This window comes from Xiphophorus couchianus, chromosome 13 (assembly GCF_001444195.1).
Source record: "Xiphophorus couchianus chromosome 13, X_couchianus-1.0, whole genome shotgun sequence".
In the NCBI taxonomy this organism is placed as follows: Eukaryota; Metazoa; Chordata; class Actinopteri; order Cyprinodontiformes; family Poeciliidae; genus Xiphophorus; species Xiphophorus couchianus.
In genome coordinates this window covers 1997188-3150620 of record NC_040240.1, presented here as the reverse complement: position 1 = coordinate 3150620, position 1153433 = coordinate 1997188, and the positions used below count along the sequence as shown (strand labels likewise).

The 1153433-nt window shown below is 39.0% G+C and overlaps 13 protein-coding genes and 6 long non-coding RNA genes across 40 annotated transcripts; 9 read left to right on the top strand and 10 right to left on the bottom strand.

The window, feature by feature from the left end:
• Window positions 1-16373: 16373 nt before the first annotated feature.
• Window positions 16374-16961, bottom strand: LOC114155591 (uncharacterized). The gene is made up of 2 exons (XR_003597786.1): window positions 16521-16961; window positions 16374-16475 (listed from the first exon to the last, which is right to left on the bottom strand). It is a non-coding gene; the product is annotated as an uncharacterized LOC114155591 (long non-coding RNA).
• Window positions 16962-22571: 5610 nt separating this feature from the next.
• On the top strand, window positions 22572-75754 carry LOC114155579 (nesprin-2). Its single transcript, XM_028035533.1, has 15 exons — window positions 22572-22730; window positions 37702-37889; window positions 37969-38119; window positions 39684-39866; window positions 41491-41628; window positions 47580-47774; window positions 49375-49645; window positions 50168-50301; window positions 57682-57802; window positions 66571-66785; window positions 66882-67082; window positions 67180-67308; window positions 69017-69208; window positions 71265-71299; window positions 73272-75754. The coding sequence occupies exons 1-15, from the start codon at window positions 22620-22622 to the stop codon at window positions 73480-73482; spliced, it is 2475 nt and encodes an 824-aa protein (XP_027891334.1). The 5' UTR covers window positions 22572-22619; the 3' UTR covers window positions 73483-75754.
• On the bottom strand, window positions 28101-28744 carry LOC114155590 (uncharacterized). Its single transcript, XR_003597785.1, has 2 exons — window positions 28284-28744; window positions 28101-28198 (listed from the first exon to the last, which is right to left on the bottom strand). It is a non-coding gene; the product is annotated as an uncharacterized LOC114155590 (long non-coding RNA).
• Window positions 75755-81851: 6097 nt separating the features above from the next.
• On the bottom strand, window positions 81852-158015 carry esr2b (estrogen receptor 2b). 9 transcript variants are annotated; one of them, XM_028035535.1, is made up of 12 exons: window positions 157787-158015; window positions 116339-116394; window positions 116030-116259; window positions 112844-113350; window positions 112111-112310; window positions 111903-112019; window positions 111036-111386; window positions 103710-103848; window positions 91938-92071; window positions 87836-88019; window positions 86660-86995; window positions 81852-83823 (listed from the first exon to the last, which is right to left on the bottom strand). In XM_028035535.1, the coding sequence occupies exons 4-12, from the start codon at window positions 113269-113271 to the stop codon at window positions 83706-83708; spliced, it is 2007 nt and encodes a 668-aa protein (XP_027891336.1). In that variant the 5' UTR covers window positions 113272-113350; window positions 116030-116259; window positions 116339-116394; window positions 157787-158015; the 3' UTR covers window positions 81852-83705. The 9 variants fall into 9 exon arrangements, 8 of the variants coding, with proteins under 8 accessions (XP_027891336.1, XP_027891335.1, XP_027891342.1 ...); XM_028035534.1 differs by having other exon boundaries at window positions 116035-116259; XM_028035540.1 differs by having other exon boundaries at window positions 83671-83823; window positions 86734-86995; window positions 116035-116259.
• Window positions 158016-187658: 29643 nt separating this feature from the next.
• LOC114156177 (uncharacterized) lies at window positions 187659-190975 on the top strand. Its single transcript, XM_028036451.1, has 8 exons — window positions 187659-187972; window positions 188705-188998; window positions 189257-189435; window positions 189607-189703; window positions 189834-190178; window positions 190289-190439; window positions 190522-190631; window positions 190742-190975. The coding sequence occupies exons 1-8, from the start codon at window positions 187949-187951 to the stop codon at window positions 190973-190975; spliced, it is 1434 nt and encodes a 477-aa protein (XP_027892252.1). The 5' UTR covers window positions 187659-187948.
• Window positions 190976-234460: 43485 nt separating this feature from the next.
• LOC114155575 (protein jagged-2-like) lies at window positions 234461-305568 on the top strand. Of its 4 annotated transcripts, none has more exons than XM_028035525.1 (26): window positions 234461-234758; window positions 236775-237086; window positions 254580-254637; window positions 266014-266268; window positions 266899-266959; window positions 277088-277218; window positions 277362-277481; window positions 277587-277700; window positions 278788-278901; window positions 281907-282020; window positions 283631-283677; window positions 284187-284360; window positions 284620-284770; window positions 284877-285041; window positions 285237-285350; window positions 286715-286828; window positions 287177-287290; window positions 287395-287508; window positions 288155-288182; window positions 290642-290727; window positions 291260-291373; window positions 292806-292921; window positions 293033-293296; window positions 294799-294930; window positions 299753-299912; window positions 302951-305568. In XM_028035525.1, the coding sequence occupies exons 1-26, from the start codon at window positions 234690-234692 to the stop codon at window positions 303445-303447; spliced, it is 3738 nt and encodes a 1245-aa protein (XP_027891326.1). In that variant the 5' UTR covers window positions 234461-234689; the 3' UTR covers window positions 303448-305568. The 4 variants fall into 4 exon arrangements, with proteins under 4 accessions (XP_027891326.1, XP_027891325.1, XP_027891328.1 ...); XM_028035524.1 differs by having other exon boundaries at window positions 290642-290769; XM_028035527.1 differs by lacking the exon at window positions 281907-282020.
• A 48986-nt stretch (window positions 305569-354554) lies between these two features.
• LOC114155583 (sphingosine-1-phosphate phosphatase 1-like) lies at window positions 354555-368599 on the top strand. The gene is made up of 3 exons (XM_028035549.1): window positions 354555-355274; window positions 361216-361305; window positions 364884-368599. The coding sequence occupies exons 1-3, from the start codon at window positions 354555-354557 to the stop codon at window positions 365433-365435; spliced, it is 1362 nt and encodes a 453-aa protein (XP_027891350.1). The 3' UTR covers window positions 365436-368599.
• Window positions 368600-378394: 9795 nt separating this feature from the next.
• ppp2r5eb (protein phosphatase 2, regulatory subunit B', epsilon) lies at window positions 378395-426031 on the top strand. 5 transcript variants are annotated; one of them, XM_028035545.1, is made up of 14 exons: window positions 378395-378846; window positions 393770-393930; window positions 403167-403363; window positions 410622-410723; window positions 411183-411275; window positions 411387-411517; window positions 412236-412295; window positions 416798-416906; window positions 417381-417434; window positions 418276-418326; window positions 418408-418527; window positions 418613-418740; window positions 421871-421972; window positions 423811-426031. In XM_028035545.1, exons 2-14 carry the CDS (start codon window positions 393774-393776, stop codon window positions 423908-423910), a joined length of 1404 nt encoding a protein of 467 aa, XP_027891346.1. In that variant the 5' UTR covers window positions 378395-378846; window positions 393770-393773; the 3' UTR covers window positions 423911-426031. The 5 variants fall into 5 exon arrangements, with proteins under 5 accessions (XP_027891346.1, XP_027891347.1, XP_027891345.1 ...); XM_028035546.1 differs by having other exon boundaries at window positions 393767-393930; XM_028035544.1 differs by having other exon boundaries at window positions 378395-378967.
• On the bottom strand, window positions 425732-652326 carry LOC114155592 (uncharacterized). Its single transcript, XR_003597787.1, has 2 exons — window positions 652203-652326; window positions 425732-427689 (listed from the first exon to the last, which is right to left on the bottom strand). It is a non-coding gene; the product is annotated as an uncharacterized LOC114155592 (long non-coding RNA).
• On the bottom strand, window positions 430096-434848 carry LOC114155584 (snRNA-activating protein complex subunit 1-like). Its single transcript, XM_028035550.1, has 10 exons — window positions 434417-434848; window positions 434026-434176; window positions 433795-433935; window positions 433610-433714; window positions 433081-433239; window positions 432274-432327; window positions 431727-431789; window positions 431304-431442; window positions 430870-430941; window positions 430096-430784 (listed from the first exon to the last, which is right to left on the bottom strand). The coding sequence occupies exons 1-10, from the start codon at window positions 434545-434547 to the stop codon at window positions 430708-430710; spliced, it is 1092 nt and encodes a 363-aa protein (XP_027891351.1). The 5' UTR covers window positions 434548-434848; the 3' UTR covers window positions 430096-430707.
• On the top strand, window positions 436856-613830 carry akap6 (A kinase (PRKA) anchor protein 6). Of its 3 annotated transcripts, none has more exons than XM_028035523.1 (23): window positions 436856-437097; window positions 449287-449559; window positions 455388-455559; window positions 468199-468308; window positions 468418-468559; window positions 468730-469317; window positions 470982-471290; window positions 471901-472044; window positions 472135-472272; window positions 472364-472615; window positions 484213-484335; window positions 502124-502220; window positions 503529-503713; window positions 536807-536922; window positions 547983-548103; window positions 568877-569023; window positions 574317-574577; window positions 593900-593983; window positions 594255-594407; window positions 598739-601684; window positions 602317-603534; window positions 604623-604717; window positions 609065-613830. In XM_028035523.1, exons 2-22 carry the CDS (start codon window positions 449342-449344, stop codon window positions 604686-604688), a joined length of 7590 nt encoding a protein of 2529 aa, XP_027891324.1. In that variant the 5' UTR covers window positions 436856-437097; window positions 449287-449341; the 3' UTR covers window positions 604689-604717; window positions 609065-613830. The 3 variants fall into 3 exon arrangements, with proteins under 3 accessions (XP_027891324.1, XP_027891323.1, XP_027891322.1); XM_028035522.1 differs by having other exon boundaries at window positions 472132-472272; window positions 609169-613830; XM_028035521.1 differs by having other exon boundaries at window positions 472132-472272.
• On the top strand, window positions 632153-913604 carry npas3 (neuronal PAS domain protein 3). Of its 3 annotated transcripts, none has more exons than XM_028035528.1 (12): window positions 632153-633158; window positions 701708-701806; window positions 752508-752752; window positions 788752-788834; window positions 823791-823880; window positions 860921-861101; window positions 883006-883124; window positions 884176-884369; window positions 889788-889894; window positions 904036-904183; window positions 904289-904404; window positions 908067-913604. In XM_028035528.1, exons 1-12 carry the CDS (start codon window positions 632965-632967, stop codon window positions 909677-909679), a joined length of 3189 nt encoding a protein of 1062 aa, XP_027891329.1. In that variant the 5' UTR covers window positions 632153-632964; the 3' UTR covers window positions 909680-913604. The 3 variants fall into 3 exon arrangements, with proteins under 3 accessions (XP_027891329.1, XP_027891330.1, XP_027891331.1); XM_028035529.1 differs by lacking the exon at window positions 632153-633158 and adding an exon at window positions 635814-636524; XM_028035530.1 differs by lacking the exons at window positions 632153-633158; window positions 701708-701806 and adding an exon at window positions 635814-636524.
• A 9859-nt stretch (window positions 913605-923463) lies between these two features.
• Window positions 923464-932017, bottom strand: egln3 (egl-9 family hypoxia-inducible factor 3). Its single transcript, XM_028035554.1, has 5 exons — window positions 931465-932017; window positions 925392-925511; window positions 925085-925221; window positions 924527-924600; window positions 923464-924386 (listed from the first exon to the last, which is right to left on the bottom strand). The coding sequence occupies exons 1-5, from the start codon at window positions 931822-931824 to the stop codon at window positions 924352-924354; spliced, it is 726 nt and encodes a 241-aa protein (XP_027891355.1). The 5' UTR covers window positions 931825-932017; the 3' UTR covers window positions 923464-924351.
• Window positions 932018-934663: 2646 nt separating this feature from the next.
• Window positions 934664-940598, bottom strand: sptssa (serine palmitoyltransferase, small subunit A). The gene is made up of 2 exons (XM_028035555.1): window positions 940409-940598; window positions 934664-936672 (listed from the first exon to the last, which is right to left on the bottom strand). The coding sequence occupies exons 1-2, from the start codon at window positions 940509-940511 to the stop codon at window positions 936569-936571; spliced, it is 207 nt and encodes a 68-aa protein (XP_027891356.1). The 5' UTR covers window positions 940512-940598; the 3' UTR covers window positions 934664-936568.
• A 1582-nt stretch (window positions 940599-942180) lies between these two features.
• On the bottom strand, window positions 942181-947694 carry eapp (e2f-associated phosphoprotein). Of its 2 annotated transcripts, none has more exons than XM_028035553.1 (6): window positions 947509-947694; window positions 946888-947066; window positions 946358-946450; window positions 945594-945702; window positions 945375-945503; window positions 942181-943219 (listed from the first exon to the last, which is right to left on the bottom strand). In XM_028035553.1, the coding sequence occupies exons 1-6, from the start codon at window positions 947586-947588 to the stop codon at window positions 942946-942948; spliced, it is 864 nt and encodes a 287-aa protein (XP_027891354.1). In that variant the 5' UTR covers window positions 947589-947694; the 3' UTR covers window positions 942181-942945. The 2 variants fall into 2 exon arrangements, with proteins under 2 accessions (XP_027891354.1, XP_027891353.1); XM_028035552.1 differs by having other exon boundaries at window positions 946358-946459; window positions 947509-947693.
• A 68532-nt stretch (window positions 947695-1016226) lies between these two features.
• Window positions 1016227-1048006, top strand: prkd1 (protein kinase D1). 2 transcript variants are annotated; one of them, XM_028035532.1, is made up of 21 exons: window positions 1016227-1017853; window positions 1026951-1027089; window positions 1028243-1028374; window positions 1028482-1028651; window positions 1028749-1028772; window positions 1029286-1029490; window positions 1029649-1029726; window positions 1029950-1030151; window positions 1030229-1030352; window positions 1031072-1031149; window positions 1032060-1032227; window positions 1033018-1033129; window positions 1035170-1035222; window positions 1036840-1036912; window positions 1039298-1039404; window positions 1041299-1041460; window positions 1042312-1042410; window positions 1042950-1043110; window positions 1043244-1043350; window positions 1046016-1046101; window positions 1047288-1048006. In XM_028035532.1, the coding sequence occupies exons 1-21, from the start codon at window positions 1017638-1017640 to the stop codon at window positions 1047516-1047518; spliced, it is 2727 nt and encodes a 908-aa protein (XP_027891333.1). In that variant the 5' UTR covers window positions 1016227-1017637; the 3' UTR covers window positions 1047519-1048006. The 2 variants fall into 2 exon arrangements, with proteins under 2 accessions (XP_027891333.1, XP_027891332.1); XM_028035531.1 differs by having other exon boundaries at window positions 1029283-1029490.
• Window positions 1047947-1055427, bottom strand: LOC114155595 (uncharacterized). Its single transcript, XR_003597790.1, has 3 exons — window positions 1055418-1055427; window positions 1053363-1053371; window positions 1047947-1048032 (listed from the first exon to the last, which is right to left on the bottom strand). It is a non-coding gene; the product is annotated as an uncharacterized LOC114155595 (long non-coding RNA).
• A 28584-nt stretch (window positions 1055428-1084011) lies between these two features.
• On the top strand, window positions 1084012-1084298 carry LOC114155594 (uncharacterized). Its single transcript, XR_003597789.1, has 3 exons — window positions 1084012-1084052; window positions 1084123-1084182; window positions 1084269-1084298. It is a non-coding gene; the product is annotated as an uncharacterized LOC114155594 (long non-coding RNA).
• A 21123-nt stretch (window positions 1084299-1105421) lies between these two features.
• Window positions 1105422-1127088, bottom strand: LOC114155415 (uncharacterized). Its single transcript, XR_003597737.1, has 3 exons — window positions 1127026-1127088; window positions 1116854-1116857; window positions 1105422-1105432 (listed from the first exon to the last, which is right to left on the bottom strand). It is a non-coding gene; the product is annotated as an uncharacterized LOC114155415 (long non-coding RNA).
• Window positions 1127089-1153433: the final 26345 nt, after the last annotated feature.

Here is a 1153433-nt window from a genome sequence, read left to right as displayed (position 1 = left end):
AGTCACTGATGTAGCACTGTGTTATCAGAGTGCTCTGGAACCAGAGCTGAACCTCAAATTAGAATATTTGGTTTTCCACACTGATAAAGGAGTACCACAGCTGTGTCTCTCCACAACATGGTCAGGATTGGTCACCTGCAATCAGAATTGTATTATGTGTGCTCCAATGGGCCTCTGGTGATACAACATTTTACACATTTTATAACTGTGTGTTATAAAATACATAAATTCTCACAGGAGAAGACAGATGAGACATTTGTGGTTAAACTATCACCATATTGTGACAGTTTGCTGTCATGATCTCTGAAAAGATCTCTTCCAACTGAGCTGCTATTGCCTTCTGAAGAAACTCACTATTCCCCACCAAGAACATCTAGGAGAAGGGTCTTAATGTTGTCACTCAACCTCATGTGCTCACCGCTAGATGTGTTAATACCAGATAGATGACATATCGTTACAAGAAAATGCTAACAAGCCCAGCATTGACAACAGGATCTTCTGACAGGGAAATGTGTAGCAGAAGCAGAGATCAAGGGGGAGGGGAAGGAGATGAGCAATGACTGACAACACTTAGACCTGCCGCCAGGCTCTGATTGGTTATATCTAGATAGCACACACTAGAAGAAGGCAGAGGAGTTCAATTTTGTCAAAGATTATCTGTCTCATACCATACTGTTATGACATTGTGATAGTTTCAACAAATATTATGAAAGTTACATCTTGTTCCTCACAGTGGTGCAGTTGGTAGCACTGTTGCCTTGCAGCAAGAAGGTCCTGGGTCCTGATAATAACCTAAACAGCATTAACAGAAAACATATCCCGGCCTGGGATCTTTCTGCATGGAGTTTGCATGTTCTCCCTGTGCATGCATGGTTTTTCTCTCCGAGTACTCCGGGTTCCTCCCACAGTCCAAAAACATGACTGTTAGGTTAATTGGTCTTTCTAAATTCTCCTTAGGTGTGAGTGTGTGTGTGCATGGTTGTTTGTCCTGTGTGTCTCTGTGTTGCCCAAAATGTGTCACTGGAGATAGGCACCAGCACCCCTTCTGATCTCACTAGGGAAAAGGGTTTAAGAAAATGGATGGATGAAGTTACATCCTTTACATCAAGGCTAAACACTAGTTAGTTGTGTATTTGCTTGATGATTTGATGATGGAATTTGATAAAATGTAATTGTTTCATAATTGGTGATTTTATGATATTTTTATGAGGTAAAGCACTTTGAACTGCATTGTTGCTGAAATGTGCTATACAAATATACTTGACTTGTTTTGCCTGTATGTTTTAGATTTTGCCTTTGTTCATCACACCAAAATCAAATGAATGTGTCGTTAGCTTGTTCCTGGAGTGCTGAAGAGCTAATTTAGCCATATGAATCTGCTGGAATGCATCTAAAATATCCAGGATGTCAGCAAAAACAGAAAACAGTTGTTTTTACTTCTTATTTATAACCTAAATATGTTTCATCTGTATAATTTTATTCCTTAATTTATTTTCTGGATCCCAGGATCTCAAGACCCCATACTCATTGATTTATGACCCCAATTAGGCTCCTGACCCCATCTTTATGAAACAGTGACCTACAGCATTTGATAATGTTTGTCATTTTCAAACGAAACTCAGCTCAGGATCTGGGACTGGGTAGTGAAGGGGCAAAAACCCACTAAGCTGATAAATCTAGGGATTGTCAGTCCACATTAGTCTACTCAAGCTGCTTAACCAGAGCAGAAAACCATTTGCGTATAGCCAACGTTTTCCTACTGTAAACATTTTCCATTTTGTGGGCCTTTTGGGAGCTACATTACCTTCCAAAGGTATTAAAGCCTTTAGTGGTTTTCACATTTTCTCACATTAGAACCACAAAACTTGGGTGAACTTTGTCTGGATGTTATGTGATAAACCACAGGCTATAGGGTGATCCTCCAGCAGCAAGGTAAACCTTCACCCCTGTCGGAAGTCTCCTGCAGAATCTAGCAGGATTTCTTCCAGAAAACATGTCACCAACATGTTTCAGTTATGGGAGATTGTTGAGTGAGATGTGGCATTTTAAATTTACACAGCTGCATCAGCTAATTGCTCTAATTCAACATATCTATTGACTGTCTCTTGAGCTTGTTTTTACTTCAAAGTAGAAGTTTGGTTAAAGTGGGTTTTAACTGTTGCTCTAAGAACAACTTAATGTTTTGAAGATGGTTTTGTAAAGCCATCTTTCAAACATGTATCTCTGTCACCTGATTTACTCATTTAAACCTTCTTTTTAAAGCTCTAGTTAAGCAACCTCGTTAGTGGACGGCTCAATCTAACTGACCCCATCTTTACGAAACAGTAAAGATGGGTCACGCTTTGCCTCAAGGAAGGATTGGAGGGAAAATGGGAATGGATTGATGGATAGAAAACATGTCTGTAAAAACATTCATGTTGCTAGAACCAAAATCTCATAGCCAAACAATCATCCAGATATCATAACAATGATTGCTATGACAACCAACCATGTGAGATGTTGAAAGGAGCTGAGAGGTAGCGTCTTTCTATCTTGTTAAAGATAAACAGCTACATGTCATGATTTGCCAAACATCCGCACCATGTGCCTCTAATTTAAACAAAGAGTAAAGTGGATGGTGAACCCCTCTCTGCCCCTGAGGATAGGGGACCTCTTGGTACAATGCTTTGTGTCAGCAGAAGCCAGCTGTTTTACTGGGTGATAAAGCACTGGGTTTGGTTTAGAGGGATAAAGGCAAATACTGGGGCAGTGTCAATGCTACTAATCCCTCTGCAAATCAGACCTCAGCAGTCATCCCACTGAACCAAGTGAAGCAAGCTGCAGACAAAAACAGGGATGACGTAGGCATGGCTGACTGAATCAGCTCCACCTGAAAACTCCAACCCTGTTTATCCAAACATGTGACACAAGACTGCTGGAAACTGACCAGCAACACTAAGTACCATCTCTGTGCAGCTCTATCAACATTTCACTATATCAATAATCCAGGGCAGGGGTGTCGAACTCCAGTCCTCAAGGGCCACTATCCTGCAGTTTTTAGATGTGCCACAGGTACAAAACACTGGGATAAAATGGGTTAATTGCCTCCTTCTTGTGTAGATAGAGCTTTGCTAATGACCTAATTATTCTATTCAGGTGTGGTGCAGCAGAGGCACATCTAAAAGTTGCAGGGCAGTGGCCCTCCAGAACTGGAGTTTGATACCTGTGATCCAGGGGAATATGTTGTCCACGGCTTCAGGGTTTACAAATAGTACCTGGTGGTTGAGCTTGTGGAGTTAACAAGCTCTAAACATGTACTGGATGCCCCCTTCACATGGATTCCCCATCTGTGGGGAGGGTTGTTATGGTTGGATGCTCTTGAAGCCTTTCGCAGGTGAGGACAGGCTTCTTCCAAGCATAACAATCTGGGTCCGTAAGCATTTATTCCTTTGCTTTTTTTATATATACTTTAGTTTTATTCATTTTTAAACATGCAAGTACATACAATCAAACATGAGGGCTAGGGCAAGTAGCAATCAGTCACACTGATGAACATTACAATTTTACAGACATTTCACTGTATGGAGTCACAAAGAGGAAAACTCTCAGGTGTCTGTCCGAGTGATGTGGAGTCACAAAAATTAACTGTTACACACCTTTGGCAATAAAATAATCCCATTTTCCCCAAAGTTCCCCATTTTCCCCATTTCCCTTTCTCCTTCTTGAGCCGTATTGTAAAAGTCAACATTTCCATATTGTGGATCACGTTTATAATGTTCACAAGAAGCTTCAGAGTAGGGGTCTAGGTTGGAGCCAACACTTAGTAATCGCTTTCTTGCTTGCAATCAGAAATATCTTCAACAAGTATGTGTCCCCATTACTAAATCCCTCAGGAAGTATTCCAAGGTACATAGCAGGTAATGAAAGGACTAAAGTTATACCCAGAATTTCATAGATTACTTGATTAACGTCCTCCCAGAAGGTCTTTTACATTTTTTTTCAGTTTCCTCACTTAAAAGTTTGTGAATCTCCTGCCTCATTTGTTAATAGAATGCAGCTGCTCCAATCTTTTTAAATTTTCTTGCAAGTCCGTTAGTTTTTTCGCTCTAATCTTATTCAAATTAGCACATTTTGCAATTATTTTACCCCAATATATGTTTTAGCCGCATCCCACAGAATTGTAGGGCTAACTGTTCCATTTTCATTAAGTATCTCCTCGTTAGTATAGTGGTGAGTATCCTCGCCTGTCACGCGGGAGAACGGGGTTCGATTCCCCGATGGGGAGTGAAGTTTGTTTCAGGTCCCTCTTGAAAATGAGATCTAGATCTCAACGGGGTTTACCTTATTAAATAGAGGAATTTATAAATTCTAAGTAATTTTTAAACTCCTCTTTCATTTACGTTTTGAATGCAGTACCATTTAATAAACGTGTTAAGCCTCCATATAGTGTTTTTAGGATTTCTAATTACCGTATTTTCTGCACTATAAGGCGCACCTAAAAACCTTCAATTTTCTCAAAAGCCGAGAGTGCGCCTTATAATCCGGTGCGCCTTATACTGTATATGGACCAATATTGAGCCACAACAGGTCTCGCAACTACGGTAAGCAGCCGCTGACTTCATTTTCCCCCGTAGAAGAAGAAGCACGCGGTGCACGCTGGGTTTTGTGTAAAGACCCCAAAATGGCTCCTATTAAGGGACATGCTTACGATGCAGAGTTTAAGCTCAAGGCAATCAGTCACGCAGTAGAACACGGGAATAGAGGAGCAGCGAGAGAATTTAACATGAACGAATCAATGATGCGGAAGTGGATATATATTGTGATTGCGCAAACGTTTGATTTACCGTAACAGTATCAGACTGTTTTTTACGTGTTTATTGAATCGAGGAAAAGTTCCCCTCCACTCTATGTTATACCTTGCTGTTGTTAAAAGATAAACTGTGTCACGAAAAAACCACGTCACTTACTTTACCTTGGGGAAAATAATAAAGCAGCTATTTATTAATTTTGGGAATGAACAGAGTTTTCAGAACGCTGGTTTGTAATCTATTAATAAAGTTTGACTGACCTGACTGTTTTGTTAACATTCCCTTTAGTTCCATCTAATGGATGCATAACGTAACCCCAGCCTCTACTGTAGCATCTATTCTATGCGCCTTATAATGCGGTGTGCCTTATATATGAAAAAAGTTTTAAAATAGGCCATTCATTGAAGGTGCGCCTTATAATGCGGAAAATACGGTAAGTTAGTTTTCATATATAAACCGGAGTGATCAGAAATGTCTCAATATCCATTGGGTGGGTGGCGCCTGGGAACCCCTCGCTTTTTTTAGCAGGAAACTCCAGGATGCCGAAAAAAATATAGCACCTTTGATAGGGAACTGCTTCCCACTTTTCTGGCAACACGCCATTTCCGCTTCATGTTGGAGGGCAGAGATTTTACTGCTTTTATTGACCACAAGCCTCTCACTTTTGCTATGGCAAATATTTCTGAACCGTGGTCGGCTCAGCAACAACAGCATTTGTCTACAATTTCAGAGTTCACCACAGACATTCAGCATGTGGCTGGCAAGAATAATCTGGTGGCTGACTGTCTGTCCAGAGCAAAGGTTGCTTCTGTGATTTTATTTGTGAACTACCTCGCCATGGCCACAGACCAGGATATTCTGACCTTTAAAGCAGCTGAATCCAGTTTGCATTTAGAGGAGGTCTCCAACTCTTCTTTGCGATGTCTTGACTGGCAAACCTTGGCCTTTGGTCCCTACTAGTTGGCGTCGGCGGGTTTTTGATGCAGTTTATTCCCTTTCACACCTGGACGTTAAAGCTTCTGTTAAACTGGTAGGGGCAAAGTTTGTGTGGCCGGGACTCTGTAAAGATGTACGGACATGGACGGCTTCCTGTTTGGCTTGCCAGCATGCAAAGGTGCAACGGCACCCTAAGGCTCCACTGGAGCACTTTCCTGTTCCGCCACAGAAGTTTGAACATGTGCATGTGGACTTAGTGGGGCCTCTTCCACTTTCCAGAGGTTTTACCTATCTCCTGACGATAGGACAGAACTACTTGGTGGCCAGAGGCAGTTCTGCTGTCATCAACCACTTCGGTTGATGTGACTCGGGCATTTGTCTCCTCCTGGGTGTCCTGGTTTGGTGTGCCATTGGACTTGACCTCTGACAGAGGTCCCCAGTTCACTTCAGAGTTGTGGCTCAGCCACCTCGCCGTGGTCATCCCCCAGTTTCTTTACCCACTCTTCCGGGTCCTTCCCTTACATCTGGTTTGTCCCCCTTAGGTGGACAGTTTGGTAGCAGTTGATCTGGAGAGTCTTTAACAATTCCAACCCCTGTTCCTGTGAAAAGAAGCCGTGGTGGCCAACTTAAACTCCCTACTTGTTATCGTTGGGTAGTTTAATTGTTTTGTCTCTGCTGTTTAGTTTTTCCTTGTGTGTTTGTGATGTTGTTTCACGTGTTATGTGTTTTTGTGTTTGTGACATTCTGTGTGTTCAGGGGGGGCCCTGTGTAGCCATAGGCGTAAATCCCAGTGGTTCCGGGGGGTCCGGACCCCCCCAATCTTGGAAAAATCTAGAATTACCCCCTCCAATAAAAAATTTACTGAAGAAACGTTTGCATTTAATAATATCAATATGAAAAGACAAAAGAAACAAATAAACTAAATCTTCCATTTATCACAGAAAAAATAAGAATACATTTTTAGGTCCCCCCACCATTGTTAGAACAATGGTTCAGTCCAACTTGAAGGAGGAGCAACAGCAGCTCAACGCACAGGCTCTATCAGAGCCGCTGAAGTGAAGAGTTAGCTGTTAGCTGTGGCTCTGCAGCACAAACAAAAAACCCTCCAGTAAGTAAATACTTAAAGCAAAAGACATGTAGTACTTTTTATTTACTTTCATTGCTCAATAGGAAGAAACACATTTACAATAAAAATCTGACTGCAGTTTGTTATTTCATTACTTCGGCTGAATCTTCATGAGCTGCCTCATTAGAAAAACTGCTACACTGCTTTCATAGACTTACGTTTTTTTGTCAAAGGTAGCAAACATCTCATTCATATTTAACTCTTTAACTCTTAGTTAATTAGAAGAGTTTGAAACTACAGTAGAGGTCGAAGGTCCGACAGCTCTGTGTGTGGGAGTCGAGAACAGAAGAGAGAACAGATAGCAAAAAGAGAAAGCTGTGCTTTCATTTCTCACTGTCTTCAATGTAGAGCCTTTTAAACCACAAAATAAAATCTGAATATTTTTCTATATAAACTCTGGTGCTTTAAGAGTTACGTTTAAGTTATAATGCCCCCCGATATTCATTTCTATACCTGCTGCTTCTCAGTCATCCAGGACATGACAATTCAATCTGGAGAGACTCAGACGGAGATAAGAAGACAATTAGAAGAGTTTATTGACAAATAGAATTTAAAGTCTTTGGCGCTCGGGCCCCGGCTGGGGATAACGGTTATCGCAGCGTTAGCGATAGGCTTCAGATGAGCATCCCCGATGCTGTTAGGAACGTCATCCCCCCAGGGCCCGGCACTGGTGGTGGAGGTTGAAGAAGGGTGCGGGCCTCAGGACCGGGCGAATGGAGGAGAAGGGGTGGTGGTGGGTTGAGCTCGGCTGGAGAGCGAAGGACGCCATGAATGAAGGTCCTTATCAGCTGGGACTTGGTCGATGATTGGACGTGACGTGGCTTGGTCCGGCATTGATAGGTCGACGATTGTGGGCAGGTCGCTTCAATTAACGGGTCCCGGTGGGGATAAAAGAGTCTTCCAGTTTGAATTTGCACCTAGGCTTCATAACTAAAAAAGGCTTAAAAATAAAGCAACTTAAGTTATAATTTAAATAGTCCATGACTTGTATTGGGAGCCATTACAATAAATCAATGTTTATGAGGAATTTTATTAAGAGCAGTTACTCATTAAAGCTTTTTTTATTTAGAACCTTAAATTTTTGTATAGGTGTAGCAGATATGAGATCAGTGAGACTGAACAAAACTCATATCTAAGCAACATTTAAATTTTAGTTTACTTCTCAACAGTTTGCTTACTTAGAAAGACATGTTTGATGTGCATTACTAGTCATTTTTGGTCCTGCAAATTGAATGTGGTTTAAAAACTCTTTAAACCGCATTTTACGTTACATTTAACTGTAACTTTGCTGACCCCCCCAAAATTGGTCTTAAGAAATTTTCCTGTTTATGGTTCCCCCAATAATGAGATGGGATTTACGCCCTTGTGTGCGGCATATACAACGTATATATTTCACACCCGAATGTATACTTTTACTGTGAAGGGGAGAAGGTGAGATGAGAAGACACCAAGGTTTGTACTTCATTCTATTTTTGGTTTTGATTGGAAGACATTGAGACTCAAATTATATTTTCATCTTTTTCTTCTGATTTCCACAACCTGGTATAAATTCAATTTTAGCTATTGGAGTAACGCTTAAGAGAAATTTATTTAATCAAAGAATGTCATGAATGTGTGGAGCACAATTGCAGTTTTCTGGCCGATGCCTGGTTACGGATCTTTGAAAGCCTGACCTGCTGGTTTTGATTTGGGCTGATATGAATTTTTTTTGTCTGAAATGTCGCGAAATATAGCAAAAAAGTCACTGAGTTGCTAACACTGGAGTGAATATTGTCAACTCCAAACATGCAGACCTGACATGGTGGACTGGTTTGTCAGTCAAACCTTTTCCTGCAGAGGAGAAGAGGACAGAGGCCGATTTTTAAACTTTTGCTGACAAAGGTAAAATTATGGGATAAGATGGGCTTCACGTGTAAGTATCAGCCAATCACGATCCCCCAAAATTAAGGAAATCGGCGCCCAGAAATCAACTTATCGATAAATCAGTTGGCCAATAAATGTATCCTATATTATACATATATATAATGTAAACAGTACTGTCAGAAATGCAATAAGTTTATAGCAGGTGTGTGAATAGAATAGAATAAATTGGATAGAATTCAACTTTATTGTCATTGCACTGTCACAAGTACAAGCATCTATCCAGAAGTGCTCTACGAGATATAAATATTTATTTACAGATGTACAAGACTTTGTATGTATGGACTATAAGGGGTTATAGCAAAGAGATATAGATATTGTGTATAAATATAAATATGAGAGCTATATGCACAGATTATACAGAATATACAAGAATGTTTGGGAATGGATTATATATGTATATAATATAATACAAGACAAATAATGGCATATAAAATTTACAGGTTGTATGTGTGTGTGAAGAAAACAGTCCGTGATGTGTGTGTGTGAGGATAGTCCATGTGTTATTGTTGTATGAGAGGATAGGGGAGTACAGTCCTTATAGTTCATGTTTTATGTCAGGAGGCATTCAAAAGCGTGACAGCTGTGGGAAAGAAGCTGTTCCGGTGCCTGGTGGTTCTGGTCTGTAGGCTTCTGTAACGCTTCCCAGAGGGCAGGAGGGAAAAGAGTGTGTGTGCTGGGTGAGTGGAGTTCTTTGTGATTTTCCTGGCCCTTTTCAAACACCGCTTCCTGTAGATGTCCTTGATGGCAGGGAGCGGTGCCCCGGCGATATACTGGGCAGTTTTCACCACCCTCTGCAGCGCCTGCCGGTCGGAGACAGAGCAGTTCCTGTACCAAGCTGTAATACAGTTGGTGAGGATACTCTCAATGGTGCAGCGGTAGAAGTTCATGAGGATCTCTGAGGACAGGTGGTTCTTCCTCAGGGTCCTCATGAAGAAGAGGCGCTGATGCGCCTTCTTAATGAGTTTGGAGCAGCCAATTATCCAAGTCAGGTCCTCGGAGATGTGGACTTCCAGGAACTTAAAGGTGTCCACACGCTCCACCACTGTCCCCTTAATGTGGATGGGTGGATGTGGGTCAGCGTTCCTCCTGAAGTCCACGATAAGCTCCTTGGTCTTCTCGGTGTTCAGCTGCAGGTTGTTTTTGTCGCACCACTCAGCCAGACGGTCTACCTCCTCCCTGTAAGCGGTCTCGTCATTATCTCTGATGAGGCTGATCACCGTGGTGTCATCTGCAAACTTGATGATGGCATTAGAGCCATGGACAGGTCTGCAGTCGTAGGTGAAGAGGGAGTAAAGGAAGGGACTCATTACATAGCCTTGTGGCACTCCGGTGTTTATGATGATGGTGGATGAGAAGTGGTTGTCCAGCCGGACATGTTGAGGTCGACTGGTCAGGAAGTCAAGCAACCAGTTACACATGAGTGGACTGATGCCGAGGTCTGTGAGTTTGGTAATGAGTTATGATGGGATGACAGTGTTGAATGCTGAACTAAAATCTAAGAACAGCAGTCTGGTGTAAGTGTTCTTACTGTCCAGGTGAGAAAGGACAGAGTGCAGCGCTATAGAGACTGCATCCTCTGTGCTCCTGTTCTGCCTGTATGCAAATTGGTGGGGGTCTGGTGAGAGGGGGTTGAAAATGTTGTAATGATCGGGCTGCTAATTGCAGCCAGTCCACAATCTTAGCAGAACTAGAGGGCCCCAAACCCACATTTCGCTTAGGGCTCCGTGGAGGCTTGGGCCGGCCCTGCATTTACAGAAGCAGAACTAAGGAAGGCTCTAACAGGTGATCGTTACCTTAACGAGCTAAAAATGAATGCAGTCCTGCTGTGCTGAGATAGGCAGAGCTGGCCGCTCTTTGAGATGCTAACAGGAGCTACACTGCCTGCGGTACTGACATCACCGATCCAACCGGATCCGTGGAGGTCCGGTGTCGGTGTGGCTGTTACCACCACACCAGACTCTACACAGCACAGTTGATGCCGAACTGGACACAGTGCTACAGATGCTAGGAGAAATGTCAAAGGCAAGCAGTCCTAATGGCGCTATTACTACTGGAAATGCTAATAGAGCTAGAACACCACTACTGAATGTGAAACCACTACCAACACCGAACACATTTCGGACCCTAAACCACTGTTGCCTAACTGGACACTGTCATGAGGTATGGTAGTGGAAGCGGTGAGGGAAACGCAGCAGACCCAGATGAGATGTATGATGAAGATTTAATGGTGACAATATTCCTGAACAGTCCAAAAACCTGGCAGCACAGCTGAGCGGAAGCTAAGGCTCAACACTGGTAGCGACAGGCTACACGAATGGACCAAACGACAGACAGAGCACACTTCACACGACTGCTTAGACAAACGACAAGGACCCAACGAGGATGCAAACACACAGTTGACATTAAATACACAGAGGGTAATCACAGAAACGAGACACACCTGGGAATGATCAAGGGGAGACAGGACAACACGGAGACTCAGACACAGGAAACTCAGAATAAACACACAGAAAAACACGGAACATGACAGTCACAGAGCAACTGAAGTACAAGTACTTCTGGTAAATTTACCAGATTGCGCAGTCCAACAAGAGGTGCCCGTCATTCATTGTTTCATTTATGAAGTTGAAGGCAGCAGCAGCAAAACACCAGCTCCTACAGTCAACTCTGTCCTCTTCCTCTGTTTGGTCCTCCTTCTCATCATCACCTCTTCTGATTTCAACATTCCGATCGATTTCAACGTGCCCCGATTCAAATTAAAAAGGCTTAATAACGTTACTCATCACTGTTTGGGCTGGAGGAGAGAGGCAGTTGGAACATTACACGTCATTTACCCGGAATTCATTACAGCGTGAACAAAATGGCAACATTCCTGTGAAAATATTTTATTAAAATTTATAAAAACTAAATAACCTACAGTTTTGTTTTTACATCTAAAATAAATATTTCCCAAATAAGGTCTATTTTTATAACTAATCGTGGTTCCCTTTAAAGTGAAATCTCAGCTTTATGTATCTTCATATATGTCCCTGCACTCAGTTGTTTAAAACTATTGGAGGAGAGAAAATGGATATAGAAGGAACAGGGAGACTGCAGAGCAGGATGGTGGCTGTTAGGATATGAGCCACCATGGTGGAGTCACCTACTCAGCAGCCTGTAAGCACTTCTCACTCTGTTCTCTCTTTATGCTGTGGTGCAGCTGGCCAACATGAGGCTCCGAAGCCAGATTGGCTGTTTTGTTACAATCAAGGAAGGTGAGGGTGGATGGTGCTCGTCTCTCTCTGGGAACGTAGACACATCATCATTGGTAGTGTTGAGGAAAAATGATTATTTTTAGTGCTTAATACAGTTAATCTTACGGCATGTGTAAAAGGTATATTCAACACTCTTATTTTGAACAAATTTCTTTATTTTGAACAGGTTTGTGTTAAGCATTCAAAATTAAACCAGATGACCAAGAATTCAGACAACAGGGGCCAAATGCAGATCTCTCAATGGGGCCTCCCGCTGTGCGGCCAGAGCACAGGAGGCCATAAAATTAGCATATCCTGCAGGGCAGAATCACTGGAGCTTGGGGGAGAGAAGCCTGTTCTGTTCACAGCAGATCAAAAGCCTGCCAGAAACCAACATCTGGGATGGTGTGAAACTTAATACAACATAGAAGATTGAAACCGCTAACATTTAATTTCTAGGACATTTTTCTAAGTATTAATACCATGTTTTTACTGAAGATTGTATTATCTCATTTTAAAACTACTAATCTAGTAAATGATGAATGTATTTGAAAATTGTACTATCTGTGACTATATCGGAATCAAATGGAAATTGTTTGAATGAAAATGTTTTGTTTAGTATTAGAAAATTGCTCAGGAATTATACCTCATTTTGTTCTGTTGATTTTATGTGTTATTTTTGGCAGGACTCAGTCTTTTGAGGTGCTGAGTGCAGAGGAGCAAAACTGGGGTTTGTAAAGATAACCTTTCCTTAAACCAAAATTACTGGATGTAAGTCTCTTTGAGAATTTATGTAAGGAGAGATAATGGGAGAAACTTCGGGTTTCACAGGTATCTATGAAATCTTATCTCATGCTTCTCTGTACCCAAAATGATCGTAGAACCACAGGGGGTCAGGACGCAGCTGTTGACTCTTTTGTTTTTAGCAGAGAGCAAATGGTCTTTGATCTTTGGCGTAAATTAGGGGGCGTTTCTAAGTTTCTCTGAGTGTCCAAGGTAGCTTCCAGTTGGTCAACTAGAGGAACGCCTTAAGTGAATTTATTAAAGAGACAAGACACACCTTCAGTATAAGACTTAGTGTCAGGAGTAAAAAATTCAGAAAGCTGCCACTATTTTGCTTTTTTGCATCAGCTATCTCCAAAGACGCGTCTTTGCCTTTTCTTTGTTTTTTTTCCTTTCTCTATTTTTCCTGTCTCAAGGTAAAAATGTATATCTCTGTCCCTCTGCAGTTCTGTTGTTAATTAATGCGTTGTATGGGATTAAACTCTGTGATTCTGTGACGTCAACGCGTAGTGTCTTCCCTGTGGCGGCACGTCGCCCGCTGAGAGGAACCGGAAGATTAAGGAAGAGAGAGCCAAACGTTTTGTCCAAAGTTAATTTATAAAATTATTCTTCCTTAAAGCTGGGGTTGTCTGGAATGTGATGGTATATCTGGAGTGAAGCAGATTATACTTGCATATAGTTGGGAACATTTGATCACTGCACCTTGGGGCTGTTTTTACTGAGGCTTTTTTCTGCCCCTTCCTACCAAGCACCCTGTTGTGTCTACCACTAGGTGGTGTACAAGAATAGGGTAGAGAGGAGAAAGAAGAAGAAGAGATAAGATGGAGGAAAGGAATACCTGATGTTCCTGTACTGCTGAGCGAGTTATGAATAAACGCTGTTAAGAGTTCTTTGTCTACTTGAGCTTCTACCTCGTCCTAGCTTCCAAACATAATGCACCCGATTGACCCAGTAAAGCATCACTCCATTTGCAAACACAAGCACATCCATGCAGTGGTATCAGCTGCCAGAAGGAGGACAGAGACAGGCTTGTTACACTCCTGCTCTCTGAATTAATAATGTGTTACCCCACAAAGGGCAAAAATGGCAGCAGAAGGAAAGCAATGTTGTTGCTGCATGGTCACTATCTATATAGCAGAATTATTGATCTCTCTGTATTTTAGAAATTATTGATTTTATTTATATCCATGACCAATTTCATATATTCATATAGTCTTTGTGTGTCATTCAGATGACATTGAACATTTTGATATGATCAAACCAGTATTGTTTATATGCTTTCTATTACATTTTTGGCTCATTCTATCATCTAACACACCAATAGACTGAACTCATCAACTGTGTCAGGAGGAGTGTTTCTTTTTGGACGTGAGAGGTCGTTTAAATAATAAAAAAAAGTTTTTTGTTTGACTGAGCCGTAATCCTGTAAAACATTTTGTTTTTGTTTTTCGGGGGTTTTTTTTAGTGTAATGAAGGTCTTCATTACTTAGCCGGACAACATTTAAAATGTGTGTTGAATGATAAAAGAAACAGGTACAAACAAAGTATTTTGAAGTATTTTATTGATTGTGTGTTTTTTATGCAGTGTCAGCTGAAACTGATGGTGTCTTGTTAAAATAAAACAAAAAAATAATTGGATTACATAAGCATTGTGACTGAAATGCACTGAAATGTTTAAAGACTTTCTGTAGATGTGGCTTACCTCTGACTCTTCCTCTGCAGGGTGTTCAGGCTAAAAGATTCCCTGGGGGCCTGAACATCTTTTAAAGGTTCTGGAAGAGACCATTGCAGATGAAGGGGGCAGCAACAGAACTATGCACTTTAGAAGTTTAATGTTAAATTTATTTTCATAGAAATGTGTTTTTAGAGGTGCTTAAAAGGAATAGTATTTGCCAAAGGCATCAGTTCATCTGTCCAGTCCACTCTACATCTGAGTGGATGCTCCCCCGCTCGTCTCCAACTGTGGCTGTTGTCATGTCGGAATAAATGTGAAAACAGTTTCTCCAAGCAATTGCACACTTCTCCAACAGCAAATAGACATTCTGTGAAAACCATGAGCAACTCGTCATGTGAAGCCTTATATAATGCATGTCCAGTTTTCTAATTTCTGTACATTATAGTGGGCGTAATTACTTCTGTCTACATTTTATTTATAGTACACCACCAACAAATGGAAGACTCAGACACCTGTAGCCATCTGATTCACAAACTTATTGACATGGTTCAAATTAATATTGTCTTTTTAATGTTAAGTATATGCAAATTCCTTCAATCATTAGCTTGTTCTTATTTCTACTTCATTTTAAACAAATCTTGTAATAAAAAACAAAACAATAACAAAAAGATTAAAGATCAAATGTAATTGGAAAAACTACATTTAACGTCAAACAAACAGTGTGAATTAACAGTCCAGTCTAAATTACTTTTACAAAACAAACTAGATCCTACTGGTTGTTTATCTAAAATATTCTATATAAATTTCCTACACAAAGTTTCCATAAAAGAATTAGACCTGAGTACTTCTACTGATTACTGTATAACTTAATCAATAACAGATATTTTGTCTACAGCTTGTCTGTTTTATTCAAAACATTTCTTAATCCATTAAATTAGTGCTCTGAAAATGGTTGGTATATTTTAAATTTCTATATTTTTTTCCCAAATTAATTAATCAAAATGTGCTTCATTATCGCTATAAATTTATTCAAATACACCATATACATTGGAATTATCTTTTTCAAAATACTTTTAGCCCATTGCCAGAACATCTTTTAATGGAGAACAACTCAAATTCATTTAAAATAAGCATATATTTTCACCAGACAATATCTTTCCTTTCACTTTTTGATTTAGTCCTATAACAATCCATATGCATCACTTAAAAAGACATGCAAGTTCTAGTAACTTTCTTCTTCTTGGTCTTAAATTTCCCTGTGGGTTATATTTAGCACAGATCAGGCATGTTCTTCAAAAAAATTTATTTGTTTAAGTAATATAACTTTCAGTAATCTAATTAAGTAATATAAAAGGAAAATCCATAACGTATTCTCCCCCGATGATGCATTACCTGCTAATGTATCACAATTTCTACTACTTTAAATAAAGATTTCAATGAAATAGGTTTATTATTGTCGTGGAAAAAAACTATTTCCAAGCACTGTTCAGGTAAAATCACTCAATCAGGTTTATTCATGAATTGTGCACAACTCAGAGAGCTCACAGGACAATCAATAATGAAGCAAGTCTGAAACGGAAAGCTCTGCTAGGCAGAGACAACACATGAGTTTTGTACCAAGGGATAAGGGATCCAAAGCCTGGGAATCAGACTGGTTCCCATGCAGCTGGGGAAAAATAACGTCCAACCTTGTGCATGTAGCCCAAACAGCTTTAACTTGGTGGGAATATACAGAACTTAGAATAAACATATAGCAATACAACTAGCAGGTGTGACCTAACTGTAATTTTTCCACATCAATTATTTTAGCTGAAAAAATTCTAAATGTATTCAATTCTGCCCTTCTAGTTATCCACAATCATTTTTCCAATTTAAGCCTTTGCTGTTGCATATCACTAAATATCTTTTTGTGTATAATAGTTTATTCTTTTATTTCTAACACTTTTATTTCTGCTGATGCTGCCGCTTCTATTCAAATCAGTTAACCTATTTCCATTAAAGACCTCATTGGTCTTTAACCCATTAAAGACCCATGGGTCTTTAACCCATTAACCCACACAGTTTGTAAGTGTGTACTACACACTTACAAACTACTAGGTTAGCTGTCAGTTGTTTAGCTTATAGTAGATCTATTAGCAAAGAGGCGTTTTGTTACAGGTTTACCTGTAAATATTGACAGCTTTATCAAGGTAAAACACTTCTATTTAAATCCTGCCAAATGGCCATAGTTGGTTCTTCTTGCAAAACATTGTTCTTACTTTCTCAATGAAAATTAACCATTCCAAAATTAAATCAAGATCTCAAATTGCCTAATTCACCTGAATTTTATTAATTTCATTATTAATCAATTAATCCCAGATTAAAGATTTCTAAATTCCAGTCTAGAAAACACATTACTTTATCCACACATTTTGCTTTTCAATTCAGAGTAACTAGTTACATTTGCTAGGATAGCTTAAAGTATCAAATTACACTTTATTTTTAGATATCAAAAGATTAATTTGATCAGTTACTCAGTTTCTATATACAATTTGTTTGCTATTTTTATTTTTCAAATTTTCTTTTCTGTTATAATCACACATATTCATACTATGTAATCACAAATAAACAACACAACAAACAAAACATGAAACATTTAGTCTAGTCGTGGTCAGTCACAAACTGTCAGTCTATTCACCTCATTTTTTTTCTTGCTCAAATTGTTCATCACATTTTACTATAGCTACAAGAATTTTCCAAATGTTTTAGCATTTTTAATGTTTTAATATTTTAAACTTTAATCTCCAAAATCTTATATTAATTAACATGCACATTCTAAAAGGATATCTCTCAAACTCATGTTAGGACCTAATAATTAATAATTTCTGCTGCAGAAACTTGTCACCAGTTTCAATAACATGTAGATTCATTTCTTAGAATTAAACTCTAATTTAAATATTCAATTGAGATGCAGCAAATACTTCAATGATCTACAAAACACTATTGTATAACTCTATAATTATCAACACTTAGAGATTTTTAATTTAATTCTAAACAAACTTCTTCAATCAGGAAAACCCTAAGTGTCAGCTTATTTGCAAAACCTTATAGTCCAAAGACCTCTTTCCTTTTTATTTCCTTTTCAGGATTATTTTAATAATTTTCATAGTTAACTTTTATCTTTATTATTTTGTTTCGTTTTGTCAAAGATTACTGCCCCTTTTCCTAAAAGGTAAACTTTCAAAACAAACAGAATTAAAGCTGCGAGCAGCCTTGTGCGGCCCTCGCCAAGCGCCGCTCCGGCCTATTTGCCACAGCAGGGTTCCAGCCACCGCAGAAGCTCTCGCACAGTTTCCAGGACGACCACGTGCTTGCCACCGCAGACGCTGTCACGCATTTTGCCCGCCTGTCCACCAGGCGATTCACATGAATGCGTTTGGCAGCGCTCCCCGACGACTCACAAAAAATCTGGTGCAGATCGGTCGATGCAGCGAGGAGATGTAGCTGATGTATTAACTTAGGGGGCGCAGTGGAGTCAAATTACATTTCAATACTGTTGGGCTGTTTAGAGATGAACAAAGGTCTTACATATCGAGTTTGGTGCCAATCGGATCATCCATGTGTGATTTAAAGACAATCGTATGAATATGGGGAGGGACTGATATTCGCCATTTTTACCATGTGCACACAGTTCAGCCAGCAGCGAGCATTGACAGAGTTCATCATCGGAATCATCTTGATTAGGTCAAGAGAGCCATAGATGGAACTTTCCAAAGAAAAAAATAGCACTTCCTGTTCTGAGGGGGCGGGGTTTAGATGACGTCAAACTATGACGATATAGGATTGTCAGGCATCCCACCAGGATCACTCATGCCAAGTTTGGTGTAGCTCGGTCAAAATATGTGGAATCTAGAGGCAAACGTATGGCAACGACGTTACAGGTCACTTCGCCACGCCGCCATGGACACGCCCATCATTGAAAACTCTTGGCACTTTAAAGCAAGTGAGACCAACTTAATATCTGTCATCCAACACAGAATCACCTTGTACTTTTATTTTGAAAACGGCCACCAAAATGAGGCAGTCCCAGGTGATGCGAGGCGTCGTTTGTTGCCAGTCACGTGGTTCTCGACACAAGCATCGAAGCAGGGCTTCATTGGACACGCCCCCTTTTTACTCGGTATATGCCTCAAAGCCTGGCTTCAGATGGCCCATCTCTACATGTTAGCCACATTGGATTGTTGCTGCTGAGACCCTAGGCCTAGACCATTGTGAAGCAGGGTTGTCTGTTAAATGTTGGTGAATAAACACTAGAGATGGTCAAATGAAGCCTTGTGAAGCAATAAAGCTTCCCAGCCCATTACTTTGCCCAAAGTTTCTTTACTGGGTGGTTCATTCATTTCTCACTAGTGACATCTGCTGTTCAAACTGTGATAGCCTTGTCACTCAGATAGACATACTTAAAAAAATTGTAAATGCAATATTGTCACAAAGTTTTTGTCAAACTCATGTATAGTAATAGGAGACAATTACATCCAATTTAACAAATCTTTTTTAGTTATTAAAATTATTTGTAGCCAATGCTGGTAAATGTTGACTGTCAGTGGCTGTTTTCTTTTGTCATCAATTGATTTGACAATGGGTATTTGTTTTAGTACTGGGTGTGCAGTGCCTGTTGGGGCAGACAGTATTCTTTGAGTTTTGATTTGCCTCCTAAAAACTAAAATTCTTCAAAAATTTTCTTTTTCTTGGATTTCTAGTTGGCTCTCTGGTCCCTTATATTTTTACTCATCAGGCCAGAATTTTACTCTTCCAACAACTTTAGTCTGTTTCTGCTGTGCAAGACTGAGATATCTATGCAGAACAAAGAAATAGTGGAAATTTCAAGAAGGTGAGAATTTTGGAGGTGAAGGGTTTAATTATTTTTATTTAAGAATCTTGTGAGTGATCATCTCAAGTATTCCCAGATGTCAGATTTTTTCTTCTTGCTGGCTCCATTTCAATCAAGTTTATTTGTGCAGCACATTTCAGCAACAATGCAGTTTCAAAGTGCTGTACATAATAAAAACACACAAATATAAAGTCATAAAATATACCATGATCAACAATTGAGAAAATCGGTAACAAACATTACATTTTGATGAGTGCCATCATCAAAGTCACATGAACTATGTTGGTCAAGGTTCCTTTTATTTTGGCCACTGCTGAAAACAAATACTTCTCTGATGCAGGTCAAATACAATAACCCCCAGTGGTCAAACTCCAGTCTTGGAGGGCCATTGCCCTGCAACTTTTAGATGTGCCTCTGCTGCACCACACCTGAATAGAATAATTAGGTATTTAGCAAGTGTCACGTAATGGTGGTGTTGAGGTGGTGAGGCAGACGCAGATGACCCAGGTGAGATGATAGATAGTTGTTTTAATAATAAATAAATGTCAAAACAGTCCAAAAACACAGGCAGCACGACTGAGCGGAAGCCAGGGCTCAACGCCTGTAGCAACTGGTTTTACCAATGGACACACGAAGGACTCAGAGCACATTAGACAAGGACCCAACAAAGACACAGACACACAGGTGACACTAAATACACAGGAGGTAATCAGGGAATGAGAAACACCTGGGAGTAATCAAAGGGAGACAGGACAACACGGAGACACAGATACACAGGAAACTCAAAATAAACACAGAAAAACACGGAACATGACAGCAAGGCTCTGGAGAACTTATCTACAGAAAAGGGAGGTAATTAAGCCATTTCATTAAAGTGTTTTGTACCTGTGGCACATCTAAAAACTGCAGGACAGTGGCCCTCTGGGACTGGTGTTTGACACCCCTGCAATAACCCATGAAGCGGCACGGCTCATCACACTTTTATTTTGAAAACCGACACGCAAAACAAAGCAGTCACGTGACTAATGCAATGCGAGGCATCGTTTGTTGCCAGTCACGTGGTTTTCAGCAAGACGACACAAGCATTGGAGCGGGGTTTCATCTGACACGCCCCCTTGGTACAAGCCTCGAAACCTGGCTTCAGTTGGCCCATCACTAATAAACACCCATTGGGATTGCATTGTTTCTCTTCCTCAAGTCTCCTACTTAATCCAGCTGCTAAGGGCCATACTAACATTTTGTTTGGACAATTCTGAACTGACTGCATCTCATTGATCCTTTAGCTCAGTGGTCCCCAACCCCCGAGCCGCAGACCGGTACCGTCCGTGGACCAATTGGTACCGGGCCGCCCAAGAAATAATTTAATATTTCCGTTTTATGTATTATTTGAGTTTGGAGGATCTTTTATTTTGAAAATCCTTAAACCGGATTCTCTGTTTACTTCTTGCGCTCCAACATTGAGCCCACAAGAAGCAAAATGAGTAAGAAACAGATCCGATGTCTTTGGAAAGTTTCTTTGCGAAGGGAAAAAGGCCCAGAGAAGAGACAGGAGAATGGATTTATCTCGGCAGGTGATTCCCACATTCCAAGCCCGCTCTGCATGATATGGTGACTGGCTCGCTAATGAGGCAACCCTTCAAACTGCTTCGGCACAGTAGAGACCAAGCACCCTGTGCATAAGCAACACTTCGGGTGTTATTGTCTCTCATCACTCCCAGATGGGACCGTTTCCTTGCAAGAAACAAGCTCAAGGCTCCCATTAGTTGTTATCGTGAGTTAAAATTTTCACGAAAGTAAAATGTTCGTTTTTGTGCCGCATCTGTATCTTATTTTGAAGGGATATGCAAACGTTACCATAGCGACCAGAGTCAGAGAGAGTTGGGGCAGTGGTCGAGATGACATGAGAGGAGTAGAGCTTGTGAGTTTTAGGTCGGGTTCACACGGCACGATTTAAGGATTATCGGCCGATTTTCGAAACTTCTGTGACCACAGAGCCAATAAAAGTACAACAGGTTCGATCGGTTCGTGTGTCCAGCCACACGGCAGTGCTCACACACGAACCGATTCTACTCATGAACATCCCGATTCCAGAAGAAAATCAAGTAAAACCCCCAACATATCATATGTGAATTTAGAATAATCAAACACGGATGACGATGTAGAAGCAGTAGTGGTAGTTTGTGCACTCATTTTAAGCGATAAAAGACATAACAAAAAGAAAAGGCATTTGACAAAAGACGGCGGGAGCAGCTGCTCTATTTGCTGCACAGATTTGGAGGTGAATTATGTTTTTTCATAGTTAACATTTTTAACTGAATGAACATAACCACATATAATAAACATATATAAAAATGACAATTACATATAGTAATAAACATTTCCACATTTCACCTCCGATGTCCACAGGACTCTCAGTTGCGCCATGTCAACTGTTTGGGATTCCCCTCCGTGCTTATGTCACCGCACTTTCTGATTGGCTACCTGTCACATTCAACAGGCTGCGTTCTCGCTCCGAGTCAGGAAAAACCCCACAGGCTGCGATAATTGGGCCAAGACAATGTTGAATATGCTCGATTTTAGATCGGGCATATTCAACACACAACCACGTAACACACAACACACTGCAGGAGGTCGTAAAATTGTCATAAAGGGAAAATTGTTGCAAAAAAAAAAAAAAAAATGTTTTAGCGGGAACATAAACATGCAGAAGCATTATCTGACGGTGCCCGCCCCCACCCGAGCCGCAGCAAAATTGCCAAGTCTTGACCGGTCCGCGGTAATAAAAAGGTTGGGCACCACTGCTTTAGCTCACTACAAAATAGAAGAGATTTATGTTGTTTCCAAATATTAGATTAATAGCTTCAATGTGTGCAATTTCTAACAAATAGCATTTATACAGAAACTTGTAAGCAGTGATATGAAAATGCCCAAGTATAACAAGCTTACTTCAACTTCACAGATTGTCTTCTGTGTAGCTAGTTGCTTTTTCCCAATCTAATATAACCTCCATGTAAGATACTAATGTAAGGTAGTTCTCATCTATATTTCAGAATACTTCAACTACACCCAGTGTCTTCAGTAAATGAGTCAGTAAATGCCACTGATGTTGATGCTTTATATATAAATTAAATAAAATATGTTTTTTATCTGTATTTTATAGGATAAATATCATTGAGCAAATTCTCAGTAGGCAGCTGTTAATCAGTGCAGTAAAAAGTGTCCGTTTCTTTGCAGGGTGAGGAAGCTGAAGGAGACGTTGGTCACAATTCAGCAGCTTGATAAGAACATGAGCAACCTGCGAACATGGCTGTCCTGCATTGAGGCAGAGCTGACCAAGCCCGTGATATACAACATGTGCCACAGTGAGGAGATCCACAAGAAGCTTGCTGAGCAGCAGGTGGGGAAAGAAGAGGTGTACCATGACCTTTAAATGACCTTTCAGATGTGTCAACAATACATACCTTTCTTACCCCAAATAGAATGACGATAAGAAAGGTGCAATCACATGTCAGAAAGTTATTTGAAGTCTACAGTTATTGTTCTGACTTGAACTGATGTAGTAGATGTTGTCAAAAGAAACAGCTTTGTGAAATAAGAAAAGTGCCAGCAGTTGGAGCCTCCTGAGTATAGACTTTATTGAGCAGCTTTTAGAATATCTAGAAAAACATTGTATAAAAGGAAACTTTTTCATGGTCTGGAAAAAAGGTTAAAGGGTGGGAATACTTTTTCACAGTTCTGGAATAAGTCTTCCAGGCAAGCACTTCAGAGAAAAAACATATGCTCATCAAATGCGCTAAAGCAGATTCTCGTTGGTCTCAGAAGCAAAATGGTCCCGAGACCAATAGGTTTATATTGATCATTTCCAATATAAACCTAGCCTTTCAGCTATCAATAAACCACCATAAGACCAGTGTGCATGGTGTCATCTGGACACGTCGTAATTAGGTTAGTCAGGCCAAATAGATTCCCTAATGAGAATTAATTCTTAAATATCCTCAATATCCTGTTGTGAGGTATAAATGTGTTATCTTGTGACTGTTAATTTAATAAATGTTCCTAATTTCCTCAGATGAGGACAATATAAATCCAGAAAGGGTTTAAGAGGAAGACTAAACTAAAGTGGAGTTTCATACTGCACAGTGGCACAGTTGGTAGTACTGGTGCCTTGAAGCAAGAAGGTCCGGGGTCAATTACCGGCCTGTGGTCTTTCTCATGGAGTCTGCATTCTCTCACTGTGCATGCGTGGGTTCTTTCCAGGTACTCCGGCTTCTTCCCACAGTGAAAAAACATGATTTCTAGGTTGATTGGTCTCACTAAATTCTATATAGAGAGACATGCTTAATTTTTTGTCCTGTCTGTCTCTGTGTTGCACTCCGATGGACTGGCAACCCGTTCAGGATGACTCCACCTCTTGCTCATTGACCGCAGGAGATAGGCACCAGGGGTCTGGTGGGTTCACCAGACTCCTGGTGAACCCCTGGTCAATAGGAACCTGGTGCGTTCCTGTGAAGTCGTGAGCACCCCTCACAAATGATATGGAAATGGATATCATAATATGATTGATAGCAACATATTCAGAGAGTTTTAATCAAATTAAAATCAGCAGAATCAAATGGCCTGATGCCAATCTGAATATAGTTACAATCTGGAAGTAAATAATATGGTCTTGGACCTGACATGGATGGCAGAGTCTGGTGTGGATAAACTGGACTGGCCTGCACAGAGTCGTGACCTCAATCCGATAAAACACCTTTGGGATGAATTAGAAAGGAGACTGAGAGCCAGGCCTTCTAGTCCAACATCAGTATGTGACCTCAGAAATGTGCTTCTGGAAGAATGGTCAAAAATCCACTTAAAGTGGACCAAGGTTTAGGTCCACTCCTAAACTCTTGTGGACAGCCTTCCCACAAGAGTTGAAGTGGTTCTATCTGCAAAAAGTGGACCAACGTCATACTGAACCCTATGGATTAGGAATTTCACTTAAGCTCATATGTGAGTCAAGGCAGGGGAGCCAATACTTTTGGCTGTACACTGTATTTCAATAGTAGGAAACAGTTTTAAACACAGTTGTGTTAGACATGATGATCAAAGATTACACACATGAGCCAACAGATCTAATGACAATCTGTGTCACTTTGACCGGTGGAGGTTCTGCATTTAGGAAGGAGGCAAGGCAACAAAATGCAATCGAGGTATCTTTATTTGGAGTTGCAGGTCACATTTACACCAACACCCATTTCACAGTGAGACAAAGAAGCTGCCTTTTATACTTTGGGCAATTCCAACACTCATATCAGGTAAAGGGTTGATAAAACAAAACAAGAAATAATTATTTACATAAACCTAACACAAAACAATAAATTGTACCAATAAATACACTGCCTGGCCAAAAAAAAAAGTCGCCACCTGGATTTAACTAAGCAAATACAGTAGGTACAAGCCTCCTATTGGATAAGTACTGCATAGGCGATTATCTTTCAGCTGGCAACAAGTTATTTAACCCCAGCTGATGCAATGAGTAACTCCTCATTTCTTAAACAACCATGGCAAAAGACACATCCTGTGGTCGTGGAAAAGACGTTAGTCTGTTTAAGAAGGGTCAAATCATTGGCATGCATCAAGCAGAGAAAACATCTAAGGAGATTGCAGAAACTACTAGAATTGGGTTAAGAACTGTCCAACGCATTATTAAAAACTGGGAGGATGGTGGGGAACCATCGTCTTCCAGGAAGAAATGTGGTCGGAAAAAAATCCTGAATGATCGTGATCGGCGATTACTTAAACGTTTGGTCAAATCAAATCGAAGAAAAACAACAGCAGAACTCAGGAGTATGTTTAATTGTGAACGCAAAAGCATTTCCACACGCATAATGCGAAGGGAACTCAAGGGGTTGGGATTGAACAGCTGTGTAGCCGTAAGAAAACCTCTAATAAGTAAGGCTAACCAGAAAAAAAGGCTTCAGTTTGGACTCTGGAGGAATGGAAGAGGGTCATGTGGTCTGATGAGTCCAGATTTACCCTGTTCCAGAGTGATGGGCGCATCAAGGTAAGAAGAGAGGCAGGTGAAGTGATGCACCCATCATGCCTAGTGCCTACTGTACAAGCCTTGTGGGGGCAGTGCTATGATCTGGGGTTGCTGCAGTTGGTCAGGTCTAGGTTCAGCAACATTGTGTGCCCAAAGAATGAGGTCAGCTGACTACCTGAATATACTGAATGACCAAGTTATTCCATCAATGGCTTTTGTCTTCCCAAATGGAACGGGCATATTCCAAGATGACAATGCCAGGATTCATCGGGCTCACATTGTGAAAGAGTGGTTCAGGGAGCATGAGACATCTTTTTCACACATGGATTGGCCACCACAGAGTCCAGACCTTAACCCCATTGAGAATCGTTGGGATGTGCTGGAGAAGGCTTTGCGCAGTGGTCAGACTCTCCCATCATCAATACAAGATCTTGGTGAAAGATTAATGCAACACTGGATGGAAATAAATCTTGTGACACTGCAGAAGCTTATTGAAACAATGCCACAGCGAATGCGGGCTGTAATCAAAGCTAAAGGCGGTCCAACAAAATATTAGAGCGTGTGACCATTTTTTGGTGGCGACTTTTTTTTTTGGCCAGGCAGTGTATTTACATGCATGCAAATCAATAAAAGTAAACTAATCTAAGGTAAATCAAAAAATAAATTCAACTTAATATAACTTCTCAGAGCAGGGGCGCTGCCAGGAATCTTGGGCCCCCTGACAAAAAATTTGATTTTTTGTCAGGGGGCAGCTGTAACGCAGCTGCTGTTACAATTTCTTGAGTTTTTTGACCCATCAAAAGCATCACAATTTTAAAGGCTTGCAACTTGCTTTCTTTGGTTCAATACCGATACTAGCACAATATTTACTGCTCATGAATTTTACATCCAACAGTGTGCATACAGTATACAAGTAGGTTGCTTAATTCTTTTCTATTAGTTTTAGATTACTGAAATATCTCTCCTCATGAGCAGCAGTCAAAAGCAATGTGCAAAATACACAGAAAGCAATCCAGACTTTTCAAGAAATGCTATGTAAGTGCATTTATTCAAGCAGCAGTATATAACTTTAATTAAAAAATATGTTTTCTCCATATTTGTTAAAGCTGTCACCATGTTGTGACAGTTTGTTATGAGACAGATAACCTGTGAAAAGATCAATCTCTTCCACCTGCTCCCTGAACTACTATTACTGGTAATGCAACGTTCCAGTCAAAACAACCAATCAGAACCAGGAGGAGGGTCTTAGTGCTGTCAATCAACTTCATTCACTCACTGCTAAATGTGCTAATAGCAGAGAAACAACTTATAATTACAGGAAAAATGTTTATCTGCAGATAATCTGCAGAGAGATCATCTACAACAGGCTGCACTAGCTACAGCATAGCACAAAGCAAGAGGAGGGAGGATGAGCAGCCACATGAGACTGTAATTGACAACACTAAAACTCTCCTTCACTGACTGGTCGTTTCTAGAGAGCACTGGGAGAAAGCAGAGGAAATAGATTTTTCACAAATTGTCTCTCATGCTATACTGTCACAACATAATGACAGTTTTAACAAATATGTGATATTTCTTTTTTTTTAATGAAAGTTACGTACTGCAGCTTTAATTTCACTTAGGAGAGGCTGGTCAGGAGGGACATGGGTTAGAGCTGCTGCTGACTGACTCCTCTGTTAAGTGTGGTAAAAGGTAAAAGGGACAAGTTAAATATATTAATATGTTGATAATTTTTTTCCTTAATTCATTAAATCCTAGTGAAAAGGAGGCAAACAGTAGTCTGTAGCTAAGCTAATTATGGTAAATGGTTGATAATCTCACACAGTCTACCCACCCCTCGGAGAAAAACTGGGTTACAAATTGACACTCTTGTCTTTCTCTCTCCCTCTCTCTATTTTTTTGAAAACCTTTTTTTATAATTTTTCTTAGCAACATAATAAGCGCCACAATCGTTCTTGTCTTCTACTGACTGCTGCATAACACCATGACCATCAAGTGCACCAAGTAGGAACGAACCATTTCATGCAGATCCAGGGGGGTGTTTAGGGCAAATATGGATGTTTGTTTTTTGGTCTCGGAGTGGGAACATACAATTTTTACTGATAAAAACAATCTTAGAAAACACAATATAATTCATTTTGTTATTGACAGGGCCCCACATTTTTTTATTTTAATTTTATGAACAAAAAATAAATAAATTGTGGAGGGCCCCCTGTCGATCAGGGGCCCTTAGAATTGTCCTAATTTTCTCCCCTAGGGGCCCCTGCCTCAGAGCATTACCCCTCTTAATTGAGATGGGGGTTCCAATCTTTAACAAATGTTGCCACCAGGGTCCAGAGGTGAGCCAAGAAATAAAGTCAAAAGGCTGTGACCCCTGAGTTGCACTATCCACATAATTTTTAAGCTCTTCCAATTCATGCAGGGCGTCATGTATAGTTCCTCTAGTTCATGTTTCGTCAGGGACGAAATGTGTAGCATGCTGAGCATATGATCTTGCAGACACCTCCTTGAGAGGCTCTGAGAAGATCTAACATAACACAGTTTTGCAGAACTATGTCTCTCAATGCAGTCATCTCTTTTGCGATGCCATTGGCTAGCTGGCACGCATTGTTGATCAGACACAGCTGTTGAGATTATCTCAACATGGTCTCGAACTTCAGCTATTCTCACCCATGGGAATAGGCCTTGTAAACTTTTCTCTGCCACTCCAGATCCTGAGTTTCCAAGAAACTCCAGTTTTTGTAGTACAGCGTCCCCACCTTTGGACTTTCGGCATGACGTCTCTCCTAGTGCGGTAGCGTCCATGGCTGTGAGCATCCTGGACCTTTTCAGGAAAGTCACTGGGTTGGAGAGAGAACCAGGGCGCACAGTCCTCCCCAATTTCTGGGAAGAAAAACATAAGCAGTGTGTCCACATAGAAAGTACCAGTCTGCCATTGTCCTGGATCCTCTGTTCCCTGGAACAATGGTGCTGCACAAGGTTATAGCTGGTACAGTTGCGGTCAGACTTCCATCTTTTGGAACAGGCAGTACTGATGTGGTTCGTCGCTTGGCAGTCATCACAGTTGAAAAAGTCTGCCTTCTTGTCACAGAAAGTATAGATTTTGTTACACAGGTTCCATGGGACAGTCCCCAGAAGGGTTGTGCCATTATTATACACACAGACACCAAGGGCTCCTGGCTTAAGGCTAGCCAATGTGATTACTTCTGGTAGTCGAAGGTCCATCTGTGGCAGAGACATAGTGTCACCTATAGGGGAACACAGAGCTGTAGCCAGTGGTGTTGTGTGTAGATACTCATTTGGAAATGATTTGGAATAGTTTCGGTTTTCCCAAACACCCCTGTATGTAGACGATTTGTTGTAGCCTGGATGAGTGCTTGCTCCATACAAACAAAATTGTTGTAGTTCAGTTATGTTGTCCGGTCTCAAACCAGAATTGTGTGTGGAGTAGGGTAGTTGTGCACATACGTAGCAGTTTTATCTCATTCCCCTCATATGCAGTCCTGTTCATCAGTTGCCACCACAAATTTGCTGTAGTCATGTGGATGAATCTGGGGGGAGGATGTGTCTGCTTCTCTCCTTATCTTGTTGAGGGCGAAGACAACCCCCACTCTAAAACAATAGACATGCTGCAGTCACAGCACAGCAGGGATTCCACCTGGCTTGTGAGAAACCCATTGCTGCTAGGATTACAGAGATGTCAGAACTTCTAGGCTAAAAGAGTGAGGATCTGTTGATTGCTTCGCTGGCATTGAGACAATTTACTTCTAAATTAGTAAATTCCCTTTGTAGCCAGAACTTCCCCATCACTCAATCTAGAAGTCTAACACTTTCTGTACCTTACAGTGACTGAGATGTATCCATCTGGGTCTTTCAGCAATCTTTACAGCAGTTGGAGTAGTTATCAGCACTTGGAACGGTCCCTTCCACCATGGGCTGGCCCAGCTCTTCCTTTTTTATGACCTGATATACACCCAGTCTCCTGGCTTGATGAGAGTGGTTTCCTGTGGGGGAGTTAAGTCAGAGGACAGTAAATTTGCATTTGACATCTCTTTCTGCTTCAGAGTCATGATCATGTACTCTGTCAGTGTTTGCTCCTCATCTGCTTTCTGCAAATCTTTAGAAAATATTGGCAATCTGTATGGTCTTCCATGAATTATTTCAAATGGTTAATCCTTCTTGTGTGGGTGTAACTTTCATCTACAACTTCACCAAATCTAAACATTCTGGTCACAGTCTGTTAGTTGTTTCCATACATTTTCTTAATCTAGTTTTCACTATAAAAAGTTTGTGGTATGCCATGTGATGGAATAATAGTTTTACATATAGCCTTAGCTACTGTCAAAGCATCAACACAAACCAGTCATGCAGTACAAAACAATTTTTAAGTAAGAATTTAATTTTTAATTCATTTCATTTTAATCCATATTTGGTAGTAATATAGTAGTCATCCTCCCTGTTGACACATTAACAAATATCCATGAGTCAAAATTGCAGCTGCCTTAAAGGGATTTTGGTAGAATAGGTTTGTCTATTTACTTGAAAAATTTTATCATCATTCAATGTTGCCCCTTTAATTATTCACATTTGTTTTCTTGCTGTTGGAGCATTTTCCTGCATGTCAGCTAGAACAATTTTATCTATTATTTGTTCTTCTTAATCTTATTTTAGGAAGTTTCCAGTTCCATGTTATCATGTTGCTGCTTCTTTTAACATTTGATCAGCTGACCTGTTTTCATTATTAAACCTCATCCTTTCTTGTGGTGTGCACTGCACACTTACAAACTGCCATTTTTAGCTGGCAGTTATATTATTTATAGGAGAGCTGTTAGCAAAGAGGCAATTTATTTATTAGAGATCTTACATGTGGATCTTGTCAAATCCATCAAAGGAACACTTCTGTTTACTCCTGACAGATGGCACAACCCAGAGTTTACTTTTCTGCAGAACATTGTCTTTCTCTTCCTAACTAATATGACCATCCCGAAATTAAACCAAAATCTCAAATCCTCTAATTCAGTATTTCTTTATGAATTTAATAAGCATCAATCAATCAAACCTAGATTAAAAGTTTTAAACTTAGTGTAGAAATTATTATTCTTATTCACAATCATCAATTTGGAGTAACAAGTTACTTAATATCAAAGTTTCTTTTAACCATACATTTCAAACCAGCTGACAGTTTATTAATTATTATTATTATTATTATTATTATTATTATTATTATTATTATCATCAATAATTTGATCAGTCACTCAGTTCTTGAGTACAGTTTGTTTGTTCACTTGATCACACTCATGTCCATCAACGCAAAGAGACAACAGAAATATAAAAATTAGTCAGATTTTTCAATTAGACACAAATTTTCAGTCTGCTTTCATTGTTTTTCTGTGCTCAAATTATTATCAAATTTTCTGAAGCTTTAAGAGTTTTCCAATGTTTGTTAACATTTTTAATGTGTTAATATTTATCTTTAGTTGTCAGGATCCTGTTTTAGGTAACATGCACATTTAAAAAAGCTATCTCAGACATGTGTTAGAATCCAGCAGTAACTGATTTTCCTTCTGCTGTAACACTTCACCCATTTCAATAAAATGTAGATTCATTTAAAGAATTAAACTCTAAATTAACTGCTTGATTTAAATGCAACAAATACTTCATGGTCTATGAACACTGCAGTATCAATTATTTTCAACACTTAGAGATATTTAATTTATTTCCCAAACTACCATTTCCTTTAAAAAAAAAGGAAAAAGAAAATTTTGCAAATCATTATTAGCTTAAAATCTTTGATAATTTTTAGAGATTTAAAATTGGTGTAATTTTGTGGCATAATTTTCATTAATTCTTTGCTCAGCTTTTAGTGATTTCAGTTTTCCCTTCACGGTTTCCCAACCTATGGCTTGTGGGCCCTAAGAGAACCTTTAGCATTGGTCCTGCTGTTCAGGACTCAGAGTTAACAGGGACAACTGAGAGAATTTGTCTATTGTTGAAAATAAAAGTCTCTAAGACTTCCTTTTCTGGCTAGATAATACATGTGCAGGGTTAGCAAGCAAGCACATCTTAAATGCAATAACAGTGTATAACAGCTGTGTGTGTGATACACTTATCTTTGGATGTCTCCTTTCTGTCTCACTTCTTCATCCTCCTCCTGGTGGTGGCGTCAATGAGGTGTAATCCTCCCTCCTCCCTCCAACTCTTTCTGCAGTTTCCTGTAAGTCCAACTGCTCTGGTGCTGGATCTTGAGTTGTCCAGACTGTCCCTCTGTCAATGTCCAAACAGTTCACAAATGAAACAATCATCAAATAGTTCAGTTTGTTGTCTTTGTCTCTGAAGCACATTATCCTTTTAATCTCCACGCTGATGTCAGAGAATAGATCAGCGGAGGTTGTAAGAGTTCAGTTGTATCCAAACACAGGAATGTAGTTTCAGTTCAATGTCCAGCAGGACACCATGCAGGAGTTTGCTGAATGGCAGTTCCCAGGTGTCAATGAATAAAAATCAGCAGATTCTTCAGTGTCTGGAGGTTATGGAACTCTTCTTTGTCTTCTTGATTGCCGTCATTAGCTAGTGACGAAGAAGGGACTTCATCTCGGCCATGGCAAGACAGGTTTGAGTTGAGGTCAGAGATCAGATGCACCACAGCGAGGCTCAGACAGAGGAAAAGGAGCAAATAGGAGTTGATTAGTTTGTTTTTCTTTTTGTGTTTTTTATATATTTCTAAATATATATATATATATATATATATATATATTCTCTCTTTAGATTATATAGTTTTAGCCACTTATTACCCAACATTGTTTATATTTTATAATTATAAATCATTTAGAACACATATAAACATGAAACATGTTAAAACCCATAGTCTCTTTTATCCTTTACCATGTTAGATTTTAAAATGTAGAATGTAAGTTAATTTACATTTAAATTAACTTAATCTGTGTAAACATTTTATCAGAGATCAATGAATTACTTTAAGTTTGTTGATCCTTAATGCTGAGGCTGTGAAGTGAGCGACATACAACCAAAGGATCATAGCACCAAGTTGGTGTTTTAATCTTTTGTAATTATTCTACCCAATAATCAATACATAAAAACAACATTGTTCTCTGAGGAAAATGTTATTTTCTTTTTATTACCATATTTATATATTGTTTCTTTCTATTTCTCATTTTTGGTGTATTTGTGTTTTGTTGGGGTGTGACAGAATGTACTCATGCTGAGGAATTTGACCTCGGTCTTCTTTTTCTTCCACCACCTCTTCTATTGTCTAATTTATTCTTTGGACATTCTCTTATCCAATGGTCGAAAGCACCACACTTCCTGCAACCATCTGAATTTTATGGTGGATTACTTGAAAAGGATCTTCACCCCCTATAACCTCCTCTGCCTCTTCCTCGTCCCCTGTAGGGGCCTTGGGAGAGGGCAGAGGTTTCTGATTCGTCAAGATTACCCAGATGAAAAACATCCGGTCCTGTTTTAGTCTTTTTGACTCCTTTTTCAGCATGGCATGCCCATGTCATCAATTGTGAGACTGGGGCAGTTTCAACTTCAACAAAATGTTTCCTTACCCAGCCTCCAATTTCAGGCCAAAAACTTGACAGTAAAGCATTTTTCAACTGTTGTTGATATGCATTGTTTGGGTCGTCGTTAAACGTGGTCCCACTATGAATTTTGAATTCTTTTTCAAATCTAAAACAAAAATCATCTACCTCTTCTCCAACATTTTGTTTGATTCCTGACAGATGACTATAAACTGCTCCTTGAGGGTATGGAATTAGAACCAGACTAATGTTATCAATTACTTTCCCTAATGAGGACATGTATTTTTCATCCCCTTTGGAATCCTCAGCAGGAGAGGAATTACAACAATTCTTATTTCCCATATTATAGTACTCTGCGGTTTAGCTTAATACAGGTATTTTGTGCTTTTTCTTCAAAGAGAGTGCTCTAAATGAGCGCTTAGTGTCCCCTGAAGAACAGGCTTCTAGGTCAAACTAATTTTGACCCGGTTCTTCACTTTGGATTCTAATTCCGAGGACAGAAAGTTTTACTCTTATTGAATTAAGCACCATTCATTCAAACACACACACAAATTTCCTACCGGCTTGAGGGTCTTTCTTTTAGTACTCTGCGATTTAGTTCAATATGATCTGTTATTTTGTGCTTCGTCGTGGAAAGTGCCCCACGTGAGCACCTATTGTCCACTGGAGAGCAGGAAGCTAAAACTATGTTTTGGTCCGGTTCCCCACCTAGGATTCTGATTCCGAGGACAATAAGTTGTACTTTCAAGGAATTCAGCACCAGTCACACTTCACATTCGCATTCCTACAAAAATGTTGGACCTCATCCAGAACGGGACACGCACAAATTCAAACATACTCTGCCGGCTCAAAAGGGAGGGGACTCAAACCTGCTCTTCTCTATTATTTGATGTTATTTTTTTTAAGCCTCCTCCTATGTTCCGTGTCAAATTGACCTATTTTAAATAAATTATTTATTATTATTATTATTATTTATTTATTTTTAAATTGTTTGGAAATATTTATTTATTTATTTATTTTTTAATACTGTTTGGGTCAATTTGACCCACGAACATTATTGCTGTACCTCAGAAATGAACATAACAGGAGGGTTAATCAAATTAGGACGTCAACCCAAATTATTTTTTATTTTATATGGGACTTCAACCCGATTTAATAGCGCTTATCAACTCACGTTTCTGTCGGTCTGTCTTGTCTGCTCGGATCTCTTCAATCCGCTGCTGACAAACAAAGCCGGACCTAACCGTTGGCCCAGCGAAGAAGTTACTTCCCGGGATTTTGTTTCCAAGTCCTGACTCTGGCCGTGCACGATTTCAGCGCGTCGTTCTTTGTCTGTCAGCAAACGGGTATGTTGAAAATCCGGGTCACGGCACCAAAATGATAGGTATTTTTGTGTACCTACAATACAAAAAAAGAACCACAGACAACGTTTGAGTTTTCAACCAAGCTTTTGCAAAAGGAGAAGACACAGCGAACTGCTCCTCTGAACTCACCATGTGTTCTGAAACTCTGCAGTAGAACTTGCCTTTTATTAACACAAAACAAAAGAAAGGTTAGGAGCCCCCAGGAACTAACACAAACAAAAGCAGTTTTTACGACTAAGGAAACTCTCAGAAGACCATCTTCAAAGAACATGTTTTAAGGCAGGGGTCCCCAAACTTTCTCCTGTGAGGGCCACATAACTTGTCCCTTCTCTGATGGGGGGCTGGGGTCAGTTTGTAACAGAAAAAGTGTGACGATTGTAAGAGTGCTAAACATAAAAATGTATTGTTTTTCAGAAAGCACAATCAAATAACCTTTTCTGGATTCTTCAGAGAACAAAAGTCAGGAAATAACACTATTTATGAAATAAATAATAACCAAATAACACTGGGTTCTCCACATAAAAAAAAGGGTTAGGGTCAATTATATGCATTATATGCAAAATAGTTACTAACTAGTAGTTAATAATAAATAAAGTTTATTACTAAGGAACATTTATTTTATTGCAAAAGTCCAACTTATCAAATAAAAATGCACATATATGAAAATACTCTGGTATTGTTCAGGGGGCCGGACCAAATGTGGAGGCGGGCCGCATCTGGCCCGCGGGCCGTAGTTTGGGGACCACTGTTTTAAGGGTTAAAGAAAGGTTAGCTCTGTCTCACACACATGTTCACTTTAACCAATAGATGACCCTAGTAACACTACTAATGTAACAATGATAATAAAATTATTCTAACAACAGCAGATACATTCTGGTAAGTTTTCAATGGAACTGACATTCCTCACTTCACTAATACAGGTATTACAGGTAACCTGTATTGATATCTATTTAATTCACTACAATCAAGTTTATTTATTTAGACCAAATTCATAAAATATTTATATCATAAGATAAATCTTTATTGTCATTGTCACAAGGACAACAAAATTTAAAAGGTGCCATCAGTCAGTGTATATGCTTAAAACAAAAAATAACTGTCTCACAATTCACACACAATGTAAGAATTAACAAATAACTGGTAAACCCCCCCAAAAAAACTAATAAATAAGAACATCCATCCATTCAGTCCAATCAAACAGACAGATTAAAAGTCATTTACATACATCCCAGTGTGATTCTGGTTATTATTTTTGGTTATTTTGAGCTGACTACTGACCAGTTCTCTGTCTAACAGATCCGGAATATCTCTAAGACCTGGGTCTTACCCAGATCTATGAGAGATAGTCTGTTTAAACTGGTGGCGAGAGAGACTCGTCTAGCTCTAACTACCTTCGATCCAGAAGTTACGACCCTCTACAGTTAAGGAACAGTCAACTGAGTAGCCCTCACAGCTGCGTAGTCCCAATAACCACTTCTGTTAACGGTAGCCCCCTCTCTTAAATAACCTGCACTTGGGAACGGCTAGATTGGATTTAGTGACTTAGATTTAAGTCCCAGGGTCATTATTTTTACACTCACTAAAGGTAAGTCCGAAGCCACCACATTATTGGAATCATGTACACTAATTTTACTTAAATTGGAGAAACTAAAATAATCAATGACTCAATTAATTTCAATGTCCACCAACCTCTATAAAATTTTATAAAGATATATTTATTAAGCAAGCTTTAGCAGGGGCAAGTGACATACAGATTAATTATTAAAGATTACAATACTAATTCAATATAATAAAATCAACATAACCCAACCATCTTATCCTAACCTCCTTCCCTGACCTGTGTCACTAATGAACTGCTCCCCAAAAGCCTGAGAGAGGCTTTTGGGGAGCAGTTCAACTCATACCCAGTTGGCAGCTTATCTTGGCAACAGAAGTCTTTAATTCCTTGGTCCAGAATCTTTGTCTTTGTGCAGCAAAATCCTCTTTAGAATAGAAGCAACGCTGAATTGGTCCTTGTCCTTCGAACATCCAATTTTTCATCCCTCCAGGGATCTTTGTCTCTTCTCCAAGTCTGTTGCGGTTGGTTTGAGATCGTTGGGTTGAGGCAGAGTCGGCGGTAGAATCAGGAGCCAGGGCTGGGGGCTGATGGATCTTGTCCCTTCTTGGCGGCGTGAAGTCTCAATTTCCCCGTGGCTCCAGGGTGCGGTCCTCTGCTGATGTTTCCTCTGCGTCCTCTTGTTGAGTCGTCTTGGCGCCGTGGACTAAGAGTGCTCTCTTCCTCTTTCTGCCATCTTTTATACTATCTCAGCCCATGGTTGTGTATGGGGGAGATGTTGTACGTGACTTCTCGCATGTTCGATGAGTCGGTGGAAAGTCCCAACCTTTCCCAACCGTCAGCCCTTGCGTGACTCACAGCGCTAACATCATGTAAACTTCCCCTTTTCTACAAGGCCATCTGTTTGTACTTCCTTAAAATTCCCCTGAGTCTCTGCTCTGCTCAGCTTGCCTATTACGACACAGCCTGAGAACAGGGCCTCACCCATCACTTTAATTTCATCTGTTTAAATCATTACATTTCTGTTAATTCATTATAAATCATTAACACCATCATCTTATCATTTATCATTTACATTCATCATAACTTTAAGTATGTTTTTAAATCCACACGTTCTTATAATCCATTATTAATTATCAACCATGACTGTAAATCACATACATAATTATCAATCATAATCATCATGTTCTCATCAGTATTACAGATTAAAATACAAAGATACATTTCAGAAAATCATTCAGTGTTTAATTGTGCACATGTGTATTTATGTATCTTTAATTAAACTTAAATCAAACTGCAAGATTACTTTATTTTTCCCAGGCCTTTATGCTCTGTTTTCTGCGTGTACCTGGAAAGATCTCACACCCCTATGCCAGTTTTCACGACAATGCAGAGGAAAGGAAAACTCCCTTTCAACAAGAAGAAGCCTCCAGTAGAACTAGAATATGGCTTAAAACTTTCTATGTTGAAGTAAAGTAAAAGGTTAATGGCTGTTGTTATTCTTTTAGTAGCTTCATCAAAGACAGAAACTTAAATGAAATGGTGCTTCTTTAAAAATGACAACAGAATTCCTACATCCATACTCTACTAGTATAGGCAGACTTTCTCCGTACTGACATCTGACAAAATCGTTTCCTCATTTCAGACATTTTTTCTCTGGTCCTAAAGCTGAAATATGTCAATGAAGACTTTACCTGTAAAATGGGCAAAAAGACTTTCACAGACCAGATTGCACAAAGTCAATTTCAGACCAAGCAGTAAGAATTTGTTGACAAAAGCAGAGTTTGGAGGTTTGGACAAAAATTCCATTTGATAATATCTACTGTTTCCCAAAGACAGATATATTTTTAATCCACATCATATGTCATATTGACCTGTAGGATTTGCAATGGGACATTGAGCAGCACGCTGACAGCGTGGCATTGGTGCTAACGCTGTGTGATGTATTGCTCCACGATGCTGATGCATGTGGCAATGACTCAGCAAGTGACTTGATCCAGCAGACTGCTCGCAGCCTGGACTGTCGCTGGAGGAACATTTGCTCCATGTCCATGGAGCGGAGGCTGAGGTGAGACTCCAAAGAAAATTCTTTGAAAATGTCTTAAAATGTTCATAAAAAGGTGAAGGAACTTGTTTGGTGTACTCAGGATTGAGGAGACTGGGCATCTTTGGTGTAAGTTCTTGGATGATTATTCTCATTTTGAAGACTGGTTGAAAGCATCTGAGCTCACTGGAGCCAACCCCAATTCCTCTGATGTCCTCTACACCTGTGCCAAAGAAGAGCTTAAGAAGTTTGAGGTTAGACAATTATGCTTACTTCTCTGTCTTTTCTTCAGCAACATCCACTTTTGAGGAGAACTGGATGGGGTTTTTAATTAGAATTGTGGATTCTGAACAGCAGTAGTGTCTTTCAGATATTCCTCAAAGGTTTATCAAGATTCTGCTTTTGATGTACCAAGTTTCAATAGTTCCCGAAATATCACAAAAGATGTTAGCCACACTATAAATGCAAACATGGTATTTAATTGAAAAAGTGAGTTGACTTAAATGTTCAGCATCATGGGTTGAATGGTGCCAGACAATTTTGTTTACTTCTCGCTCTTGGAGTCTTCTGGACTTGATAAAGCACTGTGCAAGTACAAGTCATTTACTATTTACCATTTTTAAATATTTGATGTAATTACGGTAGTAATTCTGTGAAGTGAGAGAGAGCAGTACTGTGGTGGCACAGGGGCCTGTACAAGGCCTTAGTCCTTGATGCGGCTGTCACAGGTTCAAGTCCTGGCCTAGTGACCTTTGCGACATCTCTTCCCCCTCTCTCACCCATTTTGCTCTCTGACCACTCTCAAATAAAGACCTCTGAGCCAATAAAACCGTAAAAATTGAAAGTGGGATAGAGAGAGGAAAATTGGTTTGTTTAATTTAAGTGAAAAGTAGTAAGTCGTAGGTATTTAGTAATTCTAAGCAGGGTTAAATTTATATCAAGCAGTCCACATAAATAGAAAATGTAAGTTAACATGATGCACTAATGTGAAACTTACTTTGCTTATTTTGTTTGAGGCAAATAGTTTGCATAATTTTTTTAAGTAAGGAGAACTAATTAGATTTTACAGGACAAAGATTCTAGCAGCAGATAATGGGAATTCTCTCCAGAAGTGGACTTTTACTTCCATTTATAAAGGTCTAATGATTGCTCAAACGAGAAGGTATCTAAACTTTCTGGTGGAGATTATGTATTGTTGGAGGTGGAGGTTACATGTTACTTGCAATTCTCCACATGACATGTAGTTAGACGTAGTCTGGTAAAAAAAAAAAAAACAACCCCTTGTTCTATCCTTTGCTTTGTACAGGGGATTTGGCCTCTTGGCTGTTGAGAAACCATTGCTTGCTGGAGGTGTGGACTCTATTAAAGTTTAAGTTTTAGCCGATCACTAATGTTTATCAGTGACTGATGTAATGCGGCAGTTTACCGCTGTGAACCTTATCGGAAATTGCCTGTGCTGTAAACAACCATCCACCACTGTCAGGACAGAAGTGAGTGAGATGCCTGTTAATGTTAATTCAATATTTGGAATCTTATCCAACACAGACCGAAAGGTTTTGTCCATTTGCTCCACTTCCATTGCTAAAACTACAAGCAGAGTACAATTCTAAAACAGTGCAGAAAATTAATATTATCATTCACAACTTGTCTTTCTGTTCACTGATTGGCCTGGTTAAAATTCTACTAGAGGGATCCAAGAAAATGAGAGAAAGCCCACACATATACACGGTGTCAGACAGTTTAGTGTTTGTCATACTAGAGTTGTCTTGAGTTTCCATGCGTAATTCATGTTTTTCGTTATTGCCTTATCACTTCAAGACATTCCAGCGGCAGGTTCATGAGCGGCTAACACAGCTGGAGCTTGTTAATAAACAATATCGCCACCTGGCCCGGGAGAACTGCACAGATGCTGCTTGCAAGCTTAAGCTCTTGGTTCATGATGGAAACCAGCGATGGGACTTCCTACAGAGAAGGGTGGCAGCTGTTCTCCGCAGGCTAAAGGTGAGAACCAAGTTTAGGTCCAAGAGCTGATCAGATGTAACTTTTGAGAAACAAAAGAATGTCAATGTGGATGTTTTTATATTGCACATTAAAAATGTCAAATTCTAACCAATGACCTTTTCAAATCAGTCAAGCAAATCAGATACCAGCATAATGAATAAAATAAAAGAGGCAACAAAAACTACAAAGTATATAAAATAGCACCTCAAGCTATCAGATACATCTTCTGCTTCAGTGAAATGCCATGAAGAAAGAGTTTTGAATAACTGTACTTTGACTGTACTTTCCCTCAGGGAGCACACACATTAAACTGGCTGTAGCAGAAGAAAACATTCCCATATAAACAGAAAGACTTCTGTCTTGGGAATATAAACAGAAAGTCATCTCTTTGAAAGGTAAAGTGCTGCAGTCAGAGTCCCATTTCTCTGTTGGTCAAAGAGAAATGGGATTGGGATAAAACTGTTGGGGAGTTATGTTGAGAAATGTATGAGGAACTGTTGTGCAGTTTACCCATCATAGGTAGCTATGATGGGTAATCATAATGGGTACTGTTGCAACATTACAACATTACTCATTAATGTTGTAATGAGTACAACAGGGTGTTACTTACATTGGCTCCTTAAATATAAGGAACCAAGGGGCTCAGTTTTGACCACTTATCCCTTTCTTCAGGACATGTTGACTGAAAGAAAGAACTGCTGGACCATGAGTGGAAAATACTTCTTGAATTTGAAAGAATTAGAAGAGATATTTGACATACAATGTTCTTTAAAACAAAAAGAAGCACCAGCTCAAATTGAACTAATAAGGATGAAGAGGTACCTTTGGCATAGACTGCAGTGTGTTTCAGAGCACATATTTTCTGTGAGGAATCTTACAGATACTTAAGGATTCAGCAACATGACCAGTACCACGTGGATGCACAAGTGAATTAAACACATTAAAAAGAACTTGTGAAGCAAGGCAATGGACAGGAAGCTGCAATTAACCATTGGCATCACCCTTCTACCTGATATTAACTCTTAGATTGATGTGATTTCCTTTTTGTTGTTTCACAAGGGATGTCATTATTATGACCATGTCATGAGATGGGGGTGAAGATGGTGTGGATTAACGAGGTAGGTAGTTGAAGATGATGGTGGTTTAATGATGAAAAACACAAAAATCCAGGCAGCACAGAGGAGCAAAAGCAAGAAACTAGTCTCTGGTAGCAACTGGTAAACAGTAACCAATAGACAGCAGACAAGCGACAACTAGACAGTCTAGACAAGGACCTGACAGAGAACAAGAAATAATGGTAGGTATAAATACACAGGGGGTAATCAAGGGAACTAGACACAGCTGGGATCAATCAAGGGTAGACAGGACAACACGTAAACTCAATTGACACAGAAAACTAAATAAACACAGAAAAACTGAAATCCTTACAGAGCATTTGTGTTTTACCTAACTTTCTTTCCATTTTCATTTCAAAATATATATTTCCTGAATTTTCCAGCAGCTTTTGCTGTAATTGGCTGATTACAGCAAATCAGCCCAGTTCTATTCCTGTCCCAATCACCTTCTTTCAGACACACATCTTAAAACTCTGGTGTTACTCCTGAAATGTCTTTCTCATGTGCAGCACTTTACCTTTCAAAGAGAGGACTTTGAAGGAACCCGTGAAGGGATTCTTGTCTGGCTTACAGAGATGGACCTGCAGCTCACCAACGTGGAGCACTTCTCTGAGAGTGACATCGAAGACAAGACTAGGCAGCTGAGAGTAAGACTACTTCCTGTTTGTTTATACAAATCTTCTTGATTCAAATTCAAAAATACTTTATTAATCCCAAAGGGAAATTAAATGTTACTGTAGCTCATTAAATCAGATTCTTGAAAGAATTATTGAAGATGGTGATGGCTGTTGGTAGGAAAGAAAGATAGAGGTAACCCTGCAGATGTTAAAACTTTTCAAAGGTTAGTCTTCAGTTCTACCCACATCTTCTTGACATTTTGCAGTCTAATTTTTGTTCTTATCAAAATATTGATAAATCACACAAAAAATGATCAATATCAAAAAAAAGTATTGTCTTGCATATGGAGTAGGAGAAAACGGTATCTGTGAATTGGCAGATCCACTGTAGATTCCCTGACCAATCTTTGCTGTTTGGCCCAATATGTCAAGCCGGTTATTACAAATTTAGGGGTCAAGATGGATGCTGGTCTTAAGCGGGAAGCACACATTAGAGCCATTGTAAAATCCAGCTTTTTCCACTTTAGGCACTAGCCTTAAGTAAAACCTATTCTTTCCAGACAGCACCTTGAAATAGTGATCCATTCATTTGTGACCACAAGACTGGATTACTGTAATGCACTTTATATAGGAGTCAATGATTTATATATTTCCCAGCTTCAGAGAGTACAAAATGCTGCTGCACGTCTTTTAACAGGTACACGAAAACTTGACCATATTTCCCCTATTTTCCTTTGGGCATAAGACAAAGGAAGTTTTCTCGCTGTTTTTAAGTCCCTTCTTGAGACCCATCTTTTTTCTTTGGCTTTTGGCACAATCTGAGAGGTTTCACTTTGTTTTATTGTGTCTGTATATTAATATCTATTTTATATTCAATCTTTTCTATTTTATAATTGCATTGTATTTTATGATTGTGTATAGCACTTTGGTCCTGTTGGTGTATAAAGTGCTTCATAAATAAAGTTCGTAAGGTATGGTAATAATGATGGAATATTGGCAGTAGTCGATTTAAAAATGCCTACACCCAAGTAACATGCCTAAAACAACGTAACAAAATACAAAGCAAACAGGCTGTAAGGCTATTTAAAGCAAAACTTTTCACTTTTCAGTGCTATCAGGTGTTGTGGTTTAAACTCGACGGACCCAAAATCTGTGAGCACACGAACAGGAAATCAGCCAACACAGAACAATCAGAGTTTACTTATTTTATTCTTTTTAGCGCTAAAAAGAAAGAGACGCTTACCCTTACAGGCTTATGTGGATGTCAAGTGTAAAGGCCCGAATCTATACAGCATCTGCTCAAACACGGAAGACACCTTGCTTATATCCTAAAGTCCGCCTCCTGGTCTGCTGGTGTGTTACGTCACTGCCTAGTGGTCAGACGATGAGCTAAAGTTAAGTTTCGTTTCTACAGAAAGTGTCCGTATGAAGCAAAAGGCTTTTGTGCAGAATCTTTGTGTACGTTGTTGAGTGTGCGTGCATGTATGGTGCGTGTCTGGAGTAAACGTCTCAACACAAGTTAGCAAAGCGAACCCACAGTCAGAAAATACAGGAGTTCTTCCACGACACCAGCAACACCAGGAGTATGTGGCAAGGCATAAAGTCGATCACAGATTACAATCCATCCTCCCCCTCAGGGGGTGAAGTTGATGCTGACTTTCTAAATGGACTCAATAACTTCTCTGGGAGGTTCGAGGCACTGAACAGTACTCCGGCAAAGAAAACTGTTCCCCACCAGGAAGAGGAGGCACTCTGCCTGGACACAGCCGATGTGTTGAAGACTCTGAAAAGAGTCAACTCACAGAAGGCCCCAGGCCCCGACAACATACCTGGGCGGGTGTTCAGGGAATGCGCAGGTCAGCTGGCTGGTGTCCTAACAGACATTTTTAACACCTCACTGGACCAAGCCACAGTGCCAGCCTGTCTCAAAACTGCTTCCATCATTCCATCAAACCTCAAGTCACCTCTTTCAACGATTACCGGCCTGTGGCACTGACTCCCATCATGATGAAGTGCTTTGAAAGGCTGGTAAAAGAACACATCGTCTCCAGACTCCCCCCCACATTCGACCCATTCCAGTTTGCCTACCGCCGAAACCGCTCCACTGAGGACGCTATCTCCTCCGCCCTACACCTGAGCCTGGCTCACCTGGAGGAGAAGAACACTCATGTGCTGATGTTGTTCCTGGACTTCAGCTCAGCATTCAACACCATCATCCCACAGCATCTGGCAGAAAAACTGGGACACCTGGGCTTCAGCACCCCCCTGCGCAACTGGCAGGGGGGTACAGACTTCCTCACCGACAGACCTCAGTCAGTCCGAATCGGACAACACACCTCCGATGTCATCACCCTCAACACAGGCTCCCCTCAGGGCTGCGTCCTGAGCCCTCTACTGTTCACTCAGATGACACACGACTGCGTCCCCAGGTTCACCACCAACCACATCGTGAAGTTTGCGGACGACACAACGGTGGTGGGCCTCATCAGACACGACAACGACCTGGACTACAGAGAGGAGGTGGAGCAGCTGGTGGACTGGTGCAGAGACAACAGCCTGATCCTGAACATTGACAAGACGAAGGAGATGATCGTCGACTTCAGGGAGAACCGGCCCAGCCACGCTCCACTGCTCATCAACAGCTCGGCTGTGGAGGTGGTCAGCAGCACCAAATTCCTGGGGGTGCACATCACAAACGACCTCACCTGGACTGAGAACACCACGTCTCTGGTCAAGAGGGCACAGAAACGCTTGTATTTCCTGCGGAGGATGAGAAGAGCACACCTGCCCCCGCCCATCCTCAAGACGTTCTACAGAAGCACCATAGAGAGCATTCTGACCAGCTGCCTCTCTGTGTGGTGTGGAGGCTGCAGCGCCTCCGACTGGAAGAACATGAGGAGAGTGGTATGGACAGCAGAGAGGATCATCGGGGCCCCCCTTCCCTCCATTCAGGACATTTCATCCCAGCTCTGCGTGTCCCGAGGCTGAAACATCGTCAGTGACCCCTCACACCCCCACCATGGACTGTTCTCCCTGCTGCCCTCTGGAAAGAGGTTCCGCAGCATCCGGTGCAAGTCCACCAGTTTCCGAAACAGCTTTTTCCCTCTTACCATCAGACTGCTGAACTCTTAACTGGACTGCACTCAAAAACTGGTCTCCACTTTATACCTTGCACATATACATAGCTAAATAACTTCCATTTTACTGTCAGTCCTGCACTTTATATTTTATATTCATATTTATGTTCATATTTTATACGGTATTTTATTTTATTCTGGAGTAACCTCACAACATTGGCACGTCAAAACATTGTCCTGAGCCGTATGCAACGAAATTTCGTTCTGTATACACTTTGTGCATGCAAAATGACAATAAAGTCAGTCTAAGTCTAAGTCTAAGTTAATTGGCGATTTTATTGGTCAAGAAGCTTGCATTGATACAAGAGCTGTTGCTTTTTATAGTGCTTACACCCCTCTCTCCCACTTCACAGAATTACTAATTACATCAAATATTCTAAATACATAATGTATTCAAAAATATTCTGCTGACAATAAAGATGAATTTACTCTCGCTCTCGACTATCACTGTCTGTTTCAGGTGTCTCTTGTGAAACAGATTTACAGGAATACCAGAAATACAATACAAATGTTCTGGCTTGGGACTTTTGCATGTAGATAAAAATGTGTTAATTGTGTCAATACCCTCTTTCCCCCCTCCAAAAAAAATCCTAAGAATTAAGTTAGTTGATTGCAGTCTACCTTAAGATAAAATGATACATAGAGACTTGTTCTGATGTTATATGAAGCAATTCTGTTCATGGAAACACCGGGATTATCTCTTTATCATGAGTCAGATTAGATAAATTAATGGCTCCAGAAAAGGAACAAAACCTCAAATAAAGCATTTGTACTTGGATGCCTTCAGTATTGACTCAAAAGTACTTGGAAAAAAGCACAATTATCAAAAACTTACTTTTTCTAGAGTGCAGAGTGAGTTGAAGAGACTTTTTAACCACAAATTCCAAGTAATGTACTAAAAGTGAGGATGGCATCTTGTTGGTAGCAACATGATCAACACCCTCCTGCCCCCATTTTTAGTGTCGCCCCCCATATTCCTCAAAATCTCTCTACCCCCTCCACACCCCTCCTCCCACTTTGATAAACAAATAATCTTAATGTCAACAGTGCCTAATGTAGAGCACCAATGATTCCATCCCCGCCCCTGCTCAACAAATTTGTGAAGGGGGGCCGGGTGCCATAAGAAAGGTGGTTCGTCCAAGGCGTCAAACAGGCTAGGACTGCCTCTGGTCAGTGGTCAAGGTTAGTCAAGCTGATAATTGGCCAGTTTGAGTAAACAATTTCTTGATGCATCTCTAATCTCAATATGCCAAATAAAGATCCTTCTTTGCTTGTAGCAAAGAGGTAAAAACCTTAGCGATAGCGACCTACCTTAGAGTTGCAAAGTTTCATTGCTTGTTTGTTCTATTTTGTGTAGGCTCCGCCCTTTAAGGCTATCACTACTGGGCTTATCTCTCTCGTGCAACACTGGAAAACCTTTAGTCCAAGCTACTGGGTGGGCCCAACCTCGGTCTGTATACATAACTGTCACACAGGACAATCAGCTTCCATTTTTTTCTTCAGTGAGTAAGAAGCACTTAAAAGCAAAGATGCCAGGGGCACCGCCAGGAATCTTGGGCCCCATGACAAAAATTTTAATTGTGCTACCTAATTTGAGGACATTTAATCAAGATCTAACAGACAGCCTTTTTTGCCCAAGCCCTTGCATGCTCCATGCTGATGAAGGGGTTTCTGAGAGGTGTACGCAGACAAAGACCTGTGTCATGCACACTTGTTGCTCAGTGGAATTTGGTGCTAGTCCTGCGCGCACTGGTTAAATCTCCATCTGAGTCTTTAGATTAAGCTCCACTTAAGTCTTTATCTTTCAAACAGTTCTAGTGTTAGCCCTGAAATCTGCAGAGTTTGCCTTTCATGTCTCAAGAAATGAGCCGACGGCAGCTAAGCTGTGCTGCGTCCTAACCCTGCTTTTACTCCTAAAAGCATCACAGATTGAGAGATAATTCTGACTGGCTTTTGCCCTCAGAACTCTGAGAAGTGAAGTGTTAATCTTAAGTGCCACACACAACTGCACTGTTGCTCTCATTGTCTGTCTGTGCATTACAGAGATAACTCTGCGGCACATTTCTATCTGTCCAGCACCTTTCATACTGGTTGTGTAAGGCTACATTTACTCTGGATTGGATCCCCCAGAGAATCCAGAACTCACTCCACCACCGGGATTTCATCCTTCACCGTTCTGCATGGAGGGATGCAGAATGGTGAAGGACATTTGCGGTCTCCTGGTCATGTCTGTGCTCAATTACTGTATGTGTTTTTACCTGCATGACAATTCCACATTATCTATGATCCATTTTGTTCTCTGGGTTCTGACAGAATGATTATTTTTTGGTACTCTTTAATACATGATCCAACTGATGTTTTATGTTCCTCTTGGAGAGTTCTATGTTGATTTACAAAGCACTTTGAAAACAACACAGTTGGCCAAAGTGCTATACAATATGTTGTTGACTGTATTGTTCATTGTTACGCTCTTATAGTTCATAACCTTCATTTTGCTTATTCACAGCAGCAGGTCTGTTATTTTAATCAGTCTTTCTCTGGCCAGAGTCTTATATCCTCTCTGGTCTTCTAGTACGCTGGACACCTTGGAGTGCGTACACAAAGCAGGGTTTTTGAGTTTCTGTCAATGTGCTGGCACGGTAGAGTGAGAGACGTGGTGAGACAGCAGTTCTGGAGAGAGTTTTGGAGACAAGAAGAGAACGGAGCGAAGTGACATTTTTGATTTTACTAGAAGTGTTTAAGGCGAGTTTTTTGAAATATAAGTGTGTTAGTTAGAGTTCGTGAATGTATGTGCAGAGTGGTTTGCTTCTAAAATATTTTCCTGCTCAAACTTTCTCTCTGTAGGGCTTCCAGCAGGAGATCACTCTGAACACCAACAAGATTGATGCCCTGATTGTTTTAGGGGAGAATCTAATCCAGAAGAGTGCTCCACTGGATGCTGTGCTGATCGAGGATGAGCTGGAGGAGCTTCACTCCTACTGCCAGGAGGTGTTCGGCAGGGTGGCTCGCTTCCATCACCGCCTCATCAACAGAAGACCGGTGAGTAGTAGTAGTCAAAATTACATGAAACTATGTAGAGAGTGAGCATCTGATGCAGGATGTCTGAGCTCCCTCACAGCTCAGATGTCTGAGTTCCCTCACAGCTCAGATGATGCTGATTAGCTGATGGTGTTGAAGTGTTTATTAGCTGATGGCTGGTGGTTGAAGGCTGAAGGCTGAACTGACGTCCACCAACAGGACTATGGCGTACAATCTTGGGTGGTTTATCCCCGGGTTTATCTACAAAGATATTTGATCAGTCTGAGGTCAAGCTGCAGGGAGACCAGCTACTGGCCTGTGATGTAATTCAAAGATAGTACTTGATGTACGTATATGCAACAGGCCTGTAGTCATTTAATTCTGTGATGGTATGTTTTTGGGAATGGGGACGATGGTGGAGGAGAGACCTGAAGATGGAGGCCAATTGATCAGCACAGGTTTTTAAGCATGAGGAGGAGACACCTTCAGGTCCTGCAGCTCTCCTGGTCTTCTGATGCTGAAAGAGTTTATTTACATCTTCCTCAGTGATCTTTAGAGGTTATAGAGTTGTTGATGAAGAGTGTAAGTAGTCATTTTGTATGGGTGTGGTGTGAGGTGTAAATAGATGGTTTTCAAACCTTGGAGAAGAGATGAGGTTCTTTAGGTCACCTTCCAGTCGAAGGGGTCTCCAAGGCGTGGTCTTCTTTAGTTAGTGATATTGCTAGGACTCTGCATTAGCTGTGAAGCTGTTCTTTAGCTTGTCACTGTAGCCTCTCTCAGCTGCCTGCTTATGCAGGATTCAGTTCCTGCTGCTGTAAGCTTCTTCCTTGGTGTAATGCAACTTCCTGAAATGTGAAGTGAACCATAGTTTCTTGTTGTTGCATCCACTGGATGTATGTGGACACATAGTCCATGTGCTGGATGATGTATGCAAATTTGTTTGCCTCTAAACCTTTAAAATCTGTGCAGCCAAAGCAGGCCAGGAAACATCTGCTTTGACTCATCAGTCCACTTCCAGACATTGCGTACCTTTGACTTGGAGGTTTTCAGTTTTTAAATGTAAGTTGGAGTGAGATGAATTACACTTATCAGAGAGTCCTAAAGCTCCACAGGGGCAATGTCGTAGGCAGGACTGGACTGGCTCTCTGGCGTACCGGGAAACGCCCAGTGGACTGATGTCCATATATGAGCTGGCCTGAGATTGTCAGAATTTATCCCAAAAAATATAATAAAAAGCCAAAAATTTATCGATCGTGATGGCCCATTGGTTGATTTTCTTGCAGGACATTGGGCTAATCCAATTAAATCCTTAACTGGTTCATGTCCTCCGAGGTTATATATTCTGTTGACTGGAGTGACACAAGTGAGTGGATACATGGTGGCACTGATTAGCTCATAAAACCAAAATCGTCACTGACCCATTAATGACTAAAAAGCGGTGGAGGCAGAAAAATGTGCCAAACCAACTGATATGTTTACCTCACAGTTTGACCTCTGGAGCAGTTTCATCGCCGAAAGAGAGAGAATTAGCGTGACCCATGTGAGAAAGGGTCAGATTCAGGATGTGTGTGTGATAATAATAATAATAATAATAATAATAGTAAATGTTGTTTAACTGCAGGTTCTGGATGAGGATAGGGAGATATCAAACCATGAAACAGACCTGGACCAATCCTCCTGTGAGACCAATAGGATAGTTCCAGTTTTGGGTGGAGTCTCAGCTGGACGGCAGGCCATGTCCCACCTGCTGATACCTCCGCTAGAACGATCAGGAAGAGAAACCCCCGTCAGCGTGGACTCCATTCCCCTAGAGTGGGACCACACTGTTGACGTAGGAGAGTCAACATCGCACGAGGATGAAGAGGATGCCTCATTGTTCAGTGCTTTGTCAGGTGATCAGCAAATATGAATCATCCCTTTCTTTGTGAATCTTTTCCCTTTGGGTCTCCTACACATAGTTAACCTCCACTCTTCACCACAGATATGAGGAAGACGGAGAGTTCAGATTAATTAGTGAAAACCACAGTGAGCCTCTGGCTGGCCCTCTGTTTGCTGTTTGTGCCTGAATTACTGTGCTATTCCTTTTTGTTATTGGTTAGTTTTGATTATTAATATAATTACACTTTCCCCAACATGAAAAGTATGATTATTCAGCAACCCCTGAATAATCCAAGTTTCCAATTTATTAATCTCTTTGCATTATTCCTCTATTGAGTTTCACCTGATTGTACAGTTTTAGATTGAACAATTTTCTGGAATTTATGTCAACATGCCAATAGAATTTGCACTGTGATGTGCTTGTAATAAATGTTGTTCATTAATGGATAGTGATACTTCGTATTTTAATTTTTTTTATTTGTTTTGGATTTTGTTTTTATTTTTATTTTTTACCAAAGTTACTCTGTTTCCCTCAGTGAAGTCAGTTACGCAGCGTCCCAGCTGGCACCACCCCAGCTTCCTAGAGAGGAAACGTGTCTGCAGAGAAATCCATAGTCTGAGCACCATGCCAGCTCACAACAGCAGCTCTTCACGACATCAGGGAGGCTATGTAAGAGTCTTCCTATAACCCAAATGTTAATGTTATTAGAGGTCAGAGCTCAGCTAGACTTAGGAAGCTGAAGTGTACAGATGAACTGTTTGCAGCTGACCTATAATACTGCAGACTCTGTCAGGAGACAGAGAGATTTAAATGCTTGATGAAGGTTTATAATTCACTGAATGCTATTGGACAAAAATTCCTCTTGGTCCAATAGCTCTTGAACACAGTTAACTTCCACTTTTCCCCACAGATATGAGGTGACGAAGATTTCATTTTAATTAGTGAAAATTACTTGTTAATTTAAGTTAGGTCCTTGGGTATTTGCAGCAAACAAGATGGTGTATCAGTTAGGATACAGGAAGGAGGACATGAGACCGAAACTTAAACTGTAGATGTGAGCTGGTTTATTTCATCTTGATACTCAGTGTTGCCGGCAGTCTGCAATAACAAATAAATAGAGGTTCAACTAATACAAACTAAAAAAAATATCACATAATAAATAAACTCAACCATCCATATGTGCATATAAATCCACAACATACACAAATAACCCAATTCACTTAAAGATTACATCATTAGGCACAACCTCAGTAATAAAACCACAGACAGACAGCCTTTTGGCTCAATTTAACATAAGAATCACTTTGGCGCCATCATGTGGCCAGATAAAATCCCTACTCAATGGTGGCAGCTGGCGCCACATGCCCTTAATCACTATATCTGCCGCAATAACTCAACGGAAAGCAATAACAGATGCAGCCGAAATGCAGTTACAAATAATGGGATTTAAGGTAAACCTACAAAGGCGGAGCAGGCTCAAATGAGTTCCCAGTGCTCAGAGAGCCCCATAGTTTACACATATAACAAACTGAATCTCGATTAAACAAACAGCACGCTAAATGCGATAACTTACTTTCTGACATCAACTTAACACTCGGAGCATCACTTCTCAGGACTGCACCACTCGCATGCAGAAAATGCAGCTAACTGACCCGGAAGTATATTAGATTGCTCTCATGAGCGGTAGTGCAGCACTAAAACTCAGGCTTACATCACATCCTAGGATAATCTCTAAACCAATATTACAAAATAAAATACAGAAATGTCAGTGCCTTTTATACAGTCGCCCCCAAATGTGGTTACACATTTGCTAAACATAAAAGGCTTTACTAATTTTTGGGCTGTGACTGGCTGCTTTTCTCAGTGTCCTTTCCTTCAGCTGGCACAGCTGGTAAAACGACCAACCGAGCAACTGGCCTAGTGTAGACATGTCCACTAACTTTCACATCCGCTGATCTGATAAGTCCATCATCACTAAGATGAATCTTGATCACATGATCTATCAGCCATAAGGCTCGAGGCAACTGGGAATTCACAACCATAACGATTGCATTCTGCAGAAGTCCAGAAGGGTTTGATTGCCATTTGTGTCTTGTCTGTAAGCCAGGAAGATGATGAACCTTGCCCAGAAGTGATCAGGAAGAATCTGTGAGGGCTGCCAACGTCTTCGACTGAGGTTTTCTATGGGGTAGGGATCCATCCAGCCACCCCATGAGGAGACTATTTGGAGTCACAGGGTCCACGTCTGCCACATCAGTTCATACATACCCCAAAGGCTTTGAGTTCAGTATTGATTCTACCTCCAGAAGAACTGTAAGAAGTACTTCCATCTGAAGAGGTTGGGAACCCACACAGGTCCGGAGAGCTGACTTCACTGAATCTCTCGCTCCCACACTCTGCCAAAGTGTGAGGCTGCTGGGGGATTAAACTGAAACTTAATCTTCTGGGGGCTAGTTGCCCCTGCAGCATCTCTGACATGTTCGCAAAGGCTTCCCAATCCCCTCCCTTAAAATTGGTCCCACAATCAGACCATAGCTCTGCAGGCTTTCCTCTTCTGGCAATAAGTCGTCTCAGGGCCATAAGGAAAGCATCTGCATCCAGGCTACTTAGGAGATCCAAGTGTACTTCCCTCGTTGTCAGACACTTGAAAATGGTTCCCCAGCGTTTCTCCTGCCGTCTTCCTATTTTCACAATCATGGGCCCAAAACAGTCCCCACCAGTGGCGTAAAAGGCTGGCTTATATAACCTAAGCCGAGCAGCAGGAAGGTGAGTCATCTTCGGAATTGAGGGTTGAGCCCTCCATCGCTGGCACTCAGGACAGGTGTGCTGGTATTTGCTTATCACTTCTCTTCCATGGAGTATCCAGTAAGATCTCCGCAGCTCTGCAAAGACCCGTTCAGGGCCTGGATAATGGAGATCGATGTCATATTTTTGGATGAGAAGATGTGTGAAGGGGTGAGTAGCAGAAGTGGGGACTCGAGTCACATGACTTGGACTCTAGTAATATCGAGTCATTAAAATCAAGACTTGAGACTTGACTTGAAAAAATGCTCAGACATTTTTGAGCATTTTTGACTGACTTTCACACCATTGACTTGGGACTTGACTTGAAGCTCTTTACTTGAAAAGATTTGATACTTTACTCAAGTCAAAAGTTTAAAACACATTATTTATAAAGTGGCCCCATTAATTCATTTCAGTCATTAACAGGCACAGACCGTCCCTCTGTTCGTTCACACTCCGTATGTATGTGTGCGTAGCTGCAGCACACCTAATCAAATTAACAGGATTTTAAAATAACAGCAGGGGGGAAAAACGAGAGACAAATAAACACTCGAAGCAGATATGATCCTGTTAGTAATTTCTTTTGGGTACATCAATCATGAAATATCCAACTAAAAACGGAGTGAAACATGCAAAACCTGCAAGACCAGGATCTCACATGGATATACAACAACTTCCAACTGTTTGGCATTTGAAGTTTCACAAAGAGGTAAGCGGTACTTTTCTTTTACTATGAGACAACTGACTAGCTAACGTCGTGTTAGCAACTCTGGGTTACGTTGGTGATACCGCTTATCTTTAACTTGTATGCTATGTTTAGTCATGCTGTATAAATCCGGTGATTCAAACGCATCCGCATTAATGTGCAGCATGTTAACTCAGGAAGCCCGTGGACAGTGAGCGGGGCTCTGGATCAGAAAGCAGGTTCTGGACCTGAACTCAGGGAAAAGAGTTTCTCTCTGTCCCTTCATAATGATGAACCGGGTCCAGTTCCATCACAGGATGGATGGTGTATTCATAAGGGAAACTATGGTTTCTTACACCCCTTTCCCACCCTGCTCACGTATTAGTATTTTCCCATAAAAATCCCATCATCCCCCCACTGCTCTTACGTTAGTTTTACGTAAGAGCCCTCCGCTGACAGTAGTACCGGACAGAGACATTTCCCATATTCTCAAATCCAAAAATTTGACAGCTATGGATGTATTTGAAGAAATCTATGTTGGGAAATTATATTGACAATAAATAGATTGTTTACTGCAGTCAGTGTATTAAGTCTTCTGTTTTTGCAGTTGTAACTCTTCAAATGGCGGTGTGATGGTCGTTGAAATACCATCTCCAAGTGGTATAATTTTGCTAGAAAACAAATCAAAATCCAGTAATTTTGCTATCCTTCAGAAATTGCTGTAAAAATAAAAAATTGTACAATTGTAAGGATCCTGAACGTAACGCTGTGGGGTAGTTCTGAGAGTTTCTGGATAATAATGCAGCATGTTATTTTGTGTATTGGTTAGTGATTCTGGCAAGCTTGATTCAGGCAACATGTTTTTATCAATACAGAGAGATGTGAAATTGGCTGTAGATTTAACCCCACTTGGACTGATGGAATATTTATTTTACCATCACATCCAAATTCAGTACCACTGTGCTTTATTTGCAATGAGTGCATTTTGTGTTTGATTTTTAAAAGAACACATAGTCTATTATTTACATTTGGCATAATTAGAACATTGTTTTAAAGAAAACACAAAAAAGGACTCCAAAGGACTTGAAATTCCAAGCTCCCTACTTGAGACTTGACTCGACTTTTGCCTGTCTTGACTTGAGACTTGACTTGACTTGACCGTCAAGTTACTTCAGACTTGAGGACAAAGACTTGAGACTTGCAAAACAGTGACTTGGTCCCACCTCTGGTGAGTCCAGGACAATAGGATGCAGTGTCAATCCATCAAGACCTCCTATCGATTATAACGTTATAATCGACCTCCTACTCTGATAAGGCATGCTGAGGTATCCAGTTCAGGTGCCAATGTGAGTAAGTGACTTCTGGATAAAACCAAACAGATTTTGCTCTGGCAAGCAAACGACATTCCTCTGGAAGTGATTCCTGTTGAGCTCGCCTAAGGATGGCCTGTTTCGTAGCCTGATATTTCTTAGCACTAGGTGGAAAAGTTGAGAGCGTTTGCCTTTGAATTTCCTTAACAATAACATCCAAGAGCTCCTGGCATGTCTTGTACTCTATTCCATCCTGACAGGAGGGTGTGACCACCTGGTAATTGTTCCACAGAAGACAGTCTTTCGGAGCTCTGATTTCTTGTTAAAGGGCTCAGAGTTTGGCTTTTCTGGCTATGTGTTGGAGCTGTGGAGCAGAAAGCGGGGTCCATGTGACCACCTGTTTGGCACTTTGAGTTTTGCCACAGCCTTCCCCCTTGTCAGGTCATCCGCTGGATTGCTTTCGGAGTCTACATAGCGCCAGGTACAGTTTTCTGTCAACTCCTGTATCTCAGCTATCCTGGCTCCTACAAAGATTTTATAGCGACAGGACTGCGAGCTCAACCAGTTGAGGACATTTGTCGAGTCTGACCACAGGACTGCCCTTCTCATAGCCGAGGTGAGTTTTTTCTTCAGGATACTGCCCAACTGTGCTGCCACCAAAGCTCCACAAAGCTCCAGGAGAAGGATAGAGAGAGTCCGTTTTGGAGGTACACGGGAACGAGCTAGGATGAAGGTGTGATGAACCTGACTGCCACACTCTTCAGTCCTCATATAAGCTACAGCTCCATAGAGTTTCTCAGATGCATCTGCATGTGCACTTCACGGATGTCCTCTTCTAAGTTGGCTTGGGTAGGAGCGTAAACACATGGGAAGGTAAGCCGAGGTATAAAGTGTGTTAAGAGTGTTAAGTTGGGAAGCTTCCCAACTTAACACTCGGAGCATCACTTCTCAGGACTGCACCAGGAACGCGGTCTCACATGCGAAAAATGCAGCGAACTGACCCGGAAGTATATTAGATTGCTCTCATGAATGGTAGCACAGTCCTAAAACTCAGGCTTACGTCACTTCCTAAGATAATCTCTAAACCAATATTACGAAATAAAATACAGAAATGTCAGCGCCTTTTACACATTACTAATTAATCTGAATTAATTTGTGGTTCATTAAACTCAGTATCAGAGATGTGGAATTGAATGATGGGAATTAGATTCAAGTCACAAATTTAATGACTTTAGACTCAATTTATTAATGTCAAAAATTACTTTTGGCATGTCTTGGACTTTCACTCCGATGACTTCACTTCCACTTGACCCCTTTGACTTGAAAATACGTTTGATATCTTTACACCAAACAGAAAGTGTGTTTCAATGAAACAATGACGATGCAAGCATGCACAATCCTGCCTACTGTGTCCCTCAACCTTTGCCAATATGTTGTCTTCCTTTTGCTACAACACACACTGTGCATCTCCTGAATTGTTTTCATGCATTTCTCCTACTTCCTAAAATGATAGCAACAAAACAGAAAGAGGTGGAACAATCCTGTGTTCCAATGCTTTCAAAGAGGTTTAAGTTGGAAAAAGAAAAAACAAAACAAAAATCATCATCCATACAGGATGTAGGCTACCATGCAGCACAATGCATTACAATAATGTTAATCCACTTCCAGTGACATCTTAGATACAGACAAAAACATGTTCAGACACATCCTTAACGACTGCATCTGTCATAAATATTAATATTATGTTGAATAATAGATTGAGAGGAAAAAGTTCTAAAGTAGAGAGAAGTGTGACATCTTTGCTGAGCTCGTAACGGTGAATAAGTGCTGTTTTTTTCAACAAAAAAAAAGAAAATTAAATAAAAGTAAGAAAATACTGTATATCTCTCTTGTCCCCCCTCTCCTTTATATTAAGCAGGTGGATCACCCTAAAAAAAATTGTTCTTTGTCTTAATTATTTAGGGTTAATTAATATGCTTCAGTGTCATTGTTTGGGCTTAGTGACACTATAATGCTCAGTATTACTTTGGTTTCTTTCTATCTGCCTTTATCGTCTTTTTCCCATGATACATGCCTGTTTAAACGAAAAAGTATTATCAAATGGCCAAACAAAAGGTCAAATTATTTAAGATTCAAAATGAAACGTGAAATGTTTAGGACTTTGACTCAACTTGAGATTTGTCTGCCTAGACTTTGTACTTGACTTGGAGTAAAAGTTATGTCCTTACTTGGGACATAACTTTTATGTCCCAAGTAAGGACATATGTCTCAATTCTTGAGGAAAGACTTGAGATATGTGACTTGGCTTCATTCACACTACAGCCTGAAGTGACCCAATTCCGATTTTTTGTCAAATTGGATTGTTTTGAAAAGGTCGTTCATACTGCCACAGCCACACATATGCGACCTGTATGCATTCTGCAGTCTGAACGAGCAAACAACCTGAGAGTGTCCCGCATGCGCAGTAGAGGACGCAGTAGAGGACACAGTAGAGGACGCAGTAGCGTCAGCGTTCTCAGTGTTCTGCCAACAGCCATAAAAAGAAGTGCTCTGTGTTTGCGGAAGTAAAAATGGATGCTAACGGTGGAGCATAGCTTACATATTTAAAATTGTTGTCCGGCCGGAGTCAACATTTTAACAACTTAGTCCTCATTATAATCCATCATGGTTGTTGTTATTCTTTCCGCTTGCGCGTATCAGGATGCAGAATAGTGATATTTGTTGAGTATTAGTGACGTTCAGTTCGAATGAATGCGACCCAAACGTTATTTCGCTTTTGAATCGGATACGTATCGGATATTCAAGTGGCTTGGGTCGCATTCGAAACAAATCCGACCTGTGCTGTTCAGACTGTCATGGAAAGATCGGATACAGGTCGCATTACGTCAAAAAAAAAAAATCGGAATTGGGTCACTTCATCCTGCACTCATTAGGTCCGAGCCTCAGAGGCCGCTTGAAATGAGGTCTAACAGTACTACAGTGCAATGCATTTTATTACTTTTTATACATTTTTTGCTGTTTAGATGTAGATATTTAGTTTTATATAATTAATACAATTTAATGCAATTCACCTGATGTAGTCAGTTTTTTTAAAATGCTTTCTTTTAATGTACTTAAAAGAAAGCTGTTCTGAAAAGCTTTATGATTTGCGTATAATAAGTGCAGAAAAAACATAGAAAAAAACTTCTCCCTGTCAAACATAAGGTATGAAGGCGCATCATTAATTCTGAATGTAACTCTGGTTCTGCTCATGTGTGTATTGGTGTTCAGACAAAGTTCATGTCAGACTGCAGTGGGAGCATTAACAATGTGAAAAGAGTCAAACTGATCCTCAATGATGACCAGGAAGTCGAGGAGGCAGGTCTGAGCAGCAGCACAGCCAGCGGCACAGGTATGTTGACCCAGTAACAAGGGTTGCATTTAAAGGAATGTCTGGTCACAAGTGAGACAATAATATTTTAATTATTCGAATAAACATACAAATTAAATGCTATTAATGAATAAATGCAATATTTTGTCACAATTCAGCTATTAATGTATGTTACTGAGATTTTATCTAGATACAGTCTACATAGAGCAGGGGACGTCATCTATATTTATGATAGTACAAGAAGACCCATATCCATTATGCAGGTTGAATCACAACAGTTGAGGGAATTGAAAGCATATTTTGTAAATAAATAACGTGAGTGTGGCTTAAGAAATTATGTGAGGTTATTATAGCTGCTTGTTTCTCAGCTATATATTAAACTGAATGATACGTTTCCAATATTTAACTTTTTCATAGTTTGAAATTTTCTGAGACATGGAAGTTGGGATTTTTATTGTCTGTTAGCTTCTTAAATAAAGGTTTGACATATTTTACTCTATGCTTAATTAATATATATAAGTTTAACTCTCTGAGATGACTGAAATGATTGAACTTTTTTCATATTAGCCAGTTTTTTAAAGATGTTCGTGTAAGAACTGTGTTTTGATTCATCTACAATTCATGAAGCTAAATAGTTTCATCCAACTATTTAGCTGGATGCGTTCCAGCTAAATATATCCGAGCTATATCTGCTAACTGCAGATGTATTCATGATGAGATTGAATATAGATATATTTACCTTTTCACATGACCCTTGTATGAAGGACCAAAACTGACATAATAAGAAATAAAAGCATAATTACATATTTAGTTTTTCCATGTCCTTACACACGAGTTTCCGTCAAGAAATGTATATATTTTCTTTTTCATTTCCCCCAAACACAGGTTTTTGTCACGAAAGTAGATATTTTGTTTTGTCTTTTCCTTATACAAGCCCTCTTTCTTTTGTCATTGCCTCCTCTCCTTTTTCTGTTTGTCCTTTTTTGACTTGTCCTTTTTCTGCTTCTCCGTGTGCATCTTTATGTTAATGAGGAGAGCTGCCTTCTATGTCCATCTCCTCTACTATTGGCCAAAAGAGCTTTAGAACCAACGTCACTGCGTAAGGCGTTGACGGGTGTTTATATCTCCCGCAGTTGCTCGGTGCCATCTTTACAGGCCACAGACCAAAACAAACTTTATCCCGGGGTTTTTATTGTGTGACCGACTTCAGTGAAGTTAGTTTCGAGTTGGATATTGGATATCCCAATATCCGCCAAGCAAGCGGCATTTAGCTCAAGGTTGATCCGATTTATGAACGCTAATGTCAGCCAGCCGTTCTCAAGCTCCCTCCTCAAGCGCTCAGAGGTTCACTTAGGGACTGTCAACTGTCAACAGGAGTGTTTGGTATTTTCCAAACCAAACAATCAAATGTTAATAAATGCCTTGCCTTGTGACTTTATGAATTCATGCTTTTATATGAGACACACTACCCTCTATTAAAATGTCAAGTCATATTCAATATTTTAAATAATTTTAATATTAAATAATTAAATAACCTATTTTTTTAGTTTAAATTTACTATTTCTCTTCAATAGCTTCTAGGTCATGTGACCTATTGAGTCAAAATCTGTGTGAAATTGTTCTACCAGTCTGTACAGATGAGGTACACTCATTTTTCCCCATTTTAGATGTTTTTATATTTTTTACATTATTTTATATCAAAAAATATATGTGTTTAATAGGTCACGTCATGTGACCCACTAACAATCAATCAATCAAATTTCATTGGTATAGCACAAGTCAGCAGCAAGGCATTTCAAAGTGGTTCACATTATCAAAAACATAAAGTCATGTTCCATAGTCATGTAACATTACATTAAGTCATTAAATTCGTAATTGATTACGTTTCAAATACAACTCAAAACAGGTGGGTCTTTAGTTAAGATTTAAAGAAAGTCAGTGTTTCAGCTATTTTACAGTTTTCTAGAAGTTTGTTCCAGATCTGTGGTGCATAGAAGCTGAATGCTGCTTCTCCTTGTTGGGTTCTGGTTCTGGAGATGCAGAGCAGAACCAGAACCAGAATTTGAGGGGTCTGGAAGGTTGATACAACAACAGCAGACCTTTACTGTATTGTGGTGCTAAGCTGTTCAGTAATTTATAAACTAACAGTATTTTAAAATCTATTCTCCGAGCTACAGGGAGCCAGGGTAGGGAAGTTAGAACTGGGTTTATGTGCTCTAACTTCTTGCTTTTAGTGAGAACGCGAGCAGGAGTGTCCTGGATCAACTGCAGGTGGAGGATTGATTTATTAGGCAGACCTGTGAAGACGCTGTTGCAGTAATTGTTAGGTAAATTGTATATACAGGTCCTTCTCAAAATATTAGCATATTGTGATAAAGTTCATTATTTTCCATAATGTAATGATAAAAATTGAACATTCATATATTTTAGATTCATTGCACACTACCTGAAATATTTCAGGTCTTTTATTGTCTTAATACAGATGAATTTGGCATACAGCTCATGAAAACCCAAAATTCCTATCTCACAAAATTAGCATATCATGAAAAGGGTCTCTAAATGAGCTATGAACCTAATCATCTGAAACAACGAATTAACTCTAAACACCTGCAAAAGATTCCTGAGGCCTTTAAAACTCCCAGCCTGGTTCATCACTCAAAACCCCAATCATGGGTAAGACTGCCAACCTAATTGCTGTCCAGAAGGCCATCATTGACACCCTCAAGCAAGAGGGTATGACACAGAAAGATATTTCTGAACAAATGTGCTGTATCAAGGCACCTCAGTGGGAAGTCTGTGGGAAGGAAAAAGTGTGGCAGAAAACGCTGCACAATGAGAAGAGGTGACCGGACACTGAGGAAGATTGTGGAGAAGGGCCGATTCCAGACCTTGGGGGACCTGCGGAAGCAGTGGACTGAGTCTGGAGTAGAAACATCCAGAGCCACCGTGCACAGGCGTGTGCAGGAACTGGGCTACAGGTGCCGCATTCCCCAGGTCAAGCCACTTTTGAACCAGAAACAGCGGCAGAGACGCCTGACCTGGGCTACAGAGAAGCAGCACTGAACTGTTGCTCAGTGGTCCAAAGTACTTTTTTGGATGAAAGCAAATTTTGCATGTTATTCGGAAATCTAGGTGCCAGAGTCTGGAGGAAGACTGGGGAGAAGGAAATGCCAAAATGCCAGAAGTCCAGTGTCAAGTACCCACAGTCAGTGATGGTCTGGGGTGCCATGTCAGCTGCTGGTGTTGGTCCACTGTGTTTTATCAAGGGCAGGGTCAATGCAGCTAGCTATCAGGAGATTTTGGAGCACTTCATGCTTTAGCTTTATGGAGATGAAGATTTCATTTTTCAGCACGACCTGGCACCTGCTCACAGTGCCAAAACCACTGGTTTACTGACCATGGTATCACTGTGCTCAATTGGCCTGCCAACTCTCCTGACCTGAACCCCATAGAGAATCTGTGGGATATTGTGAAGAGAAAGTTGAGAGACGCAAGACCCAACACTCTGGATGAGCTAAAGGCCGCTATCGAAGCATCCTGGGCCTCCATAACGCCTCAGCAGTGCCACAGGCTGATTGCCTCCATGCCACGCCACATTCAAGCAGTCATTTCTGCAAAAGGATTCCCAACCAAGTATTGGGTGCATTACTGTACGTAATTATTTGAAGGTTGACTTTTTTTGTATTAAAAACACTTTTCTTTTATTGGTCGGATGAAATATGCTAATTTTGTGAGATAGGAATTTTGGGTTTTCATGAACTGTATGCCAAAATCATCCGTATTAAGACAATAAAAGACCTGAAATATTTCAGTTAGTGTGCAATGAATCTAAAATATATGAATGTTCAATTTTTATCATTACATTATGGAAAATAATGAACTTTATCACAAAATGTTAATATTTTGAGAAGGACCTGTATTATTATCAAATATTTGTTGTTTCATGCGCCTTTATAATGTTCTTGTCTGATATGCCTTTATTTGTTTCATCTTAGCATAAAGAATGTTTCTTTGTTGTTGAATTACTTTGATTCCTTTCTCAGAAGGCCTCTCTGAGGAAGAGCAGAGAACCGTTTTCAACAGGGTTATCGTTCAGCCGAAACCTCTGCATCCTTGACCTGTTAGATAGCTATAAAACTGTTGCCATGAAGACGCAGTGTTGTATAAAGTACTGAAATCTCATCCATCCATCCATCCATCCATTTTCTGTTCACCCTTGTCCCTAATGGGGTCGGGAGGTGCTGGTGCCCATCTCCAGCTACGTTCCGGGCGAGAGGCGGGGTTCACCCTGGACAGGTCGCCAGTCTGTCGCAGGGCAACACAGAGACATACAGGACAAACAACCATGCACACACACACTCACACCTAGGGAGAATTTAGAGAAACCAATTGACCTGACAGTCATGTTTTTGGACTGTGGGAGGAAGCCGGAGTACCCGGAGAGAACCCACGCATGCACAGGGAGAACATGCAAACTCCATGCAGAAAGACCCCGGCCGGGAATCGAACCCAGGACCTTCTTGCTGCAAGGCAACAGTGCTACCAACTGCGCCACTGTGCAGCCACTGAAATCTCAGAGTCAAGTAAAAGTACAAGTACCTCTCCAAAATATGACTTTGGTAAAAGTCGAAGTCACTGACTGAAATGTTACTTGAGTTAAAGTCTTAAAGTATCTGAAACTTCTTGTACTTAAGTATGGAAATTACTGTAAAATGGATGTACTCAAGTAATGTAATGAAAAGTACAAGTAAAAAGTAAAACAAAGCAAATGCAGTTTGAATGACATTTTTTATATTTTGGTAAACTTGTCAAATACACTTAAAATAATGTACACAACCAAGTGCAGGCAAAATTAAACCTGCTAATAGATATACCTGCAGGCATCATTTGGTTAAGAAAATTAGGTGCTTTACCTATAGCACAAGGTTAACTTAACCTGCTTTACAACTGAACCAGCTGCTTAGTATACCCTCCAGGACAGAAAATACAAAGGTTTTGTAAGCCTTAAGTTTTCCCTTCAAGTAAGGTCAGTGCTGAAAATGAGAAAAATAAATAGTACAGAAAATGCGGCCAACATGAAGAAAAAGAGCTGTTACGATTACTCTACTTCACAAATCAGTGAATCAGTCAATGCTACAGTCAGTAGGTGGTGCACACAACTGGTCATTATGGAAAAGAAAAAAAGAATTGGGAGGGAAATGGAGCTTATTGGCATCTGTAAACCTGGTTTTGAACTTGTATGCCTTTCCTATATTCGTTAAATTTAGTCTAAATTGCTATCGCTATGGCTTCTGTCCCCCCTTGAACAGAGGAGTCTAGGTAGCCTGCTACAGTCAACATTAGGCCTAAGCTAAATACACCACGTGTGGAACTGAAACAATGCCAAACAAAGTTCATTTATGGTCAACGTTTCACAATACAGCAGTGTCTAGTGACCAAGCTATAGTTACTGAAACAGGAGGATTATAACCATTTCATAAGAAGTTACCTCGATGTGTTTCTTCAAGTTGGACGGGGAGTTTTTGTAAGATAGAATTTCCACATCTTCGGGCAGGAATAACATAAACTGCATCTTTAACACCCACGAAAGCGTGTATTGTGTTTAAATAAGGCCATGGGCTCTCATCACCAGCTGGTGGTTCCCCTGGAGCCGTGTCCGACGTAGTTGCAGTCGTTGTGGTCTCCGTCTCCTCCTCCATGTGACTGCTGCTGATTGCGAGACTTGCTTTGTGTTTAATGGGAGAAGCGAAACAGGTGTATCCTATTGGTGGTGATGAACAAGCCCAGGCAAGTAGGCTACCGACTTTGTTCGGTAGCCTACTTGCTACTTGCTAATCAGTAGGTGGGGTCAAAACACTTTGTTTCTCTCTCTCGCTTTTTTGTAACGAGTAACTAAACCACATATTGAAAATGTATCGGAGTAAAAGTATGCAATTAAGTTCGGAAATATAGTGAAGTAAAAGTGAAAGTCATCAAAAATTTTTATACTCGAGGAAAGTATGAAGTACTCCAAAATATACTTAAGTAAAGTAGTGAAGTATTTTTACTTCGTTACTATACAACACTGTGAAGACGTACAACTTGCTCTGTGTTATCCTGTGTCTGGAACAGAATAATCTAGTGTGTAGATACCATGTGTTTTGTTAGTGACTAGCATTTGCGTTGCAATTATGTGATTGAAGTGTTTTCCCCACCCCTTTGAGACGCTCTCTGTAACAGGGATCCTAACAGCAATAAAAAGGGAGAACGGACACATATGTTTTCAGAACGGAAGAGATGTGTGACTGAAAACATCTCTGGCTGTTCTCGTGAGTGCAAAAGAATCTAACTCTCTTGTCTTTCTTGTGTTTGTTAAATCTGTCTCAGTAGGTGTTTAAACCTGACAGTAATCAATACGACTAAAGATAAACATGGATGAGTTTCTCTAGATCTCGCTGAAACATAAGTCCTCTAATGTTCTTCAGGTGATAGAAGGCCAACTTTGTGACTGTCTTAATGTGGCTCTGAAGGTTCAGGTCAGAGTCCATCACTACTCCCAGGTTTCAGTAACTGAAGTAATAACTGAAGCTGTGCATTGACTCTAGATCTATAACTCTAGGCTGTTCCTCTTTTGGTGCAAATATAATAACTTCAGTATTGTTTCTGTTCAGCTGCAGACAGTTTTGGCACATCCACACATTTATCTGTTCTAAGTATTTATGGGATGGGTTCAGAGTCGCCTGGTGACATGGTAATGTAGAACTGTATATCGACAGGGAATCAAAAGGGTCAAATCGAATAAAAATGAGTGTACCTCATCTGTACAGACTGGTAGAACAATTTCACATAGATTTTGACTCAATAGGTCACATGACGTAGAAGCTATTGAAGAGGAATACTAAATTCAAACTAAAAAAATGGGTAACAAAAATAAAAAATGAGTTAAAATGGAATAAAAATGCATGTGCCTCATATATACAATTTAGTACAACAATTACACGCTGATTTCTAGTCAATGTGGCACATGATACGGAAGCTATTGAAGAAAACACTACACACTACTATTACACTACTATTATATTATTTAATATTAACATTATTGAATATGACTTGACATTTTAATAGAGGGTAGTGTGTCTCATGTAAAAACATGAATTACCACTTTTTTGTATCAGTTGGCCACAAGGCAAGGCATTTATTAACATTTGTTTGACAGGAGTGTTTGATTTAGAAATTTGTTGATAGTCCCTACATGAACCTCCGAGTGCTTGAGGAGGGAGCTTTAGAACGGCTGGCCAAAGTTAGCGTTCATAAATTGGTTCAACCTTGAGCTAAATGCCCCTTGCTCGGCGGATATTGGCATATCCAATATCCAACTTGAAACTAACTTCACTGCAGTTGGTAACACAATAAAAACACCGGGATAAAGTTTGTTTTGGTCTGTGGCACCGAGCAACTGCGGGAGATGTAAACACTGTCAACGTCTTACGCAGACACGCTGGTTCTAAAGCTTTTTTGGCCAATAGTAGAGGAGCTGGACATAGAAGGCAGCTCTCCTCATTAACATAAAGATGCACACGGAGAAGCAGAAAAAGGACAAGCAGAAAAGGGGAAATGAAAAAGAAAATATATACATTTTTTGATGGAAACTCATGTGTAAGGACATGGAAAAACTAAATATATAATTATGCTTTCATTTCTTATTATGTCAGTTTTGGTAATTCATACTCTTGTTTTTGGTTTCCCTTCATTAATCCTCCAGACAGCATTGTGTCTGGAGACAATAAATGTCTTTACTTTGGCTCTAACTCCAACTGGCCCATTCATTTATATATATGTTAAAAAGGTTCTGTATTATATTGCAATGATATGGCGTTGCTTCAGATTTGATTTGACTTTTACCATTTTTTATAATCACTGCAGACTGATCAAATAATGCATTCGGCCTCTGAGCTCCACGGAGGAAGAATAACCCTGCAAAATTCTGACCGTACTGCAGGAAAAATCCTGTTCTCCAAACTTATCAGACTGGTGTTTTTTCACATCGTTAAGTTATAATGCAACTTCTGAGGTATAAAATGAATTATAGTAAACAAGACAAAAGTGTTCAGGCAATCACTCCACAAAAATCTAGTAGAATGTCAGGGTCTTGGGAAAATCTGTTTGGGCCTGCTCCAGACTGCACCTCTGTGACAGACCAATACAATGCAACACAAATTTCTGAGAACTTTCTTGTTCTCCTTCTTCTATAAAGGCCAGATTAGTTCATGACTTATTGTTCTGATATTTACAGATTCTCCCAACAGAGCTGTGAATCTTTCCAGCTTCTCCTAAGTTTCCATGTTTTTCTTTCAATTCAATTAAATTTTATTTCTATAGCGCTAATTCACAACAAATGTCATCTTAAAACCCTGTAAAAAAAAAGAAAGGTTTTACTGTACTGCACTGCTTGGTACTAGGTATTAAACAGTACAGTAAACTCTGTTAATTATTCAAAGTAGATCAAAACGTTTCTATCTAAGAAAACCCAGCAGATTGCATCCAATCATTGACTGGAAGTTTTTTTTTGCCAGTTTGACAACAAAGGTTGTCAACAAGACAACAAAGGTTGTCAAACTGGCATTAACATTCCAGGCTGCAATTATTTTGCGTTTATCATGTAAAATTGTAATAAAATACATAAAAATTGACAAACTTTGATTGACAAAATTGACAAAGTTTCAGGCACTGTAGTTCAGCTACATTCCTGGCATTGTTTCTTTGGTTTTAAAGCTCTTCATTTACAACAATTCAACTCATCTGACCTCTAGGTGGGATTGAATGCTGGGAGTTGCAGCAAACCCGAAAGCCCACTGCTGAGACAAAGGTTAAATGTCATGACCTTGAGCACTGGCACAAACTCAACTCTGACCTCTGTGATGTCACCTCCTGGCTGGGCAGGGTGCTCCCTGAGCTGGAGAGACTGCAGCACATTGCTCCATCCCCCAGCATCCAAGACATTGAGGTCAACATCAAGAAACTCAAAGTAAGGTCATGTGAATGCTGACCACTGCGTCACAAAACCTTTAATAAAAAACATTAATCTAAAATTAAAATGTTACCTTTGTTCACATCTGTGAAGGAGATGCGGAGGACCTTTAACACCTACAAGTGTCTGATGATCTCTGCCAACTTGAGCAGCCATTACTTCCTGCAGGCTGACGATGCTGAGCTCCAGGAGCTGCAAGAGGCTCTGTGCTCAACCAATCACAGCTGGACTCAGGCCTGCAGCACTCTACAGAGCTGGGAGAGGAAGCTACATTCTGCTCTCATGCAATGTCAGGTCAGCCCCACACATTTCCATTAGTATCTAGAAGAATTTCACTTGAACATGACATATTTCTAAAATGTGGCCTCACACTGTTGATCTGTTCCTGCAGGAGTTTCATGAAGCATTGCACTCACTGCTATTGTTGCTCTCTCAAGCTGAGAACAAGTTGCATGCTGTAAACATTTTCAAGTTGTCAATTCCACCGTCTACCCTGATCCAGCAGCAACACACGCTGATGGTAAGAAGGCTCAAATTCAGTTAATCACAAAGTGGGGCTGCCCTGATCAGGCTTTTTGTGATTTGAGGGTTGCTGCTGTGACAGGCACCGACAACCTTGTGGTCACAGCTCCGATAAGCCACCTTGACAATGGAGGCATGGAACACAGTCCACTCAGAGTCAATGTCCCTCATCTGTCCCGGAACATGTTTGAAGTTCTGCCGGAGATGGGAGTTAAAGCTCCATCTCACGGGGGATTCCGCCAGACATTCCCAGCAGACCCTCACAACACATTTGGGCCTGCCAGGTCTGACCGGCATCCTCCACCACCACCGGAGCCAACTCACCACCAGGTATTGGTCAGTGGAAAGCTCCGCACCTCTCTTCACCCAAGTGTCCAAGACATATGGTCGCAGATCCGATGAAACGATGACAAAGTCGATCGTCGAACTGCGGCCATATGCTTGAACATTGTGTTCGTTATAGACAACAACGGAACACTGCTCGAGTTCAGATCGGGGGGGTCGTTCCTCCTAACCACTCCCCTCCAGGTCTCACTGTTATTGCACTATGTGCAATGAGGGCAGTGAAGTCCCCCAGCAGAACAAGGGAGTCCCCAGGAGGGGCACTCTCCAGTACCCCCTCTAAGGACTCCAAGAAGGGTGGGTAATCTGAACTGTCATTCGGCCCGTAAGCACAAACGACAGTCAGGACCCGTACCCCCAACCGTAGGCGGAGGGAGGCTACCCTCTCATTCACAGGGGTAAACCCCAACGTACAGGCGCCAAGATGGAGAGCAACAAGTATGCCCACTCCTGCCCGACGCCTCTCACCGTATGCAACTCCAGAGTGGAAGTATGTCCAGCCCCTCTCAAGGAGACTGGTTCCAGAACCAGAGCCATGCGTCGAAGTGAGACCGACTATTTCTAGCCGGAACCTCTCAACCTCACACACTCCGGCTCCTTCCCCACCAGAGAGGTGACATTCCACCTCCCAAGAGCCAGCTTCTGCAACCGAGGATTGGACCTTCCCTCAGCCGCCACCCATCTCACATTGCACCCGACCCCTTTAGCCCCTCTCATAGGTGGTGGGTCCATGGGAGGGGGGACCCACATTTCCTCTTCGGGCTGAGCCTGACTCCAAAGTGGAGCCCCGGTGACCCGCGTCCAGGCAAAGGAACATGAAGTCCAAAGGTCATTTCCATCATCGGGGCCTTCGGGCTGCGCTTTGTCTGGTCCCTCACCTAGGACCTGTCTACCTACCAGGGGCATAAAGCCCCAGACAGCATAGCTCCTAGGATCATTGGGGCACTCAAACTCCTCCACCAAGATAAGGTGGCAGCCCGAGGAGAGTAGAGCATTGAAACTATCAATGCTGTTAAATTTGAGTTAATGGTTTCAGCATCGGTAAATGAAAAGATTTTAAATAGTCTAAAATGAAATTCAAGATTTTAGGTATCTAGTAAGTATATTTTTTAAAATTTCAAAGAGCAATCTTCATAGTTAGATTGTTTGGTTACCATAGCAATAATCAACTAAGCATGGATCCCTCTTGAAAGTCCACTTAGGTGGTACATTTTTATCTTTCTATTATTTTAATTTTGCTATTCTGTGCCTTGAAACTTCAAGTGCTGAAGGAAGCTGAACTTATCTCAGGTCATAACTTGACCTGAGATTTTCAACAAACTCCCAGACAGGATTTCACAGTCTTGTGTCACCCTCTGTTGCAGACTCTGCAGGAGGAGCTTCATTCCAGACATCGTCAGGTTTCAGCTTTGCAGGAGATCTCTTCCCAGCTCCTGTTGGAAGCCACTTCTGAGGAGAGTGTAGAGGCCAAGGAGAAAATTCATGTCATTGGCAACAAGCTTCATGTGTTGCTGCAGAAGGTAGCTGCAGCCCTGTGTTCACTGCAGGAAATAGTGGTAGGTTCATGTTTATTTTCTGGGCATTTTATTTACTCATTTTTCATTTTCTGCATAAACACAAATAAAAGCTTTGAATAAATAAACTGGTCTGTTATGTAGAGCTAAAACAATCTCAATATTCACAAATGCAGAGAATGCATAAACTGCTGGCCCATTAACATACTAAGTGGGCCGGCAGGTTCACATGTTCACAGGATAATTCAGGGTTTCCGCAGTGTACTATAGGCCTGGCGGCCCGCCATAATTTACTAGCCCCACCACCAGGTTAAGTCTTTCTTGTTTGTTTTCACAAAAATGATCATAAAAAAAAGTTGTTTTTTTTTTTTTTTTGAATCCGGTGTTCTGTTTGTCTGTGCTACCTGTAAATCCGTCCTACCTTGTGGTAATGCACATGCACACATCGATGCTACGTCACATACTGCTTAATCAGCAGATTTCTTATAAATACGTCCTACCTGTGGAAGTGTCGTTTCATGTGTTTTATTTCATCGAAGATTACGGTAAGCTTTATTTAATTTATTTTATACCTGGCTTTCATTAAGCTGATGTATTACTTCATGATTTTAGTTTACATGGCAGCAGCTTATAAATATATTTATGGCTTTAAACAAGTCATTGTTTAGCGGTTAATCAGGACAAAATATGTTGTTTTGTGGGCTATTTTGTCCCTATATTTTAAAAATATTTTAGTTTAATTACACCTTTTTTTATTTTTCTAAATAGATATTGGTAGCAATACTATGTGGGATTGAAGCTGTCTAATAGCAGTGTAATATTAGTGTATATTAATCATATCCCATCATTTCAGTGCCCTGCACAGTTTGGTGGACGCATTGTGGCTGTGCTGCATCTGATAGCAGACATACAACGTATTAATGCGCAAAAAAGATCTGCGGTGATCTTCATTTGTCTGTGTTTAATTTAATTCCAAGAAAAATGTGTTTCCCCTGTTTGATACTGTTTTATTCTTACAAACACCTCTGTATTCATAATATTTTTTAACAAGTAGGATATTCTTGTAAAAGGATTAGTGCTTTTCATTTTAAACAGGTAGAACATTCAGATGAAGGAAGTGATCTTCTTGTGGTTTCGTCATGTATAGAAATTGTTCCAATGCTAAGCTAAGCATAACTCCTAAGCTTCCACTTCAGTCCCGTCACTCAAATAATGTTATCCAATATATTTAACATTACCACAACCCGCTATAGTTTTCTGTTTGTAAACATGACCGTAGCAGCTTTGGATGCATAGCACCGACAGACAGACTTAGCTGTCTATCCATCCTATGGTAGGAAAATTTGAGGAGGTAGCAATGATAGTCAGAACACCTGTCTTGTGCGAAATTCTGTTCCCCTGTGTTTTTGTTTTTACAGAGAAATTGGTCAGAAGCACCGTGAAAATGGTCACATCTGCCTCTCTGGCTGCAATGCGCGGTCCCGACACAGGGGGAACAGATTTTCACAGGGGAACAGAATTTCATACAATACTGGTAGTCTTTCTTTCTCTCTTTCTCTCTCTGTCTCTCTCTCTCTCTATTTTTTAAGAATTTTTTTGGCATTAGTTGCCTTTATTTGACAGCAATCTGACAGGAAGGGGCAGGGGGAGGGGAACTGGAAGAGTGAGGAATGGGCCAAACTAACCAAGTAAGGGAGTCAGACTCTAGACACTGCGGTCTACAGTCTCTTTATGCGGGCGCTCTCTAAGCACTGTGCCACGCAAACACCCGTATTCCGGTAGCTCTTGCTGGAATTTTCAGTTTCTTTTTGGTAAATTATTTACATTTTTACACAAGTTGGGCTGTCTGACAAACTCACCTAGTTTGCCTTCTTTCATTTTCTTGGAAACATTAGTTTTGTCACGTGATTATGACTACTCGGTGCAACCCCTAGAATACACAAATATTGACTTCTACCCATATTGAGGTAGGAAGCAATAAAGGTAAAAGTGGCAATAAAGGTAACTGAGGTGTTAGTGAGAAGCTAACAGAGCCTTCACCTGATTAAACCTGATGTGTTCAAAGTGATTAAGATTTATCTGCTTGTCTTTACTTCAGGAGGAGGCTGGTTTTCAGGCAGCTACACCTATTAGGTAATGTCTTTATTTTTCTCCATCCACTGACATGTAGTCATGTAAGCAGAATGTTGACATGATGAATGTCAACGTTCTAAAATAATGACATTCATCATTTAACTTAAACGAAATACATGTTGTTTGAAAAAAGAGAAATTAATGCAACTGTAAATCTGGAAATTGCTAATGTTTTTAATTGAACACGTCTATGAACATATATTTCTAGGTGTAATTTTGGATCACAAGTTGGGAAACGGTATATCTAACATGTATGTAATAATATTAGGAAAAACAAGGCATATGTTGAACAACTAAACTTTGCACACTCCAACGTTATCGTATTGACACAATGCAAAAAAGAGTATTAAGAAAGATATTCAATGTTTGAGCTCGGGAGCATACGAATCTTTTTTTTTTCTTCAAATCACAACTTCTGAAATGTATGTATTAAGTACAATTTAAAGCAGCACATAATATATTCAAAGCCAGAAAGAATATGCTTCCAAAGAATATTCAAAATTTATTTAAAAGTAAAGATTGAAGGTATGATCTGAGAGGAAAATATAATTTAATAAACCATGTGTAATAAATTACACATTGTGACCTGCACATACTCTTAAAAGTATGTGCAGTTCAGCTTGGATGATAAAATTAAGCAAAGTAAAAATGTTGCACAATTCAAGAGCAAAATTAGCATAAATAATGTTTATAAAAATGAAAGTGATAGAATGCTATTTTATTTCTAAGCTGTGTGTATATGTGTATTAAGCTTTGATCAGTAGATGATAGAGGAAAATTTTAACAAACTAATTTAAGAACTTGTATTAAAACTCGGAGCATGAAGAAGCAATGGCTTATCCAGTCCTCTCCCCCATACTGAAAATGTTAGTTGCTGCTTGTTGGAGATTTTTTGGTATTATCATTTTATTTTCTTACTCTAGTTCACATTAAGTCTATAGATCTTTGTGATTTTCTGTTTAAAGTGTTCTCTTCTTTAAATGACCTGGAGGTCACTACTGTCTGTTCAACTTTACGAGAAATAGATAACACTGAGTTTCTCAGACTTTAAACCCTTTTGCAAGAACACCTCCTAATTTAGTAACCACCTGTGAGCAGTCGTATTTTGTTTTCTTGACAGTATTGACCGAGATTTGAACCGGGCTCAGACCTTTGATCAGATATCACATCTGGACCTGGGTTGTTAGATGTTTGGGTTAGAAGCTTTACGACCTCTGTTGTTTTTCCTGACTGCCCCCTTGCCTGTCCTTCTTAGACAATAAAAACAGGAGCCGTTGTAAGGGCAGCCCAGAATGCTCTGTGGATTCTTCGGAGGAAGAGTTCTCAGAGCCTTCCCTTTTGCAAAAGCTTCACGTTGAAATTCATATACGTTGTCTGTGGTTCTTTCTTTTATTTAGGTTCGAAAGGAAAATACCTATCACTGCTAATGTTTATTTTCCTGTATTTGATGTAATTTAATGTTTATATACATTAACACACATACAATGTTTATATACATTTTATGTATATAAACTAAATGCTTATATACATATATATAAACATGTATATATTTATATACATGCTTACTGTATATAAGCATGTGTATAAACAGAAATTAGTATGCATACTAACTTCTGTTTCTGCTAATTACTGTTAACAAAAAGACCTTCAAAAGAGAATAGCAATGCAGTTGATGTTAGAGCAATCAATAAGCTACTTAAGGACCACTTGTCAGGTTCTGTCTAACCACTGATAGAAGCAGTGCAGGAGACAGTGCTAGGTAGGAGACATTCTCCAGAAGAGTTTCTCTGGTTCCATTAGTGCGTTGTAGGAACTGCTAGCTGACCACTGTGATTAGGTTCCAGCACTTCCTAAGCTGACTTGAATTTGACGTAAGCAGCTACGGGTTTGAAAAGTATTTATATTTCTTTATCTTTTTATATTTTGTTAAATTACATTAAAGACAAACATGTCTATCTCTGTCTGCTTGCAGGGGAGAGAGAAGAGATCTGTCCCTCCATCGACCTTTGCTCTGCTGGATCATACGAGCTGTCTTCTCCCTCCACATGCTGTTCCTGGTGCTGCTGGTCCTAGTCTTTCTGGTACCGCTGTCTGACCAGGACCACAGCTGTAGTCTGTCCAACAACTTTGCCCGATCCTTCTACCCAATGCTGCACTACACCAATGGCCCTCCACCAACATAAGAGCTGCCAACCCAAGACACCTGTGTCAGAGATCTCAGCCATACTCTTTACTATATCGTAGTTAGAACTACCGTTCTCCTACACAGAACAAGTGATGTGTTTTTTGTTATAATTATTCCCTCGGGATTTAAAATAGATTGTTTATTATTTTAATCTAAAGCCATATTGGTTTATTTTGAAATTTTGTAATTTTTAAACCAACATTTTTCCACATGAAGACCCTGCTGCAATAAACTATATGACACAAATAAAGTCCCAAAATACATTCTAATATATTATAATATATATATACAATATATAATATATAAACAAACGGGGTGCAACTTAGAAATATTCTAATATTTCTAAGTTGCACCCCGTTTGTTTTTCAATAACTGCCCTTCATCCTTTTCCACAAACAACACAAAGTGTCAGCAGAGGAAGAGGAGTAGCACCCTTTTATATCACTGCCAGTTTGTTTTGTTTCAGAAGGCACAAACTTTTTATACACTATTAAAATGAATGTTCTTTGCTTATAATATTGCTGTTTCAAAAGATGACAAAGTGGAGATGTTTTTTAAATGCACGGAATCCTCTAGAGACAACAAGTAGCATAACTGTAGATGCAATAATTCTGAATGTGGATTATGATGGTTAAAATGCATTTTAAAGCCATTGCATTATTTCCTTTTGAAAAATACAAAAAGACACACATTTGTTCTGATTGTCATTTTTGAAAATTTTCCTGTTAAGCAGATTGTTGACTCTAATTTGACAACCAAAGAGTTGAAGAGTTATGCTTTGGCCATAGTTGACCTTTTTGAGGATTTTAGTCAAGTTATGCTCCATTTTATTGTCTGATGCTTTCAGTAAACATAGACAGGAAGTGTTAGGTTGAAGCTGACATTTCAACCTGACTGAAGATGGCTTACCCCCTTTTTGTGAAGGCTACCAGGGGAATATGGGCTATTTAGATAACAAAGCAAGAGCTGACCTCATTTTCTACAACATTTACATTCTAGCCATCAGGTAGAAGTCATGGTCAGGATTAGGAAAAGGAGAGCCCAGATATTACCAGCTGTTATCTGGGCCCCCAACAGAGAACTGTTGGGGGCCCAGTCCATCAACCTGGAGGTGTCAGAGTAGAGGTACACATCCATCTAGCCTTAGGAGAAGGTTTGGCTATTTCCTGGACGTATTTTAGAACTGAGTTTTCCTGCTTTGAAGCCCAGCCAACAAAAATGGAAGGGGGTGTTGAGCATCCCTGTGTAGCAGGATGGTGTTCATTTGTTCTGGTTGCAAAAACATCTGGAACTGACCTGACAAAACAAGTGTAATTTAAGAGTTCTCTTGAATGTTGCTGTGAAGATAAACCAACAAAGTTCCCCCAAAACATAAATCTGTTTAGATAAAAGCATCTCACAGACATTCTGTAAATATAAATAGAAGGTTTGAATGTAGCCACTCTAAAGGCAGACAGAATTGAAACAGACAAGAATTGTAAAGTTGTTTTATTTTAGGATCTTTTATTTATGAGATGCAGAGATTCTCATTTTTACCCGATAATAAACTGCTATTTTGCTGTTCTATGCTTGCAGTGATTCTGGGTTTAAGAAAAAGTTTTCCTGACAGACAAGTTTGACAGACATTAACATTAGCAAGACCTGATATTTTCAGTAATTGTAGACAAGGTGATCTCAGCATCTGATCTGGTCATATGTGTCCGTGCGTGTGCAAGCTAAAGACAGGATAGAAATAAACCATGACACAAAGGCTGAATTTACACATTTCATGGATAAACATATAAAAAGCACCTTAATGTTACATATTCAAGATATTTGGAAACAGCAGTTGTTCAGTATACACACAATCCCAAAAGTTTTATATCTGCGAGCTATGAGTTTATGAACAACTCTCATAATATCCTTATTTTCTACAGAAGGCACAACACAAGAACTTTAATTTTAAAATAAAAGTGAAAAAGATTTCAAACCAGTATGAAATTCCTGGCATTTTTTACAACACATAAAGTTAATTAAAGCAAACCCATGTTTACTCACAGCAAGAGAGCTTGCTATGAGTAGAAGATCATCTGCATATCATCAAAGGACAATGAATTATGGATGAGCACTTATATTGTTTATCATAATAATTTTTTATAAGACTTTTATGTATCATTGTCATGATATAATTAATGTTTAAAAGCCCCTAAATCTGTCTGCATTTTCAGATTTACTATTTTTCACAGCTTGTTCATTAAAGGTGTATTAATAAAATGCTGTTACTGTGTGCAGTTTCGTGATACAAATCACGCTTCTCTATGTAACGGTAACCTAAAGAAACGCATTACAGATAAGTTGTTTTTTGCAAGAGCAGTATTTGTTTGTGGGTATGACATACAATTAGCTAATTGTACTTTTAACTCTTCTTCCACAAAATAACAAATTGTTCTTATCGTTACTTTTGGCGACCACAATAGTTGCCATAAAATATAAAACTTTAAGTCCAAATTGTCCACCCTACATTGATGCTGTGAGGCTCAATGTAGGGCCTCACCCCGTTAGTCAGACACTTCTGAATAACAAGGTCTCGCTAAAGTGCTGGGTTTTTTTTTTTTAAGGTTTTAGTGACTCTAGTGGTCTTTATTTGATTGTTAATTGACAGGACGAGAGAAGGGTGAAGACATGCGGCAAAAGGTCGCCAGGCCAGGAATCTAAACTGCGACAGCCGCGTCAAGAACTACGGCCTCCTTATGTGGGTTGTGCCACCTCAGCACATCCCTGTGCTTGTTCTTTTTGAACTTTTTCACATTGTTACCTTTTGACACCAAACTCCCTCGCCACCCTGCAAGAAGAAGCATGATATGAAATGCCAATTCTGAACTGCTGCTGCTGTAGAGATTTTTTTTCTTTTGCAGAAGATGGTCCGAGCTGATGGGAAAATAGATGCAGCTAAATCCAGGACAATCCTGGTAGAAAATATTTGAAAGTGGGGTTGAGGTTCATCTTCTTTGACCCTAGACATACAGCCAGAGGTACAATGGAATAGTTTAGTTCAAAGCATATTCATATTTTAACATACCCCAAAGTCCAGACCTAAGTCTGTGATAACTATATGGACATCCTGGTCACCAAAGCACTCTATCCAATCTGACTGAGCTTGAGCTGTGTTGAAACAGAGTCTCTCAATACTGCCAGAGACATATCCCCAAAAAACTTACCTTAAAAATCTTTTAAATATGTTTACTGATCATACTGGCAGAAAGCAATTTACTAGGTTAAATACATTGTGAAATTAAACACATTTCACGATGTGGGGCACACTGTCCCCCAAAACACTGATATGGCTGGAAACGTAGTTGGTGAGGGCTCCACCCACTCCTTCAACATATTGGTAGACAGGAATTTTTTTGGAGGCTTTGTCTCATCAAGGCCGGGATGGCTCATCAGAAATGTTATCACCTTAACGTAGATAGATCGTCAATTTTAGTTAGGTACTTCTCCCCTGAGCGCCCAAAAAGCATGTGTCATGGATAAAATGAACAAGTAGCTAGTTCAAACTATATTTCATCAAAACACCTGGCTCTGATTCCCCAGATTTCTCACCACCACCTCTGTTGGTCAGAGGTCTGACACTGGGGTTCAGATTTTAGTTCTTCACTCCAGAATGCGTCTGGCCCTCCAGCAGTACAGGACACTACCTGTCCGGCTTACTAACAAAAAGCAGAAACACTAAATGCAGCAAAATCAAACCTCATGAACAATTCATGAACTACCTGAAATCAAGTCACTTTATCACAGAGCGAATACTGATACGTTTCTGATAGAAACATGATTGGATGTGTGACGATCCCCTTCTGTCCATTAGGTGTCTCTCTTTTTCTTCTTTTCAGGAAGCAGGCGGATGGACTGCTAATTGAACACACCGGGCTGATGATAAAAACTGATGTTCAGCCAGTTACCAACCTGCTTAGTTGGCCTCTGGATCAGACCGGAATGGGCAGCAGCATTGGTTCACACTCCTGTTAGACTGGCTGTGCACTCCTCCCAGAGCCATATCATTTTGTAAATCAATTATTGTTTGTATAGATTTGCTCGTCTGTCTCCCATTTTTGTCATGCCTTTGGGCTAGACATGACAGATGACAATAATGAATCACCTGTACTAATTGAATCAGCACCTCCTAATTATAATTTTATATGTGAAAATAGAAAAGATAGAGGAAGAAGGGTTGCTACAATTTTTCACGAGTCAGAAACAGAAAATAAGATTAGCTATCATAACTACACAGATGATATACAACTCTACATTACAATGTCACTCTGAACCCATTCAAGCAATGAACAGATACTTAGAACAGACAAATGTGCGGATGTGTCATAACTTTCTCCAGCTGAACAGAAACAAAACGGAAGTTATTTTAGACCCTAAAGAGGGTGTTGTTTATCTGACACCCTATGAATGCATCACTAGTCTCTCCTCCCTCCCAGCCTGAAAATGTCCTACCTGACATGCTGCTCGGAGAAAAAAATATGGCCACAAAGAGACTTTCAGGTGAGTGGGTGAATGAAAATTTGTTAGTTGTGCTTTTGAAAGCTGGCTTTGAGCGAGGCAAGGCAAGACAACGATATGGCATTTATAGTTAACGTGTACGTTGGAGCCCTATTCTCAAATGCAAGTGCAAAGAGAGCTGCTCTGCAAGAGCATTTTCCAAATCGTCCGGTTTGTGTGAATGGTGGCACGTGAGAGCCGACTTACAAAACTTCAGAGGTGCACTACCAGGCGCTGCAACAACATTGCCTGAACTTGGCACTGTTTACCATTTTTGCACTTGTGTGGTTGTTCAAATTTGGCAGCATGTGACTTGTTCTGGGTCTGCCAGTTTGATAGTCATTTAATCTTTTGTTTCTTTAATCTGTTTTTTTTTTATTACTATTTTTGCCAGGCATGAGGAGGGGCAAAGGGAGCTTGAGCCCCTGCCCCTTTTATCCTTGATGTCCCCAGTGCCCTTTTTTTTTTTTACCCCACCAGGGGGTCTTTTTGTGGGCTCTAGAGTCCCTTTCTACGAAGGAAAGGGGAAAGGAGAGGAGGGAAGACATGCGGTAAACGTCGCCGGGTCCGGGAGTCAAACCCACGACAGCCGCGTCGAGGACTTGAGGCCTCCAAATGTGGGTCGCGCTATCCCCTACGCCACCACGGCACGACCCCCCAGTGCCCTTTTTGAGTTTTTTTTTTTTTTAATTTTTCAAATTTTTATCTATATGTCAGAAGGCCTGCTTGTGCCCCTCAACAATAATATTTTGCCAAAATAAACTAGTCTGGCTGCCCTCAGTGTAATAATGACTCTCAGTTTCTCTGCCTCCATGTTGTTCAGACACCAGGTCCATGGTGGGTGGGTGGGGGGGGGGATCTGTACCCTCTAACTATCAAATTATGGGCAAGAATTTGTTCATACATTGGTTTGTAAATAAAAACGTAGGTCTGATGTTGACGTTAGAAAAACTGTTTCTGTTTATATTTTCACAATTGTCCTCGCAATAGCGGGAAAAAACCTGCCTCACCCCTAAACACAGAAATGCTTCAGCTGCAGAGAAAACTTCTGACTTTAACTTGGCTACAGGCCCGGTTGGCTACAGGCAGTCTGAGTTGGTCCCACCGACAGATATAAAGAATGTCTACCTTTATATCAGACATCCTGATATAAGACACTGACTGTCACCGCCAGTCGTGACGCAGCTCAAAGCCCCGGTACCACCTGCTGACTGTTCGCTCTGCTTCTCCCTAACGTTACTACCAGGCTAGTTAAAGCCACTGCTGGTGGGACTTGGGCTGGTGGTGAGCGGCTGTAAATAGAAGTTATTGCAGAACCTCAAGTGTTAAAGGAATTGCCCATGGACCTTACCAAGCTCCGCCCACAACCGACCTAGAAAATCCCACCTGGCCACAAGTCTCAAACAAAGCCTTGCGGCACTTTGTTTCTATGTAAACATGGCGTCTTCCACTTCGACTGATTCTCTGCAGTGTATTTCTGACTCGATTAGTGCATCATTTCTACCGGATTTTCACAATATATAAGCTACTACAATGGACAGAAGAACTAAGAAGTTCATGTCATCTTTTTTGGATGAAATCAAGGTGTTTGAGCCACGCGATGCCTCCAATATTGTGCATGTCACATCAAACTGCTTTCGCTTGATGAGGAAAATGGCAGATCCACACACTCTCTACATCAATATAGCTGTGGACAAGATCACTGATGCCTATTGTTCTTGCAAGGCTGGGCATTCATTGTTTTGTAGGTTACTTTTGAAATCAGTGGGTGATTCCTCTGGTTCGTTGGCAAATGTTTGAGTGTGCCTAGGCCTGATACACTGTACGTGTTGCTAGAGTGGCTAACATGAGTAACAGGGGCTACCAGGGGATTCCAGGTAGATTCCAGAGATGCACAATGCAGAGGCTGTTCATGCAGGGCCGGCCCAAGGTAATATAGACAAAATCCTCTGTCCCCTCACCCCCAAAACCTGTCCTACTAAGAACCTCAGCATCACTAACATGTTTAAATATAGATAAGGTGAAGTCTGTGAGAGGGAGACCAGGTCTGCCGAGTTTAAAATCAATCACTGATTATTGGTTATTTGCTGTGATGTATTTGTGAACAAACCCAACTCAAACACAAAGATTACACCATATTGTAGCCATGGTAACACAACAATTGTTTGACTGTCATCAAATCATCTTGATAGTTTTATCAAGGTGATTCTTTAAACTTTTACAAAGTAAACTACCTAATTAAATCCCAAATGTATTTTTTCCCCTCAATGCATTAAATAAAATATATAACATTGTCATTCTCTATGAATGAATGCTACAGGTTTAGATCTATAGTCTGTGTTACAATTCAACCATTTCTAGGGGCCCCTGAATGCCTGGAGGGCCCCTACCAGCAGCTACCGAGTTTTCTTTGCCTTGATATCCCAGTCTTATAATTCTAGACCTCAGAGGTGCTAACATCAAAAAATTATATATTGTTAACCCCTTTGAGCTTTTTTTGATCTATAAATCAGTCTGCAGCCAAGTTGTTGTAGAGGTTACATAGATATTATTAGGGCTTAATTAGTAAAATGGCAGCAAATTTTCTTATTTCATAACTTCATAACCAGCGACCTTCTCTCCGATGGTCGGAGAGAAGTCTGAGACCTACAGTCTCAGACGAACTCAGCCCTGAAGGACTGTCAGCAGCAGAAACGGCAACAATATACCTGTTGGGGAAAATATACTACATTTGCTTTGCATTGTCCCCACGTGATGGCAATGACGTGGGGACGTAGGATCCAATTAAATTCTTGATTAATATGGGTTGTTGCTATGTTGCTGTACAGTGTTTTAAGATCTTGTTCAATATGCCCTTTTTAACTTTGAGACCCTGCCCCTCCAAAGGTCTCTGCACAGCCCTGATGTTTGCAATAGTTATATTAAAAGCACTAAAGGACTCCTTTTTATATTTCCTTGTCCATTCTTGCTTGGTGATTTATTTATTTTTTTGCTGTGGTATTGTTTATTAAAGGTCTAGTGTTGACCAAAGAAAACTAATGAAGTTAATGTTTCACTAACTTTATTAGTGAAAAACATCTTTGTGCAACTGATGGCTACATTAATAAATATTTAAATTTTGCAGTGCCAAAGTGTGATTTTGTATGCAAATTAGAAAAACATTATCAGTCCATTTCAAAAGAGTACACCAGTGACAATTTACATGCTGTATAGTTCAAAATAACATTGGAGAAAAATATTGTCATATATCTCATGTATCGTGATATATTAAAAAAATTAATAAATAAATAAAATACTGGTTGACGGGGTGCTGATGCATTTCAATCATTGAACAAGAGGCAGGTACAGATTACCAATCCATGGAAAGTAACAAGATAAGCAAGCACACAGGCTTTCTCACATAGGGCCAGTTAACTTAACCTAAAACAACTCTCATGGCTACTCTGCAAGGAGAAGCCAGGGTAGCCAGAGAAAACTTATACATGCATGGGAGAAAATGCAAACCCCGTCCAGAAAGAAGCAAGGCTGGGATTAGAACCCAGGACCTAAGTGCTCCAAGGCAACAGTGAAAAGTGTTAAGAAGTGTTTTAGATTGATTTTATTTTTACAGTATCAACCTACTTTAGTCTTGGCATCTTTAAATAAAGATGCCAAGAGAGTCATTTCTACAGGCAATATGGTTAGATGGTTCCAATAGAACCTCACTTCAAGAATCCAGCCCTATTCCTTTAACGTTTAACAAGTTCTGATTAACTCGTGGAACATTTATCATACTATTGCTAATTGTTGTGAAATGGAATAAAGTGAATCTAAATACTTTAGTAAAGAAAGGTTTCTAGGTTAAAGATACAACACTTCAAAACATTTTACTTAGTTTTGTAGTCAGCTTCTGTTCACATTTTATATGGATGTAAATGAGACAATGATTAAATACAAATTTTAAATAAAAAGTCTTTACAACACATAGGAATTTAGGAATTTTGCATCCCAATTAGCAAAATTATGCATAATTGGGCGGAACTCCAACCAGAAGATGGCAGCAAATGGCTTCCAGTACCAGGATTGTCAAAACTACCCAGTAACAAGCTACAAAAAATAAATGAATATTAAGAATGTCTCTGCTTTCATTGAGTACTTCTTGAAAGTACTTGTAAGTATTATAAATTAAATATTAAACAGTTTTTTCACATTTATGTAATTTGGAAGAATACAGATAAAACTGCTGTGATTTGATAGCTAGAAGAATATTCTATTCAACAATTTTATCTCTAGAGTATAGAGGGCCACATAAAATTTTTGGCAGGCTGGATTTGTGCTTTACATGACCCACTAATGCCTGCCATAGTTGATTGCATACATTACCTTTTCTTTGTGGTGGTGTGATCCACGTTTTTTTCTTAATGTGCCGCTAAGACAGAAAAACTGGCACTACTCAGGTCTCAGCATCAGGAAATGGCTTTGTACTTTTTTGGCGCCTTATCAAGAGTAGAGGACCCCAAAGTGCTTCACACTATAGTCATTCACGCACACACTCACACACTGTTGGCAAGCTGCCCTTGGGCAGTCTGACAGAGGCCAGGCTGCTTCCAGGTCCACCGGAAGCACCCTGGCCTCTGACCTCCACCAGCAGATAAGTCAGGTGAAGTGTCTTGGCCAAAGACAGAACGACAGAGGCAGGTGAAGCGGGGATCGAACCAGCAGCCTGCTGAATGCGGAGCGAACTCCTACCATTGTTGGAACCCAAAATATGGGATTTTGTGTAATTTCGAATCCTTTCACATCTTTGAAATATATGTATAACATTCTCCTGCCCTAGAGCTTGTGTCTTGGAATCATATGTAAAATTCACACACTTGTTCTTCATTAAGATCAATACTGTGCACTAGGTGCACAGGGTAGAGCTTTTCTTGCTAAGTTTTTCTCATGTTGAAGAACCTCTGAGTGCCTCCATGTGGTAGATAATTACTAGCCAATTCATTCAGAAAACAGAAAAAGCTGTCAGCTTTCAGTTTTTAATGCTGCAGTGCCAAAGTCCATACTTTCTAAGTTCACACTTAGAATGATTATAGTTGGTGGTTAATGTTTTTGGATTGCATTTTAAGCTGTGGCTTCAAACATAAACTTTAATTGTATAAATTCAGCCTTAGGTGAAGCAAGCAAACAGAGAAATCTTTAACAGTCACTTTGGTAAAAGGCCACGTAGCATAGTCCTGCTCCACTGACAACTTGCACAAAAGTAGAAAAACACTGAATGAACAGGCACCAATGAGACACCAAAGTACGCAAAGTATAGCATTAGTGCAAGAGGAAATTTTCACTGCAGAGCGACAAAAACAGTACCCTGTCCTCAGAGTAACAGTCCTCATGGAAATCATGAATGTTAGTTTTGTGGTCTACATGCACCTTTAGATATCAGAAGAGATGTTTGGATATGACTTGTTCTGAATATTACATCAAGATGAAGAGAAAGGATACCAATACTGCACATTGAACTGCTGGGTAGAAGTTAGACGACATTCTCATGAACACTTGACATAGTGCACAATCACAAAAAATACTTACACAGACGAAGCCTGGTACAATCAAAATGACCAGAAAGATCTAAAAAAAAAAGAAAAAGAAAATTTCACAACAGCACCTGGTGCTTTTTTTGTGTTTGCTTCTTTTTAAAGTCAGTTTTCTTTTTCTGATCTTTTAATCATCTTCCGAGGTGGTTTCCATGACAACTTGATCAGCGATTATGTAACCAGGTGGTTCCACTGAAGAACTGGCATCCCTTCCATCCATAGACCAGTGCTCAGGAACGGTGTAGCTGTGGGAGAAGTGTATGTGGTTACTTATAGTTCTGACAAATAAAACCCAGGATACTCACCCAAAGCTTATCTCGAAAATGGATAAGCAACAAGCAAAAACATGACAACACATGCAGGAGCATCGGAGACAGCTAGTATTAGAAGCAGTTATGAGGCCAAGTTATGGAGGTTTTCAAAGAAAGTTTGAATCTTAAGGACTACATACCATTTGGCAAAAAAAAGTCCAAATTCAAAATTCTTATAGGGGCAGTAGTCTGTGTTTTCCAGCCACATAGCACAATCAAGTAACTAGTAGTAGTTATGTTACTTTAAAATGTTATAAAAATGCCCTATATATCAAATATGACTTTAAAGAAATTTGACTTTATAATCTAACATATTTAAATTGAGCCACAGTCTCTTTAAGAATGTTCTGCTCCTTCCAACATTACACCTACAGAAAGTCATCACAGCATCGCTCCTCTTTAACAATGTTTTAGGCCAAAAAAAATGTCACCACCTGGATTTAACTAAGCAAATAGGTACAAGCCTCCTATTGGATAAGTAGTGCATAGGCGATTATCTTTCAGCTGACAGCAAGTTATTTAACCCCAGCTGATGCAATGAGTAACTCCTCATTTCTTAAACAACCATGGCAAAAGACACATCCTGTGGTCGTGGAAAAGACGTTAGTCTGTTTAAGAAGGGTCAAATCATTGGCATGCATCAAGCAGAGAAAACATCTAAGGAGATTGCAGAAACTACTAGAATTGGGTTAAGAACTGTCCAACGCATCATTAAAAACTGGAAGGATGGTGGGGAACCATCGTCTTCCAGGAAGAAATGTGGTCGGAAAAAAATCCTGAATGATCGTGATCGGCGATTACTTAAATGTTTGGTCAAATCAAATCGAAGAAAAACAACAGCAGAACTCAGGAGTATGTTTAATTGTGAACGCAAAAGCATTTCCACACGCACAATGCGAAGGGAACTCAAGGGGTTGGGATTGAACAGCTGTGTAGCCGTAAGAAAACCTCTAATCAGTAAGGCTAACCAGAAAAAAAGGCTTCAGTTTGCTAGGGAGCATAAAGATTGGACTCTGGAGGAATGGAAGAGGGTCATGTGGTCTGATGAGTCCAGATTTACCCTGTTCCAGAGTGATGGGCATATCTTACCCTGGTAAGAAGAGAGGCAGGTGAAGTGATGCACCCATCATGCCTGGTATAGAATAGAATAGAATTACTTTATTCATCCGAGCAGGGAAATTATTTAGCAGTTACAGCAGCATAGAGGCAAGACACACAACAACCACCACTGAGTAGCAATTGTAGACAAAATAAAAATTAAACAGTAGTGCCTACTGTACAAGCCTGTGGGGGCAGTGCTATGATCTGGGGTTGCTGCAGTTGGTCAGGTCTAGGTTCAGCAACATTGTGTGCCCAAAGAATGAGGTCAGCTGACTACCTGAATATACTGAATGACCAGGTTATTCCATCAATGGATTTTGTCTTCCCAAATGGAACGGGCATATTCCAAGATGACAATGCCAGGATTCATGGGGCTCACATTGTGAAAGAGTGGTTCAGGGAGCATGAGACATCTTTTTCACACATGGATTGGCCACCACAGAGTCCAGACCTTAACCCCATTGAGAATCGTTGGGATGTGCTGGAGAAGGCTTTGCACAGTGGTCAGGCTCTCCTATCATCAATACAAGATCTTGGTGAAAGATTAATGCAACACTGGATGGAAATAAATCTTGTGACACTGCAGAAGCTTATTGAAACAATGCCACAGCGAATGCAGGCTGTAATCAAAGCTAAAAGCGGTCCAACAAAATATTAGAGAGTGTGACCATTTTTTGGTGGCGACTTTTTTTTTGGCCAGGCAGTGTATTTGCTAATTGCTGCTGAATGAGCTGAGAGTGGGGGAAGGCAGAGGGGTGGAAAGTAGGAAGTAAGAACCTTGGAAACTGCAGCTCTGAAGTGGACGTTTGTCCTTGAAAGCAGTGCTCAGTTCCTCCAAGCGTTTTGTACAGGATTCTTTTGCCACAAGAGATTAAAGGATTTCTCAAACATGCTATAATCAAGGCTATATTTATAAATCAAAAACATCCAGGTATGTTCTTGATAATGGAATAACATTACAAGGAAAAGCTAAAACAATCAATTATGCATAGTACTACCCCTTTAAGGTATGAAAAATGGTAAATGACTTCTACTTGTACAGCACTTTATCAGGTCCAGAAAACCTGATAAAGCGATTTTCTTTCCAGAAAATCTGACTGAACAGAGTCCAGTCAATAAAAACAGGATGCTAAGATAACCTAGTCTAACAGATGATTGAAGGTTCCCCACTAAAGAAAGAGCTTCACTGACCATTCCACTCTCCTGTTGCTTAAACACAGTTCAGATCAAGGTAAGCATTGGGAAATTTACTGTCCTTTGGTCCAAAATAGCATTTTATCTAAATTACTGTTCAAGCTTGTTTCTGGGCATTTGGTCTTGCTCTGGGTGGGGGTTTGGTGGGATGGGGGTACACCACAGGTTAGAATCAAATCTTGTAGTGTGGCTGTTGTGTGAAGACACTACATTCAGTCATTCACACATTATATCACAGCTACCCTTGCCCCCCCTTACCACCACCACCAGTAAGAAGGATGAAGTGCCTTGCCCAAGGACACTTTGGGGGCTCAAACCAGAAACCCACACAGTTGCAGGACAAACTCCTACCACAGTCGCCATGGCTACCCCATGTAAAAAATATTGATGTATATCCAACATGTCATGTTAGTATTATGTGAAAGCACATTACATTAATGTTGAATGACACGAGTGCTAGACTTCTGAAACTTACTCCTCACTTTTCATTTGAAATCCTATTATAGGTAGAGGAGAGGACAAGAGGCCTTGAGACTGCATGTGTCTAACCATCATATGGTCTTCAACTTGTTCCCCTGGAGGCACCATAGAATTATCATTACTGGAACTGGTGGTGAAGGTCTGATCTACATCAGCCTGCAGGTAAAATGGAGGGGGAGGGTGGTCACAGTAGGTCTCAGAGGTCGGCGAGGACGCAGCAGTTTGACTGCTGCTGCTGGATGTGTTGGCATCCAGCATTTCCAGGAGAAGGTTGTACACCAGAACCACGTTCTTCTTCTTCATGGTCGACAAGTGGTCCATGCCTTTGTTGCTGTGGAGAGAGAAGGTGAAGAACTGAAAAAGCCATGTTCACTATGTCTTCTCTGAAACTCAAAAGAAACTGTCTCATGTTTCATTTGATGTATTTCAGTGTATTGTAATGGAATTCTATGTTACAAATTACATGGGAGGTGTTAAAAGTTTGAATATTGTTTTAGAACTTAAGCCTGCTTTAAACTTCTCCATAGCCATTTCCCTGACCTATCTGCAGTGTTTATGATAACGGTTGATTGCTAGTGTTCCCAAATACACTAACACTAAAATTAGAGTTAGTGTTCCAGCTGGTGGAGTTTAGGTATCACTTACATAAACCAGTAAGTGAAACATTTTGATGTTAAACTTAGAAACCAAGTTAGACATACGATCACACATTTCCCCTCTCATTACAACCACAGAGTGGTCAAAAAATTCTACAATTTAAACTAACTGGAGAAATTAATTAAAACATTAAAATACTTTGTAGCAGTTATACTTGAAAAGCTCCCACTCCAAACTGTGAGGAAATGGGATGGTAGAATGCATTCTACTTTGCTGAGCTTGACAACAGGGGAAAGAAACAGCAGAAATCTGATTGGAATTACAACATGCTAAGATGTTAAGACAATGTTAAGACATGTTAAGATATCATCACAATAAATGGGTGAAAACAGAATGGCACACTATTTGTGAAAAAAGTTCAATTGTGAACAATTTTGTGTTGGTCTGTTACATAAATCTCAGTGATATACACTAAGGATTGTGGTTGGAATGTGACAGAATGGAAAGTTCAATGAGTGGGAGATTCTGACATATATGGATGCTTCTTCATTATGTCATTTTCAGACGTGTGCACCTGACATGACGAATGTGGGAGAGCAGCATGGTGAGGTGGCCAAGGCGAAGAGTTTGCTGCTGCGTGGACAATCCCAGTTTGGAAATGGCCCAAACTAGAGCATCAATGACTGAGTCCAGAAGGTGCAGCAGCTTGTTCCTGCTCTCTAGTTCCTCCGTAGTCTGTGGGGAGTTTGTACATAGATCTGAAAAAACAAACAAACATATTTTACATACATTTTTAACTCAACAACACTGTCCTTGGCAGCCCTATCCCAGTAAATTCAACCCAAAGTCAAACTCATAAAACCTACAATATTGTCAAAGATTTACTGACCTAAGCATGCTAAATACTGCCATCAGTGGCTCCAACTGATAGCAGCTTGACTTACCTTCTCAATTACTCAGCATTTTTAATTGCCTACTTTGGGGCACACACAGTTGATCTTAAAACATAGAAAAACATTAATAAGTACAAGTTAATATCATGGTCATCTTGATAGAATTGATCATTGTGGATACCTCTCGCTTCATATTTGTTTGTGCATACATCAAAGCAACACACACAAACAATTCCTCATTTCCTTTCCTCACATTTAGATCTAGATTTGTTAGATCTAGATCTGTTTAATCTAGATCTGATTTCCATAGAAACAGTTAACAGTCTTCTTTTGCTGGAGACCATGTCTCTGGTCCCTCCGCCCAAGCTGCTTCTCCACCTACATCTGCCATCTTCAAACCTCTGAACTGTTTCCCCCTGATTTTATCAAAAGATGTTTTTTCTCATGATGTTTTGACATCATGAGAAAGATGAAACCCTCCACTTGTGAGCCTTACCCAGCCTCCTTCGAAAAATCACAAATCACCGCCTCAAGTTCTCCAATACCTCTCTTAAAAACCACTCTCTCTAATCTGGTCATGACCCCTTCATCTTAAAGATAGTCAAAATCAGATCATGCTTCAAAAAATCCACTCTTGACCCAGAAGTCCTTTCAAATTACAGACCTATATCCAATCTGCCCTTCATATCATACAGCACAGAGACCGCGCTTGTGAGTCGGAAATGACCTCCTGATGTAATATGATGCTGACTCTCCCTCCCTCCTCATCCTCCTGCTGCTTTCAACAGTCGATCATGGCATCTTATTCAACCAGCTTCAACTCAACACAAGATGCACTGACATTGCCCTCCATTGGTTCCAGTACTTACCTCCCAAATCAGATAAAATTAATCGCCATGAGTTAGTCCACATCAAATCCAAACACAGTCATCCTCAGTATTCCTCAGGGTTCAATCCTTGGTCCCAACCTCTTTATTCTTTACCTCCTTCCCAATTGGTTAAGTCATCAACCGTCATGGTTTGTCCATTCACTGCTATTTCTGATGACACACAGCTTTATGTGAATGCCACTGCTGTAACCAGGATAGATAAAGCATAAAGCATCCTCATCAGAACTTGTCTGGAGAAGATAAGGTCATAGACAGCGCACTATTTTCTCCAACTCAACAGCTCCAAAACTGAAGCCATTCTAGTGGGCACATCTCATCATCCACAAACAGCAAGAGACATGTTGTCTAAACATTGTTTTTCAAATCCATTAATCTTGAATTTCGAGTTTTAACTTAATACTGCAATTTAAACTAAATAATTATTTCACAATATAAAATAAAAAAATATCCTGACCTAGTTAAAGAGCACACATTTCTTTATTTTTTCACTCACAATATAAAGATAAAATGAGTACTTAATTTACTATAGAATAATTTCAATTTTTGTTTCAAATTGCATTAACAAAACGTCTGACTAAATAAAGAATTATATTAAACATCGCAATGAATTCTGGAATGCCCTCCCTGACGCCACAATGCATTGACTATTTTACAAAAGGCATTTCTTTTTAGCAAAATTTTGGTTCATTTTCTTAGATATTGGCTTTAATCTCTTTTATTTATTTATTTAATAATTATTCATGTTTGAGAAATCCTTTAATCTCCTGTGGCAACCATTCACCTGTGCAAAATGCCTGGGTGGACCTTGGAATCTGAGGCTCCTCCTCGGAGTTACTAACAAAAGTCTGAATTACAGCCATATAGTAGAAAAAAACAGCTATGGTAAGATACTACAGCCTCATGAAGTGTGAGGTTTGCATGTTTCTACAGAGCCTTTATTCTGATCATCTGGCTCATCAACAAACCCAAAGACTGTTTGTTTGTAACAAACACTCAGGATGAAAAATTAGACAATGGACGAGAGGATAAGCTATAAATCAACCTGTCCACCTATAATGAGTACAGAGGACACATGAAAGAGGAGAGACACAACTTTCTTCTTATCTAAATTCATCATTCCCGTTACCTCCGGATTTTTCCTCCACCTTTCACCATATCTCTTCTTGCACAATTTGTCCTCTTTTGGAAGACCAGCCAAGCTGCAGCAGAGCAGAATCAATAGAGAGCAGACCCTGGCAGAGTGGTGTGTTCTGTTGGGAGGAGGAAACTTTGTTCGAAAAGGTCAGTCACCTCCATGAAACCTGTAACATGTCTGCTGGTCAGGAGGAGGGGCAGGAAGAGGGTGCTGTGACCACTGGAAACCACTGCATCCTGTACTGGCAGGTCATTTCATCCACATATTCCTACAAATCAGTAGAAAAAAGCTCTCTGCATGGGTGTTTACCCAAACCTAACCATGACTTGTGGTGATTGCTGCTAAATAGTGCTGCAGCCAACAAATGAGCCACTACTCCTTTAAATACTGAATTTTATTCAGCAATATTGTAATTCGATATGGGAATTCCATATGGTGCATAATCTGTACTTGTATAATACATTATGAAGTCCAGAGGACACCAAAGCTCCCCACACTATGTTCAGTCATTCACACACTGATAGTGGCAAGTTACTGGAAAGTAGCCTGACCCCCACCAGCAGACAAGGCGGTGAAGTAACTTGCTCAAGGACACAAGGGCAGAGATGGCTGGAGAGTGGACTGAGCCAGTGACCCATTCCTGCCACCATTGTTTTATGATTGTTGTTCCTTGTGGTAATAAAATAATGCCACAGCCACCATTTTCTTTGTTGTCAAATGGGGAGGGAAAGTAAAATATTCTTTCAATAAGCTAGCTTAGCAAATCATCTTATTAAAAGAATATTTCATTTTCCCTTATGCTTTGCACTGTGAACAAGTTGTTTGAACACCAAATACAAAAAACAAATATGTTTTTTTTGTTAGCTTTCAGAGCTAATCATGCCTCATTTCAATTAATCAAAACAAACCTCAGTACATATTTACATTGAACTGTGATATTATTGGATTGTTTATTAATTATTGGTTTCAGTTTATCTTGATTGGTTCCTTTTTATAATTTTTTCCCTCCACAGTTTATTAGTTTTTCTTAATTTTTTCATTTTCCTTGGTATTTTAGCATGCTGTTTGAGTACATCAGTTCACAAGTTCCCCTTTTCATTCAATGTTCATACCACATCTTACCATGCAGTTTTTCATAAAACAACAGTTGAAAGAGACTGAAAGTTGTTTAGCTATTATTTCCCAATAATCAGGTGGTTCCCCTGCTTGATAATTTCTTTTAAATTACATATTACACAAATCACATATTAACAGTTATTTATAGCCAAACCAATCTATCGTTGCACAATACTAGCAGACTGCTAAAAGTCCTGCTTTTAGAGAGGCAGTCACACTAATGATGATCAGTTGATCTTTTCATTCTTTTTTCTTCAAATTATACTATTGAGAGAGTCTTGTGCTTATGCTGGGGGTAAAACAATATTTTACCAGTTTAGTCAAATGTTGTTTTCCCCCAGCATAATAGTCTTGTTTCTGAATAGTCTTGTTTTCATTTTAGAAAATGTTGTTTTGTGTTTCAGCCTTTTATAATGTATGTGAACCAGAGATGTGGTGACTGTCACTAACCCTCCATGTTCAAGATTATGACAGTAACAACAACAAAGCTGAGGGTCAAACTTATCTAGGTTATGTAAGGACCTAAAGCACACATTGCTTTACTGATTACACAGCACCAAGCACACTTTGTATCTTCACGCAACCTTGGTACAGATTTGTTGTCATGATGTTTTTTTGTGTGTGTGTGTTGGTGATACTCACTAGAGTTGAGCAGGATCATGGCCTTGAGGCAGACATACTCCTCCCTCTGCAACTTGAGCTCCCGAAAGCGAGAGGTTGCTGCAAGAAGCATGTCGAAAATCTCCATGATGCCCTCCACACACTGTCCCTCCTCCCTGAAGAGACACAAAGTAAGAAATAGTAAATTACTGGGATAGCACTCTATCAAATCCATAAGACCCCAAAGCGCCTTACTCTACATTCAGTAATTCACACATTGAAGTAGTCACAGATGTCTGGCGCCACCTGTCTCTGACCACCACTACCAGGCAAGGCACCTTGCCCAACGACACAACGACAGAGGCAGTCAGAGCGTGAATCGAACCAGCAACCCACCAATTGTGAGGTAAATTCCTACCACCGTTGACGAAGAAACAAAAAAAGATAGATGCTTGGTTTGTCCAACAAGATGGCGATCGGGAAAAAAAGCATTAATAAACCAAAATAATCCCAGCACTTCATAAACACCGACTAGTTGGCCCGATTGCAAGACTGATTTATAAGGTTGAACATATTGGGGAATTTTTCTGCTATAATCCAAGAGAACACATTTTCAGTCTGGAAGTTTTGAGAGCAAGTTTTGAGAACAAAAGACATGAAATCAGGATTTCATGTCTTTCTTCTCAAAACTTGTAATGAGTGTACTCAAAACTTCTCCTTGCACTCAGACTTAGTCTCTGCTCGGAGAAAATCTTCACTTGCAAAACTCTCTGCTTGCTTGGTCGATTTTTCCTGCCATAATCCCAGAGCACACATTTTTATTTTGAAAGCAGGACTTCATGTCTTTCTTCTCGAAACTTGTAACGCTTGTACTCAAAATCTCTCCTCACGCTCACACCTAGTCTCTGCTTGCTTATGAAAGACGGAACTGCCTTTTGGCACAGTCACCTGGCAATCTCTCAGCCAATAGAATGGAAATGTTGTCCTGGGTGCGCTTATTTCCTTCTAGCAGGTGTGGCTGTGTGGCTATTATCAAGTGTAGCAACCAGCGCCACCCACTGGATGTGGGTTTCTGCTCCGTGTTACACTATACATCTGCCAGCAGTGTGCTACTAATCGCTAACAGCTACTGATCTTAGGCAGGATTTTGTTCACCCAACCAAAGGCAACATAGTCATAACATAATAGATAGATAGATAGATAGATAGATAGATAGATAGATAGATAGATAGATAGATAGATAGATAGATAGATAAAGGAGAAGTTTTGAATACAAGTTACAAGTTTTGAGAAGAAAGACAAAGTCCTGCTTTCAAAATGAAAATGTAAGCAAAAGTATTAAGAGTTCTGAGAATAAATAACATGAAATCCTGCTTTCAGACTGAAAATATGTGCTTTTGGTTTATGGCAGGAAAATTCCACCAAGTAAGCAGAGAGTTTTGCAAGCAAAGATTTGCTCCAAGGAGAGACTAAGTCTAAGTGCAAGGAAAGGTTTTGAGTGCAATCATTATAAGTTTTGAGAAGAAAGACATGAATCCTGCTTTCAAAATAAAAATGTAAGCAACAGTATTAAAAGTTTTGAGAGCAAAAGACATTAAATCCTGCTTTCAGACTGAAAATGTGTGCTCGTAAACTTTTAGTCGTCTGCTTCTACAGTCAGAGCGAGGTGAGTAGAGTGAACCGAAGAGCGAGAATGGGGGGCCAAGGGAATGGTGGCGTGGGAGGAAAGAGGGGAGGAGGATTTGAAGAAGAAGGAGAGACGGTGGGGGAGACCTGGGGGGGCTAGCATATCGTTAGAAGGGGGGGTGGGGGGAAAGAAGAATGGGGCCCTGGGGATTGAAGGAGAGATGGTGGGGGGGCTAGCATACCATTGAGTGCTGGAGGTGGAGGTGGACGGACGGACAGCGTGTTGCAAGAAGGAGGAGGAGGTCTGAATGTATGCTAACCCCTTTGACTCCCCAGATATGCTATTTTATTTATATAATTATAAGTAATTTCCACCATCTGGTCATTATCCTCTGATAATGACCACCCTTACAAAAAAATCCCATGAAAATCACATGTGACTTTCATATGTTATCACATGTGACTTTCACATGTGACCACATGAAAACCCCACATGTGGTTCACACATGTGAATGATGTGAATCATATGTGAAAGCACATGTATACGTGTGATTTTGGAACGTTTCGTGGTGAAATCACGTGATTCACATGTAATTCATATGCAACATCTTCATGCATTTCAACATAAATTAGTGTTGTCACAAGTTAGGATGCATAATCATATTGGTTGACCTACAAAGTTTGGAAGTGAGATGAGCACAATATAATCCAATCACTGTGTGCTAAAATTGCAAGTATTTATTTGGTACAGAAAGAAAGTCTGTAGTTCAGTCTGATTAGTGCATCCAAATCTGACATTGTAGGAATTCTCTTTCACTTTCACAGGGGATCGTCCTGCAGATGTCCTTGTTTTCTTTAGAGTGGTTGTTTGCTTTTGAAAGAAATTGCAGACGCATTCAAATTGCATTCAGTCTCCGTGGACGGGGTTTGTAATCTGGCAGTTTTGTCATCCATCAGTGCTATGAAATCACAGTTAATCTGTAAACAGATATAAAAAGCAATTATTTTCTTCAATGCACTGTAGAACAATAATAAGATCACCCAAAATAATGTACCTTTAGTTCACTGCTTATGGTAGTAAGAAAATACTGATAATACTGATATTGCAACATAAATGCAATCTCCTATATTGGGGGAGAAAGGAAGTTTGCCTTTAAACAATAAAAGACCGGATTGATTAGGATATTGGTACCAACACCGGTTTATAAATGCAGTTTAGTTATAGTAAAAGGTATTACACATGGCACACAAAAAGAAACATTGTATGTAACAACAATGGGGTCATTTTGTTATTTTCATTATTTATCTATTTACTTGCCTATTTATTTACATCCATCCATCTATCACAACATTCTGCTTTTCTATTGGTTGTGCAGACAACATCACATCACCCTGTGGTCAAAGTTCAAGGCGGGAGTGATCCTAACCAGCACTTTTTATTTTACAAATAACTTTAAACATTAATTTTGATTTAGTGAATTACAACTGCAGCCTATAACATTTCCGCACCTGGACGATAACTGTACTATTTGCACTGGGTATGTGATGAAATTTCAATCTTGAGATGATATCATATCATACAGTGCAGGTAAATGATTTTGTGATTATGAAACAGTTTCCATTTTTTTCCGACATTGTACCACTAACATAGCAGTGCACATCAGTTGATGTTAGCTAAACGGTGAGGACGTCCCACGATCAGAACAACCAATTAACCTTTCTCTCTTTCGCAGAAGTAAAAGTTATTGGCACGCCAATCATATTGGTCGCTATATCTGTAATACAGCCTCTGCTATAATTTTTCCTTGGAAAACTTTCAAATGAAAAAAGAAAACAACCCCATCAGGGATAATTCCGGCAAACAACAGCTGTTTACAACCTTTATTAAACGCATGTGATGTAACATTGCGAGACACATCCTCCGTTGATGTCAGCTAAAAACATGCTAACAGCTAGCTGTAGCCATTACACTAGACATTAAACTATCCATCTTGTTTCACTCACCTTTTGTTCTTTAATTTAAAAAATGGCATCTTCGAAGACTACGGAGCCCCCTAGGGGACATGGGGAATTTTTTTTCTTTTGCGTTACCTCGCAAAACCTTTTGCGTTACCTCGCAAAACTTTTGCGTTCCCTCGCAATACTGTACTGGTCAGTTATGCAGCATAATTGAATACTGAAAGCCTTTCTTATGGTGGGCGCCGTACTTTATGCTTTAATTTATAAGGTTATGTGAGGTTTTTCCTTAAATGTTAGTATCTTTTTGTGAAATATCTGAAGTTTTATATCTTTCTTTAGGATAGAAAGGCACCACAAACCTACAATATAAACAGAAACGTTCCGTAAGTAGGAAAGAAATAAAAACACATTATAATTTGGACTATTTCTGAGTTATTATTGCGGGTAATAAGTCATCTGACAGCTTTGATTGTCTCTCTGTTGTGTTCGTAGTCTGAATGGTTTAAAGAGCTGCTTTCAGTGCCGCTCCATCTTAGCCTTAACAGACCAAATTAGGATGTATTTTTATTTCTTTCCTACTTACGGAAGGTTTCTGTTTATATCGTAGGTTTGTGGTACCTTTCTATCCTAAAGAAAGATATAAAACTTCAGATATTTCACAAAAAGATACTAACATTTAAGGAAAAACCTCACATAACCTTCTATTAAAGCATAAAGTACGGCGCCCACCATAAGAAAGGCTTTCAGTATTCAATTATGCTGCACAACTGACCAGTACAGTATTGCGAGGGAACGCAAAAGTTTTGCGAGGTAACTAAGGCAAAAGGTTTTGCGAGGGAACACAAAAGTATTGCGAGGGAACGCAAAAGAAAAAAAAATCCTGATGTCCCCTAGAGGGCTCCGTACTAATCCTCTTCTGTATTTTGGAATGTATGAGCAGCAAAAAAGAAAAGGAGGTGGATTAGCAGTGTTTATGAACAACAGATGGAGTCATTCAGCACATGTTACTGTGAAGTGTCGTCTCTGTAGCCCAGATTGGCAGTAAATTTCTGACCATATTATTAACCAAGAGAGGTCACCAGTGTTGCTTACATTCCACTCTCAGCTGTTGCTAATGATACATGTGAAATCATCAGTTCCGTTGTAATCATCAGGTTCTTTGATTCTCCAGTGCATTCCGACTGGAAGAACGTGAGGAGAGTGGTGCGGACAGCAGAGAGGATCATCGGGGCCCCCCTTCCCTCCATTCAGGACATTTCATCCCAGCGCTGCGTGTCCTGAGGCCGAAACATCATCAGTGACCCCTCACACCCCCACCATAGACTGTTCTCCCTGCTGCCCTCTGGAAAGAGGTTCCGCAGCATCCGGTGCAGGTCCACCAGGTTCCGAAACAGCTTTTTCCCACTTGCCATCAGACTGCTGAACTCTTAACTGGACTGCACTCAAAATCTGGTCTCCACTTTATACCTTGCACATGTACAGAGCTAAATAACTTCTATTTTACTGTCAGTCCTGCACTTTATATTTTATATTTAGATTTATATTCATATTTTATACTGTATTTTATTCTGGAGTAACCTCACAACATTGGGAGCTCAAAACACTGTCCTGAGCCGTATGCAATGAAATTTCGTTCTGTATACACCCTGTACATGCAAAATGACAATAAAGTCAGTCTAAGTCTAAGTCTACTTCAACAAACCCACTACCATCTGGATAAAGACAGGAAGCACTGTGAGGATCAGGTTCTTTGATTCTCCAGTGCATTAAAATACAATTTAGCCTGATCTGCTCTGTGAGAAACTCAAGAAAAAACAGGTGGAGGCCTCAGTAATCACTTGGAGATATGACACCATCACAAACAGACCACAATTTGTGAGACTGAAGGGCTGTGTGTCTAAGCAGGTGGTTTACAGCACAGGAGCACCACTCTTCTCCTCCAAGTCAAGACTATGATCTTAAGGCCATGGTCTTGAGATGGAAAATGTTTCTTTTTCTGGGTTTGGGATGAGCTCCTGTCCCAAGTGGAGGTGTTCAAGTATGTTGGGTTCTTGTTCATGAATGAGTGCAATGTTGCAACTTGGTTGCCTAAATAAAAAGGGATTGAAAGTTAACTAAAATATGTGGACTGGATAGAACAAAGGCATAGATCTTTAAATGCTCAAGAACTAACAGAGTCAAGGAAAGTAGACATTTTTATAGGGGCTCTAGCTGGAGAACCAAGACCAGGTCCACAAGATTTTCAATCATTTGGACACATTGTATGGTGACAATACTCCACTTGCTGTATTAAGGTCACACATTTTGGTTGATTCAGAAGGTTGATGAATCTGTAAAGTCCTTTACTTTAAGGTTGAGAGAATTGTGCTGCAGGTTGCGGCAGCACAGCCCTGCTGATGCACCTACCGACAAAAACTTATTGGACCAGATGCTACTTGGCCTGTGAGAGGGTCCCGTGTCCCACATGCTCGGAGCATGATGTTCTGAGACTATGTGTGGCACAACCCTCAAGAGGACTTTGCCGTCGTCCATCAAGAGGCACTGCAGCTTGAAGAAGAACATGGCAGCTCACAAAGACTACAGATTATGGGTTTTGCAGAAAGTGAGTCGACACAGAAGCGATGTTTGTCTGACTCCAACTGGAAAGAAGACTTTAAAAGAGAAATAATGCATAATGTTAAAGAACAAATGAAAGATTTGGCGGGCTGCACAGTGGCGCAGTTGGTAGCACTGTTGCCTTGCAGCAAGAAGGTCCTGGGTTCGATTCCCGGCCGGGGTCTTTCTGCATGGAGTTTGCATGTTCTCCCTGTGCATGCGTGGGTTCTCTCCGGGTACTCCGGCTTCCTCCCACAGTCCAAAAACATGACTGTCAGGTCAATTGGTTTCTCTAAATTCTCCCTAGGTGTGAGTGTGTGTGTGCATGGTTGTTTGTCCTGTATGTCTCTGTGTTGCCCTGCGACAGACTGGCGACCTGTCCGGGGTGTACCCCGCCTCTCGCCCGGAACGTAGCTGGAGATAGGCACCAGCAACCCTCCCGACCCCATTAGGGACAAGGGTGAACAGAAAATGGATGGATGGATGAAAGATTTGGCAAAAGAAGTAATTAATGATATCAGACCTCTTTTACAACAAAATCAGGGGGATGTTGTTGCTCCAGGGGTGTCAAGACTTCCACAAACACGGCCCAGGTATTCCAATGGCTGGACCAGAAATGGACAAAATATTTGCAGGCAGTGTAAGTGGGCAGGTCATATTGCCAGGTTTTACCAAGCACCAGATGGGGAACAGCCACCTTTAAACTAAGTAACCCTGCTGCTGAGACCCAGGCATTGGGGATGGGTTAAAAAGCAAATGACCAAGGGGCCACTATAGAGTTATATATTGGTGGGGTGAGAATGAAAGTTTTGTTGTATACTGGTTCTCAAGTTACATGGATTCAACAACAAGGAATGGATTCTTATTTTCCTCAAATGACAAGAGACAGATATTTCTCTGCAAATGGCCACACCATCCCATACTCTGGATATGTTATCATGGACTTTGAAGTTGAAGGGCTTAAAATACCTGAAAAAGGTGTTGTGATTGTAAAAGATGACTGTTCTGCTCACCCACTTATTATGGGCATATTTCGTGACATATTATTGGTGTAACAGAAGCTGTGAATATGGACAGCAGGTGAATGAATTTCTAACTTCTGTGTATTTACCCCCACAGCAGACCTCAGACCTCTTTTACAACAAGAGGTCTGAGCCTTTCTGCAGAGGTGGAAAAAGGTGTTTTCTGTGGATGAAGAAGATTTTGGCAGAACAGACTAGGTCCAGCATAGCATACACACAGGTAACACAACACCCATCAAGGAGATGTATCGACCCTTGCCCCCTTTAATGTACAAAGAAATGAAGACACGTTAGGCAGATATGCTGAACAAAGGAGTTATCTGTGAGAGTAAGAGCCAGTGGGTGGTACCTATTGTTCTGGTGAGAAAGAAAGACGGGAGCCTATCATTTTGTTTAGACTACAGGAAGCTTATTACTGTTACTCAAAAGGATGCTTTTCCGTTTTCGAGGAGTTTGAGGAGACCTTGACATCCTTAACAAAGGCAGAAACCATTCTGCCTGAATTGAAAACCATTTCAATGCTGGATCTGGCCAATAGCCGCTGGCCACCTGCCAGAGATAAACCCTAAAGACCAAGAGAAGACTTGGACTTTACCACACCAGTTGGCCTTTTTGAGTTTGTATGTATGCCGTTTGAGCTCTCTATTGCTCCTGCCACATTTCAGCGTTTAATGCAGCAAAACTTAAGTGGCCAACTTACAGATTCTGCCTTGGAACCTGGCATCATTATATTTGGATTACATCATTATATACTCACCAGACTTTTCCTCCCATCTGCAACACCTAGAAACTGTTTTCCAGAGACTTTGGCAGCATGGGCTGAAACTCAGATTGGACAAATGCAAGTTGTTTAAGTCTCAGGTAAAGTTTCTTGGCCATATTGTTGACAAGAATGGGGTGAGACGTAATCCTGAAAAAAATTTGTGATTTTAAGAAATACCCTGTTCCAAATACCATTTGCCAGGTCAGAGCTTTTCTGGGCCTGGCTGGGTACCATAGAAGGTTTGTCCCTGGTTTTGCCAAAATAGCCCACCCTTTAAACTCTCTGTTGATTGGGGTACCTGCTAATAAGAGATCAAAAATAAAGATTACATGGACAGCTGATTGTCACGAAGCATTTGAATAGTTCAAGTGTGCACTTACACAAGCCCCTGTTCTTGCTTATGTTGACTTCTCCCTACCATTTGTTCTTTATACTGATGCACGGAATCATGGGTGGAGGCCCAGGTGCAAAGTGGGAGAGAACATGTGATCACCTACACTAGTTGAAGTTTGCATCCTGCTGAGAGGAACAATGCAAATTACAGTTCTTTCAAGCTGGAGCTGTTGGCCTTAAAGTGGGCCATCACTGAAAAGTTTAAAGATTACCTGATAGGAGCCAAGTTTACAGTCTTTATAGATAATCACCCAGTGCCACACCTTCAAACTTCTCACCTGGGGTCAACAGAACAACACTGGGTAGTGCAGTTAGTCTCCTTCGATTTTGTTGTGAAATATCAGGCAGGGAAGGAAAACATTAATACAGATGCTTTGTCCAGATTTCCTGCTCCCCATCATCAGAGGTTCAAAATGCCTATGTAACCAATGTAGCAACTTCTCCAAATCCTCAGGAGCCTGGACTACAGACACAGGATTTTAAGACTGCTCAAGAGTCAGATATGGACCTGAACGTTGAGACTTTGGCAATGTTCAGGTCAAAGTATGTGAGACAGGGGACTTTACCTGAAGCACAAAGTGCAGAAAGGACTTGTCGGTCATCACATGCAAAATTTTGAAAAAGTGAGGGAAATTCGTGCTCCAGGATGGTGTTCTTTGTCAAAAAAATGACAGACTGCAAAACTATTGAAACTCTTCTCCAAGTTGTGTGCCCCTCAAGCAAGCACAGAGAGGTGTGCATGGGCAGAGAACTTTGTCCAGAATTCATCAGTTCTTCTATTGGCCCAATATGGAGAAATAAGTGCATCAGTTTCGGTTGGGCTTTGTTGCCTGTAGCCTGCAAAACAGGGTGGGGCCTAAGGCCCCACTGCACCCCAGCCCAGCTAGATTTCATACAGAGAGAGGACCAAATTTTGAGTCTGCATTAATGCAAGACCTTTGTAAGTGCTATGGTATCACTAAAAGCAGGACCACTCCATATCACCCCTCTGGGAACAGTAGTGTGAATATATTGCAGTCTCTTCGAGCAGAGAGACAACATAGGTGGCCAGAATATTTACCTGAACTGTTGCCGGTTTATAACAACACTATCCATGGCTCTACAGGTTATGCCCCTTCATTTTTGGTGTTTGGTAGACACTTGAGGCAACCAGTGGATGTGGGTTTGGGAGTGGGACAACTCCAGTATCAGCATGACATGGGAGGATGAGTTAAAGACAATAATTCAAAGCTGTCCTTTGCCTATGAACTTGCTAAATGGCACATGACAAAATCTGTTTTTTACAGCAAGAAGGTATATGAGAAGAAAGCGCAAACCCTGCCTTTGGCACCTGGTGGGAGGGTGAGGGTGAGAGACAGAAATGGGATAGGACAAGGTAAATTGCACCCAGGACGGAAAGTTGAACCTCATGTTACACTGGAGCAAGTAACAGAAACGGGGGTGATGTACAAAGTGCAGCCAGAGAAGAGAGGCCGTGAAAAGATGTTGCACCGCAATTCACTGAAATTGCTTCTTTAAGGGAGGAACCTCAGCTGGTAGCTAGCAAGGAGAGTGTAGTAGGGACTAGTAGAGGTCCCCCATTTTATGGTGTCATGCCTACCCCCTCAGCTCCTTTTCAGAAAGAGTTTTTAGGACCTCAGCGCTCTGCAAGAGAAAACCTAGGACAACTTCATGCTTGATATAGACCGGAAGAATAGTGCTAGGGATTGTCATTGTAAAAGTGTGGGGGGATGTTGCACAGGGGAAAATGTGATTGTATGGTATTTATTTATTTTTTGTTGTACTTTGCATGTTTAGATTGTGTTGGCTTTTGTTTATTTTTCCATTTAACAACCCAAACACATTGTACGGAAGGTGGAGCGCAATAATTGACCGCCGATATAGCTCCTTTTATTGGAGGTGCTCGAAATAAAAGGAGCTGTAATAGAAGGAGGGGACTAACTAATTCTGCATGCTACAGAGATGGACAGGCTACAGAATGAGGGGCGGACGGAATCCCCATGCCAGGCGCAAGATACCGGAAGGTAGAGAGTCGGCCCAGTATGGAGGATTAGGCGTTTAAATAGCGCTTTGTCTCGATCAGAGATTATCAGCAGAAACATGTCCTCCAACAAAGTCTTGGTGTGGGGACGCTGGTGTTTTCCTGCTTCTTCCTTTTAGCTGGATCGGGCTGAAAGGAGTTTCACAGCTGAGGGTCAGCAAAAAAGAATGCGCTGCAGAAGGATCGCCTCCACCAGAAGCAGTATAGTAAGCGGGGGCCAACTTGTGGCTCTGGTTACCAAAAGGCTCTTAACTGGTGACTTTTAAAGACAATTATTGAATCCTGGACTTTATTGGGGAAAAAAACTGTTTTATTGGGTCACCACTAAGGTGATTTTAAGTGGTCATCTTGAACTTGACTGTTTTGCTCCCTGTATTTTTGAGTTGGTTGCTCCCCCTTGTGCCAAAGATAGAGTGCGAGGCCATACTAGCCACACTCATCAGCAGAACCAGCTCTTGGAGGAAACTGACATGTTATGTTTGTTTTTATCAAACAAATATGATGAAAAATGATGAAAAGCTACTAAATGTCAAGAATTTCACTGCCATCCACCAGAAAACTTAAACCTCTTGTTTATATTTTCAGGACAAAAATGGTGAATACCAGAGGCAGACACAGACTGCACAAAGTTGAATGTCTGTGTGGAAGAGAACAGAGAGATAAAAGAGTTATTGTAAGGTGAACAGCTTAATTTAGAAATGAGAGGTAAACTATTTATTTTTTTTCCTTTATCTGCTTTATAGTAACAAATTGCTTACTTATATATGTTTTAAGTAAATTCTGAACCTAAAAACAAGGACCATTCCTGACAAGACTTCACAAATCCCAAAGTCTTTTTTGAAAGTAAGTTCAATAAGCCCACCTTCCAATGTTTTACAGCAGTGGTGCCCAAAGTTGGTCCTTGAAGCCTGGCATCCTCCATGTTTTAGTTCTATCCCTGGTTTAACACACCTGGATCAAATGATGGCTCATTAGAAGGCCTCAGAAGAACACAGACATGATGAAAAGGTTGTTACTACCACCAGGGAGAGAACTAAAACATGCAGAATGTCGACTCTCGAGCACCAACTTTGGGGTCCACTGTTTTAGAGTGTGTTGCTTAAGTGTGTCCCTTTGCATCTTTTACACCAGTACATCTCTTCCCAAACAGTCATTTAAAAATAGCAAAAAAAATTATGTTCCATCTATTTTTTGTTAATGTTTTATGCAAATGTACGTCTTATGGTTAGCTTAGTTTCTAGTCTACAATGTTAATAGCTGGTATATATAGTATACAGGAAACAAATCAAGTCATGTGATGTATACAATAGAAAAGATTGCATTTGCAGGCAATGTGGCTCAAGCAGAAGTCACACAGAGAGTTGTGTAGATGACTGATCTTACTTGTGATACCAGATGATAGAAAGTTTTCTGACCTGCTGAGTTTGAAATCTGGAGAGAAGATGAGTTTCCCAGGATGATCCACAGACCTCCACATAAGACCGAGCATCAGGATCTCCAGCCAGCAGCACTTCAGCAGGTGGATTTGGTCTGCTAGACTTAACTCCACAAAGCCTGTGGAAAATCATGCAAAGTAAAAAAATTAAATAAAAGACCAGTTATGACCTAAAACAACTCAAAATATAGTTAGGGTCAAAATTGTTATCCTCCCAAGAAAATGTAAGATTTTAAAAAAAAATTCCCCAAGTGTTGTTAAGCAGATCAACAATTTTCTAATGCAGCTTTAATTTTTGAAAAAAATATCCTAGTTTTATTTTGAGTGGTTACATTACAGTTTTTCTCAATTACTTTAACCTGCTTGAAGGAACTGGAATCCACTCAGTTGTCATCATCACTGCTTCAGCAGAGCAGAAGACAACTCTCTCAAATGTATGAACTATTTCTCACTACTTTGACACATTACCCGTACCCTTCTGCCAGTAAACACAAATGTCATTCAAGCAGTCCAGACTCCATTGTTTAATGGTAACCAAACAGAAAACACCTGTTCCTGACCGAACAGGTAGAAGCTACCTATATCAGTATGAATCCACTAAAGCACCTGTTTAACTCCACATCCCAAATGTTCTTATATTTGACTGCAGGCCTTTACCTGCTTGTTGGTCTCTGTTAGAATCAGCAACCAAAAATATGTTGTTCTTTACCAGTATGTTAACTTTCTTATTCCGTTTTTTTTTATTCAAGTCAAGCAAATCTCAATCTTGTTGTAATCTGTTGATGACCATGACAATAAATCTTATCTTATCTTATATCTCTGTTTACATTTATAGTATTTTCTGTAATATATGCAGTATTTCAGTTTTCAGTAAAGGTTTGAAAAAATGTTGTACAATCAATACTTTTTTTTAGATTGTTTACACACATTTTCGGAAAGCATGCCCCAAACTTTCAGAACCCTACACACAAATCAAAAAACCCACAATGGGCAAAACGTTTCTATAATACATGACTTGCATGTTGTGGTCATTGTGTCTCAAGTTCCAATAAACACTCAAGAAAAACTGTAAAATTTGCATCAGAGCATTTCTGATTTTGGATCAAATCCTTTTCAGAAAGGATAATCGGACACAGCTTATGTAGAAAGATAACAAATGGCATTCGCATGAAAGCAATGTAATGGATTACACTAGGAATTTTCAAAGTGTGAGCCATTTCTTTACAGGGCTGTCTTATTTGACACTACATTTTCGTGACAGAGTCCTTTATAGTGAGTTAGGAATGTAGAAGTTTGTTCTAAATAGAGGAATCATGTGTATAAGTTGCACATGATTCCTCTATCATGCGCAGCTTATACACATGATAAAGAAATCATGTGTATAAAATTATGCACATCTTATAAAGATGTGTATTCTGTATAAGATGAATCTCAGCTGATTCCTGATTCACAGGAAAGGTGTCTGATCACCTTGTTGTTTGAATGCTCTGCGGTTCAAACATGGATTTTCACTTGAATTTCTTTTTTTCCTTTAAAATTTATTATGTTTATTTATTTTTTGTGAGGTAACCTTGGGTACCTTAAAAGCAACTTTGAAATAAAATATATAAGAATTATTATGATAAGCATTTCTAATGCTACAAGCAAGAACCGTTGCCATAGTTATTGCTTCATGTAGTGGCAGTCATGCGAGGTATTTATGCTAATTTAACATGTCACCTATTTAAGGGTGGCGACATAGCGGACCAGCAGCTGCCCTCTATTTCGAAAAATTGGAATTCATAAAGGAAACATGCGCAGGTATATGCAGGGCTTTATACATCAGAATTTTTTTGTGTGCCGCACTTTTCTAAATTTGTCTATGCGCCAATTTTATTACTATGAAAAGAACTCTTTTATACATGAAACCCTTAATCTCTTCAAATGTGACCTGCGTCTTGATATGTGCAAGAAGGAAGGAAAACAACAATGATAATGCAGATTAAGCTGTTAATGTCCTGGCTCCAGTCAGACAACAGTTTTAAAATCATAGGATGGCCAACAGGTGCAAACGCACAGCAAACAAGTGGAGAACAAATTCAACAAAAAAGAGATGCAAACAAAAAAGACTATAACCACAAATGAAATACAGCAAACGACGGAAGGAGATTTTTTTGTTTGCATCTCTTCTTTGTTGCATTTGTTTTTGACTTGTTTGTTGCGTGTTTGCACCTGTCGGCCACTGTAGGATATGCTCCACCATAAGCGTCCATGTTTATTTCAGCAAACACTGAGCGTGCTTGCAATATGTGACATTACTGTGTGCACATGCTCTTCTTCAACATTTTTTAGGTTGTTCGCAGTTCACACAGGATATCATGTTCAAGTCACATACACTCACCGGCCACTTTATTAGGTACACCTGTCCAACTGCTCATTGATGCAATTGTTATATCAGTCAGTCACATGGCAGCAACTCAATGCATTTAGGCATGTAGCCATGGCCAAGACTGCTGCAGTTCAAACCAAGCATCAGAACAGAAGGAAGGTGATTTTAGTGACTTTGAACATGGCATGGCTGAATACGGGCTGGTCTGAGTATTTCAGAAACTGCTGATCTACTGGGATTTTCACACATAACCATCTCTAGGGTTCAGAGAGAATGGTTCGAAAAAGAGAAAATATGCAGTGAGCGGCAATTCTGTGGGCACAAATGCCTTGTTGATGCCAAAGGTCAGAGGAGAATGGTCAGAGAAGAATGGTCAGAATGGTCGTACTGATAGAACGGCAACAGTAACTCAAATAACCGCTCATTACAATCCAGGTATGCAGAAGAGCATGTCTGAATGCATAACATGTCAAACCTTGAGGCGGATGGGCTACAGCAGCAGAAGACCACACTGGGTGCCACTCCTGTCAGTCAAGAACAGGAAACTGAGGCTACAATTCGTGCAGGCTCACCAAAATTGGACAATAGTAGATTGGAAAACTGTTGCCTGCTCTGATGAGTCTCGAATTCTGCTGCGACATTCGAATGGTAGGATCAGAATTTGGTGTCAACAACATGAAAGCATGGATCCATCCTGCCTTGTACAAACAGTTCAGGTGGTGGTGCAATGGTTTGGGGGATATTTTCCTGGCCCACTTTGGGCCCATTAGTGCCAATTGAGCATCGTGTCGACACCACAGCCTATTTGATTATTGTTGCTGACCATAACCATCCCTTTATAACCACAGTGTACCCATTTTCTGATGGCTACTTCCAGCAGGATAACATGTCATGTCAAAGTGTGAATTATCTTGGACTTGTTTCTCAAACACGACAATGAGTTCACTGTACTTAAATGGCCTCCACAGTCACCAGATCTCAATCCAATAGAGTACCTTTGGGATGTGGAGATTTGCATCATGGATGTGCAGCCAAGAAATCTGCAGCAACTGCATGATGCTATAATGTCAATATGGACCAGACTCTTTGAGGAATGTTTCCAGTACCTTATTGATTCTATGCCACCAAGGATTAAGGCAGTTCTGAAGACAAAAGGGGATCCAACCCAGTACCATCAAAGTCTACCTAATAAAGAGGCTGGTGAATGTATATTATGTGAACAAACATGCAAAAATATTTGAATTTCACAAAAAATCAGAACCTAATATTAAAGCCTGTAGTTTGAACATAGTCAATGGGAATTTTATACTGCGTATAAAGTATAGCACAAACCTTAGATTTACCTTGATTTATTGATTACAAACGGTGATCATAACAAAGTGAAAGCACACTTTGTTATGTGTGCTCAAAGCAGTGGTTTGAATTGTTCAATAAAAATGTCAGTTATTACGGTGACATTAAGTTCATTATTTATTGTCAGCTATTATTTTGACCTGGGTAGCTTTTGTGAAATAATTTGGTTTTTGTGTGCAAAGTGCGTCCAAAATAAAAAACTAGGATTTTTGTAAAAGTGCCACTGGCCCCAAAGGAGCTGGCCCAAGTGGCTGGGAAGAGAGATATCTGGCCTTCCTGCTTCAATCAGACCCCAGATAAGTGGAAGAAGATGGATCTGTTTAACAGTGCTTGAGAAATTTTTGAAAAACCTCAACATTTTTATTTATTTTTACCTCAACTGTACATACAGATACAGTATACAACCTCTGATAACCAATAACATGGTTGAAATCAGGCAGATGATTTCAAGACCACTTGCTGAAGTTCAAAGTGAGCATATGAATGAAGAAGGTGGATTTAGTTGACATTCAACATGGAGTGGTCATTGGTTCCAGGTCAGAGGATTTAATAACCTGCTGATCTCCTTCAGCAGATTTTCACAACAACTATCTTTCATCTTTATCTGTTTACAGATAATGGTCTGGCAAACAGAAAATATGCAGTAACCAGCAGCTGTACAGATAAATATACCTTGTCAAAGATCACATAGGAATGGGTGACTGTTTTAGGTTATGGAGGAGCAACAATGGCTCTAAGAACCACTGGCAGAGCAACAACTGTAAACCTACAATATGTAAAACCTTGAAGTAGATGATTGACAGCAGCAGAGCACCAACCCAGCTGCCATCCTCAGCTAACATGGACTTGATGATACTATTCACAAAGACTAGTCATGTTAACAGCAACATTCAGATGACAAGGTCAGAACCTTGTGCTAAAGGGACAGTATTATGTAAAATTGACTTTTTTAAGCTTTACATCATGTTACAATGTTATTCCCTCATCAAAAATATATCTAGAATGTTGCCTTGATTCTTTTATGCATGTTTAAGAAATCTTCTAATTTACATGGCAACCATTCAGCTGTGCAAAATGGTTGGGTGGACCTAGTGCCTCCATAAGTGAAGAAGCTCTTCCTGGAATCTGCAATTTCCAAGTTTCTGAGCTTCCACCTCACAGAGCTACGCTCTCCCCGTGATGCCCTTACTCAAGTCCTTCAGACTAGCCAGCAGCAACTAGCAAACACCTGGTGGAACTGTACATCTGCTGAGCTCATCATAGGATAGGGTGACCATATTTTAATTTGGGAAAACAAGGACAACCTGGAGTGGAGCGTGGTGGGGGGGGTTGCGAAAACCAGAACACCTTGGAGCGGGGGGGGGGGGGGGGGGGGTGCACTAAAAGCGGGAAAACTCCATACATTTGCGCTTTGGCATGTTGTTGGCGTACTGATAGCCACGCTATCTATCTTCTGATTAAGAACAGGATTGCCCGCACTGACGCGTCGCACGTACGTCACACGCAGCGCAGTGCGCAGTGCCCTAGTGCCTGTAAATTTAATGGTCCAATGAAGGAAATTTTAAAAAACAGGACATTTCCTCACTTTCTAAAAAAAACCCGGGGCGCCCGGGACAGGACGTGAAATACGGACATGTCCCGGGAAATACGGACGTTTGGTCACCCTATCATAGGAGCTACTTCTTAGAGCAACACTGATAAAATGTTTTTAAAGGTTAAATAGATAAGCGATGTTGTGATGACTTCCTGAACCCAGAGTGTTGGAAAGAGGAGGAGCTGCTTAAAGAGAGACCCAATTTTAAGATATCAAATTTCTTTTAAGTCATTTGTTACTGAAGGTAACAGCGTTACTTGATTGTGCTATGAAATGATATACTATGTGGTTGGAAAACACATAAGACTGCCCCTTTAAACAAGACAAAAGCCTAGATTATGTCTTGTATCAATGACTGGTGGTGGTGGTTTCATGGTTTGAGTGATATTTGTTGGCATTTTTGGGCAAAAAATATTAAGCTTCCCAACTTTTTTCAAATAGGATTGTTTTCTTAGTCTACCTTCACCATTGTGTTTCCACAGCAGGGTAAAAACAAATGGCAGTTCAGTTAGAGGCCATGGCAGCAAGGTAATAGGTTTTTATTTAGTCCTGTGAACTACTTTGAAAGTAGTATTGTGGAGAGAGTACTTGGAATTTAAATCTTGTTCAAAATTTTCAGCACTATAATTCAGCCAGGTCAGCTATAGGTTAAAATGGTGTAGTTCAAAGATTGTTTAGCTGTAAAAGATATTCAATCATCTACAGCTGTTCACAAAGAGGGAAGACATCCTGCAATCGAACTAGTATTTTAACTGTGGCCACATTTGAACTTCTACGCCCATAGAAGCTCTCTGTTAAATCAGACAGAGCTACAGCTGTTTCACAAAGGAGATTGGGCAATATCAGTCTCTTTGTTTGAGATTTGTCTCTACCAGCTGATCAAAGCTATTAGAAACAAATGGCAAATAGCCAGTACTTGTATAGCGCTTTCATAAAGTTCAGAGGAGCCCACAGCGCTTCACACTACATCCCGTCATTCACCCATTCACATGCTGGTAGTGGTAAGATCCAGTGTGCCCCATGGTTTGAGTGTGGCTACTAAGCCACAGTTGCTCTGGGGCACACTGACAAGAAGCAATGCTGCCATGCACCAGCAGCACCCGTTGGGCTCTCTGACCACCCACCAGCATGTTGGTGGAACATGGTTTTATAAAGTTCTCACTTGGAGCCTGAAAACAGTGACAATTTCTTTATATAAAAAACTGAAAACCATGTATCATATTCCTTTTACTTTACACCTGAAGAAAGGGAGGCATTACTTAGTCTTCGTCTGTCACATAAAATGCTAATAAAATACATTGAAACTTGTGGTTATTACATCACAAAATGGGAAACAGTTTAATGGGAGGGAATACTTGATGTTAACTGCAGAAACATCTACATATAATTTATGCTCTCCTCATAACCAATTAAACTTTTCTTAGTGCATCAATGTTTAAAACAAGGAGAGACCAACAAGAAATAATTACAATTTAAAAATAAAAAACTGAACAACAGTTCTGCATTTTACTTGACAGACAGTACCTAGATCACTTGTAGCTGGCTGTTAGTCTTTGTCAGAGCAGAAAATGTGCACTCATTTTCACTTCAGAGGGAAGGTACAAAATCACACAAATCAAGTTAAAAAAAAAACTTCTGGCAAGATTATTTTTATTCAAAACCACTGGTTTGTAAGCTACCTGCTGGGCTGAACTGTGACTGAGGGGGAGGATGAGAGAGAATATGGGGAGAGAAAAGAAACAGGGAGAACACAGAGCAGAATGAAAGCAGAACAGAAAAAAGATACAAATGTGAAGTGATCTGGACTAAAAGCCAACTTGATGGAAAGATCAAGAAACAGGGAAAGGAAGCCTCCAGCCTTAATGTTTTATGTGCTTCCATGTTAGAGGTGAAATGATAAAGTCAGGATTTTCCACCTAGAAACCTTTAAGTTTCTATCTAGCTAAAGACGAGCAGCAGTAAATAATCTGAAGACATTTGAGCCATCTCACCAGGAATCTTTTTGGCCCAGCTGATCATGAGTACCAGCTCCTTGTCCGCCAGGTTGGTAAGAGACATCATCATGCTAGCCTGAGTGAAAGGTTTCTTCAGGTCCTCCATGAGGTAGATCTCAGGGGGCTCTGCCTCCATGATTCGGGAGATGAACTCTGCTGGGCTCATGAATGGCTGGTTACCTTGGCTTGGCTGAGCCAGAGGGGGAAGGGACAGTTCCATCGGGGGGAGGCGCTGAACCTGCGGAGCCATCCCGACCCTTACCAAACTCCTGCCTGCTGCATCTCGAAGGTGGAGTCCACTACGACGATGTCGGGTCCCTCGATAGCTGCAGCGTTCACGCCTCACACCTAAATAATGTAGTGGGGCAAGGGAAATGCTTCTCCTTTAATCTAGCAAATATATATTTTAAAAGAAGGTCATATTTGCGAAAAAAAATGTCAGCTGCTCGACTTCACATCATGGCACACTGGCCTGAAGAGGAACAGACTCCTCAGTTTGAATTAATGGCGTTATAAATGTGCGTTAGATCTGTGTCTTCAGTGGTTGTGATAGTTGTTCAGAGCTTCATTCATGAGGAAAAGCGTTCCTACAGTGTAGTGGCATTCTTTCAACAATAGGTTTCCACATGCCAATTACCCAAAAAGGCCCCAAAATATCCACGTAAATAAATGTCCTGAGTTGTGTAGCTGATGTCATTAGATGAAAGAATCAATATCATGTTCCTGTAGAACTTTATAACATACTGAGTTTGTAGATATAGAATCACCAAGCCTGATATTGTACTCCTTAAGCCTCTTTAACACAAATGTTAACACTACCGCAAGATGGCAAAATGAAAAGAATATTAGTAAAATTATGCTTACCACACTTCATCATGCCTACTTCGTAGCATTTCCGTAAGCGGCAGGCCTGGCAGCTTTTACGTCGGTTCTTGTCAATAGTGCATTGATTTGTGGCAGGGCAAATGTAGTCATTGTGTCCTGGGAAAAGAGGAACAAGACCTGATAAAGTCTTTTTTATAGTTAGAAAGCAAATAAATTCATAGACAGGAGGTTCAGAAAGAGTTAATACCCTGAATACTTCTCTTGAAAAAAGCTTTGCAACCTTCACATGACCACACACCGTAGTGGTACCCAGAGGCATAGTCATGGCAGACAGCGCAGAAGTGCATGTCAGCTTTCCCTACAGCAGATGAACATGCAGAGGACTTTATTCCTTCTCCTGCTTCTTCTGATTTCTTCCTCTGCAGCTTGTCACAGCTGATGACAGAGCTGCAGGAAGAAGCACAGACTCAGTGAAAAGGACAACTTGACATCATGGACTTTTGCCTCATCATTCCTTGGTGATTTATCCTCCACCAAACTCTATTACCTGAGAAACTGCATATATCATTGGTACATATGAAATCACCATTGCAGTGGTCATGTTGTCTGATATATGTAATGACTGATTACATTACTTTGCAAAACCATTTCTACCCATTAAAGTCAACAAATTTTATATACAGTATGCTATAGACCAGCACAAAGTGGTCCATATTTTAATGTGGATAGTAAATTATTCTTTTGAGACTAAAAGTGGGAAGTGGAGATATATTCAAAACCCATTTTATTGAATATAATAGAGAAACTAAATCACCATTTTTAAAGTTGTACAGCAGAATGCAGAATTCCTCACTTTATTTCTAGATGTCTAGGTTCTTTATGGGTTCAGGTTTAAGACAACTCAGCATTTGTGTCAAACACTTTCAAAAACAAATCCATCCAATATTACACCATTAATCAGTGTATTTTTTTCATCCTACCTGTTGGGGTTCATGCCATGGGATTTTGACTCAAGCCAGGGTCCTTGTGGGTTTGGTTCATTGTAGACAAGAGGTTGGGTGCAGTGCAGAGTCAAAGAAGGTATGCTGTGGTGATTGTGAGAGGGCCAAAAGGAAGGGGGACTCATAGGGGGACACATGGATGGTGGGCTGTCAGTGATAGGTGCTCTGGTATAGCTCAGCACCGAAGGACTGTAGAAAGTTAAGGGAGGATGTCCATGGTAGTCATGACTACTGTCTGTGTATGGAGAGGGTATGCAAACGGTGTGGCTCTCTATGCCCATTGGAGGACTGTACATAGTAGGGAGAAGTACTGGTGAGGTCGGCCTCTCTGAAGCTTTGCTGTAGTCCTCGTCGTGGAGCTGAAGCACGAGTAAAGGGTCAACACTTAACCCAGGGGAAGACGCCATGCTGAGCGGATGATGATGCCTTTATTGATCTGTATGACTTTGCAGCTCGTTGCTCTACATGTTCTGCTGGACATAAATCCTGTAGCAGAAACAGAAAAAAATGTGAAATAGAGTAAATGATATAGCTTTTATTCTCTCTATTTGAGAGAAAACTTTTTTAGCCACTTTCACCTAGTAACTCATCAACTTTGTCATATTAATTCTAATTCATCTTAACTATGCTCAACTAAAATGATAATAAATAACAATACATTTTATTGGCACGTTTTCTAACACCCAATGTCACCTTACATCATTTAACATAAAAACACAATATAATAGACACAATAAAAATAACTACAAAAATGAATGTGATGATACAAGAAGAGGATCTGAGGGTGGGGGCAGGTGTAGCAATGTGAAGGAAATCCAAAAAATATGGAGGAGTGAGGGTTGTGGACAGCTTTGAAGGTAAGGAGGAGTAGTTTCTACACTGTAAAATACAACTTATAGTATTTATCCATAAAAAGATTTGCAAACAATCCGCTTGGGTAAATTTGACCAAAACATTTTTGTAAAGAGTATCTACTATGCCAACAGCTCTGAAACACTAAAGGAAATTTGGTCAAATCTATCTAACATTTCTGGTAATATTTCAAATCAAATTACCTTAAAAATCTGAGTAATAGTTTTCCTTATTCTTCATTGTTAATGTAGTTAATAATTGTACCTATTTATTAATAAAGATAATTTACTGTTACTGACTTGAAAAGTTACATAGAAAAGCAATACAAGGTCAGACCAACCTTTATTTAATAAACTACATGCTTAACAAATAAACATCATAAATAATTATACATGCTAAATTTCACGCAGCTTTAACCTGCCACATTTTAGTAAGTAAAATAATTGTAAAGATACATATCTCTTGAACAGTTTTTTTACAGTGCTACGCAATCATTGGCAATCAAAAAAATAAAAAATCTTTGGTTCGGATTCTACACAAGTTTCCATTTCCCTCAATCACAACTGATATTTCTGCTGGATCAATTAAGTTCAATTCAAAAATACTTTATTGATCCAATAAAGAAATTTAAATGTTGTTGCAACTCATTTAATTAAATAGTTATTGTAGTTAGTGATGGGTTTAGGAAGGAAAGATCTCCTGTAGCGGTCTGTATTACAGCAAATTTGAAGAAGCTTCTGGCTGAAAACACTGTTTTCCCAAGTCAGTCTCATGAAGAGGATGGTCAGGGTTGTCCATAATTTTCTTGATTTTTTTTAAGAATCCTTTTTTGCATCATGATCTCCAGAGGTTCCACAGTCGTCCCAAGAAGAGAAACAAACAGAATCAGCCTTCAATTGTTGAAGCTTTTTAGCTCCCTGACTCTGATGCTGCTGCCTCAACAGATGACAAGAAGTCCAGTCTGTTCTGTCCCTTCTTATAGACAGCTTCACTGTTATGTCTCCAGACCAGTCTGTTGACCAGATGAACACGGAGGGATCCACCTCAGCCGTAGGATTATGAACCACAAGTACCTTCATGGTGTGATCTGTCTTGTCGGCCTGTTCGTCCATGACATTAAGGGTGTAAAAACAAAAAGCAGGGACAATTTTAAATACAGTATTGATTTGTATTTGTTAACTTTATGTGATAGGTACAGAGCCCCTTAGGGGACATGGAGGATTTTTTTTAACTGTTGAGTTTTCTCACAATGCTTTTGCATTCCCTTGAAATAGGCTTTGCATTTAACTCGCAATAATGTACTGATCTAACTAATCCCAGCTGTCATATAGTGAAGTTTGCCGACGACACAGCAGTAGTGGGATGCATCATGAATAGTGATGAGTCCATATACGGAGAGGACGTGGTACAGAGAAAACAACCTGTGCATTTGTGTTGCACATAATGCTAGCTGAGAAATAACCAAAGTTAGCTTTAGCAAACAAGCGAGAGTAGCTCAATATAACCACATAAAATATATTTTCGTACACAAACACAAAACTGCAATACAATGTTTTTTAAAAAGTACTTACCTGGTGAAAGTCATTGTTGGCCCGCCCTCTAGCCGCCTCCAGCCGTTAAAAATCCCACAATGCAACTGTACATTAAAAATTTACAGTACAGCTGTAAATTTCCGCACGTGATCCAACGGTCCAATCACGTCCCATATACTTTCCATGCGCATTTCAGATCACAGTAAAGAACTGTATTTTCAAAACCCATCAACCATTCTGTATTTTCATTCTGTAGTTTTTACAGCCAGTGTAGGAGAATGTAAAATGTATATTTCTTTTATATTTCAGATACCCAAGAAGATGCGTTTGACAAAAGAGCAAAGAATTGAAATCATACTGACAGCTGGATTAGGAAGCAGTCACATGGTTGCATGAAACTTTAACAGAAAACATGGAACGAGCATCACACACACAACACTGTGGCAAAACATATTTGCAAGTTTTAGTAAACTGGAAATGTTGCAAAACACTCCTTACAAATTCTAACTTAGGTGACTTGAATATTACTTTTTACTATACCTGTAATGAGCTTCACTCTTAATACAGATGTATTTCAACTTAAAGAACTTTGTTAACTTCACAATTAATTTGACCTCAAGATAAATACACAACACTCTTTTCTTAACAACAACACATCACTTCGAAGTTCAGTAGAAAATAAGTAACCTTTTGACAAATGTTATAGAAACTTATTGTGGCTTTAAACATCACTTAAACCACCCTTATTTTACTCTTAACACTGTCCTTTCTTAATTTCCACCTTACTTCAGTTGTACAAGGTTGTTGCTGCTGTGCTTGACTTCTTGTGAACGGTGAGCTTGTCAAATGGCACCCTCTTGTGTTACACCACGGTACCGTCACTCACTGCAGCTGCCGTCTTCTTAATGAGCTTCCTACAGGCGCTGGCTGGGCGAGTTTTCACTGTAGCTCCAAAGTGACAACTCTGGCACGGCTTTCTTAAGACGGGCTCTTTATTAAATGCAGTGAAAACTACAGAAATAAAAGACAAAGCTTTAGACATAGATACATTCACAGACAGACACTTGACACGTGCTTTGACAAAGGTTACCTCGTGGCCGCCTGCCACTTCAGAGGTCTTTAACGATTAATTTGTCGTTGTTCACTCTAAACCAAAATATTAAGTAATTAAAACAACATTAAAACACCATAACCAATAAATTCACAAAACATTACAAACATAACTACAAAACACCTTGACAACAGGACATGAGGCTGCTACACATAGCTCTGGCACAGGCTTCTGCTTCTATGCTTATTTAAGTGCCGCAGCCTCACACATGCACACAAATCTCGCGATAACGTTCGACAAAAAATAATTTGACACGAACTAAAATACAATCATTTAACACAAATCTTAAAACGTGAACCAAACAACTTAAAATACATTATTCTGTCTTTTAGAAATAAACATACATTTTTTCAAGAAATAAACTATTTTATTGACACTTACAATCGGTAACACTTTGATCACCAGTGTAGACCAGATATGCATTTCCTGACACATATGCACGATGTGATGTATACATCACATCGTGCACATTTGGATAAATATTATGATATTTTGTTATGTTGCGATTTTTACTGTCTACTACTGTTAGACAGTAAATAGTGTTAATAGTATTTTGCCATTATAATAAAGTTTATTTGATGTCTAATATATTAATATAGTCTTATATGAATTACATTGTATTTACAATCCTCCAAAATTGTTTCGTGTAGTGTAGTTGATGCAATATAGGATTGAAAACCATTGGAACTGTTGTAAAATAGGTGTAATTTAGTGGATTGAAGTTTAAACCAATTGTAATTTATGGAGGGTTTTCTGTGGTAGTCCAGAAAGAAGGGAATTGCAGTAATTTAAGCAGGACACGACCTCACTGGGGAGCAGAACAGCAGTGGAGTGAGGAGTAAGAGAAGAATGAAGATAGAAGTTGGCAGATAAAGTAAAAACTGATTTATACTATCTTGTTTCCTAAACAAGATAGTATAAATCTTGTTTAAGATTTATAGGGCTACACCAGACTGTATCCATTTTGTGAATGGAGGAGAATATGTGAAAATTATACCCTACATTAAATATATCTTAACACAAATGCTACATTGACATGGTGATACCATTGAGCAGCCTCAATGGTTCACTGATGACATCAACATCTGTAAGTTTCCATTAATATGTTATTGGTTTAGACAAATATATTTTCAATATTTCATTAGCTTGTAAGTTGTCATAAATGACCAAAACCTGAGGGTTACAACACATCAATGCAAATACAGTATATATTTTTGAGACGACCAAAGGCCAGGAATTGTCTTTGTGGAGTAAAATGTGTCCTTTGAAAAATTCCTCAAAAAAGGTTTGAATAAAACTTCCTGAAAGTTGTTTTTTCTGATGGTCTTCCCTGACAGATTTATATTTAAAAATATTTTCATTTAGTCAAGAAGTAATTGTTTAATCACCCAAAACTATGGAAATGAGGAAGTTAGAAAGACATCACTCAAAATACAGTACATAAAGAGCAATATTTAGTGGTAATTAATTATTATTGGTAATTATATATTGGTAATATACATATATTTAATGATACCTCTCAAACTATTAAAAACAGTCACTGTTAATAATGTATTGTTGGTTATGAGATCAAGGTTACTGAGGTTGGAAGGACTCCTTACCATCACCCTAATCTAAAGCTTCCTCATATTCTCTATCAGATTCAAGTCAGCACTGTAGCGGGGCTGCTCCACAACATTAATATTGCTTCCAGGAGAAACATGCTGGTCAAATTAAAAGATTGCCTTAACCCTAAACCTGACAGGTGTATGAATAATTGTGGGTTTAACTCTAAAAAAAGAGTGCAATTACATATAGGCCCACGTTGGTTTAGATAGCTTACTTCCTTTACAGCTGTTTGTACATATTTGTATAGCCTGAAATGTTAAAGAGTGATAAAAAATCTAAAACAAAACCAATCAGTATGTAAGCTTTTTTCAGCACTCTACATATCGAATTACTGAGAAAAGGATTGCTGAGAACAGATATTTGTCTTTTTCTACCTCTGAGTTTTCTTGTTGTGAAATGGATCTCAGTGATGGTTTAGTCACAGAAGAAAACTGAGGGAAAATGTTCCTTTAATGCTCAGTGAGCTCAACTATGAAGAGCCTGAACAAAGAAAAAAATATATTTTTGCAAGGAACAGACAAAACAACACCCTGGTTCTGCAAGCAGTATTATTCAAGGACACAACACTTTGCAGCATGTTCAGACAAGTTTGGACAAGTGGCATAAAGGAACTAATTGGAAGTGCTTCACTGTGTCTGATACTACATAAGAAAAGCATTTTTAACACTTTTGTCACATTTTCTTATATTATAATCACAACCTTTAATGTGTTTCATTGGGATCTTATGTGGCGGACACCAAACAGTTCATCATGATTACGTAGAAGGCAAATGATACAAAACTTTTTTCTCCTTATAGTATATACATAAAAAGCTGAAAAGTGAGGTTAACATGAGCTGCAACTAGGCTTGTCATGATAAATTTTGCTGGATGATAAATTGTCCCAGAACTTATTGTGATAATGTTGTTTTGAGATCATTTCCAAGCATTAGGTTGAAAATGAGAAAATACAAAAATTATTTTCTCATTTTCTCAATGGTGTAATAATGCAAGAGCACATTCTCAAAGATCAGTAAACTTAAAATTATAATGAACATTTAAACACGGGAACTGGAAGATATTTGAAATATCCAAAATAAAACAGAAACAACAAATAAAATGAACTATTTAGTCTATGTAAACAAAATTATATTTTAAAAAAATGGACAGTTGAGACCAAAACCCCAGATTGATAACTTGTATCAATCAGTTTTTGGTAAAAAGAGAGAGAAAAGATAAAAACGATAAATCAAGCAAATGAAAATTATTGAGTTTCTTTTCATTTATCATGTGATTAAATGATTTACCGTTTATTGTCACAGGCCTAGCTACAATAATATTTAATTTCCCTTTTGGGGACATTTCTGTCTGTGATGGCCAAATCCATGACCACACTCTGATGTCAGTAACTCTTTTTTTAAGCACAGTTTATTTTTTCATATAAACATAACAACACTTTAGTTTCAATAAACATTTATTAGTTGATTTGAATGCATTTGTTCTATTTGTCAGTGCACACATTTAGTTAGCATATGTATTTATATCAACTTAAAGTTAATTTTGTTTGCTTAAGATTAACTCTGTATGTTTTCCCACCGGTACTTACCTGCCTCGGAGTTGCCAGACAAAAGATGGGGGCCAGGGCTCAACAGGCTTAAATGCTGATTGGACTGCACCACTAGTTCCTGCTGGCAGGGGGAATTTGTAGTTTCTTTGTTTAGGTAAGTTTTCTATTTAAGTAAATAATAGTATTTAAAGTTTAATATTTTTGATTTTCAGTTTTGGGTCTTTAGTTTAGCTACACTTAGCTGTACTGTTATTTGTTTTTGTGTTATTTGTAATTGTATTCTGTTTAGTTACCCCTATTGTGTCTTAATTGGTCTGATCAGCCAGTATATAAACCCCTGTGTGTCATTTCTTTGTTAGGTCAGTTATGTTTGTTTGTGCAGCCAGTTTGTTTACATTTTTTGCCTGAGTTCAGTTTTGTTTCTTTGACCTCTTTTATGAGCTCAGTTTATCTTTTGTTATTTATAATCTTTGGGTTAAAAATAAAAAACTCTATTTTTCTAATATGTCCTGTGACTCCTCCTGTTTTTAACTCGGTCCATCACACTGTCCATTCTTCATTGTAAAACTGCTCAAGGCCGGTCTGACTGGATGGACAACATCTGTGAACATTAATCTTCCAGTCTTGCAACAGATTCGCAGCTGTATTTATTATCTGGCATAATACCATGAATGAGGGGCGCCGCTGTTGCTTATGTCGCCCATATCAGTCACTGGCCCCAGGTCTTTAACATTGGGAGGTCTCCTTACATCTCCCTAATTTGTAGCATCCTCCACAGATTCTCTATCAACTTCGAGTCTGGTCTCTGACTGGGCCGCTCGACAGCAATATTGCTTTCTTGAGTGAAAAACGTCAGTAAAATGTATAACATTTACTTAAGCTGAAATCTACCTGGGAGGTAAATTAAGCTAAAATTTTTTAGCTTAAATGTTGTGGTAATCCATTGTTGTTCACATAACAGCTGAACTGCACTTCTCAGCATTTCTTGTGTTGGAGACATCACTGCCAAAGTTCCCATCCTGCAAAATAACTCTGATAAGAACTGATCCCCAGAACATAAAAAGTTGCACCTTTGGAGCCAGCCTCCAAACAGCTCTGTGCAGCTTAGAAGAACCTGGCCAGAAAAGAGGACTTTTAAAATCTTCAAAGGGTTCACTGGAGAACTTTAAAGAAGCTGGCCATGCATCCACCTCAGTTCTTTAGATGTACAAAACCATTTTGATGCCTATTTTCAGAGACCTCTGAACCAGGCCTCTACATCCGTCGACGAGAAGGTGCCTCCTTAGTTTTTTCCCTTTTCATCATCATTTTTTTTTTACTTCTAGACATTGCTTTGACTCGACTGACCGATTGACTCAAAGTAAGACTGTTCCATTATCTGGGCTGCTGCAAGCTTGAAGGGAGACTGAGTTTGACTTATTATTCCAGAAGTACTGGATGGTGCCCTGATTAAGCTAAAAAAATTATTATATATTATTATTTTATTTTAATAAGTATTACATATTATTTTATTAATATTTTAATTAATAATGAATTGTTAATTACAATTCTAAATAATTAAATAAGCCAAAACACTGATTCACAACAGCAAAAATAGTGCAGTCTGTGTATGTGCATGGTTTGTACAACAGCTTAGCTCAAGCAGACCCAGAAACAGTCGACTAGTTAATCAGTAGCAGAATAGAAGACACAGCAGCTGGCGTAGAGGCTCAAACTCCTCCACCATGGACTAAAAAAATGGAAAAATAAATCTAAAATGTCTTGGAAATGTGTTACATGTCTGTGGAGAATCAGTTTTTGTCTACAGTGATATACCATCAGGTCAGGGTTAAAATGATAAATTTTGTATTTTCTCATCCAGTGTTGACATTGGAAACCATTTGGTTTCCGATGTCAACACAATGACCCATGGGTCAAAAATAAATTTCAATTATCACAAGTAATTACAGAAAAAACATTGTATCAGCATTGGGCATCAGACCACAAACTAATCAATCCCTGGTCAACATGTGTTTCATGTGGGTCAGGTTGAAGTGACCCTGAGCAGAACAATGCTCGCTCTTTGGATCACCACTGCAGTGCCCTAATTTAGAGGCTAGGCCCTTCAATCCAGATTGCCAGTTCTCTTCCACTTTGTATTGCCTTGTTGCTGAAAATGTGCCATATAAATAAAATTACCTTTATCTTTTACCTTTACCTTCCAAGACACAATATACAGCCCCACAACACTGCTTCTTGTGTCTTCACTTGGAAAGATGAATTGCTCAAAATTTAATTTAAATCAGTTCTGATTTATAGATTGTTGGTAAAATCAGTACAAAGAATAAGGAAATGTTTTTATTCAACACATTTTTAACATGTCGCTAAGTTTTAGAAAGAGTAATTGCCTGGGGTTTATTATAAGTAAATCAAGCTTTTAATAAGTCAGTTTTAAATAACAGACTCCTAATGTTCAAGTGAATAATATGCATACCTTTAATAGAATCCATTATTACAATGTGAGGTCAATACAAAAATGCAAGTGCATGCATACAATTTATCGCCAGGGAAAACATAACACACATACAAAATAAATAAAGTAGAAATAAAAGGATGGGAAAATCTAACTCAAATGTAAATAGTAAATTTCCTCAGATTTTGTGTCATAAAGATGTAATTGGTCTGTGCGCCGCCACAGCACGTGATGCATGCATTTGTTTTGTGAGGTAATTTCATTCTCACAGAAAAAGAAAATGGGGTTGGATCAGCAGATTAACTCCAATCAGGTCAGTTTTGATTATTCTTAAAGTGCCCAAGGTATGTAGAAAATCATGAGTATATAAGTAGCTGCTCAAAGAAGTACTGTGCAATCATGGAACTCTTGAGAAGTGATGGAGAACATTGGCAATTGAAGGATTTATAGGGAATGTGTGTTCAGAGAATATATTGATCTGCTGGGACATGTTGTTGATGGTGTCATGCTGTGTGGATGGTGATGTAGGAACGAAATGCAGGAGATGGAGGTGGCCAATGAATTTGAAGATTTAATAAAAGCATATGGAGAAGCAAACTTACTAAAATATCAAAGGAAGCCACTTCAAAAACAAAAATCCATAGAAAAAAAAACAGGCAGGGAGAACATGAGGAGAACTTGGGGCAGAACAAGAAAAAGACCAGCAGCTGCAATCTATTTCCCGCAAATTGGGATTTATAAAGGAAAGGTGTGCAGCCATGTGCGTGCACACAGTTTTATACATCTGAATGTTTTTATGTGGCATACTTTTCTAAATTTGTTTGTACGCTAATTTTTAGAGTGAAAGCTACACACTTTTTTCTACATGAGACCCGGGATCTTTAATTCCTTTAGATCTGGATATGTGTTGCTTTTTTCAATGTTTCAGACTACTTCACATTGTCAAACAGATTCTACCGGAGTGGTTTTTTGACTCTACAGGTTTGACAGGTTTGTGGCTGAGAAAATTCACGTTGCTTCTCTAAAAGATTTGGTCATATATCAATAATTAAAGACTTACCAATTGGGCGATCACTTCTTCAATTAACTTTGTTCACTTCCTAAATTAAATCATCATTTGAGAACAGCAGAAAAAAGTGTCTAAAGTTTGGTTAATCCAGTGTGATTATTGACTGTCTTAGGCATAATTTCTCATGAAAGCAAATCGTCAGGTGGGAGCTTGAGCTGGTAGCTATTAGTTGTTCAATGAGACACGCTGAGCCAACTCTTCCCCTGACCAAAAATGACTCAAAACACATATGAAGTAGCGTGACATTCTCTGGGAAGATTGTCCAAAGTGTCTGTAGATGCAACAAACCTAAGCATAAAAGTAGTAATGCGCAATATACGTATACGGTATTACTATTATTACGTTTATTTGATAGGGACAAACACACATCGACATAGATAAACTGAACAAAACAGCAGTCCCATGTTTGCCTCATAGTGCAATAGCAACAGCTAATTCACAGTATTTGTCCCTAGATAGGCTTTTAAACAGTACCTCTAAAAAAATTTAAGTGATAATCATTTAAAGTAACACAACATAATGTTGACAACATCTACAGACAAACAATGAAACATACAACATCAAAAATGGATACAGTTCTGTTTTTGACATAACCAGAGTTTTGTTTGTGTTTTTGAACATACTAAAACTGGTTACGGACTTCAAATCAACAGGAAGTGAGTTCCAAACTGCAGATCCTCTCACATACAGAGCACTTTGAGCAAAAGTGGTTCTTTGAAAGGGGACCTTACAATTTCCATCTAAAGCCGCTCTAGTAGATCTGCTATTGCCCTGCAGTCTCTGTATGCAATCACTTCATTGTGTAGGTGCACAATGAAGTGTTCATTGTGTAATTTATAAAATTAGGAAAGTCCAAAATGCCAAATATAGCCAGAATATGACAATGATGGAATCTGATTGGCCTTTAAAGCCCGACTATAGAGACTTGCTAATGGTTTGAGTATAGTTTGACTAGTCTGAGAAAGACTAGTAGCTCTATAGGGAAAATGTGAGACGATCATTGAGTTCAAAAACATCTCTGCACAGTGAAAGTGTTTAACAATTTCTAATAATTTTATAACAGTTTATATTTCATCTAACAGTTTTGCTGATTTTATCAACATGGCTCCTAAAATTTAACTGAGCATCCAGAATTATTCCTAAATATTTTTCTCGTGATACTTGTTCGATAGAGTCCCCATTGATCTGGATATTCAAGGACTGTAATGATGCTTTCTTGATTTGAAAAGCAAATGCACTTTGTTTTCTTTGTATTGAGTGTTAATCAAGAATCCTTTAGCCATGATGTTAATATCTGCAGGCTGTTCTGAAGTTTTTCACTGACTACAATACTGCTTTTGTCCGATGTGTAAACAATGGTGTCATCAGCATACATTAGAAGGTTAACTTCAGGACAAATTTCAGAAAGACTGTTAACATACAAACTTAAAAGGACCGCACCTAAGATAGTTCCTTATGGAATCCCTGTTACAATTTAGCAGAAGACAGATTTACTATTATTAATGACAACACATTGTTCACAATCTTTCAAAAATGATTGAAACCAAGACAATGACCATCCTGAGAAATTAAATAATGAAAGCCTTGAGATCAGTAAATTGTGACTCACATATCAAAAGCCTTTTTCAAGTTAAGGAAAACTGTACCAGTGATTTGTCCCCTGTCAAGTGATTGTTTAATCTTTTCAAGCAGCAGACTTATAGCAGTCTCTGTGGAATGATTATGTCTGAAGCCAAACCAAAGAGGATGCAGAAGATTGATACTTTTGAAATACAATAGTAGTTGTTCTAGAATAATTTTCTCCAGCACTTTTGACATGACTGGAACAAGACTTATTGGGGGACTTCCTGTTTTAGAAATCGGTTTCACCAAAGCTTTTTTCCATGCAATGGGAAATTGCCCTGTTCTGATGGAAATATTAACTATGTGAGTTAAAGGTTCTACTAAAATATTGCTGTATTTTTTTAAAAAAAAACATAGTGTCTAAATTACACATGTCCTTTGCGTAAGAATTGCTTAAGATATGGATAGCTTTTTGAACGTCAGAGTAATGAATTTCCTTTATCTCAAACAAATCAGAACACTTTTTGGATGGTTTTGTACCCTGTATATCCATTGGAGCTGGTAGGAACTTTGATGCCAAGTCGTTAACTGAAGAGAGAAAAAAAACATTAAACATTGTTGCTAGCTGAGCAGGATCATTTATGATTTTTCTTGCTACTGCAAGTTCATATTTGTAATTAGTATGTGCATTGGGATTCAGTAAACTCTTTAACTGTTTCCAGATCGTCTTACTATTCCCTCCTGTTTCTGAGAAAACATTTATGTAATATTTAGATTTAGATTTTGTCATGATCTGTGTCTTTCTGTGTTTATTTAGAGTTTTCTGTCCCCTTAAGTCTCTTCGTTGTCCTGTCCTCCCCTTGATTGTTCCCAGGTGTGTCTCGTTTCTATGATTACCCTCCCGTGTATTTAACTCCACCTGTGTCCTTTGTTCCTCGTCGGGTCCTCGTCAATGTTAGCTTCTGTGTCGTCAATGTTTAGTCTCTTCGTGTTCAGTGTGTGTTACTCCTGCTCGTTGTTTGGACTAAGTTATTTTCATTAAAACATCATATTCATCATACCTGGGTCCGCTGCATCTGCCTCACCACTCTCACCACCCGCACTTCCTGACAGAAGGACCCGACCAAAAGTACGGTGAGGCACGCTAATTACATCATGGACCCAGGGGGCTTGCGGAAAACCATAAAGGACTATGTCGAAGAGGTGGCAAGGCCATACTCTGCCCGTCACCGCCTGAATATAGCCACACGCTTGGTGATTATGCTGGACGAATGGATCCCGCGACTTCCGCATCTGGGGCTGGCGGAGTTGCAACAGGAGGCAGAGAGGGAGTGCCTGACGGCGGCTGCCGTGCTGAGAGGTAACCCTCTGCCTCCCAATCCGCACAGTTTCAAAGCCAGCCCAGATCCAGCTCCAGCTCCGGGACCAGCACCCCCAACCGGCGCAGCCGGCGCACCGGAGGCCGTTCCAGCCGGCGTTCCTGCCGGCGCACCGGAGACCGTTCCAGCCGGCGTTCCTGCCGGCGCACCGGAGGCCGTTCCAGCCGGCGTTCCTGCCGGCGCACCGGAGGCCGTTCCAGCCGGCGTTCCTGCCGGCGCACCGGAGGCCGTTCCAGCCGGCGTTCCTGCCGGCGCACCGGAGGCCGTTCCAGCCGGCGTTCCTGCCGGCGCACCGGAGGCCGTTCCAGCCGGCGTTCCTGCCGGCGCACCGGAGGCCGTTCCAGCCGGCGTTCCTGCCGGCGCACCGGAGGCCGTTCCAGCCGGCGTTCCTGCCGGCGCACCGGAGGCCGAATCAGCCGGCGTTCCAGCCGGCGCACCCGAGGCCGAATCAGCCGGCGTTCCAGCCGGCGCACCCGAGGCCGAATCAGCCGGCGTTCCAGCCGGCGCACCCGAGGCCGAATCAGCCGGCGTTCCAGCCGGCGCACCCGAGGCCGAATCAGCCGGCGTTCCAGCCGGCGCACCCGAGGCCGAATCAGCCGGCGTTCCAGCCGGCGCACCCGAGGCCGAATCAGCCGGCGTTCCAGCCGGCGCACCCGAGGCCGAATCAGCCGGCGTTCCAGCCGGCGCACCCGAGGCCGAATCAGCCGGCGTTCCAGCCGGCGCACCCGAGGCCGAATCAGCCGGCGTTCCAGCCGGCGCACCCGAGGCCGAATCAGCCGGCGTTCCAGCCGGCGCACCCGAGGCCGAATCAGCCGGCGTTCCAGCCGGCGCACCCGAGGCCGAATCAGCCGGCGTTCCAGCCGGCGCACCCGAGGGCGAATCAGCCGGCGTTCCAGCCGGCGCACCCGAGGGCGAATCAGCCGGCGTTCCAGCCGGCGCACCCGAGGGCGAATCAGCCGGCGTTCCAGCCGGCGTTCCTGCCGAGACCCTGACCTCCAGCGTTCCACCCGAGACCCTGACCTCCAGCGTTCCACCCGAGACCGAGACCCTCAGCGTTCCACCCGAGACCGAGACCCTCAGCGTTCCTCCCGAGACCGAGACCCTCAGCGTTCCCCCCGAGACCGAGACCCTCAGCGTTCCCCCCGAGACCGAGACCCTCAGCGTTCCCCCCGAGACCGAGACCCTCAGCGTTCCCTCCGAGACCCTGCCTCGGGGGGCTCGTCGTCGCCGTCTGTGGGCGGCCCCCGGGACTCCCCGTTGCCACCTCCGGCGCCGCGGGCGACCGCCGGACCGCCTCCGTGGTTCCCGTCTCCAGCGCCACGGACGGCCGCCGGACCGCCTCCGTGGTTCCCGTCTCCAGCGCCGCGGACGACCGCCGGACCGCCTCCGTGGTTCCCGCCTCCAGCGCCGCGGACGGCCGCCGGACCGCCTCCGTGGTTCCCGCCTCCAGCGCCGCGGACGGCCGCCGGACCGCCTCCGTGGTTCCCGCCTCCAGCGCCGCGGACGGCCGCCGGACCGCCTCCGTGGTTCCCGCCTCCAGCGCCGCGGACGACCGCCGGACCGCCTCCGTGGTTCCCGCCTCCAGCGCCGCGGACGACCGCCGGACCGCCTCCGTAGTTCCCGCTGCCACGGACGACCGCCAGACCACCTCAGTGGTTCCCGCCTCCTTTGCCTCCGCCCACCCTGTGGGTAGTTTTTTTTTTTGTTGTTTATGGACTCTTGGCCCTTCTTGTTTTTCCGCCCACAACTGTGGGTTGTTTTTTTGTTAGTTTGGACTCTGGCCCGCCGTCCGGCACCCCTCCACCCACCCTTGTTGGGTTTTTTGGGTTTTTTTTTTTTTTTCTTGGGCGTCTGGTAGCCGCCCTTGAGGGGGGGGTACTGTCATGATCTGTGTCTTTCTGTGTTTATTTAGAGTTTTCTGTCCCCTTAAGTCTCTTCGTTGTCCTGTCCTCCCCTTGATTGTTCCCAGGTGTGTCTCGTTTCTATGATTACCCTCCCGTGTATTTAACTCCACCTGTGTCCTTTGTTCCTCGTCGGGTCCTCGTCAATGTTAGCTTCTGTGTCGTCAATGTTTAGTCTCTTCGTGTTCAGTGTGTGTTACTCCTGCTCGTTGTTTGGACTAAGTTATTTTCATTAAAACATCATATTCATCATACCTGGGTCCGCTGCATCTGCCTCACCACTCTCACCACCCGCACTTCCTGACAGATTTGTACATTTCTTTAACTACTCCATTCCTCAAACTTTTAAAAAGCAGCCAATCTGTGGTCTGTTTGTTTTTAAGAAAAGATTTTACGGCATAGTCTCTCTTTTTCATTAGCAGCCGAATGTCATCTGATACCCAAGATAGCTGTATTTTTCTTTGTCCCTTCATTTGAGTTTTAAGAAACTTATTCATAGTATTACAAACATGGAGAATATACAGTATGTATTGCAGCAATAATTTATTTGACTCTACTTTGAAACATCATCCCAATTAACCCTTGCTAATTTAGCCTCAAATTTGGGTCCATCCTTTCTTGGAATTTGTATTACAATCTGTTTCTGTGTATTATAGCGACTGACAAAACGATTTTGAGGTAATTTTCTTCCAATGAGAGTGGTATTGTGGTCAGATAAGCCACACACTAAGTTATAGGATTTTATGACTCGACCAGGTTTATTTGAAAAAATTAAATCTATTACGGTTTGACTGTTTTTGGTGATACGAGAGGGACCTTTGATTAACTGGTAAAAATCGAATTTTCCTGTCAGTTCTCTAAGTGGTTTTTTTCAATTTATTGTCCATCCAGTTGATATTAAAAGTTCCCAAAATGATTACTTCACTGTTGTATTTAAATCCTATACGGTAAAAACAATAGAAATTTGGCCTATGTTAGCGATCTGTAGTCTACTGGCTAACCACAGTAATGCTTGTTAATGACATAATTGGCTGGCATCAAAACAGAGCAAGCGGAAAGCAGCATGGAGGAGAGCACAAAGCAAGAGCTCATTAAAAAGACAGGTGCAAAAATGTCAATTATCCGGACATGGTCCGAGTTTAAACTAGGACATTAACGCATGCAATTGATCTAAGAGGTTTGACTTGTTTCTATTACATAATGCAGATTAATTATACTACCTATTTTGATCTCAAGGCCTTGCTCCCACAGATGGTTAACTAGTTCACAACAGTATGGTCTTGCAAATGGCAGTGAAAAGTGAGTGGAGAGAGTCAGACTGATGTGCTCAGTGGCAAATTTCGCTTTAAAAATATAGTGATGGCAAAAAACAAGCTAGTATGTAGCCAGCTTATTGCAGTGATGAATTAAAGTTTTACTCCACCAAAGCACAACCAGTTTATATCTAATATTTCTAAATAATTTTTTAAACAAAATAACTTATTTTATACAGTCCTGAATATAAAATAGGAAATGGAAAATTGAGATGTTTGGTTTTAGACAAAAAACATTTCTTCAACATTTTTTTTACATTTCATGCAATAGAGATTAATAGTAATTAATCACGGTGCTAGAGTGTGATTAAAATGATCAAGTTTTTTCAATCGAACTAATCAAGTCCAGCACCCACAGAAACACATTAACATTTGAAACCTGCAGTCAATGTATTGATAGATTGGCAGTTCTGCTGCAGAAGCTGTGTAGTCTGCCATCTTCCATTGTGCAATGTAACAGGAGTTAGTCTCATGAAGCACTCACACAGTGTGACCCTTTGTGCATATAGCTTTTCAGGGCAATGTCAGGGAGTGTAAAAATCTGTCAATATTTTTCACTTGAACTGATTTGGTATTTCTGCTTTTCAGACTGCTTTGCTTTTATATCAAAAAGGTATGGCCCTCTCTCAGTAAGTTTCACACAAGGCGACACAATTAGTGGCATACTACCTCCTCCCTGCAGTTTACATGCAGGGTTATTTACACAAGCATTTTGTAAATAACCTCCAGTGTAAACATGGTGGTGGTTTAAAGGCTCAGAAAATCATATTAATAAATATCACTACAATATTTTCTAGATTTCTAGTTGTCCACTTAGGACTTAGCCCCTCTCAGATTAGTTGTTATCTTTGATTTTTGAACAAACTAATCTGGATTTAGATAAAAGTTCAGAGTTAAATATCTTCCCAATGTAGGAATCATCTCATGGTGTTTTTTTTTGTTATTTTGTTCTTTTGTTAGACTGTCTGTAAGATAAGAATGTTGTTGCAAAGAAGCAGAACAAAAAGATGTATCTGTCATTGTGTCCATGAAAATTAAACTCAGAGAAAAACATGATCAGTTCAAGGTTTCAGAAAGAGATGGGGGGGTGAACCACTGACAATTAACATGAAACTTTGAGCCAGTTTGTATTTTCTCAGACTGGATACAACTGAACATTTACAACATTTTGTCTACTAGTAACAGCCAGGCAATTTAGAACAAAGTTGGGACAACAGTATAAGCTACAGGACAATATAGACACTCCAAAAGCTGTCCAAATAAGATTTAATAGTGCACTTACTTTGTGGGCTGTGCAGACCAAGAGCTAGGGTTTCAGCAGCAATTACCAAAATGCTGCTTTGTTGAAACATGCACCCGAAGGTTGAGCTTTGAACAGATTAGTGTTGATGGCAGCCACCCATGGTAAATCACAGCACAAGCAGCAGAGTCAAAGGGCATAATCTCAATACACGTTGAATTCCACTGTTCATGGCATCAATGATCTGTCAAACTGGCTTACGTTGCGTTCAGATAGAATACAATTTAAGTGTCAGGGGCATCTGGTTTACATGCAATCTCTATGTGGATAAGTGTCAAAGTCTTGCGGCACATTTTGCGCATCTTTTGTGCTCCGTGTTTGAAGCATTTTGAGCATTTCAGGTGTTCGACATGAGTCAAGCGCATCCAACGCGGCTGACGCTGGACTTGGAAAATCTGAACTTTTGCCACTGGACGCAGAGCATCAACCAATGAGGGAGTACTCCACTATGTGATGTAATGGCCTATAGCTGGCCAGGAGATGCAATGACCATTCATCAGCCCCCAGCTAGGATGTGAAACACACAAAATTCACAGCACCTTTGAACTATCAGCTGAATAAGGTGATAATTCATTCTCTTTCTTTCTGTAAATAAAACCAAAACACTCTGTCAATACTTAATTTGCCATTGTTCAAAATGGGGGAGGGGAAAAGAAGGTCAAGAGGCTCTTCCTGGCACACATCTACAGCAAAATGTCAAGCGTCTGAATTCAAATTCTGCAAGCATCCAACTTGAGGCATTAAACACGTTTTTGACACCAAACGTGTTCAGTTTGAACACAGCATTAAAGTAGAGCAGCTTTGTTTGTACAAAAATAAGAAAATGTTGAAAAAGCCCAGATTCAGAAACTTTTCTTCACAAATAAAACATAGCAAATTATTGGTATCATCATCTAAATGTCTAAAAATTTTAAAATACACTAATTGAAATAGATAACTTTCCTCTCATGGTGATTTTAGGTTGTGCTGGTCTGTTTTCTATTTCCAAGATGCCTGGCTCATGAATCAACAGATTTTTTGTGGTACAACAACCAGAATAAAACCAGTTTCATGTTTCCACAGCATTACCATAAAATTTTACAACAAAAGTGTAGAACATGATCAAATTTATTTTTATTAAAACAGAAAAGCCACAATTAGTACTATTAGTATGATTGCTGCAAAATTTTTATAGCTGTTGGAGTTCTACGGACGTCATTATATTTATTTATTTTAATTGTGATAGGAGGAAGTCCAAACCATCTCTTCTATCAATCCTAATGGAAAAGGATCATATCACAAACTCCAACTCAACGTCTAACCATGCAGAATCAACTGACATGAAGACACCTGAACCTCTGACAAAGTGTTGGGGTTTATCATTACAAACTCACTGCATTCATAAAGGCTGGTTGAAAATAATCTGAAAAAAATGCTTAAACATTGTCAGTGTGGAACATGCACTTAAAAAATGCTTTATCCTTAGAGTGCGGAGGAGAGTTTATTCTATTACCAAAACCCAAACGAAGTCTGGAAAACAGAAAAGACGGATAAATGTCTGCAGAAGAACTCATGAATAACTGAATACTCCTGTGATCAACAGCATAACTACACCATGTTCACATGAAGGTTTTTGTCACAGTGTATGCTTAATGGTTAAATCATAGATTAATGTACCAAGCCGGGTCCAAAACAATAAATGTGTGATGTGTCTGGGTACAATTTCTTTGTAAAGTAGTAACTTTTCAGGCATGTGGTACAAATATTCCTACATCGCTTGACAGACACGATCAAAACATAGTTCAGATATGTACCACTAAGTCAGTGGTTCTCAAACTTTTTTCAGTGATGTACCCCCTGACACGGGCAAAACATTTTTGGAATTAAAAAGAGGTACAGTGCTGTAAAATCACTGTCTGATTTATTAAAGCCAAACAACTTATATCAGTGAACCTGACAAATACATCCATATTGCAAACATTGCATGGTAAAGCAAAAAAGAAAAACGGAAGACGGTGACCACCAGGAAGGTATAAAACCAGTCAAATCGTTTTATTTTAAAGGATATTGAAACTAAATACTGAATATAAAATTCAGTGCATGAACACACATTTATATTTTATCGAACTTTTTACAAAATAATTTTTCCCAAGACTTATTATGAGGAGCCTACTGATTTTTTAAAGATATTTTGAAAAGCTTCACGTACCCCCTGCAGTACCTCCACGTACCCCCAGGGGTACGCGTACCCCCATTTGAGAACCACTGCACTAAGTTGTTACTCACCTGCTTTTTGCAAATGCGCCTGAAATAAGTAGGCTGATAAGGACCCATAGGAACATGACTGGTCAGATACTTGCAAAGTTAAATGAATTATTATTGTTATTGTTATTATTATTATTAATGAGAATAATAATAATACAATATATTGACCAATATTCCCCAGCAATGCCAATTCTGAGCAGAAGAACAACCTAATAATTCCAGCGCATCTTCATGTAATGGCATAACACCGTTATGTCTGGGTGGTCTGGATATAAAACCAGAAAAGATTTGGAACTGCTGTCCATATTTATGTAATAAAAACAAAAATGAAAAAGACCATGGTTAAACTTTAATTGTACCATGCTATTTAACAAACAAAAATGTATTTCAACCACTATCAGATATTAATAAATATATTGGCTGATAAGACAAACATGCCTCATCAAATGTCCCAGGTAATGGAGAAAGCTTCAGTGCCATCATCCTTATAACTGTGTTTTTGTTGTCGGTAGTTTGCTTTACTTCTGCATGGGAGGAGCAGTCTTGTATTGACTTCATGCTAAGTAGTGTGGGAATGATGTAAACCATTTCAGAAGAGAAGCGTCTGGGAATCTTATTTGTTCTGTTTTATATACATAAATCAGACAAGATATCATACTCTTCCTATGATGAATAAACTTTGTGAAGACATGTATTCATGTAGTATTTTGTTCTTCTAGATGAGAATGGGCTCCTTTATTTCAGCATCTCATTCAAACCATCCAGACTTTAGGAAGTATTCAGTAGACAGTTTATAACAAACTCATACTGGGAAGAAAAAACACCCACAAGGCTCTATCAATGTCAGGGCGATCTGCTCTGACAAACAGCACATTTTTCTCTTGTCGCAGATAATTTCACTCTGAATTACGCTACAACTACAGTTTGGGATGGACAGATGTGGCCAGAGCTACTTTCCCTCCATTTTCTTGGTTAGCAGAGTGACAATCCCTTTGGGAAAAAATGTAAGCAATGACAGAAAAAAGTTTGACGGTCAGCAGGTTTCTGGTGCACACTAAGTTTAATAGTCTTCACTTTTAAACTAACAGATCAAAAAGTGTTAATTTATTCTAAGACTATGAGATGATTAAAGGAATACATTTGACAGTGGTTAAGCACAAGTTTTCTCTGAACTATATTTGCACACAAGCATTGTCACAGTGATGTTCCTCCACAAAGCCATTTTGATGTGCTTTTTCTGATGCCTGGGGGAATGATTATTTCTGATGGATTTTAAAAAATATCTTGCAGTACATTAGGTAATTGCAAGGTATTTTTACATTTATTAAATTTCTTTGTAATAAATGTGTTTTTCCAGTTTTTCTTCATGTTTATGACAGGTGCCATGTCATGTTTATGACAGTGTCATGTCAATCTTATGTACAACTCGTCAAACAAAGTGTTACCCTCTGCATATCAATGAAGGTATTTCAGACAAAGTCTACATTTTAAGGGATAGGATGTCAAATAATTGTGGATAATGAGTAAAACAAAGTGAATTTAAGGTTTTAGCCAGTAATTAAGTCCCTTTCTTAAAAATGCAAAAAACAATAAGAGTACATTTCTTGGTAAAGAACTGCATTTTTAATAGGGTGTCAAAATTGTTTCCTCACAACTGTAAAGGATTTCTGATTTTTTTTTTTTTTAAAAAAGGCATAAGAAATGATCCTTCCTCATTCTGACACTAAGACAAATAGAAATAATTTTGGTAATCCTAACTGAGTAAGGTTGAAATTCATTGAACTAAATTGACCCAGTGTTCAAATCAATAAAACATGAGAACAATTTAGACTTAGGAGCCTCAATGAAGAAAAGGAAAAACTGCCTAAAAATATTCCCTCAGTGGAAGATAGAAGATGGAAGATTTGATCCTTTATGGCAGCAGTGATATCAATAGCTTTGTGTTTTTGATAACACCCATAGCTGAGACTTCTCTAATTTCAAATCTAAAAACTTTTTCAACATTTCAATTTGTGTAAAGTTCCAAAGAGCACACACTGCTATTACACTTCAACAAAGCATCTGTCAGCAAGAGGAAATATCTAAAAACTTTACCATGAATGGAAGAAAACATTTTGTTTGGAGAGCATCTTACACTGGCTTCCACATTACAAGCATGTTTATGTTGTGAATAAAAGAAGCCTGGACCTTTCTCCCTTCAGCTGTCAGCCATAACCACATACCAAAGCACAATGAGAACCCTTATAACCATTACACAGCCTCTATTCCTGCATTCTCTCAGACTCACAAAGCCAACAAAGAGTTGCTGGAAGAGAAAAGTTGAGCTGAACTGTAGAGGTGGACGGATTACATGGGAGAAAAAGCTGCTGGACGGAGGTGCTTCTGGCTCCTGGGGATGCTTAGCAGTGAGAGGCGCTAACAGAACAGACAGCCTAAATACAGTGTCAGGATATAGAGTCATTTAGCCTGTCACCTGGAACTGCTGTGGCTCCATCTACCTGCCACACACCTCGCTTCCTTCCATTACTGGACTCTCCTCCAAATTTGGGGGCACATCCTCTGGAAGTCAATTCCTGTCATCTGAGCCTTTTGAGCAGCTATACTATAACAGAAAATAACTGCAGATTGAAGGATTGCTGAAGTCAGACAACTTTATCTGTTAAAATGTTCTCATCAGACACAGCAATAAAATTCACCAAGCAAATGATCACAACTCTAAACTAATATAGAACTGTTAATGGCTGGTGTGAAAGTCTTCTGGTATGATAGTCTTAAGTAAAAATATCGCAGTTTTCACAATATTCTAAAACTGCACACATTTAGTACAATAAGGCAGAATACGATCTAGAAAGGAAATAAATATTTTTACTGATTTCCAAAAAAGTTTGTTTTTGCCATTTGTACTGTCATTATTGACTACAAAGTCAATATTTTAGAATGGCTGCGGGAAAACCCAGCGTGTAAATGTGGGAGATGCTGAAAATTTGTGTGTGAAAGAGGTGTCCAACAAATCTCATTTAGTTTCATGTGGAACTAAATGAGATTTGTTTGAAATCCAGAACATCAGACCCAACTCAAGACATATCTACCATGTGTTGAGTCCCTTACAGAAAAAAGAAACCATACCTTCTTACCTATGTTTCTGGGTGGTAATCATATCTTTGTGCCTGCAGTCAACTGTAGACAAAACTGTGACAAAACGTGCAGACAAATTTTCTCCTGCACTGAGCTTCGAGTTAATTCATTTTCTGGGGAAGATGTCTGTCTTTCACAGATTTTTTTCACCATGGCTGACAGGTGAATCAGGTGAAGGTGTGGAGAGGAGAGCCAAGCAGACGCAGAGCCCAGCGTACAGGAGCTGCTGTATATCCTTCTGCAGGCCTCAATTAAAGACAGTGAGGCCTGCATTTTTAAAAATCATACTGACAATAAAACATCGTGGTGGCAGAGTGATAATCTGTGGTAGCTTTTGCTGCTTTAGGACCTGGAGGAGGCACTGTAGTTCATCGTGCATAAAATCATGAAGGAGAATGTCAGCGAACAGTTTGTGACCTTAAGCTTACATTTACTTCAGTTATGCAGCGAGGCAATAATCTAAAGAGCCCAAACAAGTCTACTTTTGAATGGAGCAAAAAACAAAATGAAGCTTTTGGTCAGAGATAGTCAAAGTTTTGACCTAAATCTGAGTGAGATGCTACAATAACCTTGAACAGATGTTTCTCATTTTCACTGCAGTGAAGCAAGCAAATCTCACAAACTACACCAAAATGGTAAATGATGCTTATTACTTTTTGGATAAAGTACAGAAACAAGATATGGAATTATTTGCAAAAAAAGAAAAACATAATTTATGACGTTGTTGGCACCAGCTTTCCTCCAGAATTCTTTGAGAGATGAACTTCAATACTTATCATCAATCAGGTTTCAGATCAGCAGCCTAACTCCAGCATTATGGTTTTTCTTACTTCTTACTTCACAAGTGTGCAGAGCTCAGCGGTTAGAGACGAAACGGATTCCTGTGAAGTCCATAAAACACATGCGGTGTGTAAAACTGGATTACAAAGAAAAATTTTATGTTCATTTTACAACAAATATCAGAAAGAACAGCAGCTGGTTTAACCTGGTGTACAGAAGCCAGCGGGAGCCATCAGCCCAGAAATAAAAAGGTGCTATGAAACTTTACTCTCACCCCCTGTGTCACAGCTGCTGTTGTGCAGTGACCACTCGCACCTGATCATCATCCTCCTGATCTCCAGCTGCTGCCATATAAGGACGGAACTCTCCCTGCACGGCGTCAGATTGTTGTGAAACCCTCAGCGGTAACACCTTCAGACCTGCTACTGAGACTTGAGCTGACTGCCCAGAATCTAACCTGTCTGTTTGTCTCTCCCTCAGCGATCCCTCTCCTGTCCCTGATCCTCTCTGTTGGAAAAGGACCTCCTGGCTTCGACCCCCCCGGCCTGTCTGACCGGATACCCGTTTTCGACCTGGGCTCTGGACCCGCGGGCTCGGATCCCCTGTTTGCCCGGCCCGAAGATCAGGGGCCGCCTGATCCTGATTTGATTCCCTGGTTCTGACCCTAGCCTGTCTAAGAGTTTGTCGACCTCCCAATAAATACCTGGTTGTAATTTTCTGTTCAGTCCCTGTGTCCATCAGTGCCTGAGCCTGACACCCTGAGAGAGGAAAAGTATCATTAACGCTGAGCTGAGCTACTGCTGCCAGCAACTTTATCTTCTCTTTCAGGAGAAGACTGTAGGACCTGTCTTTCTGGGTTTAACTTTCACTCTCGTCTACACAATTGAACTGAATTGCATTTAAATAAAGGAACTATTGCTATGTATTCTATTTTCGTTTACTTAGAAAGTACTCTTGGATCCATTCTTGTGAGGTTTCTTTGTGTTTTTGCTCTATTGTCTCAAGCCTTCAATCAGGTGAAGCAGATGGCTGTTAACATCGATTAGATTCTGCTGGAGGTTAGCATTTTTTATTATCTTTAAGCCATAATCACCAAAATTATTACTTTATTTTTTATTTGCTAAAAAGGAACATTGTGCATTAATAAATGTTTTGAACAGCACAAATGTAAATGCACCCAATTACAGCCAAAGCTGATTTCTATTGTTTGTCCCCCTGCCAGTTGTTACAAAATTCACAAAGTAAAAAAGGACAAAGGAGGAAACCATCAATTTCCAAGTTCCAGGGACTACAGCAGGCATATTTAAGAAATGTGTTGCCGGCTCTACCAACAAATTCTTAGTTTCGCTGAAATAGCTGGAGCCCAAATCAAAGGCATCTTTGGACTTTAACATTTCAAAGTACTGAAAGCTGCTGCATTTCTAACACTCTTTCTGTGACAAGGTACCATCCTCTCCCCTCCCTTGGTAACCACCTTGCCATTTGGAAAGGTTGAGTTTCCCCAACGCTCCTTGGAGCTAAATTTGGAAAGGTGTCAGATGGCCGTGGTTGGGTCAAAACATGTCAAAAAGGTTCTAGGTGAGGAATGAGACAAAGTGTAGCCTAAAGACTTGTTTTGGTACTGACCAAAAGAAGAACAGAAATGTAAACAGTGTTCCCTTGCCTGGACGGAGATCACCAGGGCCCCCCTCTGGAGCAAGGCATGGAGGTAGGGCACACTGGCAAGCACCTAGCTTGTTTAATTTGACAGCCAGACTGTCAGTTTATTAAAATGTTGCCATACATCCTTTTCATTATTGTGCATTTTTAATAATTTCCAAAAAAGTCTGTTTTTACCTTTCATTGTTCCTGAGTTTTATTATTTCTGCTTATTGGAAATGTTGTCCTGTCTGTGGCTGAGCCAGTCTTCTACAGCTGCTTCAGTGTACCTCTGTCAGACATTGACACCCTACGTTCCTCCTGCTGCCCTCTGGAAAGAGGTTCCGCAGCATCCGGTGCAGGTCCACCAGGTTCCGAAACAGCTTTTTCCCACTTGCCATCAGACTGCTGAACTCTTAACTGGACTGCACTCAAAATCTGGTCTCCACTTTATACCTTGCACATGTACAGAGCTAAGTAACTTCCATTTTACTGTCAGTCCTGCACTTCATATTTTATATTCATATTTATATTCATATTTTATACTGTATTTTATTTTATTCTGGAGTATCCTCACAACATTGGAACCTCAAAACACTGTCCTGAGCCGTATGCAACGAAATTTCGTTCTGTATACACCCTGTGCATGCAAAATGACAATAAAGTCAGTCTAAGTCTAAGTCTCATTTACCCAAAGGTAGAAAGTTACACTTTTTCCAACACTCTCTACAGATATAAAGGTGCCATAATCTTCTTGACTGACCTTTCAAACAGATTAACGTCATTTGTCTGCTGAGGGTCTCACAAGCTAAGTGGGTCCAGTTATACCCACTTAGCATTGGAACTAAACTGCTGCATTCTTTTGGGAACAAATTTATGTGACTTGGGTTTTCCTAATTTGAAAAAGGACTTACAAAAATTTAACAATTAATTTTTTTGAGGAAAAAAAAAGTTTGTCAAAAGATTTTATGTGGCAAGATTTTCTTTTGGCTCTATTAGTAAATAACAAATCGATTACAGTTTACAATTTATTATCTTGCTATGATGTTATTCTAACTAACTCCATGGTTTGTGTAATAATTTTTTGATTTTAAAAGTCCCCACCTATTTTCCAAATCTTCATTCTCACAATAATCTCAGTCGCATGAAGCTTTTCAGTTTCATGTCTGTGGTGCTGAAAGATCTTTTGGCTGAATAGAGTGGAAAGATAGGGGTGAGGGAGATCAGGGAGTTAGGGTGGCCTTGACGAGTTTTCAGCACCATTTGAAAGAATTCCTTTCAACGAGAATGACGCAGCGCAGCGGAGAACGGAAAGGGATGTCCTCAAAGTCTGACTTTTTATTTCAGGTTATGACAGGATTTCCCTCTACCCTCCTATCTGACACACAAGTAGACACTCAAACGTTCAACTCCCCGACACGTCAGTTTTTTGCAAGTGGAAAAGGAATCAGATATTTAAAGCCACAGACAGATTATAATTACACTGTGAGCAGTCTCAAGGCTAATAGGAAGGAGGAATGGGGAAGGGAGTTACCTCCTCATTGGTTTCCAGTAGACATATTGGAAAAATGTTCCTATTCAGCACAAGGACAGACCCTGGACAGAGTCTAGTTAATCAGTTCTGTTTGTTTTAAAGTACCAGTTGTTTGAGACAATGTGGCCATCAGAACGTCAATCACTCTCATGTATTTTGGTCCTGCCCAAAGTTGGCACCTTACAGGATTGGAATCTGTCAGACTATCGGGATAATTTTGGGGTATGTCATCCCCAAAGACCCCAGAATTTTTCTATTGGGGCTGATGTCTGGAGAAGTATTTCTTTTTTTTTTTTTTTACCCTTCCAGGGGGTATTTGTGTGGGCTCTAGTGTCCCTTATATGACAGTGGGCTGACAGGAAACAGGGAAGGAGAGGGGGGAAGACATGCGGCAAATGTCGTCGGGTCCGGGAGTCGAACCCGCGACGGCCGCGTTGAGGACTCAAGGCCTCCAAATACGGGTCGTGCCAACCGCTACGCCACCACGGCACGCCCCCTGGAGAAGTATTTCAAAAAGAAGATGAGTATCTTTGTAAAGTTCTATCAATTGCAAGCAAAAAAGCTATTACACGCTCTTGGCTAAAGAAACTCCCTCCCCAGCTAGACCATTGGCGGGAAGTCGTGGAAGAGATTCACTCAATGGAAAAACTGACATATCTTTTACATATAAAAGGACACTCTTACAACAAACGCTGGTCTAAATGGCTGTCATACAAGAACAAGGAAGCATAACTAGATGTAACATCTTGTAATTATTTTTTATTTTCTTTTTATTTATATATGTATCAGTGCCCCAAGTTCTGTTTGTGTTTTATGTTTCATTGTAATGAAAAATGTTAAATAAAGAGTATAAAAAAAAAAGTACCAGTTCACAACTGCTATTATCTTAAAACACTCAACTGGTCTGTACTTGTATAGCGCTTTATCAAGTCCAGAGGACCCCAAAGAGCTTCACACTATATTCAATCATTCACCCATTCACACACACATTCTCATACTGAGGGTGGTGAGCCACAGGATAGTAGCCACATCTGCCCTGGGGCAGTCTGACAGAAGCGAGGTGCCATGCACCGGGTCCACTGGGCCCTCTGAGCATCACCAGCAGGTGCACTCCCCCCAGCAGGCAGAGAGCATACAGAAAAAAATTAATTAAAGAAAATCACAAAAACCTGCAGACAAGGATATCTGCATTTTGTAAACAAACCAAATTTTGTTTTAATGACTTGCTGTCCTGCAAGTAGTAGATGGAATGACTCTCCTGTTGCTGATTCATATGGCGAAGGAACAAGAGGAAGTAGCCTAAAGACACTTTTCCACAGGCACATCGCGCTCTGACTAGTTATTGTGGGCTCTAATCAGGGCTGGCCCAAGGGATAAGCAAACTAAATAGCCGCTTAGGGCCCCCCCCTCAGTGGAACAGATTTTTTTTTTAGTAATAATTTCTGTCATTATATCAAAAACATACAATTTCACTATGAAGTGATTTGTTTTTACAATAATATATATTTGATAACGTATGTAGAAATTATATTATTGATAAAAAGAAAAAAAAAAGTATTGCTCTTGGGGCCCCTGGTGGTCGCGGTAGGTACCGCACTCTTTGCCGGTAACAAGAGCTGTGCACATCCAGATGTCCAAAGCTCCGGTCAGAAGTTAAGTAAGCAAAACAATGTCTCAAAAAAGGACTTATCCTTCAGGGAGGGAGAAAAGAAAGAGGAAGAATAGAAAAAAGCCAAGATAAAGGTTTGTTTCAATGTGCCTTTGTAATGAGCTACTCTATCCTGTAGTTGGGGATTTGTTGTTTGCTGCTGAGCATAATCATTTTGTGGCTAAAACAAACATTATTTTTACATCAACTTCTAAGTTATGTGAAACTTCTGTTAAAATCATTTGAAGGCACAGAATCAGTCCAGTACCAGTCCACATTTAATCAAAGAATGTCATGAATATGTGTAGGGCTGCACGATTGCAGTTTTCTGGCCGATCCCTGGTTACCGATCTTTAAAAAGCCTGACCTGCCGATTTTGATTTTGGCTGATATGAATTTTTTTTGTCTGAAATCTCTAAATATAGCAAGAAAGTCACTGAGTTGGTAACAGTGGGGTGAATATTGTTAACTGCAAACGTGCAGACCTGACCTGGTGGGCCGGTCTGTCAGTCAAACCTCTCACTACAGAGCAGAAGAGGACAGAGACTGATTTTTAAACCTTTGTTGACGAAGATGAGATTAGGGGATAAGATGGGCTTCACATGTAAGTATCGACCGACCATGATCCCCCAAAATTAAGGAAATCGGCGCCCAGAAATCAGCTGGTCTTTAAATCAGTTGGCCAATAAATGTGTCCTATGTTATACATGTATATAATGTAAACAGCACTGTCAGAGATGCAATAAGGTTATAGCAGCTGTGTGAATGATCCAATGATTGGGCTTCTGATTGCAGCCAGTTCATAATGTTAGCAGAACTAGAGGGCCCCAAAACCACATTTCGCTTAGGGCCCCATGGAGGCTTGGGGCAGCCCTGGCTCTACCCCACATAGTGAGCTTTTCCATTATACACTCTGTTCCTCATTAATGTGGGCGGGACATGAGCAGCAGCAGCAGCTGTAGTCAGCTCTCTGCTAATGTTTGCAGCGACACAAAGGAGAACCTTGAGGTTCTGGTTCTGATGAACTCAAACCCAGATATTTCATTTTGTCTTATAAAAATTTATTGCTGACCCAAGCATAATGAAAAAGGCTCAAATTAGTTGATTTTTTGGCTATACATATACAGTAATAACATTCTGACACTTTATTTTTTTAAATGTGCAACCTTTTGGATTTAGGTAAAACAGGAAAAAGATGTAAATCAAGCCTGAACTTTATTGTTATTATTTTTAACCCAAATGAAAAATAAAATTCACATCACAAGTTAATATTATGTACTGTAGTTCTGGTGTTTCACACTGTTGGCGCAAAACTGCAGCTCCATCAGAAAGCTGACCACATCTGCAGTGTTTCTCTCTTCTTTATTACTGTTCATGTTTCTGTGAGATGAGCTGCTAGCAGAGCTGCTAATTCACGGTCATTCTGCTGCTAAACTTACTGCATGCCTGCCTGGTGCTGCTCTTGATTAAACTCATAATTAAACTCCTTCTTAATGAGGAGCTCTCTGATAGCAGACAGCATGTTCGCGATCCGCAGCTAAACTAAATAATGTTTGGAGTTTTCAGTGACATAAAGCAAGAGCCAATCAACGAATGTGGTCAGCAGTCAATCAAATGGCTTTGGTGCCGTACCCTGCTCGGTGCTGCTAGTATTACACCTGATTTTTCCACATCAAGTAGGTATGAAAATCTGAGAACAGCTGGGCAGAACCGCACCGGATCTGCTAATGGAAAATGAATCTGGCTGCCCGGTTAGAGGCGGTTCAGTGAAAAATTGCCTTAAAGTGATCCAGAATTAGTTGAACATGCTGACCTCAATATGTTGTAATTTTCCTATTTTGCAAGAAAATGGTGTTTGTGATGAGCCAAAATTCATAATTACTATACAAATGTATGTATATCTTTTGTTATATTTTTCACCCATGGAGATCGCCATTTTTTCACCTGATGGTGCTGTTTTGGTCAATTCTGTATTAGAATCTACAGAGTAAACACAGGAAGGCTAACTTTATCTGAGTTGTTGTTTATCATATTGTGTGTGTCTGCTGTAATTTTAGATAATGCCACACTGTGTCACTGTTGGCTGTAATCAGTGACGGATCAAGAAAAATATCTATCGGGTGGCAAAAGGGGGCAAGGATTTTTCAGGGGTGGCAGCATGTGCAATTTTTCTTATATTGGTCAATCGTTTTATTTTAAATATGCTGTAGGAGCCACAGTTTGATGACTGTTATAAATACATGTTCCATGAACAAAGGAGTGAATTAGTTCAGTTTTTGTCGCTTGTTTAACTTTTAGTAATTGGAGTGGCTGCAGTGTGCCGCAATAAGGGTGCAATTAAGCTGATAAACAGGTAAAGAACAAAACTAACCACTTTTATTCTGCTTTTTCTCGCTCTGTGTCAGCTTTACCCTACATGCTACACGTTTCCATAGCAACCAACAGCTAAAACAGAAGAACAGAGTTTACGTTCAAACCTATGAGGGAGAATCAATACCAAAAAACAGACATTTCCCACACAAAAAAGTACGTAAAAACACCAAAACAGAACATCCAGTCAGTTACATTATGCTGTCAGGCTTGATGTCTACATTGCGATTAATAATAAGCTTTCGCCTGAACACAGCAGTGGTTTATTAGCTGATTTAAACACCTGCTCTACTGATTAGTTGGTGTGTGTGTTATCTTATTTCAGTGCTAACAGAACCAAAACACACCGAACAGCACAGCACGTAGGTTATCAAAGTCAATAGTAGGCTGGCAACAGTTAGGCTAGCATAACTGATGTACTTTTCACGTTTTAAATATTTTCTTTAAATTAAAACTTTTTCCTCACCTGTGAAATGTGAAACACTTGTACATTTTTATCTATGGCTGTCATAGGCTTAAATTAACCGCTAAAAATTGAGTCCTTTTTTCAGATTCTTTGCGTGACTGTGGTTTTTTTGCTGACCACAAATATTCCTGACTCAATGGATAGCAGTGGCGCATGTGTGGCACACGATAAGTCAAGTAACGTCCAGTCCAGTAATATTGATGTATAAGAATACATCAATGCTGCTGCCTCGCGCTCTGTTCTTGCAGCTTCTCTCGCACTTCCTACTACTCAGGAGAAGGTGTCAGGTTACATTGTGTTGCATTCAATGTTGCCGGAAGAAAGATATTCATGTTCTTAATGTCCGATTTGCCATAACTATTTCTTGAATTCATGATCGTCAGATGGGGTGGCAACAGGAGTGGCAAGGCTCTCACTTGGGGTGGCAACTGCCACCCCATGCCACCCGAATAGATCCACCCCTGACTGTAATATAAAAAAACAAACAGTGAGGTGAATCTGGATAATTTCTCACATGAAAAAAAGAAAACATACCGAACTGTGTTCCAACACTGGAAGGACCTACATTTTGCAGCCGGTACTGAATATGAAACCACTGATCTAACTGGACTACAACAGGACCCTAAATAGCTGTTACCGGACTGGATCACACAGTACAACCAGAGGTACGCATCATTCATTGTTTCATTTATGAAGCTAAAAATAACAGCAGCAGGAAAGCACCAACTCTGTCGTCTTCCTCTGTTTGTTATTCAGTACTTGAGTAGATTTTTACCAAACACTTTTCACACCTGCTAAGGTAAATGTAGATAAGTAAAAACATGCTGAAAGTATACTACTGATTGAAGGTCAACAGTGCCTTGGTTGATTTTGTTCCAGGCTTGAAAATCAGACTGGGCACTTTACATGTTCTCCTTGTGCATATGTGGCCTCTCTCAGGGTACTCCAGCTTCTTCGCACATCATGTTTTCACAGTTTGAAAACATGACTGTTAGGTTAAATGGTCTCTCTAAACTGCTCTTAGATACAAGTGTGTGCATAAGTGCATGGTTTTCTGTCCTGAGGGTCTCTTGTTTATTTTCAGAATTATTTTTTTGCATTTATCAGAACTTGATCTCTGATCCAATTTTTCCCTTCTATTTTTGTCTAGAAGAGCCCCTGTCTTTGCTCTCCTAAATTTCTCAAATAGGAATAATTCAAATTACTTCATGGGTTGATTTAATTTCGCACATTATCTCTGTAGAACTGAGATAATGAAATATGACTGAAGCAAACACAGTCATAATAATACAGAAAGTCTTCCTTTCTTCAATGCTAGGATTTTTTGCTCCTCAACATAATACCCTGTTCTAAAAACATAAAACCCCAAATTAACAATAATATAGAACAGATTTTATGTCACTATTAAACAAAGCTGAGGCTAACGTTTTTGCACTGGTGCAAAAAAATTCTGTACACCCCAAGACCTCCTTAGTGTGAGCTCCTCTGCTAAAAGAGTAGTTTCTGTAGCTTACAGTTGCAGGTGCCAGCTCCAGAAAACTGTAGCAATGTCCCAGTCAAAGGGCAGACCTCATTCTAACTGAAATGCAGAGAAAAACTCAACAGAGCTGTTATATAATGATATCAACCAGTCTTTCATCTCTCGTTTACAGCTTGTACAAAACTCTGCCACTCACTTGATCACTCACTCCCATAAACATAAAAATATCACTTGTTTTCATCTCTGCACTGGTAATACAGTTCAAACTGCTGCTGTTTGTTTTTAAAGCTGAATGGCCTTTCACCACCCTATCTAGCTGAACTTTTGAAAACCCAGCAGGTCAACACCTGCTGGAAAATGAATGCAGCAAATTGTTGAACTAAATATATGGAGCTATGCTCAAATTAATGGATATATATGAGTTGCAATTTCAAACATAGCTACTTTAGTAAGTTTAACTTACAGTTTTTTGACGTGTTAAAGTAACAGAAACTGCTTTTTTTAATGCAACATTACTGGGCTGAGCGAATTCAACAACCCAAACCTTTGTGTATCGTGTTAAGGAGACATTGCGCATGTTCAGAAGCTCACCCTGAAGTTACTTTAGTGGTATGACTGTTTTTATGAAGATATTTTTGGTGCAAAAGTAATTTTAGTTTATAACTGAGAAGCTGAAGTTTTTGGGAAAAATCCTAGAGGAGTTTTGTAACTATATATTGTTTTTCAGTTTTTCAGAAATACAAAAGAGCTGTTACACTTCTTCAAATTCTAGTGAAAGTCATCAGCCATTTCCTTCTTTCATCAATACATAACAGCAGTATTAATGTGAGAGTGTAGAGACCCACTTTTTCTACCAATTTGCTCTTTGGTGAATATTGTTTAACATTGTGAAGACAAATGAAGATGGAAAAAGTTGATTAATATGGTAACTGAAGCCAGAATTTATATATTTGCATTATTCTGAGGTGTTTGACAGTCTGTCATGTGGCTTCAGTGAGGGATTGTGGGTAAGATTTATGTTTATTGATAATCATTTCAGTGAATTGCTTAGCATTGTTCTTTAAGTGATTAGTCTGTTCCTATAACTCTAATTTATGGCCCCGTCCCAATACTCACACTGCACCCCTCTATGAAGTGCACAGCTGTCAAGTTTGGATTTAAAAATAAAGGAAATATTCCATCGCAAACCGTCCCACCAGCCCAACTGTCCAAGGTCCAGCATCCCTTAAAGGCAGGTTTACAAGAAATCTAAAATATCTACCTATCCAGCACTTACAAGACACACTTAGGTGCTCAGACCTTTGACACTGAAATGTATGCCGATTTCTATGTAATTCCTATAATACAGCCTAAATGAAAAGGAAAAAGGGAATTGAAGCACAGTTATTTTGCATATGTATATCCTGCATGATATAATCCCTTTGAGTTAAACAGTTATTTCAGGCAGAAATTGCATTTCACTGGACAGGAAATGGACATATATTGGGCATTTTTGGTAGCTTTTTGGTGTGACACAGAATGCATTCCACTATTTAGTGCATAAAACATATGCTTTAATTTTCTGAATTAGTAGAACCCAACAGTTAAAAAAAAATCTTTATCATTATTATTATTATTTTTAGAGTTCCATCCCTCCTCCATGGGCTGCCACCTTATCGTGGTGGAGGGGTTTGAGTGCCCCAATGATCCTAGGAGCTATGCTGTCTGGGGCTTCATGCCCCTGGTAGGGTCACCCAAGGCAGACAGGTCCTAGGTGAGGGACCAGACAAAGTGCAGCCCGAAGACCCCAATGATGAAGGAAAACCTTGGACTTGGTGTTCCCTCGCCCGGACGCGGGTCACCGGGGCCCCACTCTGGAGCCAGGCCTGGAGGGGGCGCACGATGGCGAGCGTCTGGTGGCCGGGCTTTTACCCATGGAGCCCGGCCGGGCTCAGCCCGAAGAGGAAACATGGGCCCCCCCTCCCATGGGCCCACCACCCGTGGGAGGGGCCAAAGGGGTCGGGTGCACTGTGTGATGGGTGGCGGCCAAGGGAGGGGACCCTGGCGGTCCGATCCTCGGTTGCAGAAACTGGCTCTTGGGACGTGGAATGTCACCTCTCTGGTGGGGAAGGAGCCGGAGCTAGTGCGTGAGGTCGAGAGGTTCCGGCTAGAAATAGTCGGTCTCACCTCGACGCATGGCTCTGGTTCTGGAACCAGTCTCCTTGAGAGGGGCTGGACATACTTCCACTCTGGAGTTGCCCAGGGAGAGAGACGTCGGGCAGGAGTGGGCATACTTGTTGCTCCCCATCTCGGCGCCTGTACGTTGGGGTTTACCCCGGTGAACGAGAGGGTAGGATCCCTCCGCCTACGGGTGGGGGGACGGGTTCTGACTGTCGTTTGTGCTTACGGGCCGAACGACAGTTCAGATTACCCACCCTTTTTGGAGTCCTTAGAGGGGGTACTGGAGAGTGCTCCTCCTGGGGACTCCCTTGTTCTGCTGGGGGACTTCAACGCTCACGTGGGCAACGACAGTGAGACCTGGAGGGGCGTGGTTGGGAGGAACGGCCCACCCGACCTGAACTCGAGCGGTGTTCTGTTGCTGGACTTCTGTGCTCGCCATGGATTGTCCATAACGAACACCATGTTCAAGCATAAGGGTGTCCATATGTGCACTTGGCACCAGGACACCCTAGGCCGCAGTTCGATGATCGACTTTGTCATCGTTTCATCGGATCTGCGGCCGTATGTCTTGGACACTCGGGTGAAGAGAGGTGCGGAGCTGTCCACTGACCACTACCTGGTGGTGAGTTGGCTCCGGTGGCGGGGGCGAAAGCCGGTCAGACCTGGCAGGCCCAAACGTGTTGTGAGGGTCTGCTGGGAACGTCTGGCGGAATCCCCTGTGAGACGGAGCTTTAACTCCCATCTCCGGCAAAACTTCGAACACGTCCCGGGGGAGGTGGGGGACATGGAGTCTGAGTGGACCGTGTTCCGTGCCTCCATTGTCGAGGCGGCCGATCGGAGCTGTGGCCGCAAGGTTGTCGGTGCCTGTCGCGGCGGCAACCCTCGAACCCGTTGGTGGACACCTTCGGTGAGGGATGCTGTCAGGCTGAAGAAGGAGTCCTATCAAGCCTTTTTGGCCTGTGGGACTCCGGAAGCAGCTGATGGGTACCGGCGGGCGAAGCGGCATGCGGCTCGGGCGGTTGCTGAGGCAAAAACTCGGGTGTGGGAGGAGTTTGGAGAGGCCATGGAGAAAGACTTCCGCACGGCTTCGAGGCGATTCTGGTCCACCATCCGGCGTCTCAGGGGGGGGAAGCGGTGCAGCACCAACACTGTTTATAGTGGGGATGGTGTGCTGCTGACCTCTACTCGGGACGTTGTGGGCCGGTGGGCAGAGTACTTCGAAGACCTCCTCAATCCCACCAACATGCCTTCCACTGAGGAAGCGGAGCCTGGGGACTCTGGGTTGGGCTCTCCAATCTCTGGGGGCGAGGTCGCCGAGGTGGTTAAAAAGCTCCTCGGTGGCAAGGCCCCGGGGGTGGATGAGATCCGCCCGGAGTTCCTTAAGGCTCTGGATGTTGTAGGGTTGTGTTGGTTGACGCGACTCTGCAATATCGCATGGACATCGGGGGCAGTTCCCCTGGATTGGCAGACTGGGGTGGTGGTTCCCCTGTTCAAAAAGGGGGACCGGAGGGTGTGCTCCAATTATAGAGGGGTCACACTCTTAAGCCTCCCTGGCAAGGTCTATTCAGGGGTCCTGGAGAGGAGGGTCCGTCGGATAGTCGAACCTCGGATTCAGGAAGAGCAGTGTGGTTTTCGTCCTGGTCGTGGAACACTGGACCAGCTCTACACCCTCAGCAGGGTCCTGGAGGGTGCATGGGAGTTCGCCCAACCAGTCTACATGTGTTTTGTGGACTTGGAGAAGGCGTTCGACCGTGTCCCTCGGGGAGCCCTGTGGGGGGTTCTCCGGGAGTATGGGGTACCGGGCCCTTTGATACGGGCTGTCAGGTCCCTGTATGACCGGTGTCAGAGTCTGGTCCGCATTGCCGGCAGTAAGTCGGGCTCGTTTCCGGTGAGAGTTGGACTCCGCCAGGGCTGCCCTTTGTCACCGATTCTGTTCATCACTTTCATGGACAGAATTTCTAGGCGCAGCCAAGGTGTTGAGGGGATCCGATTTGGTGGCCTCAGGATCTCATCTCTGCTTTTCGCAGACGATGTGGTCCTTTTGGCTTCATCAGATCGTGATCTGCAGCTCTCGCTGGATCGGTTCGCAGCCGAGTGTGAAGCGGCCGGGATGGGGATCAGTGCCTCCAAATCCGAGGCCATGGTCTTGAGCCGGAAAAGGGTAGAGTGCCTTCTCCGGGTCAGGGGGGGTGTCCTGCCCCAAGTGGAGGAGTTTAAGTATCTCGGGATCTTGTTCACAAATGGGGGAAGAAGGGAGCGGGAGATCGACAGGCGGATTGGCGCAGCGTCTGCTGTCAAGCGGGCGCTGTACCGGTCCGTCGTGGTGAAGAGAGAGCTGAGCCAAAAAGCGAAGCTCTCGATTTACCGGTCGATCTACGTTCCCACCCTCATCTATGGTCATGAGCTTTGGGTCATGACCGAAAGAACGAGATCGCGGATACAAGCGGCCGAAATGGGTTTTCTCCGTAGGGTGGCTGGGCTCTCCCTTAGAGATAGGGTGAGAAGCTCAGTCATCCGGGAGGGACTCAGAGTAGAGCCGCTGCTCCTTCACATCGAGAGGAGCCAGTTGAGGTGGCTTGGGCATCTGGTCAGGATGCCTCCTGGACGCCTCCCTGGTGAGGTGTTCCGGGCACGTCCCACCGGGAGGAGGCCCCGGGGAAGACCCAGGACACGCTGGAGGGACTATGTCTCTCGGCTGGCCTGGGAACGCCTCGGGATTCCCCCGGAGGAGCTGGAAGAAGTGGCTGGGGAGAGGGAAGTCTGGGCCTCCCTTCTGAAGCTGCTACCCCCGCGACCCGACCTCGGATAAGCGGAAGAAGATGGATGGATGGATGGAGTTCCATCCACTGTGACGGACTGGCAACCTGTCCAGGTGACCTCACCTCTCACCCACTGACCGCTGGAGATAGACACCAGCACCTCTCATGACCCCAGAAGGGATAAAAGTGTTGGATAATTTATTGATGGATGGATGGAGTTCTATCCATCACAGAACAGTGGTCACATAGTGGTTTGAAATGTAACCTAGCTTAATGCAAATAACCCATGAAAAAGACATTCCAGCAGACTAAATGCGCTCCCTAGCGCACTCCTTCATGGGGGCGCTAGGGAGCTAGGGGCCCCATCGCACGCGATCAGTACTGTATTTGACCCACTGTCACTTTTTGGCACACCACCTGGTTTGTTCCCGCTGTCTGCACTAATCTCGCACAAACTGCCTTCTAAGCTACTGCAGGTGGAAGTTCTCACAAAGTTAATGACTTAATTCAATATGGAGAAGTACAGAAATTTTTATTTGAAATGATTACATTATAATACAGGAAATTTACGGGAAAATACTAATTCGGAAGGATGGTGGGAAAGCGGGGTGAAATACAGTAGTTTCCTGGCTAAAGCGAGACTTGACAATTACGGAAGTGTTTACTCACAATAAAGGTCTTGGCGCTGTGGGAGACGGCTGCCTCTCCAGTAGCTCTACAGTTTTTAGCTTTTTTTTTTAAACTTCTTAAGTTGCTGTGTGTGCTCTTTATTTATTCCATGGATAATTTCAAACTAAATACGCAACCAGGAGACTTTTTTCTCACTTATTCAAGAGAGGAACTACTGGACTGTAGAACAATGGGACAAGCCGGCATAAGGCACAACATTCCGGTGGAGCTGAGAAGGAGACCGAGGGGCTGCAAGGCTGGGGCTAAACTGAAGGCCAAGCTAGCAGACAATAGGAGGCTATACAAGCTATCGATTCCCACTGTAATCATGGGGAATGTGAACTCGCTGCTGAACAAGATCGATGAGCTGTCTGCACTGAACAACCAGCGGATCTACAGAGAGAGCAGCTTGTTCATCTTTACAGAGACATGGCTAAACCACCTCGTGCTGGATGCTAACGTGGACCTGCCAGGATTCACCGCTGTGAGGGCTGATAGGGACACGAAAGCGAGTGGTAAAAGAAAAGGTGGGGGACTTATCATGTATGTGAACAACCGATGGTGTAACCCAGGACATATCACTGTAAAGACTGTTTGGTGTTGCCGGGACCTCGAGCTACTAGCCTTTAGCCTGCGGCCATACTACCTGCCAAGGGAGTTTAGTCACGTGATCTCCATCTGCGTTTACATTCCACCGAGAGCGGACGCTACCACTGCATGTGAAAAAATCCACTCTGTCACAGCAAGGCTACAGACACAACATCCTGACGCTTTTATTATAATTTCTGGGGACTTCAATCATGTGACTTTGGACTCTACTTTGGCCACTTTCCACCAAGCTGTTGACTGCCACACTAGGAATAACAGGACAATCGACCTCCTGTATGCCAATGTGAGGGATGCATACAGAGCAACACCCCTGCCCCCACTAGGGAAGTCAGATCACAACCTCGTTCACTTACAGCCACTGTACACCCCCCTGGTCCAAAAGCAACTGGGATCAACTGAACTGGGAGAGCCACTACAGTGGATCTTCAACCTCAGCCTGCAGCTAAGGGAAGTGCCCACCCTCTGGAAGACATCCTGCATCGTCCCAGTGCCCAAGAAGAACAGGCCCAGCGAGCTGAATGACTTTCGGCCCGTGGCACTCACTTCACACCTGATGAAGACGTTGGAGCGGCTCTTCCTCGGCCTCCTCAGACCCCAGGTGGAACATGCCCAGGATCTCCTGCAATTCGCCTACCAGTCAGATGTTGGTGTGGAGGATGCCATCCTCTACCTGCTGCACCGGGTCCACTCCCACCTGGATAAGGGCAGCGGCATGGTGAGGATCCTTTTTTTGGACTTCTCCAGTGCCTTTAATACAATCCAGCCCCTTCTGCTCCAGGATAAACTAAACAGCATGGGTCACACCTGGTCACCTGGATCCATAGTTACCTCACCAACAGGCCGCAGTATGTCAGGCTGAAGGACACCGTGTCTGACACTGTGGTCAGCAGCACAGGAGCCCCCCAGGGCACAGTGCTGGCCCCTCTTCTCTTCACCCTGTACTCCTCTGACTTCCACTACAACTCGGAGCTGTGTAACATACAGAAGTATGCTGATGACACAGCCATAGTCGGATGTATCAGGGACGACAGAGAGGAGGAGTATCGCTGTCTGGTGAGGGACTTTGCTCTCTGGTGCCACACAAACCACCTGGAACTCAACACCGCTAAGACGAAGGAGCTGGTTATAGACTTTGGGAGGTCCAGACCAAAGCCGAGACCAGTTGCATTAGAGGGAACTGAGGTTGAGGTCGTGGACTCCTACAAATACCTCGGGTTGTGGCTGGACAGTAAACTGGATTGGTCAAAACACACTAGCCACCTGTATGGGAAAGTGCAGAGCAGGATGTACTTCCTGAGGAGACTGCGGTCCTTTAACATCTGCAGCAAACTGCTCTGTGATTGCCAGTGTCCTCTTCTACACCGTGGTGTGCTGGGGAGGCAGCATATCCAAGAAGGACACGTCCAGACTGGACAAACTGACCAGGCGTGCCGGCTCTGTGGTCGGCATGACCACGGGGGGGAGGTGACACAGGACAGAGGGTGGAAGGAGGGTGGAAGGAGTAGTGACCCCTTGTATTTTTCTCCATACTTATCAGGTCAAACCACATAGTGCAATACGATATCACTGGTCAATCTATCCGCCAAATTCTTATATATATATTTTTTTTGTGTTGTATTTATATTTATTTATATTCTTATATTCTATATTCTTATTCCTTGTTTCTTGCATAATTTAAGGTTTTTCTTGCATAATTTAAGGTTTTGGTTACTCACATTTAGTGTGTACCCTAGTATTTAATTTGTATTTTTGTATTCTTTTGCATTTTTGCTTACTGTGTGTTATCTTTGTTTTTTGCCTGGGAGCTGCTGGTAACTTCAATTTCCTGAGGGAGTCTTCCCAAGGGATCAATAAAGTACAAGTCTAAATCTAAGTCTAAGTCTAAGTCAATCAAAGTGAATAAGGGTTAGAGGGTGCATGTTACAAGAGTGCAAAATTTTGAGAATTAGAACAGCATACCTCTGATTATCAAGTTCGATATCCAAAATGGTGAACGGGTTAGTGTACTAACATTCACAGGCTTAAAGGCAATTCATCTAGCTATGATTCATCTAATTAAACGTACGTTTACACATTTAACTGCTACTCAAAGAAAAAAACATCTCTGATTATGAATGGCTATTGGGACAAAAAATTTAATAATAAATTCATGAGAACAATCTAACATCAATTTTCTTGCCCTCTCCACTGAGAAGAAAACATTTGTTTAAAAATCATGATATCTCTAAAGAAAATAAGAACCACATGCCTTTCTTTTTCACTCTCACAAAAAAATGTAAGAAATTAATTAAAAAATTATGTATGACATTTTCTCTGTAATGACTTTCTTCAAAATAAATTTAATGTAAATATCAACTAGTGTGCATTTTGTGACAGATATTGAGGCTCTTTTTATTCCAATTTCAACTTCATTACTGTTTTTAGATAGATTTTCAGAACTGGATCTTGTTCAAAAAATCTATTTTTCTTTTAAGTTTTAATACAATAAAATGTTATCTTCTAATCTAACAGGTGATGAAAAGTCAAATTATGGTATTAACGAGCTAATCATTTGGCTAAATTTTTATTCACAATTGCTGCTTTCTAAAAATTACCTCAATTTTTAACATATTTTAAGTGAAGTGCTTAAACATTGCAACAACAAAAAAGAGTAATCTTTGTACCAATAGTAGTTTAATTTAAGGTTTGAAATTCCTCTTGCATTTTTGTCATTTTCTGTTTTACTGTCCTCACATACTTAGCTTGTGTGACTATTCTTTATTATTTTTCTGCTCAGTTTATTATGCCAAACGTTTTTGTTACGGATGTGTGTGTGCCTTATCATACTATTTCCTTTGAATTTTCAATAAATGCAAAAACAATCCCATATTTCTGCCTTTTATCTCAAAGCGTAACATGCAGCATTGAATTGTGAGGAATATGCTTCGCTGAAGTCTGCCCAGTTGCAGACTAAGCAGAAGTGCGGAAATAGGACCCAAAAAGGGGTGGGGCTTAAGACGGATGTGGAGAATTGGAACACACTACGCATTCAAACCCTTTAACATGAACGCGCATTTGAAGGACACAAGGCCAGAACAAGTAAGAGTATCGCGACGGGCCTTATGTGTTAGTTTGTTGTATTAAACCATCCAGCAGAGTAACCAGAAGTGAGAGAACACCATGAACACCTGTAGGATTCACTCCTTTGGGGTTAACAAAATAAGGCCTCAAAAATGATGGTTGATTCTTGAGCTACAAGAATAGCTGTACTTTCTCTCTCTGTAGTTGTAAAGTGTTATGCTATGATACTTTACCAGATACTTTGTTTAATTGGTAGTAAATGTTTGTTCCATAAAGCAAAAGTGGTGTGATTTGAATTTTCTTAACTACACTGTGAAAACTGTTGACGTGTCTTAGTTTAGTAAATCAATTATACTGCTATATCTGTTTAAAGATAGATGTCTGGGGGCCGGGATAGAGCAAACCAGTTCAACCAGTTTTTCAACAGGTTCAGCTCACCTCCTGCTACTCCCATACCACCACCATCCCCCCACACATCCACACTGCCCCAAGTCGTTCAACCTGGTAAAGATTAGCCTATTATCCATCCATCCATTATCCAACATGCTTATCTTTATGGGGTCATGAGGAGTGCAGTGCATCTCCATCAGTCACCTGTTATTATTTATAAAACAATTAAAGAAGGATGTACTGTCTTTTTAGGGTTTCCTTTTAGCCAACAGCCATCACTGTTGGCTATGGACCAAAGTAGATTTTGTTTATACTCTATGTTTATGTCGTCAGTGTAGGTTGGCATATTTAGCCAACATTTCCTGACAAAAATATATAGGACAAAACAAAACATGTTGAGATGTTTAGATTTGCAGTGAAGTTTTTGTCCATTAATTTAAAAGTCCAAAAGAAAATTTTATTGTCTTACAAAAGAGAACCTAAACTACAACTGGCTTCACAGGTAACTCCATTTACTTTCTACAGCGGTGAGCACCAGACAGGGAAGAGTTGGTGTTTTATCCAGATTCCGTCAGAATTTGGTTCTTAGTCCCAAAATGTTTCCCGCTTCAGCTCTGCCTTCCTGGTCTCCCACCTACACACTCCTGCTCTACATCCAGCTGCCTGTCTCAGTGCTACTAAGGGGAACAAACAAAACATTTATTTTAATTTCATGTTGATTTGTACCCTGCATTTAAACATAACGCCAATAACTCATGTTTTGGCTCAATTGTCTGCTTCAGCTGAAGTGCATGTCTGCATAACTTGAAGTTTGAGAAATAAAGATTCCAATTTCTTATAGGGCCTGACTGGCAGCATTCACTGGGTGAGCATGCAGCAACAGCATAGCGGACTTACAGATGCAAAGCCAACAACATTAAAATAACCTTTAGTGAGCATTACATTAAGAAATTAATATGCTTGAAAAAAAATTTCAATAATTTGAATAACTAATGTTTAGTACCGTTCAAAAATCAGTTTTGTGTTGATATAAAGTTTAACAAATATTTAATTTGTTTAAAATATAATATATGTGTAAAATTAGACATGTAAATTAACTGAATTTATATTGCCTTTTTCTAAACACTTAACTAGAATCACATTGACCCGGTCACACTCACAAACACATGCATTCCTACACTGATACAATTTAGATTTCCGATCCATTATTATGATAATGTTTAATATGTAAAAATATTTACCTAATTTACTAAAGACAATTTAAAAAAAAAAACGCAGAAAAAATTTACAATGCTCTATTAAGTGAAATCTTTACACACCTCCATGGTATACATGCATTCTTCACCCAGCCTGGCTTCTGGGTTTAAAAAGTTCCAATATAAAGTACTGATAGAAAGATGACAGAACTGTAAAAATATTTGTTAAGTAGCACTGTTTACAGTGGGCAAACTTGTGTGGCATGTGACTGCATCCTCTATCAGAGAAGATAGTCCAACTAATTAACCAGCAGACATCAGCTCCTTAGACTCCTAAACTTTCTCTAGAAAGACTAAAAAGGTGAAAAAAAGTTCTTTGGCTGCTTTGAGCACCGGGCTGTTCCTGCTGCTCTTGCCTCCTTTCACTCCTCCATTGTAGCCGCCCTCCGCTTCGGCTCACAGATCCTTCCCACATTAGTGTTAAAGAACAGACCTGTATAAATGGTTGTATTCTGCACAATAGCACTTTTACTAAAAAAAAAAAAACACTTTTATGCTAACACTTTTTTTTAAAAGTCACTGCATCCTTTAAAACCTTCGACTGTTTACATCAGTAATGTTATTAAAATAACCCTTAATCCATTATTTTTGAAATATATTTTGTAAAAAGAAAAAAAAAACTTTTTTGTCAAAAATAGACAAAAAAGCCAAGGGTAATAAAACTTCGATTCTTATTTCAATAACATCTTATTTTCATTTCTGTCCATCTTATAAAACTTTTTTTTTCATTCATATTTCATTTATTTCTGTGTCTACTAGAAAACATGCCACATTTAGTCACAGTTGATGAAGTCTGAGCTCCGGTATATTATTTTAAAAACAATTTCTTTCCGGTGTTCTATTGTGAGAAGCTTAGACGTACAATTTTAAATCAAACTATTCTTTTCATACTCCAGTTTAGATCTAAACGCAGTAAGTTATATTAGTCTTAGTTATGATCTGAGAAAACTTGCCATCTGTCTAGCCCAGCCCGGAACCTGTTCGCAGCAGAGCTTCTCTCAGACTCCTGGTGCGGCTCACGGGCTGCAGGAGGAGCACCTGTCGGAGTGAACTCCGCTCTCTGAGCCTGACATGACGGGAAGGCATGGAGTCACTAACCTGTCACTCAGTTGATGCGCTGCTCACACCAAACCAACTGCCTCTGCTTCCTCTGGACTTGCAGACGGTCTTTCTGCGCCTTCAAAGCTGCAGCACCAATGAGCCCAAAAAGACGGAAACACGGGACTGAAGTACAACGAAAGTTTCAGACAACCGCAGCGCCTCTTCCTAAGATTTTTGTCCTCTGAGAACTTCATGCCTGCCGGTATGTTTTCGGCCACCTCCCTTCTCCCCCTCCCATCTGCCGAATCCAGCAATCAAAGAGCAAACATGAAGCTTTGGCCCATTTCGAAACGTCAGCGGCCACGCCCCCTCTTTTGCACAGAGGAGGGAGCCTCAGCAGCATCCCCCGCACTGCTGCTGGTCTTGCCTCACCTGCAGCTACAAGACCATGTGCTGGATAATAATGCTAGTGTAGAGAGAGAAAGAAAGAAGGAACATGATTTGGACGTGTCTGAAGTGCACCAGCTCTGACATCCATTAAACCGTTTAAGACTGTTTAAGACATGTTGTTTAAGATTTCCATCTTAAACAATATGGAAGTCAGTGAAATGGCCGTTTAGCTTCAACCTCAACTTGACAACTTGACATTTTCATTGGGATGCTATGTGATAGGCCAATTCAGAGTAGTTTGTAATTGTGACATGTAATTAAATTTAGTTTGATATGCTTTTCAAACAAAAATGTGTGGCATGGGTATTTGTTCAACCTCCTTAAGTCTGATACCCCTAAATAAAATCCAGATGGGGAGTCCAGAAACCACATAAGAGCTGTTAAGGCAAAAACACTGAGAAGAGCAGCAAGAGGGACCAGAACATCTGCAGGCCATGACATGAGAAAGCAGGAAATCCTTCGCAGAAAGGAGGCGCTGGTGGCCAAACCTCCAGAGACAAGAAGGGTTAGGCTGATGCTGGGAAAGACAGCAGAGGAGAGCTTGCTGCTGATGATAAAGGCTGTCCTTTAAAGGATGAAGGTGCTGTAGGTGATAAAGAGACTAGAAAGTTACAGAAGTTGCATGCTACAGTACTTGGTCTGAGGTGCCATCAAGTATGTGCCTGGGTCAAGAGTGATTTTATAGAGCAATGAATGCAGTAAGCAAGCAAAGCAAACACATTAAGAATGAACACCTTCTCTTGGAATCACACCCAGAATTTATTAACAAAATACTGAAACTTTACAGTAAAAATTGTTACAGTTTTTCTCAGTCGCTTTGATGCATTTCTCAAAACAGAACTAAAATTCTCAAAAATCTTCAAATCAATTTGTCAGTTGTGCACATAGAAAAAGCAGTTTCCAGATCCTTGGGCCAAGTTGCAATTGATTTTCTACATCATGCTAGAAATTTGTACAATTAATTCTCTGCTTTTTCCTACATTTTCAATCGCTTTTGTCATGTTGGTCAAAATGTATTACCGTATATGGGTTTCTGTGGAACAGTCTCGACCTCCCTCCACAACATTTAATTTCATTGTATAGGTTTATAGCTATATAATTCCATTAGAAGTTTTTTTCTAAGTTTGTCCTGAATTGGTAATTTGCTAATTGTTTTCAATTTAGGAAAATATGTGGAGCATTATATCAACCAATGATTTACTCATTTTCTGGAATAGAATGAAGGTCCTAGTGTGACCAGTTGACTTCTGAGTTTGTCTGAGTTTGTTTGTTAGGTGATCAGACAAACCACAAGACAACAGCTCTGAATTCAGAGGCGGTCTTCATTTATTCAACCTGACAACCTTGAGATAATAGTATCAGCACATAGCATTTGTCAGAGATCTCCAAGCCTGATCTATACAAAATAATAGTCTATGTTAGCTTACATTGCACATTGTGGTCATAACTACACCAAGTGTTTAGCACCAGCCAACGTAATAACGACTCAAGTGAAACTATTCACTATCTATCAGACCTATCATTAATGCAGAAAGCAAAAATAAACATTTGAACAGTATAAATAAAAGGATTATGGTAGATTATAAAACATGCCTCTTCCAAGTGGAACAAATAACAAAAAGGAAGAGAAGATTAACTTGGTATTTATAACGGTCCTGAAGAACCTGTACAAAAGATGAAGAACATGAGGCGGAGCTGGATGATCAAACCCTCAATAATAGATACAGTGGAGCACAGGAACTGTCAGATATGAACAGATCAATGCATTAAAGAAACACATTTTGTGTAATTATACAACTATTAATATAGACACAGTTACACATCTCATAAACCATGAGCTGACAAGTGTTTAAACCTGGAAAACAACACATTCATACATTTCTGACAATAGAAGGACACAAGAATGGAGTCAACAGACAGAGAAGAAAGGGAAGAGTAGTGAGGCCTCTTTCTCTGTTAGGAGCAGTGATGGCATAGTTACTTTGAAAAAGTAACTTTAATCGGATTACTGATTACTCCTTGAAAAGGTAAACTCAGTTAGATTACTGACTACTTGATTTGGAAAGTAACTAAGTTGCATTAAAAGTAATTTTTTTTAGTTACTTTCAGCAGCTGCTAACAATAATGCTGTGAAAATTACATTGATCTTTGACAATACTTAATTGTAAACTATTTTATAATGGTAACATCAACAATGTATCTCAATTTATAAGGTTGAACTGAAGAAGAGATTTTTTAATGGTTACAGTACAAAAAAAACCCGTTAGTAATTTGTGTATGTTTTTGTGTGGTCCACTGTTGTCTGGAAAACTCTAAGAAGGATTTTAACCCCCCCAGCCTCCAGGTTGTGCGTTACGGCCCTGCGTTTGGTGTCAGAGCGCAGCGCTCCTCCTGCGGCTCCACAATTCAGATGGCTGCTGCACAGATTTGTGACACTTATCTTAATATTAATAATTATAATGGCGTTTAGTTGCACAACTTTACGGACTCGTTCATTCGTGGCTGTTTTCACGTTTATTGCTCTGTTCATATTAGTCTTGATGTTTCCAATGTTCTGGATAGCTCGACGTAATTGACAGGTAATATATTAACTTGACATTAACAAAGACGCAGCGGGACGGATCATCCGGGAAATGATAGATAGGGAGAGCCTGACTAAAACTAACTGGAGGTCAGTCACATTCTGGGGTTTAAGTCTGCTTATTTCCAAGCCCAAATGAGCAACTTCACGTTCAAAAACGAGCCCAAAAAGCGCAACCCGCGACTCATTAAATTTGCTAGCGACTTAAAAAAACAAAAACGTCCACAGCCGCTTATAATAATCGGACTTGGCGACAGAAACTCAAAGTAGTTCCTGGTTTTCTACCAACAAAATGCGCGTCTCCCTCTTCCCTCCATTGTTTACATTTCTGTCGCTGCTGAGACTGTCGCATAAAAACGGCGGTCACTCGACAAGACGCGTAGAGGAAATAAAATGAAATTCCAAAAGAAACTAGAAAATTTCGGAAGAAATTTAGCCGGGGCCTGCCAAGGCGCGCCCGTCGGTTTGGGCCCGGCGTTGTCACGCCACAAATTGGCATCGATGCTAAAGAACGCCGCAACGTAATCAATGGCATGCGGAGAACCACAAGAACGTTAAGTAAGGCGGACGTGCACCATTCAGTATGATTTAAAATATTGTCAAAGCTTTTATTTTGGAAGTTTTGTTAAACTTCATTTCAAAGGGCCAAACTAATCCCATGTGTAATAGTCATTGGGTTAAAATAGTTATATAATGCTCAAAACACAAGTAGTTGATGTAAAAATATTAAAGGCTTTTATTTTGAAATGTTTGTTAAGCTTCATTTCAAAGCGCCAAACTAATCCCATGTTTATCAGTGCTTTTGATGAAAAAGTCACATAATGCCCAAAAGAGCAAATACCTGACGTAAAATTGTCAAGGCTTTTAATTTGAAATTTTCAGTATGCTTCATTTCAAAGGGCCAAACTAATACCATGTGTAACAGTGCTTTGGATGAAAAAGTCAAATAAAGCCAAAAAGAGCAATTACGTCATGTAAAAATATTCAGGGCTTTTATTTTGAAATTTTCAATATGCTTAATCTTAAAGTTCCAAACTAATCCCATGTGTAACAGTTACTGAGTTAAATCAGTTATATACAGCCCATAGTAGCAATTAGTTCTAAAGGCCAGTTCAGTCCTGATGTTTCAACTGAGGGTTCCACTATAGTTAGAACTACAGTGATGCGTATTTGTAGTCCTAACCACCAGCCAATAGCCTCTTGAGTTCCGTTGCTATGGTAAATAATGGTCTCAGCAGGGTGTGAGCTGTGAGTCATACATGCTGCGGACACAATTGTGTGTTTGAGCCAACACGTTTTACTGAAAAAAAGCATTGGAAACAAATCCTTCCTGTTCGGGAACCGTAATACATATTCGAAAAGCGTTTGAAGCGTATCAGAGGTCAATGTGTCTTCTGCGATAGTCCTGAGATTCATATCTCTACCTCACTCAGAGCATTTACAGCGATGAGAGAAATAAATGTTGTGCCCAGATCTGAAATTCTAGTCAAATACATGGGAGAAAGCCTGAGACAGCCTCAGAAAATCCTGTCGCATGACTTTGCTCTGAAGCACCGTGACAGAAAACCGTACGATCTAGATAAATTTCGAAAACATTTTACCGGAGCAGACATGCGTATCAATGTCAGGACCGATTTTGATACCAATCGTGCGATATTTGTGGGCGTGATGGCGATTTCAAAATTATTTTGGGCTGAAAAAGGTCTCTTGATTTCTCACTCTAATCAGCGAGAGATGCACTCTAATTTTAGGAAAAATGAGAAACTTTGGGTCGCTTAGAGGCAAATTGTGGACAAACCGTAACTGGTATCGACGAGCCGTCTTCACTTTCGAAGAGATCAGAGACGTATCTACAAAATGAAATTTGAATGGCATTTCTACGTGAATTCGTGACGACACAGAAAATCCTCAAAAATAGGGTATTTCTAGGATTTTTCCTATTGACTTATAATGGGGTTTTTTTCGTAGTTTTTTGCGAATTATGTCGCCACGTTAACCCCAAATCCCACCAAAAGTAATAGCTCCAATGGCGTGAATTTTCTGCACGTTTTGATACCTCATTTGTAGGTGTGCACCCAGCGGTATGAGCCGCATTAACGGTTACGGAAGAAAAATAAAGAATTATTATAAAGAGACACTTTGTTGGGTGTAGAGTAATAGGTTCCTGCCATTGCTTTGCATGGCAGGCCCCAAATAGTAACGCAGAGTAACGCAAAATGATTTTGATAAGTAACTGTAGTCTGACTACTGGATATCAAATAGCAACGCGTTAGATTACTCGTTACTGAAAAAAGTGGTCCGACGTCAGTAACGCGTTACTAAGTAGGCTATAGGGCGTTACTGACATCACTGGTTAAGAGGCAAAACAAAGGAAGGTGCAGAAGAGACTGGGGACATAATGCCAGTTTCCAACACTCCATAATCGTCAGGTAATGATTTGTGATCCACAACAGGATTCTGATGGAGTACCTCTCACCTTGCTCTTCATTCTTTAACCCCACTGAAGATATTTTTTCAACATACAAATGGAAAGTATAGAAAGACTGCACTGTAACTCCTACAAACCTAATGTTAGTTTTCAATAAGGAGATGGTTTTATGTTCCTATTTCTACTTTTTTGCTTGTACAGTCTTTTCCTTTTAGCATCACAATGGCACAGTCTGTCAAAAATTTACAGTAAAATCATAAATGTGAATTTTGTCCAGTCCCTTGCCATTGATCTTCCACAATTACAATATGCAATACTTGTCATCAAAACTTTAGCCATAGTTTACAGCAGGATATCCCTCCAGAGTAAACCGCTACAGTATATTGACAACATGACTAATCAATTTGACTGTCTTATCTGAACACAATGAACACAATGAATCAGGAACTTGTCATTCTGGGACACTGATGTGTTCATTGATACACATATTTATTTTTGAGATATGAACTACTGATTTTGAGAAAGAAACTGAATTATGCAAATAATTCATTGTGTTTTGCTGTTTGAGAAATGTACTTACTGTTTTGCAAACGTCAAAAATTATTTGAGAAATGCACCAAAGCCATTGAGAAAAAACTGTAATATCCATTTACCAACCTATGCAGCTTCTTTTCGTCACCTCTTGGAGTACCATATAGTGGACTTTGTTCTGTGAAAATCACAATCATTACAAAGTTTAAAATAAATTGCACTGGTACCATATATATGGTAAATATATGTACACCATATAGGTTAATTTAGCATTAACCTGAATCCTACATATTGCAAAAAAGAAAAGTAATAGGAAATGAGTTCCAGCTTGTGACCTGGATAACTATGAACCTATACTGACACGGGAGCTTTTTGATGATGTCAATGTAGATTTGATAATATATTCCACCTTAATCTTTCCAGACACACCTGAAATATTTAAGGTCACTCTGTCTCATTTCAACTGGCTTTTCCTAAACTCATTTTATGGATTTTTCTCCTTTTTGTGTATGCAACAATTTTGCTTCTGATCCCCACTCAACATGCAGCTGAGGGGTTTAGTGAATAGATTTTATGCCTGAAATCAGTTTTAAATAGCTTTGAAAGGGCCAAAAGGGTAACTCAGTGTCATTTGGTTCTTTTGTTAAAAGTTTGGTCACTAACACAACTTTTTGTCTCAACTCTTTTACTCTGGAAAGTCAAATCAATTTATCTTCTTTTTCTGAAAACAAATTGTGTCAAAAGCTTAATAATAGAGCCTTTACTTTTAGCCTTGTTCAGAAATTATGAAGTTGTTGTTATCGTGACTACTGTGATAACAAATTAAAGACAGACCTATATTACTCTAAATGTATGTATTTCTTGACAAATAAGACAAAACTGACAAAAAATTAAAGAACTATTTAGATTTTCAGCTCTTGCAGTCTTTTTTGGGATTTTATGTGACAGACCAACTCAAAGTAAGGTTACATCATCAGGCAGAGCAGGGTGGTCATGAAACAGCATTCAATTCAGTCATGGTGCAGTTTTATGAAAATATAAATGGTACATTTTCATAATGTAAAATACAGGCCATAAGCACATAAATGGTAACGGTCATTTTGACCACTCAAAGTGCTTTACCCTAGCATCCCAATCACCCATTCATACACTGATTTCTAGGTAATTTGTGGTTAAGTGCCTTGTCCAAGGACACATTGACATGTGGCAGGAGAAAGCTGGAATCAAACCTACAACCTTCCAATCACAAGATGACTGCTCTACCCACAGAGCCACAGTTGCCCCACACATAATGTGCATGACCCACAAAAACAACAAATCTAATCCACCACAGGAGGAAAGATGGAGGTTCCCAGGAGTAAGAATGGAGGTTCCCAGGTTCAGGCAGTGTGTCTGACATTTCCAAAGCAGGAGGAGGTGAAGCAACGTTTGTTTCATTGCTTCTCTTTGGGCAAAGTTTCGACTTGATTGAACTATTTAACTTTCCTGCAGTCTTAGAGTTATGCTCAGAAAGACAATGACAGATGTCAAAGTCGGTCAACTGATTGACCCGTCACACATCAGCTCTTTAGTTCGACAGCAGTCGAACTAAAGAGCTGAATTCTGGGTTCTGGTGGGGCACAGGAGGATTCACTTGACCTCTCTAAGAACTACCGGCGCATTTATATTGTGCTTATTTCATTTTAGCTAACTTCACTACATAGTCACATTTAGCTTACAGAACGAGCGCCAAGCTGCCAAATAAACAAATAAACAAATAAAAATAAATAAGTAAACTGACCAATAACATTTAGGCTCAGGATGTACATGTTCCCACTCCCATAGAGTCACACAGATGTGGCTACATTTAAGATGTTTTGACACAAAAGGCCTTTTTTTGCTCTCCACAATTTTGATTATAGTAAAGAAGGTTAGATAATAAAAAATCCAATCCCATTTTTCTTTTTTTTTTATACTTAAAGGAAAATCTTAAGGTACGCAGTGTGTACAGCCGTACAGCTGCAGGCGCTACTGCAGAATGTGGCTGGTGTCCATAAGAGCAAGGATATTCTCCGGTGTTCTCCTCTCTGTCACTGTTGGCAGAGAGTCCAGCCTTGTGCCGACCACTGGGACGGCCCACCTGATTTGTTTCTCCAAGGAGAAATAGCGATAAAGTATAGCAGAGAGTTTTTTGGAGACAGACCAGGAACAATAAAGAGAATGCTACAACTGTTGGCTGAACACAGGGAGAAATGCATTGAAACGTGTGAGCCTAAACAATGGGAAGATTCAGCTGACTGAGCAGCCGTCACCTGGGTAGCTCACACTGGTATGTGGACATTGCTAATTCTTTAGTTGTTATGTGAAACAGGTATTTTGAAGGTGTTTAGCAAAGAAATCTTTTTGTGGTGTCTTTATGTCTTAAGACAATTATTATTTGAAATCACAATTCTTGAAATTGATGTTTATATAAACAAACACCCTGGTATCATACATTTTAGAACTGGCATTTACAGCAAAGAATAATTATTCCTAATAATAAAGCTGAAGCAATCGTAAACAAATTTATTGAATAACATGTCTCCTCCTTCGCTGCCGCATATTAGGCTCCAGCATATTAGCGCTCATGTTGTGTTTAAAGGCGGCTCGGAAAAACAGGTTACGACGTGTTAACAATGGATTAAACAGTTTTAACTGCTGAAAAAAGTGACAGAAGGCACAGATATGGGAAGTCCGGACGCCCCTACTGTATCAAATTGATATAGGAATAACAGAGAGTTGGCCACTTTACGGTAAAAACAACAAACAGTTTCCAGTCCAGGGGGGACACGGCTGAGTACCCGCCCATGCCGCTGGGCCTGATGGGGGGGCTCATGCCCCAACAATATGCTGCCCTGGGCGTTGTATGGTTGTCCATGTCCACCCACATATCGCCCATATCAGAAACCGCCACTGACTTGTAGTTCATGCTTATTCAAACTATACTGATATGTTTCCACAAAACTTGTCAACAAAACCTTTTGGTATTTTGAAGACTTCTTTAAGCACCCTGAGGTTTGTTTTGAGGGGGGACTTGCTGAACATCCTGACCATGTTGTCAGTTGCTTTGAATATCCTCAGATAAAGGTTGTCACAAGGTGTCCTAATCTTTTCATGGCCTCATATTAAAAATTTTCTTAAAGGAGGCCTTTTGTCAGTTATTGCCAGATATATTTTTTTAATTACTTTTATTCTAAATCTTGGATTTTGTTTCTTACTGATTTGTTATTTTTCACGATACTTGCCATCTTGGCTACTATCATGTGTTCTGAGGATTGTTCAGATACTTTAATGATGATGTATTCTACATGATCCTCAGTAAAATCCTTGCAAGGCACAGAAAGGAGAATGCTGCATATGAGGGAGAAAGAAAGCCTGGACAGTATCCAGCTCTGCTGGTGTCTGTGATTACTCATTCTGGCTTATTTGCTCTTTTAGAAATACGTATTACTTTTTCTGATTCGTTGATTCTTTGCCATCCTACTTCAATTATCTTTTGATATCTACTCAGTTTGCCAAATTAGTGACTGACTCTCCACAGTAGGATGTTACATGCTACAAAGCAGCACCAGTTCACCATTTCCATTTCCCCAAATCCTGGCTAGAAAGAATCAGTACTGTGTGTTCCCTCTCATGTCCTGTATCTCCTTTAGCCTTTGCTCCAATAGACACCAAGTCACAATGAAGACAAATATGTACTCCCCCTCTTATTGGGAAACGTGTTGAGTTGTGTGTATGTTGGAAAAAGGCCTATGAAAGTCTCCAGATAAAGATTCTGCTCTAATATTGAGTTGCTGTGTAGGTCCACAGGATTCATCCTTTGCCCAATGTTTTTTTCTTAATCATGTCCAAACTATTTTCACTGGACCTCTGTGGTTGGAACCTTTCAGTCAGCAATGATAGATGGGGAGAAGACGTTGGATTCCAGGTGCTTTCATTTGGCTGTTGCCTATTAGACATATAATAGACTGAATATTCAGCGGCATGTACTCTATGGAGACATGCAAGTTATTTCAGAGGAGACTGATGAATTATATCTGTGTAGCTCCCAAATGACACAAAACGAACACTGCCTGAATGTAACACCAAATGAACCCCATGAGTTGAGCTACAACTCAGAGTTATCCTCAAGCAGGATCTGCAGTTAATCATTTCAGTAGAAATTGACAATCTATTTAGATATACAGTAGTGATATAATTAATAGTTCCTGGCATTATAATGATGATGCCATCATTATAATGGTTCCTGAATATAATGATTATAACCAATATAATTAATGATTGAGTATGAGAATGAGTACTTAAGTTTATGTACTCATGATACCAAGTAATTGCTACTTATATAATACGCAATAAATTTTGAAAACAAATTTATTTTATTTATAACAGGGTGCCCCTTCTTCTTTTTAAGCCTATAGTCTCACTGACTGTTTTATAAAAAATCATAAATAGAGAAATACAGATTGTTTAGTTTAAAAATGCTTTATCAAATTACTTGTTAAAAGACTTTTTGGTAGAGTTCAAAGGTGGAAGATGGAGATTCCCAGGTTCAGGTGACATGTCTGAGATTTCCACTTGACCCGCCTTACAACTGCGGGAGGGTTAAAAGTCCACTTATTCGTTTTTAGCTAGGTTCACTGTATATGTAACTTACAGAAAGAGTGCCAAGCTGCCAAATAGACAAAACTAAACTTCCCAATAGCAGGGTGTAGGACGGACATGGCACAGACTCACACAGATATGGGCTACGGGCAGGATGTTTTGACAAAATACTTTTTTTTTAACTTAAAGGAATATTTCAAGATATGCACAGTGCTTACAGTTGTACAACTGCAGGTGCTACTTTGAACAGAGGAACAGGTTATTTCAGGCAGCTAAAATATTTGGTTCCCCCTCATAACTTTGGCAAATATTGAGCAAATACTTTCAAACTTACAGGATTTATTGTTGATGAAGAGGAGAATAAGCATGATAAAAGACTTGCTGGTAATTTAATTAACTCCCACGGGGGGCGGGAACAGATTATTTCAGGTGGCTGAAATATTTGGTTCCCCCATCATAACTTTGGCATATAATCAGCAAATGTTACCATGTTTACAGGATTTATTGTTGATGAGAAAAATAAACACAGTTAAGAGTTTGTAAAAAAAATAATTAGCACCCATATTATAGAGGGGGAACAGATTATTTCAGGTGGGTGAAATATTTTGTAGCCCCCCTCTCCCCCCAAGTAATTTTGGAATATAGTCAGCAAATGTTACCAAATCTCATCATGGATTTTTCATGGATTTATTATTCATGATGAGAGGAATAAACACAGTTAAAGACTTGCTGGTAAATTAATTTGCTCCCATGTTAGATTAAGGCAGCTAAAATATTTTGTTCCCCCTCATATCTTTGGCAAATAAAGAGCAAATGTTTTCAAAATCTCAATGATTATGTGTGATAGTATGACTGAGCCACCAAAAATTAACTATTGAGTAATCTGTCATATTTTACAGTAGAACTGTATTTTCCAGAAAGCCACACTCTCATTTTTAAGGAAGTATTAATTTTTTGTGCCCTGCTATCAATCAGCTTCCATCTTCATATATCAGCAAGGAAAAATTATAAATACACACAATGTGTTGTAACCCTGTGTTTGGTGACTGACATTTAATTGTCAGGCTTCAGTGAAAAAAGTCGGGAAAAGACAGATTCTCTTGGCAATTTAAAAAACAACACAAAACAGTATAAGAACTCCACACAAAACCTTGTATATTTATTTATTTCACAATTTTGTTAGCTGCCGATTAAACTTAAAGTTATAACCTTGGCATGATTATATGAGTTGTTTTACCAAAAAATCAATCAGAAGCTGCGTGAAAATGATTGGATCTGCCTCTCTGGTTGCCCCTGACACAGGAGAAACAGATTTTCACAGGGGAACAGAACTTCGCACAAGACCAGCATGAAAAAAAAAAAAAAAAAAGCATAGTTTAGAAAAACACACCTTACTATAAACCGCAGTGTTCGAAGTGTGAAGTAGTAGCAGTTTATAATCCAAAATTTAAGGTAATTATGAGTTTTGATGTATCACAAACAACAATTGTTTAGTTAAAAGGAAAATTACAACATATTCAGGGCAACATGTTCAACTAATCCTGTATCCCTTTAAGAAACTCTTGCTGTTTCTGACACTCCGCCTTCAGCACATCATCACATTAACATTCCTCTTTTAAATGTTTACGAACATTCTATGGAGGACTGGACTCCATTCCATGGATGTCCTATAATATAACCTTCTCTGGAGGTTATATTATAGTTATATTAATAGCAGTTAATATACCTTCTATTAACTAAGCAGTTATGTTAACTGCTTAGTTAATATAATGAGCTAAGCAGATGTGGAGTTCCATTAGGAGTTTGCTAACTGCTGCTGACTAGTCTGAAGGAGCAGAGTGGGAGAGTAGCGGGGGAGGGTTGGTCTGTAATGTAAAAGCTTGGCAAACTGCATCCCCGAGGTGGAGTTGCTTGTGGAAGGTGGTGCTGGGTTCTCCCAAGCCTTTTGCAAACCTGAATGGTTGCTATGGGAGATTCAAGGATTTCTCAAACATGCATGAAAGAATGAAAGCAACAATCCAGGTATATTTTTGAGGAGGGAATAACATTATAAGATTATATAAATCTCAAAAAAATAAATTTGACATAATATTGCTCCTTTAACACATTTTCCTCCATTTTTTCCTGAACTTGGGATCCAGAGGCAAAGCCAGGAATCTTGGGCCCCATGACAAAAAATTTCATTGGGCCCCCCTTTCGCAGAGGCTGTTACAGTTTCTTAAGTCTATCTGACCCATCAGAAGTGCCACAATTTTAACGGCTTTCAACTGCCGTGCTTTCTTTGGTTCAATTCTGATACTGGCACTATATTCACTGCTAGTGAATTTTACATGAAACAGTCCACATAAAATACAGCAAATAGGTTGCTTACATTTTTTATTATTAGTGTTAGCTTATTGAAATGTCTCTCCCCAGTCACAAGCAATGTGCAAAATACATGAAGCAATCCAGACTTCTAGAAAAATGCTACGTAGTTGCATGTTGTTCAAGCTGCAGAATATAACTTTAATTGAAAAAAATGTTTTTTTCATATCTGTTAAAGCAGTCACCATGTCATGACAGTTTGCTATGAAACAGATAATCTGTGAAGAAATCAATCTCCTCCACCTCCTCCCTGAGCTGCTAAAGAAATGCAATGTTTCCACCAAAAACAACCAATCAGAACCAGGACAGTCTTAGCGCTGTCAGTCAACCTCATTCACTTACTTCTAGAGGGGCTAATGGAAAATTTTATAAAGATTGTTTGAATTTCTGTGAGTAATAAATACATAGTTTTTGTTGTGTAATTGTAAAGAGAGTAGAGAGATAGGAAAAATCCCTGTAGTGATGCTAACTAGGTTGCCACTGAACACAGTGTTGCTGGATGGGGGGGGAGGCATTATGCTGGTATCGGGGTTAGAGCTGCTGCTGACTGACTTGTCTGTTGTTAAGTGTGTTAAGAGGTGCAGTGACATGTTAAATATATGAATATGATGCTAAATTCTTTCCTTCATTCATTAATTCTAGTGAAATGGAGTCAAACAGTAGTCTGTAGCTAAGTTAAATAATCTCACAGTCTACTCACCTCTCTTGGAGAAAAACTGGGTTATAAATTGACACTTGTCTTTCTCTCTCTCTCTCTCTTTGAAAACCTGATTTTATTATTTTTCAAGGCAGCATAGTAACTGCCACAGTCGCTCTTGTCTTCTACTGACTGCTGCTGAACACAGTCAAGCTCATTCAGCAGGAACAAATCATTTCAGTCAGACACAGGGGCTTCAGTGAAAATATGGATGTGTGATTTTTGGTCTGGGAGGAGGTAACATTTAATTTTTACTGATAAAACTACTTTAAAAACACTATATGATTAATTTTGTAATTGACAGTGTCCCCAATGTTTTTCTATATCTATAAGAAAAATAAAACAATTTGTTGTGGATGGGTCCCCTGTCGGTCAAGGGCCCTTGGAATTGTCCTAACTTCCCCCCCCTATACAGTGCTCCTGCTGGGATCAAACTGTAACTTAGTGGAATGAAAAAGAGCAGCACGACCACAGCAGGCATGTTTTAAGCTGATAAGAATGTGATGATGGTGTGCCAGCTGCACTAAATAAAGTGCAGCTGGCAGTAACTTATCAGTTACATATCAATGATCAGTTCAACTAACTCAAAGCTGGTATGAAATCATAGTGAAACATCCTTGATGAGCATCACCTCCTTTAACTCTTCCCAACAAAAACTCTTTGAGCTTTTGTTAGTTTATGGTAGTGATTCTGACTCACAGTGTGTGTGGGAGTTTAGAGGAGCTGCAGGAGAGGTTACCTTGAACTCCTGTACCCTCAGTCCCCTGGAAATCCTTTCCTTGTCTGGGAAACCTATTGGGTTTTTTATTCTTCGGCAGAACATGAGCTGCTCTCTCACATGATGGCAGAAAGTCCTCAATGAGAATGCTGAAGTAATAACAGATCCAAAAATGTTACTTTTGAAAAGGTTTATATTCTTACAAAACCTACTTCCTTATACACATAACATAAACATAGACATGAATATATGTAGATATAGAAAAGTCCGTCAGTTCTGCAATAAAAGTTTAATTGACATTTTTCATCTGTTTGCTGAATGCACATTTTTGAGTTTGGTGCAAAGCCTGAATGAATGGATGTATTTCCTTCTAACACAAAGAGTAACTGTAATTCTCCAAGACTAAGTGGCTGTATTATCATTTCCTGAAATGCTGGGTAGAGTGGTTCAGAAAGACTGATATGTTCTTTGGTCCTACAAGACTAAGCATGGTTCCTCTTTTAAAAGTGCAGTACCAAGGTTTAAAGTTTTCAACAAATAAAACTTGTTCTCATGTTTGTTTGTTTTTTTCAGTTTTAGACTATTGCTAATCCTGTTTTTCTCTGACCATTGCACACTCTGACCTTGAGCTTAATCTCCTGGACCGACATCTTATTACATCACTTTTTTTGATCTAAAGTGAAGGAGCGTAGGCTACAATTTGCCTTTCAATGTTTCACAAATTGATGTGAAACAGCAGCGGTATATTATATCAGTTCAATAATTAGTTTGCTTAATTAGCAACATTCACCTGGTTCTTTCCTTCTTAAATCCTATGCAAATCAAAACAGTGTTCTTCATATTTTAAACACGGCTTCTCCATTTTAGCTTCATCAATTTTGACAGTGTGGTATCTCCTGCTTTCTGTTCACACTTAAACAACTTTACCTCCAACAGAACAGATAATTTCATTGCTTAATGAAAATGTATGATACATGTACCCTTAAAAGTGAAAAAGGTCTCCTTCCTTTGACTGTAATTTTTCACAGGGACAAAAAATAATGTCAGCCAAAGACTGATGACGATAGGCACCAACAGTCAAGAATGGACGGATGGATGGATGGAACCAGACTTGTAAGGAAAATGCATTCATTGGTTTAACAGTGGAATTGGGTAAATGGATTGTGACAACAAAAACTTGCTAAATCTCTGACCAAAGCCAAACAACTTATTTTTAGTACAGTGAAATAAATGCTATTTGATCGGATGATTTTACTTCACAGAAACAAGAAATTTTAACAGTAAATTCATTAAACAGCATAGAGACCTTAGTTTTTATTAGAGAACCACCCACAACAATCCCATTCTTCAACTAGCATTCAACAAGCAAGTTAAGTAGCAACTTGTTACTCAACTTGCTCGGGTTGGTCAATCTGACATGTGATCGATTTGATCCTGCAAGTTTTCAGTAGGGTGGAAGTCAGAACTGCAGGCAAGACAGTCTACTAATTCCTTCATAGGAATTAGATTAGAACTGGATCACTGCTTCAGTCTTTTTCTGTGTCTGCTTCTCAGAGCCCCGGTAGCTTGTGGCATATGACTGTTCACACTGAGTCAGGTTCTGCTTCTACTGGAGGATTCTTCATGTTGAAGCATAGTTTTCCTTTACCCTGTAATTCAGGGGTGTCCAAAGTCGGTCCTGGAGGGCCGCCATCCTGTGTGTTTTAGTTCTCTCCCTGGTTTAACGCACCTGGATCCAATGATGGCTCATTAGAGGCCTTAGGAGAACATTGACAAGCTGAGAAGGTTGTTACTACAACCAGGGAGAGAACAAAAACATGCAGGATGCCGGCCCTTGAGGACCGACTTTGGACACGCCTGCTGTAATTATTTGCGTGCTCAGTATGAGGGAAGTCAATGACAGTAAACAAATGTGTATTAACTTTACACATTTGTAAAGTTAATACTTTACAAATGTAAAGTTATGTTTATTTATATAGCACCAAATAACAGATCTCAACTCAAGAGCACATTACAAAAAAGTCAATTTAATCCAACCATACATCCTATATAACAGGAAGAAACCAACAGCAGAACTTGTCTCAATTTGAAGTGCCATCTCACCCAAGTTTGACAATACAATGCATACACACAAAATAAATCAAAATGCAAGGTAAGATAGCTTTGATATTAAACTTTTTAGAGACAACTCAAAGGACTTGCACATAGAAGATAAAAATTACATCGAGCAAATTACAATTACACAGGTTTTAAAAAAGTAGCAAATATATTTTTTTAAAACCTTGTTTTAATTGACCTCAGGCTGGATACAGTGAACAGGAAGCTTATTCCAGGTTTTTGGTGCATAAAAACTGAAAGCTGATTTAGCATGTTTAGTTTTAACTCTTGGAATGTTGAGTAGGTTTGATTCAAATTATTTTAAAGGTCTTAATGGTTTATAGATTTGGAGGAGTATTTTACAGGGTTTACCACTGAAAGACAGGGCATAGTGTACCTCTTGTCTGACAGGCACGTGCATGGGGGGGAGGCTGCGAGGGGGGCTTGAGCCCCTGCCCTTTTTATCCTTGATGCCCCTAGTGCCCTTTATGAGTTTTTTTTTTTCCAAAAAATGTTATTTTTATTTTTAATCTGTATGTTAGAAGGCCTGTTTGTGCCCCTCGGTAATAATATTTAGCTAAATATAATAATCTAGTAAAAATAAACTAGTCTGGCTGCCCTCAGTCTAATAATGACTCTCAGAGCCTCCATGTTGTTCAGACACCTAGCCCATGGTGAGGAGGGGAAGGAGGAGGGGGCAGATCTCTGTCCTCTAACTATCAAATTATGGGCAAGAATATTTTTTCATACACTGGTTTGTGAATAAAAACGTAGGTCTGATGTTGACGTTAGAAAAACTGTTTCTATTTATATTTTTCTAATCGTCCTTGCAATAGCGAGAAAAAACCCGCCTCGCCCCTAAACACGGAAATGCTTAGGCTGCAGAGAAACTTCTGACTTTAACTTCATCATTCTGCTAAAGGCCCGGTTCACTACAGGCAGCTTGAGTCGGTCCACCGACAGATATAAAGAATGTCTGTCTTTATATCAGACATCCTGATATAAGACACGGTACCGACTGTCACCGCGAGTCGCAACGCAGCTCAAAGCCCCGGTACCACCCGGTACCCCCGGGCTCTGTTCGCTCTGCTTCTCCTTAACGTTTCTACCAGGCGGTTTAAAGCCGCTGCTGACGGGATCTGGGCTGGAGGTTCTGGGCTGTAAATAGAAGTTATTGCAGAACCTCAAGTGTTAAAGGAAGATTCGACCCAGAGCATTTAGAGTTCACAAAATAAACATCAGAGAAAATATTGTAGCAATAATTAGAATCGCAGCAAAAAGCCAAACATGCCACAATGAAATGAATCAAAATGTCTCCAAAGCATCGGGGGACTGACATAGGGGCCACCGGGGGATTAAAGGTAGATTCCAGGTAGATTCCAGAGATGCTCATCGCAACAGCTGTTCCTCCAGGGCCGGCCCAAGGTAATATGGGGCCTTAGACAGAACCCCCCTCCCTCCGGAACACGTCCTACTAAGAACCTCAGCATCACTAACATGTTTAAATATAAATAAGGTGAAGTCTGTGAGAGGGAGACCAGGTTTATTGGCAGAGTTTAAAATCAATCACTGATTATTGGTTATTTGCTGTGATGTATTTGTGAACAAACCTGTCATGTTCTGTGTTTTCTGTGTATTTATTTAGAGTTTTCTGTGTCCCCGAGTCTTCGTGTTGTCCTGTCTTCCCCTTGATTGTTCCCAGGTGTGTCTCATTCTGTGATTACCCGCTGTGTGTTTAACTCCACCTGTATTCCTTGTTCCTCGTCGGGTCCTTGTCAATTCATCGTCTAATGTGCGTGCTGCCTGTTTGGACTGAGTTTCATCATTAAAATTCATTATTCATCTTACCTGGGTCTGCTGCGTCTGCCTCACCACCCCTCACTGCACCGTCTCATGACAAACCCAATTCAAACAAAAAGATTACACCATATTGTAGCCATGGTAACACAACAATCAAATTATCAAGATGATTCTTTAAACTTTTACAAAGTAAACTTCCTAATTAAATCCTAAATGTACTATTTATTTTTCTCAGCTGAATGCATTAAATAAAATGTAATAACATTGTCATTCTCTATAAATGATGCTACAGGTTTAGATATATGGTCTGTGTTACAATTAAACCATTTCTATGGGCCCCTGAGTGTCTGGAGGCCCCTGAGTGTCTGGACGCCCCTGAATGGCCCCTATACCAGCAGCTACTGAGTTTTCTTTGCCTTGATATCCCAGTCTTATAATTCTAGGTCTTAGAGGTGCTAACATCAAACTATTATATAGAGTTAACCCCTTTCAGTTTTTTGATCTATAAATCAGGTTGTTCTAGAGGTTAAATAGATATTATTAGGGCTTAATTAGTAAAATGGCAGCAATTTTGCTTATTTCATAACTTTATAACCAGAGACCTTCTCTCCTCTGATCTGATTAACAGCTACAGTCTCAGATCAACTCAGCCCTCCAGGACTGTCAGCACCAGAAACAGAAACTTTATACCTGTTGGGGAAAATATAGACCAGATTTGCTTTGCATTTCCCCGCATGATGGCAATGATATAGTAGGATCCAATTAAATTCTTGATTAATATGGGTTGTTGCTATGTTGTTGTACGAAGTTTTTGTTCAATGTGCCTCTGGGCACAGAGTTCAGCATGTCCAGGAGGCCCAACACAGATACTCAGAACAGAGGTTCCCCTCTGCCCGCACCTGTGAGTTGTGCTCCATCTCAGTCTGGGATAATCAGAGATTGCCGCCGGAAAGCTCGCTGTCAAACTAGAGCAGGGGTGCCCAAAGTCGGTCCTTGAGGGTCGGCATCCTGCACGTTTCCGCTCTCTCCCTGGTAGTACCAACAACCTTTTCAGCGTGTCAGTTCTTCTTAGGCCTTCTAACAAGCCATCATTTGATTCAGGTGCGTTAAACCAGAAAGAGAACTAAAACATGCAGGATGCTGGCCCTCGAAGACTGACTTTGGGCACCCCTGAACTAAAGCTTTGTTGCGTGGTTGCTGGCGTAACATTTCCCTGTTGTAGTTGTTTCGGGCTGGAGGGGGCATAGCACGCCTGAAGAATGGAGCGGTGCCAGAGCGTCACGGCATCAACTGCATGTGGGCAGGAGGAGTATGTTTCAGACAGATCACTCCAATCTGAGACAACACAGCAAGCGGGACTCAATCAGTGGCTCCCGGTACCAAATGTGGTGACTTGGACTGTGCTTTTTATCTAAAAAATTGTTTTGAGTCCACCGCTAAAGGTGGCTTGAAATAAATTATCTTGGGTTTTGGAGTTGTTTACTCCTACTTGTGCCTGAGACTGGGCATGGGACCATACTCGCACTATTATTAATACAAACATTGCAAAAAATATCGGAAAATTTGTGTTTGGTTATTATTTTGTTTAAAAAAAATGCTTCTTGGTGGTACATCTTCTAAAACAACTGGAAAGCATGTTTATTCCCCTTTAAAAAATACCAGATTTTTACTTTTTTTTTTTTACCCCTCCAGGGAGTCTTTTTTTGTGGGCTCTAGTGTCCCTTATATGAAAGTAGGTTGACAGAAAGGGGGAAAGAAGGGGGGAAGACATGCGGCAAATGTCGCCGGGTCTGGGAGTCGAACCCGCTTAGAGGACTCAAGGCCTCCAAATATGGGTCGCGCTATCCCCTACGCCACCCCGGCACGCCCAGAATACCAGATTTTTAAGGAGAATGCTTTTGTGGATTGAGCAGCAGAATGTCTTTGGGTTGTAACTTGTGAAAATCTGGATGAATTTCTGCTGTTAACAAAATACATCTTTTAGTAAAGGCCATGTTATGGTGTAGGGTGGCATGTCCCTGACTGGAAATACAGGCCTTGTAGTAATTCAAGTTTTATCTGTTTATCATTTTGCCTGGCATTTAAAAGGCAGTATACAAGCTGCAGGTCTGGTGTTCTGTTTAGCTGTAACACCTTACTGGAGAGGGGCATCAGTTGAGCTACAGCTCCCAACGATCATATGTTCAGACAGAGTGAAAAGGTGGAAAAAATCTTCCGGCGGACTTAATCTACCAGGTTTCGACATTTCTCTCCGTAAGACTTTGAGTCATTGTACAAGCAAATCTCATGAAGGCTCTAACAGGTGATCGTTACCTTAATCAGCTAAAAATAAATGCCGTGCTGCCTTGCTGAGATAGAGTTGGAATCTCTTTGAAATGCTAACGGAGCTATAATGCCTTCCGATGACCAGAGTAAGACCACTCTAAACCTCTGAACAGGACACAGCTCTACAGATGCTGGGGGAAACATCAAAGACAAGCAGTGCTAACATAGTTATTACTACTGGAAATACTAATGAGCTAGAACACTATACTGAATGTGAAACCACTACAACACCAGACAGAGTTCGGATCCTAAGCAGAGCCTGTTGCCGAACCGGACACAGTTCTATAGTATTGACAGGATCACACAGTCTGACCAGAGGTACATGTCATTCATTGTTTCATTCATGAACTGAAGGCAGCAGCAGCTAACGGCCAGCTCTGTCCTCTTCCTCCATTTGGTCCTCCTCACCTTCATTACCTCTTGTGATTTCTACATTGCGATTGGTTTCAAAGAGCTTCAGTTCAAATTGAAAAGGCGTAACGTTACTCGTCACTGTTTTGACTGGAGGGAGTCAGGCAGCTGGATTGTTACACGTCATTGACCCAGAATGCATTGCAGCTTGAACAACATGGCGACATTTCTGTGACAATATTTTATTGAAATTTACAAAAACTAAATACCCTACAGTATCATTATTGTACTGGTTTTACATCTAAAATAAATATTTCCCAAATAAAGTCAATTTTTAAAGCTAATCGTGAATTCCTAATACCTTTAGTATTAAGTTTTACATTGAAAATGTTTCTACTGTATTTGCAAAGTTTGACCACCAAAAGTTTAATAAACCTTTGTCCTTCAAATTATGACAACCTGTTAATTTAATTTCTGACATTACTTAAATCTGCCTGGTGAAAACCTTTCAAAATTTCCTTTTCTGCGAAGTTTAAGTCACGAAACTTCAAAGTCTTTTCAAACAGCTTAAATACCTTAGTTTCTTATATAAAGCCAGCAAACCATTTAGTCTCATTAATTCCACGGCACATTCTGTAAACACAGCTTTATTACAGCAGAGAACTGTAACCTGAGAGGAGTGTTTGCTCACTTTTAATCAACTCACTCTTTTTAAAATCTGGAGAGCTTTATAGGAGAGAGAGGGAAACATGACAGCTGAATATTCGTGCAGGCAAATCCTACATTTCTTCAGAAGACTTTTAATACCTTTCAATTGACTAACTTTATTGGTGGAGCAGCTATCAAAAAAGGAGAAGTTTCTTTTTGACAAAAAAAAATCAATTAGCTTTTTTATTAGACATGTCTTTCTTTTCCTTTCCCAAATATCTGTCTTCAGTCTGAGCTGACAGATACCTTAATGCACTGAGCAAACCTCTCCCTCCCTCACAAAGCAGCTACAGTATTCAGCTCAGCTTTTTTCTTTCAGTGTCGCACTATCCCCAACACCGAAATAGAAGTTTCGCCCTGAGAAAAAAGTAGCTCCTAAAATCAGTTCTGTCTTCATTGTTCCAAAGTTACAGAATAGCCCTTCTAAATCCAGATGTTGTGAAACAGAAACGGAATGGAGTTAAATGTACTAAAGTTCAGAATAAGTAAAAACATGACAGAATGCTAGCAAGCAACCATCCAGCTCAGGTTTGACAAGCCTATAAATCCTACAGAATTAAATAAAAATCCATTTATCATGATTCACATTTCTGGCATCTGTTTTCATTTTATGTCTTGTCACCATGTTATTTATGCCAAAAGTCTGTTAATCAACCCATTGCGAGAACTTAGGTTTCTATGTATGTATTTTGGCTTATTTAGTCCACTGTTATCATTTCTTGCACTTGATTGTTTCCAGCTGTCTCTGGACAGCTGTATATCTAACCTCATTTGTGTGCTCTGTTCCCCACTGGATGCTAGACATTTGTTAGTCAGTTTTGTGTTTGAGCGTCATATACCTGTGCCACCTGTTTCAACCCCTGTGTCTGGACTTTGTCGCAGCTTTGATGGCATTAAAGAAAGAAAACTTACTACCTAATCCTGGACTTCAGTCATGCTACTCTTCTTCCACATAACCAAATCATGACACCCATGTTTTGATTCTTGGCCACTGATTACCACCTGAAGTCTTCCACATATTTAATATGAAAATGAACAGTCTACGTGCAGTCATGGTTACGGTCTTTTTGTTGTAGCACACACCTTTCATACAGCGTTGCAGACCACCTAGGGAACACCTCTCTTGCTGGATACCCACTAGGGTCCACACCTTTCTGCAGACAGCCTCCTCAGTGGATGATGTTGCAACTTCCATCCAGGAGTTATTAGCCATTTTGCAATCTTATTATTATAGTAATTATTTAGTAAAGAATGGCACAAATGTACATAATTCATTTCTTTTTTTTCTTTATCTTTCTTTGTGATGGTCATGTCTCTTGTCTCTTGTGTACGTTAAGATTAAAAATCTATAAATAAAGCTTTGAAATAATTTGGTCAGTTCCTAGTGTGGAGAAGGGGAGATTGATGCCTCTCTATGAACAAAATGATGCAATTTGCATCATGTGTCTATGCCACTAGGAGCTGATGACTTCAGATGACCTATGTGGGAGTCTTAATTCACTTGTAAAAAATGGTAACCGTTGAGTGCTTATTGACCATATATTAGGATTTTGTACTCTGGAGTCTTTCAGTGTACAGAACTCATGCTTTGTTTCTGAACTACCTTGCCTGCTTTCATCACTGACAGCTGTTATTGTCCGTGTCTGTTATGTTACTGGAATAGAACTCTACAGCCTGGATAGGACTGCTGTTTAGTTTTAGCATCTACTTTTCACATGATCAGGCTATCTAACCAGAGTTCCGTTATCACTCGCTCTCTGATGCCACGGTGGCTGCTGTATCCTCAAGTTGTGTTCCTAGACCAAAGCAATAACCTACACATAACCTGTACATTGTAGCTCAATTTCCACCATTGGGTCCCTTTAAAAAAAATGCTCCAGCATTCACTATCCCATGAATGCTGGAACAACTGACCTGAACTGATTGGCTAACAGGTTGCAGGTATGAAGGGAGAGAGCAGAACACAGACTGAGAGAGAGAGAGAGAGAGCAGAACACAGACTGAGGAGAAAAAGAGAGATTTCTGTAACCTTCAGGTCAGATTATTTTCCTTTGTTGTTTCCAAGTTTGTTTGCTTTATACATACGCCTGATAAAGAAACCCAAGATGTCTGTTTTCAATCTCCAAGAGGACATAAAATAACCTATCTCCACAAAGGATTCAAGTAACAAGAAAATATTAATTGGTTGCACTTGTCATTCTCCCTTCAGAGCCTATGTGAAGGTCAAGAACTAGATTTTTGTCTTTGACAATTTTCCTTGATTGTTTTCTAGTACTTGAGACACAATGGCCACGACATGCAAGTCATGCACTAACCCCAGCAACTTTGTGTTGGCTGGAATGTGCAGTGTGCACATTGTTTTTTGTGGGAAAAATTTAATATGTTTATTACTGTGTATTTGTGTGTTCTATGTATAAAAAGAATATTTTACAACACACTTATGTATGTACTGTCTGTAGTAAATGTAATACTGAGCCATTATGATGAAGTGTTTTTCATTCATCATAGTGTTTTACATTGAGCACATCAGTGTTCAACTCGTTCTTATAAAAGTCTATTTATATGAAGCTCTATGTGTGAATCTGAAAAAAAATACAATTTTAAGAAGAAATAACCTTTCTTTGAATGTAGTTTCATTTTGCAGTATAAAGATTCTTGAGAAGTGAGACAAAATGTTTAATTTTCCCCCCCAAAATTTAAATTATTCCTCAAGCTTATGTATACAAATAAGACAAACAATATATTGAAAATGTAAAGATGCAAATGTGCAGGCTACTAGTTGCAACATTTTTTTGAAAATTACATTTTTAATGGACTTGACCCAGAATTTTGTCATCACCATCTGACAAAAATAAATGTAAAATTATTTTTTAATGATCCTATTAGTGATAATTTTGCTCAGTTTTACAGACAAATGCTTCTCAAGAAAAAAAAAATATATATTATTTAAAACAAAAAACAACATAAAGTCCATCTGACGGCGTTGACAGTGCATGACAGAGTTGGCGCAGAACTGAAGGTGGTGACAAACTAGTGAGTAAAAAGAAATACTTGATACATGTGAAGTAATGTTATTTATGTAGAATACATTAAAATGAATTAACTGCACATTTAAGTGAGATTTGTCAACACTATCACTTAAAGAGACACACTGTCAGTTGAAAACTGATGGAGTTGACATCTGATGAAGGTGTCGAAATGCCAAACTACCTCAATTTATATGATGTTATTCTGAATGAGGCCATATTGTAGCTCATCAGGTCCATGAAATCTGTACAGTATGCTAAAATTAAGCATTTGTTTCACAAAACTTCATCAAAGTTTTGTAAATTGTCAGTTATGGTGTTGACACATCGTGGTTGTGACGAGCAACTTAGGAATAAAACAGAAAAAACCCCTAAAAAATAACAGAAGCTAACCAGAGCTGCCTACCCCTCTTAGCAAAGGAAGAGAAAGGAAGAGGTAATGGGACCTGATTTTTTTTAACATTCTTTGCATGTCTGACGGTGTTGACAAAAACTTGGGACAAATTTCAATTGAGTTGGAAAATATATAGAAATGTTTTTTAATTAAATTTATTGATACTTTTATAATTATTTATTTGAATACTTATACTTAATTTTCATGATATATTAACTTAGTATTCCTTTATTTGTTTTAAACTATTATAATGTATTGAGTTCTGCTCCAGGACAAGGGATTTTACAGACACCATCCACCTGCTACAATGTTTAAAATAAAAAATATTCAGCAAACACCAAGAAAACATACATTGTTATGCTCACATGGCCCAGGTTAGTTTAGTCAGTGTGAGGGATTTACCCCCCCTCAACAGGTGTTGTTGTTTTTTGTGCTTCCTGTATTGTTGCTTTATTTAATGTTTTGTTTTGATCATCCTCTCTTTCCTTTGAGGTCATGTGTTGCCATGGAGGCGCGCCCATGAGCAGTGATGCCTAGGACCTGGTGTTTCCAATTTACCTTACTGGGAAGGTCCATTGTTTGAGAAGGAGGAGAGATGTTTGTTTTATTTTTTGTTTGGTCCCAGCTTATTTTTGTTTTTGTTAAATTGTTAGTTGTAATTCTGTAAATATTTGTTTAGGAATATTGTTTAGCACAAATGTTTGTTCTTCGTTTACCTGGAAATGTAATTGTTGTCTCCGCCCCTTAATTAGTCCTGGCCATGCTTTAAAAGCCAGGTGGTTTGAATCAGAGGGGTGGCTCCCTCTTGTTTGGAATGTTTGTCAGTTTGAAAATGGTAGTGTAATGTGCAAAGAACTGATAAAGAAAAGATTTAGAGCTCTATAATGGCTGGGCTTTGTCTGATTTTGGATCGAAAACCAACAGTCAGATATTTGAAAAAATTATATTTTGTGTATATTTTATTCAAATTTTGTGCTTTATCCATAGGACCTGTTTTGTCTCCCTTCTCAAGAATCACTGAATAGTATTGAAGGGTTTTGCCCACTGTGTGTGGTTTTTGGTTTGCATGTAAAGTTCTGAGTGTATGAAGCATGTTTTCAGAAAATGTGTGTAAACAGTTGAGAAAAAACATTACATAAATATTGTGGGAAACAAAACATTGCTGTCATCTTCACACCAAGACTAACTCTTCTGTCTGCTGTCTGCCAGGTCTTCAGTAGTTTGCATTTCAAACTACTGAAATGCAATTTTGTGTAAGACTCAGAGAGTACAAAGTGGATTAATTGTGCCCTCTGGTGAAAGGAGATGAAATCACCTGTGCTGCTTCGTTCAAAGACAATTATACTTACCACTGCTTTCTAGATGAAAAAGAATCAGAACAATCCTGGAGGATCTGTATTTTATTAATTTTAAACAAGCTGCTTAAAGCAGCAAACACTGCTTTAAGGGTAAGCACATGAGGCATGTGTTCCTCAGCCTTTGAGGAACACATGATTGTAGAGGAAGAGCAGAGAGTTAATATATGTCTTAGGTTAATACAATGACATTTATAGAACAGGTCGTTTGCTTTCTGATTCTGAAGATGAGAAATTTCTTTTTATGTACACATGGAGCACACCACTTAGATCATACATTCCCTCTATGAGCTGGATTTACAGATTTACTGGAAACTGGAGATTCACAGGTTTTCTGTGAATGTTCACTAATCTGTGTGAATTTGATGGACAGATTATCACTAGTCTGCTGACTGGTTTTTCTTTAGTAGTCACTGTCCACATAGATTAGAACATCTGACATTAATCTTCAAATGTCCCTTTTATATCATTTTATTTTCACTTTTAGTTTATTTTCTTATGAGTGTTCAGTACTTTAATGTATTTTATATATGTTCATCTTTTGTTGTTTCATTTTCTGAAATATTTTAAAAATTCTAAACACCATTAAAGTAAGAAAATTATGAGAAATAAATTAGATTTTACTAATTAGAAGCTGTACCAAACTCTCTTACTTACAAATGTTTTCTATCAAATACCATGACAGCACACAGGTTATCTGTAAAATGACCTGAGCATCCTCTTCATCAGACGATCATACAACAGTCTTCAGTCAGAGGCTTCTTCAAATCTTGCTCTTCTTCATGAACCATAAGCATTTTTTGTTTTCAAAATATGGCTGAGGAATTTTTTGTAGATTTACAAAATATGAGGGAACACGTATCAGGAACAATAATTAAAAACACTAATAAAACACAAACAATAGCACTGTCATATTCTAATGTGCTACTGCTTTTGAAGAATAGAGCCACTGCTTGATTCAGGCAGCATGTCTGGAAAATTCCATCTTAATCTGCTATTCTGGTTTTGTGAAAACAGCCCTTTGATTAATTAGATCAGTGTTTTTTGTTTCAGCGGTTTTTATTTATTTGTTGTACCTCCATTCCATCTGCTCCATGTTTTACCTTTCCTCAGTTTCTTTTCCTGCACAGCTGTTATTCATCTCCTTATTTCCCTACTGCATTATCTCTGTGCTGTCTGCCAGGTCTTCCTGGTGAACTCTTCTAGTTATTTTGTCTCTTCCACCTCTCCCTCTGTTTAAGCTTTCTTATCCTAATCACTCCTTACTGGTTCTATTGTATTGTCTGCTTATCCAGTATCCTGCTCATAAAGTCATCTTTTGTTGTCCTTATTAAAGTTTCCTTGCAGTTTCTCTGTGTTTAGATCTTCCATTTAAAACTCACCATAACATTTACAGATGTTTGTTTTTTAGTCTTTGTCTGCTCAGTTCATTCAGCACAATACATAAGACTGATTATGTTATATGTAGATTCACTGACATCAGAGTCAGTTGAATATAAAAGGCCCATGTGTTGTTTTATAGATTTCCTCTGTTCCATTTCCAGGTCACTGCACTTTTTACTTTCAAATACATTAAAATATGTGAACAGTTATAAGTGCTCAAGACATGTGAGACAAATTTATTTGTGAAACAATATAGAGATTTGAAAATATTTTCTTTCTTTTGATTACAGGAGGTGAAGTAGTTTTTTGTTTTTCCTGCAGAGGGTGGTGTGGTCAAAGAAAGGTTGCAGATGCCCCAAGCAGTAAATCATTTTTTTTACTGTATTAAGCTTGTGTAAAAAAATAAAAATAAATAAATAAAAAACACACAGACACACGGTTGTCTTGTTGTCTATGAAAAGCTAGCAACTGTGCATACATGAGAACATCAACACAACTGCTTCAGGCTCAGAGGATAATAATGTGCTGATCACTTTTACTTATGTAGGTTAAAGAATGCAAATAAGTGGAGGGCTTCACATTTTGTTGCTTTGCAGTTTGAGTATTTTATTAGAACTTTATGTGATGGATCAACATAAAGGATGGCTTAATTGTGAAGTTGAAGTTAAATGGTACATGACATTTCAAAAAGTTTTCAAAAGAAATACCTAAGAAATGCCTGTTTGAACTCCAGGGCTCAGGCACACCGAGGGCTATTTCACAAAAATAGGATTACAAAATCCAAAATAAATGCTTGACATCACGCCATCAGTTCATCCTGTCTTTACCCATTTCACAAAGACCAAATCAGGCTCACGAGGAGCCACTATATTGAGCCTAATTCAGGCAAAAATTGATCTCTTGAAGAAACCTACAGATTTTCTATGCAGACCAATGAGATCAATCACAGACACACTGCTATGCTAGATAAATTGGATACGCCATACCTCACACTAAACGAACAACATTCTTTGACTGAGGGCTGAGGAATTTAAGCACTTCACACCAAAGAAATGACTGTTCCTACACTCTAAAAACAGATGTGTTAAAAAATAACACAAAAAATGTGTTATTAAATTAAAAGCATATTTTGTGTTAATTGTACACATTGTGTGTTAAAATGAATATAATATGACACGCAGTATGTGTTGAATATTTATTTGAATATTTCAACACATAATTGTGTTAGTTTGTGTTTGTCAGGTACACAACCATGAATCTGATTAATCTGCCATTCAAATGGTAATTCATCTCAATAAATTTTCCTTTTAATTAATTTATTTCCTTTTAATTTATTTTTAAACTGTGGTTGTTAATTTAGGGTTGTGATGAGATTTAATAATTTTTAAAATGATGCAGAGGTATTTTCGGGGGGAGTAAATCAACACATAATGATTGATTATCACTTTTCATTAAATTACTACTATTCTTACATAATTTTAATACATGGTTATTATTTTTTAATTTTTTATTATTTATTAATTTTTATTCATTTTTAATTTTTTAACATTTACAATAAATAACAATTATTACATATATTAATTAGAAAATATATTTGAGCAAAGAAAGTTGATCAAATCAAACATCAAAGAACAACCTCAAATCAGCACAAGTGGCCACCAGATGAAGGATCAAGTTTGGATTTTTATTCCCCGCACGGAGTAAGCAAACACATGCAGGAGGCAAATATGGAGATCTTATGAAATGCAACTTCGGTAAGTTTTAAATCTGTTTAAACACATAAATATAGTCTAGAATTTGAGGACTCAGTGGTTGGAAAAAACGTTATTTTTTTGTGCTTCTACAGGGTCTGCAAAGTTGTAACGTTAATTATCTCACTGTGGCACGTGAGATGGAGTCACTATTTTATCATTTGTTACAGTTGTCTTTTTTTGTTGTTTTTTTTGTCCAAAGTTTATTGAAGAGGGTAAAATTTTAAAATTAAATGTTAAAGGGAGCTTGTTGAAGCTTTGGAATAAATGTACAATACATGATGAATATTACAGTGAGAATTTTTAGATGCAATGTAGACAAAAAATATAGATATAAAATATAGACAAAACGTATTTTTTTAAATAACACCTTTAATTCATTTTCGGGAAAACATCTGTACATAAGTGTAATATTGTAAAATAATTTAGCTTTAAATTAAAATTGGAAGCCTTTGTAATCTAAAATGCCTGTTTTCCTGTAAACTGGAAGTTAACAGTTTACAATAAAGCTGTTAACTTTTCTGTAAGTAAACGTGTAAGTTAACGGTTCTGTAAATTCACTTTGGCAGTGAAGGAGACACTAACGGTTGGAGCTCTTAACGGAAGTTGATATTCGAGTGGAAGCGCCAGTCCTCCGGAGATGTCGGAAAGTCGGTCTGACACGGTAATATTTACTGTTGTTTTAACTCAAAAATTAAGATGGGCTGTTAGCGAACTGCCTTAAAGCTCAGCTGACGAAAAAGACAAAAAACAAAACAGACATAGAAGTATTTGTAAGATGTTAGCCATGATAGCACTTTCGAGTGGAACTGACGTTGAGTGTCATACCGGAGTTTTGATCAAGTAAAATGTATGTGGTTGTATTTAACGGCGTACTTCTAAATTAATTGAAATATTAAGATGGGCTGTTCGCGGACGTCCTTAAATTGAACTGCGGTAAAACTCCGGTGGCGAAAAAAACAAACAAAAAAACAACAACGTAGAAGTAATTGGAACGTTACTTGCTAACTAATCATAACTTCCATGGTAACGTTCCATAAAAAGTGTTTAGCATGATGCACGTGTGTACTGATGCAGCCGTGCTGAAATTTTCTGTATGACATTCTTACAGAAAACCAGTTCTGCACAGTAGCGCATTTAGTAGAGCTGTTTCCTTGCAGCAAGAAGGTTCTGGGTTCTGGGTGCATGGAGTTTGCATGCTCTCCCTGTGCATGCGTGGGTTTCCTCCGGCTTCCTCCCACAGTCCAAAAACATGACTCTCAGGTTAAACTTTCTCGAGTACATTTTTTTGATTGTAACAGTCTTCAAATGAACTCCAACAAAGGAGAGCTTGTTTTTGCATATGGTCTCAATTTAAATATTCTAATTGTATTTTTTGGTGTATTTATCTTTTCAGCTCTCATTTGACAATCAAGAAATGGCGAGAGTTCTTGTAACAACATTCAAAAATGAAAAAGAGACTTCGAAAAACATTTTCAGTGTTTCAACTGCCAGCAATCTTGTTGAGGAGATTCTTGCCAACCATTCTGGATTTTTGCTGGACAGGCTACAGAAATTTAATTCTGACTTCTTGGAGTACATTGATGTTGACATTAATGTTGAAATTAAGGACTTGGACAGATTCTACGTGTTTCTATCAACTGGAGGGCCCCTGGTAGAAGTGTCTCGTGAGGAGCAAATTCCAAACCAGGTACTATTTGTATTGGACAAATTAATATTACCTTAATGTTCTTATGTTGATATAATAAAAACACTTTTTAAAAAATACCTCATTTATTGTGAGTGACTCAGTTTCATTGCCATTTATTTGTGATTTCACAAATAAATTGTGAGAAATTGGTTGTGGTTGAAAAGTTTGCTAATTTAAACACAAACCAAATTTCTATTCCGTTATTAGGTTCTCTAAGGTTATTTTGATGATATTAAACATAACTGTTACTCTCTACAGCCCCATGCTAATTCAGGAGAAGACGGTCAGACCCATACAGGAGAAGACAGTGAGCCTCTAAAATCGCTCCTAATGAAAAAAGCACCACAAATCTTTGAGGAGTATGAAAACACAGGCTTCCTGTCAGGGAAGTCAAGAAAATGTATAGTGAAAATGTGCGTGGGAGACCTAGTTCAGAGGTGTGGTTAGTAAGTATTATTTTTTGTTGACACTTTGCCATTTTTTTCTATAAATGTGGATTTTTACACTTTAACAGCCTCTGAACTGATGCATCTAAATGTGATATTTGAAATGTGATCTTTTGTGAGTAACTTGAGCAAATGATTGAGAATAAGTTGTTTTATTTCCAGTTATCCTCTTAGTGGAGACAAGTTAGCCTTAGCGAAGAGCATCATTACCATCTTCCCATCTCTGAGTATCCAGGTGGCTGGAGAAGGGGAGGGATTTGTAAGTAAAAAAGTGAAATAATATATTATTTTTCAATAGGGATCCAAAGTAACGGGTTCAGTTGCTTTTTTTTTTTGGTATATTTCTTCAGAATTTGAAAAAATATATAGATTTTTTTTTTCTTTATCAGGAGCATTTCTATGATCCAGCATCCCACAGTGGATTCATTGAGATAAAATTGCGTAACCTTCGGCGGAATCTACAACAACATGAAAGACGCTACAGAAAGCGAAAAGTAACCAGTTACCCGGAGGATGCACAAACATCCAGTGCAACCGAGACCGAAAATGATAATACCATGAATGAATGGGTAACCTTGATCAAGAGATTGCGGCCCTCTTCGGAAAACCTTTCAGTAATAAAGTCTGGGATGGAAAAAACATTCACACAGCGCAGAGCATGGATTACAAGGGAATCGCCCACACTTGCAGAAATATTGCGTGAATATCCACGATTTATGGACATGCCGAGTCTGGTAGGTTTGTTCCTTTTCCTACCTGCTATTTGACTCAACCAACAATGTTATACTTGGAAATTTCTAAAAAAAAAAATGTGGGTGTTTTTTTTTTTTTTGCCTCGTTTTAGCTGGACTCAGAGTTTGGAAGGTTGACAGGTGAAAAGACAGACCTTTTCCTTCGTAGATGGGAGACCAACATCATGCCAAAACTTAGAGTTGTGGCTGCCATGGAACCTGGACTCAGCACTCTTTTGAGAGGATTTGAAAACATGACTGAAGGTATTTATGGTTGATGTACATTTACTGTGTATCACAGTAATAAGAAGATGTTTTTAATGTTTTGGTTTTTGTTCACTTTCAGAGGAGGCTTGTTACAGAACACTCGTGGTACTAACACACCTTCTGCCCCCTGTTAGTGGAAGACAATGTAGCGTCAAGGAAACAATAACACACCTTCTAGATTTTGTGCCGGTAGGTGTTTATCCTTTGACAAATATTATTTTAAACAGAAATTACATTGAATTCCTGATTATTTCACCAACAAATGTGTTTTGTTTTATTTCTTAATTTTTGTTTCTAAGACTGGAACAAGAATAGCATCCCTCTGCAATGATTCTGCTACTTCATCAACAAACCATCAGCCCCAGCTCATCTGCATCGGTAATCTGCGGTCGTCAAAGCAGTATGTCATCGTTGCAAAAAATGACAAAGTCACCATCCCCCTGGACGATGGACTCACATGTGCTGTGGACAAGCTTTTTAAGCTGTACTGGGTGTTTAACTTGTGTTATCCATCCCAACTTTACATTTTTTGAGTACATCTATGATCTTCCATTCTCCACACAAAGAAAAACAAGGGTGATTGAATTGATTGCACAACTTAAAGCTTGTAAATGAAATGTATTGTTGTCCAAAATGTAGACAAACTGGTTTCAAAGAGGTGAAAAATCTCCTATGGCACCTCCGTGAAATACACTGCTTATCAGATGGACAGAATATAAAAATTAGATGTGCTCAGGAAAATTGTCCAAGAACATATTATAACTTGAATTCATTTACTAGGCATCTACACAGAGTACATTTTAAGATGGGTACAAAAGATATGCCTGTTGTGCAATCCTTGTTCCCAAGCGAGGGTTCAAACAGTGGAGAACAAACTCATACTGATAATTTGGATACACCCAATATTATGGTTGCAGCTCCACAATCAGAAAATTACATTGAGCTCAGTAATTGTGCAGCATCTTTTGTTTCCCAGATGTATTCATCTTCAAATGTAACTTTTTCTGATGTCATGAAAAATGTGAACTGTGTAAAGGAGCTAATTACTAGAACTGTAGACAGGTTGCAGCAATCAACTACAACTTTGTTGAATAGTTTGCAAGTACCTGGTGACAGTAATACTTTGATGAAAGAGTTTGAAGATGCCAAGCACATATTTGATGATCTTGACACACAATATAAAATAAAAAAATGTTTTGCGAAGTTTTCACTTGTCAAACCAAAGGAAATATTTTTAGGTCACAGATCTGATACAGCAAGAAAAAATGGTCAAATAAACCAAGTTTTAGTCGCAGACACATTCCAGTACATATCAATAATTGAAACCTTAATGTTTTTATTTGAACATGAAGAAATGCAGGCCCTCTTTCTTTTGGAGAACAAGAGCACAGACAATAATCTGCGTGACTATTGTGATGGCTCACATTTCTCTACACATCCACTGTTTCAAAAGTCTCCCAATGCTTTGCAAATACAACTTTACTATGACGATCTGGAGACAGCAAACCCTTTGGGATCAAAAACAAAAATACATAAGCTTGGAGCTATGTATTTTACCATAAGGAATTTACCAACCAGCTGCAATTCAACACTTGCAAATATTCATTTATGTCTTCTGTTCAACTCAATTGACAGAGAAGTATACGGATTTGACAAGATTTTGCAGCCACTTTTAGAGGACTTGAAACTTCTTGAAGATGATGGTATAACATTAAAGTTAAATGGACAAAACCATCACATTTATGGGACTGTCTGCTTGTTAACAGCAGATAACCTTGCACTGCATACTCTTGGTGGTTATTTGGAAAGTTTTTCTTCAAATAAATTTTGTCACTTTTGTATGATTGACAAAGCAGATGCACAGGGTATCTTTGATGAGGATAAAGTGGAGCTGCGAACAAAACAAAATTATCAGGACCATGTTGAACTACATGAACCTAGCAAAACAGGTGTGAAAGGAGACTCTTGTTTGAATAAGCTGCGGTATTTTCATGTAACAGAAAACTCAAGTGTTGATGTCATGCATGATGTTCTTGAAGGTGTAGCCCCCCTAGAGGTTAAACTAATGCTGCAACATTTCATTCACGTGGAAAAGTTAATTACATTGGAAGAACTGAATGACAGAATTTCAGGTTTTCATTATGGAAGTGCAAATGTAAAAAATAAGCCAAGTGTCATATTGAATCTGAGAGCTAGCGAGAATCCTGTAAAACAGTCGGCTTCTCAAATGTGGTGTCTTTTGCTCGCCTTACCCTTTTTACTTGGAGATCTTGTGAACAGAAAGAGTCAACACTGGAAATTACTTGTTTTATTAAATGAGATCTGCAGCATTATTTTTGCACCAGTGGTTACCAAAGGGCTTGCTGTGTTTCTAAAACAATTGATAATTGAGCATCATACTCTTTTCAAGCAGCTGTATGAGAAAAATCTCACACCGAAACATCATTTTATGATACATTATCCAAGGATAATGGCTCGTTTTGGACCTCTGTCTAAACTTTGGTGCATGCGATTTGAAGCAAAGCATAATTCATTCAAAAGACTTGCACATGTTATGTGCAACTTTAAAAACGTTTCAAAGACATTGGCTTTCAAACACCAGGTACAACAAATGTATAAACATTGCTCTCTCATCTCTAAGAAAGTCAGTGTGACCAATGCCTATCTTGTCATTCTGGGGTCACTGGACAAATCTGAGCTCTTGTTAAATCAGTTAATGTTAGCTCTAAAAACTGACATGTCTTTAGCCACGAAAATATATCTGTCTCACAGTCTTAATGTGTATAGTCAAATCTACATAACTGGCTCCATTTTGTCATTGAGAGCAGATTACCGAAAAGAACCTGTATTTGGTGAAGTTGTTCATTTTCTGGCACATAATGACTCAATTTTTATCTTTGTTCAAATACTAAATGTAATATACTTTGATGATCATTTTTATGCATATGTAGTACAAAAAACTAGTGATTATGAATTGATCACACTTGCGGATATTTGTGATTTCCATCCTTTAGATGTTATGACGAGTTTTGGTAACAGAAAGCTGTATGTGGCACCAAGATACAAAATATTGTATTTTGATCCATGATGGTTCGGTATTGAAAATGGAAGTTTAAATTTGAGTGGGATTGAAAATCTCACGAATGTTGAAAGGGACAGGAATTTATTTTCATTTCTTTTTCATGATGTTTGTCATTATTTTCATCCATGTTCTCTTTTGCACATGTTATTGTATTTAAAAGTGCCATTTTGTTAGCTTGGTGATTTCAATTTTAATTTTTTAATATTTGAACTATAAATTGTAGCTGTGTCAACTTTGCTATTTGCATGATTGTAATAAAAAAACTCTAATATCCACAATTTGAAATGTCAATTTTTATAAGCTCTAATCTATAAAAAGTACATTCTACACATTTGTGTTTCAAAATAACACATCTTGACACATATTTTGTGTTGATTTAAGTGACACAATACTTGTGTTAAAATGACAGACACAAAAATTGTGTTACAAATAACACGTCATGTGTTGTCCTTGAGCTGATGCGGCACATGTGTTAAAATTTAACACATCATGCGTTGTTTTTAACACATCTGTTCTAAGAGAGTACAATAGTAAAAAATAGCGGTTCAATTAAATGCATAATTACCTCAAAATATACACTTCCAAACTATTCTTAACTAAAAAAAATTACAATCATACATGTCATAAACAACTTCCGCCTAATAAACGGTGGAAGTCAATATAATGTGTGAATCTGACAGTGAATTCATTCATGTTACCCTTTTGTTTCACATCCTATTGATATTTATACAGAACAAACATGACAGTTCAATAATAAATATAAGAACATTCCACAGCATCTTTGAAGTATGTGGATAAAATGTTGACTATAATATGCAAATGACTTAATAACTTAGAAGCAGGGTTGGCCCAAGCCTCCATGGGGCCCTAAGTAAAATTTGGTTTTGGGGCCCTTTAGTTCTGCTAACAATGTGGACTGGCTGCAATTAGCAGTCCAATCATTTGATCATTCACCCACCTGCTATAAACATCACCCATAAGGATGTGTGGCAGTGCTGTTTACATTATATACATGTATAATATAGGATACATTTATTGGCCAACTGATTTATCGACCAGTTGATTTTTGGGTGCCGTTTTCCTTAATTTTGGGGGATCGTGATCAGTCCATCTTACCCCATAATCTTATCTTCGTCAAAGTTTCTGATCTATTATTCATTCATACATGTCAGATATCAGAGGAGCACAGGCATGCAGTGCTGCACCATAGGCTCAGAAAGTGGTCACAAGCAAGCAGCAGAAGCACAGGGACTGTAGTGCCTTGTTTGTTTTCATGCATGTGTCCAAGTGTTCCCCCAAGAACACTGTCAGCCCACCTCTGCAAACATGGACACCTGTCTCCTGACAGCTGCTCTTCAGTCAGACTTCAACAGTCAGTGTGAAATTCATTTAAATGATCTTCAGATTCTATTGAAAATAAATCATATAGACAGTAACAAACAATGAAACAAAAAGGATTTTTTCAGATAGTCCAGAAAGTTAGTAAGACTGGTCTAACTGACCAGTTTGACTGACGGAACAGTCAGTAAGACTGGCTGTTAAAGATGGAACAGCATGTGTTCCATCTTTAAAGACAGAACACATGCTGCAAATACACACCTTCACTTCAGTCTCCCATTTCATTATGTTATGTCAGAAGTCTCAAGTCTGTCTTGATTTGAGATTTCTGACTAAATGGATTAAATTAGTTTGTCCACAAAACATTCTACACATAACACATAATAAAATTTACTTTATTACAAAAAGTAAATTTCAGTTGAAAACAAATCACATCTAAATGAGCAGTCACAATGTTTTTCATAAGTCCCAAAGCAGAACTCAGCTGCATCCTGTCTGCACTCATCATCCTTTAGATGTTTCTACATTTTCATAACTGTTCTGCTGTGGTAAAAGAGGTGACATGACTTGGAATGGAGTAGCTTTGTCAACATAAAAGTCTCATAGCTGACAATGCATTTCAGAGCAGAAGCCAAACAATGAGGTCAAAGGAAATACCTGTAGACTTCCAAGACTCGACTGTGTAAAACCCCAAATCTAAGGAAGGACACATATAGTTTTGACTTCAAGGAAAGTTCCAGAAGCTTTTCAGTATTTAGATGTGTCTAGTTCTAATGTACATTTAAAGACCTCTGCGTCGGTAAACCATATTGAGAATAAATATATTTTTTACTGCAGTCAGTTCACTGAGTCTGAACATGAAGTTCTAATTTAGCATTTTTAATGGAATGGTTAACCTGGAAGATTAAAGTTTAAAGGAAAACTGCTCTTGCAGCTAAGATTAGTTGAACTGTACAGTATAGAGGTGCAATTTTAGAACTACTTCTTTTATACTTTGTAAGTTCAGTCACACATGTTTTATCATCATTTGAGATAAATGCAGGTTGCATAATGAAAACATGGTCTGTTATTTAAACCTAACATTTAATTGAGACATTGTTAAAATAAAAGTCTCAAAAGGAAGTTCTAAATTTCAGGCTTAGGACTTGATTTGACAGTTGCCTGTCTTGATTTGAGATTTTTGATATGCAGGTATATTTTTTATATGTTTAGTTTTGTTATTGGCATATTTTACATGTTTTTTTTTCATGTTCTTCTAATGGGTTCAGCTGCAACACAAGAATTTACCCCTGGAGGTCAATAATGTATGCCAACTCTGATTCTGAAATGTTTGCAGTCTGTTCATGTTTTCATCACCACACGTCCAGTAAGGAAAAGGTTTGAATATGCAAAATGTGACCTTTTTCTGTAACATAATTGGGGATAAGTAGCAAGCATAAATTTTGTTGACCAGTGTTACTTTGTTGTATGATCATCTGAGGCCCCAGCAAAATGAAGTTCAATGTGCATAAACCAGGTATGTGTTTGTTCCCAGTGAGTGTTACTGTCTATGCCTTTACAGTGTGAGCACAACATGTGGAGGACGGGGAGAGAAAGCATTTTTTTCCCACAGTTATGTGAAAAAAAGGTCAAACTTCACTCAGTCTGTCCTCACAAAGCCCAGCGGCATGGAAGGGTTATGAGAGCAATAACGGGCTTGCCTAAAAATAAAAGGGACAAAATGACAGTTGGGGATACTGTTACAAAGAGCTCCACTGGGCAAATAGCAGGGCTGGTGCTTTGAAGAATTTCTCACAAAAGAGGCAACCCCATCACCTCCTCCACCCTCTCTGAGCCACCTCCGATTAAGTTCCCATTATGAGCAAGGCCACATGGGGGAGAGGGCAAAAGTAGCTTTAAATGACGGTCAAAAACCACTCATCTGCGTCCACATACAAGCACCCAGTAGATACAAAACATACAGTAGAATAATTTTTTTTAAAACATGTAGTCCACCAACAGGTTCAAGAGTTGCCACCATGACAGGCACAAACAACCTTGCGGCCACAGCTCCAAGAAGCTGCCTCAACAATGGAGGTGTGGAACATGGTCCACTCTGACTTGTAGGTGGGAGTCAGGGGGACCCACGTCTCTTCATCGGGTTGTGCCCAGCTGGGCTCCATAGGTGAAACCCCGGGCACCAGGCACTCGCCAGTGTGCCCCACATCCAGGCCAGACTCCAGAGTGGGGCCCCAGTGGCCAGCGTCCAGATGAGGGAACAATGATTCCATTGATTTTAGTCAACATGAATAGCCTTGGGTGATCCTACTAGGGGGATGAAGCCCCTAACAGTATTCTTCCAAGCTTCACTGGAGCACTCAAACCCCTCCATCATGGTAAGGTGGCAGCCCAGGAAGGGAACTGTCTATACAATTGAATTAAATTAGCTATAAATGTTAACAAAACTACGCTGATGTGTTGGTGTTTTGTGGTTTATTACTAATTATGGAGCCCAAATCTAATTTGGTCTACATTAATATTTGTATAATTACACAAAATGTGTTTCTTTAATGCATTGATATGTTCATATCTGACAGTTCGAGTGCTCCACTGTGTCTATTATTGGGGGTTTGATCCTCCAGCTCCAAGTCATTTTATTCTTCTTTTGTCCATGGGTTCTTCAGGACTGTTATAAATACCAAGCCAATTTTTTTCTTCTTTTTGGTTATTTGTTCCACTGGGAAGAGGCATGTTTTATAATCCACCACAATGTTTCTATTTATATTATTCAAATGTTTATTTTTGCTTTCTGTATTACTGATAGGTCTTCGAATAGCTTCAATTGTGTCATTATTACATTGTAGCATTTGACAGTGCTAAAAGCTTGGATTTGTTATGACTAGGGTTGCTACCTTACAGAAATTAAAATAAGGGACACCCACAAGTTCCAACAAGTCAACAGTCATTTAGTGCTTCTTTTGATCCTAAATACTTGACCAAACCTGAAACTAAATGATTGTATTCACCAAGCTCTTTAAAGATTTCATCTAGCTCGTATAATATGAGATCTGCAGCTCCAGATAGTTAGTTATGTCGATCGCCTCCATGCCGGGTAAATCCTCAAGATTATAAGAGAAGTCTTTTTTACAGATCATATCCTAAATGTACGCATATTTTTTTGAGATGCCTTGTCTGTTTCAGTCTATTTAGTGCATTTGTGTATTCATGATCAATTTTGCTTTGTTTTGAACCAGAGAAATCCACTTCTGGACCTCCATCTGAATTTCATCCGGGTCACATGTCTGCAACCCTGCAATACATTCAACAGGTTTTTACTTCAGTAGAGATAGAAAGGAACCAGCTAATAATTTACTCAAGCTTTAATTAAGCAAGTGTAAAAAATATTTGGTATATACAAGTACTGAGTACCACCTGATTATAACACCAGATATAATATTTTACATTTAAGTCATCAGGCAGCCAAAATATAAAGGTGCAAATTCTGGTATTTTAAGGGTATTACCAAAATATTTATACAAGTAAGGAATTAGGTTTGGAGACTGGTTCTAGGCCAAATTTATCACGGCGACCAGGGTAATCAATATTTTTTCACCGCAACACATTGTTAAAGTAAAATTGTAAGAGTTAAAAATCCCACCACTAAATATTAACAAAAGACATTTATTTGGGATAATTTCTTTGGTACCCCTGTTGGTCCCTGTCTAGAACTGCCCAGGGGCTGTGTCTGGTGCATTTTTAATTAACATGTTTTTTCTTCATTGATAAGAAGTAAGGTTATCCAAAACTGGTAAACCACATTAATAAAATAATAGTAAGATAATACATTAATGACCACTGAGCAATGTATGCTGTTACATGCTCACATTTGTTTCCTACGGAGCGCTCGGGAGGCCATGAGGAAAAACATTTATTTTGCGTTCCCTCGCAATACTTTTGTGTTCCCTTGCAAAATTCTCAAAATAATACTGATTAGTTCATGTGGCATAATTGAATATTGTAAGCCTTTCTTACAGGGGGCCGCCGTACTTTCTGCTATAAGGGCATGTAAGGTTTTTCCATGAATGTTAATATCTCTTTGTGAAATATCTGAAGTTTTAAATCTTTTTTTTAAATGCACCATGAACCTATAAACAGAAACGTTTCATAAGTAGGAAAAAAATAAAAATACATCCAAACTATCTCTGATTTATTGCCGCAGGGTAATCAGTCATCTGACAGTTTTGATTGTGTCTCTATTATGCTGGTAGTCTGAATGGTTTGAAGGGCCGTTGTCATGCGCAGTTCCATCTCTACCTTACACAGACAAAAACATGCAGGGAATAAACAGAGTTTCAATCAGTTTTTTGCACCAATGAGTTAAAAACACGTTTTCACTGAGGCTCTGTAAGAGCCATATGAAGTAATTATTGATATGACAGGAGCATGCGGCTTTGACACTTGGGTGGTGGGTGCGTTTTACATTGCGTCGATGTGGGCGTGACTGTCACCAAGTATGAATGGGAAGGTTACAGGGATGCTGGCCTTGCGTGTATGAGGAAGCGTGTGCGCAGGGTGGTCATAGTTTCTGATGACCTTGTTGTAGTGCCATTGATCGTTGGCACTTGCACATGGTTTGGGATGGTCAGTCTGTGTGCAGTCTTTGCAAAGTTTGGAGCATGATAATCAAAATGGAATGAATCGATTATTGTGACAGAACAAAAAAGTGGCCTGGAGTTGACTGATACACGCGTCGGACAGATGAGATTCCCCAAGTTAACCCTCCGCTGGTTTAAAAATAAATATAAAAATAAAAGTAAATATACCAAGTATACTTATATTTAAGTATAGTTAAATTTTAGTGTACTTGGCCATACTTTAAGTCAGATTAATCATGAGTATACTTCAAGTTCACGTAGGATTAGTTAACTTAAAGTGTGACATTTTGGAACAACTAATTTTGTACTTAGTGTATTTTAATAGTATTTAAATTGTATTAAAACACAATTTAAAGTGTACTAAGTGTACTTCAACGTATTTTTTTTGGGACAATCTAAGTTTAACTTAGTGTACTTTAAGTATATTGCTTTTTATGCAATATAAACTTGCTTGATTAGTATATTTTGAGTGTACTATTTTTGTGATTGAATTACATTTAAAATATATTTAGAATGTATTTTAAGTATATTGGCATTACAATATGCCAATATAATTGTAGTACACAAACAAAAAGCATACTACAATTACACTTTTGGTTTGTTATAATTGCTAATGAAGTACACTTTTTAGTTACTTAATGTCTTTTATTATTCTGCTTTGTCACTTTGTAAATTACATGATTCATACACACTGCAGTACTGCAAACACAACACCAAAACACAGAGGGATGAATTACAACACATTTTCCAGGTGAAACTAATTACATTGCGCTTTCAATATATTACCATTATGGTAACCCTTTATTTGATGGGGTGTGCAAAAGACTAATATGACACTGTCATGACCATGACATAACACCTCTTTATGAATGTCTATGACTGTAGTCATGAAGTCATTAATGACACGTTTAATGCAAAGTTACTTTAAAAGTTGGATTAAAAGTCCATTAAAAGTGTCAACTTTGCAATAAAGTGTCATTATTTACAAAATAATGCAAAGTTGGCACTTTTAATGGACTACTACTCAAACGTTTAAAGCAACTTCTCATTAAAAGTGTCATTATTTACTGAATGACACTTCATGACACCTGTCACTTCATGACTACAAGCACTTTGAGAAGGTTAGTGGCTTTTCTTATTGAACCTTTTGACTCCAATAATACAAGCCACTAACCTGCTTCTCTGTCCTCAGTGGTTCCGGTCCTGTTGCTGGTGGTAGCCTGTCCCATACCCTCATTTTCAATAAACCATTTGCTTTTCTATTGTGTCTGGCTGGAATTCCAGGTCCTCTGTCCTGAGCATTAAACTTTGATCTTGTGATGTTCTGCGTATACTGCAGTAGCTATTATTTTATTTAATTAAAAAAAAATAGATTTATTTCATTGGCGATACTTGATACTGGTTAAATTTATTTCAGCTCTAAGTATTTAATATCTAGGTGTTTTATGGAAATGTGGATCTTTCAGATCAATTAGAGAAGCAATTTTGATAGGTACACTTAATTTTATTGTGTCATGTAGCGTGGAGTGCTGGTCTTGACTTGGTCTCAGATTAGGTGGTCTTGGCTACAACAAAAAAGTGGCTCGTTGGATGCATGTTCTCCCCCACCCACCTTTTTTCCATCCCCTTTCTGTTAGATTTATTTAAAAATAAATGCCACTAGTGGCAAAAAAGTGAAGTTCATGCTATGTTAGGACAGGAGACAAGATGAAATTATGATGCACATATCGAAGTCTAAACTATGTGACAGAGAGTAAACACAAAAACATGCTTTATCTGTGGCATTGTTCATTAAAATGGCACATTTCTGATGTATTAAAATTAAATACGATAGGTACACTTAATGATATTGTATTAGCAATTAGGTAATGCATTGAACAAGTACTTTTACTTTTAATACTTAAGTATTTTTAAAAGCCAGTAATTTTTTACTTTAACTCAAGTAAAAATGTTAATGTGGTACTTTTAATTTTACTAGAGTACATTTTTGTCTCTGTATTTGTACTTTTACTTAAGTAAATTTTTTAAGTACTTTCTCCACCACTTATATATAAGTGTGTGTCTGTGTTTGCATGTTAATGTGCAACTGTACGTATAACCACGATTAACTAGGGCACCACACCCTCCTAAATCTAGACCTGATAGTAGCTCAACTAAGCTGCAAAGTGTCCAGCTGTAGACAACATCTTCGGACCGCATATCAGACCGTAGCGCTCTGGGGGTCCTGTGTAGTTCCTGCCATGACACTTTAACTGACCTTAGTATTTCCTGTGTTTTACTTTGGTCATTATTGTTACACTTGGTGTTGATATGTGTGTGATAAGTGTGTCTATTAGACATTTATAGAAATACGAACAAATCACGTCCTGTATTAGTTCAATACGGGATGCGACATTTCACAGCCAAATAAGGGATTCAAATTAAATTAAAAAATCCTTTATTGAAACCTCAAGTTTTCTATTAATTAAAATTAAAACATTGCTCAACATCTTTGAGCACTTGTGATCTACCAAGAAGCTTACTACTGGGGTTCAGTTACAGGTGTTTGCTTTGATCACAGAGTTGGACTTGCTCATGTCCAGGCATGCATCCCTGTCTTTGTCTTTTCCAGTTTACCTCTATAATTAAGATCTGTGAGACATAGTGTGGGACATGGTCATGATCCCACACTACCTCAAAACACCCTTCAAGTTCTAATGGAGATCAGTTGCTCAGGAAGATACTAAAAAAAATTGAAATCTTAAAAAGCTATGCTTCGTTTAATTTTTGCTATTGCAAAACTCAATGCAAATGAAAAATGTGTTTTTCTGACTTGAGAGGTGATATATCATCTCATTAGAGACATGTTTTGAACAGCTTTGCTTTGCTAATTGTTTCAATTCAGACAAATTTAAGAATGACTTGTTTAAGGTCAGACCACTGTATCGCCATCACATTAATTCAGGACTTTACTGTCATTTTTCTTTTTTAGTTTTACTCCAGATGTAATCAGAAAGACATTAAAAAAGTTTTATTTTGTAACTTTAGTCAGAGAATTTCTCAAAGAGTCTTAAGAATTATCCATGGTAGAGTGGTCTCTCTCTTTTACTGCTGAATGGTGACCTCTGAGGCAGTGAGGCCTGTAGAACGTAAGCCTACTTCACACTGGTTCTATTTAAATAACTTGTGGATTCTATATGCCAGGCCGTAATTAAGCCTGTGTGTGGATAGTGAACCAAAAAGTTCACAGTTAATCATCATTTAAAAATTGCATTTAGCATTTTTCAGGTAATCCTTTTGTGTTATCTGTCAGGTGCTTATCAGGCCCACCAGCTGGACAGTTCTTTCACCCTGGACCAGGGCCGCCCTTGGGTGGAATATAACTTAGCATACTCCCATTTTCAACACTGCATTGTTGTGACTGGGAGCCTGGTAGACCTGATTTATATCTTGCAGGAGAAATAATTATTTCTTGATATAAAACCCACCCAGGCCCACCTTGCTGCACCTTCCTAAGAAAGCAGAGATCATATATTTCCAGTTCCAGTCTGTCATTCATTGAAACATAAAATGGTTATTAACAGTACTGCTGGTTCCTCCTGTGATCTGCTCACTGATAAACACACAAGAACACACCCATGAACTAATAGAATCACACAGCATTTGGATGTTATACCTTCACAAACAAAAAAGGTTTTTACGCTTCGCGTTTCATAGATATAAAAATAAAACAAGCAATAATGTACAGTACCTCGTTCATGTATTTAAGCACCTTGAATGTTTTCACATTTCTTTCACAGGCTTTGATCTATTTCATGGCCCTCTGGATGTTATTCAAGACTACTGGGTTGGCAAGAAGGATCAGTCAACAAATATCAGCTACATTTTCAAAAACAGAGAGAAGATGGAGGAGACAATCAACCTTATGAGAAGGAGAAAGTTCAACAGCAACAGACCTGGTATGACAAAATGGACACAGATCCTTCGAGCCAGGTCAGAAAATTATTTTACTACTTCCAACATCTGATATCTGACAGTGAATGTATCATATTCCAAAAGATGTCTTCTGTAATTCAGGAGGAAATCAAGGTCATGTTGAAGCATGGTGTGATAGAACCATTAAGTGGTGAATGGAGCAACCCTGTAGTTTTGATAATTAAGAGAGGATGGCTCTGCAGAGGGTGGTTAAGGCTGCACAGAGGACTGTGGGGAGCAGTCTTTCCTCCACTTCAGATCTCTACACATCATGATGTAGGAGGAGGATGCTCCTCATCATGAAGGGCTCCACCCATCCTGCACACAGACTTTTCCAGCTGCTCCCCGCAATCAGGAGGCTGTGGAGCATCCAGAGAAAGACCACCAGGCTGAGGAACAGTTTCTTCCCTTCAGTTATCAGACTGCTGAACTCAAGCTGGACCTAATTCAGCTTCATCTCATAAGTTATTTACACACACAACACAAATTCTTGAATCCTCCTTGAAATTCACCAGCAAATTGGTGATTTGCAGCTGAACGTGTCCTGTCATAGTTGGGCATTTGATGAAGGATGTAACAGATGTTTGACTGGACTTAGCATTAGCAGATGCCTTTACGAATGACTATGCATTGAGGTCGAAGTTTTGTTGTACTTCAGCACAGCTTTGCAGATTTTGCATGTTACAGTAGTTGAACCAGAATAGTCATCTTTAGTGCAATATTTTTACACTGTTATTGAATTCCTACCTGTTTGCCAAGACGCGGTCTGCTCCTTGTCTCCCATCTGCTTGAAAGAATCCATTTTGTAGCGCACAATCACATGACTGATAGTCAATGTGAAAATTAAAACCTTAAGAAGATGTTCTAGAATGAGAATAGTGGATTACGGCAGAATTTTCAGAATATCCCAATTTAATTAATCCTTGATTTGGTTTCACAAACTCGGTAACACATAAGCTATTATGGCGATTGTTTCTGTGCAGCAAAACTTAGTTATGCATGGAGCCTTAGCAGAAACCAATGGTATTTGCTCTCTTATTCCGTTTTCTTATGTCTGTTTTGGTTTCTTTTTATTGCACTGCATTAAAAAAAACATTAATGCATTTTGATATTCATTCACATACTATTAACATTTTAATATTAGAAAATCATTTTAAAATGACCCACATGAACTCTGTTACTGTTTAGTTGTGTTTCTGAAGACCACTGTTCTAGTTTGACAGGAAAGCCTTTTTTTGATAGACTACTGTATCGATGAGGGTATTAGAAAAATGACAAAGAAACAAAAGAATAGTTATAGCATACATTACTACTTTATTGATTAATTTTAACTTAACTCCAAATAAATTAACATTTTGGCATGTAATTAAACAAGCGTCCAGTTTAAACACACATTTAAAACATACTTATTTACAACATAAATATATATATATATTTCTATCAAAGGTGCTGCTAATAAGATACATTTCATAAGCTCTGTTACAATTCATTTTCTGTCTTTTGATTTTCATTAAGCTGCCTTTGCACTAATAATTAAACAACAAATTGCCCCTTCAAAACAAAAGCGTCACAACTCAAACAGTAAGTTAGCTATAGGTCAAACTAATTAAAGAAAATATAATTTAAGTCTTATAGCTTCTCAGCTAAGTCTTTTGCACATTCTAGTCATCATTTTACCCACATACTTTTTATCCCAGATACAGCAAAAATGTTCTCATATTTAATCTTGATCTGTCATGTTTGACCTGTGTAAATATTAAGAGGTGGAACAAAAATAATAACAGTAATGAATGTAATTAATGAATCTGCTGTCAGAAAACAAATTTGATTAGAAATGCAAATGTTTTCTCCACCCGACACTTAGAAATAGTACAGCTAATTAGTTGAAAGCTACACATACACATGCACCCCTCCCTCCGCCCACGCATCCCCCCCCCACACACACATATACAGTATATATATATAGCTTATATATACTGTATATATATATATACGTAGCTTTTAAATTCTATTTGATTTTTCTTTTTGGTGTGCTTTTTTTTGCTGCCCTGGCCATTTTTAAGCCTGATAGATTTTGATAGGTTTGTCCTCAGACCTTACAGTGCCTTAAATAAAAGCAATGTAAATATGAAGACATTGTATACAAAGATATAAAGTTGCCACAAGGAGAAGAACATATAAACTACAAATCAGTGTTTGTGGTGTGATGTTGGTAAGGTCAAGAGAGGTATTCTATTCCGAACAGGTGAATTCTGAGGAGAGACATGAAAGTGTGCAGGGAGCACTTATTGTTGACAATACCAATAGATCCTTTTCAGAAACATCCCTGCTTATTCCATCGGGACAACAGTGTGGCTTTCATAGTAAAAGAGGGCACATATTAGCAGAACTGAAGACCAGATCTGTCTCCAATTGAAAATGTGTGGAGCATATGCAACAATGGAGACCCTGGACTATTGAGCAAATGAAGTTGTAATCAAACAAGATTGGGAAGGAATTCCATCTATATAGCTTCAACAATTAACTTCATCACCTCCCAAATGCTTGAGTGGAAAAAAGTGATGTAACAGTGGTAAACTTAGCCCTGTTTCACATGTTTGAACATGTTTCAGGCCTTATAATCCAAATTAGTGCATATCTGCAAAAAATCAAAGTTTATTCGTTTGAAAATTTGATATCTTGTCTTTGTGGTGAATTCAATTGAATGGTTGAAAAAGATTTGCAAAACATTGTACTCTGTTCTTATTATTGTTTTACATAGCATCCTAACTTCATTCGAGTTGGGTTTGAGATTTTACTTTCACCTCCTGCAATAAAACCATCCCCCCATGATTGTCAATGTATAAAATGCTGTGCTACCAGGCACACCCAGTCTGGTTGTTGCAGAGCAAATTCGGTAATTTCTTTCACACAACTTTAGAGCAGGTAAGTTGTGTCAGTTCCTGAATCTGCATTTCAACTTCCTTATCACAAAGCAATCAACATGTGTCCATATGGTTTGGGACTAAATTCCCAGTTTTGTCCTAGGGTATAAGATAAGATAAATCTTTATTGTCATTGTCACAAGAACAACGAAATTCAAAAGGTGCCATCAGTCAGTGCACATGCCCAAAAACAAAAAATAACTGTCTCACAATTCACACACAACGCAAGAATCAACAAACAACTGGCAAAAAAAAAACAACAAAAAAATGAAACAACCCCCCGCCCCCTAAATAAGAACAGCCACATTCTCACATACATCATTTATGATGATTAATGGTTGTTTTTGATTGCATTTAGTTTTGTTATTGCTATCAGGTAGAAACTGTCTCTGAGACGATTGGTTCTTGTTCTGATTGCTCTGTATCTTCTGCCTGAAGGCAGCAGCGTGAACAGAGAATGTCCGGGGTGAGAAGTGTCCTTTGTGATGTGATGTGCTTTTCTTAGACAGCGGTCGCTGTGCAGGTCCTCCAGTGAGGGGAGAGGGCAGCCAATGATTTTTGGGGCTGTATTCACAACCCTTTGAGAGCTTTCCTTTGAGCCGTAGTGCTGCTGTTATACCATACGCAGATACAGTAGGCCAGTATGCTCTCTATGGAGCACTAGTAGAAGGACACCAGCAGCTTCTCCTTGATGTTGTTCCTCCTGAGAACCCTCAGGAAGTACAGTCTTTGCTGGGCCATTTTTATCAGCTCGAAGGTGTTCATGTTCCATGTGAGGCCCTGCTCAATGTGGACCCCCAGGAAACGGAAATCAGCTACCCTCTCCACACATTTTCCCCCAATGGTCAGTGGTGTAATGTCCGTTTTATTCCTCCTGTAATCTATTATGAGTTCTTTTGTCTTTGAGTTGTTGAGGAGCAGATTGTTCTCCTTGCACCACTGCAACAGCCGCTCCACCTCACCCCTGTAGGCGGACTCGTCGCCTCCTGAGATGAGCCCCACCACTGTGGTGTCATCAGCAAACTTGATGATGGTGTTGCTGTGGTGGGCAGAGGTGCAGTCGTATGTGTACAGACAATAGAGCAGGGGGCTCAGCACACAGCCCTGTGGAGAGCCAGTACTAAGGCTGAGGGCAGTGGATGTATGTTTTCCCACCCTAACTCTCTGCTGTCGGTTGGTCAGTAAGCTCAGAATCCACATGCAGGTGGAGTGAGGGAGGCCCAGGTCCCAAAATTTGTCCACCAGTCTGTGAGGGAGGATGGTATTAAAAGCAGAGCTGTAGTCTACAAAGAGCATCCGCACATAGCTCCCCTGCTGCTCCAGATGTGACAGAGAAGCATGGAGGGCCGTGATCACAGCGTCCTCTGTGGATCTGTTGGCTCTGTAGGCGAACTGGTGGTGGTCAAAGCCAGGAGGGAGAAGTGCTGTGATGTGACCCCGGACCAGTTTTTCAAAACACTTCGTCACCACAGGGGTTAGTGCCACTGGCCGGTAGTCGTTGAGGCAGGAGATGTGAGGTTTCTTGGGTATGGGGACTATGGTGGAAGATTTCAGGCAGGATGGGACTGTAGACAGGGCTGGGGACTGGTTGAAGATCCTGGTGAAGACTCCAGCCAGCTGATCGGCGCAGTCTTTCAGGACACGTCCAGGGACGCCATCAGGTCCAGCAGCCTTCCTTGGGTTGACAGCCCGCAGTGTGCGCCTCACCTCGTGCTCCTCTACAACGAGGGGTGTGGTGTTGTGGGTCACTTGGTGTAGTGTGGCTGCCTCTGTTGGCTTCACCTCAAAGCGGGCAAAGAAGAGGTTCAGCTCCTCTGCCAGCGTGGCGTCGCCTTCCGCAGCTGCGAGGTTGGTCCTGTAGTTGGTGAGATACTGGATTCTCTGCCACACCTGCCTGCTGTTGTTGCTGTCAAGGTAGCCCTCTATCCTCCTCCTGTAGTCAGACTTAGCCATTCTGATGCCGCTCTTCAAGTTAGCTCAGGCTACTGTAGACGGTCCTGTCCCCAGACCTGAAGGTGGCATTCCTGGTCTTTAGCAGTCGCTGGACCTCCTGCGTCATCCAGGGCTTCTGGTTTGGGAAGACCCGGATGCGTTTATCCACACCTACAGTGTCAATACAGTTCTTGATATAGCACAGTACACTGTCCGTAAAAACCTCCAGCTCCTGATGTTCACAAACATCCCAGTTTGTCCTGTCGAAACAGTCTTGCAGCTGCTGTGTCGCATCCTCGGGCCAGGATTTGATGGTTTTGGTGATGGTTGGAGCAGTTTTCCTGAGGGGGGCATAAGCAGGAATTAAATGTAGGGACAGGTGATCCGACTGACCCAGGTGAGGAAGTGGTCTAGCCCTGTAGCCTAGCTTGATGTTGGAGTAGACTTTGTCCAGAGTGTTAGCCTCTCTTGTAGCACACTTTACATGCTGGTGGAATTTGGGGAGCGCTGTCTTCAAGTCTGCATGGTTGAAGTCCCCCGCTATGATATGCACAGCATCTGGATAGATGCTCTGCAGATGGCTAATGCTGCCATGCAAAAGTCCAATAGCTGTTTTAGCATTAGCATCCGGTGGGATGTAAACAGTGGTTCCCATGACTACGGTGAACTCTCTGGGGAGGTATATTGCTCTACATCTAACAGTCACATACTCCAGGTCTGGGGAGCAATGGCTGATGACAGTCGCTGTGTTAGTACACCAGGTGTTGTTCACGTACACACAGAGCCCCCCTCCTCTGCTCTTATTGGAGTCCTTTGTTCTGTCGCGGCGCTGTACTGTGTATTTGTCCACGCATGGTATGCGTGTTTTGCCTGTCAGCATCTGTGTGTTGCAGCTGTGTAGTGATTTGTAGTGCAGGGCAGTTGAGACTTTATGGTTTAATTGCCCTGGTGCTGCTGTTGACAGACAGACACACCCAGTCCTTCCCTTTTATGTTGCATTAGGATATTTTCACAGGAGGTGGGCACCTGCCTCAACTTCCTAGCCGATTGTTTTCAGGGTTGGGGGCCTCTGTAGTCCTGACATTTTTTGCACTGAGGTAGCATTTCCTTGCATTATGGTCACAGAATAGCTCCCCTTGTCCATTGTGGAGCATGTTAAAACTTCTTATGGATTTAGGAAAAGTGATGGGGAGTGGGGGTGGGGGTTGGAAAGTTGAGGGAGGGAATGTAGGGATATTCCGGGGGATTCCAGTGGCATTCCTTTTAGATTGCCTTCCTCACTCTTCTCTGGTTTCCTTTTCAGTTCAGCTCTGTGTCAAGGTCATGTCAGCCCTTTACAACAGTCAAGCTTTATTCCAGATGCATAGGTTTTCATGTTTTTAATGCTTTCAAAAATCATTTGTACCCTTTGAGCTTCAATTCTTTAAATTTGGTCAAACTACAACAAACAGAAGTGCATTTTATAGGAGTTTTTGTGGTAAATCAACACAAAGTAGTATCTAAAAAACTGGAGGGAATATGATGCATGATTTAAATATTTTTATGAACATAATAAATTGTAGCTTTGGCTGTATGTTTACGAGGACTGTTTTGCTCCAAGGAGTGTCAATTCTTTTGCAGCTTTTAGCAGGCTTTCTCCCAGGATTGTTATGGATTTAGCTTCATTCAACTTTTCATCAACCCTGACCTTGTTCTGTCACTTCCAAAAAATATCCTCCCTACATCAAAATCACAACGCCATCATATTTTACTGGGGGTTTGTGTATTTAGGGTGGAAATGACCATTACTGTTTCTGCCCTATTGTATTTTTAGATATGATTTTCTCTCTGACCTATCTGCTCTGTTCCTTGTTCTTCATGATGCTGCTTGTTCTTCAACAAACCTTTGAGGCCTTCATTAAACAGCTACATTTATACCCAGATTGAATGTTTACCAATTAGATGATTTCTGACTCTAGTGAAGGGCACTGGATTTTATCAAGAAGTATCAGAGTGAAAGGGACAAAATCCACCAATCAGAGGCTTAGTCGTGAAAACGGTCCGGGGTCATGCACGGGAGGGTCTCAGACAATGAAAATCCAGTAACCAGAAGGCAGGAGGCAGGGTCAGAAACAGGCAGGGTTTAGCAACAGGACTTCCAACAGCAGAAGGATTAGGCAAAGATCTGTGGTCAAAAAACAGGCAGGATCAGAAAACCAGAAAACTCTTTGGAACATGAGACAAGGCTTGAAAGCTTTGACAGTGGCAACAGATTTCTAAAGACACAGACCAAATTTCAAGGTGTTAAATCAGGAAGTAAAATTTCTTTTAAGTCATATTTGATATGTATTGCATTTTTATAACAACTAAACATAACATAGTTACTTGATTATGCTATAAAATGGCACAATGTAACTTGTTAACACATAACACTGCCCTTTAAGCACACATAAACACAGTCAGCTTAAAGTTTCAATGATTGTGCATCGCTCAAAGTTTTAAAGAAATCAGATTAGGACTTCTTCAACAAAGAAGAATGCATTGACAGTGAACACAATAGTTCACTTAGTCTAGAAGAGAGAGAGCAATGGCATTTCAGCCTGGGTGCTACTTGGCTTTTGTTTTTCACGTGGTGATGCTTGGAATGACTTGAAAGCTTCAAAGGTATAAGACCCCACTCTGATAATTGAACTGTCCCCTCATCCATTAGTCTTTGATGGTGGACTGAGGAGGTGTGCCCTGGATCAATTGGATCACAGAGCAAGCATCCACTTTGGCCATGTGTAACAGGAAACAGCTTCTGTGCTTTATGGATTCCTGAATCTCAGAACATCTTTCCTTCAGGAGCCAGGTTTAGCAAAGAGAAATTCCACAATGCTTCTTGTTCTGATTCACGGTTTGAGTGTCTTCTGCAAATCAAATATCCTGGCTTCTTGTTAGTTTGTGCACTTTATAAGCACCTGCATAAATGCAGACAACTGAAAACTAAGTGTTATTGATGATAAATGCTACCCTTCAGTAGCATGTGGTTATTTCTCCCTCTGTGTCTGCACTGTGTTTGCAGACTTGTGTGTGCTCAGAGCTCCTGATAGCACACAGGAATATTTTCCCACTGCTCTGTGGAGCCACTGTTCTGTTGTCACCATGCCACAGCCATGCTGATCATTGTATTTATGTCCTGGGTATAACTTCCTGCTTCAGACTGTGGATAGTTAGGAAAACAATGGTGTGCTTTGCCTTGAAAGGACACCTCAATCGTTCACCACCATGCTGTAAATGCAAAAGTATACAGCATGATGAAACAATATGTATTTTTCATCCCTGCACTGTCACTTGAATGGAGGTTGTGCTGACATAATGAATCAGAACGGATGTATGTGTGAGATATTACTTTTTTAATAACATCTGAATACAATGCAGTGAACAGTTCTCCGTGCAGGCAACAGGTCACCAAATTTCAGAAGCCTGGATAAAAAAAGAAAAATGATCAAGAAATCTTCTTAAAGATTATATAGACAAATATAATGTGCAATAAAAACTGTCTACGTGGTATGAACCAGTCTGCAATGTGGCAGAGAAATCTAGCAAAGCTATTCAAGTGAAATTGGGGGTAAATGTGACAAGGTGGCAGCGTCCCTGGGCTGCCACTTTATCATGGTGGAGGTGTTTGAGTGTCCCAGTGATCCTAGGAGCTATGCTGTCAGGGGTTTCATGCCCTTAGTAAGGTCACCCAAGGCTGACAGGTTCTAGGTGAGGAACCAGACAAAGTGCAGCCCGAAGACCCCTTATGACGAGCAAGATTGTTGGATCCAATGTTCCCTCTCTCAGGTGCGGGTCACCGGGTCCCACCCTGGAGCCAGGCCTGGAGGTGGGACACACTGGTGAGCACCTGGTGATTGGGCTTTTACCCATGGAGCCCATCTGGGCTCAGCCGAAGAGGCGATGTGGGTCCCTCTTCCCATGGGCTCACCACCTGCGGGAGGGGACTAAGGGGTCAGGTGCAATATGGAATGAGTGGTGGCTGAGGGCAGGGACCCTGGCGATCTGATCCTCGGTTGCAGAAGCTGGCTCTTGGGATGTATAATGTCGCTCCTCTGGTGGGAAACTCTGATGGCCGCTGTTACAGCTACACAAATGTGATAACATTCAATCACACCACACACAATAGTTCATTCAGTCTCACCACACTTACATTTGGGCTTCTTGAAAATCTAAGATTTAATTTACAGAATAGCTGGTTTTTGTTTAGAATGCAACACGTGATAACACTGTATTCTAGAATAAGTGCACACATTTTAGTTTACACTGTTATATGTTTTGCTTGATTTAACCTTTGTTTGTTTTGGGCTACCTCAGTGCCGGCTGCTCCAGTCCAGAAACAAAGAGGTGGAGAAGGGGTGGAGCAAGCCTGTGGAGCCTGCAAACTGGTCCATACCACAACTCAGCATTAATGGGGGAGGAATGGGAGTTTCTTATGTTAGTTTCAGTTAGGTTTTTGTGTGTCCTCCCCTTTGTGTCTTCTATGTGGCTTGATCAGCCAGTACTTAAGTTTCCCCTTTGTCTCATTTAGATAGGTCTGTTTGTTTGAGTTGAAGTATGTTACTTTGACCTCTTTTATGGGCCCATCTTCTTTTTTAATTTAATTGACAATTTTCTCCTTTGACTGCTTGGTCCATCACAGAATATTCGACCTCACCTCAACGCATGACTCTGGAAACAGTCTCCTTGAGAGGGGTTGGACATACTTCCACTCTGAAGTTGCCCTTAGTGAGAAGCACTGGGCAGGAATGGGCATACTTGTTGCCCCCCATCTTGGTGCCTGTACATTGGGAGGGTAGCTTCCCTCCACCTATGAGTGGAGAGACAGGTTCTGACTGTTGTTTGAACTTAAACATTGAAGAGCAGTTCAGATTACCCACCCTTTTTGGAGTCTCTAGAGGGGGTACTGGAGAGCGCCCCTCATGGGGACTCCCTTGTTCTGCTCATGTGAGCAATGACAGTGAGACCTGGAGGGGTGTGAATGGGAGAAACGGCCTCCCCGATCTGAACTCGAGTGGTGTTCTGTTGTTGGACTTCTGTGCTCATCATGAACTGTCCATAACAAACACCATGTTCAAACATAAGGGTGTCCATATGTGCATTTGGCACCAGGACAACATGGGGGGATGTCCTGCCTTTACCAGTCTGGTGAAGAGAGAACTAAGCCAAAAAGCAAAGCTCTCAATTTACCGGTTGATCTACATTCCTACACTCATCTAGTGTCATGAATTTTGGGTCATGACCAAAAGAACGAAATCACGGATACAAGTGGCCAAAATGAGTTTTCTCCACAGGGTGTCTGGGCTCCGCAGGGATGACCGAGCTTCTCACCCTATCCCTAAGGGAGAGCCCTTAGGGATAGGGTGAGAAGCTCGGTCATCCGGGAGGGACTCAGAGTAGAGCCGCTGCTCCTTCTATGTCGAGAGGAGCCAGTTGAGGTGGCTTGGGCATCTGGTTAGATCTCCCTGGCGAGATAAAGAGGCCTAAATGGAAGTGATCCTTACATTATGCAGGTACTTAAATTTGTTCCTTTTTTTTCCAAGAAATACTGATTAAGTACCTTGTTGCATTATAACGAAACCTTTTACAAGGGGCCTATTTCATGTAAATTCGTCAGGGTGGTGTATTGGCCACTGTACAAAAGCTGAAATATTTGTTTTAGCCAATGCAAACATGCCCACCTCCACAAATATGCAGTCAAGCACACACTTGTTCTTGTATGAATGTGGTGATGGTGGTGCGAGGGAAGCTTCTCCCGCATCCCATCTCACCTCCCACCAAAGATGTTGTGCAAAGTAAAGTTAAATAATAAGTCAAAGCAAACTAAAAGCTAAATGCAAACCTAAGGAGAAAAAAGAAAGAGCAAAGCTAACATGTTCAGACTCAAAGGAATTCTTGGAGTCAGAAAGTCTGCTTTAATTAGGCCACAACATGTCGGTGCTTCTACTGCTACAATAGGCAGTAACTTTATAAGAGCTGTAAGGAAAAAACGATTTATACAGATTCAAATTTATTACAAGCATAATTTGAAGACATAAACCCTCTGATGACACTAAACTTTCTTCTTTTGAATTCTAACAAGACAGAAGTTGTCATCTATGGACCAAAACCTGTAAAAAAGAAACTGTTTGGTCAGTCACTTGATCTGGATGGTCTTATTGATCAGAAAACAACTCTGATAAAAAGAACCTCTGTGTTATTTTTGTCCAGAATATGTCATTTCAATTGCATATTGCCAAAATTAGAAATATTCTGAGTGACGCTGCAAAACTAGTGTATGCATTTGTTACTTCAGGGCTAAATTTAAGGAATGATTTATAACCAGGAAGTCCACAAAATGTGTCAGTGTTTATGTTGCCTCATTTTTGACTTTCTGCATGCAGTTTGCATGTTCTCGCTGTGCATATGTGGGTTCTCTCCGGGTACTCCGGCTTCCTCCCACAGTCCAAAAACATGACAGTTAGGTTAATTGGTCTCTCTAAATTCTCCTTAGTAGTGGGTGTGTGCATGGTTGGTTGTCCTGTCTCTGTGTTGCCCATCATTTGATTTATTTTCCATACATCCATTCTCATACATGCTTATCCCATTGTGGTCACCAGGGGTGCTAGTGCCTATCTCCAGCGGTCAACGGATGAGAGGCGGGGTCACCCTGGACAGGTCTCCAGTCCAATTTCTAATGTTTTAAAAGGATAAGTGTTGTGTCCAAATGAACATTAGTGATGTAACAAAACCTCACCTGTGCTGCGGCTTTATAGAGCTCTACAGAAAGACACTGATATTAACCAGGAGAGCCAACCTCAGCCAAGACATTTTAGGATACAAAGATGAGACAGCATACATTCCCTGGAATATTGTGAAAGTGACTAAATGTCACTTCTATAAACCTGCTAATGTGTTTCTTGCTTCATCTGCGATCCGTGGGAGCAAGTATTTTCTGTAGCAGAGGAATCAGTTCAAAAGAGACACCATCTAAACCTGAGCACAGTAAAAGTTTTTATTCAAGTAATAAAGTAATTTTGTTCAGTGAGCTTGGTTAGATTGTTTCATATACAGTAAACAAAATTATAATCAAAATGTATGTATGAGAATCACAAACATTATTGTACTTGTTTATTCAATTACCGGCTTCATGTTGTTTTCACATTGCATATTATACATATGTTGTCCACTTGATGTAGCAGTAGAGAAAATGAAGGGCCGCATCGGCTCATGAGTACAACTGGGTGGAATGCTTCAGTGCTTCATGAAACTTCATCGCACCATCACTACAAAAATGCAAAAGTACAAGGAACAGAAAAATCCAATCATAGCCAAACTGGAGACATGGGGAGATCTCAGGCAAACCAGGGAGAAATTAGGAAAATGATGAGACAAACCGGCAGGTAGTGATAGACAATGAGGAACTTAAATACTGGGGAGGTTGTGAGCTTGACAAAAAAACCTGAGCTGATGAGTTAATTGGTTGAAGGTGTGAGGGGAAGACACGACAACACAGAGACTCAATTAACAGAAAACAAAAAAGAAAGAAGATAAGAAAGAAAGAAGATTATATAAAGTACAAAATTCAGTATAAATTAGAAATATTACTGAGAGAAACAGGAGGGAAGAAATAATAATGATCAGATTAAGAGTAGGTCATACCTATTTGAATGATTATATTTAATAGGGAGGAAAAATAATGATAAATGTGAAGGATGTGGAGAGAAAGAAAATGTAGAACACGTATTGATTAACTGTAAAATGTATGAACCTGAAAGGGAGAGATTGAGAAGGATGGTTGGAAGGACAGGGTAAGAATGGAGTCTTAAAGGAATATTTGGAAATTAAGGAAACATAATGGATATTTACAGATTAAGGAAAGCATTATTTATTTATCTTCAGAATACAAAATTAAAAATAGAATTTGATAGATGTAAAGTAATATTGCTACACACATGTGTACAGTAGGTGGCGGTATGCACCTTAAAGTTTCTTGCGATCCGCCATAATAGAAAAGAAGAAGAAGAAGAATGAACAGAAAACAGAAACCTTACAGTTTTTAGTCATGGACCTTACCAGAGGGGCCGCTTTTCATTGGCTGATGCCCATTCTACGTGGTCACGGCCGTCTCACAAACACACACTTCTCCTTAGCTAAGTACAGCATAATGGCAGAACTGATACAACTTCTACACCTTGAAGCCTGTCTGCTACACAGTCTTACGTTAACTAAACAGATCAATATCCAATGTATACTGTATCTGACATACACCAAAGATTTTATTTTAGCAGAAAAGGCTTTGGACTAAACTGTTACTCCTGTTAGCCACTCTAGCACCAAGTACAGCTAGTCAATCAACCATTGCTGTGTTCAGGAAAGCGCTGATTAATAATCGAGAAATAAATATCAAGCCTGGCAGCTTGATATCATAACGGACTGAATATTATGTTTTTAACGTAATGTTTGCTAGTCTTGCGGGGCGCAGGCGGTTGCCACGGTAACAGGTGTGCTTAAACTACAAAGGTAGAGAGAGAGTAAAAAGGTATTAGTGGTTTTGAGTTGATCATCTGTTCGGGTTATTTTACCTTTGTTCACCTTTGCTGTGGCTCATTACAGTAGTTTCTAAACGTTGGACTAATTACCTCGTTCGTTTGTGAGTTTACGTCATTCACAACAAACATCAAATAGAACAAATATATTTCATAATATTTTAACAAACAAATGGCTTCTACAGTGGTAATTATGTGAAATTAAATTAATTATATCCCAACTTCGGAAGATTTGCTTTTACCTTTACAGAGCTCTTTGGTTCCTCCTATCAGTCTGTAGCTTCTCATATTTCAGTCATCAAACCAAATTTCAGATCTACCATAACTGACTGACACCTGATGGCCTCAGGTTTGCAACCAGCTTGTGACTGAGAAACCAGTAACCTCCTCCCAGATGATGACATGAACTTGTTAGTTCCTCTGTCCATTGTAGTAGCTGATATATTGTGAAAATCCAGTAGAAATGATGCACTAATCGAGTCGTGTTTACATAGAAACAACGCGCTGTGAGGGTTTGCTTGTGAGACTTGCGGTCACGTGGGTCAGTTGTGGGCGGAGCTTGGTAAGGTCCATTAACAGAGGAGTACCAACAATTTTGTCTGTTTGTGTATATTAGTTGCTCTGCACCAAATTGAATATGATGAATAATCATTCAATCCTTAAAAGATATTTATGCAAACACATTCACATTGATGGTGGTGAGCTACTGGATAGAACCCACAGCAGCGCTGGGGCAGTCTGACAGCGGGTAGGCTACCATGCATCGGAGACAGGAGAAGCAGAGATCGAGCCAGCAACATACTGGCTGGGGGACGAATTGTATTGTATCGTATCATACCGTCTCATATCATACTTAAGCAAATCGTTAACCAGTTTCTGACGATAGAGTTGCCAGTGACCAAACTCAGCTTCCCATTGACTGTACTGCTGAGCTAGGAAAATCTGAGGTATTTGACTGTGCTTCACACATACCGTCACCCAGCCAGCGTAAGGCTCATGAATGAGTTTTGTTGGACGACTGCTACATGGAGCTAAAGACCTCTATCTGATGATCTTCCCATTCTGCATCACCTACCTCCAATTTAGACACTCTCACCTCTGGAACTGCAAAATAACTGTAAAATGCAGCAAAAGAAAAATATGTATTTGATGTACTTAGATGTTAGTGTAGTTTGTAAGTTTATTTTTGCATTTTGTTCTTTGTGCATTTCTATTTAGCTTTTTTAGCTTCATGTTGGTCTTTCTTGATTTAGTATGTCCTCTTTAGTTTCTCTCATGTTGGTCTGCTTCCCGTTTTTATTGTATTTTTTTAAGATAAGATAAGATAAAATAAAATAAGATGAGATTTATTTATCATTGTCATCAACAGATTACGAGATTGAGATTTGCTCGACTCGAGTTAAGATGCAGGTTATGTGTATATACATAATATACAAAGATAAAGAAATGAATAGTACAAAATGAGAAATAAATAGACATCAGAAGATGGTTGCAGCGCCTGGAGGTGTCGCAACAGAATTTACATTTTTAACAAAGTGGTGTCAAGAGCAGAAGTTCTTATGCCTTTGAATTTAGTGCCATGATTGCCATCAGGTAAAAACTGTTTTTTAGGCGATTTGTCCTGGTTTTTATTGCTCTGTATCTCTTGCCTGATGGCAGCAGCTGGAAGAGACCATGGCCAGGGTGTGAAGAGTCATTTAAAATGTCCAAAACTTTCTTGTGGAGCCTGGAAGTGTAAATCTGTTCCATAGTGGGGAGGGGGCAGCCTATGGTTCTCTCTGCTGCCCTAACAACCCTCTGGAGCGCCTTCTTGTCCGCAGATGTGCTGCTGCCGTACCAGACACACAGACCGTACGTGAGCACACTCTCTATGGAGCAGTGATAGACGGCCTGCAGCAGGTCTGAGGGGAGACGGTTCTTCTTGAGTATTCTCAGAAAGTACAGTCTCTGCTGTGCCTTCTTCAACAGCTCCTTGGTGTTGGTGCTCCAGGTTAGCTTGTCCTCCAACTCCATGCCCAGAAACCTGAACACTGGGACCCTCTCCACACAGGTCCCACTGATGGTGAGAGGCTGGATGTCCATTTTGTTCTTCCTGAAGTCGATCACCAGCTCCTTTGTTTTGGAGGTGTTGAGGAGCAGGTTATTGACTTTGCACCACTCTGACAGCCGCTTCTCCTCATCCCTGTACTCCAGCTCCCCCTTCCCGCCTGAGATGAGACCAACAACAGTCGTGTCATCTGCAAACTTTATGATCTTGTTGCTGAGGTGGTTGGAGACACAGTCATGAGTGTAGAGGGTGTAGAGAAGTGGGCTGAGCACGCAACCCTGTGGCGATCCGGTGTTCAGGCTCAGAGCAGTGGAGGTGTGGGGGCCCAGTCTGACCCTCTGGGAGCTTACCAGTGATCTTCCCTTGTGCCATTCACTGCGATGCCTCATCATCCTCATGTATTTCAGCTGATCTGCCACTCAAACTCTTGATTGTTCACCATTCAGCTCCAGTTTATATGTTTTCTCTGTTGTATTCTATATTTTTGTTCCTGAGTTTAGTACCTCTGTGTGTGAGAATAATGCACCAGTTGCAAGCTGAATATGAGCACAACACCAGAAAAATATCAATACACTGAGGGGTCAAATTTAGAAGTGGTGTTGGGCTTACATAAAGCACGGGAACTGATCATCCCATGGGAGGCTCCATATGAGCGTAAGTATGGAGATCTATCAGCAACATGTTTGGAAGCCAGATGGAGAGCATTCACTTTCCCAGTGAATGTTGGGTGTATGGGGTTAACAAGGTTGTCTGTTCTTCGGCTCCTCAAAACTCAGAGCCTCAACAGGCAGTGGGCTTTCACAGCAATCTACATCCAACCACAGACCCTAACAGGCACCAAAGACTAGTACAGGGTACATGGAAGGTGAGCATTTGCCAGATTCAGTGCCTCAGACATGAGGTCAGTGTGAGAAAAGCAGCAGCAGGTGCAGCTCCTTTAATCCAGAGGTGTGTGTATCTGATAATGCTGGAGCCATCCTGGAGATTTATTAGCTTTCTCAGCAACAGTCATTTTCCACCTTTGTCAATCCACACACCTCTCAGGCTGTCTCTTGGTGGCCAATCTATGGATGTGATTCCACCTCAGGGTAGAAAGTTATAAAATTTAAAAAAAATAATGAGATACAGAGTAGATAGGAACAGTAAATGGCTGACATGCATACCATGTTAAAATAGAAATCACTCAGCACTGGACCAGATTTGTGCCACATGTGGCCAATTGTAAGTGATTCCTAGCTTCTACACTCAGACTGAATTAAGATCATAATTCCTCCAGTGAGTACCGAAGGACCAAAACTGACATAATAAAAATTAAAGAATAAATATGTATATTGTTTTATCTTGTACTTACACAGATGTTTTCCCCAAGAAATGTATATATTTTGTTTTTCCTTGTCCTTACACATGTGTTGTTAAGAAATACATATATTTTGTTTCTCTTTCCCATTATACATGCACTGTCATCCGAAAATGTATGCTCATTTTACTTTTCCTTACATATGTTTCTATCAAGAAATGTATATATTTTCTTTTTCATTTTCCTTAAAAATGTGTTTTTGTCAAGGAAAGTATATGTTTAGTCTTGTCTTTTTCTTATACAAGCATGTCTTGAAGCATCTCCTTTTTTACTTTACCTTGTGCATGCGTTGTCATCAAGAAAAATTAAATGCAAATGAGGGGCGGTGTGTCAGGCTTCAGTTTCTGCAGACTATCCTGTGGGCATTCCTGCAGGCCTCTGTGTCAGTTTTATGGACTCTCAGTGGGTTCACAACTTCGGAATGTCCAGAGACCTTCACCTTTCAGCAGGGAAAATATGTGCCAAAAGCACTGATGCCACATTCATTTTAAAAAATCTGTTTTATTGACATGCAAGAGCAATCTGTATGTTGCAGATTGCTCATGTAAATCTGTAATATTTACAAGAGCAAAGTTACAAATCTATACAGGTATATAAACCTGTATAATACAGGTTTGAAATAACCTGTAATTATTTACAGGTTGAATATACTTACACCAATATACCAATATATATATATATATATATATGTATATATATATATATATATATACAGTATATATAGTATATACCAGTGATATACTGGTTATTTCAAACCAGTGTCACTGGTTTGAAATAACTAAATATGTTTGATTATGGTTCATCTGATAAGGTTCTAACGAAGCTGAATGAAGCTGTGTTCCTTCTAATCTGTGTAGTCCTAATTTAATCAAATCATGCATGTTTTCATATATTCCAGAGACACTAAAGTGGATTGTTTGTTTAGAGCTTAAAATAACTTAAACTCAACATAATCTTCATAGAATGAAGCTACCAAAATACAATCCAGTAATGATCGAAGGTTTTGGACCCATTTTCTCATTGTTTTTGGTTTCATATTACAGTGAAAGTCTCCAACAGGACAACTAAACAGTGGATAGAAATATGTAGTACAAAGTACAATGAACAAACCTGACATTTTGGGTTCCTTTTAATAGCAACACATGCATTATTCAATAAACCAAACAGTTATTTCAAACTGTTTAGTTTATTGAATAATGCATGTGTTCACTTATGGATGCCTTCATTTGGAAATTTGCAATGTGAAATATTTTAAAATACTCAGTCCTGGTCTTCAGGTCGGCTTGCCTTGCATGTTTCAGGTGTTTCCCTTCTGTCACACACCTGGCCTCAGTAAATGGCTGACTACTGGATGGAATGGATGAGTTAATGCTATCAATTGTATGCGGTGTACTGAAACAGACACTTTAAAATGTGCAGGCCAGTGTTAATGTCCTTTATAACAGTATAATATAGACAAGTTGTAAAAGTTTCATCTCATCTTGTTATTTTCACTCTGTCTGAAGTTCATCACATTTCGTTAAATTTGTAGAGGTTTTTAGCAGGGCCATGACACTATGTAACCTACAACATGCGTGTGGTGGGTTTAAGAGAAGAGGCTGCTATGTTTGAGCACAACAGAATTTATCTTTCCTCTGATGTTTGGCTCAACCCTTCTCTGCGGAGGTCTACCATCTCTATGCTGATGGCTGCTTATTCCTGAAGGAGATCCAGGAGTTCTGGTGCCGCTCACAATGCAGAAGGTTCTCCTCACCGTTCACCATGTCAACTGTAGCTCATATGGCCCCTTCTCCCTGAGAAGAGTAATAAAATGTTGAAGCAGATATATGCAGATATATAGCAGATACATTCATATACACAGACATATGAATGTGAACAAGTTATACACCCACAAAGAACTATTTAAATTAACAATCATATTTACTTTAAGTGCACGCAGACATGGTTATCAATAACAGACGTACACAACTCGAATAATTAGTAAAATTAAAAGCACACGCCTGTCTTTGTAAGTATTGCACATACTGTCATTTTTTTAAAAAAAGTCACCCTAGTTTTTTTCCAAGTTTCTTCTTTATTTTAATGTCCAGTACAGCTATTTTCCATGTTTTCATAATATTCTAATTACAAATACAATATTTGTAATTATATTTACAAATATAATTGTAAATAGGGCTGCACAGTGGCACAGTTGGCAGCACTGTTGCTGTTCAGCAAGAAGGTCCTGGGTTCGATTCCCAGCCTGGGGTCTTTCTGCATGTTCTCCCTGTGCATGCGTGGGTTCTCACCGGGTACTCCGGCTTCCTTCTACAGTCAAAAAACATGACTGTCAGGTTAATTGGTCTCTCTAAATTCTCCCTCGGTGTGAGTGTGTGTGTGCATGGTTGTTTGTCCTGTCTGTCTCTGTGTTTCCCTGCGACAGACTGGCGACCTGTCCAGGGTGACTCCGCCTCTCGCCCGGAACGTAGCTGGAGGTAGACACCAGCAACCCTCCTGACCCCATTAGGGACAAGGGTGAACAGAAAATGGATGGATGGATAATTGTAAATAAAATACAATTATATTTTATTGTAGCCAGCAATAAAATATAATAGAAACCAGACAGATATACTTGCACTCTGCTCACCTTAACGGTGTCTCTTCTCAGCAGCGGTGTTGAATGTGGGGCAGTGGATGTCAGGCTGATGGAAAGATGGCCTCCGATGCAGATCTTCAAGCCTTGCCATTCTCATTCTGTCAGCTCAATAAAGACAACTCATTCTTTGATGCTCCACAGAGTTGCATTTGAATATTACAGTTCCCTTATGATGGACAGAAAAGCCTGAATCTCGTCTCGGTCTACCACCACAACAGGCGTTCTGACTATCAGTGCTACCTCATCAGATTTTCCTACCGTAGCACGGATAGATAGCTTAGTATATCTGTCAGTGTTACGCATCCAAAACTGCTACCGTCATGTTTACAAACAGAAAACTATAGCTGGTTGTGTTCATGTTAAATATATTGGATAACATTATTTGAGTGACAGGACTGAAGTGGAAGCTTAGGAGTTATGCTTAGCATAGCATTGGAACAATTTATATATATGACGAAACCACAAGATTACTTCCTTCATCTGAATGTTCTACCTGCTTAAAATGACAAGCTAGATGTATGCACTAATCCTTACTAGAATATTCTACCTGTTAAAAATATTTTAAATACAAAGGTGTTTATAAGAATGACACAGTATCAGACAAGGGAAGCACATTTTTATTGGAATTCAATTAAACACAGACAAATACAAATCACTGCAACTCTTTTTTGCACATTAATACTTTGTATGACAGACTTTATCAAATGCAGCGCAGCCACAATGTGTAGACCGAACTGCGCAGGTCGTTGTGTTCCTGAAATGATAGGATATGATTAATATACACTAATATTACATGACTATTACACAGGTTCCATCCCACATAGTATCACTAACATCTATTTAGCAAAGTTTAATAATAAAAAAAAGAGTGCAATTAAACTAAAATATTAAAAAATATAGGGACAAAATAGCCCAAAAAGCAACGTATTTTGTCCTGATTAACCGCCAAACAATGACTTGTTTACAGTAATAACGACTTTGCAGAGGCAAACTAATTTATAAGCCATTTATAAGCTGCCTGTCATGTAAAGTAAAAACATGAAGTAATACATCAGCTTAATGAAAGCCAAGTATAAAATAAATTGAATAAAGCTTACCGTAATCTTTGGTGAAATAAAACATGAAACAAAATTTCCACGGTAGAACGTATTTATATGCAATCTGCTGAGTAAGCAGTATGTGATGTAGCATCAATGTGCACATGCGCATTACCATAATGTAAGACAGATTTGCGGGTAGCACAGATAAACAGAACACCTGTTGCTACAGATAACTCCCAAAGCATCAATCAGAAGCCAACTTCAGCGGCTGCTTCGTCCAAAAACTATGAAAGCCCCGGCGGTGAACCTCTGAGTTTGAGAGCCACTAACTGAAACATACGTTCTGGGGGTGGGTCCACAAGAAAAATAATAAATTCTGGAGTTATAACACTATTTTCTAATAACGTTGCTGAGCTAAGAGGAGATACTTCAGGAGATGCTTGTATAAGAAAAAGACAAAACAAAATATATACTTTTCTTGACAAAAACGCATGTTTAAGGAAAAGAAAAATTAACATACATTTTTGGATGACAGTGCAAGTAAAAAGGAAAGGAAAAACAAAATATATACATTTCTTGAGAAAAACACATAAGGACAAGGAAAAACGATATACATGTGTATTTCTTGACAGAAACGCATGTGTAAGGACAAGGAAAAAGAAAATATATATTTATGCTCTTATTTTTTACTATGTCAGTTTTGGTCATCCATAGCTGGCTTTCCTCGTTCACTTAAAAGAGCTGACTCTAACAGTTGAATTGTTCACGACCAACCCATCACTACATTCCATGTGGTATGTATGTAGGATGTATGCATGCTGAATGTTTGTATTTTAGGGACATCTTTACACAGTCTCTGGGTCCTTTCCAGTTCAGTGGTGCTCGGCCTCTGTTGCTCCTGCCTTTGAGCCTTTTCCTTGGCTCCTATTAGGTTCTCTGTGCTGTCATTTTGTCCAGCCCTGTAATCACTGCTGGGACTTCACCACCTGGGAATTAATAAGGTTTATTAAAGTATATTCATTCATGTACAGTATATACTGCAGTTTAAGGCTCCTAAGCTGTAGTACGTTCATATGTATTATTCAAGTAGTTCCTTTTGGTTGACTGGTCACAGTCTGGGTTTGGTTTTCTGCCAGATTAAGGGCCATCTTCCTCTGTTGTTTATGTGTCCTGTCATCTTCACTGCTGATATCTAACAGGAGTGGTTGGTAGTTGGATGGCACAGCCCCTTCATGGGAATCCTTCATAATCAGCACCTTTGTTCAAGCATTCTGGGTGGGTCCCATTGATTAGCAGCTGGATTATCTGAATTGGCAGTTTCTCAAGAAGTGGTATTGAGTTTTTTGTTTGTTTGTTTTGTTGCTAGTAAAGGTGTGGTGGAAATTTTGTCTGTAGTTGTTTACTGCATATGTAGCACATTTTTTTCATGAGTGTTTTTTCATGACAATGAATGAAAAGTTGCACTTTGGATATGTGTGGAGATGGAGAGCAGTGGTGAGGAAGTCAGGCAGAGTTCCTTTCTTGTTAGTTCTTTCTACCAGCATCAGGTCAAGTCACATGGAAAGCTGAGGAGCAGAAGTTTCTGTCCCCAGGCAGATACAGGAAAGTCTAAACCTGTCAGAATGTCTTCTCTATTAAGCTTTATCCACATTTTGGAAAGGTCAAGTTTATAAGAGCTGACCAACAGTTCTAAATCCAAGTTCCACAAGGCTATGAGTGCCACAGTTGTCCACACTCAAAGATGAGCATGAAGGGGTTGATCATTTTGTTTTTCTTTGGATTCTCTGCTTGTGGGTATCAGCACAGAGGTTTACTGGTGCTCCTGTTTCCATGCAGACGCTTATGACATGTTCACCTCAGACTGTCTGACAGCTTCTGTTTAATCAACACATCTGCCCTGCCTGGTGAGCAACCATGATCTGTCATATTAAGCATTATTTTTCTCATCTTCTGCTGGGAATTTCAGTGTGAATCATGTTTCTCTTCACACTCCCTTAATCATCAGCAGCTTCATAAGTGTGGGAGAATTTTTTTTTTCTTATGACCTCCCTTTAGCTTGCATTGTTCTGGGCTCTAAGCATAAGGATCCATTCTAGGAAGCTATTACATGTCCTGCTATATTTGTGGCTGAAAGACCACACTGGCAAGCAGGAACAAGACTTAGTCTAAAGTTTGCTCTTTTGTCAGATAAGAGCTGCACTGACTTGCGTTTGCATTCTTCAGGACGAGACTTGTAAACGTTTCCATGGCAGCTCATTCAGCCATCTGTCTGTTTGCATGCTGCTGTAAGCTGAGGGTGAAGGTGCAATTGTATACTTCCTAAAAACATACACTTTGATTTCTGACACAAACCTTTATAGAAACAGTAGCTCATGAGTCATGAAGGAAAAAAACGTGGAGGTTGGAAGAACCACCAGAGAGAGAGAAGGAATGTGTGAAGAGTTTCTAATTTTTCTTGTACGAATGAGTCATCACCATAGCTTTGCTTTTATTTTATAAGTCATCTGAGGAACAGAAGCTGATTTCAAAGTTTTGCAAAAATAAACTCACTGGATTCTTCTCCTGTCCTTGTCAACTTTTTAAAAAATTGTGCTTTTCAAATTATATTGGATAAATTATGCAGAGAACATGCATTCCTAGCAAATTGTGGTTCTATGAGCCTATATATGTTTCCTGATGTTGACAAAAATACCTTATTTTTATTTTTTATTTTTTTTCGCATTTTCGTCTTTTTACAAATTGGTCCATAAAAACATTTGTACTTCTGTTTTATTATAATGTTACTAGAGGTGTAAAGTTAGATGAGTTCATCACAGATGTTCGCTTGAAGAAAAAATAGGATTCTCCAAAAAACAACACCTGACACGCTATAATAAATAGAGAATAATTCGACCCCATTTTGGCTAATTTACTAACTAACCTAAGAAAATGTGTCCTATCATCTGTTAGTGCTGATGACATAACGTCTGATCACTAAGTGTTCTTCCAGTACTGTCTGAACTCCAGCAGAAGGTTGTTGTACAGCAACTATTATGTTATCAATAAACAAATTCATATTTAGTTTGGTTTTAAGCATAGCCTTGCAAAAGAAACTGCTACATCGCATCTTTCAAAAACCACTGAGATCACTAATTGTTTCACAATATGCAAAAAAACCTGCCCTCACCTAGTTAAAGAGCACACATTTCTCTATTTTTGCATTATCCAGTTAAAACTACTATTTATTTTACTATAGAATGATTTAAGTTCTTGTTTCAAACTGCATGAACAAATGATCTGATATGATAATGAATTGTAGGCTATTAAACAATACAATGAATTCTGCTCAAAAACAGTATGAACGGAACATTATCCTCAAGCTTTACAAACTGTCAGTTGCATTAAAGTAAACATTTTCTTTAATAACGCACAAGAGTCAGATCAGTGTAACACACTTCCATCTCACTCACGATGTAACAAAGGATGCAAAAACATTAAGCATTCTGGGAAATACTTCACACTCCTGTCTTTTTCTTCTTTCAGTATTTTTAAGTGCTAACCTAAAAACTCTAGTTTATTCTAGTCTTGGAGGTTAATAAAAAGTTAACTACTTCTCTGCCCAACATCAGTAGTTCTAGATAACAGTTATGGCACTGTGATAATCAGTGATGGCATAGTTACTTTGAAAAAGTAACTTTAATCAGATTAGTGATTACTACTTGAAAAAGTAACTTAGTTAGATTACTGACTACTTGATTTGGAAAGTAACTAACATAACTTTGTGTATGTTTTTGTGTGGTCCACTATTGTCTGGAAAACTCTAAGAAGGATTTTAACCCCCCCAGCCTCCAGGTTGTGCGTTACGGCCCTGCGTTTGGTGTCAGAGTGTGACAGCACACAGCGCTCCTCCTGCGGCTCCACAATTCAGATGGCTGCTGCACAGATTTGTGACACTTATCTTAATATTAATAATTATAATGGCGTTCAGTTGCACAACTTTAGGGACTCGTTCATTCGTGGCTGTTTTCACGTTAATTGCGCTGTTCATATTAGTCTTGATGTTTACAATTTTCTGGAGCGTGACGCGAAGCTCGACGAAATTCACAGGTAATATATTAGCTTGACATTAAAGACACAGCGGGACGGATCATCCGGGAATAGATGGACCTGGAAGGCCTGACTAAAACTAACTGGATGTCAGTCACATTCTGGAGTTTATTATGAGTCTCTGCTTATTTCCAAGCCCAAAGGAGCAACTTCACGTTCAAAAACTAGCCCAAAATGCAGCCCAATTTGCAAGCGACTTAAAAAAAATACGAAAAAAAGACAAGCCCAATATTCGGGCTTGCCGACAGAAACTCAAAATAGTTCTAGTTTTTCCTCCAAAAATGTGCATTTCTCTCCTACGGTGGCCCTGAGGTGCAAACCACTACAGCAAATTGAAAGCGCAATTACAACTTACAAAAGCAATACAACATTAACGAAAGCACTATAACATTAAGGAAGCACAATTACAAATTACAAAAGCACTACAACATTAACAAAACGGAACAGGTATGTCCCAGTGGGAGACCTAAGAAATCGCTGATTGGACTACAGCTCGTTTTAATTTTGAACCGGAGGTTACTCTGGTGTGCTTCGTTTTAATGAGAAGCAAAGGAAGCGGGAATACTGTCATGTCGCCATGTATTGCCCAAACTGTGGAAAAGAGCTGGTTGAGCCATCACCAAACTTTTGTAGCAGTTGTGGCAAGAGGCTTTGGATCACTGAGAACATTCATGTTTTTAAAAAACACGTTAAAGCCACAATAACTTCAAAAGTAAAAATGAGCTGTAGTCCAATCAGCGATTTCTTAGGTCTCCAACTGGGACATACGCCTTCCGTTTTGTTAATATTGTAGTGCTTTTGTAATTTGTAATTGTGCTTTCAATTTGCTTAAGTGGTTTGCACCTCAGGGCCACCGTACCATTCTCCCTCCATTGTTTACATTTCTGTCGCTGCTGACACTGTCGTATAGAAACCGCAATCACTCAACAAGACCCGTAGAGTAAATACAATTCAATTCCAAAAGAAAATAGTAACGCACAGTAACGCAAAGTGATTTAGATAAGTAACTGTAGTCTGACTACTGGATTTGAAATAGCAACGTGTTAGATTACTCGTTACTGAAAAAAGTGGTTCGACATTAGTAACGCGTTACTGACATCACTGGTGATGTTTTAATTGATGATCACTACCACCAGTTTATGTTCAGAAAGCAGAGGTTTGAGACAGATCAACCATACATGCATTAGTGCTAATGTTCCAATCTGCAAAACACTCTGTACAGACTTTCTCTGTTAAGAGAAGGAAAACTGCATTTCTGCTCATTTGACATTTAAATGTAAAACTTCATTGTAAATTTTAATAATTTTTTTTAATTAATAAAAAATTGTCCATTCATGTCATGAGGTGCGGTAGTTGGTGAGGATGAATGCGGAGGAACCAGGTTGTGGAGTGGAAAAAAGATGATTTAATCAAAGCTCTGACAGAAAAACAGAAGTCCAGGCAGTACTGGTGAACTCAGAAGGCAAGGAACTCAACACAGGTAGCACTGGTGAAGACAATGACAACTTAGACAAGGACCCAACGAGAAAACACAGACACAGGTAGGATTAAATACACGGGGAAGGTAATCGGGGAACACGAGACACAGCTGGCAGCAATCAGGGGCATGAGATGACACCACAGGAACCAAATAAACACACAGAAAAAAACAAATGTCTTACTTTAAGGCTTTCCTCTTCTTTAATTTGTGTGCACAATTTTTACACTTTATTCTTTAAGTCATGTACAGCACCTTATCAAAAACATTAACTGTTTTTTCCTTTTAAATGAAATGCCCAACCAGGGTCTGTCCCATTTTCCTTACACAATTACATTGTGGGGACCCACTGCAAGGTTATTTTTGGGTTCTGGGTTAGGTTTAGGACTAAGGTGTGAATTAAGTTTTGGTTAGGGTTAGGCTGTAGAAATGAATGGAAGTCAATGGAAAGTCCCCACATTTATAGTGTGACAAACATGTGTGTGGGGGTGTGTGTTTGCACCTGCCATCCTGGGAGGAAACATCTGGTGGAGAGTGTCAGAAGCCATCTGTTGAACTCCATCAGGCAGTTAGCTGACTGACCTGTCTGCATGGTAGGATTAGTGTCTGCACATGTTTGAGTTGCAGAGTGATGGTCTGTGTGAGAACAAACTGCCTTCTCATTAAACAGCCTCATGCCTACCACACGAGGGAGTACAGTTTTACCAAAGGCATGTTTTAGTTCTCTCCCTGTTGGCAGGTACCTGTTCAGCATGTCAGTGTTCTGCAGAAACCAGCTAATAAGCCATCATTTCATCCAGGTGTGTTAAACCAGGGTGTTAATTTGCAGTTAGCCACAAGCCTCTCAGTAGAGACCAACACTGAACTGTATGACATAATTGCAAAAAAACGGGTCTGTACGTCACCCTGGCCTGAGCACACTGTCCCCATGGTGACACATGGAGGAGGCAGCATCATGATGTGAGGATATTTCTCTTTAGCAAAAAAAACTCTCAAAATGTAAAGTTGGTGATATTCCCAAACTCTCTCCATCCAATCTGTGCAACAGATTTTATAGAGTCCTCTTAAGATAGCAAAAATGACTGCCTGTCATGTCTACAATTAAAATCTTTTACCATTTGCCTTTCATGATGCAATGCTTACAATGCACTGCTTAGTATTATTTTCACTTCTTGTCTGTTGAAACATGCTACCTTGGAGTTGCAGAGGGATTGCAGAAAGATTGTAAAGGGGTATTACCACATTATCCCAAAATGTGTAAATAGGTGAAAGGCTTCAGGGCTGTGAGCAAACAGAGTTCTTTTGTGCTGAGCAGGTGGTTGTAGATTGATCCAAACCTTTCTAACTGATAGAATAAATGTCGACATCCAAGATGAACCAGTAAAATATAATCCTAAGTCAGAGCCTCCCTGATGATTAGTCTAAAGTTAATCAGCAATATACGGTAAGTCTGATGTCAACAGGCCCTGCAGTGGTAAATGGAGTTTGACACAAGCAAGTTATTGCAAGAAACATTAGAGCTTCAGTGTCTGGGAGTCAAAGTATTCGACTCCCAGACATTGACCCTTGGCATGTATTGAGTTTGTGGAGAACAGATAACCGTCTCTCAGCTCTTCGGCTTCAGTTGGTATTATCAGGCTAAACATACAGAGAAACACAATAACTAAACTGATAAGAAGCAGGTACACTCCTCGTAAGCCTGGGCTAATACATCTTAAAACCAATGAGGCCATTTCAAAATAAGAACATTTCCTGCTATTGTTTTATACCTTACAAATATGTGAAATCTAAAGTTTTAATGAATATTATGACTTTCTGTTTTCTGACTAGTTTAATCAAATGTTATTTATTTATGTATTCAAATGTAGTTAAAATAGGCCACAATTTGAACTTGTTGAAACACACACTATTCTTATATATCTGTGTATGCAGATGAGTAAATATATTTGAGTGGTATTCCATTCTTAATCCACCCGTCTATTGTTTATACTCATTTTTTCCGTACAGGCTTGTGTGTAGTGGGCCTGCTGAGACATGGCAGACCCCTTGACCTCAGTCATCTTTATTATCATTATTATTAGGGACATCCATCCATCCATTCATCCATCCATCCATCCATCCATCCATCCATCCATCCATACATACATACATACATACATACATACATACATACATACATACATACATAAATACATACATACATACATACATACATACATTCCTCCCACCCTCCCTTGTGTATTCTATTTAATGTGTTTCAATTCATATATATATAGTTGGAATCATATATTTACAAACACTATATTGCCAAACGTATTCACTCACCTGCCTTAACTCACATAAAAGCTTAAGTGACATCCCATTCCTAATTCATATGGTTCAATATGACATTGGTCCACTCTTTGCAGCTAGAACAGCTTCAACTCTTGTGGGAAGGCTGTCCATAAAGTTTAGGAGTGTTAATTGGAATTTTTGACCATTTTTCCAGAAGCACATCTATGAGGTTACACACTGATGTTGGACGAGAAGGCTTGGCCGACAGTCAGCACTCTTAATTCGTCTCAAAGGTGTTCTATCGGGTTGATGTCAGGACTATGTGCAGGTCAGTTAAGTTCATCCATTCCAGACTCTGCCATCCATGTTGTTATGAACTTTGTGAACTGGTATAGCTGCTTCAGCTGTAGTGGTAGACTGAAAAACAGCTCCTGTGACGGCCAGGAGGATGACAGCTCCAGAAGTTAAGCAGCAGTGAGGGCAGCTTCTTCTGCTGCTGGTAAAAAAAATGCTGCAGGGCAGAAACTGATGATGTGGAAGCAGACATGGGAGTAAGTTTCTTGTGAGAATCCTTAGAAACAAGAAACAGCATCAGGTGCTGGTGATGAGGAGTGGGCTCACGTACTCGGAGGTGATGAGGAGCAATGAAGGCGTCGGACAGACCCACTATAGAAGTAGCGGCATCTGACAGACGCACCGGAGAAGAAATCAGTTTTCAATTTGAAAAAGGTCAAATTTTGTTGATTATGACAGAGTAGTGAAAGCAATAAAAATGATATAGTATCCAAGGGGGTGTATACATTTTGGAGACACTGCATACTTGTTAATGGGAAAATTGGAAATATTTATTTTTGGACACTGTCAGTTTTTAAATGATTGTTAGCTGTTTAGAAGATTTTAAAATGTTTTTCTTGTTTTGGAAAGCAGCAGAGCTTCTGTCAATAACTCAGATTCCCCCACAAACAAAAGAAAAAGTGTCATCATAGTTCTACTAACACAAGCAAGGTCTTTCAGAAACAATTCATGTTCTTCTTCTAAAACGATTCAAACACGTTAGTATTTTTTAAACAAAGATGGTGATAAACTGCACCAACTCAATGAAACTCATCTCACTACATCTGCTGTGATTGCTGCCACATTTGGACTAAGAGTATATATTAAAGATTTAAATACTTTATTGATTTACAGCTTAATGATAAATGAGTTGTGCTAAAAGTGGCACTCTTTCATCAAAGTGGTAACATTTCATTGTTTTTATGGATTTTGTTTTTCTTGTTTCTGACCAGAGGAAGCTGGAGCCTTCCTCTGGTACTGTTTGTAATTACAGCAACTACAAATGAAGATCAAGGCAGCTCTTTCTTATTACATGGTGTCATTGTAGTAGTTAAACATGAACTGAATTTAGCAAACCACTTGTGAACTCATCATGGTTGTGACAAATGGAGTGAACAGCAGCCATGCTGTAGACTCCAAACACTTCTTGAAGGTGCTTCAGATTAACTTTCTCCAGTTGAATCCTTACAGACTGCTGTCATGAATATATCCTGGACAGTAAAGATAAATAAGCACAACACAATCTCTTTAAGATATGTGAACAGATAAGACACGTCAGTAGTTTTACTTTTTAAACCTGGAACCGTTTTGGTTGTTCTGCATTCTTCCAACCTCCAATTTAGTAACTAGATGATGAACTACTGTTCAGTCCAACTTTGGGCTAATCACTTGCCAGCTTAAGAAATATCGCATTGTGTCATTATATATAGGATGCGCACAAATGATTTATAGAACTTGGATTTACTGTAAAAACACAAAGATGGCATTTCTAATAGTTTTTTAGTTTTAAGGTTATAAAGATTTTAACTTCCTCTAAAAAATGTCTTCATCTGATTGTAGGAAACCAATGTATCATATCCTACCTATAATAAGCTGGTACTAAAGGAGCAGAGATTACAGGTAAACACCATCAGCCTCTTTCTGTTCTTTCTTTTTCAGTTTATTCATATTGCACTGATTTGTAAAAAGTTATAGTTCTAGTAATAGTTTATTTTAAGTCAGATTATCTTAAAGGTGGAATGTAGTACATTTTGTTAAACGTGCATTTTTACATTTGGTTTTAATGTAATTATTTGATTTAAATTTTCTTAACTACTTTGATGAGATTCTAACAGTGTTTTGTTTTTCTGTGTATGTTAGTGAATCCATTCACATAGGTCTCATATCCAAGACTTTGCCATAGTTAGCTGTCAGTAGAGGGCGCTTTCGGCTGTACTCTGTCCCAGCGGACTGAAAAGGACGCAGGAACACAGAACGACACTGAACTGAATGTGTTAATTGATCATTTATGGCCCTCATTTAGAGGATAAACCTTTAGTCAGCTTCTTATCATAAGAATATAAGAATGGAAGCAGATATTGTATCAGGACCATCCTTACGTTCAGGTTTTAAGGGAAAAAAATTCTAAAAGTCTAATATTGTAAATAAATGACTCGACTAAATGCTTACGGTTGTTAAAATACTTGTAGCAACGCATCAGAGACCTCAACAATAAATCCATCAGCAGTCCTTTATTGAGTTTCTCCTTCTAATTGGCTCTCAGCTAGAAACGGTTCACCTCGCTGGACTATGATTGGCCCGCTGAACTGCCAGTCACAGCAGCCTCCTTGATCCTGCTTTGAGACGCGCTGCTGCTGCGCTGTCCCGCTGCTCATATCCCGGAGAGGAGCGGCGGAGGGAGGCGGACTGTACGCGGTTCAGACAGCAGCGGCAGCAGCGGTAGAGGTGCGCTTCTCCTCCTGCAGACCTGCACGCCCTCGACTATCTGGATACTGCTTTCCCTCCATCTCCAGCATTATTCTGACCCTCTGAGGCGCACATATCTGCTTCTTTTCCCTGATGAGTCTTTACTCTGAGCGGACTGAGACATGTGGAATAACCCGGGGAAAGCGCATCGCTTCTTCATACTGTGTTTCCTGCTGACTGTATGCACCGAGGTGAGAACTTGATCAGGTTGTTCTCCAAGCTAGATGATAACTTTGCTTTTGATTCAGCTTTTTCCATGTTTTATTGTTTTCCATATTTTGTAACTCCATCATGTATTTGGAGCTGAAGTCACATCTATTATTTCTAAATATACTCCCTTCAGTGAATGCAAATATTTCTCAGCAGCATGACCTGCGTATTATTTTTAATCATGTCACTTTGAATTAGTGAAGTAATGATCCATGTCTGAAATGTCTGTTATTAGTGGGGCAATCTCCAGTTTGCTGCATAAGCAAATGGTATATATATATATATACACACTTTAACAGGTCTGATCTCTTTTTAGTCAGTTTTAAAGTTGTTGTTTTTTTGGGAAGAGAAAAAAAATCTTCAGGCTAAAGGTCAGTTGCACAGCTGCAACCTGAATTGCATCTCCAAATATTGCACTGAACTGCAGCTCTAGCAGACCGTACAGTATCTGCAGAAAGTATACAGCCTGAAAATTAAGAAGACATGAACTAGGAAATTTCACCTTTTTCTGAACACATGGCTGCAGGAATCAACTTCAGAGAAACTTGGTTAGTTTGGTGCAGTGGTCCCCAAAGTTGAGGTTTGGCATCACTGGGGGTCATGACTCACTAAGAATGGTTCTCCTTTCGAGAACTCATATCCCTATTTTATTTACTAGTAATTGTTAAGAACTCAAACAGCAGTTGGAGCCTCATGTCTCCTCCAACAGTGTTTGTGGATTTGGAAGGTGAAAACGTTTGGGATTGATTTTTAGCAGCCAGTCGTCTGCAGCTCTTTGTGATTCAGCAAGCCAGTTCAGAAAGAGTTGATAAACGGTCTGTACTTTAAAAGGCTTTGATTTTCTGATGAATGAAACAAAGAAATATGCTGTTCAGATAATTCAAAATTCATATAACAAATTAGTAATCTGACCATCATATTTGAGTTTTTTTTTAAAAATTTTAACTCTTATTATAAGTCAAGTCAAAGTTTATTTAAATAGCACATTTACAACAACCTCAACAGACCAAAGTGCTTCACAACAATCACGTCACAGGAGGATTTTACTATTTAATGAAAACAATTCTAGTTTTTAACATGTGCAACCAACCCTTTTGTGAAAAGAAAACAAATTATATCCTTTTATGGATACAAGTTTATCTGTCAGATTTTTTATGAAACTCAAGTAAATAATTACATAAGTACATATTCAATTATAGTCCATAAATTGTTGGATTTGAAAGGAGAAAACATTTGGAATTTTCAGGATTTGATTTTCTGATCATCAATCAGAGAAACTTAGATGGGTCAAATTCATAAACAGCTGCTGAGCACTGTAACAAAAATATACTTAGATTATTTTGCATAGGTGAAAATTTTATACTACTAAGCGCAAATACACATACAAGAAGCTTGCAGCATCTATGTCTAAGTATTATAATTTCCTAATAGGAATGCCATAGTACACAAAACTGGATGGCTTGTTGAGCTTCTAACCACTTTAAAGTTTAATTATTACACATACACTGATCAAGCCTTTCAAAAGAATCTAGAAATTGTTGTCAATTAATTTCTAGATTAATCCTTGGAGGTATGACATGCTGATTCTGACCCTGAGTAATCCCATTTTTATTTGTGTGGTTCATAAAACCTAAAGCAGAAGAAATGTGATGCATTTCATAGAGGAAGGTTAAGCAAGCAGAAAAGGAAGGAATTACTTCACTGTCCCCTTTCAGTTCTTGAATCAGTTATCTCTAATGTGTATTGGATTTTTATTTAACCAAAATAAATGTGCATCAAAGAACCTACTGCTGATGGAGGTGTTTACAGCCTGAAGATGGTGAAAATACGTTGTTTGGATGCACTTCATGAATAAGCGAAAGAAAAATAGGATTTCTGGCTTTGATTGGCTGAACACCACATGGGAAAATGACTTCTGTCTGTTCATACCACACATTGAAAGCATGCAGTAGAGACAAGCAACTTTAGCCTTCTTCACCTACCTGTCTGCCCCTCAGGTGTGTCAGTCTTCGGGTTACTTTGAGCTGCAACTCATCTCGGTGGAAAACCCAAGAGGTCAGCTCCTGAACGGCGACTGCTGTGACTCGGAGGGCCGCCAGGCAGATGGGAACTGCGGCCTGGACGAGTGTGATACTTACTTCAGGGTGTGCTTAAAGGAATACCAGCAGGAGGTGAAGATTGGCGGACCATGCACCTATGGGTCAGAAATCACCAAGGTGATTGGTGGGAATACTTTCCAGTTCAGAGGAAGCCAGAAAGGCAGTCACGACACTGGGAAGATTGTCATTCCCTTCCAGTTCTCATGGCCGGTAAGTTGATCATGTCATAGATTATTAAACTGCATAAGTTATTATTTCAGTTTATTTTCTTCAGAATTTCATAAAAATGTTTTTCTGGAACAAGTTAATGACTAATGTTTTTGACTTTATCACTTCTGCTACCTGGGGCACATCTGTATCCAGAGGTGGTTTTGGAGATCCTTTAGTCTATTTCATGTTGTCAGACATCTGTCAGTTGGTCGGGAAGGTTTCTGTTGCTGAGTGGCATCTTCAGTCAATAGGGAATGTGTCCTGTCTTATGCACTATGAATGAAAAATATTGCTGACTATTTGATTACCATCTATCTGTCTGAGCATTCACAGAGATGGACAAAGAGTAGACAGCTCCTCCTTTAATGTTTCTGTCAAGTATCATGATACAATGGGTTTTCCCAGAGTACTGGGTGTGTGTGTTTGCTTTTTTAGGGGGCTCACCTAGGGCATCTCTGATGCAAGAGCCACCTCTGTGTGTATCACCAGTTATCTGTCTGGACACATCACATTCCTGTGTGGGGGCTTTGAAGGTAAAGCTCCACGTCTTTCCTATGAATACAGGACTTTGGTGCTCACAGTTGTGTCTTGGTTCAGCAGTTCAGTGCATAGCTTCAGCTGCTGATGACAGAGGAGTAGGATGATTCCTGTGTTTAGTTGAGAAAAAACTAATGTTTTTTTCAAAGTAGTTCTGAATAAGAAATGGCAGGTAACCTATTATCTCATCCAAACAGAGCAGCAAGCCAAACAAAACCTGCTCCAGCTCCTTACTTGGAGAGGCAGCGTGGGAAACTGGATCAGCACTGGCAATCAGAGCTGCAAAAAACTGTTGTCACACGAAGAGATCTTAATCAGGGGAGGTTTCATGGAAGATACGTCATTCGTTTGATTCCCATAATAGCTGATGACTTTGAGTCATTGTGAGCCCAACAACATGGGAGGGAAAACAGAGGATGAGATTGGGAATGAACCCAGTAATCAGGGAATGTTTTTATGTTTTGAAGGGTTCAGTCGGTTAATCAGTAAATCAGCTGCAAAACAAACTGCTTAAGCTTCTAATGACTGATTCTCTAAGCTATCTGACTGAACAGTTTTTAGCTTCCTTTAAAGACTTAATACAATATTCAATCAGGACTTTGAATGCATTTTATATTGTGAAAAGAATAATATTAGAGCCAACATCACAGTCACAAAAAATGTTTTGTCCTACAAATCAAACTACATCAAACTAATGTAGTTTTAGGTTAAGATAAGTAGAGTAAGTTCAAAAAGCAGTTTTTTATATTCTGATTACTTTTACTACAGTAGACATCTATCCAAACCAACCTGACCTAGTATTCTTGTTATTTTGATTCAAGTCAAGTCAGACGTCCTGCTTCAGGACTTGGAGCTAGAGAGCAGAATTTGTCATGAGTTGTAGGTTTTGTGCAGAGGACAAACATGGCTGGACCCTGAATTGTTTTAATAATAAACAAAAGGTGAACAGAAATCCAGGCAACACAGATGAGGGATGAGGCAAGGAAAACTGGTAGCACTGGGAATACATGACATTAGACACACGACACACACAAAATCCAAATCCTCACAGAATTAATCAGTTAACTCAAGTTATTCAGTTCCTGAAGCAGGATAGTAGCTGCAGACCGTAACACCATCACCATGTTTTACTTTGGGTAAGATATTCTTTTTCTTTAGCATTGTTAGTTTTTCACCATAAGTAATGGGGTACACATCTTCCAGGAAGTGCTACTTTTGTCTCATCCCTCCACAGAATATTCTCTCCAAAATCTTTAAGGTAAATGTAAAAGAAACCTTTGGGTGCTTTTGGGTCAGCAGTGGTTCTCTTTTTGTGTGTCTCTGTTTTTTATTGAACCATGAACTCTGACCTTCACTGTGGCAGTGTGGCCTGCAGAGCTGTAAATTTTGTTCTAGATTCTCCTCTTAGACTGGGCCACTCTTGGGAAGGTTTTCCACTGTTCCATTCTTTTATTCTTTAATATATAAAGATCCTCGCTGTCAGTTTGGAGAGGGTAAACAAAAAACATTTCAATGGTTTTAGGAGTCTTGAGAATCACAAATGTCAGTAACTTTGTGGGGGGATTATTCAGGTCGTTTTGGATGTCTTTTTTCTCTTCACATAGATGAAATCATCATTTGAAAACTGCTTTTTGTTTTAACTTGGGTTATGCTTGTGTAATATTAACATTTGATTGATGATTTGAAACAATGAAGTGTGAGGAAAAAAACCAGGTAATATTATCGGAGAAAAAAATGTCTTTATCAGTCTTGTAAAGTTAAAGTTCCAAATTTGTCAATATTAAATAAGCAGCAGATTGTGCGTGCTATGGTGGTGCAGGGGATGGCACAACCCATGCTTGGAGGCCTTGAGTCCTCAACCCGGCCGTTGCGGGTTCGACTCCCGGACCCGGCGACATTTGCCGCATGTCTTCCCCCCTTTCCTGTCAGCCTATTTCCAAAATAAAAAATAAGGGACACTAGAGCCCACAAAAAGACCCCCTGGCGGGGTATAAAAAAAATAAGCAGCAGATCTATACACAAGAAATGTGTGTATGCACATCCTTTATTAAATACACTTTGTTGACAAAGTACTTTTATGATTTTAAATATATAATATTGTGTTGAGCTTTCTTTATATCTAAAGTTAAAGCCAATAAAATAGAGTCAGTGTGATCATGTCTGATCACACATGTTATGAGGGTTGTGTGCTCGGCTGGCTACACGACTCCTCCATTCATCACTCCTCACGGTCAGCTGCCAGCGGAGTGGAAGATGGAAGTAGTAAGTTGGGGCCCTGTGGGCAGATAGGATTACCACTAAGTTGTATGTGACACTGGAGCTGGATATCAATAACACCAACTACTCAAACAAGTGAAGATCCCTGGAGAATGTTGTCTGGGGATGCTTTTACCTCACAGTCTCTCAGGTTCAGGCTGCGTCTGTTATTGGGTCATTGTCTCACTCCACATGCATGGGATTGCCGCTTTTCACTGTGGAGGATGAAGAGTGCTGTGTGCAAATGCCAGCAACCTCTTCTAATGGAGGTCTTAGCATTGAAGCAGATTGAGTGCCAAGCTGTAGTATTAATAATAATAATAATAATACTTTATAAAATATATAAATACAAGTGGTGGAACTCGAATAGAACTTTTAATTGACTAAATTTCAGGATCTGTAATTAATAAATCACATTTTAATCAAAAACTATATGTTGACAAAAAAACAGCAACACTTTCAATTTCTCTCTGAATTCTGGTGATGATGATTTTTTGTTAGTGGGCTCTTTGGGTTATAAATGATAATAGCCTTTTGTTTAAGCTTGAAGGTGCAGGATTTGAAGTGCCTGGCTCACATGGCAAGATAATTATGCTGACTTTGACCTCATTTTCCCATTCCAACAATATTAATGCTTCTATTATCGCCATTGCTCTAAAAACAATCTTAGGAGATATTCCAACTGTATGTAGTGTGTAAAGAGTGATCTAGTCTGATTAGCAGGTGGTCTGGACTGTTCTGGATTGATTTATACTTTATGTATTTTTCTTGGTACATTTTATTGTTTTTTTTTTTTTTTAAATTTTTATTTTTTTTATATGTATTAAAATAATATATCTGAATCTGATCTCAAATTGGAGGTGTTCAAATTAGAGGTGTTCAACATGTTAGATCATCTTGACACAATATCACAGGGTGTCTCTCGAGAACAAACGTGAGCACAGCCTGTTGAATGCGATGTGTAGCCAATAAGAGCTCGAGGTGACAGAAAGCGGACACAGAAGAGAAAACAACTGCCATGACCCAGAAAGTCTTTTGCATCATTTTTCCTCTGTTAAAAATAGTCCACAAACTATCATCTTTGCTTCTTCCTCATTGATCAGGTTTCTTTACTCTGAACTCACGTTTGATCTCGAGAGGTTTTAGAAGATTTAAATCTGAAATTTCATGAGTGAAATCTGTCCATGTGGTGTGTTGTCTTTGCCATATGATTTTCTCTTCCCAATACACACAGGAATCCAATACAGTTATAAACATCTCATCTATGTCCTCTGAGCAACAACCACTATTCAGTTTCACAAATTAAATCATGAAGGCATTCATATTTTCTGACTGAAAGTAGCTGTATTAAGAGCAGTCAAAGTAAAAATAATGTTTATAATTTATCAGCAATGGGCTTTTTGCACATACGGCACTGATGTCACATCCACATGAGCAAAATGCGGCTTTCTTGTTTCACCTTTGAGTTACCATGACAGCTAGAAAAGACAAAGTCGTATTTCAAACTCAAATAAAACAATACTATGCACATTGTTGTCTTTCTAATATAATGGGCTTTTAAGTTTTCATGGATTGCCAAGCGATAATGAATTAAAAAGACAGTGGCTTGTAAATATTCGTTGCTACCAGTTAAAGCTAATGCCGCACAGCAAAGTTTGCAGCCTTCACTTCACTCTGGATCAGCTTCTTCAACCTAAAACTACCGGGGGGAACGTGGGGACCGGTTGGTAAATAAAGGAGCCATCCAGTGTTATTTCTTTGGAATCACTTCTGTATTCAGCCCGAAAGAGCGAGTGTATGGGAACGAGTGAGCAGACCACAGTCAGAGAGCCAAACAACTGAGCCACCTGTACACACTGCTATAAACACCATCCAATTTGAGCTCTTCACAAGAAACATGTAAAGTAATAATGCGAAATAACACGGCGACCTTAAAGAATGCGGCCATATTTTTCTAAAAGCAGCAACTTTGAACCTGAAAAGTCAGCTAAACTGGAACTCTGATATCAGTGCTGTCCTACTTTTAAACTATGGGACTTGTTGTGCTTACTCATGCTTCAGAAGCATAAAGTTTGAGCCGTAATCTCCCCCATTACTTGGTCTCTGTTTGACACTAACAGCAATAATCACACAAAATATACATTAAAATAAGTACAAAATAAGGTAAAAACATTGTCCCTTAGAATGGATTAAAATGTTTAGATACTTTAAATAGCACATTTTTACAAGAAAAATGTCAGAGAATATTGCCTACTAGCATAAGCTAAAGTTAATGTTAGCCGCAAAGTTTAAAGAAAGTAAAACTCACCTTCGTATCCGTAAATGTATAACAAGGCATACATCTTAAAACCTTTCTCCAGCTTACTTGTTGGGGCTTCGGATAGATGTACATCGTTAATTTTTACGTTGGCCCAGCCCTGCAAGTACCAAGTGTAAAATGCCATTTTCAATAGACCGGAAACGACTGAGCCTCAGAAGCTGACGTGCAAAGAGCCCATTGAGATGGTCCAAGTGGTCCAAATCAGCTATGCAATGACACAATATATCTTAAGATAACTTAAGTTACTTATCAGTATGAAGCAGTTTAGAACAACCTTGATACTTCATACTTCAAAGCATGAAAACTATGAAAACCTTTGAAACCTAGGAAAACCATGTTTTCAAAGCATGGAAACCTCTGGTTTGGTGAAGAGAGCTCAGCAAAGTCTGAACTTTTTACATCGGATGAGAAGTGCAAACCTCACCACTTTCTATACACTGTAAAATGTGCCCTCTGGGAAAAGATTCAGCACATTCAAATGCTGAACAATCAGATTCCACAACAGCTTCATGCCTCATGCCATAAGACCACTAAACTCCCATTAATTTAATATTTTATTGTATGTATTTGTATTTATACATTTATTTATTTATTTATTATTGGAGCCTTGCAACAGAATTTATTTCAATTTGTAAATTTTTAAATGTACAATTGAATGACAATAAAATCTATCTATGTAGCTGTATGTTTTTATGCACCCAGATTTTTTTATATTGTGCACAGTATACCTGTTTAGGTGATACCAGAACAGGTTGAGTCAATCTTGCCTCATGGTTCCACGTCAGGCACTAATGATCTAGTCTAGTAGTAAATGTTCTGCTTTGCCAGCAGATTGAATACTGATGATGTTAACTCAGTGTGTGTTTCAGGTTTTTCTAATGGTAGCTTTGGGTCCTTGCATGAATTTCACAGTTTGATGGTAATGTCAATCAGACTTTAAGACAAAAATTACAGATATGGTGTTTCGAGGTTGACCCTGATTATCAACTATTTAACAAACCAAAATGGTGGCTTCTTATTTTTTCTAACGACTTGACAGAAACGAACTGCCCTCACCTACTTAAAGAGGACACACATGTCAGAATCTACTGACAAGATTTGATTACACCTGGATAACAAAAAACATTAAATTACAAAACTATCAATGGAAATTCTGATCATCCATATTTTCATACATTTTTCTTTCTAAAATATTAAATGAACGACTAATATGAAATGTCTCCATCACTTTAATTTTAGTGAGGCAGTCATGTAAAAATCCATCAGGTACGAGCATTAAGGATCATTAGATTGTTTCCAACTAGCTGAAAATGTTATACATTGTGATATTATATCAAATATTCAGCGTATCAAATATTTGTGGTTGTTATATTGCACATATTGATATTTTCATGACAACAAGTAGATATAAAGAGTAGATATGGTTTCTGCTGTAATTCTGATGCAAGAAAGCTTGGATTGCTTTCTTGCATCAGATGATGAGAATCTAAACAAATCGGAAACGGACAAGCAAGATGTCAAAACAATTCTGCCTGAAAATGAAAGCTATATTAGAAATTTAGCAATTTTTTTTCATAGCTGGTTTTATTGGTTTTGCATACTACTCCTTTTTCATGTTTGTATGAAAGAGTACCTTCTCTCTTTGCCCATTTCCTGTCTGATTAATGAGAATAAAGACCACTAGTGCCACAAATATCTTGAAAACAAAATGTATTGGGTGAAGGTTCAGCAAAGTTTCTCAACTAAAGAAGGACTAAAATTTCTGTTACTCAACCTCCCCATCACAAAGAAACTACTGTAATCCCCACATTTCTGAAACCATATGAGTGACCTTACAACAAGCCCAGTCTTTTTTAAGGCCAGTGTTGAGGAATAGGTTGGTTGGTAGATTATAGATAAATCCATCTGGCATGCTCAGAAGAACATAGTATTTTTTCATCTTCTCGCTCTTGGTTGGGATCTGGGAAACATTGCTTAGTGGAGGTCCAGTCAGTGTTGCGTTGCTTTTTCTTATGTGATCTGCTACCTTTGCTGCAGTCATTTGTTAGTGTCTGAAATAGACAATATTCAGTTAGCGATGCATTGATCAGAGTTTGTTTTTCATTTCTGATCAAAAAAATTGATTGGAAAAAAAGTTAGCCTGCTGTTAACATGAATTCACTTTTGGGTGATTTTGATTTCTCTTTAACAATCATAGTTAAGAGGATTACTGCCTCTGCCACCATATAACACTTTTATTATTGTTACAAAATTAGTTCCGTCTGAGAGACTATCAGGCAGTATTACTTAAAGAATTAATTTATGTTAATACTTTCCATCGAAAGTGTTAGAATACTTTATTAAATTCAGATACAGTAATACAAAACTTTACATTTTGTTTGTTTCTTTTGATTGAAATGTAGAGAAAATGACTAATACTGAAGTTGGTACTGGACAATGAAATTGTTATACCTTTATATTCCTTATAATATTAGACATAGGAACCATAATACTAAAGAATCAGCTAGCATTCCTCCTGAGAAAACAGTTTCCTTTCAAATAGATATGTGCAGTATTGAACCAGTTAATGCCTGAATGTCGCCCTATATCAGCAGCTTATTTCCTTAGCTTTGGTGACAACAGTAACCTTGCATCACTTTGTTAAACTTGCTGAATGCCTCAACCTTAACAGTAGGCCACTGTTGAAATAATTGCTCTTCATGTGGAAGAATTCTGAACATGGGTCAGAATTACAGAATATCATACTGTCTAATGAAATGTGCAGCTGTGACCTAAAATGTCTGCAATATTCCACCCTGAATTTAATATTTTAGTATTTACAACAGAGCCATTTGTCAATAACACAAACACATTTCTAATAGAGTATGAACTTATTTTAACTCAAACATGACTAAATGTACACAAATCTGTTTGTGCTGCTAGCCTCAGATAACAAAATAGTTTTGTCTTTGCTGCTTCTAGACTTTGTAGTACAACAGCTACACCACGCTGATGGTGCAGGAAAATCTGTGGACTCCAACCAAATTTAGACTATCTTCAGTTCCTCTTCCCAGTCAGGACCTTTGCCTTTGTCTAATTGTTAACAATTAGACCTTATCTTTAGAGCTGGGAGTTTGATGCTTTCATTTTGATTAATTAATTACATACATTTTAATGTTGTAAAATTTAAAATTGTAATACAATTAATCACTTTTTATATGTATAAATATTTTAAATATTATTTCCAAACACTCATTTCTGATAAATCTGAAGCACAAGTGACAACCAAATAACAACAAACAACAATGCAGCTTCTCTTGGCCCACAGGGGGCACTTGAAAAAACTATAGTTGTGTTCAAGTTGTGTTAAAGGAGTTGACCTATCACTGAAGCTATCCAAACCTAAAATAGCATTTAAATGCTAAACATGTTGCAGCATCACAGATGTCCCCAACACTAATGTTGGTCCACATTTCTAAAGAAGGATTTTTTTTTTTTTGAAAGAAGCTACATTATACCAGGTATAATAGCACTTTGCAGCTGATGGTCGAATAACTAAATACCCAGAAAATTTAAAAAACAAACAAACGAACAAACCAATATATATGTGTGTCTGTTTAAATATATGCGTTTGTTTGTAATACCTTGTGGGGACCATTTTCCTGACACATACTATGTTGGCTGGTTCCCACAAGGGGAAATGCTGTTTTGGGTTCAGGGGATAGATTTAGGACTGAGGTGTGAATTGAGTTTTGGTTAGGGTTAGTATTAGGTATGTAATGGATAGGGTTAAGGTTAGGATAAGGGTAAGGGTGAGGTTTAGGCTGTAGAAATGAATGGAAGTCAATAGAAAGTCCCCACAAAGATAGCCACGGAAACGTGTGTGTATGTGCATGTAAATAATTTTTTTTGGCTCTAGTGGGCTTTATTTCACAGTGAATGAACAGTTGCGCAAGAGGGGGAACACAGAGCAACAGGATGTGTTGTGACAGCCATATGGGGGGCCAAAAGTATTAATGGAGTCCCACGATATGCAGAATACTCTATTCTTCATGCACACTGCTTTCAATTAGAAAAGACTTGCTAACTTTTCAATGTAACTTTCACTTAAATTATGACATTATTTTTCCCTGCATTTTATCAGGTTGAATAATGTTGAAGAAATGTTTTTGGGGTTTCCCCACGGCATGAATATCAGTTTACCTGTGGGACTATGCAACTGATGTGACCTTAAAGAGGAACAATGACTTTTTTCCACAGCTTTTATCCTGAGATATTGAGTTTTAGAGACAAGTTAGGAAGACAAAGGTGGAGAAGTTGGACACCATAACAGAAACAGAGAGAAATGGAGACTATCAAGAATGGCTACATAAGGAAATATTTTTGAGGGCCATTACAATACCGTAATGTCTTTAGAGAGCAGTAGGCAGAATCTGGTACTTGCAGCTGCTTTATGTGTTGGTCAATAAATCTCTAGAATCCATCTAGCTAGGTTTTATAGTCTGTGTGTGTCATCTGTCAAGTTTCAAATGTCTTACATTTCTGTTACTTGCAAGCAAAAACATAAAAACTAAAAAGATATTCTACAATATAGTGATCTATGAAGAATTTGTTCATGGGAACTCCACTCTGAACAAATTCTTTTGAGTGTATTCTCGCATAACACGATCAACAATAATGTTTAAAGTAATTCTGTGTTGCTTAATGAGTTGCACTGTTAGATTTCAGTGCAGTGGTAACATGAGAATGTAATAAATAATCGTGAACACAGTAAGAAAGTAGCTGTACATTTACCTTAGCGGTAGTCATAAATATAACGGTTGTTTTTCTTCTACAGAGTTTTAGTGGATCAGAGCAGTTCCACTTGGAAGGTCTGGGGGTCGTCCTTGTTTCTCTTTTGCTGCGCATTTGCACCTGTCGGCCACCGTATTTTACAGGTTTGGTGTCAGAAAAGTGAATTGGGTCATTTCAGCATCTGTTTTTATACAGCACGGTATAAAAACCTGATTAGATTAGATTAGGGCCTGTTTTGTTAATAACGTGCTAAATTAACCATCCGATCTCCTCTCTGCCAGGAGCAACATGTTTTATTCATGGTAATAGACTAACAGGTGCAAGTTGTCAAGCTGCACCTGCTTTTTTTCTTCCTCTTATTTCAAACAGATGAAAACTTGTTGGATCTCTGGTGCTGCTGTAAGCTTCATAGCTGAGGTTTAGTCTAGCTTTGTCCTCCAGAGTGAAATGGCTCCTGTAGGTGAATTGATCCCAGACAGTGTCATTTATTGGTTTGTGACCATTAGCTTGCTGGTTAAAGGGACATACAATTAGTTATAAAAATTGACCTTATTTGGGAAATATTTATCTTAGATATATAAACAAAACAATAAATACTGTAGGTTATTTAGTTTTTATAAATTTTAATAAAATATTTTCACAGGAATGTTGTCATGTTGTTCACGCTGCAATGCATTCTGGGTAAAGGACGTGTAATGGTCCAACTGCCTGGCTCCTCCAGCCAAAACAATGATGAGTAACTTTATTAAGTCTTTTGAAATTGAACCAGAGCTCCTTGAAACCAATCAGAATGTAGAAACCAGAAGAGGTGATGATGAGAAGGAGGACCAAACAGAGGAAGAGGACGTAGTAATTATGAGTTTTGGCGTATCAAAAACAGCAATTTTTAGGTAATAGGAAAATTGCAACTTATTTAGGCTAACATGTTCAACTAGTCCTGGATCCTTTTAAGTCTTCACCATGAGGTTATTATCATGACATTAATGTAATTATCTTTTTGCGATCAACTGTTTTTATTTCAGTTCTATTACATCCACAAAAACATGTACAATACAGCATAATTACAATAGGAAGACATAGAAATAGACATAGAAATAGAAAGATTTATGTAACCCGCCTGCCCCCCAACCCTCAACCCCATGGTGACCCCCAACCCCATTCCCCAAGATCTCAAAATGATGATTTCATTTGTAGATCTTTATCAATAAGATTAAATCGACTCTGGAAGTTGTGTGAAGCTATATGAAGTATGAAGGGAGAAATGTCAATCCCGAGGTATCTAAAATGGCTCACCACTGGGATGCCAGATGGCAAGGAGAGTGTTCTTGCGACTAAATTTAGATGCAACAATGACGACTTGCTCCAGTTAATTTTATAACCAAATAGTGAGCCAAACAGATCAAAGATGGATAGTAAATGTGTTAAAGAGAACCCTGTGTCACCAGTATAGAGTAAAATATTGTCTGCATATAAAAGTATGCAATGCTCAATGCCCTTGACTGAGATAGACAGAACTGAGGGGTGTTGTCTAATTTTCTGGGCCAGAGGTTCAAGGGAGAGGGTAAGAAGTAATGAGGCGAGGGGATAGCCCTGGCATGTGCCCCTTAGTATGGGGAATAGAGACGAACAAGTATTACCAGTATACACCATCGCAAATGGCTTAGCATAAAGAACCTTTACTATTTGGATAAATTGTGGACCTAGTTTGAAATTGTCCAAAGTGACCCAGAGATAAGGCCACTCCAGTCTGTCAAATGGTTTTTCGGCTTTGAGAGACAAGACAGAGCATGGGGAATCAGTTGTCTTTGCTATGTAAATAATGAATAGCGCCGTAGATTTTCAGATGCCAATCTGCCTCTTATAAATCCGGTCTGATCATTATCAGTCTAGATAAATAACTTTTAATTCGTGTTGCAAGTACTTTCGCATAGAGTTTGATATTCCCATTTAAGAGGGACAAGGGTCTATAGTTACTGTATTGTGCTGGGTCCTTATTAGGTTTGAGAAGCAATGTGATTATTGCGGCATTGGTACGTGGATTGAATGAACCTTTGTCAGTTACAGCATTAATCATGGTGGGCCGAGTTTATCCCAGAAGGCGAGGTATAACTCTGGAGGGACACCGTCCCAACCTGGGGATTTACCTTTCCTCATAGAGGCAAAGGTTTTTTTCAACACTTGTAACGTAATGGAGGCACTAAGTTTTTCTGAATCTTGATCAGCAAGAGTAGGGAGCTGAAGATTCAGAAAAAACTGCTCACATTTTTCAGGATTCAACACTACTTCTAGGGAGTAAAGGGAAGAGTAATACATTTTGAATGGCAAATTAATTTCACAGGGTTCAGTAAGGGTACTGGTAGGTGTTGAATGGCCATAATGTTAGAATATTTCTCATTCTGTTTCAGTCTGAAGGCTTGCAAATGGCTTGGTCTAGAGCCATTAAAATAATTCCTTTTGGTTTTATGAATTAGGAATTCAGCTCTTTGTCTTAACAATGAGTTTCACTCTGTCTAAGTCACAGATATTTTCCCCGATAGCTCACCATTCTGTTTATCCTGTCTTTCTAATTCAAGTTGATTAAGTGTAGTTATTGATTAAATATGGAGTACTCAATGAGAAATAATGCAATGATTCAAAGATGCACCATATAGACAGTGACAACCATACTGGAAATCTGTACCCACCCATATAACTCTTTCGCCATGGCCCCAAAGCACTCAAAAAAACGATGGAGGGCAGAACATCCATAATATAACATTTAACATAACAAACAGCCTTTAATGAGCGTAGACTACCCCAAAACATTGGACCCGTGATCTTAGAGCAATTTCCCTCACAACCCACAGACCTCCCCTCTTCAATTAAATCAGGAGTTTACCATTTTATGTAAGGTAGGTCTAATTTTAGTTGGAATCTAGTAATAAGCCCAGCAGTACATGCAAAAATTATAGTAAAAAAAAAAGAGCTCTGTCAACTACCGTGAAAAAATAAAATATATAATGTTGTTACAGTGTTCTATCAGATCATCATACGCTGTCAGAATAGCATACATGCAGTGCCTGTGCATGTGCATTAAGAAGTCCAGTGATAACTAGATAGATATACTGTACATGCATTGTCGTGGTTTCAAAGTGTATTTAAAGCAGTTAAAGTAAAGCTGCAGTCATCTACAAAACACGCCTGTGTAAAACTCTCCTCCCTGTTGCTTGATGATGGTCTGACTAGTTACCACCATCCTGACCATCCAGCTGTTAATAACGAAGTGTATGACAATCTACGTCATGATTCTATGTTGCTGATTAAATAAAATCATATGGTAATGACAGCGTATACGTGTCTGACAGATGTAGCCGTGAGTTCGTGCAAATGGATTTTCTCTCATTATTGTTAGCATTTTTTTACTTTCTTGTGTGCTTATTTTTAAATTTCAGCTTCTCAAATATCAGTATTTGAGAAGCTGAAATTTTAAAAAGGTTTCCAAAGCTTAAATTTTTAGAGTTTCCATATAACCTTCTTCTCATGTTCCAATTATGACTTTCTTCATAAGCCACAGCTGTTATGAGATTTTCTTGATTCGTATTTGTCTCACTTTGTCCTGACTCTGTTGGTCTTAAACATCAGTTTAGACATGTTAAAGGAGTAAAGATGCAACACAAGCCACAGTTATTTGGAAGGCAGCACTGCCTTAACCACAATTTTCTCATTCTTCCTTTCGTTTTTGCTGTTATTGCCAGGTACTGTAGTGAAAGTAAATGCTTTACCAGAGAACATGTGGATGGACACATGTTATCTGTGTCCATCTTCTGATTATTTTACATCAAAAGAAAATATTTTATTAAACCAATATCTACTAGCCATCTCTTAGTAATTAAAAGTGACACACTGCATTTTTCAGGTTTTGTATGTTCAGACTAGGTCTATATGGTATTAGGACAGCATGAATTCAGTATCATTTCACAAAACTGATTAAATTACCATATTTTCCCAAGTTCTAACTTGTAAAAACATGACTTGTATTTTTTGGTAGTTACAATCCATGTTGGCAATATCTTGTTTGGTGTTGTTGTTTTTGGTTAGATGATTGAAGATTTGATAAACCAGACATGTTGGAAGTTTAACAATGTATTCTTTTAAGAAACAAGGATCTCAGTGCTGTGTGGGAGAATTGTATACATCCATAACAGCCAGATATCCCCTCACCTTTTCACCATCTTGGTTTCACACTACTGAAGGATGGCACAGCATTGTGCAACAGGATAGTCCACGCAATAACTTAAATGTATTGTTGACGAGTAAAGTTGTAGTGCATGGCAGCTGAAATGTTATTGTGCCTCCAACCTGTACTTTTCAATTGGAATATTTCACATAGACTAGGTTTCATATATACCTATACTTAAGACTCAAAGGCTAAAAATACTTGTGGTGTCTTCTATATTTTAGAGATTTTAAAAGATACTAAACATGTTGTAACATCAATGTTTTTCTCATTACTGACCAGGACCCTTGAAACCCTTTAAAGAGGTCAGGAATTTCTTTAAAAAATTTAATTGTAATCTTTAAAATCCAAAACAGTTGCTGTAAATGCTAACATACAGTATGTTGCATATGTTAGCAACACATAGATCAAGTATTGCTACACTTGATCTATGACTTTTAATTGTACGTGACATAGATGTGACGACTGACTTTGCAAACTCAATTTAATCAAACCTGTGTGATTTGTTGTCCATACATTGAACTGAGATAGTTGAAAGATGACAGGTCATCCATTCTTTTTCCTATTGATGACATTCCTGCTCTTATTCTTAGAATCAGACTAAAGAAAAAAAGCATAGGAAAACAGTTGTGTAAGTCTTTTTAGAAGACAGTAAAACTGTGCCTGGTCAGTGGATGTCCATGGAGTGAAACTCCAGACCATGAAGGCTGCAACCTTTAGATGTGTCCCTGGCCCAACACACCTGACCCAAACAGCAGACTAACTGCCTCAGCATGAAGTCACATTCTAGTCCAGATAGTAACTAATGCTTGATTAAGATGTTCTAATGCAGAGGCACATGTAAAGGTAGCTACATCCCAAGGCCGTGAATCAGCTTGTCTAAATGATTTTCATCAGACCGCTGTCCTTTTAAGTTCTCTGCTGTTGGAGAAGTTCCACTGAGGCAATAACCTATATAACATGTGATAAACCAACTTCCTGCATGTGAAGCAGCTCCAGACTATATAGTTGGTCTCTAGAGAACTGTGTGTTGAGGTTTGCTCATCCTGCTCAGTTTAAAGCAGTTATTTATCCAATAAACAGGTGAAGGCAGTGAGAAGTGTGTTGGTTTCTCCCTGTCTAATGAAAACTTAAATCCCTCAGACTTTTGAAGATTAGTTGTGAGGTGTTAGGTTTCTCCCAGCATGCCTGATTTCCTCTCTGTCTTTGTTCACTCTTAAAGCCATTGCATTGTGGGTAGTATGGACTTGAATCTTTGTTCCTCAGTCCATCATGGTGCTCAAAAACACACACTTAGACACACCTTGAAATGTGACAAGCAGTTCAAACTGCAGAGAAGCTGTGTGGCAGCTACATCGGTTTTAGACCTGGGCTCTGTGACAACATATGGCATATAAATCATGATCATGTACACTTTTTCAGAGTTATGATTGCTTACAAATTACAGCTCTGTGTTTAGTAGCAAATCTAAATGGCAACCTTCACTAGCTGACCTTATGTCAAACGACTCATGTCTGATATTTTATATGAAATATGAAAGCATATTTGGTTGAGGATTCAAATTTTCGTCAGCCCTCCAGTTATCTTGGGGCATGCTCTGTCCCACTCTCTTGCAGTCTGAATGAACTGCAGTGACTGTATATGTCATAGAGCAAAGGTTTCCTTTTAAATAGCCTCTTCCATTGGGTGCTTCCTCTGTTTCTTTGAGCACCTCACTAAGAGTGGGAATTGGTACATTTGTGTCTCTTTCACTGAGCTATAGCCTCCACAACACAGAGTGTGATTGCCCTACCTGTGTATAGTGCATTCACCAATATGTTTCTTCTGAAAATAAAAATATTTCAGAGTGGCTCTAATCAAAATCTGACACCTGTTGGTTTGAGCCATTCTCCCCCTAATCTTTCTATGTACAAATATGTTCAGCTCTTCAGCCTGCTTGATGTTGTTGACACATCCTGAGGCAACAAGTGCCAACATCATGAAAGCATATTTGGTTGAGGATTCTATTCAACATATGGACATTTCCCAACCACTAATCTATGTGCATGTAACATTTCTGGTCTTTATTTAGGTCTATGTCTCTAACATCAAGCAGCTCAACTTTGTTTCTTCTCCTGCAGTCTTCAGTAGCTCTGCACCAGACTTGGGTCACAGGAACTCACAGTTGCTTGAGTCCTGTTACCCAGGAACTCATGCAGCTGACAGAAAGCAAGGTCCATCTCCAATTTGCTTGCAGATGCTGATGAAAATAAAGGGGAAAGAAAAAAAGGCCTGCACCTGAATCAATCTGGAGTTTGAGTTGTTGATGGATTACATCTCCTCTGGAAAGTAGGGCATTGAGTGCAGCCATGCTGGGCTTCTTGACAGAAGATAAACAGTAGACAGCATCTATTTATATAATACTTAAAAAATAGATTTAAAAATAACTGTGTCATCAGTGATTAACCATAGACGTTCACATCAATATTTTTACCAATTTGAAGTAGCCCATAATTGTAAAGTTCTAGACCTTATTAGCTATTTTTCCAGTTTGCTGAAAAGTCTCCTCTGCTTGGAGCAGCTTCTTCTGCATACTTGCTGTCCCTTCACTGCTTCTAGTAAAATACAAACAGGACTTCTTAAGAGTTTCTTTCAAAAATGACCTTCTTCTTGACACTTGCCAAAATTACAAGGGGTATTATTACTATTATAGCACTCTTGTCCAATAAAAGAACCCCTCACTACTGAAGATAAGTAAAGGAAAAATCATAGCTTCTGTGACCAGGAGAAAAAAAAAAGAAATAAACATGTCTAACCTTGATCAATATTTGCCTGATAGTACCCTGAGTTATTACCTCAAATGAAAATGATTTTTAAGATTCATTATGCAAGGCAACATTTGAAAACCAGTTGCTGGTTTCCAGGTGAATGTTTGCTGTGTCTTTAGCTATGTAGCAGCACTAGTTAACTAGCCCCGAGCACAGGGAAGCTAATGAGTGACAGCAGTGTGGGAACAACAGATTCTTTCCCACCATTATTCCTACAATAGAATGTGTGTATGAAAATATTCATGAGAAGATTTAAGAGTTTCTAAAATTTCTGTGTGCCCCGGAAGGGTATAGAGTATAGAGTGATTGGAAGGTTGTCTGTTTGATTCCTCCTGTCACTTGTGGTTGAGCCCTTGATAAGGCACTACTGTAAATGCCAAGTTGCCTACTAATCGATGTGTTAAGTTGTGCATATTGTTGACTGTGTTTTAGTGTAACATTCTATATAGGTTTAGTCCATTCACCATGTAAATGTCTGTATCTTACAATGGACATACCGAAGTGGCAGTAGGACCATTCATGCGTAAATTTTTTGCATTAGTGTGCACTGTGATAACCTTTGCTCTCCCCTCTTTCTGTTTCAGCAAGATTACACTTTGATAGTGGAAGCTTGGGATAAGGACAACGGCACACGTGGCAGTGGTAAGAGTCTTCCTGTTTTTATCAAAATGTTCTAAGTTATTAAATGTAAGTATTTAAGATACAATGAAAAAAAACTCAGAAATAGCAGAAGCAGCCATCTGATGTTACCTTGGTTAAACAAATGTGAGATTCTACACAGAACTGGAAGACTTGATCAAGACTGTCTTATCACAGAATCAAAAAGGTATTGGTAAGGACTGAAAGAGTATATTTGTTGCTCCCATCAGTCTGGAAAGAGTAACAGGGGAGTTTCCAAGTTTGAGTTTTTGCAGTTTATATTCACAGAAAAATGTTTTACTGGCAAAAAGATTTTCTCCATCCACTGACTCTGCTTATCTGAAATCAGGTGATGGTAGCTGGAGGGACCCCCAGACATCATTTTCTCCTTTTTGGGGATCCAAATGTAATGTAAAGCGAAATCCTCCATCAACTTCTAAGTCTGCAAAAATCTATTTTAAAGTTCCAAGTTTTAAAATCATTCTCCAGACTATTTCAGAGAACTCAGAGAATTTAAACTTAAAGGTAATTTTTTTAAAAAACCTTAAAATTTTACAGAAATTTCTGTCCATTTCCTGACTATTTGGTTGAATTTTAAAAACTTTGAATAACTTCCTCATTAACTGGGTCATATTTGTGACCCTTTTGCTTTAACACATATATTTTCAACTATACCCCTCAATTTTTCTCTGGGAGTCTGATCCGGATAGACACTCAGAACATTGACTTTGTGTTCCTTAATTCACTTTATAACCAACTTGGTGGTACTCTGAGAGACAATGTCTATTTAGAAAACCCATTTGTGGTCAAGCTTCAACTTCTTGATTGATGTCTTGAAATATTGCTTCAGTGTTTCCTTTGCATTCCCTCTTTTTCCTACAAAATGTAATGATGATCACAGTGGCCAAACACTGTAAGTTTAGTTTCATCAGACCACAGAACACCACAGAACAGTATCTCCAAAATGAAAGCCTTTTTTTGGAAGTACCTGTAATCTGTCTTTTTATGTTGGTTTTTGAGTAATGGCATTTTCATTTCTAAAATACCTTTAAAGTGGCCTTTCAAACTATGCAGGTACAGGACTAATTTCACTTTGAATCATGATACATTTTTACTGTCTTCAGCCAACCTCTTTATAAGGTGTGCCTCTATTCAACTTAGAAGATGTGAATTATCTTTCATTGGCAGCTTCCCAACCTATGACATCATAATCTGGACTTTTCCAAACTGCAAATTTTTGCGCATTTAAAAGTCTGAATTTGAACAATATTATGAAAAAATATCTCTTTCTTTAATTTGGCAATTAAAACTAATTTTAAACAAATAATGAGGTACATCTGTAAAGATGAGGCTTTGGGAGGATCTTTATAAGATAATAAGGTAAGGACATTCAGTCTCGGGTGGTTTTCGACAATGTTAAATAGGAAGACCTGAAATTAACGTGGTGTACTTTCTTTTTTGACAGTGGCTCTAGATGTTGTAACTAAATATATTTGTTAGATAAACACCTTAGAGACGTCTGAATATGTCATCTTGTCAGTTTCTTTCTGTAGAAAAACTTGAGGTAGAGGGATTATTGTTACTTAAAAATTACTAAGTGTGTTTTTAGTGTGCCTGCAGCATGCACGTGCAATTGTTCTTTTTGCATTTGTATCCTGTTTACAAAACACCTCTGATCTCAATTTTCCACCCGACCTGGGAGAAAAATGGCTAAAGGAGGGATGCAATCTATGTGATTAGTCAAAACTGTAGTAGGTGTTTGCTGACTCTTCCATAAAGAATTTAGGAACCAGGGCGCCTAAAGTTTCTGACTTTTTTACATCTTGTTCACTGAAACGAGAGACAGCGTCAGTAATATAATTTAGATAGCTTTTTGAAATCATATGAATCACCTTATTACTTTTAAGCATTTATAAGCTAGTTTTAGTGAAACACCATGGCTCTTAAACTCAATTTCTGATTTTATTCTTATTTTTTAAAATTTCTAACCAATTGATAAATGACAAAAATTTATAGCTGTAATTAATCACGATCAATCACTTTGCTTAACTTCATCAGTTTAAAAAATAATGTTGAAGAAAATGTTTTATTGTCACAAACCAAACATTATCTCAAGATGATCAGTTCTCCAGGTTTCCGTATTCAGGTAGGCTTAAAAGATTGTTGTTTCAAACTTTAATTAAGAAGTGTTAACTACAGGCAAGAGTCTTGGAGTATGTACATACTAGCTTGGTTTACCCAAACTTCGCTAAGCTTGCAGCTAAGCACAACAATCTGACTCTCCTCACTCATCTTTTCACTCGTGTTTGCGACTTTACATTGTTGACCACAGTACAAGCGGGAGTAACACACTACTACACGTTACTAGATAACCCTCCGTGGAAGAGAGGCTTTTAGGTCAAAATAAATAATGCCATTGATCTCTGTTACATAATGTCAACAAGTTAAGCTTTTTAGATTAACCAGTACTGCCATTTCACTGAGAAATATTGTTTCATATTTTTCTCTCACATGATTTGCTGCTTCTTTCTGAACCTTTGCGCCGACTGAATTGGGCAAGAAGGCTTTAATTCACTCTGTTGCATCTTCATGGAACTTGTTACAAGAAACTTTCAGATTGACTGAACTCATCTCGTTTAGTGCTTTTAAATCAGTTCTTGAAGCAGATTCTATGACATGTACCTGTTTTTGATAGCTTGACTGTCATGATCTTACTTTTTGTTGCTTCATTTCTTGATTCTCGTTTGTATTTAGCCGCACCTGTGCTCCCTGCTGGTCATGAGATCCTCTGTTTTGTTTGCCTGCTTTTGCTGTTCAGATTAGGTTTGCCTAGTGACTTTTGAACCTGTTTTCACTTCATCCTGGGTCTTACTGTGTCACCTCCTCATCATTCTCTCACACATCCACCATTAGCACATTTAACAGTGAGTGAATGAGGTTGATTGACAGCGCTAAGACTGTCCTACTAGTTCTGATTGGTTGTTTTGGCCAGAACGTTGCATTACTTTAGCCAGTAATAGTAGTTCAGGGAGCAGGTGGAGGAGATTGAGTGTTTTCACAGATTATCTGTCTCATAATAAATTGGCACGACATGGCGACAATGTTAACAAATATGAAGAAAACATATTTTTTATTAAAGCTATATACTGCAGCTTGAATAAAATGCAACTACATAGCATTTTTTAAGAAGTCTGGATTGCTTCATGTATATTTTGCATGTTGCCTATGACTGTTGCTCGTGGGGAGAGACATTTCAGTAATCTAAAACTAATAGAAAAAATAAGCAATCTTCTTGCATATTGTATGTGGACTGTTGCATGTAAAATTCATGAGCAGTAAATATTGTTCTAGTTATCAGTATTGAACCAAAGAAAGCACGGCAGTTGCAAGACTTTAAAATTGTGACGCTTTTGATAGGTCAGATAGACTCAAAAATTGTAACAGCAGCTGCATGGGGGTGCCCAATTTAATTTTTTGTCATTGGGCCCAAGTTTCCTGGTGGCGCCCCTGCTTACGGCTACCGTAAGCTATCAGAGAGCTGCTCAGTACAGAGGATCATAATTATGAGTTTAATCATGGGCAGCGACAGGAAAAGAGAGTTAAGTTTTGTGACATGAGTTAGCAGCACTGCTAGCAGCTCGTTTCTCTGAAGAATAGACAGTAATAAAAAAGAAAAACAGAGAAGCTGGTCAGAGTTTTGAGCTGCCGTTTTGCGCCGACAATGTAAAGCACCAGAACTACATAATATTAGCTTGGTGTGATGTGAATTTTATTTTTTGTTTGAATTTAAAATAATAATAATAATAATACGGGCTGCACAGTGGCACAGTTGGTAGCACTGTTGCCTTGCAGCAAGAAAGTCCTGGGTTCGATTCCCAGCCTGGGGTCTTTCTGCATGGAGTTTGCATGTTCTCCCTGTGGATGCGTGGGTTCTCTCCGGGTACTCCGGCTTCCTTCCACAATCCAAAAACATGACTGTTAGGTTAACTGGTCTATCTAAATTCTCCCTAGGGGTGAGTGTGTGTGTGTGAATGGTTGTATGTCCTGTATGTCTTTGTGTTGCCCTGCGACAGACTGGCGACCTGTCCAGGGTGTACCCCGCCTCTCGCCCAGAAAGTAGCTGGAGATAGGCACCAGCAACCCTGGTGCTGGTGCCCCATTAGGGACAAGGGTGAACAGAAAATGGATGGATGGATGGATAATAATAATAATAATTTGGTTAAAAATTCCAAACTTGAAGAGAGAACCCAAAATGCTTTATGCGTGCTCATTTCATTGTGTGGACAAAAAGCCAACGGGAAAAACTCGCATCTGCATCCAAAGCAACTGAGTCAGCGAAGTAGCTACTGCTAGTGCGGGTTACTTCTTCAAGTCACCATCCCTCCCCGCAATAGCTGTAGGTAACGGTAAAACAATATTGCCACATTTAAGCTGTGATAGCTGGTGTTCCCACATATTTTATAGCCTAAAACCACTGTGGAAAGCCGGTTAGCGAGTTGCTAACATGTAAACAAATGGCGGTTCCGGTTTGCGGCGGAAGTCGCGCCCATAAATCATGCAAACCCTCATGGGGGCTATGAATTAGGTGGGTAAATAAAATTACCTAACCTTGATTTATTTATTTTTAAAAAGATTTTTTGGAGTGTGTGTTGCAGTGACTGTTGACTCTTTCAAACATAGTTGTTAAGTTATGTGATATGTTTATGTGTATAAACATAAACATCAAAGTTTTTTCCCAAGAAATGTAGCTAAAATCTCATCTTGTTCTCAGGAACTCAGTGTGATATATTTTCGAGCTGGATGTATAATAGAAACCTTTAGATCAGGATTTAAAAGAACAGAGAGAAAGCCAGGAGGCTTGAACTGCTTCTCATGTGAATGAGTGAAGTGAACTGAGATGAATCAGGGGAGGTGTGTCACTGCAGAGAGAGAGGGTCTGTCTCAACATGCTTCCTGTTCATTAAATCAAAGAAAATGAAGAGCCATCCTAAGAGTCTGCTCTGACTTGTAAAAGACAGATTATTTTGCTCCTCTGTCACCTTCTCCCTCTTTTCTCACTGTTTGTATGCTTTCTCAGGCTGTCTTTAGCTCTAGTAGTAGCACGTTAAGCAATTAATTACAGTCCACAGGCCCTTCTGTCCCGATGTGCTCCTTCCTTTGATGTTTGATTCCTACTCAGCCTTCCAGATTCTCCCAGACCCGGCCTGCTGTGCCGCTGACTCACTCTTTACATGCTCTACCACCTTCACATAAACATTGCATGTTGATGACTGAGGGTCTGCATATCCCAGCTCATGTACAGAGTCTGTCAGCACTACACACCCCATAACTTTCCACTGGTTGTCATTTTACAACCATAAACCTCAGTGGGTTATATTGAGCACTTTGTGTAGTGGTGAATTGGAAGTAAAAGGGTACATCATTTCAAAATTTGGAACAAATAAAAATGGAAAAAGTGTGGTGTGCATTTGTAACTTACTCTAATGCCCCTAAATAACATGCAGTTCAACCAGTTTCCTTCAGAAGGCGACCATTTAGTAAGAGCTGTTAGATTAGACAACAAACAGCCCCGTGATGACCGAGAAACATAGGTTCTTGGTAACTCTAGAGGAAGTGCAGATTCATTGCTCAGGTGAAGTACCTGTCACTATTAGTCATGCACTCTACATATCTGACCTTCGCAGCAGGGTGAAAGCCATTGTTGAAAGAAAGCTATAAGTGCTGACTGTAGTTTATACTGCAGTAGACACCACAGACATGTGGGAAAAGATCTGAACAGAGAACAAAACTGAAATTAAATAAATAAATATTAAATGCAGAGTGGCGCAGTTGGTAGCACTGTTGTCTTGCAGCAAGAAGGTTAGCAGGAGTTTGCATGCTCTCTCTGTGCATGGTGGGTTCTCTCCGGGTACTCCGGCTTCCTCCTACAGTCCAAAAACATGACTGCCTAGGTGTGTCTGCGTGTGTGTCGGGGTGTGCATGCATGGTTGTTTATCCTGTATGTCTCTGTGTTGCCCTGTGATGGACCGGCGACCTGTCCAGGGTGTACCCCGCCTCTCGCCCAAAACGTTCACTGGAGATAGGCACCAGCACTCCTTCTGACCCCACTAGGGACAAGGGTGTAAAGAAAATGGATGGATGGATGGATAATTTAAACATTGTTTGTGGTGATAAACTTACACTGCACAATCACCCTGCCCACACTGTCCTAGAGAAAATGGGTTGTGGCAGCATCATGCTGAGGGAATGTTTACTTTGGGAGGACCAGGGTTTCCATCCCATATGACTGACTGACCTTGAGCTTTTATGAAGTAGAATGGGAAATCTTTTATTCTGGTAGAATGATGAGTTGCCATTAGCTGCAATTTAAACTACAGCTAATGGCTGTTGTTCAAGGTATCGATCGGGATGCTGAATACAAACCACACTGTGACTGTGTATTTAATAGACGTCCTTTTTTTATCAATTAGTAAACTAATTTGTGTTGGTCTGTCATATAAAATCCCAATAAAACACATATAATCTTAAAATTGTAAAGTCACAGAATCTAAAAAATGAAAGGGATGTGAAAGCTTACCAACTTTGTGTAGAAACGCTTCATCCATCAGGGGTGACTATTCAGTTAAATAAGGATCTTGGGGATTTAAACCACATCCTTTCCTTCTTGTTGCGTGCAGTTATACTCACAGAGATTTCCACCTCCTGTATCTGGGAACTCCTGCATTTTCCAGAAATGCTTTTGACATACATCAGAGAGCAGGTAGAAACCTGTAGAATCGAGTTTACATATGCAGGTGGAACCCACATTAGTGATGTGGTATCATAATTATAGAGAGAGAAAGTCCTCATCTGCCCAGGTGTACAGAGGAAAAGGTATTTAATGACGTTGCAGTGAAGTTTTGTTTTGCCCCAGAGCCCAACGTGAATCCTCTGGTTCTCTGCCAGCACAGGTCTGATGACATTATCCTCCATATTCATGTTAAATACAGCTCCATTATATAATGTGTGTAAGATGTCTGCTTGGGACAGATTAATGCTGCCGGACTGCTGATAATATTTAAGCAATTAAGACAAAACCAAATAAATAAATAAATAAAAAGCCTGACTAAGCTTGAATATATGACCGCATTAAACCTTAAAGAAACCTGAATGTTAAGTCATTGGGTGAAAGGCAGGATACACTCTGGACAGGTTGCCAGTCCATTGCAGTACATCAAGTCAATAAAAAACTTTAATACAGACATGTAGGTTTAATGAATAGTATTTTATTATCCTACATGGTTCTATTATAAAAGTTGTACAGTGAAAATAGTTAATAGTAAATGCAGCTTACACAGAGTTGGAAATCATATATACATATCTAAACCTTTAATATATAAGCAGCTGTTGCCAAGGTGTTGAGGGGATCCGTTTTGGTGGCCTTAGAATCGTATCCCTGCTTTTTGCAGATAATGTGGTCCAACTGGCTTCAGCGGCCGAGATCAGGATCAGTGCCTCCAGGCATCCCAGGGGGGATGTCCTGTCCCAAGTGGAGGAGTTTAAGTATCTCGGGATCTTGTTCACAGATGGATTGGCGCAGTGTCTGCAGTGAAGCAGGCGCTGTACTGGTCTGTCGTGGAGAAGAGAAAGCTGACTCAAAAAGCGAAGCTCTTGATTAACCAGTCAATCTACGTTCCTACCATCTACTATGGTCATGAGCTTTAGGTCATGACCAAAAAAACAAGGTCACGGATGCATGGGGCTGAAATGAATTTTAACCATAGGGTGTCTGGGCTCTCCCTTAGAGATAGGGTGAGAAGCTCAGTCATTCATGAATGAGGGACTCAGGGTCGAGCTGCTGTTCCTTCACATAGAGAGGAGCCAGTTGAGATGGTTCAGGCATCTGGTTAGGATGCTTCCTGGTCGCCTCCCTGGTGTGGTGTACCAGGCACATCCCACCAGAAGGAGGCCCAGGGGAAGACTCGGCTGGTCTGGAAAAGCCTTGGGATTCCCTCGGAGGAGCTGGCCCAAGTGGCTGGGGAGAGGGAGGTCTGGGCCTATTTACTTAGTCGGCTACCCCAACAACCCGACCCTGGATAAGCGGAAGAACGATGGATGGACGGACGGACGGACGGACGTTGTCCATTAACATTTGTAATTGTGTGGGATCAGCAAAATGGCAAGTCCAAATCATCAACCTTCCACCACTGTGTTTGATTATGAAATGTTTGCAGAATGTGTTTGTGCTGAATTTCTTTCCAGTTTTTTGAACTGAGGTTACCTTCAAAGAACAGGGCTTTTCTAAAACATGGCTGCTCTGCTAAATAGTGTAAGAGTGAAGCAACAGGAAGAAGATTCCTTACAAAATGAAGTTAAACTGTTTTCATTGCTGATTCACTGTTGCATGAGTAATGTTTTGGCAGAGCTTTCCATTCCAGGCATTTATCCTGAATTATTTTAACTGTCACATCTGGTGTATGAAATAAAAGAGAGGATGAAAGGTTAGACCCCATGCTGTTATGGTCCTGATCGAGCAAATTCAATCAAGGTTCACAGTGGTTAGATTAGAAGGTGTAATTCATTCATTCAGCTGTTTATTTCGTATTTTATGCGCACGGGGTAAGTATTGGTCATTGATAGCAGTAGAGTGATTTGAACTGAAATGAACACATACAGCCTTGAATTTGATCCTTTCTACACACTTGGTTTCTGAATGCCAACATAGCCTGACTGAGAAAAAGCTTCAGCTGTTGAGAAACATCTAATGTTATGCGAAGGTAAAGGCCTTGGCTCCAGGTCAAGGTTCAGCTCTGTCTCAAACAACAATTTTAAAAGAAGTCAGAGGCCAAAGAGCTGGAGCTCCCCAACGAAGCCCTTCACTAGGACCTAAAGACGTTTTGCTCTCTGCTTTTGAAAAGATGTTCCTTTTAAGATGTTCCTTCATTGTGCTGATCTTGACACTGTTTATGTAAGCTAGTCTTAAGAACTCCCGCCTAACCCCTCGCCTGCTCTCCCTAGTAACAACCGCCTCTCTTAGTATGGCTCCTGCACTTCGGAGAGAGTTCTTGATTGGTCTATATTTTTATATCTAATTGCTGAAGATGAACAGCCGTGTTGGGTGTGAAACTGAAATCTGTGGCAGTGTGTTAATTCTCAGCACGATTCAATACACTAGGACAGTGAAAAAATAGGGTTTTTGTGCTTTTTGTGAAGGAACTGATTATGTTAAACACGGAAAGGCATGCAAGCTCGGTGTCACGTTCTGCACACTATTAAACAGAATTTGTGGTTAAGTGACCTACTTTTCTGAAATTGATATGGAAATCAATGTCATTAATAGTTTTTGGGTTTATCTACTGCAATTTTGTTTTCCTATTTTGTGCTTATGGTGCTAGACTGTCAATGCTAAATGCAAATGTTTCTACTATAAAACAGACACTGGAACGGCAGGACTAAGCATAAGAAGCATCACTGAGGCTCTGCAAGCTATCTTACAGCAAACTTACATGTTATTTATAGGGATTTCATGAGCGCTTACCATAAAGTAGTGCAACACTGATGTGAAAGAATGAAGATATATGGTTTTCAAAATGTCTAATAACTGAAAATCTGAAAATATCTGTGATGGGCATTTCAGCCTCCATGAATCCAGACTGCTGCAGCTCCAAATGCAGGTCTTCAGGGATCTGTCTGAAATTTATTTTCTCTTTGGAAAATACTCCAAGCTCAGTCTAATTTAACCATGAACAAAAACATTCCACGTCTTACAGCAAATTCTTGGTTGAATTTAGGTCTAGACTTTGACTGGACCATCATACGAATAGGCGTCAATCCAAAGCACTCTGTTGTAGTTCTGGCTGTATGTTTAGGGCAGGGGTGCCCAAAGTCGGTCCTCGAGGGCCGGCATCCTGCATGTTTTAGTCCTCTCCCTGGTTTAACACACCTGGATCAAATGATGGCTCGTTAGAAGGCCTAAGAAGAAAATTGACATGTTGAAAAGGTTGTTGGTACCACCAGGGAAAGAACTAAAACGTGAAGGATGCCGGCCCTCGAGGACCGACTTTGGGCACCCCTGGTTTAAAGTCACCTATGTATCAAGTCTTCTGCAGCTTCAGCTTTGTTCCAAGACAGTCCTGGATTTAGCGCCGTCCACCTTCCCATCAACTCTGGCCTGCTGAAGAAAAGCTTCCCCACAGCATGATGCTGCCATTTGTATGTCTCCTAACTAATGATGCAGTGGTACTATCACATCACACTGCTTGCAAAACACAACCAGGTCATAAACCTGTCTGTCATATTTTAGGTGAAATTACACTTTGGGTTTTTGAATGGGTTGTCTAGTTAGTTACTTTGCTACTGTGTTCTTGCACAGTTTGGTCAGAACTCAAAGTCTTGCAGTATTGTGTATTATGTAATGAATGTGATGTCATGAAAATGACATTATTGCGTCTAAGAAAAAACTTACAGCATTATTAAAAGTGCTCAGACTGTAACTAAACTCAAGTGAAATGACTATAAGGGCAACAGGAGCAAACCTGCTGGGTCCATGGGTGTTTCTGTTCCTTGAGAACAAGCTAAAGTGCCTTTCCTATGTCGCCCTTCCCTGCCTGTCCCTCGTCTCATATTATTTCCTTTTTGGCTCAGATGAAGTCAGGGCCGAATATCCTGAGAGAGGGGAAGATGGTGGAGGGGGCAGAAAAGCCTTTTACTGAGCAGGAAAACACTTTTTGGTTATCAAGCTAGCACAGGCCTTGCTGCTACACCCTCTGTTTGTGTTTCCTTCATTTTTCTATTCTCTTCCACCCTTTCCTCCACTTATTTCTTCTGCATTCTTGTAAAACATGGAGATGTTTGATAGGAGATCCCCCCCGCCCTCCCTTCTTATGTGCACTAACAACTGGCATTTTCCAAAGCTCCATGGATTCATTTGGTGGAGTTAGACAGACCTGTTCAATGAAATGTCATTCAGAGGTTTAGGTGGTTTAAACCAGGGGTGCTCAATGCAGCACCGAGAGAGAATAAATAAAAAATTGCACTTCTAGAGACTCAAAGTACACAAAAAATGTATTTAAAGGCTAAAAAAGTGGATTTTGCATGATATGTCCTCTTGAAATCAAAACAAGGTGTGTAGTTTATTCAATGCCAGCTTTGCTGTTATGGGGCAGTTTATGTCCTTTAAAAGTCTTACATTTTTATTTCAAGATCAGAGAATAATCCTCTATGCAGACGACACTCACCTATTTGTACCAAGTTTAATAATTATATTTGCTATATAACAAGTATAACCAGACGTAATGTCTAATTTGGATATTTTTTCATTCAAACAAATCCCCCTGTCATTCACCTCCATATCTAACAAATTATGTTATTTTAATTTCTTTGTACTTTTGTTGTTTGCAGATGATGAGCTGATGATTGAGCGGAGCATCTACAAGGGGAAGATTAATCCTGGCGAGGGGAAGCAGTCAGTAGAACATAAAAGCTTCATTGCCACAATTAAATATACCATGCGTGTACGCTGTGATGAACACTACTATGGCATGAGATGCAACAACGTATGTCGTCCCCGGGACGACTACTTTGGACATTACGTGTGCGACCATTTTGGGAAGAGACATTGTATTGAAGGCTGGGAGGGAGAGGATTGCAAAACAGGTGAGCAGATACAGAAGAATACAGATCAAAAGGCAATAGAGGTGCAAATTAAAAACATACTTCTAAATTTTGGGACACAAGTCAGTTCAATGAACAAAATTTTAACAAAAATAAATGAAAAAAGAACGATTTTCTTCACTTTGACTTTTCTTGGCTTTTCTTGTCTCCCTAATTAGGAGTTGATGGTTTTCTTTCTTTCTTTTTTTTTTTTTTAAGAAATTCAAATACAGTGGAACAAAAAAGAGCAGAGTCATAAGTAGAGCAGCTGGACAGAATAAGAACTACACAGAAATGCTTCCTTAGGTCATTGGTCACACATCCAAAGTCAGATCTGACTTCCTTGTTTGCCGTTTTGGAAAAAGCTCAGAGGCTGACGGAAGTTCATGTAAAGTGTCACTTCAGAAGAATCTGAAGAATGCTTCCAAACTCCTGTCAGTGTTGAACAGCACCCCCAACTCTTTCACAGTTTGTTTCCCATTCATTTCAAAAACAACAGCAACTTCATCCCATAAGCAAAGACATAAATTCAGATTTTCAGAGCAATATTGGGGTTTTCTGTGAATTAAAATAGGTAATCAGTAGGAATCTTTCTATTAACTCAAAAATATGTTTTCTTTTTTTCTCTCAAAGCCATCTGTAAACAGGGATGTAGCTCGTTACATGGGACCTGCAGCACCCCTGGGGAATGCAAGTAAGTCAGCTCTTTCATGCATGTGTATGTTTGTCAGTGTTTGCTCCTCTGGCCACATGCTGTTGGGGATCTGTTCATGTCAGATGATGGATTTAATTCCTACAAATAAATAATAATTTATAATTTATTATAAATTTATTTGTATAAACAAATAAATTTATAATAAATATAATAGATATAAATCTAGTCATTTTGAACTATTCACTCTTTATTATTCACTCCTATTCCCTTTATTATTCACTCATATATATATATATATATATATATATATACAGTACAGACCAAATGTTTGGACACACCTTCTAATTCAATGGGTTTTCTTTATTTTCATAACTATTTATAAGGCAATAAATCCCACTTATTAACCTGACAGGGCAAACCTATGAAGTGAAAACCATTTCAGGTGACGACCTCTTGAAGCTCATCAAGAAAATGCAGAGTGTGTGCAAAGCTGTAATCACAGCAAAAGATTGCTACTTTGAAGAAACTAGAATATAAGGGGTATTTTCAGTTGTTTTACACTTTTTTGTTTAGTGCATATTTCCACATGTGTTATTCATAGTTTTGATGCCTTCAGTGTGAATCTACAATGTCAATAGTCATGAAAATAAAGGAAACTCATTGAATTAAAAGGTGTGTCCAAACTTTTGGCCTGTACTGTATATATAATATATATATATATTAGAAATTTTGTATTTATCACCTAAGATGGAGTAGCTTTCAACACATAAGCAATTTCCCTTTGGGGATCAATAAAGTATATCCTATTCTATTCTAACACAGGTTAGACAGTGTCACTCCTCTTCCTAATCTTGCAAAGTGGCCCTCATGCTCCAAGTTCATCGTTTTGCTCTGCTCTGAGACCCTTGCTCTGCTTCCTGTCATGAAGCAGGCCGGCTCCTGGCCGTACACACACACGCACACGTTTGTCACGCTATCTTTGTGGGGACTTTCCTTTGACTTCCATGCAGTCTAGCCCTAACACTACCCCTAACCAAAACTCAATTCACACCTTAGTCCTAAACCTAACCCTACATCCAAAATCATAATTTCCCCTTGTGGGGACCAGACTTCAGTCCCCCCAAGGACTCCACAATGTAATATGTGTCAGGAAAATGGGCCCCAAAACGCATCCAATACACAGCGCACACACACACGCAGTTAGAATGAGACAAACATTACTTGCTTCTGCCCTTTCTGTTGTCCTCCATGACTATTTGTAGCTCTTATCACCTTGTCCTGTTTTGCACCTTGTTGTTGAAGCTTGACAATATTGACAAGAACATATTGTACTGTTGGAACTCTTTTCGTTTGTACAATTTGGGTGGCAAGTAAAGGTGTGCCGATCAATCGGCCACCGATCATAATCAGCTGATTTCCGTAAAAAGGTGTATGATTGGTGATCACCAATCACTGTCTCTTGTTGACGATCATCAAAATCGATCACCTGCATCTCACTTTGCAGCATGCGTGCGCAGCTTATCTCCTCTTTTCTTCACATTGCGCAAGCACGCAGCAGTAAGTCTGAGTTCATCTTTAAGATGATGAATGCGTGGTTCTAGAAGCATTGAAGTTGCACTTTTAAACCGTTTGTGTGCTAGCATTCTGCATCCTCTGTAGACAAATGATACTGGCTAAATGTTTGCTGCTAAAGTTGGCATCTGCTTCTTCTTGAGAGTTGGTTTTTCTCAACAGAAAAACTCAATATTTTCTGTTGAGTTTGGATTATATTTGATTATCGGTAGCTTAAATTGTAGAATGTTTAACCAGATAAAACATAAACAGGATTATTTTATACTAAACGGATTTTTACAACATAGTTTGAGGTTAAACCTTTACTCTATTTGTGAAAACACAAATAGGGAGCATTTGCCAGGCTTTCATCGGCATTAGGACTTTCTTAATATTGGAATAGCAGAAAAGAGTCAATGAGAACTACTCAAGGAATACTCAAACACTGAAACACAACTGGATTATTCAACACTTATTACAGATTCTCTAACATGCATTTTGTCTGCAACATATTTTCTTTTGTTAACAATAAACTATATTATGTGTTATTATAATATAAAAACATGAGTAATTATTATATTACAAAAATCTGGTAGCTACCAATCATGTGAAAGCAATATTATGTTATGACAGATTATGTGTCATCTGGGAGCTGGGTGCATCGTTCCACTCCTGCAAATAGGTCACTAATTGTGTGGACACATGCTATTAAAGTTGCTTTCTTGATTAAATATATGTCCTTAACATTGTTCATTTTAAGGTAATATCTTTATTTATCATAAAGCATAGTCCTCCCATGTCTCTTCTTGCCATTTCCTGACTGAAACATAAAATAGAAGCCGGTAGCAAAATAAATGTATTTGTGCTGAAACACTCAGATATAGGCTATGTAGACTGTAATGATACATCCAGCTTGCAAAATATAATAATACACAAGACTGACTCAGAGATGACACACAACTAAAATAAAGGTTTCATTTGTCATGTTTTAAAGAGTCAGCATTTTATTGATTATTTTTGAGTTTTTATGTTTGTCTAACTTTAAAGAAATTAATAAATCTTAAACAATTCAGTAGCACCTTCTGAGACACTAGTTTAATGATAAATATTTTGGGCTATGTGAACTTGGTGTGATGCTAGACTTAATGTACAACTTTTACATTGTTATCTTCAAGCTCCAATCTGTGGTGATGTACTGTACATTGATGTAGTTAATTTAAGTTCTGTTTTAACAATGCAGAGTCACTGAGCTGCCAGCAGACAAATAAAGGTAACACAGTGCTAAGAGCTTGGAAATGCCAGGAGAGCAGTGAGAAGGAGGGGATAGGGCGTTTTAAAGATGCACGTTTGATTTAGTTAAGCACTCATAAATAATGAAGCTGACATTTTCCACTGAAAATGGCCAGAGGATTGGTGGAGCGAGAGGAACACCCAGGAATGTGCCTCAACATGTGATCTGAAGCTTCATGGCTATGAGGGAAAAATTGACTCAAATTGACTCCTGTGAAAAGAGAAGAGAGGATAAGAGCTTCTTTATTATGAATTTCTGGGTCATTGTTTAAATTTATCAAAACAGATGCAGAAAAAGGGCCTTCTTAATGTGCAATGAGTAAATCAGTTGGGCCTGCTGGGTCTTACAGGAACTTGGTTCAGGAAAAATTAGAACATGGCTTACAATTTTCTCATGCTACAGAAAATGAGTTTTCCCAGCTCATGTTCACTTTCCTTATTTTTTTCTTTCTGAATTATAATTGTTCAAAACTTTTCACTGCCACTTTTTTTTTATTAATAACCATCACTCTCTCATATTATTAAAACATGTATACATTTTGTTGGAAATGAATGACACTGATTTTGACTCAAATTTCACATCATTGTCTTAGAAAGTGCCAAATACATGAGTTTGCTCCCAAACTCACACTATATTGACAAAATTATTTGCTCACCCATCCAAAATATTGGGATCAGGTGTCCCAATCACTTCTATGTATAAAATGAAGCACCTAGGCATTTACAAACAGAATGGTTCGCTCTGAGGAGCTCAGTGAATTCCAGTGTGGAACTATGATAGGATGCCACCTGTGCAACAAATTCAGTGGTGAAATTTCCTCACTCCTAAATATTCCACAGTCAACTGTCAGCTGAATTCTAAGAAAATGGAAGTGTTTGGGAACGACAGCAATTCAGCCACCAAGTGGTAGGCCATGTAAACCAAAGGAGCGGGGTCAGCAGATGCTGAAGCACATAGTGTGAAGAGGTCACCAACTTTCTGCAGTCAGTCACTACTGACCTCCAAACTTCATGTGGCCTTCAGATTAGCCCAAGAACAGTGGGCAGAGAACTTCATGGAATTTGCTTCCATGGTAACCAGCTGTATCCAAGACAAACATCACCAAGTGCAATGCAAAGCGTCAGATGCAGTGGTGTAAAGCTATCGCCACTGGACTCTAGAGCAGTGGAGGAGCTTTCTCTGGAGTGATGAATCGTGCTTCTCCATCTGGCAATCTGATGGACGAGTCTGGGTTTGGTAGTTGCCAGGAGAACGGTACTTCTCTGATTGTATTGTGCCAAGTGTAAAGTTTGGTGGAGGGGGGATCATGGTTTATGGTTGTTTTTCCAGGAGCTGAGCTGGCCCCTTAGTTCCAGTGAAAGGAACTCTAAATGCTTCAGCATACCAAGACATTTGGACAATTCCATGTTCCCATCTTTGTGGGAAGAGTTTGGAGCTGGACCCTTCCTTTTCCAACATGACTGTACACCAGAGCACAAAGCAAAGTCTGTAAAGACATGGATGGAGAGTCTGGTGTGGATGAACTTGACTGGTCCGCACACAGTCCTGACCTCAACCCACCTTTGGGATGAGTTAGAGTGGAGACTGAGAGCTAGGCCTTCTACTAGTCCAACATCAGAATGTGACCTCACAAATGCACTTCTGGAAGAATGGTCAGAAATCCCCATAAACACTCCTAAACCTTGTGGACAGCCTTCCCACAAGAGTTGAAGCTGTTCTAGCTGCAAAGGGTAGACCAAAGTCATATTGAACCATATGGAATGAGATGTGACTTAAGCTCATATGTGAGTCAAGGCAGGTGACCCAATACATTTGGCAATAAAGTGTACTATCATAATGATAGGGTGAAGCTTTATTAATGATGATGTCATCATCAATAACAACATTCAGGGACAACAGCCTGTCCCTGAATGTAAGCAGTAGATCTGTCACAAGATGTTGGTGATTGGGTTTTAACAGCTTACCCGTCATGAAATGAAGCAGTGCTTTGTTAGATATGCTTTACTGTCACAAGACGTATTGCGGCATTTAGCTACAAAATACTAAACAACAAACGAAAAGTCCCATTTTTCTCTCTAAAATGTACTTAGTAGAAATATGTGGCAGTTTTTTTGTCAACGTTTAATAGGACAGCTAAAGAGATCTTGAATCAGCAGTCAGATGATTCAAAGCTTGATAAAAAGTTGAAATGGACCAGATGTTTTGTGAGGTGACTGATAACTTTCAGTAAACAGTAATGACATTTTTCTCATAGATATGAAAGCCTAAACAAACTGGTAAAAACAGTTAGAAAATGGAAGAAACACCCGCTCACTATCTTTCACATTTGATTTAGTTAAGCACTCATAAATTTAGTTTAATTTAGCAGTGTACAAGCAGGCTAGCCTTGAAGAAGGGAATCAGAAGTCTCGTTCTTGTCATGTAACGGTGTGGTGAAGGTGGTGAGGCAAACGCTGTAGACCCAGGTTGAGATGATAGATGGTTGTTTTAATGAAAAAGAAACATCAAAACAGTCCAAAACAAGTCCAAAAACACAGGCAGCACGACTGAGCGGAAGCCAGGGCTCAACGCCGGTAGCAACTGATTTACGACTGGACACATGAAGGACTGAGCGCACATTAGACAAGGACCCGACAAAGACACAGACACACAGGTGACACTAAATACACAGGAGGTAATCAGGGAATGAGAAACACCTGGGAGTAATCAAAGGGAGACAGGACAACACAGAGACACAGGAAACTCAAAATAAACACACAGAAAAACACGGAACATGACAGTTCTAGCTTCTGACACAAACTACGCTCCCAGGCAACAACAAACTAAAGTCAGTCTCCTGAATTTAGCTGTGAGATCTGCCTATGCATAATTCAGTGGTCCTATGTGCGCTGTCAGGCTGTCCAACAACCCCTGTTCTGTCAAGTCAGCATACGCTGTCAGATCGTCATATGCTTAGCACGAACTGATGGCTATATCTGTCAGACAAGTATACGTTGTCATTAACATATGATTTTATTTAATCAGCAACATAGAATCATGACGTAGATCCTCATACGCTTTGCTACTAACAGTTGTATGACATCTTGACTTAGTGGTTAACTAGTCAGACCATCATCAAGCAACAGGGAGGCCAGTTTTACACGGTCGTGTGTTGTAGTTGATTGCCGTTCTAGTGAAAAAAAGTGATTTCGATAAGTAACTGTAGTCTGACTACTGGATTTGAAATAGCCACTCGTTAGATTACTCGTTACTGAAAAAAGTGGTCTGACGTCACTGCTCTGGAAATATGTCAACATTTTCTATAACCATATTTTTCTTTCCTTCCAATTTACAGATAGTTTGCACTTGGTGTTCCTGATAAAATACAGTGAAAATAACAAAATGACAAAATGTGAGCAACTTTAAGATGCATGAATAAACGTGCAGCTTGTGCAAGATGTGCATAAAACATAACTGTCTGGACATGTGTGACGTGTTTAAAGGGGCTGGAATTACGGATGGCATGAAACTGAATAAAATCTGATCAAGTTAAATCGTCAAGCCGGAGTGTTATGTGTCATCATTAAGAAACAGGTTAGTGATTAACCTGAGGACTACAGTGTCTCCCTGTTGCTTCTGTGTGTGCGCTATATCACCACTGTTTGGTTAGCATCTATTTTGGAGTGTTTGTGGGAGCTAGAAAAGAGGGTTAGGGATGGAGGAGGAGGGGGTGGTGGTGAATCCTTCCCAAAATAGACCTGACAGAGAAATGACAAGACAGGTGGGGGCAATGTTACCCATTGGCCTTGAAATAACAGAGAGCTGCTATAACCAACAGATTAGCTAACCCTGCACAGGCCTCCCCTTCAAGAAGACAAACTCTTGTTCCACACAGCCAACTGGCCATTCCAAGTTTGACCTCAGCTCAGCTTCCACCACAAAGCCCGAGTTAAAGAAAAGAATAGAAACAATGTTTTTTTTATCACACTAAAAAAAAAAGGAAATTCAGGTGCAACAGATATAAAGTATCACACAAATTCTTCTTAGTATTAAAAACACAATGTAAAACATTTGTAGGTGGTTTAACTTGAAAATGAAAGTCCACCTGCTGCCTCAAAAATGCAATTTAAGTCTATAAGAAACTTGTATTGGTTTTAACTCTGAAATTAAAGTTCATGAAGTTGATTTAACAATAAGAGACAAGTTATCTAAATATTGTTTTTAAGTTCATTAATCTTAAATTGTGAGTTTTAACTTATTAGTCACCAGTGCACTCTCCCTTGCCCCCGTCACTTCTTCTTTCTCTCTCTTTCCTCAATCTGCCTTCTGCTCCCTCTCCTCACATTTTCAGCCCGTTAACCCAGGTCTATTGTTTCAGCATTAATTCTCCCAGTTTTTAATTACAAATCCTTCATTTACTCCTTTACTCCTTGTTAGTTACCCTGTCATAGGGATGCTACGATCAGATTTTTTGCTGCCGATACCGATACCAATCACCCATGAGGTCGATCTCCGCCGATCACCGATCTTTGCCGATTGCCTGGAATGGCTGTTAATTTTTCACTTTAGGTATAAGTGATACTAAGTGATCTGGCAAAAATAAAAAATGATCTGGCAATAAATTCACCAGATTTAGACATAAACATGTTCAATACTTTCAGGCACAATACAGCTGCTGTTCAGTCAAAAGGACAACTGAAAAACCTTCAATCAGTAAAATAATACTTAAAAGTAAGTCTCTCGGTACTCTAAATTATTAGTCAAATAAACCTGCCTAATAATGTCAAGTAATAAAGGAGACATTCATTCAAAGTCAAATGCAGGTTGCATTAAAATCCTAATTTTCTGATTCAAAACTTTGTGATAGCATGGCTAGCTGATTAATGCTGGCTCTGATTGGTTGTTTCTGACTGAGTAATTCTGCAGATCACAGGGAGGAGGCAGAGGAGATTGATTATTTTCAGATATTATCTGTCTTATGTTAGGACGGCGAAAGTTTTAATACATATCTAAAATGATTTTGTTTAAATTACATGTTGCAGCATTAGACATTCAGTGTGAGAGTTCACTGCAGGGACAGGTTGAGCAACGCTACGTCTGTGAAATATTACCACCAGTAGCAACTAGAGGCGGTCCAAGAACAAGAGCAGAACCAACGTCTTACACCATTAGCTTGAAGACTTAAATTATTTTTCATGTTATTTGTTTAGCTCAGGGGTGGCCAATCCTGGTCCTCGAGGGCCAGTGTCCTGCAACTCTTGGATGTCTCCCTGGTCCAACACACTTGAATCCAACATTTGAATCACCTCCTAAGTGCAGTCAAGTTCTCCAGAGTCCTGCTAGTGACCTCATTATTTGACTCAGGTGTGTTGAAGTAGAGATACATCTAAAAGTTGCAGGAGACCGGCCCTCGAGGCCTGGAGTTGCCCACCCCTGGTTTAGCTGCCTGACCGTGATGCTAATCCGGGTGAGTGTTGGTAGTTGTGCGCTGTTTTACCTGCTATCTGGCCGCTCCGGATGTCCTTTTTTCCTACATTGAGCCTCGATATAGCAAACTCCGTCTAGTGCTTGTTTTTTAAGTGCTATATTAGATTTGTGATGTTGATGCATTTTGACGTGGTAATGTATAAGATCGTTAGCTGTTAGTGGACAATATTGTTGGTTCCTCACTGGTTTGTGACCAAAAACACACAATGGCCACGGACATAACTTGAAACTGACTATATTAATAATACGTTAAAATGTATTGAAAACGAACCAAGAAAAGTTTTCAAATGTGGTTCAACAGAATAATAAAAAACAAACTAATGAAACAGATTTGAAAAGTAATGATGGGTATACTGTATGTGAGCTGTTCTGAGTCATGGTACACTGCAGCTAGAGCAGTTATGGTTGACGTGTCGACCATAACTGCAGCGTCTTAAGTTGCTGCAACTTTCAAACAAGTCACCATCTCAGACTTCAATAGGATCCAAATCAAGAGCTGAAGCAACAAATGAAATTTGAATTTGAAAAAAGATAGTCCTATAAACACATGCACACACACAGAGAGACACAAAATAAACAGTGTCTGTTGAGAACTGTCCCCTGTTCTAAAAATAGACACTGTCACTCAGTTTGATGATGATTTTCTGGAGGCAGATTACTGTGGTCACGCTCTGCTTTGTCAGCACTTGTCTGTATAGTCTGACCCTCTCTCTGTTGATCTTTGGTCTCCACCACCAACTTAAAACACTCTGAAGGATCATCATTATTTGTTATTTTAAACCAGAGTTCATCCAGCACTCTTCACTGGCAGCAATTGCTCCCAAAGCGTGAAAGTATCTATTGTGGCATTTATTGTCACCTCACTGCATATCTCAGTAACCCAAATTGCAAATAAGACACTCAGTCATTTTTCTGTGATAGAACTTCTGTGAGTGTTTGGTCACACCTGAACCATATCTTCTTCATTAGTCTTCACAATGTTAAACAATATTCACAAAAGAGCAAATTGGAAGGAAAAGTGGGTATCTACACGTTCACATTAATACAGACAGAAGGAAATGGCAGGTGACTTTCACTAGAATTTGATAGATAAAGTAAACCAACAACAAATATTCACAAGTAATTTTTTCTGACTCGTGTATGTGATTTTGTTTTGCACCATGTGTTTTGTTTGAGTTGAGGCAAAAGTGTAAGTGTAAGATTTAAGTGTGACTCAAAGAATACAATCTGTGTCTTGTACTTAAGAATTTGAAGAGGCGTAACTGCTCTTTTGTATTTCTGAAAAAATACAGAAATGTGTCTGAAATAAATCTATCGTTACAAAACTCCTCTAGGATTTTTTCCAAAAACTTTAACTTCTCAGTTATAAACCACAATTACTTTTGCACCAAAAATGTCTTCATAAAAACAATCATTCTGTATGACTGAAGTTACTTCAGATTGGACTTCTGAGCATGCACAATGTTTTCTTAATATGATATGATACGGTAACAGATCGGGTTGTTGAATTCACTCAGTCCTGTTAAGTTGCATTTAAAAAAAGCAGTTTCTGTTACTTTAACAAGTCACAAAAAACAACTGTAAGATAAACTTATGAAAGTATGCTATATTTATGTTTAATTCCAACTCCTTCATAGTAATTAATTAGGTTCTAAAACAACATCTCAAGCTCTGATTGTCTGTTCAGTCCATTACTTGGACATGTAGAGGAGCACCTGCAGACCTACCAAAACATGGAGGTTCACCTAAAGTAAAACGGTTGGCAAGGAGAGCATAGATACCCATGTTAACTCTGGAGGAGATGCATAAATTTACAACTTAGGTGCACAATGTCTAATAATAATACCAATGTGTTCCAGGTGTAACTATGGGTGGGATGGCCCATTGTGTGACAGGTGCCTCCCATACCCGGGATGTGTTCACGGTACTTGTACTGAGCCCTGGCAGTGCACCTGTGAGAAGAACTGGGGTGGGCTGCTCTGTGATAAAGGTCAGGTTTCTCTAACCTTTTGTTTAAACAAATCTATGTCTGCTATTCAACAATAGATAATACATCCATGTCCCATTCCAGAAGTGCAACAACACAAAGCCTCTGTCTAATCTAAAGAGTTTATTACTGATTTTGGTGTCCAGACCTGAACTACTGTGGGACCAATCAGCCCTGTAAGAATGGAGGAACCTGCATGAACACAGAGCCAGATGAATACAACTGTGCTTGTCTTGACGGCTACTCCGGCAAAAACTGTGAGATTGGTGAGTATGTTATTAATACCCAAATCAAATATGACTGTTTTGTTGCAACAGAATTCCTGAAAATTGGAAAAAAATCAGAAGTAAGATGTACAACTGTCTCTCTAGCGGAGCACGCTTGCCTCTCTAACCCCTGTGCCAACGGAGGGACTTGTCATGAAGTCCCTTCAGGCTTTGAGTGTCACTGTCCTGCTGGCTGGTCTGGACCAACTTGTGCTGAAGGTGAGAGGCAGAAGAGATGCTTGGTTCCCTTTCAGTTCAGAATGAAGGAGCAGACATAAAGAGCTGATCATCAGGCAGGGGCTTTTCATTGGTGGCAGCCTATGTAATGTAGAGCAGTCTGAAAGGAAAAACATTTTCTAGGGTCAGAACAACGTCCTTTATGAAAATTACATATTCCCTTTAAACCAACCGATTAGGAGAACTAAAATGATTGCTTATAGTTGTTTAAAGTAATTGATACAAACACCCTAATCTATAGCTAAATTAGAGGCAACATCAAGTTTCCAAAATTGTCCATATCTAAAAACAGCTGACTGTTTGCAGCATAAATTAGAGCAGAGCAAGAATCAGTCAGTAGACGACCATGTGTAGTCGAGCTGTATCAATCCGCTCGAAAACGTTTGTTCGGTTTGTGTAGCAAAAATTTTTGGTTTTGCTGCTTTTTCTTTGAAAATGTTAATGAAAGTTTAAAGGTTAAAAGGTCAACCAGCCTTTGGTCAACACCAAATCTAACAAATTGGTGTGAACTGTTTGTGCTATGTTTGTGCAGGAAAAATGTCTTTTGTGCCTATCATTTTGAAAATATTAATAAAAAAGTTTCCCGAGGTCATTAGAGGTTAACCAACGCCTCCCTTTTCCCCCTCCCACTCAAATTCATAAAGTCAAACAAATTTGGTGTCAATCACCTCGGCTACATTTGTGCTGGTTTGTGCAACAAAAATGTTCATTTGTGCTGCTTTTGCTTTGAAGATATTGATGATGACCTCTGATCTTTAAAATGATAGCAGCACACACAAAAGGTTTTACTGTCCAAAACAGGAGAAGCATAGCACCAATGTTTGATACCAGTTTGTTAGATTTGAGGAGGGGTGGGGGTTATTTAACCCAGTATTTTTTATTGAAGTTTAATTCTGAACTGTATGTATGAGATATCTAAACCTTTAATGACAGACAGAGAAAGAAAGCCCTAAAGGATTCAACGGCTCCTATGGATTTTCTTAGTGTTCCCAGTGCAACCTAGAAAAATCCAATTAGGGCTTGGAGGCGGGTCTTGTGATAATATCTTTATTGTATGTTTACATTTCAGACACAGATGAATGTGCCTCCGCCCCCTGTGCTCATGGAGGGACCTGCATCGACATGGAGAATGGCTATGAGTGCCTCTGCCCTGTGCAGTGGACAGGAAAGACCTGCCAGATTGGTGTGTTGTCCCTATTGTCTCTGTCTCTGGTCATCCTGAGACAGACACATACAAACAGATGATCTGCTTTTCCTAGTAAAACAGAAAGAGCTTGGCCATTTCAGCATTAAATTGCTAACTAGTACATGTGGGATGACTTTTTGCTGTGATAATGCTGGTGTGTACCCCTTTGTGCAGCAGCAACAGCGACGGTTGTGTTGGTTAACATGAAGTATCTCCACATTTTGTCTCATTAAATATTATTACAAATACAAAATTTGGTGTGTTTGTATTCAGCGCCTCTGATACAACTCTTGGTAGGACTTGCTACTACTGCAGGTTTGTCTCTACCAGATTTGAACATCTACAGACTGAACATCAAAACAACCGTAACCAAGTCAGGTTGGATGGGGAAGATCTGTGAACAAATGTTTTCAAATTCTGCCACCTATTCTTAGTTTGAGATTAACTAACGGCCAAATCTGCTTTGATGTAAACCATCACATTTCAGTGTCAGGTCTTCTGCATCTCCGTCCAGGATTCTCCTCTACTGAGCTTCAGTCATCTTCCCTTCACCTGTGAGACACTTTTTTCCTTGCTGAAAAAAAATCCCGACAGCACGATACTGCCACCTCTGTGTTTCACTGTGGATGGTTAGTCCAGAACGTTGAGTTTTATCTACACATGAGGTTTTCCATGTTGACCAAAAAGTTCAACTTTGGTTGCATGACCAGAACAACTTCTTGTTTACTGTGCTCTCTAAAAACACATTGTCCTCTGAGGTTTTAAATGCCCTTCTTCTTGCCGTTCTTTCATACAGACTAAATATGTTTGCTGCATTTTAATTTTTATCCTGTTGAGAGAGTTCCTCACTGGAGCTATGGATCTCTGCAGCTCCTCCAGAGTTACTATAGGGATGTTGGCTGTTTGTTGATCAATGCTCTCTTTGGTCAGCCAGTCAGTGTAGAAGGACGTAAATGTCTCAGTTGGTCCATCCTCTCTTTATGTTCAGGTTGAACAGAGAAATGCTCAACGCTTGGGACTTTTTCTGTTCAATTCAGCTTTTATGTAGTGCCAATTCACAGCAAATGTCTTCTCACGCCACTTTGCAAAAACAAAAATTGTTGATTCAGACCAATCATAGAAGCAGATTCCAAGTAAAGTACACACAGTCCAAATCGATTCTATTTTTTGAACAGTTCAGGCAGCTTCTGTTTATTATTCAAATTGTTTAGGGTTTTTATCAAAAGAAACTCAAAAAGCTGCTCTGAGTCAATGACGAGCTCCTAGAGGAGCATGTAGTGACAGCAGACTGTTGCTTGCATTGTGTCGTTGACCTGGCAGCAGCCCCTCCTATTAACCGTGCATGCTTTAGAACATAACTCTGCTCTAACTTCCTTCCTGACATGTCTGCTGTGTTCCTTTGTCTACATGATGCTGGTTGTTCTCTTATGATCTTTAGCAAACCTCTGAGGTCAGAAACAGAACAACTGGAGCTAGACTAGCATTCAGTTACACACAGTCAGACTCCCTTTAGGTGACTGCTGAAGGTTGCAGTAGCTTTCATGTAGGGGTATCAAAGTATAGGGTTATGAATACAAACGCACACCAAGCTTTGTGTTGGTCTGTCACAATGAATAAAAAACAGAATGCATATGGCTTTCAAGTGAAAAATGTGGAACATTTTGAAGCAGTATGAAAACTTTTACAAGGTTATATGTGTCTTTGTATGTGTGTGTGTGTGTGTGTGTGTGTGTGTGTGTGTGTGTGTGTGTGTGTGTGTGTGTGTTGTCTACACCCGTCCCCAGCAGTGGTAGTGTCTGCAACCCAAGCCAGGTGACTTGAGTAAAGCTAAAAATAATCACTGCGTGGCAGCTGCTGGCCTTGGGAGCAAATATCATCCTGTAAGGGGAATTGGGGGGAGGGGCAGAGGGCTCCAGACAGGACACAACAGAGGAGTAAATGCTCTACGGTCTGCCCCTCCAGCTTCTCCCAGGAAACATTAACAAGCAGCAGTAGCAGCAGTTTGCTCTGGGTGCAGAGAGGACCCTGTGGGACACAGAGAACTGGTTTGGAGCAAAAGCTTCTGGGTGTTTCATTTAAGAAGGGCAACAGGTGCCATTCACCTCCTGGGAGTACTATTAATGCTATGTTGGGTTCAGTGGATGAAGTGGTGAAACTGACCACTTGGAATGTCACAGGTTGGCCTCTAGGGAATGCAACAGAGACACATTAACCCTGGAGGGTTAATGTGTAGAAAATAAATCACTGTTCAACATCTGCCTCAAATGTTTCTAGTAATCTTACATTTGAATCAAAATCTCCATCCATCCATCCATCCATTTTCTGTTCACCCTTGTCCCTAATGGGGTCGGGAGGGTTGCTGGTGCCTATCTCCAGCTACGTTCCGGGCGAGAGGCGGGGTACACCCCGGACAGGTCGCCAGTCTGTCGCAGGGCAACACAGAGACATACAGGACAAACAACCATGCACACACACACTCACACCTAGGGAGAATTTTAGAGAAACCAATTGACCTGACAGTCATGTTTTTGGACTGTGGGAGGAAGCCGGAGTACCCGGAGAGAACCCACGCATGCACAGGGAGAACATGCAAACTCCATGCAGAAAGACCCCGGCCGGGAATCGAACCCAGGACCTTCTTGCTGCAAGGCAACAGTGCTACCAACTGCGCCACTGTGCAGCCCTCGAATCTCATACAAAAAAAAACTGTTTTAACATCTTCTCAGAACAACACATCATGGAGCTCTTTGACCTCATTTACTGTTTTACAGTCAAAGATCTGAAGGGGAATCATATTTGGTTTCATTTGTAATTTACTACTAAATTTGTTTAAATGACATGCAATTTAACACCATGGCACAACACCGTATAGCAATGTAAACTTTAATGAAATGTCAAGACATGTAAATACTTTGTTTTTGGTGGGATGAGTGTAACACAGCTGTGCTTGGTGATGGGGCTTCTTATTCCCTGTCTTTGTGTCTCTCGTCTCCACTTTGCAGACGTTAACGAGTGTGGGGGAAAGCCTTGCCTCAATGCTTACTATTGCAAAAATATGATTGGTGGATATCACTGTGCCTGCTTTCCTGGATGGGTGGGCCACAACTGTCACATAAGTCAGTATGATTTCAGAAAAGTGTTGGTCTTCAGTCTGTTTCCCGCCTGGCTGCATTACTCTGAGCTGTAATACAGAGCCTTTACTGACCAACCTCTGTTCCACTGCCAGCATGTTATATGTGTGGGTGTACTTTCTCAAATATCCCCAACATCCTGTCCATGTTGTTGGTTGGTTTTACATCAGAAGCTTAAAATGTATGCATAAAAGTACAAGTTCCATTTGCACTAATGGAACTACTGCTAATGGTTCCATTATGATTTTTTTATATGGGAAAAAAATCATAATTGAAATAATCTGCCAATGGAACCAGTACTACCTCATCAATATTAAGGAATTGAAACAAGTTCATATATATGCTAAAGAGGTAGTTGTAAGATAGTCTCCTCTTATTTCTAGTGTACTCGATTTTTGCACTAAAAACTGAATCAAAATTGCTTGGTAAGATTTTGTGTTTTTGCAGTATTCACCTAACGCCACTATTAATATTTTTCGAAATGTTCCTGAATGCATTCTTTTTCCAGTCATGAAGAAGCTTCTTAATTTGGTTGGCATGAATTTTGGCCAGGATTGAGGTTTGGGACATTCCATGTTAGTCATTTTAATCCTTTCGAAAACCATGGAACCGTCCCGTTGTGTTCCATACGATGCATTAGTACCGCTGACAGTGAAACAGCCCCTCAGCATGATGCTACCTCCACCATGCTTAACAGCAGGTACTGTAATGAAAAGCCTCTCCTTGATTTACCAGTGACATACAGCAGTTCAGTCTTTGTCTGGTCTGACCATCAGAGGTTGCTTGGCTTGACCGTGTGGCCAGCTGGAAAGAATCCCATCCTGAACAGGACTGCTGCTCACAGTTGGTCTTTGAACATCCTACCTCATTTCCTTTCATCAGAGGTCAAAGTTTGGGTCAGATGATTGGAACTTTGAAACAGTTGGACGTCCCAGCCTGACAGTGATCAAAAACACACATGAAAACTGGTTCTTGTAAATCATGCCATATCTCAACCCAATAAACATTCATGTACTAGCAGGATTTATATTTTAAGGAGCAGGAATGTGTCTATAATTTTAACTATATTTAGAAAATCCACAGTAAATGCAATATTTTGCACCAATTCATAGCTTTTATATTCTTTGAATTTGTTTGCGACGTACATACACAACCATTCCACCTGATGAAAGAGTGATTCAAATACATCATTAAATGATGAGTGGATATAAACTTTTGATCTAGTTGATGTAAATGCAATAGAAGCTGGTCAGTGGAGGTTGCTGGAATTTCTTCCTCTGTCTCTAGTCTTCACGCCTTTCTGCTGGATTGTCCCACGCTTCACCTGGGCTCCAGGGTCACTGACTAAATCTAAAATTTCTAAAAACTCTGTTCAGTCATCCATGAGAGAGTTTCCTAATTAGTATAATTGTTTAGTTCCACATCTTTCTTCATTTGAATCTGCATCTCTTCTGGGCATTGATCACCCTGCTCTGAGTGTACAGCAGTGCACCACTCCTCCCAGCCCCCAACCACTTTCTTGCATGTTGCTCAATCAGTGTGCTTCTGTCTCCGTCTTCATTGAATTTCATTTCAGACCTTTGGTTTTTCCTCAGACATGAACAGTTGCCATGGACAGTGTCAGAATGGAGGTACCTGTAAGGTAAGTCCCACTTGTCATTCTCTTCAAACATGCTGCTGGTTTTAATGAATTTTTTAAATGTTTTTTTGAACATATGAATACAAGAACAATAGGCGTGTCAGCTTTCTAAGGGCTTCAGCTGCTATCTAAGCCATGCTTCCTAACCACTTTACCAGATGTCATTGTATGATAAAACTGTCAACACAACTACATTATTATGCATTTTTCTATGAATTAATAAATAATTAGTGTTATTGATAAATAATTATTGACTCTGAGCTGAATTTAGAATGTCTTTGAAGTTGAGTTGGACTTTAGTTCAGTTGGATGACTGAATTACGCATTAGCTGGTGTAGTTTTGCAGTTTGATAAAGTCTTATGTTAAGTAGATTATCTGGTGCTGCTTTAGTGATCTGGTCTTGTCTCTCTTGCAACTAAGTGAAATGAGAATTTAAACCTGAGTTACTTTTGACAGCTGTTGGATCTATTGACTGACTTGCTGAGAACCACACTTGTTGTCTTCATACCAGAACACAGCCAGAGGCTACCAGTGTGTTTGCCTGCCAGGTTTTGTGGGTCGGCACTGTGAGGCTCAGAGGAACCATTGCCCTAGCAGTCCTTGCAGAAATGGTGGCCGCTGCCATGCGCATCTGGAAGGTTTTGTGTGTGACTGCCCACCAGGGTTCACTGGAACCACCTGTGAGGTGAGGAAAATATTGTAAACATAGCGACAGTTAATGAGAATGAGGCAAAATGAGATTTTAATATTTTAAAGAACATGGCAAACCTCAGTTTTAGTTCCTCAATAAAGCTAAATATTACCTAAAAATTGATGCAATGAGAATGCCTAACAAAAGAGCTCATGAAATATGATGTAAAGCAACTGTTTTGTTTCTTATGTTGAATAACATTGACAGTGAGGAGAGTTTGAATGTGCCTCAGTTATTGATTTCTTCTCTGAAGGTCCAAAATGATCCTTGTTATCCAAATCCTTGCCAAAGTAAGTCTCAGTGCAACAGCCTAGCTGGTGACTTCTACTGCAGCTGCCCTGAGGATTATGAGGGCAAAACTTGTTCTGAGCTCAAGGACCACTGCAAGACCCACCAGTGTGAAGGTAGCAAGGCTTCTACTAGAGTCATTGTTTTTTCATTATTTCTTTCAAACCAGTAGCAATGCTTTGACTTGCTGATTTTGACCGTTTTCTTGTCTGTAACCCAAAGTGATTGACAGCTGCACTGTTGCCATTGCAACCAATGACACTCAACAACAAGTGTGGCACATTTCATCAAATGTGTGTGGGCCACACGGCCGTTGCATTAGCCTGCCTGCCGGGAACTTCAGCTGCTCCTGCGATCCGGGATTCACTGGCACCTACTGCCACGAGAGTGAGTAATTATTAGCTTGACACTCACACATGTTCTATATTTATCACCAGTTACCATCACTAGGAACCACAAGCCTTATGGCAATTCAGGCTCAAGTTTCGCTAATCATCACCATCAGTTTGGTGTATAGTGGAAATAAAACGTCCAGAGAAAAACCTGAGCCACATGTCACAGCGTTACCATTCTCGTTTGCAGATATCAATGACTGTGTATCATACCCATGTAAAAATGGAGGCACCTGCATAGATGGGATCAGCTCCTTTGAGTGTGTCTGTCCAGGCGGCTGGGAGGGTGACCTCTGTGATGTTGGTGAGTGTGTGACTAGGCAGCACAAATTTAAGCTGGCAAAGTCAAACAGCTCCTGTGGTAATCTAAAGAAAAATGTTTTTAAGTTACAGCCTTCTGCTACAGAACCACCATAACTGACTCCCCAACGCATACATATGATTTAGCTCCAAAAGTGATGGTATTTGGTAAATTATTATTATACATTATTTTATTGTTTTTTTATTATATCTCTTCAAAACCATAAGGTGTGTCATTATATTTGATGTAACTTTGTTACATCAGTTTTACTTTAGAGCATTAAGACATGTTCACAAGTCATTTTTCTGAAGTCACCAGTCATGTGACTAAACATTACTCATCTGACCATAACAGCATAAATATAACTTATATATAACTAAATATAACTTATGCAAATGCAAACCTGTATTGTTAGTCTTAAAGCCTAATTTAACACTTGAATATTTATAATTATAAGTAATCTTTTAACTTTTCAATGTGCAGAGAAAACAATTTAGAGTTTCCCTCCTGATCACTTAAGATAAAGATTGTGAATAAGATTCGAGTCTCAGACCATGAGTATTAGTCAAGACTGAAGTCTTTGTTTTTCCTCTTTTAGTTTGTCTCAAACCACTGTTTCTGGTTTGTTTACAATATTTATTTTGTTGTTCTTTTATCTTGTTTGGGCTCATATATAGCACATGAATTAAGCATGCATATTTTCAGATGATACTGTTAACTGCATTGTAAAGGCGTTGGCGCATTCCAATCTTTTGTCGATTCTGCATGTCATACCTACACATTGTGATTTTGTTTCTCGTACTTTCATTTTGTTACTGTAAAACTGTTTAGTTACTCAAACCATAGTGAATTGATTTCACCAATTATGAAGATGAATGATGATAAAAATTCTCAAATCTCATGTATAATTTGTTAAAATGTTATATTAGTTTTCAAAAACTTTAAGACTTCATTGCTCTTTACTTTGGTTCTGATCATGATTTGCACTCATTATAACAGACTATGATCCAAGAACAAACTAAATAACTCATGCTAGTTGAAGTTATTCATTGGAGATCTAAGTATGATCATGTCTCCTTACTTTAGACATGAAACTTTTGCCTGATCTGTACAAAAAATGTCTACCAATAAGGGGCAAGCTTTTGTACCAAAAAACATTGATCATAAAATAACCAAAATAACCAAATCTTCAAAGGCATGAAATGATAAAGATGTGAAAGACCAACATCTGCTTTAAATGAGAAAACTTACCAACAAAAACAAGTCCTTTTCCTGGTTTGATGTGATCATCTGTCCGTCTTTTCTAATCATTTTATTTAAGTTCCCCACATACCTCTTCATAACCCAAACTGACCTTTCACTTCCAGATGTGAATGAGTGCAGCAGCAACCCCTGTCAGAACAGAGGCCAGTGCGTGGATCTATTTCATGATTTCTACTGCAACTGTGTAGACAACTGGAAAGGGAAAAACTGTCACTTACGTGAGTTTGACTGCAGTCATTTATGCACACATTGAAAACTATTTCTGCGATTACCACAAACTGTTAGACCTTCCTCCCACTCGCATATCTGTCTTATTAGTGTCAGTCAGCAAAAAAAGGTGCAATATGTTTTCCTTCACATTCCTTGCATGCCAGGTCTTATATTTCTGAACTACTTAATCTACTTGATCTTTGGGGTGAGGAAGGATTCCAGAACTGCTTACATGTCAGTGAACACGATCCTCTTACTACTCTGTTCTTTTCACATGTGGAGTGGAAGTAGGTACTTATCAACAATGGCAGAAAGACAAATACCAGCAGTGTTTGTGTGGTGCTTCCACTCTCCAGGTGAGAGCCAATGTGACTCCAACACATGTAGGAACGGCGGGACTTGTTATGACCGTGGAGACTCGTTCCTGTGTCGCTGCCCATCAGGGTGGGCAGGAAACACCTGCAACACAGGTCAGCCATTGTTTCCATGCAACTAAGTTAATCATGATGACTGCTCAACTGCTGTTACTAGACAAAATTAAATCAGTTGATGATCAAATGTTGTTTTGTTTTAGCTAAGAACAGCACTTGTGATTCGGATCCATGTGAGAATGGAGGAACATGTGTTGGAGGAGAACCTTTCACCTGCATCTGCAAGGCTGGCTGGGAAGGGCCCACTTGTGCACAAAGTATGCTTCTATTTCATAAACACACAGAGAGAGAAGTTATTGTGTCTTAAATATAAGCCACATATTAAAATACACTATATAAAAAGATGCCTAACCTTATTTTGTCTTAGCCAGTAAAGAAAATTAACCGTTCTGTGTTCTTGATGTAGTAAAGAAAATTAACCGTTCTGTGTTCTTGATGTATGAGGTTAAAGAAGAGTCAGTGAGTTGAATTCATGAATTCCATTTATTAATACCAAAATACAGCTAGTCCATTCTGACATGCTGCCTTTATGAGCTAACATGCAAAATGGCGACAAACAACAGTTGGTAACTGCTTTTGTTAGCCTCTGTCCAAAGAGGGCATTCCCTAGTGTGTCATTTCTTCTAAGCAGAGCTCTCCTTTTGCATTTCCTAACATGTCATTCTTGTAGGCTTAGCTTAACAATTAGCTAAAAGAAACAAAAGGAAAACAGAATTATTTATTCTCAACACCAGACTAACTGCTTTCTGTTAGATTACCAAAAACGTTATTTTCTGAATGCCACAATAAGGACAGAGAATATCTTGCGCAAGTCCAAAAATTTGTGAATTTTTGAGAAGTCTTGCACAAATGATCTCATTCATTCTGAGCCATCTGATCTTTTATTGTTCTTCCGTTTTGCAGATATTGATGACTGCAACCCACATCCTTGGTAAGACAAACTGATTCAGATTACATTTTTATGTTTGAGTTACCCATGTTATTCAAAAATCCATAATTTAGTCTTGTAATATTTATCTTCTTTTAGGCTATGTTCACACAGCAGGTAAATGCGACCCAAGTTTTTTGCCCAGATCCTGACTGAACAGCCCCATTCCGATCTATTCACCCCAAGAAAAGTCTGATTTGTGCCTCTTCCATCTGTTGTTCTAAATTGGATATATATCAAATAGTTTTCCAAGTGTCTGTAGTCCGAGCCGTCAGTTTGCATTTTATTCATCTTTTCCGTCATTGATGTGAGGCATTCATCAACAGATGCACCAGAAGAAGCCAGACTGGTAAATCCTGATGTAAACAATGTCTGAATCAAGCAGCACCAATACTTTTTTGTAGGCTGTGAGCCGACAGTAGTCAGCTGCCATTACTCAACACCTTTGTAATCGATCCATTATTACTTCTGCAAACAGTACACTGCTGTGCGTTGTCTAGGTTTTTCTGTGCATGTGGGTGGCACTGGGATCATAAACTGTTCACATACAAGTCTGATTGTGCTTGCATTTAATATTTATTTACTATTAATCTATTTGTATGATTTGTTCTTTAAATTGCCATCTATATTATTTTTCGGTCTCAGGAAATGAGTGAGGGATGAAGAGACTGATGTCTGGTTCTTTAGGTTCTGACTGGTCTGCGGTTCCTCTCCTGATCCATTCTGTCTGATATCAAACCCACTGGGTGCCACTGAATGTCACCGACACATTTATTTTAATGCCCCTGTTAAACTTCACTGTGATTGTTTAGCCTGTGTCTTCCCACTACCATCTGTATTTTTCATATGCAAACAAATTTCTAAGGACGGTGTAGTATCGGGTGGATATTTTAAAAAGACACTGGTTGATAGCAGCTTACTGCGGCTGCATAGTGTCCGTCTCTAGGTAACCATGACAACAGCGTCAGTTCGTGGGGTCCTATTTAGGTCCCGCAATGACAATTTAGTTGACCCTAATATTTCCCATGTTTTGTTTTGGTCATTATTATTATACATATTGTTGAGATGTGTGTGATAGGTGTGTCTATCAGACATTATAGCAATACGGAATAAATCGTGTCCCGTATTGGACAACAACAACCCCCTGTCATTTTAGGCTAGCTTAAGCTAACCTGAATATTTACAACTCTCTTGTTGATACACTGACATTACTTACCTACTGTCTTTCAACCACTTTGAAAAGCTTTTCTTTGTCTCTCCAACATCTTTATCCTTCCCCCTTTTCCTTTTTCTGTTTTGTGCCCAGGAGTTTTTTCTGCGCCCATCTTTAGCTCCCTGTTGTCGAGGCATTACTACAAATTTAAAAGAAAAAAAACGCGCCTCAGCTCGTTCTCGAAGGGCCGCTGCCCAAGCTACCTGTATGGGAGGGAAGAGCGGCTGGCAGGGAGGGGGGCGCCTAATCAGTGCTGTTCCTCTGTTATTGATCATTTCATACACAAACAGCTGTTAAGTACATAAAATGCTGACAAGAAAAAAAAATTCCCCACATCGTTTTTGCGCCCCCTCTACTGCAGCGCCCCTATGCGTTGCATACACTGCATAGCCACCTTTTGCGCCACTGGTCAAGGCCCTGCATGTTTTAGGTGCTTCCCTGTTCAGCACACCTGATTTCAATGGATGGCTGATTAACAAGGTTTTACTGAACTGCAATAATCTGAATCAGGTGTGTTAAAGCAGGGAGACATTTAAAACATGCAGGGCAACATTCCTTGAAGACCAGTGTTGGAAAACACTGCAATAGCGCACCAAACTTCAATGGAACTGTGTAACTACAAAACTATTCTTTCTTACTACAAAGTTAATATTTAGGATCCATATTTAACTGCAGTCACATTGGTGCTATTCTTACAGTGGTCCACAAAAGTCAATCCCAATCTGGCCCTCTGACCCCCACCTACCCTCACCATGGCTCTTCAAGGACTGAGAGGTGGATTAGTGGTGGTTAAGCTTTAGGAAGAGAGGAGGTGGAAAAGGAAGAGAGGCAGGACAGGGTGATGCCACGCCTTCTGCGCTATTCAGGGCCCAGAACCTGGGGCAAAGTGTGAGAATTGGAGCTGTTCAGAGGTGGGGCTGTGACCCTCACTATGTGGTCTGTATGGATTTACATATGAAATCTGGACATTGATCTGGCTTTAGCTTGAAGGTCTCATCAAAATCAAAGAAAATAGTAGCACCACGACTTTATAATAAAGACAAATTTCCATCTTTTTTCACATTATTAATGAATAACAGATCAAAATGTTGGCTCTTGGTTTCCACCAATTTTCTGTACTTGAAGCTGATTTTAAAAGCACTGATATTTTATTGAAGAAACCTAAAAACCTTCAAGTCATTTAGGAAAACAGATGCAAAAAGATTAAGTCAAATTTCTGAATGAGGTTTTGCTCTTCTCTTCTTTGCAGCTACAACAGTGGCATCTGTGTTGATGGTGTGAATTGGTTCCGCTGCGAGTGTGCGTCAGGATTTGCTGGACCAGATTGCCGCATCAGTGAGTGCATGGGAACCGAAGGGAGCTGGAGGCTGGGGTCAGGTGGGCTGGAGCGTTAGGAAGGGGGTCAGAGGTGAAGGGCCTTGGTAGGGGAGCCTGAGCCGATTGTTTCTGGGTGACAGATTTGAAAGCCTTTTAGGAAAATGGTCTTAACCTTTCCCCTCTGTGCTGAGCCGAGGTCAGAGCTTGTGTTGGTTGGGCACTCTCACGACGTCTCTGACTGGAAAGCTTTTCAGAGAAGATTTGGCAGAAGCAGAGTGGTATCCATTTGGAGATTTTGGGACCAAACGGTGATCAAATTGAAAGAAAATAATCTCCTTAAAGATTTTCAAATGAACATTAAAATACACACAAGGTTCAGGTTTTTACAGCCTAGTATTTGACCTTCTACAAATGTAGAGTTTGACTTGTTTTACTTGATCAAAACACTATTAGTTCTTCTAAGTTTAAAATTCAATTCTAATCCTGAGCTTATGTCTTTAAAAACAACATTTCATATGTCTGTGAATGTTCTATATACTTGTTTCCATAGATATAAATGAGTGTCAGTCGTCTCCCTGTGCTGAAGGCTCTACATGCATAGATGAGATCAGTGCCTACCGTTGTGTCTGCCCTCCTGGACAAGCTGGATCTCAGTGTCAGCAGTGTAAGTTAAATACAACTAAATTGTTTGTTTATTAATTTAAAATCAAGGCTAAAAACTAGTGATGAGATATTGCAGTATCTGTGATTAATGAATTGCATTTTTATGAAGAAGTACAATCCCAAGCAACATTCTCAATTCAAAAGAACATTTTGCTGCTGAATTATTAAATACAAATATATAAATATAAATATTAAATACAATACAAATACAATAAATAAGCATATGAGCTCAACATTATGTATTTCATGTCTTTATTATGTTCTTCACATTTTTCAAGCATCAGATTGGTACAGTGTCGTTCAGATTTCCAGTGTTTCAAGAACTCCTGATCATTCATAGAACATCTACAAGAATATGAACCATGGGCACTGACATTAGCATTAGCTGCTACATGTTTAGCATTGAGATGCTATTTTATGAATAGCTTCACTGATGGGCTAACTCTTTTTAGCACAACTTATACACAACAATAGTCTTTTCCAGCGTCCCATCAGATCGGTTCAGAAGCAGAAACGAACCTCCAGTGGGCTCACAGATACAAAAGTTTTGGTTGTGGTACCAATGTAAAAAAAAAAAAAAAGCAAGTAATTCAGTTAAAATATTTAACATGTTTTACAATATTTTTTGGACTACTTCGCTACTTTTTTCCAACTCTTTGGAAAAACGCATTGGAAAAGTGTTTTCCCAATGCTTTCCAACGCTTTGAATGCGGCTTTTCTGTGGATTTTTCTTCAACTGCCTGGGGGCTCTTTAGCAGGAAGTGAATCATTGGAAGTCAAAATTGGAAATCAAAGAAGAGAGTGCTGCTTTTCATTTAGAACAAGTACATGCAAGCAGCAGGCATGACTGGGAAATTTCTTCAAACTCATACCCCCTCTTCATGGAAACAACACGAAGAAGTTCACATGATGCCACTTTTAGGTTGAAGGCTATCGATCTGTCAGTACAGATTTTTATTTTTATTTTTTTTATCCAGTTATATTGGGCTGGCCCATTTGCTTAGAGTTGCCTTTGACTAATAATAACTGGAATATAAATAAATACTGGTCTGGATTGCAACTTTTCATTACTTTTTTGAGTCTTCTGTAATATTTCTCCTTTTTTTATTTACTTTAACTTTATTGCTGCTAAAATGTGCTCTACAAATAAACATGACTTTTCTCGCCACTGAAGTTTCATAGTAAGGCTGCCTTCACAGGATTTGGTATGATACAGGTAGAACGTAGATGTTCTTGCAGATCCTTGGTAAGGTTTGGGTGAGGTTTTCCATACTTTTGCAGCAGGGTTGTTTATGAAGCTTTGTGATATTCCCAAGCTCTAAAAGAAAGTTATTGTGAAATCACAATATAGATTAATTATTTTAAAGAAGTTCATCTTTGATAATCATTTATAGTGAGTTGCATCTTAATAAAGCTGCCTTTTACCTTTTCAGTCATGGGACTTGGAAAGTCATGCCGCCATGCTGGCCTGCAGTATCCTCACAGCAGTCACTGGGAGGAGGATTGTAACGCCTGTCAGTGTGTCAATGGCGAAGTTCACTGTTCCAAGGTTTCACTGATGAATTAAAGATTTTTTTCACATATATAAGCTGAGAGCAATTACTGATCCACTTTAAATATTTGAGGCATGTACTAAATCCCTCTAACTGTCCACTTCCAGGTGAAGTGCGGCCGTCGCCCCTGCGTCCTCCCAAATGCTGTTTTGCCTTCAGTCACCAGCCATCAGCCCTGTCCTGGAGGCCTTGAGTGTGTGAAGCATCCGCTCCTCACATGCCTGTCTCCACCATGTCATCAGTGGGGCGTGTGCTCAACACCTGACCCTCCCACTCCTACCCAGCATACCCAGTGTGAGCCCCATAGTGGCTACCTGGACAACAGATGTGCTCACATCACTCTCATCTTTAACAGGGACAAAGTGCCACAGGTACTCATACGTAGAGGTGTTAGATGTTTTGGAAAGCATTAATCAGAGAAACACCCAGTAGACAAGGATTGTCAAAATAATCTATATTGAGACATAATTAATGCTGAACATATAAATTACTCCAAGGTACTCATCAAAACAGATATAAACTGAACCATTTTCAAGATATTGCCCTTCTTCAGACACCAGCACTGCAATAACAGAGATCCTCAGAGTCTCCTTTCCCTACTAGAGGTTCACCTGCAGATATAAGGCTCAGAAAAAAACTAGTGGTGTCCCGGTACCAGTGTCAAGTACGCCTACCTGTACTCATAAAAGCAAACCGATACTCCTGACACACTGTTCTGCTGGACTTTCCTCCTGCGGTTCACTATGGTGAAGAGGCTAAACCACACTCCATACCAGGTGGTGATGGTAATACATCAATAAGTTATTTGCCGATTCTCCAAAAAAACAGAGAAGTTAGACAGTGGAAGGGGCGAAAATGTCCATAGATTTCTAGCAAAGGTTGCACTACACTTTCGTCGTACATCATTGTAAAAATTGGTGGAAAAAGAAATCATGTCATAATCTAATTTTACCATGAATTTTTAAAATGATAACGTCATTTAATTGCATTTAATTTTCATTAAATTAAACACAATTTAATTAAATTAAATGGAATCTGAACAGATAATCCACATCATGTTACCATCAAACTGAATACATTTAACTTTTTCTGCAGTGACAAAGTTTTGAAATCAGGTAACATTTCACCAACTGAAGTGATCAGAAGTCGGCAAGACTCTCTGAGTGGTACCTGATCTTGCAAACACTCCCCTCAGCAGTGGTTCAGCTGCCAGACGCTCTTCAAGTCTCTGGTCCATAACTCTTCAATGCGCCGCTGTTTGCTCTCAGATACTCTGTTGGAAATTCTTGTTATATTGATTGATTTAGTGACCTCAGTCATGTTCTCTGTTTGTGAATTTGAGACCATGTGTGTGTAATTACATAGGATATAAGCAGACTTCTCTCTGTGCTTGGTTAAGCCGTCAAGCGGGGCGAAACCCAACCTTTTATTTTAATCAAGCTTTTGCTGCTTTCGTTCTTAGACCATCATTAGAGTAAGCAGCGTAACTTCTAACTTTATAGATTTTATCATCTCTGATGTGTGATTAATTGGAATGGAACGTGGCGCTGTTGTGCAATTATTTTGCTGCGCACTGCGCTTGTTAGTCTGATGGACATCTGCTCTTTGATTTCTTTCCTTCTTCTATGCCATAAGCTACCTACTCCTCTATTTATAGCAAGTCACAAGTTGATCATGTATTCTCTTTTAGTCTTCTCTGTGTATTTAGTGTCAGTTTATAAAATGCACCATAAAAGCCCGACCCACCATCAGGCTAATAATTTTGGCTCGACTGACACGGATATCCTAATCTGAAACCACTGTAATTTAGACATTTTGACAATGTTATTACTAATCTACCTACTTTGTGGGCGTGTGTGTGTGTGTGTGGCAGGGCACTGCTGTAGAGAACATCTGCTCTGAGCTGAGGTACCTCCCTGTGACTCGGATGCTGGCTGTGGACCGAGAACTGATCATCCTCTGTGACTTGTCCTACTATACAAGAAATGCTGTGGAGGTTGCCATGGTAATTACTACACATACTTACCTTAGCACTTATATTTTCACTATTCAGCCAAATATGAGATGTTTGTTAAAATGCTTCGTATGTAAGCTATATAATGACTGCCCAAAAAAGACATATGAATTTTACATTTTAAACTTGAGATGCACCAAACAGAATCAAGTGACCAAATTGGCTAGTTTGTGTTTTAAGTTCCAACCTTTTGATGCTAATTTATCTATAAAATCAACACTAATATAAGATTAGTCTTCAAATAAATTCTTTCCATCCTTCCTACTCCAGTGGTGGTATTTTTTCCATTTGTGTTGTGGCACCAGAAGCAGCAGTATACAATCTGTGTATGAGAGCAGTTACAGTGAAACAGGACTTAGTTATAATCAATTAGCACAGGTAGCACAGCTGGCTAAATGTGGATTCTGAACTTACTTAAATAAGCACAGGGATGAAATAAATGTACAATGGCCTACTTTTACTATTCTTTTTAAACAAACATTTCTTAGCTTGCCACTAAATAATTTTCAGATAAATGAGAGCAAACATTAGAGCAAGTCTTGATGTCCATCCATCCATTTTCTAACACCCTTGTCCCCAGTGGGGCCAGGAGGGGTGCTGGTGTCTATCTCCAGCTAACATTTTGGGCAAGAGCTGGGGTCACCCTGGACAGGTCGCCAGTCTGTCCATGGTGTTGATGTCATCCTCCTTTAATTAGATTTACAAAAACAAAAAGAAATAAGAGCAACAGTAAGGAGAATAAATTTAGTTTCAGCAACTTCTGGATGAAATGTCTATATTGCTTGGAAACACCTTAGAAAGTAAAATGTCACATCTCTGACATGTTCTCTTTTTTCTCCTTAGAATCATTGCTTCTTAGCAATTGCACCAATCACAGATTTTGTAGATCTGCTGATACAGATTTTGTCTCTAAGAATTATGAATAACAAAAGACTTATTTCTGTTTTCATTATAAAAACAGAAATGTGTCAGCATAAGTTATTTTTGTAAAATAAAGCAATGTTTTTCTTCAAAAGCTAGCCAGATAGAAGCTTTTCTGTCGCGACTTGTCAGTCATTATGCATATCAGAAGAACCTTACTGTAATAGGTTCAACTACCTGTTCTCTGCTGAAGTCTCACCATGTGTGAGCAGCAGCTGGAAAAAAAAACAGTCTTTACACCACAGTAGGAAACCTTGCTGCTTTTCTTTGAGTTTTCTTTATTCAGCAGCAACTTCCAAACTGAGGAGCACAAATCATTCATCAGCTGGTCACCAATTACAACTAGTAAAATCCGATTCCAGCCAGCAACAGATTTCCAGTGCATCTCTGTTTTTTTGTTTACTGTTATGTATTTTTCTCCTTGTCCATCTGTCTTGACCACCTAGACTTGAGAGAAATCAGCAATTTTGGAGCTTAACGCACTTAAACAGGGGATTCGCTCTGATGATAGGAAGGCAGCTTTGAGAAGCTGATGTAGGAAAGGGAGTGGTGAGCCTGATCCACTGCAAGGTTTTACAAAAAACACAACAGATAGATGAATACTCATGGTTGATGTGGGCTCCTGTTGCACCAGAATGTTAGCAGTTTTAGGCTTCTTTTAATAAGTAACTACAAGCCAGAGTTTATGTCAAATGCCTGTACAGTAGATAGGGGAATGGTGAACAGACATTTTTTATGAAGGTTTATGTAATATATAAATTAAATCAAATATTTTCACTCAAACCCTAGCCAGATTTAGATTTTGCATTATTTTCTTGGTTCTCTTATTGAAAATAATACAGGCAATTATTCTTTTTTATTTACATTTGTACAAAAAGATTGAAGTCCAAAATTGTTCATATCTTTGTTGGCTATAGCAATAATAAAATGCTTAATTGCTCACAGTTTGTCTCCACTAAAATCTCTGTAGCTCAGAAGGTCTTCTTGCTATCTCCCTAATCTTTTCTTCTGTCTATAAACTCTCTGACAAGTTGAAGTCAGGATTCTGGCTAGGCCAATCCAAACGTATTATTTCACTGCATTAGTAGTTTTAGCCTTTGCTGCCCCATGCAGCCCCATTTTCAATATCTTTACTCTATGTGTGCTTCCTAGTTTTCTTCAGTACATTGTAAAAATCTTGTCTTGTTTTGATGAACCCAGTATTCATCAAACACTGGCTTTGACGAACATTGGATCAAATTGAATGTATGGCTACACAGCTAGCTGCAGCACATCCCGATGCAGTGACGGCTGTGTAAAATTCAGTCAATAAGCTCTGGTATACAACACTACAACCTCTATTAATGAGCATGTTGCTGTAATGTTAAAATCCCTTATTATCAGTTTGTATTACTAACATCAGTAACAGTTAGCCTGCTCACTGAACAGGAACACTGTTAAGTTATCTGTGTTTTTTCTCTGCTAGTTGAAAATAGAAACAGCAAATCCTTTTGATTTCTTTCTTCCCAGTAGATTCTTGGTGTTTATATTGAACCCAGTGTCAGTCTATGTCAGATAGTAAGCCAGATCAGCAGGGTTTAGAGGTGAGGCAATGAACTGCTAATTTCCTGAAGAGAAATAAAGAATGCTGTTTTATACCCGATCAAACAAAGAGCACAGCCACTCTTTTCTCTATTGCTTGGATCCATTCAACTACACAACACTAAGCTAATCCTCCTTGTTCTCCATAGCGGTTTTACCCACAGCACCTTATTAGGCAATTAACTGCACCTATGTTCTCAACAGGGGATGGAAAGAGCTCCAATACCTGCCAGATGTCAGGAGTAGAATCTCCTCTGTTCAGACAGATGAATGTGATTTTTCTTCTCTTCTTCTGTTTCTCTTTGTTGTATTACATATCCTCTGGTAAAATGTTGATCATTTTAAAGTAGGCTTGTGTTTACACACTAACTATGTTTACACAACGTTTTTTTTGTTCCAGCAGAAAATATTCCTGAACTAGGGCTTATGTTTTTTTTTGGGGGGGGGGTTACTGCTACAATCAAAAATTAAACTATTTATGGAAAGTTAACTATTCCATAAATAGTTAACTTTTTTTCAATGTGATCAACTAGATTCTAAGCAAGATTGAACAAGATTTAATTTGAATTAAGTTGGTTTCCAATGTGAAGACAAGTTACAAACCACTAATTAAACCCCATTTAATTATTGGTTGGGACAATAAACAGGGATATTTCCTAAGAGCAATTTTGGAGGTGTTGGCAAAATGTGTTGGCAAACCTTTACAATTTAAAATTTTTTAAGTCTCTAAATAAAAGGTTTTAATCAGTAACTCCACTTAATAGAATTCCTTATAAACATTGATTTTATCCAGTAGGTAGAAATAATTAATATCTGGTAAGTATCATAACTTAAACTTAACACTCAAAGCACCAAGATTTTTATAGAGAAATACTAACTGTAAAGACTGAACATTGGAGATGGTAAGAAATAAAAGCATACTTTCTTTTTTCTATCTACCATCAGCTCCTCTGCTCTCAGCTCTCACATTTCGAGTGGCTGTCAGTCACCCATTTAAAGCTTATGTTAATGAGAAGACTTTCAGAGGGGAAAATATAATTGAAATATTTGTTACCTTCGACAAAAAAAGCTTGAGTCTATCAAAGCAGAAATAGAATCAAGTATGGAGAAGCAGCATTCAGCTTCTAGGCACTACAAATCTGGAACAAACTTCTGGAAAATTGTTTAACAACTGAAACACTGAGTTCCTTTAAATCTAGACTAAAAACCTATCTGCTGAGAGTTGCTTTTAAACAATAGTAAATGAAACACTAACCAACATTTGATGCGGAATGACAGCACTTGGCAAAATATAATGTTTCAATTGATGACTTTTTTTTGTCAACAGAAATGTGATATAATGTCCTTACTGATGTAAAGTACTTTGAATTGCATTGTTGCTAAAATGTGCTATACAAATAAACTTGATTGAAAGCAATGTAGCCAGTTTTGCTAGATTTGATTTACAAGGAATAATGAGGCTGTTTATTGTGATTCAGCCCAAGTAATGAAATGTACAAACTATGGTCTGATTTCTATTGTTAATATGTCTCATTCTATTTTGTCTCAGCAGTGAAAGTAAATAAAATGTGTTACATCCCTTTTGCTTAAAAGTGGACATATCATGCTCTTAAATCCTTCCTGTTCACATGTAAATCACTCACTTTATGGTCTATTTAAGATAGAACTTCTTTGGTGTGAATTCCTGGTTATTGCAGCTCCACAGACCCTCCTTTACCTCTGCTCTGAGGTTCTTTTTAGAGCAACTCGTTTTGCTGCTGTCTTTTGAGACATGCCTCGCCCCCTTCCAGGTAGCAGAACTTTCCACTCCACTCCGGTCGGCCATGTTTGTAGTTTAATAGCAGCGATGCAATTATCTACCGACAGAGAAACATTTTATTCCCAAGTGATTTTACTTTTTATAGATATATGTTTGAGTAAAATGGACATTGTTCTTTCATTCTATGACATGTCTCCAAAATTCCAAGCAAAAATTTAGTATTTATTTGCAGAAAATGAGAAATGGTCATAATAATGAAAAAGATGCAGTGCTTTCAGACCTCAAATAATGCAAAGAAAACAAGTTCATATTCATTTAGAAACAACAAAACTAATGTTTTAACTCAGGAAGAGTTGAGAAATCAAATTGGTTTTCATGGTTATTCCACCATGAGTAACCATCATTTGATGGTTATTCATCAAATGACCAATGACCACTGACCATTGGTCATTTATTCAGTCCAATGACTGCATAAAAATGATGAAATTCAATAATTACACCCAAGTTATTTAAAACTGTTTCATGTCTTTCTTTATGTCTCCTTCTCTGCAGTCTTTTGAAATGGATGGACAATTGAAGGACAGTGACTGTGGCTATATCCAGAATGCAGCAGCTGCCATTACTAGTGCATTGTCCAAATACCACAACAGCACCATCCTTCAAGCTGTAGTGGAGGCCAGGGTGGAGATGCAGGCTGAATGTCGAGCTGAAGGTGAGTCCAACTTTAATGGCAAACTTTAATGGATTTTTTTCCTCATTCTGCTCTTTATCAAAGCCAGCAACTGGGTTGTGGAAGAGTATTCTGTATAATCCACAGGTCCTGGGTGTTTTAGAAATCAAAGATAAAATGATTCTTGGTGGAAGATTAATGGTGATGTGATATTTTGAAAATAGGAAAAAACATGGAAAAACAAAAAACTGTGAACCCAGTACTGTGACATGTACCAAACCATTAATAGAAACACTTACATGATTGTAATTAGAAGTTTAATGTGTGAATAGCTGCTTCATTGACTTACTGACAATTCAACAATAATTTCACTCTCTGGCTGCAACTCTAATGACTTCGCTGACAAAGCTAGCTTATTAACCACTGTGGTAGAATGACATTTTTCTTGTCAGTGTGAGGAGCTATCCACCAGCTCTCTGCGTAGTGAAAAAGGTGATATGAGCTGTTTGTTTTCAATGGGCATATTAGGAAACATTTTTAAGAAACAGTATGTCGAAATTAGTAATCAGAAGAAGTAATGAAAGAGCTTTAAACATTGACTATACCTGTTGGTTAAAAATTACGTAACTTGGAGCATTTTAGATGTTGGAATTCTCTTTTGAATTCTGTGAGAAGTTGGAATCTGAATTACAAACGTTTCTTCTACTAAAGACTTTTATAAGTTCTTCCATAACACAGTCAACCGATAAAGTCTGATGGAATTTGACTCTTTCACTAGAAGAAATGTCAGCTGGCTTGTAACAATTCTTTTATTAAGCTAAACAGTTATGCTTGCTACTGTAAAATATGTTTTTGCTATACTAAACGGCAATAGAGGAAATTGTGAATTTAAACAAAAATACACACTTGAATGCATTAATATTTTATGTTTTAAGTGTGCTGTTTTAGTTAAATTCTGAAATTAAGATCTGTATTTTTTTTCCATTGATGAAAATAATGCATTTACATATATTTGAAACTTGAACAGACAACTTATTTATTTGATTTAAAAATGTTTTTTGTTTTTAAATGGTTTTTTTTGTTGTTGTTTGACCAAAACATTAAGTTGTCTGACAACACTTTAATGACTCCAGTACTTTGAAATATTATGGTTTGGAGCATTCTGGGATTTTAGTTAAAAAATACACAGTGATTTGGTTCTTCTATGCTGCAACTGGTTAACAATTACAGTAGCTGCTAATAACCGTAAATTCGGCATCTGCTCCTGAGCTTCTTAAGGGACTTTCATCATTTTTTAATCAAATTAGGCTGCCTTTGATCATCTCTTGATCAAAATTCCAAATACTTTGTGATTAAAACTGAACTGAAACAAAGATTAATATAAAGGTCACAGTTTGTGATTTCCAAACCTTTACTCTATTTGTAACCAAAAAGTTAAGGATGCGTTTTAGTTTTCTTAACAATATAGTTAAAATCTCATCTGCCTGCAAATAGCATGTATTTTTATACCTCTACTAACACCCTTAATTGCATGTACACCATGTTCCAAATTATTATGCAAATTGGATTAAAGTGTCATAAAGATAAAATTTTTATTGTGCTATTAAATTTATAGGTGGTATTGTGTGTCAGGGCTCTTTGAATCACTATAATTAATTTCAGAAAGCTGGGTTGATTAGTTTGTCTGGTGAGCTCAATTAAAGGAAATCTACTTAAGAAGGATGTTCCACATTATTAAACAGGCCACAGGTTTCAGGCAATATGGGAAAGAGAAAGAATCTCTGCGGACGAAAATCATCAGATAGTGTAGTGCCGTATGACAAGATATGAAAACATTAGATTTTTAACGAAAACTGAAGCGTTATCGTACTGTGAAGAGATTTGTGGCTGATTCAGAACAAAGATGGGTTTGTACAGATAAAGACATAATGAGGAAGGTTTCTGTTAGACAAATTCATCGAATTAAGAGAGCAGCTGTTAAAATGCCCTTACAAAGCAGCAAACAGTTATTTGAAGCTGCTGGAGCCTCTGGAACCTCAAGGTGGAGGATCCTCCAGAGGCTTGCGGTGCATGAACCTACTATTCGGTCACCACTAACCAGAGCTCACAAGCAGAAACGGTCTCAGTGGGCCCAGCCATACATGAAGATTCATTTTCAAACAGACTTGTTCACTGATGACTGGTGTGCAACTCTGGATGGTCCAGATGGACGCAGCAGTGGATTGCTGGTGGATGGCCACCACATCCCAACACGGCTGTGACGTCAGCAAGCAGGTGGTGGAGTCATTTGTTGGGCTGAAATCATGGGGAGAGAGAGAGAGAGCTGGTCGGCCCCTTCAGAGTCCATGAAGGTGTGAAAATGACCTCAGCAAAGTATATGGACTTTCTGACTGATCACTTTCTTTCATGGTTCAAAAAGAAGAGCCGTACCATCTTCATGCATGACAATGAATGCTGCAAGGAATATTGGCTACTATGGGCATAAAGGGGGAGAAACTCATGGTGTGGTCACCATCCTCCTCTGACCTCAACCCTATTGAGAACCTTTGGAGTTTCCTCAAGCAGAAGATCTGAGGGTGGAATGCAGTTCGTATCAAACCAGCAGCTCTGGGAAGATATTCTGACATCCTGCAAAGATTCAAGCAGAAACTTTCCACAAACTAACAAGTTCAATGGATGCAAGAATTGTGCTGTGAAATCAAAGAAGGGATCCTATGTTAACATGTAACTCGGTCCGTTAAGATGTTTCTGATTGAAATAGCTTTTGATTTTAGTACATGTGACCACTTAATGCTGCACATTCAAAGAATGACCGTTTGCAGTTCTTTATAATCCATAAAATGTTTAGAAAATCTGCTCTGCATAATAATTTGGAACAGTGCATTTTGAGTTTTTTATTTTTGAAAATAATACTGCTTTCATTCTTTGTTCAGTAAAATTTTATTTATACTGTAATAGTCCATGACTCGAAAATTATACTGACCATCATTTGCATTGACCATTTAGGGAAATCTGAGAAAATATCACTTGCGTAATAATTTTAAGTCAACTTCTAAATGTTTTGTATCATTTTTGTTCAGGTTATTTAGTCCCTGTGCTTGGAGTTGTCTTCAGCCTCCTTTGGGTCTTCTGCCTTGTTGTCTGTGTTTGGTGGACCCGTAAAAGAAAGAAAGAGCGAGAGAGAGCCGCCCTGTCCGAAGACACCACCGTTAACAACCAGTTGGAGCCCCTACGGAGCAATACCCCAAAGGACAACCGAGACAAAGACATTCAGTACGAATGCAAGAAATTAATAGGCCCCTCCGATAGGACGTGTGATGAGCCTGAGGAGGAGGAGCAGCAGCTGGAGGAAGACGAGGAGATGGTCTTGGGCTTGGGGGACAAGTGTTTGTCTCATAAGTGTCCCAAAGTGGGAGCTCAGGACAGGAGCACCAACATAAAGGCAGAGGTGATGTGCACGACACGCAGCGGCCCAGTGAAGGCACCGCATCGGACGGCATACAGCCCCAAAGACAACCGATGTAAAAACCTGAATGCAGCCAAGTTTAGCGAGGACATTACAGACCTCTGTGTGTGAACAAATAACAAATTCAGAGTCACAGACTTTAAAACTTTTGCACCACAAATGAAGACTGCAGATGCTTTCATTTTCTATTGAGTTTATAATGCCTTATTGAAGTATTTTATTTGCAGCTGGAGGCTTTTTTAAATCATGTAAGAAACTTAAAAAGTGGCATGAAAAAATCAAGTCCTTCAGGGATTCTGGAGTCCACAAGCTTCTCTTTTTGGTTCAAAACTTTACAGGGAAGCTGAAGCTTTCTGTTTTTATCATTAAGGTGAACATTTATGGCTGACTGCTGTTTACCTTCAGCCCAAACCCTGACATCTATAAAAAAAGATTTACATTGTGTGCAAGTTGGCATATTAACCTGGCTGACTGATGCATACAATAGCTTTTTTCTCTATTTTTTAAATTTTTTATTTTTGTTGAAGCTTGCAATTTCTTGCATTTTCCCTTTTAAAATGAGAATTGTCTCTTATTTTTCTACGCAGTGATCTTTCAGTATTTCTTTTTTTAATTAAAGTGCCTTGAATTGCTAACTTCTCCCTTCTTTACAATAGAAGATTCTTAATACATATAAAGGGAAAGTAGCTATAATCACAAACTTCTCGCCTCTATTGCTTGTTTTATTGTGATGTACAGAACACTTGTAAATAGGACAGAAATTACTGTGTATATTTGATTTTAGTAAGTTAAGAGATTATTTGTATTACAGCAATAAGGCTTCCTGTATGTTTGGATTTGTATGTCATTCCGTTTATTAATGGCAGATTTTATTTGAATCATGTTCAGATTTTGTAAATTCTCAAACCTAATTATTAATACAGAATTGTTTAAAGATTATTTGTTCCTCTAATTAAAGTGTAAATGCTGCATTTGAAGAGTTAGCCCTGTGATTGGTTCGACAAACTACTGTACTGTTCATATTTAGTTTTGGCATATTTGAGCTTTCAAAATGATATATGCGTTTTTTCATCCCTTCCTGAATCCTTGTTCCCAAAAGTACATTTTGTTCTTTAAAACAAAACAACAGTGAAGACATTGTATAGTTTGTTACTGTTCTATCACTGGTCCCAGTATTACTGTATTCTTGCAGTAGGTTTTTGTCTTAACACAAAAACCTAACCATGGCCAACATTAAAAAAAACTGATAAATGTCCTTGTTTAGTACAAGGTCTGGCTCTGAATTTCCTCATTTTGTCCTATGAGTCTAAAGTATTGTTTTGAACAGCATAACAACCTGTAGGCCTTCTGATTGAAACAGTTCACTATTCATGACAGATGTCTTATGCTCAAGTTGCTCTTTAGCCGAATCCAGATCAAATCATGCATGTTGTGCTCCCGATTCTAAACACTCTCAGAAGGCAAGTAATGTGAATTTTAGACACTTACCTATAAATGGCATTCACTTAGCAGACATAATGATGCACAACTGACTATGCACAGATCAGATATTGTTGGTAGAGCCTCCCCAATTACCCATTTCATGCTTTTGTGCATGTCTTCCAGTATCTTAAAATAGATGCAACAGGAAATGCACAATTGAAAAGGCTTCAATCCCCACAGCTAAGAAAAGTGGAGGCAGCATCATGATTGGGGATAGTGTGAAGTAGGGAGAAGAAAGCAAGTCAGGACTGATGAGAAGATAGATCAGCATGTTAACTCGTGTGGACTTAGGCTACATTGTTCTGCTGCATGTTGTCTTTTCAGACAACTGAAATTGAACTGAAATTGACTCAAAACTGTTACATGTACCAGCAAAGGTTGGCTCTTACATGCATCTGATTTCTATTTTCAGTTCACACTTCATGGGTCACAGCCGGCAGTCTCTCTTTAGCCTCCTCATGTTCCAGGTTCAGATCTACAGTTTTACAGTCTGTTGACAGTGTAATCACTATAGAGTGTTAGGGTGCCTGATAGTAAAGTGGCCTTTAGCAACATCCTCACTACAGGCTTTATGGTAGGAATGGGAAAGTTCATACTGTAGGCATGAGATTCTTCTCATCATTTTGTTTCCCTGTGTTATGTTTTCCTGGTTTTATGAAGGGAACAAGTTGTATAATCGTTGATCACTCTTTTGAGTGTTTATGGGGTAAAATCAAATATTATCAATATTTGTGTATGAAAATTGATTTTTTTTTAAAAAACAGACATTTTTGTTAATGGTGATGAAAGAGAACCTACACTCAATATCTGACTGTAAAATGTACTATGTGTTAGCCCTGGAAGAGAAACTGAATGTGCAGAATTTTTTAATGATTTTGTACAAAATTTTGAAAATCTTGGTTTGTTGGTTGGCTTTTTTTTCCAGAAAAATCCTATTATTTATTAAAGTATTTTATACCAAAAATTATTTTGTTGAGTCTTTATTGATGACTCATCATTTCCTCTCGTGGATAATGTTGCTGTGTATTTGATACTTTTATAAATACAAATTTAAAAACTTGTAGCACTATTAAATAGAATAAGAGAAAAAGACAAAAACTTTAACCATTTTATTTTTATCACATGTTTTTTTTGCTATTGAAGATCTGAAGATGTAAAAGGCATTATAAATAAAATCTTTTATTATTATTATTACTACTACTACTACTATTATAGTTTATTTTATTTTGTGTTTATCCATTCCAGAATTCACATTTTTATCAAAAAAGTTAGAATGTTAAAATCTTATCTGTCAGTGGCATTCGCTTAGCAGACATAATCAGTTATTACAAAACTATGTATACCAACCATGGCCAACATTAAGTCTCCAGAAACAAACAGCCCTACTGATTCTACTTTTGCCCAATCAGAGTTTTAAGACTCAATAAAAAGCATGTGCTGTGCTGAGAAGGTAATAATGAACATTGCTTTCAGTTGCCTTCAGGTTTATTGAGTAAGGAAAATCATTGTTTGTGATCTTGTCCAGTAGGACATTTACATATGCAACTATTAATCCCTTGTCTCTTGTAGTGCCAAGCCAATGAGGTGAGTTATTTGTGTGACTCTATCTGCCCTTATAATGACACTGTGGGAAATGATTAACAATACACAGCCCTGCATTAAAAGCCTCCAGCAGCTGTGATGGATATCATTAATGCTCAGTGGGACATTATGTGCCATGCTGGGAGTTCATTAGCCCAACAGTTGTTTTGGGAAGAATTGGAAATGTGCTAGGAATCCTGGATGGTGCAGTGTTTGGGTCACATGGACATACAGTGCACCACACTCACTGACCTACTTGGAGAGAAGTACAATGAAGGTGTGTGAGTGGTGGTGGCAAAGCGAGAGAGAGGAAGCCGTGATGGTATTAGGATCACATGTCGCCCCACAATACAGCCTGTTAACTGATCCAGAGATGCAGACCAAAATCTATTTAAATCCATTTTGAGATATTAAACCCAACTAGCACTTCCTGGTCCTAATATTTCTCTTCTGTATTTTACTAGTTTTACTAAGAAGTTTAGAGAGAAAATTAAATAAATTCCAAATCATAACTCTACATGGCTTTTGTATTCGAGTCTAACTATTTTTAACCTGTTACCTATAGTACATGCCATTCCATGAAGCAGCAGACAAGACTCACACTAAATGCAGAGGATCAATGGGAACATTTCACTGTATAAAGACAAAACTGAGATTATGATGCCATTTTAATCTGAGCAGCAACAGATGCTACAGCACTTTGCAAAAAAAAAAAATCACACCCCCTGAAAACCTTTACACATTTGATCAAGCTTTAAACACATACTTTGCTGTATTTTATTGAAAAAGGATCTGACATCTGACAACCTTTGCAGTCTTAGTGGGTCGCTCAGGAAGAACGCGGAAAGGCAGTTTTGCTGATGAGTGAGAAAACAATCTGGCGTCTGCTTCAGTGGTTCTGCTTCTCATTATGCTCCTCCTCATTGACGTTGATGAGCTTCAGCGGGGAATTACCTGCTGACCATGGTGTGTAGTGGAGGAACTTAAAAGACACACACACATACTGTATATCCCTATACACATATCTGTGGATATGACACATCAGCACTGGTCCCACCCCATGCATATGTCAGGGATTCACAGGTGTCTGTATTTTATTTAGTTTCTTTTGTGTTTATGTTCAGTAAGTCTTGCCATTGTCAGCTTGTTTCCCAGTGTTCAATATTGTTAGAATGGTGTTGCCATATTTGTTTATTTCTTTCTGTTTAGTTTCTTAGTGTATTCTTATGTTGTGTTTCTTTTACATTTGACATTGTTTTCGTGTTTACAAAGGGCTTGTTTTCAGCTCCCTTTGTTTCCTTGGTTTCTCCCAGCTGCAACTGGACCACATTTGCTCTGAATAGTTTATCTTATTCCATTTTCCATACCTCCCTCTATATTTATTGTTCTTATTTTTCACTGTTCTTCGCTGGATTCCTCTATGTCTGTGCCTGCACCTCACTGCATTTCACCTGTAGTTGTTTATTATCATTAAAATACTCTGTTTTACTGCAGCAGTTCATGACAGCATGAAACTGTTCCAGAACTGCAGCGCTCCTTCAGTGACAGACTTTGCAAAGGCACCTTGGCACAATCTCAGGTGCAAAGCTCCAACAATGTTTTGCATAATATTAGGTGCACAAAGATGCGTTATCATAGGTCCTTCCTCTCAGCAGTTGTTGGAATTTATAGCCAGCACTACTGCCAACAAACTCCCAACAACTTACATCACTGCTGTTATTTGCAAAGTTTTTTCAAAATTTTGAGTAGTCTGTTTTTGTTAGAACACATATTATGCATTTTTTATATTTTCTTTTAACTATAACCTTTAATAGAAACAGAAACTCTAGAGAATTATCCTACTTAGTGCACATTCCTTTGAATCTGCATATGCTGTTTTCAATAACTACAGATTTTTCTTACGTTGTAAACTAGATTTAGCTTACAGTCTTGTGTTTATATTTTGTTCTATTTTATCTTAGCATGAAATTGCATGCTTTCATTTGCTTTTTACTTTGATGCTAGCACATGTGGATTTCACTGCTGTGATACAAAAAAGGATATTTCTATTCTACTTCAATATAATCTAATGTATTTACTCTTAAACCATGTGACCAGATCACAACTTCTCTGAAAGACAACTTTATTCAGTTCAGAACACATGGGATGATGAACATCCCACACACTTTTCAGTCGCAGGTGAATAGGTGCCGTGAAAAATATTCTTCAATAAATTAGGCAGTGTATTTGAGTTCATGTTTGATGGTGAGGTGCATGATCAAGTCAAATTTATTTGTAGAGCATATTTTAGCAATAAGGCAGTTCACAGTTCTTTACATTATAAAAACATCACAGAGTCACCAACTATGAAGCAAACAATAAACATCACATTTTGTGAAATGCCACCATCAGAATCATCAAATCACACCACAAATTAGATCAATCTTCTGGGAAAGCATTTAATCAGCACCATTCCAACAAATTTCAGTTATCAAGTTTTCAGTTATTGTTGCCAAGATGGATAATTGCTTTATAATGCTTGGTTGAAACTAGCTAAATGGAGTAATGAGTAATGATTGCACCATTACTGAGTTGATATTTGCCTTCTTGGATAATTTATATCACCAACACTGGTCATCTCTTTTGTGATACAATGCAAGCCTTGTTTTACGTTTAACTAATTGTAGTCTCCTTTTTCTATTAAGACAGATGGATCAGCATGCCATCTACTGAGAGGACTGATTGTCCATAGTGAATATGTTCAGTAAAAGCTGATTGGTCAGGCTTTGAATTGGTTGGCTGAAATGTATTGTGCTTTAAAATCCCATAGCAACTGAAGTTAAAACACGTTTGAGATTAAAGAACATATAGTTCCCACAAGTGATCATCTTGGTAGGCAAGTGCAGCATAAACCGTGGATGAATTATGGCTTTGACACCAACAAAAACAAAAAGTATATTGTCCCTCTTGACGAATATCTAAGAGGGATATAGATCAACAAAATTGCTGTTGTCGGTATCAACCCATATGAGACAGATAATGAAAGCATGCTACACAATGTGGACAAGCTTCTTCCAATCTCCTATTGTGACATAGTTCTAGTGAACACAGAGGAGGAGCTTCACGGCCTGAAGTCCATGGATGCAAACAATCAGTTTTTCAACGGCTTTGTAAAGTAGATCTGAATTATTCATAAGAATAACGAGGTTGTGGTGACTGACAGAGTAAGTACACGTAGTAACATACACAGACTACATGAGTCAGTTATCAAACCTGGACTTAAAATATGCTGGCAGACAGCAAAGGAAGGTCAGTTGTATTACTACTGATCCCACCCACCCAATTCGCAAATTGTTTGTACCGCTGCCATCTGGTAAACAGTATGGTAAACAGGCACTTGAAAAGCACAACTAGGAAGGAAAAACTTTTTCTCAAGAGATGTAAAATCCATCTGTCCACCTTCCATCCCCTCTGACCGTCTGCAGACACACACACCCATTGTGACTGATTGAGATTATTTATTTATTATTAAGGTTAACACTACAATTTTGTTATGTTCTCAAAACAATGACAAATTAAAGCCACAAGCTTTAATTAAAGAGGAAAAATTAAAGTAGCAAATGTTAATTTGGGCTCATGGTGATCACATTGGCTCAGTACCTCTACCTCAGTCCTGTTGTAGACACTGTCATGTCATTAACTCCATGATAAGTAACGTAGGGGGCGCACTGGAGTCAAATTCCAATATCAGCCTCTTTAGAGGTTAACAAAGGGTGTTTATTTTCAGTTTGGTGCAAGTCAGATGATGCACGTGTAATTTGGAGCCAACAATATGCAAATGGTGAGGGATAGACCTTTGCAGCTAAGCGATGCAGTAATGGCAAGATTTCTTAATTTAACATGTCCTTTTGGAGGCCTTAACATGTTCAAAAACTCATCAAACTTCACCAAAATTTGTCCCCTGTGTGAAATTTTTGGGTTCCAATGGAATCAAAAGTGGTCATGGTCAAAATGCTCTATGGCAACCCCCAGTGGAGGGATGTAATGAAGTACTTCATTAATGTACACTTAGGTAAATTTTTCGTGTATCTGTACTTAACGGAAGTAGATTTAATCATAGGTAAATTACTGATGAAGTGGTTTATTGTTAAAGACTGTGGTTCCAAAGACAACAACTTCTGTCATTTAAAAAAGAAATTAAGTCTTGTCTTTAATTGTCAGAGTTGGTATTTTCCCTCCAATATTACAGAATTATAAAAACCACAAAGTCTCTCAGTTCCTCAAACTGAAATTTATTCATAATCACAAGGACCAGATCTGAAACTCCATATTTCTGCATTTGAACTGTAACTCTTTTGTTTTTCTACTTTTTCTAAATACTGTTGCATTGTTGTTGTTGGGGTTTTTTTATTAGGTTTTTTGTTCTAATTTTGAAGCATTTTGTGATTTTTATTTGTGAAAAGGTATTTACAAACACAATTTACTTACTGATGAAAATTTAACAGCAGACATTTACTGGGCTAATTCTCACCAGGAATCTGACAGAGTAGTTGTTGACATTCCAATACAATGTAAAGAGTATCCTCATACACTAGCTCAGTCAAAGGTGAAGAAATAAAGGCACAGAGTGCTCAGTACAGTGACCACACCTCAGCCAGCCTGATAGCAGTAAGCCCTCTGACTCCTCCCAAGGTTAGGGCCACGTCCACATGTTCAAACGGAGATGAAAAGGCTCCTGGTAGGAAGATTTGCTGGTGCCAATAGCAACCGCCTGCCAAGGGAGCCTTTCTTAACACATTCCTCCAGATGTTACCAATACCAAACCTTCACCCTCCCTAGAGACAAGGAGTAGCCTCACTTTGAGTACTTACTTCAAAGCGTAGAGAAAGACACAAAACAATGAGCATTTCCAGGAAAGACTGCTTTGAGTTTGTGTGTGCTTAGACATGCTACATATGAAGAACCAAAAACACTTTCACACCATAAAGAAGGCCTTTTATTGGAAGTGATGACATTTTCCTAGTCCTCACTTTTTTGTCTATCTTTAAAATTCTACTGAGTTCTGCTCATTAAGTTTGTACGTTTGATATGAATTGATGTTTGATTAACGGTGGGTTTAGGCATATGTTAATATGGGTTAGGGTTAGAGTGTTAGCATTGGGCATAAATGCAGTCACCAAAATGAATTATTTAGCAAACCAAACATTTTGATATAACTGTCAAAGTTGCTATTTGAAAGAACCCAAAATCTAAGTCATATTTGTTCATTTTTACTTTGCTCTGCATGATTATAACCACTCACATTTTAGCTATCTTCTTGGGGAATCTTCAACATAAGAAAGTGACAAACTGTGTCCAAAACTTTAACCATTAAAGGATTCTGTTTTGTTATCCTTGTTCTATGAAGATCAAGTTTAGGCATCTGAATGTGAGCGTTCACCACTCAGCACATTCCCTCATACGGCAGCCTCTTAATGGCCAGAACAGCTGCTAATGTTTTCTGAATTTCATAATATTCCAGGTAACCACCGACTCCAAAAAGCAGAAATTTTACTATTGAAATCCAGTTATGTACACATCTTCAACATCTTTGACTGACAATATGGACAGACATGTTATCTTCCACTTCCCCCAGAAAACCAAATGTCTCTAGCTGCATATGTCCTGACGGCTCTCCTTTGCTCAGTCTTCTCGTCAAGAAAATTTGATCCTTTGCGTTGAGAGAACAGCTGACTAGATCCATGATTTGCAATGTGGAAAATATGCAAAGAGAGGCTCTGAAAAGAATAGTCCTGGTCTCAAAAAAAAGTAGGGCAGATAAGGGAGGAAAAAGAAAAAAAAGGCATCCAGGAGTAGGAAGAGAAAAACATTACTTCTAGAGACTCTAGTCAGGCTTGACCAGGAGGCATGGAGAACTCATGAAGTACCTTGTCAGGGGTAAACCGTGTGACTGGAGGATCCTCTGAAGTCTGGTTGACAAGACATTGGAACCCATGGATTAAACTTAGAGAGTAGTGCTGGGGCCAATGGGAGGATTTTAAAGGCTCTATGTTGAAGATAGTAAGAAATAAAGGTATACTTTCTGTTTTTTTACTGTCAGCTGCTCTGCAGTAGACCCTCTGCTCTTGGCTTTCACCGAACTGTCAGCTAGTGCCAACGCTCAGCACCTCCTGCCCATTTCAAACTCTTATTAATGTAAGAAAAGTTTAGCCCTTTAAGAGTTAAAGGCCTAAATATAATTGAGATATCTGCTACCTTTATGCTAGTTTTGATTTAAGGCATAACAATCCAGTTTATTATGATTCAGCCTATGTAATGAAATGACTTCTGTGGTCGGATTTTTGTTAATGTATTTTTTCCTATTGAGAAGTGAAAGTAAATAAAATGTGTTACATGTCTTTTACTTTAAGTATTTACATATTGGAGGGCTTGTTGTTTTGCTGCAGAGCCACAGCAACAACTAACACCTCACCTCAGCGGCTCTAACAGAGCCTGTGCCATTCAGCGCTGCTGTTGCCCCTCTTACACTTTGGACTGAACCATTGTTCTAACAATGGTCGGGGGATGGCGGGACTTAAAAATTCATCCTTAATTTTTTCTTAGATGAAAGGCAGATTTATTTCGTTCTTTGTTTCTTTTGCCTTTTTATGTTGATATTGTTTAAATACAAAGGTTTACTTCAAGAATTTTTGGGGGGATGAGTATAGACAAGATTGGGGAAATCCGGACCCCCCCCGGCCCCCGTGACTCCCTCGGGATTTACGCCCATGTATGTTCCTGTCCTGCACAGATCAAACCAACTGCATTGACACATAGTATGTCTCAATTAGCCATTAGCTTCTAACATGGTAAGTTTTCCCACATGCCCATGATGATAAGAGCTATTTCCAGGCGTGTCGTGGTGGCGTAGCGGTTAGCGCCACCCATATTTGGAGGCCTTGAGTCCTCGACGCGGCCGTCGCAGGTTCAACTCCCGGTCTGACTTCCTGTCAGCCTACTATCATATAAGGGACACTAGAGCCCACAAAAGACCCCCTGGAGGGGTTAAAAAAAAAGAGTTATTTCCACTACAAATAAAGTAATTGATGACAATTTACTTGAATCTCCTTTCCAAAAATATGAACTAGCTAGGTAAAAATTCCACAGTTTGAAAAAAGAGTGTAATATTGTTCCTTTAACCAATATCAGTTGGGGCCTCACTCAGCTGTGCCCCAGCTGGGCAGAGCCACAGTTTTGGCACTACTCCATGCTCCAAAACTATTGTCAGTCTCTCTCCAGCATCTCATTTACAGGACTTTGAACTGTAGGAAAGGTAGAAGGGAAAAAGCATCAGTTTGGAAACATTAGTTTCTATAAATATAATATGCAGTTTTATTTTAAAACTGGTTCAATATCAGTTGACCAAGTTTTAAAATAAAGTTTAATATAGCAGTATTTGTGATCTAAAACGACAAAAATGTGCTGATTGCAAACATCTAAAAGAGAAAGAAAAGCAGCTATGAAACATTTAAACTAATTTATTTAAATATACAAAGTGCTTCATGCAATATCTAAAAAATATATAATTCTCTTAGTCTCCTGTCCTGACATGTTTCCCAGCCTACATGTGTTGCACTTTTTCAAGTAGCAACAGTGAACAGTTGAGTTATTTAATGGTGTTCTGAGATCTACAGACTGATGCAGCATGACTTTCATATACTTATACCACCCAAGGCTACACATTGTGAAGACAAGCCTCAACTCAGAAAGGAAAGTTGTGACTCTTAAGATTACCAAGCTATTCATCACGACTAATGGACTGGATCACTTTCAAATCAGTGTTGTGCGTCCTGCAAATAGCTTGAGTCTTGTCCTCAGACAAGGCTAAACTAAATCTAGGATTACTAAAACATATCATATGCTTTTATATAGGTCCATGTGCTATAGAGTCTAAATATGTCATCTGATGTGGAGATGTGTAATTACAGAACAAAAACAGCCTGAAGGTGAAGTTCAGTGAGGGTAAAACCATACAACTGGTAGATTTCTGAACTAACACGTATAGACAACTGGATCTGAATGCCTTGAACTCCTTTTTGTTCCTTGTCACTTCTTTTCTGTCTCCAACCCAAGTTTAACATTATGCTATAATACACAAGGTTACCCAAATACAAATTATTTAACAAATCATAAAATTAGGCTGGGAAGAAATAACCAATACAAAAAGTAAAAGACATTTTTTTCAGCTGGATGTTTGCATTTTGTGTCCCTTGACAGAGACACAAACAGAAGGTGGTAGTGACAAGCAGACAAAAAATACCGTTCATAATATGTTTAGTTTATGGTGTTCCAACATGCACAATTGTGGTCAACATAAACATTTGACTGGTCATGCAGCTGTACAAGATGTGCATCATCAGGTAGTATCAGCCAGTGTTTGGCAAAAAAATCAGATTCAACTGATGCTGAAGAAATCTGGGAAAATGTTCTGTTTTTTGTTCTTTTACTTCTGGATAGTAGATTTCTATCTAAGCGGTCTTTTGTCAATGTTTGTTGTCAATATATCTAATGACAGTTAATGTGAAGCATTTCTCTTTATTTCTATTTCTATTCCATTAAGATTTGTTCTTATAAAGTATTGAATATAGTTTAGTTAATGCAGATTTATTTCCTTGGACATTTTTTTTTCATTTTGAACCCTGGAAAATTACAATTGATAGACTACAAGAATTCATTTAAGAGAAAAACTGACTCTCATATTTCAATTTAAAAGGTTTTTCCTCATTTAAATGTTAAAAAAGGTCAACCCAGGAGTGACATGAAGAAATTAGATTAACAAAGTCGCCATAAACTATAACTCTCTGACTGCATGAGAAACAACTTGTCTGACTTTTGTTTCACTTCTGCCTCTCATTTTAAATAATCATTTCTAACTCCAGTGAAATGTTAACACTTTCTGCAAATTGATTCAGGTGGGATAAATCATCGTACTCACCATAAAAGAGAGAAGTCTACCTATTTTTCAGCACAAGGGTTTAGAACTGGATACAGCGATAAGCAAAGTTAAAGAATAAAATTTATGTGGCTCAAGACACATTTTTCCTGGTTCCATCTAAACTGTGTGGGCAAGACAGGAAGTTGGACCAGAGTTAAAAAATTTAGCCTTTTATCTTTTGTCTGAAACAAAGAGAGTACCATATGCTTATTTATAGACGTCCAGCTGAGGGCTAGGCACAAAGTCAAAGAAGGAAAAGCACACAAACATCACTCTATGGCTCAAGAGTACCATTTGTGTGGTATCAAAATTACTTTGCACTCTTTTCAGTTCAAGATATATTAATGTATGCTGTCTCATCTGAATTAACTGTAGGGTTTCTGGGATTTAAGGCTAGATTTAGCGCTCTGAGTTCTATTTATTTAATGTTACACCCCAAGAAACTGGTTTCACTACATTTCCCATGAACCACCAGGTACTGATTTCTTATAACAAATTCCACTTAGTTGAACTGCCTATGTCTGACCCCTCAATAATGAGACTTCATAAAGCAAAAAGTATTTATTTACCAAACTTCAGAATGAAAAATAAAGTAGACCACATGTGAAATTGTGGAATATACCATCACACTGAATAGTGTCACCAACCGACCTTATGTTGGACTGAATGATTATAAATTAAAACAGGTGTTATCTGTTTGCCTTTTCTTTAACCTTCAAATACCCCAAAAAAATACAAATAAAAATACAACAGGTTTTGTCAACCACCTGGTTTATAAATAGGGACTTTCCCTTTCTTTTAAATGCTTATGAAGTTCTAAATTAAATTATTTTTGAACAGTCCTGAACACATAAGAGTCCTTTAATCTTAACACAATACACAGAAAATAAATGACAGTTTTTAATTAGTGGGCCCACCAAAAATAAAACAAGTGAAAGCCGGCAATACAGTCAATAAACCCCCCCATTGCAGGCCTGATACTGACGACACTCACCATTGATCCTCAATCCACAGTGACGGATTTATATAATGTCCTGACGACTCATCTCTCCAGATAACAGTCAGCTAATCCACGCCTTTCTTGGTAAAAGCGGAGGAAATCCAAATCCAAACAGTAGGCCCAGCGCAGGCACAGCTAGTCTCTCCCTCTACTTTAGCACATCTTTTTTGGTTTTGTCCAAAATTACATAATTTTTGGTCTCTCATTTTTCAATGGTTCTCATCTGTGTTTAAGGTTTAAGGTCATAGTCACACCAGACCCTGAAACTCCTCTGCTAGGGTGGTTCAACAGCCTGGAGAATCTGGATTGTAACATACTGACTGCTCTAACTGTGTATGATGATTGCGAAGAGGTGTAATCTGAAATTGTGGAAGTATGATTTATCCCCCAAGATTGAGACCTGGTTAACTGAACTTGTAAGCATCCTACATGTGGAAAGACTAAGATACAAACTTTTGGAGTGGTGACTATGACTACAAAACAGTTAAATTTCAGGGGAGTCAACTTTTGCACGTGATTAAATGATTAAACAAGCTTTAAGAAAAAAAGACATCAGTATCTTTATTCATTCATAATAACGATTTGCTCCTTTTTCATCATATTAATTAAAGTACTGCACTTTAAAAAATTAACCATGAGAGGCAGCAAATCAAATGCGTGCTTAGTAACCAAACAGCAGGACCTTTTGTTGCTTAAGGATTTAACATTTGAGGAATTTAGTTGAGGATTATGAGATATCAAATGCTTTTCATTCTCTTTAAATTGATGTCAAGGCAAATAAAACGCCAACACACTGAAAACCTTTTTTTTTCTACTCTCCCAGTTGAAAGCCCACAGTGAAACTCTTAGTTTTGGGCGTGCCACCAATAGCATCTCATTTCCATGAAAGTGAAAAAGAAAGAACCAAATCACACACCCATGGAGGTTTTCATGTTGAGTCAATCAAGCAGTGCCTGGGCCCTCAGGCTAGGTGTAAAAGATGTTTATTTTGTGCCAGAGTGTTTTATCCAGCTCTGAAACACTCTTGTTTCCAAAATGTTTGTCTTCTCCCTGCCCAGACAAGCACAGCTAGGCACGGCTAACGCAACATGTTAAGGCAGAGTAGGGTTAAGCTTGCTCACAGTAATGTTCAAATGAGGAACAAAGCAGCACACCTCAGTGTATTAATCACTTCTTACTTTCTGTGACACTAAGTCGTCCGCCTCTTTCATTAAGGATCAGGAACCAAAAGCAAAAACAGCGGATTTGATTGGAGTCAGTCTCGGAGCCTAGTCAATGCAATGCTTTGTATTTGCAGGGTTTCATGAGAGCAATCTCTGGATTAATACGGCCCCCATAGAAATATTCAGATATGCTGCCTCTCCCACGCAGGCTTTGCTTGTTGTGGGTTTGAAGAGGAAGCGTGCATCTTAGTGAAATTCCAGATTTTTTTTTCACAATCTATGGACTACTACTTTTAAAAATATACCATTCCATTCCTTTTAAAGGATTAAGTAAACAGTGACTTTGAAAAGTCTTCACACCACATTTAAAACTGCCATCTGGTTGGGATGGAAAAAATTTAAACTACGAAAAATTATTCAGATTTTTACACCTTCAGAATGACATTTTATGTATATTTCAACTGAAAAACTAACAATAGATGGAAAGAAAATTCTAAATAAAATGATCAAGTACATGCGTCAGTATCTTGAATGAACTCTCCCTTAAATGCATACAAACAAATGTGCAAACACAAGCTGATGCTTAAGTACCCATACAAATAACACAAAAAGTTAAAGGTCATGCAAACAGATTATCATATTTTATTAATGAAATCTATCTACCATGACACCAAATTGAACTTAGTTTAATTCAGTTTATTTATATAGCACAAATTCACAACACATGGTGTCTCAAAGCATGTTACAAAAATGTCAATTCAACTGAGTTATATGAACTCATTGATGATTCAAATGCATACATTCTAATATGATCCTACTTAAACAATGCAGTCATGTTCTCTTTATTTTTCAAAATGGTTAAAAGGCTTTCTGTCTAAGGGAACCCAACAGATTCACCAGTTTGACCAAACAGTCAGAGCCAACTAAGATAATGAAGACTTTTGCACACACCTGCCTCATGTGTGCACCATCTAACATCGCCATCTATGTACACACCTAAATATTTTAAGAATGTGACCTGTTTAATGTTAATCTGCAGTTTATGTTTTGCAGTTTATGGTTTATGGTTTTATGGTTCTAGATTGGTTTGATTGGGAGTCAAACCAATCTAGAAATCTATCTATTCCAGCATTATGACTGTTGGCAAGTATTTTTCCCAGTGCAGCACACAGCAGGATATTCTTCTGAATATGGTAGCTAAGATGCAAACACCAGTTTTTAAATTTAATGTCTCTTCTTGTTCCGGGGTTTCTGTGTTGTATTACACCAAACCCTGAGGTTTACATTGGCAGTCCATCAGCCTGTAAAGGATAATCATTAGATCAAGACAGATCCATGATCAAATTCAAAATATGTCTCCCACGCATTTCATATTCTCAGTTTATTTGGGTTGTTGATGTTCCGGTCCAAAGGCATTAATGAAGAAAGCATAATTGGGAAGCTGAAAAGCAATGGTAAATAAATGTTCAAAGCCCCTCTTCTATTCTTCACAGGCATGACTTATGATGGTGTAGCTCCCAAATAATCAAAACAGGTAATTTGTATGGATTCGGAAAGTCTAGCAGCTAAAGAAAGTGAAATAAATCTGGTTCCCACAGAAGAAGCCTGATATCAGGAGGTATCTCAAGAGGAAGGTCAACTGAGAAAAAACTGACAATGTATTTGTTTGAACAAATGCTTTACAGCTAGACAGTTACTCTGCTGGGTAAACACAAACTAATTTTCACCTGTCTTGTTTTTTTTTGTTTTTGTTTTTAAAGAAAAACATATTTGGTGTAGATCAAAACATGCATATGGTTCTTTTTAACTTTTTCTTATTTACTCTGTGAGCAGGTGAAGTTGAAGTCAAGTAAGTGAAGTTTATTTGTATAGCTTATTTCAACAAGAAGACAGTTCAAAGTGCTTCACATAAAAACATATTACAGTAATCAATTATGAAACAAGCAATAAACATCACCTTTGTAGAATGTCATCATCAAAATTGTCAAGCAAAGGCACATAAAATATATTGATCAATGTTGCAGTTATTAATCAAAGGAAACTCTAAACAGGTGGGTTTTTAGCTTTGCTTTAGAGGAAATTAGGGATTTTGTATAAGTTAAATTATATAAATTAAAGTTACATACTGTAAATTTAACAACCACTCACATTTCTCTTACTCTGGTTCTCTCTCCCATCTTATCCTCTCTTTCTTACCCTTCTGAGGGGTCTGACGGAGTAACAGCATTAAATGCAGAACATAATTTTCACATATATTAAATATAAGCTGGCAAACAGAACGAAGTATATCATTAAAATAAAAGATGATGTCACTAAAATCAGGGAGAAGAGTTTTTTCTCTTGTTCGTCTATGTTGCTGTGGATAAAACCATCAGAACGTTGGTTACGTATTGTAACCCCAGATTCTATGAGTATAGCTGCAGTCATAAGGCTATCGCTAGTGGGTTTATCCCTCGCGCGCAGTGCAGCACTGAGAAAGGCTTAGTCCAAGCCCACCTACTGGGTGGGCCCTTCCCCGGTCTGTATAAATAACAGTCAGCCCAGACAAGCTGCTCCCTAACAGCGTTTTTCTTCAGCTATTCAGGAACAAGTGAGGCCCACAGGTTAAAGGGTTATACTATACTCACACTATACCTATACTCATAGTATATGATACGTTGTTAGGGGTTACAATAAGTAACATCTATTTCATATAGGTTTCACCCTTTAAGTCTATCGCTAGTGGGTTAACGGCGAAGTCTATGCCTCACTGGGTCCATCCAGACCACCACCATGAAGCATCTGCTTGCATATAACAAAAAATGCGTAATTACGCACTCCCGACCTCAGATACAGCAGAAGGCTACAGAGAAGAACAGCCTCTGGTTAGAAAGGTTGAGACAAACAGACCTGCTGCTGTGAACAGGAACAACAATGTAACGATGAACAGAACATGTAACTTATTATACAGCATTTTGGACAACCATGTTGTTCTTAAATGCTTTGTAAATAAACGTAGAACTCTCCAGGAAAAAAATAACACATAAAAATAATTATTCTGTCAGAACTCTGAGAACAGAATAAGTCATAGATAATGTGGAAACGTCACACAAGTAAAACCGAATAAATGAGCACAGAGATGACCAGGAAGCTGCCGTGCACAGACATTCCTCCTCGCAGAGCTGTGGAGGATGAAATCTCTCTGGTAGAGTAAACTCTCAGATTCTCTGGAGGATCCAGTATAGAAGAAGTGTAAGCCTGTGAGATGGCCTCACACAACCAGTGAGAAAGAAGCTGGGCGGACAGAGGACGCCCCACTGAGTTATCTCTGTAATGCACAAACAGACGCTGAGAACGACGCAGTGCAGACGTGCGCGCCACATAACAAGAGAGCGCGCGCACGGGGCAGAGAAGATGAGATGCAGCTTCCGCCTTAGAGTTATGAGGAGGAGGGTAAAAACCCTCCAAAGCTATCTCTCTTGATCTGAACGAGCTTGTGATGCTTTTAGGAGTAAAAGCAGGGTTGGGACGCAGCACAACTGAGCTGCCGTCAGCTTGTATTCTGAGACAAGAGGAATCAACCGAGAGAGCGGATAAATCGCTCACTCTCTTTGCAGACGTAAGGGCCAACAGCAGAGCAGTTTTAAAAGACAGGAAGGTTTGTGGTGTTGCAATTATTACTTGGGAAAACATTCCTTTTAAACATAGTTCAACACTATGTGATCCAAATGGCTGATGCGTCAATGTAGCAGGATATCTTTATTATATTCACTTAACACTGTTGAATATCTATGGGCCCACTATTGATGATTTAAAATTGTTCAGAAAAACCTCTGAGAAATTGTCTGACCTTTCAAGCACAAATTTAATAGTTACTGAAGATTGATATAGTTTGTCTACCCAAGTACAAGGCAGAAATTTCTGTTAAAAAAAAACATCTCAAAAAAGATGATCTAATGTGAGTCTCTTGAAGGAACACCACGTCAGCCGCCAAAGATTTAAGGAGCACAAAAACTGAGTGCGCTGCCGCGGACATTCTAACTGACCAAATTAATGCCCTCATTCTTTCCTCTGAGAGTCCTGAAAAACTCAAGGTTGAACTATGTGCACAGAGGCACATGAAATTGCCCAAAATATGTATAAGAATAAATAAAAATAAAAAAAAGAAACAACATTTTTAGAAAGACACATAAAGAGAACTTACATTTGCCCATCCCAAGCTCCCACTTTCCCAAACAAAAAAGGAGAAAGCAACCTAACATGCTGTGCTCGGGTGTCATATACTAGTTAACCCTAAGCTAGTTATCCAACTTACAAGAGTATATAGCATTCCTTCTGAAAACTGACGACAAACATTATTATTTCAACATTTCAATGACAAAAATCAGAAGAAATCCTGTTGTTGATATAAGAGCTAAAGAAAATTGTGTTCGCCTCTGTTGAAAGAAATATGACTTAATCACACTGTTGACTTGGCAGTAGATTTTTCTTAAGGGGTCAAAGAAGAAAAATCAAAGGTAGAGATTCTACTAGGCCGACAAGGACCGCTGTTTCATTGAGTAAAGAGTTTTGGACCAATGAAAAAGATTTCTTCAGTCCTGGCTCAGAGTGTGAACTAAGGCAGTGACAGGCTAACACATCTCTTTCCTTTGGTTACATCATTCCCCAGCCTTGACTGTGATATATTAAAGATGTTGTAGTAATTCACTTACTTCACTCACCACCATTGTTTCCATCTCTTTGTCATCCAGTCCAGTGAAGGATGTTCTCAGAGGAAGGAATTGTTTTCATGCATGACGTCCATTTTCTGGTTCATAGAAGAAGTTTCCACTTTTGTATTTTTGGAGATTCACAAGCTTCACTCTGCCTTGTCTGCCTTGTAATAGCATCTTTCACTCCTGTTCTTACATGTTCTCACCAGCTTGTCAAAGAAAATGAATGGATGCATCCATCAGCTAAAAATGGTGAGCAGTTGGCTCTTGTTACTGGCCGTGTGGTTGGTAATCGTCACCTCTCAGTTTCTGGTGATTTGTTAAATTAGCATGCTTGAAATTTTTTATTTGAGTTGTTCCTGAAATATTCAGACACAAGCAGCGTCAGTAATGGGAAGACTGCGAACTTCACACAACAACTCCAGTTTCTGTGGTTAAAAAAAGACAAGGATTATAAATGGGGTCACTCTAAGAAATAATTTTGTAAATTTACAGTAAAATTCTGGCAGCCACACCGTAAATGTCCATAATTGTACTGTAATTTAATGAAAGTAAATTACTGTTAAAGTAGATACAGTACAGATACTGTAAAAAAAAATGGTACAATACTGGTGAGTTTAGCTGCCAGTAGTTTACTGTAAATTTACATATTCAGCACTGTGATTAATTTTCATAGAAGTTTAAGTAAATTCAATGATGAAACTACATATGCAGTAAAATTCTGATATCTTCAACTGCCAGTATTTTATTGTGGGTTTTATTACTCCATCTACTTTATCAGTAAGCTTCTGCTAAAAAAGGAAGTGCAACCTTTTATTGCACAGTTGTAAAATGCATAATCTTTACGTTACATGAGACAAAACAGGTTGAACTAACATTCTTTAGGACAGAATTTTTATTTTTACAAATTATTTTTTCATTTATACAAGTATGTGATAATGTGAGTGTATGTGTTTGTATTTTGGTTAATTTAGTCCCTATGTGTCTAAAGTACACATGGACATAACAGCTGTTCCTTGTTATGCCATGTGTATTTAGTCTGTATGTAAGACTAAATATATGTAAGTAAATGTAAGAATTACAGTTTCTACCGTCTTAAACTGCATTTACGACGGTAGAGATTGTAAAAATGTAATTCATTTTTACAATCTTAAGGACTCAAAAAAGTCTGTTAAAAGAAAATTCACATATCAATATGCCTTTTGGTATTATTAAAGAAAAAAAGAATAAAAACCCTTCCAAATAAAATTAAAAAATTAAGCATGGCTGCAGTAATGGTGAAACCAGTAATAGCTTGCTCTTTAAAACTCTCCTTAGGATAACACAATGTGATTCTACACTTCTTATTCAGATGCAGGTGAAAGCACCATTGAGCATGGGAAAATATAAGAAAATATCCATTAGACCTTAAGTTACTTGGAAACAGAAATATTTCAAAGAAAAAATGACAACTAAAGTGAAAATGAGAAAATGCTCTTTCACTGAAACTTTTAAGAGCGGTCACTAAATTGTCAAAGAGGATGTTGACGGGTGTGCCGTGGTGGCGTAGTGGTTGGCGCGACACATATTTGGAGGCCTTCAGTCCTCGACGCGGCCGTCGCGGGTTCGACTCCCGGACCTGACGACATTTGCCGCATGTCTTCCTTCCTTGTTTCCTGTCAGCCCACTGTCATATAAGGGACACTAGAGCCCACAAAAGACCCCCTGGAGGGGTAAAAAAAAAAGAGGATGTTGACGAGTAAAATTAAAAAGTTTCACATTAAGATCTAAATTCATTGTAAAGACATATTTGATGTTAAAAAGCATGGTTTAATTTTTATAAAGGGGTCTGTGAAGTTTGTAAAAAAAAAAAAAGGGCTCTTTGGGGTGAAAGACCCATGTTATAGCAAATTTCTGTATCTTGAAGCAAATCAAACTATCACTTTATATCTGTGATCTCATGAGCCGGATGTATCATTATACCCTACTAGTTGAATAAAATGTTATTTTTCTACTAACAATTCTTCATGGGAAAATATTTTGGAGGTTACAGCAAAAAAGAACATATAATCTCAAAATCCTTCAAACAATTAGACCACATGAGTGACTCTACCCAGAAGACTGCAAAAGGTATATTGATGGCAGGAGTAGTCCTGTATTCAGTCATCACTATTAAAGACTAATGTGTTTGTGTCAGTTCAACAAATGATCCTCCCATTACTATTTTCTATTTGCTAGCTTGTCAGCTAACCAGGTAGTTTTTCTGTTAGCCATTAAGCTAATGTCTTCATTCCAAATTCTTCACATCACTTTTTGGCTCTTAGACATACACATCCATGCTGAGCTGTGATACTGATGCATTGTTTCTCTATTGTGTTACTATTTTTCATTATTTCATTAGTGTTTCAATTATTCCTCATTATCACTTTTTGTTTTAAATCATCCACTATTTTATCAATTTATCAGGTTGCTTATCATTTTCTTTAGTTGAACAATGCAACAGAGTTTATTATCTGACATTTTTTAACTGTAAAATTAAACTATGTTGTTTATAAACATGTTTTGGAGAGAATCAATCTGTGTTTATTCTGTATGTGTGTGCAGAACTTTCTGTGACACCATTGCATGAATTCACTCATTTATCTGTTCGTTAATGTCACCTCTTCAGATTAGTATTCATCCATCCATCCATCCATCCATCTTCTTCCGCTTATCCGAGGTCGGGTCGCGGGGGTAGCAGCTTCAGAAGGGAGGCCCAGACTTCCCTCTCCCCAGCCACTTCTTCCAGCTCCTCCGGGGGAATCCCGAGGCGTTCCCAGGCCAGCCGAGAGACATAGTCCCTCCAGCGTGTCCTGGGTCTTCCCTGGGGCCTCCTCCCGGTGGGACGTGCCCGGAACACCTCACCAGGGAGGCGTCCAGGAGGCATCCTGACCAGATGCCCAAGCCACCTCAACTGGCTCCTCTCGATGTGAAGGAGCAGCGGCTCTACTCTGAGTCCCTCCCGGATGACTGAGCTTCTCACCCTATCTCTAAGGGAGAGCCCAGCCACCCTACGGAGAAAACCCATTTCGGCCGCTTGTATCCGCGATCTCGTTCTTTCGGTCATGACCCAAAGCTCATGACCATAGATGAGGGTGGGAACGTAGATCGACCGGTAAATCGAGAGCTTCGCTTTTTGGCTCAGCTCTCTCTTCACCACGACGGACCGGTACAGCGCCCGCTTGACAGCAGACGCTGCGCCAATCCGCCTGTCGATCTCCCGCTCTCTTCTTCCCCCATTCGTGAACAAGATCCCGAGATACTTAAACTCCTCCACTTGGGGCAGGACACCCCCCCTGACCCGGAGAAGGCACTCTACCCTTTTCCGGCTCAAGACCATGGCCTCGGATTTGGAGGCACTGATCCCCATCCCGGCCGCTTCACACTCGGCTGCGAACCGATCCAGCGAGAGCTGCAGATCACGATCTGATGAAGCCAAAAGGACCACATCGTCTGCGAAAAGCAGAGATGAGATCCTGAGGCCACCAAATCGGATCCCCTCAACACCTTGGCTGCGCCTAGAAATTCTGTCCATGAAAGTGATGAACAGAATCGGTGACAAAGGGCAGCCCTGGCGGAGTCCAACTCTCACCGGAAACGAGCCCGACTTACTGCCGGCAATGCGGACCAGACTCTGACACCGGTCATACAGGGACCTGACAGCCCGTATCAAAGGGCCCGGTACCCCATACTCCCGGAGAACCCCCCACAGGGCTCCCCGAGGGACACGGTCGAACGCCTTCTCCAAGTCCACAAAACACATGTAGACTGGTTGGGCGAACTCCCATGCACCCTCCAGGACCCCAGGATCCAGATTAGTATTCATAGAACATAATACCTAAAAATGATTTGGCTAATCATACCATATAATCAAGTGGTAACCCGACTTGTTAGTTTTGACCCTCCCTTTACTCGTCCCTCCACCCCACAGTAGTTTCACAGTGAAACTTTCACTTCATATTGCCCAAGTCCTTCCAGTAAATTATGTATCTACGGTAGGGGCAATGAAAGAAAACCTAACATTAGAATACTACAATGACTTATAAAAAAACTACTTTTAAAAACAAAAATGTGGGATTATTGAAAAGCATGTTTAATTTCTGCTTGAATTACTTTTAATGAGCAGTTCTGTAGTAGTCATACAGGCTTTTACAGGTGTTCTGTTTTGTATTTGAATTTGTTTGGTGTTTCTTGTCGAGGCTGACTTTTGTTATGGAAGTCTGGCTGTGAACTACAGTTACAGTGATAACTAGATTTGTGTGTGCAGACATGGAGTCTTTCATTTCACAAAACCACATGTGGTGTTAAAGAGGGCGGGAATGCATTTGGTTATCTTTTGGAGTCCTTTTAGCACTGTTATAATTGTGAAATATACCAATCTGACTTATTGTTAGCAGCTTGTGGCAAAGGTCTGTGTGGACCGTAAGCCTTCCATTCATCAAGCTACCATAACTGATTAGGTCGGTGCTGAGTTATGGTGGGAATCAGTAACATTTCCTCCCTCATGTAGACTCGGGTTCCTGCTGATAACAAACAGCTCCATATAACTCACATGTGGACGTGCAGCACAGTCTTTAATGCACTGCAAGAAGGGAAAATTGTGTATTTGAAGGCCTTGTTGCATTCACACCACAAAGGGGGGTATTAATAGATTTATGAGACATGGAAGAGCTTATATAAAACAGGAAATCCACATCAAATGGAGTTTCCCCCCAATGCCACTTATTCTATTTTCTATCAAATCTCAATTTTATCTCACCACACAGCTAGATTTTGGATGTGCTTGTGTTTCACCAGCTCTGTGTTTCGTACATTGTCTGAGAAATGATTTGTTTTGTGCATTTGTTTCCCATGTGACCTGTTATTTTAAGAGCAGATCCTGTGACTAACGATTTGAGGTTTATTTTCTAGGTTATTTTCACTTCTACAGCTGAATGATAAAATGTCCTCAGAGGGAATGATTGAATTTTGACAGCATTTAGTCCACATCTAGACCAGTGTTGGGTGTGTAAGTGTTATGATTCAAAAGGAAGCTGGGACATGAAGAGTGGACATGAGGCAGTTGACAGATTATCTTACAGTTAAGTTGATATAAATTTTCAAACAGAAACTATTCAACATAGATGTATAGTGGAGAAAACAAATTGGGAACTTATTTAAAACATGTCAACCTTGGCCAAATCCCATGTACCAAATCCTACAAGCATCCAAAGGTCAACATTTCATCAGGTTTAGTCATTGATATGGGTAGGGTCTAAGCAAGAGATCTTTCACTCCTGACCTTAAGGGTTGGTCTCCTGTGACTTTTGAATGAATGAATATACTTTATCAATTCTCATGAATTAATAAAATATGTTATTCTTTATTATTATTCTTAATTATTCATGAAAATTCACATTTCAGCATAGTGTGTCTTGTTAGACACAAAAAACCTTTACACATGTAAGCAAATTAATTAGTTACCTGGCAACAAAGAAGATCCTACAACTCTCAGCACCTAAAACCAGTTAGGATAGTGAAATGGCCTTAATGTCATTGTTTTAGACTCACTGAAACCCAGATGTAGTGTTGAGAGATTGTATTTTCAATAACAGATGTGGGATTGTTTTCTGGCAGGCTTCATGGTTTGGTAGATGAGGTAGAAAGTATTTTATGTAAGCACAAAGTTGTGTGCAGCATAAGATACACATCCATGCAGAGCCAAAAAACACATGAAAATTTCTTAATATTGTATGTTGCTAGGTAAATTGCTTGTTTTGCAGCATCATAGAAACCTTTGTTACTTTATTGCTCTTCTTGTGCTACTGCTGGTTGTCAGGAAGCCAAACAGCTGTGTAGAGCATTGGAGATCTACCGTCAGGGATGGCTGGACTTTCTTTTCCATGTCTGCTTTGCTGCCCCAGTCAGCAGTCAGCATGTTAGCACTTGCAGAACTGACTACAAAACACAGAACATTTAACTCAAAATAAGTAAAATGATTACTTATTACACTGTGTTGCATTGTTTTAATACTTCTTAAACTAGTTCACCTTTTGTCACATTACAATCACAAAACTTTTGTTGTTATTATTGTAAGATTTTATGTGACAGACATACACAAAGCAGTCAATATTTGAAGTGGAAGAGAGGAGGTATATAGCTGTCAAAATCTACATAAAACAGCAGTTCTGGGCTTTGCCCAGTCCCTCAAGTTTTCTACCTGGGTTGTCCTGCATTTTACCCCAATTGTCTTCTCATCCACTCTGTTTTTTTTCTCTGTCCTACCTGAAGAAAAGCATCTAGATGGGATTATCCAGCCACCACCAAGATGTGTTTAATTATGCATTTTTTCATGGAAGTCATAATTAAGGAGTTCATGCCTAATATTTCTCCTTTGGACAGATTGACCCACCTTAACGGTGGAACTCTGCAGCTCCTCCAGAACTATCTCTTGGCTGCTTCATTGATTAATGCCAGTTTAGACATATGGTTTTATAAGGAGGCTTTATGGTCTGCATAATGTAGTATTTGTTGGCTCATGGGCCTTATAAGGTAGGAAATGCTAAAACACACATAAACACACACACTGCAATAGCAGGAGACAGAGTGCGTACCTTCTGCAGCTCTGCTCTGATAACAGCTGAAAATAGATCCATCTTGTCTGAGCGTGGAGTGTTCAGGCCTTCACTACTGGTTGTGAGGCCCAGACAATAGCAGTGAGTCTGTGGGATGTGACGAGAGCGTCACCGTGGGTGGAAACTCCTCTCAAAGGAAAATTCCACCCACTAATCCCCTTGAAAATCATCAGCGCTCATTCACCTGTAAGGCTTTGCGTGGGTAAAGCTGACAGTGGAATTTTTGCTTTGCTGTGCAGTTTAGCATGAAAGTCTAGTCATTGCAGCTTGAAAAATAACTTGCTGACAAAATAGCCTAAAATTTAGGAAACACTTTTAAATGTGTCTGTAATGGCTCCAGAGTAAAAGAGGCAATCCTTTTATTCTGGAAACCATTACTCGAGATCCATTATTTTTCACACTCAGGTTTCTAGAAATGTCATTTTTAAACAACTTTTATAGCTGCATCTGTTCATGGACAAATGAAAAAATAGTAAATAATGAAGGAATGGATGGAACAACTGAGGACAGAAGGAGGGATGTGAGAATGGATGCAACACTTAGACAACTGAAGGATGATATATAAGTATTTTTCTGTGCTGTACTTTGTCTTTCCATATTTATCCAGACCTGGAAAGTTGTCAAAAACAAATGACAGCCTTTTGTAAAATGGGTAAGAGCCCTAGAAGCCATAGATGTCAGGAGAATCCAGAGTTGCTGTTAAACAGCCATGAAACCCTGATGTGATGTCATGGTGTGAACTCCTAGTTGCTTCTGTTCAAGAATAAAAGCATGTCTGAGTATTCATGCCAGCATTCTGTAAATTATAAGTTCACAGAAACTTATAATTAAGTTTCTGTAATTACGAAGAAACTTAAATAAGAAATCTTTTTAGAATATAATAAAATACTGTTGGGTGTTCGAGGCTCAACACAATAGTCTGGATCACACAGCTCACAGATGAAACTAATGATTTGATTTACAGTGCTGTCGACTCATGAAACTTCTGGTGTGTGAGTGTGAGTGTGTTTAGGGGTGTGTTGAGGTGTGCGGGGGTGCACATGGGTGGGTGTGCTGTGCGTTCGTGTTTGTGTGTGTATATGTATTATTCACCAGAATCCAAACCTCCCCCAGCCTTCATCGGTCTTGTTCCCACGCCTATCAGGACTTCCTGCTTGTGCCGCTCTGGCTCCACCCACATCTTAGCATTATCTTCCTTCCTTTTGGTGGTGTCAAGGCCTCTAATTGGGCAGCATCATTACAAGCTTGTTTTACATGAAATGTGAAATGCTTTGTGTGGCTCTTTTGGCTGTGAAAGATGATCGTTGTGTTATTCAGTGGGGGAGAGAAGACAGGTTTTGACATTCATGGTTGCTGTTCATTAGGCAACTGCAGACATTGAGACAAACACATTTGCTGTGCAGCATTACTTTTACAGCACAATGTACCTTGTTAATGAATGCTGAAAACTTTTGCTTTGGCTTTTAAATAATTTTGCTGGCTACATAACTGCTGTGACTGTGAACTCCAAGAATTAACACATTTCTGGGATACACATCGAACATGCCGTCATGGAAACGCAGAAAGGGCATCACATTCCAAAAGGCTTCTGTTGAACTGTAATGAGACAAAGGAATGCGAAACAACAATGAGTTTGCTAGAATTAGACATTGGGTTGTTTTGAGTTGTTTTTAAGGTTGGATTATTCTATTTCTTTCTTTGAATTGGTCAGTTTTATTTCTTTAGAGAACCAAAGTAAAATGCAAATCTTGCTTAATGTTTCTAGTTATGTTTATTTCTTGTCTCTAGTTATTCCTTGTTTCCCTAGTTTAATTCTGGCTCTTAGGTCTAGTTATTTTTAGTTAGATTCATTTCCTAGTCTCTTGAGTACTCTCCCTCACCCCCTGTGTCATTTTCTCTCTCTCTCTCTCTCCTCAGTCTGGCTTTTGCTCTCTCCCCTCACACCTGCAACCCATTAGCTCATCAGCCCAGGTCTTTGGTTCAACCTCTCAGTATTTAAACCCTTCTCCTGCTCACATTCTTGGCTGGTTCCTCCTGTTGTACTTCTGTTACTGCCTCGCTCTACCCTGTGTTCTCTTCGTGTCTCCTTGTTGTTTTTTCCCCTTGGATTTATGGTTTGTATGCCTTGGCTCTCTGGGATATTTTTGTAAGTTTTTTTGGGTCATCAATTCATATTAAATATTTCTCATCTAAAAGCTTCCTCTGCCTCTCTGCATTTGGGTTCACTATCAACCACTATCCATCATGACAGAGCAAATATGTTTTTTCATAGTGAAGATGTGAAAAACTAAATGCTATGTTTAAACAATCTGTCATCAGTCTAGAATAATTCAGTGTTGGTTATATTGGTGCAGTACAATATTTTTCCTATATCCTTCTGAGATGGGACAATTTTCCATGTGTTCGGATTTTCTGCTAACTCAAATATTTTATGTAAATATTTAAAATATTTACAAATTCAAATGGGAGACTCTCCAACTCACCTTCATCATCTAATGGCCATGTCTCCAACATGAAGTCGTTGCTCTGCCTCAGCCAATCATCACTTTATGAGGCCCATCATCCATAGATCCACCTGCTTTCCATCTGTGATGCGACCCGGCTCCTTCATTGAATCAAAGGTTATTTCAATGAAGTATTAAGTTAAAGGAGAGTACTCTTGTCCAGTCAGGTTATTGCACCATTCTTTTACCCTTTCCCAGCTCAGAGTAATCTGTTTTTCAGATGTGTTGTACAGGATAAAAGTAAGATATATGAAGAAAACCTATATCAAAGAAATAAAGGTTCCTTGATAAAAAACAAAATCCATCCAATTTTTACAAAGAAAATTGGTATTTTAACAGGAACGTGTGGGGTTGTGTGTCTATGTGTGTAATTTTTATGTAAAAACACAATTTAAGAGAACCTTCTACTTCCATAATTTGTGCTAAAGTAATTTCAAGAGTTAGTGAACCACCTGACACTATTCAACACTTGATTAACTGCTTTAATTGGTTGTATGATTTTAGTCCCTGCTATCTTTCCTATGATAAACTGGCTAACTGACTTGTTGAAAGGTGAGTTCACAACAAAGCATGCTGCAACAGCATAATTTGATTGATGCTGATGTCTTGACGCTGGCTGTTACGCTTTGTCTTGTGTAGTGTGCTGACATCGGGGCTATCATTAAAAGACCTTTAACCCTCCTCTTTACGACCAGATGGTTCAACACTCCTTCATTAGCTCCATCTCTACTTTACCTGTTGGCCATGTTCCTACCCTCCTCTTATCACAAGCACCACCTAACTCTACCCCCACACCCTTGTCTAACCTCAGCCTCCTGCTTTTCTTAATCTGACTAATGTGTGTGTAAATATTGCTTGCATTGTCCAGATAGCTTTTGTTTTACCATCAAACAAGTCTGAACCATGGGAACCTGGTCATTAATTACAATGTGATTCATGGTTATGGCTCTGTTTCTCGTCTCGCTGCTGCTCTGTCATTAGGACTTTCCCAGACTTCCCATCCCAACCTCACCCTGCTAAAAGCACCCCCACTGCAGCAACCAGGCCTGCTAAATTATCAGGCCATGTTTGCACACAGATCAACACCTTTGCTTCCTCTTGGAATAGAACATTTGCCACTTTTATTACTTATGTTACTGGTTTACTTCAACTAAGTAATGTGTGTGTGTATGTATGTGTATGTATATATATATATATATATAATGTTGTTATAAAGGATTTAGAGAGTGTAGACAGACATAGAATGTGTTTTAAGAAATCCATGTAAAAACAGAAGTGTTGGATGAATGAATGAATGAATGAATGAATGAATGAATGAATGAATGAAAAAAGTAGCAGATGCAAACAAATATTGTGGAGAAAGGACTAGACTGATCGCAGAACAGATTATCCTTCTAGGCCTTCTGCACCTCCCCATGTGTCCTGACTCCTACCATTATCATATCCTAACCATCTTCTATCCCCTGTCTCCTGTTTCTCTCTGTGTCATCCAGAATATGATGCAGAAAAATGTGAAGGTGCTCCAAATCAACCAGACCCCACTGCATCAGGAGGTGAATGTCTCACTGCAGGGGTGACGTTTTCAGCGAACGTTTGGGCAAGAGGCGGGGTACACCCTGGACAGGTCGCCAGTCCATCACAGGGCAACACAGAGACAGACAAGACAAACAACCACGCGCACACACACACACACACTTAAGGAGAATTTAGAGAGACCAATTAACCTGACAGTCATGTTTTCGGACTGTGGGAGGAAGCCGGAGTACTCGGAGAGAGAAACCATGCACAGGGAGAACATGCAAACTCCATGCAGTAAGACCTCAGACCCTGTGAATCGAACCCAGGACCTTCTTGCTGCAAGGCAACAGTTTTTACCAACTGCAGCACTGTAGAGGTTACGTGTTCATTACTCAAATCCATATTCAAAAATCACTTATTGATCTCAAAGGGAAATTAAATGCTGTTATAACTCATATTAATTCAAATTCTTCAATCAAAAAAATCATCAAAAGAAAGGGATGAAATTGAAACATGCATAAAGTACTCTTCACCTCTTTTTTGCTTTAGATTATCTGAATACTCTCATGAGATTGGTCAGCTACAGTGTAAAGGAAGAGGTCCTTGATGCTTGAAGCTAACTTGCCCAACTTATCAGGATCAGAGCTTCCCTTTTTATGTCATACTCAACCCCATTTTCTTACCAAAAGGTGAATGACACCTTTTGGTGAACTCCACAGAATCCTTGGAGCATAACAATCAAATCTTCACACCTATAGTCCAAACCAAGCCGCTCTTCTCTCTATTTGGAAACACTGACAACTTTCTGTTACAACATCTGCTGACCAGAACCTGTTCTGAATTCCCACTAGGGGGCATGGTTGGACTGATAATATTGGGTCAGGCAACAGCTAGGACAGCTAATTGTACATCGAGGTCCTTAAACTGTGCTACTTTATGCAGAGCTTCTTTTTCTTTATTGCAACCCAGCAAGCAAGGAACTTTATATGCGACTGAAAACGTTTCGTATTGTTTCACATGGTGTAGTTATGTAGTTTATAGTCCTGTTAGGGTGTGATTCCTGCAGCAGTGCTTGTTATGACCGTTTCTTTTTTGTAATGTTGGAGTTCATTCATTTTTGTCTCTGTGCTCCGCCAGGTCCGTTAACCAGTTTCAGGACCCGACCAGAACCCCTCAGCATAAATTCCCTTGAGAAATAACGAGATTTGGTTATATAAAAACAGGCTTTAATGCCGGAAAATGATCAAATGTTACAAGCCATACATGTCATACAAATGGAACAAATACAGAGTTACATTAACCGTCCAGCGCTGGGCCACACTTAGCACACCATAGGGGTGACACCAAGTGAAGCAATTCTAGCGCGAGGGTAGCTTTTTATTTTTCTCTGCAATCTGTACCCTCCCTAAAGGGTTGTCTAATCAGTTTCTGTCTGTTTACATATGACTGCTGGCAGTCACACATAAACATGGTTATGTAAGCTGCAGCGTGTGCATGTAAACAGTAAAAAGAGGCTAAAAGAGATAGAATCTACAACAGTAAGTTTGCAGTGTAATTTATCAGTGTTACTGATAATAAGCCAATTTAGACAGCTAAATGTCATGTATATGACGTAGCCATTATATGTTTATTTACATTATGTTATGTGTGCATTATTATATTTACAATGACCCATCCAACTTGTCTTGTAATCCCATGAAAAGATGTGAGCCTTCAGTAAACCTGCTAAATTAAGAGCTCTGCTTCCGTGTCACCTCTTTAACCAGAGCCTCGCTGTAGATGAGGACCTAGCAAAACAGTCTCAATTTATTACAATGGTCTGTCGAGCCGGATCTAGATCACGACAGGGAAGATTATGGACAAACAGAGAAGGCTGAGGCAACTGCCCTCAGATTTGTCGGACTACCATGTGACCCTACCTCCTACACTGAAGCCTTCTACTATGGCTGAGGAAATGCTGGCTGTAAGTAACACATCCCAGAGTACGAGCATATCACATCTGCAGGCTTTAGGTATGTACACCAAGCCTACTACCAATATAGCAGCCTACTACCAAGAGTCACGCTCTGTGTTCGGACTCTTATCAATGTTATCACAGCAAGATTCACATTAGGTGTAATGTGAACCTTGCTGGTAGACGGAAGCATTTAGTCCATGATCTAGCATGTGAACTCAGCAGTAAATTACTTCTGACACCAAAGACTATATTAGATGTTGGGCCTGAAAGCAACAGTCGCTCTGCATCAGAAGATGAATCAGAAGGGAGCTCCATTATCAGTGGTTAGGTGAGTTCAGCTCAGTGATTTCATGACTTATTACCTGCAAATACAGTTCTACAAGCAGGAGAAAAAGCTGATGGACGTTGGCAAACTGAAGAACTCTCACATTATATATTTGGAGCAGGAGCTTAAGAGTCTCCAAGCAATGCTGGATATCAAAAACAAACAGCTCCACAGGCTCTGCAATCACTTCACTGAAAAAGAAGTGACTGCATACCTTCTAGGGATGACAACCCCAGAAGGTATGGAAGACTTATTTAAACAAACGTATAGTGGAACTGCTTGTTCTGTCCACTCGTCCAAGTGCCTGGAGAGGGAAAAAGAAGAGTTGTGCACCACTCTATAGTGGTGCACACTATAGAGTGGTGCACCACTATAAAGTGGTGCAACCCAGCAAGCAAGGAACTTTGTGAAATAGAGTGGTGCACCACTATAAAAAAAAGCAGAAGCTGCAGGCTGTCCACAAGGCTGAACAGGACAATGTTCACGTCACCTACCAGAAGGACGCAAGAAGTCAAGCTCACAACTCAAGAGGAGTGATAAAAATCAGTTTGGTGGCAGAAGCCAGCAAGTCAGCCATAGCAGGTGCTCAACTGAACAAAAAAAAAAATTTCTGGAGTAGCTGCACAAAAATCATTACCCCTTAAATCTTTGCTGAAAACAAAGCTCAGTTCAACCCCTTCAGGGAACAAGGGATCAGCAACCTTGACTACAGCATGCAGGTCTGCAGCTTCCACAAGCAAGGTCATCAAGCTACACCATAGTACGATCTACTATATCATAATGTCATTTAGCTACAGTATAGTGCAGATAGATTTGTCAGGTCAGTTGACATAAAGGTGAAAAGAAGAGTTTATGTCCGATCTGTCACCAAATTGGTCCAGTTACCTGGGATACCGGATAATGATGAGTCAAAGACGACATCCCCAGAAGGTAGGAATTTACAGGAGTTACATAACAGCTAAGACTGTAATGGGGGGCGACTGTTCTCCCACTAGAGGGGCATGGTTGGACTGATAATATTAGGTCAGGCAACAGCTAGGACAGCTAATTGTATATTGAGGTCCTTAAAGTGTGCTATTTTATGCAGAGCTTTTTTTTCTTTATTGCAACCCAGCAAGCAAGGAACTTTGTGAAATCTTGAATTTCATATTGTTTCATATGGTGTAGTTATGTGGTTTATAGTCCTGTTAAGAGTGTGATTTCTGCAGCAGTGCTTGTTATCCATTGTTATCAGCTGTAATCCAATGAAAGGGTGTGTGAGCCTTTAGTAAACCTGCTAAATTAAGAGCTTGGCTTCCGTGTCACCTTTTTAACCAGAGCCTTGCTGTAGATGAAGAGCTAGCGAAACGGTTTCAATTTATTGCAGAACCTATAAGGTAGTCAGAATCAACTGTTGGCTATAGCAGATTTCATAGACTCCTTTGACTTGGTATTTTTGTCCAACCTTTCAAGGTTTTAATACATGTCTTACTTCTTCTCATCCAGACTCTTGCTTAAGTAATTTTTTTCCATGATAACATGCAGATCATTGATTTTAAAGTCATTCATCCAGCATAGCGTCCATTTCAAAGACCATCTCCTACATCAGAGTATGGATTAAGTGAAAATCAAAATTTAAAATGAATGAGGTATTCTAGCAGAAGAAGTTCAGGCTTCCGTGTTTTATCCAGAATCTGACTCTGATGGTCCATAAGCCATGATGCATGTTAACGTGGTTGTTAAGGGTGAAACAAGTGGTAACTAGGATTTATGATTGTCTTCAGTTACTGAACTTGTATGAATCTACAGTGAACAAAAATATAAATGCCCCATGTCAAATATAAGAGTTTTATGAACACTTGGGTTATGCAGTGTATAGAGAAACTCAAAATATGTTTTCCGTAATTACCGATCTTCATATTGGCACTGATAACATCATGGTATGGTCAATTGTACCAGATTGACAGTCCTTTGAACATGATAAGGGCCAGGTTGAGGAATTTGCCAAACCTGCAAGTTGGCTTCTTGTAGGCAGTTACGGACAGTCTGAGGTGCGTCTATTGTGCAGACCACAATAGACGCAATCAGTAGTCGCATCAGCTGGGTGTGTTGCTGGTCTTAGCCAATCCTGCAGATGGACAAGCCGGATGTGGCGATCTTGTGCTGGAGTGGTCACACGTGGATGACGAGGATGAGGTCGATTTGCAGTAGTGCCAGTGTGTTGGAAACAAACTCTTAAATGGCCTATGGTCTGATTATGGACATTGAGTCATGCAGCTACTGCTCTGGTGGACATCCCTGCATCCAACATGCCAATGGCATGCTCAGGCATAACTTGCGACATCTGAGGCATTGTGACTTGTGACCATACTTGACATTTTGGGGAGGCCTTTTATTGTCCCCAGTCCAAGGATTGTCCAGTTGTTGCTCATTTTGTTTGATCACCCAGTGGACATGCATTGAGTAAAAAAAACAACAACTCACTGAGTAATGCTCACTGAGAGCAAGTTGGATTCAAAATTATACACATAGAAATGTTACTGTTCTGTAATACTTGGCTTTGGTCACCAGTGTGTCAACACCTGCTGACTGTGTTACTCTCTGTGACGCCACTGATGCTGATAATCATAACCTGTTGTCATAAAACATAAACAGACATTAAAACCACTGCTTCTCCAGACTGCACTTATGAGATTGAGCTTAAATGCAGATTAGCCTCTGTTTAAATCCTCTCTCTCCGAGTTTACAGTAATTAGAAAGATCACATCACCATAGTCCGGGTTCACAGAGTCTCAAACTTTAATTAAGCTGATGTCTGCAGCACCCCCAAGTGGAAAGGATTGATAATACTATCCATTCAGTTTTGGATCTGGGGTAAGACAACAGAAACCTGTACGATTTCAAAGGATTACTGGGTGTACTGGTTCCGTTCAGATGGTCCAAACTCTTCCAAGTCCACAGGAGTATACGTCCACCATGTACATAGGCCTGCAGACTGCCTCTACAAACATTAGTGGAAGAATAGGGAGCTCAGTGAACTCCAGCATGGTACCAAGAGGGAATGCCACTTGCAAAAGATCTTGTGGGTAAATTTCATCACTACTTCTCCCTCCGCAGTCAGGTGGTATTATAACATGGAGGGAGTCTTTCAGAGCAACAGCAACTCATCTAGGAAGTGGTGGGCCACATTAAAATCAAAGCAGGGCTAGAGGATGCAAGGCTACCAACTTCCTGCATGATCAGTAGCTACAGTCCTCCAATCATGCCACCTAAACAATGCATCTAAAATGTCTCTCTCCCTCTCTCTCCTTTTATTGCTTTCACAAATTGATCATTATCAAAAAAAGGTTTTATGACTAGTAAGTCCAGTGAACTCTTCCAGACACAGCTGTCTTCATACTACAATCATTTTAAACACTCTCATTGCACTCATTGTGAAAGCATTACCACCAATTAGCTCGACCTCTGTTGAATTAGGTCAGTCACTGCAGAGGGGGTGAATATTTATGCAGTCACTGATTTTATGTTGAATATTTTTATTTAATTGTCATTATGTTTTAGGCTTACATCTTCTTTGTCAAAAGTCTAATTTTGTTGATCATGATAGGTATGTAACAGCAATAAAAATGGTAAAACACACATGGGGTGAATACTTTTTATAGCCGCAGTAAGCTAAATTACATAAAGAGCTCAATGGAGAGGTTTTTGAGCAGCTGCATCCAAGCGCTACATCACTAAATGAAATGGAAAGGATCAGATGCAGTGGAGTAAACCATGCTGCCACTGGACTAGAAAACAGTGGATATGTGTTTTCTAGTGATGAATGGTGCCTCTCTATTTGGCAATCCAATGAGTCTTGTTTTGGCAGTTGCCAGGCGAACGCTACTTGCCTGACTGCAATGTGTGTAAAGTAAGGAGGGGGAGGATTATGTTGTGGGGCGGATTTTTAGGAGTTGGGCTCAACCTCTTAGCTCCAATGAAAGGAACACTTAAGGTGCTTTTCCACCGACAAGTTGTGCTCTAACCGGTTAATGTGGACTTAGTTCTACCCCAGGTAGTGAGCATTTCCATAGCCTGGTGTGAGTAGCAGCAGCTGTACATTTTATGGTCGACTCTGCTAATGTTTGATATTAACACTCAGCAAAAGAGAACCTCAAGGTTCTGGTTCTGATGGACTCAAATAAACCCAGATATTTAATTTTTTTCTTATAGAAATTCATTTTTGGCACAAATATCATGGTAAAGACTCAGATCGAATGATTATTTTGCTATTCATATAAATATAGTTACATTTTGGCACTTTATTATTTTTTTTAATGTGCCACCTTTTGGATTTAGGTAATGCAGTTTGAGTCACTTTAAGTCGTTTGTCACTCAAGTCAAAGCAACATCTAAAAATTGATGGTACAGGAAAAACTTGTTCTCTTCTGGCAGGTGTAAGTTGTCACCAGTCTGGCGGGGGAGGGGAGGTCTCAACAGAACCCCCAGTACGTAGGGTCCGTCAGGAATAGGTACTCATGTTAAGAGAGTTCTAAGAGCTCTATAGGAACGCAGAGTACGCAGACCACTTTGTAGCAGTTCTCCAGTGAACACTTTGAAGGTTTTGAAACAAATATTCTCAGTGGCCATCGGGTTAGAAGAAAAAGTTTCAGAACTCTTGTGTCTCCAACTCTGAATCGAAAAGACAAGGCTTTTGTAGTGGGGATCAGTTTATGGGGGAATTCTTCTGCCATAATCCAAGAATACACATTTTCAGTCTGAAAGCAGGATTTCATATCCTTTATTCTCAAAACTTTTAACACTTTTGCTTACATTTTTATTTTGAAAGCATTACTTCATGTCTTTCTTCTCAAAACTTGTAATGAGTGCACTCAAAGCCTCTCCTCGCACTCACACAGTTTCTGTAGAACAAACATAGAACTGCCTTTTGGCACAGTTGCCTGGCAACCTCTCAGCCAATAGAATGAAAGTGTTGTACTGGGTACATTTGTTTCTGTGAAAGTTTTGCATAAACCAGCCAGAGAGACATTGAAGAAAGTTCAAAATATAATCTTAATTTATTACAAAAAAATCCAAAAATAATAAATTGGGCCCAAACTGAGGTCAACACAACAAAGTACAACTCAGGTGGTAACACAACAAACTCAAACACAAACAAGACATGAGGGGAACTTAAATAGTGGCTGATCAGACCATTAACACACACAAGGGGGTAATTACACACACAAGAACCTAACAAATACTGCTCAGAATATTACTAAATCTGTAAATGAAATAAATATCAGAATTGAACTAACTTTCAAAAAGAAGAGACATTAAATAAATGGTAACATTAAACTATAAACCAAATTTCCCCCTCCCCTGGTGAACAAATGGAACGGCCCGCTGAGGAAGTTTGACAGCCATGTATGGATATCCGTCAGCTGGAGCTCATCTGTGTAATTTTCAGGAGCAGGTCCAGAGGAAACTGGTAACTCAAGAAGAAATTAATTGGTTGCCTTTAACAAAAAATACAAAGAACTGACAAACAAAGTTAACTAAATGTGTGCACACCAAATAGTTAACTAAAAAGTCAGACTAATGAAAACAATTTTAAAGATAAAAATCTAAACTAATCACTAATTAATATTTAAAGTAATATTAAGGAAGAACTGAAAACCATTACCATTACTGTCTCGGTGTGACAGTAGGGACAGCTGTCACAGTTTCCTTCTAGCGGATGTGCCTGTGTGGCTACTATTGATTGTAGCAACCTGTGCCACCCACTGGATGTAGGGAGTTGGTTGGGTGAACAAACTCCTGCCTAAGATCAGAAGGCTATTAGTGATCAGTAGCACACTGCTGGTGGATGTTTAGTGTACAATGGAGCAGAAAGCTGGCGTAGTTGTTTCTCCCTACATCCAGTGGGCATGTGAGTGCGAGGAGAAGCGTTGAGTACAAGCATTATAAGTTTTGAGAAGAAAGACATGAATTTCTGCTTTCAAAATGAAAATGTAAGCAAAAGTATTAAAAGTTTTGAGAACAAAAGATATGATATCCTGCTTTCAGACTGAAATGTGTGCTCTTGGATTATGAAAATTTCCCCCATATCAGTTCTTATCTGATCAGTTCTGAGTTTTATTGTAGGCTTCATCACAACGAATATGACTTCTCCAGCAGTGCTGTTTCCAGTATAAGAAATGTTTAGGAATTAGATCTGGTCAGTTTGTGAATAAAAATGGATTCCAACACCAACATAGATCAGTTTAGAGTTATTGTTCTCAAAGGTATCATACAGACTCAGATGCAAGAAAAATTACAGGATTTCAACTAATATTTTCTACAGCTTCACCAGAATAACTAAATTAATCTTGCTGTTCATCAAACCTTTCTGAAGGAAGCTGATCAAAGGTGTTGTTGCTGCCCTGACTCCCTCTCCCCCTTTTTTCTCTCTACTTCTTCTGAGAAGGTGAGATGTGCTACCAGCTCTCCAGCTAACGGGTGAATTGAGTTTCCTAAATCTGCTGGGTATTGTCCAAAACTGAGGTGAACTCTGTTCAAGGTGGACTGTCGAGAAAGACTCGCCTGGTTCCCAACGACCTCCGTTCAGGTGTCCCACCCTTCTTCCCCTTGTGAATTATCAGATTGAGCAGCCTGCAGCCATCTAGTTTCACAGAGCACACCTGTTAACCGATGTTCTTGATTCTTCTCCAGAATCAAACATCATAGCTATTTTACAACCATCAAAGAAATTTGAGGTGACTCATTAATTGAATGTCCACATCTTTTAGACTTTCTTTATGCTAAATATTTCATTAGTAAGGCAATTTTGCAAGGGTCAGTACAGCTTAATTTCAGTAGCAGAAATAATCAAATAAGTAAAATCAACCATCTTATCTAACCTATCTTTCCCCAATGCTGACACTGAGAACTAAAAATGTAACTTTTAAGAGACGGACGGAGTATGGAATTTTGAAACCCAGAACTGGCCTGATGATGAAGAAGGTGTTCCAGCAGGAGGAGGCTCATGGCTCTGATCGATGAAGGAAGGCATCCCTGCAGATCTAATTAGCTTTCTTCTCTGCATGGATGGTGAGGTCACACAGGCCTTCCTGGCAGGAGTAGTACTGATTTAGAGTAGCAGGTCTTGGATCGTAGGGTGATGATCTCATGCTTGTAGCAGTCCTCAGCTTCTTGTCTTGCAGTTCTGGAGCCCCCTTCACCTTGTTTCAAGATCTTTTTGGTCAGTTGAGATGTAGGCAGGCTGACCTCACGGTCAGATGAAGGCATCAGTTCCTCTTTTTTGCCTTTGTTCTTTGTCTTTGGGGTCTAACTCAGATGATGAGAGAAGTGCAATTTGAAGCCACATGTTGTGGGGCTGACCGGTTGGTCCCCATTCGCAGGACAGTCTTTAGCTCTGTGGCCCCGGCTCTTCCTCAGCTGCAGAGTTCTTTGTCCATTTCCATCTTGGCTCATAGCTGCCTGGAGGATCCAACCACAGGTTCCTCTTTTGCATTCACCTTTTATAGGGTTTATCCACCCTATAGACGCGTTTGCATTGGCTGGCACTGATGCCATGCTTGTTTTATTGACTGTCCGCTTGAATAGATAATCTCACATTCATCATTATCTTAGAGATATTATTACATAATGTCTTTGTTCATCTCCCGGGGTTGCTCAAAGGTCATCCTACATCCGGTGCCTGCACAATCTTTTTCTTTCAAACGTTTAAGTTGTTCAACAATCTGTTTCCAAATTAGCAAACTCGGAGGTGTTGGTCATCTCTGCTCTCTTTTTAGTTCCTCCCTTCCCTAATATTTACCTTCTATCTACCTCCAACACATCAGTGATCTTTAATTAAAGTTACACATTTTACACCATTTCAAGTTCAATGTCAAAATCACATCTATAACTTCTTTAGCTTCTTTGATCTAGCATTCATTTATATTATGATAACCATAACTTATTACTCTTATTATAAACATAATGTGAGTCATTACAGGCATTCTTCTGAAAAGAAAACAAGAATCATCCATTTTTCTAATTGATACCAAAATTACAGTTATGTATTCTTACAAGGAAAACAGTATTAATAAAAGTATGTTGTTTGGGGTCTTATTCAATTACTCAAAATGTTTAGATTTCAGTCTCTAAAACTTTTATGCATTGAAGTAAGAAATAGTCTCAACTATTTTTATAAATCTGCAAGCTGGACACTCACTTCCTCTTTTGTCAGGAAGCCTGCTGTTCCTTTTGTATGCCTTGGCAACACTCTCTCTGCCTGACTATGATTTCTTATGATTAAATAGAAAAAGAAATAGAATTAAAGCAAAGTTTGCATGAGATAACACACAACAAACACAACCTGACTGATTTTATTGAAGTTCGTTTCTACTGTTGGGTCTGGATGTTACTTGTGTGATTAATTTTAAAAATAACTTCATGTATTGTTACTGCTAAACTAAAAGCACCAGCATGGAGAAATGGGATGAGCTTGGGTTTTCCTGACAAGGGCTACTTGTCAGGAAGTAGCCCTTCCTGACAAATGAGAAAAGGGCTAGAGCACAAAGCAGTGGGCTCAGTGGGCAGCCTGCGTTGTCCTGCTGTGTAGGACATGCGATATGTTGTAATTTGTTAATACTGAAGCCCTAGGATTACAGTAAAGCAGTCTGACCCAGCTAACATATTTTGGGTCAAACCCTTCTGTTTCTAATACTCTCACCACTCCACTGTGTCAAACACCTTTACTGTATACAGGGAGAAGGCTTTGGCAGGGGAAAGGACAATGGCTGAACATTTATTTTGGATCGTCCATATAGTATTAATTAGTCTTCTAATGTTGTCAGCAGAGTTTTGCGTACCAATGACTACAACCTGGTCAGTATGTACAAGGCTAGTCATGACCTTCTCCAATTTGGTCGCTGTGCCTTAGCTAAGACCTTGCAGTCATTAAACTACCGTACATTGTGTTTTTCCTTGGTTTTTTTTTACTTGTTTGTTATTTCTTTCAGACATTTGAGTAGAGTTTTCTTAAGAAGCAGTACAGCTGAATGTCATCTGCATAATATAATATAATATAATATAATATCATTCTAATGATCTGAGTTTTGTTTTTTTTAAAACCTGCAAAGCCAGACCAGAGCCCTCATCTTATATCAGTAGAATCTGACATGATTTATACTGACAATGAAACTTCACTTTGAAAGGTAAGATCTAAACTACTCTATAAAAAGCTCCAGCGATGCCCACTAAGCTATGCAGTCTGTTAGTTAACATGATGGATCAGTGGAGTCAAAGGATGCTGACGTGTTTAACAAGACTAAAATACTAAATTGACCAGTAACTGTGGATGTCATGATATTATTGGACACTTACTTTCTGTTGAATGCAAAAAACAGATGGGTGTTAATCCAAAATGTTGTTCCAAAAAGAAATCAGTGAGTTGGCTGCAATGTTTGCTTTTTTTTGTTGTTGTGTAAGACTCATCGAATTATTCTAACTCATAGTCCCATCAGAAATTGGACATTAACTCTTTTGATAATCCAAAAATATTATCAAGCTCTTTACTGCTTTTCATCACCGTAAAGAGCCGCACAACAATTTCAAGATTAACTTTACACCACATTACCTGCTGAAAAATCTCTTCTTTTATTGCAAGTTTAAATCTATTTGGAATTTGGACCTTTTATTTATTTGTGGCATAACCAGGAGTCTTTAAGAAAACAAACAAAAATAACAAAGTACTGTTAAATTATCACTTGGTGCTTCTGTTTGCTTTGCAGTAGGCCAGTCCCTTTTGATCTCCCCTGTCTCATCCCCTCTGTCTCCCATGATAGAGGATGTGTTTGTGCATCTCTTTGAACTCCACACTAATAGAAGGTCTGCTTGTTGTGTGACCTCAAGAGGCTGAACTAAGGACCTGAGTTGGTTCAGCTGCTGATTGAGTGCTCTTAAATGGAGCTGTCTGCTCAGTGTGTTTCTTTGGGACGTGCGCCAACTGTGGCAGCCTGAGGATGATGAATGTTCCTGTCTTCTAACCAACTGCCAGTTCACTCACTGCACCCATTTGCAGATGATCACCTGTTATTTGGAAACCCTGGGCATTTTAGATGTGTGTGTGGAGGGGGGGGTTGCGAGTGTGTGCGAGCACTCCTTTTCTCTATTACAGTGGGGTCAAATCATATAAATGTTTATAAACAGTTAGCTGCCAACCTGGTCAGGGTGCCTGTGTCCCTACATGCTTATACATTCTTAAAGGCCCACTATTATAGGTCTGGAATAGGTCATGTTTTGTATGATATACAAAATATGTTCATTACATTTAATACACAAAATTATTCTCTGATATTGAGATTTCTGAGTGAAATATCACTCACTGCCCGATTATGCAGTGAGTGATATGGCATCACGATTATGATGCCCTAGACAACATAATCATGATGTCTAGGGCTACATCACGATTATGCAAATGAGCTGCTACTGGCCAAACCCTCCAAGCTTAGTGTTTACATCAGCACCTTGGACACATGAAAATGACCACAAGTGGTACAAACATTCATCTTTGACTCCAAAGCAGACCCAAAGTACAATAATTCAGCACATAAAAGCATTTTCCCCCCACAAATGCAAGCTTTTTTAAAATATATATTTGAGAGGTTAGAGGAGAAGCACTTCTCTCAACGTGAAAAATGTTGAAAAACTTCTCCCCAGCATTATCTTACCACCACCACGTTTCACTGTGGGGAGGGTTTGTTCAGAGAGATATATAGTTATTGTTCTCCTCTACAAATTGTATTTTCCATTTAGGCAAAAAAGGCTCAACTTTGCTCCCTTTGTTCCCATATTTGCATCTCTCTTACAAGGCTTATGTTAAAACAGGTCAAATGGCAACAGTTTGAGATCAAAGATCCAAATGGACCCTGGGAACAATCAGTTATTTACAGAGTTGAGCAATGAAAACATTATTTTAACCTCCAACAAAAAACAAGGCTTTGCAGGCCTGTTTTCAACTCTTTTGTTATCTTGGGAGTTTCTTGAGTTTCTTTTTCAAAACAGATCACGCAGACATGCAACACCAATCAAGTGACCTAAAAGGGCCCAGTTAGCCACCGGACATGGGTTTCCAACACATCATATCCCAGAGACAATCCGGTCAGAGTTTCTACAAAATATGGGTGACAGTTTTATATAGATCTGTCTGTTGAGCTATATGTCAACAGACAGATCATTGTACAGAAATTACAAAGAATAAAGTAAATTCTAAAGTGAAATTCAGAATTACTTGGAGCCACTTCTAAACCGTAAATGGACTGAACTTAAATAGCACTTTTCCAATCATTTTGACCACCCCAAGTGCTTTACGCTAGAGTCACATTCACCCATACGCACACACATCTAGATACTGATACGCACATCAGTAAGCAACTTGGGGTTAAGTGCCTTGCAGAGGGGCACATCGACATGTGAGTGACATGTGGTATCAGAGAGAAGAATACTGTTAAGATGCAGGTCATCTTGCATGAGTCTCGTCTACTTCATGACGTGCGGGCAGGCTACAGGAGCACCTTCATCCAGAAACTCATTTTACCAAAATGCACCACAGAGCACCACAGGAAATCATTTCCTCCTGTAACCATTACACTTTTCAATGCCCAAGTCTGAGTAACTTAAATTAAATTTTCTCTGCACTCATTTATAGATTAATTTTAGATTAGCATATTTGCATGTGCATGCTTGTTATTTATTTATTTATTTATTTATTTATTTATTTTTGAATAACTTCACTCTTAGGTATAAATATATTGAGTTAATATTGAGTGACTTCTCAATTAATAAGCAATAAAGTATATTCTATTATATTCTATTCTATTAACAGGAAGAAACCTCCAGCAGAACCAGAACCTGGCTCAGCACAAGAGGCCATCTGCCCTGACCAACTGGGGGTTTGAGAAGACCTAACTATATAATGCTGAATGGTCAAAATATAAGACTGTTATTCCAATCAAACTGCTCTAATGATAACTCCAGAAGTCGCATGGTTCTGCTGATCTTTTCATGTCTTTTCATTCAGGACTAATGCGGAATGGATGGACATCAGTAAAATTCTGTCCTCCCCAACACTTTTAACTCAATCCACTGCTCAAAGTGGAAATTATTATAAATGAGGTAGAGAGCAGCAAGCCATATTAAAGCAAATGTTTTACAGTTAAAATTCAAATGTTCCGCATTCCAAACAGAAAAAAGGCCAGCATTCAGAAAGTTGCCAAATATGCATTTCATGTGCATTGCTATGCTCATTGTTTTAACTTTGTGGCTGTTGATAGTGTGAAGTCAGTCTCTGAGGTTGATTGCTTTTGCTCAGTTCTTCAGAAATGACATTGTTTTTTGTCTGGATCATGTGTCAGAGAGGAGCTTGTGATGGTCAGTCTGTCTTACTCCTCTCTCAAGTGCAAGTGAATCTGTTAGGTTTATCCTTATTTTAGAAGTCGGGTTATTATGAAGCGCCTTGATATTATTTACTATTGGATCACTTATTCGAAACTTGTTTAGCACTTTAAACAGGTAGGACCAATCAAGTGAGAGAAGTGAGTATATTGTCTGGTCCTTGGATTCATTTCCCTCCAAATGTCTATTAGTCTGATGTTTTACAATAAGTTGCTGAATTTTTTATTAATTGTTTCATTGTTAGCTTTCTGTCTAGAGATATCTAGAGGTGGCTGAAGGTGAACATTAAACTCTCCCCCACAGATAAGTATTCCCTCTGATTTATTTACAATCAGGTCCATTATCTTAGTAAAAAACAAGACATCACTTCCAGGTGGGGCGTAAACATTGAGAAAAGTACATGTCTCTCCATTTATATTTCCTCTGATTAATATATATTGGTCCGCTTCATCTTTGAGTTCAAATCTATGTTCAAAAATTATTTTACTTGATATTAATATTGCCACTCCTCTTTTATGTTTTCCTTTGTATGAGGAATAATATGATTTACTGTATCCATATTTGGTTAGTTTTTCCTTTATCAGTATTTTCCTCCTATCGTAGTCGCAGGAATTGGGCTACGATAGATCTTGGCTTTGCTGCTCCTGTTGGTTTATTGCTCTATGCACTCTTTCTACACTGAATTTAAAGGAATCAGGAAGGCCCAGTTTCTCTCGGAAGAGTTTTTTTACAGTAAGTCATCAATTTGCCTTGTTCTTCATTCTCCGGTATATTGAAAATCCATATATTCTTCCTCCTTGCCTTTGCTGCTAGGTCAACCAGCTTGTCTTTGTTTTGAATCTGTGTTTTTAGTTTGTTTCTCACTACTAACTCTACCTTGTCTAGCTTGTCTTCGGCTGCCCCGATACACTCTACGGCTTCTTGGTTCGCTTTGTTAATGTCCTCCCTTGAAACACCTAGATGTTGCTTATTTTCTTGTCTGAATTCTTGTATTTCTCAAAGGATAATTTTGAGATTAACTTTGGGTTTTGCATTACCTTTTGATTTTTCGGATCCGTCTTTGTATTAGCATGGCTATCTTTGTACTGCGGCTCATCATCACCATGTCTGGAGCATATTTCTTGCTTCTCTCTCTTGTTTCCATCCTATCTTGCACTTACTATCTTACAGTAAAGTCTGTAAGTAGTTAAAGTTGCAGGAGAGTTGTTAAAATCTTTAAGAAGGAGCGCTCTTCTTATGCTGCCATTTCGGTTGAAACCGGAACCAGAACACCTTTTTTTCAATATTTTTTATCTGTGCGTCAGGAGGCCTGTCGGTGCCCCTCAACAACAGTATTTAGCTAAATATAACAATTTAGCAGAGATGAATTAGTCTGGCTACCCTCGGTCTCAAAATGACTGAACCGATTCTCAGTTTCTCTGCCTCCATGTTGTTAAGATACCGAGTCCATGGTGAGGAGGGAGTGGAATGGCGCCGTTTAACTATCAGATTATGGGCAAGAATTTCTTTTTTTGAACACTTGTTTGTGAAAAAAAACTTAGGTCTGATGTTGAAGGTACGAAAACAGCTTTTATCCTCTAAAGTTTAGGCGATAACAGTTTTCGTTTAGGGCCTAAACACATAAATGGTTTAACTACAGAGAAAACTTCTGACATTGATTTTATGAGGCTGCCCCAGTGCTAGATTAAAAGTAAGAGCAAACAAACAATACCTCAGGTAAAGCATACATGAAAGAATCTCTGTGGATTCTAAACGCTGGTCAAGTAAAATTAAGTAAAAACAGAAGTAAAGGGGCGTGCCGTGGTGGTGTAGTGGTTAGCTCGACCCATATTTGGAGGCCTTGAGTCGTCGAACCCCGCCGTCGCGGGTTCGACTCCCGGACCCGACGATATTTGCCGCATGTCTTCCCCCCTCTTCTTCCCCGTTTCCTGTCAGCCCACTGTCATATAAAGGGACACCACAAAAAGACCCCCTGGAGGGGTAAATAAAAAAACACCGTCAAACCTACACTGCCCTCTTGTGTGGAAGTAACCTAACTACCATATAAAAATCAAACTGAATAAAAAATACAATTATTGTTCTGCACAAAATAGCATAATGACAAGTCTTTCTAAAAATAATAAATCACCCAGAAATGTTCAGACAACAAACATTACTGGATCTTAACAATGGCAGTATTTATGGTATGTAGCCTTATTTTAATTGTGAAATATTTTATTCAGACATGTAAGTTCTTTCAATTTGTCTCAAACTAAATCACTTTATTTTATACATTAATAAAACTGAAACATTGTTGTCTTCATTGCCCTGCGACAGACTGGCATCCTGTCCAGGGTGACCCTGCCTCTCGCCCGAAACATTCGCTGGACATAGGCACCAGCACCCCTCCTGACCCCGCAGGGACAAGGGTGTACAGAAAATGGATGGATGGATGGATGTTACCTTCATGTTTGATATTTGAAATGTTGGGTTTAAATGACTGTATTAATGTCTTAAATATTTGAGCTTCTCTCCTCATTTTTGTTTTTCATCTTTATGAATATCTGTGAGATTAGAATTTTAATGTGATTGGAGTTTTTGCTATGCACAGTAGCTTTGTGTTTATGATAATGTTACAAATAAAGCTATCAGAACAAATTATAAAACTGCCAATGTTGTTTGCCAGGCATTTATTTTTATAAGACTTTGGCAAGCTTCTTTAGAAGGGTAAAAACTACAAGTCTACATGAGTTGGCCTGAAAATCTATTCATGTGAGAGGAAAGAGAACTGAAGTCTGCAAGTGAGGGGAACCAATCCAATCCAACCTCAGCAGCAGTCAGACAAACACAATATTAAGGACAATATTTGTCCATAATGTTAAAGTCTACAAAATGTGGCATTCTTTCAATTAGATTTTCAGTTTAGAACATCTGCAATGTCTGCAAGGCAACTGTCAAATATTTTTAGAATTTTTGGTATGACTTACGAAATTGCTTAAAGGTGTAACTAAATTGAAATGCTTTTTCTTTCAAAGATACTCTCATCTAATGTGATTACACAGCTGATCTGTCATTCTCTGTGTATTAATATGATCTCCACTTTAAGAAGTAGAATTACTTGAAATGTAATTTTCTCCTTGTAAATATTCTCCCTTTTAATCTTCATTGTCAGTTTTGCTATTGTCTTAATTATCATAATCAGTTTTTATTAGAAAGTAACAAATTTCTTTCAGATCTGAAAGAATTGTGAAGTGTTCAATCAGTTTTACATTTTGATCTTTCTCGATTTTAAATAAAAATTGTTGATCAATGGATAAAATATGTTACTTTAACTTTCACATTAAACATTAAGAAATATTTTTCATTTAAGGAATAAGTATATTATCAGTAATGTTAATTCTTGTTTTACCGCTGACATTTAGTCAAATGTTACCATGATAAGATTGCATGATTCTCTGAATCTTTTCACGATATTATGGGCTGCAGATGATTAAATCACTAAATATTTGCAATTGTATGTAGAAAAACTATTCTTAAACTGTACTAATTGCTTACAGTCTTTCACAAAGCAGCGAACCACACCCATCCTTGCTCAGGGACACTGTCTTCATACCCAGTTTTTGCTCTCACCTGTTTTCAATTAACCTGTTCACTTGGGTAAAACAGAAACAAAGCTTGTTTATACTGGGGACTAGGAAATGAATCTAACACAAGTTAGACAAAAATAAGTTGCTAAAACAAACAGTCTTTTGTTGGCCCTGTCTCAGCATTTTTTAATTGTGTTGCAGGAATCAAATTCTAAATGGGTGAACATATGAAAAAAAAAACAATAACATTTTTCCATCTGAAAATTACATGTCTTGTCTTTGTAATGAATTCAATTGAACACAGGTTGAAAAGGATTTGCAAATCATCATATTTTGTTTTTACTTGTGTTTTACACAAGATCCCAACCTCATTGGAATTGGGGTTGTATTTCCACAACTCTGCAGGTCTATACATAGGCTGACATGCCTGATGCATGCTGGTATCCACGCTGCAGGGTGGTGTGTCACAGATTCTACTGGGATGATGATGTTACCGAAACCTGTTCTTTTTGTGTGTTTTGACAAAACATATTAGGCTCAGGAAACATCTACAGGTCAGACAGCGTATAATTGAACAAATGCCAGATTCATAATCCAGGTTAAAAGAGAGTAGATGAATCTGATCATCAGTTAAGCAGTAATTTCAATTTTAATGTCATGTTTGAAACAAGTCTTTATTTTCTTGTTTTCCATACTGAGACTGACCAACAGAACGCAGTAGGTAGCATCCAATTAATATCCAGAGTGATAGGTGTTTTTATGTCCTAACCTGCAAAGAAGAGACAAAGATTTACTTTTCTGCAGAAGAGGAGAGTTGAAAACAGACGCAAAAAATCGCTGTCAAACACTGTCTGGAATCAACTCTGCTAAATCTTTTGTTTGCATTCCTCTTTATTGTATAGAAAAAGGAGGTTGGGCTTCTTCACACAGTCACACAGAAAATTGACCAACGATCTTTATGTTCTGGAACCTTCTGTGGACATGCCCTTACAAGGGCATGTGGCTGACCACAACTAATCAGTTTCACATGGAGCTAATAACACATGAATGTTTTAACGTTTTTAGCTTCCAGGCAAACATCCTAAACAAAGTTAATAAAGTACTATAAAAGATTAATAAAGTACTACAAAAGAGAGAAGTTAAGTAAACATAAAACAGAATAATAATATGAGAATAATAATATAAAAAGAATAATATGAAAACATAACTCATAAAATAAACTCATAAGTAAATGAACCTGGAGAATAATTTTTCTAACACAGAGTAAAGGGGTATTTCACAAAATGTTGAGCAAATTCCTGCACAACAAAAATCAAACCTTTATTTTCAGTCACTTTTTACAAAGGAACAAAGAAATAAAAAAAAACAACAAAGTGCAGTCGGCTCAATATGAGACATATATGTAATTATTCCTCAATTTGAAGAATAATTAACAAAACAAAGATTAATTAATCTTGCACTCATTGGATCTCCATTGCACATTGAGGATTTAAAGAAGTTTCATTGTGATTTTAAGGCCAAGAAGCTTGGACAAAAAGATGGTTCCTAAATGGTTTGTCTTGCTTTCTTTGCTCTGCATCTTTTATCTGATACCAACAGTTGGAAGAGGCAATGTCCATGATGAGTCCTGTCTGCCCAATGTTTTTTATTGGGAGGTGGACATTTGTTCTGGGATGAGGGTGCAGCCAATTAATTTTTTCGCCATCCTGATGACCCAATGAAGCCCTTTCCTCTCTGAAAAAGAGGAAAGCATGTGGTATGCCACGATTTGTGTGGCATACCACATGTCTTCCACCAAAAGGTGCGGCGCTGTTGTGATCAGCACCGCACCTTTTCAGATATTGGGCTGGTGGCATTGTTTGTGCAGAACCTAATAGAATCAGAATCACATAATTCATAATCTGAGATACTTATACTGTTCACAAATGGACTAAATTATTTATCAAAACTACTTTTTCATGTGAAGTATTTATGGTATACCTGAATGTCAATTTCATATCTCTTAAAACATTTATTTTCACAAATAAAATAAAAGTTTCACATACACTTATTTTAAAGAATCGTTGTAGTTTAGAATAATTCCATCTAGTTTAAATATATTTTAGATTTTGAGATAGTCAAAGTTATTATACTGATTTATTACAAGCTTAAATTGTGGTTAATTGAATTCATTTCAATATTGTCTTAATGTCTTAAGGCACTTCACAAAAAAGTTGTTTGAATTGAATCATGGGTATATTCCAATAAATTCTAAATATCATACAGTGCATTAGAGTCATTCATTATTCAAATTAGTTGAGATGTCTTCTGTCTAAGGAAACTCTGCAGATTGCATCGAGTCATTGATTTGCAGGATCCTCCTGGATAAGCATGTAGCTACAGTAGAGAATCACTTGTGTTGTGTCATTGACTTTACAGCAATTCCTCATAGTGAGCAAGCATGTAGCAACAGTGGAGAGGGAAAACTCCCCTTTGACAGGAAGAATCCTGGAGCAGAACCTGGCTTAGTAAGAGCGGTCACCTGACGAGGTTACTGACGAGATTTGAGAAGACAAAAAACCCAAAACAAAACAAAAAACAGAAGAGCTGATGTAGAAGTACTTTCTATGTTAATGAAAAGTACAGGGTTTATAGCAGGAAACAAAGAACAAGCTTATAGCATATCTACAGAGATAGTTCAGGATAAAAGGATAAACCGAGGAATGAGCCGGGGACAATTTGAGTTTAGTCAAGCAACAGTCCTTGCTTGAAGCTAATTTCAGGAATGACCCACAGCTGAGAGAGAAAAAGGAACATGGACATTCAGTCTCATAAAACTTTAAATCGTCATCTTAACAAATAATATTAAATTATTTCAACTGAAATGCATCTGAAAATCATCACATATTATGGGTGTCAATATGACACTCTCAACATGGCGTTGACACAGACGTACGGTAAGGACACTCATGTTGCATTTAATGTTGTGTGTGGGTTACTCTGGCTACAGTCAGGTGCTCTGAGAGGCAAGACAAAATCTCCAACGAATAATGTTTGCAACCTAAGGAACCTGATCAACAATTAGTTCAAATATAATATTATTCCTGCGCTAGTTTATGACAGTACAGTTCTATCGTGAATTATTTATCAACCAAATATGAACATGACAAAACAAGCAAGATTTCCAACAGTACTTGAACGCAATGGAGAAAGTGTGTTTCCCTGAATCTCCCGTCTGTCTTTGTGTTTCTGCTGTGACCGAACAGGCCACTGTCTCCTGCACTGTGTTGTACATGTTTTACGGGTCATCGTCCCAATTTTCTCAGCTCTTCTCATGGTTCGCGCTTCACCTCAGATAGCTGCCCTAGCCAGCAGACGGCAGCCTGGGAGCTAACACCCACCGCTCAGAGGAAGTACACAAGTCCATGTTCCCTTCTGCACCTCCGCGAATAGAGCCAGCTCAACATGGTGAGAGTTATGGAGTACCTTCGCTACCTCCAAGACCCTCACCTTGTCGCCCGCTTTCAGCTTGTTTGCGGGATACGGGGCACTCTTTCAGAACCTGTTCCTGCCGATAGTTCGACCTCTGATGGCTGCAGGTCAGTAAATAAGGCTCGTTCTCGCAACAACGGGGCTCTCCATCATCACACAGCCGGGGAAACAGGAGATGAACAGTTGACCAGTATGGGAGTTCCGAGGAGGATCGCAGATGTGACTGAGCCTAGAAAACGCAAGCATGACATGGAAGACGCTCCCCCGAACGGGGCTGCTCTGTCCCCAGGCGGAGAAAGTGTCGCTGTGCGGCGCAGCACTCTTAAACCCCTCCGCAGAAACTCTCTGACGGGCGAAGCGGGGCAGGAGTTTGTCATCGAGAACCGCTTCTTGTTTTACTTGTTCACCTTCGGGACAGAGTTGGGAAACGAATTGTTTTACATCACCTTCTTTCCCTTCATCATGTGGAATGTGGACGCTTTCGTGAGCAGACGGTTGATCATGGTGTGGGTCTGGGTCATGTACGTGGGACAGTGCACGAAGGATGTGATCGGCTGGCCCCGACCCGCTTCCCCACCTGTGGTGAAAGTGGAAATGTTTTACAACTCTGAGTACAGCATGCCGTCCACCCACGCCATGTCAGGGACAGCCATCCCCTTCTCCCTGTTCTTCATGACCCATGGCCGCTGGGAGGTAATCCCTAACACACACCAGGCTGTTGAAAATGTGAAGAAGTGGTTAGGAACCATTTCCTCCTGGCCAGAAATATTATTTACAAAGGAAGTTGCATTAGCAGGGCCGGCTCAATGTTGTTTGAGGCCGTAAGTACAGTTGAATTGGGGCCTCCCCAGTCAGCTTTATAAGTATTGAGCCACAGAGTAAATAACGATGATGATCTACTCACAGGGTCACAGCTGAACAGAAATGATTAAAATAAATTTAAAATATGATTCTGTTATACAGTTTTCTTTTTCAGGGAGGACAAAAGTGTCCCTTCCAATTTACATGCATTTTCTGCGCTTTGGCTCACAGGCCAATGCGCATTTAAATCTACATGTGGCGGTTTACTCATCATTTTAGTTTAATTATTATGTTGAGGATTTGTGTTAGCTTATTGTATGGAGATACGTGATTCAATTACATCTTTTATGTTTAAACAATAAAATCTTAAAATCATAAAAAACTTTGTTATTTTATGCTCTTTGGGTTAAATAACACTGAATAGAGTCCGATTTCTGTGTATTTAAGTGAGTTTTAGTGCTTTGTAGTTTGTTATTGTCCACAGAAAAAGTTTGCATGATTGCCGATGGTAAAGAGTTTTGACAAGAGCAGCCCTTTACGGTCCATCTACCATTGCCTAAACAAAAGGTAGCAGAACAGTTTATATCACAGAGCAGGACGTCAAACTCATTTTCATTTTGGGAAATATCAAGAATGATAGGCTGTAGATATTATTGCAGAAACCAAGAGAGTTTTTTTTTTTTTTTGTAGACTTTTGTTCTTCACGTTTTGGGTTGAGGCGTTGCATGATTAGATACTTGTTCCCTCTGAATTTGAATGCTCTCCAGCTGAAAGGACATTTGCTCTTACTTTTTTATTTTCAAACAGTTATGATGCATAACTGTGGCATCAATGTGTTTTCACAATAAGGAGCACATAATTAGCACCCAATAATAATTGAACTATGACCCCAATAATAGAGGAGTTGAAAAGGATGATTCATAGAGGCAGAGAGGAGGAGGAAGTTCAAACCATGTCTTCCATCAAACATGATGAGAAGGGATCAAATCCCCAATGCCATCATCTCTTTGTTTGCATTCTGACCATGTGGTCTGACAGAGTCTTAAAGAGAAGCAGCAAAAGCAAAGGAAGTGGATTATCAGAGATAGAAATAACTGTTGGTGTGATCCAGGACATGTTACTGTAGAATATCATCTCTGCTGCCCAGAAACTGAGCTGTTAGCATGTCATGTTGGTCATTAGAATGTCATACAGCAACAGTCTTCAGTCAGAGGCTTCTTTAGATTCATTGCTGTAAAATCAGCCAAAACATGACACATAGTAACAAGATAACAGAAGCTTGATTAGGTCTGTTATCAGTGCTAAGTGAGGTCGGTTCCAAGCCTACTTTGTGTGTTTTGGAGCATGTAGTTGTTGAAGTTATTACAGGACAAATCACTCTTGAATGCAGGGCCATGTAGGTCTAGATATTTTTTTCCTTTATTGATAAACACCTTCATTTAAAAACTGCATTTTGTGTTACTTGTGCTGTTTAACTAATATTAAAATTGGTTTGATGTTCTGAATCACTGAAGTGTGACAAACATGCAAAAAATAGAAAATCAAGAAGAGGACAAACACTTTACAATCTAGCTACTAAAAAACTCCGAAATTGAATATATACCTTTAATGATGGGCACAGTTGGTAGCACTGTTGCCTTGCAGAAAGAAGGTTCAATTTCCGGCCAGGGGTCTTTCTGCATGGAGTTTGCATGTTCTCCCTGTAGCACCAGGGAATATTCAAATAGCTTCTCTTTTTTTCCAGCTTCCTCCCACAGTCCAAAAACATGACTGTCAGGTTGATTGGTCTCTCTAAATTCTCCTTAGGTGTGTGTGCATGGTTGTTTGTCCTGTCTATCTTGTCCTGCGATGGACTGGCGACCTGTCCAGGGTGTCCGCGCCTCTCGCTGGAAATGTCTCACTGGAGTTAGCCTGTCAGCAAAGCCATTGTAGCTTAAAATAGCGCCTCCATTCTAGACATGTAGCAGCAAAGATGTCCCAAATGCTAATGTTAGCACCCACAGTCCACATTTCTTAATTATTTTATCAAAGATGTTTGCAATTGCGGTCAATTAATTACAGACTCTGCAATTAACTGAAACATTTTAATTGAGTCTCACCACTAATAAAAACAGAATTGAGAATAACATATTGTACAGTAAGGGCAACATTACAACATAAAATACTGCAGAGTTATTAAAAATAGCATACTCTGATCAAAAGCAGTGACTTGACTGAATGAATTTTAATTGAAACTCAAAATCTCAAAACCATATTCACCATCAAACACATCAAGCTTTTTGAGTGTCTATGAAACACATTGTCTGATGAAAGCAGAAGGCAGTGAAAGTACAGCGGAGGCATTTCAACAACCAAAGACCATAAAACTGTAAATGTACTTTGAACTTTATAACTGCACAAGGATACTAAAATTTTTCCCCTAACTCCATGCAGAAATATACTAGAAGAGCAGTCCTCTCCTCCAACAGCCTAACAGCCAATGCTACACAAGGCAACATTTAGTGTTTGATCGTTTTCATGTAAGGTTTACTGGCATACCTACTGTAACAGCCTGTTTACTCTATTTCGTGTTTCTTTTGTTTTATTGTTTCAGCACAGTAAACATTCACAATGTCTCATAATTTAGACACTGAAATCTTTACGCAATGCATTAGTAAAACATTTAAGCCAAGCACTGATATGAGTTCTTCCTAACACCCAGTCAGTCAGTATGAAATTCTTGCATCACACAATCACATGAAAAAAGTATAACAACCCTATTCAGTTGTTCAAAGAAATGCATCGAATGCATATTATAGTTTTTATTTTCCATTAATCTCAGAAAAACACAATGAGTTCCTTTTAGATAAAACAAAAACCTTTTTCTTCCTCAAACAAATAATATTATGACAAATGTAAATATAGGGTGACTTTAAAAAGTTTTATACAAAAAAAATCTTATGATTTTATGCCAGCTTAATTTTAACAGTGACACATAGGATATCGAAACAAAAACTGAGAAAATTGCATAAAATGAGGGAAAAAATGCATTTTATTGAAAGAAATAAGTATTTTGACCCCCTAGTGAAACATAATTTAGTATTTGGTGGCAAAACCCTTGGTGGCCAGCACAGTAGTCAGACGCTTCTTGTAGTTTTTTTATAAGGTGTGCACACACTTTAGGACAAATTTTGGCCCACTCCTCTCTGCAGATCATCTCATAATCCTTGAGGTTTTTAGGCATGCGTTTGGAAACGCGAAGCTTCAGCTCTCTCTATAGATTTTCAATGGGATTGTGGTCAGGAGACTGGCGAGGCCATTTCATCACCTGGATATGCTTTTTCTGGAGCCACGTCTTTGTTTCCTTGGCTGTATGTTTTGGGTCGTCGCCATGTTGTACTTCTTTCTTTTCCAAATAATTGCCCCAAAGGTGTGTCACCTTCTCATCCAGCTTCTTACTTATGACTTTGTAGTAATTCCAGCCTTGTGTAGGTCAACAGTTTTGTCCCTGACATCCTTAGACAGCTCTCTAGTCTTGCCAATGGTGGAGATGTTGGAGTGTCATAGAGTCTTCTTTTTCTTCTTCTTTTCTATTATGGCGGATTGCAAGCAACTTTAAGGTGCATACTGCCACCTACTGTACACGTGTGTGTAGCAACGTTACTTTACATCTATCAAATTCTATTTTTTAATTTTGTATTCTGAAGATAAATAAATAATGCTTTCCTTAATCTGTAAATATCCATTATGTTTCCTTCATTTCCCAATATTCCTTTAAGACTCCATTCTTGACCTGTCCTTCCAACCACTTTTCTCAATTTCTCCCTTTCAGGTTCATATGTCTTACAGTTCATCAATACGTGTTCTACACTTTCTTTCTCTCCACATCTTTCACATTTATCATTATTTTTCCTCCCTATTAAATATAAAATGTAATTTAATTAGTTATGACCATCTCTTAATCTAATCATTATTTTTTCTTCCCTTCTGTTTCTCTCATTAAATTTCTAATTAGTACTGAGTTTTGTACTTCATATAATCTTCTTCCTTTCTTATCTTCATTACACATTTTTTTTTGCCATTTTTCAATTTCTTTACTCTTAATAAGTGATTTCCCTTCCCCTTTCCCAAAAGTAATTGTAATCCCTTTTTGCTAATTTATCTGCCTTTTTATTGCCTTTTACACCTTCATGTGCTGGTACCCAACAGAACCAAATATCAATCCATCCATCCATCCATTTTCTGTTCACCCTTGTCCCTAATGGGGTCGGGAGGGTTGCTGGTGCCCATCTCCAGCTACGTTCCGGGCGAGAGGCGGGGTACACCCTGGACAGGTCGCCAGCCTGTCGCAGACCAAATATCAATGCCACCCCTATATAATGTAAATAGACTTTGCTGAATTTCTAATACTAAATCTTTCCTATTATTTCTTTCTCCCTGAATACTTTCTAAAACTGCTTTGGAATCTGTGCACACCACCACCCTGTCTGGTTGAACCTCCTCAACTCACTGTAAGCTTAGTATATCTGCCACCATTTCTGCTGTGAAAACAGATAGTTGATCTGATATTCTTTTAGAAATATATTTTTTAAACTCTTGTATATTTATTCCTATTCCCACACATCCTTTTAAATTCTTAGAACCATCTGAATATATTTTAAGGTAATTATAATATGAGTTTCTTAAATATATATCAGTCTTTATCCCTATTTCATTTAAATTCCACTCATTTTTCATTTTAAGAAGTCTCATATCTACATTTACCTTAGGAAATAGCCATGGAGGAATAACACTAATTGGATTAAACTGAGCTATTTTCTTATCCTCTAATCCATACATTTTAATCAATTTGCTTACAATCCATCCAAATCCATTACTCTGGAACTTTGAATATTCCCAACAGTTATGTAAAATTGTTGAAGTTACATTTTCTTCCTTACTACTTTTAATTTTCATCCAGTATACTGGAGCTAATTTTATTCTTCTCATTTCCAGTGGAGTCTCTCCAGTCTCTATTAAAAGAGCATTAATAGGTGTCGTTTTTACTGCTCCTATACATATACATAAAGCCATACTCTGTAATCTATCTATCTTTTGTAGTGTTGTTTTAGCTGCTGCTCCATATATAAAACTGCCATAATCTATTATTGATCTCATGAGAGCCCTATATGTTTAATAATGACTGTCTATCTGCACCCCAGTTATTCTACTAGCAGCTCTTCAATTATTTTTGAGAAACATTACATTACCAAGACACATGAAAACATACCTTGATCTTTGCTTTTTTCTCTTCTTCCTTGTTCTTTTTCTGTCCCTGAAGAATAAGTCTTTTTTTGCGACATTGTTTTGCTAACTAATCTCAGCCCTGCAGCCATTTAGTTTGCTTATGCCCTAGGCCGGCCCTGAGAATCCCTCATTTTCCATTTTTCTTCTTAAGTAAATCCCAACCAGTTGTAGTGAATATGTCTATTTCCTTTTTTTTAATTAGAGGTTGAACACTTCTGACTGATGTTTTGAATTACTTGAGCATCTTTTCATGTTTTCTTCTAGTTCTATGAAGTCCAGTTACCCTCACTGCAATTATTTTTGCCTTCGTTGTGGTTTTGAATGCAATAACTTCAGTGCATCCCTGCAAAGAACTTTAAGACATACTAATTACAAGAAACGGATCATGGATGAGGATGGGTTTAAGAATATTCAAACCCATGTGCATCTACTTGTGTGCATCTCATGGCCAAAACATCTGGTTATATAAACATTTTATCAGGGTAATTTGGGTAACAGGAAACACTATTGTTGGATAAGGATGAGCTGTATAGAAACGGTTGAAATGTGCCTCCTCTCATCTCTGCAGTACCCTTACACCCTGGGCTTCAGCTTGGCTCTCTGTTGGTGTCTGTTGGTCTGTTCCAGCCGGATCTACATGGGGATGCACTCAGTCCTGGTATGTCTCACACACAGTCTCAAACATGGTGCCAACTTTGACACTTCCAGCCCCAAGTAAAGCTGAAGAATTATTATGAGTGGTTTTAATAAATGCTAGCAGTTATCCTGATTATTACCATTAATCATTAGCCGATGTGTCATGCCATAACTGAACATGCTTAGGGAGATGCAAAAGACCAGTATTAATAAACATTTTCTTGTGATAATGGTGCAAAGAAAGATTTTACATAAAATCAAAAAAAGTATTGATAACCTGATCATCCTCTTCATGAGACTGTCTTAGAAAAACAGAGTCTTTAGTCAGAGGCTTCTTCAAATTCAAAAGCTACAAGAGATCTTTCCTGCCCAAAGCCATCACCAACTACAGTGACTCTTTAATGAAATGAATTACAACAACAACATTTAATATCCCTTTGGGATCAAAAAATTTGTTTTGAATATGAATGGGAATTTAATATGCTGAAGTGGTCACCAATCACCACTGCCCGTCAGAATAACAGAAAATACAAAAGCAACAAAAAATCATTTAACGTTGTTACCGAAGGCAACAAAGGTTACTGAAGTACATTTTTCTACATTTTTTGCTTGTCAAGTAGTCTTGACAAGCAAAAAGGAATTCCTTTTTTTTTGCATAATATAAGAATACGAATTTCATAACATGGTAATTGAGGAAAAGTGGATATGTGTGAGGATAATAGTCCCTCATATATATGTAATTTGAATTGTACGCTTCTGTAAAACTTCTATTGGATCTAAATTTGAATTAGATTGACCTCCACAGTTCTACACATTAAGATATGCAAGGTAGAAATAATGAGCAATAAACTGTATGCAAGCCTTAGAATTTATTACATCACTGATTTTAAAGAATTACTGAGGATTCAGAGGCAATTATATAAAAGTGTACCTTTTATGTAATTGACATGTTGTTGCCATAGTAATGTATTATGAATAACAACCCAAATTAATTTTAGTTCAAAAACTCTTAAGTATTTCAGTATCATCAGGTTATTTATCTCAGAACAACATTTTCAAAATACTTTTACCAAAACAAACTAAGTTCTTATCATAGATACAAAAAATTCAAGACATTCTGTAATACTGAAAATATACTGAATATAAATTCATAATCATATGTCCTAGCAATAGATCGGCATTAGGTGAGTCTTTGGATTTCCAGTGTATTAATATCCTTCTGCGTGTAAGCAAAGTAGAGAAAACAATGTTATATGTGCATGACTTTTAGAGGTAGCCTTTATCACTGACATTAAAGACACTTTTCCACCAGCACAATGCGCTCTAACCAGTTAATGTGGGCTCAGTCCTTCCCCACATAGTGAGCTTTTCCATTATACAGTCTGTTCCTCATTATTGTGGGCAGGACATGAGCAACAGCAGCTGTGGTCAACTCTCTGCTGATGTCAACACTCAGCAATGGAGAGCCTCGAGGTTCTCGTTTTGATGGACTCAAATAAACCCAGATATTTCATTTTGTCTTATAGAAATTTATTGCTGGCCAAACATAATGATAAAGACTCATAGTTGAGTCTTTATCATAACTTTATCATAACATATAAATAAAATAACATTCTGGCTCTTTATTTTTTTAAATGTGCAACCTTTTGGATTTAGGTAAGGCAGTCAAAAGATGTAAACCAATAGCCACACATGAACATTTTTTATTTTTTTTAAAATCCACATTAAAAATAAAATTCACATCACAAGTTAATATTATGCAGTTCTAGTGTTTCACACTATCGGCCCAAAATTGCAGCTCCATCAGAAAGCTGACCACATCTGCAGTGTTTCTCTCTTCTTTATTGCTGTCCGTTCTTCAGAGAGAAGAGCTGCTAGCAGCGCTGCTAATTCACGGTCATTCTGCTACTAAACTTACTGCATGTCTTTCAGGTGTTGCTCCTGATTAAACTCATAATTAAACTCCTCATACTGAGCAGCTCTTTGACGGCATATCCGCGATCCGCAGCTAAACTAAATGTGTCATAATTTGCGGTGTGTCACTACAAAAATTTACTACAGTACCCCCCCTCAAGGGCGGCTCCAAGACGCCCAAAAACAGTCCCACACAACAAGGGTGGGTGGAGGGTGAGAGGAGCAGTGTCTGCAGCAGCAGCCAGAGGTGTGGCGGGCGCAGGAGACTTAGCCAGAGCTGCGGCTGGAGGTGGTGCTGGTCCCGGAGATGCTGGAGCTGGGTTGGTGGAGCAGAAGAATGGGATGTCCGGCTTAGGAGGCAGAGGGTCACCAGCCATGACAGCCAAATCTGTCTGGCGTTCCCACTCTGCGTCCAGTTGCAGCTCCACCATCCCCAGGGACGAGAGATGGGCGGACCAGCCGTTCAGCACCAACAGGAGTCGGATGGCGACCCCAAGGCACCTGAGGGCGAAGTATTGTTCCGCCACAATCTCCACATAGTCTTTTATTGTAGAAATTAATTCATCCCAGCGTGTATTGTCCTTGTTGATGTTTCTTTTCCCTTACTACAAGTTGCTCCTCACAAGTTGCTCCTCACTGTAGCAACTTGTGGTCGGATCCTTCTGTCATGATTTGCGATGTGTAGAGGTGGTGAGGAAAACGCTGAGGACCCAGGTTGGAATGATGAACTAATGATTAATGATCCAAAAAAAAAATCCAAAATCCAAAAATTCAGGCAGCACAGATGAGCGGAAGGCTAAAAGCTCAGAGCTGGTAGCAACTGGACAGCAAACACAGCTGATGGCAGACTAGACGGCAAGACAGCTTTGACACAACAGATTCGACACAGGACCTGACAAGGAACACAAGTGGGTTTAAATACACAGGGAGACAATCAGGAGAAATAAGGGACAGCTGGAGACAATCAAGGGATAGACAACAAAGAGACTCAACAGAACACAGAAAACTAAATAAACACACAAAAAAACCCAATCACTACAAAATGATGTTTGGAGTTTTCAGTGACATAAATCGCGAGCCAATCAACAGCTGTCAATCAAATGGCTTTGGTGCCGTACCCTGCACAGTGCTGCTAGTATTATCCCTGAAGTAGGTATGAAAATCTGAGAACAGCTGGGCAGAACCACACCACATCTGCTAATGGAAAATGAATCTGGCCGGGGCAGACCGGGACCGAACCGGTTAGAGGCGGTGTAGTAGAAAACCGCCATTGACTCAGATTTTAACCGCCTCTGATTCTCCAAGAACTCTGACACATAAAAGAGAAAACATGTGCTACAGGTTCTTTGATCGCTGTAGTAGCGATCGAAGAAGCTATTACTGCTGTTGGCTTTTCAGTCCAACAGAAAATGATTTACTAGATTACCTCCTTTAATGTACCAAAGCACGTGTTTCTAAGTTTGGTCTGATTCTCATGAAAACCATAAAAGATGCATTGCAGTAGCTGTTTATGCATTTATAAGCTGAAAATGTTGGAAGGTCATTTCATGATTTGGAGGATTTTAGTAGAACTTCTAATCAAGGAAAAATTTTCAGATTCCCATTCCAGTATGTTTTCTCTGCTTCATGGAGAAAGCAGCTATGCTGTGGATTCACAGATTCTGTTTCTGTGCTTCTTCCCTGCAGGACGTCATCGCTGGCATCTTGTACAGCATCCTCATCCTCTTCTTCTTTCTCCCTGCGTTGGACATGATTGACAGCTTCAACCTGAGCTGCCGCTACGCTCCGCTGGTCATCGTTTTCATCCCCTTGGCCCTGGCCCTCTTCTCATTCACCCTGGACACCTGGAGCACTTCTAGAGGTGACACGGCTCAGATCCTGGGTGTGGGTGCTGGCGTGGCCCTGGCGTCTCATGTAAACCAGCTCCTAGGTTTGATGCCAGACCTGACGGCTGATCAGCTACCTCTCATGATGCCTACCGTAAGTGGCGGCCTGGTGTGTGGCGCTATGCTGCGGTTGGTTCTGGGAGTGATAGTCCTCGTGGCGATACGGGCCATGATGAAGACTGTCACCATCCCACTGGTGTGCTGGCTGTTCAAGGTGCCCAGCTCAGACGTGAGGAAGGCCCGTCAGCATGTGGAGGTAGAACTCCCATATCGCTACATTGTTTATGGGACCATGGGCTTTAGTGTGCTCTTCCTGGTTCCACTGCTCTTCACCTACGTGGAGAACTCTTAAAAGGATGTAACTTCAGTGCACTGTCAGTCTTCAGCCACGAATTGGAGAACCAGCATTTCAATACTGTTTTTGCATCTCCGTGTAAACCAGACTTTTCCTCTTCAACAGGAAGTTAGGGCCAGAACTGACTGAGATGCATTAAAGCCTGAACACTGAACTCCTTCCTCACTTTCTTAACTTTTCTGCTCTTTTTTCCAACAGACTCAGGTTAGCTCTGGAGCAGGATGAGGGTGAGGGAGTATTTCCTTTAAGTGGCACAGTCTTTTATAAGATTAACCTGTGGAAAGACAAACCTATCTATGTTGGTGTTTTTTACACTGAATATCCACACTGTTGCCTTTTTAAAGACATATTTCAAGAATTTTAATGAGAGGTTTTGCTAAAAGGTTATAAGCAGGTAATATGTAACCTGCAGTAGATTGCCTCTGATTATGCCTGTAGCTAGTGCTTTCATAGTCATATTGACCATTCAAAGTGCTTCAACATTACAGTCACAGTCTCCTTGCAGCACTCCCACATTAACACACCCAACTCTGGATCAGTAGGTAACTTGGGTTGAAGTACTTCCTCCTACAGTCCAGGTGGGGGAACTGTCCTCAAGTACAAGCATACAGTCCTAACCTTAGCCACTATGATTAGATCAAAGGCAGACCATGCAGTTACATTTCATTTTGAAAGCAGGACTTCATGTCTTTCATAAAACTTGTAATGACTGTACTCAAAACATCTCCACGCTCTCACACGTAGTCTCTGCTCAGAGCAAATCTTTGCTTGCAAAACTCTCTGCTCGCTTGGTGGAATTTTCCTGCCATAATTTAAGAGCATACATATTCAGTCTGAAAACAGGATTTTATGTCTTTTGTTCTCAAAACTTTTAATACTTTTGCTTACGTTCTGCTACTGATCGCTAACAGTTACTGATCTTAGGCAGGATTTTGTTCACCCAACCAAAGACAACATAGTCATGACATGATATCTATCATGTGTATCTGTCTTTACACCACTGCATTCGACGCTTTGCATTGCACTTGGTGATGTTTGGCTTGGATGCAGCTGGTTACCATGGAAACCCATTCCATGCCCACCTTTCTTGAGCTAATCTGAAGGCCACATGTAGTTTGAAGGTCAGTAGTGACTGACTCTGCAGAAAGTTGGTGACCTCTTCACACTATGTGCTTCAGCATCTACTGACCCCGCTCTGTCGGCTTAGATGGCCTACCACTTGGTGGCTGAGTTGCTGTCGTTTCCGAATACTTCCATTTTCTTATAATTCAGCTGACAGTCGACTGTGGAATATTTATGAGCGAGAAAATTTCATCACTGGATTTGTTGCACAGGTGGCATCCTATCACAGTTCCACACTGGAATTCACTGAGCTCCAGAGAGCGAACCATTCTGTTTGTAAAAACAGTCTGCATGCCTAGGTGCTTCATTTATCCACCTGTGGCCATGGAAATGATTGGAACACCTGACTCCCATAATTTGGATGGTTGAGCAAATACTTTTGGCAATATTGTGTATGTACTGCAGGGATTGTGAGTTTGATCTCAGACCATGTTGGTTTTTGTTTGGTTTGTTTAGATTGTGCTTCACAATAGTCTAAACAAACCAAACAAAAGCCAATATGCTCTGTTTTTTTTTTTAACCAGAGCACGTGAAGCACAATCTAAACAGATTTTCACTATATTTAGACTTCTGATAATGCTGTAAAAATAGTGAAAGTTTGTTTGTTCTTTAGAACAACTTTATGAAAATATAACCCTAGTTTTACCTAACATATCTTGTGAAAATGTCAAATGTTTTACCATATCTTCAACCATAAAATGTTAAGTTTATAATTTTCTTGTCACAATCATTTTTGAAAGCCCAGATTAGTTTTGCTGGAGGCTAAGGCTAATGAACAGTCTGAAGGGTACATACTGTAAGTTTAATCGGTCTCTGTTTAAATAACCATTCAATGTCCTTATAATTATAAATTTTCATTAACATAAATTGCTTTGTTAGTTTTTAGATGGTAGAATTCTGCTTGACTAGAATTTAGCTTCATCCTCTGGGTCCAGCTACTGTAGATTTACACTAAATTAAACCCAAAAAAATCATCTACCACAAGTAAGATACAGACTGCTAACAGAACCTCACATTAAAAATACTGAACTGTCCCTTTAATACCTCCCGACTCTCTAAAGCTAAATTATCCCTGATGGTTATTTTATAAAGATGTTAAAATTTCAGTTTTAGTATTTCATTAAATGAAACAAAGGCACTTTTAGAAAACTTCCTCATGAATTTCACATGCAATAAAATCCAATATAAAGGTAAAAAATAACAGATTAAAAACAAACGAGGAAATTACCTTCTCAGACAGGAGAAGCTAAAACTATTTTGTTAATCCACTGAATGTTCAGATGTGGTTCTTTGTTCCAAAGAGTTTCCTTTAACTCCTTCTACTCCTTTGACTGAAAACGTTCATGATTGTTTAAGCCCCAACACTGTTTATGTAGTGTGTATTGGTGTGTTTAAAGACGGTGGTCTTGTATGTCTTACAGAACCTCACATTAAAAATACTGAACTGTCCCTGATATATATGAAACTGATATATTTAAAGTTCCCTTTAACTGCACATGTGCAGTGGAATCCACCATACAAACTACTGAAGGGCTTTTTCTATTGTTTTGGCTTTTATAGACAACAACCTTCCAGTTTATCACTCTGAGGTAAACTATAACTTCTCCTCCGACACAGTGAAATGTTTCTCCTTAGCAGTTCACTCCTTTGCCAAGTTTTCCCTCACTTCATTCTTGTGCATAACCACTTTATCCCTTCCTTTTTCTACTACGTCTCCTTAAACTAATTATTTTCTAACTCAGTTAGAAAATAACTTAGTTAAAATGTTAGTTTAGAAAATAAACTGACATTTTCATATCAGTTTATTTAGCTTAGACACTTCTCCTGAATTTAAATTCAGTTATGTGTGTAATTCAACTGAACACACTCATGAGCTGCCGGGTTTTTTGAAGAGATGTAGGAGGCTCTGAAAATAAATGTTAGATTTCATATTTTAGGGATATACAGAAAAACTGACCAATATGTAAAAAAGATTTAGTTGTTGAAAGTTTGACTAAAACCAAAATGAATACAGCAAACTAAATTCTGCCTAAAAAAAATAAAAATAATTACGTCTTGCTGATAGATCACCTGTATTTGAATGATTCAGTAGGTTAGTCAAAGTGACCAATTTAGCAGATAGGGTGCGTTCTTTGACACATTGCTCTTTTTGTACCTCAAAAAGCTTGTATGAATGGCACAGAAGTGCAATAGTATGAAATGGAGAAGGGGTGAGCTGAACAGCTCTTGTGGAAAAGGTTTGGAACCTCTCCATTTTCATATTTGGCAGTTTGATGATTGCTTTTTGCTTTTTCCTGTTAGTGTGAACCCTCATGTCCTGTTTAGATCATTTGTGATGAAATACATATCCTGCTTGTATTGAAGATTGGTTCTGCCATAGCTTGAATATAACCTTATATTTAAAATATGAAGAGGGACATTTGTATGAAAATATTACTGTATATAAGTCTGTTGATGGGACTGCAACCCAAAAGAGTGAAATTTTTGTACGGCCACAGTCAGTTCAACGTGAAAATATAACCTATGCATACAGGACTTGAGTATGCCACACTGCAAGCTCAGACATATTAGTCAATCAATAAATGGAAACCAAGTTCCAGGAGTTCCTCTTCCTGTTAGTGTCAGACTCTAAGATAATGGAGAGAAGGAGGAGGAGACAGCAACTCATAGCTGAAAAAGGAGAACAGAAACCAGATAGGGTATCTTGCAACATTTTCATTTTCCCAGGTAACATCAGACTGATATCTGCCAAAGGTCATCTTTGGTTGAGAAACAACAGAATTGGTGTATTTGTCACACTGAACAACCACTAATATTGGCTTAAACAACCTGACTTTTCTTCTAATGTCATTTATTTGAAAGTTTGTCAAAAAAGGCACAAATGAGATAAACCTGACTTTAATAAACAAACAGTTTCTCAGAGCTACCTTTAGCTAACGGGTAATCTGCTGGTTGGCTAACTGCTAACTGGCTGCTGGCTGGCTGCTGGAGCAGGTAGCTGGGCTAGTTAGCCCCCTGATATCAGCTTGTGGTATTCTGTGAAGAGCAGAACAGCAAAAAGATTGAATATTCTGGACAAAATGAATGTGAAACATCAGCTAATTTTATGAGCGTTGTTTCAAAGTTTTACTTAACTGTGTTTATTAAGTAAAAAAAATATATAGACGATATTGTTATAACTTTAATAATTAGTGTTATTTTAGCAGCAGAAAGAATATTTGTTGGGTGTGTATGTGGATTGCAAGCAATCAGTCAATATCTGCAAGCAGTCATTATTTAATTGTAAAGTGATTGTATACAATGTCCTTTCATAACAAGAGCAACAATTGACCACTTAAGTGTTAATTATGTGTTTCTGTGTTCCAAAGGTTACATACATATTTTTATATGAATCTGTAACATTTCAGAAAGTGTCCTACAATCAATTGCTCATTGTCTTTGTTTATAGTAAATTATATTTTTTAATGAAATTATTTAGTTATCAAGGCAGAGCCCAAAACATTTCTGAGATATAGTGAGCAGACTATCATATAGAAAGTTTTTAATAATCTATTTCCTCAATTTTTAAATCTTATTAGAATGTTTGATCTTTTATTCTGCTTTGCACTGTTTAATTTGTTTTTAAATCAGTAAAACATTCCTGTCATTGAATGGCATTTTGGGGTTTCCATGTACATTTATGAGACTCCCAGATAAACATGTCATGGGTTGATTCTATTTTATTTTTATTTTTTTCAATAAAAGAAATTTGAAAAATAAAAATATGTTTTTCCTAGCCTCATTACATACCTTCCAGTTTAAGGAAACATCCAGAGCAACCAGAGGGCTAAAGAGTTCCCAGCAGAATGTTTCCATGTCTGTGTCCTTTGTGTTCCAACCAACATCATATTATAAAACTGTGCTATAGTTATATAAATGTTTGTTACAAATAGTTTAGAAAATTCTGTTGCTATAATAATTTTGAAATAATTTGCTTAAAATGTGTTCTAATACATCGGTTTATGGTGATGATCATATGTACATACCTCCATTTAATAGTCTTGGCTACAAATAACAAAGTAATAATAACCTTTATTGTCATTATAGAAACCATGTAATGAAATTACATGGGCTATAACAAAATTGGGTGATAAATGGCACTAGGTGGCATTTAATTCCCATATGGGTATTGGGTATGAACTATTCTTCAGTCTGTTTGTCCTTGTTTTAATGCTCCTGTACCTGCAGCCAGATTGCAGCAGTTGGAATAAATTGTGTCAAGGATGTGAAGAGGCTTTTAAAATGTTCCTGGTTTCCCTGAGACAGCAGGATCGATGGAGTTCTTCAAGAGATGGCAGAGAGCAGCCAATGGTCTTCTGGTCAGATTTTATGATACGCTGGAGAATCTCCCTCTGTGCTACTGTGCAGCTGGAGAACCACACACAGAGACAATAGCAGATGATGCTTTCAACAGAGTATCAGTAGAAGGACACCAGCAGGTTTTGAGAAATATGTTTCTCCTGAGGACTCTCAGGAAATAGAGTCTCTTCTGGGCCTTCTTTGCCAGTTCCGCTGTGTTTACATCACAGGCCAGATTATCCATGATACGAACTCCCAGGAAACAGAAGTTTGACATCCTCTCCACCCCGTCTCTGCATATGTATAGTGGTTGAATGTCTCCTTTATTTCTAAAATCCAGTATGATCTCGTTGGTGTTGACTGTGTTTTGGATCAAGTTGTTATCTGTGCACCACACTGTATGTTGCTCCCCCTTGTTCCTGTTGGCAGATTCATCCCCCCTGAGATGAGACCCACTACAGTTGTGTCGTCTGCAAATTTCAACAAGGGTGCCACTTTGGTGGACTTATAGATAATCATGTGTATGGTGTGGCAGCATCATCCTCTGGATGTTTATTAAGCTAAATACAGAACAATCCTGGAGGAAAACCTATTAGAAACTAGAGACTGGAATGGAGGTTCTCCTCCCAGGAGGACAATGACCCTAAGCATACAGCCAAGGCTAAAATAGAATGAACCATTGTACTATAAAATCAAAGCATATTCATACATTAGAATGGTCAAATTAAAATATTCAAAAATAATATATATTTTTCCCATTTTTTTCTTCCTCTTATCACCTGCTATCTCTCAGGTTGAAGAGAAAGCAGATCGTGATGCAAAAATACTTGGGATCTGTTTTTGCCACTGTTGTCAGTTCTTCTAGTTCTCCACCAGATGGAGTCAGGGAGCACGGCTGGTTTGATTAGCTGCACCAGGTGTGCTTCTGCACACCTGCAAATCATCTACCTTCATTGAATGGAGCTTAAGAAGAGTCTGCTGCCAGTCTTTTGATGTAGTGTTAATCTTCAGTGGTAATGTCGGGGCCACTGAGCACCTTGTGTTACTAACCTTCTTTGCTCTCCTTTTTCCTGGGACTTACCTTAAAGGTCACTCCTGATGAAACTCTGGATTCTATTGCAGTTCATTCCCCAGCTGACTCAGTCACCTGCAAACCTCCAGCTAATTCAAAGTCAAGACCTAAATCTAACAGAGAATCTGTGGCGAGACTTGAAAACTAATATTCACACGCTCCATCCAGTTAGACTGAGCTTGGACTATTGTGCAAAGAATAATAGGCAAAATAGACACTTTATAATTCAGCTGTATATTTAAAGTGAACATATTGAGCAAATGTTTATTGCAAAGCTCCCAGTAAATAAAAAAACATCAATATAAATACAATAAAAAAATGTATGTGAGTTTAGTGGTCTTATGATATGAGGCATGAAGTTGTTGTGGGATCTGATTGTTCTGCATTTGAAGCTGCTGAATCTTTTCCAAGATGGCAGCAGGGAGAACAAGCCATACTGAGGGTGGAGGAAGGATCTTTATGATTGGCTGAGCCCTGGACAGGCAGCAACTGAGTGGTGTCAAAGATGGAAGGAAGCTCAGTCTTGATGATTCTCTCATCTGTCCTCGCCAGTCAGAGGTTATAAGGTGGATATTTGCCCCAAACCAGACTGAGATATCGCTGTCTATTGTCTCTCTGGAGAAAGGGATAAGGATTGGAGAGAGGAGGTTTGATCTTCTCATCTGATATAAAAAGTGCAGACATTGCAGAGCTCTCTTCACAGGCCAGAAGAGAGTGACCAGAGAGTTTGGAATGACCAGGTCAAAGTGTCAGTGATCTGTATCCTCAGGAATTTAATGCTGCTGACCTACCCCACTGCAGCATCAATGATGAGGAGGGGGAACCTCATGCTTATCGCATGTCCCTTAATCCAGTGTTTGGTCCTCAAGGCACAGTGCCCTGCATGTTTTAGGTATTTCCTTGCTTCAGTCCAGTTGATTTCAATTGATGACTGATTAACAGGCGTTTGTTGAACTGCAATCAGTTGAATCAGGCACATGTAAGCAGGGAAACCACTAAAACATGTAGGACAATGTGCCTTGACTACCAGGGTTGGGAAACACTGCCCTAATCAATGGACTGTGTTGTGTGACGCCAGCATCTCCACCCTAACCAGAGTGGTACGGTACATCCTACAAGCATGTATGCTGAAGTATTCCTGATTCTCTGAAGACCAGGTTCACACTTGCAGCTCCTTCATCTTATAGAGCCAAGGACTTTCCTGGAGAAAGATTACAAAGCCAACTGTTCCATTAATTCTGGATATGTCATGTGCTGTATAATTGGGGCCTGCCCATAGCAATGCATAAGGAGAGCAGTACTGACTTGCGAAGCAAGTCAGTACTGCCTCCATGCATTGCATGGCAGGCACCTATTATTCTACACCCAATAGAATGTCTCTTTATATGATATATCAGTATTATTATTATATATTATTCTTCCGTTACCGTTAATGCGGCTCGTACCGCTGCGAGCCCACCCACAAAAGTGGTATCAAAACGTGCGGCTTATTCCAGGCATTGGAGCTATTATTTTTATAAGGAATCAGACTTACGATGGCGACGTAAAAAGCGAAAAACGAGCCAAATTTCCAACTGCCGAAACGCAGAGCATAACTGACACCAACTGCCGCTTTTTTAGAGTGAGAAATGAAGAGAATTTTTGACCCCACATTAATTTTGAAATCGCCCTCACACCCACAGATATCGCCCGATTGGTATCAAACTCGGTCATGACATTGATACGCATGCCTGCTCCGGTAAAATGTTTTCGAAATTTCTCTAGGGCTTACGGTTTTCTGTCAAGGTGCTTCAGAGCGAAATCATGCGCCAGGATAACTGACGCTCTCCCAGATTCACTTCCATGTATTTCTGAAAAATTTCTGAGCTCTGCATGCACCATTTTTGTCTCATCACTGCAATTACTGTGAGTGAGCTACAAATATGACTTGCGGTACTATGGGAGACGACAAATAGCCGTCTCATATGCTTCAAACGCTTTTCGAATATGTATTACGGTTCCTGAACGGCAAGGAGTTGTTCAGGCTGCTTTTTCCATATAAACCAATGGGGTGTCTCACAAAGATAGAAATCTTTTTCCACCTCTCTGTGTCACACACACATGACAGTTAGCAGAGGATTGATAACCATAGCAATGGAACACAGGAGGGGATTGGCTGCTGGTTAGGACTACAAATACGCATCACTGTAGTTCTAATCAATACTCAGCTAAAACAGAGGGCTGAGCTGCCATTTAGAACTATTGGCTGTTTTGGCCAGTAAATAACGGATTTAACCCAAACACTGTTAGACATTTTAATTAGTGTGGTCATTTAATATGAAGCTTATGTATTTTTTCAAAATAAAAGCCTCAATATCCCCCTCAGATTAATGCACCGCCATAGGCTAATGTTAGCATGCATTATATTTTTCTCCCAGGTTAGGGAACTGCCTTGCGCAGCAAGGCAGTTCATTAGCATTAGCCTTTTATCTTAAATAAGCTATTAGCTATTTTCTTACTTATTAGCCATGTTTAATATACTGAGTGCAGTAAGTCAATTACAGACAACATGATAACATGCCCTTCTAATGTCAGAACTACAACATGGTGGAACTGTCAGTTACTACAGAGGAGGACTGAGCTGGCCTTTAGAACTACTTGTGTTTTGGGCTTTTTATAACTGATTTTATCCAACCATTGTTACACATGGATTTAGTGTGGCAATTTAAAATTAAGCTCACTGAAAATTTCAAAATAAAAGCCTTGAAAATTTTTACATCAGGTATTTGCTCCTTTGAGCTTTATATAACTGATTTCACCAAATGACTATTAGACATGGGATTAGTTTGGCCCTTTGAAATGAAGCTTAACAAAAATTTCAAAATAAAAGCCTTGAGAAGTTTTACATCATATAATTAGTCTTTTGAGCATTATATAACTGATTTAATCCATTGAGTGTTATACATGGGATTTGTCTGGCCCTTTGAAATGAAGTTTAACAAAAATTTCAAAATAAAAGCCTTGAATATTTTTACATCACATAACTGCTCTTTCGAGCATTATATAACTGATTCAACACAATGACTGTTAGACATGGGATTCGTTGGGCCCTTTGAAATGAAGCTTAACAAAAATTTCAAAATAAAAGCCTTGTCCATTTTTACATCATGTAATTAGTCTTTTTGGCTTTATGTGACTTTTTTATCCAAAGCACTGTTACACAATGGAATACTGTGGGCATTTAATATGACGCTTACTGCAAATTTCAAAATAAAAGCCTCAATATGCCCCCCAGGTTAGTGCACCGCCGCAGGCGGTGCAATAATATTATTCTGCATTATCTTTTTCTCTGAGGTTAGGGAACTGCCTTGCACAGCAAGGCAGTTCATTAGCATTAGCATTTTAGCTTAAATAAACTATTAGCTATTTATTTGACTTATTAGCCCTGTTTAGTATACTGAATAGAGTAAGTCCATTATAGAGAACATCCTAGTGATGTCCCACATGCTAGTGACAGCAATCACGCTAACATTAGCATTTTTGCTAATTTTAGCTGATACACTCACTTTATCATACTGAATGGTGCAAGTACATGTTAGTAAACATTCTTGTGATTCTCCTCATATGATTGCAGCTTTCTTTAGCATAGATGCTAATTGCTAGCATCAGAACGCTGGGTCCAAACCGACGGGCACACTTTGGCAGGCCCCGGTTAAATTTCTTCAGGAATTTTCTAGTTATGATAAAATGCTCCCCATCTTCCCCCCGATTATGTTTAGATTTATTGAGAAAATAGGACAGTTGTAAACTTGAATGTAAACCACCCCATGCATAGTTTCTTTTATACTAAGACTGAAAGAAGTTCAAAGTTATTATAAAGTACAGTGTACTAACTTTGTTACTATGTCATGTTTTATTAAGTCCTACTTTGAGGACATTTACAGTTACTTTCCCAGTTTTAGGGTCACAAACTGAAATGTATGTGAACTGTTCTTCATAAAACTGTACAGCAGGTGCTGTTTTGTTAGCATTTTTGGAGCATCATGCATGGCTGAAGGGTGCTGAAGGGTGCTGAAGCAGTTATTAGGTGAATATGATGTTGCTGGAAAAAGAGTCAGCTGCTCTACAGTAATGTACATAGATGAGGCTCTAGGTCTTCTGGATGACTGCCCTTCTTGGACTCCATGTTGGTGTTAGTGATTCTGCAGGTGCTGTGTAGCCACCTCGCTCTTCTTGAAGGAGGATTTAACGGTACTTTCCCGCTTTGCAGTGGTTTAGTGGACCAGTTCCCCTCTCGCCATTGATTACTTTCAAACTAACAAACAAATTTAAAAAAGAGCAATACGACTTGGATGTAACGTGTAATGCTTTATAGAAGTGTAGTGAAGTAGAAAGTACAGATACCTACTGTAAAATGTAGTGGAGAAAAAGTTGAAAGTATCCACGATTGAATCTACTTAAGTAAAGTACAGATACATGAAAAATGTACATAAGTACAATAACATCCCACCACTGATCAAAGTAGGCAGCAAAATCCTTGTGCCTGGTGAATCTACAGTTGGTGAGGATCTGGTCACCATAGTGATGCCTCCCTTCACTATGGACTCAGAGCCTAGGAGTGTCTGACAAGATTGATGTCTCTGATTGGGGCACCGCAGCCTTCCAAAGTAATGAAACACAACCCAAGCTGTTGCAATAATACAGACATTTGCTGCAGTGTGCTTCTGTGTCTCTCTGCATGTTCCATCTGTAGGCTTGGCTTCTCAATGGAAATCTCAAAGCAATCTATGGAACTTAGGGAATTTGTTCCTATTGTCTGTTGAGAGTGTCTTGAAGATGTTCTCTCTTTGCAGCTTGGCAGACATTCTGGCTTCTTCATGCTGGACAGATTAGTGACTGTCAAACTTGTGCTTTGTTTCAAATGTAGTGTGAAGCAATACAAATCTGTTGGATGGGATGTTTGATTTACAGACTGGACATCTGTAAATCAAACATCTACACCTGTGTAATATTTGGATTTCATCTCATCTCCATTTCTTATGGTGTCACTGGGATGTGCAGGGTCCAGTTGTCTGTGCAGTCTTCATCCCCACCAGGTTTTGTTTTTCATGGAGATTTAGTCAGTTTCTTCCTACAGAATTTTATTCCAGTTTCCAAGTTTCAGCAGATAAATTGTTAATAAGGGAAACTTATAAACTGCCTGTTTCATCTTTATCTTCCTCTGTCACTACCATTACTTTTTTGAAGTTGTTTAAACTCGCAAAAAAAAATAGACTTGTTACACCCCTAGTAAAATTCAGGGGTGTAATAAGATTAAAGAAAGGTTTTTGTTTTTTCTTGACTCTGGATTAAACCATCTCTGACACCCAATATCTTGCATACTCAGAAATCAGCTTAATTCAGTTCAGCCTTATCTGTATATTAGCTTCAAACACAAGTGAAACCCAGAGTGCTGAAAAAGCAAATCCTTGATTTTAGTGCTCATGTGGAGTGGGTAGCAATAATTCAGTCTTAAATAAGCTGTTGATGGTTTTGTTTGTCATCAGAAGTACTTTGTACAGAATTCTGACTTTTACAGAAAGCCACAGTCACAAAAGGACTTAAATAGAACTTCTTGAACCTAACCTTAACCCAGCTATAATTGTATTGTAGAAATTTAGTTTACAGGTTAAAAATGCATACACTAGGTTAAAACTGCATCAGCTGATGAGGCTCCTCATTTTTGAAATACAGTCAAAGGAGGCAATTTTGGAGACAAATTTAATAGATTTGTCATATTAAACAATTCGGTCAAAAATAACTCCAATGTTACCAGTAGAAGCTATTATAAAACTTTTACATGCAAGCACTACTTAATAAAGTCATCAAATAGAAAATCAGTCAGTTTGTTTTCCTTAGATCTAGTTTTCTTATCTATGAAGGGCTGTCCACATTTTTTGTTTGCATATAACAGCTGAAGCCAAGTTGTTACAATGGAATTAATTTCAGTGAAGCAGAATTGAGAGGTTTTAATACAAACGCAAGCCACACTTTTCAGATTTTTGGTGTTAAAAAAGGAGAAACAAAATATACTGTAAATGTTCTTCCACTCTACAATTATGCATTTTTTATATTGGTGTGTCACATAATATTCTTACAAATCTTTGTCATTTGTGTTTGTGACATGATTAAAAATGAATAAGTTCAACAAATATTAATGAATAGTTTTGCGGGACATGTATGAGCGACCTTACGCAGAGCGGTTGACTATTCGGTCTCTCCACACTGCTTTCCGCCCCGGTCTTTTTCGTGTCCCTTCTCCTCCACCTAACCAGCGGGATTCGGAGATTCTATCCCTCTTCCTTTATTGGCAAGCTCATTGGACCAATCATAAGATTCGATACTGGGCAGTGTAGCCAATCGCCGTCGTCTGCTGTCCTACACCCGTCTAGCACGTTCATGTGCGTTTATGTAATGTGTGCCATGGTCTGGACCCAGCAGTGTTGACAATAGGCTGAGAAGAAACAACCCTGAATCGACAACGAGCAACGGAAAACACGACAAATTCAGGGTGTTGTTTGAGACGTAGAGTTTAACCGGTAACGGGAATGTTTTAGCGTTAATCTAATCGTTGCGCAGAGCCGTGTTTTATTCTTATCGGTAGTTTAAGGATTTTCCATTTGGATGGAAAACTGCTTGTGGGTTTGGCTGTTTTAGGCCGAGATTTTGCTGCTGGGGAGAGGCTGTTTGCACCGAGCTGGAGGCAGCCGCACAGTTAGCCTGACAGTTATCCCGACACAAGACAAGTCTCCGCCACAGTCTTCACTGCAAGCTGTGGAGGATCAAGACGAAGTACAACGACGGAAGAGGTTCCAACCACTCTTGCTCAGGTCGGGACTCGGGTCAGGACTCGGAACGGTGTGTGTGTCTTCCAGCCCGGTCACTCTGTCAGTGTGTGAGCTGTAGCTAACATTTGCATCGTTAGCTCTGTCCCTGTATTTACATCCGGGATGATGGGTGATCGCCCGAGCCCGCCCAGGTAATGTTATCTCACCAACACACATTTAAATTCAGATTTGATATAGTTCCTGTTTTGAGCCTGTTCGTTGTGTTCCTTTAGCTGGCTGCTCTCACAGCTAGCTGCCGCTGCTCGCGTTTAAACTACAGCTACACGCTCAACTTAGGCTAGCTCCCGGTAGCTGGCGTGCTAACTGTGGCTAATGACCTAACATATTTTTTATTAGGCGAGCTTAAGCCTTTTTATTAATATTTTGCTCTGTCTGAATATGTAAAACATTTAAATGTGGCTCTACTCTGGTCCACGTTTAAGCAGCTTACGGGTACTTATGTGATTTTCTGTGCAAGGTAATTTTTAAGCTAACGTTCCTAGGGAGCTAACACTTGGCTAATGCGCTGTCAAGTTTGCTCTTGCAGGCCCAGTACGGCCAAACTGACGCCTGGCATCTAACGGCTTAATTTCTGACCCCGTGTACAACACTAACTACTTTGCTGTTCCAGCTCAAGATATAAGATGTACATTCTTGCTGCTGTTTGGGTCGGTTTTACGTTACATTTTGGGCTTTCTCGTAAGGCTGATCTTGGAACAACGTTCTGTTCTCTGACCAAGTTCTCCCAAGCTGCATTGTTCAAAGGTTCAAACATAATTTCTAGATGAGATCAATACACCAGAACATCTAGTTTTAATCATGTTAGCAACATTTTCGAGAGTTTTTTTTTTGTCTAAACAAGCAATTTCATGTGAAAGAACAATGAATGAAAGTTTGAAGGATACAGAGATTTACTGATTAACAAGCTGAAAAAGAATTTCTGAAATTTTTTGTTAATTTTACATTGAAATTTGTGACTAGTTATCAAGATTCCCCGTTTTTCATTTTTCCACACATTGCCATGAACAACTGAATAAACCTTTGATAAAATAAAATGCCAGTTAGCTGTCTTTTACATGGACCAAACCTCAGTTACAATGCTATAAAAAAAAGTATTTTCTCTCTTAGAGCTTTTATGTTTTTAATTTCCATTAGCAAGTCTTAATTAATAAACAGGATTCTTGCAAACCTTGGCCTGAGTTAAAATGTAAAAGTTGTGGGACACCTGTAGCTCAGCTGGAAGAGTAGTTGGACCGAAATCTAGTGATCTTGATTCCAGCTTCTTCCATCACTTGTCAGTGTGCTCTTGGTTAAAACATGTGTAACTTGCTGAACTATGTATGCTGTATGGTTCTGAGGCAGGCAGCAGAATTGTGAGTGTAAAACAACAAAAGCAAAACATTGCTCCATCTGACTAGGAAAAAACACAATGAGAATTCAGGTTATACTTTTTCTAGTTGAATCATGATTTAGCTGATCAGCTGTATACATTGCAAAAACACAAAAGGTTTTTTTATTTGTTTTTAGTGCACATATGTTGGTACCCTTGAAATAAGACAAAACTAACTTGCAAGTAACTTTTCAGAAAGCTGTAAGAGCTTATTTTAAGTAAAAATGAAAAAAAAAAAAACTTAATTGATGAAGTACTAATTTCACTGGCAGATTATTTAATTTCTAAGAAGATACTTTCTAGAGATGCTCCAATCAGATTTTTTGCTGCTGATTCCGATCACTGCCGATCACTTGGATTGGTTGTTAATTTGTTTTCCTTTGCTTTAGGTGTAAATGCTACTATCGGATCTGGCAAAATCAAAAAATGATCTGGTAATAAATTCACCTAATTTAGACATAGAACATGCAAAATACTTGCAGGCACAATACAGCAGCTATTCAGTCAAAAGGACAACTGAAAAACCTGCAATAAGTAATCAGTCTTTAACAGTAAAGTTCTCAGTACCCTAAATTATACATGAGTCAAATAAATCTCACAACACTGCCTATATCAAATAATGTCGAGTAAAAAAGGAAATATTAATTCAAAGTCAAATGCAGGTTGCATCAAAATAAACAGTCCTGAGTTACTAAATCAAAACTTCCTGAGAACACGGCTAGCTGATTAATGCTGGTTCTGATTGTCTGTTTCTGACTGAGTAATTCTGCAGAATGCCAGGAGGAGACTGGAGGCCAAGGAGACTGATTATTTTCAGAGATTATCTGTCTTATGTTAGAACATAGCGAAAGTTTTAATGCATATGTAAAATCTTTTGTTTAATTTAATGCTGCAGTTTTAAGCAGATGTTTGGTGTGAGAGTTCACTGCCGGATGGAGTTTGACTGGAACTCCATATGTGAAATATTACTACCCATAGCGTGTAGTGGCGGTCCAACTGTGAGAGCAAAACCAGTGTCTTACACCGCTAGCCCGTTGACTTAAATCCTTTTTTGGGTTATTTGTTTAGCTTTTGACAGCCTTTCTAATCCGGGTGAATGTTAGTAGTTGTGCGCTGCTTTACCTGCTGACTGACCGATACGGATGTCTTTTTGTTTTTGTTTTTTCCTGCAGTGAGCCTTGATATACCCGTACTCTGTCAAGTATTATTTTTTTAAATGTCATATTAGATTCAGTGTGTTGATGCAGGTGTGAGGTAATTTTCCGCCGCAACACACAAACTTCCCCCATTCATTCAGAGCGTTAGGATTTGCTGCTGTGCGCTTGCGCAGTGTAAAGAAAAGGGGGAATCAGCTGCACACGCAGACTGCGAAGTGAGATACAGGCGATTTGTTTTGGTGATCGGCAACAAGAGTGTATGAATGTGTATGATAGGTGATTGGTGATCACCTATCATACACATTTTCATGGAAATCGGCCAATTATGATCGGTGGCCGATTGATCGGCACACCTCTAATATTTTCCCAATGCTATAAGCAAAATAATCAGCCAGTGGAGCTAGTACTTTTTCATCAATATCGAGTCATTTTTGACTTAAAACAAGCTCCAATATCAAAAAGTTACCTGTAACCTAGCCTGGTAAAAAACAGCCCTTTCTACACGTTGCTTCTTCCAGAGGATCTGGGCTCTAAGCTTCTGAGAAATGATTGGTTCCTGGAGGAGTGGACTGTGTTGAGGTTTTAAATCTTACACAATTATGTTTGCCTGTGACATATGTAATGCACCAGTTTGCCACTATGAAGGTTACCGGAAGTTGCCTATGCTGTAAACAACCATCCTCCAGAAGAGCCAATCCAAACGAGGCGGCTGTCAATGTTAATTCAGTATCTGGAGGTGTGGCCAACATTAAGTGAACACCTTTGTTCATTTCCTCTGCTGCCATTTCTAAAACTACAGGCAGACTACTAATCTAAAACATCACAGAAAAACAATATCAACGTTCACAATGTCTCCTTCTGTCCACTCATTGGCCCGTCAAAAATCACCTGGAGATAATCCAAGTTAGGGGGAGAAAGCCCAGGCTCTGTGCTGGAGGTGCAAATTTTTTTTCTAGCAGAATTGCACATGAAGGCTATGGTCATTCTGCTTGTGAACTAGTTTTGTGTTATCCCAAGAGAAAGTCCTCCAGGAGTTCATTGACTCATTCAGGGTGTAAAGCTCTGCAGACCTCACTACCTCTGCTAAGGTCAGAGGTCATGATTCAACAATAAGAGAGAAACTGGGCAACATGGCCTCTAACTGTGATACTCCTGCTGAAAATTGTGTTATTGATTACTTCTGATCCTGATTGTTTGGTTCTTACCTTTGGCATTGCTCTGAGCTTTAGTATCTGAGGCACAGAAAAGTGAATTGGAGATGTGAGGTCAATTCAATTGGGCAGACATGTTACCAATATGCAACATGGGAAGGCACGACTCTTTACGGCCCACCAGATATGGCGTCCAAGTAATCCTTTTGGAGCTGTGATTAATCTGCACAGTAATATTGTGATGACCACTGTGATTTCATATATTGTTCAGTAATAATTTGGTTCTGGTTTGTGTCTGGTCCCAGGTGGTCTGGGGGTGGGTCTGAATAGGCCTGTTACAGTAGCAAATTTTGCTGGATGATAAATCATCCCAGTAATTATTTTGATAATATAATGTGGGAACACATTTTCAAGTATCAATAAACTTAAAATTAATGAACATTTAACATCGGAACTGAAAGAAATTTTAAATGCCATAAATAAACAAAACAGGGCAAATTGAAAAGTGTCAACTGTCACCCAGTTCTTGGAAGAGAAAAAAGAGAAACAATATTTCATGCAAATAGAAATTGAGAGTTTTAATTTAGCATTTGATAAATTGATTTATTGGTTACTGTGACAGGGCTGGGTCTGGTCTGGTCTAGATTGGATCTGATCTGGTCTGTTCTGGGTCTGGGTCATCTCATGCTGTGGATCTGGCCTTTGAGAGTATGTCTAAAAGCAGACGTTTAATTGTTGGGCGCTGCAGAAGCCTTTAACCTGACTCACAGTTAAGTTCAGATTTGATGTCAAGACTGTAGCTTCTCAAATAATCTGATGTGAACTTTGACTCTTGTGATAGAAACCAGGCTGTCGGACTGTGGACCCTGTAGTACTCTATATTGGCTGTTTTCCCTTTCCTGTTCTTTTTTATTTCCTCGCTGTGCCCCCAAACCCCACCCCCAGCCCACCTACCAGTTGTTTTATTGGTCAGTGTGTGTATAACATGTAATAGACACCATAACAATTGATATAGACAGTCTAAAGTGGGAACACCTTTTGCCCCAGACTGCTAGACTTCAAACTTCAGAGGGTTGAGTTGTTTCTGGAGAGAAACTGCTAAGGGGCGTGGCCTCTTTGCCCTTAAAATCTAAAGTTTAGTACTTTTTTTTTTTTCTGGGTTTCACTTGGAAACAAAGTGGAGGAGCTGCACTGGTAAATCCATCCACAAATGTGTTTTTTTTCTCAGTTGATTTACTATTTAATTCCATAGTAGCTAGGTACTGTGTAGTTTGAACTTTTCCACTATTTGATTTGAATTATTTGATTAATTGCAGACATGTCACAACCATTGCATCAAGCATATCTAATTAACACTACTGTAGTACAAGTCAATGCATCCATACATGTACACACTCGCATACACATAAACATATACGCATACACACAGAATTAAACATATATTAAAGAAAAAGTAAAATAAACCTCTTGTAAATCAATTTATTTATATATCAGAATGTGCACAATGATAAAAATAAAAAGTAAGCATATACCCAATGTGAACACATCTATCCATACATAGATATTTACACACATACACATACGTATACACTGCCTGGCCAAAAAAAAAGTCGCCACCAAAAAATGGTCACACTCTCTAATATTTTGTTGGACTGCCTTTAGCTTTGATTACAGCCCGCATTCGCTGTGGCATTGTTTCAATAAGCTTCTGCAGTGTCACAAGATTTATTTCCATCCAGTGTTGCATTAATCTTTCACCAAGATCTTGTATTGATGATGGGAGAGTCTGACCACTGCGCAAAGCCTTCTCCAGCACATCCCAAAGATTCTCAATGGGGTTAAGGTCTGGACTCTGTGGTGGCCAATCCATGTGTGAAAAAGATGTCTCATGCTCTCTGAACCACTCTTTCACAATGTGAGCCCGATGAATCCTGGCATTGTCATCTTGGAATATGCCCGTTCCATTTGGGAAGACAAAATCCATTGATGGAATAACCTGGTCATTCAGTATATTCAGGTAGTCAGCTGACCTCATTCTTTGGGCACACAATGTTGCTGAACCTAGACCTGACCAACTGCAGCAACCCCAGATCATAGCACTGCCCCCACAAGGCTTGTACAGTAGGCACTAGGCATGATGGGTGCATCACTTCACCTGCCTCTCTTCTTACCCTGATGCGCCCATCACTCTGGAACAGGGTAAATCTGGACTCATCAGACCACATGACCCTCTTCCATTCCTCCACAGTCCAATCTTTATGCTCCCTAGCATAAAGATGCTAGGGAGCATCTTGATGCTCCCTAGCATCTAGATGAGCTTCAAGAGGTAGTCACCTGAAGCCTTTTTTTCTGGTTAGCCTTACTGATTAGAGGTTTTCTTACGGCTACACAGCTGTTCAATCCCAACCCCTTGAGTTCCCTTTGCATTGTGCGTGTGGAAATGCTTTTGCGTTCACAATTAAACATACTCCTGAGTTCTGCTGTTGTTTTTCTTCGATTTGATTTGACCAAACGTTTAAGTAATCGCCGATCACGATCATTCAGGATTTTCTTCCGACCACATTTCTTCCTGGAAGACGATCGTTCCTCACCATCCTTCCAGTTTTTAATGATGCGTTCGACAGTTCTTAACCCAATTCTAGTAGTTTCTGCAATCTCCTTTGATGTTTTCTCTGCTTGATGCATGCCAATGATTTGACCCTTCTTAAACAGACTAATGTCTTTTCCACGACCACAGGATGTGTCTTTTGCCATGGTTGTTAAGAAATGAGGAGTTACTCATTGCATCAGCTGGGGTTAAATAACTTGCTGTCAGCTGAAAGATAATCGCATATGCAGTACTTATCCAATAGGAGGCTTGTACCTATTTGCTTAGTTAAATCCAGGTGGCGACTTTTGTTTTGACCAGGCAGTGTGTGTATATGTATATATATATATATATATATATATATATATATATGTTAAATATTTAACATTTAACAGCAAATGTTAGGCATGTCTCTTTAGCCATTAACTGGTGCTTGATGGCAGTCAGTATATGTTATATAAGTTTTTTTCAACAGAAGGAAAATAGTGTATTTCTCATTTAAAATATCAGTAGGATCAAAATATTAAAACTGTAATGTCTAGTATATTGTGGAAATTAAAATCCCCAACGGTATTGGTTAACTTGGCATGTCCGGACTGGTATAATGTCTTGTAGTATTATTAACTTGAAAAAAAAGCTTTATGATTTCACTGAAAAAGAAAAGTAGTGATTTTTGAAAGTTATGTCAGGACTCCCTTAAAAAACAGATTTTTGATTTCAATGAGTTTTCATCCTGGTAAAATAAAGGTTAGATAAAAAAAACTCACATTGATTATTGCAGTTATAATAATGTGGAGTGCCTGACAGTTGGTGAGGGAGGGTGGGCATGCTGCTACTTGCTTCAAACAGCTAGAATAAACCAGAGCCATATCAGAGGTCGTTGTAGACTTTTTTGTTCCCCATCATTTTGACCGACAGCATTGGAAATAAAACAACGGTCATATACTACTTTTACCTGTCAAATTGTAATCATATTAACATGTTATTTAGCCCCATTTTTATGCGGTTTAGTCAATATTCACCTAGTTGAACCATGAATCCAGATCCCATCACACATAAAGCAGATAACGCCTCTAACTTTTTGTGGTAGTGACCAAAACCACTGACTGTGACCCCAATAACTTGTAATAAATGAAATTAAACGACTCCACTTAAATTACAATCACTTCACCTGCTGCGACCTGAACGCACAGCTTCACAAATTCCTTCTTGTCTCCATCTGCAGAGAAATCTGCACTAGTTCATCAGTCAGTTGGATCTGTCTGATCCAAACTGATCAATTGAACTCTGCGAGCTTTTTACCCTGCGCGGTCTGGCGTGCGCTTTTACAAGGATTGTTTTGCACGGTTTCGCTTCTCCAAAACGGACAGATGTTGCGTCTGCCGCTCTCCTTCTGGGTGCGGGAGGGTAACGTCTTCAGCTCCATTTGTTAAAACCGCAGGGTGAGTTAAATTTAATTCTTCGCAGCGACGGAGCCGCATCCGCATTATTTGTGCCGCGCACTGCGCATGTTACGGTCTAATTAACTTCTGCAAATTTATTTATTTCCTCAAGATAGACTGCCATCTCATCTGTTCATACTGCAAATGGATTAACACAACATTGAAAACTCTTTAGTTTACTCTATTCTCTATGTAATGGAGACTTGAATTAAATGCGCCATTTCAACCAAAGGTTTAGAAAATGCGCTTCTGAACCAGACGCACGCCAAAGAGTCCGGTCCATAACTCTTCAACACTCTACATCAGCCCCTGGTCAGAAAGTTGCATTTAGTTCAGTGTCCATGAGATGATATTCAGAAAGGATTTTTTTTAATTTATTGACTTTTGTTGCCTCTGCGATGAACTCTTTACGTAAAGTCTATAATGTGTGTGCAGGTGCAACAGTCAAGGGTGTTAATTATAACCTGCTTAAAATTTTCTCGTCGTTTAAAAAATAACCAGTCAAATACGGAAAATATTGGTTTAATGCGAGCTCTGAGCCATATATAATTCTAAATGGTAAAATCAGCTCCTGAAAATGTTAGCAGTTTGAAACATTTCCAATTCTACACATATTCTGCTGTTGTGGAACAGCTTTATGGCACTTTGTAAAGTCTGTCTTTCTTAGTGTATTGACAATGCAGTACCAAATACATTAAATATAAATTGGATCAAGTTTTGGATAAGCTACATTTGTATTTTTAATGACCAAAGTACTAATTTAGAGGCTAATTTATAATTCTTTTCATTCAATGAAAAAGTTTGTTTCTGAGTGAAAGCGAGACCACATCTCAGAAAAGATAATAAAACAGTGCAAAAAATGCTTAAAGGAAGCAGTAAGGATCTCCTTCAACAGTCTTTAAAGGTACATCTTAAAAATTAGAATGTCATGGAAAAGGTCAGTATTTTGTCGCTCACTTCAGAAAGTAAAACTCATAGATTCATAAGAGTGAAATATTAAAAAAAATATATTGTTTAAAGATGACAAAAACCCAAATTTGGTGACTCAAATGATTTTGAAGGAGTTAAATATTGTAAAGTCATGGTGTCACACCCTAATCACCTGATTACCTTTAAACACCTGCAGAGGTTTCCTGACAAACTGATGCTCTGTCAGGGCCAACAGGAAGACTGGACAGGGGTCCAGAAAACAGTCATTGATGAGTCCAGAAGGACAGCAAGTGACAACAAAAAGTTGAGTGGAAGGAAACAGTTGATAGGAAAAGTGCACCAGCAAAAGGAATTACTGCTGCCTGAAAGGATTGTTAAACAGAATCCACGTACTGTTCTGTTGGAATCTCTAACCCAACAAAGTATTGTCAAATTCAAGAAATGTAACATTTTTAAGGATACATTTACAGTTGGGGAACAGAATCTTGTAGAATCAACCCACAATTATGAAACATAAGTCTTCTACAAGTAACCCTAAAAACATTGAAAAAAACGCTCTATGATTCTGTTTTAGAAATTGGCTCATAGACTGAAACTGCAGGTTTGATGCCAAGAAGTGATGCCAAGATGTACGAGGGAAACGGAATAAATGTTATGTTTAGGTCATCCAAAATACCTTAGCTTGCTTGCATGGGTTTTGTCATCCAAGATATTTACTTTGACTTGTCAGGAGCCAGATTCTGTCTAACCTGTTACAGGGTGGATTAGCACTGCCTGTGTAATTAAAAAAAAAAGTGCTTCTGGTTCTGCTCCTGGCTGCCTAACCCTGCGAAAGTCTGCTGCTTGGAGCTCTATATGATATTGCATTCTTTAAAGATGCAATATCTTTGGTTGAATTGTTTTCCCCCTTAGTTAAATCTGATCAGAATGAAGTGTTTTTACAATGTAGATGCATTTTTTTCAGAAGTATCTTTTAAAATGTGAAATGTATACTATTTTTAGCTTTTCATTCAATTTAAAATATTACATTAAATAAGGAAACAATATTTGTGTAGCAGCCAGAACATTCAAAGTTATTTTATAAGTGTTTAAAAGCCTCTCAAAGTGTCTTTATGAAATATAATTAACAAAAAAGAGGCACTTGCATGTGTTGCACATGATAGTGAAAGGGTCTTTCCTTTCAAAGGCAAGTGATTTAGATATAATAGAACCCTATCAAACAGGCATTTTTTGTTTTCACATACTGTGAATTTTTGAATGGAGACGTTTGTAAATATAATCACAGGTCAACCTAAAGTGTGAGGAAATAAATCTAAAGAAAAATAAATCCAGAAAATCACATTCTATGCCTACTAAATTAATTAGAATTTTATTTCTTAAATATTTGATACTAACCAGTAGGGCCTTGTAATTTTATCGATTCTACAATACTTATCAATATGTTTTTTTTCCTCAAAATGTGTCAATTTTTCATCCGCCAGTTTCGATACATTAAATCTTATTTTGAGTTTTATGTCAAATCCACATGAATTAAATACTACACGACATTTTTTACTCAGTTGCACATAGGGCTGTAGCAATACAATAATCTCACAATATGATATATTTTGCTCATGATACGATACATATCACAATATTCAGCAAACGATACAATTTGATACATTTTTAAGATTTTCTGAAAGATTTTACAGGGACTGTGATTTTGGTGACATTTTGTGACTGTTCCATTGACTTGAGTTGAATTAATTGAACTGATGGTGTGATAATGGTGTAATAAATGTTTTTGCTGTATATTTGTTATACATTTGCTTTGTTTAAATGTTAATTGTGTGGCTTTGTGTATTTGGTTATGGAGCAAAGGAACTTTTTTGTCTTCACTTATATTAGATACTGTAATTTATTTCATTTCATTTAATTAATTGTAACTTTCATTACATGTAATTTTTAATGTACAAGCTACAAATTGCAACTTGTGCATTAAAACTGTCATGGAATTAGGCCTGTTGCGATAAACAGTAAATCAATTAATCGCACGATAAATTAAAATTATCAACCTCATTTAAATTATCGGCTTTATAGTTTCTTCTGGCCTTTTTCTCTTTCAGTTGATGACACTGAATGAAAAAAGGCTCAACTCCGGTGCTCTCTGCTGACCCATTTCCTTAGTATAATGCCCAGCGCGCACTACACAATCTTAGAGCTGTCTGCCGATTGTCAGCCTATTTTCAAAACCTAAGAGACCACACATTAGCCGACAGAAATCCTAGGTATAACTGTTCGATCGTGCCGTCCAACAATGGGCAAAAAATAATGGCTACAAGTCCAGTTAACTAATTTTAAAATGCTTTACTACAATCTACCTGCAATGCATGTGGCTAGTGTCAGCGTAAAGTCCTGACTGAATGAAAATCATTATAACCTATTTATGTCACGTTAACGAAGAACAGCTGAAAGGTTACTGAGTTTATCAACTGTGGTAGCAATTTCGCTCCAACTTCTCCCCTTGTCATTTCTATATTCTTTGCACAAAACGTTGAATGAACATTAATATTGTTTCCACATATCATCTCCAATGTCCGCTGGACTTCGGGTTGCTTTCTGATTGGCTACCTGTCACATTCAACAGGCTGCGTTAACGCTCAAAGTCTGGGGAAACCCCTGATTTAGATCGGAGCGGCCACAACGATGTACCGTAACACAGCACACACTACAGGGACGATCAGTTACGAAATGGCAAGCGACAATATTAGAACGGACAACGTTCTAATAATAACAGACTTCATACAGACTTCATAATCTGCACTCTTTTGGTTGAATTCAGTATTTATTTTCACTTTGGCTTTATGTTGTTTAGTTTTTATTCTAGTACGTTTTTTGTTAATGGAGACTGAGAATCCATTTTATTTTTGATTGTTTTGTTTATTTTGTTTATCAGTTCCAGTGTTAAATATTCTTTTGAAAATAAAGTGTATCTATCTCTGGCAGGAAATCGTATGCATTATTACGCCATTTCCATTAAATCCGTGTAAAAAGGTCTTCAAACAAAATTATCATTTATCGCAATAATTTTTGAGACAATTAATCGTTCAGTAAAATTTGTTATCATGACAGGCCTACATGAAACAGTCTCAAAATGTCACCAAAATCACTCTGTCCCTTTAAAAAGCCTATTGAATCATATCGGTTGCCGAATATTGTGAGCAGAATATTGCATAGTGTATTGTGAGATTAGTGTATTGCTACAGCCCTACTAACCAGCTGTAATTCTGGCTTTCTGTCTGGTCGGTCAAGAAGTCCTGTTCTCTTCTGAAAAGCCACCTGTCCTCACACTCAAACAATTATACCAAAGAGCTGTCTAAGGTTGCCACGGACAACACTGTAGACCTCCAGCTGAATGGGCTCCAGGTGAACAGCTTGGTGAGAAGGCAGCAACTGTTGGCATGACTATTAGAAAATGGAAGAAATTCCAAATGACTGCAATCTACATCAGACTGGGCTCCATGCTTGATCTGGCCTCATAAAGAATCAGTAATCATGAAAGTTTAAGGATCAACCCAGAACTACATGAGACCTGAAGTAACCTTTGAAACTACAGTCTCAAAGTTTACTAAAGGAACACACCTGCAGCATTCGAAGGTCGTCCTGATAAAGGCAGCAGATGTTCAGGTCACAATGTGATTTTATTTATTTATTTATTTTTTGTGGATTTTTTCAGATTCTGTCTCTTTCAGTAGAGATGTAGCTATAATTACAGGCCTTTGGGACCCTGGCAGATTGGTGTATCAAAACCTCATTCCACCCAGTATAACGCTGGAGGAGAAACTGATAAACGACAAAATGCACTGGACTGGAGCTTCTGAAGAGTTAGGTCAGCTGAGAGCAAGGAAAGTGAGCTATGTGCACTGGACATTACTGAGCTGTCCGATTTGTGTCCTAAATAAGGCAATCTCCTGTGATTCTGTCCTTATACAGTTTCAATTCAATTTGTTTCTATAAAATAAATTATAGTTCACAACAAGGCACTTTACAAAAACAATTTCAATTTAATCATATATACATTCCAATTGATCTTAGTTATCAAGCAGTCCAGTAAGCTTAATTAATTATTCAGAGTAAATTAAAAAGCTTCCATTTAAGGAAACTCAGCGGATTGCATTGAGTCTTTGACTTGCAGCATTCACTCCTCCTGAACGAGTGCGCACTGCTGGCATTGAGTCGTTGACTTTACATCCCTCACACGGAGCATGCAGGTAGTGACAGTGGAGAGGAAAAACTCCCCTTCAACAGGAAGAAACCTCCAGTAGAACCAGAATCTGGCTCTGCTGCTAAGTTCTGTATTAAAGTTTTAATTGAAGTCTTAAAAGTATTCAGGTTGTCTGTGTCCGTAAACTGGGACACAGTTTTCTGGACTTGACAAAGTGATATACAAGCACAGGCAATCTACCATTTACTGTGCTAAATATTTTTTAAGACTTTTGAGTTACGGCGTCATAATACATTCCAAATAATGATGATTAAAAGCCCACAAGACCGTGTTCGGGAGTGTTAGCTTTACTATTTTCTCTAGTTTGCTCACTGAGAGCATCAATAAATTAAAAAGTATGATTAAATGATGTGTGTAGTTTAGTGATGAATAATACACTTCATCTGACTAGTATCCTAAAGAGATTCATCATAAATGGGCATATATTTGTTTGAGGCGATGACAGCTGTATCATGCAGTCACAGACATAGTTGCCTAATAAAGACGTAATGCATAGTTATTACCACTTACCACAATAGTAGTACAAAAAAATCTACAAAAAACACTTCAAGTCTATATTCTCTACCTGTAGTGTATCGTCTGTCAGCCAAACCATTCCACCATGTTTGATGTATTTTCATGTGCTCAGCCAGTGATGCTTTTTTGCATTTTCTTGCGCTTTCCATTCAGTTTTAGTTTTCCCAATGACATGAGCACAGAAAGACCGTATTTTCTGCTGCAGGTTCCATTCTGTCTGTGCCCTTTGTGCTGAAAACTTAGTGTAGGAAGAGCTGTGCAAAGTGCAACTGAAGTGCCAGTTAAGTTTTATAGTATTCAAAGAAAGTTTATGAAGCACCATAACTATGGTTTCTGTAAGTTATGGTTACACTTGTTTAACTGTAAATCATTAAGTCAAATCAAAGCTTTGTTTTTGAACACTCTCGATCTAGTTCACCCATATTGGAACAGCATAAGGCAAAACAAGGCATTAATTTTATGAAATTTAATATGGTACCGGCCTATTTCTTAATATAGTGTTTTGGTGTTGGGGACTAACTGGTCATCAGTCTAGGAAGTGGAGTTTTTTTATTTGATTGTCTTCTTTTTATATCGCATGTTTCCTTGGAGTTTGCAGCACCTTCAGTCAATGACCTACTGTAAAGGTCATTGACTTTACGTCCTAGACAGTCTATATTTGTAATTTGCTACTAACATTTTCCAACATATTTTGAACACATTAGATTTATTTTACATTTGAACAAAACATTCTAGATTTAAAAATCTGTAGCTTTAGGACCTCTGGCAACACATCACCTTACAGCATGTCAGTAACACAATTTAATCTTTTTTTTGCATATTCTTCCAGCTTAGTGAGTCTTGTCTTTAAGGCGTATTCAGTGTGTGTGTTCTTGATAACTTTCATGTCAAGAAAGGCTTATTCACTGAGATTTCTTTTACTGAAACGGCAACCAATGGTCGTCCTCATACAGTTCATCAATCACCCAAAGAACATAAACGGATGAAATGCATTCCCTCTATAGAATGATGAGCTCCTTTATATGTGACGGCTGATCCTCTCCACTAAATGGACTCGGTTGGGCTCCACCTTAGAGGTTTTCCTTGCCTTACTGCTCTTTTATTTCTTTTTGTTTTTCATGAATATTGTTGGGGGAAGGAGTCGGTCTGTTCATAAAGTTAATTCCATCGCACATTTTACAGCAGATATTGCCAGATTCAATCTTTTCACATTCCCAGATTATTTTCTGGAGAAAAGCTTTGGGCCCTACTATCGAACTGACTTTTCATTGTATTTCTTTGTATTAAAACTGGCATCTAGCTGTAGTTGAACAGATTTTAAATGTTTTCCTTGATCTACACGGCAAGATGTAGCTTTGCGTTGGAAAAGTAACTTCCTGTCGGTGGATGTAAAGATGAAATGTGAATGAAAACTATGAATGAGAATATAATAGGAACACTCTTTATTGTCCTGCAAAGGGAAAATTCAGGTACAACATCAAATATGTAACCTCCCGCCCCCATGTCTCTCCCAGCAGGGCTATGTCCTCGGCACCCACCTCATCTCCGTCGGTGGACAAAGTGGACGGATTTTCTCGGAAGTCTGTAAGGAAGGCCAAGCAGAAGCGATCACAGAGTTCGTCCCAGTTCCGCTCTCAAGGCAAACCCATCGAGCTCACGCCTTTGCCACTGCTCAAAGGTGAGAATGACCCGTATCTCTGGAGTCACATTCCAAACTTAGTCTCTCAGGAAGTAATAAATTTAAACCACTGGCAGAAGAAACTCTTCATACAACAAGGAATGATCACTGACACACTTATTTCTACTCAAGTCTGAGAAAGAAACAGCCAAACTTTACAGATTAATTATTCTGTTAATATCCTCTTTCCTGAGCTACTGGTAAGCAATTTAGCTTACCAGTAGCTCAAAAAAGCAAAAAGGAATACACTAATTAAACAAGAAAACATAGAGAAAAAAATACTGATTTACAGAACTTTAAAGGCATTACAACAGTTTTACAGAACAGAGTAGCATCACACTTTAGGGAAGGAGTATCAAGTCCAAAGAAAAAGGTGAGGAGGTTAGGTCACTGTCCAGACTCAGACCTGCCCACCACATTGAGACAATAGGTCATAAAACTCATCTCACTTTTGAGCTGATTGTCAGTAAGGTCAAAGTAGGGGTGGGTGAGATCACCCACCCCTACTTTGATATCACAATAATTTTTTTAAATAAGTCAATAAAGATATCACAGACGATATTCCACGTTCTTTTTCTTTTGTGGAGGGGCATTTGTCATTTTTTTTTACTTTATAAAGTCACTACATTTAAAATTTTTTATACAAAATCACACAATGTTTAATGAGTCAAAGAAAATGCAGAATACATAAATGAAAATGTAAGCTAACAAGAAGCAGCCTGTCCAATGGACATAAAAATACTTAAATATACAAATTAAACAAATGGTTGTGGTTTAACAGAACATTAGTTTTACTAGATGTTAAAGTGTTTTCCCCTCATGTTTTTTTTTAAATGCAAACATTGTGTGCAAAACTAAAAATCTTTTTTAATCAAATCTTCCTTTTAATTAAGGATGTTTAACACCAAAATATGTCACATAAAAAACACTGCAACCAGTACAAGCTTGAGCACATTTCTTAATGATCTGGAACTTTGTTCATTTTCATTTCTTTCATCTGTCATGGACATCTCCAATGCGGTAGTGACAGTCAGTCAGTGTTTTCATGAATGATATGATTTGGCCAAGCCCTAGGCCAAAAGCAGTGTCCAAAAATCCAAAAATTGACGGAACAGGAAAAAAGTCGTACCCTTCTGGCACGCGTAATGCTAGCTGGCTTTCTAGATGTTTTCCAGTGAACATTTCAAGGTTTTGAAATAAAGCTGCTTCCAGGAGAGCAGGTTAGAAGAAAAACGTTCTGAGCTCTTGTGTCTCTGTGGGAGGCCAACCCTAAAGATGAGACTTTGGGATTCAGGTCTTGCTTTTCTAGTGGGGATCAGATCTTATCTGATCAAGACTGAGTTTTTATTTATTTATTTTTTTTTTGAAGGGGGGAGTTTTGGCAGTGATGCCTCCACCAGCACAAGGAATGCTTAGGAATTAGTTCTAATCAGTTTTTGAATTAAAAATGGAATCAAATGTGATGTGTATGGACAACTTTGTGACCGCTGCCCAGTAAGAAGTGGTGTGAAATAAACAAAGCTTGAACACAATACGATAGTGGGAGGACATAATGTCAAAATAGTCAAGCAGGATTCTGAGTCCTCATTCTTCCTTCTGATGCTCCACATAATCTGACTGTGCTCTTGGCTTGAAGCAATGTTATTACAATAATAAATTCAATGAGGAGCTGTGGATTGCAGTCAATAAACAGTTTAATATGGGGCAAAGTGCTCATTTCCCAGCAGCAGAGTTGGCGTTTTCCATTCTACCTTTTATTTACTTTGAGTTATCATAAGCTGACCAGCTCACTGTTTATGGTCTGCCCTGTGTTCTCTTCCCTGCTCATATCTGTTACGACAGTTGTCAGTTGAGCATACCTTTAGCAAAGATATGATTTGTGGAACTGATTTGCTAATCTTATGGATGATTGATTGGATAAATAGTTGGATCATTAAATGTGACTATTTGAATCACATGTGGTTAAGAGGATGTGAGTGAAACGTAAAACAAAAACTCCAAATTATAACGCCTTTCAGAAGTATACAATCTGAAGACATGTCCTTTATTCCACAAGGAGTGTAAATATTGTAACTAATACAGATTTCTTCAGTTGTTGATCCTGATGCTGTAGGCCAGACCTCCTGTAGAGGTCAGTATTACAGTGAGTCTGAAGAATACACTAACTGAAGAGAAACTGATGTGGCTGATGCTGAGTTGTTGTTAATGTTCTTATTTTATGAAACATTAAATAAAGAACAACGATCTTCAGAGATTCCAGAACAGAACCAGCCTTTTTATCAAGTTGTTTAGGAGAGGGTCAGGGGGCAGGATAGGAGTATGCTGAGTTTGTTCCTGAACTGAACTTGTTAGTCTAACGGCACATGTGGCAACGTGCATGCAGCCTGTTGCAGTTACTTCTGCTTATCTTTTTTCTTTTTGCTTATTATTTTTATGACTTTTTAATTTTTTTCTACATAATTTTATTTTTCAATGTTACAAGAAGCTCATTTTTCAACAATCTCTTTTTTTTTCTTATCTGTTGAGATGCTTTTTTTTTGCTGGGCTGGGCACAACAACTTGGCTGCATTGTTTACAGCTAGGCCTGTCATGATAACAAATTTTGCTGAGCGATTAATTGTCTCAAAAATTATTGCGATAAATGATAATATTGTTTGAAGACCTTTTTACACTGATTTAATGGAGATGACGTAATAATGCATGCAATTTCCTGCCAAAGATAGATGCACTTTATTTTCAAAAGAACATTTAACACCGGAACTGATAAACAAAATAAACAAAACAACCAAAAACAAAATAAAATGGATTCTCAGTCTCAGTTAATAAAAACTGTACTTGAATAAAAACTAAACAACATAAAGCCAAAGTGGAAATAAATACTACATTCAACCAAAAGAGTACAGATTATAAAGTCTGTATATTATGTTGCCCTTCAGTAATAATTTGATTTAAATAGAGAAAATGGGCACATCGACTACCTGATGCAATAGTTCACACTACACATTTTTTTTGCCCAGATTTTTCCCCTTACGATTTCATAACCGATCATCCTCTTAGTGTATGGTGTGTTATGGTAGATCATTGTTGCCGCTCTGATCCAAATCAGGGGTTTTTCCCGACTGGGAGTGTTAACGCTTCCTGTTGAATGTGACAGGTAGCCAATCAGAAAGCACGGATTCTCCTCCGTGCTTTCTGAGGGGAAATTACAGAAGGGAATCCCAAACAGCTGACAACCCGAAGTCCAGCGGACATTCGAGATGATATGTGGAAACAACATTAATGTTTATTCAACATTTTGTGCAAAGAATACAGAAATGACAAAGGGAGGAGTTGGAGCGAAATTGCTACTGCAGTTGATAAATCCAGTAACTTTTCAGCTGTTCTTCGTTAACATGACATAAATAGGTTATAGTGATTTTCATTCAGTCAGGACTTTACGCTGACACTAGCCATATGCATTGCAGGTAGATTGTAGTAAAGCATTGATTAATGCCTGGTTTTAAAATTTGTTAACTGGACTAGTAGCCATTATTTTGTGGCCATTGTTGGACACCACACGGCACGATTGAACCATTACCTAGGATTTCTGTCTGCTAATGTGTGGCCTCTTAGGTTTTGAAAATGGGCCGACAACTCTAAGATCGTGTCGTGTGCGCTGGGCATTACACTAAGGCAGGGGTGTTCAAAGTCGGTCCTTGAGGGCCGGCATCCTGCACGTTTTAGTTCTCTCCCTGGTCGTAGCAACAACCTTTTCAGCATGTTAGTGTTCTTCTTAGGTCTTCTGACAAGCCATCATTTGATCCAGGTGCGTTAAACCAGGGAGAGAACTAAAATCTGCAGGATGCCAGCCCTCCAGAACTGACTTTGAACACCCCTGCACTAAGGAAATGAGGAAGGGAGGGTCAGTGGAGAGCACCGGAGTTGAGCCTTTTTTCATTCAGTGTCATCAACAGAAAGAGAAAAAGGCCGGAAGAGACGATAAAGCCGATAATTAAAATGACGTCGATAGTTTTAATTTATCGTACGATTAATTGATTTATCGTTTTTCGCGACAGGCCTATTTACAGCAGGAATCACCTGATTGGATGGAGCCGGCCAGCCACAGAATTCCCCTTGGATATCTGGAGAACACCTTGAGGTTGCAGAGAAGGAAACAAACAGAGGAGAGCAATAAGAAAGAAACAACAAAGATATGCAAGCTATTTCTCCGCTCCTTTAGAATTGGCAACATAAGATAAATGGTTAACAAGATGGGGGAATTAACAGGGCTGGTCAGGAGACTGAATGAGTACTGGTGTTTTTACGGAGACATTCCTGATGCCAGTGTCTCCATCGAGGGCTACCGGTCTGTTCTGGGCCAATAGGGATTACACCGGGAGCGGTTAGCTCAAAGAAAGGGGCTTGCTGTTCTAGTAAACGACCAAAGGGAGAAGCGTGGACTTAAGTTTACCATAAAATAAAGCAAAGTTTGCTGCTACAAAAAAAACCTTTTACCCCCATGCAGTGTGCTGTCAAAATATTGCCAAGATGAGCTAAGGTCTCTCCGCACTCATCACCTGAGAAACGGTTTTGCTCAGTACAAAGTTCTCAAAAAAATGTGAGCTCTATTCAAGTGACTAAAACGCTCTGCTCATCTAAAATGAGGGTTTTCATCTTCTATCTTCTAAAGGGCCCAGCATTGTCAGACGGAAGTCCCACTGCACAGACTGAGCAAACCAAGTGTCGTCCCCCCCACCAACCCACCCCCCCGGCAGTAATGTCATGATGTTCTTTGTGTGATGTACAACAGAATTAGTAACCATGGCAGAGAGGAACAATTATGAGTTCTCAAGTTTTTCCCCTCATCATAAAAAACAAAAAGAAAAAAGGGAATGCTTTGTTGAGCAGTTTTCCCACTTCATTGGACCAGAACTGAGTGTTGCATCTTCACGGCCTTGGACAACTGCTCCTTAGAGTCTGCTCTCTGACTGAAAAACATGTTCTGTTTTTCTACCTTCCAAAGGTAGTCAGAACAGCAGGTCATGGAAGCTGAGTAGTGCTGCTTTCTACATAAATACATATGAAATTCTGACCAACCACACAATAGGTTCACATGGAACCAGGGATGAAAAGTTCACCAGTGGTATTGTGACAAGAAGGGCCAAAGGACATGAGGCTGAGAAGAAAATGACGCGATTTTTGTCACAGCTGTAGTAGTGAGAACAGACCTTGGCAGTTCGGCTCAACCAGGCAGAGCAGTTAAGGCCACGCCTTCTCTGTTGTGGGCCCATATTGCTGTTTGGCTGGTTGTTGTCAGGATTTCCCCACAGATTTAGTATTAGTATCTACATGCTAGCATTCATGTAGGAGGGCAGATCTGTCTCCAAATTCAGTGTTCAACAAGCTTTAAAAAAATGAGAAGCTAAAATAGGTGCACAATGCTGCCCAGCCTAGCTTCTCTCTGGGGCTTCTCTCCAGCTCTGTGTGGCCAATGAAGACCACCGACATGCTGCCGTCTTCCCCACCATGTCCGTCCTCCCTTCAAGAGAAACCCGATCCATGTGGTGTCTCTTTACATTTTTCCAACTCCACTCGCCACAAACAAGTCATCAGAGGAGACTGGATTATTTAAGCCTCTTGTCCATATTTTGCACAAATTAATTCCCACAGTCACATTCATGACTGTCTGTTTCAGCTGTTGGTTCCTACTTGAGGAAGGAAATCTGATTAAGTGAGTTACCGTTTTCATTGAAGGAGTCTTGTGAACATGTAGCTGCCAGCATAGCATGGTGTGTTAAAGTTAGCCTCTGCTGTCAGGAGCTGTCTTCTACCAGACAACCCTGTCTGTCTCTTATGTGTGCAAAGGTGAACTTCAAAAGAACTAATGGAAAACAGCTGCTTTTTATAAGCATTTAGAAGTAAAGAGCTGGCTTAAGTCTGAGTAGTGCATTTGATCATCATTTCTGTCTGGGAATGTTTGGGTTTAGAGCAGAGCATGTGTAACAAGATGGTCATCTTCATCTTGTAAGCAACTAAGTGTTAGCTAAAATTTTGGGTAGTTATGACCCAGATATGTTAATTCATTGCTTCTTTAATCATTGTTACAGTAAGAATATTTAAGTTCCTGAAACAGGCTTGGTGCTTGTTCAACCACTCAAAATCAATGCTTTCCTCCTACAGTAAGCTCTACTAGCTTATTCATCACAGTGTGAATTTAACAAAAATTTGACTCAAAGGATTTAAAGATAAACCCTGCTATCTGAGATTATGTTGGGTAACTTAAACATCTGAGACACACCAGAGTTGACAGACCTTGTTAAAGTTATTTGGCAAGTTGAACATAAAAAAGTTACCTTGAGTTGTTTATGTATTGGCTTTGGTCTGTAATAAAAACTCTTAAAGGGATCTTAAAATTTTGCACAAATTACCTTTGTGTATTTCTCACTTGTCAAAGATGTAATCACAAGCCTATTTTTGAGACATTTGCTTAGAAATGATCTTCCCAAAATAAATTCAGCATATCTAAGCAGCTGGAAGGTTTGCTTGAATGATTTAAGAGTCTAATAAAGGTCCCGCTCACACACAGGTTACCCCAGAGGAGTACGTTTCTTACGAGGTCAGAGTAAACTACACACAATGGAAAATAAAAGCTAATCTATCATCTCAAAATTTAGTACACATTAAATTAACATTTTTTTTAAAATAACATAGCAACCCAAAACTTGCACTTCAAAGTGCACAAACTGCCCATTAACTGTCGCAATATGATGCTGAAAAAAAGTCCCTTTCACATGAGTTCCACAAACACTGAAGCACAAACTCTCCATTATGGATCACTTTGTTCTTCCAGACTACACGATTCCCAGATCCTGGACTTTGAGGTTGTAGCTCATAGACCTGGGATTGTGGAATCATAAGGATGAGACTTAAAATTAGCAAGCTTCATTAGAATAGGATAGAAACAGCCTTTATTGTTCTGCTAAGGACAAACTGGTATAACAGCAGCAACAGATATAAAGGTTCGCATAGAAAGTTCTTAGTTTTAAAAATGAAATATTAAAATAAGGACTGATTATAATAATATACTGTACAAGACTATAATAGAAAATACTGTTATTAGAAATAGGTGTATCGGACAGGCAATCAAAGGGATGTGCAATTAAGATGAATCCCAATTTAAAATGTACATAATTTGCATGTGTATTGGTTGAACATCGAAAAATAAAATCACATACTATTTAGACATTAGCAAGTTCCGTGTTCCAATACTCCCCCACACTGTGCAGAAACATATTTTTTAAATACAAGTAAATTTCCAATGTTAAGTTGTCAGGAAATATAAAAATATTGTGGGTTATTATGTTTCTGGAAGCTATTGTTAACAATGCTTAAACACACAACTATAGTGTTGAAAACAATAATGAGTTTAATCTTTGAGTTTGAGCTCTGTTTGTTCAAATATATATTTGTAAATGTATATTTGTGTATTTCAGCAAGTTACTTTTATCACTGTTTGCTTTCAAGGCTGGCTAATTAAACTAGAACCCCTCTACCAGATTCCATTAAATCTGTGTTGAAATGCCGTTAGTGGTGCTGATAACGGGAATTCTGCTCGGGCCTCATACAACCTTGGACCGACTTGTGCATTTACACTACACTGCCAAAAATATTTGCTAACCCATCCAAATTATTGAAATCAGGTATTCCAATCACTTCCATGGCCACAGGTGTGTAAATCGAAGCACACATACATGCAGACTGTTTTTACAAACATTTGTGAAAGAATGGTACGTTCTCAGGAGCTCAGTGAATTCCAGTGTGGAACTGTGATAGGATGCCACCCGTGTAATAAGTCCAGTCATGAAATTTCCTCACTCCTAAATATTCCACAATCAACTGTCAGATGTACTATAAGAAAATGGAAGTGTTTGGGGAGGAGATGCAGTAGTATATACCCATGTAAGTTTGTAACGTACGAGCAGGGGGATGATGTAACCAACGTGAGAGCGGAGGGGGCACAATATGGGACATTTACAGGAAAATAATAATATGGCAGCACAGCGCGAAAGGGGGTAAAAAAAGCTGTCGTTTCCTAGCCAAAGTGTGACTTGACAGGTATGACACTGTTTTTGTTTGTTTTCCGTTGTCAGCTGTATTGTCACCAATGGTCTCACAAATGGCTTTCTTTCTCAGCCTTGTACAGCATGCCATAAAACAATTCGTGGGAGGCTCAGGTTAATTTGTATTTCTGTGTAACATTGTAGCGAGATCAATAATTAAGTGAGATTTCTTTACTAGTTTTTATTGGATGTCAAAGTCGACTAGATTTTTTTTCTTTTTGAAGACTGTTGATTAGGAGGTAGAAGTTCATCCTCTAACTGGTGGGTTGCTGGTTCTTGCTCCTCTTCCATTTGTCTTAGTTGCTGTGTCCTTGGGCACACTTTACACTTTACTCACCTCCCCTGCTGGTGGTGGACAGAGAATCCTCCAGTGCATGGCAGCCTCACATCCGTCATTCTGCCCAAGGGCAGCAGTGGCTTCTATCCAGTAGCTTGCCACCATCAGTGTGTGAATGTATGCTTTGGGGTCTTGATGGACCGCTAGACAAGTACAGGCCATTTCTCATTTAAACTAAGATGTCTAGTAAAGATCAGAAAGGACCAAAATGTCCAGTGTCATCTTAGTGGAAGGAACATGTCTGTGTTTTCCCTTTTACTAGTAATTACATGAATCCCAATCTCTTTCCAGTAAAACAGCAACACTGCTGGTGTTTTGCTAGGAACACACTGGAGCAGTTGGTCAGTGAGCTGCAGTAAAGGGCAGGTACCTCTGACGTCAGCCTTGGGGATTCCCGCAATGTGAGATGTGCAGCTGTCTTAGCACCTGCAGCTGGAATGCCAGAGACTGTATTGGAGTGGACCCTTCCAGATGATCATTGCACCTCTATTCCAAAACAGATTTTGCATTTAAAAATATTTGGTTTTCAAAGCAATGTCTGTCTAAAAGAGGTGCCTGTTCTCACTAGAACTATGGAAATGGTTCTGTAGCTCAGACACTAGACTTTAAAATATTTGTGTTAAAAGGAGGTTGGCTTCTTGACAGTTTGATGGCATTTAAAACAAAGTTGTGAAGTCTTCTCATTGTTTATTGTTTAGTGGGTTGAAAGACCCTAATGACTATAACTGCTTGTACACTTCATCCTCTGTTTCTTTAGTTTCGACTCACTGTTGGTTTTTGTGTTTTGTTTGTGCTTGCAGACGTTCCAGTACCAGAGCAGCCGGAACTGTTCTTAAAGAAGCTCCAACAGTGTTGTACTGTCTTTGACTTCATGGACACGCTGTCGGACCTCAAGATGAAAGAGTATAAGCGTTCAACGCTCAACGAGTTGGTGGATTATGTGACTATCAGCCGTGGCTACCTGACAGAACAGGCCTATCCAGAAGTTGTCAAAATGGTAAGCAGGTCAAACACACACTTCTGTTTAGTACTGGGTCACCTAAAAGCACTCATGCCTTTGAGTTTCACATTTTTCCTAGAACTCTTTCTTATTGTTCCTTTCAGTAGCAGATTTCCTATAAATTAGCGGCTGGATAACAAGCACCGCTTCAACGACATCATCCTGCATGCAGGGTTTTTTTTTTCTGTGGAGAACTGACTAAAGGAAAATTTAAAGCTTCTAAAACAATTAAATACTTAAATTATGGTCAAAATATACATATTTGAACTTATATTTTGGGTTCATATATTTGCATATCCAGGGAATTCAATGCTGAGATCTAATATGGCTAATATCAAATCTGCCATTAATGTATGAATAGCCTATTGTATCATAAATACCTACAGAATTAAAGGCAAAGATCAATTAGGCTGACATTACATACGTAGAATAATGACAATCGGGGGTGTTTTCATTGTCTGTGTAAATTAGTAGATTAGAAGGCTAAGTGGTCATAATAATAAAGTCAGAAAAGCAAAAATAAAATGAGTCTTCTGTTTTGTCCTTATGTGGAGAACTTCTGACAAAAGAGCATTTATTTTTTTACACTAATTTCTAACGTTCCTTAAAAAAGAAAAGAAAGAGGAAGTTTATTTTTTAAAAAAAAGGATGGTGCACCCTAGAGTGAGATTATGAGACTTAGACTTAGACTGACTTTATTGTCATTTTGCATGCACAGGGTGTATACAGAACGAAATTTCGTTGCATACGGCTCAGGACAATGTTTCGAGGTTCCAATGTTGTGAGGTTACGCCAGAATAAAATAAACTAGAAAATTTCGGAAGAAATTTAGCCGGGGCCTGCCAAGGCGTGCCCGTCGGTTTGGGCCCGGCGTTGTCACGCTACAAATTAGCATCGATGCTAAAGAACGCTGCAACATAATCAATAGCATGTGGAGAATCACAAGAACGTTAAGTAAGGTGGACGTGCACCATTCAGTGTGATTAAAAATTTTCTCAAGGCTTTTATTTTGGAAGTTTTGTTAAACTTCATTTGAAAGGGCCAAACTAATCCCATGCGTAATAGTCATTGGGTTAAAATAGTTATATAATGCTCAAAACACAAGTAGTTGATGTAAAAATATTAAAGGCTTTTATTTTGAAATGTTTGTTAAGCTTCATTTCAAAGCGCCAAACTAATCCTATGTTTATCAGTGCTTTGGATAAAAAAATCACATAATGCCCAAAAGAGCAAATACCTGATGTAAAATTGTCAAGGCTTTTAATTTGAAATTTTCAGTATGCTTCATTTCAAAGGGCCAAACTAATACCATGTGTAACAGTGCTTTGGATGAAAAAGTCAAATAAAGCCAAAAAGAGCAATTACATGATGTAAAAATATTAAAGGCTTTTATTTTGGAATTTTTGTTAAACTTCATTTCAAAGGGCCAAACTAATCCCATGTGTAATAGTCATTGGGTTAAATAAGTTATATAATGCTGAAAACGCAAGTAGTTGATGTAAAAATATTCAAGGCTTTTATTTTGGAATTTTTGTTAAACTTCATTTCAAAGGGCCAAACTAATCCCATGTGTAATAGTCATTGGGTTAAATCAGTTATATAATGCTGAAAACGCAAGTAGTTGATGTAAAAATATTAAAGGCTTTTATTTTGGAATTTTTGTTAAACTTCATTTCAAAATGCCAACCTAATCCCATGAATAACAGTCATTGGATAAAATCAGTTATATAGTGCTCAAAACAGCAATAATCTCATGTAAAAATTCTCAAGACTTTTATTTTGAAATTTTCAGTATGCTTCATTTCAAAGGGCCAAACTAATACCATGTGTAACAGTGCTTTGGATGAAAAAGTCAAATAAAGCCAAAAAGAGCAATTACATGATGTAAAAATATTCAAGGCTTTTATTTTGGAATTTTTGTTAAACTTCATTTCAAAGGGCCAAACTAATCCCATGTATAACAGTCATTGGGTTAAATCAGTTATATAATGCTCAACAGAGCAAATATCTGATTTAAAAATATTCAAGGCTTTTATTTTGAAATTATTATTATGCTTCATTTTAAAGTTCCAAACTAATCCCATGTGTAACAGTTACTGAGTTAAATCAGTTATATACAGCCCATAGCAGCAAATAGTTGTAAAGGCCAGTTCAGTCCTGATCTGTTTCAACTGATGGTTCAACTATAGATAGAACTACAGTGATGCGTATTTGTAGTCCTAATCAGCAGCCAATAGCCTCTTGAGTTCCGTTGCTATGTTAAATAAGTTTCTCACCAAGGTGTGAACTGTTAGTGACAGAGCCTCAGACAGCCTAGAAAATCCTGTTGCATGACTTTGCTCTAAAGCACTGTGACAGAAAACCGTACGGTCTAGATAAATTTCGAAAACATTTTACCGGAGCAGACATGCGTATCAATGTCAGGACCGATTTTGATACCAATCGTGCGATATTTGTGGGCGTGATGGCGATTTCAAAATTATTTTGGGCTCAAAAAACCTCTTCATTTCTCACTCTAGCCGAGATCTAATGGCCCTGTCTCACACTCTAATTTTAGGAAAAATGAAAAACTTTGGGTCGCTTAGAGACAAATTGTGGACAAACCGTAATTGGTATCGACGAGCCGTCTTCACTTTCGAAGAGATCAGACGTATCTACAAAATGAAATTTGAATGGCATTTCTACGTGAATTCGTGACGACACCGAAAATCCTCAAAAATAGGGTATTTCTAGGATTTTTCCCATTGACTTATAATGGGGTTTTTTTCGTAGTTTTTTGCGAATTATGTCGCCACCTTAACCCCAAATCCCACCAAAAGTAATAGCTCCAATGGCGTGACAGTTACGGAAGAAAAATAAAGAAGATTAAAGAAACGCTTTCTCCGACAATAGTAATAGGTTCCTGCCATTGCTTTGCATGGCAGGCCCCAAATACAGTATAAAATATGAATATAAAATATAAAGTGCAGGACTGACAGTAAAATAGGAGTTATTTAGCTCTGTACATGTGCAAGGTATGAAGTGGAGACCAGATTTTGAGTGCAGTTCAGTTAAGAGTTCAGCAGTCTGATGGCAAGTGGGAAAAAGCTGTGTCGGAACCTGGTGGACCTGCACCGGATGCTGCGGAACCTCTTTCCAGAGGGCAGCAGGGAGAACAGTCCATGGTGGGGGTGTGAGGGGTCACTGATGATGTTTCGGCCTCGGGACACGCAGCGCTGGGATGAAATGTCCTGAATGGAGGGAAGGGGGGCCCCGATGATCCTCTCTGCTGTCCGCACCACTCTCCTCACGTTCTTCCAGTTGGAGGCGCTGCAGCCTCCACACCACACAGAGAGGCAGCTGGTCAGAATGCTCTCTATGGTGCTTCTGTAGAACGTCTTGAGGATGGGCAGGGGCAGGTGTGCTCTTATCCTCCGCAGGAAATACAAACGTTTCTGTGCCCTCTTGGCCAGAGACGTGGTGTTCACAGTCCAGGTGAGGTCGTTTGTGATGTGCACCCCCAGGAATTTGGTGCTGCTGACCACCTCCACAGCCGAGCTGTTGATGAGCAGTGGAGCGTGGCTGGGCCGGTTCTCCCTGAAGTCGACGATCATCTCCTTCGTCTTGTCAACGTTCAGGATCAGGCTGTTGTCTCTGCACCAGTCCACCAGCTGCTCCACCTCCTCTCTGTAGTCCAGGTCGTTGTCGTCTCTGATGAGGCCCACCACCGTTGTGTCGTCCGCGAACTTCACGATGTGGTTGGTGGTGAACCTGGGGACGCAGTCGTGTGTCATCAGAGTGAACAGCAGAGGGCTCAGGACGCAGCCCTGAGGGGAGCCTGTGCTGAGGGTGATGACATCGGAGGTGTGTTGTCCGATCCGGACTGACTGAGGTCTGTCGGTGAGGAAGTCTAGCAGCCAGTTGCGCAGGGGGGTGCTGAAGCCCAGGTGTACCAGTTTTCCTGCCAGATGCTGTGGGATGATTGTGTTGAATGCTGAGCTGAAGTCCAGGAACAACATCCGCACATGAGTGTTCTTCTCCTCCAGGTGAGCCAGGCTCAGGTGTAGGGTGGAGGAGATGGCGTCCTCAGTGGAGCGGTTTCGGCGGTAGGCAAACTGGAACGGGTCGAATGTGGGGGGGAGTCTGGAGACGATGTGTTCTTTTACCAGCCTTTCAAAGCACTTCATCATGATGGGAGTCAGTGCCAGTGTAATCGTTGAAAGAGGTGACTTGAGGTTTCTTTGGCACCGGAATGATGGAGGCAGTTTTGAGACAGGCTGGCACTGTGGCTTGGTCCAGTGAGGTGTTAAAAATGTCTGTTAGGACACCAGCCAGCTGACCTGCGCATTCCCTGAACCCCCACCCAGGTATGTTGTTGGGGCCTGGGGCCTTCCATGGGTTGACTCTTGTCAGAGTCTTCAACACATCGGCTGTGTCCAGGCAGAGTGCCTCCTCTTCCTGGTGGGAAACAGTTTTCTTTGCCGGAGTACTGTTCAGTGCCTCGAACCTCCCAAAGAAGTTATTGAGTCCATTGAGAAAGTCAGCATCAACTTCGCCCACTGGGGGGTAGGATGGATTGTAATCTGTGATCGCCTTTATGCCTTGCCACATACTCCTTGTGTTGCTGGTGTCATGGAAGAACTCCTGTATTTTTCGACTGTGGGTTCGCTTTGCTAACCTGATAGCACGGTTCAAGTTGGTTCTCGCTGTCCTCAGTGCTTCCTTGTTGCCAGACTTGAAGGCTGAGTTCCGTGCTTTTAGCATTTCCCGTACCTCCTTAGTCATCCAGGGTTTTTGGTTGGCCCGGGTGATAATGTTCTTAGTGATGCTGACGTCCTCTGTGCACTTGTTGATGTAGGCTGACACAGTCATGGCGTACTCATCGATGTTGATCTGGTCGTTGTAAGTGGCTGCTGCCTTGAACATCTCCCAGTCAGAGCACTCAAAACAGTCCTGAAGTGCCTCCATGGCCCCCTCAGTCCACACTCTCACCTGCCTCACTGTAGGTTTTGTTCTGATCAGCAGGGGCTTGTATGCAGGAATTAGCATAACAGATAGGTGGTCTGAAGAGCCAAGGTGGGGGCGGGGGGCTGCTCTGAATGCTTCTTTGATGTTGGTGTAGGCCAAGTCTAGAGTATTCACTCCCCTGGTTGGAAAATCCACATACTGGTTGAAGTGAGGGAGAACAGTCTTCATGTTGGCCTGGTTAAAATCCCCAGCAATGATGAAAACGCCCTCTGTGTGTGAGGATTGCAACTCACTGATGGTTCGGTAGAGAACACTCATAGCCTCTTTAGTGTTAGCACTGGGGGGCACATACACGGCAGTGATGCTAACCACAGTAAACTCCCTGGAATGGTCTGCAGTTAACAGTCAGAAGCTCGATGTCCGGGGAGCAGTAACTGGCGACAGTCATGTCATTTTTACACCAGTTGTTGTTGATGTAAATACACAGCCCCCCTCCTCGGGTTTTACCGCTGAGAGTGCTGCTCCTGTCTGCGTGGAATGTAGCGAGCCCCTCCAGGCTAACAACGTTGTCCGGTATGGTCGAGTTGAGCCATGTCTCCGTCAGAATGAGAGCGCAGCAGTTCCTCAACTCTCTCTCTTTGAAGACAGTTCTAGTTGCAGATGGTCTATTTTGTTGTCCAGAGAGCGGACGTTGGAGAGGAAGATGGACGGAAGCGGCGATCTGTGGGGGTTAGCGTTTAGCTTAGCTGTTAGTCCACTTCGACAGCCGCGCTTCCGCTGCCGGTCGCACCGCCTTCGCTTTCTCCTCCTCCGGCTAGTGCTGCTAGGCGAGTCCGCTGCGCTGCGGGCCGCTGGATCTTGGTTCCGTAGCACTCCGAGATCACGTAAACACTCCAGAGTAGTCGTATTTATGAGTCCAAAATCACTTGATGATCGTAATTCCAGCAGACGCTGGCGATCATATGCTAACTTACTGAGTGGATGCAAAGTTTGTAGCGTTTTTGGCAGCGTATTTTGCTCAAATACTCGCAAGTTGTCGAGAGCCCATGCAGCCGCAGCCATTTTGGGCGCCTCCATCTTTGGATATCTGAATGAATGTCACTCAAGCAGACTACTGCTTGAGTGACATTCATTCAGAAAGATAAAGATCTGCTGATTATTTTTTACTTCCGTTATGTCAGACATGAGAAGGTGAGTTTTCTTCTTCTGCTCCTCTGGCTAAATTTTCTCCAAAGCGAACTGCCATCATAGCGCAGTCGCAAACCCCAGCTGGTTTTTGGATGAACAAAAATTGTGACAGTGTCTGTGCAATTATTTGTTTACTTTGGAAGCAGAATTGATCTGCTTCGAGCCAAATATGGATGAGGATTTTGGGCCAAAATGGACACGTCCATTTACGTGCTGGACATATAAATGGACCTAATGTGAAGATTTAAAAAAATAATAATTTAATTAGTGAATAATATGTTGTATGGTTGTTGCATGCAGTTGAAGAAGTCTTTGTATTGATACCACACTGAAGCCACATAAATTTTACTCTAAAAGACAGGTACTTTTCATCCTATGTATGAAATCGGATTTTCTTTCCATTAAAATTGCAGCCACTAACCCTAGATTATTGTAGCTCCACTTCCCCATGTTTTACATGTAAGTTCATTATGAACTGTGCCACACTGCTGCTTACCTGAAACACCCGGATTTGTTGATGTTCTTGGTCCTGACTTAGCTGACCTAAGTGTATCGCCACACTTGGTCCACTGGCCCCATAGCTCCCCTGTTCTGGCACCATTGTATTAGGTACACAACACACTTTGTGTGTTTTAGGTGGAGATAGAATAATGAGAAGAATTATAATCTCTTAATTTTCATTGGAACTCTTGCTACAGTGCTGCAGGCTTTTAATTGTATTTTGTGAACTTCTTATAGTAAAGAATTTCAGTAGTCCGGCATCGAGGTAACACATGCATAGACTAATTTTTCAGAATCACTCCTGGACAGGACTCTATTTCTAATTTTGGCAATATTTCAGAGATGGAAGAAGGAAATCCTAGAAACTTGTTTAATATGAGATTTAAATGACATCTTGGTCAAAAATAGCAGAGATTTATGACACTGGAGACAGTGTTCCCAAGTAGCCTTAGAATGTGAAGGTTTCTCATTTAATAAAAAAGCTGGAATCTTTCAGACAGGTGAGTTCTAAGGCTTTCATTCCTACATAATTTCTTGGAGAACATTGTGATCAACTGGATCAAGATGATTCTTTTCTCATCTAAGAATGCTTTCTATGCTTTCTGTTTATCTACTCCAGGTGTCTCATAACATATTCCGGACCCTTCCGCCCAGTGACAGCAATGAGTTTGACCCTGAGGAGGATGAGCCCACACTTGAGGCATCTTGGCCACATTTACAGGTAAAAGATATGCATTGTCAAACAGAATGTCTTAATTTGTTTATAAAACTAAAATATTCAAAAATATGTTGAGAAAAGAATTCTGAGCTCAGCTTGCCCTTCTTGAATGCAAAGGAAACTTTAGTGAATAGTATTTTCTTCTAGTCTTTACAAACGTAACCAGTAGTGTGCAGCAAAAGGTGTGTGTGTGTGGGTGGGGGGGGTGTTTTCTATTTGGCTCTTGCTCTGTTGTAAAAGCCTCCAGTTCTTTGTCTGGCATCCCATTAAAGACATTAATCTGCAGTGAGTGCGGTGGAGTGTTCTGTGGTATGGAAACTAATTTTTTTTCAAACCTTGCTGCTGGTAGCCTGCCTCCTCTAGAATGACCAGGGGAAAACCTGATTTTCATGCTCACAGCACCTGCTTAGATATGCTATGTGTAATGAGTAGTAATCTTTACTTTCTTTCAAATCTTTTTAGTTGGTTTATGAGTTCTTCATTCGGTTCTTGGAGAGTCAGGAATTCCAGCCCAGCATTGCCAAAAAGTACATAGACCAGAAGTTTGTCCTACAGGTAAGTTCCTGCTGCTGATTGTCCTACTTCTCTTCTCATTTTCACTGCTTACCAGTTGCTTCGGTGTCCTTTCTTCTTCACCACATCACTGCTTTTGCTCCCCTCAATCAGCTTTTGGAGTTGTTTGACAGCGAGGACCCTCGAGAAAGAGACTATCTGAAGACAGTCTTGCATAGAATCTACGGGAAATTCCTGGGGCTGAGGGCTTTTATACGAAAACAGATCAATAATATTTTTTTACGGTGAGTTTTTCTTGATACATTTCTTTACTTGTAACATTCTCATATGTGTCTGATTATTTTATAATGGGACATTTTCAGTTTAAAAATATGCACTTCAGCTTTTTTTTGTTGATGTTTAATAAATTAACCCATCTGCAGGGCAGAATACACCATTGTCTAAATTTTTACTCAAAACCAGCAGAGCTCCAGGATCATCAGTCTGAGCAATCTGAAGGATAATGAACCATCAATGTGTTCTCTGAACACAAGCTCCCTCTGAATCCTTCAACTACCAATGTTCTCAATCATTTCTAAAGCGTTCCACAATTGCACAGCTACTTATATACTTGTGATTGTCTACACACCTTGATCACCATAAGAATAATCAAACTTGACCTGTTTGGAGTTAATCTGCTGATTTGATTCCATTTTCTTTAACATACATTTCAGCAAACGGACCGATGTGACCAATGTTTTTTTTACATCTTTATGTGAAAAAACCTGAGGAAATTTACTATTTACATACGAGTGAGATTTTCTCATCCTTTTATTTTTGTTTTATTTATTTTGTGTTGTATTGTCTGAGGATAACTTTGGTTCAGTTTCATCGCTCACCAAAGTTTGTTATTGTGCGCAAAAAGTTTGTTTGACTGCCGCACATTTTCATGACAGGTAAAAAGTTTATACATGAGGCCCTTGATGTTTACCTGTTTGCTGTGTTTTACTCTCCTTTCTCTAGTTTTGTTTATGAGACGGAGCACTTCAATGGAGTGGCTGAGTTGCTGGAGATCTTGGGAAGGTATGTGGAAATCTGCAGTAAAGGTGGTTCTCTGTGAAGTGTACCAACTTTTTTTGACAGATAAACTGTCATTTCATGTATCATATTTTCCGCAATATAAGGCGCACCTTCAATGAATGGCCTATTTTAAAGCTTTTTTCATATATAAGGCGCATAGAATAGACGCTACAGTAGAGGCTGGGGTTACGTTATGCATCCATTAGATGGAACTTCGCTAAAGGGAATGTCAACAGAACAGTCAGATAGGTCAGCCAAACTTTATTAATAGATTACAAACCAGTGTTCTGAAAACTCCGTTCATTCCCAAAATAAATAAACAGCTGTTTTATTATTTTCCCCGAGGTAAAGTAAGTGACGTGGTATTTTCGTGACACAGTTTATCTTTTAACAACAGCAAGGTATAACATATAGTGGAGGGGAACTTTTCCTCGATTCAATAAACACGTAAAAAACAGTCTGATACTGTTACGGTAAATCAAACGTTTGCGCAATCACAATATATATCCACTTCCGCACCATTGATTCGTTCATGTTAAATTCTCTCGCTGCTGCTCTGTTCCCGTGTTCTACTGCGTGACTGATCGCCTTGAGCTTAAACTCTGCGTCGTAAGCGTGTCCCTTAATAGGAGCCATTTTGGGGTCTTTACACACAACCCACCGTGCACCGCGTGCTTCTTCGTCTACTGGGGAAGATGAAGTCGGCGGCTGCTTATCGTTGTTGCGAGACCTGTTGTGGTCCATATATAAGGCGCACCCGATTATAAGGCGCACTCTCGGCTTTTGAGAAAATTGTAGGTTTTTAGGTGCGCCTTATACTGTATGTTTAATCATATGTTCCCCGCTCAACAACACACCCGCTGAGAAGAAGTTTCTAATTGGTAGCGACACCAGTGACCAAAGTCAAATATTTGCCACAGGTGACATGAACTCTTGTCTGAAACTGTTGCCTAAGGATAAGCCAACACTAATGTCATTAGTGCCAACTAGGTTGGTGTATTGGTCAGTTTGCCGAAACAATGTCAGATTCTGTCATTTTCACTGGTCCTTTGCCTGATCTGACCAGTGATGACTTATTTAGCCTGATGCTGTCATTCAACTGCTGGTTATCTAGGGGGTATCCTGAAAACAATGTGGGCTGCATTGATAATTGGCATACATTTGGGGAAAACCCAGTCTTCTCCATAGAGTCTGCATCCATCCCACTTTGGATGGAGCAGATCTTCTTTGTAGGAATCTGGCCAAATTTATTAGTCCTCCAAAACACTAGGACTCAGGGTCCAGGCCAGGAAGCAGAGTAGTGGTTTACACTCTGCAGCTTCTACACTGTTACCCACCCACCCACCAGAGTCAAGGCTGTCTTACCAAAATCTAATGGATTATATGGTAAATAAACTGAACTTCTATAGAGCTTTTCCAGTCATTTTGACCACTCAAAGCACTTTACACTAAAGCCACATTCACCCCTTCACAGTCAGAAACGCTCACACAGTTATACACTGTTATGCAGATTGGCAGGCAACTTCCCAGGGTTATGTCAACATAGGAAGAAGCTGGAATCAAACCTATACCTTCCAATTATAAGACTACTACTGTACCCACTGAGCCACAGTCACTTATTAAAGACATGAAAGACTGACCTAAATGAAATACAAATAATGAAATACCACTCTTTCTGAACATAAAAATAAAACTATTAAATATGGCTTATTGAACATCTCTCTTCAAAGACTTTGCCAGTTAATGACTTGATCTGTGATAATCAGATCGATTAGTTATGTTTCACAAAGACCTGGCTGCTGCAGAAGAATTATGTTGGCATAAATGAGTCAACCGCTTCTAGTTATTTAAATTTTAACATTCCTTGAAGTAGCTACAGGATCAATGTGGAGGGATAGCAACATTCAGATTTATTGATCAAGCCTTCCTATCTATACTTCTTTTGAACTTCTAATCCAGTTTTCCTCATCCTAGTTGCAAAGCACTAAAACCACAATTTTTAAATCATGTCAAGTTTCTTTTAAATCTGATTTAGTGGTAAATACTAATAAGATATTGGGGGACGTGACATTCATGTCGACACAGAGTGATGGCCTAAATGTAGCTTTTAATGCTATTTTAGACTCCATTGGCTTTACCCAAAGAATTCAAGGTCCTTCAGAGTCTGGTAGCCACACTTTAGACCTTGGCATTGAGTGTGAAGAAAAAACAGTATTTCTTCATAACTGTGCTATTTGACCATTTTTAATAACCTTTGATTTTATTTTAACTGAGTATTTCAAATTTGAGAGAAAATTTCATTATATCTTTATCAGACTTTACTGTTAAATCTTTTAAAGGATCTGTCTTTAATTTCCTTCCTTCTCAAATTGATGATCTTGTTCATAGTGTTACTTCCTCATGTAGCATTAGACAGTATAGTGTCCTTAAAAAACCAAGGAAATTGACTCCTTGGTTTAATTCAAACTTAATTCTTTGAAGTTTTGAAATTCAGAGCAATTTTTGCATCCCATAACAGAAGATGGAAACAAGAAGTTGACCTTGAAAAGTATAAAATATGCATGTTACCACCTTGCATTATAAAAAGAACAATAACATAATTAAGCTCTTATAAGTGAAAATAACAATAGGTCTCAGTTCAGAGTGCAACTCTAAAAATAAAAAGATCTTAATCTTTTTTGTAGCCCAACTTCTCTTGTAAAATCAAACTTCATAATCACTAGTATTTATAACTATATACTATTTAGCCATTAATTTTCAAGTTTTAGATGGTCTCATTATTTAGGAAATTTTAATCAAACTCTCAAATCAAATTTTATTTGTGTAGCACATTTCAGCATCAAGACATGCTTTTAGACCTGTGCGATACATCTTAAAAACACAAAAATACAAAGTCATAGAAACACAGTCAACATTTGGTGTGATTAAGAGCAAATGAAGTAAAATACTTTAGACTGAAACCCAGGCACAACCAGGCTGCTGGGACCAACAGGACAACATGGTTGCAAGCAGGTCTCCAGTGTTTCACTCCTATCGCTCATCAGCAGTCCCAGGCCCAATACCAATCCCAGTCCCAGGCCCATCGCTGCAGCTTCTGATCCGAGCCTTCATGCTGCTGAGATTTGGAACCAAGCTGTTCACACCACCTAAACACACATCCATCCTCACCTAAGCTAAAGTTCACTCTGGCCTTTAAGAAACTTTTATTGCCTTTCTCGTTAATGAGTAATCAGAACCTCCATGAATCATGTTTGTTCTGGAACTGTAGCACAGAAGCATGCACACACACACGCACGCACGCACGCACACACACACACACACACACGCGCACACACACACACGTTTGTGTGGCTATCTTTGTGGGGACTTTCCATTGACTTCCGTTCATTTCTACAGCCTAAATAGGTATAATATACCTATTATATACCTAACCCTAACCAAAACTCAATTCACACCTTAGTCCTAAATCTAACCCCTGCCCCAAAAATAGCATTTTCCCTTGTGGGGATTAGGCTTCTGTCCCCACAAGGAGCAGTGGGTCCCCACAACGTAGTATGTGTCAGGAAAATGGTTCCCACAAGGTATTACAAACGCGCACGCACACACACACAGCTTCAGACTCTCCCTTCATCTACGCTGATTTAGAGGAGAAATGTTTTGAAGTAAATATGAAAGATTAAATGGTAAGAATTGTGTCGACTAGAACTCTGGTGCCAGCAGATGCTTATGGCAGCAGCTGGAGTCTAACAGAATAAATGCTATATCAAGTTGTTACATTGAGCCTATGATGACTATCAGTATGTAATACTAAATCATAAGGGGGGAGTGAGAACTGCCTAATAATCTGAGTTGAGGCCTGCTGGCTGATGGAGGGTGGGGGTAAAAGTCTGAAAAGACTTTTCATTTTTGATGATAAAACAGTTAAATGTTGATTAAAAAAACTTATAAATTACATAGAACTAATCAACAAAACTGATTAAAGGATGGTTGCTCCTCTCAATCCCAGCCTGTAGTTTGACTTCTTGGAAGAGGTTACATGGAAAATATTTTTCTATAAAACGACAGGCTCCAACTAGTTTCTTACTGTTCTCAGACAGATGGATACCGGAAATTGTTTCTGTGAAAATATTGCTACAGCCGATCCATCTTGGTATTTCACTGTCACACATCTTAGAATCTTGAGAAAAACAGATTATTTTTCTTTATTTCATATGTAAAGGTTAAGAATTGAATGAATGAGTATTATGTTTGTACTTAGTTCAGCTTAGTCCGTATCATCCAAGAGAGATTGTTAGAAATTTATATGGTACAGTTTCATTTTCGGAGTTTAAAGTTTTAGACTATAAACAGATTTAGTTGAAGGTTTTAAATTTCCTAATGTGAGCTTTTTAAATATTCATATTACCTCTGCTCATTACTGACTTTTTGCGTTATGAGCTGCTAACGTTGCTCATCTTTGTTTCAGTGTTTAATGGTACTTTTTGTCTCGTCTCTCTTTCTGCCAGTATAATCAATGGTTTTGCTTTGCCACTGAAAGCAGAACATAAGCAGTTTCTGGTTAAAGTCTTGATCCCCCTTCATACTGTCAGGAGTCTGTCCCTCTTCCATGCACAGGTAATGTCTTTCTGGAACATTTAACCTTAGTTACCTTTTCTTGTCAGTTTGACACTGATTGGACTTTTTTATTGTGCTGCTTAGATTTTAGGATTTAAAATCGTTTTTAATTTTAACTGAACTCTGATCAACCATGTGTTTTTTCAAGTGATATTCTATTAAAGATATCATTGCATATTATTGGACTTATTTGATGCCTGTTCAGGGGGAAGCACCAGTTTTGAAACTTGAAATGTTTTTGTTTTTAAACACTTCATTTTTAGGTTTTGTTTAAATAACGAGGTTTTGTTTCTGGAGGTAGAGTGGATTACAAATTTACAAAGTTGGGAAACAAACAGCTTCTGAATCTTTGATTTTCTGATCTCTTGAATAGTTGTAGGTTTTATCAAATCAACTTGATGATTTAAGCTCTGCAATCTACCTAACCAATTTGAAATAACTGGTGCTAAAGCTTGAACTCTTCTCTTTTTACAGTTGGCTTATTGCATTGTACAGTTCTTAGAGAAAGACCCGACATTAACAGAACCAGTAAGTATCACTACACTTCTTGTTGAATATCTTAAGTGAATATACTACAGCTGGCTTCACACCAGATATTCACTACGCTTATATCATTGCTGAATAGATCACTAATGTTCCAATAATAAAGAATAGTGGGGGTGTGGATGACTAAAGCTACCTGGGTTTTTCATCCGTCCTGACACTTTCCCAGTGATCCTCTTTAGCTTACTGTAGCCATCCTACAGGATTCCTGAACAATACACCAGGATAGAGTTCATCATTCCCACTAACCCGGTCCTGTAATTAAACTCTAATTCACTTGTCTAGAAAGTCTGGTTTGTTTGAGGAGGTCTGAATGTACAATCGAACTCTGATGCGGAACAAAAAAGTGATCTCTGGTCCACCTAAAACGTTGGTTTCAGTTGACGTAAACTCTGGTACAGTTCAAATGTATGTGTACGCCAAGCAGACCAGAAACTGCTCCAGAAACAGGAAGTGGACTGCAGCGCTGTCAGCTGGCTCCTCGCCACCTCTCACCCCACCTGCCCCGCCCCGCCCTAGTGGGAGGCCCACCTTTTCCTGCTTGACTTTCAGTCTCAGACGTGTAGGAGCTGACTTGACTGACTTTTGTTGGCTTGATGGAACCCACAGAACTGAACCTTCTGCAAAAAGAAAAGCTGACACTCTTAGATGAGACTCTGAGGTTACCATTGAGAATACCTGCTGCTTCAGATATTCTGGGCCCTGCTTCTTGTTGACTTTCCTAAAACTACTTTCAAAGTTGTGTAGCGCCACACACACACTGCAGTTAGAATAACACAGAATTGAAACTCGAGTACATTTCCATGTTCTCTGCCTTCCTCCTCAGGTCATCAGAGGCTTACTGAAGTTCTGGCCAAAAACATGCAGTCAAAAAGAGGTAAGGCTGCTGAAGGAAAGGACGACTATCTCTCTACACACGCTCAGTCAATAAGCAATGCTCTCCTCTGTGGTGGTTCAGGTGATGTTTCTGGGAGAGCTGGAGGAAATTCTGGATGTGATAGAGCCCACACAGTTTGTAAAGATCCAGGAGCCGCTATTCAAACAGATCTCCAGATGCGTTTCCAGCCCACATTTCCAGGTTAGTGATGTCCCATAGAAACCTGACTGCTCTGTTTGGATCTGGAGATGATTATGTGTGTGTGCACTCGCGTGCTTCTCTGTAGGTCGCAGAGCGAGCTTTGTACTACTGGAACAACGAATATATCATGAGTCTGATTGAGGAGAACTCCAGCGTCATCCTGCCCATCATGTTTGCCAGCCTGTACAGGATCTCGAAAGAGCACTGGAACCCGTGAGTCGTCTTGCACACCTTACATGAACATGAACAAACTGTCTGTTTAGGGAATTATTACACAAAACATGAGATAAATCTGTCTGCAAATCAACAATAGTATTTGTTCTAGTTCAGATTTCAGTGTTCCCAGAAATAATGAAAACTCAACTCAGTTAGAATGGTTACCGATGAAGGGGTGGGGCAAATAAGAACTAGAAAATAAAATATATCTGTCAGTGTCCCCTGAACAAATGTGCTACTACTGGTATGTGTGTGTAGTGCAGTACGTTTCCCTTAGTTGCTGCTGAGTACTGGGAGACTACATTACCCGCTTACTGCTACAAAAAGAAAACTAAATTCAGATAATTGGTTGGAGTGCTGCAGAAGGAGAGCCTTGTTAAGAGTACCATACCTGCAAGAACTACAACTGTGTGCATATTTACATTTTAAGCTTACAAATCTAGGTATAGTGATTAATCATACAAAAACAACAATCTACATTTAACGACGCTTATGGCTGGAGGAAACAACTTTTTGTTTAAAATGTCAGTCAGTGATGGGAGAAAAACATGTTGACATATGTCTCATCCTGTAAACACCTGTAAAATTTAACTCATTACATAAAAACTAAGCTGGGTTTTCTAGCACAAGACAAAGTGATGACAACCTCCCTCCCCCCGGTCACTGGAGGTTTGTCCACTCCTCACTAGCCTTAGCATTCATGACAGACTCTGGCCCTGTCCCAATACTCGCACTCCCTCCCTCGTTCCGCCCTTGTGTCCTTCAAATGCGCATTCATGTTGAAGGGTTTGAGTGCGTAGTGTGTACCACATTCTCCACATCCAATAAACTGAGCAGAAAAAAGAAGAAATAAAGAATAGTCACAAACTAACTGTGAGGAAAGTAAAATAAAATGTCACAAATGCAAGACAAATCTTTAATTAAGATATTAACATATTGGTATAAAAATTGGGCATTTGTGATGTTGCAATGTGTAAACACTCTTGGGTAAAATTATTTCACTTTAAAAATGGAGATTATTTTTTCTAGAAAGCAGTATTTGTGAATAAAACTTATCCAGAGGAATAAATATATCATGATTTAACTCTTCAATCCCTGTTATAAGACCAAATTTTATTATATTAAAACTTAAAGATGGAATTTATTTCTAGCAAAATATCCACTTTTGAAAATCTTTCTAAAAACATTAATGAAGTCGCAATTGAAAAAGGTGTATGGTCTCAAAATCTCAGTCACAAAACACACAGAAATTTATATTTATTTCGAATTTCTTTTGCAGAAAGTCACTATAGGGAAAACTTTATACATAATTATGAAAATAATATCTAAAGTTTTTTGTGGGAGTGGAGTAGAAAGCTATTTGGTTCTTATTTTCCTTAGAGATATCATTATGATTTTTAAAGAATTGTTTTCTTCTCAGGGTAGAGAAGAAAACTGATGTCAGAGTTCCTTTTGAATTTCTTGTAAAGTTTTTGGTCTATAAAGTCACATTCATAGTTTCTTTTAAAAAGGACATTTTAGTTCCATTAGTCTTTTTATTTTTCAACTGTAGCATCAGGCATTTTTTTTATATATATGTCATATGTTTGTCCTTAACTTGATCTTTATTAGCTCCACTTTATACCAAGCTGACCTTTGGCTGCATAAGAGATTGTTTTTATGCGTAAAAAAATCATGTCTCTAGTCAAATGGCAGACGGTTAAATTGAATATTAGTACAATCTAATGTGTATTTTTTGCCCTGTTGGAAATATGACAAAGTTAATTGAGCAAGCTGTCTGTTGCAAAAAAAAAAAATGGAATAAAATCAGAAAAAATCAAAAGTAACATATTGAAAAACTTTTTGTTTCTGAACATGTGATTACATAGAATTTTCTTTATTCAACAAGTCATAACTAAACACATATCTCCAACAATGACTTAGGAAAGCAAAAATACCTTTACTGTACTTCAGGGGTGCCCAAAGCCTCGAGGGTCGACATCCTGCACGTTTTAGTTCTTTCCCTGGTGGTACCAACAACCTATTCAGCACGTCAATTTTCTTCTTAGGCCTTCTAACGAGTCATCATTTGATTCAGGTGTGTTAAACCAGGGAGAGAACGAAAACATGCAGGATGCCGGCCCTTGAGGACCGATTTTGCTGTACATTTAAAATAATTTGTTTTGTTGTAATTGTGCTTTATACCAGCACAAATGCCTAAAGAGTGACCAGTCCCTCCATTTTGGACGTTGAAGTTACGAAACGGGCATTCTGTCCCAATTCTCACATTTTTGCTGCTTCTAAAGCTGCACACTTGAACCCTTAGGTGCACTTGACTGAATCCACACTTCACATAGGGGCATAGGGTGCGCACTGAGCATTGGGACCGGGCCTCTGTTGGGGTGAATCAGCTGTAGCGGAGTGGGGAGCTGTGATTGACAGCACTAAGACCCACCTCCTGGCTCTGATTGGTAGTTTCTGACCATGCTGTATTTCTGTAGATGGCAGCAGGACTACAGGGTTGTCTCCATTTTTCACAGATCTGTCTCTTATTACACTGTCACAACATAGTGACTGTTTTAATAAATATGTAAAAAAAAAACAACAAAAAACATTTTTAAGTGACATACTGCAATTTTAGTTCTTAAATTTAAATGTTAAACAATTTAAGGCTTTTAATGCATCTATGGTAAAACCATTAAATCAGATTTAATAGCATTGTCATTCTTAATAAATATGTTGAAAGTATAGATTTATGGTCTGTGTTAAATTCTTAGCATTTATGGGGCCCCTGAAAGTCTGGGGGCCCCCCAAGCACCTGCCTAGTCCTGTTGTGGCTCAGGATGGCTCTGTGTCTAACCAGCATTACACGGATTGTTTTAAGATCAAGCCAACAACTGATCACTTAGCTAGGATCTAACTGAAGAGCAAAAATGTACATCATTTATATAAATTCCATTTTTTGGGTTTGCTTTTTTAAGACTACAGTTGAGTGTTTTAGTGCCAACCGAGACTTCAGTGAGTCTGTGGTGGAGCGCCCCCATCGGGGCAAACCCTGTTCTACCATAGAAATGATGCATTGACCTTTTGTACTTCTTTCTCTAATGTGGAAGAGTCTATTCTGAAGCGTCTGTCCATTCTTTCCCAGGGCCATCGTAGCGCTGGTGTACAATGTCCTAAAGGCCTTCATGGAAATGAACAGTACCTTATTCGATGAGCTCACCGCCACCTACAAGTCAGACCGTCAGCGGTAAGAGCCCAGAATCCTGCCATGCAGCAGAAGCATGCAGAACACGCACAGTCAGACTGAAGCAACATTTTGGTTTCGGTTATGCACCTACACTGCTAAAGTATTCACGGCTTCACGCTCCATCTTTTCTGCATTTTATGACATTCTAAGAACAAACTTGTCACTAGAAGTGTATTTGACGGACCTTCACAGTGTTTCATAACTGTGAAGTGGAAGGAAAATATGTGGTCTTCATAAATAACAGTTAGGTGTGGTGGTTAGTTAGGTGTGGTGTCCCTGCCTGACTGTGGCAACCCCAATTAAAATCCTGAGCAACCCATCTACTTCCGACGCATGTACATATGTACATTGACGTTCTACTGTATATAGACTGTAAGTGAATGATTTACATGAGAAAAGGAAGAATTTAAAAGTATGATATGTCCACTTTAAATTTCCCTTGTAATCAAAGTATTTTTTAATTTAAATTGATTTTTCATCCAGTGTAACAGAATTTAAGCCTCTTTGCACAGAAATCTGGTGTTGAACTGCTGGACTAGTTCTACACCACATGGTACCACACTCCTCACCATGAGTCATTTGCTACACGTGCTACTTTGTGAGACTGACTCAGACTCATAAAATATTGAAGTTTGTGGTTGGAATGTGACAAAATGTTTGAGTGTGAGAACTTTTGGATTAATTTGGGTTTTGTATTCCAAAACTCAAATTATTCCAGTCCAGGAATCTTTAGGGGCCTCATGTATAAAGCGTGCGTATGCACAAAAAATGTGCGGCGTAAATGTTTTACTCACAAGTCGGCATGTATAAAAATGAACGTGAAGTGAAAGTTTTCATAAATATATGCAAACTTTTGACCTGCCATGAAAATGTGCGGCAGCCACGCAAACTTTTTTTGTGGACAATATCAAACTACAGAGCATCAAAACTCATCTAGTTGCACTGAAATCTGACTACATTCAGTGTTTTTTAGACCGAGAAACATCAAACCCGACGTTTTTCATGATTAATATTTTATTGTTTAAACCCAAACAATGGAACTGATCAACATTTATCTTGAGATCTAACACACACACAAAATAAAAAAATAAAAATAAAAGTATGTGAAAACCTAACTCAAATGTAAATAGTACATTTCCTCAGTTTTTGTCTCATAAAGATGTAATTGGTCTGTGCACTGAAGTGCGTGAAATACATTTGTGGGGTAATTTCATTCTCACTGAAAAAGAAAACAGTGTTGGATCAGGATATTAACTCCAAACATGTCAGGTTGATTATTTTTAAGGTGATCAAGGTGTGTATGCAATCACGTCTATAAGTAGCTGCGCAATGCTGTGTAATTGAGGAGTGCTTTGGCTCTGATGGAGAACATCGTCATTGGAAGGATTCAGAGGGAGTGATTGATCAGAGATCATATTGATCTGCTGGGAAATGTTGATGGTGGTTTATTATCGTTTAGATTAATCCAGACTGATCATCCTGGAGCTCTGAGCAAAGCTTAAGAAGGAGCCGTGCGGTACCGGTACCGGTGCAACTGCAGTCATCCTTCAATGGAGCCATGCCCACTTTGTGAATGAGCCTTTATGAACAGAAAGCATCTCTATTCTGTAAATGTACAACTTGTGCACATGATTTCTCTATTTAGAATAAACGTCCGCATTCCTCACTCAAATGACTCTGACACGCTGTCTGTCTTTAAATCCCGGCTGAATGCGCTACTGTTCAAACAGTCTTAGTGTACTCTTTTATACGAAGGCCCAGGACGTTTCTAGACATGTCTACTTGTTGTGTGTGTATGCGCGTGTGTGTGTGAGCTCACACCTATTGTTCTGTTTTAGTGAGAAGAAGAAGGAGAAGGAGCGTGAGGAACTGTGGAAGAAGCTGGAGGACCTGGAGCTGAAGCGGGGCCTTAGGAGTGACGGGATCATCCCCACTTAACAGAGACAGAGCCCTGCTCCCCGTTCATCCCACTCCCACTCCCTTCCACTTCAGCCATGTCTGCCCAGAGCTCGTGATACAGGCTGTGGTCTCTGGACTTCTACAGCACCGCTGGTTTCTTAATCCTTTTATTATGATTTTGTTCTGTTTTGTTTCCTCTTGTGTTTGTGCGACTTAGTTTACTGTAGATTCATCACGTCTGTTTTCATTATTTCAGCAGCACTGTAAATAATTATTTTCCCCTAATGTTATTGCAAAAAGATAAAAAAGAACAACAATAATAAAAAGGAAAAAACTGAAATGGAGAAAATGACTTGTGTGTGAGGGGAATCTAAACAAAACAAAAAAAACAAACCAGAAAGCATCAAAAAGCCGTTAGGTTCCTGGGTTTTTCTTCACCCCACTCCTCCTTTTCAGCGCATCCCACATTTAACTTTCATTTTTGCTCCTCTTGTCGGTGTCCTCTCCTGTCTGGATCGACTAGATTCAGCGTTGCCCTCCAAAAGTAGTCCTGGATGTGTGGTCTCTCGCCTGTTGGCAGGTTGTCCATCCTGCAGGAACAGACCCACTCTGTAGACGAGGCCCTTCTAAAGCCCTCTTGAGTGTGTTTACATGCATGGTCATGAACGTCACAGGAAAAGCTAAGAGATGTCTGGGTTATGTTTAGTTCAACATGTAGGCTTTCCTTTCGTTTTAGAGGAAAATTTCCTGTATTTGAAGATCCTGATGTGAGGATGTTTATTTTAACAGCTCCAGCACAGAATAGAAATACAGCAGGTTTGTTGATGACAGTTTGGAATCCTCTTCATTTCTGCATGAATGCACGAGTCTGCAAGCTGTTGTTGGTCGATACATTTATGCACTGAAAACCGTAGGATTTTTGGCTTTAATGCATTTAATGAATGGAAGACTATTTTTTTTATTATTTGACCCTCTGATCACCATGTCATGTGAAAATTCTTGCTGATTGGTGCAACTGATAAACAGCCTCTGATTTTACTGATCATTGGTGAACAGCAGCAGTCAAAGACGGAATGATAATTTCCTGTCGATGCCTGATTCACTTCCTGTTGAAGTTGGTGCTCTAGCGGTTAGATTCAGGGTTTATTGTTTTTCCTTTGCTTTAGTGCCATCTAGTGGTGGGAACAGCAGAAATGGCAAAAAAAAAAAACACTTTTAAAGTATATATTCTAGTTTTTAAAAAAAAGCCTCCACCAGAAATATGTGTTTAAGCCACTGTTCCGTTTTATTGTTTGTATAGTGTGTAGAGTGTTTGACCAGTTTCAGTTCATGATCATTTCTCGCTCTGTGGACTGCATGTAAACACACTCTCATTCCCTCTGTTAGAAATCTATTGGTCTCTTCATTCCTCAGTTCTTCCAGCTGTAGGAGACATGTTGGTAGCAGTCTGGTACTGGTACCAGGCTGCCGTAACTGACACACCAAGATATAAACAGGAACAAATTATAAAGTGCACCAAACTCCTCTTCCTCCTTTTTGCCACTGGGGGGCGCTGCGTTGACTTCACAGTATTACTGCAGATTAAAGACAACCCTGTACATTATTTAATGCAGTACCCTGATATTCCTGTATCTTGTAGTAATTTAGCTTTTTTTTTTTCTTTTTTTTTTGCTTAGGAATTAATTGTGGAGAGGATTATCCAGTATATAAAGAGGTATTATGGAACAAGACTTCCTACTATACATGTTAGTGTTTTCCCCTTTTGGTATGTTAATTTTTTTGTCTCACTTTCTCCCTCTGCTCTTGGTTTTTATCTTTTCAATATTTTTTGTTCATTAGAGATATATGCATATGTATATCTTTTTTTTTTTTTTTTTTGAGGGGGAAGGGGCAAGAGTTTGAGTGGGGCAGCTAGACATGAGCTCAGAGCTCGGGATGGGCTGGGGTAGGGTGGCGTGGGGTTAAATGTGATGAGGAAGCTTGGAGGAGATTGCGTTTAACTGTTGGGACCTGAGAGTGATCCGCCCCAACACGACCCCTTCCTCCCTTACAGAATTGATGTGTGGTGTAGAATGGCCCAGATGTAATATGATTTAAAATCTGAAAAAAAAATATCAAAAGGGTTGGAAGAATACAAATGTTTAATTATTTTAAAAAAAATAAAGAGATATTAAATTAAATCTGTTTTGTGATAAAGACTGGAATGCTGTTCTGTTGTTTTTCTTTTCTCCAGTTTTAGAGTTTGATTTTCCTGAGTTATGATGTGGTTCCAGATCATTTGCCATTGTACAGATTTCTTTGTCCATGGTTTTGTATGGGGAAAGCCCCAAAAGAAAACACTGACAACATAAATTAAAAGGAAAAGGGGGAATGGTGTTCATTTGATTATTTTTTTCCTTAGAAATAAATCTATTATTGATGTTCTTCACATACTTAGAAAAATCAAGAAAATAATTCATGTTAAATCTGAGAAGAATTTATTTAAAGAGCTGGAAATTTCCCATGCAAAAATTTAGAAAGATTGCAAGATTTTTTTGTGGGAGGGGAATGTTGTTCTTATACTAAGGAAACATCCTCATCTGTTACTGTAATTTCAATTAATGCCATAAATTCAGTTCATAAAGGGAAACCCTGCTGACTCGTCACACAGAGCAATATATTTCTGAGATTTATTTCTGATTTTAATTATGGTTTACAGCTAAGATACTTGAGAAAAAACAGGTATTTGATACACTGTTCTTTAAATTATTCTGTCTAAAAACAATGTAATAAACCTAAACAGACATTAAAAAAACTATTTGATACAATAGAAAAATAGAAGTTAATGTTTTGCATAGAAACCTCTGTTTACAACGCCGTACCTCAGTTTCCTGTCCAGGGTTGAACACGCTGGTCTAATATGATATTCTAATTTTCTGAGACCCTGAATTCTGCAATCAAAAATTAGTTTTTAAGGATGAATGTCAGGCAGGAAAATCTGTTAATCTCCATTTACTCAGGTGTTGTTTGGGCCTAATGCTCAAATGCACCATGGCATGGAGGTGATCAGCCTGCGGTTCTGCATAGGCAAACTCCAATTGCTCTGATAACTGCCTTCAGATCATCTTTCTATTGACAATAGCCCATAGATTCTCTCTGGGATTAAAGTTGGTGTTTGTTGGCCACCCAGAACAGGAACATTGTGGTCATTGTAGCAGCTTTTTTGTACCTTTGGCAGTCTGAGCAGGTGCCAAGTCCTTCTAAAAAAAATCAAATCAGCATCCCCATCCAGCTTATCAGCAGAGGAATCATGAATAGGTCTAGAATGTTCTGGTAGACTGGAGTTAAGGTTATTTTATCAGCCTTTCTAGTAAGACCAGATCAGGGGCCTCAAGTATAAAGTTTGCGTACGCCACATTTTACGCACAAGTCGGCATGTATATAAAAAAAAAAAACGTGGCGTGAAAGTATGCGTAAATATACGCAAACTTCTGACCTGCCGTGAAGATGTGCGGGAGCCACGCAAACTTATTCCGTGGACAATATCAAACTACAAAGCGTCAAAACTCACCTAGATACACTGAAATCTGACTACATTTAGTGTTTTTTAGACCAAGAAGCATCAAACCCGATGTTTTTTTTTAATGATTTTAATATTTTGTTTCAACGTAAACGACAAAACTGAACCGCGTTTGTCCTGACACAATAAACTAACATGCACACAAAATAAAGAAAACCAAAACAAAAGGATGTAAAACCTCACTCGAATGTAAAAAAATTCCTCAGTTTTTGTCTCATAAAGATGTAACGCATTGGTCCGTGCGCCAAAGCGCACGAATCTGAGGTAATTTCACTCCGACTGAAAAGGAAAAAGCTTGGTTGGATCAGCAGATTAACTCCAAACAGGTCAGGTTTGATTATTTTTAAGGTGATCAAGGTGTGTATGCAATCACACGTCTATAAGTAGCTGCGCAACGCTGTGTAATTGAGGAGTGCTTTGGCTCTGATGGAGAACATCGTCATTGGAAGGATTCAGAGGGAGCGATTGATCAGAGATCATATTGATCTGCTGGGAAATGTTGATGGTGGTTTATTATCGTTTAGATCAGGGGTCTCAAACTCGCGGGCCAACTGCGGCCCTCGGGACGATAGTTTGTGGCCCTGCCTTAATATGAAAGTTTAATGTTAGTGCGGCCCGCGAGTTTGATATAATTGGCACTTTTCAGTGTTGTGTGCAGAGCTGAACGAACTTACCAATCACGGTGGAGTATATTACTCTCGGGGGCGGGACATCGGCCGGGCCTATTTGCATTTTCTATTTGTCATTATTTGCATGCGGTACATGCGCAATTTCCGCGGCCGCTCCCGCTTCACGTGCTTCAGCATCCAGTCTAGACCCGGAAGTTACTGATCAGTGTAATGTAATTAAGGTTAGGCCCTGTAACGCTTGGGTTGTGTTTAAGGGAGGAGAGGAGGCGACAGATTCGTCAGGACGGTCAAAAACTCACAACCACACTGGTACTGGGAATTCCCCAGTGTTGTCCTTTAATAAATACGCTCTTCACCAACCTTACAAAGCCCGGCTGAACAGCTGCTATATTATCAGACATGAAAATTGAGCAGCGTCCAAACAACCCCTAACATTACTATAAAGTTAGGGAGCTAACATGTCCGCCTAGCACGTTTCTCCCACGCTCTCTACAGAGAAGCCGTGGCGCATACTTCTGACATCATTAGCGATACTAGAGTATCTTAAAGAGACACTACACAATTACGGCTGTTACAGCGCCGGACTACGGCCAAATATGGTAATAGGCAATCAGAAAGGTTCGGCTGAGGAGACCGTGTGTGTGAATGCGGCCCAGCCTCACCCAGACTGTACCTCCAGCGGCCCCCGGGTAAATTGAGTTTGAGACCCCTGGTTTAGATTAATCCAGACTGATCATCCTGGAGCTCTGAGCAAAGCTTAAGAAGGAGCCGTGCGGTACCGGTACCGGTGCAACTGCAGTCATCCTTCAATGGAGCCATGCCCACTTTGTGAATGAGCCTTTATGAACAGAAAGCATCTCTATTCTGTAATTGAATTGGTTCCAGTCTGACATAAAGAAAAGGTAACGTCTCATCAAAGCTGACAGATGTCACATATGGGGTACCCCAAGGTTCAATCCTAGAACCTCTCTTATCCAATATCTATGCTCCCACTAGTTTAGGTTTTAACAGGAAATAAGATTATGTATAACTGCAGAGATAATACACAGATTTACATTATGATGTCACTGAACCCATCCAAGCACTTAACAGATGCTTAGAACAGATAAATGTGCCAAACATTTCTCAGTTGAACAGAAACAAAATTGAAGTTATTATCCTTGGACACTACATCTTACATAGGGAATATGTAGTCAGCACACAGCTTCAGTTATTACAGCTAGAAACTAGCAATGAAGTGCAAAATCTGGTTGTGATGATGCACTCTGACCTGAACCTGACCTGAGTCACATAAAGACACTTACAAAGTGGGCCTAGAGAAACTCATCCATGCGTTTATCTTTAATCACATTGATTACCGCAACAGCGTCTTCACATGTCTGCCTAAAAAGAAAATCCATCCTCCAGCTGCAGTTGATTCAGAATGCTGCTGATGGCGTTCTGACTAAAACCCAGTTCTAAAGTCCTTCCACTGGCTCCCTGGAGCTCAGAAAATAGACTTTAAAATAATGTTAGTTTACAAATCACTTGATGACTTAGAACCACAATACATTAAAGATCTGCTGTTGTTGTATCAACCTTCCAGGCCTCTCAGGTCTTCTGGTTCTGCTCTGCATCAGAACCAGAATCAAACATGGAGAAGCAGCATTCAGCTTCTATGCACCACAGATCTGAAACAAACTTCCAAAAAATTGCAAAACAGCTGAAACACTGAGTTTCTTTAAATCTAGACTAAAAACCTACCTGGTTAGAGTTGCATTTGAGCCATAATAATGAAACGTTGACCAACATATTTGTGTATTCATCATTTTGAAGATGGCACTCATCAAAATGTAATGTTTATCACTGGTTTGTCAATTGTTACCTGTATGCTGTCTTTGTAATGTAAAGCACTTTGAACTGCCTTGTTACTGTCATTAATACAAATAAACTGGATTCACTGAACCGCGCGCAACAATACGAGCACCAAGCTACACCATATCACTTACTCGGCTTGTGTGAACTCATCGCAAAGTTCAAAAGCACCAAGGCCAAAGTTAACAAAAACACTCTTTACTTTGTCACCGACACTCAGATGAGCTGAGTCAGGTGAGCTCTAATTTTTTAAGGTGTACAGATAAATGTTTGGGTGGCTGAATAACTCCCAGTATCTGTGACACAGCAGCTTTCTGGTTCTCTTTATCTCTTCATTAGAGTCGAGGGACAGAAATATTACAAACATATTAAGCTGACAGCCCTTACAAAAGTCAAAAGGCTTGTTTTTTCAGAGCAGCAGCAGAGTTATGTCCAACAGTCAGCCATGAGGAAAAGGAGAGACTCCATCTCCATAGGGAAACTTCCTGTATCGAACAATTCTGATTGGTTCTTTCAAATTCTCCATCCAATCAAAGCTCATATATCCCAAACAGCCAATCCTGTATTCTGAACCTGATGTGTGTCTGGTACTCCGGTCCTTATGGGACTGTTCCTGTTCCAACTCAGCACAGCAGTTCTGTTGGGTCATCTGAGTTCGGCCTTGAACAGGGGCCACATCTACAACATGGTGCCTTAGGCCCAACTTTGAACCACTGTTGCAGGCCTCCAGCCAGTTAACATGGAAGAAATGTTCTCCTTTTGAACAGTCAAACTTTTAAAACCAGATAAAAACATCAGTGAGATGTTGATTTTGTTTGTGACTCCAGATGTTCATTCAAAGACTTGAATCTTCTTTCACTTTTGATTTTTTCTGAAACGACAAAAAAGGAAAGTAAGAGGGAAGAACTAAGACAGATGGAGTCGACAGCAGATTTAAAACACATGATGGTGTTGACCTTGTAAAGCGGGCTCCAGGGTAACCAGATGGTTTATCAGGGTGGTCCTTGCAGCTTCTCTTCCCAGGTCACCTGGGAAACGCAGTCAGAGAGGATTAGTTCAGTCCAATGTGAGGTAAAAAACCTTCACTAGATGTGTAAGCAGCTATGATGGGTTCAGAGGTCAGATCTGGACCATCGTTGTGTTTTTAGGCTATGTGACCCTGAATGTCCTGAACGACACTGTGCATTAGCGAAACATGTTTCACCTCTTCAACTTTTACTAAGACATAATTCATAACATTCATGCAAAAAATACTAAAGTTAATAAAGGTAAAGGAGTTCATGGTGGTTGTTGACAGAAGCTTTAGATTCAAAGTTTTTCTGCTCAACTTGGACAAAGAGTTCTGTTTAATATTTAACCTTCATTTTATTTTGAAAGTTGACAGATTTACCTGACATGTGGATCTGCTCTTTAGTTCTGTTTTTGAGAGATGGCTTTGTCACTCTGGAATGGCGTAGCTTCAGGAAGGATTTGTCTTCCTCAGCAGGTAAATCGATCTCTACCTGACGATGGCGCCGTGACTTTACAGCCTGAAAATAGCATCACATTTTCTGATTCTTCTTCTTTGTCTTTAACTACTTCTAATTAAAAAAGGCTACAGAAGATGAATAGATACTAAAAACTAGACTCAGTAAATATGTTGCATTTTATATAATAAACTGTGACAGAAAAATACATTACAGACAGTATAGAAGAAAACATCAATAAAAAGTTGAGTTGCTGTTAAGTTTCAGCAAAAGCTAGAAAAACTTTATACATTAAAAAATCATTTATTGAAACATTAGTCAGTGTAAGCATACCAAACAGTACACACCTCTGATGGTTCTTCATAAGCCTTAGATTTGATGGCTGCCAGGAGCGTGGCTCTGTTGGAACACTGAGGACACAAAACAACAAGTTACTGCCGGTTAAAAAGCCTGACCTGCTCATTCTGATTTTGGCCAATTCCAATATGTTTTGCCTACAATGTTACTAAATATAGGAAGTTGCTGAGTTGGCAGGGTGACTGCTCTTAACTACAAACACGCAGACATGACCTGGTGGGCCGGTCAGTCAGTCAAACCTCTTGCTGCAGAGCAGAAGAGCACTGTGGCAGATCTTTAGACCTTTGCTGACACAGATAAGATCAGGGGATAAGATCAGCTTCACATGTAAGTATCGGCTGATCACCGATTTCCCAAAATTAAGGAACCTGGAGCTGATTTATCGGTGCAACTCTACTAATTAACTGTTAATTTTAGTAAAGAACAAAAACACTTGACGTCTCCTCCTCAGGGCTCCTTTAACAGCATCTAACATGAATATTAAACTCATTCTTCAAACTTTAGAAGAGTGAATAATAACCCATTTTAAAAACATACCTCCTGCTGAGATGAAATCCTTTCCTGGCTGGGCTGGGCTTCATCGACTGTGTCCTTTCAAGACAAAAGGCAACAACCATTTGAGAAAAAACAGTCTTGTTCAGCTGCTGGCAGTTCTCTTTAAAGCACCTATCAATGGAGGGTGAAGTTATGTTGGACAACCGCAGATCAATGTTAGGAGACATGCACCATACAATTCACTTTCATTCTGGGATTCCTCTGCCTCCTCCTAGTGCTAACTAGAAACAACCAATCAGAGTCAGGAGGAGGGTCTTAGTGCTGTCAGTCATGCCCATCATTTTTTTAAAAAAAGAACTGCCATTTTAATTTTATTTGTAGGTTTTAAAATAAAGAAAGGTTAAGATCTATCAATGAGATGTTGATATTTGTGGAAGATAAAAAAAAGGCATGTATTCTTAATCTCATCATTGAACAATATTCAATGAAAAATAACTTAAAAACTTGCTATACCTGCCATTAGTATTATGTCTATATTTAAATACATTAGTAGGTTCTTTATCCATCATAATATTAAGAGCAACCATGAAAGGAACCTCATGCTGCAGATATAATAAAACAGAAGACTGAATGCATCAGATACATATTCATACAAAAACAAACAAATTACAATGTATGCTGAAATGAGAAACAGTGCAAGAAGAAAGCCATTTCCTATTAAACAATACACTGGCTTTATCCTAAAGCTTTACTAACATATTAGTCAATGAAATGTTTAATGATTTCAATAAGATTTGGGTATAATAAGTGCTAATAGGGGTTAAAAGTGATTAAATGTGGAAAGCTCACCCTGTTCTGCTGCCAGTTGTAGAATTCCATCACAGCGCTGCAGAGCTCCAACACGATTCCACCACGGATCAGGCTGACAGACGCAGCAGCTGCTGTGGACATCTGGGAGCTGATGGACGCCTTCGTATTTTTGTACAGCTCATGGATATTTGACATTTCCTGCAAGAGTCAAATCAAAACCATTTAAGCAAAATTGATCTTTGGAGGCGAGGCAAAGCACAGCAGGCCTATTTCCAAGGCAACCAGGTGTTAGCTTAGAGTTTCCTCAAGATGTTTCAACCCCTGTCCAGAATCCTGGCTGGGCAGTAACTTACACTTGGGAACTGTGTTTTTTAAGCAAGAAGAAGAAGGGTGAAGGACGCCATCTTTGTCAAAATGGAAAAGCCCAAAAACCGGACTGAGGGGTGGAACAACCCTGTTCTGAATCCCATCATGAATCCACTGACCAAGCACACACTCACACTCTACTGCAACCGAGCCAGGTGGGGCAGGCAGGTCCTTAACTGGTGATTGGTTACTCTGAACTCACCTCACTCAGCTGAGTATTTATCAGTTCCTGAGGGCGACATGGTCGTTCCATGAACTCATCACACAGCTCTGGCTTCTCCTCAGTCCTCTTTCTGCTGTAATGAAGCTGAATGGAGACAAAGAGGAGAGTTGGGCGTAAAAGAAACCTTTTACCTCGTCAATGAAGGTTTGTGTCAGACTGCTCACCAGAGTGGGCATTGCAGTGAAGAGGAAAGCTTTGCAAGTCATAAGCTGTTGTAAGATGTAGGCAACGTCGAGGTGTTGAGCATCCAATGATTCCTTCTCAAAGTTTCTCACATCCTCCCAGTCCTTCAGGGCCACACGGATCTGCAGCCAGAGACGAACCAACAGGGCAACATGATGAAAAAATGAGTAGACTGCGGTTTAAACAGAGGGGATGTGTACTGTAGTCCCGACCTGTTCTGGAGGTGAGGTGGTCTGGCAGTGGTAGAAGCTGTACAGCAGGTACAGACCACCCACACGGATCTGGAAGCTAAACGGGGGCATGAAGTAGCAGTAAGCTACGTCCAGGACCAGACGGCAGAAGGCTCGCTTGTTGTGGCTCTGTCTGTCATATGGACAAAAAAAACCAAATAAACAAATACTGACCGTAAGGTCCCTGAAAGCTAGGAAAGGAGCAGAAAGCTTGGAAAGCAACTTCCTCAAAACATTAAGTTTTATCAACTTAACTACATTAATAACAGAATGTGACAACTTCTAGAAAATTTCACTAAATGCTTGTTAAGTTTTGGGGACAGCCACTTCGATGCAAACGGTCCTAACATTAACATTAAAGTGTTTTCTGTACCTGAAGATATGAACGAACTTCATCTCCTTCCAAATGTTGGAGAAAACCTCAAATCTGACCGACTGTGTTTGTTGGAAGCGGCTGAGCAACGCCTCACAGTCTGATTTCACAGGTTTCCGGTAGGACTCCATCTCACACTGGATTCAACAACCAGGAGCAGCAAGAGCCGATAATAACGAGCAAAAAGTTAGTCCGTCAACGTTTCATAGAAATCTATTGAGAAGTGGTGGCCGACTGGACCAGTGACACCCAGCTGGACTCAACCACGGACTCCTCGGTTCTCACCACAAGTCTAGAACCGATCAGAAACCTTTCCGATGAGAATCGCCGGTTGCAAATATTCTTCTTCTTCTTTTCTATTATGTATTGCAATGATTGCAGCTACCGGATCTTCTTGTTTTCCCTTTCTTCTTCTTCTTCTTCTTCTTCTTCTTCTTCTTGTCTATTATGGTGCATCGTAAACAACTTCAAGCTGCATACCGCCACCTACTGTACAACACTACCTCACATCCATTCAATTCTATTTTTTAATTTTGTATTATGAAGATAAATAAATAATGCTTTCTTTAATCTACATATCCTCTCTGTTTCATTCAGTTCCCAATATTCTTTTAAGACTGGATATCTGTCTTATCGTTCTTACTATTTTTCTCAGTCTCTTCCTTTCAGATTCATATATTTTATAATTCATCAGTGCATGTTCTACATTTTCTTTCTCTCCACATTCTTCACATTTATAATTTTCGCCTTGTAAATTAGGCATAAAATGTCCTTTAAACAGGTATGGCCTTCCCTTAATCTAATCATTATCATTTCTTCCCTTCTGTTTCTATCACTAATATTTTTAACTAACACTGACTTTTTTATTTTGTATAAATACATTCCTTTCTTACCTTTGTTCTAACTTTTTTTTGCCATATTTCTATTTCTTTACTCTTAATTACTGATTTTCCGTCCCCTTTCCCAAAAGGAGTTGTAGTTGTTGTTGCTGCCTCTAAAGCCCTTTTAGCTCATTTTTCTGGCTTTTCATGGCCTTTTCCTCCTTTGTGTGCTGGTACCAACAGAAAAAATATCAGTGCCACCCCTGTGTAACCTAAATAAACTGTGCCGAATTTCTAATACTATATCTTTCCTGTATTTCCTTTTCCATGAGTACTTTCTATTACTGCTTTGGAACCTGTGTACATCACCACCCTGTCTGGTCGAACCTCCTCTACTTACTGTGAGCTTATTATGACTGCCACCATCTCAGCTGTAAAAACAAACAGTTTGGAAATGTATTTTAAACTCTGGAATAAATATTACGCTTTCCGCACTTCTCTTTGTGCTCTTAGAACCATCTTAATATATTCTAAAGTAATTGAAATATGAGTTTCTTAAGTACATATACATTTTTACACCTACTTCATTTAGATTCTAATAATTTTTCATTTTTCATGTCTATACATTTACTTTGGGATATAGCCATGGAGGAATAGCACTAATCAGAGTAAACTGCACATTTTCCTTATCCTCTAGACACAACCATGTCTGTATGGCATCTTTGAATGTAAATAGAGCAAAGTTGGAAAAAGTAGCTTTAGTTCTGAGGGAGTTTTGCAGAAACCTATGTTCTCCTTGAATATCTTGAATAAGTTTACTGTTTGCAAGCCTCTGTAGGCTTAAAAACAAAAGTTTTTGTGTCTTGAAACAAAAATATGTCTAAACAGCATGTTTGAATATAAGTAGAGCAAAGTGTGACACTTTAGATAAAACTACTTTTAATAAATTTCAGCAGAAAAATTGTAAAATGAACAGTTTGAAGAAATGTACGATATTCTTGAATGTCCCAGTTCAAGAATGTATTGCTTATATATCGTTGTAAGCTTAAAAACAATATTTTTATTGTTTTAAAAAACAAAAATTTGCCTGTACAATGTGTGTGAATACATATTGTACAGACGTGTATTTACACACATGGGACACGCGTGTACACACATGTACTTATGTCTCAGCTACATAAGTACAAACTGAAGAGTTTTGAGAAACTCTTCAGTTTGGATTATATGTTCATCTTTATTTGCTGCCTAACCATTCTCCAGGATTCTCGGGTCATCAGAGAGATGCAGTGGAGAGGAAAAACTCCTCTTTAGCAGAAAGGTTATGAACAGCTGCTATGATGCATCGAACACATTCTTTAAGTGTTTGCACTTCTAAGAGCAGCCAGTTGGGGGCATCATTGGCCCTTTTTGCTCTTTCTCTGTTAGGGAATCGGGCAGCAGCTGCTTGTCACATCCCTGCCTTTGCTTTGTCATCTTCCTCCTCCTTTCTCAGGAAAGGGACCACCACACCCTGCCAGCCAATCAGAGCTCAGCTCCACCTCCTCCATCACATCATCTCGATCTCTAAGGTAACAGAGAGCCCCCCTCCCCCCCACCACCACCTCTCTCCCTTTTTCTCTCTCAGTCTCTGTTTCCATACTGAAAGGTGCCGCATCATCCTCCTCCCTCCCATCTCACCATCCCATGCTAAGCTCCTGGCTGGTTAGCATTAGCCCATCTTCTCTTAACCTGATCTTGCCTTCTCTGCAGTTGGACTGTCAGTTCATCAGAGGCACCTCCCCGGTTGGCGACTCCTCTACCATTTAACAGAGAACAAGAAGGCAGGAAGATGGAATGAAGGAGAGCAAGAGTAGCAATGTGGTACGTACTTCTGACTTGCTCCGTTCCCCTCCCCATGCCTGAAATGCATGTCTGTGTGTCTGTAATCCTGACCAGAATGCTGCTTTATTGAGCTGTATGATACTGAAACATAATCAGGAGAGGGCTTGGGGGGGGGCAGCAGCAGAGGGAGGTGACTCCCTGGATCTGGCTGAGCTTTTGTTAAGGAGGCCTGCTTCTTCTGCTAATATTCCTCCGCCTGCAGCATACTGAGAGAGGCCAACACCTTCCATATTATTCATCTGCTCCCTTACAACCGATGAGGTTAGAAATGTATAAATTGTGCTGTTTATTATTATGGGCTGCTTGTGATGGAGCAGAAGCTGACTCTTCTATGATTTCATTTGATGTTGTGTCTGCACAGACCTGATTCCAGCTGGATGCTGCTCAGTTGTTTTTAAATACTGTTTTACTGCAGGCAGGTCTGATGGGATACTTTGACTGTTCCTCTATTGATCTTTCTAAACTACTGGGAGTGTCACAGCATAACTAATAGTATGATCTAGAAGCCAGTAGTCAAGGGAAATATGAGTAATCAAGTTCGATAGAGGGCACTGGAGATAGGGTGCTTGACAGATGGAAGTAAAACAGCTCAATGTTTGTTGTGTCAAGAAGTTTTGTTTCTAATTACACCAGGCAAAGTGGTTGAATGTGCATGTTAACCATTTTTAACATTTTTGTTCTACATTTTGGTTACATTTTTAGCACAAAAAGGGTAGCAGGTGAGTTCTGTTGTCCTTTGGAACTGAAGTTGGCAAATCTTTATTTCCTTTTTTAAAAGTAGAATTTAAAGTTTTGAATCAAGTGCTAACTTCAGTATTGTGTTTCTCACCTGAGAACATTGCAAATAAATCTCATCAATGTCTACTAAAGACTAAACTTGTACTTATGCATTATTAGGCCTCTATGGGTTCCGACCATAAATGGTAAACTCTATGAGAATGCTGAGTCTGGACAGAATCTAAGTCTTTGCTTCAATACCTGGGACAATTTCCATAATTTGATCTTTTTTTTATTGTATTAAATGTTCTATCCGGCAGTGTAGTAATCAGAATTGTTGTTTGAGTGCCCTAAAATCCTAAGCTTCACATGAATCATTGTAATATAACTGTCAGATTTTGTTAAAGCAAGAAAACATGTTAGTTTACTGAAGGACTACTATAGGTCTGCTTTCACACTGGGTTCATTCTCTGGCTCTTAACAGGCCACACATCTCTATTAAAATGCTAGGTTTTTGTGAAGATAACGTCATGATACATCATTCCAGAACTTAATACAAAGTTACTAAATAAAAACCTGCACTAGATTGGTTTAATAAGTATGCACAGTCTTGAAGTATCATTTTGCTGAGGTGCCTGTGGGATTCATTTCAGAGTCCAGCCTTGTTAAGTTCACACCAGCTGTCAGTTACAGTGAAAAGAATTTAACTGTCTTAGTAGGATTTTGCTCTTGTGCATCCTTGAGGCAAGGTTATAGCTTGTAGAGCGGTTTTAACAGATCAACAGAATGTTGTACAAACATACTGTATGTCAGTCAGGAGAAGTGCATGTTTATCACTGGTTCCAAAAGCTCTGTTTGACCAAAACAAGCCAAAAGGAAAACACCTTCAGCTATCTGCTAAAAGGTTGCAAACATTAAAAAATTTACTGAGTTCAAGTGACTTTCAGATCTACAAAAAATGACTTTGTGAAGAACATCAAAGTTATGGAATGGCATAGCTGGAGCCCATAACTAAATCTACCAACGGCTGAACGGCTGTTAGGTCTTTGGACAAGAGACATCCTCACAATCTGAGAGATTTGATGAACTTCTGCAAAGCAGAGAAGGCTAATATTCTAAAGTTAAGATTGTAGTGTGAGAAGACTCCTTTGCCAAAGGCAGACTGAATGCTGTAATTGAATGGAAAGATAGTTCAGATTTTAAAGGTTAAAGGAAATGCAAATTTTATTATAGCAGCTTTTTAAATTTCCCATTTTCATTCCAGAATAGTTATTTGTTTTCTTTTCACAGTTAATTTGCCTACACTTAACATCACATTATTCTTGGAAAAAGTCTGTAATTATGATCTGATCTTTTCACATCAGCTGATTTTATCAGGGATGTGTAGATGTCTGAAAGCCTCTGTGAGGCTGGTTTGATGAGAATCACCAGACCAGCTGATTGTTTCTGTCAAAGACGCCAACAGGATCCATCAAACTGGATGCTTCAAGCATCAAGATGTTTTTTATAAAATTCTGTTGTGCTAAGTCCTTGGGTTTATTTATATCAGTTGTCAAGAGCTACTATCCTGGAACTCAGATGCATCCCTGCTCCAACACACCTAAATAAAATGAATGGCTCACTACCAGGCCTGTTCAGAGCTGAATGACCGCTGGTGAGGGAATTCAGCCTTTCGATCCCAGTCTGTTGGAATAAGGATGCATTTAAAAGTTGCAGGACCGTGGCTCTTGAGGACTGGACTTGAGCACCCCTGATTTATATAAAAATGGACAGTACTAATCACATTTTCCTAACAAATACCAACTAGCCAGATGTTGCTGTTTTGGAAGGAGTTCTTTGCCACACTTAAAGAATATTTTGATGATTGCACATGCCCACTAATATTTGTACATTTCAATATTGAATATCTTCTAGCTATTTTTTAATGCACAAATATGCACATCTTCTAAATTTTTTAAATTACTATGCCCAGTTTTACATTTCATTTAAAGTGCATACGTGGCATGCAACAAAAATAATATGAATTGCGCTAAAATCTAAATATACTAAAATCTAATATACTAAATATATTTCAGTAATCATGTTAAAATCAAATGTTAGAATCTGGGATAGTCTGCGTGTTCTGTTAATCCTTTGTTGCAGTTTGTGTGCCCCTCCTCATGAGGGCGCCAGATAGCAGCAATCCTGACCTGCTACAGGTGTTTCCGTCACACCTGCGGCTCATTTCCACCCCCTCTGCGTATGGATTTAACGCCAGCACTTCGATACCTAAGCTGGCACCCGCAGTGGTAAATATCTGAGCTCCCTGCCTGTATCATGTGCCTCCTAATTCTGCTTTTGTGCTGTTCTCCTCATTGTCTCCTTGCTCAGGTTACCTTTACTTATCTCTGGATTTCCCCAGTCACGTTCTGACTTCCTCTTTCCTCCCCTATTCAATTGATTCTGGACAAACTCCCATAGCTGGCTCTCCAGCACTTTCACCACACGGCTTCCATGACTGGAAGACTACTTTTAGAATATCTTGTCATGCCTTTTGGACTCTGTAACGCCCCATCTGGCCTACTCATCACACCTGCAAACAATTGCAGAAATTTCAGGGATTAGCCAAATTCTACCACAGTCTCACGCTCTCAGCGAGGCTTCTCCCCCAACTACTCTCACCTCCACCAAGATCCCGTTTTCCTGGACTGCTGAGGCTGAAGTGGCCTTCCTCAAATTAAAGAGATGTTTCTCTGAGACCCCCATCCTTATTTAGCCCTACCCTCAGAAGCTGTTTGTTGTTAACATCAATACTTCTGAATCAGGAGTCACTCTCATCTCATCAAGTGCTCTATCTTGTTCAGTGGAGGTCGGGTTTCAGCCTTCCTTACCTTGGTCATGTCTCTGAACATCTTCTACTTAGCACTGCAGGTAGGTCGTAGTCCTGGAATGACAGCACTGGAAGATAATGGGTTCCTGGTAGCTTCATGTTTGATTGTTCTCAAATCTTTGACAGTTAATTTGCGTCATTTTTTTCTCAACACATGTTTTGTTGACTATTTGCAGCAAAATGTTTGATGTTTCTGGGATCACGGCCCAATGTTTTAACAATTTCAAAAGTGCTGCATCCCTCTGGAAGACTTTTTACAATTTTGGACTTTCAGAGTCACTTAAATCTCTTTCTTGGCCCATTTTATCTGAGGAAAAGAAGCTGCCTAATAATTATCTACACCTTAATACAGAGTGTTTATTTCCATAGGCCCCTCCTTCCCTCATTAAAAAAATACACATTAGCTGATATGTTTATCCTCAACAAGCATATCAGTTTGTTGATATGTTTGGAGTTGGAAAATATGGATATGATGATATGGTCAAAACTCAAACTTGCCTAATAATTGTGCACACAGTATAGTTGTAATAACTGAAGCTGTGTGCTGACTATAAATCATTCCTCTTTAGGTCAGTTTTGTTTCTGCTCAGCTGGAGAAAGTTATGACACATCCACACATTGATTTGTTCTAAGCATCTGTTCAGATTGTTGATGAGTTCAGAGTCAATGGGGGATCATAATGTAGAGCTGTATATCATCTGTGTAGTTATGGTTGGTAATCTTATTACTTGTTTTAACCTCAGGTGATGGGAGCATGTAGATATTGAATAAGCAAGGTATTTACTGAATACAACATTTAGTCAAATGTACCATACATTTTATAAATGTAATTTATTCATGTATAAAATCTAGTAGATTTTTAAGTCATTTTGTTTTTCGCTGTTGATGTTCATCTCCAAATTCAGATTCTTTTGATTAATCATGAGACAAAACTATAACAGAAATGCCACAGTTCTAAAAATTACAACTGAAGCTATTACAATAGAAATAAAATAGACCAATGCAAAACGTTTGGGTTAGAAAAAACAAATTTCTTCAATGCTCAATTTATGCCAGTAGTTACCATAATTATTAAAACATAAGTATTAAGTTTTAAACAAACTTGACAAAGACTATATTGTACATGAACAGCTTGGCTTGGAGCCAGCACCCAGACCTGCTTGCCAGAGTTGCCAGAGGTGGTGTGTGCTGGTCGATCTCATTCCATCTGGTCAATAATGGATTTTCCACACAGATTGTTCTTCCTGCCTGTTTGTGGAACATAAACAGGCCAGTAAGCCATCTCGTTATAAAATTATTCATTTTTATTGAGATTTTGTTTTGTACAGCTGAAATCTAGTGAATATGTAAAAGTTGGCTCCTGGTCTAATTTCCAAAACCCTTCAACATCTTCATTTTGACTTTAAGAGCTCTGCATGAGCAGACATCAGTTTATATCAGTGGACTCTTGCATCCTTACACCTGCAAGCTTCTGTGGCTCCAAGACTCTGGAACTCTCTGAGGTCGGGTGAGCAGGGTGACTTTTAAAAAAAGCCACATGGAAATTTATCTTCATAAATCTGGTTTTGCTTTAAGTGTCTTGTGTTTTTATTTTGTTTGCTGAAGTACTTTGTATAAAATTGGAGTTCAACTAAATATTAAACTAAATTTTAATTCAATTGTATATTAATTCTGCACACTAATACTTGCCCATTAATCATGCACACATAGATAGTCCTAAAAAAGCCACAATCTTACTTTTACTTTCTTAAAAGAAAGACTAACATCAGGTTTGAGATATTCCTAACATCTTGGATTGACTGAGAGCGCTGTAGTTGTTCAATGATTAAACTTCAAATAAATTGTCAAAGCTACAACTTGCGTAATAATTGTGTGTAAAGTTAAACTTCTCACTTTTAATTAATCACATTTGTTATTATTTTAGATGCATAACAGATAATGTGTCTGTAATAACAGATTATGTATCAATTATTATGCACTGTTCCAAATGTGAGTACATAATCTGAAGGCACATTTGATCAAGGTGGTGCAGTGAAGGTTGTTCATAAAAAGCTTGAATGTCTTTTCTTTCACACAAGGATGGATCTTAGTTGCTTCCTGATCCCTAGAGTGTCTGCTGTGTCACAAATAGTTCACAGACCTGTTATGTAATGGTAAAAGCAGAATCAGCCAGAACCCAAAACACAGCCACAACAAGAGGATGGTTAACCAAAAAGTTTTATTACTAAAGTAAATGGTGTAGAAGGATGTGGTCACACTAGTGGGTCAGGGACGAGGAATCCACAGGGGTCAGGAGTCCAGCCGGGGGAGGGGAGGGTGAATGGACAAGGGGAGATCTGTGAGGGTCTCAGGGGACAAACAGACGACAGGGGCAAAATCCACCAACCAGAGGCTGAGTCGTGAAATGGTCCAGGGTCTCAGGCAGTGAAAATCCAGAATCCAGAAGGCAGGAGGCAGGGTCAGAAACAGGACTTTCAACAGCAAAAGGATTAGGCAAAAATCTGTTGTCAAAAACAGGCAGGATCAGAAACCAGAAAACGCTTTGAAACATGAGACAAGGCTTGAAAGCTGTGACAGTGGCAACAGACAATCTCGCACTGAGCTTGTGAGGAGCAGCTGTTTAAGTAGGGACCAGCTCAGTGCAGGTGATGGCAATGAGCAATCAACACAGCCAAGGGAGAGCTGAAGGGCTGGAATCATGACATGTTAATAATTTATTGCATCTCTCTCAAGCTCATTTTTAGTTGCTGTAAATATGTAAAGTAAATGCTAATGTACAAATGATCATTTATTTTACTGAAGTGATCTGCATATTGAGCAAAAATGTGAACCACTCTTCCTGTCATTGTATAATGCAAAAAAATGTCCTATCTGCTTTGAAATGTAACAAATTGTGGTGGCAAGGAAGTTATGGACTGAGTGAAATACTTGAAGAACTAGAAAATTCCTGAAGAAATTTAACCGGGGCCTGCCAAAGTGTGCCCGTGGGTTTGGACCCAGCGTTATGATGCTAGAAATTAGCATCAATGCTAAAGAAAGCTGCAATCATATGAGGACAATGACAAGAATGTTGACTAACATGTACTTGCACCGTTCAGTATGATAAAGTAAGTGTATCAGCTAAAATTAGCAAAAATGCTAATGTTAGCATCATTGCTGTCACTGGCATGTGGGACATCACTAGGATGTTTTCTATAATGGACTTACTCCATTCTGTATACTGAAAATGGCTAAAAAGTAAAATAAATAGCTAATAGCTTATTAAAGCTAAAATGCTAATGCTGATGAACTGCCATGCTGCGCAAGGCAGTTCCCTAACCTCAGAGAAACAGATAATGCAGAATAATATTATTGCACCGCCTGCGGCGGTGCACTAACCTCAGGGGCATGTTGAGGCTTTTATTTTGAAATTTTTGTTAAGCTTAATTTCAAAGGTCCACACTAATCCCATGTGTAATAGTCATTGGGTTAAATCAGTTATATAATGCTCAAAACACAAGTAGTTGATGTAAAAATATTCAAGGCTTTTATTTTGAAATTTTCTTTATGCTTCATTTCAAAAGGCCAAACTAATCCCATGTGTATCAGTGCTTTGGATAAAAAAGTCACATAAAGCCAAAAAGAGCAATAACATGATGTAAAAATATTCAAGGCTTTTATTTTGAAATTTTCAGTATGCTTCATTTTAATATTCCAAACTAATCCCATGTGTAACGGTGACTGAGTTAAATCAGTTAAATACAGCCCATAGCAGCAAGTAGTTGTAAAGGCCAGTTCAGTCCTCCTGGTCTTCCACTATAGTTAGAACTACAGTGATGCGTATTTGTAGTCCTAACCAGCAGCCAATAGCCTCCTGAGTTCCGTTGCTATGGTAAATAATTCTCTCTGCCAACTGTCAGCTGTGAGTGAGACATGCAGGTGGAAACAATTCTCTGTTTGAGCCAGCCAGTTTGAACTAAAAAAAGCATTGGAAACAACTCCTTCCCGTTCGGGAACCGTAATACATATTCGAAAAGCGTTTGAAGCGTATGAGAGGGCTGTTTGTCGTCTCCGATAGTCCCGCAATTCATATCTCTACGTCACTCACAGTATTAACAGTGATAAGAGAAAGAAATGGTGTGCCCAGATCTGAAATTTTTGAGAAAAATATATGAAAATACATGGGAGAGAGCCTGAGAGAGCGACAGAAAATCCTGTCGCATGACTTTGCTCTGAAGCACCGTGACAGAAAACCGTAAGCCCTAGAGAAATTTCGAAAACATTTTACCGGAGCAGACTGGCGTATCAATGTCAGGACCGAGTTTGATACCAATCGTGCGATATTTGTGGGCGTGACGGCGATTTCAAAATTATTTTGGGCTCAAAAATTCTCTTCATTTCTCACTCTAAAAAAGCGGCAGTTGGTGTCAGTTATGCTCTGCGTTTCAGCAGTTGGAAATTTGGCTCGTTTTTCGCTTTTTACGTCGCCATCGTAAGTCCAATTCCTTATAAAAATAATAGCTCCCTTCTCGGCATCGAGCCGCACGTTTTGATACCACTTTTGTGGGGGTACACGCAGCGGTACGAGCCGCATTAACGGTGATGGAAGAAAAATAAATCTATAAAGATACTAGAAAATTCCTGAAGAAATTTAACCGGGGCCTGCCAAAGTGTGCCCGTTGGTTTGGACCCAGCGTTCTGATGCTAGCAATTAGCATCAATGCTAAAGAAAGCTGCAATCATATGAGGAGAATCACAAGAATGTTTACTAACATGTACTTGCACCATTCAGTATGATAAAGTGAGTGTATCAGCTAAAATTAGCAAAAATGCTAATGTTAGCGTGATTGCTGTCACTAGCATGTGGGACATCACTAGGATGTTCTCTATAATGGACTTACTCTATTCAGTATACTAAACATGGCTAATAAGTCAAATAAATAGCTAATAGTTTATTTAAGCTAAAATGCTAATGCTAATGAACTGCCTTGCTGTGCAAGGCAGTTCCCTAACCTCAGAGAAAAAGATAATGCAGAATAATATTATTGCACCGCCTGCGGCGGTGCACTAACCTGGGGGGCATATTGAGGCTTTTATTTTGAAATTTGCAGTAAGTTTCATATTAAATGCCCACAGTATTCCATTGTGTAACAGTGCTTTGGATAAAAAAGTCACATAAAGCCAAAAAGACTAATTACATGATGTAAAAATATTCAAGGCTTTTATTTTGAAATTTTTGTTAAGCTTCATTTCAAAGGGCCAGACAAATCCCATGTATAACACTCAATGGATTAAATCAGTGATATAATGCTCAAAAGACTAATTACATGATGTAAAACTTCTCAAGGCTTTTATTTTGAAATTTTTGTTAAGCTTCATTTCAAAGGGCCAAACTAATCCCATGTCTAATAGTCATTTGGTGAAATCAGTTATATAAAGCTCAAAGGAGCAAATATCTGATGTAAAAATTTTCAAGGCTTTTATTTTAAAATTTTCAGTGAGCTTAATTTTAAATTGCCACACTAAATCCATGTGTAACAATGGTTGGATAAAATCAGTTATAAAAAGCCCAAAACACAAGTAGTTCTAAAGGCCAGCTCAGTCCTCCTCTGTAGTAACTGACAGTTCCACCATGTTGTAGTTCTGACATTAGAAGGGCATGTTATCATGTTGTCTGTAATTGACTTACTGCACTCAGTATATTAAACATGGCTAATAAGTAAGAAAATAGCTAATAGCTTATTTAAGATAAAAGGCTAATGCTAATGAACTGCCTTGCTGCGCAAGGCAGTTCCCTAACCTGGGAGAAAAATATAATGCATGCTAACATTATTGCACCGCCTATGGCGGTGCATTAATCTGAGGGGGATATTGAGGCTTTTATTTTGAAAAAATACATAAGCTTCATATTAAATGACCACACTAATTAAAATGTCTAACAGTGTTTGGGTTAAATCCGTTATTTACTGGCCAAAACAGCCAATAGTTCTAAATGGCAGCTCAGCCCTCTGTTTTAGCTGAGTATTGATTAGAACTACAGTGATGCGTATTTGTAGTCCTAACCAGCAGCCAATCCCCTCCTGTGTTCCATTGCTATGGTTATCCATCCTTTGCTAACTGTCATGTGTGTGTGACACAGAGAGGTGGAAAAAGATTTCTATCTTTGTGAGACACCCCATTGGTTTATATGGAAAAAGCAGCCTGAACAACTCCTTGCCGTTCAGGAACCGTAATACATATTCGAAAAGCGTTTGAAGCATATGAGACGGCTATTTGTCGTCTCCCATAGTACTGCAAGTCATATTTGTAGCTCACTCACAGTAATTGCAGTGATGAGACAAAAATGGTGCATGCAGAGCTCAGAAATTTTTCAGAAATACATGGAAGTGAATCTGGGAGAGCGTCAGTTATCCTGGCGCATGATTTCGCTCTGAAGCACCTTGACAGAAAACCGTAAGCCCTAGAGAAATTTCGAAAACATTTTACCGGAGCAGGCATGCGTATCAATGTCATGACCAAGTTTGATACCAATCGGGCGATATCTGTGGGTGTGAGGGCGATTTCAAAATTAATGTGGGGTCAAACATTCTCTTCATTTCTCACTCTAAAAAAGCGGCAGTTGGTGTCAGTTATGCTCTGCGTTTCGGCAGTTGGAAATTTGGCTCGTTTTTTGCTTTTTACGTCGCCATCGTAAGTCCGATTCCTTATAAAAATAATAGCTCCAATGCCTGGAATAAGCCGCACGTTTTGATACCACTTTTGTGGGTGGGCACGCAGCGGTACGAGCCGCATTAACGGTAACGGAAGAAGTAATATATAACTAGAAAATTCCTGAAGAAATTTAACCGGGGCCTGCCAAAGTGTGCCCGTCGGTTTGGACCCAGCGTTCTGATGCTAGCAATTAGCATCAATGCTAAAGAAAGCTGCAATCATATGAGGAGAATCACAAGAATGTTTACTAACATGTACTTGCACCATTCAGTATGATAAAGTGAGTGTATCAGCTAAAATTAGCAAAAATGCTAATGTTAGCGTGATTGCTGTCACTAGCATGTGGGACATCACTAGGATGTTCTCTATAATGGACTTACTCTATTCAGTATACTAAACATGGCTAATAAGTCAAATAAATAGCTAATAGTTTATTTAAGCTAAAATGCTAATGCTAATGAACTGCCTTGCTGTGCAAGGCAGTTCCCTAACCTCAGAGAAAAAGATAATGCAGAATAATATTATTGCACCGCCTGCGGCGGTGCACTAACCTGGGGGGCATATTGAGGCTTTTATTTTGAAATTTGCAGTAAGCTTCATATTAAATGCCCACAGTATTCCATTGTGTAACAGTGCTTTGGATAAAAAAGTCACATAAAGCCAAAAAGACTAATTACATGATGTAAAAATGGACAAGGCTTTTATTTTGAAATTTTTGTTAAGCTTCATTTCAAAGGGCCCAACGAATCCCATGTCTAACAGTCATTGTGTTGAATCAGTTATATAATGCTCGAAAGAGCAGTTATGTGATGTAAAAATATTCAAGGCTTTTATTTTGAAATTTTTGTTAAACTTCATTTCAAAGGGCCAGACAAATCCCATGTATAACACTCAATGGATTAAATCAGTTATATAATGCTCAAAAGCTCAAATGCTCAAATAATAGCTCCAATGCCGGGAATAAGCCGCACGTTTTGATACCACTTTTGTGGGTGGGCACGCAGCGGTATGAGCCGCATTAACGGTAACGGAAGAAGTAATATATAATAAAGAGACATTCTATTGGGTGTAGAATAATAGGTGCCTGCCATGCAATGCATGGAGGCAGTACTGACTTGCTTCGCAAGTCAGTACTGCTCTCCTTATGCATTGCTATTGGCAGGCTCCAACTATACTTTATTTATTTATGTTCCTCAGACGTGTGCAACCTTACATTGTATTTTGTTGCTCTAGGTTTTTCCAGACGCACACTTTGCGCCGTCTAGTGGTGCCTGGATGCTCCAGTATGTGACTGAGCCAGGTTTTCTGTTTCCTTCTTCTCCTCTGCTTTTTATGCAAAATACAGAGGCATGATGGAATCAATGCTTGGAGTTATCTGCTTCCCCTCCACCATGTGATAAATTATTCAGTCATGAGCAGACACACACTGGGTGTGTGTGAGCAGTGCCATGCAGTTTATGTTTGCAACAAAAACAAAGCTATGGAGAAAATTTTAGGACAGAAAATGAGGCATAGATGGACTTTATTTTTGTTATAGAGAGAGATCAAAAATAAAACCGAGGTTCTTTATTACTGAAGGTTAATTTAATGCCATTATCAGATCAAGTGGTTTACTAAACAGGTTAATTTTCAGACATTCTGCTCCAGGCACAACAACTTCTGTTGTGCCTGAATCTCAATGCAGAAAAAATCAAGACATCCAGGTTTTTATGTAGTTAAGTATTTATGGATGAATACAGTATCATCTGTATAACAGTGAAAATTAGCTTCTGTCTTGGATTTGGCCTGTGTTATGTTTTTCATTTATATTTTCTTTTCTGTTCAGGTTTTCTTCTTGACTTGTTGTCTTCATTTTCATTTACCTCTAGGCTTTGTCTCTTGTTTCTCTGCAGTTCCTGTCCCTGAAGCCAGTCCAATAACATTTGGAATCCTACTTGCTCTACCATCATGAGCGTGGCAACTCTCTCACCTGTGAGTCCTGAGCCTCCATCCCCAAAGCTCATGTTCATCACAGACGTCGAGCCCTCCCTGCACCCTGCCAACGCCCCTGTGTGTCCAGATATGGCTCATCAGTCTCTGAATGGAGCCTCTTCCCTTGGCCCTAAGAGCAACCAGTCCAACCTCACCGGTGAAGAGTCTATTACTGATCCAGTCTTCTCCCAGAGGTATGGAATCTCCCACAATGATGATGATATCTGCTTAAACTTGCAGTGTAGGTCCTTTTCCCTCTCCTGGACAATGAGGGTGCAACATTGAAGATGTTTTGTGATGGTTGTTTTTGCAGTGATCACTAGACTTCTATTTTATATGGAGGATCAAAAAGTTAGGTGACTTGACTTGACCATAGCAACCTATTTCTTCATGCTGATGAGTTGTTTCAAAGTGCTGCAGAGATGTGCTGATTCTATTCCAGCGATAAAGTCTGGGAATGAAGAGCACAAAGAATTTTTAGACGATGCATGGCTGCTTGGTCCGCTGCTTTTAACTGCTAAAACTGCTACGCTAAATGTCCTCAACACTGAACTCCGGGGAAAAAAACAAACATCGGTCCAACATAAGTGCAGTTAATACATACAAAACAAACTTTGTGTTTAGAAGACACATCTGAACACTGGGAAGCTAAAACATTTTTTGAACCTGAAAAAATGATCTCAACAATCAAAGAGCAGGATGAGGACCCGGACGATTTCTGCACACATCTGGATGAAGTGACAGCGGAGTTGAGTTCATGTTTTGATGACTTAAATGTCATGGAGGACATTGCTACATTTTTCTCAAACCCCTTTCAGCACATTGAAATAGAGCACATAGCAGCAGAACTTCATTATGCATTTTCATTGCAAACTATTGAGGACAAAGAGATAAATTATTTGCATAATTACATGAAACTGATAGCCAGATTAAGAGACAATGACTTTTGGGGACTTCTAAGCAGAGATAAGTTCCCTCTTCTCATTATATATGCACTAAAATTGAATACTTATTTTGGCTCCATTTACCTGTGAAAGGGAGCATTTTCACAGATGAAAAGAATCTAACTATAGGAGCCCCTTCCTGACTGAGACCTGGCAGACTGCAACAGACTGGCTGTCTGCATCTATGAACCAAACTACAGAGAACTTACAGAAAGACTTTGTTGTGAAACATCACATTGACTTGAAGGAGCTTTACAGGCCTCCTCCTTCTAGCACTGTGAAAGGTGATACTGAATCAGATTGTTCAGAGATTGTTCAGTTTATTTGTTTAGGGAAGCTATTGCCACACCTCCTGCTATTTCACATTAAAAGGAAATGTGGCCACTTTAACAAGTAAAGCTCTTCCAGAACAATTCTTTAAATGGTAGCATATGTTGCATATGTGCTGATTACAAAATGTGCTAATTTTCCCCTTCTGTTAAAGAAATATGAAGAACTGGGGTGTATCATGGGGTAGTGGTAGAGCGGATGTCCATGTACAGAGGCCATCCTGGGTTCGATTCCCAACCTTGAGACCTTCGCTGCATGTCTTCCTCTCTTTGCCCATTTCCTGTGGTAGCTGTTAATAAAGGCCCATAGTTCTAAAGATTTTTTTTTTTTAAAAGAACAGTAAATGTACAGTAGTTATTTAAATGAGCCTTGTTCATGCCTCATTTCCACTAAGCATGAACCTTATTTCCATGAAGCATAGAAATGAAGTTCCATGCCTCAAGACAGATTTGTTCCCTATCACTAGAATGTCTGGGTTTTCGATTTCTCCCTAGAATGGCTGAACAGGGCCAAAAGGCCCTGAGTCCACCCTGACGACTCTGATGGCTCAAATTAGCATTCTTCTTCAATTGTAAATGTGGCCGTTGACCGTCAGGCCAGAATGTAGGAATGTGAATAGTCCATGTTGGGGGTGGGTATCTATGATACCTGCAGGAGATCAGATCTCCTGTAGGTAGTGCTCTTCAGTTTAGTTTTGAAGCATACATGAAGTGTTTTTGGAGAGATGTGACCTTTTGCAGCTGATCCATGATGTTGTGCTGCATTATCCAGGTCATTTTGCCAAATGTACATAGAGTTTGCAAAACATACAATCTGTTTCAAAAAATATGCAAAGGTTTTTCTAAAAGAAATGAGTAATGTTTCTCTTTGAAATAAAGCTAAGAGGGTATTAATTGTGTTGATCCACCTCAAAAAAATCATGCAAAAAGTGTAAGCAAAAGAAATCTGGGAGACTTTGCACATGCAAATTTGCATGCAGCCTTTTGTGCTGTGGAGGATAAATAGGTGACTGCTTCACCTATTTAGTTCACAAGAACTAATGGCATTTATTTCAGTCATAATCTTGCGGGGGGTGACCAAGGTTCCATCACTATGTGACAGCTGGTCAGCAAACCTGGCAAACATGATTGACATGGCAGCACTGAATGCACATGTGCTTTATCAGGCATGCATTGGGGTGCAGGAGAGACGGGTGGACTTCCTGGTTGAGCTTGCAAAAGAGTTCGGTAACTCTCATGTGAGTGAGAAGAAGGCACACAAGGAGAAACTGCTTCGGCAACAACCTTCCACACCCAGCTCAGGCAAAAGGGCGAAGTGTCAGGTCAACCATCGATGCAGGATGCGTGTCCTGAGGCCGAAACATCATCAGTGACCCCTCACACCCCCACCATGGACTGTTCTCCCTGCTGCCCTCTGGAAAGAGGTTCTGCAGCATCCGGTGCAGGTCCACCTGGTTCCGAAACAGCTTTTTCCCACTTGCCATCAGACTGCTGAACTCTTAACTGGACTGCACTCAAAAACTGGTCTCCACTTTATACCTTGCACATGTACAGAGCTAAATAACTTCTATTTTACTGTCAGTCCTGCACTTTATATTTTATATTTAGATTTATATTCATATTTTATACTGTATTTTATTTTACTCACAACATTGGAACCTCAAACATTATCCTGAGCCGTATGCAACGAAATTTCGTTCTGTATACACCCTGTGCATTGAAAATGACAACAAAGTCAGTCTAAGTCGAAGTCGAAGTCTAAGGAACAATTGTGCAACTGTGAGATGCGTTGAGGCCATTACCAGGGTACTTGGCCTAGGTAATGGCCCTATTTACTGAACAAAAGCACCTGCTAGATAAAATCCTCAGGCCAGTTGGACTATCTCTAGCCTGAATAGGTATATGTCCAAATGGCCTAACTCCAGCCATTCTAGTGCCCTATATTATGAACAAATATTTGAACAAAGTGTTGAGAATAAATAATTCTGTTTTTTCTTCTATCTCTTTTAGCAAGTTGCAAAGCTAAAGGAAATGACATGTTAGCCCTCAAAGCTAGGATTAAAGGATATGACACATTAGGGAACGCCCTCTTTAGGGCGTAGCTTAGATAGAGGCTAACAAAGAGAATTACCAACTTTTGTTTGATGCCATTCTGTCCTGCTAAAGGTAGCATGAGAAAGGGACCAGCTGTATTTTGATATTAATAAATGGAATTTATGAATTCAACTCACTGACTCTTCTTTAACCTCACACATCAAGAACTTAGCATGGAGAATGGATAAATTCTCCACAAAAGCTAAGTGTGGTTACCCAAAAGAAGCATGATCAGGAGCTTCTCTTTTTTTAGACTTTATTTTTCCAAAGTTTTTGGAGCATATAGAAAAAAAAGCAACAACAGAGAAACAAACAAAACAAAACACATGTGAAATTCACAGGAACATGTCACATCTTATCTGTGAAAATTTGTCATTTTTTACAGAATGTGACATCGGGGGCAGTTCCCCTGGATTGGCAGACTGGGGTGGTGGTCCCCCTGTTCAAAAAGGGGGACCGGAGGGTGTGCTCCAATTATAGAGGGGTCACACTCTTAAGCCTCCCTGGCAAGGTCTATTCAGGGGTCCTGGAGAGGAGGGTCCGTCGGATAGTCGAACCTCGGATTCAGGAAGAGCAGTGTGGTTTTCGTCCTGGTCGTGGAACACTGGACCAGCTCTACACCCTCAGCAGGGTCCTGGAGGGTGCATGGGAGTTCGCCCAACCAGTCTACATGTGTTTTGTGGACTTGGAGAAGGCGTTCGACCGTGTCCCTCGGGGAGCCCTGTGGGGGGTTCTCCGGGAGTATGGGGTACCGGGCCCTTTGATATGGGCTGTCAGGTCCCTGTATGACCGGTGTCAGAGTCTGGTCCGCATTGCCGGCAGTAAGTCGGGCTCGTTTCCGGTGAGAGTTGGACTCCGCCAGGGCTGCCCTTTGTCACCGATTCTGTTCATCACTTTCATGGACAGAATTTCTAGGCGCAGCCAAGGTGTTGAGGGGATCCGATTTGGTGGCCTCAGGATCTCATCTCTGCTTTTCGCAGACGATGTGGTCCTTTTGGCTTCATCAGATCGTGATCTGCAGCTCTCGCTGGATCGGTTCGCAGCCGAGTGTGAAGCGGCCGGGATGGGGATCAGTGCCTCCAAATCCGAGGCCATGGTATTGAGCCGGAAAAGGGTAGAGTGCCTTCTCCGGGTCAGGGGGGGTGTCCTGCCCCAAGTGGAGGAGTTTAAGTATCTCGGGATCTTGTTCACGAATGGGGGAAGAAGGGAGCGGGAGATCGACAGGCGGATTGGCGCAGCGTCTGCTGTCAAGCGGGCGCTGTACCGGTCCGTCGTGGTGAAGAGAGAGCTGAGCCAAAAAGCGAAGCTCTCGATTTACCGGTCGATCTACGTTCCCACCCTCATCTATGGTCATGAGCTTTGGGTCATGACCGAAAGAACGAGATCGCGGATACAAGCGGCCGAAATGGGTTTTCTCCGTAGGGTGGCTGGGCTCTCCCTTAGAGATAGGGTGAGAAGCTCAGTCATCCGGGAGGGACTCAGAGTAGAGCCGCTGCTCCTTCACATCGAGAGGAGCCAGTTGAGGTGGCTTGGGCATCTGGTCAGGATGCCTCCTGGACGCCTCCCTGGTGAGGTGTTCCGGGCACGTCCCACCGGGAGGAGGCCCCGGGGAAGACCCAGGACACGCTGGAGGGACTATGTCTCTCGGCTGGCCTGGGAACGCCTCGGGATTCCCCCGGAGGAGCTGGAAGAAGTGGCTGGGGAGAGGGAAGTCTGGGCCTCCCTTCTGAAGCTGCTACCCCCGCGACCCGACCTCGGATAAGCGGAAGAAGATGGATGGATGGATGGATTTACAGAATGTGTAAAGCAGTCCCATCAATATTTCCTTCCCTTAGGCTGCTGATCTTATATGTTCCATAGTCTATATCAGAATACCTAATAAGGGAGTGTCTCTTGTGAGCCAACATTTTGTGATGGGTTTTTTGCACTCATAAGTTTCTCTGTTAATTCATCACTGCATTGATAAAATGCCTAGATTTAGAAGGGACTTTTATTATTCAGTGTGTCAAATACATTTGCAAAAAGATCTCAAAAACATTTTTCTCAGGTGTGTAGAATTTTGAGGAAAGGTTTCTGACTTGGATGGAATGCAGCATTCAGCTAATGAAAAGTAGAAAATTAAACACCACCAACAAGTGGGACTTTCCAACAAAATATTTTTCTTTATAAATTGTACTGTATTCTTGTTTAGATTTAAACTAACAGGGAAACTTTAGATTTTCCTCCATAGATGTGCAGCTATGAAGTTAAATACATTTGCTAATTTGACACAAAGGAGGGGAGATGCTGCATTATGTCTATTCTAAGCAAAGTTTAAGATTTAACTATATTCAGCAAAAAATAAAAAATGTAATACAAATTGTGTAGCTACCATCAGAGTAAAAAAAAAACCAAACACACCATGGTTTGGAGTTATTTTTAAACACATTTAGGACTTTTTATGGTATTGCTTGTTTTTCACAAATTTGAGTTTTGAATTGTGACTTCCAACACCCAAACATATGTTATTGTTCAGATATTTATAAGTTAGAACTTTATCAGAACTATTTGCCAAGAAAGCTAAATTTACATTTAGTACTGAGAAGACATATAGATAATTCTGGGTGTAGATTCTCATTCTTTATTGTATTTATTTCTCATGTGTTCTGCTTTAAGGACAAAGAAACCTCCTCCTCTCCACACCGGAGCCGACTGGAAGGTCGTCCTCCATCTGCCAGAGATTGAGAAGTGGCTAAGAGCAACCAGTGACAGAGTTGCTCAACTCACACACTCTGTTGGACAAGACACTGACAACAGACATGTGGATGTCCACCTAGTACAACTTAAGGTAGGCAAAATGCGTGCTCTTCCTGTTACTATGGCAACTCTTACATGCACCTCTGGGCATCAGGGGTGCATGCAAGATTTACGACAATCTTACAACGTCCTGCAGTGTGTGGTGTGTTACATGGTGGTGTCTTGGCCTGATTATGGCAGCATGTGGAGTTTATCCTGAGAACGCAGCCTGTTGAATGTGACAGGTAGCCAATCCGAAAACGTGGTGACGTAAGAATGGAGGGGAATCCCAAACAGTTGACATAGCGCAACTGAGAGTTGGGTGGACTATTATATGTGGTTATGTTTATTCAGTTAAAAATGTTAACTACGAAAAAATATAACTCACCTCCAAATCATAGTGCAGCAAATAGAGCAGCTGCTCCCGCCGTCTTTTATCAAATGCCTTTTCTTTTTGTTACGTCTTTTATCGCTTTAAATGAACCACAAACTACCACTACTGCTTCTACATCGTCATCCGTGTTTGATTATTCTAAATTCACATATGATATGTTGGGGGTTTTACTTGATTTTCTTCTGGAATCGGGATGTTCATGAGTAGAATCGGTTCGTGTGTGGTGTGTTACTCCTGCTGTGTGGCTGGACACACGAACCGATCGAACCTGTTGTACTTTTATTGGCTCTGTGGTCACAGAAGTTTCGAAAATCGGCCGATAATCCTTAAATCGTGCCGTGTGAACCCGACCTAAAACTCACAAGCTCTACTCCTCTCATCTCATCTCGACCACTGCCCCAACGCTCTCTGACTCTGGTCGCTATGGTAATGTTTGCATATCCCTTCAAAATAAGATACAGATGTGCCACAAAAACGAACATATTACTTTCGTGAAAACTTTAACTCACGATAACAACTAATGGGAGCCTTGAGCTTGTTTCTCTGCAATGAGACGGTCCCATCTGGGAGTGATGAGAGACAATAACACCTGAAGTGTTGCTTATGCACAGGGTGCTTGGTCTCTACGTGCCGAAGCAGTTTGAAGGGTTGCCTCATTAGCGAGCCAGTCACCATATCATGCAGAGCGGGCTTGGAATGTGGGAATCACCTACCGGTCCGGGATAAATCCATTCTCCTGTCTCTTCTCTGGGCCTTTTTCCCTTCGCAAAGAAACTTTCCAAAGACATCAGATCTGTTTCTTACTCATTTTGCTGCTTGTGGGCTCAATGTTGGAGCGCAAGACGTAACCGAGAGAATCCGGTTTACATGATAAAAGATCCTCCAGACTCAAATAATCCATAAAATGGAAATATTTAATTATTTCTTCTCATGGCCCGGTACCAATTGGTCCACGGACCGGTACCGGTTCACGGCCCGGGGTTAGGGAATATACAAAATACATATACAGTATATTGTATATTCTGTGAATAAATTGAATGGGCTGTTCTTGTAAAATTTGAAACATTTGGTGAAAATTGGGTTGATATGATAGATAGAAATGAACGAAATTGTTCTAATTAGAAAAAATCCAAAATAATTTAGGCTTTTCCCTCCAATTCTTGTTTTTGATGTTTTTAAAGTTGTGTTATTGTTTAACCCTGGAAAAAGGAACAATTCAAATAATCAAAAGTCTAGAAATTATGACATGTTGGGTGGATGTAAACTTCATGTGCTGAATCTCAGTGCAGTTCAGGGAAGCGACAAACCCAAACTTTTGCATAATGTGTGTGTCACAGAGCATAAAACAACAGCTTACTGTTTGGGTTCTGAGGTCATTGTGTGTGTGTGTGGGTGTGTGTGTGTATGGGGGGGGGTGTGTGTACACGCGTGTGTATGTGTACTAATGTGTCTTGTGTTATTTTTCACCAGTCTTAAAAGCTTTATTTGCGGAACTGTCACTTTGCTGCCTCTACAGTTAATAAAGACAGCAATAGAGAGATGGAACCTGATGTGCCTTCTAGTATTGAGAATACTGGGCAAATTAGCAAACAATAACAAAACACCATGTACATTTTTTTAAAAATAATTGTTAGTAATATATTGAGATCGTATGCAGATTTTTAGTGCATAAATTGCTCATGTAAAATTTAATGATTTAGCTGTGAAACAGTCTAAATTCTGCCTGACTTGATGTTTGCTTAGCCTTAGGCTCATTCGATGGTTGATGGCTCCACCTCCTGGTATTATTTCTGTATTACAACAAGGTGAAGAATATCTCTGGCATCCCACCTCCTGTGGAGATGCCGATGGGATAAAAGGCATGTCATATGTAACCAGTCTCATCTCTTTTAAATTTTCCAAAGAAAACTGTTCTGTTGAGAGGACTCAAATGCTTCACCTAACTCTAGAAAACTTCCTAAAACATATTTATTAATTATTGAAGAATTCATTGTCTAAGTCTGCTGAATCACAGGAATTTCTCTGTATTAATATTTTCAAAATTTATAGTGATATTTCCACAAAATGTAGAGCACAAAGTGGTATACAACAATACATTATAGAATTATACATGATTCAAAACAAAATGTGATGTGAAAAATGTATTCAGCCCCCTTTACTCTGAGTGCAACCAATTGCCTTCAGAAGTTGCCTGATGATTGCTAATTACTAAACAGAGTGTAATCTGATCTCAGAACACATCCAGCTGCTCTGTGACGCCTCAGAGGTTCACAGGATATTGGAGAGCAAACAGTATCATAAAGTCCAAGGAACACAACAAACAGGCCAAGAAGTTTAAAGCAGGCTTTGGCTCTAAAAATATTTCCCAAACTTTGAACATCTCTCTGTTTAATATATCATTTGGAAATGGAAACAGTCTGGCACAAATGTAAACCTACCAAGACGAGGCCATACACTTAAACGTCCAGCTGATCAAGGAGAGCTCTGATCACAGATGCAGCCAAGAAGCCCATGGTGACTCTGGACCAGATGCAGAGATTCACACCTCAGGTGGGGGAATCTGTCCACAGGACAACTATCAGTCATCACTGCACGTTGTTTCTTCACCATTAGAACATTTAGCATGATTGAGCATGATTGACGGCGGTAAGCCCCTCCTCCTGGCTCTGATTGGGTGTTTTTGACCTGGGAGGTGTTTTTCTGCATGCAGCAGTAGTAGCTCAGATTATCTGACTCTTACTCTACACTGTCATGATATGGTGACAGTTTTAACAAATAGTATATAGAAAAAAAACATTTTGTTACATACTGCATTATACGATCATAATAAGAATATGATGTGACAAATTCTTTTCTTGTTGTGAATTGCATGACTTTTCAGAATTTTACATTTTGAACAAATAACAGTTCATTTGGTTTGATGCATGGTATATGACTGGACTGTGTATTCTTAAAACAATATCTAATCATCTAATCTGACCAGTTCAGCTACATACTTATAAAAACAAAGTGTAAATAAAAAGTGAAATCTGAAATCCCTGTTTTAGGTTTTCCCTAACACAACTGATTTTGGGAGAAATTTAGAACAACTTGACAAATTGTCTCAATTTTAGCTATGCATACAGCAGTTCTATAATGCGTAGCTTTCTAACCCAGTAAAGTCAATATCTGACTGGATACAAACTAATCAAAGTGCTAGATAACAGTAAAATGTCATTTCTGGACTAGATTACTCACTGAGAAAACACCATCATCATCCTACCCTGACCAGACTAGCTGCTACACTAGATATGAAGCTTTTCTAAAATGTTTTGCTTGATTATTTTTGTAAAACTAAATGGCTGATGTGTTAAGTTTGAAATCCCAGCTTAAGGTTTTATTTTAGCTTGTGAAACAGGCCTCATCTGTTTTCATTGTTCCTACTGGAAAACATTTAACTTACCTACATTTATGAATTCCAAAAACAGCTAATGTCTGGTTTCTGGCTAGGACTCAGTCTCCCCTTCTGACAGGTGACATCCTGCCTGTAGGGGTTTAGAGCTTCTGTAGGTGAGGAGGTTTGTGGTTGAGCAGACTCACTGAGTGAGCCGGCGATGGGAACAGACACATCTTCAGACGGCTGTTTGAAATCACATTCATGCCCCTGGTGATCTCTCTCCTCCTTCATCATGTCCTTCCTACTCTTTTGTGGCTTTTGTTTCTTTCTTATCCTCTCCATCATCTGCAATCTCTCTCTTCCACCTCTCTCTGTATCTCTGTCATTTTTATAATGCGTTTGCCTGCAGGGCATTTTTCTATAACCCGACCTTGCCACGGAGAGACTGTAGGATATGATTATACTGATGCAGCTGCTGTCTCTCTCTCTCTGTGTGTGTGTTGTTTCTGTGTCTGGGTGTGTGTCTAAGTAATGGTATGGACTCCTCTGAACTATTCTTAGTGACATACAGCAGGTGGAGTCCAACAGCTGAACGGAGCTGCTCTGCAAGGGAGAGGCTGCTATGTGTTCTAAACACTTCCATGGGATTCTGTGAAATAGTAAGACTTTAAAAGCTACAACTACAAAACACTTTCAATAGAACATTTGACTTTTGTCCTCTCCAAAGATTAATGTCTTCCTTAGTCCTGGTAGCAGCCCGCCCACCCCCACCCCCACTTCAGTTTGTCCTGGCCTGTCTCATTTCTTTAGTGAAACCAGTGAGTAAAACAATAACAAATATTTCTAATGAGGTCTCACCATTTTTACACATTGAAGCCATGCTTTTAAACACTTGCCTCCCATTAGTTTGTGGAGGATGTCTTTGGTGTAAACAAAATCCATGATTTTCTACTCAACACCAGGCATCTACTAACATGAACATTTAACATTGTAAAAATTGTTAAGTTGGTCACATTATCACTTTAATCACCATATTATTGTTAAAAATAAGAATAATTAAAGCTGAAAATTAATCTAACACTGAATCAAACGGCATAATTATAACTATCAAAATCCTTATAATACCAAGTAGTTGTACAAAAAACTACTATGCACTTTGACAACTGTTCTTTATTAAATGAGGTTATAGACAAAAGACCAGTTAATGAATTGAATGACAGCTGAAGATGTTCGCCAACATTAAAAATATCAAGTTAGATGTTAGAATAAATAAAAATGTAAAGTAAATAAGCCATTAATTATTCTTAATTAATGGTTTGTATTGTATTGAATGTTTACAACAACATTTTAATGTCATCTTGTACATAGTTTATATTAAATGCATGTCATAACTAATTCTAGCATTTCTGAGGGTCTTCAGACTATTTGAGTCTGGAAGGTTCAGCTGTCAGTCCAGGAGAGAAATGCCATAAAAACATTGGGGCAACCGTTTCCAAGCCAGTATAGATCACAAAAAATCCCCCAAGACAAACAAAACTCATGACATTCACCCAAGCAACCTGTAAGGTGTGTGTACATGTGCATGTGTGTTTGCTTTCACTCCACACCTTGTACTTATGCTGTGACAACAGCTGTTTTTACTCTGTGTTGTATCACTGCAGTAACTGTGTGACTCTTTGGGTAGAGTCACACAGTCATGCATCATGCAGCAGCAAGGTGTGCATCTTTTACATTTTTGTAAGGTTTTTAAGCTAGTACTTGGAGGCTTAGATGTCCAAAACCGTTTTATTTAGTGGGATGTAAGAGTTTGAAGCAAGTCTGGGTGGTTACACTGAGATCATTGTAGGGAGAAGCAACACTGAGGGCGCCACCCTTTACTTTGTCAGGTGAGGAAACAGATCCCTAGGCTAGGAGTCTAATATTTTGAAAACACAATAATAAACCAAACAGCAGATCTTTGCTGGTACTCTCATATGCTGCGTCATGAAAGTGGAACCCACTGTTCTTTTGAGATGTGCCTGATAACTCCAGGACCTGGGGTTCATCACTGTTCTGACTGGTTTGGTCTCATTCTGCAGTAGAGCGAGCCTAAAAGAGGTCTGCATTATTTTAGTGATGAAGGACATTATGTTCTCTGGAAATGGACTTCACTCTTACTGCTTTCTCATTTTCTTCTTATCTGCCCCATCATGCCTTCATAGCTCTCATAGTAGCAGCCGCCATGTTTCTACCAAAGACAGCAAACATTTCAGGAAATAGAAAAATGTTGATTTTCAGTCTTTGGAGTCCAAAGTCTTAGGAGGCAAAATGCTCATGTGACTCTTCTGTTCATAGAGGAATCATGTGGATAGCAGTGACTTGACTTCATTACAACTACAAATTTAGAACTATTAATTTCAAGATTTCTGTTTGCTTTCTTGGGGTTTTATGAAGAAGAAGATTACCGTATGTGGATGCCACATTGTTCAGTGGTAGAGTTGATGGACCATAAACAGAGGCTCTAGTTCTCCACGGTTTGATTCCCAGCCCCACACCACTTGCTGCATTCTTCCCCCTTCTGTCTCTCTCTCTCTTTATCCACCTACTGTTGAAAAAGCCCCACTAGTGCCTACATGCACATATATAAAAAATGAGCTTTTCTATCAGCCATGGTCTTTGGTCTGGTACATTGCTTTTTCATTTATGCATTGCAATACATTGAGTGTGTGTGTGTGGGTGCCTGCGTGTATGTGCGAGGAGTGGGTTAGACTCGTCCTAAAATTAACCATCCAACTGTTGCCTCCTCTTCTCGACACCAACACCCTAATGGAGGAACTAGGTCACAAACGCTTCCAGCCCCCTACACACACCTCACACACCCTACTGGTGTGTTATTTCTTATATAGTAGCAACAGAGTTTTTGATGCTCTTTTCTTCTCTTTTGAAAAAGGATTTAGATTTTTTTCTCTTTTACGGTATTAAAATGAGTGATCTGAAAATATCAAAGGGCGATAAAAGGTAAGAAATGGAATATTCTTAAAACTGGATTGAAAAATCCCCTTTACCTTATGGACTGGAGTGGGATAAAGATTTGCAGGGATTTGGTTGCATGGCAGGATGAGAGGTTTATGAATGCTATATTGGTTTTTTGCTATTTTTAAATATTCATAATGTGTTTGTAAAAAAAGCAATAAAAAAACCCAACTAAAATAAAATAGTAAACACACATGGCGAGGAGAATAAACACCAAGGGAGCTGGGAAACTATTAACGTAACCAAAACAAAGAATAACTAAACACATGAAGTAAATAAACAAAATCTAACTAAAATAATTAAAAGCAGTTTAATTAAAAGTAAAGCAGGACCAAGTCTGATCTAACAGAAGATCTAAGGTAAAAGAGATAACAAACGATCAAAACTAAAACAGTGTATACCCAGAAAAACTTAAAAAACAACCCTAGATCCTAACAAAAAAAATTTCTTTATGACTGAACATTTCAGTTTTAGTTAAACCACAGAATATTATTTGTCCCTGAGTGCACTTGAAAACTGTTATCTTCCTTTCAGTATGTTTTTGGAGGAATGGCTTTGTCCTCCCTCAATGGAAATTCAGTTCATGAAAGAACCAGACTGGTTTCTTTGAACATAACTAACGACACACTCAGACAAGCTTCAACAAATATTTTTATAAAAACAATTGTTTTGATTTGTAGTTTAATAGACACTTTTCTTAACTAGTTCATAAAGTTATATATAATATTTTTCTTCCTGTTTGATCTGGAACTGTACACCAAAGATGAACTAAACATCAATAAATTCTGTTCCTGCTTTGGTTTTTGCATGTTGGCCTAAACACAGCAGTGTGTTTAAGGCAGTGGTGCCCAAAGTGGGTCCTTGATGGCCAGCATCCTGCATGTTTTAGTTCTCTCTAAAGGTGGTAGTAACAACCTTTCCAGCATGTCAATGTTCTTCTTAGGCCTCTAATGAGCCATCATTTGATCCAGGTATGTTAAATCAGAGAGAGAACTAAAACATGGAGGGCCTCAAGGACCCACTTTGGGCACCACTGGTTTAAGGTGTTACTTTAAAAGGCATCCAGAGATGCAACCATTAAAATTGTATCAGAATCTTACAAAACACGACTTTCTCATTATTTTAAAAGCAAAGCAGTCTTAGTTTAGGCAAACTTCTAAATTTGAAGAAATGATATCTTACTCATTATTTTTGCATTAATAGAAATGATCTGTTAATCTCAAGTGACCCTCAATGCCTTATGAAATTCACTTTTTATTAAAGAGGTTGATTAACAAAGGATCATCACAAAACATGATTTTAATATTTATTTTACATAATTACATTTTTCAGACTTACTTTGATCCAAATCTTTGTCAGCCTAAGAAAAGGATTGGGAGACTTTTACTGGTATGCTGCGAGTGTGTGAGGGAATCGGAGAATAGCTTCTTTTGATGAGAAAAGGAAAAGATTGTGTTTCCTGGTATATACAGAATCTCAAAATGCTTGAACACAAAAGGAAACTGTCACAGAAAAGCAGGTCTTGAAACCAACAGACTGTGCCAACATGAAAAAGCAGAAAAACCAGGTGTAACTTAAAAAGGTTCTTATTGATTCTGCACTGAGTCCATCAGGAAGGGACTTTCCATACCTTTTGTATGTAAGGATTCAGATTTAGGACTTAAAGAGATGAGATATAGTTCTCAACTGGTACTTCATTTAAATTCGTTTAAATAAGTCATGGAAATGAATTGTAGGGTTGCTGTGGATACAGCCTTATAATACATTTTAGAGTTTGCAGTGTTATCACTCAAGCTGTCCCTTTGAAGAAATAACTGTAACAAGTCTTTGTATCACAACAGCGGGTCTTGGTTGTCTTTGAAGCTGTTTAATTTGAATACTCCAGGGAAGGAGGGAACACATGGTTTTTGATCTCCAAGGTGAAATACATTGCGTTGATGGGCTGTAGTGAAGGAGTTGAAGGTTATTAGATCGAATGGGTATGGATGAGGCCAAGCTGTCATGAGCAGTTTGAACACGGCCAGTAAGAAGCCCTTGATGTTGGTGGTGATGAAGCTGAGCAGCGATTGGACCTGAAGGAAAAGTCTACTTGTTTTAGATTGATTTTGGGCAATTAGAAATGCTGCTGGATGTATGAGCTTCTGATTGACAGTTCATATCTTGAATGTACGTGACTGGAGAGTAAAAAATGTGTGTGTGTTTTTCTTATCGCTCCATTAAGTGTGTATTGCGACTGTGTGTTTGGTCGTGTTAGCTCTCTCTTTTTAATGTACCATGATGATCCACACATAGCAGTTCTGAGATAGGAGGTATGCAAAACTGCAGCACTGTAACATGTCGACCAAAAGACAGATATTCATCTTGTACTTATGATAAGAAGACACGAAACATCTGCATACTTACCAAAAACATTTTGACCTGCACTACTTTGTAATGTCTCAGTCTGAACATGAAAGTATAATCCCAGACAAACGGAGGAGCAGAATCTCCAATTGCCTTTTTGTTTTTCTAAGCCAACTTGTATACAGGATTTTGTTCTTAATTCAGTCAACAAAAAGATATGCTAATTTTCTTTTTTTAACATGGTTCTCACTTTATGGTTCTCCACTGCAATTCCAATGAAGTCCCATTGTAATTCCAGTTCACTGCAATTCCAGTGAACTTACCACTGCGATTCCAGTGAAATACCACTGTGGCTCCAATAAAAGTTTACTGCAGATTCCAGTGAAATCCAAGTGAATTTACAGTGAATTCACTGGAAGGTAATTGAATTAAAACGTAAATGTACTATGCATTTATCTATTTATCATTTCAAAAAGACACTGTTCATCACCATAACATTATATTTCAGTACCACAACAGGTCTCAACTTACAGAGTAATATAATTTATGCATTACGATAATGAAAGACATCAACACTAGCTAGCTTATAATGATATAATGACATGGTGATTCAGCTAAAGGTTTTCACCTGCAACAGTGGTTCCTTAAGATTTTCTGCCACACCCCCCATGGATTACAATAAAATCCACCCCAAAGAAGAAAAAAAAATCAACAGGGCACACACATTGTTCAAGCAGACATAAACATATACACATATTTTGTTTTCAAACTCCACTGAAGTGTATTTCACACTTCAGGTTGCAGCAAAACACACTACAACTTTCCTGCTGTAGTTCATATTGTAGTGTACAGTAATGTGCACAGGAGAGTTCTCAGTAGGTCAGAGTGTTAGCCAACATAGCATGAGACAGGCCGGCAGAGTATCTGACCTACATTCTGACTGGCTAGGTGCCTGTTATAATTCAGGAAGCGGCAGAACAAGAAGTGTTATCTTGTTCAGGGAGGTCACCATGGAGCAACATGCAACAGCAGCCAAAGATAGAAGCAGAGGATCACCCGGGGGTTCAGTGCCAGGTCACCTGCTTTCTCAAAGGCGGCACAATAGAAAAATGGGCCAGTTATAGAACTGCACACAGCAAAGTTTGAGTGGGACAAAAATTTCTATCTTTTTTTTTTAAAGTTTGAGTGGAACAAAATTTCTCTTTTCTTTTTTTTTTACAAATAGGAATGTTTCTTACTTCCATCCTGTTATGTTCCATCCTGTAGCAATTGTTACAAAGAAGAGCATTTTAATATGTTTTATGGCAAACAGGGAAGTAATAAGAGAGGCAGCAGGAGGAGGAGAGGGATTAGTGAGGGTATGTTGAATCTGGCTATGCCTGAAGCCAACAGAGAGCAGTGTGACGATGGTGCAGTGTTTCCTTGTTTAATTTCCAGAGAGAGTAGAGGAGGTCAGGCAGGCAGGGGATGTGATCCAGTCTGGAGGTTGAGAGGATCTTTGTCCTGGTGGAGGTTAGCATGTTTGGGAGTCATTCACAAGTCTGAGGTTTCCCCAGGACCTGCAGCACAGGTGGAAAAAAACAAAAACATAAAAATACAAGCCACTAGTGAGCCTGATTACCATTTAGTGTGTGTAAAAACCAGGGGGATGTGGGAGCTGCACTCTAAGCAGGATTAGTGGTTTACTGAGCTCAGTTCAGCTGCAGGTTACTTGTTACCTAGGCCTGTTTCCATGGTAATTCAATCTGGTTCTTTAACTGGTTCAGGAGCAGATTGGTTTTTGCTGTTAAAGATCAAGAAAAAAATAATTTCTCTGCCATTCTGAGTTAGGGTGTTACATAACAGGAAAATCTTAGAATAATATTTATGCTCTATGATCATGTGTTATTAAAGCGGCTTATTCTGCACCACATCAGAATCCAAATAACACTTGTTTTAAACTCTGGCCACAAAGAAAATCTGCTGGTATGATAATTCAACTTTGCATTTCTGGTTACCGTTGCCATGTGTTGTGTACTTTCACAAATCTCCAGAAGCTTCCACTAATGCAAGATAACGTCATTAGAATTGTTGCTGGTCTCTTGAACAGTTGCCAGAAAAAGAAGTTGAGGGAAGAAACTTTGGAAGAACATCATTAAGAAGTGGCTTCAGAAGAGGAGCACACTTTCAAAGTAGAAATTCTAAAATATTGATTAGAAATGAAATGTGGACAGTCATTTCTTAACATTGCATTCTGAGATACAGCCAGTGGAGCGATGGTGACGACGGTGGTAGGAGTTTGAAAATGTACATAATTATTCTGTCTTCTTTCTGTCCTTGGGCAAGACACTTGGGAGCGGTGCATGGCAGACTGTCCCAGAGCAGCTGTGGCTACCGTCCAGTAGCTTGATCAGTCTGTGAATGTGTGTGTGAATGGGAATGACTGATTTCATTGTAAAGCGTCTTTGAGGGTCCAGAAAAGTGCGATTAAGTATGATGGCCCATTACAAGTTTCCATCATAAGCGACAAAGTCAAAATTCCTCTGAATTTTCTCTCAGCATTCATAAATCATAAATGGGGGCGGTGATATCAAATATATTTGAGCTTACAGAAAAATACTAAATCCTGTGGTGACCCTGTTATTGGTTGAGTAAGTGCTTCAAATTTGAATGACATGCCACGCCTTAATCTTCTAATAAGAAATGATGTCTGGGTCTTGATTACATTGTTAACTTCTGCAACTGGCAGGTTAAAACACAGTCATTATCTTTACAGCACTTCCTCTATCTACACCTCCTGACCTTCCCGACTGTTGGGTCACAAGTTCTATCCATACCCCGACGAATACCTTCTCCCTCAATTCAGTGTGGAAAGAAACTTTTTGTCTTATCCAGCCTCTTTAGGCAGTCACTGTGATGTCATCACACACACCCTCCACAGCAGCCAACTGTGTATGTGGTCATATACTGTCCATCTCCATGTTGAGAAAAATTCCTCAGCGGGGTTAAAGAATGAGGAGCAGGGTGAGAGGAACTCCATCAGAATCCTGCTGCTTTGTGCTGTGGGTCACAAACCATTACCTGATCATGTTGATATGATGGAAACTGGCATTATGTCTTCAACCTCTTCTGACTCTTCTTCCGTTTTGAAATTTATAGATATATGTCTGACATATTTTGACAACTTGTTCAGGCATTTTGCATGTGTGGGTGGAGACCCATATGGTATATTTTGATCAACATGACATAAGCAATTCATAACATAGGAAACAGAAAGGAATTGTACATAATCACTTGGATGATGTGCAAAAGCAGTTGCACCTTGCTCATTTCTGATTTGAAAAATGTACCAAAGCGACAGAAAAACTGTAATGTTCTTGATGTCGGCACTTCATGTGGAGCCAGTCCCACATGAAACTGACTCATTGTTAAAAGTGGATCCTTGGTGTCAAACTTCCCTCCCACCTCTTCTGCTTTTTCAGTGGCATTGCTCTGCAGATGTTTTTCTATTACACACACAGTGTGTTAAGGCTGATGAGTGTATATTTGCTTTGTGACATTCTGCTCACTTTTGAATGTATGTTTAGGACATCTGTGAGGACATTTCTGACCATGTGGAGCAGATTCATGCTTTACTGGAGACAGAGTTCTCCCTGAAGCTGCTGTCCTACTCTGTAAACATCATTGTAGACATTAGGTGAGTTTCCACAAGAAAATTATTGTAGAAAGGTATAAATTCTGCGGTGTATATTAATATTTAAGTAGGCTTAATCAAAAGCACTGTTAATGTTTTTGTGTTTTTCCAGGACAGTGCAGCTGCTGTGGCACCAGCTGAGAGTCTCAGTTCTGGTTCTGAAAGAGCGTCTGCTGCAGGGTCTACAGGACCCTAACGGAAATTACACCCGGCAGACTGACATCCTGCAGGCATTCAGCCAGGACCAGCACCAGGTTGGTTTCAGATGAAGTTAAATTTCTATCTACACTCGGAATTAAAATGTAGTCGAAGGAAGGATTCCTTGAACCATTATCAGATATGTCTAAAAACATTGTGGTAGTTTCTTTCATTTGGCTTGGTTACTGACAGTCTGGGACTTGAATATTGAATTATTTGTATTCAGACACGTCTGGATGCTCTCACAGAGGTGGACGACTGTGGTCAGCTGACGATCCGCTGCAGCCAGGACTACTTCTCCCTGGACTGTGGCATCACTGCTTTTGAGCTGAGCGACTACAGTCCCAGTGACCATCCTGAGGACAGGGGGACAGAGTCCACAGTGGAGGACACCTCCCAGAATATCATTCACACCACAAACTCAAATCTTGAACTGCACAAGAGTTTACCTCAGCACTCTCTGCCCAGTGACATAGACAACCACAGCCATTCTACACCTGAAACACCCACAAATCAAAGTGACATGCCCAAATACAGTGAAAGCTCCAAACGCCCGCTGCAGGCTGTAAGTCACAGCACTGAATCTTCCCCCACACAGCCATCCCTTCCTAAGAGAGCAGCCTTATTCTCAAACAAAGGAACCAAATCAAGAGGCAGTTTTAGGAAGGCCAGGCAGCAGTCTGAGCTGCAGCATAAGGCTGAGCTGAGTCAGAGCACCCCCTCTCTTGTGAATCCTCCAGACAGATCCAAGTTCTGGCTAGAACTGGACTCGGTTGATCTGAGAACCCTTCCACAATCCAACGAGAGTCTTCAGGTTTGAGCTAATTTCTATACCTTTTTTATTTTGTTTTTATTTTATTAGCATTTTGTTTAACATGGAAATGTAACTTTTATGCTAGGATTAAAAACAAAATTTGACTAAATCAGCTTTATTTGTTTTGTCATTCCAGCCTTGTGTGTGTGTGGGGGGGGGGAGGGGGGATGCTATCTGTTTCAATGACTGTTAAAAGTATTGAGCTACTGTACAAACATACATAATCCCTAACAAAAAACATTACTCCTGCATGGTGCTAAATCAGTTGTTTTACTTTGGAACAATAAAAAAAAATTACAGATCTGATACAAAATTTGTACTAACAATTAATTGTTAATTGTTCAGAGGAAAAAAAAAATACATGGTTCAATGTTGAGGGGAAAAAATAAGTGGTCATGAACAGAGAAAAATCATAGAAAATCTTATGTTAAAGTTTCTATGGTTTTATGACAAACTAAATTTCTTAAGGCTTCACAAATTCACAATACACACTTGTGATTTCTCAGTAATAGACCGCTCAAATGGGATTAATCTTTGCAGGTTTATGATGCCAGTGTTCTATGATAGAGGAACATGGAATGATGGGAAACAATCCTACCTTATTGTTTCTCTATCTCCAAACACGTCAAGTTGGGGTGACACCTATGATGTCATCCTATCACAAGCTGATAGCTCCCAAGTTGTCTCTGATTTTTTTCTAGCTGTTGACTTACAAACATAACACAGAACTGCACAGATGCGCTCTGCAGCTTCTCAGTGAATTGTGCTACCAGTGGTGTTATTGTTGAATGTGATCTCAGCTGCTCTTAGATTAATCACATGCTTCTCTTCTTTTGATCATCATTTTTACCCCATTGCATCCATCTTGCATGGAGCTCCTGATTGGTCACTGACTATATATTTAGACTCTGTGATGATAATCTCAATCACTCTCGCCAAGCTTGTTGCTGACTGTAGCAGTCCATTCCAATTGTGTCCAGACCTACTATCTTGTCCCAGAAGTCTTTGGGCAGCTCTTCATGATGGTGAAAAGTTTTTAATGGAGAGATTGAAAGGCTTTACATACGTACATAATCCATCTGTGACTGACACTTGGCCACATAACCAATCCAATCTATTGTAATGGTTCAAATATTTATTTTACTGAATGATATTCAAATTAAAGTGTTTTCTTCTGATGATGTTTTGGTCCAGAACAGGGCTTGGTTAAATATTGCATTTATAATCAAAAATGCATGAGATGTATTAATTAACACATGGATTTAAATTATTTCTTTGCAAAAATCAGTTTTATACTTTTTAACACCCTAGTGAGCTTTTAACAGTTTCATTAATTATTTTTAAAATAACTCAACATCTTTGTAGGGTAGTTATTGCACTAGCACAGAGAATAGAAACTTTTTTTTCTATTACATTTTTTTCAACTTTCTAACTTTGATGGGTAACATCATATTTTATTTTCTATAAATAAAATGTGAAAATAGAAACAATGAATCAAATCCATTGCAAGTGGTTTCTTCTAGATGATATAAGGCTTAACAAACGTTTCTCTTCTCAGCTGCACTTTGGAAAATTTCTTTTTGAAAACAATTGACTATTGCTTCCACTTTTTAAAAGTATGTTAAGCAAAAGTTGTCATCTCTAACTAAAGATTTTGATTACAGAAAACAATTGAGGACAACCTCAAAAACCACCATGTGAGCTCAACACATAGAAAACCTGAGGGAAGTTCTGGCGCCAATGACAGCCTGCCCGTCTGCCGCCTGATGTCTTTGGATGAAATATCCACCCAAACAGAAAGAAGGCAGAAAAGGACATATGCAGTCAGTATGGGTGACTCGGACTCCTCTCTACCATCCCCCATTTCAGAGCAGCTTCTGTCCTCAGACTTGGAGGCATCTGGAGAGGAATCTGATGCTCAGCGGGGTGGAAGCAGGAATGCAGGGTGGACAGTGAACCGGCAGGGGCACAAGGTGACTATTTCTTTGCAGGAGCCAGGATTTTGCAGAGGCTATTCAGTTTTTATTGTGATGGTGCTTATAAAACGATTTATAGTTTTTACTTGTGGAGTTTTTTCCAAAGCATCTCAATTTACCAATTGAGATAAGAAAAATGTATTTGAACATGAAATGGTGTCAAAAGGTGCATGCCTTTTGTACATAAAAGAAATGAATCATTTTATGACTGCTTTGGAAAAAACTCAATGTCAATCGGTAAATAATGAAATTTTTAAAGCAAATTTGCAATAAAAGTGCATTAAAAGCATGCACTTTTATTGCATTCAGTGACTAATGAAACTTTTGAATTAAAACTTGTATTGAAAGTCCATTAAAATTGTCAACTTTGCATTAGAAGTGTCATTGTTTACCAAATGACACTTCATGACAACAGTCATAAACATTCATGAAAACTTCATCTTCATGACAGGTGTTATGTCATGCTTATGACAGTGTCATGTCAGTCTTATGCACACCCCATCAAATAAAGTCTTGCCGTACTTTTTCTTTGTTGACTGGTTCTTGGAGTGAATTACTGTACATGTGAAGAAAGACGGTGAAATGCTGATGCTCCTTTCGTGTGCAGAAGGGATCCCAGGTTCCATCAGAAAGGATCCAGTCCAGAGAGCACTGGTATGGGTCAGATGAGTTCCTGGCTCTCCCTGCTCAGCTCCGTGAAACTGAGATGCTGGCTGTGAAACTAGAAAGTCTGATACAGTCCAGCACCCTGGTCAGTACAGAACCGTGGCTCATTGACCATAACCATACACAACGTGTTGAAATTGGTTTCTGATGTTTTTGTTGAACCTGTTCACAGCAGAAGCAGAGAGGTCTGCAGGATGTGGATGACTGGGAGCTCTCAGAGCTTAACGTAGACTGGGACGCCGGAGAAAATGGAGTCAACACGAGAAACATAGTGGAGAGCGGGGATTACGGTCCATCTCCCCTGCTGTCACTGGTATGACAACATATTTTGTGTTAACTTAACAAGTATCAAAAAGCAAATCATTTCCTGGTGAAGTGACATGTTCCTGTGGACTCTTCATCAGCATCCTCATAGACAAACCTCAGTGAGCTGCTTCAGCTCCTCCTCCAGTGATGTTGCTCCATCATTGGAAGACAGCATAGAATCAGAGCCCTTGAGTGACCTCCAGTCAGGAGAGGAGCAGAGCAGGAGGTCTGTGGATGGCTCCCCCCAGCTGACAGCGCCCCTGGTGGATGGGCATGGATGTGCTTCACTGATGAAAAAACTGCTGGACGACATCCAGGATCAGAATGAAGGCATCTGGGTAAAGATGGAGGTAATTCCTTACACACAGTTTGCTCCTATGTTTTGCATCAATCTATCTTTCTGCTGGTTCTGTTTCCATCTCTGCATGTCTGTACTGTATGACCAGGTTTGATAGTCAGCATTGGCTTCTGTTTTCCCTGATCTATATGAACACAACATGTCAAAATAATTTCACACTTCACATGTTCAGATGCAGTAGAACAAGTGATTTCCCTCAACATCTGACTGATGGAATGAAAAGCTGGTATTAGATCTTCCTGTGAACCTGTTAATTCATTAAGCCTCTTCTAAAAGGTCACATTTGATTGGCAGGCAGATTACTGATGAGGCTTCCTAGTGAACTAATCAGTCATATCTGTCATTTGGAGTGTGGTAAAATTCCAATAACTGGGGATTCATACTTCCCATACCTGCACTTTTAAATACAACTACAAAGAGTTTTTTTCACATTTATGTAACATTTTAATTTCACTACTGTAACATTTTAATTTTAATCTCTCTAGAGCAGTTTAGTTAGCGAATATAATGTCTACTCAACTCTACTGTCTGTCAGGCATCAATAGAATGTAGCAAATCTAACCTCTTTTTGTTAGTGGGGTGAAATGCTCACTGACAAAACCAGAAAACTGTTCTGGGATATTCATGGTTGACTCAATTTAGCCAACTTCATTTAAGACATTTAATGTGATATCTAATAAATGTCAAACATCGTACTCATCTAAGGGAAATTATTCACACCCATGGAAAATTTAGTTTTAATATTATTTTACATTTAGTTAAGATGATTGTAGCTGAAATGAAATAAGGGGGTAGCTCTCAAAACTGTGAAAAAGGTAAGAGCATAAACTTTAAAAATTAAAAATCACCTTTTATATTTAGGTGATATTAAAAAAATGTAGCTTGAAGCAGAGGTCATGCTGTACTTATTTTGTTTGTCTGTAATTTTGACTGACGGCGCCAGAAAAATTCCGTCATATTCTATTTTTGCCTGTCAACTTTTAAACTCTGTCTGCATAGGCTATTCAGTTGCATATAATTTTTATGCAGTTTAATCAATCAATCAAATTTTATTTGTATATTTCAGCAACAAGGCATTACAAAGTGCTTTACATCACAAAACACACAAAAACATAAAGTCATTCAATATAGAATCAACAATCTGTTGAATTTAATTAATATTCAAATTGAACAGAGAATCTAGATCACATCTAATGTTTTCTCCTTAGTGTCAAAAACATTGATTGTTGCAACAATAACATACGAACAGTGAAATTAAAAGATTTCACTTAAATTATGAACGACTCACCTGCTCTGGTCTGAACACAGTAGCACAACTTCCTGCTGATACGCATCTGGAGGTGAAATTTGTGCTAGCTTAGATCGGGCCTGAAATTCCGGCCTGAAATTCCAACCTGACCGAGTTTGTGTCTGATCCAACCCGACTGATTAACGTTAATTAGAAGCACGAGGCAGAATTAAACGTCACATATTTTAATTAAGACTTTACTGTTTTCATTTTTAGACCACCATTTGAGAAAACAGTGTTCTCCCCTTCTTAGCTTCTGTTTAACATCTTCCATATTGTCACTTGTTTTGAGTTTGAGTCAGGTGTGAATCATCTAGTGTGACTGATAGGAATCCTGTGACTGATAGGATCCTCTAGCTGCTGGTAGAGTGAAGCAGGGTAGAGTCGTGTCATATTTTGGTTTAGTTCTCTCTCCCTCTCTGTTTCTCTCTTTCTTTCTTTCGCACTGCATGATGGGAGTTGGTGGAGGGGCATATGGTGAGTGGACTGGGAGATTGAGAATTTCTATCTTTGCTTTTTTATCTCTAATGGTTTTTTCTGGGTATTATCCTTAGATTATTGTTTTGTGGAGTTACATTAATTGATTACATTTCTATGTGTGACAACCAAAATTTTGCCTTTTGGTGCAAAATGCTGGGAATGGATTTTACCAAAGTTACGAGGCAGATCATACCCAGTAGTCTCACACCTACTGTGGAGGAGTGCAGTTTGGTGGTGGGAGAAGTTGTAGGTTGTAGCATTAAATCTGCTGCTCAGATGAACAGCACTGTGGTCATTTTTGTTGACAGTGTGGAAAAGGCAACAAAAGGGCATTGCTGTGAATGATGTCTTTTTGTCTGTTTCCCTGCGGAGTATTCTTGCTAAAAAAAAAATCACAATTGCAAATATACCTCTGTTCATCAGGAATAAATTGTTGGTGAGAGAACTGTTGCAGGAAAATTGTTCTCCCGATCAGAAAAATGCCGTCGGGTGAGATCTCAGATGAATTATAAAAAAAGTGGGTTATAGTGACCAAGAAGTTTACCAGTTCAAAAGATTTATCGGAAAACTTAAGCAAGCATTTAACAATGATGATGAGTCTGACATTAGATAAGTGTCTGTATTTTCTTTTGGTAATCCTTCCATCTTTGGTAATGAGCCACTTCAGAGTTTCTATATTAAATTTAGATGGAATCAGAGATGTGAGGAAGAGAATTAACCACATAAATGTGTTGATAGTCCAAGAAGCACACAGTGTTTGTTTAAATGAGATAGATTGGAGAGAATGGGGGGCAGAAATTATTTTGAGTCATTTAAGCCAAACCACTGGGCGAGATGCAATTCTTTTTTCGATTTATTTTTTTTACTGGAATAATATCAATTTGGAGAAGTGACAAAGGGTAGGCTAATGGTAGTGAAAGCAAAATATTGTTTCACTACTATCAGAGATTGACATAATCATGGTCCTCGATGATTAAAAAGTGAAAAACAGTTACATAAATTTTAAATAGAAGAAATGGATACAATGAGAACTGTAAAAGCAAGGTTAAAATCCATAAACTGATGTGAGGATGTTGGAAAAAGTCATGAGTAGTCTTACAAAGCTTGAAAGTGTGAAGAAGGAAGAAGACAAGTTGACAAACTCAGAAACTCAGCAGGGAGTTGGTGCAGCAAAAGCAGTACAGTTTGTGTTCGCAAGTCACACTGCAGCTGCTGACACACAGCAGAAAAGCGGAGAGTGCTGCTTTAGCTTCAGATGCACTGAAAAAAGAAAATAGTTGAACCAACTTAATTAAATTGCTTCAATTGGTAACAAGTAATTCAATGAGTTTATCCAACTTCATTTATCAAGTTGGTTTAACTTGACAAATTTAATAGGTCTTATTCAAATAATTTAGTTTACTTAAAATAAAGAAGTAGACTAACACAGGATTTTTAAAAAGGTTTTATTGGCTCTAGTGGCCTTTATTTTAGAGTAGTTAGACAGGAAAGACACACAGCTAAGGTCATCAGGCAGGAATCAAACCTGCGACAGCTGTGTTAATGACTAAGGTCTCCTTATGTGGGTTGTGCTCTACCTCTGCACCACCACAGCACCCTGGTTAGTACAGGATCTGTCCCTGGTGAAGCTTAATTGTTTCAATAAAGTCGAAGCCAAAAGTTCCTTTAAGTTAAAAATGTATAAGTTAAGCCAATACAACACAAATAGTGGTTTCATCACTAAACCAAACAAAATTAACTGAGATTAATGTAAAAACGTCCATAACATGAACTGCAGCCCAAATACACTTTTTAGAGTGTGTGGGGAAACTGCACATATGTAGGAGATCTTGCTCTCCTACACACACACGCACACACTTCTCATTCCTCTGTGCTCTGAGTAATTAGCTGATTAGCTGCTTATGTAGCAGCATGTAATCATAGCAGTGGCTGAGCTGACTAATTGAGGAAGTAAAGACAGAATAAAGTAATCAGTACATGCATGCGTCTTTTGGATGAAACTAAGAGATCTGCTGTAGCATCAGGTTGAGCAAATAAAACGATCCACTAAAGTGGACATTAAACTACTGTAGAGCAGACTGAAACAAAGAAAACTTCCCAAACAGGCTCAACGTTACATAGTTAGGGTAAGGGTTACCCTACCCTATAGCAGATCAAGAGAAAAGGAATTGTAGAGCCAACATTAACACCATATCCAAAAAAGCCTTGGGAATAGAGGCTAGGGTAAAGGAAACATCCCTGAATAATCCCTACAGATCGAAACATCCATCCATCCATCTATCCATTTTCTAACACCTTGTCCCTAGTGGGGTCAGGAGGGGTGCTGGTGTCTACCTCCAGCAAACGTTTCGGGCGAGAGGCGGGGTCACCCTGGACAGGTCGCCAGTCTGTCGCACAGAGGGAAATGGTTCAAAAATATTGTTGGAACCTTTTTAAGCAGCACACATCTTTTTATGACTTGTCTTGAGGCTTGGGGTGCATTCAGGGGCATCATGATTCAGTGGGTTTGCATTCTCCTGATACTATTCAGATTCAGACTTTTTGTCATTCCACATAACATCAGAGATGCACTGCAGAATGAATTTATTATGAATATTAGGCTACAAACAGGAGCTAGCAGGATAAATTATAACATAATATGAAAAGAATAGATTAAGAGCCAAATCAAAAACAGGGGAAGCTGTATTATTAATTTATGTTTTTATTCTTAAATCTTTAATTGATCTGAATGGGTGAAGACCCACTCAGATCAAATCCTAATTCACAAGGGTGACCTGGCCAAGAAAGGCAGCAGCACCTGTCAGCTCTTATTTGACAAAAATTCTCCAATAGAACAGACACATTTGAAAAAATAATTGCTTTAGATTTATCAGCATTGAAAACCAGTTTTAGTTGCTCAAGACAAATCTGCACTGCACCAAAAGTGCAAAAAAAATAAATTAGTCAAAATATTTGCAATTTGTGCATGAAATATACCAGGAATGATACATGTAAAACAATTAAAAAAAACCATAAAATCATATTATAATCTTTGATAATGTGGAATGATTCAAAACTCTGATGGCGGTCGGGCAGAAGCTGTCATGGAACCTTACTGTTCTGCATGACAGGCTGTGGTGTCTTCTGCCAGAGGCTAGACGAAAGAACAGTCCATGACGACGGTGAGTGGGGGCTCTGCCGATTCTTGTTGCCCTCACAGGTAGCGTTGTTTTGCCAGGTTCCCAATAGGTGGCAGCGTGATCCCAATCATTTTTTTCAGCTGACCTCACCACTCTACTCAGTGCCTTCCTCTCTGAGGCGCTGCTGCTCTCATGCTGCCGGTAAGCACATTGTCAATGGTGCCTCCGAAGAAGGTAGTAAGGATCGATGGGCTGAGGTGAGCTCTCAGGTGAGAGTGTCATGAACCTGATGACCCCCTGATGTGCAGGTTGTTGTCCACAGCAGTGTTGTGGATGTAGAGTGGGATGTGCACATGCCGTTTCCTCCTGAAGTCCATCACCAGTTCTTTGGTTTTTCCCACATTCAGAACTAGGTTGAGGCTGCTGCACCATTCTAAAAGTCTCAACTCCTCTCTGTGGTATTCTCCTCACCGCCCTGGTTCAGACCCACCACTGCTGGACACATCCCTTCTGTATGTCACACTCCTCCTTTCAAATTTCATTCAGTGATTTTTTTTATCCCCCCCCCACCCTCAAAAGGCACAGACATGATAAGCAAAGGTATAATCCCTCATTGGTCCCTCGCATTAGTTTAATGTTTGCTGGTGTTACCTATGGTCATAGAGGATGAGTGGAGGACACAAGAGCAAGCAGGACCACATTAATGTGAATTTAAAAAAAAAAAAAAACACCCATAGTTGCCTATAATCACTGAACTTGGCAACTATGCTTAACATCCCATCACCCTGACTCAGACTGCAAAGCCATATTAGATTGCCTGTTAAGGGAGATGAAATATACAACCAACTGTATTCTAGATCAGAAAATACTGGGATAGCTTACTCCTCTCTCTCTCTCTCTCTCTCTGTGTGTGTAATATAAAATATTTTTTTCCAAAATTCTTACCCTTTTTCTTTTTAGAAATGTTATCTTGACCTTGACTTTGTCATTATTTGTCTAAAAGTCTAAACTAAGACTATATTCTGGTCACGTATTTCCTTAGTCTTCCAGACAGGGACCGGATGTATTTGTAAATGGAAAGCCACAGTTTATTTTGCGCTGTATGAGACATTATACCTGATGGGTTTTAATATTCACTAAGAACCAAAAACAATGCATAGGCTGGGAGGGAAAAAAACAATCCATCAGTTAGCTAAGTGTCCTATGCATTGTGTGATTACATGATATGGGCTGTCTGTGTGAGCATTAATGGCCTCAGTGTGAGATGTCTGTGTATTTGGAGACTCTGTGGCATGCCAGTCTATCTGTGAACAGTGGGAGACAGACACATAACAGACTTACATCAACAATCGTCTGATTGGCCCAGCAGGGGGAGTAGAGATGCACAATGACAGGAGAGAGGGTAGCAAAATAAGAACGTGCCAGAGGACAGTGATGAAGGGGGATGTTGTTCACATGTCCTGTGAGACTTGAAAAGTAAGGAAAACACTCTGAAAGAGCTAGCATACTCAGAGACTAATAGGTTTGTTTGTAGAGAAGTGGTTATGTTCTAAATATTTGAATTTACATTTAAAAGTTATTGAGTTTTCAATAAAATAACTTTGACTTGTTGCTCCATAACGTTTGTGCCTGGTGGCATTGATATCAAAACCTTGTTTCAATGATTGTTAAATGAAACAGCTGCTAGTAAATTAATTTGTTTCAGCTGTTTGCTGGAACAGAGCAGAGTTTAGATGCAAGCCTAAAACCTCAAAACAAAATCAATGAAAATGCATACATAAATGACATACATAAAAATGATCACTCAAATTGATTGAAAGACAAAAGTCCAATTGTTTTATAAATGGATCCAGTTTTCTTTCCTTCCTTCCTTCCTTCGTTCTCTAATCTACTGCAATGCATGAACATGTCCTCATGGATCAAATGAAATATTACCATTTTTTCAATTTAGGTTATTTAATGAATTTCTAATCAACCCCCCCTCGCACCCCCTGAGTCCTTTACTTCCATCCCAGCAGTGTATGTCTGATATGACATGTTCTTGTCAGTCTAATAACTTAGCCTGTTGTGCGCATTAGCAGTCTCACCTAATCCTAACAAATTTCATCATTTCAGAATTTGAAATTTTGTCAGCTGCAGTTATCCCAAAACTCTCAGCTTTCCTTATTAAAAGAAAATTATATTTGCCCTCAGCTACTCATAAATCTACAGCACTAGGACAAACAGCACACGTTCACCTGGTAGAGTTCAAGCTTATACTAATAAATGTAGGAGGCAATTCTATTATATATATTAAAAGACATCTTGAATCAACCAATCACATGTCAGCAACTCAATGCATTTAGGCATGTACTGTAGACATGGCCAAGACGATATGCTGCAGTTCAACCGAGTATCAGAATGGGGAAGAAAGGTGATTTAAATGATTTTGAACCAACAACAATGGTTGTTGGGTTGGGCTGAGTATTTCAGATTCAAATTAAATTGAATTTGTAAAAATAGTCATCAGCTTCTGATGACTATTTGCCTCTTGCTCCAGTGTATTCTTTTTTTTCCAGCTTTATGTAATTTGAGTGAAACACTTGTTGCTCTTTATGCCCTTAGTTGTATAGGAATAATACTTCTATCCTCCCTCATTTTGTACAGACTAACAGATTATCTTTGTATAGCAGTTCCATTTCTTTATATTGTTTATGCTTTATACTCTGGGAGCATAAATATAATGTCGGCTGCTTTTGAAATATTAATAATTGATCATATTATCCCTACTGCTCTAAACATTTTCAGTCAGGACTTTGAGTCCAGATCTATAGACTTCATCCTTCAGAAAGCTCAGTCAGCTGAACAGTAATTATCCAGAGGTGAAGAGATGAACGGCGTGAGGAAGAGAAGGAGAAGAATATCAGAATGGTTATCCAGGCGGCAGAGGATCAGATCAGGCATTCCAGCTCCCAGTAGGCCTTTCTGCCCCTCCAGGGCCAGACTGGTTTGGAAACATCAAAGCATCTGTAAGCAGCCCAGTGCATGCTGGTCGATATCCAAACCAGCGCGGCTCTCTTTGCCGTTTTTCTCTCTCACATCCTCATCCTCTCTCTTCTCATCTTCCCTTAACCTTCCTTTTTAACACATTCACTCTTATTTCCAATTTTCTTTTTACATTATTGCTCATTTCTTCTTTCGTCTTCTTTTTTCTGTAATTTATCTTTCCTTATTTCACCTTATTTTTATTGTATTTTACTCTACTGTGTTAAAATGTATTTAATATTTTAATTTCCTTTTTTCTTGTTTTCTACCTGGTCTGAAAGGTAGTTTCAGACCATCTTAGATTATCTTAGATCTAGAATCAAGCACATTAAAAATATGCAAGGTCAACAATTAGTCTGTAAGGAATGCAGAAATTTCAGAAATCATTAACTGAAACCCAGACATCTTCATTTGATTAGTATTTTAAACTGATCAATAACCTATATTTACATCATTTGTAGTGAGAAAAATAGAGAGAAATATGGTAAGCATAGGCTCTGTCCAGTGTTACTTGACAGTGAGACGCTTTTCTGATATCACAGGGTTTACAAAGCTGCAGGAGGAGCTGCCACTAATTTTATGTTTTGATCTATATACTGTATAATTAGATTAGTTGTGAGTACCAACTCACAACTAAATTATTCAGAAATAAAATGAACTGAAAGTCAAAGCAGAAAATGATGATTTTCATTTTGATACATATTCAACTGAGGAGCAGATTAAGACAAAATTCAAACTCCTTCTTCCTGGAGCTTAAGTCACCTACCAGGGAATCTTTGTTCTTTACGTTTTGGATAAAATCTAAAATGTTGCAATTACAAAATGTCCCTCCAGATACAGATGATTACTTCTGTCCACCGTGAAAACCTATCATGATATTTTTGCAAAAGTTTAAAATGATTTACTTTCATGTTTTAGACTACCACCATTATCTCCTTGAATCTCATCAGTACAAAGAATCATCATCAACATAAACATAAAACATAATCTATAAACATGAAAAATGAAACTGGGTACAAAAACGTTTTGTGTAATTAAATTGTTTCCCGTAACAGTTCTAAGGACTATACAATGAATTACTTTCTGACAGTATAGGAGTAGTGCCAGTAAAAAGTAATGTTTCATAGGACACCTTCAAAGATTAAAGAAGAAATGAAGTACAGAACATCAATGTAGTCAAAACGGATATCTTTGTAATCATATTCTCCAGATGTCTGATTTCTATCACCACATACCTGAACAGCTCATTAGCTTTCATTTCAGTGACTGCTTCAGTCATGCTAAAGGTTAAATATTTCTGTTTGGAGCTGCATTACAGTCATCCTTCCCCTCCTGAACAGACCTTCTCATCAACATTAGGACATTTTCTCAAGTTCAAAGCAACAAAGAAGATCTCTTTGTTGCTGGCAGATACTCATTATCACTCAGAAACAATATCTTTTTCCCAGTCTGACTGTGGTGGTATTTTCATGTTGTCATGCTGGTTGTTTTTGCTCATTAGAACAAAACAAAACTGCGTAGAGTAATGAGAAACTTTATAACATAACAGTGTTTCTATGAAGACTTGCAGACTGAAAGTTTTGTCTTTTATTAAAATCCTTTGATTTTCCTCCTGACTATGTCTTCAAAAAAAACACCTTCAAACTCCATCCTATAGTAAATTAATCCTTTATTCCCATTTTAGTGTTTTTCTCCCCTTTAACCTCCTCAGTGGCCCATTCAAGGATGAAGATATAAACACATACTTATTTCTTCTTCCTTTAAGCCATATTCTCTACCCCTCTTTATGACTGAAGTTGCTTCAATGGGGGAAATCAATATTGTATCAGTTTCTATTCTTCTGATCCCCAACTGAATCGTGAATCTTCCAGCAGGAATCCAAAAGAAAAAAAAAGATAATCTAAATTAGTGACTTTTCTATGTATAAACCCTGATTTTTGCCTTTAATCATTTGTTTTGGTAGTTAGTTATGGCTCTAGTCCTTCATGAGTGCTCTTTGTGGCCAGCAGATGGCAATAACACTCCACTAAGCAGCAAGCCCCTTTTCTTCCTCTCAATCAGTTTTCACATCTTCACGTTGTTTTTTTTCTGTGTTCTCCTGTGAAGGGCAATCTGCCATACTTGTTCTAACTCTCTGTATCTTTTTATGCCTCTTTTATCTCTATCTACATTTTTCTTATTTTTATTCCAATATCCTCTCCTTTTTAATGTTTTCTCTTCTCTTCTCACCTCTCCTAGGTATTTTTCTTTCTTGGTTTCATATTTCATATTCGTTATTCCTCTTCATTACTATTTCATTAGCTCTAGAGGATTCTGTCAGGGTCTTCTTGAACACAGTCACCAGAGATGGGGGGCAAACTGCTGCTCAGCTGCCTCCATGAATTAGGTGTGTGTTGGGTTTGGGAAAGGAAGATGACTGATAATAATAATTATAGTAAAAAAAGAAGATTTTTTTTACTATAATTGTTGTTGTCATTTTCCTAAAATAATGGTATGTCAGTTTTTTGCCAAAGTGATATATATTTTTTTGCAAAAATAACTTTTGATAAAAAAAATAACTTAAGCTATTATTTTAGGAAGGTGTCAATATGCAGCTACTTGCATAGTTTTTTCCTGTATTTTACATCTATATATGGTTTATGAGTCATATCAAAAAAATCTATAAGCAACACTACTTTTAGACAATGATGGTTTCTGATCTGGGCAACTGCCCGTTGGGACATCCAATGGCCCCATTGGAATGAGGTGTGTGTGTGTGGGAGGGAGTTGAAGGGTGGGGGGTTGTGGTGCTTACTGTCTTGCCCAAAGGCACATCAACATGTGGCAGATGAGGGAACCTGGAACTCAACCTGTGACCTTTGCTTGCAAGTCCAATACTTTTCAAACTCATCCACCACATGTTGTGTACTACACTGAACAAGGACCACAGGAAGCAGAGGAGAGAGTCGTCCCAGGAGGTCAGAATGAGAATTAAAGAACAGCATGTTAAATGTAATGCAATAAATTTCCAGGAAACTTGATGCTCCTCTGACTGGAGGTGCACAGATTATTCAGAAGTTTAAGGTCCTCCAACACGTCCCTGGGTGTAGGGGGGGAAATTAATGACAAATTAAAGAGAAGGAAAATGTGAATGGTCATTTTTTTTGGAGAACAACCTCCAAAGAAATTGAAGGTCAACTCCAAAGTCAAGGTAAATCAATGTCAGATCCCACCATTCATCATTGTTTGAGCCAAAGTGGACTACAGGGGAGATGACCAAGAAGGAAAGCAAAGCATAAAAATGTTAGACTGTAATTTTCCACAGTACATACTGACATGTCACAACTCTCCTGGGAGAATGTTGTTTGGATAGTTGAGACAAAACAAGCTTTTTAGCAAGGCACATCAGCTCTATGCTCACAGACACAAAAGCAGACCAAGAGAAGTAAGAGAAGTGCTGTGCTTCAACGATTCTGATGAACCACATTTAAAAAGCAATATTTCATTTTGATTGTTTTTTTAGAACACATTTATTCATTACTACTTTTTTTTGTTATAAGTTCTTCCAGTGGCCATTGTGGGCTTCTAGTTCAGTGTCAGAGGGGTGCCAACAATTCGGTTCCCATGTGTGTTACTACTAGTTTTGTAGGATATTTCAGATTAAATTCTCTCATTAATAATCTGTGTCTCTGTCTCCAGTGTTTTGTGCAGAAGTTGGACGGATTCATCTCATGGCTACAGGAGGCACTAGACAGCACTGAAAACTGGATGCAGCCCAGGCAGGACTTGGACAGCCTTAGGGTTTACTTGGACACTCACCTGGTAAGCAAACATGCTAATGTGTTGGTGTGTGTTTTTCTCATTAGTGTACATGCCATGATAGGATAATATTTTTATTTTACTTCTCTCTTACTTTAAGTCATGAGAACGAGCAAATCTCCCTGTCTTCTAAAATCCTTGTCATGTCAAATCACCCTCCACACTTAAATACAAAGGTAACTCGTTTGATCACAGGAACAGCTGTTCATGCATATCTTGCACAGATGTATACACACTACATACATGGTTTACATGTGCTGCATCTTGATGTGACAAATCCAAGCTTTCCGTCTGGCTAGCAGGAGAGGCCTATACTCTGTATTACAGCACAGTGTTGAAATGGAAATGTACCAGAGAACTGAATGTCAAAAATACAACAGTTGTAAATACACTAAATTGCCAAAAATATTCACTCACCTGCCTTGACTCACATATGAGCTTAAGTGACATCCAATTCCTAATCCATATGGTTCAATATGACTTTGGTCCACCCTTTGCAGCTAGAACAGCTTCAACTCTTCTGGGAAGACTGTCCACAAGGTTTAGGAGTGTGTTCATGTGAAGACCAGTCAAGTTCATTCACCCCAGACTCTCCATCCATGTCTTTACAGACTTTGCTTTGTGCACTGTTGCACAGTCATGTTGGAAGAGGAAGGGTCCAGCTCCAAACTGTTCCCACAAAGTTGGAATCATGGAATTGTCCAAAATGTCTTTTATATGCTGAAGCATTCAGAGTTCCTTTCTCTGGAACTAAGGGGCCAGCTCAGCTCCTGAAAACAACCATAAACCATGATCCCTCCTTCACTAAACTTTACACTTGGCACAATACAGTTAGTCAAGTACCTTTCTCCTGGCAACCAACAAATCCAGACTCGTCCATCAAATTGCCAGATGGAAAAGCGCAATTCATCACTCCAGAGAACTCACCTGCACTGCTCTCATAAAAAGTTGTGTCATTTGAACATGTTGAAGCCATAGCTCTTTTGTAAATGACCAACTATAATTTCTCCAAAGTGCAGCATATGTATAAAACATTGCTGTCTCCTCAGATGAAAGCTGAATTAATTTCAGTTTTATTCATTTTGTTAGTACACATACTATGAGAACTGACTCATGCTCTAGCACATCGAATGCATGGTGCTCTCAAGATAATAAGAAAATAAAATATGTATTTCAAAAAACCTAGAAAGGTATTAGAGGCTAAGCCAGAGAGACTGAGCTCAGTAATGGCTGTAGGAATGAAAGAAACCTGACGCCTGGTTCTGATCTTAGCATCCTAACGGGGCGGCTAGATGAGAGAAGATCGAACTCTCTTTAGAGCGGATGATCAGGACAGTTAAGAACAAGAATTATGAATATAATCTCATGCAACGGTTTACATCCATCGCCACCATGATTTTTAATGATTTATTACATGAACTAGCTTATTCACAGGTGATTTTAATTTATTATTTAATGGAAACAGCATTTGCAGAATTATGTTTTTTTTTGGCATTAGCAGAATATGAATAAAGATTTGTGCACATTTGCAAAGGAAACACAGTCATAGTGTCTGTTAGAGCTGTTGAAGTCTTTGGATCTAGTGTGCTGCCTGATTCTCAATACAGCCATGTTTTATAATAGTCAGAAGTCTGTTTAATATTAAGGTTAACTTAATGAGGAAGCCCTACACCACATCAGAAGTACCCATTTTAAAACATCTGTATGCAGAGAACTGGGTCACCGTGGAGTCCAAGAGTCTTGATAAAATGTCTGGTTTTAATTGACAAAATGGTATTTAAAATATCTGCTCATCTTTAAATAAACTAGCTAAGATTTTTCCTGAACAGTAATTATTAGCAAGAGCTTCACACAGCTTACAGGTTTAGCTAGTTAAAGCTATAGCCTCACAGAAAACTCGATCCAGGCAAGATTTAAACGAATGACAAAAATAATCTAGGTTTTGTTGAGCACATGAGCCCAAATCTAAAATGAGATCAATGACTTTTAATGTGAAAAGCAATTGAAAAGCACAAAGTGCTACATACAGTACATCTACATACAAGACATTATGGCTTTATTTAAGCTTTAGGCTAAACTTTGAATATCTAAATCTCCCTCCTGGACTTGTTGCCCCAGTGGCCCTGAATGGACTGTGCAGATATAACAATCTTAAAAATAAAAAGTTAGTATCAAAAACAACAAAAAACTGTAAACGGGCAAAAAGCATCTTAAAATCTGTCTCTTGTGTTTTCCTGTTTGTGTTATTTTGCTGGTTTGTTTACATATGTTGACTCGGTTGTAGGTGCCAGCAGCGTTACTGTTTGTGGTGGTTTGCTTCAATTAGAATTCTTGGTTCTTAATTGGCATGTCTGGTAAATAAAGCAAGAGGATGAAAAAGCATTGCTAATAGGACTTTGAACTGCTTCACTCTTGATACCATGTTAGCCAACTGACTTGATGTCTGAGTGTGTTTTTGTGTTGATAGTCACACTTGCACTTTGTAGTTATTAGCTGGATGAATAATTGCATGTATTTTGTTGATTACAGCAGAGTAAAGCCAGGATTTCTTCCTCGTCTTTTTTTCTCTTTAGATCTGTTGCTTTTTCATCTCCTTTTCCCTCACATGTATTATATTGTGCAGCAATGATCCAGTTTGACTATTAGTAACTATTAACGTGTCCAACAGCATTTATTACCACATTTTAGATTTTTAAATCAACATCAGCCATACATATTATAATCTGCTTGAATTGACCTCTATCCATCAGCCATTCTGAACTACCTGCTTATGAATAAACACAGGAATATGTTTTAAGACAAAGGTATATTAGGGAAATTGTTTTGTATTCAAATTAAGTGAGATTAAGATACAATTTTTAATTGTAAAAACAGCATGGTCATGTAATCTGTTTAAGAAGCAGACAAGAATGTCTGCAATCTGTCACTTGAGTATCAGAAATGGATATCAGAAAATATCCTATTCATAAGAGTAAAAGGTAGAACTAAAGACTTAATACAAATTGGTTTCATTGAAATATAGACAAATTATTAGATTATAAATTAATAATTAATAAGTAAAAAATATATTCACACAAGCCATTGAGCAAATGGATCGGATAAATTTTGCCCCCAAACAACACTTTCTAAAACAATAATATCAGATAAAAGCACCGCTTTGCTGATCTAAAGATTTATCTCTCCCTCCAGCCATTTTCCTTGAAAATGACGCTGTGATTGTTGCTAATGATTCAGTTTTGCCACAAATTCAGCTGAACACTCAGAGCATTTGTTGCAGTTTGACACTTGTGCAATTCAGTTCAAATTGTGCAAAATGCCAAGTTTAGCAACGAGGTGCAGCAATCAGGGGTTAGTGCATCAAAACCATTTCAAGTCGAATGTATGGCATCAAATTTACGCCGAAACTTGAAAGGACCAGGGTTCCCTTGAATTTAGCCATGGTTAACATTGTGCAACAGATATAGCCCATACCATTAGCTGTCAGGGTGCCATCTCTCATATGTGCACCATTTTATGAATACATGAATTAATGAAATGAATAATTTCTCAGGACACCACTGGAAAAAAGGGACTAAGTAAAAATGACAGTTCCAAGGCTTTTGGCCTTTGTGGATCAGTCTGTAATGATTGATGCCTTTAGTGTGGATTAACTCATTCTAACTTCAGTACAGCCAGATAAACATGTATTAAAATGTTCATAATTCACCATCAGAACATTCTCCATGTGCCCATCAGGTAGTTAAAGAAAATCCATGGCGTGAGGTTTAAAATATGGTTTTAAAGTTCAGCCTTTGACCTTGTTCAGTTTAAAAATGACTACTGCTTCCTTGTTCACTCCAGAATTTGGTGCCTTTGAAATTCTTTAGACTTTCTCTTAAAGGGGAAAAAGGTTTGCAGAAGTCATAATTCATCCTTTCAGCCTAATTATTTACATTACACAATGTACTTTGTATTACACAAGTATTGCTCTGTATTGCTTGGTCACATACATCATTACACACACACACACACACACACAACGATTGCGTGGCTGTCTTTGTGGGGACTTTCCATTGACTTCCATTCATTTATACAGCCTAAACTCAATCCACACCGTAGTCCTAAATATAACCCCTGACCCCAAAGCAGCAAAGCAGGAGATGCGTATGTTTGTGGGGACCAACCTTTGGTCCCCACAAACATACACATCTCCTAGGCAACAGTGGATGGAGTGGAGGTGCTCTCTCAGTTGAATATTTGGCCCAGCTGGCATATGTAGGAGGGCGTGTGTTTGTGTGTGTGACATATGTGTATCTATATGTGTATGTTAGTGGTTGTGGAGCAAATAAGTGTAGGTCTTTCCAGAACCCTGGGGAGATCAGTGAGGGAAGAGGATGCTAGAATGCACACAGTCCTGCACACCTGTGCACACACTGCTCTTTTTAAAGCGCTCAGAGATTGCAGCCAATGAAAGGCCTATTGATTGGGTCTGATGGGCGAACCAAGCCTTTGAATCCCATTAGAGACAACATACTACTGGTGGCCACATGAGGGGAGAGGCATGAGAAAGATGTCTTTATATATGTGGATATATGTAAGTATGTGTGTATATGTATGCATACACAGTATACTGGATAAATCAAAATGCAGGTTGCTTGCAAAATTTTATCTTTAGTGGCTCATATACAGTACGTGGGAAAAGTATAGTCCTGAATATGTTTTTTTTTCTTTTGTTCTTTTTTTATTCTGTGAATATCTCACAAGTTTAAATGACATTTGAAAGCAAATAGAAAATTGGAAACATGCCAGACAGGTTCAGAGATAAAATGGTGAAGAATTTTAAAACTGGGATCAGGTTTGAGCCTCTCATGGAGCTCTGTTCAATACGTCATCTGAAAATGAAGAGGATGGCACCTCTACACACATGCTGAGAAATAGTTATCCACCTAAACTCTAAAGCTGGGTAAGGAGACAATTAGAGAAGCAACCAATAGGCTAACGGTAACTCTTAAGGAGTTGTACACCTCAGGTGGGAGAATCTGTCGAAAGAAAATCATTTACACACTCCACAAATCTGGCATTTACAGGAAAATCAGAAGAAGAAACACCAAGAAGTAATAATTAAATGTTGCCACAAGCCATTTGATGGGAAACAACCTGAAAGGTGAAGTGGATAAAAAAAAAGTCATGCCAGTCTTTCATTTTTCTCTTAAGCAAATAAATTGTGATCTTTTCCTGTGGAATGTTTGATGACAAGAGAAAAAGAAAAGACTTGTAAAAAATGGCATGACAGAATTATTTTGTTTTCCCATGTGTCATTCATGACATAAGCAAAAAAAAAAAATCAATAAAAAAAACAAGAAAACTTAAAGAAAACTTCTCTTAGTACTCTGTCTGTAACAAATTTAATAAATATACATTTTTATAGTTAAAAATAGTTGGTAGGAAAACACAGTTGGTGAAATTCTGCACGTCATATTTTTTATGCTCACCTTGAGAAAAAAACTTCCACAAGTACAAAAACAAAGAAAAAAAGAAATGGCATCCATGGATAAAGACAATCCAGTCAAAAGAGACGAAACGACAACTAACCTGATCTAGGAAACTCCAAAATTTGCCAGTTCAGCCTTTGTGTTCTAAAAGTCATAAGTTCCACTTTATTTTAACAACAATGAAAAATGTATTTTAAAATCAGTTCACTGCCAGCTTAACCTGTCTGTGCAAGACCATGTGGTTAATGATGATCATCTCACTGTTTCATGTTTCACATAAACTGTCTAAAAGAAAAACTGATATGTTCAAAATAAGTGGTGAATTATTGCTCATCTACTGTATATTTCTGAAGTGTTGCCAAAATAGAAAATAAATTAAGTGAAAAAAACTGAACAGAAAACAATGTCCTTAAAACTGTGACATAAACTTAATTACACATTTTAAGAACAATTCCCTGGTAAAATTAAAACTTCCCAGCAAATATGTGCAAAGAGTTTTTGTATACTTTGAGATTTTTGTATTGATATCGATAACAGTGTCCTGACTTGGACAAAAAGCCGAAATAATGATAGGAAAGTTTAACTAGCTTCATGATAGACTCAATTAAGAACTTTTTCTAATAGAATAGAAGAAAAAAGGAATTTAAGTTGAGCAGGTACAGCAATAAATTGAGAAAAAGAAAGCCAAAGAGGTTTTGAAGAGTAATGAGGGCAACAAGTCAAATCGAGATGAAGTTATGAAGTCGGAGTGAGGGAGGTTAAATGACATGGACAAAGAAAAGACAAAACATGACAGAGGGGACAGGAAAGGAGAGCATTTCATTGCTTAACATAAAAGCTCTGAGGAGGAAAACAGATGATAGCCAAATGAAGAGAAAGAACAGTGGATCCTCAGGGAATGCCATCATCCTGCTGTAGCTCTCGCCTCCGTATGAATGGAGACAATTTGATCACCATTATTACAAAGACTCTTTGATCAAATCATGTCTCATCAACTCAAAGCTGTCTGCTGTGTGTTTATCTGCCTCTGATCAGTTCAGCCCAATCAGCAATCTCAATGACAAACCTCAATGTCAGCTTGGTATCAGTGCTCTGCACCTCATACCACTGTGCTTATGCCAGTGCTGAAAACTTGGTATTATGAGTAATCTTCTGAGATTGTCCCACTATAGGCTGCAGGCTCATATGCTAATGCTAACAGGTGGTCTAATTACCCAGGCTTTGAAGCTGCTTAACTTACAACTAAGTGTATGTACTGTATGCTAATCAGAGCAGAACTTCAAACCATTAAGGCAAGAGCTGCTAATACATCCCTAAGTTTGTCTAACCCAAGGTGCTAGTTTGTTTTATACACGATTAAGTTACTCAAATTCATGAACAAGATTCACCACTGTCAGATCATCCATCCATCCATCCATCCATCCATCCATCCATCCATCCATCCATCCATCCATCCATCCATCCATCCATCCATCCATCCAACCATCCATCCATCCATCCATCCATGCATCCATCCATGCATCCATCCATGCATGCATATTGTTGTTGGGTCATGGAGGCTTAACAGTCACTGGGCAAGTGCTGTGGCACAAACTGTCGGCTGTGACTGAGCCAAATGTTGTTTTCTTGGACCCACATTAATAAAGCCATGAATGTGTATCACTTATAGACTAAGTTGCAATAAGTTTTGTTTGTACTGTACTTGCAACCCAATTGCTGCCCTGTGTGTTTCACATACACTTTGCTGGAAAAACAGGGATTATGTCTCTGCTCTTTCTTGTTCTGTAGCTTGCAGTAAATATCAAGTCAGAAAATTGAAAAACATTTAGATAAGCACAAACATCATCACCTGACATTTGGTCCAAAGATACTCAAGTTTTGTTTTAATTCAGCTGAAGAAAGTCATCATGCATGCAACCATTAATATGCATCTACTCAACATCTGAATGGGTTGATAGTCAACTGGTGACATTATAATGTGGAGCTGTGGTGATTTATTATAATGATGAGGTGAAAATGAAGACCTCAGAAAATTAAAATTGTTTTAGAAAACGGCATTAAGCTGAAGAAAACAGCCATGCTTCTGATGAGGAAACTCTCCCACTTTTCAGATCTGAACTGCTCCATCTGTAACTCCACATTCTAACTTTTGAAATTTTCTGTGACAGAACATTGGAAAAAACTTTTCAGGGCCTTCAACTGAATGTCCAATTAAACAGATACTTTTATATTTGCATTTAGAGTCAGTCAGTCTCTGCAAGTAAAAATAATGGGTTTTGCTGAAGACAGTAGAAATATTTGTATGTGTGCGCTTGATGAGCATCTTCTGCTAATGCCTTTCAGATGGCTATTATATTTTCAGTTCAGTTCTGCATGTATTTGTTAAATATGAAGAACCCTATTTAACTTGAGGTTAACTAGGGTTTGACCCTGAGGTTCCCCACATAAGATGTTTGCCCTATGAAAAGTTACCTATTGACACAAAGAACTGCCTGACCCTCAAGTAAGACTCTAACGAGTCAAGTACTGAGCCCAGCCCAGTTCTCCAGTCACTTCCATAACATACCATGGTCCAAAGAATTAAATGCTGTATTCAGGTTCAGTAACGCCAACATTCTGGTTCTTCCACAGTATATTTATATAGATGTCATTGGACATATTCACAATGGTGACCAGGGTTAAAAGTTAAGTTTAGCTCATTAAAATTCAATTCTGTTTAGTTAATCTCCATCACAATCTATACTCAAAGATTGTGCTGACCCAAAAGTTGAGTCTAACGTCAAGGTGTTTGAGGAGAAAATAGAGCAGTTAGCATTCAAACCAGCATCTTCTAATAGTCTTTTGTGTAATTCATCAGTTTTGTATTTAACAATAAAAGCGAGAAATATGAAAACTACTGTTTGTCTACCTCCTCTTTTCCCTGTCTGCAGCGCTGCATAAATTTGCTACAGTTTATCCTTCCATATGCAAACACAGACACATAGATTTCTAACACACACAGCCTCCTATTACCGCCTGCTGTCTAACGTGCATAAACGCTGAGCTGCTTTTCATGCCTTATCATCCCGTGATTGATAGTTGGCTTTTCTACTCTTATCGATTCCATGCTCTCCATATATTAAACGGAGGAAACTGAGCCAAATCGTTGGTGGAGGAAGGCGTTGAAATACGATTGCTCTCTGATAGCCTAGCTAATCTGCACAACCTAAATCCTTCCTAACAACCAGCCCTATCCCAGAGACACAGGCTGTCATGCTGTTTCTTCTGTAGCTTTGATGGATGTATTTTATGTTTATTAGCTGTGAGGTATTCATCAGCTTATCAGGAAATTAAGTAGGTCAGAGTGGCCCCTGTGAAATTATACTTTCAGCAGTGAGATTTAAGGTAATTTACAATCAGCAAAGATTAAAAAATGAAGATTGTTTTTTATTTGGTTAATAGTTGTATAAATGTCTTGAATCTGAGAGGTGAAGAAGTCAGTAATGTTTTATGGGTTATCTGTTAATTCAACATGTAATGTGCAGTGTGGTTTCTATTTGCTTACACAAAGTAAAGACAGAAGAAATGTTGCGTTTTAATTAAAGCAGGTGTTTTCTAAGTACGAGAGCCCTAGCCCCCCTCAAAGAGCAAATTGAGAACCACCTCCTTCAAATTATATTATTGCTATTATTTCTGTTTTTGCTGTTGCTGTACTTGAGGTTCCATTCATCTTTCACAGATCTTGTGGAGTTTACCTGCATTAGCTATGTGTTGCACCACATGTGATCTTCAGCTGCCTTGTTCTAAAATTATAAATTACTTTCTGATGGAAAAAAAGAAGAAAAAGGAGACTTTACAGACAACTTCAAATCCAACCTGTGAAAGTCCCAACTTTAAATAATCATGGCCATAATTTCTTTTTTTATTATTATTATCATCCAGCTATTAAAAATATCTGTTTTGTCGCTGATATGCTGATATAGGACACAAGCTTGGTGAAGTTGGCTAAATGTCCAATTACATTTTTTGTTTTCAGATCTACGTGCATAGAAGCACCACTCATGTTTTCTCCTTTTCCAATATTGTCTATTAAAATGTACTAATTTTAAAGAAATTAAAATGCATTTACATTTTATTAAAGTGCTACACCTCCTGTTCATATCACACAAAATAATATAATGTGATGGCTTTTTATAAATCTAGCCTCTTTATCTAGCCCAAAAATTAGTTAATATGCATCAATTACTGGAAAGATTGTCACAATTTTCTCCTTCATGCATTTGCAAATAAACATTAATTATATAGTTGGGTGGTGATCAGACAAAAACAAACATGTGGGATTGTAAATTTAAAATGAAAACAAAGCTCTAAATGTTTCTATGTTGACCAGTTTTAGCCAGATTCTTCCAGCTTCTTGCTAGTTGCCTGGGTTTAAAGCACCCTGCTCCATTCATCTCCTCTGTTTATATCCTGCTCCATAAATATTGGCCGTGTGGGGGTGTGACCTTGTCATGTGTTGACTGATGCCATGGGCCATCTATCTCTCATCGAAGACGAAGGAATGTCTCAGGAAAAAATGTGGAGATGCACCGAAGCTGCATGCTGGCTTTTCTTTTTGCTTCTTCTGATCAGTGTTGTATAGTAACGAAGTAAAAATACTTCACTACTTTACTTACGTATATTTTGGAGTACTTCATACTTTCCTCAAGTATGAAAATTTTTGATGACTTTCACTTTTACTTCACTATATTTCCGAACTTAATTGCGTACTTTTACTCCGATACATTTCAATGTGTGGTTTAGTTACTCGTTACAAAAAAGCGAGAGAGAGAAACGCAAGTGTTTTGACCCCACCTACTGATTAGCAAGTAGCAAGCAGGCTACCGAACAAAGTCGGTAGCCTACTTGCCTGGGCTTGTTCATCACCACCAATAGGATACACCTGTTTCGCTTCTCCCATTAAACACAAAGCAAGTCTCGCAATCAGCAGCAGCCACATGGAGGAGGAGACAGAGACCACAATGACTGCAACTACGTCGGACACGGCTCCAGGGGAACCACCAGCTGGTGATGAGAGCCCATGGCCTTATTTAAACACAATATACTCTTTCGTGGGTGTTAAAGATTCGTCGTACCGCATGCAGTTTATGTTATTCCTGCCCGAAGATGTGGAAATTCTATCTTACAAAAACTCCCCGTCCAACTTGAAGAAACACATCAAGGTAACTTCTTAGGAAATGGTTATAATCCTCCTGTTTCAGTAACTGTAGCTTGGTCACTAGGCACTGCTGTATTGTGAAACGTTGACCATAAATGAACTTTGTTTGGCATTGTTTCAGTTCCACACGTGGTGTATTTAGCTTAGGCCTAATGTTGACTGTAGCAGGCTACCTAGACTCCTCTGTTCAAGGGGGGACAGAAGCCATAGCGATAGCAATTTAGACTAAATTTAACGAATATAGGAAAGGCATGCAAGTTCAAAACCAGGTTTACAAAAAAGGTCTCCCTCTTCAGATGCCAATAAGCTGCATTTCCCTCCCAATTCTTTTTTTCTTTTCCATAATGACCAGTTGTGTGCACCACCTACTGACTGTAGCATTGACTGATTCACTGATTTGTGAAGTAGAGTAATCGTAGCAGCTCTTTTTCTTCATGTTGGCCGCATTTTCTGTACTATTTATTTTTCTCATTTTCAGCACTGACCTTACTTGAAGGGAAAACTTGAGGCTTACAAAAACTTTGTATTTTCTGTCCTGGAGGGTTTACTAAGAAGCTGGTTCAGTTGTAAAGCAGGTTAAGTTAACCTTGTGCTATAGGTAAAGCACTGTAAAGGAAAATGATTAGTTAAGTGCTAAAATACTTACAACATGTGTAAAGGAATATTAAGCATTTTTATTGGAAAAACAGGCTTTGTGTGACCCTTTGAGATGGCCCAAGGAGACAAGCAGACGCCTTCCACTGTCTGCTTAAAGAGCACACAAGGGCCATAAAGTAGCATCTCCATGGAAACGGCAGCTGGAATGTGGGACGTCAAAACTCCAGGGGAGTCTGCGAGATTTATCTCAGGACTTCGGTGCTGGGGACAGTCGTACCCAGTACCTCTGAGATTAAGTGTTCTTCCCCTTCTGGCTTGACGGAGACCAGACGCCCGTTCGAGTTGGGTGTAAAGGGGGAGACTTCTCAGGTTTCTCTGGGGGCCGAAACAGGTCTCTGATTGGTTGAATTACGGAACGCCTTCTTTGCATATATTAAAGTGAGGAAACGCCTAGTCAGTATAAAGTACAATGTAACGCTAATACAGGGAGAGAGTTTTTCCATTTTTCCTCTCCACGTTGGGCGCCGTTGTCTGTCTATATGTTCTGTGTTCGTTTGTCTATCCCTTGTGTGTCTGTTATTTTATGAGTTAATGCATATCTCTGTATCTCTGCAGCTTTGTTGTTCATCGCTTTCTATGAATTAAACTCTGTGATCTGTGACGTCAACACGCTGTGTTAGTTTCGTTTTAGCAGGACGCCGCCACTCGCCAAGGACTCGGGAGAGAAAAGAGGAAAGAGCCAAAACTTTTTGTCCAAAGCTAGCATTAAATGATCTTCTTCTTCAATAGCACCTAATTTTCTTAACCAAATGATGCCTGCAGGTATATCTATTAGCAGGTTTAATTTTGCCTGCACTTGGTTGTGTACATTATTTTAAGTGTATTTGACAAGTTTACCAAAATATAAAAAATGTCATTCAAACTGCATTTGCTTTGTTTTACTTTTTACTTGTACTTTTCATTACATTACTTGAGTACATCCATTTTTACAGTAATTTCCATACTTAAGTACAAGAAGTTTCAGATACTTTAAGACTTTAACTCAAGTAACATTTCAGTCAGTGACTTGGACTTTTACCAAAGTCATATTTTGGAGAGGTACTTATACTTTTACTTGACTCTGAGATTTCAGTACTTTATACAACACTGCTTTTGATCATGTTTTTTTAAACAGGAGTCTCACATCCATGTGTTAAATATCTTAGAGCTTCTGTGTTCAATAAGAGAGAAAATAGGCACAAAGTCAGCCAGAATGTTAATCAAGCATTCTGACAAATAAAACATTCATTTTTAGAGCAGCTTCCAATACCCATGAAGAAACGGCATGTCTCTGGAGCAACAAGAACGACTTGATCTAGGAGTCTGGGAAACGGACAGCGGTCCTACTTCATCATGGGTGGAGGAATACTCTCTCAATTTCATGATACAATGCTTATAAAAAGTTTCACCTCCTTTGTTTCATCCTTTCAGTCAGGATGAAATCAGGGTCAATGTAACTTTATATTTTCAATAAAAATTTTAAAAATCCTTTAATGTGAAATTGAAAACAGACTTTTGCAAACTAATACCAGCTAATTAAATTTTTAATAAGTAAACTAAATGACAGCATTAGATCAGCCTTTTAAAGTGACTGATCTAATTCAACAATAGTCAAGCTAACACAAGGCACAGAAAAGATCACTGAATAGTAAGGAGATGTCCACAAAGAGAGCAACACCCCATCTATGGAGCTCTGGCAGCTTTTCCTCTCGGCCTCAGAAAGGATTAGCCACCATCGCTTATTGTAAACAACCTTTACTAACCGCATGCAAAGTGCATAAGTCAGAAGCTGACACTAGTCAGTGACGGCGTTAAAAATCCAACTTTATGGGGTTTCCACTAAACTCAAACAGAAATACTTTCAAACAAAGGTGTCAGTCATGTACTTTTACAGACAAAAACAGACAATAGTGGAGGTCAAATTGTTTACATAGTATAACTTCTGCTTTTCAACAATAAAGTCTACTGAATACCTTAATTTTCTGGCCAATCAGAACTTTAAAATGGCTGACCTGCTGACCGACTTTGGCCAATAAGGATTTTTGTAACTGACACTCCAACAAAAATGCTAAGTTGGCAACAGTTGGGTGACTGGGCAAGGGCAGATGTGACCTGGTGAGCGGGTCTGTCAGTCAGTTCTCTCTCACAGCAGAGCAAAAGGGGACAGTGGCTGATATTCAGGCCTGAAGTGGAGGAAGATGAGATCGGTTTGATGTGTATTGACCAATTTGCAATCACCCAGAATTAAAAAATCAGGGCAGATCTACTGGAGCACCACTTACATCAACCTGTGGGCTAAAAATAGATTAAGATGAAATTTTTTTGATGCCATCTGCCAAAAAGACTGGCCTTCTCTAATGCTCCTCTGAGGGATCTGGAAGATAGCATGTCTCGGTACCCACTCCCCTGCAAATGAACCAATCAAAAGCTGACTTCAAGCCAGCGCCACCTGAGTGGAACCACAGGTCTCAGGGTACCAGGGAGTGGGTAGTGGGATGGAGATGAGCACTAAGCGCTAATGCAAACACCGGTTTGAATCTGTAAAATGGCTTCAAATTGATGAGCAGTGGAACAGTGGCATAGCTTTGATTCTTGAGTCAGAGCCAGAAGCAGACGTTGAGTCTCTTCCACTACCATCAGGAACACAGCAGCGCTTTCTGAATGATAAGACTATGCTCCCACAGCCTCAGGAAGGGCTGAGTGGACCCGCTTGAGCTCTCACCTGCCTGCGCCCTATGGTTGCTAGGTACCAGGGCAGTAATATTCATGAGGTTTTTGAAATGTCTCGTTTTCCAGACACCAAATGAACATATAGCCAAAGAAAGCTCAGATTTTCTAGAAGCAGTAAAGACCCAGATGGAAGTATAGAAACGTACAAAAACAGATCACACAGCTTATAGGTTACAGGTCCCCTTTAAAGAAAGTCATGAACGGAAAAACTAAAGCATTTCTTTCATTTAGGCTTCGACAATCACACCTAAAGCACCTCATTTATTTATTAGCCGATTCAGATTGATGTCTTTATTTTGTGCTTTCTTTTGATGTACTCATAGAATGTAGTCTTAGGAGAATGACACAAAACCACCTTAGCGCACGTATACACACACCCTAGAGTAGTGTGTTGAGAGTGAAGTGTGTGTATTGTGTGAGCATGCATGGATCTAAATATCAGTGTGCAGCATTTCCCACTGCAGCACAGCAGGTTGTCAGAGGTGGTTAAGTCTTGCGGCTTGAGCTCCTCCAGAGAGACTCATGCACATACACCCCAACCCACGCACACACACACACACACACACACACACACACACACACACACACACACACACACACACACACACACACACACAGACAAATAAGATCAGAAAGAGCTCTAATGGTGTTCAGAGACCAGACTGGAGGGTTTTACCAACACTGCCTCAGGCTACTTTGTGTCTGTCCACCTATCTATCCATTTAACCATTTATAATCAGTTCATCTAGCATCATATCTACTCTCATTTTTTTATTCATCTTCCCCTTTACTTTGTGTTTTTCCTGCTGAATATATCGGAGTTCTCTTTTTCATTATATTAAAGTAGGACTACTGTTTTCATGCTATCACCCTTTCCAGATTTCTAGGTTCAGATGTATAAATTGTACAAAAACAGACAAAATGTATTACACAATTATATGTGATGATAATTTGCACTCCTCCCGCTTAACTGCAGATGTTTTAGGAAATCTGAGATGTTTTTTTTTATTACTGTTGTTCAAAGCTTACAATCAATGTGGGTGCTGAATGCAACTGCAGTCAAAATCAGATGGATTCACCAATTTAAGCAATGAGAGCTTAAATAGTATAGCTGCATTCAAACCTCCAGGTTCTCTCTCTTTTTTCGTACTTTTTGAACCAATCAGCATCCTCTCCTCTCCTCTCAGAACGTCAGTGCTCATAAGGTAATCATCTCAAACTCTAAACCACCAAGATAACTGCAGCTACCTAAAATAGCAGCAGAAATTTGGCTCATGCACGTTTACATAATGTTACACCAATTTAGATTTCTAAAAAAAATTACACATAAGCAGAACTTTGTGAATTTGATCAATTCAATTTATTTATATAGTACCTATTCAGCAAATATCATCTCAACTGTACAAAAAAATATTTCAATTTAATCATAAATACATTCCAACTGATCCTAGTTATCAATAGTACATTACGCTGAATTAATTATTCAATTATTACCTGTTTAGTAGTCTGGGAATAAAGCATGTGCTGTAAAAGGAGAGTCACCAAATTGGAAGAAAAAGATGAAAAGTCAAATCACATTCATGACGTTTTTGGCAGATAGCTAACATTGATTATTGTTATAGGCTGATAAGTGGAGTACCTCAAACCTACAAAGAAGCTGTAACATCTGTGAATGCAAAAGAGTGGGTTACAGCAATGGATGAGGAAATCCAATCATTAAACGACAATGTTACTTTTTCCCTGACCAGTTTACCTGAGGGTAAAACTGTAGTGGGGGGTAAATGGGTTTATGCAATCAAAAAGAATAGTGATGGATCAGACAAATATAAGGCTAGATATGTTGCTAAAGGATTCAGTCAAAAGAAAGGTATGAACTATGATGAAACCTTTTCACCAACTGCTAGCATGACGAGCATCAGAGTGTTGATGCAAAAGGTGGTACAGGAGAACATGTTTGTTCACCAGATGGATGTAAAGACAGCATATTTACATGCCCCAATTGAATGTGAACTTTATATTGAACAACCAGAGGGCTACAAGAAGGAATCTCAAGAAAATAAAAGACTGGTGTATAAACTGCAAAAATCTCTTTATGGACTTAAACAGTCGAGCAGAAACTGGAACAGAATGTTGCATGACTATCTATGTGAAATCAAGTTTGTTCAAAACCCTGCTGATCATTGTGTTTACACAAAGATTACTGATACTGAAACTGTGTTTATCATTATATGGGTCGATGATTTGATTATTGCTGCCAGTGATATGAATATCCTTAGAGATATAAAAGAAAAACTTAACTCCAAATTTAGGATGAAGGACTTAGGAAACTTGACACATTTTCTTGGCATTGACTTTGAGAGAGATGCTGACAGTATTAAAATGTCACAGTCGAAGTATGTAAAGAAAATATTGGAAAAGTTTGACATGCTGAACTGTAAGCCACGAACTACCCCTTGTGAGCAGAAACTTAACTATGCTGATAATGCTGAAGTAATGAATGATGTCAGAAAATACAGGGAGGCAATAGGGAGCTTAATCTATTTGTCAACATGTACAAGACCAGATTTAAGCTATGTTGTAAGCAAACTGTCACAGTACTTTGCGAACCCAACCACAGAACAGTGGAATACTGTAAAACATGTTTTTAGGTATCTAAGAGGCACACAAGATAAAGAACTATGTTTTAAAAAGGGTGCCTGTGATAACCTTATATATGCATACAGTGATGCCGATTGGGCAGGCGATGTAACAGATCGAAGAAGTACAACAGGTTACTGTATGAGTCTAAATAGAGATGGTCCGTTGGTCTTGTGGAAGACCAAAAGACAGCCTACAGTATCTCTATCTACATGTGAAGCAGAGTACATGGCATTAGCTGTTACTGTACAGGAATGCTTATACTTGAAACAACTGTTGTTCAACATGGATGGGAAGGATTATTTAGCTAAGATTTATGAGGATAATCAGGGTACCATATCCTTAGCCAAAAATCCTGTGTATAGACAAAGATGTAAACATATTGATATTAAATATCATTTTGTCAGATCAGTTGTAAATGAAGGAAAAGTCATTCTAGAGTACTGTCCAACTAATGAAATGGTTGCAGATGTACTAACTAAACCAGCAACAAAGATTAAGTTGAGGAAGTATGAAATGTTTATGTTTGGTGGAACATGAATGTATTTTGGTAAAAGTATTAAGAGAGAGGAAGTTACCCAAATGTGAGCAAGTGGGGGTGTTGACAGTATGAATGTTTTTATGCTCTCATTTGTTGTTGTTTTTATCATTATTGGATTATTGTGAGTCACATCACGTGACCTGTCTAATTGAAAACACTTGTGTATAATAAAGGGTGTGTCCTTCATGCAAAGTGGGTCACACACGAAAGCCACAACCCGTGTGTGAGTCTCATGTTGTCACGTTGAACGCTGTGCCGAAGAGTGACTCTGCTAACAGCCAGAAACACTATAAGGATGACCAATCAAACTGAGAACCTAAGCTCCATTAGGAGGGTTGCAATGAGCCATGCTGTGTGTCCAGAGAGCTGATAAGGTTTTTTCCGTGAGATTCTGGTTAAGAAAACTAGCTTACTTTACTAGATTTTAAACATGTGCTTTGACATTTTCTAGAATTATCTGATGGACAAAAGGAACCTTCGAGTTAGCTACTTTAAGATAGACTGGTTAAGTTTCCAAACCCATGAATTGTTCTGACTGTTTACGGTGTTGAATTACGGTGAACTTTGCTTCTTTTTTAGACCTTCAAGCTGAATGTGGACAGTCAACATGCGCTGAAGGAGAGCATATTGGCAGAAGGAAAATCACTACTCGGCATCATCACCTCCCACCAGCTGGGTATGTTCTTACTTCACACCTTAATATTAATGTTATTGTTTTTACCCGGATTAAGCCAGTGACCTTCAGGAAGTAAACCTTATTAATGTGGCCATAGATAAGGATGACGATAAGAAAGGAGATTGGGGCTGAGGGATCGGAGATGTGGAAGCAAACAACAAAAAACAGAGACAAAACTGAGAGAAAAGTGTATATGGCAATTGACACTGTGTTCAGTTTCAATATTATAGCTGCAATTAAATTCAGAAGTACTGTAATTATCCCAAAGGGAAATAATATGTCATACATTCAAGTATCTTCCATCCACAACAACCTCAAGAGTCGCTGTGGATGGTGATGCTGTGGGCAGGAAGGGGTCTGGTAGCAGTTAGTCTCACAAAGACTAAAGAATCTCTGATAGATCACTGCTGCTGTAAAACAGTCTCATGACTGGCATGATATGCTAGCAGCTCTACTTTCAGGCAGTAGAGATGATATTCCACAGTAACATGACCTGGATGACACCACACTCTGCTAATCCACCTCTTTTGCTTTTGCTGCTCCTCTCTAAATCTCTGGGTAGAAGCCGAGCAGAGAGACGATGGAGTTGGGATATGATTCTTATTTATTATGATCAATAAAAGAGAGGGTTTGAACTTCCTGCTTCTCTCTATCTGTTGGTCCTGGTCTGCATCAATGAAGTTCTGGGATTTGGGCTCATAGTTCAGGTATGAACTATGAGCCCATCATCATCTCAATAGATGAACTGATTAGTTCATCTATTGAGATGAAACTAATCAGCTGGTCCTGGTGGTAAAACAACAACAATAAAAAACAACAAAAACATTCTTGTTGAAACAGTTATAGTTGGATAAAAACAACTATCTGACAGCATAAGACCAAAAGTCCATCCAACTGCACAGCATCCCAATCCACAGGGAATAATTATTCCAAAAAACACTTAACTTAAGTAAGAACTAACGTAGCAGACCTGCCTTTTCCAGTGACTGCTAAACTGTATATACTTTGAGATGGCCGGGTCACCAAAATGTATTTACTTCAAAAATAGACAAAGCACTGAACCTTCTGGGTGATACAACCAATAAACACAGTTCAAAAGATAAAACTATTGAATAAGATTCACTTATCAGCAAACTTTTTACCAAACTCCCAACAGTGCAGTTTTAATCCCGGTGTTTTGTTTTGTCAAAATGGTTTGGTTGAAAGAATTTTCTAGCTTACCAAAGCAATATGTAGGTAAGTTATTTATATGATAAATATGATCCTGTCTGACTTGTCCCCTGGTTCCTCCTGTTCTGATCCCTCCAGCTCTGAAGGACATCCTCCTTATGGTTGGAAGCCAGTGGGATCAGCTCCAGTGGCAGATCCGACGCCAACATGGCTGGATGCTTCGCGCCCTTCGTTGCATCCAGACCCGCCTCCTCTACACCAGCCATTCGCAGCAGCCCTGTGCATCCAATGGGCAGTTTCCATGCCTTGCAGAAGACCTCAAGGTAAGCAACTAGTGTGCTCCATCTTCTCTGTGGCGATTAATGTTTGTTATTCTCATGTGCGTTTTGTTTGTTTTTCATTTTGTGAATTCTTCTGTTTCCCCTCTGGTTGATCCTCCGTGCATCCCTCTTTATCTGCTTGCACATGCAGCTCACAGTAACAGCAACTCATCACCTATGGAACACTTGTGTGTATGTTTATTTGCTGTAAGTGTCAGTTACCTTCCTGGCTTATATGTAATTTTGCTGTTGCAATTTTCCTTACATAATTGATAAGTTGAGATAATCTGCATTTTGCAGTGAATGTTTCAGTTAGACTGGTCAGGATTTCTCTACAAAAAATATTTTATAACATCAGAGTCCTGCATGGTAATGTCTTCTAGAACTCATCAGAAGTGTGTGTTGGAATTGGTGATAATGTATTACTTGTTGTTCCTTTTTGTTTTCTCATATAGGTTTTAGTTATGCTTTACCTAATATTATGTTCATTCATTTGCAGTTTGAATGCAAATGAATAAAATACAGGTTGGTATTTATCTACCTTCAAATTATTACTTTTTTGGCTACTTGCTATCTTTAGTCTTCCCCATCATGTTCCTTTTCTTCTTGGAGACCTGATTGTTTTCAGTTCAGTTTTAGAAGCTCTAATTATTTCTTTGTTTGTGTATCCATTAGTTATCAGCATATAATTTATTCAGAATTGTTTTTTTTTTTATCTGTGAATCTCTTTCTGCACCTAAAGCTTTGATTCACAAAAAATCAAAACTTCAGTCTGAAGTGCCAGTCTGCTGACTTATTGTTGTTGGCTGATTGCACAGCAAAGATGCAAACAAACTCAGATTAAACCAAGCATTTCACTTAGTGCACATGACATTTTAAATAACACACTTCATGCAGTTTATGGCCTATAACGGTGCCCAAAGTGGGTCCTCGAGGGCCGGCATCCTGCATGTTTTAGTTCTCTCCCTGGTTTAATGCACCTGCATCAAATGATGGCTCATTAGAAGGCCTAAGGAGAACATTGACCTCCTGAAAAGGTTGTTACTACCACCATTTAGAGAATAAAACATGCAGGATGCCGACCCTCGAGGACCGACTTTGGGCACCACTGGCCTATAAGAACTAAAGGTTAAAGGTAACTATAATGTGACTCTCAATCCGGTAGAAACACACTGGCTTTGTCTTGTCCAGAGACACTTGTGGTTGTTGTAGTCAGCGATACAAAAAAATAAAAAATAAATAGAAATTAAAAGGTTAGAGATATAACATGTCTGAAAAGTCACTAAGATACGTAGAAGAGCCACAAAATCAAACACAAAAATAATCATTTTGTTCATGTGTAATCAAATCTTGTTAATATAGATGTGTGCCTTGTTTTTACTTTAGGTTTGAACATTGTTTGACCTCTGAGGTCGCTGTGACGTCGTCTTCAGGTTTTTAAGTTCCTCGACAGCAGACCTTTTTTCTGTTCAATGTTCATTCAGATTCTCTGAATGAACATTGAATCTGAATGTTCACTCAGATTTTCTGAATGAACATTGCCACTCTATTTTACACAATATCTGCTGTGTTAAAAAGAGGTTATTGCCCGTGCCTGTGTGTAGGTACATGATAGTATCTGCTATTTAAAGCGTTTTTGCAGAAAAATTTAACATTTGTAGAAGAAATCTAATTTACAGGAGCATATTCTATTCTTAAAGGATCTTCTAGCCTCTTTTAACAATGCAGTTAAAGAAACAAGGGCAATATATTTTTCTAATTTGATTGCTAGGAGCAAAAGCAACTCTAAATAGTTTTTTATGCTATCAGGGTCATTACTACATTATCACAAAGGATCTTGCATGTTCTGGAGTGAGAAAAGTACGTTTTTGCTCAATTTTTGTCCATGACCTGGAGCTTGGCGGGGAAAAACATCCTGTAAAGGAATCCAGAGCTCCTAAGCTGCAGGAACTGCATGCTGGGAAGGTGTGGATTTCTTAACTGCGATAAATGAGACAGCCTTTTTCCTTTCAAGTTCACTCTTTATTTTGGTAGGGGTTTATTCTTGCAATGAATGGATGTGGAGCCTCTAGGTTACAGCTACACAGATCTGATGAGCCCTGTCCATATCTCAGTGCTTATCAATTCCAGTCCTCAGGCCCCCTTGCTCTGCATGTTTTAGATGTGCCTCTATTCCAGAGCAGCTGATTCAAATGATTGCATGACCATCAAGTGCTGCAGAAACCTGTTGATCACCCATAGATTCAGTCCAGGTGTGTAGCAGAAGGGAAACACCTTAAACATGCAGGGCATGTTTAAGGTGGAGGGCATGTTTAAGGGCATGTTCCTGAGGACCGGAATTGAGAAACGCTGCCATATCTAACAGTGTGGGAATGACTCTGATTCAAAAATCTTCATCAAACATTCTGTGATAAAAACAGGGCGGCGAGGACCCTCCCCCTTCTCAAGTAAGTCAGTATAAATGTTATCATGTCTGGACTTTTTTCCCAGGTCATTTTAAGCTTTATCATCTTGTTTACCTTTATTAGCATGTTACAGGTGGCTTCGAGCTCCAGCACTCTGTTTTGGGTGTTGTTCATTGATGTCTCAATTAAAGCCCAATCCATTGAGGATTGAGCAGACAGCTTTGAAATGAACTGTTCCTCCAGGCCTTGCAGCATCACCTCCATGTTGGCACTCGTCAGCGGAGGCCCAGAGTTGCTAGCAGTGTCTAGTGTTTGGCTAGCCTCTATCATTTGGGGGTTTTCCTCCTCACCAGGTTCTTGTTCTTAAAATGTTTGGGTGTGCTTTTTTGTTGTCTTGCCCATTTTGGCACATGGGTAAGATGTTCAGGACTTGCAGAATATTTTTCATCTGCTTTTAGAAGGATTTCACAGAACTCTTCCAGTGTGATGCCTACTATGCCATTAGCCAAACAGGAGTCACAAAATCTTTGTATCTGCTGCCCTTCTCTTTGTCTTTCCTTTGTTCATTTTTTCCTTCCTCTTCTGTATTCATCACTTTCTCCTCCCTTTCTGCTCTAACTTTGCAGTCTGCTCATCTGAAGAGATTGAGACGATTCCTATAAATGTCAGGAAATTTCAGAGCTAGGGTGGTGGGATTTAGGGACAAGGAGAAGATGCACTCATGCCAGCAACTATATCAGTTCAAAATTACAACAAGCACTACGGATTGAGACATATGTACACACGTCTTAGTGAACAGTAGTAGTACTCTGGTGAGGGAGCTCAGCACCATGTCTCTGTATGTTGTTGTGTGGAGTGCATCTTGTTGCGTGCTGACGATGGAAGAAAAGGTGGAGTGCTTTGGAGGTGTGAACACTAAAAAGGAGATGAGAGAGAGGTTTTTAATACCAGTCTGAAAGCAGTGTAATATTTAACAGCTTAAGGAGATTTGTCTGTCACATTACAAGTTTTCAGAATGAGTCTGAAAATATGCACACACAATCACACACATACAAACAGCCAATCCCAGTTTCTTGGATTCTCAAATGTGGATTTGTGTTTTCAACGACAGCAGGTAAATCTGAATCTCTTAACTGTTTCAGAACCCAAATGTTATCATGTTTCGACATTCAAAGCTCTTTAAACACATTTAACAAAAACACTGTATGTCTACGCATGTAAGGGTATGTCCCAATACTAAAAATCCAAGCTATGTAGTTCTTTGCAATACAGCTAAGAAAAATGTGACCAGTGATAGTTTGGTCTGGTGTTTGAATTAGTACTTGGAGCCCAGTTCCACCCCAGTATCTGAAACAAGAGACCTGTGGTTCCATTGGGTTGTCCAGGCAGGCTGGTTTGAAGTCGTCCGTTGATTGGTTCATATGCCGTGGAGGAGGATACAGAGATGAGTCATCTTCCAGATCTCAGTCAGAGGTTGCACTTGAATTGTTTTTGTCATTTTTATTGATAGCATGACAAAAATCTTGTAATATATTTTTACCCACCAATTTTTTAAAATAACAATGACATAATCAAATGCATTTAATTTTCATTTAGTTTAATATTCAAAAAGATGAATGGAAAATCCACATTGTGCCATCAATCAGATATACATGTAACCTTTTTACTATAACAAAAACTACGGACTTTGGCCCAAGTAACTACATGTAAACAATCAAATTAAGTGATTGCACTTAAATTATGAACGTGGATGTGAACTGTACACCCACTTGTATTTAATCAAAAGTATCAGAATTTTCATATTGATCTGGAGGCTGGCAAACAAATTGCAAGCACCACTTAGCCAAAATTTTGAAATCATGGAACATTTCTCTATTCAAAGTGTTCAGAAGTCATCAAGACTCTGAACGAGGAGCATTGGGAGGAAATCTAGCAGAATGTGCTCCTTCTGCACTAGACCTGTTCAACTGTGTCCTGTCCATAACTGTACAACGTGCTGTCAGCTCCGAGACATCAAACTGTGTTGTTCATTGTCCAGGTCAGAGTAGATACTCTGATAAGAACTTTTCATTGATCTATTTTAGTAACCTGCACAATGTACTTTGAGCTTAAAGTTAAAAACATCTGTGTGTCTGTATCTGTATGAAGTAGTCAGGTGTAAATTGTAATCCATCAAAATGACGGAATTTACTGTAACCATTAAAATACAAACAAGCAGGAAAAAAAAAGTCTAAGATCCAATCTATATAATTGCTCAAATGGGCAATTTATTTATTGATAGTTAAAAGATGAAGCTGAGGTAAATATTTTTCCAGACCAAATGGTCTCAGCAGCTTCAGCGGGCATTTGATCCACAACCACATTCCATGCAGCACTCGATGCAAAAAACCAGCCAGGGCCAGAATACAACAGAGCTCTGGTGACCGCAGCTGCACAGGTGTTCTAACTATCTGTGCTACCCATGAATTCGTCCTACCTCGTGGTATTGCGCATGCACACATCAATGCTACATCACATACTACTTAGTCAGCAGATTCTTATCAATACATCCTACCTGTGGAAAAAGGCTGAAAGATGTAGACTGTTTATTTACAAAAAAAGTTGATTTGGGGGCTAGTTACTCTTTAAAGAAATGCAACAAAATTGCAACATTGTGGATGAAATTACTTTAACTTATTAATATTACATGCATTATACCAGTACAGTGTATGTTGGGTGGTGGTGGCTTTAGTTGGTGCCTTAAAGGGCGAGTTGGAAGGGAGGTGATGGTTCAGGATTAGACCAGCCCCCGTGTCCACAGGCAGATTCCTTTGAACACAGGGGACACAAATCGTGTTAAAGAGCTTAACCAAACCTCCCCCCACCTCTTGCCACTACACACACTGTCACACATGCACATTTTGACTTAACGCACACACATCGACGACTACACAAGAAATGTGTGTCATGTCTTCTGACAAATACAGCAATGGTAAAGCAGTACCATTGCTGTATCCTTTTAAAAATGCATTTTTTTAATGAACTTTTCATATTTTGGTACATATTTTTTTAATAAATGCCATCTGTCCTTCCATCCATCTATCCTTCCATCCCTCCCTTATCCGGGGTTGGTGGCGGGGTTAGCAGACACCTGGTCCAGCTCCTCCAGGGGAATCCCACGGTTTTCCTAGGCCAGCTGAGAAGCATCAATCCTACAGGGTGTTCTGGGTCTTCCTCTGGGTCAGACATGACAAATGATGTCAGACATGGTGAAATTTGTGTTGTGTGTGTGTTTTTATACCTTTGAAGTTATGTTTAGTACATATAAAGCTGAGGTAATTTAAACACTAAAACACAAAGTAAAACTTAGACACCAGAAGTCTAGAATTGAAAGCAAACTGAGGCAGTGATGTAACGACACTAGAAGAGGATTTCTCAAAACACAGCTTAAGACTGAGCCTCAAAGAAAATAGTGGCTTGTTAAAGTATTCATGCCCTCTGAATTTTTCCATATTTTGTCACAGCCACAAACATGAATATATTTAATAAGAAATTAATGTTAAAGACCAACACAAAGTGATATACAGTTGTGAATAAGAAAGAAAATTATATGATTCAACACATTTTTGCAAATAAATGGAAATGTGGTGTGCAAAAATATTCAGCCTCCCTGAGTCGCTACTTTATGGAACCACCTTTTGCTGTAATTCCAGCTGCTAGTCTTTAGAGTTTGTCTTTACCAGCTTTACAAATCTAGCGACTGAAAATTTTGCCCATTCATCTTTGTAAAACAGCTCAAGTTCAGTCAGAATAGATGCAGAGCGTTTGTGAACAGCAGTTTTTAGATATTGCCACAGATTCTAGATTGGCTTTAGGTCTGGACTTTGACTGGGTCATTCTGGCACATGAACATGTTTTGTTTTTGACCATTCCATTGTACCACTAGCTTTATGTTAGAAGGTGAACCTCTGATTGTACTCGCATCATTCAGTTCTGTGAACAACCACAGACACACAAAAAAAAAATTTATTCAAGCAAAAAAGCATGAAGACCTGTTATCAACATAGCTGAAGTTCAACACAAAATGGTTTATTAAGCAGAAGAGCCTTTCTGTATGTTTGTCCTAAGCATGATTTACTGGAATTGTAGTAAAGTATTTTATTATGGAGTCATACCAAAACTATAGGCAAACATGTTAATGTTAGACTAGTAAGTTGTCCCAGTCAAAAACAAAAACAAAATTAGCTAATCATGTACTGTCAGCTATATGTTAAGAAACAAAAACTTTTTTGATTGTTTGTCAGCATACTATCGCTTTTTTTTTTCCAATTTAACTTTTGTTTAACCTGCATAACAAAGTTAGCCTTCAGAGACTTTGATCGGGCTAAAGTACATGCAGCTTGTGGAATGCGTCAGTTGATGCACAATCACAATGTGACAACAGAGCTGATAATACTGAAGAAACACATTGTTATTTTATTTCATGTATATGACAGATAATGAATATTACCAGGGTCCAAAAAGTTCTGATTATGATATCCACCATATGCTACGGCTATGAAAGTTGTTTTTTATTTTAGAGACATATTTAGTATTTGGTCATTTATGGCCTTACATAACGCTCTGCTGGTCATAGTTTGGGTTTATGGACGGGGTACTGCACAGCGGCAGAGAAGGGTTCACATTTGTCTGTTAAACAAAAGTGTGTGTGTGTGTGGGGGGGGGGGGGGGGGGGCGTGTGTGTGTGTGTGTGTGTTGTGTTTGAAGAATTATCAGGTAAAAAGAGATAAGCGACCTTCTGTGGATCCCTCTTTGGACATTCTGAACTGAATTTAAAAAACTTCATGCATGTGTGTGAAGGTGTATGTAGGGGTGGGTGTGTGAGTGTTTGTACACCTTATGATTGTGACTGTTGGCTCTTCCATGTGGGGGTGAGTATGTGTGTGTGTTTGTCTTATCAGTGTAGCTGGTGGAGACAGCTTGTTGGCCCCAGGCCTCCATTTCACCCTACAGACCCCACAGAGCATGACGGAGAGAGGGAGGGAAAGAGGGAGTTGAGGATTGCAGATACTTGGAGAGGGAGAGAACATGGGAGGGGTGAAGGTTGTATGACTACAAAAACTCCTAATGGAAGGACTCACCAGTCCACCCTAGTAAAATGCAGATATTTTGGAAGGTGGCAAACATGTTCTGTTTCTTCAACTGTTCCTCAATATTCTGCTGGCTCAGGAGAATTAATTAGACATTTTTCAATTTTTCCTCTTGTTGCAATTAATCTACTAAACTCACATAAATTAACTTTTTATAATCCTGATAGATGATTATAATCATGAACTTGTAACATAAGAGTGGAGACTCTTCCTTAACCTAAAAATGAGCAGGTCATACTTTGAACTGAGAGAATGGTGGCACCAGAAAGACAAAAGGAAAGACGGGCAGGTAAAAGCTGTGGTAATTGTGATCCAGCTAACAAGAAGCATGGTGAATGAAGCATTCTGAACATGCAGAGTGATATCCCAACCTATCCCGTCCCTCTGAGTGATTTAAATATTGACCCCAGGTTATTACAAGCTTCTTAAATCAAATTACCTAGTGTTGGCCTCCTGCCTGATACCTGATAGTGCCAATCAGACAGCTCATCCTGCTCCTGGAGCTCCACCACAGCACTTTACATAAATTGAGATTACAGTTGGGAAGTTTGGGGAGTTAGTTTAACCACTCAGAGACACTTTAGTAGCATAGTTTGTGTTGATGTGATCTGTAAAACTGCATTTCCAAGTTATTGGAAAGTGATAAAGTTTCAGATTTGCAACTGGAGGGATTTTGTGTCAAACAGTAGCAGCAACAGCACTGCAGGTTATCTATTTCAATTAAATCAAACAACAAAAGATAGAGGTCTAAAAGATAAAACAGTGACTTCTGTTTTCTGTAGCTCTCTAAAACAAATTCAAATGATTTAGTTACTGTCTCCCTAAAAGGCCACAGTGTACTGACTGAACCACTTTACCAAAGGAGAAAAATGTGTATAATGTTTCTAATATTTTACAAAGCAAGCCTATCTCTAGACTTTGGTAGGAACCTAATCGAACTGGAGTGAACTGGAAGTGGATTATTAATGTCCTTCTGATTGAAGCTCTCTGAGTTGTTTCAGGTTCTTCTGTTCTGGCTTTAAATCCACTCATGCCTTAAAACGAGTTAAAGCTGACACACAGTTTCAAAAACGTTTTAGTCAAATGTTTTTTTTTTGTTTTTTTTCGGCAGTATAGGTTAATATAGTTCATGACCACCACTAGAGCAGCTAGTGAAAGCTTTTGAAATGACTCTAATTTAATGCTTCTTCAAACACATCCGATCACTGAATCATTCTTTTTTAAATGTTAAAAATTTGAAAAGTGCCTTGAACACCCCGTCTCACCCCACTCCCACCTGCAACATCTATAGAAACTACATGAAATATGCAAATAATTAACGCTGATGCCAATAAGAAATAATTAACGCTGTCTGCTCTCTCTGGCAGCATGCCAAAGCACTCCAAAATGTAATTTTTAAAGTGAGTTTAAAAAAATCCCACCCTGCTCTTTCTGTTGTTGCCACCGGCATTCTGACGTTTCTCCTGCACTCTGAAAGACGGAATAAATTGATGGTGCTGGCACATGCCTTTTTCCTATTTCAATTTTCTATTTCCATATTTCTCAAGTATTAATTCCTGGAATGGTAAAAATGGATTTTAATTAATTATTAAAAAAAAGAAAAATATAGTACATAAGTGCGAAGCAAAAAAATTAGAAGACAATACACTGACATACTTTACCCTTTGACATGTTCAGTTGAAATATCCTAGATAAAGATATTCTGTAAAGTAAGTTTCTAGTCAAGTAGCAAGTATATTTAATAAATCATAGCTTAAATCTAATTTATTTCATCATCTCAATTTACTAAGTGAAACACATTAATCCCACACACCTTTTTATAAGATGTTTTTTGTCAATCATTCCCAATGATTGGCTTAGATCAGGGCATGCTCTAAAATATAAATGTTCTTCTGGAGGAAGTCCTTTCTGTCAGATGCATTCTTCTGTGAAAGATCCAGTAATCTCTACAAAGCAAAGACACTGTTTTTATTCATTTAACCACAATGTTTGTCTCTGACAAGACTTGAGGCAGGCATCTTCCAAAAGATATTAAAACTTGAAAAAAGTCTCAATTTTGGAAAAAAAAAAAAATTAAATACTAAGTCAAAATGAACAAATAATTCTTAAAGTGCATCTTCCACTTTAAACACATGTTGAAGCTTTTGAACCATAATAGGTCTGAAATTAACATTTTTGGTGCAAAAATGGCCCATATTTCTTTTTTTTTTCAAACTTTGTTTATTTGGTTTTTAACAGGAATTGCATAGCCATACATTTACAATGTGATACATATAAAACAAACCATACAATTCCCTTAAGTTATAAAAAACAAAACAAAAAAAAACACAACAAAACGACCTCCAATCACTCCCAGGCAGTAAGAAAAAGTCATAAGAACAAGGACATACACAAGAAAAAAAAAAAATGTTTTGAAATAAGTAAAAATTAAGATGCATTCTGCCACACCTAAAGAAAGTACAGTTTGTGCCCAGGAAAGTAAATATGGAACCATAAGAAAAGGAAAATCCGAGAAAAAGGACACAGAATGAGCAGACAAATACATACACGAAGGACTAGACTGGGACAGAATGGAAATTAACTTGACCAACCAATCGTAGCAATGGCTGCCAGATTTCTGCAAATTTGTCAGAGGAACCCCGTAGTGACATCCTAATTTTTTCAAGTTTAAGAAAATAAACAATATCCCTCAACCAAAGTATGAAAGAAGGAGGTTGTGGTGATTTCCATTTAAGAAGAATTATCCTCCTTGCAATAATGGTCATAAAGGACAAAGAATTTTCTTGGGAAGAGGACAAAGGAGATGGCCCTGAAAACACCCCAAACAAAACCCTCAGGGGGTTCGGATCAATTTTTCTGCCAACCACGTCTGATATAACAACAAATATCTCTGTCCAAAAACTCTTCAGCTGGGGGCACAACCAAAACATGTGTATAAGGTTTGCAGGAGACTGTTGGCACCTATCATAAACTGGGGAAACTGTGCTATAAAATTTAGACAGATGAGCCCTGGTATAGTAAACGCGGTGCACAAGCTTGCATTGAATAAGACAGTGCCTAGCACATATAGAAGACAAATGGCCCATATTTCAAAATGAAAGGTACAGTACAGTGCAAAAGTATTTGCTCAACCATCCAAACTATGGGAGTCAGATGTTACAATCACTTCTCTGGCCATAGGTGTATAAAATGAAGCACCTAGGCATGCAGACTGTTTTTACAAACAGAATGGTTCGCTTTGAGGAGCTCAGTGAATTCCAGTGTGGAACTGTGATAGGATGCCACCTGTGCAACAAATTCAGTGGTGAAATTTCCTCACTCCTAAATATTCCACAGTCAACTGTCAGCTGAATTCTAAGAAAATGGAAGTGTTTGGGAACGACAGCAATTCAGCCACCAAGTGGTAGGCCATGTAAACCAAAGGAGCGGGGTCAGCAGATGCTGAAGCACATAGTGTGAAGAGGTCACCAACTTTCTGCAGAGTCAGTCACTACTGACCTCCAAACTTCATGTGGCCTTCAGATTAGCCCAAGAACAGTGGGCAGAGAACTTCATGGAATTTGCTTCCTTGGTAACCAGCTGCATCCAAGACAAACATCACCAAGTGCAATGCAAAGCGTCAGATGCAGTGGTGTAAAGCCATCGCCACTGGGCTCTAGAGCAGTGGAGGAGCTTTCTCTGGAGTGATGAATCGTGCTTCTCCATCCGGCAATCTGATGGACGAGTCTGGGTTTGGTAGTTGCCAGGAGAACGGTACTTCTCTGATTGTATTGTGCCAAGTGTAAAGTTTGGTGGAGGGGGGATCATGGTTTATGGTTGTTTTTCAGGAGCTGAGCTGGCCCCTTAGTTCCAGTGAAAGTAACTCTAAATGCTTCAGCATACCAAGACATTTGGACAATTCCATGTTCCCATCTTTGTGGGAAGAGTTTGGAGCTGGACCCTTCCTTTTCCAACATGACTGTACACCAGAGCACAAAGCAAAGTCTGTAAAGACATGGATGGAGAGTCTGGTGTGGATGAACTTGACAACCTGGACCCTGAGAGCTAAGCCTTCACTAAATTGACAACATATTTAAGACTGAAGGTACATAGGTGAGCCAGAAGCATTGACAACATAGTAAACAGAGATCATTTAAAGAGCAGATATTGTAATGGAAAGCAACATGCTCACAGACCGGGAAATGCTAACTGCAGTGGTAACTGCTAAGAAAATTTTGGAAATGTGTCTTTGCACAGATTTTTAGATCTTTTTATGGGTATACATCTACCAAGATAAAATTGATAAATAATGATACACACAATTAGGCTTAAAACTATTCATACCTCTGGGAAATTTAATAACTCTCTCCACTGACCCTCTTCCATGTCAAAGCTGGGACTCGCTTTGTTTTGTCTTTGTTTCCCATCAGCGTCGTTCTTTTGCATCTTTTGTCCTGGATCCCATCTTGTAATCATTTGGGTCGCTTTAAGCCTCCTCACAGAAGTGCCCACTGCAGTTAACATATTGTTGGTGGCAAAATCTTCAAATCAATCAATCCATCAAATTTTATTTGTATAGCACATTTCAGCAGCAAGGCATTTCAAAGTGCTTTACATCATTACAAACACAGAAACACAATGCAACATAGAATCAACAATCAAAACACAGCATTAAGTCAAGTTCCATCAATAAATCTGTAATTGATTACATTTCAAATACAATTTTAAACAGGTGGGTTTTTAGTTGAGTTTTACAGTTTTCTGGAAGTTTGTTCCAAATTTGTGGTGCATAGATGCTGAAAGCTGCTTCTCCTCGTTTGGTTCTGGTTCTGGGGATGCAGAGCAGACCAGAACCGGAAGACCTGAGAGGTCTGGAAGGTTGATACAACAACAGCAGATCTTTAATGTATTGTGGTGCTAAGCCGTTCAGTGATTTGTAAACTGACAACAGTATTTTAAAGTCTATTCTTTGAGCTTCAGGGAACCAGTGGAGGGACTTTAAAACTGGTGTTATGTGCTCTATCTTCCTGGTTTTAGTGAGAACGCGAGCAGCAACGTTCTGGATCAGCTGCAGCTGTTTGATTGATTTGTTGGACTGACGCTGTTGCAATAATCAATGCGACTGATGATAAACGCATGGATGAGTTTCTCTAGATCTGGCTGAGACATTAGTCCTTTAATCCTGGAAATGTTCTTCAGGTGATAGAAGGCCGACTTCGTGACTGTCTTTATGTGGCTCTTGCCTTCCAGGCTGTAATAATATTTAGTAGCCAAGAAATGGAGCATAGGGTACAACATAAAATGCTTTTATTTAGTACTAAGAGAAATCTGGATTAAATAAAGTTAGATATAAGAGCACAATGTTAATTTATATTTTTTTCTGACAGTTTTATAATTGCCAATGTACAGTTCTTAGAAAAAGTAAGCATGCATGTTTGAAATTTCTGGTTTAAAATGTAAGACTATAACCACTGTGTTTAAAATCAGATAAATTTGGCTTTCAAGGAAATTGGTGATTGGTCACTGTTTTAACAAGATCAAAGTTATATTGCTTACAAAGCCAACCGTCTACCTTACATATCCACAATTAGCATCAATATATCTTCTGTATGCCATTTATGGTATATATATATATATATATACAGTATATATAGTCATTGCAGATGTTAATCCCATATCTTATGAGCAATCAGACATTTTGAAAGAGCCTTGTCTCGTTCTGCTCTGGGTATTTTTCAGCTGATTGAAAGGATGTTCTGAAACAGTGGACACTATTTATTTTTCATTAGGGAACGTTGACGAAGGAATTTTGCTCTAATGAGAAACCAGTAAATGTTTGCACAGACACACAAAGCACAAAGACATTTCATCAACTTGAACATACACATAATTTGAAATGAATGACTATGCCTGGATATGAAAAATAGACACAAACAAAAATACTCATTAACAAATGGACTCTCTTTCTAACACACACTCACACTCTCCTCCCAAACCCAACACACATGCAAACACTTGCTCTCCTCCCTGGTGACTTAATTACATTCTCTTTCTAGCTCTGCTCTTTAAGTCACACAATCAAAACCACATTTTGATATCATTTCACTCATTTGTATTCATACATCAAGGCATGCACACTTTCTATGCAAACTCACTGACATGCCTTCTCTCCATTTCTGATCAAAGTATTTCCATCTTGTTCTTAAATAAAAGAGAACAAAAACACTAAAGGCTGTAATTACTCTCTAGAATGTCTGATGTGTGTCTTATAGCATTAAATGCCGTTGTAAAACTCTATTTACTCATGTTTTGCTGTTTATTGCCACCCCATATCTGAAAAAAGCAAAACGTTTGTTGTCTTATATTTTCCTGTTAGGTGGTAAGTGCAATATTTATCTGTTATATTATGGATAGGTGACTGGTGATAAATTAGGTGAAAAAAGTAATGTTCTGACATTTAGAGGTGAATACAGAAAAAGGCAGGATTAGAATCAAGTTAATGCATCCCATAAGGTATAACAGACCAATATGAAGTCAGAAAAAGGCTATTCTGTAACAATGAAAAAGTAAGGGACAAAAAAGAAGGTTTTGAAGAAAAGATTTGACAAGAACAAAAGGCAACACGGAGGAAGAAGGGTTTACTGAAAGAGGAAAAGAAGCAATGCTGAGATGTGAAAAAGGGGGAGTGAAGGATGTGTGAGGAGGCTGGGGGATGAAGGGATGCAGAGATGGATCAGACAGAGGTGTGGAGGCTGTTTTTGTCTCTCTACCTGTGAGGCACAGTAAATCAGCAGCAGATAAGGTAATTCAGTGAGTTGTACATCATCAGGCTGCAGACAGTTTTATGGCCACCAGATTGGCTGTAAGGGGTGCTGATTACAATGAGAGAAAGAGCAAGAAACACGAGGAAGAACAGGGGAGAAAGCTGTTTGGAAGTAAAACTCTATCTATTAGGATGAGGCATGATAGCAAATTCTAGATACAACGCAATTGACATGAAGTTTGTATGTGCAATGTAAACTAGGTAAAGAAAAATAGAATCTTAGAGGTGTCATGTCATGTAATTTCAAACAAATCACCTTATCTTTTGCATCATGTGAAAAAATGATGAACATTGTTTTTTGGGTCACTTACCTTTGGAAGACATAGCGCCAAAACACAACATGGAAGAATACATGCATTCAGCAGTAGAGGCCTCCTGAATGCTATGGTGAATGTTGTTCTGGGAAAATTTGATTTCTATGATTCATCTACATGATTGATTCATTCAAGGTTTGACCAAGTACATGCCTACATGAAAACCTTTTCTGGCTCTCGTCAGGGTTTTTTTCTTTAAAGAAATGTGAATAGTTAGTAGTTAATAAATTCATGGCATGTACATGTATTATTAACAAAGCTATTTTCTTTTATCTTGACTAGATAAAAGATAATAACTAAAAGTAGTATCATATTGTATTTTGTTTTGATATTTGCTTCATAAACTTAGCTGTCCACTTTGAACATTAAAAAATTTAAACACTACACTTTCAACTCCTCCTTGCACAGCATCCAACAGATAGACTGGTCCCTTGTTACTGACAGAAAATACCAATAGCCTGTGAACATCATTGTAAAAACGTTTTATTAAGTCAACAAAATCATTTGCAAAGCTGATAAAATTTTTACAGGCTGTTTACAACTAAACAGGCTTTGATTTTAAAAACTGGCATTTTAAATCGTGTCTGCACAGTTTGCTAGGGGAACAGCTGGCATAAAATCACACAGTAAACCAACAACAGATAACGGGAGTTGAGTTTAGTCAAGGACTCCAATACTGATCATTTATCAATGACTGGATCAGGACCGTGAACTGACGCCTGGGCTCAGATTGGGACATTCTGACTCTCCACACATTGCAAATGCCACCGATGGATAATTATTATTTAATTACAGTCATTGGTACAAATCCAGATGCTGAAAGGGAGGTCAAGAAGGACAAAAAATATGGCTACAGAGAAATACCTGCAAGCTCGGTTCCTATTTGAGGAGTGAAACCAGAGGGTGTTTATTTAGTATTTATTCTGCACTTCATCATCTCCCGTCGACTAATCCACTGGCTGCTGTACGCACCACTGACCACGCTGTATCGCTAACCTCTGCCTGGATCACAGTTAAATACGTGCGCGTGTGTGTGTGTGTGTGTTTGAAAGAGCGGGGGAGAAAAAGAGAGAGAGGATGATGTCTATCCCACCATCTGAAACCTTGTTAAATATTCATTGACAATTATTTCGCTTTGACCGAGGAGTTGGATGGTGCTGCTGCATAGAGAGAAAAGCTGAGAGGAAGTGTGTGTTTGAGACAGAGAGAAAGACATGGTGAGTGATAGCAGGGAGATGAAAGTGAAGAATAATGTATGACAGTTTAAGAAAAATTATGATAAATCACTTGTTTGTAAAATCAATATATAACTTGCAGCCAAACCAAAAACATGATTTTTTTTTTTGTGAGACAGTGCTTTCTATCTCCCACACACACACACACCCACACACCCCAACACGCAGCCACACACAAGGTCTAATCATAATAAGATGAGCTTGTTAAATATTAAATATCAAATAATGCCCTTGGTTGACTTTGCTGCTCCCAGAAAGACTGGCTGTTAGTAAAGGAGACAGAAGTAAAACACTCAGCCAGTCCAGGTGCAGCCATCTTTGTCTGCATTAAAAAATTGCAGACAAATTCATCTATGAACCTAGTGTCAATGCCAAAGAATTGATTATCCTTTGTTTAATTCAAACATCATCGTTTGAGTATTTATTAGCCATCAGAACTTGGACTTTAGATAATTTAGAAGGCTATTAATAAGCAGAGATGTTATAAAGAGAACAGGTATTGAACTAAAGTCAGCAAGCTGTGTGGTTTTATTAGCCCAATATTGTAGCTTTGCATTCAGTAAACTAGTGTTTAGTGAATATGTTGTCTCTACCATTCAAGATACAACTATAACTTCAATGGATATATAGAAACATCCAAAGAAATATTTCACATTTACTCAGACACAACAACATGCACCATAGACTAGGATAGAGGCTACACCAGTTTGGATTTGAGGTGTGGGGTCAGTGGGGTCAGTAGGGATACCCTCATGGTGAGGGAACTGAACCTTTGGTGTGGTGAAGTCTGTGGTGACGTTTCCCACTGTGGCGGGTTCCTGGTTGAACCTGCCACAGTGGGAAAAGATTGTTCTCCTCCACCTTCTCCCTGAGCTACTATTGCTGTCTAAAGGAATGTTGGAGCAGAGTTGGGGCCTAAGTTATTCAGTATTCACATAAATGATCTGTGCTATCTAACTCAAAAAATTTAAATTGTTTTATTTCAGATCACACACATTTTTGTTGCAGACTATATGGGTCAGTTGCTTGATGATGTGACTGAAACTATGACCAAAAAATCTGAGGTATGAACACAATGGTAACAGAATTTGCACATTTCCAAATATCTGTGCAGCTTGGCTTAACTCTCAATCAAATTGTCAGAAAAGTAACGAGGCACAATGAAATCTAAGGTAGATACAGGACAGCGTGATTATTAGATCCATTAGACCATGTTTTTAATCTTGATCATAAGAGTAAACAGTTTTAGCCAAAGACTGGAAGCTCCTGTTGGTTGTCCAACTTCCAGTTGGTTGACTGAAAGCTCTAGTTCACACTTTCCTTTTAGCGACTTGAACAACCTAGTAAACTAGCAGTCGGTATCCAGCTCTGATTTATTTTCTAAGCTAAGACTGAACCTGGTCATTCAGCCTCACTTGATAAAGAAGCTTCAATGGGAGTTTAGATGATATTAGGAAATTTAGTAAAGATACATTTCAAATCTATTCTGGTTTCAACAAAAATTGCAGGGTGAGAAGGCAAACATTGAGAGCCTTAGACAACAAAAAGTAATTTATATTCACATCAGAGCTTTGACTTTGGCTTCCAAATATATATTTTTATACATCCTCATGACAAACCACTCAAATCCAGGCTATATGTTAGTTCATTCAAGTTGATTCAAACAATACTAATTCAACACAATGTCATCTTGAAACACTTTACAAGACAAACCGGTCAAGTTTATGTTCACTCTGACTCACACTGATCCAATCTACTGTATTCATCTGCTCAGGTTCAGATTCACTAGCAGAAGGTCCAATCCTGATCAATACAACACAGTCAACTTTAGGAATATTCAGAAAGAACCTTGTCCAGTGGGCAACTGCGATATATTTCTCTGATATTAATCACACTGAGTGTAGGATTAGGATTCCCAAATGCTTCAAGAATTTTGAATCTTGTGAAGAAAAAATAATATTTTTTAGTTTAATATTCTGTAAAATTTCTGTAAATTCTGTAAATGGAGGTAATTTTAGACATAAAAATTACATTTCTGTACCATTATATTTATACTTTAGTTATTAGAAATGAGTAAAAAACATTATACAACTAGTTGACAAATGGCCAATCATCAATTAATATATAATAATTGTATTTACAAATATTAAAAGTTGCCACAGTCAGGCTAGGTTTAAAAGTTGGTGGGATGAGAGTTTTCAAGTAGTTTTGTTTGGATAACAAACCAGTTCTTGACCTGAACCTTTTGCATTATGCTGCTGCTGCTGTGATATGCCTGAGCAAACAGGTGCACCAGCATTTCTAATATGTTTTTCTAACGTTGTATTCATATTCAAACAAGTCTGAGCATTGCTCAAAAGCATGACTGCTTTTTTTCATGAGTTAATTCCTTCAGGAAGACTTCTTTCTCAATGCACTGCGGTAAATATTAAGATCTCTCAGCATCAACAGTCTTACCACATTATCCTTATCATTATGTTGTATTCATTATTTTAACTTTGATGGTCTATTACGAATGAATACAAGTTAATAACAACGTCTAATTCAGTTTATTCTCAGGATGTTCACAAGAAGCAGCTAGTCATGTCATAAACCGACAAAAGAACTACATTTTAAATTCCAGTTCTTTTGTTCTTCTTATTTTTTTTTTTTTACTAGTTGAGATTTTCATTTAATCCTAAGAATAAAGTTAATGAATCAGTTAAAGCATGTGCTTTCTGAAATGTTTTGGGATTTGGGGAAAGTTTTTGCTTTTCTCTTAAAGAATTAAATTTGTTGTTTGCTAATCCCACCCACTCACCCAGATATTACATCGATTGGCTTTGCTAGCCATCTTATTTATTACACACTATATGGAAAACAATCCAGGTCTTGTTTTCATTCTTACTCTTTTAAAGGCATTAAGAAAATATTTCAATCTGAATTACGGTAAGCAAGTTCAAATCTGTTCTTAGTTTTGAAATTCAATTTTTCAATTGAATTAAAGGGATTTAAACAATATCTCAATCAAACTGAAAACCATCCAGCCAAACCAAATTAACTGATTAATGCAAGAGTGTTAATTTGTCCAAGGAAAAGAATGTTATCTGGGTATGAGAAATTATCCAAGACACAATGGAACTTCGTGCTTACAATATTATTTTCTTTGCTCAAAAGTGCTATTCTCTATACTTGTTTATCATTATATCAATGAATTACACAAAATTGACTTTAATTACCTGTACCGTAATTTAACTCCAGAATCTTGATTTCCTCTCCCACCTGACACATAAATAAAAGCCACATCTAATTTGCTTATTCTGAGCCCCATAGTGATGGATTTGAGAACGCTCTAAATTGGTTTAAGGTAACTTTATTATGAAGGCATCTACTGGATTTTTAATGGTCTGAACTGAGCTCGGCACCAGGGGAAGTCTTTTTGTTGTGTTAACAGAAATTGGAAGTCTACTAATTAATTTTTGCTACATGTCTCACTGTTTGAATCCATGAAATCAGATCGTCAGTCTGTAATTATATGATAATCATTGAAAAGCTTGAGAATGAGTAGATGTAGATAACTACATTTTCTTTTTTTTTGATTGATTGTTTGGTTCCTTTTTTCTTTTTCTCTGCTGACAGTACAAAAGTGAGTATTGTTAAGTCAAGGGTTATTATAAACTATTTTTACCAAGAAAACTATGACTACCAAGTGTCAAAAATAAGATAAAAAGGATAGGGTGTGGTTTCATGGTTCCTCTAGCTCTATGTTTTCAGTAGTAGTTTTCTTTTTTGCCTGGCAATAATGCAACCCTTAGTTGTAGAGCTCCATGATATTTGAAAATGCGATGGATGATAATAGTGGTAAATATTGCGGTGATGATGTCAGGTGCAATAAAACTGTTTTCTTTTTTCCTGTCTTTCTATTCTGTTACTGTGGAATATCATCTCTGTTTCACTGAGCTGTTAGCGTGTCATTACAGTCATGAGACTGTCATACATACAGCAATAGTCTTTATTGTGAGGCGTTGTGGGACTTGACTGACTGCTACTGGAGATCCTTCCTGCCCACAGCATCCAAAACGATTCTTTGAAGATATGCGTTATGACAATATTTAGTTTCCCTTTGGGATAAATAACATATTTTTGAATTGAATTAAACGGATTGCTGTGTCTGATCAAAGCAAGGCACTCTTTTTTTTTCTGTTCTCTTCTGTCAGTTCTGGTGCTAAAAGCTGATGGATAAAGGCAGATTTTGAACAATTGTGTTCCCTTTCCTTTTCACTTCCCACTCTTAGATTAAAGTAGATATTACAATTCGAAACTGTGACAAAAAGTTCCTCTTTTCAGACTTCTGAGACACTGATAAATTCCATTCTAGATATTAGAGAGGTCAAAAATATTTTGAATATTCATGATTTAAAACTGAAACATTTAGTCAGAGGTTTATAGAATGTAATTACCTGCTATGTTCTTTAACTTCCATATTTGTTTGTTTTTGTTCTGTTAATTATTAGTGAATAGGCATTAGTTTGACAAATATTAAATGTGATTGTTTATTCTACTAATTAATAACTTTCTGATTATTTATTCACTTGAAGTGTCAACTTAAATGTTGATTAATCCTTCAAAATAAAAAGAAAACTTCTTTATATTCTTTAAATGTTTAAGGAGGCAATATTGCATATACTATAAGCACACAATGCCATTTTTAGAGCTTAATATAACCGCTATGTTGCCTTCAGATAAAATGTAATATGTAAAATATTAAAAGAATTTTGACTCTGCAATTTGACTTCTTGAAGTTCCTCTGTCTCTTTAAGAAGCTCCTGCTCTTTCTGATGCTTTGCCTTCAGAGCGTTGGAACAATGATCACAACAATGCTCCTCCATTGTTCCATTTACATCTCTTCTTAACCCTCTGATGCGTAAGTGGGTCCATTTTGACCCTGTGAGGTCATAATTATTTTGCAAGATCTTTGTAATGAAAAGTTTTCATCAATTCATATTCTAGGTATTTCTAAAAACATGTTACTGATATCACACAATTAAAATTTTTAATTTACCTTTTATACATTTTAAGAAATGGCATGTTTTATATCACTACCCCTTTCTTCTGTGAGTGGGTCCAAAATGACCCGCATTCATTTCCTATGGAATTTAATGGGAATCTTTGTTTCTTACCAACTGTGTCTGCAAGGAACACATTTTTTTGTGAACCATACACACTGAATTCTAAGTCTCACCCCTGAATAATAATATTTTACAAAGCAAGAACTCTTGCATATAAGTATTATCTTTATTTTTTACCTTAGAAATGTGTGTGTGTGTGTGTGTGTCGATCATCAGTGCTGTGACAGTGTTATTGTCACTAATCAACCTATTAGCCTTCTTTGAAATTAGCTAACACTAGTTATCTAACCAACTAGCTAACATTACCGCCAATACTTTATTGTACATGTGTATTATTTGTGTGTGCATGTCGGGGTGTCTCTGTGTGTGTCTGACACCCTGGATGGGAAAACCAAAAGAGAAAATGTGTTGAATGACATGTAGAACCTGTTGATCAATGTGTTCAAGGTACTTTCTTTGATCATTTCAATAAATAAAATACAAATTCATAGCTATATAAATAAATGAATAAATGTAAATGAGCCGGAAAAAAATAGTGCCTTCTCCGGGTCTGGGAGGATGTCCTGCCCAAAGTGGAGCAGGAGATCGACAGACAGATTGTCTGCAGGGAAGCGGGCGCTGTACCAGTCTGTCGAGGTGAAGAGAGAGCTGAGCTGAAAAGCAGAGCTTTTGATTTACCGGTTGACCTACTTTCCTATCCTCATCTATGGTCATGAGCTTTGGGTCATGTCCGAAAGAACGAGGTGATGGATACAAGCGGCCAAAATTAGCTTTCCCTGTAGGGTGTCTGGGCTCTCCCTATGATGAGAAGCTCAAATATCCAGGAGGGACTCAGAGTAGAGCCGCTCCTCCTTCATGTCGAGAAGAGCCAGTTGAGGTGGCTCGGGCATCTGGTTAAGGATGCCTCCTAAACGCCTCTCTGGTGAGGTGTTCTGGACACGTCCCACCTGGAGGAAGCCCATGGGAAGACCCAGGACAAGCTGGAGGGACTATGTTTCTCAGCTGGCCTGGGAACACCTTTTGTATTTCCCCAGAGGAGATCGAACAAATGGCTGGGGAGAGGGAAGTCTGGCTCTCCCTACTTAGGCTGTTACCCATGTGAACAGGATAAACGGAAGAAGATGGATGGATGGATGGATGGATGGATAAATGCACACACATACTGTACATACACGCCCATGCATGATACACGTAGCATAATAGAATACAGATAGCAATGTTAGCTAGCTTGGTTAGCTAGCTAGTTTCAAGAAACTTGCTCTTTCGCACCCCTCCCCCCATGCCCACACACACATCCGCCCCCACACATAATGGATGTTGACATTGTCCATTATTGACATTTCATCATTGCTGTTGTAAAATTGCTGTTGCAATTATTAATAAAGAGTTATAATAATTAATAATTATTAAATTATTGTAATTTAATAATTATAAATAAAATAATTATTTTGTTTTAAAAATGTTCTACAAATTGTTCTAAAAATGTTTAAAAAACTGAAAAATGAAAATATTTCAAACATGAAATAACTCTTGTGTGAAATAAAACACAGTAGAAAGTATTATACAAAACATAATTTTGAATCAAAATGATAACAGTAACAAAAAAACACATTGATTGTAACCCGGGTCAAAAAAGACCCACTCAAGGAGGACTGTAAAGTCAGTCACTCACACATCAGAGGGTTAATAGCGTTTCACTGAGAAGTAGTTCTTGATAAGATCAGCAGACACTCAGTTCCTCCAGGTGTTTGCTAAGGGCTGCTCTGTGAGGTGGAGGCTCAGCTGCAGACTACAGCTTTCAGGAGGAACTTTGTGGAAATAGGCAGAGCTTTGTGAGAGCAAGCTTTTAGATACCTCCAACTGGTTACCAGGGGACAGTCAAGGATTCCTCAAACATGTATGAATAAATCAATAAAACAACCCTCTGTCTATGTTTTTGATGACGGAATAACATTGTGTTAAGCTAAAAAATATCGATTTCCCATGCCTCCCCTATCCACTGTATTAGCAGTCGCTCAATGAAAAGATGAAATTCATCCTTCAGGATGACATGTGATAGAACTAGACACAAGGAAACTTTCAAATTTACATAAATACAAGTTGGGACCATCCATCTGCCATCTTAAAAAGAACACATATTGCCTTGCTGTGTCTATGTACTGTAGGTTTGCATGCAAGGCCTGCAGACTGCTTCCAATTTGCTGATCTGGTGGAAGAGAGGAAAAGAAGAGAGTGGAGTTTTCTTTTTTGTCAGTCAGATTAAAAACTTAATTATGTTTTTAAATGATATTATAATTCAATATGGAGGAAAGCTCCAATGGATTGGCACCAAAATAATTAATCACACATCAAAAAACCAAGTGATATCTTTCTGCCTCGGCCAGCAGAAAACAAAGTTGGCAGAAATGCTAGCTCAGTTGAACATTTATTTCACTTTACTGTTTTCTTTTCTCAGACCAGCCCAATACACAGAACAGACTTTCAACTGCAATACATTAATAATAACTCTCAGATGTAAATAATTATTAGGATGTGTTTTAATATTAATTGTAGTCTATATGATCTCCAGTTATGCTTGCCTAACATTATCATTGATGCTTGATAGTGTACATCAAAACCAGCAGCTCATTCCTTGAAGAAAAAATTCTCTGCGATTTTGTTTAATGATGCAATCTTCAACACTTATTCACAATCTGCAAACAATGTCAATTCATTGACACATAATGAATGTTGTGTCGGGAATTTGGGTTGTTTGAACTATTATGGGTTTTTCATTATTTCTGTTCCTTAGTTTCTTATTATCATTAGATCAGTCTTGTTTCTGTTTTTGTTTTACTTCAGTCCTTAGTGATTCTAGTTTATGTTCTTGAATCTAATCATTCTAGATTACTCTAGCTTTATTTTTTAGTGTTAGATTATTTTCTAGTCTCTTGTGTACTCTCCCTTGCCCTCTGTGCCACTTTCTCTCTCCCCTCACACCTGCAATCAGTTAGTTCATCAGCTCAAGTCCTTTGTTCCAACATTCACTGTCTCAGTACTTAAGCACTTTTGCTGCTCTCCCTCCTTGCTTGTTCCTCCTGTTCAATCCCATTAGGTCCTGTTCCCCTGGTCACACATTGTTTTTGTTTGAATCCGATGGTTTTTGGTGGCCAAATGAAGCCTCGCGAAGCTTTGCAGCCCTCTGCTTTACCCTAAAGTTCACTACTCAATGCTTCATTCATTACTCATCTGCTGCTGAAAATGTGATGGCCTTGTCTCTCAAATTAATCATACTTCAGAAAAATTTGTATATGCAATATTGCCACAAGGCTTTTTCAAACACATGCTTAGCAACAGTAAAGTAACAGAAATCTATTTAACTGCCATCTTTTATTAGTTGTTAAAATTATTTACACCTAAATCATGTGTTATATTTTGACTATTGTATTATATTTCATGTCATAGACTAATTTGACAATATTGACATTTAATGCTTTAGCTTGTTGGGACAGACATAAAACAAAAATTCTTCAAAGTTTTCTTTTTTCAGATTTCCAGCTGGTTATCATTTATGTTCAGGTGTACATGCAGAATTTTACTCTTCCTACAGCTTTAAATTTGTCTCTGTTGTGTGAGACTGATATGTCTTTACTAATTAAGCTACAAATGAAAATGGAAACTTCCAGAAGGCGAGTATTTGCAGAGATTGAAGGGTTCATTATTTTAGAAACTTATTGTGAGCAGTCATCTCAAAGTATTCTCAGATGAGAGAGGTTTTTTTTCTTATTTTGTTGGCCTAATTTTGGCAAATGCTGATAAAGCCCCCTTAACCCTCACCCCTGGAAAATACAATGGAAAAACAGCACATGGGTGTTCCGCTGCAGGGTAAGGGGCTAAAAATCCTCTCCTCAGATTCTACTATCTCTGATGCGTGATCAAACTACCTACAACAACCCACAAATCAGCACAGGTCATATTTTAGATGTTACTGTTTTATTTGGAAAACACACATGCAAATGGAAGCAGTGACAATGAGATGCATTGGTTGTTGGTTTTCAGCAACATGACACAAGCATAGAAGCAGGACTTTGTCTGACAGTACCTCTTTTGCTCCACACATGCCTTTAAGTCTAGCTGATCTCCCATCACTATTTTTTGTTCTCCTCTGGCTCCCTGTGCATTTTTATTCTTACTTTTGCATTAAGTCTTCAAATCTTTTTACCGCCTCAGCCTCTCTGCATCCCTTCTTCGTCAACACAACATATCATGTTGTTAGTGACTGAATTGAAACTTAGAATTTAGATTACTATGTACAGTGGTTTTAAACATTGATTTAGTGAAAACGGTTGTGGTTTTACTTTTAAATGCTGTGCTTCATCCAGCTATATGGATCCTGATATAAACCAACAGTGTTACACTATTTACACATCTAAATGATGGCAAAAAGTTATATGTATATAATTTTTTTTACAAAAGTGTTGCACTTCGATCCTCACTTGACTCACTTTAGTTTTGGCTTATGATAAGTTTGGTGTTATATAGATCACATGGGCTGCGTTTATTTTGTAGAGAATGAGTACAAATAGCAAAACTAAGAACACAGTGTCAGGATGTTCAGCACCACAAACTGTATATTTGTTACACAGAGAAGAGGTTTATTAATTGTCCAACTGTAGTGTGACAGTATTGGGTACCTTGCTGTTAAGTTTGTTCATACTGTCAACAAACAACGGTAAATTAATTTCCAAATGCCTGCAAGTCTTCTAATGGTTTGTAATTTGTTTTCAGTAACAGATGCCAGTATTTGTTTTGCTTTGCAGGGATCAACAAATTTAATCAAATTCTGAATTAATGTCTTTAGGTTGAAACCTTTTTCTTGTGAAATCAGTAATTAAATGTATTAAAATATGGTAAATTGTCTTTTAGCATTCAAAACAGTACATGTATTGCTTTTAAACTTTTATATTAGCATAATTCATGTTTGGATGTATCGGAGAAGTTGAATACAAACTAATTTGAAGCTCATGTTGCTTTCCCTGTGTTCTGTCTCCTCCTTTCCTTTAAGTATGTTTTTAAGCGGTTTGGTTGCTGAAACAGAGATGGACATAGAGGAGAAGAGATGCATAAAGGAAGGAAGAGAGGGAGATGATAGAGGCAGTCGATATTTCTAGCATTATAATTAAGACCTCTCTGTGGAATAAATCCATATAATTATCAGTAAATGAAATACAAGGTCACTCTACCTGACAGAAAGATGGACAGAAGATGAAATGGGGAAACATTCAGGGGAGAACAACAGGAATGCAGCGTGTTTAGCTGTGTGGATGCTACTGACATTGTATTAGAACCCTGCATATGCTTCCTGAACTACACATTACGACGTCTCCCATTAAGAACCAGCATATGAGGCTTTCTGCTAAAAACATAACAATGAGAAGAACTCCAACCAGAATCCTGATTGATCCTTGTATATTCACATCATTCTTTGGTGTTGTGTCAAAACTGGTCAACACAACATTTTGGCATTTTTCCTCCGCCCCCCCAAAAAACACTATCAAGAAAATAATATAGTTTTTGTGGGTGATAAAAAAAACCCCTCAAAGCTACTCCTCCAAGTTTTTCTTAAAGGTTTTGTCCTCCCACGAGATCATTTTTTATATATGGTAAAAATAAATGTTTTTATTATCTGATTCAAAATGCCATTAGAAAATGTAGTTTTGATTTATTTACCTTTGTCCCAACTTATCCAAATTTTAGATGTGTTAATTTTACTTGTTGCTCTTCATTTATATATTTTATGCAGTGAAAAGAAGACCTGGAATAAGGTTTTTATTCCATCCCCTCTGTGAGCAGCAGTATTACAGTAGTTATGTTGACAGTAATTTAAGTGGGCAGATTTTGGTTGTTCTGATCTTTAAAACTTTAATGTGCTGTAGACAAAAGAACAGCCCACATTGTCATCCTGCAGTGTTGTATTTTACACCCAGTTCTAAGCTCTTTCCTGTCTGGCATTTTTTGACTCTCTAAGGTGGGTCTGGTTTGTGCTGAAACTGTTTGGCATGCAGTGAATCCCAGCGCTGGGACAGATCGCTCCCATTAGAGCAGCCAACTAGCATTAGTCACTGTTCTAATTAACATGCAAGCTAATTGTGAAATAATCAACTTAAAAAAAAATCTAATTTTCATGAGGCAGTGTAACAGATTACATCCAGGAGGTATTGTACCATCATTCCAAAGTGGAATTATTATACAATTGCAATGAAACAAAAAACTGAATGAATATCTGTTGTTGACATTTATTAATTTCAAAATGAAATCTAACATCTTCTCTTCTGACGTACAAATCATCTCCGCTCCTCTAGAAGCATTCTGTCACCTCATCTTCACACTCACTGATCTATTAGTTAGGAATGTGGTTGTATACACTAAACATTGTTTGTTGTGCTTTTGTAGGAGTCAAGTTAGGCTATGAATAATTATTATAATTGCTTATGGCAATTATTCATAAGGCTAGTAATTTTGATAAAAGACAGCATACTCTTGTTATAGATAAAATAGGCAAAAAAGTTCAGTGTGTTATTATCCATCAATACCTGCCAGATGAGGCTTCGGTTTTTACAGCAATAGGTGAAAGCTTAAGTGCAGCTTAATCTTTCAGTTTCACTGTTCCAGGAAAACTGCTTATCCTCCGTGGTTAGAGACCATGCTAACCATCATGAGCATTCCTGACAGGCTGTGCTGTGGTCAACCAGCTGTAGCATAACAGAGAGAAAGGAGAAGATTCTGAGCAGCGTGTACACCAGCATGACTGACAGCACTGAGTCCCCACTCCAGGCTCTGATTGCTTGTTTGTGACAGACCTGTGTATGTGTGCTGATGACAGCAGTATCATAGAGGAAGAAAGAGGGGCTAAATTGTTTTCACAGATTATCTGACTCATATGTCACGAAGCAACCAACGAATAGATTAAAAGGTTTTGTCAATGAGGTCATGTTGCTCTAAAACTCACGCAACAATTAGTTTAGATAAACTGATGAGCTTGCTATGTTTTCCAAACAACATTTAGAAACATAGAAATCAATAACACTTTTGAAATGTTTTTCTTCATCTCTGTAGCAGTTCTTGTATTGATAATTTAATAATTTGGTGTAGTAAAATGGCAGAATGGTTTGTTTTGCTGATTTTTTTGTTGTTGTTGTTTTCCTATATTGTCTTCCAAATATTCATTGAATCACTTCAGATGTCAATTTGCACTGTGAGCTCCCACAGTGTGTGTTCATGTGTATAAACACACACTGCGTGCGTGGGGGTGCGTGTGTAAATCTAAGTGTCCAACCAGTGTAATGCTGCTGTCTCATATCCATTATTGATCCTGTATCATTACCCACTGCTTTGTTCCGTCAAGACAAAACCACCCACTTACTGAAATCTCTCACCTTAGATAATAGTCTAAGACAAATATACAGATACTTTTATGCATACATGCCATATATGAGGTTATTTAATATGTGAAGTTAAGGCCCAGGGCATGAACAGAGCAGAGTGATGGCTGAATCGTGTGTCTGTGGACAGAACAGAGACTCATTCTGATCAGTGCTTCTGATCTTTCATCACCTTCTGTAATCATTAGATCTACAGGAAGGCGAGGAAATACCAGCAGTAAACAGGATGACCTTGTCTTACCACATGGAGAGGGAGGGTGGTAGTGCCCCCCACTACCACTACAGAGAGGTAGTGGAGGGGCAGTAGAATGCATCACATAACTGCAAAAATGCTAATTACATGATAATTAAGATTAAGTGATAAATTTTGATAAATTATGATAGGCTAGAAATGAAATGCATACGTTCAATTTTAACAATATCATAGTATTATCTTCGTCCGTCCATCGATTATTCTCACTATTAATCGAGTAATCAAATAAGAAATTTGATCAAATAAAATACTGGTAAATTCAGCCATGTCAGCAATATCAATATGTCGGCCTAATTTGTCATATTTATACATCCCTAACAGTTACTTGTCTATAGTTTAAAATATTAACAATTGCTCATGTTAACCTGGACAAAACCATGCAAAAATCTGAAATTATATTCAATCTAATAATAAAGCAACATGTAGATCATGAACAACTGCTACTAACAGAATTACCCTTTAATTGAGCTTTTCTGTCATTTAGGTAAAGAAATGCTCTTTACATTATGTTTTGTTCAATGACACTCAAATAACTAGTGGAGTTCAGACTACAGCAATAATAAGTAAAGACATTTTTTCTGTTATACAGTCCGTTACAGACCGGCTGTGATCAGGTCATTGCACCTCAGAGGACGGGAAGGAAAACTACAGCAAGCCGACTTGTCTGCAGATATAAGACTGTAGTTGGAATCTACACACTTAGCTTCCTGTTAATGTTATGCTAATGCCGTGCTGCTCTCTAGCTTAGTGATTAATGCATCTGTGGTATATTTATTGCAGTGTTTTTATCTCTTTTAACCTGAGAAGAAGAATGTGTGTTTTGGGTTGTGCCGACTGGTTGGATGGTGCTAATACTCAGGTCTCAGTCTTTGCACTGCTGCGTGATTGGCAGCTTTAGCCCCAGGAAAACCCCAGGAGACACACACACTGACACGTAAACACACCCAAACAACAGGAAAAACAAGCACAAACACCTGCACATTCATTAGAGATCAAGCCACACTCTCCCTGAAGAAGATCAACAGACATTTTCTCCACATAGGTTTTACACATGAAGAAATAGCAGGAGAACACACAAACATCTGGGCCTCACCTCAGGAGATACGGGGTTCTGAGGGTTTCTAGAGATGCTGGATAAATTGGCTCTGACATGTAAACAAAAAACCCTAAAATGTCTTGATTCAGCACATCTAAGAGCAGCACATTTCTTACAGCCTTCACATCCAGAACCACTTGGTGGATGTGTGTGTCGGCGTGTGTATGGGAGTGTGCATCAGGGGAAGCCCTCCTCATTCATCAAGTGAGGCAGATTCTTATCGATTTGTGTGTCTATTAGCAGCCCTAAAGATGCAATTGAAAACCCAGGACTCAGCCATTAAGTCTGAGAACAAAATCCACTTGTACATAAATATACAAGGCCCATCTGTTATGTTTTTTTGAGTAATGGACATACAGAAAATAATTTCCAATCTCTATAGTATTTACTCCAGCTGTAAACACACACTTTAGCACAGATGGATATTTATGCCAAAATTCATTTATAGAAATAAACCATGCAGATGTTTGCAGTGTATTTTTTGAAAAAATACCATTTGCTGATTATTAAAATCTGAACTTTTTCTATAAATGTTCTTTTAATTTTTCAATATATTGTTTTTTATACCTCTGGGCAAAAAGGGTTTGAACATCAGAGTGACTAAAAACACACAGCTAAAGTGGTGAAGAAATGGTTGGTTGACCAAAATAATATTTTGAAGTGAGCTAATCCCCAGTGGAGCCTGATAGAGAATCTCTGGCAGAGGTGGGCGGATCAATTCAAATAATATTGATACTAAGTTGGTATCAGTATTAGATTGATGCTAAGGTTATAAGATTAGCACTTTAGTTTCCAATTTCCTATTGAAATTTTATTTTATTTTTTTACTGTAGTTTCTAAATTTGACCATAAAAAATTATTTGCTTTGATATTTTCTAATGTGTGATTTTAGATGAATGCATGTTTTCTCTCAAACGTTATAATATTTTGCACTGTTTATTTAGAAAACCATTCACACAAATTTGCTGTTTTTAATATTGTTCATATGTTATTAAAGTATTTTGTAGACACCTTTAAACTTTGTCCAAATTCTGTCCTGTATTTTAAGAAAATAATTCAAAGGAAAAACAATACAAATAATTGAAGGGCAGAAGTTTGATGGTACCATACTTACATACCATAATAACAGTAAGTATTGGTATCGGTATTGGCGATATTGGCCCTATATTTACTTGGTATTCCACACCTGTGATCTCTGGAGGGAGCTAAAGATTAGAGCGATTGGAGAGAAGCTTTCCATCCTCAAGGACTTGGAGTTTGTCACCAAAAATAAACCATCAAAATATAAGTGGAAACATTCAAAAAGCTTTTTATGACCGACTTTTGCATTAATAATTAAGAAGGGATTCAAACAAGCTGTTTTTATTGACATGTAAAACAATTTGTAAACATAGTTTAATTTGTGTATAGCGACACATTAGCACATAAAAACTGTTGATTCAACTGATCTAGAACCTGACTCATCGACCAGGCAGGCAGCAAACAGCCTGCCAATGCAAACCAAGATGGACGTGCAGGACAGTAATGAAGGAAGATGAGGAGACATTAGATAGAGTGAGAGTCTATTTTTTCTTCTGATAGCTTCCAGTTAGCTTTGTTTGTGCAACAGCAATGCATATGCAAACAAAGCATGCTCTCATTTGGACACATCTTAACAGTGATCCAGACAGCGGTGTTGATTGTGTATGGCCTGCTTGTTTATTAGCCCTTTGATTGAGCATCTCTGCCTGCCACAGATTGGATGACCTTTCCAGATCCTTCTGTCGAGTCTGCTAAGTAGATCGGATGGTAAACGCAACTCCACGCGCCAATACTTTATTCAGATTGTTACTGAAAGAGGAAAAAGCAGTGTGTCGGCGTGTGTGTGTGTGTGTGTTTGCCTCGCTATTTGTACACACTCAGCCTTCCTTCATTGGTTCAATTGAAGCCTCATCTCCATATAGTTTGTATGCAATTACATCTGAGCCGCGTGCTGAGTGCCTCTATATGATTGTGTTTAGAAACGACTCGCTGTGATGTGTGTGTTCATGTGTCTGCAGCAATTCGTGGTCAATTTGTGAGCTTGTGTGACTTTATGCGAACATTTGTGCTAGCCTGATGGAAGTTTGTGTGTGAGCGGCTGCTTGTGTTAGAACAAAGCTGTTTATGATAAATGCAGGTGCGAGAGTAATTTGTGATGACAAGATTTGTATTTGTGGATTCAGAATACATTACACATCTATAATAAACATGTAGCATATGGATGGTGTGTGGCTGAGTGTGTGAGATACAACGTTTTGTCACTAGAGACGAGACAGCAGGGTGAGACTGGAGTGTTTCTCTAGTGGGCTGCTAGCCACTTGCAAGGCTTTAAAGGACACAACACACGCATACCCACGCACCCCCACGCACACACACACCCACACACACACCGGATTCTCACAGCAAACCTGGCACACACCTGGCAGGGGGGTGTGTTCATCCACCTCTCTCTGTTCCTCCAAAGGAGACATGGCTTGTTTGAATTGTTACTTTGATTCTGAGCCTCTGGTCATGTCATAATCGCCTCCACTCTAAAATGTTGTATCTACATTCCTCTAAAGTTATTGATTAGGTCATCTTTCAGGGTATTAGAAAAATTCTTCACTGAATCTACACAGTCCTGCATGGACTCTCCAGTTAGCGGCCTGAGGACACCATGCTTTGCCAGCAGATTTTAGATTGTTTTCTCATTCAGTCACTTTTCCCCTCTGATGTTCTGGTTACTGATAAGTCATGGATACAATAAAGTAACTTTAAAACTGTATTTGAATTCCCAGCCTCCAGTGATGCAGTGATATAAACAGATTAGTAGGCAAGTATTTGTTCGTCTTCAGACACTTGTCAATTGATATTGGCGTAGAACTAATTCCTTATTTTTATTTTATTTGTCTTCTGTGTTTCTGTCTTAACTATTCTTATCAATTATTTTATTGTTCTTTTTGTGTATCATGCGGGTGCAACTTGTTTACTAAGTGCTACTTAAGTGATGTTGACATTGAAATCTCTGCCACATTTTTCTACATGTGTTTATTCTTTACAACTAGAAGAAACATGTTGGTGAAGTTAAGATTACTTTCTGTCAGGCTTATGAGTCATTTTGGTCTTAAACATAAGATTGTGTCCACTTTGATTATTCCACAACTGAGAAAGATATATTTAGTTTGAAAGAAGATACATTTAGCCTTTCGTCAAGCTGTTTTGTTTTAGGTTTTATTTAAAAATGAATTAGCAGGTTCAGTCATAATGATGAAGAGAATGTTGGTGGATACATAATTTGTGGGTTTTCATAAAGTTTTGTCCTGTGTTCTTCAGGTGGAGCAGAACTCAACTGAATGCAACATCCAGCAAGTTGCCCTTGAGACGATGTCAGTTAGGCTGAAGGGACTCCACTACCCATCATCCTCCAGGAAGTACAACAGGAGCAGCAGGCAAGCACAGAAGACCCTTTCTGTCAAATTAATTTCTTTTCTCTTTATATATGCAAAAGAAAGAATACAACTTCTTTACTTTGTATATATATATATATGATATGTACATATCTTCAAAAGCAGCTGTCACACCCGGTCTCTCTGATGATCAGTTATATATATATATATATATATATCTCCTCTCCGTGGGCTGCCACCTTATCGTGGTGGAGGGCTTTGAGTGTCCCAATGATCCTAGGAGCTATGCTGTCTGGGGCTTCATGCCCCTGGTAGGGTCACCCAAGGTAGACAGGTCCTAAGTGAGGGACCAGACAAAGCGCAGCCCAAAGACCCCAATGATGAATGAAAATCTTGGACTTGGTGTTCCCTCACCCGGACGCAGGTCACCGGGGCCCCACTCTGGAGCCAGGCCTGGAGGGGGGGCACGATGGCGAGTGCCTGGTGGCCGGGCTTTTACCCAAGGGGCCCGGCCGGGCTCAGCCCGAAGAGGAGACATAGGTCCCCCCTCCCAGGGGCCAAAGGGGTCGGGTGCATTGTGTGATGGGTGGCGGCCAAGGGAGGGGACCCTGGTGGTCCGATCCTCGGTTGCAGAAGCTGTCTCTTGGGACGTGGAATGTCACCTCTCTGGTGGGGAAGGAGCCGGAGCTAGTGTGTGAGGTCGAGAGGTTCCGGCTAGAAGTAGTTGGTCTCACCTCGACGCATGGCTCTGGTTCTGGAACCAGTCTCCTTGAGAGGGGCTGGACATACTTCCACTCTGGAGTTGCCCAAGGTGAGAGGCGTCGTGCAGGAGTGGGCATACTTGTTGCTCCCCATCTCGGAGCCTGTACGTTGGGGTTTACCCCGGTGAACGAGAGGGTAGCCTCCCTCCGCCTACGGGTGGAGGGACAGGTCCTGACTGTCGTTTGTGCTTACGGGCCGAACGACAGTTAAGATTACCCACCCTTTTTGGAGTCCTTAGAGGGAGTACTAGAGATTGCTCCTCCTGGGGACTCCCTTGTTCTGCTGGGGGACTTCAACTCTCACGTGGGCAATGACAGTGAGACCTGGAGGGGCGTGGTTGGGAGGAACGGCCCGCCCGATCTGAACTCGAGCGGTGTCCTGTTGTTGGACTTCTGTGCTCGTCATGGATTGTCCATAACGAACACCATGTTCAAGCATAAGGGTGTCCATATGTGCACTTGGCACCAGGACCCCCTAGGCCGCAGTTCGATGATCGACTTTGTCATCGTTTCATCGGATCTGCGGCCATATGTCTTGGACACTCGGGTGAAGAGAGGTGCGGAGCTGTCCACTGACCACTACCTGGTGGTGAGTTGGCTCCAGTGGTGGGGGAGAAAGCCGGTCAGACCTGACAGGCCCAAACGAGTTGTGAGGGTCTGCTGGAAATGTCTGGCGGAATCCCCTGTGAGACGGAGATTTAACTCCCATCTCCGGCAAAGCTTCGAACACGTCCCAGGGGATGTAGGGGACATGGAGTCTGAGTGGACCATGTTCCATGCCTCCATTGTCGAGGCGGCCGATCGGAGCTGTGGCCGCAAGGTTGTCGGTGCCTGTGGCGGCGGCAACCCTCGAACCCGTTGGTGGACACCTTCAGTGAGGGATGCCATCAGGCTGAAGGAGGAGTCCTATCGGGCTTTTTTGGCCTGTGGAACTCCGGAATCAGCTGATGGGTACCAGCGGGCGAAGCGGCATGCGGCTCGGGTGGTTGCTGAGGCAAAAACTCGGCCGTGGGAGGAGTTTGGAGAGGCCATGGAGAAAGACTTCCATACGGCGTCGAGGCGATTCTGGTCCACCATCCGGCGTCTCGGGCGGCGAAGCGGTGCAGCACCAACACTGTTTATAGTGGGGATGGTGTGCTGCTGACCTCTACTCGGGACGTTGTGGGCCAGTGGGCAGAGTACTTCGAAGACCTCCTCAATCCCACCAACATGCCTTCCATTGGGGAAGCTGAGCCTGGGGACTTCGGGTTGGGCTCTCCAATCTCTGGGGACGAGGTCGCCGAGGTGGTTAAAAAGCTCCTCGGTGGCAAGGTTCCGGGGGTGGATGAGATCCGCCCGGAGTTCCTTAAGGCTCTGGATGTTGTAGGGTTGTGTTGGCTGACGCGACTCTGCAATATCGCATGGACACCGGGGGCAGTTCCCCTGGATTGGCAGACTGGGGTGGTGGTCCCCCTGTTCAAAAAGGGGGACCGGAGGGTGTGCTCCAATTATAGAGGGGTCACACTCTTAAGCCTCCCTGGCAAGGTCTATTCAGGGGTCCTAGAGAGGAGGGTCCCTCGGACAGTCGAACCTCGGATTCAGGAAGAGCAGTGTGGTTTTCGTCCTGGTCGTGGAACACTGGACCAGTTCTACACCCTCGGCAGGGTCCTGGAGGGTGCATGAGAGTTCGCCCAACCAGTCTACATGTGTTTTGTGGACTTGGAGAAGGCGTTCGACCGTGTCCCTCGGGGAGCCCTGTGGAGGGTTCTCCGGGAGTATGGGGTACCAGGCCCTTTGATACGGGCTGTCAGGTCCCTGTATGACCGGTGTCAGAGTCTGGTCCGCATTGCCGGCAGTAAGTCGGGCTCGTTTCCGGTGAGAGTTGGACTCCGCCAGGGCTGCCCTTTGTCATCGATTCTGTTCATCACTTTCATGGACAGAATTTCTAGGCGCAGCCAAGGTGTTGAGGGGATCCGATTTCTTGGCCTTAGGATCTCATCTCTGCTTTTTGCAGACGATGTGGTCCTTTTGGCTTCATCGGGTCGTGATCTGCAGCTCTCGCTGGAGCGGTTCGCAGCCGAGTTTGAAGTGGCCGGGATGAGGATCAGTGCCTCCAAATCCGAGGCCATGGTATTGAGCTGGAAAAGGGTAGAGTGCCTTCTCCGGGTCAGGGGGGGTGTCCTGCCCCAAGTGGAGGAGTTCAAGTATCTCGGCATCTTGTTCACGAATGGGGGAAGAAGGGTGCGGGAGGTTGACAGGCGGATTGGCGCAGCGTTTGCCGTCAAGCGGGCGCTGTACTGGTCCATCATGGTGAAGAGAGAGCTGAGCAAAAAAGCGAAGCTCTCGATTTACCAGTCGATCTATGTTCCCACCCTCATCTATGGTCATGAGCTTTGGGTCATGACCGAAAGAACAAGATCGCGGATACAAGCGGCCGAAATGGGTTTTCTTCGTAGGGTGGCTGGGCTCTCCCTTAGAGATAGGGTGAGAAGCTCAGTCATTCGGGAGGGACTCAGAGTAGAGCCGCTGCTCCTTCACATCGAGAGGAGCCAGTTGAGGTGGCTCGGGCATTTGGTCAGGATGCCTCCTGGACGCCTCCCTGGTGAGGTGTTCCGGGCACGTCCCACCGGGAGGAGGTCCCGGGGAAGACCCAGGACACGCTGGAGGGACTATGTCTCTCGGCTGGCCTGGGAACGCCTCGGGATTCCCCCGGAAGAGCTGGAAGAAGTGGCCGGGGAGAGGGACGTCTGGGCCTCCCTTCTGAAGCTGCTACCCCCGCAACTCGACCCCGGATAAGCGGAAGAAGATGGATGGATGGATGGATGGATGGAGATATATATATATGCTGGTGGTATATGGGATGTACCACCAGCAAATAACCCAAGTGGCTGATATCAGTAAATCCTACCACTGGCTGGAAAAAGCTGGACTCAAGGACAGCACAGAGGCCCTCATCCTGGCCGCCCAGGAACAGGCCCTAAACACCAGAGCAATAGAGGCCCAGATCTACCACACCAGACAAGACCCAAGGTGTCGATTGTGCAAGGAGGCCCCTGAGACAGTCCAGCACATAACAGCAGGGTGCAAGATACTGGCAGGGAAAGCGTACATGGAACGACATAACCAAGTTGCAGGCATAGTGTACAGAAACATCTGTGCAGAATATGGACTGGAAACCCCGAGATCAAAGTGGGAAACACCCCCAAAGGTGGCGGAGAACGCCAGAGCTAAGATCCTGTGGGACTTCCAGATCCAGACAGACAAAATGGTAATGGCGAACCAACCAGACATTGTTGTAGTGGATAAACAACAGAGGAAAGCCGTTGTGGTAGATGTAGCAATACCAAGAGACTGCAACATCAGGAAAAAGGAGCACGAGAAACTAGAGAAATACCAGGGCCTCAGGGAGGAACTGGAGAGGGCCTGGAAGGTGAAGACCACAGTGATGCCTGTGGTCATCGGGGCCCTCGGGGCAGTCACCCCCAAACTGGACCAATGGCAACAACAGATCCCAGGAACAACACCAGACATCTCAGTCCAGAAATGTGCAGTCCTTGGCACAGCCAAGATACTACGCAGGACCCTCAAGCTCCCAGGCCTCTGGTAGAGGACCCGAGCTCAGAGGATAAGAACCACCCGCGGTGGGTGAGAAGGGAATTTAAAGGTTGATTTAATGCAGATATGTATTGTATCAATTCACTAACTGATCATCAGAGAGACAGTGTGACGGCTGCTTTTGAAGATATGTTTAAACAGTTTATATCCAACATGTGTGGAGTCTGCAGATAGTTCAGTAGACTGTACCATAGACATGTATGCACCCTGATTGTCCATTACAGCTTGGAGGATGACTATGAATGGGACAGACTGAATAATAAACTTTTCGTTTTGAGTTGCTACAGGTAGTACAGTGTCTGCTGGGCCTTCTTCTGACCAATTAAATAAAGTGTTCATCTAAAAAGGTTGCTGCTCCTTCAGCAGTCATTTAGACTGTTTGTTGGAGAGCTTGAATGTCCAAAGCGAGGCTTTAATATCAACTTAAGGTCTATCTACTGGCCATCAGTGAGCAGTGCCCTGACTAACACTCTTGTCATAGTCATTTTACAGTATTCAGAATGTCAAATTGTAGTTTCATCTTTCCTCTGTTTTTTAATGGACATTATCTGAATACTGTAATGGGAGCCTCGACAGGCACCGACAACCTTGCGGCCACAGCTCCGATCGGCTGCCTCAACAATGGAGGCATGGAACATGGTCCACTCAGACTCCATGTCCCCCACCTCCCCTGGGACGTGTTCGAAGCTTTGCCGGAGATGGGAGTTAAAGCTCCGTCTCACAGGGGATTCCGCCAGACGTTCCCAGCAGACCCTCACAACACGTTTGGGCCTGCCAGGTCTGACCGGCTTTCTCCCCCACCACCGGAGCCAACTCACCACCAGGTAGTGGTCAGTGGACAGCTCCGCACCTCTCTTCACCCGAGTGTCCAAGACATACGGCCGCAGATCCGATGAAACGATGACAAAGTCGATCATCGAACTGCGGCCTAGGGTGTCCTGGTGCCAAGTGCACATATGGACACCCTTATGCTTGAACATGGTGTTCGTTATGGACAATCCATGACGAGCACAGAAGTCCAGCAACAGAACACCGCTTGAGTTCTGGTCGGGCGGGCCGTTCCTCCCAACCACGCCCCTCCAGGTCTCACTGTCATTGCCCACGTGAGCGTTGAAGTCCCCCAGCAGAACAAGGGAGTCCCCAGGAGGAGCACTCTCCAGTACCCCCTCTAAGGACTCCAAAAAGGGTGGGTAATTTGAACTGTCGTTCGGCCCGTAAGCACAAACGACAGTCAGAACCCGTCCCCCCACCCGTAGGCAGAGGGAGGCTACCCTCTCGTTCACCGGGGTAAACCCCAACGTACAGGCGCCGAGATGGGGAGCAACAAGTATGCCCACTCCTGCCCGACGTCTCTCACCTTGGGCAACTCCAGAGTGGAAGTATGTCCAGCCCCTCTCAAGGAGACTGGTTCCAGAACCAGAGCCATGCGTCGAGGTGAGACCAACTATTTCTAGCCGGAACCTCTCGACCTCACACACTAGCTCTGGTTCCTTACCCACCAGAGAGGTGACATTCCACGTCCCAAGTGCCAGCTTCTGCAACCCGGGATTGGACCGCCAGTGTCACCTCCCTTGGCCGCCACCCATTACACAGTGCACCCGACCCCTTTGGCCCCTCTCACGGGTGGTGGACCCATGGGAGGGGGGACCCATGTTTCCTCTTCGGGCTGAGCCCGGCCGGGCTCCATGGGTAAAAGCCCGGCCACCAGGCGCTCGCCATCGTGCCCCCCCTCCAGACCTGGCTCCAGAGTCGGGCCCCGGTGACCCACGTCCGGGCAAGGGAACACCAAGTCCAAGGTTTTCCTTCGTCATTGGGGTCTTCGGGCTGCGCTTTGTCTGGTCCCTCACCTAGGACCTGTCTGCCTTGGGTGACCCTACCAGGGGCATGAAGCCCCAGACAGCATAGCTCCTAGGATCATTGGGACACTGAAACCCCTCCACCACGATAAGGTGGCAGCCCAAGGAGGAGAATGTAAAGGAAAACCTCCCAGGTTTTCCTTTACATTTTCTGACTATCTTAAGTTGCACTTTTGTTTTAAAAAAATATATTTTCCTTTATTCTGTAACTCTGTTGTTCATAAAGGACACATTTTAAAGCACAACGTTTTGTAAAATACAATAAAGACAATTTCTTAAAATGCATTTTTAATATTTTAAAAACTCTGTGTGTCTGTTGTACATAAGTCTTAAGATATTTATACATTTCCAAGCCATATAGCAGATTTCATTGTAACTAGGGCTGATTGAGATTGTCATGGCAGACATGAATAATAGATTCCTAGAATTCAAATCTCCTCAGGTGACTGAATGTCAGAATAGCTCTCCATAGCACTCCTACACACTCCACCAGCACGGTATGACAGAAAAAGAAGCTGACACTTCAAACACTTTGTAACCATCCCAGCACCGAACGCAGTGCCACAGTGGCACCACGTCGCGCCTTCCTCTCAGATTTGTCTGTTTTTTCGTCTTCAACCCCATGAGATATCCTGTTTTACAAAGCATTTAGTTAACATTAGTGTGTGAACAAGACAAAAACGATGGAGAGGAAAAGAGGGGGAGTGGAAAACTGACAAATGACAAGAGAAAACAATCTGTGCAAGTGTTGTATCTGCTTTATCTTCCTGAGTCAGTAAAGGGCCGCTCTGCTCGCTGCATAATGAGAAACGCCGCCTCAAGGGAAGGAAGCAGTGCTTGCTTGCTGCGCTTCATCTTTTCTGTGTAGCTCTTATTTTATTAGGATGTAGAGAACATGAAATGTGTAAAGCTGCACGAAGGTGTTGGAGGAGCAGGCAGGGAGGACGTGGGAGGAGCAGGAGTTGGAGGAGAGGGAGGGAATGCAGTTCAATGTACCTGAGAGGAAAGGAAAAAAGGTAGAGTTTGGAGACAGAATGGAAGAGGAAGTTCAAACTTTCATAGAACCGCTCCTCAAAATGTCAGTTTTACAGCTAACTTAAGCAAGCAAGATTTCTGTGATATGTATTCTAAAAAAAAAGAAATGTTTTTGTTTTAAGGAAAATCTGGAGAATCTTTTCTTTTTTGTCAAAGAACCATAAATATTTTAGAAAGAAATAACTTTTTAAGGACCTTAGCGGGTAGCAAGCTACATTAGCTTGCTATAAAGTTCCAGTTTACAGGAGTAACAGCGTCCAGTTATTATCATGTAATATTAGTGAGACATTGCTTTGCCAAAATGGATAATATATCTTTGATAATTAGAGAAATGGCACATGTGAAGTTCTTTGTTTTTCATGCTATGAGTTGCCCTTTTGATGAGGAGCTCTTTATTTTACATGGATATATATATTCTTATTGTGGGATAATTGTTCTTTGTATTAACAGTATATCCCATAAAACATTGAAGACATTTCCAGCTGTATTTCTGACATCCACTTTCATTTCAAGATAAGGATTCTTACGTCTCCATTTCTCCCAAGATGAAAATTTCAAAGAGTGAAAGAGTGAATTGGTTTTTTAACATGGTTACTCTCTTCAATGTAGGCTCTGTGCTTTATTTGAATAAATAAAAAAACACACAAGATGCACATATATCCTTTAGTATGGTGTGTATCTTTGTGTATAATATAAATGACCATGGTTAACTGCCATGACCAAAATTGCCAAGGTCAGATTTATAAGCTGCTACTTATTACACACTCTTTGAACACTGCGATGCAGCTAATATACAGCTTTTTACCAAAAGGTTTCAAAAGGCTGGCCTGCTGCGTGATGAACAGGAGCGCACGAGCTCTGGAGCAAAATATAAATGACATTGAGAGTGACAACAACAGTGTGTGTGAGGCTGAAGGTTTTTGGTGGTGATAGCAGACAGGTGGAAGATACCATCAATTACTTTTTCTAGTAGTCTACTGTTTTTTTTTCTTCTCTTACAATAGCCGTGTTGTAGGCACTGTTCAGAAAAAAAAAAATTACGGTACGTATTTGTGTTACCGAAATATATTACATTGAAAGTTAAAGAAACCTTTCTGTGTAAATATCTCATGTTACAACATGGAATATTTGGACACACATGGCTTACAGAGAAGAAAGGCTTAAATATGCAAACTTTGAAAGCTTGAAGTTAATCTGTTGCTGAAACTGTTTGCTGTACAATTGTTTCTTAAAGGAGCAGTATTGTGTAAAATGTAATTCTAATGTTATTCTCTCATCAAAATCATACCTTTGAATGTTGCTTTACTTCTTTCATGCATGTTTGAGGAATACTTTAGTCTCCCATGGCAAACATTCTGGGTGCAAGAATTCTCACCAGGCGCTGCCTTTTTCCACAAAGCTCCGCCTCGGAGCTACTGTTTCTTTAAATATGATGCTATAAATACATCAGCTTGTTCAGCCTATTAGAAATGTTTATGTCAATATATCTAATGTTCTAATTGTCTAATAGGACAAACAAATTGTCTAATAGGACTGTGGAAAAAAAAAAATCCGGGAAAGACCTTTGAATTTTTCCATCTAAAATAATCTGAAATTGTTGAATGCCCATTCATAAAATTTCCATTACAATACCTACTAATTGTACATGATTATTTAAATAACTGCCATACTGACAGGACACAGTTGATTGTGTTTTTAAAAGTTGGACATGATAAATCACATAGAAACTTTAGTATTGCTAAGAGTGGAGCAAAATGAAGATTTTTATTTTTATTTTTCAGCAGTGTGACAGAGAAAGTAGCATTTTGATTTAAGTTCTCTCTTGTCTGTATTCACAACTAATTTAATGTTAGTAGTTTTAATTGTAATTAGTGTGTTATATAACATTGTCCTTTGAGAAAATCCAGATTTTTAGATTTCTTTTAGAGCGATCAATAGATTTAGTTTTTTAATTCTCAGTTGACATTAGCTTTGTTGCCTTAGAATGTGTGTGTTTCTGTGTGTGTACGTGTGTACATTCGTTGTGATGAGGCTGTTTGTGACTTGATTGCTGAAGAAAGTGTCCCTTAGTGTGCAATTGTCTTAAATTGTGTGCATGCTTGCATGTGTGTGAGTGTGCATGTCGTCATGGAAATGCTTTAGGCCCGACAGATTGTCAAAGTGTCGGTTGTGGTGACAAGAGAACTCCAAACAATTTCACTGCTAATGTTGAGAAACGTGTTGGTGATCCCCGCTGAGACTGAAAAACAGAGAATATATAAATAATAAACACACACCTTAACAAAATGGCTGACAGTAATCTGTGTGTTTGAGCAATTGGCCTCTGTTCCAGGAGCATAAATATTAGATGTGATCCTGCGTCGAGGAGGATAGTGAAGGTGATGGAGGAGGAGGAAATGGAAACAGAAGCAGCTGCAGATGTGGGCAGGGAGGAGAAAAATGTTGGGAAGAAGATTACAGAGGTAAAATAGTGGAGAGAAAAACAGAAGAGGAAACATGAGATGGACTAGTGAAAGAAAATGTGGGCATGATACAGAAGGAGAAGGATTTTGGAGATGAAACAAGGATGAACTTGAAGAGAAAAACAACAGGGCTGCTGTTACGAAACGAAAGCCGAGAGAGAATAAGAGATGGAAAAATACTGAAATAAGAAATGGGATGAAAGCAGTAAAAAAAATAGAAGCAGCAAAATAAGTGAGGTATAAAGTAAATAATAATGGGGACAAAAAGAAAATAAACTGCAACATTTAACTTTATTTTTTGATCAGTTTCCATGACAAAATAATCAGACTTTCAATATGACAGATAGAAAACAGATTGGAATTACATTATGACATCTAATCAAAACAAACATTTATTAGTGGTAATTAATTTGAATGCCATGGCAGAAGCAAGTCATTTGCTTAAATCTTATGTTACTTTATACCCCCCTCCCACCCCTCCCTCTACACACACACACACAAGAATATTATTGAACAGTTCATTTATTTAATTTGGCCAATTCACTGAGTGAAACATATTATATAGATTAATTACATACTGACAGGTATTTTCAAACCTTTGAGAAAATTGATCCATTGAAAAAACATATTTCTAAAAACCCAAAAATATCGTCATGTCAACCAACCACAACAGCACAGACCTGCTTTTACAAAATCGCTTTGCCACAAATTAATAAGATATAAATAAATGTATGTATAGAATTGCTTTTGAGAACAAGTTAATTTAATGATTTAGTGATTATGACTCTTTTCACCTGGATGCACTGACTTTGTTTAGGTTGAAGTTCAAACAGCAGAGGCATAAATACAAAGTCAGAGAACACACAGTCAATAGTAGAAACATAAAAATGTTTGGTAACACTGTATTTGACAGGTTGTGAATAAGACTGTCATGACACCGTCATAAACATGACATAACACCTGTCTTGGACAGTAGTAAGTCTTAATGAATATTTATGACTGTCATAAAGTGTCATTCGGTAAATTATGACACTTTTAAATATTTAAATATGGCATTATTCAAAATGTCCTTATGTATGTATATATGTATGTATATATATATATATATTTATAAACATATACATATAAACATATATGTTTATCTAGACTTTACATTTTTTCCATCATCAGCCTTTGTGTCATGGTTTGCAATGAGAATCGGTCAAAGATGTATGTCTGGATGTAGAAGGGTTAGGGGTCAGTGCCTTAACATCCCGGTACAGAGTTATGCTGCATAACATCCTACCTGTTGTTTGGATGAAGCCACTTAGTCTGGCAAATAAAAGTCAACCAATAATTTCAAAAGTTTTAATCACAGCAAACAAACTCATGAACCTGTTTCTTTCTATTATTAGTTTGCAGGAGTTTGAAGCAGAGTACCAGGAACTGTGGGAGTGGCTGATGGACATGGATGCTATGGTAACCGACAGCCACCAGTTGATGATGTCAGAAGAGCAGAGACATCACCTCTTCAAAGTAAGATGGACTGCTTTGTGAGTCTCTTAGACGGAAAATGTTCTTTTTCAGCACAAGTTCTTTGACTTCACAAGTAGTCAGGGACTGTTTCTGTCACTGGCTACCAGTGACAGTAAGAGTCAATGAACTATGTATGTATCTATGTAGCACATTTCTGGTTATATCAATCACTCTACGCACTTCTACACTAGAGCCACATTTATACATCAGTATACAGATTGTTAGTCAGCATTAGCTAAAACTAAACCCAAACTTTCTGTTTCCAAGACAACTACTATTACCACTGAGCTCTCAACATGATAATGACGCATAAGAAACTCTAAATTGAGTCTGTTATGGGACTAAAGCTTCCTCATGTCCCAGGGATTCTAATGATTGCATATCATTGGGAACTGTCCAAGCTGGTTACTCAACCTTGTAAATGTGTGATTTATTTGCAATGTGAACACGGAGTGGAATTGGTCTCCTCTGCTCTGACTATTGGCAACATTATGCTGTAGGACAGACGACTACCAGACTGACTTCAGTGCTTGATGAGTGACAGGAAGTGCTCACAGCAGCTCTTGCTACTTACTCAGGACAGAGCGGGGCTTCAGCTGAGCTGTATACAAGCCTCTAACAACACAGAAAAAGAGAGTCCAGATCAGACAATACACACCAGATAGATATGAGTGAACACTAGATTTGTCACTTTCTGGTTTTTTAATCAAAAGTCACTAAAGGTATATGGAAAGTCATTAATTACAGTGACAACGTTTATAAGTAAGCAAGAGTGAGTGTTCCTTTCAAAACCAACCATTCAAAATATTTCATTGCTGTTGGTGTCACTTGTCAATTATTGCGTATAAGGCTGGTTGAAGACCTGAAGGCTTCAGAGTAAAGTGCATTGAAAAAAAACAAAATAATTTCAATTTGTCTATCAGCTATTGAGAGGGATCATTGAATGCTGCTCAGATGAGTGACAGTTGTTGACCAAAATTCTGCTGATTTGTGACAGACAGTCAGAATTGACTGAACAAATTATTATAGACACATGTTAAAGTTCATCCCTCTCTGCCAAAAAGATTTGGCCTTGTCTTTTCACTTCTTATTTAAGGTAATCATAAAAAAAATGTAAATTGCTAATATCTTGACTGTCTATAGCATGAATGCAGTATCAATATACTATATATTTCATTGTCACTACAAAGGTGCATCAGTTAAGCATCACTTACCTGCACAACAAATTAGCCAAAAGTGAAATGAAATGGAAGAAACAAATAGGATAAAAAAGCTGATTTACACATTTTAACAATTATTGCACATGATTACTATTAGTGCACATATGCCGATATTTAGATGGCGATCTCAATATTGCCATATAATATTGTTCAAAGATATTGATTTGTTTATTATTTTGCATAGAATGTGTTTTTTGAACACTGTGTGCTGGTTTGGACCTTCAGTGTCTTGAGAGAGCTGCATTTTTTTCACGTTCATGGCTTTTGTGATACTGGAGTTCCTCTGGGGTCGGGTTAGGGTTAAAGCTTTAATCTCTGAGGTTGTGCTGCTGCAGAACCCACACACATGACTAAGTATGTTCTGGATGGAGCACTGGTAGAAGGCTAAGAGCTTGGTTTCCAGTGGATGATTTTTTCTGAGAACCTTCAGGAAACAAAATTTTTGCTCTGGATTTGAATTACAGCTGACTGACAAATAATATTGTAATTGGAAAACTCTAACCCTCCTTTAAAAACTGCAACCTTTAGGTCTGTGATCCTGTAAAGTGAATAAAAGGAATCCATTTCTAAAACAAAAAGCAAGGATAGTCTAAATGCTGATTAGAAAGGATCAAGTGAACATATTACCACAAAGCAAATTATTTTACCTAACGATGGAAAATACAAACTGAACCAGAGAGCCCAGATCAAACAATACACACCAGATAGATATGAGTGAACATTAAAATATTCACAAACCATCAGCTACTCTAGATATACCACCCTCCTCTTTCCGACTTGTAGTCATAGGAGCTACTGTGACTACAAGCCTAATCTGATAACCCCTTGAATTAGATGTTTGCAGTCATTTGTCATTAAAGGCCATAACAGAACAAGTCAATGATCCAAATATTTGCGGGATCATGTTACATGAAATATCAGGGGGTTTCCATATGCACTGGCTCGAGGGAATGAAGATGTCTTCCATTTGAACCAGAACATAGCTGTGAAGAATCATAACTTTGTGTTGTTTTCAACGATTTCTTTTTTTTTTTTTTGTTCTGCCTTACTTTGTGTGTTTCTCTGTGGGGGTGGGGGTGTGTGTACGTGTGTTTGTCCATGCGCATGCTCGCCTGTGTGTATGCACACAACAGCATGACTTATTTATTTGCTTGATGAGAGTCACCTGGCCTGCAAATTATTGATAAGTGTAAAGATGAACTTAATTTCTCCATAGGAGTCACACTTAAATATTCATCTCCTAATGAATATTCATGGAAGCGATGATGCATGCATGAATTTTAGATGATTCCAGAGTCAGTGGGCATTGTCTTCTCCTTTTTCACTTTCTCTCTCTCATTTTTTTGATGTGTCAACTCTTCTGCTGAATTATTGATGTTAATCTCAACAGTATTTCTTCGCCTAGTCCAAGGTCGCTTTGGTATACTCTTTCTTGCCCTCTTCACCACTGCGACTTGCAGAGACAGGTCTGCAGACAGGTCTACCCTGCATGCTGCTCACATATGGATTTTTTTATACCTTCATGGTGGAAAAGGCCTGTGGACAGAGATGTCATGTTTTTTGTTTCCCACACTTTATCTGAATCCATCTGTCAGTCCATTGTGTATCTGTATATAGCACATCTCTGTTCATAAGAATCTAACAAGTTAAATGAATTTAGTGGAACTTACCACAGTGTCTTAGTCTCGGGTATTCAATTGTCCCGAATTTGATTGGCATTTTCTGTCATCTCCTAAATTCTTGTCTTTTCAAAATTTTAAAGGGTAACATTTTGTTGTGTGTCTTCCAGAATAATAGATAACATTACTTTGCAGTATTATTATCTAATATTTTCTCTCTCCACAACAGATTGGTGAATACTTTCTTAAATAGCCAACCTAAAGCATTGAAACTGCTTTTCTGTGTAACTTTAAGTGAAAATTAAAACATAATTTGTGTGCTTCAAGACCTGTACACTAGATTTACATTTAAATCTACAGGACAGATCTGTAGATTTATCAAAATGCATAATCAAGTTATGCCAGCAGGTAACCCTACCATAAGAATAAAATACAATACATCCAAAAATAAATTAATTTAATTTTTATAAAATGTACTATGTAATATCTACCATTCCTCTTGTAATGATGGGACTAACTCACATTCTCATATTGTAAAATTGCCCCTTATGTATTTCCCATTAGCTCAGATGAAACAAATAATAGATAAGCTCTACATTACATTGTCAACAGGTTAATATGAACCCATTCCAGTGCTAAGTAGATCCATAAAACAAGTCAACGCGAGGATATGGCACAACATTTTTCAGTTGAGCAAGAAACAAAACTGAAGTAATTCTTCTCTCCTTTTATTATTTTCTCCACTTGGAAAAGGCAAGTTTTATGATCCACTTCTGTCCTCTTATTTATACTGTTCAAATGCTTATTTTTCCTTTCCGTATTAATGATAGGTCTTAGAATACACTATATTGCCAGAAGTATTGGCTCACCTGCTTTGACTCACATATGAGCTTATGTACCATCCCATTGATAACCCATATGGTTCAATATGACTTTGGTCCATCCTTAGCAGCTAGAACAGCTTCAACTTATCCATAACATTACCAAATGTAGAAGCGCAATTCATCACTCCAGAGAAAACGCCTCCACTGCTCTAGAGTCCAGTGGCGGTGGCTTTACACCACTGCATCCCACGCTTTGCATTGCTCTTGGTGATGTTTGGCTTGGATGCAGTTGGTTACCATGGAAGCCCATTCCATGAAGCTCTCTGCGCACTGTTCTTGGGCTAATCTGAAGGCCACATGAAGTTTGTAGGTCAGTAGTGACTGACTCTGCAGAAAGTTGGTGACCTCTTCAATTATGTGTTTCAGCATCTACTGACCCCACTCCGTCGGTTTATGTGGACTACTATTTGGTGGTTGAGTTGCTGTCGTTCCCAAATACTTAAACTTTCTTAGAATTTAAGTTGACTGTGGAATATTTAGGAGCGAGGAAATTTTGCACAGGTGGGATCCTATCACAGTTCCACACTGGAATTCACTGCTCCTGAGAGCGAAGCATTCTTCTTTGTAAAAACAATCTGCATGCCTAGGTGATTCATTTATACACATACATATACAGTATATGCATGTGTGTATATATCCAAACAGTGGTTTGGATTTGGGGAGATTGAAGGTCTTGCACTAAATGTAGCAAAGCAAGGCGAGCAAAATGATCCAAAATGCCAACATGCACTGATTGGCTGCTGCAAGGAAGACACTGGAAGATGCAATTTAATATTTTGTAGATTTGTTCTAAAGAAGTATATCCATCCATCCATCCATTTTCTGTGCACCCTTGTCCCTAATGGGGTCGGGAGGGTTGCTGGTGCCCATCTCCAGCTACGTTCCAGGCGGGAGGCGGGGGTACACCCTGGACAGGTCGCCAGTCTGTCGCAGGGCAACACAAAGACATACAGGACAAACAACCATTCACACACAAACACAGACCTAGGGAGAATTTAGATAGACCAATTAACCTAACAGTCATGTTTTTGGACTGTGGGAGGAAGCCGGAGTACCCGGAGAGAACCCACGCATGCACAGGGAGAACATGCAAACTCCACGCAGAAAGACCCCGGCCGGGAATCGAACCCAGGACCTTCTTGCTGCAAGGCAACAGTGCTACCAACTGCGCCACTGTGCAGCCCTAAAGAAGTATATATATATATATATATAATATACGTGTATATATATGTTTATGTATATATATATATATATGTATATATACAGCAGCTCTAGCCCATGTCCCTCCTGACCCGTCCTCTCCTACGTGAAATTAAAGCTGCAGTATGTTACTTAAAAATTTTATTTTATTTTTTTTACATATTTGTTAAAACTGCCATTATATTGTGACAGTATGGCATGAGAGATAATCTGTGAAAAATCTATTTCCTCTGCCTTCATCCAGTGCTATCTAGGAACGACCAATCAGTGGCAGGAGAGTTTTAGTGCTGTCAATCACAATCTCATGTGACTGCTCATCCCTATGCTGTAGCTAGCGCAGCCTGTTGTGAATACTCAGTCTGGTTAGCATAGCTACCAATGACAGCAGATAAACGGTTTTCCTGTAATAAGTTGTTTTTCCACCATTAGCACATTTAGCAGTGAGTGAATGAGGTTGATTAACAGTGCTAAGACCCTCCTACAGGTTCTGATTGATTGTTTTGGCCAGAACGTTGCATTACTTCAGCCAGTAATAGTAGTTCAGGGAGCAGGTGGAGGAGATTGATTGTTTTCACAGATTATCTGTCTCATAACAAATTGGCACGACATGGTGACAGTTTTAACAAAAACATATTTTTTATTAAAGTTATATACTGCAGCTTGAATAAAATTCAACTACATACGTAGCATTTGTTTAGTAGTCCGCATTGCTTTATGTATATTTTGCACGTTGCCTATGACTGTTGCTTGTGGGAGAGACATTTCAGTAAGAGAAAAAAAGTATGCAACCTACTTGCATACTGTTTGTGAACTGTTGTATGTAAAATTCATGAGCATTAAATATTGTCCTAGTATCAGTATTGGACCAAAGAAAGCAATTGTGATGCTTTTTGTAGGTAAAATAGACTCAACAAATTGTAACAGCAGCTGCGTGGGGGGCAATCTAATTTTTTGTCATGGGGCAGAAAGATTCCTTGCGCCCCACCTGCCTGTGGCCATGGAAGTGATTGGAACACCTGACTCCGATAATTTTAATGGGTGAGCAAATACTTTTGACAGTGTAGTGTGTTTCCACCTGAGTCTTTCTTACATCATAATGACATTTGACAGTGTTTTGTTACGACTACATGCTAACATGGACATATGCTAACATGGACTGTTATTTTGTACAGATTGGGCTAGAGATCTGTGGCTCATGCTATCTGCTAATGCTAATATTTCTTGATTGTTAAGTTGAATAAATGCAGATCACCTAGAAAGGCAGATCTGGTGTTTTCTCAGTTGTCTGATCACTCCAAATCACATATTACACAGAAATCCACCAATCACAGTAAACCACTAACAACTCCTGCTACTGCATGTGTTGAAGGGAAACATTTTCAGCTTGCCTGTTTTGAGTGCCATGTTAAAAAAAAAAAACCTCCAACCTTCCTGTGTTTTCATTCGGTTGCATTTTGTTTATTCACTCTGTGTGACTGTTAAAGAACCTTGCAGTGATTCCCTTGAACACAGAACTCAGCCTTGTAACCATAGTAAAGCCAGGGCCAAACAAAAGTTGTTCTTTTCCCAAAATGTTTCTGCAAGTGTGTGTGTGTATGTGATGTGTGTGTTTGTATGTGTGTGAATTGAAACTGAGAAAGAGTAAGATATGAGCCTGTGTGTGTATGTGTGAGGGGTTTGTGTCCTCCGGAAAGGGAAAGCTTGGCTGACAGTTGTTGTGCGAGCAGCCTTGGCAGGCTGAGACTCTACTGTTTATTGTGATGTTGTAGATGGATTCACTTATCAACCTTGGATAGGAGGGAGAGTAGCTGCTGAGGAGTGTTTGTATGTTCTTTGATTCCAATGTGTGTAGTGATGCATGCAACCACTAATATAATACATTTGGATTATATAAATTAAAATAATAAATGTTTTTTTTTGTTGCTGTTTTTGTTTTTCTTGTTATATTATAAAAAAAAAAAAGGGAGTAAAACGTCTATCTGCACCAAGTAGTTTAAAAGTAACTGCAGGAAAATTCATCTGTTGTTTTGCACTCATTCAAGATTTGGTCTTAGCAGAAAAAGGTCCAATATAAAAACTAAGACATTACTCTGTGAAACTCTACAGTTCATTCTGTAAGATTTTTAAGGTCAGATAAGTTTTGGGTCTGCACAGTGGCCCCTTACCAGTATGAAACAAAAAAGTTACCAGTAAATAGTACAAAATACACTGCTCAAAAAAGTAAAGGGAACACTCAAATAACACATCCTAGATCTGAGTGATAGAAATATTCTCATTGAATACTTTGTTCTGTATAAAGTTCCATTTGCACAACAGCAGGTGAAATTGATTGTCAATCAGTGTTGCTTCCTAAGTGGACAGTTTGATTTCACAGAAGTTTGATTTACTTGGAGTTATATTGTGTTGTTTAAGTGTTCCCTTTATTTTTTTGAGCAGTATATTTTAAAAGACATTTATCACCCTGGGCATTTTCTGCTTAAACTGATGCCGGTGGGAAGATGGCAGAAAGGAATGAATATTAGGAGCAACAGAATCAAATAAAGTTTCTTCCCCACAGCAATAAATAGACAATACATGGACATCATCATGCATTCTTAGACACCTTATATAATGTGACAAGGAATCTACGAAGAAAAAACTAATGAATGTAAACAGACATCTACTGTACTTACTAATCAGCTGACTAATGCGTAAACAGGAAAGTTTACTTTCCAGCACATTTGACTGACCCTTATTCATAATTTGCATGCTGCTTTTATAAAATAAAATTTCTATGGTATGTTGATGTACATCGTTGTAACTCTGACAGTCATGCAGTCTGACTTTGTTTGACTGCATGTTAAAAAACTTTAAAAGTGAAAAGGTGTAAGGATAATACATGGTTCCCTGTGGACAAATCAGAAAATTCCATTTAAGATTTAATTTGACGTTATTTCTTTGCATTAAGTCATCACAGATAGAGCTCCACTCCTTCTTGCTTCCCTCCCTCTCCTGCTCTTTCTCTGTCGCTATCCCTGCGGCGAGTTCCAGTAGAGTCCAACTAATTACAGTGCCTATCAGGAGAGTGTATATGTGAATGTGTGTGTGCATCCCTGCCGCTAAATTCTCATTTCAAATAGCCCATGGTGCTCTGATGGAGCACTGAACCACTGGTACACACACACTCACGCAGTTTCCCACTCATACACACACTTGCTCATTAACTAGGTTCCAAAACCAATCACAGCGAGTGTGACAGAGGAGCTCTGTCTGAAGTCATACTTACAAGCAGTGTGTGTTTTACTGGCTGTCTGGTTATCTCTGGTTTACCAAATGAAGAAACACTAAATAAATTAGCACACACTGGTGTACTGAAACTACTTCCTTTGAAAAAAGGCTTTTAATATTTAAACACAATTATTTTTTACTACTGGAAACTTTCTATTCATACATTACGCACACAACATTCATTGTAAAATCAAATAAATATGGGAAGCAAGGCCAAAGTTGCTTTACATAAACTCATCCGTTTTATGTCGATGTCTTAAAAAAAAATAAAAAAATAAAAAAATCACATCTACCTTTCAAAATACAGTGGAGTCCCTCCTATTTATGATCCAATATTTACAGTTCATTTCTTAAATACAAATTATTCACAGAAAATCTGCCTATTTGTATATAGTTTTAATACAACATACAGTACAGACCAAATGTTTGGACACACCTTCTAATTCAATGGGTTTTCTTTATTTTCATGACTATTTATAAGGCAATAAATCCCACTTATTAACCTGACAGGGCACCTATGAAGTGAAAACCATTTCAGGTGACTACCTCTTGAAGCTCATCAAGAAAATGCAGAGTGTGTGCAAAGCAGTAATCACAGCAAAAGGTTGCTACTTTGAAGAAACTAGAATATAAGAGCTATTTTCAGTTGTTTTACACTTTTTTGTTTAGTGCATATTTCCACATGTGTTATTCATAGTTTTGATGCCTTCAGTGTGAATCTACAATGTCAATAGTCATGAAAATAAAGGAAAGTCATTGAATTAAAAGCTGTGTCCAAACTTTTGGTCTGTACTGTATATCTAAAATATGAAACAAAAAACAAACAGAAAATAATGCTTACAAACAGAAATAATCTACATAATGTTTCACTTAGTGAACTGTGCTACTGAAATACATTACCTTTTCAATAGTTTCTAATGTATTGAATATGAGGCTTTTGGACATTTTGAATATTCATAAAAAGAGAAAATAGACCAAGCCGACATCAAAATGAAACACCATTTAGAGGACTGCACCCATCTGCTCTGTTTTTCTATAGAATTAAAAATAAGAAAATTATTGTTACTAAAGACAAGAGAATGGAAGACAACAGGAATTTCTTTGTTTCAGTAAGTATCTTCTCATCGCAGTGGACAGAAGTCACATTTGGGTACCCCAAGGATCAATCCTGGAATCCCTCCTATTTATATCTACATGTTCCCACCAGCTCAGGTTAAGAAGAAATAAGATTAGATAACATAACTATGCAGATGATACACAGCCCTACATTATGATGTCACCAAGTGACTCTGAACAGATGCTTAGAACAGATAAAAGTGTGGATGTGCCATAACTTTCTCCAGCTGAACAGAAACAAAACTGAAGTTAATATCTTTGGACCTAAAAGTCTATAGTCAGCACACAGCCTCAGTTACTACAGCTAGAAATTAGTGAAAGCTAGAAAATTGTGTCTCTGAATAACCTTCAGAGACACATGAAGATGATTACAAAGTTGGCCTTCTATCACCTAAATAATATTTTCAGGATTATAGCAAGAAGAAGAAGAATTACTTTATTCATCCCAGCAGGGAAATTATTTCGCAGTTACAGCAAGAATTTTTTATACACAGATTAACCCTCTACACGCCGTCATCAGCAGCCAGAGGAGCCTGTTCAGTGACAGACTGCTGCTTCCCAAGTGCCGGACCAATAGATTTAAGAACTCTTTTGTCCCCCATGCCGTCAGACTGTACAATTCCTCACTGGGGAGGGGGAGGTGACACAGGACAGAGGGTGGAAGGAGTAGTGACCCCTTGTATTTTTCTCCATACTTATCAGGTCAAACCACATAGTGCAATACGATATCACTGGTCAATCTATCCGCCAAATTCTTATATATATATTTTTTTGTGTTGTATTTATATTTACTTATAGTCTTATATTCTATATTCTTATTCCTTGTTTCTTACATAATTTAAGGTTTTTCTTGCATAATTTAAGGTTTTGGTTACTCACATTTAGTGTGTACCTTAGTATTTAATTTGTATTTTGTATTCTTTTGCACTTTACTTACTATGTGTTATCTTTGTTTTTTGCCTGGGAGCTGCTGGTAACTTCAATTTCCTGAGGGAGTCTTCCCAAAGGATCAATAAAGTACAAGTCTAAATCTAAGTCTAACACACACGACGGGAGCTGTGTCTGCAGGCAGCCACCTGAGCCGGGGCCATTTTTGAAGGAGGACATGCGGCAAAGGTTGTCGGGACCGGGAGTTGAACCCGCGACGTCCGCGGGTCTAAGGCCTCCAAATGTGGGGCGTGCTAACCCCCTGCACCACCACAGCACGCCCACAATAGAGATTACCCACAATAGAGATTTCACATGCCTGCTTAAAAAATATCAATCAGCTACAGCTGATCCAGAACGCTGCTGCTGTTGTTCTCACTAAAAACAAGAAAATACAGCACATCATTCTCTTCTACAGTCCTCCCACTGGCTCCCTGTAGCTCAGAGAATAGACTGTAAAATACTGTTGTTAGTTCAGAAATCACTCAGCAGCTTAATGCCACAATGCATTAAAGATCTGTTGTTGTTGTTGTATCAACCTTGCAGACCTCTCAGGTCCAAACATGGAGAAGCAACATTCAGCTTTTATGCACCACAAATCTGGAACAAACTAACAAAAAAACTCCAAAACAGCCAAAACACTGAGTTCCTTTAAATCTAGACTAAAACCCCATCTGGTTAGAGTTACTTTTGATTAGTAGTAGGAGGAAAATTGATCAACATATTTTATGTGTATTTTCATAATGATTTTGATGATGGAATTTGACAAGATGTAATAAATGTTATTTGTCTCATAAATGATAAATATGATGTTTTTATGATGCACTTTGAACTGCCTGGTTGCTGAAATGAACTTGACTTTATTTTTTTCACTAACTCTTTCAAGCAGCCTGACGATACCTCAAAGAGAGAGACGGGGGGATAAGTAAAGTTTAGTATTAACCTGTGAGAGTGAGACAGAGAGAGAGACTGGAAAAGAAAGAGGGTTGAGGGAAAATCTTTAATTAGAGACAGATGACTTTGCCACGCCTCAGAAGGTTGGAATTACACTCTAGGCTATGAGGCGAGGCTAATTTCACATGTAATTGTTGCCACGATCCTTGCTGTGTTAGTAATGCTCTCACCCTCCTTCTGCTAAGAGCTAAGGAAAATAAAATGCAAACGAAAGACGAAACGAGCAAAAAGAATTTGTTTGAAGATAGGAAAGAATTTTGATACTTCCAGTGAGTAAAAGGAAATGTACATAATAAAATACACAAATATGAAGTAGTTAAATAAAGAAAACATAAAAATAAGAAAAAGGACAAACAGCTTAATAAAACTCAGTCGTGTCAGGAATAAGTAAAAAGAAGAAGAAAAAACAGCTAAATAAATGTCAGTGAACAGGAGAAAAATGAGGAAAAATAGAAAATCAAAAAACAATATTTCAACGTCTCTTTCTAAAGATTATCTTTACACAAATTTCATAGTAAAAAAGTGGTTAAAAATAGTAATAATAGCCCAACATCACTAATCACTAATCAATCACTGTTTTGATTAGAAATTGTCTAGCAATTTCTTTTTTCTTCTTCTAGCAAATGTGCTGAGAAGGTTACATTTCGTCAGAGATCATCTAGACTGATAAAAGCAAGATTGTTCCTTTTGTAAATGGGTCAGATGTAACATTAAGCTTATTAGAAATACAAACAGGGATTTATGTTCCAAGAAAATATAATATAAACATATAAAACATGTTGGAGTCAAATTTCTGAATCAGTCAAAGAAAGGGTTTTTGTTTCTGCAATCACTAAGTTAACGCCCGCTTGTCCCTGTCATCATATTCTCCACTTGTTTATAATATATTGCAATATAGGATTTTGTTCTTTTCTTCAGTAATAAAGATGTTCAAACTTAGAGTCAAAATCACAACATAATGAACAAGTCAAGTTTGTTTGCATAGCACAGTTCAGCATTAAGTCAGTTCAAAGTGCTTTACTTGACAAGAACATAACAACTAATAAACAAACCAAAAGAGGAACACAAAGAAACATTCTGTGTTCTGCCACAATACAGTGGCAGAATAAAGACAAGTAATGAAAGGAGCCTGGATATTGGAAATGTGCTTGTGTTGGGTGAATGCAGTCCTCATGAAGTTATCTGTAGTGTAGTATGTTTTGACTTCCAGCTGTTGGACTTTCTTCTGTCAAAGTTTGTAGGAGGAACTGCAATCTTTGCACTCTGCCATGCTGTCTGGGATAATAAATGAAATGTCTGCAGTAAAAATGTCTGCAAATGTTAGCGATATTTGGTAGACCCTTAGTCTCGAGATGGAGGATCTGCCTGGGTCACATAATACCCAAGGTGTTGTAAACGTTGTATATACAGTATATTGTTAATGGAATATTGACATAGTTGAGTTAGTTGTCTATTTCTGGACAGACAAGTTTGTTTTACTCTAAAAGCTTTGGACTGAGAGCCTGTCATTGCTCAGTAGTCAGTAAATGAGTGCTTAGAAATGTGCATGATCTGTTTAGCATCACTGTCCTCTAAACTTCTACAAAATCTCTTTGCTTTATATCTCTACTATTTTGTCCTATGTGTATGTTGCTAAGTATGAACTAACTCTTTGTGTGTGTGTGTGTGTGTGTGTGTGTGTGGATTATATGTCCTGTGGGAGGCTGTTTCCTCTGCGTTTGTTCTGTCAGTCTTGATAAAGTCGGGGATATATCTGCTTTAGAACAAAGAGACACGACTCAGCAGCATCTCACTAGCTTCTCCCCTCCCTCGCCCCCTCTCCTCTCTCCAGCTCTGTATCTCGTCTCTCTTGAGACCCCCTCATCTTCCCAGGAACACTTTCTGAGTGAAACCTGACACTAACTCTCTCTCACACGCAGAAACAAGCTGAAATCTAACGTGGAACTAAAAGTAGTTTGACGTGGAGCACTGAGCCAAAGTCATACCAAGGTTGGCTCCAAGCCTGTTTGCAGAGATTTTGTGAGAAACAACAAGCACAGACTAAGATGATATGCAGTAATCTGATTTAAATAAATATTTCATACATTTTAATTTTTTAATTTTTTTTTATCTAATCAACTTTGTATGATTATAGTAGGAGGTGAGATTGGGGATTTCCTATGCTATTAATATTTTACATTTGCAAACAGTTTTATAAAGTAGCCACTAGTTGCTTTAGGTCGTGTTTATATTCAGTAAGCAGTCAGCCTTCTGATTATCAGCACTGCTGCTCCTGGTCCGTTAGGGACAATCTCTGGCATTAGGATGCATTCATAGTTGGAATTGGTGTTCATTGTGACAATAATGTTGAATTAATCCAACAACAGCTTGGTTGGATTAATTAAATGGGTTAAGACTTTTCTCAAAAACTCAGCTTTTATGACACAATGCTACACTTTTTTCTAGTTTTGCACTTTGGTTATAAATAAATAGTGTAAATAATTCACCTCTAGGGACAAGTCTTGTTTTTCCTGCTAAAACTATTCATTTGAGCGTGATAGAGGAGCAGGTGACACCATATGAAAGGAGAGCCTATGCAGAAAGCAAAAGTGTGAGGATTAGCTAATCTTCTGTGCTTTATTACAACATTAGCACAAGCGTTTTGTCCCGTTCATCCCAAGCTTTTTTGAGAATAGGTAACCGACTGTAACAAAAGTAACAATCTCCTGTATGAGGTGTCTGTTGAACTAAATGTCCATCTCTGTTATTATAGGGTCAGTTTTTCACACATGTAGGTTTGGATTTTGTTCTCCTTTAACAAACATCTTTGTTTGTGAGTCTGTCTTGATTTAGATATCAGACATCAGTGTATCCGGACAGAAAGCCAACAGTTAGGAGTTTAAGAAGCAGGTCACTGAACACCATGTGTCACCAGAACCTTTTGGTAACATTAACAAGGTTCCCTCATGTTTGACTATTTCTAAATAAATGCAACTTATGAAGAGAACAAAAAAAATCTGTTTTTGCATTTTTTGACTGATGCAACTCATACTGCAGAGCTATGTGTAGTCCGGAAAATACAGTAATAGAATAAAGGCTGCGCCAGAATTATAAATCTCTCAAATAAGTTGCATTTTCCTGAGCTTTCTCTTTCAGGAACAATCAGTGCTGTTTCTTTTTTTTCTGACAGTTTTACATCTTCAGGTGAAGTCTGTTGTTTAGGTAATGTTTACTGGGTTGTTTTTCTGCCTTGTCTTTCTATTTATTTAACTGCATGAGTCATCTGTCTACAAAAAACAGATGAGAGACGTTTTATATGACAACTTTCGGGATATTTTCCATTTAATCTGAAAATATATAAACTAGTACATGAATTTATGAAGTAAGGCAGAGATTGTTTCCTTTAAGTTTTAAATGATCCCTGTTGAATACTGCTCAGTTTTTACTCTCTCCCATCTTTTTTCTTTAAATTTGTGCGTTTATCTCAACAGACTTATAAAGACCTCAAACTGTTTGTTTTGTACAAATGCCCTGAGAGCCAACCACACAACCTTCAAACACACATGTGATTCGATGCAAGGCTGAATTTACTGGTCAGTCAAATGGCTCATTCATCGAGTTTCCATGGAGACAATTCAAACATGTTTCCAGGTCTTTTGTTGTTGCCTCATTTGCAATGCCAAAGTCTCACCCACTTTTTCCTCTGACAGAAAGCTTTTCTAAACTTTCAGAAACTAACACCAACACAGAAAGTAGAGTCAAAATTTATGCAAAATGTATAATTACACTAGTTTATTCTCCTTTTATCAACAAGAGGTGAAAGTCAATGACATACAATAAAATAATGTAAGACTCTTTAGTTTTAGATACACAAATACCTTAAAAGCACAGTAAAATGAACTTCCAGCAGGTCTTAATGGAGGAGTCAACACTCATTGATGAACTGATGAATGGAAAATTCTGCATCTCTTGTGTTTGCTCAATATTCATCCATGAATGATCTAATGGACTGGTCCATTTTCAGATGAACTGCCTTCTATTATCCAAGTAGTGGTTATAACACCTGGGAATGTAGCGGCCTCTGTGGCTTGTAGCATTTTAAAGACTTTATAAGATTTATATACTGTTGTTTTAGAATTTGATAGAAATTTGTAGACGGTCCAGTTTAAGAACTTATTTTAAATGGAGGTGGTTTGAATGGAACAAACACATCATGGGCCTTTCTCTAAAGAGGCCCATCATGACCATTACAGCTGCTCTTCCCAAAATTGAAAGATGGTGAGTGTTCCACTTTCCTTGAGTGTAACTTGTTGGGATATGGTTTAACCATTTTAGTTAGCCTGGTGGAGATTTAATGCCGTAAGAATTTGCCATAAGTTGGGCACTGAAGTAAAGATCATCATAAGTTCATCATAGTGATTTAAGTAAATGAGGTCCTCTGTACTTTTTGGTCCATATAGTAAACAGTCAAGATGACAAAGATACTGACTCCCACCATAAAGAGTTTGAATTTCTCCAGTCAGTAGGAGAACTGACTGTGAAAATGATACATGTAGATATACAGTATAACAAACAGACAAACATGTAAAGCAGCCACATGATGGTAATATTTGTATGAAGACCACTGTTATTTATTAATTCACAGCAACATTTTTATGTCGTCATTCATGTGGCTTTTGTAAATGCCTGTTTATTTTAAGGACAAAATTAATTACAGGATCTTGTTACTCTGACAATTGTGTGAAGAAAACATGGGCCCAATTTTAAGTTGTATTTCCCAGTAACAACCAGTATTTTTAAATGGCTCTTTCTGCAATTTTTCAATCTATATTGATTATCATCATAATTCAGTCATAAATGTTCTTTCTTGCAGCTAATCAAGAGGAAAAAAGAACCAGTCACAGGCAAAGCCTTTCTAATCTTCTGAACAAAAACATTCACAGAGGCCACAAGCATCAGACACGACCACATTTATTAACAGGAATAAAATCTATTCTGAAAAAAACATTCTAGAAAAAGAAAATATATCCCTCCCCTAACACTTCTGACAGTCGCTCTGCTATGCAGCCTCTAATTTCCCTCATTTGGTGGATGAATCTGAGAAGAGCAAGGGAAAAAAATCTAATGTTCAAATTACATTAGATGTTTTTCATGTATGACTGCCTTTTTGCTGACATTTCAGCTCTGTGCTCATTAATATGGAGACCAAATTAAAGTTATGATTGCTTGTTGATTTTCTTCCCTCTATACCCTCTCCTTCCCTGCTCCCATCCCTCTTTTCTTCCCTACTCCCTCTTTTTTATTCGCTTTTCTGCTTTGTAAGACATTTATCCCCTACGTTGTTACATGCACTATAAAATATGTTTTGATAAAGTTTCTGTTCCATGCAGTTGAGAAACATAAGAATCAGCGCATATATTTCTTAGAATAACTAATTTAATAGCAAACATCCCGATCATCCTGGGGATTCAACGAATGGGCTACACATCACCTGACCTACAACTGTTGCAAATTTCACATCCATCCATCCGTCCGTCCGTCCGTCCATCTTCTTACACCCTTGTTGCTAGTGGGGGCAGGAGGGGTGTTAGTGCCTATCTACAGCGAACAAGGTGGGGTCATCCTGGACAGGTCGCCAGTCCATCGCAGATTTCACATAAAGCTAAAGCTAATTAGCAAAAAAAAAAAAGGAAAGTCAATCTAAGGAACCTACGGTGATCGACAGGTGAGAAAAGTCCCTCCCTTTTAGCAGAACCACAGTCACAACGACAATCTGCTACAGCTGTCTTGGAAAGGCAGAAAACCCATTCAGTTCTGACTTCTTTGGGAAGGAAAAACAAAGTACGGTTTTGGTAGTTGTTGCTTGGGCAGTGGCTTCTTCCAGAATAAAGACACAGCCAAACACAGAACTAACACGAGAACAAAATATAGAATCATCTATAGCAAGTGTACCCAAACTATTTGTACCCAAACCATCTTCAGCAAGTTGAAACTATTCAGGGAGGCTACTTATTGATTAAAAAAATGCAAAAATATGATATTTTTTTCTTTTTATCTCCACACCAATAAATTAGACATGTCATTTTTCAGTGAAACAACACAGAAAAGAACAAATAATTGCAGATCCAAAATATTGTCTCAAACGTATATTCTAAGAAAAGAAAGCTGGACAGTTTCCTAATATTTTGGATAAAATGTTTTCTATTTTGTTTATCTAGATATTTTTTTCTTTGTCATTTTCAAAACAGACAATCTTCTTTGAAACATTTGCTGTATTTAGAGAAGGTTAATGAATGGCTGTGCCTACATCTGTTTTTTGGTAACGCAAAAAAACATGACTTATATTTCTGACTTTTCTTGATACTATTGATAAAATGAAATATGAAAAAAAAAATTATCTTTTGAAAACATTTTTGGACTTTTTGATTGGGTTACTCGTCATATTTTTGGGATTTCTGCTCTTTTTCATGTTGCAGTATAAATCGCCAATTTTTTGATGACCGTAGTCAATTTTCTTCCTTTTGTTGAAAGCGTGATAGTCTCCTTTCATGATGTACCGTTTCTAGTGTCATGACAACCTGAGATGCTAACATGGCTAAGTGCTCTGGTTTCTTAGTTGAAGTTCAAGTTGTTAGCTTGTTTCTCTTTTCTCATACAGCAAACGTTTACATTCTTAAGCTCCGTTATTGCTCAGCTTGGAGGCCTTTCGTACCTTTGTTGTGTGCAAGCAAATTTTCCGGGTGGGTTTTTCTGTGATGTTTGGCCTGAGCCTTCATGTTTCTTTTAGTGTTGACAAGTTTTCACATTTATTTGTTACATTTCTTCCTCTCCTCCTTTCTCTCTTCCTCAATCTGCTTTTTTGTCTTCCTCTTCTTCCTTTGCGTTTTTTGGTCTCCAGGCCAGCGCTTCTCAGTCCATCCTTGCATGAAGACTGACTGGGGGCATGAATACATCACAACTAGCCATCCATGCATCCTCCCCCCCCACCTCCTTCCACTCTCTTATTTTACCAAGATCCCTCTCTCAGCACTTATCTCAAACTTTGAATCTCATGCATTTTAATCAACACGTCTATCTTACGCGCTCCCCCTCTCCCTCTTTGACTTTGCATCAGTGGCGTCTTTCACACAAACAACAACAAAACAGCAACGCTCTTCTTCTTCTTCCCCACCAGCTCCATGTCCCCTTTTTAAATCAATATTTGCCATCAGCAGATAAATTGTATAATTTCCTCACTGTTAGAGGAATGTGACGCTGACATATTTACTTTCCACTTGTTTTCTTTTTTTGCCATTGATTCCTTGTTTTTGTGGCATGGCTATTAGCTATCTGAAGGGGATGGATGGCCATGAAGTGAAGAGCAATAGCATCTCCATCAGAATAGTTGACATTGAAAAATGGCCACCACCTTTTTGATGACAGCGCAGCAAAAACACACTCGTACACACCCCCCGATACACACACACATGCAGGCAGAGCAGAAACATTTAAATATTCAAACAGGCACAGGCGTTAATGATAAAGGACAAGGGAAAAGTAGAATCAAGTAGCTATTGATGCAGAAAATGAAAAGAGGGGAAAGAAAAAAGAGAGGCAGAAAATTAAGTAAAAAAAGATGGAGCTATTGCAGGATTTACGAGAGGGGGCTGATGGAAACACGTGGAAAAATGCTGATGAATTAGGCAAACACAAGTGAACAGGACAGACAGTTTTACAGTAAAGTTACTAAAGAGAGAACATTTACTTTTGTGGGTTAAACAAGAATAATAAGAAAAATGTGATGTGAAAACATAAAATTTCAAGTTAGGAAAAATATGTCATTGCTTTAAACAAAATAGCAAAGAAATACAGAAAAATATAAGAAAATTGAAGAAAGATACCCAGAATGTCTAGTCTAATACAGCACACTGCAAATATGAAGCAAACAAACGGAAAACCAGATTTTCAAGAAAATTGATCTATAACAAATATATGCAGCTGAAGCCAGATACTTACATACACTGTGTGAAAAAGAAAACCTTTTTCTCACTGACATTAGAATCAGACAAGAGTACAAAAAAACCCCTTTAAAATAACATTTTAAAAAATAACAAATCCTACCAGTGTGGTTGATAGATTTGTGAAAATTTGTTGTGTTTATGTATTTTGTTTTTACTCTGTATTTTGGTGGGTCTGTTAATAGGAGGGGTAGTGGACTATAAAAGGCTGCTGCTGAGACCTGAGGCCGCTGTGGAGCAGAATAAACCAACATCAGTGTTGGTGAATAAACACCCAGTGGGTCTGCACCTTTCCTCTGCCTCAAGTCTCATACTTGATCCAGTCGTTGAGGGACATTCTAACAGGCAGAGCTTTGTCATTAATTTACCACACTTTGATCCAAAATGGCCGACTTCCTGTTGAGTTTGCACCATGGCTCCAAGAAAATTTTACATTGGTCCTACAAGTTACACATGCACCGAATTACATGGGGTTGATTTTATAAATATTTCCAGGGGGCGCTGTGGAGGAATTAGGCCAGGTTGGCCAAATGTTGGAGTGCATTCCATTTGGAGTGTGAAATAGAATCGATCACAGTAGTTTGGTGCAGCTTGGCTGAACTATGTGGACTTTAGAGCCCAATGTTTGGCATCAGTGTGACATTTGTCTTCATCACACCCACATCCTCCACTAAAACTGCTCAGTGTTGGAAACCAAGTTACACCAATACCTCTTCCATGTTGATTAGATCACGAGGGTCAGCTAGGAGCTGTTCAAAGTAAAACTTTACAATTCCTGTTCTAAGGGGCTGTGGCTTCAGTGATGTCATGATTTGATCATTGAATATTGTCATATGGCCTCTGTGGACTTCTACATCTCTAACCTGACTGTGGTTGAGTTGAGCAGAAAGGGAGGAAATCTGAAACACGTCTAAAAACAAGATGACCAGAAAAGGAAACTTTCCCTGGTTATCTTACTAACAGGATGTATATAGAATGGTGACAGTTTATGAATTCATAAACTGTCATGATTTTAGATGCTAGTCACAATGTATGTGAAATAAATTGCAGTTCTGTTTGATTTTAAACTGGCTCTTATGTAAAAATGCTATAAGTTGTCAATTACAAAGGAAGGAAAAGGCAACAGTGTAACTGTTTCTTTAAGCTTACTGGAAGAGGGATTTCAGAGACTGAAAGTTTGCTATTTTCTTCCATCTGACTTGGAACAAAAGCACAAACCAGAATAAATGGAAGTGAGCTATTCGACAAGACTTTGTGATGCAAAGCCATGTCTATTCAAGAAAAGAAACAGCTCCATAAACGCTCAGCATTTTGTCATCAACTAACGTTTTCACATCTAGATGACTGCAGCAGTTTTTACCATAATGTGGTCTATGCATGTAAAGTGAAATCTGCTGCCAGTCCCTTTAACATGTCACCGTAAAATCATCAAATGACAATAAAACAAAACAGTGAATAATAAAAAATAAATGTGTACAAAATATATACCTTTTTAATAAACCCAGTGAGGCTGTTAATATCCAGAATTGAATGTGAAAGACATTAATAGCAAAAGCAACATGTAATGTTTCTCTGTGTGCTCTGTGTTTTGCATGCTTTTTCCTCTCCAGAGCAGCCTGGCTGAGCTGCTGATGATGAAGAGCCGGAAGACAAGTCTGCTCAGGCAAGCTGCCAGTCTGAAGAGGATTGGGACTGAACTACCGAGCAACTTACACATCAAAATACACAACCTCACACACACATGGCAGCAACTAGAGGTAATACCCACAAAAGGACAAACACATTGATATTAGTGGGAAGATATAAAATATCTAACAACTTTGTACAGTGGTGAGCTTACCAGGCTATAATGGAGAAAGCATGTTTCTGTTTTCCAGCGCTCCAGTTGGTCCAACAGAAAATCAGCTGCTGATTTTCCTGAACATAGCGTTGCACATTCTTTGCTGCCATGCTTATTTGTTGTTTCTTTGTTCAGCTGACCGGCCTCCTTATCCAGCTGTTCACTGGCCTGTGAGTGATGTCAGCTAAAGTATTTTAGCTGACGGTGTATTTTATATCTGTGACAGGGAATGCTTCAACAGGACGTTAAAATGCAACATAAGTTATACTTGCCACACAAACAGGGAGAAACAATGGAGTATGAAACACCGTATGTGTGTGTGTGTCTGTGTGTGGGGGTGTGTTTGCATGTGTGTCATTACTTTTCATGCATAGTCAAACACAAAAATAATTGTCTCATGCACAAATTCAAAGTTTTTGGGAGTATGTGTGTACATTAACATATGTATCAAATTCTCTGAGACCGATTTCATTTTAGAAATTAAACAGCAGCAGCAGCAGACGAGTCTCCCTCTCTCTCTGTCTCATCCTTTCCTTTCTGCTGTGTGTGTTTCCGCAACAATAACCAGGCTGTGATTAAACTTCTATTACTGTTGAGGAAACAGTTGGACTCATTCAGACTCCGATATACAGTATTTGTCAATTTGTCACCAATATGCAAAAAGACCCTGGTTGGTGATACAAAAATGTTAATTATTTTTTCTCTAACTTTGAGAGATATAGGACTTTTTGTATTTCATTTACGGTGCATTTATTTAACAGCAATTTAAAATAATAACCGGAATAAAAAGGAAACTTGAATTTAGTGATTCTTAAAACAGAGCTTTTTGTTTTTTGTGCAGATGGAGTCTTGAGTTCATTTAACATTTGAGAACAGAAAGCTAGAACGCATCGTACCATAGAGAGACAAAATATTTCTAGTTGATCCAATATTTATTATAAGTCCTGAAATGTGATCTGTGATTCCACATGGACAAAACATCACCTTAGGGCTAAACCTTTTGTCAAGCCCAACAATGGAGCTCACTTTTACAATCATCACAAAACATATGTAACTTAGCATTACAGAAAGGTACACTGAGGTTTGGATTCAAGATCATGTCTTGTAGGGAGATGTTCACTTCTGTTTTACCTGTAATCTGTTGATTTTAAAGGAGCAGTATTATGTAAAATTAACTACTTTGAGCTTTAAATTGTGTTAGAATGTTATTCTCTCATCAACAAAATACCTGGAGTGTTGCCTTGATTCATGCTTGAGAAATCATTGAAATCCCATGACAACCATTCAGGGAGTGGTGTAACTGAGTGCTGCCATTTTGACGAAGCTTCCCCTAGAAGCTGCAGTTTACAAGCCGAGTTTTCTCAAAACAGACCACCTATCCCCCATGACACCACCACTTAGCTCCTCCATACTAGCAGCAACAGCAATTAGCAAACAACTGGTGGAACCGTGAGTTAGCTGAGCTCATCATACAAATGACTTCTCAGTGAAACATTGTTAAAGGCTTGAAAAACAACTGTTATCATGACTCGCTGAAGGAGTGTTGGAAAGAGCAGGAACTTCTTAAAGAAACAAGAGGCCCAATTCCAAAGCATTACATTGCAGAGTAAAATTTCTTTTAAAGTGGACATATCATTCTTTTAAATCTTGCCTTTTCACATGTAAATCACTGACGTTATGGTCTATATAAAGTAGAACCGCAATGCTTTGGTGTGAATTCCTGGTTATTGCAGCTCCAGAGACCCTTCTTTACCTCTGCTCTGAGGTTCTTTTTAGAGCAACTCGTTTTACCGCTGTCTTTTTAAATGTGAGACATTTCACGCCTCATCCCCCTCCAGGTAGCAAAACGTTCCACTCCAGCCCAGTCGGCCATTTTTGTTGTTTAATAGAAGTGATACGATTATCTACCGAAAGATAAACGTTTTATTCCCAAGTTTATTAAAGATGTCAGCAGCAGAAGACTTGTCCATCCAACCTTCCGTGTTGGAGCCAGAGTCTGACCAAGAGGAGGAGAATGAAAACGACGAGCCAGAAGAACCACACATTCTAAAACAAGATTGTCAAACCCCAGTCCTCAATGACAGTTTTTAGATGTGCTACAGGTACAAAGCACTGGAATGAAATGGCTTATTAATCACCTCCTTCTCGTGTAGATCAGTTCTCCAGAGCCTTGCTAATGACATAATTATTCTATTCAGGTGTGGTGCAGCAGAGGCACATCTAAAAGTTGTAGGGCAGTGGCCCTCTGGGACTGGAGTTTTACACCTGTATTCTAAAGAATGCATCACCATGGTGTTATTACTGTATTTACACCCTCACCATCCACACCAACTACCTACAATATGGAGCATATTGTCCATATATGTCAGCTACCTAATAAAATATTAGTGCTACCACAATATGAAAAAAGTAAACAAAGCCTCGACATACTTAAGGAGTTAGCTAACAGTGCGTCAAGAACGTCACTGAATGTATTTGTATCATGTGTTCCCCAGAAACGACGAAAACAAAACCAGATAATTAAGTCCAAAACATACAGTAACAGTTATATCCTCAAAAGCTATCACACGAGGGGGAAGGTGTGATGATTGACAGCGCTAAGACCCTCATTCTAGCTCTGATTGGCTGTTTCTGACCAATAAGTGGATTTCTGCAGATGGCAATATTATCACAGGGAGAAGGCAGGGGAGCTCGATGTTTTTCATATTGTCATGCTATAACATATTGACAGTTTTGAAATATATGTAGAGAACATATTTTTATAAAAGTTATACTGCAGCTTTAACTTTTGTTGGATGGTGCTTCTCCTATTGTCTCTTGCTTTTATTTTTGATTATCTTGTATCATACAGTACCATATGAGGGGACTCTCTTATTCATCCTGTTTCCCTTTGAATCCCATCTTACACCAATGAATCTTCTATGAACACTTTTCTGGCTTTTTCTTTACTTTTTCTAGTAGTTTTCCTTGATTTATTTTTACTTTTTGATTGTCACTTTATTGTCTTTTAATCAGTATTCTGAGATGTGAAGATCTTTTGCTTATTTAGTCTTTTTTGCAGACATGCTCTTGTTTGGTCACTTTCTTGCCATCATCTCAACATGATGTCCCAGTTGCACATTAACTGGCCTATCAATGCTTGTGCTGGCATCTGCTGCATTGATGCAAATTGGGAATTAACTGAAATTGATGTCCTGTGTCTCTCCTCTGAACTATTGTGGCCTTATGAAGAATTTATGAGCAAATGTCAGATTGAATGTGCAGATGCAGACGCAGCTAAAATATTGAGGAAAATTAAGCAATTGTGATTTAGTTTTCATTTTTTCTCTTGTTAATTTTGGCACACACAGTTCTTATGCATGCGTGGGCTTTTTTCTTTGTTCGACTCAGTGAACAGTTTGATACAAACTTTGATACAATGTTTTTCTTATAATGTGCAGGCAAAGGACAAGATGCATGGCTCTTAAAACTTTTTAGAAAAAGCGTTGCCATCCATGTATACGGAACTTCCCAGAGTCAATACTTATATGTTTTGATTCAAATCCTGCTGTAAATACTTAGCCCTATATCTCTACCAGCTTTGCATATGTAAAATCTAATTTATTTTGCTTAACATTTGGTGCTCAGTGGATATGTCTTTGAAAATCACTGTTCAAGGCTTTTTACAAATTCTCATTTAGTGTGAGGTGATTGCATTTTATATTTGTTGCATTTTTGCAAGGATTCCCCTTTAGTTAACCCAATCCATCTATCCAACAAGTTTGAGAAGCCCTCATACCATAGGGATGGTATCTTTTTAGTTAGTATTGTGTCAAAATAACATTTTGTATTTTGTGTGAACTTCACATCTCTGTTGTAAGTGAAGCTGAAATAAACTCCAAAGTAATTACAATATTTGGTGTTAGGACTTTAAAGTAAATGAATGTGATGAGAAGTAACCAAATATGAGGGCTTTAAACAAGCAATACATTATCACACACACATTTTAGTGTTAACATTCAAGTTCCTACCACATGATTGGTGTAAAGCAAATTTACTTCACCTAATACATGTTCAGTTCACAAAATTTTATCCCAGACTACAGATTCAAGTTACACATTTTTGAGAATTCTCTCAAAAATATCTGGCTAATTCTAGCCATATTCACCCTCTGTTATCTTCAGATCATCATAACAATATGACAAAGGATCTCATTTGACTCCAATGATAGCAAATCTCCTGAAACCTTGTTGTTTTGTCCTCTAAAACATAAAGAGGACGATAGTTTATAATATTTTATATGAGATAAAGGTTGGGGTTAGGGTTAGGTAATAACAAGTGCTAGTGGCCGAGCAGCTTTCAAGTTTCAAGGTAGGACAATCAGTGATAGTGGCCTTTTGACATCAGAGTCAAAAGGCCACCAATCAGTAGGAACCTTTACTTCTTGCAAACCTTCATCATGTGAAATAAAATTCACATGATGACCTATTCAGGTCCATCTCTGTCTTACTTCAGGAATAACTTTCTTTGCACATTTGTACCTAGTCAACCTGCACCGTCATTTAACCAGACCTGGCACCTGCTGCGTTGCCAGGTCTCTTCCTCTAGGACACAGGTGTTAAACTCCAGTCCTCAAGGACCGGTGTCCTGCAGCTTTTAGATGTGCCACAGGTACAAAACACTGGGTTGAAATGGCTTAATTACCTCCTCCTTGTGTAGATAGGTTCTCCAGAGCCTGGCTAACAACCTTATTATTCTAACCTGTTTCTTTATTGGAAATTATTTTGGATATAGACCAGATCCAACTAATATTGTTTCACTATGAGGAGAAAAGGATCACAATTTAATTTCATCATTACTATAAAAAAAAAAAATAATAATAATAGTGAAGTGTATCCCAAAATGACTGCTGTTTTTAAAGTGAGGACTGTATATTTGATCAGTATTTGAGGTACAGTACAGCATCATTAAAAACACAGAGAATATAATAAAAGAATGATAATATAGATTTATTCATTTCGTTTACCAAGATTTTTACTAATCTAAACAGAAATATTCTGAGTATAACTTCCTCTTTAACTGCAATGCTGGTATTAACTGTATTATCTATAATGTGCTGATTAGTCTGTCGTTCAGCCATATGTTTAACCAGAAACATATTATTTTATTGATGTATACATTTAGGTCTTCTTAATGATCCATCCTTTTTTTTCTCTTCCGTTATTTTTCAGAAAATTCTCTCAGAGCATTCAGTACCATGTTCTTCTGAGCAAAAGCTGTCATCAAATGCGAATACTCTGCTGGTCTCTGGTCAGGATGTGGCTGCTGAAAGTCCTCGCTCAGCTTTGTCCCCAATGACTAATTCACTGCTGGAGCAGCTGGAGGCTCGAATCAAGGAGCTTAAGGCATGGCTTCGAGACACAGAGCTGCTCATCTTCAACTCCTGCCTCAGACAGGAGACTTGTGCCTTCGAGCAGCTTTCCAGTTTCAAGGTAGGACTAACAGTGATAGTGGGAATTTTATTCTGATACCAGCCATATGTCTCAATTTAACCCCAAATCAAAAGAACACATGGACGAGTGAGTTTGGTGTTGAAGAATCGGATTAGTAGAAGATCATCAGCATAAATTAGCAGAGTGGTGAGCCAGGCTTTCTCACTCAACATCAGTGTCTGACCTCACACATGCATTTCTGGAAGAACGGTAAAAAGAAAAATCCCATAATCTCAGCCTTGAACCTTGTGGAGAATGACCTCAGAGTGGTTCTGCTGCAAAAGTAGGCTCATATATTAATCCTGATGGATTAAGAAGGGAATGTCACTCAAGTTCATAGTTGTGTGTGGCAGTAGAAGAAAGAATATTTTTGGCTACATGGAGCATATGTTTGACTAGATCATCTAGTTTATTTTTGCTTTAAGAGGCACTTAACTTTTACATGTTAAGCTTTCCGTTGACAGAAGTGATTGCAATATTACATCTTGTAACAAAGACAAAAAACAACTTATTGTGTGCTTGCATGTCTATGTGCTGCTGCTATGTTTAGTAATGCATCATCTTAATGAGGCCAACCAAAAGCATGGCTGTTTTGAAGCCATGGATGTATAGAGGAAACAGCAGTTAGCCTTAAAAGCAACGGGACATTAACAGGATATTAATCAGCCCACATCACACAGCAAAAAGCTAGCTGCGCTAATTAGCCTAGCCCCGCAGTGTGACTGACAACCATGAACACACATATACACACGCGCTCGCACAACGTGCACCCGCTGAACTAGAAAAGCAAATACACAAAGCTAAATGAATGCATGTATTTCTACTCACATGCTGAGAACTCAATGTACACTTTCAATCCACTCTGAAACAATGAACAGAAATATGCTAATGAATGACATCCAACTTATACTGACTCAAAAGATAAATATGCAAAATTAGGAGGATGACTTTAATAACACAGATATAATCACATCTTTACTGCAGACACAAACCTGCTGATGAATTCAGTTGCTTCAAGTTACATCCAATACAGCACAATGCAAACGCTTTGAGAGAGGAAATGTTTTGCCATGCTATTTTAGTTTTCAAAAATGTATATGATTGATTCTCCATCCAATGATGGTCACAAATGTTCTCAGAAAACAAAAATATATTTTGTTGGTTTTACTTCTCCATCTTGTGTAACCAAATATAATGCATTTATCCTAAGCATTTTAAAGATAACATTTTCACATGATTTAGGTGACAAAACCTTTTGTTTTTAGTGTTCAAGTTTTTACATGACAACATCATAAGCTTCAGAATTTAATGTGTGATGTTAGATATGCATTGTGAAGACAGTCCATGACATTACTTACAAGTGCTGAGAATTAGGGATGCTCCGATCAGGTTTTTTGCTGCCGATTCCGATACTGATCATGAGGCCGATCTCTGCCGATCACCTGGACTGGCTGTTAATTTTTCGCGTTAGGCATAAATGATACTATGTGATCTTCCAAAATGGAAAAATGATCTGGTAATAAATTCACCTAATTTAGACATAAAACATGCAAAATACTTGCAGGCACAATACAGCAGCTGTTCAGTCAAAAGGACAACTGAAAAACCTGCGATCAGTAAAATAATACTTAATAGTAAGGCTCTCAACAGCCTAATTTATACATAAATCAAATAAATCTCATAACACTTCTTTTTTACTTGACATTATTTGACTATATCAAATAATGTCAAATATAAAAGGAAAAATTCATTCAATGTTAAACACAGGTTGCATCAAAATAAACAGTCCTGAGTTACTAAATCAACATTTCCTGAGAACATGGCTGTTTTGTTCTGGTTCTGATTGGTTGGTTCTGACAGAGCTGAGAAATTCTGCAGAACACAGGAGGAGGCAGAAGAGATTGATTATTTGTTCAGAGATTATCCATCTCATGTTAGGACATAGCGAAAGTTTTAATACATATGCAAATAAGACGTTCGGTGTGAGAGTTCACTGCAGGGTGGAGTAGAAGCGGTGCTCCATCTATGAAATATTGCTACCAGTAGCGCATAGAGGCGGTCCAACAACAACAGCAGAACCAGCGTCTTCCACCGCTAGCTCGTTGATTTAAATTATTTTTCAGGTTATTTGTTTAGCTTTCTGACCGTCATGCTAATCCAGGTGAGGGTTGGTAGTGTGCGTTGCTTTACCTGCTGTCTGTTCGCTTTTTTCCTGCATTGAGCCTCAATATAGCCAAACTCCGTCAAGTGCTTGTTTTTTAAATGTCATATTACATTTGTTGTGTTGATGCATTTTGACATGCTTCAACCCCAAATTTTCCACCGCAACATGCAAACGTCCTCATTCACTCTATGTGTTAAAGTTCCACACGGCATTGCTTAGGATTTGTTGCTGTGCTCTTGCATAATGTGAAGGAAAGAGGAGATAAGCTGCACACGCAGGCTGAGAAGTGAGATAAAGGCGATCGGTTTTGTTGCTCGGCAATAACAGATTGTGATCGGCGATCACAATCTGTTATTGCCAATATTGTGAATATTACTACTGGTAGAAATATTCACGGAAATCAGTCGAATTTGATGGATGGCCGATCGATCGGCACACCTCTACTGAGAATACTGGAATCCAGCAATTCAGCACTCATGGATTACTAATTAACATTGCTTGGCACTCTAATCAACTTAAGAAATAATGTACAATACATGTATATTTTTAGAGAAATTATTATTTGAAATTATTTCCTACACAAAAAATTTTCTCAAATTCTAAAGTTTAAATATTTTAAATATTTATTTTTCTAAAGTGTGTAGTGAGCTGAATTGTAATACCGTATTTGGATTAGGAACAATTAAGTGGTTACTTGACACTTGACATGTGATTTTATTGGAAAGAAGGGAAATGTTGAATTTGTTTATAAGAAATGACTAATGTTAAAAAGAAAAGTTTGAGCAACAAGAACTAAAACACCACAGCAACAGAAATAAAGCCCTTGTCACCAAACAATATCAGCTGTAGTTTTGTTTTTTTCTAAAAGAATATCTGTAACATAATCTTGTGGAAGCATTCACAGTTGTTGCTGTGATCACACACAACATAAATGAGCAAGCCTATTTGCACACACACAGCCAGTCCTAATGATGAAACTCTCTGAAATGAGAGTTTATCTGAGGAAAGTGGGCCTCTTACTTTTGATCATTGTCACAACTCTCAGTGGGAAGCCATTGATTTCTAGCAGAAAGAGGCTGAGAGCTTCAGGAAAAATGAAGATTGGAAGTATTGATAGCAGTCATTTGTATGGAGAGACACAGAAGGAGCTCCATTTCAAGAAAAGTCAACTCCATTTTAGCAATCATTTGTCTGTTTTTGGCGTTTGGCCTTGTGAATGGCTTCGATTTTTGCACTATAGTTTATTACTGTATGAGAAAGCAGCAAGGGTTGCTATGAGTCACAACAAACTCAAGTACAAGAAGTGTATTCACAAATCTATCTGAATAATGTTCACACAAACAAAAAGAACATATTTTTAATTAAGTGCACAGCTTACTGATAATATGCACATTTAGATGTTGACTGCAAAAACACTAATTAAAATTTCTAGGGATATCACTACATTGCAAGCACTTGCGCTTATACACATAAATAAGAAACGGTTTTTTTAAAGAATGCACCCTTTTTGTCAGTTTTAGAGTTTTAACATAAATGGTCTGATCTTGCCACTTTCACAGCTTCTACATGTTTTTTTCTATACTCTCTTTAGTCTAACCTCAAATGCAGCCACACGAAACTACACACTTCAGTTTTCACCATATCTGTATTTGTTTTACAAAATGAAGCCCAAATAGAAAGGTTTTTGAAATCCCAAGAACATTTTGCATAAGAAAATAGAATGTATACTTTTTATCTGACTGCAGGTATGGATCAATTTATAATATGCCTTGCTCAGACTGTTACAGGATATTTTTGTCCAATATCATCTTCTTGAACCTAATGTGTGAACCTAAGATGTGGAAACCTTTAATGGGTTCAGTTTTTGCTGTAGAGTAGCCCAAAGAAACTAGAAGAGTAAACAAGTTGGAAAATCCCCTGACTTACTGAATGTCATTGTTAAATGTCACACTTTATTTCAGTAATAAAGTGTGTAAATGTGAGTGTATGATTCAGAAAATACTACTGCATAAATTCAATGCTGCATAAGGTTGGTGTCCATGGGAACCACACTAATTGTAGTTTATTTTGGATGGCTTGGGTCACTTCTTCCACATAACATCCAGTAATATCTTCATTCTTCTTCAGTAAAGTATCATGTATTTTCCAGACACATAGTGCCAGTTACCTGACGGTTATTATAGCACAGTCAAGTAACTGTTAACTTCAGTTTTTATAAAAATGTTCTATTTATCAACTATGACTTGAAAGAAATTTTACTTCCTAATTTAACACCTTGATATTGAGTTTAAAAACTCCTGCTTTCCCTGAAACTCCGCCTTCAGGATGTCACCACAGCATAGCTTTTCTATTAATCTTAAACAATGCTTTAATCTCATTTGCTCTGAGAGGTAGCTCCTATAATAAGCTCCAGCAGGTGTTTGCTAATTGCTGGTGGCTAGTCTGAAGGAGCTGAATGAAGGAGGACTGCTCTGTGAGGCAGAAGCTCAGAAGCTTGGAAACTGAAACTCTCAGGAGGAACTGAACCTTGAAGTCAGCGGTAGGTCCACCCAGACATTTAGCATAGCTGAATGGTTGCCATAGAGATCAAAATATTTCTCAAACATGCATGAAAGAATCAAGGCAATACTCCAGGTATATCTTTGATTAAGGAATAACATTACAACACGATGTAAAGCTGTAAAAAGATTATTAATGGGTTTTTTAAATATTTGACTGATTGATGTAGCTAATTATAAATAATTCAGTTTGCATGTGGTCTGTAGATGATTTATTGGACATAAATAAGTTATGTCACCAATTTGACATTTTTAAGATTTTCTAACTGTAAAGCTGTTTAGGTCTTACTTTGTAACAACTTCCTTTTCTCTCTCTTGTTGTATTACTTTCTCTCTTTTCACTCTTGGTCTTTTCTCCCTGAAGCCTCCTCCTTTCCACCTGTCTGTCTCTATCATGACTCTTAATTGAATTAGCAGTCTTGTAAGATATGGCATCGACCAGACGTTCCTCTGGCAGCCCTGGGCATCCGATGACTCTTTATTGTAGAGAAAAAGCTCTGGGGGACAGACACACTAAGAATTAATGAACTGGAACTGACACAGATACATTATTATATTCATAGCTACAATGTTGAACTGGGAAGAAATACAAATTCTAACTTGCTGCTAAGTATGCAAGATTAGAAGGCCAAAAATTTAGATTTATTCCGTTCAACCTAAATTGTTCAGATCATTAAACAAACTTTAATATCAGACAAAGACAAAGTTTGCTTGGATAATTAGTTTATTTTGGGGGGGAAAACAAAATACCAAGCAACTCTAGTGCTGTGAGAAAACATGATTACCTCAACAACTTGGTTAGTCATAATCTACTGAGTGACTTGTAACAGTAACACAGTAACAATGGGTAAATATTGGAGATAGGTAACAAGTTATTTTTTGTATTGAATAACAAAAAATAACTTGTATTAGTTCACTCTCTGCAGTTCAGTAACATTTGAGTGTTAATACACTGTTTAGTGAATGAGTCACACATTTCCTAATTTTAGCTTAGACTTTTCAAGGCCCATCAAAAAGCTTTTTCATCCATTCAGGGTAGATTTTGTGTTGTGCTCTGGATCTGATTACTAACTGATGATCTGATGTTTATCATTGAGATTTAGTCAGAAAGAGCGACAATAATTGTTTTGTTAATTATGCCAAGTGATCCAGGTCTGGAATCACCAAATATTTTATATATGATCAGGTTTTTTTTTTTTTTTTTCAATAACAGAGGAAACTGTCATTTGAAAACTTTTCCTTTAGACTGATATGTTTATCTTTGTCTGGTATAAAAATTTGTTTGCCGATATAAAACAATAAGGTGTTACACAAGCAAAAACAAAGCAAGTCTTTAGAGGGGTTGAATGTTTTTTTCAGCATTTCATAGCTTGCCTAATATTAGTGCATCATACAGCTTCCTGTCAGGCTAGATTTTCTATTTTCTGTAATTAAGAATCAACTGTTTCAGCCAAAGAATATTTCTTAAGCTCTTCATTTTATTTTGTTCTGCAACTTTGAGGGAGTTTTTGTGAAGTACATTTTGCCTCTCTACATTGTAGCCACACACTTTTCTGTTTCTTTCAGTTCTTTGTTTTGCTTGTTTTTCCCCTGCACCTGTTGCTGTATATCTCTCCATCTCTTAGTGTTATCTGCTGTCAGCAGCAGATGAATCTGTTCTCCCTCACTCAGATCATGCTCTGTTCACGCCTCATCATGTGCTCCACATTCTTCCTCTCTTTGGATACTTCTGCACTTAATCCAGGCCCTGCAATTAGATTTATCTTCATTACATAACTCATAACCCCATTCATACTTTTTGCTTAAAGATGGATCCATGTGACTTCCTATTTCTGATCTTACAAAGCAGACCTATTCACGTGCTCCTTTCTTCAGTAACCAGTCAATTATAAAACAGATACAAACATGGCATTGTTAGGCAATAATTGAATATTAAATAAATAGAATTTCTAAAGATCTATTGTGGAAATTGTCTTCAATGTTTGGTTACATTTGTACAATATTTTCTTCTTCGTTTTTATAAGAAAATGGCTGCACACTTAAGGCTGTTTGGCATCTGGAAGTAGACTGTAGTGATGCTGTCTTTTGTTCAGGTTTAGTCCATTTAACTGCCTGATAATTTGAATAAACAAACAAATAATACAAAATGACAACTACATAAAATGGACAGCTTCCCAAAACTCCAGACCCTCGGGGGTCTCAAGAGGAGCACAAGGTTCATTTTTGCCCTGGGTTATCCCGACTGGGGTAATCGAGTTCTGGCGTATTCCAGCAGTAATGAGTGGGTTTCGTGCAGGAACTGTAAAACCAACAGTAAATCCTGATTAGACTGCCAATTGAAACATTGCAACACGGTTTGGAAGAACACTTTTTTTCCCAGATACATTTTTAAACCACATTTCCCATAGTGCATCAGTGCCTACAGTCTGATCTGGAGCCCAGAGCTGGGCTGTTTTATGAAATGCTGCCTAGCAACCTTGACAGCATGAAGCAGAGAGCAGCAAAGAAAAAAACAACAGAGCTAAAGATTAAATTTTACAACTAGATATTTCCTGTCTGAGTAATATCGGTCTTTAAATTCCAGTCATTGGAGAAAGCTAGCAAGAGTTTTTATAACAATGTGTCGGGAATTAGGCATTCCCTTCGGGTGTACCGAACCTGGAGCGCCAGGCCAGCTGGCAGCTGGAGAGGGGAGCTGGCTATTAATGCAAAGGGAGCAGACATGTCCAAAAATGTCAGAGCACTTTTGCAATTAGGTGATGTATTAATGGAACAAGCAGATATTTGAGACTTACACACACACATTCTTGCCTAAAAATGTTGTAAAAAACATGTCACCTAAAGTGTAATGTAGCAAAATAATTTGCCGCTCTTCACCGCCATTGCCGCTTTGCCTGAACACCCAGTTTGGACCCTCAATGAATTATGGGATACGGTGGGCCGTGAAGGATACACCAGATCCATCCTTCAAATTTGGGGAAACAAAGACGCATTTGAAGGAGTCTTCGAATTCAGACAGGTCTTGTACGCTATGACGTACACGGTCTACAAATCCGTCATTCAAAGGACGCAGACCCTGAATTTGGACACGGCTAAAGGCTTGTATAAAGGGAGGTTTTCACTATGGCGCCTAGAATGTTTTTGCTGTCAGTTGTGAACATTCCATTTAAGGGTCCAATGCAGGCCAATACTGTACATTTTTGCTGCTGACACTAGGAGGATAACTCCTTCTACTAGTCTGGAGGATAGTTGCTGCATTGGCTGATTTGATCTCAAAAACAGTGAAATAAGTTAAGAACTGATACTTATGGTTTAAAAGTAAGGCAAAGTCACTTCAAGTGAAGTAAAACTCTGGTTTCCAATACATAAACTACACTGTTGAGTAAAAATAATAAGTTTTTGGACTCTCTCATGTCTTGGCACATTATAACCACAAACGTCATCAGAGTTACAAGGACTTTATGTGATAAAATATAACTTACACGTAACTTTGAAAGGGAAATAAGTATTTAAAATATTTTGCAAGTAAAAATCTAGAAAGTGTGGTGTGCAGAGTGTATGCAGACCACTTGGAATTTTTTCTCCTTTTTCCCCATCTCACATGTTTATTAAAGAACATTAATAAACAAACAGTGTCTAAAGGACCGAGGAACACAGCAGACATATCAGAATGTTGTAAAGGTGTTTAGGTTACACTGTAAAAAAAGTCACTATAGAATTTACAGTAACTTACTGGCAGCAGGGTTGCCAGCCAGTTACTGTAATTTTTACAGTAAAAAAATTATAGTACAGCTGCAAATTTCCGCACGTGATCCAGCGGTCCAATCACATCTCGTATACTTTCCATACGCATTTCAGATCACAGTAAAGAGCTCTATTTGCAAAACCCTTACTGTATTTTCATGATATCCTTTTTACAGCCATTTGTTACAGTGTACTGAAAATATCTCGAGCTTTGAATGTTTAATGGATCATTGGTCCATGAAAATGGAACTTTCTCTTAAAGAAAATGCTCTGCAGCAGGAAATGCAGTGGAAGGTGGTCCTACCCAGGGTGACACTACACTTACCAGGGCCTCTAACTGGGATAGATTTCTACTGTATACTGGTAATCTGATTTGTACTTGGTTCTTACTGTGGAAGCAACAGTGTGACTGTTGGGTTTGTTGCTAAACAGTTGCCATAGACACTGGTGGATTCTACCATGTTCCTTATATAATAAAAAAGCAGCCCAACCCCACTATATCTGACTGCAGACTAATAGAAGGTGATAGTGATGGTCTAATGTTGATACCTGCTACACAATGAGGATTAATGATCCACCGACTCCCTGGCAAGAACACAGCCTGCTACATATAGGAGAGTCTTTTGATGATGCCTGCCTTTGTGGTTTAGTTTGCAGCTCAGTCGTGGGTGTGAGTGTGTGTCTGGTGAGTGTGCTTGTTGGTGTTTTGAAGTAGAGTTTTCTCGTTAAGAGTTGCTCGTTATGGGTTGAAGGCGAGCAAAAAGGTAAGACATCGCCACAGTAACTGTATCAACAAACAGATCAGACTTTCATCTTCGTCTGCTCAGGAGGGGAGAAAAAGCACTAAGCTCTTTTATCAGCTAAAGAGAGACCAAACACACACACACACACACACACACACACACAAACATTCACACAAAACAAAACAAAAAATAAATAGTCCAAAACAGACAAAAAGGCATCAGCAAAATGTGGATAAAGAGAGAAAGAAAAAACAACTTTTTTGAAATTAACAGTAAAATGAGAAGGAGGGTGATAATTAACATTTCATCTCAAAGACTGTTGATAATTCATGTGTTGGGAAACAGAAGGGATTTTAGTTTTTATTGCTATCTTTGAATGTCATCAGATACGGTTTGGAACTTCACATCTTCTCTAGCTTTATTTCATATTTTTAAAATCTGGTATTGCAGTCAAAAAATAGAATTGCAGTTTATTGGCAAGTGAGCTCCCACAACACATTCCACACAAATATTCTGTTAGACGTTGGTTTAATATCAGTTATAATCTGCAAAAAAAAAAAAAAATCTCCATGTATAAATAGTGATGTATGTTTTCTATTTAAAATATTCAGCTATGTAGATTGTCTTAGTTACTCTTTATTTGCAGGCACTTATAACTTACCTAATATCTCATCTTATCAGCCATTTAGACTCTAAGTAACACAACATTTTACCCTGTAACATCTTTAGTTGAAGGCTTGGTCAATGGGATTTTATTTATGATTTCACACAAACATAGAATTTAAAGGATTGAATTCCTAATTTTATATTTACATATTGGATATTGGAGGGAAAAGCTGTTTTCTCTCTTACCTTGTTGACCCAGTGACATTGTTCTTACAAGTTTTCAGTCAAAGTTTCCTCATCCTGAAACTAAACTATATTCACATAAAATTTAAAAAGGAACAAATTATTAAAACAATAGCCCTACAGCAAAATGTAGAGAGCTTTATTAAAGGCCTCACGACAGTATGCTGTTTCTTTATTAATACAATCCATAAAACAAAGCATTAAAAAGATTTAGACTGATAGATGAGAGAGGAACTGAAAAATCTTCAAATCCCAAAAAAGTGAAGATAGGTAGACTGTGTTAGAAAAAAACAGTCAAAGGTGAAAATAAAAAAAAATACTTTCAGCAGCCAGGAAAAAAGACACAGAAGGAAATCCTAGCAAGAATGTAGATATGTTAGACAAAAGCAAATGAAAAGGCCTGCAAGGAAAGACAGAGCAGCAGGAAGAACGGTAAAATGAGGCAAATTGAAGGTATATAAAAAGATAAATGAACAGAGAAATCCTAAAAGAGGTAGAAACTTGATAAACATCCTTTAAGCAGCTGCAGCGGATTCATTTTGCTGCATTAGTTAGATCTATAAATGCCTTTACTCCCAGAGACTTTATATATTCCCATTTTATTTACCGCTGTGGAATATTTTAAGAGCAAAGCTTTCACCCCTAAGATGTTGCTGCTTGTCGAGCAGCAAAAGAACTTTAGATGATAATGTAGAACAATCATTAAGGCCTGGTGATGTTAGCAATAATTCATCTTAGCTTCACAGAAAGGCTGCATAGATTGGATTTCACCAAACTAAAGTTTCCTTCAATAAAACATTGGATTATTTCTGTTTGTTTCTGTAAATGAAGTTCATCCACTGTCAGCATTATGGAAACATAACTCTGAGACTGTCAAGATCTTTGAGCAACTTGTTTTGCTGCAAAAATGCCATTAATGTATTTGTATTTCATTTTAATATTACTGTGTGCAGAATCAGATGCTCTCCATCTTGTCAGACTGATCCTGAGCTATCTTGCAATGAAAAATGAGCAAAGATTTTAGTCTCTAAAGATGTTTTCACACCCAGTAGTCTGGTAGACTCGGTGTGATTGGGAACCACAATTACAACATTTGCTACATTTTCAGTTGGAGTGGTTCTTTCACACTGTGTCAAACTAACCAAACCCTTTGAAAAACTTGCCCACCTCCTCGCCTGTGTAGCTCCTCAGCAGTTCTTTGTGCAGTTCAGCAAGAACTGCTGAAGTAAACAACATGAAGACACACAGCACAACTTCCTTCTTCACAAAAAGGAAACAAGAATAGACTGATGTCAGATTTTAGCGGTTGTAGGATTTGTCTTTTGTTGTTGGTCAAAGCCATTTCTTCCACTAGCACTAGACTCACACATTTGCTATCTTTCTTTGTATTTACCCAGAATGCAATGTGGTCAGCTCCATCAGAAAGCTGACCACATCTGCAGTGTTTCTCTCTTCGTTATTACTGTTCATGTTTCTGTGAGATGAGCTGCTAGCAGAGCTGCTAATTCACGGTCATTCTGCTGCTAAACTTACTGCATGCCTGCCTGGTGCTGCTCTTGATTAAACTCATAATTAAACTCCTTCTTAATGAGGAGCTCTCTGATAGCAGACAGCATGTTCGCGATCCGCAGCTAAACTAAATAATGTTTGGAGTTTTCAGTGACATAAAGCAAGAGCCAATCAACGAATGTGGTCAGCAGTCAATCAAATGGCTTTGGTGCCGTACCCTGCTCGGTGCTGCTAGTATTACACCTGAAGTAGGTATGAAAATCTGAGAACAGCTGGGCAGAACCGCAAAGCCATTAGCAGATTTTCCATCTGCTAATGGAAAATGAATCTGGCCGGGCGGACTGGGATCAAGGGTCCAAAAGTCTTTTTTTGTATTAAACTTCTGTGTTGTAAATATTGTAAAATATGTTTTACTTCTGATGTTACTACCCCTCTTAACCAGTACTTCATATATGTTGCTTCTTCACCCTACTGGTATTAGGTGCATGTGGAGACTAAATATTCTCACATGCCATATTGTGTGATGTGGAACCAAGTGCTCTGTTCATTTCTGCTATCTTCCTAACCCTGCAAACATTATTTCCATTCTGCAAGAGGATTTAAACTGGTAGATTTCTGTATTTTGGTCATGCAGTCCTAATCTCATGAGAAAGGGGATCCAGAATTGAAACAACTCACCTAGAATTTGGAAGGTTTTTGGTTCAATTCCAGCTTTCATGTTGCAGCATCAATGATAGTGAATGATTACATGCTTATTTTTGCCACATGTTAAAGAAGCAACTTTAACATGGAGCAGATGTGGGCTGCAGGCCTCAGGCTTGATATCTGTCTTTAGGGATGAAACCTTGAACAAATCTTTGCAGGAGAACATGGTCATCCTCTGTAAATGTCTGCTTTTACATTGATCCAAAGGCACAGCTTGAAGAGCTGCAGTTATAGAGAAATATATTTAAAAAAGGACGAGAAAACTTATGAAAGTATGGTGGAGGGTGGAGAATGAGAGCATGAGACGAGAAGAGAAGGTCCAAATGGGGACTATGAAGACATGTACACTGAAAGACACAGCAGAACCTTTAGGCTGTATCAGCAGCAGCAGAGGGAATGTGTGTGGGAAGAAATTGTCGACAGGAATTCATTAGGCTCGTTGTGTGATAACGAGTGCTTGTGGTTTTAATTGACTTAATCAACAAATAGAATTAATCAGAGATTTCTAATTAATGGTAATTGATTGAAATTTCCACTGGGTCACGAAGCAGGCAGCAAAATTCTCTTCTCTCTTTCATCATATCTCTTTATATATTTCCCACCTCCATTTTTGTCCTTGTCTTCTTTACTTCTCATCGTTTCTATTGCTTTTTTTTCTCTAAGAATGTTAGTATTTTAATACTTAGGTTTTCTGTCGTCTTTTAGTTGTTTTCTTGTGCGACCTTTCCTCCTTGGATGTTTGTCATTTGTCTTGTTTTCATTTTTAATCTGTGAATATCAAACCATTTTTTTTACACTGTGAGACTGTTTAGTTGTGTTCCCTTAGTTAATGTCGAATGATAAATCCACATGTTGTGTTTATTTAACCCCAAAACACCTCTTTACAGAGGATACACTCTGGCTAAATGACACAAAAAGCCATTTTGTCTCTCAAAGCCTCCATTTAGAATACTTCAGTTTCAACATTAGGGAAAGACGGGTTAAGTTAAATTGATAAATTATAATCTGAATATTACATGCTGCTGAATTAAGCTGTAGTTACTTTTGCAAAGCATTACTAATTAAAGATTAATATAAAATTTCAGAGAAATTGTGGCCCTTTAATTATCTGCGTCACCCTTAATCTGAAGTTCATCAATGGTGGTAAAATTGTCTTGGTGCTCACTTCATAAATTTATAGGTAATTTTTAAAGGTTGTCTTAAGTCTAAAGTTAGTGAAACATCCCCCCTGTGGCTCCATACGAGTCGCTGAGTAATACCTGGCTCAGAGTTAAGAGCAAGTTGCAAATTAGAGGGAGAATGACGGTTGATGTGTGGACTATGATCTCAGTGCTACTCCGTCTGATTAATTCACAGAAGGAAGAGTGTTGGGCTGCTCAGATGTAGGCTGTCAGCAGCCAGGTGAGTCTAAATAGACTTCCTACAGATCCAGATCAGTTAGAAATCCGGTTGGATGGAGAGCTGGTTAGGTGTTAACCTCTGAGTGGGGAGTCAGTTTTAGGATTTAACACTTCAGACAGCAAAATGTTGATTCTTGTTTATTTTCCTGCAGTCTCTCAGCACACTGTGGCCCTCATAGAATGTGCTAATACACTCTCCTTTTATCCATTTAGTGATCACCCTCCCTGGTATTTATACTCCTCTGTTTCATTCAGTTCTTGATACTAATCCAGTTTCCTGGTTGCCTTTGCTCCTTGTTTGTTTTTTTTTGTTTTTTTCTTGTTTGTCTTGTTTGTGATTTTTGTTTGTGGCTCTCTTCCTCATTGGTTCATCCAGGGAGGCGTCCTCCGTCGTCGTAGCATTAGACGTTCGTTCCACTTTGCTGTGCAACCAAACTGACCAACTCACTGACTCCCATCGCGATGATGTACATAGGTTCAAAGTAGAGTAATATATGATAAGGAAAATACTATAGAGAACTACATGGGGAATGAGCAAAGAAATCCTGATTTGGTTTTCTGGTTTTTGTTTTGAGTGATTTTGAGTTTTTATTCACACAAAAAGCCATTTTTAAACCACTTTGTTGTTTTTTTTAATCAGTTTTATGAGTTAGTTTACTAACTCATAAAACCTCTAAACCTCTTGGTTTAGTAAAGTTTACTCCTTCATTACATGTCTGTCTTAGCCATCCTGGTTCACGGCCTGCCTCCTCCCTGTGGTTGGTAAATTCAAAATTTTTCAATGACAGCATTGGAATCAGTTGAAATTAATCATGTTAGTTTTTTTCCTGCACAGTACCTTTAAATGTCAGAAAATTATTTTAATAAAAATTCCACAGAATCTTTTACATCTTTATTGGCTAGATGTACTTTACTGTTACATTGGAAGTTTGATAATGTCCCTCAATATCCCTCTGGGTAAAAGACATGATGTTTTCTTTGAAGCTTGAGAAAATCAAATACACCTTTTGAGGGTCTACACAAAACTTTTACAAAAGATGGCAATGTTTTTTTTCTTATTTTTTAAACTTGAAAGTTTTGCCCAACTGAAGGTGCCTGTCCCTGAATTTTGTTTTGGTTATAAATATGGGTAGTCCTATCTGATGAATGATATATTTATTTATTTATTTACTTTTCCTTCAGGTTGACTTTGAGCTGACATGGGAAGGAGGGAGGTTGGGTTTGTTTGTCTTTTTTTAGTTATATTGTTTAATTTTTCTTTTCTTTTCTATTGAAATAAAGGGGCTGAAACTGTTGAATTGTAATTTTGTAATTTTTCTTTTTGCGCAATGTTTCGTCAGTATTCTATTAAGTGTATTGATTAGTATGTGTGCATAGTGAGATGTGCATTGTATTTTTTTTCTCTTCTTTTGGCTCTAATAAAAATAAACAAAAAAGATTCCAGGGAATTCATGAAGCACTGACATCTGCTTCAAATGTTGGAGCTTTTTTGATTCCAGCTAATTTCTTTATTTTCCCATCAGATTCATGAATCAGTTTAAATCAAAAACACACACAGGGGCCATGTCACTCATCAAGTCCAGAAGCAAATATTTTTATGAGGTTACAGTTGTTCTCTCTTCAGCAACACAACAAAAGAGATGCAGAACTGATAGAGAAAACCTTTTTATCATGATCTGAATTAACTCTGAAATCCCTGATGATTCTTTTTTTCATTTCCTTTTTTTTGTCTTCCAACATAATATTAACATGTAATTATTTCCCCCAAAATGTTCCATATGGCTTTTTAACTAAACATATCAACTTCTTTTTTATGCTGCTTTTATGAGCTATCTACACAATGTTTCATTTGCGTTTTATTCCATTGGTGATGAAATTCTTTAAAAATATATGGTTTATTGTTTTTCACCAGTTAAATGCATGTTTTATTAATTTGCAAGTTTCTGCACCACAGAAGGCTTTGTAAAACATACATGTGGAACGGTCACTGTAGTTTTTTCCACCAGAACAAGTTGGTTTAGGATCATGTTCGTCTGTGGTGGTCATTATGCCTGTGGCCTAATATCTTTACAGTTGAGTGTTTTGTTCTCAGTTTGTCCTTCTCTTTTTCACTTTTCTTCCTTCAAATTCTATCCATTACTGACATTACACCTGCCTTGTCAATATCCACTTCCTTGGTTTTGCTTTCCTGCTTTTCTTTCCTCTCTTCATCCAGCCAGCCCTCTCTTCACGGCTGGTTTCAGTAATTAGATTATTGTGATGAGGAGGTGGAGGGGCTTAAGAGGATTTTGTTTTTAGGAGACAGATTTAAGTGAGAGATACAGAAGTGGCAGAGGCTGTGGAGGGTTGAAGGTGGAATCAGGAAAGGAGTGAGCCTTTGTTTGGTCTTTTTCCCCGAGTCGCTCTCTTTTCCTGATGGAAGTTGATAAGTGATAAACAGATTGAAAGAAGAAGAGAAAGAAAGTAAATGATGAAATAAACACAACTTAATATTTTGGTCTTGGAAGCCACCAAAACATGCCTGTAAGAATAGCAACAAATAAAACTTGACAGTCATGTTTTGGGATTGTAGGAGGAAGCCGGAGTAACCAGGGAGAACACACATGCACAGGGACAACATCCTAACTCCATGCAGAAAGACCCCAGGCTGGGACTTCAACCCAGGACCTTCTTGCTGCAAGGCAGCAGAGCTACCAACTGCCACTGTGCAGCCATATTTAACCATTTAAATATTTCCCAATGTCATCACCATCTACTTTCATCAGCAACATTTTAGCATGCACATATTTAAAAGTATTTTTCCAGTATATTCAGCTGTCTTTGTTACTATATTATAAATTAAGCACCATATAAACTGTATTTGAGGATATATGTGTCTTTGTGTTTGTCACTTTAGTTTTCTGTTTGAATTATTTTTGGATTGTTGGTATTATTCAGTTTTGTCACTTGCAGCACTCCATACTTGGCTTACATTTTGTTTTGTGAACTTTTGTTTATTCTTGTGTCCTGGTATGTGCTGACCAGTCTAAATGATTGAAAAACTTGTTTTAGTTTTTAGCTTCTGGTTCAGTACGATACTCTGGTGTCATTTTTAGATTCCCATCTGCTCATTTCTGCAGGAACCATTTCCTACAGTCATCTGTTCAGATCCCCACTCAGCTGTCATGTGGGACTCCATAGCATTTCCGTTCCATTCAGTTTATTTATACATTGCCAATTCACAAAAAAAGTTATCTAAAGGCACTTTTAAAAAAACAATGTAATTTTAAGCCAATTGCACATACATTACAATCGATCCTACTTATCAAACAATGCAACAGATTCTATTTATTATTGAAATTGGTTTAAAAATATTTCTATCTAATGAAATGCAGCAGATTGCTTTGTTGTCTTGCTGTCACTCATTGTCTTGGTGGTGTCCATTTCCAACAATCATTGGGCTGCAGGCCAGATACACCCTGGATAGGTCACCAGTCAATCACATGGTACAGACAAACACGCACACACACACACTCACACCGAAGGACAAATTACACTCACACCGTAGGACAAATTGGACAGAACAATTAGCCTAATATGTTTTTGGACTGTTGGAGGAATCTTATGTCAGGCTTCAACGTAAACTGAATTAGTTATGGTGTTGGCCCAGTCAAAGTTAAAACTTCTACTTTATTGAAATGATTCAAAAAACTTAAGAGAACTGTGCACAAATAAATTCCTGTAGGACTCAATAAAATGAATCATCCCCGTCATAAAGACGATAGCCTCAAGTTACAAACTACAAGTGCTGGGTGGACACAGCTTTTCAAAAACACAACGTTTGCTTTTAGGCTTTATTTGCATTAAATAAAAAGTGACATGATGTAACAAGTCTTACTGATAATCTAAAGCTGTACTGATCTGATTTTAAAACCTGGTGAGTAGCTCAGAATTTTACTACTGTAGAAAGTTAATTTCCAGTTCATGGAGATTAACTTTAATATTCAACACATCTTGTTTTAGTTTCAGGCTGAGCAATCAAATTTCTCATCAAAAAGTTTGACTTATTGTTGCAACTGTAATCTAGCTAAATGTAGTGTATGTCTGTCGTTCCTCTGTGTGGCCTGCAGCAGTCGTCTGATGCAGTGCAAGTCTCATTCAGTCATTTTGTTGTTTAAAGCTGTCTCCTTCAACTTAATACATATCTCCTGTTTGGAATAAATTTATTTGCCATCTCACAAACACACCCTCAAACACACACCGGACTTGTCCTCTTGATCCCGTCTGCAGTATTCTGCATCCCCATCTCCTGTTTAGACAAGCAGCCTAGCCACAAATATGCTAAACTAAAGAAAATGAGGAGGAGGAGAGGAAAGAGAGAAGTAGTGTTGAGTGTGTGTGAGAAAGCTGCACAGTAAGAGAGTGTGTGCACGGAAGACAGGGACAGAAAAGAGAATCCCATTTCATTGTAATAGTGTTTAATATTTATTGGAAAATGTAAGGAAAGTGTAAAAGAAGTGCTTTTCAGTGAGCGGGCAGGATTAGCATAAATAGTTTGGGGCTTGGATATGTTTGGTCCCGCTGCTCAGGAGTAAGACTGTCCCCTTGTTTCTCTGGAGCACACAGAAATATATGCATATGTTTGCACACATACACACACATATCTACGCATGCTTGTGCACATACCTGTATGAGAAAACATTCAAACATGCAAACACACACACACAGCCTGACCTTTGAGAATGAAAACTCATCAGCATATAGTAATTTATAATAGGCTCTGCCAACCCTTCTTTCTTTCTTTTTTTGCATTTATTAAGCAGTGGTGGTAGGAGAGTTTTGGTGGATATTTTCACTTCTTTTACATGTTATTGCTGATCACAGATCTTTGTGTTGAATTTAAACTTGCATTAACAAAATATAATGAGTTATACTATCACTAATTGACTTTCAACTTTTCTGAATGACAGATAAAAGAATTAATTTTGCTCATGCTTGGACAGAGCACTTTTATATTGTAACAGAGAAGCTTGTATGATCATATTTTGTTGTAGTGAATACTAATTAAGAACTACATGTCTGGTTAACTCCAAAAAGGCTCCGATATCATCAGTTTATTATTTAAAACAGAAAATAACCTTTTATTATTAGCTACAAAAGTTGGTATTCAATCATAATGTCTTTGCACTGCTATGACCCCTCTCGGGGTGGCCAGATCATGACATGAAGGATCCATCCTCTTCAGATCTCAAGCAGCCAACAGAGACAAACTTTAACATTTTATAATGATATTTATTTTCAAAAGATGTATTTTTGAATGAGATGTTACAACAAGTGGAATATATGGCTTCAGAGTGAGCTATAGTGCCGACAACAACAAACAAGAGGAAACAATCTGAATATTAACCAAAACTTACCTATTTGAAAGTAAATGAACCAAATGACAAAAGCTTACCTACCTAATTGAGAAAAGAAAAATAAGGAAACATAAACAGCAGCTCATTTCTACAAACTCCAAGAACTTTTAGAAAGAGTGTTTAACAGACAAACAGTGTGGCGGGTTGAAAATGATTCATTTGAAATGTTTTTGTTCTGACATATTTGAAATCTGCAGAACTTCTCAGACTTGACAATCCATCCTGTCTTCCTTCATCTGCCTGTCTGTCTACAGTCCCTGTGTTCAGAGATCGGAAGCCGGCGCCGAGGAGTCGCTTCAGTTCTGAAACTGTGTCAGAAGCTGCTGCAGCAGAGCCAGGTGAGTGAAGGAAAACACGATTAAAAACCTCTCACTTGAAAAAACTTACAAAATAGATACTTGTCAAGAACAGAAGAATGTAAAACAATTCCAGTGACATAAACTTGTTTTAATAAATTATCATTCACATTAGTTTTAAAAATCATTTCAAAGTTTTGCAATCACAAACATGAACTCATCTCTTTGTGAATAGAAAAGTTGTAATCTTCTTAATTCAGTAATTCCTTTGCTGAGAAGCCTTTTTTTTTTATCTCCGTCCATCCTTCCACAGTTGGGCCTGATGGCTGAAGTGGGCCCAGATGCGGAGCAGCACCGGGAGGCCCTGCAGCTGCTGTCAATCAACCTGGAGAGGAGGTGGGAGGCGATAGTGATGCAGGCGCTGCAGTGGCAGAACAGACTGAAGAGAGAGCTGGGAGAGCAGCAGGTTGGACTGCCCTCACATTTCCACTATACAGCCGTCATTTCACACTGCAGGGGGCCAGCTGACACAGTTCCACTCAGTGAGCATCACACTGTTTGATTTGACACTAACGTGTCTTTTAAAAGACATATGGTGTTATGACTGAACTTATATCACTTTAATTGTGGAGCAATCTTCATAGAGAAAGTGATCCTGGTTTATAAACCAAACCTACCTATAGCAACACAAGTGAATGAACATGCTAATTTGTGCAAAGCGGTGGTATACATGAAGAGTCATTTTTAAAAAGCTTGAATTTACTCTTATTATACCAGCTGGGTTTGGTCTATTAGTTTTTTTCCTTTGCTCAAACACTATTAGACACTGAGGTTTCTTTCCTCTCCTTGTATATGAAAAACCTATAGCAACAGATAAATCACAAAGGCCAGACACTCTGACCTTGGTGCCTGGCTGGAGAGTAATTTCACTCCTACTGGAGGTTGGAGAGGAATAAAAAGAGGGCAAGAGAGGGAGGAAAACTTGGGCAGTAAGAACTAAAGAGCTTTATGTGTGGTTCAGCTTATAAATAAGCACTTTCTTTGCTGAATGATAAAATGACTGTCCTCTCCTCGTTTTTGTTGTGTTTGTTCATGATTGTGTGGGAACAAACTGTACACTTACAACTATTACAACTGGCTTATAAAAGTCTCTGATCTACAAAAGTCTTTTTATGTCAGAATATGCTAAATGTATTTCCCAGACTACACCAGGGATTCCTGGACTAGTCATTATGTTTTCTACCATCAAACGCTGCTGTCACACACAGTAGCCTTTTAAAGAAGATAATGTTTATGGCATAAAAGAAATCTAAAAAATTAAAGAACTTTCATGAACTTCACACTGATTTTTATGTGATCAAAACAGCACTCTCTGCAGACAGTTATATTCAAAAACCAAGTCTAGGAAGCAGATCTTAAATTTAATGGGCTCTACCTCAGAAAGATTTTAAACAGGCAGTGAAAAAGCAGATGAACCAGCTTTCTCCCTGAATGCATCTTCTTGTACTAACTGCATTGTGCTTTGGGGGGACGTTATGTTGTGTTTTACAGACACTTTTGGGTAGTTCACACACATTACACATTCTTTCATTCCTGTGGTTTTTTATCTTTTGTACTGTAGAGTGACTGGAACAGATAACCTTGCCTCATCTTTGTCTAACAAACGACCTGATTAAAACTGTAATTAGTCATTCTTATTCATTCATTATTTTTACACTTTTTTCCAACATTTGATCCTCTGATGTTTTGAAATTCTGTATTGGATTAAAATGTGTGATAACAATTTAACTACACAAACTGCAGTATTAATCTGTGTTGTAACAACCTGATGTTCTGATGTTACCAGAGAACATCAAAACATGTCACATGTTCTGATGTCAGAGAAAATCAAATGAACAAACTACTAATAATTGCAAACAAATATATTTAGATGCTATGTATTATTTAACCCAAAGTCAAGTCAAAAATAGAACAGGAAGCAGTAAAAAACATAAAGTGAAAAACTCAGAATTCCTACCCCAGTGTTTCTTAATCAAAATGGTCCCACATTCCCTATTGTATTTATATGTATTCATGTAAATATTACTAGTGTGGTTTTTCTATACGTAGCTCAGTATTACAAAATATTCTGGTGTGTATTCACACATGAGTAAGTATGTGTACATACCTTAGCATATTCATCCATACACAAATCCATAAGCTATACCTACAGAAAGGTACTGGTACTCATTTTATACACATAAACATATAGCATGCAAATTATCCCTAAATTATTTTCTAGATTTTGTTTCTTAAAGCAGATTAATTTTCAAAATCAAAACATTTCCAGCACCTAAAACTGTAATTATAAGTTCAGTTTCAGGCCAACAAACATTTATGTCATATTTAAAGGCATCAGGCTTTTTGGGGGCTGCACAGTTCGTAGTACTTTTGTTTTTCAGTTGTGGGTTTGAATCCCCATCCGGGGGCCTTAGTGCATGGATTCTGCAAGTTCTCCTTGTGCATGTGTGGGTTCCCTCTGGATTCACCGGCTTCCTACCACAGGCCTAAAACTTGATTATTAAGTTAATTGGTCTCTGTAAAATGTCCTTAAAGCTGCAGCATGTAACTTTTAGAAATTTTTATTTAATTTTTTTACATATTTGCTAAAACAATCACCATGTTGTGATAGTATAAAATGAGACAAATAATCTGTGAAAAGATCAATCTTCTCCACCTCCTCCTTGAGCTTCTCTTGCCATCTGAAAAATGCACCACTCCCGACCAAAAACAGCCAATCAGAGTCAGGAGGAGGGCCTTAGGGCTGTCAATTAACCCCATGTTCTTGCTGCTAAATGTGCTAATGGCAAAGAAATAACTTACCTTTGCACAAAAGTGGTTATTTTGATTATCTAAGCTTAGTTAGATTTATCAGAATTCCTATTGCTACATGCAATACATCTACTCTTTAATTATGTGTTGCAAATTCACACCACTTGAAATTGCAAACAGACCAGCTCTGTTCCTTAGCCAGTTCTGCCAGTGGCCTGCTCTTAGCTGTACTCAAGTAATCTTCTATTTTTAAAACAAGGTTTGAGTTACTGGAAAATAGAAGGAGTGACTTCATTCTTTACTGTCGGAAAAATACTTACAATTCAGCCATAAACTGATGTAAGGGGTGTTTCTACAAATGGGAACAATTCCATCAAAACTTTCTAGAAGGTTTTTAACATTGATTGGATTAAGCTAACAGGAATGCTGCCTTTTCAACAATGAAGGTTTCTCGAATGCATCTGCAGCGCAAAACTCAGTTCATTCATTATCCACAACTCCCTTATCAGCACATTGGGAATAAACACAAGTCTAATAGAAATTCATTAAGTACTGCCACAACCACACAAAGTCACACCATCTGAAACACACACACTAACACACACGTTTAGACAACTAGTTTATTAGATTAATAGGCTATGAATGGCTAATACGAATTACCCCCCTCTCATGTTAACGAGACGTAGAGCAATTTGTATAATTATGTCTGGGGCAGAGAAGGTTTCCTGTGTCTAAGCATATTTTTAGACAGCCAAGCTTTCTGAAGGCTTTGATTACGTATTTACCCTGGGATTTTCAGCTTGGCGCTCTTTCTCTCAGAAGTTGTCTTTGAATAATTCATTGCTTTGTTCCAGAGTGGAATAATTTGTGTTGAGTCTTATGAGTAGTTTCTGTAGAATAGGTTGATTTCACTTTTTTTTTGTTTCATGTTGTTTCTTGTACATTACCCTAGAACATGCTTTTTTCAGAGTTTGGTGTCTTTTCAACCGTAGACTTGAGAAGAGACACTGATCTCAAAGCAGAAAACAAAACATGTCTTTTGAAACAAATTGGTGCCAAAGCAGGATACCAGAAACTGAAGAATAACAATAATTCATCAGTTTTTTAATCACAAATGACCATGGCGCCACACAGTCAAAGGCAATTTTAGTCAAATTTGTATTTTTACAATTTATGCAAAACTTTAATTGGTAGCACATTTTTTATATTGAAAAATATTGAATGCATAGACAGTTTTTTACCAACCAGTGGAAGAAAAGCAGCATGCAGGACATGGATTTATAGACAAATCTTTTTTTAAATTTCTTTTTCATCTGTTGTGAAATTCAACATCATCCAACAGACTCTTTAAAATAATTCCTCTGTACAATATTTACACACACACATGCACACACAAACAAACAAATCACAGTAATCAACACTACAAGGTTCTTAACTGGAACACCTGCTTTAACTTTCTCCAGAAGTTTCTTCTTTGTTTTCTTTTCTTCATAGTATTTTTTATTGGTCTATGTTTACCAAACTAATACTAAATGAAACACATCTCTCAGTAATAGCTACATCCTTGGGAATTTCTGAACATACGTAGGTATGGCTGATACTTTGATAAACACACACTTGCACTCACTTCAAAATCAAAGACTGAGGGTGTCCTGTTCTGAGTGATGTGGGACATACTGAGGGAGAGGAAGTGAAGACTTGGACTTACTGGAGCCAGAGAACAATGGGAAATACGGATTTTAATATGTCATTACTCCTCTAGTGCTGAATATTTCTAAGACGGTCACAATTTTGTGTGGCTTGAGTACTTGATGAATTCAATTTAGTTCAGGTGAGTTTATTTATATAGTGTTTAATCATAACACACGTTGTTTCAAGGCACTTAACAAAAAAGTCACTTTAATCCAATCATTCAAAGTACATTCAAGCTATTCCTAGGAATCAAATGCAAGCTTTCAAACATTTTTTTTTCTCTTTTTCTTGTAGGTTAATGGAAACATTCTCGAAACTGGCCTAGTGGATCTCCACCAGATAAGCCCTGTGTCAGTGGCTTCAGGGACAGTGCCACCAGAGGACTCCTGGGAATGGGATGAAACAGATATGTCGGTCATGGAAGCAGAGCGACTAGATGTACCACAACCTGACCTTACAACCAACCTCCCCTCAGCCTTGCAATCAAGTCTGCTGTCAAACAATATTTTGGCCACTGACAATCAACCTGTTGAGATTCAAACTGATATCCAAGCCACTCAGTTAAAAGAGTTCTCTAATTTGAAGGATGGATCCTTGATTGATGTTAACTCCCATTCCCCACCAAACAATAACGTATATCAAGTCTACAGCCTCCACAGTATTGAATTATGCAAGCAGCCGGTGTTTCCACTTCCTTCCACATTAATGCACATAAATAAACCTGTAAAAAACAAAGAACATTTTTTGCTGAAGAGTATTAGTAAAGATTCTTCCTTGTCCTCTATTGAATCTCTCCCAGACCTCCTGGGAGGTTTGATGTCAAGTAGCCAACAACGAGAAAGAAACAGTGAATTTTGTAATAGGGAAAGTGAGGGTGGCAGAAGGAGCGGTCAGTCGGAAAATAGTCTACGATCAGATTGTGAGAGTGGGATTGTAAGTGACAATGGAGATTCAGAGACATCGTCAAACTCTGGAGTACAAGGAAAGAAAGAGGATCAGGGGATAGAGAGAAAGGAGAAAAGAGACCAGAGGAAAGGTGAAGTTACACAAGAACATTATAGTTTAGCTCTGGAAAAGAACTGCATTGCCCCTTATAAAAGGAGCAAGATGCAAATATCTATGAATTTGGAAGAATGGAGAAGGAATGAGCTGAAATGTGAAATAAAAAGAAACAAGAGGGAGGAGAAGAAGAGGTGCAAACAGGATGGGGGGGAAGCAGTGGAATTTCTGATAAACGGACATGGGATCCTGACACCGGCAAACTCCAACTCTGACATTGATGTGAAAGGACTTGATGACTCTAAGATGTTCATATCCCAGAGGGACAACACAGAGTGTAACCCTGACCATTATAATAGTTCAGAGACTCCCCCTGTTCTCAACAGTAGGACATCAAGTCCCGTTTTGTCTCAGAGCTCTTCTTTGGAGTCTCTTTTGGCTCTGGGTATCGACTTATTCCCTTCCAAAGAGCGGCTGCATCATAGTGTCTCTTTGGAGAGCTGCCTTAATCCATGCCACAGCCCCGGCAGGGAGGCAGTGGGCAGTCTCACAAGTCCTGACGAGATGAACCCGTGCCAGGAGAAAGACCAAGATAGAATTAATCTAAGAGCAAGCATAGATACTGAAACAGAGGCATCTTCTGGAGAGCTAAGCCAAAGAACCCTTGATCTCCTGAAACGTTTGGAGAACATTCAGAATCCTTTGGTTGGGAAGATGACCCGAAGTGTTTCTGACATGTCAATTCAAAGCAGTATCCCACAAAAGTTCCACTTCCCTGTTTCACCCTCTTTAGGTGGTCAACACACTCCACTCTCCAGGTTGTTTAGCACTTTATGGAAAGGAGAGCCATCACTGATCAATGAAAACTTATCAAAAATGTCACTAACAGAACTGAGTAGCACAGAGGACTCGTCTCTGGCTTCTGAGGATTTTATTGTGCTCAGAAACCAGCACCCTCTTTTCCTAGATCCAAACATAGCAACCAGTTCCAGCCCTCGTAGGAAACATTGTCACAACGGCAACAGGGGAGGGAAAGCTGTAGATGAGTCGGATGCTGCTAGTTTAAGCATGGTGGTCAACGTTTCATGTACATCAGCATGCACAGATGAAGATGAAGATGACAGTGATCTGCTTTCATCCTCCACACTGACGCTCACTGAAGAGGAACTTGGTGTTCAGGATGAACAAGACGGAGATGACGACAGGGTTAATGGTTTGTCTTCTGGGAATGAGGAAGATGAAGATAATGATGAAGATGACATGGAAAACTCCTACGAGTTGGGGCTTGAGTACATGAAAAGGGAATTACAGAGCTGGATACGACCTCCTCGCACCTCTGTATCCTCCTCATTCAAATCGGAGGCAGGCCTTCTGGATGAACTGCAATGTGGAAGTGCTCCACCTTCCACCTTCACATACTCGCGTGCACAATTAATGGATAGCAGTAACAAAGCTGGTAGAAACGAAAGAGAAGATGAGACCAGACTGAATGTGACAAGAAGCTACATCAGCCAACTTGTCGATGATGTGGAGAATGGAAACATTGACCACAGCTGTCTACAAGGAAAAGACGAAGACAATGAGCTACTCCAAGAAGAGTCTGGCTTGTTCACTCAGAAAAGAGACACTTTAAGGGACTTTTATGTGAACACCAAAACAGAAGACCAAGTTGAAGATGTTGGCAACTTGAGAGTTGAAATGGATTCAGTTTCAACAAGTCATATTTGTTCATCACCATCCAGTGAGCTGCATCCCTTCTCTTCCAAGCGTACTTCCTGTTTGGTGGGAGAGCTGAGAGGGGAGCTCCCCTGCCACAGTGCCTCATTTCCTTCACCCCCTTTGCTGTCTCCAGTCAACTGCAGATCCCACAATGCACTGGACAACAACTTCTCAATTGCTGGAGGACGGAAAGCCATCACAATTCAAGAGAAGTTTAAGTTCTCATCGTTGGTCACAGAAGAGACAAGGAGGGAAGTCAGAGCAAAAGATTCATCTCTGCCATCCAAAAAAGGCCACAAATCCCACGCTTCCTGCTGCAGCCCCTTCGTCCTGTCAGCCTCGCCACTCAGCGTTGACGAAAGCAAGAAGGAGAATGTTCATGACTTTGTAATGGAGATTATTGACATGGCCTCTGTAGCACTGAAAAGCAAAGAGAACCAGTCAGATGGAGCAACCCAGAGGGAGATCAGTGGGTCTGTCCCAGACCAGTCCTCCACCTCACTAGCACACATCCGAGACAAGGTAGAACTTTAATTTTACAAACTAATCAGATTCACACAGTGTCTACCACACAATTGTTGAATGACTAATGTAAAAATATCAGAATAAAATTAATATGAGTTTGAAGCTGTCCTATTTGACCTGGTATATTCTGTGCATTTTAAAGACAAATTATTTCAAAGGAAAGTTATCTGTCTTCATTTGTTTATTCAGTTGAAGTAATTCAATAAATCGCATCACGGATCAGAACTTTGAGGATGTAATTATTAATTTCTTCAGTAAGTAAAGCAATCTAAAAGTTCATTAGTTTTCAGTCCACATTTCTTAAAAGGCAAAGAGAAATCACGCAGAAAACATTGTCATAATGTAAAACATTAATATGTAAATAAAGATTTTATGGTATGATAGTTACAATGAAATACAAATAGAGAATGATCAAAGTTGTATATATATCCTGGCTGAACTTTTCTATTTAATTTGAGTCATTCTTAGTTTAAAATCAGATTTCACTTCACATTAGCTTTAATTAAAGCATCAAAATAAGACATTTGTGTGTGTGGCTCTCAGTGACTATCAATATTGTTTATTCTTACGCCAGACCCTCTACTTAGAAACCAGTACGAAGCAACAAACTGTTCATTTTCTTCCTTCAGGTGCTTGAACACTCCCATAGGCCTCTGCATCTTCGGAAGGGAGATTTCTACTCCTACCTGTCTCTCTCCTCCCATGACAGCGACTGTGGTGAGGTCAGTCAGTGTGCGGAGGACAAGAGTTTGACCCCTGTGCCCTACACCATCCCATCCTATTGCACGTCGACACCAACCCCAAACAGTCCAAGCCCTGAGCTGTTTCCCAGCAGCAAAGTGGCAATGTCTTCCTTTCAGTCATCTCAGTTGAGCAGACGCTCTTCCCCTAACCTGACTGCCAAGGACTACATCGGCAGTCTGGATTTGAAGTGTTTTGATGGTGAACCTGGCAGCATCTCAGATGGAAGCCGAGTGGAGCAGCAGTCTTCTAGCCCCTCTCTGTCCGTACCCACAAGTCCTGACTTCAGGAATGAGGAGACACTGTTTGAAGCATGTACAGAGGAAGTTTACCTTGGGCCACCTTTGTGCTACAGCATGGTGATCAAAAAGAAACCTCAACCCTCGTACCATAAACTGCGTTTGGATACCTCATTGGCTGGTGGCTGTGAGCTGATTGAAAATGGACCTTGTTTGTCCCAAGAGGGAAAAAGTTCCAAACTGGACAATAGGCGGAAGGACCACTTTTTCTCGACACAAGGCTCTGGTTCCAGAAATGAAACCCAGAACTTCTACCTTCCTGAACCTTGTTACAGCTTATTTTCCTCCTCTTCGCTCTTAAGAAGCAACTTCAGTTCTTCAGGTGACAACCTTTTTTCTCCTCTACCTGTGTCGACTGAGGCAAAGGAAGAAAAGCTCGGTGAAGACCTGTACCTCTCCTCTGATGGTGTTGTAGGAAAAGTCGCGACTGCTGTGAGTGTCAGCACGCCGCAGGAGGAGAGAAGTCGTAATGAGGGGCCTTCTTATCTTAATCCCTGGGTGCGTGTCGCCCTGATAGACTCCTTTGCCACAGAATGTTTGGCAGATACTAAAACGCTTGAATCCAATATGGGCACCGTAATGACCAAGATAAGTGTCTGCAGCTCTGCTACAAATCCCTCAAAAGAGCCAGCCACCGCCGCCACGCGTATTAATCCCAAAATTAACTGCTCAGCGATGAGAAGGCCTGATAGGGAGGAGGGGAAGAGGAGCAAAGAGGAAGATACTCGATGGGCAGAGGAGGAGGAAAAGAGGAGAAAGGGCTGGAGCATTTTGCAGCAAGAAGCAAAGTCTGCCCTGGTGAAACAGGTTAGTGTTCCATGTATTTGCACTATCTCCAGACATTATACAGCGTCTTGATACTGGACTCCACTTCTCTGCTTTGGGTATTAGTTCTAGTCAAGCCCGTCAGTGGGAATGAAGGCGGTGAAGCTGTGCTTTCTCTTTATTTTGTTTCGCAAGTCAGACGGATTTTCCTTTCCCTCTGCTCCCTCTGAGCTGTCTTTGTCTTTTATCTGCTGTGCTATCTTTGTTGTGTTCTTTTATGTTTGTATTCACTATCCTCCTTAGCCCTTTAGACTAATATACTCCTCCTAAAGACTTTGAGTCTTTAGGACTACTAGACTCCAAGTACTAAAGGGCCAAATGGTTCTTTAGTACTCAATTACTTGCTACTGCCAGTGCATAAATGTAAACATTTTTAAATTATTAGATTTCTTATGTATTAACTGACCATTTACAACTAACACAAATGCCATATTCCTGGAGATCTTGGTATTCTTAAGGAATGGTGGACAGATCTGGGAGTCTTTCATCCTAACACCTACTGATTGGAGATGTCTTGCAAAACAGTCTAATTTTTTTTTGAGACGTTTTGACATTACGGTTGTGTTGTGCTAACCTTGGATAACCAAAATGACAGTTCAGTGGTTGGTGGTAGAAAAGTATAAGTGGCTGCTTTTCCTCCACAGTCTTGTTTGTGGTATTCATGGACAAGATGTTAAGGCACAGTCAGGAGGAGGAAGAGCTGAGTGTTATAATCAGATGCATGTATGGTTTCAGTAGACTAAATGTGTTTCCAGAAAAAAATCTAATATATCAGTTTGTTTTTGTCATCTGTTTATAGTATTTTCAATTTTCTGTGTTATTAGTATTATGATAGAAAAGCTCACTTTTACATAGTGTGCTAACACAATCCGCTCCTTGTGCTGTTTGAGTAAAATAACTGGAAGACGGGCTCATAGATAGAATTCTGGTAATGCCCATCACCTGTTTGATTTAAAAGCATTCCAGTGCTTTTGTTGCTCTTTTTAAATTTCATCTTTTTGCTCCTTGTCCTTTTTTGTCTTAAATCCTGCTATCTGTGTGTCTTTCTGTATTCCCTACCTGTGATGTAGGCGGGATTTTGGCCAGTTCTTGGTCACAGCGTTGGAGGAACACAGGATGAAACAAACCCTCAGTGAGGACTCCTTCCCAGATGAGAGCCGTCAGAGTATGTTAACATGTAACACCCTGTGTGGATGAGATTTCCAAAAAAAAAATCACAGCTGCTTAAAAACAAAACCAAAATCTATTTTTGTGGAAATACAACCAGGCTTTACATCTCAGTTCATCTCTGTTCAAGTCTGTTACTTTCCATGTGCTTTAGAATCCAACAGACTCATCAACAAAACAGGCAGTTTCAGTGCTTCTACTATGAGTCCATCCAGACTTTGGTTTTAAATTACTTTCTGATTATTTATTCACTTTCGTTGACATGCGATACAAAATGGGTTCCACATATTCCAGGTCCTTAATATAGATTTTAAAACCTGAATTAGAATTAGCTACAGTTGAATAATTTTGATAAGTAGACAGTAAAATTATTCTTGTTCCCTTTTACAAATGTGTTCAAATCTAAGCAGAAACTGAGAACATGAACAAAAGGACGTTACTGACAGTCTGTGCGTGTGTGTGTTTTAGTGTATGATGTGTGCACCCTATGGGTGCCTCCAGGGCTAAGCAAAACCTCCTGCCCTCATACTCTAAACACACAAATGTGCACACCTGCACATCCACACACACCCCTGAGGGCAGGGCATGAGAGTCCAGGTAGAAGCTATGACAGCCCAACAGCTGCGGGTTAGACAGACACACTACTCACAATAACACACGCAAACACACCCCCACACACACCCCAGAGGACAAACTTACATAGACATCTTTATGCAAAGAACCAGAAAAATAAATCCCAGTGAAAACACACACAGTGGAGGTAGCGCTCCGACGAGGGACACACACTTCACCATCATCCAGACATCTTATCTATGATGCGTATAGCTGGTCCTGACCTCCATGACGTGGCTGAGTCTAGCCCACCTGTTCACACACAAACACACACAAACCCACTGTACACACAAACACAGGTGCAATTAAAGCAATCGTGAATGCAACTCATGATGTGCTCTGTGACCCAGACAGCAGAAGGTCTACAGCAAAACACACAGGAGAGTATGGGAGTGTGTGTAGTGTTCAGTTTTTATCACTGACTTGCATATAAAAAGTTTCACCAGACAGCAGCCTCAAAAATAAATCAAAATAAATAATACACAAACATGTTAAAAAACTTTCAGTCAGTGAATGAGAGCATAGATTATATTTATTTAATACTAAATTTAATATATTTAGCATTTAATTTTCTTAAATATTGTACTATATTGTAGAAAATATTTGCTCAAAAATCTAAACTATTACACACTTCAGTGACAACATCTGAACAATATCCATGAAAACATGCAGACTTCTACAAACATTTGTGAAAGAACAGGAAACTCTAATGGTGCCTTCATACTAAACGCTTTTTAAGTGTCAGGTGCATCTGGTTTACATTCAAAGTCTACATGGAGGCGCTTGAGGGCCGTTGCGGCTCTTTTCAAGCATCTAGAATGGTGCGATTTGAACAGTTTAAAGTGTTTGACATATCCAGTGCATCCAAAGCATCCGATGCTCCACATAGACTTTGAATGTAAACCAGACTAGCCTGATGCTCAAAATGCGTTTGGTGTGAACGCACCATAAGAACTCAAATAATACTAGAGTGGTGCTGTGGCAGAAAGTACTGTGCAGTAAGTTCAATCATAAAGATTCCTCGGATTCCTACAAAATATCCCAATATCAGAAAGTAATTTGCCAACTGTTGAAGGCAATATCAGAAAGTGACTGGGAATTGCAGCAATGAAATGATAGACCATGGAAAATCCCAGAGTAAGGCCAGTGGATGCTTAGGTGTCTTTGAACAAAGATCACAATTTTTATGCAAAACTTCATGGAATTACTTCTTATGACCAAGCTTCTGCATCAGTGCAATGCAACGCGCCAGATGAATCAGTGTAAAGTTTACCACCAGTGGACTGTTCGCCAATTCAAAGGAGGAGTCTGGATTTTTTATTTGGGGCAGAACCTCTTCTCTGACCTAGGGACAACATTCTACCCTCTTCTGGTTCGAGATCATGCTCTCGTTTCTAGAGGCGCGTATTATCATCCAGACCACTTCAGACTTGACTGCAAACTGCACCAGTGACACCTGGGAATCAAGGTCTGATGAAGCCATCAGAACCACATTAGCTGCAAAAAATAGAGGTCCCCAAAACGGATCTCCTCAACACTTTGGCTGTGCCTAGGAATAAAGGTTATGGTCAGAATCTTTGACAACGGGCAACCATTATGATAGATAAGATAAGATAAGATAAATCTTTATTGTCATTATCACAAGGACAACGATATTCAAGGGTGCCATCAGTTGGTGCACATGCCCAAAAACAAAAAATAACTGTCTCACAATTCACACACAACGCAAGAATCAACAAACAACTGGCAAAAAAAAAAAACAGCCACATTCTCACATACATCATTTATGATGATTAATGGTTGTTTTTGATTGCATTTAGTTTTGTTATTGCTGTCGGGTAGAAACTGTCTCTGAGACGGTTGGTTCTTATTCTGGTTGCTCTGTATCTTCTGCCTGAAGGCAGCAGTGTGAACAGAGAATGTCCGGGGTGAGAAGTGTCCTTTGTGATGTGTTGTGCTTTTCTTAGACAGCGGTCGCTGTGCAGGTCCTCCAGTGAGGGGAGGGGGCAGCCAATGATTTTTGGGGCTGTATTCACAACCCTTTGGAGAGCTTTCCTTTGAGCCGTAGTGCTGCTGTTATACCAGACGCAGATACAGTAGGCCAGTATGCTCTCTATGGAGCACTTGTAGAAGGACACCAGCAGCTTCTCCTTGATGCTGTTCCTCCTGAGAACCCTCAGGAAGTACAGTCTTTGCTGGGCCATTTTTATCAGCTCGAAGGTGTTCATGTTCCATGTGAGGCCCTGCTCAATGTGGACCCCCAGGAAACGGAAATCAGCTACCCTCTCCACACATTTTCCCCCAATGGTCAGTGGTGTAATGTCCGTTTTATTCCTCCTGTAATCTATTATGAGTTCTTTTGTCTTTGAGTTGTTGAGGAGCAGATTGTTCTCCCTGCACCACTGCAACAGCCGTTCCACCTCACCCCTGTAGGCGGACTCGTCGCCTCCTGAGATGAGCCCCACCACTGTGGTGTCATCAGCAAACTTGATGATGGTGTTGCTGTGGTGGGCAGAGGTGCAGTCGTATGTGTACAGACAATAGAGCAGGGGGCTCAGCACACAGCCCTGTGGAGAGCCAGTACTAAGGCTGAGGGCAGTGGATGTATGTTTTCCCACCCTAACTCTCTGCTGTTGGTTGGTCAGTAAGCTCAGAATCCACATGCAGGTGGAGTGAGGGAGGCCCAGGTCCCAAAATTTGTCCACCAGTCTGTGAGGGAGGATGGTATTAAAAGCAGAGCTGTAGTCCACAAAGAGCATCCACACATAGCTCCCCTGCTGCTCCAGATGTGACAGAGCAGCATGGAGGGCCGTGATCACAGCGTCCTCTGTGGATCTGTTGGCTCTGTAGGCAAACAGGTGGTGGTCAAAGCCAGGAGGGAGAAGTGCTGTGATGTGACCCTGGACCAGTTTTTCAAAACACTTCGTCACCACAGGGGTTAGTGCCACTGGCCGGTAGTCGTTGAGGCAGGAGATGTGAGGTTTCTTGGGTATGGGGACTATGGTGGAAGATTTCAGGCAGGATGGGACTGTAGACAGGTCTAGTTGGTTGAAGATCCTGGTGAAGACTCCAGCCAGCTGATCGGCGCAGTCTTTCAGGACACGTCCAGGGACGCCATCAGGTCCAGCAGCCTTCCTTGGGAGTCCAAATCTGACCGGACACAAGTCTGACTTACTGCTGCCAATGCAGACAGATAGAGTTCTGGCTCCTTGCTTTCAAAGTACCGGGACCAGACTTTTGTGTTTATGCACCAAACCTTAGTTCAGATTACCCTCCCTTCTGGAGTCCCAGGACGTGGCGGTGGAGACACTCCTGCTAGGGACTTCAATGTGAGATCCGTAGCATATAAGTACATTTAGGACAATTTTTTACTTCCAAATTTGTGGACGTTTAGCATGGAGAAATTTGACTAGAATAGCTTTGTGATACTTGGAGCCAAAATTCACCAAACAGCACTTTCTGACAGGTGTATGTTTGGAAGAATGATAATTAATTCCCATAAGTGTATTACTTAACCCTGTGTTAAGCCCTTCTGAAGAATTTATTAAGCCAAAGCGAGTGGGCAGACATCATAGGAATGGATTAAAAATTCGATGTCCCTCAAACTTATGTGTGTGAAGGCAGGCAAACAAAGAGTTTTGGCAGTGAAGGTTTAATATGTAAAAATTGAAAGAATACTACGTTTACTATTTTCACTAACATGAAATGAAATAATCTTTTCTATTTTCTTCAGAGAACATCTGGGTTGGTTGAAGGAGGCATCTGCCATCTGAAGGAGGCAGTTGTAGGTCTCTCTGGTTTGGTGTTCTCTGAGCGTCTCCCTCTGTGCTTCTGCAGACTGCTACCTCTCGGATCTTGTCTTCTGACTCAACTCACATCTGGTGTCTGGAGGACTTTCACTGGAGCTGCACAGGTTGGGATTGGCCCAGCTCACCAGCCTGATGAATTGGTGAATTTATGATTATGAAGCAGTTTTAAAGACTTTTCCTGAGGATATTTCAAAGTTCTCTGAGGTCTTGCTTGAATGTAGAATTTAAATGCATGTACACTTAGTAAAAAGGTAAGGTAAAGGACTTATTTAAAGGTGTGACAGATTTTTTGAATATTCAAGGGAATAAGTAAATGTTTTAGATCATTTAGTGTGTAATCACCTTTTTCAGGGAGGCTCCAAGAAAAGATAGTTCTCCATAGGAGTACTTTGTCAGACATTAGTCCAAATCCATGTTCGATTGCTCACATTGAAGTGGGCTAAACCTATTGTGTCCTACAATTTAAGAAACTGAAATATTTCCTAGGAAGTATTTTCTATTAACCTTGGTTTCAGTGAAAAATGACATTGTCTTTTCAAGTGTGACTGTCAACATCTAAAAAAAAAATCCATAACGTTTTGGTCTTGAAATCTTTCATCAATCCTACCTGTAATGGTGAAAATGGTGGATTAAAGCAGGAATCTGTGCTATTTTGACCCTTTTCCTAAATATGGGCTTTGAGACATTGATACCAGCTGGAATCAGATACATTCACCTGATCGTTGAGTTGTTTGACCATTTGCAATAGCACATTCAAACCAAATGGAACAAAAAAGAAAAACCTAAATGACTTTTTCCATTCCTTTACAGAGATAGTTGTGAAGCTGAAACACAAAGAGAATGCAGCTTTTTAATATATATTGAAATAGTTTCATGTTTTTGTCCCTCACTCTCCCATCAGGACATGATGCAGGAGAGGACAGCAGTGGGCTGAACATTTTCCGAATATTAACCTCCTAGTTTTTCACAATATGCTACTTTATAAAGACTAAGGTTCCAGTCAGTTCCAGTTTCTAAAGTTCTAGCTTCCGTGCCGTTGATTGGTAAACTTCAGTTTCATTGCACTGTTTAGAGTGTTGATGTAATCAGCTTTGGTAAATTTCTTGATTCCTAAAAATTGTGCCCCATTTACATAGTGAGAGGTTCAATCAAAAACTGAAAATCTTCACACAGTTTGTAGTTCTTTATTAAAGGTATTATGTTTTGCAATGAAAATAAGAACTGGTGTACAAGAGCTGAACTATTCTCAGAAAACTGCAATGAACAGTCCAGCTAATAGGTATTCTTCATTTAACCATAAGAGCTAACACTATGGAGACCCGTGGAGATCCATTACCCCCCCTTTACCACAGACATGGTGACCCATATTGCTACCATAACAACTGCTAAGCAAAGGACTTCCACACATCCAGAATGTGACCAATGTCTAATCTTTCCATCAGTATTTTCTATTTAGGGAAAAGGGAAATTTGGACCAAACAATACTTAAAAAAACCCACCAACTTGAGATCAGCTGAATTCACTCTCCTTCAACTACATAACATAGATACTGAAAGTTACATGCAAAAAATGTATAGAATTATGTATGCTGCTTTATATGGTGCCTTGCAAAAGTATGTACACCCCATAAGCATTTTCATATTGCTGCATTACAACCACAAACATGTAGGTATTTTATTATTTAATGTGATAGATTAAGACTTTAGTACATAGTAATGAAGTGGAAAGAAAAAAACATGCATAATTTGGTTTGAATTTGGATCTTACTCTTTCTCTTACTCCTTTACTCTAAAACTCCTGAATAAAATTTAATTCTATGAAAAACAGCCCAGTTGATAAACAGACCAGCCTTTGGTTAAAGTACATAAAAGCAGGACAATTCTGGAAGGAAACCTCTGAAAAGACTGAAGACAACCCTACACACAGCCAGAGAGCTGCAGTAGGCATGTTGTCATGGACGCAAATAATCGGAACAAAATGCTGAGGAGAATAAACATTTAAACAATTTATTTTTAAAGTCATAGTGAGGTGTCAACAAAATGTTAATGAACAAAACACAATGGCAAAGTTGGGAAAAATTGAGCTAGAGGTTGAATACTTTAAAATGTAAACTTTCATAATCTGAGAGAGAGGAACAGGAGCTGATGGGTGAAACATTAAAAGGAAACTTGAGTTTTAAATGGTTTTAATAAGGTAGTGACTGAACAGCTTCTGTGATTTTCAGAGCAACTTTTATCAGATTAATTGTTCAGATTTGTTTTTTATGTGTTTTTGTTATGTAAGACAAAGTTGGAATGATCTTAAGTTGCAAATAAATTTTGTTTTTTTTTTTGTTGTTTTTTTCAGTTCTTTGCCCAAGCTAATTTCAAAAACAGTGTTATATTAATTTTGTAAAACAAATAAATAAATAAACATTTCTGGCCCAGTATTCCAGAGTCCTACAAAACCTCTGGCTTAGATCAAAGATTGTCCATGTGTTTCAATGAACTAGTTAAAGTTCATGCTTGAATCTAAGTGAGATCTGGGCAAGAAGACAGCTGTTTGCAGATGTTTTTCATCCAATCTGAATGAACAAAATCATCAAAAAAACTGAAATCAGTCCAAACTGTTCTGTTCAGTTCTGTAACTATTCTACAAAGCACACACTAAAAACTGAATAAGCCACACTTTTCAGATTTGTTTTTTATTGAAAGAAGTATTGTAAATCTATAAAGTTTTCCTTCCACTTCACATATATGCTGTACTTAGTGTTGATTTATTAAATAAAATGTGGATAAAGCAGATTAAACGTTTGGATTGTAGCCTGACAAGATGTGAAAAAACTAAAGGGGTGTACATACTTTATCAAAGCACTGTAACGTTTTTAGGGGACAATAAAATGTAACCTGGAAACTGCAGTGAAGGCCAGACTCCAGAACAGCTTGGTCTTTCTCTAAAATGTAAAGCAGGAAAGGAAACATCAGAGTGCAGTGGACGCCCTCCAGCTCATGGATCTTTATCTGGAAAATAGCTCCTAAATATTCAAGAAAAATCTGCCTTTTCACTGATTATTTTTTAGCACATTTCTAAAATATTCTAAAAAAAAAAAAAGCAGTTTGAGAAGTTAAAACACCTCAGCACAGTCCTGCTCTGTGTTTCGCTTGGCACTAATCGGACCTCCAAGAGAGGAAATAAGGAAGACAGTAGATGCTCTTCTGCTGCAGTGCAAACACTGGCTCCACTGAGAGCATTAATGCATATTAAGGTATGTTTGGAATTAGAACTATTAAAACAGACATTTCTAAGCAAGAAGGTTTAGTTTACTTTAGCTAAATGGTGGCTGTGGTCACTAACATTGCCAATACTAGGGGCCCACTGTGTAGATGAGAGCAGGGTCTGACAGGACAATGAAGTCAAATAGTGAAGTTGAACTTATATTCATAGTTAGCAATTCTTTCTTTTGTTTATTTTTTCTTTCTTCCCTCCTTCCTTCCTTCTCTGTATTCTACCACAAATCTCTGATGAGCTCAGTAAGACATTACCCTGTATGCCGTTCTTGATGCTGCCGTTGTGAACACTGATCTATTACCTGTATGCACTCCTTAAACTACGCACTGTAAAACCAATGTGCTGCTTGCTTCTTACCTGTAGGTCTTTGTCTAGATTTGTAAAGGATTTCAGGATTCACTTGGTAAAACTCATGACCTAGAGTCACAGATATGGCCTCCTTGTCTGTTTGAGATGTTTGACTCAGTAGACATGTTCTCTATGGACATCACTTTAAGAATAATGGAAGACTTGAAATAAAGTTCTGTTTCTCATGCAGGGAAAACTTCTGACTGAAGAGAGACAGTGTAAGCACTCTTCTCCCTCCCCATGTTCACCTTTTCAGCTCTGGTAAAACTTTACGTGATTTAAACTGAAATCTGTTTCACTTTAGATTTAACACTAATTGTATGTTACTGACTAGGAAATATTTGTTCTATCAGGACACAGACTATATGGATTTTACCAGTTTGCTTGTTTTTTTTTTTATCATTTCAGCTGCTGACTGAGGAATTATGATTTTTCATATGTATATTCTGCTGGGATGTGAAAGTCATTTTCTTTTTCCCTTAAAGCATGTGGAACCAAATATTTTCACTCCTTGCTTACAGTAGCTTCACCAAACTACAGGGTGAAACAATTGTCTTTTAAATGGTGTTTTATCTATGCAACACAACCAAAGTTAGCGAGAGCTAAAGCAGCGTTGTGTATGAGTAAAGGTTCACTGATGTGCGTTGTGTTAATACTTCTTGGATTCTGTGACATTTATTATTTGTGTTTTTGTTCTTAAGCAGCTCCTGGTATGATGAGCAGTGATTGAAGTGGGACTGTTTTCGAGAGGCGTGGACGGATGACAGGGTGTGAAGGGTTTTAGTATACTTCTGTGCCTTGCTCTGCTGTTAATTCTCATACCTTTTATTATTTCAGAACGCCAGTCTCCCTGTTAGTGAATAAACAACAATCAACAGAGAATAAAATAAACACAAGAGGCTTGTTCAAAATTCAGTGTACAAAGCACAGGAGGAACTCTAGTTGTATGTGTTTTACTGTGTATTTCATTTGTGATATTGGCTTTCTTTATTACCAATAGGAGCTTGACTGCATGGTTTCTGCTGACTATATTGTAAAACTAACTGCTGAAAAATAAACTTTACCGGAAATAAAATCATGAGATGTGATTTTTTGGGGGGGTAATTTTATTATTGTGTTAACCGTAATATGAGACTGTGTTTCAAATCGAAAACAAACATGGAGTACAAAAAGGTCATAATGTCAGTATTAGTTATATTAGGTCAGAATGGAATGAGACACAAAGAGGCTGTGAAAACATCCATACTTACTGGAGATGAGGCCTCTTTCCCATGGTTCCTTGAACCAAGATCAGAGTGAAAAGTTTTCACTGTTGCTTTAAAAGTGGCTAAAATATTATATTCTATAGATGATATGGCTGAGACTGTCAAAATATGCAATGTTTAGGACATTGAATTTGTCATTATCAGAGATTGATAACTTGAAAAAATGTTTGAGCTTTTATTTTGAATAGTAATGAATCATTTAGAACTCGGTAAGCTTCTCAAGTGTTTCATAAGTATTTTATACTCGACTATGATACTGTTAAGCATGAAACTGCACTCAGTCAACTGGATAACTTATCAGCTTTATTAACAAGGTACATGCTTACGCCTTGGTTTCTCTCTAAAACTTAAAAATATTTTGAAAGAAAGAGTAGATTCTGCTGTTGCCTTGATTGTGTAATGTTCTACAAACTGCTGTTGTCCAATGGCTCCTGGTGAGTCTGATGACATCACAACTTGTGTTTAGTGCTGACTCAGAGACCCAGACTAGGTAACAATTAATCAGTGTGCAGCATCCCAACGTTTTTGTCAATATTTTTGAGAACTCTTTTGATCACAATGATTTCATTGTACAGTGGGGAAAGTCTTTCAAACACCACTGGTTTTTCAAGGTTCTCTGCTTAAAAAGAATGAAAAAGTCTGTGATTTTTCTCAGAGGTACACCTCAACTGGGAGGGCTCTGTAAATAAAGTCTGACTGATTCATGTTGTATATACTGTTCACATGCCCTGCTCCTTTAACTGTTATGTAAATGATGATTAGGTGACTTTACTTCAGTCGTGCTATGCAGTGCCAACGCTTTGTCTACTCTCATCAGGAATCCTTCACCTCAGTACATGGAAAACCTGGAGTGGCTGACCGGTGGGGAGTCGGATCTGTTTCTGATTCATTCAGGTGATAACTATCTGACCCCATGTGGGAGCATGAGGTCAGATAGTACAATAATTCAAACTGATTGAGGGATGCTTTACAAGAAGACGATGGAGATAAAATTATTTACTTAGTTTTTATGGAGTAGCACACTGTATGACAGTTTATCTCACTACATAGGCAAGAGGTGAACAATTTTCCTGTGTGATGAACATTTTATATTTAGTTAAACTTTTTTTATCAGGCAAAACATGAAGAATTTCTTATTTACAACATCAGCCTGAATGTGCTATATGTGCACTTTATTTATACAGTTCTTCACACACTTGCTGTCACTGTGGCATTTTTGGATACATCCAACATACATCTGAGTAACACCACTTCTCCCTGATGTCTCCCTATAGCAACACACTGCTACACATCCTGTAGACTTAGATGAATCCCTTCTCCAACACGGCTCAGTCAAATCAATGGCTCGTCTTCAGGCTTCTGAGCACTAAATGACTGCTGAGGAGGAAATTTAGTTCAGGCGTGTTGGAGAAGGAACATTACATGGTTAAAGATGGTCACTCTCCAGGCCTGGGCTTAGCTTAGTGCACCAATCTTAACTGTCTAATAATGTTTTTACAGTTCACTATTGTTTAGCCCCCAATATGTTGTAGGATTATGCAAGATAAGTACCTCTTCTTGATTTACCCATTAAGAAGTGTCCTCTTTGAATTCTCACCCATACTACAGAATTGAAGTTACACAACTAACAAAAAGATCTCTCATTGGCTGACCATTTGATCCAGAGTTCTCATTGGCTGACCATTTGATTCAGCGCTCTCACTGGCTGACCATTTGGGGCAGAGGAATCCCAGCACTCACACTTTGAACCCGATAAAACCTTTTCCTGCTGTTTTTTTTTTTTTTTTTTTGCATGTTATGTTTTCTTATGGCGACCTGTCCAGGGTGTACTCCGCCACACGCCTGGAACGTGGCTGGAGATAGACACCAGCAACCCTCCCGACCCCATTAGGGGCAAAGGGTGAACAGAAAATGGATGGAAATGGATGGATGCTATGTTTTTATCAAACGTCTCTATCCAAAGTATTTGACTGGTTGTTGTAGTTACTGCTACTGAGGTATGGCAGAATTAAATACTCTGACAATGTCTCAAGGATGTCATGCAGATTTTTGATGTTTTAGTCACTTGATAATAAAGTCAGGCTCGGAGGTTTGATTGTTTCTCAAACAAGTAGTTATGTGACAAGCCCCCAATCATCCAACCGTTTTTTAAAAGTCTCCCAAGGACGTTTCTATTTTCCCATAATCACCTGGGTTTTCTGCCCTCCTGCCCTCCAGCTGCACTAACAGAAGACACATTTAAGCTGCTATGGAGAAGAACAACAACACAAAACTGAAGGAGATTTATCATAAACGCACTTCAGGAAATATTACTGAACAATAATTGATGTTTACTTTATGACAAGGTGGTCAGAATCAGAAACAGGTAAGTGCTGCTGATGACACAAAGAGCAGCACCTGAATGATGATGAGGATGATGAGGAGGAAGAGCCAAATGAGTTTCAGTAATGTGACACTGAATGCTAACTCCTTCCCTGACTCTGTCTTTTCTTTACTGCAAGTCATTTTGTCACCAACTTTATAGCCGGTAGGTGAGCTAAACATATTGAAAACCTCTGTTAGTTTTTGGAGGGAAATGATCAATGCATTCATGTGTAAAATTGGTGCAGAAAAAGAAAATAAATTGCTCATAGTTTGCTATGACTTTACTTACATAATCTATGTTTTACTCTCCTACATAATTTTGATTTGGCTATTTTTGTTTTAGTTTCTCCTATCTCCATTATGATGGCTTTAATTTCATTCTATTATGCCCAATGAATTACAAATACAATTTTGATAACAAATTTTCAAGATTTTATGTTACTACTTTACAACCAACTTACATATAAATATATGAACAATGCTTTATTAATTTATAAAGCATTGTTTGGATTTGTTTTCAGCCCATTTAATCAGTAATTAGGGACCCTTGTATCTTATTTAATCAAATTCAAATAGACTTTTTTGATCCCTAAATGAAATGAAATGTTGTAACTCTTATTTTCCAAGGCTCTGGGCAGTAAGCTCTCCTATAGCAGTTTGGTTCACAGTGGTATTGAAGAAACCTCTGACTGAAGACTACATGTTTTTGCATGACAGTCTCAAGAAGATCATGCTCTGGGCTGTTTATCATGTTTTTTATTTAATGAAAAATGTGTCTTTGCTTCATCAACTCCAGAGGTTCCACAGCCATCCCCTGAACAGAACCACAACCAGAACCAGAGCAGAACAGAACCAGATCAGAACCAGAACTAGAACAGAACAGAACCAGATCAGAACCAGCACTGAAGCAGCCTTCTTCTTCAGGTTCTTTTTAACTCCATGGCTCTGATTCTGCTGCTCCGATCATTTTATGATCTGGTTTTTCTCTGAGTTTTCTCAGAACATATCTAAACAAAAAGCATCTGGATACAAAGGAACACAATCAACTAATTATAGATGAAGTTTTGGATAGTTTTAACACACGGTCACGTTTTAAAATATCTTATTCTTTGAGATTCTTGTGTCCAGTTAATTATTCAAAGAGCCAATCAAATACCTAAAATAAGAATATGGTACAACTACAAATCTACCAAGACATGGCCGACTCCCTACACTAAATAAATGCCATCAACTTTTCTTCACATTTATACAATAGTTTTGATCTTTCACATAAAAGCCTAAAGAAATACATACAATTCTGTGATAATAGCTTATAAAGTGAAAAAGTTCAAAAGATATTAATAGTTTTGCAAATCAGTACATAGCAATCTGACCAGGAGACATTCTGCCTGGAGTTTGCATGTTATCTCTGTGCATCTTTGGGTTCCGTACAGAAACTTAAGCTTCCTAACACACTGCAAAATCACGTTAGGGTAACTGGACTCTCTAAAATGCTCTTTGGACTTTCCTGTGTCATCACAGGATTGAGGGTCAAGAGATGATAATGTCTAAAGAACAATTATCAACACTAAAACATCTACCTGCACCTCCAGTATACATGCTACTTCCTTTACACATGTGACATAGGAAACTTAGAATGCTAAAAATGGGAGTGAGACAGCAGGGCTGGGAAAAGCACAATATTTGTAGCACCGCTCACAATGCTTACATACAATTTTCTGTCACACTGCTTGTCATTTGTAGATTATTCTTAGGTATAGACAGCTGTGACTGAGCCTGACCATGACAACCACAGATCACTGATTACAAGACGCAAATAATTTCTTAAATTTCTTTCAGAATTGGAGATCAACACTACAACATCCGAAAAGCCCAGTGTGAACTTGGTGATAGTCGATATGAATTTTTCCATCTGCATAATGTGTTTAACATCATCATAAAGCGGGGTCTGACACTTTTCCCTTCCGTTCAGAAAGAATCAGAGCAGGCCTGTCAGAGGATTAAAAAAATAGCAGTTAGAAGCAACAAAACACTCCACATTAAAGCAAATTGCTTCTCGCGCTTGTTGATAGTTTCTCCTTGTTGCGTCCCTCTTGGTTGGAGCTGTGATGTTGATTGTTGCTGAAGGGGCCTTCAGATGACTGATAAGCATTGATGAATGAAAATGGAAATGCTTTTTAGTGTTTTGCCTTCAAAGGGAAATCAAATACTGTGGAAGGAAAAGCGAGAGCAGAGGACGGAGAATATTTGCCTTTTTGCAATTAACGAGATATGTTCTTTTTTCGTGGTCAGAAAATGGAAATGGCTTTTAAGGTCGTAAAGGTCGAGCGCATCGAAGCATGGTGGCTCGGCAATTACTCTTCAGGCAGTGGCCTGATTTGAGGAGGATGGGGGAGGAAGGTCTGGCGGCGTACTGACGGTCAAATTAACGAGATGACCGGCTCCCTGTCCAAAAGATCACATATGATTACCGTACATAAAACAGACAGGGTGCTTAAATTATCTCTTCTCTGACTGTTAAGTCAGAAACAAGGGGTAAAAATGCAGATGGACTGATTAGTTAAAGGCTTTAAATGTCAAAACTTTTATTGTCCAGAACTTGTATGAATCCACATCATCTCTGTTTAACGGACAGTAGGAAGGTCATCTCAGCTTTACACTAACACTCAGCCTTCTTACCCATCATGAAGACATCATAGATAGTATTTTTTCATTGTGTTATAAATCTTTCTAGATATTTAGTGGAAATATTATGGTCTTATCGATATTTTGCAACATACAAATGTGCTAAATCGGAATCTCATAAGTTCTCCCCTTAGGCCAAATAATCGGGCAATTTTCTTATTTCTCTGCAGATGATATTCAGCTTTACTGTTCTTTTAAGCCAACTGAATATTTAAATATGTCTTTCTCAATATCAAATAGTGGCTGTGTGACAACCCAGACTATTTACCCAGGAGATGAACATTAAATCTTGGTGTACTGGACTGGGCTCTTCACTGGTAATGTCTTTGATTCTGTTATGTTCTTGGAAAATGCTTTTTTTCAGCTGAGAAATATTGAACAATTTTAACTGTAGAGTCAAAGGCTGGGTCACAAATAATAATTCATGCTTTTATTTAATCTTGTCTTGACTGACATAGCTAGAGCTATTTCATGTTTTTGAATAAGACAGTTCTGTTAGAATCGCAGACGGGTTGGGCTGGGGTCCAGGACCCTGGTTCCTACCTGCTGTCACCCAGCTGGCAGGTTCTGCTACATGAACCTGCTCTTGGTGGCTCTGTGCCGGCTAATGGACTTTGATTTTCTCCTGGTTTTTCAATAACCAGGCCTTTAATTCCAGCATCCTCACACCCAAAGCTACAACAACTGAATTTATTATACTGACCATTACAACCAAAGGAGGCAGAGATGACTAATTAAACCTCTGACAGAGAACAAGAGAAAGGAGGCTATTCAGACAGCAATAAAAAAACAGCTGGAGAGAAAAGGTAGACATAGGAGCACAGAAGGTAATCCTAAGCTAGGAGCTCTTACCACAGCACAGATGTTTTAGAATAATAAAGAAAGGTCACAAAAATGAGAAATCAAATCAATCGAGTTTTAACCTCACAGAACAGTTGGACTTATACTGAGATTCAGCTACAGACAGGACAAAGTGATTCTGAAGGCAGATGGAGATGCTCTAGATTCTGAATTCCAGGCCTCCAGTGGTTTCCTGCTACTTCTACATCTAAAAGTGACAGGACAACAACCCTCAAACCTGAGATTTAAAGATCTAAAGGGAACTAAATATTAATACATAAGCAACATACCAAGCTTTTCAGATTTTTATTTGTAAGAAATTTTGAAAACCACTTCAGTTATTTTTCATTTTACAGTCATACATTTCTTTGCCTGTCACATGAATCCCTATCCATCCACTGCCTATACCTGTGGAGGCTAAGTTGTCTTCTTATTAGAAGCAGTAGTAAACTTCATTGTCCTCATGGTCTTGCAGCACAGGCACTTGTTACAGGACATGACACAGACAGCAACAGACAATATCAGAAACATTTTTCCTGCCCACACTGAGTTTGACTTGATCGCCAGGTTTACAAAAACTCAATTAAAATTTTAAAACCCAGGAACCCATCCTGAGGAATAATTTTCCTATTCTGTCCCTCGAAAAGCCGTTCTGGAGATGAAAGAGCAAAGAAAGAGACCATCACTGTTTTTAAAAGCAAACTTTAGAACTATAGGTTTCCTTCTTGCCTTTAGCTGATTTTTAGTGGTAAACCACTGCACAGTGGCGCAGTTGGTAGCACTGTTGCCTTGCAGCAAGAAGGTCCTGGGTTCGATTCCCGGCCGGGGTCTTTCTGCATGGAGTTTGCATGTTCTCCCTGTGCATGCGTGGGTTCTCTCCGGGTATTCCGGCTTCCTCCCACAGTCCAAAAACATGACTGTCAGGTCAATTGGTTTCTCTAAATTCTCCCTAGGTGTGAGTGTGTGTGTGCATGGTTGTTTGTCCTGTATGTCTCTGTGTTGCCCTGCGACAGACTGGCGACCTGTCCAGGGTGTACCCCGCCTCTCGCCCGGAACGTAGCTGGAGATAGGCACCAGCAACCCTCCCGACCCCATTAGGGACAAGGGTGAACGGAAAATGGATGGATGGATGGATGGACAACTTATTTTATTCGTTTTAAATCTATGGTGTGCATTTACTTATATTGCACTTTTAGTTCGGCTAAATATTTGTCATTATATAATTCTATATTTATATAATAAATGAATGTAAATATACTATATAATTAGTGCTGCAGTGCAAAACTAAGTTTTTGTTCAATGCACTTACATTATTATTATTATTATTATTATTATTATTATAGTTTAGTGTTGAGTGTTGCTTCCTTGTGTCTCATTGTTATCTTTACACAAAATAATATTTCTATGTTTACATTGTCTCTTGTTTTGATCTTTTATAAACAGTTTTGTTGCCTTTGCTGTGCATGAAAAGTGCTCTAATTATTAACTGACCAATTGAACATGTTATCAGAAGACAGATCCAAATCATTTATAGAAACATAAAAATAAAATAAGCTAAAATAAAAACATATAAAGAATACAATGAAATGTTTTCAGCTATTTTCAGTGAGAAATATTCTGAATCTTACAGGCATATTCATCTGGAAACATAAAAGTTGGACGTTATTAAGGTGATAATTAGTGGAATTGCAAATGTTTTAAAAACAATCAAAAGTTTATGATGAATGACCTTCATGTAACACAACATCACAGCTTCAATAAGTCCTGCTGATTGTTACAATTATAGTTTTATTACCATATGTATATGAAGGAGTGCATTCCTTAAATGGATTCATAGTTTTAGCCCGATTGCATTTTCACCTCAGTCGTCAAAATACATTTAAAAAACGATTTGATATTCGATGGAGAGAGGCCAAGAGCCACTCTGAATGGCAGAATAAATAAAAGCAGTGATGATGCCAGCATCAACCGAAGACCCCGATCAATCATTAGCATATAACAAAGTGTGCTGGTGGGAGTTAGGTAAAAGAAGCAATAAACCTAATGTCAGTGATGTCTATTATCAATCATTTGCATGTGGAGGTGAGCAGATGAGCATGCGTAGGAGTGAAAAGTTTATGTGTGCATCGCTTCAAAATGCTCCATCTGTAATTCTTCCTAGCAGATAATTCATCATCTGTGCTGTGGCGTCGGGGGCGTCTGCAGGAGTTTAGGACTAATATTTCAGCTCCCATTACAGTTGCACAGCAGAAAGCTGAGTCTCTGGTTAAACCTTTGACCTGACCCGAGAAAAAGCAGCCTGACCCCATCCATCAATGTTCCAAGAGTGAGAAAATTAGGAGGGTAACAAAATTAGTTAGATTACAGAGAAGAGAAATTTAACCGTGATTTTCAGCTGGAAATGAAGGGTGAGAGAGGGTAACTGCATCTCTCTGGATACCAAAGCTACGTGTCAATTTCTTTTCCAACATTTTGGTGGGAAACATTTAATGAAAACACCAGCTTATTGAGGTACATCCCAACATTATTAATGTTTGTGTTATGGGTGTTTTCACACCTAATAGCCTGGTTCATTTCCAACTTGGTTTAGTTGGAAATTAACATTTGTTTAATTTTCAGTTGGTGTTGTGCTTTCACACTGCTCTGTCCAAAAACCAAACCCTTTGAACAACCTGTTTACCCCCTTGCCCATGGTGGCACTGCACCAAGAACTGCTGAAGGAAACAACACAAAAAAAACTTTGAAAAAGACACTGAATTTAACTTCCTTCCTCTCAAAATGTAAACAAAAATTGAATGATGTCAGATTTTAGTGGTTGTAGGATTTGCCTTTTGTCCAGACAAAAGTTTGAAGAAGGTCACTTCTCTTAGTTTGAAGAGGGTCAAACTAACACTCTTCAACAATAAACTCAGTATGAGCATTAGACGAGGTAGAGACCATGGAGAATGTTGTTTTTCACATAGGTGCCTGCACTGCAGGCTTCCTGCTTTTGGACCTGTCTCTGGTCCGCTTGGCATTCACATACACATTCAAACTACCCCAGAGTTCACTTTTTTGCTTCACATCAGCGCTCGATTGTACATTCACACCTCTCCAAACAAACTGGATGATTGAGGCAAATGGTAAACAGGGTTGGTGTGTAGATTCACAGATCCAGTTGTTCCCTAAAACTGTTAAGAAATCTTTCATGATGAGAATCCAAATCCCTGAAGAATGGGAAGTATGTATTTAAATCTGGAGGAAATGTAATTATATCAAACACAATAAATCTCTAAATTTCTTTATAATGTTTCTACACCAAACAGAACTAAGGCAAATCTTAAGAAAAATTGGGTCCAACTCAATAAAAGTAATGTGCCTAATTCGTGGATGGTTGGTGTGTAGGCTGACTGTCCCTGTCCTGATTCTGTCTGCTATACTTTACCAGTTCACAGTTCACAAATAAAGAAAAAACTGCATACATGCCTGTATTGTAAACACCCCAAATCCAAACTCAATAATAGTTCATATTCAACTCTACACTTAAACTATTGGCAATTATATGGTTATATAAAGACACATCACATCAAACAGTCTCTGATCAGGCTTGATTCTTTAACAGAACCCAGCCTGTCTCCTCTAAAACCTATTTGTACAACACTTAATTCATTTTGTAGCACATAAACACATATAAACACAAGCTAAGAAAGAAAATATAAACCGAGGCTCGCTAACAGTGATTTTCATTAGCAGTTGCTGGTTAGAGCTGCAAACCAATTTAAACTGCAGGCTGGCAGAGAGGCAAGCAATGTGTTTTTATTTCTACTTAATCAGTTCGATTGGATCTTTTTATTAGTCCAATACTTTGTGTCAGGAGAGAAAAGAAGAACTGTAGGTTATTAGAGTTTCTCAAAGCAAAGATAGGAGTCTCTGCAGGGATGTTGGTGGGGTGGTTGCCAGTCCAGAGGAATATGAAATGTTGAACATCTCTTTTGTGTGGCTAAATACAAAAAATGCTGGGCATTTGACATCATGTGCTGTAAATGTGAGAATGCAAATTGGAGTTGAAAGTATGGCATTTAAGTAGAAGCATGCAATGGTGAGTTAGTCATCTTAAACAATGTATTAAAACCATTGCCAACAACAGTGGGTGGTACAAAATAACCTGTCATGAGTCCTTGAGCATCAGTCACTGTTTGAAAACAAGGCCGACCCTCAGGCCATTAGGTTATCGTCTACAGACTTTTGAGGCTCTACATGGCTATCCCAAAGCTTATCCTAAAGGTCTTCTATGGGACTCAGGTCTTATGCACATCCTATAAAGTGCAGACGACTTTATAGGATGTACCTGAGCCTCCAGAAGTCGTTCCCTAATGATGCAACCTCAATGAGCTGAAGCATGTGAAGATAAAGTTAGTCCTGTGTTGTTCATGAAGGAGTACACAAATGATCTAAATGACATTATTCTAGTAGTATGGGCCTGTCACTATAACATTCACAAAGTGCCCTCACTGTAGCACTAGTACCACCAAAGGTTTTTCTCATGGCAACAGTGACTGATGCATAGCGCTCTCCATGACATCCCCAGTACCACTAACCTCCATCATTTCTGCTCAGCATGAACTAACTTTCTTCAGAACAGCATTGAGGTCCACTGGTCCTTTATTGAGTGTAAATGGTTCTTAGCTCATGATACACTATGATGCCTCTCCTTGGTGGTGCAGTCAGGTTCCCTTGCAGGCCATCTATGATGCAGACCAGCCTGATGCAAATGGGTTCAAATGGTCTGATGTATCTCTTGGTTGCCTCTCGACTTTTTAAATGTGCCAGCTAATATGTGATTTGGCCAAATGATGTCTTCCTCTATGCTTTTTTGTGACTCTTTCAGTCTCTCGGTATCTCAGTTGAAGTCTGCTGATGAGGCTCTGTGACACTGAGCTCAGTGGACACTTCCATCTGAGAAGATCCTGTTCAGAGCCTTGCAGTGGTGAAGTACTGTTGATAAGTTGTTAGGTGTCATCTTGGTCTTATGAGGTTAAAATGTGAGCAGCATGATGAGAAATTCTGTTTTAATATGTGACTGCATCAGAAAATGTATTGGCCAATTCATTGGTCAAACATCTGTTGTATTCTGACACAGGTAAAAAGTAGAAGCCTAACAAGAAGCTCTTCAGCACCATGGGCAGCACAGTGAATACTAAAATATTGATGTGTAAGGGTAAATGCTGACTCATTTCAGTCTTTTAAATCCAGTACTGTGTCACTTTTCTGGAGAGTAAAACTCCAGATTTGGGGTTCTGATAAAAGGCTTGGACTCATCTAATAAAAGCATCATTGAAGTCCATTTGTTCAAGAGTGTTGTAAAAAATCCCAGTCTGCTTGGTCAAACGCCTTCTCAGCATAAAGACTCAGAAGCATTTCTTTTGGCCTGTCGCGATAAACGATAAATCGTAGGATAAATTAAAACTATCGACTTCATTTCAATTATCGGCATTATCGTCTCTTCCGGCCTTTTTCTCTTTCTGTTGATGACACCGAATGAAAAAAGGCTCAACTCCGGTGCTCTCAACTGACTCTCCCTTCCTCATTTCCTTAGTGTAAAGCCCAGCGCACACGACACGATCTTAGAGCTTTCGGCCGATTGTCGGCCCATTTTCAAAACCTGACAGATCACACATTAGCCAACAGAAATCCTAGGTATAACTGTTCGATCGGGTTCGTTCCTGCCGTGTGGTGTCCAACAATGGGCACAAAATAATGGCTACATGTCCAGTGAACTAATTTTAAAACCAGGCATTAATCAATGCTTTACTACAATCTACCTGCAATGCATGTTGCTAGTGTCAGCGTAAAGTCCTGACTGAATGAAAATCATTATAACCTGTTTACGTCACGTTAACGAAGAACAGCTGAAAAGTTACCGGGTTTATCAACTGCGGTAGCAATTTCGCTCCGACTCCTCCTCTTGTCATTTCTATATTCTTTGCATGATGAATAAACATTAATGTTGTTTCCACGTCGGCTGGACTTCGGGTTGCTCCGTGTCAGCTGTTTGGGATTTCCCGACGTAATTTCCCATCAGAAAACACTGAGGAGAATCCGTGCTTTCTGATTGGCTACCTGTCACATTCAACAGGCTGAGTTAAGATCCCAGTCGGGGAAAAACCCCTGATTTAGATCGGAGCGGGAACGATGATCTACCATAACACACCACACAATCTTAGAAAGACCAACGATCTAAGATTGTCATAAGGGGAAAAATAGGAGCCAAAAATCATGTAGTGTGAACTATTGCATCAGGTAGTCGATGTGCCCATCTTCTCTATTTAAATCTAATTATTACTGAAGGGCAACATAATATACAGACTTCATAATCTGCACTCTTTTGGTTGAATGTAGTATTTATTTCCACTTTGGCTTTATGTTGTTTAGTTTTTATTCAAGTACATTTATTGTTAAAGGAGACTGAGAATCCATTTTATTTGTGTTTTTGGTTGTTTTGTTTATTTTGTTTATCAGTTCCAGTGTTAAATATTCTTTTGAAAATAAAGTGTATCTATCTTTGGCAGGAAATCAAATGCATTATTACGTCATTTCCATTAAATCAGTGTAAAAAGGTCTTCAAACAATATTATCGTTTATCGCAATAATTTTTTGAGACAATTAGTCGCTCAGCAAAATTTGCTATCGTGACAGGCCTAGCCAATAACTGTCAATTTAAGACCCTCCTCACTTTATCAGTTCCCTGTCTTTGTATGGTCTGTTATTACAAGCTTCCTTATACATAATTGGATTCTATTGGCAATAATCGAGGTGATTTTTTGTTGATCAACACAAAGAAGACTGATCAGTCGATAGGATGTGCATAATGTTGGGTGCTTTCCATATTTTAGTTTCAATGGTCACTATTTACCTATATTATAAATTACTTATATTTCCCTACATTCTCAACACACATAAAAGCAACCGCACTGCCTACATCACTTCTCAGCTTCAGTCCATAATCTTGTGCGCCATTATGAACAACCGATCCTGTCCCTTCTCCCTCATGAAACACAAACAACATGGAATAAAACATTGGGCCAGTTATCTACTGATATAGATATCCTAAAAAATTACTAACAGTGGCTGACACCGATGGTAAAGCTATCTGCTATGGCAAAGCTATATATTGTGGATCCTTAATCTAATGAAGATCACAGTAAATGATTCCCCCAAATACATTTTGGCTTGTTCAGTATTTTGCTTTAAATGACCCAACCTCTTTTTCCACCAAACAGTTTTCATTTATGCAAGTTCAAGCTCTGGCCCAAGAACCAACATGGGACAGAAATGAGCTAACGGAAGGTTCGTCAGATGCAGCAGCATGTTTTCTAATCCAAAATTGTTGCTTTTCTGATCTTTCAAAATGAAACAAAATAGAGAAGGCCAAGAAAACTCATCAGACTGTAGTCGTTCAAAGCAAATAGATGAGCTTTTGATGAATTAAACAGTGATAAAGAGAGTTTTATTTTTAGCTTCTTCGTCGGATCCATAAGTCCCAAAACCTTATGCAGCATATGGGCAAGAAAATGTAACAAGCCAGTTCTGTCATGGCTTTGTGGAGTCAGACTTTCTCAGTTTTCACTTTAGCACCAGGTTTCAACAGATGCAACCCCTGAGGTCATAATCCCACAGTCTCACTCCAATGTTATTTCTACTGTCTTTTCCAGATTACAATCCTGCACAGGTTTCTGTTCATTACTTTAAATTTATTCAGCCGGTTGTATAAAAATGTATTTTAGCTGTTCCCTCTGATTAAACACAATGCATGACGACAAACAATGAATTTCCAATTCATCTACTTGAGATCAGGACTGGTATCCCTCCATCCCTCCCACTTATCACACCGGCTCAGTATTCGTGTCAGGACCAATATTTGACAGCTTGTCAAAAATGAGTTCAGTCGGCGATAGGGCATCACATCTGTCAGAGGTCAACATTGACAGTAGTATCTCTTTGATAGTGCAAGCTTGATCCACATATCAAATAAGAAGAGCTGTTTTCTGGCCAATAGAATCATTTGTTTTATACATCTTAAATGTAAACCAAGACGTTCTGGACAGTTTCCTCTAGTATGATTCCTGGTGGTTTTGTTTGTATGTTTGTGGTATCATTAAGAATTGAACAAGTCAGTTTTAGGTCAGTCTGTTTAAACTGACTGACCTAAATCCATCTTTAAATATTTGTTGTCTGAAAGCAGGCAAGCAGCTAATTTCTTTAAAAACATGCCACTATCTAGACATGAAAGACTGAATACAAGGGCTGGTTTGATTACTATTGATTTAGCAATACACTGTTTACTCTATTCCCCGCAGAAGAGGAGTTGTTTCAGGAGGGTTCTTTAAAACCCCCGGACCACAGCAAAACTACAACTTTTGACCCACAACCTGGGAGAGTGTCATAGTGGAGGCAGCATGCTCACTTCTCCAGCTGCAGAGACGAAACACACAACATGTCTAGGAGCTTTGGATCCAAAAAAGAATGAACCTTTTTTTTTCATATCAGTTGGTTTCTTCAGAAGTCTGCAAAAAGAACCTTATAATTACAGGTCCTACGTCTGAGCTGGAAGCAACTTAAGCTGCACAAAATACACTGCTCAAAAAAATAAAGGGAACACTCAAATAACACATCCTAGATCTGAATGAAAGAAATATTCTCATTGAATACTTTGTTCTGTACAAAGTTGAATGTGCTGACAACAAAATCACACAAAAATCATCAATGGAAATCAAATTTATTAACCAATGGAGGCCTGGATTTGGAGCCATACACAAAATTAAAGTGAAATAACACTACACGCTGATCCAACTTTAATGTAATGTACTTAAAACAAGTCAAAATGAGGCTCAGTATTGTGTGTGGCCTCCACGTGCCTGTATGACCTCCCTACAACGCCTGGGCATGCTCCTGATGAGGTGGCGGATGGTCTCCTGAGGGATTTCCTCCCAGACCTGGACTAAAGCATCCGCCAACTCCTGGACAGTCTGTGGTGCAACGCGACGTTGGTGGATGGAGCGAGACATGATGTCCCAGATGTGCTCAATCGGATTCAGGTCTGGGGAACGGGCTGGCCAGTCCATAGCTTCAATGCCTTTATCTTGCAGGAACTGCTGACACACTCCAGCCACATGAGGTCTAGCATTGTCCTGCATTAGGAGGAACCCAGGGCCAACCGCACCAGCATATGGTCTCACAAGGGGTCTGAGGATCTCATCTCGGTACCTAATGGCAGTCAGGCTACCTCTGGTGAGCACATGGAGGGCTGTGCGGCCCTCCAAAGAAATGCCACCCTACACCATACTGACCCACTGCCAAACCGGTCATGCTGAAGGATGTTGCAGGCAGCAGACCGCTCTCCACGGCGTCTCCAGACTCTGTCACGTCTGTCACATGTGCTCAGTGTGAACCTGCTTTCATCTGTGAAGAGCACAAGGCGCCAGGATTGGCGAATTTGCCAATCCTGGTGTTCTCTGGCAAATGCCAAGCATCCTGCACGGTGTTGGGCTGTGAGCACAACCCCCATCTGTGGACGTCGGGCCCTCATACCATCCTCATGGAGTCGGTTTCTAACCGTTTGTGCAGACACATGCATATTTGTGGCCTGCTGGAGGTCATTTTGCAGGGCTCTAGCAGTGCTCCTCCTGTTGCTTCTTGCACAAAGGCGGAGGTAGCGGTCCTGCTGCTGGGTTGTTGCCCTCCTACGGCCTCCTCCACGTCTCCTGGTGTACTGGCCTGTCTCCTGGTAGCGCCTCCAGCCTCTGGACAGTGCGCTGACAGACACAGCAAACCTTCTTGCCACAGCTCGCATTGATGTGCCATCCTGGATGAACTGCACTACCTGAGCCACTTGTTTGGGTTGTGGAGTCCGTCTCATGCTACCGCGAGTGTGAAAGCACCACCAACATTCAAAACTGACCAAAACATCAGCCAGACAGCATAGGTACTGAGAAGTGGTCTGTGGGCCCAACTGCAGAACCACTCCTTTATTGAGTGTGTCTTGCTAATTGCCAATAATTTCCACCTGTTGTCTATTCCATTTGCACAACAGCAGGTGAAATTGATTGTCAATCAGTGTTGCTTCCTAAGTGGACAGTTTGATTTCACAGAAGTTTGATTTACTTGGAGTTATATTGTGTTGTTTAAGTGTTCCCTTTATTTTTTTGAGCAGTGTACAAAAAATTGAAGAAGAAAAAAAAGTCCACAAAATGTTATGTGTGACACAGGAAATTAGTTTGAACATACATACACAAATATCAATAATTTATGGGAAGCCTTTTTGGTAAAGTCAGCTTCATAATGGCTCTTAAATAGAGCAACTAGTTGACTGCACTGCTCAGGTGTGAAATTGACCAATTTTTTCATAAAAATTGTCTTAAAACATTGATGCCCCCTGAGGTCCTTTTTTTGAATCTTTAATTCTTTCAATACATTTTCAATTTGATGTGACTGAGGAGGTCATTCTATAATGTGTCTACTTACAGAAATTCAAACAATATTTATAAAATAACAATAGAACAGTCTCCTATCTGAACTGGAGGCTGGACGTTTGGAAACGGTGAGCATCTTAGCTTGCTTTGGAAGTTGAAAACCATGAATCCAATTTTATTCATTTACATTGAATTATGAGTTGAATTTTTAATTTTTATCAAGTCTATGAACCACACCAACTTGATCTGGAAACCAGGTTCCACACTACTGCAGGAATAGTTGATGAGTTCTCTGCTGTTTTAAAAGTTGGGCAGATTAGAATATAGGCCCTTCTGTGTGCCAACCAGTTATGAAGAAGGAAGAAATATACCAAAGGTCTCACCTCTGAGGAAAAATGAGATAAACCACCTGAACATGACATATGCTGCCACTTTTCCTGTTAACCAGTCTCCTAAATGCATTAAACAACATGCAACTATCAGACATTTTGGATAAGTGTGAATTATTTTATGTAGATTTTGTGTGTTGCCTGTGACTGTGTGGAGAGAGCTTTCAGTAAGCAAAACCTGATAAACTATTTGAGGTCCACTATAAATCAAGACAGGCTGTGAAGTCCTGTCATGTTGTCCATTGAAAGTCAGTGGACTAGAAAGCTAAACTGTGAAGACTTGATCAATAAGAAGGCTCAGTACTGGTGAGTCAGGCAGAGCAAGATGGCTCCCTCAGTGTATATTGTTCTGAACAGTGTCCAAACAGTATAGTAATAATGAAGTGTAGAAATTGAGTATTTATTTAGAACACCTGTTATGGCATGCTATGCATCAGTGATGTATCTATTTAGGACAGGAAGTAAATATGGAGCTAATGCAACATTTTTATCTCGTTTGATGTCAATCTAAGAAATAACGTAGACCTGACTGTTAAAACATTACCTGCTTCCAGCCGGGAACTGGCCATTGTTGACCCCATCCCAATTTCCTTCATGCTTCTAATAAGAGTCCAGAGAGGAATCGGCCCACTTCTAACTCCTTTATCAGAATGAACTTTAACAATACAGTCACCACATAAATCTGTTGTTTTTTTTCCTGTTTATTTCTTGGCTTGTGAGAAAAGTAATTGTTATACTTTTTTTTAAATATACCCATTAGGGAAACAGCAACAACAACTAAAAGACAATGAGGAGACTTTTCCTGTCTATTCAACTGACTGGAGTGAAGAGACAGAGAGAGAAACGGAAAGAGAGAGAAAGGGGAGGAGACAGGTGGAGAGAGACTGCCTCTGAATATGACTTTATTGGTGAGTCCGATCACACATGCAGCTCAGTGAGCGCAGCGAGGATAGATAAGCGTCTTCATCTGCTGGGATCACATTAGAGCGAAAAGACCTTCTGTCTCACATAACAGAGGCCAGGCGGCACACACCACCTATTTCCTTAACAGAGGCGTCAGATGTTCCCCACTGCGGCTCAAAAGTCTCCACTTCTCCCTCCTTAAGAAAGGCGACACAAACTCAACGCAATGACATGCTGCTTTTCCCGCTTCTGTTTTTATATCTAACTGTAATATTGCACCTCGACGGCTTCAACGGAGCTTTGTTGAGGATAGTTATAGCTATAATAAAGCGTTTGAGAATTTATATATATATATATATATATATATATATATATATATATATATATATATATATATATAGGGTGGGGGGGGGGGTGTATGTAAGAGAGAGAGAGAGACAGAGAGGGGGGGTGTGCGTGTGTGTATAAGAATAAGGAGTTCTCCGTCTTATAGTCAGAGTAACAAATTCCTCCCGCTGCACCGTTCCTCTCTTCTCTGTCTGTCGGCGTGCGTGTGTGTGTGTTAGCACAGACACAGAAACACGCACACACACGTAACCGCTCATCGACATACCGACACACGCTGTATCGCTGTGTAGCTCCTCATTGGCGAGCTGGTGCAGCTGACTGACTGACTGACCGACTGTCTGCTCCAGGCTCCTCCAGGGCTCCACGCTCCCACACCGGCACTGAGCCGCCAGCAGGCACCGCAGGGAGGAAGGTCCGGGGACGGGATGCTTTTTACGGCGGGGGCTCCGGCGGCGGCGACCGCTTAAAGCACGAGTCTCCTGCCCGGCGTTCCAAACACTTCTGTTAGGCTTTCTCCAGTGAAATAATGACTTCTCTCATTTGTTGAGTTCGGGAGGAAAGGAGAGGTTGCAAACAGCGCGCCGGACGCCAGGACTATTATCTGTGGCAGGATGGCTTTTTTTGATGAACAGAGCTAAAAGGAGAATCGAAGAAAAAGCAAAAGAAGAAAAACATAAATCAATTATAAAAAAAAGAAGAAGAATGTTTTCAGCACTTATTTTATGTTCTTATACACAGTAATTTCTACTATCTCTTAGTTGATTGAGTTGTGACTGTTTAGTCACTGGGTCCAGGGTCTGAATTCTGCTTCAAAGTTCTATCCGAGGTTCGCTGAGAAGAAAGAAGATTGCTGTTTAGGTCTCTGTTTGAATTTCACTGCTCAGTCGAATACCCAGTCCTCCCAGTGACTCCAGTAATCAGTGGCAACCGGAGGTGAGGAAGGAGCGCACCGGAGACAGGCAAGACCATGATCAGGATCTTCCCGGATTTCAGCGTCCAGGTGACGGCCTCGGCGACCGGAGGAGTCGGGTCTGGTGGTGGAGGAGGCGGAGCCGGAGGGATGGTGACTGGACCCCCTGTTGGTCGGGTGCCGGTTCAGGTACCAGGAGCCACTAACGGGACCCCACAGGGTGTCCAGGGAATTTCCGCATACCAGCAAAGGTTAGTGGGGATTTAGCGGGACTTTTGATCTGTAGCATTATAATATATAATAGTTGTGAGGATAGAAACATATTGTTTCAAGGTTACCTAAAATGGAACAAAATGAAAAGAGTCCAAATAGTGAATAAAAAATTTAAAATTACGTTTATTGGATTTTATTCAACTCAATTCTGCACCTGTACAATCTGTGTTTTCTGAACTGACTGACCTTTGGGCATCTCTAACTCAATGGATGTGGAAAAAGGTTTTCATAAAAACATGACTATAATTTAGTATCGCCACCTGAACATTAGGAAATTACAGATGATTTTAGAATTTTTTGACTTTGGGTGAAAAACTGTTTATGACACGTTTTCTAATAACTAAAAATCAAAGAGAATATTTTCACCTGTTTGGTTTATTTTTCCCCTAAAACTGTCAATGGAGCAAAAAGAAAAAGCTAATTGAGAAAAAAAAATTAACAAATGTATTTAGGATATTCAAAAGCTGCTAAAATATATTATTTTGTATAGAGATTTGCTTATCAAAAAATGGGAATTTAAAATGTGCATCTGCCAAACCAGACAGATGAACAGGCAGAGTAGTTGATTTAGTGCACATTCACTGGGTAAGGCTGCAGATTGTTGATAAGTCAGTGAGAAAGGATGGATGTTTTCCTAAAATACAAGACAATTGATTAAAAACGGAGAGATGAATGTTGTCAAGGAAAATATTGCAATAATTCAATGCTTCTCTTTTATTTCCACTTTGAATCAGGATTATAACCTCTCTGTTCTTTTTTTCTCTGGATGCAAAACAAGACAAAATAAATCTCCAACATACATTATTACCCCCAAACCTGTCTGTGTCATTACGGGTGAGCTATGGAAAGCAGATATGCCATAAATCACAGCAGGGAACTCTATGAGTGCAATGAGACGGTCTCAGCCGTCTAATCAACAAACAACAGGCAAAGAAGCTGTTATGTTTGCACTTCAAGTGTCTAAGAACACATGGTGTATCTTCTGTGTTATATTTTGGAGAGTGTTTGTGCCCATATTCACGTGGGATTTAACTTTATTGACATGCGGCTCCTGATGGCCTTTCATGAAAGCTCTAAAGAGCCTTGATGACAGCCTTAACTGTCTAAAGAAGCTCGTCTAATTGTTGGGTTTTGTGTAAAATGTTTTAGTGATTTACACGAGGTTTCCACCAGAAGCAGACGTGTTTTCTCTTGTCTTTATCGCCTCGTCGTCAAGCTGGCCTTTTTGTTTTTCTCTATTCGTATTTCCTTCAACAAACAGCTGGGAGCTAATATGTTTACACATTATGCTCCGTTATCCACGTCTCCTTGGTTCGAGAGCTACCAGTAAGCAGAGTTGAGTTGTAGAGACAAGGGTCTTTCACCAAGCGGGGGATACAAACATATTGTCTCTCACTAGCTGCTCTAGTTTCACTTGTAAACTAACAGCAGGAGTACAGATGTCTACTGATTAAAGATGAAAAACCCTCACACTTTTAAGTTTTATACACTCCTGTAGACATTCGTCCAGGATTTAAATAATCAGACCTTGGTTCAGAGAAAGCTCTAAGCAGTGCCAAAGCTGAGGCTGAACTGTTTTGTAATCAGAACACTTTGCTTGAATTTTACTCCAATATATCTAGATAAATAGGCAAACAGTTGAAGAACTGGGGACTAGTTCAGTTTTAAATATATCTACATTTATGTATTTTGCAGCTCAGCGAAACAATCAACCAACTTTTCTGTTTCTAAGTTTTGCAGCGGCTAGCAAAATGACGAATGGAGCACATTGAAAGAATCTGTTGATGGCTTTTCTTAGAATTACACGGCATGTTTTGATCGACGGGCGAGGGGCCGGGGTGTGGGGCCGGGGTGTGGGAGGGTCAGCTCCTATTGGCGGCCAAATGGAGCCCACTCTTCTCCCTCAATAGTCTGCTTTTTTCCACCATTGTAGCACCTGTAACTCTGTGTTTGCGTGGAGAATACCTAGCATGCCTCTGACCTTGACAGGCCATTGGTGCAGGGAAGGGGGGGAGGCTGGGCTTCCAGGGGCTGCAGCCTTGGGGTTAATCACACAGCACACCGAATAGGTTCTGATGAATTATACATCAAAATGGTGCAATTCAAATGAATGTGGAGGGAAACGGGTAGAAATATGAAGCAGGTGGGAGTCCGTGTTGGAAAATAATGAACTATTTCTGATTTGCAAATATGTGAGCTTAGGGGAGAATATAATTCAGTGGTCTAAAACACAGAAAGTGAGGACACGTCCATGTTCAGACTTCCATGTGTCTATCATCATCTAAAAGATCTTTATCTACAAGTACATCAGGAAGGCACCAGGATATAGTTTGGTTTTGAAATCTTAGAGGTAGACTTTGGCCGTGGTGAGTTATATTTTATTACAAAGTAAAGCAGGTGGAGAGGAGGGAAGGGTGTGTGTAAAAGTTTGGAGACTCAAGTAATAACTAAATTCATCCCCCATCACACCTTCACCGTGTTTTTATTTTTTTTTTTTGGAGGGTAAAATAGTTCAAATAAGGATAATGAGCTCACACTACCAGCTCAAAAGGAGTGCAGTGAGAAAATAAAATTATCAATTGATTTAAACACACACAGACACACGCCCGCGCGCACACACACGCAGAGACACGCAAGCTGAGTCCAGATGTTACAGTGTGGCGTTGTTGCGCCTGGGCTGGAGAAAATACTAGCGATGTGGGGTGTCCCTTTTCCCCATCAGCAGCCAGAGGAGGGGAAAGTCCTCCAGAAAAACCACAAGGACTTTGACTGGAGAGACGCTCTGCCACGGGGATTCTACGGAAACAGACGCTGCGGAAGAGGCGAGATTGGGGAGATTTGACGCGCCTGTTTGCTTTTCGTTTTTTCTACTCCGGAGCGCATGCTGGAAATTCCTGTGAAGTCCCAAAGAAACAACGCGTGTACGTGGAGGGACGGACTGAGAGACGGACAGAAAGAGCCAGGACAGAGGCATCTACGAGGCATCCACCCCGCTCCCCTTCCTCACGCCGCTTGGCATGCTCGTGCGGCCGCATCGTTTCCCCCACGAGCCGTTGTTTCCACGATCCTGAGCGCCGAGCCGAGGAAAAAACACGCGCACAGGGAGCACGCACGCGCAGATCCCCTACGTTCACACTTCCACACACAGACATGGCTTTTGTCTTAACACGCCGACCATGACGCATTGCTGTCAGGGCGCCGCACCGCGCCGCGGCTCCGTGTCCACATAGACAGCTGAGGAGGGGAAGCGAAGGAGGAGGGAAAGTAAGAGATCCAATTAATTGTTACAGGAAGATGGCGCCCACAAAGCCCAGCATCCAGCAGGACCCAACGCGGAAAGAACGGTAACACAGCTCTGAATTAGTGCGTTTTTTCCTCACTGCATGCTGCAGCTGCACAGACTCGGGCGGTTTACAGGCTGCTCCGTGTCGGCTTTGAGGGGTGGGGGTGGGGGGGCAACCCTTCCCAGAGGAGAGCTGGGGCGTGCGTGCTGGCGCGCGCCTCAGACTGGCAGGCATGCGGCTGGTTACAGGTCGGAAACACATGACTGCTGTTGCTGCTGCTGCTCTCCTCTCGCGTTTCTCTTCTGCAAGTGTGTGTGCACCTGTGTGTGCTCTGTGCTGCTGCTGCTTAAGCATCATGGGAAACGATGTATTAATCGATGACAAATGTGTATGTTTGTGTGTGTGAACACGTCAGTGCCCAATACAGTTATCAATGCGCTACAATGCGTCCCTTAGTTTTATTAGATTATTATGTGGAGGAATTCTTCCCGCGTGCGCGTGACTGTATGCCGATTGGAACTTCACGTGAAAACACGCAGACCTCGAAATGACCTCAAAGGTTTCTCAGCGGCTGGGATTTCTGAGTCAAAACCTTGTTATTTATATAAAAAAAATTGTTGTTGTTTTTCATAGCATTTTGTATTAACAGTTATCAACCTTTAAACTAATCTCCTGAGTGTTTATTTTTAAATAAAAACCTGCGATTTTTGTTATTACATTTATTTGATTCAGGGCGTGTTGACTGCTGTGTAAAATGCAAAATTTTCACCTGTTGATTCAGGAATGAGAAGCAAAGGCTTTTGATCTAACATGTGATGGGTGTGACAGCAGCGATGTATAACAGCAGGATGTCAGCAGTGCTAAAGACATGACAATAGATGTTCATAAACGGCAGGGAAACCTGGTTGATCATAAAGCTGCTTTATCAAGGGATGATGCTTCAACATCCATCCAGAATTCAAGCTCTGGTTGGTCCAGATGTTGAAGTCCCTCTCAAGTCAACAGTCTTCATCACTTTAAATCAACCCCAAATTGTTGATCCTGCAGGAATGTGTTTTTTTTATACAATCCAATTCTTTTAGGATGCAAGGTGTCTTTGTCATTAGTGATGGGAATTTCTACTCTTTTCAGAGAGCCAGCTCTCGTATCTTGGCTCCTAAACGGCCCTTAACTTATTATCCTCTGCCGCCTCATAGACCCTGCTTTATTTTTCCAAAACCTATAATTTGGCAAATAGGAATGTTTTATATAATAAATCCTTTTGCATTCAATGTTCCCTATATGAGAAGTCTTAAACTTCCTTAATTTTATGTATTTATTCTGTTGCACACATTTTTACTTTTGTATATTTTAATCAAAATGTGTATTTTTATCAAAAACACATAAACAAAGCACTGCAAACAAATCTACCGAACAGACCCATAATAATAATTAATTATTATTAAATATGTTTAATCTTCATTCAGATGCTGATTCTCTTACTGGTGTCAGTTATATTTACAATTTTTGTTTATTAACAGAGGGATGGACTCCCCTGAGTGTCTGACCCCATCTTTGTTTTTACATAACGGCATGATCCTATATTCTCACTCGTGATTGGCCACGAGGCTGCCATGCTAATCAAAAAAAAGTTCCACCATGACTCCGGACTGCGTCCAGCGGAGCCACTGAAAGAGTGAGAGCTGAGCAGCTGAAGGGAAAGAAAGTCTCTTTCTTTTTTCTTCACTTTCTGACTGTCTCTGCCTCATGGTTTGCTCACTGCGCTGCTGTGTTTGTATCCTCGCCCTTATAATGAGGAACAGCTCTCAGTGAAGAGCTGGATCCCATTGTTCACTTCTACGAGCTGAAACGTTCGTGACTGAGCCATCACTACTTGCCGTCACCCTAATCTTTAGCTCCCTCCACAGACTCAAGTTGAGATGTTTTGTGCCACTCCAACACATCAATATTTGTAGTCAGAACAAAAGTGTTGGTGGCCTGGTAAAAACCAGGCCTCTGTTTGCTTTGTGCAGAGGCTCTGACCCTCAGCTTCCTCTGCTGCCTTTGTTAAATACTGTGAGGATTCTGGGTTGTTTGAGTTTTTGGTGTTTGCATTTTAACCATTTACTTCTTTGTGTTCTGCTTTAGTTATTTGTTTTTATTTAGATTATTCTTCTCTAGTTGTTTGTTTACTTATGTCCAGGCAGCATTTATTTCTGTGGATTGCTCAGGTTTTCTGTTAATTCCCATTCTCTGTTTCGGTTTGTTTCTTCACCTCTCCGCAGCTTTCCAGTTTGGTCCCTGTTTTGGCTGTTTGTCATTTCCTCATTTGCCTCTACCTGCTCCTTCCCCACATGCATCTGTTTGCCTGTAATTAATTTCTCCCAGTTCTTTGTCCTCTCCACTCCTTCAGGTGTATAAACCCATGTCCTTTTGTTCTCCACTGGTTCTTTCTGTTACACACCATGGATGATCGCCTCCTTGTTCCTTCCTGATTTGACTTTTGTAACTTTGTTTTTGTTTTTTGTGATTAAAGCTCAGGTTTTATTTAACCATCTGGCTCCTGTTGCCTGCATTTGTGTGCAATAAAATCAGCAATATGTCAGATACAGCATGAAAAAGCATTGATTTTAATGCACAAGTAGGCCTGTCGCGATAAACGATAAATCGTAGGATAAATTAAAACTATCGACTTCATTTCAATTATCGGCATTATCGTCTCTTCCGGCCTTTTTCTCTTTCTGTTGATGACACCGAATGAAAAAAGGCTCAACTCCGGTGCTCTCAACTGACTCTCCCTTCCTCATTTCCTTAGTGTAAAGCCCAGCGCACACGACACGATCTTAGAGCTTTCGGCCGATTGTCGGCCCATTTTCAAAACCTGACAGATCACACATTAGCCAACAGAAATCCTAGGTATAACTGTTCGATCGGGTTCGTTCCTGCCGTGTGGTGTCCAACAATGGGCACAAAATAATGGCTACATGTCCAGTGAACTAATTTTAAAACCAGGCATTAATCAATGCTTTACTACAATCTACCTGCAATGCATGTTGCTAGTGTCAGCGTAAAGTCCTGACTGAATGAAAATCATTATAACCTGTTTACGTCACGTTAACGAAGAACAGCTGAAAAGTTACCGGGTTTATCAACTGCGGTAGCAATTTCGCTCCGACTCCTCCTCTTGTCATTTCTATATTCTTTGCATGATGAATAAACATTAATGTTGTTTCCACGTCGGCTGGACTTCGGGTTGCTCCGTGTCAGCTGTTTGGGATTTCCCGACGTAATTTCCCATCAGAAAACACTGAGGAGAATCCGTGCTTTCTGATTGGCTACCTGTCACATTCAACAGGCTGCGATAAGATCCCAGTCGGGGAAAAACCCCTGATTTAGATCGGAGCGGGAACGATGATCTACCATAACACACCACACAATCTTAGAAAGACCAACGATCTAAGATTGTCATAAGGGGAAAAATAGGAGCCAAAAATCATGTAGTGTGAACTATTGCATCAGGTAGTCGATGTGCCCATCTTCTCTATTTAAATCTAATTATTACTGAAGGGCAACATAATATACAGACTTCATAATCTGCACTCTTTTGGTTGAATGTAGTATTTATTTCCACTTTGGCTTTATGTTGTTTAGTTTTTATTCAAGTACATTTATTGTTAAAGGAGACTGAGAATCCATTTTATTTGTGTTTTTGGTTGTTTTGTTTATTTTGTTTATCAGTTCCAGTGTTAAATATTCTTTTGAAAATAAAGTGTATCTATCTTTGGCAGGAAATCAAATGCATTATTACGTCATTTCCATTAAATCAGTGTAAAAAGGTCTTCAAACAATATTATCGTTTATCGCAATAATTTTTTGAGACAATTCATCGCTCAGCAAAATTTGCTATCGTGACAGGCCTATGCACAAGCAATATGATTTGAGTTTGAGTACAGTTGACTATACTGCACTCGTGTTGAGCATTTGATTCAACTAAATCATCTCATACAAACTCTAAACCTCAAATAGAGGTTTCTGTTAAACCTGTTAAACATTTAGAATAAGTGTTTTATTAAGTCCCATGACATTTATGTCTAATATTGTGAATTGTTTGACTTATTTCAATAAGGGCCTTTATTATTTTTTGTAATTTAGTTTGAAATATCTGAGTATGTCTGTGGTGTTTTGTTTATTTTTTATTGCAATGTTAGTAGATTAGCAAGAGTCTTTTGTGTTGAGTCATTTATTAGGTACTGCGTTCAGATCCACCTAAAAAAATTCCAACACGTTTTTGACTGCAGCTGAGGTTGGGTCAGTTCTCCTCTCAGACTGGCAGTCTTTGTGCCATCTCAAATGAACAAATACTGACTGATTTCTTCTGACTGCGAATCAAAGGTATAACCAGTCAAAAAATTACTTTTGAATCCTTGAAAAACATTTAAAAACTGTTTTAGAGCATAAAGTGTTGCAAGTTAATGTTTCAGCAAATTTTGTTAAATATGTATGCATCAAAATAAGAAGCAAGTGAGTCAAAATACTTTTAGTTATGTAAGTCTTTAATTGGTGTTTTTTATGCACTTTCATCAGCTTAAAATTGACCTGTATAATTTCAGGAAAATACTGTATGTAGTCGTGATTTTAGTTCTGAAATTTGGTATGCCACCTATATTTTAACGTAATTTTTCTAAATATTTTCTTTCTTTACCATTATAAAATATCTGAGGATTAGCATCTTAGCATCTGTAATTAAAATATGCATAACATGTTTTATAGTAAGAGCCTACATGTGGTCACTTAGATTATCTAACAGACCGAAGGAGTTATTAACACCAAGAACCTGAAAACAATTGGCACTTCATATATTGTAAATAGACTTTATAAACTAACACATATTGCAATACCACACTGATATCACAGTTCAATGTCTTGTGCAGATTTGCTAATTGTAAAACATTTTCTCTGAGGATCAAAAAGATTAAATCAATCCCAAAAATGTAAATTTGTGAAAAAATATATTTATTTTTTTCTGAAATGTTCAAAAGCCTACCTTTGTTTTGTTACTAGTCATGAATTTAAGCAAAGCAAAAACACTCTCAAACAAAGCTGTTGATATTATAATGAATCCTGGAAATTTCACAAAGTAGCTAACAGAGACACACTAACAAATTCAGGAAACTAGTGTGCTACAGCTGCCTTACAGTTGGTCTGTTTGGTCTGCTTATTATTTAATAGTTATTTTTCTGTCCTTGGTTCAAAAATCTGCTAACTTGGAAACAAGCAATAAAAATATGGTGATATTCAGGGCAGGTAGAGAGTTCATGAACTAACACAACTAACATGGACTTACACAAGACAACCATCACACACATTACCTAGACAAGAGTAAAAATATCCTGTCAAAACTAAACCTGGAAAGTTAAGACTTTTTTTTAACCTTTTTTCTCTTTTTATGGATTAGGATTAAATCCCGGTTGAAAACTGAAAATTATGTCTTACAGCTCAAATTTCATATAAATAGGCACAATGCATTGCTTTTTACAACTGAAGTCAAAGGCATCAGGTCGTTTCAAAGCAGTGGTTTACCAGCTATTTATTAAATATAAATGCTTTTAAAGAGCTAAAAAATGATTGAGAGGTTATAGTTCAAATGATTAGAGCGGAAATTATTCAACCCACCTCTGTTTGAGGCTGCTCAAACTCTTTCATTTATACTGAATTGAGGAAACAGGAAGTTCTCTGAACTGACGAGGGGAAACTTGTATAATTTTTATGAGGTGCATAAATGATCTAATAATACATTTTCAGCTCAGGTTCATCCAGTGATAACAGACATACTGCCTTTAGCCCTGATTGGAGAGGTCTTCTGATGCAGCAAGAAGGAAATGTGTTCCTCTTTACACACATTGCCTTTTTGCTATTTTCAGTATGCACACATCTTATGTGCTGGGACTGTGATTGTTCAAAATCATAGTGGCAGCAAATCTGAATTCAGAGCAAGGAGAGAAAAAAATAGCATAAGTTGGTGAGTCACCAAAGAACATCAAAGAATGAGTTTATGCCAAAGTTACAACCTTATGGGGGCTGCTGCTCCTACCTCTGTGTGGGACTGATGGCTACCCTGGGCTGGTGCCTTGTGTCCATCTGCTGGGGTCTTCCAGAACCAAGTCCTTTGCTGTTCTTAGGCATTGAGTCTTCCAGGCCTCCCATTGTTTCCACAGTAGTGAGAAGCTCACTTACACATACCCTCAAAACCCAAACACACACACCGACACAAACCATCTGAATGTTTGAAGGTCAAACAAACACGGGTTATTATTACAGCAATGTGTTCTATGTACTTAGGCCTGCAGTCTTGATTTAATAAAAGCAATCATTCAATTAGGATTACGTCCTGCAATATTGTTTTTGTAGAGCAAATCTACCCTGGCACATGTAGGCAGCCAGCTTCTCTATGAAGTTCGCCTAACATGCCAAAAACTGGACACGTGAAAAAATGAATGACAGTAGACTTCAACAAATGATTTTATGTCAGACGGACACTATGTGTGTTAAGCTCAATTTCTGCTGCTGTAAAAGCTCCCATTTTGTTTGGAGCTGGTTGAATGCTACAGGCAGCTGGATTTGGACTTTAGCTCCTTTTTTCTTTGTGCCACTGTGATTGTCTTTGTCACTGTAGCTAAAAGACAAACCCAAATGGTCCTACATAGCAGAGTTTGATGAAACTTGGGGGTCCTCTTAGCTTTTTTTATACTACCGAAAATTGTGCTGTGGAGAGTTCCACTCTCAGAAATGTTCTGCATTTGTAGACTATAGGTATCTGTTCGATATGTGTTGGTTGAACAAAGAAGGGCTGTACTTGTATTTCTTGGTACAAATACAGGTACTGTTACCCCCTTAGTTGATGCTCAAGAACAGAGACATACAGCAGTCAGTGTGGCCTCTTGATCAGTAGTGTCACTCTGCTAGCCTGTTTCCAAATTCTCAGTGGTAGCTAACAGCTTTAGAGACTGACTTCCATTACTCCCTCATATATGTGCCACAGCATCAAAACATCAAAACAGTAGATTCAAAACATAGATCTGTAGCAAACTACAGATCAGCTGTTTTATCACCTAGAAGGACAAATAATAGCTGGCAGTGTGCTGCTTTATGTATGTCTGGATTTGAGAACAAATAGCAGTCTCTTACCTAGGTGTAGACACGTACTTAAAACTGCAATAATCCATTTTGTCATTTAGAAAAAAAAAATAAGCAGGAGAAAGCAGTAGTGGAATTTTTTTCATGGTGGTCAGCTGTAAGCTAACGGCTAACGGCTCCGCTGCCCAGCACCAAGCATCCCACAGTCTGTGTGTCTTCATTGGGTCAGATTAGAAAACTGGCTTCGCTCCCAGCAAATTGCATGTAACTTATTGACCTACCAACACTCCTGTTATCTACTATACTTCATCAAACTTTCAGTGAAAACTATTAAAACCTTTTTTTACATTGAAGGTTAAGGTATTAAAATGAATTTTGTTTTTCTTGAAGCAGTGGTAGTCTTTATTTTGAGGCAGTCAGGACTGATGATTCTGTATGGCAGTATTTTTATTGAGACATATTTCATTTAAACCCAAGTAGTTTGGATAGTTGTTTCCTCAAAGCATAGGTTAAATATTACTTCATATTCTCACACTCAGTCCTTACAGACAGTCATTTGCATGATAAAACTAGGATGTAGAATTGAAGAAGACATAAGTGTAAGAAAAGAAGACATAGCCCAAAATGTGGGGAAAAAAATGACAGGGCAGAGCCAGAATCACAAAGAAAAATGTAAAGAAGTGCTAGAGATCAGACACTAACTGTGACTAAGGGGAGCAGAGGCAGTGAAGGAGAACAGAGAGAAGTGGATGAGTGAAGGTCGAATCACTCATCGACCTGATTGACTCTCACTGGTGCATCTCTCAGGATGACTCCAACTCATCCTCAGGCTGGATAAGAACCTCTTAGAGCCCAGCAGGAGAGCTTGCTTCACTGCCCCAGAGGAAGCAGGTGGTGGGGAACACCTGCCTGATAACATGATGCTGGACTGAATGTGTGTATCTTATGGGTGTGTTGTTTCTCAATGTAGTTCTGTTTTAAGAGGAGTGTTATGAACTGGAACATAGTACTGTTAAAAGACCTGGTGATCACTACACAGACCAGGACTCTCAGTCAAGTGAGTCACTGGAACAATTTTGTATAGACATCCATGCACAACTTCAAGTTCCATTCCATTACAAACAAAGGCCCCACAGAACATTAAATCTCCGTCATTATATGATCCAGAAAGTATATCCAGAGTGATCTCCTTGTTATAGCAGAAATGTTAGCAATCAGTACCAATCCAGAAGAGTTCAGTTCTTATCAAAGCACAAAACGCCCTTCTATCTTTCAGTGTCCCATGTTTGGAGTTCTCTTCCAAAGTCCAGTGAACCTGGCTCAGTGTGAGAGATGTCGGAGTACTTAATATATTAATGGAAGTTAATAAGTTATTAGCAGAATAGGGAGTGTTCAGTTGATGGCAGGTTTATCTCAGCCGACATCCTCGTCCAGGAAGGTACCGCACCTGAACAGAACGCCAGACCAGGTGCAGCTAACATGGAGAGAGAAAAACTGAGAGAAAACATAAAGTTAAAGTTGAAGTAACAGCAAATAATGCAAATTGGAGTAGAAGAAGAAGAAAGTAGCAGAGTGAGGAAGAGTGATCAGTTTGTCCTCCAGTTGCCTAAACCCATGGCAGCAATACGATAGAGTTTTGAGGTTCTACTTAGAACCTGGTTATGATCCAGTGCATTAAATGTGAATACTAGTAAGTTGCTTTTACAATTTTGTTCTGTGTAACTTGATTTGACTTGGACTGTATGGAATATTATTTGAATTAATCTGTATGACTGGATTAGAATGAGTTGGATTGATCTGAATTGAAGGACTTCTCTTATTTGTTGTTTAGTATAACTCCAAATTATTCATGGAAAATGTGCCTGGTTGTAGACTTTTTTTGTAGAGCATAACTAAAATATTCTAAACTAAATGCAGCTTTGGGAAGCTGAAATACCCAAAGTGTACCCAAAGCCAAAATGCTACTTGACACGCTAGTGGCTGGGGTTTGCAAAGCAGACAAACCAGGAGAGGCGCTCATTTTTACTACTGATTGGCTGCACCGTAAGAGAGGACATGTTAGCATCTGCTGTAGTGCCAAGATGATTTTCATACATTAAAATAGGCAGTTATAAGCGTTTTTAGCAGGGGTTTCAACTTTTCACAGATTTCAGTTATTTGTAGGTGGATATAGTCCACTGTGTCATGAATTATAACAAAGTGGACTACTTTCTCTTAAAAAGGTTGTGACATGATATGCCTTCAAAATATATTACCTGGCTATTACATCACTTCTTATTCTGGTTAATAATTTTGCCTTCACCTTTGAAGGTTCTTATCCTGTTCTAGTCACATGTGGAAAACAGAAACGGACCTTTAATATCTGCTGCCAGAGATGAGAATTTCATCCACAAAAAAGACAAATGTTTTCTCTCTTCATACCTGAGATGATATTGTCTTTACACCTGTGCTTTGAAAAACTGGATAATGACCATTAGAAATATTAGACCATCTCCATGTATAAACAGACAGACAGATACTTAAAATAATCTTAATTGTTGTATGGATGAATTCATCTAAAAATGTACACCATAAGCTTAGCGAAAAATTGTACTTGGCCATTAAAGTTAGGCCTAGTTATTGATAACAACTGGGAGAGTTGAGTTTAAAGTACTTTATTTACTCTGTTCATTTTACCAGCATGTTTCTTCTGACTTGAATCTGTAGGTGTAGCTATATATTTGGCTGAGAGCAATGAGGCATTATGTCTTATCAGAAAACCATGAAGCTCATCTACAAGGATACAGGATCAACATGCCAGTGGACATTAAGCAGTAAGCTGCTCCGCAGTCATAGCAACAGTTTTACTGCTGAAACAGCAGAAATTACATTTCTATTCATAACTGAAAACAGTAAGCTTGCCACTTTTGCAAATTAAAATAAAATTAAAAGCTGATTATGAAATCCATTTCTTAGTACAATGACAACTATTTTATGCCTGAATGAATAATTCTGCATGAGTTCAGTCAAATACTTGACTTGTAAAAACATTTTTTTTTTATATAGAAGGGTTAAGATTAAGATGAGCCAAAGACCAAAATGAAACCTGTGACTCAAAAAGGGACACTGTGGCAGTGAATGTTGGCAACAATTCAGAAATAGCATAAACACACAAACTTGGCCTTTTTTTCCAAAATGTTTGTCCTTCCTCCTCCCTTGAGACAAAACATCTGAAAAATGTCCAATTTCCCCGTTCTGTCGAGAGAGAGATGGAGGAGCAGCTGCTCAGGCTTTGGGCTGCTAGGAGCTTGTGGATTTTAAAAAGTTTCTTCTTTCTTAGCATAAAAAAAACTAAGATTTGTTGTAAATAACATCAAGCAAAGGAAAATCAAACAGCTGGAAGGTTTTGTTTCAGATGTGGTGTTTTGGTCCTGCTTCAATTTTGAATTTGACAGATTGATTTTGTGCATACTTGCATGTAAACATAGTTATCAGACAGGAAGGAAAAATGATTTGTTGGTATCTGATGTCTAAGTGAAAATAGTTTTTCATTTTCAGACAGAATTTATATTTGTCTTTGGGCTGGAATTGCATAGGAAATTTGTCTGGTCAACAATTGAACCTGAGCAACAACCCGTTGTTACGGAACAAAATATGGTGTCGATTTCTTGCAGAACCTCTGTCCTGAATGCTGAACTGGCTGAAATTGTAAATAATGTTGCACAGCATACAAACAAGAATATTACAAGATGCTGAAAACATTTTGTTGGTGATGTTTTCTTGAAGTAACATATTGTTTTTACCTACAATGCATGAGCAGTTTCATCATATGTACATTATTCGTTTTTGTTCTAAGCCTCTGCTTGAATATCTTTTGCCACTCTAGAGCTATGATTTTATATAAGGCATTTGAAATTATGGTGTACTTATTGCAATTTTCATTTGTTTATTTGTATTACTTTAAGTAGCAAAATTAAGATCAAATAATAGATGGTTAATAAAAGATTGTTTGGCAGTGCTAATAGCATCCTGTAGTGAATTTTTCACATCTGGAAAATAAGCAACGGAGTCAGATAGACAAAACTTTGCTTATGATTCGCCAAACCATGTTTAGATGAGAACGTTTCTAGTTAATATACAGGTTTTCTTTTGAATCTAGAACTTGTAGATTTGTTGAAATATATGACAGTCATTTAAAAGTTTATTAACTGTGTGAGTGTGTCTGGAGGAAGTTTTCCATACTTATATGGTTTTAAGTCTCCGTCCTCACTGCTCCTACTTGCCTTCTTTTCCTTACGCCCGTCTCTCCTCTGCTCTGCTGTGTCTTCCTCCTCTCCAGTACTGTCGGAAACAGAGGATGTAATCAGCTCAGACCTGCTGACTAGGCAGCTTCTTACCTCCGTACCAATATCTACCTGTCCTTGAAAACACACACTTCAATTATTCTACACCTTGGATTGGTTAAACACACACACCCCTACAAACACACACACACACACCATGCTGCACCTTTCCTTTATTGCTCTTCTGACTTTTGTATTATTTCTTCTCTTTTCGTCAGTTCTTGCCATTGTGTTCTTTTATTTTGACTCTTTTATAAAAAAAATTCTGCTACCGCATAACGTTTCTTTCTCTTTTCTTTCCTTCTCAGCTATTCCCATTTACATGACTCTTTTAAAGCTCTCTGTGTTGAACTTGTCCAGTCTCTCAAAGTACTGTCACTTGGTTGGAAGGACATGTCAGATGATGAATGCAGCAACTGCAGATGTCTTTAAAATAATTGCTTGTATTGACGGAAGTACAAAAGGTGACCTCCACCTCGGTCAACATGAGCTGCTCATTTGGTAAACCCACGTTTCTGCTCACACTGTAATTCACTTCTAAAGCAGGCTGTAAAATGAAAGTGGTAATAGAATAAAATAACGTAAAGGTGTTTTGTGGCCTTTATTGACAACAGACAGACAGGAAATGGGCATAGAGAGAGAAAGGTCCCAAGGTTGGGAACTAAACCTTGGATGGTGTATTGAGGATGGGGTACCCCGCTACCTCTACACCACCACCACCACATTCCATCAAAAACTAGAAGACTTATTATGTCTAACCCAGTTTTTCAAGATCAAGTCGACAACAACTCTTCTTTGGACATTTTGAGATTATGTTGGTGTCTCTGACATTCCTTTTCCTCTCTATGTTGACACAAGATACTTTTGAGTGTTCATATGGAAGTCGCCAAACCACCAAGGATCATTGTGAAACACCATTCAAAATGAAAATGACATTATCATCAGTTAATGTTATGTACCGACTGTCCAGGTCCAGATAGACTGATCTGTGATTAATGATTAGTGCCAGACTCTGTAACTCTGTGCAGCAGTTTCCTCACAGAAAACTTGGCCAATTTTCTTAGAAAATGAGTCAAAATAAATATAAAAACCTCCAAACAAATGAAGACAAATTTAAACTACTATGGCTATAAAATAGCAAGGGCTGCTGCAGCTGCTGTGTGTGTGTGTGTGTGTGTGCGGGGGGCTGGGGGGTGTTTTGTGTTTGGTTGTCACAACAGGTGTTCAGCCATGGCAATGTGTTATGGTATTTATACTGTTTGCATGCCATCTAATCACAGTCTTATATGTTGTTGTTTTTTGTTTTTTGTGCAGTTTTAAAAATCTGGGAACAAAGTGAAAGCTGCCTCTTTTCTATCTTCCTGTCTTCCTGCTCATGTCTCCCTCTCTGGTCTCATTACCTCTTCTCATCTCCTCTTTTGCCCTGGCACGGTCACTTTTTGCCCCTGTAGCCAGCAAGGAGACCCAAGGGTGAAATCACTATTGATTATTCTGGATTCCAGGAGCCGGTGGGGGAGGGAGGTAGGCATGGGAACGTACAGCTCAGTTAGAACAATGCATTGAGGAATTCATTAGAAAAACATAATTCCACCAAATATAAATATATACATATGTCAGATTGAATCTATAGCTGAAACATTATCTGGAAATGTATAGTCCTTTTTTATCTTTATTATTGACTAGGTAAATATTTTTATGAGTTTTTAAGTAAACGTGCAGTTGCAGTTTTCTGGAAGTTTGTTCCAGATTTGTGGGGCATAGAAACTGGATGCAAATTCTGCATGTTTGGTTCTGGTTCTGCTCTGCATCCAGAGAGCTCTCAGTGCCTTTGAACCGACACTTCTGGCCTGTGATGGGATTCACAGACATGCTGCACAAGGGAGCTGTACACAGTGTCAAACTATACAGTCAATGAAGGTTTATTCACTGCTTTCAGTTACATTTTGGGCATCAGAGCAAACAAACAAAAAAATGATGAGACACACACAGTTTCTGTAAGTCTAGTTTCATTCTGACTTTTTACTAAGGCTGCAAGATATGTCAGCACTAACACCGGTGTCGGCCGATGTTAGTTATTTTTTAACATATTGTATCGGTCCAATAAATCAAACATCCATTTTGTTGCTGTGTGTTTCTGGATGGGGAAGGTTGGAGATTGGTCATGTGGTTTCTGCTTGGTCATGTGACAGTGATGGTGATGCAGTGCTGAACTGTGGGAATCTCAACTGAAGCAGAGAAACAGCGGTGTGGTCATTTCTTTCAAGGTGTTTAATTTTGTTGTTATGGCTGATAACTGATATTTAATGATATTATATACTGTATATTTCACTACCCTTTCATGTCTGAAATCAATATCGACCCAAATCTTCGGTGCATCCCTCCTTTTTACTAATTAGGACTGTATTATGAAAACACATTTAACTGGTTGTTGATCTCCTTGCTCCTGCACACTGTTTTTGTGATGTAGCTGTTGTAACTGGTGTGCTCAGAAAGTAATTGAACTATGTTAGTACTAGAACCACTTGGGTAAAAATAGCCCTCAGAAATACACAAAAACAGTGCATGTGCAAATGTTGCACTGATAAGAAAACGTTAATAAGTCAATGCTTCACATCCTACACACTGACATCCACTGTTGTAATGAATTCTAGTCTAGATGATTAGGACAATACTTGGCTTGACAGACTCGTTCTTGCTGCCAGTGATGGATCAGCTGTGTGTAATTTCATGCATGTATCCTCTGGTTATAAATGTCTGTGCTTATTCACTCACTTGACTTCTGCCCTGTTCCCATATGGTTATACACACACAGACACACTTCTGCCCAGTGTTTGCTGGACATACTGGACAGTGTGTCCAGCACATTGTCCAGTGTGCCTGTCAAGGTATTTACAGGTAAATGGAAGCATGCTCATAGCCATGTAGGTGTGTTTTCCTGCTTGGACAGAGGCAGCATAACATACACATGCCGCTGTTTTTCTGTTCAAAACTAAGAGAAAATTCTGTCATCCTACCAACATGTCATTCTTTTAGGTCTTTATAATGACTAAATCACAAGATCTGGGGCCTCGTGCATAAAGTGTGTGTGCGCACAAGAAATGTGCTGCGCCATATTTTACGCACAAGTCGACATGTATAAAAATTAACTTTGCGTCACAGTTTGCATAAATATACGCACACTTTGTCGCTGGCATGAAAATGTGCGGCAGCCACGCACATTTTCTGTGGACAATATCAAACTACAAAGCGTCAAAACTCACCTAGATGCACTGAAATCTGACTACATTCGGTGTTATCTAGACCAAGAAGCATCAAACCCGATGTTTCTCATGATTTTAATATTTTATTGTTTAAACGTAAACGATTGAATTGAACCGCATTTATCCTCAGCCAATAAGCTAACATGCACACAAAATAAAGAAAATAAAAATAAAAGTATGTGAAAACCTCGCTAGAATGTAAATAGTACTTTTTCTCAGTTTTTGTCTCATAAAGATGTAACGCATTGGTCCGTGCGCCGAAGCGCACGAAATGCGTCTATGGGGTCATTTCATTGTCACTAAAAGAAGAAAACAGGGTTGGATCAGCAGATTATCTCAAACCTGCTGATTAAAAATAATCATCAGGTTTGATTATTTTTAAGGTGATCAAGGTGTGTATGCAATCACACGTCTATAAGTAGCTGCGCAAAATTCAAAGCTGTGTAATTGAGGAGTGCTTTGGCTCTGATGGAGAACATCGTCATTGGGAGGATTCAGAGGGAGTGATTGATCAGAGATCATATTGATCTGTTGAGAAATGTTGATGGTGGTTTATTATCGTTTAGATTAATCCAGACTGATCATCCTGGAGCTCTGAGCAAACAAAAAAGAGCCGTTCGGTACCGGTACCGGTCCAGCTGCAGTCATCCTTCAGTCTTTGTGATCGCGCCTTATGGACATAAAGCATTCTAGTATTTAGAATAAATGTCCGCACTCCTCACTCAAATGACTCTGACACGCTGTCTGTCTTTAAATCCCGGCTGAAGGCGCTACTGTTCAAACAGGCATTTCCAGGATCTCTTTATTTTTTTAATTTGGATTTTTTTTTTCTTCAAAATGTATTTTTATTTTTGTGAGGTGACATTATGTGTCCTCAAAGCACCTTTTAAATAAAATATATAACAATAATAATAATAATTATTATTATTATTATAAATACTTATACTGAACAAGGACGTTGCCATGGTTATTGCTTCACGTGGTGGCAGACCTCCGGGTATTTATACTACCTGTATTTATGGGTGGCCACAGGGCGGACCAACAGCTGCGCTCTATTTCCCGCAAATTAGAATTTATAAAGGAAAGGTGCGCAGCCATGTGCGTGCTCACGGCTTTATGCATCCGATTGTTTTTTGTGCGCCGCACTTTTGTAATTTTTTTCGTACGCCAAGTTTTAATGTGAAAACTGCTCACTCCTTTTATGCATGAAGCCCCTGGACCTTTTTTAAAAACTTATTTCATAAATTTGTTCCATAAACATAGTTAGTTTAAGCTTATTAACTATGTTTAGCCCGAAGAAATGTCAAAGTCTTCAGGCTAACTTGTAGTTGGGATAATTTGCCAGTAGGAAAACAATCCTAAAGTTGAAGGTCCAAACTGTAATCAAAGCAGGAAGGTAAAATTTCAGATAAAACTGTAATTGATAGCTTGTTTCTTTCTTCCAAAAGTCATTTGATCAGTGACAAAGTCAGCTTCAAGTTCATCAGGACTGGAAATACAAATATAACCTTTAAGAACTTTGACATCAAACTGTGGTTATAGAGTCTTTTAAAGTTTTCTCATATGAACTTAGTTTCTGCTTAAATACAACATGGCAGCTCTGAGTTTCAGGTATGTGGAGAAATTCAAATAATTACAAGAATTGGCAAGGTTTTTTTGACAAATAAAGTCAAAACATTGGATTCCTCCCTTTAACAACCTTAAATGTTTCTTAATTATTTGTTGAACTCACAAGCATTAACCACCCTAAGCCCTCATCCTCTTCCCCTGGAGTCCCACAGCACAGGATTTATGTAGGACTTCTATCTATATTTGACTATTTGTGCAAAAAGTTGTAAATTGTGTCCCAGGGTTCAATAGTACCAATCAGGCATTTTCACAGTATAAAAAATTAATTTTCACCCCACAATAATTTCAATTTTGATTTTTTTTCCTTTTTTTTTTGCTGTGAAGTCTCCGTAATGTTTGTTCCAAATGAATATATTTGTGGGAAGTTACATAAAAAAGCAGGATTCTAAAAGTGTGGAATTACAGTTTCTCCAAATTATAAATACTTAGTGGCTTTAAGCTCAAGCTTTCTGAATCTCATCGCATCTCCAGGCTTTTTGAGCTTCAAAGAAACCTGGAACTAAAACTGTTTCATTTTTTTCATCTGAAGAATAAGGATGTACAAGTTCTGTTCTGAAGAGCTACTATCCTGCAACTTTCAAATGCATCTCATTTTGAAAACACCTGAATCAAACGGCCAAATCCCCCCATCAGCATTCAGTCATTCAGCTCTGCAGAGTCCAGAGGGGTGGCAGAATGAAACCCTTATGTTGTGATGCTTTTCTCAACACTCAACGACATGAGATCAGTCATTTCCATTCACACACCGAAGGTGGCAATCTACTGGATAGTAGCTACAGCTGCTCTGGAGCCGTCTGACAAAAGTGAGGCTGCCATGCACTGGCGGTCCTCTGACCACCACCAGCAGGCAGGACGGGGCGGGAATCGAACCTGCAACCCTCCAATAGCAGAAGGAACTCCTGCCTTCATCACTCTAAACTTTAGTTCAGGGTGATGTGTGAAGAAAGACTTGGCCTGTTTAAAAAAAAATCACAGAGCTAAATTACTAAAACCTTGTTATGTAAATTAGAGAATTATTGACTTGACTATATGACTTCTGGTTCTCTTGGCAGAACTGAATTCCAGTTTCCACTAAATCAAGGTAGAAATTGCTGCTCATCATCATAATCCAGATTTTATGTTTTGAAACGGTTTCAGTCATTCAAAATTTGTTTGAGTTGAAACATTTAGATAATTGTATTAAATATTGATATTTGAGAAAAATTTGCCATTTGAATTTAGACTTAATTTGCACACTGTGGGCAAGTGAGTGCGGGTGTGTGTGGGTGTGTGTGTTAGAGGTTGTTGTGATGGGACACATTGAACTTTATTGTAACACAATTTAAAAGTCAAGCATATGTCAATGTCTGTAAAACAATATGGTCTATAAGGCCAAAAATAAATGTATGCCAAAATCTAGAATCTATTTATTTTACTGTCTTATTAGTGATAACTTATATTAGGTTTTAAATAATCCTACTGATAAAAAAATAAAAGAAACTGTGATGTGTCTTGATTAAGAGCAGAGGAAAAAAGAAACAACACTAACACAATTTGAGGAAAATAAAAAGATCTAACGATGTAAATCTTTCTCAAACATTGAAGAACTGTTTACTGGCAGCATTTTGTCTCTCTGCTCGGCCAAATTAAAGGGAGATTCCATTAATTTTTCAGTGTGTCTGCTTGGCCTGTTGAAGTAAATTTGCATTTCTATCTCACAGCTTAGCGGATACTCATTAAAAACAGAACTGCTGAATTTGTAAATTGTGTTTTTTTTTTCTCCATTAAATCAAAGCACACTCACATTTTCAGTCTTCACCTCAACCCCCCACATCATTTGACAATGTTCAAGCACACATGCATACACACACACACACACACACACACACACACACACACACACACATGCAACATATAAGCAGCTCTTTGCAGGTGCCCCTGCAGCTCCCTGGCTCTCTGCGTTTGTGTGGCAGGCTCATCTATAGGTGTGCTTGTTGTTGTTTATTAGAGTGTGAGGTCCATGACAGCGATCAGCGGCTCATTCACTACATTAATGAGAATGATAGCAGCTTTAAAAGACTGTTCCACACTCTGACCAAACTCATTAACACAGGCTTGCATTTAAATACACTCTGCTCGTCTTCCTCTCCTTCTCTTCTTTCTGCATTTATAGGTTTATCTGTCCACTTGTCTCTTTCTTACACCTTCTGTTCTTCCTTATTTATGCTTCATCCCTTTTATTCTGTTTCTCTCAGCAGGTACATTATAGACTTTTTTCATTTTTTCTTGTTTTGTCAACCATTGACAGAAGAAGCTCTTCCTTTTTTGTTTTTATGAATTATTATTTCTTGTATTTTTCTGGGTTCTCATCTGTCTTTGATACTCTTGGTTCATACTGCAGTTGGTCCAGTTTAAAATAGCTAAAGTAGCATTTTAGCTATTTTATAATAGCTAAAATGTCATGTTTATGTGTGAAAAGAGACATACATTTTTTGTAAGTGTCTGACATTAACATACATAATGTATACATAATGTATCGGGTTCTCTCATGACAATATGCTGCTACTCTTATTCTTCACAGTTGTGTTTTCAGGCAGGCTTCCTCTTTTCAGTCCAGCTACAGTAAAACTGCAATAATGTCACTTAAATTGTAGTTTTTGTCAGACATGTCTCCAAAATATACATTTTAGATATTGACTTCATTTGTTCACATCCAAAGGTGGCTCCTCAAGTTACTTTTGGAGCTTTGCCTTCTTCCTTTTGCATTTAGAAAGGATATTGGTAGTACCAACTGATGTATGACAGAAAAAGTGAAGTTTGATTTCATATCAAATGTTTTCTAAAGCTGCATTAAACGTCTGGGATAGTTCAGACTTGCACATTTACAGCATTTCACTCATCAGAACACATTCCAGCAGATAATTATTTTGTGTGTGTGGGTAAAAATAATGCTGTCATTTTGCACTTTATTTGCAGTGATGTTTACACTGAAAATACTGCAGCTTTTCTCAACAGTGTGTGTGGGTAGGTTGATGTGTTCAGAGGCTGTCTGAGCTGTGGCCTGTGAAGGCATTGATGGACTGATCCACCTCTGGCAGCACACACACACACCCACACACACACACACACGCACAGAGGTGTAAAAGACAGAGAGGCTGTAAAATGAGCAGTTGTGTAGAGGAAATAAATTAAAAGCATCACATTAATGATATAGTGACCTCTGTGTCATTGTGTTTTATGGGGCTGGGAGGATCCCTTTCATAATCAGGTCTAATGCTCATGCTTGTAAACAAGATAGCAAAAAACTTGAGCTTTAAAAAGGCATTCATAAATAACCCATATGATGCATTAAAAATGTTAGATTGAAATGTAGTCAGGCTTCCTCTTTTAGCTTATAGATAAACACAATAAGCTTCAAAATTACATGTTAAGTTTAAACATAACATTGACATGGTATTTTTAGAGAATGTGGAGATTAAAATGTAATTTTCCTTTATTCAAATTTAGTATACTTATGTTGATTTTGATTTAATGGGTTGTTTCAAAATGACTCTTTTAGTGCAGACCCATATTGCTGCATTACATTCAAAGTGTTGTTTTCTACTACAGTGAAATTTGATCTGAAATATTTTCTTTGAAATACTTTTAAAAAATTCAGTTTTATTTTAGTTTAATCCAAAAGTGACTACTTTATCCCACATAAAATAACATCCAGTTCTGCATAAATTTATATCTGTTTGTGAATTATTCACTGCAGTACTCCAGTTTCTATGCCATGATTTGTACCAAGCATTTACTTACCAAAATTTGGCAAAAATTGTTTTTATATACTACTATCATTATTATCTTATGTTAGGTTCAATGCTATCTGGTTATATTCGTGTGCCCTTGCTGTGTTTTGTGTGGTTGCCAGTATTTGGACAGCTACTGTGTGGCTCACCAGGTGAGTCTAACATCTGTTTCTTGGCAAGTCTTGGAGGAGGTGACAGACTGTGTTGTGTGTATGTGTGTGTGTACTTTCACTCCAGCATACTTATTTTCTTTATTTGTTCACTATCCACTCTAATTTTTTAAACAACACATTGAAGATTTTTTTTTCTGTTATTTTTTACTGTTACAAGCCCTGAATATCCACAGGGTGAAAATGAGAAACACACATTAGCTCCTAACTCACCTCCTGATATAAAGAACAGACAGATGAGTTAACAGGACCGACCATATTGGCTACCAACATGGTAGCCGACAGGCTTTTCAACATGTGTGTTAATACACATTATGATAGACAAGTGATCTATATCAGTAGAAATTTGAATGTTGATAATTTCACTGAACTTCAATCCAGAACCACATGGGATTCTGGGAGATGTAGGCAGAGGAAAGATTGTTGTCTCTCATCCTCTCACTGCCAGCTAATCAAGGTGGCATCCATAAACTCACTCACTATTTGGTTGGCTAGCAACAACCTGCTGAGTAAGATGAGCACTACCAGGTTCATGATGAACTCAGCATAGTTGGCCATAGAAGCTCACACTCAATGAGGACAGAGTAAGGAGATAATGAGGACTCTAGAGTATGTGACCGTGTCCATGTACCCGGTGTCACATTGACTTGCTATGGAAACTACTTGATAAGAAACTGTGTTCACATTGACATGTTTTGCATGTAACACTAAGCTGATAATATTGAGTCACCACAACCATCTTGCATTGTTTTTGTACTGTTGCTGTCTGTTCAGCACTAAGAGTTGTGCGGTGTTTGTTCTGATGGAGTAAAAATGGGGCTAGATGACCAACTAGCTCATCAAACGTAATAATATCCATTCATGTTATGGGAAATAAAGGAATTTGTCACAATAAATATAGGCAATCAGTACACTTGACTATAAAATTTCACCTGTCTGTGGACGGTGCACACAGAATCTGTGCAGTTCACAGAATTCACACTCTTGAGTATACAGGAGCAGTTTCATGTTTCACCACTGAGCCCCACAACCAGACAGGAAGTGAGTAATAAGAGAGGAGGAAGACATGAGGCAGAAATGAACAGGCCGGGACTCAAACCCGTGATGGCCGTGTAAAGGACTGAGGCCTCCGTATATGAGTTGCGTGCTTTACCCCCGTCCCACCGCAGATAATAAGCGATGAAAGGTCACGTCACTTGTTCGGCAGTATTTTGGAAAATTAAAACAAATCGATCATTTTCAATATTGACTGAAATAAAATGTTTTTTTCAGCCATTTCACCTGTCCATACACTGTACATTTTTCCAGTGTTTCACAAATTTGTCTAAAATTTGTTCAGCAAACTTTGAACACCATTCTACATGCTTGTTCTTCAACAGTAGAGTCTGGCACAGTGAGTGTGTGTCCAGGCTGGGGTGTTTTATGTGTTGTTGTTTTCTTTCTGAAGCTCTTCCACAGATCTTCTCATGTTTCTTTGCACAGTGCTATCAGTAAAGAGGAGATATTTTAATGTGAAATCTCTGTTGTGAGGTTTACATCACAAATTGGGTCTAAAGCAGCTGATATTAATTTGCGCTTCGTGGGAGGATTACTTCATGACTTTCCACGCTTTTTGACACCTCAATTTTTTCATGTGTTTAATACTTTTTTCCTGTGTCGTTACTTTTTTTACACATCACTTCATTCATTTACATCTACGGATTGATTTATTTGCGTATTTAAGGTGGTGACACTTTCAAGTCAATGACACCTTTAGAAACATATTTACTTAGAATATTGCAATGTGCTGAATAGTGTTCAACACTTATTTTACCTGGAAGGGAAAAGTTGCTACTGAGCCCATCTGGTGACATGGAAAAAAAAAAAAAACTTCTGGCCATACGATATTAAGTTGTGACAATGAATTTTTTTTTTCCCATGCCACCAGACAGACTCTGTAAATTGGTACCAGTTGGACAGCAGTAGAAGTCATCACAATATTGAAACATTTTCTGGGTTTGTTACAAATATAATTATGATTAGTTGTATTTTTCTGGGTTTCATAAATATTTTGTTCCAACCATACTTTTGTGTGCAAATACCTCATGTTTCCTTTCTTTTATCGTCCTGTCAGCATCTGCTCAACGTTTGTCCCCTCAACAAGACTAATCCTTTTTTTATGTAATAAAAGTATCAAACAGACTAAAATCATAGAATAAAATGTAAGAGGTTTAAGGCGGATCTCTACTTGGAAGCTCGACTACATAATCCGCTCCTCTTGTGACTTCAAAGGAGGTGGTGAGGAGCACCAGTCCTCCTCCTGCTTTCCATATCAAGGCTCTTTTACTGCTGCTACTGCTGAGAAGAGGAGGAGGAGGTAGAGCCAGTAAAGCAAAAGCGGTTGGAATTGAAACACAGCAATGAATTTGTTAGGTTATGACGCTCATTAGAAGGAGACCTTGGGGTTTTGCTCGTCCTCTCCTCCTCCCTCCTCATCTCGTCTCATTTTCTCATCTGGATTGTTTCTCTTTTTTGTCCTGCTTAAATATCAACTTCATCCTCTGCTGTTCTTTCTCACGCTTTCCTCTCTCTCACATCTTGTGCTGTCTCCAAGTCTCTGCCCTGTCTTTACTTTAACAGTGAACAGTTTTTGTCATTACTTTATGTGGTACAAATAACCTCAGACTCCTTATGTGACCACAGTTTGTCTACATGTAAATACTGCATCATTCATGCATTTAGATCCACCAGGTTGTGCAGCTATGATTATTTTATTCTTCTTAAATACTGTAGCTCACTTGAAGAGAAGTTACAGAAATATACATAAATAGTATTTAACATATTGGTTCCATGTTTTTTTTCACGATTTTGACTCTAATAGATTATAACAAAATTCTTCAATAAGTGCATTTAATTTAATTTATTTGTTCTCATGGTGCTTTTTTTTGTTTATAAATTCACTCATCAGGATAAACGTGACGTAAATACCTCTGTCTATGTGGATTCATCTGTTTTTGAGGCCCATTTGATTAACAGATAATAATATATAGCATAGAACTGCAGTGTTATGGACCAGTGTTGGGAACCTGAGATATTTGATCAGCTTCTCTTTCAATTTTTAATTCATAATAACTTATTTAAAGAGTCTGTGTGTCAGTAATCAATACTCCAGCAAACTATCATGCACAGGAAAGTGTTGGCATTTACATCTGTGTTTCTGAAATTTGGCTTTGCATAAAATAAAATCTTTTAAAGACTGTATGACTCATATGCTGTCACAGTTTGTGTGAGTGTTGATGATGAGCTTAACTGATGTTTGACTGAAATATTATTTCATGTAAATAGTAATTTAGAGCTTTTTTTGAAGCATCAAGAAATTTGGATTAAGTGAATAAAACAAAAATATGAGTGAACCATTTATGAACACATTTATAGGTAATTAGTATAGGAGATTTTTAAAAAACAAAATGTTGCATGGTTCTACATAAATATATAGAATATTGGATTTCTAGAAGTAAAATTCAGTGATACACACAACACAGCAAATATAACAAATTTAGAAATTGGATGATAACATCTGAAGGGCATGAGAAAGTTCTATAGAAATATGTGCTGGTAAGGAAGATGTTTCATACGACCAAAACTATGTTGAAATAAGAAACACCAAAACACATCATTGAAATGGAAATGAAAAATGATGAAAAATGAAAAATAAAAGAATCAAGAGAGAGGTATTTTCGGTTACATGGGGAAAGAGAAGACAGACAGAAAGCTGACTGGACCCGAAAGGACAGAAGATAAAGAGATAAATGGGCTCAAAAAAGAAGTGAAAAGAAAGAGAGCTTACTGGGAAAGAGTGGGAGTGAGGGACGTGAGTGGTAAAACAAGGCAGACAAAAAGACAGAAAGAGAGAGGCTTTCTAGTGTCAAATGAAGAGATAAAAAACTAACCCTCCCTCATTCTCTGTTTTGCTCCATAGAGAAAATGAGTGGGAATTCCCCTGGGAGGCCTTAATCCACACGCTGTCTTTCCCTCTCCCTCTTTCTTTTCTTTGTTTAGCTCTACCTTGTTTGTCCTCCCAGTCACTCTCTCCCAGCGCTGCAGGCTGCAGGATCTCCCACTGCCATCACACTTACTGGTTGTACTGGACAAATGAACTATGGTTTAAACCAGTCTCTAGCTGCAGCAATGACTGTAGAAATAGATGGATACTGGTTTGAATACAAAGGCTTTATAATAGGAAATAAATATTTCTGTAGTGGTGTAAATGAATGGACAGCTTAAGGTGAGTATCAACTGTGTGACTTAGAAAATGTTCCCCATCGTTGTAATAGACTTTAAATAAACCATGTCAGTTCCACCTCTGAGGGAAAAAGAAAAGTGCCTTGTAAAAACAAAAAAACATTTTCTGCATTAAAATTATAATCATTGATTCTGTCATTGCAAATAAATTGCATAACTTGTCACCCCAGTACAAACGTTGATGTACTCGTACTTTTAAAGGTTAGGGAAGGAGAAAGTGTTCTAGTTGGTTATGCAGCCCAATGTTCTCCAGCAGAACTTGTAGGAATGTGACAGCAGCTGTAATCTGAAGCAGAAGAAAAATAACATTTGGGTTTGTACCTCATAATCTGATTTTGATCTGGTTGCTGCAGTGAACAGGACATGGTGGGAAAGAACAGCTCCAAGAAGCTAAACATGCTTCTGGAAAAAGTTCCTGCTGGTTCTGGAGAAAAGTCCTGATCTACAATTTCAGCACTTCTCTCAGTGCAAAAGAACCACCAAATCTCTAAACGATGGCAAATGACCTGTCCTTTATAGAACTTTATCAAGCCCAGAGGAGCCCAGAGCGCTTCTCACTACATTCCATCTTTCAAAAAGAAATAAAAATCCACATGGTTCTCACTGAAAATAGCTTCTACCAACATATTTGACCAGTCTGAGTTCTACCCACTATTCTTTTGTTATGGAAATCTGTGTTCTTCATTTGTGAATGACTGAATGATGGATGGATGGACGGATGGATGGATGGAGTGATTGTGTGTTGGTTCTGGTAATCTTTCCACTTGCACTCTTTTTAATCTGAATTTATTTTTAAAACTTTGAGTTTACTGGTGTTCAAGTCCAATCAGCAGCAGCTGAATATTTTATGATAAAACACTCAGTTACTCAAAACTTTGTATGTGCACAAAGCATATTTACCACACTAATATGAAATGTACTTTATTAGTGTTAAACTCCATTGCAGCTAATTTCTTGGCACCATAACTCGTTTTGTCCTTGTGCTGCGTTCCTCTGTCTGGAGGCTGTGCTGTCAGATCCTGTGACAGAAATAGGATGAAGGTTGAAACCTTTTGCCCACAAATTAGTCCTCCTGGGTGTAACCCTCATCAATGACAGCAGCCCCACATTTCTTTTTCATGAGTGCTCAATTGCTGAAACCAAATTTAATACTTTCCTGCCACACACCCTCGGTCAGATCTCAGTAGTGGTTCGCCCCTCACACCAAAGTGACAACAAATCAGAATTTCATGCATCTGGATACTGGGCTGTCACACCAAGGTGTCCTCATCTCTCTCTTTCCCGAATTCCCTTTCATCTTTCCACTGAATCCTCTTAAACACGTAATATTGTATGTGCTTAAAGATGTGCCCAAACAGGACTGGGAGTTGGTTGATAAAATGGCGGGTTTGAATTTAAAGTGACTGGTTTAAATGGGCTGAGTGCTTCAACAGAAGCAACAGCGAGACTTTCCATCTCTTAGTGCCTCTGGCATTTCCTCCAAAGGGCCTGGCTCAGAAAGCAGCCTATTTGTGTGTGAAGTGTGTGTAGGGGTGTGTGTGTGTACATACTGCTGGCAGGGACGGCACAGCAGAAGCTAAGACATGCATCCTCTCTCTGTCACCCTGTGTAGAAAGAAGCTTAGGCCAGTTTATACCAGTTTGTTATCAACAGGTTCACTTACGTTTTATTGTAAATGGTGAATAATTGCTCCTAGTGTGGAAGTACAGTGGAGACAGGCAGGAGCAGCTGGTTCATCTCTAAACACCCTGACTGTAAAGAGGAAATGTAGCTGAGGTATTCTTACTGTAACAACAGGCTAGATGTTTATGTTCATAGTAGAAATCATCTTTTTTTCAGGTAGTAAAATTATTTAAATCTAACCTCAGGTGTATAAACCCATGCATCACAAGTTTCAACCATGTTATTATTTAATAAGCGAGAAGAAGCCAGAATGGAGGCTTGTGTCTCATGGCTGAGCCAAACTGCCAAAATCCGTTTGAAAAGTTGCAGTTGAGTGATGAAAATCACATCATTTTAATCTCATGTCCTCCACCCCTTCTTGTCACATCTCCTCTGGCAAACCTTAGATACATGAAATAACCAAGACTGCTGTCATCATCAAAATTGGTTTAAATTGGATAATTTATGCATAATTAGGATAAATTGAAGAAGCAAAAAATGTAACTGTACTGTAGACTGAGTATTAAGAACAAGGTTTTATAAGCTTACTTTATTTGACTGCCAATCAATAGAAAACACAGTTTTACCACAGGTGAAACTGAGTCGGGACAGTCGGGACCTGCCTCTGAGTCGGGACCTGCCGCCGAATCAGGACCGGCCTCCGAATCAAGACCGGCCTCTGAGTCGGGACCTGCCGCCGAATCAGGACCGGCCTCCGAGTAGGGACCTGCCTCTGAGTCGGGACCTGCCTCTGAGTCGGGACCTGCCTCTGAGTCGGGACCGGCCACTGAGTCGGGACCGGACTCTGAGTCGGGACCGGCCTCTGAGTCAGGACTTGCCTCTGAGTCGGGACTGGCCTCCGAATCAGGACCGGCCTCCGAATCAGGACCGGCCTCCGAATCAGGACCGGCCTCCGAGTCGGGACCTGCCTCCGAATCACGACCGGTCTCCGAGTAGGGACCTGCCTCTGAGTCGGGACCGGCCACCGAGTCGGGACTGGCCTCTGAGTCGGGACTGGCCTCTGAGTCGGGACCAGACTCTGAGTCAGGACCGGCCTCCGAGTCGGGACCGCACTCTGAGTCGGGACCTGCCTCAGTGGTGAATTAAATCCATACCTTTTATGGTTCCTGAGATATCAACATTTGTTTGGAGGCATGGTTTAGCACGGTGACTACTAAAAACATGCCACATGCAGTACAAAAAAAGCAATGTCAAAAGCTCAAATTATTCCCAGATGTTAACAGCTGTTTTGTTTGCACTAGTCTTGCAAATTATCTTCAAGTCCCAAGTGCATTCCGCAAACACCAGTCAGTAGAATGTAACAAAGAATTTAGCATGTTTGTATTTTATAGTAATAGAAAATAAAATTATCCAATAACAGCTGAAATGTTAAAACTATGATTTGGTCTTCCAAAAAAGTGACAAAACCTCCCAAATATTTTCTTGTACGCTGCCAAAACTTTAAGCTTCTGTTATCACTTCTGGTTTCACAGGTTAGAAAGGAAATATGTTTTCTGGTCTGTTCTTCTGGAGAGAGACGTGATTATACCAACACATTCATCTCATCTACCTTCTGTGTTTCCCTGTGTAGCTTACACAGAGAAACAGGCTGGGCCACCAGAGGGTGGGCCACCTCAGGGACACACACCCTCTCCTCACCCAGCCTACCTACACACACACACACCCCTACACACAGCCTCTCGTGCTGTAATACACTTAAGAGTGACTCCAGAGCAGAGGAATTCCCATGCTGTCATGGGAAAACTGTCACTGTGCTGTGTGTGTGGGTGTGTGCGTTCTTGCAATCTTTTGAGTGTGTGTGCATACTCGGTGTGTGTGTACTTGTTGCTTGGTGAGAAATTTCCCCAGCAAGAGTCTCTCTTTCTGCTCTTCCTTTGGTATGATTTTGACAAAAGAGGAGTGAGGAAAAACTAAAAGAAACACAAGACTACATTTTTGTGCAAAATAAGAAACAGTTTACAAATCAGGCTCCTTATGACTTCCTGTCACTTTTTGGTTACATTAATAGCTATTAGTTTATCATCCTTTGAATTAATGAAATTAAGAAAACAAGCACTTACTGGTGATCTAAAATAAATTTCATTAGAAAGTGAAACTCAACAACAGAATTTTCTCATCAAAATCAGCAACAATTAATAAATTTGCTGTGTCCACTGAAAAAGGCTATTGATCAGAAGGTTGCATTCTTCTCAAAAAATATTAATGATTAAGTCATTAATATTGACTTTAGTCATTAATATTTGGCTAATATTAATGACTAAAAGTCTTACTGTTAAAACGTCTGATGTTTTAACAGTGTAAGGCTGTTAAAACGTCTTACACTATTTAACAGTGTTTGTACTTTTTTCTAAAGCTCAAACTCATCTTGTTTTCGTTCTTCACGCCTTCCGTTTCTATTTGTTTTTGACATTTTTCCTCTTGTAAATTGTCTGTAAAATAAAACAAACCAAATATATTTTACCAACATTTTCCAGTACAGTTTATGACACAGGAGACTGGGATAAGAATTATGAATTGCATAATCTGCAAAGGAGGGACAATTTTTTGTTGTTCAAGTTGATGCGTGATTTGTGTATCCACAATTTAGGTTTGCATGTGTGATTAATATTTATAAGAAAAGAAGCATTTTATTCCACAAAACAGCTGTCACCCTGTAACTTAGTAGTTTTTAAAAGATGTGTTATGGCGCAACATTAATTACAATTTGATCCTCATGGATTTTGTTCAGGGAATAAAAATAGTGTTTAGATATCTTGTTGTTCTGTATGTTCCCCAAATTTCTATTTCCAATAGGACAAAAACTGATGCTGTCAGTTCCTTTTGATTGACATATAATGAAAAATACAGCTATTATTATTATTATTATTATTATTATTATTATTATTATTATTATTATTATATAGAATGGTTAAATCTGTGGAAGTCTTTAGTCAGAAGTGTTTTCTTTGCTGCTTGTAAAATCTTGACTGAACAAAGACGTATTCATCAACACCACTCACAGCCTCACCTCACCCTACTGTCCCACCATCCACAGCTCCTGAGGCCCCCTACTTGTCCATTGCTGTCTTCGTCTTTTAGTTTTCTAATTGGGTGCCTGTTTCGAAAAGGAAAGGTGTTAAGTAGGGGAAATTCCCACAATGCTCTTTTACTGGGAGTTGGTACAATGGGAACTAATTGGTTCCTATTAGACAGCGGAGCAGGGAGACACTTAAAGTCTTTAGAATGGGTGGTCTGTTATTTGGGTATATTGTGTCTGTGCTGTTTTGAATTTGGTGTTGTAGGAATGACCAAACAAAATTGGAGGGTTATTGCTTTGTGTTTTTGTGGGAATGATAGAAACAAGCTGTAGGTGTGTTAAAGGGATGACAATAACTCCACATGCTGCTTGTGAATGTGTATTAGCATCCACAAGCAGACATCTTAGTTATTTAGCTTTTTGCTCTCAGTACATGTGTCTAAAAATCCTAATTTTGAGACCAAGCTTACAAAGGTCATGTTTACCGACCGGCTGATGTGAGATTTAAAGGTGTATGACTATTAATTCTCTGTAGATCACTTTATCAGGCTCTGCCACACATCTATCTTGGTTTATAATTATGGGCTGTAGATCCAGTATCAGTTATTTCTTTTCACTTTCATACTACAAAATATCTGATGACAAAATTGTCATTTCTAACAATTACTTAGTGAGAAAATACTTCTGGTTGTACTGTACTTGTATTCATATTTAATTGGAAAGGTCAGTAGATTCCATAATTTGCAGAAACTGACTCCTGAAAGTGTCCCTCTGGAAACCCAAAGATCAGTTCCCATCCACCAAACATCTGATTCTTTTTCCTTTTCTCATATTCCTGAGCATTCTTTAAAACAAATATTCCAACTTATAAGTAAAAAAATCATAATCATTTAAGGCACACTCACAAGTACACACAACAGTCACACACTTGTTGTCCGCAATTCCTTATATGAAGCACACACACACACACTCACACACATAACTGTGATTAGCTCTGCAGCACAAGGCCTTCCAATACTCTCAGATAACTGCTTCTCTTTGATAAACATGAGAGCTCAGACACACTGCTGTCTGCTGCTACCATCTGACTGATCATACACACACACACAGTCCATCTGAAGCGATGTATGCATGCACACAGACACCTCAGCACTCGGTCAGTGTCCAATATCACAGAGTATGTAAAGCCTGGAGAATATTTGATATGTAGATAAGTCTTAAAAGGGTGAGATTTGCATATCGGGCTCCTGTTGCACATCCCTCGGAGCTGCATGTGGTAGGTACATTTTTCATCAGCAAGTGAAGAAAAATTAATTTGTTTTTGGTGGGAGGGGGTGGAGGAGAATGAGTGATCATACCAAAACTGAGAGTTTGAAATGATTTCAGTGTGATGTCTGGATGTTTTGGAGTTCTCTGTGAAGGGTTCCAGGTAAAAGCCTAATTAAATTCTGAGTTTGTGCCACACATTACAATACTTTATTTACATTTTTTTAATTCTGGGAACTATTTCTCAGTGCAGCACACCTAAAGGGCACAATGAGAAGCATTGTTGTGCTGATGTGCTGAAGGCAGAGTGTAAGAACTTAAAGAGACAGAGGCCCAATTTCAAGGTGTCAAATTACAATTTACAAAAAACCCATTTATTTTGTTTTATGTTTGACATATACAGCCTTTTATATCAATTGAAGGTAATTATTTAATCAAAGGGAGCTATGTACCTGGAAAAATGCATATACTCTGTTTAAGACATTAAAAACTACAGATTTCAAACACACCACAAAAAAGTTTTTGCTTTAATATTTTATCAGCAGACAATGTGCTGATTTTTTATGATGATGATGTATTATATTTCCAACAATGTAGAATACAGAAAAATGCACTGAATATGGTAAGACATTTAAAACATAAATAAAAAACAAGGACAGAATGCAGACACAGAACTAAACCAAATCCCAAACACCCTGGATCTTAACAAAATACAAATTTAAACACAGCATAATTATTACAATTGTGAGCTTAAATAAATATTCCAGCAATGGAATTGCTTTTTTTTATTTAAAAAATAGATATAACATTTTAACAACTGGTTTTAATATACACACAAACTGACTTAAGAAAGAATTACCTAAATACCTGCAGTTGGAATTCTGTCTTTCCTGGTATCCATGTCTTCCAGCTGTTGCTGTGTCTCATCCAATTAACACACTTCACCTTTTTTTGACAACTACTTTAAAGCACCAGAGCCGGTTCTAGCCGTTTTGGGGCCCTAGGCAAGATCATTGTTGCTACATAACAGCAATATATCTGAAAGGTTTAATTATGCAGAAAAGTTGTTCCAGCTTTAATACATCATTTGGAAAACTACATTTATATTGATATTTAGATTGATATTGATGTTGGCTGACTGTGTTCACTGGGTAAACTTTACTATCCAATATTTTTGATTCTACACCTTTTAGAAGATTGTAAAGACACGATGTCAATTATAGACATCGTTGTCATTTTGAGAAAGTTAAACATGCAGTAACGTCATATTAAAAAGAAAATTTGAATCTGTGACAAAGTCACAAAGTTATCTCTATAGAGATTTAGAAAAGTATGATAAACAAAACAGAACAAAATTCCAGCCATGAATGGACAGATGTTCCAAAATGTCCTCAGTACATCTGTCTGGGACAGATGCAGACGAGACTTACCTGTTGTTGAACGAGCACAGCATTCAGCTGCAGCACACAGACCACTGGCTGTGCTCAATCTAACTTATTTAGTTAAGATCATGAATTTATTTAATAAAGGATGCTGCATCACCTACACCTAGCAGCTACATCATCTGCAGTAGCATTATTTGGCAGCTTTGCTTTATTTAAATGATAAGCAAATCAGACCATCAACATGGAAACCAACCAGTTTTCACCACATAAGACATCAAATAAACCGGACAAAGACAGAAATGTTCAGTCCAAACAACATTTTGATTATTTCTGTTCCTCAAAATTGTATTGTATTATTTTATAAGTTATTAAAAAATGTATTGAATTATGTTTATTCCCACCTTTTAATATATTTCTAATATTGCATAAAAATGGATTAAGTAGTTACATGAAAAATCTGCAGAATGTGTCAGTTTTTTTCATCCAATTAATCAGCAGAATAAAAAGAAAGAGGTATGTACCAACAATAAAGACTGACACATTCATGATTTAATTTTGTTCAGTTTTGAAGGACTGTATTTGGTTCATACAGTATATATTGTAGTATATATACTACAACATAGTTTCTTTGCATAATTTTGTGTTAACACACTAGGAAGCTTCAACTCAGCTTCCTCTCCCAGTATTCAGTCAGTAATTTGTGCGCATTGGGCTCTGGTAATAACTTTACTGAGCAAGAGTACATCCACAGTAGACACACACACCCATGCACACCCCGCTACTCGCACACACACACCCTCAACTTCTTTGCTCACAGCCACAAAGCAGCCATGACAGAAATTGGGCAGCAGGTTAATAACTACTGCCCATCCTCACAGTGCCTGGAGACACACACACACACACAAACACACGCACATACACGCTCACAACAGCAAGTCCAGGTACTGCAAATGATAAAGTGTTAGGTCTTAGTATTGAGTCACTGTGTGTCAAGGATGTCCAGCTCTGCTCTATTTCCCCTGCATACTATTAGATTAAGAAACTGACACATACGCACACACTCCCCTACACACACACACACAACAGCTTTACTCCTGGTTTTCATTTTCACTTTCCAAACTTTATACTTTGCCTTTCATAATTCAGGATTAGGAATTCTGAAGAATTTCCTGTTCCCTGAATGTCCTTTTGGAGAGATTGGCTCCCCAGCAGCACAACAAAGCCAAGATAATAGGAGGTAAGCGTGTTTCACTGAAGGAGATCAGAGGGTTAGCGCTGGCTATGGCTGTTGTGGCACCACATCTTACACTTTTGAAATGAAGCAATATTTCTGCCTATCTGCACTGATTGTATTTTGGTAGTATCTCTTGTATTGCCCAGGATGCTAAAATAAAATATTCCAGTGATGCTCATATTTTAGGAAAGGTAAAAGCTGAAGACCAGCTGTGTGACAATACGGGTCAGAACTGGTTGCTGAATGCAGGAGCAACATTCATTAAATAGTGGAGATCAGGAAGAGGTTGGAATCTTGGAAAAGTGTAGAATTGTCTTCCCCAAAGAAATCATAGAAGAAACCTATGTATTTAAACAATATCAATATAAAAAGGCAATAGAAACGAAGAACGAAATAAATCTGCCATACATTTAAGAAAAAAATAAGAAAGAATTTCAAGGTCCCCCCCACCATTGAAACAATTAGAACAATGGTTCAGTCCAAAGTGTAGAAGAAGCAACAGCAGCGCTGAACGGCGCAGGTTCTGTTAGAGCTGCTGAAGTGAGGAGCTAACTGTGGCTCTGCAGCACAAACAAAAACTCCTCCAGTAAGTAAATACCTAAAGCAAAAGACATTTTACACATTTTATTTACTTTCACTGCTCAACAGGGTGAAACACATTAACAATAAAAATCAGTAATTGTTATTTCATTACTTTGGCTGAATCTTGATAAACTGCCAGGTTATGTCTTGGAAATCAATGTGAGCAAAACTGCTACATTGCTTTCGTAGATTTTGCTCTTTTTTTTTCTGGCAAAGGTAGCCAATATTTCCATTATATTTTGCTCTCTAACTCTTACAGAAGACTTTGAAGGGAGCTGACAGCTCTAAGGGAGTCGAGAGCAGAGGGGATATTGCAGAGCAGCTAACAATAAAATAATAAAAAATAAAAGTATGCCTTTATTTCTTTCCATCTTCAACATATAGCCTATAAAACCACAAAATAAATTCTTATTTTTCTAGAAATACTTTGGTACTGAGCCTTGCTGAGCCCACTGTGAGCATTAGTACATATTAAGGTATAATTGGTGTTTGAACTATTATAAAGGCAGTTATAAACATTTTTAGACATGGTTTCCATTTTAGCTAGCTCTTTGATGACTCTTAAGTTTAATGTTTACACTGCACATTTTACTGTATGCTGTTCTAGTGTAAATACTTCCTACATAACAATCCCTGTATCTGTGTAGCATTGAGCTAAATTATCCCATCATTACTATTGCACCTCTATTAAAGTTGTCTGTATAGAAGAGAACATTAAATTATATCTAAACTCTTTATAAGAAGCTATATTATCACAAAAGTCTTTTCTCCAACAAATACCATTAACACAAATGTGTCCTAAACATAAGTTACCAACAAGACCTGAAGAAAATTGATCACCAACCTGGCGAATCACAAACCCATACATCAGCATGGGTTTGTGATTCATTATGATTCCATGACCTTTGAAGGATTCATTTTTATTCGAACCTGTCCAAGGATTTTTTTGTTACATGTGGAATATTTTTTTAAGGGTTCCAAAGAAATATGCAGCCATAAAATTTCAAACAATGAAAAAATACAGAAACTAACATCTACAGTCTTCCTGATCTTCGCTCTTGGGGGCACAGCCAATCAGAAGCAAGGAATTGAGCTCCTGGGTTGGCTGCTATGCAAACACCATCAACTTGCGTATCATTGCGTTTTGGCATTGCAGCTTCCTCAGCTACATTTTCTATAGGATATTTTAGAGATGGTGTACATGATTTCACTATTAGGCAAATTTTCCACAAATACTTTGGAGTTATGTTTCACAGAAAAAAAAAAGTGGAAAGGAGAAACTGAGTATTGAACTGTGATTAGGCAGGCAATGTACCACTTCAACCTCTACATGAAACCTTAGAGTACTGAAGTAATGAGTTCAGCTTGTTGATTCATGAGTGAATGTTCCAAATCACAACAGGTCTTTGTTTTGTGGGTGCACGGATAAATCTAAAGACCACCCATTCTCCAGGCAGAGTTCTCTGAATAATAACACCAGAGGAAGAAGAGCAGGAAGACCAGCTGGTAGTGGGCTGTTTAAATCTGGCTCTCTGCGGAGTTGTTGCTCTGGTAAATAGAAGGTTTCCCCTTTCATCCCCTCCAAGTACAGGGTGAAGTCAGAGTTTTCAAAAGTAATTTGGTTCTTATTTTTGCATTAATCTTCTCTTCTGTCAGTAAAACAAAATCTAGCCTGTGAATCCAGCGATTTTTTTTTTTTGCTCTAGTAATAAATTAGAGTCAGCTCGTTTCCATGTTTTTTTGCTGTTGATTTCAATTAGTTCTGTTTGGGTCCTGTGCAGACTGAGTGCAGTCTGAGAGAGAGAACTGAAGGGATGGATGGAACGTCTGAGAGGCAGAGAGAAAGAGGAGGAAGTAGTGTGTGTGGTCGATTGAAGAGGAAGATAAACGGGTCTTCTTTGATGGTGTGAGGCTTCAATTGAAAGAGCGAATAAATGACGGCTTTCATCGGCCAATGGGCTGTTAGTGACACAGGGGTGAACGAGCCAAGCCGATTGGCCTGCAGCCTGAGAACACTTCCTGGGCCAGTAAACTGCATGCTCTGTCACCCTGCTATTCATTCCCATCATCCCTTTCTCCCTCTCAACATTACACTGTTTTTTTTCTCTCCATTAACGACTCTTCCTCCTCCTGCTTTTTACTCAAAATGTTTATTTTCTCTTGAATTTTACAACTGTGAACCTTTCTGCGTTTTTCTCTCTTCTACATTTACCTCACTGTTTCTTTTATCTGTTTCCTGCCTCCTGGTGCCTTTATCCTCCAACTCCGGTCCTTCACTTTTATCCATCTTCCTGTTGCTTCTCTTCTTCCCGGCTCCCTTATTGTTTGCTACCATAATTATTTACCCCCTTCCCACTTCCTTTCTTTTCATATTGCATTTGCATCTTTATTCATCACCTGCTTGGTGTACTGCTCTGCAACGGCATGAGAAGTTAAATAATATCATGAAAGATGAAACGGCCTTTTTCTTTGCAAATTGTTTCAAAAGATGTGAAGAGCGTATAAGAATAAAAGCAAAAGACAGAGAGAAAGTTAAAAATAGAGGGAGAGTGAATGAGGGAAAAGAGAGAAAATAATTTAGCTATGAAGTAGGAGAGTGAGAGAGCACCGCTCGGCTGCCTCAGAGATCGATTGCTTTGCGGAGCTCCTGACAGGTGTAATTGTACAGGCGTCATCTGTTCTTGTTTGCACAAAATACATTTTTTCGGTCTCTCTTTTTTTCAATTTTTTTCCCTTTGAAGCCACAGTTGTAAGAACGTGGTGAACTGCATCGCCGTCACCATCGCCTAATCTTCCCACCATCATCCCATTCTTGCGCATGCCATCGGACAAATCCCCTGTTATTTGAACAGATGGTCGGAAATCCATTCTGGTGATAAGTTGCCTCTAGTTAGCATTTAGATTACCTGCAAAAATGGAACAATTTACTACACTGCCTCCCAGCATAACTTCTTCCTCCTCGCCTCCTCCTGCTTTACCACGACACGCCACCCACACTCACATAACACTTTTGGGCACCCTCCACTTTTTCAGCTCCCTGTTGCCTTTTGTACTGTTTTTGTTCTTGTTTTGTTCGAAATGACAGAACGTTTTGACAAGTGTTTTAGGCAAAGGAGTGGTGAGGTCCAAATGGGTTAGGAAAAAAGGTTAGGAAATAAAGTGATGGAATCAGGTTTAAGTATGGAGACCAGTTTTAAAAAGGATGACTTTCTGAAAAAAGGGGAAAAAAGACATACAATAAAGTCTTTGCTACTTAACTTTAATAATAGAAAATCACAGTAAACTTAAATGGTTTGGGAAGAGTACAAAAATTGGCTTGGAAGAAAACACAGGCGTTTCAGAAAAAGAGATAAAACAGGAGGAGAAAAACGATGAAATGAAAAGAAAATTATTTTTGCGTATTTTATAAGCTTTTCTGTGTTTTATTATGATTTATGTTGATTCTTTTTTAATGCAGAAATGGCTGCACAGTGGTACCTTGCAGTAAAAAGGTTTTGGGTTTGAATCTGGGCCTGGGGTCTTTCTGCGTGGAATTTGGATTTCCTCTGCATTGATGCTGGGTTTTCTCTGTCTTTCTCCCAAAGACAGAAAACATAACTTTTAACTTATTTGGTCTCTGTAAATTGTGTAAATTCGTGTGTGTGTGTTTTTCCTGCCCAGAGATAGTAAGTGGACTACAGCACAGGGCATTCTGGGTAAATACAACCAAAACAAATGTGTGCGTCCAGTACTAGCGGGAGAAATGACTCGTGATAATTCGCCAAAGACAAAAATCTGATGCCACTCCATTTTTGTTTAAATTTTGTGAAGAAGAAAGTTGCTCACAATGTCTTTTTTAGATGTTTCCCGCTTTTACTAGTGGTTATTTTGTGTGTGTGTGTGTGTGTGTGTGTGGTTTTGGGAACTGATGGTCTGATGGAACATCCGTCCCAAACCCCCCTGTCCGAACGTGACATTTGCTGTGCTCCTCCTGAGATTCGCTCTCAGGCCGCAGGAGGTTAAAATAGAAACAATGTGGAAAAAACATTTATAAAACGGGGGAGTCATCTCGCCTCATCGATACTACCCTGCTGTTTAACATCACAAACTAATAACAACGTTGAAATGTAAGGGCAAATGAGGGGTAAGGGAACTGGTGTAGAGCAGTCATACCAAACGAAAACTTTGTACTTACATGCAGTCTCATCGTTCTTCTTCTCTGGTATATATTTAGAGTGGCGCTGTGTGTGAGTCATATGAGGCTGAGCACAAAATGACGCGATTTTCGTCACAGATCTGCATCAAGAACCGATTTTGCCTCCACCATGCAGAGCCCTTTACTGTGGGACAGATGGCATGAAATCCTTCCTGAGAGAAGACGGAGAGAGAAGGACGAGAAAGTGGTCAGTGTGTCATTCCAATGAAGGAATAGAAACTGAGAGAAACTGGCATTACATTTAGATTTGTGATCATGCATTGGTATTACGGGCTATCTGGACAAACAGATACAGCAGTTTGGTTATGTCTGTATTGTGTCTGATTCTTTTTTATTTTTACTAATAAAATGAACCAAGAATCAGAAATGTTTGAATCAGAGCCAATTTTGAACCCTGTGTTTAGAAACATTTAGTATTCCCACAAGTTATTCAAAGTATTTCTGCTGTTAATTGCTCAGTGGAGAAATAGTTGTCTGTTAGATTTAATTAAAATCTGCAGCTAACAGTTTCATTCCTTCCTTGTCCGCCATGCCCATTTTATTGACATTATTAATTCTTTTATCTGTAGTTTCAGCAAGATCAGATGATATTTTCCATAGGCAAAGCTTTTAAGAAGTTGCTCGGTTTCCATGGTAACTTGACATAGGCATCTGTGTAGCTTGGAGGCCTGGTGGATAGAGTGACTACTGAGGTAAACACATCTAGAGTTTCTTATAAAGTACTGAAGGAGGAAAATATTTCTTGGAAATAGACGACCAAAGCTGACCTCTTCTGTCATCTGATCAGCATCTCTCTCTCTCACATACACACACACACACACACACACACACCCACGCCCGCCTACAAGCCTTTACACACACATTTGATAAACCTAGTCACTTTAGTGCTACAAACAAAAAGACTCACTTGCCCACACCCTCCTCAGCCTCCAAGGGCAGCCACATGTCAGCTTTATCGTGCTTCCTGTTTCTTACTGCTGCCCCACAATCCTTCAGTCTTCCAACAACAGGAAATTAAAGGAGTGTGGCGTGGTACCCGAGCGCCTCGACTTTTTGATTTGTGTGAGCCACTATCGCTAATGAAAATCAGCACAGCTCTCCGGACAACGGGGGCTGCTGATAGAGGAGTGACTTGTTCACCACACAAACAGACAAGTGAGCTCTGTAAATCGGCTGCCGGCGATTGGCCATAAAGGGTACACACAAAACATTTCTTTCCTGATTAATAGCAACACCCCTAGAAATATTGTGAATGTGTAGCGTTAGAGTTGGGATTTGTTCCTTTCAATGCTAGCAGAATGAAATGCTTCAATTGTAGCACTACGATTTTACTTATGTGCTCTTCGTTAGCCTTCATTCATTATAAGGTAAGGCTTAGATTTGTTCTGACGTCCTTCGCCTTTTTAAGACTTATCCTGAGGGCTGGGTGATATAAAGAAAATATTAAATAACCAAACAGAATTTACATTCTCTCCTCAATGAGAGCCTTGAAGAAGAGAGGCAGCATCAAATCATTGAAACACAACATATGCATAATGACAATGCATTTGGATTGACCCATTGAAGAGAACAAGCTAATTTTAGAAGTTTGCTGACAGAGAGCAGAGTGGTTTAAATGCTCTTTACCAACTTCAGTGCCGGTTTATATGGAACAGGAAGCAAAAAAAAAAAACCCTAAATTTGAACTATGTCAATGCAATGCATTCAAATTGTAAACTGAGGCTGTCAGAGGACCAGGAGTTACCTTATGACCGAGGTTTTTGGTGGCTAAAGAAGCCCTGTCATCCTTTGGCATGTGCCAAAATATGACAATTTCTGATAAAACACTGAGAGAGAAGAAACGGGTGTAATGTTATGTAATTCACTCATGAAAAACATACCTGAAAGGTTGCTTTGATACTTTCATGCATGTTTGATACCAGATAAAGAAGCCTGACTGTGTGCTGGAGAACACAGTGGGACCACAGGAGATGATGGTGCGTAGAAGGATTCTTTATGAAATCAATAAAGTTATGGACAATGTTGACTGAGCATCCTCTTTATGAGACTGCTTTAAAACAGAGTGTCTTCTGTTGGAAGGGTACTTCAAATACGCTAGAATACTAACTGCTACAGGAGATCCTCCTTTCATCAGCAGCAATAGCAACTCTTAGAAGGTTATATAAGCTACAACATTTTATTGCCATAATAAAGTATTTCTTACATGGAACTCCGTAATTCACCTTCTCATCTTTAGATGTAAAATGCATGCTAATAACCAATTGGATCTTCAGGGTTGATCAGTGAGATTAACCCTCATCTGAGGCTTTGACTAACCTTCTGTTGGTGTTGGTGTTACCACAAACCCCTTTCAGTTTTTAAATGCATAAAAATACCACACTGAAAACTATGTTGCTTTTGATTATTGTAAATATATTATGTAGTTGATCTGGATTCTTCCTACTGCCTGCAATTGGCTCTTCCACAAACATACCAGAAAGTGACAGTATAAATCCCTAGACTGTTATCTCAAATTTTGTTGGCATAGTAGTCTGGCTAAAAGACATGATTCAAGGTATAAAGATTAGTGATGGTTAGGCCCAACTCAAGCACCGTAGGCTGGCAGATTGAGGCTGAAGATGAATCCAAGCTTTGAGATGAAACAGCAAATAGTGTCTCCAGAACCTCTGTGAGGTCACAATAATGAACTGCTAAAGCTAAATCCACAGCATGCAAAACCTTTATGGAGGGGGTGGAACATGAGAAATTCGCTTGGAGGGATAAGGGTCTTGTACTAGCTGTAGCTTAAGAAAGGGGCTGAGAGTCAGAAGTTCTACCAATGACTACAGGAGGTAAGACTGAAGGCTGGTGCAGAGGAGCTTCATTATGGCAAGAGAGGTTGAGGTCTACACCAGACAGAACCCAAGACGAGTCAAAATGCCAGAGTGTAAGACAGTCACCCTTTAAGTGAAAGGCTATACGGCTTTAGAGGTGTACAGGAACATCTGGACCATGTAGGGTCTGGATGTCCATCTGTCACAGGGGTGAGGAACTGTCAAGGCAGAGCTCTAACTACTATGATCCTACAGACTCTCCAGACTGAACTGCACAACCAATCACAAGCAGCAATACTGGTCATGACATTAATATTGACAGGGAGAGGTTCAAATGCAATATTTGTTGGCTATCAATATTTGCTGGTCCTGCAGGGAAATTCAACATTTTTGGTATATAATAAAATGTGAATTAGATAAGATTTTCTCTGTTTGCACACAATTCAATCCATTGTATTTACTACTTGGTTTAACTGACGCCGGCATTACTGATAAATGTCAGCGTCAACTCTACAGAATGCTTACTTTTTGTGCAAGAAAATGTGTGGTACTGAATTGGATTTCTGACAAAGCTCCAAGTAAATCACAATGGCTAAATATAGTACTGGACTATATATCTCTGGACTATTTAACGAGCAAACTGCACGATAAAGAAGATAACTTTCATAAAGTTTGGGAACCTTTTATTTCTTATGTAGGATTTGAAACTTCTGTGCTTCTCTGGAGAGGATTTGTAATTTGAGGAGGGCCGAATTGTAAAGATCTGAAATGTTCTGGTGTAGACCATTTGTCTTTCATTGTTTTTTTTTCCTTTTTCTTTTTTCCCTTCCTTCTTTTCTCCTTGGTGTGTATGTGTATGCATATGTATATACACAGGTATGTAACTATAAGAGCTGGACTGTTCTCTTGTTCTTGTATTGTATTTGTTTATTTGTAAAACATTGAAAACCAATAAATATAATTATTAAAACAAAGCAAATATAATAAATGCACACCTTCATGGTCAATGGGAAAAGGTGACGTATTATAGTGACGGATGAGAACAACAGCATGAGAAAAACTGGGATTTATTGTAACTTTTATCAGACCCACAAGCTGGGGCATGACATTCTGAGGTTATTGACAAAGTTAATGAGACGATTAGCAATACATCTATTGTTTTTAAACAATTGCAACAGAGACAAAGTCAAGCTATACTAACAGCTTACAGAGGAAAGCTAAGCCCGCTGTGATGCCATACGTCATCTGAACACCGGGGGCGCTGACTCCCAAACTTGGATGTCATGAATAACATTACAAATTCCTAAACTGTATGGAATATATTAAAGCTACATTGTTTGCAACCTTGTACCTGTACACCCTCTGTGTGTGTATGTCGGTGTGCATTATGAGTGTGAGAGTTGCAAATACAGTAGTTAGCATTTAGCTTTTCAGCAGTAATATGTGCCCTCTTGTTTTCTTTGTTTGAAGTCAGCCAGAGAATACACATCAGTTTTACCAGCATGAACACACACTGACAAAACACCATGCTGACAAACAAGAAAATAGCTAAACAAATGTTCAAACTGTTGAGCTCTTGAATATGCAATCACATAAACTTACAGCGACCTAATCCACACTTGCTCCCTTAGAATAAAATCACAACCATGCTAACACCTCTGCACACAACCACACACGCAGATTCAACTATGCAGGAAAAGGGCGATGCAGTGGTGCATAGTGTGGCTGATCTCCATTAATATTTATGGGCTGCTTTGCAAGCGAGAAACACTGATAAGCTACAGTTTTGAAAATTAACAGCTGCTTTTTGAAACAAAAAAAAAAAAGGCATTAGAGCAAAAGAACCTGGCCAAATCAGAAAACTACTGCATGCTGAAAGAGGCACATGACTTCATTAAAGAAATATAAAATCATTTGTAAACATTATTTTTTTGAATACTTTCGGTAAACTTTTGAATAGTTATAGATATTGGGTTTTGTTGTTGGGTTTTGCAGTTGGCTGTAAAACACAGCTGGCTGTGTGCTGCACAGAGGGCCTTATTTAGGAGACCTACAATACTCTGCTGTGAATTAAACATTTTCTGGATGAAAGATGAATACTAGGTGAATTTCAGAATCCAGTCACAAGAGACACATGAGTAAATCTTCCTTGCCTGTTCACAGGTAAACTAAAAAAAAATAGTTATATAGTTTGGAATTTTTTTCTTGACCCTTCTTTTAACCAGGAAAAGTACTATGAGAGACTTTGAGAATTTTCAACACAGTCCTGGGCAAGAAACAGCAAAAATTGTGCTTCTAATATTTAAATCTAAATGATGTTTGAGATTAAACAAACAAACAAAAAAATCAAACATCAAACACAACAAGGGTATATTTTCTACGATCTCTACTTGTGAGCAATATCTTGCATTGCATTCGTTTATTTTTTCCATCATACTTCATTGGCGTTTTAATTGAGGAACTCATTGTATTATTTACCACAGTTGCTCATTTAAACTTCTGCTTTATGTGCAAAACATTACAGTGGTGGTAAATTACAGTCATATTCCATAAATTAGAATGTTTCTTCTGATGAGTCTGGTTTGTCAGATGAAAAGTACCTTTGGAAAAATAATAACCTTTAAGAAGGTATCAAAGCTACATTATGTAATTTTTACAAACATATGTTTTAAACATATTTTCTAAATCTGTCACTATGCTCTGACAGTATAATATGAGTCAGAGAATTTGTGAAAAAAACATCAAGCTTTTCCATCTCCTCCCTATGGTAGTGTTGTCATCTGAAGAAATGCACTGTGCTCCCTCGGAATCAACCAATCAGAGCCAGGAGGAGGGGCTTATGTTGTCAATCATTAAATTCAAGTTGGCTATCGATCTGCATATTATTGTATAAATGTTAATGAGTGTAAGGATAACCCGGCTAAAGGAGACAATAAAGGATTCCCACCATGTACAGAGCTTCTAAAAGAATGATCTATTCATGTCAAATGAAAGTAAAATCAGTGTTTCTACTATGAGATGTGAAATCAGTGAAAAGGGACGTTTTCCATCTTTCTCTTACAGAGAAAAAATAACAGGTTAAAGAGGACAAGTAGTCATTAACTTAGTTCAACTCTTTCATGTCCAGGTGTTCAAACTGATATGTATTTTTGATGAAATATATTGGCATTTATTCCCTATAAAACTATGCCCTAGTTTACTTTGTTGCTTTACAATTAAAGGCCTAGGCTCCACATTCAGCTAAGCATGAAAAAGAAAATCACTTTTGGGTTGAGTGAGAAACCAAACTAGCTTTGGGTGTTTTGATAGAAATGCATATATTGTGGGGGCTGCAGCCTGCAGAGTAAGCTGTTTATTCTTTCATTCCTAAGGACAACAATCTACATCTAGTCTAAAGGTCAAGAAACATTTTTATTGGAAGCATATTTAAAAAAAATGGAAATGGCTAAAACCCCAATCGGACAGGGAATCATGTTGTAATCATGGATAACTTATGGACTGTTGCCAAGTGGCTCACTGCTCTCTGTAACAATTTAAACAGAATCAGCAAAATGTTGAATTTTGAAAAGTCAGAATACTGCTTTGGATGTGATCACTGCAAAAGTCATCTCATCTGATATTGTTTAGTCCCTCTATCTACCCATCCAAACACAGAATTGTTCATTTCCTTTGTTTTATATTTAGTTACTTTATGTTGTGCCTGTTAATGGCGACGCAGTTCTGACTCAAATTCTATTGGGAATGACCTTCACAGCCAGTGGTTTCCAAACCTCTCCTTGTTTTTTTTTTCTTTTCAACAATTGTCTTAGCCCTACACATGTAAAAAAGAAATCGCTCATATACGAAAGGCATGATTAGCATATATATTGTGTTGACACAGTGGCAATATGCACCCTGTATTCCTTAATCTGTATTTTTTTTTTCTCAGTGTACAGCTCTCTATTTTAAGACTTTCCCTTCCTTCTTCCTGTCTGTCTTTGAAGTTTAGCAGCTCCAGGTTTTGTCGTTTTTATCCGTAGAACACGCTTCTGAAATTGTTTACAGTAAAAGCAAGACATGAAATACACTACATAACATATTTGTCTCTGATTTGCATTTTCCTACCCTGGATCTGAAAAAAATATTGAATTCTAATAATGATAATGTAAATAAAAAGAATTGAAAATGTAGTTGTGTTCTGTTTGCTGGGGATTTGCTTGAGAGGGATTTAGTGCTCACAGGAGACTTTGTTCTGTTTTCTTTCATTCATGGGATCCATTTACACTGTGGTGCCTCTTGCCAGCCATTCACATTTGCCATGGTAGCTGAACATAAACTCACAAGTACACACTTATACACACAAAGTGAGAATGTGTTAAGTTGCCTTGGTTATTGAATGAGTTTTTCATTGACTGTCTGTTACCATGGAAGTGAAAGGGTGCGAGGAGATGATCAGTGGAAAAACCAGGAGACGAGGAGAAAGTTGCAGGAGATTTTTTCAAAGAAGGGAAAACAACAACAGCCACAACAAAGGATTACAGAAAAAAAAACACAGGGGGAGAGAGTGGAGAAAAAAGGGAAGAAGAGAGGTGAAAAAACCATGATCACAATAGTGGAGCAACCAAATAGAAGAATGATGAGAGGAGACAAACTCAAATAAAAAGTGAAGAGGCAAAATATAAACGAAAAAGAATAAAATGGAAACGAGGATGACCAGAAAAGGAAAAGACATGATGTCAGAGGGCTGACATGGTAGGAAAAAGAGAGATAGGAATAGAAATATAAGGAAAGGGGAAAGGAAAAGCAGAAAATCAAAAAAGGAAAACAGATAAGTGATATATGGTAAAACACAACGATCCCCATTACATACACACACACACACACACACACACAGACATCAGCAGAGATCTCTCACTGAGAAAGTATTTTTTAACTCATCTCTGCTTAAAACATCCAGAGTTATCCCCTGAACAGGCAGTGAGAGGCAGCCTGTTCCTACCAGACAGATCTCCATTAAATGATGAACTAAACGAATGAATGAATAAATGAATGAATTGAACTGCAAGTCTAAATTAGCGTCACTCACTTTTTTGGCTGGACACATTCATTAGGAAGCCTCTGAACTCATTTATCTAACATTTTGAAAGGTGACATGGCTGATTCTGGCCATTTGTGATTCTTTGTGAAACGTTTTCAAGATGGTGTCCAACTAATGGCCTCTTTTACAACAGTTCTGTCTTGCCACTATGAACTGCTTCTTGGTAACCACAGGAGTCATCGGAACTCAATGGGATTCACACAGAACTTTTTATCTAAACTATGTCTTCAACATCTCCCATTCATGAGGTCAGTTAATAATCACACCTCTAATTTTTTCTGATTACACCAATCAACACCAGATGCTTCTAGTCTCCAGTCATTTATCCAGGACATTTTGCATGTCTTGCTTTTGTTTAAGCTTTAATTGTTAGCTTCAGCTACTCAAGAAGAACCTATGGGCCTTATTCCTTTGGAGGCACTCCCCTGTTATGTCCTACATGTGCTGTGGGCAACATAGGATTAGAACTGTGCAACATTTTTGAGAGATGGTTTAGCTGACATGATGCCTTAAAGGACAATCTGTTTGATCATAGTACTGGACACAACAGAACAGAAAAGATTACCTTGAACATTAGACATTCAATATTTTATATCCCTCTCTATCTTCAATAAGAGCAAGACAGTCTCTTTAAAGTCAGGGATCAATTTGCGTTTCAGCAGTCTCGTGGTGTCCTCCCCTGTCAAGAAAACTGGTATGAGGTTTGAGATCTATCCAGGTACACACAGAAAAAGGTGCATGAAGGCCTGAAGGAAATAAAGCAATCTTGTGTTTTGATTTATAATGATTGAGTGTTTTGATAATGATTAAGTTGAACATGGATGAACACAATAGGTAAAATGACTGTATGTAAGTAATCACTGAATGATTCTGAAGTGTACGAATCATGATCTGTAATAACATGACAACAATGAAATGATTAAGGTATGATGATTTATACTAAGTGAAAGAGGTGATTAATGCTTATGATTAATGCTTAATGGAAATCAGCACATAGTTTTTAATATTTGACTGTGTTTAAAAGTTAATCAGAGAAAAGCACATAGTTTTAATGTTAGGAGGAAAAGGAGAAAAAGGAGAAGGGGAACTTGTGAGTTCCTGCTGTCGCAAGCAGTTCTGAACAGATGGCCAGACGCACAGGATGGGTGGGGCGGTATGGTTGGCTAAGAACAACACGCTGAGGAAAGGACGGTACTTTCCATCCCAGCCAGCAGACAGGAGGGGCCGTACTCCCCATACACATACATGGCAGAGAACTGTATATAAGCAGACGGAAAAGGAGAAGTTCTTGTTCTTTGTCTGCGGCACCGAAGTAGAGCTAACAGAAGAAGCAGATCGAGGAAACAACAGCAGACCACACCCTGGAGCCACGGGAAAAGCTGAAGCTTCTTGCCGCCAAAGGGAGACAAGTTCCAATCGTCCAACCCGGGTTCCTGATTCGATCGTCGGTCTTGCCTCAACCCAAACATTGCAACGGACTTGGAGAAAAGACAAAGGTTCAGGAGGGATAAGGAGTTGGGTTTTCAAAACAATTGAACCCTCTCTACTTTGCTTCTATTCTAAAGAGGATTTTCCACACAAAGGACAAAGATTCAGACCAAGGTCTTCGGACGTTCCTGTTGCTAAAGATCCACCACCAACTGGGTATGAGTCGAACTTGCTTCCTAAAAAGCTATCTCAGAATCTGCGACATAGGTTAGGGAAAAGAGACAGTAGGGTATGATTGTACATGTTGATCTTATTACACTGCTCTTGAATTATATACAATTGATTATTGATTTGTATGTCACATATCCCTGCTTAAGCTTGCTTAATAAATTCATACTCTAAAATTCTAATGAGGTTGGTGGACATTGGAATTAATTGAGTCATTTACTCATTTTTCAGTTCTTTTAATAAAGGTAAAACTAATGTACATGGTTCTAATAAAGAGGAGGCTTCATAATTTCCTTTGGTGAGAGTAAAATAATGACCCAGGGACTTACATCCAAGTCACTAAATCTAGTCTAGTCGGTTCCAAGAGCTAGTTATATTTTAGAAAGCGAGCTACCGTTAACAGAAGTGGTTATTGGAATTATGCAGCTGTGAGGGCTACTCAGCTGATTGTTTCTTAACTGAAAAGGGTCGTAACTTCTGGATTGGAGGTAGTTAGAGCTAGACGAATCGCTTTCGACACCAGTTTAAATAGATTATCTCTTATAGATCTCTTTTAGGGTAATACCCAGGTCTTAGAGATTTTCCGGACCTGTTAGACAGAGAACTGGTCAGTAGTCAGCCCCGGAGGGTTGTGACGAGATGGGCGGGGCTAGCTATTGCAGGATAACGGACACCCCTTTGACTGCTCACCATTCTCTCATCTTGTAGTGATCTGACCCTAAACTGTCTCCATGGTAGTCTTGATATTTGTGTGAATGACTGGCTGGATTTTTCTACAACATAATTAAGATAGTTTAAACTTAAATACATTACTTGAAGTCAGAATACACAAGGTGTTTGTCAATTAAAGGGGAATCATGACAAACACTCAGTATAGCGGACCATCTTGATACATCCTCAATAGAAGAGAAAGATACATTAAAATTGACCAGAGAGGGTTAGAGAGCCAATAGGAATCCAAGAAAAAGAGAATTTTTGAAGAATTTTAGTTTTTAGGAGGCAAATCAAAACTCAAAGAATACTGTCTGCCCCAACAGGCACTGCACTCTGAGTACTAAAACAAATGTTTATTGTCAAATCAATCAGTGACAGAAGAAAAGAGCCACTGACAGTCAACATATACCAGGATTGACTACAAATTATTTTAATAACTAAAAAAGATTAGTTAAATAGGATTTAATTGACTCTCCTGTTACTAAACATGAGTTTGACAAAACCTTTGTGACAATATTGCATTTACTAATTGTTTTTAAATCTGTCTGTCTGAGTGATAAGGCTGTCACAGTTTGAACAGCAGATGTCACTAGTGAGAAATGAATGAACCACCGAGTAATGAACCTTTGGGCAAAGCAATGGGCTGGGAAGCTTCACTGCTTCATGAGGCTTCATTTGGCCATCACTAACAGAAAGAGCGAGAAAACAACGAAACTCACAGAAAAGTCATGCGACTATGCTCTCGTGCGCTCAACATGAACTTCAAAACGTGCTACTAGCTTTAGCCTCTCCAACTAGTAGCAGCGGGTCCTACTGCTACAGGCGAAGGTCTAAGGTTTGCAAAATAGCTCCTGTACATCATGCCCTGTCTGACACGCAGCTAAAATCCAGTCATCACCGAATAAAAGTTTCGACCAGGTTTGGCTGTCAGAGGGGAAATACTTTCCCCTGACTCTGAGCTTTGTAAGGAAATAAACCTGATAATTACAGAGAAAGATACAGTTGATAAAAATTGAAAGAGAAATGGAGACAGGTAAAGATGGATATTAAGAAGGATAAATAAATACAGTATAGAGGATGAATAAAACATTGTCAAGTTTTTCTTCCTTAGGAATGTTTTACGAATATGTAGACATATTCAGGAGGTTCAAGTACTTCTTTAGTAACTAGATAAGATAAGATAAGATAAGATAAGATAAGATTTATTGTCATTGTCATCAACAGATTACAACGAGATTGAGATTTGCTCAACTCGAGTTAAGATGCAGGTTATGTGTATATACATAATATACAAAGATAAAGAAATAAATAGTACAAAATGAGAAATAAATTTTAACAAAATGGTGTCAAGAGCAGAAGTTCTTATGCCTTTGAATTTAGTGCCATGATTGCCATCAGGTAAAAACTGTTTTTTAGGCGATTTGTCCTGGTTTTTATTGCTCTGTATCTCTTGCCTGATGGCAGCAGCTGGAAGAGACCATGGCCAGGGTGTGAAGAGTCATTTAAAATGTCCAAAACTTTCTTGTGGAGCCTGGAAGTGTAAATCTGTTCCATAGTGGGGAGGGGGCAGCCTATGGTTCTCTCTGCTGCCCTAACAACCCTCTGGAGCGCCTTCTTGTCCACAGATGTACTGCTGCCGTAGCTACTAAGTACATTTAGTGTATAATAATGGTTGTTACATTGATTACAGTAATCAACCATTCAACAGAAAGAACACTATTTTAAAAAGAAATCAGCAGCGCACCAATTGCAATTTTCTGGCCGATCACCAACTTGATTCTTCCTGCTGGACAGGAAGAGTATCAGTAAAGTGAAACAGTGTCTTTGAGAGTAATTTTACAAGTGGTTATTACAAAAGGTTTAATGTGTCGAACCTAAAGTTAGATAATATGACATGACACATATACTGTATGTATATGTTCTCATTTACAAAACTACTGTAGATGGGTCTCTTCAAACATTAAGCAGTTCTGACAGCTAACAGAAGCCAAAGTGAAAATAAAGACAGCAGGATCTTGCTCAACATCCTCATCAGTGCTGAAGCTGTATGACAGTATGTGCTTGACAGGCTTGCAAGTAGTGTTTTGGAGCTCAAGTTGCTAGTTGAAGCCCCTCAACTCATCTGTTTTCATGTCAGCATTGTTTGAATGTGGAAGACCTGCATGAGGTCCCGTCTGTCAGTCAAGGACTTAATAAACATGCATATGTGCATCACAAAAGAAAACCAAAAACCTGTGGCCATGTAAAGGAGGAGCTATATTTTGGAGAACTGAGTTTTCCCTGGTGTTTGTGTTCAAGTAAGAGTGTATAGTGAGCTGCCAGAGAATCTGTGTAAAAGGTGTGACAGACGATAGACTATGAGAGATTTGGAACTCTAGGACAAAAGAAAAAAGGAATTCTGAGAGGGGAGCAGATTGAGGTTGACAGACAACAGATGGATCTGTGTCTGATTTCTGTTAGCTTTACTAGAATGGAGAAACAACAAAAAGCAATTCATTCTGCTTTCAGTATTCATTTCACCTCAGCTCAGCTGGCATTTGTCCTTCTACTTTGTTCTTTCATATATGTAAACTTTATCCCCCCACTCAAACCCTGCCCACAGCCATTATGATGAGCTCATAAGAATCTATTGTGTAAATGTTTTCATGGCTTTCAGTACATCTAATACTACTTTGCACATTTGACTGGAATAGCCATGAAACTGTGTTGCAGACTCCTAAGTCACAGATACCTTCCCAGATAATGTAAGATGTTCACAACTAATGACATACCTGAAAAATATAACCTGATGATCTTGACAGAGGCATCTTATTCCTGTTTGATCATCTCATGATGAACTTTAGCAATAAGTCACCAATAAGCTATTTCAGTTCAGAAACAATCTAATCATGGATTCTTTTCAAGAAGACACAGTGTCTATTTATTTCAATGAAGCGGTTTTCCTTCCAACGCCTTGAGCGAAGAATGGGCAACTGTCTACTCCAGATGATACACCAAGAGCAACGCAATTAACTGGCCATTGGATTTGTTCATCAGAACAGGCCACAGTAAGATGTTGTGCCTGGACAGTGAAACATAGTTTGATAGAAACTATTTAAACTAGTTTTTTTATTGTCTTTTATTTTGTTTTGATGCTTTGCCATGTTGGCCTGGGGTTGGGATAGAGTGAGGCAGACCTGCGGTACTGGTAATTAAAATTTTATTTCAATGAGTGGTTTGAGCACTGAGTCTGATAGTGCAACTTTGTTCTATTTCAACTTTTCTTCCCCATTCTCTCTTAAAATTAAGGGTGGACTGATTTATCGTGGCGATTTTCTTAATTTTGGGAGATCAGCGATATCCCGATACTTACATGTGAAGCTGATCTTATCTACCTCAGCAAAATCTAAATATCAGCCACTGTCCTCTTCTGCTCAATAGTGAGCGGTTTGACTGACAGACATGGACTAACAGACATCAGGTCATGTCTGCATGTTTGCAGTTAACAACAGTCACCCCACTGTTGCCAACTCAGCAACTTTTTTGCTAAAATGAGTGACATTTCTGACAAAAATTTTATCGGTCAAAATCTGAATTGGTGGGTCAGGATTTTTAAAGATTGGTAATCAGAGATCAGCCAAATAACTGCAATCGGTGCAACCCTACTTAAAATATGTCTGCATCCTTCCAGTTTCTTACATCATTGTCCCTAGTGGGGTCAGGAGGGGTGTTGGTGCCTCCAGCGAGACATTTCAGGCGAGAGGAGGGGTCACCCTGAACAGGTCGCTAGTCCATCACAGGGCAACACAGAGACAGACGGGACAAACAACCATGCACACATACCTTAGGGAAATTTAGAGAGACCAATTAACCTGACAGTCATGTTTCTGGACTGTGGGAGGAAGCCAGAGTATTGCGATAAACGATCATATTGTTTGAAGATCATTTTAAACTGATGTAATGGTAATGATATAATAATGCAAGCACATCCTCGAAAAATAAATACACTTTTTTTAAAAAGACACTTAACACTGGAACTGGTAAACAAAACAACCAAAGATAAAAATAAAATGGACTCTCAGTTTCCGTTAACAAAAAATGCACTTGAATAAAAACTAAACAACATGAAACCAAAGTAAAAATAAAAACAAAATTCAACCAAAAGAGTACAGATTATGAAGTCTGTATACTATATTGCCCTTTAATAACCATTAGATTTAGATAGAGAAGATGGGCATATCCAACTACCTGATTCAATAGTTCACTCCTCCCTTATAAGGAAATGATGAAGGAAGCGGTCAGAGCACCGGAGCGATCAGAGCACTGGAGTGGTCAGAGCACCGGAGCGGTCAGAGCACCGGAGTTGAGCCTTTTTTCATCCAGTGTCATCAGTAGGAAGAGAAAAAGGCAGGAAGAAACAATAAAGCTGACAAATTAAAATTAGGTAGATAATTATCATTTATCATGCGATTAATTGAGTTATTGTTTATCGCGACAGGCCTATACATGTAATAAAGTTGATGAATATAATTTAAGATTGGTTAAACAACTCCATAACCACCACCAACATAAATATGTAAGGAGCATAAAATATCCAGATATCCATTTATTACATGAATCCAAACTATTGGTTATTTCTGTTACATGTTTCAACAGCGTCCTGTAGTACACCGTTGCCTTTAAAGTACCTTGTTGTTTGGGTCTTCGCAGGCTTTTGATTGGTAGTAACACACATGTGGTGTGAATGACTGGGGTGAGAGCTGCTGGATGCTCTGTCTGTCTCTTCCATCCACTCTCTTGTTTACTGTGTCCTGCTGCGATGTCTGGCCATACAGAGAGGAGAGAAGATAGACATACTCTCTTTTTTCTTGCCTCCTGCTTCTTTCAATCCTCCTCGTTTTGTCTTTTTTGAAAAAAAAAAAACTATGCTAACTAAAATCCTAAGATGCAAAGCACCACACAAACTAAACAGTGATGAATTCAAACATCAAAGTCATTTTAAAGAGGGGTTTTAACAATTCTAGAGACTACACCTGTGAGCAAATCATTCTTTTTAGGTTAATTCTATTTAATCATAATTTTGTGGTAGACTTTGGTAATCTATTTTAAGGCAGTTTAAAGTACCAGTACTGTCCTCTTCTGCTCCTCTCCAACCAAATGTCCAAAGAACCTTTTTGTTCAGACATGAGGACTGCATGATTTCTCTTATCTTTCTGATGACATGTCCGCTCACACAGATGTTTAAACTCAAACCAAGGTTAGTGGGATTATCAACATCTCAAACACAAGGCTCCCTTCCAAAACTCTGTTCTTTAATTCGTCGGAGAGGAAAGAATGGTGAAAGGTCTTAATAGAAATTAGCTGAAAAAACTTGCATTGAGTAAACAGAAATGACTTCTTTGTGTTCCCAACTCTATCCCATTTGTACAATGAGATTAAATTGCCACAACGGAAGGTGTATTAAAAACAGAAACAAGATACATATAATAACAATTTCACAATTTAACTTATAAAATGAGTGAAAATGCTCTGAAATATAGGGAATAAATAATAAAACCCATACATCAAATTCTAAGTTTGAACTACTAAACTAAGCTTAAACACTTAACTAAAGGTTGCGCATTGATTTATATTGAGTGTAGGGCTGTAACAATTCCTCGATTGATTCGAGTACCTCAATTATTAAAATTGCTAGAGGAAAATTTATCTGCCTCGAAAAGTTTTGTTTAATTATTTAGTGCACCATGTTCCACTCGAGACGTTATTTGTGATGCGCAGCGCTCTCACTCCTGCCTCTGAGTTGTTGACAAAAGCTAAGTGCTAGCGGCATAACGTCCAGATTTTTGCCCTGTTTCGCAGGACCAATAAACATCCTTAAAATGACTAGCATGATGCCTGGAGTACGGCAGCCTTTCTTCTCCCAGAGCTGCTGGTTCAGAGCGATCGCCGTGGAAGATCGCGGTGGGAGTATTTATGCAGGTGAGCGGATAGATTGAACATTGCGGGTGGCTGCGCTGTAGCTGATGTTTAAGTGTAGCTTCACGGACAAACTGTAAAGTTAATGTCATTTCCTCCCGGTCTCAACAAATGGATAGCGGAGCGCATAGTGGCGGTACTTAGCTGGTAGATGTTTCTGTGTGTGACGAACAAAGCTGTCGAATCCCGTCACTAATGTTGACACAAAAGCTATAAATGTCTGGGTAAGGTGATAGTTCATTTCTTAAATTGACTGAAGATGAATGCATGAACTAAAAGCTGGAGTATAGACATTTTTATAAGCGTTTGTGAGCCATTTAATTATTAAAATTAATGTAATTTCAGATTTGTGTACAACTTTTCTTCAGGTTAACTTAGAAAGAGAGTTATTGTTACATGTTAATTTTCTAAACTACAGAAAAGTTATTGTTAGGGAAGCTCATATATGAAAAATTGGACTGAGGTTGATATTTGATAGTAACACTAAGTTACATTTACCAATATTTTATTTCAGGATTTTTTTTTAATCCAATTACTCTATTAATCATGAGAATAATTGATAGAACACTGGATTACTAAAATATTTGTTTACAACAGCCCTACATGAGTGTATGAATACGTGCCAGTGTGATGGTACATGCACCACTTTGTGTGGTCAGTATTACTGGGAAATGGTGTGTAGATGCTGTCCATTTATCTTTTATGGTAATCACTTCTTGCTCTGGGCAACGGTTTGAATATGGATGCCAAAATAAAACAGAGCCAGGCATTCTTTGTTTGTACGGTCCAATTTATAAATTTATCCATAACCGAATTCCCAGTTCTGTTTGAATCTCATCCTGAAACCCTGATGGGATGTATCCTTCTCTTTCTTATTTGAGAACCTTGATTCTGCTGGATGAAGCCAGTAAAGGAGATACTACTTTGATTGTATTTTTCACTTTCTTTAACACAGAAAGTACTGCTGGATCAGTTCTTCTGTGGTTTTGTGTCAGTTGTTTCAGGATTTGACTGAAAAGTTTTCGGGGTTATCGGGTTGTGATGGGGGACCATTGGAAAGAGTCTGTGGCTTCAATATGGGATCAGTGAAGCTCTCTTTGTTTTGTCTTTAATGCAGCCGTTCATCGGACATGCATGGCTACATGAATGAAATAAGAGGGTTGATTTAATAGTTTAAATTTATTTAAACTATTAGATTTTAATAGACAGAGAATCAATTTAAAACAGTTTTCCTCCAAACTACCACAGCCAGCAAACAGCGTGGGCCCAACACAGTGAGCCAGGTTCTGGTCCTGCTGGATGTTTCTTCCTGTTTAAGGGGAGTTTTCTGTTCTGCATGCTCAGTGTGAAAGATTTCTGCAGTCAGTGACTTAATGAAATTTGCTGGGTTTTCCTAAATGTTTTAACCTACCGTATTTGAATCATGAACTAAATTGACTCCATTGTTGGATAACTAGAGTCAATTTAGAATATGTCTGTAATATTGGATTAGATAAAATTATTTATTTTTTCAATGTGTCTTAACACAACATGTGATTTGAGCTGGTGCTATTTAAATAAACTGAATTCTGTTCAGAACCAGGTCAGACTGGATTACAAACTCTGAGAACGGACTAATTCTGCATGCTAACTGAACCAGGTACACTCCCATATTCACATCCACATTCACATTGTTTCTCTGTCTATGAATTAAAGAGTTAAACTGTTTTTGGAAATCTGTATGTTTGTCTTAAAACATTTGCAAGAAAAAATTTTAAAAGTTTGAAATCTTAATGTCTAAGATCTTGTTTGGGCGATCTCTTTTAGTCATGTTGAATCATTTTGTTGGGGGAAAATATCAATGCTTTTTTTTCTTTCTTTTTTAGAATAACACATTTTTAGGTTTTTTTTTTACCGGTTACTGGTGAACAAAAAGAATTAGAATGGGGACAATTTTGATCTGTCCCCATGACTTGTCGAACAGTTTGAATTACTAGATAAACAGATGAATCTGAAAAAAAGACAAAACAGAAACAGAAGAGCAGAATGGGAGCTTGTGAAGGTGTGTTAGTGTGTGACAGACTTACTGTCTTGAGTGTGTCCGCGCATCATTTGTACATGTTCAGGGCAACTTGAGCAAGTCCTTTTTATGACTGTGTTCTGCATGTTGTGTGTGTGCGGGGGGGGGGGTGGGCGTGTGTGTGTGTGTGTGTGTGTGTGTGTGTGTGTGTGCGTGTGTGTGTGTGTGTGTGTGACATACTGCAGAATGCTTCTACCTGTAAATGTCAGCCAGTTGTTCTCAGGGATGACAGCTAAGAAATCAGCGGTAAATCAGGCTGGAAGCCTCCTAAAGAGGTGATTAATAAACATGTCATCTATGCGTGGATGCATCTGTGAGTGTAAAGAGGTGTGTGTGTGGGGGGGTGCATGTGTGTGTGTTTGGGTCTGCTGACATGGACCCCATTTACTTTAAGACAGAAGTAGGTGAGTGATGAATAAAGAATAAAGATATCTGAAAAACATGGACAGAATAACATGGTAGAATGGAGTATTAGTAAGTTGTGTTGATTTAAATAGAAACAGAAAGTAGCTTCAAACTGCTGCATTCAAAAGGGGACAGGTTGTCTCTAGTCTCTAAAACAAAGGGGATTTTTTCTCTTACCCAGTTCTAAGAAAAAACAGAGACTTACTCTGTTTTTGCATACGTCTACCTTTCTGTCTGCAGACTCCACAATCCAACTGTGCTCCATTATTCCAGAGCCAGGATGCCGCTTCCTCTTTGTCGTTGTTAAAATAAAAAGAGAAATGGTAAAGCTTCGCCCTTCATCACACTTAGCCCGGCGACCGTGCTGCTCTCTAATGGAACTTCATCCATTTCAAATGACAGAATCCATTATGGCTGCATGCACTGCTCTTCAGCACAAGTGTTGCATGCACTGGATTTATTCTAGTTATTTGCAGATAATGTGTGCAAACTAAACTGAGCCACATTTTTTTCTCATGCACATGCTTAGCTTGAGGTGGGGTGGTGGATGTAAGACACTTAGAGAAAATCTACAAATACATTTATAAAGAGCTCTTGTATGATTATTATAGTTTGTGTAACAACTTGCTTGTTTTTATTTATTTAGAATTTTTCTTTAAACCAAGCTCTGGGTTCTTATTGTGGCTGATGCATTGTCTAATGCTTACGTAATGTTTAAAATACCACCATTAAAATACCAGATAAAATACAATTTTTATTCTAGATATTTATTATTATTTTATATTATGGGACCCAAAACAGGACTATGTATAACACTTCTTCCCTGGACCCCCTGTATTTTCAGGGGCCCGGGGCCACAGCTGTCTATGAAAACCTAAAATACGCGAATATTTGCCATTTCTACAAATGGGGCCGTATTATGTGTTTTCCAGCCACATAAAACCATTTTATAGTAAAATCTAGTAATTATATTACCTTCAGTTGTTATGAAAATGCTGTATATAGCAAATATGACTTAAAATAAATTTGACTTTGTGATTTACTCCCTGGGCTGCAGCATGCATTAATACACACGTCTTCCACTTTTAGGGGTACAGCACCATTGAAAATAGATGGCATTTTTGGACTACCTTCGTAAACTCCAGACAACAGTGTGTCAATGAGCATTATGTCTAGGTGTTTGACCTTCTCAAGCTTCACTTTCTTTTAAATAATTTTGAAAAACTATGGGAATTGAGAGATTTTCTGTGAATATTTTAAAGTTACATTCCACAGAAATCTGTGAATACTGAGAGGTGTTTAGTAACATAAGAACATGATTTTAGGAGCAAGCCTTTATAGAGTACATTGTTGAAAACCACAAAAATTTCAAGGAATCACAGAATGAGTATCTGACTTTCTTATAATTGTTGAATTGAGGAACTATCTACTTGTTATCTGGATTTAATGAAATGTCATCAGAAAATGTAAAGCTAAATGTTTCATTAAAAAAAATTGAACAGGTGTCCTATTAAAACTGTTGGGAAGTACCAGTTAACCCAATTCACCTCCCCATCACCCATCAGGGAGCTTAGAATGAGAATATTGACCATGGAAACAAACAAAAAAAATCTAAATAATTTATTTTCTCCTTTAAATGGAGGGCTACTTCTCTGTGATAGACTAGTGTAAAATAAGAACAGCTTTTCAGGCATCCTGCAATGTGCCACAGTAGTTTAATGTTGTCAGCAGACAGGGTTTGTTACAGAGCAGTAACATACATTCAGAATGACATTTTGATTAGCCAATCATATTTTGATTTGTAGTTCACATGTATTCTGCACCCCTCCAAAGTATTGTTGTTGACCTAATAAAGCTGATCTTGGTAACAGATCTTTGTCAGTGGAAATGGCCTCAGCTGTTAGGAGCCAGTTTATTGGTGCAGCTCGGCATTCACTGAGAGCTGTCAGTTTCTATTGGTCGATAGCTGTGAATACCTGACGACATCAGTTGTCTCTATGCTTCTTATGACTTGTTGTCTGTATTTTGTAGATATTTCAACCATCACTTCTGCTGTGGCCATGTACCAGCTTTTAGGTTTCTGTTGTTAGAAAAGATGAGTTTGTTTTCAGATACTCCAGACATCTGCATGTCTGTAGACTCTCCCCAGCAGAAGAATTGATAAACTGTAACTCTGGTTTTAAAGTTTTTGCACTGACTAGCAATCAGTTTTAGAATTAATTTTAAAATTTTGATCTACACCGTCACAGCTTTATGTGATTAAACTTTGTGCTTAATTCATAAAGAAATAAGTCATTTTATTGCATTTTATTTAATTCTGCACTGAAGGAAAACTGAGAGGTTGAACCTGAACCAGAACATGAGCACTAACTGTGGACAGCTGTTTCTGTCAGTGGTGTGTATTGGGTGTGTATAGCTGTTGCAGAGGGTGGACATTTGACCCTGCCCTGGAAGTACTTGAACAGTCTCATAACAAACAACGTGGTTACACCAAATAAACACTGATGTGTATTCTTGTATTTTATTGGTATATGGGGGTGTGTGTATGTGTGGCAGTGTCGCTCCCCACTAAACTGACACATTTTCAATCACACGGTTTATTCTGTGGAAATTGTTGAGAGCGAGAAAAAAGACCAGATTTCTGCAGTTCTATGGGCTACAATAGGACAAGCCAGGATTAGGTTTTTTTTTTTTTTTTTTTACTTTGTGCGAATGTGTGTGTGCGTGCCTATGCGTGTGAAACCGTATGTGTATGTATTCCCAGACAATGCCCTGGTAGCCAATTTGTAATAAATAGTCAGCCTTGAAAAATGGCCCAGATCTCCCCTTCGCTGTCTGCAATTTAGCTCTGCCTGCACCCGGCAATACCCATTGTGCTGCCTCCCACCACTGCCATTTTGGCTTGATGGAGTGTGTGTTTAGATCTAGTGTGTCTGCGTGTGCATTTCAGTGTGCTTTTACCTATAAGTCAGTCTTTGGATGTGTGTCGATGTGCACAAACCAGTGACATTGTTTATTCACAGGTTATTGAATTTCTGCTTGTGTATCTTTGCCTGTGTCATTATGTGACTGTGTTTGTGTGTGTGTGGTATCGCATTGAAATTGTTTGCCCAAGTCTTTATCCTGTGAATGTAGTAGTTAATGTGGCACAGAACAGGTCTGTCAAAATTAGAGAAAGGTGCACAATCCAAATGAAAACCAAGAAAAAGTTGAGGAAGTAGCAAAAGGGATGATTGAACAAGAAAGGGGAAAAAAGACAAAATCAGAATGAAAAATAATTTTTTTTTTAAATCTATGTATACGTGTACACGAAAACAAATGATGGCAATAAGGATTAATGAGAACACAGATTATGGTTAACAGAACAGAAAGATGAGTTTATAAAAGTTAGGTAGAGTGACAGAGGAAGATGAAAGAGGAAATAATTTGCTGGAGAGATAGAGATACAGAGGCAATAGGCAATGTAAGTGATGCAAGAAATGTTAGAAAAGGAGGGAAGAACAGAGTGGGGAAAAAGGAAAGAGAAAAAAACAATGGGGAATGGGGACAAGAGAGGAAGAGATCATGGAAAGAAAAAAAGTCACTGTAGAAAGAAAAAAAGAGAGCCAGAGAAATGGAGTAGGAGTGTGATGTTGCTGAAACAAATAATTGACGTGATGAGTGACCTTATGAACCTCATTCTTTCTCTGGAGATTGATTGTTTTACCAAAGGTCTCACTTCTGTTAATAGCAGACACAGCAGGGTGGAGAGGTCAGCTGTGAGTGTGGGTTTGTGTGACGGAAACTTCATTTAATAAAGAAAAAACAGGATCATTTCTTTCTGTTCTTTGAAATAAAAGGAATCTGACCTACAGTCAATTCATTTACATGAAAAGGAAAATATTGGTGAGTCTATAATATATAATATAGTATATGCAGCTCTGAAAAAAATTAAGAGACCACTTAAAATGATCAGTTTCTCTGATTTTACTTTTTATAGGTACATGTTTGAGTAAAATGAACATTGTTCTTTTATTCTATGAACTACTGACAACATGTCTCTGAAATTCCATGTAAAAATTTTGTAGTTATTTGTAGAAAATGGTCAAAATGATTAAAAAGATGACCTCAAATAATGCAAAGAAAACAAACTCATATTCATTTAGAAACAACAATACTAATGTTTTAACTCAGGAAGAGTTCAGAAATCAATATTTGGAAGAATAGCCATGAGGTTTTCAATGGGGTTCAGTGCAGTGGTCCCTTAATATTCTCCATAGCTGGATATGATCATTGTAAAAATGATCATATAAAACTGTACAACTATTCCCATAGTAGTGCAGCGTTGGGAACAATTGCCCATAGCTAGGGTATAGTTAGGTGATGTGGAGGTGACATTTTCCACAATTCATGGTTCCATCGATTGTAAGATGTAATCAAAGTAGCAAAGACCTTCAGACTATCACCATGTTTGTCGGAATGATTCTCCTTTGATGAAAAGCGGTGTTAGAAATAGTTCACAAACTGTTCCACTTTTGTTTTCTTAGTCCACAGAATATTTTGCCAGAAACCTTGAGGATTGTCACCATGTTCAAAAGTGAGACGGGTCAAAGGTGTTTGACGGGTGTTTGGTCAGCAGTGGTTTTAGGATTTTTCGGATGCCCATGGATGTCAGTCTGTTTTTTATATCTGAATCATGACCCCTGACCTTCAGTGAGGTGAAGGTCAGGGGTCAAGAACAATGACAACAAGAACAATGATGTTCTTGTTGTTTTTCAACCCCAGGATAAAACAATGCCACTCTTGGATTACTGATTGACAGCAGTTAAGATAGAGCAAAAATCGAGTGGATGGAATGGGGAGGTTTTGTGCTTTGAAACCATTGTTTTCATGTTTCGCTGTGATGTATTTTTCCTGGAATAAATGTAAAATAAGCCACACAACTCAGAGCTGTAACTGGAGAGGTCTAAGGTCATGCTTTACCTCTGTAACTGGAGAGGTAAAGCATGTGTTGGTGCTTCAGACTGAGGGCAGGAACCAAGTCTTGCTTGAAACGGAAACCACCATCTCCACAAAGCTTTTCTACACAGGAAAAATGCAGTGCTGTAAAATTTTCTGGTATATGGCTGCACTGAATATGTTGATCTATTGACCTCATTTGCCCAAATTAGATGATCCTGATTGTCTCTTGAATCGGCTTTGCTTCATAATCCGTTCAAGGCTTGAAGTAAATGATGTTTTTCCCTTATCCTCAACTTTCTAAATGATCTACTTAGAAACAGCACTGTGTGAACAGCCAGCTGCTTTAGCGATGACTTTCTCTGGCTTACATTCTTTAACTCTCTATTGGCTTGGCGCAGGCTGAGCAGGAGCGCAGCAAATGTCAAAGTCAGGCAGCGGGGGTGTGGGGTTGTACCTTTAGATCCTGAAAGCATAAAAAACACCTGGTAAAAGCACACACAGGGTCAGGTGCGACCCTGCCGGACCGCGCACAGAGTAAAAAACTTGTGTGGTCCAAATGACCCCATCTCTTAAGACCAAGGCAGGGTTAAAAAAGAAGTAAAAAAAATTTAATGTCCAGCATACATTTTTCAATCTGTATGCTGGACAGCTGTTAAGTCACCAGTCTTCACTAAGATGATTTAAGCCACAACATGACATTTGTTTATTGTTTATTAGAGTGGATCCCCTGTATTTGAAGGGGTTAGCAGCCACGACCATCCACAAACAACTGAAGTTTATGAATACTTAAAACCTTTTCTAAAAATGCTTATAACTACCTATTATATAGTTCAGATACAAAATATACCTTAATATGCATTAAAACACACATTGGAAACATTGTTGGTTCTACTACAGAAGTTAACATCTGCAGTTTCTTATCTCCGCTCTTGGTGGGACAGCCAATCAGTGCCAAGGAAAATGAATGCGGCTTCTGGATTGACTGCTTTGCAAATGCTAACCAATAGCATGTCAAGTAGCATTGTGCCTTGCTGTTTCAGCTTCTCAAGCTGCATTTTCTGCAGAATTCTTTAGATGAGCTCAACAAAAAAAATCTGCAAGTAGTAAAATTACTAACCAACAATTTTAGTTACATTCCAGAGAGAAACCTGCAAATAGTTTAATGTGGGAATTCTGAACTGTGAATAGTTAAGTTCCCTGTGGCTCTGTTTGATTTAAATTGATACATTTATGTGTAAAGAATAAAAAATTACAGTTTTAATGTACCTAGGAAAGTAAGCAATGGAATCTGTCTGTCATTTACTATTATTTAAATAATTCCTGCTGCTGCTCCATGGATTAACCATTGTCATGATCCAGAATCCTTTTTCCAAATAGCCACAGTCTTATTTTTACTGCTTTTAAAAACATTTTTAACAGATATGTTCCCTAAACATGCATCAAATCAAAAAGCAATCCAATTTCTAGACTTTATCTGGGTCATTTAATCTGGAAAGCAGCTCTTTGTGTTCTGCTGTTGCTGTAAACTGAAACAGGTTATGCCGGTGCTGCCCTCACTTCAACCTCTGACAGGAACAATAGTGGGCAGCTCGCCTCAGTAAACTGTTTTACAGTAATACATGTCCACAAAACAAGAACAACATTATCAATGGTTTCATGGTGCGCTACACAGTTCAGCTAATGTTCTCCTGGAAGCTGACACTGCTTCACTGTTTCTCTTTTTTCTTTCCTCTCCCTCTCTAGCCTCTCTTGCTCTGCCTCCGTTTCGTAGTTTTTCTTCTCTTCTCTCTTTTATTTTTCTGACTTCTCCTGTGTTCTTTTTTTTCAGTATGAGAAATCCACATCAACATGGGTTTTGACAGCCTGTCTTTGGTGGGTGTGTAAAATTTGAATAATTCTCTGTGTATAGACTCTGGGGCGGCTTTGTGTTTTGTATTTGACTGCGTCGCTTTGCCTTCCTGTCAAATCCCAGCCAGCACCATTTAGCATTGCTATAAATATATAAACGGAGAAATAAAGCAGCTAAACTGCAGTTGTATCTGTTTATTCCTGAATATTTTACAAACCTTGAGCTGTTTAGTCGACCAGTGGATAAAGAAAAAGATGTCTTTTTCCTGCTGGTTTTTTTTTTACTGCTAGGTGACATTTAATCACTGAACGTTTAGCATGATGTTGAGACGCTGTTGGTTCCTAACAAGCCAAGTTAGGTTGAAATTTTGTGCCGATTTATCTGAATCACAATCAACTTTATTTGCCAAGTTTGCAGGAATAAACAAGGAATTTCACTCTGGTTTTCATCACTGTCAATCAAAGAACAGTCACAAAACAACAAGCTACAATATAAAACAAACTAGGGCTGTCAATGCAATTAATCTAAAACGTTTTAACGCCTTAATATTACATAATGCAGATTTATTCATTTTCACATAAAAGCCTCTCTCCTGCTAAGGGTTACCTAGTCCACAGCCGCGCTTTACACGGTTAACCACAGTTTTGTACAAAATTCATAATTGCAGAGTTACAAATGTGAGAGAAAAGATGAACGAGGAGTTAGACTGGTGGGCTCAGCGGCAACACTGAGGTTAGAGCCGCGCCACACATACAGTGGCTTTAAGCCTCATGCGGCCGTTCTGAGTTTGAATCCCGTTGGTTCCTTGCTGAATGTATTTCCCCCTTTTCTCTGCCCCCTTTAGATTAGTGTCAAATAAAGGCCACTAGTGGCAAAAAGTAGTTAAAAAACAACAAAAATAACAGTCATGTACGTTTGGATAAAACCAAGATAGTATGTATCTTATCCACTTATTGCGATGATGAATCATTGTTCCACCAAAGGAGCATAATCAGTTTACATTTCATTTGTAAATTGTGTTTGAAACAAATGACTTCTTTTAAACCGTCCTTAAACCTAGAAAACTGAGATGTTTGGTTTGAGACATTAAAGCATTTTCTTTAATAGTTTTGAGAATGTGCAATTTTACATTTCAAGCTTACAAAATTTAGCAAAGCGATTAATCTAAATTTACCACAACTGGAGTTGATTAGTCTGATAAATTATTTTAATCGATTGACAGCACAAAGAAACACATCTAGTAAAAAAGGACTAGAATAGTAAGAACAGACTACAGTAGGACAGTATAAGGGTGTGTGAGTGTGTGCAGCCTTTTTGTTGGCTTAGATTCCTCAAGGCTTTTTCTTAAAATTTTTTGTACATCTTGCATAAATTATCACAGAGATATTGTATTTTTTTTGGTGAAACATTTCTTTGAACAGAAAATTTTGAACATTATTTTTTAGATGGAGAGTTTATTTTTCATAATAGATACTGTGTCTATAATCATTGGATTTTCTATTCCATTGAGCTAAAAATGCCCATTTTTCAATTAGTTTCTGATATGACAACATCAAATTGTTAATACTGTTTAAAAAAATACTTTCATGTATAGTACTTCAATTTCCTGAGGGAGTCTTCCCAAAGGATCAATAAAGTACAAGTCTAAGTCTAAGTCTAGTATGTGCCTGCCAGTGGTACTTGTACTTCACTTTGTATTAGATTAATACATGTATTCTTAATATCTATTCTCCTTTTCCCCTTTTACAATGGTGCTGATATTTTGTCCTGTTTATTTTCTCCTCACTCTCTCTACTTTTCCTGGTTCTGTGTCCTAAGGCTGTCGTTTAAGAACTTTTCCACGCTTTATCTTTGTGTGTGTTTCACAGTGACCCCTACTGGGAGCGGCCGTCTAATGCAGGCAGCTGCTCGAACGCCCGGCCCAAGACCCTTCACCTGGCCGGCCAGCAGCATACCTCCTCACCATGGTAACGTTGGCGTCAGCTCCTCAGTAGCTGTAGAATTAGCAGTGGTAGATTTTGTGTTTGTGTTATGCATCAATCAAGAGCAAATGATGAATGATAACTGGGATTAGGTTGTTTTCTGCTTAGTTTAAGTCTCTCTTTTTTGGGGCGTCAGCATTTTTTATGATACCGGGCCATCACGGTTGAAAATATTTATAGAGTTGGTTGCATAATTAGTTTTCAAAAGTCCTCCATAACCTGAATGTGTTCTAGAAAAATGCTGTGTTTTTCTGAAAACCCAAAGTCAACTTATCCATTTAAAGTTGTCCATTAAATGCCCTGGTTTAGTCAGAAATTTAAAATCCAACACCTTTGCTTGGCTTAGAGTTAAGGTTTTATTGTCTCCTACTAATATTAACCTAACGGTAGTTAATAAATGGATAAAAATAATTGTCCTGAAAACATTAATGCTCACTTTTTGCCAGTATTCAAACCTTAAAGGATTTGTTTAATTTATAGTTGCTTAGAGATAAAAACAGAAGACCAAAGTTTTTTTTATTATCATGTAACAAATTGATATATTGGATTTAACAAAACCGTAAACTGTCAGTCAATGAGTTTAAAATCAGCGGTTTTGTGCACTCATTAAAATGATTCACCAACATGTTTTTTTATTAAAGATAGTGTAGTTAAAAAAAGTCAAGAATTCAATTCTTCTTTGGTAACGAGTACAGTCTGAATTTATACTAGTCTAAATTTAGAGTCTGTGTAAAATAAAGCGGTTTTCAGAGATTATCTTAACATACTGTATGTGCACAGTGGTGAAAGAATAAAGGAAAATATGGAATAAAACCCACTAAAGTTGGTAAAATATTTCTTTACATGTGAGAATATTATCTTTTGTTCCACTTTTAATTATCGAGCAACTGACAAGTAAGTGTGAACATATGTCATCATATTTATTTGATCATTTTCATAATAAATTTTAGTTATTGAGGGTAAATAAAAACAAAACTGACAGATTGATCAGAAATGTTGTTGTTGCTCTTTTCTCAATTGTTTGTCCCACGAGAACATCAATATCAGAATATCAGTCAGTTTGGAAATATGATTAAATGCAGTTACTATGTGTATGCCTTGGTATGTGTATTTTTTAACGTCTACATATTTACATGAAAACGTGTTTCTCAATATGTACTGGTGTTCTGTACTGATTTCAGAAATCTGTCATCCCTCTGCAGATCATCATCCTCACTTTTGCTGGAAAAAAATAGATTTGACCCTAGGAAGTGAACTCATGCCTGGTGCATTGTATAAAATATTTACTTTTTGTGTCCATGTTAGATTACAGTACTAGAGAAAAAAGGGGATTTGTGACAGAATTTGGCAGAGCTGAGAGGTGACAGCAGTCAGTAGCTCCTAATTCAGTAAACCTAAGCATGTGAAGGTCACTCTAGAGCAGGAACTGCACAGATAAAAATAATGACCAAGTGAACAACTTCCAGGCACTACAATTAAACTCCAGATGCAGGTTTTAACAGTCAGGTAAATTAATGCCTAAATCACTGGTGTGAGTCATGATTCACTAACAAAAGATAAAAAATAAAACAACAAACTATTACTCATGCCCCCTTTTCAGAAAACAGGGTTAATAAGCTCTGAGTTGACTTCAGTTACTCTGAATAAACTGACCCGGCTTAATGATACCCAGATTCTTTGGTTTCAGAACAGGAGATATCAACTAGGTAACTCAACTCTGAGTCAAGTTACCTGAGTTAAGCCTAAGCATGAGTATAGACGCCCTCATCAATGGAGTGCAGATAACGTGATTCACCATGGCAACAAGAGTAAAAAGAAGCCTGCAAGTGTGCATATCTGTCCAGTGGAATTAGAAATGTAATGAGAGCATAAGCAGAATATAGAAGCATATTTAACATATATAATATGTTAAATATGTTTTGACATATTTAGCAAAAGTATTGCTAATTACGTCAATACTTAGCAATAGTGCAAAATAGCAAGTGTTAGCATGGCAGACAGTCGATGTGTGAGTGTGATTTTGCAGAGAATTAGTAATATTCTTGACGCTACAAATATTTAACGTTCAAAAGAAGAAGGATAATTTTATTTGTCTGAACCAAATATCCATAACTACTGTACTTAGGACACCCAAAAATAAATGAATAGATTATGCCTGAAGTGTTAAAATGTGGTAGTGACTACATTACCGGTTTCACCGATATCTGGCTTTCTGAAACGGAAAACCCAGGATATGCTCATAATTACCCCAGAACTTACTCAAGAGTTTCACTTATCTTCCTGTCTGAAACGGGGCCCTGCTCAGGTATGTGTGTGTGTTGGGGTGTGTGTGTGAGTTTGTCTGCTGTGTTTATGTCTGTCTTGCTCTGGCTTAGTGTGACACTCATGCAATGGGCTTGTGTATGTTTGAGCGCTCACGTCTACAAGGTGAAATTGAGATAAATGGTGGAGCAGCTGGGTGGCCCAAGATGTCCTCTCCACCTGTCTGTCCTGCTTATATACTTAAATGTGAGCATTTATGTGTGTTTAGGACTCTGTATTTACTTTGATTGTGTGTGTTTTTGTTTATTTGTACATCTATGTGCAAATCTCAGCCTGTGGTGGTGAGCTGTTGTATGGAGGTTTGTTCTTCTGTAAAAATAAGCAGAGTTTCATACATATAAGGAGACGGACAGTTTGGGGTGATTGATATAAACTTAATACAATATTTTGTGGAACTGTTGTGATAACAACAAAGATTATGATTTTAAAAAAACAATTGTTTATTACTTATTTTTAAGTAACTGTATGGATGTGATTACCTTAGACACAATTACTGTCTTTGAAAAACATTCCCAGTGAAGTACACTCATTCAGGACTCCACTGTCTTAAACACATGTGAATTATATCACTAAACTGCACTTAGTCATATTTCTGGATTTACTGACATTTTATGATGCTCTCATGGAACTAACAGCAGAGAAAATATCAAGAATAACATTTCCGATTATATTGTCACTTTGGGTTTTTCTTTAATTTACCTTCAGTAGCTGAAATTTATCATGAAAATAATAAACCAAAACTCTTATCGTGATAGGAAGTGTTTCAGAATTTATTCTCTATCTAGATTTATGTCAGCATTCTGACTGGGTCACTGCAAAACATTAATAAATAAATGACTTTAAACCTTAAACCTATTTATTTAAGGAATATGAATAATTATGGTCTTAAATGTGTAGAATGCAGAAATAAATACAGTAAAAAATTAAAGACATAAATAACATGGTTATATTGTTTTAAATTTTCAGAACTTTATAAATGTTTATATTTATAAAGCTGCAACGTTTATAAATGTTGCAGCACAAAAAACCTCTGAAGACACTAAGCACAACTTCTGTCTTCATGAAGTTAAAACTGGCGTCAGAAAAATTGGTTGGAGAATTTTTCTCTTGTCTTTGGTGAAAGGCCACTAACCATTTTTCACTCTAGCGCTCGACCCGCGTGTTTGTTTTGGTTGTATTGACCCAGAATGCCCTGTGCTATTATCCGTTAACTGGTTTTGGAACGCTGCGACAGACTGGCGACCTGTCCAGGGTGTACCCCGCCTCTCGCCCGGAACGTAGCTGGAGATGGGCACCAGCAACCCTCCCGACCCCATTAGGGACAAGGGTGAACAGAAAATGGATGGATGGATGGATGGTTTTGGAACGGTCTCTGGTCTGCTTGGTGTTCACATTTGAACCACACCAGATAGTTTGCTTCAGCCAAATACAGTCTTAGGTTTGCTTTTTTGGTCCATATTAGAGTTTGACTGCACATTCACAACCAAACTTAGTTGGAGTAACAGGGCTGGTGGGAGACGATGTGTCTCTGCTGTCCTACTACAGGCTCAAAGGAAATCTTCCCCTTTCACATTCTCTATTCCACCACTCCAACATGTTCAGAACATATAACTTTAGTGCTTCAGAAAAAAAACACCTTCTCATTTACTGTATATTGTAAATATATGACATTTAATCTATTTTTCTTTCTAATGTTTGTTTCCTTACTCCTTTCTATGTCTTCCTTCCTTCCCTCCTCTCCTTCATCGGGCTTACCTTTGTACTTGCTTCCTCTTCATGTGTCTGTCTCTCTGAGAATAGTTTAGATGGCGGGGGTGTGATGCACTCTGATGTGAGCTCTGTCTTCTCTCCAATGTCGCACGAGTCGACTCTAGCGTGTTGCTGACTTTGGTTAACTTTCTTTCTTTGATGCCACACCTTCTCTCTCACCTTGCCTTCTTTTTCTAACCTACTTTCACCTTCGATTTTTTTTTGTCACTCGCCAAAACAATAGATCCTTCTTTTCTCCATCTGACTTTTTATTTCAAAGAGAACATCCGAAATTCAATAATTTAACCCTCTCTCTGTCTTTGTCTTTATTTTTCTATTTTTCATCACCTACCTGTGTCTTTGTCTGACAGGGAACATGTTAATAATGGATTGCATAGATTCAGACAGGGAGAAAAATATGAGCACATGAGCATAAGGTATTCTTTAAAGTTATATTGTGAAAGGCTGTGTGCTGCTGTCAGTCTTTGGGTTCTTCTCCTTTTTAACTAATCTAACCAAAATCTACTTTTGTGTTCTAAAAAGAAGATAGATTGTGGAGTCAAAAAACATGCTGCTTGTTTGAAGCTGCATTCGAAGTATAGCAGTCTGTTGCATTCTGTCTTATTCCTGGGACTCCTTTTATTTGTTTGTTTTCGACAAGGATTGTAAATCTAATGTTTAATCTCTGAATCATCAGATATGAGCATGATAAGAACAGATCATTTTTCCTTACCTGAGTTTGATTTGTCATGACAATCAGGACATGATGTTTCTCAATAAATAGTGTTGTCTAAGCAAATACAGGGTTTATTAAGGGTTCACTGTGGTTTTAATAAAAGTGGGTGTTTTAGTTTAAATTTTATTTCATCTTGCTCTTTTAATAAAACATTTTCTTTCTAAGGACTATTCTAAGCATCTGACCTGATTTATAATAACCCCCCTATGTTTGAGGTGGAGAGATCTCCCTGCCATCACCCTAATCTTTAACTCACCCGACAGACTTAAGTCAGTAACTAGCTTATTAATATAAGGACAAATCTGAAGATCTCAGCTATAATTAATAAATCACTGCAGTAGGCAGCATCTGCGTATGCGCGCACACACACACACACGCCTGCATGCAAGTTTTTAACATTGTTGTTTAATGGCGCTACAGTGAAACGGGTTGCTGTAGATGTAAACCTGATGAATATATTCTCATTAACAAGTGGTGCTGAAGTTTAATCTGTGATTGTTTCCACTAAACAAACACAGGTGTTGGTTCAGTGCGGTGGTGCAAAGGAAAAACAAAACTAGTTTAAAGTGGCAAGACTATTTACTGCTGTCTATAACAGTAGGACTGACTGCATTTGTTTTCACTCTATCATAGTCGAAACAAAGGCATAGAACGCACACAGTCTACCTGTCTGCCTGATCTATGAAGATAGACACTCTAAGTGTGTGTGTGTATGTGTGTGTGTGGGGGGGGGGGATGTGTGGGGTGGGATGGTCTTCTTCTCCTGCACCTGTATGCATTTAGCTGAATGTGTGTGAGAGACAATGAGTCACAACACAGGTCTAGAGCCCAGGCTGAATGAATAAACATGTTTACTTGTCAACAATCACAGCTTCATTATGGTTCTATTCTATTCTATTCTATTCTATTCTATTCTATTCTATTCTATGTCATAGTAAAGATTCCTTGTTTTTAAACTACTGTAAAACTTCTGTTTTGTTTCGTTGGTTAGGCTCTTTGAAAAACCATGAGAACATTAAAAATAATCTCACTTCACTACTTTGATTTATTTTAAGTTTTTGGTGTTGACCATGAAAATCGAGCCAGAACAGCCCTCGTCTTTTACAGTTAATCAAACAGTCATCCAAACTACAGTAAGAGCTGCAGGGTCGACCAGCCAGGCTGTTAAATCCTGACTGGAGCAGAATGGAGGTCAAGTTTTCCTTCAGTTACTGGGTCAACTCCATGGAACTTTTTATTCGGCCTGTAAGCATAAGTGTCATTTCATTTTGAGTTGAACTCTAGATGTAAAAAGTGTTGTTTTTTATTATGTTACAATTCAGACATGGTCTTATTGTCTCATGTCTTCCACCTGATGCACCAGTCCTTTCAAAGGTAGAATTTAAACTTTAAATTTAAATTTAAACTTAGAGTGAGCAAATAACATAGAATGTCACTGAAATTTACAAAATTTATCTGACACTTAATGCTTTAACATGTGTTAAATGTTTACACACATTAACACTTTAAATAATAATAATAATAATAATAATATTAATATGTTTGGTCGAATTCAATAGTTTAGCATTTATTAATAATACTGACAATTATAAATGTGTTTATTAATTATAACTTATTTTGTAATTAGTATTGTGTTTTCCAGAGATTATTCAGACAAGATAATGAGTCTAGGACTTGTCTTTTTTTCTTTTTCTTCAGAGAATAGCATTTTAATGTCTTGTAAATATTTTTAAAATAACTTTTTGTCACTTTTTGTTATTATTCTAATTTTAGACAACACTTTTTTTGTATGTCTAATTGTGAGTTAACTGACTCATTTTTTAAAATCCTTAATAGGTTCATCATTATTATAGTGTTCACATTGACCTTTTTGTTAAAACACTTCACCAAAAACAAACTCAGTGTTGGTAAAAGCAATAAGAAAGTGCCAATGAATTATGAGGGGTTTTCTGCCTCTCTACTGTTGGTGTTCATTTTTGTTAAATATGGAGCTCATGTACTTTAGTTCGGCCCATTTTATCTGACCTGAAATAGCTAAGAAATAGAAGAATGAAGAACTAATGTGCAGGAGAAAGTGTTTCTAAGGAAGAAGGGTATAACAATAAATACATAAGTGGCAGATTGCAGGTAGAAACATCAAGAACATAATTCCTCATGGAAAACCTTTACTGAAGATTTTAAACGAGAGTCTGTATTTCTTTTTAATGCACAGAATTCAACCTGAGAACATTTTTCTCTTCACACATAAACACACTCCTATCAACAAACTGAGACCAGAAGCTTCAGTAGATCACCTGAGGACTTCCCACACCTACGCCTTTGATTTCTGTTCCAGCCGCTTTTGATTCGCACATCATTTATGATTCGAAGCTGAACCTGATCACTAAGTTTAATTGGATTCAGATTCTCCTGGCTCACACACAACAGGCCCTTGGCAGTTGGTTGTTGGATACATTAGGGAGGCAAAGCAGGTACAGTGCTGCCTTGAGTTAGCTCCAATTAATGTGAGTTTTCTTTTTTCAAAGCAAGATTTATATTTTTTCGTGCTGTTTGTCGTTTTTGAACTCAAACTTGGACTAAAATGTGCTTTAAAAAAGTTTTCCTTTATATTCTTACAAAGTTTCAAAAGATGTCAAGGTTCAGCCCAGTGGATGATGAATGTCATGATAATGTCTAGTTGTCCTTTCAGAAAAAATGCACTGAACAAAGAAAAATGAAATCTATTTAAAAAGCTAACAAGTTAGCACTCGGAAAGAGTGGTTAGTTTTTGGATATACATATTTGTTTTTGGTTTGTTGCCTTAGTTATTACTCATATTTGTTTAATACTTGTATTTGCAATGTCATTCCTCTGCCTTTTGGATTCCATCCTCTGTAACGTTTTGTGACTAGGTCCCTCCCTTATTTTGTAGGTTCTCTTGTGTTCGTGTAATTTTTTCTATACGATGAACAGTTAAAATTGGGGGCGAAGGGACGGGCTTATAGTGAACAAGGGAAGTCCGAACCAATTTGATATTATTTTTAAATCATTATTATGTCACATATGTATCCAATCACACACATTTTTACCTTTACAATGCTTTGACTTCATAGTTAAAACACGAGTCAATAAATGCTACAACTGAGCTAGTAACTTTAAATTAAACTGCAAAGCCAAAGTAAAATCAAGTAAAACATAAAAAATTGACAAACAAAATGAATGTTTAATGCAGGAATGTCAGTCCTGCAGAATGTTTATGTGTGTGTAACTGGGTCTATATTGTTGTATATTTTCACAAAATGTTTTCTTTAATTTATTTGCCCTCTTATACTTGTCTGTCTTTGTGTTCCTCTGTGTCTGCTATGAGGGGTTTGGTCCTCCAGCTCCGCCCTACTTTCTTCTTCTTTTGTTCAGGGTCCTCCAGCACCATTATAAATGTTAAGTTGTTCATTTCCTCTTCCCTTTTGTTAATCGTTCCACTGGGAAGAGGCAAGTTTTATAATCTATTGTAATCCTTTCATTTATATTGTCCAAATGTTTATTTTTTTTCTTCTGTATTAATGTTAGGTTAATATTTTCATTCGAGTTGCTATTATGCATTTATAAGATTTGATGCATGCTAACATTATGATTTTGTATAGATCGGGTTGGAGAACTGGAGCACATGCTACGTGCTAATGCTAATATCTCCCGATTGACAGGTATGTTAGCGCGCCCTTTTAATCGTTCCACTGGGAAGAGATCGGGTTGGAGAACTGGAGCACATGCTACGTGCTAATGCTAATATCTCCCGATTGACAGGCTGAATAAACGGAGTCCGCCTCCAAACCCAGACTCGGTGTTTTTATGGTTTGTCCTATAAACACACAACGCAAAAGTCCACCGGTCACACTTGGTGCCGTTCGACCCGAGACATCTCTGATCGAGTCCGCAGTCAGCGAACCCCAGTCCAGCGGAGCTGTGACGATCTCTGGCTGTCTCGTGATCCCGAGCTGCGCCACTAGAGCCGCTTTGCCCTGAGTGCGGTCTTTCAGGTTTCATATTACTATATATATATATATATATATATATATATATTTATTTATTTTTTTTTGCGCTAGACGCTCAACACCGACAACAACAAAATAAGTTTCCCATTAAAAGCTGTGTTTTTTTTGTTTTTTTTTCTGTATTTGCTCTGGGTGTGTGATTATTTTTTTTCTATATATATATTTTTAAGTCATTTTTCTTTTAATTGTTTGCTTTGTTGCAATTCACAGACATGTCTCATGCAAATCTGCCGGACCTTGAATATGTAGGCAGTGGTGTCAGTTTTGGTTCAGCAAACAATCCACATAATGCTTCACCGTGTTTTGGGAGGGGTAGGCCTGTGGTGCCTGGTCACAATGCACAGTTGACCAGTCTGTGATAAATCCACAGTTTGTGCCTGTTGCAAACTCCACGCCAGTTCCTTTTGTTAATTCACAGCCTACACATGTTTCACATGAGGCACTCAGTGGTTTAATATCTGACCTGGCAAAACAAATTGGAGATAATATTACAGCTAAAATGTGCACCGTGCAACAGGCCAGCCACTCCCAGGAGTACCCTGCTAATAATGCATCTCCTACTCTACCGGAGTCTCCCCATGTGAAGGTTGTGGTGCAGTCTGAAGCCAAAGCCCCTCCATTCTTCAGGGGTGACAATAGTGACACATTTTCCATCCAAGAATGGGAAGATCTGATGAGGTGTTACCTGTCTCGGGCTAACTGTGGGACGCCTGAAGAACAATATGGGCTGCTAATGTCAAGGTTAACAGGCAAAGCCCGTGATGTGGTGAAGGTCTCTCTACGGTGCCGTCCTGAACTGTGTGGTGCTGGGTTAATTAATGCTGTTTTTAATGTATTAAAGCACCATTTCAGTGAACTTACATGTTCCAACCTGCCAATGAGAGACTTTTATGGTACTGTTCCCAGGACTGGGGAGGATGCTATGGACTATTGGATCCGTCTTAATAAGACCATTGATGCTGTGGATGAGTGTCTCCACAGGCGTGGTAAATGTGTGGAGGACCCTCATGCAGAGGTTGTGATGATGTTTATCAGTCACTGCCCTGACCCCACCCTTTCCTTGTCATTTCAAATGAAGCCAGCAGAACAGTGGACAGTAGCTGAGGTCCAGCAACGCCTGGATGGTCGTGTGAGAACAGTCAAGAGCATAGTGGCAAATACACAGGCTGTTGACGGTGCCGATACGTTGCATGACCCTGTGGCAAGCCCGCAACCCACTGGGGCGTGCAGTGTTGCCACTATTGAACCTGTTTCTCAACAGATGGTGACCATGTTTGACAGGGTCCTCTCTCTGTGTAATGCGTCTCTGGCTACTGGTCACCAGAGAGCGGGCCGATCTCAGGTTCCCCGGCGAACACAGCCCCTAGCCTGTCGAGTTTGTGGGTCCAGTGAACACTCCACACATTCACACTGCAGACTATACAGGTTATGTCTTAACTGTTTTGAGCCAGGACATGTGAAACGTGACTGCAGGCAGGAAGTTGGACAGAGATCCTCAAATGCTGCTTCGCATGTTGATTTAAACTGACTGGCCTGTGTGATGAGAGGGGCAACATGGGCATTGTACACAACACCCTCACTGATTCTGTTAATCCACACTCAGAGTATGTTGACTGCTGTGAAAGCTTCCCCAACGAGAAAACAATAATTTTGGTTGGGTCCCAAAGAGTTGAGGAAGCAAGTGAGTTGTTTTATGCCCCTGTGTCTATTGGTGGCCAGACGTCACTGAGAGGGATGCTGGACTCGGGCAGCATGTCATGTACACTTAGTGAAATGGGGGAGGCTAAGCTGAGAGCGGCAGGTGTTGTCCTGTCCCCGCAACCTGTCCCTGAAAGAGTTGTCCTTGTTGGTTGTGGTGGACTTATTACACGACCTAAATGCATTTATGAGCTGAGCATGAAGCTCTACGGTCTTAACTGTCTGGTGCCGATGTTCCTTGTTCCTGGACAGAGGGATGAGTTGATTATTGGCACAAATGTGCTTCGACCAGTGATCCAAAGAATGAAGTCTGATGGGAAATACTGGGAGATGGTGTCCTCTCATACGACTGACCCTGATTGTGAACAGTTCCTCCAGTTACTGAGTTGCACCTCCCGGTGGCAGAGCCCAGAGGTACCTGACAAGGTGGGTACTGTGAAATTGCAGCAGGCCGTTACACTGCTCCCCCGAAAGGAATACATTGTTTGGGGAAGGCTTCCTCCCTCTGCCCCTGTGTCTCCTGGGAGCACTGTCGTCGTGGAACCGACTTCAGTTCAGCTCGCTCCACACCAAAAAACATCTTGGTTGGTCGGGTCATTACACCGATGTGGGGCGATCGTTGGATTCCCATGAAGGTTCTTAATCCCACTGATAAGCCTCTTATATTGCGCCGCAATAATAAGTTAGCTGATGTGTTCCCTTGTGTGGCTGTTGAGGACTTCCCTGTCACTCCGGTCTCATGTATGGTGCAGTCTAGCCAGACTACTTCTTCATTCTCTCTGGGATGTGAATCATCAGATCCTGTGCAGATGCTAAAGGACTGTGGCCTTGGTGATGTGGACTTGGAGGGTTGTGAAGTGTCTGATGAGTGGAGGAGGAAGCTGGCTGATCTCTTGTTGAGCTTTCAGGATGTGTTCTCCAAGGACCATTTGGACTGTGGAGAAGCAAAAGGGTTTGTCCACCGGATCCATCTATCTGATGCTCGCCCCTTCAGGTTGCCTTTCCGCAGGGTGCCCCCAGCACATTATCAAGTGCTGAGAGAAGTGCTATCAGAGATGGAGATGAAAGGCATAATCAGTAAGTCAATGAGTGAATATGCTTCACCCTTGGTGTTGGTGTGGAAGAAGAATGGCGACTTGAGAATATGTACTGATTTTCGTTGGCTTAATGCTAGGACGGTTAAAGATGCCCATCCACTGCCCCACCAAACTGATTGTCTTGCCGCACTGGGAGGGAATGCCTTTTTCAGCACCATGGATCTGACCTCCGGGTTTTACAACGTGCCTCTGCATGAGTCCGACAGACGTTTGACGGCCTTCACTACACCACTTGGCCTATATGAGTATAATCGTCTCCCCCAAGGTCTCTGTAATAGTCCTGCATCGTTCATGCGCATGATGCTTAGTATCTTTGGTGACTTAAACTTCTCCAGTCTCCTCTGCTACTTGGATGACCTATTGGTGTTCGCGCCTTCTGAAGAGGAGTCGTTAAACCGTTTGAGCGTTGTATTCTCCCGGCTGCGGTCCAGCAACTTGAAACTCTCTCAGAAGAAGTGTCACTTCCTGAGACGGTCTGTAGCATTTCTTGGACATGTAGTGAGTGCATCTGGTGTTTCTGTTGATGAGGAGAAGGTGAGAGTAATATCTGGCTTCACAAAGGCTGATCTAATGGAGGCTGATGGTCACACCCCATCTCAACAGAAGGTTAGATCTTTCCTTGGAATGGTAATATTTTACCAACATTTCATCCCTGCATGTTCTCGTGTTGCCAAACCTCTTTTTGCCTTGACTGCGGGCCAGAAGAGAAGACACAAGGGCAGCAGTCGTTATGTGAGACCTGGGACGTTCAGGAAACTGACACCACTTGATTGGACCCCTGAGTGTGAGGAAGCCTTTGTGCAGTTGAAGAATTCACTCCTCAATTCTGTGGTTTTGGCACACCCGGATTTTGACAGGCCTTTCATCCTCTCCACAGATGCTTCCACTGATGGTCTGGGTGCTGTTCTTTCTCAGGTACCGGTGGGTGAGGAGAGGGCAAGACCAGTTGCTTTTGCTAGCAAGTCTCTCAGTCGTGGCCAAACCAAGTACCCTGCTCACAGACTTGAGTTTTTGGCTCTTAAATGGGCAGTGTGTGATAAATTCAGTCATTGGCTGAAGGGTCATAAATTCACTGTTTGGACCGATAATAACCCTCTCACGTATATTCTGACCAAGCCAAAGCTGGATGCTTGTGAGCAACGCTGGGTCTCCAAGCTTTCTCCATACACTTTTGACATCAAGTATGTCCCGGGCAGGTTGAATATTGTGGCAGATACTCTGAGCAGAAGGCCATTTGTCAGGTTGCTGGCTGAACGTGTGCTGGCGGAACCTTATGTTGACCTCTTGAAGCAGGCTTGTGATGTGACAGATGAGTCTGTGCAGGCGGCTTTCCATCTGACTTGCCACCCCCAGTCTTTGGTTGACTTACCGTTCTCAATGGCTGTCAACGTCTCCATGTCTGAAGATGATGTCTCTTCTGTGCTATCGTCCATCAGCAACTTTGAGGTGGCGTCCAGACACCGAGCTGCGTCCCTAGCTGACCACTTGCCGTCAGTTGTGGTTCCTGATGATGCTTCTTCTGTACTATCCAAGGCAGAGCTTCAGTCTCAACAGGAGCATGATGCCACGCTCTCCAGGGTTCTCCATTATGTGACCAGGAAGCGGAGGCCTTCTAGACGTGAACGCTACAATGAGTGTCAGCAGACCTTAAAACTTTTGAAGCAGTGGGATAGACTTGTGCTTTTGGATGGGATTCTTTACCGTGTCACCAAAGATCCCTTAACGAAGTGCAAGCGCTTCCAATTTGTTGTACCAGAGTCCCTGCGGTCAGTGGTACTTTCTGGCATACATGACAACGCCGGTCACCAAGGCCAGCCGCGCACTTTGTCGCTTGCTTGTCAACGTTTTTTTTGGTTTGATATGGACAAGGATGTGCGTAACTATGTAAGGCAGTGTTCAAGATGTGTTGCCAGTAAGACCCCTGAACCAGCTGCCAGGGCACCACTGGAGAGTATAAAGACCTATGCCCCACTTGAGTTAGTGTGCATTGATTTCTGGTCAGCTGAAGACAGAAACAACAAGTCTGTGGATGTACTTGTGATCACTGACCACTTTACTAAGTTGGCACATGCCTTCACCTGTCGTGACCAGTCAGCTAAGAGTGTGGCAAAGAAGCTGTGGGAGGGTTTCTTCTGCATATATGGTTTCCCTCAGCGCATACACTCTGACTAGGGCCCAAGCTTTGAGAGTGAGTTGGTGGCAGAGTTATTGGACATGGGGGGCATTATGAAATCACACACTACGCCCTACCACCCCATGGGCAATGGTGTTACGGAGAGGTTTAACCGAACTTTGGGGAGCATGCTGAGATCTCTGCCCCCTAGAGTGAAACAGAAGTGGCCACAAATGATTCAGTCGATGACGTTTGTGTACAACTGTACTGCACATGAAACGACTGGGTTTGCGCCATTTTACCTGATGTTTGGACGGGTTCCACGGTTACCAGTTGATCTCATTTTCAAGAGTGTTCTTCGTGATGACACAGTTTGTGATTACAATGCCTATGTCAAGTCACTCATGAATGATCTACATTCTGCTATGGTCCTGGCTCAAGAACACAGTGCTGCTGAGCAGAGACACCAATCAAGGCAGTACAACAAAAGGGTCAGGGGCTTACCTCTGTCGGTGGGGGACCGGGTGCTGTTGGCAAACAAGAGCGCGAGAGGGAAACGTAAACTGTCAGATAAATGGGAGTCTACAGTTTTTGAGGTAGTCGCTTCTAAACCCGGCCTTAACCTCTATAAGATCAGGGATTCCTCAGGACGTGAAAGGACAGTTCATCGCAACCTCCTACTCCAGGTCAACTTCTTGCCCTTGGACCCTTCATTGGATGAGCAGTGCTCTGTTAGTTCTGTTGCTGCCCCAGGGAAGCCCGATACCTCCTCCTCAGAGAGAGGAACTGACACCCTAGGGCCTCTTATCCCTCCTTGTGTCTGTGAGTCTAGTGAGGTCCGTACGGCATCCTCTTACCCTCTCCTGAGGGGATGTGTTCTGCCTCCCTTGGGTGGGCTGGTGCAGGTGCTCCTTCACTCCCTTCCATTGAGTCACATAGTCATCAAGGGGACTTACATGACCTTCAGGACAGGGGTTTAGGTCACAGAGTCACTACGCGTCTTGGCAGGATTATCAAGCCGGTGTGTAGATTGATTGAGTCTATGGCCCAGATTGAGTCTGTTTTTGGGAATCAAAAATCTCCTATCAGAACTGTGTAATTATTTTTTTGTTTGTTTGTTTTGTTTTTCCCCACACTTCATCCTTGGTCTCCTGATTGTTATGCTTCTAGGCAAGTACTTTGTTGAGTATATGGATGGCGTGTACAGGCTTTTATTTCTGAATATTGTAATTAGCCAAAACGGTGTGGTGTATAGGGCACCACATCCTGTCTGATAGGTTTCTGTAACCTCTTAATCTTTTAGTAGATGGCTCTTCCGCCGACTTTGCCCATTGGCTGTGGTAATTTTTGGCCTGTGATGTATGTTTTTTTGTGTGTATGTTTGTTTTCCTTATGGTTTTATAATTTTGTGTAAATCTAGGGGGGTGAATGTAACTGGGTCTATATTGTTGTATATTTTCACAAAATGTTTTCTTTAATTTATTTGCCCTCTTATACTTGTCTGTCTTTGTGTTCCTCTGTGTCTGCTATGAGGGGTTTGGTCCTCCAGCTCCGCCCTACTTTCTTCTTCTTTTGTTCAGGGTCCTCCAGCACCATTATAAATGTTAAGTTGTTCATTTCCTCTTCCCTTTTGTTAATCGTTCCACTGGGAAGAGGCAAGTTTTATAATCTATTGTAATCCTTTCATTTATATTGTCCAAATGTTTATTTTTTTTCTTCTGTATTAATGTTAGGTTAATATTTTCATTCGAGTTGCTATTATGCATTTATAAGATTTGATGCATGCTAACATTATGATTTTGTATAGATCGGGTTGGAGAACTGGAGCACATGCTACGTGCTAATGCTAATATCTCCCGATTGACAGGTATGTTAGCGCGCCCTTTTAATCGTTCCACTGGGAAGAGATCGGGTTGGAGAACTGGAGCACATGCTACGTGCTAATGCTAATATCTCCCGATTGACAGGCTGAATAAACGGAGTCCGCCTCCAAACCCAGACTCGGTGTTTTTATGGTTTGTCCTATAAACACACAACGCAGAAGTCCACCGGTCACATGTGCGTATAGCAGAACCAATGTGTGTAAACTGGAAGTCTAGTTTAAGAGACTAGATACTGGTGGTTTAAAGTTACAATGTCTAAGATAAAATTAATTTTCATCTGTTTTAAATAAACAGAGACCTCTCTTTCTGAGGAGTTAATTCAAGGACTCAAATCTAACATGTTGAGTTTTTATTACCGTATTTTACGAACTATAAGCCGCTACTTTTTTCCAACACTTTGAACCATACGGCATTTAGTCCGGTGAGTATCGATCGTCACTGCACGTAAGCTCGGCGTTAGAGATGCAGGGCTGCGTCCTTAATAGCAGATGTATTCCAAAAACCAAGAGCAGTGGAGATACCAGCGGCTTATAACCTGGTACGGCTTATATATGTACGTTTCCTTTTTTTTTTTTTTACTTTGTGGGTGCAGCTTATAGTGAGGTGCGCTTTGTAGTCCGAAAAAATACGGTAACTGATTTTTGCTCCTTTGTGCAAATTCACCTCATAGCCATGTAATACATTTTGTTTTGCTTCTACTTTTGAATTCATAAAGGCTGCTGGAGTGGCTGAATTATTATACACTAGGGTGACCAAACGTCCGTATTTCCCGGAACATGTCCGTATTTCACGTCCTGTCCCGGGCGTCCCGGGCTTTTTTTAGAAAGTGAGGAAATGTCCTGTTTTTTTAAATTACCTTCATTGGACCATTAAATTTACAGGCACTAGGGCCCTGCGCACTGCGCTGCGTGTGACGTACTCCCTGAGCCGCGTCAGTGCGGGCAGCCCTGTTCTTAATCAGAAGATAGATAGTGTGGCTATCAGTACGCCAACAACATGCCAAAGCGCAAATGTATGGAGTTTCCCCGCTTTTAGAGCAACCCGCCCCCCCCCCCACAAGGTGTTCTGGTTTTATATTTATTTATAAATATTTACAAAATCTGCGACAGACTAACGACCTGTCCAGGGTGACCCCGCCTCTCGCCCGGAACGTTAGCTGGAGATGGACACCAACACCCCTCCTGACTCCACTAGGGACAAGGATGCACAGAAAATGGATGGATGGATATATACAAAATCACGATATGTTAAGTGAGTCAAAAAAAGAAATCAGCTACCAAATGTGAAAATTAACTTAAATACACAAATAAAAAAAACAGTTGTGGTTCAACAGAACATTAGTTTTACAGGATGTTATAATGTGTTTTCAAATCATGTTTTTTATTAACTCAAACATTATGTGAAAAGGAAATCTTTTTAAAAATGCTCAACACCAAAATATATGTCACATAAAAACATATATAAAGTAAAAGCTTGTGCACACTTCCTACTGATAAGGACCTTTGATCACTTTCATTTCTTCCATTTGTCACAAACATCTTCTATGCAGTAATGACTCTCAGTGTTTTCATAGTGTTAATGTTCCCACAACTACAGCTAACCACCCGTCCTCTGACCGTATCCCGCAGTGCTGTTAGCATTGCTTATCAACAATGAGTGAAATTTGTTCAATGTTTTTCTAAGACCTGTATAGATCTATATAGACCTGTATAAATCTGTGTAGATTTCTATAGACATAGATATAGGCTATAGAAGTCCTGCATATAGATGTCTATGCAGGACTATACAGACCTGCATACAGGTACATGCAGACCTGCATAGACGTCTATAGATCTGTATAGACCTGTCCAGGTGACAGGGACTTCCCTCCTGGGAGCTGAGATCACAGATGCTGTGCTGATGGGATGTCCAGTTAGTCAGCATACTCACATTAACTCATTTACAGACTCACATTTGGTAACACACACTGTTTGACCATCATGTCTTCATTCAAGGACAAGCATCAGACACACACAAGCACACCCCCGCGCGCACACACACTCAGGGACACAGACAGGTCCATCTGGCCAAAAGAGGTGGCAATGTGTCTATGGGTCAGCCATGAGGCTGGCTGTGTTTATTAGAGGCTTCAGAGTGTCTGCCAGGTCTCAGTATGATTAAGAACTCAGCGCTCCACTCATGCACTGAATGTGTGTTGCATGGAGTGAGGAGTGTGAAAGCAAGCGGAAAAAGAATATTGAAATGCAAAGATTTAAACACTGCAGCCAAAGCCGGAAAAAAGAATCATCCACTGTATCAGCTGAAGGTAACTGGAATTTTAGCAGAACTTTTATTTCACAAATGTACATATAGTCCATACATGCATTGATATGTATGGATATATATAGGTACTTATGCATATGTCCGGTTGTGTATGACTATTTGTAAAGCTGTACATTTTCAGGCATGTGGTACAAAAAACTGAAACAGATTTGTAGGCACAGAACACATTTATTGTTTGGACTCAGCTTTATGTATCATGCTTGATTTAACCAGTAAGCTTAATGATGACAACATGAGAGATGTAATTGCAGTTACCTTCATACAGACGGACACGTGGAAGTGAGGTCGGTCACAATCATTTATCCATCTTTTACAGTTTTCCAGATTCTGTTTGGGTTTTAGAAAAGTAATACATTTTATTCCCCCTTCTAAATGCTCTGGGTAAAGTGTGTTGTAATTCCATGTTCCATGATGATGGCAATTAAAAGAAAATTAACAACTTTTTCTTCCCATTTGCATGTATCAGGATGCAGAATAGGAACATTTGTCGAGTATCAATGATGTTGACATCAGATGAATGTGACCTGGCTCTTCAGATTCAGATCACATTTGAAAAAGATCGGATACATATCGAATATCCAAGTGGCCTGGGCCACATTCTAAAAAAATCCAACCTGTGTTCAGACTGTCATGAAAAGAACAGATACAGGTCACATTAAGGCAAAAAAAAAATTGGAATTGTGTCACTTCAGGTTGCAGTGTGAACACAGCCTACATGTGGGGATTGTCTAACTTACTAGGTCAAAGTGTACGGAGAGAGCTGGATTCATGTTGAGTTTTCTGCTGAGGCAGGGGGAAATTAAATAGTTAATGAAAAGTATCTTCCCAAATAAATTATAAATTATATTTAATGTCTTAAAATAGGTGTAACCTTATTTTTTTAGTCATTAAAGTAGTTATAGTAGGAGGCTGAGTGAGTGGCTTTGTATTAAAATAGTTATAGGATTTTTCCAAGATATATTAGGAAATAAAGAGACCTAGGTTTGGAGTTGATATCATCAATAGTTCTTAAATGTACGCAGTTCTTGAAACCACTGAGACAGAAGTACCACTGAGACAGTTCTTATTTAAATGGTTGTAACTCAATAAAACATAGGAGAGCCTTTCAGAGACATGGACCTGGGGAAGATGTTTGGAGAGTACCACCGCTGTTGATAGAAAAATATTTATTATGAGCCCTTTAGTAACCATGAACATCTGAGAAGGTCTACAAACTCTGAGCAGAATTGCTTGGACTACACTGTGATTTCTTACAAAGAAATGATTGCTGTGAGCACAGATTCTGAGCATGCAGGTTAGCTCTCTGTGGTCATTTGTGGCCCTTTCAGCTTCTATGTGAGCAGTATTAAAGCTTCCCTAGTAATGGGGTGTCTGGGTATTCTTCTGCATTCTGAGACATATCATACTGTGCAGTTCTCTTCATACCAATGTTCCCACACTGCTATTGTGAGAGTAAAAGGCTAAAAGCTATTGAAGCTAATTGCAACAACAATAACACAATGGGTGTTTATGCAAATCCGCCACTCATTTTGCCTCTCACCGCAGCTCTATTCAATCCTTTCCCATATTATCATTTAATTTTCTGCTTTTCTTATTCATGTCTTTCCCTAATTTTTTCTTTAATTCTCTTTGCCACATTATCCCCCATATCTATTACGGTCCGTGAAGCTTTTTCTTTGTCATTTTTTATCTTTCCCTTTTCACTTCCTCCACTCCGTTTCCCTATTTTCTTGTGTAAACACGTGTGCCTTCGTCAGGACTTGTGTCTCTCACCTTTATTTCCATGTCATTGCTTCTTTCTTCATGCTTTAGGTTCTATGTTGTGTAACGTCGACAACATCTTTAAATACTAGTATGAAGAATCTAATTTTTTACTGCTTGTAAAAGTATATTAGAAAATAAAATGTGCATATTACTTACACTTATAATTGCAATGATAAATTTACACTATATTTTTTGTTTCTTTTGAGAGTAGTTTGTTGTAATCTAATCAGTTTTTATGCTAATGAATCAAACATGTAAATGTAAAAACAAACAAACAAAAAAACAATTATCATTTTACATCCACTTCACTATAACATGAATCATATTTTGGTGTATCACAAAACATGCCAAAGCTCAAAACCCCATCCAAGCCGTGATATAATCCCAATTATAAATCATTTCATATATCTGTTATTAAAAGCCAGTTGGTCAGATACAGAAGATATATGAAGTACAATTTTATTGGCCATTTTTTCTGAGCATATGACAATTGTTATTTTATTGTTCCGAAACATACAAAGCTCTGATGCCGATCAGACCACATGTCCCATAATGCACCAACAGCTGCTCAAGCTTGGCCTGTGGGAAGTCAGATCCACTAAGTGTTGCCAGTAATTGATCAACCAGGTCACCCCAACCCAACTGTGTTCTCAAATGTACACATTTCTGATAACCGTACATTTCATACTGGACTTTATAAAAATACTTACTGATGTGCACCAAAATGAATGGTGTAGGATTATTTTTTGCTGAGAAATTATGGCAAGCCTGACATAATGGGTGGAAAAAATGAATTATCTTTATTAATTTTTTTTTAATTATCATATAACAGGTCTTCCCCAGTGTATCATAAGCCTGGTGGGCCACCAGGCTTTACTTATGGTCCCACCAGACTAAGCATTGTTTATTTATTTTAGTTTTTCAAATGATTGTCTTTTTTTAAAACCTTTATAGTCAGTGTTTAGGTAATTATCAAGTGACATTTTCAAAATTTCTCTCAACTTTAAACAGTTTTTTTTTAAAACACTGTGGCCTGCTGGATAACTGTCTTACTGCCCCAAGAACTGGGCTTAGCAAGTTTTCTGGGAGAAACCCTGTATAAAAATCCCATGAAAATCCACTGAAGTGTGTGTTTGTAACATGGAAAGATGTGCAATATTTTTGCAAGGCAGTGTAACTGGTGACGTAATAAATTTATGAGCTGGTAATTATGGCATTTGAATGAGCAGTGACGTTCATTATGTATGAACAGGTCAGTCGGGTGGCTTGCTGTTCACCGAGTTGTGTTGTCCTACAAAGAACTGAGTCAGTGACCTTGTAATATTCTCTACGTGTTAGTGCTCAGATTGCTCTGTAATCTGCAGGCTTCATGAACAAGTCAGTCATCTGTCAGTGTGTCACCTTATCAGTCATTTAGTTCACACACACACATTCAGATACTCTTAACAATTTCCTGTCCTTCAGCTGCCTATCAACCCGGCTCAGTCATATCATTTATGAGCCTCAAAAGAAGCATTTGAGAGGCTGACAGAGACGTAAAAATACAGATTAGAAGATTTTACAGAAGACATAAACTCTTTTAACATTTTTATTCTCTAATTGAAATAGTATTGCACCTGAAAAAAGGATAATTTACTGTATTCCTGTTTAATTTCTAACAGCGTACATTAATGTGTGAAGTCTGACATATTCAGATTTATCCTCTGCACTCTTCTCACCATTTGTTTATTGTTTATTCCACTCCACGTCATATCTGCCTATTTCTCAAGAGTCTTCTGGCTCTTGTCTCTTTGCTTTTGATTATTATTGACACAGTGAACAGCAACAATAACAACAACAGGAGGGGAATTTGCTGGAGACGGGAGATTTTTGGAAAGCGAGAGGTGTAAGAAGGCTCGAGAGAGAGCCTGCTGTGAACCACATCCAGCATCAATTATTCAGCTTTCTGTTGCTTTGTACAAACAGGATTTCTGTCAGAGAGGGGGACATACAAAAACACACACAGAGCGCTGAAGGTAGCAGACAGCCAGGTGTGTGAAGTGTGTTAAGAAGAACAGATGAGAGGAAACCTTCGTACTGATTGGCAGGCTGATCAACATGTAGATCTGATCAAATTCATATCTTGCAGTGAGGAAACATTGTACATTTTCTATTATAACAGCATCAGTTTGCAAGGGTCCCAGAGGTCAGAGTGGGGATCAGCTAGACGGCAGAAATATTCAACTGAATTTCCAATTTAGTGGGCTCTTAAAAAAATCTGACTGCTGTCAGATTTGTTTAGAAATCTTGTTTTAATTGTAAAACAAGATTTATAAGGTTTGAAATAGTGGCAGATAGAGGGACTGAAGAAAAACGTGACTGAAGGTGTGTGAAGACAGTAATTTATTCCTGTAATTTGCATGTGACTGATGACATCACTGATGACATCAAACTACCATCAGAGAAATAGAGAAGTAAACATATTTGTGCAGTTTCATTCATTTTTGTTCATGAGTATTCACTAAATTCATACAACTCAAGACAACACTGTACTCTAATTTCTACTTATAGTATTTTTCAAACAGTTTTTCATTTCTTCCATATTCTGAACCAAATTAGTTAGAATTTACCAAGACCTTTTTTTTCTTTTGTTGGGTTTATGTTTCATTTACAAAACTGAACATTAATATATCCAGATCCCTGTGATTTGTTACTCGACAGTCTTTAAACTTTGAGTCTGTATGTTTGGACAGGAAATGATGACATAAGTTACTTATTTGTTAGGTAAATCACTTTAAGGCTGCCTTACTGCTGAAAATGTGCTGCCTTACCTTATCTAAGTTCAGAAATGTGCAGTTCTGGTACGTTTCAGTTCCCAGACAGCCAAAGTATTTTTGAAACAACCTAATGCCATGCAACATTCAAAAAATTCTGAATTAAAGGTTTAGCTTTTCTTGTTGCAGTGGTCATTTCCTCCATCAGTCTAACTAGCTCTAGTCTTACCGTTCCTCAGCTGCGGCGGCGTCTGCTCCACCTCGGCCACCTGCAGGCTGTTTGACAACAGATCACCACTTCCACAAAGTAAACCATAATCTGAATCTTTGTCAGCAAAGATCTGAATCAGTCCATCTTCTTTATGGCATATTATGTTAGACAGAGGGTGAACCACTGCAGTGCAAAAACAGATACAACAGCAGTCAGTGGGGTAAGAAATGTTCAACAGAGTAGTCTATGTTTCAAATTAAGTGTGTATTTCTTCTGCATTTTTTGCTGACTAAGTAAGCTTTTAATATATTCATGCATGTGCATTAGTGAGTTATTAAATTTTTCCAAGGCAGATTTGTCACACCATGTGTGTGTTATGTAGTTTATAAAGGTTCATTCATTCCAAGGGCAGCCCAGTCTACCTTCAAAGTTTTTTTAATCACTTGTTCTTCTACTGTACCAACTTTCAAATTAATAATCGGAAGTTATTGTTACTAATTGTAATATTTTTACTTTGCTGTTTGTGCCTGTTGTAGTATGTCTTAACTTGGAAATATCATTTTTGCTAGACAGAAAAAAACACATTTGCCATCTGTCTAACAAAATGAAACTTTTGTTAAAAAGTTCTCCACACAAACACACAAAGCATTGATCTCTAATGGCTAAAACGTTGTTGGGGTTTACTGACAGCAGAGCCTGAAATTCTGGCTCCATTGTATGAATCATATTGGGATGTGAGCATAAGGACATGCTCAGTTCATCAAGGTCATTTGCACATGTTTTCCAAAGATTATAAGACAAAAAGAATAAATGTTGTCCTAATTTAAGGTTTACTTTGGGAAAATGTCTGATTTCCATCATAATAACAATCAAATGGCTGCAGATCATTCATCTTTACTTTCATTTGAAGAACAAGTAGGTATTTAGAAAAGTATTTGAACAAATAGTGGAGCACTTTCTTCTCCAGTCATTGATAAATGTGGCCTCTTCACAGCCCAGCAATAACAACAAATCAATTGATATAAATAAGTCATGATTGAGCATTGGTAGAAATATCAATCCAACGTTTCATTGTTTCTATCACGAAGTTAAACAGCTGATCAGTTGACAACATCAATGTAACTGTAGTCCCTTGTCTATTTAATTCAGTTATAGAAAATATCATTATGACTTAAATTACCGTACTAACAAATAAAAGATACACAAAAACAGAAAACCCTTTCTGTTGCAGCCGTGTTTATGAACCACTCCCCTCAGTTAATATGACTCTCAATGCTACAGTTAAGGATAAATGAGATTAAATGAGATTGATAAATAAAACAGAAACTTGGTCAAGCCATTAAGTCAACTCAGTTTAGTTTATACATAAAGACCTAGTTTACAACAAATGTTATCTCAGCGCACTTAACTAAAAATATCAGTTCAATCCAGTCAGTCAGATTCAGAGTCAACTACTTAAATTCTAATTTGATCCTAGTCATAAAAAAGTTTGATTTATTATTTACATTGGTTTAAAAATGTTTCTCCTAAAGAAACCCAGCCACCAAGAGTTATTTCTCTTGGATGAGCATCTAGTGACAGTGGAAAGATCCCTTTTTAATGTACAGAGCCTCTACTGGGACATTGAAAACAAAAGGAAACTGTCTCATGGGCACCTCATAGTATCTGGTGTGCACCAGAAAGTTGTTTTTCTTTTAGGGGCTCTGTAGCTGTAGGATGAAAGAGAAAACATACAGTTCTCAATAAAATCTTTATCGAAGAGAAAGACAGAGCTAAACACTGAAAGACAGTGACAGCATCCTATATAAAAGGAGACAGTGACAGTTAAACATAACTCGATTTTGCCCTTAGAGGTGGAAGAAACCTTTAAAGTCTGGAATACCACTTAATAATGTAAAATTGGAGCGAAGGAGAGGAATGTATTGGAGTGAGTGTCCTCTGGCAGCCTAAACCTATAACAGCATCCAGAACTATAAAGAGATCAGGATAACATAAGCCAGTCTAATGATAAGCTTTATCCAAAAGGAAAGATTTAAACCTTTTAAAAATAGACAAGGTGTCTTCCTCATGGACTAAAACTTGCAGCTGAATCCACAGGAGAGAAACCTGAGAACTAGATCTGAGTCTCCAGTGGAGCGGCCAGATTCATCTCCATCAGAACATCCTGCACAGCTCTTCTCTGTTTTTTGTGCTCATTTCATGTCTAGCACTAGCCACTCCATGCTGTGCACTGCATGCAAGTGATTTGATTGACAGCAGACTGAATTTGTTGACTGGCCCATGATTTACGTCACTGCAAACTCCAAACAACATGTCAACCACCGAAGTGGAACGGCAGACATGTCGTCTGCTACCAGAGAGCTGCTCAGAGTGGAGCTCTATGATTCTGAGTTTAATCATGATCAGCACCGGGAGCACATGCATCAACCTTTGGAGAGGAGTGACCGTTATTGAGCCGGCCTGTGAGCAGCACGTTCTGAAGAACGGGCAGCAATGAAAAAACGAAAAACGGAGCAGCTCTGCTCAGCGTTCGGTCAGAGCTGCAGAGCTGGTTAGCACTGACTGGAGTGAAGCACCGGAAATACATAGAACTACTTAGGTGTGATGTGCATTTTATTTTTGGTTTGGAATTTAATAAAGGGTTAGAGTTATATCTTTTGACTGCATTACCTAAACACAATAGATGTACAAAAACTGCCAGAATATAGATACAAATATGATCTCTCTTTTTAATTTTCCTCAAAACTCTTCCTTCAGCATTTTAGATCAGCTGAAGGCAGAAATCTGCTCTTCTTTGTTTTAACTCATCAAAATAACATCTGTTTTTTTTTTACTTTATTTTTTTACCTGCTACATTTTGTAATTGATTACTGATTGCTAAAAAGGTTTATAAGACATTATTTCAACCAGAAGTTAAGTTATTCAGCCATGGGATTGTAGATCAATGCAAAACCTAAACTTAAAATAGCATGAAGTACCTCCATCTAATCATAGTTCAATGTTGCTGGATTGAATTTCATTCACAAAGATCGGTGCTCTGCCTTTAGCAGCCTGTGTGTTATCAGGATTAAATAATATATATACATACTGTACATTATACATATAAACACCTGGAAGAATAAAGAGCTGCAAGGAAGAAAGAGGAATGCTCTTTTCTCTGTCCTTAGCTCATCTTTCATGAATGACGTTGACCTAACCCCATGTGTTTGTGTGTGTTGGTGTGTGTTTGTGTGAATTCTCCATCCTGGCCTCAGCACTGAGGTTGTTTTGATCAGCAGGCAGGGTGGCAACCACGGGCTTTTCTTCTGTCTTGATTTTCAATCAGTTAATGCTAAGGGCACATCCTCACTGTTATTGTGCTGATGTAGTTTTGTTATTTAATAATAACAATAATAATATGTTACTAATAACTGACGGTAAATAAATCAGTTTGTCTTGTAAAATGCCCTGAGAAGATATTTGTTGTGAGCTGATTCAACTGAATTAGAGTTCTATTTAAAACTGAATAATTCATATTCACATTACACAACTCTACTTGATTTGCATTAGGGAAGGAATACAGTATGTTAGTCAATAGTACATCCAGCCTTACTCTTTTTTTGAGAAGTGAACTAGCATCAGTGGTGCAGGGTCTGTGCCTCTTGTGTCAGTATTACATGGTGGACAGAGCTGTATGTGTGTCCCTGACGATGTGTGTGTGTGAGTATGTGTGTGTGTATTTACATAGGGGGCTGTGGGCCAAAGGCCTGATTTTACTCAGAACCAGGTAGTAACCTTACTAGGGTTTTTATCTTCAAAGAAGTTACATAGCATGACTATTCCAACCAAGAAAAAAAAAAACATGTCCTAAGCCAGAATTTTCCAGTGTGAAGGATCATATAAACCTGCCCCTTCCAGTTCTCCTGCTGGAAATATTGGAACATCATTTGACAAATTAATAAAGGAAAACTACCTGTACCAACCCTACAAGTCAGCATCCATGTTGCCCGGAGAGTGATTCTGAATGTTCCACCAGGCCAAGGATGATCCAAATTTTCCAATACGTCCATTTGATTTATTGATAACTGAAGTTCTTCACAATATTCAAATAAGGAGACCAAAGTTCATAAGACATTATGAATCAGCAGATGCAGATCTTGAACAACATTTTGTTGTGCAGTGAAAGCTGTCAGGTGTGGAGAAAATTGGCCCAGTGTAATCCAGTAATCACGTTGAACTTAAAATATTTTTGGCCATGATCATGGGGCTTTGATGTGTCAAATGTCCAACACAGACGACTGAAATACCTTCTCATGCACAGTATTTTTTTCCCCAATAACCTAATTGTATAATCCATGTGTGATGGACAGTGGAAACATCCACAGAATGCCTGCACTCGTTTTCACTGCTAAATCTTTTGCGTCTGAGGCTTTATTTATTCTGATTATGTATAGTTGTAATATAATTGTAATAAAACTAATATCAATTAGCTTAACAAAAATGTCAAGCCTCAGTTTCTTATAACATTATCTATTTCCATTGCACACCAAAGCATCAGGAATACTGTTCCAGATCAAAACCGTTAAACAAATTTGTTCTCAGTCTAGATAAAGTGTTGAAAAAGAATCTTAGGCTGTTCAGAAACACAAGTGCTTGCAATTTCTTTCTAAAAGTTAAACATTTACTGGATAAACCAGATAACTAAACCAGATGGCTGACAGTTTGTCTTTCCTGTCAATAACTGAACAAATAGAATAGAATAGAAGTACTTTATTCATCCCAGCAGGGCAATTACTTCGCAGTTACAGCATAGAGACAAGACACAATAACAACTACCATTGAGTAGTATATGTAAATATATGTACAGCAAGTGTGCCACAGTGCAGTTGTGCAAAATTGGACTGATTAGTGCAGAACAATGATTTAGCTTTTATTGTAAAATGAGATGGCATGTGGCAGGAAGGATTTCCTGTATCTGTCCCTACGACAGCGGAGCTGGAGCAGCCTATGTGAGAAGGTGCTCCGCTGTCTGTCCACTATGTGGTGGAGAGGCTGCTGTTTATTGTCCTTAATAGACAGAACCTTCTTCAGTGTCCTCCTCTCCACCACAGTTTCCAGGGACTCCAGACTTAGTCCCAGTACAGAGCCAGCTTTCCTGATGATTTTGTCTAGTCTATTAGAGTCGCTGGCTCTGATGCTGCTTCCCCAACACACAGCAGCAAAGAAGATGGCACCGACAACAACACTGTGATAAAAGGTCTCCAACATCTTGCTGCACACATTGAAGGATCTCAACTTCCTTAAAAAATAGTCTGCTCATCCCCTTCCTGCACTCAGCGTCAGTGTTAGATGCCCAGTCCAGCCTGTTGCCGATTACAACTCCCAGGTATTTGTAATCCTCCACCTCCTCCACCACTTCCCCTTTGATCTTTAGTGGCTGTGAAGGTGTCTTCTTCCTTCTGAAGTCAATCACCATCTCTCTGGTCTTACTAATGTTGAGCCTCAGGTGATTCTGGTCAGACCACTCCACGAAGCTGTCCACCAGTGTCCTGTACTCCCCCTCCCTTCCATCCCCTATACACCCGACAACTGCTGAGTCATCAGAAAACTTCTGTAGGTGACATGACTCAGAGTTGTACTGGAAATCAGTGGTGTACAAGGTGAAGAGAAAGGAAGAAAGCACAGTTCCCTGTGGAGCTCCTACGTCACTGACCACCACATCAGACAGGACACTGCCCAGACGGACAAACTGTGGCCTGCCTGTCAAGTAGTCAGTAACCCAGGAGATCACTGAGTCGTTGACACCCATCCTCTGCAGTTTCTCACCCAGTAGCAGAGGCTGGATGGTGTTGAAGGCACTGGAGAAATCAAAGAATGTGATTCTCACAGTGCCTCCTCCACCATCCAGGTGCGACAGTGCTCGTTGCAGCAGGAAGATGACGGCATCGTCAACTCCTAAGTGGGGCTGGTAGGCAAATTGCAGGGGGTCTAGAAACGTCCTCACCTGAGGCCTCAGCTGGGCCAGGACCAGTCTCTCCATGACCTTCATCACATGAGATGTGAGAACAACTGGTCTGTAGTCCTCTGGGTTGGATGGCCTTGGCTTCTTGGGAACAGGAACCACATGTGATGTCTTCCACCGCAGCGGGACTCTCTCCAGCCTCAAGCTCAGGTTGTACATGTGTGCCAGTACAGGGGCCAGTTGGATGGAGCAGGTCTTCAAGATCCGTGTTGTAATGCCATCAGGTCCTGCAGCCTTCCCCTGGTGTAATCGCTCCAACTGTCTCTCATCCTGGCCTGTAGTCACCTTTAGCTGGGGGTAGGTGTTGTTGTCTGCAGTGGAGATGGGGGAGGGGGACTGAAGGAGAGGTGGTGTGCTGGAGAATGCCGGTAGGTGGATTGAACAACTTGGGGCAGTGTGGATGTGTGGGGGGCTGGTGGTGGTATGGGAGTAGCAGGAGGTGAGCTAAACCTGTTGAAAAACTGGTTAAACTGGTTTGCTCTATCCAGGCTCCTTCCCCTTCAACCCAGCGATTTGCTTCATTCCTTTCCACACATTTCTCACACTGTTCTGCTCAAGTTTGGACTCAAGCTTCCTCCTGTAGTTGTCCTTGCATGTCCTCAGTGTCTCTCTGAGTTCACGCTGGACTCTCCTCTGCTCCTCCTTATCTCCAGACCTGAAAGCCATCTTCTTTTTGTTTAAAAGTGCCTTCAGGTCGCTGGTAATCCAGGGTTTGTTGTTGGAGAAGCAGCGCATGGTCCAGGCTGGCATGACAGTGTCCTCACAGAATCTGATGTATTCAGTGATGCAGTCAGACATGTTGTCGATGTCCTCCCCATGAGGCCCACAGAGCACATCTGTATGCATCTTTGGCATTAGCATACAGGAGATCCAGCATTTTGTTTTCCCTGGTGAGACAGTCAACATACTGCTGGAAGTTGTGTAGCGCTTTGTCCAATGAGGCATGGTTAAAGTCACCTGTGATGACCATGAAGGCGTCCGGGTGTTGAGTCTGGAGTTTGGCTGCGGTAGAGCTGATGATATTATAAATATTGAGTAATAGTATAACACTGGTGACCAGCCATAAGATTGTCAGGGGTTTTTCAAATGTGTTAGGGTCATTTTGATGTGCTGAATCCAAAAATCACAGTTTTGGATTCAAAACAAGTTGACCTGTTTTGCTCAATCAGGTCAACTTTCTGAAATATGGATGCAGCATGAGCATCAAAATGCATGACTTGTTCTCACATCTGGAGAATCTGAGATTCATGAGTGATGAGCAGTGGGAGAGATTCCATCAGGACAGAATAGAGACAGAGAATTTTGCACAATGAAGATGCAATGTTTAATTTACATGTACTTCCCCTTATCAGTGTTATATACAATTTACAGAAATCCAAGTTTGCAACATTTAATTAACACATTCTGTTAGAATTATTTTATTTCTCCTAAAGCCCTTTTTTGGATGAGAAATATGAATGGAAATGAACTGATAGTGTCAAAAAAATGTCATCAATTTAGTCAGATCAGATTTCTCTAAATCAAGTTAGAATAAAAACCTTACTTGACTGAGAAAAATGGATGTAATTTCTAGATTCAATGGTGCAAAATAGTGCTAATTCAATTGAAATAATATAGACAACTTCCAAAAGTATTTATTGTAGGCCAATGGAATCACTGTTTCTGAGAATGTGCTTGCATCTCTGTTCCACATAGTTGGTTAACTTTTGGCACCTGTGACCAAAATGACAGATCACTTTCCACAGTTCCTCTGTGGTTCTTGGTTTTCCCTCAAAAACAACACCAATGTCACCTACAGTTAATCTGCTGGACTAAGCTCTGAGATGGGGCTCACCACACCACACTGTTAATCTTGTTGGCTTTGAACCAAACTGCTCATTCCTTGTGGTTTTGAAGATATTCTCCTGTTAAACATTCATTTCAAGAGTGTTTCCCTCTTTAACATAAGGCATCATGACTTTAACTGTTTCAAAGTGTTCAGACTGATAAATAATCCCTGGTACATGAGAAATAAACCACAAGCACAGAATGAGAGAGTCTATAAGGTGATACATGAGTCAACATGCCTTATGCACCACAAATTTGGAACAACCTTCCAGAAAACTGTAAAACAGCTGAAACACGGACTTCCTTTAAATCTCGACTAAAAACCCACCTGTTTAGGATTGTATTTGAAACGTAATCAATTACAAATTTATTGATGGAACCTGAATTAATGTCGTGTTTTGATTGTTGATTCTATGTTGCATTGTGTTTCTGTGTTTGATATGATGTAAAGCACTTGAAATGCCTTGCTGCTGAAATGTGCTATACAAATAAAATTTGATTGATTGATTGATACAGTTTACTGAAGGTTAAATTTGGTGTTTGGAGAACATCTTACTGTTGGTGAACTATAATCTAAAAAAGGTTATTTAAGTTATGCAAAATTTGTTATAATTAACCATCACCTCAGAAGATACAGCCATAAAATGTGCTAAGTGTAAAAGTAAGAAAGGATTAGTAACAAATAAGATCATGTATTAAAACAGATAAAAAGATGCATATAGAAAGAAATGATGGGACCAAAGGAACAGTACAAAGGGGGAGTTAATGTAGGTTGCCAGGGAAGAGAGACTCATTCACTGTCTTCTGGCTGCAGGCCAGAGGAGGAGACGGAGAGAGATGTCTTTTTGAAGGTTAAAGGAGGACAAGAGGAGAAGAAAGGATGAGGGAGGGAAGGAATCATAGAAATCAGAAGTGGTTGCAGAGAAAGGACGAAGAAAAAGAAGAAAATGAAAAAAAATGACTGTTAAGAAAAAGAAAAGGAGGAGGACTGATAAAGACATGAAGCAAAAGACGATCTGAAGTAATTTCGTGTCTCCAAGGTGGCAGCAGCTTTTACACCATTAACACTTCCCACTGTGAGAGTGGGTGGGGGTGTCTCGGCGTGTGTGTGCATATGCGGGTGTGTGTGTGTGTCCGCTCCTGCCAACTCTTTAACGGGGGATTGCTGCTAATTTCAGAGCTAATACTGAACTGTTCCACACCGCTGAACCTGGGGAGGTGGAGGAGGAGTGGGGAGGAGGAACAGGAGGACATATGGATCGAGTGAAGGAGAGGAAGAAAAGTCCTGGCTGACGAGAGGAAAGAGAAAATATGTAAAAAAAAAAAAAAAAACAACATGAGCTACAGAAGAAAAGGACAATGAGATAAAAAAATACTAAACTGGAGGATGATCAAAATAAAAGCTGAACTGAAAAGACATTAAATTATGATTAAAATGTAGGGTAGTTATAATTTGGAAATAATTGTAATAATTCTAAATCAGTAAATCTGAAGACAATGGTCCATTGGATAGTTGAACCTGAGATTCAGAAGTATGGTTTTCACCCTGGAACAACTCTGGACCCTCAGCAGGGTCCTGGAGGGTGCTTGGGGTTCACCCAACCAGTTTTCACATTTTATGGACCTGGAGATGACCTGTTCATAACTGGAGAGAATTTCTGGTGCTGCCAAATTGATGAGGGGATCTGCTAGGTGGCCTTAGGATTGGCTCTCTGCTTTATGCAGATGATGAGACTCTCTTGGTTTTGTCAGACGGTGACCTCCAGCAGTTCGCAGCAGAGTGCGAAGCAGCCAGGTTGAGAATCAGCACCTGCTCATCTAAAGTCTTGAGCCAGAAAAAGGTGAAGTGCCTTCTTTGGGTTGGGAAAAGGGTCCTGTCCCAAGTGGAGCAGTTTATGTATGTTTAGGTTTGTTCAGGAATGAGGGAAATACAGGGCAGTAGATCAATAGGTGAACCGCTGCAGCGTTTTGCTGAGATGTGAGTGCTGTACTAGTCTGTCGTGATGAAGAGATAGATGAAGTGATAGTTTCTGCCCAGAAAACTTCCCTAGTGAGACCCAGAGGTGTGAAAGGGACTGTGTCTCTCTGCTGGCCTGAAGGGAACTGGCCCAAGTGGCCGGGCACAGGGAAGTCTGGGAGCAGAGGGAGGTCAGGGCCTTAAGCTGTTGCCTCAAACTGACTCCAGACTAATGAGAAGGTAAGGATGGATTATAAATTAAATAACTAAAATTGACAAAAAATTACATAACTGTCAAACTCTGCTAGCACAAAGCCTGGGCATTTTGGGCAATTGTAAGATAAAGTTTATATATTCTGAAAACCACTCTGTGCTTACTTTGGGAACCTTGTTGGACTTTGTAGTGTTATTAACTCAGTGCAATATTAACAGAATAAAGTTAAAATCTGAATTCATCTGCCTGAAAACTGATGAGTCATCAGTTTTAATAACTGAATAACCTGTAACTCCTGTACGTAGTCAGTCAGGTTCGATTCTAGCTTCTCCCCACATGTCGAAAGGTCTTTGGGTGAAACTCTGGACCCCAAGATGCCCACCAGAAAATATCTGAGGGCTGATGGGTTGATGTGTAGAAAATGCGTTGAGTGATTGTATTATGTTTGGTTGACAACCTTTTTATCCATCAATACATGGTCACATCCCTGTACCAGGTTGGAAGATCTCTTCATTTATCATTTTTTATTGTAAAATATGATTGACCTGAGACATGCTTTCTTTCTTGCACAATGACAATAAAAGGGATTCTGATTCTAAATTATTTGTGAGGGGGAACTTAACTTTTAAGAACGTCTTCATGGAAAAAAAAAAAAAAACGAAATAAATGATTTGCAGCCTTTTCATTCAGTTGCCTTATTGAAATATAAAAAGCCAGCAGCCAGTGATTGATTTCAAAACATCCCTTTTGGCTTTGGATTTATTAATTTGCTTCATTATTTGTATTTGTTTTGTTTCTGTTGGTGGTTTGACATGTAAAAGTATGTCACAAAGCACGGTACCCTAAAGCCATTAGTTCATATTAATATTCATACTTTGTAATTAATACTTTGAGCTTATATCCATAAAGTTCACATTATTATCCCCATAATATTTATTATCTCATTAGTCAGAGGAGCTTTGGTTAATTGTTCTGTGTGGAACAATAATGAATGTGTGCCTTAAAGTTGGAGATAACTGTTGCTATGAAATTAAATGACAAAATGTCTGGAAGCAAAATGGATGTTGTAAAAAGTCTGTGAATTATCATATAACTACTTAAATGGTCAGGATATAAAAAAAATATATATTTAAATTTCCTGGATTTATTTGACTAAATAGGGCTTTCATTAACTTAGCTGGATTTTTACATGGATTTTGAATTGAAGTAAAGTTATCTTACAAAAAATTGAAAAACAAAATGATCATTATAAACGTAAAAAAATATCTTTCCACTGGAAAATCACTTTAAAAGACATTAAGACATTCAGTTTATAATTCATCATTAGAAATATATTAAACCTCCACTGCATTTGTTATATTGATGTGAAAAATTAACTTACAAATATAAATGGTTCTACTGTGATGCATTGTGTGAATCTGAACACAGACTAAACCTTCTTTACATTCATATTAAATTTATTGTGAACTAAAGTGGCTATTGGGGAATAACGAAACAGTCCATCATCATCAGTTCTATAAAGAATTGTGACTGTCAATAGGTTTGTAGGTGAAGAAAAGAATAACAGGTCTTTCTGCCTAAATCCTATGTAATGGCATCCACATGGTTTAAACATGGTTCAAACTAGAATAAGTGCTAGCATAAATACATACAATTTAGCAGCTACTCAGTTCCGACAGGAGGACCCAGGTCGCTAATGTGTTTATGCTAGACAGCATCAGTGAGATAAAAAAAAAGCAGATGAGAAGATTGACTGGTATTAAATCATAGCCTATTTCAGTTATTGTATACATAAATTTAGGCATGGCACTATAACAGGCTGGGTTTTTTTTCAACTATGGTATGTGTGTGTGTGCATGTGTATATGTGGGTATGCGTATGTCTGTCAGTGGTTATTTTTCTATTCAATTTGTACATTTTCATTTGGTGTGCATGTAGGTCTATGAAATTCCTAAAACTGCAATGACACATGAGCCTTTAACAGTCATTTAAAAACATTTAACATTAATATGTAAAAATCTGCTATGTTAATTTTTTTATGTCATATTTGTCCCATTAGGAATAATAAAAATATGATATAAAGATGAATGAAGAATGCATGAAGTGCTCTTTTTTGTCTTTTTTAGAGTAGAAAGCACCTGTTTATTTGAGTATTAAAATCGTCCCTTGTTTCCTTTACTTTATGCTGAACAGGGTTTGAAGGATTTTCTTGTCTTCATTTTGAAATTAAGGATTTACAAGACTGAAGAAATCAGTCTTGCAATTGCCTTTAAGTCAAACAATAAATCATAAACAATATCTCTCTTCACAAGTTCCATATTAGGTAATTTACAAAAATGGAGCATGTGGGTGAATATGCAGGGGACAGAAGAGAGATTTGTATTTCTAAATGAACAGAACAGATGATGCTTTTATTCTGAGAAGAGCAAAGTTTCTTTTTCATTAATGAGCCGAACAGCGAATGTCTGAGACACCACAAGTAAGAAAAGTTGATATTGTTCCAAAATTACCCAAAGTCATACTGAAAGTAATAAATAGTGTTCACATCAGTGTAGTTATATTGAGGCTACCAGTGTTGTTTAAAGTACTGAAATCTCAGAGTCAAGTAAAAGTATAAGTACCTCTCCAAAATATGACTTTGGTAAAAGTCCAAGTCACTGACTGAAATGTTACTTGAGTTAAAGTCTTAAAGTATCTGAAACTTCTTGTACTTAAGTATGGAAATTACTGTAAAAATGGATGTACTCAAGTAATGTAATGAAAAGTACAAGTAAAAAGTAAAACAAAGCAAATGCAGTTTGAATGACATTTTTTATATTTTGGTAAACTTGTCAAATACACTTAAAATAATGTACACAACCAAGTGCAGGCAAAATTAAACCTGCTAATAGATATACCTGCAGGCATCATTTAGTTAAGAAAATTAGGTGCTTTACCTATAGCACAAGGTTAACTTAACCTGCTTTACAACTGAACCAGCTTCTTAGTAAACCCTCCAGGACAGAAAATACAAAGTTTTTGTAAGCCTTAAGTTTTCCCTTCAAGTAAGGTCAGTGCTGAAAATGAGAAAAATAAATAGTACAGAAAATGCGGCCAACATGAAGAAAAAGATCTGTTACGATTACTCTACTTCACAAATCAGTGAATCAGTCAATGCTACAGTCAGTAGGTGGTGCACACAACTGGTCATTATGCAAAAGAAAAAAAGAATTGTGAGGGAAATGCAGCTTATTGGCATCTGTAAACCTGGTTTTGAACTTGTATGCCTTTTCTATATTCGTTAAATTTAGTCTAAATTGCTATCGCTATGGCTTCTGTCCCCCCTTGAACAGAGGAGTCTAGGTAGCCTGCTACAGTCAACATTAGGCCTAAGCTAAATACACCACGTGTGGAACTGAAACAATGCCAAACAAAGTTCATTTATGGTCAACGTTTCACAATACAGCAGTGTCTAGTGACCAAGCTATAGTTACTGAAACAGGAGGATTATAACCATTTCATAAGACGTTACCTCGATGTGTTTCTTCAAGTTGGACGGGGAGTTTTTGTAAGATAGAATTTCCACATCTTCGGGCAGGAATAACATAAACTGCATGCGGTACGACGAATCTTTAACACCCACGAAAGAGTATATTGTGTTTAAATAAGGCCATGGGCTCTCATCACCAGCTGGTGGTTCCCCTGGAGCCGTGTCCGACGTAGTTGCAGTCGTTGTGGTCTCCGTCTCCTCCTCCATGTGACTGCTGCTGATTGCAAGACTTGCTTTGTGTTTAATGGGAGAAGCGAAACAGGTGTATCCTATTGGTGGTGATGAACAAGCCCAGGCAAGCAGGCTACGGACTTTGTTCGGTAGCCTACTTGCTACTTGCTAATCAGTAGGTGGGATCAAAACACTTGCGTTTCTCTCTCTCGCTTTTTTGTAACGAGTAACTAAACCACACATTGAAAATGTATCGGAGTAAAAGTACGCAATTAAGTTCGGAAATATAGTGAAGTAAAAGTGAAAGTCATCAAAAATTTTCATACTCGAGGAAAGTATGAAGTACTCCAAAATATACTTAAGTAAAGTAGTGAAGTATTTTTACTTCATTACTATACAACACTGGAGGCTACTATTAACAATGGACAGATTGGTAGAAGTGATTAACAGCCCACAATCTGTGAACATCTTTCAGTCAAATCCTCCCTTGCGCAATCTGACTTGAATCTAAGTGAAATTATTGCACATTTATAATCAATACAAGATGCAGCTCAGTTCTGTTACCTTCTTAGTCTGAGCCTCACAACCTTACTTCATTTTTGTCCCATTGGGATTTCTTTATTTTATTTGGTTCTTTTCATCAGTAGCTATTTGCCCTTCTTCTTTTCTCTCCTTCTTTGCTGTCGTTTCATACTTCTCTGTACGTAGATTGCTTTTGGCACTCCCCTGATCAGTGATCACACACATATAGTGAATAGTGGTGTCATCACCATGGCAATGTCAGCAGGCGGGCCTTAATGCAAAGTGACACTTGTTCTCTGCCTTCCTTTCCCATCGCTATGGAAGCAATTACCCTCCTTCTGAAGGGCCTTTTGTCTCAGTTTGTGTGTGTGTAAGTGTGTGTGTTCTTGTTCTGGCTGGAGTTGACAGGGTGGAACCTTGGCTGTGGGTCATCTGATTGGTTGTATTGAAAGATGTGGCTTAAAAGAAGAAAACAAGGGGAAGAAAAAGTGCATCGCAGGAGGACAGAAGCAAACTGAGGTTAGGAAGAAGTCAATCTTTTGTTTCATTTTCTCTTTGCGACTCTTTAAACGTCTGTCCTTCATTCCTTTTTCAGATAATACTATTTGCCATTTGTGAAGAAACAAGAAACAAATTCAACTGTAAATCAATTAGTCTGTCAGTCTGTCCATCTGTCTATCTGTCTAGCAGAGGCCCAGAGTTCCCTCTGTCCAGCTAATGGTCCAGCTCCTCCGGGGGAATCCCAATGTGTTCCCAGAGCATCAGAGAGACATAGTCCCTCTAGTATGTCCTGGGTGTCTGGGCAGGATGTGTCCTGAACACCTCACCAGGGAGGCGCCCAGGAGGCATTCTAACCAGATGCACGAGCCACCTCAACTGGCTCCTCTACTCTCGGGCCCTCCTGGATGGCCGAGCTTCTCATCTTACTTCTAAGGCTGAGCCCTGACACCCTGTGGAAGAAACTCACTTCTGCCACTTGTATCAGAGATCTTGTTATTTCGGTCACTAACCAAAGCCCATGACTATAAATGATGGTAGGAATGTAGTTGACAGGTCTCCATGCCGTGACAGACTAGACCCCGCATCACTCCAGATGACGCACCAATCAGCCTATCAAACTCCGTCTCCATTTTTCCCTCATTTGTGAACAAGACCCTGAGATACTTAAACTCCTTCACTTGAAGTAGAATCTGGTCCTTGACCCAGAGAAGGCATTACATCTTTTTCCACCTCAAGATCATGACCTTGGATTTGGAGGCATTGAGCTTCATCCCAGTCGCTTCACACTCGGCTGTGAACTTATCCTACGGAAGCTGGTCCAGAGTTCCACAAGCAGGACGAAAATCACGCTGCTCTTCCTGAATCAAAGGAAAAACTATGTGACAGACTCTTCTCTCCAAAACCCTTGATTGGAATTTGCCAGAGAGCCTTAGGAGTTTGATCACCCTATACTTGGAACACACTTTACAGCCCGCTTTTGAAAAGGGAGACCACGACCCCAGTCTGCCAATCCAGGGGGAACCACATTCTGTTACATGTTACAGCCTTAATTCTTATTCCTGTTGTATTAAATTAATCTTTCCTCAAAATTCTGCATACGAATATGGAGGAACGAAGAACCCCATTGTCACTCTGCCAGAGCTCCACCATTCCTCCGTGGAGAGAGGGGAACCTTCCAGAAGAACAACCGTGTCTGCATCAATACATCAGTCAGGCCTTTATAGTAGAATAGAATAGAATAGAATTACTTTATTCATCCCAGCAGGGAAATTATTTCGCAGTTACAGCATAGAGACAAGACACACAACAACCACCACTGAGTAGCAATTGTAGACAAAATAAAAATAAAAATAAAATATAACATGCTGTCCATATAAAAAGCAACTTAGAGCAATCCTTGCAAAGATTCAAAAAATGCAGATACAGTATGTATATCTAAATATATGTACAGCAAGTGTGCCACAGTGCAGTTGTGCAAAATTGGACTGATTAGTGCAGAACAATGATTTAGCTTTTATTGTAAAATGAGATGGCATGTGGCAGGAAGGATTTCCTGTATCTGTCCCTACGACAGCAGAGCTGGAGCAGCCTATGTGAGAAGGTGCTCCGCTGTCTGTCCAATATGTGGTGGAGAGGCTGCTGTTTATTGTCCATAATAGACAGAACCTTCTTCAGTGTCCTCCTCTCCACCACAGTTTCCAGGGACTCCAGCCTTAGTCCCAGTACAGAGCCAGCTTTCCTGATGATTTTGTCCAGTCTATTAGAGTCGCTGGCTCTGATGCTGCTTCCCCAACACACAGCAGCAAAGAAGATGGCACCGACAACAACACTGTGATAAAAGGTCTCCAACATCTTGCTGCACACATTGAAGGATCTCAACTTCCTTAAAAAATAGTCTGCTCATCCCCTTCCTGCACACAGCGTCAGTGTTAGATGCCCAGTCCAGCCTGTTGCCGATTACAACTCCCAGGTATTTGTAATCCTCCACCTCCTCCACCACTTCCCCTTTGATCTTTAGTGGCTGTGAAGGTATCTTCTTCCTTCTGAAGTCAATCACCATCTCTCTGGTCTTACTAATGTTGAGCCTCAGGTGATTCTGCTCAGACCACTCCACAAAGCTGTCCACCAGTGTCCTGTACTCCCCCTCCCCTCCATCCCCTATACACCCGACAACTGCTGAGTCATCAGAAAACTTCTGTAGGTGACATGACTCAGAGTTGTACTGGAAATCAGTGGTGTACAAGGTGAAGAGAAAGGAAGAAAGCACAGTTCCCTGTGGAGCTCCTACGTCACTGACCACCACATCAGACAGGACACTGCCCAGACGGACAAACTGTGGCCTGCCTGTCAAGTAGTCAGTAACCCAGGAGATCACTGAGTCGTTGACACCCATCCTCTGCAGTTTCTCACCCAGCAGCAGAGGCTGGATGGTGTTGAAGGCACTGGAGAATGTGATTCTCACAGTGGCTCCTCCACTATCCAGGTGCGACAGTGCTCGTTGCAGCAGGAAGATGACGGCATCGTCAACTCCTAAGTGGGGCTGGTAGGCAAATTGCAGGGGGTCTAGAAACGTCCTCACCTGAGGCCTCAGCTGGGCCAGGACCAGTCTCTCCATGACCTTCATCACATGAGATGTGAGAGCAACTGGTCTGTAGTCCTCTGGGTTGGATGGCCTTGGCTTCTTGGGAACAGGAACCACATGTGATGTCTTCCACCGCAGCGGGACTCTCTCTAGCCTCAAGCTCAGGTTGTACATGTGTGCCAGAACAGGGGCCAGTTGGATGGAGCAGGTCTTCAAGATCCGTGTTGTAATGCCATCAGGTCCTGCAGCCTTCCCCTGGTGTAATCGCTCCAACTGTCTCTCATCCTGGCCTGTAGTCACCTTTAGCTGGGGGTAGGTGTTGTTGTCTGCAGTGGAGATGGGGGAGGGGGACTGAAGGAGAGGTGGTGTGCTGGAGAATGCCGGTAGGTGGATTGAACAACTTGGGGCAGTGTGGATGTGTGGGGGGCTGGTGGTGGTATGGGAATAGTAGGAGGTGAGCTGAACCTGTTGAAAAACTGGTTGAACTGGTTTGCTCTATCCCGGCCTCCAGATATCTGTGTGTCCTTCCCCTTCATTCCAGCGATGTTCTTCATTCCTTTCCACACATCTCTCACACTGTTCTGCTCAAGTTTGGACTCAAGCTTCCTCCTGTAGTTGTCCTTGCATGTCCTCAGTGTCTCTCTGAGTTCACGCTGAACTCTCCTCTGCTCCTCCTTCTCTCCTGACCTGAAAGCCATCTTCTTTTTGTTTAAAAGTGCCTTCAGGTCGCTGGTAATCCAGGGTTTGTTGTTGGAGAAGCAGCGCATGGTCCAGGCTGGCATGACAGTGTCCTCACAGAATCTGATGTATTCAGTGATGCAGTCAGACATGTTGTCGATGTCCTCCCCATGAGGTCCACAGAGCACATCCCAGTCTGTCGACCCGAAGCAGTCCTGCAGTGCCTCAGCTGCCTCCTGTGTCCACCTCCTCACCGTCCTGATGCGCACAGGCTGCCTACTCACTCAAGGGACATACTTGGGAGTCATCCTTACCAAGATGTGGTCCGACCTGCCAACGGGGGGCAGGGCTGTGGCGCTGTATGCATCTTTGGCATTAGCATACAGGAGATCCAGCATTTTGTTTTCCCTGGTGGGACAGTCAACATACTGCTGGAAGTTGTGTAGCGCTTTGTTCAATGAGGCATGGTTAAAGTCACCTGTGATGACCATGAAGGCGTCCGGGTGTTTAGTCTGTAGTTTTGCTGCAGTAGCGCTGATGACGTCACATCTGCATCAGCTGATGGGGGAATGTAAACAGCGATCAAAATGGCGGACGAAAAATACCTCGGTAAATAAGACGGCCGCATTCCCACAGCCAGAAGTTCAATGTCCGGGCTACAAATCTGTTCCTTCACGTTAACATGACCGGGATTACACCACCTCTCACTCACATAAAGTGCAATCCCGCCGCCCTTCTTCTTCCGACTCTTGGAAAAGTCCCTATCCCTGCACACCAAGGAAAATCCAGGAACCTCCACGCTGTAGTCTGGAATAAGCGAGTGTAGCCAGGTTTCCGTGAAGCAGAAGATACTGCACTCCCTGTACTCCTTCTGGGTCCTAACCAGCACTGTGATTTCATCTATCTTATTCCCCAAAGACCTCACGTTCCCCACAATAATCGCCGGTATCGCCGGTTTGTGCCATCTCCTCTTCCCCCTCCGTTTAGCTCCAGACCTGCAGCCCCGTCGTCTCCTCCGTAGCTCCTCTGGAACCACAGGCCTGTCTCCGGGCCACAGAAGAGGCTTACACAGCGCAATCAGCTGTTCACGCGTGTAAACAATGCCCCTGCTCTGTTCGGCGAGGTTCTCCGTAACAATCAATGCCTCTACTCCGTAGAGAACAGCGACAGAACCACGTCCAGCCATTGTGGAAGCTTAACTGATGATTTATGGGTTCTTTAAGCACGGATCCTTAATCGGTTACAGCAAATATACACAGATTAACACACACACGACGGGAGCTGCGTCTGCAGGCAGCCAGCTAAGCCGGTGCCATTTTGAAAACCAGGCAGAGTGGTCAGGCAAAAGACACTCCTTAAAAAGGCTCATGGCAGCCTGTCTGGAGTTTACCTAAAGGCTCCTGAAGGACACTCAAACCCAGAGAGACAAAATGTAAATGCCAGGTGTCATTAAACCAGACATCACCATCAGGATCATCAGGCCAATACCATCCCTACAAACCTTCAAAGCCTATAACCTAACCATAGAAATCATACCTCATACCTGTTACTGTTATAGAAAATGATTTGTTAAAAAGATTATATATAAAAAATATAAAAATAAATTTAAAACCGAAAAGCCAAAAAAATGAAAAACAATAATCAATATATAGCACAGACTGTTACCAGACCATCTGAAATTATATTATCCGTGAAACACATTTTTAACTTGTAGGACTCTGTAATTTTTTTTTTAAGATTCACTATTTTCCAAAATAGTGAAACTTTAATCAGCTGTTGTTCTGTTGCTCTGGGAAGGAAAGTGCTGGTTTTGTTTTCTCCTCCGGCGTGATACTCACTTCTCAACAGATGGCGAACTTGGGCTCAATGGAGTTTCTAGCTCGGCCACAGCCAGGGTCAGGGAGCATCTCATCCCATATGGACATTCGTCATCCAGCCTAATTTTCACAAAAACATTAATTGCTTCACAAGCTATAGACATCCACAAAATGTCTCAATCCAACATAGGAAATGGTAAAGAGTTTTCCCCCATGCCACAGCAACATTACTGACCCAGAATTCAATCCACTTTGGTTTTATATATATATATATATATATATATATATATATATGTGTGTGTGTGTATGAATACTTTACTCTTATTGTTTATTTTATTCCAGAAACATTACAGAACCAACTGATTTAGCCTGTATACAAGACTGGATTAGAATATTCCAGTTTCTTTAAGAAAAATCTTACTTTGCCACAATCCCTTCTTCTGAATGAGCATGTAGTGATCTGTATCTGTGAAAATACTATTTTGGGTGTTAATAGTTCTACTTCACCTTTGTCTTGAGTTATAGCAGGCAGAGAACATTTTAGGAAATTCAGGTGATTTAATATCTACAGCTGCAGCAGATTTACAAATCTCTTGATATCTTTCTGTGGTTTTTTAAGCTGGTTCAAATAAGTATTAAAAATATATGTCTTCTTTTCTCTAGTGCCATTTCTGTGAGCATTCCATGTGCATACCTAGGAGTTGTGTGCGCATGGCAAGCACATGTCACCGTAGAAACAGATAGACCCAAGTGAAATCATGTTTGGGGTGGACTGATCTGAAAGTTCAAAAGTAGAGATATAGGAAAGAACTGTTGATGTGAGAGATACAAAGTTATATTATGAAATTTGTGTGTGTGTGTGTGAGTGCATGTTTGTGACCAGAATGAATATTCTGGACCTGACCCGTTCTTCAACATCTGAACACATCTGAACCCAGTCGTCGGGGCGACAGGCTGGTAGTCGTGCTTGAAGCAGGCGTGAACCTTACACACCTCCGGACAGATGTTGACAATCTGAGTGAAGATTGGGGCCGATTAACTGGTTAAACTCTAAAAATAGCAAGCTATACCTTTAAAATAACACACTTAATAGAAGTCAATGACAGTTTATCCAGCTACCATTTCAAACCATTTTTAAGATGTATGATCTTCTTACAAACAGCCAGGCTGTTATTATCATCATCAAGGTTCAGAAATTAATCTGCCTAGTAACAGTCTTCTGTCACATGACTAATAACCAGTGTGACCTCTGGTTAATCTGGTAGTTAAACCCTAACCTCTGCACTGATCCTACTTAAATGCAACTAAAAGATTAACACACACACACACACATACACACACCCCGACACAAACACACTTACAGGAACATGCATCTTTTATTTTGGCTGACAAGCTCTTTATAACGCGTGGACCCACCTCACTGAACTTTATGACTTAATACACAAAAACACACATACACACTCACAGCCCACCTGCCACAACAGGTTCTTTAAAACACCATCAAGTCGCCTGGCTGAACTTTACGACAAGGCTTGATTTCATGTTTATAAAGCCCAAATGGTGACATACACACAGGCACAAACACAGATCACAGCCACAGTTGCATTTACCTACTCCACCACTACATGATAAATATGTCACTTTGAGTCAAGGTCAAATACGCCTCCTTGTGTACAGACTCACACACATATTCACAATCCTACACACAGCAGACAGACATGAAGACATATTTGTTGTGCCTCAGTGTAATGCTTTCCAATTTTGTGAACAAATAAATTCCATCTGGCTGCCTGCACGTCGCTTTCCCAACACCCATCATCGCAGGCTTCAGGATCTTCGGTTGTTTTGGGTTTTTCTGGGCTTGTATTTTTGTTCATTTGTTGTTCTGTGATTGCCTTAGTTATTCCCCTGATTAGATCAGTCTTGTTTCTTTACGTCAGTCTATTCTTAGTTATTTTTAGGTAGGTTATGTTTAGTTATACCCTCTTCTCAGTTAGATTTTGTGACAGTTAGATTTGATTTCACAATTTCCTTGTTTGTTTCCTCCTCCTCACTCTTTAGCCATACTCTTTCACTTTCTCTCCCCTCACACCTGCAACCTGTTAGTTAATCAGCCCTACTCCATTGTTCCAGCATTCACTCTCCCAGTACCAAAATAATACTCTCTTTCTCCCGTTATATCCCGTTACTTTTTCTCTGCTTGTTCCTGCTTTCGCACTCAGTGTTCTCCTGTATTTTTGCAAGACTTTAATTATTATTTCATTAAAATCTCACCCTCAACTTGCCTCTGCTCATCTTCATTTGGATCCAATCAACAGACAAACACTTTGAGAGAAGAAACTTTTGTAGCTGCCTGTATTACAGCAAATCCAAAATTCCACCTTCAGAGGACGGGTCGATGTTTAGTTTTACTTTTTCTCTTCTGGATGTCATAATCATTTCACTGAAGACATTTTATTGTTGAATAGCAGTCTCATAAAGAGCTTGGGGTTGTCCATCATTTTCTTGATTTTATTTTTTCACCATAATCTCCAGATTCATAACAGTTAGTAGAAGTAAAGACTTCTCTGTCCTTTCTTTTAAACGGCTTCACTGTTGAGTCTCCCATCCAGAATGTTGAACAGATGTTTGACTTTACCTTGTTTTCTTGAAACCTCCAATCATCTCCTTTGTTTTGTACACAGTTAAGATAAGGTGATTGTTCCGTCATCATGCCACAAGGCGCTCCACCAGCTCTCTATGCTCAGCCTCTTGTCCATCTCTTATAAACCCGACAATGCAGAGTCATCTCAGTATTTCTGCAGATGACTGGTGCTGGAAGTGTGAAGTGTACAGAATTTCATTTTTATTCACACCTGAAAAATGATTGAAGATGTTTCCATACTTTTCCACACCTGTATAGCCCACCACAAACTAAAAACCAGCTAGGGAAAACCAGCTTAACAGATTTTTTCTCTTTAGAAGCTTTAGGTGGATCAGCTAAGCTAAATTTGACAAATGTTGCCCTTTCTACCGTTTTACAGTGTTACCAATAGATGTTATATTTATTCTGTTTTACCACAATATTCTAGTAGCAGAGATGAATTGGATAAAGGAAAAAAGTAGTTTGGTAATTTTATGAATTATTAATTAATGGGTTCTGTTATTTATAAATTAGCCTTTTGAAATGTAGTTACTAATTAGAACAGCACCACATAACAACATAGATGACTTATTTAAGTTTATATTTTTATAGATATCCAGCTAGAAGTTCACAGAGAGGAGATCCTTCTGCCGTTACCCTGGTTACGTACCTCTAACTGCAGCTCAGGTGAAATTGCCTCTGCTGTGCCCCTTCTGATGATGCTCTTTTACTTTAACTTCCTTCTGGTGTGGGTGGTTGCTGTGGTGATGGCTCTAAGAGCCAGCGCTTTGTATTGTATCAGAAGAGCCGACTCCCTGCTTTTTTTCACTTTCCCCGCTAAGCTCTCACGCTCGGTCGCTGGTCAGGACAGAACTTTGTTTTGATTAGCATGGCAGCCTTGTGGCCAATCACCTATGAGGATATGGGGTCATACCATTATGTGAAAACAGAGAGGGGGGACAGTCAGGTGGAGAATCTGTCTGTCCTCGCAGTGAGTTGTCCACAGTGAGGAGAACGTAACCCGCCCATCCATTTAAAATATTACACAAAAAGTAAGAATGGCTGCTTTTGTAACAGAACAAATACATACAATTAGACAAGTATAAGATCATAAAGCTAAGCTACAATCTGAGGCTATGAGGCTTTGTTGATTTATTTTACTACAGTTCTGCAGTTGGAAGTTCCACTGCAGACAGAAACTCTAAGGCTGAGTTTTTTAAACTATCATCTTGTTTCTCCTCCTTCTTACTGCTTGTACCACACTAAAAGACCCAAGTACCACTAACATGGGTCTGCTGCCACTTGTACCCATGCCGTGCTCATGCACACACACACACACACACACACACAGACTTGTACGCTGCAGAGCTTTCGTCAAAGCTTGCACTATTCTTATGGATAGGTGGGTCCTCTGTTGTTATTTGCTTTTGAACTTTTTAAACAGAAAACTTTAGCTTATGACATTCATCATGATAACTGTTACAGATATAGAAGCATTGCATGCCAAGTACTTAGATGGGTGTCTCAATATTTTGGGTAAAATAATCTGGGATCTTATTTATTTATTTGTTGTTATTTATTCTTTTGGTACAAAGTGAAGCAACAAATTAAACATCCGCTAAGAGCAGGTATTTCATAGTTTTTGCCAAATGGATAAAATTATCAAAGTGAACTTGTTCTAGTTCAAAGCAAAAATGTAGCATTAGGTCTCAGACAACGATGTCTTCACTTTATCTTTGGTATAGATGTTAGTGGAGAGACGCAGCTTTGGAGATCCAAGCACAGAGAGGATGAACTTGTTGCTGTGCAGCAGAAGGTTTGAAAGGCAGTGACTGAATAATAATGAATCTAAAGGAAGGCGACTGTAGGGACTGTCTTCCTGGGAGGATCCTCTCAGATAGGTCGTTGGATGAGCAGAGAGGTTGAAATTAGGAACTAAGTGATTTTGACAGTGTGGGAAAGTGGAAGTGACACAGAGACTACAGCAGAAAGGATAATCCATATCTTCTAAAACAGAATCTAGAGAGAGAGGTAAGGAACACATGCAGCTTTCTGAACACTCTGCAATGTTCAGTTTTGGATCCTGGGTGGATGATTAAAGCAAAAACATAAACATTACTAATAATTTGCTCATTGTGTTATTTCTGATACAGCTGATTGTCTGTGAACTTTGAACTCAAATACAAACAATTTATGGCGGTTGTGTTTTGCACCGACCTCCAAACCTACTTTTATGTCCTGGATTGTTTTGAATAGTTTTTTTTTAGGTTTGATTGTTCTGTGTCCCTTAGTCTCTTTTTTTGATTAGATCAGTCTTGTTTCTGTTTTACTTTAGTACAATCCTGCTTAATGTTTCTAGTTATGTTTATTTCTTGTCTCTAGTTATCCATTGTTTCCCTAGTTTAATTCTGGTTTTTAGGTCTGGTTATTTTTAGTTAGATTAATTTCCTAGTTACTGTTCCTTGCCCCCTGTGCCATTCTCTCTCTCTCTCTCTCTCTCTGTCTCTCTCTTCAGCTTGCCTTCTGCTCTCTCCCCTCACGCCTGCAGCCCATTAATTCATTAGCCCAGGTCTTTGTTCCAGCATTCACCCTCTCAGTATATAAACACTCCTGCTCACACTCCTGGCTGGTTGCTCCTGTTGTGCCCAGTTATTTTCCTTACCTCTGTCCCCTGCCAGCTTATTCCTTGGATTTATGGTTTTGTTCTGCTCTGGGTCCCTGTCGTGTTTTGTAGCTTTAGATTTTTTATTTTTTTATTTTTCATGATCAACATGATCCATGCTCCCAGCTAATGCCTGCATTTTGCTCCATCCTAAAACTCACACACCATGACACCTACAATAATACAAAGCCATAGACTTCTACAATGTTGTACCATTGTCTCATGTTTTTTGGTAATGACCATGATTTTCACAAAACATTCCAGGGAGCAAGTACTTTGACTTGAACCTTACAGAACTTGTTTTTATTATTTTTGTCAGTAAATGTGAAAGTGGAATAGTCTTATGGGAAGTGGAGTTACTGTCCTCTACTGTTCTCGGTTCCTGACATGAACTGTGCCTCAGCCAGTCACCAAAACAATGCTACTGTTTTGTAGCCTGGACTGTTTTGTTCTAAGAGAATATTGAGGTTGACTGTGTCAAAAGCAGCACTGACACCTAGTCGAACCAGAACAGACACAAGTCCATCACTGAAGTCAAGAGAATATTAGTAACTTTCAACAGTGTTTCAGATGAGCTCTGAAACCTGACTAAAACTCCTCAGACAAGTCATTACTATTTAAATGCTCACACACTTCATTGGAAAATATTATTTGTTATTTTAGATAGGAAAGGAAGATTAGATATAGATCTGTAATTAAATCGAGAGAAGGTTTCTTAAGTAAAGGTTTAATTACAGCTACCTTAAAAGCTTGTGGTACATGTCCATTTACTGATGATAGAGTAATCATTTTTAAAATGGGGGCAGTAATCACAGGGGACACTTTAAATAATTTGGTTGGAACGAGGTCCAATATGCAAGTTAAAGGTTTAGATGTAGCTAATATTTTTGATAACTCAGAAAGCTCAGATACATCCAAACAGTCCGAACACGGATCGAGTTCTACAGTTGCATTCAGTTCTACATCACTTACTGAGGATGAAGTAATGATATACTGCAGGATACCAACCAAATTATTTCAAATAAAATTAATTTTATTTGATAGGCAGCATAGCAATACTTATACTTTTTTTCTGTCATCAGAAAAAAGATTTTGACAGTCTGGCAAAGTAACATGAACAGTCATGATGCAATGGGATACTGCGAATTCTACCCAGTGATCTGAGAATACCAGTGATGTGGTGCTTATGAATGATCCAGTTCTTTTGAATGGCTCTTTAGCCTCTCAGGTTTAAGTTAGTGAGAGCCGTTCTTTGTTTTTTATGACTTTGCTTGTGTATGTTGATCTGCACATGCTGCAGTAACTATCATATCATGTAAGCATTCTGAGGTCATGCTCATTTCACTGTTGGCTTTCATCACATTTCATGGCAGCAGACATGTGCAACCTGGCTGCAATATTCACTATTTACTTATTCTGCATTTAAAACTCTCCTAGATTGTCAGGTTTCTATTTACTTAGAAATGTATTGTATCTGTGTGTAGGCATCTTTTTCATGTGTTTTTGTGTTTATTACTTCCTGTGTTGTCTCGTCTTCCCCTTGATTGCCCTAGCTGACCCTAGTTTCCCCTGATTACCTTCCCTGTGTATTTAAACCTACCCGTGTCTCTTGTTTGCGTCGGATCCTAGTCTTAAGTTGTAAGTTGTATATCAGATGACTTTGTCAGTCCTGTTGAGTTACTACCAGTTGCTACCAGTATCAGAACTATTGCTTTTACTCACCTGTGCTGCCTGAACCTTGTACTCTTTTGGATTTCATTAAAACCATCTAATCACACCACAACCTGAGTTCACCAAGCCTCCATCCTCACCAACAACTGCAAATTGTGACACTGTAAGTAGTTTAATTGGTAGAAAGAGAAAATATTCTGCAAATGGAAATCGATGAATTTGTTTTTATTTACTGTATGATTAATTGAGTATAAAACTGACCAGTATAAAACAATTAAAACAGAAATATGGGTTTAATGAAAAGTGCATGTAATACCTGTTTAAAGGTTGCTAATTCCAAAATGTACTTTTAATTCTTTATACAGAGCATGTTGATGCTGTAAAGTGCCTTAACAAATTAATAAAGAAAATCTTGCAACTTCTAATCTGACAAAAGAAGTTAGTTAAAAAAGCAGCACATTTCCTTCTCTCCATTTATTGTTTATGCTCCCTGATATGTGAATGGGAAACAATATGAAAATGATATTCTTGGCCAGATGACAGTCATTTTTCATCTCTAGCCCTAAACAAGTCCCCCAACAAGTGTGTGTGCTATCTCTCCATCTCATCCCCTCATTCCGTCCCCCTGTTTCTTTTTTCCAGTAAAAATTAATCACCTGTCTTCCTGTCTGTGTGTATGCATGTGTGCACGTGTGTGTGGCCAACAGGAAGCCCACAGAGGTTTTTAGCAGCTGATTTATTGCCAGGTTAATTCATAATGGCGTCCTATGATGATGAGCGGCCGCAGGAAAAAGTGTTTGTCACAGTTGTTGTTCAAGGGTGAGAGAGAAAGTAAACAGAGTTATTCTTTGATGTAAAGTAACAGAGTTGAACGTAAAATTTTATGAATAAGAAATTCAGGAAAACCTTAAAGCCTGAATGTCATTACTTTGTGGTGTAGCTTTGTTATAATGAGCAAATTTTTAAGTTTTGTCTGAAGGAGTCAAAGTGTAACCAATGTGAAAGAAAGGACTGCTGTGAAAAGTTAGCTTTTAGCCAAGTTTAGGTTTTATTTTATTCTGTTGTTTACCCAAATGCAACACAATAACTAAAATCTGCATTAAAATTACATCAGAGACACGTTATTTGATAAAGAACTTAATGCACTAATCTGATATTTGTTTTCTGTGTTGTAGACATTTTCTACTAAATCACATTTGTCATATCATCTTCATAATTAGATTCCTTACATTGCTCTGTGGTTGCCGTGTGTCCAGGCTGCAGGCTCTCCGGAAGGAGAAGTCAAGGGACGCTGCAAGGTCACGGCGAGGGAAAGAGAACTTTGAATTCTATGAATTAGCCAAGATGCTGCCGCTGCCTGGTGCCATCACCAGCCAGCTGGACAAGGCCTCTATCATCCGCCTCACAATCAGCTACCTGAAGATGAGGGACTTTGCCAACCAAGGGGATCCGCCATGGAACTTGCGGATTGAGGGACCCCCTCCCAACACCTCAGTGAAAGGTAGGGTTCACACTTTTAGTAATGTCCGGTAATCTGTCCGGACATTACCGATGTACCGATCGATCGGCCACCGATCATAATCGGCCGATTTCCGTGAAAAAGTGTATGATCAGTGATCGCTGATCACGTCTCCTGTTGGCGATCACCAAAACCGATCACATTTATCTCACTTCGCAGCTGGCGTGTGCAGCTGATCTCATCTTTCCTTCACACTGCGCAAGCGCGGCAACAAATCCTGTTGTGTGGACTTTAACGTGAATGGGGGAAGTTTGCGTGTTGCGACAGAAAATTACCTCGGAGGTGAAGCACATCAAAATGCATCAACACAACAAATCTAATATGGCATTTAAAAAACAAGCACTTGACGGAGTTTGGCTATATCGAGGCTCAATGCAAGAACAAAAGGACATCTGGAGCGGCCAGATAGCAGGTAAAACAGCGCACAACTACCAACACTCACCCGGATTAGCATCACGGTGAGAAAGCTAAACAAATAACCAGAAAAATAATTCAAGTCTTCGAGCTAACGGTGTAAGACACTGGTTCTGCTCTTGCTGTTGAACTGCTGCTAATGCTACTGGTGTTGTTTGTTTCACAAACTTAGCGCCGCTCAGTCTCCATGCGCAGTGAACTCTCACGCTGCTTAAAGCTGCAGCAGGTAACGTAAACAACAATAACAACATAAAATTCACATATTAAAACTTTCGCCATTTCCGAACATGGCAGATAATTTATTAAAAAAATAATAATCGATCTCCTCTGCCTCCTCCCTGTGTTTTGCAGAATTACTCAACTATGTCAGAACCAGCCAATCAGAACCAGGATTAATCAGTTTACCATGTTCTCAGGAAGTTTGGGTTTAGTAACTCGGGATTGTTTACTTTGATGCAACTTACATTTGACTTTGAATGAATGTTTCCCTCTTTTACTAGACATTATTTGATACAAGTGTTATGAGATTTATTTGACTCATGTATAATTTAGGATACTGAGAACCTTGCTGTTAAATATTATATTACTGCTTTCAGGTTTTTCAGTTGTCCTTTTGACTGAGTAGCTGCTGCATTGTGCCTGCAAGTATTTTGCATGTTTCATGTCTAAATTAGGTGAATTTATTGCCAGATCATTTTTTAATTTTGCCAGATCACATAGCAGCATTTATACCTAATGCAAAAAATCAACAACCAATTCAGGTGATCAGCAAAGATTGGCCTCATGGGTGATCGGTATCGGCAGCAAAAAACCTGATCGGAGCATCCTTAATATATACAGTACAGACCAAAAGTTTGGACACACCTTTCTAATTCAATGGGTTTTCTTTATTTTCATGACTATTTATAAGGCAATAAATCCCACTTATTAACCTGACAGGGCACCTATGAAGTGAAAACCATTTCAGGTGACTACCTCTTGAAGCTCATCAAGAAAATGCAGAGTGTGTGCAAAGCAGTAATCACAGCAAAAGGTTGCTACTTTGAAGAAACTAGAATATAAGGGCTATTTTCAGTTGTTTTACACTTTTTTGTTTAGTGCATATTTCCACATGTGTTATTCATAGTTTTGATGCCTTCAGTGTGAATCTACAATGTCAATAGTCATGAAAATAAAGGAAACTCATTGAATTAAAAGCTGTGTCCAAACGTTTGGTCTGTACTGTATATATGGATGTTTTACCTCTTATTTGTAAGAAATACATTAAAACCCAAGTAAGAATCCTACAAGGAAGTAGTCTTCCAGGGTTTTTTGGTGTGGATGCTTTTGGGGAGTCAGCAGAGAACACATATGTCAGACTTAAGGGTGCTGAACTGATTGCAGTTTTCTGGACAATCACTGATTACTGATCTTTAAAAAGCCTGACCTGCTGATTTCGATTTTAGCCAATACCATTTTTTTTGCCTGAAATGTTGCTAAAGATAGTAAGTCACTGAGTTGGCAACAGTGAGGTGACTGTTGTTAACTGTAAATATGCAGACGTTACCTGATGGGCTGGTCAGTCAGTCAAACCTCTCACTGCAGAACAGAACAGGATTGTGGCTAATTTTTAGACCTTTGCCAATTTAGCTAAGATCAGTGGATAAGATCGGATTCACATGTAAGTATCAGCTGATCACCAATCTCCCAAAATCAAGAAACTCGGGGGAAATAAATTGTCTGGCTGATTTATCTGTGCACCTCTAGTCAGAAGAAATAGTAAGAACAAAATTTGTGGCCTGAAATTGGAGATTTGGATCTCTTGGCTCATATGTATAGTGACAATAAAAGCATTCTGTTCTGTTATTCAGTCACACAGGAAAACTGACAAATTGGGAAATTTAATTGGGATTTTTAAAAATATATTAAATATGATCCATTCATATGTTTTGGACCTTTTTTGATCATTTTTACCCCTGTAAGACTTTTTCATACCACTTTTATTGGAGCACATTGCTATTTGCATTTCTGAAACAAAGACACAGTTGTCCAAATTGTGAGTATAATCCTGCTGTTGCTTTTTTATTTTAGAATTTAAACATTATTTCAATTGCATATGCAGAGGTTAATAAATAAAATTCAAAGAGGTCCGTCCCATTCGTTCTGCATTGCAGTGAGGACAGCCTGCCCAGAATCACACCAAACCGAGATTTCTGGGAGGAGGAAAAAATGACAGATTTATTTTTCAGATTGACCTCTTATGTGGTCAGGAATCTGCCTGAAACCACCAGTGAGGGTAGTGGATGGTATGGCACCAGTAATACCTTTTGCATTTTCAACACATACCAAGAATATTGTAGGAAGAATATTCCAAACAGCCGTCTTCCAATCAGAGAGGAGCCCATTTTCGCAAAACCTGGATAATTTCCTTACTAAAAATGTAGATATGTGTGTGTTATATCAGAATTATAAATGAACAGTTGTTAATCTTCACAGCAAAAACACACACACACACACAGATCCTTGTACGTCTGTACAGTCAAGGTTTGCATTGACTTCCATTCATTTTAGTAACTGCATTCATGCCTAACCCAGACATTATCCCTAAGCCTAACCCTTACTACTCTATTCCTTAATCTCATTCACACCACACCTCCACACCTAACTAGTAGAATGCAGTAGAACAGCAAAAACAGTGAGAATCAGGAAAATGTCCACACTTTGCACAAATGACCAGCCTGTTGATAAATACTGTGAAAGTTGTCCTTTATACAAACACACACACACACGCCTACGCACAAACCCCTTCACGCACACACACACACACACACATCTTTTCATGAAGCATGTATTTTTGAAGAAAAATCAAAGTAACTTGATTTCAGATTGAAAGAATTAAGCTTACATTTAACCCAGTTCTTGTGTGTGAGTCTTTGACTGTTTGTCCTCCATGTCATTTTCATTACGGCCTGTTTGTCTTTAAATAAACCTCATTCTTATGAGGCTGAACATACTGGAAGACGTGAAAGGTTTACTGCATGTGATGCTGCTGTGACTGCTTGGCGCTTTAAGGAGCTATCACACAACAATGAAACATTGTAGAAACACACACTCACATAGACAGCCAGCCTCTGCACTAAGTGATTTTCTGTGAAAAGAACATTAAGCTTTGATGAATTTCTGCCTGGAGTACCAGAATACACACAGCTCTTGTGAATCTAAGTGGAATTTGCCTTTGAAATTGGTCCTTTGTGCAACACACTTAGAGTAGAAGTGGGGTATTTGCTTTAAAAAGGGCTTTTGGGCTTGTAGGGATGACCTGTGAATGAAAGCTTAGCGTCTGAAGTTTCTGGTGTAGAGTGTGGGAATTTAAAGGTGGAATATGTACTAGAACATGATTTAAGTCCATGGGTGATGAGATTAGTGTCTGTGTTTGTGATGTGTGTATTACATTTGTGTAGAGGTATTTCCACACACATGTTCGTCCCATATATGATCATACACACACTCCTTCTCTAGTACCAGATGGCAGCATTGTTGTCAGTGCTTTGAAGAAGCACATGCATTTTAATGAACACAACAGATAGGCAAATACTACACTTGTGTGTGTGCGGGGGTGGGCGTGGGTGTGTGTGTGTGTCTGCTACATGTAGATTGACACAATTTGGACAGATGGTCTAGTTCATGAAGTTGCACTATTTGTGTAAACTTTTGCCTCTGGTTTGCACATGCTGTCTAAGTCTCCACTCTGTTCACAGAGCTAATAGCTTAATCCAGATTGGAAAATTGAAACATCAAGTCCAGCAAATGTGAGGAATGTGCCTCTGTCTTTACATCAGGTCACAGTTGTCCCCTGTTTAGGAATAAACACACTCCAAAACCGCAGAACCTGGCTGTAGAATGGAGGATGCATATTTAGGATTATTCCATGTGATTGTTTCTAGTGCACAGCTGCAGCTTACAAAGGCATTCTGGTGACTGATCCATTTAACTGACTCACCAGGTTCCAGGGAGAAAGTCAAGTATAAATTAATGTTAAAATATATTAGATTTTTTTCACTATCCCATGCCATCTAAACAAATGTGTTGTAGTATAATATTTGAGTGAAAACTAGATGGTTGTGCCTGTGTACTGTTTGTGTCTTTGATTCCTATCGGTGAGCTGCCTTCTTCATCGTCAGGATGAACGTGGAATCGGCTGGAGATTCCTCAATGCAATGAGGACAGATGTGATGTAAGCCGTCATCTGCTGAAATTTTACACTTAAACGCTGAGTTATTCCTCTTGTGCTGAACAAAACAGAAGGAATAGCTGGATTTTACACACAGTTTAAATAATTCACACTGGAAGCGATGGTCAGTACTACCTTTACCTTTAAAGGCCTTGCGTAAGAAGGCTTTTGCCTTCTTACGCAATTCTGCTTGATTTCCATCTTCCTTCCCAGCTCTGTCTGGACCCCTTCCCTTGACCTTGATATCTCTGGTTGAATTTCAACAGAGACAATCAGTAAACAGAAGGAGGATTTGGGAACAACAATACCAATTTTTCTGCTGTTTTAAAATTGTAGTCTGCCAGTAGTTTTAGCACAAAGCTGTGTTTGTGTTGTTCCTGTCATCTTTTTGTAAAGCCAGCTGTGTATTTTTTTCAAAATACACAGATTTATTTAACACAATCTAAACCTCAAGCCACGTTGGTCTTTGGTACTGGCTGTAATTCCTATAAACACAGAATTCTCAACAATTATGACCTCATATCACAGTATACTTCATTTAAATACAATATATGGTAAAAGCATTAGTGCAGATAATTATTTTTTAAGCGTCAAAGATATAAAATCAGATCTTCCTTTGCTTGAAGGAAGAGCTGGAGGCTTGTAATTTCAGTCTCCAGTATGGCAGCAGAGCACGGATTACAGTTCAGACCTGAAAATTGGGCCTGGTTGGGGCAAAATGATGTGCTTGATGGTCAGGCTGGGTCAGACTTGGGCTTCTGTGTATGTTTAATTACAGTATATACAGAACAGAGAAAAGAGAGGAGGAGGCAGCTTACCTTGTTGATGAAAGAAAGAAAAAGGTTTAGAAGTTAATCAGCCCAGTGCACCTCACAACAAATGCATACACGGCTCCGTCCTGCTCCACTCCTATCAGTCATATCCTAGACGAATGCAAGTGACAAAATGAAGCAGAAAGATGTTATACAAAACCTAAAAAGATTAGAACTTAAATTCCTTACCCAAAAGGTGCTATAAAAACGGAAGCAGTAAATGGTCAGTTACAATAATATGTTTAACTCAGCGTTGGGCCTCTTATTAAAGGTGATAAATCGGGTTGGTTTAGACACAATGTTTATGGACTTGGTCCAGGATTGGATTTTTTAGGCGATCTAAACTCTAGTGCAGATTTCACCTAGAGATGAGAATGAGTTCTCACAGAGATGCAACTCAAAATAGGCTAAAATCTGACCATTCTTTAGGCTGATCAGCAGGTCAGAAATTCAAATCAGATTTGTTTTTTTTTTATGTTCACCGAATGTACTATACCAAACCTGACCAAGTTGAGCTGACAATATTTCTCTGTGTTGACTGCTGCTGAATGAGGAAGAAGTTGGATTTTAGTGTAAATCTGGTTCTTAATGAAACATGGAGGAAGGTAAGAGATACATTTTATTTTCTTTAACATGTCGGGATATGCCAGCGGTCCATTTAGCCAACAAGACAAAACAAGACTTTCAGAAGAAAGACAGAAGTCTGAATAAAATATTCTTTTTAAAACTTGCTTCTAAATATGTTGGATTTGAAATTGCTGGCAGCGTTTCTAAGGGTTATGCATAGAAATTGCTTTGTGAATTGCTAACTGCGCTAACCAGACTAATTCCCAACTTTGTTTTCAGGCTTTATTTTCCCATTGAGTTTTCCAGTGTAGGTTGTTACTTTCTCCTCTTTTTTTCTCTTCATACTCATCCTCTTCCACTCCTTCCTATCCTCCACCTCTTCGGCTTTCTCCTCTCCGATTGACCTTTGCAGTAATTGACCCATCAGTTGCTCTTCTCCAGTTTAGCGTTGGAGGTTTTGACATCCTGTCAAAGGATCTCCACATCTGCTACAGGACTCTACACAAACAACCGTGACCTTTGAAGCATCCTGACTCTGAGTCCGGGTGTGTGCGTGTGTGTGCATATGCTAGCATGAGTGCACATAATGGTGTTTGTGTGTTTATAGTACTGACCACTCACCAGTTAAAGTGTCTGAATTTTGATTAGTCTGTTTGTGTGGGGTTTTATGGCTGGCTTTACGCTTCCACATATGCATGCAGTCTGTTTGTCCAACAGTGTGTGTGATTGGGTTTTGGCTTCTGGGAGGTGTCTGACAGTCTGTTATATCGGGGTGTGTTTGTGTGTGAGTCTGCACATGTGTGTCATCACCACCACACCACCATCTCTACAACCCCCACCCCGCAGCCCCCAACACCTGGCTATTCATTATGCATGCAGAGAGGAGCAGACATCGAAATGCCACACTTCATGAGCCAGTCTAGAGTCAACACACACACACACACACCCACAATGCACGCACACACCCAGGCACACAAGGACTCTCTGACCCACATGTCAACAGTTTCTAAAGTGAAACACTAGCATGCTTTGTGCATGCTTCATTCATGCAAATACAAACTAGTGGTGAAGATATTAAGAACACTGATCTGTAACCTAAAACCTGAACACACACATTTTGTGACAACTATTCAGTTTCAACAGTGGAAACAAGTGTCTGTTTTTGTTATTAATATTCAATTCAAAACATTTCTTTCAATTAAACAAAACTAGGTTAAAATTGTGGTTTCAGTAGTCACGGTTATGACTACGGCCCCGGTGGACAGTTTGTATAATCAGGATATTTTTTCTTTATTTCTGCTGCACTGTAAGCTTTCTTTGCATATGGATGTGTTTTAACTATCAACTGTCCTGATGTTGTCTATCTTAGATAGAACACCATACCAAAAATATATCTCAAATCTCAAATTGTAACACTGTGCAGCATTGATTTTAGCTAGAACTAAAAAGGGAGAAGCCATAGAGTTTAGATGTTTGGGGTGAGCCTGAATTATATGCTTGATGACCCGGTTCGGTTGGGCTCAGGGTTCTGTTGCGAGTTTAATATGTCTGCAATACATACAGCATAGAGAAAGTCAAATGAGAATGCTTGATATAAAATGTTTATCTGTTTTTTATGCTATAAATAAAGGAGTACAAGGTTTAACTTATAGAGAAAAAATAATGTAAGGTGCAGAAGTTAATTAGACTGTAACAAGCGCAGTTCATTGCATGCTTCCTCTGCTTTAGCAACAGCTGATATAAGTTCCTATCAGTCACACATCCCAGATGATTTGCACCCGACTCACCCTGCAGTTACCAAAACAACAACATGGAGTTGGAAGATGTTAAACAAAAGCTAAAAACTTGAGAAATTATACTTCTTACATAAAATGGTGGTAAATGAAACCAGTAAAATCTTCATTAAATTAATTTGTCGGATTTACTTCAGACTTGGGCCTGTAATTAAAGTTAATCAGTCGTGTCGGTTTGGGCTTGGACACAGTGCCTGTGGGCTTAAGCCGGGTCAGGTTGGATAATTTTAGGCCTGATCTAAACTCTAGAAAACAGAAAACTGTTTGAGTAGAAGAAGCACTTTTAGCTTTTACTAAGTGAAGGTAGTATTCTGTTGGAATATGGATACTTTACCCAGGAGCCCATTCATACAAGAATGTTGTTTTTCTTCTAAAAAGTGTGTTTGTGCTAAAAGTACCTACTTCTACACAGGACAGTTTACTGAAATGTTTTCATCCAACCAAAAACATCAAGAAGGGCCTGAAACGTCTTGTTCCTCCCCCAGACTCAGCCTGGCCTTTGCCTTCTTACGCAATTCTGCTTGATTCCCATCTTCCTTCCCAGCTCTGTCTGGACCCCTCCCCTTGACCTTGATATCTCTGGTTGAATTTCAACAGAGACAATCAGTAAACAGAAGGAGGATTTGGGAACAACAATACCAATTTTTCTGCTGTTTTAAAATTGTAGTCTGCCAGTAGTTTTAGCACAAAGCCGTTCAGGTCATGTTGGCCACGCTTCCAAATATTGAATTAACATTAACAGCCGCCCCGTTTCAATCTGCACTTCTCTCTTTGCAGTGGAGGATGATTGTTTACAGCGCAGGCAACTTCCGGTCAGCTTTATAGTGCCCAACCGGTGCCTTACACGTCATGGACAAACTTTAGCGATCGGCTGAGATTTAAAACCTCTAACCAGTCCACACCTCCAGGAAGCACGGGAGGGTCCGGAACCTCTGGATGAAGCAAAGCGTAGAACAAGGGGCTGGTTTTCACCAGACCAGTCCAAAAAAACAAAAATGCCATTTCCCAGGTTTGTACCCTGGGTAAAAGGTTAAATGTGTTCCTGTTTGGACAAGGCCTGGTAAAAATGGAGACTCGTTAAATAGCTCTCAAATGGGACAAAGAGCATCAAGTATTAGTTGTGAATGACACACCAAGAACAGGGAGAAAAAAGTTCTGGCTATACCAAATAACTTAGAAGCCAGTATTGGTGTGCTCCATACAACATGTATTTGATTTAATATTATTTGACTTTGTGTTTCTCCAGGTGTATCCTATCTGTGTTTACCATCTACCAATTATAACCCACCACCAGACTACTGTCCAATGCAGAAATTAACCTCCAGGTCACCAAAGGCTCAGAGCTGAAAGATAAAAGGGAAAGAAAGAGAAGCATCAGAAAAATGAGGCCGAGTAGAAAAATGAGAGGCATAACGACAACATGGAGGAGAAAGAGAGAAAAATAAACGAGACGAGTCAATTAGAGAGACAGAGGCTATCAGTGAGGCTGAGAGACAGAGAGCGGGAGCAGCGGGAGTCTGCTCTCGTTATGATCCATCTCGTCTCTTTGTACCAGCTGACGTTTTTATGATGCAGCCTGCTGGCTGGGCTAATGGCTTCCTCCATTATACTAAGGAAACACAGTGACCCCAACACCCGGATAAACACTGCGCTCACATAAGACCCCTCCCACCTCCACAACTCAGCCTGCAGCCTCGTCCTATAGTGATTCAGCATTATCCCTGTGAACAGCCTGGAGCTCTTCAAACAGGGTGAATGTAGTGAGTATGGGACACAAAATAGCAGCTCTTGATGCACCTAAAGACACTGCAGACTGAAGCCTGATGTCCAAAAATATACCACAGGAAAGAAAGCACTTACACTGCTCTGGAAGTTACTGAAACAAATATATTTTTTCAAGCAAATGTACTTATGTATTTATTTATAACATATATCTAAAGTATTGTTTCGATGTGCTGAAGTATTCATTATACTTCAACTAAAGCAGCACAAGGACTTTTGAATGTTTTAAATCTTTAGATTTAGAAATTTACATAAAATAAAGAAAAAAAACTCAAATGATTTTTTTACCATACCAGACTGTCATTGGTGTAAAAATCATTTTTACAGAAATGTAATAAATTACAAGACAAATAGCCGTAATAATCGAAGCACATTGAGAAAGGAGCCATCTTTGGTCATTTTGTTTCTCATGTGAAATATTCTCAGCCAGCCTCCAGAATGTCACAGTTTGGGTTCTAACAAATAGCACAGATTTGCGTTTGGAGGACAGCAGCTACAGTTTTGTGCTCCTGCACAAAATATTAAAGCTGATAATTGAAGATTGAGAAAAAAAATTTTGACTAAAGAGTAGAAATGGTGCTAAACTTCATGATATTGTTGCTTGTGCAGTACTTCAATAAATTTATGTTATAAAAAATGGTTGGAACATATTAATGTATTATATGTTCAATACTTATTTATTGAGATCACATAAGTATCTCTCAAAATATAATCAAGCGATACAAAATTAGAGTTTTTCATTTTATAAAAAAAATGGCATATTTGAAAGTTTAAATACCAATTCTTAATATTCAGTTGGCAAAATATTGTTTGGATTACATCAGTCAAACACTTCTTGTATCTGTTAGTTTTTTTTTTAAGTCTCTGCTGTTATTTCAGTCTTTGAGATGCCAAGACTTCCTTCCCCTCCAAGCCTTTTAGCTCAATCCACATTCTCTGTCAGATTCAAGTTGAGATGCTTGTTGCAGCATGTTAATATAATAATTAATAATAGATAGTTAATATAATAGTTAATATAATAATAATATTTTGCAGTGTTAAATAACATTAACACTGTTGTTAAATTAAACACGTTTACTATGTGTAATTTACCAACACAACTACTGTGTTGGTAAATGTGTTGGTACAGATTACCATACTAGAACCTTAAATCTGAGAGGATACAAATTTGAATAAAATGAAAATTGTACTTTTTGTGTATTTATTAAGTCTCATCTGAAACCTTTCACAAATATTGTTTTAAACGTTAGTGCAAAACTGACTTTTTGATTCTTTCATCATAGGAACCACTGCTGAGTCCAAAGGAGGTTTGTCAACGTAAAACCGGTTACATGAGAATAATTATTGAGATGACCTGCTGAAGTCAGAGTGTCAGAAAGAGCAGGAGCTTCTTAAAGAGACCAAGGTGCAATTGTAAGATGTCAAATTACAAAGTCAGATTTCTTTGAAGTCATGTTTGACTTACAGCATTTTTATAACCAAAAGTAACAATTACCTGACTGTGTTTTAACATGGTAACATGTGCCTGGAAAATACATAATACTGCCCATTTAAACAAATTTGTTTTATAAGTTAGAATATTCCAAAATAGTGGCATGAGGTTTTTGGAATTAATCTTTAAATGTGATCATTGAACTCCAGAATACTGCAGTGGGCTGTAACCCACAACATCACGTGATGCCAATGTGATGGCATCACGTGATGTTTTCATGTTTCATCACGTTGAAGGGAAATTAGAAAGCAAACTTAAGAACTAAGTTAAGCCTTACACTGATGGGGTGTACATCTTGGGGTGGTGCATGGAGTGGAGGTGGAGTGTAGACCCCAGACCACTGACAGCTGTCTGAGGTTTGATTCCTGATTCTGGGACCTCTGCTTCCTCCTTCTCTCTTTACACATTTTCATGTCAAAAACTTCAAATAAATTCCACTGTTCCCACAGAAACCTTTTTAAACAAATGTACATGTCTTGGCAAAACGATGCTTTGAAATGATGACCTCTGGGAATAAGAGAAGCTAAACGGCACATTGTTGCAGATTTGTGGCCGAACATCTCAGAATGATCTTCATCTAACAGCTTGTTCCTGCTTGTGCATGCTAACAAGTATCTCCCTCCAGCTGTTAAATTCAGTATATTGGCCATATAACAGCAGTATTATGTTCCCTTGGCTGTCTCATACAACATAACACAGCCCTCCTCTTTAACTGCAGCACAGTAGGGGTGAGCCAAAGCATTTGAAACTCCAATTCGGATTACACCATGTGCACACTGTATGATAATGGTTAATTCTTTCTCATTCCCCCCTTTACTGTCACTTCAGTCCTTTCCCACAAATCTCATCTTAAACCTAAAAAAGCAACAAGCTGGGGATCTGCTGCTTTTCTGTGTTATAAGCTTGTAAATGGCAGCTTCAGCTCCGCTGCTGCAGAAACCTGTGGCGCCGTCGCTGGCCCTCAGCTATGCACTGCGTGGTTCTGCAGCGCAGATGTCACTCCATCTAGCTAAAACTACCAGCCATGCATGCTCAAACTTAATAAACAAAGTAATTTGTCCAGCTGCAAGTGTGAGATGTTTAGATTCCCCAGTTGCAGTGTAAGGAAAAATGGAATGACAGAGGAAGAGGGAAACAGCAGTAATTATAAAACTAATTACTAAATGCTGATGATGCCCATAGGCTTTGCATAACTAAATTTAGACGAGGAAATTGCTTTCGGCTGCCGACGGGGCTGCTGGGTGTTTTGCTCATCTCATTTTTTTCCTTAATTCTTTCCTCGTTCTTTCTGCATGCTGTCACAGACTGGCACAGCCAAAAAGAACATAATCACTATGGAAACAATTACTCAAGCACCTTTCCCCTTATGTCTTCTATCTTTATTTTTTTGTTGGCAAACAGAAAACCGCTCTAGGAAATACCGTTGTCTAACAATGTGTTGTAATGACAGAAATTATTGGTTCTTGTTTCTGTTTACCCCCAGAAAGGCTCTGCAATCACGTAGAACACAAAGGTAGTAAGAGACGGTCCCCTTATTGAATCAGGCTGGGCTTCTCTCTGCGGGGTTTCGTATGAAAGACATGTTTTTGTCTTATTAAGTGTCTGCAAGCATTTGTACTTAACTCAGATCTAAGACTTGATTCTCAAGTGGAGTGGGATCATTCCAGGCTGTTGTAAAATAGCTTCATGGCCAAATGCAGGCAGAGATAGTCTGGTTTAAACCGAAACATTTCCAGGAGAGCTTTTAGACTTATATTTGTCAGATTCCACTTCTTTCAGATACATCTAGTCAGTGTAGCATAAGGGGGGAATGCCGATCAGTAAGCAAATATTTTAACCAAGACGAAATACAAACCTTTGCCAAATCTCTGTATTTTTTTTTTCTTGTCATTTTTTCATGTTTCATTCCTCTTTATTTCTTAGACCAATGTGACATTATGCAGTGCTCACTGTAAGTAGTCAATCACTGCTCCAGTATAAAGTAGCAGAAGTTTTGACACTGAATTAAAGCCAACATGAAAAGCGTGTGTTTGACAAAGTAAAGTATTTCCAGTCAGATGTAATTGGCTTGTCGGAGCTAGCAGTGATATATGTTGGTAATTAGTTAACGGCCTTAGTTTGAGTCAAAGGGTTTCTCACCCCCCCCCCCCCCCCCCCCTTTATAATTATTTTCCTCCCTCCTCCCACAGCTGTTTGTGAAAAAAACTGGTAAACAGCAGCTGCACATACAGTAAATACATAAATCTTCTGTTTATGGAATATGTGGGGCTGTAGAGTTTAGATTCTCTTTGCATAGTGGAATATATCCTACGAAAAAAAAATTAAATTATACTTACACGTCAGAAAACCATGTAGTAAAAATCAACCCACTACTTTCCAGGCTTGTGCAGACCAAATGTTAACAATGTTCTATTTAAGCACCGTGTACAGTGGCTCAATAGTGCCCTCAAGTCGCCATGATTTCTGTGACTGAAATACTAACATCAGTATTTTAAAGTCTATTCTCTGAGGAGGAGCCAGTGGAAGGACTTTAGAACTGGGTGATGTGTTCTATCTTCCTGGTTTTAGTGAGAATGCCAGCAGAAGCGTTCTGGATCAACTGCAGTCTACAGCTGTCATCTGTGTAGTTATGGTAACTAGTCCTATTTCCTGTTATAACCTGAGCTAGAGGGAGCATGTAGATATTGAATAAGAGGATTGTCTGTCTGACGATCATTATCAAACAATACAGAAGTTCAAATAATCAATCAAAGTAGTTTAAAAAGTTTCTGCCTAAGAAAACTCAATAGATTTCATTGAATCTTACATTTTGTTTTATTATTATTATTATTATTATTTTAATATGGGTATGTAACACCTTACCAAAATATACTTGCACCAATAGAAGCTTTTAATTTCCCCAAATTGTCTGCAAGTTTATCAGGAGACATTAAATGAAATTTTGTTTGCTGTGTTTCAGTCGTCCACTCTGTCTCTGTCTCACACACGCACATGGACACATACACACATTCAGTCACACAAAATGAAGTTGTGGAGGTGTACACAAAGATGAGAACATACAGACAGTGATGCACTCTCTGATCGAAACCAATGGATTTAATGGATTTTTTACAATTCAAAAATCTAAGAGGGGAGAGTTAGAGGACACAGAGAAAGAGATGAATGGATCAGAGAGGGAGAGAATTATAAATGGCAGAGGAAGAGCGAGAGTGCAGCCAGGCTTATGTTTGCTGGGGCGTGAAGCATTCAGCTGTACCGCCATCTGAACGCTCGGTTAGCAGTTCAGCCGTTTCTTAATAACACTCATATCTGTTCTCTGAAATACTCCTGTTCTCCATCCCCATGTCTGCTGGCTGCCCTCCCCTCTGCCTCCATTCATTTATCCTACATCTGGATTAGTTCACCTTTCCCTCCTCTTTGCCTCATTTTCTACTTTCAAAGTAGCATCAAACAGTATCTGTTAGCATCAAACAATCAAAAAGAAAACAAATCAATGACAAAAACATGTGTAACTGACATAAAGGTATTGAAGTTATAGTTTTATCACATTATTGTTAAATGAAATCTAAAGATCTAAATGCAATTTAATTACAATGAAAGAAAGTCAGTCAGTCGTTCTTATATAAATGCCATTAAATGACATTGATTGTTTATGACTGGATAACTTTTGTTTCCTGGTTGAATTGCTTTTGATTACTTAGGTGAAAAATAAATATCAAGTAATAAGATGTGTATAAGATCTTTACATACTCAGTTTATTCAGTCATGGAGTTTATGATGCTGCAGTCACTTTTCCCCAGATAAAGTACAAAATACATTTTTATGAACCACATTTTCACAAGAAAATTTATAAATTATTCTAGATTTATCAGCTTGAGTTGTTATAGCTTCTGTTTTTATTTTCTGAAAGCACCAAATGCTTGTTTATTTCTTGACAGTGTTGTATTGAACTAGGTCTTTACAATACAATGACTTAAAATAATTAGTGTATTAACAATATTATAAATTGATGCTTTGGTTTTTACTACATCAATGTTCTGTTTCATTGTCTAATGATATTATTTCCCTTTTTCCTCCCTGATCTTTAAGATAACATAAATATCTGCCATTGCCTGTTTCCTACAAAACATCCATGTTTTCTACCATGTTCCAGAATTCTTTTTGTTCCCAATGGTTTTGCACTTTCCTTGGATTTTTTCTTTATTGTCTCATCACTCTTCATCCCTCCCTAGGCTTTCTTTTGTTGTATCATGTCTTGTTTGTTGAACCAAACACAAGCTGCTGCTCAGCTAATTGCAGCTTGTGTTGACTAACTAAAGCTTTTCAGATCACTGTAATGAAGATGAAGAAAATATATATTGCTATAAGGCTATGCGCAAAGACAGTTTTAAAGCCACTTATCCCTTTGGATCCTGATTAATTTGTCAGTGTCTTCCTGTCAGTCAAACTGTTTGAGCTGCAGTCATACTAATTGGTTTTTCAACAGATTTTAAGACAGAAATGGACATGCTGAAATGACAGTGAGGGGGTTAGTCACAGAATCTTCACTCAGTTAAATTCATGAATCAGGTCTCTGGTGCTCATGCAGAAAGGCACAATAACTGGAATAATATTTTTTCTTTTTTGATTTTGTCATATTTCCTGTCCTGGCATGCTATGGTAGAACTGGTTGTGTCAGGGCAAATTTGTGCTGCAGAAAAAAACATGTAAAGATGGTAATCTAGTATTATGATTTACAAAAATGAGACAGGAGGTCATCAGTAGTGTTGGGAGGGGATTGCTCTCAGGAACAGTTATTCTGCACGTCATTCTAAAGAAGGAGAAGATGCCATGGTTATATTTGTAGCCTTTTTCTACTTTTTGTTTTGTGTCAGTTTCTAATTTTAAAGGAGTTATACTCAAAGAAGTGATGAAGAGAAGAATTATTTTGTCAGTCTTTGCTGGTTTTTTTGAAAATGCAAAGAGTCATGCACTGCATGCTTTAATGTGTTAATGTGCCAACCGATGCACAGTTAATTTGCTTGTTAGGGTTTACCCACTTTATCAACTTTGATGTTTTGCATGGAACAAAACTCCTATGACCTTACTCTAAAAATGTGTGTGGATGGCTTTATTCGGCAGTGTAATATTCATGTCACTTGCTATTTGAAGTAATATTTGATTGAGTTTTGCATTTCAACCCCCTGGGGTTCAAGTCCAGAAAATCTGTGATTAATCCCAAACAATGTGCAAAAGGATCCGAACCAACGTTTAACACACAAAACAGCACTTAAAGAATATTATTAGTTTACAGTAATGAAAAGATTTAAACTTAATTGTTATATAGCTTCATGATAAAATCTGTGATGTGGGATTTCAGAGGCTCCTGAATGCATAAACACTCAAAGCCATCTTCTTGCAAACTTTGGAATGGACTCTCTGTGTGTGGCTCCATGACTTGTGTAAGTATACTACATGTTTGCAATTATGTGATCACAACACACATATAAAAGGTGCAGAAACAACGTTCAACAGCAATGACTCTGATTATTATTATTATTATTATTATTATTATTATTATCAGTAGTTTCAGTTGATATTTCACATGTGAATAAGATAAACATCAAAACCTGTTTGAGGCTGAGACAATTATCAGGCCCAAGATATAAAATATCCTCAGTCACCCTAAACCCTCGGAGCTCCAACCCGCCTAGAAATATACACTATGTTCAATATGACGTTGGTCCACCTACATGGGCTAATAAGTCAGCATTTTGGTAAAGGAGGTGTTTTCACTGTCCACAAGAATACACAAAAAATGTTCACTTTTTAGCAACAAGAAGTGTCTAGGATCCCCTAAAATTCTGTTTCCATGTGGACATCTGGTGAAAAATGTTCCCATTTTAGACAAAACATTACTAGGGGCCTAAAATGAAGTCTGCCATCAGAACTGATTTTTCTGATGTAGGCTGGGGTTTGAAGTAGTGAACTGCACAAATAATTCTACATGTTCCTTTTCAGAAGCAAGATCTTTATGAAAGCATTTGAATCCAATGTAACTTATGTTACAATGCACATATGCTTCGACCAACATAGTGTTGGTTTCTTCATTCTAACAAACGGCATGGTTTGGCAACTAATTACAAGCTGGCACTGTGTGGGATCAGTGGGGTCTTGGTGAATAAATGTATCTATTTGTCCCATAATTAATTCCCCTGCTATTCATTCAGACCTGTATGAACACAGACTCGGTGCACATCATTCTGTCTTTACCATTTCATGCTTTTCTGCATGGTGCTGGGCCAGGCGGCTGCTCATATGGATCAATGAAAACCTACACCTGTGTTGGGTGTATGGCAGCTCTGAGGCGGAGCCTTGGTTCTGTTTGTGTGTCTACCAGCCACTTGTTGCTTTTGGGTTCTGAGTGTTACAAGCTTTCTACTGTTCTCAGTATTGTAACAAATATATGCCTCCAGGTGACAAATTCACCCATATGCACCAACACACTTACTTCTGTACACACCCACACACACATATCCACTTTACCATACACCAATTCACAAACAATCCAAATGGCTGAAGGTCATAGAAACACAGGTGGTTATTCCAGCAGGATGCAAAATTGGTCTGTCTGAATAAAGTCAGTTTGGCCATCAGCGTACCATCTTAGGATATTGTAGAGCAAAGTTGTCCTGGTACCTGCAGGCACCCAGCTTCTCAGTAGGCTATGCCAAAAAAAAGAGAGGCGTCTCCATTTCACATTTCATTCGTTTTTTCTTCTTCCTGTGAGAAGAAATGTTTTTGGACAAGCTCGGAATTAACTATTTACTCCTATTTGTATGTGTAAATGGAGGCATGCAGGGAGTCTGGTGAACTCACATGTTCATTCATTTCCACTTTCAGGATGTATAAAGGAAATGTTGCTATTCACTAGGGTTTTTTGATGCATTTGTGTGTAGAATGCTGTAAATGACACCAGCATCCCTTCCCTCTTTGTTCTTTTTCTCCCTCAAGTACATACAAGTACACGCCCACACACCTATGCACCCGCACACACACCCCCACAGTAAGAGTGTGTTTGTTATTAAAGTTATCAAGCCAGTGCATCAGTTACCAACCAACCAGTGGGCAATGTGTATGTTAGCTGTGGTGCTATCAGCAGAGGGATGCAGCAGAGCTCTACTGTACCTGATTGCATTCTTCATCTACGTTCACAAACTTCCCTCCCTCCACCACAAACATGCAAAGATATAACAAATTATACAATCTAAAGAGTATAAAAGATCTTGGGGAGTAATTTTTTTTTGTTTCTCCATCATGTACTGACTCTTCATTACTAACTTATGTTATGCAGTGGTCTGCATGTGGTTATGTTTTTAAGTTATCTGTGATGTTTCATTGTTAATCATATAAGAATGTTTAGATTGCTTAAATAAAATCCATTGAAGCAGCTGGTTTATTAATGCAACAAAAAGATTTTGACTATTTGTAGATGTCTGTGTTTTTAATAAGGTCTATGTGTGATTAGTTTATAATCCAATTGGCAACTCAGCTAAATATATACCATTGAAAAAAATTATGACAATATTGTAAGTACAACTATTTGAGCAATAATATGAATTGTTTACTTCATAATATGGGTTCTTTTCTCCAAGATAATGTGGAGCAAAATTATTACAGATGTTTATCTTGCTTAAATGTTTTTGTAATATTTGTTCTGTATACTATTATAGTAATAATAACTAAAATGCTCTTGATCAAAGCTGAAGTAGTCTTCTTCCATATATTTTTTTCATGTTTGCCAACCAGGAGCTGCTGCTTTTGAATGATAGTAATCTAGAAGCTTTCACTGTTTTTTTTTTCATCCAGAACAGTTGAAATTGATTCAGTATAGCATGAGATACTGAGTCAAACTAATGGTAGAACGTTAAGTTGCTTACTGCTAATGTAAATGCCCTGAAGAAGGGGAGTATTTTAATAAAAGAGCTGGACACGGTGCTTCTGCTCCAACGGTTATTATTAACTCGATTTAACAGCAGTATGTTAGCAACAGCGCTAACAACGGAGCTAACAACAGAATTTAACATTCGGAGTGCCAAAAGAACTCACAGCTTTCTGAAAGTCAATAAACTCATTTACAATATACAGGTGTGTATATATATATACTCATACCTGAAGAAGGGGAGTGTTTTAATAAAAGAGCTGGACACGGTGCTTCTGCTCCAACGGTTATTATTAACTAAGGAGGAAGTTCCGGTGCTCTTCACTATAGCTAGCGCAAGCGCTAGACTCCCCCTGCTGGTTGAATTTGACCACTGCTTCAGCCAAATCAGACTAGCCAGCCTCTGAAATATCCACATTTCAATCCATCACACTAATTTATCTGGCCATGTGGTACTTTTATGTGGTTTCAAATGATTCATGTGCAGAGAAAACTAATAAGAATTCAGTTGAACAGCGTCTTTTAAATGACCAGGGTGTTAATCTACTCTGCTTTCCCACCCTGATAGCTCAGTGCTATTTGGAGGAAACCTGCTGCACAGCACAGAAACATGTGTACGTTTACTGTGGATGTCATGGTAAAATTGTAAAATGTACTTTGACTGGTGAAAAGAATTTATTTTTAATGTGCATAGCCTGGAAAATGTTTTGCAAGCAGTGAATTGGAAAATAGGCCATGATTTTTTATTTTTTTGGCAACACAAGACACACGGAAGGTTGGACAAGCTAATGCTTAAGTGGAACCTGATATTAATGTGTTTACTTCTGTAAGACCTGCTACACTTACATAAATGAATAAGATAGTTACTAGAAAATACATTAAGAATAACATTAAATGACTCCTGCTTATAAACCATCACACTTAAGATAAAACACAGTGCATAAATGACATAAACTAGTCATTTCAGCCTTGAATATAGAGTTGAAATAAACGTAACAATAATGTGATAAAACTAAATCATAAGTCATTGTAAATTGTTTTTGTACAATATCATTAGAATGTGTTTATTCTGATAGGAAACAGAGCAGATGGGATTGTGCTGAAAAATGGATTTGTGCAATACATTTTGTTTATCTTGGTGTGATGCAGGCTGGAGATATCTACTTTATTTGCAGCAAAAAGATATTAACTGCAACCATACCTGCTGCCTTCAGTGTCTGTAAGAGGAACTTCTTTTTTACTTCTATTTTCCCCTTCTTTCTATAACCAAGGTTTTTCTCCATTTACTTTTTTGATTTCATGGCAACCATTGAAGAGTGCGTGCATGTGTGTGCACTCATGCTGCTGAGATGCGGTGCTAATTGATTAATGGCAACATGTCTGAACCAGCATCACATTAGTCAGCGTCGCACCGCCATCTGCGCACACAAAAGTGCTTATGCCTGTATGGGTTGGAGGCTAGTTAGGTACGAAGGTCTGCAGGTGATTATACACCTTTCAATATGACAGAACCAGGAGATGAGAAAGAAAGTGATGTGACATGTATGACAGAATGATGGAGGGAAAATAAAGCAAGAGATGGCAAAGAATATTATTGGTAGCCTAGAAAAATAACAGCTTGTTGAATGTGTTAATGCATAGTTCAATAAAATGAACTTTTTTTCACTAATTAAGTATTCCTTTTAAAAAATAACCAAGAACTACATTTCAAATTATACCATGGCAACCAAAGTGTTGCCTTTTTTGCAGAATGTAAACGCAATCATAATATAGAGGCAGATACTTCTATAAAATGATGCCTTGCTATGTATGAGACATTTTCCTATATTCACTCAATGTTTTGTATCAGATACAATAAATTTCAACTAGTCCAGCAGTTAAAGGGCATGATCCACAGAATTATTTTTGTAGTAATATTAAATATTCTGTTTGACCATATTATATAAATAGAGATTAGTTTATTAGGTTTTGATTAGTGTGGTTCTCTGTGGTTTGCAGTCAGTCATACATCCTGATGAGTCGTGTTGGTCAGATTAAGGGTATCTATTCAAAATAAATTAAGCAGGTTTTGAACATACCTTAATAAAACCCACTTTTCTGATTTTAAAAATTGTTTTTATACCGTTGTGTTGTAATATTCTAATTTAAAATGTCATTGGTTCATTAGTTGTAAGTGGAAAATCATGATAATTAACAGAAATAATAGCTTTCAAACACCCATCATTGTGTAGTCAATCTATATAATCTGTTTCACTTAGTGATAAAGTTACTAAAATAAATGGGCTTGTCAATAATATTCTAATTTATCGACTGGGACTGTATCAGACATGACCTGTTTACTGATGGTCAATAGAAACTATGCCTGATCCGTCTGATGCAAAATGTTCTGATTTGTTTGATTTATAATGAGATTTTGGAACTTGTGGTTTGTAATTTTGTTGGCTCAAAGTTTCATGTAAGTATCTTAGAACCAGATAAAGGCCACATCATGTACTTTATATTAAATCTTGCAACTGAATTCTGAATCATTTTTTTAAACTACCATCTTGGCAGTATTGCTGCTGTAATGTTGCCAAGTGAAGAAAAAAATCCCTGCAGAAAATGGTGAACAGATGTGCAAAAAGCTGGAGCTTTAAACGTGGTGACAGCAGGGTGTGCTTATTTTTTCTTTTTTGGGGGGGGATCATATGTTGGTGTGTTTCAAAAATCAACACAATCATCTCTGCAAAGAGGAAGGAAGAACTCGGGTTGTTTTAATTTTAAATTTTTAAATAAAGGTAAATTTCTCATCTTTTCACGTTATTTATAAAAGATCACTGTTACACATGTTGTCATGATACAAACCTCTTTATTTGTTTTAGCTCTCATCTCTCCTTGTTGTAGTGATGATATTCATTTTATTAACTTTGTGTGTGAAAGCGTTAGGCTGGAGAGTGGAGACTAAAAGTCCACTCAGTCCCACAATGAAGTGCATTTTGCTGTAATGTAGAGCGCTCTTAGTTAAGTGGAAATGTCCCCTTCTGTTCATTGTATCCCAAAGGTATACTCTGCTCAGGTGGTTGAGGTCAAATGATAGAAAATAATGATTGAACCCTGCAATTCTCTGTACTATTCACTTTTGTTCAGATTACTCGACTGCAGACTGGACTGTTACCCAGAACTTTAAAAGTCTGATGGTTTTCACAGAAAGAAATCCTACTAAATTTATCATCTAATGTCTCTGTAAAGCCATCTTAACTGCTGATACAAGACCAGTTCAGAGCACAACAGCTTCAGCAGAGGTCTCTGCATTGGCTTCTCCCCAGTTTTCCTCCTCCAGGTCTTCTGGAGGAACTCCAAGCTGTTCCCATGCTAGTTTGAAGTTATTCTGTTTCCTTTTATAGATTATAAAGCTCCCCCTAGGCTTCCTCCCATCTAGAAAATAAATAATTAGTTACAAAACTAATAAAAAAAAGTTAAGCTAAATATAAGCTAGATATTTAGCTTATAGCTAGATATTTAGATCCAAGCTTAATATTTAGCTCCAGATAAAAGCTGGGTTATGTTGCTCAAGTAATATATTTTTTTTTTTAATCATTGATTCTTTTCCTCTGGACATGTCCAGTGTGTTAGTTGAAAACATAAGATGTTCCATTTTAATGACTGAAACACTCCTCCCTCGCTCTCTGTGTCACAACGTTTTTAGATTTTAGGCTAAGCCAACTCCTTTTTTAACAATAACCACAAAAAATGTACAGTTAACAATAGTTTATAAAACAATGAATTTTGATAACAGATGAAGTGTCCATCAAAAGGGCCACAGATCACCAGCTGTCTAAGAAGATCACTTAGTATCAAATAGTATAGAGACACTATTTTGAAGACAGAACTCCGGTAACCCAAAGTGAAAAACTAATAAAATGTTGAATTTAAAATGAGGTTCATTTGTTAACCCAGTTCTTAGTTTGAGTGGTTTTGACCATACAATTTCCTTTCCTCCTGGGAAAAATGCCATCTCTACAATGACTGCTAGGCTTTTTTCCTCACCTCTTTTCCAGCCTTGCTTCTCTTCCAGCTCTTCTTTGTTGAACCCGTCCAGAATCTGCCATTTTAAAATCCATTAATCTCTTTCAGATCCAGCTCTGTTTCCTTTCTTTTCCTCCGTCCTTTTATCTTTTCATTTTTTTTGCACTCCTCCATCCTTCCTCCATACTATCCTTACATGTTTCCCAATTTGTCTTACATCTTTATCTAATGCTGTGCTCTGACCTGGCACTTCCTATTGCAAGGATGTTTTTGAGGACATATTATGGCAAGCTGTGAACACTTTTCCTGAGAGCTGTCTGCTGGCGATCAAATGGCCAAGGAGGAGTGTTGGTGCCAAGTTTGAACAAGATCTAATAAACCTCTCTGTTATTCTGACTCTACTTCTTTAATCTGCTCTTTTGTTCACATTTCTTTGCCGTACACTTGTTGTCAATTTCAGCCACTTGTGTTTTTTCTATTTAATGTTTCGCTCTCCTTTGTTTTTTTCCTCCATTAGTGAATCAACACAGATTTGGAAGAATTCTTGAGAATCATTGCAAATGTTTAAACCAATAAATGGTTGCACTGAGGTCAGACAGGGATTGGCATGGTCTGCATCAAGGTGTTGATGTTTATTTGATGATGGACCCAAAGTCGGTCAGAAATATCTCCTAAATATCTCCCATGCCACCAGACGCAGTGATTCAAAGCAGGGTGACTCCGTTCTTATGTGTCAAGTTATGTCAAACTCTGAATGTTGCTGCTGAGATTGAAACTCATCAGACCAGACATATATTTTCCAGTCTATTATTGTTTGGTTGGTTGATGTAAACTTTAATTTTGATCTCTCATTCCTATTTGACAGGATTGTCACCTGGTGTAGTCTTTTGCTGTCACTCATGGTCAGATATGTTGTACATTAAAATATGGCATTACATCTAAGCAAGTGTTTTAGGACTGTTGTAAACGATCGAGTAATCGATCGTTTACAACGATCGATTACTCGATTAATTCTTATGATTAATCGATTAATCGAGTAATCGGATAAAAAAAGATAAAGTAAAACATTGGTAAATCTAACATAACAGCAGTGTTACTATCGAATATCAACATCAATCCACAGTTTCACAGCTGAGCTTCCCTAACAATAACGTTTCTGTAGTTTAGAACATTAACTTGTAACTTTAATAGCTCACTTTCCAAGTTAACCAGATTATGAAAAGTTATACAAAAATCTGAAATTATATTAAATTCAATAATAGAGCTTTGCAACCAACGTCACTGTAAATGATGTTTACGTCTCGCACAGTCGCTCGGCGCCATCTTTAAAGGCCACAGACCAAAACAAACTTTATTCCGGCGTTTTCATTGTGTTACCGACTGCAGTGAAGTTGTTTTCAAGTTGAATATCGGATATCCGCGCTCCGCGGAGTAAGGGGCATTTATCTCAAGGTTGATCCGATTTATGGACACTAATTCCAGCCAGCTGTTCTCTACCGCTCCCTCCTCAAGCGCTCAGAGGTTCACTTAGGGACTGTTAATTTCTGAACCAAACACTCCCGTAAATAAATGCCTGGCCTTGTGACCAACTGATACAAAAAAGTGGTAATTCATGCTGTTACACTAGGCACACTATCCTCTATTAAAATTTTAAGTCATATTCAGTACTTTAGATAATTTTAATTATTAAATTTAATTATTAAATAATATGTTTTCTTCAATAGCTTCCAAATCGTTGCCCCATTAACTCAAAATCAGTGTGAAATTATTCTACTAGACTGTATAGATGAAGCACTCTCATCTTTATTTCATTTTGACCCCTTTTATATATTTTAACTAATTTTATATTTAAATTTTTTTTTTTTTAAATTTCATAAAATGTATTACTTCAGATGATCATCACATTTGTTACCTGTAATGTTCAATTACATAAAATTCTATGTTCACTTCTTACCTGAAATATGTTAAATACAACAAATATTTACTTAAAGTGTGATCTATTTCATAACATTTACTTGTCACCTTTATTGTTTATTCTGAAATGTTTAATTACACATTAAATATTTAAAGATGGGCTCTTTCATCTGGTTTGATTGTTTACATTAAATGTTTACTGCAAAATGTCTGGTTATATAATTGTTTACTTTAATCACATAAAATGTTTATTTAAAAATATATTTCACTACATCTATGTTTATTACCTGAAATTTTTTTTCAATATCAAATTTTTACTTAAAATGTGATTCATTTCATCACCTGTTTACATGCAACTTGAAGAGCTTGAATCAAACGTTTCATGAATTTTTACCACATTAAATGATTAAATGACAGAAAACAGACACTTCCAACTGAACACATATTTCAACACAAATGGTTCATGTTCCTCTTCAGAGTGTGCAGCCTTGCTGAGCTTCTCCTGGGGTTTCCTCCTCAGCCTCTCCATCTTGCTCCTCTTCTACAGCCTCCGCTGCTGTGTTTTCATTATTTACCTCTTCTGTGCTCAATAATGAAAATACAGTCTCTGTAACTTGCTCCCCCACTTGTTGATCCACCATAGTTTTGCTGTATTGCCTCTTTAATTGACGCGCATGTCGGTCCGATGTTGTGGCGTTTACCTTGCAGTGACCCAGATTCAGTCTGGATTGAGCTAATCCATTTCATACTTGTGTTTGCCTTGAAGAGAACATATTGGAACACACATCAGTACTAATACTGTAAATTTGATAACACTAGTAAAATACTTTACTTCACAATAATAGAATAACCTCGATGTCCACTGACACAACTCGGACTATGCTACATAAAAAAAGCTCTGTTCAAATTTCAGTTTTATTGCTGTAGTAGGGTTCTTTGTGTAACTACACATTAGGCTGTAATTCATGCTAAACGAGGGTCATCCACACATATCAGATTTTGTGTCAGTGACTACAGAGGCACTAGCCTCACACACTGCCTCATAATCTAAAGCAGTGTTCTCACACTGCCTGGTATGTTTTAGGTGTTTCCTTGCTTCAGTCCAGGTGATTTCAATTGACAGGTGTTTGCTGAAATGCAATCATCTGAATCAGGTGTGTTAAAGCAGGGAAAGATATAAAACATGCAGGACTGTATGCCTTGAGGACCAGGATTGGAAAACACTGATCTAAACTAAAGGCGAACACTAAGTGGGCAGGCATTCTACAATATGCAGCAGTTTGTCTTCAGCATTTATTTGATGAATTGGTATAAATTTACTTTTTGAAGTCATTTTTGGTAAACCTTACATTTCAGGTTCTAGGAGGCTAAGTGAACAGAATAGTTAAAGGGCAATGCATAAGTGGTCTTGTGGTTTACCAGTGTCATTTTAAAGTTATTCACCTTTTTGGCTACTTTATTTAAAGATCCATAAGATACACACTTTACTTGAAATCTGACTCAGTCATAAAATATTCTGCTTCCTGCCAGTGATCAAGGCCATTCAGTGAAATAGGATATGAGTTCCAGTGAGGCTCAATGGTACTTTTTGAAAACAGCCCTTAAAGATGCTTTATGTAACTTTTATATTTTTTTCACATATTTTAATCAATCAAGTTTATTTTTGTTGCATATTTCAGCAACAAGGCTGATCAAAGTGCTTTACATCATAAAAAAGACAAAAATATAAAGTCAAAGAACAAACAGTTGAAAATTGTTACATTAGTTTGTTATATTTGTTAAAACTCTTCACTATGTGGTGACAGTATAATTTGACAGATAATCTGTGAAAAGATGGAGCTCCTCCACCTCCTTCTCCCAGTGCTGCTGTTGCTGTCTGAAGAAATTCACAGCTGTTCTAAATACCACATGTACAGTGGCCCCTGCTGTCAGCGGGGTCAGAGACTCAAACCACTGAAATCCACCAACACTTGGTCCACCCTATATACTGTCTAACAAATAATCTGTTATATTCTATTGAGGGAAAGATATAAAACATGCAGAAACTTTATTGAATATATTTCTCCATCCATCTATCCATCCATCCATCCATCTTCTTACACATTATCCTACTGGGGTCATGACGGGCTGGTGCCTTTCTCCATCTGTCAACGGGTAAGAGGCGGGGTCACTCTGGACAGGTCGCCAGTCCATCACAGGGCAAATATATTTATATTCTTTATATTTGTAATATACATACATATTTTTGTATTAATATTTTTATATTATAATAATTATAGTTTCATATTTCAATTGAATAATACATTATACATTGAAAAAAATCGCCATACCCCTAAAACTGTTTTCCCGGTCTCCATAGATACATTATTCTCAGACAACCAACCTTTCTACTTGACAGATAGGTTAACAGAACCGCACGCTGTATTTCCATTGTTCTGTTAAAGGAACAGATTGAAGAACGTCACATTCTCCATCCCACAAATGATAAAAGCATACCTCTTTCAAATCAACAGTATTTTTAGGACACACACGCGCTTGCGCACGCACGCTGAGTTCTACAGTGGAGTTATTATATGTGGTGACAGTGTGACAGAGAATAATGAAGACATGTGGCCTTATTCACCTCTGTGTCTGGTAAATTAATGACTAACAGGTTCGCTTTAAACTCCTGCAGCTCACTGTGCCTCATGTTAAAGTCCAGACAAATTAAGAGCAGATTAACACTGAAGAGAATAGAAGTACGCCTGCTCCTTTCATTTGTTCTGCCTGGCACAGTCAGAAAGTCATTCTTAATTAGTTTTCTGTCAGACTAAAATGCTATAATGGTTAGCGTCCAAACCTAACACTTATAAAAAAATATATTGTTAATAATATTAACAATATTAATTTTAATATTTAAATATTGTTAATAATCCTTTCTGGATTATTAGGTTTTCTCGCTTATGTTTGCCATTTTGGCTGCACAGTGGAGCAGTTGGTAGCACTGTTGCCTTGCAGCAAAAGAAGGTCCTGGGTTCGATTCCTGGCCCGGGGTATTTTTGCACGGAGTTAGCATGTTCTCCTTGTGCATACATGGGTTCTCTTCAGGTCCTCCAGCTTCCTCCCACAGTCCAAAATCATGACTGTTAGGTTAATTGGTCTTTCTAAATTCTCCCTAGGTGTGAGTGTGTGTGTGCATGGTTGTTTGTCCTGTCTGTCTTTGTGTTGCCCTGTGACAGACTGGCGACCTGTCCAGGGTGACCCTGCCTCTCGCCCGGAACGTTAGCTGGAGGTAGACACCAGCACCTCCCGACCCAAGTAGGGTAAAGGGTGTAAGAAAATGGATGGATAGATGATGGATGTTTGCCATTTTGCTTTTTGTCAACATTATGTTTTTTTTATTTTTACTTGCATCTGGAAAGGTGAAAAATGACCAAATAAAATAAATAAATAAATACTGAATGACATTTGTTGATTTTAAACTTTTCCTTTATCTTTCAAAAACACACTTAGCATCAGTATATAGATACATCTGAAGAGGACATATAAATGCTATATGCTTTTCAGGAAATATGAAACTTGATACCAAACTTAAAATATTCAAATACATCACACATAACATGACAATAGTTGTAATTACAAGTAGAAATCATATTTTTTTCTTTCTGGATGTGTAGTGTTAGCTCACTTTTTCAAAAGTGATAAAGTGAGCTTTTGTGAGCTAACATAACATAGCTAAGTTATGTTAGCTCACTTTATCAAAAGTGAATAAATCAAAAGTGAGCTAACACTTTAGCTCACTTTATCAAAAGTGAGCTAACAAAAAACCACTGCAATATTGCATATTTAGAGTTAAAAAGATAGTGTGTGCCAAAAAGAATATTTTCAATAGGGGACAAAACAGTTTTAATTGTACACAAGCAATTCTTTGCTGTGGGTCAGACCTCGTCATTCTCCCCCTGCATCACACAGGATTAATAAACCCACACCTCCACACTAACAAGCAGGATGAAAGACGGAGTTTGGACTGTAAAGCAGGAGAAATGAAAGAAATGATCCAAATTCATTGGATTTGGGTGTAAAAAAAGAAAAATATGTTTCAAAACAAAACACATGTGAGATGAAGTAGATGACAAACCCCCAAACATTTTTAAGGGGGAAGAAAATTATGGTGAACAAGCAGGAAGTCGTGTTCAGCTCAGGCAGGTGGACTCATGTTAATCCTAACTACTGCTGGTTCAAGTACACTCCCACTGTGGCCTTCCACCGCCTTGTTCCCTTCACGCCCAGTAGGCTGCCACTTAATTACCGTGCGTGTGTGTCTGTTCACACCCCTTTCCCTCATATTATGGTCTTCAGGCATTCCCAATGCGGGTATTCAGGGGCTTGTTCAGTTCACCACTGGGGCATTAGTGCCCCTACCTAATTACATTGTGTGTGTATGCCCCTAGAATAAATCTGACTTGTGTGTCTGTGTGTCTATGGTACAGTAGACTGGCTCCTAATTACTGTCTGCTCCTTGTATTCCCACAGTGTCAATACCATCCTGCCTCACTGAACTGCTTTCTGTGTCTGCGGGGGTGTACAGGCGTGTGCGTGTGTGTGTGTGTGTGTGTGTGTGTGTGTGTGTGTGTGTGTGTGTGTGTGTGTGAAGAGAGGGGGTAAGGGAGGACGGGTGTATGGGAAGCCAATCATGTACACTGACAAATTCAGACACCAGAGAAGCCTTAAATCTCATGAGGTTTTGGATTGACAGCACAAACACCCGTCACCAAACACTAAGAAACAGAAACGCTTCTGTGCGGACATATTAAGCCCTCCAAGTTGAATTTGCCTTCACCAGAATTAGAATCTAATTTCATGTCAGCCTTGAATATGCTGATTCAATATGATACACAAAGTAGCATATTGGCATAAAGTCAGGCAAGAATCCTTTGGTTGCTGAATAAAGGTTGTTCCCTAAAAAGATCCTGCTGTGGAAATACAGGAGTAGACAAGACACCAATACAACCAGAAGACAGAAAAACATCTCAACATGGACACACAATCTTAAATCTGGATTTAAAAGTCTTTTCATTTTGGGTGACATAAAAGTTTTTCAAAAGTTTTATGCATGTTTCTGGGAGGTTGATGAAAACATTTCTCTACATGAATGAAAATGTCTTAATAAAGGGCATCAGTGATCTGGAACTAATCATGTTACGTTCTGAGGTAGTTTCCAATGTGCGTATTAAAGAATATTAAGTGACATTTGGTGTTTGAACTATGCTGTTTTAGAATGGGTCGCAAGTTGTCACAGATTTCAGCTTTTCTTGGTCTGTTATGGACCCTAACCCCTGCGAAATTCAGGGGTCAACTGAAATGCCTGTTACAACTTCTTTTTGTGTTTTTTAATCCCTTGTTCTAGAGGCACAATTTTGTGCTTTTTGTCTGCTTGTGCCATCATGAGCAACTATGTAACTCCAGGGAGGTGTAATCTCTTGGTTCTACAATTTAACATTTTGAATTCAGATTATTTTATTTTGGCTGTTTAGGCTGTTGGCATCATTGTGATTAAATGACTCTTTTTCAAGGGAAACCCAGAAATGATAGGCAGCAGCATAAAACAAAAGTTACAAGACATGTGAATCATATCCTCAGAAACAATTCAAAATAGAATGATAACCTTGAATATAGTTTCACATATTGCATCAGATTATGAGTTTCACTTGAACTATTTGGTAATATGCCTTCCCCAGCAAACTAATGCCACCTAAAGAAACAACATGTTGTCATTACTTTAACTTGCAATCTTCCTTCTGACCTTTTCCTAATCCATCTCAATGTTGGCCATTGTGGTCATTTTTCTTCCACCCTGTTGTCTCTGTGCTGCTTCGACTCAGCCTCTGTCCTCTCTTGTCCTTGACTTCAACACTTACCAGCTGGCACTCGACCAAGTGAAAAGGCAGCAAGGACGAGTGTACACACCCACCCACCCACACACACGCACACTCTTGTTCTTCTATACAAACTGAAGACTTTGTATTGACTTCCATTCATTTTAGTAACTACGTTTATGCTTAAACCAGAGCCTAAGAGATCCAATTCTTTTGCTTTCTTTTGCTAAGAATTTGCTTTTTGGTTAGTGTGGATATGATATTAAGATTTCACATATTTTTAATATTGTTAAGATAGTAACAAAACTGGACATTGGACAGACATCTAGTAACCTTAAAGAAGACATCATCATTTGATTTATACTCTTGCATGTCATAAATTGGTATTCCAGACTTGAGGTCAATTTAACCTGATGACCTCTGTTCCAAGATTGGACACAGAGACTGTGTAAAACATCTTGGTTCTGAAAAGTACCCCTTAAACAGTACAGTGTTATAGGCTTAATATTACAACTCTGTCAAATTCAGTTAGCCTAAACTTTTCTTTTTGATTTGGTCAGAACAGACTATGATTCAACGTTTTAGCAGGAAACATTCTAGTCTGTCACTGAACAGAGATTGGATATTTGAAAAATCACCTCATGCTTGCCATTTGAAATGATGGAGGATTTATGTGTTTTTAAATAAAGAAACAACCATCTTCCTTATCTGTGAATGCTTCAATGATGAGCACAAAGATTAGAATAAGGTTTGCTTGCACAGTGTGTGATGTTCAGCCACATCAATGGAAACACCACACATGAACCGATTTCACTCACGGATGTACAGATGTCAGAAAGTCTCACAAAACCTCTCAAGACCAAATGCTAGTTTAGAGTAAAGAAATATGGCCGGCTGGGAAGAAGCAATGCCAATAGCTTGTGGACCATATTTAATAGAGAAAAAACTATGGAAAAAGTCATCTCTGATGTCCACTGGGCTTTTAATATTTAAAGGAAGACATTATTAGACTATGTATTGTGTTAGAAATTGACAAGGCACATACGTAGATTACAAAGCTACTGTAGAAGCTGTCTCATTACATGCTGGCTTGACCCAATTGTAATAAAGAACTGGCAGTGGTTAGGACGTTTGCTACAATAACAGCTGGAGAGCGAAAGGCAGATTTGGAAAATAATCTGTTTTCAAAACCAGGATGGCAAAGAGTTCATTATCTTCCAACATCACAAAAAAGCTTTTGCATTATGTATGTCATTAAACTTAATGTGTTTGTTAAAGTAACTGTCTACTTCTGACAGTCTGTTGTTGTTCATACAATTGATTTTGCATAATCACCTACAGCTAAGTGAAAAAAAAAAAAATAAATAATAATAATAATAATAATAATAATAATTGGGCCAGAATATTTATTTGTCTGTGGTTGAAGTGCTGGGCAGCAATGTGTGACTACCTAAATGTTCTGCTGTTTTCATGTAATGGTCTGGTTACGTTTAACTCATTACCTTGATATAGTTTATGGTCTTTCTGTTGTGATGGATTTGAATCTTTTTGTTTCCGCACTATATTGCTTTCTTCACCTTTCTGAGTTTGTAAGTATACAATGCAGACTTTTGTTCAATTGCATGTACTCTTTGTTTCTGACCTGATAGGTTTTGATTTAGATGCTTTATGAACAATATTGAATTTCTTGTATTTGCTGCACTTTTCCTTTGCTTTACTTTTATTATGAATGTTGTTTTAGAGATTTCTTCAACCGTGGCTAGGTATTTGTTTCTATGTTCTCATCAGCACAACAAAGTTAAACGAATACAATCATATTTTGAAAAGTCATCTGCTTTTTCTTTCCCAGTAGCTTTAACATTGTTAACTTATATCAATAAATAATCTTTTTCTACATGTAATTTAGCCTATCTTTCTTAATCTATACACTTGAGATTACCTTCTTGATCCACTTTGACACAATGACAAATGAGAAGTTGCTGTTTTACTCAAATACTAAAATACAGTTGTGAAACTGTTAAACATCATTTTTACCCTTTTTCCTCCTTCTTTAACTACATGGTGACATCTGAGTTTTCTTCACTAACTTCTCTTCTCTCATCTCGATCATTCATGCCATCTGCTGGTCGTCCGAAGAGCTTTTCTTCACCATGGTTCACCTTTAACTCATCTAATACCAGATTTATCTCAATTTAAGTCCCAATATTCTCCATGTAAGTCTGACTCTGGTCATTCTGCTGCTATGACCTTTTGGTACATACCTGACTGATTTGAGTAATGCTTAAAGGACAGGGTCTACTTTGAGTCAATGGGTGACTTTACATAGGAGTAGACAAAATAATCATGTGTGGGGTTCCGTTATGTAATCTCTCCTTTTTATTGTCTTTATGCTTAGGTCATAACAGACAACAATATAAGTAACCATAACTATACAGATGATGCACAGTTATATTACAATGTGTACAAGAATATGTCAGCTTCACATCTCTGTCAGATACAGGATTGATTCCAAAAGCTTGTTGATGTAGGATCTCCATAATCTAACCTGGTTTATCTCCATGACATATTCACACCCAATCAAAAGCCATTTCCAGATTCAAGTTAATCCAAACAGGTGGTCATGCATTTGCAGTCTCTGTCCCAATTCTCAGGAACAATCTACTTTGCACAATTAGATCTGCTGAGAACATCAGTCATCTTAAGAAACTTTAAAAGACTCATTGCTCACTGTGCTTTGACTCTACTTAAAATGTATTTTCTGAATCTGCACTTGACCTGTTTTATGGTTTTGATGGTTTTTTTATAGTTTTACAGGTATTTATGTTTACTTCTTGTGTGCTTGTTGTAAATGTAATAGGTAAAGCCCTTTTTATAAACCTGAACTTATAAGGACTTTTACAAAGTCGGTCTTCTTTCACCTGAAGAACATTTTCAGAATTAAATGACTTAAATTCCAGCAAGATCCATGTTTTTTTCTCTGTAATCAAATTGGTTACTGAAAAAATATTTTCACTGCCTAAAAAGTAAAGTAGATAGTTGCAACTGAGTCTCCACCAAAACTAAAAAAGTAAATGTCACTTCTATTCTAAAGTTCTTAATCTGACTCCCTAGTTTTTTTTCTAATATAATTACCTGAATGGCTTAGTTCCTTTCAGTCAATGCTTTAACCTGATTTGCTTAGCGTTTGCATTGACTGTTTGAGTTATAATTCTAAGTATTGTTCATTTTAGTCTGTAATCCAACTTTACATCACCCTTTATATGTCACTTCAATATTCCATTTTCTGTTTCATCATGCAAAGCACAATCATTATGCTGCATCGATAGATAGGTTTGAATTTCTGTTTTTGGAAATTCTTTTCCAAACATTTGATTGCCAGTAGAGGGCGCTTCATCAGAATGTGGATCTTCTAGGTACGAGGGGCAGGGTAGAAATTTATATATTTTTTCCGACCTTTTATTTTCAATGAAGAACTTGACAGAAGGGTCAGGGCTGCAAGTTGTTGCTTTTTATTTTGTGCATCATGGCAGCAGCTGCTGCTCCAGGCACTGCCTCCATCCTTTGCCTTCTCCAACTTCATCTGCTTTATTTTCATTTATGATTTTCTATCCTCCCCCGGCTTTTCTTACTGCTTATTATCATCATCTTGACCCTCTTTCTTTCACCTTCTCACTTGAACAGTTGAAATAATTACCATGAAGTTTTTCATTCTGGATTATTAGATATGCTGTCACATTGAGCTCCGTCGTTTTTCCTCACCAACCTTCTTGACTATTGAGGTTTATGTTTTTTCTGCTTTTATTCACAGTGGCATGATTGTGCCTTAATTCAACATTATTCTGCTTCATTAACATACCACTCACCTCTACTAAAAATGTTTTCCTAGCATTTATGTCAGTGTTTTAAATGCAGTGTAATGAGATCTGCAGGGAGACGATGTGAATGGAAATTGTGCCGAGTGGAAAATGACCTCGGGGCAGAAGAAATCCTCTTCTGTTTGTTTGTTGCTTGAATTGTCTTTCTGATTTTTAAGAAAGGTCCAAAATCATTCCTTGTGTTCTCTCATTACACCTTGTTTTGCTCCTCTCATCAGGCTCAACTTTTGTTAGTCTCTACTTCTATACATTAATTATTTTTGTTTTGTTTTGTTTTGGTGCTCCCCTCTAAAGAGATGTTAAAAGTCTGGCAGCCAAATAAAGGCCTGAGGGTGAGACTTGGCTTTAAGCATTTCCAAAGGGCATTCCAGTAAACAAACATCAATGTAACTTGGTGCCTTTAATCTGCTGCTTTTGTTCTTTAATCACTTTAAGTCTCAGACTCAGCTGTACAGTTGAAACGGTTTACCTGTTAGCATGCTTCTTATGCTTTCCACTTGTGTCCATTTTGTCATCTTTAAGAAAGAAGAGTTTCACCAGAGGGCAGATTGTTCACATGGTCATGCTCCCTTCTTGGCTGTTGAACTTCCTGTTTGTCTCAGCTACTTCTGGCCTGATGATCAAATTTTAAAAACTATAAAGCATCATCCATGTCCCTTTAATTTTTCCATTCTAATGAAAGGTTAAGTATGTTTAATGAAATTGCAATATGTTCTTACAATTCTGGTTTTGGTTTGAATGTGTTGATAAAACAGGAATTACAAAGTGGTTTTTAAGAACACTGGGGCTCCCTAATACGTTCTGTCTGACTACTATGAAAGCAAGCAATAAAGAGTTGTTTAAAGAGCTTTAGTCGGTTAGGTTGGGACACAAGAAAGATACTTTCACACAAAACATTGTTATGTCTTTGTCTTTATAAACCTTTAAAGGTCAGTTTTCCAGCTATGCAGAGTGAAACATATTTCACTCTGCATTTAACGGCTCTCCTTGTTTCCTTTCACACATATGTCATAAGTTTTATTCAGATGTTTCTCTTGCTGGTTATCTTAATCACCTCATTAATGTGAGCAACAGTATCACAGTGAGAACAGCTAATAGTGCTAATCTTTCAAGCAATGTTAGGTTGTTCAGAGATGACCTCACTGGTTCCTTTTGTCTTGTGCCATGTGTGTTTGTCATGCTAGGCTGTATAAATGTGTGTGCGTGTGTGTGTTTGTGTGTGAGGACACATATTTGTGTGTGGATGTAGCTTTGCTCGTATCAATGTGTCTGAGTCTCACCAGTCTCCTTCTGTCCTGTCCTGTGCTTTCTCTCTTGTTCTGTGTGAACTCGTTCGTTTAGCTATCGGTACTCAGCGGAGGAGGAGTCCCAGTGCCGTTGCCTCTGAGATCTTCGAACCTCACCTGGGTAGCCACATATTACAGGTAGGAATTATTCAATGCTTACAAATTCCTTTAATTTCTTTACCCTACTTACCCAATGTAGTACATACACAAATCCTCTAAATTCCACTTTAATTTACAGTAAGCCTTTAACACTTTACAATCCTTTTAAAAATATGGTTTACCATATTATAGGGAAATGTTGGGGTGGTTTCATTTTACATGAAAATACTTGTGTTTTGTGTTTCTGTGAAGGATTAGAGGCCTTTCAGTTCAGATTGTTGAAGATACTTTTTCTATGAATGATGATGTTTCTCAGTATTATAAAACAGCATCATAACCACTGTAATGTGTCCTTCACTACACTTTATAAGCAGGAACATGCAAGAAAAATACATTGTATTCTCAGTCAAAAATATTTTACTTCTACAGTCTCTTCGTAAAATCAAACAAAATGTATTTTATCATAATGTATGATGTTTGCTATTTTGGTCTACCTCCCTTATGAATTGGTCTGTTTTTGCTTAAGGATTTGCTCCATATCCAGGTGAAGTTTACAGGGTTAGTTGTATCACTTCTCCTGAGATCAGTTTTATGCAATGACATTAGACTGTTACTGTTATTTTCAGTACCTTACAGCATAGAGATAAACATTTAAACATTTGTGTGGTCTATTATTTATGGAGCACTTTAACTTCCCCCCCATTTTGACTCCAAATCAGCGGCCAAGGAGAATGCCCTCAATTTAAAGAAAAACACATCTGGTAAAATGCATTCCAGTATTAGTATATCTGAAACCATCTGCATCATGTTTCCTTATAGGTCATTTGGAAATATATTTTTGATCAATATACTGATCACAATATTCACTGTAGAGCCACTCTGTTTAAATCAGCAGGAATGTGTGCCTCATCAGAAGTAGCTCTCTTTATCATGCACAAAGTTCATGAACTTATTATAAGTTCTGAAGGTTGTTTCTTATCTTTCAAATTTCCAAATGCCTTATAATTTCTCTTAGTGGAACTGAATTTTTACAACACTTTTACTACTTGCAAGTGCTTATTATCACTTAGTAAAGTAGACTTAATGAAACATATAAATGCATTTACACCAAAATCATTGTTCCAGTTTAAACTTAAGCTTAAACACAAGACAAAAGAGATCCCTGAATATAGAAAAAAAATGTGATGTACTCTATTAAAATGTTTAATTATGTATGTAATTAATTAATTACATTTTATGAACAAAACAAGCAAAATTTTAAATTCCAAAACCCTTTTTGTTGCTTAATTATTAAATGATTGAATACAAGCTCAATCATTTGAGTCTGAAGGTTCTTCCATCTTCAGACTGGAGCAAAGTGTTATTCTATCCTTTCAGCTTTCCATAGTTTCAGGAAGCTCTGATCATTCATGGAACGTCTTTAAAAATGTGAACTTTGGATGCTAACATTAGCATTTGGGACGTCTGTGCTGCTGCTACATGTTTAGCTTCGAGATGCTATTTTAAGCTGGAAAAGCTTCACTGATAGGCTAACACCTTTCACATAACTTGAACACAATGGTCTTTTCCAGATTCCTTTCCCGCCATTTCGGTTTTTGAACCCCCAGTGAACCGAGAGAAGCTGCTTCATTGTTTATCACCGTTCTTCATGGATTTTGCTTGTGCATCACATTACAAGAATTGACTTTTTTAATTTGTTAAAATCCTTTCCCTAAAAAGGATGCTGCAGCATGAACAAACTCCATGGTTTCTTCAAGCACTGTGGTGAAGGATCGATTGTATGGACTTGTATAAATGTAACTTTGTAAGTTGCAGTAACTTAGTCCCCCATAAACTCCTCACACTTGTCTTGAATTTAATAGTGGAAATGTAGTAATGTAACAGGGTAATGATCCCAAACTACCAGAAAGTAGCTTGCAAAATGATAACATTAGAAAGAGACAACAAAAGTCCAAGTAGAACTTGACCTGAATCTTGTCTTGTCCATATTAACTTGTTTGTATCTAACAATCATATGTGTGCAGGTTTTCCTTTGGGCCAACATGCTGTACTTGCCCGCATCATTTGCTTATTTTAAAAAAGGGATTTTTACACACCAGTTATTTTAAGCTAGGTCTACAGTTGATGCATTGAACTTGGCGAAAGGAGATGTGAACCAATTGCACTGCACCTGCCTCAATACCTTTTATTTCCAAATGATAATGCCCATGCAACTCAGAATTAATGTAACTTTTAACATTTTTAATATAAATATGTTATATTGAAAATAAAAAAATTCTATAATTTCTTTTTAATATAAAAAATACAGCTACCGGTGGTATATTCAATTTAAGAGTATCTTTGGGCATTGACCTAAACCCCAAAATGCTTTATTGAGAATTAATTTGAAAAGCTTTGGGTAACATGACTAAAGTAAACAAATACTTTTACTCACTAACTGTGAAGATTGAGGAGGAGCAAATTTACTTTTATCAGTTTTGTTGTCCAGTGATATTTAATTCATAATGTCATCTTCTAAATCATAGACCTGTAAAACTTTACAATCCGATAACAAAACATTTTCAAATACTCTTTTTTCCCACAAATTTGTCATTTGAATCATTTCCTATAATTTACTTGTCAGACACCAAATTATTCTTCATAATTATTTCATACTTTTACATTATTAGCCTAGTAATTCTTCTTAATTCAGCTTCAGATTTTACACCAAACAAGACTTCAATTATTCCTCAACATGCAGCTCTTACTGCAGCTAAGCTGGGTTATTAAATGGAATTACGAAAGTATGATAATGACTGGGTTATCATGGTTCACTCCCTGGGGTTTGTGTGTGTCTGTGTGTTTCTTGCAGCTTTAATTCCTAACATGCTCCACTCTTTATCTATTTAACAGACAGCCCAAAGGCTGAGCTTTAAAGATCACAGCCAGGTTTATGCGATACCACAACTGCTAGAATGTGGTAGTGTGTGTGTGTATGTGTGCATAGCTCAATATCTTACCCTCTTTGTAAATGTGCATATATTGCTTTCTCCATTTTAAGTTATTGCTCTCTAAATGTATGTGTATTCTGACAAGACAGACACACACACACACACACACGCGCCTACACGCCCCCCACACACACACAAAACAGGACTGATCCATTAGGATTTTCTATGCTACAGAAAAAGTAAACAGTTAATGGCAGCAGTGGCTCATTTACTGGCTTCACCTGGGAGAGAAACATGGCTGAACAGAGGAAGTAGTTGTAAAATGTTCAGCTCTGCCTGTACAGTTTCTATGGCACTGAGGTCAGGTCTAAGTAATGGCAGTTCTGAAAGATTGACTCTGTTCTTCTAATGCCACTTTGTTGGTAATTTGGTGGGAAGCTTCAGGTCATATTCTATCCAAAAGACTTGGTGACAAAGCTTCAGCCTCCTGGATGAGGTCTTGAGATGTTTCTTCAATATTTTCAAATAATGTAAATTTGTGTAAATTTGCTTTATCTTGATGAGAGCAAGAATTCAGGCACCCCAAATGTTTGCCATGGGAGACTAAAACAAATTCCTTAAACATGCATGAGAGAATCTAAGCAAATATCCAGGTATGTTTTTGATGAGGAAATAACATTACAATATGATATACAACATGAATAACATTACATGTTCTTTAAAACAGAGCATGTAAATATGTTTGCTGAAATATCTCCAAATGAAAGGCATCATGGTGAGAGCTACAGAAGGAATGAAGAGTTTAGTTTTGATCAAAAAGTTTTTTCCTAACAATGATTGAAACAAAGAGCATGATCATTTTCTGGTCCAGTTGCTGGTGTCATCCATGACACAACTGCTTCAACACTACCAGTACTGTGTGGGTTATTTTTAAAACATGGTTAGTTACAGTTAGCACTTCCTGAAGAAATGACTGGCATTACCAAAGTAGTTAATTACCAAGGATAGTTGCTGATTGTAATAAAGAATCTCGTTGTTCCAGAGCATTCATTACATTTTATTTGCTTTTTATCTCTTTGAATGCAACATAATGTACTTCTGTTCTTTCACTTAGAAAAACGCTACCTTGAAGTCGTCTCTGTGTGCCTTGTTGATGATGTATGTTTGCTGTGTGTAGGTGATAAACCAACCAGGTTGCTGCTGGTTGGTTTATCATGACTACTTTATTCTCCCTCAGCCAATCAGAAGCAGCTGTACGACTGTTTTTACCCCTTAGCTTCCTGTAAAATGAAGCTTCAGCTTCAGTTCTGAGTAATAGTAACACATTGTGACTCATCTTATCATCAGTGATGACAATGGAGAATAAACTAGTTTATTACCTGTTACTAATAAAACTATTGATGTTTATTCCCATCTTTGAACACAACAGGTTCACATAGCTACAACCTCAGCATAGATCGTCAATCTAGACCTGCCTGATTATGACTAATTCATTTAAATGAAATTTGTCAAACCAGAGAAACATTTGATACAGAAATTAAGAAAAAAAAAAAAAAACACAACATATACTTTTTTGTTTTAGTCTCTCATGGCAACCATTTGGGGTGCCTAAATTCTTGCTCTCATCAAGAGAAAGCAAATTTACACAAATTTACATTGTGAATTTGTGTAATGCTTTTTTTTGGTCTTTTTTGACCAAGTATATGTTGTCGGCATGATAAATGCTGAATATTTAAAGGCATGTCACACTTGTTATTGTTTGATTTATCTGGCCAATGTGGTGGAAATAACCAGAGGCAGAGTTTGACATCGAGCAGTTTGAACGTATGATTTGTTTGCAGATTCAGGCGGCAGCATCTTTCCATTAGATCAGAGCTTGTTACTGTATGATCAGAGGTGATACATCAGCCCACACTGGCTTATGCACTGCTCACAGAGCAAACTATCAGAGCGGGATGGAAGCTGGAAACTAACGAGTACCGTTCCAGAGCTCCCACTGGTCGGGACGTCACAGCTTAGTGCTGCTTACAGCTGTATCTATTACGCATCTTTATCATCGCATGTGTTCTTTATCTGTCCTGCTTCACTCTGACAGACAGCCACCACACAGAGGAAGAGTGTCGCCGGGACAACCCGTTCTCCTTTCCGTCCGCTCTGCACATCATGTTGTCATGTGTGAGTGTTAACATGGAACTGGAACAAGACAAGCTGCCACGCATCACCTCACAATTTTGAGTGTAGCTGCCATGTTGAGCCTGTGCGGGTGTGTGTGTGAGTGTTAACACCATGCTCTGATCCTTCAGGTGGAGACATTAGACATCCCCTAACACCTTGTTTTAATCCCTGGAGAGTCGCTATGACAACCATGTGAGACAGAGCAGATTGAATCCGATATGAGATAAGGAGTGGCAGAAACAATGTGGATCCTTTCTCACCTGGAAGAGGTGTGTGTATCTCTCAGGTTGATAGAGATTTTTTTATTGTGCTTTGAATATGTAGAGATTTATATTTTACCTCCTTCCAGTTATGTTATTGAACATATCTTAGATTGTCCTTATTGTGAGGCATTGTTAACTTGAAACTTTTTTAGTAGCTGTGCCAAGCTGATGTTAACCTGAGGACCTGTAGACCAGGAGGATGGTTGCTCATTGATGTATGAGACCATACCATAATGATTTACAATCTCCATAAAAAGCTCCACAGAAGAAGATCAGCTATACAAAGGCCAAAAAACACAGCAGAAAGATCAGGGAAAAAGTTCTGGTGAAGACATCCAGTAAAGGTCTCAAAGTCAGGAATCAAACCCAGGTTGAAGATTGTACGCTCTGAATGCGGTTCGCCTGCAGTTCCACACCATGGCACTGAATGCTGCGCCACGCTACATTTGAATTACTCTTATTTTATGTTCTGTGAAGGTCTCTGTTATTTTGATCAGCCAGATTCGTGAGCTGTTGTTACCCAGTTAATTAGTCTCATCCTGTCTCTATTCTAGTAATCACTCCTCCTAGGACTCATAGTCCTCATTCATTGTCAGATCCTCCTCCTACTCTTCGTACTCACCCATCTCTCTTTATGTGTCTGTGTTAAATTATTCCCTGAGCTTCATTTGTTTGAATTTTGCCCCCCAACTTTAGCTTTTTTTTATTAAAGTTTTATTTTAACATTAAACATTTTGACTGAATCTCCCTATTAGTTAATTTCAGCATCAGAAATGACAAGACACAAATTTTATCCTGTACAATTTGAAATGTTACAAGCACTAATTTGGCAGCAATGTCATTTTGTGGTTGGGTGTGTTTTCTCCAGGGAACCAGAATAATCTTACTTTCTGCTGGAAATAACATTTTAATCTCCCCACCTAAACCAGTTTGAGTTTGTGTGTCTCACGCTATGTAAACCCAGAAGTGTTCTTGAAACATTGCAAGAAACACATCGTTCTCCGGCCTTTACAGCAGAGAAAGAAGGCCAGCCTGTTGGCAGCAAATTGGCCTCATTAATCTCCAGCCTAATTGATTGTGAGAAGTTTGAGGATGACATTTTAAGAAAGCCTAGCGGACAGGGCGTAGTGTGATTGATTTGGCAAAAACGCAGCACTAATGAATGCCAGCCAGTCACTTAGGTGGTAGAGACCAGACACTAATATCAGAGAGATTAGGCCAGAGAGGTTGATAATGCTTAATGAAGAGAGAGCAGGAGTGAGAGAGAAGCATCATTAAACAGCATGTTCAGATTGTATTTGAATGAACTTTATCCACCATAAATAGAGATCATTGTGTAAGAAAACTTGCCTTCTGTCTTTATCTAGTTGTAAGTTTTACTAAGGCCTGTATCACAGACAAGATTGAATCCTGGCTGAGCGCTTTCTCTCTGGAGTGTGCATGTTGTCCCTTTACATACACGAGTTTTCTCTGTGTTCTGCAGCCTCCTTCCACGTCCTCCAGTTCTCTGACTGTTGATGGAGGAAGTTGCCTTCTAGCCTACTACAGTGTGGTTTATCTGCAGCTAGCTTAAGACCATGTTCCAAACTGAGCAACTCATTCTAATGAACATAGAATGGTTCCAATCTACCAAAGCTTAAAAGTTTCTATTATATATTTGTCACTTTAAACATTTCAGTGGTTTCTTTCTTCAAACTTAGTTTGGTTTTTATTGTGCTTCCAACAAATATGACTACAGTGTTAAAAAATATATATTTATTTTTACTTTATGAAGAGTAAAATGTATTTTAGAATGTTTCAATTTGAGTACATAAAAAAGTGAAGGCAGTTTTTTTGTTGTTGTTGTTGCTGATCAAATGAAACTGCTGGTGTTTTTGTACTTTAAAGAACAGATTGATGTTTAGTTCTTTAAAGATGCCATGTGGTGTTTAAGGATGGTGAGCAGCAGACAGACGGGAACTAATTAACCAGACTGAGAAAGAAGGGATCAAAGTACACCTGTGTGCTCTTTAGTCTAAAAAGTGTGAAAAGAAGTTAAACAATATTTTATTTCTTCTTTACTAAAGTTGAACAGCAAGGTAGGAAAGACGAAACCTATTTGTCAGTGGACAGCAGAATTTTGCAAAGCATATTTACTACATAGATGAATATTTTGGGCACAGAAATGGTGAGGAGCAAATTGGGGTTAGTGAGAAAGGAAGATGAGATGATAATAACACTTAAATTCTAGATATCTAAAATTAGCTTATTACAAGATGTATTAAGTTAAGGTATCTCTAATTACATTATAAGTAGTATAAATTATATCAAATTTACCATTACGTTGCATGGAAGCTTTATTTCAAGACATAGGTCAGACTAGTCCAAATTAAATTTCAGATAACTTGCAAGCAAATAACGACTTTGCAAAAGTAAATTAGAGATATAGAAAATTATAACTTTGACTTGTTTGAATTTCTTTTAAGATATCTCCAAATAAATTAGAAATATCTTGAACATAGTCAGCTTCTCTATTTCTCATATCTTGAATTAACATTCTGTCTAGTTAAAAATTTCAATACAATAATGAGAAAAAAAGATTTTTGAAAATGCACCATCGGGCCTCGGCTCATAATATAATGAGAATAGTTTAATGATAAAACTTGAGCTTTTTATAGCCCTTTTTAAGTCCACTGTGATTGTATGAAGAGAATAGATGGTAAATTCTTTGCAGATTTCTGAAATGTTCAAGTTCTTGAAGTCGTGTGTTCGCCACATATCCCACATGTGCCATTTTCTAACAATTTTGAACAGGACATCTACAATTCCTCAGGCAACTGCTTGGGCAGCTCGGTGGCAGTACAAGGGGTCCTACACACATTTCTTAATTTAGATATCTAAAAGTATTATTAGTCATAACTCATAATTACGTGTGAGGTATCTTGGATGCTTTGACAGGTGTGTGACCCTTCAAATAATGAAGACATCGGAGATATCAAGGACATTTTGACTTGTCAAGATGTGATTGAAGATTTCTGGAATTATTCTTCTTACTAGTCAGAATGTGAATGCAGATATCAGAAATGATCATTTAGGATAGGCAATATTTTTAGAAGTCTAGAATGTAATACAATAGTCAGGACATAACATGGTTTTAACATAAAATTGCTTTTTAGTGGCATGCTTCTCACAGTTTTTCACTTTTTGTTACATTAAATGGCAGCAAAGTATCAAACAGTAAATTACAATTTAATGCTGCGTCCATGAACTACCTGTCCTGTTTGACGATGTCAGAATTTTTGGTCGCCTTTGCCTGCAGCTGCCATGCTACCATTTTGTTCTGCAGAGCATAAAGCAGATGTAACACAGCCGTGTGTTGTCACTACAGTAAGTGGGAAATTAAAAATGACAGCAAACAGCACACAGATATGAAACTTGTTTCCTGTGAGCCTGTCAATCTTTCTGACAGCCAGTGAGTGTTACTACAGGTAAAAATGTCATATATCGACTTGGAGAGGCGGTGGAGAGGCTTAATGATGGCACTGGGAATCCAGCAGGTGAAGAGCAGTTCACACAGGCATGAAGCAAAATGGAAAAGACACAACAGATTTATATCAATCTAATCTATTTTCCAATTATTATTTTTATTCACCAGATTTAAACAAGCTCAGATCTTTTTTTCTTTAACCCATCTACTGATAATCAATACACACTGTCACCTCTACTGTCATTACATAAATAAAAATTAAGCGAGTAGAAAAAGCAAGGCGGGGACAAACTAAGCAAATCTTTAGCTTGGCGGAGCGCGGCAGATGTCACGGTCGGACAGCAGGGAAACGAGACGGTTGCCCTGTCAGACGGTCAATTTCCAAAACCCTGCCGTTCTTGGCGAAGAAGCTTGTGAGGTCCAGTTGTCTTTAAGATTCTTCTTATCTTTCCAACACGTCAACACGGCATCAAAATGTTTCTCCGATATGCCGCTTACAGCCATTTTAGGAGCCTTGCACTGAGAAGTTATCTGTATGATGAGCTCATCAGAGTCAGTTTCACCAGGCACCAGGAATTTTAATATTAATGAAAGCTTAAGGCACATATGAGGTATTTTCAATGAAATGTGTTAGAAACTTTCAAAATGTACATCCTGCTTTGATTCAGGTTTAGGATTAATGATTTAAAAACACAAATGGGTTTGGCCTGTCTCCAACAATGCTTGACTGACACATTTTATTCACCTTTTTGCTGTTTCAGAACAATAAATGTCAGGTCTTGAGTTAAATTTTTAAGACCTGCATATTAAAAAATGTGCACATTACACACACACACACACACTCAGAATGATTGGTTTCAGGCTGCATGCACAGATGACTCCAGAGGCTTGGCATGACCCGGCAGCGGCGGCGAGACTAAAGGTCATGGTGGAGAGCATCAAGCCTCGCATCCCAATTGCCCGCGATACCCCCCTCTGACTTCTTGTGAGGTCTGGCAGGTTCATTAGCAGAGGGAATAACTGAGTGGAGACGGGGAGAGAGAGTGAGGAGGTCTGAACCAATAAACGAAACATCCAGAGAGGGACATAGGTGAAAAGAAGGAAGAAATAAGACAAAACGAGAGTCTTATTAGAGATGCAGTCAATAAGCCGAGGCTTGTCTGCATCTCTAATTGTTTGATTTTACAGGCGGGTAAAGCTCTTTAAACAAACAGAGTCTTATGCTAATAGGAGTGTAGCGATATCCCTTGGCTGTGTCTGGAGGGATGGCTGGCCGTAGAATGATGAGAGATTTTTGTGAGCGGAAGGAAGCCAAAGCTGAATATCATTTGTATAATTATAAATGACAGAATGAAATGGTCCACACACACAACCAACCACTTTGTCTTGACAGGTGGAGGGGGACAAAGGGGGAGTAGAGAACAGGGAGGAGGGAAGGGTAGTACTGATTGCTGTCAATCAAGCGGTCCTGTGGGAGGAGGCTGATAGCCGTGAACTTTGACCCTCCCTTTTTGGCTGACGTGATGCCAACGTGAAAGAGAGGGAGAATTAAACAACCTTGAGACGGACTGAATTTCAATAGAGGGGGGCGATGCCAACGGACAAATGAAATAAAGCAAGGCATGAGTACGGCCATGAAAGGATTTTAATCCTCACTTCCTGTCTATCCCCACATATAAAAGACTCAAACACTGACAGTCAGTTATAAACGTTTGGTTACAACTAACTTGGCTTATCAAAATATGAAAACGAACTAAAAGACATGCAGTAGCATGTTGTTGTATAGTTACTAAGTGAACCTAACATGTTTGATGGGCAGCAGCTTTAAAATAGGATGTTATTGATGCTAAAGAACTTTTGAACAGTTACTTTATCTAAGGTGGAGTTTATGTGTGGATGATAATAGTGCTAGCAGTCACATGTTTTCCATAAAGGATTTTACTTGTTCCAAGCTGTCAGAAAGACACTTTGATTAAAAAGCTTTTGCGGATCCAGAAATCATATCTGAAAGAAGCTGTGACCTTAGACTTAGAAAAACAAGAAATGAAGCATTTTGGAACCATATCTTTTGCAGATTACTTTTGTATTCTGGGTTATGCAGCAAGTCTCATGGTACAGTTATGCAATAACATCTGTATTTTTCTTTAATGTTGATAACTTCAGTATTGTGGAATATCTGGTAGATTATTATGGGCTCCTGATTGCAGGATGAAAAGCTAATTTAATTTATCTTTAGTTCCAAACAGCCTTTCCCAGAACAAATTAACATCATGTTGAGTGGTTTTATTTATTATGAAAGAGGACTACAACATGAAGGTTTTATTTTATCCAAAAAACACAATAATCTGACATTTTAAATATGTACTTGATTGTACATGCCAATTATATTTTTTCACCTTCTTCCTATCACTTTTTCTCAGTATTTTAGTTCAGATTTTATCCATGGTAATTTTGGTGTTTAATCTTTGGTATTGCTAACTTTAATGCTAAAAATGTCATCAAGAATCCAGATGAATCCAGATAGAGATCTGATCGATGTAAGTAACAAAACTTGTATTATGGTGGACATCCAGCAGCAACAAATAAGGATTCTGTGTTTTGTGTTTCCCCCCTGAGGAGAAGCAAACGCACAAAACTCCACAAATACATTAGTTGCTATGAGAAAGAAGAATGCTTTTTCTGGCTGCAATTCAAAGGTAAAATACAGTGTCATTGTAGTAAGATGTGCAGGATGATTCTTACCCACTTAAGTGGGAATTTTCCAATTTGTAGCGATGTTGGGGCATTTGGGGTTGTGAAGACGGCATGGTGGTCTTCTTCTGTGCAGGGAGCCCATTTCCACAATAGCTCAGCGGAGTGGGTTAAAACAATCTGTTAAAAATGATGGGAGTTGGATTCTCCTGCACTACATCAAAAACCTAGGCTCTGAATAATAACATGGTGGATATTCTAGGCTGTATGTTTTGAAATGATGGAATCACGGTTTCTACTTTGGTGAGGAGCATCATCAGGAGGAGGCAGACCTGGAGAGGGGTTTCCTTCTGCTGAGTAGGGACAAGGCAGTTTGTTATCAGGACCTGAAAACCTGACACCAGCTTCCTGGAGCATCCTATGGGAAAAAAACAAATTGAATCTTGTGGATTTTCCTGTGTTGAGTTAAACAGTGCTCTCCCAACTCTCCCAGCTTAATATAACAAGGACTTTGTCATGAAAACGTAAAATGCAACGCCTATTAATCTCCTTCAGCTGCTAAAAATGTTATTGTAAAAAAGTGAGACTGAGATAAATCTAGAAGCATTCTATGAAAGCTAAAGCAACAGGAGAATAAAGTCTGAGAAGATGAGATGATCAGATTGTGTGTCTGTCTCCCACCATCTCTTTTCTGTAAATTTGCTGGTTTCTGATTGTGTGTGCATGCACACTGAATGCACACCGAGTATGATTACATATTCAGTGATGTGTGCTCCCAGATCTATTCGTTCCTCCCCTGTGTTTTTCAGTCTGCGTGTTGCTCACACGGAGCTGAACAGGGAGGGTTAAGATGTAAAACCCTCCCTCGTCTCCAGACTCTGAACGAATCGCAACCTGTGCCAAATTAATCTCCTTGCACACACAGTCTCGCACGTACCAAAACGCTTGAAGTGAAAGCGGATTCTGTTGGATAATTTCATCATAAGGATGTGAACACGTGGATTAATGGTTTTACTGTCACAGAGACAGCAGGGATTTTCTCCCTTTCTGTCTCCTCTGTTTATTCTTCTCCTTACTGTCCCTTTATTTAGTTCCAGGCTTGCCAAGTCTCCTGCTAGCATGCAAGGCTAACGGTGTATGTTAGTTTATGTTGCTTCTACATCCCCTCATGGTTTTCTGAAGAGACTTCCCCTCCTTCAGTTCAGCACTATGTGCTTGTTTGAAAGCCAACAGGAAAAGGTAAATGAACTGTAAATAAATCACGTTCACCCACTCAGTTCTGTTTACATCTCAGAGATCTAAAACAAGCTACATTTTTGTAATGGCAGAGAGCTAAATGGATGTGCCTGAACTGAGCAGACCTGGTGAAGTTGACCACTGTCTTTCCATTTCAAACTGTATTCCTGATGTTTCAAAAAACATTCTGAGGTTTTTTTATGTTGTTTCAGTTTTTTTTTTACTTGTGGTTATATATTTCAAAATATGACCATATTTCCTCTACTTGTGTGTTGATAAAAATCTGCAATGATATCAAAGATAAGCATGCATGCACACAATATGATGGTTCCTGAAATGATAGGTAATTAGAAATGAAATGCTAATGTTAATAGGTGTATTATGAACTAATGCTCATGCAAATGTCTTATCTAAACAGAACAAGTCTTGAACACGTTTCCCTGACCAAGCTCGACATTAGAAAATCTTAACTGTTACTCCTGCATGATTCTGCTAGCCTGCAAAATTCATTGCTTCAGCAGAATTGCAAAGTTCCAACAGAGATATTAATGCAGGAATGAATGATCACATTTTGGCTGTTGTTACAAGGAAGGGTTAGTTCCGAGGATGATGAGGAAATGAGGAAGCGTTGATGGCTGGGAGAGGGTGGATAGCAATCATTAGTCACAAGAGCAGTCAGACAGTGGGATGTTTCAATGAAAGCCGCTGTCTGATATTTAATATCTGTCCGAACTAAACAGGCCATTTCTGTGTCAGCCTCTTCAATTCATCATAACTACTACAAATACAGTACAGAAGTACAGAAGTATTTTGACATCATGTGCATATTTAGTAATCATTTTCAACACACATTACCAGAGGTACCATGGATATTTGGAGACCTTTGTATAGATGTCAGACTGCTGTTAGTCTGAAGAAGAGCTCTGTGCTGGAAAGATGACATAAAATTTTCATATTGAAGCTTTATTTTATGTACGGCTTCAAGCACAGGAGGTGATTGAAAATAAAACCATTTATTTTGAATTAGATTACATTTATCACTCACAGGTTCAAATGTTTCTCCAGTTATTCACCCAAAATCATTTTATTCTATTTGATGTTATGTGTAACAAAAATGATTTGTTTTTTTCACTACTCACAGGATTTACTTTCAGTTGGTTCACATCTATTAAGTGAATTTACTCCAAAATCAGACTTTAGTTCACACAAACTTCAGACTTTTTATTTAACTTTTTAAAATCTGCCTAATTACATCAACCATTTTCAAAGAAAGCATGACCAAAATCCTATTTTTGGGGTGTGGGGGGTAGTTGTTTTTTTTTTTCTTTTGAGAAAAAAAAAGGTTTTCAGTCCAATAATCTGTTACTATGACTAACACATCTCTTTCCCACAAAAAATCTGAAAACTTTATTTTGAATATTTCATGTTTGGTTTATCGCTGAGCACATAAAACATCACTACATGTAATTTTTAGCCGTATTAGTTTAAAAAAATGATATCATTTTGGGGATGAGTTCTTTTGTCCTCATCATTTTGGCCCACAACCCAAAAGGTTTGGACGCTGCAGGTGTGGAGCCGGGAAGCAGCAGCTTGGTTAAAATACATTTCCACCTAAGTGTTGTTTCTCTGAATTGTAACCATGCCACAGCATAAAAGGTGGACAAAAAAGAGAGTTCAAGTAATTGAGAGTGTGTGTTTGTGTGTGTGTGCTGGTATGCTTCAGTCACCTGGTTCTGTCACCCTCAATAATCACTACAATTCAACAGAGAAATCTGCTCTAATCAAATGGGAAACGCCTCCATAATTTTGGCAGTTTCTGCCTCTCAGCCCTTCTATGCTCTGTTTCTCTCATCATTTCTAATGTCTCTTTTTTTCCTTTTGTCCTTCCTTAACCTCCCTCCCTGTGTGTCCTATCACCCAGAGTTTCATTTTTCTCTCTTTTCTTTCCACTACGTTTGTGTGCATATGTCTGTCGGGCTCCCACTCGGTGATTCGGCGGCGGCAGCATCAGCAGCTGGTGAGGGCAGTCCCCAGAGGGATTGTGGATGGGGAGGGGAAGGTTATGGCTTTACTCTTGTCACCGAACCGATGCCTGAAAGCATGTGTGTGCAGCAGACTGTTGAGTGTAATGGTAGAGCATGTGTCTGTCTCAGGCTGGTCTTGTTTACTCCTGTGACAGTTTTTATCCTGCTCTTCTGTATTGGGCTTCAGACAGGGAATGATTCATTATTTTCTTGATGTGAACAATGGACTTCATCACCAGCTGGCTTGTGGAGTCTGATTATGAAACGGTGAAGTGAGGTGCCTGGCCCAGCACTGCTTTAGAAGAAGAGTCTAACTAAAGAAGTTAGACTCTTCTTCCTATTGGATGGATTTGACTTTCTCTGGATCAAACAGCAGAACAAAGGCTGAGCCCAGTCCAGTGCAGTGAGCACGGCTCAGACTGAACAGCCTCTCTGCAACTCATGGCATCACACCAAACACTCCCAATGTAAACCTACAGGCAGAATTATGTAGGAATCATAGTAGCCACCTATGTTGAACATGCTGGCTACACACTTTTAGTGTATTTGTCCTGATTGTTCCCTGGGTGTTACCTTCCAACGCAACTCCGCTTGATTCTCATCTCCTTTCTGCACTCCGTCTGGGATTTCTCCCATTGAGCTGGATTCCTCAGGATGCATTTTGTCCGAGCTAATCAGCAAACAGAAGGAGGAGTTATGAACAATGATGACGAGTTTCCGCACATAAGGGCAAATGGTAAACGAAGCTGTTCGGACAGTGTTGGCCTCTCTTCTAAATAATGAACAATGAAAGTCAGAGCAAGAGGAATGAGCAAGATATTTTATTGCTGACAAAGACATTATTTGGCTCAGCACTTCTCTTTTGTCAGTGGGGGGGTGGTTGTTTAAAAAGAACACCATTTCAGGTAAGCTTCACAGCATAGCTTCCTTTACAATGAAGCTGACACATTACAGCTAAACGTTAGGAGTTTATTAAATCAGATCCAGTTGTTTAAAATTTAACATAGATTTTTAACTTTTTCTTTTTATCTAATAGCTGCGTAGGTAAAACTGCTCTGCGATGTCTAAAGGCTCTGCCTTCACTGCATCCTCAAAGAGTTTCTATGTGTATTTCAAGGTGGATCGCTCAGATAGACATTGGCACCAGTTTTGAACACACTTCAGGGTTGACCTCACCAATCCCGTTAATGTTTGTCCTCAAGAAAGATTTAAAGGTCAGAACGTCCCAGCCCAACATGAGAACAGAAGAACCCCTTTGGATGATGGATCAAACAAAGTCCAGAGGTCTTCCATTTTACAGAGAGGATTGTTTTGTCCTGTCGGCTGAGAATCTGTCTCACCATCACTCATGAGATCAAATATTTTGCTCTCGGCTTAGCTTTTTAGTCCAACTTGCTTTTTCCACTTTGACTTGATATGCCTGGTCAGGTGACTGTTTTCATATTTTAATTCAAAGTCAATAGCAACTTGAAAAATAAAATAATTCAAAATTGTTTTTCAATTGATTGGGGCAGTTTTGAACAGACAGATCTCAATTTTACAAGGTAACTGATAAAACTGAATTAATAAAATATTTATGTTAAATATGGACAGCACAATGAGAATGAATAGATCTGTCACTTTTCCTGCTTTTCGTGCTTTGCAGCATGTTGTATCAGATAATCTTGACGGGATGGACTGGATTCTACGTGTCTATACTTTTATTTGTTTGAAGGGGAGGAAGCAGGGAATGTTTTCTCTCCCACTGTTGGACTCGCTGCCACCTGATGGACTGCAGGTGTTGGATATCTGTTGTAAACTGAGTCTCTTTAAATTGTTACTGTGGAGAGTTAGCCTTGTGTCAAACAGAACCCATCACTGTGCCTCTGGTGTTGCTGCTGGAGGCTTTTGTTTTCCACTCTAGTGTGTGCCTTAGCTCTAAATTATCTGGTTAGAGGAAAGAGCTTGAGGAGTGAAGCAACTTTCAACCAGCTATCGAACTGAGACGTGCCTTTATGTGATGTTAGACCTATCTATAAATGCTTGTTGATTTCCTAAGTGTATGTATGTGCTTTTGAGTATGCTGTTTGTCAGCGTGCGTCAAATTCCCGTTGCTGCTGAACACTGGTATCCACGAAAATGAATACAAAAAATACAGAAAATAGAATTTAAATTAACCAACGAAAGGCGAAGACAGGTCTATCCAGAAACAATACAATGAAACTGAAAATAGATGAGAGGTAGAGACATGATTTAGAAAAGAAGAAAATCTTTCCCAAACCAGAAACACTTCAAAAAGTCAAAAGAACTGTGCTGTTTTTAACTGGTTTATAAATTAAAAAGACAAAGGGAAAACACAAAATATAAAACTTGCTTATTAGACCGAAAATAGCCCACAGCCATCTCTAACGGTATTTTCTGCAGAACTGAACAGATAGTTGGTATAGTTAAAAGATAGTTGGTTTAGTTAAAAAAAATGTACCTTCAGTAGTTTCTATAAATAAGGTGCTGGTGTGGCTATATTCACACAGCAGGTCTTAATCCTCAATTCTGATTTTTATTCATTTTTTTACTGAAATCCGATATTTATTTTATTTTGTAGCCCTCACTTAAGCAATATTAGTAAATAAGTGAGTTTTGGGTTCTTTACTTCAGTATACTCTCTACTATTTAATTTGAATCTCTCTAATGCTTTTGGATCAATCAGCATTTGAACACTACTACAGTAAATTACACTACACACTGTGTAAAGTAGACTCAGTAACCCTCTTTTAATTAGGCAAAAATAATAATAAAATAAGGAAATGGCAGGTTTTTGGGTTTCAGGCAAAACAGAGCATTGTTCCAACAGTACAATGAATCTGCATATACACTGTAAACACCAGGTATATAACCCACTATTGTAAAAACCTAACCTAATGCCGGCAGAAAATATACTCTACGTTGCAGGCCTGTTCCGATGCTCATGCATGTAGGAATCCCACCGACTCAACAGTTCAGAGCCTCTTCACTCAATGAGCAAAATATTAAAGTACAACTCAGTACCTTGTGTAATCGCGATTTTCCACAGATGAATCCGGGCAATACTTCGTCCTGTGTTCAGAAGGACCTCAAAGCCATCCGAAGAAACAGCGGTTCGGTTTCCATGTGCTCTCCACGTGCTCCACATCTACTGGCCCTCAGTTCCCACGTTGCCAGAGGTACTCTGAGCGACGCGGGCACTCAGAGTGACTATCTGGAGTCCGGCTCTCGTTATCCAATCCGGTAACGATCTTTTGTAGCCCTTTAAGTTCCACTCTAGCAGCGAAACAGCGGCCTACAGTAGTCCATGTTAGCGAACAGCTAGGTTAGCTTCGCTCTAACTCCCGAGTAAATACAGCGGCAAAGAAACAAACATACAGACCAACGGCTTCTCTTTGAAACTCTACTGTGTCCTGCTAACTTGCATACTGTATATTATAACTTCTCCTTACGACAAGTCTCAGCTTACTTACTTCGAAACCAGCTAACTGCTCCTCCTCCGCTATCACCTCTCCCGCTCAACCAACTCTCCCCTCCGCTCTTCTTCGCTGTTTTTTTCTCTTCACACCTGTGCTACCTTCACAGACCGTACTCCCGTAGGAAAATACAATTTTCACTGGCAATTCCCCACAAAGTAAAGATAACTTATTTTAAACAATGCAAACATATTTTTATTAACTTTATATGAACTTTGAAATGTTACTTGAAACAAAAGGATATAATAAATGAACTTATCCTGGCTATTTATTATCTTATACATCTTTTATGTTTTTACTATCCAGGTTACAATTTGAATGATTGCTCATATTACTAGTTAAATGCAACTTTAATCAGAATTTTGTGTGAATGGTTTACGACCCAAAAGCGACACGCATGTGCAGAGGAAGAATGTAGACGTCACACAGATACACACGGTTTCTGGCAGTGGATCCACGGATCCACACCATCTGTGGATCGATTTTAACATGTTTCAGCGTTGGAAACCCACATCATCGTCACAATGTCAAATGTCACAAGATAAAGGAAGTTAAGAAATAAGTTCAGAGTTTTCACAGTTATAATTTTCAGCTATTGTTCACATCCCAATTTTATGTGTCTGCATTCCTCTGGTGCAGAATTATGAGGCATATTTCACGTCAATGAGTCGTGAAGATAATCAAATACATGTCTGGTTTAGTACCACTTATGGAAGTGGCATTAATCAAAATTTTTGGAGGGTGAAAAGATCAGAATTGGGTCATCCTTGAAAAAGTCAAATATACTGTAAGTCACATATGGGCAAGAAAAGGACTACTGGGACAGTTGCTTAGCAGAGAAGTTGACCCAAGCACAATGTGTAGGGGTATAAGCCTAAATATTTTTTCTTATGTTAAGATCAAAAACACAGTTTTTTACCTTTATTAATTCATTGGGATAACATCAAACATCATTCCGTCAGACTTGAAGGAATAAAATTGCATGAATTGAGATGACTGTGTTAGATCTGTTGTTCTTACTTTGTATCCCTTTGAGCAGGATAAGTATTAAATGTAATGTACTGAACCACCTCCAAACTTTGCAGTGTTTGTATGTTGTGTGCTTATCAGTACTTGATTTATTTGACTGCCTGTTGCTGAAAAAGCAAAGCTTCCTTTTTTTATCCTCCCAAACTCTCCATTTCTGTTTTTGCTTCATACAACCTCCGTGCTTCATTTCCTTGACTCCTCTGCCCCTTTCTCTCCCATTCGACAGCCGTTAATAATAACGCATGAAGGCAGTCACCCCAAATGAAGACAAATGCTGTAGGCTGCTTTACAGTCATAATCTCGCTGACTTTTTCTCTCCATGGTCTCTTGCCCTGGTGTTCTGCCTTTGTTCTTGAAAAGTAAGAAACATTAACAAATTAGCTATTATTTTCCTAGTCTAGATAAGCACATTAAAAAGAAATATATCTCCAGACTTCAATTTTACACTGTATAAAATGATTAAGCAGATTTTTCTTGCCGTCTTTAACTTTTCCAAATTTAGATCAGTGAAGATTACCTGAAATTAGCCCATTCCTCTTACTTGCAGATACTTTTCAAAACTGCTCCCAATATTTTATGGAACTGACATTAGTCCCCCTCTAAAACAGACTCTGTTGTACTTATGCCACTTTGTAGCACTTTTTATGTATTCATGGTTCATTTGGAAGAGCCATTTGTGAACAGTCTTTAGTTTCTCCAGGTCTATTGTAGATTGAATATCTGGTTAAAACTTCATATTTTGTTGTATTGCTGAAAGTTTTAATTTTTTGAGGGCTGTCGTAGGACCTCTGTACAATTCATTTCAGATTTGTGCAGATTTTTCTGCCTTGAGAGTTTGCCTTAAAATTTGCAAATAATATTTTTTTCTTCATTATATCTTTTTGTGAAGTTTCTTTACCAGTAAAGAAACATATAACACCCCTCTAGATGGGATGTTGTCTCGCTTACGAGCTTTGGCCATTTCCATCTGAATGTAGTGAGGGTCAATATGGACACACACTTTGGTTTTAGTGTCATGAGTACACAACATGTATCCAAAAACTAAGATCTTTGTCTTTTATGTTTGAAAAGTGCAATCTAACCTTCCATGTTGGTTTAGAGCAGTGCTTCTCAATTCCAGTCCTCAGGCCCCCCTGCTCTGCATGTTTTAGCTGTACCCCTATTTCAGAACAGCTGATCCAAATGATTGCATTACCTGTTCTACAGCCATCAAGTACTGCAGAAGCCTGTTAATCACTCATAGATTCAAACCAGGTGTGTGGCAGCAGGGAAACACCTAAAACATGCAGGGCAAGGGGGGCCTGAGGACCGGAATTGAGAAACACTGGTTTAGAGTAACTGTCTCCTCCATTCTAAGGTTGTTTTCATACCTGATAGTCTGCTGAACTCGGTTCGATTGGGGACCAAAATTGCAACATTTTCAGCTGCTGTGGTTTGACACACTCTGCAATGTGTCAAACAATCCAAACTAACTGAAAAACCACTCGCCTGTGGGGGCGCTGCACTATTGAAGGAATTGGCACAAAACCTCTGAAGAAGACCAGCGCAACGTCCTTCTTCCCAAAATGTAAATAAAAATGGAGCAGTGTCAGATTTTAGTGGTTGTAGGATGTCTCCATTGATATTCATTACTGGTTTGGACAATGTCGACCACTTTTGGGGTTAAATATGGCCTTACTTTTTGTATGTTAGTAATTTCATTCATAACATAGTGGGTTTTATAGAAATCCACCATGTCTGCTGTTTAAACTAAAACAGCTGACAATCTCCAAACATACCTACAGGAGAAGAGATTTAGCCACTGGGAATTTTAAGTGTTATTTTAAAATATTGCATTGATTGCAAAAATATTCCTAAATTAAGATTTTTGTATAAGGTGACATTAAACGGAAGCAATTCTTTAGGCCTGACTTGGTTTGCTAAGAAATATCAAATATTACAAATGGGTCTCGCATTGTAGAAGTGATCATTTTCAGGTTTTTATTTATTTTCTTATTTTGCTTGAAATAATTAGTTCAACATTTGCCAGTTAGACCTGAGGGGTCTGCAAGATACAAAAACCTCCCCCTTCAACACATAAGAAATGCATAGCTGAATAGCAATATGCATAACAGAACTGTAGGGATAAGTGATTAAATGATTATAGCAATTACTTTTTCTCTTTCTAACAGCCATGATGTTATCACAATGTATTTTAATATTACGTTAATCAAGGAGATGGCAATAAAGAGATGGAGTGAGTGTGATTAACTAAGGAGACAGTTAGAAGAACGCTGTTTACATCTGGGATTTTCAAGTCAGTTTTGTTTCATTGTTGAGCACAGTTCTAGTTTTTGTGCATATAAAGACATGTGGGTTATATTATGTACATTATCAACTTGGACATACAAGTTCAGCTGGCATCTCTGCTCTAATTGCAATCTCGTCTATATATGGTTTAATAAAACATCATAACAAATATGTAAAATGGTAAGAGGGGATCAGCAATGTCACAAGTTCCTTTAGCAAAAGTCAACCTGCAGGTGTTATGCCTGTGAGTCACCCAGTGAGGTGGTCCTAGCCCCATATCAGCTGACTTGTGCATGGGAAGGCTAGTGTTGCAACTAAATTGTATGATTGAGTATTTACAGATTATTATTCAGCTAGCTATTAGCTTTAGACAGAAATACCCAAAGATCAACTCTGTGTGACATGCACGGCAGTTGCTAACCGTTTGGGTGTCCTAAACACTAAAGCTTTTTGGTCCCCTTTGGGACAAATAAAGCATTCATAAGTCAACAAAGCTAACTTAGTTACTTTGTTGCTGTAATTAGAGCCTTTTCAGACTCCTCTACAAGCTTCTTTTTTAGAGTAAATGGAGACGAATTTAGCAATTAAAGAAAAATTCTGTGTTATTGGAGACTTTGGCCTCAACATGTGAAGTAACAATCATTCTACCGGGACTTTGCTGAGTAAGAGTCGCCCCTTGCCTTTCCTAAGCACCATAGTCAGTCTCACAGTCATCCTGCAATAAACCTCCAGCAGTGATTCACACATGTGCAAATCTGAAATATGCTATTGAGCAATGCTCATAATTGTCATTCCAGACTGGCCACGGTGGCATTTCTGACTTAGATGGTTTTATACCAGGGGTGCCCAGAGTGGGTCCTCAAGGGCCGGCATCCTGCATGTTTTAGTTCTCTCCCTGGTTTAACACACCTGGATCAAATGATGGCTCATTAGAAGGCCTAAGAAGAACATTGACATGTTGAAAAGGTTGTTGCTACCACCAGGGAGAGAACTAAAACATGCAGGATGCCGGCCCTCGAGGACCCACTTTGGGCACCCCTGTTTTATACCCAAATGGGGACTGTGGCATAGACATTGACCAAGATGTGGCATTTTGGTCAATGGTAACTAAATTAATTAAACAGGGTAAATAGACTGCAGTTGCCACCTTTCAACCCCTGGCCAGGATTTGAACCCATAACCTTCTTCCTGCAAGGCAACAGCACTACCCACTGTGCCACTATGCAACCATGGGTCAAAACATTTCAGAATTAAACAAATTTACACAAAAATGTCACAGTTTGCCGAGCAATATAGTCATAGAAACCTGACGTCCCAATTTTGACAGTTCATCTGCAAAATAAAGTTGATTTGGAATTTAATTACTTTTAGAAACAATAGATTAGGTACAGGTATTTGTAAAAAACACAAAACCAACATGAGAATGTCAGATGACTGGCAGCATTTGCTCTGTGGCAAGTGTGTTCTTTGGAAGGGTGTTCTAAGGTTAAGCTGCAAAGCAAAAAAGCATCCATCTGGAGAGTATTAAAAAGATTTATCAGCTCGGATGTCCTTGATGCTCACAACGTATTGGGTCTGTTTGATTGCCCATGTGCACCCTCTTGTTGTTTAAAAGTTGTGTAATCACCATGGTAACCACCTGACTCATAGCAAGAGAAGACTTAATAAAGTAGCATAGTGCACATCTATTAAAATTGAACAAAATATGTGTACGTGCAATATAAAGACATATAATTTCAGCCTATTTTGATCATCAAATTTTCCAGTTATTCAATGAAAGGGTGAGATCTTAATTTGTAATCTAAGGACCGAGCAGCTCCCACAGCTCTGCATGAATAAACAGATGTAAACAATGGCTGAATGGAAAGACCACACATTTATTAGAATCAATCACTTTTGTCACACTCTCTTAAAGGGACATCACTATTCAATCTCATAGAATCAGGTAATCGCTATGGCCAGTGTGCAACACTGTCCTTATTTAAAACTAGTTTGTAAAAATATCTTTATTGTCTAATGACATCTAGCAGGAAGACCAGCCGAATGATCAATGCAGTGAAGAAGCTATTAAAATGTTAGCTCAGCTAAACTTTGCTGGAATATTGAAATCATTTCAGTCAGGTTTCATGCTTATACTGATATAGTGAATTATTTGCACTATTCAATATGTGACAACTTTGCAAAACAGCTTCAGGATATGTGGTCCATCCTGGACTTCAACACAGAACTCCCCTAACGCTGTCCCCTCACACACGCCCCCAGACACACGCACAAACACCCCAACACGCCTCCACCACCCAACACACACACATACACTTTAGAAAAGAATTTAAGTGATACTGAGCTGTCTGAACTATGAGCAATAACTGGAGGAGTGGAAATATTGCTCCAGAGCTGTGAGTGTGGGTGTGTGCTGTTGCTTTTGATTAAAAACGAGAAACAGCAAAAGCTCAGAGTGTCTGCAGCATCACCCTGATCCCAGCTCCCTTTTCTCCTGCTCATGCTGTTCTTTACGCTGTTTCTCACAAGCAGGTTCTTTCAGTCACCATCCAGTTCTAACATACAAAACTAAAAGCTGCAACACTTGAGCCTTTAAATCAGACACACAAAGATTAAACTGAATATAGATAATTATTTAAAGCCAAAACTCTTTAATGCAAGACAGAGTTTAAAAAAAATAACTTGAACATTTAAAAATAAATTGCAAAACTACTAGTTTTGATTGTTGAATTTTCTAAGTTTGCCCTGTGATGGACTGCTTTGTTGATTCAGTAGCATTTTCACCCAGGAAAGCTTCAATGAATGTAAAAGAAGAAACCAGACACAAGTAACAAAAAATATGTCATAATACACTTAAACATATGAAAATGTCTTTTTGTTTTGTGTGGTTTTGGACATCTTTAAATATCTACCTGGAGATATTAGTGGTTTGTTATATTAATCACATAAATAGACATAATTAGATGACTACTTGTCTCCTTTTCCTGTTTTGGCACATCTTGACCTTTTTGGACCTTCATCCCTTCATTCTTTTCCCTTCTTTTCACTCTCTCTCTCTGTCTCTCGTATTGCTCTTCCTGTGTCCTTCCTATATTGACATGTTGACCTTTCTGGACTTTCCTTTTCTGTTTCTTTCTCTGTATATGGTCTCATTACCTCCTTTTGGCCATCACCTTTAACTTCTTTCCTGCTTCCTCCTCATTCTTTATCTCCATCTTGTTCCCTTTTTCTTCCTTCACTGGCCTTCTCTCAATTGCTTTCTCTCCATCTCTCATTGTGTTTGCATCTCAGCCCGTGCTGCCTCTCAGGAGCCCGCTCTACCTCCGTTCCCTTCTCTATTGATTGGTTCATTTAATAGTTCTATCACCAATAAGCATGAAGTTGACCTTTTAGGCTTAGCCATGATGGTGTGTGTCCGTGTGTGGGGGTGCGCGTGTGTGTGTATGGGAGACTGTTAACCCCTAAAAGAATGTGTGTCGGTATTGACATGTGTGTGTGTGTGTGTATGCGTCTGTGCGTGTGGGTGTGTGTGTGTGTGCCTGCTGACCTTTGCAGACCGGACTCTTGATGTTGCTTGTCAGATCATTTGCTGGGCACAGGAAAGCTCTGCTCTTAAACAGGACGACATGGCAGAGCTGACTCTCTGATGCAAAGTGAATAATGCAGAGATCGTGTTTTGTTTGGGGGAAATACATTTTGCTGTTTGATTCAAATGAAGTGTTACATTTTTCACAGTTTTAATTGAAATCTTTCATGAATAGTTTTGCTACATGTCTGTTAACTCATACAGACGGCTTTATTCTGGACGTTTTGGGGTTTTCATTGAAGCAGTTCAATTCATTTATGCAAATAAAGAAAGGAATGCATATCAAGTTATTCTACAGAAAGGATAAACAATTTAGTTTGTCGTATTTTTCTATATTATATATGTTAGTCTTTCTTTTAAGAATTTCAATTTAATCTCCACATTTGTCAAACATTTTTTGTGTTTGTAACTGAGAACTGGTTCTCAAATATTTATATCATGTTAAAAAAAGATCATCATATATTTGACTGAAAAAACATATTTTTTATTCAGTATTTCAATCCAAAACGCTTCACTTAACCATTGTTCCCTTTGGATCTGGTGTTGTGTGAGATGATATGAGAGCACAATAACATTCTTATTTGTACTAGTGCAGTTTTTAATTAAAATTTTCCTTTTATTTTAATTTTATCGCCAAGTGTTTCTCCATAAACTCAACATTCCCTTGTGTTGAGTTTATTAGTGGTTTTCCTGCTTTTCGCATTTTAGTTTAGACTCCTGTGTTGGTTTTGGTTTGTTGGAGTTTCCTGTGCTGTTGTTGGCACTCAACCCAGCCATCCTTTCCAGTAATTCTGAACTTTAGGAACCTCTGAACCTCCCTAGGCAGCCTGCTTCCTCACATCGCTTCCAGATTGATGGGTTTGACTTTCTACTAGGGCTGTTGTAAACAAATATTTTAGTAATCTAGAAATCTATCGATTATTCTTATGATTAATTGAGTAATTGGATAAAAATTAAATAAAATATTGCCAAATCTGGCATAACACCGGTGTTTATATCGGATATCAACATCAGTGAAATTTTTCATTTTTTAGTATCTCTAACAGTTACTTTTTTGTAGTTTAGAAAATTAACCTGTAACAATAATAGCTCACTTTCTAACTTAATCTGAAGAAAAGTTATACAAGAATCTGAAATTCTATTCAATTTAATAATAAAGAGGCAGGCTCACAAATACGCTTATAAAAATGTCTACATTCCAGCTTTTGGTTTATATATTCATCTTCAGTCAGTTTAATAGATGAGCTCTCACATTGCCCCATACCGCTCACGCTTTGAGTTTGAGAATACGGGAAATGTCGCCTTGAGTGGGGAGGCTCGTGGTGGGGGTGGGGGGCAGGCGAGCGAACGAACGTTAGATGGGGGTGGAGAGGAGGAAATAGGCCAGGGGCTCACACTAAGAAACTCAAACTCATTGAATAGCCATGTACCACCACAATGATTTCCGCCTCCCGTTTGTTGAGACCAGGATGATATGAAATTTATTGTGCGGTTCGTCTATAAAGCTACACTTACACTATAAGCATCAACTACTCAGCTGCCCACCATGTTCAGTCTATCTGCTCACCTGTATAAATACTCCTCTTCCTGCCATTCGCTCTGAACCAGCAGCTCCCGGATGAGAAAGGTTGCCATACTCCAGGCATCACGCCAGTCATTTAGAGGATGCTTATTGGTCCCCCAAAAACATTGAAAACCCGGGCATTATCATCAATCAATAAAATCCCCAGGGGCCGAACTTGAAAATCGGACTTTATTCCTCTAACACTTAGCTTTCGTCAACAACTCAGAGGCGGAAGTGAGAGTTCCACGCAACACAAATAATGTTCCGGCCGGGACACGGTGCTGTCATGTTGTTTTGGACTCTCCGAACCCACATGCAAAGACACTCTCAGGAGATCAGATTAAAGATTTATTTACAAAGACAATTGGCGTGTAATGCAGGGGCGGTTCAGGAGCGGATCAGTGTGATCGAACAGCTGGTAGGTGGGTGTAACTCGTCAGGGAGCTCAGCGGAGTGGGAGTCGAGGGGTTTCACCGAATCCTCGGATGGAACTGCAAATCCCGTACTTCGCATGGAGTGTCCAGACAACAGGAGCCTAGGAATCACAAAAAGGTACAGGACAGGTAAGCGTGCGAAACAGACTGGATATCTTTCTAGAGATCTCAGAACCAGATGTACCACAAAGGCGACAACATTCTGGCGACGAAGTGCCGGGAACCCGCTCCTAATATGCTCCCGCTGATGATCCACAGGTGTGCCAAAACACACCTGTGGGAGAGGGTGTGTGTATACTCCAGTGAGCTCTCGAACGCCACCTAGAAGGAAACCAGAGGAACTGCCAAAGCCGCAGATCCTGACAGGTGCACTAAATAATAAACCATAAATTAACGAAGCTTTGAGGCAGGTAAAATTTCCTAGAGGAATCTTAATAATCGCGGTACTCGAATCATTCGAGGAATCGTTTCAGCCCTACTTTCAGTGAAACCCTTCCATGTGTCCACTCCGTTCTTTGTGCCATTGAGTTTTTTTTGTTGTTGTTTTTTATCCCTCCACCAGCATCTTGCTGTAATATATTATTTCCATTGGAGGCATGTGATCCCCTCCTGGCACTTAACCTCCTACTGCACACAAAGTAGATGTAGACAAAGAATCGAGGGATGCATTTAGAATTCTGATAATGTTTTTTTATTATCATTATTTTTAAAGGGTTTTTTGGCTCTAGTGGCCTTTATTTGAAAGTGCTAAGACAGGAAAGTAGGTAATGAGAAGGAAGACATGCGGCAAAGGTCACCAGGCTGGGAATTGAACCTGCGACAGCCGAGTTGAGGACTAAGACCTCCTTATGTGGGTTGTCCTTAATCCCTGCGCCACAACGATTTTATCGGTTGATTACCCGTTTAGTCATGATTGTTTTAAGGTTTTATCATTTTGATTTGATTGATTTGTTCTTCACTCTTTCGTTCCCTGTTTGCCTCAGTTACTTCTCATCTTTTCATTCGTTGGTTTACTTGCTGCAGTAAAGCCCTGGAACTAAAAGCGGTTACTTAAAAATGTCTTGTAAATGTTATGAACAGGAGATATATTTCTAGCATGATTTTCTTCAGCTGTATCCTCAGTGTTTTCTGCACATGCAGAGCTATGTTAACACACACAACCCTCTGCTGGCTGCAGAACATACAAGAGGTGAGGAGTAGGCATCTGCTAGGAAAAATATTGAAGGCCAAAAATCCCATCGAGATTGATAATTTGATTGGAGATTGGTTTGAGTTATCTGTCTGGTGATTTTAACACATTTCAGCCCATTACAGATGGAGTTGTGTGTCAGCTTTAATCAGGTTCTGAGCAACCAGCAGCAGTTCAACGTCTCCGTAACGCTGCTGTGTGTTGATGGCACTGAATTCCTGCAGTCGGTCCGGAGACAACTGAAACTAAATGAGCTGAAAATGGTTGATTTCAGAATACTTGTCCAAACACAAACAGTGCAGTGTTTTGATCTCACTAACTTTGCTCTTTCTCCCTGGATAATCAATTGTTATATTTTCTTTTCTTTTCCCAGAGCTTTTCCCCCAGTCCCACCTGAATTGGTTTCTTTTCTTCAATTTATCTTCTTCTCTCCTTTTGCTTTTAATCACACCCCTTTCCTGTTTCATGTTCTCTTTATGTCTTGATTCTTTATTTCTTATTTTTTCCCATATATCACCCTCCCTCCATTTTTCTTGTCCACCCCTCATTTCATCCCCCCTCCCACACACACACACACTCACACCCACACACACAATCCCACCACTTTCTCCTATACACATAAACACACACAGTCTATTGTTCCATTAGTCATTAAGAGGCAGAGCACTAGACAGTAACATTTAAGCCAAGCATTCTGAATGGTTAAAAGATAGCCTCATCTGTTGTAATGTGAGTTTGTTTCTGTGTTGTGTGTGTCTGGGTGGGGGTGGACATGTGTGGGTATGTGTGTGTGTGTGAGAGAGAGAGAGAGAGAGAGAGAGAGGGCGATCGATTCAGTAATCTACAGGAGGTGGAAAGCACAGGGAGCAGGCCATTCAGCAGTGCTCACTAATCAATTGCAATTCTTTCTTTTACTGTCTTAATGCCCAGATTTAGACATTGTTGTGTATGTGTGTGTGGGTGTGTGTGTATATGTCTTTTTTTTTCTCCTCTTTTTATTGCCTGTGGTCCAGCATTTAGGCCTGCATGATGTGTGTTGGTGTGTGTGAGGTGTGAACACCACGGCCCATTAAAAGCATTTCCTGTATGTTCTCTGATGTGATGCAGAATTCCCCTACAACCTTAGCGCCGGTTCTGCTGATAACTCTCTCTGTTCTTCAGTTCTTCTAAATCTGGGATCGTAGAGAAACTGTTTGGTTGTTTTTCCTTCAGTGAGCTATGTCTGCTAAAACACTGCTCAATAGGGCTGCAGTTCGGTAGTTGGTAAATAATTAAAAAAAAAAAAACAGCATTAAACTGTTTTCTCATTGCTCCGGTCCTGACAAAAATAGAATTTATGCTTCTGCATTTCTTCACGTGCATGAACATGTCAGAGGATGATGGCATGGATTTCCAGATGCATTGCAACATATATGTTTTACTTATGTAAGGCTGCATACACATGTCCACCCTTCCCTCTTGAAATGCTAGTTTTTTGTGGTGCAAAAAAATCTTACCTTTATAAATTACTTCCAACATTTTCCACATAAAATAGCATTTAAAATGTGCAGTTCTGTCCAGTTCAAAATCAAATATGGTAGAACAAAAAATAAATAGATGAAAAAAATATATACAAGATTTCTGAAAAACCCTGGATTCATAAAGGTACACAATTAAGCTAAAACTTGTACTAGTTTTATGAAGCATGAATAATGTTCAGCTGAGAAGGATTTCATAACATTTGCCTGTTGAACCTCACAAACCTCTCCTTGTCTTTGAATGGCTTTTAAAAAGAGAGAAAATATTGAGATGAACTTCATTTGGGTTCATCATATTCACCATGCGTGGTAGCATGCATTTCACAATAAACATAAAATAATATTTGAAAATATTTGACATGGGTTTCTTATGTCACAAACAGCTGGCCTCATAGCCGGAGTCTGGATTCAATTCAACATAATTAAAAACGCTGCACTAACCCTGTAAAGCAACTAAATGCTTCGTAATATCCTGGTTTCTTCCAGATTCTGATGACTGTTGGCAGGAAGGATCTCCTCTAGCAGTCTGTATTACAGCAACTCTGTTGAAGCCTCTGACTGAAGACAATCTGTTTCTTTTGTACTTTTATGCTTATCTAAAAACTAAGTATGTGACTACTACTACCACTACCAAAAATACTAGTACAACTATCATTAAAATAGCATTCATGAAGAAGGAAAACACAGAAATTTGAGTCCACTGCAGTTCAGTAACTCCAGTCTCTACTTATGCTGTTTAACTGTGATGGATTGGCACATAAAAATCAAAATTGTTTTGTTTTATTTTTATACTGTTACATTTTTGATTAAAAAAAAACTATTTTTGATTTAAAAAAGAAGATAATTTGTCATTTGATTTTTATATATTAGTACAGTATTTACAAAGGAGACTGTGTCATATGCTCAAAATCTTTTTTATTTTTTTTTTAAGATTTTGACTTTTTGATGCAATCAAAACATTAACTCTGATTTGACTGAGTACTGAAATATTTCTTTGCAGCTTTAAAGTATTTAAACCAAAAGTGAATACACTTGGATGTCCCAGTGTCTAATATGTCTGTATGTCTTTGTTTTCTTGAAATTGTCTCTATAGTTTTGAAATATCTCTCGCTGAGAATGAATGGTAAATGGTCGGTTAAATTAGAAGAACAATATAAACAGAAGGAAATGGGAGCGGCTGCAGAAAACAGTTCCTCTGACGGCTTTGCTAACCTGCCAAGCTGCTGTCAGACAGACAAAACGCATCAAAGCACTCTGCCCCGACACACACAGAAAGGAAATATAGAATCAAAATTGCAATTACCTGCTGAATTTCTAAAAGGTAAACAAATCTGTGAACAAAAGACCCCCTTCACCCCAGCTCACTTGCCTCTTTGTTACACACATACACACCCTCGCAAACAGTGAGAGCAGCATTAGTGTTCTAGTTAGCATGCTGAAATGAATACAGTTAGATCCAAAGCAATTTCCTCTTATTTATCTTACCAGCCCCGCATAAATAAAGGCAAGGGCATCCAGGCAATTAGCATAATTACTATGAGGCGGTCAGACCCTCTGTGATTTCATAAAGAGAGAGAGAGACACACACACACACATGCACGGAGGGGCCGCTGCCACAGGGTGTGTGTTTGTATATACTGGTGTGAGACAGAAAGAAAAGAGTAAAAGAGATAGAGGCTATGTGTGTGTGTGTGTGTCATAGTGGTATTTTTAAAGTTTGTGGTGTGTGTGTGACTTATTCTATGGCTATTGGTTCCATCTGCTGCATGTGTGTGATTTTTGAATCTGTTTACTTCACTGTTTGTCTGCATGTGTGGGGGTGAGCATGCGGGTGTGTGTGTGTGTGTGTGTGTGTGTGTGTGTGAATGGGATTTGTCCTTGATCTGCCTGCTTCCTACACGCTGCATTATAAGACCGGGGCTTACACCCTACTATATAGGTGTAATTGGAAATAAAATGACATGAACAAGCTCATACATTCACATTCAGTCATGTGTGCTGACCACTGAACACTCAAATCAGAAATCCCCATGCATATGTTTTATAAATATGCAAATCAAAGTGAAGTAAACAAAGAAAAGAGAAACAATATCTCTGCACACAGACTGAGGTCAGCAGACATGGGGTCTGTGTTTCTGTAGCTAGGATTTATTTTTTCTATGTGCTCTTTAAGCAAAACTTGCTTTTTGAATATCACCTCCACACACACACACACACACACACACGCGCGCGCACACCCCCACACACACACGCACACCCACACACACACACATAACGCACACACCCACACACCCAGAACTCTCCTGACTGTGAGCACATGCTTAGACAACACACAAACGTAGATAAGGACTTAACAGACACCTTTATTTAATTTTTGCTAAAATCTCGGTTGAAACTCTAAAATTGTCAGTAAAACCACAAAATGATTTTTACATTATCATAAAAAAATTTGTCAGAATTTCCTTGAAAAAGACATTTTTAACCTCAATGGATTTTTTTATCCTGGTAAAATAAAGGTTTATAAAAAAATAAAACTGGGCCGATAACTTATTTATTTGCATCTTGTGGGAAAAGATTCTAAGCATTTCTTTGAGAAGAACTTGCTTGATATGAGTATTAATATATTACATTCATCTTAACAAACACTACTCTTGGCAATTTTTTCATGATTTAGGACTAGAGTGTGTGTCTTGTCCCCTCTCATGTCATGTTACCAACTCACTCTTCAGACCTTCCTAGGAATTCGACTTTTTCACAAAGGCAGCTAATCTAGTAAACTTTTCTGGTGTTTTGAAAGACGTTGATGATTTTAAACTGCTATTGTAGATATGTTAAGAAATGTATTACTAGAAATGTTTAGTTTTCTTGCCAGTCCCTGTCCTGGTCCCCCTATCAGAGGGGCGTAAAATTAATGACTAAAAAACAAGATAAGATTTTACTGAACAAACATCAGTTGGCTAGATTTCCCCCTCACTATTTGCCTCTTTGACAGACTTTTCTCTTTTCTGCTGTTTTGTTACAATTACATACGTAGTAAATTATGGACATTTGGTGATGTCTTCCAAAACCTTTTAGGGCAGCTAATAGTTAGTTTCTTTAGTCAGGAGTTGAAAGTGAGGTTGGTGGTACGCACATGCATGCTTTTTATAATCTCTTGTATTTTCACCAGTTCAATGCATCAGTGTGAAAGAGTAGGGAAAATGTTTTTGGTAGATTTTTTATTATTATTCATTATGGATGTAAGCCTTCTGCTTTGGAACTGCTTTCAAGTAAAACTGTGGTGACAAAAACATGTGCAGGATCAGTTTGATGCAGTATTTCACAAGTGATTTTCTCTGTAAAATAAAGAAGATTGGCATGTATATGTGTTATTTGCTGAATGCATCTATAACACATGTGAATAAAGCTGTTTCTTTGACAAAAGCTATTTATCCTGCAGTCAATTGGCCTGTTTTATCCATGTCTTCCTGAAGCTTACAGCCTTTCACTGACCTTCTGACCTTCTGCAGAAAAAATGAATATGAACCAAAAAAAGGGAAAACCACAACAGAGCTGAAGACAATGTTTTGTATGATATTTGGTGGGAGTTGTAGCTCTTTAAGGGAATATATACGAGGCAACCTGGGCAACGTTGTGTCTGCTTGCAACACATCTATGACTGCGTGAAAGTGTGTGTTTACATCAGCATTATATCAGAATAGTTTAGACACACACACACACCTCATCACCTCTAAAATTGCTTTCCAATTCTAATTAATCCATGTTAATCCCTATGAAACTGGCAGATTTGCCTACCTTCACCTGGAGGCTCTTGTTGCTAAACCTGGACCTCAATCAGACAAGCCGAAACACCAGAACAGAAGGGAAAACACTTGCTGGGATTATCTGCACATGTCAGTCTTTCTATGTGTTTTGCTGTGCCCCATTTAACCCATGACCAACGGCAGCTTAATAGCAAAACCTGAGGAAGTGTAAGGGCAGAAGAAGCATTTCCTCTGTGTGCTCGTATTTTCTTCACAGGACGATGAACAATGTGGGGTCATGAGAAGAGTCTCTTTGAATTTTTGGAAAAACTAAGAATCCATGTGTTTTGTCTTTGTTTTCAAGGATGTGTGATCAGTGTAAAATATTTTATCCAACACTATTCTAGTCTAGGTCTGAGGGCTGAGGTGTTTGGGTGTGTGTTTGATTTTTTTAACTTTCGTTGAAGAAGCTGTGGCATGACATATACAGAACAACAGCATTAGACACATTCTGGCCTGAAAGGGTCTCCTTTACAATATGCATATATGAAATGTGTGTGGGGTTGCTTGTGTGTGTGTGAAATAAGGTGCTGTAGTTGAGTGTTGCATCGTGAGTGTCACATAAATGCACCATTAGACATGCTGAGCCTTCTGAAGGCTGGATCTGCCACAGATCGACTTTTCCAGTGGTAATAAAGAAAAATAAAACACGACAACTACAACAAGTGAGAACAAAGTGAGGACAGTATTTCAAAGCTCAAAACAATTAAAATAAAGTATTAAATTAGTACAAAGTATTAAAGTTCAGGGGTCTACATGTATGTAGAATCAACAGAGAAGAAAATTGAATAACTAAGGGACAACATATATTTTGCTGATTTGATTGATGCACAAAACAACCCAGAAGTGACCAAGTGCCCTGCAATAACACCAAAACAGCAGGAAACTGACTGATGTGAATGTAACTAAGCTCATTTTTCTATAAACAAAGAAAAGGTCAGACAGTTTTCTGTGATCAGTTTTGTTTAAAAACAAATTGAACCATTCTTAAGATTATCTGTTTTTTTCCCCCCTCATTTCATTTTATTCCCCTCAGTTTCTGAATCTCTCCCTCTTATGGTTTACTTTAAAGATTTTATAGACTAGTGGATTTATTTGAAGGAGGAAAGTGGGTAATGAGAGAGGACAACATTGACCACATGGTGAAGGCCTCCTTTACCCCTGTGCACCGCGGCACCCTTCACCCCCTCATTTCCTCTCTCCTGCTTATGTTGCATCTTCCAAAATTAACCTCTCACTGTTTATAAACTGGACTCAGTCAGTGTGTCCAGACTTAAGGTCTCAGAAGTGCATTTAACTCTTGTCTCCATCTGTGTTTTTCAGTCACTGGACGGTTTTGTATTTGCACTAAACAAGGAAGGACGTTTCCTCTACATCTCTGAGACTGTTTCCATTTACCTGGGATTGTCACAGGTAAGCCTCCCCACACGTCTCATGACAAAATGAAAATAAAAGAAAAATTCCACTGAAAGTTGTGTTGACTATAACTCTGGCTTCTCCTTCTTTACATATTGTGTCTTTTTGATTGTATTCCTCTTTGGATCTGTTTTGCATCCCTGTTATTCTTCCCTCTCCTCCTTGTGACCAAAGACAATTCCTAACAAATTAGGACTCATTTAAAATCTCATCAGCTCTGCAGACGGTTGTTCATTTGTGCAGTGAGAAACAATGCATATTTTACTGCTGGATATGTGCTTGTGTGTGGGGTTTGTGTGTGTGGGCGTGTGTGTGTGTGTGTGTGTGCTTGTTGGGGTGTTGAGGTTGGAATAACAATAATTATTATTACTTCAGTTATTAAAAGTTATTAACAGAGCACATTCAAATTCACCCTCGATTTCATAAGCAGGAAGTCAGTCTCCAGCAGCCTCATGACATTGCTAAAAGAGTAGGGAATGTTTGATCCTCTTTGTCATGTTCAGAGCTTTTTTGTACGTTGTCACGGCGATGGGAGACAGTTTAACTGCACCACTACGTTATTTATCTCAGTATTCCTGCAAACAGATGTCCTGAAATCACCAGTCTGAGTTATTGATGCTGTTTTAAACAACATGTGGTGATTGTGAACGCTTCACAGTCTCTACTGACTGATCTCTGCAAATAAGAGCTTCACAAAGCATTCCAGACGGGAATTATTACTCCGACCTGGTGATATTACAAGACTGATGGGGTTTGAGAACTGACTCGAGAACAGCAGAAAACTGTGGTCAGGACTGCTCCCCTGCTCCATTAGGACTGACCTTGTTATTTATTCTAATACTATAGATATTCTGACCAGGATGCTGAATACCTCCCAACTCAATAAATTCTGCCCAGTGACAGCAGACAGGAAATTCTGATTGGCTAATTATTTCCCTTACACTAAATACTATAGCAATAACCTTGAATCAAGTTAATTTTACTTTATCACTAAACAGAAAGGCATCTTGGGTTTATTTTTAATTTGAAAGTTGTAAAATGACTTACCTCAACTGATAGAACCATATATTTAATGGTTCAGTGCATCAGGTTGTCCTCCAGAAGAATGACCCAAAACACACAAGCTACCTCATCTCTGACTGGCTGAAGAGGTGATGGTATAAACATGTGAAGAACTGGACTTATTGAGAACGCTCATGCTGTTTCATCATCTTAAACATCATAAATGCTTATAACATCATTTGCTCTCTAATGGATTTGACATGTTATTTCTCTTATTCATTACGTTGAGGAATGTTCTCAGAAACAAGGATTTTAGCAAAGTGCCAAATTGTTTAACAAATCAAGGATGAAGGTACACCCCCACACATGACCGTCTGCCTCTCCCTCCTCCACCCGTGAACTAATTCCCCCAACAAGATTGATTGATGATTTCTATCAAATAATTGATTAATTGTTAAATTGGGTCCCTTAAGCTTTTCTGCCATCGTTGCTTTGCTAGTTATCTTGTTCTTTCAGCTTTTATCAGCTGTTGAAGAAGTGCCACAGATTAAAAGAGTGAGAGAGGGGAAGGGCGATCGAGCCCGTCTTTGCCATGAACAAGTCCCATCCTTTAATCTAACATGCGTACACAAAGTTCCTCAACCTCCATCATCTTAATTGCTCTTCCTTCCTACTTTTTTCTTTTTAATCGCTGCTCTTTTTCAATTTTTTACTTCATAAGAAGAAAAAATATATCACTAATTATTTCTCAGCTTTAATTAGATCTCACCGTGCAGGAAATGCCTCTGTGAGGTGGAGTCGGGGCTGAGGGATGGTGGTTGGTGGATTTAAGCCTTTTGGCAAATTGACGACATCCAGAAATTTCTTGCTTGGTGGTCGATGCTGAATAAAAATCCTCAGGCACATTTCTGTGTAAAGAGGATTTGCTGGTTAAACTCATTTCTTTGCTTTCTCGTCAGGGAGACAGTGGACGTGGCTGGCTAGTCAAACAGACTGTTAATAAAGACATTGAAAAGTGTGGATGTGTAATTAAACACAGCTGCTGCCTAACATTAAACATGTTCCATAATCTTGCTCCATGTTCATTTTTGTGGTCTTAACAAATACCTTTCCTTGATTTTTGAATTTTTATTATTTGTGGTAAAACGTTGCAGCTTGCTCCTTTCTCTATGCGGTGAACATAAACATTTGATTGTGTCCTCTTCCTTAAATAGACTACTTCCACATTCATGCCATTTTAACACATGGAGCAGAAACGCATGTAAACATGTTTTTTGTTGGGATCCAGGAGTTCAAACATACATGAGCTGCAGAATGTGTCTGTTTTACCGACTATTGATCAAACAGCACAGCATGATGTACACATATTTATGTATGTATAAATCCGTTCATGTTTTCTGGTGCTTGTTTTTGTGGGACCAAGCATCACTTGCAGCTGCCCTCTCACTGGTCTAATTGAGATGTGTGTGGGTGTGTGTGTGTGTGTGTATGGCTACAGCAGATGGCTGTGTGTCCTCTGCCTGATGGTCCAGAGGAAAATAATAACTGCATTGTCTCAGCCAGATCCAAATTAGTTTGCTGGATTGTAGCCCGTTACGCCCAAAGATGATTTGTAGCCAACTTCTCCTCATGCCAGGCTATTATATGTAGCAGCATGATGAGGCACACACACACTGGCCCTGCATGCATGCCACACATGTAACATGGAAGACTGTTTCTGAAAGGTTGCTATGCATAAAGCAAGTGTTAAATGACCCATTTTTTTATTTATTTACTTTGTTTTGGATGAATTCTTTTAAAATGATTGCGAGTTAGGCTTGTTCTTTTTTAAATGCTCTTGTAAACTTAGGTACATGGTGGTCTGTCTTTAAGGCTGTGGAATGTTCCTTTTACAGGAATAGTTCAACATGTTCCCAGTGAGGTTCTGTCAGAAGGCTATCAGCAGTTAAAATCTTTAAAAGCATAGTTAGAGACAGACACTGTGAGCTCCAGGTATATACCGTCACCTTCCTAACATAATGACCCAAGTCATGTTTTGCCAAAAGGGACTTTTTTTTCGCCTAAATCACTGTTGGCCATTATTTTAGGAAGATTACGGTATGTAAAGTGTTTGGTGTTTGTCTTCGGTGATGTTTAGTTGGACCCAGACTGCAGGCAAGGCAAAGCAATGTACTGATGATTAAGGATTTAATGCTCGAAAAATGGCAACTTACAATTATGGCACAACATGAACAGGAAGTTAAACCAGAGAGAGAATAGCACAAGAAACCACCGAGGTACAATGAAAACCAGGGAGCTTAAATGCTGAGGAGGAGCAGAGAGTTACAATAAAACCAGGTGAGTTTCCACAGAATCACTACAGATAGCATCTACAACACAGTCTGACACTGACACAAGGAAATAAACCAACTGGAACAAGATACAGGACACAACAAAGAGAAAGAAACCATACAGAATGGAAAGCCGTGATATGGCAAGACCTAAACAACAATAATAAGCAAAGAGAAATTATCTGAATATGCCAATTTGTTGGTACTAAAAACCCTAAAATAATCAGAGCACAAAAACCCAAACCTCCACACTGGTGAATTACATCACTAAACTATAAAAATAAATCAACAACATAATCATTTAGTTTAAACCTAGAATAGTGGGTAGTAGGGACTGAAGCTCCCAGCCCTGGACCCCAAAACTCCTTCACGGACAAGTGGCCATAGACCATGGATGGATAGCTTGTTAGCATGTGTGTTACACAGAAAGATCATTAGTGCAGCACTGTCTTGTACTTACATTTCTCATGGAAATAATTATCACACTCTGTTTAAACCATGACCCAATGCAACCATGGCAACAGTGAAGGCGTAGTTATCTTGAAAATGAACTTGATTTCTGATTACTGCTTCCTCCTTGAAAAAAGTAACTTAGTTACTTTACAGATTACTTAATTTTAAAAGTAACAAAGTAAGGTTACCAGTTACTTAATTATTTACATTCAGCTGCCCCCAATGCCTCAACATAAGAATGCTGAATAGAGCGAGTCAGTTGTGTTTAAGGACTGCATTTCCTCTACTACATCCTAACTTCTTCCACTCTCCCCCACGTAATGGTTTTACATCTTAGTCCAGCTTTTGTTGTTTTTAGGGGGAGGACCTGCTACATGTTAGTCACAACTCTACACTGTGGGGCTTTTTCATAGTTAGAAGACTATTATTATACTCCCAGTACAGTACTAAAAGATTTTATGCAATCATTTTATGTTGTTTTCAAACAAAAAATACTAAAACAAGATTCACAGCTGACCGTAAAAAAGGTCTTCTATAAATAAGAATATTAGTTGATATAAGACTTAAAATAATGTAAACAGAGACACAAACATCAGTCTGCTTCATGATTATGAAACCGACTGACTCAGAGTGAGAAACCGTTTAAATGCTCATGAATTTTTTTTGAGTTAATTAGCTGTTTATGGTGTGACATCATATAATATGGGAGTTTCATTTTCCAAAATGACTGGCAGGAAATATGCACTCTAACAAAGTAGTCTTAGTTTTTTTTTAAGATATACGCATTTAAATTTAAATTCTGAATTTTACAATAGCCAATATAGAGAACTTATGAAAACCTGCCATTAGCCATCAGCCATTAGCGATAGGATTGAATGTTTGGATCTACAAAGGGCTTTGTGTGAAACTCTGATGATAATAAACTGTAATAGTCTAACCTTGGATTATCACCAGAATGAACCAGCTTTTTGTAAGGGAGCGGAAGGTTATGTATGTCTGTATATTCAGAAAAATATCACACAATTTTTCAGCCTATGTTGGTCATCATCACATGATCATACAAAAGAGACAAAAATATAACAAAACCCAAGTCATATGGATTATTGATATTTATTTTAGTTTAGTTTGAAGAAAAGAAAAAAAGATTAATTTTCTTATCAACCAACAGAATATGAACCAATGTCACTTTCTCTTTTCTTGTTGACTGGATTGAGATTAGTTATGTGAGCGCTTGATGTGTGTGTGGGTGTGTGTGTGTGTGTGTGTGTGTGTCAGAGATGTGAGGAGAGATTTTTTTCTGTCTTTGTCATTTAAAGAGCCTCTGCAGTGTCCAGACCTTCTACCACACTGATACACTTACACACACAGGCAAGGTCATTTTCCTCACATGCACCACTGCACATGAGGTTATTATGCTACGTCAGTGCACGCACACACACACACACACACACACACACACACACACACACACACACACACACACACACACACACACACACACACACACACACACACACACACCTCCCCCCCACCCTCAACACACACATAAAAGCACACAGACACATAAAAGGAAGGGTCATTGGAAGGGAGAGAGGGCCTGATCTCTGCTCTATTTCATTGCCATCCAAATTCCCTCAGGGAGGATGGGAACCATGCACTTATAAACACACACTCACCATCTCTCTCGTTCACTTCCTTTCCTTACAGTATTCCCTGTGGACTGTCGCTTGTCTGGAGGGTAACATGAATGAATTAGCATTAAACAGTTTGAACCAACTATTGGCCACTTCCTCCTTTTGGTCATCCATATGGGTGTCCACAAACTCACATCCAACTGACTTCTCAAAAACTACAGCTTAAAAGTTTTATAGATTCAACTTACTGAATCAGATAATGATGACATCCAGTCCTAACTGACTGGTGAGGGCCCAGGATATCTTTCTTCTACATGCTTTGCTCCTCATAAGATTAGTAAAGTCTACTTTGCCCTGACAAACACCTCCAGGATCAAAAGCAGACAAGCACCACAGCACCTGCATATAAAGATCTTGCCAGATGTTAACATCCAATTATAGCATATAAATCTTTTTTTTTTCTGTGATTTATTTCAAGCTGTTTTTACCAGAGTGAAAATGGCAGTATCTAAGAGCTTGCTCTCACAAAGCTTCTCTTCAGAGCTGCAGTCTCCAGTTGAGCTCCTGCCTCACAGAGCTGAACTGACCTGCAACTACCTCACTCAGCTCCTGCAGACTAGCGGCGGCAGCAATTAGCAAACACCTCTTGGATCTGCTGAGGCTCTCATATGAACTACTTCTCAGTCCATTGATACTAAGAATGATCATAAATGGCATAGAGGACTGTTGAAGTGTTAATCAACCATCAGATTGGAGCAAAGTGTTATTCTATCCTTTGAGCTTTCTAGAGGTTCAGGAAGTTCTGATCATTCTTGGAACTTCTTCAGAAATGTAGACTGTGGAAACTGGGTCACACTGATCAGATTGTTTGAGTTTAGAGTCTTTTTCAAAAATCTACAGTCTTTTTTTGTCTTATCCATCAGTTTCTTAAACTTATTTACCTTGAACCCTGTCAGGATCATGGCACTTCTCCCCCTGTGTTAACATTTTGATCAGGAGTGTTCCACTGTTTTCATTTCAACCTTTACTTCTGCCCTGATAGAGTGGGTCCTCATACTTCTACTTTGTGCATGAATCTGTATGACAGCAATGTGTGTATGTGCACACTGAGCCTAGACAGAGGGCTGTACAGACAGGTGCCATTGAAATGGATGAAGCTGCACAGCGAGCCACTGTGTGAGGTCAGAGGTGACTATCTACCTGCACAGCACGGATTTAAAGTAAGAAGAGACACTTTTATACATTAGAGAGGCAGAGAGACAGACAGCAGGAGGTGAAATAGGGCTGCTGAAGGACACGAAACACACACCACCTTGCTGGTTTTTGGCTTAACGTTTGCTTCACTTATTCTTGTCATGCATTAGAGGTGCAAGTGATGGCACAAGGGGTGTGGAGGTCATGATCTTCTCAACGCCTGTTCTGTTCTCTCTCAACACATTAAAAACTGTTGGACATGTTGGGATTCTGATGGCTGGTGGGCTCCATCAAACCAGCATCACTTTGGTGTTATGTATTTCGGAACGACTGAATGTAGCATCTGCTAACCTTCACAACAGCAGCCGGGTGTCTGTGGTTCAGTGCGGAGCTGCCAGTGTATACGTTCTAGGAATGCAGCTTTGACTGCCTTATATTTCTGAAGCCTTCACAAGAACCATTTATTTAGTGGTTGTCATTGGTTTAAAAAAACCAATGACAACCACTAAATAAATAAATAAACATTTCTCTTTGGAAAATGTCCTTGACAGATACAGAGGAAAATGGCTTGATATTTTTTTTGAAACAAGTGGAAAGCAGGTTGTAACTAGGTGTTAAAGTCAGTTTCCAAAACACACAAAGAAATTTTTGTACAAGTGTCTGCTGGACCTCACTGGGTAAAAAAACCCCTGGGCTCCAAATGACCCCGTCTCTTAGGACCGCAGGAGGGCTGGAGAATGGCTTTCCTTTACTTTTGAATTCCTGCATTGCTTTTTCCAATGTTAGCCTTGGCATTTCCTCTTTTTCCATCACCCCTTACTTTTATTTGCACCCCCACATTTTGCCCCTTTTCTCTTGTTTGCGTTCAATTCACATTAGCTGTCTCCAGTACCCTCGCTCCCACCTTCTCTCTCATCCCTGGGTTCAGATTTATAGCCAGCTGTTATCTTGGTGCTGTAGAAGCTGTAAACAGATGAGCAAACAAAATTGATGCTTGTTTTATTGAATTGTGAGGAGTAGAATTGTGTAAGTGTGATGTGCATAATAGACCGCTTTAGACACGTGTTTGTGTGTTTGATTGTCATGTGTGCTTGGGATTTTTAAGCAGCATCAGGATTAGGATAGGTCATGCATGTTTAATGGTTTACCATTGATATAAAACTGATTCCATCAAAGGAGGTCTTCTCTGAGTAACATTTGCTCAGAAATACAGCATTAATGAACAAAGGGGGATCCACAAACTGCAAGTATCTTTGAATGCTGTCATTAAAAACTGCTGCAAATTTGAGATGAGATTATGTATTTTAGACTTTTGTATCTAAAGAGTATACATCCTGTCATTTTTTTCCATTCCAATCTGCCATTTCTGCTGGAAAGCAGAAATAGTTTTTTTGGTTTTTTTTACCACTAGACCTTGGGTTTTGCAGAAGTCCGGAGGTGAATTTAGATTCTGTGGTTTCTTTCTGAACAATTTGTGGGATTTTTATTTGAAGAGATTGCAGCCTGCCTCATCCTCTTCTTCTTATTATAAGTAGATTATATGAGCTCATTTCTACTGAAGACAATGTGGAGACACCTTGATTTTGTATCTATTTGTGCAACATGTCCGTTTTTCAACTTTGTGATATAATTTTGGAAGAAAAATATGCAGTTGTTCATTATTTGTTTAATATAAAAAGAATCCTGAAAAAAAGAAATTATTATAAAATAACCTACAATATATGCAGTGATTCTGCAATATTACAAGCATGATATAAAACTGGGCTGATGTAGTCCTCTATATTCTGGTTTCTTTTTAGTAAAGTTTATGATTATTAGAAAATGACCAACTTTAGTGAATCTATATTATATTATCTGTCTGATTCCTTTGAATGGACGAACATGGAAAAAAGTTTTTTCACTTTGTCAACATATAACCAAAATTGGCAGGGGGTTGTTTTTGTTTGTTTGTTTGTTGTGCAACATAACTCCAGCTCGTTTTTTCATCGAGCATGTCTAAGATATTCTAACAAAAATTCATCTAGAATAGCTTAAATGCATAGGTGCAAAGCTACTTTGCACACTATTGGCTGGCGTTTGCAAAGCACCCAATCCAAGAGCGGTATTAACTTTCCTTGGTGGTAATTGGCTGAATTCAAAAGAGTGAAGGAAAGGAAAACTATGAATGTTAACTTTTGTGGTAATTCTATGTGGTGTGTATTTATGCATATTAATATAAATGTGATGTTTGAACTATTAAAATTGGCTGTGGACACTCAGCCCAGCAGATACCAGGGGTCCACTGTATCTGATTTGTGCAAACATTTCATTGGGAAATATTCTAATACAGCTACTCATATTGAACAACACTAAAAAACGTACTTAGATTTCATTGGTCTTGTTTTCATTTCTGACACGAGTTTGAATTTCTGTCAAGTTTTCTTGTCATTATCTTGTGCAGTGAAGTAAACACCAAATAAAGAGAAATCCTGATCAGAATGTAAGACATGGTAGTAAATAACTCCACATTTGCTGCCACCACAGATTTAATCTGACTGTATGTGGGATTAAAGCTAGAGCTGAAAGCACTTGGAGGAAGAAAAAACTGTTTTAAGCTACTTTTCTAAATTTCTAGTACTACTTACTTTTACTTAATTTTGGATAATTAGATTGAACACTAGTGTAAAGGGAGAAAAGTTTATCAATCAGGGAAGAGTAGTTCAGCCTAAATGTGCAGTTTTTCCCACTGGGACATAGATTATCGTCATTAAATGCAAATGAATACACAACAATCAATTTTATTGACAGAGTCACATTGACCAGGAGGCTATAGATGCAGATAACTCAGAGTGCTTTTGACCCTCTGAGAGTCATAGTAACATTTAATAGTTCAAAACCACCAAGTAAATGCATTTAGAAGAAGAAGACTTCTAATCCAAGAAGACTGAAAGAGCTGAGAGGATTCTCAGCTCTTTCAGACAGTTCCAAGAGTTTTAAGGAGATGTTCTATGTGTCTGAAGATATTTGTAGGATGTTTTAAGAGATTGTTGCACTACTTTGAGAAGTGTCAGAGTTCTTGGATGATTGAAATTATCTTTGAAGGTCATTTCAAAGGGTTCCAGGATCTTAAGTATGAGTGTAATGATATTCAAGATAGCTTTAATTTGTTCGTATAGGTCCTTGGGAATCTTGTGAAAGTTTAGGAGCGGGTCCTTGAGTACTTTGTTGCAAGATGCTTAAGTTGGAACATGTTGAGATAAATTCTGCTGACTTTAGAGTCAAAGCTTTTGGTGATTTCAAACAATTGCAACAACTACCTTACACTGGTGTTACATCTATGGTACTGGAGACCCCTAACCAAGGTTTCTCACATGCTTTGTTTTTTTTTTAGTATATTTTCCTGTCATGGTTGCTTCACCTAAACACTGACTTTTTTCTTTGCTATCTCCCAGAGACAACAAAGATATAAAAACTGTATTGCTAGTCAAGTGAAAAATAATGTTCTCACTAGAACGTGACCCTTTTTTTTCTTGTCACTTCCTGTCTGCTTTCCCCCGTCTGAGTTGATGGTTAATAAATCAGTCATTTACCAGCTATTAAAGGCTGTGGTGAAAACAGGACACTGATCTGTAAAGTTCCTGTTCACTGATGGATGTGGAGTCTTGAAATGAATCATCAGCGAGGTCATGGCCTGCATCATTTAGGTATTTTTGAATTGTTCCATTTAGAGTGTGTGTTCTAATCCTGAATTTCTGTAATAATATTTCTTATCTGAACAACTATAGAGTAGATCAGAACATATCTCTTGGCTTATATTTATGAATCTTTTATATCTACATAAAATATGTATCTAAAATGCATGCACTAATTTAAATTGTCGGGGATGAATCAAGCTGCATCTCTGAAGAACAACAATATATTTTACACATGAGCCCAAATTGTTTATACCTCAGGTATATTTTGGTCTAAAGTAATTACTTTACCAACATGTTCATCCCGTATCTGTGCACTCTACCTGCAGAATGATTAACTTAGGCTTTCTAAATATTTTCCTTCCAGCATCTTTCTCCAACAGATCAAACACCTGCTTGTTTTATTCTGCGATCAACGTTTCCGAACCACACTCCTGTAACTGGATGAGTCATAAGCTATCTGCTTGTGTTCTATTTATGCTAAAAGAAGGAAAAATACTTGAAGCACGTACACACAAACACACGTAGTCAAAGTCTAGTTTACACCTCAGTATGAATGATATCCCAACCATTATGTCCCATTTATTTACATGGGCTTTACAAATGAGAGCTAATTACTGGGTCCTAATGATGTGGTCGGGTTAGTGACGGGTGAGGTAGCGTTGTGGGAAGATAACACAAGAGAGGGCTGCGATGTGTTGGGAGGCTCCTCACAGGACTCTTTTGTAAATGTCAAGAGCTGAGAGTTGATGGCTTCATCAATCCTTTATCCGTGCAAAACACCTGGAAAAAGAAGAAGAGAGAGAGAGAACGGAATAGGCTGAAGAACAGGAGGAGGTACAGCTAAAGATCGAGCATTGCTTGTGGCAGACTAAAAAATGTCGGCCAAAGGACAAATGTTGGCATGGATGAAAGATAGAAAGAAAAAGGTGTAGGACAGGTTGGGGGTAGTTTAAGATGGAGAAACAATATTTTTAGGGAAGAGGGTACGACAGCTTTCTGAGATCTTACATTTTAGGGGAAAATAAATTTCCCTTTTCCTAAACTGTAAAGTTCACTTAAAGTCAGATAGCTTTGGCCTGCCAGTATTTTGTAGGCTGTTTAATAATGGCTCCTGGTTTGAATTGTTCTGTAACTTCATGGCTGTAATCCCATGGTGTAGGTCTAGACAAGCATATCATCCATACACAGTGGCTTGATGATATGTTCCACCAACTAAAGCCAGCTGAATGCTTCAAGGTCTCAGATGAAATCTTAAAGGAGGGGAACTACGTAAAGACGACATTATTTTTTTTTAGCTTTAGGTCATGTTATATTATTCCCTCATCAAAAATATACCTGAAGTGTTGCTTAGATTCTTTCATGGATGTTTGAGAAATCTTTTAATCTCCCGTGGCAACCAGGTGTGCCTAACAGGTTGTTCTCACCAAGCACCACCTTTTCCACGCAGCTCTTTCTCAGACCTGCAGTCTCCAGCCGAGCTTCCGCCTCACAGAGCAGCCTTCCCCTTTGACCCCTGAGTGGGGGCAGCTGCCCACATGAGAAAAAGGGTGATCTGGTAGAACTGTGCGTCTGCTGAGCTCATCATCGGAGCTACTTCTCAGTCTAACTGTCCTAAAATTGATGTTAAAGGCTTAATGGAGAAATGTTGTGATGAAATGCTTAAGTCGGAGTATCAGAAAGTGCTGGAGCTTCTTAAAGAAACAGAGGCCCAATTTCAAGGCGTTACATTATGAAGCCAATTTTCTCTTATGTCATATTTGATGCATACAGCATTTTTATAACAACTGAAGGCAACTGATTGTACTATAAAATAGCACTATGAGCCTGGAAAACACATACTACTACTTTAAATATTTTAAACCGTAACAGATGTTTGTGCCAGCTAGTCTTGGTGACATTTTCAGGATGACTGAAATGATGAAACACTCCACCAACACACTGTTGTTTTACCGTGAATATGATTATAAAGAGGCAGTCTCTACACTTATGTTATAGTGTTCATAGATGTCAAATAATAGTAATTTTACACATAGTAGGAAATCTCATAAGAGACTAACTGTGAGTTAACAAAACACACAAATCCACCATCATCTTTGGATTTTAAGCATCTTACATTTTATGCTATATATGTTTACAAGACCATTCCAGTGTATTTATAGATGCCAGAAATCATAAAGTGTATATTGATACTGATTATTGTGAAGCTAGAAATCATATTTGACCAGTCCAAACTTAATACAGTATATGGTTGCTACTTTTGGGTGATGTTGAACCCTTAATTTTTTCTTAATCAGTTTTATTTTATTGATATGATTTTTACTCACTCACATGATTGTATTGGACTGTAGGCACGAAATGCAAAATGTTACACTAATTTAACAGAGTGGTGTGCTTAAATCCCTCCCTCACATTTGCAGTTGTACAAATGTATAACTGCCTATCAGTTCACAGGTTTTGTGCATTTAAGGAGCAGGTTCTTTTATCAGAATCCATATGGATTACTGAGAATGCACACCCACACAAATAAACACACACTTTAAGCCTGCAGTGGTCACATCAAGTTATGCTGACATGGACTAGCATCTGCTCGGCAGCTCCAGAATGACACTGATTTGCACTTAAATGAGTGGATTTAAGTGGCGCGCCACCATTACCACTCGGCCATATGTGATCCCTGTGTCTTTATCCTGCATTACACTGAGGAGGATGAGAGAAGCTGGGAGGGTGGGCAAGGAAACGGCAAGAGACAGGGTGGATGGGGCCACGTGAGATCAGGACAGACAGCAGGGAGTGAGAGAGTGAGGGGAAAAGAAGGCATAAAGAGAAAGAAATGGGTCTGTAATGAGAAAGAGATGGAGCTGAGAGGAAAATGTTAAAAGAGAGAGAAGGGAGATAAGAAACAGAGAGGGAGGATTAGGCCGACATGATGAGAGAGAAGAAAAGGGGGTAAAACAGGCAAATGTTAGCAGTTCTGACCGTGATGAAATATTAATATATGCTGTTAAACAAACACAAACAAACAAGGGGTTAACCTGGATTCCCACATCTCCCAGGAATTAATAACAAAAAAACATTATTTGAACCCAAATCAATCAACCTAGATAGAATCCAAATGTATCAATTTGAAGTAATACTCAGCTTAAGATATGTTCAGATACTGAAGCCTAATACATTTTTTCCTTTATTTCTGAAAAATAAAGGGATTTATTCTACTTAAAAGAAATCAACTCTTATTTCCCACTGAATAAAAGATCCATTCATTCTCTGTACCTATAAGATGTGGGCACATTATTTATCAACATTATCAATACCAAGTCGTTATTGATACTAGATGATACTTTAGATTCAGATTCCACGTTGAAATTTAATTTTATCTTTGTATTGTAGTTTTTGAACTCTATCCAAAAAAATTAATATAGATACCTATAAACTTCGTCCAAATTCTGTCCTAGGTATTGATAAAATCATTCAAAGGAAAAACTCCAAAGCACCAAAGACCAGAAGTTTGATGATGAATCAAAATTCAATAAAATGTATCAGTATTTGCAATATTTACTTGCTATCAGATCGATGCCAAAATATGTCATATCATACACCTGTAATACCCGCTTACCCTTATCCTTAGGGTTGGGGGTCATTGGGCGAGAGGCGGGGTCACCCTGGACAGATCACCAGTACATCCCAGGGCAACACACTGGCACAAAGGACAACCACACATACATATGCTCATCCCCACACCAGTTAACGTAACACTCATGTTTCTGAACTGTGGGAGAATTCCAAAATACCTAGAGACCCCATGGATGACCAGGGAGAACATACACACTCCATGCAGAAAGACCCCAGGCTGAGATTGGGACCCAAAATCGTCTTGCTGCCAGGCAACAGAGCTGCAGCTGTTCCACTGCACTTCCCTGTACAAAACAGATCAACAAATATTTTTTACCTGACTAAAAATTTTGGACTGTGTCCTTATAGCCAGTCGTAGCCCTTTTAGCTACAAATAACTTCAGCGAGGCACTTCTTGTAGCTATATGCTCGCCTCTGACATAAATCTGAGGATTTGGCTGAGATGTTTGAGGGTTTTTTACATGAATAATCAGTCTCAATTTCCATAACAAATAAACACTGTAAGTTGATATTCCATTCTTAATTCCATAGTACTAGGTAGATTCACTGGTATGTTTTGGTTCACTATCATGTTGCAGGGTTCAGTTCTGCTTCAGCCTCAAGTTTTATTCCAACGATGTCACATGTTTGGTCAGCACCTCTGATTTCCAAAATAACCTTCATTATGTTTCTTAGCCTACCAGACTCAGTTAAAACACAGATAAGAATACTTAGGCAACAGTGATAATTAGATTGGCTAAAACTATCATGGAAATATGTTTAATCAACTTAAATAAAATATAATAAAAACTTAGGATTGTGATGAAAATCCTTGACTTTTTGTACAAGCAAAAAAAAAACAACCCAGTTAATTTAAGGATTAGTAGGAGAGTAGAGAGAGACAGGAAAAACAGAATATGAGGTTTGCAATTAGTTGATTTTTAGTTCTCTTCTTTCTTTCTGGTGCTCTCCCTTTCCAACGATTATCAATTGTTACAGCTCTTTGATTAAGACTCCACTGCAGGGGTGCTTAAGATCGACCACAAATCTGGAATTTACCTGTTTTAAACACCAGTTTTCTAGTCACCACATCTTAACGGGGTAATTTAAGATCACTTTAAACTCTTTATGAGCCCATTGTTTGAGTAAGGGTAAAGCGATTTCTCAGAGCCTTTGGGCTCAGGTACTTCAAGAAGAGACGATGGAAAATAGCTAAATGTTAAGAAACGTTGAAGGTGGAAGACTCCATACAGTTCTGTCTTTGTTTTTATGAACATCACTGTGGGAGAGACAGCTTGACGAAAGTGCAGCTGAGGAAGTGAGCCTGGAGCAGTGGAAAGCAGTTCTGATGCTTCAGGACGATGTGGGAACAACTTCCTTAACTCATCATTTAATATTTCCTGTAAAAAGAACCAGCAGCTCTGACTTTGACTGGCTAACAAAACAACTTTTAAAAGAATCAATACATCTGTTGGAGGAAGAAATCATATAATACTGAGGTTCTTTTTGAGCTTTATTCTAGATGATTATTTCCACGTGCTTTGTGAACAGTTTAGCGGAAATCTGAGTCTACCCAAACTAAACAACTGAAAGCCTCCAGGTTTATTCCAGTGAATAAATATTCAGTTTTTTTTTTTTTTAATATAGAGTCAGTTTGCAGCACATGTTGTGTCAAGGCACCTTACAAAAAAATTCTGTGGTCTCATACAGACAGATTCCAAGTAAACATCCCAAACTGATCCTGGTTGTCTTCCCTCATTTTTCTACTGTTTTTCTTTTCTCTTGGTGCCTCAAACTTTGTTAAAACATTGCCTTGTCTCGTCATTTACTGTTCAATTTTCCTCTCTGCACTTGGTGCTCTTTATTTTACTGTCACTGTGTCATAAATTTTCCTACTGCTTACTCATGTATCTTAAAGAACAAAACTGTTATTGTCCATCTAATAGTGTTTTCTAGTAGTTTAATTTATTTAAAAAAGGATTGAGACATGGTTTGGCTTCTAAATGTGCTTTTTGAAGAGGAAAGTGAGAGTCAAGTTTACATTTATTGAAGAGAACAATTATAAATTACCTAATATTTGATTTTAGTTCCAGTGTAATTTAAAGAAATTGAACTATTCTCTAGTATCTTGTTAGGTGTATGATAGGGACACATTATGACTGCTTATCATTATATAAAATATAAAAAACAGCTGACAGGGCAAGATAAAATCTACTATGGTTATGCTGGTAAAAAATATTAGCATCACCTGTGATTGTTGCCTAAAGATTTTGATTGAATATATTCATGAGGAAATGTACAAAAATCTAAGACCTTAGAGAGTGAAAGCAATAGAAGAGAGAAACAACACAGCGAGACAAATTACAGCTCGCAACTGCCAGAAATTCGATTGGTGTAGGATTAGTGTTTTCAGGTAAGCTGTGTGCAGCGGGTAATTTGCTCTAGGAGTGCAAATTAAAATCATGAAATAGAGATGTTCTCTGCAATTACTGCAAATCACTGGATTTCTCAGGTAATATTAGCTCTGGTGGAACTGAAGATTGGTGTGGATTGACAGACATGGACAGGCAGGCCTTCTCTATCCTCAACTTCAGATCCAAGCTAGTAGACAGTTGGGTGTATGTGTGCACAGCTACATACATACATACATACAGTACGTACATACATACATACATACATACATACATACATACATACATACATACATACATACATACATACAAAAACTTAATTAAATTAATTTGGAGTCTGTAATTGATTAATCACTATTAATTGCATTTTAATTGAGAACTAAACATCAATAAAATAAACAACATTTTCAATTGCCACTAAATTACTGAATAAATAGACAACAACAAAGACATGTATTGTTTTTAACCTTTTTTAGGTTATTCAACCATAAGATTGCTGCAAAATGATATTCTACCCATTTAGTGATGAAGTATTTAAGGAAGTTGATCATTCAACTTCTTTGTGCTGCTGCTCATACATGTTTAGCATTGAGATGCTATTTTAGGCTCGAATGGCTTTGCTGATAGGCTACCTACATTTAGTGCAACTTGAACACAACATTATTCTATTGCTGCGTCTCATTGGTTTTCCAAGGGAAGCAGCTTTGTCATTCATCCCTGATGTCATTTGAAAGGTTCCGTTTTGAGACTTCTGTATGTAGAATAGAAAAAAAATGATTAATTGTGTTAACATCTTTAATGCATTAAAATCTATGTAATTAAGTAATCAAAAACACTGCACTGAAGTCCCAACCCTAATATATTTGCTTATGTGATTTTCAGGGTGTATTTTGTGCCAAGCTGACCTTTTGAAATTGTGACTGAAAAGGTCGACTTTGAGCTGATACATTCTAATGAAAGGTTTTTGTAGATTTTAACAGGCCTAGATGTTTTCTTTGAAAGAAAATAACCCTGTTATGCAATTGTACTCTTTATTCAAGAAATACAGAGAATGCAGTCAATACTTGCTGGAAATTGCTGTCAATGTTGCTTTCAGCTTGTTGGCATTTTCCCTCATCACTTCCTGTCTTGTGTTTTTATCAATTCTGGAGGAATGTTCAGCTTTAGTTCGGTTGCTGTTACATTACTTATTCAATTATTGTGTGTATCTTGCCTTTCCAGTTTGTTTTTGTTTTTTGTTTTTTTCAAATGGATCTGAGATCTAATGTTTCCCCAATCTCCCCTACCTTTGAGAGTTAGCCCCAGGGTTCTGAAACATTAGCTTTTTTTGTTCCAGTTACATTAAATGTCGTGACTACTTTAATTGGAAAGACAAAATCCTCAACTTGTTCATTAGAGGTTCTACTCCAGTCTTTATTAGTTGAGTCTGTAGCCTGCGCTGGTCCATCCATATTGTTTGTAATCAACAATTCCCTGAAGCTTAATTTAAGAAAGGCTCAACAATTGTAATCTTGATGCCTGCTCTGTTTGTAGTGTTTGTTACATCAAAAGCTCCTTTTTGTTGCTAAATTATTTTTAGAAAGTTGTGGAAACCCAACTTAGAGGTCACTCTCAGTTTTTTTATTATGTAAAACATTAATTTGTAGCTTTTTTATATTTTAGATGTTTTTCTCAAATAAATGTAATTCATGGATTTTATGTGCAGTCTGTGTCACATTAAAGATGCAAAACTAATGGATAATTTTAGCCTTTCTGAACAAAAACTTACATGCCAGGCTAAATGGACAGATAGAGCACTCTGAAACTGCAAAATATCGAGGTGCAGGATGGGCAACGTTCTATATGTAGAAGAAATGATTTAGCATGATTTAAATTTAGATAAAGATGAAGAGTGCAAAAAGACCTTTTTTCTTTTGCAGGTGTTGGTCACACCCATGATCTGAAAGAATTAAGGGAATTTATTTCCACTGTGTTTTGAGTAGCACATGTAGCTGTGTATTATCACTGATCACTTTTTTGTTGATTGTTCTCATTAATGCAGGTAATGAACTGGTGTCACCTCGCTGCTGCTCAATGTTCTTTTTGACCTGTCTCTGCACCCACAGCGCTTCTGTGTAGTTTGGCTCTAATGGCAGATTAGGGATTTGGAGCAGATGGAGCATAAAACAATCGGAGCACACATCAGGGAGCAGGCCACTGCCTTTATGAGTTGTGTGACAGCTAAGGTGTACATTAACAGCTTACTGCCTTATTGGTGATGTGGAAGGAAGGTTATTGAGAGTGTGTGTGATTGTAGATTTAATTTATCATCAAATTAAAGAGTCAGAGAATGGGCATCTCATAAACTTGTTCCATTCTAAATCCTGACAGTGCTATGAAGCCATTTTCACTTTCTTTTTTGTCAAAGTTATCAAAATAATTTTAATAACCAAGATCATGCATGTTGGTTTTATTTGTTGTGCAAATAAAGCTATCCAAACCCACCCAGAGAAGCTAGTTATGTTTTTTCATAAGAAATAATAACTGTCTTCTTATTAACGCGAGAGTCAAGACATCACTGAGATACATTTTCGACATCATAATGTCATCTAAAAAATCTCACAATTTATCCAGAAATAGAGGACACTAGGAAAAGTCGTGGCTCTTCCCAGGAACAGCCTGCCAACCAACATTACTCCAAAAGCTCATTGAGAACAACATGCAAAGCACTACAGGCCTCATTTCAGGGCTCTACAATAGGATATTGGCAAAAACGGCCTCCATGGGAGAGCGCCAAGGCCAAACCATGGCTGATTAAAAACAAAACAAAGGCACATCTCATTTTTGCCAAAAAACTCTTGATGACACCCCCCCCCCTGCCAAAAAAGAAAAAACAATCTATGCACTGACAAGAGAAAAGCTGAGCTTTTAGGAAGATATGTATACCTTTACATTTAGAAGTAACAGCATTTCAGAAAGCCACACCTTGCCGGCTGTCAAACACAGTGGTTGTATCGTAATGGCCAGTTCTGGAGCTGGACGGGTTAGAGGAACTGAATGAACCATGAATTCTACTTCCTAGCAGGAAACCTTGAGGGAGAATGTCCAACTGTTTGTGACCTTAAATTCAGGCAATGTTGGGTTTCACCTTTTGAGTTTGATAGTTGGTCAATGATCCAAAGCAAGTCAAACTCAGAATAACTCAAAATGCAAAAAATAAAACGTAGAACTACAAGCAGCAATCAACAGGTTCCAAGCCCAACCCAGTCCTTTGGCCCCTCGCCCTCCAGCTCTCCATGCACTCTGCTCCCCTCTTCCTATCAAACTGGTGTTGCTGTACCTCTTAGCATGTCGACCAAATTGGGAACTTGGAGGACAGTGCTTACTACCCTATGGATGGTACTGTCGAAGCCAGTCCACTTCTGGTCACGTTTCTTCCCTTACGCTCTCCTCTCCTCCCCAGAATCTCAGCCTTTTCATGTCAATCAACACAGAATTGATTAAATAGATATTTATTGTCCCCCACTGGGGAAATTCAGGTGCAACAGCAACATCAAACTACATATGTTCAGTCAAAAGATCAAAATATGTTGAGAAAATGTAAACGGGAAAATAATAATATACAGTGCAAAAAAAATACTGTGCATTTAAAAAGATAGACAATGTGAAGGTTTTAGAGTAGCCTAGCTGAAGAGAAAATCTTAAATTTGATTGAAACATTGTGGGATGACCTCAAACAGGCAGGCTGCTCCCAGAATCCCTCTGATGTGGCTGAACTCAAATCTGCAATGAGGAGGGAGCCAAAATTCCTCAATAGTGACATGAAAAACTAATTACCTCTTTTTGATACTACTTGATGTGAGTTGTTGCTGCAGACATATAGCAGGTTTTATACTAACCAGAAACAGTAATTTTGTTTTAATAATAACATATTAATTGAGCTAGTGAAGAGTTAATTATCCAATACAGAGCTGAGGTATTAAATGTGTATCTTTGTCTGCCCATCTTGCTGTTCCTCATCTTTATGTTAGGTCTGCATGTGCGTTTCTGTGCACACTCTCACTGCTTCAACCGTTTATCCATCATATTTTGCAGTGGTTCTTTCATCCACATCCGAACATCTGCTTTGCCATCATCATCTCTCACTGCTTGTCTCATGCCCATGGCAGGCAGGGAGCAGTACAGCAGCAAACCCTGGCACCGAGGCGGAAAAAAAAATCTGAGTTTACACAACGGAAAGGCGGAGAAATTAAAGATGATTTTTTTTTATTCGCTTTATCTGAAGGAGAATTCATTACCTGGCAGAGAAGCGAGAGCTGAGCGCTGTCAGCCAAGAATAATGACTTGTCTAACTGATAGGGAAACACACACATACTCACACACACCCCTACGCACACACCCCCACATGCACTCACACACAATTTCACATGCACAAAGAAGATAACTCACAAAATCAACAAACGAAGTAACACAACACACACTCGGTGTCAAACGCTGTGAATCTGCTTTTAGTTTGGACATAAACACTCACACATACACACACCATACTCAATAAACAGCGAATAGATTCATTCAAACAGCATTCGCTCTTAATCATGACTTCATCCTTACTGGATGTGTGCTTTAGTGTGTTTATCTGCAGAGGCCCCGCCCTTCTGCAGAGGTCAAAACTCCAGCCACCTTTGTTCCATCAATTTCTGCTTTCTTTGGCAATAAATGTTGATATTTAAGTCATAAAGTATTCTCGTCAGTGAGCTGGCATGTCTACCACAAGACACCGGAGGGCATAAATGGTGACATCATAAGTGGAGTGACGGTGTTACACACAGAGCACTCAAGAATGGAAAGTGAAGGTCAGCAGTCGTACAGGATTCCTGGTGGACACGTTACAGAGGATTACCAGCACCTGACAGCTTGAATTGGTTCACAGTTTGGCTTTTCGTCATACCGGGAAGCATGATGGACGACCATATTCTGCTACTTCTCATATTTTGGCATATACTCTTTATAACATGGGGCAAGAAGATATGGGATGTTTGAGTGCCCCTTCTGTGCCTACTGGTTCCAACACTTGGTCACTGTAACCGCTGTAAACCATAGATATGGATCAATTGTACAACACAAACACATGGCCTCAGGGAAACCTACAATCTCTGTAACACTGTCAAGTGCTGGCAATGTGTGGCTGAGGCAACGTCTACATTTGAAGACCTTCATTCATGGTTTGGACTGTCAGTCCAAGAACTGGCTTCACTCTACTCTTGGTGTCTCATCTATAATGTACATGCCCTCACTTTAGGAATCAAAGCATTTTCAAATCTGTCACTGGCACAAATCAGTGAATTTATCTGGCCTTATTTTTTTTTAGATAGATAGTATTTTGATTAAAACCTTTTTGAACCCTGGGGCGTTCCGTGGTGGCGTAGCGGTTGGTGTGACCCGTATTTGGAGGCCTTCAGTCCTCGACGCGGCCATCGCGGGTTCAACTCCCGGACCCAACGACATTTGCCGCATGTCTTCCCCCCTCTCCTTCCCCGTTTCCTGTCAGCCCACTGTCATATAAGGGACACTAGAGCCCACAAAAAGACCCCCTGGAGGGGTAAAAAAAAAACAAAAACCTTTTTGAACCAGTACAGTACTGTAGAGACTGGATTTCGTGGATGTGTCTTCACACACACACCCACACCCACACGCCCACATGCCTATACACAAATACACAGATTATATGCTCTCTGATTTTAATTGTTGTGGGTATATGTTTGAGTAAAATGAACATTGTTCTTGTATTCTACTGTACTGACAATATGTCTTTGAAATTCCAAGCAATTATTTGCAGAGAATGGGGAATGGTCAAAATAAGAAAAAAAATGCAGTGCTTTCAGACTCAAATAATGCAAAGAAAACAAGTTCATATTCATTTAGAAACAACAACACTAATGCTTTAACTTCAGAAGAGTTCAGAAATCAATTTTTGGTGGAATAACCATGAAGTTTTCAATGGAGTTCAGTGCAGTGGTGTCTTAATATTTTCCAGAGCTGGCTGGAAAAAAAAATAAAATAAAATAGATAGATAGATAGATAGATAGATAGATAGATAGATAGATAGATAGATAGATAGATAGATAGATAGATAGATAGATAGATAGAGCACACATAGAGGTCATTCCACCTAGTATACAAGTCTCCATACAAGCTGTATTCCAGACAAACTCAAATCTAATTTCTTTGATGTGACACACACACTCTCAGCCCCGGCATGCCTGTCTTTGTTGGTAATAACTTCTGTGTTCCCCAGTCCTAAGGAAATCAGATGGAATGTGAAATTGAAAACAAACAGTCATTTCAGATAGCAAAGCATCTCCGTCAGGCAGCAGATTCAAAGCCACAGATTGTTCTCAGAGTATAACCCGATATACAGTATTGCTCATGTTCTCTAAACTCCTATCTAATAGTCAACTTAAACATAATAAGATGCAGTTGAAAGCTGATGGAAGCTGCCACTCCAGTCTTTTGAAGCTGCTGTGGGGTATCTGTCAGAGAAGCTCCTGTCGCAGAGGTTTGGCTTGTCATTAGGAAGTGATGGCTGCTTTTGACATCATGGGCTGTGGAGCACTGCAGTTGGAGAGTTAGTAAAGTGTTTTATGAATTATTGCATTTCAAATGTTACATACAGTGTCATAAACACATTTTAATGTTAACTCCACAGGAACAGTGCATCAATGACAGAAGTTAAATTACATAGGATTGTAAGCTTGTAAATGAATTATTACAAGTAATTCCATTTTTTAAGCCAACCTTAGTATGACTGGTTTGTATTTGTGGAATATAATATGTTTGGTTTATATGCAAAACTCCATTTAAAAGTAATGATTGAAGTTTAGTCTAAATATTCTGGTAAATGAAGCTCTAAATATTTTAAGTCAGAAGGTATTTTTTGCATTTGTTTCATTTATTTTTGAAAAAATAAATGAAACAAAATCAACAAAAAAAACTTTCTAACTTTTCAGATTAGAGAGAAGAAAACACAGTCATGTTTCATCTGTACCAAGACAACCATGTAAATTCTGCTACGTCATTCATTCCTAGTCTCACTCCACAAAATTGGCACTGTTAACATTCTAGTGATTTTTTTTTTTTTTTGCTTTGTATGTGTGTAGGTGTGTGGGGGTGGGTGTGTGTGTGCTTTTCCATTTCATGTTGAGTTCGGGGTTCCCTAAGTGGTTGGCAATATTAAAACCTACTAACACATGAGTCACTGCACTGAGACTTCACTCTGCTGTGCTGACAGAGAACTCACTGCTCTGTTTGCGTGTTGGCTGAGGTGTGAGTGTGTGTGTGTGTGTGTGTCCTCAAACACTTTGTAACAGGCATGCATGTCTTTTGTCTTGTTTGCATGCTTCTGCAGGTGTTTGTCCATGTGCACGTTTGGTATCTCATGCTGTCTGTATGTGCGTGTGGGCGTGTGCGTGTGTGTCATCCAGCGTCTCTGTGTGAAGGTGAGACACAATAGCAGATTAGTCCTTGAGAACTGGTCCAGGAACTGCTTTCATCTCAACAAACGTGCTTTTACTAAAGTGGTGAAAAGTACAATAGAGGATTGCTGCCTATTTTGAGATTTCACTGTGGAATGTAACTGAATGTAAGTTATTCATGGAAAAGTTGCTTATTTATGAATTCGTTTATAAAATATTTGAAGGAAATGTAGCTTGGGAAACTAAAATACCAAGGTGCAATACTAGATGACAAGCTACTGGCTGCTGTAGCAGTCATTCCAGGAGTGTCATTTCTTAGGATTATGGCAGTAGTGCTACATGCTTATATATATATATATATATATATATGTATATATATATATATATATATATATATATATATATATATATACAGTACAGACCAAAGGTTTGGACACACCTTTTAATTCAATGAGTTTCTTTTATTTTCATGACTATTGACATTGTAGATTCACACTGAAGGTATCAAAACTATGAATAACACATGTGGAAATATGCACTAAACAAAAAAGTGTAAAACAACTGAAAATAGCCCTTATATTCTAGTTTCTTCAAAGTAGCAACCTTTTGCTGTGATTACTGCTTTGCACACACTCTGCATTTTCTTGATGAGCTTCAAGAGGTAGTCACCTGAAATGGTTTTCACTTCATAGGTGCCCTGTCAGGTTAATAAGTGGGATTTATTGCCTTATAAATAGTCATGAAAATAAAGAAAACCCATTGAATTAGAAGGTGCGTCCAAACTTTTGGTCTATATATATATATATATATATATATACTGCTCAAAAAAATAAAGGGAACACTTAAACAACACAATATAACTCCAAGTAAATCAAACTTCTGTGAAATCAAACTGTCCACTTAGAAAGCAACACTGATTGACAATCAATTTCACCTGCTGTTGTGCAAATGGAACTTTGTACAGAACAAAGTATTCAATGAGAATATTTCTATCACTCAGATCTAGGATGTGTTATTTGAGTGTTTCCATTATTTTTTTGAGCAGTGTATATAGCTCTGGAAAAAATTAAGAGACCACTGCAAAATAATGAGTTAACTGATTTTACGTTTCATAAGTACATGTTTGAGTAAAATGAAGCAAGCAAAAATTTATTACAAATTTAAACATTCATTTGCAGAATATGAGAAATTGACAAAATAATAAAAAATACAGTGCTGTCAGACCTCAAATAATGAAAGAAAACATGCTCATATTCATTCAGAAACAACAATGCTGATGTTTTAACTCAGGAACCAATACTCGTGGAATAACCATGAGATGATAACGTTAAATCTATCTGCAAATTATTCCAGGTGGCAGAGGCATAAAATTTAAAAGCTTTTTACACAGCTCAGTTCTGACCTTTGGGACCTGCTGCAAAATGATGTTCCGAGAACACAAGCTATAATGGCTGCAAGTTGTTCACAAAAGTGAACATCAACATGTAGGAAGATGCAAAAAGATGCATTTACAGATAAAAACCAGCAAGTGAGAAAGTCTGAGGGACATTTTGCCGTAGCACACAATGTATGTATTCAAAGAGCCACAGTTAGTCATGAAACACAGGACACAATGATGTGCAACATCCAAGCTTTCCAAATGCTGGGCTGAAGAGTTAATAAATAGTAGATTTCTATAATCAGAATAATTGAAGCAGAATGATTGAAGTAATCAGGTTCCTTCTGACTTGATGTGAGAAACCCTTTGTTTTTTGAAAAAGAATCTCATTTTAGGTGTTAGTTAGAAATCAGTTTGTCACAGTATGAGATTTATGGATAGATTGTCATTAATTAGAATACCTAAATATACGTAGCAACTGGCAACTTCAGTATCAGCCCTTTGAACAGTTAACTAGTTGGGGAGGACAGGTGGAAGCTGCTTCCCATGTGAAAATATTGTAACCTTTGATTTTTTTGCATTCAAAACCAGCCAGGCGGGACTGGACCGTAACAAACACACGATTTCACGTTTACAAAAAATGTTGAACAAAATTTTTTATTGTCTCAAACCAAACATATCTGAAGATCCTCAGTTTTCCAGGTTTTTATATTCAGGAGAGTTTAATGGAAGTCATAATATTTCCTATAGAAGTGGTGTGATGAGGCGACAGTCACTTGTCCTCATTCTGCCGAGCGACTGACGTAATTTATACATGTGAAACTTTGAGCTTGCATACGTAGATGTGCAGATGCAGGCCAGCAATGCAATACAAGAAAGTGGAAACATTTTCAAATTTTGTTGTTGTCTGCTGTCACTGAGAACTCCATGTGTGTGGAGTCCATAACTCACTGCTGTGAAGTAGGTAATGTAGTTTCCTTTTATAAGGGCGTCTTTAGCTCATTGTTGTAACTCATTTGTTGTTAGACATTTAAAGAGAGGAAGGTTCACTCTAATGTAACCACCATGTGAATTCCCATGTCCAACTGTGGCCATTTTGTCATCTGTGGAGTGTATTCTCTGCTCCTGATTGAGCAGGACCTGTTGGTTTGGGAAGAGTTGGACCAATGGAGCAGAAACCTGATGAGTGATTTGGTGAGGAATCCACCAGATCTGCTTAGATCACATTCATACTTTTAAGTATGATTACGACCTGTGGAGGACAAACAAAGTACGAAAACAATGTATAGAGTGTAAAATGAGAGAGAGGAGGAGCAACAGAGCCGCAGATACACTTAAGCAGAGAAAGAGAGAGAAATGGGAAGAAGAGAGCAACGGCAGTTTGTTTTGTTCTTGTCAAGGTCACCACAGCTGAATGTGGAGATCCTGAGGGAACACCGCTCTGCATGTGTATGCGTGTGTGTGTGTTTATGAGACTGCATTGAGAAATGGCTCTGAGTTTTATGTATTGTAACGTTTGTGTGCATGTGTGTTTGCCTTTGGTCTGTGTGTGTTTGTCTGCATTTAAAGCTCTGTAGGGGCTTACAAAGGGAGGGCTGCAGCGACACAGTCCAATTGCTGCTCAATTAATTGCCACACACACACACACACACACACGCCTTGTGACCGACAGAAAATAGCATCAGTGTTGGAACAACAGACAGATTCCCCCATAAAAGATTTCAAGAATTTTAAATCTAATTTAGACAAAGGCACATTAATCTCAACACACAAACACACACACACACACACACACACACACACCCACACACACATTCTTCCAGCTGATTTGTTCGTAACAAAATAGCCCATCTTTGATGCTGACGATGTTTGGATTCCTTCTGTTGTGTGGATCCTCACTCATCGTCCATCTGCTGCATTGTTAGATTTAACAGTCTTGTGTTTTGTAGTGATATGTCTGCTGTTGGATTAACATTGATTTCTCTGCAGTCCATTACAGGCAACAAGATTTGTCTCTCTTGTTTTTTTTGGTGGGGGGGGGAAGCGGGGTTTCTGTTTACTCAGATGGTCACTAGTCAGACATTGCAGCAGCTTCTTGCACTGTGACAGTCTGCCATGTTTTAAAAAGGATTTCAGAATCCTCAATCCCGCTGGTGTAGGTCAGCATCTTCTACTTACTGAATTGTTTTAGCTGATGCTACCAGCTGCAGCCAGCAGGGGAAAATGGTGGACAGTTTTTCAATGAGAATTTAGATTAGTTGCTCCACATTTTCTTGAAAATCAAACAAAATGTTTCAGTCACAAGGAGTTTGACAAAATTACACAAGTTTTTCAGAGCCTTTTCCCCACCCACAGTGCAGTCACAAACCAACTACTCCTGGATTGCGTTTATGTCCTGGAAGGTTCACTGGTGGTTTCCATCACTAAATCTTTTTTAATCTGAAATCTTTTCCTACCTGTAATTTTATTTTTTGTTTTTGATTTTTGATTTTTTTTTTTTAAAGGGATGCATAATTAACCCTTTCGCCTGTTAGTAAAATAAATATGGGCTGTACACCATGGAGTTCTTCAAATCAAGTAATCTGGTCATAGATCTTGTTGGATCTCTGTCTACTCAGGCTCTGCTCTCCTTCAGCGGCATTGGTTCTGTCAGCAACCTGACAGTCAAAGGGACTGGAGATATTTCAGGATAAAAACACCCAACCGATTGTGACTGTTCAGTCTAATCTCATAGATCATAATCATGGATTGATTGTTTTTAATAGACTCCCACATGGTTTAGTTCATTTGCAGCTGTATCTGTTTTCACATCACAGATCAGTCTGCATCAATATCAAAATGCCTTTGCTCTACGATCAGGTTCTCAAAAAACAATGCCTAATGTTTTTCTCAAGTTCATCTCACCAACAAAATGGTGAGGTTATTGTGTGTTTAAAATGTATTTGTGCAAATAATCTTTCAAATTGCTCTACAAATATTTACGTATATGTGTGTGTGTAAATGTATATTTAATTATGTATTCATTGCATTTGTCTTGATTGAAAAAGGTAACTCTGCGCGCCTATGACCTGAACATGATTCTCTGAGAGAGAACAGCTGCACCAAAATCTGTAAATGTGGAACGTTTCTGAGCTGGACTGAAAATGTTCTGCTTCTGTTCTGTAAAAGAGGTGAACTGTGGACATGATGTGTGTTTCTGGGAACGAGATGTCTGAGTTCCCACCTGGACTTGTTAGTCCATGACCTGAGCTCAGGTAACCAGAGAACAGCGCTTGGATTGGGTTGGAAACATCACCAATAAAAGGTCTGGTGTGTATTTGTTCCTGTTCTGAATCACTGCAAGAGCCAAAAAGCTTTTGCAAAATGTCAAACTGATTTTCAGAGTTGGACTTATTTAATGCATGTGTGCAGGCGTGTGTGGGTGTGTGTGTGTGTGTGTTCCTATATTTTGCCCTAAGGACCTCTCTGCTGGATGAATAAGATTCAGCCTTTAGAACACATACACACACCAACTAAAGCTCTGTACAGGTCATTAACACACCAAACAAATGAAATCTCCTCAGAAAGAAGGGAGGCAGCAGTAGATGTATTAGCATGAGAAACATGATAAAAGTGCCCCTCCATTGTGTTCTTATCAGAGTCCCATAATGCACTGGGAAGCAGGGATTGGCCCTGATGTTTGGACACACAACACTAAGCTTATCAGTGTCTGAGGCTCTCGCTCTAATGTTGAAAGACCACCATTGTTGTGAGCTTTAGGCAGAATACAAGAGAGATTTCTGGGTCTTCACAGTGGATTTAGTGGGGTGGATGGGGAAAGGAGAATATACGGCTGAAACCAGGAAAAGAGCTCAAAGTCATAAAATAGACACAATCTGAAAGAAATGCAGGCAAACAAATCAGCAGGTTGTCTAATTTATGGCATGCATCTTTTTACGTCAGTGTGACATGGATGGATGGAATTACACCAGCAGTAAATTTTTTTCTGAGTATGATCTGCAATTCCTGAGGAACCAACACTAAACAGTTTTGAGATTTTTGCTTTTACTGCTAGAGGTTGGGTTTTTGACTCCTTCAGGCTCTAACTGACACATATCTATTAGACAAAATTGTTCAACCTCCAGGCCAGGCATCTCTGGGCCCATCTGCAGTTTACCAGTCATCCATCTGGACGATCCAGAGGAGACATGGGAAAAGATTAGGTTTTCAGATGAGTCCAAAACAGAACATTTTGGTTTCATCTTCACATTGCCGTGTTTGGAAGAAGAAGGATGAGTTTAATCCCAAGAACTCCACCCCATCTGTGAAACATGAAGGTGCAAAAGGACTGGACGGTATTGAGGACAGGATGGTCGGACCATGTGTCATCAGATTTTGGGCCTTCCCTCAGTGAGACCAGTGGAGATGAGTCGTAGCTGGGTCTACTAGCCATTGTCACAATGGCTCCAAACCCACAGCCAGGGGAACTAAGAAGTGGCTCCGTAGGAAGCATTTCAAGGTCCCAGATTGATCTAGCCAGTCCCTAGATCTGAGCCCAGCAGAAAATCATTATTGCCCAGCAACAGCCCTAAAACCTGAACGATCTGGAGAAGATCTGTATGGAGGAGAGGACCAAAACTCTGCCGCAATGTGAGCAAATGTGGTGAAGACCTACAGGAAACTCTGGAACTGGACACAAAGGTTTCTGCACCAAACATTACATTCTGTTGCTCTAGTGTATCAAATTCTTATTCCATGCAATGCAATGCTTATTAATTATTTAAAATGGATAGTTTTTCCATGTTGTGTCTCACATGTCAGGTGAACATTATAGACTTCTCCACTTCTGGTTAGTAGGAAATCTTGAAAGGTCCTTGGTGTATCAAACACTGTACAGAACTTGTGGGTAGTAAATGTTATCACATGATTCCTTAAAGACCCCAAGGCACCAAATACCGTTTCATGGTTATGGGGGGTGAAGTGGAGACAGAGTGAATGTTATATTAACATCTGTGTCTGTTGTTTTTGCTTTAACAAATCATCAAGTTGAACAAGCTTTAGTGCTCTGGGACATGGAGGCAAAGGATGTGTGAGTGTGTATTGATCTTGGTGAAGGATCTCTTACCTCTTCCCTCTCCGGGGGTTTAAACCACACAAAGCACACAAACAGATACTCACAGGCTCCTCAGTGCGGAGTGATTTATTACAGCTTTGAAAAGGTTTGTTTATTCCATTACAGATGCACACAAAGTTCAATATTTTGTTGTTCAAGTCGGCTAAAAAAAGACAGAAAAAACTGTTATCGCTGGCTATACAGAGACAACAAGTAACATGCCACTGCTGAAGAGAGATATCATAAAGAATCTAGAAACAATTTGTGTAAATAAAACTAGAAAGCTGACTGATATAACCATTTTGAATCATGATGTGTGGAACTGCTCAGCCTGGCCTCCACACTGCACAGCTTTACTTTTTATATTCATCTTTCCTGCAAAGAAATTTCTTCTGTTGTCTGCACAGTCTTCCAAAGTATTCGTGCCCCTTTCTAGCCCACATTATAATGTTTTCTGGCTACAAACCTGGATGAAAATGATTCATGGTTTCCAAAATATTCATAAATCCTCTCTGTGTCATGCAGTGATATTCATTTCCCCTGATCTAATACTTAGTAGAACACCTGTCACTGCAGTTACATCTACAAGTCTCTAGGAGATGTCTACCAGTTTTGAACAGAATAAAATTTATGTCAACTCTTCTGCTTTAACCATCGTTTGTCATATATTGCCACAGATTCTCATTTTGACATAGGCTTAGACTTTGACTGGGCTGTTTTTGCATGTGAAAATATTTTGAGATACAAATCCATTCAACAAATGAGAATATTATTGAATATTATTGCTGCTGTCAGCAGCTGCTGAAAGTAACTAATTAAGTGACATGTAATCTAACTTAGTTACTTTCTGTAAAACTGTGTGAATCCAAGTCATTTTCTCTTCTTCTGCTCACATGGTTTTCTGCAGGGTTGCCAGAATCCGGTCCTGGAGAGCTACCAGCCTGCAACTTTTAGATGCATCCCTTCTCCAACACACCTGAATCAAACCAGTAGATCGTTACCAGGCTTCTCTATTACATGTTCATGAGGGAATTGAAGCATGTGATTCAGGTTAATGAAGGGTTTCATCTAAAGGTTGAGAAATAGTATTTCTCCAGGACTGGAAGTAGGTGCTCCCCTGTCTCAATGAAAGGGCTGTTTTGATAGACACACACCTGTTGCATTCTTGCATATTTTTGCCACTGATTAGAATAAAATGTGGTCTAAAACAGCAGAAGAGATAAACAGCTCTGTCCTTCCTGAGTGACTTAATGTGCAGGTTTCCCCTCTCTTGTCACCTCGCTTTCTTAGCTCAATGATGTGATTGTCTGAGTGTTCTGTTCTGCCTAATAAATCAAAATGTATCAGCTTGGTGGACACACCTTTATGTAAACCAAAACAAACACACACGCACACACACAGTTCATAATGGACTGACCATTTGTCATTCTCTGAGCTGTTGACAAGAAAAGTGTCTTAGATATGGGGTGCCTGTGTGTGTGTGTGTGTGAACACATGCAGTTATTGACTCTACAGCTTCATTATTATTCATGACTGATGATACCGCCGTGATGTCATCAGGTGGTTAGTTTCATCTTCATACACACGTTACTCATAGTTGTAGCTTGTTCACAGAGACACTGACATTTACTGAAACTGTGCATTTAATTCCCGTTGGATGTCCCTCAATACGTCATGTGAGAAGTTGTTACTTCAATAATTATTTATTATGTTTTAATATTTTGTAAAATTGACTTTTTCTTAGCTTTATGTCATGTTATAATGTTATTCCTTCATCAAAAATACACCTGGAGTTATTATTTGATTCTTTGATGCTTGTTTGACAAATCCTTGAATCTCCCATGGCAACCATTTGGGGGTGTCCAAACGCTTACTCTAACAAAGCCATTTCTACAAAAACTCCCTTGAGCTGCAGTGTCCAGCCCCTCTGCCTCTCAGCTCCTCCAGCAGCAGCATTTAGCAAACATCTGGTGGAGCTGAGTGTCTGCTGAGCTTATCATCAAGACTCTGAGTGCAACACACCATAAGAATGTTTCTGAACGGCATAATGAGGAGCATCGATGTGATGATGTGCTGAAGGCAGAGTGACAGAGAAGGAGCTTCTTAAAGAGACAGAGACCCATTACAAGGTGTCAAATTGTGAAACCAAATTCCTTTCAAATCATGTTTGACATATTCAGGATTTTCATAACAACAGAAGGTCACATAGTTATTTGATTGTGTCATAAAATGGCTTTATATACCTGGAAAATACATACTACATGATAAACCTCCTTAAAGTTTATTGCATTCCTGTAAGATGAGAATTTTGTTGATTTGGTGAAATTTTTACCCCTTTTGTGATGAGTGCAGCACATTCTAAACACTTTGTGATTATTTGCTGATGTGTAATTGAAAAGATGAATGAGATTACTCCACATTTTCTGAAGTCTGTGGGATCTTCAGTATTTGGGGACAAAGTTACTGTGTGAAGATTTTTCACAGTTCATCTTTTGTTCGTTGTTTCTCCTCATTTCTTTGCTTTAAAGGACGATGTTCCATGAATCATTAACAGCAGAGTAATTATGCACTATCAAACTTGGAATATTACCCCACTTAGCTAATGTTTAATGCTATAATTAATTCTGAAACCTGCGAGCTAACATCAATTTATTTGATTAGTACTTTGCAAAGTCACACAGAGGTTTTTCACTGTTTTGAGGTATGTGGGTTTGTGCTCATGTGTTAAGCTTTAAAATGTTTTTACATTAATTAAACTATGATACAGAGTGAGAGTGATTAATGAGAATTCCTCGCTTCATTTTTCATGTGTTTCATTTTTTCTTCTTCTTGTGTTTCTGGACAGAATTTTAGTTTTCACAGTCAAATTGTTGATGCTTTCTTTGCCATCTGCCAGGCAGCAGGTTGATCTGATTTGGCAAGGGACTGGGCAGTGACTGTTATTAAAGAAAGTCATTAGGAAATTGTTGTTTTATTGAAATTGTGAAGAATTAGAATGAATTTTGACAAAATATATTTGTATTTATATGTGTATTTATGTATGCAGGGGTGTGTTTGTGGGTGTGTGCGCGTGAAACTCGAAACTTTGAAACTTTTAGGCTGAAGGACCTCGGATAGAGTAGAGATATTAAACTTCAATATTTCATGGGCAATATTTAATGTGAAATGGTTTTATTGGATTGAGCAAAGAGAAACCCAGAGCCTGAACAGATGATGAGGCGTGCCATTGTTTCATACGCTTCTGAATTTTCCAGGAACAGCATCACTGCTAAGGCTGCAGATGATCCTGTAATCATAGAGCTATGCAACCGCAGAAGCAGTTCTGACGTTAGCAGGAATTTTAAAGTGAAAACGTTGCTCAAAAGTTCAGGTAAAGAGCTGAGCAGGTTAACATAGCTGCTATTGGATGAAAACAAAGCAGCTTGAATGGAGTTTGTATGCTCTCTTTCACATACTCAAGCTTCCTTCCACTGTCCAAATTTATGGATGTAGGTTTATTTGTTACTCTAAGCTGCCCTAATGTGTGAGTATGTGCATACATGGTGGTCTGTCCGTTGTCTCTGTTTGCTCCTGTGATGGACTGGCGACCTGAACAGAGTGCCTCGCCCAATAGCTGCTGGAAACAGGCATTCAGCTGGTTTTAGATTGTCAAAGGACCTCTCATGTCCACACTGTGCCCAGATGCAGGCCGTCCCTCACTCACATCTAAGAAATCAGATAGCGACAAACTTGTAGCAGCTACAGCTGATCCCTGGACAGAGAGTTGATATATCAAGGAGGCTGTGGAGGTTTTGGTGGTGCAAGAAGGCGTATTTTCAGGAATAAAGATTGACTGAGATCTGATTCGATGTTTGGTAAAGATTTAATTTTTAGCTCTCCCTTGCTGAACATTTGATATGCCCCCAAACTATTCTGTTTTTTTCTTTCTTTCTTTTTTCCAATTTCTGACTAAAGATTGAGAAAATCAGGTTTAATCTATTTGTTGTTTTCTCATTTGTTTTGTACTTTCTTTCCCCTTTGAAAAATGAAAAATATTAATTTAAGCTAAGAGTTTTTCTGAAGACATGTTGATGATGTGTCATGTTCTTGTAGGCAAGATATAGGATCACTGCTTTGACCTGTATTTTGGAAAATGCAGTGGTGGCTGACCTGGGTCAACAGCAAAAACAAAGATGAAAACATCTTGTTCCTTAGTCACCTTGTGTCTGGCATGGGTTTAACCACAGGAAAGTTACTTTGGTCCTCCCAGTGCTGTCTGAAGTTTCCACTGTCTGTTGTGAGCTGATGTGCCAGATGGTTTGTTTCATTGAAACACCTGGAATGTTCTCTGGAGATCATGTGGGAAAACGGCTGGCATTTTCAATAAATCCTTCCAGGTGATCGAAAGGAGCATCTGTCCATCAAAGTCTCAAGTGAACTTCAATTAAACACACGAACTGGATGGAACCACAGGAAAGCGGTCAGGGAACACGAGCTGCCATTGTTGATTGTCATCATTTCTGGAGCTGTCTGTCTGGGTTAATGGAACAAACCTTTTGTTTACCAGACATGGCTAGAAGACAGGAGAATTTATTTCAGGGTGCACCCTGAATCTATTAATTTAATCTGAAGTATGTGCATTCAAATGGAACATAGATCTGTCATAGCACCCGTAGTGCTAGAATCTTGTAGACGTGGCACATAGGCAGGAGGCGCTGTGAGCTCAAGTCTCTACTTGTGCAGAAACACCAAAACAATCATTTTCACCAATGTAAAGTTAGTTTTTAATAGCTTGTTTTCTTAAAGCATGGTAAATCACAGAGAAGCTTCAGTTCCATGATAACTGTATAACTCTTTCAAAGTATTAGTCAGCCATTTATTGTGCCTGTTCTGTTGACTGCTTAGCTCTTCCAGAGGCTTTATGCTAAGTACAGTGTTTGTAAAAACACTGACGTAAATTGTCAGATATGCTGACTGACATTCCTTTCCTCCAACTTTGCAAATATATTGCAATTAAAACAAAAGACTGAAAAACGCAGGGCTCACAGTGTGACAAATGTGTCGCTTTTCCAAAAACAAAAGATAGAAAAGAAACTGTGATGAGTTATTGTGCTGATGTCGCAAGTGTTTAACTACTGCCCACTTTGGTCACAACACTGTTGTTTAGATGACAGGTTAATCATTTAGGATTTGAATTTGTTTCCATGGTAATAGCTTGGTAACAGCTTACCTACAGGTCTATATGGGCTGTCTGACTTCACATCATGGCGGACTGCGCTCAGCGGATTGTGGCGCAGCGCTGTGAGCGCAGCAGTGAGGTGACCCAGCCCAATCTGAAGTGGTTTACTACAATACCCACGATTAAATAGATAACTATTTAACTGAGTTATCTATTAATTAGATATGAAAAGCACAGTTTATGTGCTTTTGAAACATTTAAAATGTGCAACACTGGTTAAGAGGATTAACCAAGTTTTAATATAAGAAAAGTCATCTTGTCACTTAAACGGAAGAACAACGTTGATCCAATTAGCAGTGTAACATGTAAACATAACTCCGGTTTGTGTGAGCGCATGTGGTTCAGCTATCAGCGTCATTTCTTAATCATTACTTTCTGTTTCACATGAGACTTTGTGAGGGAAATAAATTGCCTTAAAGGTAATTCTTATTAAAAGGATTACATCCATATAATCCCCTTTGTCCCAGTGGACACCCCAAAAAGCACACACACACACACCCACACACATATTATACATAACCAGATTAACACGTGGAAATAAATGTGTACAACCTTTTTGATATGCTACAAATGACAGAACACACCTCCAATAAAACCTGAGAGGATATTATTGGAAACCATGTTTTCCCGTGTGTGTGTGCAGGTTCATGGATATTACACCACATAAGTGTGACCAGAACATGCACCTTCTTGTGTGTGTGTTGCAGGTTTGTTATGTCGAATACACACCTGTGTGTAGAAGCTGATTATGGAATGAGACTTCATTTTGTTTATGCTCCCTCTCCTCAACCCCAATTAACAAAGACAAATCCGCTTCTATCATGACTAATGAGAGAGTTCAGCGTGAAGGAACTCTGAATTTTCATAGTGAAAAGAAGACTATTTATTCAATTTTCATGAAAATGATAAAACGCAGCTGATTGTCCATGAGTGTAAAGGGGCAGATTAGATGAGGATGAAAGGAAGAGATGACAAAATGGGATGAGGGAGAGGAGATAACACCAGTTTTCACATCTCTGTTAACTGTAAGGTTAATACTGGACTCATTTTTGTTTTCATTTTGTTTCATTTATTTATTTACTTCCATACATTGTGCAGTAATGAACATTTCAAATTGAGCCCTTAATAGACCTAAAATTAATAAAGTTAAAAAAGAAAAAGAAACGATTTCAAGATAAATGCATCATTTAATATAGAAGGTAGACAACATTTCTTCTCCTAAAGGCCACATAGCTTCGTATATATGCAGCCTTTGAAAAGCAAATGTTTAACATTTGCTCTCAGAGCTGCAGGAGACAAGCAAAAAAGGACTGACAGTGAAGCTAAAAGCAGAATATTTACCTTTTAAAACATTTCAGATTCATAGAAATACACGTCTAATATAGACTGCTTTAGAGAAGCATTCCCAGCCACCACAAATCTTAACAAAGTCTATTTTGGATATACTGCATGGCTGAGAAAATTTAGCTCTAAATCAGATCTGGGCAAAATGTTTTCTTAAACATGCCTTAAAATCAGTAACTGCTGATTGCCCAATTGTCCTACACAAATAGAACAAATGGCAACATCTTAATTATTTGTTGTTTTGCAGGTGGAGCTAACGGGAAGCAGTGTGTTTGACTACGTCCACCCTGGTGACCACGTGGAGATGGCAGAGCAGCTTGGCATGAAGCTTCCTCCGGGGAGAGGCATGTCTCTGTCCCAGGGAGTGGTCAGTGAAGATGGAGCGTCCTCAGCGTCATCATCATCACACTCTGAGACGCCTGAGCCAGGTAGGAGATCTGAGACAGGGGTGTAGGACTTGAAGCCAGGTCTCTCTTTGCTTTTTAGATAAAGTGAGACCTCAAGCTCAGAAGCAACTTCACTCAACTGACTGACATTTGTAGTGTCACACAAATTACTTTCTTCAGACAAATCCATGGAGAACTACAGAAGAGGATTAGGGCCAACGAAAAAAAAAAAAAGAATTCTGTCTTAAACTCAGAATTTTTTTTTTTTTTCGGTGGCCCTAATCCTCTTCCGTAGAGAACTGTGGTTTCCTTTAAATAACCTCACAAAATATTTTAATAAAAATACAATTATGATCTATATTGATAATAATCTATTCACCTATGTTGACATTTTTGTGCTCCCTTTGTTAAAAGAACCTAAGGGGTGAATCAGATCAATCATGTATGAACAGAGTGGGAGTCTTGTTGTTTTGTTTTTTTTCCTCAGTTATTGTCAATAATCATAATTTCCTACTTCTATAAAGTAAAAGCCGGCCAGGTGCTCAGCTGCTCAGTGCCAGAGCAGGTGCACCATTAATGGAAGCTACTTTCCTTGATGCAGTCGTCCCAGTTTAAAATTTTGGCCATTTACTGCATGTCTCTCTTCTTTTCCCTGCCCTCCTTCGTATTGAACTTCTACTGAAAACCAATTAGTGCCAGAAAAACCTTTGCAAAAGTCAGTCATTAAGGCCCAGAGGAAACACCAGCCTGTTTTAAATAATTGTAGATATACACTGTGTTCCAAATTATTATGCAAATTATATTTTCTCAGATTTCCCTAAATGGTCAATGCAAATGATGGTCAGTATAATTTTCGAGTCATGGACTATTACAGTATAAATCAAATTTTACTGAACAAAGAATGAAAGCAGTATTATTTTCAAAAATAAAAAACTCAAAATGCACTGTTCCAAATTATTATGCAGAGCAGATTTTCTAAACATTTTATGGATTATAAAGAACTGCAAACGGTCATTCTTTGAATGTGCAGCATTAAGTGGTCACATGTACTAAAATCAAAAGCTATTTCAATCAGAAACATCTTAACGGACCGAGTTACATGTTAACATAGGATCCCTTCTTTGATTTCACAGCACAATTCTTGCATCCATTGAACTTGTTAGTTTGTGGAAAGTTTCTGCTTGAATCTTTGCAGGATGTCAGAATATCTTCCCAGAGCTGCTGGTTTGATACGAACTGCATTCCACCCTCAGATCTTCTGCTTGAGGAAACTCCAAAGGTTCTCAATAGGGTTGAGGTCAGAGGAGGATGGTGACCACACCATGAGTTTCTCCCCCTTTATGCCCATAGTAGCCAATATTCCTTGCAGCATTCATTGTCATGCATGAAGATGGTACGGCTCTTCTTTTTGAACCATGAAAGAAAGTGATCAGTCAGAAAGTCCATATACTTTGCTGAGGTCATTTTCACACCTTCATGGACTCTGAAGGGGCCGACCAGCTCTCTCTCTCTCTCCCCATGATTTCAGCCCAACAAATGACTCCACCACCTGCTTGCTGACGTCACAGCCGTGTTGGGATGTGGTGGCCATCCACCACCAATCCACTGCTGCGTCCATCTGGACCATCCAGAGTTGCACACCAGTCATCAGTGAACAAGTCTGTTTGAAAATGAATCTTCATGTATGGCTGGGCCCACTGAGACCGTTTCTGCTTGTGAGCTCTGGTTAGTGGTGACCGAATAGTAGGTTCATGCACCGCAAGCCTCTGGAGGATCCTCCACCTTGAGGTTCCAGAGGCTCCAGCAGCTTCAAATAACTGTTTGCTGCTTTGTAAGGGCATTTTAACAGCTGCTCTCTTAATTCGATGAATTTGTCTAACAGAAACCTTCCTCATTATGTCTTTATCTGTACAAACCCATCTTTGTTCTGAATCAGCCACAAATCTCTTCACAGTACGATAACGCTTCAGTTTTCGTTAAAAATCTAATGTTTTCATATCTTGTCATACGGCACTACACTATCTGATGATTTTCGTCCGCAGAGATTCTTTCTCTTTCCCATATTGCCTGAAACCTGTGGCCTGTTTAATAATGTGGAACATCCTTCTTAAGTAGATTTCCTTTAATTGAGCTCACCAGACAAACTAATGAACCCAGCTTTCTGAAATTAATTATAGTGATTCAAAGAGCCCTGACACACAATACCACCTATAAATTTAATAGCACAATAAAAAAAAATTATCTTTATGACACTTAAATCCAATTTGCATAATAATTTGGAACACGGTGTAGAAGATTCAAGAACAAGCTTTTAAGCTCACCTTTTAAGCTCTTCCTTATCTTGCTTTCTTACTAAATATTTTGATTGACACATTGTTATAATGTAACAAATGTAAAGGAAATAATATAAATGTTTCTACAAGAAGATTTAAGAATTGTGCTATGTATCTATTACTGCTGAGCAACATAGCAGTTCCAAATGTTGTCATGCAGCATAATCCTGTTATATTCAGTCCATTCATTCTATTTAGAAATGTTCTTGCTGAATGTTCAGGGTCTGATTCACAGCTTATGGGAGATAGCTGATGACGAAGATTAATGTAATAACATTAATGTATATTTTGTTCTGTAAACTGCTGGACTGGATTTAAAGCCCTATGATCGACTGTATATTGGTTGCAGATAATGCATCAGAGCAAGAAAATAATCTGGAAAGTAACATCAGTGTAAGAAAGCATTCACTGTAAGTCAGTGTTCACTGAGCAAAAGCAGTAAATGAAGCTGAAAACAATTGATGCACAGCTATTTATTTAATCATTTTGTTTGATAAAAGGACTTAAATCTAAGCTTTTGAACTGATCAGTATTTCAACCTTTTTTTGGAATTTGCTTAGAGCTATCCACATTGTGTTTGCTCACTGGTTTTCTGTTAGCACTGAGTCCTGTTGATGGTTGTGAGATTGGGTAGAGTGGAAGTGGCTGAAGACAGTCCTTGGTTAGAGGTGGGACACATCAACCAGTTTCCAGTCCTATGTAGGGCAATACAGAGAACACCTGATATAGTTTAGATTTGACCTAGAAAATCCAACCCAACCTGACCCGGTCCAAGACTGTAGACATTGTTTCTGATCCCGATCTGACCTGACTAGTTAACTTTAATTAGAATATTGAGTCTGAAGTAAAGTTGACCGTCTTTTATACTGGTACCATTTTAAAATCCTTGCAGACCTCTGACTTTTCTCTGCTGACTTAGTATCTTCCCCCATTTTTAGTGTTTTTTAACACCTTCCAGTTCCATTTTGTTGCTTGTTGTAACTGCAGGGTGAATCAAACTGCAGATGTTATGGGATGTGTGATTGATAGGAGTAGAGGAGGGTGGTTCAGGTTACAGTTTAACTAACTTCTGCACCTTGTTTTCTTTTTTTTCTTTTGTCAGCAGGAAGCCGCCTGCTTCTCTATTTAGATTAGAATAAGTGGATTAACAGATTGTTATATTGTGTGTTCTCCTTTAGTTTTGTCCAGAAAGGTCGTAACAACTTTGCCATGTGCATCCCACCTCCACACCTGCTTCACTCACTAAACAACTTCAACTCTGCAGCAGTGGTGGATTTAGTTTCTTATTTCTACAGCATCTGCCCTTAGTCTAACTTTGAAAAAGTCATCCAATGCCTGCTTTCTAATATCTCCTTATTCAGTGCTGTATTTTGTAATGCAATACTTTTATTGTTCTAAAGTGGAAGGGCTCACAATTCTCCATGGAATTCTTTGTCCTGTTTCTTCCATTCCTTCATTTATCTATCCCCTCATCTTCCACTGCACCACATGTTCAAGACTTTTTACCTTCCAAATGCTTTTCATTGTGCCCTCACTCTGTCTCTCATGCTGATGATAATTTAAGCATTAGGGGGAAATCCATTTATAAATTAAACAAAATGACTTGATATCCATCAAGTCCCTTAGTTCATCAGCCTGTTCAAACAAGGAGTTGAAGATTGGCTTTGCGGCGACCAGGGTCTTCGGAGACGGCACAGTAATTAGATCTGCCGCGGATTTATTCTGGGCTGATTGGGGCTGGTGATGGGTGTGTGTGTGTGCGTGCGTGTGGGGGTGTGTGTGCGTATGTAGGCATGTGTATCTGTGCGGGTGGAAGATTTTTAAATTAATTGGAGTCTATTGGAGGTCCACATTTTAGAGTTTTTTTGTTCTTTTTTTTCCTTTGACTTTGTGCAAACCTCTAACAAAGCCTCCCCATGCACTAAACTAAAGATAGATAGTGAGGCTAAGGGGACATCTATGTGGTCATCAGTGTCAATTTGTCTGAGAGAAAATGAAAGCAAAGAACTTTTTTTTCACTTTGGATTTGCCCTAAAGGTGTAAAAACATTAAAAACTGAATAAGCAAAAGAAGGAAAAAGGGTTTAGTGTGGATATCTCAGTGATTACTAACATTGGTTAGTAATGACCAAAGGAAGGAGAAAGACAGAAGTCGCCAGGAGAAACATGTTTGCTCTCCATTGTTAATTTGTCTAGAGAGACAGTAAGGAAGAGAGGCAGGGGATGGAGCGACATGTTCCAATGAGCATGAGTGTTTAACAATGTTAATTTGTCTGCATGAAAAGGCGTGGAAGGGAGGAAGAGGTCTCAGCCAGACATGTAGGCATGTGAAAGAGTGATCCCTAATGACACTCTGACCAGTCAGAGGAAGAAAGGCAATTAGGATTTATGTATGTGGTATTTAATGCAAATCTGCATTGAGAGCATGGAGCCAGATGAGTGAATAAATCTGTGCTGCTTGTAGCTAGCAGTAGATCTGTTGCAAACTGACAACTCAATGACACATTCAACCTGAAAAGATAACTTCAAATATTGGAAGTTGTGTCAACAACAAGGAAAAGGCATGCTGGTTTTCCTTTAATGGATTGATTTTATGCCTTTCCAAAACATAACAGTAAAAGTTTAGATATTTAGAGAGGACATAGTAGAAAGTTGTGGCTCTTGTTCACTTATAAGGTAATCTGTCACATTTGCATTTAGCAAAGTCTAATACAGGAACAATCGTTTTCACCTGTCCATTCAAACCTGCAGGGTCATTGGACTGAGCCAATCCCAATCAGTGGCGTTCAGACCTGGCAGGTCATTTAAAAGCCTACATGGACTGCTCTACATACAGGTTCACTAAAAGATAACATGGCATTGTCTAGTTATTTGTCATTTCCTCTACTGCTTTCAAAGGCATTATGAATGAGAATTGGATTGATTGAGACAGTCAATGTTTTCTTGTATAGTTGTGAAGCAAACACGGCCCATAACATAAAAGCTTTATGCATTGTAGATGTTTAGTTGAAACATAATCCACACTGTCCATTTGAATTAATCTGTTAATAATTCATCCACATTGCAGGACTGAACAACAGAATATACTCGTCAAAGTTTTTTCAGCAACATTCATCTTCTGTTACGATTATTGGGTGTATTGGTTTGAGGGTGTTTTATGGATTATTTATAGTTCATAGTTTTGCATTATTAGTTCTTTCTGGTAGTTCTGTTTTTATAAGTTAAGTCATTGTCAAGGGTGATCAGTCAGGTAAAGTCTGTCAAGACCAGTCAAGTTATCTTTGTGGAGTAACGCACAGATATATTAAAATAGGAAACAACTGTTACCAAACCTTTCTCACTTTTTTAGGGTCATAAGAAAGATCAAAAGTGACTCTGAGTCAACCTCATCCCCCAACCTCACATTATAATCCCCCTTCCACATCATTTTAGAACAGGCATCATGCAGTCTGGCATGATACCTGCATGCCAGACTGTAAAACTCCTGGCAACTACCAAACTGGCTGCATGCTTTCTGCCTCTGCATCCAACACTTTGCATCTGAATGCAAAGTGTTCACATGTCAGACCTGTGAGGATCTATATGAACTCTTCAGCTAATCTGAAGCTCACGTGAAGCTTGGAGATATTTATTGCACTGATTGTATAATTGTACTAAGGGAACCAGGCTGGAATTCACTGACCTCCTTAGAACAACCCATCTTTTTCATAAATGTTTGAAGAAGCAATCTGCAATGTTGAGTGCCTGAATCATACACACTAGTGGGCATAGACATTATTGGAAGACCTGAATTGAAAAGTCTGGAGGGCGTGTCTCAGTGAAATAAGATGCAGTATTACCAAAAGTACTAACTTTCTGTCTGCTATACTAAGTTCTCAGACATTCCAAGTCTTTATATCTGCAACCAAATATTAAACAGTTTCAACTTTAAATCTGAGCCACTTTTCTGAAGCATTTTATTTGTTCTAGTCATCCATTTCCCGATGTAATTACATCAGATATGAATTCAGCTTTACACTATTAGATCTTCAAATCCCTTTAAAATATCAAAGCTTGACTTTTTTATTACTTAGTCTATAAATTATGACCTATTGCTATTGTAAGGCCCCTGGCACCAGTCTGATTTAACGTATTTGGCAGGTTGGGCTAAATTGCTACTTTGCACCTGCTAACTCTTTGCATCTCTTGCTCTACTGTGTTTTTATGAACTGATCAGTAAAAGATTTTTCATATTTCCTGCCTAAGTATTGAAAAAGCATTTTCCAAAAAATCATAGACTTTCATTTTACCTCATTTTTAGTTAGCAAAAAACGTTTTATTCCCATTAAACAGTTCTAGCCTTTCTCTTACCATTCATGCTTTTTTACAGAAAGAAATTATTATTTCCATCTAAAGAAATTAAGTTATTTTTATAATTTAAGAATAATACTCTTAAGTTATTCTTTAAGAATAATTTCTTTCCTGTATATGGAAAGAAATTCATATCAGAAATCAGTTGACATGAAAACAAGCCAAATGTGGGTTATTGTTATGTGTCACCTGTCAGTTTAAACCCCAGGTTATCAGCCAGGCTTGTCTCTCAGGCTGTTCTGTTGTAATATATCAAAAAGCTGGCCCTATCATTTTAATTACAGTCACACTCATAAAGTGCTAAAATTGAAGTTAAAACATGAGGTGACCTTGGAGGAAAGAACCTCCTTTGAAGCTTGACGCCTCTTGCCAACACACTCTTGCAGTTAAAGAGACTCATCTTAAAAAGCACATGACGCAATTTGACTAATATCCGTCAAACTGAGGCTGAGAGCACCGATGTCTCCAACTGTTCTCGAGAATGAGTGGTTGAAAATGATTACTCATAAGGGTAATTCAGAGTCAAGCTAAAGGGAAGAAAGACTTCTTGTATCTCTTCACTTTTTCTCTCTATTTAAAAAAATTCCATATTATCAGATCAGTGTCTGGTAGATGCTTAGAATGTATCTGTTGTCCTCTGCCTGTCGACTTTGAATAAGGACACTTGAGGTGAATTGTAATATTCATGATAAAATAACTAGTTGTGCTGAATAAAGGAAATATATAAGTTGGAAAGTCAAGTTCCTTTAAGGCTGAGTAAAATTGAAGACTTGAGCTTTACACCAGGTAATAATGTTATTCTGTCATCAAAAACAGACTTGGAGTGATGCTTTGATTCTTTCATGCATGTTTGAGAAATCCTGGAATCTCCCTTGGCAACCATTCAGGGCTGCCTAAACGCATGCTCTCACAAAGCTCCTCCTTGGAGCTGCAGTCTCCAGATGAACTTCTGCCTCACAGAGCAGCCCTCACCTACCCAACCTCCCGACTCCCTCACTCAGCTCCTACAGACTAGCAGAAGCAGTTAGCAAGCACCTGGTGGTTGAGTCTGCTGAGTTCATCATATGAATTACTTCTGAGTCCAGTGCTGCTAAGAACGGTTGTAGATGGCATGAGGAGCATTGCTGTGATGACGTCCTGAAGGCGGAGTGTCGGTAACAGTAAGAATGTCTTAAAGAGACAGAAGCCAATTTGAAAGCGCCAAATTTCCAAGTTCGATTTGATAAGTACAGCATTTTCATAACAACTGGGGGTCACATAGTTACTTAATTTCACTGTAAAATGGCACTATGTGCCTGGAAAATACATAACCACCTGTGTTTAAATTTATGTTCTAATTCTCCCCAGAAAACCAGACAGTGGACCGTGACTGTGAGCGTACACATTGCATGCATACTTGCAGCTGGAACTATCCCTCTTGTTATCTAAGAAAATCACATTAGTGGGGAAAAAGCAGCAGTGTTGTTGTTTTAAGATGTGTAAGCTCTAGATTTTGCATGTTGTCCAGGAAGATCTCAGTATCCTGGTTTGGTCAGTTTGTTGCCTCCTTAGTAACGTGTCATGCGGCTCATCCTCCATAAGAAGCCAGATTTGATCTTCCATCTATTGGTGAAGATAATCCTAATCTTCATCACAACCCAACAAAGAATACCATAGCCAATAATGCAAAAAATAATTTAAAACACAAAATGTCATATACATAATACACAATTTTACAGCATCAGTATTATCTGCTTACCCTGTTTCAGTTTAGTTCACAGGTGTGATTTAGAGTTGAAGGACAATGCAGAATCAGCTGTGGGTTCACCATGTTATAATTTTACCAAGAAACACAAAAACCATCAAATAAAAAAACAGTTTCAAAGTCCTACCAGGAGTGACATTATATCTGACCTAAAAAAAACCCACCATAAGTTCCCTGTTATTAGCCCTCGGCCGTCTAATTGTCCGCAGCATTGCCTTATTTCAACATCACAAGTCTTTGATTATTGTTGCTAATTACACTATTAGCACAATGGAGGGGAATAATTCATCATAATCACTCACATTTATCATAATTATCCAAGTTTACAAGAACCTACTTTTAATGTCATTTAGAGCAACCATCAGCTGCTGTTGCTGCTGCCCAAGGACAAACTAAGTAAGGCTGTGTGTGGGGGGGTGTGTGGGTGTGGGTGTGTGTGGGGGGGTGTCCATGTGCATTAGTGTTAGATGGTCAAATATTAGATGGTCAAAAGTCAAATATTTGATTTTGTTTTAACTTAGTCTGATATGTAAACGTTCATATTATAAAAACATATTTTTTATGCCCAAATTTTACTCTAAATTAGTAATTAAGTAATGAATAATTTCAGTAGCTTTACAGCTGTAGTTCCCAGATAGCATTAAGAAAACGTCTCTAATGCTTTAAACTGTACAAATATAAAGTGTACATGAAAAAGAAGAATGAAACAAACAAGAAACTGCTTTAATAGAAGAACAAAGTACAGAATATTCATTTGGTGTTAGGGGCACTAAAAAGTGTCAGCAAAATAAGTTGTTTTATTTGATCCATTTAGAGTTTTAAATGTTTAGTTTACAAATTTTAAGTTAATTTATTTCTGTCACCGATAATATTTTGAGTTGCAGTTTTATTTTTAGTACCAATATTATTCATTTTGGTTTTATTTAAGATGGATGATTCAGTCTTACCTTTCTTGTTTTATGGTCATGGATTTTACTGGCTCTGATGGTTTTGGGAATTGCCTCTGTCAGGCAATTTTCATTCCTGCGTGGATTAAAACTAATATTAAAATGGTAAACTAAATATCATTAGTTTACCAAAAAGTAGTTTTGGTTGAGTAATTAACTGTTTTGTTTTGGGGGGGTTTATTAGGTTTTGCATTTTGTGGAGTACAGAAGACAATGTCCTGAAATATTTATTGAAGTTCTAAATATCTGGTCTCAAAAGGTCTGGTCTTGGTCTTGATCTCAGAAGAATCCGTCTTGACTCCATCCCTTGTGGCCAACTCCAGGCGTACACAGCCGGTGTCCTCTTTGTTTTCTGTGTCCCTGCTCCAACACAGCTGATCAAATGAGTTACCTCATCAATATGTCATGACGTTCTGCAGGAGCACACCATCAATCATTTATCTGACACAAGTGTTTTGAACTAGTGAAAATTTTGAAACATAATAAACAGCTACTCTGGAAGGGATTGTACCAACAATCTGCATTATATTGAAAATGCTGTATTGTTTTATTGCATAAATATGAAAACCCCAGAGAAATGATAATTATCAATAAATACACATGTACTGTCATATACCTAGGATGAAAGTTATAATGTGTGTTACCACTGTTGGAGGAAAATAGTATCAAATACGAAGGTATGATTGTCAATAATCTGTATATGATGATTTAAGTCAAAGCAATAAGACTTCATATCTGATATAAAGTTGATACAAAATCAATAAAAAAGGAAGAACTCAAGCAGATTTCACTTCACCAATTCAGACTTCCTGTTTGCTGCCTTTAGAAACGAGATGAGATTGAGGAAGTAGTTCTCAGGCCAGGTTGACCACCCAGTATTGTTAGAGTCATAATCTGTAATAATGTCATAGCAACTGAATCAAGTTTAAAATTATTTAAAATCACAGAAAGTTAGAAATATTTACTGTATTGAATATTACTGTAGTATGTGTCCCAATTACACTATAGCTACACAGAGACCTGAAGTTTGACTTGTGCATCACCTATGACTCACTGTTATTTATCAATCCTCATTTTGTTTCTCATGTTTGAATAACAGAGGTTGCAGTTTTTATTAATCTCACTCATTGCAGTCACACCAATAAATAATAACCATTACCATGTACTGATCAGACTGAACAGCCTATTGTCCACATAGTGAAACTATGTGTTTTTGTGACAGTAAAAAAATCAGAAAATCACTTTGTACACATGGAGGGTTAGCTATGGTTCCAGCTTTGATATAGATTTTTCTTAAAGATTAAATTCAAAAAGTTCATCTTTTGTTTTTGACCTGCTAAATAATTTATCTACACCAAATCTTCTCAACTGCATACATACTGATAGAATTAGTCATGATTCTGAAAGTGCTGGAAGTAATTAAATTTGTATCATGAATGTTTTTTTTCAGAAAAGCAATGAAACCACTCAAGCCAAACAAAGAACTTCTCAGAAGTAGAGGATTAATGCTAAAACAAAATTATCCGTTTGGTTAAGTTCTAACACTCTAACTGCAATCTGGAGTACACAATGGCCAATCAAAAGCCATTATTATTAGGGTTTTCTAATTAGGCTTCTTAACGAGGACGGCGCTGTTTACAATGGAAGCCGGAGCTGTTCAGATAACGACAGCAGAGGACAGGACAGCACCGCATGGCAAATAAAGCTCTACTCGCTGCTATCTGTCTGTCACCACAACGATAACACAGGAACTCTTCTGGGTCCAAGACTGAAATTTTTAATTTGAGCAGAAGTTTGAGGCGTGTTCATGTGTGTCTTCTTATTTCCATCTCAGTCTCAGACCTCAGTGTTGACAGGGTGTTGCATGTAAAGTGAGCAGTAAATGTTTAGGACTTAAAAACAATACAGTACGCAAAACGGAAAAACTGCAACTAGGAGGAATAGATCTTACTAGTTATTATTTAAACATTCACAGATTTTTTTTTTTTGCTTGCTGGAGCAACACTTTCTGTTCACAATATTGGTACATGACCTGCAGGCCTCAACATTATTATGCAAACTTCCACAGAGAAAACTACATGTGGAACTGGAATTTAAAATAATTTTGGATATTTTATCAACTTTAACTAAAAATCTTACATCTTAAGCAAAGTTAATGAAAATAGATTTTTTTTTTTCTATAAGTGCAGAACTTTGTACTTGTTTATTTATTTACTATTATTTTACATTAGTCTGATTTTTTGTTTTTAGAATTCTTTGTAAAAAAAATGTTAGAAACTTTTGGGCTTTCTGAGAGTGGTTGAAGTTATAAGACATAAATGCAAAACATACTTTTTAAACAAGACATAAAGGGGCTGGGAGTTTAAACCATTATTTTTTATTAATTAATTACATCAATTTTTACACTAAGAATTTTAATGCTAATCACATTTTTTTTTTTACATACAAAAGCTCTAAGTGGAACTTTTGTATTGTGTTTTTGGTATACCCGTAAATCTGATGCACAAGTTTTATCAGATTTATCAGATGGAGTCTTTATTGGCAAACTCCATCCATGAAAGACAAAGCAGCTTCTCTAGGCCCACTGGGGTTTCATTTTTGCTTCAAGAAACCAATCTGATGCAACGCTGGAAAAGACTGTCGTTGTGTTCAAGCTGTGTTGAAGGAGTTAGCGTACCAGTGAAGCTATTCAAGCCTGAAATAGCATCTCAATGCAAAATATGTAGCAGCAGCACAAACGTCCCCCACACTAAAATTAGCATCCATAGTCCACATTTCTGAAGAAGGTCCATGAATGATCAGAGCATCAGGAAACTGTGGAAAGATAAAAAGGCAGAATAACACTTTGCTCCAATCTGTTGGTTGAAGAACCTGAATAATCTGATTATATCTACTTGATCAATAATTTAGCAGCAAATGGGGTTTTGAATTGAAAATATTTATTTTGTTGATATATAGATTTCTATTAAAATGCAGTGAATTACAATTAATTATTTACAGATCATGCAGTTAACTTGATTCAAAGTTTTTTTACCGAGACTAAGACTACAGAAATATGCTTTCAGACCAGCTAGACATTTCCATAGCTCTTAGCCAAAAATCTAAGATTGTAATCTTTGTCTGTAAACAATTAGAAAACAATTGGTTTTTAACACAATATTTCAGCAAACCAGTCACCAGTTAAGGTCGCCAGATTCTGAAAAAAGCTCTATGTCCTGCAGATGTTCCCTTAACCACTGGAAGCTGACCTCCATTAAACCTGTAGATCTAGTTATCATGTTACACAATATGTGTGCATCTGTTCCATCTGATCAACAATAAGTCATAGTTGGTGCTCATCAGAAGCTGCTGCAGCTCCTCACAGACGTGTTTGTAAAACCAGTTAGCAGCTCAATGAACACGGCTGCCGCCTCTATTCCCCCTCACGCCTTACTCTGATTATGGATGCTAAGCTGTTCAGTTCATCCATCTGTCTTTCTATATTCTGCAGCCAAGTGCACTCCCCACTCTGTGATCCTCAACTTCTCTGTTGTTTTTCTTTCTCCACATGCTGTTTCCCTCCTCGTGTTTCTTCTGCCTTCTTCACATGTTCTGTCGGATTTATCAAGGTACAGCTAACAGGTACAGAGAAATTAGATGGAAAAGAATGAAAGAGATGAAATGCTGACAAAAGGTCTCAGAAACAAAGGAGAGCGGAACAGTGGAGATGAAAAATAAAATTACTCCAGAATGTGACATAAAAACAGTGACATCCAGTGAGTCAAAAACCACCAAGATAATAATTAAAATTTGCTAAAATTAAATGTATTCATGGATGTGTTGTATTTTAATCAATGATTAAGTAGAAATTCCGTCATTTTATGGCTAAAATAATTTCAATTAATTATTTTGTTCTTTTTACTAATCTCGTTCAACCTTCCATATTAAAAAGAAAAATCTAGTATGAACTGGTTTGCCATCAAGATTATGAAAATACATATTTTAACTCCATCCAACCACAGTGGTATTTATAGATTTTACTTGATCATAGCAGTCATGCTTCATACACAATGACTGGATCAGGGCTAAGAACCTGCTAGCAGTTTTAATTTTACCATTATAGCGTCCCTAAGTTAGTTAAATTTGGATCCAAACTTAAATTATTTCCCAAACAAATATCTTGCAGCACCTTACACTGAATAAATATATAAATGCATAAGCTCATAATAGACCAACATTTGGAAACTATCATGACAATTGAAAATAACATCTGACTAAACCAACATCTTCAGCTATCAAATCAGAACATTCTGATTCGGTAACGTTTATTGACTCAGATAGCAAACGTGAGTAGATTCTGATTAGTTTAGATGGCTAATCAGAATTAGTCATCTAGATATAGCTAAAAGTAGAATTTAACCATTATTAAATTTTTATAAACTACTATTGTATTATTGTTGTACTATTACTTTTCTTATCTTTATAGCTAATATTTGATACTCTATACTGTTTTCAGTCTTACAGAAACTTTGCCTTAGTCACGTCTCTGTCTTGGGCAGTATTTATGCAGGGTGCGTATAAAAACAGTTGCCTTTTATTTTTCCGCTAGGAATTTGTGTCATTTTAACCTTTAACCTTTCTGAAAACAAACATGGGTTGCCAATCCATTATCCAACTCATAGGAAACAAGCGGTCTTTAACATTCCCGCTATCTCCCTCTTGTCTTTTTCCCTTCACTCTCTTTCTGTCATCTCCTTCTGGTTTACTGAGTACTTAAACAGTTCTCTTGTTTCATTCTTTGTATTCTTATCTACTTATTTTAATATTATTATGATATTTTATGTCAATGGGTAAAGTTGTAGGGGTTGAGAATCAGTATCATTCTCAAGTGGAGAAACTGAAGTGTCTTGGTGTCACGTGATGATAGGAAGGAACAGAAGATGGACAGACAAATTAGGACTTCATCTGCAGTAATGCGGGCACTACACCCATCTTTTGTGATAAAGAAAGAGCCGAGCCACAAAGCAAAGCTCAGGAGTTAGCAGTTAAAAGGACTGAAAGAATGAGATCCTGGATGAAAGTGACCAAGAGGAGCTTCCTCTAGAGGGGAACTGGACTCTGCTTTAGAGATAGGGTGAGGAGTTCCGTCATTTGGGTTGAGGTGGTTCAGGCTTCTGATCAGGATCACTCCCTCTGGAGGTTTTTTGGGCGGAGAGGGGACACCAGGAGGAGACACAAGGGAAGTCATAGAACTTTCTGAGTGTACTATGTATCCTGTCCAGTGTGGGGATATCTTCGGGTCCCCAACAACAGATCAAGGAGGCAACCCCAAGGTGGCCAGGACGGGAGCATTGCTCACTCAGGCATGGCCAGCAACTGATCTGCACCAGTTCAGAGCACAACATCCCAATTAGACAAATAATTCACTAAAGACAGAAAATATTTTCTTGAAGTGAAAAAGCTATATTGTTACATTTGTGTTGTCAACTGTTTTGTAGTGAAGCTGCAGAGGTGGCCAAAGGCCTTGGCTCCACCTCATGACCACTCCCATGATGTGATCTTGGATTAGTGGAAGACAACAGGTGCAGTTGTCTCAAAACTGCATTAAATAAAGGGGAAAGGGACCAAATCTGAAGTGAAATGTGTGTGTGCAAGCTGCCCCATCAGAGTAGTGCCCCCTTTGTCCCTGCTGTTCAATAACTTGAGAGAAGTCCTGGAGTCCCATTACACCAAGTCTAGGAAGGGGGAGGCAGTTTAGTCGCAGGAAGATGTTGGATGAAAAGAAAGAAAAGTTAGACAAAGCCCGGATCACAATGTCTCCAGACTATTAGAGCTCTGTTTGATTTGAGCTCATTGTCTTGATAAGACTGTCAATGTAAGTCTCTTTTTTTCATCAGTGCAGCAAAGCAGGGGCAAGAATGAGGATAGAGGAGCATCCAGAGATTAATGGAGTGAAAAGACAGGAAGAAAGACAAAGGTGAAAAGGAAGTGGGTTGGGGAAGACAAGGGATTTTAGCTTCTTTACATTTAGTTCCCATGCTTTTGCAATGTGGGAAAAGGCTTTGAAGAAATCTACCTTAAAACACACACACACACACACACACACACACAGACACACACTTAGTATGTCTTTCTATCTTCACAAGGACTTTGCATTGACTTCCATTCATTTTTCATTGATTTCTATAGCCTACCCCTGGCTCTTCCCTAAACCTAACCATTACCAGTACATACATAATCTAAACCTGACATCACCTCATTTCACTACTTAGTCCAAACCTAACCCCTGACCCAAAAACACTACTTGGTTTCACGGAGTCTGGGCTTTTGGCCAGCAGTCTGTCCCCACAGCATAGTATGTGTTAGGAAAATGGTCCTTATACTGTATCAGATGTAATGCCACACACACACATACACATATGCGCCAGAGTTTCCTGTGAAAAAGGAGTATGTGAATAGCTTCATATTCCAGAACATGTCTGACTCCATATCATTTATGAATGTTTATCTGGCCTTTGTCTTGGTTTTAAGATAAGACTTCAAATTGTTTTCATTTTTATTCTTAGAATCTTTCACGTTGTCTTTCTCTCTGAGTTTCTCACTGATTGTTTTTGTCTCTGATGTTTTAAAGTTCTCTTACGTTTGCTAACTCTCCCTCTGCCTTCTCCTCTTTCGTCTCCCTCCCTGACTCAATTTGTCAAATTCCTCCTGATAGAAAACACATTCTATTCATAAGGCAGGTCTCACCCAGCAGCCCCCCCATCCCCTGACAGTAGCAATTCAATTACAGCCGTAGAGGCGATAGGGAGGGAGAGGCAGCAATGTGACAGTTACAGAGTGTTTACATAAACAAACTTTCACTCACAATCCAACCTTTGTGGGACAAGAATGACTTGAGCATGGCTTTATATGCGAGCTGGGGGATTTCTGTGTGTGCATGTGGATGTGTGTGTGCTTCATATTTTGGTTATTTTAGATCAGATTCTCGTTACTGGACTCCCTTAAGGTACATTTGAAAGTAGGGGAGCTGCAGTACTTTGGTCAAACATCTCTCTCTTTCCACTCACTAAAACCTTTGAATTATGACTAAGAAAAGGACAAGAAGAGAAAGGAGGAGGATTTTAACAAATAACAGTGATAGAAATGCTCATTGATGGTCCACTGCAATACTGAATGTATTAAAAGGAAAGTGTAGTTTTCTTTTAATACAGTCAGTGAGAGATACACGGCGATTTCTTAACTGTTCCCAGTTCTGTATTCACACACTGTATTCTGTATACATACACACACATGTATATACCACATAAATTACTTTATTATTTATCTGTTTTGTTTGTATATTAAATTTCTTAATCTGGGATCTGAGTCCGAATTTTGTACCACAACCAAGCAAAGGTGGTATAACAATAAAAAACCATTTTATCCTTGAAGGTTTCACCCTACTAGCACTCATTAGGCAATTCTGCCTGGTAGAGCAGTGTCAGTCTTATTAACCAAAATTATATGTGTATGTTGTATATTATTTTGCATATTATTATTCTACTATTTATGTGCTTACCTCAGCCACATAAATGAGGGCCATCATGGTCTAGAGTAAATGCAGACATTTTGGACTCACTCACTGATTGATGAGGTTTCTTTTTACAAACTATTTCTGAGCACCAGTTCTAGCTTTCATAACTGAACATGTCTGAACTTTTTTCTGTCCTTAGGTCCTTTTGCTTTCTCAGTGTTTTCCTCATAAGACACCAGAATATTCGCTGTAGGGACATACAGCGCATCAGTGAAATTGTTGGAAAATGTCGTTTCTGGCTAGTAACAAGCAAGCACTTAAACAGACAGGAGTTATGTCTGTTGGAATTGACCTCAAAAATGTATTTCCATTTTCTATCAATACTATTGATAGTATGTTCAATAGTGTGCATTTTGGCCTCTAGTTGTCTTTTGTTATCTAGATTTCTTTGAAAATATATGTATATACAGTATATTTATATTTATAGTGTTGAACACTATTTTCTGAACGTGGACATGAGTGTGTGTGCCAACAAAACAGTTGTGGAAATTACCCCATAACTTACTGTTTAACATTGACACATCAGTAGCATAGATTAAACTTTGCTGCCAAACAAAGCTGCTTTTTAAACCGTTATTACTGAGTTTGCTTTTGCTGGATGGTTCTTTACACTGATTATCATTGAATGCTTATGAAAATGAAACATGTTCTGTTACCTTCCACATTTACCATATGTTGAATACATACCTTGTATTGCATAGTGAACAATTAGTTGGAACCATTAAGGCCCAGAAGTGATCTCCAAAGGAAATGGAGACACAACAGTGGGAAAGTGTGAGGATGAAAGAATGAAGGTATGTAACTGTTTTGTTTGTGCCCTTCAGGATTCTCAGTGTTTGTTCTCTCTTCTTCCATTTGCTTTGGGCCACTGAAATTTACTAAATGACTCATTAATGCGCTACATGTGTCTGCCTTATCTGCTGTATTATAGTCCTCTTGTTAAGCCAATTATATTTGTGTTTTCCCCGCTCTGCCTTAGTGTGTAGGAGCCGCGTTGCACTGCAGTGGTGATGGCAGCCGGTGGAGGAGGTTGTGGTGACCTTGCTATTGGTGGCTTTTGTATTGCACTGCTGCTCCTCCATCACGTTAGCTCGTTAGCTAGTTATCAGTCTGACTCAATGGGCTCCCTGAACCAAGCAGCATTATTAGACTGTTTGACAATGATACGCAGTCCCATTGAGACGTCCCTGCAATCGCATCCACATATGCAAAGAAACCCTCTGCACTGGGTATTGTCCACAGATGAGAGGCGTAGGTGAGTTGTTCTTTTTAATTAATCATTTGTCCTTCAAACGAGGGAAAGTTTCAGTGCCACAGATAATTAAGTCCCAGAGTCGGGCAGCAGTGGAGCCGGCAGCCACCTGCTGCCTTTGTAGCACTAATCTTTGTCTTGTAGGAGCGTTGTCCCCACGGTAACACAAGCCAGGCAAGCAGAATGAGAAACACCTCTGAATCCCCACATGATCTTCATCTTCCTTCTTCCATCTCCGTCCTCTTGTTTTTTTTTTAATTCCTCTTGTTTTCCTCTAATTCTCCTCGTCCTCTATCTTTTTATATGGGCCTCGATTTTTGGCTGCTTCCATCCATCTGTCCTCATGTCAGACTTCTCTCTTTACCTAACACATGTAGAAGTGGTTCAGTTGCAGACAAGGAAATCCTCATGTAAGAGTGTGCAAATGAATGAGCGTGTGTGCTAATTGAGTTTTCATGAGAAAACAGTTATTGATAAAAAGATGGAAAAAGAAGGACAGTGAGTTCTCCATTTATAATTTGATTTAATGATTTAATTTGCTGTGATATTATTTATTGTCCTTTCCCATACATCTAAATGTGAAGAAATTACATTTTGTGAACCATCAAGTTCGCTCATTCTTAACAACAGCCACAAAATGCAGGCAGAAATGCGATACGCAAAGCCTGTGAGCACACCCTGGTGGTCAAATCATTATTAGCTGAATTACTCAAAAGACAGGGCTGTGTCGGCCACTTCAGTCATCTGGTATCCTGAGGAATTGTGGGTAATCTCCTTAAGTCCAGTTGTAGGGTCGCGGTGTGGCCTCAGTCCTCTACCAGGCTGTTGCAGGTTTGTGTTCGGCCTGATGACCACTGCAGTATGTGTTCCTCCTCACAACCCGCTTTCCTGTCACATCACTGTCAAATGAAGGCCGGAAAAAACTTAAACAAAAAAGGACAGCTGTAAACGGTATAATGGACAGTCATTGGTGTGATGACGAGCTGAAGGTGCAGGAGCAGGAGCTTCTTAAAGAGACAACAACCCCATTTCAATATGGGGTATTATATTTTGATATTTATAGCATTTCTATTGCATAGTTACTGGATTATGTTACAAAATGTCTCTATGTGCCTAGAATATAGATTATATGGCCCTTTTAAGACAAGGTACCATTAGCCCACTGCTGTGACATACATTTATTAGTGGTGGTGTAATACAGATGAAATCTCTAGGTTGAGTTGCTTATACTTTTGTCAATATACATAAAAAATGTTAACCAGCTGGAGCTGTTTGGGATAGCTAGACGTCACATTATGGATGTTACATTGCCACATATAGGTGTACCTAAAGTTTTACACCATAGAAAGTGAAGTAAAATCCACCATAGTTTGATGGGGACATTGTCCCTCCATCTGATGGGCCCTTACTGTCCTGAAGCCCTGACAGCTAACTGGCTGATGGTGTTTAGAAGAGAAGCAGCAGAGGAAACAGTGGTGCAGAGAAAGAGTTGTTTCCTTTTCTGGTAAATCTCATAATCTTTATTTTTCTTCCTCATTATAAATAGCTCTCTTTCATGAGGCTTTACTTTTTTCTTACTCTCAATCTTTTAGATCCTGCAATACACAATTGTTTGCATTCAGTGTTTTGCGTATCATTACTTTAACTTTCATTTTGTACCTCTTTCTCTTTTGTTTGCCTTTCTTCATGTCTTAATACACCAGTCCGTCTAGTTTATTTATTCCGTTTATTTTTCATGTATTTTCTGTACTTGTCAGATTTTCCCGTCTTTTCTTCCTTCCCTTCCATTACTGCCGCTGCCCCTTCCCTCCACCTCTTCCCACTGCCTTTCTCTCTCTATCACCACCCCCTCTCTGTTTCAAGGACATTTATATTATAAAGGATGAATTTGCATATTAATTCATTTCTTTCAATTTTTCAGATTAGACGTTGTCAACATGTATCAGCAGTGATCAACCAGTGCATCCACCAGAGACCTGGCTGCGTGTCTGTGTGCTTGCTTGCATGTGTAAAATGTTCTTCATCTATTTATTCAGTGGATCCATGCTGGCTGTTGAGGACAAGCAGCAGACTCACAGATCCTGCATGACTCTGATCTTGTATTTCTACCTGCAGAGACTACATGTTGATGAAGGCAGAGTTCAGGTTGTGCTCTAACAAACACATAGAACTTATTTCTGCGTTTCTTCTCTATGTTTTCAGATGTGTTGTGACATTTTTTTCAGCTTGAATGTAATAAAAGGCATCAACCTTATATGGTTTAATAGCAGTTGCAGTTATCCAATAAATCTTCCTGACAGAAATTTTATATTTGTTTATTTCACAAACATGTTTCTGATGTAACTTCTGGATTTTTGAAACCATGTAAAACATTAACTTAGTTTATTACAATCAAAACACTACTTGTCATTTACGCAGGAAAGTAATAAAGTAAAATATCTTTCTCTTAATTTTGATCATAACTTTGTTTTTGGAAGAATTAATAAGCCTAAAAGTAGATTTCCCATCATGCACTGTTCATCCAGTTTTCTCTTTTGTATGTTGATCAAATAAAGTGAAATAAACTCTTGAAGTGAAATTGAAATACTAGTTCATGAAGACTTCAAGAAGCATGATGACATTTAGTTTTCTCATCAACTGCACTTAGACTAAAACCTGAAGAACTGCAACAATCACTGACATCTACTGGTCAAGTTAGAGAATTCAGCCTGTCAGAAATGCCATCCATCCACCAGCTGGCAGAAAAAACATAACCTTTGTTTTTTGTTGTTAGTGGTTTTCTTTTCATTTTTTTCTGGGTTTTATTATTCCTTCTCCCAAGTATGTGCTACTATTTTTAGGAGATAATAACTCTGATTCAGTATTTTTGAAAAGTGAAAAATTGTACAACGTTCTTGTCAATAGTGAAAATAGAAACAGATAGTGAGGTTTCTACTTTAATGGAATAAGTTGAAATATGTGTCGAGGAGGTACTCACTTAAACTGCAGTTACATTAAATTGAATGAATTGGACATGTTTGTTTTACTTGGTGTTTTTTTTTGTTTGTTTCTGGGACTAAGAAGAAGAAGAATTACTTTATTCATCCCAGCAGGGAAATTATTTCGCAGTTACAGCAAGAATTTTTTATACACAGATTAACACACATGACAGGAGCTGCGTCTGCAGGCAGCCAGCTGAGCCAGCGCCATTTTTGAAGGAGGACATGCAGCAAAGGTCGTCAGGACCGGGAGTCGAACCCGCGACATCCACGGGTCTAAGGCCTCCAAATGTGGGGCGTGCTAACCCCCTGCACCACCACAGCACGCCCACACAAATATTAGACCACAAAACAAGTTAATGGAAACCGAAACCAATCAGAAGGCAGTGAATAGAATGCAACAAAACCTTTGCTTTTTGGGTGACAAAGTCTTGAACCAAGTCAACATTGTTTATAATAAAACTTGCACACACTCGCCTCTGTTCCATATAAACACCTAAACATTGTCAAACTTAACTTTTAAATTCAAAATATTACTAACTACACAAACAAAATAATTCTGCCTTACCTCCAGGAGTCATTTAACTTTATGGACCGGTCTGTAGGATCCCTCACATGTGAGAGAGGCATGTTAATGTTATGTTTGCCCACATCAAAACTACCACTGACTTCAGGACAGGAACCATGTTGGTCAGACTGTGAGGAGCATTTAACCTAAACCCACCAAAGATGTTAACAGCTGTTGGTTAGCTCATTTCTTTTTGCTTGTCTTTGTGTTGTTCGTTGTGCAGTGGAGTCCAGCAGTCCCAGCCTCCTGTCTCCTGATAACTCTCTGGAACGATCCTTCTTCATCCGGATGAAGTCCACTCTAACAAAGAGAGGTGTGCACATCAAGTCCTCAGGATATAAAGTAAGAGAATCAGCTAAACTATGCATACAATCATTGAAGGTAACATGATTTCTTTCTTAAGGTGAACATTAAAATTCTTAGACATGTTTGTGGATCTTGATAGTGAGATTGGAATAAAAGGAAAATCCGCAATTACTTGAGACACCCTCTAGAAATACTTCTAACTGCCTATCTTAATAGTTCATACACAATGTATACCTCAATATGCATTAATCTGAGCAGTGAAAAACCACCTCTTCTCCTCTCCTGAAGCTAACATGCACAGTCTTTCTTTTTTCTGTTCTTAATAAATCAGTGGCAAGGCAAATGAATGGCACTGCTCAATTGGCTGCTTTGCAAAGGGCAACACATAGTTGCTTAGTACTGTAATAAAGGATTTGCTTCATAATAAACTGTACAAAAAGTTAAAGTTTCCACAGATAGTTTGGAGACCTAAGCAGACTTTCAGTTTCTTCAAAGAACTCCAATCTCAGAACATCTAAGCAGTTTATGTAAATAATAGTTTGTGAATCTTGAAAGTCTGTTGTTATATTTGCAGTAGGCAGTTAATTACACAGAAGCTAATGATTATTTAGACAGAACAGATGTAGAAGGTTGTGTGCCACCAACAGTCGTCCGGTGTGAAACACGTACCGAGAATGGAATATGTAAAGTGTTTCCATGGGAGACTGAAGCCATACAGAAAGAGACTGTTGCACTATTGCATTTAACTGAATCTCTTTGCAGGAGAAATTACATCTCTTATGTAAAGTATGAGGCAGAGAACATATTCAAGCTGAAACCTGTTCATGTTTGTTCCAACATTAAAGAAAAAAGTGAGTTTCTCTTTAAAAAGCTGTGCTTGCTAGTTGACTCTGTTTTCAGGTCATTTTAAAAACAAAAAGTGTTTAAAATGTTCTTTTTCATTTTGTGTTTTTTTCAATGTTTCGCTGTCAGGTTTACATGGATTCTCCCTCTCCGGCATTTAAAGTAACAAATGTTGGAACCATCCATGTCCACATCCAAAGCTGTCACGCCCTCTGACTGTGACCTGCTGTGTTTTCCCTGTCAGGTGATCCACATCACAGGGCGTCTGCGGATCAGGATGGCTCTGACGCACAGCCGCTCGGTGCCTAATCAGATAATGGGAATGGTGGTGGTAGCTCACGCCCTTCCACCGCCCACAATTAACGAGGTTCGCATCGACTGCCAAATGTTTGTCACCAGAGTCAACATGGATCTCAAGATCGTCTACTGTGAGAACAGGTAGGGGAGAGAAAAATTAACTTCAGGGATTCTTTTGTTTGTGTCAGAGGATAACATAAAAAAATTTAATGGATCTCAACAAATGCATTTAGTCTTTTCAGATCAATTTCTATAAAGTGTTTTCTATATATGTTAACAACAGGACCATAAAGATGTCAGTTTTACCCCCTGCAGAATTTTAGCTCTTTTTAACTCCAATAAATTGGATATTCTTTATGTCATATTTCATGTTTTTTACTAAGGTGGCTCTCTTCGGCAGCTCCTCTTTAGGAATATGTATAACTTATTGGTTGTCTTTGTTGGTTGTCACAAGAACAACCAATGGAGTCACTTGTACTACCTCTAGTAAAAAAAAAAACGGCTGTCACACTGCTGGGTTGTAATACAAACAAATAAAGAAAACTTGACTGGTATGGATTTTTTAAGAAGTAATAGAATAGAATAGAAATATCCTTCATTGTCTCACAGTAGGAAAATTCATATAAGGAGCAAAATGAAAGGCAAATGAAAGCTTGCGTATTCACACAAAGGTGAATGTGTGAGTATCTAATTCTGTAAGAATTAGACTCGGTACAGAAAAGGCAAATTTACTGCATGAGAAAAACAATAACAGCCGATTGAAATGTGCAACTGAGTAGGATACATTTAAAAATGTACGTTTGCATATAAATTTATGCAAAAAAACAATTATTTTTTTCCAGAAAAACAGCTGGTCCTCCATCTTTCCATAGAAAAGTCCTTATGCAAGTCCTTGTTTCTAAGTAATCACACAATTATGCTTGGAAAATACGCAACAAAGAAGTTCTGCCCAGATTTTACATGCAGAGAAATCTGCAAAAAATTCCAAACCAAGTGTTGCATGAACAGAATGGTTTTGTCTTTTCTTCCAACTTCCAACTCTGTGAAAGAACTGATTCCTCCTTTGTTGCAAAGTACATAATGACCTTAAGATCTGAATTTGAGAGAAGCTGCTTTGCAAAACAATCTGAAGAGAGTGAGATTAGTGATTAAGAGTAAAAAAACAAAAACACAAAGAATGCGTTGGTGATATATTACAGCAGAGCTGCGACCTAAAGTTTTCCTGTCACTTTCATCAGTAAAACTGCCACATAAAATATAAAACCCTGCATAATGCAGCTTGATGCAAACATCTGCTGCATAATTAGGGGTCCAAGAAGGTGGAAGCCAGCAAACACAGCTGCCTTCTATTCATCCGTGGATATGGAACCCTGCTGTAACTCCTGTTTTCTTGATTTTTTTTTTTGTTTTTGTTCAGGTTAATGCCTTTAGGCTTATGACCTAAATCTTAACATCAAATGCATTACATAAATGTTATTTTACTTGATATGATTAGAATCCTTGCATAATAAAAGATTGTTGCTACACCACAGAAAATGCAAATGCTTCTTACAAAACCTCACCTTGGGGTTACACTTAATGATGGACCTGCATATTTTATGGAGAGATCCAGTCAAATAGTGAAAATGAATATTTTTAAAGCCTCTCAAATTAAAAACTTTATTGCTAGCTCAAACTGTGAACAAAGTTGGACAACTCTCAGACATAATGACAGATATTGAGATGAAATTCTCATCCCAAACCAGAAGTCTGGTCCTGGGTTTACACAATATGGAAAACATCCAACACCAGGAAATGCTGCAGTGAGGAGTTATTTATTTTGCAAACATGTTCTTACAATCTGGACATTACATTAACAGTATCTTACATATGTTAATGAATAGTTAAAGTGAACGTGGTTCATGTGGTTATGTGGTCAGCAAACAAATCTGAAATGAACCTAAACCTGAACTTAAAAAACATTAACATTATGGTGATCAGCCCCGTAATACAGAGAGCTGGAGTGGAGAATAGCACCCCTGTCCCTAGCCCTGCCCCTAAATATAATGATGTAATTGTGGTATCAGTTTGAAAATATAATTTTTATTTATGTTTTTGTATAAAAAATGTTTACACTTTCCACAACAATCACTTAAAAAATCATGGTTGGCAGTACCGACTCCATATCCCTCATTTAAATTCATGTTTCCACTGACGTTATGAAAAAAGGTCTTTGGTGATGTTGAGTCACTTTACCATCACCAGAGTCTTTGGCTTCCTCTGCAGACTCTACTGGAACTGTGTCTGGGTCAGAATCAAATCAACTATACATGAATCATTTTTGTTTTTTTAAATCACTTTTAAAATCAATAATTGTTGCACAAGTCAGGTTTTCAGGTTTTCTTTCATTAAAGTCGGGTCCCAAATTATTCATATTATACATTAATTATAGCCAAAGCAACATATTATCTGAACAGAAAGTCACTCCACATCTTGCATTGTTCAATGACTGAGTCATATCTGTTTTTTTGTGCAGAAGTGGGGCAATACTTATAAATCAACATTGCTAACAATCACTAACAGTATTGTAAAAAAGAGCTGCCAGAGTAAAACACTGTGCTAGTTTTCTTACACACACAAATCCCTTATTTCTTAAGTCTACTTTATTAAAATTGCAGGAAATTGAGAGAAATCAAACTGCACTTATGTTTGATATCCGCTATAATGTGTTTCCTAAACATCTTTGGGATTTTATGAAAGGGAGGGTGGGTACAACTTAAGGGAAACACTGAATTTCAAAACATGTAGCATCTGAACATCTATGAGAAGATTTTGTGTCACTGTATCTGGATGGAACGAACTGAATATGGATCTAAAACAATGTCCAAACTTCAACCAGTTTAAAAATAAACACAAAGCTATGATACTCACATTGTACAGTGAACCTTAGCTTTATGTCAGGTTATTTACAGTCATCTGTTTTCTTGTCTTATTGTCTTATTAGTTAGTTTGTAACCATCTTGTCTATGTCATATAATTTATTACTGAACAGGCATATGAATATTATAACATGATTTTAATTACAATTTTTTTATTAATATTGAGTTGTTTGTTCTCCTGTTTGTTTTTAAAACCTGCTTGAAATAAATAAATACAAAAATATGCAAAAACATTATATTTTGTTTTGTGACAAACTTCCCAATTACTTAAAGATGTAACAATGTCACAATTTTTAAACTATCCTAAAAATGATTTGACTGTTTTTGCATCCATGTTTCATGGCTTTTTCCAAGGATAAAGAAGTTGTCAGCCTTGTTGGAGCTCCGTATTCATGAGGAATATGACCTAATCCTCCCTGGTTTAACAGTGAAATATGTCTCTGATGGTTCTATCGCTTTCCCTCTGTCCAGATAAAGCAGATAGCCATCAGGATCTTGTGCAGGAGCTAACGCCTTGACTGCAAAGATTCATATCAGGCAAAATAAAAAAATAAAAAAGGAATACCTCCTTCATGTTTTATAATAAAAAGAGCAGGGAAATGATGGTAGACAGATTGCTTTTTTGTGGGTGGAAAAGTGGATACAATGCAGCAGATGATGATATTCACTGTGGAGCGACAGAAATCGCCGCTGTGTTAAAGAGACAAGCGTCGGTTCCATTACAGCTCAATTTTGAGGATAAGTTTCTATGAGAATGAGAAAATGGAAAGATGCTTTTTCTCCAAAGAACAAAATGGGCTGTTATCTGCCGTACAGACATTAGTCGCCCTCAACCATCCTCGATCTGACTAAAACGGGAAATTGTCTGCTCCATTCTGTGGTATTTTTGTTCACGTTAATTTTTTTAATGCTGATGAGTGTTAGCCATACCTGAACCTGACTGACTAGTTTCTTGTCCCTTAGTCATAAAGCATTTGTTTTAAATGGGAAATGTGTTTCTTGTGAGACTAGTTGTGTCACGTTCTTGGTGCTATTGAGCGTTACAACATGTCTAAAATAAATTTTAGGTTTTTGTAACCAAGAAATCTATAAGAGATGTAAATGTGAAACAGATGGGCCAAATAATTTCATCCTGACACATTTTGTTGAGAAAACAAAATGTATCATTTGAACCAATCCCTGATCCCATCTGAGCAGTTATTTCAGAGATTAAACACTAAAGGCAACACAAAGTAAAAAATCAAAAAAGTACCGACTTAATTATAAAACTAATCAATTAAATGGATAAAATGATGCAACAGGTTCAACTTAAATACAATAATTGTGACTCAACATGTTCGTCTTGGAGTAGCTTTACAAATGGTGCTGCTGGAACAAAACGCAGCGTTTAAAAACATTTTTTCTTAATGGGGCCATCAAACTCCTCGCGGACGCAGCCGTCCATTTACATGGCACATTATCTATACTAAATATATTTCTTGTTGATGCTTTATAATTATTTTAAAACTATCCAAAGGTGAGATAAAAGAATATGATTGAGTTCTGGACGAGACAGTGAAAGACATTGATGTGTTTTTGTTGACACTATGTGTTGTAGTGGATCCTCTTTATGTATCTCATAGTTATCAGGGTCAGCCCAGTTATTCCTGCTCAGATCCACTACAACACGTTTCAAATACAACAAAACAGTTTATGCTCAGTTGAGATTTGCTTTGCTTCACAACAGGCTGAATTAATAAGGAGATGTATTACTGTTACAGACAAGTTGCATGTAAAATGACAAGGACACTAAAATGTACCGATTGATTAATGACAAAGAGATTCAGTTTCAGTTGAGCCGGTTAACAAGATGCCGCCTCAAGGTACTTTCCAAAAAAGCATCACTTCAATCCATTCACACACACAGTCTAGTTGATCCCAGTTATCAATGCTAGTGCAGTCCAGTTCTGTTCTCTCCTCCCTGCTAGGTGCTGGGTGGTCTTCCTGCCGGGGGTTGTTTGGGGCCCCTGGCCGTCGGGGGTACCGGCTCCGAGGCATGGCCTGCGTGGCCAAAATACTTCCCAGTTCTGTGTCACTTGCCGCACTGTCCTTTTCTACTTCATGTTCATTTTGAGAGCAGCATGAAGTTATCTTTGACTGCATGACTTTTATTTCTGGGGGATCTCTAAATTAAAACCAGACTCAATACAGGAAACTGCTTCGACATTATGAGATGTGAAAGATTCTTATCAGTTCTTTATTAGTCACACTATTCTTTAATGTTCACACAAAAGTTGGCATAACATTTTGGCATATACTCAAGGGAACAAACAAAAAAACAAAAAATAGATTTTAATTTTCCATAAATGTTTTAACCATCCACATAAAAACAGGATTTTTAACATACTTATCTTGCTCATACTCATCAAAATTTTTGATATGTGGTCCTGTTCACTAATGGTTACCTGGGAGACGATCTTTAAACTGAACAACCTTTTGGGAGACATTAGAAAAAATGTCCTCTTTAACTTGAGGTCTGCTTTGGTGTTTTTGTGAAACTAGAAATCAAAAATAAAAACAGCATACATGGTTCTGTTTCTGTGTGTCTGACCTGTGGGTCTCCGTCCTCTTTTCATTTTGCTACTTGTTTACTTTGTTTCAGAATCAGTGACTACATGGACCTGACCCCTGTGGACATTGTAGGGAAGAGGTGCTACCAGTTCATTCATGCGGAAGATGTAGAGGGGATCAGACAGAGTCACCTGGACTGTGAGTACCTTTACCACTTCTGGCCCACCGCAGCCATAAAAACATCTGTCTTTATCATGGCTTTAGCTGTGTTTGTGTAATTAATTTTCACACATTTCTAAAAAAAAAAAAAAAAAACAGGATTGAGTATTTCCATGGCAACTGAATCAGCTTTAAATCAGTGTTGTTTTACTGACTGTAAATAATGAGCAAATTGTAGCTAAAAGGTATCTCCAAACCAAAAAACAAACATCTAGCTAGTCTGCCACCCCCAGACACAAGGCACCACCAGAGAAGCGAACGCCGTACGCCCCCACAGAGGAAAAGCACAAGGGCAGCAGCTGCCAGGCCAGAGAGGCACCTTTTCACCATCCACACCATCTTCCACCATGCAGACCAAGCCCAGGGGCCAGTTCCCTATGGAATTCAGTTCAAAGGGAGGAAGAGCACGTTACCACTCCATTTAGTGAACGAGCCCCAGCAAGGTCGAAAGGGAAACTACACCTTGGTGCTTCAGGGCCTCTGTCCTGGAATTCTTAGATGCCTCCCTGGTCCAACACACTTCAAATAAACATTTTAATTACCTCTTCAGTGTAGTCAAGTGTTCCAGAGTACTGCTAATGACTTCATTATTTGACCCAGTGTGTTGAATCAGAGACACATCTAAAAGTTTCAGGACACTGGCCCTGGAGGTTGGAGCTGGCCATCCCTGCCTTAAGTCCAAAGCATGTCCAGGACCTATACACCACCTGACAGCCAACTTTTTAAATGAAGAAGGTAAAGTTTGAGCATTAGACTTGTTTGAACATCAAATAAACCCTTATGATTAAACCAAACATCACTTTAGACATGCATAGAACCAAAAACCTTTGTAACAGAACAAGGCTTAGGAAGTGAACGGAGCCGTTCAGTCGGTGTTGGCCACACTTTTAAATATTAACTTAACATTAACACCTGCCTCGTTTAGCTCGACACTGCTTTTCTCAGTGAAGGATGATTGTCTACAGCCAGGCAATTTTCATCAAGACATACGTCACGGCCAAACATTAGCTATTGGGTAAAATTTAAAACTTCAACAGTCTACCACGCCTCCAGGAAGCAATTGTTCTCGATAGGCGAAGGTCCAGCTGCTCTAAAAGAAGCAAAGTGTATAACAAAGGGCGCTAGTTTTTACCAGAGTTAGGGGTAGGGCTAAGCTACAGCAATATAAAACCTCAAAAAGAATTGTACAGGTACTGGACTGAAAGGTTTGAGAGAGTATGAAGAGCTTTATGTTGTTAAGAACACCTGCTCAGCCAGAAAAATAAACTCATATCCAGGGCAGTCGGCTTAAAGAATAATACAAACTAGAAAATTCCTGAAGAAATTTAACCGGGGCCTGCCAAAGTGTGCCCGTGGGTTTGGACCCAGCGTTATGATGCTAGAAATTAGCATCAATGCTAAAGAAAGCTGCAATCATATGAGGACAATGACAAGAATGTTGACTAACATGTACTTGCACCGTTCAGTATGATAAAGTAAGTGTATCAGCTAAAATTAGCAAAAATGCTAATGTTAGCATCATTGCTGTCACTGGCATGTGGGACATCACTAGGATGTTTTCTATAATGGACTTACTCCATTCAGTATACTAAACATGGCTAATAAGTCAAATAAATAGCTAATAGCTTATTAAAGCTAAAATGCTAATGCTAATGAACTGCCTTGCGCAGCAAGGCAGTTCCCTAACCTCAGAGAAACAGATAATGCAGAATAATATTATTGCACCGCCTGCGGCGGTGCACTAACCTCAGGGGCATGTTGAGGCTTTTATTTTGAAATTTTTGTTAAGCTTAATTTCAAAGGTCCACACTAATCCCATGTGTAATAGTCATTGGGTTAAATCAGTTATATAATGCTCAAAACACAAGTAGTTGATGTAAAAATATTCAAGGCTTTTATTTTGAAATTTTCTTTATGCTTCATTTCAAAAGGCCAAACTAATCCCATGTGTATCAGTGCTTTGGATAAAAAAGTCACATAAAGCCAAAACGAGCAATAACATGATGTAAAAATATTCAAGGCTTTTATTTTGAAATTTTCAGTATGCTTCATTTTAATGTTCCAAACTAATCCCATGTGTAACGGTGACTGAGTTAAATCAGTTAAATACAGCCCATAGCAGCAAGTAGTTGTAAAGGCCAGTTCAGTCCTCCTAGTCTTCCACTATAGTTAGAACTACAGTGATGCGTATTTGTAGTCCTAACCAGCAGCCAATAGCCTCCTGAGTTCCGTTGCTATGGTAAATAATTCTCTCTGCCAACTGTCAGCTGTGAGTGAGACATGCAGGTGGAAACAATTCTCTGTTTGAGCCAGCCAGTTTGAACTAAAAAAAGCATTGGAAACAACTCCTTCCCGTTCGGGAACCGTAATACATATTCGAAAAGCGTTTGAAGCGTATGAGAGGGCTGTTTGTCGTCTCCGATAGTCCCGCAATTCATATCTCTACGTCACTCACAGTATTAACAGTGATAAGAGAAAGAAATGGTGTGCCCAGATCTGAAATTTTTGAGAAATATATGAAAATACATGGGAGAGAGCCTGAGAGAGCGACAGAAAATCCTGTCGCATGACTTTACTCTGAAGCACCGTGACAGAAAACCGTAAGCCCTAGAGAAATTTCGAAAACATTTTACCGGAGCAGGCATGCGTATCAATGTCAGGACCGAGTTTGATACCAATCGTGCGATATTTGTGGGCGTGACGGCGATTTCAAAATTATTTTGGGCTCAAAAATTCTCTTCATTTCTCACTCTAAAAAAGCGGCAGTTGGTGTCAGTTATGCTCTGCGTTTCGGCAGTTGGAAATTTGGCTCGTTTTTCGCTTTTTACGTCGCCATCGTAAGTCCAATTCCTTATAAAAATAATAGCTCCAATGCCTGGAATAAGCCGCACGTTTTGATACCACTTTTGTGGGTGGGCTCGCAGCGGTACGAGCCGCATTAACGGTAGCGGAATAAGTAACTATAATAATAAAGAGACATTCTATTGGGTGTAGAATAATAGGTGCCTGCCCATAGCAATGCATAAGGAGAGCAGTACTGACTTGCGAAGCAAGTCAGTACTGCTCTCCTTATGCATTGCTATGGGCAGGCCCCAAATATTTGAGATCTTACGGTCAGTCGGCCCAGCTCCAGTTCTATGTATATTGATGGAAAAACGGACTGCTTGAAGCAACTGAAAAGAAGTTCAGCACTCATGGTGTAACAGTGGCTGAGGAGGATTCCTGTAACTAGTGGGTTGCCAATTTGGACCCCTGCTCTGTCCATCATAGTCACTATGCTGTTGTGTACCTGGACAGGACACTTCACCTCCATTCCATGCCATGGTGATCATATGGCCTGGTGGCACCATCTGAGTGGCAGTAAGTAAATATCCTTTGTACTGCCTGGCAGAGGAATATTATTGCAGCCGTGTTTCCGTTTTTGAAAGTTTAAGGCCTCTTACAGACTGTGCTCCTCTCTAGTACCTTTGCTAAGTTTTCTCTCAGCTGCAGCTCTACAATCTTATTACTGCTGTCAGTAGGCACAATGCACCCAGTGACACGGACACACATGTGCAGACTGTGGGTTTGCTGTGCCTTTTAGAGTCTGTCTGGATGATTTGCAGCACTGTGTTTGTTGCAGCAGTCAGATCTTTACAGTGGCAGTAAAAGCTGAGGAGGCATTCAGAGCAGCGCAGCGTTTCACGGTTCGTCTGATGCAGTCAGGGTGTTTAGGCAGAACGCCAAATAATAACAAGCACACTGCAAGGACAACTGGCCTGATGGTAGTCAAATGTTGACAGTAGCTGTCAGATTCTTTCATATGCTAGACCCTGTGTCTGCTTATTGTGACACAGAGAAAGCATTCCTTCTTGTCTCCAAGGGATAGTTCAGGTTTTTTGAAGTAGGGTCGTGTGAGGAACATGAAGTGTTTCTTAAAGGTGTTTTTAGAAGCTGTGCGCTCTGCTGTAGCGTCCAGACAAGCTTTCAAAATATTCTCCAGGTTTTGTTATTTATTGCACAATTAAAACATCTGCAAAGATTAAAAATGCTACTGTGTTGAGTTGTCACAATACATATTGTCTAAGAAATAGATCGTTACTGTGTAATGTTGATTTTGAATGATTCCTTGTGTTTTGGTTAGAAACCTTTACAATCCGAAGAGCCATTTTTCCTCTCACTCCAACAGAGTAAAACGTATTTACAGCTCCTGATGTTGCATGACATTTTGAAAAAGAGCCATTTATTATTTATAATAATTACCTATTGTAGGTTTGTTTCGGTCATTCTTAAAGAACCACCATTTTATTTCTTTGTTTAGGTTTTTAAATAAAGAGAAACATGAAGATCGATATTTGTTCTTGGTTAGTATTTGTGGAAATTGATGTAAAAAAATTAGCTAAAAATATTTACTGAATAATTGAATGCATTTACTCAATGAAAAATCTAATATGACCTGAATTTGTTATATATATATTTAAAAACGAATTCATTTTTAAATATATTTAAACGGTCGTTTTTAGAAGTTTTAGCCTGTTTCTAAAGATGCAAAGAGAAACATGACTAAAATTGTGTGTGTGGTTGTTTGTCCTGTGCATCTGGATGCAACAAGACATTAATTGTACATTTCTGAAAGTTCTGTATGACGAGATAGTTGAGTTAGGTGGTGGATCTTCCCTGTGCTCGGGCAGAAGACCAGCTGTCTTTGGAGACATAGTCTGACCTTTGACCCCGATAAAGCCTCTCACTGCTGTCGGCTGCTGCCCAGTAACCTTAGGACAGCATCTGTAAGAGAATAAAAAACAAAAGAACAAACAGCTTCCTCCTCCCAGGCCACATTCTCTCCTTTACGTGCAGCAAGATGAGCACCAACGATGTGACAAGTAAGACAAAGAAAGCTTTACTTCCTGGCTTCTCCATCCTGCCTGGTCTGGGATCTGTTGGAAATGTAACAATGAAGCTTTGGTTTGTGCTGGGCTGGCCTTATTCTTGACTGAGGAGAGTTGAGGTCAGGATGTTTCACCAATGACATGTTAACCCTGGTGAAACCAGCAACATAACCCTCCACTGTTTGACCATTCTCTGTGGCCTCCTGATCACTAAATGTTACTAAAAACATGAAGATGATTGGAAACGAAAGTTTAAAAAAGCAGATGTTGGTAAGCTCCACATCATGGCTGTCCTTTGTGAACTTTCCTTCACCACATGAAGCGACGTTCCCACCACATTCCCACCACACTCCCACCACATTCCCACCACCCTACTGGGAACACTTCATCGAGCTCTGCTGGCAGCTTTTTTATGTTTTTTGTAGTGACCCACAATATATCGGCACCAACACTGGTATCGGCCGAGATGAGTCTATTTTTAACATATCAGTATCGGCCTCATAAATAAAACTAGGTCAATATTAACAACCAATATTTATTTCCATATTCAGTCCTAAAATCTCAGTAAAGTAATATATGGTTTCTTTCAAAATAATAATCATTTTTAACTGACAACCTGATGACGATCCAGCATCGAATACCAATACATTTCCTTCCTGGGTTTTAGATTTTGAGCGAGGGTGTATGATATACAGTATGTCCAACACAAAGAAGTGACATGCTGAAACTTTCTGTCATTTTTTTTTACCAAAGCTTTTGAGCTCCAAACATTCTGAGTGGTAATCAGGTAAGAACTTTACACTGGCCTTGAAGGGTCAGACAGAATGAGGTGGGTTAGATTAGAATGTGTAAAACACACACAAAAAACGGTGTGCAGTAGTGAGGCAGATGATTCCTCGCTGCGGTGAGGACGGGAGGTCAGGAAGGCGAGCTGGCTGCCAGCAGTTTAAACGACTTGGTTTTAGAGGAGCATATTCTAATAAAGCACCTTCAGTCACCCCGGCTGCTCGTTTTATTCAGCTTCTTTCAAAATTCATTTCTTTGTGAAAAGCCGGCTTTGAGAAACAGGGGTTGCAGGAAGGGGTCTATGTCTCTTCTTTTTTCCCTTTAACCAAGCCCAGCCGGTGGAGTGTTGGTGATGTTGCTGTGAAAGATGGCTTTTTGTTCCAGGACCGTTTGATTTGGTGATTTATTAGCATGCCAGCGATACTCTAGAGCCTGGTTCTAAAGCAGATAACAACTAAACCTATTCAGCAGACCTTATGAACCTGTCTGCCTAACTGGATAATGACAGATATGGTTTCTGGGGAAGGTATCACTTTTATATCTCCTTTGTCCTTTTTCTTTTTAAACTCTCAAAAAGTCCCAAGCCAGGTTTTCTGATCCACTTAGTGTCTTTACCTCAGCATGATTAGTAATAATTATGAAGATTCCTCCAGTAGGAGGAGAAATTCCACATTTTTTGTCAGGTACCATAAGAGATATCTTCTGGCCTTCATGTACAGCTCTAAATGACAGACCCTTCACTTGCTGCATTGTTGCACTCATGATGATTGATAAAGTCTATCACCTTAGAAATGAAAGTATTTTCATCCCCTCTGCTGGTCTGTTTGTGAACCAGATTGTGTCCAACAGTAACCATTGTCTCTGGGTGCTTCATTATTAAAAATCGTAATAGAAAAGACGTTGTGTGGCACAGCGATTAGAGCGGGCACCGCGTTCAGAGAGGCTACAGACCTCAACGCCACCGTCCTGAGTTCAAGTCCCGTCCTCAGTACCTTGTGGCTCATGCCTTCCCTGTTTTCTCTGCCCCTTTTCTGTCAGATTAATTTCAAATAAAAGCCACAGGAGCCGAAAAAAAGTCTTAAAAAATGGCTGTAGAAAGTAATTGCACACCTGTTAATGTAAACAAAAGAATAGTAATAAAATTTTGTGATGGACTAGCGACCTGTCCAGGATGACCTCTCACCCGTTGACCGCTTAAGGTAGGCACAAGCACCTCTCGCAACCCCAGTAGGGATGAGTGGGTTGGTTGGTCGGACGGAATAATTAAATTTTATTTTAATGCACTATATGTGTAAATCTCAAAGTGCTGCAGAATTACAATAAAAACATTAACAATATAAAAACAATAAAAACTCATTTAACACATGGTGAAACTGCTGGCTTCTTACCCACAGACCCATAAACTAACACTTTGTTGGAACATCTTTCAACTGAATTCCATCATTCAGTTTTCTGTGGTAGGCTCCTACTGTAATCTAACACTCTGACTTCAAAGTTGTCAGAATGTCCCAGGTTGTCAGGATATCCACTGGTGACACTACAGATTTTCTTTGTCAGATTTTGTATTGAACATGGGCTAACCCAATATTTTGATTTGCTTCCTTTGCTGATTTGGACCTATAAAAGTTCCAGTTTGGTTCCTTCAGATGATGACACTTTCTTCCTCGATATTTTAGTAGACTTGGATTACATTCACACCAGCGTTGTTCAATCAACTTTAATCAGTTTTACAGCACAGGGTATTATGGGTAAATAAAACAAGAACAAATGTGCGATTCTAGAGCTAGAGGGAGAAATGACTTGTGATCTTTTATCAATGACAAAAGAGAAATCCACTAAAATCTAATGGCGTTCCATTTTTATTTACATTTCACGAAGAACGAAGTGGAAAGCTTCTGTCTTCTTCAGATGTTTGTGTGTAGTTTCCTTCGGAGGGGTAGCGGCCCCACATATCAAAACTCCAAGATGTAATTCTCACTGAAGGTGTAAAAAGTTTTGACATGATCATTAATGGTCTCATTTATAACCGTCACGAAACCTGGCATTTTAACAGGGATGTGTAGACTCACTGTTAATCACCTGTATTTTTGCCGTGTATATCAGTCCAACCTTATTAACAGACTTTTTAAGGCAATCCAGATTGCGTTCGGGCATTATTGAAGAAACGCTGCATGAGGTTGAGACCTGAGGGCATATTAATATGTTTTCAGAGCAGTCTGATGATGTTTGATCTGCCTGATCTCACAGCAAAACATAAAGCACCAATCACTAAATTCCACGAGTATTCTAGAAAAAGGCAGTTATTCTCGTGGATGAGTAGATGGAGAGTTTATGCCGGTGTGCTGGTAAAAAAAAAGACATTCAGCATTACTTTTTGTGGGATTTATTTGAACGTCTATTTTTGGTTTTTCCATTGCTGCAGGAGTTAGGGAGTTAGAGAATCAATCAACGTGCATTTTGGAGGGATAGGGTGTTCTCTGAACAGGGATCTAAATTTTAAAAGGCTTCTTTTTAAGTGTAGCACACAGGATGATCCCTTTCTGTGAGAAGGTGTCACTCGCTAAGTCTCTATCATTACCTGCTGACAAGCCGGTCTTAGCTTGGGTCAGATCTCAAAGTCAGTCTGTCCTAGTTTCCACTCCAAGAACAGAGAAACATAAAAAGAAGATACAGAAGGTGAACTGCAGTTTTCACAAGGAAACGAAAGGTAAAGGAAGGAGAGATTTGTCAGCAGAGCAAAGGGAGCGGATGAAAGAAAGGCAGAGAAATAGGAACTTTAGTTTCACAGACAGAAAATGAAAAGAGGGTAAAATTCCTGTCTTCTCAAGGACAGATGAGAAAATGAACAGTTTTGTTGGGGTGGAAAAGGGAAGATATGCAGATAGAAAAAAATAGATTGTTACACTTCCAGGAAGTAAAAGAGATTATGCAACAGCTTTTTCTAAAGAGTAGAAATGAGTTAGACTCGGGATGAGGAATTTTCTTAGTTAATGCAAATTAGAAATAATGAGCAACAACATGGAAACTAAAGGTTATCAGTTGACTGAGCAGATTCTGCAAATTTTTGTGTAGTTATTAAAGTCAATAAAATGTAAAAATTGTTAATAAAATACAAAGTGATAAGAAGAAAAGACAAAAGGAGACCAGACCAAGAATTAGAGATGCAAAAAGGTTTTTGGATTTATTTTTATTTTTTGGTAAAAATCAAGATCAATTTCAACAACAGAGTAAATGTCATAAAAATATGACAGACAGGATGTGAGAGAGAAAATCTGGGGAAAAAAAGAGAAGAAATAAACAAAAAAGTGAAAACTCTGTGGATTTAAGCCTGCAGGCGTTTCAGCAGAGCTCGTCTCTCAGGACCAACACTGCCTTTAATGAATCCTCACCGACACACACTCAAAAAGGCATATTTTATCCTCTCGGATAAAACACACACACACTTGTTGTAAAACACACACACACAGAAAACCTTTTAGAACACTAGGATAACAGAAGAAGATTCGCTCTGTGGATGAAGCTGGATGAAAGGACGGAATCAGCAGCATCACATGCTGACTTTCCTCTCACTTTTCTACAGTTTGAGGTTTCAGTCTCAGAATGAAGTCTCTGGTATTGCTGCATTTTTACACCTTCCCAAATTAAAAGCATTGGTTGTTCTGCATTGAAATACACATAGAATGGTCTCACTTTACAAAGACGCCTCCCACCAAAAGTATAACATGTGTATTACAAATAAATACAGAAAAGTGAACTTAGGTAGAGATTAGATAAGTCAATATTTATTTAATGATTGTGTTGAAAGAAAACATAGCTGTCTTCTGCTTCAATACAGACGTTGTCACCTGTTTGATGAAAACAGACCTGCAGGAAGAAGCAGCCTGTGATTTGTCTCAAAGCTCCCTAACTGGGACTGTAGTCACAGCCAGGCGCAGAGAGGCTCAGTCTGCAGCAGGAAAACATTTCGTTTGGTTCTGCGCTTCTCTCTTTGCTGTGGAGAATGGCTGTTTACAGAGCAGGCAGTCTACAGTAAGCTTCATAGTGTCAAAGTGGCGCTTTGCAAACGTCACGGCCAAACATCAGTGATTGGGTAAAATTCAAAACATCAACAGAGTCCATTAAGGAATTGTTTCTGAACAGCAGAAAGCCCTGACACAGTGGGCTGGTTCTTACCAGGATAGAGAACTCCAGTTCTTTAGGCACCAAGAAGACCTGACATTTACCAATCAGTGACAGAACACACAATGCAGTTAATTAGTTTTTGTAATAAACTTTAAAGCCCTTCAGCCCCTACAATCCAAAAATATTCCAGAAACCACATCTTACACCAGCTCTCTTTTACTCCAGTCCTTAGGGGCCACTGTCCTGTCCCTGTTTCAACACACCTGAATCACCTCCTCAGTATGAACTCAGAGTCCTGCTAATTACCTGATTATTTGACTCAGGTGAGTTAGAAAGGAAACATCTACAAGCTGCAGGATGCCTCATCTTTAAGGCCTCTTTCTTATACCAACATTATCTCAAACTGCACTTCTTTGAAGCTTTCTGGGGAGATTATTGCATTAAAAATGAGGATATGGGTACATATCAATATCTCAAATGTTTTGTCTTTAAAAAAACACAAAAAAAGCATGAATGTTGTGCAACGTGAAGCAGAAAAGAACATGTGCCTCCAGTGGTTCAGCAGTGGGTTCCAGTCTGAGTCCTTTGCTAACTAATTTGGTAAAATGACAGACCATAGTTCCGAACTGAAGTGCTGTAAGGATAAACATGAGAACCAGCTTGACCAATCTTATCAGTTAAGAGATTTGTTTCACATCATTACGATTAGGACAGATAACTTGGTTAAAATATGTGATAAATACCAATGATCAATGAATAAGAAGTGAAACTTTGTGAGAAGTGAAGGTGATGAAAGAAGAAAAAAATTAATGGTGAAAAAGATGAGAAAAAGTGAAGTGAAGAGACTCAACTTTAAAAGGGAATAGAACTCCTTTAATCGAGCGGTTTCTCTCCTGCAGCCTCAGGCTAGCCTCCAGCACTCCCTTTCTTCCCATCTCCATCTATTCTCCTTCTCTCCCTCTGTCCTTCATTAGTGAACAATCAGTGAGGGAGCCATTTAAAATTGAAGGAGACAAAGAGTAAGGTTTATCATACAGACTGCAGGGTTTTTTTTTTTTTGGTCATATCAGACTACATTTCCCTACATTTGTTTCACCCAGATGTTTTTTTCCCCCTAATGTTTTTCAGCTACTGTCACTGAAGCTGAACTGCAGCCGACTGATCTGAACTTTCTTGAAGTGTTAGCAAAATTTACATTGCTGCTATTTGAACAGAAAAGATGCACATAAATCTGTTTTCCTTGTCATACTGTGTGTAGTGAAGAGACGTATAGGAGGTATCCTGATCTCAGGCCCTAACTCCACAAACGGACTCCTCCTGATGCAGAGGAGCAGATGACTGAGCTTAAAGATTTGCAAAAAGGCACAAAACGCCAAGAAACCAAATGAAACCAAATGAAAGATGTAATCAGTTAGAAACAGTTCCTGCTGTTATGTGCAGATCATCAGCTGCTGGGTTAAAACTCCCTGATGACCTACTGCAAGATTTCTCAACAGCAAAGTATTGGTGAAATCACTATGACCTTTACAAGAAAGTGTAGCATTTTAAAACAGATTTGTGTGACAAAGGTTGCAACTGCATTTCTAAACTTCTGAAAAGTCCAGAGGATGTCGTTGGAGACAAAGTAAATAAGACACAGTTCATTGTACTATTTCTGACAAAGAAGTCAAAATAATAATCAAGAGATTTGGTTATTCCCATTAATGAACAAACATACATGTTATTAAAAAAAAATTTTGTTGAAAAGAACAACCAAGACAGAAATCACAAGAGAGTTTCTCTAGATCTTTAACAATACTTGCATTAATTGAAAGCAAGGACAAAATGCAATGAGTTCCAGAGTTGGTAAGTCAGAGCGTTCTCTGATCTTGTATGAATCCACTTCCTACGTTCCTTCACAGCTGTCAGGTGGATGTTTTCCAGCCCTGGAAACACCTAGAAATGATGGTTCCTCATCTCGTCTCAAATAGGAAACAAACTTATGAACTTAGTCTTTCTACATACAATAAGTGCTGCAATGTGTAAGTTACACTTCAATTTTCATTATGTCACATTTTTCCAAAACTATGTCTAGAAATATAAGATAAAAGGGCGACAAACGAGTGAATGATCAATGTAGCCAATAAATGCAATTTAGTCTTAGTAGAGAAGATAAAATGAGTGAAACATTTTTCCAAATATTCTGTTAGTAATTCACACACACAACAACTTTTGAGAGAAGTGGAACAATTTTGATCCACAGTGCAGAGAATGATAAAGTTTATAATGATTCTACATTCCTTTGAATTATTTGGATTGTTAAAGTGCTTGTTCATCTGGTAAAACAGTAACATGTCTGTTGGTGTGGATTCTCCTTTAAACTAGCTGAGGACCAGATGTATAGTTGAGATGTTTCATTTTGTGCGAGTTGCTGGAGATTTAAGGATGGGTTCAGAACAAAGTCGTTCTCATTGATCGTGTGTAGTCGAGCTGTTTTCTGAGGAGTCAGTTATTTTGGACCTGAGCTTGTGTTCAGATTTCACCCACAGAAACAGTCTGCTCCAGCAGTAGCACCTTCCACGTCTCATGGTGTGTGTGTATGTGGGTGTGTGTCCTCTTCCGTTGGGCATGCTAATACATCTCTCTGAGGACCCGCCATCATCTGAACAGCCACCACTGCCATGCTTGTGCACATGTGTCTGATGGTGCGCTGGCGTGCGCGTGTGTGTGTGTGTATTCACTGTGCTGTTATTTACTCTGTTGTACAAACAAAACAAGGTCACATTCAAGGTGACATGATCTCACCATCTCTACCTTAACATGCAAACAAGTTATTTTCCCTCTGTCTCTCTGCCTCTCCCCTCCTATGAATAGGCAAATAGAGAAGGAATAAGCAGCAGCCGTCCAACCAAAGTCAATTACTGAAGCCCTGGGGATGTCGTCTTAAACAATGCTATTAGATTCTAATAGTTTTTAATTACTGGCCTTCTTTTTATATAAATCAGCCCTCACTTTCTCTCTCTTTCTTCTCTGTCATGGAAAGCCTATTTGTGTCCGTAATTAAATTGAGGAGCGGGATATGAATTCAGAGGCCTTCGCTTCTCGTCTCTGACTGTTTCTGTTTGAGCGGCTCCTGATTAATGCCAATACATATTGCTTGAGATAACCATTTAGTGGTTAATTTAGCCAAATTTATTACCCGCGTGCTGTCTCAGGGTGAAAGCGAGGTTTGGTGTTGGGTGTGGGTTGGGGGTTGGGGGCTGGGGGCCACTTTTGAAAGGAGACATGTGGTTGCTGCAGTGGCACAGCGATGTCTGGTGGAGAGCAGGAGTATTACTTTTATTCACTTATTCAGTGAAAAGCTCATGTTGTGTGTTTGGAAAGTTAAAGAACTGACCATGATGTGATCCAGATCAACTTACCTTAATGAACTGAAGAGGTTTAAGTCTCTTAATGACACTAAAACGTTCAAACCTTAGCTGTATAATAAGATGTTTTTGTTTCTGAAAGGATGATAAAAACCAGCAGTACATAGGTTAATGTATCATGACAATATAATCACCTTTTTTTCTGTTTTTCTTTGTTCTTATCTGGGGTTGTGGGAATGCAGTTGGTGCCACTAATAGGCATGTAAGAGGACTCAACATAGACAGGCTAGCAGTAAGTGCTAGTTCTTACTGAATCATATGTTCAGGACATCATTTTCTTGTCACTGCAACTCTCCATCTGGCGTTCAAAGTTTTTCTTCTTTAGATCTGTCTTGTGCAAGAACTTATTTAGCTTACAGCTGCAGCGTCTAGCATTTATATAAAAAACTTTTTTTACCTATTTATTCAAACTGTTGCTATGTTGTCACCGTTTAATATGTGACAGATAATCTGAAAAAAGCTGTTCTGCTTCCTCTTTGTGGTCATACCGTCATCTGCAGAAATATGCAGCTCAGTCAGAATGAACTAATCAGAGCAAGGAGGAGGGTCTTAGCGCTGTTCATCAATTCATGTATGTGCGGTAGCTGTGCTAACGGTGAAGAAACAACTTATTGTGACAGGGGAACTTTTTATCTGCTGTGGCCAGGCACAACAGGCTCTGGTGAGGGGAAATGAAATATCTACAACATAACCATCAACTAGGAATGTATTCTGTTTTTTCTTTAATTACCTGATGATAAACTTAGATAGAGTTATGATGGTATCATAATAATTAAAGAAAATGTTTAAAACAAAACTGATTACAGTTCTGTAAAATAAACCAATTTTGATAAGACTAAAAACCACCTCATCCCAAGATTCAAACCTGCAACAATTTAGCTGAATTAACATAAAAAACAGATTAATCCTTTTTCTGTGTCTTTCTGTCTCTCTCTAGTGATGAATAAAGGTCAGTGTGTGACCAAGTATTATCGGTGGATCCAGAAGAACGGTGGTTACATCTGGATCCAGTCCAGTGCCACCATTGCTATTAACGCCAAGAATTCCAGTGAGAAGAACATCATTTGGGTCAACTATGTCCTCAGGTCAGACAAGACTCACTTTTGGAAATAATGAACAATAACTGCAGTAATACCCTCTCATTTTGAATTATGAATTGTCAATAACAGTTTTCCTGTTTTTCCTGACAGTAATCCTGAGTATAAAGACACACCCATTGACATTGCCCAGTTGCCAAATCTTCCAGAGAAAGCCTCTGAGTCCTCCGAAACCTCCGACTCTGAGTCTGAGTCCAAAGAGAACTCAGGTATGTAAGTGATAGCAGGTTGGAGGAACAGTTTCATATGATAAATCTAGACTTATAGCTGAGAGACAAAGGAAAGAAAGAAAAAGACTACAAAGTAAAAAATTATTGAAATGTTAAATAAAATGTTTGGGTTGTTTTTTGTTTTTTTTCAGTGTTTTATAGTTGGACCATAACAGAGATGTTTCTACATGTATAGAAAGTCTTGAAGAAAACAAGTCAAACTTGAAAATCCAAGCTATACATAAGAGAAGCCCCAGATATTTTATCAGTTGGTGCCAGTGTGCGGTCTGTTCCAGGCTGAGCGGTGGTGTGTGCCAGCAGCTGCAGGGACTGGGCTCACTGGCAGCCCAGCCTGCTGCCGCAAAATGACAACATGATAAAATGTGCTCAGACAAAATACACAAAGCTCTGCAAATTTAACAACTTCTCAAAATACTTCAAAACATTTCTAAACAGTGTAGAGCAGAATGTATTTTTGAGAACAAAACACACTTGTATTATTCCAAATATGACTTAGAAAATGGGCAAAGAATTAGAAATAAATACTAGTGATAAATGTTTATTCCTTAAGAGAGCTTTGTTACCAAGTTCAAACACCTTAGAGACACTGACCTGTGGAGCCAGTTGGCCTTATAGACACATTTTATGTAATTCTGTTGATGTGAGTTATAGTTATTAGTTGTTCTTATTAGCTATTAGTTACTAGCTGAATATATAAATCACACACACACAAATACATTGTTCTTTATTTTTGCTTTTGCCTTTTTGTGCCTCTTGGTTCTAGTTGTACTTTAATCTTTGTAAAGATTAACTCGTATAAAATGATTTTTCCTCTGTGAACCAAAACCTTAATTTGTGTCCACATCTTCAGTGGACGTCCTCAACATGATGCTTTCAGATTCCATGTCCGCAGCCTGCCTCAGGACATGAGAAATATCTCCTGGAGGAGCTAAAGATTATTGAACAGAAACCTCAGCCAGACACTCTGAGGGCTTCTGTTTGGGTTGGTGAAGTCATTATTACAAAATAGATCATCAACCTTTAACCCATGGTGGATTGGTTCCAAGTACACCTGTCTAAACTGAGTGGTAACGACAGAAGTTGGTTTGGTATGTTTTAATAGAACCGACCCGTACCAAACCACTGTTGGGTCCAAAGGAACACTCTGGTACAGTGAGAATGGAACTACACACAACATAGAATAGAATAGAATTACTTTATTCATCCCAGCAGGGAAATTATTTCACATTTACAGCAGCATAGAGACAAGACACACAACAACCACCACTGAGTAGCAATTGTAGACAAAATAAAAATAAAAATAAAATATAACATGCTGTCAATATAAAAAGCAGCTTAGAGCAATCCTTGCAAAGATTCAAAAAATGCAGATACAGTATGTATATGTAAATATATGTACAGCAAGTGTGCCACAGTGCAGTTGTGCAAAATTGGACTGATTAGTGCAGAGCAATGATTTAGTCAGTCCAATTTTGACATGAGCCATTGATTGTCACTGCTTGCTTCAAGCACAAGACATACCAGTGTTTGCTCTGGCATAGTGCTGCTTTAGGCTCCTAGGTTTGACCTCACTTGCCTAGTGAGAATCCAACTGTTGGTGGAAATGCTCTGCTGAATATGGGGGCTCATAAAATAGCACACTGAACCACACTGACACGGTGAAAAAGTTTAAAGCAAAACTGATTGCAGTTCTGTAAAAAACGATATGTGCTTGCACGTATCGTGGGTTTCGATACGGCTAAAACCCACCTAATCCCGAGATTCAAATCTGCAACAATTTAGCTGAGTGAAGGTATAAAAAAAACAGATAAATCATTTTCTTGTGCATTTCTGTCTCTCTTCCACATAACACCCCTTTGTCTTTTCAGCATTAAGTTTCCCAGGAGCACCCCATAATCCCAAAACGGTTCTACTTTCAGGTCATTTGAACAGCTGTTCAGTAAATAAACACAGGTGACCATGAGAGAGCTCATTATGTGGTCAGTTACTTCAGAACCTTTCAGTTGCTCTGAGACTGACCTGTCCTATTGGACCCAGTTTGTCATGGGAGACCCTACCTGCTCCTGACATGGAGCCCATAATAATTAGTCAGAGTTCTAGCTAACACTATATTTGTTGAGTTGGAAATCTACACAAACCAGCAAAGGCGATAAAACATTTTTTTATGAAAGCCTTAGAATCAATAGTAATTGAAGCATCTTTAAGGGAATTCATATTGCTTGAGCAGAAACATGCAATCTGCTGACACCATTACCTTCCTATGAGCTATTGTTCACAACTTCAAAAACACATCCTAAACATTATTGTTGCATCATATCTTTGTTACAGCCAACACTAAGTGACTTAGAGCTTACACATTGTAAGTGAATTTAAACCAAGACAGCCCCTCCACTTCGAGCATAATACTATCAAATCCTAAGCCTTTGTTGGCACAGTGGAACTCAGGGCCAGCTGGTATTTTTGCTAGAGGATAGAGATTCTGGCAGGCTGCTGGCTGTAAACTAATGCCAGCTGCAGCAGGAGGGAGCCAGCTTCAGCAAATGTCCAACAGGCCCAAGGTGCTCTGATTCAACATGTTCAAAAATGAAACAGATGCCCTTTGACCTTTCTGCAGTTAGATGGCAACTAACATGAGAAGATGTGTCTGTTTTCTTTACAGCTGTTACAGATAAACCGACACCAAAGACTAATTGAAGCCACACAAAGAACATCTCCCTGCTTTAGTTTGAAATCCTCTCTTTTAGTTTCCATCATGCATTTAGCTTTTATCTCCTGTGTTTGCAAATGCTTACAAAAATGTTGCAATACCTTGGAAGTCAGACTGAAACAATAGATCTAAAGATTTACCACCACTGTGCATCTCTGTGACTCCACCGCCTCTCTGTTAAGGCAGCTGTCTTTAGTCCGCACCTGAGCTTATAGGCAGCATGTCAGTCGTGTTGTATTCCAAACAAGTTGTCAGTAAAGCAAACAAAATCTCTGGATGTTCAATAAATAGATACATTGATTAAAGAAATGGTAAATGAATTATACAGAGATGTTTTTTCCACTTAATCTGATTTGCTTTCATCCAAACTGATTCATTAGGCGCTGAAAACACAGCCAACTGGGCAGTCCTTTGTTTGTGCTGGTATAATATGTGTATTGTTTGTGTGTAATTGGCTGGACAAAACCAACATGACTAAACAAAAACAGATGGTGAACATAGCAAATACAGAAAATAAATTCAATTCAGAACAAATCATCTCAAGACACTTTACAAAAAAGGTCAATTCAATTATTATTATTATTATTATTATTATTATTATGATGATGACGATGATGATGATGATGATGATTATTATTATTATTATTATTATTATTATTATTATTATTTACCTTTTTGTCAACAGTAAAATCCCATTGAGATTAAAAATCTCTTTTACAAGAGAATCCTGACCAAGACTGAGTTTACAGAACATTCACAGCAAAACACAAACACACACATGCCAATCACACACACACATTACAATTCATCCTAGTTATCAAACAGTGTTTTAAGCTCAGTTCATTACCCAAATTAGTTCAAAAGTTTTTATCAAATCCGTGTTAGATAACTTGTCTAATATTTTTATTTTAACCATCCTATTTCGTTTTAACAGACAATGAAAATACCAAGTCTGAGGGAAAGCCAGGCCACCAAGCAGAACACAGAGAGGATCCAGAAGCAGACAGTAAACGTCAGCAGCAACCAGGCCAATCACATTGCTCATCCGAGGAAATGAAGAACCATGACGACGGAGACAGTTCAAGTAACCCTGAAAGTCAGGACAGTGATGACAGCCTGGAGCCTTCAGATGGGGAGCAGGAACAGGAGCAGGAGGTGGTCCGAGGAGAGGGGGGAGGACTGGAAGGCAGGTTGGGGAGATTAGCTGGACTGGGAGCGCTGGAGGGACTCAATACCATCAGTGGACTGGGTAGTTTGGGAGGGCTCCATATTAAGGTAGAGCACTATGGAGAAGGAGAGGAAGAACTCCACAACTCACACATCTCTTCATCAGAGGATGACGAAGAAGAGGAAGAAGAGGACATTGATGAGGTAGATGATGAAGGAGTACAAAAATGTGATGATGCCAGTGCTGGCAGCAAGCTCCAAAAAAGGCGGAAAAGGAGAAAAGTGCAAAAATGGGATGGAACACGAAGCAGAAGGCTTCGTCTTTCCACAACTCCCCCCAGCCCAGTAGCAATAGGCGACTCTACACCACAGGCCAATCCCTCAGGGGCCACCTCCATCACTTCCACACCGCTTCTAACTTCGTCCGACTCCCCAAACAGCACAGGAACCACATCCTCTGTTCTTAAAATCAAGACAGAGATGGCAGAGCCTATAAACTTTGACAATGACAGCAGCATCTGGAACTACCCACCCAACAGAGAGATTTCCAGAAATGAGTCTCCATATAGCATGACCTCCAAGCCTCCTGCTGCAGGGAGTCAGGAGACATTCCCTTCCCCACAGGGTGGCTCTCTACAGGTAGCCATCCCTGACTCTGTCCTCACCCCTCCTGGACCCGAAGGGGCAGCAGGTGGGGTGAGAAAGCCTCCATACAACGGAAACTCCGCCTCGTCCTCTTCTTCCACTGCTACGAGTTTAGCTCCTCCTTCCAACACTTCCTCCGCTGACCCCCTTTCCCCTCCACTCTCTGCATCCCCCCGGGACAAGCAACAAGGTACTCCTACAACATCCTCAAACTCTTCCTCATCCTCCTCTTCAAATTCAAGCTCTTCTTCACTGCTGTATTCTGGGGATCTTGAAGCACTTCAGCGCTTGCAGGCTGGTAATGTGGTCCTTCCGCTGGTTCACCGCGTCACGGGAACTCTGTCTTCTACCAGCACCACGACGCCTCGTGTCTACACCACCGGCACCATAAGATACGCGCCAGCAGACGTCACTTTGGCCATGGCACAAGGGAACCTCCTTCCCAATGCTGCCATGAACTTTGTGGAGAGCTCAGGGTTTGGTCTGGACCCTAAGACGCCTATGGAGATGCTCTATCATCATGTTCACAGGCTAAACATGTCCGCTGCAGCAGCTGCAGGCCCTTTTGTTGGATCCCCAGCACCCACAGTTGGCAATGGCAGCTTGGGAGGCCAGATGTCAGCAACAGCCAACGTTTTCACCACAGCGGAGGGACTTTTCTCAACGCTACCGTTCCCCGTGTACAGCAATGGGATCCACACTACGCAGACAACTTTGGAAAGAAAGGAGGATTAATAAAATACATCCAAGACCGCATTACTGTGCTTAAAGAATCAACAACTGTTTCTAACTCAAAGACTACTCAGTAGTAAAAAATAGTAAGAAAGAATTTATCAGCGTGGAGCAGCACTGTGTTTCCAAGATGGAACAAAAGACAGGAACTGTCAAACGTACTCTAGCACTTTGAGCAATTGAGCTTGTGGAAGACATGGGTGGCCCTCACACACACACAACCCTTTTCTATTGATTTTCTCTATCACCAATCTCTTTGCTTCCATTTATTGTAATCAACAACTTTTTTTTCTTACAACAGATGAACAAAAAAAAAAGCAACGATTCTTTACTGTAAAGAATTCCTTTTTGCCTACAGAGAATTCATGTTGCCTAAGGATTCCACTGGAGCCTGAAGGGGATCATTTTATGATATCACTTGTTTTGGTTGCATCTTTATGAAGATATTGATTGTGCATACTTTCAGGAGGTTGGTGCAGGTATTTGTGACACACTGAAAATGCTGTGCCTCTCCTTATTATGTGTCTTGATGTGATCAAGGCTAAAGAAAAAGAGTTTTTAACCTGAGAGGAGAGGGCAGCTGTCTCAGAAATAATCTTTTCACAAAAGGTTTTTGCGAATGTTTCTTGGTTGAGGGGACAGTAATCGATGCTTTTTCCTCTTCTATTTCTTCCTTTTTATGAAATATTCTAGCTCAGATGTAACTTTGGAATCAAACATTATACAGAAAAACAACAAAAAAAAAAAAAGCAATTTCAGCCGGGTAAAGACCTGTGAACTATCGAATGTTACTACAAGTTTCCTCATTTATCTGAGGAGTTTACCTACAGGTCTCACACCAAACATAACCTCCACTTCATCTACTCCCATCTCAGTCTGTCGAGCTTTTGTACCTTCACTCTGCTTATTTGACCCTTAACTTTCTGTCCACATTTTTTCTGGTAATTCTACAGATTTGTGGTGCTAACAGACGTCCAGTTACCCAGATTCAGCTGGCTGATGTGGGTACTGTAAATTCGGCCCTCCTGTCCTTCCTCCAGCTTGATTAATGTTTTTTTTATTACTAACCTTCAGGAATCTCAGAATACACACGGCAATGTGGAGCTGATCACTAGATGTTTAGGCTCTCTTCTGTTCTTTTTATTTCTGTATATTTGATAAGTGAGTCACTTTTAACTCTCAGTTAGACGGAGGCTAAATACTTAACATTGCTAACTTAAAAAAATGAATGTTGACAACCTTGACAGGATCTTGTTTTCCTGTTCCTTTAGTTTGTTTTTTGCTGTTCTCCTTTTCTTCCTGAACCAGAATCACCTCCACAACATTTTCCTCAACAATCCACTCTCTTCCATCCCATCGCCAGAACCTGTGATTAAAAACTACATATCAACAAGGAGATTGTAATAAAGACATGCATTTTCAATCAATCTGTCAAACAATCAATGTACAACAGGAGTAAAGTGGGATTTCCTTTATTTAGATGAATAAAAAAAGAGAAAATCCCTCTTCTTTAAAAAAAAGAAAAAGAAAAGGCTTTGTTTTTGCTCTGGTTGTGTCCTTCTTCCCCCCTGCCTCCTTTGCCAAAAAAAAAGAAAGAAATGCTAAGTTCACACATTTGGTGTTTTTAAAGCACTGTGATCCTTGCTCATTTGTAATTTTTTGGTAAAAACAGAAAAAAACATACTAAGTAATAACTCAAACTGTAATAAGCTATCACAGTGTCAATCTTTTGAAAGTTGACAGCCCTGTCTTTACCATCCCGTCATCTTATTACCCCGTGTGATTAAGCCGTAAAACCGTGTTACCGATGTGTTTAGTGTCACTGGCTGTCAAAACGTCTTTCATGGCAACTTCTCTGTGTGTGTGTTGACTATATGCAGTATATACTGAGCTACTGTAGCTGTTTTTGTCCTTTGTCTTCTCTGTGCTCTATCTCTAGTGTGGCGAAGGAGAGGAAGTGGCGTCAGAGGGAAAAAACTGTCAGCTGGATGAATTCTAATCTAAACTCTGACTCTCTGCTTCCTCCTCCTTCTCCTCCGTTTCCCTCTATCTGCAGTCTTAGTGAAACCAGTGGAGGTTGTGGAATTTCGTGTTTGGTGGCCTTTGCAAAAAAGAAAAAAAAAACACAGGAGTAAAAATTGGTAGAGTCCACCATTTACTTTTTGCTGCTTCCTTTTTGTCTTTGTAAAATTGCATTTTTATTTTCTAACCCTTCTCTCTTTCACTCGACTGTTGCTTTTTGCTGTTGTGTAGTCTTATTCAAACCTCTTTATCTTGTTGTCTTTTCTCTCAGAGATGAAAAGAATATTTAACTAGCTCAAAGGTTTATGGAGCCATGTATTTGCCTCTAAGGAATTCTGGGACAGGTTTCCTGCTCATGCACCCAAAAGAACATAATAAGAAATATTTATAGTATTTAAATTGTGTAGGAATAATATAATTTACATAATTTAATATAAAGTTGGATGAGGAAAAATCTGAGGAAGGACTTTAAATATACTCTGAGGTGAAGGTTAAAAACTACCACAGCCTGGACTGTGAAACATTTTCCCAGACTTCCTGGAGGTGTTTTCTGTGCTTTGGGTGTATTTCAATGGTCCGCACCAAAACGTCTTGAACTCCCAGTCAAATTTGTCTTTGGGGATCAAACTGACTTAGATAAGGGTTTCGAGGGATGTGAAAACATTCACAATTGTCTTTCAAGACACAATAATAAAAAATAAACAAAAAAAAAAAAAAAAAAAAAAACAATTTTAACAATTTCTATAAATATTAAAAGCAGGAAAAAAATTTCTCACTATAAATCTATTTTTCTAGGTGTTTTGGAAAACTGAACTGCATGTTTAGTAATTTTGTCCATTTACTGTGAACAATCCAATTTTTGATTTTTATTATTATTTTAGTCCAATAGCTGTAATTTTACTTCGTGTTTGATTGTTTTTTTGTTTGTTTTTTTTATGTCTGGAATATCCATTATGTGGATAAAATGGAGGCCTTTTGAAAGATAAAGGTTTGCTGAAGTTCAGCAGACCAAGTCTCTGATCCAGCCATCACATCTGGACAAACCAAACTGTCACGTCTTGTGTTTATCAGTGTTAAGTTTGGTCTTTTCAGGAGCAATTTCTTTCCATGCTCTGAATTTTAACATTTTCTATGTATGGATTCAAAGGCAATGGAATAGTGCGAGCATATAGAAAATACTTTAGCGAGTGTTCAATGGGAGGCATATCACAAATGAAACCAAGAAATACACCCAAATGTAACTAAACCTAAACAGCTGCTTCAAGCTGTTTTAATGTTTTTCTGTGTTTTTTGTCGAAAAATGAAAACGTTGCTGGTGATTTTAAACCCTAAAAAACCTTAATCACAGCTGCTGTCAAATACATAGTGTTTAAAATTTTCAAATATTGAAAAGTCATCTCATTCACCTGTGAAGAAACTGTGTCTGTGTTTTTAACTATTTCTTGTACAATTAAACAGATTCTTTTATGAGGAACCTGGTGCCAAGTAGCTGAAATACGGGAAAGCGGGAATCTCTTATTATCAGTGTTAACAGTGTTATAAAATTCTAAATACAAACAAATTAAAATATTAAAAAAGAGAAAACTATGCTACCATGGTTTGTATTTTTTTGTGTATATTTTTATTTCCCTTGTAAAGGAGTCCAAACCTCATGACAAACTGATGCTAACTGTGAGTGCCTGGCTTATTTTTATCTTACTTTGAAATTACATTTTCATTTATCATAAATAACGCTGCAAATCAAAAAATGTACATATTTCATTTTTTATAGCTATGTTCCTTTTTAAGTTTACTAGGTTCTCATCTGTTCAGAAGAACGTCACATACATGGTTGTCTTTCTGTAACCCAGTTTTGACCATCTTGCAGGTGCCATATTCATAATAAAAGGTTCTATTAAATTGGTTACCAGATTGCATCATTTCTTCTGTTCCACATTTAGCCATCTCACTCCTCACCAGACTATTAACACTTTAACTCACTGAGATGCAGGTTTGTTTTCTCTCCTTTCTCCTTCATGTTTTCTGATTGATGTTTGTGATCAGCAAGGCAAGTGGAACTTTGTCCTTAAGGTAATGTGGGGAGCTGTTTTACACTGGGTTCACATTTACAACCTTACATCTTCAAACAGCACCTCAAATTCTCTTATATGGGTTTCACAGCCAGCAGCCAGTAACTAGGAAATACAGAGATACTTCCTAGTACCTGTAGGAGGTACCTAGAGGTACCAAGTAGTGGATTATACCATCCAATTAAACCTGTACCTCTTACTCTGGATGTGGCTTCGCTCCGCTGTGAAGCCCAAAAGTTGCAATAAGCAAGTGTGAGAAATGAGAGTTCATACGATAAAAACTTTTTCAGTTCATTGCTTCTTCTGCGTTGACCGATACTTGTACTGCGACTCGAGCAAGAGAACTTGACTAAATAGGTTTCAAATTTAAATCCACATTTTGTGTGTTTGCATGGTCATAAATGCATGCTGACATCATTTATGTATAAATATATTCATATATCCACTAACATGACAATGTAAATATAGTCTGTCTTGGTTAATCTTTTTGAAAATGCAGACATTGTGCTTGTGGATTTTCCTGTTGGACTCATGTGATCTTTGAAGATTGATTCCAAAAATAGAACTATTTCTAATTTTGACGGATGGCAATCCAGAGGTGCTTCACCTTTTGCCTTTTGCTCTGGTTGACTGTGACTTTACAGAAATGATTGACTTGTGTGACTTTTACAGCCTGTAAATCTTTTCATTCACAGATGGAGCTTTTGTTTGTTCTGGTCAAGGTTTGCATAGATGCTGGAAAATAGTTTACTAAACTGATAAAAGGCATGGAGAAAAAAACACCCAGAATCTCTCATCAGTGTTCTTTAGGATTTAAATAGTGCAAACCTCTCCAATGAACTCCTATACTACAGACAGCGTCACATGTCCCAGCAGGAGTAAAAACCGGCTTTCAAAGATGCATATCTGGCTGTCTGCAGGGTCGTTTTGTGACTTTCTGATCATCACTGCCTTTATCTCATTCCAACCTATTGGCAGAAATTCAAATATCCCTGTGTTTTAGACCATAGGGGAGTGAATGGAATAGTCAAAGCAAGAGCTAGGTCTATGCTGAGTGTTTTTTAAGCTTCCGCCACTAACCTGAATGAGCTTTGCAGAACCTGTGACATCTTACAACTATTTTTGTGAGAACATGTGTGACAAAGACCTTTTGTGTTCACAACAACATTAAACTATGCGCAACTTCATATCTGAGGATGTTACGCAGTTCCAATGCAGTCCCCAAGAACTGACCGAGAAGCTACAGTGAGAAGCTTGAAGCATTTGGAATGGTCTGAAAGACATCGCTAATTAAAGGGGGCACCCCCACCCCCTTTAACCCCTGAGCAGAATCTAATTTGCTAGATAACCTTAGCATGTTCTACTGCAGGTTTGGAAAGCACCTGTTTACATCTGCCATTAACTTGTCCACATCTCCATCTGACATGGAAGGTCGTCAAACCTCCTGCTGAGGAGGATGTAAAAAGCCTCTGCTGTTAGCATGTTAAGTTTAACATGTTAAAACAAATCCTGGTTGGGTTAAACATGAACAAACAAAAGCACAGCCTTGTCTTGGGCTTCTGAAACAGCCCAGACAAGATATATAAGATAAGTCAGTCATCAAACATTTAGTTTTTGCTAAACCTTGTGGGTTAACATTGTGATTGAACTTTGAGTAGCTTTCTAAAATGTTACTAAATGTAAGGACGGTGACCTCTTATGACCTTGTTGCATAAAACCTACCTTCATTCTAATCTCAAAATGGCTAACGTGAAACATAAACTGAGCTAACCAAAAAGCGACGAAATCATTAATGTGTCTGTTTCTTCCATCTTGCGTCTAGTTAGTACTTCTCCAGTCTCGGCTGCCTTCATATCCTTTTTGCTTAAAACGCCTCCCGTTTCTTCCATCTCGTCCTCCATGCATTAATAAGTGGAGAGAGGTTAGTCATTGGACCCTCAGAGGGCCAACCAGCTAACTTTAAATATTTCACTCTATTTTAAATGAGCACACATGAATCATAGATCACAGCTAGTGCTGTGTGTGTGCCCATGTGTGTGTGTTGTGGTGCTCCAACCTGAAACTCCTTTTAATAACCTCTGGCTGTCCATCTCAGTGAGAAGGCCTGATGTTGAATTTAGATCCAACTGCGTCAGACGTTCACCGCAGGCGTAACGAGCAGCCTTTCATCACAGGCCTTGATGGACAGATGATGAAACAAAGCGTTAGAGATGAAAACATGGCCTGTTTTTCATCTCCACTTTCACATGGGCTCCTACTAATTCCCAACATGCAGAAGAAGTAAAAACATCATAAAAAACTGTATAAGTATTTTGAAGACAGACCAGGGCGTTACATTTTAAAGATGAAAGCTGATCTCTAATGGTGCTGCTGGGTGTCACTGGGGTTGAAAGTTCATGTGTGACAGCCAGGTACCGTAATTGTAAGTTTCATGCATGGATTTCTGTGTAAAGCATTTATATGTATTTGTTCAATTTATTTAATTATATTGTGTTGTGCATCAACAGTTAGCATAGCTAAATGTTTGATTTTAACATTAAAATCTACTGAACAGTCCAAACTCGTGATTGGTGAGAAGGCTAACCTTTTACTAGGTAAGAATGTTTATGTTTACATATTTTAAATGAATAAATTTTTTACTGTCAGATTCTGAATTTAAAGTAGAGTTCATCTGAATGGGCAACAGGCCACAATGGACACTAACTCACCATGTTTATCTCATTTTAAACTGCCACACGCTCCCTTTGTATTGCTTTTGTCCATCAACATGCTTTGTTCGTATTTTAAATATGTTGTTTTTATGTGCTCCATGGTACCTGCATGGAGCACTAGCCATCGCCCTGAACTTTGTTACCGCTGGCTTCCCCCTGCTGATCTGACTGGTGGCTCGTTGCTCAGTGCAGACATGGGACTTGTTGGAGAATCTCAGCTCAGTTGGTGGTGCTTCCCAGCAGAGTAGCCAGTGTTCAATTTGGATTTTGCTACTAAGCTCCAGATCACTTACAAATACAACTTTATCCCTAATGTCTCTTTCCAAATTCACTTCCTAGATTTGATGATGTTGAGAGAAACGTGGATTGACAGCAGCGTGTTCTCAGAGCTCCTTCATTCTGGCTGTTCGTTCTTCAGCTCCCCACATTCTAACAGATACAGTGCTGGGATTGCAACAGTCTCCAGAAATGATTGTTAATGCAGCATTTAGAGTGACTTTGTCTTCTTTTGACAGATGCTCTTTTGTGGATGCTTGTTGCTGAGCTCATATATCCTGTTGTGTGTGAGATTGTTTACTACCCACCAAAGTACAATATGGATTTTATTCAAGACTTTTTTGAGTTGAGTGCAGATCTGATAATCTTGTAAACTGTGATGGTTTTTAAATATGTGTTGCTCTGCTAAGTCGTTGGTTTCTGAGTTTTTAAGGTTTAAGTTTCTTATAACCAGTCTGTTTGTGGATCGACCCATCTACTCAGATAGACTCTGGACCTTGTTGTTTCATGCTGTGACATTTCTCAGACTGCTACCTTTAGATCATTTTCCCAGCTTGATTGAATTTACAGCTCTCAGCAGTAATGAACCACTGTTAGCAGGTCGCTTCCTCACCTCTGTTACTGCTCAGCAGTTTATTGCTGCTATAAGGATTTGCAGTTTTCTCCTATAATCAGTCTAGATTAGATGCTCCTTTTTTCCAACTGACAACATCATCTGTGTTCAAAACTGGTTGTGAGATTCTGGACTTTGTTGCTACTATTAAATATAAGAAGTCCAAACCCAAGGTTGAACGATGGCTACACAACACTATCACATTTGAAATCATGCTACAATGCAGCAAGGCTGAAAGACAGTTAAGATTTAACACAATTAGCTCTGTTTTAAAGTTATCCACATGTGCTGTCACTAATGTCTCTGCTCTCTGTGCTGGTTCTGCTCTACAGTTTGAGCATGCAGTGTTTTTCTCCTATTTGACCAAAATTGTACAACACATGAGAAGTACCATTATCCCATCACAGGATGGGATATGTTGGGATGTGACATGTTCTGGATCCAGAGCTGGCTCACCAAGTATCACTACATGGAGCTGAGCATTATAGGAGCCAACATCAGGTCTATGTCCCACCATACCAAAGCTCCTGTCCAGCTATCATTATGTTCCTCTTGCAAATATATTTGTCTCCTCTCTGCCTGGTTTTGCATGCCTAATTCACATACATACAGTATATTAATGTGATGCCCATCAGAATCCAGGGCCACGAGGGTCTGGAGGAAATACAGACATGTTGGAAAGACACTCACTGATGACAGCGCTGATGAAGTTCCTGTTATTATTCACAAGCACCAAGTACAGCCAACATGGCCCTGAACATATCTGAATCTTGCTGGTGTTTCTCTCAACAGGTTGTTTTAGGGACTGCTGCTGCCTTTCTAGGACATTTGCAATAGTTGGAATATTGATGGTGTGTATTTTATTGAAAACATCTTGATTTCTGTGACATAGATGTTTCCCGACTGTACGAAATTCACCAAAGTGAATCAACACAGTGAAGATGTAGAAGAAAAAATATCAGGTTTCAAATGAACACCTGGTGCAATCAGACATCAAGCATTCTATCATGTACTTACCTCCATTCTCTCTTATCCTCAACCCCGTGAGCAGTTGTTTTTTTTTCCAGAAGTAGGTTTATGAGAGGCATCTTTCTGCCGACCATGGATAATGTGTGAAGTGAAATTACAGCAGATCAATGTCAAATATAGATCAATTATGCCAAATGATATTTTTCCAAGATGTTTTGCTTGGAGATCTTTGTGATGAGAATGACAACTTGTGGCCAAATATACAAGACAATGGACTGTCAACTTAAAGTTCTTAATGGAAACTACTTTGAATGTTTTAGGTATAGCATGAGTGTTTCTTATATTAAGTCTTTTATGTAGCACCTAAAAAAAATCTCATTTAGAAAATTAAAAAATCTGTAACATCAGTCATGCTCACACCACCACATAATCATCATCCACTGATGGAAGTGGATCTTTTAATGAAATCCTGAGAACGTCCTGGTGTAGAAGTATATATTGATCCTCAGGTTCAATAATAGTAACTCAAATCTGTAACTTTGAGTGGCAGCATAAGATTATAATTAGATTACATAAATGTAACCAACAGATTTTTATCTAAAATTTAACTTCACAGTCTTAGTTTGTAGTAGTGATGCTTTTGTATTTAGTTGCACCACCCAATGATACTGTCCTGAATAATTGATCCTCAACTTATGTTTTTTATTAAGTCAGTTTTAAAGGCCGTAAGGGTTTTAAAACATTTGCATTTCAAGCTGTAGTTGTATGTTTTACATAGAGAAGTATGAAACACATTTACTCCGATTCAGTTTGTAATGTTCAAGTTCTTGATAATAACTGTAAGGTATTATCATAGAGCTGATGGAGACTGCATAAAAGTGGAGATACAGTGACATCCAGAGGCTAAATAGTGTAACAACAGCCAATAAAGCGACTTTCTTCATTGTGAATGTTCACTTTTATGTTAATTAAATTCTATGCTAAGATTCGATATTTTCTCAGTTTGCAAAGTATAACAATATGTAAATGTTTCTCCAAATACACCAACAATATTGTTGCTATTAAGAATGTAAAAATAAACATTTAAAATAAGATGTGTCTTTTTCACAAAACATTTTTAATGGATACCTTTATGATCTCTTGCTGAAAAATACATTATCTTGAGGCGAAAATTTGCTTCAGAAAAATTACTACTTCAGAAAAACAGAAAAGGTTCATATCATGGTGTCCTAGATGTGAAGCTGTTGTGTCAGAAGACACTTCACAAGAACTCCTGGAAGAAGGAAAGTAAATAATTAGAAGAAATGTCCGAATGACTCAATTATTTTTTATTCAAATAAGTAAAACGTAAGCTTGTGGAAAACCATGATTCAGTTTATTGAAGCTATTGATGCTTTTTTGAAAACTTGGTCAGTAAAATTACAACAGAACTGGTTTAATGGAACAACAGGAGCAGAAACAGAGCATTGTTTAGAAGGACAAACGCTGGAAGATTTTTATCTTATTCAGATTATTTCCACCTACAGTTATTACAACTTTAGGTTGCCATATTGTTACTGCTGCAAATGTATTATGACTGGCAGTTACAATCAGTCTGGAATACTCCTAGTTTAACTAGTCTAATGGTAAAATAGTATTAAGACTTTGAATCACTAAAGTGTGGATGTAAAAAGTCAACACGCCCAGATTACAATGTCTGCTTTTTGTGTCATTAAGAAAGGACAACGTGATAAATCATTTAGAAATCTTCGTCCTTTAACCTAGCCAATTCAACTGAAAAATGTCATGTATTATCCAGTCTGAACTGTGCCAAGTTGAAACATTCACATTTCATAAAATTTCCCAGCACTGGTCTGATGGAACTAAACCAAAACTTTCACTATATTTCCAACACGTATGTCTGACACAACAACACAGAACACACAGCAATCCATTCAATGAAATGCATACATGCTAATAGATGGAATCACTCTGGCATCACTCTGGGATTACTTTTCTTCTGATAGAACAAGAAGTGGATGGAACCATGAATAGTTCTGAATATTACTTTTTATTTTTTCTTTCTGCTAGAAAGCTCAAAATAAAGACACATTTTATGTTTCAGCATTGCTGAGTCAAAGCATACACTGTCAAGAAAATCCGAGCTCATCCCGCTTCCCCATGCTGGAGATTTAAGTTTAACAGTAATAATAAATGAAGTTATCTTTAAAATGAATCACTCAAGTGACATCTAGGCCCAACAGTAGACTTAGGTGTCAATAAAATAAATCTGGTTGTGTGTGTTGTTTTTGTCTCATGCAAACTTTGCTTTAATTCTACTTTTCTCTATCTAATCATAAGAAATCATAGTCAGTCAGAGAGATTCATTAAACAGGAAAAGCAGGTTTCCTGGAAAAAGAGGAAGTAAGTTTCCAGCCTGCAGATTTATAAAAATAGCTGAGACTATTTCTTAGTTTAAAGCATGAAAGTTTTAAAGAATGAAATCTAAACATTATTAGTAATTGGATAAGATTCAAAGTAAAATACTTATATTAATATTGGTTTACTTGTAATAATACTTACACTTACATTTGTGAGAACACTTACAAGAAAAACAAGTAACTGTAACTTTGGTATTAAATAATTAGAATCATGAATTATTCTTGGTTTCTTTTCAGAAAAACATCTGTAATAGCTCACATTAAGATTATAATAAGTATAATTAATAAGTTATGGTTATAAAATCATAAATGAATGCTAAATCAGAGAAGCTAAAGAAAATAAATGTAATATAAATGTGATTTTGACATTGAACTTGAAATGGTGTAAAAAGGTGTAACTGCAATTAAACATCACTGATATGTTGGAGGTAGATGGTAGGTGAAAGGATAAGGGAAAAAGGGAACTAACAGGAGAGCAGAGATGATCAATGCTTTATTTAGAAAATGTCGTGCAGGCAACAGACACAGGAGGTTGAGCAACCCTGAGACATTAGCACAGACATCATGACATGATGTCTCTTAAGACAGTGATGGATATGAGATCATCTGTCTAAGCAGACAGCCAATGAAAACGCACCAAAAGGGTGGATAAACCCTATATAAGGTGGGTGCAAAAGAGGAACCGTTCGTTGGATCCTCCGGGCAGCTTCGAGCCAAGATCGAGATGGACAAAGAACTCTGCAGCTGAAGAAGAGCCGGAGCCACAGAGCCGAAGACTGTCCTGCACATGGAGACCAACCCGTCTGGCCCACAACCTGTGGCTTCGAATCGCACTTCTCTCATCGGCTGGGTTCTGACCCCAAAGACAAAGATGAAGACAAAGACAAGGAAGAAGAACTGGTGCCTTTTTTCCTGCCAGCACCAAGTCCTGTGTGACCTCACCATCCATGCGGAGAAGAAGCTCATCAGACCTACAGAGATCCCTGCCTTCGCAGATCAACATCTTCCTCCTGCTGCAGCACCTTCTTCATCATCAGGCCAGGTCTGGGGTTTGAAACACCAAACTCCGTCCGTCTCTCTCAAAGGTTCCCTTTTTTAGTTCTCAGTATCAGCAGTAGGGAAAGATAGACTAGATGACTGATTTTACTTATTTGATTATTTCTGCTACTGAATTAAGCTGTACTGACCCTTGCAAAAATGCCTTACTAATAAAATATTTAGCATAAAGAAAATCTAAAAGATGTTGTGGACATTCAGTTAATGAGTCACCTTAAAGTTCTTTGATGGTTGTAAAATAGCTATGATGTTTGATTCTGGAGAGGAAAAAGTGGAAAATGTTTTTAGGTTGCTGGTAGCCCATATGTAAAACATCATCCTTGGGACTCGCCCGAGTCACAAAAACCTACCTGGTTCAATAACAAATGCAAGTTGTAAAATAGAGAACGAGCGACCGTTAACAGGTGTGCTCTGTGAAACTAGTTGGCTGTAGGCTGCTCAGTCTGGCTAATTCACAGGGGGAAGAAGGGTGGGACACCTGGATGTAGGCCGTCAAAAATCAGGTGAATCGTTTCTCGAAACCAGCTTAAACAGAGTTTACTTCAGTTCTGGACAGGGTAAATCCCAGCAGATTTAGGAAACTCAACGGACCCGTTAGACGGAGAGCTGGTAGCACATCTCCCCTCTCAGAAAAGGAAGTACGAGAGTGAGAGAGTAGAGACAGAAAGGAGGGGGGGGGGTGTTGCGCAACAATAAGACCCATATCAATATAAGAATGCTTGAACTTCATTATACGTTCAGACTGGAACTTGATACATGAGCAATTTGATGGAGGATGAAGTTTTCTTCCTCTCTTCCATGGCAGCTTCACACAGATTCTGTCAAAGCATCAGTAGAATCATTAAAGGTTTCCCCCTGGTGGAGCCCAGGACACACAACACTTCAGATTCAGGAGCCGTTCACCTAGGGAAGTTTCTTTTTTTTTTTAAAGAAAGACATCTTTACATATTTTGAATGCTTTTTTGATAGAAATAATAATAATAATTGCAATTCCCCAATCTAAAATTAATGTTCTGATACAAACCTATAGTTTGAATTAAAGACCAGAAACGTTTTTTTCTTTTTTGCTCAGTAATAGATTAGATTATTTTAGGAAATGTTTGTGATTCTTTTGTGTCTGGATTAGTTTATCTAAGGCCATGGACCAGCAGGTAATATGCATGAAACTATAACTGGGTATCCTGGTGTGAACCTGGATTATTATCCAAAAAAAAAGAGCCAAATGTCCAGGAATTGGAGCTGCTCCATCCACAGTGGGATGGAGCAGCTGTTGACTAAATCCATGGCCAGTAGGTTGCTATTTTGAGGCACTGAAGAAAGTTTTGTTACCTTAACCTTTATGTTTCATTATCACACCTAATATTTTGGAACAGTAGGCCCCTGGCCCCAAAGTAGAACCTTTTAGAGCGACACCTTGTCACTTCCTACTGTTGGAATCTCAGACTGCGCAAAGTTTCAGGTTTCAAGTTAAATCCTAGTAAATAGCATTGATAGTAGCTGTAGGAAAACCTTATCTCATTAAACTGGAGCTCAATAGAGATAAAAAAAAATAGTCCAGAAATCAAGATATGAACGACATTTCTTTTTGCATTTCAAGAATGTGCACTTGTAATGAATTATAAGCATGTATTTGTAATTTTGGAAGTTTCTGTAAGCCATTTCTTTCTGTGACCTTCCCAAAATGTTTATGTTAAGTGCAAACAAAACAGCAAAAACATCATTGTGTTTAATTGATCAGTACATGAATCTTTAATTCACAACGGCTTGTAAACAAATGTGTGTTTTTGTTCCCTGCATTACAGTGTTTCAGAAATGCAGTGACACTCTACATTATATACGATATAACTCAATCTCTTCCTAACTGGTTTTCTTGTTTAATTTTGCCTCTGGTAAGCCATTTATGTTGTAGGGAAATCTGTAAAATTTCTTTTAAAAAATTCACAAAAAAGTTCAAATTTGAGTGAAGTGTCAGGTATGATACAACATATGTTTTAATAAGACTTTCCTAAATTCAGCATTCATTGGTTAGTTTATACTCAGACATTACATACTGTCTTTTTCTCCCAGTTTGTAAACCTGCATGTGTGCCACCTTCTTCAGACTGGTGGAAAAACATGCTCTGGATCATTTGCCTCATTGGCTCGCCGTTTTCACGTCCATGTAAACTCGTCAGGCTTTCTGACAACTTTTCTCTTTCTGTCAGAAGTTGTGAGATCAAGGCTGGAGTCTCAACTGGGCACTCAGCAGGAGTTGGCAGAGCATTACACAAACATTTTTTTTATAAAAACGGAAGTAGTCCAGAACAGCTCCTCTGGTTAATCAGATGCAGTCCTGCCAGCTCTGTCTCAGCCTTGACACGGTCAGAGCAGCATCGGAAATTCGTATTTCGGAGAATTGGAGACCACAAGACTCGTCCGTGCATCCTACAATTCATCTTCTTATTTATCCTCCACTGTGTTGATTCAGCTGTTTAAAAAGCTGGGTCTCAGTGAAAGTGTGATGTTCTCTCCAAACACCAGGTGACAGTGTTTCCTCACCATCAACTAGAGCTGCTACCCTGCTGCTCTGTGGAAGCTGAAACAAAAAGGAAAGCTTTAAGGTCAAAAACAGAACAAGCCAAATAGCAGCTAAACCAGGCGAATATTTGAAGATGAAACTATGATTTTTTATACTAACTTTACAAAGAGTAGTAGAGGTAAAGAGTTGTTTGTTACCTGTTAGATCTCTGAAGCGCTTCTTAGCCTGGGCTCGCTCCTCAGAGTCAAAGTACCAAACTGTGATGGCATACCTGAAACCAATACAACAGTGAGTTCAGTGGTTGCATCTTTTTGACAAGTTACAAATATAAAATCTGCAAGAATGGTTCAGTGGAGCCCAGCCTGTTTGTGGCAACATCTCTCAGATTTTTTTATTATTGTACATAGTGCAATGTTACTTAAAACATTATTTCCTGGCATTTGCAAAGCTGACAATCCAGGTACAACATTCATTTTCTGCTGACATCCAAGATTGGAGATAAGGCAGAGATAAGGAGGTAAGGCATCATCCATGTATGATGGATGTTAGCTTTTGTGAATTTGCCAAGATGCTTTCCACTGTTTGTATTTATGCATATTAAGGTATATTTCGTATTTGAACTATAGATATAGGCATTTTAGAGACAGTTAGTCTCTGAAATGGTTAGTGGATCCCATCTATTCAAGATGTAAGATTTTTTTAAATAAATAATTTGTTGCTATGTCTGACCTATGAGCTTTTTTCCTGAGGTTTACCTGGTGGAATAGGAGGGTTGCACCTCGTGTGGGTTCCTGCGGTCAGACCAGAAGATGAGGAGCCTGTCAAAAAGCGGCTTGATGTCAGCCACGTATAGTTTTCCTTCTGGAAAGATCCTGAGGACACCACCATGCTCCTGTCAGCACAAACACGTCAAACTATTAAGCAACAGTCACTGAAGGGCGGTGTGATTCCAATTTTAAATTGGCTAAGCAATTTAAAATTTTATGTTTTAATTTCACCATCATTATGCTGTATTCAAGCCATCATGGCCATAAACAGAGAAGACAGTAGAGCTTGTGGCACCTTTGGGTTCCAGTTCTTGTTCAGGTAGTAGATGCAGGTAAGACGACGTCCATCATGGTTTGGGTTGTCCACATGCTTCACGTAGCCTGCCCCATTTCCTGGGTAGCATGCCACCATGGCCTAAAGACAAACAGATTCACATAAATAGGAAGCATCGGAACAGTGGAAGACATTACAAGTTAACCAAGAGAATACATCATCAAAGTTGATTCTAGATGGCAAAAAGTGTTAAATGTCTCCATCTAAAAGAATATTGATGGAAATAATGAGGAAGATGATTCACAGTGAGTACTTCACACCATCAGCACCAACTCAGAAGCTGATGAATATCAGCAGCAGCAGATGACAGAAGCTTCCTGTGCAGCCGCCTGCATGCAGAGCTATTTGTTAATATTCTGGTGCATATCAGGGGTGTGTCATGAAGTGGTGTGCCTACGTCCTCAGCAGCACGTACACAAATAGTGCACATGCTTACTCATCTTTGCACGTGTGGGTCTGTGTGTGGGCGTTTCTAGCAGTGTTATGTAGGACTGGCCTAGTTTGGACCACCAGTCCTTAAGGAACACAAATCGAAACAGGGGTGAACTTCAGGAGTCAATGGGAGGTATTTTGGGGTGAGGGAAAGTGGGTTAGACTTTGCACTGCAATTATAAGCTGTGTTGAAAACAGTTATTAAAGTGTGGGCATGCGAGGGTTAACTACAGCTCATATCCTGGGGCAATATTCACTCCCAGGTCACGTACGCATTAATCTTCCTCAAAGATCCCATTCTAAATCAACCACCTCAGCGCTGTGAACACGCTCTACATCTGGCATTTGAGTGAGAAAGAGAAGCATGTTGTATACGTTAGCAGTGAGACGTCTCTCACTTTGTTACAACAGACGACAATTTCATCAACTCCTTCAGCCTGATAAGAACTTCTGGTTGGAACAAAGCTGTAAAAATTAGTTTTCTACAAGTTAAATCTTGTTTAAGAGAGGATAAGGAGCATTGTTTACCCTGCACGCCTGTCCTGATTGGCCGTGACCTTTACACCTGAGCAGGAAGTGTTTGCTTGGCTATGACCAGGATATGATTATCAAATATGAGACTGTAAAAGTCAATACAAACTGTGGACTTCCTACCACAGAAACTAAAAACAAAGCAAAGTCAATGCCACAAATAGCTGATCCAGATAAATAGATCCAGCTATTAGAAGTTTCAATATGTCTTTCTCCACTGAGGTTGACAAGCTCAGTGGAGAAAGACCAAATGGTGGATCACAAGTAGTTGATCCACCAAATAGCTGGATCTATTTATCAGTAGTGAAAGCAGTGAAAGCAGTGAAACAACCCCCAAGTGAGTTCACTAGTGAGCTTCAGGGTAAAGGTGTTTGTGCCTCTCAGCTCCAAGATGTGGACATGTTGGGTTTAGCAACAGGCAGCAGAAACATGAAAGATGGAGCAATATTTACTCCCAGCCTGCCTGAATACTTTGTGCCCTGTCAGGATTTCTATTTCGTTTGTGCTAAAAAGAATACAAAAAAAACGAGCCATTTCTCCAGCTAGCCATAGTCTCACACATATTTTTTGACTGTATTTACAGAGAATGCACTGGGCTAGAATCCACTTCCTGCTTTTGGAACAGTCTCTGGACTGCTTGGTTGAACAACAACAATGTTCACTTCAACTGAAGTGGGGGTGGTCTGCATCAGAGTTTGATTACAATTCACACTTCCAGAAATAAAGCAGACTTTGTACACAAACAGACCAGAGTTAGACTAAATATGATGAAACAGGGCTGGTGTGAATCTCAGTGGAGAAAGACATATTGAAACTTCAAAATTATTCAATTGCAGGACATTAAGATTACGATACGGATTACAATTAATCTACTTTTTTCTATATCTTTCCTGTCTTTGCTTCTTTCCCTGCCTTGTTATCTCCACTAAAATATAAACCCAGTGAAGACAAACTATCTAACAGGCCAACTAAACTACTGCCCTGCAGAATTTGCATGCATTCAACTTGAAATAGAAAAATTTAGTAAATATTGTTTCTGAGCAGTTCTCTGGAAAATCACTGCTGCACACATTGATATTGCAGTGACGTATTTACTGTGGAACTCTGTCCTGTTTGTCTTGACGTCAGCTCCTCTCGGCTGCTGATGACGACAAACCCCCAGCACTGATAAAGAGCCGGTGAACTGATCCGGCACCGCAGTCTGGCTGCGGGAAGATCACGCAAGCTTGTTTACTCACTAGCACCAAAGCACGTACGCACACGTGAGCTGTACTCTCATTTTTATCATCATCGCCACACAAGTGGAGTGAAAAAAATGTAGAAACACAGAGGGGAAGTGGAGCCCAGCTGAAGAAAGAGATTCAAAACCAAATGCCTCCAAGTTTAAACGTTATCTTATCTTATTTACAAAGAAAGCCCAGGATGGTGGTTGGGTTGGGAAGCTCTGAGCAGCAGTTTGGCTGATGTCCAGCCTGTTGATGGTTTAATGACAGAGCTACGTGAGGCGGGTGGAGCTGCAGGCCGTCTGCACAGCTGCCCACATCTTTCCATATCTTTCCACTGCTTCTGTGCCAGCCTCCAACACCTCAACAAACGGACTCTCACTGGGCCGTGACCTTTATGTGAAACTACTGCTACTGCTTCAGTTTGTGAAGCACAAAGAAAAGAGCCGTTCACTCCAAATCGTTCTGTTTGAAAAGGCAGAGCTTTAAGTTCACGTTGTGTTCCTGGACAGAGGCGGCCCAAGGCATATGTGAGTTAAGCAACTGCTTAGGGCCGTTACACCAGCTGGGGGTGGTGTGGGAGCTAGATTCTCCCCAAGAGCACCTAGCTAGCATAATAACAAACAGTGGCGATTCTAGCCCTGCATCTCAGCACCCCTAAATAGAATTGCCACTCATCCCGTAAAATACGGAGTCGTCCCATATTTGGCCGTTAAATGTGCGTCCCGCATTGAACCGATACATAACTGTCCAATAGACACGCCTATAATACACACATCAACACTAACTTTAACAATAATGCCCAAAATAAAACACAGGAAATATTAAGGTCAGCTACATTGTCGTGGTGGGAGCTAAAGGACCCCAGAACGATACGGACCGACGCTGCCATCACAGTTGCCTGCGCAGCCGTGGTGAGCTGCTGTCAACCCGCGTCTTTTTAAAACGTCCTCGACCCGATTCCATGTCCTTAGAAGCAAAAATGCTTTTAAAAATACAGACGTGAGTGAAAAGATGCGCATTATAAGCTGAACAATTTCAGAGAGGATGGATACTGTGTACATCGAAAGACAAATAAATGTGTCCGTCGTGGCGCAGTGTGCTGCTGTATGATAGACAGAATGGATCAGGAGAGGAACTGCAGACCCGTCAGAACCTAAAGAACCAGAAATCAGAGTCTCTTCATCCTCAATCACCTCCTGAGGCCGATATTATACAGAACATTTAGTTATGATTGATTTTCTTATTGTGATTTTAGTTGACTATTGTGGTTTGTTTATTTGCTTAGGATGTTGAGTTTGGATGATATTTAATAAATAATAGCATTAGCCAAAATAAGTGGCCATTTAAAGAACAATTAAAAATTATAGTACTGCTCTTTTAACTGCAGATAGGATCAGATTTTCCATCTACTAAATCAGAGATCTGCAACCTGAATCTCTGGAGACACAAGTGGCTCTTTGGCTCACATTATTAAATGATGAAATATTGCTCTGTTTTTGTTTAATTCATTTTTAAGTGACTCCATAAAAATATTGACTACACTGGCCCCTCTAAATTTGGTCTAGAATCAGCCTCTAAAGAAAACAGTAAAGACCATTATATATATGTATGTTTTTAACCAGCTATAAGGTGTCAGACTTGTATCATCAGCACCTTTATTCAGATGGCAATTTGCAATATTTATTATTTATTACTTTTTCATTGTGTATGGGGGGCCCCAATGAAAATCTGCCTAGGGCCCCAAAAAGGGGTTTATGGTTTTCCAAGGAAATGTTGATAATCTTTCCAAAGTTTATTTTACAACAGGTACTGCGTGTGTGAGTGTGTGTGTAGGCTTGTTTCCCTTAACACCCCCTCCCAACGTTCCATCTGATCCAAACAGATGTCAGATAAGGCCTTACTGAACACTGCTGGAGCTGGAAATGGGTGGGCATGCTGGGAATGTGTGTGTGTGGGGGGGGGGGGTTTGTGTGTGTTTGTTTGTGTTTAGTTTACTGTAAGTCTGTGTGAGTGAGCAAGCCTGAATTGGTTCTGAGAAGAAGTGAGGCAGTGAAAATCTGAATGAGTGGGAGATCTTCGGAGAGATGAAGCCGTGAGCCTCACCAGTGGGAGTGGGTGTTTCATCGTGTTTTATCTAAACTCTGACTCAGGAAAGTTTTCCAAACAAACTACTGATCAGTTAGTCTGAAGGATCAGAACACAGTGTGTACAGTGTGTACAGGAACATTTATCCCCGCCTGTCTGACGGGGGGTCAGGAAGGAGAGTGTTGACAAGATGCTGTGGAACTGGTGGCTCTTTCAATGACATAATGGCCGTTTCGGACCTCGGCAACACTCTCAGTCTACCATCCACTGGGTGCAGACAGTGATGAGCTACAGACAGATATCTGATGGCACTACAATTCACTGCAGGATTTCAACCTTTGAACATTTCTGCTTATTTAATGCATCGTTTTTCTGACAGAAAGCTTCCCTGGATTCTGAACGAATCAGAACTAATGAGGTCTGAAGTGTGTGTTGAAGTTGGGATGTGTATGTAATGAATGGCTGTCGCCTGAAGGGGGACAGCTCTTCTGCCCCCCTTCTGTGGAGCATCCTGTTTAATGATGCTGCTGTAGATGCTGCAGCTCTGCTAAGACGACAAACAAACAGAAACACGGTGAAGTCAGAACTAAAGATGTTTAGTGTAGCTTTTTCAGTGGGTTTTTCTCTTCATCCTTTTTATCATCCTTTTTAGGCACTTTGGTCAACTGTTTCTCCATCCAAACAGTTGACTATGGGCAGGTGCTGCTTCTTCTGCCACCATTCCAGGATTGATCTGTCTCAGGAAGCTTGTTGACAGGAGGTCCAACACAAGGTCAATCCAGAGGCAGAGTCACACCTCAGGACCCTACCTGTTCGTCTCTGGGACAAAAATCCTAGTCACAATTTCTTTGTTTATTTTTGCTTCAGTTAAACTCCCCATAATTCTTTGCTGCATCACTATCACTGTCACATGACCAACCTCCTCCACTCCCTATCCAGTACCAAAAAGAAACTAAATATGCTTAATTTATTGGACTGATACCATATAAGACTGATATCAGCCGTTAGTGCCGACATATCATGCAAAAAGCAAACCAAAACCAAAAAAAGTAATCGTACATTTTTGTTCTGATCACCTAGAGACAAGAAATACACAAACTTTATTTAGATATAGTTGCAGTTTTTTCTTTCATTACATTTTTGTTATATTAATAGAAGCAAAACCAGAACGAATCAGATCTGAAGTAGAAAAACAACTGATGAAGAAAAATCCTTTATGCTTTCAGGCAAATCCATCCTTATGTAAATAAATTATCTCGTGGTATTTTACTTCATCTAAATCTGCTTGTGCAACAGTTCAAAGGAAAGAAGGAAGAACAATATCTTTTTAGAAAAAAATAATCTGTCCTTGTCCTTGTAAAATCCCCTGGCTGGTGATTTTAATCTGCATCCTATAATTTATTTATTGTTTAGCTGCAAGTTATCCTGAGATTATCTTATGTATATAAAAATTTTGTATCAAGTGGAAAAGAGAAAAGTAATGGACATCTATAAAATCAATAGATGTTCTCAGGAGGCTGCATCTCTAATTTAGGGCAAGTATAAAATAAAGAAGAAGGTTTGAGAAGCGAAGCAAGTAGAAGAGTAGATAGAAACACAGAGGTTCTAAAATCTAAGTTTGATTGCCTTTGTTTTTTAAAACATTAAAAGCACTTATGGGACAAACTGTTCTCCAGTTAAAGCAGCTGTGATGCGGCCAACACCATGTAACTGCAGCTGATGTCAGTGTTTTTAAAGTTTCTAAGGAGGGGCGTCCTTACCTTAGATCTTTCCCGGATCGCCTTGTCTCCCAGGCGGCTGGCGCACACGGAGATGAGCCGATCAATCAGATTGAGCAGGAAGCTGATCGCCTCGCAGCCGCGCTCCGAGCCGCTCACCCAGGCGATCTGATCCCCGCGGATGCTCTTGCGGCTGACGCCCGGGATAGAGCCGGCCAGCCGGCCGTCTTGGAGCTGTCCGGAGCGGTGCATCTCCACCACCTGGTCCAACACGGCGCTTCCGGCCAGATCCCCGAGGAGACCGTCCACGTAGCAGAAGCCGTGGGACAGCAGAGCCGGAATGAGCCGCTCCAGAGCCAGGCGCTCCAAGTCCGTGTACGACACGTTCTCAATAAAGGGCATTTTGATGGGCGGACTTGAACTGAGGTAGAGTGTTTAAAAAGTTCAGCTAAATTTTACAAACGGAGAGAGAAAAGTTGCGTGTGCGGACAGCTGTCAGAGACTCAGCTGAGACTGAGTGGAAGCACAGATGTTCCCTGTTGATCTGCTGTCAGAAAACGTTTCACAGCTCAGGGAACCACAGGGCCGTTATAAACGCTGAAAATTGCAGAGGCAGCCACTTTGCCAACATACTTCTTCCGGTAGCACTTCAAAATAAAATGTCAGCTTTAAATCTCAAAATGACATTACGTACTTCTCCTACCATACAGTCTTCTATGCATGTAATGTACTAATCAATGAACATTACATGCATGTAATGTTCCATTGTATAGAAAACAAAGGAATAGCATCAAAATATTCATTTGTTTGTTTCACAGTAAAGTAATTACATTCCAACAGCAGATAAGCAACTAGAAAAAAGAAATGCTAAAAAAAAGAACATCCAAAGATGGGCATACTGATATACAGTTTTCCCCCTCTTCTTTTAAATCAGAGAAAACTTTTAATTAATAAAAAAATGAAAGAAAGAAATAGCTCAGCAATCTTCAGAATGCAGCTTTTGCAACAAGTAGATGAAGATAGGTATCATAATCAGGGCTCATAATCTAAATGATGCTAGCTGTTAGCCTCACTGTAAACATTTCAAAATATGAATATATAAAAAAGGCTAAATAAAAAAATTAATATTTCGTTTCTTTCTATATACAGTGTTTTAACAAAAAGAGGGAGACAATGTTGAATTAGTGCACATTTGCAAGGTATCAATATGAGACATTATGGTGGAAGAAGCTGTCTCTCTGCTGGATGCTTTTTCCAAACAGCACTCAGGTCTAAACAGTTCATGTCCAGGATGTGTGGGGTCTGCAGAGATGTTGGCTACCCTTTTCTTGACCATAGAACTGTACAAATCCTGTATTGAGGAAAGCTCAGTCCTGATGATCCTTTCCACTGTTTGGACTCCTCCTGTTCTGCAGATGAGCTAACAGTGAAGGAAGAACACATTTCAGCTTTCACACATTTAGCCACCAATCCTACTGTTTGTATCAGTGTTTGAGCTGTTTTTATTACATGACAACAATTCATCATGGAACTAAACCAACATATCTGTATATATGATATGTTGCCCTAGTATCAACAGTGATACTAGGGCTTTATTTTGAAAAGCAGGTTCCACATGTTCCGCTGTTGTTCTCGCTGCTTCACACAGAGAATGTGTGTGCTGAATGTGAGAGCGGTGTGGGACGTGCTGGATGTGATGTTCGCTGTGTAGAACTGGAGCTGAGGAACGGAGGCAGGAGAGGGGGGTCACTGGCTTTAATGACAACATGTGACGTCACATTTCTTATTAAAAGTATGTTTTGGGTAAAGTAATCGGGACTCGGGAGCCTTTCATGTAAAGTCAGACGCGCAGCATTTCAGAGGTTGTGGGTTCTCCCCCCGTCAGCAGTGGAGCTGAACATATGTTCTACTGTTTATAGCAGTTCAGGGTTAAATGACAATACGAGCTGTTTTCGACGTGCTCGCGCACTGGGCGTACCCGGCGCCATTGAGAACAACGTGGAGAACATGTAGCCCTCGCGACTTCACGAGCACAGTTAGTTCCTCCTGTTAGCAGTGAACGTGATCTTCGCCACGCGCAGGGAAACTAACTGTTGCTAAAGCTGAACAATATAGCACACTTAGGAAATTATGGGCATTAGCATTAGACATGGGCATAATAAACTTCTAACAACACTCTGAACTAAATAATCGAGTCACTTATTAATCAGTCAGTTCAAACAGAACTGATATAATAGACAGAAGTTGCGTGTCGATTCCTTGCTATTTATTTGACTAGCAGAGACCGTAAGAAACACCGATTACTGCGCAGTCACGGAATAAATTTAGTTGTTTGCAAAGGCATTTAAACTTTGTAGTATTTCATCTTCTTGCAGCCAAAAACTTTACCAAAAATGTAGTGATTTTGTAGTGTAAGAGCAACACAGAGTAGAACATAGCTGTGAAGTAGAAAGAAATTGATGATGTTTCACAAATATAATTCAAAAAGTGTGGAATGCATTTTATTCAGCACTTTCTAACTCCTACATGCGGTCAAAAATGACTGGGTGAGGTCGCTTTCTTACTATGTTTTTGACACAACGTTTGGATTATTTCACTATTCCACTTATTTCTCAAGAAATTGTTTATTGGCATCGTGCAACTTAAAATTCAATCTTACCTCCTTTAATACATTTGATTACATTTACATTTCGAATTACAAATACCTAGTTTCCAAAAGTGGGTCATGACCCACATTCATTTTCTATGCAATTTCATTGAAATATTTGGTTCTGATGGGCTGTGACTGACAGTAATGTATACTTTGTGAACCAAACACAAGTTTATACTATTGATATACCAGTATCTAGGTTTTTTTTACCCCATAGTTGTATTTGTACAATTGCTAGCTAACTAATCAGCAATTTCATTCAATTCAGTTTATTATAGAAAAACTAGTATGCATGTAACATACTTAGTATGCTACATGAGGAAAAATTCCCTTTATTATTGTGTATCTTTGTATGTGTGATCCATCACCATCATTCATTTTGTCTACTTTATAGTTTTCTGAACTAGCTAACACCACCTTAGTAATGGGGTCTGTGTGTCATTCATGATTGAACTAAAATAAATCATTTTCTTCCATTGTCTAAAAATGCAAGAAAATATGTTTGAAATTTTCAATCAATAAACACATAAATGTTTCAGATTTGACTAAAAGCCATCTTACAAGACAAAACTTTAAACATGAAAACCAAAAGTAGGTAAAACAAGTATAACTTTAATCATTTCAGATATATAGAACGGTATTACAATGTCTTCACCAAAACATCTCATGTCAAATTATCTGACTACAAAACTTTACAAATATGTTTACAAGAATATATACATTCAAGAAAAGTACGTATTTTAGCAGGAGAAAGTGTTAGCTGTGGCAGTGGGAGTTTATGTTGCTAATAAATGCAACCAAAATATAAAAAGGATATCCGATATTTTGTTATAAGGACAAATTAGCTTAGACTTAATTAGATAAGGCCTTATTTTGACTGATTTTCTTTCCCACTGAACCTTCCTTTTGACAGTCCAATAAATCCTTCCTGATGTGTTGGTCAAGTGCCAAGCTGGAGGAACAGATTGTTACTGAGATCACATATAAGGAGTTGCACTGGACTGAGAATAGACTCCAAATTCTCACAAACTTTGGCTCTCAGAAACCAATTCTGGTCCAATTTTGCAATTTAACCACAAAAACATCCTCTGACACCAGAAAACAGAACAATTAAAACGGGGATGGAGGTAACTGCTGCTCACAATGATGCCTGAGGATTGGTTGGAGCATTTCAGAGATTAAACAAATACGAAAACCACAGTTAAATCTCTGGAATGAACAACAAAGGAAAACTGACAAACAACCTAAACCTTGAATTGTTTAACCCTCCTGCTGTCTTGCCGTGACAGACAACGGGGAAGCGCACACAGGGTCACTGCAACCCCACCGGACCGCAGTGACCCTGGGTCAAAGTGCAGTGTACTGGGTCAAAAGCTTGTGGGGTTCAAAAGACCACAGAAGGGTTAACATTTTTTTACATGTCAAACATAAATAGAAAGTATCTATTAAAACACATATCTTGAGTTACAGGAAATTCAGAGATGTTTTTGTTCTTGACAATCAGATTTTCACAATCATTTCATTGCAACACATTTCCTAGATCTACTGTCTGTAAAGGAATTTGTCAGCTTTTTACAGTTTACAACTCATTTGTGAAGAGCTTCACTCTAGAGCTAGAATTCCTCAAAGTAGTGGTTAGTGGAATTAATTTTACAGATATTTGTTGTATTTTTATAGATTTGAAGTTAAGAATCAGAAAAGTCATGATGGACAAAAAAATGTTAAGACTTTTGCAGATTGTTTCTTTATACTCAATAAGTGAAGAACTATAATTTTGGGATGCAGAGTATGGCAACAATCTACTCTATTAGTTCCAAAAAAATAAAATAAAAAACTCACCCAAATCTAAAGATAAAATATAACTAAACATAATGAGTTTAAAAGAAAAGAGAAGATAAAAAAAAAATCTATATTAAGGATTGTGTGCCATAAAGAGAACTACAGCATCATGTTTCATAGTGAAAAAACTGCTTGCTGTTAACTAGCTGCAACAGAGCTAACCAGGCTCTCCCTGTAGAGGCTTTATGCTGCATATGGTTTAATTATCCAGATCAGGTTGGAGGAATGCTGAGCTTCGTCACACGAGATGGAAAGCTCCAGATCTAAAGATCTCATCCTGCTCAGCCAGTCAAACAACTACAGGAGTTAATTCAACTAGAGGATAGCAAAAGCAAAGTACAGTCCAACAAATTACACATCACTCCAACAGTAAAGTGCACTTGAGTCAAGGTGAAAAAGCTGAAACGAAGCACTTCTCCAAGTAAAACACTGCTTACAATGTCCGCCCTCACAGCGGTTGGATGTATTCTTACATGGCCTCCAGAACAGCGTTCCCAGCTTCCACTTTTGATCTGGATTCCATGAGGAGAGAAGTTCTGTGACAGTCCGACCTCAAACAGGGACATGTATCCAAGCACAGAAAAGCGGAGAGTTGTTGGAGGATGTGGTAGGGGGATGGACGACGGGCTGGACTAGTGGAACGCCAGAGGAGACGGCTCACTGGACAACCTCAAAGTAGTGGAGGATGGCCATGATGTGCTGTGGCATGAAGACGTAGCCGGTGTAGATGGCCATGGCAGCCACTGAGATCAGCAGAGAGTCTGACAGGCAGAGATTAAGGTAGAACTTCCTAGTGGGAAAAGACTCTTTCTGCTGCAAGGGATTACAGAGTTATTAGCGGCATCACATCATAAAATAACAATTACACTGTAGAGATTCCTTGTAGAGGCAAAAATTATGGTGAGGGTTAAAGGTCAATGCATGGCATCCACACTATTTTAGAGGAAGAAGAAGATCAAAAAATTGGTTGTGTTTCTATTTGGGCCGGGACATTAACATGTTAATTGTGATTAATTACAAAGATTTTAGTGCAGTTATTCACTTTCTCTTTCTTTTAAAACATACCAGAGCTGGGACCTCCATATTTGTGTGCTTCTGATACACCCATAAATCAGACACACATGCGACATCTACATCTACCGTCTTGCGCCGGTCCAAGAATTTCACCTCTAGCGGCGCAATACGAATGCCCCCGGTCATCCCTCTTAAGTTCAGAGAGAAGAAAACCCACAAAATAGAACCGGAGTCCTATTCCATTATTCCTAGCTGCGGTATTCAGGCGACGGGGAAGCGATCATCTACTCTTTGTAGCGGTAGATAATGAAGCAGCTTGTTTTGATCCATTTCTGCTTCAAAAACCGATCTGATGCGACGCTGAGAAAGACTATTGTTGTGTTTAAGCTGTGTTGAAGGAGTTAGCCTCTCAGTGAATCTATTCAAGCCTGAAATAGCATCTCAATGCAAAATATGTAGCAGCAGCACAGACATCCCCCACAGTTCAATGAATGATTTCAGCTTCATAAAACTCTGGAAAGACTAAAGGACAGAATAACACTTTGCTCAAACCTGATGGTTGAAGGAACAGACTAAAATGAGTAAATACGTTTGTTGTTGAGTTCATCTGTCTATGTATCCAGTAATTTTTCTAAAAAAAAAGCAGCCGAAATTTAACTTAAATTAGATATGTCTAACTTCAGCCAATCAGAATGGCTAGAAATTTCAATTCAAACTTTAATTAACTATAATAAACAGGAACCAATCAGAAACAGCCAGCAATCTACCATTCATATATTAATTAAATAACAGCCAATCAGAAATGCCAAACAATGAACAGAATAATTATCCCAACTTAAAAGAATCTGCCACTTGGGAACAGAGAACGAAGTAGGATTTTTAGGCTGATTTTCAAAGGAAATTCATTTGAAAAACTAATGGGAACCCTGTACCTGGTGTTTTTCAGCCAGTTTCTTTATTGCGGGTTGCAGAGAACTAAGTTTCAGCCATAGTGCACCAGAAGTTGCCAAGTTCAAACGATTTCGGTACTTGGACTGCATGTGGAGGACCTGGCTGAATCCCTGCTCCACGAGATATGTGGTCGGGAAAACAAGAAGCAGCAGCCTGGCCTTCTCCCAAAGAGTGGGATAACGTGTGGCATATTTGGTCCACATGCTGCCCCAGCCAAAGGTGCGAAAAATAGCTTGGGCCTCAACGTCGCACTGAACATCAACAAGATGCTCCTGGATGACAATATCGCAGTCGACCACGTCCGCCTGAAAGGGCTGGACCACCCACACGGGAACTTCAAGATCCAGGAGATCCCAGAAGCGCATTTTCAGATCGGCCCGAACCGTTTTCAGGTGTTCCACATAAATGAAGAGGCGGTCATCGGTAAGCTCCTCAGACACCTGTAATGATTAGGCTATTATTATTATTAGCAATGCAATAATTCATCGAAATTAAATAAGCATAATCAATTATAATAACCAACTTTATCAACTATGGGAAATTAGCTAACTGCCTCCTGCCTATGCTCTGTTGTACAGATACAGCCTGGAGATGAGACTTGTCCACTGCTTTGCACTGGACAAGAGTAAAGCCATTTCCTTGGAGCTTTAACGTGACTTTGTTCATTTTTTCAAAGAAGTCTGCGAGGTACATGATGTCGCAGTGGCTGGAAGTCACCTGTTCCCCCAGAGCTGAACCAATCGACTCCAGAAACTCCACGATGTTTCTGTAGTCTGTATGAAGGTAGTCTGTTTACCTTCAAACAGACTACAAAAAAGAACAAGGCAGTTTCCCCTTGAGAGCCAGCGCACATTTGTGAGGAGAAGACGACGCTCAAAAATCTCATCATTCTCCTGGCATAGCAGTCGGAACAATCTGTCATTTAGGGCATGGGCTTTTATTTTGTTAACTGCCTTGACTGCGATATTGAGGGACTCATTGAGAGGTGGACTATTACATTTGGCCACAAGGTTGTGGTGGTGCAGGATGCAAAGGACTGTCCGCACCTTCAGGACCTGCTCCTTAAGAAGAGCAGTGAAGCTGTGATACCTGCCAACCATCGAGGGGGCATCGTCAGTGGCGCATGCCAGGATATTTGTTATTGGGATGGACTTTTCCTGTAAATAGCCATAAAGGGCATTGAAAATGGTCTGACCCTTTGTGTCCGTTTTCAGATATTTTGAAAACAAAAACTCTTCAGCCATGTCCTCACTGCTGGGGGCCTTAAAGCATTGTTGTTGGGAATGGTCGTCTCATCCTGAAGGGTGAGCGGAGAATCCCTTAAAATGGCACACAGCTGCTCCTCCGTATCCGCACCCATTTTATTAATTCTGCGTGCTACGATGTAATTGCTTAGTGGTATGGATTTCAGCACCTGCGTGGGGTCCCGCTCCAGCACAGTAGAGATTACCTTTCTGATGGCAGGGAGCACCAATTTTTCTCCAACTGTGTACGGCTGCCCACATTTGGCTATTAGCAGAGAGATGTTATAGGACGCCACTGGCCCACTATCAGACTGGTTCATTTTCCTGGTAAAGAGACTGGTGATGCTTCTCCAACCCTGCTGCTCTTTAAGAGTCTGAAAGAAGGCCTTGTCAGCCTTCTCCCCGTGGATCTTCGTAAGATGCTCCTTGAGTTGTGATGGCTTCATTGCCTCATTTGGAAAAAACTTGTACACATAGTAAACACTGTGGAAGTTGTGGGTGTATTGGTAAAGGTATGAACCCATAATCAAGGTATTCAATCGAACTGATGGCATTTCTTCTTGTTCTGTGCCATTTTCGAATACGCCTCTTGCTAGTCTCACAAAAACAACTGAAAATGCCGCGCAAAAGTATGACAAACTGTTGTGTTATTTCTGCCATATTGTTTTTTGCAAATTGTTCAAAGTTTAAACTGGTATTGTTGTGCATCTTTGGTGTAAACTTTACCTTCAAGCAAACGCCTCCCAAAATAATGTCAGCCCCCCCCCCCCCCCCCCCGTCATCCTCTCAACGCCCCGGTTGAGAAACGCTAAATTAATTAGTCATGTCCCGTCAAAACGAAGCAGTGACGCAATGACAGATCCATCGGTTAAACCCGAAACCTTCATTCCTCTTCTCGTTTTTATTTAAACGGGCCAGGTTAATGAAAAACTACGTTTGTCACTCAACAGGAAGAGTTTCCACCAGTTTCAACTATAAACAAGCTCTGTATTCAGAGAACTTACGCTGGTGGAGATTCTCAGGACAGAGTAAGGGCTGGGAATTAAAACCCTTTTGATTCCCAGGTGACAATAATAGGAAGAAGTAAACTTACTTTTCTACTTAAATACATAGAAGAAAACCCTATTAATCATAAACTCGTGTAGTTTACATTTATTACTGACTTGATGTGAACCTCAAAGCCAATTCAGCTCAAGTTGTGTCAAATTATCACTTAGCCTAACGCTAAGGTTAGCTTCCGCTAGCCACTAGCAGCAAGTTTGAGTCATTGTGACACGGAAAAGGATACTGAACACCGTCCTCTCCCAGGGCTCCAGCATGTACAGCGCTGTCACTAGCAGGTACTGGTAATAAAACCAGGACAGCTGCTTCCAACAATCTCCAAGCGCCATAGTCCAACTTCAGAATACTTCAACTTAGCTTTCACCAAGCCTGCCTGTCGTCTTCCGGCGTTTTCCAGAGTGACTTCCTGTATTTCGTATGGTGTTTATTTTCAACCAATAACAGCTCGGTTTTCTATTGCGCGAATCTGACGTAATTCAGGACATACACATGAATATGGTTCAGGATTCGCGGGGTGAAAATGTTATTGTCACCTTCTGTTCAACACCATACTGATTACTTAACAGAACAATTATTCATTGGTAACTCTGGTCTCACCCATTTTTAAGTAGAAAAACTAATAAATGTATTAGAGAACTAATAATAAGAGCTCATATAAGCAAACCAGCTTCTACATTTTGGGGGGACAATATATTTAATGATATTTTCTGGAAAGATGTTTGGTTATTGCTGAAGAAATACTTAATAACTAATAAGATCCGAGAAGTGTCTAAAGATTCTCCATAGATGTTATCCTGTTAATAGTAAAATATTTAAATATCACCCAAATGTAGACCCTCTATGTTCATTTTGTCCCAATTCTGAGGAAACCATCACTCATCTTTTCTGGGACTGCTCTTATATTCAAATATTTTGGAAAGATATGTTTTTATAACTAAAAAATAATGTAAATAGATGTATCGTTTAACTTTAAAACTATATTATGTGGCTTTTTCTGTTTAAACACTCCACAAAAATAAAGTCTTTGTTAGAAACGTAATATTAATTTTAGCTAAATGTAATATCCACAGCTGCAAATTTCTTAAGTTGAAACCCAAATTGAATGCTTTTTGTGCCTATGTTTCTTCATATTTGTATTCTCTGAAGTACTGTACTGATACTAAAGCTTTAAAGACTACTTCAATTTGTAAAGAATTTCTCATGTAATCTACCCTAATTTGCTGTATTTAACCTTTTCGTATTGTAACCTTTTCCTGTTTGTAATTTTTGCTCTTTTATCTCCCTTAAGCCTCATCGTTCTTTTAGTTACTGTTTATGTAACTTGTTGTACATTTTATTGTAAATTTAAAAAAGAAAAAAAAAATCTTACAATCTTACAACAAACATGACTACAGGTCAAGGTTAAATATAAGAACATTTTGCATTATCAGAATAAAATTGAATAAAATTCTAACTAAAAATTCTAACTATGTACAAAAAAAGGTTCAGGATTTGCAAATAATACCACTACTAGTAGTAATGGTACTAGTAATAGAACTAATATTCTATTACTAGTATGCTAATGATAATTATGATATACTACTAATACTTATTAGTATAACAATCCATGTGTTTTTTATGAAGAGACAAAAACTAAGGGAAAACATTAAAGTTGACTGAAATAACAGCAAAGAATGAAAGCTAGAGAGTAGAATATTCCAGCAGTTAGGAAAAGTGGTCAATTTATCCTCCAGCAGCAGAACTACAGACATAGCTCAGAATTACATAGTACTCTAACTGTTCTGAACTACTTCAAAATGTAAACTTTTTGGCAACAGGAAAATAAAAATCATGAAAAATAATGGGAATGATGTTAAGAAAAAAATATATTCCTTATTTTTAAAACAATTATTCTGTGTTTTGGTAAGACAGTATGCTTATTTTTTCCTTTTACTGCATTTGATTGACACTGATTTAAAATTCAGGAGAATGAAAAACAGGGGGTGGGGTTTTGATTATATTTTCAATTTTTTTTTTACATACTTTTTCAATATAGAGCATAATAAACGGTACCAATCAGAGCTGAGCAACACTGCCATTAATTACTTGTTTATTTTAGTTGTAGCAGCTGTTGCTGTATGGGACCACCTATGTGGCCTATACCCACCACAGCAAATGTCATAATTATAAAAGTCCATCCCGCAAAACTGATGTCTCATTTTTTTCCTGAGGAATATGAATCCAGCTGATGAATAACACAGGATTACTTCTCAACATCAAGTCTCTGTCTTTTGTATTCTACTGGCCTGTGACCATAAACGTTTCACCATAAATAAGTAATCCATAAAAACATCTTAACGCTTTCGGAACTGTGCAGCAGATGATAGTTGTTAAAAAAGAAGTAGATATTAAAATTACAACTGTTTAAAAGTCTTTTAGTTGTTTAAAAAGTTGCTGAAAACAAAGAGAATTATGTGGATTTCACAATATGACCTAAGAGCATAAACCTAAAATTCATTCCCAAGCAGAAGTGAACTGGGACGTGAAGTAGTAGTTTATTAGGCTGTGAAAGACTCTGACAACAGGCTGAGGTGAACCTCTATGAAAACTGAGGCTAATGGAGGAAACTGGATTTATCAAAAGTTGAGAGGAAATCCAGCTATTGATAATAGAACAATCATTTTAGTCAAAACAGGTAAAACAGTTTCTGTTGGACAAGGTTCCACAGACAAACTGGAAAACAGGCAAAAGAGAAATTCAGGATTTGAACCCGTTCAGTCCACCTCAGCAGTGACTGGCCAGTATGTTAAAGAAATGGTAGACCTCATCTTTGTCAAACACAGCCACCTCTGTGGAGCACTCAGAACATTTCACAGGGTGGTAGATCTCATCAGAGTCCATGCCTGCCGGCCTCGGGCTGGCACCCTCTGCTGTCTGGCCTCTCCTCCTCTTCCTGGGCTTTTTCTCCTGCTGCGTTTTGTAGCGCAGCACCTCGTCTGTCTTCACTGTGCAGTTCATCACAAACATGGCTCGATACTGTGTGCGATACTTTTCATGCCTGGTGAAGACAAAACACAGAACGGTATTTATTCAACACGGTTTCCAATTCATCAAACACTGCTTTGAGATGTTACAAATCTCAGCTACTTTACAATATGGCTGGACTGGATAGTTATTGCACAATTAGAAACAGGACAGCTTGTAATAAATTCACATTAGAAACCATGGAAAGGTTTCCTGTTGGATGAAGCCAGTTTAAAAACATATTTATACACACAGTACTATGCAAAAATATTCACACCCTTTCACCATGCTCATGATTTCGCTAAATTAAAAATTCAATTCAAAAATACTTTATTTATACCAAAGGGAAATTAAATGTTGCCATAACTGATATCATTCAAGTATCCAAGTAAAGTGTTGTCATAGACAGTGATGCTGTGGCCAGGAAGGATCTCCAGTAGCAGTCAGTCATGAAACTAATCTCAAGATATCTCTGACTGAAGACTGAATCTCTATGACAGTTTCAAGAATTTAAAGACATGCTAACAGCTCACGTTTTAGGCAGCAAAGATGATATTTCATGGTAGAATGACACCAGCAGTTGTTCCCCATTCTGCTAATCCATCTCATTTGCTTCTGCCACTCTTTTCAGTTATTGTGGAGGACTATACAGAAGCTGATCAGAGTCAAAACTGGAGACAGCAAAGAGAAGTAGAAGAAAAAGCAGGAGAATAAACTGCAGAGGAACAATATCAGAGATGTGTGGTCAGGGATGAAGAGGATTATAGGGTTCAAACAAAAGGAGGATCAGATAGATCAGGGGTGCCCAAAATCGGACCTTGAGGGTCGGCATCCTGCACGCTTTAGTTCAATCCCTGGTGGTAGTAACAACCTTTTCAGCATGTTAATGTTCTTCTTAGACCTTCTAAGGAGCCATCATTTGATCCAGGTGCGTTAAACCAGGGAGAGAACTAAAACATACAGGATGCCGGCCCTCGAGGACCCACTTTGGGTACCACTGAGATAGATGGACGCTTGTTCCTGAACAGGTTCAGTTCAGGAACAAGCTCATCATCATCATCATCATCATCCTCTTCTGTCCACAGCCAAACACACATCCCACCTTCCTCTAACCTACAGCTGTCAAACAGTTTCTGTTTGACAGATGTTCTAGTTTCCATGGATTCTTCTGCTTCTACAAGTTTGTCTTCAACCAAATTAGGAGCTGCTGCTGTTCCCACTTTTCTGGATTTAGAAGTCAGGTGAAGAACCAGAACAAGGCTGCAGGTCCAGATGGTGTCAGCCCCAGAGTCCTGAAGGCCTGAAGCTGCAAAGCAGCTCTGTGGGATTCTTTAGCATCTCTTCAACAATAGCTTGACCCAAGAAAAGGTTCTGTTGTTGTGGAAGACATCCTGTCTGGTTCCGGTACCAAAGAAAACTTAGCTATCAGTCATCAATGACTATAGACCAGTTACCATGACAACCCACATCATGAAGGTCCTGGAGAGACTCCTGTTGGACCATCTGAATAAGTAGACAAGCTCATATCAGGGGCCCCTGCAGTTTATTCATCACCATGGAGATGGAGTTGAAGATGCCATGATACACCTTTTTCAACAAATCCACTGTCATCTGGACAAAGCAGGCAGCACTGTGAGGATCATGTTCTTTGATTTCTCCAGTGAATTTAACACAATTCACCCTGATCTGCTCTGAGAGAAACTCCAGAAAACACAGGTGGAAGCCTCAACAATCACCTGGATCTATGACTACCTCACAAACAAAACGCAGTTTGTGAGACTGAAGGACTGTTTGGTGGTCAGTAACACAGGAGCACCACAGGGGACTCTATCTCCCCATTCCTTTTCACTCTACACTTCAGACTTCCAGCATAAGACTGACTTCTGTCATCTGCAGAAATACTTAGGTAATTCTGCAGTTGCTCGGTGTATCAGAGATGGACAAGAGGCTGAGTACACAGAGCTGGTGGACCACTTTGTGTCCTGGTGAGGGAACAATCAAATCATCTTGAATGTAAACAAAACAAAGAAGATGATTGTACTGTACAGGTTACAGGTTGGCTATAATCACTACGTTTACCAAGAGGTTACAGTCAGCATGTGGTAGACGATGCTCTGTGATCCCAACAGCTTGACATATGTATTGCCCATGCTCAGTGTGGATGCAGAGATGATTGTGTTTCTCCTGACCTCTGACAGTCCAGGCAGAGCGTGGTCATGCAGGCAGGACAGTTCAACACGGCGTCACTGCTGGGAAGGCGATAGTTCTGGCCAGCCAGGGACCGGGATGCTGTGCTCTGATGCTTTCTGCCGTTATACCTTCACAGGATGAAAGAAAGCCAATTTACACAGATAGGAAAACCATCGTTGTGCTGCACTTTCATAGCAGAAAAAAGGACATGCTGGTACCTCCTTGCGTCCACCCAGGCCTGGTCCCTGTCGTCCTCGTCTGGGTCGTACAGCAGCTCATCGTTACTGAGAACCATACGCTGCCTGCGCCGCCGGTCTGTGGAGCTGCCTACAGTACAGATTCAGATCACTGTTCAAGACTCAACATGGCCACTTCAAACAGGCGACTGTTTTTTCCTCCACACTCTCTAACATTAAATCAGAGTGTTTTCCTGCTGTAGGTCAGTTGGTTGAACTCTGGTATAGATTTAACTTAATACACGTCAGCAGAACTGTGAAATGATTATGTAAATAAAAGGATGAAAGAACCACTGACTGAGCTGCTCACATCACACCCTGATGTACCCAAGCGTCTTTTCTCATTCAAATATTTTTCTTCTCCAAATCTTAAGTTTTTGTTTTTTGGTTTGTTTTTTTTTGTAAAATTATGTTTTTACTCTGCTAATATTATGACTATATTCTTGAAACCAAACAAAAAACTGACTGTACAACTCACAGAAGGAATGAATGGAATGATGCCATTTTTGAAATATATTCTCTGTCATTTGCAATTTCCCCATTTAACATTCTGAATTAACACAAAACTCAAAAAACCCCAACATCCTCATCTAGGAGTATGTAAACTTCTGCATTAGAAGAAAAGCATCTCTCAGAATTCTAGCATTTAGTAAACAGAGACAGTTTTGGTAATTCTAACTGACCTGATTTAGGCATAGAGAGAAAGAATGAAAGGTCTTTTTCATGATGAACCGTGCAGACCTTACCTGGTGTGTCGTCATCCTCTGAGTCAGAATCAAAGTAGACCTTATCGTACATCTGAGGTTTGGAAACGCAGGAAGCTCCAGCACTTCCTCCACCTGTGGGATCTGTCCCAGAATATTTATGTCAGTTTATTTGAAAATAGATTCTGTCCAACAGCTCACAATGTTCAATTTAGGGCTGAAACAATCCGATTAATCAATTACTGAAACAATCATCAACTAACTTAGTAATCACCTAAGTGTTAACTGGCGCTTACAGACTCGCTATAAGGCCATTTGCTGAAGGAATAACAAAATTAGAACAGTAATGAAGCCAAAACTGTACAGGACACATATATATTTTGCACTTAAGATGTCTCTATATCTGTTCTCATATGCTTTGCTATTTATTTTGCAATTTACTTTTAACATTCAACCCTCTGAATTTGTACAGAATAATTTCCAAACAGACAAACTCTAAATAGTGTGAATCATTTCGATTCATTGAGACGCAAACCCTGTAGAATGGCAGTTGGGAGTGTAAACCAAGTTACCAGCTGCTGGTCCCCAGGTTCCCTCCATGGTCCGGATGGTGGAGCTAAGTTCGGCCTCCATCTCTTTTTCAAACTCATCCTCACTGGATGACTCGCTCTCCCCTGTCAGGTACTCCCGTATCAGCTTCTTCTTCTGCTCCGGGGTTCCGTTCAGCAGCACGTCCAGCTCGTCCTCTGAGCTGAAACCAAGTGAAACGTTCTTATGCAAACATGTTGCTGCCTTATGTCCCTCCTTTCTGTCCCATAGACCGTAGAATAGACATATCCATAGATACTATCGCAAACGTCGAGATACTTTTGTGACACCTTTGTCACCTTTAACCTTATTGCAGTAAGGTTAAAGGTGACAATACGAGTATTCAAAAACTTTTTCTTCCAACCAGTGTCGGACATAAACACTAGAATCTCAGCTGTCAGTGTGTTTAATGAAGACCCTTCATGCGCTGCCTTGCTTTGCTGCTTACAGCCAGAAATAAACACATTCTCTCAACATAAAGCCCTGACAGTTAGGACCAGGCTTCAACATATACCCACCGCCTGCGTTTTGTTTACATGTTAGGATCCAGCTAGCCTTTAGCTCCTAGCCTCATGCTAATGGTTCAAAGCTAATGTGTAGCATACCTGCTCTCAGCTCGCTCTTCGTCGCTCGGTTCCTCAATTTCATACGAGTCAAACTCCTGGGGTTTACTCAACTTGTTCATTCTGTAGACATAAAAACAAAACCTATGACAAAAGGAAATAAATCCAATCCACCTGGATGTGAAGTAGCTTCTTCTTCGTTTACATTTATTTGGACGCTGACTAATTTAGTGTCTTTAGCGCCTTCTGGTGGACTGGAGAGTAGAGCAAATGTATCTAAAATATTTCATTGATTTTTAAAATTTATTAATAATAACCCAAATGAATCTGGTACCAGGTGAAAAAATAATTACACCATAAAACTAATAGGATGTTTTGTCATGATTTGCACCAAGGTCGAGCCACAGCATCTCTATTGAATTTAAATCCAGACTTTGACTAGGCCTCCACAAAAGTTTTATTCTGTGCCTGACTTTCTGGTATGTTTCCCCGCTGAATAACTCAAATCTACTTAAGCAAAGACCTTGTTTAGATTTTTTTAATATAAGATTTAGTTATGACTGGTTGTAATTCCTATACCCTTGCTGTCGGAAAGCATAGTAATTATAGAAAAGTGTACGTATGTAATTTATTACAGTGTAGTATTGTGAGTTTGTTAAAAAATGAGTATAAACATGATGGGAATGATGGATTCTAACAATTAGTCAGATGGGCAAAATCTGTTTTAGCCAATTATAGAATTTTAAAACAACTCAAACTGAAAATATCTGAATGTGATCTGAGCTAACCCTTTAAATTCAGAAACTAACGGTTCAATATTCTCCCTCACAATTTTCTGCTATTGAGCAGAATTCATGACTCCATTAATTACAGAAAATCCTATAGATCCTACACCAGTAAAACCAGCCTAGAAAAATCTGAATAACTGCCATGTTTGACTTCTTTCTGAATTGATGGGCTACAGTTTTTCCTCAAATGCTCTGGTACATTTTTCTGGTAAGAATAAATTTTTTCTAAACTCTTAGCTCTATCTGTTCAACATTTAGTGATTTGTGCACATCATGGTAGTAGAGTTTCTCATTCCTTCCAGCAAATTGCAAATACTGGCATACAACACAATGGAGTGCACTAGAAGGCTGAAATTAGGCATATATCACCTGGATGCCTATACCGCATTATTCGGCCTGTGATGTCACTGTCTACACCTTTTGGTCCACATTCTGAACATATCAGCTCCTTGCAAATCTAATCATTTACACAACTCAGACCACTTCTTCTGGATGCTTAACCAGGGTCCTTATTAAAGGTATTTATTTACCTTTTAAGGAAAATATTAAAATGAAACGGGATTAAAATAAATCAGTACTGAGCACAATTAAAGCTCTTTGTGCAGGAGATTCATTGCAGCCAGGAAGAGCTGCCTTAGAGCTTCCATGTTACCTTTACATTCCTTCAATATTTCCTGAAAATTGTGGCCAGTTATCTTTGGAGAATTGTTGAAATTCAGCCCCATTGGAGCATCCAGCATTTTCCCAGCCATTTTAAAGTTATGCTGCAGTATAACTATCTATAGGATTCAGGACAGGACTTTAATTAGGTCACTCCAAATCTTCAGTTTGTTTTTCTTCACCCATTCAGAGGTGGACTTGCTGGTGTTTGGGATCATTGTTCTGCTACAGAGCCCACGTTGGTTTCAGGAGGTTTCAGGCAGCTGGACGTTCTCCTTCAGGAGAATCCATGGCTCCATTTATCCCAGCAAGTCTTCCAGGTCATGAAGCAACAAAACAGCCCCAGACCATTACGCTACATAAAACGTAACAGCATCATTTACTGCTGGTCTGAGGTTCTTTTTCTGAAGCCCATTGTTACTTTACACCAGATGTAACGGTGCACACACCTTGCACAGAGTTCAACTTTTGTTTCACTAGTCCACAGAATGTTTTCCAAGAAGTCTTTGGGATCTAGATGAGACGAGCCTTAATGTTCTTTTGCCCAGCTGTGGTTTTCATCTGGGAACTCTGCCATGCTGGCAAGTTTACCCAGTTTATTTCTAATGGTGGAGGCGTGACCTCTGACCTATCTCTAAGGCCTGTAGTTCTTTGGTTGCTGTTGTGGGTTAGTGACTACTTGGATGAGCTGTTGCTGCATTCTTAGGGTAATTTTGATTAACGAGCCACTCCTGAGCAGCTGCAGCACTAGTCCCAAAGGTTTAAAAATGCAGGTATGGATTATTTTTCTCCCTTAATTAATTTACTTTACAATAGCTGAAGATACTAAAGAGACAATCAAACATGCTTTAAAACTACATATAAATACTTTAAATTAAAATTAGTATTTTGCGTCTACTTGTGTTTTCTTTGACTAATATTTAAACTGGTTTGATGACAAACATGCAAAAAAAGAGCTAATCAGGACGTTCAACTTCATTTGTGTTCTTCGTTCAAATGTTGATCAGTACTACCACTAGGTGGAGCCAACAGATAGGACATGTGAAAAATTTATTTCAATCACTGTTCTCTAAGGTCAAGGCTGCTGCTTCTCTTCTGTTTTTCTCATGCAACTTTTCATAATAAGGTACAATGTTGAATGTACAAGATTCTGAAAACAAAACTTAAAAATAACAACAAAAATATGTATAACAGAGCTATCAGCCACATGACCTCTGACCTCTAAAGGAAAGAAGTGTCTGCAAGACTTGTTGTTTCATACTATGTGGGGGAAATTTGTCAATCACCAGCTGACAGTAAATGACGGCAGACCACAGAGTGTCCTTTCATTTCCTACTTTGACAATGGGATGGATGGACGGACAGATAGATGGATGGATGGATGGATGGATGGATGGAAAGAACTGATGATTAATGATCTGGTCTGCTCTTCAGTCCGCCAGGTGGGGATAATGCTCCTGTAAGCAATTTATTTCTAATTCCAAGTGAAAGAAGAAGTTTATGACAGTGTATTAGGGCAATTTTAGATTAAAAAAGGAGCAAATTTCCACCAAAAAGTGTGAAAAGTCTAAAATTTGCAAAAAACTTTCTGAGATTATTCTTAAAATTTCAGAGTTTTTTAGGAGGACATTTACTCCTTGTTTCCTGTCTGCAATGGCCCCAATATCCCGCTGTAGAAGCAATTCACATCCAAAATAAAAAAACTTATTTCATGTTGTCATAGCTAAAAAAAATTTAAACTGCAGGAGTAAACAACATGAAATCCCAGGAGTCCCAAATGACCCTGACAAACTGAGAGGCCGGAAAATGACTCTTAGAACACGACTGATGGATTGAGAATCTGCCGTGCTGCGCCTGTAGTTTTACAGTTGAAATTTCCTTTAACCCATAATGAGGTGACTGTTTGCTTCTTTCTCACAAAAGGCACAAATACTTCAGTTATTACTCAGATATTAGTCATGTTGACGTTTTTGTTGAGTATTAATTACAGATGTTTATTACGTCTTGGATTTTTGAACCCACTTATAATTTCCAGCCTGTAATACAGTTACAGTTCTCCCAGGTAGAAGAAGAGCTGTCCTCTGGGGACAAATTGACCACCATCCCCTGAGTGTCTGTGTGAAGCCTCCCGTCCTCTGCTCAGCCTCTCTGTGTTGATATCGTCATATGTTTTTGTTTGTCTGTTTGTTTGCTCGCCTTCAGCTGAGTTTGCTGCTGAACGCAGCTTTCAGTTGTGTGACTGTGTGACAAAGTGTCTTCTTGTGTGTGGATTTGCTTGGTGACATTTTCCATCGCAGGTGTGACATGTCGCTCCCCTGACAGCCTCCTGCACCACACACAACAACAACTGTTTTCCAGTTTTACCTGCCTCCCACATACACACTCACGCACACACCTCAGCGTCCACCTCTGTCTCAGCTCTGCTGCTCGACAAGCTAATTTAGCCAATTACACGCAGGTGTGATGCTAATTTCCCCGAGCTGGCAGCCAGCTCCTGGAGGAGGTAAAAATAGCATAATTACACTCATCTGTCCCTCTGCAGGCAGACAGGCTCTCCCACTGGGTGTCGGCTTTACTGCCACCGCCAAACACACGCAGCAGAGAGACAAACACTCACTGTTGGCTTAGATCATAGACAAGAAAACAGCAGACAATCTATGTGGATGGATGGAACCGTGTGTATGGAGGAATTTCAGATGCGGCCGCTGTTGCGTTTTCCCTCTTTTGTTTGAGGCTTTCAATGGATTTTCAGTAATACACTGCAATTTCCTGCAAGAAAGGAGAAACAGACTTTTAGTGTGGCGGGATAATTACGAGAAGCTGTTTTTCAAAGCAACAGGGTTGGATGTGTCATTGTTAGAGTTGTGTGAGAGGAGAGGAGGAGGCTTCTTTTTCAGAACTCAAACACAAAACAAGGTCAGCACGGGGAGAAACTGACTGAAGTGTTCACAGTGTCTCCCTGCAGAAACAGTATGAAATAATGCGGCATCAAATGGAACCGGAAAACAGGTTTATACCCATTATCGACAAAATGTCTTCAGTCTTTCTTTATCAACAGGTTTAGGCAAACCCAGTCCATACTGGAAACGCTTGTTAAAGACCGCAGCACAACGTGAAAACACAACAGGAAAACACAACAGGAAGTGGATGCTCTTTGTAAGGTAGTGTCTCCATAACCTGGTCCTCCAGACACACTGCCCTGGGTGTCTCAGATGCTTCCCTGCTTTAACACAGCCGATTCAGAAGATTGCAGTTCAGCAAACATCTGTTAATCAGCCATTAGATGAAATCAGCTGAGCTGAAGCAAGAAAAAACCTAAAACATGCAGGGTAGTGTGGCCTGACGACCAGGGGTTGAGAAGCTCAGCTATAGGGTACAAAAAGAACGCAGTGGGGGAACCATTACCTCATAATCAATACTTCATCATGGATTTTTTGTTATGGTTTCATATTAGGCCCTTTTTAGGCTATAGTTCCATAATAAACAACCTTTAAAACCACCTTATGAATCATTTATTATCACATCATACAAGTCAACTCAGCAGAATGTGGGTGTTTTAAATAGAGCATCTTGTTTTGTAGGACCAAATGGGTGTGGCCTACAACTAGTAGCAGTTCTTGCATGAATGCCGCCCTGAGCGAATACCTCCTTGGACGCCTCCACCACCCACACCACCTCTACACCTACACCACCTGGTGTTTAATTCCTCAACTGCACCCCCTGGTTGGTGAACAACCAGGGGGTGATTGTTCATTATTCATTGCTCATGGAATTTTATCTACAGAAAACTTGTTTGGTTTATGACAGTTTTTTTTTCTTGTTCTTTGCTTGCTTGTGTTTGCCAACCCCTGACAGAATGGCCCTCTGGGTGGAGAGCCATATTTCCCATGTCAGAAACTGGGCATCTTTGAGGAAATGTGTTTCAGTCAAACAGACACAGTAATGGTAAAAAAAAAAGCACATCCCTTTAAATTAATTGATTTTATAGTATCATATATCAGTGGTAGGACATGCCTAATCTTTCTCAAACTGTTTCAGTTTTAACTTTATTTATGGTTAATAAGCAGTGGCATTATGAAATTTGCTCTGTGTGTTTCTATGCCTCTGAGATTAAACTTTAATAATTTTTTAACTTTGTAAACCTCTGATGATTTATCCTTTAAAAGCCCAGACAGAGGGGTGTGCTTTCTTTCCACCATGAGCATACAACACATTTTCACTATTTCCTTTTTAACAGAAAGTATTTCTGCAATCAGGATTCAGACAACAGAAGGAGCCTCTTGCTACAACAACCAGAAGTTGTTACTATTCTCTCCGTAGGAGTATTTGTCATGGCTCCTTTCTTCTGGTTCCAAGACCTCAGTGTGGAAAGTTGCTGTTGTTTTGCAGCTCCAACTCTTTGTGTTTCACAGAGATTAATAACGGATATGATCTGGAAGGTCTGACAGTATTTCACCTGATTACCTGACAACCACCATGCTTGTTTTCTGCAGCAACACTTACCATCTACAGTCTGCTGCTCACAGCAAAAGCTAAAAACAAGTCCGGCTGTTTTTTTCATTTTATTTTTCACAAGCTGCAGAAAAAATAAACAATGTGAAAAGATGCAAAGGGACTGTTGGGGCTGATCGTTATCCAGCCAGCCGCCGGAGCTCCTTCCTGTCACCTAACTGGCCTGGAGGAGGTGCAGATATAAATACAGTTTGAAATGATTTCTCTATTGCGACCACTGCTGTCTTGCAGACATATGAAACATGTCGGTGAAGCCTTCCCACCCTGCCAGGAATAATAAATTGGCCCTCACACATAACCTCCTTATCTACATTCCTGCCGTCACATAGTCTTTGCTTCTTATGGAGCGTGTGTGATGACTGTGTCCGTATGGATGGCATTATTCTACACCCTCACTTAAATCCAGATGGAGCTGTCAGTCTCTGTCACACAGCGGTGTGCTCCAAAGCCCTGCTGAGACCCAACACACTCTTGACACATGAAGGCTCAGAGTCTGCTCTGAGGCAGAGCTTCCTCTTGAACAACACTAAGGTTTTACAGATGAGAACAAAATTAGTTTGTTAGTGTATTATTACTTTTAAACATAATGTTGGATTAGGAACAAAACCCTATGTTAAAATGTAAAAATATTAATAAAACAAAATATTACTTTCAAAGACATGCAGATTGCTAATTAAAAGTTTTCAAGAACTGTTTAGCATCTGAAGATAATCAGAGGTTTTGGCAGTTTGCTGCTTTGAAGCACTGAGTTGCATCTTGGACCTAATTCCATCCAATACCAGTTCTGCAAGCACTCAGCATGTTCTCCCTGTGTGTGTTGGGGGGTGGGGGGGGAGAGTCCTCTCTAGGTACTCCGGCTTCCTGCCACTGTTTGGCTAAATTGCCATTCATCCATCGAGATAGATGAATGAACAGATGGCTGGATGAATGGATGGATCCATTCTGGTAGGAATGTTCCTATCAGGAACATTCTCTGGTATAAACACGTCAAGCAGGGAAACAGCAGAGAAGCAACTGTTGCTGACAATCAATCTGAACAGGGTTAGAGCGGCATTTTCAAATTGACTATTATTCACAACTTATATAATTACCTATTACCAGAAGTAAAAAAAAAAAATTGGAATTCCTGCTGAGCTCATTGTAGAAAGGAATTACTTCTCAGTCCAAAGCTCTTAAGAAACTGTTGTAAACGGCATAATGTGGAGCATTGCTGTGATGATGTGCTGACTTTTGGAAAATTCTTAAATAGACAGAGGCTCAATTTTAAGGCACTAAATTGCAAAGTCAAATTTCTCTTAAGTCGTGTTTCATATATACAACATTTCCATAATAACTCAAGGTAACATAGTTTCAAGATTGTGCTATAAGATGGCACTATGTGCCTGCAAAGTACATGATGTCGTCCCTTTAACAAGTCTGCTGAATCCCTTTCATTTGTTACGCTTTGAAATGCACATTTGGCCTCAGAATGTTCACCATGTCTTCAGGCTCTGTGCATCAACACGGGTCGCTCTGAGCTGTTTTCTACTTGGGTTCTAATCGGTAACCTTAAAGTTACCTTGCTGCACAAATTGTGGGCTCCACCCTCTGACCTGCACTGCAAACACAGCAGATGGACAAGCTTCATTATCTTGTGCCACCTCAGATGAGGTGACCCCCCCCCTCCGACCCTCCACCCGTAACCCCATCACCTCCTCCATGCAAAAAGTGCAGGGACATGATTAACGGCCCATGTTGGTGAGCTGAGACTGTCAGGAAGCCTCTGATGAGATTGAAACACACCTGCACAGTTTCTTTCTCTCTCTTTCTGCCCACCTCGCTCTCTCCACTTTCACACACACACATACACACACACAGGCACACGCCTGTTCTCCATGAAGGCAAATTAAATGAGTCAGTCCCTTGTTATTTCCTCACACTTACCTTGTTCCTCTTACACCAGGGAATATCTGAAAGACCTGTGTTTGTTTCAGCGGGAGTATTTCCCAACAGTTTGAGTATGAATCACTTCCATCCTTTCTCCTTTCATTTCAGTCCTCTGTTCCTGCCTGCAGTCCTTCAGGTAAATTAACCCCCTGCAGGTGATGCAAATTCAAAATGTTCCTTTCTCAAGCCCACTCATACACGTCATTTCATTTGTTCCAGAGATTTCATCATTCTGAATACATGTTCCAGAAAATGCTAATTTTGTTATGTTTGTAACCAAAAGAAAACTGATTTTAAGAACATTTCTAGGATTAGAGGACCAATGCATCCAGAAAAACTCATCCATGCGTTTATCTTTAGTCACATTCTCTGACCTACATGGTGCTCAGCCAGTAGACTTTAAAAAACTGTTGTTAGTTTATAAATCACTGAACGGCTTAGCACCACAATACATCGAAGATCTGTTGTTGTATCAACCTTCCAGACCTCTTAAGTCTTCTGGTCCTGGTTCTGATCTGCATCCAGAACCAGAACCAAACATGGAGAAGCAGCATTCAGCTTCTATGCACCACAAATCTGGAAAAAACTTCCAGAAAACTGCAAAACAGCGGAAACACTGAGTTCCTTTATGTCAAGGCTAAAAACCCACCTGTTGCTTATAAGCCATAATAAATGGAACATTGACCAACATAACTCATGCGTATTGATGATTTTAACGACACCTGACAAAATGTAATGTCTGATTTTGTTTTTCACAACTATTGACTATATGATGTGTTTATTATGTTTTTTTATATTTTCATGATACGAAGCCCTTTGAAGTGCCGTGTTGCTGAAATGTGATGGACAAATAAACTTCGAATGGCCTTGTTCTTAGAGACAGCTGTCAACTGAGGTTTTGATGACTAACTGTCTTTTCTCTACTTCATCTATTTTATCCTAAAGGTTGGAAAACTGCTTTGGCTCCATTTCTTTCCTACATTAAGTCACTGAAGGTGCTACTTCTGCTGATAACTTTTTATTTCTCCTGTTACAAAGAGAGAACACTGCTGCATGTCAATGTCTCGATGTAACCTACTGGGTTTTGTTATATATATATATATATATATATATATAATTATATATATTAAAAAAACATCTTAAGGTAATCTGAATAACAAGCTGAACTTGACTGCATTGTTTGATGACTATCAATTAGGAATGTAAGCAGTTGACTTGGAATCAGTCTATATGATTGGATTCAACTGATTTTTTTTAAACTTCCTGCAGTGTTGTGAATTGGTGCTATAGACATAAAACTGAACTGAATTGAATTCATTCCAGACTTTCTCCAGTTACTGGTGACAGCTTGCACTGAGCCGTGCTGTGAAAATTACATAAAATTAATATTATTAAGTTGAACTTTACTTAATAATTAACCTTACTTAGCACTCAAAAAGGGTATAGTTAATGGCAGATGTGAACTCAGCACAACTTAAAGCTGAAACACAATGTGCTTTCACATGGTTTTATATTGAGGGAGGGAACGCCATCAGCGTGCAAACATTTTATCTTTTGCAATATTTCCTCTCTCATGAACATTCTGCTCATGAGACTGTTATGCAACAGAGTGCCTTCAGTCAGAGGAGCCTTCAGAACCAATGTAATACAGACCTCTACAGGAAATCCTTCCTTTCCACAGCCATCTGCATCTACAACAACTCTGAAGAAACTTAGACACATTGCACCAATTTTTGATGTTTATCTGAAATAATAAAGTATTTCTGGACTGAATTAAATTGTATTAAACTGAAGTGAATTGTACAGGATTTATATCCCATATATGGAAAAAAATTCCAATGATTTATTATAGTTCCATTATTTTCATCAGAAAAACCTAGAGTTTTAGCCTGGGTGTGTGAAACCTCTGGAAAATAAGATTAAAATAAAAAAGCACAACATTAAAGGCAGACAATAAAGACCTGGCAGTTCAGAGGAGCTACATGAGTGAAGAAAAGTTTTAGTATCACCTGGCAATGTATGTTCTGCATGAATGCAAAGAATGATTTACTGAATCAAATTTAGTTTTTGCTCTTCCTTTCATGTGTTTTGGCCGACGTAAAATTTGATTGACTTTAAGTGAGAAGGCATTATCTGTATTCAGCAGCTGTGTCTGATGTTCTTGTTCCTCACCATAAAGTCTGCTTTCATCAAGAACACTTTGGTAGCCTTCCTCACACATTATTTGAAATATCCCATATTGCGTCATATCTTCCAACCAATCCATAAAGGTCTGTTTGAATCAGAGGTTCTTCTTTGAATTGAATGGGGGAAAAAATATGCAAGGTTTCATTTATTACCCTTGTATGTCTATTCAGTCTTCGTAGTTCCATTCTGTGAGCGTGTGTTTCACTTCCTCTGCATCAGTCGATTGTTCGGATGGAATCTGCATGCCAGAAATGCTAAAATGCTCATAATAAATACGACAGAACAAGCGATGAAGAGATACAAAAGTCCAGCTGTGGGAAGAACATGGAAAGAATGAAGGAAGAGTGAGGCGGATCTCATCTTACAGAGAAAAACTTCCAGAGCATGGCCCGGTTATTACCATTTAAATTACACACACACGAGCACCCCCACACGCACGCATGCGCGCACACACACACCCCTACACACATGCACATACACACACGGAGGGAGAAAGAGACTAACTGGCATTTATTGGGATGTTGCACAAACATAAATCACACTCACACACACTCCTTTGACTGTGTTTGATTGGGTGTTTTTGAAAGAAGTTGGCTCCTGCCTGGTATTTTTCCTGCTTATCTGTTGGCTGATGAAATTAACTTAATTGCTTATTGGTATTTTAATTAAGTTTCTTTCTCATTGGGATTTTGAGTGATTTTTAGGAGTATTTATTGCCATTTTAATGAAGTATTATTTAGCTGCAGACTCAGTGGGAGAGCAGCTGAACAGGCATACACACAGCAGGTGGCCTAAACACACACACACACACACACGCCCACACACCCTACAGACAAAAATCACTGCACCACATGCATCCACAATAACATGAGTACATTTTACACAAACACATACGGCTGAGTATCTCTTTGCATTCCGTTGTAGTATCACTGGAGTTTATGACAGTAAGAAGAAAATTAATAACTATAAGACGCTACATGAAACAAGATAAGATACAGGAGAGGTGAACTTTGGTATGAAGTGTATGTTCATGCAAACCACTGATGTAATTCTGTCAATGTCTTGTAAAGTTAAAAGAGCCACTGTCAGGTTGAGGGACCATTGTTTCATCAATAAACTCTTAAAATATTGTTTTTATTCAGGCATATTGTAAATACAGCATCCAACCTCACACTCAAGCATAAAACGAGTTCACACTCAGAAAGAGACAGGCGTTCACTATTCCAACAATCATTTATTTGGCCCTTTTGGAATTGCTTTTACTTTCCTGGTGGACAAGGTTTCTGATGCTCAGGTGAGAAACCTGAGCATGACAATATCAAGCCATTGTTTGTGACTTTTTTTAATTATTATTTTATTATTAATTATTATTATTTGTATTAAAAGCTGCAACAGAAGACCTTTAAATTGATTTTCTTTTAATTCTATTGGAGATAAATGTGAAATGTAAAATTTTTTGAAAGGGGACATATGAAAAATCCACTTTTAGGTCTTAAATGCATTTGGTTGTGTAATCTGGAGTCTCTAAGAGTGCAGAAAATTTGAATTCAGTGACTCCTCATGCTGTATGGATCTTTAGGTTCTTGTTGGGTCATTTTTTTTAATTCATCCAGTTTTTTCCTTTTCGTGTTGTGTTTCTTTATGACTTGTGTCAAAAGTTTTAGGAATTCTTCCACAAGTTTCTCACAATTTGACAGATGAAACAATCCGACATTATTGTCTAACAGCTGCAGATTCATGAGTCAGTCTGGCCAGGCAGTCCATGAGTTCTCCACTTGTGTCTCTGAATATTCTGACATAGAAAACTGGGGTGAACTGTGCTAAATGCACAGAAGACATAAACATGATATTCACAGTTCTGCTTGCTTTGTCCAGATCTCAATGGGGTTGTTGAGGCAGGAGCATGATGGCATCTTTAACTTCAATCCTGCAATAGTCAAACTCCCTGGTGAAGCTTATATAAATAAGACCAGTGGGGGTAGCATTGTACTAAACCAACCTACAGCCTGCTGGAAATTATTAGTAGAAAAAGCTTAAGTCTTTAAAGTTGCTGTCAATAAAAACTCGAAGGCATCGTCATACTTTTCTGGAAGACACACATCAGAAAAACAGCAGCGGCTCGGTGTGGTAAAACAGGAGATCAGGATATTCCATGGAGATTTCTAGATCAAAATTAGATAGGAAATCAAAATGAATAGATGCATTAAAAAAAAAACATGTTTTCAAAAAATAACCTTGTGAAATGGATTTTTAATTTTGTGTGTCAAAATTTTGAGATGTGTTCAGAAAAAGAGGGGAGACAATTTATCTCCTAAAAGAACAATGTTCTTCTAGATATGTAAAAAAAAAAAAAAAGGTTGTAAAGTGTAAAGGTAAGTCACATGCAAGTTGTATTGTTTTTTTAAAGACAGGAAACTGCTTTTTGAACCAACACAAACATAACCCATGGGTTTATGAGAAATACCCTCTGAAAGAAGCATGTCTTTTTATGTCCATCTGGATCTGCAGACCATGTCAGTGTTTTTCTATTTCTTAGTGACTAGTGACTATTTCCATGGTTGCAAACTAGTAGTTTTCTCACCAATACAAATAACCTTCCATTGAGTCCGTTTTCTTATCATGTAGCTTCCCTTAGTTCTAAAGAGTGAAGGTGCCTCCAGTTTTAGACGGAGCAGCAGAGGCACCTGGACACTCTGTCCAATATGGCAGTGTCTGTGTCTTCCTTCCCTCTGCTGTGATTCTAGTGACTAAACTCTGTCTGACAGTGTTTTATGAAACATGTCTACAGCTGCTAGTTTATGTCACATGTTGTCCCAGCAGCTGTGACATTATGATCTGAGGTGGCATGTTGGATTTCCCCATGCTAAGCAATCCTCCTGATTAAAAGAAGCAGAGCTGCAGCTCTCTGTGTCACACTGCTGTGTGTCTGCATGCCTGAGCAGGACATACGCCCTGCGGTGATGTGCAGATGAAACATTCATTTTTCCTGCAGTCGTGGAGTCTCCATAAGTCTTACCCTGTTGTACAATATTTAAAGTCCTTCTGATCGGTTTTATCTGCTGCAAGTTCCAAGTTACAGTTTTTGGAGACAAATTAAACATGACAAAATTTGGTCATTCTTATGCAGTCTGGTCCAATTCAGGAGCAATATGTCTCAAAATCAATTCGGAAAATGTAATCCATCAAACCCATCCGTCCATTTCCAATAGGCCTTTCTGTGAGACAAAAAACAAAAAAAATATATGATGAAGAAGAAAACGCATCTTACTGTGTAACTATTACTGCACTAAAAACATCCAAAATAATAATAATAAAAAATCAATTTTACTAACAGAATAAGCTCTGATCAACGGTCAGTCTGGGTTTTCACTTGGATTTCCCAGCAGAGCAGGAAACCAGCTTTTGTTCTTTCCTTTGCCTCAAGGCTTCTGGGTTGTGATATGGGACAGGTCAGAGTTTTTTTTTTCTTCAAATATACACACACACACACACACACACACACACACACACACACACACCCCTACACACACACACACACACAGAAAAAAGAGCCTCTCTCACTCTCTCTCTAATTGGATTGAGACATCAGGAGGTGTCAATCAAGCGTCTTTATAAACGACAATCTCCTCAAAAAGCCATTATGTACACCAATGGCCCCTAGGGGCCACAGCATACACTGGTACTCACAGAAGACCGCTCACACACATTGACACAGTGAGAAAAGAGAGGAAGGTAATAATTAGTTGTTCGTGGTTTGATGGATCTCTTGACACCTCAAGGCCTCAAGAAAATATTCTCACAGCTCTTGACCCTGTGCATCTGTGTGTGTGTGTGTGTGTGTGTGTGGGCGTGTGTGGGTGTGTGTGTGTGTGTGTGTGTGTGTGCGTGTATGTGTGTGAATATCTCTCTGAATAGACTGACAAGGAAAAATGTCATATGAGTCTAGAAGATGAATTCAGTTTAACTTTGCTTCTTATTATTTTAATCATTTATAGCATAAAATCAAAGATAAATCTTTAATCAGTTTATTTTTTGTTTAATAGTTTTGTTTAATGTTTTTTGTTAAAATTATTTCTTTGATGTCGTCACCATGCTTAACATTTTCTCAAATGTTCTAAACCTTTACATGATGGATTCATTTAATTAAAAAAGTGTATATTTTTAATTAAAAAATACATTAAAAATTCTCTTAGTACTAAAATATGTTTTGTAAAATATGTTTTTGCTGAATTTTGATTTTACTAAAATACAAATTTAGGCAAGTCAGATTTTACCAAATGGAAATATAACAATATTGTGATGAACCTTCACAAGAGTACAAAAAAGAGCAATCATACAATGTGGCAGTTTAATAAAAATACTGCAAAAAAATACATAAGAGAAAAATAATAATGCAACACTCAACAGAAATTTGTTTCAATCATGACATCAAAATGTGCACAATAAATATGGATATGGAACATATAAATCCAAATACATAATAAATCTAAGGTCTGAGAGAAGAAAAAGTATAAAATATTCTTTCAGAAAAGATTCCAATCCCTATCAGAGGCTGGAATGTAAATACAACACTAAAAATAATAATTATTAAAGAATAAATCCAATTATAAAGAACAGAGTAGGATAACATTCAGCAAGAAATTTTTGTATGAAAAAAATTAAGAAACATTTAATTTAGTTTTGCTGTGGCTGGAATTAAAATGTACATTTTAGTTAAATATTTTCCCTTTCTGTTCTGGTTTTACATTTAAAATGTATCACTTCTTTTGTGTGTTTATCTGTACTTTTAGTACAAAACAATAAAATTAATCTAAGCAGAAATGGATTAATTAATTAATTAAATAAGGTTTTTCTTCATATACACTAAAATTAAATAAGTTTGTTTCTCTGCAACCAAAGCAGATAATGTTTTCAAATGTACCTCCACCAACACACACCCCTGCACACGCGCACCCCTACACACCCATTTGTACACACACTCTCTCAGACCTCTCAGGGTCTTCTATTCAGCCTGGGTAACAATGACCAAGACCAAAACCCAGCATGTCTTAAAATAACATTGTGTTCACGTGTGTTTGCAAGTGTGTGAGTGTTTTTTTAACAGTGTGAGTGGCTGTTGTGTGTTCTGTATTTGGATGTGTGTTGCACTAACAAGGTTCAGGCCTCAGCGTGGTGACAATCTTAACGAGCTGTCTGTCGCTCTTCAGCTTAGCCCAGACCTCTGTGTCATTAATGATTTTGTGGATGTGTGTGTGTGTTTGGGGGTAGGGAATTGCGTGGCATGTGTGTGTTCTGGTGTGTGTGTGTATGCATGTGTGTTTGTCATTGGTTTAAATGAAATAATGTCTCAGTGGGAGAGAAAAAACATTTAGTCTCTTTTGCCGCCACAATGTCAAAGTTTAATGGCTGCTGTCTCTAGTGAGTGTGTGTTTGCTGGTGTGCGTTGGGGTGTGTTGGTCAAAAATTCCCAGATTTTTGTTTATTTTTCAAACTTTGTAAATATATATATATATAAATATTTCAGCAGAATGTTTCGATACATTATTCTGAAAAGTCATAAAAAAATATCTACTTGTACCCTGAATAAAAAAACACTGAATTTTCACTGTTAGAGTTATTTTTATTTTCCTAATGTTTAAGAAAAAAATATTATAATAATGGCACAAAACTTTGACTCTGCTAAATGTTGTTGTTTTATCAACTCCACACTGTAATTGATTTTACTTTCATTGAACAAGTGGTGGACAAATAACTCTAGTTTGATTTCTACTCTAGAATGGTGACCAGAAACATGACCAAAGCGTGTGTGTGATTCACAGAGGTGATTCAGTGTTTCAATACATGTTGCTTGTTGCTAGTTACCAGTTTAAAGTTTTAAACAAAACATTAATGATACACATCCAATTTTAATGTATATGTGACTGAAATGATTTTTTGTGAAGTTCCTTGACATGACAGTTGTTGTGAATTGGTGCTCTATGAATAAACTGACTTGAACTAAATAGAATACACTTGTGCTCACAGCAGAGTGTAAACACTGAGAAACAAGCAGTAGTCATGATCAAAGAATTACAGATTTAAAAAGTATTTTGGAAAATTACTTTTTCTGTTTTTTTACAAAAGAGTACACTTTTTATCATAGCATCTGATTTAGTTTGTAACAAGTGACTTTTTCAGACAATTAAAAGAATGAAGCTGTTTGTTGTTACCAAATTCTGGTAATTAAAAAAAATCTATTAAAAATAGGTACAATGAAGTAATATTATTCCTTAAATTATTAAATTCAAGCAGAATAATAATTTTGAATATGTTCTTTACTACAAAAAGCCTATTACTTAACCTAGGTAATACAACTATGTTAAAGAAGTAAAAAGTACTTACACAGAAACAGCCAAAAGACAAAATAGTCTCTTGCAGTAGTATGATGTCACACTGAAACATTTCTGTAATTGTTGAAATACACTGTGCTGCACAGCTGACTCTCTGCTACTTCTCCTACAATTCAATAGGTTGAACTGAGTGACAGACATTATACTCAAGACTTGAAGGTCAAAGATTGACATAAATATAAATGCATTAAACACAACTATTTTTTTAAAATAGTACCCACATTGTTTTTGGGTGGCTGTGTGTGTGATGGGTTAGTGGTGCAATTTAATGTGAGGCAATTTACTATATTTTTTAATATTTTTTCAGAGCAAAGTGACATTCCAAACCTCATGGTACAAAATGTTTTGTATTTGCAAAAAGACCTCATTGATGGGCCCTATCTTTCAAATTATTTACTTATAATAATACTTATAATAAAAGTCCAAGTGTGACCTCAAACCCCTTTTATTAGCAATGAATACACATATAAGACTATAGTTCAAACTGTGGGACAGTACCCTAAATCTTTACTCAAAGAGACATTTTGAAGTAAAGTGTCTCATTTTGAAGTAAAGTCGTGTTTATTACACAATCATTACTATCAGTGTTCTTCAGAAACTGTAACCTTAACTAAAGCAGCTGTTAGCAATTATTGGACTCATCTGTACTGAAGCAGACACACATCTAGAAGTTGTAGGACTCTGGCCCTCAAGGACTGGATGTGAGGACCTCTGGTGTAAACTATGCAAATGCAAATACGTTGTCCGCTATTAAACAGGGACAAATTTGCAGCACTTGAACACATTGTCCTATATGTTTCAAAAATGTTCTGCCTGAGACACTTTCACTTCTGTCAGTTTGGCAATCATTGCTCAAAGGTTTCCATGAACACTGTGCTCCATCAGAGAATATGAAACATCAGATTTATTTAATGTAGATGTCAGGGATGCATGCATTTCCAAAGCAAGACCTCCTCTTATCAAATCAGGTCATTGCCTTGTTAATTTCTGATTGGAGTATAAACCAATTTTGTTCAGAGTAATTGCGCAGTAAAACAAACTGTGAGAAGGTTAAGAAGCTCAGCAGGGTTGTTGCAGAGGCAATAGGTTAGGATGCTCACTGCCACATGAAAATTATTTCAGTCCCATGATTGTGTAGCAGACTATTTAAATTTTCATGTTTCCCCAATAATAAGAGGAGGATGACAGGAAATTACTTAGGAGGATACAAGAGCAACCTGAAGTCACAAGATGAATCTGGAGAGCAAGCTCCCACATAACGAAGTCAAATGTGCGTTCAGACATGAGGACAACAGACTTCAAACAGAAAACGGATCAGCTAGATCAAAGAGTGACTGAAACCAATGAACTGATCACAATATTTCAATAAGCTTAGTTCAAGAACAAGTTCAGCATCCTCCTCTCATGATTCCAGTCAAATGAACACCCAAACATTCCTCCAATCACGGTTGTCCTGTCACAAATCAGATGGTCGTCTTAAATCAAATCAGGAGATGTCAGTGTTTCCTTTGCTTCTCCTGCCCATCAGACTGCAGGTCCAGATTCTGCCAGCCTATCTGGAACCCAGAAGTGTATAGTGGAAGACATATTGTCTCGTTCGAAAGAAAGACCACCTTTAAGTTTTCAATGACTATAGACTGGGTCCATAATCTCAAACAATCCCACATCACAAATTAGCTCCAAATGACGTCATTTTAGGAAAATTTTGGGGATTTTTGGGTATTTCTCAAATTCTGAGAATTTTTTTTAGAATTGGATCTTGGCAAGATAAGACACAAGGCCTAAAGTGAATTCCATAAGTGACAAACTGTTAGGAGCAGTGAGGAGCACTTTTAACTATAATGTCTGAAACAGGGAAGAAAAATTAATAACTAAAATAATTCTACTGCAGCATGCTGTATCTGGACTTTGTGGACCAGTTTACCAAACTTAAACATTTTGAGCAACAACAAAGAACAACAGAATCAACAATCTCCAGCTTGTTATGTTCTAAGCTAATGTGTCTGCCCAGGCACAAAGACCCCTGCTTGTTAGTGATTGAAGCATGTGGTTCCTCAGAACAAAGCACGAATGAAGTCTGAATGGAATGGGACAGCACTCTGTCTGGCTGCAGGACAGCTTGATCCTGGGAGCAGCTATACAATACACTGGCAGGAGTAAGACACAAACTTTCTTCTTAGAAGATTTGGGTTCAGGTTTTTCTTCTGCAAGAAATTTGTAAGATGGCCAGTTACACAAACAGTTGACACAAACAGTCATTTCCGTGGAACAGTCAATATGAGAAGGGTACAGAGTTTCTTCCAGGTTTATGTATTGGTTTTGTAGATGTTTATCAAGATCACTATATACCCAAAGTTACTAAGCCAACAAGTTTAATCCAATTAGATTTCTGTAATGCAATACTGAACCTCCTTACATGACTGGGGATCACTGGCAGAGGCGCAACTACATACTTTCTGAGGTGTATGCGAACATGTCATCAGCGCCTCCCTCCCCCACTCCAATGACATAAACATGTACAACTCATCTTTAATTAAAGTATCAATAATAATAAATGTAAATATATGTGAATAAATTGCTGCCTATAGGGCAATTATAAAAGAACGAAACAAAAAACAGGGCAATATTTCATAATTTAATATATACCGTAAGTGAGCCAAAGAGTCACTTCTGTTAGCCTGTGTCTAAAACCGCCTATGGGCTGCAGGTCTGAGACATTTTGTTAGCATGTTTTCTATCATTCTTATAGCGTGATAGAAGCCTTATCCAAACTGGCAACCCACATTAATAAAATGGTGAAATAATATTGACCACAAAACACTGTATTTATAAAAGACATCAACTTTTTTCCTACACAATCCTAACAAATGTTTTAATGTTCTCTTCACAATATTTATTTATTTACTATTAATCTATTTGTATGATTTGTTCTTTAAATTGCCATTTATATTATTTTTTGTTCTCAGGAATTGACTGAGGGATGAAGAGACTGATGTCTGGTTCTTTAGGTTCTGACTGGTCTGCGGTTCCTCTCCTGACCCGTTCTGTCTGATATCAAACAACCCACTGTGGGCCCTGAATATCACGACACACTTTATTTAATGGTCCTATTAAACTTCACTGTAATTGTTTAGCCTGGAATGTGCGTCTTCCCACTCACGTTTGTATTTTTGCCAGAGGTTTTACTTCTAAGGACGGTGTAGTATCGGGTGGACATTTTAAAAAGACACAGGTTGATAGCAGCTTACTGCGGCTGCATAGTGTCCGTCTCTAAGCAAATGTGACAACAGCGTCAGTTCGTGGAGATTGGGGGGGGGTCCTATTTAGGTCCCGCAATGACAATTTAGCTGGCCCTAATATTTCCCGTGTTTTGTTTTAGTCATTATTATTACACTTATTGTTGAGATGTGTGTCTATCAGACATTTATAGCAATACGGAATAAATCGCGTCCTGTGTTGGTACAATACGGGGGGCAGAGACAACAACCACCTGTCATTTTAGGCTAGCTTAAGCTAACTTGAATATTTACAACTCTCTTGTTGATACACTGACATTACTTACCTACTGTCTTTCAAACACTTTGAAAAGCTTTTCTTCGTCTCTCCAACATCTTTATACTTCCCCCTCTTCCGTTTTCTGTTTTATGCCCTGGAGTTTTTTTCTGCCACCCCATCTTTAGCTCCCTGTTGTCGAGTGCAGTACTACAATTCAAATTTTAAAGAAATTTAAATTTCAGAGCCCTTGTCTCGGTGCTCTGCTTTATACTTATGACATCACTGAGAACCCCTCTCTCCTAGCAGCTTCCTTTACCGATGGATTTACGTCACACCCAAGTCTGAAATGAAGCCCAAGCATCAACTCAAACTGGAAGACTCTTCAACCTCACCTGCATCATCCAATCACAGCATCATACACGTACATACTGTACGTGTATGATGCATGCAAACTTCCCTTTATAAGACCTCCATTCGTGGCTCTATCTATTCACTGGCTGAGCTTCAACCTACCTCTGCCCCTACTTCACCCATGTTCCCCCGGCATCTTCTTCAGGCTTCCACCACCATTGTCCGGCCCCGAGGGAGAAGATGTTTCTAATCCTCATCCTAAGCTGCCAGTCCAAGTCTAATGCAATTCATAGCATCCACATCTTCTGCTGAGGTCCAGGCACCAAAATCTTAATTCATTCATGTCAATAAAACATTATATAATTCTTTATAAATTCTCCAGGTTGAAACACTATTTAATGATGAGAGTTAGGGACATTATAAAGAGCTGATTTTCAGTTAAACATTTTTTTTGCAATCCAGCTGCACCTTTAAACGTTAAGGAGACTCTGATACCGGCACTTATGAAAACCATGTCATGTTTTCACTTTCACACCTGCGAAGGACTCTACAGGTGTGAAAGCGCACAGTCTTTGAACACATGGCTGCAGAATTTGTTCTACGCATGCATGGGAGAATAACAACAAAAACAATGGCAGATAGCATAGCACTATGTGTGCTACTCAACCTGTTCAGTTTAACACAACTTCTGATAAGGTACATGTGTTACATGAGCACTTGGTTCATTGGATACTGAGACGGGTTACTGTTTTCTAAATGACGTGAAAGCAAAGGGTCAAAACCACATCCGCATTTCGATAATGGGCTAAAATCACAGCGCCATATAGTGGCCTGACATGACAACTACAGCTGCTAAAAACCCCAACACAAATAAAACTTCAGGATAGATCAAAAAGTAATATAAAAATAATTTAATATGTAGATGCCTCTTGTGTGCGTGTGTGTGTTCTTCCAGGTCAATTCCTCATATTCCTGACCCCGTTTCATTAATATGTATTCCCATTTCCTCCCTTGCTACCTCAATTTCATAGCCACATAACTAAACAATTGCACATATTTGCCCTGTTATTGCAATAGTTTGATAAATTAAGGGGATAAGCTACAAAATGATGAAATCTTAAAAATAATTCAACCGTATAAGATTTTAAGAAAACTTTGTATCTCTCTGTAATTCCATATATTTTTGATTTGCACCCTGCGTCTGGGCCTGTTGATTTATGAAATATGACAAGTTGTGACCCCTGAGCTCTAAATGGCCTCCTATTCATAGCTAACACTACTCACATGACTTATAATAAAACATTATTTGCTGCTATAAGTCACTACTTATTGAAGCGAGTACATGGATGCCAATACAAATTATACTGGATACAAATGGATGCGTGTTTAGTACAGAACATCCAATGGCAGACAACTCCTTTATTTACCACAGAAGTCCAACATAAAACAGCATGAATTATATACAAAAGGGAGAAGGGATGAATCACCTACAGTATGTGTTTGTGTGTCTATTCATGTGCAAACACCACAAACCTTTATTATGTTTAATTAAAAGTTTTTCACCCCTTTTCTTCCAATAGTAAGGGGTTACATTTTGTGAGCAAATACAAAAAATGCTAAATTTATGTCTCTCTTTCACATTGATTACTTTCTTGTCTTTTCCTGTTCACTGTTTTATTTCATAGCATTTTTCTCTTTTTGTTTGTGTTTCTTCCCTTTTCACTCTTTTTAACTCACCCTCTGCTTTTCCTCTTTCTCTCCCTCCCTCTATTCTTTCTATTATTTTTTTCCAAGTTTGCGTGCCGTTTTGCAGTGTTTTCATTGATGTCAAGACCTTGCTATGAAACATGACTGCCTTTGCTCTAATTCATCCCCAGGACACCCAAAAACACACCCAGGCACACGCCGGCACACCCACGCAAGCACGCCACGTGCACGCCTACATACACACACATTCACGAGGCTTCTTGTTCCCTCACACACTTGAATGAACACCCCTATCCACAAATTTGCACACACAGACATGCTCACATTTTTGTGTTGTAATAGCCACAGACAATATGATGAAGTGATGAACTACATTAAATTCAGACAGAAAAGATCTTCATTTCAAGGCTCAAAACATTAAATCTTGAAAATGTTTCTAAAAATTCTTTATGAATTAACAATTATAGAAAGTATTAATTTACAGAAGTTTTCATACATAACATGTAATATGCAGATGTGCTGGAGTTCTTCTTTAAAAAAAAATAGATATGTAATGGAAATACTGAATATTACTGAAACACATAGATCTTGCAAAAATGTTGTTTAATAATAAACATCTGTTTTTATAGTTATATTTGACACATCAGTCAGTGTGTCAGCAATTGAATGAGGAGCAAAAAACTTTTATATTCGAAGGATTTTGCTTCTGATTATTGTACACAATCAATCTCAACCCGCTTTCCCGTCCCACACAAAAACACCACTTATCTGACAAAATGTATTTTCTGCCTTATTATCGTGGTGCACTGGTTCCATAAAAAGTACTGTCCCCACAAGGCGACTGGTTTTACAAGAAAAGGTCCTAATGAGGTCACAAAGACCAGAGCAAACACACACACACACACCCCGGAGTAGTAAGGGAGTGTGTTTAGCCCTCAGTGTCATAGGCCGTGAATTTAATATTGATTCCATAAAGTAGTTTCAGTGTAACATGTCACAGCATGTTAGCATCAGAGCAGCAAGCCGGACAGAGAGGAGAGCAGCTAGCACGCAACGCTGCGGGATGGAATGGAGGGGGGTGGAGCTTTACGAGCAGGGGGTTGGTAGGGGGGTGAGGAGGAGGAGGACTTGGAGGAGAAGTGAGTTAAAGCAAAAGGAGAGAACATGAAGATGAGGTGGAAAAGGAAGTGTGTGTTTGTGTGTTCATTCATACCAACAGCACCGTTTCTCCAAAACAGCCTGCTGTCCCTCAGGCTCTGCCTCTGTCTGTAAACTCATCTGTATGTTGGTGCAGCAACACATTACTTACACATGTGTACACATTGTTATGTTCACATGATTTCTGAGGACGTCGCGTAGAAGAAAAGGAGGCAGTGATGTAAATGGCACTTCTATGATACAGCTTAAAACTAAAACAAAAAAGAAAAAAAACTGCTATAACTTATTTACTGAATCTTCACACAATGAGAAGGTAGGCTTATTCAAAATAAAGTGTACAAGCTTTTCAGACACGACCCACCGTCTGAGCTGGGGTCAAAGTTCAGAAGTCACAGTGCGTTCAGCTGAGAGGAAGAATTGTGCAGACAGACAGATTAACACGGCATCACATGACCCTGAGTCGTCCAGGTGGGGGATTTCTCCTCCCTATCGCTCTTATTTGAATGTGATCCTTTGAGGTCTCAGCTTTGTTGATTCCAATACAGTTTTTGTTTAAAGACTAGGATTTTAAATATCGTACTACATGATGAATAGTATAAAAAATTAAACAAAGCAGTTCTTCAGATGTATTTGACTGGTAACCTGTGGTGCTGTCTGTAGACAAACTGGATGGATCTCAAGTTTGAGTGATGATGTGATCAGTCAGTCAGCTATCTGGAGGTTTGTACTGTCTGTAATAAAGCAGCTGTACATCATTATCTCATGATGGGCTCAAAAAGTCCTTCAGCAACATTTAATCCATTTTGTAGCAAACTATTTCTTTTTTCTTCTTATGCGTGTGAAACATTCAGGCTAAAACTGAGGTCTTCTGGTATTTGAACATGCAGTCAACTGAGATTTGTAAATATTTATTCACCACATATTCTCATTCCAGTGTAATTTGTAATATTCATTTTTTTGATCCTTTTTGTGTTCCAGATCAGGTCAGAGTCTTTGTGAAACCCAAGGTTAGCATGAATTCTGCATCTCCCAGCTAGCATGGACCGTTGGGTTGGTTGGCATACGGCAGAGCAACTGATGGACAGTAAAATAACAGGGCTGTGGCTGCTCACATGGTATGAACACAAAAGCTGCAAAAATAAGAAAATAAAAACTAATAAAAACAATTTTAGAATTTCCTGATGTGAACAAGCAAACTGGAAAATTCACAAACACAACAAATATAAAAATGCATTTAATAATAATTTTTAAAAAAACTCTGGAGCTGCTAAAGCAATTCTGCTAGAATTAGCAGATAATTATGTTACCAATCCAAATCTTAACATTACAGCTTGAGAAGACAACTAAGTGTGATGAAAAATACTGTCAAACACAGAGGTGGATCACAAAGGCACAGAAAAATGCTCCAATTTGAAGCCTAGGTGAAAGTAACAAGTTATTTTTTTAAAAAACAAAGGAAAACTAGCACTTTTAGCTTCATATGTGATGAACTAGGACAATTCAAAATGCAATAAACCAAATTAAAAATAAAAGCAGAAATATGTAGCTCCAAAAAAAAGGATATTTAAGCATTAAGTATAAATTTGCCTGCTTTTAATTTTTTTTTGAGGGGGGCAGGGGAGCAGGGGGGTCCTCTTAAATTCTTAAATTTTTTTAATCATGTTTTTTCCCTATTTCCTGCAAGTTTTTTTCCCCATGTGTTCCTTTTAATTTTTTCTGTCTCTTATTTTTACCTTACCTTCAGCATTTCTGTCTCATTGCACTGTACAGCTCAAATCTACATGAAAACAATGCTGTAACTCCTGATTAATATTTTCCATGTGGACGCTGACAGGATGAGTTTCAATGATGCCAGACATGCACACAGCCAGTGGCGCAAAAAGTGGGTATGCAGGGTATGCAACGCATAGGGGCGCTGCACTAGAGGGGGCGCCAAAACCCCGTCTCGAAAAATGTTTTTTTCTTGTTGGCATTTTCTATAATTAACAGAATGAAATGATCAATAACAGGGGAACAGCACTGATTAGGCGCCCCTCTGCTCCTCCCATGCAGGTGGCTGTGCACGCACCCCTAAGAGTATGCAGGCGCGTTTTTTTTATTTTTTTTATTTTAGACTACCACTCGTAGTGCACTTGACAAAATGGAGCGGCAGAAAAAAAAGCTGTCCGGGGCGCAAAACAGAAAAAGGAAAAGGGAGAAGGATAAAGATGTTGGCGGGATAAAAAAAAGCCTTTCAATGTGGTTGAAAGATAGTAGGTAAGTACCGTCAGTGTATTAGCAGGACAGGAGGCTTGTAAATAATCAAGTTAGCTAAAGCTAGCAGCTAGCCTAATACGGAATCGTCCCATATTTGGCTGTTAAAAGTTGCCTCCCCTATTAAACCATTAAGGGACGCGATTTTTTTGTATTTCTATGAATATCTGATACATAAACCTGTCACAGACACATAACCGCGCACTAAGTAAGAATGACCGAAATAAAACTCAGGAAATATTAACACAGGAAAGCTAAAGCTGCTGCGGCGGCAGTGCCCAGCTATGGTCCAACACTTAGCCCTCCTGGGTGCATTTTTTCACTCATATATATTATGGATTCTTTAATTAAAGATGAGTTGTTCAAGTTCATGTGTGTATCAGACAAATTAGTCATCAGAGTCACTAAAGCCCTTAAACTCAAAAAGGTTGGTGACTTATTTTACCAACCTTTTTGGCAGGGGGACACTTGAGTTTAAATGTCTTATTCAATACCACTACAGTGATGTTGTGATGTATCTGATAAGTCAGATCAGATGTAATGTCCAATCAGTAACTGTTATCCAACAAGGAGATGATTTAAATTAAAGTTTAATTTCTATTGTAGTTTGACTGCTGTATTTTTTAAGCCTATTTAACACAAAATTGATGTTATTCAGCTGTGATGGTGGAGAGAAAGAAGAGAAGATGATGAAAGAGGAAGAATCAGGACAGACAGGGGAAGGCAACAGGTTGGTCTAATGCAGGTGGAAGTGAGGGAGCAACTAGTCCATCTCAAGCACAAATTTTTAAACATTATTTTTAAAAACGGTAAGATCTGTAATTTTTACAACTAATAATGCTTTTTTGACCACATGACTTAGTGGAGAACACCACAGACAAGGGATGAAGGAGACAGACATGAGGTCAGTGATAGAGGAGACAAGTGATGAGATCAGGTAGGCATTAGGAAAGCAACAAAAACCTATATACCATGATGGTTTGAGTTTCTGATGACCATCTTTGATCGTGTTCTTTTTTGGGGAAAATTAGTGCAGGCAGTCATGGTGAGTCAACCACGAGAAAAGAGAATGAGAAACAGAAAGGTGCAGATGAGGGAGAGGAAGAGCAGAGAGGACTAGATGATGAAGAGAGAGAGAAGCACAGAGCTGCGGAGGAGAGAGCCGAGACAAGGCTTTATTCAGAAGAACCATCTGAATGGCCTTTACCACACAAAATGGGGGACACATTTAGGTAGTACATGGTTGTAAATGGCCCACAGAAAGTTTCTGATGGTCCATATCCAAGATCAGAGAAGAATAAGAGGTGTTTTTCCAAAGCATACTGTTTTCGTTTACTGTCTAATGGAGAGAAAGTTGAACGAGATTGGTTACTGTATTCTAAAAATACTAACAGAGTCTATTGTTTTGCATGTAAGCTTTTTGGTGAAGCTAAAGTTCTTGACACATGCCTTGTGGAGGGGTATAATAACTGGCGATGTCTTTCAAAAACACTGAAGCACCATGAAACCAGTAGTTCTCACATAAATGCTTATCTGACGTGGAAAGAAATGGCATCTCGCTTACGCCTAGGTAAAACTATTGATAGTGAACTGCAGAAAACCATGGCAGCTGAAAAAGCACACTGGAGAAGTGTGTTGACTAGAGTTATCGACTGCATACTTTTCCTTGCAGAGAGAAACTTGCCACTAAGGGGGAAAAATTCTCAGTTAGGAAATCCTAAAAATGGAAATTTTCTGGGAATCCTTGAGCTCATAGCGCAATATGATGTAACACTGGCAGAGCCTCTTAGAAAGGCTGCCTCCAAACAAACCACTGGATATCTGACATGGTGCACTCAGAATGAATTTTTAGATTCAATATCAGAGTGTGTTTTGAGTAAAATATCTGCCAAGATCAAGTCCTCTAAGTACTTTGCAGTGGAACTGGACTGCACACCTGATATTTCAAAGCAAGAGCAGGCCTCAGTCATCATTCGATATATGGGGGGGCGCCGAAGATATGTTCGCATCCACCACAAAAATATGGAGTTGCGCCCCTGCACACAGCTGACCGTCTGGGTTTTTATCATTTGAAGTTGACTTTTGATTACAGCTTCCTGAGTTCTCCAGAGGTGACCCAAATATTGCAGGGTAAGCTATACACATGTTTGTATATGTGTGAGGATGTGTAAACTTATGAGCACAAATACTCAGCTCAGGTGAAATCTTAGTGTATTAGCCAATCTATTTCATACAGTAAGTAAAGTGAAATGTCTCATGATATACAATAGTTAACTGGAAAGCATTTAAAAAACCAAATAATTATTTGGCCTTTAAAAAACCAAATAATCATTTGGGTACAACTGCAAAAATTAATATAAATTATGCTCAGAAGCACAGAAAGGTTTTTCTCATGTTTCCCTTTCAGGTTTTAATAACTCCAAAAAAGCAATCCAGCAGAGCTGTGAATTTAAACACATCCACTGTTAAGATTTTGTTTTGTAAGAATTGCCATATTAGTTCTTTACAAATGCAAAGGGTGTGTTTAAGAGCAGTCCCAGAATATGTTGCACTAACAACTCCAACATGTGCACCGTTGATCACCCAGCTGGAGTTTCTCTTGCAAGTCTATCAGTAAGTGTGGTTTTGTCACCCGTTAAATTATTAAACAGTGTGAACAGTAACCCTTTCTTCTTAATTCATATTTCACACTGCTAAATGACTCATATTTCAACACTGTTTGACACCTGAATTGCTTCCGACAGTGACAAAAATGTTACACCTCAAACTTAAGTCCCACATTCCCGGTATCATTCCTTCTTAATAATTATTAATTGTCAGGACTTAAACTCAGCACTGTTCATCGATTGGGGGAGCCGCAGGTGCTAACAGTGAGAGCTAATTAGGGTGCAGAGCCAATTAGAGGCTGAAGAAGACTGATGGCATTAATGGTGATGAGGCTCATAAACCTTGCAGACCTGCAGAGACGCAGTGTGAGCTGCTCATCTGCAAATACATGGGAAGACATAAAGCAACAGAGATATGAAGAGGCGACATCCTGTGAATGAACAGCCTCATATCTGCTGCCTCTGTAAGGACAGGAAGACGTCTTTCTTTTTGGAGCTGCTCTGGCCTTTTCTGACCTCTGTAAGCAAAAATGAACATTTGACATATACACTTTTCTAAAATTTAGAAATAAATAAAGACAGCAGTACATTTTGGGATGGATGATGCGCTTATCTGATTGTTATCTTTGCATTATTGTTATTGTTTTTTTTTCTCTGTTGAATTACTCAAATAATTAACAACAGAATTGCATGGATATTCTCATCAGACTGGGGCATTAAACATTTAAGAAGTGATAAACCTTTGATGTCGGTCCACATCTTAATCTATCATGACTCTCATCAAACCTTCACAGAGTTGTGCCGTGTTACCACTTGACCTCTAGAACCTTTTTAGTTCATTATTTATGTTTCTCAACTTTGCCTGGATAATTTTGCACTGCAAAATTGTACATATCAACACTTTATACATGAGGCCTTTGATCCACCTTAACATCACCAGTGATGCTCATTTATGAGAACAGTGTAAAGTGAGATAAAAGAGGTGAACTTCAGCAGCTGAACTATCAACAAAACACCCCTCAGCATCAGCAGTGTAGCACAGCAATAGCAGTAAAGATCTCTCTGTTTAAACATGAACAAACTGTTGCAGTGTAACAGAAAGGCGTCCTGCTGCTCTGATTTTCACAGACTCAGGGTCTTATATTGTTAGGTAAAATATGGGCTTACCAGCAACAAGACATAAAAGCACAACTAAAATAGGTTTAACTGAAATTTAAAGAGCAAAAGACTTTATGTTCAGTTTAAGATGATCTATCTATGCATAATTGAATTATTCAGATTATTAAATGTTCAAAACATGTATGTTTTATGTACATTAGATGCCATCTGCATAGTTTGCATTCTGATGTTTAATCCTTGGTCATCAGAACTGATATTATGGCCATGACATACGTAAGCTTTAGGAGTCAATTTGCACAGCACATTTCAGGAACATAGGAGATAAAAGTATTTTTATGACATAAAAATATAATTTAGTGAATAATTATGAAACAAGAAATGTTACATTTTGTCGAATGCCATCATAAAAATCATCAAATATTTTGATCAATGTTCCTGTTATTATGACAGCTGCTTGTTCCAAAATGGGATGGATGCCATATGTCCAGATCAGACGAGGTTTTCCCTAAAATGTTTGCCAGTTGTCAATTTGCATTATCATGGTGGTTCTGTTCAGACAGCTGCTGAAGTGTGACATAATGTTGACTTATTTTCTTTAAAAAAGGCAAAAACTTAAACAGACTCGTCTCAAACAAGGAACCGAACTGAACAGAGAATCCAGCAGTGAACAAAGAACGGCCAGGAATTTGAATAGCTGGTGAAGGAGCAGGTGACGGGTTTAACTCAGACGGGGAAACACAAAAACAGGTGGGTTCAAGTATCTGTACTGAGGAACTGGAACCAAAAGGAGAAACATGCTTGGCAAAAACCTGAGAAAATGGATACAAAAACACAGGAAGTGTAACATTAAGATAACAAACATAAATAAACATGGCAACTTCCTAGACAAAGACATGAACGACAAACCTCAATAAAGACACTGAGGATGGGTGATAAAAAAAGAAACACGACACCAGAACCAGAAGAACGTGACAGAAGTAAAGGAAAAAAAGAAAACAGTCAAGACTTTAGACCAAAATGTGAAACTAGACATAAGCTGGCATAACTCAACCTGAGGAAAGTTTATTTATGACAGTTTCAGTTTCAGTTTAATATGATGAGACATTAAACTAAAACAGAAAGAGAATAATCTAAGCCTAACGTTGGTGTGTTTTCTCCATTTGTAGGTATGCTTACTTTGTCATGTTTTGGCTCTGGGCCTTATTTCTTAAAAACAGGATAGCCTGGATGATTTAAGCCTCAATTTGGTTTCATAAAAGCCAAATTGAGGCTTTTATCGCATAAGTTACCATGGCGATTTCTCCTGTTTAGCTGGCCTTCTCCAGACCAGGTTTAGTTAGAGCCAGGCTCTTGTTCAGTCGGCAGTCAGGCCCATCAGAGTTTTGTTTTCTTATCTTTCTGTTTTTTTTAACAGCTTGCATTAAAATACCATAGCAATAACTCATATCCATTAAATTCTGTTTTTAAATCTTGTATCACAAAGATAACTAAGTAAAGGAAGCTATGTTTGCATCACCAGTAGCATTCATATTTTCAAATCTAAATCCAAAAGAGGAATCGCCCAATCAGAGTTAGTTTCCCACTCAGACATGCCTCTTTCATTTTGTTAACGTTGGTGTGTTTTCTCCATTTGTAGGTATGCTTACTTTGTCATGTTTTTTGGGTATGTTGTTGTGTTTTTTAATTTGTAATTGTGTTTAGTGATTTGTTGAAATTGTTTGCACTTAAGGGCCACCGTCATTTTTGGCTAATTATGCATGCAACCGATCTGCTATTGTTTGTGTAATAGAAAATTTCATCTTTAGTCTTTTTTCATCTTTGATGGAACTGATGACACTTTTTACCATTTATTTACTGATTATATCTGCTGTGTTTTTTGTAGCTTTAGTTTTCATTTCTTTTTCATTTCTGTGTGTCAGGTTCCTCTGAATGGTGTTTCTTTCCATTTACAGTTTATGCTAGTTTCAGTTTTTTTTTTTAATGAATCCTGTTTTACATTTCTTGATTTCCATCTGCCTCTTCTCTTCCCCAGCTGCCATGCTTACCTCTGATTACTCCATCTGGTTCCTATGCCACACTCTTATCTCCCTCAGTATTTAATCTAGGCTTTCCTCATTGTTCTCCACTCTTCTGTCTTCCATGGTTCTCTGTTGTTGCCATGTTTACGTCCGTGACCTCCAGGAGTTTACTTTTTAAGATTCCTTTTGCTAATTTTTCATAAAGTCATTCTCCACCAATCATGGCAGACAGGAGAAAATAATATTCATCTTTGATTGAGAAGGGCAAATACTGAGGAAGATTGTCTTCACCTACTAGCAAACCAGCAATAGCAGTGACTATGGAGACAAAGTATGATGGGTTGAGAGGGGGAAGAGTGGCAGTAGTGGCAGCAGCAGCAGAAATCATCTGAAGGCTACACAGCTAGCAGTGTGGAAAAGATACAGGGGCCATGGAGCGTGCCTTGACACTGGAAGTGCTGGAGTTAGTCCACTTTGACTCCACTTTGACATTTACCTATGCAGTCTAGAGATAGGCCAAATGACCTGAAGGATTGCTTTTGTTCTGTAAATAAGGCCATTACCTTATAAGTACCCTGGTAATGGCCTCAACGCATCTCACAGTTGCACAATTGTTCCTTAGACTTCGACTTCGACTTCGACTGGATAATGCAGCACAACATCAGCTGCAAAAGGTCACATCTCTCCAAAAACACTTCATGTATGCTTCAAAACTAGACTGAAGAGCATTACCTACAGGAGATCTGATCTCCTGTTGGTATCGTAGTTACCCACCCCCAACATGGACTATTCACACTCCTACCTTCTGGCCTGACGGTCAACGACCACATTTACAATTGAAGAATGGATACTAATTTGAGCCATCAGAGTCGTTGGTTCTTTTGGCACTGTTTCAGTAAGTCTGGGGAGAAATCGAAACCCTAGTACTCCTAGTGTTGAGGAAATCCTCCCAACAACTGAATCATTTCTGAAACTGCTGGTGTGAGTACAGAAAATTCTCACATGAATAGACGTTTCAATGACTTGTTAGTAATATATCTGGTGCAGATATTATGATGCATGATACATGTGGTGATAACTGTGGCTGGATGGAAGGTGGGAAGAATTCAGAGAACTACAAGATCAGCTAAGCAACAGGATTTCTCAAAAAATAGAACATAAAAAACTGACCATGAAGCAGGTTAAAATACAAAACATTTTTAGTATTAATATAACTAAGTGACAAACTGAGACATTGAGTATAATTGTTATTTCCTTGCAGTGTCTTTTTCCTCTTACACCCACAGCCCAGCGGCTCAGTGGAAAGTCGTTATTTAACAGACATTTTCGCAGAACTTTTGAATTTGCTCTTCTGCGACTTCTTTACATTTTGTGGTGTAAGATACCCTAATGTCACTGCCAGCCCTTCTTTCAACAGTCCCCCAACCCTCTGTCTCCGCCTCTCGCTCTCTCACCCTGGATAGTTGCTAAGCAACACAGCCAGTGTATAATTCATTTACCCAGTGCATGCAAATATATGGACAATTAACCACTTCTGTTTGCATAATAGATTAGGAAAGGAGGTAGAGGGGGAGGAGGTAGAGGTAGAGGTGGGCTATTTAATTCCCGGTTCAACTCATCCTGCCTGGTGACACAAAGCAAATGAGCGGAGAGAGAGGAAAAAAGAAAGAAAGAGAGAGAGGGAGCATGAACCAAATAATTTCCATTCCTTCTCATCTCAATAACTGCCTCAATGCATTCTTTCTCTGTATTCGTTCAGTTTTATAGAGAGAGCAGAGGAGGAGCAGTGCTGCAAATTACCTCCAGTGCAACGCACAGTAAAAGTACAAAACATGTACACATACACACACACACACGCATGCAGGAACATTATAATTACCACCCTGCGATGAGCTCAGCCTCCGCTCAGCAGTCATTGATGTGCAGATGAAGATGGCCGCCGCATGTTTTTGCGCTGAAAGAAAACCATGTTTTGGTTGGGCTCTGTCAACGGAACAGCTGGATTGCCATTTTTCACTCAAATTAGATTTCAGCTGAAGCACCGGTGCTGGGGGAAATTAAATCGCACAACAAGAAGCAGAAGGAGAGAGCAGCCATTTTCTCTTTTTCTGTCTTTTCATACTCTCCCTAATTTGGTACAAAAGAAGGTTCAGAGCAGGGCACAGCAGTCAAGCTGCACCCATCCATCTATTCATCTGCCTCTCTATCTATTGATGCAGCTACCCCATCCATTTCACCATGCATGGTTTATATTTGCGGAACATTTCTTCTGTGTATTTTTACTGATTAAGACATTTTGAGACAGTTAAGTCTTTTTGAAACTGTCTGAACCAACCATTCAATTTAAATATCCCTCAGGATTTGTCCTCATTTCAAATTCTACATAGGAAAGTAACATATTTCACTTATCATTCATGGTTAGTTGTATTATATTCTGCTTTCTATCTCAAATAGATGAAAACTCACTGCCATGCAGATGTTTCAGGAGCTTTTTACTGAGCCACCGGTGAGACATTTACCTTAAAGGAGTTTCTTTTCCTCACACGTAAAGAAAGTTTTAAAGCTTTCTTTATGTCAACAGTCATGAAGTCCAATATTGACATTTGGTCACTATTTCATTTCGTACAACACAAACACATTTACATCTTATAGAGTCAGCTGTAACAACTGTTAATCTCAACCAATTTAAAGGCGTTTCTTAAACGTTCTTCCTGTTTTATAAAAATAAAAGCTTTGCTAGAAACATAATTTTAGAAATCATTTTATCATGTAATGACAAAGAGTCCTTTCAACATGTGCAAGATATCAGGGAGGGATAAAACTGTTGGAATGACATTGCTTTTGAATGATAAAAACTTTATTGAAGCATCAATATCAGTTAAATGGTGGCATTTATTTTGTAGATTTTGACTGGGAACGTTTCATCCAAGTTTGTTAAATTATGTCACATTAATCTCACATTTTGTTTTCTGTTAGTTTCACCATATCGATACTAAAAGCCGCCCAGCAGAACGCTGGTGGTCTGGTATTCACTGAATAGTTGAAATCCACAAATACTTGAGAACCTCCTTTAGAAACGCTTTTAACTAGTTATTTTCTAAGTTAAAATGCATTCATAAGCAAAGTGGAAAAGGTCTTGGCATAACTGCAGAAACTAACATCCATGGTCTTCCTTATCTCCACTCTTCAGGATCCAGCCAATCAGCAGAAGGCAAAATGACCGGTGCTACTTTTCAAAATATTCTTTGAATATTTTAGATGTGCTGTATGAAAAAATCAGTGAAAAGGTGAATTTTCTGTGAATAATGAACTGACAGTAGGCTGGGCTACATGTATGTCCATGTCATCACAGAAAGGATGTGATCTTCATATTTCCATACTATGAGTAAGTAATGGTGAAAGTTTGCTCTGAAATAGCTGTTAATGTTTTTTATTTGAAGAAATCTAAAGTTCATAAACAAGCAGGATGAAAGTGAGGGGAATCTGACCGTAACATAGCCGACTACCTGAGACGCATTTGACCTCTGCTCCTAATATTCATATCCTGTGCTACACAAACACGATCCTCCAGTACTCATCAGTAATCTGAGACTTTTTCTCATCTTTCTCAGTTTTGATGGGTGTACAGGGTTTGTGGTTGAACCAGCAGGCTGGTACAGGCAGGCAGGTCATTCATCTCCTGACAGAAGAAGCTATTATTAATGTTGTCAAGCTTCACCAGCCTGTGATGCTCAGTATATTAGTCACATTACTGAACAGGTTCCCTCTGGTATTCACTGACCTGTCTCACACACATGCATGTGCACCCCCTCCCCCTCCACACACACATACGTGCACACCTGCACACGCCCGCACACACACACTCCCCCCATTGACTTCAGACATAATCATAGGTATGACATGGTGACGACACCTTTAATCAGAGCTGTAAAAGAAATGGAGACAGAGCTCCTTTTTAAAAAGGAATTATAGTGTGAAACCTGCCCTCTACTCTTTCCAAGAACTGCCAGTTCAATTCCCACCTGACACGACACCTTGGACCATAAAGAATAAGGAACATAATCAGATGGATGAAACACTTGGTGGCTGGTGGAAACCAAGCATCTGTAAAAAAAAAAAAAAAAAAAAAAAAAAAAGATCCACAAATGTCAGTTTGTTTTTGTATATTTTGCAATTTAAAAAACACCAAACTTAGAAAATAAAGCAACTTCTAAAAGTGCCACAGTGCAGAAAAGCGTTTGTTCCAAACAGATGGACAGGGCTGTTCATGTTGTGACTTTTTAGCAAACAAAACTCATCTCCCACCTGAAGCTACACTTCATGCACTGGATAGAAAAACTCTACCCGAATCACAAGATGTTGTATTTAAAGAATAAAACCAAACAAACTGCAAAGCTTTAGACGTGTTTTGTATATGAAACATGCATCCTCTATTACCAGAGTGAACAGAATCCTAAACAAATCATTGTTAAAATAACACTTCTTGATGAAGCTGCCAGAGGACCTGATTAACCACAGAGTTTCCATTGTCCTAATTGGATATTCTTGACATTTGCTCTGCTGCATTTTCGTCCAATTTATATGAGATCATATAATCCTATTGCACAAAATGTTGGTCAAAATGTTAAAAAATGTTGAAAAAATGGTCAGTGAGGTTGACCAGAGGCTGACTGAGAAAACTCCAAGAACTTCCAACATGTGTTGGTTGTGTTCAACATTTGACAACAATCTCTTGTATCCTCCAAACATCTGGGCTAAAAATGGATGTTGTAAGCCAGAAGTTTTTACAGTTAGATGAAACATCTGGTCCTGGCCATAACCTCCACAGAGCTTGTGGGAGAAGGTGTTGTTGTTTCCTGTCTGATTTTATCAAACTGGAACTTTAAGTAAAAAATTCCAAAATGTGAGTATTGACCAAAACAACACATCACCAAACATGACCCACAATGACACATGGTGGTGGCACCATCATGCTGTGGGGTCACGTTTCATCTGATGATTTTGTCAAAATGAGATCGTTTTTAGCAGTTTTTTTGGCAATAGTGGGCTTTACTCAACAGTAAATTGACAGGAAATGATGTAAAGACAGAGGATGCCGCGCTGAGCTCTTAGCATCTGCATGGTTCACTTGCTGAGCCAGAAAACATCCAGACCGAGTCTAACACTGGACCACAGACAGACTCACAGGCTGATCTATTTGGAGCTGTTCAAAGGTAAACCAGTGTGATCTTCCATCAAATACTAAATACTGAGACTGAGTCATGAGGCTCTCCAACAAAGAATTAGTTCAAAGGTGTGCAAATTTATGCAATCAAGTTGAAGATTTTGATGTTTTCTCATTTTTCCTCAACAGAATTGTTTAGTTTCCAGCTCAGTTGTACTGAATACTGACATCACATTAGGTGGAAAAAATTGGATATAATATGTCATACTCTTTATTATTTATTTATTTTGTACTTTACAAACATCTTGCATTAACAAATCATTGTTAAAATAACACTTCTTGATGAAGCTGCCAGAGGACTTGATTAACCACAGAGTTTCCATTGTCCTAATTGAATATTCTTGACATTTGCTCTGCTGCATTTTCGTCCAATTTATATGAGATCATGTAATCCCATTGCACAAAAGCTGTTTTATTTAATAAAAATCTTAAAATGAACCAGGTTTAATAAAAATTTAAAAAACACACAAAAAAGAACTGAAAACAAAGCAAATGTAGCACTCTGGACTTCAGTCTAACTCCAGATTTGCTTCAAGAGGCTAACAGCAGAAAATTCAAACGACAAGTCATTTCTTTTCTTAGACGACTGACAGCAATTTGTTGTATTTCTGAATTTAAACTTTAACAACAGTGTTTTTACCACCAGTAGTCATAATTTCTGCTTCAGGTCTGACATTACCTTTTTTCCAACAAGCTTCACTTTGGTAATTATAGTCATCTGAACTGACACACATGTTAAACCCTGCACCAAAAACACAGTAGCATTTAACCAGATCGGACTGACATGTGCAGCCACATTTACATACAGCTTAATGCGCTGCAGCAGGGCAGCTGATTCACTAATCTGGACCGAGCCTTCATGGAGAGACGGCTTTCTGTTTGGACGCTAGAGAGGTGACGGTTGAGGGGAAACCTGCAGCCTGGAGTATTTGTTCATTGAAATCAGCAACAGCTAACTGCTACACTACTCTGCCATGAAAAGACCATGAAAACACTGAATGAAACAACTTTTAATTTGGTCTTCTGGAAAACCTCAGAAATTATCGCCTGTTCTGTTGATTTCAGTACAATTTCTGTCTTACATGTAAATGGTGTGTCATCTTTTTTCATTAACTGAAAAAAAATATTCCTATTTCTATCCTTCAAGTATGAAACTAAAACCAAATCTGTATGAATCAGTTTAGTTTCAGGCATCTTGAGGGACAACTTGCTGTTGTTTGACAAGATCACACTACTTAAATGTAATTAAAATTATTTATACATTAGATATATATTTTATGTATATTTTGTTGTTTTTATTCTTTGCATTATTTGAGGTCTGAAAGCACTGCATCTTTTTTGTTATTTTGACCATTTCTCATTTTCTGCAAACAAATGCTTAGAATTTTGAAGACATGTTGTCAGTAGTTCATAGAATACAAGAACAATGTTCATTTTACATTTCACCAGGAACATATATTATATATTATAAAAAGTAAAATAAAATAACCTGATCATTTTAAGTGGTCTCTTATTTTTTCCAGAGCTGCATACTCACCAGATTGTAATAAAAAAAAAATAAAATCGGGCCGTGCCGTGGTGGCGTAGTGGTTAGCGCGACCCGTATTTGGAGGCTTTCAGTCCTCGACGCGGCCGTCGCAGGTTCGACTCCTGGACCCGATGACATTTGCCGCATGTCTTCCCCCCTCTCCTTCCCCGTTTCCTGTCAGCCCACTGTCATATAAAGGGACACTAGAGCCCACAAAAGACCCCCTGGAGGGGTAAAAAAATAAAAATAAATAAAAATAAAATCACATACATAAGTCCATGTCTGTTCTGTATGTGTTCAGTCACAGCAATTTGACTTCATTGATAAATGAATGTGTGTTCTCTCTGCAGCATGTTGGACCACCAGGAGCTACCTGCAGGTGATGATCACAAGTCCCATTAAATCTGGAGCAAACGTTGGAGCTTCTCTTAACAGTTTCTCAGTATTTCTTGGACAATGATTTAAAACACACAGTCAGAAAAATAAAACACTCTCAAAGAGCAATGCAAGAGTCCAGATTTTCACACACAACAATGTTGCACTTTTTGCAAAACAGTTTTGTAAATTATTTTTTTAAATCTGTCTGCTGTGGAAAATATAGCATAGATCGGTGTGAAAGAGAAAAACCAGCATTGTTTTTGTTTTTACAAAATAATGTATCAGCTACAAACAAAGTTGTACAAGACTTGGTCTAGTAGTCGTCCATGAAATATTTATCTTTTACTTTCATTCCTCTATAATAAGCTGGAGGGAAAATGAAAGGGTTTACACGATTGCTGTAGCAACTGTATCCTATAGATGGCAGCAGAGGACAGAGAATAAGCTAAAGAAAGAATCCTGTGGGAAAATGTTTGTGTTTTCCATTTAACCTGGATTACACAAAATGTATTTTGGGCATGTTGGAGTTGGAGTTCCTCCTCATGTCCTGGGATTATGGCTAAATTCACCTGAACCTCATGTTTTACAGACACTGACAGCAGTGGTCACAGTAAAACAAAGCTGGCTGAGAATGATTTTCTCACCTCCGTCTTCTTTGCTCCATGTTATTGTGCTGCAGAGGCCAATACTAAGATGCCTGGTAGTGCTTCTCCATTTAAACCCTTTGAATGGCTGATATTTAACTTGGAGGCCCATATGATACTAAACACCATATGAAAACACACTTTCATAGATAACCGTAACAAGTTGTTTCAGGAGACCAAAACATCTGCCCACAGTTTCCCATGACACATTTGAAAACACATTCTTTTGACTAATTCCTTTGTGTTTTCACTAATTAAAAACATGCAGGTAGAAATTAGACACCACATTCCAGGAGAAATGAAGCATCATTTTGGTGAGCAGTAAAGGAAGCAAGAACTTTGTTCATATCATGTCCAGTTTAACACACAATCAGCAAGATGTTCTTCCTGAGAATTCTGTCTGATCGCTGCTCATTGGACTCTGCGTTGATCCGGGGCGTCTCGTTGGACCTGGTGTTGAGCAGTGGTGTCTCGTTGGACCTGGTGTTGAGCGGGGGCGTCTTGTTGTGGTTCTCCAGCTGCACCGCAGCAGAGAGGAAGCAGCTCCAGAGAGTCTTAAACACTGGCTGCCCTCTTCCATCTTTGCAGGAGATCTACGGGACCTGCTGCATCTGGAGAGCCCACAGCATCACCAGAGACCCCTCACACACGGCCACCAGCTCTTCCAACTCTTAGCCTCAGTGAAACGTTTCAGGGCAATAAAATCAAAAACTAGAAGACTAAAAAAAACTGTTTCTAGAAGAAACTGTTTTTCCTTATAGAAAAACCTTGAACACCACAAAGCCATATAAACCCTAACATCCTAGTCCTTTTGTATGTTTCTAATATATTTTTTATATTTATTAAGATATATATACTTATTATTCATCTGCACTGCCATTGAGAATTGTACTTTTTTAAAATTTAGTTGTGTTTTCTTGCACAATAACGGAAGAGATCTTGTTTTCACCTTTCTGTGCATATAATTGTACATATATGAGACAGACATGCCAGTCACTGATCATGCATATGGTTTATTGTACAAAGTTACATATTTAATCTCTTCCAGCCCGTCTAGAAGCCATGTTATTTCTGCAGTCAGCTTTGTGTAGGTAAAAGCAGAAGGAGACGGGGGAAGCGACGTGCTGTGTTGTTTCTCTCTGTTTCAGCCTCGTCTCTTGTTTATTTTGCATGTTTACTGTCAGATGGACAAAACATTGCTGCTGTTTGTTCCTTTTCTGCTTACAACAAACAGAACGAAGCCTGCAGCCGCTGCTGTTGTCACTGTGTTTGTAGTTCAGACGTTCAATTATTCCACAGCACCAACCTTCATCTAATTATCATTACACACATGCGCGCACCCCCCGCACACACGCACACACACACACACACACACACACACACCCCGCACGCGCGCACACACACACACGCACAAACTCGGTCTATTATCATCTCTCTTTATGTGACAGCACCGAACAACAAGAATTATACACCTTAATTAAGCAGGCAACATGTCAGTGTATTTATAATCACTTCTAACACTGAGAGACAGATTCAACAACTCCAACACAGACAGTGAAAGGCATTATGGAAACACTGGAAAAACACTGTAAATCAAACCTCTTAGAACAAAAGACACTAAAATACACTCAACCAACTCAGACCAGATCTCTCTGTGCTCAGCTCTATAAATGGAATCACTGATTAATGATAAGACATATCACCATTTTGAATGATCTATTAAAATACAGATCACTGGAGGTCCCTACACACAACCAAACACACACCCACTCCCTGGCTGAAGACTGTTCTGAAACAAATATGCATACATCCTATCAACTTATCAGAAACGTTAACAAGCAAAAATACATTTATGACTCAAATGTATATTCTACTGCCTTGTTTTTCTCAGTTTAACGTGGTGTTGATACCAAAAACATTTAAAACAACATTTTTCCCTGTTCTTGACAAGTTGGATTAATCTTAAAAATCCATTCCAGGTTTAAGTATTTTAGATTTAGGACTAAAATTAATCAAATATGCTCCAGAGCTTTAAAAAACAATGAACTAGCTCGTAAATTTAGCCCTAATGTGGGAGCTTTAGGACCCAGACACCAACTTCAGCTTCATTAGCTAGCTATGCTGTACAGACATAGACCCTGTTTACATGACATTTGAAAAAACATTTTCCATTGCATATTCAAAATAAAAATTGTTTACCCAACATCAGAATGAAAACACTGCATTAAGATGAAAAAGCAAATTGCACAGGAAAGGATGCAATGCACATGCCAGGCCTGTAGGAGGCAGTGAAACTTTGCAAACTTGCTAACCATGAAACATTTTTGTATTGTAAAACTTTACTTGCACAAAGGTGCACATTTGATTTGGCACATGTAAGATCAAATGCATCTTTCTTGATTTCATAATTGTGCTACAGTGAGCAGATTTTGCTTTACCAGACCAGAGTACTGCATCAGTACAGACAGAACACAGTACTCCTCCACTGACATGTTGTGTGAGGGTGAAAACTGGGTCACAATGTTGTTTCCAAATGTTTTTATTAAATGTCAACCGTCGGTGTATTCACAGCAGGCTTGTTTAGTCCGCTTCAATCAAACTCCAGTTTGTTTGCCTTTAATGTTCGGTTCATTTGCTGAGATGTGAATGCGCAATCGAACTCTCATGCAGACCAAGAAACAAACTCTGGTCCGCCTACACACCCAGGTCTCACTTTGGTTAAAGTGAACTCTGGTGCAGTTCGAATGCATATGTGAGCTCCAAGCAGACAGACCGCTCCAAAAGCAGGAAGCAGACTACACTTGGTAAATACAACTACAACAAATGTGTCAAATCTAGTGCTAGTAGGAGAAATGGCTCATGGTCTTTTGACAAACACAAAAGAGAAATCCTACAAAAACTAAAATCTGACTCCACTCCACTGTTAATATTTTGTGAAGAAGGAAGTTGTGCTTTGTGTCTTTGGATGTTTTCATGTCATTTCCTTCTGTGGTTCTTAGTGGAGCGCCACCACAGGTGAGGAGGTGAACAATTTGGTTGGTTTGACCTCTGACCTGTTAATGAAAGCATCCGAAAGTCCAATAGTAATGGTGAGTACTCCAAGGTCTGACAGTCTAGTAATCATGTTCAGTACCCTGATCATGTTAAAAGTGGAGCATTTATTTCATGACTACATCAGGAAATTTGCAAGATGTATTAAAATGCCAGAGGACTTCAATATGCATTGGGGTGTTTTTCTGTTACAGTAAGAGGTTATAATAAATGTTGGTCTATATCTCACACTTGATATACCCGCCTTTACTGTCCTCACAAACTAGATCTCACAACAGACGGGCCTGCCTGTACTGTTGGGAGCGGGCCTGTTCTGTCATTTCAGTCAGTCTTACACATCACTTTTGTAACAGTTGGTCTGTTCGAGTGCTGCTCACCAAGCAGGAAGATCAGCAAGGCAGAGCCAGAAAGCATGTTTACTTCTGCAAGCATATGGAATATGAACACAGAGGAGAATGTATTGCAAAATGTTACATTCACTTCTAAAAATGCCTAAACATGCAAGAAAGAATCAGATCAACATTCCAGGTATATTCTTGATGAGGGAATAACATTATAACATGACATTACGCTTGAAAAATGTTATATGACATAATACCCCTAACTCCTCATTAAAAATAAAACAAAAACATGCTCAGCTAAAAAAAAACAGTCTTTGGAGTGACCATGGACACAGACTTGGACAGGAGGACGAATCTGAACTGAACAGAACAGAACAGAACAAATTCAGCAATGAATTAAGAAAAGCTGGGAACTGAAATAGCTGGAGAGGCAGGTGAGTTACATACCTGAGATGAGGTAACACTGGTGGGTTCAGAGGGTTTAATTGCAGAGGAAAAGTAACATGAGAACCTAGTAGACTAATAATGAAAGCTGTGACAAGGAAAGTGGCAGGAGGTCAGAGACACAGAAGATGAACTGAAACTAAATAGAACCTGAACCAAAAGGAGGAGCAGACCTGACAGCAGTCTGGGAAAGTGTCCACACGCGTAACACTAGGACACTAAACACAGGGAATATAGCAACACCACTAGACAATAACAGTGAAAAGAACAGCAAACATAAACAGCATGAATAAATCTAATGAGCATGAAGAATGAAAAAAGAAAACTGACGTTAGAATTGAACATATATGTAACATGAAGAGAATATTTAAAAACAATAAGAGAACTGAATATATAAAGAACTGAACAGAATGTGATAAAACTAACCACAATAAAGCAAAAATGAGAAAAAACTGGAGAAACTATTCAGAAATAGAATAAATCAAGAAAACTGAGCTGACAGGGTGAACGTATATGCAGAAATGATATTGGTATGATATGAATACAGCAGGAAGAATGGCTTAATTGATTTATAATTTCTTCAAAGCTCAGTAGATGAAATTGAGTAATTTTTTTCTGCATTTGTTATCTTGGGAATAGCATTGATATTGGATTTGCTTTGGATGTCCAGATTAACCCTTGAAAATAAGACCCACAAGAGAAATATATAGGACTTGGAAGCTACATTAAACCAACAACTAAACTATAAGTCTAATGAAGTCCTTGGCAGGTTCCACAGTGACTCATAAAGGAAATATCAGCAGCCACTCTTAACACCTAGTTGTGATGGAAAGCTGGTAGACGTGACAACAAGACTGAATGACGCACAAGAGCAGAGCACAGGCTTACTTACATCCAAGTGTTTCTCCAGCAACCGGGAAGGAAGAGAGTAAAGAGAGAAATATTTACCACTCAGCAACTAAATCTGTTTTCATATTGATCCTTTTGGAGAAGCACAGTGCACAACACAAGACTGTACAGGTGCATCTCAAAAATTAGATTGTATGAAATGGTTCAATATTTTTGTCACTCATTTCAGAGAGTAAAACTTATCAATAAAATCAACTCTTTGCATTTTGAGAGAAAATGTTAAAACCTTAAATTCTTGTAATTCATTTCAGAAATACATTATTTATCAAAAAAGGAAAAATAACTTTCAAGATTCTCTGGTTTAAGAATCTTGAAAGAGTCGATGTGGACGGTGATGCTGTAAACAAGAAGCATCTCCAGTAACAGTCAGTTTAGCAGCAAATCCAAAGAGGCTCCTGAATGAAGAATGTTGCTGTAGGACCTGGAATCAGTTAAACTGAGTCAAATACTCCACATAATGCTCTTATGTGTCATAGGGAAGGTGTGAACACATTGGCTCCTAAGAACCAAGTGGCTTTTTGTGGTATGTAGCTCTGATACACTGCAGCAAGACTTTAAGAGAGAAGAGGAACAGTAACTCCTTTATCAGGAATTCCCAGCTGGTTGTTCTGTCCCTGTTTAAGGATTGTTATCTCTGAAGCAGATGGACTACAGCAGCAGAAGACCACACCAGATGCCACTCCCTTAAAGCTAGAAGCTTAAGTTTAGAGTGACGTTTAGAAAGCCTCTCCAAAGTTGGTCTATAACAGATTGGTAGAACGTTATCTGATCTGAGTCTTGATTTCATCTGCAAGTCACCAGATCTGTCCAACATGGAAGCTTTGGTGCATGGTGGAATGGCTGCTACATCATGGATGTTCAGCAGACAAATCATATGTTAATATGATGTTAATATGATGATGTTAATCCCATGATGCTAATATACTTGTATATTAACATCATGAGATGTTAATATAACTTCCCATGTTATATTAACATGGGATGGTATCATGTTAATATAAACCGAAACCTTTGAGGAATGTTTCCAATGTGTTCTAATGCTTTGTGAAGAGAAATAAGGGAAGTTCCAAAGTCAACAAATGGCCAAACCTAGCACTAGCATGTTGTACCTTATAAGGTGGCACAAGTGTGTACTAGGATGTTGATTACTACAGAGAAGATGGACAAGGGATCACAATCAGGCTGCAGCTGTGAGAGAATCATTCCAAAGACAACTGAGTGAGCTGAGCAGGGAAATAACATTACACTGGTAAACACCAAGAGAACACAGTGATAATGTTTCATTCAGCTCAAAAGTAACCACTGGTACATAACATTGACACATTATTTATTTTACAGTAGGTAAAAGAAGTCACTTCCCATAATACTTTGAAATCCTTTAACCCTCACACCTGGAAAATACAATGGAAAAACAACACGCGGGCGTTAAGTTGCAGATTAAGAGGTTGAATCAGGCTGGAAATGATGTACCTTAAAGTGGAACAAACAGCAACAAAAGTAAATTATAAGAAATATAGAATTATTCAAGTGTCATGCGTTGCCTCGGCTTGGCAGGCTTTCAGAACACAGCATTTACAACCATGGTAAAATGAAAACATCTATGTAGGATAACCCAATTAATTTTATATATTCATTATTCTTCTTTAGCCAAGCAGAAGAAGTTTCAAGCTGAAAAATTAGTTTTAACATATTTTTAAACTTTAAAATTGGTCAATTTGACATACAGCATAACAGGAGGGTCAAAACATTACAACAACCAAGTGAGAACGCAGCAGCAATATATAAAACCTACTTCTGTAAAAGTGTGCAGTCAAACACAAAAAGTAAAAGCAATCATTGAACCTCTCTGGTTTCTAAGACAAGATGTTCCAGATAACAGAGGCAGCGATTGCAAAGGTGCATCATCTAGAAAATTGATTTAAATTTGGACTCAAAGTGTTCAGCTGAATCCCAGACGGGCTGCACTGTTTCTGTAGAAAACCAAAAATAGTTTAATTACCAGATTGTTGTGATAATAGGAACGTTGTGTTATAGATAGATAGATAGATAGATAGATAGATAGATAGATAGATAGATAGATAGATAGATAGATAGATAGATAGATAGATAGATAGATAGATAGATAGATAGATAGATAGATAGATGGATGCAGAAAGGCTTCACTAGTCATTGAAATGCAGCCCATCTGTACCTTTTTCTCCAAGGAGACAGAAGGGGGGTAGAAGGGGAGGAGTAGGATGGATAGAGGTAAATTAACAAGTTGCCACATGTTTCCAGGCTGTAAGGTGAAAGTGGCTCTGCTGCTTTTAATTAAACTTAGATGTCACTCTGAAAGTCAGAATGGAACCAACAGAGAGACAGAGGGGGAATATAATCTAACTGTGGTATTTGTTCACATGTTGCCAGAACATTTCTTTTTCTCTCCTGAACAAAGCTCCATGGCAGCAGTGGCACTTATCATTGCTTTGTTCCATTAAGCCTTTATTTCCTAACCTGTGTAGCAACTTTGAAGAGCTGGAGGTGACATTGTGTTCATTAATCTGAAAGAAACTACAAGAAAACAAGGCTTTAATTTTATACGTTTAAAGCTAAATTATGTTAATAGTTATTTTATGCATGAAGCAACTTGCATTGCAGTTGTTTTTTATCACCTTAATCACAATCCAATCGCAGGCAGTATAATACTGATGAAAAGTTGTGTGAACAAAACAAAAATTCTAAGATTCTTACAAATATTTTTTAACTCTTTCTGTTAAACTGTTTTTGTAAAGTTAACTATAAATTGTACAGTAACCAAATGTTAGTATTTATTTTTATTAAAATCATTCTCATTGGGTCTTTGAACAGCTCATTGAAAGCGCACACTATGTTGATAAGGCTAAATTATTTATATATATATGTGTATTTAAATGTTTTAGTCATTTGTTCCCTGCCTCTTCATGGAAACGGTGTTTTAGGGGAACCTGAACAAGTTTGTTTGGCCCCAGTGTATTCAATGGGAAAGTTCTCTGTGAAAATGCTAAGCTGTTAGCCTAGCCTAAAACCAAATTTACAAACATAACAACAATGGTGAATAATTAGATGTTTGTGGTTGTGCTGAAGCTCCTCTCATGCTTTATGGTTCACCATTCTTATTTTCTCGTGTTTACCACTAACTTTGTGAGGAGTCTTTATTCACATGTCCCATACTGTCCATGTTTTGAGGCACTTACAAGTCTGGTGGAAGTGAAAAAACAGGTTGCTGTTTTAATGTTTCCGTGTGGATGGAAACATTTCTGGAGACAATAGAAAACAATGTTTCCGTGAGGATGGTACCTTCATATTCAAACAAAAGTGCTGCTTATTTGTTTAGGCATGAATAGTAATTAGGTTAATCACTTTCAATTTAAAAACACATTTTTGCTTATAAAAACTTACATTCAAAATCAAAGACTAAATGTGTCATTTCCCATGCTTGTTAGCTGTGAGGTTTAAATAATCAAAGGGATTTGCTCATCATTACTTGTTCTGGATTTCTGACGTTACCCAAAAGTCATATACAGGCCTTCTGAAAATGAAGTTGGAAAACGCAACAAACAAGTAATGAAACAGGCTTTGCAGCTCAACACATTACATTTGGGACAAAAATGCATATTTCTTGTTGTGGCTGCGTTTCCTCTTGGTGTTGTTTTTCCTTATGAGTGCAGAGGGGAAGGTCTTTATCTCAAAAGTTTCCTAACATAAGATATATGTTTCTTTCTCAATAATCTTTCTCTCCCTCCGTTTCACTCTGTCTCTTTGCTTCTTTTCACCACTCTTTTCTTTCCATCTCCTCCTCTCTGATTCACTCTCTCTGGTATAATTGGTCTCAGTGTGTTTTTCTGGTCGTATGCTACATTAATTATCACAGCAATCAGACCAGGGACAATATGGCTTTATTTGTTCCTGCGGGAGAAAGCAGTGTGTGTGTGTGAATGTGTGTGTGCGGGCGTGCGTATGTGTGTGTTTCTGCAGACAGGTGATACTCACATGCATGTTAGATACAGCTGAGCAATTTTATGGCTCATTATAAGCTCTAACAAGGCTTCAGTAGCTGTATGTGTGGACCCCTCTGGGAGATGCTGTGAACACCCTGTCTCACAGGGCAACGGAGAATACGCTTTGGAAGAAAAAAACACAGAACACAGCAGTAAAGAAACAATTACAGTGTGTCACTTTGTGTACACATGGAATGTCAGTTAGAAAAACAGTTCTTAAAATTTCTATTTTTTTTCTCGGTCAACTCTCAGACTCCTGAATCTCTCACATCTATCCCCCGAGCCAAGCAGTGGTTATCCAGCCCAGGATAACAAACCAAAAACTGACCTCACACAATGAACACACAGGAGAATTTATACACATATGCAGATAATATGTTGTTGAATATGCATTTGGCAGACACTTTTATCCACAGCAGCTTAAAAATATAGATATAACGATGAAATTAATATCAAAGCTAACGACAAACTACAGGGATGTTCAGTGTCGATGCTCTGATTGGTAACGGCCTCTGAAGAACTGAAAAACCCTGGAAGGTATGAGATTTAAAAGTAAATATGAAATATAAATAATATAAAAATAATATAAAATGAATTGTAAAATGTAGCTACAACCAATGAGGAGAGATTAACACGCTGTAATGAGCCTTCCAGCAGCCGCATTCTGAACTGAGTGGAGAAAGTCAAGATCTTTTCTATTCAAACAAATGAAAATGGGTACAACTTGCCTTTGAAGTTGTACCATATGACTATTACTGGAAAGAATAAAAGTTGTTTTGATTTATGGAGACATTTCTTATGTAACCAAGTAGCTCATACTTGGTTACATACAGTAAAATTCAGCTGACGGTTTAATAGAATAAGTCAATTCCATACAATTCCATAAACATGACATATAGCTCAACATGACTTTATATCAACGCAAACATCTTTAAGAGAAAATTGGTTCAGCAAAAAATCTGTTTGTTACCTGAATAAAGGTTATTTTCAAAAGATACATTATTCTGAGACATAAGTTTCATTCAAAAGCATATTCTAAGCTATTGAATATCACTGTGGAGATATTCAAAGTCATAAGCATGTGATGCACGATGGTTTTCACCTTGTTAGTGTTGAAACAGACACTTCATAAAAGAGTTTTTGGTAAATAGAGCAGTTGTCGTCTCACAAAATCAAAAGATTTCATTAACGTCTTGTTTCAGCTTATTGGTTGGTCTGATAACAAAACAAATGACATACTTTACTCATAATCGATCAGGATAATCTTGTCATATGAACTTCATATTCCCACATCTTGCTCTGTGTTAAAAGTACAGGAAGTCAGCAGACTGGTGCCTGGAACCAGTTCTTATTTACTGAACAAAGGGCTTGTAGTGAGTTGGGAAAAATTATTTGAATACATCCTGTGTTACACATACAGGAACAGCTCTGGAATCAGCTGCACATGAAACTACTGGCACTGTGAAACAAATTCAAAATTCTATTAAATAAGTATTACATAAGGTTATATCTGATGTGTGTGGAGCCTGATGGTTGCACTGATGAATATGCTCATAACTCGACTTGACTCTGACTTGTGTTTTCCATTATATTGTCTGGATTTTCAGATTTATGTTTTTGATGGGCACATTATGTGTTTGATATTCTGTCAGCTTGGGTAGAGATGACATGTGAATAAAATTCAATATATTCTAATGTATGTTTTCCTTATTAAATGACTGATAAATAAATAAAATAACTTTTATGTTTAAATAAATTAACTATTATATATATATATAGTTTTGTGGGGGTTTTTTGGAAAAGAAAAAGATCACCACAAATTTAGTGCTTCTTTTAGATCTTTGGCTTCTAAGCCCATAATTATAAAGGAAGAAACACAACACCCATTTCAGCAACGCTACACCAACTGCCTATTACTGTGTTTGTCTCTGGATTCTGCCAAAAAAGGTTTGAACTGTCTGAGTGTGGAGGAAGAACATCTGGGGGGTCTGTGGTGGACGGTCTGAGGAAATTAGCCACAGATCCTCTGGGCCCTGAGGTTTGTTGAGTGATGTCTCTGTGGATTAATTTTGTGGTTTTCTTCACACAAAAGCTTCAACAGGTTGGTGTCGGGAGAGTTGGGAGGGTTTCTTCTGGCTCCTCTTTGTGTTTTTTGGTGATATAGCCATGTGAATGTTTGGATGCTGTTTTTCCCAGCAGAAAGTTTTATTGGTGAATAGTCTCGGCCATTTTACTTGCCAGTGGGTTTCTATTAATTATTTAAGGTATCGCATGTACTTATTTTATTAGTAAGTAATTTGACCTTCTTGAACCTTGTAGTGCCTATATGTCAAATGGTTCTTTAGAAAAGTGTGATGTAACTCTCACTGAAGAGGCCTAACTAATTCTTAGAGTGGCGTGCCTAAGAATGGTTATAATTGGCCCAATGGACAAACATTGTTGTAATGACATACTGAAGGCGGAGTGTTCGAAATAAAATTAATTTCTTAAAGAGACAAAGCCCCAATTTCAAGGAGTCAAATTACAGTCAATTTTCTTTAAGTCACATTTTATACATACAGCATTTTTTAAAACAACTTAAGGAAACACAGTTACTTGATTGTACATATGCGCCTGTTACGGTCCAACCAGTAAAGCACAAGGACAAAGGCATATAAAAAAATATTCTCTATTTATTTCTCCAAAAATTCTTAACAAAAGGCTTTCAACAGCAAATCTAAAAAATATAGCAAAATGGGCCCAAAAAATATCAACTAAGGCATAACTAACTCAGGATAACAAACCAAAAACTGACCTCACACAATGAACACACAGGAGAATTTATACACAAAGGCTAGCCTACATAAACAAGGAGGGGTGGGAGATGAGACAAAGACAAACAATGCATAAACATCAGCAACTAATTCAAACCAACACATTTTAACTACAACACAACTGTAAAAACAAAACAACCAAACACCAAAAATGTTTTAGCAGTTTGCCATTAGTAGAGAGAGAGGCAGATTCTTCAACATCAAGTCCCCTGCTTCCAGCAGCCTGATGGATTGTTCCACTTCCTGGTTTGACTGATAACCAGTCCTCTAGCCCAGCCAGTCATTTAAACTCAGCAAAACAAAATAGTTAGTGATCCAAATATACATAAGGTGTTTATTAAATGTGTGCACCCATAACCATAACAGTAAACAACCTAATGCAATAACCACCAAAAAAGTGAAATTCTAAATATATTGTGTAAAAACATTTAAATAAATACTAAAATTGCGGAAAAGCTGGAATTACCTCCACAGAGCCCTGTACAATGAGCAGATGGAAGAATTGCTATTTCATAAGGGTTCAGCCTCAGACATCTATCTCTGAGTGTCTAATGTGTTTAAAACTTTTACATCATTCTCACTCTTATTTCACCTTAAGTGTCTTACTTTCCTAATGGTTGTTAGCATGATGAGCTCAGAAGACACACAGTTCCACCAGGTGTTAGCTAAGTGCTGCCACTAGTCTGAGGGGTTGAGTGGGAGAGGCGTGGGGGAGAGCTGCTTGGCTACTGCAGACTGCAGCTCCAGGAAGGAGCTTTGTGGAAATAGGAGAGGTTTTGCGAGACCAAGCATTCAGGCACCCCAAATGGTTGCCATGGAAGATTAAAGGATTTTTTAAACATGCGTAAAAAAAATCAAAGCAACAATCTGGGTGTGGTTTTGATGAAGGAAAAGCTTTATAACATGATACAGATCAAGATCAAATGAATGAGAAGGGAAGTTTGGTGCCTTCATGGACCACAGCCTGTGCTCTGCTGTGAGGTCATACTGGTCAGGATAGAAGATCAGCTGAGTTACAGTCCGGTGGTTTCATCTACAGTTCCAGCTTCTTCCTCTACCACAAGTTGATTATGTCAGACTGTGGGGTGTGTATGTGTGTGTTTTGTGACGTATGTGTGGCTGTTGCTGGGCCAGGTGTCCACCTGAGGGCGGAGCTGAGCCTGGAGCTGCAGGTCATTAATGACAGGAGACGGGAGCCACTGCTCCTTCTTCGCCTGAGTGTTATGTTCTGTAGCACCACTTGGTCTTCGTTGTCACGTTGTGATTTTGCCTCATGTTCTTTTTCCAGTGGGTGCTGGTCTATGGGGATTAATGTAAAAGTTATTTATGCATAAATGTTTCGCTTTTGCCTCACATTGCAAAAGTATTGCATTCCCTCATAAAAGGGACATTATTGCATGACAAAGCAATACTTTTGCGTTTCCTCACAATGCTTTGCATTTCCATGCAATAATGTATTTACTAGTACGTTTATGCAGCATCTTGCATACTTAGTATTTCTGTTACAATATAAGTCTTTGTGAGTCCTTCACATGTATGTTAATATCTAGTTTGTGAGATAGATGAAGTTGTATATTTTTTTCTTTAGCATGACAAACATCCACAATGCAGCAGCAAATCAGAGTGGATGAGAATGGACAAGCTTTTCATCCATTGTCTGAGATACATACTAGACCAAGATGTATTTGCTTATTTATTGCAAAGGAATACAATAACGCAAAATAAAAAAAAACATTTGCCTGGAGGAGGCAAGCAAACTTTTCCCTCCTCCAGCAGAACAGGACCCATTTGTCTTTGTAATGTTTTGTTTGGGTTCCCAGCCCAGGAAAGCGATAAGTAGGTCATGCAAGTTCTAGTCACACAGTTTTTTTTATGTAATTTGAAAAACTGATAAAGAATTGATTATTTTTGTAATTTCCTCATATATAAAAGGTTGGACGTGAAAGAGGTTGTAGTTTCTTTTTACCATGTCTGTATGTGGGAGGTGTACATCATAGAACAACCAACACCTGTGTTCTGTTTTCAGCATTTACAGGGTAGAGGTTTGACCAAACGCCCACACTCACATTTTATTGGTAAACAGCAGTCATTCATTTGAAATGAATTTTCTGAGCGGATGTGTTGGGTAAACACATCAGCACAGTGACCAAAATCACAGGAGAATTTAAAACTTTGTGGAGAGAAAGAAGAGATCGAATGTAGTGAGAGAAACAAAGTGATTGGGCAACTACAGTAAGATAAACTATCAGGCTGAAACACAAACGTTCATAAAACGTCCAAAAACGTATGTCTAAGAAACTATAAAAGTTGAAAGCCGCTGATGTATCCATCAAAAGCTCTTGTTGTGTTGTGTCGATGTGTTGCAGACTGCAGTGGAGTGGGCCAGAGACTTAGACTAAAAATCTGACCACAATGAAGGACCTGTTAGTTTACCAGGACACCTTGACCACGTGTTGTAGTTGTACTGCTCTTCATTAAAATGTCTTAAAAAAACTAGGCTGAGATGATTTTCGAGGGATTGTATAATTGCTCTACCCTATATCCTCTTAGTTTGAATTGCAGTCACCTTTTAAAAACCATAACAGAAATAGATATGAATGAGAAGTGAGAATTGCTGGCATATTTTAATAGAGTCTATTTCAACACAGATTTGTAGAGAAGCTACATAGCATGCTATAAGTGTAGTTCTAGATGCAGCTGCCCAAAGTTGAATTTCCGACTTTGAATAATAATCACTAGAACCACAAAATCTGAAAATAAAAAGAATTACTCATTCATGTCTGAATGCTATGCATTGAACAGCAGCCTAACATTGCACACTGGATTTCCTTCTTTGCTTTTTACATTACCTTTTATTGTGTCACCACTTTAAACCCCAGGCTTTGTGTATTTATCAAATCAGAAATTGTTTGTAAATTGATGAATAATTCACAGCAGGGTGGATGATAGTCTGCAACAAACACAGTGGGATCTCAGAATTTATGTTTGAGCAATGAAATATATATTATTCATACAGGATCTTCACACTTTACACTTTTTGAAGCCTTAAGGCTTACAGTGTTGGCACAAGTTATGTGGAGCAGCACTGTTAAATTACTGTTCCTGTTGATGTATTTCCCTTGGATGTGAAAATGTTTATCAGAAGACACAAGTCCTTCCTTTTCAAGTTAACAACTTAGACTTTTCATTTGCACCTACATGGAGTCATCCTTTAAACACTGATGGCTGTATGACTAACTCCAAGACGTTCTGCACGACTCACCATAAGCACAAAAAAACAAGTTTCAATTTCCTCAAAAAAACATAAATAAGGATTATGATGTATGAAGCAGCAAACTGAGACTGGAATCTTTTCAGTAAAGGCTGTAGTTTGACCAGGATTAAAACTAATAATGTGGAGGAGAAGTGATTCCACACCTAACTGACCCAGGATGATCCAGTTCCTCAACCTACATCCAAGACAGAAACACCTTACAGTACAAAGTATCCGTGAACCGTACTTCATGACCTCAGACCGGTTAATCCACAGCTTTATCTTTAGCTCTTTTATCACCACATCTGCCTGGAGCCACTATTGAGAACCATGGTCTCAGACTTTGCATTGGAAAACTGGAGTATATGGAGGGTAGATCTGCATTGATCTGAAACGCTTATAATATTGATGCCACATTGTATCAGTATAAAATTAACACCTGATACTGATCAATACTCAGACAATACCAGTTTTCAGTTCCAGTTTAAAATATTATTTTATTTTTGTATTTTAGTTTCTCAACTCTATAACAAAAATACTTTGTTTTGATTTGCTCTCAAATGATAATGTTTTGGTCTTTGTTTGTTTTGGAAAAATATAAACAAGTCATGTCATTGTGTTATTAAAGGATTTTCTGAATACTTTTAGTGCAAATTTTGTCTTAGGTTTGAACAAGGTAATTCAAAGGAAAAACACAAAAACACCTAAAGTTTAGGAGTTTGATGAGATATCAAACCTCAAATGAAAGGTATTAGTATCGGTGCAACTGGCCGTGTATTTACTTGATCGATACCAAAATATGCAGCATCACACACCTCTAATGAGCAGAAATATAGATTAATCATGTATCCAAAAATCTTGGGAGAAGATTTCATGCCAGCTGTGATGAAGAAGAAGCTTGGCTGTTATTGAACCTTCCTACAAACTGTCATTCAAAACATACCTCAGTCCTCAAGGCTTGGTTTCAGAAGTTCAGAAGAATGTATTAGAGTGGCCAGCCGTGAACCTGAACACTAAAAATAAAACTCTAGTAGGAGAGATTATTAATAATATGGAGGACTTTGCCTAATAACAGTGGTCTAATTATCCTCATAGATGTTAGAAGCTGTCTATGTGTGAAAGACATCGCAGCAGGTCAGTAAAGAAAAACAGAATTTTACAAAGCACTAAGCACTAAATGCTAAGGTATAGTTGTAGTGGTTAAAAGTGGCGTTTTATGTTGAATTCAGAGAAACTACTATTAATAATAAATACAATGAGCTACTTAAATTGTTTTTTTAGTTTAATTTTTATTGCAAACAGTGCTTAGTTTTTATATTTTGCTAAGACACTTAATTTGCAGTCTGGGTACATCTGGTGTAATGTTGGTGAAAAACATTGAAATTTTACCATGATTGTTGATTAATTCAACTAAATGTATTGTTATGGTGCCATATCTCAACAAGTGTCATTTCAAGTCATTTTAAAGCATGAATCCACTCATATCCACTATAATTAAATAGAATAAACCAGAAACAGATTCAGTTCCATTCATTCCAATTTGATCCTAGTTCTTCAAAAGTGTATCAAAATTTAGTAAACCAGTTTAGTAGAAAGTTATTTATCAAAGACCAATTAGATTTTCTATTGACCTTTTAGCAATCCTTCTTACTAATTTTAAAGGTGTGTACAATGCTGGAACCATGACAACCACTGGTATTTTGCAGCTTTTTTGTCATAAAGCAACGATTATTAATATATGATGGTTGGATTCTTGGTAAACCACAAGGCAGTTAATGAAAGAAATTAATCTTTATAAGAAACAGTTTTGAGTAATATTTTCAAAATGTATTTGAGGCTGATTGATTTAAGTGACATGCTGGTCTGGTAGTCTCACCATGATTTTTGTAAAGTATATTAACAAGTCTGTAACGAAAGACTCACACGTAGAAAAAAGAGAAGTTTTCTTTTTCTTTTTTTTTTGTCACAACATATGTTCCACTGCAACACTTTGGAATACATTACCAAACAAGTCTTATTTAATCATCTGCAACACTGTCACTTTTTTATGCTGTCGGTCGTATCACTGCATTGTTACTTAGGCTAATGATACAGTGATGATTGTTTTTCTCCTGTGAATAGAAGATTTCTTGGAATGGTTGTACATCTACAATATTTTTACATAAATTGTAAAATAAATTTATAGGTTAACCATGAATTAGATATTTATAAGGACAAAGGTATTTTGCTAACATAACATAAACATGACTCAAGTGGTTGACTCTGTTAGACTGGCCATGTAATCAAGATGGAGGTCTAAATGTTTTAGACACTGAATTTCCAATGCTAACATGTTTTAATATTCAGCCTCAGTGCAGAAGAAAAGGAACCTAAGTAATGAACAGAAGCCGCCTGTTTTTTTGCACTAACTTGATAGATGAAAATATGCTTGCAAGTCTTGTCACCTTTTGCGGCACCATTTTTATTTTGTCGTTCATCAACATATGTCTAAGGAAACGAAACATGAAAGCTGACAGCTTGTACACTGCAGCTCAGCTGCGGGCATAGGCGCTCGTCAATATTTACATGAAACTCACGGGGGAAACAGCTATCATGGAGGAGCTGGTGTCATTGTCACCCTGATATTCACAGTAATGAGTGTCTGTATTTGCATGCCCCTGGGTTAGAAATGCAAATTGTGTTGTGCATAAACTTCAGAAGTTCAGCTTTTCTTGCTTATAAGAAAAAACTATAAAGTATCTGAAGCAAACACCATGAAATTGATCAGGAAAGAAACATTTGCTAAACATTTTGGGTCAACATTTTTTTTTTTGTAATCCTTTCCTGCCATCAATCCCCCAAACACTTACATGTATACAGGTCAGGGGTTACATACAAGACAGTGTAATACAGAATGATTTTTCCCTTTCTCACATGGTTGTGAATTGCAGCAGCATGTTAGTTTGATACCCATTGATCACCACAGAGAACAGGGCCTTTAGTAGAGGGATGCCGTCATAATATGGTAGGCAAGCTAGGCAATTGCCAATTTACCGAGCTTAAGACGTCCACAGAGGACTGTAGAGATGTAAATAATAACTCTGATAATGGTCAATGTTACAGTGAAACTTGGTGAAACAAACCAGTGAAGCCTATTGAACAGCACAATTTGATACCCTGGAAAGAGAACTTGCGTTACCCCTGTTGTTGCGCAACACCCCCCCCCTCCTTTCTGTCTCTACTCTCTCACTCTCGTACTTCCTCTTCTGAGAGGGGAGATGTGCTACCAGCTCTCCGTCTAACGGGTCCGTTGAGTTTCCTAAATCTGCTGGGATTTACCCTGTCCAGAACTGAAGTAAACTCTGTTTAAGCTGGTTTCGAGAAACGATTCGCCTGGTTTCTGACGGCCTACATCCAGGTGTCCCACCCTTCTTCCCCCTGTGAATTAGCCAGACTGAGCAGCCTACAGCCAACTAGTTTCACAGAGCACACCTGTTAACGGTCGCTCGTTCTCTATTTTGCAACTTGCATTTGTTATTGAACCAGGTAGGTTTTAGTGACTCGGTCGAGTCCCAAGGATGAGGTTTTAAATATGGGCTACCAGCAACCTAAAAACATTTTCCACTTTTTCCTCTCCAGAATCAAACATCACAGCTATTTTACAACCATCAAAGAACTTTAAGGTGACTCATTAACTGAATGTCCACAACATCTTTAGATTTTCTTTATGCTAAATATTTTATTAGTAAGGCATTTTTGCAAGGGTCAGTACAGCTTAATTCAGTAGCAGAAATAATCAAATAAGTAAAATCAATCATCTAGTCTATCTTTCCCTACTGCTGATACTGAGAACTAAAAAAGGGAACCTTTGAGAGAGACGGACGGAGTTTGGCGTTTCGAACCCCAGACCTGGCTTGATGATGAAGAAGGTGTGGCAGCAGGAGGAAGATGTTGATCGGCGAAGGCCAGGATCTCCGCAGGTCCGATGAGCTTCTTCTCCGCATGGATGCTGAGGTCACACAGGACTTGGTGCTGGCAGGAAAAAAGGCACCAGTTCTTCTTCCTTGTCTTTGTCTTCATCTTTGTCTTTGGGGTCAGAACCCAGCCGATGAGAGAAGTGCGATTCGAAGCCACAGATTGTGGGCCTGACGGGTTGGTCTCCATGTGCAGGACAGTCGTCGGCTCTGTGGCTCCGGCTCTTCTTCAGCTGCAGAGTTCTTTGTCCATCTCGATCTTGGCTCGAAGCTGCCCGGAGGATCCAACAAAAGGTTCCTCTTTTGCACCCACCTTATATAGGGTTCATCTGTCTGCTTAGACAGATGATCTCATATCCGTCACTGTCTTAAGAGACATCATGTCATGATGTCTGTGCCAATGTCTCAGGGCTGCTCAACCTCCTGTTTCCATATAAGGTGCTGATCATCTCTGCTCTCCTGTTAGTTCCCCTTTTTCCCTTCCTGTCACCTTTCACCTACCATCTACCTCCAACATATCAGTGATGTTTAATTGCAGTTTTACAACCTTTTACACCATTTCAAGTTCAATGTCAAAATCACATTTATATCATTTATTTTCTTTAGCTTCTCTGATTTAGCATTCATTTATAATTTTATAACCATAACTTATATCACATTTATTTTCTTTAGCTTCTCTGATTTAGCATTCATTTATAATTTTATAACTATAACTTATTAATTATATTTATTATAATCTTAATGTGAGTTATTACAGATGTTTTTCTGAAAAGAAACCAAGAATAATACATGATTCTAATTATTTACTACTAAAGTTACAGTTACTTGTTTTTCTTGTAAGTGTTCTCACAAATGTAAGTGTAAGTATTATTACAATTAAACCAATATTAATATAAGTATTTTACTTTGAATCTTATCCAATTACTAATAATGTTTAGATTTCATTCTTTAAAACTTTCATGCTTTAAACTAAGAAATAGTCTCAGCTATTTTTATAAATCTGCAGGCTGGAAACTTCCTCTTTTTCCAGGAAACCTGCTTTTCCTGTTTAATGAATCTCTCTGACTGACTATGATTTCTTATGATTAGATAGAAAAAAGTAGAATTAAAGCAAAGTTTGCATGAGACAAAAACAACACACACAACTAGATTTATTTTATTGACACTTAAGTCTAATGTTGGGCCTTGATGTCACTTGAGTGATTCATTTTAAAGATAACTTCATTTATTATTACTGTTAAACTAACTTTATTGACACTTAAGTCTACTGCTGGGCCTTGATGTCACTTGAGTGATTCATTTTAAAGATAACTTTATTTATTATTACTGTTAAACTAAAATCTCCAGCATGGGGAAGTGGGATGAGCTCGGATTTTCTTGACACCCCCAATGTGAAAGGGGCCCTGTGACTGTCTGAAAAGTGCCCACACTGACACAGCAGCTAGTGGTTAACTTAAAACAATGAACCAGACAAACTCTTCTGGAGTTTCAAAAAGACAACAAACGAAAGAAGAAAACTGAAAAATAAAACTGAAAGTGGAGACTATATCTCAGCTGTCTTCCTTAGCATCGTGACTTGATAAAAGCCCGAATTTATTAGCTTATGTGCTAATCTTGTTAAAACAACAGCATAACACTGACATCTTTTAAAGCAGAGCAGCACTTTGTTAGTATGTATATATATATTTTCCCCATTTACTGAACTTATGTTAAGTTCAGTAAATATTATTACCTTCTTTTCAGTATCAGTAGTAAGCCATCTGTTGATCAAGTCTATCAGTTTCTTGATCTGTTGATAATCAGCCACAGCCTCCCACACCTGTTCAGAGAGGTGGACTGTTTTACTTCACTGCAGATCTCCTGTGCCCACAGTTGTCAACTGAACTTAGGTTTTACATTTCTTCTGGTTAGCCACAAAAATAAGTACTTGGATTCAGGTGATGGAGCAATGTCTGGTATGAAAATCATTGTCTCTGAAAGATGCAGACTTCTTCTTGTACCACAGCTGGATGAAAATGTCTGTTACGGATCCAGCCACGGACCCATCCATCTGATCCAACAGAGTCACTTTCAGTTCATAAAAACTTTGAAAAATCTGTCATCATATATTTCTTGGCCCAGTACAAACACTTCAGCTTCTGTGCCTTTTTCAGTGGCCGTCAGTTTGTCTACATCCAGTGAGGTTTCTGTCTCAACTATTGTGTCCTTATGCAAGACACTTCACTAGCCTTGCATGTAGTAATGTCTCCAGCTGATGGAGCTTCTTAGGCTATCTCAAGTCTTGAGATTCTGGACTAATTTGAAAAAAACAGATGAAGGCATTCAAACCATCCTGCCTTCAGATATTTTCAAATATTACTGTTCTTGTTCAGTCATTAGTTATGGGATTTATTTTTTCTCTTTTCAGTTATTTTACCATTTTTATGTTGTCTTTGTGAAGCTGCTTGTGATTCTTTTATGTGAAAGGTGGTGCTATAAAGATAAAATACCTACTTACATTTACTTTAGAGTTTTAAAAATAAATGTCTAATGTCGGATGTACCTGTAGAGCACAGCATGCAGTCTGTGTCTTCCTAAATCAAACACTTGATTTGATTTAGATAGTCTATAAAACTATTCTAGATTTATAGACTAGAATAGTTATAGTCGTATATATATATATATATATATATATATATATATATATAAATTAATTGTTCTCCCTTGGGTGTCATCTGTCTTTGAGGTGTTACCAGGTGGTTTTTGTCTATGGATTTTTAATTAAAGTATTTTAATCTTTTCTCTCTATAATTAGCTTTAGAATCTACAGTATGTGTTTACTTAACTTACTTTCTAACTGCTAATGTCATACAATAGTTTAAAGAAAAACAGCTGCATCTGTCCACTTGACATTTTGTAGCTCTACAGCATGAAAAAAAACTACATTGTTTTTTCTTCAGCAGCCAATTAATATCTTCATTAGGAAAGAAACTGACATTTTACCTTGTTGCTCTTATGAAACCTGACATGTTTTTAGCTTTGTTTGGAGATAACTTTTTTTTTTTTTTTTGCTGCATGATACACATGTAGATTAAGATTTTTATGGGCACGACAAAACCCATTATCAGTTAATATATAGTGTTGAAGAAGCAGTTTCCGTTGTGAGCGGAGGAGGGCACTCTCACATCACAAAAACGTAAATCTGTATTTGTAGGTTTTCTGCTTCATTTGAAACAAAATGCACTTGACACAAATGCACTCACACTGCTGCTGCAGCCACACCAAATGGATGTAGCCAAACACACCAGCCTCACACAGGTGAGAGTCCATAAGTGCTTTAAAGAGAAACCAGCGCATTATGTGTTCTTGTATGAGCATAAATGTTCTATTAGTTGTGTCTGTAAGTGTGCAGATGAACAAACAAGAATATCCACAAACTCTGCAGCAGAAGGCAGCACAGCTGAAGTGACCTTGATAAAAACCTGCATATCAACTCCTTCTTTAATGATGCACATGTATCTGTGCTTTCCTACATACTCAGAGAATAGTTTTTACAGTGATATGAGTTTATACCCACAATTACAATAATAATGTGTATGAAGATACAGTAAATTTGTCTAAAGAATAATAAACTGCATGACTAAGAGGTTTCTTTAAGCATACAATGATGATCTGTTTTATTGTTTGACGATTGGTTTTATCTGACTTTTTTGTAGTAAACAGAACCGGCAGAAAATGCAAGAAACAGAATAAAAAGGAAATAAAAGTTTTCAGAAGTTTCAATATATTACAAAATCTTGGAATTGTAATTTTGGGAGTAACTTTTTAATGTTAATAAGCTTTTGCCTGAGTTATATTTTATTAGCTACTACATTGTGTTTATCTAACTTTAACAAAGAATAATACAAACAACAAATCAAGTTAAGATAAAAAGATCTAAAGGATTAAAATAAAAAAGACAAAACGAAGTATTGTAACTCTTTATTGGACCACACATTCAAATCATAGAAGCCAGTTATTCCAGTCACTTCCATTGCCACCTGATGCACAGCCTCTCCACTGGGGCCATTGGCCCCAGGGGGCCTGCTGCTGGGGAGATGTTTTAACTACAGTCCTGGACAAAATTGTTGGTAGCCTTCTGTTAATGACCGAAAATGAGGCAAAAATAACACTTTATGAAAAATTTCTGAAAATTAACCAAACCCAAAGTATATTCCAAAACATTTAGCTGATATAGAGAAAATTAAACCCAAATCAACTTTTTTTTCAAAAAAACTGTTTAGTTTTGAAACATTTGGTCTAAAATCATGTGCTGCCCTCTTTAGGTTGAAGGGAGGCTACTGCAGTTGGAGTTTGCTATTGATTACAACACCACAGCTTGGTTCATGTCTACATCTCAGGTCCGATTTTACGTCTGAGATTTTACATCTGAGAAGTAAAATCATTTCACTCAGACACCGGCACTTTGGCCAGTCAGGAGTTGGAATAGTGAACATTTTGAGAATTTATAGTCAGCGTTTTTCTGGCTTTGCACGAGTGTTTTACCTGCAATGTGGACATGGAGTGGAATGGGGGTCCCCTGCGCTGTGACTGCAGGCCGGGTTTGCTGCAAGGCAAGACTTGTTGCTCATTCAATCACTGCAGAATGACTGATGCTTTCACATGCTGTTGCCAAAGTCTTGAGTAACAGAAAATAATTGCTAGATTTAGTTGCTTTTAAAAATAGAGGGGGTATGAAAGGTTGCTTAGTATATAATGATAAAGTCACTAAACTGGCAACTACTCTGGCTTCTGAGAAACGGAACACCCATCCATTATCACTTTTTATAATATTTCTACAGCATGTAACCCCTGAAAAGATGCCATACCAAAAATCTTCATTAACTTCATATTTTACAGCTAAATTCCCCTTCTGAATTTAGTGTATTCAGCGGCAACACACTTCAGGCCCTATAATGAGCCACAGTAATGGGAATAGCCTTGCAGAAAGATGGGGGCTATGAAAACCAAACAACACATTACGTCAGAAAGAAGTGAGCATGTCCAAAAAGTCAGCGTGTAACTATGTAATGATTTTCCATGTTGTTTTATTTCATCAGCCAGGATGTTGGTGGGAGTTTCTAACTGTTGAAAAGCTCTATATAGATTTAAATATAGATGGTGCAGATGTTTTTTCTTAATGTGGCAAACAGAAAGAGATCCACACGTATGAAATATGAAACTGAACTCTACTCATAAATGATAGTTATTTAATATTAAAATGCACTGCTCTGAAAATAATCTGATAAAAGCTTCATAAAGAAATCACATCATTTATTCTGCTGTTGCATGAAACAAGACCAACTCCCCAGCAGGCCTGCACCCGTCCCACCGCATTGACCATGACTGGGTTTGTAATGTGATTTGTGGTTGTAATGTGACAAAATATGTAAAAGTTCAAGGGATATAGTGACATACTTTTGCAAGTCACTGTATGATGTCACCAAGCAGGAAAAGTTAGAGACAGACGTGGAGGCATATTGACAGATCTTCAGATACTTTAAGCCAAAAGTCATCGGCGCCTGGACAGTCTCAGAAAGTATTTAGATAATCATGTACATTTAGTTCAACATTTAAGCATCATGTGACTTTCAGGAACTGGTAATTGTTCTTACAACAAATTATGTAAATATGATTCCGTTCTATGAATTGCATGAGACTAAATCTACAGGTGAATGACTTGTTAAGACTGGATTGTTTCTTTCAGGTTTCTTGCAGTTTTGGAGGATGAAACTGAGGCACCTCAGTTATAGGACTTCTGTGGTCTTCAAGCACAATGTTACCTTTAACAGGTTGAGCTGCTGTGCAATATGTGTAAGGTCTATGACTTTGTGTAATATTCATGTGATACATTGTAAAAAAATTAAAAAGTATTGATACAGTAAATTTCTGCTGGTATTTTACCGTAAATAAGAGACTTTAGACCTTCAGCCTTCTCTCAGCTCCCCTGACTTCCTGTTCTGCCCACAGTCATGCTAAATCACCCACTCCCACTGTTTTCCTCCAGTTAGAGGCTGTTCCTCTAACTCTCTTATTGATTCTCGTCAGTTCAAAACGTATTACTGTGACTTCTGGTATATCAACACGCCTTGCTGTGGTGGAGGACATTACAGAGTGGTGCTCAGATTTGCTCTAATTTATCCAAGAACCTGGAGATCCAGTTATGGATGTGGTGGGCCAGTTTCTGTAGGCCTCATGTTCATTCATCAAATACATCTTAGTCAGTAGTTCTGCTGTATTGGTCATTTCTGTGAATACTGATCCACAAATATTAATTCTGGTTGAGAACTCTGGTTGTCATTTGCTGAATATGTCTTCTTTGTCCTGTTTAGACTTTCAGTGAAGGTCAAGAGGTCGTTTTCCTTTTTAAAATCACTACCTGCATTTCCTGGTATCTTCAAAGTGCTTCAATATGGTTTGCTTATTCACACAGAAATGAAACTCCCTCACACAGTTTACTGCTCTACTGCTCATCCTCCATGACTCATCGTGAACATCCTGTTTTAGCAAGCGGCTCCACAAATAAGGACATTGACTACAATAAATATTTTCAGCCTACATGAAGCCTCAGGGGGCTAAGCAGTCATAGTGAATCACTGCAACCAAGTTAAAAAAGGAGGAAAGGGATGGAACTGAGCCTGACCTTTTTGATACATTGAAATACACTTTGAGTGTATTTTGAGAACAGAGTATTCCTCACCCAGAAGTTGGTTCATTTCTCACTGGAATATTTGTCAGTCATGTTTTACTCCTACGACCTGTGAAGTGTAATTAGGCCCTATTTTGGGATGGATCTTAATGGGGAAAAAAGACCAATCTATAAAGCCATAGCTTGCATGATATCACAGGAAAGCTATTGGTGATAGCTTGTTGACAGACAGAAAACCAGGTCATTAGAAGTGGTGGATAAAGCATCTCTTAATGCCTCAAGGTGCTTGACAAAAGGATGAATAGGTTAATATTACTCAGACATGACACTGTTGTGCCTGATACATGAGTCTGATTTCTCTCTCACGGTTTGCTCACATCACTTCTGTTAACTCTCACTGCAGACTACTTTTTACATCTGACATAATGAGATTCATTTGTCAGAATAAAAGTAGTTTTAAAAGCAGCAACCTGGGTTGAACTTTCTGGTACAGTACTTGACTAGTTCAAGTCTTACTCACAGAATGGGAACTTCTTTCAGCCAACATATAAGCTTTCATCAGATCAGACAAAAATCCCATGCAGGGCACCCCAAGGTTCCATCTTGGGCCCCATCTTATTTAATATCTACATGTTCCCATTAGCTCAGATTATAACACATAAGATAAGTTATGATAATGACTCTACATTATGATGTTTCAAGGTGATTATGATCCCATTCAAGCACTGAACAAATACATAGAACACAATGCATGGATCTGACATAACTTTATTCTGTAAAACAGAAACAAAACTGAAAATATTAACTTTGGACCTAAAGAGGAGTGAACTAAAGTCATTGCACATCTGCAGCTATTGCAGATAGAGAATAGAGATCAGGCCCGAAATCTGGATGTAGTGATAGACTGACCTAAACCTTCAGGGTCACTTAAAGACAGTTATTAAATCGGCCTTCTATCACCTGGAGAACATTTCTAGGGTCAAAAGGCTAATGTCCTAGAACATCAAGAGAAACTCATCTATAGTCACATTGATTACTGTCACAGTGTCTTTACAGGTCTGCCTAAAATATCAAACAGCTGCAGCTGATCCAGAACGCTGCTGCTCACATCCTCACTAAAACCATGAAACTAGAGCATATTACTCCAGTCCTAAAGTCCTTCCACTGGCTCCCTGGAGCTCAACGAAAAGACCTTTAAATGCTTTGGTTAGTTTATAAATCAGTGAGTGACTTAGCACCAAAATACATGGTTGCATCAACCTTCCAGACCACTCAGGTTTTCTGGTTCCAGTCTGCATTACATCTCCTGAACCAGAACCAAAGATAGAGAAACAGCCTTCAGTTTTTATGCTCCTATAATCTGGAATAAAACTACCATAAAAATGCAAAAGTGCTGGAACACTGAGCTCCTTTAAGACAAGGCTAATAACGCATTTGTTTAAAGTCGCCTTTGATTAATAATCAACTCATTTTCGTCTGAATTCAAACTGTTAATCCCTTTTATATTATGCCACTGAATGATACTGTTGTCTTAGGTTTTCATCATTTAAAGCCCTTTGAATTGCCTTTTTGCTTAAATCTGCTGTCTTGGCTTTAAGCAGGTATTAAACTTGCTTTTCATCATGCCTTCATTTTTGTATCAAAAATATTTTTATTCTTGAAAACATCAATGAGAAAGTAATTATATTTATGTATTTTTTTTCCTTATTGAGGAACTAAAAGACATTACTTTTTAATAATATTTTGATCTAATAAATATGAGTGACTTCTTGTTTGTGGTGTTGCAAAAACTGGATTTTATACAAAGGCATTTTTTTTATTTTTTCCCCCTGCATAATAAGAATAAAAATACCAGCCAGGTAAAACCTTGGGTCTAACAAATCCTGAGCAACAGCCTTACGGCTGGTGGAAAGCAGGATGTGATCTCTGGAACTGTATGTTTTCGATGTTTAATTTGTCAGATTTCTTTCAGGCAGGTACATTACTGATGTGTGAGCTGTATAGCTGGCAGAACTGACAAAAACATAACACAAGGTATTGCTTGAACACCTTGACATTGTAATATTATTTTATCAATAGTGTATTATATACAATAAAGGAACTGAGACACGACTTCATTTATTACTCACAATAAGAACCTTGAAACATGCAATATATGTAGAACCTAACATGGTTCATACATGAAGCTTTGGAACTAGATCAGGACTGGTGTTAGATTCTGCCTGATTCTGTAATATAAATGATAATTGATACCAAGAACAATCACTGTTTAATATATAAACAGGTATAAGATGCAAAACAAACACTTTCAGGTACTGAGGCCACTTGGACAAAGGACAGCAGTCAGAAAAAGATGAGCTACAGGAGTCCAATTTGTCTTCCATCACTCTTTTATCTTTTTTTACTGTATTCACATGGATGACAGTAAAACTACATTTGTAAGACGATGTTGATCTGATGCTGGAGCTCTGTCTAATTTGTCTGAAACTGGGCAAATTCTATTATTGTCATTCATTTTACCCTGATATGATGAATTTGTCATAAATAAGTACATCCCTTTTTCACATCCAACTCATAACAAGTTAAAACCTAACAGGACCACCTCCATGTTTACTTCAGACTGTGTAACAGCAATTTGAAGGTGTATCCTAGTTACAGCAAATACATTCAAACCAGAGTCACTTGCAAATTAGCCCTCATAGATATAGACACACAAGCACCAGATTCTAAAATACAATCATAGTTCTTGATTACAAAGGGAAGTAAATAGAGGCAAGGCTGAAGTGTAGGAGGGCTGATTGAAGTGTGTATTAGTATACATACGCGTGTGTGTGTCTCCTAGCAACCAGCACCTCTCCGTCTCTGTCTGCTTTGAGCCAGCTGAGCAGGCAGATGCAACAGGTGCTCTGTAAAACATGAGGCAGGAGTGAAAAGATGAGTTTAGAGGACCAGCCAGCAGCTCATGCCAAGCATTACGTCTCTGTGTGTGTTCACCTCGAAATGGGATGTGGGTCAAACAGTATGGGTTAAGAACTTTATACAAGAGTTTTAAAAAGCTAAAGCTCAACAGTATGAGAGAGTGTGCACCTGTTAGCCTGTTAGGAACTGATGATGATGAGCAGAAAGAGTGAACAGTGGCTAGACAGGGTTTAGAATATGGTTGGAGATCAAAAAGTATGATCTAGTCAAATAACTACAACTGAACGACGACCACCTCCATGTTTACTTCAGACTGTGTAAACAGCGATGTGACAGCCTTTTGGCATGATGCAAGACTCAAAAAATCAGACTTTTTGCAAAGGGGATTTCATTTGACCAGAAGAGCCAAGGTACCATGACTCCAAACTTCTCCAAATATGCAAGGGCCACAATCACCTCAGAGTTAGCTTGATACCTGTAATTATCTGTCCAGCAGATAATTGCCCTGAAAATACCAGTCACCATGGTGACACATAGTGGTGGGAGCATCATGGTTTGGGGATCCTTCTCTTTAACAGACATGGGAAAGATGGTTAGAGTTTATGATAAATGGCTTGAAGTGAATCCAGGGAAGTCCTGGTTAAGAAAAAAATATATATATATATAGTAAGACACGTGTTCCAAAATACAAGCAGGCCACACTTTTTAGATTTCAATTCATGAAAGCTGTTTAAAACTACATGTCCACTTATCACTTCTACTTTGTGTTGGATAATTACACACAATTCTAATGAAAATGTTTAAAGGTTTGTGGTACATTACAAACTTTAAAAAATGGAAGAAAATATCATTCAGTGACTGTCTAACTTTCTGAGATGACTGGCAAGAAATATTGCACTTATTGCACAATATTCAATTTTTTTCAGATGTACGTTATCAATACACATACAAAGTTTATAAATCATTTTATACTTCTCTTACTTACTTGGAATTATTACACATTGCCAGTCCATCTAGCTCCTGCTCTTACCTGCTCACTTCCTATAACAGAGGAAGTTATCTTGTATTTGAGGTGATACAAGATTACTGAAACAGAGGACACACTCTCATGGTAAGGACTCAAATACAACAACCAAACGTTTCACTAAAACCTTAGTGCATAAAGTACTATTTAAAATTTAAATTACAACATTTAAAAGACACTATAAAATAGTTAAGAAAGAACTAAGTGCTTTCTAACAGTCCTAGACCCAAAATGACACCATGTAACAAGATCAATTTAAGGGATTTAATCAATACTAAGGAACAAAGGTGTGTTTTCTCATTTAGAAGAGTGCAAATGCTGCTTTCAGCTTTCATGTGGTAATGTGGCAAACAGCTAGTAAAACTGGGAAGACTGGTTATAGAATTATAGAAGTAGAAATTCCTTTATTGTCTCAATTCCAGTGCAACAGCAGCAAAGTGGCAGGCAATCAAAGCCAGTAGACTCACACAAAGATAGAAACATAAAATATGTAAAAATTGAAAAGGAATAAAAAAAATACTGTATAGTAATTGCAAAACATTATAAAAAATGGAGTGTTGTTAATAAAAATAAAAACATGGACACAGAACTATGAAGTCATCTGCATACATTAGGTGACTGATTATGTCATCACATTTGACATTTCATGTTAAAAAGGTAATGGGCCAATATACTTCCTGGCCTGAATCTAATCCCAACATTAAATGCATCAGACGTAGCATTACCAGATTTCACATACATTTACTGATGCCATTAGCAATAAACCAGGATTCTGATTAGATACTTGGGAATTCCTTGGTTATGTAGCTTGTAGAAAAGCTGTTGATGATTCACACAATCAAATGCTTTAGAGCATCGATCCTCAAATCCAGGCAGCTTTTAGACACACCTGAGTGAAATAATCAGGTCATTAGTGGGACTCTGGAAAACTTGACCGCACTGATGAGATAATTCAACCATTTGAATGAGATGTGTTGAACCAAAAATAAAATACATAAATATTACAGTGTTGTGCCTGTTATACACGTCCAAGATCTCCTTTAATGCACGTCAATGTTGAAACCAAATAATGTTTAGGATTAGAAGTAAACTGGTTGTCAGAAGTGAGAAAAAACTCCAACCAATTTAACAATTTAATAAAACCTTTTCTAGCATCTTCCACAGAATACTCGCTAATATATGTATATATAAAATGCTGTAGACATGACCGAGTAGCTAATGAGTAGCTAATTTTATTCATTTATTTAGTCTCCAAAGTTTCCATATTGCTAGAACTTTAGCTGCTTGTTTGCACCGGTTCTTAATTTTCGAGATTTTCTCCTTCCAGTAAAAGACACTTCAAACTTCTAAGCCAAAACAATGGTACTTAAAAATGAATATCTCTGTCCATATCAGCACAGGAGGTTTCCTTTCCTCCTCTTCATCTCCCTCCTCCTCCTCGTCTCCATCCAGTATTGACGTCTATGACTCTGTCACCCGCCTCACCGGTTTCCAGGCAGCTCTCTGGTCCAGTCATGTAGTCACTTCTCCTTCTCCGTTCACATCCGTTCTCTGTGTCCTCGTGTCGTCTCTGTGCGTTTTTAGCCTAGTCTACTTAGAGATTTCCTGTAGTTGATGAATTGTGTTTTGTCTGAAACTCTTTTTGCGCTTTCCTGACGCTTTGGGGTGTTCCGTGCGTCAGAGCATCCCGCGATTTTCCACGCTTTCAATCTCCTCTCTGGTTGCTCCCTTGGCTCCTTCCTCTCTTTCTCCCTGTTGAGCACCGGGCGATTATCTGTCACCGCCGTGACTTCTAATTGTTTCTTGGCAAAGTTGGGAACCACAGAGGAGAAGGCTTCAATGAGTGCTCCACCGTTGATCCGGGCGCCCAGCCCGCTGCCGTTTTTGGGAGGGACGAGCAGCCCCAACACCGAGGGAGGAGGTGGGGAAGGGGGAGGCGGCGTGATCTCCTTCCAGATCCAGATAGGCATGAGCCGGGAGCCGGTGCTGCTAGACGCCGCGGAGCTCAACCTCAGTCAGGTCCGGGAAGTGGCGTGCTCCATTATCAACCAGAAGGTAACCAGCAGTTTGTCAGACGCTCAACGGAAGCTTAGAATCTGACACATTGCAAAGAAAATGCATAAATATAACACAAAAACGTTTCTCATAATCCCTTTCAATAATAACCACAACCTGATGCACTTTGTAATTATTTGTTTACTGATCTCTATCACCTGTTCTTAAATCCAGTTAGTATAGGATAATAATAATAATAATAATAATAATAATAATAATAATAATAATAATAATAATAATAATAATGTGTTTTGTTTGTGTTTGTGCAGGACACTTTACAAGTACAACAAAACAAAACAATAACAAATGAATACAATAATACACTAAAATGTAAACAGATGAACAGGATATCAAAGTCATAACACTAATATGCTACACCTGCAGATGGAATCATCCCTGTAAAACTTTGGCGTCCTGGAGACAGAGGAAGGAAAGTTGCCCTTTCAACTGTGTCCAGAGCTTCTAGGAAACTGTCAGCAGATCAGAGTGCTGCGCTGTGGTCAGTGCAGCACTCTGATCTGATACTGACCACAGCACAGCTGGGAAATTCTGGACCACAGTTGGAAAGTCAGACACAAATTTACCATAAGAAAACAAAACTGCTAAAAAAGTTCAGCAAATACATTGAGATAAGAAGGCTGATATGAGGTTCCTACATATAATATTTCCCACTCAAAAAACTGACACATTCAGTTGTTTGCAGATATTTCCAGGTGTGTAAAACACACAGAGTCATTGTGTGTTTTAATCTTATTAATGTAACACCCTTTGCAAAAGTACAGTTGGTAAGCTGCGAGCTGCTTATCTGTCAAGCAGCTGACTGAGGACTGAACTCAAGCAGGTAGCCTGACTAATTAATCAGCTGCTTTCTCCTTGATAAGTGCTTAATAAATTACATCTATTTTGGCCTAACCAAACTTAGTCTGGGTTAGAAACATTTATGGTCATTAAAATGGTAATATTTCATACAGTATTCTAAAATGAAAACAAATCATTCATCCTTTTTATTAATATGTCAAGTTCCTTACAGAAACCAAATTTCAAATGCCTGGCATTGAAATAAGGTTTAGTGTGATAATTTGCACGTAAGTGACCTGAGAAAATACAGACAAGTTTTCTAATAACGTATCCATTTTTTAGGAGAAAATATGTTATCCAAACTAAATTAAACAAAACAAACAAAAAAAAACATAACGAAACAAAAAATCAACTGTTTTTTCTCGCCACCATCAATCATCTGTAAAAACTGGCAGTGAGTCATTTAACTCACTTCTTTGCACATTTCATTTTTGCCACATATGATGCGTTTTGAGCATGAACATCATGTTTAAGGTATTGCCACACAATTTCAATTGGATTTGAGTCCTGACTTTGATTAGGCCACTCTGAAACCTTCACTTTGTTCACTTTGTTCGTGACGAATAAGAGAAATATTAAATATCAATGAACTATAACAGAGGGTTAACGTTACGAAGACGGAGGGTTAGCGGTGGTTCTGTGTGATTGAAGGGTTTAACATTTGATTTATAATTACATCTTCTGCTTCTGAATTATAAATGAATCAAATCATAAAGTGCCTAAAGAATCCCACCTGCATTGCTCACTCTTAATTCATTCTTTAACAAAAGGGTCATTATAATTTTGCATAAGGCCACGTTGGTTTGGATACCTGAAATCATCATTTGGAAATTACATTTTGCATTCACATTGAAGCCCGCCTGTTTGCAGTCCACTTTTTGTGCTCTCACCCATCCACTGATTTTTCTGTGGAATGTAACTCGAGTTATTCTCAGAATATTTATCTATTTACTCTGAGTTTATTGGTGAAGAAAAAAAAAATCACATTTCCCAAAAATTTTATCTTTAATAACAGCACTTTTGATTAAATTTATGACCCAGCCACACTGGAGGTCCACTGTGCACAGCTTATTTTTGTCTTCCAAAATGTATGTATTTGAGGAATATTGAAATATTTTAACTGTTAAAAAAAGGTAAAATCTTCAAGTGGGCAAATATTGTTTCAGGGTGAATGCTTAATGTACCAGTGTAGTGATCAGAGGAATGGTTGCTAACATCTTTCTACATAAAAATATATTTTCCTGATAAGTGGTCAGGTATAGCTCTTTCAAAATCCTACATTTCCTAATTTGTTATTTTTAGCTGTAACTGAAAACAGAGTGAGCTAAAACTGAGCTATAATTGGCATTTATTATTAGGTTACATTTTGAGCCATCATATTTCAGATTCTAAATAGGGATTGAAATACTAATTTCTGATCTTCTATGCAGCTTTCCAATTATATTCTTGATCTGGTAGCTGGCCCTATTGTTATATTAATACTGTAACACTTTCCTTGTGTAACTTGTAAAGCTGATTACCAAAAATTATCTTTACAAAACGAATTTCCCAGAAGAAATGCTCATGGGTATAATCCCCTTCAACATCTTAATTTGATGAGTAAATTTCCAGAAAAGGATGCATGATTACATTTTTTTTTAATCAAGCCTCAATTGTCTGAATTGATTTTTAACTTTGGGCTTATTAAACAATTGATTCACAAGAACGTCAAAAGCTCCTAAGAAACTGAATGTTTGCTTAAATGTGCAGTTCTGTGATATTCTATTTAAAACAAGGTACACAAAGCAATATGATGCGACTTTAGCAAAATAACTAAACAAATGTAAATGTCACAGTGTTGGCCTGGAGCAATTTTTTTAAATTGGAGTCCATAAGCACTGTCAACACTCCTGATCTGAGCAAATGTCATCAAACTGCAACTTTTTGTTGATTCTGAATAGGTTACCTAAGTAGCTCTGCTGAGTACGTCGCTTATACAGACACTAATCATGTATTCCCAATAGAATCTCTTTCTTCTCTTGTGAAAGGATTTCCTTGGTGTCTCGCCCTTTTGAAGACTCATACTCCTGTCTGGAAAAGGGGATGTTGCAACAAATGTCATGAGAAATGCTTGATCCTTAAAAACAAGAGAAGCTGGCATGGTAATTCCACAGAACTTAACACCTGATAATGAATAACGCCTTATTTTAAAATGTGATAACACACACAAACATGAATGAGGAGCCATTGCAATGTTTGTTCTTTGAACGCTGAAAAGTTTATTCTCTTTGCAGTTTGCAAAAGATTGAATTTGCTTACCTGAGTGTGTTCCTGATTTTAGGTCCAGTGAGTACTTTGAATTTCAACATCAAAAAAGTTTCCAAATCAATGCTTTGATATTCATGTTGAAAAAGAAAGTACACACTCCAAATGTGTAGAGCTTAATGTTATTTAATAAGGAGGTGACAGGGCCAGTCACTGTCCTGTAACTGGTGAGTTGCTGGTTTGAACCCTAACTCCGTCTGTCTCTGTCATTGTTTCCAAGACATTTCACCGGTCCTTCTTGTATTTCCATGCTTTAAAAATACAGAGGGCTTACTTTGAGTGCTCCTAAAGCAGCTGGGTGGCCAGAAAACCTAGAGGTCTGGGAAGAATTCAAGCAAGCTTTGGAGGCAGAATGTCAGTGTCCTGAAGTAAGTTCTCAGAGTACCTTCACCTTTAGTCCAGACTCAGAATATTCTCATGTGGAGCAAAACTGCCTTTTGAATATACTTAAATCTGTCATCTTTGCTGCAGCAGAACTTTGAGTATGTCATAATGGGTTTTGTAGAGAAAATATACACATTTTGTGGAGAGCAAGAAGTTTTAAGTTCTTCCACTCCCGCTGGAAGAACCGGGAGTGGATCAGCCAGAACAATGCAGAAAATAATCAACATGGGGAAACAAGCAGTAATATTTTAGAGAGCCAGAGGAGAACAATGCAAACCAGAAGAGGTGGACGTGATTACAAGAGGAAAGGAGGAAAATGATTATAAACAGCCTGAAAGTAATTTAAATAATAAACAGGAGGAAACAGTAATTTAAGGAAATAAAAGAAATACATGGCAAGATCTAAACAGATAAACAACATATAAATGATCAAAACGTGAACATAAATTAAAGCCAAAGTTCCAACACCTTTGAGTCTAATTACTATGTGGTGGAGTTTGCTAATATATTTAAAAGGCTCCTCAGTGCCAGGCTACAAGGAATGGGTGAAATCTGCTCAGAGACTTTGAAAGCTTTGAAGTTGCTTTGATTAATTTTGTAATAGAAGATTGATCACTATATTTGATTTATTTGATGATTCTTATTCTTGATGATTTTGATGATTGCATTTGACAAAATGCAATGTAAATTACTGGTTTCATTTATTACTCTATTATGATTTTATCATTTAAAGCACTTTGAACTGCCACAGACAACACCAGTGGAGTGGCAGATCAGGGTTTTGGTTTCTAGAGGAGTTTGGAGAGTGCCCTTCAACTGTCCAGGGTATACACTTCAGTCTTCAGAAAAAGTCTATTGTGTCAGAATGGAGTCTCCATTCAGTTGTCCAGCTTTGGGTTAAGGAGCAGAAATGTGGATTTTGTTGTGGTTATAAAACAGAGGATCAGATCTTCAGTTTGGTTTGGTGAGTTGGTGAGGAAATCAAATGAGTTTGGCTGTCGTGTCCACATGAGATTTGTGAACTCAGAGAAGGCATATAACATTAACAATCTGTGGTGGGTATTGCTGGTAAATAATTAGTCACTTAAATCGATTGATCTTGATTTTCAGTATGAATACAGACCGTGAAAGCGGGGCCTCAGGATCCTTCTGACTTTTCGGGTTTAGTTGGAGCTTCTGCTAACACCGTTGAATTCAAGGGAAGTTGAACTTCTTTCTAGCGTGGATAAGGGTTCCCCCTGCTTTCCTTAGTCAGTGATCTCTTTTGTGATTTTCCCAGATAGTACCTGAAAAGGTAGCAGTCCTGGAAATGAAATTGTTTTGTTTGGGAGCCTCAGAGTTTTTGCAAACAGTTTGTTTCTGTTGATGTCTTCAAGTCTGCTTTAATCTAACCCAAGTTTGTTTGCTATAAAGTCTGGTTCATTTGAGGAGATGCGAATGTACAATCAAATTCTGATCTGGAAAAAAAAAAAAATTCTGGTCTGCCCACAAACGTAGGTCTTGGTTCAGTTGAAGTGAACTCTGGTGCGGTTCAAATGCCTATGTGAATGCCGAGTGGACCAGAGAACACTTCAACAGCATGAAGTGGACTCCAGCGCAGGGTGTCTGGGGTAAATACAACCAAAACAAACATGTGTCTAGGAATGGCTCATGGCTTTTTGATGAAGACAAAAGAAAAACACAGTTAAACTCTCTGTTTCTTGTAGAAGGAAGTTACGCTGAGTGTCTTCTTCAGTTGTTTTCATATATTTTCCTTCCGTGGTTCTTGGTGCAGTGCCCCCACAGGTGAGGGGCTGAATAGGTGCTTTAAAAGGTTGGTTCATTTGACACAGAGCAGTGTGAAAGCTAACCACTAGAGGGGAAAATGTAACAAATGTTTCAGTTTTGGTCCCTAATCAAACCAAGTCTACTGGATGTTCAGGTGTGAAAACACCCTAAAGCTCAGTTTAGTGTGAGGTGTGCACAATGAGAATCCATAAAGAAATTATTTTAATTATCAGGTTTTCTAATTATCACACTAAACTATGGTTATTACATAATTTCATGGCTGATAAAACTAGAAGCTGTGCAGTGCCAACATCTCAGAGATACTTGCCCAGATCTATTGGTTCTCCATCTACTACAGAGTACACTTTAAGACCTTACAGGGCTGGCCAGGCACTGGTGTACATCTCCTCACATGTCCCCAGCAGGATCCTAAGGTCATGTGGCCAAGACCTGCTGGTTGTGAGACTGAAAGATCTCCCCCTTAGTTTGAGGGAAAAACTCAGCTTTTTGAAATTGCTTTTAACTAGAAACTGTTTTTAATTGGGTTTTTTTTTTCTGCACAGCACTTTGCAATCTACATCTTGAAGGGTGCTACATAAATAAAGTTTTATTTACTTTGGCTAAGAGGATTCAGACATATTATAGAGTAGTAGTCCACTGGTTAAGTTTCTAGTGAGAGATGAGCAGAGGAGCTCCATCATCCAGGTGAAGCTCTGACTTCTTTCGATGCTCTTTTGCATGAATGCTATCTGAATAACAAGGACGAGTTTTTGGGTCAAATCCAGAAAATATAACTTAAGTTATAATATGTCATAACTTAACTTTAACTTTAATTCATGCAGCAGTCTGGTTATAACCTCTCATAGGCTTTGAACACACATGTACTAACACCTCTACTCCTCTATAGCAGTAAAACTGGAACTGTGTGTACTGTGTGTACTGTGTATCAGTCCGTTGTGCTTTCCCTTTGTTGCCTGGCAACTGATGATGATTGGGACTGTGAAGTGTCCTTGTGAGGACCGTTATTAGAGACACACACATACAGACAGGCCGTTGCTTTCCAAACAAATTGGAAGATGATGAACAGATGTGTGTCTTTCGTCCGTCTCATAGTCATATTTCTTCCTGCTTGTTTCAAGTCCTCACATTTATTTATTCATGCCTCTTTCTTTTTACCTTATTTTATCCCCCTCTCAGCTTAAAATGTTATGGGTAATTCTGGTTTATAAATATGAAAAACTTTCAGTTTTAAGTATGATTTAAAGTGTGCTCATTCTAAAGTAATTGTTACTTGATTTTCAATTTAGTTTTAAGGTAGAAATATTCCATCACTTACAATTTAAAGAGTCAGTTTATCCACATTTGTTATGTTGGTCTATGGTTACACACCAAACTTACTACCCAGTGAACCTTTTTTTTTAACCGCTTCTGTTCAGAATTGTCAACACTTCTGATAAAACTATTCACAACTAAAGAACTGTAATGTGTTCTTTCATCACCCAGTATGTGGTTAAAGCGCCCAATGACAGGTTTATTAACATTATTGTGCATTGATTTGAATACATCAAAAATGAATTCTTCCTGGCCCTTCATCACAGTATTTCAAATATAGCTTAATACTGTAAAATCACAAGCTGAGCTCACTCAGACTTGGACTGCTACATGGTGACTAGGTGCTTCTAATGTGATCCTTAGTATGTGTAGAACATGCATCATAGGTACTTTGGCTACACGAACCAGGCAGTTTTGCAATGATAGTCAGGCAGTGGTCTCCAACTCCAGTCCTTGGGAGCTACTGTCCTGCAACTTTTAGATCCATCCCTGCTCTGACACACCTTGTTCAAACGATTAAATGACCTCTTTAGCGTGCATCAAGTTTGGTAAAGGCCTGGAAATGAGCAATTCATTTGACTCAACTGCATTAGAGGAGAGAAGCATCTTAAAGGCATGGGGAAGTAGTTTTTGAGGACTGGAGATAGAAACCTCTGGACTAAGAGCTTAAGAATTTATATTGACGAAAATGAAGGAGCAGAAGCTCAATCTACTGTTCATTTACTGTTAAGACTTACTTCAGTATGTCTTAAGTCTTAAGAAGCTAAGTGGTGAAAAACTGAGAGGTAAACTATTCTACTTTGTGTGCATTGTGGTCAGTACATAGAAGAAACACTACAGTTACTCATGTTTCATAGAGTTCTGCTCTTGAATTTTAATCTTTACTTGGTATGCATGCCCCCGAAAGGCAAAATCATTTGAAAGCAAAGACTGTTTTAATGTAGTGAAGATTATAGTAAGCTATTTTATTCCCTGAAGCCAGATGAATACCATCAGGTGCACAAATTGTTTTTAAGATGTAAAACTCTGGATGACTTTTAATTTTCTGCTCACAAAGACCTGGAAATAATCTGAACTGGCTTGCTAAAACTCTCAAGTTATTCATAAAGGCCTCATTAAAGATATTCAATTTTACATAAATGTATTGTGTTATAATTTTTGTTTAAAAAATAATTTCTCTAGTACAGTAGTTGGCAGTATGCAATGATCACTTTTTTGTTTTTATTTAGTAAAGCTTGTGAGGAGGGGTGTAACCGATATCACCCATTAACTGATGGCTAACACTTTGTAAACCTTCCAGCTTTCAGTTTTGGGTTGCATTATGAACTAAAATAATTTAAATGGAGCATTTGGGGATCTGCAGGTCTAACTGCTGTGCTGACTGGCCAACACATAAAGTCTTAAAGCTTTATGTGTTGCTTTATATTATAAGCTGTATAATAAAATGATTGGAAAGATGGAGAGGAATCGGCCTTGTTTTTTGTCTCTATGACAACAAGAGCTGCAATGCTGCTATGGTGACAGCACACATAAAAAACTGTATCTATGAAGTGTATCATTGAGGAGCCAGTTAGAGAGGCAGGTGAAGGTTTGAACAATGAGGCCGCTCAACCTCATGTTTTTTCTTTTTGTCATCATTTTCTGCTCACGTCACTCCTTCTCTGCTCCTGCATGTCATAGTCTCTTCTCTGTTCATAGTGAGTCATTATACATGTAAATATAATTTTCATATTTTGGCGTTTCGGTATATTTTGTATTTTGAAAGTATTTTTGTTGAGTAAATGAAACAGAAACTACTTGTGACAGAATGTGGCATGGTATAGGTTATCAAAGAGCAAAACAAGCAAATAAAATCCATCCTGTCTTTTTTGCTCAATTTTAACTTTAATATTAATTATTTAATTTAACATTATTTGTAAGTCATTAAACGTTATGCTGGACCATGATACTCCAACTACTTCCTGTCATTTCTTCTTCATGGTTTCCACCAGTGGCAACATCTGGTGCAAAATGTTTACTTTGCAGTTTTACGAAATAAACCAATTTCAGTACAGCATAAAAGAACCATCTCATCCTAATGACAAAATATTTTATTGAAAAACGAAAGTCTTTGCAAAATGTATGTTTTTACATTTAGCAAAAGTATTTTCGAGATATCACATTGTGAAATTACATGGTCAGTGGAAGTGCAGCTGCTGAGATATGCAGTGACTAATTGTTTCTTGTTTTCCGTTTTATAAACTCTTGACCATTTCTTTCAAGTGTTAAAGAAATAAAATCTGCTTACATTTCTTGTTCTGTTGTTTTTGAGTCAGGATCCTGTCATTCCATTCCAGAGCTTCATTAATCAACCCTCATAATGGCAGAATACTGCAAGAATATAGCAGTTACACCTTTCCCAAAAGCTGACAAACGTTTCTTGACTAAAAACATATTTTCTTCTTTTTGTCAGCTGCCAGAGTGTGGATTCTATGGGATGTATGAAAAGATTCTTTTGTTTCGTCATGACCAGACATCAGACAACATGCTGCAGCTGCTGCGCTCTGCCTCGCAGATCCAGGAGGGTGACCTGGTGGAAGCCATTCTGTCAGGTGAGAAAGGAGGAAGAGTGTTAGTGCATTGCCAAACAGCCAAAACATTCTGGGTATTGTGGAATACATTTTTGTGAGTCTGTGAATGTGTATGATAGGTCTTGCATATCATTTTGTTGAACAAACAAATCCAGGTCTCCATGAGAATTGATTAGTTAGGAATTCTGATTCTGAAGATCTGCTCTGTCACCAAACAGACCAGATGTCCTAAATAATATTCTGATAAATGTAAACCCAATCTGATGACTTCCTATAGTTTGTATAATATGTGAAATATTCAAAAAGCTCACACTGACTGCAGGTCTAGTTGTTTGTCAGTTTCTAAGTTAGCCACTTAGAGCCATGTCTTGCTTGTAATATGTTTCTTAATTAAGAGTAACATGTTTACTGAATTCTTTAGGCTGAGATGCTTTTCCTCACATTTTAAAATCACAGGCAGACCTGCAGTAGGGTTGTTTCAGTAAGACCCTTTGATGCTCCTGACAATGTGAAATGGCACACACTGACAAAGTGGCTATTCATCATGTTTGAATCAATTCCAGAAATGTTTGTCTGCACCAGTGAGTGTACTGTTGTGGGCTCATCCTGAAACTGATGTCAGTTCTTTGAGCTAGGTCCTCATCTGTCCTTCAGCCCCATCCCTGGGCTCAAGTACAGGACTCAGCTGTTTACACACAGCAGCACTGACAACCGGACCACTGCTGTTTCCCAATGTCTGTATACACTATCAACACAGCACAGTTGAGTTTGTGTGGGAGTGTGTTTTAATTTCTCACCTGGCAAGGTGAGAAATATTTTTTCAACATTTTTTTTTCAACAAATGCTACGTTGTGAGGATCCACACTTCTTATAGGGCCCAAAGCTCAGGCCCCATATTTTGGGGATAGGGGCTAAAAATAGCCCCGTCCATTTTTAGTCCCCTAGGGGACTAAAAATGGACGGTGGATGGATGGATGGATTTGATAAAATGAGTACTCAGCCAGTTACCTTGAATTGTAACACTATTCAGCTCATTTATCAATAATTTACATTAAAAATACTTAAAACAGTTTGAATTAGCTTTATTTTAACACAAGGAGTCTTTTAACAGTAATATTTCTACAAGTAATATTTTTCTACAAGTTCACAGCTATTATGATCTGATCTTCTGCAGCTTCAGCCACTATGGAGGACTTCCAAATCCGTCCACACAGTCTGTTTGTTCATTCGTACAGAGCTCCAACTTTCTGCGACCACTGCGGTGAGATGCTGTGGGGTCTGGTACGGCAGGGGCTCAAATGTGAGGGTAAGAAAGTTTCGGCTCAAAAGCAGAGCATGATGAAAGAAAGGAAAACCCAGAGTATAATAACTAAAAAAAAAAAAAAAAATTCTTGTTGGACTTTTGTTTTCCAGGATGTGGTCTGAATTATCACAAACGCTGTGCATTTAAGATTCCCAACAACTGCAGTGGGGTGAGAAGGCGTCGCAATTCAACGGTTTCACTAACAGGAGGAATTGTTAATGTGGGCCGCCCCCTCTCTGCTGAGCCATCACCTCCCCAATACACCGATGATGCTTTGCTGGTCAGTTTTATTGTAAGAGATGGCAAAAATATGTAATGTTATTTTTACAGACATAACTGACTGCATTGTTTTATTGTGTATGTTCATTATGGTACAGTCTCCTGTAAGTCCCAATGTTGAGGTAAGTCCCTCCAAGTTCATTCATAGGAATTTCAAAATTCGAGTGTAAATTTGTGTAATGAATATATTCAGCATAAATGTTTTATTGTAGAAATGCAGTAGCAGGATTTTACAATCTAGGTTGTTTTTTTTTATTTTAACTTAAAAACGTACTATTTGTTTAGAACAAAAGAAAAGAGATTTTGAAAATATTTTGGGTAATATCGAGATTATAATGTGGACAGTAAAATAATAGTTAGATGTTGAAATACTCCTTAAGGTAATTAGAATGAAAGTGAGTTAAGCCAGAAAGTACAAATTAGACTCCAGTATTGTTTCTATAGTAGAAGCTGAATATGTAGCCTATAGCCGCACTATAACACATCACTTGTGTCATGCTAGCTACCTTTGCTTTAATGATAAAACATATGAATCATTCTGTTCTGTTTCCTTGATTGTGTCTGAATTATAATTGTTTTTGAAAATGTCACATGTCACCAGCAAACTTCATGGTTCTTTGTCTTTGCGACAGAAGAACCAGTTAGATTATTACTCTGGCAGGGAGCGGCGAGCTAGCACCCAGTCATACATCGGACGCCCCATTGAGCTGGACAAAATCCTACTATCAAAGGTCAAGGTTCCCCACACATTCCTAATCCACTCATACACCAGGCCAACTGTGTGCCAACACTGCAAGAAGCTGCTGAAAGGCCTCTTCAGACAGGGTCTCCAGTGCAAAGGTATGTACATTAGTGATCTTTATTTTTACGCCAGCACCAGTACTTCAACGTCTTCAAGTACCTTATTTTGGTGGGGGTTGGTGAAGAGTAACTACCTGGTTCAGTAGCTAGCTTACTCACTCTAATGGTGACCTTCTCCGTTATTGTGTCTTTCTCAGATTGTAAATTTAACTGCCATAAACGATGTGCTCTGAAAGTGCCAAACAACTGCCTTGGAGAAGTTTCCAGAAATGAAGGCAAGTTTCCACATACAAAACCATCAGAGCTTATTTTGTACTTACACATATAGGTGAATGGATTCTCTTGCTAAAACAATCTGTACAACAACCCTGATAGGCCAAGCTATTCAGGTTGACCGGGTATTTCTGGATCTTCGCCCTACAGCCCAGTTTTGTTTTGAAATTGTATTCCAGTCTGAGTTAAATTCTTTGTCGTTTGACTTTAATTGTTGTGTTACAGATCTTCTGAGCCCCGGAGCAGAGTCAGATGCTGTGATGGTGGAGGGTTGCCTTGACGACCCCAGTGGTGACCGACGTGGTAGCCTACTTGATGACATGGATGAAGCACTAACTTCAGATGGGGGCTTAATGCTGGACACCGGATCTACTGACCTTAGTGACCTGCGTGACCCTGATCTGGATGACTCCAACCGTGCCATCAGGTAAACACTCCAACAATTCATCCACAGAAGCTGGAACAGAACCAGGCTGAGGCTGTGCTTTGTCTGTCTGCCTGCAGCCCGTCCACCAGTAACAACATTCCACTGATGCGAATTGTTCAGTCTGTCAAACACACCAAGAGGAAGAACAGCAATGTGATGAAGGAAGGCTGGATGGTTCACTACACCAGCAAGGACACTCTTGTAATTGATTTTTATATTTTCACAAATTGTGGATTATTTTACTCGGTTAAATGCTGTTCTTTATTTTTTAGTAGCACTATTTGAGTTTATGGCTGAAACAATTAATTGGATTAATTGTGATCAGTCAGTTATTGAAATAATCAATAATCATCTACTAATTTTGCAACTGATTGGTCGCTAATTGGAGTATACAGAGACTGAGGCTCAGCTGCAATTAAGCCAAAACTGTGCTTAAAATTTTTATATACTGCGTTTAAAATAAAAAATATAGTAGCAGATGCTGAGACGTCCACTTAAGAAATGCTGTTACTACATTTCATTCAATAAAATGTTTATTTTATGTAAAAACTGAATTGAATTATTCGTGGACTTTTTGTGTTTTTTGATTGTGTTTCTAATATTAAGTAAAATAAACTTAATTGGTTCAATGAAAAATCTGCAGAATGTGCCATTTTTTTATCCAGTTAATTGATTAATCATCAAAACAATCCAGAGGATATTTGATTACTAACATAATCATTAGTTGCAGTCCTATTTGAGTTCCAAATGATGTTTAGAGAATGTTTGCTCCTTTTTTCGTAGAAAAGGTTTTTAATCACAATAGAGTAAATTTAAAAATTATTTTTCCACCAAAACAGCCTTTTGATCCTGACCTTTCTCAGTTACTGCTGGTTATGTTTGCTTTCCTCTGCTGACATCTCTTTTTCTCTCTGTTTCAGAGAAAAAGGCATTACTGGCGGCTGGACAGTAAATGCATCACCTTGTATCAAAACGATACAGGAAGTAAATACTACAGGGTAGGATACACACGTCCAACCTTTTTGATTATTGAGGAAGAATCACATTCTCTATGATAGTAAATGTGTTGATGGGGCATTTTGAGTTGTGACAGGACTAATAGACTAAGGAACTCCTCTATCTATCTATCTATCTATCTATCTATCTATCTATCTATCTATCTATCTATCTATCTATCTATCTATCTATCTATCCGTCCGTCCGTCCGTCCGTCCATCCATCTTCAGAATTCGTATTTTATCACCCCTTAATCTTTGTTTCATAACAAATATATAAACAAGGTACATAAAGCCTGAAATTAATAATAATCTCAGTGAAATATCTTTGTCGCATAATTATGCTTTCAACTGAGTATTGTATTGTGAGGCAGTATTCTTGCTGCTGCCATGTTACTCTTTTATTCAGTATCTTATCATGTCCTTTAGAAGCTTGAAGGAGAGCATCTTGCAGCAGCAGGGTAAAATAGCTTGATTTTATTTTCCAGTTGTTGCCATGGTGATTCAAGATGTCAAGGCTTCACCACGATGGATTTGTATAGCTCTTATGCTCACTCTGAACTTAAAAGTACTCAGAATTCTTAAACCACATTGAAGTCAATATTGTGCAACCAAATACTAACATTTCCAATTCAGAGTATTTTTAATTTTTACAACAAATTTTTATGTATTTAGTTTTAATCTTAGTCCTTTGCCTAAAATGTAATTTAGTTCTAGTCACAATTCAGTTCAATCTCATTATCATTGTTAGAACACAGATTCAGAGTAAGTGGATTCAGTAAACCCAGACATTATGGAAGCTTCTTTCTGAATTCTACTCATCTCCCAAATCCAAATTCGAGAGAAACCATACACCGTGAAGAATTTGTATCTTCACAAGTTGTGCTCCATTTATTTCCTTATCTGTCTTCAGGAGATTCCTCTGTCAGAAATCCTGTCTCTGGAGCCAGCTCAGAACTTCTCTCTGCTTCCAGAAGGAGCCAACCCTCACTGTTTTGAAATCACTACAGCAATGTTGGTTTACTATGTCGGAGAGAACCTGTTGAGAGGCGAAGCATCCATGACTGGCAGTAGCATCCTGGTGAGAGACCGATTTGAATTCTATTTGAAGTGAAATGATGTAGAATTGGCTTTCAGTGCATGAGGGTCTAATGCACCCATACTGGTGTTTACATGATTTATCAGAACAGAACTTTGAGTAGATTGTATTATGAGCATGCCTTTTCATCCTTTTGCATAGTAGCCAATGTATTTTCTCAGTCCCAGCATACTCGGTGTTGGTTACAATCTGCGTTGTTTACTGCCAATGAATCCCAGCGTTTCAGTAATAATTGAAAGTATTTCTAAAATGTAGAAAGTCATTTGGTTGTTATTAGCACTTTAGAATCTTCATACAAAAAGACAAATGCAATAGCTGCATTTCCATTAACAACAAAAACTAATTCGTAAGCAGCTTCAGAATCCGCCTTTTGCAGACGATGTGGTTCTGTGGCTTCATCACACCATGACCCACAGCTTTCACTGGAGCAGTTTGCAGACGTGTGAAGATCAGGGTTTCCAAATCTAAGGCCATGGAGTTTAAGGAGGAGTTTAAGGGTCCCAGGGTCTTGTTCACAAGTTCTCCTCACAAGTGGGAAGAGATCCAGAGGGAGACCCAGGACATGCTGGAGGGACAATATTTCTCTGCTGGCCTGGCCTCACCATGAGATTCGCCTGGATGAGCTGGACAATTAGCTGTTCAGAGAGAAGTCTGGGCCTCTGATAGCCTGCTGCCCCCGTGACCTGACCCCAGATTAAGTGGAAGAAGATGGATAGATAAAAAAATAAATAATAATAATTTAAAATATTTCATTTCCACAAACTGGTTTCAGGTTAGTGGAGTTGGGCAGGATGTGTCTCGGATGTGGGAAATGGCCATCCAGCATGCTCTTATGCCAGCCGTCTCTACAGGAATTTGCCACAATTCCCACCGAAGTGGGCACAGTAAGACACAAGACCAGCTCACCTGCATATATTTTATGAATTAAAAATGTAAAAGACTAAATGATTATGAACTTTCTTAAACAACCAATGCCTAAAGTTTTAAGACTCATGTCCTTGTTGAGGTAAAATATTAACTGTTGCACAATCTCAGATAAAGGTGCAGCGTAGGACATGATACCTTCAGTGAATCATTTCAGTAACAAAACTAGCCAAGATACTGAGAAACAGGTGAGACTCGAAATTTATCCTCATTGTTTCTTCATGATTTTGAAGATGTGGAGAAAATACAGCAAAGAACTGGCATCAGTGAAACAGTTATTGTCTTTCATCATCACTCTGAAAACGTCATTTTGACCAGCTAGGAGCCCGTCAGTCTACAGCAACAATGTGTGTCCAGCAGAGCTCACCCTGTGCAACATTTACTTAAACCTCAACATATGGACAAGTAAGAAAAACAAATCAATACACAATTATCTCTAACAAAAATGTATCAATTTTAATTAGATAGAAAAGCCAGTACATATTGCACAATGCTGCTTTTGATGATATCATCTGGATTAAGTTTATGTTCACCATTCAACACTTCCAGTACTCTGTGAACACCATCATGGTTACCAGTTGAGTGTATTTAAAGCATTAAGAGTCAATAAAACTGGTAGAACACACAGTATGCAAGAAAAGCAGAAATGTTTGACACTTCGCTAATAGCTTTGGAATATTTTGACTGTAAATACTAACATTGTGATGATGATTTGTTTGCAGTATGTTGCATCACACAACCAGAGTTATAAGCTGCTGCTACATTAACAGGGCTGTGTGTGAAAGAAAACTCATAAACACCAGGTCTAAAGTATTAGTCATATTGTCTCTTTTTTAAAGGCAGTGAAATCAGGAACACATTTAGATAAAAATGCTGCTTCTGAAAACTAATCAATTGAAAATTGAAAATATGTCATTCGTACTGCAAATCTGTGTAGTGTTCGCTACTACCATTTCAAAATAAAACAATAAAACACAAATAATCAGGTGGAGTATTTTTGGAAAACTAAAATGAGGGCCACAATTTTTGTCACTTTAAAGGTAAAAGTGAAGCTGTATATTTCTGGGACATTTTCTGGACATTCTGATTTCTGGCCTGAAGTCATGACCTGATCTCCAGGTGGATGACGTTTTCATTTCACACTTTAGAGACAGCATCAGTCTTATCCTGTTTGTCTGTAGAAGGAGTCGACCCATTTCAGGAGCAGCTGATGATATCACGGGAACAAACTGATAATTGTATGATTTTATTTCAAATTGTTAATGCCTCAAGCAAAAAATCAAACCCTGTGGATTTTAAATTAGTTTGATTTTACATTTTTACATTTAGCTTTAAAAAACTGAAAATCTAAAGACGTTGATTCAAAACCCAACAACGAACCAAACACTGATTACTGAACATGGAATGTTTTCTCAATTTAACTCTCAATGTAAATTCATCTTTTATTCTACTTGAACTAAAATGACAGACTGAAGTTTGAGAAAGTCCTTGTAGAATAAATAAAGGACTCTTCATGTGAATGCATCGGAGGTAAAATATTGTACCACTGTAGAGCCTGCAAAAATAGAAAATCATCTCTGTGGTAAATGACTTAGATACAACAGTTTTTGTTCAAGCTGAATCCCCCTCCAGGGTCTTTGCTCTCCTTAGACTGGCAATGCCCACTCAAAGCCCATCAGAGATATTTAAAGCTTTGGTGACGTCAAACTGTTCATGACTAATCCTTCCAAAGAGTCAGACCGAGGTTGCTTGTTGAACTAAAACAGTCATCTACAGGCTTCAGGTATATGACTTAAACAGATTAAAATATTGATTTAACATCAGATCACTGCCAGAGGAAATGAGAAAGAACAGTTTTAACATTTAAGAATTGAGTTACAAGGTCATTCTTTCCTTTTTGACTGATAAGTTGCACCAAGAACTGAATTTTCTTTGATAATGACTCAGTGTGACAGTTTGGCTCCATTTCTGTTCCAATCATCTTTGTTTCTGATCAACAGAGGAAATTTCCATCAGTATTTCAGTCTCCAACTCTCAGATCCAGGAAAATGTGGTAAGAAGACTCTCTCACACACACACACACACACACACACACACACAAGCGTTTGCAAGGTTACAGAGTTGATGGATTTGAATCAATTATGCTTTTTGCTTCCACTGACACTTTTCATATTTTTGCCGTTGTGTCAGCATGGGTTTATGTAACTGAAATATATATTAAAAGAAAAAAGCTTGCAAGCTGCCAAGAACATCATGTCATGTTTCCATGCAGACATGCACCCTTACCATCTCCAAGGTGAGCAAGTATCAAGCACATCAAATGGAGATTACTGTGATTACTCACTCAGCTACATGGTTTCCATAGAGACTATGGTAATTAGACCACAAACTATGAGGAGGAGGAGGACGAGGTTTATAATATTGTATTCCTGTCGTCTTTGCCTGAGGTGTGATATTAGGCTTTCTGTGAACCGGGGATGAAATGACAGCGATTATGAACAGCAGAAGCAGGAAATATTTTCTAGTTTCAGACTCAAAGCTGATATTGATCTGTGATGCTGTGTTGTGACACGCTGTAAGGCACAGCGCTGTCTCCAGGCTCCAGTCCAGTCCTGGATCCATTCCTAAATCCGGGAAGCTTTCTTTATTTAAAACAACTTTTGATTAATTTGTTAACATGTGAAATTGTTGAACTTCTTAAAATCTGAGTCAAGTTTGGTGATGTTGTTGTTGCAGCTCAGAGGTATGACCCAATATCACAAAATAGTATGGATTCCTCACAATACACAGAACTCATTTAAAATCCTTTCCGCCATTATGCTCCGTGTTCAGACGCAAAGGTAAATGGCATCTGAGATTCTGATCATTCCTCCATTAATAGGACCAAAGCAACAGTGACCAGTTTACAAAATGATCTGCCAAACACACGAGTAAATGAAAGCAGCCGGTACAGAACGCCTGGAGCAAAGTACCAACTTGGGAGCAATGTTCAGTGTTCTCTGCAGTCAGGCTTACTTATAGATTTAACCTAAATATAATACAAAATCAGGTTAAATAATCAGTAATTCTAGCATTATGTGTGACATAACAACCAGTTCAAATGAACTGACGCAGAGCTCCATGTCTGGGGACGAGCAATTAAAACTAAAGCCAGATTAACAGCAATTAAACAAACCGATCCCATGGTAACCGCCCAAACCTCTGCAACCCCAGTGACCCAACCCTGTCCTCTCCAACACCCCCACTTGGTAAACAGAATGTGACTGTGGTTTTTGGTTTGATTGATTTTCTGCCAGTTTCACATGTATATACATAATTTTGTCAATTTAAGATTGTTATTGACACCGAACTCACTAATTTTGACATATTTCTTTAGTTTTTCTATATGAACACTTATATGTATAAGTGCAATGTTTTTTGTAGACAAATTACATTTACTTTTTTTTTTATTTTTTCTTATTCTGTTATTGATACTTATTGATCATTATTGATAGTTACTGTTAATATTAAATTAACAAATTTACCCATTTTGAAATCTGTCTCATTTATGTTTTTTATTGCTTTTGCAGTACATACATAGATTAAATTGGTTTAGAAAAATTAAAGTTTAATCAACACTTTAATGCTATCCAATCTGCTACTGATCTTGTATTCAAACTTTTTTCTCCAGGACATCAATTCAGTTTATCAGATTTTTCCAGATGAAGTTCTTGGCTCTGGACAGTTTGGTATTGTTTACGGAGGTGAGTTACACATTCAACCAAACCCTTGCTGTTATTATTTAAGGTGTATAGTTCAAGTAATTGTTTCCACTGCAAAGAAGTAGCTTAATCAAATTTGTTAGGATCTTATTCTGTTACAGCTAACTGTTTGTAAAATTATTAGAGCATTTTAAATGATTAAATGTATTAAAAATCAACTGTTTGAACAATACCAAAATTTACTTGACATACTGTATAAGTTTTTTGGAAGTTAACTGTCTGTATGAATGTGAAGCTTTCAGTGAAAAAGAAAGACAGGAAGAAAAAAATAAAATCATACTGTAACAAGTGTAGCGCACTGCGGCTCTGCACTGCTTCACTCCTAACAATCTCACATCCCAGAAGATTTGCACTTGATTCACCCTGCGATTACAGTAAGCGACAAAATTGAGCTGGAAGATGTTTAGCTAAAAACAGGACAGTTTGGCCAGCAGAGAGCAGAGGTCTTTAAGTTAAACTATCAGGTTACAATAATATGTCAGGTTTACTTCACTCAAAAGTCTAATTAGACTTAGACTGACTTTATTGTCATTTTGCATGCACAGGTTGTATACAGAACGAAATTTTGTTGCATACGGCTCAGGACAGTGTTTTGAGGTTCCAATGTTGTGAGGTTACTCCAGAATAAAATAAAATACAGTATAAAATATGAATATAAATATGAATATAAAATATAAAGTGCAGGACTGACAGTAAAATGAAAGTTACTTAGCTATGTATGTGTGCAATATGCAGAGTCAGTTAATCAGGTTAGATCGGACTGGACACAAGGGTGGGTCGAGTTGGATTTTCTGTCAGATCTAAATGAATTTGGAGGAGAAAATATGATGTTTTCAGAGGTTTTTTTATGCTTTTTGAAAATGTGATATCACAACAATGGGTGTATTATATGGCAGAATTTTGCATAAGTTATGGATAGTCATTGTCGGAATAACAACTGAACAACTGAATGTTTAATTCGCCTCATTGATTGATTATCATGAGGCAAATTATGAATATCATTGGTAGACATGTTACCATGGCTCACATCAAACTCACTCATGCCAGTTGTCACCCACACTTGGAAGCCCAATGGGTGTTGCTGGCCTCTAATGTATTGTTTGAAATTGTAAAAACAAATTTAGGGCATTGAGCTCTGATTATCATCAGGATGTAGGGAACACGATTGTACTTGAACTGTTACAATATATCTATTGAGACCACACTTAACTTTGTGCACTTTCAGCGCAACATGGACTGCCATGCTGTCCCAACTCTGTAATATTACAACACAAGCTCCATTTTTCAAGTGTTGCACCAACTGACATTGTAATAATTACTCCAAAATTGAAAAATATGTTTTGCTTCTTTTTGATTATTCTGGTCCAGTGAATCACAGAGATCTCAGAGATCTTGCTCAGTCAAGATCTGAGCAAGTCACAACTTAAGGTTTTTTAAGTTGTGGCCATATTCTGAGAATTGAGTTCCAAATTTCTTACCATAAGCATTCGACTGAACAATAAGGTTCAGTCTCTAAGTCTGCGTGACAAACAAAAAACATGATTTTGTAACATTACAACACTGGGTCTTAGAGTGCTATAATATAAAATGCTAAATGAATTGCCCACCCCTGGGTTAAGTGTTGCCCATGTTGGGTGTTCACAGTGCTTAATGTGGGCAGGTTATTGGCATGAATTAGCTATTATTACAGTCTGTAGGCTAGACAGGTGACTAACTTACCCTGTTTAATGCCACCTACTCATGTAGTGAAACCTGATTTTATCCTTGATAGCAGGATAAAATTGTTTCCCTAGTAACAGAAAAATGATTTATAACTTTGATGTCACCTTTTGAAACACCGGAGAAATAATTCACCTAACAAAGTCCTTTCCATGATCTGACAAACACTCTTTTTTGTTTAGTTTTTTTTTTTTGGTTGACTAACTGTTTGACCTGTAGAAACTAAAAGTGAAATGCCTAGAGACCATGTTGTATAGGACTGAACATTATCTCACCTTTAGAGATATATGTAAGGATTTTCCCTAAACTGTTATTATACGTTGAAGGTCAAATTTATTTATACCCTTGGCCAATTAAAATTTTTAAATATTTCATTCAACCAGTTTGTTTCTGATTGGAAAAGAGACAGGCATCTCTCAAAAGATAATAAAGTGATGTGAAACATTGTTTAGCCGTGTTTCGATAAAGAGCCCATATCAGTTACTTGCTGAGAATCTCTGAAGGTCTAAAACTAAAATCTCCCCTGGTGTCACTGTAACCTTCTCAAATATATACTGTATTTCTGCACTACCAGTATTAGCCAACAAAACTGAAAGTGCTTAATTTCTGTTTAAATGTTTCCAAACGTTATTGTTATATTTGTTGCAGGTAAACATCGGAAGTCTGGTCGAGATGTTGCCATCAAAATAATCGATAAACTTCGTTTTCCTACTAAGCAGGAGAGCCAACTGCGCAATGAGGTGGCCATCTTGCAGGTAACCTCACAAACACACGATGGCTGTTCAAACCTGACACTAAAAAAAATTTAAAAATTTTAAAAAAAAAAAAACCTGACACTAACATCTGCCCTGGTAATTGCTGGAACTGGTCAAAATCTGTCTTCATTAGCGTTAGCGGTCTGGCTACATATAAAGAAGTAGCTCCTTCAAAATCTTTGTCAAGGAAGCAGACTCGGTTAAACACAGCAACACCTGGTCTTCTTTAGAGAAAAAGAACAGAACATAAAGGTGATGGCAGCAATAACTGAAGATAATGCATAAATGGAAAGTAAAAGACAGAAGTAAGTAAAAGAAACACCAACATATTTTTTTCCTCCAATTTCTTCTCCTGTTTACTTTATCAATAGTAAATAAAATGCTGGGTCCTGTATTTGACAGGTAAATATTTCAATTAAAACACACTCTTAAGATTTAAAACTTTCATTGGTCTCCCAGCAACCAGCAAATTCTAGTTTATGTGCTTCATCAAGCTCCACTATAACTATTGTGCATTTCTACAAACTGGGAGCACTGACCCGAAGAGCAGAAGATGCCAACCTACCATGACCTGTGTGGGAAGGGCCACAGCATGGTGCAGCATTTACTGAATTGGAGAGTCTGGTTCTTTTGTTGCAGTTGCATGATAAGATCTTTTTTGGTAAAACCAAAGCAGGCACAGGACCCATAGAGCAGGGCTGGGTGATATGGCTGAAAAACATATCATGATATAAGCATTTCATAAATACTGCCAAACTGGTGGTGGTGACCTTTCTTCTTTTATTTACACTTTCCTCCTAAGCTGTCTGTATTGTGTGAACTCCACAGACTCCACACACACTGCCCACTGCTACCTCAGGTTTTGTAGTTGAGGCAGACTGCCTATATTTCCTCATTCTATATTTCTTCATTTCCCACAATCTGCAGGGAAACTAGCAGGCTTGGTGAACGAGTTGGGCGTCTAGCTCCGTTTCCACCAGGGCAGCCACCACACAACTGTTGGCACTGCACAGACAGTGGCAGTCATGCTGTGTCATACTCTGTTTGTGCTGACTTTCAACATTAACACCTTGGTGTCACATTACAAAACAGTTCAATGTGACTGCAGTTTCCTGCTGAGCAGCTTCCCTTGCATGTCAGTGAGCATACTCAGTCTTAGAAACTTACCTTTGCATTTCTGGTGGACGGACATCCACTTTGAAAACACATAGACCACTGAGGAGTTAAACATGCTGAAGCATGATGGCACATCATGAAACTGGTAGTGCTCATGCTACTCAGCAGGTTTTACTAGCTTAGCAAAGAGTGAGTTAGCTGATGCCAACCTATAGCTGGCAGTGAGAGGTTGAGTGATTAAAGTATTTCCTCTGCCTACAAGCCCCAGAATGCTGTGGTTCTGAATCTGAGTTCAAAGACATTATCAACACTCTATCTGACATATTTTCTGTTGCTCAATATTGTTTTATAAACCAGCCCTACCATAGATCACGGTGCCTGTTGTCTCTAAAGTGGCATTTAGTCAACATTCTTTATGCGCTGCCGGTCAGTGTGAGCATGATGGGATCATGGTGTTGGCCTGTTAGTCAGAATACTCTGCCCTGTTTCAAATTCAGACTTAGAGCATTGTGGATCAGACGCTAATACAATCAAGACTAATGCTGCATTAATCACCACCATGACAAGGAACCAGCAAAACATTCCCATGGAAGTTTGGTGCGAGTTCCAGAAACCCAGGGAACTTTCCCATTCCATTATGCATTATTACTGTTTCATAAACATGTATGCACACTGAAGGTGAAGAAACTATTGGTATAAACTCTCATTTGAAGTTGAAAAATTGTTGATTGTTATTGCCCAAGTGGAGATTAATCTAATTTGTCTTCTTTTCCGTCAGAGTTTGCACCACCCAGGCGTGGTCAACTTAGAGTGCATGTTTGAGACACCGGAGCGAGTGTTTGTGGTGATGGAGAAGCTCCATGGAGACATGCTTGAGATGATCCTGTCCAGTGAGAAAGGTCGGTTACCAGAGAGAATCACCAAGTTCCTAGTCACACAGGTAATACTTTACTATAATCAGCATTACCCATAATCATGAGCTTGAAGTTACGTAACTAAACTTTATGAAATAAAGACAGTCATTCAACTTCAGTATTAGAAAATCCACAAATCAACGGGAAGATTTCTTGAGTATTTCCAATACAAACAGACCAAAGATGTGCTATGAGCCTTTCGGGCTGAAAGAAGCACTGACTACAGTGAGCTCTCTGAACCAATCGTTATTATTACAGGCGGTCCATGCAGCTAGGTGGCGCTAGCAAAAGTTGAAAGTGTTGAAATCAGTCTGGGGTGCGCTGATGCTCACAGCCAATAGAGTCAGGTATCATAATGCTCCAGATAGAGCAAAAGGCAAACAGTCAGTGTGGAAACAGTTTTTCCAAAATGCCCACTCTGCTGTCTGCGTTGCGCACTGTCACAATGTCCTCCTACTTTTTAGCTCCAGAGGTAAACCTGCAGATTTCTGGGGGAGTTTTGGCAACATTTGGTCTGAAAGCCACATCATCTTGACCAAGAATAAAAATGATTTATTATTTTTACAGTAATCTGTCTCAAATTAGATTATTTGACATTGTTTTCTCCATCGAGTTTACTTGGAACAGAAAGATGTTAGAAAGTCAGCCTTTTGTCTGTCGTCACACAACATATAAGCAGTGGAGATGTTCACAGTTAAAGCCTGTGTGGACAGGATTTAGGAATTTTATGGATACAATCTTCTATGTGAATCCGATGCAAAAATAAAGCAAACACTTGCAGAAAAGCCGGTTGAGAGGGCTCTGGTTCTGGAGTTCCCTCAGAGTCTTCCAGCTGGTTCTTGTGATGCTCTTTTTCTGTGTTCTGCTTCTTCATCAGATCCTGGTGGCTCTGCGGCATCTCCACTTCAAGAACATCGTCCACTGTGATCTGAAGCCTGAAAATGTGCTTCTGGCTTCTGCAGACTCTTTTCCTCAGGTAGTCTGTGTGGATATATAAGTACAGATTATGGCTGGGCTGCTTTTAACCTTAACTTAATTAGCTAAATTAAATGCTGTTTTACAGTCTTAATATGAGTGATGACTGGAAAATACATGAAGGCAACAATAAATAACACTGTCTTTGTTTTGCAAGCTTAAATATAGATGGTGCATAGCTATATATTCAAAGTGTAGTCTTCTTGTTGTGGTTTGGCATTATTATTATTATTAATGCCAAACCACATTAAGTTATCTTTAAGTTATTAAGTTATGAGATTAAGTTATCTTCTTAGCTTCTTTAATTTTAGAAGCCGTCTTCAGGTATGGTCTCCATGTTTCCTGAGAAAGAAATTCTTCTTATTTAAAGGACTAATGAAAACAGAGGCATGTATTGTAAAATGTTGAGAGGAAATGCTTCTTGTCCTCTTTTAACTGAATGTTTCTTTCACAATAGCTACACCGAATAACATCCCACAAACATTTCTGAAAGTCTAAGATTTTTTTTGTCAGACCACCCTCCTCTCATTTGTGCTTCAGGTAAAACTTTGTGACTTTGGATTTGCTCGGATCATTGGTGAGAAGTCTTTCCGGCGCTCAGTGGTTGGCACACCAGCATACCTTGCTCCTGAAGTCCTGAGAAACAAAGGTTACAATCGTTCTCTGGACATGTGGTCGGTGGGAGTCATCATCTACGTCAGGTAGGCATCAGAAAAATGACTCGTGATCAATGGTCGAATTCATGTTTGGATTGAGAAAGATGCATATTTACAGAAAGAATATATTTCTCATCATAGCAATATTTTGCATTGTAACTATATCGTGTATCTGCAGTTTAAGTGGGACATTCCCTTTCAATGAAGATGAAGATATTAATGATCAAATCCAGAATGCTGCCTTCATGTACCCTCCACACCCGTGGAAGAAAGTCTCCCAGGAAGGTATGTGATTCTACAGAACCTCTTTAGTGGTTTAGGCTGGACGTCAGGTTCACCATACCACAGTTTATTTTTCATAAAATTTTCAATAAAAAAACAAAAAGAAAATGAAACCTGAGCTCACTGGAACCAGGTCTGAAAGAAAGGTGACGTAACATCAGAATAAAAACTACAGAGAAAATCAGAAGGTATGAAATACGAATTCAGAATTAGTGAGATTTAACTTCAGACAGGTAGAAAAAAAATTCATGAATAAATCTACATATATAGTGTATGAGATTTAATCGCAGAAAATATTTAAAATTTTCATCATATTTTAATTGTTTTAGATGTGTTTGTTATCACACCTAAAAGCTGAAGAATGTAACTTTTATAAAACATGCTTTTTACATATTTATTGAAACTGTCATCATATTGTAACAGTTTGTTATGAGACAGATAATCTGTGAAAAGATGGATCTCCTTCACCTCACCTCTGATCTGCTAGAGCAGTCTGAAGAAACTAACCATGGCCACCAAAAACAACCAATCAGAGCCAGTAGGAGGGGCTTAGCACTGTAAATCAACCTCATCTACTCTAAATGTGGCAATGAAGGAGAAACAACTCATCATCACAGTAATACCGTTTATCTGCCACCCTCATGGGCTATGCTAACTAACCTTAGCATTCACAACATGCTATGCTAGCTGCAGGGCAGCAGAGAGCAAGAAGGAAAAGAGGAGAGAGGGGTGTGCAGCGCCACACAGAGGGTGATTGGCAGCGCTACAACCTGCCTCCTGGCTCTGAATGGTTCTTTCTCTTAGCACTTGGAGTAGGCAGAGGAGCTACATTTTTTCCACAGATTATACTGTCATGACAAAGTGACAGTTTCAACAAATATATATAAAAAATTATAAAAGTTTCATACTTTAGCTTTAAGGTTCACATCACCCACCTGAAACCCACCAGTTGTTATAGCAACATGCTAGCAGACTACCAAAAGAGAAAAAAACTGCAGTCATGTTCTTGGACACACTTTGCAGCTAACTAATCCAGCCTCGCCCTGCTATTGTTCACCATGTCTGTAAAGTCTGCTGCAGCCTCTCCGGGCGGCTCGGTGACTCATGTCGATGTCTCTACCTGTATCCATGCTGTTTGTTAACTGAAGTTGTCAAGTTGACACTGAGACTGTTTTATAAGTGACTCACTCGCTCCTCAGCCAGAAACCCCGAGCACTTCTCCATCCTCCCCCTCATCCTGACAGAGTGACTTAAGGTGCTGTTTAGAAGTAAATGCAGGCAATGCTCCTCCAGATTAAATGTCAGGAGAAAGTCTTCGAACAATAGATCTGCATGTCCAAATATCAGGTTAAAGAAAGACTCCTGCCCACACAACATTACAACTTATAGACGGAAATAAAAGAAGGTGAAAGTTAAACTTTTTGTATAATTAAATGAAATAACATTTAGGTCAGTTACCTGCACGCAGAGCCTATTAAATTAGTCAGGATTTCATTATTAGTTTCAGCATTTTTCAGCATTTTGACACATTAACTCAAACTCTCAACTGTAAAATACCTGCTAAAAATCCAAAATTAATCATTTAACCATCAAATTCAAGAAGAAAACACTTTCATAAAGTTTCTTGTAATAAATGTAGAAACCTCAGAATAAAAGAAGAGTAATAATTATGTGCATATTGGCATTCAGTGATTTGGAGGCGACAGATATTCAGCTCTAAACCTCCACCGTCGGATCCTTCCTCCCCAGAAACATTGGAGTCATCATTGTTTCCTGGACAACAAGCCTCAATAAACATTGTTGCAGTCCTTCAGTAGAAGCAGCTCCATCTTCTTCATCTCTCCATCTGAGTTTCTTCCTCCAAACTGATAAATCTCTCAAATCTGTGCCGAAATCCTCACGGCTTTCTTGTGTATTTAGCCTGTGTATTTAGTTGTTTAAGGTTTGACTTACCCTGATTATGTCACGACATGGCACCGGCGTTTGACCCAGTTCCCACAGACAAAAACAGCAACACTCTGCATTTATAGTATTCTGTGAGAGATATTTATTAAAAGCTTCTGTGTAAACAGAAAGAAACCGCAGTAGTTGATCTTTTTAAATCATGTCGGTAGTTTTATCGTATCAGTGACACTTTAAAACTGTCAGTATGTCATGACAGTATATGATGAGAAAGATAGCTTATGAAAAAAGTGAAGCTCCTCCTCCCTGTAGTTCTACTGCCATCTTCAGAAATGCACTATTCCTGGTCAGAAACAACCAATCAGAGTCAGGAGGAGGGTGTTAGTGATATCAATCATGCTTGTGTATGCCCTACTATTATTTAAGTTGTTCATTTCCTTTCTAAAGTGTTTCAATGCAAAGCAAAACATGCGAAACAGGAACTTTACAATCACTGAAAAACGTGGACACAGTTGTTCTCTTGCTCTGGATTTACCAATTGTCGATAATAAAGACTGAAGCTTTTCTGTCTTGCTTTATAAATGAACTTCTTATTCGACACAGTGAAGAAAAACACTCCAGCTTGAGACAGAAAAACAAAAAAACTGACAACCATCTTCACTTTCTTTACTGGTTCTGTTGCTTACTTGCTGTTGCTTACCTAACCCTATCCCTATCCCTTACCCTAACCCTATCCCTAACCCTAACCCTAACCCTATCCTTGCAGCAATCGACCTGATCAACAACCTCCTGCAGGTGAAGATGAGGAAGAGGTACAGTGTGGACAAGACTCTCAGTCACCCCTGGTTACAGGTAGGAAACACATTTCAAAACTTTTACAGTGATCATTTAACAAATAAAATGGATGGGGTTGTTATTGTTCTGTATTTTTTGTTTGGGTGTTAGTGTGTGTTTATGGGTGAGTTTAATTATTTGTAACATGCTAATATTGTTTCAAATTGTCCAATTAAAAACTTCAAAAGAAAATAGCTGAACTGTAAAATAAATGTTTCATCTTACCTTGGTACTACACTGAGTTTACAACACACTAAACAAAGCTTTTCTGAAACACATTTTTCTAATAACATGTCAAGTTTTCAATGAACAGAAGAAGAGCTGCTCTGCATAATACAGAGCCTAATATAATCAACTAGTGGACAGTTTGTGAGTCTGTTTTACCTGCAGACCCATTTTCATAAGGATTGTAGAATTGTGTGAATTGGTTTTGGTGATAGAAATACAAATTACGCTTGTCCACAATGTTTTTGTGTTGTTTAGTGTTATCTTTATTTATTTATTTCTATTTGATGTTTAAAAAAAGTATGCAGTTGATAATGTGATGTAATTTTTTAGATATGTTGTAGAAAATCAGATCAGTAAGCTTTTACATGAAAACAGTTCATGTCATATTCAAAGTAAAACACCCGGAGGCAGTTTTAATAAGTATGTAAACATATTTTTATAAAAGTCACATATTTCTGCTACAAAGTGAAACCTCTGACTGCTTTAAAAAAGGGAGAAAATACCAATGAGTCACCTCATCTTGAATTGAGACCTTGTAACTAACAACCTCTTAACTTAAACCACAAAACAACATACCATTAATAGCCCAGATAGTCCAGCAAGCCTGTTATGTGTCAGTTATGACTTTATTGTTGTTGGGGGTTTTTTCTTTGACATTCCAAAATATTTATTTCTAACTCACAGAAGTGTGGAAATGACACTTTAAGCTGAACAACTTTATTTGTATAAAATGAACTAATTTTCCTCTCTGATATTATAAAAAAACAGTGAACAGTCTCTATCCATCGAACGTTTACCAAAATTCATCAAAGTGCATACTTCATCTTTCCATCTCATCACATTCACTACTATTTCCTCTAATACACAAAAATATAGATTTTTATTCCACCCATTGATATTTTAATTGTACTATGACAAAAGATCAAATTAGTTTTAAATCATTTAATCTTAAGGTGTGTTTGTGTTTTCTCTCTAGGATTATCAGATGTGGCTGGACCTGAGGAATTTAGAGGGTCGAATGAATGAGCGGTACATCACCCACGAGAGTGATGACCTTCGTTGGCTCCATCATGCTCAGCTCAGCGGCCTTGACTACCCCTCAAATTTCATGAATGGTCCTCTGAACGATATTGATCCAGGGATGGAGCGCTACCATGAGCAGGAGGAGGAGCTGCAGACCCTCAGTGAGCGGGTCAGTGAACTCTGAGGACAGCGTCGCAAAGTAACACAAATCAGAAGAAGGAAGTTTGAACTTTTTCTGGAGGAGCAGTATTGAACATTTACAAATATTTTTCAAGAAGGTATTATATTTCATTTCATTCAAATCGGCTTCTTTTCTATGAAAACAGCTACAGGTTTACTAATCTGCACACCGGCAGTGTGCGCTGACACCTCCAAGTTAAATGTTCCTGTCAAACACTGACTGGAGGCTTTCTGTGTGGAGTTTGCATGTCTTTCCAGTAGCTTTTCTTGTATCTGATTTCTGCTTCTGCCTACATTCCTAAAACATACATGTTGCTCTTATTAGAGATGCTAAACTTAAGCTTTAGCTTGCTTCTGTTTCTGGTTTCCCCCCATGGCTTATATGAAGTTCAGGTTCTAATCGGCTGTGACCCTTTGACGGAGGCAGCTCATTAGAATTGAAGGTCTCATGATTGTTTTTGAGTAAACTCAAAATAAAAATTATAATAGATATACCTTCTTTATATCTTTGTAGATTTCTCCAGAGATGGAGAAATGAATAAGAAATAGGAAGTACATGACCTCAAGCTTCTCAACATATCAGACTGAAAACAAAATCTCCCTTACAGATTTCAGTTTATTGTCACTCTTAAATGTTCTGTGAGCTTTTTTTTTTTTTTTGTTAACCCTCCTGCGGTCTTAAGATGCAACCCATCCTGCCATGATCTGAACATATTCAAGAACAGATCAAACATATTTATTGTTTTGGGGGGTTTTTCCAGTCCGGGGTCCAAAACTATTTCTAAGGGTGCGTTCACACCAGTCCTGTTCAATCTGCTTTAATCAAACTCCAGTCTTGTTTAGAAAGTCCGGTTCATTTGCAGAAGTGTGAATGCATAATAAAACTGATGTAGACCAAAAAAGCAAACTCTGTCAAAGCTTTGACTCAGTAGGAGGGAACTGTGGTGAGGTTTGAATGCATATGTGGATGTCAAAAGAAGCAGACGATAGCACATAGGATTCTGGGTAAAGACAACCGAAACAAACGCGAGTCTAGAGATAAAGAGAAATATACTACAAACACTAAAATCTGATGGCACTCCATTGTGGTTTACATTTCCTGAACAAGTACGTTGTACTCAGTGTCTTCTTCATAAGTTTTCCTTCAGTGATTCTTGGTGCAGCGCCGCCACAGGCAAGGAGGTGAACAGGTTTTTCAAAGGGTTTAGTTGGTTTGACACAGTGCAGTGTGAAAGCGAACAACACCAGCTGGAAATGGAACAAATGCAGCAATTTTGGTCCCCAATCAAGTTTACCAGACTGTCGGGTGTGAAAACACCCTAAGGCTTTGTGACTCTAGCGGACTACAGTGAGAGACAATATGCACAGAGAAAACACCTCCAAGAGCACACCGCCAACTCATCCAGGAGATCTCTACCTTCTCAGAACAATATGCAATAACCTAATCAGGGGTTTTCAAAGTACAGCGGCGCTAGTTGCCTGTCAGAGGGCAAATCGACAACCTCTAAATTCCCTTCACCACCAACTACATTGTTGCTATTATTTCTGTTTTCTTTGTTTTTTTTTCTGTCGCTATACTTGATGTTCCATTCACAGATGTTTACACTACACTTTAGAAAGCCTGATGTACATTATTACAGGTGTTACTAGTCTAGTTAATCCAGTATTACAGTGATCCAATGTACAGCAGCAAGTCCAACTCTGAATGGCTCGAAAAGACAACAAAACAAAAGAAATATTTTTCAGTGGCCAAGTTAAAGATAAACAGCTAAAACCAATTGTGAGGCTGTTGCTCTCCCTCAATCTGATTTGCTTGTTAAATCAGAGTACCTTTGTGTGGTCATTCACATTACCAAATATTATGTGACTTGTGTGTGACCTCCTGTGTGAACTGCAAATGACCTGACAGTGTACCGCATGCACAATAGAGGGTGCAAGGTCATGTATGTAGTGAGCGTGCTCAGAGTTTTGCCATGAAAAAGAAGAAGTAGTAGTCAGTTTTAGCTGAAGTAAACATGGATGCTAATGGTGAGCGTACCTTACAATTTTAAAGCTGTTATCCAGATTAACAACTTAATCCTCATTATGGTCCACCATGGTTGTTGTTTTTCTTCCTGCTATCAGGACACAGAATAGTGACGTTTGTCGAGTATCAATGACGTCCAGGTGGGATGAATGAGACCTGCTGTACAGACTCAGGTCACATATGAAAAGATTAAATACGTAACAGATTTAGAACCAGATATTCAAGAGGCCTGGGTCACCTTAAAAAAAATCTGACTTGTGTTGTTCACAAGATCAGGTACTGGTCACATTAAGGCAGTGGTTCCCAAAGATTTTCTTGGTCCCCCTACGGATTACAAATCCCCCCAAATATGAAAAGATAATCAACTGGGCACACACATCGTTCAACCAGACATAAACCTATACACATATTTTTTTTTCAAATGCCACTGAAGTTTGTTTCACCCTTTCAGGTTGCAACAGAACACACTACAAACCATCTTTACAGTGAAACACTTTGTGCAACTGTTTTTTTTTTCATCCATCCATACCGCTTGCCGCGCCCCCTCACCCTACAATGACATTGGCCCCACACTTTAGAACCAATAGATTTAAGAACTCTTTTGTCCCCCATGCCGTCAGACTGTACAATTCCTCACTGGGGGGGGGGAAGTGACACAGGACAGAGGGTGGAAGGAGTAGTGACCCCTTGTATTTTTCTCCATACTTATCAGGTCAAACCACATAGTGCAATACGATATCACTGGTCAATCTATCCGCCAAATTCTTATATATATATTTTTTTGTGTTGTATTTATATTTACTTATATTCTTATATTCTATATTCTTATTCCTTGTTTCTTGCATAATTTAAGGTTTTGGTTACTCACATTTAGTGTGTACCTTAGTATTTAATTTGTATTTTGTATTCTTTTGCACTTTACTTACTATGTGTTATCTTTGTTTTTTGCCTGGGAGCTGCTGGTAACTTCAATTTCCTGAGGGAGTCTTCCCAAAGGATCAATAAAGTACAAGTCTAAGTCTAAGTCTTTGGGAACCACTGCATTAAGGTAAAAAAAAAAAAGCATGTGGGTCACTTCAGACTGCAGTGTGAACGCAGCCATAGAGACAGTTTCAGTTTATGTAAACGTTTTTTTTTATATAAAAGTCACATTCTGCAGCTTTAATCTCTGCCATCTCCAGCCTGCGTCAGTCAGAGTGAGCACCACCATGGCTCATCACTGTCTCGCCAGGAATGTGTAAATTTAGCAATTTTGACCATGAATATGTTTATTTATAAATTCTAATATCCATCAAGTTCACCAATTGATTTTCTTTTATCATTTTTAGTGTCTTACATGTCATGATGTCATGATGCACTGCCTCATCTGCCTCTCCAGACATCCAGACATCTGGACATCACATTTTCTTCATCTAAGAATAGAGAAAGTGACTTTAGCTGCTTTCTTCTACAGTGCCTCTTTTTGAACTTTAACCTTACACATGCACCATAGGAGTCAGTCTAAAAGCAGCATAACAGGCTGCCTTCCCATTAATCTCTTATTGTACTTCAACAGATCTATATGATACGACTATGGTAGATGCAAAGGAACAAACCAACTGTGATCGTGCGCTCTAATAGCAGGAAATCCTCTGAACTGATTTTAACTCTAGGTTATGTTGTTTCAGATTATTCTACAATGTAAAGCTGCTTTGATGTTGAAGAAATAGTTAGTGTCTACCCTGACTGCACATCACTGAGTCACTGCTGTCTTTGTGCAGTTAACAGAGTTCACTGCAGATAATGTGATATTAGATTTACATGACTGCACCTGTGACCTGAAGGCAACCTGACTCTGTTTGGCACATACTTGCTGTCAGTCATCTGTTGGAGAAAATCTACAGAGCCCTCTGGTGGCTGGTGTGAAAAATTAAAACTGAACAAATGACTGAAGTTACTGTAAAGGAGGGCTATTAACCAGAGTTGTGTCCTGACCAGAGCTTTGTATTATTCTGATGTCAGAGTTAACACTCTGCTAAAAATAATAATCGCTCAGTTTCAATCAGTCTGAAATCAAAAAGCAAGATCAAAAAATGGACAGATGATATTTGTGAGGCCCTGCGACAGACTGGCGACCTGTCCAGGGTGTACCCCGCCTCTCGCCCGGAACGTAGCTGGAGATGGGCACCAGCAACCCTCCCGGCCCCATTAGGGACAAGGGTGAACAGAAAATGGATGGATGGATGATATTTGTGAGATATTTGTGTTTCTGCCGTCACTATGAGAGCAGAAACATGGTTTAGAGAAGAAGAGCTTCATGTTTGCAATAGGCAGGACTGTTTTAAGTTCTGTGAAATTTATGGCAGAATTATTTATGGATTGAATAAACCACAGCAACTGGTATCAAGAGTTGCACTTTCTGGTTGACATTTTGAAGGGTAAAAAAGTATTTTCTTTAGTCTATATCTTACACGGGATTTGTTTACCACTGATAGTAATTATTATAAAGAGTAGCCAAAAATATTGTGTCAGAACAATCAGTCTCCCTTCATTTTGGGTTCATGTGGCTGCATCAGATGATTTGCAAAATGTCAGTCAGTGTTTTTATCAGACTTCTCTCCAGGCTCTCAGGCTAACAATTTTAGCACATCTTCTGTGAGGGAGATAGGCACCAGGCACCCCCCAGCCCTCCCACCACTGTCCCACCAACCCCACCCCTACAAAACTGCAAGGATAAGCATGGATGGATGGATGGATGGATGGATGGATGGATGGATGGATCTTTGAGTTTTCAAGTAGAGTCCTCAACATTAGTTGCTCTGTAAATAATTGTTTGACAAAGTGTCTAAGGTCTACATTTCTGTTTTTCTTTTTCTTTTTTGCCAGTTGCTGTTAACTAAAGCTTATTAAGGTGCATGCCTGTTTGGTGAACTGATCATTGAATCTCAAAATGCCTTTATTCATAACTGTGAATTCCTTGGCTGTTTGAAGAAATGCTCAGTGTCATACTTGTTTTTATGGTTATAAAAATCTTTTCATATCTGGGACTCAAAACCGTCCAGAGTGTACTCCACCCCTCTTCCTTATTCATACCCATCTTTTCCCAGGCAACAGGATGGATGGATGTTTTTCTGAACTGGAAAATAACAGTATTTACTCTTAACTCTTTCATTTCACATTAAAAAAAGACAACACAATGACTCTATCATAAACTATGTTGACATGCTGCTTATAGCTCTTAAAATGTGTTTGTGGAATGAGTGGTAATTGAGCATTTTAAATGTTTTTTTTTTGCAGTGTGTTTTAAATTCGCTGCAATTTATTATCTTGAACTTCATTTTATTTGTTTATGTTACAAAATTAAAATGATAACAAAATTAATTGTGGTCATTAGTATATTTTTTTACATAAGGACACTCATAAACATCCCATTGCTACATAACTGTGCTGTCACATCTTTGCTAACCTGAAAGTAGGAGTGCTGTCAGAGTATTTGTTCTCTCGCATTTTTCTTCTGTTTTTGCTTTTTTTCACACCTAAATGTTTTACCAGACAACGATAACTAAAGATAACAGAGACTTTGTAACTGTCCTGGTTTGGGGTGTGTTGTTGTATGTGTGATATTTTCCTTTCCACTGAGCTGCAGCTTCCACCTCTAGGGGTTAAATCAAGCAGACTCCACCTGCTGCACCCTCTCCCATTCTCTGGTACCTCAGGTATATTCCAAGTGATTTTTTTATATATGTTTTACCCTCAAATAATTACCTGTGTTTTCTGTATTTACTCCATGATCTATTCAAATCACCGATTTAAAAAAAACAAAAAAACATCAGGAAAACTAACAACAATATCCTCTCCTGGATGACTCAGCGGTTCTTCACAGAAAAGCTTTTCTTCCTTCCTGTCAGCTCACCTGCACCGCCTGTCCACCCTCCAACGTCCAGTGGATTCCTGCTAACTCCTCAGGAACAGAGCAGAACGGTAAACGATCTGAACTTAAAGCACTTTCATTATCTAATGATGTTCTACAGCCACATTATTACTAAAGTTCTGCTAAGGTTGATTTTGTGTGTGTGTTGTGTTGAGGTTAGTATTGATGTCATCACCCCCTGCAGGTACAACACGACTATTTTTAGCTGTTGGGCTAAAAATTTATTGAAATTTCTAAGAGTATTTTACAAATAATAGTATTCATGGAAACCTATCAATAACCTGAATATTACTTTTGGGCAACACTGAAAGAGGCATTTATGTGAGGAAACTGTTCAATTTGTCTTGGTTGATTGAAAAATGCAAACAAAGGCTTTTTTTTATTATTATTTTTTACTTAAATTAGTTTATGGAATTATAAAATACTTAAACATTTGGGAGAACCTACTTCCAGTGAAACACCTGGTCACAGTATTCTAACACTCTCCATTAACTCATGGTCAAATGATGACCTGCACCTCCACCATTAGCCACTGCAGACAGACAACAGCCACTCCCCACATGGCTGCAAAGATGGCAGGTTTGGAAAAAAAGAATCAAAGCCGTACATGTCCAGTCTGATCATGAAATGTCAGAACGTTCGATTAAACCCAAGGATTCTTAAAGCGTTTCCTCAGAAAGTTTCAATAAAGCCGTCTCCAACAATTAGAGTCAGACTAAAGATGATTACATTTATTTTATTTCTGACTCCTTAAAAGTGATGTAATTACAGACAGGAGTAATTAAAATATGTTGGATTGAGCTTCCAAGAATATTTAAATGCAGACCCATCATTAATTTACTAACTAGAAGTCCTGAATGGAAAGTTTTAAGCGTAGCTTTAATCAAATAGACGTCACACAATATTTCTACTGTGGAAAACTTGTAAATGAAGATGTATCCTCAACAGTAACAAATACATCCCAGCCTACATTAATATTATATAATATTATTAATTATTCTCAATCCTGTCATATGTGACCTTTTATTTTTAAGTTTTTTTCTTTTCTTCGTTTCATTTTGTTTATTTAGGATCCACGTTTATTCAGTGTTTCACGCAACACAGGATTTACGTCAATAAAAGAGTTTTTCAGGCATAAAATTTAAAAACAACAAAACAAACAACAGCAAAAAAAAAACTCTAGGTAAATCACTCATCTTTTATGGACTGCATGCCACACAACAGCAGATGAAGATGCACACACTAAGCTGCTGGTGACTTCCATCTGCCTCCTCTCTCCCTCTGCATCACAAAGTGATGCTCCACTCTGCATATGTTTCCAGGATGCTTTGTCTGCCTGGTGGCTTCATGGCAAACAGGAAATCAGCAGGAAGTCACTGTGGTCATGTAGAAATTTAAAATCATTCATTTCTAGGTATCTTTGTAAATGTATTTATTATTTTTTGGCTATTTTTGCATTTTATTGTTCTCAAAATTTACTATCACAAAAGCAGAAATAATTCATCTTTTCCCGACATGAAATAAATTGCTGCTTTTACGGGTGAGTTATTTCTTTCTTTTTTTAACACTGCCACTAGATGGCGCCACATGAGAGCCAACTAACGTTTGAGACTGTTGCTTCAGTTGCTTATGATGAATGTGGGGGTGTACTTGTGTGTGCGTGTGTATTTTTCTTTCCTTTTTAAAGCATGTTCATATTTTTGTGTTTTTGTGCCTTCCAGAGCGCTTTGTGTCAGGTTTGTGTTGTTTATTTCTGTCTTTGTCGTGTACATTGTCATGTGGATCCCTGTGTGGAGATTTTCTGTGTTGTTTTGTTGTTGTGTGTTTGTTGCCACCGAAAGCGCCTCCCAACACCTACCGCAGTGCTTGTTGGGACACCGGGGGCCACATGAGCACGAACACACACATTTAAGAAACAGCAGACAACAAAAACAAACAAGCCTCCCTATATGCCAATTAAAAAACACAGAGATGGAGGGAGAGAAGGAGGCGGCTTTAAGACAAAAACAGAAATATTTTTTTTTAGAGACTGCGAGAAGCTAATTACAGGCAAACGACAATTAACAGTCTGAAATCCTCCAACTATTTGATCAGAAACATGAAATGACAAACTGTACAACGTGCAAAATCCAACTGCGAGCATCTAATTCAGGTTTTCTTCTGCTGCAAAGCACACATTGTTACCTGGGCTTCATGCTTTCACACACACACACCCACACACACACGCACACACACACACACACACACACACACACCCACACGCCTGCACACACGCACACAAACCAAAGCAGTGAAACCTGTCACGTGTGTAAATGAGCTGTCAAGTCAAAGCAGCTGCAGGAAAACTGAACTGAATCCTCTTTGTCTTGTTCTGCAGGGACGGTGTGTGTCTGCAGATCCGCCAACATGTTACATGACACGCTGCATTGCTATTGTTTTTATATTTGTCAGCTAAACAAGTCATTTCATTAGAATTTTAAATCAGTTTCCTGGCATCAGCTCTTTATTGTTTACTAATGTTCTGTTCTGCCAGGATGAACACAGCTGATACTTATTATTTTATCCTGATTATCTTTACTAATATTTGGAAATTAACTGGAATTTACCACAATAAATAATCAACATTAAAACATCTAAATGAATTATTATGTATTGAATGCATATTATTCAATACAGAAGTAATTGTTTTTGACATTACATTTTTGTGTAATATTAACATTACTTTACATTTGGGAGTTTTACACATTATTAGGCAAATATTTTAGGACATTAAAGCAGTATAATTTTTTATTGACAGTTCTTCTTCAGTAACCCACATTTCAGTTTTTATGAAACAAAAATACAATATTCCATCTCTTACGTGTTTCCAGCAGAATCCTGGTCTGTCTGCTGTGTCGGGCCGTTTGTTTCTCCTGTTTTCTTGCAGGAGAAAGAAGCTTCTGTCTGTTCTCTCGGCGGGAAACAGTCTTTGTGTTTCGATTCTCTTTAACAATCCGTTTGCTGTTGCAGCCACCAAACAATGAGGAAAAGCCACATACAGCAGCTTGTCAGATGTTTGATTGCATGGCGGATGAATTCAGCAGCCTAAAATAAACAAAGAGAAACTTCAAGTGGGACAAAACAAGATCAGTAAAGCTTCATCACAGAGAATGATCCCATAGACTGGCCAGGGAATTACAAATAGAGATAGAAAATTCAGAAGGAATTTTACTGACCTATTTATGCTCTCTATACCCATTTGATAAATAAAAATAATACTGAAAGGTCCATTTATTTAGTGAAATAAATTGAATTTGTGAAACACATTGTACACATAAATTTGACATCCTTTATTTCTGTTCATTTAGATTATTTTTTTAACAGTTCATGTGCTTTTATTATCACATTTAAAATGAGAATATTACATGAGAATTAAAGAAAAAAAATTTAAAACAGAAATGTGGATTTAATAAAACATAAATTTAATACCTGCTTAAAGGTTGTTGTTTTCAAAAGGTAATTTTATTCTGATAAAAGGAAACGTAGCTGTACCTGTCATTTATTAAATATGACTACGTGTATATACTGTATATGATCTCAATGTAAAACATGCAAAACCATTCTAGTGATATTTTTAGATGTCATGTCATTTTAATATTCTATAATATTCTAATGTTGTGAGTTGAATTAAATTTGAATTTTAAAAGTTTAAAGTTGGGCAAAATTAAGACAGTAACTTCCTGTTTGCTCATTTATTAATAATGTATTATGATCTACAGAATATTCACATGTAAATATTTAAAATCAATAGTTATCCTTGCTTAATTATTAATTAAGTCTGAAATAAACACCAGTCTTTAAATGTAGAAATAAAATACAATTTTAATATATGCCTCATTGTATTCTGTATCGCTGACATTCTTCCTTTGCTTCTGCATTTTTACATTTTTTTGCTGTGTTTGTACAATAATAATTCTACACTTTGGATCGACTTTATTTGACGACTGTGTTATTATTGTCTTGTCATCCAAATTTGTATATTTATTACAGCTCTATATTTTCACATTAGGATCTTGTATCTAAGTATTGTTTTGTTTTTATTCATATTTAGATTTTTTTGTGTGTAGTTACTTGAGCTTTTGAATCAACGGCAGCCTAAAATCAAAAGCTGTGCGGAGCAAAGATCCAAAACAACAGAACACATGAAACATCAGTGACTAAAACAAAACCTCCATGTACAGGGATGAATCAGAAACTGTCTTTACCTCTACTGTATAAAGAAGCTGCACAATGTGATTAACTTTTATATTATACATTTATGTGCTCAACATTATTTTTATTATTATTGTTATTGTTATTATACTTTATTTTTTTTATTTATTAAAAGCAATTTAGTTAAATATGAGTAAATAGTTCAAAAGTAAAACAGTTTCTGTTTACCTCCCAAATGCATGAAAACAATTTGTTGCTGTGTTTTATATTTTGCCATATTTTTTTATTTAGGTTGAGCTCCTTGTTTGCTGTATTAATTCCTTTCTCTCCTGCTGTGCTGTTGTGTTAATTCTGCTTTATCTGCTCTCTTTTTTTTCAGAGATAATATTTCAGAGTACAAACACAGGATAAGATGCCATTAATCTGTCAGGCATTCATTTGTGGGGGAGCTCACGGCGCTCCGGCTCAGACAAATGTTCTCTCTTTCTCTGGCTGGCATTATATTCTGCTCACACAACCCAGTAAATACGTTCACCCTTTGCTCTGCATTCGCGTCCATTTGCTTCTGCTTTACTTTATCACTCCTGCCTGATTCTATTGTCTCTACCTTGTCTTTATGTCCGTCCATGTTGTGTTCCTGCGTTATTCATGGGGACGAAGCGAGCTGTCAGCTCGAGGCCACCAGGCGGAAAAGTCTGCAAACCACCAGTCGCCATATGTCTCTCACTCCCTTTGCCATTTTCCCGCTTCATTACTCCCTCTTTTTATTCGCTTGTCTCTTTTTGCCGTCTTTCCAGCATTTTAGAAATCAACTTAATTCTTTCTCTTGGAGTCTGAAAATTTTAAGACGTGCTTGTATTTAAATACGGAATGACCAAAACAGTCCAGAAACGTTATAGAAGATTTAGCAGATATCATATGATGTTTAATCCAACTGAGAGAAATTCAACTTCCTCTCCAACAAGAGTGCATAACGTAGTTATTAGATAATTAATTTAAAAGATTACTTTTCGTGTTTTCTGCTTAAAGCATGGTCCATTTTAAATGCAGATAGTAAATCTGTTTGAATTTGATGCTACAGGAAGCTTTTGGATTTCAGCTAACTTCTGTTTTGTATTGATGTGCTGTTTAAAAGTTTGGAATTTGAAAGCTGCTGCCTGTCCTCCTGCATGGGAGATGGTGTTAGCACTAATACTTTGACATCTTTATCTGCCATCTTATGATGAAACATATATATACAAATGAATCCATATTTAGACCAAATGTACAATTCAGAGAAAATAGAAAAGTAAAAACCAGACTGGATTGTTTTTTGTCTGGGTCTTTATATTAGTTTCCAGCACCTTCCAGCCACTCTGATTATTATTATTATTATTATTATTATTATTATTACATTGCAGTCTCACACAGCTTTTCTCCTCTCCTGTCTTTTTATCTTCATCTTTTACTTTCTCATCCTCTTCCACCTCCTCATCCTCTCACTGTCTTTCACTTCTTTCCCCTCCCTCTGAATATTCAGTCTCTTCTTGCTGTCTATTCTCCTTCACTCTCTTTCTGCTTGTGTAGTGAGAGGGATGATGGGTTTGTTGCCGTAGTAACTACTTCATTCAGCCCTCTCTCTGTTGAAATCAGAAGCATCACCCAGTGACGACATCCATATACAACCATTTTCCCACATCGAGGTGATTTAGTTGTGTGTTAGAAAATAAATGAGACCAGACAACATGGCAGCCCTCCCTCTGACTATCCCTCTCTCCCTTCCCCTTCCATCCGTCTGTCTGCCATGCTCACTCACATGTTGACTACACAAAGTGGCAGCACAGACAACAGACGAGTAAAAACAAATGAATCGTGCCTCACAATTTTTGCCTCGCTGCCAACTAATTTTTCATCTCAGAGCTTCTCCTCTCAGATGTTTGTTGTTTTTAGCTCACTGAGATGAAGCTTTATTGATCGCTGCAGTCAGGCAAAGCAAAAGCCTGAGTTCTTGTAAAAATAATAAACATGGACAAGACACTGCTAAGAAAATCTCAGAAGTAGGGTAAGATTCAAAACCCTCTACTGGACCTTTACTCATTACGACTGACGAGTAAAGATGACTTGTGACAGGTAGGTCTAAATAATTCACCACCACAGTAAGATTCTTTCTCTTTTCACCCCCAACACATACACAACTGTAGTTAGGAGGTCCAAATATTTACATACACCTTATGAAAAGATCTAATCTTTTGTTTTCAGTGTCTTACATTAAATCTCACTAAACTTTTCTTGTCTTAGTGAGTAATTAACATTTTCTGAAAGGCAGAATAATGAGAGGATTTCTCATGACTTGGGTTGGGGGTTAGGGTTAGGGTTTACCCCCGACACCTAAAACCCAAGACATGATGTCATGGCTTTGTGAGTTTCTGACTGCTGGACTGACAAGACTGAAGTTGGAGGCACAGCTGTTGATGTATTTTAAGACCAGACCTCCGACACATCGGGTCCTTGTGGGACGTCATGAAGTAAATACAAGAATTCAGTAAAGATACCAGGAAGAAAATTATGGATGTCTGCAACTCTGCTTCATCCTTTGGTACAATGTTTCTGCCATGTTCACCTGTTAAAACATTTATATGCTAATGCAAATACAATGGGAATGTCTAATGTTGTGTGCACTAATAACTTTTTATTGCTTTTTGTAATACTGAATCTAAAAGAAAAATGTAACAATGTGTAGAGAAAAACATGAACTTTAGTTCGACAGAATCAAAAATCCTCTTTTCTACCATTAACTACACCAATTATGACAATGAATTATGGTACTCATATCACCATACTTTCTTCTGTTGTATTTATTCACTGATTACATCGATATCATTTTAAATTAAACAACAATAATAATAATAGCTGTTGACATCTGTGCAAAAAATTAAAAACAAGCAAAGTTTAAAATGTATATATATATATAAAAAAACAAAAAACTCTCCCTTGACTTCTATAGTTCAGGGTAAAGAATCGTTCATAAGAACTGAATCATTTGTAACATCACTTGGTGGCTCTGGACCAGATTTAGGTTTAGCATTTCCCCTGGACATATAAACAGACCTGGACAGTTTTTAGTTTTTATTTTTTTTCAACAGCCCGTTAGTGGCATGGGTTAGATACAGTGGTCAAACTGCCTGAAATAATAAAAAATAATAAAATAATAATAAAAATAATAAAAGCGTGTGATTAGCCAAGAAAGCCTGGTATGTTAATCAGTTGTGAGTTTCCCTCACACCCTGAAACAGCTCAGATTTACTCTGCAAACAAGATTAACTCAAACACAAAGATTACTACTTTAAAAAATATTAAAATATCACCTGCACGACCTTTTGCACACCACAAAATTAGTCACAATGTGGCTTAAAGACATCAACATCTGTGTTTTTGAGTGCCTGTAACAAAGCCCTGAACTCAGCTGCATAGAAAATATGTGTGTGAAAATGTAGGGGTGTGTGTGTGAGCGATGAAGCCTAGACATCTTAATAAGTTCCACCAGTTCTTAATAAGAACTGGTGGAACTGGTGGTCCAGTCTGGTGGACTGGACCGAGTCTCAAGTAAACTATTGAGAGAAAATCTGGAAGGACACCCAAACTGTTTGACCCAAGTCAAAGAGTTTAAAGAGTAATTATGAGAAATACTAAGAAAATATAAGTAAACTTTAGAATATATGGTGATTAAGCAGTGAGGCTAAAATTCTTACAGATATTTATATGAATGAGTGTAAACATTTGGGTTTCACAGAATGTATTGATGTACCAAGTCATTCCTCCCTTTATTTTTGTCAGAAAATTAGCAGGCAGCAGATGACTGTGTTCCCGTTTGTATAAAGTGTGTGTATAGAGTGTATGTATTAGGATAAAGACCCCAATGTTCAGGTCATTGTCCTCAAGTGGTCAAGAGCTTGGTAGTTAAAATAAAGTCATCAGGTTTTTTTGGTTGAATGTAAAACTTAACAGAAACACATTTCACCTAAGGGATGTTTGAAATGTACTTTAACTAGGACAGTCTTTTAGGAAGATTACTTGATCTCAAGTCAGTGTTGATTGTATAACTTTTGATAAACAGAATCTCCCATGTTCAGCCCAGTAAACCAAATGTCTATGACTGCAATAAATCAATATTTTATTAAACATTTCCCAATTATAAGATCTTTCTATTAAAGTTTAATGCAGTTCATCAGAGCTAATAAAATGTTTCAAAACTGGAGAATTTACAGTTTGTAAGATAGACGGAATATACTTTGTTGTTGCGCTATGACGGTTTTAATTACATTTATACTCTATAAATGTAAAACTGTACATTACTGTATAAATTACAGTAATGTATATAGCTGGTAAATTCTGTTTATGTTTAAATAAAATTGAAGCTACAAAGTAACATATAGTTATATAATTTAGCCTCTATGGTAATGTTTAATTTTCACAATATGTAATTTTTTTTCATGTGAATTTAGGTAAATAAAAAAAACTGCAGCTTATCCTCCTTTATTTTAAAATAAAATGGGACAAACTTACTTTTGGAGTGAACATGTAAACCAAGGGGATTGAATAGGTGGTGTGCAGTCAGAAAGGTGCTCACTACAGTTGGCAATTTCAAAAAATATATTTTTTAGTATCAGTTTATGTTTACATCCTTTATTTTAGGCATTTTACTGAACCATTTTAATGCAGCCTGGGAACTCTAGAGTTAAGAATAGTTTAACAAAAATAACTCAGTGAAACTCTCTTCTGGTCAGGAGGCAGGCTGAGCAAGTGAATCAGGCTAATTCTTTTGTTAGCACCAAAGTGTAGGTGTGTGTGGGTGTGTGTGTGTGTGTGGGTGGGCGTGTGTGCGGGGGTGCGCGTGCGCAGTGTGTGTGCATGTGTTTTCACCTCATGCCTGTGCTTGTGATTTATTTGCATCTGAACAAACTGTTGAAGCACAACATAAAATGTATGCAGAAAGGCAGAGCTGCCTTTTACACTGACATGGACCTTTAGTTCAGTTAAAAAGCAGGCTGGTGAGCAAGGAGACAGCTATAGTGCAGCTAAAATTATTTTGACAACTGATGAACTAAAAAAGAAAAAAATCATTCCAAGCCCCCCACCCACACGCCAACCCCTGCACGGCACTCAAATGACGCTACTTTTGAGTCTTACAGACATTAACCCAAAACACTGCTAGAACAACTGTGTGGTGAGAGATTAATGAGTCAATAAACAGTAAAGAAACTCTACGCAATATCTGTGGGACGTTCACTTGTTTGACATGACTAACAATCTTTGAAAAAAGAAGCCTCAATTGTTAGCATCAAAGTGTAGTTGTGTGTGTGGGCGTGTGCGTGCATGTGTGTGCTCTCAATTATGACTTAAGGGGAGACTTTGGGTGCTCTCCATCCTGAAGCTTTTTGCTCTGGACCTCTAAGCCAACTGAACCCCCACAAATTTCAGCAGCATTGGCTCACTGAATGTCACTGTCATTAGAAGTGCTAGCAGCGCTCACATCGCGGAGTTCAGTCCTGCAATTAAAAAAAGAATCTGTCTATAGAGACCTGTTCATGTCCACACTCTAACATTTTGGAAAAATTGCCATTACATTGTCGGTCTGCAGGGTTAACCTCTCTGAGACAACAGTGTTCTCTGGATGAGGCTCCAGACAAACCGTTCTGATGAGGATGTCTTTCGTCCACCTCGTGGTTGCTGGTAGAAAAGTAACAAAACACAACATACCATGTGCATTTAGCAACGGCATATATACTTTTTTTTTCAGATTTTTTGGTAAAAATGTATTTCCACTGAGTGAACATTGCATTTGAAGTGAATTTTCTCACTTTTTAGATTGTAACATTTGTCAGTTAAACTAATAAGCATATTTTAAAAAGCAGGAAGTCAAAACTCATATCAGCTTTGTTAAAGAAAACAGATTTTTTTTCCTGAAAGAACAAAATTGACCCTGAGTCTTTCATAAGCCACCATTGTGCTTTTATAATGTACAGCATGTTATTTCCCATCACCCCAATTTTGAAACAATTATTTCTACAAAAAAAAATTCCTGAGTCATTCCTGCCAGGCCAGGCCTCCGTCTCCCTCCGTACTTCCATCCTTTCAGCAGCTGGATCGATTTTTGTGTCGCCGCTGCAGTTCTGCTCCCATGGGAGAATTTGAAAGGAGTTTACAGGCTCTGAATACAAGCCTGCAAACCGCTTATGCTGTTTACCTGCCACTTACACTCCACAGCCAACCTACACATCTGAGTGAGTGTGTGCTGGACAAACAGAAAAGGACAGCCAAACACTGTACAGTATAGCAAAGGTATTGCTGGGGGCAGTTAAAAAAAAACTAGTAGAAATTTTTACAGATCAGTAAAATGAATGAGAACGAAAAACAAAACCTTGATAATTTGGCAAAAAAAAAATAGAAACAACGTGGTAATTTAAATGTCAGTTCAACTTAAAGTTGTTTTAGTATCTGACCTATTTTAAACTGGAGAATATTGCTTAATTTAATGTTAAAGTGTTCTGGTGTTCAGTCTTATGCCTCAGTGTGTTCAGTACTAATTATGAGGTTTGGACAGAGCAGAAGGTGTTAGAAAAGTTACCACTGGGATAACCGGCTTTACTCAGCCAAACCTTCATGGCAACATAGCTTTCTGATCCGTTTATGCCAGTTCAGTTGTGCAACTCTGGTCTGTGGCTAATATGCAACATATTTTACTGCCAACATTCTAATTCAGGTTTCTACAAGACAAACAAAGCAATAATATCCTGGAGCTTTTCAAATTTAGTAATTTAATAACAATAACTTGATAAAAAAAATATGTCTTCTCTGCCAGTTCCAGGGTACATTTACAAAATGTGACTTGCAACAAAAATGATGAGGTTTAGTGCAAAATTATAAATGCTGTGAGCCTGTAAATTTCTTTTATAAGTTCTTACTTTGTCATTTATTATACATTCAGTGCTGCTGTGATCTATTGAGGTGGCTCAGCTGTGCTAAGAATTCTGATCCTAGGCTCCGAATAATGCAATTTAAAAAATAAAAATAAAAAAATCATTTGAACACAAAAATAATAATTCAATAACTCCAGTGTAGATTTTAAGCCACATTAAAAAACCAGAGTGTTTTACATGAATCGTGTGTAAGCTCATTCTGACATTCTACAGCTTCTGCTGTCCATTTTAACCACCTTGCAATTATATTTATAAATAAATAAGAGCACACATGCTAAGAAGAACATTGTGAAAACCATTTTTTTTTATGTTTGGTGCCAACAAGTGAAATTAAAAAATAAAGCTGATTAATTACACAGGCCAATCCAGGTGATGTCCACAACCAGCCATCACTAGTGTTACAGCTTTATGGAGAACCCAAATACAGTATGAGTCTTAAGAGTTAAACAAAAAACTCTAATAATAATAATAATAATAATAAAATCAAGTTCAAAATGTAGAACTAGCTAAGATAATGGGTGAGAGGTGACGAGAGAATAAAACAAACTGAAAAGGAACAAAGGAATCAAGACGTTACAGCTGGTAAAACTGTAAGTGTCAAACATGTCAACTGTTTAGTTTTAATTGGGTCATTGACATGAAATTCACACCCAATGTCATCCAAAAACCAAGTAATTCACACACACAAGGAAAATACACAAAGAACTTAAAAATTAAACATTGGAAATATCTATTAAATATTTTTGGTTAAAAATAATTTTAAGATGTCTTCTGTATTTTGACCCATTCTTACACCCAAACTGTCTCTAAATCTTGAAGGTTCTCTGGGTCCTTCCCTGAACTCTGATAGTCAGTAAATTCAATTCTGTTTATTTCATTTCATGTCACTTTAAATGTCAATTCAGTCCACTCATACAGATAAATCCCAAGTCAAGTACATATGTTCTAAATAAATCTCAGTGCCCTTATTGCCAGTTTCATATAAGTCATGGGACTGACTGCTGAAGTCCAACAGTTTGCTTTCAACCAAAGCTCTGCTATGTTTTGGGGGCCTGTGGTTTGGGAATACACACTCAGACCATCATGTATCTTATGATGAAGATCCCTGTAGCCTTTCATCCATGTAGTGAGATGCTCCACGCTGCAATGTTCTCACCTGACAACTTCACTTTGAAATTGTGTTTCTGGTGTGATGCACTGCAATATTCTCTTCCCAAACACAATGTGTAAGGACATCAAAGAGTTTAGATTGGCCTCCTCTAAGCAGACTAGATTCTCCCAGTGTTATATTGGGACTGAAGCGCTCAGTGAGTGCTCCTTGTCAACACTCAATGGCTCTGAAAGGTCAAACCAAACTCCTAAAATCAGCTCTCACTGCTGCATTTGCATTTTGAAAATCATGTCATTTTATTCTCAGTCTCATGTTGACCTCCCTTCGTGTCACAACCCCACTGACAAACTTTTCTCCCCCCATCTCTATTACATGAATTTCATGGGGGTGCTTAATTATGCGGAAAACAGAACTACTCACCTTTGTCTCAGATTTGTCCAACTATTTCACTTACTATACACCAATGTATAGTAAGTGTTGTTAGAGAATATGTTTGTGAAATGTATTAAATTGAGTGAATAAACAATTGATTGATTGATTGATTGATTGATTGATTGATTGATTGATTATTAGTGAATCAATAAAAATAATTCACATTCTGGTTATAAGTGGTGAAGGTAAAGAATTTATTTATCACAAATTAACACAACCTGAAGTTTTTCTCTGTGTTGCTATGGTTTCATATTAACAACAAATGATTTTTGGGCGCTCACATGTCGCTGGTGTTTTGGACTTCCTCTGCCTCTCTCACATTTATAAAATAGCCCCACACCATCAGAGTCCACCTTTACTATGAACTATGAAACTCATTTTTTTCTTAGCAATGAATGACCTTAACATTAACCAAAATAAAACTAAATATATAAAGATCACAATGTTCATAATTTTCAAAAGATTTGCTTTGATGTTTTCCTTGACTTGTAGTCAAGGCAGCTGGGCATTTCATCAACCCCACCACTAAGATAAGGATGAATTCTATCATTTTTTTAACTTCACCATCTGCTGAACCAAAACATTCATTGTTTGTCTTCAAAGTAAAACCCAACATTAGACAACAGAACAATCTAATGTCATTCCAACAGGTCATAAAACTTACAGATACGCAGTTTTACTCCACAGAAAACACTAAAATGTCTCGATTCTGACCATTAGTATGAACATCACAGGTTGACATTAATACTAATGAAAAAAAAAAAAAAACAACTTAGTACCACTGTAACTTGAAACAACAAGCCTGTTTCTGGAACAACGCTTTGGTTTCCATGTTAGAGCTGCGTTTTCTCTTCTTAGTGGCTGATTCCTTGATACAAACCAAAAATCCACTGAAACAGTCCCAGCTTCCAAATACGTCATCTCATCCAGTTTTTCTGATTGTGAGTAATTAATATAACACTCTTTCTAAACACAGAGGAACTTGACAGGTCAACACCTCTAAACATGCATACGTCTTGAAAAGAGGCCAAATGATAGATTCTGACCTTTGCCGCATATTCACCTCTCTTATCAAAACATCTAAAAAGCCTTTCTCATGTTCAGCCAGAAAAATATTGCAAACTTTCACAAAACAAATGGAAGGACTGGCAAAGTATCAGGGATCATCCAGCCTGATCTCTACAGGCCTGTGTGAAGTGGAGCTCCCCCGGGGGACAATGAGTGCAGAGAGTTACAGTTTTTTAATAATTTCATCATTCTGGTATTATAGGTAGCTCTTAAGATCTTTTAGGCGGGAATAAAGATCTCCACAAGGGGATTCACGTTGTTCAGTTGTTCAGGAATGATCCTATTTCTGAATTTCCCTGTGTGGTTTTGAAGCAGGACAGCTTCAGGAGGCTTTGTGCTTACTTTAACTGGGCCAGCAGGTCCAGTTAAAGCACAGTGGCTCTGTCATGCCCCCCGTCTGTTATCTGTTTGGAGCGGCTGAATGTGAGATGAAACATAGCTTAGCTGCTGCAGTGGAAAATTACAGAGGTCAAAATGTGAAATGTTTTTTTTTTATTATCGTTTAGGCATTTTTGCTTTAGCTGTATTATATTATTAAATCACTATTATCGATTAATTAGTGTAATTTTACTGCTTATTGAATAGAAACAAATACATGTTTTCCTGAAGACTGGCTCTACACAGTTCAAAATGTTCACATTGTTACATGCAGACAAATGAAATGATTTGTGCAGCAGAAGAGAGGACATGTTTGGTCTGAACCAACATCATGGTTCTGGTGCAGCAGGACCGGCTCAGCTCACATTCAGATGCACCATCATGAATTATTCCATCTATCAGTTTGTTTCTTAAAGAAGTGTGACTACCAGTAAAAACTTTTCTATAGCTTATTATAATTATATTATATTATAATCTAATAAAATTTTATTCAACCTATGATAAAACTGATGTTTACTGAAAATATATGAGAATTATTGTACCTTCGATAACGTTTTTTTTTTTTTATAATACAGCCGGCAGGTACATAAGATTATAGCGTGTGATGGGCTGAATGCCAGTAAAACCATGACTAATGTTAAGGAATTGACAGTATGCAGCAGAAACGCTTTTGGAGTGACAGTGATGTTCCTTCTGTTGACCTTTTCCTTTCCTCCTCACTCAGTTTAAAACAAAGTGTTGGCTGCTGTCAATCACATGGTAATAGCCGGCAAGGAGAGGCGACAAGGTCGTTATGACTTTATGAAATGTCTGCTCATGAGCTGATTGGATGAATTAGTGACCATAATCGTTAGCGGCCATGCCTCAGACAGACTCTTAATGTATCTGTATTAGCACTAATGGAATGCAATTTCACTTCTCCGTCTGCTCTCCTCCACCCCACCCTGCTATGATCCAGGGAGCACCCGCTGCACCGTCGTCTTGGTAACAGCAATCATGGCGCTGACGCCCAGTCCCCTTCCTCCGCTTCCTCCTCCTCACAAGAACCTCTCAGTGAGACAGTAGGAAAATGAGACATGGCTCTTAATAAGAATCCCGGTGCTAAAGGAGAATGACCTATACTCCTCGTCAGGAGGGAAATGATTTGAGCTGCAGCCAGTTTTGTGAAGGAGCAGCAGGGGAGATTAGCTCGATTAAGGCCAAATCAGACCTGCTTCCAATTTGATGAGAGAAGGGAGGATAATGGCTCTCAGAACTCCTTCTCATGCAGCTCTGGACTTCGATGAGGAAATTAAACCACTCTTTGTCTCTCTATCTCTCAGGGTGACTCAAGTCTAACCAATCATGCTGGTTGCTAAATTAGAAAGCTACTGTACCCTTTTCCATAAAGACTTACCTTTATACAACTCGACTTCTCATTAGCTGAACAGTTTTGCAGACGGTTTTCAGGCTGAGTTGTTCTTGATCCTTTTATGTTTCTGTTCATTTAGGAGTTTTAAGACGCTGCCGTCTTCATCTGACAGCAGATCCGACGCCGTTGTTGTGTTGCTGTTGACACCCAAGAAGAAACTGAGCAACTGTAACTGGGTTTGTCCAGGGTCAAGGATTAGGTAACTTATAATGTTATACGATGCATCCATTTGCAGCTGTCGACACCTTCACATGTTTTAACTGAAAAACAAAATTGGCATGTATTTTTAGCTTTTAGCTACTGGTGGAAAATGGTGTCAATTTAATTTTGTGAACTGGAGTTTAAGCATAAAACGTAAACTAAAAAGGTATGTATAAAGACTAATTTGTATGTTTCAGCATCATTTTGTTTCTTGAAGTTATTTTCTAAACAAACACAGAGTCTCTTTGCAATGTTCACATTACTTTGTTGTCTTGTTTTCAAGAGGTCAGGAATACAAAAAAACATTTTTGTCAGGAAAACTTGGGAATTATGGAACATGAGAACATGGTTTGACACACCAACCACAGTACAGTATGAAAGTGAGCAGATGTTGCAACTTTGACCCCCAATCAAATCCTGCACTATCAGGGATGAAAACACCCTGAAGTACCGCTCTCTGTCTCTCTCTGCTCAGCCCTTTATTTCTGAGGAGAGAGAAATAAACATTTGGAGTAACATTTAAGTAACATCAAATGTTTCTCCACGATTTTTTATTTGCAAAGTTTTGTCTCCTAAATAATAATTGAAATATATTAATGCAATTACACATGCTATCATTTCTGATAGATTTTAGACAGAAAAATGAATACACTGTATTTTAACACACATGGTGAGAACACGTCTGACCCCTTGGAGTGCTCAGTCATCCAAATTCCTTGCTTCAGCTGCTGGCTGGCAGCCATGTTTCTGCACAGCTTCTCCTGCATTAAAGTCTAAGACCTGCTTCTCCTCTGACTCTAAAATGATCAATGTTGATGTCTTTCTGCTGTATTAATTTATTATCCGTCTGCTTTGGCAGTGCTTTTATTCCCTCCTGGTTTTACTTCCTGTTTACCCTCTCTTGAAAATCAAGAGAGTTTTCTTATCTGCACTGATCATGGAATAGTGCAGATATGCATGGAATAGATCTGAAGCCTATTCCATGACTTCAGGTCTATCATCGATCACTCTTTTAATTTCATCCATGGACCCATGCCAAAGGCCACAATTCCAGTCTTGTTTTTTCTGTGGCTCAACCATGCCAGCATGAAGACTAATGAAACAGTCGAGGTGGGATGAAATGAAGGAAACCTGTGAGAATACATGAGATTGAGGATGAATGGATTAATTTAGTGCCATCCATGCTTTAAAGCTGCAGCTGTAACTTTTATTTTAAAAAATAGATGCTTTTATATGCTTGCCAAAACTGTCACAATGTCATGACAGCATGAGACAGAAAATTTTGAAGAAAATCGAGCTCCTTTGCCACAGAGAGAGCTGTGGTCCTACAGCCATCTGCAGAAATAAAAACAATCAGATTAGGGCTTCTATGCTGTCAATCAAGATTGTGTATGCATTTCTCACACCCTCCCCTTTGCTCTTTGCTTGCCTACAGCTAACTAGCTGTAGCACAGTGGTGCCTGCCATGGATGCTAAACTAGGTAGCATAGTCACCAATGAAGGTGGATAAATGATTTTTCTAGGACTGTGAGATGTTTCTCCACTGTTTCTCCAGTTACACTCATGTGCAGCTGCATGAGTGTAACTGACCGTGCTAAGCATTATTGTGGTGACATGCTGAATAAGGGGAGTGTTAGATAGAGCAGAGACTTCTTAAAGAGACAGAGACACAATTTCAAGGTGTCAAATTGAAAATGTAAATGTATTTTAAGTTATGTCTGATATGTACAGCCTTTTTATAACAGCTGAAGTTGACATAGGTACTTGATAGTGCCTTTAAATGCACTATATACCAGGAAAATACACAACATCCCTTTAAAGCTTTTACAAGTGCCAACTCAGAAATATGCTTCAAAACCAGAGTGAAAAGCCTCAGTGATACCATAATAATATATAAATGCCTGGAACAGAAGAAAGACAATTTTCTCCAGCAACTTCAAAAAAAGGCAGTTCTGAAATGGTTTAAAATCAAACTTTTGGTCCAAGATTTTTCTTCTGAAGAACACGCTCCACTTAGAATCTGCTGTATTATACCAAGACTAAAAATTATTATTAATAGACAGTGAATTCGCCCCCACAATGTCAAACAAATCTTTCACTATTAGAGTAATATCAAAGGGACAAATAGCTAGATTAAAATAGTTAATAAATTTAGCCATGACAGACACAAACTCAAAGCTCACATACAGCCTAACTGACATGACTACAGCCACCTGAAGTTTACCAAGGGGACCAAAAGCTTTTTCTTTCAAACTGTATTCAAGTTTGTCAAGAGCTAACGAGAACACCTGACAAGAAAAAAAATCAGTTGTCAGGTGGTTGCACTGATTGCAGTTCTCTGGCTGATCGGCGATCCTGCAGATTCAGATTTTCGCCAGATTTTTTTTTGTTTAAAAATTAGCTAAATAGAACAACAAAGTCACAAAACCGGCAGCAATGGGATGACTATTGTAAATGATACAGTTTCAGAGGTGACCTAGTGGATGGGTCAGTCAGTTAAACCTCTCTCTCAGCAGAGCAAAAGGGAACAGTGGCTGATTTTCAGACCTTTGATCAGGTAGATAATAATGGTGAATGTAATCGGTTTTGTAAACAGTCTCCTACAATTAAGGAAATCTGAGCCAATTTATCGGTGCACCGCTACCGACAACGCATGACCTTAAGGAGATCCAGTAAAGTGCTTCATTCAGTCAGTACTTCTAAGATGCCTCTGAGATCCAATTCAGAAAAACTCCAAACTCATCTTCTGCTTGAGGCTTTGTCTGTCTGTCTGTCCTTTAAAAGGATATATGACTAAAAAAAAAGAAGTAAGGGTACAGTCATGTTTAGTCTGCTTTAATAATACTCTGGTTTGTTTGGGGAGTTGTGAATGTGTAATATCAAACTCTGATGTGGACCAAAAAAGCAAACTAGGCCGACTACAAACCTCTGACTGGGTTTGGTTAAAGGGACTCTGATGCGGTTCAATGCATATCTGAATGCAAAGCAGAGCAGAGACCAAAAACAGGAAGTGGACTATTGTGCAGGGCATTCTGGGTAAATTTAACTTAAACAAAAACCAAATGACTTTTACCAAAGACAAAAGCTGCTAAAATCTGATAACACTCGATTTTTGTTTCCATTTATGAAGAAGGAAGTTGTGTTCAGTGTCTTCTTCTGAGATTTTCTTGTCGTTTCCTTCAGTAGTTTTTGTTGCAGCGCCACCACAGGTGAGAGGGGGAACTTGTTTTCAAAGCGTTTAGTTCATTTGACACCATGCTGTGTGAATGTGAACCACTCAAGCTAAAACTGTAACAAATTGTGGAAATATTGGTCCCTAATACAGTCAGATACAGTCTTTATAGTCTAAACTTTTCAGACTACCAGATGTAAAAACATTTTATGGACAATACTCATGATTGTGCACAAAATGCACAATCATGAGTGCATGATTGTGCACTCATGAGCACTAAGCTTAAGTAATGCATTACTTAAGCATTAAGTAATGCTTAATTTTATATTAATTAATTCCTGTTTTGGGTTAATTTTACTTTATTGTTTATCTATTTTTTCTCCAATTCATGACCTTCAGTTTTATCATTTTAATTAGACCATGATATCTGTTATGAAATTCTTTCCATAACACATTCAACTGCTGCTGTATTTGTATGAGAGCAAGTTTCTGCAGATAAACTTCCTTATTTACCTAAAGGTCAGTGTTCTTGTTTTACCTCCGTCTGAATTAGTGTTCTGAGACTTCAACCTTGTGCATATATGAAAATCCTAAAGATAAAGACTTAGATGCATTAATTTAAGTCATTTAAGTAATATGTCTTGTGTTTCCTTTTTGGGTTTATTTTTGTTACTTCAGTCTGATGCAGATACATGAGTGAGTTACTTCCAGGTTTTGGTCTGAACAACTTAGGAATTAGATTACAAACAGCAGAGCAGAAATCATTGTGCAGTTGTCTGACTTTCTTAGGATTGACAGCCAATAAATAATTTGAAATAAATAAATAAAAGTTGGTAGACACCATTTGCTAACTGCTTCCTACCACTAGATAGGAGCACATATTTCAGTAGAACATTTGTATTAGAGAAAGTAACCCTTGAAACACTGCTTGGTGAAAAGAGGTTATTTTTCTTATCAAACCTATGGAGCGTTTGACATGCAGATCTTAGGGTATGATTAAGGTTTTGATCAAGTTTTCCCTGCTTTAAGACTAAATTGGCTGTAGCGAGGCAGCTGGCCTGGATTATTGATACCCATAACGCCTGACAGCTTCATGGTTTTGTTCACAAAAACAAGAAGAACTTGTTGAAGAGTTTTTTGACTAAAAATTTTAAATGACACTAAAATAGGATTTTACTTTACCAACTAACAACATTCCTAAAGTAATTCTGTCAAAATTTTAAAACATTATTGAAAATTACAATTTGTTCTTATTGTTTTCAAGTTGTACTGCAATATTCTGAATGCTTTCTTTATTCATTTGTTTAAGAAATAATTAGAACTGATTTAAAACTAAAGAATGTAAAAAATGCTTGTATTTTCTTGCTGAAATGAGGATGAGAATTAAAGATGTTGTGCACATGTGAGTATTATGTTGGCAGATGTGAAATAGTGAATTCCCTTCTTGTGGTACTATCACTAAATAAATCATATCTCAGTGTGTAGGGACAGCGCCTGTGACCACAGGTCAGGGTAGAAACACTTTTAGTCAACACTGTCATTTTTTACTATAAATCCTGAGTGAATCCATTTCATACCTGCCTGCTGTATTTACACACCACAGTGGAAATTAAATTACACCTGCAGGAGCTGAGAGTGATTGAGGGAAGATGGAATTAAAAAAAATAAACAAAACAGAATGAGTATTTTGAGGTTGGGCTGATCTGCTCACATCTGCATAAGCGTGCCTTTGAGTTTGTGATGTGCAGATTCAGGACGTCTGTTCCCACAGAAACACATAATTCCATTTTACAGGCTGTCAATCATAGTCATATATTATTAAACGATTAGTTAAGAAAAGAAAAACACAGTGATTCGGCAGTGAGATCCCCGGGAAGCAAGCAGCGGGCTGATTGCTGCACTGTGCTGCCCCTCGCTGCCTGAATGCCAGTAATCATTTGTATGATTTGATATGAGGAGGAATGAAATGACTGTTGTTGATTAGTGCTGATTTGGATAGATGGATGGATGGATGGATGGATGGATGGATGGATGGATGGATGGATGGATGGATGGATGGATGGATGGATTGGAGGTACCAGGCTGCTAGAATGCTAATATAAATTAGTGCAGATGCAGGATGTGATCTGGAGAAAAGGAGGAAAGGAGCAAATTCCCAGAGCCTTACAAAGGGAGAAGATTGGCCTGAATGCCTCATTGTGTACAGAGCTGCATCATTTCTGTACTAAAATGCATGTTTAGGAAATTATGTTTCAATTTCAACTTTTCAGTTGTTCCCCATTTTCAGATAAAATAATAATGTTTATGCATTTTGGCAAACAGTTATGTCCAAAGCAACTTACAAATGAGGAGGTAGCTTTATAGTTAGCAATAATAATAATAATAATAATAATAATAATAATAATAATAATACCTCTGGACAGAGGAATTGGTGAACAGTTTTGTCTCTGAAGTCTTAAATTAATGACAGAAAGAAACGTCTACCTTCAGATTCTGTCAGTCATGGTCCTAATAACTGTGTAATAATAACTGTGTAAAAAAGTTATAACACTATACCTCATTAAACAGTGAATAACTCATATCCTTCAGAATTTAACTGCCCTTGTGGAAATATTTTCTGCTCTCATACTAGTAGGATTTATCTCTTATCAGACCTCTTTAGTATTTTCCTTTAGATGCTTCTTCCTTGTCTCGGCCTTAAACGATGCAAATGCCCAGCAAATGGTGAGACATTTCAAATATGCATTGAAACACAAGCACACAAAATAAATGCAACAGGAAATGCTGCAAGCAACACATGCTGCAATCACAGAAAATATAAGTATATCCACAACAATCAACAAAATGAGCCAAATAAAAACGTTGCAATCACTGCAAGTGAAATCTCCGTCCCAGTGTGAAAGTTTTATTTTTTAAATTAACAACTTAAAAAGGAAAAAATGGCTTCAATTAGTCAGAATTATTAGTGTTTTTTATTTATCTAACTTTGTGTCCATCTCTGATGTCACTCACATGTACACTGTAAAAAAAAAAAAGTCACTGTAGAATTTACAGTAACTTACTGGCAGCAGGGTTGCCAATCAGTTACTGTAATTTTTACGGTAAAGAAATTACACTAACCTTTCTGTTCTGGCGAATTGCCAGGTAGCCACTCCCCTCTGCTGCACCTTCTCTTCTGGTTAGTGATGAGAACTAGGCGGACTCAATCTCCTAGCAATCAAAGAGACTGACCTGTCACTCCTGTTTGAAGAAGAAGTGCCACAGCATGAGAAGCAAACAGTCCTGGTAGCACATAGAAATCCAGAACTGTGCAAAAGTTTTCTACAAACTGTGAAGGACAGCCGGTAAGCCACAATGCTGTTGCTTATTTCCTGAGTCTCATTGGAGCAGCACATGGACTCTGATTGATTGTTGTACTGAACAGTTTTAATACTCAAATCAAATCAAGCGAGTAAAAAATAATAATAATAATAATAATAATAATATACACTTGGTGTTTGTTGTTTATGGTAGAAAGTGAAACTGAATAGATGTGGAATAGAATTTTGACTAAAAATATTTTTAACAAAATGTTGATAAATATGGTAATGTATTTATTGGTGTTGAATTTTACTCTAAAATATTTTCTATTTATTATACTTCTGGAATAATGGGCTTAAAGGGGTGGAAATCTGTTTGATTATTTCACAATGTATTTATCTTGTTATTTTCAAAATGTAATAGATGTGTTTCTGTTTCTTTTGAGGTTTTTCACCTATTTGGCTGGAAGGCTAAAAACTATGGTAACCATCATATAAAAATAAAGATGGATCAGCTAAATTGAAGGCTCTTTGACTGAAATCCAGTAAAGATTCACAGTAGAGACTGTACCTTTCAAGTGGGGAATCAATCGCACAGTAAACCAAACTTGACAAAACTTGACAGTGAAAAATCGCAGTCTAAAGACTGGAGGGACATTAAGAGTTTGTTGGCTGGACCAAACGTGTCCACAAAGAGACAAGTCAAGATTGTTCTTTTGCCCTGCTGCTAAAATCAAAATGGCTGACTCAGTAGTGTTGGAGCAGCTGAAGAGTGCTAGAGCAACAGTGAAGCGTCAATTCTCCCGTTTAGCCAATAATGTGCTACGAATGCACACAATGATGTCTGAGGTAGAGCTCAGGGACAACTTTGCAAAGCTCACAGCAGAAACCAGTAAAGTTCTTGAAGCCAATGATGATGCTGCAGAACAATATACTGCTGAAAATTCAGATCCAGAGGTGTTAAGTGAACAACAAAAGGCTGATTTGGATAAAACAACCACAGTGTGAGAAAAAAAATGCAAGAGCTAAAAAACCTAATACAAAAGACATTGTGGGAAAATTTTGGGGAATATAAACTGACGCAAGCCATTACAACTGCAGAGTCACATGCAGATTATGTGGACACTGTGAATCCAAGTAAAGGCACAATATGAGTTCATGATAGAACATCTGCAAAACCTTGTAAAGACAGCAAAGGCAGTGCATAAACATTGGAAGTGCTGTTTCAAAGTTGTATCAGAGCCCTTGAGACCATATTGCCAAAACTAACATTAAGAAAATCAGAATTTATTGAAGAGCAAACCAAAGAAGGGACCAAAAGCACCAAAAGCACTTCAGTGAGTTTTCATGCACCGGCCATTAAACTAAAGCCTGTTGCTCCACCAAAGTTCACTGGAGCAAGTACAGAGTTTCATTAGTGGAAAAAAGATTGGGAAGCACTCCAGATGCAGGGAGAACCTATTGGATTGAAAGAGATTAAGAAATATCATTTTCTCGACAGTGTGGATGAGAAAATAGTACAAGACCATCGTCTCACAACTTACACAACAGCTGATGAGATATTCCGGGTTCTAGAGAATTGCTTTGGAAATAAAACAACTATAGCCCTTGAAATAGTGGAGGAGGAGCTTTAAAAGGCTCCACCAATTAAAGACAAGCAGCCAAGAAGATTGTTGAGCTAATTCAAACTGTAGAAAAAGCTCTGACAGATCTTGAAGAACTTGGTGTAACTGGTGCTATAAAGAACCTCCTTATAACAAAAGCAATAGAAAGTAAACTTCCAGACAGCCTGAAGAAGGAATGGCTTCTTCATATAGCCAGCAAAGGGACTGAGCCTGAACAAGACAAACGATTTGACTACCTCCTGAAATTTCTTCAAGGTCAAGAAGCAATTTCTGAAAAGCTGGATCAATTGAAGGACGAGGAGTCAAAACCAAGGTCTGAACCACGCCAAGCCTGGACCAGAACTTCTATTCAGCCCGCAAACATGTCTCAAGGATGTGTGGTTTGTGGAGACGGGAAGCATAAGAAAAGGCTGTATTTCTGTAAAACGTTTCTTAAGCTTAAGCTGTCTGAAAAGAAAGAAGCTGTTAAGAAACTGGGGGCCTACAAAAAATGTCTGGAGATTCACAATGAGTATGAGAACTGTAAAACTGAATTCCTGTGCAAAAGGCCAGACTGCAAGGAGCAATGCACTGCAGAGCACCATTATAATCTCTGTCCAAAAGCCGATGTGTCCAGAGAGCATTATATCCAGAGGCGCAAAGACACTGCAGTGGGACTCAAACACAAAGAGCGTCAAGGAAGCTGTTACCATAGAAACAAATTTAAATTCTAAATGGTTCAACTCTCATCTGAAGTCTCCAAGACTGACCTAACTACTGCAGGCTGTGGTCACCTCGCTGACATCACTACAGTGCATCGCTCCTGGACTGTTGTCACGACATTTTCAATATTCATTTTAGTAATGATAATTTAGCAAAGTTAGAGGAGAAGAACATCAATCAAGACGTCCGACAATTTCACATTTTCATCTTACAATGTAAAATTTTTGTGAAAACACAACATCCAACCTGACAGTAACTTCACTGGAATTAAATTAGGTCTTCATTGTCAGAAGCTTCAGAAGGCCACTTCTGACAATGGGGTCAACCCGTTAACTTCAACCCGTTAACTTCAACCTGTTAACTTCAACCTGTTAACTTCAACCCGTTAACGTCCTGGTAGATGATATTGATTTTCCAATGAACAAGTGGGATTCAATGCTTGTTGATTATTGAAAACACAGCAGTTAAAGCAAGATGGTGAAATTTGAGAAAAATCAATTATCTCTGTTGCAGCTTAGAAATTCTGGCTTAGTTTACAGACTAATATTTTAAGCAGTGATTTCAGAACCAGTGCTTATAAATTGATTGTGATTCCATAGTCAGTTTATGGACTAACTACCCAGAACATTAGTGAAGATTCTCTAAAGAATGTGTGCAGGTGGAATTCACACTTCATTATCAGAGCAGCAGGCCAGGCTCAGGTCAGACAAACTTGATTAAACACTCGGTACTTGTCTGGGTCAGGGGCTGAAGAAGCACCATAAACAATCCCACGACCTGATCTGTTCCCCTCAGCCATATTTCTGGAAGGTTTGGCCCCTCAGGGGACAGCGCGTGCAGCATCAGGGGCCAGTGATACCTGTTGGCCCCTCTTCTCTCTTCCTGATTGACAGACGGCTGCTCCATTAGATAAGAATGATAAGTGGTTTTCTGTGGGCAGAAAGGACTTCCTCTTGACCTCTGACCCACACCCTGACTCTTGACTCCACTTAGGGTAGGAGCCGGCCCCTCCCCCCGGCTCCCCTCCTTTCTCTCCAGGCCTGTGTGGACGTCCCTCTCCCTCCCACAGGTGCAGGTCGGCTCTGGGTGATGTGGAGAGCAGCTTTTGTTCCTCTGAAGGAGGAATCTGTGATGGACAAAGGAGGAACGAAGATGAGAGAGTCAGGACAAGAAGTTAAAGAGTCTGTTGTTCTGGCTTCTTCAGAGAGAAAGAAGAGGAGGAGACAGATGAGGAAGAGGCGGAGGAGGAAGGGGGGAAAGTGAAAGAGAAACACATTCTCAGCGCCTTTGTTTCACTAAACATCAGTAGAAACTCAAAAGCAAAATATGTGACGATGGTTTGAAGTGTGTGTTGTGTGAAAAATTGAGGACTTCCCATTAAATACTCTTTTTATGAAACATAAACATGTCTAATCTTATTTTTTATTTAAATATGGAAAGAAGGTGATTTAAAAGCAATTATATAACTTTTCACTCATTAAACAATATCAACAAAATGTGACTTCTAGCTGAGGAAAAAGTTAAGACACCATTCCAATAGCGGCTGGTTACGTCCTTTAAGTAGACCAGTGTCTAGTGGCCAGTTTCTCAGGAAGCTTTAAGGGTTTTCTTGCACATTTAAAGTCACTCAACAGCATCTTAATTAGAACAAGGTCTGGGCTTTGACTATGCCAAGAACCTTGAGTTTCTTAATACCCATGAATAAGTCAAACTTAATCATGGGTAAGTTTGGGTCAATGTTTCAGGGTCCAGCTGGTCCAGGTCACCACAGCGCAGCAGAGCCTCCCCAAACCGGGGCGCTTCCCCCTCTATGCTTTACAGTTTGATGTGGTGTGAACTTAAATTTATGTCCTGTATGTCCTGAACACATACTAGACTTTACATAGATCAGAATGGTGCAAATGTTTTCCAACAAGGGGCACAATTGTAAAAATGGACTTGGTCATCTTCATCTTTCTAAAATACCAGCCGAAGTTGCTTTTTCCCAAAACTTTTTTCTGTTTTTTTGCCAAAATCATTTGACAGCACTTTATGGCAAAAATTTTGTTTTTAATGAAATTTAAAAATACAATTATTTTATGTTCCCTGTATTTCATTGTTTTTTTCATATTTAATTTATTTTTGAGCAAACAAAGCTTTATTGAAATTAGTGATTTGTTTTTTAAATAAAAAAAATGTACTTGGTGTAGATCTTTCTAAATCCAACATGATAATAAAATTTATACCTGACTTGGAAAATCTAATTATAAAGTGCTCATAAATTTATGGATTTTGTAATTTATTGTCACATTGTTGCAGTAAAAATTTGTTTTCTAATGTTTTCTTTTTCTAAGTCTTCATTTTCTGAGTGTTCTAAAAATTGATCCACATCAATTTTTTTCAAAGGGTGCATCAGCTTTTTACACGACTTCATTGTCTGCACTTAACAGGAAGGAAATTTTAATGTCTATCAGTAAAAAGAAACTTGCTGAAAGTGTCAGATGTACACTGTTGAGCAAAAATGTATACAAATAAAAAATGTTTTCACTTTTTGCTCCAAAAGAGGAGCTGTGTTCTGGTTTAAACATCCAGAAGTTATGAAACTCCCCGCTGAGCCGACAAACTGTAATTACTGTAATTATTTTTATTATTATTATAATTATTGTAGGATTTTAAAGAGCCATAAGTACCCTCAAATCATTCCAACTCCTTGCTGCTAGAATCCAAATTTGAAGCTTCCAGTGGTGGCAGTAAATACACTCAGGTCCTCCAGCCAGCCCAATCTGCCCCTCTGGACTCAACTAATAATTATAATAATTCAGGTTGGTGTGTTGTTCTCTCTCCTAACTGCAACTCTGCCAGGAGTGGACCCTCTCTCTCTCTCTCTCTCTGTATTAATAAGCAGTGCAGTTCTCAGCACAGCGCGTGGTAAAGCTTTGCCATGATTACAGTATACCATCAAGAAAATTAGTTGTTTTCCACACACAGCAAATCACAGCAAGGGGTTTGCAACATAACAAGTTGCTTTTGTTTACAACGATTCACTAGCTGTTTTCATTATGCCAAGACAAGCCCATAGACTCTGAGCCAGCTGCCACAAATCACACATTCAATTATTCTGCTTTGCTTATGAGCATCCAAATATTTAGTCCACTTACCAGGAACAAAAACAGTAGTAAAGTGATTACAGCCAAGAAGTCAAGTTCTCCTTCATAACCGAAACAGAAAGGAGGAAGGAGCAGGAAGAAGGGGATTGGGGAGATGAGGAAACATGGAGACGTTTCTCTTATTAGCGCTCTACTTTGTTGTAAAAGCTTCATGATGCCAAAACTAGAACGGTGACGAGTGATTTCTTCAGAGGAGGCTGTGAGGAACCGAAAATATTATCACCATTACCACTGAAGGGAAGACAGTGGACAGCAAAATGGTTTTGATAAGGGAACGGAGAAAAGTATGAAAAGAATGCAAGGCAGCAAGAAGAAACTTAACAAGACTGAGGAGAGATTGGAGTTGGATAGATACACTGCTCTGAAAGTCCAAAAACCATCACAAAAAAAGTCCAACATTTCTCCATCTCTAATGTGGCGTATGTCCTGTACACTTCAAATGGAAAAATAATATTAGAGAAGAAAAAAATTGAAAATAAAGAAACACAATCTAGTTACAGAAGTGTGAAGTTTGTACACCCTTATTAGACCACTGCTTTGCTGAAGTAGCTTCACATTTATTTTCAGTCTTCTTGATTTCAATATTTTTAGTGAATCTGATCAATCTGACATCGAGACCAACTATACCAGCAATTGGTCTCAATGTCCATCCTTTAGCTAAAGCCACTGCTTGCAGAAATGTTGCAAAGGATCAAAATGATGCCGCTCCACAGAGGTAAACCGAATCCTTTACTCTAAACCAACGCCTGGGTCTTGTCACAATCTCACAAAAACCTGTGCAAGAGCAAGTGAACACAGTCCTGACAAGTTTAGCACAGAAACAACACTCCGCATCCAAACGCTATGCTACAACTCATTATGGTGGTAGTAACAAGGTTTTGGATTACTTTTGTTTAGATGAAACTGAGGTGGTTTCAACAGGCAGTCAGTTCTGGTCCAAACCCTACGGGGTCGATTTGACACAGGAGGGATTTGATTTTTATTCATTCCTTAGCATCACTTTGGAGCATATTGAAGCATACACGGGGGTGTGTATGCTTTCTGGAGTCATTGTTGGTATACATTGCTGAAAAGAAAATGGGGGAAAAAATGCTGGACAGAAACCATTGAAGACCTTGCCAGAGGTCATAGGTTATGGCCTCTGCAGAGCATCCGGAGCAGCCAGACTCTCAGCTCCCCTGTGGAGAAGATTACATGCTCAGATAGAAAGGTTGGTGTGTTAGGGTTAATTCTTTAACAGCTACGACTTCCTCTGCTTCTCTTTGGGCCAAACAAGGCTCCGACATCAACAGGATTAGGACTTTAAGTCTTTAGTAAAGGAAGACATTCACACAGAGACTTTTTTTTCCAGATGCCACAGACTGATGTCGATTCCTCCTCATGTCAGCTGAGCGCTCTGCTCCCAGCTCCTAGGAGTTTTTCTAAGTTCTACAATTTGGAACAGATGAGAGCTCTCAGTTACACTTACTGCTCCCCTCATTCCTGTCAAAATGTGGCCAATTAATGATGACGAATGTAAACATGTACACTAAATAAGAGCTCATTATCTACCAGCCAATCAGAGGAGATGTCGGCATCTTATTTAGGCGCTAGAGCAACAAGCCCCGCCTACTTGGGAGCGGCTACGTATGCAGAATTTTTTGGAAATTGTCTGCAATTTTACAGAAGAGTTGTGGATTCAGTACTTTGAAAATGACACGACTTTTTATGAACTGTGGTTCTGTGAGAGCTTTGGTGGAGCCAGATGGAAAAACACAAACAAACAATCATCTTCCTACCACTTCCTGTTGTCTTCTTCGTGGTTTTCTCCAGCAGTAACACGTGACTCATGATGTAAAAAAATGTTTCAGTTGCAGTTTTGTGAACCTGTTGTGGACCAGGGGAAGGATGCCTGATGCTAAAGAAAGGAACAAACTTAATAAGGTCGCCCGGGAACTGGTTCGACAGTGGAATCAGCTTAGGAAGCGAGAATCGATCCTTTATCGCTGCGTCCATGCTTCTGATGGGCAGACTGAGGTTGAACAGTTTGTGTTACTTCAGTGTTTGCAGGAAGGTGTCATCCGGTCACTTCATGATGATCACGGCCATCAGGGGGTGGAGCAGACTTTGCAGCTAGTTTGCTCACGGTATTTTTGGCCCAATATGTACTCAGATGTAGAAAAGTGGTATAAAAACTGAGAAAGATGTGTGGTGTCAAAAGCTCTGTTGCCAAAAGTTAAAACCTATATGGGTACAATTAAAGCATCTAGACCTAATGAGATTCTGGCAATAGATTTTACAGTTTTAGAACCTGCTACAGATGGGAGAGAAAATGTCCTTGTAATGACTGATGTTTTCTCAAAGTTTACACAGACTGTCCCTACGAAAGATCAGCATGATACCACGGTTCCAGAGGCACTGGTAAAATACTAGTTTAAACTTTTTGGGCCCAAAAGCCGGATTCATTCTGATCAAGGACGAAATTTTGAGAGTAATTTGGTTCAACAGCTTTGTAAACTTTACAAACTCGAGAAAAGTCGCACAACCCCTTGGATTTGCCAGAGTCTGAGGTTCAGTCAGATACTGAGAATGGTGAGGTTGGTATTTCTGAAGATGCAACTTCTGATGTTCAGCCTCTTTCTGACCAGGAATCCGCACAGGAGATTGACACAGCCATCATTCCGGAGCTTAGGAGGTCAGCGCAGAAAACTGCAGGGCAGCATTCCAACCCTTACAGGCTGCCCTGTTCTGTACAGAAGAAATGATTCTGTTTTTGGGTAACAGGTTTTTTTAGGTACATCATCGGGTTCCTGATGCATAATGGTGGGGAGGAATGTAACAGATGGCACCATTAGGTGTCACACTTTCTACAGCCTGAGCCTCCATGAAAGGGAGGTAGCGTTACCTGGGCGTGGTTGTTCGACGCCGCAGGTAGGTTTTATACATTGGTCTTTTTTAATCCGAATGAATTGTATGTTTATATATTGTTTTTATTTGCTAGGGTTGCACCAGATTGGCTACACCAAGGTTTGATCTGAGAGTGTTGATTTATGCAATGCAGGTAGGCAGTGTTTTAATGTGTTTTAGGTTGATTTGATTAAAATGATTTAATAAGCATTTAGTAATTTTTGTGTTTTTGTTTTGCAGTTTTTGCACTGCCTCCTGCTGTTCTTTTAGCGTTTGGCTTTTCTTTTTGTTAGTCCGCCCAGTTAGGATTGTTTTTCTTCTTGTAGTACTTGTGAGAGCAGGCTAACAACCTTTCCTTTATTTTATTTGTTTTGTTTTTTGTTCGTTTTGGGCACTTCCCTGAATACTTACATCCTGTTTGGTGTGATCCCCATGACGGGTTAAAGCTAGCGGGGAATCCTTTTCATGTATGCAACAATAAATATTAATAATTAACTTAATTCTGGTTGTTGTTTATTGCGCTTTGGCTTGACAGATCTATAACATACATTTATTTCTATACAGCTGAAAAGTTTATTAAAAAGCATGAGGTTTTTGTTTGTTTGTTTTTTTTTCAAAATTGCAGTATTTCCATCAAAATATGTAATTTTGTAATGTCAATTTGCACAATTCCAGTATTAACAGAAACACAAGCTTGTGGTGCAGGTACCACTGATGGTAGGAAAGTTTAATGTATTCAGAGAAATATTTGTGGGAACCAGAAACAGCTGATAGCTCTTTAAAGTATGTCCTTAGCTTTAGGTTTAGCATGGCATCTAACTTTACAGAGTTGCAGTCCTGTTTTAAAATTTCTGGGAATTCTAACTGACACACTCAGCTGAATTACTATTCAGCTGTCAACAAACCAAAAACAATATATTTCTTTAAATTTCACTGTCAAACACTGTAGCAGTAGGTTTAATATGTTGCATGGTAATGTCAGAAAACCAAAGAGAAGATAGTTAATTTTTTTCCCCTGCCTTTAAAAAAAATCTACATACATTTAGACCCACAATTATTCATACCTATGGCAAAATTAGGTGCTGTTCAAGGATATTTTTTATGTACTTTGCAGTGACACAGCCAGAGTCCTGTCTTTAATCTGAAGAATAATCTGTGGAGAGAGTTAAAGATCAGGATGATGACAAAGTGAAATTCCCACTATAAACTCTTAGAGCTCAACATTAAACGTGAATTGTGAGAAAACCAGAGGAAACAAGCAATCAGTTGTTCTGCACTCATAAGAAGGGTTTTATTGCTGTCATGCCAACAAATTTTTTTATTGAAGAAGATAAATAATGGAATTACGAAAAATGTCAATAAAAACAGAATTTTTTAAAATAAATGTATACCCCTGTTGTAATTCAAATTCAAATAAGTTTAAGTTGAACTCCAGATTCATTTTGATCTTAGCTGCACAGGCAGACATGTTGGATTTTGAGGTATGGGGAAACATCTCACTAGGAATTTCAAATTCACTGGACTTGAGATAGCTTTTCAACCTCCAGAATTGGACCACATTATGGAAACATGATCCTTCAGTCAGTGCATCAGTCAGTGCTTTTTAATTATGTTCTATTTGCTTTAATGACATCCCTCAGCAAACTGAAAAAGTAAAAACTATTTTGTCAAAATAGCTGTGAGTATGGAGATACTGGGAGAGCTTAGTATTATCTGAGATGGTAGCAGTTCTTAAAAGCCTTAAACACAAAAAACCTCACAGGAACAGTTTGAAGCTTAACCTCAGCTTTTTATATTTCACTTACAACCCATTAACTCACACTAATAGGAGAGAAACTGCAGACATTCATTGTGTTTGCTATGAAACTAATGCATTTTATAATATAGTGTACCAGCTCTTTTTTAGTCACTTGAAAAAAAATGTGCTGCACCTTTCTAAAATACACTCCTACTTTAAAAAGGATGGCTATCTTTGAATTCATTCCTCCATCTAACAGAAACCTTTTCAGTGGTCAGCAGAACCCTCGATGTAAGGTCCTCTAAATTGGCTGAACAGACTCTTAAGACCTCATCACTGACCACTTGAAAGCCCTAATGGACACAAACCTCCAGATAATGCTTTTAATAGCTGATGCACACTGAGGGGGAGTTTCTCAGACAGGTCAGAGGTCAGCCAAAGCACAGCATTCAGGAGATGGTGAGGACGTTGTTTTATGCTTAGAGGAAAGCAACAAAATGCATTTTCTGATGTTATCTTGTTTTTTTAAGAGTCAATGGTTCAGTTTAATGTGGATATTGATTTATTCCAGGTAAATAAACTAATTTACTTCTTTAACTTTGCTGATAAAAAAAAACTTTATTTCTGCTCCAGGGTGACGAGATGCATCCATAGGAGAATTAAGATATCAGTTCTTAAAATATTTATTTCTGCTCACCTTTTCTGTCCAACTTCTCTCCTGTGAAGCAGGATAGAATCTTGATGTAAAAATACATTTCAAAAAATATATATTTTTTATAACTTTAGTTGGGAAAATTGTGTTGTTATGTATGTGATGTGATTTGTATTCTGAGCTAAAGAGCGCATTACCCAGTATATGTTATAACAGAAAAAGTATACATTTGTTGGATATACTGTTAAAGAATAAAGCTGTCTTTTGTGGAGCTTGTTTGTAAATATATCAACTTCATGTAAGACGCCTAACAAGGGTTGACACATATCAAGCCTAACAGTCAGATGAAAGTTCATTTTTAGAAAACCAACAGGGCAGCCATTTCTAGAGGGCAGCTGTTGATCATGTATCGTAGTTATGTCTCATATTCACTGAGGACCAGAGCTCATGCTGCTGACTCTGTAAGAGCCATGAACTGTTTGTGTCCTCATCTCTCAGCTTTAGTTTGTTCATTACTTTGAAGTCAATTCTCCAATGTAGTTCTCATAATTCTGGTACAAAATATTTTCCAACATAGACACTGAAGGAGAAATCCGTTATCCTGCAATAGCTAGCCCCGCCCACTTCATCACAACCCTCCGGGGCTGACTACTGACCAGTTCTCTGTCTAACAGGTCCGGAAAATCTCTAAGACCTGGGTATTACCCTAAAAGAGATCTATAAGAGATAATCTATTTAAACTGGTGTCGAAAGCGATTCGTCTAGCTCTAACTACCTCCAATCCAGAAGTTACGACCCTTTTCAGTTAAGAAACAGTCAGCTGAGTAGCCCTCACAGCTGCGTAATTCCAATAACCACTCCTGTTAACGGTAGCTCGCTTTCTAAAATATAACTTGCTCTTGGAACCGGCTAGATTAAATTTAGTGACTTGGATGTAAGTCCCTGGGTCATTATTTTACTCTCGCCAAAGGAAATTATGAAGCCTCCTCTTTACTAGAACCATGTACCTTAGTTTTACCTTTATTAAAAGAACTAAAAAATGATTAAATGACTCAATTAATTCCAATGTCCACCAACCTCATTAGAATTTTAGAGTAAGAATTTATTAAGCAAGCTTAAGCAGGGATATGTGACATACAAATCAATAATCAATTGTATACAAGTCAAGAGCAGTGTAATAAGATCAACATGTATAATCATACCCTCCTGTCTCTTTCCCTAACCTATGTCACAGATTCTGAGATAGCTTTTTAGGAAGCGAGTTCAACTCATACCCAGTTGGTGGTGGATCTTTAGCAACAGGAACGTCCGAAAACCTTGGTCTGAATCTTTGTCCTTTGTGTGGAAAATCCTCTTTAGAATAGAAGCAAAGTAGAGAGGGTTCAATTGTTTTGAAAACCCAACTCTTTTATCCCTACGGGACCTTTGTCTTTTCTCCAAGTCTGTTGCAATGTTTGGGTTGAGGCAAGACCGACGATCGAATCAGAAACCCGGGTTGGACGATTGGAACTTGTCTCCCTTTGGCGGCACGAAGCTTCAGCTTTTCCCGTGGCTTCAGGGTGTGGTCTGCTGTTGTTTCCTTGATCTGCTTCTTCATGTTAGCTCTACTTCGGTGCCGCAGACAAAGAACAAGAACTTCTCCTTTTCCGTCTGCTTATATACAGTTCTCTGCCATATATGTGTATGGGGAGTGTTAGTTTACGTGGTTTCGGCCCCTCCTGTCTGCTGGCTGGGATGGAAAGTACCGTCTTTTCCTCAGCGTTGTTCTTAGCCAACCATACCGCCCCACCCATCCTGTGCATCTGGCCATCTGTTCAGAACTGCTTGCGACAGCAGGAACTCACAAGTTCCCCTTCTGCTTTTTCCCTTTTTCTTTTCAACATTAAAACCTATGTGCTTTCCTCTGATTAACTTTTAAACACAGTCAAATATTAAAAACTATGTGCTGATTTCCATTAAGCATTAATCATAAGCATTAATCACCTCTTTCACTTATTATAAATCATCAAACCTTAATCATTTCATTGTTGTCATGTTATTACAGATCATGATTCGTACACTTCAGAATCATTCAGTGAATCATTCAGTGATTACTTACATACAGTCATTTTACCTATTGTATTCATCCATGTTCAACTTAATCATTATCAAAACACTCAATCATTATAAATCAAAACACAAGATTGCTTTATTTCCTTCAGGCTTTCATGCACCTTTTTCTGTGTGTACCTGGATAGATCTCAAACCTCATACCAGTTTTCTTGACACCCCCTCCTTGAGATCGGACGGTGCATCGCAGAAAACACAAAGTCCGAGGTCAAAAGAGGTCAAGTCCATCACCGCAATCAGCAGTCAAGATGTCCTGTTCGTAGCAGGCAACCGGAGATGATGATGGTGTCCAGGTATCCACAACCTCATACTCCGTCAGATTGGACGGCGGAGAAATCCAGCACTCGGCGTCCAACTGTGGAGGAAGTGGAGATCCTGCTGATCCGGGAGGGCTAATGTCCTCCAGGGAAAATTGCAGAAGCGAAGACAGATCCATCTCAGAGTCTGGCAGTGTCGGTGGGTTGTCACAGAATCCCTCCAACTCAGTCAGCAGATCCTGAAAATCCATATCGGTTGAAGGCGGATCCGGTGAAGGAGATGACACGAAGAGGGTGTCTTCTGTCTGGCATGCTTGGTGAGATGAACTGAGAATCTCAGTTTGGGTACCTTTTCTGTGAGTCGCACTGCTGGTTTGGCATCCGACATCGATAAACATATCCGGCGACACGGGACACGCTGGTGGAAGGTACTCGCCCACTGCCACAACTCGTCCATCGAGAAGGTGTAGAGTTGGCAGGCATTGTCGAGTAAGCTGGTGCTCCCATAATTTCTGGATCACGGGCAGCAGGAGTCCCGTGTGCATTGGAGATGTTATAAGGTCGTCGTCTTCTTGGCCAAAGGCAGAGGTCCACACTATTTTGTGCACCCGTTCCAGGGATCGAGATGTGGAGGCCGCTATGTAAGGCAAATCTCCTTGCCCTGTGGCGCAGAGAATTGCCGTTACATCGGTGATACGGCTGCTCACGCAACGGTGACACCAGCGGGAGGACGATGCAACCCATATGAATCCATAGGACTCTGCGGCGATCCCACATCCCACACAGCAGGTTGGTGCCTGAGAAGAAACAGCAACCTAGGTAACTTCACGATTAGGGGTTTCGGATTAACAATAACACAACAAATATGCAAAAGCGAAAGCGGAGAGTGTAGCTGGTTTAAGCTCGTGTGCCTGCTTGGGCTGCCAGCCAGGGAGAATTAATCACAGGAACCGGAATGTCATGATCTGGAGCTGGTTCGCCCCTATCATAGACATGAGCGGAATCATGGAATATTGCAGCATAGGTCATCATCCATACAACGATGGCTAGGTCTGAGGTTTCCTGAAGCCAGTAGAGGACCACCAAGATCCCCCAAACCGTTGCCTAGAGAGCCAGAACTATCCACTTTTGCAGCCATATGCGCCTGCCCCGACCTTTGATGGACAAGGCTTGGCGCGCTAAGTAGACGAGGATAGATACTGCGAAGAGCCCTTCTAGAATAGCTGTGAGGATCTTAAGTGGGGCGGTTCGAGTGGCTTGACGACCCCCAACGACCAACTCCAGTATCAGGGCTGTGGTGTCGGTGACGAGCCATAGGCAGACCACAACGCCCCTGCGCCAGTTGATGCGGGTACGGCCCATCAGGTAACAAGCAAAGAGGGATGAAGCTAACCCCCATTTCTGGAGGATGATGGGTCGTAGGATAAGCTTGACATATCCTTGTAGCGCAACGAAGATCCTCATGGGATGTCCCCTGGGCCAGGAACCAGTGTGGCAGTAGAGTACCCAGGCCAGGGTAACCCCTAAGTGCTCAAGGGTACTCACTTGAATTGGAGCAAAAAGTGAGTTGGGGTTTGATGTGTTGGTTGAAGAGTTAGATTCCATGATGTCCGATGGTGGTTCGTTTGGTTCCGGTGCTGTCGGCAACTGCAGCGAGGATTGAATGGCTCGCAGGCACACGGCAGCTCTCTTTTATGCAGAAGCAGGCTCCTCCTTCGGGGGGAGGGGTTGGTACCCCCTCTTTTCGCAATGACATAGTGCTTTCAGCCACACCTCCAAGACAATTTTGCCAACGATTAAAGCCACGGCCACGCCCAGTAGGCCCAAGATGTATGGCCACAGCAGGCTCAGAGCATCTAGCAGCCACTGTCCGACGATGTGGAGGCCTCCCTCTACAACGTTAGCAACGCCTTCCACGACGTCGGTAAGGGTGGTCACGATAGCTGAGCCCAAAGTCTCGAACCAATAACATTCATGTTGGTCAGATCCTTTTCCACATTTTTCCCAAATTTCCTTAGAGATTTGGCAGGTGAGATTGGAATACAAAAGGTTAGGCCCGACCCAATCAAACCCTGGGTCTGTGTGCCCATCACACAGATTCTTGCGGAAAGCATGTCCTTCGGCGATGGCCACCAGGGGATTTGGGATGAACGGAACTGGGAGACCCAGAATGCTCTTGCGCTTCTGGAGATGGTATCCCAGAATTGCATCGGTGCAGGTCTTTCCGCTCACTATAGCCCTCCGCCAAGTACCATTGATTTTGCGCCAAGTAACTTCAGAAGAGTGAGTGTCATACTCATCGGCATAATGTTGGTTGCAGTAGCTTTCCCAACCTTGGACCTCGTGGCAGGGTCTTCTGGCCAAACTGATGACACATTCAAAGACATGTCGTGTGTTGTTTTTACAAGTCATGCGCCAGGGTCTCGGGTTGACGTAGTTTTCAGGTCTCCAAAAAATTCCAGGCCAAATCGCGCGGTCCTTAGAATAAACTGTGGCGAGGTACTGGTACTTGATCCAATAATTGGTGGATTCACTGAGACATGGTATAACCCAGGCTTGAAGTTCTTCCTGTTGGAGTCCCCACCATTCCCAATCGCAATCTCGATAATAATCCTCATAGCAGGCTTGTAGAGCCCATTTAGCGGTAGGAAAGGTGTCGGGATCGGGGCAGTGATACTTCCATACGGAAAATAAAGTATGGCTTTCTTGTAAGAGGTCACATCGCGGTGAAGATAGGGTTTTCCTCCAATAAGTATCGTTGAGGCTGTCAAAGATCCTCTTGGCGACACACTTATCAATCTTTGCAAAATCATCCTTAGTTCAGAAGATCCTCAGGAGTTGGAAGGCGTTGGGTACGCAAGTTGGCAATGTGTAGCTCCTGTAACCCAGCAGGAGAGCGAACCGCTCCCTCTGGGAAGTCTCCCACAAAGAACGTTTGGTCCGTTGCTATATATGTCCATGGGAATGTGTTATTCAGCCAAACTTCAATTTCTGTACGTACTGTGCGTACAGAGTGCCATAAATCCGTCCAGTATTCTTCTACAGCTGTTACAATGTAATTTTGGCCCCTGCATTTGACGAACTTATTCCAGAGGCAGGCATTCAACCACCTAAAGTGGTGCCTATAACAATGTTGTTGGTCAGATTGGTACATAAACCGTGTAGGACCTTGCCGAATCAGGAAAGCCGTAATATTAGCTAAACTGTTGTTGGGGGGGGGGCCTCGTGACCCAGTCGCGAAAGTCGTTTCGGGAGGTTCTGTTGATCCGCTCTCGCTCTGTGATGTTGGCATCTTCTCTGCAATTTAGGTGATAGTCTCCCCAAAACTCCCCTCGTGGGAGCCAGGTTCGACAGCCTGAGGACCTGTGCGGGGCCGGGTATATAACTTCGGTATCCCAGTATCCCTGTTCCGGTAAAAGTAGTAGCGACCGACAGGCCATATTGCAATGCCATTGTGGAAAGCCTCGATCCGGATGAATCCAGTTGCATCTCACGGTCCGTCGCTCCTTGCGCTGTAGAACCCGTATCCAGCAGAGCGCTCCGGTCTCGAGGAAGTCATAGGCGTAGATCTCCCAGGTCCGATTCAGGAGGTCGTCTAGGGAGGAGTCGTTCACTTTGTAGGCTCGGCTTTCCACATACTTTTTGCCGTTGTCTTTGGCGAATAATCCGGTTCGATTCTGGGCAGAAGTTTCGTTGTCCCATGGCACAAAAATAGCCGTGGTGCTTGTATTCCAGCAGTTGAAAGTGGCGTACTTGGAATGTCCATAAGTGACCTTTGTATGCGTAAGGTACCACGGTCCAACTCCGATAAAGTAGAAGATCGTAGCGAGAATAGCAGCAGCAAATAGCAAAGCAAGAAGCGTCAGCAGCCCTTTCAGGCAAAGGGATTTTCCTGTTATCGTAGTCGTTTTCCGTAGCAGAGGTTCGCTAGAGGTGTCCGAGTCGTCGTCAGTGTCAGTAGAGCTGTCCGAATCCGATGTTGAGTCCAGACAACCCTGGTCTGTAGGCTTGCGCCTCATGCCGATAGCATCCATTCTGGCCAGATTAGTGATTCTCTGGGATCCGGTGTATCAGGCTTTGTGCAAATTTTTCTTAAAGCCTTGATACGGCCTTGGTTAGCAGGGTCCTTCGCAACGCGTCTGGTGGCTCTTCTGTGTTGCAAGGCTGTAAATATAGGAGAGGGGTAGGGTAAGTCGGGCTCCAACCCCCTCCACACCCACTTCCAGTGGAACACCCTCCAATAGTGCGGCCGAGGAAACGGGCCTTGGGCGGTGCCGTTTTTCAACGCCTGGTCATACCAAGATTCGTGATTGTACCCTATTGGGGCGGGTACTGAGATGTAGGTGTACAAAGGTTGCCCATGTAAAGTTAGTCTGGTGCGGTACCCCCAGGTTGACGGGGTAGAAATCCTCTGGTGTGGCGGATTGGGGTAGACCCTGTCTATTTCCAATTTCAATGGAAGCCTGGTGTTATTAAATATATAACATTCTGGATTCATTTCCCTCTTTACTATGGTTTTTGCCATACTTGGTGATGTGGTCCAAATAATCATGTCATTAAGTGAAATTTCACAATACAGTCCTTGCAGTGGTTCAAGGTAATGGGGACCCCACCTTATCCGTAGTTCGATCCCCTGTACCCTGTGATACACTGTATTAAAAGTCCATGGCAGAGATCTTGGGCTCATAGGTGAAATTGATGCATAATGGACCGTGTTATTGGACCCTCGTCCTTGCCAAGCAGGCGGTGCGGTGGGGATGAATAAATGTGGCTTCGTTGGAGGGGGTGACGTGTACTCTTCACTTTCCCCCACCTGTTTGGTGTTCTGAAAATCAGTGGGTCGAAGATATATGAGGTACTTGAGAAAATATGCTTCGGTGAGCGGATTGGAAGGAGTGAAATCTTCTCTTGGCATATCCAGGAGAATAGAGGTAGTAGGGAGTCTCAGGAACGGACCTTTATCTGATAGTCCCGACGAGACTCCAGCTCCTACTTTGAACATTTTAGTTACAAAAACCTTTGTACCTGTCCGTCTTGTGGGTTTTGACTGACGTTGGGACTTGACGACTCGTTTTCCCCCTTCCGGTTTATCCGTTAGTCTTGGTTCTTCTTCCTCCATGGAAATGCTGAAGCGAGCTTCTGCCAGGCGTGGGTCTTGGGTTTCTTCTGAGGAGGTTCCGGTTCGGTTTAGGACACGGTGGCGTAATTCTGCTCGTCTGGCACCACTTTGATGGCTGCTCCGACGGAGTAGATTCCTTTAAAGGGGACGGTGATCATGCGCACTGACAGCTGAATCTGGCAGGAGGTGCTAGGATCGGAGGGCGTACCCGCTCTGTGGGCCACGCCTCCCGGGTGTTGCAACACTCCATCCCGAAACTGGGACTCCGCTGTTATCCAGTACAGGCAAGACTTTTCCTTAGGTCTTACCGCATTGCTGCCCCACCCGTCCACCTCAGTGGTGTAGTAATACATATCTGAGCAGCGTACCCCATCTTCCCTTGGCACGTCCGGTAAATCCACCACAGGAATTGTGCAGTCATTGATGACTTCCAAAATCAAATGTGCCCATGTGGTCAGCTCCCAGGGGCCTGTCCAACCTCCATTAACAGCTTGGTCCCTGGTGTCATCTGGGAGTGCACTTAGCCCCTCAGCTGATGGTTGGTACGCGTGAGGACGATGTACCCGGAAGATCACAGGGGAGTGGCTGGTGTTCAATGGTGGAAATGACAGGGATGTTCCGGCAGCTTCATACGGCCAGGCAGCATGAACAGAATCCCACAGGACATCATGGGGCCCTTCTTCTCTCCTCCACACCCATGGATCCGCTTCTTCTGGGGTGTTTGGGGGAGCTGAAGGTCCTGGTAATATTATTGGTATGGGGCTCCCGTGATTTGGTTGTACTTGTCCATATGTTCTGTAATATCGCAGCGAGCTGTAAAACCTCGTCACCTGCCATCCCTCAGCCTGACCTGTCAAAGTCAGTTCTCCTCTCCCCAGCTGGTCTTCGCAAGTAGAACAGTGATGGAGATCGTCCCCATCCCAGACGCAATAACAGCTTTTTGGTTCTTCATTCTGCCAGCTCCATTGGGTCTCCAACTGAAGTCGGGGCAGGTAACCTACCCGGCAGTTCCCACAGATGGTGTTGTTCAAAACCGTAACCGGAGAGACGCGGAGATGTTGTAGTATCTCTGCGGTGGCTCCTTGTTTCCTGGGTTTTTCACGGCCCGGTCCCTCCCAGGTGATGGGGAGTGGGTTGTTTACTAAACAAACCGGACAGCGACTTTTAGCTCTTGCCCATATCAGCATCTCTCGCTCCTCCGACAGGACTCCCTTTTTAGCCCAATCCAATTTCTTCAGGGCTCGTCCTGCCCAAATCCCTGAAGGTGTTCTTCTAATTATAACCACCCCTTTCACGGTGGCCAGTCCGATATAGGGTGGAATGGTACATGATTCACTGGCCATTTCACCGGCTTCTGTTTCACTTTAGTCAGGAACTGGCTTGAGCTGCTCAACTCCTTGAATCCCTTTTCTTTTCAGCAATACTGTGTTCCTATCCAGTACTTGCTTGACGATGTCAGTGGTCTCAAACTTGGGTTTTACTGCTGCATTTACAGGTTGCTCCCTTGCTTTGACCCACACGCGCTGTCCCTCTCGGAATGGCACTCTGGGCGTCAGCTTCTCCTTTTTGTCGCTGGAGCTCCGCCCCACTTCCTTCGTGGTGAACGGCCGTTGGTTGAGCTCCATTGCAGGGGCGGGCCTCTCGGCTCTGCTTCTGTCGTTCAGGGCCTGCCCTATTTCCACCGCCTGTGTGCTCCAACTGTTGGTGTTAGCATTTTTAGCTATCCAGCTTTTTACTAACCCTATGGCTCGTTCCACCACTCCGTTAGCTTGTGGGGTATAGGGTGGAGAGTAAACTCGCATTACTCCAAACTTCTGGCACCATTGGTCAACCTGTGAATTACGGAAATGAGTCCCATTATCCGTGCGCAGCTCTTTCGGGATTCCCAGGGCACTGCATACTTGTTCCAGCATGCCGACAACACTATTGCCGTTTGCTTTCCTGGCTGCTTTTGTAGTTACAAACCCCGACATAGAATCCACCAGCACTAAGAGGTACTTCTCACCTCTTCTTCCTGTTATCCCCATGGGGCCTGCAACATCCATGCAGACTGAACCCCAGGGGACCGTGCTTTTGATGGATAACCCCTCCATCCGCTGCCCTCGGCGACCTGCGTTGTATTGTCCACATACCTCACAGTCCCTTAGCACGCGTTGGACTTGTTTCACTGGGATCCAAAGATCCTGCTCCTCCAGTTCCTTACGGGTAGGTCGTACGCCTGCATGTCCAAGGGCCTCATGCACGCTCCGCACGACCTCAACCACGTACTCTTCTGGGACCTCCCGTCCTCTGGGAGTGCTGTCCCACTTCTCGGTACCGACAAAGACGATCTTTCTTTGCTGGACATAACAGTCCACTTCATCATTCCCACGCCAATGAGCTCCCTCATGCGTGTGTGCTTTTTGATGCTCAACATCTATTTCCAGTTGTAGTTTTAGCTCAGCAATCTTTTTCCACAAGTCTCTGTGTGCCACTGGCTTGCCCTTCGCTGTCTCGAAACCATTTTCTTCCCAAATGGCCAAGTCTTCTCTAAGGGCTTGAGCGCAGTAGTAGCTGTCGGTTACTAACCTGGCATTCTTGATTTTCCTTTTCACCAGCTCCAGCAATCCTTCCAGTACGGCCGTTACTTCTCCGGCTTGAGCACTACCGGGAGCTTTTCCTTTCTGACGGCATTTTTCCTTGCCGTCCTGCTTCAGAATAAATCCCCAGTATGCCGACTGGTCGGACCCCTTTCTGGATCCATCGGTGTAGATTGTCCATTCCGGTTGTTTTGGCTTCTCAGATGTCTCTGGCGGTTTCTTCTTACTGGTGGGTTGTGCTGGCCCAATCTCAAGCTCCGGGTCCAGCAGGATGTCTTCCCATCTTCCCCACCGTGTGTTAGTTGCTTTAGTACTTTCCACGGTACCTTTTCTTAGATACTTATGAACTTGGCTCTGTGTGATGACTTTAACTGGTTGTCCTTGTGCTAGATCCTTCAGCACACCCCAGTAACGAGCTAACACCGCTAGCTCTTTCTCCTCCTGCGGATATTTCCTCTCAACAGAAGTCAGGGTGTAACTCCACAGGGTAACCAAGCCTCCATTTTCATTACTCACTTTGATCATGGCATCGTCATTTTCACAGCTGATTTCTGCCACCAGTCTTTCTGACAAACTTCTTGGCTCCAGTCTCACAGCTGCTTGAATGGCTTTTCTCAAGTCTTCCAGGTTCTGTTGATTCGCTGCTGTCCAAACCCAGGGTCTTTTTCCGTCCTTTTCGTCCTCCTCACTCTTTCTCAGGCATTTGTACAAAGGCTTGGCATACTTCTGATAATTGGGTACGTGGTCCCGGACGTAGTTGCATAGTCCTAATATTTTCTGTAAGTCATTCTCTGACTGAGGTGGTTGAATGTTCGTCAGCTTTTCTCTGTACCCGTCTGAGAGTCCCAAGTCCGACGTGACTTGGAAACCCAGATAATTCACTTGGAACTGTCCAAATTGACATTTCTTGAGGTTTAGCTTCAAGCCTGCCTTGGTGAGGTTTTCTACCACTTTTTGTAGTCTTTGTAGGTGTTCTTCTTCTGTGTCATCAGCAATAAAGACATCATCAATGTACACAGTTGCACCTACGTCCCCCAGTACTTCCATCACTGCTGACTGGAACACGTTTGGGGAGTTCTTGTATCCCTGGGGTAACCTTTGCCACACATAGCTCTTACCTTTGTGGGTGAACGCAGTTTTACCTTGCGATTGTCTGGCGAGGCGTAGAGAGAAAAATCCATTTGCTAGGTCGATGCATGACTTGAACTTCTTGACTCGAAGAGTTTTCAGCGCTCCTTGGGGATTGATTAGACTGGCTCGGTTTGCTATTGTTCTCCGATTCAGGGCCTTGAAGTTGATAACTGGTCTCCAACCCCCTCCAGCCGATTCAGGTTTCTTCACCGCCTGGATGGGGCTGTTGGTGATCGGGTTGAGCTCCTCTCTGATGATTTCCAGGGCGCTCAGCTCCTTCACTATCTTGTCCATCTCCTCGACTGCTCCCGGATTCAGCGGGTACTGCCGAACAGGTGGATGAACCCCACCTTCGATGTGATGAACAACCTTTGGACCCAAATCCCCACAATCGTTCTTGAACCGTGCCACTTGCGCTGTAACGATGATCTCACGCAGCTTCTCTTTCCCAGCCGGGGAGAAGTCACTCTCTGCGATCTTCTGTTCTGTCACCGTCGGTATGTCAATCGGTTTGTACCAGTCCTGCTGCCCGGATCCGGTTTGGGTCGGGCCGACTTTCACCAACCTTGCTTTCAAGCTCGTCAGCCTTCGCTCTAGTCGGCGATGTGTGCCTTTCTTTTTACTGAGTTCATCTAAGTCTTTTACTGTGAGTAGATTGTAAGGACCTTTCACCCACACTACTCCTTTCCATGTCCCGTATGGCATTTCTTCTATTTTTCCATTAGCAAACTGAACCTTCAGGTGTCCTGCTGTTTCTAGGTCTTTGCGGGTCATAGACACCTCTGCTCCGGTGTCCACCAGGTAGGGTACTCCCTCCACTTTGGCGTAGATTTCGTCCCCTTCCCAGTAGGCATTTTCTAAAATGACCCGCGACCTGGACGCCATTACTTTGGTGACCCTCCGGCCCCGGCTTTACGGGACTCACGGAGGGCCGTCCTTTGTTCTGGGCTCAATTTCCTATATTCCTCATCCGTCAGGAACTGACCTTTCCCTGGCTGATTTTGTGAAGCCGGCGGGTTGGTCGGTCTTCCTTTTGGTCCTGGTGGTTTCTGCTGGAACGGCCGGTTTTGGAAATTGGATGGTGGTGCTCCCTGTTGAAACGGCCGGCCCTGGAAGTTGGATGGCTGTGTGCCCTGCGGGAACGGCCTGTTGTGGAAGTTGGACGGCTGTCTGATGTTGACCCTTCCAGGTGGCTTGGTTGGTTGGCTAGCCTCCTTCTTCCTTTTGTCCTCGTAGTACTGCTGCTCCAGGTCAAATCCCTGCACTGCCACATCCATCTGGGCCACGGTTGTGCTTCTCACTGGTAGTTTCACAAACACAATCTCTCCTCTTCGTCCCTTTGTCACCTCACGCAGTACCTTCACATACCTCGCGGGAGAAACGGTTTGCTTTAGTGTGTGCCAAAGCGGTTCCAACCGGCTTCCTTTGTCCAGCCGTCCTCTAGCCCTCTTCACCTGGGACTCTTCGTCGTCCATGTCCTCCAACACTAATCTCTCATAGTTGGTCTGTGCTGACTCTGTTCCAACCATCGGGTCCGCAGTCACGCTGGTCAGCCACAACTTTTTGGCTCCTTCGTGGTTGGTGGTAGATAGCACAGTTGGCCAGACATCTTTCAGATACTCCTCATTATTTTCGTCTGCGTTTTTACTCCGAATTACCAGCCTTAGATTCTTTAGTTCTGCGTATGCATCTTGTCCGGTAGTAGTGGCCGGTGGCTGGGCTGACACTCCTTGTGGTTCCCGCGGGATCTGTGGCCCTGGCTCTGAAGACGTCGCCTGCGGCTCTTCTTCATCAGCCGACACCTCGTCCAGCTTCTGTCGAGTCTCCCTGGAGTACTTGTAGGCCGCTTTCTTCAGTCGTCGCAGCATCACATCATACATAATTCCCATGTATGCGTTCCTGAAGTTGGTGGTCAGGGAATAGTGTGCTGTCAGGGTAGAGCAGGATGGTGTCATCAGGATGTTAGCCCACTCTCCGACTGTCGCTTCTACCTCGAGCAGCACCTTGTCTCCCAGCCTGCTGGCCCATCCTGCTGGAATCTGGTACTCTGTCTGACCGACCTCTGGTACATACGTACGCCGTCCGTCTTTAGCTTGTACGGGGCCCCAGGTCACGTCTCTCGCCAGTCTCTCAGAAGAACCCTCGATGTCAAAGGTTTCTATTTCTTTCTTCTTTCCTCGGTGCTGTCCTGTTCGGAGTGTCTTATGCCCTGTCGGTGGTTGCTTTGGGTCGGAGAAGATGCTGCCGTGATCACTCTCTTCTTCTTCTTCTTCGGAATGTTCGATCTCCTGTTGCTCTTCTCCTTCCTCCGAGTCGCTGATGTCCTCATACTGTTGTTGTCTAAGAGGTTCCCTCCTGGGGGAGTTTAGCGGTTGAATCTTGGCTGGTTTCATCGGTCCTACTTCTCTCTGGACCGTCTGCTCATTCTTGACTCTGCCCGTGTTGGGTTGCCTCAGTTCACTGCTGCTTCCCTCGAATGAGAATTCTTTGACATATCTTGCGGCCTGGGACTCTGGCCCGACTGGTGCTTCCCTTAACCTTATCCTGAGTGGCTCCATAACTTTGGCCGTGCCGGTCTGGGTGGTGTTTGAAACTCCACTCTGGGGTATTTTTAAGGGATATTTCTTGATCTCCTTTGCTGGGTGGCTGATGCGGCATTGCTCCTCCATTTCAGTTGCCATTCGTACACCTTGCTCCGTACGGAGTCGATGCATACGGGGGTCAACCACCACCACCACCTCTTTGAAGAAATGACTGTTGGTCTTGGCTATGTTCACCACTCCGTTCTCTGTGACCGCCCTGGCGGTGTCTCCTGGCAAATCTGCCGATCTTAGTCCCTGCACGCTCACCATCACCCTTCTCATACTTTCATTGCTGGCAGTCACCAGACCCCTTTCGAGTCCGTGCCACATCTTCTTCCGATACTCCTCCAGACTCTCTCCTTTCTTGTAAACATCAATTGGGACCAGGATTACGGCACCGTAAGGGAGACTGTATCCCTTCATTATCACCACGTCTCCTTTAGTTTTTACTCTACAGGAAGCTTCCAACACCTTTGAATCCTTTTTGTAATATTTCCCAGCCTGGTTTTTAAGGCTGCGTCGGAACTTTCGATTGTGGATCTTGTATTTGTCATTGGTGAACACAATCAGTCCGTCACCTTCAAGGTCCCATATTCCTCCAATAAACTGATAAATTATGAGCCCGGATTGCAGCCTTATGCTGATGGTTTCTGATGGTATTTTGGCCAGCTCTCGGGCCATCCTCCATACATCCGATTTCTGGGTCTTTTTCTTGGGGCGGCCGGGGTCCCATAGCTCCTCATCCGATTCCTCCCCGTCCTCGTCGGAGCTGCTGCCCGCTGGAGTCGTGGGTGGCAGTAGCTGCCTCCTTTCCGTGCTGTGGACTCGGGGATGAAACCCGAACTCCTGACCCCGTCGAGGGGACCAATCCCTGGCCGCTTGCTCCAACTGTTCCTCAGCGAAACCGTCAATGAGCGATCCTTCGTGATTTTCCTCTTCTGACTGCTCAGAGGGGATCTCGTCGTTCCTCGATGCTCCCGGTCGAGCTGGGATATCGTCATCGCCTTCCGTCAGGTCTATCAGGTCCTGCTGATCTTGCTTCGGCTGGTTAGTCGGTGTTGTGGCTCTGCTGGGCAGTTGAGAGGGGGCTTCAGCCACCTCCGATTCCGCTTTGTCTGGGGCCTGCTCTTTTCCTCGGGTCTCTTTGAAGGCCGAAAGTCTCTGCAGAACCTCGGCATATTCTTTGTATTTGCGCACCCCACTGGCGAGAGGGTTCACCAGGATCCCTTCGATGCCCGCTTCCAATGTAGCTGTCTTCACCAGGCTGTCATATTTCTCGGAGGGGCTGTAGACCATCCGCAGCTCACCAATCGTCCATCTTTCAAGGAGTTCAGCGAACCATTCCAGCCATTCTCTGATCTCCGATTTCTTGGTTACCTTTACCGGGCATTTAACAACTCCTAGTCGGTGACCATGTTTAAGCTGTGTGCAAAAGTATATCCGAGTCTGCACCAGGTACTTCATTAAGTTCCGTGCCATGTCCTCTTTGATGGTGTAGTGAGATTCAAAGAAAACCCTCCTAATTACCTCAATCCAGGAATCCAATCCATCACCGAGTAATATCAACGATACAGGCAATTGTGATAATGTGGATTGGGAAAGATGGGATTGATGACTCTCTCCATCCCGGCTGATGTTGCTTGCCTCTTGTCCCTTTGCTGGCTCTTGCAGGGGATCCAGTTCCCCCCTTTCTTCTTCATTCATAGTTGTCTTTGTCTTCAAGTTGCCTATCCCCCAAAGCCTCTCTTTGCGCTCTTGAGTAGGGATGGGTCCAGGCTGTGTTGGCTACTGGCTTCACTGTCTGGATACTATCACTTATCCTCAGTAGAAGCTTTCCCTCACCTGCATGCTATACAGTTACTGCAAGGGTTGTGACTGACGGCCTTATCAGTCACCGTTAACTCTGTTCCCTCAGAGTTAACCATCCAAGTGAGCTATTCAGAATCACACTTCTGTTTTTACTGACTTGGTTTATTAGGGCCCGCCTACTTGGCTCCGCCCCACGTTGGGCGCCATGTCCGTTATCCTGCAATAGCTAGCCCCGCCCACTTCATCACAACCCTCCGGGGCTGACTACTGACCAGTTCTCTGTCTAACAGGTCCGGAAAATCTCTAAGACCTGGGTATTACCCTAAAAGAGATCTATAAGAGATAATCTATTTAAACTGGTGTCGAAAGCGATTCGTCTAGCTCTAACTACCTCCAATCCAGAAGTTACGACCCTTTTCAGTTAAGAAACAGTCAGCTGAGTAGCCCTCACAGCTGCGTAATTCCAATAACCACTCCTGTTAACGGTAGCTCGCTTTCTAAAATATAACTTGCTCTTGGAACCGGCTAGATTAAATTTAGTGACTTGGATGTAAGTCCCTGGGTCATTATTTTACTCTCGCCAAAGGAAATTATGAAGCCTCCTCTTTACTAGAACCATGTACCTTAGTTTTACCTTTATTAAAAGAACTAAAAAATGATTAAATGACTCAATTAATTCCAATGTCCACCAACCTCATTAGAATTTTAGAGTAAGAATTTATTAAGCAAGCTTAAGCAGGGATATGTGACATACAAATCAATAATCAATTGTATACAAGTCAAGAGCAGTGTAATAAGATCAACATGTATAATCATACCCTCCTGTCTCTTTCCCTAACCTATGTCACAGATTCTGAGATAGCTTTTTAGGAAGCGAGTTCAACTCATACCCAGTTGGTGGTGGATCTTTAGCAACAGGAACGTCCGAAAACCTTGGTCTGAATCTTTGTCCTTTGTGTGGAAAATCCTCTTTAGAATAGAAGCAAAGTAGAGAGGGTTCAATTGTTTTGAAAACCCAACTCTTTTATCCCTACGGGACCTTTGTCCTTTCTCCAAGTCTGTTGCAATGTTTGGGTTGAGGCAAGACCGACGATCGAATCAGAAACCCGGGTTGGACGATTGGAACTTGTCTCCCTTTGGCGGCACGAAGCTTCAGCTTTTCCCGTGGCTTCAGGGTGTGGTCTGCTGTTGTTTCCTTGATCTGCTTCTTCATGTTAGCTCTACTTCGGTGCCGCAGACAAAGAACAAGAACTTCTCCTTTTCCGTCTGCTTATATACAGTTCTCTGCCATATATGTGTATGGGGAGTGTTAGTTTACGTGGTTTCGGCCCCTCCTGTCTGCTGGCTGGGATGGAAAGTACCGTCCTTTCCTCAGCGTTGTTCTTAGCCAACCATACCGCCCCACCCATCCTGTGCATCTGGCCATCTGTTCAGAACTGCTTGCGACAGCAGGAACTCACAAGTTCCCCTTCTGCTTTTTCCCTTTTTCTTTTCAACATTAAAACCTATGTGCTTTCCTCTGATTAACTTTTAAACACAGTCAAATATTAAAAACTATGTGCTGATTTCCATTAAGCATTAATCATAAGCATTAATCACCTCTTTCACTTATTATAAATCATCAAACCTTAATCATTTCATTGTTGTCATGTTATTACAGATCATGATTCGTACACTTCAGAATCATTCAGTGAATCATTCAGTGATTACTTACATACAGTCATTTTACCTATTGTATTCATCCATGTTCAACTTAATCATTATCAAAACACTCAATCATTATAAATCAAAACACAAGATTGCTTTATTTCCTTCAGGCTTTCATGCACCTTTTTCTGTGTGTACCTGGATAGATCTCAAACCTCATACCAGTTTTCTTGACACAGCTGTTGATCATGTATCGTAGTTATGTCTCATATTCACTGAGGACCAGAGCTCATGCTGCTGACTCTGTAAGAGCCATGAACTGTTTGTGTCCTCATCTCTCAGCTTTAGTTTGTTCATTACTTTGAAGTCAATTCTCCAATGTAGTTCTCATAATTCTGGTACAAAATATTTTCCAACATAGACACTGAAGGAGAAATCCGTTCTTTTCACCTTTCACAAAGCTCACCCACAATTCCTGCAAAGGATTTTTGGGAATAGAGTACTTATTTCTTCTTTATTCTTATTTTTCTATTTCTTTTAGCGCAGCTACACAAACTCTTCCTGTTAGAACTGTCTCAAAAAATAAAACGCTTTTCAGAGGTCCAGGTAAATATGTTATACTCCATTTATGGTCCTGCATGTCTTTTTCAAAGGGTGAGGACTCAGAGGGGTTTTTATGACAAAAAGTGTATTTTAAAAATAAACTGCTGTTGAAAATAAGTTAAATGTTTCATGACTAAATGTTTCATATTTTCAAGACTTCAGGATGTTTGGTTCAAAAGATGACATTTGGACTTTCAGCACCAAATCAAAAATGTGTCATTTTCAGTCATTACATGTTTGAAAATGTCAAGCATTATGCACTGATGATCTGACAAACCGAGACATAAAATATTATGCATTTTTTTAGACTCGGTGAGTCTTTAACCTGTTATGTGTCATGTTTGCGTCAATATAAGGAAGAATTATGACATGAAGTCTAAAAACTGACATCGTTTTTCATCACTTCTGAAAAGTCATCTGTGCAGCCGCAGAAATATCCAGCACAAACACAGTAACACGTTTGTTTATCAGATTATATTCGGAACCAGTGGGGATGACGGACCTCCATAAATGACTTCACACGTCTCATCCAGCAAAATCTACAAACCCTGCATTCATGGGACTGTCAGCCACAGCTGGAAGAAACAACAGGAAAGAAGAGGTGACAGAAAAAGGACAGAATATTAAAATAGAAAGAAAATTCAGTTGATAGGAAACGGAAAAGCCAAAATGTGGAAAGAATTCCCCCGAGTAGAGGGAAGAAAGAAACTCACAGGAGGTCAAGGAGTGGACGCTGAATTTTGAAGAATTTAATTTGTGGTGTGGGACATGTTGATAATTCTCCGCGTCCCTCTGCTCTAAAGGTTAACTCATTTCAGAAACCCTCATAGCCTAAAATATCCAAACCAACACCCAGCCTATCTTCTGACATTGAGATGTATTATTCCTTCATGTCACAGAGCGTAGCTGCTGCCAACATAGGAGTAAAACTGGTGTAATCTCAGTAGTTTGCTCTTTACTGCCAGAAATACAGACTACTTTATTTGAGTTTTAATGCAGAATCTTTCTTCAGTGAAACACAATGTGCCATCTAATTGTGCCAGAAGTATTCTTCTAGTTTTTTATTTTCTTGTTTGTTTGTTTTTTTAAATATATTTTACACAAATCTATAGCTCCTCCTCTTAACTTTTCTGTAACATAACAGCCGATCAATCCAGTCCAAAATCTGGTCCAATCAACTTACACCTCAGGGAAATTTACAGTAGCATAGCAGTCATGTTTTTGGTCAGAGTACCCATAGAGAACAAAACATGCACAGGGATAACATGCAAACTCCCAGGATCATTTTTGCTGCAGGGAAACAGTGCTACCAACCGCACAACCATGCAGCATTTAATTGGTGCATTTGATATGCAATCCTGCTTTGTGAACCCTGAGTTTGACCAAAGAAACTAGAAAATCCAAACAAGCAAAAAATTGGTTGCTGTCAAAACCAAAAGAAAAAAAGCGTTCTGATCATAATTGTTGGTGGGCAAGTTAAAACACAACAATAAAGTGGAACATGCTTTGTGTGGATTTTTAATTTACAAAAGGGACTGGTTTTATCCTTCGCATTATACATACTGTACTGTTTTATCCTTCCTATGGTGTTAGGGTCCCTACGGACCCGTTTTGAGTTTTAGCATGCATAAAAGTACTTCATACATTTGTTTTTTGCGTTGAAACTTTTTGACTTTGTCAGGGACTTCCTTTTAAACAAAGTAAAATAAATTTTTTGTTTTTTACTAAATTATAAAGTGCTCTGGTGAAAAAAATGCCTTTTGTGGTGTTCGGGTCATTTGTGACCCGGTTAAAATTTTCAATTATAAAACAATAAAAAATGCCAAAAATTAAATCATGAACACACAATCAACCAACAGCCTCTTCCTCCAACCACTTGAGCTTCATTTAGGGGCTTTTCTCTTTGCCTTTTTGTGAGAACAAACAAAGGGAGACATGTCCAGGCTTGTCAAGCCATTTGAGTGTAGAGGTGGTGACTTGCAGAGTACACATCTCCAATTCACAGGATGCAACAATGAGGAGAAGATTCACTGTAAATGAAGCTTTGGATCACATCTTTGCTGCAAATGAGGCAGAGGACACACAGGATTTTAGCGATGGAGATGAGCAGGCCTCTGAGAACGAAGATGATGTGGAGTACCAATTGGAAGAAACAGACACAACTGATCAGTCTGAAGAGGAGGTCACTGGTGCTCAAGCTGCTCCTGCTGAATCATTCCAATCCAAACGTGGCAACATCCGTTGGAGCACAGTTCCTCCTGATGTGCATGGAAGGACAGCTGCTGCAAACATCATCAAAATGACCCCTGGGGTCACGAGGTTTGCTGTGACAAGAGTAAGTGACATCAAGACGTGCTTTGATCTTTTTTTGCCATTGTCACTAAAAAAAGTCATAATTGCCATGACAAACCTTGAGGGGAAAAAAGTCCATGGCAACACGTGGAAAGACATTGATGAGACGTACCTGGATGCCTACATTGGTGTTCTCCTCCTTGCTGGAGTTTACAGATCCAGCAATGAGGCAACTGAGAGTCTCTGGGATGCATCAACGGGCAGAAATATTTTCCGGGCAACAATGTTTCTTCGGACCTTTCAGATGATCTCAAGAGTCCTCAGATTTGACAATCGAGACACTAGAGCAAAATCTGACAAGCTTGCTCCCATCAGGGATGTTTGGGAGAGATGGGTGCAACTCCTTCCTCTGATGTTCAACCCAGGGCCAGAGGTTTTGCCCTTTTCTTGAAGTAAATATATACGGGTCCAAAATGACCCGAAACACCATAGATGTTACTATATTTGATAATATTAAAATTAAAATCTTTTTTTTTTTGTTGAACATTTAAGAAATGTGTTTTAATATCTCTCAGTTACACTCAGGTAACAGAAAAACTGATTATTTTGTTGCCTTCTTCTCTTAAGGTTCATTTGACCACTTTTTAGACATTGAAAACGAGGGGTATGCTGTTAAAACAAAGGCCCAGGGGGCCACAAAAAAATATTAAAACCAATCTTTTCATGGATGAGGGAGCCCAACCAGCTAAACAAGAGTTAAGAAAAACATTGGATGATAAAAGATTGTTTTTAGGGTATTTTATGGCTGATTTAATACACGAGTCCAAAATGACCCGCTAACACTATAGATGGCAGCAGAAAGCTAACACCAGAGGAAGGTTAAAGCAAAAACTGACAGTGTGATTTTTCTATGTTTTACCTAAACGGATCAATCTGGGATATTTTTCTACTGAACTGAACAACCATTTGTTCAGAGACACTTTAAGGATAACAAATGATTTTACTTTGAAATACATGGAATTGTAAAAAACAAAAAACAGAATTGTGGAATGAATAATTTAATGTTTAAAATACATACTAATAAATATATTAGTATTTATAACTTTTACCTGAGTTGTTTTGGTGTCATTGTGTCTTGCTGCACTTCAAGTTTAGCTCATTTTGGGTTTTTTGAGGCATGAAAAGTATTTCAATTGGTCAAATTAGAGATCAAATTTTCATAAAATGAGAGACGTGTTCACTGGATTTCACTGCCATAAATTAGAACAGATTATAGTTACAACTACTGTTGGAGGCATGAAGGGTCTTTTGTTTTGTTTGAACATTGGAAGCAAATTTGATCAATTTCCTCATCCATACTACAAACATACTATTTTGGCCTTATCCAGAAACTGGACTGCACTCTATTATGACTAAACTTCAACTGGTAGCTGACTGTCCATATAATTGAACTAATATTATGATACAGTTCTACTTATAAGTTGATTATGTTTGTCTCATAAAGTGCTGTGAGTTTGGACTGTACAGTATGAACAAAAGTGGTTGAATTACAATTTAGTTTTTTTGTCTTGGTGATTTATGACATTTTGCATTCATGTCCCGCCTCCTTCAGCAAAGAAACCTTAAGTAAGCTTAAACCAAATATTCAGTCACTTTTAAGTTGAAAGTTTTGAAAGTTGTTGAGTTTTGAGACATGTCTGTTGTGTGGTTTTAGAGATATGAAGGGTTTTACAATTTCTTTTGTTAAGACAAAAAATTTTACTCAACTAGTTACAGTTTCACCATCTAAACCCAAAGTATAAACGCATGAACAAAATGAACTGTAAAAACGTATAGAAGTTTAAATCACAGAAATTTGTCGTAGGCGTTTGGAAAAATTTCTATAAGAAGTGACTAAAATGCACAGAAAGCAAACAGGTCTCCCCAAGACCTTTACAAGTTTATTGCTGAAAACATGCAGATTACACAGATAATCAGTACCACTGCACTGGAGAACCCGTGCAGCAGTACTATAGTGACCGCTGCACAGGTCATCTTCCAGGTGTGGAACGAGCATAACTTCACCATAAATCAGTCAGGTATTTTTCATTTGATTTCTGACAAATCAAATGAAAGGATAGGGTAGCCTCCAAAAAACTGGAAATTAGCAGAAGATTTGAAAAGGCCAGAAAAATCCTGAAAGAATAAACTCTGGTCAGAGGACACCAGGATGGAACTCTGTGAATGATGTTTCCTCCATGTTTGGAAGAGACAAACACATTACGTCCAAACCCCATGTGGAAGCATCATGTTGGAAACATACAGTATGTCTTTCAGCATACAAAATGTGCCGGGACTTTCTTAAACAGAACCTGAAAATTTTTCACCAGGACAACGACCACACTCACACTGTCGAACCAAGACACATGTTAAACTTGACATTCCCTACTACTAATTATTCACTACATTTTACTACTTATCACCTGTAATGTTTCACCTTAATAAACATATTTAATGGTCCAACATAAAGTCAGTAAAATATGTATTTAAACATGACCATGTTTTCCTCAGTTTAAATACTTCCATTGGGGCTATTGACATAAATTCACACCATCTGATGCACACTTTATGTCAGTGCCCCTAAAAGAAATATATAAACTGAGGAAAACATTCATGTATTCCATACATTGCCCACTGCATATTCCTTTAAATATGCACATAGCAACATTTAGTACTGCTGTTTTCTTCTGTAAACCTCAGCAGTCCTTCAGTAAGCGCCTCTGGGTTATGGGGAGCAAAGTATAGTGTTTGTGTTTTTATCCAATGGCAGAGTTTATCTAGATCTGGCTGGTGACCTATAACTCCTCTTTTGAACATAAAGTTGCCCTTTTCTTTTACATTATGTGGACGGCAGGATCTCTGTGCATATCTGCTGAAAGGCAGTGAAGGAAGCAGAACACAATATAGAAGGATTGGAGTCCAGTGAGGGTGTGATGCTTTGGCTATATATATATATATATATATACTGTATATATACTGTATATATAGGTAATAGAACTGTTGTCCACCATGCTTCGTGCACTTCTGTGTTCTTGGTGTTTTTCAGGTACTCAACGTTAAAGTAAAACAGAAAAATGAGTTTTTGTGAAATCCTTATGATATATGTCAGCCATCCAGGAGATGGCTCTGCTTTGCTGTGCTCAGTTCTCATCCTGTTTGTTGGCAGTGAATAAGGTGCATGCTCACTGTTGCAGGTAATCACTTCCACAACATGTCTGTTTCACTCACCTCTGAGTCGGCCTTTTAATTGTTCCACTGTCAAAATATCTTCTAAAAGTTTAAAACTGTGTAAATTTGGCTGTGTTGTGTTAGACAGGTTTCACATTTTGCTAAGAAAGACAACAATTTTGTTTCATTGCACTCTGGGGAATATTTCATTCAGTGCAGCCAGGCTGCTTTTCAACATTAACAAGACAGAAAAGTGAATAATGGAAAGTGTAGGGATATCTTATGACAGATAAAACCCAGATGTTACACCACAACAAACTGCTTACAAATTTAATTGAAACAGAAAGTGTATATTTTTATAAAATAAAATATTAATTACTTTTAATCTAATGTTACAAATTCAATATCTTTTCAAAATATTTGAAAGTACCCCATAAAATTCACATTCAGTTCAAATCGAGATACTAATTAGTTTGCATTTGTGTTTGTGTTTTTCTTGTGAATTCTTACAAAACCAAATTAAAAATGTAGGCTAAAAAGTACTTTTGTCTGACATCTTAATCTAAGTTATTTGAACCGCTATGGAGAGGATTTCACTGAATGGTCAAAACACAGTTTTTCTTTCCATACCACTTTGTTCTGAAATTGTTTTTCATGTTGGCACGTTACATTGATGCTCTTCCAAAAGGCCCAGGCTCTCTGCTTCAAGCTCTAAATTGCCATGAATCTTTGGGAAACAAAAGAACAGGAGCACAGCGGCTTTGCAGCAAAGAGGCTTCAGTTCAAAAGGCCATATTGGGACCTAGTCTGTGTCTCTGAGGAACGCCATCATGTCTGCCCAATCCATAGAATAATATTCACTATTCTTTAACAGCTGTCCTGAATTACTAAGATTAATAAAATCATTTTGCATATTTTCTTAAAAATTGTTGGGGTATAAAATATACAAAATTTAGCCATCATATTTTGTATACCACTATAGGGCATGATCTAAAACAAAAACAATATTTTATGAATCTGTAAGATGTTACTGGAAGCACGTCGTCCGCCTCTCTGTCCCTTTCTATGTGTGTCTCTTTTAGTCATCTGTGATTTTTTAAACAAATTCAAAGCCTCTTGAATTCTGGCCTGTCTTCTTCTAGTTTATTTCTTTTTTTAATGAACTTTTAAAGATGAAGTCCCCAAAATGTCAAAAACCAAGTCTGCGACCGCCTTGGGCCCGGCGGGTCTCTTTCAGAATCCTCCATCATTTACCCGGTGCTTTATTCTTCAGCGGCCTTCTCAAGGCTACACATACATGAACTCTGGTTGTCTGGTATTTTTAGGAAGATTTCTTTCTGTGTGTATTGAAGACAATCAGAAGCTGCTGTGAGACCCCTCCAACTTGTTGAACGATGGGAAACATTCAGTGTAAATTACCCCAAAAAAGTTTCTGGCCGTGACAGCAGCAGCCGCTCTGCAGTCAGCCCCAACCCTCCCCATGACCCTCGCTCCCTGTGCCCCGCTCCCTGCCACCCTTCCCCATTAGCCGCAGCTATTACAGCCCCTCAGAGAGAGTCATTACCGCTCCCATCCATGATGATGAAGCTCTCTGCTCGAAACATCGGCAGCTTGTACAGGCTGTGCTTGATTGGCAGGATACGAGGGACGGGGGCGGAGGGGTGCAGTGGGGACGGGGAGGTAGGGTGATGAAGAAGGAATGGAGGTTTGGTATAGGGGGCTTGTGTGATGGGAACTCCACTTGAAATGTGAATTGGCTTTGCCACTCCAATCAGGCCACTGGATGGCAAATGAAGTGTGTCTCTTTCACCCTTTCTCTTTCTTTCTCTCTCTCACCCTCCCTCGTCATACCCAGCCCTTACATTCCCCCTACCCCCAACACACACAGACACACACACACACCTTCTTATCCCCCTACTCTCCCTTCACACTTTTCCTCTCTGTCTCAGTGGAAAAAGAAAAGGGGAGTTCATGTGGGAGCGCTTGACAGCAACACAATCAAATTTCTATTCAGCTCCCCCGCCTGCCTATTTTACCTTCTCGGCAGCCAGGCATGCCATGCACGCTAACACACAGGCTGGCTAGCCAATTAGAACACTGTGTAGAGAATTTGTGAAAGATACAAAAGGTCTTTGGAGGTTTGGACAGGTGTCTCATTTGGCTGCAGGACATAGTTTAGAGGAGTTTTCAGTGTGTATGGCTGAATTCGTGGGCAGAAAGCGTTGAAGGTTATTTGTGGTGCTGTCATTTTACTTAGCTTTTTCCAACGGCCTTGTCGTCGTCTGTTGATCCCTTCACCACCACCACCCCTCCATTGAAATGATGGGTACTCTTAACTGAACCAAGAGAAAGAATCCAGGGTAGTGTGTTGGGTCATTTCAGGCTTCAGTGTTGGTAAAAACACACTTCTCTTTCTTCTACATCCAGCCATTTCAGTGGGCTCGGAAAAACAAGAGCAGAGATAATTGGTTTGCTGGTTCGCAGCTGTTTGTTTTACAGGGTTATTATCCAGCAGCCCCTTTATGGCTAGCAGGACAGAAATTTCTCATTAGCATATACAAATACAGAGAGATGTGGGAACACGAAAAAATGCGCCAGTGTTTAATACCAAACGTTCCCTCTCTCACACACAGATGACACACAAAAACATGCAAATACACTCCATAATAGAGCAGCGCTGACACTGCCTCCAGCTGTGAGGACATGCAGGAAGGTGTCAGGGGGAGTAAAGAGGAGAGACGCAGGATGGGAGGGACAAGGCGTGAACTATTTGTTCAGCCGACAACAGCGGGACGAGAGGAGAGGAAGAATAAAAACAGATGTAGCTGTAATTAGCACTGGGCCTGGTGGTGGCGGCAGTGCCAGCACATGCTGGTGGTGAAGCTGACGGGAGAACAGTGGAGGCTGACGGTGCCTTTCACCCTCTGCCATCATCATCATCACCATCATCATCATCAGAGCCTACACAAACCAACAATCGCTGTCAGTTTGTGTCAGAGCAGAGCATGTCATTGCAGCACAATGGCGGCTGTCAGTTAGCTCAAGTTCATCTGGATCAACTCAGTTTACTGTGTTTGCTCTGGAGGACGATGGATGTGTTTGTTTGTTGTCGTGTGTTTTAGTTTGGTCTAACTTTGGTTGGCTGATTTGGATGAGTTCTTGGTTTAAAATGGGATTCATCCTGAATGGTTTGACCTAATGATTTTGGACTGACTTGGTGTTTATGCCTAGTGAGCTCTATTTTATGTTTACCTTGGAGTTGGATTTAAATTTAAATGCAGATCGGGCTGGCTTAGGTAGGTTAGTCTGTGGTGTCTTGAACAGTTTTACATTAAAACAACAGTATGTGTCGTTTATAAATAACATGTGATGTAGCTTAATCAATCACAATGTTTCTGATTCAGATCTGTATTTGTTTTATTCATTTGAACCTGTCAGGTTGTAGGGCTCTGTGATGCTGCTACTTCCACCCCACCCATGGACATCTCCCTCAGTCTGCTCCAACACACCACCACACTTGTAGGGCCATAGGGTGCTTCACTTGGGTGTGACGTGGGTTCTCCATCTCCTGTCTCATGGTGGCCCCAGTTATATTGTACCACCCAGACACTTTCGCTTCTAAATTTCTCATGTCATGGACACATATGGCCTTGGGGTTGGGGATGCTTAATGGCATCAGGAGGGAGAGCTTTCAATTAACCTCACTTCTGATGCTTGTTCCCACTTCCAAATGTTAAGTTCATTTAGACATTGAGGTTCCTGGAACGATTGGTGTTGGGCATGCGTTCTGACCCCGGCTGCTGTCTGACAGGGGTATTTCAGACAGCAGCCCCTTCTGGGGCTGGGGGCTTGTTGCCCCTTTGGTATATGAGAACCTAGAGACAGGAGTATAGAGTGTTCATGGAGATTTCACTTGGGGATTATAGCCTCCAGTCTTCTGTTGGGTGAGAATGTGTGTTTGTGTCTGTATGTTCTGGATTGATTGATTGATTGATTGATTGATTGATTGATTGATTGATTGCATAAACATATTACAATACCTGGCTTTGAGTCCTGAATATATAACTTTTTATGATTTTGTCTTCAAGTGTAAAAACCTAAAGTAAGAACAAATTTACATTTTTTAAATTTGCTGGCTGTGTACTTTTGCTGGAAAATGCAGCCACGTATCAAATAAAATATATAATAATGTAATAATATAAGGCTTTGAGATTTTTATTATTTATTTTTTCTTAGGAAATTGTTTTACACATTAGTAGCAATATGCTCTCATTGACTTTGAATTTTCACATGGTGAGGCTGAAGCCTCTACAACCTCAACGATGTCCAGTTCCTGTCTGGGCTCTTTAAGTGCATTCATTCCTTTACAATATTTTAAAATTAGTTTTATTTTACACAACTAATTTTCAGACATCACTTCGGTGAGTGAGTTGTTCTGACATAATAAGAAGGAACCTAACAGAATAAATTGATCATTTTGAACGTTGTGCATACTATGTATAATCTCTTCCCAATAAATTTCCCTTACTCTATTTATTGCTGTTTCTTTAATAATATTCTATGTATTTGCTTGATTGTTTTTTCTTCTTCATATCTAACCATAGGATGGATTTTTTTTTTTGTTCAAACTTTTGTAATTTATTTCATTTCTGACAAAATTTGTTAATACTTTACTTATTTTGAGTTATTAATGATGTGATGCAGACTGTTTCTCCTGTGTGCCTCTATGTTCTCCTATGATGGACTGGCCACCTCTTCAGGGTGAAGCTCATCTTCAGCCTGTTGAGTTTTGGAGAGAAACACCAGGCCTGCAAGGATACTCAGCTACAGACAGACACCTTTTAATTTGTTCTAGGTTAGATATAAATGGACTAGCGAAAATAGTCTTAAAACAATTTACCATGTTTATTAAAACATTATCAATAAACACTTAACATAAATGTTAAGTGTTTATGAAGCAAAATTATTTTGTGTTATTGAAGATATAAATTGAGGATATAAATTAGGCATAAAATAATTTAAAAAGGTGAGGAAATAAAGTGAATATAAATCTAAATTTAAACTAGAATTTTTCATCAACTAGTACATTGTAAATTATTTTAAAACGTCTTTTAGAAAATTTAAATAGTCCACATATCAGACTTTTAGTCAGCTGCATGAGCTATGAATAATAACTTTGCTAAAGATGTGAGCACTTTTTAGGCATCAAATCAGAAAATCTTTATCTGACAATCTGAAAATCTAAAGCCTCCATTGTCTCCTGTTGTGTTTCGTCTCTGACCGTGTTGCTGTGTTTTGATGCAGTTAAATGAGGTTGGTATGTGAGTTGTGAGAGCCTGTTCAGTTGCCCAGAGGGGTTGAGGAGAGGGGACAAGAGGTGGAGGGGGAGGTGGTGGTGGGGTGTTAAGAAAAAGTAATGTGAGAAAGCTGGAGGTAACAGCTATTGTGAGGAAGGTGTGAACGACAGAGCGAGAAGATGTGGGGAGAACTGAAGGGTGCTCCTTGTGGGGAAGAAGGCCCTTTTGAGGACGAGCCCCCTCACCCCGCAGTTCCTTGAATCCCCCCAATTAGGCAAACATTAACATCAATTAAGGGCCCTAACAGGAACAGAGGCTCTATATAATTACCTTAATGGGTGGACGCTTTCTCTCTGTCCTTCTCCCTTTCTGTCGTTTTTATATCCTCAATCTCTTAAACAAACTCAGAGGGCCTTAGTGGGAGGGTGGGGAGCAGGGGGTACTGCTTAGATTTGTGTGTATTTGGAGGATGGGACCTTTTGTGGTGGCCTTCTTTGAAAAAAAAAAGCCCAGCTGAATTACTAAAAAAACAGAGAAGCTGTTCCCACAGAGAGCCAAAGGTGGGACAATACAGACCCCCAACCAAGCAGAGAGAGAGAGAGGGGCAGACAGGAGAGGGGAGAACATGGATGAAGACGGAGGGAGGGATCCTCTGGAAAAAAAGAGGAGAATTTAGGAATGAGGAGGAGAGCAGGTGAAAGGCAAGGAGTGAAGGTCATATGGGAGGAGAGGGGGCGAAAATCATTTGAACATTGGAGATGTAGAGGAGAGGAGGTCAAAGGTGAGAAGTGAAGTTACAAACTGAGAGAAACAATGGGGAGGACGTCGAAAGGAAGAGCAGATTAGACAATACAAACATGTCCTCTTCTGTCTGAAGTTCATTTTTGTTTTTGTTGATCGTCTTCTGCAGTTTTTATCAGTCAGAAAAATGTGGTCCATATACAAATGAGGGAATGTTAATCACCAGTAGAAGTGGATGCATTTTAATTATTGCCATTTCTACTTATAAGATGGTGCATGTTCAGGTAGCATATCACACAATACGGCAAAGTTAGAAGATTTATAGAGATGTTGAATTACCAAACTGCAGATTCATCATTCATAACCTGCTTGAGAGGAACCAAGATTAAAACTGAAATAAATGAAGCTGTGTTTTCATAATCCAAGGCTAAATTCCTCCTGAACTAAGTCATATTTCTTCATGTCATAAAGAAATAAATTATATATATATATATACTTCACCATTATATATCCATTACCAGGTGAGTCATGTTTTTTTGTGCAGTTAGTTTGGTCACATTTTTGCCTGAGTTCACTCTAATTTTTTTCTTTTTTCCCTCTTTTATGAGCTCAACATTTATTTTTTGTAAAATATTATCTTTTGGGCTTAAATGAAAACCAAATTTACTTTTTCAAATAAAGAAAGTTACAGCAACTAAACAAGCTTGGACCTAGGACATGTGTAACTGTAAGCTTAAATGAAGTCATATTCCTATTTTCTTTCTACTCTTAAGTACTCAAAAACTAAAGTTCTCATGAATGTCTTACTGAAAAATTGAGTTCAGCAGCAAGTTCCAAAGTGACAGAAAATGATTTGATGATCTGGAAAGCTTAATAGCGGTTTAGTCAATGGTGCAAATAAAAAACACTGGTGTGATTCAAAGAACAAAGACTGGTATTTCTTCAGTTTGGCAATTCAAATCTGCAAGATGACTGTGAGAAGCCCCTAGCAAGCAAGAAGTGTCTGAGTGTGCAGCTGAAAACAAGGTGACATTTATGGGTGATCAATTTATTCTTAAGCACCCAGCTGGACTCACAGCTTTCACTAAAAAGTTGGCTCACACAGACGCTGCTGTTTTGGAAAATGTTTGTGTAAAGCGTGGTGGTACCCATCTTCTTCAGAAAAGCTTCAATAATAGTCAAAAAGGTGACAAAATTATACAGCCACGGTAAAAAGCAAGTTAACAGTTTTTAAATTCTAATATGTGGAAGTAACATTTTTACTCCTTGCTAGGGTTTAAAATGATGTAACCATTGTATATCATCAGAAATAAGCAAACATTATCTGTTACACTGTCAATATTGAATAACTAAGACCTGAGCAAATCACCAATGACTAGGAGACGCTGTATGAAAATGTCCTTGCCTACTGCTTCTCGGTCAACGGGGTAAGAGGGGGGTTTCACCCTGGATATGTCCCATGATCCAATGATATTACTTAATTTCACACAACACTATGCTCACCTTAGACATGAGGTGGTTCAAATTGTAAATGAAATTTAAGCTACAACTTGCTGTTTTATTAATTCAGCTTCTAATTATTAGACTACTTGGTAGCACTTGTGATGCTAAGTGGCCTTGCTGATCATCCTTAGTGTGGGCACCATAATGTAATTCCCAGATGGTCAGTTATTCCATCCATCCATTTTCTAACACCCTTGTCCCTAATGGGTTCGGGACGGGTGCTGCTGCCCATCTCCAGCAAACGTTTCGGGTGAGGGGCGGGGTCACCCTGGACAGGTCGGTCAGTTAGTCTTTCATCATAAAAAAAAAATCAATCAAGACACACAGCAAACATATTCAGTCATAATTCTGCAGGACACTGGGACACATTAGTATCCAGTGTATACAAACTTTTACAAGAAGAAAGCAACATCATATTAGAAAGACGTTGCAGGAGGTGATGTTGCTCATAAATGTTCACATGTTGGGGCCAACATAACAAAAATGGCCGCATGAGTTGCAATTTAAAATCTCTTAAAGATCTTACAAAGAAAGAAAAAAAACTTTCTTGTAGAAAAAAAAAACACAGCCGAAAAATCTAAATTTGAACACTTTTCTGCCTTTTTGCTCAGCCAGAACATTTTCCCCTGGAATACTTTCTAAATACTGGCAGTTTTTTGCTGGTTTCTTGGCTTTCTATTCCTTATTGCCTATCTTTTTCATAATGTGCTCAATACTTTGATTACATATTTTTACACATCACTTCATTTGTAGACATATTTGCTCTGATTATTTTGCACATGTGGATTCAGAACTTGCTAAAAAAAAGCTATTGATAACCTTTAACATGGCTACTGGGTCTTGATCATTTGTAGGGTTATAAATGGTAACGGACAGAGATAAACTCTGGACAGGTTACCAGTCTACCACAAGACTGATTGAATTGCAGTGTGGGTTGAACTTTTCATATACTAACTCCACAGTTTACTAGTTTTTGTGAAATCAGTTACTTCAAATGTTTCATATGTTTAAAGAAATAATGTAAATGGATTATTGTAAATGTATTAGCCTAAGGTAATATAAAACTGAAGAACTAAAATAGAATTTATCTTACTATAAATGTATTTAGACCTTCAGAAATCTTCAATTTCTGTCATTTTAGCAAGATTTTATTTTGGTTGTTATCTAAATCAGCCATCTGAATCAACTCCACGTGATATTTTTTGAATTGACTGTATTGTTATTGCTATTTTTTATTTAAATTGCCAAGCATGTGCATGTTAAGCTATCATCTTAATTCATTTCTTTAATGAATTAATACAATGATCTGCTGGTGGGATTCAGAAAACAGAGTTGCTGCTGGTTTTCTCTCTAAATCTTCCTTTTTTTTCTTCTGCTGTCGTTTTTCCTTTTTTCCCCCTTTTGCTGCTAAAAGTAACAATTTAAGCTGTCATATGGCTGAGCAGGTTAAAAATGTTTTAATATAATATTTCAGGAAATTCCAAATGCGTTCTGGAATACGGCTGTAAAGCACTTTTAGTGTTTGTGTCTTTCATGTATGGTTCAGTGAAAGTAACAGTTTAATCTGACATATTTCAGAACAGGAGAATAATAATATTTCAGTTGGTCTTTCCTAATAGTTAAAGAAAAGAAAAGGCTTACAGGCCTTTCTTCTGGTTGATGGCTTACTTTGACATTGGCTGGTCCTGGCTCAGTGGGGCTCCATAAAATGATTCGAAGGATTTAGACATGCTGCTCAAGTAGACTGACAGGGAAGCATTAGCCAGCTGTAACGCTGGTGGAGGCCGCAGTTTTGATTCCTCTTTCCAACAGTTTTCACAAAGAGGAGATCCTTTTCAGTGCCTCTCCTCTCACTCCTAGGATAAGAGTGTGGCATGCTGCATTTTGTTATTGACAGTCATCCTGAAAGGTTTGCCTTTTGAAAACCTACTTAGTGAGTTTTGTGCCAGTTGATGAAAAAGTGGTCAAACTTTTTTTATCACAAGAGTATGTTTTGCCTTAATCCATTGGCAGAAGTGGAACTGGGTCTTATATAGGATGTACAACAAATACGACAACTTTAGACTTAGCTTCAGATACATATATCTGAAGCTATATATATATATATATATATATATATATATATATATATATATATATATATATATATATACAGTATGCTGTATATATATATATATAATTATTTATTTTATTTTTATTTTTAAGTAAAAGTTGAAAGTCAAGACACTTCTTTCTGGTGTCACTGAGATCTAATTTTGTGAGGGCATCATCAACATTGTCCAGGATACTTCACATTTAAAAGCTTCCCTTTTAAATCATGCTATAGTCCGGGAGCCCCATCCTTTCCAGAAACAGGAAAATTTTAAATTTGTCATTCAGTGTTCCTCCACTTACTACCTCATTATAGAACTATATGAACTAGCAACAGCGATATGAACAATGTTGCTGTTCATAGATTTGTAAAAGTAGTGTAAGTTTCCATGTTATATCCTAAAATGGAAAATGTATAATGTTCACAAAACAAAGTCTGTAAACAGTCCCAACATTGTCAGAAAGCATAAGCTTTCAAATTTCACACTTTTTTTTCCATTTGTGATGTTGTGGTAATAATATCAACAAGTAGAAAATACTTTATATTCGTCAAATGGGTGAAAAATACAAAGAATAACTATAAGTATGACAAGATATCTAAAGATTTACTCTGGTCTGATGGTCAGAAACACACATATGGATAATGATAATTGTGCAAGAATAAAAATTTACAAACATAACTAAAACAGGGCTGACAGAATGTTGCCAATGCATACAACAAAAAGAGTTTGTTTTTTATAAAAAAATGCATATAAATGTTTTCACAAAAATGAAAACCTATAGAATATGTCTTGAAACATCATGGTCCTGTATATTGTGTGCACCTTATGTTTTTGAAATTTATTGAAATTATGTTGCGTAGTCACACCATATTTTCTCTAAACTTTAAACTGGACAAACAAACTCAAAATTTCCAATAAGCATTTCTGATGTTTGAATAAATAAATATAGTAACCAGGAGCTTTTTCTTGAATAACTTCTATTCTTGGAATTTATCAGTTTCTTGATTGATTGACAATCAACTTTCTGGGCAGCAGCAACCTCGGCCTTCCAGACTCTGTTAAGAGAGGAACACTTCAGAACCAAATATTGAGCAGATCAGTGGGGCTGGGTGAGGAAGAGAGAAGTAAGGGAAACGATTTGTAAAGTATTAAAATAGTAAACTTTAATAATTTTTCTGATGGTTACAGAAAAATTATGAGAGATGATCTTTTTCCAGGTCAATGCAAAGTTTTCAGATGGATGGATGGATTGAGGGCTGCACAATGGCGCAGTTGGTGTAACTGTTGCCTTGCAGCAAGAAGGTCTTGGGTTCGATTCCCGGCCCGGGGTCTTTCTGCATGGAGTGTGCATGTTCTCCCTGTGCATGGTGGGTTTTCTCCTGGTACTCTGGCTTCCTCCCAGTTAAGTTAACAGTCTCTCTAAAATTCTCCCTAGGTGTGAGTGTGTGTGTTCTGTCCTGTCTGTTTCTGTGTTACCCTGTGACAGACTGGCAACCTGTCCAGGCTGACCCCGCCTCTTGCCTGGAACTTTAGCTGGCACCAGCACCATGTAAGGGACAAGGGTGTAAGAAAATGGATGGATGGATAAAGTGCCATATCTTTTTAAAGATTTACTCTGATTCTAAATAACGGTTATAAAGGCAACAAATAAAAAACCTTTGTTTTTTTGGGGGGGGGGGGGGGGGGGGTTGTGCTTCAGTGTGACTCATAGTAAAAATGCTATGCTAAGATTTTTAACAAAATCTATCAGGTAACAAAAACAAAAAAAAAAAACAAGGCAAACACCTGGAATACAAATGCTAATGTAGCCTTTATTTATTTGCTACAAAGTTATTATGTCTGAACAGACTGAATAGGAGCAAGTCAACCCTGTTGGCTCAAACCCATCAACTGTAATAGCAGCTAACACACTATTAATGGCTCACACACACATGCACACACAGGTATGCACATCAAACTGACAGCTCCATTATTAACCCCGGGATGTAACTGTACCCTCATATACATCACAGCAAGACATCCATACTATATCTGTCTATCTCAGGGTATGATTATGCATGTGTATGCATGACCAAGAATGACAGAATCTCTTCATCTCCAGTATAAAAAACTAAGTGAAAAGTTGCTATGGCTTTTTTCACTGAAATGCAACATCAGAAGATGTATCAATAAAACTGTCTTTGTTATAGAAAGAAGAGGTCACATACAATACAATTAAATCCAATTTTTAGGATAACATGTTTATTGTTCCAATACTAGGTATATAAATATTCACTTATATTCTGTCAGTGAGTCAGTACATCATGTAGGTATTGCTCTGCTCTGTTGTGGTAAAGATGGAGCTGTGTCAACAAGTACAGCTCATAATTTAATGGTCCTTCAACATTTCATTCCTCACCTGTTGTCATTAGATATGGATCATGACTGAAAGAATGAGATCTGGGATACAAGAGACTGAAATGAGCTTCCTTAGGGTGGCTGGGTTCAGGCGACAACTCAGAGTGAAATCTCTGCTTCCCTGCAGCAGTAACAGTTGTTTAAACATCTAATCTGCATGCCTTCTGGGTGCCTTTCCAGGCCCAACCCACTTAAATGGAATACCAGGGCAGACCCATCGGGGAACCCCTGAGGATGCCCCAAATAAGCCAGAGTGTGTCCCTGGGGATAGGGATGTCTGGGTTTCCCTTCGGTTACCCAATCTCAAGTAAACATAAGTTACTGTGGAGTCTCCTGTGGTGCATTCAACACAACTGAGTTTCCAGTAAAGAGACGTTGAGGAAGAACACCACTAGAAGGAGACCAAGAGGCAGATCAGGAACTGACTTTAGAGACAACAATCCCATCTGGTGAGGGAACACCCTGGATTACCTGCAGAAGGTGTGTGTTTGCCTCCTTGGTAGGGTAAATGGTCTGCACTTATATAATGCTTTATGACCCCAAATCGCTTTGCACTACATCCAACCATTCACACTCACATGTTGATGGTGGTGAACTACTGGACTGTAGCCACCGGCGCCACTGCACCCTCTGACCACCACCAGCAGGCTAGGTGGGTGGAGGGTCTTCCCAAGGACACAGAGACACACAGAGTTTTGGGGCTCGAACCAACAACCTGTTGATTATGGGATAAACTCCTACCAACATTGCCACCATAGCACCCCTTACTCTGTCACCTCTGTGACCCACTTCGGGATCATGGATGGATGGCAGGGCTTTACAACAAAACCAGAAAGAGCTGTTCTGCTAATATATGAAATAAAACTTGATTGGAGCTTTTTTAAATATTGGTAATAATAAAAGACACAAATACCACAATAAACCAGTAGTTAACTCTCATTTCAGGATTTTGGGAGGGACCCCCAACATAAGACATGAGGACAGTTAGTTTTACTATAAGTCACAGGAAAGCTGTTGCTAGGTGACAACAAAGATAGAAGTTTCTTTGTTTTCTCAACAAAAGCTATGAATGACTGTTCTAGTTTTTGTTCCTTTTACAAAAATTTAATCATTGTGTTTGAGGCAGTTGTGGGTTGTTGAAGACACTGTCTTCCACAGATTTGAGCAACAAATATTAGTTCTGAATGTGCTAGAGAGCTTTGTTCACTTCTCAACAGTAAGTAAGCTACTTATTAGTTTGATATGTAAAGTGTTGAAAAATAACTGTTAATTTGATGTATTCAATGTCAATACCGCCTGTTGGGGTTGCAAGTTAATTTTACTCATTTCAAAATAGCAATTACTCTCTCCTCTGTCTGTGCAGTTAACAATGCTGCATGTGACTGTAACTCAGCTTTTCCTGTCTGTTTGTGTCTGTCTCTTCCTGTATCTTTCTTCAAATATGTTTGACACCTGAGATCTTTGCTTTGTTGGAAAAAAGCTACAAAACAAAACAAAACAAAACTTGTGAATCTTTTGGAAAGTTTGGCATCGGTTACAACATGCCTTAACGACAACATAACTGATATTTTGGAAACTTTATGCCTTTTCCTTAGAGAATCTATGGGCAGAGAAGTGTTTCTGCTCAAGGTAGCCTACAAATTTGACTCAGTTATAACAGTGCTGCCAGGAGGAATGTGCAAAAGATTTAAGCAGTTCCAGAATATTTGACCTAGTCACACAGATTTAAAGTCAATTTTATCACATATTATGGAAATGTATGTACATTTTCTGAATTTCTCTTTTTATGCTGTCATTCAGCAAATAGAGCAAAAAATTCTTGCTTGGATGGATGGATGGATGGATGGATCTTTGGTAATTTGAGTCTAGAAAACTATTGAATTTGTCATAAAATACACGTGGCAACCCTGTGTACTCACTTTTACAGCTAACATCCTCATGAGATTCAGGTTGTTAGGGCAAAGAAATATAGTTTGAATTCAAATTTGTCTGTAAGTCAAAAAGTTCTCTTTGTTGCAAGATGACCTGCTTAGTTATGAACTATATATTTTTTCATGTATTTCCATCTCTTTGTGTAGTCTAGAATGCAGTCTTCTATATGGCTTTCTACTCTATATGCCAACATGAATGAGAGAAAGAGACAGTTTTGACAGCAGCCATATTCACCACAAAAACAGGAAGTTTTGGATGACAGAGGTTATTAAAAATATGTCCACCTCTTCTTGGATCTTGTCTGTCAGTAAAGGTGTAGATGATAGTTGACAGATTAAAAGACCCAAATACATGGGCACAATCTGCCACTCTCCTAAATATATCTCCTTTGCATCCTACGTCCTCTCCTCATCGTTTGCTTTGCTTGCCATTTCTCTATGGCTTTAGAAAGTGTGAGAAACCTACAGAGTTTTCCTGTTTCAACAGTGAGTTAACCTATTACAGACTAAAAAATGCTTCATTAAAATACCCTGATTCATGGAAAAAGCTGCAGTCAGAATGAATGTACTGAAATGGGATCACCATTTCAGTACTTAGAAATGTTATGACAAAAGCAATGACAGTTTCTAAAAGGAATAGTATCCCTCCATAAAAACCAGGGGTGTATGCAGGCAAACATTAGCACCACAGCTGGGGTAAGTTCTTTAAACATTCTTTTTGACATTGTGTGTCTATAAGACCAGAAACACAAAAAATAAAAAAGTAACCCTTTAAGGAAGTGAATGGCGTAGATGCTTATGACTATACCATTTTAGACTTAATATTTTGGTTGGCCAATGTTGTCCTCTGACTATGAAGCCAACATCCAGTACCTTGTTTTTCATACTTATCATCATTTTGGTCATTTTAAGTTTAAAATGACCAAAGCATACCTTCCTTTTTTCTGTTCTCTTTTCTTCCTTTTTTTCCTTTCTTTCTTGCAAACTCTAAAAATGTCAAGGTGACTTCCTATTAGACCAATGTAAGGATATGCCAAATGAGGAGTTCAGTTCTAACTGGATAGCTTTCCAACACATTTAGTTGTTTCAGATCAGGAGAGAGAGAGAGAGTGAGCGAGAAATAAAGAGAGAGAGAAAAAGGAAAAGAGAGAGAGAGGCTGAAATTTGTGTTTCTGTAAATCTTGATGGTTTCAGGCTGACCAAACACTCTGACAGGAAGAAGACACAGAACAGTACCAGTCGTTTCATTTTACACATCGATAATGTGAAACATGAAACAACAATAACAAATGTTAATAAGTCTAATGTTGGTTGATACTGATTTTGACTGATAAATATAAAACAGTAAATGGACTGCACTTACAGTGTGCCTTTTTGGCCTTACTGACCACTCAAACCATTTTTGTACTAAAATCCTCACTAATCCACAGAAACTCACATCACACATGTTGGTCATCAACATGTATTTTGGGTGGAAGTGTCTTGGTCAAGGACACTTCATGCAGCAGAAGGGGGAGTTGGAAACACACTCATAACCTTTTGATTGTGAAACAATTATGCTCTTCTATTGAATTCTTTATGTACCTCTATATTACTTTTGTGCTTTACCTAAATCTGTTTTTATAGTGTTGAGGTCTGGCTGCTGGAGGTTGTTACAACCAGGAGAGACACATTAGCCACACAAACACACACTTTTAAACCGTAAGTTTTTGAATGCTGAGGAACTTTAAGTCAACTTTATTTATGTAGCACATTTTACCAATAAGGCGATTCAAAGGGCTTTATATTTACAAAACCATAACACACAAAAGTAACATAAAAAGAAATGTCCATTACAACTGTCATGAAATGCGGTGGTGAAGGTGGTGAGGCAGACGCTGTAGACCCAGGATGTGAAAAATAAATGATTTTAATGATGAATGTCCAGAATAAGTCCACACAACCAGGCAGCACGACCGAGCAGAAGCCAGGGCTCAACGCCGGTAGCAACTGGTAAATTCAATGGACAAGACGACGGACTAAACGCACATTCGACACTGACAAGACACTGAATTGACAAGGACCCGACGAGGAACAAGGAACACAGGTGGAGTTAAATAGACAGCGGGTAATCACAGAACGAGACACACCTGGGAACAATCAAGGGGAGGACTGGACAACGAAGAGACTCACGGACGCAGAAAACAATAAATAAATACACAGAAAAACACGGAACATGACAACAACAGCATAGTAGTGAAAAAGCTGCAATTCAATCTACAATTCATCTGTGATCAAAGACGACTCTTAACAAATGTGCTTTCAGGATTGATTTAAAGGAACTCAGTGTTCCAACTGTTTGCAGTTTTTGGGAAGATTGCATAAATCTGCTGCTTCTCCATGTTTGGTTCTGGTTCACGATATGCAAAATAGACCAGAACCAGAAGACCTGAGAGGATCTTGAAGGTTGATACAACAACAGTAGGTCTTTAAGCCGTTCAGCAATTTATAAACAACAGGATTTTAAAGTCTGTTCTCTAAGTGGAAGGACTTTACAAAAGGGGGGTGTGCTCTAGTTTTAGTGAGAACCAGAGCAGCAGTGTTCTGGATCAGCTGCAGCTGGAGGATTGATTTTTTTGGACAGATCTGTGAAGACACCGGCAGTAATCAATGCAACTGAAGATAAATACATTGTGAGTTTCTCTAGATCTTTCTGAGACATTAGTCCTCCAGACTGGAAATGTTCTTCAAGTGATAAAAGGCCAACTTTGTAATTGTCTTCATGTGGCTCTGAAGGTTAAGGTCAAAGTTGATCACTACTCCCAGATTTCTGACTTATTCTAGCTATAATAACAGAAGATGTGTTCTGACTCTAGACAGTTCCTCATTAGGTCCAAAGATAATATTTTTTCTTTCTCCTCTACTGGAGAAAGTTGTGACACATCCTCACACTGATTGGTTCTAAACATCTGTTCAGTGCTTGGATTGGTTCAGAGTCACCTGGTGACATCACTATGTAGAATTGTGTACCATCTGCATAGTTATTCTAACTAACAATGAATTTGTTACTTATTATAACCTCAGCTAGCAGGAGCGTGTAGATAGTAAGTAAGAGGGGCTCCAAGATGGAACCATGGGGTACCCCACATGGGACTTCAGATGGGTCTGATTAGAAGTTACCTATTAAGACGAAGACGACCCTGTTCTTTAGATAAAACCCAAACCAGTCAATCACTATACCAGACAGTCCAACTCAACTTTCCAGTCACTACAACATGTCAAGGTCAACTGTGTGTCAAGGTCAACTGTGTGACCTTGACATCCTAAGAACCACTGTGGTTCTTCCAAAGTCTTTATTTATGGAGCTGCCATTGAACACTTTGACTAGGCCAGTCAAAGTGTGGCGATCACAGAAACCAGATATCAAAGCTATTTAGCTGATGAAACAACTTTTCTATAATTTTGCTGATGAATGGAAGCCTGGAAGGCTTGTAATTCTGCAGCAGTGTTTTGTCCAGTTTATTCCTTTTCAGCAGTGGGTTGATAACTGCTGTTTATAAAGTCTTGGGAGAAACACTTGATTACATTTTGAATCAAGTCAGACACAATAACAGGCAGAACGTTAAGAAAAGCTGCTGGTAGGATATCAAGGCAGTAGGAGGTGGAGCTTCATTGGTTTATAATTTCTTCTAAGGTTTTATGGTTGAGTTTGACATCTATGTTAAAGTTAGCGAGCATCAATAAATCAAAGATTCCCATCAGAAAACAAACTACTGCCTGCAGAGTTTTGTTAACCAGCTAAAATCACAGCAGCCCTTTTTAATTTCTATAGTGTCATCTTCCAGTTATGGGACATAATGATGCATTAATACAAGTATAATATTTTTAGTTATGTAAACTACAAAAGTGATTTGTCATGTATTTTCTATAGATTAGTAAATCACAGTAGGTGTGTTGCATGCTCCATGATCAGTGTTTTGACACGACTCCAGAAAGGTTTTGGGGGTCAGTTCACCTCCAGCTGTTTTTATAATAAATCTTCCAAACCAACAAAAATGCAAATGACAGAAAATAAAAATATTGTATTGCAGTTTGTTTGTTTGTTTTTTTGGTGTAGTTCAATAATGTTCTTTTTGACTGCCTCCCTCATATCACTCCTTATTTCCACCTAAGACTGGCTGTCAATCAAACATGGCAGGGGGTGGAAGAGACAGATGGAGGTCTGGAAAAGGAGGAGGCCTCAGTACTGCTGGCACTCAGTCTGCATCTATCTATATGTGTCTATATATACTGCGATGAATATATGATCAGATGAAACATAGAAGACAACTGCAGATGGATGGGATAAGGTTATGTCTGTCCATCTGTCTCAGCTCCAAGCAGCTCTGCACAGTATAGGAGATATACATTTAGTTAGTTCACATTCCCACAAAACCAGGAATTGGAAGGATCTTTGTTTTCTGCATTGACAAGGTCTGGAAATGAAAAAAACATCCTTGTTGTTTACATAACTTGTTTTATGTATACAGCCTTCAGTCACATTGAACAGGGATTGAAAATGAATGAATGGAAACAAATATTGTTAATATTTATTTAGGAGCATGTTTCCCAACCCTGGTCCTCAAGCCACAGTGCCCAGCATGTTTTAGACATCCTGCTTTAATAGGACTGATTTAGATGATTGTAGTTGAGCAAACACCTGTCAATTGAAATCACCTGGACCAAAGCAAGGAAACATCTAAAACATGCTGGAACGTGAGCCTTTAGGACCAGGGTTAGGAAACACTAGTTTAGGAAAACCCCAACCAAACACACTCTAACAATACAGAGGTACTGTTTGCATGAAACCCATAAAAAGCTTTTATGAAGTTGTTAATGCTCCAGAATGATCCCAAAGACATCATCACATATACAACCAAAGCAGAAAAACAAGAATTGCATTGTTGTAATTGCCTAGTCAAAGTCTACTCAACATGACTGAAGTATTGTAGTGGGACCTAAAGACAGAAAGAAATCCAATGTTGACAAATATTAATTGTTTCTGGCAATGATGGAAAGAAGAATCAGCCAAAATACATTAGAGATCTGCTGTTGTTGTATCAACCTTCCAGAACCTCTCAGGTCTTCTGGTTCTGGTTCTGCTCTGCACCTGAACCAGAACCAAATATGGAGAAGCAGCATTCAGCTTCTATGCACCACTAATCTGGAACAAGCTTACAGAAAACTGCAAAACAGCTGAAACACTGAGTTCCTTAGACGATAAACCCACCTGTTTGGAGTTGCTATGAAACGTAATCATAAAACATTAATAAAAATCTGATGTGTAACGATGACACTTGACAAAATGTAATGCCTCAACTGTTGACTGTGTTTCTATGACTTTGTATTTTTGTGTTTTTATGATGCAAAGCACTTTGAAATGCATTGTTGCTGAAAAGCACATATACAATTTGATTGATTGATTGACTGAAAATTCTTCCACAATGTGTGAGAATAGTGAAGTCAGAAAATGACAGAAAAAAGAACAGAACCAGTTTTTCCATGGATGAATATATAAGCTACTGACAAAAAGTTAGCAATAGCTAGCACATATATTGGACCAAAATGTTTGGCTAAAACATGCATGAAGTCACAAAGACATAATGTTAGCCTTGTATCAGTTTATAAGTAAGGAAGGACTCAGAAACATTGAACAGGCAGGTCTAATTTATCATATTTTATTAATGAGGATGAACACCTGTTGTTAAAGTTATAATAAATATTAAGGAATAAACAAAGGGTGGAAACAAAGTGGGCTTTACTGACAGTATTCAACCTGAAAATAGGCAGACAGAGAAGGAGGAAAGACATACTGTACATCTGTGATCTGAAGGACAGCAGCAGGCCCCAGGTGGCTGTGTTGACAACTGATAGCCTCCATATATGAAACACACTCCACCATGACACCACACACTTCCCCTCACCTGAGATGTGTGCCAAAGCATTGCACTGATCTTTGTTCTTTGGAAATGTTGTGTTTTTACAACATCCACAACTTTGGTTCCCATGTAGTTGAAATAAATAGAAAATATGTTTTTATCACTTTATTGAGTTGAATTGCTGAAATTTACATTTTGGTTTTTAAAATTCAACACTTTTTTCACTTTTGTTTTTTTAAGACACCAAGGTAATGCAGCAGTCAACTTATTTTTCTGTTTGTTTTTTTGGGGGGGGGGGGTTAGGAGAGGTCAAAGGATAATGAATAGGATAATGTAGGACATTTGAAAGAATAAATGTCTGATTCCACATAATATATAAAAATTATAAACTTTTATAATTTCAAATTGGTGGGTTTTCTGCAGCAATTGACTTCCCGGTCTATAAAAAGTAATGCTCTTAATTTTAGTTCTATTCATGTATCTACAATGACTAATTATGCTGTTTATTTTAATTTTTTTAAATAAAAATATAGTTATTGACTTGTTGCGTCTTTATCTTAAAAAATCATTTTTGACAAAGACATTTGTAAAAAGTAGCTTGTTTTGTTCTGGACAAGACAAGAGAGAAAATAAAAGAAATTTTAACAAATCCAATATTTAACAGTATGGATTCTCTTTTTGTCTTTAGCACAACAAAGAAATTGATCTCTCAGCAATTTATTAAGGAGAACATTTTAAAATATCAGTGCAAGTGCAACGATATAACTGCATATGTTTTGATGATTTTCTGTGTGAAAAATCATAAATTTATATTAAGTTCAAAAAACGTTCGTCCAGTTTCAATTTCTAAAAGTATATTGAAGTTGTTTGTGGCTTTTTAACCCAGTAAAACTCTCAAGGTCAACCCAGACTATGCAATACAGGACAAATGTGTTCTTTTACTTGACATAGAAAAATGAAGGTTTTTCTAGCATACATTTCATAATTAATAAACAGACTAGTTAAACTTTCTTTGAAAGTCATCATTCCCTTAATCATGAAGGACAGTTGGCCTTGAGGGTCATGATTAACTATATTAGCATATTATAAACTCTAAAATACTCACTGGCAAACAAAATGTATAGCTAGACAGGAAGCCTTTTAAATAAATGATACCTGTAGTAGTTTGCAAGACTAGAAAATCACTATGCAATTGTTATTCATTTACCTTTTACAGATGTTTCATTATTTTTGTTACTTTAACATTATATGGATATTTTTTAAATATTTTGTTTAATATTTGTTTTTTGTTACCTGTACTAATGCCCATCTAATTTTGTCCACCACTAAATGATAGTAAACTCTATTTAATTTTATTCTATTCCCCGGCCAGGAGGGGGCTGTTCATGTGTGTATGTTAACATCTCAGAGTGTGTTTATTTTTCAAGACACATTTCAGATTTCTCACACACACAACTGCATATCATGTGGATGCTTCCCCAAACCTTCCTTCAGCTCGGATAACTAACTAAATAAACTCCAGAGAACTTGGAACCATTCCTCAGCTGCCAGCTGTGCGTGTGTGTGTGTGTGTGTGTGTGTGTGTGTGTGTGTGTGTGTGTGTGTGTGTGTGTGTGTGTGTGTGTGTGTGTGTGTGTGTGTGTGTGTGTGTGTGTGTGTGCGTGCGTGCGTGTGTGTGTGCGTCTATGTATCGGTGTGGGGACCAGGTTAAGTGTTGGATATTCTGAGGTCCTTCAGCGATCGAGGTGTTTCAGTCTTCTGACAAAGACTTAGTGTCTTAATCATGTTAATCTTGATCTGTAACCATAGATTATCCTGTGTCAATAAAGATGTGTGTTGGCGTGTGTGTGTGCATGTGCATTGAAACCTCAGCTGAACTTTGCTAATCTGAAAATCCATTTGTCTTCTTTATTTTCTTTTCTCTCCAGCTCTACTTTTTCTTTATATCCACCTGCTTTTTTCACCTCTTATTCATCTTTACTCTTCTAGTCAATGTACCAAACTCTGAGTAAAGCCTCCTTCTACACAATAACTTTGATTTTGTCTGTTTGTCTATAAAAAATAAATACCTTAAATCAACATGAAATCAATATAAAATCTCAGTACTTTAATGACAATATTTGTTCCTATTTTAGACAGTTTAAGACACAACCACTGTAGAGCATATGTGAGGTCATCACAAGGTAAAAATGAACGATGTTCAAAGAAACTGCAAACAAACCATAGAACCACATAGCAGAATCTTTATTCATCTATAAGGTAAAAGGTTTGAAGCCAAACTGACCATGACTAAAACAAACAGCAAAAAAAAAAACCACTTAATCTTACTAGGGCTTGGAGGAAAGGGTCTTGCAATCAGAAAGTTGTAGGTTTGATTCCGGTCTCCTTCCCCACCATATTGATGCATATAACCCAGATGTGTGTGGTGACCTATTGGGTGACTGAGTGTAAACGCGCTTTGAGTTCTAACCTCAGGCCATTTAGTGTGACTGTTTATACTTACATATTCCCAAGATCACAAGACAGTCTTTAAGAGATTATTTTTTTATAGAGTTTTAGTTTTGTTTTGTCACCAAATTAAGACTGTTACCAAATATTTTAACCATGTTGTATTTTATAAGGCAAACACTGTCAAACACAAACTACAAAAACACACCATTAACTACATCTCTGTGTGAAACGACACGGAGACAAGAGATCTCACTTCTCTGCAGGACAAGCTGGGATCACAGTGTGTGCATGTGTGTAACTATGTATGCTCTTATCACCTCAGCCTCGTACACACTGCACCTCGGGGCTGACACATACACACCCACCAACACACACAAAGATACACACAGTGAGAGCACAGATGGCCTCACATTCTTCTCTGCTGCCAAACAGATGGACTTGACTGGATTCATTCATCGATGGACACACACATATACAACACACAAGCATGTTGTGATTTGCTTCAACACATAGAAACCTCTCTATTAACTGCAGTATGTCAAGGTTTTTTGCATACAAACACATTCAAATTTGTGCACACACTGCTTCATACACACAGTGGCTGTTGTCCAATGCTTATTTCCCTCAGCCTGTCCTAACACACACAGTGATCGTGGCTGCTGTCCAATCACAGTGCCCTCAGTGTGTCTCTGTGAGTCTGAGATGTGAAGTCTAATTACCAGAACAGCATCAATATTGATGAGGGCCATTTTATTCCATCAATTCCCAGCCCTGCTCTTAAATTCACTTAAGTTTGACTTCATGTTCATGAACACCAACAAGATCAAAGGTCAACGCTGTGGAGCCACTGTACAAGTTTTACCACTAATAGCTCTGTGTTCGTACAACGATTCAGGCAAATATAATATCTGTAATGTCTGTATGAGGTTTAGATGTCATATATACGTATATATATACGTTACATACAATTTCTTTTTAAAAATTCATCAGATTAATCACAATCACTAATCAAAATTAATCACTATGCCTCACTTTGCAGACAGTTGTAGTTTTTTGCAGGAATAGCACTCTGGACATGCCCCTCCTTCTGCCACACTGCAGCTAATTAAAATGCAAGCTATAATCTGATCTTCTTGTTGTTGTTTTTTATAGCAGAAAGCTGTTAGTGATGTCCCCCAGTACTCAACAGCAACTAAGAGAAACTCACTCCAGTACACATGCATATAAATGACAAATAAGGTTTATTTTTTAGTTCTTGGATGCCCCGTCCCTTTCTGATGCCACCCTGGGCAACTGCCTGAATAGCCCATAAAAACCTTCACTGGATACATATTTTCAAAGAATGTTTTATTGTCTCCAACCAGACATCTCTGAATATTCTCAGTTTTTCATTTTTTTATATTCAGCTAGATTTAATGGAAGCCATTTTGTTTTAAGTACTAATTTAAAAATTTTCCTCTCTATTCATTTCCTATGGAAGTGATGTGATGAGGCGACTGGTGTAATTTATACATGTGAAACTTTGAGATCGTACAAGCAGATGTGTACATGCAGCACAAAATAGGAATTTTTTTTTGATTTTTCAAAAAATTCTACTGTCGCCAAAAAATGTGCTTTTGTTTGGCGCTTCATTTGTGTCGAGTCCATAACGCACTGCTGTGAAGTAAGTAAAGAAACAGGAATAAGATTATTAATCTAACTTACAAACTAATATACACAACTAAATCGTCTGCAAAGTAAAACATTTGATACAGTAAAATTCAAATGTTTTTCGATTCCATGTCTTATTTGTGAACAACTCATTGGTCCATGATTTTGATGTATTTACTGTAATTCCTGTGCATGGTTTTCTGGGTATGTGCTTAAGGTTAATCTGCAGCTGCATTTAATTTAATTGCCTTTGATTGTTCCACTGGTAACTCACGTGTGTGCATATATGTCAGTATGTGATCACACCCAGCCTGCTGAACAACCAAGCCTGTTAAGTTCTCCTCGTTCTCCATTACCTCAGATGTGTCCCACGAGATGAGAAACACTGATGGATGGGCAGCAAGTGTGTGTTTGTTGCATTTATGGGTGTGTGTGCATGTGCGCGTGTGTGTGTACGGTAGGAGGGAGGGAGTACGGTTGATGATTGATTATAAGAGACCCTCTGGATGTTGTCAAAAACTGAAGACTCAACAGCAGCTCAACACTTCTAGAGCTCAGGTTCTAGGCTGTGAAGACATGTCTAATCTGGTTGGTTTGTTGCTTTATTTTACTTCCATGGAGAGATGGGAGGAACTGGTTCAAGGTGGTCGAGTCAATGTTCATCACAGCCTTGAAATATTTTGATTTATTGTTTTGTCCCAAATTATTTCAGTATTGGTGTCTATTTTCTACATGGTTTTATAGTTACAGTGTCATAGGAGGGCTGGTGTCTATCACTCCAGATGTCCAACACAGTGAGTGGTAACGTTCAGGATAAACTACCTTTTCCACTTCTGATTCCGATTTCTTAGGTTTAGTACCAGCTGATACTGACCCAATAGAGAAAAACAGCTGAATTGACTTTAAATATCTGCATTTAAAACAAGTGTGACTTTGTTTTAAATGCAGACATAAATGTACTGAGTTACAAATTAATTTGCTAACTCTGCACCAGTAGAGCACACCAAAACCCACTAACAGCTTCACTAGCTTAGCCAAACATGGAAAAACAACTTTCATTTGTTCAGTCAGTGTAATTAGGACTAGTAGAGCCAATATAACATAAATAAGAAAGAAACTGATACTAAAAAATTGTCTTCCTTGACCAAACATTTTAAAAATAAACTGAAATAAAACAAATGGTTCAGAAAGTGCAATTAGGATTGCTAAATATAATGTAAAATAAATAACACCACATAATGTTACTCAGAGCACAAAGTATAGAACTAGATCTATACTTTTTTTAGAACTAAATCTACATATTTTTTTTCAATATCTGGACTGATAAATATATCAGTCCAGTGACCTCTTTCCTGAACAGGTCACTACTCCATCAGAGAGCAACACAGAGACACACCACTAGTCTTGTTGTCATTCATGAAAAGTTATTTACCTCCTGCTGACCTTTATTTCAGACAGCTAGATCTCAGAACATTTGGTTTCATAAGCATTCATCTTGCTGCAAACACTAAAGGGCCTGAGTGTCCTCAAGGGTTATAGTCTATTCCTTCTCATAATCAGTCAGTTTTCTAAGGTATACATATTCCTCCACCACTTCCATTTCTTATCTCATAATGAAAATAGTGGTTCACAGATTCCTGTTTCTCCTGAAATCTATAATTATCTCCTTTGTTTAATTTAACTTTCAAAATAAAGTTGTTTTCTCATCATGTCACAAAGTACTCCACTACCTCTCTTCTACTCAACTTTTCATCCATCTCTATTACAACCAACGACTGCAGAGTCAGAAACTTTGCACCTAAGACATCCAGCAACAGAGTGAAAAGAAAAGGTGAGAGTACAGTCCCCTGTGGTGCTCCTGTGATGCTGACCACCTGGTTAGACACAAACCTTTTATCTCTGTTTGTCAGGTAGTCATTGATCCAGGTGACTACCTGTGTGTCTTGGATTTAGTGTCTTGGACTTTCTGACAAAGCAAATCACACTGAATTGTGTTGAATGAATTTGAAGAGTGAAAGAACACAATCCCTACAGAACAGACTGCTTTGTCCAGATGACAGCAACTCTTCTGAAACAGGAAACAGCAGTAAGCTACAAGGGGTCCTAATATGCTATTGTTGACTTATTGGGCTGAGTCAACAGAAGTTTCTCCAGGACTTTTATGATTTAGGATATCAGGACAACAAATTTAAAGTCACTGAAGACTGATGGGTGAGCTTTCTCTGGTATCAGAACGAGGCAGAATGTCTTTCAAGACATTGGAACCTTCTCTGGGGTCAAGCTAAGGTTGAATCGACATCGGCCTTTAGGACGCCATCTGGCACTGCAGCCTCTACGCCTAAAGACAGACAGGCAAGAAGAAGATGAAAAGACAGCACCAACATCTCCTGATTTGGTTAAAAACTATTTTGTTTTTGACTGAGACACAGAGAAAATATGTGAGGTGTGAAAGAACAGCAGTGGTTTAACCGAGGCTGGAATTTAGACTAAAACTAAAATATCACCTAAATTCCAGTTAAAACAATATGATCCTTTTTACCTTAAAATCTGCTGTTAAATTCAACATTGCAACAAAGAGCGTCTTGTCAACAGCCCATGCTCCGGCGTAGGGCCTAATTATGCTCTCCAAACCTGTTCTGCCCAGAAGTGTTAATACTGCCGGACCAAACTGTTCATGGCTGAAGTCCAGTAATCGTGTTTTATCAAAGTACACTTTGATAAATACATATTCTGGACAAGAATCGTACAATAAAATTACAGGAATGATCAATATAAAAAATATGCTTTTGTTCTTTGTGTCTAATTTTGTTTTAGTTGTTGCAGCAGGGACGAGATAAATAAATTATTAAGTGGTATGAGTTGGCTCAACAGGAAAAATGCATAAAGTAATAAAGTTTCTCTTCTGTCTGTGGTTCTGATCTGACTGATTGGTCAGATGATGGTGTGAATATGTTGTTAAAGTCTTATAACTCTATTTGCAACGGCATAAAGTTGAGAAAGGTTGGTGGGAGGGTGGTTAATTGCAGTGTGCCGATTGACATGTTGGGACTGGAGGAAAGATGAGAGGAACCTGTAGTATTCACTTTCAGGCTGAATGTAGATGTGTGTTGGCTGATACCGGAGCTTTATGGATGAGTGTGTCTTGGAGCGCTGCTTCTTGTCAGGTCAGAGTTCCCCATCAATCCTGCACACAGAGCTCTCCTGCTAGCAGTCTGCTTGAAACATGCAAGTCGACATTAGCCTTTTAGGTAGGCGCAATTAGAAGCTTGAGTCTTTATCAACTGAGGCTAGTTAAACAGAAACTGAAAAAAGTGACAGTCTGCCATTTTCAATAAGCTCAGTGGTAAACACTAAGCAATCAGGTTTTCTTTTAGAATCTTTCAACTACATCTGGACCACCTGCATCAGGTCTTAGGATCTTTGAGAAAATGCTGATTATCAAGCATAGCTGAGATTTCAAAGTGTAGCGGTTTAGTCAGTGATTGATGTGCATCCCATTAGACGATGCTTACTATTTGGTTTTACTGACAAGTAGCTCTGGGCATTATCATAGCAGTGGCAGTGACAAGACATTTATTTTTATTTTATTTATAGTAGATATTAAGATAGTAAGGAAAGTATAGACTTAAGGTGACACCTTGGAGAATACATAACCTAACTGAGAAACACATGCAGGACTACACTGTGAACGAGTGTTGACCCCTACACACTGCTGTAAGCAAGACATTGGAATCATTAGATAATAATATTTAGCTTTACATCATGTTATAACATTAATCCCTCTTCAAAAACATACCTAGAGTGTTGCTTGGATTCTTTTATGTATGTTTGAACCACCTATTTCCACAAAGCTCCTCCTCAGAGCTGCCGTCTCCCACACTGAGCTTCCACCTCACAGACCCCTCAGCTCCTCCAGACTCCAGCACTCCTGAGGAACCTTTGTTAAACGGCTTGAGGAAAGTAGCAATGGCGTCCTGCAGGTGGAGCATTGAAAAAAAGCAGGAGTTTCTTAAAGAGATAAAGGCCCAAATTCAAGGCGATAATTTGCAAAGTCAAATTTCTTTTAAGTCATGTTTGTTCCAACATTTTTATAACAACTAAAGGTACCAGTTACTTCATTGTGCTATAAAATGACACTATTTGCCTGGAAAATACAACGCTGCCCTATGTATGCCGTATGGTTGAACATGTGGAGTTCCCCCTGTAGTATACATTTCTATTGGTAATGAAAAATGTACTTTAAGATTTTCGTACAGGTATTAAAAAAATTAGTATAATATATAAATGTCCTATTTCTCACAAGCAGAGAGCGAGTGTGAAGAAAGGAATCTCCAAATGTTACCTACTAATGCAGATGACACACAGTTCTATATCACAATGTCTAATTGTTCTCGGCTTTCCAGTATTATGCCATTACAATGGACTCCTTTACATTTCCATCATGTAAAGCACTTTAAACTGTCTTGTTGCTGAAATGTGCTACACAAATAAAAGCATAAACCTGCCAGTATAAACTAACTTGCACATATATTTCACAGAAGACAAAACCATGCCTGAAACAAACTGAGGTTTAAATAGTTCATTTCTTGTGTGTGGTCTTCATTTGAAATGATACCGCCTTGTGAGTTAGTGTTTTAATGTTTTTTATTTTTATAGGTTCTTACAGCTGTAGTTCTTAGTCATGCTTTGGTTCTTTCAGATTTGCAATATTGTGATTTAAGTTTTCTGATTCAAAAACAGTTATGCTGGAACTGCAGACTGAACCTTTCTCCTCTCATCCAGGCCCCAGAAGTCAGACTGTTTGTCCTGCTGCCATGCCGCTTTAGAAGGTGGATTAGTGTTGCTCTGCCTGGTTAACATGTCAGAGCTGAAAACATACTGTAAGAGGATTAAAGGTCTGAATTTCAATGCTGTGGGAAATTTCTCCACACAAACTCTTCTTTACTCACGTCAATTGTTTTTATTACATTTTAAAACTGTCTGTCCTGTAGTCAGTTTAACAAAATGACAGTGTCAAAGAAGCACAGAATGTTAAACTTGGCTTTGTAAACCAAAACAACATGTCAAATTAAAAACAAATAAATACCAAACTTAAGAAACAGAACAATCCTAAATGCACATTGCTACCAAACTAAATCAAATTTTTATGTTTTCAACCAAATTTAAGTTTACCTGTAGTTCCTAAAAACCTACAACTCCTGAAGTGCCTCTTTTACTCCATGATTCCCAGATGAAGGTGATGATGAGGGTCTTGGTATTTGGACTCTTATCAAGCCAGTGTTTGTCTGTGATTTGAAAGGAAGGCCTGTCAGCACTTGACAGGTTGGTTTTGGGGGTCACTGCCTCACTTCGTTGTCCTCTGAAGATCCAGATAGGAGCAGCAGGAGAGAGCTTTGTCTGCAGCCACAAAAAGCAGCAAGACACCCGTGGAGCTGTGAATTTAACTCCCCAAAGACGCACACAGGCAGACATGCCAAAAGGCTACAGGTGGAGCTGCACTGTGGAGAAAACAAATAATGAGCCAGCAGGAGGCTGTACAGTGACAGTCAGTACTCTCAGCTGATAACTTGACTGGGGGAGAAAAGTGAGCAGAACGGAATAAGAGAAAATATTAGACAGAGAGATAGTAGAACTTTAAGTAGTCAAATAAGTCTGCACAGCTTGGAACAGTTACACAGAATTCATTTAAATTAACCACACTAAATAGGATTCATCAGAAAAGGATAGTAGGGGTACAAATACAAATCCTCCTCACTTCAGGATCTTGTTCTTTTGGTCATGATACATTTCTCCTGACCATATGAGGAATTGAAAATGAACAAAAAGGTAAATTAAGAGCTCTGCTGTTTGGTTTCAGGCTTCCCTTAGCTTGATGGACTGAAGCATTTCTAGCTTTTCATTAGAAGGATCCAGTTTGTGTGTCATCTTCAGCATCAAGAAGTCTGTCTGTCTATTCAATTGCTTCCGTGCACAGCTTGGAGCGGCTAGGACTTTCCTCTGAAGAGAATATGAAAAGCACAGAACAGCCACTCAGGATCTACTAATGGACTGAGGCAGAACCAGTTAGCGCGCTCTAGTGGAGAAGCCGCTCATGTTACCTTCATTTGTTATAAAAATACTGTAGGTATCAAACATGACTTAAAGGGAGTTTAACTTTGCAATTTGATGCCTTGAAATTGGACCCTGTCTCTTTAAGAAGCTCCTGCTCTTTCCGACATCATCAGCACGTCATCACATCATCACAGCGCTGGACTGAGACTTAGTCGATATGATGAGGGCAACAGACTCACAGTGCCACCTGGTGTTTTTTAATTGCTGCTGCTGTTAGTCTGGAGGAGCTGAGTGGGGGAGGGGTACTCCAAAGAACTTTGTAGAAATTGGCAGTTTTATTAATAGTCGTATTCATAATATCTGAGACTTTGGCTTGGTAGTTCCATGGACACGCCATTGATTTCTTTTTCTTTTGCTCACATTTCAAACAAAACCTCTCAGCCTTTCACAAACCAAGTTGAACCTGTTGTCCTATAACTGTAGGCTTCATCTTTACAATATCAATAAATAGTTTAGTCCAAAACAAAACTAAAGAACTTCTTGTGATTCACTAAAATTATATTTATATAAGACAAAACTTTTGATTTTTGTTTTACTATTTATTTATGAAAACAACTACAAATTTAAAATAGTGTTTATTTGAAGCATATTTGATGATTTGACAAAATGTGATGTTTATTGCTTAACACATAACTGCTTACTGTATTATGTTTTCATGGTGTACCTTGTTGCTTAAATGTTATAATACAATAAACAAATATTGCACACTTTCCATTCACTCAGGCTCTACAAATATTAACAAATCTGTCCAGGGTCAAAGTTGAACTTCTTCCAGGTTTTCTCCTATCACTAGTTCTTCTTTCAATCCTTCCAGTCTATCAAATAATTAACAGCACTATTAAAGCAAACTAAATAATAAAAGATGATGTGCACCTGCTGTAATCTTGAAATAGAAATGCTATTATGACCTGTACACTTCTTTTATAGATTCTCAGCTGATGCTGAGGTGAGACCTGTTTGGAATGTGTACTGTACTCTGGAGTGTGTACTGTACTCTGGTATCTGCCAGGTTCTTTCCACTGTCCTAAAACAGTTGCTGCTTCCCGACTACAAGACATCAACACTTCAAGCCCTTGCTTGTCTTGCTGCAGTTGTTGGATTTCCTATTGATTAGAGAATCTTACATCTCACCTTCCAAGGTGCTCACACACAACTATTTTTCTGACTCACTCTTTGGACACCTGCTCCTCTGCTTGCTTATCTGAAGGTTAACAAATTAGATAATTAAGGTTAACAAAGAGTGATATATTTTTAAATGTATTTAAATCAAAAATTAAAACCACAATGTATGTATTGAAAACACATTGAATGTGTAACCAACCAGACAACAGATCCACAAAGTCAGTCAGATGGCATAAGTTTTAAAAAATGTATTATAAACCTGAATTCTAGACTAGAGTCTGAAATTTAGCAGAGACTCAAACCGACAGCCACAAACCTTTTCAGGACTGGTAACAAGACTTTGATCTGAGTGGAGAGCCGCTTTCTTGTAAGGTGACAAGAAACTAGCTCTTCCTCAGGCTTTTCAGTTGGAGAAACCAGGAAGCAGCGGACAAGAGAGGTGATGTCACAACATGTAACGAGGAATCAAAGTCCAGGACCAACCAAGTTTGGTACGAAAAAGTCAGAAAATCCATTGGTAACAAATCCACAGGTTTAGGCAGGGGTTCCATTAAGGTTCTGTGGTCAGAGTGCAGAAAAAGATCAGAAGCTTGGTAGAAGTCTGACAACGGTAAAGCAGAACGAGACAATCCAGTGAACAGAAACAGGGTCTCAACGAGGGGATTAAAGAAGGGCCAGGAAGAATCACAAGACATCTTCAGGTAGGAGCTTTCAACAATTTGGTACAGAGGAGAGTTTCAAAGAGAGCAGAGCTGGGTGGTTAGAAGTAAAGCTAGGTGGCAAGTATGAATAACAGATTGACACATAATTATGTAATCAGGAAGCACTGACTTGCCAATTGTCCAGCAGACAGTCTCTAAAACAGCCAATCAGAGACAGGAGGAGGGTGTTAGCGCTGTCAATTACACTCGTCTACCCAACGTTCTAATGGCAGAGAAACAAGTCACTTTTACAGGAAAGTTGTTTATCTGTCATCATTAGTGGCCATGCTGAGCATTCATGGCAGCTTCTGTTGTGGGGAAGAAAGCAGCTGCAGCCTAGCAGAGAGTAAGGAAGAGGGTGTGAGCAGTGCATACATGAGTGAGATTGACAGCACTAAGAAAATCCTCCTGGCTCTGATTGGTTGTTTCTGATTGAGTGTAGTTCAGTAGCTAGCAGTAGGACCAAAGGCAGGAGGCAGAGGAGCTTTGTTTTTTTTCCCACAGATTATCTGTCTCATATTATACTGTGACAGTTTTAAAAAAAAATTCTTTTTTAAAAAAAAACGTTTTTTCTCATAAAAGTGACCTGCTGCAGCTTTAAGGGTGAACCGGTTCGACACTGATGATAATAAAGTTGTTCCAGACTCTGAGTCTAAGGTTTTCCAAATATGGTGCAGTTCAGCCATGTTGTGTTGAACCGCAGAGGCCGTGGAGAACTTAACGCAGTGCTAATCCTTTGTGATGAGGCCCCAACAGAGATCTGCTCCAGGTTTAGCTACAACAGGCAATAAGTAATAGCTTTGCCATTAATTAAGTGGAACCAAGATCCCTTTACTCTGAAAAAAAAGCAAGGAAGGATAAACGTTTTTCTATTCAGTGCAGAAAGGTCTTTAAGAACTTTAAGCTTGACCTCTAACCCCATCTTTATTGGCCTCTTAACTGAACAATCCCATATCCAAAATAAAACTATTCCTAGCAAATGACTACAACCTAATGTTGTGTTTTTTCTTCATTCTTGTTTTTGGCAAATTATACCAGCTGCAAGTTCAGTCAATTTTACTGTAAAAACTTCTTCACGTTTTTTCCAAAAATGTTATCTAATATGATGGAAGTGCAGCTGACAGTTAGCTGGTGAAAAGAAACCGCATTTATTTCAGGGACACAAAAGGATTGCTTCATTTCCTCCTAAACGAAGCTGCTGTTTTCACCCCCATCCCAATGTTTGTGAGTTAACTTCCTTTTCTCAGCCAATCAGAGACAAAGCTGGGCTGCCAGCTGAGAGAAAGACAAAGCTGCCAATTAGCAGAGCAGGGCAATCAGCGGGTCAGTCACACGGCAGGACACAGCAGACCTACACACACACACGCCCGTGCACAGCCCCACACACACACGCCCACACGCATCTACCTGCTGAGTCTTTGGGGTGTGTTTCCTGTGTGTTTTGAGGTGATCAGCTGTAAAGACACTGACAATTCCTAAAATTAAGGCTTTTTAATGCAATAAGCTATGAAATTAAAAACAAAGGAAGATTCTAACATTAACTCAAAACAAGTAGCTTTGTCAAAGTACTTTTGCTTATCCTTTTATTTTTGATATCTCTATTATATACAAAAAACTGTGCTCACAAAAACATTGATTTTGTTTTTGTTTTTTGTTCAAGAAGTAAGATGACTTGGAAGTTAGTTGGGACTTTTTTTACATGAGTATGCAAAGAACGTTTAATGTGACAGTGATAAAAAAATAATAAAAAATCAGTATAAAGTGTGTTTAGCATTCTAGAAAATGAAACATAAAACCTGGCAGTTGTGGTGTGATGGTGTTATGAGGTTTTGGGAACAATTACTTCTCCACATGTGTAAGAGCAAAAACAGTGCAAGCGATGTCCTCATTAAGCTGTATGTTTCTTTCATATGCTGATTTACGTAACTTAGTAAAAGAAGAACTTGTAAAAAATAAGCTGAGAGAATATGTAAGTCTGAGATCAGTGGGTTTTATCAGCATGTACAAGACAGTATTATGTTACTTTCATTATCATTGTATTTTCTCCATTTACAGGCCTTGTTATCTTCACCATTAATATTTTCTAATGCCAGACAGATTAACAGAAAACCCACAGATGAAAGTGCCTGTTTCCTGCAATGAAGCAGCTTTTAAATTTGTTCCAAATGTAGTATAACCTGCTTTTCTTATTATTTTAAACAATTCCAGACACAGCAGTAAAACCTCTTCCTGAAATCTTATTTTGTGAATCATATAAATGATTTCTCTTTCAAAAGGTCTTAAACCCCTAAAAAAAGACAGTTAACTGTCTTGACACTGCACAATAGCAGCTAGTTCACAGATCTTTATGCCAGTATTCATCCCAATTTTCTCCTTTTGACAATTCTAAGGATGCCCCGATTATCTGGACAGATGTTAAAATGATCTTAAGAGACATTCCTGCTGTGTGTGGAGTGCTCCGCTCGGAAAACTGCTACCATCTAAAATTGGGAATCTTGTTTGGGCAGCGTGTGTGGTGTCCTCTGAGAACAAACAAGAATCCAGATTGTCCAATATGACATCTAGCCAATCAGAAAGCAGGATGAAGGAAACAGGGAGAAAATTATAAAAATACACAGAAGACTAAACAATTGTCAAAAAGTCAAGGTAGACGTTGGAGACGTCTCCACTGGACGTGGAGTTTACAAACCATACTTGGATAATAATAGCATTTCATTTCCCTTTGGGATTCTTGAAGTGTTTTTTATTTCATTATTTAATTGAATGTTGATCTCTGATGTAGACTTTTAAAGGTTTAACACTTTTTTTAAATTCAGTAAGTAAACCCACTTCTTTAGTTATAGCTCATTTTCAATGCCACAGCTTCATACTGCACCTACCCTACTTCACTGAAATGATAGACGTCCAGAGAAAACAGCTTTATACTCTCAGATGACAAAAGCTCAGCTATCTGTTCTCTCAACCACATGATCAGCTCCCACTGTTTTTGAGAAAGGTGCATTTTCAAGTAAATTCCAGATAGCATATGATTCCTAATTCAAATCAAGAGTTAAAATATACCTATTGTAAAACATGGACATTACATCCATCAATCCATCAAACCTTTCATTTCATCCCATTCCTGAGTGTGCACCAGGCAGCAGGCATCAGGGTTAAAGATGGACCTTATTCAACAAGAAGAAACCTTCAGTAGAACCAGATTTAGTTTGTTTCCTTCAAACAGTGTCACTGTTAACTAATAACAACTTTCTGAATATACCTTTAAGTAATGAAAAAGCAAGACTGATGAAGATGTGAATTTCTTATAAAAGAAAAGCTGACACCGAGTACATAAAATTTATGTGCACACACACTCAGACACACACACTCTCACACGCTCAACCAAGCACTCAACGTCTTTTAATGAATGGCAGCAATTGGCAAATCTGTCACTTTTCACTGCAGGTAGAAATATAATACAGCCTATGATTACTTTTAATAAGACCTTTTATGGAGATTAAAAGGTCCATATAATAGTAAAAAAAAAAGGAAAAAAGATGTAAATACAGAAAGAGATGAAGAAGGAATTGAGCATGAGAAAGAGAAAAAAAGATGTAAGAAATATCACTTTTGGGTCCTAGCAGTTTTAATTGTTTAGTTTAAGCTTTTAAATAAATAGTTTTATTTATCTTTACTTTAGCTTGACCTGAATTCTACTGGGTTTAAACTTGAACAGGACTATTGTTGAACTCAATAAACTTTGTAATTTTGTTGTGTATCTTTGAGATCTTCACTGGATTCATTGACAAAAATCACAAAATAGATAAACTAAAGCAATAAAGTACATTTGATTAACAGTAGCTTAGCACTCTAACAGCTTGAGACAGACATCTTCTGGTTCTTCTTCTTCATATGGGAGTACAAGGGATCCCTGGTATTCCTGGCGGTCAGGGAACACAACCAGTTGCACATGGCTGAAATCTGACAGTCCTTCAGAGCTGCTCTAAAAGCGCTTATAGCTCCCTGTCAGTTCAGGCAGATGGCCACTTGTACTGACCCAGGTTCTGCTGCTGCTGGAGGTTTCTTCTTGTTAAATGGACATTTTTTTTCTCGCTATTGTTGCCACCTGCATGCTCAGTATGAGGGATTGCTTTAAAGTCAACAACTCAAAGCAAACAGCTGTCTGCTGTGGCAATGTGTTCATCCAGGAGTGAGTGCTGCAATTAAATAACTTAATGAAATCTAACGAGTTTCCTTAAAAACTTTTTAAGCTACTTTGAATAATTAACTGAGTTTGCTGAACTGTTTTATCACTATGTATGATTGAAACAAAATAATCTTTTGGGGTTTTTTTGCATAGTGCCTTGAGACGACATTTCTTGTAAATTGATGCTTATAAACACATTGAATTGAATTGAATTGAATTGAATTGAATTGAATTGAATTGAATTGAATTGAATTGAATTGCAAGAGGAGGAATTTTCTACCAAACTGAGAGCTGAGAAAGATGTGGTCACTGTCTGGAATGTAAATAAAGCAAAATGTTGGAGTCAAAAAAATCAGGGACTTTTTTTCCCCTCATGCCTTTATTTTTCTTCCTTGGATAAATGATGAACATAGTATTGGCTTGATACAAGGGACAAAATAACACCTTTTCAGCTGTATTTCTAACTGTCCACTGTTGGCCGCCAAGATAAAGAGATTCCTTTGCCAGCCAGGTTAGTGAGGCGTCACATGACTAAAAACTGTGATTAGGTAATTTGGGTCTGTGTTATAAAACTGCCTTTCTATTTTGTCTGATTAAAGCAAAGAATATCAATTACTACATTTATCAGGGATAGTTCTATTCATAAATAAAGTAATAAAATTGTCTTTGTGGAACCAATTTTTGAGAATTTCAAAGTATTGCCGAGTTTGACATTAGAAGATATAAAAATGGAAGTTAGCTTGGGCAAAATTTCGCAATAATTATCTCATGCAGGAGAGTTTAGTGATGGATTGGTCTGGACAATGATAATGGCTTTTTGAAGAATGAAAGAAAGTCTCTTGACCAAAAACAAGTTTTAAAGTCGTGTTTTTAGAACAGGTTGGAAAGTCCAGTGTGACTTATAGAGGACCACAGCTGGAAAGCCAAGATGTGATCTTGAAAATTCCCCATGGTAAATTAAGGAATGTTAGACGCTGCACAGACCCGGATACAGGAGAACTAACTCTTTGTTGGCCTGGCTTCAGTTGTACGTCTCTTGCTAAATATTAGAAGGTCTCTGATAGTTGCACAACACAGGATTAAAACCGTGAATTTGTCAGTGTCATAATGCCTAATAGGACCATGTCAGTGAGCAATTAGCAGCTATATGCCATAGAAGGACTGATTTTTCAGATGCTTGGCAAAAGTTGACAATCACTGTGACTCAGTGGGAACAGTATCCTTGGGGCTAAGACACTTAACAAGTTCCCAACTGATCTACATATCAGTGTATGAATGAGTGCACATTTGTGACTGTGGCTCTAGTGTTAAGTGCTTTGAGTAATTAGTATGACCAGAAAATCACTATTCAAATTCAGTCCATCTATTTGGAAGTTGATATTCTCACAGAATACCTTAGACTGGAAATTTATGACCATAAATAATCACCAAAACGCACATAGACAAATGCCTAATACAACTTGCACACAAATATATCTTATGTTGCTTTAAACAAAACAACATGACCAGGAAATTAAACTCCTTTATCAAGAACTGAACAGGAGTCTGGAAGTAAACTAACAGTAAGATCCATCACAGAAGTTAACATAAATATCAAAATGAAATGCCGAACCCCAACTGCCATTCTTCATAGGTTTGAAGACACTGAACCAGATAATCACAGTTACAGAGTGGAGAAATTAAAAGCTTTGTCATTGTTAAACATTGTCCTTAAAGTTCTGGCCAAGGGGATTTCAACCAAGGAAGTTAAAGTTTGCGGTCCAACAAATAAAATTTGTGATTCCAATGTGGCAGCAAAGCAATATGTCATAACCAAAGCATAAAAAGTTTATATTAGAAGGGGATCTTTGGTACCGTAGTGACAAAGGCGGTAGGAGTTTGTCCTGCAACCAGTGGGTTGCTGGTTTGATTTTTGCTCTGTCCACCTCTGTCATTGGGCAAGACACATCATCCTCTTACCTGCAGGTGGTGGTCAGAGGGACCAGGAGGATTGCAATCCAGTAGCTTGCCACCGTCAGCATGTGAACATGTGTGTGGATGGGTGAATGTCCTCTGTACTTGATGAAACGCTATGCAAGTGCAGACCATTTACCATATGACAGCTTCAGGGGGATCTAGATGATGTCATGCTATTGTGGAAACACTAATGTGATGACTTTTTGAACCACAGACTTCTCTGTGGTCATTTCTGGGATTTCATTATATTACGATTTGTTTCCGTCACTTTGTCTAACAAAGTAAAGATGTACAATCTCATGTCTCCACACTGTCTCAGACTCCTCTGATTGGATCAGCCAGATCAAGTGTCACAGACCCGGAACCAATTAGCCACTGATATTGAACCCCCTTCTTCCTCCTCCACCTCCACCAACAAGCGAGCAGCATTTTCTCGCAGCACAGAGCACAGCTGTCAGCCTATTAGCCATCCACCGCCGCTGCAAACTGTGCAGTCTGCCCACCACCACCCCCTGCTCCACACCATTAAAAATGAATGTGCTTTGGCTTTGGAAATAGATGGCTGAGGGTCAGGGGGGAACCGTGTTGGAGGGAAGGCAGGGGAAGAGTCTGCTGTTTTCCAAGGAAAATATTGTTATTGATCCAATCTTGTCGTTTTAGACGTAAACTGATCCAGCCTCAGATTCTTCTTAAAGTGTCTCGATGCAACGGCCATCATTGCAGAATCTGATACCTCTTAAACAATTCTGGTCTTAATGCACTCGGATGGTGTGTGGGGTGAGAAAGGAGGATGTGGGGGTACATATATCTCTAGGGAGAGGCTAGATTATCAAGCTGTTGTTGCAGCGATGAGTACGATGGAGTCGAGTTATGAAAATGAAGTGGGTGTAATTGATTGGGTTGGTAAAGTTTTTATTCCTGCTTATTGATTGGCAGGCAGCAAACAATACTGATACCAGCAGAGGAACAACTCAATATGAAGTGAAACATAAACACAGAGACGTGGGAGGGATAAAAGAAAGAAAAGGGAAAACGGAGGGGATGAAAGTAATGCAACAGATGGATGGAGAGAGTGTAAAAATATAAGTATCAAATCATCAGAGTCTCAATTTAAACAGGGCAGTAAGAAAGCACTGAACAAAGTTAAAGAACTGAGATTAAAAAAAACAAAAAGACTTCCCAAAACTAGAAGGACTCACCAGATTTAACAGTATTACATAACTGGAATTGCTGCTACAGACATGATCTGTTTCAGAATAATTTAATATTCATAGAAAAGTACTAAAGATTATTAGTGGATTCACCTGAAAGAGTAAACTTGATTAAACTAGAATTGGTTCGCTTAGATTTTTTTTTTTTTTTCGCTGTGATACAGCAAACGATCTATCAGCACTGTTAGCTACCGCCTTAAATTAATTAATGTGGGGATGGGGGGGCAACATTTTGTAGGTGCAAGACAGTACTGCAGACAGAAATGGAAGAGACTATACTACCTGTATACGATTGAACTACCATGAGAATAAACAAACAAAAAAATGTTCAACAATTCAATAACAATAATATGCTTCTAAATATAGTATCTAAGCATCGAGTTAAAACTATTCTTCTATTTCCCACTGTAGGGTGTCTTTTTTTAACACACTGACGCTAACACGTTTCAGCAACAAGGTAGTTCAAAGCATGATAAAAACATAACACAATTAACACGTGAAAAGCAAAAAAATAACCAGAATGAAAGTATACGTATATCAGATAAATTACATTTTTAGTAAGTTCTTCAGAGCTGAACTACCTCGGATTGGAAAGTATCACAGATCCCATGACTTTTCTCATAAGCCTTTTATAAGTTAAAAAAAGCATACAAAAATATTCTACATTTGACTTTTTAAAGACTTTTTAAGTGGTTAGAATTGTTGCTGGTGCAGTTTGATTTGAGCTGAATTGCAGAAAATGTAATACAATCACAACACTCTCCCAAAATTACTAGAAATTGATACAATTCTGAAACTAATCAGTGTTAGCAGTTAGCTTTTTTTTTACAATGCAGAGAAAATATTCTGCTTCATGTTTCACAAACAAAGACAAACAGGTTGTAGGGTCTGCCTACAACCTGTGACAATGCAAACAATTCAGTTGTAGCATAAAGTCACCAAGCTCCCAAGCATTTTTTAAATAGAACCTGACACAATTTCATTTTATTTTGTTTTATTTGTTTTGTTTTTTTTTTTAAAATAAAAAAATAAAATTCACACATATAGTCAAACATGGTGTTGGTAGTGTGATGATCTGGTGACTTGCTGTTATTCATGGAGCCATAATTCTGTCTTCTACCAGAAACATCAAGCAGAGAATGTCCAGCCATCAGTTTGTGGACTTTAGCTAATATGAATTTGGGTTATGCAGCAGGACAATTATTCAAACAAACCAATAAGTCAACCTCTGAATTTCTCAAAAAAAAAAGAAGAAAAAATGACATTGATTTTGGATGGACCTAGTCAAAGCCTGAATAATAATAATAATAATAATAATAATAATAATAATAATAATAATAATAATAATAATAATTTTATTTTAGTTTAAAATAGACCCAGTGTTTCCTAGTTTTCATGTTTACTCAGTTTTGGCTCCTGGAGTTTGCACAGCAGGGCTGGAAGTAAAGGCTATTTTTACATCTGCCTGAGAGTGACTGAGAGGAAGATTCACATCAAAGCAGAGAACTGATAAAAAAAAAATAAAAAAAACTTTTCTATACATGATCACCAAAGTAACTTTGTGAAGGTGAGGAGAAGAGGATGAGAAAGGATAAAAAGGAAAAGACAGACGTAATGCGAGAGAGACTGAGGTGTGAGTTATTATGTCCATTTCTTGAGTGTGTGTGTGTGTGTGTGTGTGGTATATTTATGAGTAAGGAGATTACAGATCTGGAAGCTTTGGTTACATTCCCCTCTCTCATCCTGCCGGACCAAACAGTGATGGGTTTGATGGTTTTAGTGCCTCTCCGCTCGATGCAAATCTCATTAACACTTTTTAGACACGTACACTGGGAAGCGACAAACAGAAACCAGAGAGAGGCAGCATTAACACTGGCAAGGGCTCCTTCAAGAAGAGAAAAAGAAAACCAGAGGCTGAAAATATGGCGTCAGGTTTCCCCCGTTTAGAAAATATCCTCAATTTGATCAAAAATTTATAATGTGTCTTTTAGAGCAGCTTAAGTTTCCTGGAGGCTGCTGCAGCACATTATACAGCTCCTTTAATACGGTTAACACACATTAACACAGCTCACTCTGCACTCTGTGGATGTGGCTCAGTGCACCGTGAGTCTGCATGTGTGTCTGTGGTTCACTGTGTATTTTAAACTGAACACAGAAAAGTAGTTGTTTATATTTTCTAAATAGTAATAGCTGGAATTAGTATATTAATGCATCGTAGTTTTTCATATGAAATGACTGTCAAATGGTTTAAGCTGTAAAGTTCAGTTTTACACACAGAAAAAATAACTTGAAAAGACTTTATTGTCCTCCAATGTAGTTGGATGAACTGTCTTGTAATTCCCTCCTTTTAGCTCACACCACTGACTGGTTCATTTTGCTCTTCAAGTTTTTGTTTCTTTGTAAGTTTATGCAGTTAAAGATCTGATGCAATTTGCTGTTTTCTTTTGACAAACATCTTTTTACTGTATAAGTAACTGATTCTGACTGTATTGTATTTTACATGGGAAAACTGAACAGTAAATTCCATTTCAAAGCAGTAATTAATCTAATAATTTGATTGGATTAAAGCAAATAAGTGTCACAGTTCTGTTACCTCACATCAAGATGGTTCTGGGTTTGAATTCTTTGGGAGGAGTTTGCATGTTCTCACCTCTAACAGGCAGATTTAATGTCCGACAGTGTGTGGGCTCGTGGGCGTGTCGGTGTGTGTGTGTGGGGTGTGTGTGTGTGCGTGTGTGTGTGTGTGTGTGTGTGTGTGTGTGTGTGTGTGTGTGTGTGTGTGTGTGTGTGTGTGTGTGTCTAAGTATATGTTGGCCCAGGAATGGACAGCTGGTGAAATCTCTATCATCTGTTCTAACCCTCTGACCTTTAGAAAAAAAATCAATTAGTGTCCAAATAGATTGAGGTTTCTTGTACTTTGACTCTATTTGACTAAACTAAAATGTTTCAAAGAGATTTCCATATTTTCGGGACCATAAGTTGCTCTAAAGTCAACTTATAAACATAAGTTATAAACAGGGAAAAGTGGACTAAAAGTCTCAGTCGATTGAACCAGCAACCCAATGTGGGCCACGACTAATGACCTATCAGCTTGCTGTTGGACTTTTGGTTCATTTGGACATTTGTTATTCAGTTTCCTAAGGCTTGATGTCTCTAGGTCTCTGCGGCATCTTTTCTTCAGATTCAACATGCTCATGTGGTTTAAATCCTGTCTGTTCTAGAATGCATTTGTAATAATTTAATGGGAGCCTAATATAATAATAACAATAATAATAATAGTGCTATTATTATTATTACCGCCAGCCATAATGGTTGAGCAATAACTATCACACATAAGTTGCTTTTTACAGGCTCAACAGCTGCAGCGTGTCTCCACAACAACCTGACACTGGTAACACAATAATAATCAGTCAATTAATCAATCCATATATTTACCCAAGTCCACACTTTTTACCCTCCCTCTTCCCTTTCTCTGTTTACAGTTGAGTTATTGATAGCTGCTCCAGGACCTTTCCTGTCATCACCACCATCAGTCAGCAGATATTACCCTCATCTGGACACACACACACACACGCACGCCCACAGAGAGAGAGAGCCAGAGAGTCAGAGTGTGTAAAGAACACAATCCCTGCAGCCTGAGCTTCATGTTTTAGAGATGTGGTGAGTTAATAAGAGATGAGTGCTTACTGCAGAGCCTAAGTGTTTTCCATGAATACACACACAAACATACACAACCACCCCTCTCACTTAACTGACAGTGCAGTCTCTGCCTGGCATATTTTTTTCATCAGTGTTTGTACTGCAAACCCCAGGAAGTAACTGGAAGTTCAAATATGTTGTACAGCTAACATAGACCTTCAGCTTTATCCCCAAAACATAACAAATGAACGCTGTAGAATCCATTTTTGCAGCTAAATTTAGATGAACATTGAGCTCAGAATCTTTAATGAAAAGGGACAAAATCTTGTTCTTTTTTTCCTGAACCAATCAAAATTCTGCTTTGCCTTGGATTCTGCTTTTAGGATCTCTGGCTTAACGTGCAGTCTGAAGGCTGAGTCTTTTGAATCAGTGAAATAAAACATGGACATTAAAATTGTCCTCTGTGAGAAAGAAAGTCGTGGTTTCTGTTCTGGAGGTTACAGGAGGTCAGTGAAGAGAGGTTAGCAATATAAAAACCACATTTATTGCTGATTTTCACATTATGTTTGGGACATGTGCGTCACCGTTTAAAAACAATGTTCATGTACATGATACGAAATTATGTTTGGAAACCAGTTTTTATAAAAGTAATAAAATTATTCTAAGATTCTACAGAACATTCTTGTGAATATGATAAGATCTCTTTAACACCAGACTGAGACCACATAACTGCATTAAAAATCAGCTTGAAGTGTGAAGCAGCGTGTACAGAGGCCTGGGCCCCATAAGTGACT

Bases quoted from the DNA above. Each gene is read 5' to 3' on its own strand.
- esr2b (XM_028035535.1), bottom strand. From the start codon at position 113,271: ATGGCGTCTTCCCCTGGGTTAAGTGTTGACCCTTTACTCGTGCTTCAG. The intron at 111,387-111,902 runs GTAAGCATAATT...TACATTATTTAG, and splicing joins AGTAGGCATGATGAAGTGTG to GTGTGAGGCGTGAACGCTGC. The intron at 88,020-91,937 runs GTGAGTATCACC...TTGTTTTTTCAG, and splicing joins CATGATCCTGCTCAACTCTA to ATCTATGTACAAACTCCCCA.
- sptssa (XM_028035555.1), bottom strand. From the start codon at position 940,511: ATGGCGCTTGGAGATTGTTGGAAGCAGCTGTCCTGGTTTTATTACCAG. The intron at 936,673-940,408 runs GTATCCTTTTCC...TCTGCCTGTCAG, and splicing joins CTGGGAGAGGACGGTGTTCA to ACTCTCTGCTGATCTCAGTG.
- egln3 (XM_028035554.1), bottom strand. From the start codon at position 931,824: ATGCCCTTTATTGAGAACGTGTCGTACACGGACTTGGAGCGCCTGGCT. The intron at 924,601-925,084 runs GTAAACCTCAGG...TATTGGTTTCAG, and splicing joins CAACCCTCCTATTCCACCAG to GTATGCCATCACAGTTTGGT. The intron at 924,387-924,526 runs GTAACAAACAAC...TTTTTGTTTCAG, and splicing joins GCGCTTCAGAGATCTAACAG to CTTCCACAGAGCAGCAGGGT.
- LOC114155583 (XM_028035549.1), top strand. From the start codon at position 354,555: ATGGTGAGAGTTATGGAGTACCTTCGCTACCTCCAAGACCCTCACCTT. The intron at 355,275-361,215 runs GTAATCCCTAAC...TCATCTCTGCAG, and splicing joins TGACCCATGGCCGCTGGGAG to TACCCTTACACCCTGGGCTT. The intron at 361,306-364,883 runs GTATGTCTCACA...TCTTCCCTGCAG, and splicing joins TGGGGATGCACTCAGTCCTG to GACGTCATCGCTGGCATCTT.
- LOC114155575 (XM_028035524.1), top strand. From the start codon at position 234,690: ATGTGGAATAACCCGGGGAAAGCGCATCGCTTCTTCATACTGTGTTTC. The intron at 290,770-291,259 runs GTGGGCTGGAGC...TTGTTTCCATAG, and splicing joins GAGCTGGAGGCTGGGGTCAG to ATATAAATGAGTGTCAGTCG. The intron at 291,374-292,805 runs GTAAGTTAAATA...TTACCTTTTCAG, and splicing joins TGGATCTCAGTGTCAGCAGT to TCATGGGACTTGGAAAGTCA.
- LOC114155579 (XM_028035533.1), top strand. From the start codon at position 22,620: ATGAGCAACCTGCGAACATGGCTGTCCTGCATTGAGGCAGAGCTGACC. The intron at 38,120-39,683 runs GTTAGACAATTA...TATCACTTCAAG, and splicing joins AAGAGCTTAAGAAGTTTGAG to ACATTCCAGCGGCAGGTTCA. The intron at 50,302-57,681 runs GTAAGAGTCTTC...ATTGGTGTTCAG, and splicing joins CACGACATCAGGGAGGCTAT to ACAAAGTTCATGTCAGACTG.
- LOC114155584 (XM_028035550.1), bottom strand. From the start codon at position 434,547: ATGGAGTCCTACCGGAAACCTGTGAAATCAGACTGTGAGGCGTTGCTC. The intron at 434,177-434,416 runs GTACAGAAAACA...TCCATATGACAG, and splicing joins AAGTTCGTTCATATCTTCAG to ACAGAGCCACAACAAGCGAG. The intron at 430,942-431,303 runs GTAAATCTGTCA...TGCGTTTCCCAG, and splicing joins AGAGCAGATCCACATGTCAG to GTGACCTGGGAAGAGAAGCT.
- eapp (XM_028035552.1), bottom strand. From the start codon at position 947,588: ATGAACAAGTTGAGTAAACCCCAGGAGTTTGACTCGTATGAAATTGAG. The intron at 945,504-945,593 runs GTACCAGCATGT...CATCCTGTGAAG, and splicing joins GCCTGGGTGGACGCAAGGAG to GTATAACGGCAGAAAGCATC. The intron at 943,220-945,374 runs GTCAGGAGAAAC...TGTCTTCACCAG, and splicing joins CTCTGCCTGGACTGTCAGAG to GCATGAAAAGTATCGCACAC.
- LOC114156177 (XM_028036451.1), top strand. From the start codon at position 187,949: ATGTCGGAAAGTCGGTCTGACACG. The intron at 188,999-189,256 runs GTACTATTTGTA...TACTCTCTACAG, and splicing joins AGGAGCAAATTCCAAACCAG to CCCCATGCTAATTCAGGAGA. The intron at 190,179-190,288 runs GTAGGTTTGTTC...GCCTCGTTTTAG, and splicing joins TTATGGACATGCCGAGTCTG to CTGGACTCAGAGTTTGGAAG.
- ppp2r5eb (XM_028035543.1), top strand. From the start codon at position 378,939: ATGATGGGTGATCGCCCGAGCCCGCCCAG. The intron at 416,907-417,380 runs GTAATGTCTTTC...CTCTTTTTACAG, and splicing joins TGTCCCTCTTCCATGCACAG to TTGGCTTATTGCATTGTACA. The intron at 418,327-418,407 runs GTAAGGCTGCTG...GTGGTGGTTCAG, and splicing joins AAACATGCAGTCAAAAAGAG to GTGATGTTTCTGGGAGAGCT.
- akap6 (XM_028035522.1), top strand. From the start codon at position 449,342: ATGAGCGTGGCAACTCTCTCACCTGTGAGTCCTGAGCCTCCATCCCCA. The intron at 468,309-468,417 runs GTGAGTTTCCAC...GTGTTTTTCCAG, and splicing joins AACATCATTGTAGACATTAG to GACAGTGCAGCTGCTGTGGC. The intron at 536,923-547,982 runs GCAAGCACAGAA...TTCTATTATTAG, and splicing joins AAGTACAACAGGAGCAGCAG to TTTGCAGGAGTTTGAAGCAG.
- npas3 (XM_028035528.1), top strand. From the start codon at position 632,965: ATGATCAGGATCTTCCCGGATTTCAGCGTCCAGGTGACGGCCTCGGCG. The intron at 861,102-883,005 runs GTAGGAGATCTG...TTCGTTGTGCAG, and splicing joins CTCTGAGACGCCTGAGCCAG to TGGAGTCCAGCAGTCCCAGC. The intron at 904,405-908,066 runs GTATGTAAGTGA...TCGTTTTAACAG, and splicing joins TGAGTCCAAAGAGAACTCAG to ACAATGAAAATACCAAGTCT.
- prkd1 (XM_028035531.1), top strand. From the start codon at position 1,017,638: ATGAGTGCTCCACCGTTGATCCGGGCGCCCAGCCCGCTGCCGTTTTTG. The intron at 1,035,223-1,036,839 runs GTAAGAAGACTC...TTTTTTCTCCAG, and splicing joins CTCAGATCCAGGAAAATGTG to GACATCAATTCAGTTTATCA. The intron at 1,042,411-1,042,949 runs GTAGTCTGTGTG...TTTGTGCTTCAG, and splicing joins CTGCAGACTCTTTTCCTCAG to GTAAAACTTTGTGACTTTGG.